This window comes from Schistocerca serialis, chromosome 12 (genome assembly GCF_023864345.2).
Source record: "Schistocerca serialis cubense isolate TAMUIC-IGC-003099 chromosome 12, iqSchSeri2.2, whole genome shotgun sequence".
Taxonomy (NCBI): Eukaryota; Metazoa; Arthropoda; class Insecta; order Orthoptera; family Acrididae; genus Schistocerca; species Schistocerca serialis.
The window spans coordinates 85,728,167-86,881,599 of record NC_064649.1 but is presented as its reverse complement, the minus strand read 5'-3'; the positions used below and the strand labels follow the sequence as shown (position 1 = coordinate 86,881,599).

Here is a 1,153,433-nt window from a genome sequence, read left to right as displayed (position 1 = left end):
CAGTGATAGCGCCGTACGGTAAAGTTCTCAGCAATGTTGCCGAACGGTGATCCAACGCGCGCAAATTCCAAGTTCTCAACGGAGTGAGGCAATTAAAGGTCGATTTGCACAAACATGTACCGTCATACATCAGCGTCTGCGGATACCGAGGTATCGTTATATACGACGACCAGCCGAGGACGTGCGCGGCGTGCAACTCTCCAGGCCACGTCCGCGCGGAGGTTTACAGCGGCGGGCGAGTGGCGCAGCTGCCGGCTGGCGAGGCGCCGCGACCGCCGGCTATGACTGCGCTGCCAGCGACTTACGCTACGGCTGCCCGCGGCCAAGTCTTGACCCCAAGCCCTGATGTGAATTCGGAGAACCATCCAACCCGAGAAGAAGCCCAGATTGCCACCACTGACACAACAGAAGCTAGACCACCCGAACCTAAGGAAATCGTGACAGCTGTTACGGTTTCAACACAACAGCCACCGAAAGATATTGGGAGCCACAGCAAATTATCCGATTCCTCCGCTGTTGAGAATGACATGCAAGAACCATCCCGGAATGAGCAACCTCATAGTGAACCGACTTCTCTATTGACACCATCATCCACCAAGAGCACAGTCGACAATTTAGCTCGAAACACCACCCGCTTAGAAGATTTGAAGAATGCTGAGGAAGACAACATCAGACAGCAGCCGGTGAAACCTAAACGGCAAACACGAAAACAGAGCCCTGCAGAGATTCAAGAACTGGAGAAAAAACTCTCCCGTACCAAAAAAATTCTTAAAACAGATCGAAGCGGAAAGCAAGGCGTGGTAGACATCGGAAAACCACACATCCCCAACCCAAATGAGGACGTACAGATGAACCTCGCCCATCCAATTGAAGAACCAATGGACACTGTTGACCGCTGCGGAACTGATATGGGGACAGCATGGTCTGACAACACTGAATGCGCTTAGTTGGACTACCGAATGAAGCAGGCGTATAAAATCGCCACGCTCAATGTAAACAGAATAGTTTCGGACGTAAAGTTACAATCTGTGAAGGACTACTTATATGCCGCCGACATTGACATAGCGATGTTACAAGAGGTAGTCACGACCAAAATAGCGGATGTGTACGGATATGAGGCGATCTTAAACATAGGCAATGAATGTGGAACAGGAATACTGTTCAAACACGGCATACCATGTACAGCAAAAGCAATACTTGAATCTGGACGAGGCATAACTGCACAAATACACTCCTGGAAATTGAAATAAGAACACCGTGAATTCATTGTTCCAGGAAGGGGAAACTTTATTGACACATTCCTGGGGTCAGATACATCACATGATCACACTGACAGAACCACAGGCACATAGACACAGGCAACAGAGCATGCACAATGTCGGCACTAGTACACTGTATATCCACCTTTCGCAGCAATGCAGGCTGCTATTCTCCCATGGAGACGATCGTAGAGATGCTGGATGTAGTCCTGTGGAACGGCTTGCCATGCCAATTCCACCTGGCGCTTCAGTTGGACCAGCGTTCGTGCTAGACGTGCAGACCGCGTGAGACGACGCTTCATCCAGTCCCAAACATGCTCAATGGGGGACAGATCCGGAGATCTTGCTGGCCAGGGTGGTTGACTTACACCATCTAGAGCACGTTGGGTGGCACGGGATACATGCGGACGTGCATTGTCCTGTTGGAACAACAAGTTCCCTTGCCGGTCTAGGAATGGTAGAACGATGGGTTCGATGACGGTTTGGATGTACCGTGCACTATTCAGTGTCCCCTCGACGATCACCAGTGGTGTACGGCCAGTGTAGGAGATCGCTCCCCACACCATGATGCCGGGTGTTGGCCCTATGTGCCTCGGTCGTATGCAGTCCTGATTGTGGCGCTCACCTGCACGGCGCCAAACACGCATACGACCATCATTGGCACCAAGGCAGAAGCGACTCTCATCGCTGAAGACGACACGTCTCCATTCGTCCCTCCATTCACGCCTGTCGCGACGCCACTGGAGGCGGGCTGCACGATGTTGGGGCGTGAGCGGAAGACGGCCTAACGGTGTGCGGGACCGTAGCCCAGCTTCATGGAGACGGTTGCGAATGGTCCTCGCCGATACCCCAGGAGCAACAGTGTCCCTAATTTGCTGGGAAGTGGCGGTGCGGTCCCCTACGGCACTGCGTAGGATCCTACGGTCTTGGCGTGCATCCGTGCGTCGCTGTGGTCCGGTCCCAGGTCGACGGGCACGTGCACCTTCCGCCGACCACTGGCGACAACATCGATGTACTGTGGAGACCTCACGCCCCACGTGTTGAGCAATTCGGCGGTACATCCACCCGGCCTCCCGCATGCCCACTATACGCCCTCGCTCAAAGTCCGTCAACTGCACATGCGGTTCACGTCCACGCTGTCGCGGCATGCTACCAGTGTTAAAGACTGCGATGGAGCTCCGTATGCCACGGCGAACTGGCTGACACTGACGGCGGCGGTGCACAAATGCTGCGCAGCTAGCGCCATTCGACGGCCAACACCGCGGTTCCTGGTGTGTCCGCTGTGCCGTGCGTGTGATCATTGCTTGTACAGCCCTCTCGCAGTGTCCGGAGCAAGTATGGTGGGTCTGACACACCGGTGTCAATGTGTTCTTTTTTCCATTTCCAGGAGTGTATATGATCTGCTTCTTGTTAATATATATGCTCCCTCTGGATCCAGCGGAAAACGAGCAAGGGGCAACCTGTTCCGGGACGAAATTGTCCCATTAAAAACGGATCCTCGACTGCACATAATTTTGGGTGGAGATTTTAACCGCGTATTGCGTCCGGGAGATCAAATCTCGAACTTGAACTTTTGTGAGGAGCTGTTGCTGTTAATTAACGGGCTAGATATGATAGATGCTTGGTGCCACCTTCGCCCGCACACCCGAGGATACACGTACGTATCCAGTACTTCGGCAAGCAGACCAGACAGGCTGTATGTAACGAAAGGTTTTATCCATAATGTAACTGACTGTGAAATTTGGCCTCTTAACTTCTCGGATCACTGCGCATTTCATATAACCGCGGAGCATACTAAACAAAAAACATTCCTGGGAAGGGGCGTATGGCAGCTAAACGTGTCACTTTTGGAGGACGCAGTACTGAAACAGGAGGTCCATGCTACATGGCAGCGTTGTCTTCGGATGCAATCCAGATATCCAACACGCATCATGTGGTGGCTACAGTCTGCGAAACCGCAGATAAAAAAATGCATCGCACGATATGGTCGCATGAAAGCGTACTGGCGAAAACGCACCTTGGAGTATCACTTTCTTTGCCTCCGCGAATTATATGATGACCCCATGGGATTAGTAGCAAACAGCTCTAGAATAAAACGCACTAAAGCAAGAATAACGGCGTTGGTACGACAATCACTAGAGGGGAAAAAAGTTCGATCGCGTCCTCCGATTGAACTGACGCAGGAGAATACGTCCGTCTATCACGTGATACGGGAAGCCAAGAGAGGTAAACAAAAGTTAATCCACACTCTCAGTGATGAACAGGGGAACGAATACGATCAACAGGTCACAGTAAAAAACTACGTGGTGCAACATTATACAGATTTTTACTCCGCATCGGCGACTGACGCGACGGCAAGCGAGCTGCTTTTATCCAACATTCATTCCACGGTCCATCCGACTGACAACGCCGACCTTGTAGCCCACATAACCGAGGAAGAAGTATGTGCCATAATCAAAGACTCGCCTACAAGGAAATCTGCTGGTTTAGATGGCCTACCCATAGAATTTTATGCTTGTTTTTGGCACATCATAGGACCGGAATTCACCAAAATATGCAATGAATTATTGGGAGACGTGCAGATGCCATCTCAGTTTACCGAAGGAATGATTGTACTGATCCCCAAAAAACCACGTAGCGCTACGCTGAAGGATTTTCGACCACTAACATTCCTCAATTCCGACTATAAAATCTTCACCCGACTCATAAACTGTAGACTGAAGACGGTACTGCCGAAAGTACTTGGCCCTTATCAAATGAGTGCTGTCCCAGGGAGATCAATGTCGAATGCATTATGTGAATATAGAGACATAATATATTTGTCGTGGCTATGCAAATGCAATGTTGGTCTCATGTTTTTAGACTTCGATAAGGCTTTTGACCGCATTAACCACCACTTTCTACTAACTGTAATGCAACGGATGGGATTCAGTGCTCATTTTATTCAGATCATACGCAAATGTATAGTTGGCACTTCCTCTCGAATCAAAATTAATGGTCAGCTAAGTTCTCCAGTCCCGATCAAGCAATCAGTGAGACAAGGCTGCCCTCTTTCTATGGCACTATACGCAATCGCCGTAGAACCGTTACTGTTAAACCTGCATCACAGGTTACAAGGTCTACAGGTGTTGGGTACAAAAACCGTGTGTCACGCTTATGCTGATGACGTCAGCGTAGTAGTTAACACGCACTCAGAAATGGAAGTCGTTCAACAAATAATCCACGCTTACGCCACTTCTTCCGGAGCCAAACTCAATGAACAAAAATCGAAAATTTTACCTGTCGGACCCCATATGGAGACCATTCAAAGAACATGGCTACAAAGAACAGAGAAGACCAACCACTTAGGTATGATTCTAATGGCCAACCCAAGAGAGATGACAGTAGCCAACTGGGACCATAAACTACATATATTCAGGGCTACTCTCCGTGAACACAAAACTAGAACGCTCAATCGGATACAGAGAGCTCTATTGATTAACAGCTATGCGCTAAGCAAAATATATCACATCGCAGCAGTGTTACCAGTACCCAAGCATACAGCGCAAAAGCTTTTAGCTGCAGCGTATTGGTTCATATGGAGCGGAAACATCTTTAAAGTCGCCATGCCAACCATAGTGTTAACCCGCGCCGCTGGTGGTTTGGGCGTCAAAGACATGAAGAACCAATGAACTGCCGTATATATGGACCGAATCCGCAAAATACTGCAGTCACCCCATCCGACAATTACGAAAACGTTATTCAACAGGTTAGCCCCAACGAGCAAAAAGGCCCCAGTCGATGTTGGTCGCATCAGCGCTCAACTCGATCACGTCCGGACTTATTACCTGGAAATGAGCTATATTCAAGATACTTCACAGCTGCTTAACACCAGAAGGACCTATCACCACCTCACGAGACACCATAGGCAAAACCCAATTGAAGCGAAATATCCAGCGGTCAACTGGAGTAACGTCTGGGAAAACATTAACAATCCCATCCTCCACTCCAAAGTAGTGTCCACGTGGTATGACATTGTGAACGAGAAGGTCCCCACAGGTGAAAAGCTGCACAATATCAAAATGAAGCACAGTCCGTACTGCGATCATTGCCATTCTGTAGATACCTTGGCACACATTCTCATCTGCCGCGACCAATACCACATATGGAACTGGACTAGAAAAAAACTCGCAATAATTACTAGAACCACAGACTCTGCTATAACACTTAAAGATGTACTTCAACCAGACTGGCATTTCTTTCCTGCAACAAAGCACAATAGCTATGCTTGGATTATCGGCCAGTTGCATATTTTGCAGTTACGAATACACATGCGAGTATAGACGAGTACATACAGTATATAATGGAAGAGCACCACAACCTTAAAACGAGTCGGAAATACAAAGCTTTGTTTCAAAATTTCTTACTTCACACTTTGCCATAATGAAGCGGTAATTTTTTTTTTGTTGGTACACAACACTACGGCGAGTCGATACTAATTGTGCTTCATTATAATTAAGTTGGCATTTATTTATTTTTATAGTACAACAGGTGAAAGTGCCTCAGGAAAACTAATTTTGCCAGAAGCCGTAACATAAAACAAATCAGAAGTGCCTGATTGATTTCGTGTACTTCTGTTTCACAGGTATTGGACAGATTGTCACGGCAAGAAGATTATTCAGTTCCTTTATATATTATTTAAAAAAAATAATGAAAAATCAATAAAAAAGTAGGTTAAGTTAGCGTGAAAGTGGCGGTGGCAACAGATTTTTTTTTAATTATTATTATTATTTTCTTTTCTTTTTTTTTAATTTTTTAGGTAAGATAGGATTTTGGGGGTGATATGGATGATAGGGGCCAACGCCTGAAGTGGAAGAGCTCCAGGAAAATATATATATATAAAAAAAGTAAAAAACCTCCAAAAAAAACATGTCGCGAGTAATAAAAAGGGCGCGCAGTCCGGAACCGCGCGACTGCTACAGTCGTAAAAAAAAAAAAAGAAATCTGTGGTAACGTGCTGACCTGTGAAAAAGCGTCTGTTATGGTTCACAGTTCTAGTCTCACTGACTGCAACGTTTTTATCCCTTCTGTGAAAGAGCTACAAGCAGTAGGATCAAAAAATAAAAAAAAAAATAAAGTTGGCAGAGCACTTGCCCGTGAAAGGTAAAGGTCCCGAGTTCGAATCTCGGTCGGGCACACAGTTTTAATCTGCCAGGAAGTTTCATATCAGCGCACACTCCGCTGCAGAGTGAAAATCTCATTCTGGAAACATCCCCCAGGCTGTGGCTAAGCCATGTCTCCGCAATATCCTTTCTTTCAGGAGTGCTAGTTCTGCAAGGTTCGCAGGAGAGCTTCTGTAAAGTTTGGAAGGTAGGAGACTAGATACTGGCAGAAATAAAGCTGTGAGACCGGGCGTGAGTCGTGCTTCGGTAGCTCAATTGGTAGAGCACTTGCCCGCGAAAGGCAACGGTCCCGAGTTCGAGTCTCGGTCAGGCACACAGTTTTAATCTGCCAGGAAGTTTCATATCAGCGCACACTCCGCTGCAGAGTGAAAATCTCATTCTGGAAACATCCCCCAGGCTATGGCTAAGCCATGTCTCCGCAGTATCCTTTCTTTCAGGAGTGCTAGTTCTGCAAGGTTCGCACTGGCAGAAGTAAAGCTGTGAGACCGGGCGTGAGTCGTGCTTCAGTAGCTCAGTTGGTAGAGCACTTGCCCGCGAAAGGCAAAGGTCCCGAGTTCGAGTCTCGGTCAGGCACACAGTTTTAATCTTCCAGGAAGTTTCATATCAGCGCACACTCCGCTGCAGAGTGTAAATCTCATTCTGGAAACATCCCCCAGGCTGTGGCTAAGCCATGTCTCCGCAATATCCTTTCTTTCAGGAGTGCTAGTTCTGCAAGGTTCGCAGGAGAGCTTCTGTAAAGTTTGGAAGGTAGGAGACGAGATACTGGCAGAAATAAAGCTGTGAGACCGGGCGTGAGTCGTGCTTCGGTAGCTCAGTTGGTAGAGCACTTGCCCGCAAAAGGCAAAGGTCCCGAGTTCGAGTCTCGGTCGGGCACACAGTTTTAATCTGCCAGGAAGTTTTTTGTATTCTGCTATTCGGGGCGGAGACAAATCCAACAAATCAAAAACCATGAAAATTTTTATTCGTCAATTTTCATTATTTTTAAGATGTATTCTGCTATTCGGGGCGGAGACAAATCCAACAAATCAAAAACCATGAAAATTTTTATTCGTCAATTTTCATTATTTTTAAGATGTATTCTGCTATTCAGGGCGGAGACAAATCCAACAAATCAAAAACCATGAAAATTGGTCCAGCAGATCTCGAGTTATAAGTGTTGTAACAAACCCGACTTTGTTTTATATTTATAGATACTCAGGCTCCGACATCGCTGCACCGCGACCGGGCCAGCCAATACGATACACCAGACCAGACCAGAGCAGACTCCAGACTAGCAACAACTTACTGCTACAGCTACACAGTTCCTACTGCAGTCAACACAGCTCTCTGGTCAGAGACCTTGCATATCGCAGGCAGCGCATGAGCAATACATTGAAATTACATCTGCTCGGACTTCTTACAATGTCAAAAGCCATGGGGTACCGCCTACATAGTGTCGCATATTGCTATCCCACGACTTGTAACCCCAGGGTAGTATTAGAAACTTTGTATATGTCTTGAGGCACAGTAACTCAAGGCGTAGGAAGTATCCTGGACTATATTTACCCCATGTTTCATAACGAGAGCATTTAGCGACTTCCATTGAACTTCACTTATTTCAAACCTTTTCGAAACTTTTCCTCTCTGTCAAATTCTACAAAATGATGACACAAAGAAAGTTTGTCCCACACTATATTTTCGCTGCGCATTTAATAAAACCTCAGCACCAGGCATGGTGTTAGTAATTATTAAAATTGTGCAGGAGCCATACATGTTGCATACAGCTTTCCTATGTTCACATGCTTCAACCCGCAGACCCTAGCATCATCAGAAATGTAGTAGCCAATGGCAACACATTAAGTGTTCTGGCTGTGTATAAATTGGGCTGTTGGCTACTAAATTTCCGGAGATGTTACCGTCTGACGGGTGAAACATAGAAAAGTCGTTATGCTACCGTCTGACGGGTGAAACATAGAAAAGTCGTACGCGACGTATGCGGCTGCTCCACAATGGTCACTGTTCCACCTGCAGGCGATAGCTGCAGTCGCTAAGTTTATTTTAGTTAATTATCTCCTTAACGTTGACTCTATTTGCAACACACTTTGCAGGCAATGTCCGCATAGCGGCCTATACCAATGAGTCCACCTGCAGAATTAAATCATCGCGCGACACGTAGTTCAGGAATACTACGCTATGTGATCAAAAGTATCCGGACACCTGGCTGAAAATAACTTACAAGTTCGTGGCGCCCTCCATCGGTAATGCTGGAATTCAGTATGGTGTTGGCCCACCCTTAGCCTTGATGACAGCTTCCAATCTCGCAGGCATACGTTCAATGAGGTGCTGGAAGGTTTTTTGGGGAATGGCAGACCATTCTTCACGGAATGCTGCACTGAGGAGAAGTATCGATGTCGGTCGGTGAGGCCTGGAACGAAGTCGGCGTTCCACAACATCCCAGAGGTGTTTTGTAGGATTCAGGTCAGCACTCTGTGCAGGCCAGTCCATTACAGAGATGTTATTGTCGTGTAACAACTCCGCCACTGCATTATGAACAGTGCTCGATCGTGTTGAAGGATGCAGTCGCCATCCCCGAATTTCTCTTCAACAGGGACATGCAAGGAGGTGCTTAAAACATCAATGTAGGCTTATGCTGTGATAGTGCCAAGCAAAATGACAAGGGGTGCAAGCCCCCTTCATGAAACACACGACCACACCACGACACCACCATTTCCGAATTTTACTGTTGGCACTACACACGATGGCAGATGGCGTTCACCGAGCATCCGCCATACCCACACCCTGTCATCGGATCGCCACATTGTGTACCGTGATTCTGTTCAATCGTCCGATGTTTACGCTCCTTACACTAAGCGAGGCGTCGTTTGGCATTTACCGGCGTTATGTGTCGCTTATGAGCGGCCGCTCGACCATGAAATTCAAGTTTTCTCATATCCCGCCTAACTGTCATAGTACTTGCAGTGGATCCTGATGTATAATATTTTGAAGAATCAGCCTCAGTTGCGCAAATTTTCTGGTCTTTACCAGATTTTGGGCTAAATTAATCTAGCCTTGTTGAGAAGCATAAAATTACTATAACATGCCAGAGTAAGGCACAGTCAACATTAAAAATTAAAACCTATAGTACCGTGGTACCATGTCGGATTAAAACTACTTAACTAAAGTCCAGCCCCGACATCTCTTCAGATGCAAGCAGAAAACAATCAACTCACTTATGTGTGTTCATATTAAAGTATTATATATAAAAATATCTGGACATATAAACGTAACACCCTGTACAGCTCTCATGTGTACGGTATGATGTAATTGAAATTCTGTGTACCGGCTATTTTTCCACTATTACAGGCGCAAATGAAGGGTATCAGTACAGCAAAATGAAACAAGCAAGCACTCCATATAAACATAGGTACTGAAACTATTGCCTTCCTTGACACAAGATCTGATGACTGAGTACATGAACATGTTACAACACAGTCCCCGAGGGTCCAAACTGCGGATACGCACCTGAGGACGAACACATTGCGGCGGGGTTGGTTGGTCTCTCACTATCCTTTAAACAATCGGTCCACCTAACTGATTGGTTTTAGGGTGTCTGCTCCTTCTCTCTGCAATGGCAGTTACTGGTTCAGCTGACAACAGCAGCGTTGACGAAATTACGACTAAATACCTACCATGCAAAGGTCACAAAACTCCAGTCCGTGGGGAGCAGCTGAAAGTTAGTTAAACTATCGAGCATTCGACATTCTTGCATGACTCGTTTGAAAAAAATGTCTAAAATTTCTTTTCAATTTGGTTTATTGTCGTCAACACACGGAAAATGTCTATCAAATGGTTCAAAAGGCTCTGAGCACTATGGGACTTAACTTCTTTGGTCATCGGTCCCCTAGAACTTAGAACTACTTAAACCTAACTAATCTAAGGACATCACACACATCCATGCCCGAGGCAGGATTCGAACCTGCGACCGTAGCAGTCGCGGGCTTCCAAACTGTAGCGCCTAGAACCGCTCGGCCACTCTGGCCGGCAAAATGTCCATCAACTACTTACTTAACACCCCAACATCAATTATGTTACTGTCTCTGTTACAAGTTCACACTCGAAAGCAGAAGATATTTCGTCCGACATATTTTGAACGTCCTAAACAGTCTCTGACCCACAACTACCTGTAAAAATGTGCTCGGCATGACGTCTCGTAATCTGCACGAAACACGCCACACGGATATGATGTACGACATGAAATGTTCACACGCCAATATCTCCTGAAATAAACCACTCACGAAGCTCAAACTTTCGCAAAATACTCAATACTGTAGTCGCTTTTCGTCAACGACGCGAGAACCGATCAAATGCTCGAAATTCTCCATTTCGGTACAAATTTTTTTTGCGCGGTTTAACATAGGCGTTTACCAGAAGATGGCTTCCGAGCGGTCATCTCGACTCATAGATCTGAGACACAAATCCCTACTTAGACGCGCAGGAAATGCTGAATTCCTATTGGCTAGTGAGTTAAGCACCCAATCAGATCATCTCGAGCACTCCTATACACGCGGTATTTCTAACGTCAGTCAATCACATTACCACAAGTACTTTAGATTAGAAATTTTGTAACTCCAAAACTAAATAAAATTTAATGAAAACAAAATACGATTGCTTTCCACAAAGTAAATTACTAATACATTTAATACCCAACACCCCTTCTGGCTGTCTTTTACAAAATCAAGCTCACTCGGGCATACCTCACAAATCCTCCTATTGTACAACACCTTTCTCGTGCATACATTTACATGGTTTCAATAAACATATCACATCATCACTTTATCTATGTCCTCCATTCACTCTCTCAGCATCTCCATAACACTCACACAATCGAAACACGATGCAATAATAGTTTTCCAAAATACTTTTAATTACGTCAGAAATCTGTGGTAATGAAACTGAAAACAATCCTCTTAGCTGTAGTTTCAATTGATACTATAGATGAATACAGTGCAGTCCCTTACTCCGTTTCACAATGCCAGTACAGTTATTATGTGTATCGGATAAAAATGTATATCTCGCAAAGTATTGGCGTTATTGTTGTTGTGGTCTTCAGTCCAGAGACTGGTTCGATGCAGCTCTCCATGCTGCTCTACCCTCTGCAAGCTTCTTCATCTCCCAGAACCTACTGCAACCTATATCCTTCTGAATCTGCTTAGTGTATCTCTTGACTCCCTCTGCGATTTTTACCCTCCACGCTGCCTTCCAGTACTAAATTGGTGATCCCTTGATGCCTCAGAACATGTCCTACCAACCGATCCCTTCTTTTAGGCAAGTTGTGCCACGCATTTCTCTTCTCCCCAATCCTATTCAATACCTCCTCATCAGTTACGTGATCTACCCATCTAATCTTCAGCATTCTTTTGTTGCACCACATTTCGAAAGCTTCTATTCTCTTCTTGTCCAAACTGTTTATCGTCCATGTTTCACTTCCATACATGGCTACGCTCCATACAAATACACTCCTGGAAATTGAAATAAGAACACCGTGAATTCATTGTCCCAGGAAGGGGAAACTTTATTGACACATTCCTGGGGTCAGATACATCACATAATCACACTGACAGAACCACAGGCACATAGACACAGGCAACAGAGCATGCACAATGTCGGCACTAGTACAGTGTATATCCACCTTTCGCAGCAATGCAGGCTGCCATTCTCCCATGGAGACGATCGTAGAGATGCTGGATGTAGTCCTGTGGAACGGCTTGCCATGCCATTTCCACCTGGCGCCTCAGTTGGACCAGCGTTCGTGCTGGACGTGCAGACCGCGTGAGACGACGCTTCATCCAGTCCCAAACATGCTCAATGGGGGACAGATCCGGAGATCTTGCTGGCCAGAGTAGTTGACGTACACCTTCTAGAGCACGTTGGGTGGCACGGGATACATGCGGACGTGCATTGTCCTGTTGGAACAGCAAGTTCCCTTGCCGGTCTAGGAATGGTAGAACGATGGATTCGATGACGGTTTGGATGTACCGTGCACTATTCAGTGTCCCCTCGACGATCACCAGTGGTGTACAGCCAGTGTAGGAGATCGCTCCCCACACCATGATGCCGGGTGTTGGCCCTGTGTGCCTCGGTCGTATGCAGTCCTGATTGTGGCGCTCACCTGCACGGCGCCAAACACGCATACGACCATCATTGGCACCAAGGCAGAAGCGACTCTCATCGCTGAAGACGACACGTCTCCATTCGTCCCTCCATTCACGCCTGTCGCGACACCACTGGAGGCGGGCTGCACGATGTTGGGGCGTGAGCGGAAGACGGCCTGACGGTGTGCGGGACCGTAGCCCAGCTTCATGGAGACGGTTGCGAATGGTCCTCGCCGATACCCCAGGAGCAACAGTGTCCCTAATTTGCTGGGAAGTGGCGGTGCGGTCCCCTACGGCACTGCGTAGGATCCTACGGTCTTGGCGTGCATCCGTGCGTCGCTGCGGTCCGGTCCTAGGTCGACGGGCACGTGCACCTTCCGCCGACCACTGGCGACAACATCGATGTACTGTGGAGACCTCACGCCCCACGTGTTGAGCAATTCGGCGGTACGTCCACCCGGCCTCCCGCATGCCCACTATACGCCCTCGCTCAAAGTCCGTCAACTGCACATACGGTTCACGTCCACGCTGTCGCGGCATGCTACCAGTGTTAAAGACTGCGATGGAGCTCCGTATGCCACGGCAAACTGGCTGACACTGACGGCGGCGGTGCACAAATGCTGCGCAGCTAGCGCCATTTGACGGCCAACACCGCGGTTCCTGGTGTGTCCGCTGTGCCGTGCGTGTGATCATTGCTTGTACAGCCCTCTCGCAGTGTCCGGAGCAAGTATGGTGGGTCTGACACAGCGGTGTCAATGTGTTCTTTTTTCCATTTCCAGGAGTGTACTTTCAGCAACGACTCTCTGACAGATCTATACTCGATGTTAACACATTTCTTTTTTTCAGCGACGCTTTCCTTGCCATTGCCAGTCTACATTTTATATCCTCATCAGTTATTTTGCTCGCCAAATAGCAAAACTCCTTTACTACTTTAAGTGTCTCATTTCCTAATCTAATTCCCTCAGCATCACCTGAGTTAATTCGACTACATTCCATTATCCTCGTTTTGCTTTTGTATTGAAGTGAAATTTTAACAGAATGATTGTGTTATCTATGGAATTTGGTATTAAAGTATGAAAGAGATCGTTTAGTATTTAATAATACTTTTTCAGATTCACAGAGAGTGTGTGTGACGTATTGCACACATTATTAGTAGAGTACAAGGCCCGCCCGGCCCAGAAGCCAGCGCCAGTTGCGCCAGCACGAGAACCAAAATCTGCTTCCCTTCCGGCTGCGTGGCAAGCTGGCAACTGGAATCACTCAATAGAGGAAAGTCCGCTGGACCTGACGGGATACCAATTCGATTCTACACAGAGTACGCGAAAGAACTTGCCCCCCTTCTAACAACCGTGTACCGCAAGTCTCTAGAGGAACGGAGGGTTCCAAATGATTGGAAAAGAGCACAGATAGTCCCAGTCGTCAAGAAGGGTCGTCGAGCAGATGCACAAAACTATAGACCTATATCTCTTACGTCGATCTCTTGTAGAATTTTAGAACAGGTTTTTTGCTCGCGTATCATGTCATTTCTGGAAACCCAGAATCTACTATGTAGGAAGCAACATGGATTCCGGAAACAGCGATCGTGTGAGACCCAACTCGCCTTATTTGTTCATGAGACCCAGAAAATATTAGATACAGGCTCCCAGGTAGATGCTATTTTTCTTGACTTCCGGAAGGCGTTCGATACAGTTCCGCACTGTCGCCTGATAAACAAAGTAAGAGCCTACGGAATATCAGACCAGCTGTGTGGCTGGACTGAAGAGTTTTTAGCAAACAGAACACAGCATGTTGTTATCAATGGAGAGACGTCTACAGACGTTAAAGTAACCTCTGGCGTGCCACAGGGGAGTGTTATGGGACCATTGCTTTTCACAATATATATAAATGACTTAGTAGATAGTGTCGGAAGTTCCATGCGGCTTTTCGCGGATGATGCTGTAGTATACAGAGAAGTTGCTGCATTAGAAAATTGTAGCGAAATACAGGAAGATCTGCAGCGGATAGGCACTTGGTGCAGGGAGTGGCAACTGACCCTTAACATAGACAAATGTAATGTATTGCGAATACATAGAAAGAAGGATCCTTTATTGTGTGATTATATGATAGCGGAACAAACACTGGTAGCAGTTACTTCTGTAAAATATCTGGGAGTATGCGTGCGGAACGATTTGAAGTGGAATGATCATATAAAATTAATTGTTGGTAAGGCGGGTACCAGGTTGAGATTCATTGGGAGAGTGCTTAGAAAATGTAGTCCATCAACAAAGGAGGTGGCTTACAAAACACTCGTTCGACCTATACTTGAGTATTGCTCATCAGTGTGGGATCCGTACCAGGTCGGGTTGACGGAGGAGATAGAGAAGATCCAAAGAAGAGCGGCGCGTTTCGTCACCGGGTTATTTGGTAACCGTGATAGCGTTACGGAGATGTTTAACAAACTCAAGTGGCAGACCCTGCAAGAGAGGCGCTCTGCATCGCGGTGTAGCTTGCTCGCCAGGTTTCGAGAGGGTGCGCTTCTGGATGAGGTATCGAATATATTGCTTCCCCCTACTTATACTTCCCGAGGAGATCACGAATGTAAAATTAGAGAGATTAGAGCGCGCACGGAGGCTTTCAGACAGTCGTTCTTCCCGCGAACCATACGCGACTGGAACAGGAGAGGGAGGTAATGACGGTGGCACGTAAGGTGCCCTCCGCCACACACCGTTGGGTGGCTTGCGGAGTATCAGTGTAGATGTAGATGTAGAAGCTACGCTTTCAGCGCAAGATGACAACTTGTAATAATTTGTTACGTTCCAATATTACAACAAGTGTTCCACATGGACCCCGGCCATGTGAGGGCATGCCCATCGATATCCGCACACGTTCAGAAATCCCAGGTGTGTGCCGAATGCACTGACAACCACCCACAATGTGTTCATGGGGTCCATCGACACTATCAACAGGGCTGGAATACACGGAAGATTTTAAATATCGTCACGGTATTGGTGAGCCATGACAGATACAATTGTTGTCGCTGTTTACCAATTCCTCTGTATTTGGAATGATGATAAAATCCAACGCGGACAGTTTATCACTTTGTAATTTACGCCTCGCTCCTGCTGTTCCGAATTAAACGTAGCCTTAGGAGTTAACAGTGTTGCAACATGCAATGTTGTGCATATGGCTTATTAGGGAGACCACTGGTTTCCAGACCTACCGGGTGATAAAAAAGTCAGTATAAATTTGAAAACTTAATAAACCACGAAATAAAGTAGATATAGAGGTAAAAATTGACACACATGCTTGGAATGACGTGGGATTTTATTAGAACCAAAAAAAAAAACAAAGTTCACAAAATGTCCGACAGAAGGCGCTGGACAGCAAAACGTCAGTGACTGCGCAAGACTGCTGTGAATAAAAGGAGCTGTAATGAGAGAGAGAGACTGACTCAGATGCGCCAGCAGTCGCAGCATGTTGACGTTACCTGAAAAGGCGCTTTTAGTGAAGCTGTATTATCAGAATGCGGAATGTGCTAGTTCAAATGGTTCAAATGGCTCTGAGCACTATGGGACTCAACATCTGCGGTCATCAGTCCCCTGGAACTTAGAACTACTTAAACCTAACTAACCTAAGGACATCACACACATCCATGCCCGAGGCAGGATTCGAACCTGCGATCGTAGCGGTCACGCGGTTCCAGACTGAAGCGTCTAGAACCGCACGGCCAATGTGCTAGTTCAGCGTTACGATCCTATCACCATAGGAAGGGGATTCGAACGGGTAAAGGTCCGTTGACAAATGCAGCTGTGCCGAGAATGATTTCGAAGTTCGAAGCCTCGGGTTGTTTAGACGATAGACACCGTAGTGGTCGACCGAGCGCAAGGCGTAATGCTGCTGAGACAGTTCAGGAAGAAATGGAGACTGTAGCGGGATCGTCTATGCACGGGGAAGTCAGCGCTCGTGCAGTCGCACGTCGCACCGGCATTCCATACACTACTGTTTGGTTGGCACTTAGGGGACCCTCCGATGCTATCCGTACAAAATCCATCGGCATCATGAACTGTTACCTGGCGATTTAGTGAAGCGGAGAGCATTTGCGATGTGGGCGTTTCAAAAGATGGCAGAAGATGACGAATGGTTGAGTAACGTGTTGTGGACCGACGAAGCTCCGAGGGTCTGTCAACGCCCACAATTGCAGAATTTTGGCTACCGAAAATCCTAGAACTGTCGTGGAAACTCCATTGCCCGACGAGAAAGTTACGGTATGGGTTGTATTTACCACATCTACCGTTATCGGGCCTTTTTTCTTCGAGGAAATCCGTGATTCTGGTTTTGTAAATGCTACCGTGACGGGTGAGAGGTACGCCGATATGTTACAGACTCGCATCATCCCCAGCCTGGCTGATAAACACCTGCTGGAACGTGCGATGTTTATGCAGGATGGCGCTCCACACCATATTGCTAGACTCGTGAAAGATCTCTTGCTCGCGTCGTTTGGTCGTCATGCTTGGCCTCCCAGGTCCCCAGACCTCAGTCCGTGAGATTATTGGCTTTCGGGTTACCTGAAGTCGCAAGTGTATCGTGATCCACCGACATCTCTAAGGATGCTGAAAGACAACATCCGATGCCAATGCCTCACCATAACTCCAGACATGCTTTACAGTGCTGTTCACAACATTATTCCTCGACTGCAGCTACTGTTGAGGAACGATCGTGGACATATTGAGCATTTCCTGTAAAGAACATCATCTTTGCTTTGTCTTACTTTGTTATGCTAATTATTGCTATTCTGATCAGATGAAGCGCCATCTGTCGGGCATTTTAGAACTTTTGTATTTTTTTTTTGTTCTAATTAAACCTCATGTCATTCCAAGCATGTGTGTCAATTTGTACCTCTCTTTCTACATTATTCCGTGATTTATTCAGTTTTCAAATTTATACTGACTTCTTGATCACCCAGTATGTTTATTCCTATTATCTGCTTGTTCCGCTATCGTCTACTCGACCCTTTTTTGTGTCTAAAACTCTCTCTTGACATGCCAGATATTTTTTGAAGTTCTGACATGTAGAGAAGCACACTCCGCTGCAGAGTGAAAATCTCATTCTGGAAACATGCCCCAGGCTGTGGCTAAGCCATGTCTCCGCAATATCCTTTCTTCCAGCAGTGCTAGTTCTGAAGGTTCGAAGGAGAGCTTCTGTAAGGGTTGGGAGGTAGGAGACGAGGTACTGGCAGAAGTAAAGCTGTGAGGATGGGGCGTGAGTCGTGCTTGGGTAGCTCAGATGGATGCCGCACGGTAGCTCAGCGTGTTCGGTCAGAGAGCTGGTTGGCCTCTGTAATAAAAAAACTGAGTGGAAGGATCAACAAACGAACTTGAACGGATGTCATGTGACGTCCGCAACGACCAAACACAGCGATCAACAATGATTGAAATGCAAAAAAGAAAAAAAGGTAGAGAACTTCGATCCGGCACACAGTTTTAATATGCCAGGAAGTTTCATATCAGCGCACACTCCACTGCAGAGTGAAAATCTCATTCTGTGAACGATATTATTTTAAATTTTTTACTTTTTAAAAAAATTGTAGTATGTGACTTATGTGAATGGCATGATGTAAGTGCCATTATGTACAAACGCTCTGTTTTTGCAGTTCGCATCACTCCACTTGGTAATGGCTACAAGGCGAGTACTGCAATAGCGCTTTTTTTTTATTCATAAGTCTTCAGACTCTGTGGTCTAGGGACAGTGTCTGATCAAAACATCTTCGGCCCCCGGGTTCGAATCCCGCCGCTGATTTTGATTAATAATCAGCATTGGCGGCCGAAGACTTCCGTCATAAGAAGTCAGCCTCATTCTGCCAACGGCCTTGTCAAAGAGGGCGGAGGAGCGGATAGAGGTTCAGGGCACTCTCTTGTCCTAGAGGTGGGAAACTGCCCCTAAAGGCGGAAGAATCAGCAATGATCAACGACATGAGGACGCAGAAGGCAATGGAAACCACTGCATTAAAGACATGTAACGTGTATCCACAGGACATGTGGCCTGTAATTGAAAGAAGTGTCATGATGATCTCTCCATTGGCAAAAGATTCCGGAATAGTCCCCCATTCGGATCTCTGGGAGGAGACTGCGAAGAGGGAGGTTACCCAAAGAAAAAGATTGAATAATCAACGGAAGGACAATGTCCTACGAGTCGGGTCGGGGCGTGGAATGTCAGAAGTTTGAACGTGGAAGGGAAACTAGAAAATCTGAAAAGAGAAACGCAAAGGCTCAATCTAGATATGAGTCAGTGAAGTCAAGTGAAGTGCAAAGAAGATGAGAATAAGGTAATATCAACAGCAGCAGAAAACTGTATTACGGGAGTAGGATTCGTTAAGAATATGAAAGTAGAGCAGAGAGTGTGTTACTGTGTACAGTGGTACGGTTGTTCTTATCACAATCGACAGCTAACCAACACCGACAACGATAGTTCAGTTATACATGCCGACGGTGCAAGCTGAAGATGAACAGATAGAGAAAGTGTATGAGGATATTGAAAGAGTAATAGAGTATGTAAAGGGAGATGAAAATCTAATAGTCATGGGCGACTGGAATGCACTTGTAGGGCAAGGAGTAGAAGAAAAGTTTACAGGTGGATACGGGTTTGGGACAAGAAATGAGAGAGGAGAATGACTAATTGAGTTCTGTAACAAGTTTCAGCTAGTAATAGCGAATAGTCTGTTCAAGAATCACAAAAGGGGGAGCTACATTTGGAAAAGACCGGATGATACTGGAAGATTTCATTTAGATTACATCATGGTCAGACAGAGATTCCGAAATCAGATACTGGATTGTAAGGCGTACCCAGGAGCAAACAGACAGATCACAATATAGTAGTGATGAAGAGTAGGCTGAAGTTCAAGACATTAGTCAGGAAGAATCAATACGCAAAGAAGTGGGATGCGGAAGTGCTAAGGAATGACGAGATACAGTTGAAGTTCTCTATTGCTATAGACACAGCAATAAGGAATAGCTCAGTAGGCAGTACAGTTGAAGAGGAATGGACATCTCTGAAAAGGGCTGTCACAGAAGTTGGAAAGAAAAACACAGGTACAAAGAAGGTAACTGCGAAGAAACCACGGGTAACAGAAGAAATAGTTCAACTGATCGATGAAAGGAGGAAGTACAAAAATGTTCCGGGAAACAGAAATAGAGAAATACAAGTCGCTGACGAATGACATAAATAGGAAGTGCGGGGAACTAGGTTCAAATGGCCGCAGGAAAAATGTGAAGACATCGAAAAACAAACGATTGTCGGAAGCACAGCCTCAGCATACAGGAAAGTCAAAACAATCTTCGGTGACATTAAAAGCAAGGGTGAAAACATTAAGAGTGCAACGGGAATTCCACTATTAAATGCAGAAGAGAGAGCGGACAGGGGGAAAGTCTCTATGAGTCTCTATGACTTGGCTGAATACTCTAAGTCTAGAGAGTACCCACCCACCATCCCCACGCCTAATACCACCCAACATACACTTCTTTAATCACTTCTTTAACTACTGTGATGTCCCAGGGAGCATCCCGCAGAGAGCATCCCAGGGTGCCCCAGAGAGCTACAACACTAAGATAATATATAGCAGCGCGCTGCTATACATTACTTGGCTGAATACTCTAAGTCCTCTATGAGGGGGAAGATTTGTCTGATGTGCTAGAAGAATAAACTGAGTCGATTTAGAAGAGATAGCGGACCCGGTATTAGAATCAGAATTTAAAGGAGCTTTGGAGGACTTACGATGAAATAAGGCAGAAGGGATAGATAACATTCCATCAGAATTTCTAAAATCATTGAAGGAAGTGGCAACAAAACGACTATTCACGTTAGTGTGTAGAATTATGAGTCTGGCAACATCCCATCTGACTTTAGGAAAAGCGTCATCCACACAATTCTGAAGACGGAAAGAGCTGACGTGTGCGAGAATTACCGCACAATCAGCTCATGCACCCAATTGCTGACAAGAATAATACACAAAAAAATGGAAAAGAAAATTGAGGATGCGCTAGTTGACGATTATTTTGGTTTTAGGAAAGGTAAAGGCACGAGAGAGGCAACTCTGACGTTGCTGTTAATAATGGAAGCAAGACTAAAGAAAAATCAAGACACGTTCACAGGATCTGTCGACCTGGAAAAAGTGTTCGACAATGTAAGATGGTGCAACACGTTCGAAATTCTGAAAACAAAGTAGGGGTAAGCTATAGGGAGAGACTGGTCATAAACAGTATGTACAGTTGTGGACAAAACGAGCGAGACCCCTCGCCTTTTCGTTATGCTGATCCGCACAGCTTTAAAGTCTGCTACACAGCATAACAGGCAAGGCGACGAAGTGCTACCAACATACTATACACATGCGTGAAACTGAAAAACTATCCGAACTTTGTCAGACTGTTAGCAATCATGTGTAAGACACATTAATGCTGATTAGTGTGTTAAACACAACACGTAAATGTAAGATATAAATGAAAGAAGAAACGCTAATTATTGTGAACTGTACTAATGAAAATGAATTTCAGCTTATCGAGATTACAATACTGATTTAGTAAGACAAAGTACCCCAGATTGTTACGAATTACCAAAATATTATGTGCATTCGGCCGCAAAACGGTCTGTGTCAAAGTTCAGACCAGTCATACTGGATTAACGTTGCTGACCTACCATGAAAGTGTGCAAATTTAGCAATGCGTGAAGATTCATAACGAAATTCAGTTAAAAATCATTCAGTGTCTCCCTTAAGTCAATTCATTTATTGACAGAAGCGGAAAAAGTAGGCAGTAACAAGTATGAAATTCAACAATATTTTCATATTTACATCCACAGGGCGCCGGTACATAATAAAGGTAACAATATAATGTATTGGGGGCATGAGAATTTCTCACAATTGCTTTACTGATAGTCTATCTGCCTCCATTGAGATTAGAACTGAAAACAAACCAGACCTCCCTTGCAGTAGCAAACACCTTTCACTACGCTAGCAGACAACCCAGGCAAACAGCCCTCTATTATTATCCCACACGTGAATAAGCCGGCAATTTCGCACTGAAAATGGCAAAATGATCTGCAGTTCCTGTTGCATAGAGCTTACTGCACTCAAAAACATGAATTTTCTACGTTTATGTCACCGCTTATATGACAATCATTCGGGATGTCTGTCGAAATAACAAAATACTGTTATTAGTGAGTAAATTTAGTAGGATAATTCTGCACCACCCCAAGAAATAAACGGCTACATAGCTGCCAAACGTATTCTACAATGTTTCGAATTCTCCATTAGACTCGCCACAGCCAGAAAACGTTCATTAGCCGAAGTGTTTCTTAAGCTAGCTAACAATGGGAATGCTCGCTCTTTTAAAACGCGGTGGCATTAATACTGCGATCTGAATTACCACGTGTATAAGCAAATGGATTTTATTTGCATTCCTGTAAACGCGATTTGGATCGAAAGCGTAGCTACGATTAATATGCTGATGTATCGACTGTAACTAGAACATTTCGAATGAAGAGCAGGGGGAATTATTTCTGCTGCCCTCATCTTCAGTAACTGTTGTAGTTATTTTCGTTGTAACGATTTCGTCACCTAAATCGGTAAAAATGGAACCCTACTATTCTCACTCTCTTGAGCGTCATCTGTCTACCCAATCCTTAAAACCCATTTACCTCGAGTACAGGCAGACCTAATAAGCGGTAATGTATCGCACTTCCTGCTGTATACGGTCCCTTGGTGGTGTATAAAAATCATTTTTATTAGTACAGTTCATACTAATTAGCGTTTCTTCGTCCATTTATATCTTATATTTACGTGTTGTTTAGCACACTAATCTGCATTAATATAGTCTTATACGTGACTGAAAACTGTCTGACAAAGATCGGATAGTTTTTCAGTTTCACACATGTGCATTGTATGTTGGTAGCACTTCGACGCCTTGCCTGTTATGCAGTGTAGCAGACTTTAAAGCTGTGCGGGTCAGCATAACGAAAAGGCGAGGGGTCTCGCTCGTTTTGTCTACCACTGTACAACAGCCGAGAGGGAATAATAAGAGTGGATGACCAAGAACTAAATGCTCGGATTAAAAATGTTGTAAGACAAGGATGCAGTCTTTCTCCCCAACTGGAGAGGAGGCAATGATGAAAATAAAAGAAAGGTCCAGGAATGGAATTAAAATCGTAGGTGAAAGGATATCAATGATACGATTCGCTGATGACATTGAAAGCGAAAGGGAAGAAGAATTACATTATCTGCTGAATGGAATGAATAGTCTGATGAGTAAAGAGTATGGGTTGAGAGTAAATCGAAGAAAGACGAAGGTAATGAGAAGTAGTGGACATTAGAACAGCGAGAAACTCAACATCAGGACTGATGGTCAAGAAGTAGATGAGGAATTCTGCTACCTAGGCAGTAAAATAACCAATGACGGACGGAGCAAGGAGGACATCAAAAGCAGATTAGCAATGGCAAAAAGGGCATTCCTGGCCAAGAGAAGTCCACTAGTATCAAAAATCGGCCTTAATTTGAGGAGGAAATTTCTGAGATTGTACGTCTTGAGTACAGCATTGAATGGTAGAGAAACATATACTGTGGGGGAATAGAAGAGAATCGAAGCATTTGAGATGTGGTGCTACAGACGAATGTTGAAAATTAGGTGGACTGATAAGGTAAGGAATGTGGAGGTTCTGCGCAGAACGGGGGAGGAACGGAATATGTGGAAAACACTGATAAGGAGAAGGGACAGGATGATAGGACATCTGCTAAGACATGAGGGAATGACTTCCATGGTGCTAGAGGGAGCTGTAGAGGGCAAAAACTGTAGAGGAAGACAGAGATTGGAATACATCGAGCAAATAAATGAGGACGCAGGTTGCAAGTGCTACTCTCAGATGGAGAGGTTTGCACAGGAGAGGAATTTGTGGCGGACCACATCAAACCAGACAGAAGATTGAAAAAAAAAAAAAAAAGAAAAGAAAAAGTCTTCCGACTGGTTTGAAATTCCTCAAATGGTTCAAATGGCTCTGAGCACAATGGGACTCAACATCTGAGGTCATCAGTCCCCTAGGACATAGAACTACTTAAACCTAACTAACCTAAGGACATCACATACATCCATGCCCGAAGCAGGATTCGAACCTGCGACCGTAGCAGTCACGCGGTTCCGGACTGAAGTGCTATAACTGCACGGCCACCGCGGCCGGCTGAAATTCCTCCCCCGTGCTAAACTTTTCATGTCAGAGCATCACTTACAACCTACGTCCTCAATTATTTCTTCGATGTATTCCAATCTCTGTCTTCGCCTACAGTTTTTACCCTCTACAGTTCTCTGTACTACTATTGCAGTCATTCACTGATGCCTTCTCGTCAGTGTCTTCCATATATTTCTTCACCGATTCTGTGGAGAACCACCTCATTCTTTACTTTGTCAGTCCACCTAATTTTCAGCATTCTTCTGTAACACAAACCTCAAATGCTTCAATTCTCTGCTGTTCCGGTTTTCCCTCAGTCCATGTTTCACAACCACACAATGCTGTGCTTCGAATATACATTCTCAGAAAATTCTTCCTCGAAGCCTGGATTTGATGCCAATATACTTCTCTTGACAAAGAATGCCCTCTTCGCCTGTGCTGGTTTGTGTCTTATCCTTTCCCTGCATCGTCTGTCACGGATTATCTCGCTTCCAAAGCAAAATTCCTTAACTTCGTCTGCTATCTGCTGTTAAGTTACTCACTATTCTCATTTCTTGCACTTTTCATTACTTTCGTCTTTTCCGGTTACTCTCAAACGATCGTAGACTGTTTATTCCATTCAACAGATCCCGTAATGTTCCTACGCTTTTACTGAGTACGGCAATGTCATCAGCGAATCTTATCACAGGTTTCCTTTCACCCTGAATTTTAATTCCACTGCTCAAACTTCGTTTTATTTCCGTCATTGCTTGTTTGATACACAGATTGAACATTAGCGGTGAAAGATAGCATCGCTATCCTACACACTTTTCAACCCTGGCACTTCGCCCCTGATCTTGCAGCCTTATTTTATCCTTATGATTCTTGTAAATACCATATATTCACCCATCTTTCTTCACCCATCTTTCACGATAGTGTAGTGCTGTTTTTCTCAGAATTTCGAACATCTTGTTCCATCTTACATGGTTGAACGCTTTTTCTAGGTCGACAAATCCTATGAGTGTGTCTCGATTTTTGTTCAGCCTTATTTTCCTTTTCTAGCAGAACGTCAGAACTGTTTCTCTGGCGCCTGTCCCCTTGCTAATGCCAAACTGACCGTCATACAAGACACCCTGAATTTTCTTTTGTACAGGGTGAGTCACTAACTGTTGCCACCTAGCATAACTCCGAAAGTATTATAGAAGCTGAAACGTTTGTGGGAAAAATGCTGCATGGGACAGCAGGGGCCATTATATGACGTTGGTTTTCTGTTGCTAGGTTGGGTCACTTCAGACATATTAAGCTCAACCCTTTTTTTTTTTTTTTTTTTTGTAGGATACCATACATAGAAAAATCAAAACTGCAGTGGTATGGACACATGAAGAGAATGGATGAGGGAAGAATTCCAAAGAGGATGTTTGATCTGCAACTGGAGGGGAAGAGGCCCAGGGGAAGACCAAGAGATAGATGGCTGAAGGGAGTGAAGGAATGTGTGGCGAGAAGAGGAGAGAACTGGACGAAGGTGGAAGAGGGGGAATGGTGGAAAGACAGAACACGATGGAGAGGCTTGTGTTCCCGACAGACCCAGCCAGTGGCTGGAAACTGTCCAAGATGATGATGATGTAAGATGCTATAGTGTGGTACTTATTATCGGATAGCGGCTATCGAGACGAATCAAGTGATGTGTAACAGTCAGGTCTTTGAATATCAACAAAGATCACAAAGGTAGCACGAACGTCCATTTACAGAAGCTGTTCGAAGTGATGACTGTTGATATCAATGCAGTGAAGCAATCTTCTTATCATGGATTGATTGGTATTCCTTATCACGTCGGCACTTATCAAAGCACTGGCTCTGACAGTTCTTTCTCGTATGTCGTGAAAATAGTAAATGTTCGTCGAGTACGGCTTATCCATCTAGCCTGCTGTTCTATGTTAACACCATTCGACGGTTTCGCAATACAACAGTGATAGGAACGGTAAGACTAATATCGTCGAATCAAGCAAATGTGAATGATGTATTCCTTCGAAGAACAAGTCTATATGCTTCTCATTTAGAAAGAATACCAACGAAATTGAGTGAGAGCTAGAGACTTATACGCTGAAAGATATCCTCAACGAACTCACCCTACGCGTCGAACATCTAAATATGTATATGATAAATTGAAAACAACTGGATCTTTAACGCATCGGAAACATATCCGCTAACAACGAAACGGAAATTTGTTCTCTTGCCACTATTGTTCGAGATTCTTGCGTTAGTTTGCGTGAAATCGTAACGGAACATGGCATGAGTCAGAGTAGTGTTGTTCGTGTTCTGCATCGCCATAACATCATCCTTACCAGATCAGTCTCCACCAAGAATTAACTGGTTCGGATTGTATGAGTCGCACTAATTTCTGCAAATGGGCAACTGAAAATGCATGTCGGCTGCGGCAAGTTGCACACAAGAAACCGTAATAGGTGAATGTATGGTGCGAGATTCTGGAGGAAAGAATTATAGGCCCCTATTTCATCGAAGGAAATCTTAATAGTAGGAATTACACCACATGCCTGCAAGAAACATTAGGTCTGTCATTGGAAGAAATACCTTCAGGAAAAAGGAACAGAATGTGTTATCAACACAATGGATGTCTGGCATATTTTCCGCTGATGGCTAGAAATGAGTTGCAGAGACAATTCCCAAATCGTTGGCTTGGACGTGGAGGAGATGTGTCGTTGCTGGCTCGTTCGCCAGACTGGACGCCTCTGTATTTTTTCTTGTGAGATTCGTAACAGACATTGTTTATAAAGACGTTCCAAATACACCTGAAGATGTGCGAGACAGAATTGTCAGAGCATATGCTTCGGTAAGTGCTAATGTGATAAGGAATACCACTGAATCCATGATTGGAAGATTGGAGCATCGCATTCATACCAATGGTCATCACTTCGAACACCTTCTGTAAATGGACGTTCATACCTCCTTTGTAACCTTCATTGACCTTCAAAGACCTTACTGTTGCACATCATTGAATTCGTCTCGATAGCTGCTATCAGAAAATGAGTACCAAACTATAGCATCCCATTAAAAAAAACAAAGTTGACCTTCATATCTCTGAAACGACACCACCTAGCAACAGAAAACCAATGTGCCAGTGGAGAGTCAAGTCGTCCCTCGGGCATGGGTGTGTGTTTCCCCTTAGGATAATTTAGGTTAAGTATGTATGTATGTATGTATGTATGTATGTTAACTGGGAACCTATAAACAATGGAGAGTCTCCGTCCCCGCTGCGGCCGCAGTGGTCCACAACCTCACGACAACTACCGCAATCCACTTCACCCCTCTGCCGCCCCACACCGAATCCAAGGTTATTGTGTAGTTCCCCAGGGAACGTCTCACACCAGACAAGTGTAATCCCTATGTTTGCGTGGTAGGGTATTGGTGGTGTACGCGTCCATGGAGAAGTTGTTTGCACAGCAACTGCCGACATAGTGTAACTGAGGCGGAATAAGGGGAACCAGCCCATAATCGCCGAGGCAGATGGAAAACCGCCTAAAAACCATCCACAGACTGGCCGACTCACCGGACCTCGACACAAATATGCCGGGTGGATTCGTGCCGGGGACCAGGCACTCCTTCCCGCCCGGAAAGAAGTGCGTTAGACTGCACGAACAACCGCGCTGGTTAGGTTAAGTAGTGTGTAAACTTACGGACTGATGACCTTAGCAGTTAAGTCCCATAAGATTTCACACACATTTTTTTAAAAAAAAACCAACATCATATCACAGCCCCTGTAGTTCCATGCAACTTTTGTCCCACATACTTTTCAGCTCCTATCATACTTTCAGAGTTATTCTTGGTGGCAATAGTCAGTGACTCTCACTGTATTCGTGTGTATGTTATAAATAAATAATTTGCAGTCAAACACATCTGCGATGTCCTCTAGAAAACGTTTCGAGAGTTTCTGCCCTACATTTCGTCCTCAGGAATGCCGCAGTGACGCAGCAGCAGGGCCGGGGAAGCCCCACTGCCCTCGCCGTCTGTCATCTGTCGCCGCCACCCGCCGCTGCTGTGACGACAGAAGCCACGCGCCGCGCCGTCGCCTTTTCTTTTCAGGCGCTGGTCTTTTATCTCTAGGGACCCGCCACACCCACGCCATGAATGCCTTCTTCCCGACACCTCATCACGTCACAGCAGCGGACTCAATTTTCCGCCCGGGCTGCCTGCGAAAGGGTCTAATGTGGCCAAAGGCAGCGAATAGCTCAGATAATGGCTCAACTACTCCAAGTCGAGTTAACGAACGCAATAAACGCGCTGGGAACCGAAGGCTGAGGTGTGCCTTGTTCCTGCGCGACCCAGTTCTGAGCTGTACCCCTGCTCACACCTAACAGGCTGCAAAGCGGTCCCCGCGGCTCAGTATTACAGACACATTAGTGCTGAGTGAATATTTTGTACAAATGTGTGAGGTCAAGAAATACACAGTAGTAAGTTAGTTTTGCACTGAAGCAAACACAAGCGAAAATGCAACAGTAAATGGGGATTCTCTCTCGTGTAAACGTGATACATGTGGCAGCAGACAGTCTTTAGTTGTCTTTGCTCTACATTCGCTTCTGTTTGCTCAGGTTCCACATCTTGTTAGCCTTTTAGTGAAACATGAAAGGTAGTTCACGTCGTCATCAGTTTGCCACTAGTTGTGTACAAAGTTTTTCTCTCTTCTAAACTTTCTACAGGCAATCATATACCTTTCTAGGAAAATGCCTTGCCGGCCGGAGTGGCCGTGCGGTTCTAGGCGCAACAGTCTGGAACCGAGCGACCGCTACGGTCGCAAGTTCGAATCCTGCCTTGGGCATGGATGTGTGTGATGTCCTTAGGTTAGTTAGGTTTAATAAGTTCTGAGTTCTAGGCGACTGATGACCTTAGAAGTTAAGTCGCATAGTGCTCAGAGCCATTTTTTTTTTTTTTTTTTTGAAAATGCCTTTCCGAGATTGATGCCCGAAATACTCCTCTGTGATACTAACAAGGGGGAGATTGAGTCAATAATTAAATCACTGAAGACTAAGGATTCTCAAAGGTATGACGGAGTGCCTAGCAGGATATTACTGTACTACACATGTAAGCCCTGTGCTCAAACATATTTGTAATTTTTCCTTTAAGAATGGTCAGTTTCATGAACGATTAAAGTACTCAGTACTAAAGCGCTTTATAAAAAAGGGAGAAAGGGATAATGTAGACAATCTTACAACTATTTCTATACCATCAGTGTTTGATAAAGTTATTGAAAGGCTGCTTATGTAAGGATAATTGGTCGTTTTACATCACACAATTTTGCTATTGAATGTACAGTTCAACTTTATAAGTCGTTTAACTACTGAAAATGCTATATTCTCTTTTCTCAGTGAGGTACTGGATGGATTAAATAAAAAGTTTCGAACGCTAGGCATATTTTCTTTATTTAACTATGGCATTTGATTGTGTTGATCACAAAATATTGCTCCAGAAATTGGACCATTATGGAATATGGGGATTAGCTCACAATTGGTTCACCTCTTATTTTAACAACAGACTGCAAAAGCTCATTATTCGCAGTGTTGAGAACGTCTGTGCTGTGGGGGTCTGAGTGAGGTACAGCCAAGTGGGGGGTGCCACAGGGATCAGTGCTGGGGCCACTCCTGTTCCTTATTTATATAAATGATATGCCATCTAGTATTATGATTAACTCTAAAATATTTCTGTTTGGTGATGACACTAGCTTGGTGGTAAAGGATGTTGTGTGCGACATTGGCTCTGTTTTAGATACTGCAGCTCATGACATAAGTTCATGGCTTGTAGAAAATAAACTACTGCTAAATCACATTAAGACTCAGTTTTTACAGTTTCTAACACACAATTCAACAAAATCCGACGTGTTAATTTCACAGAATGGGCATATGATTAGTGAAACTGAACAGTTCAAATTTCTAGGTGTTCAGACAGACAGTAGACTCTCGTGGAAAGCCCACGTTCAGGATCATTTTCAGATACTTAATGCAGCCATTTTTACTGTTCGAACTGTATCTGAAGTGAGTGATAGTTCAGCACGAAAAATAGTCTACTTTGCTTATTTTCATTCTCTTATGTTGTACGGCGTTATAGAGGGTGTACATAAAGTCCTCTTTGCCCACACACCAATTATTTATTTCACAAGAACCAAAAATTGTACAGATATCATACATATGTCATTTTGAAGAGAAAATCTGAAAGTTTTTTTTTTTCATGTATACCACCAGAGCGTACTTTGATGATTTGCCGACAGTCAGCGCTAGTTGCAAACACAGCGCATTGAGGTGCGGTATGAGCTTTCTCTGTGTTGGAATTCGACAAAAACAAGTGTGCTACAGCTATTCAACAAATGTTGTACAATAAGAAGCTACCAACAAGGACATTCGTTATGACAGGTTGCTTGTGCCCGACAAAGAAGCGGACGTCCCAGTGTGAGTGAAGTGAATGTGGAGCGAGTATGAGAGACATTCCTAAGGAGTCCAAATAAATCGGTGCGTCATGCATCACGTGAACTCGAAATGGCTCGAGTGACAGTGTGGAAAGTCCTGCAACAGAAGCTGTTCGTGCAGTTCATGCGTACTAGAACATGGAGCTGCCGTATCGATAGATCAGCCGTGCTACAGAAGGGGACAACTGTTTCGTGAAATGGCCTCCCTGATCACCAAATCTCACTCCGTGTGACTGTTTTCTGTGGGGACACATCAAAGATCTGGTGTATGTACCGCCTCTACCACTTGATGCAGCAGAGTATACGGGTAGCGACTGCCAGACTGCCACAGTCGACGGTGCCATGCTGGGACGGGTGTGACAAGAATTCGTTTACCGTATTGATGTCCGCCGGGTGACTCGTGGTTCTCATATCGAATGTTTGCAAAAAAAGCTTTAAGAGTTTCTCTTCAAAATGCAGTATGTATGACATCTGTACAATGTTTAGTTCTTGTGCAGTAAATAACTGAAAGTGTTCACGGACATTATGTAAAACTTTTATTTTGGGGTAACTCTTCCCATTTTCAAACGACATTTTTGGTTCAGAAACGGGCATTTCGGGCATTAAGTAGTGTAAGTTCGCGAACCTCTTGTCGACCCCAGTTCACTAGTCTGGATATTCTGTCATTGGCCTCACAGTATAAATACATTTTTACTGTCGTTTCTTGTTAACAGTATCACCTCATTCCAAGAGTTAGCAGCTTTCACTCAGTTAATGCTAGACATAAACTCAGTCTGCATTTAGATCGGACTTCCTTAACTCCTGCGCAAAAAGTATGCAGTGTACTTCTGCATCCATTTTCAATAAGCTACCACCAGAGTTCCAAAATCTTATCGGTAGTCCATGCGCTTTCAAATTGAAACTGAAGAGTTTCGTCATGGGTCACTCCTTCTATTCTGTTGAGGAGTACCTTGAAAAATTAAGCTCATACGTATGTTATATTGCTGACTGCGTTTACTTAAACTTATGACTTCACTTTTTTTGCATTCATAAACATTTTATTTATCTGTTATTACTGTTATGTTATAATTACCAAGTACATTCTATGACCTCGGAGATTTGCTCCTCAATTTGGTACTACTGGACTAGACCTGTAAATAAATAAAAATAACAAAGAGAGGGGAGAGATACGATCTCTCTTTCCAAGCATTAATCCCGACTTGCAGGGTCTGCTGGTTAATCGGATGTGGCATGTTAATTTTAAGGGGTGGCCAGATGCCCTTCATGCCGCCACCCTGTACCCCCCAGGAAGGAACTAGTGTACCCCAACTGCCTGTGTCTAGTGTAATCCATGGAATAATGTGAATGTGTTCAGATGTCTGCGAGCCGTGTAACTGAGGTGGAACGTGGGGACCAGCCCAGCATTCACCCAGAAGGATGTGTAAAACCACCTAAAAACCTCATCCAGGCTGGCCGGCACACCGGTCCTAGTCATTAATCCGCTGGGCGGATCCGATCCGGGGCCGGCGCGCCTACCTGAGTCCAGGAAGCAGCCCATTAGCACTGTCGACTAACTTGGCATGTAGGAGAGAAATAGTATATTAATGAATAACTGAAAGTCAACATTCATTTCCCACGTTACCCTCTCCTTTGCTTTCCCTCCTCTGTTATAACATGAATGACATGTAACTCTTTCCATAGGACACTCGAGAGGCCTTAGGAGTTTTCTACCACTTTAAGGGAGAGCACTGAGATTCTGTAATACTCCAGTAAAGTAAGATCTTCTATAGACATCCTTGTTCCAGATGAGACGTAGTGCTCTGGTCACAAGATCACTGTTCTTGAGGTGAGGCTGTAAAGTAACTCCTGAGGTGACTAAGGCTTTCAATTCCAGCAAATGATTTGATAAGTTACAAATCTCGGATGTCGATACCTTTTCATTTACTCATAACATGTGAAACAGACAAAGGTTTAAACTGCTAGTAAGATGTTTTGCATATATGCGTCTACCAAGTTACATGGTTCACATTTCATGTTGGAATCAGTCTCTAATCAATCATACGCTGAAGCGCCAAAGAAACTGGCATAGCTGTGCGTATTCAAATACAGAGATACACGAGGATTGAGACTTTAATAGTGGCAACTATTTATTTACAGCTCGTACAAAATATGTATGTGTTTCAAAGTGTTACTGGCCTTCAGAGTAGTCACCAGCATTGTGTATAACCCGTTGCCAGCGATGTGGAAGTCGTAGGGTACTCTTAGCAGTGCCAGTTGTGTTGACAGTTCGAGCGGCGCGGTCTATTGCCCGGCGAATTTGTAGCAGTTCTGAAGCGAATACCGTTAAGTGTTTCCTTCAGTTTAGAAATCGAGTTGAACTCACGAGGGCTGAAGTCAGGGGAGCGCAGTAGGTGGTACAGCACTTTGCAGTCCCATCAGTCAAGCAAATCGGTAACAGCTTCAACTGTACGGGCCTGAGCATTGTCCTGCTAAATGATGGTCAGTTCCTGCAGAAAGTGTCATCACTTCTGTCTCAATGGTGTTAATTTTTGGAACACAACCTACATTCAGCATAGAGTCAGAAGTGATGACACTTTCTGCAGGAACTGACCATCATTTTGCAGGACAATGCTCAGGCCCGTACAGTTGAAGCTGTTACTGATTTGCTTGACTGATGGGGCTGCTAAGTGCTGTACCACCTACTGCGCTCCCCTGACTTCAACCCTCGTGAATTCAACTCGATTTCTAAACTGAAGGAAACACTTCACGGCATTCGCTTCAGAACTGCTACAAATTCGTCGGGCAATAGACCGCGCCGCTCGAACTGTCAACACAACTGGCACTGCTAACAAGGAAACCTCCCCATCGCACCCCCCTCAGATTTAGTTATAAGTTGGCACAGTGGATAGGCCTTGAAAAACTGATCACAGATCAATCGAGAAAACAGGAAGAAGTTGTGTGGAACTATGAAAAAAATAAGCAAAATATACAAACTGAGTATTCCATGCGCAAGATAGGCAACATCAAGGTGAGTGTGAGCTCAGGAGCGCCGTGGTCCCGTTGTTAGAGTGAGTAGCTGCGGAAGGGAAAGTCCTTGGTTCAAGTCTTCCCTCGAGTGAAAAGTTTACTTTTTTATTTTCGTGAAGTTATGATTTGTCCGGTCGTTCATTGACGTCTCTGTTCACTGTAATAAGTTTAGTGTCTGTGTTTTGCGACCGCACCGCAAAACCGTGCGATTAGTAGACGAAAGGACGTGCCTCTCCAATGGGAACCGAAAACATTTGCTCGCAAGGTCATAGGTCAACCGATTCCTCCACAGGAAAACACATCTGATATATTCTATACGACACTGGTGACGGCATGTGCGTCACATGACAGGAATATGTTGTCGGCCCACCTAACTTGTACACTTGGCGAATGGGTAAAAAGATTCTTCTACCTTGCCCGATTTAGAATTTCTTGTGGATGTGATAATCACTCCCAAAAAAGTGATGAAAACATAAGAGTTTGTCACATAAACTGCAACAAATGAATGCAACAGTTTCACAGTCGCGCAATGTTCCCTGTGCTCTCTCAAAACGTATGTTTGTAACGTTTTCAAATTTTTATGTGTGTAGACCGTCAAATCCTGCATATGTCCAAGCAAATCTGAACATGTCCTGGAATTTTGGAGAGCGAAGTTGATTATGTGTGAGTGCCTGATATTTGATAATTGTCTGAAAATAAAAAATTAAACTTTTCAGTCGAGGGAAAACTTGAACCAAGGACATCCCGTTCCGCATCTGCTCACGCTAACCACAAGACCATGGCGCTCCTGAGCTCACACCACCCTTGATGTTGCATATCTCGACTACTTAGATTGTCTGTTTTGCTTTTTTTTTCATAGTTCCACACAACTTCTTCCTGTTTTCTCGATTGATCTGTGTTCAGTTTTTCAAGGCCTATCCACTGTGTCAACTTATAACTAAATCTGAGGTGGGTCCGATGGGGAGGTTCCCTTGTAAGAGTATCCTACGACTTCCACATCGCTGGCAAAGGGTTATACACAATGCTGGTGACTATTTTGAAGGTCACTAAAACTTTGAAACACGTATCTATTGTGTACGAGCTGTAAATAAATACTTGCCACTATTAAAGTTTCAACTCTAGTATAAACAGGCAAAATACGGTGATGCGGTCGGCAACGCCTATATAAGACTACATGTTCAAAAATGGTTCAAATGGCTCTGAGCGCTATCGGACTTAACGTCTCAGGTCATCAGTCCCCTAGAACTTAGAACTACTTAAACCTAAGGACACCACACACATCCATGCCCGAGGCAGGTTTCTAACCTGCGACCGTAGCGGCCGCGCGGTTCCAGACTCAAGCGCCTAGACTACATGTGCCCAGCGCAGTTGTTAGATCGGTTACTGCTGTTAGATTAGCAGCTTATGAAGATTTAAGTGAGTCTCAACGTGGTGCTATAGTCGGCGCACGAGCGATGGGAGACAGCATCTCCGAGGTAGCGGTGAAGTGGGGGTTTTCCAGTACGACCATTTCACGAGTGCACCGTGAATATTGGGAATCTGGTTAAACATCAGATCTCCGACATCACTGCGGCCAGAAAAAAGATTCTGCAAGAACGGGACCAACGACGACTGAAGAGAATCGTTCAACGTGACTGAAGTGCAACGCTTCCACAAATTGCTGCAGATTTCAGTGGTGAGCCATCAACAAGTGTCAGCGTGCGAACCGTTCAACGAAACATCATCGATATGAACTTTCGGAGCCGAAGGCCCACTCGTGTGCCCTTGGTGACTGCACAACACAAAGCTTTACGCCCTGCATGGGCCCGTCAACCGACATTGGTCTGTTGATGACCGGAAACATGATGCCTGGTCGGACGAGCTTTCATTAAAATTGTATCGAGCAGATGGACGTGTACAGATATGCAGACAGCCTCGTGAAATCATGGACCCTGCATGCCAGCAGGCAACTGTTGAATCTGGTGGAGGCTCTGGTAGGGTCTGTGCAGTTGGAATGATATGGGGCCCCTGATAAGTCTAGATACGACTCTGACATGTGGCGTCGGAGCACGTTCACCGGATCTGACGTCGCCAGATTTCTTTCTGTGGGGAAAGTTGAAGGATATTTGCTATCGTGATCCACCAACAACACCTGACAACATGCGTCAACTATCGTGATCCACCAACAACGCCCGACAACATGCGTCAGAGCATTGTCAGTGCATATGCGAACATTACGAAAGGCGAACTACTCGCTGTTGAGAGGAATGTCGTTACACGTATTGCCAAATGCATCGAGGTTGACGGACATCATTTTGGCCATTTATTGAATTAATATGGTATTTACAGATAGTCACGCTGTAGCAGCATGCTTTCTCAGAAATGATAAGTTCACAAAGGTACATGTATCACATTGGAACAACCGAAATAAAATGTTCAAACGTACCTACGGTGTGTGTTTTAATTAAAAAAAACCTACCTGTTACCAACTGTTGGTCTAAAATTATGTGCCATATGTTTGTGACTATTACAGCGCCATCGATCACAAAGCGAAGAAACTGGTCCAACTAAAACATTCATATTTTTTACGTACTACACGAATATGCAATAAAAATGGGGGTTCATAATTTAAAAAACGCAGTTGATATCCGTGTGACCTATGGCAGCGCCATCTAGCGGGCCTACCATAGCGCCATCTGGTTTGCCCCTTCCAGCTAGACGAGTTTCGTTCTTTGTAGTTTTTTCGTTTGACGCTTATTTCGTGAGATATTTGGCCCGGTCACGATCAATGGACCACCCTGTATAGCGCGTATCTGCGATGTTAGTTGTGCAGACAGTAATGCGACGCATGCCATTTGTCGACCCCTTTTCTCTGACTGACAAGACAGCCCGAACCACTTCGCTTCATAGCACGCTCTTAGTGGGAGGAAGGTGCACGAAGTGCTTTATCTGAATATCGTTATTTTAATGTCAATAATTTTTTTTTAAATGAGATCAGAAATGAGAGGATTGTGGAGGGTGCATTTTTCAGGTGTGCATCTGGGATGCTGTTAATAAGATCCCGGGTGCACTTCCAAAAATAATGATGGAATATAGAAAATACATACTGCTCACTTTGTATTTTAGCACACACCAAAATTTAAAAAAATATCTGACATGTTTGTGTATCAGTACGTCCTTTTTTCTTTACTGTTATTTCTCCGTCTCACTGCACATGGTCCGAGGGTGGACTGTCTTCAGCCAAACGGTTTTAAAAACTTGTGTCATAGTACATTTTTGTGTCGGCGTTAAAAATGGAATGCTTTCACAAGACAAAATACAGATGGTGAGATCGTTTTAAAGATAAATAGCTGATTTTGATGGCTGTATGAAAACATGTACGCTGAGAAGAATCAAGTAATGAGCATACGCAGACTGCCAAGGATAAGGGTTCTATGGGATTTTTACGTGTTCTCATTGTGTGTAGGTTGGGTTTTATATGCGCGTATGTATTCAGGTAATATAGGCCATGTACTGTCTTTCATGACTAATAGAAGTCTTATTTAGACCATACGAATTTCGGTTTATTTCAGAGCATCTTCAGTGGTCACTGTAGCAATGTCGTTTCCCTTGCAAATCTCTTTCCCAAGATCGCAAACAGTTCTCATGTATAAAATTGCTTTATTCCCACCGTTCATGTTCGAGTTTAGTACACTGCACTTCACTGACACGGAACTGATTATCGTTGTCATGTTGTGTTGATCCATTTACAACTGGTGTGCCTTGTTTTGATGTTGCAGTATGCGATTTTGTTTTTATGGTTGTGGAAGCATTTTCCATTCGTCTTTGCATGTGAGTTCCTGAGTGTTTAGTTTTTTCGACCTGCTTGCGTGCGTGCATCTATGATCAATAAACATCGAAAACGAAAAAAAAAATTGAGAAATGTGGAATGAAATGCAATTTGTAGAAAAGACAGACCATGGCAGTAACCGGAGAAGATAGAGATGAGCAGGGACAGATCAATATTAAAGGGACAGTATATTGAAGTTGTGGGTAACTTTAAATATCTTTTGAAGTTTGATAATGGAGAATTCAAGAATGGAGACAAAAGTTCGCAAAAGGATACAGAAGAGCAATGCATTCAGCCAGTGTGTGAGGGGCTTAGTCTGGAAGTGAAGCGTTAGGAACTGACGTACAGAATGTGCTTCACCGCCAAACTGACATGTGCATCGGAGAACTGGACAATGACAAAAGACAGAGGAGAATACAATCCAAGCAGGTAAAACGAAAGTCTTAAGAAGTACGTTAGGGAAAACACACAGAGACAGAGTAAGTAATGATAGAAACGAAGTTGTAGTAGAAAAAGTGTAAACAGGTGAAATGATCTGGACATTTACACAGAATGGAAGATGTAAGAGTGTCAACAAGAAAGATGGAGCCCATATTTGAGGACAAGAGGGAGACCTAGAGCAAGAGTGACTGACTGAATAAATAACAGTTTCAGAAGAAGGAACCTGGACTGGAACAAAACAGTTGCAGAAGAAGAATGTTGGAAAAACAGAGCGAAGTGGAGAAGTGGTATGAGTATCCCAACCTGGCCTAATGCTGGAAGACAGGGAAACCAGGATGACAACTGTGGTGCGTTACCAGGAGTGGTCATGTTGGCTGGTTTATGTGATACTGTTTTCATGGCAGTAGAGATGTTTTGTGTATGTATTGTACTGTATGTTAACCGGGGGCCTAGAAACGACAGAGGCTCCGTCCCCGCCGCAGCCGCAGTGGTCCACAACCCCACGACGACTACCGCAGTCCACTTCACGCCTCCGTCGCCCCCACAGCGAAACTCTCTTTCAGGGTTATTGTGCGGTTCGGCCCCCGGTAGACTCCCCAGGGAACGTCTCACACCAGACGAGTGTAGCCCCTATGCTTGCGTGGCAGAGTAATGGTGGTGTACGCGTATGTGCAGAACTGGTTTGCACAGCAATCGCCGACATAGTATAGCTGAGGATGAATAAGGGGAACCAGCCTGCATTCGCCGAGGCAGATGGAAAACCGCCTAAAAACCATTCACAGACTGGCCGGTTCACCGGACCTCGACACAAGTCCGCCGGGCGGTTTCGTGCCGGGGACCAGGCGCTACTTCCTAATCCGGAAAGCCGTGCGTTATACCGAACGACTAACCGGGCTAACCGTGGTCCCTTGGTTAGCGTGAGCAGCTGTGGAACGAGAGGTCCCTGGTTCAAGTCTTCCCTTGTATGAAAAATTTGTCTTTCTTTTTTTTCGCAAAGTTATGATCTGTCCGTCCGTTCATTGACGTCTTTGTTCACTGTAATAAGTTTAGTGTCTCTGTTTTGCGACCGCACCGCAAAACCGTGCGATTAGTAGACGAAAGGACGTGCCTCTCCAATGGGAACCGAAAACATTTGATCGCAAGGTCATAGGTCAACACTTCTGATATATTCTATACGACACTGGTGACGGCATGACAGGAATATGTTGTCGACCCACCGAACTTGTACACTTGGCGAATGGGTGAAAAGATTCTTCTACCTTGCCCGATTTAGGTTTTCTTGTGGATGTGATAATCACTCCCAAAAAACTGATGAAAACACAAGAGTTTGTCACATAAACTGCAACAAATGAATGCAACCGTTTCACAGTAGCACACTTTTCCCTGTGCTCTGTCAAAACATATGTTTTTAACGTTTTCAAATTTTTCCGTGCGTAGACCGTCAAATCCCGCATATGTCCAAGCAAATCTGAACATGTCCTGGAATTTTGGAGAGCGAAGTTGATTATGTGTGAGTGCCTGATCTTTGATAATTGTCTGAAAACAAATAATTAAAATATTCGCTCGAGGGAAGTCTCGAACCAAGGACCTCTGGTTCCGCACGTGCCCACGCTAACCACAAGACCACGATGCTCTCGATCTCACACGCTTCTTGATGTTGCTTATGCCTCACATGTACTACTCAGTTTGTATAATTTGCTTTTTTTTTTTCATTGTTCCACACAACTTCTTCTTGTTTTCTCGATTGATCTGTGTTCAGTTTTTCAAGGCCTATCCACTGTGCCAACATATAACTAAATCTGAGGGGGGTGCGATGGGGAGGTTCCCTTGTTAGGAGACGGCCGAAGGAGACTGGTGCAGACAGGAATCCTGACAACGGGCATGAGGGGTGGCTTGTGCTAGGTCTGCGAAGACAGGTATCTGGGGAGATTTCATATCGGGCATTGGGAGGTGATTAACGCTATACGTAATGCTGACAACTGAAAAAGAAAGCACATCAAGTTGTCCAGCAATTTAAACGACACACATCTGTGCAGCAGTGATGGATGGCAAAGGTGATAATCTCTCTCCAACTGACCACTACGCTAGCGAAAGTGCTAGTGGGTTATACAGGGTAACATTTATTGAACTACACTCCTGGAAATGGAAAAAAGAACACATTGACACCGGTGTGTCAGACCCACCATACTTGCTCCGGACACTGCGAGAGGGCTGTACAAGCAATGATCACACGCACGGCACAGCGGACACACCAGGAACCGCGGTGTTGGCCGTCGAATGGCGCTAGATGCGCAGCATTTGTGCACCGCCGCCGTCAGTGTCAGCCAGTTTGCCGTGGCATACGGAGCTCCATCGCAGTCTTTAACACTGGTAGTATGCCGTGACAGCGTGGACGTGAACCGTATGTGCAGTTGACGGACTTTGAGCGAGGGCGTATAGTGGGCATGCGGGAGGCCGGGTGGACGTACCGCCGAATTGCTCAACACGTGGGGCGTGAGGTCTCCACAGTACATCGATGTTGTCGCCAGTGGTCGGCGGAAGGTGCACGTGCCCGTCGACCTGGGACCGGACCGCAGCGACGCACGGATGCACGCCAAGACCGTAGGATACTACGCAGTGCCGTAGGGGACCGCACCGCCCCTTCCCAGCAAATTAGGGACACTGTTGCTCCTGGGGTATCGGCGAGGACCATTCGCAACCGTCTCCATGAAGCTGGGCTACGGTCCCGCACACCGTTAGGCCGTCTTCCACTCACGCCCCAACATCGTGCAGCCCGCCTCCAGTGGTGTCGCGACAGGCGTGAATGGAGGGACGAATGGAGACGTGTCGTCTTCAGCGATGAGAGTCGCTTCTGCCTTGGTGCCAATGATGGTCGTATGCGTGTTTGGCGCCGTGCAGGTGAGCGCCACAATCAGGACTGCATACGACCGAGGCACACAGGGCCAACACCCGGCATCATGGTGTGGGGAGCGATCTCCTACACTGGCCGTACACCACTGGTGATCGTCGAGGGGACACTGAATAGTGCACGGTACATCCAAACCGTCATCGAACCCATCGTTCTACCATTCCTGTTCCAACAGGACAATGCACGTCCGCATGTATCCCGTGCCACCCAACGTGCTCTAGAAGGTGTAAGCCAACTACCCTGGCCAGCAAGATCTCCGGATCTGTCCCCCATTGAGCATGTTTGGGACTGGATGAAGCGTCGTCTCACGCGGTCTGCACGTCCAGCACGAACGCTGGTCCAACTGAGGCGCCGGGTGGAAATGGCATGGCAAGCCGTTCCACAGGACTACATCCAGCATCTCTACGATCGTCTCCATGGGAGAATAGCAGCCTGCATTGCTGCGAAAGGTGGATATACACTGTACTAGTGCCGACATTGTGCATGCTCTGTTGCCTGTGTCTATGTGCCTGTGGTTCTGTCAGTGTGATCATGTGATGTATCTGACCCCAGGAATGTGTCAATAAAGTTTCCCCTTCCTGGGACAATGAATTCACGGTGTTCTTATTTCAATTTCCAGGAGTGTATATGAAAGAAAACGTAAATTAGCTACAAACTACGGAGTGCACACACTTTATTCAAAACGTAAACGTCACTACAAAAACTTGGATTTAGGTTGTGACATGTTCTATATGCCTGCCATCATTGACGAATAGCGTCCGCCCCCGGTAGCTGAGTGGTCAGCGCGACAGACTGTCAATCCAAAGGGCCCGGGTTCGATTCTCGGCTGGGTCGGAGATTTTCTCCGTTCAGGGACTGGGTGTTGTGTTGTCCTAATCATCATCATTTCATCCACATCGACGTGCAAGTCGCCGAAGTGGCGTCAAATCGAAAGACTTGCACCAGGCGAACGGTCTACCCGACGGGAGGCCCTCGTCACACAACATTTCATTTCATTGACGAATAGCGAAATTCTGCATGACCCTCTGTAGTGTCGGAACATCGATGCTATCGATGACGTCCTGGATGGCTATTTCAGCTCACCAATGGTTTTGGGGTTATTGCTGTACACCTTGCCTTTAATATGGACTCACAAAAAGGAGTGACATGTGTTCAGATCCGAAGAATATGGCGGCCAATCGAGACCCATGCCAGTGGCCTCTGGGTACCACAGAGCACAAAATGCGGTTCCGATAGTACTCCTCCAGGACATCTCTCGACAGGGTCGAGCTCCGTCTTGCATGAACCACATCTTGCCGAAATCAGGGTCACTTTGAATATTAGGGATGAAATCATCTTCCAAAACCTTCACGTGCCGTTCAGTAGTGACCGTGCCATCAAGCAATATCGCACCGATTATTTTGTGACTAGAAATTGCACACCGCACAGTCACTTGCTGAGGGTGAAGAGACTTCACGATCGCCAAATGTGGATTTTCAATTCCCGCAAATGCTCTAATTTTGCTTACTGGTGAACCCATCCAAATGAAAGTGGGCTACGTCGCTAAACCAGGCCATACTAATTCACATCATGCGCCGCGGCCAACCGTCCAGTTTGAACGTCGTAACGCAAACTGCGCAGATTTATGACAGTTTTACTTCACAAATTTCAATAATCGTCACCCTGCATGTACTCACGTAGTCTTGTTTTCGTGATGAAGTCGACCTACTACTAGAGACAACGACTTCTACGATGCCTCCCCAGACAGCGGTGTACCTCACCTTACACAGAAATCCGGCCCTGCTCAAGTACGAGGTCAGTTCAATAAGTAATGCAACACATTTTTCTTCTGAAACAGGGGTTGTTTTATTCAGCATTGAAATACACCAGGTTATTCCCCAATCTTTTAGCTACACAACACTATTTTTCAACGTAATCTCCATTCAATGCTACGGCCTTGCGCCACCTTGAAATGAGGGCCTGTATGCCTGCACGGTACCATTCCATTGGTCGATGTCGGAGCCAACGTCGTACTGCATCAATAACTTCTTCATCATCCGCATAGTGCCTCCCACGGAATGCGTCCTTCATTGGGCCAAACATATGGAAATCCGACGGTGCGAGATCGGGGCTGTAGGGTGCATGAGGAAGAACAGTCCACTGAAGTTTTGTGAGCTCCTCTCGGGTGCGAAGACTTGTGTGAGGTCTTGCGTTGTCATGAAGAAGGAGAAGTTCGTTCAGATTTTTGTGCCTACGAACACGCTGAAGTCGTTTCTTCAATTTCAGAAGAGTAGCACAATACACTTCAGAGTTGATCGTTTGACCACGGGGAAGGACATCGAACAGAATAACCCCTTCAGCGTCCCAGAAGACTGTAACCATGACTTTGCCGGCTGAGGGTATGGCTTTAAACTTTTTCTTGGTAGGGGATTGGGTGTGGCGCCACTCCATTGATTGCCGTTTTGTTTCAGGTTCGAAGTGATGAACCCATGTTTCATCGCCTGTAACAATCTTTGACAAGAAATTGTCACCCTCAGCCACATGACGAGCAAGCAATTCCGCACAGATGGTTCTCCTTTGCTCTTTATGGTGTTCGGTTAGACAACGAGGGACCCAGCGGGAACAAACCTTTGAATATCCCAACTGGTGAACAATTGTGACAGCACTACCAACAGAGATGTCAAGTTGAGCACTGAGTTGTTTGATAGTGATCCGTCGATCATCTCGAACGAGTGTGTTCGCACGCTCCGCCATTGCAGGAGTAACAGCTGTGCACGGCCGGCCCGCACGCGAGAGATCAGACAGTCTTGCTTGACCTTGCGGTGATGATGACACACGCTTTGCCCAACGACTCACCGTGCTTTTGTCCACTGCCAGATCACCGTAGACTTTCTACAAGCGCCTATGAATATCTGAGATTCCAAAAGAAACTCGATCACTGCCCATTGTTTGCAACGCACATCTGTTACAGACACCATTTTAACAGCTCCTTACAGCGCTGCCACCTGTCGGAAGTCAATGAAACTATACGAGACGAAGCGGGAATGTTTGAAAATATTCCACAAGAAATTTCCGGTTTTTTCAACCAAAATTGGCCGAGAAAAAAAAGTGTTGCATTACTTATTGAACTGCCCTCGTACAAAAATACGCTGCCAAGTATCCAGACACCCCTATTTAACGTGGAAATGACCACTAGATGTCACTTGATACAGACGCACCCGTATAAGTCAGGGAAATTTGTATTCTCAGTAGAGAAAAAAATGGCTCTGAGCACTACGGGACTTAACATCTGAGGTCATCAGTCAACTAGAACTTAGAACAACTTAATCCTATTTAACCTAAGGACATCACATACATCCATGCCCGAGGCAGGATTCGAACCTGCGACCGTAGCAGTCGCGCGGTTCCGGACTGAAGCGTCTAGAACCGCTCGGCCACCGCGGCCGGCCTCAGTAGAGAAGCAGTAACAGCAAAATTGATTGGTCGGGAGATATCAGTGTCTCCAAACGTGGACCAGTCAGTGCATGCCACTTGAGTCACAAATGCATCAACCCTTCTACAGCTGCCCAGGTCGACTGGGGGTCATGTCTTTGTGAAGTGGAAAGGCGAAGGAAAAACCACAGCTGGAGAAGAACACGCAGACCTCACGCACTGACAGACAGCGATCGTCGAGGGCTGCAAAGGGTTGCTGGAAAATATCACGTGAAATCAGCCTAAGGAATGACACGCGCGTTGCAAAGTGGTAGCCCCAGATCAGCTAACAGTGAAGAAGAATGGAGTATGGGGTACAATGGTCCTGTATCTCCTACAGTCAGTCCTAAACGACCTTTGAGGTAGTGTAAGGGGAACGTCACTAGGCAGCGGATGACCGGTGGCGCCACTGAGTTAGTAGATCGTTCGCTCTGGCGCCACTGGCTCAACGGTGGTATCGACTGTCCCTCTTGTGGCTCCATTGCCAATATCTACGAGGAAGAGTTAGTAGCTGTGGGTTGTGTCCTTAGAAGGTCTTTGCTTGCCGATATATATACGGGGTTCGATGGCCCGAGAGACGGAGGCACGAAGTTCGTGGATTGGCGGTAGCGTCGCGACAAGAGGTGGTCACGAGGTCCGAGCGGCCGAAGCCACGAGCTGCGCAAGGAGTACTCCACTGGGGTCAGCGTCGGCTACAAGAAGCAGGCCGACATCCCGTCGGTTGGTTGGCCACATTCGTGTCGGACGACCGCTCGTGGCCTGGCTGCCCTTTTCTGCCTGGCTTTCATCGGCACCACTCAGTAACAGCCGCGACTCCCCGTGGATCCATGGAGCTGCTTGCTGATGAACGGGACTAACATTATGTAATCCTCGTGATTATTTGAGTCACTGCTACCTGCCCTCATTATTTTCTGGTTTCTACTCGACCCTCACAGTTTTACTCGGTAGGCTCTTTGGACGCAAATATAGGTCGTCGTATTGTACTAAGACACTGGTTGTCATTTGAAAATTTGTCCCGCCTTTATATTGCCTCTCCTTTCTATTTTTTTTTTTTTTTTGGTCGGTCATCAGTCTACTGTCTGGTTTGGTGCGGCCCGCCACGAATTCCTTTCCTGTGCTAACCTCTTCATCTCAGAGTAGCACTTGCAACCTAAGTCCTCAATTATTTGCTTGACGTATTCCAATCTCTGTCTTCCTCTACAGTTTTTGCCCTCTACAGATCCCTCTAGTACCATGGAAGTCATTCCCTCATGTCTTAGCAGATGTCCTATCATCCTGTCCCTTCTCCTTATCAGTGTTTTCCACATATTCCTTTCCTCTCCGATTCTGCGTAGAACCTCCTCATTCCTTACCTTATCAGTCCACCTAATTTTCAACATTCGTCTATAGCACCACATCTAAAATGCTTCGATTCTCTTCTGTTCCGGTTTTCCCACAGTCCATGTTTCACTACCATACAATGCTGTACTCCAGACATACAATCCTGGAAATTGAAATAAGAACACCGTGAATTCATTGTCCCAGGAAGAAGAAACTTTATTGACACATTCCTGGGGTCAGATACATCACATGATCACACTGACAGAACCACAGGCACATAGACACAGGCAACAGAGCATGCACAATGTCGGCACTACTACAGTGTATATCCACCTTTCGCAGCAATGCAGGCTGCTATTCTCCCATGGAGACGATCGTAGAGATGCTGGATGTAGTCCTGTGGAACGGCTTCCCATACCATTTCCACCTGGCGCCTCAGTTGGACCAGCGTTCGTGCTGGACGTGCAGACCACATGAGACGACGCTTCATCCAGTCCCAAACATGCTCAATCGGGGACAGATCCGGAGATCCTGCTGGCCAGGGTAGTTGACTTACATCTTCTAGAGCACGTTGGGTGGCACGGGATACATGCGTACGTGCATTGTCCTGTTGGAACAGCAAGTTCCCTTGCCAGTCTAGGAATGGTAGAACGATGGGTTCGATGACGGTTTGGATGTACCGTGCACTATTCAGTGTCCCCTCAACGATCACCAGTGGTGTACGGCCAGTGTAGGAGATCGCTCCGCACACCATGATGCCGGGTGTTGGCCCTGTGTGCCTCGGTCGTATGCAGTCCTGATTGTGGCGCTCACCTGCACGGCGCCAAACACGCATACGACCATCATTGGCACCAAGGCAGAAGCGACTCTCATCGCTGAAGACGACACGTCTCCATTCGTCCCTCCATTCACGCCTATCGCGACAGCACTGGAGGCGGGCTGCACGATGTTGGGGCGTGAGCGGAAGACGGCCTAACGGTGTGCGGGACCGTAGCCCAGCTTCATGGAGACGGTTGCGAATGGTCCTCGCCGATACCCCAGGAGCAACAGTGTCCCTAATTTGCTGGGAAGTGGCGGTGTGGTCCCCTACGGCACTGCGTAGGATCCTACGGTCTTGGCGTGCATCCGTGCGTCGCTGCGGTCCGGTCCCAGGTCGACGGGCACGTGCACCTTCCGCCGACCACTGGCGACAACATCGATGTACTGTGGAGACCTCACGCCCCACGTGTTGAGCAATTCGGCGGTACGTCCACCCGGCCTCCCGCATGCCCTCGCTCAAAGTCCGTCAACTGCACATATGGTTCACGTCCACGCTGTCGCGGCATGCTACCAGTGTTAAAGACTGCGATGGAGCTCCGTATGCCACGGCAAACTGGCTGACACTGACGGCGGCGGTGCACAAATGCTGCACAGCTAGCGCCATTCGACGGCCAACACCGCGGTTCCTGGTGTGTCCGCTGTGCCGTGCGTGTGATCATTGCTTGTACAGCCCTCTCGCAGTGCCCGGGCAAGTATGGTGGGTCTGACACACCGGTGTCAATGTGTTCTTTTTTCCATTTCCAGGAGTGTACATCCTCAGAAATTTCTTCCTCAAATTAAGGCCGGTATTTGATATAAATAGACTTTTCTTGGACAGAAATGCCTTTTATTGCCATAGCGAGTCTGCTTTTGATGTCCTCCTTGCTCCGTCCGTCATTGGTTATTTTACTGCCTAGGTAGCGGAATTCCTTAACTTCATTGACTTCGTGACCATCAATCCTGATGTTAAGTTTCTCGCTGTTCTCATTTCTACTACTTCTGGTTTATACCCGATCATTAATGTTGTAAGGAATCAGCTCCTGGTCGTAAATACAGCCGGAACAATTGTACTAAGGCACAGGTTGCCGTTAAACAAAACAGGGACCTTGTGGTTAGATTTAGATGTTAACCGGTTCGATTCTTTGATGGTAACTGCATTAGATATGATCTGAATAACCCGCGGTACAAGCTGTGCGTTGCTGTCTTTGAAATACCGGGTCATTATTGGTATATTTTTAGCTCGATCTTGTGAGTTCTCTTGTAATAAGTGTTCACAAGTAATGTTTTAAGACGTTCCTTCAGAGCTGTGTTAATAACTGACAAGCAGTTTTACTTAAAAAATAGTTACAGCCAACTGTTATCAGTCAAAATAACATTGTCAAAAGGGAGGGGTTGGGATCCACTCACACCTTGGTTGCCGACTGAAATTAAGAGGCTGGTTGCTTTGAAGTAAGCCTTATGATTGTCATGATTGTCATATTGTTTCCTAATCTGTTTAACCTTTAAGCAGAGGTGCGCATCATAATCCCGAAACTCTCGACATGCAGCTTTCAAATTAAATGATAAACCACCTCTTTTGAGTAACTGAATCACTCTTGTCATCAATGGTGCTTATATAGTATTCATGTGTTGCAGAAGGGCATGTAATAAGACAGACTGTGTCCATCGCGGTAGTAAACACCGCAGTTTCACCCGATAACGGGCGGGCTGCAGGTCCGGCCGTCTTGTACTTATTATAATATTGTTTGCTGTTTGCTGTTTGATTTCACCGGTATACTTGGGAAGGCAGGGGAACCAGATCTGTCATTGACTATATAAAAACAGATCAGGAATTCAGGAAGGCTGTGAGGGACACACGTGTATTCAGGGGATTCTTTGATGACACTGATCATTATTTAATCTGCAGTGAAATTGGGATTGTGAGGCCGAAAGTGCAGGAGGTCAGGTCCATATGTAGGAGGATAAGAGTGGAGAAACTTCAGGATAAGGAAATCAGGCACAAGTACATAACAGCGATCTCAGAAAGGTACCAGTTAGTTGAATGTAGTCAATTACAGTCATTGGAAAAGGAATGGAAAAGGTACAGAGACACAGTACTAGAAGTGGCTAAAGAATGTCTTGGAACAGTAGTGTGTAAAAGTAGAATGAAGCAAACAGCTTGGTGGAATGACACAGTCAAGGCAGCCTGTAAAAGGAAAAACAAGGCGTATCAAAAATGGCTGCATGCTAGAACTCAGGTAGACAGAGAAAGTTATCATACAATGTAAGCTTTCACGGCCGGTATTGTCTTCACTTAAAACTTCCGGGCTGATAGGCCTTGGTCGAAGAGGCAGTTCACCGCTTTATCTCCGAGGATGTCTCCCGCAGTCGGAGACGAAACGTCAGGAGAGAGTTTTATACTTCGACCACGGCCTATCAGCCCGGAAGTTTTAAACGAAGAGAAAGTTATGTTGAAGAAAGAAACAAAACCAAACAGATAATTGCAGCATCCAAGAAGAAATCTTGGGAAGACTTTGGAAACAGGTTGGAGACTATGGGTCAAGCTGCTGGAAAACCATTCTGGAGTGTAATTAGCAGTCTTCGAAAGGCAGATAAGAAGGAAATGACAAGTATTTTGGACAGGTCAGGAAAACTGCTGGTGAATCCTGTGGATGCCTTGGGCAGATGGAGGGAATATTTTGAAGAGTTGCTCAATGTAAGTGAAAATACGATCAGTAATGTTTCAGATTTCGAGGTAGAATGGGATAGGAATGATGATGGAAATAGGATCACATTTGAGGAAGTGGAGAAAATGGTCAATAGATTGCAGTGCAATAAAGCAGCTGGGGTGGATGAAATTAAGTCGGAACTCATCAAATACAGTGGAAAGTCAGGTCTTAAATGGCTACACAGGATAATTGAAATGGCCTGGGAGTCGGAACAGGTTCCATCAGACTGGAGAAAAGCAGTAATCACACCAATCTTTAAACATGGAAACAGAAAAGATTGTAACAACTACAGAGGTATCCCTTTAATCAGCGTTGTGGGTAAAATCTTCTCAGGTATTGTTGAAAGGAAAGTGCGAGTATTAGTTGAGGACCAATTGGATGAAAATCAGTGTGGGTTTAGGCCTCTTAGAGGTTGTCAGGACCAGATCTTTAGCTTACGGCAAATAATGGAGAAGCGTTATGAGTGGAACAGGGAATTGTATCTATGCTTTATAGAGCTAGAAAAGGCATATGACCGGGTTCCTAGGAGGAAGTTATTGTCTGTTCTGCGAGATTATGGAATAGGAAGCAAATTTTTGCAAGCAATTAAAGGTCTTTACATGGATAGTCAGGCAGCAGTTAGAGTTGACGGTAAATTGAGTTCATGGTTCAGAGTAGTTTCAGGGGTAAGACAAGGCTGCAACCTGTATCCACTGTTGTTCATATTATTTATGGATCATATGTTGAAAACAATAGCCTGGCTGGGTGAGATTAAGATATGTGAACACAAAATAAGCAGTCTTGCATATGCGGATGACTTAGTTGTGATGGCAGATTCGATTGAAAGTTTGCAAAGTAATATTTCAGAGCTAGATCAGAAATGTAAGGACTATGGTATGAAGATTAGCATCTCCAATACGAAAGTGATGTCAGTGGGAAAGAAATATAAACAGATTGAGTGCCAAATAGGAGGAACAAAGTTAGAACAGGTGGACGGTTTCAAGTACTTAGGATGCATATTCTCACAGGATGGCACCATAGTGAAAGAACTGGAAGCGAGGTGTAGCAAAGCTAATGCAGTGAGCGCTCAGCTACGATCTACTCTCTTCTGCAAGAAGGAAGTCAGTACCAAGACTAAGTTATCTGTGCACCGTTCAATCTTTCGACCAACTTTGTTGTATGGGAGCGAAAGCTGGGTGGATTCAGGTTACCTTATCAACAAGGTTGAGGTTACGGATATGAAAGTAGCTAGGGTGATTGCAGGTACTAGTAGATGGGAACAATGGCAGGAGGGTATCCACCATGAGGAAATCAAAGAAAAACTGGGAATGAACTCTATAGATGTAGCAGTCAGGGCGAACAGGCTTAGATGGTGGGGTCATGTTACACGCATGGGAGAAGCAAGGTTACCCAAGAGACTCATGGGTTCAGCAGTAGAGGGTAGGAGGAGTCGGGGCAGACCAGGGAGAAGGTACCTGGATTCGGTTAAGAATGATTTTGAAGTAATAGGTTTAACATCAGAAGAGGCACCAATGTTAGCACTGAGTAGGGGATCATGGAGGAATCTTATAAGGGGGCTATGCTCCAGACTGAACGCTGAAAGGCATAATCAGTCTTAAATGATGATGATGATGATAATGATGATGATGATGATGATGATGATGATGATGATGATGATTATGGTTTTGATTTCTCTTGAAAAAGCTTATTCATCTTGCAAACTTGTTCATTATGTAAAAAAAACAAATTTAGGGTTATATATTGTTAAATAAACAGATTTTGTGAAAAGAAAGTTTACTGGTGGGTCCTCCCTTCCACATTTTCGTTGATTCCAGTGAGTACCCACGTATCGACCGGAAACGACTGATTTGCACTGATGAAACACACTATTTCATGTGACAATCACACGGAACGGTTTGGGTTTGTTGTACGGGTGGAGCAAGATACCAGGCGTCATGTGACTGGCAACAGTGAAATATCGACGCGGTGATGTTACAGCATAGGAGGATTTTTTGTGGTTAGATGGTGGTCCTCTTATTGCGGTTAAGAAAATACTAAATGCTCACGGATGTGAAGAAATTTTGCACCATTGTGTACTGCGTGCAGTAGAGCAACAAGCTGGAGACAGCGTTTGTATCAGTCTGTCAAAGCAGCCTGTCATATGGTGTCATCTGTCAAGCATGGGTTTGTGGAGAGTAACACTCTTGAAGAGGACCGGCTTGCCTGGAGTGTCGACACGAATCCACTGGAGCACCTTCGGGATGAATCACCACTCCTGCTTCGCTCCAGACACTCTCTGGTTTTAGGTCTTGAGGAAGAACGATGTAGACATTCAGATACCTCACTGAACGTGTCGCCAGCAGAGGTCTAGCTACACAACGCGATCAAAAGTATCCGGACACCTGGCTGAAAATGACTTACAAGTTCGTGGCGCCCTCCATCGGTGATGCTGGAACTCGGTATGGTGTTGGCCCACCCTTAGCCTTGATAGCTTCCACTCTCGCAGGCATACGTTTAATCAGGTGCTGGAAGGTTTCTTGCGGAATGGCAGTCCATTCTTCACGGAGTGCAGCACTGAGGAGGTATCGAAGTCGGTCGGTGAGGCCTGGCACGAGGCCAGGGTTCCAAAACATCCCAAAGGTGTTCTATAGGATTGACGTCACAACTCTGTGCAGGCCAGTCCATTACAGGGATGTTATTCTCGTGTAACGACTCTGCCACAAGCCATGCATTATGAACAGGTGCTCGACCGTGTTGAAAGATGCAATCGCCATCGGCGAATTGCTCTTCTACACTGGGAAGCAAAAAGCTTCTTAAAACATCAATGTAGGCCTGTAATGTGATAGTGCCACGCAAAACAACAAGGGGTACAATCCCCCATCACGCAAAACACGACCTCACCATAACACCAGCGCCTATGAATTTTACTCTTGACACTACAGACGCTGGCAGATGACGTTCACCGGGCATTCGCCATACCCACACTCTACCATCAGATCACAACATTATGTACCGTGATTCGTCACTCCACACAACGTTTCTCCACTGTTCAATGGTCCAATGTTTACGCTCCTTACACTAAGCGAGGCGTCGTTTGGCATGTACCAGCGTGATGTGTGGTTTATGAGCAGCCGCTCGACCGTGAAATCCAAGTTTTGTCACCCCCCGCCTAACTGTCATAGTACTTGCAGTGGATCCTGATGCAGTTTGGCATTCCTGTCTGGATAGATGTCTGCCTATTACACATTATGACACTCTTCAACTGTCGGCGGTCTCTGTCAGTCAACAGGCGAGGTCGGCCTGTACGCTTTTGTGCTGTAGTCCTTTCACGTTTCTACTTCACTATCACATCGGAAACAGTGTACCTATGCATGTTTAGGAGTGTAGAAATCGTACGTATAGACGTATGACACAAGTGACACCCAATCAGCTGGCCTCGTTCAAAGTCCGTGACTTCCGCGGAGCTCTCTCTCGACATCTAATGACTACTGAGGTCGCTGATATGGAGTACCTGGCAGTAGGTGGCAGCACAATGCACATAATATGAAAAATGTATGTTTTTCGGGGCGTCTGGATACTTTTGATCATATAGTGTATCACAGATGCAATGAATGGACACACCACCTTAATGTCTACTAACAGGTGTTTGGTTGATTCGGGGGAAGCGACCAAACAGCGAAGTCATCGGTCCCATAAGCTTATGAAGGGATGGGGAAGGAAGTCGGCCGTGCCCTTTCAAAGGAACCATTTTGGCATTTGCCTGAAGCTACGTAAGCGAATCTCGGAAAACCTATGCCAGGATGGCTGGACGAGGATTTGAACCGTCGTTCTCCCGAATGTGAGTCCAGCCCGCTAACCACTGCGCCACTCGGTACTAACAGACGTCCTAATACATCTGATCAGATAGTGTGTATTAGACAGGCAGAAATACACTACTTGCCACTGGAATTGCAACGACAGGAAAATAACGAGTTTCTCATTTTTGTGCATGTAGGGTGTAGAAGTATGTGTATAATATTAAACTTACATCACAGGCTTCGACATGGTTGCGGATTAAAACAGTGGTCGAGGAAGTGTAGAATATTTTTTTTATTTTCGGAAACGATCACAAAACTTCTTAGGCTACCGGTTTCGGTCAGCAACGACTATCTTCAAATCTGCAGCAAAGGATGGGAAATCAAATATGCCGTAACAAAAAATTGTTACGGTCATGGATGGGGAACATGCATACCTGTTTTATTACATGTCCTAATACAGTATAGTAAAGCCTAGTGGCATCGTCACAAAATACACACAAAATAAGCTTACCATCGTTACAGATATTTTAAATACTTTTACACCATATTTTAAATACGTGTGATAGTGCTAAGCTGATTTTGTGTATATGTTGTGACCACGCCACTATGTTTTTTTTAATATAAGGACGCGTAATAAAACAAGTGTGCCTTGTCATATTTTAAGTGCATGTTCCCCATCCATGAAAGCAATATTTTTCGTTATGGTATATTTCATTGTTTTAAGGTGTAATCTGCCCACTAGCTGCATTTCATTTCCTACGTTTTGCTGCAGATCTGAAGATTGTCATTGCTGACCAGAATCGGTAGTCTAAGGAACAAAAGTTTCTTGATAATTGACAGAAATAAAAGAAACTTATTAAATTTCTAGATAATTTGCGAGTATACAGCTTTAACAGTCCAGGTGGCACAGTGGTTAACACAGCTGTCTAGTAAGCAGGTTGCAGTCCCGCTCCAATACACATCAAGTCCCGATGCAGATGAAATCAGTTCCTTCCTCTCCTTTCTCACTCTTACCTTCCTCTGCAACATACATAAAAGGCTTATTACCTGCATTTGTCCACCCCTGGTAGCTGAGTAATCAGCATGACGGAATGTCATACCTAACGGTCCGAGTTAGATTCGCGGCTGGGTTGGAGATTTTCTCCTCTCAGGGACTGGTTGTTGAGTTGTCCATATCACCATTATTTCATCCCCATCAACATGCAAGTCGCTGAAGTGGTGTCAAGTCGGAGGACTTGCACCAGGCGAACGGTCTACCCGATGGGAGGCCCTAGCCACACGGCCTTCCCATTTTACCTGCATATAATAATTCCTCCTGTCTTTTGTAAATAACTAATTGTGCTGGCACAAGCTGGCGCCACCACAACAGCCAGCAGAGAGGTTGTGAGAAGATCAGTAGAGGCCAATGACAGACTGACAAGAAACGCGCCGCCAACACCCTCTGGGCCGCCAGTATTTAGATCTCTGCCACGGACTGGAGGGCCAGTGTGTTCCAGTCAGTCATCCACAGAGTTAACGAGTCAAGCCATCAGCTGCAGCTCAGTGGGGGTTGCAGTTAAAGCACTCCATCTTCAGGCCACAAGTGGCCCATCGGGACCATCCGACCGCCGTGTCATCCTCAGATGAGGATGCGGATAGGAGGAGCGTGTGGTCAGCACACCGCTCTCCCGGTCGTTATGATAGTTTTCTTTGACCGGAGCCGCTACTATTCGGTCGAGTAGCTCCTCAATTGACACCAGCAGTGCACCCTGAAAAAAGGCAACAGTGCATGGCTGCCCGGACGGTCACCCATCCAAATGCCGGCCACACCCGACAGTGCTTAACTTCGGTGATCTGACGGGAACCGGTGTATCCACTGCGGCAAGGCCGTTGTCCACACTTGCAGTTAGCTCCGCCTCTATCTCAGAGAGAGGCAGCATCTAGCGACCAGAATAATGTCATGACGCCAATAATTATTCTTATGTAAGATTGCTTATGAGGATGAAGTTCAGTTTCAATTATTCTTGTTCCAGTGAGGAACTGGCGACCGTTGGTTATTTCATTAATGACAAACTTCGAAAACCTTTCACCCAAATTTTACACTAACTACTGTTAATTAAAAAACTAGTTTACATAATTAAAAATATATAAAGTTTACCGAACTTTGTTTCCAATCGTTATTGCTAATGTATTGAGCAGTGGCGATTCGGTTATAGTTTCATCTGCTTCTCTCGGTTTCGCATTATTCTTTGAAGTAGATGACTTTTCCCCACAGATTAGGGACTTTAGGTACACGGTCATACAGAAAAGCCTATTTAGCTGGCGAGGCAGGAGTTAGTTTTTCTCTCTTGAGTACACAATTCTCCCCATGTCCTCCTACACTGGCCTCTCCTGACGTCTAATGGTCAACTCCGGTTTATGTAGAGGTGTCCGGACGCTCTGTATCAGATATACAGTAATGTACAGCTTGCCCCCTGCACGGCTGTGACAGAGGGAGAGACGAAACAGTACGGGACGGACGTTGTCACTGCGTTGCACCGACGCTCGCCTTGTTACGGGACCTGCTCTGCCACACGACTTTGTGCCGGTGTGTAGCTCAGCTGACACCTGGCTGACGTAACTGGAGGGCGGGGTAATTACCGCTGTGTGCTGTAGCGCTGCTGTTCTGGAGCGCTTCGATGAGCGGCTGGAGGGGGAGAGGCCGGCTATGACAGCGCCGCGGAACGGACGACGTCGTAATTAGAACGGAGCGCCGTCACGGAGAGTAATTACTGCAGGCGGCAGCAGGAGGGTGGGGGCGAGGCGCGGGATAACAGCGTCACAATCACAGCGCCCTTAAACACGAGAGCTGAGGCCGCGATACGCAGCGAGCTGGCAGCTGAGTTTCCTCAGGCAGCTGCCGGCCCCCTGGAACGAGCCGTTTAACGAGGTCGCTGCACGGTAACAGACTGCCGGATCACTCCCGGGTCAATTTCAGGACTATGAAAGCCCAACGGTACCGACCGGCCGCCGTGTCACCCTCATCTCCTACGCGTCACCGGATGCGGATAAGGAGGGGCATGAGGTCAGCAAACCGCTCTCCAACCTGTTGACAGTTTTCGTGACCGGAGCGGGTACTTCTCAATCTAGGAGCTCCTCAGTTGGCCTCACATGGGCTGAGTGCACACCGTTTGCCAACACCACTCGGCAGAACCGGACGCTCACCCGCTCAAGAGACAGCCAAGCCCGGTGATCTCACAGGAAACGGTGTTACCACTGTGGTGACACAGTTCGCAACAAAAATACACTAGTGGAAAAAAAAAAACCACATCAGGAAATTGTTATATACGCTACTGGCCATTAAAATTGCTACACCACGCAGATGAAGTGCTACATACGGGAAATTTAACCAACAGGAAGGACATGCTGTGATATACAAAAGATTAGCTTTTCAGAGCATTCACATAAGGTTGCCACCGGTGGTGACACCTACAACGTGCTGCCATGAGGAAAGTTTCCAACCGATTTCTCATACACAAACAGCAGTTGACTGGCGTTGCCTGGTGAAACGTTGTTGTGATGCCTCGTGTAAGGCGGAGAAATGCCTACCATCACGTTTCTGAATTTGATAAAGGTCGGATTGAAGCCTATCGCGATTGCGGTTTATCGTATCGCGACATTGCTGCTCGCGTTGGTCGAGATCCAATGACTGTTAGCAGAATATGGAATCGGTAGGTTCAGGACGGTAATACGAAACGCCGTGCTGGATCCCAACGGCCTCGTATCACTACCAGTCGAGATGACAGGCATCTTATCCGCATGGCTCTAACGGATCGTGCAGCCACGTCTCGATCCCTGAGTCAACAGATGGGGACGTTTGCAAGACAACAACCATCTGCATGAACAGTTTGACAACGTTTGCAGCAGCATGGACTATCAGCTCGGAGACCGTGGCTGCGGTTACCCTTGACGCTGCATCGCAGACAGGAGCACCTGCGATGCTGTACTCGACGACGAACCTGGGTACACGAATGGCAAAACGTCTATTTTCGGATGAATCCTGGTTCTGTTTACAGCATCATGGTGGTCGCATCCGTGTTTGGCGACATCGCGGTGAACGCACATTGGAAGCGTGTATTCGTCATCGCTATACTAGCGTATCACCCGGCGTGATGGTATCGGTGCCATTGGTTACACGTCTCGGTCACCTCTTGTTCGCATTGACGCCACTTTGAACAGTACACGTTACATGTCAGATGTGTTATGACTCGTGGCACTACCCTTCATTCGATCCCAGCGAAACCCTACATTTCAGCAGGATAATGCACGATTCCATGTTGCAGGTCTTGTACGGGCCTTTCTGCATACAGAAAATGTTCGACTGCTGCCCTGGCCAGCACTCTCCAGATCTCTCACCAATTGAAAACGTCTGGTCAATGGTGGCCGAGCAACTGGCTCGTCACAATACGCCAGTCACTCCTCTTGATGAACTGTGGTGTCGTGTTGAAGCTGCATGGGCATCCAAGCTCTGTTTGACTAAATGCCCAGGCGTGTCAAGGCCGTTATTACGGCCAGAGGTGGTTGTTCTGGGTACTGATTTCTCAGGAGCTATGCACCCAAATTGTGTGAAAATCTAATCACATGTAAGTTTTAGTATAATACATTTGTCCAATGAATACCCGTTTATCATCTGCAGTTCTTCTTGGTGTAGCAATTTTAATGGCCGGTAGTGTATATGGAGATGGTATCTGTTCTTATGTCAAAAAGAACAGATACCATCGGTAACTATGCAGCTCGTTAGAATGAAATTACAATGAAGCGAATACCCCTAGCTGCACACAGGCGTTGATATAAGTCAACGGGAACAGTGTCCGAACTATTACTGGAATCAGCAAAAAGCCGCGAGTAATGAGTATAATGGGCAGAGGCACTATAAATATAGTATAATGGGCAGAGGCACTATAAATATAGTGCAGTACCATAAGTTGGGAATATGGGTCTCAGTGGAGGTGTGCCAGAGGTAAGTCCAGTCACACTATCCTGTGTGTTCTCTGTGGCTCAGAACGAACACACAGTGGCAAGAGGACCAAATTCAGTTTCGTCGTTAGTAACTTTCCTTTGTCAGATATGTTTCCGATGCGTTAAAGATCCAGTTGTTCTCAATTTATCTTACACATATTTATATGTACGACGTGTAGGGTGAGTACGTTGATGATATATTTCAGCGTATATGTCTCTAGCTCTCACTGAATTTCGTTGGAATTCTCCATAAATGCGAAGCATATCGACTTGTTATTCGAAGTAGTACATCATTCACATTCGCTTGATTGGACGATACTAGTCTTGCCGTTCTTATTAGTGTTGTATGCGAAACCATCGAATGGTGTTTACATGCCAATGGCACGTCAGATGGTTACGCTGTATTCGGCGAATATTTACTATTTCACGATATACGAGAGAGAATTGTCAGAGCATGTGCTCCGATGAGTGCCGAAGTGATTATGAATAACGCTCAGTCCATGATAAGAAGGTTGCAGCACTGCATTGATACCAATAGTCATCACTTGGAACACCTTCTGTAAATGGACATTCATGTCACCTTTGTAACCTTCGTTGACCTTCAAAGATCTTAATGTTACACATCGTTGGATTCGTCTCGACAGCTGCCATCAGAAAATGAGTACCAAACTACAGCATCTCATTTAAAAAAACGAAGTTTACCGTCATATCTCTGAAGCGACCCCACCTAGCAACAAAAAACCAACGCCTCGCGGGATTAGCCGAGCGGTCTAGGGCACTGCAGTCATGGACTGTGCGGCTTTCCCGGCGGAGGTTCGAGTCCTCCCTCGGGCATGGGTGTGTGTGTTCGTCCTTAGGATAATTTAAGTTAAGTAGTGTGTAAGCTTAGGGACTGACGACATTAGCAGTTAAGTCCCGTAAGATTTCACACACATTTGAACATTTTTGAAACAACCAACGTCATATTATGGTCTCCGATGTCCCATGCAACGTTTATCCCACAAACTTTCCAGCTCCTATCATACTTTACGAACTATTCTTGGAGGCAATAGTGATTCATCCTGTGTACTTCAAGGAAGGAATGACGGAACTAAAAGAAACGTTCAAGAGTGGGACTAAAGTTCAAGGTGAAAGGATATCAGTGGTAAGATTCGTTGATAGCACTGCTGTCGTCAGTGAAACTCAAGAAGAATTAAGGACCTGCTCTATGGTATGAACAGTCTAATGAGTAAAAGATACGGATTGAGAGTAAACCGAAGAAACTCGAGAGAAATGAGAAACAGCAAAATTGATAACAGCGAGAAACTTACCAAAATCAATGAACACGAAGTAGACGAAGTTAAGAAATTTTGCTTACTAGGCAGCAAAGTAACAAATTATGGACGGAGCAAGGAGGACTTGAAAATGGGACTGGCTCTGGCGAGGAAGGCATTCCTGGTCAGCAGAAGTCTGCTAGTATGAACCATAGGTGCTAACCTGACCGCGCTGCTGCTACGGTCGCAGGTTCGAATCCTGCCTAGGGCATGGATGTGTGTGATGTCCTTAGGTTAGTTAGGTTTAAGTAGTCTAAGTTCTAGGGGACTGATGACCTCAGATGTTAAATCCTGTAGTGCTCAGAGCCATTTGAACCATTTTTTTGTTAACCTGAGGAAGAAATTTCTGAGACTCTACTTCTGTAGCACAGCATTGTATGTTAGTGAAACATGGACTATGCGAAAACCGGAACAAAAGAGAATCAAAGCCTTGGCGATGTGGCGCTGCAGACGTATGTTGAAAATTACGTGGCCTGATAAGGTAAGGAATGAACAGGTTTTCTACATAATCGGAGAGGAAAGGAATACATGGAAAACACTGCGAAGAATAAGGGACAAGATGATCGGACATCTGTTAAGAAATCAGGAAATATCTTCCACAGTACTACAGGGAGCTGCAATCGGTAAAAACTGTAAAGGAAGACAGAGATTGGGATGCATGCAGCAGATAACTGAGGCCTTATGTTGCAAGAGCTGCTCTGACATGAGGAAGTTGGCACAGAAAGAAATTCGTGGCAGAAGCCAGAAGACTGATGGTCTAAAGGAAGAAGGTTTCTCAGTTCGGCAATGTCCTTGTGGAACCGTACTCTACGTTTGTCGCTAAATGAGCCACTTTAATGAACCAAATCGTTGATGTATCATATAGCGAAATAGGCTACTTCATCACTTGAATCTCTAGGAGCGAGGTACAACCACTTTCTATGTATGTTCTTATTCTTTGACACTTGCTTAAACAATTTTTCGAGTTCGTGGGGATGTTCCGTCTATACAACTAACTGAAGACAGTTTGTTCATTGCCATATGCGTTTCGCTTCTTTTATTCGTGAAGATGCTTCACAAATAAAAGAAGCGAAACGCATATGGCAACAAAGAAACTGCCTACAAATTAGTTGCATTGACGGAACGTACCTCCACGAATTTTGAAGCAACTAACGAACGGCGGAAAACAGAAAAAAATGAAGAATTTTTCTGGTGTTTCTATACATGTATTTGTACAATGTGGTATAACACTCCATTACCAACTCATATTTCGAAACGTAAAGCCGTCCGTTGTGGCCGAGCGGTTCTAGGCGCTGCAGTCTGGAACCGCGAGACCGCTAGAGTCGCAGGTTCGAATCCTGCCTCGGGTATGGATGTGTGTGATGCCCTTAGGTTGGTTAGGTTTAAGCAAGAAACTTCCTGGCAGATTAAAACTGTGTGCCCGACCGAGACTCGAACTCGGGACCTTTGCCTTTCGCGGGCAAGTGCTCTACCAACTGAGCTACCGAAGCACGACTCACGGCCGGTACTCACAGCTTTACTTCTGCCAGTACCTCGTCTCCTACCTTCCAAACTTTACAGAAGCCCTCCTGCGAACCTTGCAGAACTAGCACTCCTGAAAGAAAGGATATTGCGGAGACATGGCTTAGCCACAGCCTGGGGGATGTTTCCAGAATGAGATTTTCACTCTGCAGCGGAGTGTGCGCTGATATGAAACTTCGTGGCAGATTAAAACTGTGTGCCCGACCGAGACTCGAACACGGGACCTTTGCCTTTCGCGGGCGTGAGTCGTGCTTCGGTAGCTCAGTTGGTAGAGCACTTGCCCGCGAAAGGCAAAGGTCCCGAGTTCGAGTCTCGGTCGGGCACACAGTTTTAATCTGCCAGGAAGTTTCATATCAGCGCACACTCCGCTGCAGAGTGAAAATCTCATTCAGGTTTAAGCAGTTCTAAGTTCTAGGGGACTGATGACATCAGACGTTAAGTCCGATAGTGCTCAGAGCCATTTGAACCGAAACGTAAAATCCAACACAAGGCGTCAATGTGAATGAGAATAAAATGACATAATGATGACAGTTTCCAGAACACAGTCAATATTCTATCTTTATCATGCATTCATGGAAGCATGTGGTCGGTGAAATTTGAACAGTATTACGTACTCTAACCACACTTTCCGGTACTATGAAGAATGGCATGCCCGTGTCGGCTGTTAGCCACTTCGGATTCGTGGCGCTGCAGTGCGCATGCACAGATCTGAGGCAGATTGCTTTTGATTGGTTGGCACGAGGAAAAGTGACAACAGCGTTTCGGTTCGCTAGGACCGTTCGGCACCACTTCCGAAAAGCTTACAGAATAATTTTGGGGCTCTCCTTCGAAAATACGACCGTTCGGTGCGCTAGAGTACCGAACCGATCGGCAAAATGGTGGAAAGATACAGAATAGGGCAAATTGCTGAAGGTGGATCGAAACTGGACTTCTGGAATTGCTGCCTTCTCGTCTGAAATATTGTGCTGCAGTTCAGACTATGAGGATTGTTGCAATACACCTTAGACTTGAGGGCTCCCCACACAAAGTTATCGCACATTGTCGAGCGACCTGGGTGGCTAGCTAGGCCCACGATCATACAGCAGGTCCAGGTGGAGTATTCGCCTGCGCGATCCAACAGGTAAGCGGTCTCTCGCGACAGGCGACGAGTTGATCTGGTAGGAATCTGAAGCGGTTTCTGGTGAACTGCAGCCACGTTTTCTGGTGTGCTGGCACGTTGCGGAATGTTTTCTGACTTGTTCAAAACAGATCGTGTCTAACGCCATTTTCGGACAACGCGTTGCTTGACACTCTTTGTTCAAATGTGTGTGAAATCTTACGGGACTTAACTGCTAATGTCATCAGTCCCTAAGCTTACACACTACTTAACCTAAATTATCCTAACAAGGGAACCTCCCCATCGCACCACCCTCAGATTTAGTTATAACTTGGCACAGTGGATAGACGTTGGAAAACTGAACACAGATCATTCGAGAAAACAGGAAGAAGTTGTGTGGAACTATGAAAAAAATAAGCAAAATATACAAACTCAGTAGTCCATGCACAAGATAGGCAACATCAAGGATAGTGTAAACTCACGAACGCCGTGGTTCCGTGGTTAGCGTGGGCAACTGCGGAACGAGAGGTTCTAGGTTCAAGCCTTCCTTCGAGTAAAAAAGTTTACTCTCTTTATTTTCGCAAAGTTATGATCTGTCCGTTCGTCCATTGACGTCTCTGTTCACTGTAATAAGTTTAGTGTCTGTGTTTTGCGACCGCACCGCAAAACCGTGCGATTAGTTGACGAAAGGACGTGCCACTCCAATGGGAACCGAAAACATTTGATCGCAAGGTCATAGGTCAACCGTTTCCTCCACAGGAAAACACTTCTGATATATTGTATGCGACACTGGTGACGGCATGTGCGTCACATGACAGGAATATGTTGTCGACCCACCTAACTTGTACACTTAGCGAATGATGTGTTGGCAAATGTGCCAACACCTTGTAGATAGAGGAGGCCGAAATGCACGCTATCTAACGCAGACGGGCGTGAATTCTGGAACAGGATACGTAATGAATGGTAGCAAGAAAAATACGTAGCTGCTATTATACTTAACTTTTATATCGTCCTTGTGGTATACAGCGTTCTGGATGAGACATTTCATACGATAACTATCAGACTATGTAAGTCTAATGGCGCCTTGCTAGGTCGTAGCCATGGACTTAGCTGAAGGCTATTCCAACTATCTGCTCGGCTAATGAGCGACGCTTCGTCCGTGTAGTCGCTAGCAAAGTCGTCCGTACAACTGGGGCGAGTGCTCGTCCGTATCTCGAGACCTGCCTTGTGGTGGCGCTCGGTCTGCGATCACACAGTGGCGACACGCGGGTCCGGCATGTACTAAATGGACCGCGGCCGATTTAAGCTACCACCTAGCAAGTGTGGTGTCTGGCGGTTACACCACAGCGAATGGTTAAAAAGATTCTTCTACCTTGCCCGATTTAGGTTTTCTTGTGGATTTGATAATCACTCCTCAAAAAGTGATGAAAACATAAGAGTTTGTCACATAACCTGAAAATAAAAAAAATTTGATTTTTTCGCTGGAGGGAAGGCTTGAACCAAGGGCCTCTCGCTTCACAGCTGCTGACGCTAACCACGGGACCACGACACTCTTGAGCTGAGGCTCTCTTGATGTTGCATATCTTGCCTGTGGACTAGTCAGTTTGTATATTTTGCTTATTTTTTTCATAGTTCCACACAACTTCTTCCTGTTTTCTCGGTTGATCTGTGTTCAGTTTTCCAACGTCTATCCACTGTGCCAAGTTATAACTAAATCTGAGGGGGGTGCGATGGGGAGGTTCCCTTGTAAGGACAAGCACACAGACACTCATGCCCGAGGGAGGACTCGAACCTCCGCCGGGACCAGCCTCACAGTCCATGACTGCAGAGCCTTAGACCCCCTTTTTTTTTAATCTCATTTTGTTCGCTATTGTTCGTTGCATCTGCTCGGCGCGGACGTCGTATGACATCCATTTATGTTTCCAGAATGAGATGTTCACTCTGCAGCGGAGTGTGCGCTGATATGAAACTTCCTGGCACATTAAAACTGTGTGCCCGACCGAGACTCGAACTCGGGACCTTTGCCTTTCGCGGGCAAGTGCTCTACCAACTGAGCTACCGAAGTACGACTCACGCCCAGCACTAACAGCTTTACTTCTGCCAGTACCTCGTCTCCTACCTTCCAAACTTTACAGAAGCCATGAATCCGCAATATCCTTTCTTTCAAGAGTGCTAGTTCTGCAAGGTTCGCAGGAGAGCTTCTGTAAAGTTTGGAAGGTAGGAGACGAGGTACTGGCAGAAGTAAAGCTGTGAGTACCGGGCGTGAGTCGTGCTTCGGTAGCTCAGATGGTAGAGCACTTGCCCGCGAAAGGCAAAGGTCCCGAGTTCGAGTCTCGGTCGGGCACACAGTTTTAATCTGTCAGCAAGTTTCATCCATTTATGTTCATTGTTGATCGATTGACTCAGTTTTTTTATTACAGAGAGCACGTAACCCTCTGACCGAACACGCTGAGCTACCGTGCCGGCTTCCCCTCGGCTAATCCCGCGCGGCTTCACACTCTTTGCTGGCACTTTGATACCATTAAACGTCTCAACGAACAACTGATCGCGCCGTTTACACGACATTGTCGTCAAGTAACTTTCCACAGCAAACACCCGGTGCTCCACGGTGAGCACCATCGTCCCCCTTGCACTGCTCCACCCAACTGACAGACGGGGCGTACATGTGGTGTGCGCGTCACGGTGTGTGGTTATATGCGTACATTCACGTACAGCCACATCCACTCGTCTGGGCGACTTTTGTGTGCCCCACCACGTAAAACAAACCGTAGGGAAAGCAGACGCCAGGCTAGATTCATTGGCAGCATCTTAAAGAAATGTGATTCATCCATAGAAAAATTGTTTATAGTACGCTCGTTCGTCCGATTCTTGAGTATTTCTCTTCTGGTGTCCTTACTTCGTTGAATGTGCGCCGCGGTAGCTGAGTGGTCAGTGCAACAGAATGTCAATCCTAAGGGCTCGAGTTCGATTCCCGGCTGGGTCGGAGATTTTCTCCTCTCAGGGACTGGTGTTGTCCTAATCATCATTTCATCGACACGCAAGTCGCTGAAGTGGCGTCAAATCGAAAGACTTGCACGTACCGAACGGTGTATCTGACGGGAGGCTCTAGTCACACGACGTTTACATTTTTACTTCGTTGAATTAGAAGAAAAGAGAAAGAAGATCCAATGAACAACTTCGCCGCTCGAGAGCGTTACGGAGATGCTCAAGGAAGTCCAGGGCAGTTTCTCTTTTTTTTTCGAAACTTTCATTGTTATCTTACGAAGTTATGTAGGTAATTCAGCATTTTAAATTGGAAACTACATTACATTAAACACAGAAGTGGGGAAAATTTATGAGAATGCCCTGATTATAAAAATTTATAACAGAATAACCGTTTGACATAATAATTTACATTTGATGCCGTTACATAGGTTAGTGTTACTAGTTTTTTGTTTTTGTTTTTTTTAAGACCACTTACGTTAGTAAACCTCAACGTGTGCTCCCTTGGTAGCTCGGAGAATGTCGAGACGGTATTCCAGATCCCGCCAGGTGTTTCGTAACATGAGTTCTGTCACAGTAACCACACCAGCTTGTATCCTAGCCTTCAGTTCGTCGACGTCAGCAACTGGTGTGACGAAGACCCTGTCCTTGACATAGCCCCAGAAAAAAAAAGTCAAGAAGGGTAATGTCTGGAGAGGGGAGTAAATGTCCGGATCGGTGGATTGGAAGGAACGGTCCAACACCCTGGCCACCCCGCTTTTCTTTTTCTGGGGCTATATCAAGGACTACCCCTGGGAGTCACACCTAGTGATATGTGGCTGGCGACCACGGGGCCCCGAGCTGAGTCCTGGCATTGCTTCCACTTACTTTTGCCAGGCTTCCCACTATCATCTTTCCTATCTGGCCACCCTCGGCCAGCTCCTGTTCTTTTCCGACCCTGACGCTATTAGGTTTCGAGGGCTAGGGGTCTTTCGTTTTCCAACCTATACTTCTCATGCAGCGTCTGACCCGGAGCGGGCGGCTGCAAAAGGCGTCTGTATCCCATGTTAGGGGCGGCCTCCAGAACTGCGGAAGGCAACGGAATACCACCGCAGATTATCTTCCCTGCATAATGCAGTCTCCATTTTATGCACAAAAAATGGCTTCCTCTCATGTTAAATCCGTGTCTGGAGGTAAAATAGTCCCCCATTCGGATCTCCGGGGGGGAAAACTTGAAAAGAGGCAAGAAATCAAAACGAGAATTGGTACCTGGGATGTCAGAACTCTGCTACAAGCAGGAAAACTAGAAAACATTAAAAGAGAGATGGAAAAGAATCATATGGACCTCGTAGGAGTTGCTGAGGTAAGATGGAATGGACATGGAGAGTTGCAGTCAGATGAATATGTATTCTACTACTCAGGAGGAGAAGTAAAAGGAATTAATGGAGTAGGAATGATTATGACAAAGGAATTGGCTAAATGTGTGAAAGATGTAGACTATGCAAATGACCGGGTTATTTGTGTAAGCCTGAAAGGAGCACAAAAAGATTTACTGATTGTCCAGGTGTATATGCCAACTTCAGAACATGATGACCAAATTGTAGAGGAAATGTATAATGTAATAGGGAGAATAATGGACGAAAATAAAAAAATGCTGCAAAATAGTAATGGGATACTGGAACGCCACTGTGGGAGAAGGGAAAGAGGGAAACATAGTAGACAGTCATGGTCTTGGAAAGAGAAATGATAGAGGTGAATGGTTAATTGACTTCTGCAGGGAAAGGCAGGTGATAGCGGCAAACACATGGTTCAAGAACCACAAGAGGAGGCTCTACACTTGGAAATCACCAGGGGATAAATATAGAAACCAAATCGATTTTATACTGGTAGAAGAAAGATACAGGAATGGAAACATTACCAGGTGCAGATATTAATAGTGACCATAACTTACTTATGGCAGAAATAGAAATAAGAATGAAAAAACTGAAGAAGGCGACCATGCTGAAGAAGTGGGATTTAGAGAAGATAAGATCCAACAAAGAACAAATTACAGAAATGCTGTCTCGGGACTTTCTAAACATATTACGAGACAAAGAAGCACCTGATAATGCCAACGAGTACCGGAATAAGCTGAAAGAAGGAATCATTAAAGCATAACAGCAAAATATAGGATATGTAAAAGGGAAGAGGTCGAAAAAACCATGGGTCACACAAGAAATAATTTCCAAGATGGAGGAGAGAAGAAAATCGAAAAAAAAGAACTATGAAGATGCAAGAAAGATATACCGAAGGTTAAATAATGAACTTCGAAGAGAAACGGAACAGGCTAGGAAAAAATGGCTGAAAGAGGAATGTGATGAAATTGAAGAACTGGACAGGAAGGGAAGATACGACTTACTATACAACAGAGTAAAGACTATGGCAAGAGATAGTGTACAAAGATCGTGACGATGTCCTCCAGAGATGGGAAGAATATATAAAAGAGCTATATGACACAAATAGCAAACCATAAACTCTGGAACTTGAATCACACAACAGCGTAAGTGATGACGAGAAAGGACCGACCATCATAATGGAAGAAGTAAAGTCTGCCATAACTGCAATGAAAAATGGCAAAGCGGTTGGTACAGATACGATACTGGGAGAAACACTAAAATGCTTGAACCACAATGGAATAAGAGAAATACTGAGGTTATGTAATAAAATATATGACAGTGGTGAATGGCCTGAGGACTTTCTGACAACAGTAATGATTCCATTACCGAAAAAACAAGGAACCAAGAAATGTAGCAAGCACAGGACAATCAGCCTCATTTCACATGCAGCCAAAGTGATGTTAAGAATAATGCAATAGGGCTCCTACGAATGTTGGGAGAAAGATTTATTGAAAAAGGAAGAGACCTATGTATGTGCTTCATCGATCTAGAAAAGGCATTTGACAATGTGGTTTGGGACAAGCTGGCGACTATAATGAGGGAAAAGAGAGTGGACTGGAAAACCAGAAGACTTATAAATTCATTATATCTTAATCAAAAAGTTTCAGTTAAAGTGAGAGGAGAAAGTATAAACTGGATCAGACTAGGAAAAGGAGTAAGACAAGGATGCTGTTTATCACCTACTCTTTTCAACCTCTACTTGGAAAATATGATTGACCAATGCTCATTAGATGACAAAGGAGTAGAAATTGGAGGAAGAAGAGTAGGGTGTTTGAGATTTGCTGATGACATGGTCCTTCTAGCCACAGGGGAAAAAGAATTACGGGATTTGGTGGACACCATTGCAACTAACGGAAAAAAATATGGAATGAAAATTAAAACAAATAAAACAAAAGTATTGGTACTAGGAGGAAATAAGGAAATAAAAATTATGCTGAATGGACAAATACTAGAACAGGTGCAAAATTTTAAGTATCTTGGAAGCAGGATAGACACCTACTGGAAGTGCACCACAGAAATTAAAACAAGGATAGCAATGGCAAAAGAGGCGTTTTATAAGAAAAGGAGAATTTTCTGCAGCGGTCTGGACAGAGAACTCAGAAAGAGACTCATAAAATGTCTTGTATAGAGTGTTCTTCTATATGGCGCTGAAACATGGACTATGAGGAAAAAAGACAGAGAAAGGCTGGAGGCTTTTGAGATCTGGACATGGCGGAAGATGGAAAGAATAAGTTGGATGGACAGCGTAAAAAATGAAGAGGTACTGAGAAGAGTGGGAGAGAAAAGACAGTTACTAGATGTAATAAAGAGAAGAAAAAGAAATTGGATTGGTCATATATTAAGAAAGAATGACGGACTGATAAAAACAGTTTTAGAAGGTTATGTAGAAGGGAAAAGGAAGCGAGTAAGGAAGAGATTCCAGATACTGGATGACATGATGGACGGTACAACATACAGCAGCCTTCAGAAGGAAGCAATGGATCGCAGAAAATGGAGAGGCAAAGGACCTGCTAATATACCAAATAACACCAGCTGCTGACGTCGACGAACTGAAGGCTAGGATACAAGGTGCTGTGGTTACTGTGACAGAACACATGTTGCGAAACACATGGCGGGAACTGGAATACCGCCTCGACATACTCCGAGCTACCAAGGATGAAGTTTACTAACGTAAGTAGTCTTAAAAAAACTAGCAACACTAATCTATGTAACGGCATCAAATGTAAATTATTATATGAAACGGTTATTCTGTTATAAATTTTTATAATCAGGCCAAGATTTTGTGCTCACCCTGTATTTCAATTGCCATATTCATGATACTTCTCTATTCGCGTATTTCGCAGCTGGAAGTAGGTTGGTTTCCTGCACAGCCAACTCCGTGGAGACTGTTGAGGGCTGCCTTGTTCGTAAGGCTGCTGCTTCCCCGTAGCTGCGTCCTGATTCTGACAGGAAGTCGTTGGCTCGTTGCAGGTGTTATAGTAATAGTTGTTGTCACACCCTTCCTACAACCAGGATTTTTTGTCTGAGTACTACTGGTGCCGTATATATCCCAAGTAAAATACACCGGATATTTTTTTATTTTATTTTTTTTTATTTACACGTCAAGTTCCGTAGGGTTGAATTGAGGAGCAAATCTCCGAGGTCATGGAACGTGTCAGTACATGAAATTACAACATAAAATAATAACAGATAAAAATGAATGTTTATGAACCCGAAATAAGTCACTCCATAAGTTTAAGTAAACGTAATCAACAACAGAATAAGAATCGGCTCAATTTTTCAAGGAACTCCTCGACAGAATAGAAGGAGTGACCCATGAGGAAACACTTCAGTTTCGATTTGAAAGTGCGTGGATTACTGCTAAGATTTTTGAATTCGAGTGGCAGCTTATTGAAAATGGATGCAGCACAAGAGTCAAGGAAGTCCGATCTAAATACAGGTTTAATTTCTGCCGAGTATTAACAGAGTGAAAGCTGCTTATTCTTGGGAATAAGCTAATATTTTTAACAAGAAATGACAGTAAGGAATGTATATATATTGAGAGGTCAATGTCAAAATACCCAGACTCGTGAACAGGGATCGAAAAGAGGTTCGTGAACTTACACCACTTATTGCCCGAACCGCCCGTTTCTGAGCCAAAAATATAATATCATACGACATAAGCGAAAGAAAATAAGCAAAGTAGATTAATTTTTGTGTCGAACAATCACTCACTTCTGATACCGTTCCAATAGTAAAAATGTCAGTATTTTTTTGAACAAGATCCTGAACGAGGGCTTTCCACGACAGTGTGCTATGTATATGAACACTTAGGATTTTGAACTGTTCAGTCTCACTAATCATATGCCCGTTCTGTGAAATTAAAACGTCACGTATTGTTGAATTGTGTGTTCGAAACTGTAAGAACTGAGTCTTACTGTGATTTAGCGTTAGTTTATTTTCTACAAGCCATGAACTTAGCTCATGGACTGTACTATTTGAAACCGAGCCAATGTTGCAGACTACATCCTTTACTACCAAGCTAGTGTCATCAGCAAAAACAGAAATTCTAGAGAGCATGTCATGTATATACACTACTGGCCATTAAAATTGCTACACCAAGAACAAATGCAGATGATAAACGGGTATGCATTGGACAAATATATTATACTAGAACTGACATGTGATTACATTTTCACGAAATTTGCGTGCATAGATCCTGACAAATCAGTACCCAGAACAACCACCTCTGGTCGTAATAACGGCGTTGATACGACTGGGCATTGAGTCGAACAGAGCTTGAATGGCGTGTACAGGTACAGCTGTCCATGCAGCTTCAACACGATACCACAATTCATCAAGAGTAGTGACTGACGTATTGTGACTAGCCAGTTGCTCGGCCACCAGTGACAGACGTTTTCAGTTGGTGAGAGAACTGGAGAATGTGCTGGCCAGGGCAGCAGTCGAACATTTTCTGTATCCAGAAAGGCCCGTACAGGACCTGCAACATGCGGACGTGCATTATTCTGCTGAAATATAGGCTTTCGCAGGGATCGAGTGAAGGGTACAGTCACGGGTCGTAACACATCTGAAATGTAACGTCACTGTTCAAAGCCCGTCAATGTGAAAAAGAGATGACTGAGACGTGTAACCAATGGCACCCCATACCATCACGCCGGGTGATACACCAGTATGGCGATGACGAATACACGCTTCCAATGTGCGTTCACCGCGATGTCGCCAAATACGGATGCGACCATCGTGATGCTGTAAACAGAACCTGGATTCGTCCGAAAAAATGACGTTTTGCATTCGTGCACCCAGGTTCGTCGTCAAGTACACCATCGCAGGCGCTCCTGTCTGCGATGCAGCGTATAGGGTAACCGCAGCCACGGCCTCCGAGCTGATAGTCCATGCTGCTGCAAACGTCGTCGAACTGTTCGTGCAGATGGTTGTTGTCTTGCAAACGTCCCCATCCGTCGACTCAGGGATCGAGACGTGGCTGCACGATCCGCTACAGCCATGTGGATACAATGCCTATCATCTCGACTGCTAATGATACGAGGCCGTTGGGGTCCAGCACGGCGTACCGTATTACCCTCCTGGACTCACCGATTCCATATTCTGCTAACAGTCATTGGATCTCGACCAGCGCGAGCAACAATGTCGCGATACGATAAACCGCAATTGCGATAGGCTACAATCCGACCTTTATCAAAGTCGGAAACGTGATGGTACGCATTTCTGCTCCTTACACGTAGCATCACAACAACGTTTCATCAGGCAACGCCGGCCAACTGCTATTTGTGTATGAGAAATCGGTTGGAAACTTTCCTCATGTCAGCACGTTGTAGGCGTCGCCACCGGCGCCAACCTTGTGTGTATGTTCTGAAAAGCTAATAATTTGCATATCACAGTATCTTCTTCCTGTCGGTTAAATTTCACGTCTGTAGCACTTCATCTTCGTGGTGTAGCTATTTTCATGGCCAGTACTATAAATAAGGAACGGGAGTGGCCCTAACACTGATCCGTGGGGGTAGTTTAAGGAACATACATTACAGTTATTCAGTGTAACAGTAGATATTCTATTTTCATGAATATTATGGTCAAGAAACAAAAATTTAGATCAAGGTCATACACTGAGGTGACAAAAGTCATGGGATAGCTATATGTACGTATAAAAATGGCGATAGTATCGCGTACACAGAGTACAAAAGGGCTGTGTACTGACGGAGCTGTCATTCGTTTTCAGATGACTCGTGCGAAAAGGATTCCAACGTCATGCACGACGCCAATTATCAGAACTTGAACGCGGAATGGTAGTTGCATCTAGATGCATACGACATTCCGTTTCGGAAATCTTTAGGCAGTTCAATGTTCCGAGAAGCAATTTTGTCAAGAGAGAACCGAGGATACCAAATTCCAAGCATTACGTCTCACCAGGGACAAAATCGCGGCCGACGGCCTTCGCGTAACGACGGAAAGCAAGGGTGTTTGCGTAGAGTTGTGAGTGCTAACAAACAAGCAATGCCTTGTTAAATAACCTCAGAAATCGACGTGAAACGTACGACGAACGCATCCTCGTGGCCATATCGGTTTGAACCTAGATGACCCTAGATGACCTGGTCAAATGAGCCCAGATTTCAGTTGATAAGAGCTGACAGTAGGGTTAGAGTGTGCCACGGACCGCACGAAGCCATGGAGCAAAGTTGTCAAGAAGGCACTGTGCAAGCTGGTTATGACTCCGTAATGGTGTGGTCTGTGTTTACGCGGAACGGACTGGGGCCTCTCTCCAAATGAACCAATAACTTAATGGAAATGGTTATGTTCTATTTGGAGACCATCTGCAGCCATTCATAATGTTCCCAAGTAACGTTGGAACTTTTAGGGATTGCTGTACGCCATGTCACCGGGTCACAATTGTTCGCTGCTGGTTTGAAGAACATTGTGTACAATTCGCGCGGATGATTTAGCCACCCAGATCGCCCGACATTAATACCGTCGAATGTTTATGAGAAGTGATCGAGAGGTCAGTTCGTGCACAAAATCCTGCAACGGCAACACTTCAGCAATTTTAGAAGGCTGTGGAGGTTTCATGGCTCCGTATTTCTGCTGGGAACTACCAACGACTTGTTGAATGAATACACGTAAAGATGCTCCATTACGCCATTCAAAAGGAGGTCCGACACGATATTAGGAAGTATCTCATGAGATCTGTCACCTGAGTGGACATACATACATAAATTACATACATACATACCGTTTTATGCGCCGGTCACTGTGGACGATCGGCTCTAGGCGCTCAGTCCGGAACCGCGCTGCTGCTACGGTCGCAGGTTCGAATCCTGCCTCGGGCATGGATGTGTGTGACGGTCTTAGTTAGGTTTAAGTAGTTCTAGGTCTAGGGGACTGACGACCTCAGATATTAAGCCCCACAATGCTTAGAGCCATTTGAACCGTTTCATGCTATGCATGGATATTGCGTCGCGAAGTATTTTACTTTTTTCATTTCTTCTACTTTGTAGGATTATTAATGGTGTGCTTGTCTATGGCTTGGTGCCCTCATTCTTATTCTAAAGCGAAAGTTATTTTTAAGGGCAGGAATTTTACCATGTGACATGCTTCCTAGATATTAAGTCAATGTTTATTTCTGGAATGACCGCTGGTCATTTTACTTGTGTTTTGTTTTTACTCAAACACTCAGACTTACTGAATTCCTTTGTTAATAAAAGAGGTCTAGATTTGTTAAGTGCTTACGCCCACACAGTCCCCTTCCCTTCCTCTCCCCTCCCACCCTCTCCCCAGCCCCCTCTCCGCCATTTTGCACTCCCACCGTTTCTTTCGCCACAAGCTTTCAACTTCCATTTTGTCCCAACACAATGTTCCTATAAACGCCCAAATTGCATATCACAGTATCTTCTTCCTGTCGTATCTGGACAGTGTGGACAGTGTGGTAGCTGCCATGGCTTGAACGATGACAAATGAGAAATTGTTCAAATGGCTCTGAGCACTATGGGACTTAACATTTAAACCTAACTAACCTAAGGACATCGCACACCCACCCATGCCAGAGGCACGATTCGAACCTGCGACCGTAGCGGTCGCGCAGTTCCAGAATGAAGAGCCTAGAACCCCTCGGCTACTCCGGCCGGCTGAAAAATTGTAGAACAACAGTAATGTCACATTTCACGATCCTCACAATGGGTTGCAAACATAAGAGGGTCACTCCAAAAGAAATGCACACTATTTTTGTAAAAATGCAGTTTTCATTCTGCAACTGTGAAAGATTTACAGTGTGTAAATACATCCTTCCCGCTTGTTTTCAAACTTAGTTCAACCTGTTCCCGTGAGTGGCGCTGTCACAGCATGTCTTCAAGATGGCTGCGACACTTGACGTTCGTCAGAAGCAACGTGCTGTCATAGAATTCCTGTGCTGTGAAAACGAGACAGTGGGAAACATCCACAAGAGGTTGAAAAAGGTGGATGGAGATGCTGCTGTCGATCGCAGTACAGTTAGTCGGTGGGCAAGCAGGTTACGTGATGAAAGCGGGCACGGCAATATTGAGGATTGTCCTCGCAGCGGCAGGCCTCGTACTGCACACACTCCAGACAATGTGCAGAGAGTTAACGAATTGGTGACTGCTGACAGACGCATCACAGTGAACGAATTGTCACGCTGCGTTGGGTTAGGGGAAGGAAGTGTTTGCAGAACACTGAAAGTGTTGGCGTTAAAAAAGGTTTGTGTCAGGTGGGTTCCCAGGATGTTGACAGTGGCTCACAAAGAAACAAGAAAAACGGTATGCAGCGAACTTTTGGAACAGTACGGGAATGGTGGAGATGAATTTCTTGGAAGAATTGTGACAGGTGATGAAACATGGCTCCATGATTTTTCACCAGAGACGATGAGGCAATCAGTGGAGTCGCATCATGCAAATTCACCCAAGAAAAAAAAATTCAAAACTTCACCTTCTGCTGGAAAAGTTATGGCTACGGTGTTTTTCGATTCCGAAGGACTCTCGGTTGTGGACATCACGCCAAATGGAACCGCCACAAATTCTGATGCATATGTGACGACACTGAAGAAACTTCAAGCTCGACTGAGTCGTGTTCGACCACATCGGCAAAAGAAGTATGTTTTGCTGTTGCACGACAATGCACGGCAACATGTCAGTCAGAAAACCATGGAAGCGATCACAAAACTTGGATGGACAACATTGAAACACCCGCCTTACAGTCCTGACCTGGCTCCGTGTCACTATCCTCTCTTTGGGAAACTGAAAGGCTCTCTTCGTGGAACAAGGTATGAAGATGACGACTCCCTTGTGCACGCTGCCAAACAGTGGCTCCAACAGGTCGGTCCAGAATTTTACCGTGGGCATATACAGGCGCTGGTTCCAAGATGGCGTAAGGCAGTTGAGAGGGATGGAAATTATGTGGAGAAATGAAAATATTGTTCGTAAAGGATTTATCTACACACTGTAAAACTTTCGAACATGTAGAATAAAAGGTGGATTTTTAAAAAAATAGCGTGCATTTCTTTTGGAGTGACCCTGGTAGAACAAGTTTTGTTTCTAGTTGTTGTAATGCCTGCGTCGGGGAAATACCTGCTACAACAATCTGTTAAAGAGTGCTTGTGATGCTGAGTTCTGCTGCTGCTGAATGTGCGTTTCAGGTAAATAATATCGCTGGAAAGTTACTGCTGCAGCAGGCAGAGATCAGGCGAGCATCCTCAGAGAACCAGAGTTCAATCTGGTCTGGTGCTCGACGGCGCGACGATAAGACACGCCACGCCTTCCACGGAGTCTCGAGAGTGGCGGAAGAACTTTTGCGGAAACTCTTTCCTTTTCGGCGGTGCTTTTGCCGCGACTTCCTTCCGTTTTCTTCCCTAAGCAACACAATATGGGTCGTTATGCTGCGAGTCTTAAGAACGGTCGCGGAGGAAAAACTTGTTCCATAAATTATTTCCGTGAGCGAAGTCTAGAAGCTAAAAGCGTAAAGGGGAGGAGATGTTCCACTCGAATATCTCAGAAGGCTGAATTGTGTTACCGGTCAGGGCGTTGTGTACAGGATGTAACAAAAGGAGCTCTCCAAATTCTCAGGAAATATTCCTCACACGTAGGTAGAGGAACTAAATGTGTTATGTAGACATGGGTCCGGAAACTCTTTATTTCCATTTTATACGTGAGTTTCTACCTCTCATTAGTAATGGTAAATACAAAACACGTTGTAAGAGGTGCATGACTAAGGAATTTATTGCTAGCGTATTCGAGCAGATATAATTTCGATAGATTGCTCACGCGCTGCCTGTGATATGTAAGCTATAAGAGAATCTCAGACCAGAGAGCAGTGTTGGCTGCAGTAAGAGCAGTGTCTGTAGCAGTAGCAGTAAGTAGTAGCTAGCCGTCGGGTGTATAGAGTTCGCAGGACCGGTAATGGGGAGCGATGGCGGTGCCTGAGCGATGTAGTACAAGGTGAAAGCAGCCGCCCGCATTTGTAGTTTGTCACAACAAAATTTGTATTATTGTTACAACAAGTCCCTTGCAAATGTTTTTAAAAATCTTTCAATAATAATCTTTTTTATACGATTAACTTCTTTGACAATCATTCATTTGAATTTAAAGAATTTACTAATTTCTGCAATCCATTGTCATCCCAATTATCGTAAAGAATAATCAGTTGTTTCTTTTTAAACATGACAAATCTAGCGGCCAGCATTGCACTGGGCTGTGCCAGAAAAATTTCTTATAGGAGCAGATATACAGAGTGTTACAAAAAGGTACGGCCAGACTTTCAGGAAACATTCCTCACACACAAATAAAGAAAAGATGTTATGTGGACATGTGTCCGGAAACGCTTAATTTCCATGTTAGAGCTCATTTTAGTTTCGTCAGTATGTACTGTACTTCCTCGATTCACCGCCAGTTTTCCCAATTGAAGGAAGGTAATGTTGACTTCGGTGCTTGTGTTGACATGCGACTCATTGCTGTACAGTACTAGCATCAAGTACATCAGTACGTAGCATCAACAGGTCAGTGTTCATCACGAACGTGGTTTTGCAGTCAGTGCAAATGCGGAGTTGGCAGATACCCATTTGGTGTATGGATTAGCCGTGGCGCGGTACGTTTGTATCGAGACAGATTTCCAGAACGAAGGTGTCCCGACAGGAAGACGTTCGAAGCAATTGATCGGCGTCTTAGGGAGCACGGAACATTCCAGCCTATGACTCGCGACTGGGGAAGACCTAGGACGACGAGGACACCTGCAATGGACGAGGCAATTCTTCGTGCTGTTGACGAAGACCCTAATGTCAGCGTCAGAGAAGTTGCTGCTGTACAAGGTAACGTTGACCACGTCACTGTATGGAGAGTGCTACGGGAGAACCAGTTGTTTCCGTACCGTGTACAGCGTGTGCAGGCACTATCAGCAGCTAATTGGCCTCCACGGGTACACTTCTGCGAATGGTTCATCCAACAATGTGTCAATCCTCATTTCAGTGCAAATGTTCTCTTTACGGATGAGGCTTCATATCAACGTGATCAAATTGTAAATTTTCACAATCAACATGTGTGGGCTGACGAGAATCCGCACGCAATTGCGCAATCACGTCATCAACACAGATTTTCTGTGAACGTTTGGGCAGGCATTGTTGGTGATGTCTTGATTGGGCCCCATGTTCTTCCACCTACGCTCAATGGAGCACGTTATCACGATTTCATACGGGATACTCTACCTGTGCTGCTAGAACATGTGCCTTTACAAGTACGACACAACGTGTGGTTCATGCACGATAGAGCTCCTGCACATTTCAGTCGAAGTGTTCGTACGCTTCTCAACAACAGATTCGGTGACCAATGGATTGGTAGAGGTGGACCAATTCTATGGCCTCCACACTCTCCTGACCTCAACCCTCTTGACTTTCATTTATGGGGGTATTTCAAAGCTCTTGTCTACGCAACCCAGGTACCAAATGTAGAGACTCTTCGTGCTCGTATTGTGGACGGCTGTGATACAATACGCCATTCTCCAGGGTTGCATCAGCGCATCAGGGATTCCTTGCGACGGAGAGTGGATGCATGTATCCTCGCTAACGGACGACATTTTGAACATTTCCTGTAAAAAAGTGTTTGAAGTCACGCTGGTACGTTGTGTTGCCGTGTGTTTCCATTTCATGATTAATGTGATTTGAAGAGAAGTAATAAAATGGTCTCTAAGATGGAAAGTAAGCGTTCCGGACACATGTCCACATAACATATTTTCTTTCTCTGTGTGTGAGGAATGTTTCCTGAAAATTTGGCCGTACCTTTTTGTAACACCCTGTATACGCGTTATCCGGCGATTTCATTGAGGTAAGAATTTTCCATTTATTCAGAATGATCTTTCAGGTCCATGACGCAGCACTGCTGACGTCCAAAGTTTACCAGTTTAAATTCACAGTCAGTTATAAAAGGTTATAAGTGAGCCACAGTTTTATTTAGTCACATTTTTATTGCAAGGTTACGGAATAATAAATCGTTGGGACGTTACACTGAATGTGAATGCTATACATATTTTTTCTGTTGGGAGGTTACAACGTTCAAAATGTTTTGCACAGTCGTCTCCAATTTTTTTTTTTTTTTTTTTTTTTTTTTTTTTTTTTTTTTTTTTTTGCAGGAGGAGAACAGAATTTTTGGTGAACATACTTGGAATATTTAGCTATAAGTTGGTGTATAAAAGCATTTTCTTTTATAGACAGGTGAGCCATAATGGACCTTGAAGTAGATGTCAGGTTGCGACAACGGTCGGTGATGGAGTTCCTCTTTAAGACCGGCGATGACTCTGCCACATCGATTCAGAGGAAGTTTCTCCCTGTTTATGGGGAGGACACAGTGGATCTCAGCACTATCCAGCGGTGGTTGCACAGGTGATTTGTCTCTACAGGACAATCCACAATAAGGTAGACCATCGACGGCTGAATAACGAGACCATTGATTAAATGACCCAAAATGACGGATGTGTGACAACACCACAGCTTGCTGAAAAAGCTCGTTTGTCATTGGGTTGTGTGGTATCACTGCTAAAGTCACAAGAGTACAAAAAAATCATTGGACGTTTGGTGCCTACATTATTGACAAGAGAAATGAAAAGGATGAGGAAGAATGTGTGCGAGGGTCTAATGAAGACCTTTACTGAAGAGTGGAAACAGTATTTTGATGGCGTCATTACCCAGGATGACACTTTTTTTTTTTTTTTTTTTACAAAAAATAGAAACACCTACAGCCTTTCTTATGATTTGATTTTATTTTGTCGCTACCAGTTTCGACACTTCATTCGGTCATCTTCAGGCTGTTTTGATGCGGTACAGGTGGATACGATCTCCATGCATAGCCCATCAGTTGCCAGCCTTACGGGATTCGCAGATAATCTGAAACTCACGTGTCAGCACTCTAACCATCAACCAACTTAGTTGGCTGGCAACTGATGGGTTATGCATGGGGATCGTATCCACCTGTACCGCATCCAAACAGCCTGAAGATGAAGCAATGAAGCGTCGAAACTGGTAGCGACAAAATAAAATAAAATCGTAAGGACGGCTGCAAGTGTTTTTATTTTTTGTCAAGATAGTAAACGGCCGTCGTCCCAAAGACGTCCTGCTAAAAGGATGGACATAAAAAAGAATGGTTATTTTTTTCCAAACCTGAAAGCAAACCCCAATCCATGGATTGGCGTCATCCGGGTTTCCCTCGGAAGAAGAAACCAAGACTTTCACGAACAGCAAGCCGAAAGGTGATGGCTTCCTTCTTCAGGGATCAGTGTGGTGTCATTTACATTGACTTTTCGAAACCTGGCTCCACAATTAACCGGCACCCTTACTGTTTGTCACTGGACAAGCTGCGACGTGCCATCAAGACCCACAGACCACAGCTTCAGGGTCAGCTCATTAGACTACACCATGATGATGCCAAACCCCATACAGCCCTTATGACGCAGGAGAAAATCAGGAAAATGGGTTGGAAAATTGTTCCTCGCCCTCCCTTCAATCCGGACTTGCCTCCGTCTGATTTTTACATCTTCCGTCGTCTGAAGGCCCACCTGCGCGGTGAAACATTTGATAGTGAGGAAGACCTTATTGCCGCGCGGAGTGGCCGAGCGGTTTGAGGCGCCATGTCACGGATTGCGAGGCCCCTCCCGCCAGAGGTTCGAGTCCTCCCTCGAGCATGGGTGTGTGTGTCTTGTTCTTAGCATAAGTTAGTTGTATAAATCTAGGGACTCATGACCTCAGCAGTTTGGTCCCTTAGGAATTCACACAGATTTGAACATCTGAAAGAGCTTATGGTCTGTGTCAAGCGATGGTGTAAAAGTCAATCCCCAGAAACAAGCGTTCAGTTCATAGTGCTGTGGAATGTGGGGAAAAAACCGCAAATTGGCATTCATAAGAAGAAGAGCAACACCAAAAATGCAACAGGAGCGTAATATGTAAGAAATTGTCCACGCAACCCGCCACTGATGATGCCTTGCAGAAAAAAAAGGCGAAACGCATATGGCACTAAAATTGTGTTTTATTCAGTTGCTGTCAGACGGTCCATAAGTAAAAATTATCAATATACCGCAATCCCCAGAATTTTACCAAAGTGCATTTACGTCATGGAAAAAACCTCGGGTCACATGCGTCACAGCTGATTGAAGCTACATTGAGTAGGCTCACTGTATAGATAAATGTGCCAAGTACGTTCACAAAAAATTTCATTCTCCTCCTGCAAAAAATAAAAAAATTAGAAACGACTGTGCAAAACTTTTTGAACGCCCTTTGTACAAAAAAATCCTGTCAGCACCATATTAAGCACTTCCCCAAATGAAGTGCTCAAGATTCCCTTCTTTAGCAAGGATACATGCATCAACCAATCGTCGCACTGAGTTGTCAAAAAAAAAGTAAAGGGGATTTTTGTTTTTCTTAAAGAATCTTTAGTTGTCGTTCAACGTCAACTTTGTCACCTTCTATGTAATTCGCTTCGGATATACCACACTTGTGCCAGCGTTTTATCCAATCACTCCTGGAACCCACTTTCCGTTATCGTGTTCAGATTCTTCAGCGATTCTGTTTTTATGTCATCAGTGGTGGCAAAACGACTTCCCCTCGTGGTTGTCTTCTGCCTCGGGAATAGAAAGAAGTCGCAGGGGGCCGTGTGTGCTGAAAACGGTCGCTGAGGTAACGTAAATTATGTTTTTCTTTTGCCAAAAAATCACACACAGGCATTGAGGTGTCAGCGGGTCCTTTGTTCTGATGCAATTTCCAGGAATGGTTTTGCCACAATTCTGGTCGTTTTCTTCGGATTGCTTCAAGATAACTGTGCATAGCTTCCAGGGAGTAATACTTATCGACCGTAAGACCATAAAGCGGGAACTCGTGATGCACTGACCCACTGCACTGGAAGAAAACAGTGAGGGAAACCTTCACATGTGATCGAACTTTACAACACCCTCAGTGGCTTTGTGGCGAGAAGGAAGTACTTCTCTGGGCGGTCTCACTAACCTGGTGTCTTGCTGCTTTGGTAAGTCCCTCGTAGCACAGTGTAGTAGAGCTCAGTCGCCAGGTTCCACGCAGGTGGTGATCCTGCTGGAGTGTTTAGGGATGCCAGTTCTTAATTGTGAACAACGTTTGTACTATACTTGTTTTAATACAGAAATTGCTTTGTCACACACGTCACAGAATCAGAGTTTGCAATATGGCGGCTCTGGGCTACGCCCTTATATTCGACCCTTTACAACACATTAACATTAACAGAAGAATGCTGAAGATTAGATGGGTAGATCACTTACCTAATGAGGAGGTACTGAACAGAATTGAGGAGAAGAGGAGTTTGTGGTACAATTTGACTAGAAGAAGGGATCGGTTGGTAGGACATGTTCTGAGGCATCAAGGGATCACCAATTTAGTATTAGAGGGAGACCAAGAGATGAATACACTAAGCAGATTCAGAAGGATGCTGAAGTAGGTACTGGGAGATGAAGAAGCTTGCACAGGATAGAGAAGCATGGGGAGCTGCATCAAACCAGTCTCAGGACTGAAGACCACAACAACAACAACAGTTTTCTGGCTTTACATAATGATAGACTCTGCCCACGACACGTGGCGTTCTGATAACTTATAACTTCACTTTATATCTAGTTTAACAGCTGAGATATGCATTCGCGACCGTTCTTTCAGAGCCGCCCCGGTTTCTCGACCCTGCGTTTAGACTGGCTCCTCGCGACTATCTCGCCCTGTCTTCCCGAAGGACAAGAGAGACCACCCCTTTCTCCTTCAGCCAATAAGGACACTTCTCTCGTTTCCTATATATATATATATATATATATATATATATATATATATATATATATATATATATATATATATATATATATATTCCTGGAAATGGAAAAAAGAACACATTGACACTGGTGTGTCAGACCCACCATACTTGCTCCGGACACTGCGAGAGGGCTGTACAAGCAATGATCACACGCACGGCACAGCGGACACACCAGGAACCGCGGTGTTGGCCGTCGAATGGCGCTAGCTGCGCAGCATTTGTGCACCGCCGCCGTCAGTGTCAGCCAGTTTTCCGTGGCATACGGAGCTCCATCGCAGTCTTTAACACTGGTAGCATGCCGCGACAGCGTGGACGTGAACCGTATGTGCAGTTGACGGACTTTGAGCGAGGGCGTATAGTGGGCATGCGGGAGGCCGGGTGGACGTACCGCAGAATTGCTCAACACGTGGGGTGTGAGGTCTCCACAGTACATCGATGTTGTCGCCAGTGGTCGGCGGAAGGTGCACGTGTCCGTCGACCTGGGACCGGACCGCAGCGACGCACGGATGCACGCCAAGACCGTAGGATCCTACGCAGTGCCGTAGGGGACCGCACCGCCACTTCCCAGCAAATTAGGGACACTGCTGCTCCTGGGGTATCGGCGAGGACCATTCGCAACCGTCTCCATGTGCTGGGCTACGGTCCCGCACACCGTTAGGCCGTCTTCCGCTCACGCCCCAACATCGTGCAGCCCGCCTCCAGTGGTGTCGCGACAGGCGTGAATGGAGGGACGAATGGAGACGTGTCGTCTTCAGCGATGAGAGTCGCTTCTGCCTTGGTGCCAATGATGGTCGTATGCGTGTTTGGCGCCGTGCAGGTGAGCGCCACAATCAGGACTGCATACGACCGAGGCACACAGGGCCAACACCCGGCATCATGGTGTGGGGAGCGATCTCCTACACTGGCCGTACACCACTGGTGATCGTCGAGGAGACACTGAATAGTGCACGGTACATCCAAACCGTCATCGAACCCATCGTTCTACCATTCCTAGACCGGCAAGGGAACTTGCTGTTCCAACAGGACAATGCACGTCCGCATGTATCCCGTGCCACCCAACGTGCTCTAGAAGGTGTAAGTCAACTACCCTGGCCAGCAAGATCTCCGGATCTGTCCCCCATTGAGCATGTTTGGGACTGGATGAAGCATCGTCTCACGCGGTCTGCACGTCCAGCACGAACGCTGGTCCAACTGAGGCGCCAGGTGGAAATGGCATGGCAAACCGTTCCACAGGACTACATCCAGCATCTCTACGATGGTCTCCATGGGAGAATAGCAGCCTGCATTGCTGCGAAAGGTGGATATACATTGTACTAGTGCCGACATTGTGCATGCTCTGTTGCCTGTGTCTATGTGCCTGTGGTTCTGTCAGTGTGATCATGTGATGTATCTGACCCCAGGAATGTGTCAATAAAGTTTCCCCTTCCTGGGACAATGAATTCACGGTGTTCTTATTTCAATTTCCAGGAGTGTATATATATACGAGGGCTATCCACAAAGTACATTACGTTTTGGAATTAAAAATAAATAAAGGATTGGAAATTTTTTTATTATGTACAGATGAAATCCACACTTAAATACTACTTTTCTACATAGTTGCCATTTAAATTAAGGCACTTATCGTAGCGATGGACGAGCTTGGAAATTCCTTCGTCGTAAAATTCGGCCGCCTGCGCCTTCAACCACGTGGTTACCTCTTCTTTTGGGACAGAAAAGGTGTGATTTTTGTGGATTTCCTGGAAAGATGCACTACAATAAACTCTCAAAGGTATTGCCAAACTCTGCACAACCTCAGAGGAGCAATACAAAACAAGCGCAGGGGAAAGTTGGGCTCAAAGATCTTGCTGATTCACGACAACGCCAGGGCCCACACGGCAAATGCCACTCGTGAATTTCTCGAATCCTTTAAGTGGGAGTTGTTTCCTCATCCGCCGTACAGTCCCGACCTGGCACCGAGCGACTTCCACTTACTCCCAGCAATGAAGAAGTGGTTGGCTATGCAGCGTTTTGATGACGACGCACAGCTTCAAGAAGAGGTAACCACGTGGTTGAAGGCGCAGGCGGCCGGATTTTACGACGAAGGAATTTCCAAGCTCGTCCATCGCTACGATAAGTGCCTTAATTTAAATGGCAACTATGTAGAAAAGTAGTATTTAAGTGTGGCTTTCATCTGTACATAATTAAAAAAATTTCCAATACTTTATTTATTTTTAATTCCAAAACGTAATGTACTTTGTGGATAGCCCTCGTATATATATATATATATATATATATATATATATATATATATATATATATATATATATCCAAACCTTCAGCCAATAGGCATTCAGATCGCTGTTGCTAGGCGGATCTGACGTCACGTTTTCGGACATTGTGACGGAAGTTTGTCTCGGAACACTGTCTCACTTTGTAAGATCCTACTCCCGAATAGTCGGATCCTGTCCCTACTGAGGTTGCACAACATTTCCTCTCATCATTTCATGACTAATGCTCCTTGATGATGATTAATTGTTACATGTACATGTAGCCTGACTGCTACTGAGCATTCCCGATCGCATAAATATGCAGAATACTTGGCTTAAACACGTGAAGGGCAGGCACATATGCATTACAACTTGTCGAATTCTTCTCGGTCTTTGCTCTTCAGGCAGTTTCCATTGGGACGGCTGGGGCTTCGTTTCAATGTCGTACCCGTACACCCATGTTTTGTCACCTGTTGTAACCTTCTTCGGAAACTTCCAAATCGTTGCCGATGTCATTCTACAACTCCTGAGCGATGTGTCCGCGACGTCGTTTTCGGTCGACATTTAACCAACAGCAACCTCTCTGAGGCAGTTCAGGCTATTTTACGGGTACTGCTTTTTTTACTTCTGCCGCAATGTCGTCAGTAAATGATGTGCTAGGACGTCGAGGGCGACCGTCTTCAACGTCTTCTCGACCCTCACTGAGCGTCTATACCGCTCGTAAAATTGTCTTACTCATAAAACATTCGCCAAAAGCCACAGTCAACATTTCGAATGCGGTGCACCGCTGTATTCCATTTTTCAAGCAAAAATTTAATGCAAATTTTTGGGTCCATGCTTTTCGAAATTAAAAATTATCCGAGCACTCGATTACACGTATAACTTTTCCGACAGTCAACAATAAATTACTTATTCCCAAGAGCTGAAAATACAAAAATACGTTACAAACATGTGTACCAAGAAGATAAATAAGAAGTTTTGAAAACTGGATGTATAACGCCCGCGGGTTGTTTCATAGCCTTCCACAACACGGTCACGAAGACTCCGTACATCTTGTATCGGGGTTGCGTATACAAGAGCTTTCAAATGCACACACAAATATATGGCTCAAATGGCTCTGACAAGGGAACCGCCCCATCGCACCCCCCTCAGATTTAGTTATACACTCCTGGAAATTGAAATAAGAACACCGTGAATTCATTGTCCCAGGAAGGGGAAACTTTATTGACACATTCCTGGGGTCAGATACATCATATGATCACACTGACAGATCCACAGGCACATAGACACAGGCAACAGAGCATGCACAATGTCGGCACTAGTACAGTGTATATCCACCTTTCGCAGCAATGCAGGCTGCTATTCTCCCATGGAGACGATCGTAGAGATGCTGGATGTAGTCCTGTGGAACGGCTTGCCATGCCATTTCCACCTGGCGCCTCAGTTGGAAGAGCGTTCATGCTGGACGTGCAGACCGCGTGAGACGACGCTTCATCCAGTCCCAAACATGCTCAATGGGGGACAGATCCGGAGATCTTGCTGGCCAGGGTAGTTGACTTACACCTTCTAGAACACGTTGGGTGGCACGGGATACATGCGGACGTGCATTGTCCTGTTGGAAGAGCAAGTTCCCTTGCCGGTCTAGGAATGGTAGAACGATGGGTTCGATGACGGTTTGGATGTACCGTGCACTATTCAGTGTCCCCTCGACGATCACCAGTGGTGTACGGCCAGTGTAGGAGATCGCTCCCCACACCATGATGTCGGGTGTTGGCCCTGTCTGCCTCGGTCGTATGCAGTCCTGATTGTGGCGCTCACCTGCACGGCGCCAAACACGCATACGACCATCATTGGCACCAAGGCAGAAGCGACTCTCATCGCTGAAGACGACACGTCTCCATTCGTCCCTCCATTCACGCCTGTCGCGACACCACTGGAGGCGGGCTGCACGATGTTGGGGCGTGAGCGGAAGACGGCCTAACGGTGTGCGGGACCGTAGCCCAGCTTCATGGAGACGGTTGCAAATGGTCCTCGCCGATACCCCAGGAGCAACAGTGTCCCTAATTTGCTGGGAAGTGGCGGTGCGGTCCCCTACGGCACTGCGTAGGATCCTACGGTCTTGGCGTGCATCCGTGCGTCGCTGCGGTCCGGTCCCAGGTCGACGGGCACGTGCACCTTCCGCCGACCACTGGCGACAACATCGATGTACTGTGGAGATCTCACGCCCCACGTGTTGAGCAATTCGGCGGTACGTCCACCCGGCCTCCCGCATGCCCACTATACGCCCTCGCTCAAAGTCCGTCAACTGCACATACGGTTCACGTCCACGCTGTCGCGGCATGTTACCAGTGTTAACGACTGCGATGGAGCTCCGTGTGCCACGGCAAACTGGCTGACACTGACGGCGGCGGTGCACAAATGCTGCGCAGCTAGCGCCATTCGATGGCCAACACCGCGGTTCCTGGTGTGTCCGCTGTGCCGTGCGTGTGATCATTGCTTGTACAGCCCTCTCGCAGTGTCCGGAGCAAGTATGGTGGGTCTGACACACCGGTGTCAATGTGTTCTTTTTTCCATTTCCAGGAGTGTATATGATAAACGGGTATTCATTGCACAAATATATTATACTAGAACTGACATGTGATTACATTTTCACGCAGTTTGGGTGCATAGATCCTTAGAAATCAGTACCCAGAATAACCACCTCTGGCGGTCATAACGGCCTTGATACGCCTGGGCATTGAGCTTGGATGGCGTGTACAGGTACAGCTGACTATGCAGCTTCAACACGATACCCCATTTCATCAAGAGTAGTGACTGGCGTATTGTGACGTGCCAGTTGCTCTGCCACCATTGACCAGACGTTTTCAGTTGGTGAGAGACCTGGAGAATGTGCTGGCCAGGTCAGTAGTCGAACATTTTCTGTATCCAGAAAGGCCCGTACAGTTCCTGCAACATGCGCTCGTGCATTATCCTGCTGAAATGTAGGGTTTCGCAGGGATCGATTGAAGAGTAGAGCCACGGATCGTAACACATCTAAAATGTAACGTCCACTGTTCAAATTGCCGTCAGTGTGAGCAAGAGGTGACCGAGACGTGTTGTAAGTAGGCTGTTTAGGTTTTTTATTGGTAACGCCACGTAGCGCTCTGTATGATAATCACTGGCTGTGCTGTGTGCAGTCTGTGGCTAGTTTTCATTGTTGTCTGCCATTGTAGTGTTGGGCAGCTGGATGTGAACAGCGCATAGTGTTGCGCAGTTGGAGGTCAGCCGCCAGCAATAGTGGATGTGGGGAGAGAGATGGTGGAGTTTTGAAATTTGTAAGACTGGATGTTGCATGGGGGCTTAATTAAATATGATTGAAAATATTTTTAGTTTTTCGTAGCTGTATGTCCGATTACGCTGTGTCTCGTAAACGGTTGGCCCTGACTAGTATTATTACGCTATCTGACTGCAAAGAACAACAACAAAGAATGAAATGAAAATTTTCGTAAACACACTTAATTAATTAAGTCCCCAGCAACTATAAAAACCTACTAAACCAAAGCACAACTGTTCTGTATGTGGGAGTGTGGCTCAACGTACATCTGGCACGGTTCTTCTTGAACAAGACAAGAATTTTTAAATACCAATTATACTGACGTGATAAAAGAAAATCAGAAATACCATAATTGCTCAAGGAAAGTAGAATTACACTCTAATACAAGAACACACGCCAGATGCTTTGTTGACTGAACCTGTAATGACGCATTATTTAGGACACTAAAATAAAAACAAACTGAGTTAATTACCTCATTTATATTGATGAAAATCATTCTAATCCTTACATTATATCTCAACCAGAACTCTCCAATATCACATCTCAGCAAGCACTGCCTAAAAGCACATCTCAACAAACACTCTCTGCTACAACATCTCAGCACAGACTACTCCGAGTCCTCGACAGGCACTGACTAGTACGAGTTCTTAACAAGCACTGACTGCTACGAGTTCTCAACAGGCACTGACTTCTACGAGCTCTCGACAAGCACAGTGTAGGCGGCTTAATAATACTCTTTGGCGCAATCTCTGGCGCAGTGGCTCAGTGTAGCAACCTTTCATATGCCCCTCCTCCACAGGCCAGAATTTGATGGTATTTTTGCCAGCATTGGTGGTGAAAATACCACCAAATTCGTTCACAAAAATACAGACAAAAATAAAAGATAATATTAATACCTAAATATCACATAATTAGTAAAAATTTTGGCTTTGCACTGACCTTTCAATAACCTAATATATAAAATACAGTAGGCAATACAAATTCTTTTCATACATGTGGCTTTACATAATAGTTTACACAATACACAAAAAATCAGTTTATACAAATGTTCACATAAAATACTTTTAATTATTCAAAAAAAAAAAAACAAATAGTTGATAATTCCAGCCCAGCAATGGTCAACAGGTGCAAACACCAACAAGTGACATCATTTTAGTAGAAGCAGTTCCATCAGTTGCACCCAGCAATGTTGAGCAGGTGCAGACAGCAACAAGTGACATCATTTCAGTAGAAGCAGTTCCATTAGTGGCACCCAGCAATGTTGAGTAGGTGCAGACACCAACAAGTGACATCATTTCAGTAGTAGCAGTCCATCAGTTGCACCCAGCAATGTTGAGCAGGTGCAGACAGCAACAAGTGACTTCATTTCAGTAGAAACAGTTCTAACACTGGCACCCAGCAATGTTGAGTAGGTGCAGACACCGGCAAGTGACATCATTTCCATAGAAGTAGCTTCATCTGTGCACCCAGTAATGTTGAGCAGGTGCAGACAGCAACAAGTGACATTATTTCAGTAGAATCAGTTCCATTAGTGGCACTCAGCAATGCTGAATAGGTCCAGAGAGCAGTCCATAATATTCACTATCGCTGATCACACAGTTCATCAGCAGAAATTAATCATTCCTAAGTGTCACACATTATGTTGAAAAAGTGCAGATAACAGTTCATAATAATTACCATCACTAATCAGACAGTTCAGGCATGAACAATAATTTGAATGCACATACAAATGCTTTTACACTAAACATACAAATCATAACAAACACTCAAATGATATCAGATAATTGTCATATTAACTATTACAAATACTCAAATATCAGTAAACCTATAATATTTATGGGTGTCAGTGCAAGCCACAACAAACAAATAAAATAATATTTACGAGATAGGTGGGTAGGATTAGGAAAGGAAAACACACAAAACACACTCATTCATTTTTCATCCACATTAAGTACTACTGTGTAATTGAATGGTGTTAACTGTGTAAATGTAATTCTGTCAAAATCTGATGTTCATCATGTGTATCAAGTAGTAGTGGCAGCAATGTATAACAGTCAATAATAGTTAGGTCAACGTCATAGTCATCATGTCAAGACCAATGTTTGCCAAGCCAGATCAATTGTACTGTTGTTGAACAACTGTCAGTGAGCCAAGATATGCAAATACTTCCTATCTTCAAAAAAAAGTATATACTGCTTAGTGATTTAACAAAGTGTGTATAGACTATCTTCCTTCTACTTTAGTGTTCTAGTCTGCTATCTTCATCCTCCTTGTTCCATAAGACCAACAAAAAAAATATGCATCTCACTTACTTTACCTCTTATCCACCAAAACTCCAATAATCATCAACTTCACACAATCTCAATAATACCTCAATAATACCTCTTCAATACGTCGATACATATAAACCTTATTGCCAATATGTGCTCCTCACTTACTTTACCTCTTATCCACCGAAACTCCAATAATCATCAACTTCACACAATCTCAATAATACCTCTTAATGCGTCGATACATATAAACCTTATTACCAATATCATCTCACTTCCAACACAACTCTTTCCTCTAGTCAGTCTCCTCGAACAAGTACAGATAAAATCCTAATGCAAAACTCATCATCCCATACAATCCGAAGACACATCGTCAACACACAACCTCTGTGTAATCCATCTGAGCCAAATCTTCTACTCATTATGAATTATAAACAAAAGAAATGCATACATGACCTCTAACAGACTTAGTTCGAATAACTCTCAGTAATTAAGTACGATTACGGAGTGTGAATAATCATAATATTTCACAGTGTGTACACCACTTCAAGAATTATGGCAAACAGAAGCAAACATGTGGAGTATTCCTTGTGTCAAGTGTCACTTCCTATTTCAATTGCTCACGAAAAATGCAGTGTAATAACTGTTAATGGTCTAAACCTAGTAATGGTATGTCATGTCGTTAGCTTCCTTCCTATTAGCATAAAGTTATACAGCTTCCATAAAACCTCAGCTCATGTGACTTCAACGAAGTTCTTTGTACCAATGTCGTTCGTCGAATTATAGCAGTTCATTTTCTTATCTTAAAAATATAAGGCACTGAGCGTAAGCAAAACAAGCACTAGCGAGTAAATATACCAGTAGAGAACAGAAAGTCAACAAGTGGATGCAGCACAATTCTTACAACGAGGCTCTGCCAATCCAATAGTGTGACCTAAACTCTCTGTTTGTACACAGTATATCAGCATTTCTATACACCAAATTAAAGAGTAGTTATGACAACAACAGATATGTATAAATATGCAATCCATACGCAAAGCAGTAAACATGTCATTAGCATCATATCAGCATAAGCAAATAAATGTTCATATGTCATCTTAATAAGTAAACATGAAGGCGCAAGCAGATAAATCACAAAGTGTAACTTACATACCTAAACACATCAGCACAATAAATCAGGTTACAATTATAATTTAAATAAATAAGCACAGCAGGCACATAATTAAAAAAAAATATGACATCAGTGAGAAAGCAGTGCAGCCAAGCGATGCATAATATACACAAGTCACAACCCAGTTCATTAATAATCATTGTCAAAATCAGTTAACGTACGCAAGCACGTCGCTTCACAAGTAATTTCATAGAACATGAAATTAGCACAAAGTATGAATCACGTAATCGCGAGCAGCAAATTACGTCTAAAGTACGTACCTAAGTGGAAATATGTTACCTGAAAAATAGACTCAATTAATAGTTACCCTTTTTAGTTAATTAGTTTCTTCTTCGAAATTACATTCTTCCTGAAAATTTCTCGATAGCAAGTCCTCTTAACGTCGGAGACACACAGAATTTACCTAAGTTCTTAAATATTTTATAGAACCGTATCCTGAAAAATACTGAATGTTAATAACATAATTCAACAAGTCACTATAGCTTTATACTGAATTTAATCGGAGAAATTAAACTGTGTATTTGTTTACGGCTGTCAGTGCATTAGCACTGAGCGCTCGATCAGCTGTAGGCGCGTGACGTAGGAAGCAATTGTTCGCGGTCAACGACTGCTTTGTGCGGCGCGCAGACTTGACTGTTGCTTTGAGTATGTGCCGCCGCCAAAACACAGCGCGGTATCCTTGTACTCTCCGCATGTTTACATGTAGCTGTTAGTTTCTCACAAGTATGTCATTCTACAAAAATTTTAACGTTAGACATATGATGTATTCCTTTAGAGCGTCGAGATTTAAGAGTTTCTACTTCGACAGTGTTATCAGGAATAATTTTGCGAATTCTATATGGACCGTTATAAAGCAGAAAAAATTTGCGACACAAGCCTTTTCCTTTGTGCGACAAACGATGAGACTTAATTAACACTTTTTGACCAACTAACAAGATTTTTGAACGACCAGGACGCTTAGCTGATTTCTCTCTTCTAGCAGCCGCAGATGCAATATTTTGCAGAGCCATGTTCACAACTTCAGAATGCCGCAGTTTCCGTGTAGGCGGAAAAGGAACGATTTCAGATATGCGATTTGTCGGTGGTTTGTTTTTTAATATCTGTATAGGCGGTAAAGAAGTTGAATCATTAGGAAGTTCATTCAGAATGTTTTGAAAAATATGAAGATACTGATCCCAAGTTCTGTGATTCTGATGACAATAAAGACGACACAATTTATTGATTTCCTTCATCCATCTCTCTGAAGCGTTAGATTGAGGGTGAAAAAGTGAAATGAAGATTGGTTTAATTTTACGACGCTGTAGAGTACGAAGCCAAATTTTAGAACGAAACTGTGATCCATTATCTGGTATAACCTTATCAACATGACCAACTTCTTTAAGAAAATGTTTGATGAAAGCGTTAGATACTGAACGAGCTGTTGCTTTGCGTAAAGGTGTAAAACATACATATTTTGATGTCAACTCCACGGCTATGAAAATGTACGCAAAACCATTTGTAGAACGAACCACTGGACCGAACAAATCGACTGCAGCCATCTCCTTTAATTTCGCTGGAATGATAGGAAACAACGGTGCTCTGTGAGAAACTGTTGGCGGCTTAGCCTTTTGACATAATTTGCATTTGGCCAGACAGATCGCATACGTTTTTCCATATTACTGAAGTAGCAATTTTCTCGTAATTTATGAAAGCATTTTCTGGGACCAAAGTGTGCATAACTGAAATGCGTATACCAAATCAATTTATTGACCCACTCATCAGGAATACAAACTAACCAAACAGAGTTGTCGACCGATTTTCGTTTAAAAAGAAGTTTCCAGATAGATCGCAAAAACGAGGTGTGGCCAAATTGTCCAATCTAACAAAGCGTCTAAGAAAATTACAGACACCAAGGAAACTACGAACATCACGTTTTGTGGTAGGAACAGCACAGTTACGAATAGCGTCTAATTTCTCTGGATCAGGAAGAATACCTTCTGTAGAAATAATGTGACCGAGAAATTTCAACTGAGAACGACCAAATTCAGATTTTTCTAAGTTCACTGTAATGCCAACTCTTGCAAAAATACGTAATAATGAATCCAAAATTTTGTTGTACTCGCTCCAAGAATGTTTAGCAATAAGAATATCGTCAACATATGAAGTAATATTGTCACGAAGAGAAACAGAAAAAATTCGTTTAAACTACAAATGAATGCTGCTGAAGGTAAAGTTCAAACGGTAAATTCCAAAGTCACTTTTGGGTAAAACAGTCATATCCGGTTATTGTCTACTTACTCTCTAGATAGATTGATAGTCGAAGAGTTGATTTGACAGATGCAAAGAATAGTAAAAGAGTAGGCAGCGGTACAGAAAACTAAAAGAGAAATAGCACCACTACAGCTCGGGGCCCTATGCTCGCTACGGCACATATTCACTTAGAGTAGTGAATCCCCTGAGGACTTTAATAGCCGCACATAATTTCCAGTTTGTGACTTAATGGCAACTTTGGCGGAAGTGCGTACATAAATTGATCTAGCCATAAACATGGATATATGTCATTCTTAGAATTACGGAAGATCTTAAATTTCCGAACAGTCAAAAAGTGTTTATAGTCAAAGTTTTCGCCTCGTGGCGACAAAGACCTACCGCGTCTGTCCCAGTCCGAATGTCGATTATTGTAAAGTTCGCGCGCCTGGCGCTCTCTTGTTGCATCCCGTAAATGAAACAAATTATTTTCTTCAAACCCCTCTGCTATCTGTGATTCTAAACTTCTTCTACTGTCTTTTCCTACAATTTCGCCTTCAATTTGTTTGACTTGCTTTTTTAAAGCCTCAAATTCCCTTTTCACGCGTTCATTTAATTTTCCCTGATTTTCAACATGCTTATTTATGTTCTGATACTCTTCGGTTTCTGCAAATGGCAATGGTGCTGTATCATCTGAATCTCTGTCCCCATGTAAACTAAGATTCGTCAATTTATCTGAAATCTCCTCAACTCTTTCCGATAAATCACCTATTTGTTCTTTCTGTTTAATTATGTCTTCCGTAAGTGTCGCGACTCGGGTTTCAGTATTAACACATTTAGTAGTTAACTGTTCATACTGTTGTGTTAGGTTATTTAATCTGTCATTTGGTACGGATTCCTCGATTCTCTCAAATATTTCTTCCTTATCTTCTGCACGTTGTAAATTTAACTCTGAAAATTTTTGAACTATCACGCGATCTCTTTCTTCCTGTTCTTTATCCTGTTCCCTTTGTCTGATTTCTACTGCAATTAATCTATTATTGTGAGCATTCAAAATTGGTTGTACTTCTTCTCTGATTTCTTTCTTTAATTCATCTTTCATATTTTTGAAACATGTCCCTATTCGTGAGTCTAACCGTGTTTCCAAAGTTCCCATCTCTGTTTTAAATTCAGAGCGTAACTGTGATCCAAGTGAGTCTAACCGTGTTTCCATTGTTCCCATACCAGTTGTAATTGTTCCTATCTGAGTTTTAATTGTTCCTATCTCTGTTTTAATTGTTCCCATTTGTGAGTCTAACCGTGTTTTTAATTCTGATCCCAAATTTAATATTACACCCATCAACTGCTCCATATCAGCCGGTTCGAAATTCTTTTCGCCCCTAACATTTCCCACAAAACTAACTTCCTTCTGCATAGCCATAAAGCTATCTGTGTTCGATACTATTTCAGAATCTTCTATCGTTGATCTCGTATTCTGTGCTTACATTGTTTTCCACTTCATTATTCATCACACTGTTTTCCTCTGTTGGCGAGTTCGCCATGTTAACAACTTCGTCATTCTCACTATCCATCATTTTTGCCTTCTTCATCGATCGCGTAATCATTTACAAAACATAAAAAAATTCGTCACTGTACGAAAATTACACACAATGACTCTTTATCTCCAACAATACCATTTACATGAAAAGTTTCCCTCAAACACGATTAATCGAACAATTGAAATAATTGCACTAAATTGTCAAACCCGTAGACAAGACAACAATTTAAATTTTGAAAAATACCATTAGAAAAATGACAATTACCAAATCTACACATGCAATACAGACTACAATTACTAAACTCAAATTACTACAACAATACTACGGTCTACTATTTTTACAATCAGAAGAATTCCAAGGGACGATCCGAAGCAGCGGTCGCCACGTGCATGGGGGCTTAATTATATATGATTGAAAATATTTTTAGTTTTTCGTAGCTGTATGTCCGATTACGCTGTGTCTCGTAAACGGTTGGCCCTGACTAGTATTATTACGCTATCTGACTGCAAAGAACAACAACAAAGAATGAAATGAAAATTTTCGTAAACACACTTAATTAATTAAGTCCCCAGCAACTATAAAACCTACTAAACCAAAGCACAACTGTTCTGTATGTGGGAGTGTGGCTCAACGTACATCTGGCACGGTTCTTCTTGAACAAGACAAGAATTTTTAAATACCAATTATACTGACGTGATAAAAGAAAATCAGAAATACCATAATTGCTCAAGGAAAGTAGAATTACACTCTAATACAAGAACACACGCCAGATGCTTTGTTGACTGAACCTGTAATGACGCATTATTTAGGACACTAAAATAAAAACAAACTGAGTTAATTACCTCATTTATATTGATGAAAATCATTCTAATCCTTACATTATATCTCAACCAGAACTCTCCAATATCACATCTCAGCAAGCACTGCCTAAAAGCACATCTCAACAAACACACTCTGCTACAACATCTCAGCACAGACTACTCCGAGTCCTCGACAGGCACTGACTTCTACGAGTTCTTAACAAGCACTGACTGCTACGAGTTCTCAACAGGCACTGACTTCTACGAGCTCTCGACAAGCACAGTGTAGGCGGCTTAATAATACTCTTTGGCGCAATCTCTGGCGCAGTGGCTCAGTGTAGCCACCTTTCAATGTCATGAACTGCTATATACATTATGACTTTTGAACACTATTGAGGTAAATAAATTGTTTGTTCTCTATCAAAATCTTTCATTTGCTAACTATGCCTATCAGTAGTTAGTGCCTTCAGTAGTTTGAATCTTTTATTTAGCTGGCAGTAGTGGAGTTCGCTGTATTGCAGTAGCTTGAGTAACGAAGATTTTTGTGAGGTAAGTGATTTGTGAAAGGTATAGGTTAATGTTAATCAGGGCCATTCTTTTGTAGGGATTATTGAAAGTCAGATTCCGTTGCGCTAAAAATATTGTGTGTCAGTTAAGTGTTGATCAGAATAAGTAAAGAGAGTAATGTCTGAATACGTTCAGTTTTGCTCAGCTGTTTGAAAATCAAATAATGTAAGAGGTTTATCAGCAAGGTAATTCACTAATATTTCTAAGGGGACGTTTCATATGGCGACCCTGCCATACACTTACAGTGTAACCAATGGCACCCCATACCATCACGCCGGGTGATACGCCAGTATGCCGATAACGAATACACACTTGCAATGCGCGTTCACCGCGATGTCGCCGAACACGGATGCGACCATCATCATGTTGTAAACAGAACCTGGATTCATCCGAAAAAATGTTTTGCCATTCGTGCACCCCTCCCCTCGGGAGAGCCTGTAACTCCTAGAGGGCGCGTCCCCAGGTGGCGGATCGGGGAACGCCTCCCAGATATGGGTGGTAGGAGGGAAATCAAATACCTCCCGCGGACCAACAGGCCGGGCAGAGCAAGTTCGTTAGCTGAAGTGAAAGCAACTGCTCTAGGGGTAGGCATCCCCGAAATCAAGACCCTGGTCCTCCAGGTTGGGGGTTGTGCTTAGGGCCAGCGACCCTATCACAGGATCCTGTAGGAGAAAATGGATTGCTACGAATCAGAATGACAAGAATGCTGGGCCACCAAACTTGATGACGAACTTGCAAAATTTAAAGGTTATGAATATGGGAACATGGAATGTATTAAGTCTCTATAGATCAGGATCACTGATAAATGTCATACAGGAACTTGAAAGGTATAAAATGGATTTAGTTGCAGTACAAGAAACCAGATGGACGGGTAATGGAAGTATAAACAAAAATAAGTATACAATAATGTATGGGGGAAATGATACACAAATACATGCACTAGGGACAGGATTTATAATAAACAACAAATTGTTACCTTTTATTAGGAAATTTGAGGCAGTGAATGAAAGGATATCTCACATTACGATTCAATGCAAATATAAGACTTTAAATGTTATAAATTGCCATGCTCCAACAGAGGATAAAGAGGACAATATTAAAGAAGAATTTTACAACAAATTGGAACAGGTATATGATACATTCTCGAAAAATTCAATTAAAATAATTCTAGGAGATTTCAATGCCAAGTTAGGACATGAAAATCATTATAAACCTACAATTGGACCTCATAGTCTACATCAGCAGAGTAATGAAAACGGAACAAAACTTATTAGCTTTGCCACTTCCAAAAACATGTTGATCAAAAGTACATATTTTGCACATAAAGATATACATAAACAAACATGGGCTTCAAGAGATGGCATCACAAAAAATCAAATTGATCATGTATTAATCGAAAAACAACATCATAAATGCATACATGATATCAGAAGTCAAAGGGGAGCAGACTGTGATTCGGATCACTTTCTTGTAAAAGCCAAGTTCAAGATCTCACTCTCAAGACATAAATGGTCTAAATTAAATGGTGTTCCTAGGTTTAATACAATGAAACTGAAAAACCCAAACATTCTCAACCAGTACATTAGAGAATTAGAAACACACAAACCTGAAGTGGAAAGTAAAATTGACAATGATGATACTAATCAAGCCTGGAACGCTCTGAAAGAAAATATCACACGAGCAACTACCTCAGTTTTGGGACATTTTACTACAACTAAGAACCCCTGGTTTGATGCCGAGTGCTCGAACGCTATCGAAGATAGAAAATTAGCAAGGGAAAAATTCCTACAAAAACCAATAACACAAAACAAACTTATTTTTGAAGAGAAACAGAAACTTGCCAGGAAACTCATTAGGAAAAAGAAAAGGGATTTTATGAATTACAAATTAAAAAGAGCTGAGAATGACCGTACCACAGACTCCAGAGGATTTTTCAAGAGCATAAATATGTTTAAAAGTGGGAATATAAAAAATTATGGACAGTTCATAACAGACCCAGATGGCTCCTTGCTAACAGAAAGAAGTGACATTGCTAACAGATGGAAGGAATATTTTAATGAGTTACTAAATGCTCCAACTATAAGCGTCTCTCAGGAAGATGACAATGAATATCTTACTGCTGACCCATCGGACGAAGAGCCCAGCTTAGCAGAAATTAAAGAAAGCATCAAGAAGCTGAAGAGACATAAAGCTCCTGGAAGTGATGGTATAGACACAGATATATGGAAGCTCAGTAAATTTCCTTTTGTAAACTGCTTACACAAAATCATCACCAACATCTGGAAGCAGGAACAGGTCCCACATGATTGGAAAGAAGTAGTTGTGTGCCCTATATACAAGAAGGGGGACCCAACAAATTGTTCAAACTACAGAGGAATTGCGTTACTAAACACAACATATAAAATTCTGACAAATATACTGTTAGCAAGGATAAGCCCTTACGTTGAAGACTCCCTAGATGATGCCCAATGTGGATTTAGACCTAACAGATCGACTATTGACAATATATATGTCCTAAGGATGTTGGGTGAAAAGAAATATGAATTCAATCAAAATGTACATATGCTTTTCATTGATTTTAAAAAAGCTTTTGACAGTATCAACAGGGAATATTTATGGAAGTGCATGAGGCAGATTGGCATCCCTAACAAATTGATAAATTTAATAAAATCTTGCACTTTAAACTCAAAATACAAAATAAAAGTAGCTAGCAAACTTTCTGAAGACTTTGAGGTTAAAACTGGAGTCAAACAAGGGGATTCACTCTCACCAGTTCTTTTTAACATAGTAATCAATAGAATAATCCAAAAAGTAAAGCTACTACAAATTGGAGCACAACTGGAAAGCAAAATTAACATTGTAGCATACGCTGATGACATTGCATTATTATCTGACAGTGAGAATGATTTGAAGCTTCTTACAGCACAATTAATTAAAGCCACAAATGGCACAGGCCTCCAGCTGAATACAGACAAAACAATGTACTTTATCTTATCCCGCTATCCATCAAATAATAATGTACTGCAAATTAATAACACAGCTTTCACAAAGACAAATGAATTTAATTACCTTGGTACAATAGTAACCTCTGACAACTCCATAAAAATTGAAATAGAATCACGAATTCAGAAGGCTAACAAATGCTACTATAGTCTCTTGACAGTTTTCAAAAGCAAGTTAATTTCTAGGAACACCAAACTACAAGTATACAAATCATTGATTATACCAGTACTCACCTATGGATCTGAAACCTGGACTCTCACAAAAAAAGAGGAAAACAGATTAAGAGTATTTGAACGAAAAATTTTGAGAAAAATATTTGGACCCATAAGAGATAGGATCAGTGATGAATGGAGATTGCTAAATAACAATGAAATTTACAAATTATATAAAGACTCCGATATAGTGGCCAAAATTAAAGCCAAAAGACTGAAATGGATAGGGCATGTCATCAGAGCACCACCAAACAGGACCATCAAGAAAGTGACTGAAGAGATTCCCACCGGAAGACGACCTCTTGGACGCCCACGCATGAGATACTTGGACAATATTCAAGACGATCTCAGAAAACTAGGACATGACAGACAGTGGCAAATTACTTGTAAAGACAGAGCAAAGTGGTTCAACATTGTCCATTCTGCAGCAAAAGGCCTTCATGGATTGTAACGCTTAATAATAAATAATAATAATTCGTGCACCCAGGTTCGTCGTTGAGTACACCATCGCAGGCGCTCCTGTTTGTCATGCAGTGTCCAGGGTAACCGCAGCCACGGTCTCCGAGCTGACAGTCCGTGCTGCTGTAAACGTCGTCGAACTGTTGGTGCAGATGGTTGTTGTCTTGCAAACATCTGTTGACTCAGGGATCGAGACGTGGCTGCACGATCCGTTACAGCCATGCGGATAAGATGCCTGTCATCTCGACTGCTAGTGATGCGAGGCCGTTGGGATCCAGTACGGCGTTCCGTATTACCCTCCTGAATCCACCGATTCCATATTCTGCTAACAGTCACTGGATCTCGACCAACGTGAGCAACGATGTCGCGATACGATAAACCGCAATCGCGATAGGCTACAATCCGACCTTTATCAAAGTCGGAAACGTGATGGTACGCATTTCTCCTCCCTACACGAGGCATCACAACAACGTTTCACCAGGCAATGCCGGTCAACTGCTGTTTGTGTATGAGAAATCGGTTGGAAACTTTCCTCATATCAGCACGTTGTAGGTGTCGCCACCGGCGCCAACCTTTGATAAGCTCATCTTTTGCATATCACAGCGTCTTCTTCCTGTCGGTTAAATTTCGCATCTGTAGCACGTCATCTTCATGGTGTAGCAATTTTAATGGTAGTGTAGTAGAATTCTCTTGGACAGGAATGCTCTTCTTGCCATTGCCAGTCTGCTTTTGATGCCCTCCTTGTTCCTTTTTGTCATGAATTATCTTGCTGGCCAAGTAGCAGAATTCCTTGACTTCATCTATTTCGTGACCATCAGTCTCGCTGTTAAATTTCCCACTGTTCTCATTTCTGCTACTTCTCATTACTTTCGTCTTTGTTCGATTTATTTTCAATCCATATTCTGCACTCATTTGACTTTCCATTCCATCCAGCAGATCATGTAATTCTTCTTCACTTTCACTCTGGATAGCAATGTCATCAGCGAATCGTATCATTGATATCCTTTCATCTTGAATTTTAATTACAGACCCGAAACTTTCTTTTATTTCCATCACTGCTTCTTCGATGTAGAGATTGAACAACAGGGACGAAAGACTACACGCCTGTCTTACACCTTTTTCGTTCTTAGTCGTCCACACGTATCCCCTACCCGTCTCTCCCTATATCTTACCCCTATTTCTCTCAGAATTTCGGACATCTAACACAATTTTGCATTGCCGAACGCTTTTTCCAGGTCGACAAATCCTATGAAAGTGTCTTGATTTTTCTTTAGTCTTGCTTCCATTATCAACCGCAACGTCAGAATTGCCTGTCTGGTGCCTTTACCTTTCCTAAAGCCAACCTGATCATCGTCTAAGATATCCTCGATTTTCTTTTCCATTCTTCTGTATACTATTCTTGTAAGCAGCTTCGATGCATGAGCTGTTAAGCTGATTGTGCGATAATTCTCGCACTTGTCAGCTCTTGCCGTCTTCGGAATTGTGTGGATGATGCTTTTCCGAAAGTCAGATGGTATATCGCCAGACTCATATATTCTACACACCAACGTGAATAGTTGTTTTGTTGCCACTTTCCCCAATGATTTTAGAAATTCTGATGGGATGTCATCTACCCCTTCTGCCTTATTTGACCTTTAGTCCTCCAAAGTTCTTTTAAATTCCGATTCTAATAATGGATCCCCAATCTCTTCTAAATCGACTCCTGTTTCTTCTTCTATCACATGAAACAAATCTTCCCCCTCACACAGACCTTCAATGTACTCTATCCACTTACCCGCTCTCTCCTCTGCTTTTATTAGTGGAATTCCGATTGCGCTTTTTATGCTACCACTTTTGCTTTTAATTTCACCGACGGTAGTTTTGACCTTCCTATATACTGAGTCAGTCCTTCCGACTATCATTTCTGTTTCGATTTCTTCACATTTTTTATACAGGCATTTCGACTTAGCTTTTCTGCACTTCCAATTTATTTCATTCCTCAGCAACGTTTATTTCTGTATTCCTGAATTTCCCTGAATATTTTTTGTACTTCCTTCTTTCATAGATCAGCTGAAGTATATTTTCTGTTACTCATGGTTTCCTCGCAGCTACCTTTTTTGTACCTATGTTTTCATTCCAATCTCTGTGATTGACCTGTGGTGTCCACTTCTCTTCAATTGTACTGCCTACTGAGCTTATTGCTGTATCTATAGCACCAGAGAACTTCAACCGTATCTCTTCAGTCCTAATTACCTCCGTATCGCACTTCTTTGCGTATAGATTCTTCCTGACTAATGCCCTAAACTTCAGCCTACTCTTCATCACTACTACATTGTGATCTGAGTCTACATCTGTTACTGGGTTCGCCTTACAATCCAGAATCTGATTTCTGAATCTATGTCTGACCACGACGTAATCTATCTGAAATCTTCTCGTATCACCCGGCCTTTTCCAAGTATATCACCTCGCTTTGTGAATCTTGAATAGTGTATACGCTATTACTACACTACTGGCCATCAAAGTTGCTACACCACGAAGATAACGTGCTACAGACGCGAAATTTAACCGACAGGAAGAAGATGTTATGATATGCAAATGATTAGCTTTTCAGAGCATTCACACAAAGTTGGCGCCGGTGGCGACACCTAAAATGTGCTGACATAAGGAAAGTTTCCAACCGATTTCTCATACACAAACAGCACTTGAGCGGCGTTGCCTGGTGAAACGTTATTGTGATGCCTCGTGTAAGGAGGAGAAATGCGTACCATCACGTTTCCGACTTTGATAAAGGTCGGGTTGTAGCCTATCGCGATTGCGGTTATCGTATCGCGACAATGCTGCTCGCTTTGGTCGAGATCCAATGACTGTTAGCACAATATGGAATCGGTGGGTTCAGGAGGGTAATACGGAACGCCGTGCTGGATCCCAACGGCCTCGTACCACTAGCAGTCGAGATGACAGGCATCTTATCCGCATGGCTGTAATGGATCGTGCAGCCACGTCTCGATCGCTGAGTCTACAGATGGGGACGTTTGCAAGACAACAACCATCTGCACGAACAGTTCGACGACGTTTGCAGCAGCTTGGACTATCAGCTCGGAGACCATGGCTGCGGTTACCCTTGACGCTGCATCACAGACAGGAGCGCCTGCGATGGTGTACTCAATGACGAACGCGGTGCACGAATGGCAAAACGTCATTTTTTTGGATGAATCCAGGTTCTGTTTACAGCATCCTGATGGTCGCATCCGTGTTTGGCGACATCGCGGTGAACGCACATTTGAAGCGTGTATTCGTCATCGCCGTACTGGCGTATCACCCGGCGTGATGGTATGGGGTGCCATTGGTTACACGTCTCGGTCACGGGCCTTTCTGGATACAGAAAATGTTCGACTGCTGCCCTGGCCAGCACAATCTCCAGATCTCTCAACAACTGAAAACGTCTGGTCAATGGTGGCGGAGCAACTGGCTCGTCACAATACGCCAGTCACTACTCTTGATGAACTGTGGTATCGTGTTGAAGCTGCATAGTCAGCTGTACCTGTACACGCCATCCAAGCTCTGTTTGACAATGCCGAGGCGTATCAAGGCCGTTATTACGGCCAGAGGTGGTTGTTCTGGGTACTGATTTCCCAGGATCTATGCACCCAAATTTCGTGAAAATGTAATCACATGTCAGTTCTAGTATAATATATTTGTCCAATGCATACCCGTTTATCATCTGCATTTGTTCTTGGTGCAGCAATTTTAATGGACAGTAGTGTAGCTGAAATTTATTACAGAACTCAATTGGTCTTTCTCCTCTCTCATTGCCCCTAGTCCATATTTATAACTTTTGTAACGTCAGCAATCTAGCGTTCCGATGCTCTAGACCACCATGCAGTAACGTTTAAGGCACATTTTTTATGAATCATTCTTAGACTCTGTAGTGAACATTTTAAGCGAATAAAAGGAGTTAGGCTAAAAAAAAATTCTGCTCTGGTCTACCCACTTGCGAAGTCAACGCCGTTATTTGCTCGACTTTTTAGCTACGGCGTCAGCACTTATCGCGGACGGGTGCGAGGTGTCGCCTGTTGCAGGCGGTTTTCACGTCAGACGGTCGGCCGACTATCTCGGCGGTTGGGTGGCCACCCTGAACAGAGCGCCGGACTAGGCAGGCCTGCCAACTGCAGTCGGCGGCAGATTTGGCTGTCTGGGCGCTGGGGGCAGGGCTGGCGGTGACAGCCGCTGACGTCACAGGCGCCCGCGGCGACGCCGGCTGCCGCCCACGCGCCGCCAGAACAGAAGAGGGGGGGAGGAGGGACTGGCTGCAGAGTCTGGGAGACGCAGCAGGGCCGCCGACACCGCTCTCATTCGCCTACGTTTGAAAAACGTCTTCTGCAGTGTCTCCAAATGGATACGCATCCGTAACGGCAAAATGGTGGGAATTTAAGGAGATGGGACCTGGATAGACTGAAAGAACCAGAGGTTGTACAGAGTTTCAGGGAGAGCATAAGGGAACAATTGACAGGAATGGGGGAAAGAAATACAGTAGAAGAAGAATGGGTAGCTTTGAGGAATGAAATAGTGAAGGCAGCAGAGGGCCTAGTAGGTAAAAAGACGAGGGCTAGTAGAAATCCTTGGGTAACAGAAGAAATACTGAATTTAACTGATGAAAGGAGAAAATATAATAATGCAGTATATGAAGTAGGCAAAAAGGAATACAAACGTCTCAAAAATGAGATCGACAGGAAGTGCAAAATGGCTAAGCAGGGATGGCTAGAGGACAAATGTAAGTATGTAGAGGCTTGTCTCACTAGGGGTAAGATAGACACTGCCTACAGGAAAATTAAAGAAACCTTTGGAGATAAGAGAACCACTTGTATGAATATCAAGAGCTCAGATGGAAACCCAGTTCTAAGCTAAGAAGGGAAAGCAGAAAGGTGGAAGGAGTGTATAGAGGGTCTATACAAGGGCGATGTACTTGAGGACAATATTATGGAAATGGAAGAGGATGTAGATGAAATGGGAGATATGACACTGCGTGAAGAGTTTGGCAGAGCACTGAACGACCTAAGTCGAAACAAGGCCCCGGGAGTAGACAACATTTCATTAGAACTACTGACAGCCTCGGGAGAGCCAGTCCTGACAAAACTCTACTATCCTGGTGAGCAAGATGTATGAGACAGGCGAAATTCCCTCAGACTTCAAGAAGAATATCATAATTCCAATCCAAAAGAAAGCAGGTGTTGACAGATGTGAAAATTACCGAACTATCAGTTTAATAAGTCACGGCTGCAAAATACTAACACGAATTCTTTACAGACAAATGGAAAAACTGGTAGAAGCGGACCTCGGGGGAGATCAGTTTGGATTCCGTAGAAATATTGGAACACGTGAGGCAATACTGACCTTACGACTTGTCTTAGAAGAAAGATTAAGGAAAGGCAAACCTACGTTTCTAGCATTTGTAGACTTAGAGAAAACTTTTGACAATGTTGACTGGAATACTCTCTTTCAAATTCTGAAGGTGGCAGGGGTAAGATACAGGGAGCGAAAGGCTATTTACAACTTGTACAGAAAGCAGATGGCAGTTATAAGAGTCGAGGGGTATGAAAGGGAAGCAGTGGTTGGGAAGGGAGTGAGGCAGGGTTGTAGCCTATCCCCGATGTTATTCAATCTGTATATTGAGCAAGGAATAAAGCAAATAAAAGAAAAGTTCAGATTAGGTATTAAAATCCATGGAGAAGAAATAAAAACTTTGAGGTTTGCCGATGACATTGTAATTCTGTCAGAGACAGCAAAGGACTTGGAAGAGCAGTTGAACGGAATGGACAGTGTCTTGAAAGGAGGGTATAAGATGAACATCAACAAAAGCAAAACGAGGATAATGGAATGTAGTCGAATTAAGTCGGGTGATGCTGAGGGAATTAGATTAGGAAATGAGACACTTAAAGTAGTAAAGGAGTTTTGCTATTTGAGTAGCAAAATAACTGATGATGGTCGAAGTAGAGAGGACCGTCTTCGGTTTTTTTTGCAGATGACCCTGTCGTTTATCGACTAATAAACTTATCAGAAGATCAAAACAAATTGCAAATGTAGACTGGCAATGGCAAGGAAAGCGTTTCTGAAGAAGAAAAATTTGTTAACATCGAGTATAGATTTAAACGTCAGGAAGTCGTTTCTGTAAGTATTTGTATGGAGTGTAGCCACGTATGGAAGTGAAACGTGAACGATAAATAGTTTAGACAAGAAGAGAATAGAAGCTTTCGAAATGTGATGCTACAGAAGAATGCTGAAGATTAGATGGGTAGATCACATAACTAATGAGGAGGTATTGAATAGAATTAGGGAGAAGAGAAGTTTGTGGCACAACTTGACAAGAAGAAGGGATCGGTTTGTAGGACATGTTCTGAGGCATCAAGGGATCACCAATTTAGTATTGGAGGGCAGCGTGGGTAGTAAAAATCGTAGGGGGAGACCAAGAGATGAATACACTAAGCAGATTCAGAAGGATGTAGGTTGCAGTAGGTACTGGGAGATGAAGAAGTTGCACAGGATAGAGCAGCATGGAGAACTGCATCAAACCAGTCTCAGGACTGAAGACCACAACAACAACACGGCATGCGCTGATAGTGCGTGTCAGTATACGTGAAACATTAGATTCTTCTGGCGTGTGGAACGTTCAAATAAGTTTCGCGAGTGCCTCCGGGTGACTTCATCGACAACTGCCGATGGTCTGACAGGTGCACATGGCGTCATTTTTAGAACCACAAGTCAAACAAGAGATCTCCGTACATGGATTCTCACTATCAGTTAATATCTAGCGTTGCCTATGGCTAGAGCCCGCTTGTAGAGTATGCTTTCATGCGGTATCATATTACTAAACATCCACAATGAGGCACCAAAGTATAAATATGCGGTATCAAATTTCAGCTCTATTTTCTCCCAGAGCAGTAAAAACCAACCAGTTTCCCCAAATTTTCTTCACGTAAGCTTCCGCGTTTATCTGATAAAACATTGTTATATTTAGAAAATGACCTTTCTACTTGACATGGAAAGAGAGTCCATACCTCAGAGACCAAATTTCGGACGAGATCAGGATTTATAAGTAAACTTTATAATTCAACACAAATCTATGAGGTATTCGCGTCCATCAGATCTCCGACGGAAGATAGCCGCTTTCCTGTGTTTGCGTCAATTGTTGCATTGTCGACCGACTTCGTAATATCTATACAAACGATTTTGGAGACAATCTGAGCAGCCGTCTTCGGTTTTTTTTTTTTTTTTTTTTTTTGCAAATGACCCTGTCGTTTATCGACTAATAAACTTATCAGAAGATCAAAACAAATTGCAAAACGATTTAGAAAAGATATCTGAATGGTGCGAAAAGTGGCAGTTGACCCTAAATAACGAAAAGTGTGAGGTCATCCACATGAGTGCTAAAAGGGACTCGTTAAACTTCAGTTACACGATAAATCAGTCTAAAAGCCGTAAATTCAACTAAAAGATGGTTCAATGGCTCTGAGCACTATGGGACTTCACTTCTGAGGTCATCAGTCCCCTAGAACGTAGAACTACTTAAACCTAACTAACCTAAGGACATCAGACACATCCATGCCCGAGGCAGGATTCGAACCTGCGACCGTAGCGGTCGCGCGGTTCCAGACTGTAGCGTCTAGATCCGCTCGGCCACTTCGGCCGGCTGATAAAATAGTCCCCCATTTGGATGTCCGGGGAGGGGGGGGGGGGACAACTTCAATTGGAAGGAACACATAGAAAATATTGTGGGGAAGGCTAACCAAACACTGCGTTTTATTGGCAGGACACTTAGAAAATGTGACAGACAGACTAAGGAGACTGCCTACACTACGCTTGTCCGTCCTCTTTTAGAATACTGCTGCGCGGTGTGGGATCCTTTCCAGATAGGACTGACTGAGTACATCGGGAAAGTTTAAAGAAAGGCAGCACGTTTTGTACTATCGGGAAATATGGGAGACAGTGTCACAGAAATGATACAGGATTTGGGCTTGAAATCATAAAAAGAAAGGCGTTTTTCATTACGACGGGATCTTCTCACGAAATTCCAATCACCAACTTTCTCCTCCGAATGTGAAAATATTTAGTTGACACCGACCTACATAGGGGGGAACGATCACCACGATTAAATAAGGAAAATCAGAGCTCGTACGGAAAGGTATAGGTGTTCATTCTTTCAGCGCGCTATACGAGATTGGAATAATACAGAAATGTGAAGGTGGTTCAATGAACCCTCTGCCAGGCACTTGAATGTGATTTGCAGAGTATCCATGTAGATGTAGATGTAGCATAAACGCTGTAAGGAAATGGTTTGGTGAGGTGTTATTGCCATACTTTACATGCAGTTCTACGAAGCAGCATCCTGCTCAGAATTGCTTAACTTTTTCACTTCGAGAATAACAAGTAATATACATTCTGTAAATTTCATACTCAGTGCACTTCACAGGCGACTGGGTAAGGATTGGGGGAGAGCAGCGATCCAGAGGGGAAGTACCTCCTACAGTGTTGCCAACATACTTTTCGTGCCACACGGCTTATGCACAGTGAGTGCATAGCCCACATGCAATAATTCGCCCCATTTACCATAGACAGCAAGGACTGGCAGCAGTCAGAGAAGGTATAAATTACATGAAAGCATGGCGTCTGCTCTTTCAGACATGTCAGAAAGAACATGCACCACACATTTATATAATTCATTCGCCTAGACGTGCAATCCATCCACATTCTTCAGAATGGATGCAGGAGTACGTCTGACCTCTTGCAGGAATCAGAGTAGCGAGTATGGAGAAAATGGACAGGCGGTCGCAATTCCGATACTGCTGTGTTCCAGGTGGCGCAGAGGTTTGCGCACTTGCTCCGTAAGTAGAAAATCCCAGGTTCGAATCTCAGTACGGTACACAAATTCACTCGAATCTGCTGATTCTGTGTGATGTCTCGATGCTGCTAACATCAGTACTGCGTTCCCTTTCCTTCCTATCCCACTCCACCTTCAATTTACATGAAAGGTATAAAGTATAGTGAGTTTTACCGGTGAGTACCAAGCCGAACTAGGGCTCTTTCAGTTCACTAACAATATTAGCTAAATTACTCAGATTCCTCACTTTTGGCATAATCCGTATGAAAAAATAAAAGATGCTAACATGCAGGTCGTTGTAATATTCGCACTAAGACCAGAAAAGAGACATAATACGCATTATAAAAGTCTCAATTCCTGCCATTACAGGGTGTTACAAAAAGGTACGGCCAAACTTTCAGGAAACATTCCTCACACACAAAGAAAGAAAATGTGTTATGTGGACATGTGTCCGGAAACGCTTACTTTCCATGTTAGAGCTCATTTTATTACTTCTCTTCAAATCACATTAATCATGGAATGGAAACACACAGCAACAGAACGTACCAGCGTGACTTCAAACACTCTGTTACAGGAAATGTTCAAAATGTCCTCCGTTAGCGAGGATACATGCATCCACCCTCCGTCGCATGGATCTCTGATGCGCTGGTGCAGCCCTGGAGAATGGCGTATTGTATCACAGCCGTCCACAATACGAGCACGAAGAGTCTCTACATTTGGTACCGGGGTTGCGTAGACAACAGCTTTCAAATGCCCCCATAGATGAAAGTCAAGAGGGTTGAGGTCAGGAGGGCGTGGAGGCCATGGAATTGGTCCGCCTCTACCAATCCATCGGTCACCAAATCTGTTGTTGAGAAGCGTACGAACACTTCGACTGAAATGTGCACGAGCTTCGTCGTGCATGAACCACATGTTGTGTCGTACTTGTAAAGGCACATGTTCTAGCAGCACAGGTAGAGTATCCCGTATGAAATCATGATACCGTGCTCCATTGAGCGTAGGTAGAAGAACATGGGGCCCAATCAAGGCATCACCAACAATGCCTGCCCAAACGTTCACAGAAAATCTGTGTTGATGACGTGATCGCACAACTGCGTGCGGATTCTCGTCAGCTCACACATGTTGATTGTGAAAATTTACAATTTGAAGCCTCATCCGTAAAGAGAACATTTGAACTGAAATGAGGATTGACACATTGTTGGATGAACCATTCGCAGAAGTGTACCCGTGGAGGCCAATCAGCTGCTGATAGTGCCTGCACACGCTGTACATGGTACGGAAACAACTGGTTCTCCCGTAGCACTCTCCATACAGTGACGTGGTCAACGTTACCTTGTACAGCAGCAACTTCTCTGACGCTGACATTAGGGTTACCGTCAACTGCACGAAGAATTGCCTCGTGCATTGCAGGTGTCCTCGTCGTTCTATGTCTTCCCCAGTCGCGAGTCATAGACTGGAATGTTCCGTGCTCCCTAAGACGCCGATCAATTGCTTCGAACGTCTTTCCGTCGGGACACCTTCGTTCTGGAAATCTGTCTCGATACAAACGTACCGCGCCACGGCTATCGCCCCGTGCTATTCCATACATCAAATGGGCATCTGCCGACTCCGCATTTGTAAACATTGCACTGACTGCTAAACCACGTTCGTGATGAACACTTACCTGTTGATGCTACGTACTGATGTGCTGTAGAGCAATGAGTCGCATGTCAACACAAGCACCGAAGTCAACATTACATTCCTTCAATTGGGTCAACTGGCGGTGAATCGAGGTAGCACAGTATATACTGACGAAAATAAAATGAGCTCTAAAATGGAAATTAAGCGTTTCCGGACACATATCCACATAACATCTTTTCTATATTTGTGTGTGAGGAATGCTTCCTGAAAGTTTGGCCGTATCTTTTTGTAACACCCTGTATAATGCATGCGCAAGTACAGAACAAAACCTAAAAAAAGGTTATTGGCTGTCACCTCTTTTCCACTAACTGAAAAAAAGGAAAATGAAAAAGTTGAAACTGAGCACGACACAGTGGCGAAAAAAAAATGCTCTTGCTCTCCACATCTTCCAGCCAGTTGCTAGTATCAAATGGCCAAAACATGCAAGCATGCATGGAATAAGCATTTGTATGTACTTCCGGGATCTAGTTTTCACGTTCGAGGCTGGCCTCAGGTGACCTTTATGGGGCAGTTTGACAGCTGTTTCCAACACATTTTTTCGAAAATCGTTGCTTTGTAACTGTGAATACAAATTTGTCTGATTTGAAACGATGAAACTTGATTTAACTTGTCTTAAAAATCGTATTACGAAATATTAAAACTTCCAGAATTATTAAATGTCTCACTGAAAGAAATCTTTATTACTCTTTGCCTTAGTGTGGTATGTTTTGAAAAACTCAGGCCTACAAAGAGCTACCAGGACGTTTCTTTTCGCCACGGTTTTCCCTTCTGTCTGTTGCTGATATCGCAACACACTTTGTCGACGAGCTCTGGATGGCATGTCGTCTCAGTAGCTGGTATCTTTTCAGCAAAATATCGCCCTCCGAGTGTGCTCGGTTCAAGAACTGGAGAAAAATCAATCTCTTGACGGACGTCGTCTCGTGCCGGAAAAACGTTGCCTAACACTACGAGGTGCATTCAAGTTCTGAGGCCTCCGATTTTTTTTCTCCGGACTGGAAAGAGATAGAAACATGCGCATTGTTTTAAAATGAGGCCGCGTTCATTGTCAATACGTCCCAGAGATGGCAGCACCGTACGGCAGATGGAATTTTATCGCCAGTGGCGAGAATGAGAACTGTTTTAAATACTTAAAATGGCGACGTTTTCCTTACTTGAACAGCGTGCAATCATTCGTTTTCTGAATTTGCGTGGTGTGAAACCAATTGAGAATCATCGACAGTTGAAGGAGACATGTGGTGATGGAGTTATGGATGTGTCGAAAGTGCGTTCGTGGGTGCGACAGTTTAATGAAGGCAGATCATCGTGTGACAACAAACCGAAACAACCTCGGGCTCGCACAAGCCGGTCTGACGACACGATTGAGAAAGTGGAGAGAATTGTTTTGGGGGATCGCCGAATGACTGTTGAACAGATCGCCTCCAGAGTTGGCATTTCTGTGGCTTCTGTGCACACAATCCTGCATGACGACCTGAAAATGCGAAAAGTGTCATCCAGGTGGGTGCCACGAATGCTGACGGACGACCACACGGCTGCCCGTGTGGCACGTTGCCAAGCAATGTTGACGTGCAGCGACAGCACGAATGGGACTTTCTTTTCGTCGGTTGTGACAATGGATGAGACGTGGATGCCATTTTTCAATCCAGAAACTAAGCGCCAGTCTGCTCAATGGAAGCACGCAGATTCACCGCCACCAAAAAAATTTCGGCAAACCGCCAGTGCTGAAAAAATGATGGTGTCCATGTTCTGGGACAGCGAGGGCGTAATCCTTACTCATTGCGTTCCAAAGGGCACTGCGGTAACAGGTGCATCCTACGAAAATGTTTTGAAGAACAAATTCCTTCCTGCACTGCAACAAAAACGTCTGGGAAGGGCTGCGCGTGTGCTGTTTCACCAAGACAACGCACCCGCACATCGAGCTAACGTTACGCAACAGTTTCTTCGTGATAACAACTTTGAAGTGATTCCTCATGCTCCCTACTCACCTGACCTGGCTCCTAGTGACTTTTGGCTTTTTCCAACAATGAAAGACACTCTCCGTGGCCGCACATTCACCAGCCGTGCTGCTATTGCGTCAGCGATTTTCCAGTGGTCAAAACAGACTCCTAAAGAAGTCTTCGCCGCTGCCATGGAATCATGGCGTCAGCGTTGTGAAAAATGTGTACGTCTGCAGGGCGATTACGTCGAGAAGTAACGCCAGTTTCATCGATTTCGGGTGAGTAGTTAATTAGAAAAAAAAATCGGAGGCCTTAGAACTTGAATGCACCTCGTATAAGCATCTGTGAGAGCGTACTCGGAGGTTCGTGTCCTGCCTCGGGCATGGGAGTGTGTGTGTGTTGTTCTTAGCACAAGTTAGGTTAAGTAATGTGTAAGTCTAGGGACCGATGACCTCAGCAGTTTGGTCCCTTATTAATTCACACACATTTGAACATTTTGAGCGTGCTCTCTTACTTCATCCATATTCCGAGTCTCTTTATACACATCAAAAAAGGTTTTCATCATCCCGTTTCCCAGAACTCCTAAAGATAGACATTTACTGTGGATACTGTATCACAGACACAGTCTCTTTGACTGTTCAGAGAAGTTACTAAAGGCGCCCAAAGATGTAAACAACCATGCATGAGCAGCGCCTATTAGATAGAGGGGGTCCAACAGCCTGTCAGTTCCAGTCATTCCACCAGGAAATAAGTACACGGCTCGTGTTGTCTGTAGTTCAACCATGCCTAGACCGCCGTTCGATCGCGTCCGCATTGTGTCAGGAAGGACTCTGAATAAGGGGAGGGTCCAGGCGTCTCGGAATGAACAAAAGCTGTTCGGACATGGAGCAGATACAGAGATACAGGAATTGTCGATGACATGCCTCGCTCAGGCGGTCCAAGGGCTACTACTGCAGTGGATGACAGCTACCACGGATTATGGCTCGGAGGAACCCTGACAGCAACGCCACTATGTTGAATAGGGCTTTTCGTACAGCCACAGGACGTCGTGTTACGACTCAAACTGTGCGTAATAGGCTGCAAGATGAGCAACTTCACTCCCGACGTCCATGGCGAGGTCCATCTTTGCAACCACGACACCATGCAGCGCGGTACAGATGGGCCCAACAACATGCCTAATGGACCGCTGAGGACTGGTGTCACGTTCTCTTCACCGATGAGTGTCGCATATGCCTTCAACCAGACAATCGTCGGTGACGTGTTTGGAGGTAACGTGGTCAGGCTGAATGCCTTAGACACACTGTCCAACGAGTGCAGCAAGGTGGAGGTTCCCTGCTGTTTTGGGGTGGCATTATGTGGGGCCGAAGTACGCCGATGGTGGTCATGGAAGGCGCCGTAACGGCTGTACGATACGTGAATGCCATCCTCCGACCGATAGTGGAACCGTACTGGTAGCATATTGGCGAGACATTCGTCTTCATGTACGCACCCCCATCGTGGACATCTTGTGATGTGCTCGACTAGAGTGGCCAGCATGTTCTCCAGACATTAACCCTATCGAAAATGTCTGGGATAGATTGAAAAGGGCTGTTTATGGGCGACGTGACCGACCAACCACTCTGGGGGATCTACGCCGAATCGCCGTTGGGGAGTGGGAAAATCTGGACCAACAGACATTGATCAATGCAAGAGGACCTGCTGCTGGGTTTTTTAAAGGTACCGGTATGTACAGCAATCTCGACCACAACCTCTGAAGGTCTCGCTGTATGGTGGCACAACATGCAATGTGTGATTTTCATCAGCAATGCAAAGGGCGAAAATGATATTTATATCTCTATTCCAGTTTTCTGTACAGGTTCCGGAACTCTCAGAACCGAGGTGATGTAAAACTTTTTTTTATGTGTAGTATATCACGAGTGCATCAGTGATAATTAACCTCTCTTTCTGAAGCGAAATTGTCGACTTCTTTCTCCACGCCAACTGAAAGCCTCTTTATCACCAAAATTTGTCATGTAGACCGCCAGCAATAGCCAAGAAATATAACAGGTAGCAGACGACAGCAGTACGAGGCTGAACACGGCGTTTCTGAGCTATACATACAATTCAGAATTCGAATATTATGTGTCAGAACAACTCAGCGACCGTTCATTCTGCAGCCTGCATATGAACCAACACGGGGCAGGCATGGGAATAAATTCTACAATTTTTTACGCAGACCACGAGCAAGACTCGGGCGCCATCCCGCTGCCCGACACCTACTCGAGTTCTCTCTCTTTGTTTCTGTGGTGGCGCTGGTCGTTGTCTGTGGCCTTCCTGCAAACATAGCCTTTTCGTTCCCGGTTCTATAACGAACGTATACTCTTCGGCCTAATTGTTTTTGTGACACGTGTACCTAATATTCCTTAATTTATGGTTCAAATGGCTCTAAGCACTGCGGGACTTAACGTCTGAGGTTATCAGTCCCCTAGACTTAGAACTACTTAAACCCAACTAACCTAAGGACATCACACACATCGATGCCCGAGGCAGGATTCGAACCTGCGGCCGCTCGGCCGCAGCGGCCGGCCATAATTTATGGAAAGAAGGTATCTAATACCCGAAGATCTATGCTTACCGATAGAATGTTGATAATTACAGGCCGAGCGTTATCGTACGAGTGTTTACTGTGTACAACAACGACCAAATGTAAAAGAAAGAAAGGTAATAAATTAAAGTTCCACTGTAATCAGCAGTGCCGGCCGAAGTGGCCGTGCGGTTAAAGGCGCTGCAGTCTGGAACCGCAAGACCGCTACGGTCGCAGGTTCGAATCCTGCCTCGGGCATGGATGTTTGTGATGTCCTTAGGTTAGTTAGGTTTAACTAGTTCTAAGTTCTAGGGGACTAATGACATCAGCCGTTGAGTCCCATAGTGCTTAGAGCCATTTTTGTAATCAGCAGTAATTTGTATGCCGAAAGAATGAATTAGGTTGCAGAATGAAAACGGTCGCCAGCTCCAAAACGAGCAAAAGTTAAATTCGGTAAATGACTAATGAGACTGGAATTACGAAAATACTGGACATAAATAACAGTACGAGAGCTGAACAAAATGTACTCGCACGAGCTCACATGTGGAAAACACGTGCAACACGATCACTAAAAACGTGAAGTTGGACTGCATTGATGTTAACTGTAATTATGAAAACCAATAGTAAGCAACGGCTGGCAACGCATCAGAGAGAATGTACTGTATTACATAACTCACTGCATGCTACCCGGGTGTATGCATAATCATGACCAAATTTAATTTCTGTTCTTTACTGATTATTCATTACGGTACGTGGTAACAAGGGAAAACAGGAAAAGGTGTGGATGGGGCCTAATCAGTTACCGTTGGTTGCACAGAAAACACATACACTTTATTTAAAAAAAAATAACTCTCAACAATCATTTTTAAAAATTTTGCTGCACTGACGGCTGAAGGCCTTACTAAGAAGGAATTCCAAATTTTCTATCAGCTGATGGCCACACGCAACTTTAGAATACTCAACAGCTGAAGGCCTGAATTACAAGTGAGGAAGGCAGTTACACGTTAGCAAATACTAAGATATTTCTTCTTAAACAGTCAATAAACTGTGACAAGCTATAGTAATGGCAGAAGGCCTTCTTAAAAAGACAGCTTAAACACCAACCAACAATCTTACAAATGCACCTAACGTCTGATCACCAGTACAACGATTGAATATTTCAGGCGCCGAAGTGATAGAAAGCACTGCGTGTTCAAAATCCGGAGTTTAGAACTACCAGAAGCAACAGGGAAACACTACGACCAACATACGAGGGTTGGTTTTTAAGTAAGGGCCGTTTTTATTTTTTAAAAAAGATACAAATACTTTTGTAAAAAAACTTTTATTTTCTGATTCTACACATTTTTACCTATTTTTCTACATAGTTGCCTTGTTTATTTAAGCACTTGTCATACCGTACAACTAAGTTTTTAATTCCCTCTTCAAAGAATTCGGCCGCCTGCTCCGACAACCAAGAGTTCACGGCCGCTTTCACTTCATCGTCGTCATTGAATCGCTGCCCGCCAAGATGGTGTTTCAGGTACCGGAAAAGGTGAAAATCGCTAGGAGCAAGGTCGGGGCTGTATGGTGCATGGTCCAAAACTTCCCAGCCAAAAGAATCAATCAAATCCCGAGTCTTTTGAGAGGTGTGAGGCCTAGCGTTATCATGCAGGAGCAAAACTCCTTTTGTCAGCATGCCGCGCCTTTTGTTTTGAATTACTCTGCGGAGCTTCTTAGAGTTGCGCAGTAGGCATCTAAGTTGATTGTCGTTCCTCGTGGCATAAAGTCCACTAGCAAAACACCGCGCCGGTCCCAGAACACAGTTGCCATAATCTTGCGCTTTGACAGCGTCTGTTTGGCTTTGACCTTGACGGGTGAGGTTGTGTATCGCCATTCCATCGATTGTCGCTTGCTTTCGGGAGTGATATGGGATACCCATGTTTCATCTCCAGTGACAGTTTGACTCAACATGTCATCCCCTTCTTCCTCGTAACGAATCAAAAAGTCCAATGAAGTGGCAAATCTCTTCCCTTTGTGGTCCTCTGTGAGGAGTCTGGGTACCCACCGAGAACAAAGTTTCTTAAAGTTTAGGTATTCAGACACAATTTTGTACAAAACCGATCTTGAAACTTGTGGAAATTCCAAAGAAAGAGTGGAAATTGTGAATCTTCTGTGCTCACGAATCTTTGTTTCGACTGCAGCCACCAAATCATCAGTGATCACAGAGGGCCGTCCTGAGCGTTCTTCGTCACGGAAGTTTTGACGGCCATTTTTAAACTCTCTAACCCATTGACGCACTTTACCTTCACTCATTGCATTCAAGCCATAAACTTCTGTTAACTGACGATGAATTTCTGCAGCTGTTAGGCTTCTCGCGGTCAAAAAACGTATCACTGACCGTATCTCACACGCGGCGGGCGATTCAATAATCGTAAACATTATGAAGTAGCACAGCGATGCGTACACGTCAGCTACAGAGCTGCAACTTGCATCAGTGTGAACGGGAAGGATGCCGGCAAGTGGCGCGGTGGCTTGTTGCGGCGTCCGCGCGAACTACGGGACTATACGCGCGAACGGCCCTTACCAAAAAAACAACCCTCGTAGAACAACACCAACCGACCGACAAATCAAGCAGGAAAAACAAAACTCCACTTGCTGCGAGCAGCAACACATCAACAAACCGCGAGATCTCACCATAGTGGAGGATTCACTACTGAATTTGTGCGCCTCCACTCAAAGATCTTGACTTCGGTGGCCGACGATGCTGTAGCCCTTGCAACTACAGCCCCTCGATCCGGCATAGCCTGTGTGCCGCCAACAGTCTCAGAATGGCCTGGTGCTGCACGAACCTCGTTGCTCCTGCATCCAAAACGAACCTCCTCCTGCTCCCGTCCGAACTGGTCTGCGTTCCCAACTCAACTTCAAACGTCCTGGGTTCGATCGTCGGCTACAGCCCATCTATCCGGCAGTGCCTGCACGCCGCCAGCAGTCGCCGCCTGCCAGCGCGCTGCGGACCTCCTCGCTGCTCCGGCCGAAGCTGAACTACCGACACCAGAACACAGGCAGCATTTAAATAACTGCACATTAAAATCCACACAAGATACACACCGATCCGCGAAGACCACAATGTCTCAAACAATTGTAAAACCAGTCACTGTGAAACAACACAGACGAATTATAAGTCGACACCAACACAGAGAAGCCAGAAGCGGTCGGAAAACCAAATGCACGTCGTCCGCTGCGACGATCGACCGAACGACCAACTAACAATCGTCCCCACTCAAGTCAGGCATGGGAAAGATCCCAGTATAAATCGTCGACTGACAACTTATTGCCATGAGGGCACTTCGACAGGCGGGCATACACACACACAGGTGAAAGTTGCACTACTGGAATATCACTGTCCATTCAACTAAAACTCGCTGAATCCGGTCCTTGACGTGGTCGTGCACTCTCGCGACCACATCTTTCCATCGGACGGTGCTTGTGTGTTGCCAGCAGTTGGGCAAGTACTGGCTGTCCACACCTCACTCGTGCTCCGTCCCAACTCCCCTCCATGGACACATGGCGATCCGAAAATACGCTCCTGGAAATTGAAATAAGAACACCGTGAATTCATTGTCCCAGGAAGGGGAAACTTTATTGACACATTCCTGGGGTCAGATACATCACATGATCACACTGACAGAACCACAGGAACATAGACACAGGCAACAGAGCATGCACAATGTCGGCACTAGTACAGTGTATATCCACCTTTCGCAGCAATGCAGGCTGCTATTCTCTCATGGAGACGATCGTAGAGATGCTGGATATAGTCCTGTGGAACGGCTTGCCGTGCCATTACCACCTGGCGCCTCAGTTGGACCAGCGTTCGTGCTGGACGTGCAGACCGCGTGAGACGACGCTTCATCCAGTCCCAAACATGCTCAATGGGGGACAGATCCGGAGATCTTGCTGGCCAGGGTAGTTGACTTACACCTTCTAGAGCACGTTGGGTGGCACGGGATACATGCGGACGTGCATTGTCCTGTTGGAACAACAAGTTCTCTTGCCGGTCTAGGAATGGTAGAACGATGGGTTCGACGACGGTTTGGATGTACCGTGCACTATTCAGTGTCCCCTCCACGATCACCAGTGGTGTACGGCCAGTGTAGGAGATCGCTCCCCACACCATGATGCCGGGTGTTGGCCCTGTGTGCCTCGGTCGTATGCAGTCCTGATTGTGGCGCTCACCTGCACGGCGCCAAACACGCATACGACCATCATTGGCACCAAGGCAGAAGCGACTCTCATCGCTGAAGACGACACGTCTCCATTCGTCCCTCCATTCACGCCTGTCGCGACACCACTGGAGGCGGGCTGCACGATGTTGGGGCGTGAGCGGAAGACGGCCTAACGGTGTGCGGGACCGTAGCTCAGCTTCATGGAGACGGTTGCGAATGGTCCTCGCCGATACCCCAGGAGCAACAGTGTCCCTAATTTGCTGGGAAGTGGCGGTGCGGTCCCCTACGGCACTGCGTAGGATCCTACGGTCTTGGCGTGCATCCGTGCGTCGCTGCGGTCCGGTCCCAGGTCGACGGGCACGTGCACCTTCCGCCGACCACTGGCGACAACATCGATGTACTGTGGAGACCTCACGCCCCACGTGTTGAGCAATTCGGCGGTACGTCCACCCGGCCTCCCGCATGCCCACTATACGCCCTCGCTCAAAGTCCGTCAACTGCACATACGGTTCACGTCCACGCTGTCGCGGCATGCTACCAGTGTTAAAGACTGCGATGGAGCTCCGTATGCCACGGCAAACTGGCTGACACTGACGGCGGCGGTGCACAAATGCTGCGCAGCTAGCGCCATTCGACGGCCAACACCGCGGTTCCTGGTGTGTCCGCTGTGCCGTGCGTGTGATCATTGCTTGTACAGCCCTCTCGCAGTGTCCGGAGCAAGTATGGTGGGTCTGACACACCGGTGTCAATGTGTTCTTTTTTCCATTTCCAGGAGTGTATTTTCGCATTCGCAAGAGAAAGTTGGTGACTGAAATTTTGTAAATAGATCGTGCCGCGACGAAAAAGTCTTTGCTTTAAGGACTTCCATCCCAACTCGCGTATCATATCTGCCACACTCTCTCCCCTATTATGTGATAATACAAAACGAGCTGCCCTTTTTTGCACCCTTTCGATGTCCTCCGTCAATCCCACCTGGTAAGGATCCCACACCACGCAGCAATATTCTAACAGAGGACGAACGAGTGTAGTGTAAGCTGTCTCTTTAGTGGACTTGTTGCATCTTCTAAGTGTCCTGCCAATGAAACGCAACCTTTGGCTCGCCTTTCCCACAATATTATCTATGTGGTCTTTCCAACTGAAGTTGTTCGTAATTTTAACACCCAGGTACTTAGTTGAATTGACAGCCTTGAGAATTGTACTATTTATCGAGTAATCTAATTCCAACGGATTTCTTTTGGAACTCATGTGGATCACCTCACACTTTTCGTTATTTAGCGTCAACTGCCACCTGCCACACCATACAGCAATCTTTTCTAAATCGCTTTACAACTGATACTGGTCTTCGGATGACCTTACTAGACGGTAAATTACAGCATCATCTGCGAACAACTTAAGAGAACTGCTCAGATTGTCACCCAGGTCATTTATATAGATCAGGAACAGCAGAGGTCCCAGGACGCTTCCCTGGGGAACACCTGATATCACTTCAGTTTTACTCGATGATTTGCCGTCTATTACTACGAACTGCGACCTTCCTGACAGGAAATCATGAATCCAGTCGCACAACTGAGACGATACCCCGTAGGCCCGCAGCTTGATTAGAAGTCGCTTGTGAGGAACGGTGTCAAAAGCTTTCCGGAAATCTAGAAATACGGAATCAACTTGAGATCCCCTGTCGATAGCGGCCATTACTTCGTGCAAATAAAGAGCTAGCTGCGTTGCACAAGAACGATGTTTTCTGAAACCATGCTGATTACGTATCAATAGATCGTTCCCTTCGAGGTGATTCGTAATGTTTGAATACAGTATATGCTCCAAAACCCTACTGCAAACCGACGTCAATGACATAGGTCTGTAGTTCGATGGATTATTCCTACTACCCTTCTTAAACAATGGTGCGACCTGCGCAATTTTCCAATCTGTAGGTAAAGATCTATCGGTGAGCGAGCTGTTGTATATGATTGCTAAGTAGGGAGCTATTGTATCAGCGTAATCTGAAAGGAACCTAATCGGTATACAATCTGGACCTGAAGACTTGCCCGTATCAAGTGATTTGAGTTGCTTCGCAACCCCTAAGGTATCTACTTCTAAGAAACTCATGCTAGCAGCTGTTCGTGTTTCAAATTCTGGAATATTCCATTCGTCTTCCCTGGTGAAGGAATTTCGGAAAACTGCGTTCAATAACTCCGCTTTAGCGGCACAGTCGTCGGTAACAGTACCATCGGCACTGCGCAGCGAAGGTATTGACTGCGTCTTGCCGCTTGTGTACTTTACATACGACCAGAATTTCTTCTGATTTTCTACCAAATTTCTCAGTTCTTGCAAGAACAATTAACTAATTGGGTGGTTCGTTTCTCTATAGTTGGAGCTAAAAGATACTACAGCTAATTTCTAGCTGCATATCAGCCACTGTGAACGTAGTATTCACACAAATTACTCCTCTGCCTCGTATAGCTCCACTCTGCACCTGATGCCAGTTCAGGAAAGAGTCCCAAAAAATTTCCCTCTTGTCTTACTCATAGCCAAACTGCCTCCCCACCTGGGTTCTTCCGTTCTTCACGTTATGGCTTTTTTTGACCAATAGGATTGTTCCTCTTATTTCGTGGAAACTCTCTCTACCAATCACAAGGTCCCTATCATTAAATTGTATCGAAACTTTAGCTCTTTTCTCCTTCCTAACCTGTTTCCGTCAATCGGACGTTTTGTGCCTGTTCCAGACACCTAAATGCGTACCTTGACTCTCTCACGCGTGTACCATTCTCTAGACACGTGATCGAATATGGGTCACTGGTTTTGTTTCGTATCCATTTGGAATTCTGAAACGCAGTTTTCTAAAACCTTTCTTTGCTGTCCTCCCTCAGATGGGCCGTTATCCTCGCTCTCCCCGTCTGAGTCACCAAGTCGGTCGACTTTCCGCCTGGGATACCCCTTTAAGTGGTTTCCGTGGCACCCCCTGTAGGGCAGCCTTGGCTCTGCATCGTCCCTCCGTATTCCAAATAAAACGCCTCTCGCTGCTTGATTCACCTTCCACTCACACAAGCATTATAGGAACAGTGTGTTAATTACTGTCAATTGAATGCCATCCCTTTTTGCATTACATACTGCTAGGCAAATTTGCTCATTACCGCCGGATTAAGTTGGATGCCATATTCACCTTTCCTTTGCAATGTATAAAGCTCTCATGTAACGTGCGAATCTGCCCTTCATTTATTCTGCCACCTTACACTGTGAATTCCAATCGTTATACAACTGTTTCATACGAAAACGTGACCATTGTCTTACGTGGCGAGGTTCCACGGTCCTTCAACATGGACAGCTCTGGATCCCTTGTCGTGCTGAGCTGGTACCCCGTTAAGCAAATTAGTCAAGCTGCAAATTTCCATTGCTTCTTTACTACCACTATCGAATACGTCGACGACAGAATTTCGGTGTTTTCTTTTTTTTATTCCACACAGTGTTCCATACTGAGGCAATGCTCGGCTGCTGCAGATTTCTCCGGCTGGTCCGGGCATATGCATCGGGTATGTCCTCCACGGTGTGACAAGTTTGTTCAACGTACAACATCCCGCAGCTACAGGAACTCTTATAGATACCACCCTTGTTAAACCAAGATCCTGTTTCATTGAGCCTAAAAGAGCTCCAAGTTCCGCTGGCGGCGGAAAGTTTTCTGCAGTAATGTCCCTATTTGTCGCAGAAACACTGCCGACGTGTGGCAAGAAGACCATTCCTATTTGTTCTTCACCATCTTCCGCCTCTGCCTAGCATGCACCAGCTGCAAGGCATGGCTAATCACCCGTCCAGAATATCCATTCTCTATTGAGGTGGCGTAGCTTACCAGACAAGCTATCAGAATCCGATATGGCTCATGCTCTATCGTCCAGCGTCCTATGATGATGATGATGATGATGATGATGATGATGATGATGTTTCGTTTCGGGGGCGTTCAACTCTTTACACGGTCAGGTCTCGCAGTTCTTCCCGGGCGGGAATCGAACCAAGGACCCCGTGATCCAGAAGTAGCAACGCTAGCCACTAGACCTCGAGCTGTGTACGCCAGCATCTTAAGTATGCCACTTCTTTGTGCAAAATGGCGAGAGCTGGTGTAAGTCCGTGCGTGTAGGCTTATGGTACATAGCGTGAACCAAGCTGCCATACTCTTTCTCCGCATCAACACGGCCATGAATGGTAGGAAATTACAATTAAATCAATACTATGAAATGAAAACCCTTCATACAGGCGTTGATATACGTCAACGGGGAGAGTTGAAAATGTGTATGCCCGACCGGGACTCGAACCCGGGATCTCCTGCTTACATGGCAGACGCTCTATCTTTCTGAGCTACCGATTCCCTTAAGAGTTCGGGCAATGTGTCTGCATCCACACAGAAGATGGTGGTCAAATGGACTATATTATATATATGGTGTCTTTTCTTTTGGCCATACGTTATGGGAATCGGTAAAGCCGCGAGTAATGAGTGAAATGGGCAGTGGCACTATAAATATAGTGCTGGAGTGCAGTTGAAGATTTGGGGCCTCACGGGGGGGCGTGCCACAGATAAGTCCCTGCAGTCGCACTATCCTTTGTGCCCTCGGTGGCTCAGAAGCATACAGCGTCTGCCATGTAAGAAGGAGATCCCGGGTTCGAGTCCCGGTCGGGGCACAGATTTTTCAATTGTCCCCGTTTACGTATATCAACGCCTGCATGCAGCTAAGAGTATTCATTTCATAGTATTGATTTAATTGTAATATCACTCTAACGAACTGCACGGTCACCGATGGTATTTGTTCTTTCGCACATCTCCGAAAGAACAGACAACATTTTCATATATATATATATAGTACGCCATTTTTCTCCGTCTCCATCGTAAACTTTATGTTTGAATGAAGAGAATTTAGGTGCTGCAAAAATGAATCCCGCGACACCAGTACCTTAGGGCCAGATGACAAGTGTGACCCACATACCGTCAAAAGCACGTGGGGTTCAACTCCGCTGACTGGAATGTCCTCTCCTCGAAATCTCCCATGGAAAGATTGTCCACAGTGATTACACGAGATTACCCACTGACACACCAAAGTATTTAACGCTGGAAAAAAAAAACTAAGTCGAGATAAGCACGTGCCTAAACAAATCGACAAGTTCCCCTTCCAGCATCTCGCCAATGAGCAACAGTGTTTCCTACAATGGCGCTCGAGAGAAAAGTGAGACTACATCGAAACTGAAGAGAATATCTTACGGAGCAAGTCGCACGTTAAATCAGTTTCATCTGCACATGCACAGGAACGCTTTCGGCATAAACTGAAAAGTTGTCGTAAACAGCTAGGACATAAATGTAAGACTTTCAATATCTCCAAGATGTTTAGAAAACTGTCTTTCAGACCTCGCGTGTTCCTTAACGCCAGTGAGCTTTAGGTAACTGGAAGGTGTTTCTTTTTTTTTCAGAATTTGTTACTTCTACAACGTGGTTTTGACTTAAATGTAGCCTTATAAAATCAGAAATAAGTTGTTTCTCACCTTTCAATGTCTTACAGTGTCCGCCCCCGGTAGCTGAGTGGTCAGCGTGGCAGAATGTCAATCCTAAGGTCCCGGGTTCAATTCCCAGCTGGGTCGCCGATTTTTTCCGCTCAGGGGCTCGGTGTTGTGTTGTCCTAATCAACATCATTTCATCCCCATCGACGCGCAGGTCGCCGAAGTGGCGTCCAATTAAAAGACTTGCACTCGGCGAACGGTCTACCCGACGGGAGGCCCTAGTCACACGACAATGTCTTACAGTGGGCAGTGTGCAGTTAAATCAATTTAAAATGCGCGGTCTGCAGTCCATATCCGGATGTTCTAATTTTCGTTCCTGCTCTCCTCTTTCCTTCATAATTTCAACAAGAGCGAGTTTTAAATCGCAAAATTGTTCCAGGGGTGCCACTTTACTTAAACAATATACTTCGCAGCAAAATATACAGCTTACAGGCTCCTTGTTCAGTTCTATCGAACATTTGCAGCTGATAGTGGAATGGCAAGTACGACTTGAAAAAAATTTACTGTTCGTGTTCTATGGCTCCAGACTTTGCGTAAAATGCTCCGTGATGTACAGAACAGTGAATCCTGTCTGTCGATCGTTGTAATTTTTTGTTCTTTCGACGTCAACTGAATCTTTAAATTATTTCCGCATGTTGTTGTTGTGTTGTTCCATAGCAAATATACAAACACCCTTCACTTATACGACTGGTTCAAATGGATCCAAGCACTATGGGACATAACAACTGAGGTCATCAGGCCCCTACTTACAACTACTTAAACCTAACAAAACTAAGGACATTACACACATCCATGCCCGAGGCAGGACTCGCGACCGTAGCAGCAGCACGGATCCGGACTGAAGCACCTAGAAGCTCCCTGCCACAGCGGCCGGCTATGCGACTGCATAATAGATCCTGAGAATTCTCATCCCTATCTTCCGTCATTCCCGTTCCTTTTGAAAGTCTTGTAAAGACAGCTCACTAGACTGCCTCTTTTTGTGCACAGGCATTGTTCGTGTGGAAGTCCTTCAGACCACGAACAAACAGCGAAGGATAAACACTGCTGACGAATTGGGGAAAGTCGTGCTGACCCGGAAATGCTACACTGCATTGCTGAATGAAACGTCAATGTGTACCGAGTACTTCCGAGAAAGACCGACCAAAGCCGAGAGCGACCGAGTTTCAGCCTACACATCGGGATCCGTCCCCTGTGCAGTTTGGCATGCCGTGGCCAACCCTGTTTTAAAAGCTCAAGAAAAACAAAAGAGCTTTTTCCATCCTTCACCCTCTCCCACCCAATCGCCCCCATCCCTCCCAATTTCATTTCGCCTCACCTTCTTCTCCAACTCTCACTCCATCACGCTACTGTACACTTATGTCCATTCATCATGGCTTTTCCCCTCATTCCCTCCCCCAAGAAAACGCTCCTTCATGATTCCTTCACTACACTTACACACTACATAAATTTACATACATACAATAAACTAAAAAAATATAGGTTAAAGACAGACTAGCGACAATGTTATGTTGGCAACACTACAAAAGACAAACTGCAACACATACATTGAAGTATAAAAATAAACAGAGAAAAAAAACAGAAAGCAATGGGCCGGCACCTGTGGCAGAATGGTTCTAGGCGCTTCAGTCCGGAACCGTGAAGCTGCTATGGTCGCAGGTTCGAATCCTGCCACGAGCATGGATACGTGTGATGTCTTTAGGTTCGTTAGTTTTAAGTAGTTGTAAGTCTAGGGAGCAAATGACTTCAGATGTTAAGTTCCATAGTGCTTCGAGCCATATGAACCATTTGAAAACAATGGTTTGCGAAAAAGTGTGTGCTGTGTGAAACATAAAGAAATGCATAGTTCTGCAGAGCAACTGAAAATTAGACTACAACCAATGAAGAGAGACATCAACGACGTGCCAGAAGACGGCATTTTCCGATGTAGACGATAAATCAAGCGGGAATCATCGTAAGTAAAAACCAACATAATCTTAACGAACTGTTTTTCGATCTTAAAAACAAATCAGAATGTAAATAACTTAATTACAGACCACTGGTGATGCTTTACCACACTAGAGCGAAACGCGTCTGGTGAAAAAAGCACCCATTTTTTGTAGATGCAACGACAGAATGAAAATACCCTCCAGAATCGATAGCTCAGAACAGAATACATCTTTGTTGTTTCCCGGCGATTTGAAAACACGCAAAATAATTCAGTATTGAGTGTTTTGAACGTGACAAACCACTTTCAATGTTTACTGCTAATCGCAGGCCGGTGTCGCCGAGCGGTTCTAGGCGCTTCAATCTGGAACCATGCTACCGCTTCGGTCGCAGGTTCGAATCCTGCCTCGGGCATGGATGTGTGTCATGTCCTTAGGTTAGTGAGGTTTAAGTAGTTGTGCGCTCTAGGGGACAGATGACCTCATATGTTGTCCCATAGTGCCCAGAGCCATTTCAACCTTTTTTTTTTTTTTTTTTTTTTTACTGCTGATCCCATTTCTGATCTTATTTTCGTCTGTATTTAGTTTACTCAGTCCATATTCTGTGCTCATTAGACCCTTCAACAGGTCCAAAATCTTCTGCTGTTCAAATGGTTCAAATGGCTCTGAGCACTATGCGACTTAACATATGAGGTCATCAGTCCCCTAGAACTTAGAACTGCTTAAACCTAACTAACCTAAGGACATCACACACATCCATGCATATGGCAGGATTCGAACCTGCGACTGTAGCAATCGCGCGGTTCCAGACTGAAGCGCCTAGAACCGCTCTACCACCGCAGTCGGCTCTTGTGCTGTACATGCACGACTTTTTTTCGGTTCTTTTTAGAATTGCCTCGTACTGTTTTAGGAAACTGAAGTCCCTGTACAGGGCTTCCAGTTCTACAAGGGTTATGTACTTTTCAACCTCCCATCGGTCACGAAACCAAAACCGCAGCGAAATTCCGGTCGAGCTTTGCGCAGACGTGTTGTCTGTAGTACGTCTGTCTATGCGTTAGGCTGCACTTCTCAGTTCTCACGGCAGAGTGAGCAAATAAATATAACTAGAACAACAGAGTCTCCCGCCACATGTCAACTGCGTGCTGTCATTCGTTGAGAGTTTCTGCCTGTTGTCATGCAGGTCCCAAAACGTAACAGTCATGCGTTTTCTTCTTCACGAAAATTTCTCGTTCGCAGACTGCAGGTACGTCGAAGACGTTTCTGCACCTTGTTATATGGGAAGTACTTGACATTCCACCATACAGCGCAGACTTTGCTCTCTCTCATTGCGAACTCTTTGCCCATTGAGCAGCTACTGGTAACGACAGCATTTTGGCACGGACAAAGAGCTGCAGACCAGCTTAGGAAACTTTTAGGAATCACAGGTGGCTGCCTTCTACAACGAGGGTACTGGACTAGAGAAGCTGCACGGTCATCAATGGTATCTGTTCTTTCGGGAGAAGATACTGCCTTTATGAAACGTCCCCTTAGAAAAATTTATGAATTACTGTGCTGGTAAACCCCTTACGTTATTTGATTTTCAAACAGCTGAGCAAAACTGAACGTACTCAGACATTTCTCTCTTTACTTATTATGATCATCACTAAACTGACACACAATATTTTTAGCGCAACGCAATCTGACTGTTAATAATCCCTACCAAAGAATGGTCCTGACTAACAATAACGTATACCTTTCACAAATCACTTACCTCACAAAAATCTTTATTACTCGAACTACTGGAATACAGCGAGCGCCAATACTGCCAGCTAAATAAAAGATTCTAACTACTGAAGTCACTAACTACTGATAGGCACAGTTAGCAAATGAAAAATTTTGATAAAGAACAAACAATGTATTTACCTTAATAGTGTTCAAAAGTCATCATATATATATCAGTTCATGACATCCAGTCTTACAAATTTACTGTCTCTGATGGACACACGTCCAGATCATCCGCTCTCAAAACTCCGCCATCTCTCTCCCCACATCCACCACTGCTGGCGCCTCACCTCCAACTGCGCAACGCTACGCGCTGTTAACAGCCAACTGCCCAACACTACAATAGCCAACAACAATGCAAACCAGCCACAGACTGCACACAGCACAGCCAGTGATTTTCATACAGAGCGCTACATCTACATCTACATCTACATCTATACTCCGCGAGCCACCTTACGGTGTGTGGCGGAGGGTACTTATTGTACCACTATCTGATCCCCCCTTCCGTGTTCCATTCACGAATTGTGCGTGGAAAGAACGACTGCTTGTAAGTCTCCGTATTTGCTCTAATTTCTCGGATCTTTTCGTTGTGATCATTACGCGAGATATATGTGGGCGGTAGTAATATGTTGCCCATCTCTTCCCGGAATGTGCTCTCTCGTAATTTCGATAATAAACCTCTCCGTATTGCGTAACGCCTTTCTTGAAGTGTCCGCCACTGGAGCTTGTTCAGCATCTCCGTAACGCTCTCGCGCTGACTAAATATCCCCATGACGAATCGCGCTGCTTTTCGCTGGATCATGTCTATCTCTTCTATTAATACAACCTGGTAAGGGTCCCATACTGATGAGCAATACTCAAGAATCGGACGAACAAGCGTTTTGTAAGCTACTTCTTTCGTCGATGAGTCACATTTTCTTAGAATTCTTCCTATGAATCTCAACCTGGCGCCTGCTTTTCCCACTATTTGTTTTATGTGATCATTCCACTTCAGATCGCTCCGGATAGTAACTCCTAAGTATTTTACGGTCGTTACCGCTTCCAATGATTTACCACCTATGGCATAATCGTACTGGAATGGATTTCTGCCCCTATGTATGCGCATTATATTACATTTATCTACGTTTAGGGAAAGCTGCCAGCTGTCGCACCATGCATTAATCCTCTGCAGGTCCTCCTGTAGTACGTACGAGTCTTCTGATGTTGCTACTTTCTTGTAGACAACCGTGTCATCTGCAAATAGCCTCACGGAGCTACCGATGTTGTCAACTAAGTCATTTATGTATATTGTAAACAATAAAGGTCCTATCACGCTTCCCTGCGGTACTCCCGAAATTACCTCTACATCTGCAGATTTTGAACCGTTAAGAATGACATGTTGTGTTCTTTCTTCTAGGAAATCCTGAATCCAATCACAAACCTGGTCCGATATTCCGTAAGCTCGTATTTTTTTCACTAAACGTAAGTGCGGAACCGTATCAAATGCCTTCCTGAAGTCCAGGAATACGGCATCAATCTGCTCGCCAGTGTCTACGGCACTGTGAATTTCTTGGGCAAATAGGGCGAGCTGAGTTTCACATGATCTCTGTTTGCGGAATCCATGTTGGTTATGATGAAGGAGATTTGTATTATCTAAGAACGTCATAATACGAGAACACAAAACATGTTCCATTATTCTACAACAGATTGACGTAAGCGAAATAGGCCTATAATTATTCGCATCTGATTTATGACCCTTCTTGAAAATGGGAACGACCTGCGCTTTCTTCCAGTCGCTAGGTACTTTACGTTCTTCCAGCGATCTACGATAAATTGCTGATAGAAAGGGGGCAAGTTCTTTAGCATAATCACTGTAGAATCTTAAGGGTATCTCGTCTGGTCCGGATGCTTTTCCGCTACTAAGTGATAGCAGTTGTTTTTCAATTCCGATATCGTTTATTTCAATATTTTCCATTTTGGCGTCCGTGCGACGGCTGAAGTCAGGGACCGTGTTACGATTTTCCGCAGTGAAACAGTTTCGGAACACTGAATTCAGTATTTCTGCCTTTCTTCGGTCGTCCTCTGTTTCGGTGCCATCGTGGTCAACGAGTGACTGAATAGGGGATTTAGATCCGCTTACCGATTTTACATATGACCAAAACTTTTTAGGGTTCTTGTTTAGATTGTTTGCCAATGTTTTATGTTCGAATTCGTTGAATGCTTCTCTCATTGCTCTCTTTACGCTCTTTTTCGCTTCGTTCAGCTTTTCCTTATCAGCTATGATTCGACTACTCTTAAACCTATGATGAAGCTTTCTTTGTTTCCGTAGTACCTTTCGTACATGATTGTTATACCACGGTGGATCTTTCCCCTCGCTTTGGACCTTAGTCGGTACGAACTTATCTAAGGCGTACTGGACGATGTTTCTGAATTTTTTCCATTTTTGTTCCACATCCTCTTCCTCAGAAATGAACGTTTGATGGTGGTCACTCAGATATTCTGCGATTTGTGCCCTATCACTCTTGTTAAGCAAATATATTTTCCTTCCTTTCTTGGCATTTCTTATTACACTTGTAGTCATTGATGCAACCACTGACTTATGATCACTGATACCCTCTTCTACATTCACGGAGTCGAAAAGTTCCGGTCTATTTGTTGCTATGAGGTCTAAAACGTTAGCTTCACGAGTTGGTTCTCTAACTATCTAAGCGCTATGTGGCGTTACCAATATAAAAACCTAAACAGCCTACTTACACCTTCATATGTAGTTAACATATGGCTATCTGGCCATTGACCTTCTTGTGCGAACGCACACGCTATGCCCCAACTCGTACGGGACATGGTGGATTAATCTGCCTCGAGTAATGAGCGTGATAGGCAAACATCTATTAGGAGCACTACGAATGTAGTGGTGTGGACATGTTGGGAATGTGGGTCTCACGGGGAACGTGCAAGGGATAAGTCCCTGTAGGTGCACTATACTCTGTGCCCTCGGTGGCTCAGATGGATAGAGCGTCTGCCATGTAAGATGGAGATACCACGTTCAAGTCGTGGTCGGGGCACACATTTTCGACATGTCCCCAATGATGTACGAGGTGTGGCTAGAAAAAAACCGGACTAGTACTGGTGAAACAATAAAACGAATGCAATAAGGCTGAAAGTCGCGTGGCCTGTCACGTGACTCTCGCTCCGCCTACTGCTCGAGTTTCATCTGCTTCCTGCACTCAGTCTGCCCGTGGCGTCTGTTTTAAGTAGTTGACGTTTTGTCTGTGCGTCGGAAAATGTTGAGTGTACAGAAATAACAGCGTGTTAACATCAAATTTTGTTTCAGACTAGGAAAATCTGCAAGTGAAACGTTTGTAATGTTACAACAAGTGTACGGCGATGATTGTTTATCGCGAACACAAGTGCTTGAGTGGTTTAAACGATTTAAAGATGGCCGCGAAGACACCTGTGATGACACTCGCACTGGCAGACCATTGTCAGCAAAAACTGATGCAAACATTGAAAAAGTCGGTAAACTTGTTCGACAAGATCGCCGTTTAACAATCAGAGCAGTGTCTGAGTTAACAGGAGTTGACAAGGAAAGTGTTTGGCAGATTCTTCATGAAAGTTTCAACATGAACAAAGTGTGTTCAAAAATGGTTCCAAAGTGTCTCACAATTGAACAGAAGGAACGCCGAAGAATGATTTGTTCTGACATCCTGGAAAACACTGAAAGTGATCCCACCTTCTTACAAAATGTTATTACTTGCGATGAATCGTGGTTTTTTACTTACGATCTCGAGACTAAACGCCAATCGATGCATTGGAAAACTCCTGGTTCTCCACGACAAAAAAAAGCACGAATGTCAAAATCGAAATTCAAGGCAATGATGATTGTTTTTTTTTGACATCAAAGGGATTGTGCACATTGATTGGGTACCAGAGGGACAAACAATGAATCAGCATTACTACATTAGCGTCCTGGCTACCCTACGTGAGCGAGTACGGAGAAAACGGAACGATTTGTGGAGAAAAAAGTCATGGATCCTTCACCAAGACAATGCCCCAGCTCACAGTGCGTTGTCAGTGAAGACGTTTTCGGCAAAACACAACATTCCCATCTTAGATCATCCACCCTACTCACCTGATTTGGCCCCCTGTGACTTTTTTCTTTTCCCTATAGTCAAGTCAGCTTTAAAAGGAACTAGATTTGAGACTGTTGAAGCAGTAAAAGAAAAAGCGACGGAAGTAATATATGGACTTACCGAAAATGATCTGCAGCATTGCTATGAACAGTGGAAAATTCGTATGGAGCGGTATAGAGACCGAGGAGAGTACATTGAAGGAGATAACATGAAATTGTAAATAATTGTAAATAAATGTTTTTTCCAGCATCAGTCCGGTTTTTTTCTAGCCGCACCTCGTATATCAACGCCTGTTTGCAGCTAGGGGCTTCGATTTAATTTTCATTTCATACTGGACAGTTGGTACCACGCTGCGAGAAACGTGGAAGTCGAAGAGGCGACTACATAAAGAAGTAGCTGGAAGGTGTAGCTAATTCTTGCAAATGAAATATTTTCGATTTTCACTGTTGTTTCCAATTCGTGACTGGTCGGAGGCAGAAAAAATAAAAAACTAAAAAAAATAAAAAAAACAGAATCGAAGATGGTTAAAGCGTTTCATTTATTTTAACAAAGAAGTTCGTCTCTAACTGATGTTCGAAACTATCCATTATAGGAAAAAAAATTATTCCTGAATGTGTTTGGTAAAAAATGTTGCTTGTCAACGAACCAGTAAACATCTTTATAATGGTAATGAAATTTTTTACTTAGGAAGCTTATGGAACAATTGAAGATTCTTCACGGTAAATGACAGCAGCCAAACAGTTGCAGGATAAAGACTTATTAAAATTCTTGACCACGGTTACGGTATATCTAAATATACCTTCATCAGAAGTAAAATACACTAATACCACATCCTGCGCTGGAGATACATAAAACAATTGTGCCAAAGGCGTCGTCAGTAGTTATATTTAGATATACCGAAACCGTGGTCAAGAATTGTAATAAATCTTTATCCTGCAACTGTTTGGCTATCAATTACCGTGAAGAATTTCAACAGTTGCTGTTTCAGCCATGTTTAAATCTTGAAACAGTTGAAGATGGTAAAGTAATGTCTCTGAGAAAAAAAAAAAGGCTTTTTCACTTCTTATCTGCCTATGAATTTATCTTTCTATCTCGTGAGCTTGTACTCACAAGATGTAAGTTCGATTTATCTCTAATTTACTGGCTTAATGATTACCTATCTTACTGAAATTTATCGAGTTAATTGTTTAACAATGAACTATTATTCTGTTTGGTTATCATACAGTATTTTGCACGTTTATCAGCTGGAAGATAACATGCTTGGAGGCGGATTGTTCGAGGTGAACAACAGAACGCTATCCCTGTTCCTTCGTCAACTGCTTCTCTATCGGAAACTAGAACCCCTTTTAGATATCATATTCGTTCATTTCCGTTACCATATGTAAGATTTTATCGTGAGAGTTGTGTGGGTTTGATGGGTTGCCACCTCCGAACAATGACGCCTACCAGCCTACTCATAAGCCTGAGCGACCCTGATTACAAGAAAAGTAATAAGATGATGGACCAATACAGCTAAAAATTCAATCATAGTTACAGAAATTCCTGTGATCTGCACCTGTGCTCTTAAAGGAGATTACTGTCCGTTATCAATGTGGCTTGCCTCCGTATCCCCAAGAATAATGTAAATGAAATCATCTTATTTTGTGAACTGATATCTAACGTCGCCCCTTTCAGAAGTTTCCAATTGCAAATCTCATTGTGAGACAGAATCCAACACCGCACGGTCTCTCGGCAAGCCCAGAGTGTCTCCCCGTAAGCTCTGCGAGGGACGTTTAAGAAGTCAGTGCAAAAATAAAAGCTACTTACGTGTTTGGGGTAAACCTTTTTTATTGTTTGACATAGTCTCCTTTTAGACATACACACTTCGTCCAACGCTGTTCTAATTTGTTGATTCCTTCCGAATAATAGGAATTGTCCGAGTCTGTAAAATAGCTATTAGTTGCTGCAGTCACCTTCTCGTTTGAATAAAATCTTTGTCCCGACAGCCATTTCTTCAAATTGGGGAACAAATAGTAGCCCGAGAGAGCCAAGTCTGGAGAAAAGTCTGGGATGTGAAACGAGTTGGAATCCTATTTTTATTAATTTTGCGACTACAACTGCTGAGGTGTGTGCTGGTGCACTGTCGTGATGGAAAAGGACTTTTTTGCGGACCAATTGCCAGTGTTTTCCTTGCAGCTCGGTTTTCAAACGGTCCAATACCGACGAACACTATGCACCTGTAATAGTTTTATTCTTTTCCAGATAGTCGATGAGCATTATCCCTTGCGAATCCCAAAAGTCAGTCACCATAACCTTTCCGGCCGAAGGAATGGTCTTCACCTTTTTTGGTGCAGATTCTCCCCTGGTAACCAATTGTTTAGATTATTGTTTGGTCTCAGGAATATAGTAATGTATCCATGTTTCATCCACAGTGACGACAAGACGCTTAAAGTCCTGTGGATTCTTCCTGAACAGCTGTAAACCATCCTTACAACACTTCACACGATTCCGTTTTCGGTCAAGCGTGAGCAATCGCGGAACCCATCTTGCGGATAGCTTTCTCATGTCCAAATGTTTATGCAAAATATTATGTACCCGTTCATTCGAGATGCCCACAGCACTAACAATCTCACGCACCTTAACCCTTCTGTCATCCATCACATCAAGGATTTTATCAATGATTTCTGGAGTCGTAACCTCCACAGGGCGTCCAGAACGTCCAGCATCATTTGTGCCCATATGACCACACCTAAAATTTGGAAACCATTTATGAACTGTTCTAATCGAAGGTGCAGAGTCACCGTAATGTTTATCAAGCTTCTCTTTACTCTCCTGAGGCGTTTTGCCTTTCTTAAAGAAATGTTTAATCACCACACGAAATTCTTTTTCGTCTATTTTTTGACAATCACTCGACTTCCTTGATTTACACGAATGCCAAACACAAAGAAAGAGACCAATACAGTTGAAACCATGGAGGTAAAAATAAGAGGAGTTGTCATGACGTCACAAACTTGAAGCCGACCCAAGTGAAGATCCGCCATGTTACTTATCCCAAAACATTCGTTTCTGATAGATTGATTCCGTCGCTTCCGGTAGTTTGATTCCGTGTAGCGGTGAAGTGTTTTGATAAAAAATGCCAGCTTGCGTCGCTTACTGGTGTACTAATCGTTCTGATTGTACTCTAAAGTTTATACAAATCACATTTTATTCGTAAGTTGACTTGTTTAAGAGCTATTTTCTTATGTATACTTGAAATTCTGATGCACTGTAAAGTTTTACAGTATGGTTTTATTTCTGTGATTTGACTTTAGATTTCCTATCTGTCCAACGCGAAGAGCTCTCTGGAGGTGAGCAATACACTTGGTTTTCATTGTTTGGTTATTCCCAAGTAACTGAAATGTCCTGGCAAGAAATATGCTGGAAATGGAGACTAATGTTTTAAAATGCGATAATTTAATGTAAAAGTAATGTAAACACATGTCGTTAATTAAATCTTCAGTGAAATGTGTGGAACACTTGTTACAGTGGTTAAATTATAAGTGCTTAAAGGGTTACATATTTGTTAAAGCAAAGTTCCCTATCTAAGTCCAGGCTATTTACATCATTACATTAAACACTGTGTTGTCGTGTTACCCTATAAATTGCTGTTATTTGCCACACTGAATGTCACTTGGTAGGTACAATTAAAAAACAAAGCAGATGTGTAAACTACAATGGGCCTGACAATCTTAAATTCCTTTCTTTTCCTTTGTAATTTAACGAGTCTTTCACTTTGTTGACATGATAGCTGGCTTGTTTATATCATTCCTGCATACATCTATGGGACGCCAAAGGAAGTAAGGCAAGTTTCTTGCAAACTTGAACATTTAAAATTTGCATTTGACTTGAAAATTCAACGAATACAAATCGGTGCCTCTAAACTATCAATCATTGCTTTTGGAGTTCTGGCTTTATCAACTATCGACACAGACAAAATGAAAGTGAATAGAAATGGATTATGAAGGTCTGCAAGTTTAGCCGAGCGCGCTAACGCACTGCTTCATGGACTCGGGTAGGCGCGCTGACCCCGGATCGAATCCGCCCAGCCGATTACTGACGAGGGCCTGTGTGCCAGCCAGCCTCGATGTGGTTTTTCGGCGGTTTTCTACATCCCCCTAGGTGAATACCGGGCTGGTCCCCACGACCCACTTCAGTTACATGGCCCGCAGACATCAGAATACTTTCGCACATTTCCATGGATTACACTAGTCACAGACAGTTGGGGTCCACTAATTCCTTCCCAGGGAGTATGGGATGGCGGCAGGAATGGCATCCGGCCACCCCATCAACTTACATTGCCACATCTGATTAAGCATGCCGACCGTGTGTATCCGAGGGAAACACGGAACATGCAAAAGAAAGAAGAAATGGATTACGAAAGCACGCTTTTCATAGCACATACTTCTCTTCTGGGTTATTTGAAGTGTATAAACAAAAAGGAATTACAGTACTGAGGCCAGAAGCGTCATATTTTCGTGTCGTATTACTGTATGGAATACGCATTTAAGACCAGAAAAACGTTTGAAGTTGCGTTCCTTATGCTGTGTTGTTCACTAAAACAGTTAACATTTACTATATAAAATAAATATCGGGTGCACACGACAGAAATAACGAATAAGAAGCAATTGTAAACACGCCTCTGCTTAATGTTTTGGGGGATCCAAGATGGCGGCAGGCCTCGCCATCTCCCCTTATTTTACCTCCATGGTTGACAGTTGATGTGCGTTCTTTCCAAAGATGCTACAAACTAAACACGACCTCGATACGCGCCGGTGGTGCCATCTCTCGGACTTTGCACGGACTTTTCAAACGCCCCTCGTAAATGTGCTCACTAACTACAACAGTTTCCCGCTCTCCTGAAAGGTCCAAGGACATCTACATCTCTACATCTACATCTCTACATCTACATCCATACTCCGCAGGCCACCTGACGGTGTGTGGCGGAGAGTACTTTGAGTGCCTCTATTGGTTCTCCCTTCTATTCCAGTCTCGTATTGTTGGTGGAAACAAGGATTGTCGGTATGCCTGTGTGTGGGCTCTAATCTCTCTGATTTTATCCTCATGGTCTCTTCGCGACATATACGTAGGAGGGAGCAATATACTGCTTGACTCCTCAGTGATGTATGTTCTCGAAACTTCAACAAAAGCCCGTACCGAGCTACTGAGATTCTCTCTTGCAGAGTCTTCCACTGGACTTCACCTATCATCTCCGTAACGCTTTCGCTATTACTGAATGATCCTGTAACGAAGCGCGCTGCTCTCCGTTGGATCTTCTCTATCTCTGTCAACCCTATCTGGAACGGATCCCACAGCGGTGAGCAGTATTCAAACAGTGGGCGAACAAGTGTACTGTAACCTACTTCCTTTGTTTTCGGATTGCATTTCCTTAGGATTCTTCCAATGAATCTCAGTCTGGCATCTGCTTTACCAACGATCAACTTTATATAAATGTGTGTGTGAAATCTTATGGGACTTGACTGCTAAGGTCATCAGTCCCTAAGCTTACACACTACTTAATCTAAATTATCCTAAGGACAAACACAAACACCCATGCCCGAGGGAGGACTCGAACCTCTGCCGGGACCAGCCGCACAGCATCAACTTTATATGATCATTCCATTTTAAATCATTCCCAATGCGTACTCCCAGATAATTTATGGAATTAACTGCTTCCAGTTGCTGACCTGCTATATTGTAGCTAAATGATAAGGGATCTTTATTTCTATGTATACGCAGCACATTACACTTGTCTACATTGAGATTCAACTGCCATTTCCTGCACCATGTGTCAATTCGCTGCAGATCCTCCTGTATTTCAGTACAATTTTTCATTGTTACAACCTCTCGATATACCACAGCATCATCCGCAAAAAGCCCCAGTGAACTTTCGATGTTATCCACAAGGTCATTTATGTATATTGTGAATAGCAACGGTCCTACGACACTCCCCTGCGGCACACCTGAAATCACTCTTACTTCGGAAGACTTCTCTCGATTGAGAATGACATGCTGCGTTCTGTTATGTAGGAACTCTTCAATCCAATCTCACAAATGGTCTGATAGCCCATGTGCTCTTTCTTTGTTCATTAAATGACTGTGAGGAACTGTATCGAACGCCTTGCGGAAGTCAAGATACACGGCATCTACCTGCGAACCCGTGTCTATGGCCCTCTGAGTCTCGTAGACGAATAGCGCAAGCTGGGTTTCACAAAATTGTCCTTTTCAAAACCCATGCTGATTCCTACAGAGTAGATTTCTAGTGTCCAGAAAAGTCATTATACTCGAACATAGTACGTGTTCCAAAATTCTACAACTGATAGTTAGAGATATAGGTCTATAGTTCTGCACATCTGTTCGACGTCCCTTCTTGAAAACGGGGATGACCTGTGCCCTTTTCCAATCCTTTGAAGCGCTACACTCTTCTAGAGACCTACAGTACACCGCTGCAAGAAGGGGGGCAAAATCCTTCACGTACTCTGTGTAAAATCGAACTGGTATTCCATCAGGTCCAGTGGCCTTTCCTCTTTTGAGTGATTTTAATTGTTTCTCTATCCCTCTGTCGTCTATTTCGATATCTACTATTTTCTCATCTGTGCGACAATCTAGAGAAAGCACTACAGTGCAGTCTTCCTGTGTGAAAGCGGTAAAAGCGTTACATCTGAGAAGCCCAGTTGTGGCTGTACTGTGGTCTGCCTAGAAGGACAGGCGTCACTCCTCCTCAATACCGCCACTTCCCCCTCCCCACCCACATAACTAACCCCTCATCTCCTCCCTCATACCTCAGTGGCTTCCGACCGAAATGCAATTTGCAACCGCATTGTTCAGCTCCGGCCTGAGGCGAGGATCACATTAGCCGCGAAACAGTGGGCTGCCACAGCCTGAGGAGGGGGAAGGGGTGGGGTGAGGAAGTGGGAGTGGGGAAAGGAGACATCCAGTGAAGGGTGGGGGCAAGGGGGTTATACGAAGCGAAAGGCCAAGACAAAAAAAAACAGGCGGGGAGCGGTAAAAGCGTTACGCCGGTCCACCGCGCAGCCCTTCTTTGTCAGCGTAACGCGATTACCGCAGCTGTCGCCTCCCCAGCTGCTGTCTTCGGTGTCTCCATTGTTCCGCCTTGGCTCCAGTGTCTTCTGGCTCCACCCAAGACTCTCACCTCTCTTAGATTCACCACCAGCACCACCCCCGTGTGTGGGGGTACGAGGTCTACTTGTGCTTTATAGTGCGTTTAAAACTAGTTGCGTCATTTGACCAGTATGGAGCGAGTGGAGAAAGCGCGAACGCCAGCGTATGCTGATAGCGTCAACAGGCGAAGATAAAGGCAGGTCTGCACCGCACGTAAACTGTCAGCCGCGCAAGGCGGCCGAGCTGTGACCTTTCTGAAACGGTTTTGAAGAAACTACACGGTAATAAACTCTGAGTCGCAAACATCTTGTAGCTTCATTCGTCAGCTTCATGATGAGTTAACTACCATTTAGTAGCTGAGTGGTTAGCGCGTAGAATGTCAATCCTGAGGACCCGGGTTCGATTCCCGGCTGGGTCAGATTTTGGCCGGCCGGTGTGGGCAAGCGGTTCTAGACGCTACAGTCTGGAACCGCGCGACCGCTACGGTCGCAGGTTCGAATCCTGCCTCGGGCATGGATGTGTGTGATGTCCTTAGGTTAGTTACGTTTAATAAGTTCTAAGTTCTAGGGGACTGATGACCTCAGAAGTTAAATCCCATAGTGCTCAGAGCGATTTGAACCGGCTGGGTCGGAGATTTTCTCCGCTCAGGGACTGGGTGTTGTGTTGTCCTAATCATCATCATTTCATCCCATCGACGCCCAAGTCGCCGAAGTGGCGTCAAATCGAAGGCAATAGTCACACGACATTTACATTTACCAATCAATTCGATAAAGGTCTTAGTTATTGCGATTTTTCGGTATTAGCTAAACTACTGCAGAAATTTCAGTTTGCAGTGAAAAATAGAGGTCGCTGTGAATTTTCGTTTTCTGTGTGTCATATGTTACTGCATATGAAATTTAGATAAGATATTGAATTATTCTTTAAACCTCTGAGGATGTCGTTATGTATCCCCGATGTCGAGAATATGGAATGTATGTAAAGGTCTCCGTCACGAACGCAGACGCCAGTAAAAAGCCAAAAAGAAATATTCATAAATCCCTCGCATCTCATAAACGATCTGAAATACTGAAACAATATTTTGGTAAATGAAAGCACGCAAAGAGGAGAATATTTTGCCATATGATTAATATACGAAACTTTCATATTCACCGCGATATTCAAGCAACTATTACTTAATCGTTGGGACCACAATTAACGCTGAAAGGTACTGTGAGACTCTGAAAAAACTCAAACGGGCAATTCAGAAGCGGAGAAGAGCAAATGGTGAGCAAGGGCGTACACATTCTCCATGACAATGCTCGCCCACGCATCGGTCGGCAAACCGTTGCTCGCCTGCAACAGTTTCAGTGGAACATAAAATCACCCACCCACCCTATAGTCCTGACTATCACCTGTTTCCTGGGTTTAGAACATTTGGCCGGAAACCGATTCAGCTCCGACGACGAGGTGAAAGAAGAGGATCATAATTTTCTGAATAGCATGGCGGCGAGCTGGTATGACATGGGCATACGAAAACTGCCACAGCGTCTACAAAAATGTATCGACAGAAATAGTGATTATGTCGAAAAATAACTAAATGTTCAAGCTGTAAACTGATGTAAACTATTGTAGAAATAAACAGGTCTATGTACTTATAAAAAAAAATTGAGACCTTACTTTTGGGATTACCCTCGTAAGTGAAGAAGCTGCACATTTATTTTTATAGTGACAATCGGCTTCTTTGTAACTATTAATACGCCTCGCCCTCAGTTGCCACTTTAACAAGACGCTGTTTTAGCATTTTGTCACCATTTGAACTCCATTACAATGGTAGTGAGATGCATATCTGTAGTATGTGCTGAGTTCAGGTAAAAGAAGCAGATGTTAATACAGCAGCAAGACAAGTAACGTATTACTCAAAACTCGATTCAGTCCTTCATGAATCCGTGTCTCCTCAAATACATTCTTGGTATGGCTAACAACTTGAGATTAGTCCTGTGATACGACATTCACAGTAACTTCTTTTATCAGCACTTCAGCTTCCCCAAGGGTAAATTACTTGTTGTTTTTTGCAACCTTACTTTTCACCTGGGCCCATATACGAGGGCCATTCAGAAAGTAACCTCCGGTTGATTTAAAAAAATACACCAAGTTAAATAAAAATATTTTAATATATACATCTTACAACTACATCTTGGCACTATTTTTCTACATAGTCTCCATAGCGATTGAGGCACTTATCGTATCTCTTCACAAACTTTGAAATTCCTTCTGCATAAAAATCATCCGCTTGTGCCTGGAGCCAGCCTGTGACCGCATCTTTGAGCTCTTCGTCGTCATCAAACCGCTGTGACCCGAGCCATTTCTTCAAATGCATGAAGAGGTGATAATCACTTGGCGCCAGGTCTGGGCTGTAAGGTGGATGGTTGATAACGTCCCACTTGAAGGACTCAAGAAGGGCCGTTGTTCTGCGAGCAGAGTGAGGACGGGCGTTATCGTGCAAAAAAACGATACCGGAAGTCAGCATACCACGGCGTTTGTTCTGTATAGCCCGTCGTAACTTTTTTATGGTTCACAGTACACGTCTTGATTAATGATCGTACCACGTTCCATGAATTCAACCAACAACACCCCTTTGGCATCCCAAAACACCGTTGCCATCAGTTTTCTGGCAGAAAAATCTTGCGAGGCATTTCTTGGTTTGGTAGGCGAATTTGAATGTGCCCACATCTTTGATTGTTCTTTTGTCTCAGGGTTCACGTACTTAATCCAGGTTTCGTCACCGGTCACGATTCTGTTTAACAATGGTTCTCCTTCGTCCTCATAACGTGACAGAAAGTCTAATGCAGAGGCCATTCTTTGAGTTTTGTGGTGGTCGGTAAGAATTTTGGGTACCCATCGTGCACAGAACTTACGGTAACCCAATCTTGCTGTCACTATCTCGTACAAGAGAGTCTTAGAAATCTGTGGAAAACCAGTAGACAACTCCGACATTGAGAAACGTCGATTTTCACCAACTTTTGCATCAACTGTCTGAACGAGTTCGTCAGTCACCAATGATGGTCTACCACTCCTCTCTTCATCATCAACGTTTTCTCGTCCACTTTTAAATAAACGTACCCATTCACGGACAACTCCTTCACTCATAACTCTTGGTCCGTACACGGCACAAAGCTCACGATGAATAGCTGCTGCAGAATATCCTTTGGCTGTGAAAAACCTTATGACAGCACGCACTTCACATTTGGCGGGATTTTCTATTGCAGCACACATTTCAAACTGCCACAAAAACTAAACTAGCGCAGGTACGACGTTCACTCGACCACGGCTTGATGCCGACTGACCTGTTGAGTGCGTGAACGCACAGATGGCGTCGCTACTCCCCCCACAACCCGCACTGTGACCAATTGGAGGTTACTTTCTGAACCGCCCTCGTATTTTCAGCCTGATTTAAATGAGCACGATATGGAGGAAGCCTGACTGAATTATGCCCTTTAGCGTTAGCCAGTTCGTCAACCCAGTAGCGCGGAGTTTTTCGCTTGCACAGTACTAAAAGTTCCTAGTTTCAACTTTTTCCAATCGCACATTTCTTGGTACCCAGAGAAAATTAGCCGCTTTCCTCCGTTGCATTGTTGGAGATTTATCCATCTCAACCGGGCTGTACTGCGCATTGTCCATTACTGTTAGGAATTCGGAGGAATATTTTGCAGCAGAACATTATCCTCACAGCCGGTGAACGTCTTTTGGACGATCACTTCTACTGCGAATCTCGTGGTCAGACGTGCTGCACTGTTGTTATTAATGCAACGCCAACACAAAACATTTGTTCACGGATTGTTTGGGAATCATGTAACTCTCTTGGCTAATGCCATGACGAGATTGATGTCTGCAATACTCCTCTGTGATGCAGAGAAGGGGGTGATTGAGTCAATAATTAAGTTACTGGAGAATAAGGACTCTCATGGATATGATGAAGTGCCTTGCAGAATACTAAAGTATTGTGCAGCACATATTAGCCCTGCAATTAGCCGCCAGTCGGTGTGGCCGAGCGGTTCTAGGCGCTTCAGTCTGGAACCGCGTGACCGCTACGGTCGCAGGTTCGATTCCTGCCTTGGGCAAGGATGTGTGTGATGTCCTTAGGTTAGTTAGCTGTAAGTGTTCTAAGTTCTAGGGGACTGATGACCTCAGATGTTAAGTCCCATAGTGCTCAGAGCCATTTGAACCAATTTGTATTTAGCCACATTTGTAATTTCTCCCTTAGGAGTGGTCAGTTTCCTGAACGATTAAAGTACTCAGTAGTAAAGTCGCTTTATAAAAAGGGAGAAAGGGATGATGTAGATAATTTTAGACCTATTTCTATGCCATCGGTGTTTGCAAAAGGTATTGAAAAGGCTGTGTACGTAAGGATAATTGATCATTTTACATCACACGATTTGCTATCAAATTTACAGTTCGACTTTAGAAGTTGTTTAACAACTGAAAATGCTATATTCTCTTTTCTCTGCTAGATACTGGATGGGTTAAGGTTTCGAACGATAGGCATATTTTTTGATTTAACTAAAGTGTTTGATTGTGTTGATCATAAAATATTGCTCCAGAAGCTGGACCATTACGGAATACAGGGAGTGGCTCGTAATTGGTTCACCTCTTACTTTACCAACAAATAGCAAAAGGTCATAATTCACAGCGTTGAGAATGACTGTGACGTAGGGTCTGAGTGAGATACGGTTAAATGGGGGGCGCCCCAGGTATCAGTGTTGGGGACACTCCTGTTCCTTATTTATATAAATGATATGTCCTCTGTTATTACGGATAACTCTAAAATATTTCTGTTAGCTGATGACACTAGCTTGGTAGTAATGGCTGTTGTGTCCAACACTGGCTAGGTTTAGAACAGTCCTGTTCATGACCTAAGTTCTTGGCTTGTAGAAAACAAGCTAATGCTAAATCACAGTAAGACTGCGTTTTTACAGTTTCTAACACACAATTTAACGAAACCTGACTTTTAATTTCACAGAATTGGCGTATGATTAGAGTAACTAAACAGTTCGAATTTCTAGGTGTTGAGATAGATAGTAAACTGATGTGGAAAGCCCACGTTCAGGATCTTGTTCAAAGACTTAATGCTGCCAACGGTATCTGAAGTGAGTGATCGTTTGACACAAAAATAAGCCTACTTTGCTTCTTTCCATTTGCTTATGTCATATGCTGTTACATTTTTGGGGTAACTCTATCCGTTCTAAAGGGATATTTTTGGATCAGAAATGGGCGGTTCGGGCAATCAGTGGTGTAAGTTCACGAACCTCTTGTCGAACCCTGTTCACGAGTCTGGGTATTTTGACACTGGCCTCGCAATATGCGTATTCCTTACTGTCATTTCTTGTTAACAATGTTAGCTTATTCCCATCAATAAGCAACTTTCACTCAGTTAATACTCGGCAGAAATCCAAACTGCGCTTGGATCAGACTTCCTTGAATCTTGTGCAGAAAGGTGTGCAGTCAAGCCATAAGCTTAAGTAAACGCAATCAACAATACAACAAGAATCAGCTTAATTTTTCAAGCAACTAAACGACAGAATAGAAGGAGTAACCCAAGAGGAAACTCTTCAGAAATGACAGTAAGGAATATATATATTGAGAGTCCAATGTCAAAATACCCAGGCTCCTGAAGAGGGGTTGACAAGATGTTTTTAACTTACACCACTTATTACCCGAACCACCCGTTTCTGAGCCAAAAATATCCTTTTACAATGGATAGAGTTCCCCCAAAACAACATAAGTGAATGAAAAGAAGCAAAGTAGACACTCACTCACTTCAGATATGGTTCGAATATTAAAAATGGCAGGATTAAGTCTTTGAACAAATTCCTGAACGTGGGCTTCCCAGGACAGTTTACTATCTCATCACCTAGAATTTCGAACTGCTCAGTTTCACTAATAAAATGCCCGTTCTTTGAAATTAAAACGTCAGGTTTTGTTGAATTGTATGTTAGAAACTGTAAAAACACAGTCTTACTATGATTTAACGTTAGTTTATTTTCTGCAAGCCATGAACTTACGTCATGAACAGCACTATTTGAAACCTAGCCAATATTGCACACCACATGGATTACTACAAAGCTAGTGTCATCAGCAAACAGAAATATTTTAGAGTTACCTGCGATACTAGGCGGCATATCATTCATATAAATAAAGAACAGGGGTGGCCCCAACACTGATCCCTGGGGGACCCCTATTTGATTGTACCGCTCTCAGACACCGTATCACAGCCATCCTCAACACGGTGAATAATGACCTTTTGCTGTCTGTTGTTAAAGTAAGAGGTGAACCAATTGTGAGATACTCTCCATATTCCGTAATGGTCCAACTTCTGGAGCAATATTTTGTGATCAACACAATCAAGCGCCTTAGTTAAATCAAAAAGTATGCATAGCGTTCGAAACCTTTTGTTTAACCCACCCTGTACCTCACAGAGAAAAGAGAATATAGCATTTTCAGTTGTTAAACGACTTCTAAAGCCGAACTGTACACTTGATAGCAAATAGTGTGATATAAAATGATCAATTATCTTTACATACACAGCCTTTTCAATAACTTTAGCAAAGACTGATGTCATAGAAATAGGTCTAAAATTATCTACATTAGCCCTTTCTCCCCTTATATAAAGCGGCTTTACTAGTGAGCACTTTAATCGTTCAGGAAACTGACCATTTCTAAAGGAAAAATTACAAATATGGCTAACTGCAGGGCTAGCATGTGCACCACCGTACTTTAACATTCTGCTAGGCTCTCCAACATATCCATGAGAGGCCTTAGTCTTCAGTGATTTAATTATTGACTCAATCTTCCCCTTGTCTGTATCACAGAGGAGTATTTCAGACATCAATCTCAGAAAGGCATTTGCCAAGAGAGTTATACGATTCCCTGTAGAAACCAAATTTTTATTTAATTCACCAGCAACACTCAGAAAATTATTGTTAAATACTATACATATATCTGATTTATTAGTAACAGAAATGTTTTTAATACGAATTGACTTTATATCGACGACCATGTGCTGCTGACCAGACACTTCCTTCACAACTGACCATATGGTTTTAATTTTATCCTGTGAATCAGCTATTCTATTTGCATACCACATTCTCTTTGCCTTCCTAATAATTTTTAAGCACCTTACAGTACTGTTTGTAATGGACTACTGTAGTTTCATTGTGATTGCTTCTAACATTTAGTTATAATTCCCGGTTTGTTCTACGTGATATCCTTATACCACTGCCTTTTACTGCTCGTACCCCGTTTGGAACATTCTAATGGAAAGCGACTCTCAAAGAGCATGAGCAATGTGTTAAGGAAAGCATTATACTTATCATCTATGTTATCGGCACTATAAACATCCTCCCACTCTTGTTCCTTGACGAGGTTTAAAAAACTCTCTGTTGCCTCCCGTAATATCGCAAAATACTCGCGATCGCAAAACGATCCAAGCGGCGCTCGAATCCGAGTATCACTGTTAGACTGTGTCCGAAGTCGCGAACCACTAAGCCGAGTGTACAATAGGCGATCCCAGGCGAGACGGCAGCTAGTGGGCCTTTCAAGGCGACGTTCTGGAATGTCTGGAGCGGTGATGTTCAGGGCTTTCGTCAGCTTGCCGGCGGCTCACATCATCAGAGATCTGTTTACAGATTTCGGTACCTCTGTACGTAGTAAAATGGTTCAAATGGCTCTGAGCACTATGGGACTTAACATCTTAGGTCATCAGTCCACTAGAACTTAGAACTACTTAAACCTAACTAACCTAAGGACATCACACACATCCATGCCCGAGGCAGGATTCGAACCTGCGACCGTAGTAGTCCCGCGGTTCCGGACTGCAGCGCTTAGAACCGCACGACCACCGCGGCCGGCTGTACGTAGTAAATTACTATTAAAAGGTTTCTTTCGTTTCTGTAATAATTTAGCTGCTTTAATTGGCTCTTGAATCTTTAGATACTCCAAAATAAAATTGATGTGCAAATTACGGTAGAGCACTAATTTGTTCCTCGTCAAAAAGATCCCGCATCTGTTCACTTGATTTCATATTCATTAATTATTTCTCAACTCATCCTTTGTTTCCGGCTTTGCCCGGGCACCCCCGAGCTTGTCACTGCACGTGGATTTGTTACACGCTGTGTTATAAATAGAGTGCTGAAAAAAAGTACTTACACTGACCCCTGCCTCTCCCTAACTAGAATAACTGAATTAGATGTGATGCAATGTTCGTGCCATGGCACACTATCGCGCTGAACACGTGATATGCTAACCGTGCAAATTGTAGTTAGCGAATAGTTGCATGTTGAGGGCTAGTCGTTCAATTCGTGATGAAAGACCTAGCGTTTTTCCCTGTTTTTTTTTTCATCTCTTCTCAAGTTGTCCTGGGGTCCTCATTGGATTTCTTCTACGTCGAACTGTAAAGTAATGAAAGCCCATGACATATAGTGAATCCTACGATACCAATAGTTATCAGTATCTTCGTTACAAAAATAAAAGTTCATATAAAAACTATGTTCATAAAAATTATGTATAGGGTAAGGTGGGGTAAATCTGACCGGGTAGGTAAAGCCGACCGCCCTCTATTTGTGAGGAACAGCAAAACCGGAGCGATTTCGCATTAGTGTTACCATATAGAGCATTCGAAGTAACGAAAATGTCACCTAGACAGCTTTGCCGCATTTGACATTTAGACACTCAAAACACAACAAGTGTGTTTTGTATCGTTGTAGTTTAATTTTCGTGCAAACTGCATCACTAGATTTACCTTATTAAATAAAACGATAGTAAAACAAACGGTAAGTGGTTTTGTAGTGCATTTAGTGACCTATTCAGTGTATGTATCGTTTTTGTTGGAAATTTCGTGTGAATTGTTTCTACGTGTGTTAAATGAAAAATGGCATGGTGGGGTAAATCCGACCGCTAAATGGTGAGGTAAATCCGACTGCGTCTTATGTGTATGAAATTACTTATTTATGGAAACAAAGTGAATTTTTGTTTATTTTTACGAAAATGGTGCGAAATTACAAACGAAAAACGACAAAACGCAATCAAAACGATATTCGCTGAGCAGTTTCTGCAATGCAAATGGGAATGTCTTTACGAGCTGTCACTCGAGATTTTAACATTCCGAGATCCACATTACTGTTGCACAGCCGTGCAATGAAATCATCTTCTTTCAATTAAATTTTACATTGATTTCACTTTCAGTACGTGTAGTACTCTAAACATTGTTATTTTTTGAATACATTTTTTTCATTTATGTAAAAAACATAATTGCTTATAAGTATTTCCCAAAAAACCGTTCATTTAGAACTATTTCTGTGCAAAATCAGCCAAACAAATAGGGAGACGGATTAACCCCACAATTTTTGCAAATACCGATATCTCAAAAACTATTGATGATTATATAACTTAACTTATCGCGAATGGACCCAGAAGGATCACGCAAAGCTTTCTGACGTCGTTTCTTCCATACTTCTTTCATTCGTTCTCCATGTTTTCTGTTTCTTTCTTCTGTCCATTTTGTTCCTGGTCTCTTTAGTGCTTCCTTCTCCGACAATACAATCCACTTTTCCACCTTATTTCTAAAAGTTTTTCTATCTTTGACATCTTTAAGTTCAATATTTGCTTTTTGTAAATCTAATTTTACTTGGCTAATCCATGGTGTTGTTGATTTGACTTTCTCTATGTAGGTGAGAATTCTGTTGGTGAGTCGTGTGGGGGGAAGTCTAGTGACATGTCCATAAAATTTTAATCTTCGCCTTCTTATGCCTGCTGCCAGGTTTGATATAGTTTCTGTGGTTCTTCTTGATTGTATCCGGTATCCTTCTTCTGTTAATTTTGGACCTAAAATCTTTCTCATAATTTTGCGTTCTTCTTTTAGTATTTTTTCTAAATCACATTTTGTGTGGAGTACGAGCGTTTCACTAGCATATAGTGCTGCTGGCTTAATTACTGCGCAGTAGTGTCTGATTTTTGTGTTCGAAGAGATGCATTTTTTATTGTATATTTCATGTGTTATACCATATGCTCTCTTCATTTTCTGTTGTCTGATCTTCTGTGCAACTTTCTCTCCTCCGGTTGGCTCCAAAATTTCACCTAGGTATTTAAAATGTTTTACTCTATTTATTTTTCCATATTTTGTGTTCAAACTGTGTATATGGAATTTCGTACAGAAAAATTCTGTCTTTTGAAACGAAATTTGTAAACCTACTTTATCCGCGCATTCCTTAAGGATCTCTATTTGTTTGGTGGCGATTTCTTCATCATCTGCAGGTATGGCCAAGTCGTCCGAAAATGCTAAACAAGATATCTCCACGTTGTCTTTGGTTCTACCAAGATGGATTGGTTTCCAGTAGGATTGATTTTTTAATTCTTTTTCCCATTCCTTAATGACTTTATCCAGGACTATATTAAACAGAAGTGGAGATAGCCCGTCACCTTGACGTACTCCAGTTTTTATGAGAAAAGGTTCAGAGATTTCTCCCCTGAATTTAATTTTAGACACAGTGTCTGTCAGTGATTCTTTGATAAGCCTTAGTGTTTTGGAGTCAAGTCCAAGTTCCTCTAAAATGTTAAACAAAGATTGCCGGTCAATTGAGTCATAGGCTTTCTTAAAATCTACAAATGTACAAATTATGGGGGCATTTCTAATTGCTTTGTGTTTTAATATTGTCTTTAAATTAAATATTTGTTCTATGCATGAGCGACCGGGGCGGAAGCCTGCTTGATAATCACCAATTTGGCGTTCCAGCTGCTCTTGTGTTCTTTTCAGCAGGCATGTTGAGAGAATTTTGTAGGTGACTTGTAAAAGTGAGATTCCCCTGTAGTTATTGACATTTGTTCTGTCTCCTTTTTTATGTAACGGGTGAATAAGGGCACATTTCCAATTCTCTGGTAATTTTTCTGTTTCCCATATTTTTGTTATTATTTTTGTGATTATATATATATATATATATATATATATATATATATATATATATATATGTGTGTGTGTGTGTGTGTGTGTGTGTGTGTGTGTGTGTGTGTGTGTGTACGAGTATGTATGTTAAAATTTCAACATATATATTCCATGTACCATGTATTTAAAACAATGTTGAAATTTTAACATACAATTTTGTAAATTCAGATCTATTAAGTCTGCTAAACATGTACCAGCGACGGTCTCTAACACAGGTGTAAACTCTCTGCGTTGTATAATATCTTTGCTCTTCATCATTGAGTACACGCTTGGCTCGGAATTGGGTTGAATGGTGGTTATGTTGTTTTTCGAGGCTGCAGGAAGCAGGCGTCTTATTTAAACTGTTAGTCAAAATTATCTGATCATACACTGACGTCACAAAAGTCATGGGATACCCCCCAGCATCGTTTCGGCCCACCTTTATCCCAATGTAGTGCAGCAACTCAACGTGGTATGGACTCAACGGGTCGTTAGAAGTCTCCTGCAGAAATGCAGAGGTGTGCTGTCTCTAGACTCGTCCATAATAGCGAAAGTGTTGGCGGTGCAGAATTTTGTGCACCAACTGTTATCTCGATTACGTCCCATATCAGACTATCTCGGTGGCCTAATCATTCACTCGAATTGTCCAGAATGTTCTTCAAACCAAGTGTGAACAGAATGAGACTTCCACTCTGCAGCGGAGTGTGCGCCGATATGAAACTTCCTGGCAGATTAAAACTGTGTGTCGGACCGACACTCGAACGCGGGACCTATGCCTTTCGTGGGCAAGTGCTCTACCATCTGAGCTACCCAAGCACGATTCACGCCCCTTCCTCACAGCTTTACGTCCGCCAGTACCTCATCTACTTTCCAAACTTCACAGAAGCTCTCCTGCAGGTGCGAATTCGAGTCTCGGTCCGGCACAAGTTTTAATCTGCCAGAAAGTTTCAATCGTGCACTGTTGTGGACCGGTGACATGGCGCGTTGTGATCCATAAAAATTTCACCGTTGTGTGGGGACATGAAGCCCATGAGTGGCTGCAGATGGTCTCCAGGGAGCCAAACATAACCATTTCCAGATCATGAGCGGTTCATTTGGACTAGAAGACCCAGTCAATTCCATGAAAACACAGGCCACACCATAATGGAGCCAACACCAGCTTGCAGGGTACCTTGCCGACGACAACTTGGTCCATTAACGCCAAATTTGGCCACACTGTCCTAACGGGTACCTTCGTCGCACGCCCCACATTGATTTCTGCGATTATCTCACACAGTGTTACTTGTCTGTTAGCACTGACAATTCTACGCAAACGCCGCTGCTCTCGGTCGTTAAGTGAAGACCGTCGGCCACTGCGTTGTCAGCGGTGAGAGGTATTGCCTGAAATTTAATATCACAGCCCACTCCCGACACTGTAGATCTCAGAATATTGAAATCCTTAACGATTTCCGGAACGTAATGTTCCACCCGTCTAATCCAACTAGGATTTCACTTTCAAAAAGTGTGTTCAGTCCCGTGGTGCGACCATAAGCACGTCGGAAATCTCTTCACACGAATCACCTCAGTGCAAACGACGGCTCTGCCAATGCATTGTCTTTTTACACTTCATGTACGCGATACTATCACTATTTGTCACCTTAGTGTAATGTGTGGAAAGTGTCAGAACGGAAACATTGAAAAGTTCAGATACTTTACGTCATTCAGTAACTTGAGAACTGCCTGATTTTCACGATCCTTTGATCAATCTTCTATACAACAGAAAAATTTACACAGTATCATGCCTCTAAAGAAGACCATCAAAACAATCATATAACGAAAACTTTACCTTTTAATATGTGGATATGCCCTTCGATGCAATTAAATTGTGATGAGAAGTCATTAAATATGTAGGACTTGCCTTCAATACTCAGTGAATTTTGGAATGGGTTTGAGAATACTGCGACTCTGCTGCAAAGAAGATCCAAAATCTCTCTTTCCAAGCATTATTCCCGAATAACGGGGTCTGCTGGTTAATTGGATGTGGCATGTTAATTGTACCAGATGGCTGGATGCCCTTTATGTCGCCTCCCCGAACCACCCGGGAAGCAATTAGTGTACCCCAACTTGTGTGCGTCTAGTGTAATCCACGGAATAGTGCGAACATGTTCAGATGTCTGCGAGCCATGTAACTGAGGCGGAACGTGGGGACCAGTCCGGTATTCGCCTAGTAGGATGTGGAAAACCGCCTAAAAACCACATCCAGGCTGGCCGGCCCTCCGGCGGGCGGATTCTATCCAGGGCCGGCCCACCTACCCGAGTCCAGGAAGCAGCGCGTTACCGCTCTCGGCTACCCTGACGGTTTCCAAAATCATTACTAATTATTAAAAATTATTAATTCAAACCAAAATGAGGAAAATTATTGTTCATAATGAATTCTCTCTGAGACGCAAGATAAAATCATTCTTGGCAGGAACCATAGTGGAGTCTAATTAACAATATATCGAGCATCACTATATTCACCATCCAGCACACAGTAACTGCTTCCGCATGATGTCCTTGGCGGTACGGCACCGCAAATAAGGAGAAGTAAAACGTTAACTCGCTTTTATGTGAACGTGCCAGCCACACGCAGTGCAGATGTGTTGCTTGCCAGAAAGTCAGTCCTAGACTCACAAACATTTCCCGAGCCACAGCTAAACTTTACTTTGAATAAGAAGAAATACGCACTCAGAGTATGTATGTTTTTTCCGTTAATAAAGTGAATTATACACTGTAACTAAATGTTTCCCGGACGAAAGTTGCGCATTAGTTCGCTTTTAATTAAATTAGACCAGAACTTTCAGAGCACACACACTGCCAGCATTAAATCTAATTGAAAACTGTGCACTGAGCCTTCCGTACTCTGTCGCGCCTGCCTGCTGAGGGTGCTCTAGTCCACCAGTGCTTTGTAATGTTAAACAAATCCTTCAACCACTCTTTGCACGTGAATTTAGAATTATTTAAATTGTTGAGTGGATAGCGTCTTCAGTACTGTTAGAACCGTGCACAAACGAGCAATATAGGGTTTTTGGGAAATTTCTGTTACAAGATTCTAGGACTTGTAAAGGGGAGTGATTATATAATATTTTGAATAGGAATCCATTTCCTGAAATGTACCGTTTCCTTTCTACGACGGTTTCGATTCATGTGCTTATCTCATCCACTTCTGCTTGAGGAACTGAATTAGGCATCACACAATCCGATTATTAGGAAACAATTCGAGAGGAAACATAATCAAACAACCATTTATCTCTTAATCACATTTGATTGCATTAACACTTGTGTTAACACTATTGGAAAACAAAAAAGAACTCAGCATACGGTATGTATCGAACAATGCTGTTGAGTTACAGCAGGGGCTCGATGTGGCGACCGTCAACGTTGTCACAGACATTGTACCTAAGAAGCATGTTCTGGTGCACAATTCCCATCCTACCTGGTGTCTCTTGAATTTCTGGTACCGTGGTCAGAACTCTTGCCAGAAGATCTTACTCTGTCTCTACAGAAGTCTCGTAAATTAAGCTTTGCATACGACACCACAAGAAGTACATAGGAGTTAAATCCGGTGAGTATCCTATACTACTGAACTCTGAGGCTGAAAAGACGCTGTGGGAACGGGTCGGGTAGCTCAGATGGTAGAGCACTTGCCCGCGAAAGGCAAAGGACCCGAGTTCGATCTCGGTCCGGCACACAGTTTTGATCTGTCAGGAAGTTTCATATCAGCGCACACTCAGCTGAGAGAGAAAATCTCGTTCGGGAAACTCTGAGGCTTTTCTCTTTCCCTCAATAGAAGTGGACGCGTTAAACATCTAAATTGAAACCAACGTAGAACGAAAATTCTATGTTTCCGGAAATGCGTTCCCATTCAAAATACACTCCTGGAAATTGTCCCAGGCAGGAGAAACTTTATTGACACATTCCTGGGGTCAGATACATCACATGATCACACTGACACAACCACAGGCACATAGACACAGGCAACAGAGCATGCACAATGTCGGCACTAGTACAGTGTATATCCACCTTTCGCAGCAATGCAGGCTGCTATTCTCCCATGGAGACGATCGTAGAGATGCTGGATGTAGTCCTGTGGAACGGCTTGCCATGCCATTTCCACCTGGCGCCTCAGTTGGACCAGCGTTCGTGCTGGACGTGCAGACCGCGTGAGACGACGCTTCATCCAGTCCCAAACATGCTCAATGGGGGACAGATCCGGAGATATTGCTGGCCAGGGTACTTGACTTACACCTTCTAGAGCACGTTGGGTGGCACGGGATACATGCGGACGTGCATTGTCCTGTTGGAACAGCAAGTTCCCTTGCCGGTCTAGGAATGGTAGAACGATGGGTTCGATGAGGGTTTGGATGTACCGTGCACTATTCAGTGTCCCCTCGACGATCACCAGTGGTGTACGGCCAGTGTAGGAGATCGCTCCCCACACCATGATGCCGGGTGTTGGCCCTGTGTGCCTCGGTCGTATGCAGTCCTGATTGTGGCGCTCACCTGCACGGCGCCAATCACGCATACCACCATCATTGGCACCAAGGCAGAAGCGACTGTCATCGCTGAAGACGACACGTCTCCATTCGTCCCTCCATTCACGCCTGTTGCGACACCACTGGAGGCGGGCTGCACGATGTTGGGGCGTGAGCGGAAGATGGCCTAACGGTGTGCGGGACCGTAGCCCAGCTTCATGGAGACGGTTGCGAATGGTCCTCGCCGATACCCCAGGAGCAACAGTGTCCCTAATTTGCTGGGAAGTGGCGGTGTGGTCCCCTACGGCACTGCGTAGGATCCTACGGTCTTGGCGTGCATCCGTGCGTCGCTGCGGTCCGGTCCCAGGTCGACGGGCACGTGCACCTTCCGCCGACCACTGGCGACAACATCGATGTACTGTGGAGACCTCACGCCCCACGTGTTGAGCAATTCGGCGGTACGTCCACCCGGCCTCCCGCATGCCCACTATACGCCCTCGCTCAAAGTCCGTCAACTGCACATACGGTTCACGTCCACGCTGTCGCGGCATGCTACCAGTGTTAAAGACTGCGATGGAGCTCCGTATGCCACGGCAAACTGGCTGACACTGACGGCGGCGGTGCACAAATGCTGCGCAGCTAGCGCCATTCGACGGCCAACACCGCGGTTCCTGGTGTGTCCGCTGTGCCGTGCGTGTGATCATTGCTTGTACAGCCCTCTCGCAGTGTCCGGAGCAAGTATGGTGGGTCTGACACACCAGTGTCAATGTGTTCTTTTTTCCATTTCCAGGAGTGTATTATGCAGTAGGTTACAGGTATTGCTATAACCCGCCAGGGTAGCCGAGAGCGCTAACGCACTGCTTCCTGGACTCGGGTAGGCGCGCCGGCCCCGGATCGAATCCGCCCGACGGATTAACGACGAGGGCCGATGTGCCTGCAAGCCTGGATGTGGTTTTTAGGCGGTTTTCCACATCCTGCTAGGTGAATACCAGGTTGGTCCCCATGTTCCGCCTCAGTTACACGGCTCGCAGACATCTGAACACTTTCGCACTATTCCACGGATTATACTCAATGCAGGCAGTTGGGGTACACTCATTCCATCCTGGGGGGTACGGGGTGGCGGCAGGAAGGGCATCCGGCCAACCCTTAAACATTAACACGCCAAATCCGATTAACGATGGCTGACCCTGCGTAACTGCGGGACATGGCTCAAGCGATAGAATAGCTACTGGTATTGGTATGTTGTAGCTAGGAACGTAGGGTAGGTGACTTTCAGAGATGCTAATAAGGACCACAGCAAGGTTGGTTGGCTGCTTTGGGGAAGGGGACCAAACAGCGAGACGACCGTGGCCTTTCAAAGGAACCATCCTGTCATTTGCCTGAATCGATTTAGGGAAATCACTGTAAACCCAAGTCAGTATGGCCGGACGCGATTTTGAACCGCCGTCCTCCCGAATGCCAGTCCACTCTGATAACCACTGCTCCATCTCGCTCGTCAAAACAGGGCAAAAACATCCAGTAAATATGGGCTCTTAAGTGCATAATTTGGAATCTATGAACACTTGTTTATCTTCGCTATTGCAAAACACAAACAAGTGCTCATAGCTCTTAAGGTATGTATTCTAGAGCCCAAGTCTCCTGGACAGTTTTCCATTGTTTTGGTCAATACTACCACCGCCCAAAGTTGCCTACTCTACAATCTTAGCAACAACAGTACCAGTACATGTGTTCGACTGACAGAGGTATCAGAACGGTTTCGATTCATTCGTTTCCGGCACAGGGACCCTTACCTCAAATTGATACATTTGTCTCTCTGCATCATCCTGGGAAGTTTTTAGTATCATCACGGTATCAGTCTGTTCTGTACGCATTTAGAGGTGCTAGCGCCTATAAATTTGACGCTCTGTACCGTCGTTGGATGTTTCTGGACGTGGGTTTGCATGAGAAACTTTATCTACTAAGTCTCCTCTGCACCCTCTAGAAGCGTGTAACATCAGTTGTGAAACACCCTGTATATTCCGTTGCGTTAAGGCAGTTCGCTCACTGCCACACTTTTCATTCGCAGTTGTCAGACAACATTGTTTGTTCAATCTTGGGTCAAATTTCATAAAAAGAAGGGAATATTTTCAGAGCATTAAGGCCGGAGTCAAAACTTACATGCACACTGCGGTAGGTGATGGCTTTCGAACCGAGACCGTGAGACTGTATGCGTAATGCTATACGTAGGTAGACACTTCGAAAGGAGAACGCAGTAACTGCTAGAGCAGGTGGAAGCTGAGTTTGCCATGCACTTGCCGATGTCTTGTCAAGTATACACGCCGTAAGATAGCTTCTGATGTGTCGGAGTAGATGCAAATGCTGGCAGGTGCCGTAAGCGGAGTGTGTGTCTACTGGTCTCAACCGGTCGCAGGTGTGAGTGGGAGAAATGATGTTGCGACTTGCGGAGAGAAGAGGGTACCACGGAGTCTTAATGCGATTATGGCGGCGGCAGATGATATGCGTGGGAGGCGGAAGTGGGTAAACACTGTCGGCGGCTGAGTGGCAGGACGCAGATGGGGTGAATAGTCCAAGACTCCGGGTTGGGGAGGGGGGAGGTGTCAGGTGGCAGGGCCGTTTGATCTTCTCGTAAGGTACAGATATCATCGAAGTTATGTGAAGACTTCAGCTGCGAACAACGGTAAGGGACAAGTAAGTTGAATAACAAATTGCGCAGCAAAGTTTCAATAAAATCTGACAAATAAGATGTCCCAAATACATCCATGGTTATTTTTTAACTCATGTAAGCTGTCGTTTTCAGATTTATCAGAATAACGACACATTTTTTTAAACAGTAAATTCTATCCAAAATTTCATTCTTTAAAGTACGCCAGTGAGTAGTCAGTGCACAGTAAAGCATCTGGATGCAGTCTGTGAGACAGTTGAACAATACACTGTCGAGCCAGACAAAATACGTATCACCAACGAAGACTGTTCTGTACAACCCCTGTTGAACACAGAGAAATGTTATAGACATAGCAGACACAGTAACTTATTCTCAACGTAGACTGTTCCAAGGAAACAAGATACCGGAATGAAGCCATGTGGGACAGATGCCTATCTCTTTTCAAGGTTTTCGCCTTTTTGAAGATCATCTTACAGAAGAAAGAAACCAGAATCGAGTCCTATGGGACAGATGTTTGTCTGTCTTTCGAGCTATAGGTAAATGATTGCGCTTTTCAGTCCGTTGTGAATAAGTAAAGCAGCAACATAAAGTCATGTGTGTCTATTTGCCTTCCTCACTCAGATAATTTCTTGAATACGCAGGTCTCGGGCCTGCTGCGAGATCACATTTTGTAAATCCCATAATATTTCTTTGAGCCAGCAGTTCCACATCCTCTGGTGATGACTGCTATTTACTTCTGGCATGTACGACGGTGAGTCAAATGAAAACGTTAAATATTTTTTAAAAAATACTATTTATTGTGCAGAAGTGGTACAAAGCTGTATCAGTTTTCAAAATAATCTCCCCCACGCTCAATGCAATTCCTCCAGCTCTTACAAAGTGCATAAATTCCTTTAGAAAAAAATTCTTTTGGTAGTCCACGCAACCACTCATGCACCGCGTGGAGTACCTCTTCATCAGAACGGAACTTCTTTCCTCCCATTGCGCCTTTGTGTGGCCCAGACATATGGAAATCAATTGGGGCAAGGTCTGTTGAGTATGGTGGATGAAGAAGACACTCAAAATACAGGTCTGTGGTTGTTGCAACTGTTGTACGGGCAGTGTGGGGCCTTGCATTGTCATGTTGCAAAAGGACACCTGCTGACAGCAGTCCACGTCGCTTTGATTTGATTGCAGGTCGCAGAAGATTTTTTAGGAGATCTGTATATGATGCACTGGTGACAGTGGTCCCTCTAGGCATGTAATGCTCCAAAATGACGCCTCTTTCGTCCCAAAAGAGAGCCAGCATAATCTTCCCTGCTGATGGTTCTGTTCGAAACTTCTTGGGTTTTGGTGATGAGGAATGGCGCCATTTATTGCTCGCTCTCTTCGTTTCCGGTTGGTGGAAGGGAACCCAGATTTCGTACCTAGTAACGATTCTTGCAAGGAAGCCATCACCTTCTCGTTCAAAGCGCCCAAGAAGTTCTTCACAAGCATCAACACGTCCTTCTCTCATTTCAGGAGTCAGCTGCCGAGGCACCCATCTTGCAGACAGACAATTTGGTGTGCTGACCCGTGACTAATCTGTAACCATGCTGCAATGTCATTCAGTGTCACTCGGCGGTTTTCCTTCACTACGGTTTCAACTGCTGCAATGTTTTGTGGAGCCACAACTCGTTGTGCCTGACCTGGACGAGGAGCATCTTCCACTGAAGTCACACCATTTGTGAACTTCTTACTCCATTCGCAGACTTTCTGCTGTGACAAACATCCACCGTACTGAACCTTCATTCGTCGATAAATTTCAATAGGTTTCACATCTTCACTACGCAAAAACCGAATAACAGAACACTGTTCTTCCCTGGTGCACGACGCAAGTGGGGCGGCCATCTTTATACTGATACTGCGACGGTATGTATGCAGCTGCACTAGCTGCCACCTACAGCCTATTCTGCACGCTGTTTGTAGCACGCTTACCAACTTACAGGATAACGGCGCGAAATTTCGATTTGTTATTACAAATTTAAGGTTTTCATTTGACTCACCCTCGTAGCATCTTCTTGCCTTCTTAAAGATCATTAGATATAAATATGGGACTGAAATGATGTCCTATAATATGTATGTATCTTTTCCTTCCGACGAAGAGACAATTTTTTGAGCTTCCTAGGTCCGTTGTACGTAATTAAGGCACCATGATGAAGCCCTGTGACACATTTCTCTATTTACCTTCAGAGTCAGAAACTGTTCTTCAGAAGTAAGATACCAGGATGAACCCCCTGTGGAACACCTGCCTAGTTCACTTCTACGTCTGACACTGTAATTTGTTGACAAACCTTTTGGAGAAAATCTCTTGCAAAAGTAGAAGTTCCAGTCTCCTGACTGTTGTGAACATCCTGCGGTTAAATATGAAGATGACGAAGTCCAATACCCCTTGACAGAGTGTAGGGGACGATGCGGGAGACCGCACCGCCGTATTAGGCAAGGTCCTAGTGGAGGTGGTTTGCCATTGCCTTCCTCCGACTGTAATGAGGATGAATGATGATGATGATGAAAAGGGCACTGTTGTAGTTGGCAGAAGGGCCAACACCATGTTACTAGAGGAGGCCGAAATGCACGCGTTTTAGCTCACGCAGGCTGGCGTGAGGAGGGAGGACTATACTGACGTGAGGTCTGGAACATGACAAGAAATTAGAATTCAGAAAGCGTAAGTAGCTAGTTTGATACTTAACTTTAATCCATTAATGATGAACGTCGCTCTTGACGGTCCATGAGTCACAATATTATCTGTACTTATAGTAACTAAATATGGCGCCTTGCTAGGTCGTAGCAAATGATGTAGCTGAAGGCTATGCTAAGCTATCGTCTCTGCAAATGAGAGCGTATGTAGGCAGTGAACCATCGCTAGCGAAGTCGGCTGTACAACTGGGGCGAGTGCTAGGGACTCTCTCTAGACTAGACCTGCCGTGTCGCGGCGCTCGGTCTGCAACCACTGCCGGCCGCGGTGGTCTAGCGGTTCTGGCGCTGCAGTCCGGAACCGCGGGACTGCTACGGTCGCAGGTTCGAATCCTGCCTCGGGCATGGGTGTGTGTGATGTCCTTAGGTTAGTTAGGTTTAAGTAGTTCTAAGTTCTAGGGGACTTACGACCTAAGATGTTGAGTCCCGTAGTGCTCAGAGCCATTTGAACCATTTTGCAATCACTGATAGTGGCGACACGCGGGTCCGACGTATACTAACGGACCGCGGCCGATTTAAAGGCTACCACTTAGCAAGTGTGGTGTCTGGCGGTGACACCACAGGCACAACACCCAGTCAAACTTCCTGGCAGATTAAAACCGTGTACCGGACCGAGACTCTAACTCGAGACCTTTGCCTTTCGCGGGCAAGTGCTCTACCAACTGAGCTACCCAAGCACCTCACGCCCGTCCTCACAGCTTTACTTCTGCCAGTACCTCGTCTCCTACCTTCCAAACTTAACAGAAGCTCTCCTGCGAACCAGTTTCATATCAGCTCACACTCCGCTGTAGAGTGAAAATCTCATTCTGGAAACATCCCCCAGGCTGTGGCTAAGCCATGTCTCCGCAACATCCTTTCTTTCAGGAGTGCTAGTTCTGCATGTTTCGCGAGAGAGCTTCTGTTAAGTTTGGAAGGTAGGAGGCGAGGTACTGACAGAAGTAAAGCTGTGAGGACGGGGCGTGAGTCGTGCTTGGGTAGCTCAGTTGTTAGAGCACTTGCCCGCGAAAGGCAAAGGTCCCGAGTTCGAGTCTCGGTCCGGCACATAGTTTTAATCTGCCAAGAAGTCTCATATTCCGCTGTAGAGTGAAAATGTCATTCTGAACACCCAGTCATCTAGAGGCAGGTGAACATTCCTGACCCCGCCGAGAATCGAATCCGGGACCCAGTGCTCGGGAAGCGAGAACGCTACCGCGAGACCACGAGCTAAGAATCGCTAGGAAAAAGATTCTATCCTCGACAACTGCGGCACTGTGCGCGCTGACGTCAGACGCGGTGTGGGAGAGGAATGTCCCGCAGTGCCTGACGCTGCGGAGAGTGTGCGTCCTTGGCGGGCGTCCAGCTGCCCAACGACCTCTGGACCTCCGGCCCTACTCCCTGCACCTCCCTCCCTACCACCCCCCACCCCCACCCCCTCAGGCCCTCCGAGCGACCGTCCGTCGGCCGGCCACGTCCGCAGCAGTCAATGGGGACTCGGGCTGAATGGGCGTGCGCGCTGAATGGAGCGCTATCGATTACCAGGGCTCTCTGTCACTGGGGCATGGCTGCTTTAAAGCTGCCGTCTCCTCTGCGACTTGACCGTCCCACCGTCTACGCGTCTCCACTCTCCACAGAATGGTGTCCCACGGGACTCCGTGCCTTGCTTACACGGAACAGTCTTCATGATCGACAAGGAGTTATCGGCTCTGAGTCAGGTACGTGTCCCAAAAGATATCGGGCTCGCGATGTCCTTGAGTAGTTTTCAAATTGACAAGAAATTATTGTGTCTATCTGGGAAGAGAAGCACACTCATGTCCCACAGGGCTTCATTCACGCACCTTACATATGTGAGTCTTCATTATAGAAAAACTATCTACAGTCTCAGACTCGAATCAGTAATAGAAACGTGTCCTTCAGACTTTCATCTGGGAGCCTTATTACTCCTATTATTTTAACACGTCTCGTCATTGCAACTGCAGGTTACCCAGAAAGAAGACATTACCCATGGAATAGTAGTGAAGGGGAGTTGTGGCATTTCCTGCCATATGGTATACATCATTTGAACTGACTGACCAAACGTATTGGTAACATCGCATATTCGAGACTTATGTATGGGCCTTCACAGGTGGCGCAGTTCGTGCCATTCCATTTCTCCTACTCATCTACACTGATTCCGTTCATTTCATGTGAAAGGGTACAGTACCACCCGACATTGAAAATAGGTACAACATACTTCATTATTTTTGTCAGAAGAACACATTTTTTTTGTAAAATAACTCAATTTCAATTAATACAGGGAAGCCGGATACCAGTGTGGGAAAGAATGACAATTTATTTATTTAATTGATCACATGTGCACTCCCACAAAGTAAATCCCTACATCCAGTTTGGTGAGATCTGTGAAATGAATGAATGTATGGTCGTCTGCTAACCACAGATAGTGAATGTGAATATATGATCATCTTTGAGTCGATCCTTTGGCCACCTTTGGTGGGACCAAAGAGATGAAAGTTACCAGAGCTTTGAGCGTCTGAAATGTGGCTGACCAATACGATAGCAAGGTGCTTCCCCCACCTCGACACAGGTGCGAGAGGACCTAGAGAACGGCCATGTTTCGACACTCTGCCACTGGATCTTGTGCTGTTAAGACTTCTTTTAGTTGTGCTTCGTAATGATGAAAGAGTGGAGACGTGGTATGCATGTGGAATATTTAGGAGTAGTTTGAAATAATAATTTCTCTATTTCAGGAACTTTTGTGGGGAGAATTAAATGTCAGGCAGGTAATATTAATGGGATTGTAGGAATCTTCAGAAGTGACCAACGGTCACAATGAAACCACGTGTAGCAATAAGTTGAAATACTTCCGTGTGCTTAAGTTAAGCTGAATTACTAGCGTGTGTACAATAAGTTGAAATATTTAAGAAATAGCGTGTGTACCATAAGTTGAAATATTTAAGAAATGGCGTGTGCAGGACTTGAAATTAGAGACGAGTACTTCCACGTGGTGAGTACTGTGTGAGTCTCAAACTGTGTATGAGACAAAAGATAAAGAGAAGTACTCGTCCATGGTATCAGTTGAGGACTCGCGTGTGTGCTTAATATTAAACTGCATGATATGATTCCGTGTGACGCTAGATTTAAACTCTGAGAGAGAATCAACGTGAGTCGGCCGGCTATCCAGCAACGCCACTTGGCTTGCATTGCACAGGAAGACGTGCATTTATCTCCAGAGTTCACGGTAGGAAAGTAGAATTACAAAGTGGGGCAGTGTCGTGTGAAACTGGGATAAATATTGATTGAAGTGGGAAAGCTGAAAGTGATAATGTTGTAACCATTCTTTGTGTAGTATTTCATATTGTTGTGTGGGGTATGTCATGTAATTTGGGTATGTGTGGTTTGCATGGGGGAGTAGCAAGGTAGTTTCAAAAGATTTGTGGGTTATGCTTGTTCCTTCTGTATCGCTCGATCTGGAGGAAAGTTTCGTGATGATGATTGTGAGAGGCGAAGTGTGAGGTATTATAAAAGATCCACCATCCTATCCAGAAAGTGCACTGTAGCCTTAAATAAATTACGAGACCATAATATAGAGATTCACTAATGTAAAGCCATGCCCACTGGGCGGAATTTCTCATGTGATATTGTTGTAGGTTGTAGAATTTGTGTGTTTAGGAATAAATCAGATAGTGAAAAGAAAGAGATTGGTGGCCTTTTTCATTGAATTGTATGTTGTCATAATGTCCCGAATTTATAATGTGTGCGCCATTCGTATTCAGTGGGATGGCCACGAGTTAATAAAAGCCGTTAAATAAAAGACAAAAAGTAAATGTGGTATTGCCAGTGCGTAGTGTACAGTCAGAGTTCTATAAATCACTGATAGTCAGATGCGTGTTTCCGTTGCGTATTATTCATACAGGAGAGTAATTTGTAACCAAATAGTAAGATACGAGAATTCATGTTACTCGATAAATTAAGGAAGAATCCACTCGCTTGGCAAACCACTCATCTTGCAGGCCTGACTGCTTGATACCACAGTATGAGAAAGGCATGTGGGTGCCTCTCACATGTCAGTGGATGTAATCATACTGTTATACATTCATGTGGTAGGGTAACTTCCGGACGTCTGTCATATCTATTCCTGCGGCTATTTATTTTAAAAAATGGGAAGAAAACGTAAGTCACATTGAAGTTTTGAGCGCGTCTAGAGATATGCTGAGATAAAGTGGTTGTGTAAGTAGATTGATCTCGATATGCATTGGATCTGTGTTCAAATTCCAGTTTAAAAAAAAAAATGTTCCATTGTGTGTGAATTCTTAAGGGACCGAACTGCTGACGTCATCTGTCCCTAGTCTTACACACTACTTAAACTAATTTATACTAAGAACAACGCACGCACCTATGCCCGAGGGAGAACTCCAACCTCCAGTTTCCCAAAACGTTATTTGTCGTCGTGTATTCGTTACGTTCCAGGTTCACCATTTCATTTCTTTCACACCCACGACGCCAATTCTTTAGTTCCAGTAAAGTAATTCAGATTAATTATATGGTGCCATGTTCACTTCTACCTAATACCGTTTTACACGGGGATAAGAAAATAATTATTTTTGCAGGAACCTTCAAAATTATTACGGCGCATTTGTGCCATAGCTGGATGGTAACAGTTATCTTCTCGATATTTTGTTAGTTTAGGAAATAAGACACAAAGTAATGGTGAGTTTTGCTATTTGGTCGGCAAAATAACTGACGATGACCAGAGTAGAAAGTTTATAAAATGTAGACTCGTTATAGGAAGAAGAGCTTTCAGTACATGATGAATTTGTTGACATCTAGCATAAATTTAATTGTTAGGAAGTATTTTCTGAAAATATTTGTAAAGAGTGTAGCCTTGTATGAATGGGAGGCATGGACGATGAACGGTACTACGAAGAAGGGAACACAAGCATTTGAACTGAACTGCTACAGAAGAATGATGAAGATCAGAAGTGTGAATCGAGTAACTAATGAAGCTGCACTGAATCAAATAGGGGAAAACAGAAATTTGAGTCACAACTTGACTAAAAGAAGGAATCGGTTAATAGGATAAATTCTGAGACATCACGGACTAGTCGGTTTGGCAAAGGAGGGAAATGTGTGTATGTATGGGGGAGGGGTTGTAAAAATTGTAGAGGGAGACCAAAAGATGAACACATTAGGCAGGTTCAAAGGGATGTAGATTGCGTGGTTACGCATCGATGAAGACATCTGCGCAGGAGACACAAGTTTATATTGAACCGTGCTGGCCCCGGCTTATGCTTTGGTTTAAACCTTGGCTGTTACTCTGCGTTTGGTTTCCCGCGGTTATTGCGGTTATGTCGTGGTTCTTCCTCTTACGTGTGGCAGTAGCGGTGTGTATCGATATTCGCACCTTGTACTATCTTTGGTCTGGTGCTTACAGTTTCCGGCTAGCCGGTGTGCGGCAGTCGGTCGGTTGGTGTGGATCAGCCAGGAAATCTCCGCGCGGCGCAGTGGGCCGGGCCCGCTGGCGGTCTCTACGCGGTGTCTGAGTGTGTGGGAGCTGTTCCGGTTGGTACGAGGTTCGTGGCTCACCGACCCAGGACACCAAAGTTGAGTGGTGATTTAATTACCGAAGCCAGTCTGTTCACATTGTGCCGTTGGTTTTCGTAGTTGGTTGTTGGGTGTAGTCGCGTAAACAACAGAGAGTGTTCGAGTTGGCGACAGTTTGCCCACCATCCAGTGGAGTTTAACTACACTCCTGGAAATTGAAATAAGAACACCGTGAATTCATTGTCCCAGGAAGGGGAAACTTTATTGACACATTCCTGGGGTCAGATACATCACATGATCACACTGACAGAACCACAGGCACATAGACACAGGCAACAGAGCATGCAGAATGTCGGCACTAGTACAGTGTATATCCACCTTTCGCAGCAATGGAGGCTGCTATTCTCCCATAGAGACGATCGTAGAGATGCTGGATGTAGTCCTGTGGAACGGCTTGCCATGCCATTTCCACCTGGCGCCTCAGTTGGACCAGCGTTCGTGCTGGACGTGCAGACCGCGTGAGACGACGCTTTATCCAGTCCCAAACATGCTCAATGGGGTAGTTGACTTACACCTTCTAGAGCACGTTGGGTGTCACGGGATACATGCGGACGTGCATTGTCCTGTTGGAACAGCAAGTTCCCTTGCCGAACGATGGGTTCGATGACGGTTTGGATGTATCGTGCACTATTCAGTGTCCCGTCGACGATCACCAGTGGTGTACGGCCAGTGTAGGAGATCGCTCCCCACACCATGATGCCGGGTGTTGGCCCTGTGTGCCTCGGTCGTATGCAGTCCTGATTGTGGCGCTCACCTGCACGGCGCCAAACACGCATACGACCATCATTGGCACCAAGGCAGAAGCGACTCTCATCGCTGAAGACGACACGTCTCCATTCGTCCCTCCATTCACGCCTGTCGCGACACCACTGGAGGCGGGCTGCACGATGTTGGGGTGTGAGCGGAAGACGGCCTAACGGTGTGCGGGACCGTAGCCCAGCTTCATGGAGACGGTTGCGAATGGTCCTCGCCGATACCCCAGGAGCAACAGTGTCCCTAATTTGCTGGGAAGTGGCGGTGCGGTCCCCTACGGCACTGCGTAGGATCCTACGGTCTTGGCGTGCATCCGTGCGTCGCTGCGGTCCGGTCCCAGGTCGACGGGCACGTGCACCTTCCGCCGACCACTGGCGACAACATCGATGTACTGTGGAGACCTCACGCCCCACGTGTTGAGCAATTCGGCGGTACGTCCACCCGGCCTCCCGCATGCCCACTATACGCCCTCGCTCAAAGTCCGTCAACTGCTCATACGGTTCACGTGCACGCTGTCGCGGCATGCTACCAGTGTTAAAGACTGCGATGGAGCTCCGTATGCCACGGCAAACTGGCTGACACTGACGGCGGCGGTGCACAAATGCTGCGCAGCTAGCGCCATTCGACGGCCAACACCGCGGTTCCTGGTGTGTCCGCTGTGCCGTGCGTGTGATCATTGCTTGTACAGCCCTCTCGCAGTGTCCGGAGCAAGTATGATGGGTCTGACACACCGGTGTCAATGTGTTCTTTTTTCCATTTCCAGGAGTGTATATTTTGGTTATTTGAAGTCCAAGTGCACCAGCGGAGTTTTCTGCCTTGTGGCCGTTAGCGTTCCGGTTACCTGCCCTGGCCGCTGACGTAAAATTCAGGCAGTGTCCTTTCCTCACCGTGTTGTCACTGTCCAGTGTGTGTGTGTGTAGTTCTGACAGCTTATGCATACTTGGTCCTGGGCGGCTATGCCTATCACGTTTTGGCATTGGAGTGCCTTGTGTACTGGTCGGGTGGAAAGCAGGTCGCCTTGTCGGTGGGTCCGTCGACTGTCTCTTGGTTGGGTTGCCGGCGGATCGGACATAGTTGGGCCGACTACCTGTCTCCCCTAAGCGAACGTCAATATTTCAAGTGCCGACCGACCCCCGGAAACTTCTGAACGCCGCTGGCTGTACTGCCTTTTCTTATTGGTGTTCGGTTGTGTATTTTAATGGCCCATACGCCGATGGTTTGAATTTGTATGCTTTTAGTTGGGCTTTAAATAATGGGCCTACAGCCGTTTTAAAATTGAAAGTTCCTTACTTGTCAAGTATTGCATTGTTTCGGCCTTCAGCCTCATTTAATTTTTTTTTATATATAAAGCTTTGAGACTTCTACTTTATTGTAGTTGCGTTTTTAAATCATGGCCCTTCAGCCGTTTTAAAAAAATTCCTTACTTGTCAAGTCTTAGATTGTTTGGGCCTTCACCCTCATTTTAAATATTATTTAAGGACAAAACTTTGCGCTTTCTGCCTTCAGCCGTTTTAAAAATTAAAGAGATTGTGCCCTTAAACCACAAGATTGTGTGACATATTCAGCCGATAGTTAAGATTGGAAATTTGGTCTGTAATGTTTGGGCAAACTAAATAAAGTTATGTGTTCGAGTGTAACTGACAGCCACTCATTTTTGGACCCTTTCCATAATTCCAACTACGTGTTCTGTCCTGCGGATTTAACCACGCGTTTCATGTAGAGATGCACTAAAACAATCTTCGGAGTAATAACGACATCCACGTAAAAGGATCTTTTTTTTAAAAATTGCGTGTTAGGAATAAATCAGTAGCGAAATTAGAAAAAGAGGAAGATGGTGGAGAAAAAATTGAGGTCTCTATGGAACTGACAGTCGTGGACTCTCTAAGACAACACATTTTATATGCATAGCAAAGTACACTACTGGCCATTACAATTGCTACACCACGAAGATGACGTGTTACAGTTGGTGTACTCAACGACGAACCTGGGTGCACGAATGGCATTTTTTCGGATGAATCCAGGTTGTATTTATAGCATCGTGATGGTCGCCTCCGTGTTTGGCGACATCGCGGGAAACGCACATTGGAAGCGTGTATTCGTCATCGCCATACTGGCGTATCACCCGGCGTGATGGTGTGGGGTGCCATTGGTTACATGTCTCGGTCACCTCTTGTTCGCATTGACGGCACTTTGAACAGTGGACGTTACATTTCAGATGTGTTACGACCCGTGGCTTCATTCGATCCCTGCGAAACTCTAGATTTCAGCAGGATAATACACGACCACATGTTGCAGGTCCTGTACGGGCCTTTCTGGATACAGAAAATGTTAGACTGCTGCCCTGGCCAGCACATTCTCAAGATCTCTCACCAATTGAAAACGTCTGGTCAATGGTTGCCGAGCAACTGGCTCATCACAATAGGCCATTCACCCTCTTGATGAACTGTGGTATCGAAGCTGCATGAGCAGCTGTACCTGTACGCGCCATCGAAGCTCTGTTTGACTCAATGCCCAGGCGTGTCAAGGCCATTAATACGACCAGAGGTGGTTGTTCTGGGTACTGATTTCTCAGGATCTATGCACCCAAATTGCGTGAAAATGTAATCACATGTCAGTTCTAGTATGATATATGTGTCCAATGAAGAGCTGTTTATCATCTGCATTTCTTTTTGGTGTAGCAATTTTAGAAGATGGTATCTGTTCTTTCGGACATCTTCATATATAAATGGTTATAGGAAGCTATCCTTTTTCTTGCGCAGTCAGAGAGCCTCTCGACATGTTCGTAAAGCTCCGAGTTGTGCCACCTTCTGAATTACCTAGGTTCTTCTACCGGGCCTAGGATCTTCCTGAGGAAGAGTTATTAATGTTCATTCATTTTGTAAAGGAACAGTTGGCCGCCAAACGTCGAGTTTCACTTTTACATTGTTCCCAAAGTATGTTGTTAGCTGTGGCAGACATCTCGCAGATACGAAGAGCGAGACATTCGTGGGAGAGCCGGGAGGTTTCCATGTTGCCGTATTAAACGTCAGAGCATGGACAGTGCTGTACATTCTGAAGCCACAGCGGCAGACTGCAGCACTGTGAACTTGCTAACTCTCTCTCTCTTACACACACACACACACACACACACACACACACACACACACACACACACAGAGTTTGTCGGGGAATAGATGTCGCCATGCGTTAGTTCCCTGCGGGCAGCTACAGTTCCCCAGTTGTCCGGCGTTTCGGTTTTAATTTACAGTGCTGCCAACTGCTGCTGTGTTCGTTTACGAGTGTGTGGCAAACTCCAGAGCACAGAGTAAGGGTGGCGTTTTTGAGCTGCACCGTGCGGTCTGCGTTGACTACCCGCATACTTTTTAAAGCGGACGTTTTAGTTTAAGCACGCATGTGACCGTTATGTCAGCTGAAGCTACAAATTACTGTAACCAGTCTCATTTATTATGCTTTCCACTACGCGTCCCTGAACATTATACAGCTCCGTAAGGTAGACTACGTGTGTTAGTTCCACTGCTGGCCGTTAAGGGACTCCATAGAGGCTCAAAATCACGAAAAGTTCAAGTTTTACTTTTTTGCGTTTTCTGAATCTGCAGACTATTACCTTTTAATAGATATATAATTTATTCAATTCCGAAGACTACAACTATTTTTAAATTTTTTTTGAAATGTGTTCTACATGGGCGTGACACACTGTGGCGTTGTTAAACTGCTGTCAAATGGTGTTATTATTAACGTCCGTGTTCATCAGGTACATTTTAGTGATGTGAGATAAAGTATGTGTTGTGGCTAACCTGTGATGGTTTAATATATATCGCTGGTGTGATTGTCGATTGTTTCATGTTTATTTACTCTGTCGTTATCTCGAAAATATTCGTAATTAATTCTGTTTCTTGAGTCTCTGTTTTGTTGAAGTATAATAATGAGTAAAAGTAAAGTTATTAGAAATCCTCTGAAGGCTTTTAAGAAAAGGAGAAATGTTGGAAAGCCAAAGGTATGTGTTATTACTGTAAACAATAAAGACGATAACCAAGTGAGTGAACCTAACCTCTCAAGTACACCTGCCCATAGCAGTCAAAGTGGGAAAGAAAATACTTCACAGAAGAAGCTTGGTTCAATGAGTGAAAACTATGAATGTTTTATGGGCGAATCGGATGTGAATGAAATATTTGATATGTTGGTTCTCAAAGGAATTTTTTCAAACTGTGTAAGACGTATTCATTGTAGTGAAGTTGGTCTGCAACTCTCCATAATAAAGCACGTAGGACTTGCTAGTGAAATACAACTGAAATGTGGTAAGTGTTCATACATGACCACCTTTTGGAACAGTGTTGCAGTAACTGCAACTGAAGAAAATGGTAGCAAAATCTACGAACACAACAACGAGCGATGCTTGCTTTAGACAAGGAAGGCCTTCGGGCTGCAGACAGGGCTGTAAAGAGTCTAGAAATACAAGCAAGAGTAAACAGGAGGAGGAACAAGAGGAAGCTAGAGGAGGAGTTTGCAGAGGATGAAGATAATCCATCCTATGGATCTGGAATGCACTAAAAAGTTAATCCAATCTTTGTCGCTCGATTCCCAAAACTTTTATTTCCTCATACTAATTACATGTTTTCTAAGTATCTTCCAAACATATTTGTTTCAAACTTTCAGTAAATGTTACACAGTACCTTCTGCATAATTTAACATAGCCTTTTTCCAAAAAACTGTATATTTTTGAATATATAAATAAAAAATTGCAAAAAATGTTGTGAATTTTCATTACAATTGAAAAAAAATCATCTTTAATAACTGAACTAAAATTTTGTAAAATCCCTGTGTTAAGTTGTAGCCCATATTCCAATAAATAATCTGTAAAAATGTCAACTTCCTACCTCAAATACTTTGTGAGGAAAGATGTAATTTATAAGCGTTATTTTAACATTGCAAGTATAGGGCGTTCCGGAGCACCTTAAGAGCGCAGCACCTTCAAGACCACAGTTGTCAAACAATAACGAAGTTGTAACTAACCTGTTTCTACGGGTTATTCCGATATTATTGGGACTGGAAATGCTTATTGATTGTGAAATTAACGTGAGAAGGTTAGGGTCGCCACCGATTCTAACCATACAACTAATCAAAGGTTTGGCCGAATAAAATGGTTCAAATGACTCTGAGCACTATGGGACTTACCATCTGAGGTCATCAGTCCCCTAGACATAGAACTAATTAAACCTAATTAACCTAAGGACATCACACACATCCATGCCCGAGGCAGGATTCGAACCTGCGACCGTAGCAGTCGCGCGGTTCCACACTGAATCGCCTAGAACCGCTCGGCCACTCCGGCCGGCGGTTTGACCGAGTCGGGAAATAAATTAATTTCATCACAGACCAAAAACTTATGACATACATTGTGATGTCGCTCATAGGGAACGTGATGTAATTAATAGTATTACCCGTGCACTGTTCACGAGAATCAAACATTTAAAATAAAATAGAAAGTGCATGAACACTGTGCATAAGATCGGCTCCCAGCAACACACCTGAGAATAAGGGTTAATCTAAAGCATTTGTTTTAAAATAAAAGGGGAAAACTAATCACTGGACCTGTGCGTAAGGAAACGCGTTGGATGTGCTAACGGGAAAGCTACGAGGTGAGTGGTTTAGATGCAAAAACGTAACCTCGGAATACAAGAGAAAATTGTGGATAAAATTATTTATTTCTAAGATACGGATGTGAGGCATGTACACAATTCCTGATAACATTAATTCCTAAAACATGAAAGGAAAGCATCGATACGTTCACCGTTATAATCTACACGTAAAATCATTGGTGTGAATCATTCACACAACTGCTGTTCCCTGATAACTGATCGCAATAACTCGTGAAACGGTACTCGTTTCGCAGTACACCTGCGTGACCATAGTGGTTTGTGGAGACGCAAGTTCTAGGTACTGTGGCCAAATTGCAACAATATCACATCACGCAGTCATGAGCAGCTAACATTCTTTAAAACAAACATGAGATCGGACAGTTAGTGGTGACGGTAGCCCAGCAAACTCTAATGTTGAACCACGTGGTTGGCTCCCCACGGACGAAAGATACATAAAGCAAGGAAAATTTACGAGAAGGCAAAGCTATTAATATTTAGAAAAATAAAAGCTTATACAGGCGCGGCTGAAGGAAAGCAGACATTCATACAGAAGCGAGTGCTCACTTCTTATCGACACCTTTGTGTGGCGGATGCAGGTCTGCTATAGAAATTTACTAAAAGAAAAACCTCATAAAGTTTTGCATTACTTGCTGCGACAAGGCAAAGCAATGCGACCATCATGATGCTGTAAACAGAACCTGGATTCATCCGAAAAAATGACGTTTTGCCATTCGTGCACCCAGGTTCGTCGTTGAGTACACCATCGCAGGCGCTCCTGTCTGTGATGCGGCGCTAGGGGTAACCGCAGCCACGGTCTCCGAGCTGATAGTCCGTGCTGCTGCAAACGTCGTCGAACTGTTCGTGCAGATGTTGACTCAGGGATCGAGACGTGGCTGCACGATCCGTTACAGCCATGCGGATAAGATGTCTGTCATCCCGACTGCTAGTGATGCGAGGCCGTTGGGATCCAGCACGGCGTTCCGTATTACCCTCCTGAACCCACCGATTCCATATTCTGCTAACAGTCATTGGATCTCGACCAACGCGAGCAGCAATGTGGCGATACGATAAACCGCAATCGCGATAGGCTACAATCTGACCTTCATCAAAGTCGGAAACGTGATGGTACGCATTGCTCCTCCTTACACGAGGCATCACAATGTTTCACCAGGCAACGCCAGTCAACTGCTGTTTGTGTATGAGAAATCGGTTGGAAACTTTCCTCATGTCAGCACGTCGTAGGTGTCGCCACCGGCGCCGTGTGAATGCTCTGAAAAGCTAATCATTTGCATATCACAGCATCTTCTTCCTGTTGGTTAAATTTCGCGTCTGTAGCACGCCATCTTCGTGGTGTAGCAATTTTAATGGCCAGTAGTGTATATAGTTAAGGCTCACCGGCCATTTGACTATCTTCTTCTGTACGGATGCACAAACAGTGACCGAACTCTTACGGGGAATCGGCAATGTAGCCGCGAGTAATGAGTATAATGGGCAAGGGCACTATGAATGTAGTGCGGGACAGTAAGTTGCGAATGTGGGTCTCACGGGAGGCGTGCCAGAGGTAAGTCCCTGCAGTCGGACTAGGCTCTTTGGCTCAGATGGATAGAGCGTCTCCCATGTAAGCAGAAGATCCCGGGTTCGAATCCCGGTGGAGGCACACACTTTCAACTGTCCCCGTTGACTTATATCAGCGCCTGTATGCAGCTAGGGGTATTCATTTCATTGTAAATTATACAGGCATGTTGCAAGATGTCCTCCAAACAGAACCGTCTGTTCACCTTCTGGCAAAACAGGAAGGTTCGCACCACTTGGCTGTCAGAAACTGAGAAGGACATTAAAGAACGAAATAAGTGATCTCCAGAACAGACAGTGAGACACACCCTTAAGGAAGTCCGAGGATTTTAGGAAAAGCCCCCAAGGAAAGGTACCCCCAGGACAGAAGACAGGAAGGAGTTATACCGACAGAGGATGCGACAGCACTGGGCAAAGATCAAAGCCCATCAGTTGAACGAACGTGGTCCAAAGTAGGCCCATTCGAAACAAGAAGAAGAAAAGTTCAGCGCGCCCATGCCCCCCCCCCCCTACACACACGCACACACACACACACACACACACACACACACACACACACACACACACACACACACACACACACGAACGCAGGCACATTTTATTTCTGTAACGGTCAAAGGACGACATCTGTACTTTTGTGATCTCTTTTTATACTGACGGAAAAAATGGCAATACCAAGAAGGTGTTGTGTGACGTAAACGAAAGTCGGTAGTCCACCACACTACAGCGCCACTATGAGGCTGCAAATCAGGTTTGATTTAAACACTCACTGCAGGTGTTGTGAGCATTAGTTACCATTGAGTTTAGACGTGGTAAGTTATTAGTGAATAATACCTTTAAGGCGAAAAAGACGCCTTCATCAGCACCTCACTGAGTTTGAACAAGGTCGTGTAACAGAGCTAAGAGATGCTTACAAGCGTCTTCTAACCAAACTGCGTGCCTACGGAGTATTGCCTCAGTTGTGCGACTGGATTCGTGATTTCTTGTCATGAAGGTCACAGTTCGTAGTGATAGACGGAAAGTCATCGAGTAAAAAATGGTTGAAATGGATCTGAGCACTATGGGACTTAATATCTGAGGCCATCAGTCCCCTAGAACTTAGAACTACTTAAAGCAGGATTCGAACCTGCGACCGTAGTGGTCGCACGGTTCCAGACTGAAGCGCCTAGAGCCGCTCGGCCACTGCGGCCAGCTCATCGAGTAAAACAGAATTAATATCCGGCGTTCCCCAAGGAAGTGTTATAGGCCCTCTATTGTTCCTGATCTATATTAACGTCATAGGAGACAATCAGAGTACTCGTGTTAGATTGTTTGCAGATGATGCTGTCCTTTACCGTCTTGTAAAGTCATCAGGTGATCAAAACGAATTGCAAAATGATTTAGGTAAGATATCTGTGTGGTGCGAAAAGTGGCAATTGACGGTGAATAAAGGAAAGTGTGAAGTTTTTTACACGAGTACTAAAAGAAGGCAGCTAAATTTTGATTACACGATAAGTCACACAAATCTGAGGGCTGTACATTCAACTAAATACTTAGGGATTACAATTACAAATAACCTAAATTGGAATGATCACATAGGTAATATTGTGGGTAGAGCAAACCAAAGACCGCCATTCATTCGCAGAACACTTAGGAGGTGCAACAGGTCTACTAAAGAGACTGCTTACACCACGCTTGTCCGCCATATTCTAGAGTATTGCTGTGCGGTGTGGGACCCGCATCAGGTGGGACTGACGGATGACATCGAAAAAGTACAAAGAAGGGCAGCTCGTTTTGTATTATCGCGAAGTAGGGGAGATAGTGTCACAGACATGATACGTGAATTGGAGTGGCAACCATTAAAACAAAGGCGTTTTTCATTGAGAAGGGATGTTGTCATGAAATTTCAATCATCATTTTCCTCCTCCGATTGCGGAAACATTCTGTTGGCACCCACCTACATAAAGACAAATGATCATTACGATGGAATAAGAGTGTAAGTAGGCTGTTTAGGTTTTTATGTTGGTAACGCCATGTAGCGCTCAATATGAAAATCACTGACTGTGCTGTGTGCAGTCTGTGGCTGGTTGGCATTGTTGGAATTTGCTGTTGTAGTGTTGGGCAGTTGGATGTTAACAGCGTGTAGCGTTGCGCAGTTGGAGGTGAGCCGCCAGCAGTTGTGGATGTGGGGACAGAGATGGCGGAGTTTTGAGAGGACGATCTGGACGTGTGTCCATCAGAAAGAGTAAATTTGTAATATTGGATATCATGAACTGATATATATATATATGATGGCTTTGGAACATTACTAAGGTAAATACATTGTTTGTTCTCTATCAAAATCTTTCATTTGCTGACTACGCCTATCAGTAGTTAGTGCCTTCAGTAGTTAGCATCTTTTATTTAGCTGGCAGTAGTGGCGCTCGCTGCATTGCAGTAGTTTGAGTAACGAAGATTTTTGTGAGGTAAGTGATTCATGAAAGGTATACATTATTGTTAGTCACGGCCATTCTTTTTTAGGGATGATTGAAAGACAGATTTCGTTGCGCTAAAAATATTGTGTGTCAGTTTAGTGTTGATCAGAATAGGTAAAGAGCGAAATGTCTGAGTACGTTCAGTTCTGCTTAGCTTCTTGAAAATCAAATTATGTAAGAGGTTTATCAGCACAGTCATTCATAAATTTTTCATATGAAACGTCGCCTAACTACTGATAGGCATAGTCAGCAAATGAAAGATTTTGATAGAGAACAAACAATGTATTTACTTTAGTAATGTTCCAATGTCATCATATAAAGTTCATGAGATCTAGTATTACAAATTTACTCTTTCTGATGAACACACGTCCAGATCGTCCGCTCTCAAAACTCCGCCACCTCTCTCCCCACATCCACCACTGCTGGCGGCTCACCTCCAACTGCGCAACGCTACGCGCTGTTCACATCCAGCTGCCCTACACTACAACAGCAAATTCCAACAATGCCAACCAGCCACAGACTGCACACAGCACAGTCAGTGATTTTCAAATAGAGCGCTACATGGCGTTACCAACATAAAAACCAAAAAAGCCTACTTACAAGAGAAATCAGGGCTCGCACAGAAAAATTTTAGTGCTCGTTTTTCCCGCGTGCCGTTCTAGAGTGGAACGTTGGAGAGACAGCTTGAACGTGGTTCATTGAAACATCTGCCAGGCGCTTTATTGTACGTAGCAGAGTAATCACGCAGGTGTAGATCGATGTTCCTCCTGGGCTACTGCAGAAACACTTGGCAGGAATGTAGGCACTGTACATGGCGCCTGGCAGCGGTGGTCAGGAAAATCTACGGTCACAAGAAACCGGGCTGTGGACGGCTACGTGGCACTACCGAGAGGGAAGACAATCGTGTTCGGCGTATGGCTCTGGCTCATTGTACTGCATCTGCAGCAGCAATTGGCACCACAGTGACACCAACACCGACTCAAAGGAAGGCCTCGGCGCTTGTTGGTGACGTCACGTCAGCTAGGCACGGCGAACGCCAGGTCTGTTGCAGGCATACTCATAATGGTGGTGTCTCCCTCCCTGACGCAGGAAAATGTGAAACTATTGGCGGTAGTTGTCCAACACAGATTGTTCTTGGAGATTTCTGCAATCAATTAACTGTACAATTCATTACACTTCTTAATAAATAGTGCACTCCAGAACTTAAATTTCCACCTGTTTTAAGGATTGACATACAAAAAGAACTTAATGGTCCAGCAGCAACAGAATTCGTGCTTCTTTACCTTATTTGTAAATCTGAGGAAGTCACCTTTGTACTGGGTTGCTTTTACAAGAAACTGTGAACATATTGGTGCTCTTCTTTAGGTATCTTGGTTGACTATGGGGTGAGGAGCACTGAATGCTAATGAAATATCTTGCGATTGCACACGTTGGGGAGGGGGTGGGGGACAGAAGAAGAGGCAAAAGAGAGATACTTGTTTTATCAAATAAATTTTTTTATCTTATAAAGTTTCTCCTTTCAGTTGTAAGAGGGAAATATTTATCTTTTCTAATGTGCATGTTTAAAAAAGTTTAAGCTCAGCAGTATTTTCGATGTACGAAGCTATTTTGTTTCCTGTTTAGAATTCCTTTCGTTGAAAACGACTGTAATCTAATGACTGGCAACAGTTGGACATTTACACACGTAAATTGGTTCACATTTCCAGTGACGATGTCAAACGAAAATAAATAAACGAAAGAAACGAGTTCATTGTAAGGGGGTTGGGGAAAGTTTCGATAACAAAACGGATCAAGTAAATACAGGGTGATTCAAAAAGAATACCACAACTTTAAAAATGTGTATTTAATGAAAGAAACATAATATAACCTTATGTTATACATCATTACAAAGAGTATTTAAAAAGGTTTTTTTTTACTCAAAAACAAGTTCAGAGATGTTCAATATGGCCCCCTCCAGACACACGAGCAATATTAACCCGATACTCCAACTCGTTCCACACTCTCTGTAGCATATCAGGCGTAACAGTTTGGATAGCTGCTGTTATTTCTCGTTTCAAATCATCAATGGTAGCTGGGAGAGGTGGCCGAAACACCATATCCTTAACATACCCCCATAAGAAAAAATCGCAGGAGGTAAGATCAGGGCTTCTTGGAGGTCAGTGATGAAGTGCTCTGTCACGGGCTGCCTGGCGGCCGATCCATCGCCTCGGGTAGTTGACGTTCAGGTTTCATAACTAACCTTTTTCGTAGGACTCTCCATACAGTTGATTGTGGAATTTGCAGCTCTCTGCTAGCTCTGCGAGTCGATTTTCCTGTGCTGCGAACAAATGCTTGCTGGATGCGTGCTGCATTTTCATCACTCGTTCTCGGCCGTCCAGAACTTTTCCCTTTGCACAAACACCCATTCTCTGTAAACTGTTTATACCAACGTTTAATACACCACCTATCAGGAGGTTTAACACCGTTCGAAATGCACGCTGAACAACTGTCGTCGATTCACTTCTGCCGTACTCAATAACACAAAAAGCTTTCTGTTGAGCGGTCGCCATCTTAGCATCAACTGACGCTGACGCCTAGTCAACAGCGCCTCAAGCGAACAAATGTACAACTAAATGAAACTTTATAGCTCCCTTAATTCGCCGACAGATAGTGCTTAGCTCTGCCTTTTGTCGTTGCAGAGTTTTAAATTCCTAAAGTTGTGGTATTCTTTTTGAATCACCCTGTATAGTTACTTGAATGTGAAATTTCCCAAGCTTGCAATGGGGCAAAGCGTTTTCTCATATTGACCTACTTTTGTTTCGACTGGATTCAGTAATACAGAACTATGATCTTCATTTGTAGCTTTACAATAGTAAGAAAATCTTTCATCTAAATAAAACTGCAGAATCCAAAACAATACCAAATATTTTGTCTAAAAATAAAAGATTTATAGTGATAAGCACGCCCAGGCGTTTCTGCCTGCAACAGACCTGGCGTTCGCCGTGCCTAGCTGACGTGACGTCACCAACAAGCACCGAGGCCATCCTTTGATTCGGTGTTGGTGACACACGGTTACTTCAAGGACAGCTCCGAGATAGGCAACGCGTAGAGCGTATTCCCCTGACACCAAACCAGAGCCACTGGCGGTTTCAGTGGTGCCAAGCGAGAGCTCACTGCAAGGCAGGCTGGAGATGTTTTTTCTGATGGGTTCTCAGTCGGTGTCAGTGATTGTCGTGTGATGGTTAGGCAGACGCGAATTGAGAGCATGCAACTAACCTCTCTGCGTGCTCGACCTACTGGACCTACACCTGGAGTTATAGTCTGGTGTGCCATTTCATATGACAGCGGAGGCACTTTCGTGTTTACCCTACGCACGCTGACAGTAAATTTTTATGTGAATCTGGTGATTCGACCTGTTGGGCTGTTATTCGTGAGCAGCATATAACACTACCGTCTGCTATTGCTACACCATAACCTTAAAGTTGGAGGCAGGTCGTAAAATAAAACTATCTTGTTAAAGCAGTTATGGTATAAAGTAACAGACCAGTGTTACCCTCTGAGAGGAATTTTGTTACGTTGACCGTGTTGTACCTAACGGAGGTGGCTCATCGGGAGTGAAAGTCAGAATTACGTAAATATTTAAACAGTAACAAACAATAATTTACTGCAAGTAACTTACGGGTGTGCTGCCGGGTGACGTCGTCGAACACCGCCGATATTTCGACAGGAGCACACCCTGCCATTCTCGAGGCACAAATGCAAGGAAGAAGAAATGTGCAAGCAAATTTAATACCTCGGTTCACAGAGGAGAAACAAGGAAGACACCACACACAGAACAAGTGTCAACACAAACAAAGATAGCCAACGTCAGAAATATCGATAGTTACTATTAATCAACAGGTGAGGTAACGCTAATTCTGTCCCTCTGTTTTTTGATGAGAGACGGAGCCGGATTCCAAGCAGCATTTAAACAAAATCCACCATCTCTGTTAATAAGGTTGCTTGACAGTCTGATTTCAACAGCTTTCTTAATAACGCTATCCCAATAGCTGGACGTGCAAGCCAGAATCTCCGTGTTGTTCTATTCCATAGAATGACCGGTGTCAAGACAATGTTCTGCAATAGCGGATTTGCTCGGTTGTTGAAAGCGTGTGTGACGCTTATGTTCAATACACCGGTCTTCCACAGTCCTGATTGTCTGACCAATATATGACATGCCACAACTGCAAGGAATACGATAGACACCAGCCTTACGCAAATTAAGATCATCTTTTACGGACGCCAACAGGGCCTTAATCTTAGAAGGTGGTCGAAAAACATATTTCATATCATATTTCCGCAAAATACGGCCAATCCTGTTGGAAATGCTTCCTGCGTACGGCAAAAAGGCCGTAGACTTAGGTGCCACTTCGTTGCTATCGTCACTCCCCCGTTGCACAGAAGGCTGATGGCGCAACGCACGTTTGATCTGCCTCTCACTATAACCATTCTGACGAAAGGTAACTTCGAGATGTGATAGCTCAAGTTGCCAAACTTTCAGGGTCTGAGATGACGTGGGCCCTGTGAACCAAGGTGCGAAGTACTCCTTCACGCTGAGCTGGATGGTGACAACTATCAGCTCGCAGATACAAGTCAGTGTGGGAAGGCTTCCTATAAACAGAATGTCCCAATGTACCATCAGTCTTCCTTTTGAGCAACACATCAAGGAAGGGAAGGCATCCATTCCTTTCCACTTCCATAGTAAACTGAATATTCGGGTGGATTGAATTCAGATGTTCCAAAAACCGGTTTAACCCTTTGTTGCCTGACGGTACTTAAAAGTACCAGTAAGTTTTGACTCTAATTATTTTCTCGTGGTGCAGTTTCGTGATCTGAGAGCCTGTCGGTACGTAACAGTAACTCTACTCTACTGTTTCATAGATGTTATTGTGCAATACATAGACCTCTCTGGCGGTCAGAGCTTGAAATTGTTTTTCGCGCGCTGCTGTGAAAACAGAAGATTGTATGTGCTTGTTTCCATGGTCTTGCCTGAATTTGTGCGCAATTTATTGAAACTTCCGTTGAGTTTTCCATTGTACGTACTTACCTTCTTTGTTTTTTTTATAATAGTTTGAAGCATTACGTTACAAGTGAATGAGATAAAGTGGAAAATTTAAGGCGGACTTATTAGTACCGTCAGGCTGTGCGAATGCTTTATTGTAGCAACAATGCGTTGCCTCTCACTAGTTGTTCTGTCCACTTTTTCTCACACAGAAATCCGTAAATACATTTGCCTGTGGAACAATTAGAACAAACAGGAAAGGTTTGCCAGGGAATTTACCTAAGGAAAAATGTCTAAATCAAATCACAGAGAGTCATCTTTAGACCTAACAGTATTTCAATGGAAGGAAAATAAAGTAGTATATTTTGCGTCAAACTTGCATGGCATTGAACAGAGCGTAGTGACAAGAAAACAGAAAGATGGAACTAGTATGACTATACGATGTCCAGTTATTGTATGTGATTACAATAAAAACATGGGTGGTGTGGATCATGCAGACAGATTACATTCAACTTATGGTCTTGACAAGCGATCAAAGAAATGGTGGTACCGTCTCTTCTAGGGAGCAATAGAAATTGCTTTTGTCAATGCTTGCATCATTTTCAGTTATCTACATGGGGCACTGCCACTGCTGGAATTCAGGCGTGCTGTGGCACTAGGGCTAATGAATGAACAGCAAGGGCCAAATCTCAAAAAGAGAAACTCTAGTAAAGATGAAATAACTCTCCAAAAGAGAAGGAAGGATAACTTTTCTGTTCCGAAGGATGTACGTCTTGGCAACCGAGGAAACCCTTTTGTAGTGTTCAGTTGTAAAAGAGGACGATGCGAAATGTGTGCGAAAAATAAAATTCAGTCGAGACCACATTCACAATGTAGTACATGTAAAGTGTATTTGTGCTGCAATGAGAAAAAGAACTGTTTCCTACAATTTCATGAGGTATCACTAAATATGTGATATGTATATACTGTCAAAAATGTATAGCTAAGTTACTATATATTGTGACGTTGCTCTAGAATAAATTTATGCGAAATTTAAAAAAAAAATTCAGAAATATCATATTTCGGTTAATTAATTTTCTAATGTAAAAATATTTAATATTTATGTGGAATAAGGTACAAGTTATAAAAATTGGAGCATTTTTCTGCGCATGTTGTGATTCTGTACATGGAGTCTGACGGTACTTCTAAGTACCAGGAGAGAAAAAAGTTGTGAAAAATAAAATAAAATTTTACAAAAAATCCTACGGTCATTTGAGGCCACAATAGCATAAATTCTGCAAAGAAAATGTTAAAAAGTAAATTTTTTCTTATGTCAGGAAACAAAGGGTTAAAGTCTCACTACCATGAGGCCAAACAACAAAAGTATCGTCTACATATCTGAAAAAACACGCAGGTTTGGGCGCTGACTACAAAGCACGTTCCTCAAAGTCCTCCATAAACAAGCTCTTGTTCGTGAAAGGATCCACTATACTCGCCGTCAATTAGATTTTGTTTCTAAGGAATTATTTCAGCTTCATTTAATGATGGCGTCTAATGTTTCTGAATTTTCTTGGAATTGGGTGGACGGTGCCTCTTGGTTGCAGCCTGACTGGGAATAGCCATAAGAATGAGTAACATTCTTGTTCGAGAACTGAATATAAGTAACTTCAAAGGGCAAACACAGCCTACACTTTTTCACACGACAGTGCATCGAACTCTGGCATATGTTCACTTTAAGGTTGACGCTGACAGAGCAGAACAAACTATTTGCATAAATATAACAGATAACGAAACACACTATTACCTTGAGGAATTAGTCAAACTGAATGGTCTCAATAACGCTATTATTAATATTTACTATAAAATTATAAATTGGACATAGATTTAGTCTCTCTTTTATCAATTACTTTTCTATCTGACATGGAAAAAAAGAAATTAGCAAACGATTTCTCACTGTCCTCTGAATAAAAGAGTTACTGTTTTCATAGGTCGTGGTCTTTCTGTTACTTGTTACCTAGCATCAGCACATCAAACGAACTGTGGATCCTGTTACACTATTAATATGTACTTTCAAAAAATGGTTAAAATGGCTCTGAGCACTATGGGACTCAACTGCTGAGGTCATAAGTCCCCTAGAACTTAGAACTACTTAAACCTAACTAACCTAAGGACATCACACACATCCATGCCCGAGGCAGGATTCGAACCTGCGACCGTAGCAGTCGCGCGGCTCCGGACTGAGCGCTTAGAACCGCTAGACCACTGCTGCCGGCTGTACTTTCAACCCAAAAGAGACAAGCGCTTAGCGAACATAAGTATATAACTTTCCACAAATGCAGTTCACGACTTTTACTGCAGTGAGACACAATATTGACATAACTGTAAGAAACTGACTCACCTTTTACAATTTACAACAGGCAGCTCTATTATCACTAGCTAAGCAAAACTTCATAAGCCTCAGTTTTAAGAACTTTTAAATTTTAAAAATAACAGCAAATTGTTTACTAACATTTCAAGCGAAACTTTAGTAATATATACTTTTGGAACTAACCTCAAGATTGTTTATTGCCTGTTTTTATTACCAAAGTCTTCTACTTTCAAGTCAGTGATTAAATAGGTAACTTTGAAAGCCCAAAAACTTTAAATTGGACTGTTTCAATCACTGTGAGGCTTTCACAAAGCTACATTTAACAACATTATTTAATTAACTGTCTGGCTTTGAGTCTTTCATTTTTTCCACGATAAGGACACTCGGTAATCAAAGTTCAAACGGAGGGAAACCTGAGAGATGTGATAAGGAAAAAAATCAAGGTAGGTACATAAATTCAGTTATAAGTTACCTTATATTTGAGTACACTAAAACATCCAATGATCCTTCACTTTACATATCTACAATTCCTTGGTTCCTTTTCAGTGATTGCGCAACGTGGGGGCGAGTGCATGTTGGTGGGTGGATTAGCAGGTGGAAATGCTGGTTCTCGGTCATTTCTTGGTGGCGATGCTAGATACCAATTCCAGAATAGCTCCAGCTCTTTATCCATCCATCCGAGGCATTAGCACCTTGGAAACCGGCACCAAAAGCCTCTCTCGGCACCAGCACAATACACAATTTTTGCATGAGCAGTTGATAGTTTGGTAGCTAGTCCCCGACTTGGTTCCACTTTTCTATCCATGCCCACCCCATTTTGCGCGCGCTACACAGCTGCGTTCCCGAGGGGAACCACACCACCTTTTACATACAGAATAACTCAGAACCCTAAGTGAAGGTCAGCAGTTTACATAACATCAACCAAACATATTAAATCTAACAGAACCTTTGCACATATTGATTATTATTTAAACAAAATTATTCAGCCTCAAAGATAACCAAAGAGATTGTGTGAGAAAGACAAAACATATCATTTGCTCATATCGTGGATGAGATTACACTTCGTTACAGAATCGGATTAATCATACACTAATACAGTAGAAGAAGAATGGGTAGCTCTGAGGGATGAAGTAGTGAAGGCAACAGAGGATCAAGTAGGTAAAAAGACGAGGGCTAATAGAAATCCTTGGGTAACAGAACAAATATTGAATTTAATTGATGAAAGGAGAAAATATAAAAATGCAGTAAATGAAGCAGGCAAAAAGGAATACAAACGTCTCAAAAATGAGATCGACAGGAAGAGCAAAATGGCTAAGCAGGAATGGCTAGAGGACAAATGTAAGGATGTAGGGGCTTGTCTCACTAGGGGTAAGATAGATACTGCCTACAGGAAAATTAAAGAGACCTCTGGAGAAAAGAGAACCACTTGTATGAATATCAAGACCTCAGATGGCAACCCAGTTCTAAGCAAAGAAGGGAAGGCAGAAAGGTGGAAGGAGTATATAGAGGGTTTATACAAGGGCGATGTACTTGAGGACAATATTATGGAAATGGAAGAGGATGTAGATGAAGATGAAATGGGAGATAAGATACTGCGTGAAGAGTGACAGACCACTGAAAGACCTGAGTCGAATCAAGGCCCCGGGAGTAGACAACATTCCATTAGAACTACTGATGGCCTTGGGAGAGCCAGTCATGACAAAACTAATACAAAACTCTACCATCTGGTGAGCAAGATGTATGAGACAGGCGAAATACCCACAGACTTCAAGAAGAATATAATCATTCCAATCCCAAAGAAAGCAGGTGTTGACAGATGTGAAAATTACCGAACTATCAGTTTAATAAGTCACAGCTGCAAAATACTAACGCGAATTCTTTACAGACGAATGGAAAAACTGGTAGAAGAGGACCTCGGGGAAGATCAGTTTGGATTTCGTAGAAATGTTGGAACACGTGAGGGAAGATCAGTTTGGATTTCGTAGAAATGTTGGAACACGTGAGGCAATACTAACCTTACGACTTATCTTAGAAGAAAGATTAAGAAAAGGCAAACCTACGTTTCTAGCATTTGTAGACTTAGAGAAAGCTTTTGACAATGTTAACTGGAATACTCTCTTTCAAATTCTGAAGGTGGCAGGGGTTAAATACAGGGGGCGAAAGGCTATTTACAATTTGTACAGAAACCAGATGGCAGTTATAAGAGTCGAGGGGCATGAAAGGGAAGCAGTGGTTGGGAAAGGAGTGAGACAGGGTTGTAGCCTCTCCCCGATGTTATTCAATCTGTATATTGAGCAAGCAGTAAAGGAAACAAAAGAAAAATTCGGAGTAGGTATTAAAATTCATGGAGAAGAAGTAAAAACTTTGAGGTTCGCCGATGACATTGTAATTCTGTCAGAGACAGCAAAGGACTTGGAAGAGCAGTTGAACGGAATGGACAGTGTCTTGAAAGGAGGATATAAGATGAACATCAACAAAAGCAAAACGAGGATAATGGAATGTAGTCAAATTAAATCGGGTGATGCTGAGGGGATTAGATTAGGAAATGAGACACTTAAAGTAGTAAAGGAGTTTTGCTATTTAGGGAGTAAAATAACTGATGATGGTCGAAGTAGAGAGGATATAAAATGTAGACTGGCAATGGCAAGGAAAGCGTTTCTGAAGAAGAGAAATTTGTTAACATCGAGTATAGATTTAAGTGTCAGGAAGTCGTTTCTGAAAGTATTTGTATGGAGTGTAGCCATGTATGGAAGTGAAACATGGACGATAACCAGTTTGGGCAAGAAGAGAATAGAAGCTTTCGAAATGTGGTGCTACAGAAGAATGCTGAAGATAAGGTGGGTAGATCACGTAACTAATGAGGAGGTATTGAATAGGATTGTGGAGAAGAGAAGTTTGTGGCACAACTTGACTAGAAAAAGGGATCGGTTGGTAGGACATGTTTTGAGGCATCAAGGGATCACAAATTTAGCATTGGAGGGCAGCGTGGAGGGTAAAAATCGTAGAGGGAGACCAAGAGATCAATACACTAAGCAGATTCAGAAGGATGTAGGCTGCAGTAAGTACTGGGAGATGAAGCAGCTTGCACAGGATAGAGTAGCATGGAGAGCTGCATCAAACCAGTCTCAGGGCTGAAGACCACAACAACATACACTAATTACAGAAGTTCAGCGATGGTGATATGGCGCGCGCCGCTAACCTGTGATCTTGGTTCAGACCGCGCGCTATAATGGATTATAGTTCGCTATCCTGGTGCGGGTGGCGCTCCGGTGGCAATTTGCTATGACGTCGCTGGCGTGCGTTTGCGGTGGCCGGCGGAAAGCGAGAGGGTAGTTGGTTTTCCGGGTATTGCACGGAACGTGAAATTTGCTTTGCCTGGACGGCTAGTGACTAGCGGTAAGGTTGTTGTGCTTCGCCATATGGGAGAGTGGCTTGGGGCGGAGGCGACTCGCCGCTGTGCTGGCCGTGCGGTGATGGTTAATTGGAGTCGGCGTACAGTGTGTAAACTTTTAGATGGCAGACCTCTCCCTAGTCCTGAATTGGTAGAAGTCGGTAATCGTCGGGAGGCTTCGGTAGGCACGCAGTTTCGACTGCTGCCAACATTACGTAGCTGATTGTGTTGTACAAGGTAGCCATTGTCGTCTGCTTCGTTATTGTTTTGCGCTGTACTGTTCTGCGTGTTTTTATTGTGAAGTTGTGCTAAACATTATCAAAATGAGTGAAGAGGCAGTTGCTGGGCCATCTCGGGAGTTTTTTAGGAATACGCCCGCGGTTTTATATACGTTTGCGAAACGTGTTGCGAATAGTGTTAGTAAAGAAATAATAGATCAAAACGTCATGCCTGACTCGGCACTTTTTCACGCATCTCGATGTTTACCACGTCGTATCTCCTGAATTATATGTCGTAAAGAGACATAAATTTGTCGGCGCATTTACTGACTTATGTGGATACTGTATGCGAAATATGTTGCGATTAGAGTTAATAGTAACGAAATAATACATTAAAACGTCATGCCTACTGCGGCAGATTTACGGTATGTACTGAGAAAATGTAGTAAGCGACAACCTTTTTTCCTTTCATTATTTTTTGGGGGGTGTCAGCGAGAAAAATTTTCGTTAAGGTTAGAAATTGTATGTAACGTTTGTTGCTAGCCGCTAAGTGCTCTCATTCTCAAATAGTGGATGCATAAATCTGGGCATTTTCCCGCGGTGGCATCTCATTGTTTATGACTTCATATCTCCTCAAGAATGTGTCTTATTTCTTTTTTTTTCGGATAGGAACCTTCGTGGGCATACGGACAACAAATCACAAAAATTTCATCGCAATCGGATGAATGGTTTGGGAACGCACACACATACATACATTCATTTTTATACATAGAGATTGATAGTTACTTTATACTATATAACCTGTTTAAGTATATTTAAATTTTATAATTAATAGTTTAACGTTGCGGGGAATGAAATAAAATCAAAAAGAAATTGCGAACAGTGGGAATCGAACGTGGGTCCTCTGATTGACAAGCCTTTATCTAATCAACTGCGCCACGCATGTTACAGTGACATCAATGTTGAAACATTGTCCATTACGCTTTTAGGGGGTTCGGAGAACAACTCACCAAAGTTTCGTTGCAATCGGATGAATGGTTTGTGAGCGCATAGTAGACAAACATATATACATTCATTTATATATATATATATATATATATACTCCTGGAAATGGAAAAAAGAACACATTGACACCGGTGTGTCAGACCCACCATACTTGCTCCGGACACTGCGAGAGGGCTGTACAAGCAATGACCACACGAACGGCACAGCGGACACACCAGGAACCGCGGTGTTGGCCGTCGAATGGCGCTAGCTGCGCAGCATTTGTGCACCGCCGCCATCAGTGTCAGCCAGTTTGCCGTGGCATACGGAGCTCCATCGCAGTCTTTAACACTGGTAGCATGCCGCGACAGCGTGGACGTGAACTGTATGTGCAGTTGACGGACTTTGAGCGAGGGCGTATAGTGGGCATGCGGGAGGCCGGGTGGACGTACCGCCGAATTGCTCAACACGTGGGGCGTGAGGTTTCCACAGTACATCGATGTTGTCGCCAGTGGTCGGCATGAGGTGCACGTGCCCGTCGACCTGGGACCGGACCACAGCGACGCACGGATGCACACCAAGACCGTAGGATCCTACGCAGTGCCGTAGGGGACCGCACCGCCACTTCCCAGCAAATTAGGGACACTGTGGCTCCTGGGGTATCGGCGAGGACCATTCGCAACCGTCTTCATGAAGCTGGGCTACGGTCCCGCACACCGTTAGGCCGTCTTCCGCTCACGCCCCAACATCGTGCAGCCCGCCTCCAGTGGTATCGCGACAGGCGTGAATGAAGGGACGAATGGAGACGTGTCGTCTTCAGCGATGAGAGTCGCTTCTGCCTTGGTGCCAATGATGGTCGTATGCGTGTTTGGCGCCGTGCATGTGAGCGCCACAATCAGGACTGCATACGACCGAGGCACACAGGGCCAACACCCGGCATCATGGTGTGGGGAGCGATCTCCTACACTGGCCGTACACCACTGGTGATCGTCGAGGGGACACTGAATAGTGCACGGTACATCCAAACCGTCATCGAACCCATCGTTCTACCATTCCTACACCGGCAAGGGAACTTGCTGTTCCAACAGGACAATGCACGTCCGCATGTATCCCGTGCCACCCAACGTGCTCTAGAAGGTGTAAGTCAACTACCCTGGCCAGCAAGATCTCCGAATCTGTCCCCCATTGAGCATGTTTGGGACTGGATGAAGCGTCGTCTCACGCGGTCTGCACGTCCAGCACGAACGCTGGTCCAACTGAGGCGCCAGGTGGAAATGGCATGGCAAGCCGTTCCACAGGACTACATCCAGCATCTCTACGATCGTCTCCATGGGAGAATAGCAGCCTGCATTGCTGCGAAAGGTGGATATACACTGTACTAGTGCCGACATTGTGCATGCTCTGTTGCCTGTGTCTATGTGCCTGTGGTTCTGTCAGTGTGATCATGTGATGTATCTGACCCCAGGAATGTGTCAATAAAGTTTCCCCTTCCTGGGACAATGAATTCACGGTGTTCTTATTTCAATTTCCAGGAGTATATATATATATATATATATATATATATATATATATATATATATATATATATATATATATTCGTTTACGAACAACATTTAGAGCGAGTTTTACTTGCAAGCCTTTGTCTGCTTTCGTGTAAGCATGACGCAATTTGTAGTGCCAGCACTGGTAGGCGTGTCTTGTCCCTCAACGCCCCCCCCCCAACGGCTCCTCTCCACTCGCCAGCCAATGCTTGCTTCCTCCTCTCCCCGCACTCCCCTCACAACTCAGCCGTCTTACAGTTAACACACTCTACTTGTTCTGCCGCCTGTCTGATGTGGAGGTCCGGTGGGGTCCTGTGATACTCTGGCCCTGAGACAACCAGTTGCTGAATTTTGGAGCCGTCTACCAGGTTAGGGTGGTCTCGGTTGGCTCTTCATATTTTCCCCTGGAAGCTCCAGCAGCGGTTTATGATCTTTTCTGATGCGGGACGGTGTTGTTGGAACTTTTTGCTGTGTGTGTGTGTGTGTGTGTGTGTTTCTCTCTCTGTGTGTGTGTGTGTGTGTGTGTGTGTGTCGTTACGGTATCTGTTGATACTAATTTATTTGCTCCACTGGAGTCCTGCCCGGAGTTGCTTTCATGTATGGTACATTTGGCAGTCAATGTGTTAGGTGAAGTCTGCCTACGAAAGGCGGTTTTGGACAGTATATGCACAGTGAATTACTCCTGCTTGGTATATGTGGTCTTCTAGGACCTGAACAACACGATCTCGTCAATTTCATTGTGTAACAGCATTTAGTGGTATGTTCTGTATTTTTTTTACTGTGTTATTATTAACTTGGTGGAATAGTCGCGTTTGGTGTCGTTAATGCACTTCTAAGGCTGTGGTTTGACTATTCATGTGCGCTTGACTTTTATTGTTTCGTTTCAGGAAGTGAGAATTGTTTGAGATGTGTGTGTTGGCTTCCGGCACTTGTTAAGAGCGCCCGAGCTAACGGCGCCGTGGTTATCATGTGCTGTCGGGATGTTATATTGTTATTTGATTTTTATCTTGTGTTATTATCTGTCGTGTGTTGCAGAACATAACCAAGGTGCGTAAGTGATGGGCAGTTGTGGGAGGCATGTCGGGGAGCTCTCAGCGGTTTATTTCGGGGACCGTGTCTAGTGGGAAGGTTCCCAAGTGTTGAGAGCTCGCTCGTCTGTGATTGCGTTGGGAGTTGCCCTCACCCTTTGGTTGTATCAAATTGTTATTTTGTTATTATATTTATTGGTTGTGTGTTGCGTTCCTTTCATTTTATGGTGCCAAGCGCCATTATCTTTCTCAAAGTTTTTTATATAAATCATTTTAAATTGTAATGCCAAGTTAACTTATTATTGCATTTTGTCTTTTGGATAAACTCTAAAAGCACTATTGTAAAAGGTTCTTGGTTTTATGGTGGCAAGTAGCCGTTATTGTTTTTAAAGCTCACTCTTTAACCATTTGTTAAGTTTTGTAAGTCATATGAATTTGTTGTTATTTAAAAGAGTTTAGTGTTGGCAATTTAATAAACTGTGTACAGAGTCTTCTGTTTGGATATTATTGGATGGAACTCATTGGATAATTGTCCTATAAGAATACACATTCCAGATGGGATGTTGAACAAAACAGAGAGCTAACTGAATCAACAAATAGTTTGTAGTGTGTAAGTTATGGTGTTACAAGCATTCCAGGGGATGTTTTCCAACAGGATAATGCTCGCCCACAAGCCGCTGTTGTAACCCACATGCTCCACAGAGTGCTGACATGTTGCCTTGGCCTCCTCGATCATCACATCTGTCTCCAGTCGAGCACATGTGGGTCATTGTCGGACAACTCCAGCGTCATCCACAACCAGCATTAACCATCTCTGTATTGACCGACCAAGTGCGACAGACACGAAACTGCATCCCACAAACTAACATCCGGCACCAGTACGACAATGCATGCGCGTTTGCATGCTTGCTCTGGTACGGAGCGCCGCGGGTTTCGAATCCGCGCCAGACAGCATGGACCTCGACTACCACTAGAGGTCTCTACAGCAGTCGCGCCCATGCAAGTAGCATAAGGGGAGGTGGCGCTACAGACATAGGCTGCACGTTGTTTTGAAGCCAGTGGGTGGGGCCTGCCGCCATCTCGGATCCCCCAAAACATTAGCAGGCGAGTGTTTACAATTGCTTCTTGTTCGTTACTTATGTTGTGTGCAAGCGATATTTGTTTTATTTAGTAAATGTTACACTGTTTTAGTGAACAACACAGCATAAGGAACGCAACTTCAAACGTTTTTCTGGTCTTAAATGCGTATTCCGTACAGTAATACGACACGAAAATATGACGCTTCTGGCCTCAGTACTGTAATTCCTTTTTGTTTATACACTTCGAATAACCGAGCAGAGAAGTACTTGCTATGAAAAGCGTACTTTCGTAATCCACTTCTTCTTTCTTTTGCTTTTGCCATTTTTCCCTCGGATACGCAGGGTCGGCATGGTTAATCAGATGTGGCAATGTTAGTTGATGGGGTGGCCGGATGCCCTTCCTGCCACCACCCCGGGAAGGAATTAGTGTACCCGAACTGTCTGCGTCGAGTGTAATCCATGGAATAGTGCGAAAGTGTTAAGATGTCTGCGAGCCGTGTAACTGAAGCTGGACGTGGGACCAGCCCGGTATTCACCCAGGGAGATCTGGAAAACCGCCTAAAAACCACATCCAGGCTGGCCGGCACACTTCCCTCGTCGGTAATCCGCTGGGCGGATTCGATCCGGGGCCGGCGCGCCTACCCGAGTCCAGGAAGCAGTGCGTTAGCGCGTTCGGCTAACCTGGCAGGTCTTTGTAATCCATTTCTATTCACTTTCATTGTGTTTGTGTCGATAACTGATAAAGCCTCAACTCCAAACGCAATGATTGATAGTTTAGAGGCACCGATTTGTATTCGTTGCATTTTCAAGTCAAATGCAAATTTTAAATGTTCAGGTTTGCAAGAAACTTACTCTATTTCCTTTGGTGTCCCATAGATGTATGCAGGGATGATATAAACAAGCCAGCTGTCATGTCAACAAAGTGAAAGATTCGTTAAATTACGAAGGAAAAGAACTGAATTTAAGATTCAGTCCCTTTCTTTTAAAATTGTACCTACCAAGTGACATTCAGTGTGGCAAATAACAGCAATTTACAGGGTAACACGACAACACAGTGACTTATGTAATGATGTGAATAGCCTGGACATAGATAGGGAACTTTGATTTATCAAACATGTAATCCTTTAAGTACTTATAATTTAACTACTGTAACAAGTTTTCCACACACTTTACTGAAGATTTAATTAACTACATGTAGTTACATTACTTTCATGTCGCATTTTAAAACATTAATCCCCATTTCCAGGATATTTCTTGCCAGGACTTTTCAGTAACTTGGGAAAAACCAAACAATGAAAACCAAGTGCATTGCTCACCTCTAGAGAGGTCTTCGCGTTGGATTGATAGGAAATCTAAAGTCAAATCATAGAAATAAAACCATACTGTAAAACTTTACAGTGTGTCAGAATTTCAAGTATACACAAGAAAATAGCGCATAAATAAGTCCACTTGGAGGTGCCTATGCTGCCCATGTTAAAATCACTAAGTTTGAGGAACATTTATGAATAAACTACCAAATAGAAAAATTTGAATTTTTTTTTTTTACATATAGAGTGGTTTAGTATTGCAGTTACGACAGAGGGGTTTTGGAGTATCTTTTTTAGTTTCCTTCCAATTATTTTTTTATTAATGACCTAATTTTTTTTACAAATAATTGCTTTATAATTAAACTGAAACGAAATTACTGAACATATTGACAAATGGCTGTGTTACAATGTAAGTTTGACCACTAGGAGTGCTGTATAAAAATTCCATCTCTCTAGCTTGAGTGGATTTTGAGAAAATGTTCCTTATATTCGAAAAATTCTAATTTACGGGAAATGGCTATCAAAGTTTCTCAATACATTCCTGCACTATAGGATGGATTATCAGGGTCTTCTTCTTCATCCTCCAAAAGCTTCCTCTTCTGTCTTCTTTCCTGGCCTGTTGCTCCATCATACTTCATATGCCTTTCTCTTCTTTCTGCTCTTCTTATCCTTTCTCTGTCAATATTTCTTAGTGCTCGTACAGTGTTCACCCCAGCTGTAAATCCTAATGCCTTCAGAACTTGACACTTCACACTGTTCCCTTGGTTGTAGGTTGCTATTGCATCATAAATGCCAAAGTGCAGTGTTTTTATGCTTACAAACATCCTTTTAGGAATCACTTTCCAAATCAAATTGTTTACGCCCTCATTAGGATTCTGCGTCTTTCCGTGTAGACATTTGCGTAACAATTCTGGCTGTGCTAAGCTATGAAAAATTGGTTTTATTGCATTTATCACAGCTGCTGGCAAACCATGTTTGTGATCATAGTCCTTTTTTGCATTATATTTGCACCAGGAATCTTTTGGGCACAGGCTGTGTTGAGGGTATTCATTGGAAGAGGCAGTATGAAGGAACAATGCCCACACTGCTTTTCGCAACTTGGTATTAGTGTTAATTTTCGTTTCCCTACGTTCTTCCTCTTCTTATATACACGGTTACTAAAACGTGGCATCGTAAGCAGAACAAAAGTGTACGACAATATTAAATGGAGCAAGATGTTCGAAATTCTGAGGAAAATAGGAGTAAGCTGTAAGGAAATACAGGTAATATTTGTCACAGAAAACAATGTAGCCAACCCTTGCACACTCGCTGTATGAGTAACATAAGGCGCTGTATGCGTAACAGGCCGTAACAGGCCGAGAAAATCCCAAGCAGTTCGCCAGGAAGTCACGAGAGGGTGTTAGATGCATTCAGCGGCCGCCCATTTCCTCTGCAGGCGTGGGGGAAAATGGTAATAACTCCTCTTCTAGCGCGAGTAGAACAATAATTCAAAGTTTACATTAAAGAGGAATGTTCCAATTAATTTTCGGTAGCAAAAAAAAACTACAATCAGAACGATTAGTACACCAGTAAGCGACGCAAGCCGGCATTTTTTATCAGAACACTTCACGACTACACCAGAAGCGAATGTTTTGGGGTAGCTAACATTGCTGATCTTCACTTGGGTCGGCTGCGTGACGTCATGGCAACTCTTTTTTTACCTCCTTGGTCGCGCCATAAGCCGTGGCTGATGCGCTCCTGGCCCGTGTGTAATGTGAGGGCGCCACGATGGAGCACGTGGTCCCAGCGGCCAATAGCGACCTACCCTATCACGTATTTATCCACTTGCCTCGCGTGAGTATCGACATCTCGCCTACAGACCGCATGTTTGTTTCAGAATACGAGTGGACGTTGTTGATTCGTGATGTTTTCGCATGTGACTCCATCGCTTCTTGCGTGTTGTTGTTCGTAAGGTCTTGCTCTGTCGTCCAATTCATGTCCGTCCTTTACCGTTAGTTTTGTTCGATCGCGGTCCGCTGCTCTTTGGTCCCGCCACGCTTTCGTTGTCGGTTTACCCCGTGACCGTTCCGGTCGCGGTTACTACAGTTGCTGTCAACATTCTGGCGGTTACACTGGTTATTATTGTTTCGGCATTTCATGTTTGCAGTGGCTTATCTCGCGCTTACATTAACCTGCGATCTTGCAATGTTATTTAAATATGTTACCTAGACAAATGTGTACTCGAAACTTCATTACTCTACCTTAACTATTTTTTGATGTTGCGATATTTTTCCGACAGTGTATATTTATTTTTCTTCTTCCACCTCATCTGATAATTTATCCTGTTGTTCCTAGCTCTCCCTCCCAGGACTCAACTTCTTTCTGCCACACATTTTTGTCAGCCGCCATTTCTCAGATGCGACAAGAACGCAATTACGGAACTGCTAGATTCAATGTTGGTAACACGCAATATATTCTGTACTGCATATCGGCTGCCTCTCCTATGAGTCAGGAACATTTTCTCTAATGTTCCTGAAGATTATGCAATTTCGCTTTTGCAATGCGTAGATGGAGTCGGCCCAAACAAATACACTACTGGCCATTAAAATTGCACCACCATGAAGATGACGTGCTACAGACGCGAAATTTATCCGACAGCAAGAAGATGCTGTGATATGCAAATGATCAGCTTTTCAGAGCATTCACAACGTGCTGACATGACGAAAGTTTCCAACCGATTTCTCATACACAAACAGCAGTTGACCGGCGTCGCCTGGTGAAACGTTGTTGTAATGCCTCGTGTGAGGAGGAGAAATGCGTACCATCACCTTTCCGACTTTCATAAAGGTCGCATTGTAGCCTATGCGGTTTATCGTATCGCGACAATGCTGCTCGCGTTGGTCGAGATCCAATGACTGTTAGCAGAATATGGAATCGGTGGGTTCAGGAGGGTAATACGGAACGCCGTGCTGGATCCTAACGGCCTCCTATCACTAGCAGTCGAGATGACAGGCATCTTATCCGCATGGCTGTAACGGATCGTGCAGTCACGTCTCGATCCCTGAGTCAAGAGATGGGGACGTTTGCAAGACTACAACCATCTGCACGAACAGTTAAAGTCGTTTTCTGCAGCTCGGAGACCGTGGCTGCAGTTACCCTTGACGCTGCATCACAGACAGGAGCGCGTGCGATGGTGTACTCGACGACGAACCTGGGTGCACGAATGGCAAAACGTCATTTTTTCGGATGAATCCGGGTTCTGTTTACAGCATCATGATGGTCGCATCCGTGTTTGGTGACATCGCGGTGAACGCACATTGGATACGTGTATTCGTCATCGCCATACTGACGTATCACCCGGCGTGATGGTATGGGGTGCCATTGGTTACACGTCTCGGTCACCTCTTGTTCGCATTGATGGTACTTTGAACAGTGGACATTACATTTCAGATGTGGTACGACCCGTGGCTCTACCCTTCATTCGATCTCCGGGAAAACCTCATTTCAGCAGCATAACGCACGACCGCATGTTGCAGGTCCTGTTCGGGCCCTTCTGGATACAGAAAATGTTCGACTGCTGCCCTGGCCAGTACATTCTCCAGATCTCTTACCAAATGAAAACGTCTGGTCAATGGTGGCCGAGCAACTGGCTCGTCACAATACGCCAGTCACTACTCTCGATGAACTGTGGTATCGTGTTGAAGCTGCACGGGCAGCTGTAGCAGTACACGCCATCCAAGCTCTGTTTGATTCAATGCCCAGGCGTATCAAGGCCGTTGTTACGGCCAGAGGTGGTTGTTCTGGGTACTGATTTCTCAGGATCTATGCACCCAAACTGCGTCAAAATGTAATCACATGTCAGTTCTAGCATAATATTGTTGTCCAATGAATACCCGTTTATCATCTACATTTCTACTTTGTGTAGCAATTTTAATAGCTAGTAGTGTACTACTCGTCCCGTCTTTATTACGACATCCAAAGGAAAGCGTTGGTTTGTTTGCAGTTGCAACGCAGTAAATGTAAATGTCGTGTGACTAGGGCCTTCCGTGGGATAGCCCGTTCGCTGGGTGCAAGTCTTTCGATTTGACGCCACTTCGGTGACTTGCACGTCTATGAGGATGAAATGATGATGATTAGGATAACTGAACACCCAGTCCCTGCGGGGAGAAAATCTCCGACGCAGGCGGGAATCGAACCCGGGCCCTTAGCATTGATACTGTCGTGCTGACCACTCAGCTACCAGGGAGTGGCATGAAGGACACATCGCACGTGGTGAGGCCGCAGGATCTGCCCTGCCCAGACCAGACGGCACCGCAAAGGAGGAGAGAGTAATGAAATTAATCCTTAATTCTGATCACAGATTGGAACCCCTCATCAGATTACGAGTGAATTGGTAACATACTCTGACCGATCGGTTATTTTATTCACGAGTCATCTGTTGTGACTGATAATTCGCAATTTTTCACAACACTACTTTTACTGATGTAAGTTCACAAGATTGATGACTGAACACACAAACGAAATGTAACTACAAAGAAAAAAGTCTCCTAATTGAATGAAACAAAAGTTCTTATTTTCCACAAAGGTTCCTGGTAACAGACTCACACACTAGTAACAGTCCAATTCCGAGAGGAAGACGTTATCTTCAACGGTCGCAGTACACGATGTCGGCATCCAGCGTGAAGTGAACTTTGGGCCTGGTTCTAGCCCCTAAATGGCTGTCTCCAGCCAATCAGGTTTTGGCGTAGTGATACTTCCTGCAGGCTCTGGCTCGAGCTCCCTCTGCAGGAAGTAGCGCTCGGAATGTTTGTTTCCATTATATTGTATGTAAATAGCCGGAGTTTACCATGGTGTTTTTGGGTACGCCTTGGACATAGTCAACCTCGTCCTCTGTAGTGTTATAAGGGTTGCCGGCCCTCAGGGGCTACCTTGGCTGCGGTATAACATCGTCCATCTTAATTAATCATTTAAACTATAAAACGAGTGGCATTCAATAAGTAATGCAACCATTTTTGTTTTCTAAAAGCAGGTTTGTCTCATTCAAGATATCAATAAACCATATTATTCCACACTCTTTTGGCTACAGAATCTCCATTCAATGCGTGCTTCCCGAGCACGGGGTCCCGGGTTCGATGCCCGGTGGGGTCACGGATCTTCACCTGCCTCGAGATGACTGGGTGTTTGTGTTGTCCTCATCATTTCATCATCCTGAAACTGGCGAGATTGGACTGAGTAAAGGTTGGGAATTTGTACGGGCGCTGATAACTGCGCCCCACAAACCAAACATCATCATCCATTCAATGAGACGGCCTTACACCGTACTGGCAGGGCCTGTATGCCTGCATGTTACCACTCTACTGGTCGACGACGGATCAAACGTCCTACTGCCTCAGTAACCTCCCCATTTATCCCGCGGAGAGTATCCTTCATTGGGCCAAACAGAAAGAAGTCGGAAGGAGCGAGATCTGGGCTGTTGGGTGGATGATGAAGAACAGTCCAATGAAGTTTTGTGGTCTCTTCCCAGGGGGTAGATTTGTGTGAGGCTCTGCGGAGAAGGGAAGTTAGTTTGCATTTTTGTGGCGACGAATATGCTGAATTCGTTTCTTCAGTTTCCTGAAGGAAGCGCTCTACAATTCAGAGCTGATCGCTGTGCCATGAGAGAGGATGTCAAACAGAATAACCCATTCCCGTAAGACCGCCACCATGACTTTATTGGCGGAGGTGCGGCTTTGACCTTTTTGAGACCTGGTACTTAGGGAAAGTCAGGATTCAATGTGGACGGGGCCATAATCAGTTACCGTTGGTTGCTAAGTTTTTTAAAAAAAATTTTGTTCACTTCATTTGGAAATATTTGCAAATAGAGTTGACAATAAGGACAAGTATCAAATTTGACTGTTAAGACACAATGTGTAACTAAATAAATTCTTAAGCACGTTGCACTCATGGCTGAAGGCCTTATTGACCAGAAATTCAAATTGTCAGCTGAAGGGCCCAATAGTAATAACTCGAAAAACAATTTGATGGCTGAAGGCCCGGATAGCAAATTCTTAAGAACCAGTTAAACTTCTCCAAGAGACACTAAAATATTTTTAAGAAAAGGTAATCATAAAAACTTAACTATTAAAAGACAATATCTAAATTAAAATTCTTAAGGCCCATTGCATTCATAGCTGAAGGTCTTATTGATAAGAAATTCAAACTCTTTGTCGGCTGGAGGCCCAAACAGTAGCACTTCAAAATTAAAATATTTCTTTAAAAATCATCACAATCTGATCAAATCAAGAGAGAAGCCGGCCTCACGCAGTGCTCCAAGGATCGACCTGGGAAAGTCGCTCAACTTCGTAAACGATGAGACAGGCACCCAAGATTTGTATTCACTTAACTGGATGGCAACTCAAACTAGTGACAGTTTCAACGCAAACCGACACTCTTGCAAAATTTACCTAACGTCTGATAACCAATGCAACGAAGGAATAACCCTGGCAATACGGAACCGACGGACAGCACTGCGTCTTCATAATCCGGTGTTTAGAACATCCAGAAGGAACCACCACGACAAAGGTAGTCCGAAAGAAAATATCCAAACCACAATCAAGGCGTCTGTAAAACTACACGCCTTACCAGACGGTAGCGGCAAGGCGAGGAAAGGTACACTGCTGCGAAAATACACTCCTGGAAATTGAAATAAGAACACCGTGAATTCATTGTCCCAGGAAGGGGAAACTTTATTGACACATTCCGGGGGTCAGATACATCACATGATCACACTGTCAGAACCACAGGCACATAGGCAACAGAGCACGCACAATGTCGGCACTAGTACAGTGTATATCCACCTTTCGCAGCAATGCAGGCTGCTATTCTCCCATGGAGACGATCGTAGAGATGCTGGATGTAGTCCTGTGGAACGGCTTGCCATGCCATTTCCACCTGGCGCCTCAGTTGGACCAGCGTTCGTGCTGGACATGCAGACCGCGTGAGACGACGCTTCATCCAGTCCCAAACATGCTCAATGGGGGACAGATCCGGAGATCTTGCTGGCCAGGGTAGTTGACTTACACCTTCTAGAGCACGTTGGGTGGCACGGGATACATGCGGACGTGCATTGTCCTGTTGGAACAGCAAGTTCCCTTGCCGGTCTAGGAATGGTAGAACGATGGGTTCGATGACGGTTTGGATGTACCGTGCACTATTCAGTGTCCCCTTGACGTTCACCAGTGGTGTACGGCCAGTGTAGGAGATCGCTCCCCACACCATGATGCCGGGTGTTGGCCCTGTGTGCCTCGGTCGTATGCAGTCCTGATTGTGGCGCTCACCTGGACGGCGCCAAACACGCATACGACCATCATTGGCACCAAGGCAGAAGCGACTCTCATCGCTGAAGACGACACGTCTCCATTCGTCCCTCCATTCACGCCTGTCGCGACACCACTGGAGGCGGGCTGCACGATGTTGGGGCGTGAGCGGAAGACGGCCTAACGGTGTGTGGGACCGTAGCCCAGCTTCATGGAGACGGTTGCGAATGGTCCTCGCCGATACCCCAGGAGCAACAGTTTCCCTAATTTGCTGGGAAGTGGCGGTGCGGTCCCCTACGGCACTGCGTAGGATCCTACGGTCTTGGCGTGCATCCGTGCGTCGCTGCGGTCCGGTCCCAGGTCGACGGGCACGTGCACCTTCCGCCGACCACTGGCGACAACATCGATGTACTGTGGAGACCTCACGCCCCACGTGTTGAGCAATTCGGCGGTACGTCCACCCGGCCTCCCGCATGCCCACTATACGCCCTCGCTCAAAGTCCGTCAACTGCACATACGGTTCACGTCCACGCTGTCGCGGCATGCTACCAGTGTTAAAGACTGCGATGGAGCTCCGTATACCACGGCAAACTGGCTGACACTGACGGCGGCGGTGCACAAATGATGCGCAGCTAGCGCCATTCGACGGCCAAAACCGCGGTTCCTGATGTGTCCGCTGTGCCGTGCGTGTGATCATTGCTTGTACAGCCCTCTCGCAGTGTCCGGAGCAAGTATGGTGGGTCTGACACACCGGTGTCAATGTGTTCTTTTTTCCATTTCCAGGAGTGTAGTACCACGTACTAGATATCGATAACCGCTGCTGCTGCCACTCGCGGACAGACGACACTACCGACCTTAGTGGCGCCAGTAAACACTAGAAGAAAACGAGGCGCCATTATCCCTATTACATGATGCTACCCTACCAACGGCACCAACGCGAGCCGCAACACGGCTCACTTTTTCTTCAGAAGAAAGGTTGTGTGGCGTCAGTCCATGGATTGCCGTTTAGTTCCGGTTCGACAAAAACTTGTCACGGTCACCCTCGATTTCGCCTGTTTCCACTACTGGGGCGCTGTATGTTTACTTGCGCTAGAGGGCAGTTACCGCACCTTCTCGCTCACGCGTTGTGGGCCTTCTGCGGCCTATATAGGGGCCGCCGATTTCGCTGAGAAGTTAGTTCCGGCGAGGTCGTGTACCAGCACTCTCGCCTGAAGATGGCGGCCAGTTGGACCGCTGAAATATTGTCAAGATGACGTTATGATCCGACTGCACACCTGAGAAGAATATTACACAAAGAATCCTACCCCCGTTATATCATTTGCTGGTGCTGTTCGTGTTACCCTGTACTCGTCTGACCAGAAATCCTTGTCTTCTGTCCATTTCACTTTGCCTATCCCCAATATATCTACAGGGTGTTTCAAAAATGACTGGTATATTTGAAACGGCAATAAAAACTAAACGAGCAGCGATAGAAATACAGTTTGTTGCAATATGCTTGGGACAACAGTACATTTTCAGGCAGACAAACTTTCGAAATTACAGTAGTTACAATTTTCAACAACAGATGGCGCTGCGGTCTGGGAAACTCTATAGTACGATATTTTCCACATATCCACCATGCGTAGCAATAATATGGCGTAGTCTCTGAATGAAATTACCCGAAACCTTTGACAACGTGTCTGGCGGAATGGCTTCACATGCAGACGAGATGTACTGCTTCAGCTGTTCAATTGTTTCTGGATTCTGGCGGTACACCTGGTCTTTCAAGTGTCCCCACAGAAAGAAGTCACAGGGGTTCATGTCTGGCGAATAGGGAGGTCAATACACGCCGCCTCCTGTATGTTTCGGATAGCCCAAAGCAATCACACGGTCATCGAAATACTCATTCAGGAAATTAAAGACGTCGGTCGTGCGATGTGGCCGGGCACCATCTTGCATAAACCACGAGGTGTTCGCAGTGTCGTCTAAGGCAGTTTGTACCGCCACAAATTCACGAAGAATGTCCAGATAGCGTGATGCAGTAATCGTTTCGGATCTGAAATATGGGCCAATGATTCCTTTGGAAGAAATGGCGGCCCAGACCAGTACTTTTTGAGGATGCAGGGACGATGGGACTCCAACATGGGGCTTTTCGGTTCCCCATATGCGCCAGTTCTGTTTATTGATGAAGCCGTCCAGGTAAAAATAAGCTTCGTCAGTAAACCAAATGCTGCCCACAGGCATATCGCCGTCATCAATCCTGTGCACTATATCGTTAGCGAATGTCTCTCGTGCAGCAATGGTAGCGGCGCTGAGGGGTTGCCGCATTTGAATTTTGTATGGATAGAGGTGTAAACTCTGGCGCATGAGACGATACGTGGACGTTGGCGTCATTTGTACCGCAGCTGCAACACGGCGAACGGAAACCCGAGGCCGCTGTTGGATCACCCTTCTGCACTAGCTGCGCGTTGCCCTCTGTGGTTGCCGTACGCGGTCGCCCTACCTTTCCAGCACGTTCATCTGTCACGTTCCCAGTCCGTTGAAATTTTTCAAACAGATCCTTTATTGTATCGCTTTTCGGTCCTTTGGTTACATTAAACATCCGTTGAAAACTTCGTCTTGTTGCAACAACACTGTGTTCTAGGCGGTGGAATTCCAACACCAGAAAAATCCTCTGTTCTAAGGAATAAACCATGTTGTCTACAGCACACTTGCACGTTGTGAACAGCACACGCTTACAGCAGGAAGACGACGTACAGAATGGCGCACCCACAGACTGCATTGTCTTTTATATCTTTCACATCACTTGCAGCGCCATCTGTTGTTGAAAATTGTAACTACTGTAATTTCGAAAGTTTGTCCGCCTGAAAATGTACTGTTGTCCCAAGCATATTGCAACAAACGGTGTAATTCTATCGCTGCTCGTTTAGTTTTTATTGCCGTTTCAAATATACCGGTCATTTTTGAAACACCCTGTAGATTCAGCTTTCATAATTGCCTTTTCAGATATTCTTGCTAGCTTTCCTACTATGTTCAAAAGTCTGACATTTTATGCTCTAACTCGTAGAATGCTATCCCTTACTTAGATATTACATCTTTCCGTCCCTGTCTTACATGCTTTCTAATCCGACCACTTTCTAGTTAGGAGTTTAACTCTTATTTTTCTGTTTGGTTCTTATAGGCTACATATTAACGTATTATTCGTCCATCCGTATAACTTGCTCCAATTTCTCTAAAAATTTGTGCATCATCTCACAGAGTCGAACGCTTGTTCCTATGAATTCTATGAATATGTCTTAATTTTTCTGAAGTCTTACTTCGATTATTAATCGGTACGTCGTAGCTGCCTTCCCGATGCCTTTACCTTTGCTAAACAAATACTGATCCTCATATAACAGACCCTCAATTGCCTTTTCCGCTCTTCGATGTACGAGGTGCATTCAAGTTCTAAGGCCTCCGATTTTTTTTCTAATTAACTACTCACCCGAAATCGATGAAATTGGCGTTACTTCTCGACGTAATCGCCCTGCAGACGTACACATTTTTCACAACGCTGACGCCATGATTCCATGGCAGCGGTGAAGGCTTCTTTAGGAGTCTGTTTTGGCCACTGGAAAAACGCTGAGGCAATAGCAGCACGGCTGGTGAATGTGCGGCCACAGAGAGTGTCTTTCATTGTTGGAAAAAGCCAAAAGTCACTAGGACCCAGGTCAGGTGAGTAGGGAGCATGAGGAATCACTTCAAAGTTATTATCACGAAGAAACTGTTGCGTAACGTTAGCTCGATGTGCGGGTGCGTTGTCTTGGTGAAACAGCACACGCGCAGGCCTTCCCGGACGTTTTTGTTGCAGTGCAGGAAGGAATTTGTTCTTCAAAACATTTTCGTAGGATGCACCTGTTACCGTAGTGCCCTTCGGAACGCTATGAGTAAGGATTACGCCCTCACCGTCCCAGAACATGCACACCATTTTTTCAGCACTGGCGGTTACCCGAAATTTTTTTGGTGGCGGTGAATCTGTGTGCTTCCATTGAGCTGACTGGCGCTTTGTTTCTAGATTGAGAAATGGCATCCACGTCTCATCCATTGTCACAACCGACGAAAAGAAAGTCCCATTCGTGCTGTTGTTGCGCGTCAACATTGCTTGGCAACATGCCACACGGGCAGCCGTGTGGTCGTCCGTCAGCATTCGTGGCACCCACCTGGATGACACTTTTCGCATTTTCAGGTCGTCATGCAGGATTGTGTGCACAGAACCCACAGAAATGCCAACTCTGGAGGCGATCTGTTCAACAGTCATTCGGCGATCCCCCAAAACAATTCTCTCCACTTTCTCGATCATGTCGTCAGACCGGCTTGTACGAGCCCGAGGTTGTTTCGGTTTGTTGTCACACAATGTTCTGCCTTCATTAAACTGTCGCACCCACGAACGCACTTTCGACACATCCATAACTCCATCACCACATGTGTCCTTCAACTGTCGATGAATTTCAATTGGTTTCACACCACGCAAATTCAGAAAACGAATGACTGCACGCTGTTCAAGTAAGGAAAACGTCGCCATTTTAAGTATTTAAAACAGTTCTCATTCTCGCCGCTGGCGGTAAAATTCCATCTGCCGTACGGTGCTGCCATCTCTGGAACGTATTGACAACGAACGCGGCCTCATTTTAAAATATTTGCGCATGTTTCTATCTCTTTCCAGTCCGGAGAAAAAAAAAAAATCGTAGGCCTTAGAACTTGAATGCACCTCGTATTGTTCTTGTCAGCAATTTTGTAAGGTGCCAGGACAAGGGCACTTACACGTTAGCTTACGAACATTAGTATTAATAATGAAGGGACTGACAAGGGCATCAGATCATGACTCTATGGAATTTTGATAAATATGAGGCACTCTCGAGCAGTATTCCCTGCATGTCTGCATGATTGAGCCACTAACTTAAAGCGTTGGTAAAAAGTATCGGAAGTTGTGGATTGTGGAATGTAAAGTCTGTAGATGGCCGTTGCCCGCCGGGGCCCCGTGGGCGGCAGGTAGCGCTCACCGGAAACGCGGGACAATACGGCGCTTTTGGGGATAGCCCGGCATCCGGAGCCATCTGTGCTGGGCAACACGTGGCGAAGACGGGAATTTCGTTTGCCTAGGGGCGTTATGACCTACTCGATCATTGGGTAGGTCTCAGAAATGCCGTTGGAGGGATTTCGGCGATGATAGAGCGTTCGACATTGGCCGAAACAGAGTATTCTTCCGCCGCGTTTTCGTTCGCGTGGGAGATGGGAGAATTGTGGAGAGAGGGGACTTCGCCTTCAGCCATCGAGCGGAACGGACTTGGAGACGGCGTCTTGGCCATCGCCTTCGAAGGGAGATATACGGTCTGTATCGCAGCACTGCACCAGGGTATGTTCCGTGCAGAGTTCTGCGGTTAGAGCTCTTTGTGTGCTCAGAAGAGAGCGTTTCACCAACGCTCAACCACTTCCATCAACTTACCTAGTATTCTTGATCTGGTAGTTATCCTCACGAGGTGCCCAGTATTTATCAACGCAGCTGCCGGTAATAGGGGCGCGTAATTGCAAATTGTTAATGTGCCATTCTCAGGAGTGTGTGGGTGGACAAAGAAATTCTTTTTTTGGAAATTTTGTCAGGTGTGGGAGATATCAAAATAAAATGCCAATATTACAATCGAATTAATGACTTCATTGAAGCTAGCATTTACCGTGTCCCAGTAAGCTTCACATGTACTCTAGTCACTGCACAGCTTGCCCAGACGGGAAGGAAAGGTTTGCGGTCTTCTATGACAGCGACGGACAAATAAGTTTACAGTTTTTATGCTTTAGTTGTTAATAGAATATTCAGCTGGATTGTATTCGGACGTTCTAATTAATTTTGAGCTGAAGAGTATGTTGTAAATGAGAAGTAATTAGGTGTATTGAAAGACACACAGCGTGGCGTTGAATTGTTTACCTGTCGTAGCTGCTCAGATACGACCGGCCCACACCACGCACCGCACCTCACTGTTACTAAACCGAAGCGATTAGTCCGCGCTCAAACATTTCGTTGGCTGATTAGCTGGCGCTGCACACATTATTCCTGTGATCGACGGCCGCATTCAATTAAGAAGTCGCCTCGTGAGGCAGAGTAATTAGAGCGCTGAATTGTTCATCGCATCCGCACGCATTGGTCGCTCTCCCTCTCTCTCTCTCCCCCCCCCCCCCCCCTTTCACCAAATTGGACAAAACCCGTGTGGGTCAGTAAACCGAACGGGGAACACCGGAATCACTACATCCCTGTTTGTACACACGCGCAATCTTGTTCACGTAGCTTCAAATGCAAACAGTCGCACCCTGTTGTCTCTCCCGCTGATTAAATCATACTGTGTACAATTCATCTATATTACTAACGGACTATCCCGCATCCTGGAACCCACTACCAGTTGCAGGTTGCCTATCTAACTACACTACTGGCCATTAAAATTGCTACACCACGAAGATGACGTGCTACACGAGCGAAATTTAACCGACAGGAAGAAGATGCTGTGATATGCTAATGATTAGGTTTTCAGAGCATTCACACAAGGTTGGCGCCGGTGGCGACACCTACAACGTGCTGACAAGAGGAAAGTTTCCAACCGATTTCTCATACACAAACAGCAATTGACCGGCGTTGCCTGGTGAAACGTTGTTGTGATGCCTCATGTAAGGAGAAGAAATGCGTACCATCATGTTTCCGACTTTGATAAAGGTCGGATTGTAGCCTATAGCGATTGCGGTTTATCGTCGGTCGAGATCCAATGACTGTTAGCAGAATACGGAATCGGTGGGTTCAGGAGGGTAATACGGAACGCCGTCCTGGATCCCAACGCCCTCGTATCACCAGCAGTCGAGATGACAGGCATCTTATCCGCATGGCTGTAACGGATCGTGCAGCCACGTCTCGATCCCTCAGTCAACACATGGTGACGTTTGCAAGACAACAACCATCTGCACGAACAGTTCGACGACGTTTGCAGCAGCACGGGCTATCAGCTCGGAGACCGTGGCTGCGGTTACCCTTGACGCTGCATCACGGACAGGAGCGCCTGTGATGGTGTACTCAAAGACGAACCTGAGTGCACGAATGGCAAAACGTCATTTTTTCGGACGAATCCAGGTTCTGTTTACAGCATCACGATGGTCGCATCCGTGTTTCGTGACATCGCGGTGAACGCACATTGGAAGCGTGTATTTGTCATTAACATACTGGCGTATCACCCGGCGTGATGGTATGGGGTGCCATTGTTTACACGTCTCGGTCACCTATTGTTCGCATTGACGGCACTTTGAACAGTGGACGCTACATTTCAGATGTGTTACGACCCGTGGCTCTACCCTTCATTCGATCCCTGCGAAACCCTACATTCAGCAGGATAATGCACGATCACATGTTGCAGGTCCTGTATGGGCCTTTCTGGATACAGAAAATGTTCGACTGCTGCCCTGGCCAGCACATTCTCCAGATCTCTCACCAACTAATAACGTCTGGTCAATGGTGGCCGAGCAACTGGCTCGTCACAATACGCCAGTCACTACTCTTGAAGAAGTGTGGTATTGTGTTGAAGCTGCATGGACAGCTTTACCTATACACGCCATTCAAGCTCAGTTTGACTCAATGCCCAGGCGTATCAAGACCGTTATTACAGCGAGAGGTGGTTGCTCTGGGTACTCATTTCTCAGGATTTATGCTCCCAACTTGTGTGAACATGTAATCACATGTCAGTTCTAGTATAATATATTTGTCCAATGAATACCCGTTTGTCATGTGCATTTGTTCTTGGTGTAGCAGTTTTAATGGCCAGTAGTATATAACTACTAACAGGGGCAACAAAAGTTAGACATCCAATATTTCGCGCGAATATTGACGAAATTTAAAACGCTGTCATAGGCCGCTCATTGCGAGGCATTGTCTTACGTTCAACTGTTCAGCTGCCCGCCATCTTGTTTCTGCAATTTGTAGACATGACGCTGCACGCTAGTTACAAAGGAAACTCCCCACCAAACCCACTCAGATTCAGTGTTAAGAGTGACCAGTGGAAAGCCCGTCAAAAACTGAACATAGATCAAGCGCAAGAACAGGAAGAAGGTGTACTGAACCGTGAAAAAAGCGCAATACAAACAGTGAACGGTCCAAGCTTAACAAATGCAACATTGAGGGGAGTGGAATGGCTTCGGTGTCGTGGTTGAGTGCTCACAGCGGTGTACTTCAAATCGGGCGAGCCGGTGTGCAAAACTCCCTCGTACCACTTTTTTTTCACAATATTATTAAATGTTTGTTCTCCTTCTGTTGTCTTGGCAGTTGTTATACGAGGGTGAGCCAAATGAAAATCTTAAATTTGTAAGAACAAATCGAAATTTCGCGCCGTAGTCCTGTAAGTTGGTAAGCGTGCTACAAACAGCGCGCAGAATGGCATGTAGGTGGCAGCATAGTGCAGATTCACAATTACCGTCGCAGTATCAGTATAAAGATGGCCGCCCCACTTGTGACTTGCACCAGGGAAGAACAGCGTTCTGTTATTGGGCTTTTGCGTAGTGATGGTGTGTAACCTATTGAAATTCATCGACGAATGAAGGTTCAGTACGGTGGATGTTTGTCACAGCAGCAAGTCTACGAATGGAGTAGGAAGTTCACAAATGGTGTGACTTCAGTGAAAGATGCTCCTCGTCCAGGTCAGGCACAACGAGTTGTGACTCCACAGAACATTGCAGCAGTTGAAGTCATAGTGAAGGAAAATCGCCGAGTGACACTGAATGACATTGCGGCATGTTTACAGATTAGTGATGGGTCAGCACACCACATTGTGCATGATGTGCTCCAGTTTCACAAGCTGTCTGCAAGATGGGTGCCACGGCAGCTGACTCCTGAAATGAGAGAACGACGTGTTGATGCTTGTGAAGAACATCTTCGCAGCTTTGAACGAGAAGGTGATGGCTTCCTCGCAAGAATCGTTTCTGGGGGCGAAATCTGGGTTCACTTCCACCAACCGGAAACGAAGAGAGCGAGCAACGAATGGCGCCATTCCTCATCGCCAAAACCAAAGAAGTTTCGAACAGAACCATCAGCAGGGAAGTTCATGCTGACTCTCTTTTGGGACGGAAAAAGCGTCATTCTGGAGCATTACATGCCTAGAGGGACTACTGTCACCAGTGCATCATATACAGGTCTCCTAAAAGTCATCTGCGGCCTGCAATCAAATCTAAGCGATGTGGATTGCTGTCAGCAGGTGTCCTTTTGCAACATGACAATGCAAGGCCCCACACTGCCCGTACAACAGTTGCAACAACCACAGACCTGCATTTTGAGTGTCTTCCTCATCCACCATACTCACCAGACCTTCCCCCAAGTGATTCCCATATGTCTGGACCACTCAGAGACGCAATGGGAGGAAAGAAGTTCCGTTCTGATGAAGAGGTACGCCACGCAGTGCATGAGTGGTTGCGCAGTCTACCAAAGGAATTTTTTTGTAAAGGAATTTATGCACTTTGTGAGCGCTGGAGGACTTGCATTGAGCGTGTGGGAGATTATGTTGAAAAGTGATACAGCTTTATGCCACTATTTTTTTTTCGTGGATGTCGAGTTAATTTTTCCCTCGATGTTGCAACTGGAGCAGCTGGCAGTGGGTGGTTTACACTCGCAATTGTCCGCTGTGAGAACGCATCGCTACCTGGTTGGTTCAAATGGCTCTGAGCAATATGGGACTTAACTTCTGAGGTCATCAGTCCCCTAGAACTTAGAACTACTTAAACCTAACTAACCTAAGGACGTCACACACATCCATGCCCGAGGCAGGATTCTAACCTGCGACTGTAGCGGTCGCGCTGTTCCAGACTGTAGCGCCTAAAACCGCTCGGCCACTCCGGCCGGCTCGCTACCTGGATTAGAATCTTTCGCCGACCGAGATGTCATCGCCTATAAGACATGGCACTGTGGAATCGAACCGAAGACGCAGAGTAGACCTAGTTTTGTATATAGTAATATGCCTTTTTCTCTGTATACCCGCTCATGTAGGAAAATTTCTAATGATGAGAAAATACATGTATGGATAAAAGGACTTGGTGTACTTGCTGAAAATGTAACTGTAACTGGTGATATTACTTTGTATTACAATTATCAATAAACCTGTAGCTACTAGACGCTTCAGTCTGGAACCGCGTGACCGCTACGGTCGCAGGTTCGAATCCTGCCTCGAGCATGGATGTGTGTGATGTCCTTAGGTTAGTTACGCTTAATAAGTTCTAAGTTCTAGGCGACTGATGACCTCAGAAATTAAGTCGCATAGTGCTCAGAGCCAAACCTGTAGCGTCAGCCATTAACCGGGGAGCGTACATTGCGAACCGGTGGCTCAAGGATGCAACAGTTTGAAAAAAATTGAAAACATAGTGCCCCACTACCCGCTGAGCGCTTAGCCGTGTGGTTACGCAATCCGCATGGCTCAATTTAAAAAAAAAAATTAAGGTTTTCATTTGACTCACCCTCGTATTATACACTTGTCATAGAATACGAGTCATGTGGTAAGAATACGTTACTGTCACAAGTAAATGAGAGCAGGCGAGGTACCACACAGACGCCTCACAGAAATGAAAGCAACATGTAAACGGATGTGAACTACACTGGAGCGCCAAACAAAGTGGTATAGGCATGCGTATTGAAATACAGACCTATGCGGTCGGCAACGCTTATATAATACAAAGTGTCTGGTGCACATGTTAGATGGGTTACTATTGCTACAATGGCACGTTATCAGGATTTAAGTGGTGTTATAGTCGTCGCACGAGCGACGGGACACGGCATCTCCGAGGTAGTGATGAAGTGGGCATTTTCCCGTATGACAATGTCACGAGTGTACCGTGAATATTAAGAAAACGGCGAAGCATCAGATCTCCTACATCGCTGCGGTTGGATAAAGGTCCTACAAGGACAGGACCAACGACGACTGGAGAGAATCGATCAACGTGGTAGAAGTGCAACCCTTCTGCAAATTGCTGCAGATTTCGATGCTAGGCCATCAACAAGTGCCAGCGTGCGTATCATTCACAGAAACATAACCGACATGGGCTTTCGGAGCCGAAGGCCCGCTCGTGTACCCGTGACGACTGCACAACACGAAGCATTACGCCTCGCCTTGGCCCGTCATCACCGACATTGGATTGTTGATGACTGGAATCATGTTACCTGGTCGGACGAGTCTAGTTTCAAGTTCCATCGAGCGGGTGGACGTGTAAGAGTACGGAGACAACCTCATGAATCCATGGACCCTGCATGTCAGCAGGGGAGTGTTCAAGCTGGTGGAGGCGCTCTAATGTTGTGGGGCGTGTGTAGTTGGAGTGATATGGGACCCCTGATACGTCCAGATACAACTCTGACAGGTGACACGTACGTAAACATCCTGTCTGATCACCTGCATCCATCCATGTCCAGTGGGCATTCCGCCAGACTTGGTTAGTTCCAGCAGTACAATGTGACACTCCACACGCACAGAATTGCCACAGAGTGACTCCAGGAACACTCTTCTGAATATCTTCCACATTTCGCGGCCCTGTCAGCAACTGTGTAAATATTAATTTTAAAAATTAACAGCCTCAGTTGCACTGTTTGCCTAGAATTTACCTAGGTTTCAGTTGGGATAACCCAACCTTCTTCAGAATAACAGTAGCTACCGTCTTTCCATAGTGGACATCGTCAAGCTAAAACTACAAATACATAAGTTATCAGAATGAGATTTTCACTCTGCAGCGGAGTGTGCGCTGATATGAAACTTCCTGGCAGATTAAAACTGTGTGCCCGACCGAGACTCGAACTCGGGACCTTTGCCTTTCGCGGGCAAGTGCTCTACCAACTGAGCTACCGAAGCACGACTCACGCCCGGTACTCACAGCTTTACTTCTGCCAGTACCTCGTCTCCTACCTTCCAAACTTTACAGAAGCTCTCCTGCGAACCTAGCAGAACTAGCACTCCTGAAAGAAAGGATATTGCGGAGACATGGGAGGAAGTTTCATATCAGCGCACACTCCGCTGCAGAGTGAAAATCTCATTCTGGAAACATCCCCCAGGCTGTGGCTAAGGCATGTCTCCGCAATATCCTTTCTTTCAGGAGTGCTAGTTCTGCTAGGTTCGCAGGAGAGCTTCTGTAAAGTTTGGAAGGTAGGAGACGAGGTACTGGCAGAAGTAAAGCTGTGAGTACCGGGCGTGAGTCGTGCTTCGGTAGCTCAGTTGGTAGAGCACTTGCCCGCGAAAGGCAAAGGTCCTGAGTTCGAGTCTCGGTCGGGCACACAGTTTTAATCTGCCAGGAAGTTTCACATAAGTTATCGTCAGACTATAAAACTTATCTGGAACTGCATCGGCCCCACTTCACGACCGCGATGCGGCAGACACGAGTCCTGTACTGGAACTGAAACCTAGGTAAATTCTAGGCAAACAGTGCAACTGAGGCTGTTAATTATTAAAATTAAAATTAACACTCTTCTGAGTTTAAACACTTCCGCTGGCCACCAAACTCCCCAAACATGAATATTACTGAGCATACCTGGGATGTCTTGCAACGTGCTGTACAGAGAGATCTCTACACCGTTGTCCTGTTACGTATTTATGGACAGCCCCGCTGTAGTCATGGTGTCAGATCCCTCCAGCACTACTGAAGACATTTGTTGAGTCCACGTCACGTCCCGTTACGGCTCTTTTGCGTGCTCGCGGGGGTCCTACAGTACATTAGGTAGAGGTAACAGTTTCTCTGACTCTTCAGTGTATGTTCTTGTTGCTGTTGTTGTGATCTTCAGTCCAGAGACTGGTTTGATGCAGCTCTCCATGCTACTCTATCCTGTGCAAGCTTCTTCATCTCCCAGTACCTACTGCAGCCTACATCCTTCTGAATCTGTTTAGTGTATTCATCTCTTGGTTTCCCTCTACGATTTTTACTCCCCACGCTGCCCTCCAATGCTAAATTGGTGATCCCTTGATGCCTCAGAACATGTCCTACCAACCGATCCCTTCTTCTTGTCAAGTTGTGCCACAAACTCCTCTTCTCCCCAATTCTATTCAATACCTCCTCATTAGTTACGTGATCTACCCATCTAGTCTTCAGCATTCCTCTGTAGCACCACATTTCAAAGGCCTCTATTCTTTTCTTGTCCAGACAATTTATCGTCCACGTTTCACTTCCATATATGGCTACACTCCATACAAATACTTTCAGAAACGACTTCCTGACACTTAAATCTATACTCGATGTTAACAAATTTCTCTTCTTCAGAAACGCTTCCTTGCCATTGCCAGTCTACATTTTATATCCTCTCTACTTCGACCATCATCAGTTATTTTGCTCCCCAAATAGCAAAACTCCTTTACTACTTTAAGTGTCTCATTTCCTAATCTAATTCCCTCAGCATCACCCGACATAATTCGACTACATTCCATTATCCTCGTTTTGCTTTTGTTGATGTTCTTCTTATATCCTCCTTTCAAGACACTGTCCATTCCGTTCAACTGCTCTTCCAGGTCCTTTGCTGTCTCTGACAGAATTACAATGTCATCGGCGAACCTCAAAGTTTTTATTTCTTCTCCATGGATCTTAATACCCACTTCGAATTTTTCTTTTGTTTCCTTTACTGCTTGAACAGTGTATGTTACTACAAACAAATTCAAGTGTCAAAACTTCCCAAACGGAACGCAACTTCAAGAACGTTAAAAACATATGTTTTGACAGAGCACAGAGAAACTGTGTGATTGTGACACTGTTGCGTTCGTTTGTTGCAGCTTATGTGAGAAAGCATTATGTTTTCATCATTTCCTTGGAAGTCACCACATGCACAATCATACGACCACCTAAATCGGATAAGGAGATATATCTCACTCACGCGCCAGACGTACAAATTAGGTGCGTCGATAAGAGATTGCTATGATATGACTTACTTAGTGTCAGTAATGCTGTGTATGACACACCAAACGTGTTTTCCGGTGGAGGATTCGGTTAAAAAAATGTAAAATGGCACGAGGGAGTTTGGAACACAGGTTGCCAGCTTCTCTAATCCTTGACCACTGATCCACGATGCTTGGAGCTTTCACTGTTTCCATTTTGCTTTTTTTTACAGTTCAGTACACCTTCTTCCTATTTTCATGCTTGGACTGTGTTCAGTTTCTGACGGGCTGCCCATTACGTGTCATCTTCCCACTAAATATGTGCGGGGTTAGGGGGGGGGGGGGGGAAGGGGCTGCGATGGGAAGTTTACCTTGTCAATGCAAGCCTTCACAGTGAAATTAATGGGGAAACCAGCAAAAATAAGTGAAACATATTGCAAAAACAGACAGACAGACGCGCACACGCACACACGATCTTGCACATAATATTAGTTAATGTTGTTGTTGTTGTTGTTGTTGTTGTTGTGGTCTTCAGTCCTGAGACTGGTTTGATGCAGCTCTCCATGCCATACAGTAAAGCTGCATGTCCTCGGGAAAAGTTACGGCTGTAGTTTCCCCTTGCTTTCAGCCGTTCGCAGTACCAGCACAGCAAGGCCGTTTTGGTTAATGTTACAAGGCCAGATCAATCAATCATCCAGACTGTTGCCCCTGCAACTACTGAAAAGGCTGCTGCCCCTCTTCAGGAACCACACGTTTGTCTGGCCTCTCAACAGATACCCCTCCGTTGTGGTTGCACCTACGGTACGGCTATCTGTATCGCTGAGGCACACAAGCCTCCCCACCAACGGCAACGTCCATGGTTCATGTGGGGCTCAAACCATAACATGCCGAGTCGTAGATTTTCGAATCAAATAAGTCAATGTTTTTTATTCCAGTCTTTGATCACAATATCAATTCTTTTGACGATGACGGGTTTCAGTCAGTAATGACCTTCCTCAGATCTTTTCTACGCCATGTCCTAAAGTGATAAGGCCGTAATGGCTTTAGGACATGGTGTAGAAAAGATCTGAGGATGGTCATTACTGACTGAAACCCGTCATAGTCAAAAGAACTGATATTGTGATCGAAGACTGGAATAAACAACATTGACAGTACTGGATCACTGTTCATATGCGCTACTATGTCGCAGCTGGTGAAAGTAAATAAGTGTTCTACGTTAAGTTCTGTATGGTTGCAGATGACAAACTGTGAAACAAGACAACTACATTAAATAATATAAAATCCAGGAAACAGATATATACAGAATATTTTGTCTTTTTTTTCAAATACCCGCTGATGATGTTGAAAATACAGCGGAACATGTCTGGGAATAAAAAGAATAACAAATATTGTATTTTCTTCAAATTGAATCCTCTCCGAAAGCAAATCTATTTGCAAGCAAATCTATTTGCAAGCAAATATGGACAGAGAGCTTCAAACTTACGCTAAAAGTTTAGCACAGTAAGACAATATTACAGTTAGAAACAGTGAGTTTATCTTGAGCCAGAGTAATTGACAGCACGTAAATAATCTGAATTTATTCATCCAGCAATCGAGAATAATAGCACTTCGCGACTTCCAACAAACTTTTCACATAATATCAAACCTTTACAAAAAACTTTCTCGCTAACAACGCCCGAAAAATGATCAAAGGAAAAAAGTGTGCCGCTTCCTACATTTTTGCTGTTTATACAGTAAAACTACAGTATCAGACACGACGTTTTAATTAATTACTTCCGTACCACCGACTCTATTCGCAATTAACTTTGCAGACAGTATTCAGATATTACCACCGAATGTATCTGCAAAATTATGTCATTGTACGACACATAAGGTGGTTCAGCAGAATATCACACAGGCGTCTAGGTGCGTGAAAAACTAGTTTCTGCTTAAAATGGTGCGCAGTAGAACTTCAGCATTATGTATGACGTTTTAGTTTATTACTTTTTTACAACCAGTTCTAATCCCAACACACTTTGGCTATTACCTACATACATCACTGAAGGTACCGCCAAATTTTATCAGTGCGCGATGTATAGTTCAGGAGGTATGACATCATAAACAACGAGCAGCGTGAAAAACTAGTTTTGCTTAAAATGGAGCGAAGACTAAAGTCACCCAATGTTTCATAATCAGAGCACTCAGCGGCTTACTACAAATTTGAAGCATAGTTTTAAACCTATTCTAATATTTTTCTAGCTTACAAGCGTAACGTTAAATGTTTAACACATTAACTCACTTGTAAAATAATAGGTCGTCTGGACCTCTTTTATACATAAATGTTCGATTCTTTAAATAATCGCAGGTTTATTGGCGTTATACTAAAACACCACCACCACAAACACGCAGCCCCCAGAAAATACTTGAAGGCAAGTATAACCAAAGACAAAAAGGGTAAATTGACGGAAATAGGAATACTCCCACAAAAAAAGAGAAATCTATAATACACGTACCCCAGAGAATGATTCTTCCTATTCCACGAGACTATCTATATTCCTATTCCACCAGACTATCTATATTACTGGAAACAAAACAGAAACATGGACTAAAATTTAAATTACGCTTAGAACTGCAAGACTTTTATTCTTTTTAAAGAACCATCCCATTTTACAAGTATATGTACACATATCATACATACCACTGCAGATTAGACTGACTTCGATACCCTTTAATATACAAAGATATCATCATTGACGATTTTGAATTAATTTGTATCACTTTAAACCGCCTCTGTGGCGTTGTATATGGACTAATACAAAAATCCTATTGAAAACGGCCTGCTGGAACCGCTTGGTATTGTTTCTGATACTAGGACATCAAAGACGCCTAGAAAATGTGTCCAGAAATCAGAACAACGAATCAGTGATACTGTTGCGATGGAACTAGCAACATTCACCCCCGCCCCCCTCCAACGCCCTACCTCTCTCCCTCTCCCCCCTCCCCCCACTCTCTCTTGTGACAGGAAAAGTACCCACTCTGTAAGCCTTCAGAAGTTCTCTTCGCGCTACAAATATCTGGAGACGCACCTTATAATACGTACATTCAAAATGTGTAAGCGACAAGGTTCTACGCTGAGGAAAAAAATTAGTACACTCTTTTAGAGGTTCCTAATTCACTCAATATTTATTGTTGCAACATTGCATATAGAGTAAATGAAATGCTAACATTTGCGGATCAATAGTACAAGTGGTTGTGAAGTAAGCCGGCCTCTGTAGCTCAGCGGTTCTAGGCGCTTCAGTCTGGATCCGCGTGACTGCTACTGTCGCAGGTTCGAATCCTGCCTCGAGCATGGATGTGTGTGATGTCCTTAGGTTAGTTAGGTTTAAGAAGTTCTAAGTTCTAGGGGACCAGAGCCATTTGAACCATTTTCTGAAGTACCAGGTATTGATCCATGCCGAAAGATATTAGTACGTCCAGAATGAGATTTTCACTCTGCACCAGAGTGTGCGCTGAAATGAAACTTCCTGGAAGATTTAAACTGTGTGCCAGACCGAGACTCGAACTCGGGACCTTTGCCTTTCGCGGGCAAGTGCTCTACCAACTGAGCTACCCAAGCACGACTCATGCCCCGTCCTCACAGCTTTACTTCTGCCAGTACCTCGTCTCCTACCTTCCAAACTTCACAGAAGTTCTCCTGCGGACATTGCAGAACAAGCACCCTTGGAGGAAAGGATATTGCGGAGACTTGGGTAGCTCAGTTGGTAGAGGACCTGCCAGCGAAAGGCAAAGATCCCGAGTTCGAGTCTCGGTCCGGCACACAGTTTTAATCTGCCAGGAAGTTTCATACTAGTACATGTTGTAGCCTCCACTGGCTCCCCGGCAGGCGCTGGTTCTGGCATCCAATTGATCGTACAGATGGCGAATACTGTTCTGGGGTACGTTATGCCTACCCTACCTGTTCACATAGTTGTGTAGGAGTTGTTGGTTGACGAGTCGCACAAGTCACTTCTCGTCCCATCATATCCCATACGTGCTAGATTTGGGACAACTGTGGAGACAGTGCTGCCAGGGAAGTTGATGCAAGTCTTGCAGAACACGATGAGTTTCAAGGCCAGGGTGTGGAGGAGCGTTATCCTGTTAGAATAACATATCACCTTCTTGTTGTGAGAACGGCGAAAGGGCGGGTCTAAGAACACTCTTCATGAACTGAACTGAGTGCTGGTTTGCGTCTCCTCCAGAAAAGCATGAAGTTTAACAGGAGTTGTAACTCATCGCACCCCAGACCATTATGAGCCGCGCATGGCTCGTGTTCGTGCCATATGTCATTTGACATCCAGTTTTTACTGTACCACCACTTCGTTATGTTAATTTCAATTACTGGTGTCACCGAGTTGCCACCTTGCCTGCCCATGAGTGGCAGCAGCGTAGCGATATAAGCCCTGGCGTATTATCTTCGCTGACTGCTATAACTTGCCGATTGTCGAGTGTTCGGAGTTAGTTGGGATCTACCAGTGAGTTGGGAGGCGCTAGCAGTGCAGTTCGGACCAGGCAGTGTTTGACTTGGCAGAGGTTCAGTCGGGGTGCGGCTGCAGTGAGGTCCAGACAGCCATGACTCGCCCGACGGTTGCCGATACGTATCACTTGAGTCAGGACCATCTTGGTTGGTCGTCGGTCGGTCGTCTTGTCGGACGACGTGTACGTTGGTCGGCGATCGCTTATGGGTTGCCTGCGTGTGCCGACTCGTGATTCGTCCTTCTTATTGCACAGTCTGTGGTGTCACCGCCAGACACCACACTTGCTAGGTGGTAGCCTTTAAATCGGCCGCGGTCAGTTAGTATACGTCGGACCCGCGTGTCGCCACTATCAGTGATTGCAGACCGAGCGTCGCCACACGGCAGGTCTAGAGAGACTTCCTAGCACTCGCCCCAGTTTTACAGCCGATTTGCTAGCGGTGGTTCATTGACAAATTACGCTCTCATTTGCCGAGACGATAGTTAGCATAGCCTTCAGCTACGTCATTTGCTACGACCTAGCAAGGCGCCATTACCAGTTTATACTGATGCTGTAAAACATGTACCGTCAAGAGCGATGTTCACCAATTATGGATTAAAGTTAAGTATTCCAGCAGCTACGTACGTTTTTTGCTAGTATAATTTCCTTGACCTGTTCCAGACCTCACGCCAGCCTGCGTGAGCTAAAACGCGTGCCTTTCGGCTTCCTCTCATACTGGGTTGGCTGTCTTGCCAATCCACAACACAGTCGATGCCGGTAATATTGTCTAGTCCTTCGTGCAAGTGCTCGTGAGACTGTGTGTAGCTTGTGATGCCGACTGCTCAGTTACTTTAGTGCTGTCTCCGTGCTGATGGGTGGCAGTCGGTCGGTTGGCGTGGAGCAGCAAGGTAATCTCTGTGGGCGTGGTTTGGCCGGGCCCGCTGGCGGTCTCTACACAGTGTCGGAGGGTGTGGCGGTGACCCCATTGCTACGAGGTCCGTGGCTCACCGACCCTGGACACGAAAGTTGAGTTTGGATCTAATTTGTCAGCAAGTCAAGACTGTTCACATAGTTCTGTCTGGTTCTCGTTGTTGGCTGTTCGGACATTCCTGAGAACAACAACGTGAGTTGGCGAAGGTTTAGCCACCACCTGGTGGAGTCTAACTGTATTTGGTTATTTGCAATTGAAGTGCACCAGCGAAATTTTCTGCCTTGTCGCCGTTAATGTTCGGTTACCTGCCCCGGCCACTGTCGTAAATTCAGGCAGTGTCCTTTCCTCACCGTGTTATCGCTGTCCAGCACTGGTCGAATGGAGCGCAAATTACTTTGGTGGTGGGTCCGCTGACTGTCTGTTGGTTGGGTTGTCGTCTGATCGAGAATGGTTGGGCCGACTGCCTGTCTCACCTAAGTGAAAGTTTGTATTTCAAGTGCTGGCCGACCACCGAAACTTCTGAGCGCCGTTAGCTGCACTGCCTTTTCTGTTGTGTGCATTTGTACGGCTCAGAGACAATGGTTTTGGATTAAACTTGAATTGTTTTAGTGATGTTTTAAGTCATGGGCCCTCAGCCATTTTAAAATTAAACGTTTCTAGCTTGTCAGGTGTTAGACTGGCCTTCAGCCTGATTAATACATTGTTTAAAGATAAAGCTTTGGGCCTTCTGCCTAGTAAAAATTATTTTAATTGTGTTTTAAGTTATGGGCCTTCAGCCGTTTTAAAATTAAAGTTCCTTGCTTGTCAAGTATTCGACTGTTTGGGGCCTTCAACCTAATGTAAGATAAGGTTGTGTTGTTTAAATTTATTTTACCATGAGTTCCAAGTCATGGGGCCTTCAGCCACTTTTAAAATAAGGATCTTTGTGTTTCGAGCATCAGACTGTTTGGAGCCTTCAGCCTAATTGAAGATAACGCCTTCTGCCTCGTGTTTTTTTTAATTTTACCTTAAGTTTTAAATCATCGGTCTTCAGCCGTCCTTAAATTAAGGTTGTTGCTTTTCAAGTGTTAGATTTTTGGACCTTCAGCCAATTTATAGAACTTACTCAACGCGAGGCCTTCTGTCTTCTAAATATTCTTTTTGGATTCTGAATCTTGAGTTAATGGATTGTAGCCTTTTTTAAAAAAAAATTAAACTGATTGTGTCCTTAAGGCATAACGATAGTGTGGCGTATTCAGCCAATAACTAAGTTCAAGAATTTGTACTGTGATGTTTGATCAAATCAATAAAGTTGTATGTGTTCGAGTGTAACTGACATCCGCTCATTTTGGCCCCTTTCCACAATCCCAACTACCTGTCCTGTCTTGCGGGTTTAGCAGGGCGTTTCACATAAGGCCTGCGAAGGGGACAGTGTGCCACAGACGAATGCAACTCTACGAGACAGCGTCGATCAGGTCTACGTCGTACAACCATCACTCAGGCAGACTCTGCTTTCTTCGCTGAAGACCACGGCGCGCCATTCCGTGTCCAAACAATTCTCTGACGGCACCAGTAAAACCGTACACGTCGATGCTTTGGTGTCAATAGAAGACGGGGAGCAGAGGTGTGCGTGATCGATTAGTGGTTAGCACACTGGACTCGCATTCGGGAGGACGATGGTTCAATCCCGTCTCCAGCCATCCTGATTTAGGTTTTCCGTGATTTCCCTAAATCGTTTCAGGCAAATGCTGGGATGGTTCCTTTCAAAGGGCACGGCCGATTTCCTTCCCCATCCTTCCCTAACCCGAGCTAGCGCTCCGTCTCTAATGACCTCGTTGTCGACGGGACGTTAAACAACACTAACCTAACCTGTGCGTGATCCTAGTCCACGTGTCGACACGTCTGGGCCCACGGGCCCCCTTACTTGTCCTGTGGTAAATGTACACTCCGTTACTGCTGCCCTTCCATTACGACGATCCCGACGGGCATATGTGCTGAGTGGACATCCAGAAACTGACCTACGGTGTGTGAAAGTGACCACTGACACCAGTATCGTTGCACAAGAGACGCAGCACGTCCAACTTTCGCGGCAATTCTCCGTCAGGGCCACCCCATCCGTCAGAAGGCCGCAGTTTGACCCGTACCAAACTCGCTCAGTTGGTTGCACGACTGGAACGGTTGCCCGCTTGCTTCACACGTTTGCACCACATTGAGCCTTCTGGCAGAGGTCATTCCCTATTAAAGGGTAGGCAGAGACGCTATCTGTTAGCGGATGACGCTGAAACCATTACCATGACATTTACAATCCCAGGTGGCTTATAACGTCATCGTATCAAAATCGACGTCGTCTTTCCAGGGGTATTAGTTTTTTTCCATCTGTGTATCAATAACAACGGCTTGGCGAAAATTCAGTTTCCCTTAGAGTGGCCACTTTATCCTACCTCCCATTGTATTAGATACAAGACACAAAAAATTAGCCGATTGAAGTTTTGTAATGTAATGGCCGTCCCCACGCTAATGTACAGAACTGACTAGTGCAACATTTACGAACGACGTGAAATTATGACGTAAACAGGTGAAATGAAAGTCTATAGGGCTATGAAAGGCTGTACCAGAGCAGACAGGTTAAGAAAAAGCGACATTACGATAGAACCAAATGTATATAATGTAACAAAGGAAACTGAAGACAACAGGAGAAAATGGAGTCAACATCCCGACAGAATGAACCCTGGTAGACTACTTACAAATTTCGTAGGGAGCACATTGTGCTCATGTAGGAGCGATCTAGATGCTTCCGAAACAATAAACTGGTAGCCAAGATCGCAGGAATTCCTTTTATTCCATAATTACCGGTTTCGGCGAAAGTAAACCCGCCATCATCGGATCTTAGGACACACACGGGTTACAACATCAACGCAAACAGTGGTGATGTTAATAGCTTCTATGTGATGGAGACACTTAACATTTATGTCATCTCTCTTGGACGCCTATGCGCTACTTACGACAATTTTGTAAGGTTCAAAATGGCTCTGAGCACTATGGGGCTTAACATCTGAGGTCAACAGTCCCCTACAACAGAACTACTTAAATCTAACTAACCTAAGGACATCACACACATCCATGAGCGAGGCAGGATTCGAAACTGCGACCGTAGCAATTTTGTAAGGCCTGCGTGTTATAGGCCCTCATTCCGCTGCTCGTCTCGCTGCGACTCACATCGTCAACGCGCAACGCCATGGCTGGGAAGCAGATTGGAAGCCCTCATCAATGCGATGGGGTTCACCGGCGGCCGTCAACGTCAACGGCAGCCAAGGCGCAAGCGAACGCAGCGGAAGAGGTCGATGCTCCAGTGCTACAGCTGCCAGCGGCTGGGGCATACTGCGTGCGGGTGTAAGAACGCCGTCGCGTGCTTGAAGTGCGCGGCGTCTCACGACACCCGCAGCTGCACGAAACCTCGTGGGGTGGCCTGCAGCTGCGCGAACTGCGGCGGGCCACACGCCGCCAACTCGCGTAGCTGCGGCTACCTCCGCGAGTCACGCCGCCCACGCGCCGCACCACGCCCTGCGGCGACGTCAAGCGCCTCGACGGCGAGGGGTGCGAGCCGCGCCGCCTTGAGGCCGCCACCGATGAAGCTATGGCCGGCTTCCAAGTCGCCCTCGCGGCCGAAAGGGCCGCACTGAAGGACGAGCTCGCAGCTGTGCATCGCCAGCTCCAGCAGCTGCGCGACGAGCTGCGGGCTATCAAGAAGAAGCCGCCAGTTCCCGCCGCCACCCCCGCCGTGAGTCGTCCGATGGCGGTCGACGCGGCCACGCAAACCACCGCTCCCCCTCCTGAAGCAATGCAGGAGGTGGCGCCCATGGAAACAGAGGAAGTGCCGCCTGGGCTGCCCCCCTCCAAGGTGGCAGCCACAAGCAAGGGTGCTACCGCGCCTCCTGACTGCTCGCAAGCCGAGCAACCAAAGAGGAGGAGGAAGGTGCGGCTACCATTCCAAACAGTGGACGATGTGCAGGAAATCCTCAAGTACACTGCCTCGTCACTGAAGAGCGGGTCGTACCCCCACTCACATCTCCCATACCCTTACACCCCACCCAGCCAGCCTAAGCCTCCCCTCCCCCATCAACCGCTCGACCTACGGACATATAGATGGCGTACTATACTAGCGGAAGCAGCCACGGACAAAGAGTTAGCCATCATTAACTCTTACCCAATACTCACGCCCTCCCAGTGCGACAACCTGGTCGACGTCATAGAATCGTGGGTGTGCGAAGAGGCCCAGTCGGGCAGGAGAGAGAAGAAGCTTCCCGATGACATATTTGTCAGGAAAAAAATGAAATCAATGATCCAAGTTCAGAAATGAATACACACTAGGCAACCACCAGGCGTAGCGGAGACTCTTACTATAACCACCGGCCAGTCACTTAGGCCGTTCGTTTTCCCTTTCTCTCACTGGCCCTCTCACTATCCTTTAATGTTTCTTTTATCTATATGAAAAAAAAATGCACAAAGAGTCAAGCAGCACGATAAAGCCATGTAATTTCCCTAGCCAAACCGTCATGCCAGAAGGTGAAGCGCCTTGCTGCGCTAGCTAGTACTTCGCCCCCAGTCGAGGCTATCTTCCTCATTCAATTGTGCAGGTGCGTGTTATAGGCCATTGTTTGCTTTGATGTTGTAACCTGTGCGTGTCCTAGGATCAGATGTCTGCGGCCGAACCGGTAATAATGGAATAAAGGAATTCCTCCGATATTGGCTACCAGTCCATGGTCTTACTACGTATAAAGTTGCTTCTGTTGAACTTGCGTCTTCAAACAGTGGCGTTTCCTGTTGCACATTACTTTTTTATTTTTTTAAATGGACTTTTTTTTTTTTTTTTTTTTTTTTTAATGGACTTGTAGTCCGGGGTGATAAGTTACAATACAGCATCACCGGTCTATTGCGGTCTAACTGTGTCGGTGAGGCAGTAAATTTCCACAGGGCAGTGACTGCGTCACTGCAATTCACTTTGGAGGTGTGGCGGTGGGACTTGTAGTCCCGTACCGCCCTCTGACGGTGATAGTACTGCATAAGTCACGCAGAAAAATTTTGCCTAACATGGGCAGGTGAGGGTGTGGCAGTGGGACTTGTAGTCCCGTACCGGGGATCATCGCACATTACTTACAGTTCGACAGACTATTAACACGACAATAAATGTAAAATACCTGCGCGAGAGGAAAATAGTGTGTGGAATATAAGCATCTCCGTGCGAACTCGATAACAAAGGTATACAGACTGTATTAAGCTACGGCAAAGAGATAATTATTCCTGTTGGACATTGTAAAGGAGATGCTCTATGTTGGATTGAGAGAAGTATGTTCGAAGCCGCCATTAAGGCAGTAATCTGTGTTGTATGGTATTGAAGAAAATAAATACATACACTACTGGCCATTAAAATTGCTACACCACGAAGATGACGTACTACAGACGCGAAATTTAACCAACAGAAAGAAGATGCTGTGATATGCCAATGATTAGCTTTTCAGAGCATTCTCACAAGGTTGGCGCCGGTGGCGACACCTATAACGTGCTGAAATGAGGAAAGTTTCCAACCGATTTCTCATATACAAACAGCAGTTGACCGGCGTTGCCTGGTGAAACGTTGTTGTGATCCCTCGTATAAGGAGGAGAAATGCATACCATCACGTTTGCGACTTTGATAAAGGTCGGATTGTAGCCTATCGCGATTGCGGTTTATCGTATCGCGACATTGCTGCTCGCGTTGGTCGAGATCCAATAACTGTTAACAGAATATGGACTCGGTGGGTTCAGGAGGGTAATACGGAACGCCGTGCTGCATCCCAACGGCCTCGTATCACTAGACATCTTATCCGCATGGCTGTAACGGATCGCGCAGCCACGTCTCGATCCCTGAGCCAACAGGTGGGGACGTTTGCAAGACAACAACCATCTGCACCAACAGTTCGACGACGTTTGCAGCAGCATGGACTATCAGCTCTGAGACCGTGGCTGCGGTTACCCTTGGCGCTGCATCACAGACAGAAGCGCCTGCAATGATGTACTCAACGACGAACCTGGGTGCACGAATGGCAAAACGTCATTTTTTCAGATGAATCCAGGTTCTGTTTAGAGCATCATGATGGTCGCATCTGTGTTTGGCGACATCGCGGTGAACGCACATTGGAAGCGTGTATTCGTGACCGCCAAACTGGCGTATCACCCGGCGTGATGGTTCGGGGTTCCATTTGTTACACGTCTCGGTCACCTCTTGTTCGCTTTGACGGCACTTTGAACAGTGGACGTTACATTTCAGATGTGTTAAAACCCGTGGCTCTACCATTCATTCGATCCCTGCGAAACCCTGCATTTCAGCAGGATAATGTACGACTCCATGTTGCAGGCCCTGTACGGGCCTTTCTGGATACAGAAAATGTTCGACTGCTGCCCTGGCCAGCACATTCTCCAGATCTCTCACCAATTGAAAACGTCTGGTCAATGGTGGCCGACCAACTGGCTCGCCACAATACGCCAGTCACTACTCTTGATGAACTGTGGTATCGTGTTGAAGCTCCATGGGCAGCTGTACCTGTACACGCCATCCAAGCTCTGCTTGACTCAATGCCCAGGCGTACCAAGGCCGTTATTACGGCCAGAGGTGGTTGTTCTGGGTACTGATTTCTCAGGAATCTCCAATGAATACCCGTTTATCATCTGCATTTCTTCTTGGTGTAGCAACTTTAATGGCCAGAAGTGTATAAAAGCACAAAGGGTGTATCAGGTGTGTAGAGTTCACAAGCCTTAATCATTTCAAAAGAAATATTCAGTGATTATCTAGACGCAAGTCGTTCGGAAGTGTTGTGTGGCTTGACGGTGCGAAACTGCTGTTTTACACGGTTTTGGGATTCGTCAAGAATATTTCTCCAAAGAATTAAATAATTTCACGAACTGAAGTTAGACGCCACTTCCCATACACATGTCACAGCATAGCACTCGGCTGTACCGATCGATTTCCGTAGAGCGACAAGTTAACTTTAGCGATTTCAGATGGAGAAGTTCCAGCAAGGAGACTCAACGAGATCCGCTGCTGCGAAAACGCATATGGTGTTACCGTATTCTTTAACTTACGGAGAACAGTAAGCAATATAGACTTCATAACTACCGTAAACATAATTAAAAGGACTCAAGTTAAATAAAAGGAACAAACAGTAAAAACGAATCGCCAAACCAAACCATAACTAAAAATAATACGCAATCACATTAATAAAACGTTCATTAAACCCCCCCCCCCCCATGAACCATGGACCTTGCCGTTGGTGGGGAGGCTTGCGTACCTCAGCGATACAGATGGCCGTACCGTAGGTGCAACCACAACGGAGGGGTATCTGTTGAGAGGCCAGACAAACGTGTGGTTCCTGAAGAGGGGCAGCCAGCCTTTTCAGTAGTTGCAAGGGCAACAGTCTGGATGATTGACTGATCTGGCCTTGTAACATTAACCAAAACGGCCTTGCTGTGCTGGTACTGCGAACGGCTGAAAGCAAGGGGAAACTACAGCCGTAATTTTTCCCGAGGACATGCAGCTTTACTGTATGATTAAATGATGATGACGTCCCCTTGGGTAAAATATTCCGGAGGTAAAATAGTACACCATTCGGATCTCCGGGCGGGTACTACTCAAGAGGACGTCGTTATCAGGAGAAAGAAAACTGGCATTCTACGGATCGGAGCGTGGAATGTCAGATCCCTTAATCGGGCAGGTAGGTTAGAAAATTTAAAAAGGGAAATGGAAAGGGTAAAGTTAGATATAGTGGGAATTAGTGATGTTCGGTGGCAGGAGGAGCAAGACTTTTGGTCAGGTGATTACAGGGTTATAAATACAAAATCAAATAGGGGTAATGCAGGAGTAGGTTTAATAATGAATAAAAAAATAGGAGTGCGGGTTAGCTACTACAAACAGCATAGTGAACGCATTATTGTGGCCAAGATAGACACAAAGCCCATGCCTACTACAGTAGTACAAGTTTATATGCCAACTAGCTCTGCAGATGATGAAGAAATTGATGAAATGTATGACGAGATAAAAGAAATTATTCAGGTAGTGAAGGGAGACGAAAATTTAATAGTCATGGGTGACTGGAATTCGTCAGTAGGAAAAGGGAGAGAAGGAAACATAGTAGGTGAATATGGATTGGGGAGAAGGAATGAAAGAGGAAGCCGCCTTGTAGAATTTTGCACAGAGCATAACTTAATCATAGCTAACACTTGGTTCAAGAATCATGAAAGAAGGTTGTATACCTGGAAGAATCCTCGAGATACTAAAAGGTATCAGATAGATTACATAATGGTAAGACAGAGATTTAGGAACCAGGTTTTAAATTGTAAGACATTTCCAGGGGCATATGTGGATTCTGACCACAATCTATTGGTTATGAACTGCAGATTGAAACTGAAGAAACTACAACAAGGCGGGAATTTAAGGAGATGGGACCTGGATAAACTGAAAGAACCAGAGGTGGTACAGAGTTTCAGGGAGAGCATAAGGGAACAATTGACAGGAATGGGGGAAAGAAATACAGTAGAAGAAGAATGGGTAGCTCTGAGGGATGAAGTAGTGAAGGCAGCAGAGGATCAAGTAGGTAAAAAGACGAGGGCTAATAGAAATCCTTGGGTAACAGAAGAAATATTGAATTTAATTGATGAAAGGAGAAAATATAAAAATGCAGTAAATGAAGCAGGCAAAAAGGAATACAAACGTCTCAAAAATGAGATCGACAGGAAGTGCAAAATGGCTAAGCAGGGATGGCTAGAGGACAAATGTAAGGATGTAGAGGCTTGTCTCACTAGGGTTAAGATAGATACTGGTTACAGGAAAATTAAAGAGACCTTTGGAGAGAAGAGAACCACTTGTATGAATATCAAGAGCTCAAATGGCAACCCAGTTCTAAGCAAAGAAGGGAAGGCAGAAAGGTGGAAGGAGTATATAGAGGCTTTATACAAGGGCAATGTACTTGAGGACAATATTATGGAAATGGAAGAGGATGTAGATGAAGATGAAATGGGAGATACGATACTGCGTGAAGAGTTTGACAGAGCACTGAAAGACCTGAGTCGAAACAAGGCCCCGGGAGTAGACAACATTCCATTAGAACTACTGATGGCCTTGGGAGAGCCAATCATGACAAAACTCTACCATCTGGTGAGCCTGTCTCATAGACAGGCGAAATACCCACAGACTTCAAGAAGAATATAATAATTCCAATCCCAAAGAAACAGGTGTTGACAGATGTGAAAATTACAGAACTATCAGCTTAATAAGTCACAGCTGCAAAATACTAACACGAATTCTTTACAGACGAATGGAAAAACTAGTAGAAGCCAACCTCGGGGAAGATCAGTTTGGATTCCGTAGAAATACTGGAACACGTGAGGCAATACTGACCTTACGACTTATCTTAGAAGAAAGATTAAGAAAAGGCAAACCTACGTTTCTAGCATTTGTAGACTTAGAGAAAGCTTTTGACAATGTTGACTGGAATACTCTCTTTCAAATTCTAAAGGTGGCAGGGGTAAAATACAGGGAGCGAAAGGCTATTTACAATTTGTACAGAAACCAGATGGCAGTTATTAAGAGTCGAGGGGCATGAAAGGGAAGCAGTTGTTGGGAAAGGAGTGAGACAGGGTTGTAGCCTCTCCCCGATGTTATTCAATCTGTATATTGAGCAAGCAGTAAAGGAAACAAAAGATAAATTCGGAGTAGGTATTAAAATCCATGGAGAAGAAATAAAAACTTTGAGGTTCGCCGATGACATTGTAATTCTGTCAGAGACAGCAAAGGACTTGGAAGAGCAGCTGAACGGAATGGACAATGTCTTGAAAGCAGGGTATAAGATGAAAATCAACAAAAGCAAAACGAGGATAATGGAATGTAGTCAAATTAAATCGGGTGATGCTGAGGGGATTAGATTAGGAAATGAGACACTTAAAGTAGTAAAGGAGTTTTGCTATTTAGGGAGTAAAATAACTGATGATGGTCGAAGTAGAGAGGATATAAAATGTAGACTGGCAATGGCAGGGAAATCGTTTCTGAAGAAGAGAAATTTGTTAACATCGAGTATAAATTTAAGCGTCAGGAAGTCATTTCTGAAAGTATTTGTATGGAGTGTAGCCATGTATGGAAGTGAAACATGGACGATAACCAGTTTGGACAAGAAGAGAATAGAAGCTTTCGAAATGTGGTGCTACAGAAGAATGCTGAAGATAAGGTGGGTAGATCACGTAACTAATGAGGAGGTATTGAATAGGATTGGGGAGAAGAGAAGTTTGTGGCACAACTTGACTAGAAGAATGGATCGGTTGGTAGGACATGTTTTGAGGCATCAATGGATCACAAATTTAGCATTGGAGGGCAGCATGGAGGGTAAAAATCGTAGAGGGAGACCAAGAGATCAATACACTAAGCAGATTCAGAAGGATGTAGGTTGCAGTAGGTACTGGGAGATGAAGAAGCTTGCACAGGATAGAGTAGCACGGAGAGCTGCATCAAACCAGTCTCAGGACTGAAGACCACAACAACAACAACATTAAAAAACAGAGAAAATGAAAATAAGAACTTTAAAAAATGTGCGGTTTGCGTGCTAGAGACCATTTATTCAAACACACTTTGTTACAGATGATGATGATACTCTGAGGAGCGTAGAGGACGATGCTGAAAACCCGCACCGCCGTACTAGGCAAGGTCCTAGCGGAGGTGGATGGCCATTGCCTTCCTCCGACAGTAATGGTGATGAGTGATGATGAAGACGACATATCTCGAGGCGGGGAAAATCCTTGACCCCGCCAGGAATCGAAACTGGGACTCAGTGCGCGGAAAGCGAGAACGCTACTGCAATACCACGAGCTGCGAACTTTCACAGACTGCGGTCTAATACACTCTGTACCATGCAGCCACAGTTACAATATGTGTTGAAAATGGATCCATGTGCGTCAACGCATTCTTGTACGCGCCATAGAATGTCCTGTCTCACACGTTCATATCGGCCAGGCTTCTTCCGAACTGTGTCAAAGGTAGCACAAATACGCTGCTTCAGTGTCTCCACATCTGGAGTGGGCTCTGATTACGCGATACTTTTCAGATGGCCTCATAACCAGAAATCGCACGGGTTGCGATCTAGAGATGGGGGATCCGCTCCTGAACTGATTCATAGAGTTGAATCTTTCAAAGGAGTGAACAATCAGTGATTCAGAAAAAAAGAACGGTAGCTCCAAACGTTTCTCACAGCAGAGAGAGAGAGAGAGAGAGAGAGAAAGACGGAGCATATCAGCGGGGCCTCTGCTGGTCAGAGCACCACTGCACGCCACACAACACAGCCAGCGCTGTCCTCTGCCTACTTCTACCTTGGCTGCCTGCACTGAGCAGTGCCCCATTGGATTTTGTGTTTCACATATGCCGTGCCGTCTTTGTGCTTCCTCTGCCGCGTGCAGTGTCTGGCGCAGCTTAACTTGGCATCGCACTCCATCGGCGACCGTTTCAGTCGCACGTCCTGCCCTCTGGGCAGTTGATGCGAGCAACAGTACAGAGAGCCTCCTAGCAGAGAACATAAGAACTACTTGCAACAACCTGCTCGCAAGAGAACCGATTTGTCTCGGAGCGGGTGACTGGTGGCCGCTCACCGCTCCCCCCACCCTCGGAACTCGCCCGCTCAACGCTCACCCCACCGTTCTCGACTCTAGCCAGAGCGTTGAGCAAAGCAACTCAGGTGTCACTCTGGTCTTTGCGGTCTTAGCTCACGCAGCAATACAGCTCGCGGCTCGAACTGCTTGACTCAGCGCCTCTGCATCCGAGTTCGTCTCTACTGGATATTGTTCTTCGTAGTAATACTGCTATGTATATTACAATATTATGTTATGTATACATCATTTGTTTTTATTTTATTTTTATTTGTTTAAACTGATCAGATTAGGTTCCTGATGACTCCTCTTACTATAGGATTTTTATTAAGGACACTCGAATTTATGCTTTAATTACAAACGAACCGATAAACGTATCTCAAAATGTGATACGCCAATGTTTTCCTTGTTTTATTCCGCATAAGGCTATATGCAGCACTTTAGTCTTACAGTCAAATTTATATTTTTTTTTTCTTATTCTGGTACGGATTTTGCGATTTTAGGCGTCGTCGTAAAGAAACGTTCACTTTAAAAATATATGGCTTGCGATGTATTTGTACGAGGTTAATGAAATTTTAGTACATTATAGCCAAATATATTGTTAATGTAAATCTCAAGTTACATTTTCCGATCACCCAAAAACCACGATAGTGCAAAATAAATCAATAATACAAAACTTTGTCATATCGTGGAAATTTCAATAAACAATACAAAATTCTTACTCATTATTTGTGTTACTTCAAAATAGGATCAAATAAGATCAAAATACAGGCATAGTACTGGAATAAACCAAGTTTAAAGGGCAATGTGCCTTCCATTTATTTTCTATTGTGAATGAGTGGTGAGTCATGAAAAAGAGCTAGTTCATTTCAGGGAGTGAACAGTCCCGATCCGATCTCTGAAAAGAACAGTTTTGCCCATCTCTATTGAGATCCGGTGAATGAACACGCCATACAACTGGTGCCCCCATCTGTCCATCGACCAGGGAAGCCACGATTGAGATGCGTCCGGACATTAACGGCGAAGTGGGCTGGAGCACCATCATGTAGCAGCCACATAACCCTTCGAATCATCAATGGCACTTCTTCCAGCAGGGGAGGCAAAGTCACCACCAAAAATGTCAATAGTTCCGGCGTGTCAGGCGATGTGCAAGCGATCTGGTCCCAATATACGGTCGCCAGTTTTCCTGGCCCACACATTCCTGCTGTACTGATGCTGATAATACGCTGTTACCATAGCATGGAAGTTCTGCATACCATCCCTCAGATGACTCTTACGAAAGTTGAAGATACCACTCCGCGTAAAGATGGCCTCACCTGTCAATACGGTGGATGACACAAATCACGGAATCGTGGTTGCCTGGTGAAGAAACCAGTGGCAAAACTGGTGCCGATCTGGAAAGTCTCTAGATAGTAAGCCCTGCACACGCTGTAAGTGATACGGGTAGTAACAACTGTCATGGTGAATGTTCCACACGGCCATCTGGCTAACCCTGTACTGGCGGGTGCCTTCCACAATGTTAGTCACATTTTCCCCCAAGTCTGGTGTCCGAACATTTCGGGTACGTCCTTCATGATTTCCTCCTTGCTGAAACGACCCTGTCTCAGACAAACGGCGAAATACTGTTGCAAACATTGAATACTGTGGTGGTTGTTAGTGGGGACAGGTCTCCTGATACAACCTTGTTGCCCGCCGGCCATTGGCATTTGCCTTTCTGTAAATAAACAACCCATTGGTTGGCTCTCAGTTCGAATGCGGGACCATTGTCTACAACGCTGTGCCATATCCACTACAAGGTGAATCAGCAAGAGAAGTGAATCGGACACAACATTACTGAGCCGTGTGAGGTTCGCGTTGGTGCCGTTGGAAGGTTGGCATCGTAGTTTACTGAATTGCAAGTTGACTTTCAAAAATTAATTTATCGTTTTGTTATTATTGGCCACACACTGAATGACACTTCATAGGTTAGATTTCAAACCGAGAAGATGCGTAAACTATAAGGACGTTATGTAGCAGAGTCTAATAAAAGAACAGCTCAGTTCTGCATAGACATATATTTTTAGAGGAGTTTTGTTCCTTTGACATTTCAAGAATCTTTCACATTCAAGAGTCATGATAACATGCTCTGCTTGCATCTTTCCTCATGGTACTTATTTATGAGCTAACAAAGAAAATGTAGGCGAATTCTTTTTTTTTTTTTTTTTTTTTGCGAACGTGTTCTGCATGTAATGTTAAAGCTGAAAATGTAATGAGTAAGCATTAGTACCAATAATCAAGCAAGCATTTTTTCGGAATTCTAGCTTCATCAGCTATCGATACGAATGCTGTAAGAGAGGATTTAAGCAGAATACGAAAGCATACTTTTCACATCACATACTTTATGTCCTCCTTGCTTCGTCCGTCAAGGATTATTTTACTTCCAAGGTAGTAAAATTCCGTAACTTCATCTACTTCGTGATCGCCTTTCACGTTAAACTTCTTCTGTTTACTGGCGCCACTACGTTTGCTAGCGTTATCTGTCCGTGAGTGGCAGCATCAGCGTTTATCGATATCTAGTACCCGCACTATCTTTGGAAGCACGTGAAGTGTTTTCCGGGTCGGGTGTGTCGGTAGATAGGTTGCGACGGAACAGCAGAGAGGTCCGGCAGTGCGAGGACATGCCGGGACAGCTGGCGACATGGACGTACGGCCAGATCGAGGGGCTGTAGTTGCGAGGGCCACAACCTCGACGTCCACCGGTTCAAGGACGTCGAGTTGAGTGAACATTAACCCAGTACTGAAACCTCCACTGTTTCGTGACCACGCCATTTGTTTGTGCATTGCTGCTCGCAGGGTCGCCGTGAGACGAACACCAACAAGTGGAGCGTATCGAGTTGGTGGAATCTACACTCCTGGAAATGGAAAAAAGAACACATTGACACCGGTGTGTCAGACCCACCATACTTGCTCCGGACACTGCGAGAGGGCTGTACAAGCAATGATCACACGCACGGCACAGCGGACACACCAGAAACCGCGGTGTTGGCCGTCGAATGGCGCTAGCTGCGCAGCATTTGTGCACCGCCGCCGTCAGTGTCAGCCAGTTTGCTGTGGCATACGGAGCTCCATCGCAGTCTTTAACACTGGTAGCATGCCGCGACAGCGTGGATGTGAACCGTATGTGCAGTTGACGGACTTTGAGCGAGGGCGTATAGTGGGCATGCGGGAGGCCGGGTGGACGTACCGCCGAATTGCTCAACACGTGGGGCGTGAGGTCTCCACAGTACATCGATGTTGTCGCCAGTGGTCGGCGGAAGGTGCACGTGCCCGTCGACCTGGGACCGGACCGCAGCGACGCACGGATGCACGCCAAGACCGTAGGATCCTACGCAGTGCCGTAGGGGACCGCACCGCCACTTCCCAGCAAATTAGGGACACTGTTGCTCCTGGGGTATCGGCGAGGACCATTCGCAACCGTCTCCATTAAGCTGGGATACGGTCCCGCACACCGTTAGGCCGTCTTCCGCTCACGCCCCAACATCGTGCAGCCCGCCTCCAGTGGTGTCGCGACAGGCGTGAATGGAGGGACGAATGGAGACGTGTCGTCTTCAGCGATGAGAGTCTCGCTTCTGCCTTGGTGCCAATGATGGTGCTATGCGTGTTTGGCGCCGTGCAGGTGAGCGCCACAATCAGGACTGCATACGACCGTGGCACACAGGGCCAACACCCGGCATCATGGTGTGGGGAGCGATCTCCTACACTGGCCGTACACCACTGGTGATCGTCGAGGGGACACTGAATAGTGCACGGTACATCCAAACCGTCATCGAACCCGTCGTTCTACCATTCCTAGACCGGCAAGGGAACTTGCTGTTCCAACAGGACAATGCACGTCCGCATGTATCCCGTGCCACCCAACGTGCTCTAGAAGGTGTAAGTCAACTACCCTGGCCAGCAAGATGTCCGGATCTGTCCCCCATTGAGCATGTTTGGGACTGGATGAAGCGTCGTCTCACGCGGTCTGCACGTCCAGCACGAACGCTGGTCCAACTGAGGCGCCAGGTGGAAATGGCATGGCAAGCCGTTCCACAGGACTACATCCAGCATCTCTACGATCGTCTCCATGGGAGAATAGCAGCCTGCATTGCTGCGAAAGGTGGATATACACTGTACTAGTGCCGACATTGTGCATGCTCTGTTGCCTGTGTCTATGTGCCTGTGGTTCTGTCAGTGTGATCATGTGATGTATCTGACCCCAGGAATGTGTCAATAAAGTTTCCCCTTCCTGGGACAATGAATTCACGGTGTTCTTATTTCAATTTCCAGGAGTGTATTAGCCATCTTCTACTGCCTGTTACTAGTTTTTGAATTTTGTGTTGTTTTTGGTGAAGTGCAACAAGCGGTATTTTTACTGCCTAGTGGCCGCTAACGCCCCAGTTACCTGCCCTGGAGATTGGAGTATCTTTGCGACAGTACTTTTCCTCGTCTTGCCGATGCTGTCCGGCATGACGTGTAGCTCGACAGCCTCCTTGATTATGGTTTGGATTGGGGTTTCGTTTGTCTACCTTGGTTGTAGTGGTTCCTTCTGCCGTTCGATGTTTTAAAGGCAGTGCTGTCTGTCACTTCGTTCTCGCTTGAATCATTCCATCGTTGTACTGGTTATCACACGTTAGGTGGATTTGGTAAGAGGATTGATCGGCGTTAAACTGTCCCTTTTAAGTTGCCAACCTGTTAGGTGAGCATAACTCTTGAGTGCCTGTCTCACCGCCTAAGCAGCTGTAGGGACTTTTCTCAGGTCGATCCTTGGAATACTGACTGTGGATCACTCCCTTCTTCGTTAGATCTGCTTGTGTCAATTGTTTAAAAATAATATTTTGTTTAAATTATTCCTATTACTCGTGGCCTTCAGCAGACAAATAATTTGAATTCTTTCTTAATAAGGCCTTCAGCTGCAGTGTAGCTTGTGTTACAGTTAATTTTTTTAAATTATTGGTCTCAAAAAAAATTATCTCCTTAAACTAAGTGTATGTGTTTACTGTGCAACCAACGGTAACTGATAAGGCCCCATTCACAGCTTTTCCTGCTTTCCCTAAGTCCCTCGTTTTTAGGAGAGGGCGCTAGGGCATGAAGTATGAGGAACAGTACCACCCTCTGGCAGGAAACCGTGCATACTGTAACTGTGGCTACACGGTACAGCGTGTATTAGACTGCAGTCTCTGAAACGTATTCTAGGCGCTTCAGTCTGGAACCGCACACCGCTACGGTCGCAGGTTCGAATCCTGCCTTGGGCGTGGATGTGTGTGAAGCCCTTAGGTTAGTTAGGTTCAAAAATGGTTCAAATGGCTCTGAGCACTATGGGACTCAACATCTTAGGTCATAAGTCCCCTAGAACTTAGAACTACTTAAACCTAACCAACCTACAGACATCACACACACCCATGCCCGAGGCAGGATTCGAACCTGCGACCGTAGCAGCCCCGCGGTTCCGGACTGCAGCGCCAGAACCGCACGGCCACCGCGGCCGGCGTTAGTTAGGTTTAAGTAGTTATAAGTTCTAGGGGACTGATGACGTCAGGTGTTAAGTCCCATAGTGCTCAGAGCCATTTGAACCATTTTTCTGAAACATAGTATCTCAATAAATGGTGTTTAGCATGGTATTGCGTACATAGTTCCACGTAGTCAGCGCGTACACAACTTTCCCACTAGAGCGCGCCCCGCTAAGCACAACAGTGCAGGCGCAGCGCTCGTCCGTCTCCGCACTACGAGATGGCGCTGCCTTAGAGACGGACCAAATTCTGCTTCCGCCGATCCACGTATTAATATGTAACGCAGCCAATGAAATTGCTGCTAACGTAGAACCTTTTCCTCTCGCAGGTCACACTCACGCAGTGATACATGAATGTGCGAGGTATTATAATGAGTTTACAGACCTCCGATTAGTCAGTCTGCATTTGTCTGCACCAGTCTGTACCAGTCTACGTTAGTCTGTACCAGTCTATAGTCAAGTTTCAGTCTGCGCCTAATAAGATTACCATATTCCTGTACATAGGCATGAAGATAAATGAATACACACTTTGTAAAGTATCAGAGATACGTGAGAATAAGATTAACGTACCAAGACCAAAGGAACTTCAGATTGTCAATTGTAAACAGCACCAGAATCAAGTTACGTAATGTCTATGCTTTTTATTATTTTAATAAATGTGTGTGAAAATTAATCAAGTTCTGTTTAAAATTGGTCACCGTCAATCTGCTACTCTAAGCATGCAAGTGGCATTTCTATCGTCTGACCAAATGGCAGAAGATAAACACGCCACCATAAGACCACGCGACATATTGCTGACACTCGCCTACTTCGTTAGAGCGACAAGTCAAATAATCTGATAGTGTGTGTACCGAAGGTCTTACAGTAAGCACACCACACATGGAAATCATGCATTTCCGGACGCAAGTTCATTAGACCATTTTCGTTCCATATCGTCTCATCGATCAATCCCTAGAGTTTGTACACGGTTGAAAAAATCGCCCTGTATAACCTCGTAGGCGGAAGGTCAAAATAGGCACCATAAGCGGCTAAGCCGCTAAGGTCTAGTAGGTAAAGTGCGGCGGCAGAAGATGAGTAACTTGAAAAGTTCAGTCAGAAATAGTTCTCTCGGTTGTGCACACTGGACGACTTGTTCCGCAGCCACTGAGAAGAGGCAGGCCGGAGTGGCCGAGCGGTTCTAGGCGCTTCAGTCTGGAACCGCGCGACCGCTACGGTCGCTGGTTCGAATACTGCCTCGGGCTTGGATGTGTGTGATGTCCTTAGGTTAGCTAGCTTTAAGTAGTTCTCAGTTTTAGGGGACTGATGACCCCAGATGCTAAGTCCCGTAGTGCATTTGAACCATTTTTTGAACCACTGAGTTGGACGTGTGCGCCGGGCGGCATCGCGCCGCGCCCCACATACTGCGGCCGGCGACCGCGTAATGGACTGCCTGATTGCCACTCAGGGACAGCCCTGGGCGACCCATACGTTATAGCCGGCGGGCCGCGCTAACCCACCCTCCGCCTCTCACCGCCCAAGGCCACACGAGCCGTCACCGCCGCCCGGCGCTGCCATCTGCGTGCGACAGTCGCCAAGTTTTATTGTATCTACATCTACATGGATACTCTGCAAATCACATTAAGTGCCTGGCAGACGCTTCATCGAACCACCTCCACAATTCTTCATTATTCCAATCTCGTATAGCACGCGGGAAGAATGAACACATATCTTTCCGTACGAGCTCTGATTTCCCTTATTCTATCGTGGTGATCGTTCCTCCCTATGTAGGTCGGTGTCAACAAAATATTTTCACATTCGGAGGAGGAAGTTGGTGATTGGAATTTTTAGAGAAGATTCCGTCGCAACGAAAAACGCCTTTCTTTTAATGATGTCCATCCCAAATCCTGTATCATTTCTGTGACTCTCTCTAAAAATGTTCAAATGTGTGTGAAATCTTATGGGACTTAACTGCTAAGCTCATCAGTCCCTAAGCTTACACACTACTTGTGGTGAGCTTACTGGAAGACCTTCAGTACACACACCATCAGATTATTTGACTTGTCGCTCTAACGAAGTAGGCAAGTGTCAGCAATATGTCTTGTGGTCTTATCGTGGCGTGTTTATATTCTGCTATTAGGTGAAACGATAGAAATGCCACTTGCATGCTTAGAGTAGCAGATTGACGGTGACCAATTTTAAACAGAACTTGATTAATTTTCGCACACATTTATAAAAATAATAACAAGCACAAAAATTACTTAACTATTTACAATTGACAATCTGGAATTCCTTTGGTATTAGTACGTTAATCTTATTCTCACATATGTCTCTGATACTTGATGAAAGTGTCTATAGATTTATCTTCATGGCTATGTACAGAAATATGATAATCTTATTAGGCGCAGACTGAAACTTGACTATAGACTGGTACAGACTAATGCAGACCAGTACAGACTGGTGCGGACAAATGCAGACTGACTAATCGGAGGTCTGTACACTCGTTATAATACCTCGCGCGTTCATGTATCACTGTGCGAGTGTTATTCGCCAGGAGAAAAGATTCTACCTTAGCAGCAATCTCATTGGCTGCATTACATATTAATACGCGGATCGGCGGAAGCAGAATTTGGTCCGTCTCTATGGCAGCGCCATCTCGTAGTGCAGAGACGGACGAGCGCTGCTCCTGCGCTGTTGTGCTTAGCGGGGTGCGCTCTAGTGGGAAAGTTGTGTACGCGCTGACTACGTGGAACTATGTACACAACACTACTTAACCTAAATTATCCTAAAGACAAACACACACACCCATGCCCGAGAGAGGACTCGAACCTCCGCCGGGACCAGCCGCACAGTCCGTGACTGCAGCGCCTAAGACCGACCAGCTAATCCCGCGCGGCAACACTCTCTCCCATATTTCGCGATAATACAAAACGTGCTGCCTTTCTTTGAACTTTTTCGATGTATTCCGTCAGTCCTATCTGGTAAGGATCCCACGCCGTGCAGCAGTATTCTAAAAGAGGACGGACAAGCGTAGTGTATCCAGTCTCCTTAGTAGGTCTGTTACATTCTCTAAGTGTCCTGCCAATAAAACGCAGTCTTTGGTTAGCCTTCCCCACAACATTTTCTGTGTGTTCCTTCCAATTTAAGTTCTTCGTAATTGAAATACCTAGGTATTTAGTTGAATTTACGGCTTTTAGATAAGACTGATGTATAGTGTAACTGAAGTTTGAGTTCCTTTTAGCACTCATGTGGATGACCTCACACTTTTCGTTATTTAAGGTAAACTGCCACTTTTCGAACCACTCCGATATTTCTTCTAAATCGTTTTGCAGTTTGTTTTGATCTTCTGATGACTTTATTAGTCCATAAACGACAGCGTCATCTGCAAACAACCGAAGACGGCTGCTCAGATTGTCTCCCAAATCATTCATATAGATAAGGAACAGCGAAGGGCCTATAACACTACCTTGGGGAACGCCTGAAATCACTTCTGTTCAACTCGATGACTCTCCGTCAATTACTACGAACTGTGACCTCACTGACATGAAATCGCAAATCCAGTCACATAACTGAGATTATATTCCATAAGCACGCAATTTCACTAAGAGCCGCTTGTGTGGTACAGTGTCAAAAGCCTTCTCCAAATACAGAAATACGGAATCTATCTGAAAACCCTTGTCAATAGCACTCAGCACTTCATGTGAATAAAGAGCTAGGAGTGTTTCACAGGAACGATGTTTTCTAAACCCATGTTGACTGTGCGTCAATTTCCTTCAAGGTAATTCATTATGTTCGAACACAATGTATGTTCTAAAACCCTGCTGCATATCGACGTTAACGATATGGGCCAGTAATTTAGTGGATTACTCCTACTACCTTTCTTGAATATTGATGTGACCTGTGCAACTTTCCAGTCTTTGGGTACGGATCTTTCGTCAAGCGAACGGTTGTATATGATTGTTAAGTATGTAGGTAACGCATCAGCATATTCCGAAAGGAACCTAATTGGTATACAGTCTGGACCAGAAGACTTGCTTTTATTAAGTGATTTAAGTTACTTCACTACTCCGAAGATATTTACTTCTACGTTACTCATGTTGGCAACAGTTCTAGATTCGAATTCTGGAATATTTACTTCGTCTTCTTTTGTGAAGGCATTTCGGAAGGCTGTGCTTTGGCAGCACTGTCTTCGTAATGGACAATCTCACCAGAATATAGGAAAATCGAAACAATCTTCGACGAAATTAAGGCGGGACGTTCGTGAAGTTGACCAAAATATCAATTTTCAATTCAATTTCTATTTGCTATTGGTACTCGCGGACTACAATTTTTCAAAATTTCGATGACGAAATCGCATCCGAAGTGCCTGCCACGCCCGCTTTTTCAGACAGCACTTCAATACTAGCACGGTTAACAACGATTCCGTGGACCGCTTTCAAGCAACTTTGCACTGGATACATTTATAAGCCGAGTTTGGTTTTATAGTCCCATTGTGACTCTTGTTCCGGATCTCAGAAACCACAAGAAACGAGCTGCTTTGTTATGAAGAAGCAATTTTCGTTTGCCTTCTGCTACTGACGAACATGACAAAGCTATCAGACAGAACCTATCCATCGTAAGTGACATGAAAAGTGCAGTAAGGGCTACATGCCCGCCCGGTTAGCCGTGCGGTCTAATGAACAGCCTTCCGGATTGGGAAGGAGCGCCTGGTCCCCGGCACAAATCCGCCTGGGGTTCTTCTGTCAGGTACGATAAGCCGGCCAGTCTGTGGATGGTTTTTAGGCGGTTTTCCATCTGCCTCGGCGAATGTGGGCTGGTTCCCCTTATTTCGCCTCAACTACTTTATGTCGGCGATTGCAGCGCAAACAAGTTCTCCACGTACGCGTACACCACCATTACTCTACCACACAAACATTGGGGTTACATGCGTCTGGTGTGAGACGTTCCCTAGGGGGTCCACCGGGGGCCGAACCGCACAATAACCCCGGGTTTAGTGTGGGGCGGCAGAGGGGTGAAGTGGACTGCGGTAGTCGTCGTGGGGTTGTGGATCACTGCGGCTGGGGACGGAGCCTCTCCGTCGTTTCTAGGTCCCCGTTTAACATACAATACAATACACACAAGGGCTATATATTTCCACGTGGTATCAACAGATGAACATTCCATTCATCATCTGTGTGCCATATTAGCTGGTGTAAATATTTACAAGGTCAGAGAGGTAACAACCGCTACATTCACAAGGCGAGGCTTCTTCATTGAATCCTGGATGTTGTCAAGCCCATTTATACACTCCTGGAAATGGAAAAAAGAACACATTGACACCGGTGTGTCAGACCCACCATACTTGCTCCGGAAACTGCGAGAGGGCTGTACAAGCAATGATCACACGCACGGCACAGCGGACACACCAGGAACCGCGGTGTTGGCCGTCGAATGGCGCTAGCTGCGCAGCATTTGTGCACCGCCGCCGTCAGTGTCAGCCAGTTTGCCGTGGCATACGGAGCTCCATCGCAGTCTTTAACACTGGTAGCATGCCGCGACAGCGTGGACGTGAGCCGTATGTGCAGTTGACGGACTTTGAGCGAGGGCGTATAGTGGGCATGCGGGAGGCCGGGTGGACGTACCGCCGAATTGCTCAACACGTGAGGCGTGAGGTCTCCACAGTACATCGATGTTGTCGCCAGTGGTCGGCGGAAGGTGCACGTGCCCGTCGACCTGGGACCCGACCGCAGCGACGCACGGATGCACGCCAAGACCGTAGGATCCTACGCAGTGCCGTAGGGGACCGCACCGCCACTTCCCAGCAAATTAGGGACACTGTTGCTCCTGGGGTATCGGCGAGGACCATTCGCAACCGTCTCCATGAAGCTGGGCTACGGTCCCGCACACCGTTAGGCCGTCTTCCGCTCACGCCCCAACATCGTGCAGCCCGCCTCCAGTGGTGTCGCGACAGGCGTGAATGGAGGGACGAATGGAGACGTGTCGTCTTCAGCGATGAGAGTCGCTTCTGCCTTGGTGCCAATGATGGTCGTATGCGTGTTTGGCGCCGTGCAGGTGAGCGCCACAATCAGGACTGCATACGACCGAGGCACACAGGGCCAACACCCGGCATCATGGTGTGGGGAGCGATCTCCTACACTGGCCGTACACCACTGGTGATCGTCGAGGGGACACTGAATAGTGCACGGTACATCCAAACCGTCATCGAACCCATCGTTCTACCATTCCTAGACCGGCAAGGGAACTTGCTAATCCAACAGGACAATGCACGTCCGCATGTATCCCGTGCCACCCAACGTGCTCTAGAAGGTGTACGTCAACTACCCTGGCCAGCAAGATCTCCGGATCTGTCCCCCATTGAGCATGTTTGGGACTGGATGAAGCGTCGTCTCACGCGGTCTGCACGTCCAGCACGAACGCTGGTCCAACTGAGGCGCCAGGTGGAAATGGCATGGCAAGCCGTTCCACAGGACTACATCCAGCATCTCTACGATCGTCTCCATGGGAGAATAGCAGCCTGCATTGCTGCGAAAGGTGGATATACACTGTACTAGTGCCGACATTGTGCATGCTCTGTTGCCTGTGTCTATGTGCCTGTGGTTCTGTCAGTGTGATCATGTGATGTATCTGACCCCAGGAATGTCTCAATAAAGTTTCCCCTTCCTGGGACAATGAATTCACGGTGTTCTTATTTCAATTTCCAGGAGTGTAGGTATATGCCGATCTCGAACATGTAAAAAAAGTGTGTTCATGACAAAATCCAGAATCCAAATGGGTCACTAAATTCGTTCATATGGAAACGATGGTCAAAAGCCACATTTTCAGCAGCTAATGTTCTCAGAATTGCAATTTATGATTCAATTCTTGTATTTAATAATGGGAACGTATGCAGGACGAAGGTATTAAAGGGAATGAGCTTTAAGAAAGGAAATTTCACTCAAGACATCTCGAGTAAAATAGATTTACACCGCCTCTCTGCAGGTGAAAAGTGTGTTGAATACCTGATAAAGAAAAGAAGACAGAAAACGAGAAACTAGAAGATAAGCCTTGAAGGGAAAGAGGACCTTCAGTACAAATCTGGGGACTCTTGAAGATGTGACAAGAATAAACATTACGTTAAACTTTAAATTGCATTTCCTGAAAATTATGTACCATGTTCTCAGAATCTATGAAGGCTAGAATTACGAAATTTTGTACACTTGTTTCTATAAACACAGTAAATGTAATTGCAACTTGAAAATCTGAATGTAAGCTCAGATATGGAGAAAGTGCTTGGGATTCCACATTAATTTGGTATTTTATTTACAGAACTGCAGTAAAAAACTATTAAAATCCTCCTGTTTGATATATTCAAAAAACTATGACAGAAGCTTGCTATATGCAAAAAGATTGAACAGAGAAAATTTTGTAGAAATCCATTGAATAGTTTCTGGGGAAAGGATAAATATATAATTTTTTGGAAACAAAATTATTAACGGTATATTGATAATTCTTACTTATGGACAGTCTGACAGCAACTGAAAAAAACACAATTTTAGTGCCATACACGCGTTTTGCCTATATTTTCTGCAAGGCATCATCAGTGGCCAGGAATATGTACATATGTTTGCTATTTAATTTACATTTTGGTTATTGTACCTATAGGTTATAAACAGTTCTGATGGTTGGTATTTCCTATTAAGTAGTAATATATTGAACTGCACTTACAGATTTCGTGGGCGATTTCCTACATATCACGCTCCTGTTGCATTTTTGGTGTTGTTCTTCTTCTTATAAATGCGGATTTGCCGTTTTTTTCACATTTCACAGCACTATTCACTGAACACTTGTTTCAATGCAATGTTTTGATTTCTGTTATCGACTGTCATATGTTTTTGCCAAGGATCGAATGTTATTGCCAAACTTTCGAGTGTAATTACTGAAGTGTCTGTGATCTGTTCGTGTATGCAATTGTGTGTGTGTGTGTGTGGTGTGTGTGTGTGTGTGTGTGTGTGTGAGAGAGAGAGAGAGAGTGAGTGAGTTTTGGTGTGTGGTAATATTTTTTTTTTGGGGGGGGGGGGGAGGGAGAGATACTGTGTGTGTGTGTGTGTGTGTGTGTGTGTGTGTGTGTGTGTGTGTGTGTGTGTCCAGAAGGCGGAGGGGGGAGAATTTTTTTGTTTATTTATCTCACCATTACTTTTATTAAATGTAGGAAGGAGCCTGTGCTGATGTGTGTGTGTGCGTTTATCACATGTTTGTTTTCTGCGATGGCTTTCTGAATGTGGAAGGTTTCTTGTTTTTGTATAAGATGTTTGTCATGGTTGCTTATTCTCATTATTTTCAATTCTTGTTCCATGTTTGTAGGATGGTCGTTATGGTGTTTTATATGTTCTGCAAATGTGGAATGGTTTGTTTCGTACTTCCAACACCTGACATGTTCTTTGCATCATGTTTTAAAATCCCTGCATGTCATGCCTATGTACACTGCATCACAACCTTGACATTCAAGTTTATATATTCCTGATTATTGGAAATTGTCCCTCTTGGTAGCTGGTTGGCTTAGGTGTGATCGGAGGGTTTCTCCAAATTTATATGCCATTTGGAAGCCCTGTCTCTTTAGGATGTTTGCAGCTCTGTGTGTTAGTTTGTGTGTGTAGGTCATGGTGTACCATCTGGCTCTTTTCTGTGTAGTGTTGTCATTGTGTGTGTTTGTTTTGAGTGTGTTTGTAAGTTTTCAGCTTGTGAGTTCCCTTGTATTCTGGAAATGTTGTGTTTGTTTTGTATTAGTGTTTTCATTTTTTAATTGAGCCTGTGTACTACATGTGTGTCGTACCCATTGTTCCTAGCTATTTTTATGATTGTACTCATTTCTTTTTCATAGTTTTTCTTGTTGGGTGGGATTCTGTTTAACCTATGTAACATATGTCTTAGTGTTGCTAGTTTCTGGATGTGGGGATGGTTAGATATGGAATGTATTATTGTGTTTGTGGCTGTTGGTTTTCTAAACATGTTAAATGTATGTTTACCATTTTGTTTTTTTATTTTAATGTCAAGAGAATTTATTTGATTTTCCTTTTCTTCTTCAAGTGTGAACTTTATGTTCTGATGAGCTTTGTTGATTGCCGAATGGAGTTTATCGATTTTTTCACTTGGCTTATCTACCAGACAAATAATGTCATCCACATATCTGTAACAATATATGATTTTGTAACTTTCATTCATGGTTATCTTTTCAAATATCTGATTTTCTAGATGACTGATGAAAATGTTTGCTAATGTTCCTGATATTGGGGATCCGATGGGCAGTCCATCACTTTGTAGATAATATTCCTTCTCAAACTGAAAGTAGTTTTGTTCAGTTGTCAGTCTGAGCATATTTGTTATTTCTTTTATTGCGTCTGTGGTGAGGTTGCTGTGGGACGAGAGATTTTCTTCTATGATTTCTATTTGTTTCTGTGATAGGGATGGAGGTATACATATTTTCTATATCTAATGAAATTAATGATGCTGTGTGTGGTGCCAGTATGTTCTATATGTTTTCTATTAGGTTTCCTCTGTTTATCACTGTTCTATTGTTTTCTACTTTATAGTGTTTTGTAACTAACTTTTGGAGGTGTTTGGGCATGTGGTATGTTGGGGCTTTCTTGAAGTTGATAACAGCTCTCATTGGCATTCCTTCTCTATGTACTTTTGGTTGACTGCGGAGTGTTGGTGCTTGTGGGTTTTTCTGTGTTATGTAGTATTTCTATTTGTCTGTGAGTGTGAAAGACGATTACTGTTAATGGAGTAAAATATCCACGCAGTGGATACCAAAAGAAAAATCTACTCCATATGTTTTGGATCTAGACTGCCATAAAAATGCGAAGGAACTGTTAATCAGAACTCAAGGAGAAGTTGTAGTCTCATTCACAATCGATTTATTGATCTTAAACAAGACAACAAAATTATTAAAGAAACATCATACAAAAAATATTTATTTAACAAAAGCCTTACTAAAAGTAATGTACTGGGGATCGACACACGACACTAACAACAACACTACTCGCTCTATCTCACTTCATACACATGAATCCAGGTTATGGCATCAAACTACGCCATCAGCAAGCATCTATATTCTACCATACAAAAAAAAAGGAAAAATTTGGTTCGAAAGAACAGGGTGCTGAGAAATAGATATTGTAGCCGGACTTCGCAGCAGCGAATACTTTACCATCGTACTGGTCAAGGCGCCACACTATGATGCATTCCGAGACTGAAGACATGGACGGCAGCAATCTGTTATTAAATGCGCATTCCCGAAAAATGCAAGTACGTGGTCTCGTGTTCAGTTAATTCAGAACACAGGTACTTCCCTAAAAGCCTCTGAAACCCCAACAGATTCCAGTGTGCAGGTGGACCCGTTTGCTGATCTGCCAAACCAATTTGACTCCATGCCACGACTGTGCGTGTCAGAAAACGTCAAATGTTTTAGACGGCCGATTCAAGACAAGTAAGTACACCCACACGTCACTTGCTGTGACCGAGATGAGTAAGCAGTACTTTTCACGGTTCAGAAGGTGACTGGCACAGGCAGTAAGTCGCGCCCCAACAAAGGACGCAAGTCTCACCGTGTAGGTAGAGACCTACAGTTCTTTTACTAGCAAAGTGCCAGTACAAGCGACTTGTACCATAGTGTCGATCTCCCTTTCTCTGTATTGCCTCCTCAGCTCGGTTCCAAAAGCACATTTCTCTTTCTTGACTTCCCCCAATTTCGCACAACCCAATCATAAGCTGGAGCCTGACATTCTAAGATCAGTGAATGGTCTTTGCACTGCAAAGCGATTTGACCAATCAGAGACTTAAAGTTAACTGGCAGAAAACAGAAAAATTTCAGCTTCGCGGCCTCTTTCCCACACGTTTGCCGTGTCTCTTGCTAACACAATACGGGGTGGAAGCACAGCCCACCATAAACAGCTTGTTGTCTCCCCTGTTGTGCCCATTTGCAGGGAACGGCCATAAACTCGCATTGACAAAAGATGTTTTGAAATAGAGTCTGCATGTCTGGGCACCAGTTTTCCTGTCCCACGGACATTTGCAGAACGTTTACATTTTTTTGGTGGCTTGGTCGCTAACAAGGCCTACAATGCGCTGTAAGCGACTTTTCGGCGCTAAGCCGCATACCTGGATGTCTGTCGCCAAAGCTAATGTGTTTTGCCACCGCGGCAGAGGGCCATCTGGAAATGTCTCTTTATCATTCTCCAGAAAAACGTGATTTGTCGCCCCACCAATGTCATGGTTTTACTGCAGTCATTTAAGTCGGCATCTTGTTCCTTTGAACGCACGTAAAGCTTACAGTTTTTGTTTCCCTAGAGCACGCAAACAATACCATAAACTGCTGCCCACAATGTTTGAAGTCAAATCGCCATAGATCGTATTCCCTACACCAAATCAGAAGTCAGAGTGCCTTGCAATCTCTCAAGTGTGTGTTCAATGTTTTTCAGTGTTCGTTTCAAGTTTGCCTGGAATCGTATAGTTGGATCTGACTTCAGTTTTTGTATGACATTGGTGTTTATATATTCCTTCGTTTTTGTGATGTATTGCTCTTTGTCCATGAGTACTGTTACATTTCCCTTGTTTGCTCTTGTTATTAATATGTTATTGTTTGTTAACTTTTGTTTTAACCTTTTCATAGTGTCTGCTTCTTTTTGGTTGTTCTTATTGTGTGTCTGCTTTTATTTGCGTTTCACTGTTGCTATTTGAGTTCATAAATTTTCATTTTGTCATATGCAGATACTGAATGGAGCTGTGGACGCAAGAAAATGAAGTATCAAGTGGAGAAATCGGAATATTTCGGACACATTCTTCTGTTTAGTTCAATAGGAGGGTAACAGCAACTGAGGTAGCTAGAAACACGTGCACTGTTCATGGGGACAATGCCATAGAACGAAACACGGCAAGAAAATGGTTTTCTCTAAAAATCATTCCATATTTTTTCTCATTAAATTTCCAGTATAATAGAATTAATAACGAGAGGGTTTTTCTTTGCAGAAATAAATCAGTTGGTAACAAGCAGGAAAGAATGGACCAAACGGTGTTTGTTTATTTATTTATTGATTTTATCTAGTGTTTGCCACAGTTCCCTGCACCCTTTCCCTTGTGCGACCTGGGCTGTGTGAGTGAGAAATTATGTGAAGTGGCAGAAAGCTTGAGTCAGAGGTTGTAGCATCACATGAGTAGAGTGGTTGTGTGGTAGGGTGGTACCAACCCCCAAGGATGAACAAATTTGGCAAAGACCAGGTGTGCAAATCAGGCCAGAGAGATCGTGAAGGCATGAGTATTGGCTCTGACAGGTTGGCCAAACACCGCCTCCACCCTCGCTTTTGAAAGCGCAACGGTTAGGCGACGTGGACTGCCGGACACTGGTCCCTGGGTAGCGGCGGTGAGCAGACGTTGAAGACTTAGCTCTCGCTTTTACGGTAATATTAACCAAGGTATTAGAATGTTTCAAACCTGATCGTTACTAAGGTCCAGATGTTGAAATCAAGCGTGAGATTCCCGCGAAACCCCCAGAAGAGGGTTTATTTTTATAATTTGATTAAATTTGAGTAAGAACTATGCGTATGTGCGTTGATCAGGCGTGTACCAGGGGCTTTAAGCTCATGGTCGTATTACTGCTCTGAGCATAAGGTAAGTTAATTCATTGAATGTAAAGGGTGATTCAAAAAGAATACCACAACTTTAGGAATTTAAAACTCTGCTACGACAAAAGGCAGAGCTAAGCACTATCTGTCGGCGAATTAAGGGAGCTATAAAGTTTCATTTAGTTGTACATTTGTTCGCTTGAGGCGCTGTTGACTAGGCGTCAGCGTCAGTTGATGCTAAGATGGCGACCGCTCAACAGAGAGCTTTTTGTGTTATTGAGTACGGCAGAAGTGAATCGACGACAGTTGTTCAGCGTGCATTTCGAACGAAGTATGGTGTTAAACCTCCTGATAGGTGGTGTATTAAACGTTGGTATAAACAGTTTACAGAGAATGGGTGTTTGTGCAAAGGGAAAAGTTCTGGACGGCCGAGAACGAGTGATGAAAATGTAGCACGCACCCAGCAAGCATTTGTTCGCAGCCCAGGAAAATCGACTCGCAGAGCTAGCAGAGAGCTGCAAATTCCACAATCAACTGTATGGAGAGTCCTACGAAAAAGGTTAGTTATGAAACCTTATCGTCTGAAATTGGTTCAAGCACTGTCTGCAGCTGATAAGATTAAAAGAATCGATTTCTGTGATTTTATCCTTGCTCAAATGGAAACAGATGAATCTTTCATTTCAAAGATTGTGTTTAGTGATGAAGCAACTTTCACACTAACGGGAAAGTCAACCGTCACAATGTCTGTATATGGGGCACTGAGAATCCGCGGGAAACAACTCAGTATGAACGTGACCCGCCTAAGGTGAACGTTTTCTGTGCTACCAATAAAGTTTTTGGTCCCTTTTTCTTCGAAGGTGCTACTGTAACTGGACTACAGTATCTGGAGATGTTAGAGAATTGGCTGTTCCCTCAGCTCGAACAAGAAGCACAACAATTCATATTTCAGCAGGATGGAGCGCCACCACATTGGCACTTATCTGTCCGTAACTACCTGAACGTCAACTACCCGAGGCGATGGATCGGCCGCCAGGCAGCCCGTGACAGAGCACTTCATCACTGGCCTCCAAGAAGCCCTGATCTTACCCCCTGCGATTTTTTCTTATGGGGGTATGTTAAGGATATGGTGTTTCGGCCACCTCTCCCAGCCACCATTGATGATTTGAAACGAGAAATAACAGCAGCTATCCAAACTGTTACGCATGATATGCTACAGAGAGTGTGGAACGAGTTGGAGTATCGGGTTGATATTGCTCGTGTGTCTGGAGGGGGCCATATTGAACATCTCTGAACTTGTTTTTGAGTGAAAAAAAACCTTTTTAAATACTCTTTGTAATGATGTATAACAGAAGGTTGTATTATGTTTCTTTCATTAAATACATATTTTTAAAGTTGTGGTATTCTTTTTGAATCACCCTGTATTTTAATGTGTGTTTCTTTCACAGTTATATTTTGGGAGATTTTTTTCCTGTCTGATATGTTTTCTTTGTGCACTTGGTTTCCCACAATGTGGTCGGTTGGAGCAACCGTTCCAATAATGTACACTGGCTTCACTACAGTTTCTTGTAGCTCACTTCCCAAATAGAATATTTGTGCTGAGAATTAGAACTCTGAATCACGAAATGAGCGGGTATTCACTTTGGCGCGAAACTTTGTCAACGGTCGTTAATAGGAAGGTGGGCCAGATCAATTGATGCAGGGTACGAGTAAATAATTATACGGTAGTGTATGACTGGAAGATACGGCAGAAATAATCTTGTGTGTCAGAATTTTTGCACTTCTGTTGGCTACTCTAACTTGGTCGCGTGTATGAACTACACTGCTGGAAATGGAAAAAAGAACACATTGACACCGGTGTGTCAGACCCACCATACTTGCTCCGGACACTGCGAGAGGGCTGTACAAGCAATGATCACACGCACGGCACAGCGGACACACCAGGAACCGCGGTGTTGGCCGTCGAATGGCGCTAGCTGCGCAGCATTTGTGCACCGCCGCCGTCAGTGTCAGCCAGTTTGCCGTGGCATACGGAGCTCCATCGCAGTCTTTAACACTGGTAGCATGCCGCGACAGCGTGGACGTGAACCGTATGTGCAGTTGACGGACTTTGAGCGAGGGCGTATAGTGGGCATGCGGGAGGCCGGGTGGACGTACCGCCGAATTGCTCAACACGTGGGGCGTGAGGTCTCCACAGTACATCGATGTTGTCGCCAGTGGTCGGCGGAAGGTGCACGTGCCCGTCGACCTGGGACCGGACAGCAGCGATGCACGGATGCAAGCCAAGGCCGTAGGATCCTACGCAGTGCCGTAGGGGACCGCAACGCCACGTCCCAGCAAATTAGGGACACTGTTGCTCCTGGGGTATCGGCGAGGACCATTCGCAACCGTCTCCATGAAGCTGGGCTACGGTCCCGCACACCGTTAGGCCGTCTTCCGCTCACGCCCCAACATCGTGCAGCCCGCCTCCAGTGGTGTCGCGACAGGCGTGAATGGAGGGACGAATGGAGACGTGTCGTCTTCAGCGATGAGAGTCGCTTCTGCCTTGGTGCCAATGATGGTCGTATGCGTGTTTGGCGCCGTGCAGGTGAGCGCCACAATCAGGACTGCATACGACCGAGGCACACAGGGCCAACACCTGGCATCATGGTGTGGTGAGCGATCTCCTACACTGGCCGTACACCACTGGTGATCGTCGAGGGGACATTGAATAGTGCACGGTACATCCAAACCGTCATCGAACCCATCGTTCTACCATTCCTAGACCGGCAAGGGAACTTGCTGTTCCAACAGGACAATGCACGTCCGTATGTATCCCGTGCCACCCAACGTGCTCTAGAAGGTGTAAGTCAACTACCCTGGCCAGCAAGATCTCCGGATCTGTCCCCCATTGAGCATGTTTGGGACTGGATGAAGCGTCATCTCACGCGGTCTGCACGTCCAGCACGAACGCTGGTCCAACTGAGGCGCCAGGTGGAAATGGCATGGCAAGCCGTTCCACAGGACTACATCCAGCATCTCTACGATCGTCTCCATGGGAGAATAGCAGCCTGCATTGCTGCGAAAGGTGGATATACACTGTACTAGTGCCGACATTGTGCATGCTCTGTTGCCTGTGTCTATGTGCCTGTGGTTCTGTCAGTGTGATCATGTGATGTATCTGACCCCAGGAATGTGTCAATAAAGTTTCCCCTTCCTGGGACAATGAATTCACGGTGTTCTTATTTCAATTTCCAGGAGTGTAGTATCAAGGTGATTATTAGTAAATGTTTCTTGTGCCCCCCCCCCCCCCCCCCATAACTATCTGATTTGCTTATAATGAAGTGTGTTAGATAAAATATACTGGTTAAAATTTGTATCTATGAAAAGTTCCGATAGCAATGCCTAGTGATGAAATGGGGACTTGGATAATTTTCCCCGCCGTTTGATAGTAAATGTTTCTTGTGCCCCCATGACTACTTTGATGTAAGTACAATGAAGTATGCTACCAAATATTCAGTGTAAATTACTGTATCGCTGAAGGCTGCGATTTTATTGACGTTTATTCTGTTGGGATGGAGACTGCAAAATTTTCCCGCCGTATGACAGTAAATGTTCTTGCGCCTCCAGCTCAGTCATGTGGTGGTGTTTCGGAACGCAGGATTAAACCAAAATTGCCAGTCATAGTCAAGTGGACCACTTGCTACCCACTCTGCGGCGCACGTTTTAATGAAGTTTGAAATATTTAGGGACATAATCCACCGCCCTGACCGAGTTCACTCGTAATGTCATTTGCTGAATTTGTTCTGCGTGATCCATAGCTATTAAATTTAATATTAATGGAAGGCATGGGAACCGGCCACTGTGACCGACTGGTTCTAGGCGCTTCAGTCTTGAACCGCACGACTGCTACGGTCGCAGGTTCGAATCCTGCCTCGGGCATGGATGTGTATGATGTCCTTAGGTTAGTTAGGTTTTAGTAGTTCCACGTTCTAGGGGACTGATGACCTCAGATGTTAAGTCCCATAGTTCTCAAAACCAGTTGAACCATTTTTTTTAGAAGTCATGGGTTTAGGTACAACTGTGTGCCTGCATAAAATTCCACTGAAGCCAGGTCTGCGCTACCCTCTCCCTTTCCGTTATTACTTGGTGAAACTAAATCCTGTTTGTTAGAGAGACCATTTGTTATTATGTATAATATGAGAGCCCCTGTTGTTGCATAAGAATGGGCAGTAACTGGTTACAATGGATATATGGCTAACTGTTGAAATGTTATAGGTAGTCAATAAATATCAATTAATAGAGACCCCTCTACTGATTATTTCCTCCCTTTATCATTAACAACTTAAAGAATAGGTAAAACCCAAAGTATGCAAACCTCCCTAGAAAATTGAACATAGGATTGATATATCACTTAGAGATGACGGGCAAACCCCCACAAATTAGTCCCTACCTCAGTCGCATGCTGGGTCAACATATAAAAATAATTAAAAGATCTATGCCCCCTATAAAGGCCTGCATAGGTGCTTTCTGTAGTGGTTATAAAGACCGCGTTATCCGTTGCCTTCAAATTTTTACTGGTAAGTTAAACCCACCAGCTAAAAGTTATTAATACCCCAGCAGTAACTCGCAGGGACCTGTAATTTCGTGGAGCACACGAGTTTTGTAAACCAGTACTACAGAAGGGTTCTTGCAGAAGCATTAGGATACCATAAGCCACTGTAAACATCCTATCCGGTAGAATTTCATCAGTACCATCTGTAGGCTGGTTACGTTGCATCTCATTTTAAGGACTATTTTGACACTACTGGCTCCACGTTCAAGAAAACCTTCAGGGTTTGATGACCATCGTTTAAACGCATTAATCCACAACGATTCACGTGAGTGTACTCGACAACTGCCAAGTGGGATGAACTGCCATCATTCCACCAATGTGCGATATTTGCATGTAATGGGGAGGTTCAAAACTCGGGTGTATAGGGACTGCATACTCTAACCGAAAAGCACAAAAATTACTGGGTAGCCCTATTGGCATATTTGTTGGCTCGTCATCAATTGGCATCGGCCATATCTATCCTGTATCGTTGCTGGTGATGACAAATGGTGTCCTTATGCAAACACACAACAGAAAAGGTAAACCTACGTTTCTAGCATTTGTACACTTAGAGAAAGCTTTTGACAAAGTTGACTGGAATACTCTCTTTCAAATTGTGAAGGTGGCAGGGGTAAAACACAGGGAGCGAAAAGCTATTTACAATTTGTACAGAAACCAGATGGCAGTTATAAGAGTGGAGGGGCATGAAAGGGAAGCAGTGGCTGGGAAGGGAGTGAGACAGGGTTGTAGCCTCTCCCCGACGTTGTTCAATCTGCATATTCAGCAAGCAGTAAAGGAAATAAAAGAAAAATTTGGAGTAGGTATTAAAATCCATGGAGCAGAAATAAAAACTTGAAGGTTCGCCGATGACATTGTAATTCTGTCTGGAAGAGCAGTTGAATGGAATGGACAGTGTCTTGAAAGGAGGATATAAGATGAACATCAACCAAAGCAAAACGAGGATAATGGAATGTAGTCAAATTAAGTCGGGTGATGCTGAGGGAATTAGATTAGGAAATGAGACACTTGAAGTAGTAAACGAGTTTTGCTATTTGGGGAGCAAAATAACTGATGATGATCGAAGTAGAGAGGATATAAAATGTAGACTGGCAATGACAAGGAAAGCGTTTCTGAAGAAGAGATATTTGTCAACATCGAGTATAGATTTAAGTGTCAGGAAGTCGTTTCTGAAAGTATTTGTATGGAGTGTAGGCATGTATGGAGGTGAAACGTGGACGATAAATAGTTTAGACAAGAAGAGAACAGAAGCTTTCGAAATGTGTTGCTACAGAAGAATGCTGAAGATTAGTTGGGTAGATCACGTAACTAATGAGGAGGTATTGAACAGAATTGGGGAGAAGAGGAGTTTGTGGCACAACTTGACTAGAAGAAGGGATCGGTTGGTAGGACATGTTCTGAGGCATCAAGGTATCACCAATTTAGCACTGGAGGGCAGCGTGGAGAGTAAAAATCGTAGAGGGAGACCAAGAGATGAATACACTAAGCAGATTCAGAAGGATGTAGGCTGCAGTAGGTACTGGGAGATGAATAAGCTTGCACAGGATACAGTAGCATGGAGAGCTGCATCAAACCAGTCTCAGGACTGAAGACCACAACAACAACAACAACAACATACAAACATAAGGAAAAGAAGAATACGGTTGAGCCCAAACGTAGCAGCAACTCCCCGAACGAAGACCTGCACGCATCCACAAAAAATAATGACGTGCTATGCTACGAACTGCTTCATGAGGTGTAACCAATACGGCCGACATTTCTTGCCTACAGCTGAGACGCAGTCCAAGAGCAACGACCAGGAAGGCTGCGTGAAGGAAGTGGTGCTACCCCACGATAACGCCAGCTCGAATTCGGCTAGACTAAGAATATAGTAGAGTTGGGATGGGAAGTCATTCCAGAGCCACCTTGAGAGGCACCCACATGCCTTGCTCATACTGTGGCATTAAGCAGTCAGGCCTGCAAGATGAGTGGTCTGCCAAGCGAGTGGATTCATTCTTATTTATCGAGTAATATGAACTCTAGTACTCACACTCAAGTTACAAATTATCCTCCTATATGATTAATACGCAACGGAAACACGCATCTGACTATCAGTAATTTACAGAACTCTGACTGTACACTACGCACTGGCAATACCACATTTTCTTTTTGTCTTTTATTTAACGGCTTTTGTCAACATGTTGCCACCGCACTGAATATGAATGGCGCACACATTATAAATTCGGGACATTATGACAACATACAATTCGAAGAAAAGTCCGCCAATCTTTTTCTTTTCACTATCTTATTTATTCCGACAAATTCTCTAACCTAAACACACAAATTCTATAACCTACAACAATAACACATGAGAAATTCCGCCCAGTGGGCATGGCTTTACATGGCTTAAATATTCCACATGCATACCATGTCTCCACTCTTTCATCATTACGAAGCACAACTAAAACAGGTCTTAACAGCACAAGATCCAGCGGCAGAGTGCCGAAACATGGCCGTTCTCTAGGTGCTCTCACACCTCTGTCAAGGTGGGGGAAGCACCTTGCTATCTTATTGGTCAGCCACATTTCAGGCGCTAAAAGCTCTGGTAAATTTCATGTCTTTGGTCCCACCAAAGGTGGCCAAAGGATCGACTCAAAGATGATCATATATTCACATTCACTATCTGCGGTTAGCAGACGACCATACATTCATTCATTTCACAGATCTCACCAAACTGGATGTAGGGATTTACTTTGTGGGAGTGCACATGTGATCAATTAAATAAATAAATTGTCATTCTTTCCCACACTGGTATCCGGCTTCGCTGTATTAATTGAAATTGAGTTATTTTACAAAAAAAATGTGTTGTTCTGACAAAAATAATGAAGTATGTTGTACCTATTTTCAATGTCGGGCGGTACTGTACCCTTTCAACCTTACTCGCCCGATGCTGTGCCTCAGATTTTCACCTTCTCCGCTGTCTGTCAAATAACATTCAACGAACTTCCTTTCCGGATGGAAATGCGCTCCAAAAATGGTTCCAGGAGTTGTTCCCCGCAAAACCACGTGATTTCCGGAGTCGTGGAATAGAAAAGTTACCGCAGCGTTGGCAGACTGTTGTAAATAGTGAAGGAGAACACATTATGGATGACTAAAGTCTTTGTTATATGTATTTCTTGAACTTACCGTAAAACGCTACGAACTTATGCACCAATCCCACTGATAAAACCAAATGTGAGAAAGAAAACAAAACGGCATAGTTTCAGAACACCACATAGCTCAACACATTTTCTTCTTCTCAGTATATTTTAAAAGAAAACTTGTACATTGTTGTTTAACAACATATACAGCATGTCCATTCGAATGTTTACTATAGTATCGTGTAAAAATTTGAAGTAAATCGGTGACAACTTTTCCAGATTTTTTTGATACATCTTTTCCCCCTTTATACTCTAGAATAGATAAATACTCGCCGATACCACCGAATCACGCGTACCGTTTCTTATAGCTGACAACAGACTAAATATCCAGTCTAGGTAACATTGTGAAGAAGTTTCTCGAACATGTTTGCCAACACAACAACGAAAAAATTGCAAGAATGATACTAACGAACCACGAGAAATTACAAAATTTCCGTTGCTTTTTGAACATACTTCGTACACCCGTTCGATGCGACACATTTTTCGGTTAACGAAATGGAGCAAAGAAGGGGAAAGACGCGAGTAAAAGATAGAGTACTGGACAAGCAGGAAACAAAACAGAAAGTGAAGTAATTGAAGTTCTTAATTGACTGCATTCCTGCAATACAAGCATAAAAGTAATGTTGTATAATCGGGGATTGGCTCGTATCAGTTTCTACTAACAGCATACTCAAAATCCATGAAATCTCGATGTTGGAAAAACGACATTTTGCCAATGGCATGCGTGATTGAATATTTTGTAAACATTTTTTGTTTATTTATAGACGCAATCACATTCTTATGACAAAGTCATAACTGGTTTCGGCTACACAATTACCATCTTCAGATTCTAAAGGCGGCATACAGTGAACACAGGTTCATGCGTTGTCAAACTTTTACAAAGTCTCGGTGCAATGTTTCAGCTGGTCATGTATATGGTATTTACGCCGTCATGTCGCAGTAAGAAACGCAGTTGGCAACCAGAACTATATACTTAAACCTGCAGTGCGACAAAAAGTTAAATAAAAAATAACTCGTAGCTGATAACAGCTCACGTGTACACGCCTACACAGTACGAAAGAAGTAATTTTATGCGCGACATAAAAGCCGTTTAGAGGCCATTAACTCAGTAAGTGCCGAGAACTGCGCCTGCCTGGATCATAAAAAGCTAATTGCAACACTGGAAAGCCGATATTGGTTGCATAGGCGAACGATGGAAAAACTTTTGTGCTGAAAATACCTTATGTTTTTTTGGGTGGGAAATCCAAATATAATACTTAAAGAACTGTATCACCCACCATTTCTTCCCATTTTACAGTTGCGTTTATTAAATTAAGCGATTTCTTAAAGAATTTAACAGCTTTTATATAGTTAAAATAATTTAAAAAGGAGGTGTAATGAATGTACAGGGTGTTTCAAAAATGACCGGTATATTTGAAACGGCAATAAAAACTAAACGAGCAGCGATAGAAATACACCGTTTGTTGCAATATGCTTGGGACAACAGTAAATTTTTCAGGCGGACAAACTTTCGAAATTACAGTAGTTACAATTTTCAACAACAGATGGCGCTGCATGAGATGTGAAAGATATAGAAGACAACACAGTCTGTGGATGCGCCATTCTGTACGTCGTCTTTCTGCTGTAAGCGTGTGCTGTTCACAACGTGCAAGTGTGCTGTAGACAACATGGTTTATTCCTTAGAACAGAGGATTTTTCTGGTGTCGGAATTCCACCGCCTAGAACACAGTGTTGTTGCAACAAGACGAAGTTTTCAACGGAGGTTTAATGTAACCAAAGGACCGAAAAGCGATACAATAAAGGATCTGTTTGAAAAATTTCAACGGACTGGGAACGTGACGGATGAACGTGCTGGAAAGGTAGGGCGACCGCGTACGGCAACCACAGAGGGCAACGCGCAGCTAGTGCAGCAGGTGATCCAACAGCGGCCTCGGGTTTCCGTTCGCCGTGTTGCAGCTGCGGTCCAAATGACGCCAACGTCCACGTATCGTCTCATGCGCCAGAGTTTACACCTCTATCCATACAAAATTCAAATGCGGCAACCCCTCAGCACCGCTACCATTGCTGCACAAGGGACATTCGCTAACGATATAGTGCACAGGATTGATGACGGCGATATGCATGTGGGCAGCATTTGGTTTACTGACGAAGCTTATTTTTACCTGGACGGCTTCGTCAATAAACAGAACTGGCGCATATGGGGAACCGAAAAGCCCCATGTTGCAGTCCCATCGTCCCTGCATCCTCAAAAAGTACTGGTCTGGGCCGCCATTTCTTCCAAAGGAATCATTGGCCCATTTTTGAGATCCGAAACGATTACTGCATCACGCTATCTGGACATTCTTCGTGAATTTGTGGCGGTACAAACTGCCTTAGACGACACTGCGAACACCTCGTGGTTTATGCAAGATGGTGCCCGGCCACATCGCACGGCCGACGTCTTTAATTTCCTGAATGAATATTTCGATGATCGTGTGATTGCTTTGGGCTATCGGAAACATACAGGAGGCGGCGTGGATTGGCCTCTCTATTCGCCAGACATGAACCCCTGTGACTTGTTTCTGTGGGGACGCTTGAAAGACCAGGTGTACCGCCAGAATCCAGAAACAATTGAACAGCTGAAGCAGTACATCTCATCTGCATGTGAAGCCATTCCGCCAGACACGTTGTCAAAGGTTTCGGGTAATTTCATTCAGAGACTACGCCATATTATTGCTACGCATGGTGGATATGTGGAAAATATCGTACTATAGAGTTTCCCAGACCGCAGCGCCATCTGTTGTTGAAAATTGTAACTACTGTAATTTCGAAAGTTTGTCCGCCTGAAAATGTACTGTTGTCCCAAGCATATTGCAACAAACGGTGTATTTCTATCGCTGCTCGTTTAGTTTTTATTGCCGTTTCAAATATACCGGTCATTTTTGAAACACCCTGTAGATGACGTTGGTAGCACTGCTGAAAAACATTTGCTGGCAGGAGGAGGTAGATTCTATTTTTGTGTTAACAGATGGTGTTTTGTTTACTGTCAACCTAACCTCACTTTCTCGTTTCCTGTACATGTGCTCAGTACAATGTCTAATAGTGGTAGTAAAAACTCTGCTGACAGTTTTTGTTATATTTGTGGTGAATTTGTCAATAAGAAACACCAAAGAAACATTACAAACATTGTGAAATCGTACTTTGAATCTAAACTTGGTGATCACGATAGATCTTGGGCTCCGCATAAGGTATGTTATGTATGTGTTGAAGATCTGAGAAAATGGTCGAAAAAGCTTTTAGATTTGCTGTTCCTATGATATGGAAGCAGCCAAGAAATCATTCCGATGATTGCTACTTTTGCAGTGTCGACATTACTGGTCATAACTCGAAAAACGAGAAGGTAATAAGCTACCCTAACCTTCTGTCCGCCATCCGACCAGTAGGGTATGGTGGTGATTTGCCGGTTCCTGAACCACCAGATGATTTAAATTCTATTGCTGTAGAAGTATCTTCCGATTGAAGCAGATAATGATGAATTCCATTGTAATACAGAAAGTCTAGAACCCAAATTTACTCAGACCGAGCTTAACGATTTGGTATGGGATCTGGGCTTAATGAAACAAAAAGCTGAATTGCTTGGCTCTAGATTACAAGGAAAGAACTTATTGGCAGTTGGGACCCGCATGTACATGTATGAAATGAGAGAGCAGCAATTTTCTGAGCTTGTTCAGCAAGAAGGTGATTTAGTGCATTGGTCAGACATTCCTGGTCTGATGAATTAGTTTGGTACTGAACACAAAAAGGAAGACTGGAGGCTGTTTATTTATTCATCCAAAACTAGTTTAAGGGCTGTTTTATGACACAATGCTGACATGTATGCATCTATACCTGTTGGACATTCTGTACATATGAAAGAAAGCTATGAAAACCTGGAAATAGTGCTACATAAAATCTATTTTGCTCATGGTTGGATGATGTGTGGCGATCTAAAAGTAACATGCATGCTCCTTCGTCAGCAAGGTGGCTTTACCAAATTTCCATGTTTCTGATGTGAATGGGACAGTAGGGCTAGGGATCAACACTGGTGCAGAAAGAACTGGCCTGTGAGGTAGTCTTTAAAACCTGGTGAGAAGAACATTCAATGCAAAAACCTTGTAGATCCAAAAAACGTACTCCTACCACATCTACATATAAATTTAGGCCTAATGAAACGGTTTGTAAAGGCTTTGCCTAAAGATGGACCATGTTTTAAATATCTCTGCGTAAAGTTTCCACACCTTTCAGAAGCCAAACTAAAAGAAGGCGTCTTTGTCGGATCTGACATTAGAAAATTGATGTCTGATGTTGACTTTGAATCCACAATGACCTTAAATGAAAAAGAAACATGGGTCTCATTCAAGCAAGTCGTTACAGAGTTCTTAGGACATGAAAAAGACCCAGAATATGTTTCTATTGCAGATACAATGTTAAAGAACTTTAAACTTTAGGATGTTTAATGAGCCTGAAAGTTCACATTTTGAACAGTCACCTTGATTACTTCCCGGACAATATGGGAGATGTTAGTGAGGAGCAAGAAGAACGTAAACACCAGGACATTAAAGTGATGGAAAAACGCTACCAAGGCTGCTGGAACACCAACATGATGGGGGACTACTGTTGGTCACTTCTCCGAGACGTTCAGCAAGCGACTCATCGTAGAAAAAGCTACACTTCCGTTGTCAGACTCCTCTGTACGTTAGAGGGTGGACTGTTAAGTCCGCGACTTCAACGGGCTATTGCGCTCGGATCTCATGTTGCTTGTAGGCACTGAAGATGCGAATACACTCTCTCTCCCCAAGCATTAGTCCTGACTTGCAGGGTCTGCTGGTGTATCGAATGTGGCATGTTAATTTGAAGGGTGGCCAGATACCCTTCCTGTCACCACCCCGTACTCCCCGAGAAGGAATTAGTGTACTCCAACTGTCTGCATTGAGTGTAATCCACGGAAGAGTGCGAATGTGTTCAGATGTCTGCGAGCCGTGTAACTGAGGCGGAACGTGGGGACCAGCCCAGTATTCACCTAACAGGATGTGGAAAACCGCCTAAAAACCACATCCACGCTGGCTGGCCCTCATCGTTAATCCGCCGGGCGAATTCGATCCAGGGCCAGAGCGTCTACCTGAATCCAGGAAGCAGCGCATTAGCACCCTCGGCTGCCCTGCCGTGTTTGAAGTCGCAAACACACTGTCGGAAAAAAATCGCAACACCATGAAGGAGTTGTGCGACATCAACAAAAGTTGGTAGGCGTGTTTCAAGGTCTTACAGATGACGTCTGTTCAAATTTCGCACCAGTCGCATAAGAATGGCGTTAGTAGCACCACTGTGAGGATGCAAGTCAGGTTTGTTTTAAATACGCGCTGTAAATGTCGTGATAGTTAGGTACCTTTGACACTGGACTTGCCGAATTGATGTTAATCAAGAAGTCCTTTAAGGGGGGTTGGACGACAAACGGGCCGACTTGGAGCAGGAGAGGCACCACAGAACATTTTAATTTCCACTGTCTATACTTTTACAAGTAAATTCATAAAGCTTTGTCAGCATGACCAGGAAGGATTCAGGATTTACACTCGTAGCCGCCGAAGTTCAAAAAAATAACAAAATAATTTTTTTTACATGTGAAATTTCATTATTTTTTCACTTACTATTGGCTGCATTTGTTGCTATAGGTACACTTTACTTCATAAATAAGAGAGACTGTTCGAAGAATTTTGCACAGCATACAAACCATACTTATAGGTGTCTGAAACTCTAGAATCTATTTAATTTATGAAAAAATGAATGAGCCGTCACGTTTTAAACTTTATGTTAAGAGAAAAATCAAATTTTGTAGTTAATTATCTCAATTTTTACCACAGTTTTTAATAGATTTGGAAAATTCTAGAGTTTCATACACCTGTAAGTATGTTTTGTATGCTGTGCAAAATTCATCAAGGAATCTCTCTTACTTGTGAAGAAAAATGTACCTATAGCAACAAATGCAGCCAAAACTAAGAGAAAAAATGATGAAATTCCATATGTAAAAAAAAATTTATTTTGTTATGTTTTTGGACTTGCACTGCTATGAGTGTGAATCCTGACTCCTTCCTGGTCATGCTGACAAATTTTTATGAATTTATTTGTAGAAATATAGACAGTAGAAAATAAGATGTACTGTGGTGCCTCTCCTGCTGCAAGTCGGCCCGTTTGACGTCCTACACCCCCTTAAGGCGACAAAGACACCTTTATTAACACGTCACTGAGTTTCAACGCGGTCGTGTGACAGAGCCAGGAAAAGCTGAAGCTTCTGTTATAATGCAGAAAGACTTGGCAGGAATGTAGCCACTGCACGTCATGACTGGCAGCGGTGGTCAGGGGACTGTAGAGTCGCAAGAAGAACGGAAGGGCAACGTGGTACTACCGGGAGCGAAGACCGTCGTGCCTGGCATATGGTTTGGCGCATCGTACTCCATCTGCAGCATCAATATGAGCAGCAATTGACACCACAGTGATACAAAAGAGCTGTTACAAATCGGTTACTTCAAGGACAACTACGAGCGAGACGCCCTGTGGCGTACATTCCACTGACCCCAGAACACCGCCATTTGCTATTTCAGTGGTGTCAAGTGAAAGATGATTGGTGGGGGGGGGGGGGGAGGGGTAGGGGGCAGGATGGAGGTTCTGCCTCGGTGCCAGTGACGGCCGTGTGTCGTTTAGTAGGACGCCAGTTCATAGCTTGCAACCAACCTGTCTGTGCGCTACACACACTGGACCAACACCTGGAATTATGTAAGGTACGGGGGTCCGATTTCGAATGACAGAAGGAGCATTCACGTGGTTACCCCGCGCATGCTGACTGCAAATTTGTACGTGAATCTCGTGAATCGACCTGCTGTGCTGCCATTCATGAACAGCATCCCAGGGGGTATTTTCCAACAGGATAACGCTCGTCCTTTTACAGCTGTAACATGCTCTACATAGAGTCAACATGTTGCCTTGGCTTGCTCGATCAGCAAATCAATCGAGTACGTATTGGACATCACAGGAAGACAACCCCAGCGTCATCGACAAACGGCATTCACCGTCCATGCACTGACCGACGTAGAGTAAAAGGCACGAAACTCCATCCCACAAATTGACATCCGGCACATGTACAACCCAATGTATGCACGTTTGCGTTCTTGCATTCAACATCGTTTATTAATGTACCAGTGTTTCACATTTGGAATGGTTTACCTTGCGCTTACATTAACCTACGATCTTGCAATGTTTACCACTTCATGTGTTACCTAGACAAATGTACTCCCGAAATGTCGTTACTCTACATTAATTATTTTTTGGTGTTGCGATTTCCTTTCCACCAGTGTAGTTCCACTCAATTACCTTCCGGAGCTAACCAAGGAACCCGCCAATGTGCCGGCGAGTATATTTTCGTATGGCACAGAACTTCCCCTGCTGCGTAGTCGTTCGACGAAAAATCCGTACCCAAAGACTGGAAAGTTGCACAGGTACACCAATATTCACGAAAGATAGTAGGAGTAATCCACTAAATTACAGGCCCATATCGTTAACGTCGATATGCAGCAGGATTTTAGAACATATACTGTGTTCGAACTGTATGAAATTACCTCGAAGGAAACGGTCTATTGACACACAGTCAACATGGCTTTAGAAAACATCGTTCCTGTGAAACACAACTAGCTCTTTATTCACATGAAGTGCTGAGTGCTATTGACAAAAGATTTCAGATCGCTTCCGTATACCTGGATTTCCGGAAGGCTTTTGAAACTGTATCACACAAGCAGCTCGTAGTGAAATTGGGTGCTTACGGAATACCCTTTCAGTTACGTGACTGGATTTGCGATTTCCTGTCAGAGAGTTCACAGTTCGTAGTAATTGACGGAAAATCATCGAGTACAGCAGAAGTGATTTCAGGCGTTCCCCAAGGTAGTGTTATAGGCCCTTCGCTGTTCCTTGTCTATATAAATGATTTGGCAGACAATCTGAGCAGCCTTCTTCGGTTGTTTGCAAATGACGCTGTCATTTGTTGACTAATAAAGTGACCAGAAGATCAAAACAAACTGCAAAAACATTTAGAAAAAATATCTGAATGGAGCGAAATGTGGCAGTCGACCCTAAATAACGAAAAGTGTGAGGTCGTCCACATGAGTGCTAAAAGGAACTCGTTAAACTTCGGTTACACGATAAATCAGTCTAATCTAAAAGCCGTAAATTCAACTAAATACCTAGGTATTGCAATTACGAACAACTTAAATTGGAAAGAACACACATAAAATGTTGTGGGGAAGGCTAATCAAAGGCTGCGTTTTATTGGCAGGACACTTAGAAAATGTAACAGACCTACTAAGGAGACTGCCTACACTACGCTTGTCCGTCCTCTTTTAGAATACTGCTGTACGGTGTGGGATCCTTACCAGATAGGACTGACGGAGTACACCGAAAAAGTTCAAAGAAAGGCAGCACGTTTTGTATTATCGCGAAATAGGGGAGAGAGTGTCACAGAAATGATACAGGACTTGGGATGGACATCATTAAAAGAAAGGCGTTTCTCGTTGCGACGGAATCTTCTCACGAAATTCCAATCACCAACTTTCTCCTCCTAATGCGAAAATATTTTGTTGACACCGACCTACATAGGACGGAATGATCACCACGATAAAATAAGGGAAATCAGAGCTCGTACGGAAAGATACAGGTGTTCATTCTTACCGCGCGCTATACGAGATTGGAATGATGGAGAATTATAAAGGTGGTTCGATGAACCCTCTGCCAGGCACTTGAATGTGATTTGCAGAATATCCATGTAGATGTAGATGTAGTCGAATACAATGGCAAGAAATAATTACACGTAGCGCAACTGAAAGAAGCCCATTCCATACTCTTCACAATGGTTTGCGGTTTACAAATGTGTTCAAATGTGTGTGAAATCTTATGGGACTTAACTGGTAAGGTCATCAGTCCCTAAGCTTACACACTACTTAACCTAAATTATCCTAAGGACAAACACACACACACACATGCCTGAAGGAGGACTCGAACCTCTGCTGGGACCAGCCGCACAGTCCATGACTATAGCGCCTCAGACCGCTCGGCTAATCCCACGCGGCTGCACATTACAGATGCAGATGTAGATACCATCACAGTCTTCCGCTTAATTCCTCCATCTCAATTTACACCACGTGATCTAAAGACCGGTTGCTGTTCTTACATCTAGTTATTACATTCCTTACATTCTCGTCAGAGAGGCGTCCTGGTATTTCCCTCACGCTGTCTGGTTCCCATCTAGCCTGAAGGATTTGAAAACTATTTACAAGACTTCGTTCTGCTCCGAGCTGTCGACTGTATGTAAAACAAGTTATCGGAAGCTGAGGCGGCGAACTTCGGGAATAATTTATCCCGGCTCTGAATAGGTCGCCTAGCGCTCTGAGGCAATTTAGTCGGACAAGGCGCTAAAGCGGACCTGTCGCTCGCATTTATCCCGTCCTCTGGATTTTCTGGCGTCATATTAGCCAACGGACCACTGCACAGCAAACTCTGGATGTCGTATTCCAGCTTTTTCCCCCTCTTAAGTACTTAGTCTTCTCACTGGTTTTGATGCGGCCCGCCACGAATTCCTTTCCTGTCCTAATCTTTTCATATCAGAGTTGCAATAATTGTTTTTATCCACCTGCTTTTATTTCAAAGGGCAGATCCATGACTGTGGACAATCCTGTATTTGCGACATAGCTTACAAGGAGACGGCACGAGCGTGGGGTCGGGGATTTGTCCGAAATTTTGTGTGGTGAAAGAGGACCCCTAACACGTCACGTGGTTAAAATATTAGGACGCACTACCTGGAAAATCCCGACAAAAATCGATCCAAAGTTTCTTATGTGCCTTTTGAGTATAAAATGTTAGCCCATTGCCGAGCCGCCGTCTGGCCTACATGTTTAGGGCTCCGACTCCTACGCCGGAGGTGTCGGGTTCTATTCCTCCTCTGGCACTTTTTTTACCCTCTGTTTAATTTTCTTTCGTTATTCCACCAATCATTCAGAAAGTTTCCCAAACCTACATTATCTTTAACAGATTAGTTACATTATTGAATAAAAATTATTTTCTTTTTGTCCAACAACATTGTGGTGGGTTTTTCGTTTTTCATTGAAAATTATATAAGGAAAATCATTGGGTTTTTAATCATAATAACACATTAGATTGGGAAACATTCAATTTTTATACATATAATAATTATAAACACGAACCGCAGTGGTAATTATCGATAAAACAAACAAAGCAATAATTTTTGCGACATCTTGCGCAACATATAAAAGCGGATTTTTTACAATCACAGGGCGTTTGCAATAAATCTGTACAAAAATATGCCCCATTAACATTTACGAAAATGATTTGAGTTTCCGATAATTTTGAAGCAAACCAGGCATACTGAATCATGTCTCGGAATATTGGTGACGATAGCTGATGGTGAATTATAGAATGAATTTTTATACAGTCTTCCCGGGAATTAATTTCACGATTCTCCTGTAACAACGCGCTGCAGTTTTGCAAGCAACAGAAGAAAAAAGTGCCAGAGGAGGAATCGAACCCGAGACCTCTGGCGTAAGGATCCGACCGCTAAACATGTAGGCCAGACGGCGGCTCGGCATTGGACTAACATTTTATACTCATAAGGCACCTAAAAACTTTGGATCGATTATTCTCGGGATTTTCCGAGTTTTGTTGTTGTTGTGGTCTTCAGTCCTCAGACTGGTTTGATGCAGCTCTCCATGCTACTCTATCCTGTGCAAGCTTCTTCATCTCCCAGTACCTACTGCAACCTACATCCTTCTGAATCTGCTTAGTGTATTCATCTCTTGGTCTCCCTCTACGATTTTTACCCTCCATGCTGCCCTCCAATGCTAAATTTGTGATCCCTTGATGCCTCAAAACATGTCCTACCAACCGATCCCTTCTTCTAGTCAAGTTGTGCCACAAACTTCTCTTCTACCCAATCCTATTCAATACCTCCTCATTAGTTACGTGATCTACCCACCTTACCTTCAGCATTCTTCTGTAGCACCACATTTCGAAAGCTTCTATTCTCTTCTTGTCCAAACTAGTTATCGTCCATGTTTCACTTCCATACATGGCTACACTCCATACAAATACTTTCAGAAACGACTTCCTGACACTTAAATCTATACTCGATGTTAACAAATTTCTCTTCTTCAGAAACGATTTTCTTGCCATTGCCAGTCTACATTTTATATCCTTTCTACTTCGACCATCATCAGTTATTTTACTCCCTAAATAGCAAAACTCCTTTACTACTTTAAGTGTCTCATTTCCTAATCTAATTCCCTCAGCATCACCCGATTTAATTTGACTACATTGCATTATCCTCGTTTTGCTTTTGTTGATGTTCATCTTATATCCTCCTTTCAAGACACTGTCCATTCCGTTCAACTGCTCTTCCAAGTCCTTTGCTGTCTCTGACAGAATTACAATGTCATCGGCGAACCTCAAAGTTTTTACATCTTCTCCATGAATTTTAATACCTACTCCGAATTTTTCTTTTGTTTCCTTTACTGCTTGCTCAATATACAGATTGAATAACATCGGGGAGAGGCTACAACCCTGTCTCACTCCTTTCCCAACCACTGCTTTCCTTTCATGCCCCTCGACTCTTATAACTACCATCTGATTTCTGTACAAATTGTAAATAGCCTTTCGCTCCCTGTATTTTATACCTGCCACCTTCCGAATTTGAAAGAGAGTATTCCAGTTAACATTGTCAAAAGCTTTCTCTAAGTCTACAAATGCTAGAAATGTAGGTTTGCCTTTTCTTAATCTTTCTTCTAAGATAAGTCGTAAGGTTAGTATTGCCTCACGTGTTCCAACATTTCTACGGAATCCAAACTGATCTTCCCCGAGGTCCGCTTCTACTAGTTTTTCCATTCGTCTGTAAAGAATTCGCGTTAGTATTTTGCAGCTGTGACTTATTAAACTGATAGTTCGGTAATTTTCACATCTGTCAACATCTGCTCTCTTTGGGATTGGAATTATTATATTCTTCTTGAAGTCTGAGGGTATTTCGCCTGTCTCATACATCTTGCTCACCAGATGGTAGAGTTTTGTCAGGACTGGGTCTCCCAAGGCTATCAGTAGTTCTAATGGAATGTTGTCTACTCCCGGGGCCTTGTTTCGACTCAGGTCCTTCAGTGCTCTGTCAAACTCTTCATGCAGTATCTTATCTCCCATTTCGTCTTCATCTACATCCTCTTCCATTTCCATAATATTGTCCTCAAGTACATCGCCCTTGTATAAACCCTCTATATACTCCTTCCACCTTTCTGCCTTTCCTTCTTTGCTTAGAACTGGGTTGCCATCTGAGCTCTTTATATTCATACAAGTGGTTCTCTTCTCTCCAAAGGTCTCTTTAATTTTCCTGTAGGCAGTATCTATCTTACCCCTAGTGAGACAAGCCTCTACTTCCTTACATTTGTCCTCTAGCCATCCCTGCTTAGCCATTTTGCACTTCCTGTCGATCTCATTTTTGAGACGTTTGTATTCCTTTTTGCCTGCTTCATTTACTGCATTTTTATATTTTCTCCTTTCATCAATTAAATTCAATATTTCTTCTGTTACTCAAGGATTTCTACTAGCCCTCGTCTTTTTACCTATTTGATTCTTTGCTGCCTTCGCTACTTCGTCCCTCAAAGCTATCCATTCTTCTTCTACTGTATTTCTTTCCCCCATTCCTGTCAATTGTTCCTTTATGCTCTCCCTGAAACTCTGTACAACCTCTGGTTCTTTCAGTTTATCCAGGTCCCATCTCCTTAGATTCCCACCTTTTTGTAGTTTCTTCAGTTTCAATGTGCAGTTCGTAACCAATTTTCCGAGTAGTGCGTCCTAATATTTTAACCACGTGAGGTGTTAGGGGTCCTCTTTCGCCATACAAAATTTCGGACAAATCCCTGACCCCGCGCTCGTGCCGTCTCCTTGTTAGTGAGGAAGAAACCCATGAAGGATCAACACATCAATACCTAAACATGTGGGGAAGGATGCAGCAAGTCTACAATGGACTAGACTCCTTTCAGCGAGTTCGTTATCCTTTGTTACACGATCAGTATTATCACGTCATGGTCACAGCTGACAGTGTGGGTAATACACAGGCAGCTCCTCTTTCTGCATGACGCTTAATAAGATGTAAGGATAACGGAAGGCCGGCCGGAGTGGCCGAGCGGTTCTAGGCGCTACAGTCTGGAACCGACAACCGCGTGACAGCTACGGTCGCAGGTTCGAATCCTGCCTCGGGCATGGATGTGTGTGATGTCCTTAGATTAGTTAGGTTTAAATAGTTCGAAGTTCTAGCGGACTGATGACCTCAGATGTTAAGTCCCATAGTGCTCAGAGCCATTTGAACCATTTTTTTTTTTTTTTTTAACGGAAGGCTCAGTGGAAGAAATTGTTAACCCATCAGAGCATAGTTCTGCGTTATTACGTGTTGTATTGAAAGTTATTTGCACTGACTCCATCATTTGTTCATACATAAACATTACTCAGAACTGAATGTACTGTCCTCTGTTATAAAAAGTTTCAACTCGAATTACGTATGAACTATGAAACACGCACTGTTCACTGGCTCTCAAAATCTGAACTACAGAGAAATTGCTTAGAATTTGCCCAATGGAAACGCGAAATAAGAAGCGAAAGAAGCAACGATATATGGAAAGAATCTCACCTGAAAAATTACAGCATAATCAGTGGCAATATCACATCATGAAGAAATCGGGCCAGCTAAAAACATGCAAAAGTAAAACTAAACTACTGGGAGAACGATTGGAATGATTTTCTCAGCCGGCCGAAGTGGCCGTGCGGTTAAAGGCGCTGCAGTCTGGAACCGCAGGACCGCTACGGTCGCAGGTTCGAATCCTGCCTCGGGCATGGATGTTTGTGATGTCCTTAGGTTTAACTAGTTCTAAGTTCTAGGGGACTAATGACCTCAGAAGTTGAGTCCCATAGTGCTCAGAGCCATTTTTTTTGATTTTCTCATTCTAAAGAAAACTTCTTCCTTGAAATGAAAATACTAATCTGTTCATTATAATCACAATGCTGTATTTTAAGCTCTTATTTCACAAGAACATGAAACTCATAGAAAACCAAAAACACAACATTTTTGCGAAAGTCTTGCAAGGCAATGCTTTTACGATTATGCAAGTTGAAATGATTTGAACTGAAATGTCATAAACTAAAGTGGGAAAGTGGACTGTATTGTTGGAGAAATCGCTAATGTTATCAGTAGATTCCATAAAAGCATATTACCTTAAACCATATTCATAATGCAAATCTATTTTGTCGGGTCCGTAAGTGCTGCGTCTGTAAGTCCTTCCATAAGATTAATAATTGCTAGAGAATGTTGTGACACTACTCTCCACTCTAGAAGTGAGCCAAAGATAAATTTCTGTTACGGGAGAGAACCAGTCACGTGTGACATATGTGGAATAGTCTTCTTACTGCAGTGACTGTAGTTTTGTGAACTACAGTCACTGTAGTAAGAAGACGATTCCACATATGTCACAAGTGACTGCTTCGCTCTCGTAACAGAAATTTCCAGTCATTCTGAAACTACCCGCAAAGTGGTCCATTGACCGTGACCGGGCCAAATATCTCACGAAATAAGCATCAAACGAAAAAACTACAACGACCGAAACTTGTCTAGCTTGAAAGGGGAAACCAGATGGCGATATGACTGGCCCGCTAGATGGCGCTGCCATAGGTCAAACGGATATCAACTGCGTTTTTTTAAATACGAACCCACATTTTTATTACATATTCGTGTAGTATGTAAAGAAATATGAATGTTTTAGTTGGACCACCTTCTTCGCTTCGTGATAGATGGCGCTGTAATAGTCACAAACATATGTCTCACAATTTTAGACGCACAGTTGGTAACAGGTAGGTTTTTTAAATTAAAAACCAGAACGTAGGTACGTTTGAACATTTTACTTCGGTTGTTTCAATGTGATACATGTACCTTCGTGAACTTATCATTTCTGAGAATGCATGCTGTTACACCGTGATTACCTGTAAATACCACATTAATGCAATAAATGCTCAGAATGATGTCTGTCAGCCTCAATGCATTTGGCAATACGTGTGACGACATTCCTCTCAATAGCGAGTAGTTCGCCTTCCGTAATGTTCGCACATGCATTGACAATGCGCTGACGCATGTTGTCAGGTGGTGTCGGTGGATCACGATAGCAAATATCCTTCAACTTTCCCCACAGAAAGAAATCCAGGGCCGTCAGATCCGGTGAACGTGCGGGCCTTGGTATGGTGCTTCGACGACCAATCCACCTGTCATGAAATATGCTATTCAATACCGCTTCAAACGCACGCGAGCTATGTGCCGGACATCCATCATGTTGCAAGTACATCGCCAGTCTGTCATGCAGTGAAAGATCTTGTAGTAAAATCGGTAGAACATTACGTAGGATATCAGCATACATCGCACCATTTAGATTGCCATCGATAAAATGGGGGCCAATTATCCTTCCTCCCGTAATGCCGCAACATACATTAACCCGCCAAGGTCGCTGATGTTCCACTTGTAGTAGCCATCCTGGATTTTCCGTTGCCCAATAGTGCATATTATGCCGGTTTACGTTACCGCTGTTGGTGAATGACGCTTCGTCGCTAAATAGAACGCGTCCAAAAAAATCTTTCATCGTCCCGTAAATTCTCTTGTACCCAGTGGCAGAACTGTACACGACGTTCAAAGTCGTCGCCATGTAATTCCTGGTGCATAGAAATATGGTACGGGTGCAATCGACGTTGATGTAGCATTCTCAACACCGACGTTTATGAGATTGCTGATTCTCGCGCAATTTGTCTGCTATGGATGTGCGGATTAGCCGCGACAGCAGCTAAAACACCTACTTCGGCATCATCATATGTTGCAGGACGTGGTTGACGTTTCACATGTGGCTGAACACTTCCTGTTTCCTTAAATAACGTAACTATCCGGCGAACGGTCCGGACACTTGGATGATGTCGTCCAGGATACTGAGCAGCATACATAGCACACATAGATCACAATAGCCATACATCAACACGATATCGACCTTTCCCGCAATTGGTAAACGGTCCATTTTAACACGGGTAATGTATCACGAAGCAAATACCGTCCGCACTGGCGGAATGTTGCGTGACACCACGTACTTATACGTTTGTGACTACTACAGCGTCATCTATCACAAAGCGAAAAAAGTGGTCCAACTAGAACATTCATATTTCTATACGTACTACGCGAATATATGATAAAAAATGGGGGTTCCTATTTCAAAAAAACGCAGTTGATATCCGTTTGACCTATGGCAGCGCCATCTAGCGGGCTAGATGAGTTTCGTCCTTTGTAGTTTTTTCATTTGATGCTTATTTCGTGAGATATCTGGCCCGGTCACGATCAATGGACCACGCTGTATATGTCAAACCTTTCAGTATGTTTCGTTAAATCTGCAAATAGCAAACCACAATAGAGTTACTGTAACTTTTTGTACGAACTGCTACACTGTTTTTTCTATGTAATCTGCCACATGGGTAAAAAAATTCGTAATAAGTCCTATAAAACTGTTTATTTGTATCGTTGTCCCTGTTTCTGTGCAAGACCACTGCCTTCTTCAAACGTACTTGGAAAAGTTTTGAGGACAATTGTGTGACACTTAGTATCTTATATCAGAAAGCAGTATACCATAGACACTAAAAAGAAGCGGAAAAAAGCTATCCCAGTACCGGTACTATTAAAAAATACCAAAGTCACTTGTTCTGTAATGACTTTTTACCAGGCTTTTGTGTCTATTTCCTTACAGAATACCACAGAAACAAAACTTTGCCGATAAATGAACTAGAATTCACTATGCCTATAACGCTCAAGTAGAAACGATCGGAGTTTTTGTTAAGTGTAGTCATGACATTAATAAAGCAATTTTGAATATTCATTTTCTTCGATATTCACTTGAGGACTTTCGTAATAGTAGTAATTCATAGGTTGTTCCAGATGCTTATAACTGAAGTGCAGCAACTCATAGAGGTCCAGTGTGGGCTATAATTATCGTCTGGCAGCGAAACTTGGTAGATACTCTAAAACGTTAATGCGGAATCGATTTAGTTGGGGCAAAAATGGATTAGGGACGGAACGTGAGCAGAAAAGGTCATACAAGTGAGAATGGCTTAACCCTGATTTTATTATTAACCACAGTTTACACAATTTGTTTAATATGAACACCAGAGACGTGGACGAGATGCTGTATAGGACCACATTCGCACCTAGTGGCCAAACTTGGAACTAATTTTTTCCAACATAAATCAGTTGACAATTAACAATTTAGCATAGCTACCAAGCTTGTGTATCATACGATAATTGCAGTTCACACAAGACCTCTGCCAATAGCTGCACTTCAATTATAACCACCCAGTATGTAGCAAGTCAATATACGATGGTTGACTGAAAAGTAATGCCTCCACCTTCGTAACTCTTCAACAGTTGGCAGCATTGGTATGCGGCAGGTAATGGCTTGTCCTGTAGCGTCTTCTCTGCTGCTCCAGTTGGAGGGAAGCCTTAGCATTGAACGGTTGTGTTGTTACAGTGTAAAGTATGGAACCCCGCGCAGACGGTCGGTCAATGCGATTTAAGCAACGTGCAGGCATTGAATTCTTCACAGCAGAAGGTGTCACCCCAAAGAAGATTCATCAGAGAATGAAAGTAGCTTGTGGTGACTGTGTTGATGTGAGTAGTCTACTGTGCGTCGTTGGGCGAGTAAGTTTAAAGATGTTGAGGTGGGTACATCTGACCTGCGTGACACACAAAGAGTTGGACGTCCTGTGACACCAACCACAGAGTTTCACAAGCAAAATGTTGACTGATTCAGGACGATCGTCGTATCACTCAGAGAGAAACTGACAGCACGATGGGTAGCCCGGATGCTGACTCCTAAAATGAAAGTGCACAGACTAGAAATTTACCAGGAACTTCCATCTGTTCCCGATAATGAAACACATCTTCGGGGATATCATTAAACGTTTGATGAAGACGTTGAGAGAACTGTGAGACTGTGGTTTAGGAAACAGAGTGTCGACTTCTTCCGTGACGGCTTCAGAAAACTTGTTCGTCGTAGGCAGAAATGCATCCAATTGGCTGGTGATTATGTGGTAAAGTGAATATTGGTAATTAAAGATTACATTCTAAGGATTATTAAAATATTCCCATCCAAACCCAATTAACGAAGATAGAGGCATTACTTTTCATTCAACCCTCGTATTTTTGTTATTGATATGGTATAGTTATTCGTATTTTCTTGCTAATTCTAAGGAGGTAAGAAATGACGCACTACCACTTTTTCGCGATGAAGCATTTAATAAGCCTGCTTTCAGTTCATATTTGACCTTCATTGACACTGTCACCCGTTTCCTACATCTCTTTCAGCTATTATTTATAGTTAGTTGTATCGGGGATCACAGACCCAGAAGATCATGCGCCGAAGCTTGCAATGTTCCTCCATAGCTGTTGATCTCGCGCACTCTATATCCAGTTCTCATGGACAAATGGTTCAAATGGCTCTGACCACCATGGGACTTAACTTCTGAGGTCATCAGTTCCCTAGAACGTAGAACTACTTAAACCTAATTAACCTAAGGACATCACACAATCCGTGCCCGAGGCAGGATTCGGGCCTGCGATCTCATGGACACCCAGCTAAGAACTATGGTTGTAGATCGTGCTACTTCCTAAATATAAAAAAGCGGAATAAATAATGCAATATCACAGAATATTTAACAATGGGGACAAAACAGTGCTAATCCTCAAACACATTTACTATAGTTTTTACTGTTGTTACAAGGTAAAACGAAACAGTGGTTTACAAAAACCTTATAACTGCTCATTATACTGTATATATTTCGTTAAATTCATGAAATACTCGTATTAAAGAACTTCCCAAAACTGAAGACGTTCTGAATGTAGGTTAATACTAAGCCACACAAGCGTTATAGGTGATGAATTTGCTGATACATAATCTGGATCTGCATAGCTGTCATCAAGGAATGTACCACTGTTGTTATTAACATCCTCGCCAAACATTCATCTCGTTACTCAATTGTAACATCTTAACATAACTGCCATTGTGGCATGGCCACTGTTTTGATTCAAAGACAAGGACAAAAATTGGAAGAAAAATCGGTCAAATGTTTTGTGAAATGATTTACCTGAAAGTAAGAATAAAATAGGTCAAAGAAACATTTGAAGCACCTCATTTGCCATATATGATTTCAAGCATCATTCAAATGTTTCTCTAACTCCTTTTATTTATTTCAGACAATATTATGAAAATGAAAGTTGTTATTCACCATATAGCGTACATGCTAAGTCGCAGATAGGCGCAACAAAAAGCCTGTCATAAATAAAGCTTTCAGCCATTAAGGCCTTCGTCAACAGTAGACAAGAGACAGACAGACAGACAGACACACACACACACACACACACACACACACACACACACACACACACACACACACACATGACTGCAGTCTGAGGCAACTGAAACCACACTACCAATCCCGCAGTGTTGTTTGAGTTGCCTGAGACAGCACTTGTGTGTGAGTTGCGTTTGTTTGTTTGTTTGTTTGTGTGTGTGTGTGTGTGTGTGTGTGTGTGTGTGTGTGTGTGTGTGTCTGTCTGTCTGTCTGTCTGTCTGTCTCTTGTCTACTGTTGACGAAGGCCTTAATGGCTGAAAGCTTTATTTATGACAGGCTTTTTGTTGTGCGTAACTGCGACTCAGCATGTCCACTATGTGGTGAATAATAACAACTTTCCTTTTCATAGTACTGTTACATTCCATCCTGGATTTTCCTTTGCCTGATTTTTACTTTTAAACAAATCATTTCACAAAACATTTGACCGATTTTTCAATTATTTATTACTTTCAAGTTTTCTTCAGCAAGCATTGACATCTTATTTGCTTTCTTGGCTTCCTCTGTAATCGAAATAATGTAAATTTAGTACTTCATTCGAAGGAAACCATTTTGACAGTTAAATATCACACCAATATAACTTTTTATGCGAAAAATAGCTAACGACTGCAAAGATAAACTTCTAAACGCCTCATTTGTCTTCCCAGTGTCTGCTCTTCTCGAAATGTCCTAAATCTAGCATTTGTTTCGAAGAAAGCCATTTTTAAAATCGAATGTCACATCAATGCTACAACACTTTTTGATGCAGAACAAAAATGGTTGAAATGGCTCTGAGCACTATGGGACTTAACATCTATGGTCATCAGTCCCCTAGAACTTAGAACTACTTAAACCTAACTAACCTAAGGACATCACACAACACCCAGTCATCACGAGGCAGAGAAAATCCCTGACCCCGCCGGGAATCGAACCCGGGGATGCAGAACACCTTCGCCTTGTAGGACTGAATGCTTTTTCATTAACCTGATGACTAGAGCCCGGATTTTTATCTAATTACGTTTTCTGTTCTTTTATATGTGGTTGTAAGGAAAACTAAAATGCCGACGAATTACACTGCAAGGACCTTCACTTCGAAGCTCAAAATGAGGTATTATTGCATATTTTGAAGTATAATGCGTATTTCACACTCTCGTAGATAATTTTACATATTTTATTATTATTTTGGAATTATTATACGTTTTCGTAAGTCCTATTTAAATTCGTTACATTGCAAGAAAGGAAAATAAAGTAAGTTGAATTATTGTGTTTCTCGTACTGTAGTCAATCCAGTTACACTCAAACCTAAATTGCGCAAGTTCGATGCGGACAACAACGACTCGTTTTAAACGCTTACTTTTCTTGTTACCAAGCTCTGCACTATGAGTGACAGACAGCTGCATTTAAGTTAACATTGGCACCGGTTGCATCGTCATCGTCATCAAAGCTGAACACATTGATTTATATCGACAACGCTTTAGCCAGTGATGATGAAGTATGTGAGACCTTAACTTTTCCCGGAGAATTGAATGTTCAAATAACTTACGGGTTTGTTGAAGGGTGACGTCGTCGACCACTGCCAATATTTCAACAGGAGCACACCCTGCCATTCTCAAGGCACAACTGCAAGCAGAAAGCAGTGTGCAAGGGAATTTAATACCTCGGTTCGCAGAGGAGAAACAAGGAAGATACCACAGTTGTGCCTTGAGAATGGCAGGGTGTGCTCCTGTCGAAATATCGGCTGTGGTCGACGACGTCACCCGACAGCAAACCCGTAAGTTATTTGATGATAAAGTAGACCTGTGGCACACTTGTGATAAACGTATGAGACGTACAGGGTGTTTCAAAAATGACCGGTATATTTGAAACGGCAATAAAAACTAAACGAGCAGCGATAGAAATACACCGCTTGTTGCAATATGCTTGGGACAACAGTACATTTTCAGGCAGACAAACTTTCGAAATTACAGTTGTTACAATTTTCAACAACAGATGGCGCTGCGGTCTGGGAAACTCTATAGTACGATATTTTCCACATATCCACCATGTGTAGCAATAATATGGCGTAGTCTTTGACAACGTGTCTGGCGGAATGGCTTCACATGCAGATGAGATGTACTGCTTCAGCTGTTCAATTGTTTCTGGATTCTGGCGGCACACCTGGTCTTTCAAGTGTCCCCACAGAAAGAAGTCACAGCGGTTCATGTCTGGCGAATAGGGAGGCCAATCCACGCCGCCTCCTGTATGTTTCGGATAGCCCAAAGCAATCACACGATCATCGAAATATTCATTCAGGAAATTAAAGACGTCGGCCGTGCGATGTGGCCGGGCACCATCTTGCATAAGCCACGAGGTGTTCGCAGGGTCGTCTAAGGCAGTTTGTACCGCCACAAATTCACGAAGAATGTCCAGATAGCGTGATGCAGTAATCGTTTCGGATCTGAAAAATGGGTCAATGATTCCTCTGGAAGAAATGGCGGCCCAGACCAGTACTTTTTGAGGATACAGGGACGATGGGACTGCAACATGGGGCTTTTCGGTTCCCCATATGCGCCAGTTCTGTTTATTGACGAAGCTGTCCAGGTAAAAATAAGCTTCGTCAGTAAACCAAATGCTGCTCACATGCATATCGCCGTCATCAATCCTGTGCACTATATCGTTAGCGAATGTCTCTCGTGCAGCAATGGTAGCGGCGCTGAGGGGTTGCCGCATTTGAATTTTGTATGGATAGAGGTGTAAACTCTGGCGCATGAGACGATACGTGGACGTTGGCGTCATTTGGACCGCAGCTGCAACACGGCGAACGGAAACCCGAGGCCGCTGTTGGATCACCTGCTGCACTAGCTGCGCGTTGCCCTCTGTGGTTGCCGTACGTGGTCGCCCCACCTTTCCAGCACGTTCATCCGTCACGTTCCCAGTCCGTTGAAATTTTTCAAACAGATCCTTTATTGTATCGCTTTTCGGTCCTTTGGTTACATTAAACCTCCGTTGAAAACTTCGTCTTGTTGCAACAACACTGTGTTCTAGGCGGTGGAATTCCAACACCAGAAAAATCCTCTGTTCTAAGGAATAAACCATGTTGTCTGCAGCACACTTGCACGTTGTGAACAGCACACGCTTACAGCAGAAAGACGACGTACAGAATGGCGCACCCACAGACTGCGTTGTCTTCTATATCTTTCACATCACTTGCAGCGCCATCTGTTGTTGAAAATTGTAACTACTGTAATTTCGAAAGTTTGTCCGCCTGAAAATGTACTGTTGTCCCAAGCATATTGCAACAAACGGTGTAATTCTATCGCTGCTCGTTTAGTTTTTATTGCCGTTTCAAATATACCGGTCATTTTTGAAACACCCTGTATGATGATACCTCAAACTGAATGACGTTTCCGAAGCAATCTTCATATTAGGAATAAACAACGCATTTCTCAAAAGACGCAAGTTATACTCGCACAGTTGCAGGGTCAGTCTACAATATGTAATGGTGAATTTTACAAAGAAATGTGTTTGGCATTGGTTGCAGGGAACATACCCTGGAAAAATATTCAGGTACTTTTTACAGAAATACTGCAACCGCAACATTCCGAACGAGTCTAGTCTCAGGAAGAATTATCTGAATTCATCCTATGCTGACGCAACAGACAAAAATTCAAGGCTGACTTGGCAAATCACCTACACAGATTTCTGAGGATACGTGGCGTATAATGCAGGCCGTTTCATCATTAAACTAGCTGTGGGAAAGGTTGGACTCTGAGTATGCGTCTAAACCCTGTTAGATTTATTGAAAGGCTTTGGAGACAAGACACAGTTCAATAATTGCTAGATGGCGCAACAGAAGAGAACATTCTACTGATGTACACAGATGCAGCTGCATACGTATTGAGAGCTGAGAGATGCCATAATATATTTTATCCAAACTTACTGCATGTTACATATACGTCTCATGCATTGCACCACGTGGCACAGCCGGCCGCGGTGGCCTTGCGGTTCTAGGCGCTACAGTCCGGAACCGCGGGACTGCTACGGTCGCAGGTTCGAATCCCGCCTCGGGCGTGGATGTGTGTGATGTCCTTAGGTTAGTTAGGTTTAAGTAGTTCTAAGTTTTAGGGGACTGATGACCTGAGAGCCATTTGAACCATCTCCAAGAGCCTGTGGGAATAACGGAAGATGCAGTTCGGAAGATCAGTCTTGTACCGGGTGAAGCGTGTGGCGTAGTTCCCAGCGAACTGCGACCTGTACTGAATAAGAACCCTAGACAGCCAAATATTTTTTTATATTGTCTCGTTTATTTAATGGTGAAATTGTAGAAACGCCCGAGAATGTCATTTGAAGCACAATCCCTCTGTGTAAACATGCACGTTGACTTCTTGCGAACTTCAGCGATCTTTCTCCATCTATAAAAAAATTTTTGTCTGAGACAGGATTGTGCAAGAGAACAGAACAATTGGAAAAGCATATTATAGTTAACTGTGCGTTCCATTCCAGTGTGACTTAAATGCGTGAATACCAGACACTATACTAATTAAGAATTGACACAGACTTTGACTAGCCTACCTGTGAAATTAGACTGAGGTGACAAAAACCTTAGGATAACGATATCCATACAAACAAGATGGCGGTAGTGTCGCGTACACAAGTTATAAAGGGATAGTGCATCGGCGGAGCTGTCGTTTGTACTCAGCTGATTCATGCCAACAGATTTCCGACGTGATTATTTCCGCACGACGAGAACTAGCAGACTCTAAACGCGGAATGATAGTTGGAGTAACAGACATGGAACACTCCATTTCCGAATTCAGTATTCCAAGACCCACGATGTCAACAGAGTGCCGGGAATACCACCTCTCACCACGGACAACGCAGTGGTCGATGGCCTTCACTTAACGACCGAGATCAGCGGAGTTCGCGTAGAGCTTAATAAAAGCAAGTTTTCTGGTCCAGACTGTATACCCATTAGATTCCTTTCGGAGTATGTTGATGCATTAGCTCCGTACTTAACAATCATATACAACCGTTCGCTCGACCAAAGATCCGTACCCAAAGACTGGAAAGTTGCACAAGTCACACCAATATTCAACAAAGGTAGTAGGAGTAATCCATTTAATTACAGGCCCATATCGTTAACGTCGATATCCAGCAGGATTTTAGAAGATATACAGGGTGAGTCAACTAACGTTACCGCTGGATATATTTCGTAAACCACATCAAATACTGACGAACCGATTCCACAGACCGAGCGCGAGAAGAGGGGCTAGTGTAATTGTTTAATACAAACCATACAAAAATGCACGGAAGCATGTTTTTGAACACAAACCTGCGTTTTTTTTTAAAATAGAACCACGTTAGTTTTGTTAGCACACCTGAACATATAAACAAATACGTAATCAGTGCCGTTTGTTGCATTGTAAAGTGTTCATTACATCCGCAGATATTGTAACCAAAAGTTGACGCTTGAAACCTCCGACGTTCAGTTGCGTGTTGTAACAAACACGGGCCACGGTCGGCGAGCAGCATCTGCAGGGACATGTTTACGATGACGACCGTGTTTACGAGTGTGGCTGTAGTGCACTGTTGTGGTTTGGTCTAGCTGTCGCAGTGTCCGCATGTAGCGCTTGCTGCTATTGTTATTCTGCATTCGTCTCCGCACGCAGACCAACAGCAGTACACCGTGTTACCAGACGTCTGTGATAGTGTAGTGTTGAACTGTGACCATGGTGTATTCGAACTCTTAAAAGGCGGAGATGATACTCATGTATAGCTAGTGTCGACGAAATGTATCTGAAGCCTGCAGGGTGTATGCAGAACGGTACCCGGACAGAGAGCATCCAACGTGCCGCACATTGCAAAACATCTACCGCCAACTGCATGCAACAGGTATGGTCGTAGCACGCAAACGGGTCCGTAACAGGCACGTCACAGGAGAAGCGGGTGCAGTTGGTGTGTTAGCTGCTGTTGCCATGAACCCACACATGAGTACACGGGACACTGCGAGAGCCGGTGGACTGAGTCAAAGTACTGTCATGCGCATACTGCATCGTCACCGCTTTCAACCGTTTCATGTGTCGCTACATCAGCAATTACACGGTGATGACTTTAATCATCGAGTGCAATTCTGTCAATGGGCATTAACAGAGAATGCGTTGCAGTTCTACCTGTTTACCGATGATGCGGGTTTCACAAACCACGGGGCAGTGAATCTACGGAACATGCATTACTGGTCCGTGGACAATCCTCGCTGGCTCAGATAGGTAGAGCGACAGCGTCCGTGGACTGTAAATGTATGGTGCGGAATCATTGGCGACCACATCATTGGTCCTCACTTCATTGCAGGGGCCCAAACAGCTGCAACATACATCGCGTTTCTACAGAATGATCTGACAACGTTGCTCGAAAATGTCCCACTGGAAACGCATCGACGTATGTCGTATCAGCATGATGGTGCACCTGCACATTCCGCAATTAACACTAGGCTGACACTTGACAGGATGTTCGACGGGCGTTTCATAGGACGTGGGTGACGCATAAATTGGCCAGCCCGTTCTCCTGATCTTACACCTCTGGACTTCTTTCTGTGGGGTACGTTAAAGGAGAATGTGTACCGTGATGTGACTACAACCCCAGAGGATATGAAACAACGTATTGTGGCAGCCTGCGGCGACAATACACCAGATGTACTGCGGCGTGTACGACATTCATTACGCCATAGATTGCAATTGTGTGCAGCAAATGATGGCCACCACATTGAACATCTATTGGCCTGACATGTCGGGACACACTCTGTTCCACTCCGTAATTGAAAACGGAAAGCACGTGTGTACGTGTACCTCACCCCTCATGGTAATGTACATGTGCGTCAGTGAAAAAGACCAATAAAAAGGTGTTAGCATGTGGACGTAATGTGCTGTTCCAGTCTCTTCTGTACCTAAGGTCCATCACCATTCCCTTTGGATCCCTACGTACTACGGTGCTCTCCGATACACACGATCGAACAGCGGAGGAGTGGTACTCAAGCGTGAACTTTAGGTTACAATATCTCCGGATGTAATTAACATTTTACAATGCAACAAACGGCACTGATTACGTATTTGTTTATATGTTCAGATGTGCTAACAAAACTAACGGGGTTACATTAAAAAAAACGTAGGTTTGTGTTAAAAAACATACTTCCGTGCATTTTTTTATGATTTGTATTAACCAGTTACACTAGCCCCTCTCCTCACGTTCCGTCTGTCGAATCGGTTCGTCAGTATTTGATGTGGTTTACGAAATATATCCAGCGGTAATGTTAGGTGACTCACCCTGTATTGTGTTCGAACATTATGAATTACCTCGAAGAAAACGGTCTATTGACACACAGTCAACATGGGTTTAGAAAACATCGTTGCTGTAAACACAACTAGCTCTTTATTCACATGAAGTGCTGAGTGCTATTGACAAGGGATTTCATATGGATTCCGTATTTCTGGATTTCCGGGAGGCTTTTGACACTGTACCACACAAGCGGCTCGTAGTGAAATTGCGTGCTTATGGAATATCGTCTCAGTTATGTGACTGGATTTGTGATTTCCTGTCAGAGAGGTCACAGTTCGTAGTAATTGACGGAAAGTCATCGAGTGAAACAGAAGATATTTCTGGCGTTCCCCAAGGTAGTGTTATAGGCCCTTTGCTCTTTCTTATGTACACTCCTGGAAATGGAAAAAAGAACACATTGACACCGGTGTGTCAGACCCACCATACTTGCTCCTGACACTGCGAGAGGGCTGTACAAGCAATGTTCACACGCACGGCACAGCGGACACACCAGGAACCGCGGTGTTGGCCGTCGAATGGCGCTAGCTGCGCAGCATTTGTGCACCGCCGCCGTCAGTGTCAGCCAGTTTGCCGTGGCATACGGAGCTCCATCGCAGTCTTTAACACTGGTAGCATGCCGCGACAGCGTGGACGTGAACCGTATGTGCAGTTGACGGACTTTGAGCGAGGGCGTATAGTGAGCATGCGGGAGGCCGGGTGGACGTACCGCCGAATTGCTCAACACGTGGGGCGTGAGGTCTCCACAGTACATCGATGTTGTCGCCAGTGGTCGGCGGAAGGTGCACGTGCCCGTCGACCTGGGACCGGACCGCAGCGACGCACGGATGTACGCGAAGACCGTAGGATCCTACGCAGTGCCGTAGGGGACCGCACCGCCACTTCCCAGCAAATTAGGGACACTGTTGCTCCTGGGGTATCGGCGAGGACCATTCGCAACCGTCTCCATGAAGCTGGGCTACGGTCCCGCGCACCGTTAGGCCGTCTTCCGCTCACGCCCCAACATCGTGCAGCCCGCCTCCAGTGGTGTCGCGACAGGAGTGAATGGAGGGACGAATGGAGACGTGTCGTCTTCAGCGATGAGAGTCGCTTCTGCCTTGGTGCCAATGATGGTCGTATGCGTGTTTGGCGCCGTGCAGGTGAGCGCCACAATCAGGACTGCATACGACCGAGGCACAAAGGGCCAACACCCGGCATCATGGTGTGGGGATCGATCTCCTACACTGGCCGTACACCACTGGTGATCGTCGGGGGGACACTGAATAGTGCACGGTACATCCAAACCGTCATCGAACCCATCGTTCTACCATTCCTAGACCGGCAAGGGAACCTGCTGTTCCAACAGGACAATGCACGTCCGCATGTATCCCGTGCCACCTAACGTGCTCTAGAAGGTGTAAGTCAACTACCCTGGCCAGCAAGATCTCCGGATCTGTCCCCCATTGAGCATGTTTGGGACTGGATGAAGCGTCGTCTCACGCGGTCTGCACGTCCAGCACGAACGCTGGTCCAACTGAGGCGCCAGGTGGAAATGGCATGGCAAGCCGTTCCACAGGACTACATCCAGCATCTCTACGATCGTCTCCATGGGAGAATAGCAGCCTGCATTGCTGCGAAAGGTGGATATACACTGTACTAGTGCCGACATTGTGCATGCTCTGTTGCCTGTGTCTATGTGCCCGTGGTTTTGTCAGTGTGATCATGTGATGTATCTGACCCCAGGAATGTGTCAATAAAGTTTCCCATTCCTGGGACAATTAATTCACGGTGTTCTTATTTCAATTTCCAGGAGTGTATATAAACGATTTGGGAGACAATCTCAGCAGACGTATTAGGTTGTTTAGAGATGACGCTGTCGTTTAACAACTCAAAGTCATCAGAATATCAAAACAAATTGCAAAACGATTTAGAAAAAATATCTGAATGGTGCGAAAAGTGGCAGTTGACCCTAAATAACGAAAAGTGTGAGGTCGTCCACATGAGTGCTAAAAGGAACTCAAACTTCCGTTACACGATAAATCAGTCTAATCTAAAAGCCGTAAATTCAACTAAATACCTAGGTATTGCAATTACGAACAACTTAAATTGGAAAGAACACATATAAAATGTTGTGGGGAAGGCTAATCAAAGGCTGCGTTTTATTGGCAGGACACTTAGAAAATGTAACAGACCTACTAAGGAGACTGGCTACACTACGCTTGTCCGTCCTCTTTTAGAATACGATGTAGGATCCTTACCAGATATGGCTAAAAAATGGCTATGAGCACTATGGGACTTAACATCTATGGTCATCAGTCCCCTAGCACTTAGAACTACTTAAACCTAACGAACCTAAGGACAGAACACAACACCCAGCCATCACGGCTTACCAGATAGGACTGACGGAGTACATCGAAAAAGTTCAAAGAAAGGCAGCACGTTTTGTATTATCGCGAAATATGGGACGGAGTGTCACAGAAATGATACAGGACTTGGGATGGACATCATTAAAAGAAAGACGTTTTTCGTTGCGAAGGAATCTTCTCAAGAAATTCCAATCACCAACTTTCTCCTCCGAATGCGAAAATATTTTGTTGTCACCGACCTACATAGGGAGGAACGAACACCACGATAAAATAAGGGAAATCAGAGCTCGTACGGAAAGATATAGGTGTTCATTCTTACCGCGCGCTATACGAGATTGGAATAATATAGAATTGTGAAGGTGGTTCGATGAACCCTCTGCCAGGCACTTAAATGTGATTTGCAGAGTATCCATGTAGATGTAGACGTAGAGCTGACAGTGCTAACGGACAAGCAGCACTGCACGAAACAACTGCAGAAATCAATGTTAGACGTATGACGAACGTATCCGTTAGGACAGAGCAGTGAAATCTGGCGTCATGGCAGCAGATGACCGACCTGAGTGCCTTTACAAACAGCACCACATCGCCGGAAGGGCTTCTCCTGGGCTCGTGACCATATTGGTTGGACCCTAGACGACTGGAAGACCGTGGTGTTGTCAGATGAGTTCCAATTTCAGATGGACAGATGGAGAGAGCTGATGGAACTCTGCGAGTATGGCGCAGACATAACGCAGCCGTGGGCCCAAGTTGTCAAGAAGGCACTATGCAAGCTGGTGGTGGCTCAAAAATGGTGCGGACTATATTTACATGGAATGGGCTGGGTCCTCTGGTCAAACTGCGCCATTCACTGACTGGAAATATGTTCGGCAACCTGGAGACCATCTGCTGCCATTCATGGACGTCATGTTCCCAAGCAACGATGGAATTTTGATGGATGACAATGAGCCATGTAACTGGGACACAGTTGTTGGTGATCGCTTTGAAACATTCTGGACAACTCGAGCTAATGGTTTGGCCACTCAGACAACCAGACATGCATCCCATTGAATATGTATAGTACTTAAAAAAATGGCTCTGAGCAATATGGGACTTAACCTCTGAGGTCATCAGTCCCCTAGAAGTTAGAACTACTTAAACCTAACTAACCTAAGGACAACACACACATCCATGCCCAAGGCAGGATTCGAACCTGCGACCGTAGCGGTCACGCGGTTCCAGACTGAAGCGCCCAGAACCGCACGGCCACACCGGCCGGCGTATAGTACTTAATCGAGAGTACAGTTCGTACACAAAATCTTACATTGGGAATAATTTGGCAATTATGGACGGCTACAGAGGCAGCATGGCTGCATATTTTTGCAGGAGACTTTCAACGACCTGTCGAGCCCACGCCATATCGAATTGCTGCACTGTGCCGGGCAAAAGCAGGTCCAACATTATATTAGGAGGTATCCCGTGAATTCTGTCACCTCAGTCTCTATTTTCTATAAAAAAATTAAAATTTTGTATTTTACATGTAATTGCCTGATTACAAATTTATTTACATATTTCAGGAATTTTGGTTACATATTAAATTAAAAAGAGCTTTGGAGGACTTACGGTCAAATAAGGCAGAAGGGATGGATGACATTCCATCAGAATTTCTAAAATCATTGGGGGAAGTGGCAACAAAACGACTATTCACGTTGGTGTGTAGAATATATGACTCTGGCGACATACCATCTGACTTTCAGAAAAGCATCATCCACACAATTCCGAAGACGGCAAGAGCTGACTAGTGCGAGAATTATCGCACAATCAGCTTAACAGCTCATGCATCGAAGCTGCTTACAAGAATAATATACAGAAGAATGGAAAAGAAAATTGAGAATGCGCTAGGTGACGATCAGTTTGGCTTTAGGAAAAGTAAAGGAACGAGAGAGGCAATTCTGACGTTACGGCTAATAATGGAAGCAAGGCTAAAGAAAAATCAAGACACTTTCATAGGATTTGTCGACCTGGAAAAAGCGTTCCACAATATAAAATGGTGCAAGCTGTTCGAGATTGTGAAAAAAGTAGGGGTAAGCTATAGGGAGAGACGGGTCATGTACAATATGTACAACAACCAAAAGGAATAATAAGAGTGGACGATCAAGAACGAAGTGCTCGTATTAAGAAGGGTGTAAGACAAGGCTGTAGCCTTTCGCCCCTGCTCTTCAATCTGTACATCGAGGAAGCAATGATGGAAATAAAAGAAAGGTTCAGGAGTGGAATTAAAATACAAGTTGAAAGGATATCAATGATACGATTCGCTGATGACATTGCTATCCTGAGTGAAAGTGAAGAAGAATTAAATGATCTGCTGAACGGAATGAACAGTCTAATGAGTACACAGTATGGTTTGAGAGCAAATCGGAGAAATACGAAGGTAATGAGAAGTAGTAGAAATGAGAACAGCGAGAAACTTAACATCAGGATTGATGGTCACGAAGTCAATGAAGTTAAGGAATTCTGCTACCTAGGCGTAAAATAACCAATGACGGACGGAGCAAGGAGGACATCAAAAGCAGACTCGCTATGGCAAAAAAGGCATTTCTGCCCAAGAGAAGTCTACTAATATCAAATACCGGCCTTAATTTGAGGAAGAAATTTCTGAGGATGTACGTCTGGGGTACAGCATTGTATGGTAGTGAAACATGGACTGTGGGAAAACCGGAACAGAAGAGAATCGAAGCATTTGAGATGTGGTGCTATAGACGAATGTTGAAAATTAGGTGGACTGATAAGGTAAGGAATGAGGAGGTTCTACGCAGAATCTGAGAGGAAAGGAATATGTGGAAAACACTGAGAAGGAGAAGGGACAGGATGATGGGACATCTGCTAAGACATGAGGGAATGACTTCCATGGTACTAGAGGGAGCTGTAGAGGGTAATAAGTGTAGAGGAAGACAGAGATTGGAATACGTCAAGCAAATAACTGAGGACGTAGGTTGCAAGTGCTACTCTGAGATGAAGAGGTTAGCACAGGAAAGGAATTCGTGGCGGGCCGCATCAAACCAGTCAGTAGACTGATGACGAAAAAAAAAATTAAATTAAATATTTCTTGAAATGGAAGTCAGCGTATGGCATCATTCGCCGGAAGGCCCCATTCGGGGTGGTTCGGCTGCCAAATGCGAGTCTTATTTCATTCGACGTCACATTAGGCGACTTGCACCTCGGTGATGAGGATGAAATGATGGTGATGACAACAACACCCAGTCCACGAGTGGAGAAGATCTCCAACCTGGCCGGGAATCGAACCTGGGCCCACTTGCATGGGAGGCAAGCACATTACCACCCAGCTACGCAGGTGGACTAAATATTTCTTGATATTATACAAGACCTGGGCTCCACAGAAAGCTATCTTTTTTTCGAAAGTAGGCCTCATGCAAGTCAGGTTGATACCACATTTGTCCAATTGGGAAATTGGAAATTTGTGATAACTTCTATGGGATCAAACTGCTGAGGTCATCGGTACCTAAGCTTACACACTACTTAACCTATCTTAAACTAACTTTCGCTAAGGACAACACACACACACATGCCAAAGGGTGGATTCAAACTTCCGACGGAGGGAGCCGCGCGAACCGTAACAAGGCGCCCGAGACTGCGCAGCTTTGTCCGTTTTCCACTCTTCTATGGCTATGAAAATCCGAACAAACATTTGACCAAGTAATGTGGTATGTCAAACAATGCATATTGTTCAACAAAAGTTTGGAATACTATCATAAATTTAGTCTATGATATTAAATATCTCGTTGTCTAGACACTTCACGCATCATCCAATTAGATGGCTTTGTGCCCGTTTCCCAGTCTTGTAAACACACCACTGCCACAGCTTCACACCGCGCGCAGTCCAGTTTCAAAAGCAGCATCATTTAGTTTTTGTTTAGCCCTGCAGTAGCATGCCACGTCAAGGCGTATAACACTTTGATAACCTCAAGATAGCGCCTTTACTCTCAACAGGTCATACACGGCAACACGTTGCCGATCGGTTACATGTCACTCAAAGTGGTGTGTCTGCGGAATGGAGAAAGTACACAGAGACGGGAAATGTGAACGACAGACCTCGCAGTGGTCGTCCTCGTATGACAATACCAATGAAGAATCGTTTCCTCCAACTAACGGCTCAAAGATGGCCAATATCGACTGCCAGAAATATTGGAAATGACTTCTCGCAGGCAGCCGGGATTCGTATCTCAGACCAAATAGCGCATAAAAGATTGCATCAGGATGGTCTTCAATCCGTAAGACCAATGATAAGTTTGCACTGAACCAACGGAACCGATGGAACGCATCAACATTGGACCATTGCAGAATGGAGTAATGTCACGTTTGACAAACTGCCTATTGGCTTCTGTCTCGGGGTCTTCAGCCGACGTTCATCTAATGATTTTTCTGACGTTTCGCCAGCACGAGTGGCTGGCATTGTCAAAGCTTCACCCTCCATTGCCGGCAGTGAAGGGAGAAGCTTTGACAATGCCAGCCACTCGTGCTGGCGAAACGTCAGAAAAATCATTAGATGAACGTCGGCCGAAGAACCCGAGACAGAAGCCAATAGGCTGTTTGTCAACAAGTGACCACGAAAAAAAAATTTGTAATGTCACGTTTGTGTCCAGAGCAGGGTTAGTTTGCGAGCAGACGCTATAGTGTTAGGGTTTGTAGAGGCGCTAGATGACACCAGGAACGGCGATATACTAAGGGAGTCCATTCGTTTGCAGGTGGCAGTGTAATCTTCTGGGCATCCATAATGATGGGACAGTGCATCCCTGTAATTTCCATCTATGGCAACTGGACTGGTTCCCAATACCACCAACAGGTCCTATAAACGATTATAAGGCCCTACAGATGTGAAGTCGGTGATAACTTCCGCCTTGTGGATGACAATGTGAAACCAGACCGTACTCTACCCGCGTCGCAGTACATACACTCCTGGAAATTGAAATAAGAACACCGTGAATTCATTGTCCCAAGAAGGGGAAACTTTATTGACACATTCCTGGGGTCAGATACATCACATGATCACACTGACAGAACCACAGGCACATAGACACAGGCAACAGAGCATGCACAATGTCGGCACTAGTACAGTGTATATCCACCTTTCGCAGCAATGCAGGCTGCTATTCTCCCATGGAGACGATCGTAGAGATGCTGGATGTAGTCCTGTGGAACGGCTTGCCATGCCATTTCCACCTGGCGCCTCAGTTGGACCAGCGTTCGTGCTGGACGTGCAGACCGCGTGAGACGACGCTTCATCCAGTCCCAAACATGCTCAATGGGGGACAGATCCGGAGATCTTGCTGGCCAGGGTAGTTGACTTACACCTTCTAGAGCACGTTGGGTGGCACGGGATACATGCGGACGTGCATTGTCCTGTTGGAACAGCAAGTTCCCTTGCCGGTCTACGAATGGTAGAACGATGGGTTCGATGACGGTTTGGATGTACCGTGCACTATTCAGTGTCCCCTCGACGATCACCAGTGGTGTACGGCCAGTGTAGGAGATCGCTCCCCACACCATGATGCCGGGTGTTGGCCCTGTGTGCCTCGGTCGTATGCAGTCCTGATTGTGGCGCTCACCTGCACGGCGCCAAACACGCATACGACCATCATTGGCACCAAGGCAGAAGCGACTCTCATCGCTGAAGACGACACGTCTCCATTCGTCCCTCCATTCACGCCTGTCGCGACACCACTGGAGGCGGGCTGCACGATGTTGGGGCGTGAGCGGAAGACGGCCTAACGGTGCGCGGGACCGTAGCCCAGCTTCATGGAGACGGTTGCGAATGGTCCTCGCCGATACCCCAGGAGCAACAGTGTCCCTAATTTGCTGGGAAGTGGCGGTGCGGTCCCCTACGGCACTGCGTAGGATCCTACGGTCTTGGCGTGCATCCGTGCGTCGCTGCGGTCCGGTCCCAGGTCGACGGGCACGTGCACCTTCCGCCGACCACTGGCGACAACATCGATGTACTGTGGAGACCTCACGCCCCACGTGTTGAGCAATTCGGCGGTACGTCCACCCGGCCTCCCGCATGCCCACTATACGCCCTCGCTCAAAGTCCGTCAACTGCACATACGGTTCACGTCCACGCTGTCGCGGCATGCTACCAGTGTTAAAGACTGCGATGGAGCTCAGTATGCCACGGCAAACTGGCTGACACTGACGGCGGCGGTGCACGAATGCTGCGCAGCTAGCGCCATTCGACGGCCAACACCGCGGTTCCTGGTGTGTCCGCTGTGCCGTGCGTGTGATCATTGCTTGTACAGCCCTCTCGCAGTGTCCGGAGCAAGTATGGTGGGTCTGACACACCGGTGTCAATGTGTTCTTTTTTCCATTTCCAGGAGTGTAGAAGTAACATCAACCGAATGCATCAGCCAGCTCGGTCTGCAGACATGATTGCAACTGAGTATGCTTGGGACCTGGTGAAGGTGGTCATTGCACAGCATCTAAATGCACCTGACGATCATCAGGACCTCACTGAAGCTGCAATTGAGGAGTGGGACCTCATACACCAAGATAAACTCAATGGTCTCATGCAGAGTACGCCTCGCAAAGTGGAAGAACTCACCCATGTGTGGGGAGGACATACTCACTACTAAATATTGATAACAATCATCATGAGATAAAGATTTCACTGTTTTTGTTTCAACATGTACACTTAGGAGAGAACCTGCTTTGTTTTGTAATTTTTTTTTTTTTTGTAACCAACCAAAATTGTCTTCTTGTCAGAAGGAACTGAAAGTCGCGAGCACTATCTTCTTATCTCGTGTTTTCTACTCAAAATCTCGTGCTTGTTCTCTTGTTAACTCTACTATTACAGAGATCGCCTAAACTTAATTTTTTTTATTGGTCCTATGCGCAACAAATAACTTACCTGGTCTTTCTGCTGCCACTGCTTGATCCGCTGCGTTCCATTATTTAACAAAAACATAAAAAAACCTATTATTCATGCTGAGTGCAATGCATGTTCTGTATGCCGGCTCCTGCTGTTGCTACGGCTGCTGCTTACAAAAACTACATATAATCCAAGAGGAAGGGTTTGGCTAAATCTAAACTCGATAAATGATAACCCAAACACGTAATTCCTTTTTTTCCAAAACTATATTCTGAAAGCGATTCTTTCTCATTCAATTAACAAAACGCAAGAAGCTCTTCGAACAGTCGCTTCGTATGTAAATCTGCCTCCAGTGGCATTAAAGCAATATTACAAATTAATCAAACTCTTGAGACAGACTGAAATACTTCTCAATTAAATACATAGTGAAACAATTCCCTGACAATAACAAAAGAAATCAATGACAAAAATCAATAATCTATTCACCTAACAATGGTTTCCCTTAAGAATTCAACTCGTATCATTATCAAAATTACCGTCTGCTGCTACGCACATACACAAACCCTTTTCTTTAAATTAATAAGCGCGCTGCAAATTATGAAAAATATCAGCTAAATACCAAATCCTGTGTCGCTGCTGGCGGACACGGCAGTACGGCAGCTCGGCGACCACCTTTCGCCCAACACACAGCAGGCGGGCTCCTACACTGGCTTCAAAACTGCCACTAGTTAATCCGTGCGCTGCGAGGCGCGACAACAATATCTTAGATTCCAGAGCTTGTGTATGCATACTGTAGCCAACCTTTAAATCCTAAGAGAGTATTGCCAACTTATTTTGTTAATAATGTATTGTACAAACCTCAATAGGTGTGTACTATAAAAAGTCATTGTAGTAAACCATGATATTCCAAACTTTTGTTGAGATTTATACATATATGATAAATTCTGTCAGTTGAAATGGAGCTTCTGGTTGACGGCATATAAATTAGCGATAGTGCAAAGAGATTTATTAGCAGTTTCTTCCGCTGACCCCTTCAATTCGTTCTCAGTGACCGTCATGAGCGAAGACCAGCAAGGTGAAGCCGTTCTCACGGACCGGCTAGCGACCAGTGAAACAGGAGTGCCTGGCAGATCCTTTCTGCCGGTTCCTGGAAGGGTGGCAGCGCTGAAGGACCGAGCGAGTGCGGAGGCTGCAGGGCTAATCCCGCTAATGCACCGAGGGGCGCACCCCTCCCCAGATGGCTGGCAGGTGTCCGCCGGGGGTAGGGGCGGAAGCCTCCCCCACCGTCTCCTGAGCCTGACCTTTGCCAACCCTACACACTCGCCCTCTGACAACGGCAAATAAATGGTGCGGTGCGATGATAAGTTGCCTGCCAGGCAGCTGTGCTGGCGCGAAACCAACAGCAGAGTTCCATAAGGTTCAATCCCAGGTCCACTGTAATTTCTCCCACACACTAACTTTGATTTTAAATTCCTCGAACAAATTCATTTTCCTGATTAGACTATTTCATTAGGTTGGTGTATTAAGTTCATAGTGATTCTCTTTTGCGTGCTGTTATTCTGGTTGACATGGGTTTATTTATCAACTGACACATTTTGTGTTCACTGTTGTTTTTGAAACATCCCATTAGAAAAAATTTATAAATGACAGTGCTGGAAAACCTCTATGTTATTTGATTTTCAAACAGCTGAGGAAAACTGAATGTACTCAGACATTTCTCTCTTTACTTATTCTGATCAACACTAAACTGACACTCAATACTTTTAGTGCAATGCACTCTGACTTTCAATAATCCCTAAAAAAGAATGGCCCTGACTAACAATAACCTATACCTTTCATTACCAGAGTAGGTATTAAATTCCATGGAGAAGAAATAAAAACTTTGAGGTTCGCCGATGACATTGTAATTCTGTCAGAGACAGCAAAGGACTTGGAAGAGCAGTTGAATGGAATGGACAGTTTCTTGAAAGGAGGGTATAAAATGAACATCAACAAAAGCAAAACGAGGATAACGGAATGTAGTCAAATTAAGTCAGAAGATGCTGAGGGAATTAGATTAGGAAATGAGACACTTAAAGTAGGAAAGGCGTTTTGCTATTTGGGGAGCAAAATAACTGATGATGGTCGAAGTACAGAGGATACAAAATGTAGACTGGCAATGGCAAGGAAAACGTTTCTGAAGAAGAGAAATTTGTTAACATAGAGTATTGATTTATGTGTCAGGAAGTCGTTTCTGAAAGTATTTGTCTGGAGTGTAGCCATGTATGGAAGTGAAACGTGGACGATAAATAGTTTAGACAAGAAGAGAATAGAAGCTTTCGAAATGTGGTGCTACAGAAGAATGATGGGTAGATCACATAACTAATGAGGAGGTATTGAATAGAATTGGGGAGAAGAGGAGCTTGTAGCACAATTTGACTAGAAGAAGGAATCCGCTGGTAGGACATGTTCTGAGACATCGAGGGATCACCAATTTAGTATTGGAGGGCAGTGTGGAGGGTAAAAATCGTAGAGGGAGACCAAGAGATGAATACACTAAGCAGATTCAGAAGGATGTAGGCTGCAGTAGGTACTGGGAGATGAAGAAGCTTGCACAGGATAGAGTAGCATGGAGAGCTGCATCAAACCAGTCTCTGGACTGAAGACCACAACAACATACCTTTCATGAATCACTTACCTCACAAAAACCCTAGTTACTCGAAAAACTACTGAAGGCACTAACTACTGATAGGCATAGGTAGCAAATGAAAGATTTTGATAGAGAACAAACAATGTATTTACTTTAATAGTGTTCAAAAGTCATCATATATATATATATATATATATATATATATATATATATATATATATATATCAGTTCATGACATCAAGTCCTACAAATTTTCTTTTTCTGACAGACACACGTCCAGATCGTCCGCTCTCAAAACTCTGCCATCTCTCTCCCCACATCCACCACTGTTAGCAGCTAAACCTCCAACTGCGCAACGCTATGCGCTGTTCACATCCAACTGCCCAACACTACAATAGCAAATATTTCAACAATGCAAACCAGCCACATACTGCACACAGCCCAGTCAGTGATTTTCATACATAGCGCTACGTGGCGTTACCAACATAAAAACCCAAACAGCCTACTTACATTATCTGAGTTTACATATTGACATTTTGTTTTTAAGAGACAGTGACTGGAGCTGTGGATGCTGGAAAACGGAGTGCTAAATGGAGAAATCCCATTTCCAACATATTCTACCGTTTGGGTTCAGTAGTGGCACCCAGAAACAATTTTGTCGTGTATGGAGATACTGCCATTGGATGGAGCAAGAAAATGGTTTTCTCGTTTTAAGGAGATCGCTTTCATATTAGTGACTCTCCACATTCTGGAAGGTCTTTTGGGTTTGGTGAAGATCGTTTAAACGCATTGATCCACAATGATCCACGTCAGTGTGTTCAAGAAATGTCAGATGTGATTAACTGTGATCATTACACCATACTGCGACATTTTCATGCAATTGGGAAGGTTCAAAAATCGGGTGTATGGGTACTGCATGCTCTAAGCCAAAATCACGAAAGTCAGCAGGTGGCCATATGTGGATCTGTGCTCGCTGATTAATTGGCTTGTGGCAAACACGAACTATTCCTATCTTGTATCGTTTTTAGTGAAGAGAAATGGTGCGATTATGCTAACATAAGTTGAGGAAAGGAATGGGTGTGCCCAAACAAAGCAGCAACTCACTGTATGAAGACGTACGCGCATCCACAAAACAGTGCTATGAATCTGGTGGAAGAGCGACGGTGCGGTGCAACACGAATTGCTTCCTTAAAGTGCACCTGTCACAACTGAGACGTCTTGCAGAGACAACCATTTTTCCTTTCGTTATTCTATGGAGGGGCTCTCAGCGGGAAACTATTCTACTAGATCACTTATATACTTGTAAACAGCAATGACGCTTTGAAACAGGTACTGATGTGGAAGTAAGGCTCTGAACTTGACAATATTGAGCGTGGTGTGAAGAGTCACATTTGCTACTAAAACTTAAATTTTTGGATTAAGTTTAACTGAAGAATTTAAAACATTTAAAGAATCTGGTAGAAGACTTGAATGAATATTTTTTCCAAGATTTTAAAATATAAAGCACCTCCTCGATATCGGTCTCTTTCCACAATTTTTGGGTCCTAAATCGTGTTTCGCGTGCCTTCCAGATGCGAATTCGGCGAGACTCACTCTCCGGACCAAATTGGGACCCATCCTAGGAAGTTCTGGTCTTACGTTAAATCAGTAAGTGGCTCGAAACAGCATATCCAGACACTCCGGGATGATGATGGCATTGAAACAGAGGATGACACGCGTAAAGCTGAAATACTAAACACCTTTTTCCAAAGCTGTTTCACAGAGGAAGACCGCACTGCAGTTCCTTCTCTAAATCCTCGCACAAACGAAAAAATGGCTGACAACGAAATAAGTGTCCAAGGAATAGAAAAGCAACTGGAATCACTCAACAGAGGAAAGTCCACTGCACCTGACGGGATACCAATTCGATTCTACACAGAGTACGCGAAAGAACTTGCCCCCCTGCTAACAGCCGTGTACCGCAAGTCTCTAGAGGAACAGAAGGTTCCAAATGATTGGAAAAGAGCACAGGTAGTTCCAGTCTTCAAGAAGGGTCGTCGAGCAGATGCGCAAAACTATAGACCTATATCTCCGACGTCGATCTGTTGTAGAATTTTAGAACATGTTTTTTCATCGCGTATCATGTCGTTTTTCGAAACCCAGAATCTACTCTGTAGGAATCAACATGGGTTCCAGAAACAGCGATCGTGTGAGACCCAACTCGCTTTATTTGTTCATGAGACCCAGAAAATATTAGATACAGGCTCCCAGGTAGATGCTATTTTCCTTGACTTCCGGAAGGCGTTCGATACAGTTCCGCACGGTCGCCTGATAAACAAAGTAGGAGCCTACGGAATATCAGACCAGCTGTGTGGCTGGATTGAAGAGTTTTTAGCAAACAGAACACAGCATGTTGTTATCAATGGAGAGACGTCTACAGACGTTAAAGTAACCTCTGGCGTGCCACAGGGGAGTGTTATGGGACCATTGCTTTTCACAATATATATAAATGGCCTATTAGATAGTGTCGGAAGTTCCATGCGGCTTTTCGCGGATGATGCTGTAGTATACAGGGAAGTTGCAGCATTATAAAATTGTAGCGAAATGCAGGAAGATCTGCAGCAGATAGGCACTCGGTGCAGGGAGTGGCAACTGACCCTTAACATAGACAAATGTAATGTATTGCGAATACATAGAAAGAAGGATCCTTTATTGTATGATTATATGATAGCGGAACAAACATTGGTAGCAGTTACTTCTGTAAAATATCTGGGAGTATGCGTGCGGAACGATTTGAAGTGGAATGATCATATAAAATTTATTGTTGGTAAGGCGGGTGCCAGGTTGAGATTCATTGGGAGAGTCCTTAGAAAATGTAGTCCATCAACAAAGGAGGTGGCTTACAAAACACTCGTTCGACCTATACTTGAGTATTGCTCATCAGTTTGGGATCCGTACCAGATCGGGTTGACGGAGGAGATAGAGAAGATCCAAAGAAGAGCGGCGCGTTTCGTCACAGGGTTAATTGGTAACCGTGATAGCGTTACGGAGATGTTTAGCAAACTCAAGTGGCAGACTCTGCAAGAGAGGCGCTCTGCATCGCGGTGTAGCTTGCTCGCCAGGTTTCGAGAGGGTGCGTTTCTGGATGAGGTATCGAATATATTGCTTCCCCCTACTTATACCTCCCGAGGAGATCACGAATGTAAAATCAGAGAGATTCGAGCGCGTACGTAGGCTTTCAGACAGTCGTTCTTCCCGCGAACCATACGCGACTGGAACAGAAAAGGGAGGTAATGACCGTGGCACGTAAAGTGCCCTCCGCCACACACCGTTGGGTGGCTTGCGGAGTATAAATGTAGATGTAGATCTGTGAAAAGAACAGAGGCCCACCGTTCGACCGCCCAGGTGGCATGTTGACGGCTCCACTCTCGGCGTTCCCTTCTTTGATGACACGCCAGAGGTAAGCAGACAGCAGGTTTCCAACAACAAAGGGAACTCTGTACACCGTTTCCCTCGATACAACACGTCCAGTGGATGCTACGAGGTCAGACCCCAGTTGCAGTGCAGTAATAAGGCGGTACTGTCGTGCCCTTACAGCCAAATAACGGTTCTCTCTTTCTGATAAGCGTGGTAGACCGCGCCCTGGTGTTCGGGATAGAGTTTCGATCCCTATAAACTGTCGCCTCATCCGAGAAACAACAGAACTATTCACGTTATGCCATCGAGCCACATCAGCTGCGACTCTCCTCCACCGCAGAGAGTCTGGTAAGCGTCTTCCCTGAGCCGTACTGCACCGTCTGTGACTTTGCACACAGCTACTGTGGGACTACCCGGCAAACAAACACTACCCCGCTTGACAGGTGCCCTCACGCCATTGCTGGCGTGGTTGTCTGTTGATCGGAATGCCATCTTCCGCGCAGAACACTTTCGTAACAACATCTGTTGACAGTTTCTGTGATTATATCGTGAATTACACACGGGACGGGGAAATACGAGGGTCGTCCATGTAATGGTTCTTTATTTACGTGACCATTACGGCACTCCAACCCCAGTTCTCGATACCAGTAATTTCGTACTACTTTTCTGCGAAGTAACAGACATATTTTTGTGACAATATTCACATTTCGTTTTATTAATCTATAGGTACTCCGATGTACCGATATATTACAGTGATATGGTTCTTGTGTGTATTCATTTCTGTGTTACTGTCATAATCTTTGACTTACTTGTAACCGTTTGGTCGCGAACGCGCACAGAGCAGTCTTTGTTTCACTTTGCAGAAGTTAAGTTGTTATTTCGCTTTGTAAAAGAACAGTCAAGTCTTGAGTTTGGTTAAAGTGGAAATTAAATATATGAAAATTGATACAAAACTGTTTTCTTGATGATGTGACAATTAAGAAGAAGTATATGTGAATTTCAAGAAGTTTAATAAAAATATGGATCGTGAATACCAAGTCAAAAATTATTTCTCCCATACCATTGTTCTGATCTGGGATTGTTTGATCATTAAGAATTTCCTGAAAAACGCATTTGTTAAGTCTTCAAATATTGCTAAAATACAGATCTGGACCTTCTAGCAGTGAAAGTGGAATCAGCCTAGAATCAACAAGATGAGCCATAACAACTTCGACGAAATCTACGTCGAAATCCGTTCAAGATAAGTGCCAAAATTAATGACTTTTTTACAGTGACTTCATTATTTCCATTCTGACGATACCATCCACCGTCAATAACTTTGTTGTTGCCCCATAAAGCGAACATATGCTGCGTGAGCAACATTATTAATATGATTTCTAATCTACTTTGCAGGTGGTGGTATTGTTAGATCCACAAAGTAAGCTCCCTTTGGTTATATAAAACAAACGTGTACAGAAACGGAAAAAATATTTATTGTACTAAAACCAACAACTGTTAAACGACTTTTCTACATAGCTCCCGAAATTTTGTAGCCACTTGTCACAGCGTGGCACAAGTTTTTGGTTGCCTTCTTCATAGAAGGTTGCCGCTTGTGTATTCAACCACGTGGTAACATGTTCTTTCAGCTCGTCATCATCGTTGGAGTGTGACCACCAGGGACAGATTTTAGTTGGAAGAATAGATTTAAGTCGCTAGGAGCGAGGACCAGGCCGTATGGAGGACGATCAAACGCGTCCCAGCGAAAAAGAGTTGTTTGCTCACATTCGCCGTGTGAGGTCGGGCATTATCGTGGACAAAAACAACACCTTCTGACAGAGTAATCCTCGGCGCTTGTTCTGCATTGGGCGGCGAAATTTCTTAATGGTCTCGCAGTAACCATGTGCATTCCCCAAGGTAGTGTTATAGGCCCTTTTCTGTGCCTTATCTATATAAACGATTTGGGAGACAATCTGAGTAGCCGTCTTCGGTTGTTTGCAGATGACGCTGCCGTTTATCGACTAATAAAGTCATCAGAAGGGCAAAAAAAATCGCAAAACGATTTAGAAGAGATATCTGAATGGTACGAAAAGTGGTAGTTGACCCTAAATAACGAAAAGTGAGAGGTTATCGATACGAGTGCTAAAAGGAACTCGTTAAACTTACGTTAAACGATAAATCAGTCTAATCTAAAAGCCGTAAATTCAACTAAATACTTAGGTATTACAATTACGAACAACTTAAATTGGAAGGAACACACAGAAAATGTTGTGGGGAAGGCTAACCAAAGGCTGCGTTTTATTGACAGGACACTTAGAAAATGTAACAGCCCTACAAAGGAGACTGCCTACACGACGCTTGTCCGTCCTCTTTTAGAATACTGCTGCGCGGTGTGGGATCCTTACCAGATAGGACTGACGGAATACATCGAAAAAGTCCAAAGAAAGGCAGCACATTTTACATTATCGCGAAATATGGGAGAGAGTTTCACAGAAATGATACAGGATTTGGGCTGGAAATCATTAAAAGAAAGGCGTTTCTCGTTGCGACGGAATCTTCTCACGAAATTCCAATCACCAACTTTCACCTCCGAATGCGAAACTATTTTATTGACACCAAGCTACATAGGGAGGAACAATCACCACGATAAAATAAGGGAAATCAGAGCTCGTACGGAAAGATATAGGTGTTCATTCTTTCCGAGCGCTATACGAGATTGGAATAATAGAGAATTGTGAAGGTGGTTCGATGAATCCTCTGCTAGGCACTTAAATGTGATTGGCAGACTATGCATGCAGATGTGGTTGTAGATTGATTGTTTGGCCTCGTGGTAAGAAATCAATCAGCAAAATGCCTTTTCTGCCAAAAACAAAAAAAAAAAAAACAAAAAAACGGTGCACATGATTTCGAGGCTTCAAGATTTGCTTAGGCTTAACCTTCGTTGGGGATGAAGTGAGCGTCCACTCCATTGACTGCCGTTTTGTTTCAGGGGTGTCGTACGATACCCAAGTTTCATACCCCGTGACTATCCGAGAAAGAAAACCATCGCCTTCTTCATGGTAGTGTGTCAATAACTGAAGTGCACTGCCCATCCGTTGTTTTTTGTGTTGTACAGTAAGTATTTTGGATACCCGACGTGAGCAAAGTTTTCGAAATTTGAGTTTTTCAGTAACAATTTCATGAATTAGTGGCCATGAGATTTGCAGAACTTCCATAGCAAGGCCACTAAGTGTAAACTTATGGTTGTGCTTAATCTTCTCTTCAGTTGTGTGAACCAGTTCATCAGTAACCACAGACGGGCGTCCACTTCATTCTTCATCGTGCACTTGATCACTACCTTCATTGAACAGTCTGGCCCACCTTCTAACCATTGAACCACTCACAGCATTTTGTGCGTGAACCTCGCAGATATGCCGATGAATTTCCTTTGGTATAACTTTCTTTGCATTTAGAAAACTAATCACAGATCTGATTTCACACGCGGCGGCATTTTCAATTACGGCTGGCATTATAAAGAAGCACTAAAAAGCACACATCGGCAGCAGCGATCTGAAAATGGCGTATGTCTTCTCCTTGAGTCAGAGTAACTGCCGCGCATGCTCGGAACTGCGATCGTAGCGCTGTCCCGGACAGAATTAGAAACAGAACTTACCTTGTGGACGACCCTCGTATTATTTTGTTGCTATAATTTTGGACACCAGTGTATGTGTAAAGTTTGCAGCAAGTAGCTAAGTGGCCTCGTTATCAAACGCTGGGCGAACATAGTTTTGGTAATTGGCGTGTCTCAAGACATACACAGACTGTAACATATAAACTTGACTTACTGTTGGAAACCTCTGATGTGGGTTAATGCGTCTTAATGAGTAATGACAGCGTTTTAAATTTTTATATTTGGTCCATAGCCGGCCGCGGCGGTCTCGCGGTTCTAGGCGCGCAGTCAGGAACCGTGTGACTGCTACGGTCGCAGATTCGAATCCTGCCTCGGGCATGGATGTGTGTGATGTCCTTAGGTTAGTTAGGTTTAAGTAGTTCTAAGTTCTAGGGGACTGTTGACCACAGCAGTTGAGTCCCATAGTGCTCAGAGCCATTTGAACCATTTTTGATTCGGTCCATAGTCGCATGAAATAGTGAAAATGAAATTTTTGGTCCTCTCGGAAGCCATTAGCCAGGCAAACTGAAACTGGGGTTTGGTGAGTGGGTGACCGTTTTAGCCGTTTTCTAACATAGCTACTTCATTTCATGATGTAGCTATATCATGAGATAAAGCGTCTCTACTTTCTCTCGTTCCTCGCCTTTTCCCGATTGTCTACGGCGTCGGCATTGTTGTGTGGGTTTTGGCAATGTTACGGACAACTGTTGGTCGGATACCCTTCCTAATGTCACCACTTCTCCCCAGGGCGGAATCTGCTTACCCCATATGTCTGCATCTAGAGTGAATCTCAACTGCTAGTGTGAGAACGTTCTTCTAACCGTTTGCTTGACGTATATCTAAGGCGGGACGTGGGTATCAAACCGACATTCAATTAGTGATATGTGGAAAACCACCTAAAAACCATTTCCAAGCTGCCCAGTTCTCCAGCCCTCGTTGTCAATCCGCGAGACAGATTTGAGCGTTAGCGCGCATGGATATCTGGGCGACTCTGCGAAATAAATTGTTATTTCCAAATAAAGCACCTATGCAGAAAAACGAGTTCTGTCAAGAAATTCACAGTGGCTGTAGACTTATATATACAAAATAGTTTCTTTTTAAATAACATGGAATGAAGTTTTTGACAGAAATTTCGTCAATGAATGATCGTGACTGTAGCTTATACGTTTGAAATATTTTCAATATTACTATCTTCAGTTTACAGCATTTCATTTTTCTAATTTAGTACAACACGTTTTGTAACTTCACTTCAATCCTGAAATTTTTCTGCGTTACATTTGCTCAAGTTTACCACCCAGCAGCATATAAACAAAACGTTTCATAAATTATATAATAAGGGACTTCAAAAGGTAAACTACACTTTATTGTGGCCGTCAAGAAACTCTTATTGAATGCTCCAGCGCCCTTGAGCATGATATAGACACACGTCACTATTTCGCTATACATAACTAGTGAGTAATGACAACAGCGACAGAAGTGTGGTGGTGGTGGTTAGTGTTTAACGTCCCGTCGACAACGAGGGCGACAGAAGTGTGTTACCACGACAAGAGCGGAGGGAAATACCTTACATCGTCAAAAACACTCTAAATAACGCGAGCTATTGAAATTCCCAGCCGGAAATACGCAATGAACACAAAAATAAATAACGCCTCGCTGTTTTCTGATGGCAAGCTGTAAAATTTATGATACATTTAAAAGCTACCAGCATAAATATTTAATAGCGTCGTGTAAGGTACGTTAACAAATGAGTATATTGGTATTACGTCCAGATTTAGTATAGAGCCGAAATCTGTAAACATATCGTAAATTGGCAAGCTGTAAAATTTATAATACATTTAAAAGCTACCAGCATAAATATTTAATAGCGTCGTGTAACGTACGTAAACAAATGGAGTATATTCGCATTATGTCCAGATTTAGTATAAAGCCGAAATCTGTAAACATATCGCAAATTGACAACAAATAACTTAGTGACAACTATACTTGGTGACACATTTGTCAACCTTGTATTGTACGCCAACTACATATAAAATATCTGACTCTACAATCGCTCCTTCACCAAATGTAACTACCTTTCAGTCAAAAGTTCATATAACCTACACAAGAAGTAAACATGTAACAATAAATTTCCAGAAAAAAAAGACCAAAACCCTACTAAAGGTAAAAAAAAGTGCTGAAACATGTCTGGGAAGAAACGCGACTAAATGGTTCAAATGGCTCTGAGCACTAGGTCACTTAACATCTGAGGTCATCAGTCCCCTAGAACTTAGAACTACTTATACCTAACTAACCTAAGGACATCACACACATCCATGCCCGAGGCAGGATTCGAACCTGCAACCGTAGCAGCAGTGTAGTTCCGGACTGAAGCGCCTACCACCGCTCGGCAAAACACGACTAAAAAACTGTCTTGCATAAGGTGGAATGACAGTCCAGTTTGTCTTGTTCAAATTGTGGGCAGCATTTCACCAATGTTGGACGCGAAATCGCGTGTGGTATATATAGCCTCAGAATTTTACGGCGAACGTGTGTGCAGCTTAGACGTTTTGCCCACAAGAATGGTACTGTCCCACGTACTTCAACTTTGCAGTACGTTTCCGGTTGCCGTACCGCTTCAATCGCACACTGCGACGCACATGTTATCCGTACCGCAGCAGAAATATATCTGCAGTAAATCCAGAACATGTCCTCCCTTCTGAAAATGCTCCACTCTGGTTGTGTAATGGTCTTGGCGTGGGACGATTGTTTCTGATGTCATTACGTGAGAGACAACACAAAAACGGAAACTGTCAAGAGTGACCTGAGCCACACAATAGGTCTTTAAGCGTGCCAAGTACTACACAATATTCTTTTTTTTTTTTTTTTTGTCATCAGTCTACTGACTGGTTTGATGCGGCCCGCCACGAATTCCTTCATCTCATAGTAGCGCTTGCAACCTACGTCCTCAATTATTTGCTTGACGTATTCCAATCTCTGTCTTCCCCTACACTTTTTGCCCTCTACAGCTCCCTCTAGTACCATGGAAGTCATTCCCTCATGTCTTAGCAGATGTCCTATCATCCTGTCCCTTCTCCTTATCAGTGTTTTCCACATATTCCTTTCCTCTCCGAATCTGCGTAGAACCTCCTCATTCCTTACCTTATCAGTCCACCTAATTTTCAACATTCGTCTATAGCACCACATCTCAAATGCTTCGATTCTCTTCTGCTCCGGTTTTCCCACAGTCCACGTTTCACTACCATACAATGCTGTACTCCAGACGTACATCCTCAGAAATTTCTTCCTCAAATTAAGGCCGGTATTTGATATTAGTAGACTTCTCTTGGCCAGAAATGCCTTTTTTGCCATAGCGAGACTGCTTTTGATGTCCTCCTTGCTCCGTCCGTCATTGGTTATTTTACTGCCTAGGTAGCAGAATTCCTTCATTGACTTCGTGAGCTTCAATCCTGATGTTAAGTTTCTCGCTGTTCTCATTTCTACTACTTCTCATTACCTTCGTCTTTCTCCGATTTACTCTCAAACCATACTGTGTACTCATTAGACAGTTCATTCCGTTCAGCAGATCATTTAATTCTTCTTCACTTTCACTCAGGATAGCAATGTCATCAGCGAATCGTATCATTAATATCCTTTCACCTTGTATTTTAATTCCACTCCTGAACCTTTCTTTTATTTCCATCATTGCTTCCTCGATGTACAGATTGAAGAGTAGGGGCGAAAGGCTACAGCCTTGTCTTACACCCTTCTTAATACGAGCACTTCGTTCTTGATCGTCCACTCTTATTATTCCTCTTGGTTGTTGTACATATTGTACATGACCCGTCTCTCCCTATAGCTTACCCCAACTTTTTTCAGAATCTCGAACAGCTTGCACCATTTTATATTGTCGAACGCTTTTTCCAGGTCGACAAATCCTATGAAAGTGTCTTGATTTTTCTTTAGCCTTGCTTACATTATTAGCCGTGACGTCAGAATTGCCTCTCTCGTCCCTTTACTTTTCATAAAGCCAAACTGGTCGTCACCTAACGCATTCTCAATTTTCTTTTCCATTCTTCTGTATATTATTCTTGTAAGCAGCTTCGATGCATGAGCTGTTAAGCTGATTGTGCGATAATCCTCGCACTTGTCAGCTCTTGCCGTCTTCGGAATTGTGTGGATGATGCTTTTCCGAAAGTCAGATGGTATGTCGCCTGACTCATATATTCTACACACAAACGTGAATAGTCGTTTTGTTGCCACTTCCCCAAATGATTTTAGAAATTCTGATGGAATTTTATCTATCCATTCTGCCTTATTTGACCGTAAGTCCTCCAAAGCTCTTTTAAATTCTGATTGTAATACTGGATCCCCTATCTCTTCTAAATCGACTCCTGTTTCTTCTTCTATCACATCAGACAAATCTTCACCCTCATAGAGGCTTTCAGTGTATTCTTTCCACCTATCTGCTCTCTCCTCTGCATTTAACAGTGGAATTCCCGCTGCACTCTTAATGTTACCACCGTTGCATTTAATGTCACCAAAGGTTGTTTTGACTTTCCTGTATGCTGAGTCTGTCCTTCCGACAATCATATCTTTTTTGATGTCTTCACAATATATACAAGACTATAATTTATTACGTCGAGGTAGCCCCTAACTACACATGTTAACAAAAAGTTTGCATCTCCCCGATATGTCGCGCAGGTGTTTTGCTATTCTGGCTGTTCTGTACCGATCGAAAGGTTACGTCTGACGTTCTGTGTCAACATACAATTACCACTAGCGCTATGTGCGGGTAGAACGCCACGCTCGAATGGGTTACTCATTTCAGTTGAAAGTGAAGCACCAGCAGTGACGCATTAGAGATCTGTGTGGGTCAACAGAACCAACATCCATCATGCCACGAAGGACAGTCGCAAACAGCGATCGGGTCCGCATCGTCACGTTACTCGCGGAAGTCTTGTCAGCCAGGGAAATTACTCGACATGTGCACTGGAGTCAAAATGATATGGTGTGGACACGGTTTCAATTGACAGAAGGTGTGACCGCACAGGTGAGTAGTAGGGTAAACTATATGTCGCCCCACTCTCCATTGTTCACAAATTTATTCAAAATGGCGGATCCAAGATGGCGGTGATAGATACGGCAATGCCGCATTGACGTCATGGCGGGAAGTTCAAACTTGGGCGGGAAGATAGGTCAATTGGGCTACCACCGCTAACCTAACCCCCCACCCACCCCTCCCTCTCCTCTTCCTGATGGGAAGTTCAAATTCCAGCAGGACAATGCAACACACCACAGCTACTTCCACTAACTAAGAAAATGGCGGGAAGTAGGTCACTTGGGCTACATCCACTAACCTAAGTCACCCGACTTTCATCTCCTCCTGGGAAATGGCGGGAAAAAGCCTGTGCTGGATAGGATGGATGTAAGTCTTTATTTAAACAATTTGATGCAGTACCTCCATCCAGCGTGTTCACCATTACATTGCGTTCTTTATGTGCACTGACTGTTTGTGCACTACATTATTTTCGGATGTTTAAGCATTATGTGCGTGTTTGAATAGCATTACACATGCATTATTTTTTGACAATATTTTGATTTCGTGTCTGTTGCATTATTTTGTGAACAGGTGTGTAGGAGGTGCAATGCATGATTTCGACAGTTGCAAGCGTGTTTGGAAAGTCTTTTACATGCAGTATTTTGACAATTTAGGAGTTGTTTGCGTCTCTGCACATCGGTGTACTACATTATTCCGCTGATTTACGAGTAGCTTACACGTCTGTAGGGTATTTACTGCGACCTCAAGCATCCGTGGGTGAGCGTTTTGTACCAGTGCAATAAATAAACTACATGACATCCGTCCCTAAATAAATTGTATGAATTATTTCAACAGTTGATAATTACTGAGCATGTCTGCACAGCAGTGTACAGAATTATTTTGGTAATTTACAAGTAGTTTGCAGGTCTGTAAACTGTATATTGTGACCCAAAGCCCGTCAGAGCGAGTGTTTTGTATCAGTGTAATAAATGAATTATGTGAAATCCATCCCTAAATAAATTGTTCCAAAATAAATAAAGTGCACTCCTTCCTCTCTCCAGCAGACCAGAGCGGGCTGAGTCCTTTTTTCCGCCATTTTTCCCCTCCAGACCGCCATCTTGGATTACATCATGAGAGGGATGATGGCATCCTCTGGTGGCAGTACTGTGTACTACGTCAGTTGGACTCAAGACCTAATGGTGAACACACTGGATGGAGGTTTTTTTTTTTAAGTCATCAGTCTACTGACTGGTTTGATGTGGCCCGCCACGAATTCCTTTCCTGTGCTAACTTCTTCATCTCAGAGTAGCACTTGCAACCTACGTCCTCAATTATTTGCTTGACGTATTCCAATCTCTGTCTTCCTCTACAGTTTTTGCCCTCTACAGCTCCCTCTAGTACCATGGAAGTCATTCCCTCATGTCTTAGCAGATGTCCTATCATCCTGTCCCTTCTCCTTATCAGTGTTTTCCACATATTCCTTTCCTCTCCGATTCTGTGTAGAACCTCCTCATTCCTTACCTTATCAGTCCACCTAATTTTCAACATTCGTCTATAGCACCACATCTCAAATGCTTCGATTCTCTTCTCTTCCGGTTTTCTCACAGTCCATGTTTCACTACCATACAATGCTGTACTCCTCAGAAATTTCTTCCTCAAATTAAGGCCGGTATTTGATATTAGAAGACTTCTCTTGGCCAGAAATGCCTTTTTTGCCATAGCGAGTCTGCTTTTGATGTCCTCCTTGCTCCGTCCGTCATTGGTTATTTTACTGCCTAGGTAGCAGAATTCCTTAACTTCATTGACTTCGTGACCATCAATCCTGATGTTAAGTTTCTCGCTGTTCTCATTTCTACTACTTCTCATTACCTTCGTCTTTCTCCAATTTACTCTCAAACCATACTGTGTACTCATTAGACTGTTCATTCCGTTCAGCAGATCATTTAATTCTTCTTCACTTTCACTCAGGATAGCAATGTCATCAGCGAATCGTATCATTGATATCCTTTCACCTTGTAATTTAATTGGATGGAGGTACTGCCTCAAATTGTATAAATAAAGAATCACATTCATCCTATCCAGCACAGGCTGAGTACTTTTCCCACCAATTCCTAGGAAGAGGTGACAGTTGGGTGAGTTAGGTTAGCGGATGTAGCCCAAGTGACCTATGTTACCGCCATTTTCTTAGGTTAATGGAGGTAGCCATGATGTATTGCGCATGATCCTGCTGGAATTTGAACTTGCCGCCATTTTCTGGTGAAGGAGAGGGGAGGGGGTTAGTTTAGTGTAGATGGTCCAAATGACGTATCTTTCCGCCAAAATTTGAGCTTCCCACCTTGACGTCATTGCGATATTGCCATATCTATCGCCGCCTTTTTGAATAAATTTGCCAACAATGGAGATTGGGGCCATACATAGTTTGTCCTATTACTCATATCGTCCACGTTCGACCTGTGCACACGGTGAATGATATCTACGACTGTTGAGTCAAAGGAATTGTGGACAGAGTACTCCAGAACTGAATTCAGCGTTCTAAAAGGCTACTAGACATCATATAGCACATCAAACTTTCGAAGATGATTTTCTGATGCCAATCACCATTCTCGACGACCGTGGCGAGCAACACGTCCTACGCCATAACACCACAGACTCCATTGCAGATGGGCAAGAAATCATGCAGAATGTATGCCTCTAGGGTTGGCATCAGGCGTTGTCTGCAGACGAACCTGTTCTCTGTTTGTGCCCTAAATCCTCCAATATCGTGTCCCACAGGTGCAGCAAGGTGGTGCTGATGTTCTGGGATGGCCTTACAGGGGGCCACCGTACATCTGTCGTGGTTGTTGACAACAATGCCAGTACTCTAGAGCACAGCGACGAGATTCTGCGAACAATAGTGCAATCGTATCGCCAATATTTTGGTGACAATTTCATCTAGATGAATGATAACTTGCGTGGTCGTGGTGCTGTTCTCGTGTACAAGTTCCTTTAGCATGCTAGGATCACCAGGTTGAAGTGGCCTGCCTGTTCCCCAGACTGGACCCAACAAACTGACTGAAACGAGCAAGTTTTGGACGTCGAGAAACATCGTGTACTCTGCGCTACTTACGCAGAATCGCCAGTCAAGGGTGGCACAAATACGACCAGCTTTGGCTTGATGACCTCATCGCTGGCACGCCACGACGGCATCATGCTTGCATCTCAACAAGTTCTGCCACGTATTGACATTGCTCATGAATGCTGACGTCTTTCAGCTGAACACTGTTCATACCAAACTTGGAGTTTGTTAACGTAAAATCCAGAAGCATCCTTACTCACCGATTATGAGAAGAGGAACAATCTAAATGTGGTTGGCCAGAGGCGCTCTGGAGGTGCAGAGCGAATCGTCAGATTAGCCAGAGCTTGTTATGTGCCAGTGGATTCGCGGGTCGATTATAGGAATAGCGAAACAGTGCGCCGTCGCAATTCTTTAGAAATCCATGTTTTTTTGTGTGTATTCAGACGGAGTTCTCAATCAGATCACAAGGGCGCCGACTCCGTGTCGCTCGTGGCCAGCTTCGGTAAGCTCCGAAATGTTTTTCTCACTTGGAGTGCTGCTCTCAAGTTTGAACCTAACATGCTGCTAGTGTTCACTACTTCTGTGAGCACCCACCACAGCGGCTTCAGACACTTCTGTTGTGCAGCCAACTGCCTCCTTTGCTTTGTCTAATGTTCAGAGTTAGCTTTCAGTGTAGAAATTAGTCTGATCGGTAATAAATAGTGTTAATCCGACCCCTGAATTCCAATGAGCCTCCTGCTGCAAGCACCTTGTCGAGTCCCAAAGTACGCCTCTCTTGTAGGTGGCCTGTGACTGTTTGGAGATGATCCAAGTCATCAGCCTGCCTTCGCTGGGAATTTGTCTTCCTGCATTTGCTCCTCGCTGGTCAGAAATTGCAGACTGACCTCAAACCTCCTGACTTCCCTCTGTCCTGTATCAGGACACGACAAAATGTTTGTTTTTTGGTTTGGTGAGCTGTACACATTGCATATGGATATACAGGGTGGTCCACTGATCGTGACCGGGCCAAATATCTCACGAAATAAGCATCAAACGAAAAAACTACAAAGAACGAAACTCGTCTAGCCCGAAGGGGGAAACCAGGTGGCGCTATGGTTGGCCCGGTATATGGCGCTGCCATAGGTCAAACGGATATCAACTGCGTTTTTTTTAATAGGAACCCCCATTTTTTATGACATATTCGTGTAGCACGTAAAGAAGTATGAATGTTTTAGTTGGACCATTTTCTTCGCTTTGTGATACATGGCGCTGTAATAGTCACAAACATATGACTCACACTTTTAGACGAACAGTTGGTAGCAGGTACGTTTTTAAAGTACAATACAGAACGTAGGTACGTTTGAACATTTTATTTCGGTTGTTCCAATGTGATACATGTACCTTTGTCAACTTATCATTTCTGAGAATGAATGCTGTTACAGCGTGATTACCTGTACATACCACATTAATGCAATAAATGCTCAAAATTATGTCCGCCAACCTCAATGCATTTGGCAATATGTGTAACGACATTCCTCTCAACAGCGGGTAGTTCCCCTTCCGTAATGTTCGCACATGCATTGACAATGCGCTGCGCATGTTGTCAGGCGTCGTCGGTGGATCACGATAGCAAATATCCTTCAACTTTCCCCACAGAAAGAGATCCGGGGACGTCAGATCCGGTGAACGTGCGGGCCACGGTATGGTGATTCGATGGCCAATCTACCTTCATGAAATATGCTATTCAATACCGCTTCAACCGCACGCGAGCTATGTGCCGGACATCCATCATGTTGGAAGTACATTGCCATTCTGTCATACAGTGGAACATCTTGTAGTAACATCGGTAGAACATTACGTAGGAAATCAGCATACATTGCACCATTTAGAGTGTCATCGATAAAATGGGGACCAATTATCCCTCCTCCCGTAATGCTGCACCATACATTAACCCGCCAAGGTCGCTGATGTTTCACTTGTCGCAGCCATCGTGGATTTTCCGTTGCCCAATAGTGCATAGAAATATTGTACGGGTGCAATCGAGGTTGATGTAGTGTTCTCAACACCGAAGTTTGTGAGGTTCCCGATTCTCGCGCAATTTGTCTGCTACTGATGTGCGGATTAGCCGCGACAGCAGCTAAAACACCTACTTGTGCATCATTTGTTGCACGTCGTGGTTGACGTTTCACATTTGGCTGAACACTTCCTGTTTCCTTAAATAACAGAACTATCTGGCGAACGGTCCGGACACTCGGATGATGTCGTCCAGGAAACCGAGCAGCATACATAGCACACGCCCGTTGGGCATTTTGATCACAATAGCCATACATGAACACGCTGTCGACCTTTTCCGCAATTGGTCCATTTTAACACGGGTAATGTATCACGAAGCAAATACCGTCCGCACTGGCGGAATGTTACGTGATACCACGTACTTACACGTTTGTGACTATTACAGCATCATCTGTCACAAAGCAAAAAAAGTAGTCCAACTAAAACATTCAAATTTCTTTACTTACTACACGAATATGTCATAAAAAATGGGGGTTCCTATTTTAAAAAACGCAGTTGATATCCGTTTGCCCTATGGCAGCGCCATCTAGCGGGACAACCATTGTGCCATCTGGTTTCCCCCTTCAAGCTAGATGAGTTTCGTTCTTTGCAGTTTTTTCGTTTGATGCTAATTTCGTGAGATATTTGGCCCGGTCACGATCAATGGACCACACTGCATACACACACACGTCTCAGAGCCTATTTTTTGGCTTCCCTTCCATGAATTTCAAAGTAAAGGACTAATGCGAAACATTTTTGCTAGGTGTACTATAAATATTCACATTACATGTTTCCTCATACTAACTGCCATCTTCATGTGTGACAATAATCCACAATCCTTCCTACAATCACTGCTGTATTGCATTTTGAGTTCAGAGTGCCTGTAAGTAGTGTTTATACTGATTGTAATAATAGAATGAGGCGGTTCTGGTGTCACTGAAAGATTCAGAAATGGATACTAAACAATATAATGAAAAGGCGAGAGAGAGTTGGTGTAACGATATTACCAAGGGATATCAGAGGGACGGAGGGATAAATATGAGTACATAAGGCAGATCGCTGATGAGCTCTGTCGACGTCAAGCAGCGGTATGACGTTAAGTTGCCTGTTTTGATGACGGTCACTATAATAATGTTAAATTTTTTGACCACAGGGACGAACAGTTACTGAAATGAAATAATTGTATGACATCACTGACCGGGAAAACTACTGTTTGCCCGTCTGATGCATGTCGTGATTGACGTCAGTTCGGCAGCTTGTGATGATGCGATGAAATTATTATGACAACACAAACACCCACTCCCTGAGTGAAGAAAATATGTGACCGGCCAAGAATGGAACACTAGACCTTGACATCTACAGGCAATGAAGCTGATCACTAGACCATGTGCTTCAGCCAGAGTCTTTAATAATCTACACTCCTGGAAATTGAAATAAGAACACCGTGAATTCATTGTCCCAGGAAGGGGAAACTTTATTGACACATTCCTGGGGTCAGATACATCACATGATCACACTGACAGAACCACAGGCACATAGACACAGGCAACAGAGCATGCACAATGTCGGCACTAGTACAGTGTATATCCACCTTTCGCAGCAATGCAGGCTGCTATTCTCCCATGGAGACGATCGTAGAGATGCTGGATGTAGTCCTGTGGAACGGCTTGCCATGCCATTTCCACCTGGCGCCTCAGTTGGACCAGCGTTCGTGCTGGACGTGCAGACCGCGTGAGACGACGCTTCATCCAGTCCCAAACATGCTCAATGGGGGACAGATCCGGAGATCTTCCTGGCCAGGGTAGTTGACTTACACCTTCTAGAGCACGTTGGGTGGCACGGGATACATGCGGACGTGCATTGTCCTGTTGGAACAGCAAGTTCCCTTGCCGGTCTAGGAATGGTAGAACGATGGGTTCGATGACGGTTTGGATGTACCGTGCACTATTCAGTGTCCCCTCGACGATCACCAGTGGTGTACGGCCAGTGTAGGAGATCGCTCCCCACACCATGATGCCGGGTGTTGGCCCTGTGTGCCTCGGTCGTATGCAGTCCTGATTGTGGCGCTCACGTGCACGGCGCCAAACACGCATACGACCATCATTGGCACCAAGGCAGAAGCGACTCTCATCGCTGAAGACGACACGTCTCCATTCGTCCCTCCATTCACGCCTGTCGCGACACCACTGGAGGCGGGCTGCACGATGTTGGGGCGTCAGCGGAAGACGGCCTAACGGTGTGCGGGACCGTAGCCCAGCTTCATGGAGACGGTTGCGAATGGTCCTCGCCGATACCCCAGGAGCAACAGTGTCCCTAATTTGCTGGGAAGTGGCGGTGCGGTCCCTTACGGCACTGCGTAGGATCCTACGGTCTTGGCGTGCATCCGTGCGTCGCTGCGGTCCGGTCCCAGGTCGACGGGCACGTGCACCTTCCGCCGACCACTGGCGACAACATCGATGTACTGTGGAGACCTCACGCCCCACGTGTTGAGCAATTCGGCGGTACGTCCACCCGGCCTCCCGCATGCCCACTATACGCCCTCGCTCAAAGTCCGTCAACTGCACATACGGTTCACGTCCACGCTGTCGCGGCATGCTACCAGTGTTAAAGACTGCGATGGAGCTCCGTATGCCACGGCAAACTGGCTGACACTGACGGCGGCGGTGCACAAATGCTGCGCAGCTAGCGCCATTCGACGGCCAACGCCGCGGTTCCTGGTGTGTCCGCTGTGCCGTGCGTGTGATCATTGCTTGTACAGCCCTCTCGCAGTGTCCGGAGCAAGTATGGTGGGTCTGACACACCGGTGTCAGTGTATTCTTTTTTCCATTTCCAGGAGTGTATATCAATTTACATACTCTAACATTCTACCGTTCTTCAGTGCACGCACGCGGTTTTAAGAGCCTACTAATTCACGTGGGAACAAAAATTAGATTACTGTCAGCGCGCGGTCTCTTGGGTCACGACTCAATCCGATGGCAAGATATATCCTCTCATGTACCCTACAGGCGATGTACAGGGTGTTCAAAAAGTCTCTCCGTAGTGCCGTATGATTGTTAGCCGCGCGTGCCGAATGCTGCAGTGAATATACCGAAATTAAACTCAGTGAAATACAAGTGTTGAAAGCTGGCGGTAAATACACAGTTTCAGTTCGTCAAACATTTAATTCACTTTTCCGGGAGACAACACTCCCACATCGCGATACTGTGCGACAAATTTCGAAGTACGGGTTCAGTGACAGATGCATCGAGAAGTGGTCGACCTAGCGTTTTGTCTGAGGATAAACTACTCGATAAAATGCCCATGAGTCCGAATACGTCAGTAAGAAAATTCGCCCAGGAAATCGATGTTGGTGTCGGAACGGCCCACACAGCTGTAAGGAAAAAATTAGAACTTTTCCCGTACAAAGTGACAGTCGTGCAAGAAATGGCTCTGAGCACTATGGGACTTAACTTCCGAGGTCATCAGTCCCCTAGAACTTAGAACTACTTAAACCTAACTAACCTAAGGACATCACACACATCCATGCCCAAGGCAGGATTCAAATCTGTGACCGTAGCGGTCGCGCAGTTACAGACTGCAGCGTCTAGAACCGCTCGGCCACACCGGCCGGCAGTCGTGCAAGAACTGAAAAATACTGATCATGGCAAGAGACTGCATTAATGTCAATGGTTCAAAAATTTCGTTCCACAAAATGGAAGGGATATTCTTAATGAAACGTTTTTCACTGATGAGGTATGGTTTCATTTATTCGGGTACACGAACTCGCAAAATTCTCGTATGTGGAGTACTGAAAATCCATTGTGTATTCATGAGGAATCACTTCCTTCTGTGAAAATAGTCTGGATTGCAATTTCTAGACGTCGGTTTGTGGGTCCCATATTTTTCAACGAAACAATAAACGCACAACGATACTGTAGCGATATTTCGTACCCATTTATAGGGGAACTTGTGTTAACTGAAATACTGAACGGCTATTTTCAACAATGTAGTGCAACCTCGCATACAGCTCGCGTTTCAATGTCACTGTTTTCGGTGATCGCGTAATTTCACACAGACTTTGGCCTCCACGATCACCTGACCCAACACAACCTTTTTCTTCTAGGGTGCAGCGAAAGCAACTGTCTATAAAAACCGTACAAAATCCATCGATGAATTGAAAACTGCAATATCCGCTTTCACTGCTTTTGTTACAAAATAAATGTTACAGCTTGTGTTAGGAAACATGATTAGACGAATTGATAAGTGTATTCAACAATAGGGGGAGGGGCACTTTCAACTTTTAATGTGAAAATTTGTAAGTAAAAATGAATATTCAACAAATTAATAACTTGTATTTCGCTGAGTTTCATTTCGGTATATTCATTGGAGAATACGGCACGCGCGGCTAGCAATCATACGGCACTGCGGAGATACTTTTTGAACAACCCGTATATTTCTAGGCCTCAGCAGTTACGCTGAGGCGAAGGGAATAGCTGGCAATCGACATGAACGTAGATCCGCATCAAACCAAACTGAGGGAAGACCACCAGAATCCAGAGATTTCCTACATTTGTTCCCTGTTACAAAAATGCAGCCTGAATTCAAACAACTGGAGTCCATTAGCGCACCTGAATGCTGAAGACATGTGGAGGCAGCTTCCACCACGGCATACAAACTCGTCACGTTTACGCCTCTGCTACTGACACGCAATACATAATTAAATGCCTGCTGAGTGGTCTACATAATTAAATGCAGCATCCCACGGGTATGGTGGGGCCTTTATGTTCAGAACTGAGCTGCCGTGATCCACAGCACAACTCCTAGAACCTCCTGGAACAATCTTCACCGTAGCCCCTTAATTGAAGTTGCGTCGCTTGCAGCATTGCGTAACAGCCGCGACTATAGAGGCAAACAGCACTAAGCAGACTCATTGTGTAATGAGTTTTGTGTGTCTGTGCAGACGCAAATTGAGGATAATTTGCTTTCTAGGCCTTCCGCAGTCTCTACATCTCTCAACATCCGAGTACAAGTAAAAAAATTGTGACTTTACGTTTCTTGTGCAGGATAAACTTCTTTTACCTCAGGGTTCCATCCTAGGTCCAGCTTTTTTTACCATAGGAATGATCAAAAAGTTTCTGTTCGAAGGCCGTACAGTCCACAACTGGTATACAAGCAGACAGTATCACCGGAAGCATTAAGGCAATCGTTCCACCCAGCCATCATATTGAAAATACCCATTTGGTAAAACACCTTGTCCCGTTGCGTGAAGAATTCTGTCATGGCCTGCTGTACGTCCTCGTCCAAGAGCAGTAGTCGACCCTTCAAGGGCTTTTTAAGGGACCAAAGGAGTGATAATCGCATTGGGAGGGATGGAGGATGTAGGGCGGATCCTCGAGTGTCTCCTAAAACAGTTGGCGTTACTTCTGCTTACTACTTTTACGATGTTTGGATGTGCGATGTCATGAAGCAGTTTTCCCAGGTGTGGTTTTTGACGAACATGCTGCCCCATCAACATTTTTCGTTCTCCGATGGATGTTTACCGGTGTTGGTCCTTCGGCAGCCACGAAACGAACAGCAGCACGTTGGTCCTGTCTAGACGCATTTGGTAATAACGTCGCCGTAGTTCACGTTTCCTCATTTACTGTGCGCACTTCGGGAAGACACGAAAACCACACTCATCTCTTGGCAACACGTCGGTGCTTATACACCCGCATTAGAATTGTGCTGCGCTGCATATGTACTGCAGCAATGTCATCAAACGGATATTCTTAGATTGCCCTTTGGATTAAGCTAACTTAGTGCCCACTGCTTCACTCCCTGTACACTGAATGGTCTGCAGAGACCTTTTTTGTTTTCTTTAATCGACTTTGTATGTTTTTTTTACAAACTGAACACCTTTTAAACTTTTCACGCTAATGAAGACGCATGGCTTTCCCGAATGCACTTATGACTAAAAAGCGAATTTGATAGCTGGAGATCGAGGTTTCTGTTAATCATGTCTTTTGGCTTTTGTGGTAATATTTCCACAGAAGCTTCCATCACCTAACACGTATTTCTTTATGTCCAATCAAGAAGTGAAATACTAATTTTCATAGATTTAGCTTTTAAAATTTTTTAATATAACAAACTATTTCCATAAAAAAATTCATCTCCTATTTCTCCCCTTATCGGTTTAATTTACAAAAATGCTGAAACACGTATTTCTTATATGTGACTCAGAAGCCTAATACCTATTTTAGTAGTCCGAACTTCAAAATTTCCTGAATAGCGACATATTTTCAAAAACCCTTTCATCCCCTATTTCAGCCCCCTTAGGAATGGAATTCTTAATCGATGCGTACAATATAATGTCAACACCCTTCCAAGTTTCTATTCTTAGCGATTTGGGCTGGGCAATGATGAGACAGTCATGATATATATATATATATATATATATATATATATATATATATATGTGTGTGTGTGTGTGTGTGTGTGTGTGTGTGTGTGTGTGTGTGTGTGTATATATGTGTGTATATATATATATATATATATATATATGAGTCATAAATGAGGAAAAATATGTCGAGGACCGCATGCTGCTATGCGTAACTCGTGACGCACCGTTGTTAATTTCGTCCTCCTCGGTGTACTGTGTACGTAAAACAAAAACACCTGTTAACCATTGAACGAGATAACGACGAGCCTCACGATCACGACATGTCATTCGCCCATAGATACAACACATGACACACCAGTGAGCTGATGTGTATCTGCCAGCGTTTGAAAGATACGAGAAAGAACCAACCCCATCGTAATGTATGTGAAATTGTATCAGAACTTGTGAATCACACGTTGCCGGCGGTAACGCAGTGTACAGTCCCATGTTAGGGAACGTGTGTCCTGTAAGCGGAAAGAGTGGTCAACGGCGGAAGTAAAACCGCGGCGGGCATGACGTTTACAACAACTCTGCGCTGCACACCCTGCCCGCTACTCGCCGTGTCGACAGCTGCTAACGGCCGCATCGCAGTGTTACTACAGTACAGTGGCAAGTTTCACAAACGAGGAATACGCCGACATCCACCTCACCTACGGGCTTGCAGATGGAAGAGCTGATGTTACAAGGCAACTGTATCACGAGAGGCTTCCTAGCCGGCGCCTTCCGTCCGCAAAAACGTTTGTGGACAGGCGCTTGAGGGAGTATGGTGCATGTGTAGCACCTCCAGGATTTACAAGGGGAGGCCGCCAATTGTGAAATTCAGATTCGATTCATACTGCGCATAATAAAAGCTCATGGCCAGAGGTGTAATGTGGCAAAACACCAAGATGCACTTCTCAGCCGTTGTCGAGAAAATCGACAGTTAAAATAAACCGTTGCGCTGAAATACTCTCTACGATTAATAGTTTTCAACAACGTCGTGGCGCAGCGGTAAGCGCTCGGGTTCGTAATACGAAGGTCGCCGGATCGAATCTCGCGCCGTGCAATTTTTTTTATTATTAGTTTTTTGTAATTCAAATATATATATATATATATATATATATATATATATATATATATATATATATATATATAAACTATTAATGAATTGCTTATGCATGTTGGTGAAGGCGGATCGCTCTCCAATTGTTCAGCCTCCATTTTTCCGTTTTTTTAACAGGGTGTACCAAAACTCTCCCGTCCGCACTGATTTTCGACGGTGTTATAACTTGCGCTAGGGACCGCATCTACCTTCTTTCGAAGTTAGCAGGCAACTACGCTGTTATGCGGCGGCTCGTTTCGGCCCATTCAACATCTGTCCTTCAAGTCTAACGAGCGAGTAACGGAGTTTATATTTCATACCTGCCACAGCGAATTTGTGTTCGTGGGGTCTCATTTCTAATTCGAACGTTTGACTTACGTTATTCGTATTCGTTTCGGAATATCGTTTCTACGTCTTCCGTTAACTATACGTGATTAACATTATGAAGACAATTAATAACATTTGTGAAATACAACTTTGTTTACGGAAAACATAATGATGTTCGAAGTCGCCAGTTTTTCCACGACAAACGACTTTCAACAACTTATTATATGCATAATTGTTGCACCTGATTGCCAGGAACAAAAAACAAATACTAAAAAAAAAAAAATTGCATGGTGCGAGATTCGATCCGGCGACCTTCGGATGACGAACCCGAGCGCTTACCGCTGCGCCACGACGCTGTGGAAAATTATTAATCGTTGAGAGTATTTTACCGCAACTGTTTCTTCTAACTGTCGATTTTCTCGACAACGGCTGAGAAGTGCATCTTGGTGCTTTGCCACATTACACATCTGGCCATGAGCTTTTATTATGCGCAGTATGAATCGAATCTGATTTTCACAATTGGCGGCCTCCCCATGTTAGTGGTCGTGGCCGACCGTCGACGTACAGTGCGGATGACGAAAACAAAGTGTTACAAAGTTGTGGAGGACCGAACAATAAGCACCAGGTCTCTCGCCACTACGGTCGGAATGTCACAATCTACTGTTATGCGAGTACTCTATAGAAACCATTTGTTGTGTACATCATTCCCTGTAGTCAGCGCGTACACAACTTTCCCACTAGAGCGCGCCCCACTAAGCACAACAGCGCAGGCGCAGCGCTCGTCCGTCTCTGCACTACGAGATGGCGCTGTCTTAGAGACGGACCAAATTCTGCTTCCGCCTATCCGCGTATTAATATGTCACGCAGCCAATGAGAATGCTGTTAATGTAGAACCTTTTCTCCTCGCGGATCACACTCTCACAGTGATACGTGAACGTGCCAGGTATTATAACGAGTGTACAGACCTCCGATTAGTCAGTTGGCATTTGTCTGCACCAGTCTGTACCAGTCTATAGTCAAGTTTCAGTCTGCGCCTAATATGATCACCATATTCCTGTACATAGCCATGAAGATAAATGTATAGACACTTCTGTCAAGTATCAGAGATAATGTGAGAATAAGATTAACGTACCAATACCGAAGGAACTTCAGATTGTCAATTGTAAATAGCATCCAGAACCAAGTTAAGTAATTTTTATGCTTGTTATTATTTTAATAAATGGGTGTGAAAATTGATCAAGTTCTGTTTAAAGTTGGTCACCGTCAATCTGCTACTCTAACCGTGCAAGTGGCATTTCTATCGTCTGACCTAACGGCAGAAGATAAACACGCCACGATAAGACCACGAGACATATTGCTGACACTCGCCTACTTCGTTAGAGGGACAAGTCAAATAATCTGATGGTGTGTGTACTGAAGGTCTTACACTACGCACACCACACCATTACCAGCCCAATCGCATACAGAAGGTACAGGCATTATTGCCGGAAGACTACTAGAGGAGGCTCGACTTCTGCAACTTTATCCTACGGCAACAGATCCACCACCATTATTTTTCACGAACAATACTGTTCACCGACGAAGCCTATTTTACGAAGGAGGGTATACTGAATTCGCATAATTGGCGCGCGTGGGCGAAAGAAAACCCCCACAGCACAGTGATATGAGGGAACCAACAACGATGCGCTGTCAACATCTGTTGCGGTATTATTGATCACCATCTCATAGCGCCACATGTGCTACCACAAAGGCTTACAGAAGACCGGTATCTGCGTTCCCTGTATGCTGCATTACCGGAATTGTTGGGAGACGTTAGTTATGCCTCTCGTATGAATCTGTGGTACATACATGATGGTGCCCCCGCTCACTTCAGCGGCACAGTGCGACGCCACCTGTACAATGCCTTCCCTTCGAAATGGTTTGGTCGTGGAGGCCCTGTAGCATGGACAGCAAGATGGCCAGACCTGAATCCACTGGAGAGGTTGTTGTTGTCAACACCCTTCAACTCAGAATACAACATGCCTGTGATATTACGCAAAGAGATACAGACATGCTGGATCGTGTTCAGCAATCCTCCCTGCGAAGAGTTCAACTTTGCCACACACATCTACATCTACATCCATACTCCGCAAGCCACCTGACGGTGTGTGGCGGAGGGTACCCTGAGTACCTCTATCGGTTCTCCCTTCTATTCCAGTCTCGTATTGTTCGTGGAAAGAAGGACTGTCTGTATGCTTCTGTGTGGGCTCTAATCTCTCTGATTTTATCCTCATGGTCTCTTCGCGAGATATACGGAGGAGGGAGCAATATACTGCCGGACCCTTCGGTGAAGATATGTTCTCGAAACTTTAACAAAAGCCCGTACCGAGCTACTGAGCGTCTCTCCTGCAGTCTTCCACTGGAGTTTATCTATCATCTCCGTAACGCTTTCGCGATTACTAAATGATCCTGTAACGAAGCGCGCTGCTCTCCGTTGGATCTTCTGTATCTCTTCTATCAATCCTATCTGGCACGGAACCCACACTGCTGAGCAGTATTCAAGCGGTGTGCGAACGAGCGTACTGTAACCTACTTCCTTTGCATTTCCTTAGGATTCTTCCAATGAATCTCAGTCTGGCATCTGCTTTACCGACGATCAACTTTATATGATCATTCCATTTTAAATCACTCCTAATGCGTACTCCCAGATAATTTATGGAATTAACTGCTTCCAGTTGCTGACCTGCTATTTTGTAGCTAAATGGTAAGGGATCTATCTTTCTATGTATTCGCAGCACATTACACTTGTCTACATTGAGATTCAATTGCCATTCCCTGCACCATGCGTCAATTCGCTGCAGATCCTCCTGCATTTCAGTACAATTTTCCGTTGTTACAACCTCTCGATACACCACAGCATCATCTGCAAAAAGCCTCACTGAACTTCCGATGTCTTCCACAAGGTCATTTATGTATATTGTGAATAGCAACGGTCCCATGACGCTCCCCTGCGGCACACCTGAAATCACTCTTACTTCGGAAGACTTCTCTCCATTGAGAATGACATGCTGCGTTCTGTTATCTAGGAACTCCTCAATCCAATCACGCAATTGGTCTGATAGTCAACATGCTCTTACTTTGTTCATTAAACGACTGTGGGCAACTGTATCGAACGCTTTGCGGAAGTCAAGAAACACGGCATCCACCTGGCCCTCCGAGTCTCGTCGACGAATAGCGCGAGCTGGGTTTCACATGACCGTCTTTTTCGAAGCCCATGTTGATTCCTACAGAATAGATTTCTAGTCTCCAGAAAAGTCATTATACTCGAACATAATACGTGTTACAAAATTCTACAACTGATCGACGTTAGAGATATAGGTCTATAGTTCTGCACATCTGTTCGACGTCTCTTCTTGAAAACGGGGAAGACCTGTGCCCTTTTCCAATCCTTTGGAACGCTCCGCTCTTCTAGAGACCTACGGTACACCGCTGCAAGAAGGGAGGCAAGTTCCTTCGCGTACTCTGTGTAAAATCGAACTGGTATCCCATCAGGTCCAGCGGCCTTTCCTCTTTTGAGCGATTTTAATTGTTTCTCTATCCCTCTATCGTCTATTTCGATATCTACCATTTTGTCATCTGTGCGACAATCTAGAGAAGGAACTACAGTGCAGTCTTCCTCTGTGAAACAGCTTTGGAAAAAGACATTTAGTATTTCGGCCTTTAGTCTGTCATCCTCTGTTTCAGTACCATTTTGGGCACAGAGTGGCTGGACATTTTGTTTTGATCCGTCTACCGCTTTGACGTAAGACCAAAATTTATTAGGATTTTTTGCCAGGTCAGTACATAGAACTTTACTTTCGAATGCATTGAACGCCTCTCGCATGGCCCTCCTCACATTACATTTCGCTTCGCGTAATTTTTGTTTGTCTGCAAGGCGTTGGCTATGTTTATATTTGCTGTGAAGTTGCCTTTGCTTCCGCATCAGTTTTCTATCTCGGTTGTTGTACCACGGTGGCTCTTTTCCATCTCTTACGATCTTGCTTGGCACATACTCATCTAACGCATTATGTAAGACGGTTTTGAACTTTGTCCACTGATCCTCAACACTATCTGTACTTGAGACAAAACTTTTGTGTTGAGCCGTCAGGTACTCTGTAATCTGCTTTTTGTCTCTTTTGCTAAACAGAAAAATCTTGCTACCTTTTTTAATATTTCTATTTACGGCTGAAATCATCGATGCCGTAACCGCTTTATGATCGCTGATTCCCTGTTCTGCGTTAACTGTTTCAAATAGTTCTGGTCTGTTTGTCACATCGTGGCCGTCATTTCGAACAGTACATATAAACCGCCACTGCAGCTTCTGGTCATGTATTTCTATGTTAGTTTCGATTTGTGGAGCTGTATTGTATTCGTTTCTATTAACTTTCACATACCTGTGTAGTTGTATTTTGTATTGTGCATCTATGTGATCGTTTCTTAAAACTAAGTCTGGGACACAAAAACCTAATTATAAAATATGCATGTACAGTAGTGCCGCCGCTCCTCACGTTCCTTTCCCTATGCCAACTATCCACGATACATAATACCGGCCAGCGTAAAGCCGTCGGCACACGGACCGTGCACGCAAACGTTGAGCGTGCCGAGTTTCTGATGTCATAGTGTGGAATAGCACGTTCGGGAGTCCTTCGGAACGTGCAGAGCAATATCTGGCATGTCAGATATTCTGAGCGTGCGTCTGAGCGTTAATGAGATGGCACAACGCCACCTACGTCACACGCACGCCGTCTCCCTTCAGTACAGAGTTGTGAGGCGCCATATTGGCATTCATTTCAAGCGTGTATGTATATATGCCGTTTCTGGGCACCATCAAATTGAGAATCACTGGAAAACCCGTTGTTAACTGTGTGATTCGTTCCAATAAGATAATGAGAACCATCATATTCGTGGTAAAAGAATTACTATAACTTGCGTATTATGAGAAGGCAGCGACACACTGAAGATCCACCCAAAACGCATTGTTCTTGGTACAATTTGTTATAATTAAATTTCATTTAGTAAAATAATTATCTACCATTAACGTTTTTAGCAAGAGGTAACACAATATGATTATGTAGAACTAGTGTGTTGATGGTTTAGCGTAATAAGTAGCCTCTCTGTCCGGTAATGAGTTTTTGTTGGGGCGGTGGTCCGCGTCTTAACACTGCAAAATTTTTTTCCTACCATTCGCGTTTTTATTAGGTTCTGATACTTTATTATTAGTTTAATACAAGTATATGCTATAATATTTTATGTTATGTAAATATAAGTTCACCTTTTTTTGAGGGGTCACTTTGTTCGATTGGCTTTATCTACAGGACAGCTTGCACTACTTGTATAAAGATATTTTGCTCCTTTTTCTTTTACACTTCGTAATTCACATGTTGCAAAGGTTGGGGTTTTACTAAATTGTGAGACTGATGAAATTACAGGGTGTTTCAAAAATGACCGGTATATTTGAAACAGCAATAAAAACTAAACGAGCAGCGATAGAAATACACCGTTTGTTGCAATACGCTTGGGACAACAGTACATTTTCAGGCGGACAAACTTTCGAAATTACAGTAGTTACAATTTTCAACAACAGATGGCGCTGCAAGTGATGTCAAAGATATAGAAGACAACGCAGTCTGTGGGTGCGCCATTCTGTACGTCGTCTTTCTGCTGTAAGCGTGGGCTGTTCACAACGTGCTAGTGTGCTGTAGACAACATGGTTCATTCCTTAGAACAGAGGATTTTTCTGGTGTTGGAATTCCACCGCCTAGAACACAGTGTTGTTGCAACAAGACGAAGTTTTCAACGGAGGTTTAATGTAACCAAATGACCGAAAAGCGATACAATAAAGGATCTGTTTGAAAAATTTCAACGGACTGGGAACGTGACGGATGAACGTGCTGGAAAGGTAGGGCGACCGCGTACGGCAACCACAGAGGGCAACGCGCAGCTAGTGTAGCAGGTGATCCAACAGCGGCCTCGGGTTTCCGTTCGCCGTGTTGCGGCTGCGGTCCAAATGACGGCAACGTCCACGTATCGTCTCATGCACCAGAGTTTACACCTCTATCCATACAAAATTCGAATGTGGCAACCCCTCAGCGCCGCTACCATTGCTGCACGAGAGACATTCGCTAACGATATAGTGCACAGGATTGATGACGGCGATAGGCATGTGGGCAGCATTTGGTTTACTGACGAAGCTTATTTTTACCTGGACGGCTTCGTCAATAAACAGAACTGGCGCATATGGGGAACTGAAAAGCCCCATGTTGCAGTCCCATCGTCCCTGCATCCTCAAAAAGTACTGGTCTGGGCCGCCATTTCTTCCAAAGGAATCATTGGCCCATTTTTCAGATCCGAAACGATTACTGCATCACGCTATCTGGACATTCTTCGTGAATTTGTGGCGGTACAAACTGCCTTAGACGACACTGCGAACACCTCGTGGTTTATGCAAGATGGTGCCCGGCCACATCGCACGGCCGGCGTCTTTAATTTCCTGAATGAATATTTCGATGATCGTGTGATTGCTTTGGGCTATCTGAAACATACAGGAGGCGGCGTGGATTGGCCTCCCTATTCGCCAGACATGAACCCCTGTGACTTCTTTCTGTGGGGACACTTGAAAGACCAGGTGTACCGCCAGAATCCAGAAACAATTGAACAGCTGAAGCAGTACATCTCATCTGCATGTGAAGCCATTCCGCCAGACACGTTGTCAAAGGTTTCGGGTAATTTCATTCAGAGACTACGCCATATTATTGCTACGCATGGTGGATATGTGGAAAATATCGTACTATAGAGTTTCCCAGACCGCAGCGCCATCTGTTGTTGAAAATTGTAACTACTGTAATTTCGAAAGTTTGTCTGCCTGAAAATGTACTGTTGTCCCAAGCATATTGCAACAAACGGTGTATTTCTATCGCTGCTCGTTTAGTTTTTATTGCCGTTTCAAATCTACCGGTCATTTTTGAAACACCCTGTATGTTTATCTTATGCGGAGAAGTATTCCAAATTCGTACCGCACTGTTTGTAATGGAGCTTTTATAAGCCTGTGTCCTTATTGATTGGACATGGTACTTTCTTTTCCGTGGACGATGGAGGAAATGTGCGTTTTAATAGAGCTAACGTGAGAATTGTACGCGCGTCCGGTGAGTAAACAGTGTGACTTACGAACTGGAAACATCCCTCAACTGCCGCTGGAGTGCGCTGCGATCGCGTATGTGGTATGGGGGCCCACGTACCGTGTGCACAAGTCGCATCGTTCCTGAGCGTTCAGCAGCACGTTGAACTTGCCACGCTCAACGTTAACGTTCGACAGCACGGTCTGTGTGCCGACGGCTTAACCGGTACGAGATAGACGTGGGCGTTGTCATTGCTCGCAATGTCACGCAGACCGTCACTTGACGCCGCATGCCTCGCCTTCTTGTGAGCGGTTAGACTACCTGCAACACTCCCATGTTGTGCCGTGTTGCCGATCTGACCCCTTGGCCGATGTCAGCGCACAGTAAGTCCACTTCATACACTCCTGGAAATTGAAATAAGAACACCGTGAATTCATTGTCCCAGGAAGGGGAAACTTTATTGACACATTCCTGGGGTCAGATACATCACATGATCACACTGACAGAACCACAGGCACATAGACACAGGCAACAGAGCATGCACAATGTCGGCACTAGTACAGTGTATATCCACCTTTCGCAGCAATGCATTCTGCTATTCTCCCATGGAGACGATCGTAGAGATGCTGGATGTAGTCCTGTGGAACGACTTGCCATGCCATTTCCACCTGGCGCCTCAGTTGGACCAGCGTTCGTGCTGGACGTGCAGACCGCGTGAGACGACGCTTCATCCAGTCCCAAACATGCTCAATGGGGGACAGATCCGGAGATCTTGCTGGCCAGGGTAGTTGACGTACACCTTCTAGAGCACGTTGGGTGGCACGGGATACATGCGGATGTGCATTGTCCTGTTGGAACAGCAAGTTCCCTTGCCGGTCTAGGAATGGTAGAACGATGGGTTCGATGACGGTTTGGATGTACCGTGCACTATTCAGTGTCCCCTCGACGATCACCAGTGGTGTACGGCCAGTGTAGGAGATCGCTGCCCACACCATGATGCCGGGTGTTGGCCCTGTGTGCCTCGGTCGTATGCAGTCCTGATTGTGGCGCTCACCTGCACGGCGCCAAACACGCATACGACCATCATTGGCACCAAGGCAGAAGCGACTCTCATCGCTGAAGACGACACATCTTCATTCGTCCCTCCATTCACGCCTGTCGCGACACCACTGGAGGCGGGATGCACGATGTTGGGGCGTGAGCGGAAGACGGCCTAACGGTGTGCGGGACCGTAGCCCAGCTTCATGGAGACGGTTGCGAATGGTCCTCGCCGATACCCCAGGAGCAACAGTGTCCCTAATTTGCTGGGAAGTGGCGGTGCGGTCCCCTACGGCACTGCGTAGGATCCTACGGTCTTGGCGTGCATCCGTGCGTCGCTGCGGTCCGGTCCCAGGTCGACGGGCACGTGCACCTTCCGCCGACCACTGGCGACAACATCGATGTACTGTGGAGACCTCACGCCCCGCGTGTTGAGCAATTCGGCGGTACGTCCACCCGGCCTCCCGCATGCCCACTATACGCCCTCGCTCAAAGTCCGTCAACTGCACATACGGTTCACGTCCACGCTGTCGCGCCATGCTACCAGTGTTAAAGACTGCGATGGAGCTCCGTATGCCACGGCAAACTGGCTGACACTGACGGCGGCGGTGCACAAATGCTGCGCAGCTAGCGCCATTCGACGGCCAACACCGCGGTTCCTGGTGTGTCCGCTGTGCCGTGCGTGTGATCATTGCTTGTACAGCCCTCTCGCAGTATCCGGAGCAAGTATGGTGGGTCTGACACACCGGTGTCAATGTGTTCTTTTTTCCATTTCCAGGAGTGCATTTCCAGATTTTTACCAATCAATTGTACCGTCATTTATTGACGTAGGAACATGCGGAAAACGAATTTATGTTTGCAGGTCAGTGTGTGACAATTTGCACGACATATTTTTCCTCATTTATGACTCACCCTGTATACAGGGTGAGTCACCCAACGTTACCGCTGGATATATTTCGTAAACCACATCAAATACTGACGAATCGATTCCACAGACCGAACGTGAGGAGAGGGGCTAGTGTAATTGGTTAATACAAACCATAAAAAAATGCACGGAAGTATGTTTTTTAACAGAAATGTACGTTTTTTTAAATGGAACCCCGTTAGTTTTGTTAGCACATCTGAACATACAAACAAATACGTAATCAGTGCCGTTTGTTGCATTGTAAAATGTTAATTACATCCGGAGATATTGTAACCTAAAGTTGACGCTTGAGTACCACTCCTCCGCTGTTCGATCGTGTGTATCGGAGAGCACAGAATTGCGTAGGGATCCAAAGGGAAAGGTGATGGATCTTAGGTAGAGAAGAGACTGGAACAGCACATTACATCCACATGCTAACACCTTTTTATTGGTCTTTTTCACTGACGCACATGTAGATTACCATGAGGGGTGAGGTTCACGTACACACGTAGTTTCCGTTTTCAATTACAGAGTGGAATAGAGTGTGTCCCGACATGTCAGGCCAATAGATGTTCAATGTGGTGGCCATCATTTGCTGCACACAATTGCAGTCTCTGGCGTAATGAATGTCGTACACTCCGCAGTACATCTGGTGTAATTTCGCCGCAGGCTGCCACAAAACGTTGTTTCATATCCTCTGGGGTTGTAGGCACATCACGGTACACATTCTCCTTTAACGTACCCCACAGAAAGAAGTCCAGAAGTGTAAGATCAGGAGATCGGGCTTTCCTATTTATGCGTTCTCCACGTCCTATGAAACGCCCGTCGAACATCCTGTCACGTGTCAGCCTAGTGTTAATTGCAGAATGTGCAGGTGCACCATCATGCTGATACCACATACGTCGACGCGTTTCCAGTGGGACATTTTCGAGCAACGTTGGCAGATCATTCTGTAGAAACGCGATGTATGTTTCAGCTGTTTGGGCCCCTGCAATGAAGTGAGGACCAATGAGGTGGTCGCCAATGATTCCGCACCATACATTTACAGTCCACGGTCGCTGTCGCTCTACCTGTCTGAGCCAGCGAGGATTGTCGACGGACCAGTAATGCATGTTCCGTAGATTCATTGCCCCGTGGTTTGTGAAACCCACTTCATCGGTAAACAGGTAGAACTGCAACGCATTCTCTGTTAATGCCCATTGACAGAATTGCACTCGATGATTAAAGTCATCACCATGTAATTGCTGATGTAGCGACATATGAAACGGTTGAAAGCGGTGAGCTTTGGATCCCTACGTAATTCGGTGCTCTCCGATACACACGATCGAACAGCGGAGGAGTGGTACTCAAGCGTCAACTTTAGGTTACAATATCTCCGGATGTAATTAACATTTTACAATGCAACAAACGGCACTGATTACGTATTTGTTTATATGTTCAGATGTGCTAGCAAAACTAACGTGGTTCCATTTAAAAAACGTAGGTTTGTTTTAAAAAACATACTTCCGTGCATTTTTGTATGGTTTGTATTAAACAATTACACTAACCCCTCTCCTCACGTTCGGTCTGTGGAATCGGTACGTCAGTATTTGATGTGGTTTACGAAATATATCCAGCGGTAACGTTAGGTGACTCACCCTGTATATGAGGGTTGGAAGTTTAAAGTGGCAACTATTTATTTACAGCTCGTACAAAATAGATACGTGTTTCAAAGTTTTACTGAATTTCGAAGTGGTCACCAGCATTGTGTATAACCCGTTGCCAGCCATGTGGAAGTCTTATCAGTGCCAGTTGTGTTGACAGTTCGAGCGGCGCGGTCTACTGCCCGACGAATTTGTAGCAATTCTGGAGCGAATGCCGTGAAGTGTTTCCTTCAGTTTAGAAGTCGAGTTGAACTCACGAGGGCTTAAGTCAGGGGAGTGCAGTAGGTGGTATAGCACTTAGCAGCCCCATCAGTCAAACGAATCAGCAACAGCTTGCACTGTACGTGCTTGAGCATTGTTCTGCAAAATGATGGTCAGGTCCTGCAGAAAGTGTCATCACTTCTGTTACTAAGCTGGTAGTTGTTTGCGTTGCAAAAATGACCAGCATAGCGACAGAAGTGATGACAGTCTCTACATGAACTGACCATCATTTTGCAGAACAATGCTCAAGCACGTACAGTGCAAGCTGTTGCTGATTCGTTTGACTGATGGGGCTGCTAAGTGCTATACCACCTACTGCACTCCCCTGACTTAAGCCCTCGTGAGTTCAACTCGACTTCTAAACTGAAGGAAACACTTCACGGCATTCGCTCCAGAATTGCTACAAATTCGTCGGGCAATAGACCGCGCCACTCGAACTGTCAACACAACTGGCACTGCTAAGAGTATCCTACGACTTCTACATCGCTGGGAACGGGTTATACACAACGCTGGTGACTACTCTGAAGGTCAGTAAGACTCCGAAACACGTATTTATCTTGTACGTGCTGCAAATAAATAGTTGCCACTATTAAAAGATGAGGAGAGAAGTGCTCGAATTAAAAAGGGAGTAAGGTGGGTATGCTATCTTGCAGTCTTGCTCCTCCACTCACCAACTCTAGAAAACGTTTAGAGAATGTTTCACGGAGTATCAATGTGGGCTTTGAAAAAGAACAGGAGGTCAAAGGACGTGGTGTATCATTTGGAGTCGAACTGACAACTGTTGACAGATGGGTTGGAATGTGGGCAGTGGGTACGTAAAACGGCAAAACTGTAGATCGCCAAAACATTGGGCAGGAAATGGAAACAACTCGGCAGATTACCCAACCGTCCACCATTAATCAATTCAGTACAAGCAAAAATGTTCGATAATGTCTTAAGTATCTATTTTTGTTTGTTGTATGTTCTAGTAATTTACTTCGTTCTGTAGATTCTTTTAACCCAACATGACTCAATAATATTAAAAGCAATGGATGTCAGTCTACTGAAAAAGTACTTCTTGTCGTTATGAGGAAATAACATTGACCCGATAAAAGACCCTTTCTCTAAATCTCTGGAATGCTTCGCAAAATGTTATCTCCTAAATTTTATAGGCATTTTAAGGTGATCATAGTAGGTTTGTATAAAAGAATAACGTTTTGTCAATACAATAACGCGAAATAAGTGAAGTGGTCCCTTTTATATGAGAGTTAGATATGCCTACAGTTGTTACCAATTTGCAGTTGGCAGCACTAAAACGCCAACTCACAGGCAACGTAGTTCATTGGGTTTCCCGGTGCAGTAATTCCAGCGAGATTGAGACGACATGGAAAAGATTACCTTTTTGAAAACAACAGACTCTATTCGAAAGAAGAATAAAGACATTTCTGCCCTGAAGTAGAGCCAGAACCTGAACCAGAACCAAAAGTTAGTAGCAATGACTATCCTGACGAAGAACCTGACCAGCCATATCCCAGAACCTTAGAAGAAAAATGAAAACTCTGTTTGTAAACAACCTTGAACCGTTTTGGGCAGAAGTATTTTTGACGTATAAAATCAAAACCTTTGCCCAATAGAAAATATTTGACCTCAGATTAAAGCACTTAACCACTTAATGTAATTGTTAACTTAAAAAATTATGTACCATTTGACGAAGGACATTTTAAGTGTAATATAGATGCAGCATTTGCTACTTAAATATGTCCAATTAAGCAATTGTAACAAAGTGGAACTTTAAAACGTATTATCTAAGGACACCTACTATCCATGATAAGTATTCAACCTGTCATAAGTCACTCAAATTTAGAGATACAAATCTAATTCTTTTACAAGTTGTTCTGAATTTAATTCTAAATGTATATTTAACAAAAGCTAAAAATCTAAAATTTTTAACCAGAAGTATGTGCAGGTTGTGGATGGTAGGTAGCAAGTTGCGTGTGGCATTGGCAAGTGGCAGGTGGCTGGAGGTTGTCTGCTTCATGTGGGATAGATGGGAGGTGAGCACCGGGTCATGGCTGGTGTGTGGAGGGTTGCATGTAACCAATGGCAGGTGGTAAGTGGCAGGAAACATAAGGCATGTGGGGGGGGGGGATGTCAAGTAATGGGATATGGGGGAGCGGGGAGAGACAGGAGATTGGAGGCAGTTTGCATGTGGCATGCTGCATCTGGCGTGTGGTGGGTGACATGGTGCCTCCAACCGCGCGGCCATTCTACGAGGTGTGGCTAGAAAAAAACCGGACTAGTACTGGTGAAACAATAAAACGAATGCAATAAGGCTGAAAGTCGCGTGGCCTGTCACGTGACTATCGCTCCGCCTACTGCTCGAGTTTCATCTGCCTCCTGCACTCAGTCTGCCCGTGGCGTCTGTTTTAAGTAGTTGACGTTTTGTCTGTGCGTCGGAAAAAGTTGAGTGTACAGAAAGAACAGCGTGTTAACATCAAATTTTGTTTCAAACTAGAAAAATCTGCAAGTGAAACGTTTGTAATGTTACAACAAGTGTAGGCGATGATTGTTTATCGCGAACACAAGTGTTTGAGTGGTTTAAACGATTTAAAGATGGCCGCGAAGACACCAGTGATGACACTCGCACTGGCAGACCATTGTCAGCAAAAACTGATGCAAACATTGAAAAAATCGGTAAACTTGTTCGACAAGATCGCCGTTTAACAATCAGAGCAGCGTCTGAGTTAACAGGAGTTGACAAGGAAAGTGTTAGGCAGATTCTTCATGAAAGTTTCAACATGAACAAAGTGTGTTCAAAAATGGTTCCAAAGTGTCTCACAATTGAACAGAAGGAACGCCGAAGAATGATTTGTTCTGACATCCTGGAAAACATTGAAAGTGATCCCACCTTCTTACAAAATCGATGCATTGGAAAACTCCTGGTTCTCTACGACAAAAAAAAAAAAAGCACGAATGTCAAAATCGAAATTCAAGGCAATGATGATTGTTTTTTTTTTTTGACATCAAAGGGATTGTGCACATTGATTGGGTACCAGAGGAACAAACAGTGAATCAGCATTACTACATTAGCGTCCTGGCTACCCTACGTGAGCGAGTACGGAGAAAACGGAACGATTTGTGGAGAAAAAAGTCATGGATCCTTCACCAAGACAATGCCCCAGCTCACAGTGCGTTGTCAGTGAAGACGTTTTTGGCAAAACACAACATTCCCATCTTAGATCATCCACCCTACTCACCTGATTTGGCCCCCTGTGACTTTTTTCTTTTCCCTAAACTCAAGTCAGCTTTGAAAGGAACTAGATTTGAGACTGTTGAAGCAGTAAAAGAAAAAGCGACGGAAGTAATGTATGGACTTACCGAAAATGATCTGCAGCATTGCTATGAACAGTGGAAAATTCGTATGGAGCGGTGTAGAGACCGAGGAGGAGAGTACATTGAAGGAGATAACATGAAATTGTAAATAATTGTAAATAAATGTTTTTTCCAGCATCAGTCCGGTTTTTTTCTAGCCGCACCTCGTATTGTCGTCAACGTACATATGGAGAAATTATCATCGTAATAAAATAGGAGAAATCAGAGCCCGTGCAGAAAGATGAAAGTGTTCATTTTTCGCACGCGCTGCTAGTGTGTGAAACGACAGAAAAAGTCTGATCATTATAGGAATAATAACAGTAAGATTCCATAATAGCGGATTCCAGCAGAAGATTCAGTTTTCGTTTGGTACGGACACGCCTAGTTACGAGTTAACAGGTGTAGAAACGTAGTTTGTCTGCTGATTTGAGCGAGCAAGCGCAGGACTACCTTCGTGACGTACGTGCCGCGGCCTGTCTTTCTCGTAGGCCTCGCCTCAAAACATGTGACGTCACGCCATTGCGCGGAAGCTCGCGGAAGCGAAATTTTGCTGTGGCCAGTACCGAGCCAGGGTGTAAATTGGACATTCAACAGAGCCACCATCCCCGTTGAAAATATCCTGCGCAGATGAGGAGGAAACGTCGTATTTCAAGGTGAAATCCATTCCATCACGGCATAATAGCCCGGAAAATTTTATTAATTGTGACATTTCCGGCCGTGAAAGTTAACATTTTACTCTTAGATAATATTGACTTCGATTTATTGGAAGAACACTTGGAAGATTCAACAGGTCTATGAGACAGACCACCTACACCACGCTTGTTAGTCCTCTGCTGGAGTACTGCTGTGGTGTATGGGATCCTTATCAGATAATTCTGACGGACTACATCAACAAAGTTCGAAGAAGGACCGCTCGTCTTGTATTATCGCGAAATAGGAGAGAGAGAGTCACAGATATGATAAGTGGATTGCTAAGGCAATCCCTAAAACAAAGGCGTTTTTCATTGCAGCGAGAGTTTTCACGGAATTTCAGTCACCAAATTTCTCCTCTGACAAGGGGAGGCCGCCAATTGTGAAATTCAGATTCGATTCATACTGCACATAATAAAAGCTCATGGCCAGAGGTGTAATGTGGCAAAGCACCAAGATGCACTTCTCAGCCGTTGTCGAGAAAATCGACAGTTAAAAGAAACCGTTGCGGTGAAACACTCTCTACGATTAATAATTCTCCACAGCGTCGAGGCGCAAGGGTAAGCGCTCGGGTTCGTAATCCAAAAGTCGCCGGATCGAATCTGGCGCCATGCAACTTTTTTTTTAGTATTTGTTTTTTGTAATTCAAATATATATATATATATATATATATATATATATATATTAGAATAGAGACCCCACGATATATATATATATACATATATATATATATATATATATATATATATATATATATATATATATCGTGGGGTCTCTATTCTAATTCGAACGTTTGACTTACACTATACGTATTCGTTTCGGAATATCGTTTCTACGTCTTCCGTTAACTATACTTGGTAAATATTATGAAGACAATTAATAACATTTGTGAAATACAACTTTGTTTGCGGAAAACCTAATCATGTTCGAAGTCGCCAGTGTTTCCTCGACAAACGACGTTCAACAACTTATTATATGCACAATTGTTGCAACTGATTGCCGGGAATTTTATATATATATATATATATATATATATATATATATATATATATATTTGAATTACAAAAAACAAATAGTAATAAAAAAAGTTGCATGGCGCCAGATTCGATCCGGCGACCTTCGGATTACGAACCCGAGCGCTTACCGCTGCACCACGACGCTGTGGAAAACTATTAATCGTACAGAGTATTTCACCGCAACGGTTTCTTTTAACTGTCGATTTTCTCGACAGCGGCTGAGAAGTGCATCTTGGTGCTTTGCCACATTGCACCTCTGGTCATGAGCTTTTATTATGCATAGTATGAATCGAATCTGAATTTCACAATTGGCAGCCTCCCCTTGTGAGTATGAAAACATTCTATTGTCAAAAAAATGTTCAAATGTGTGTGAATTCCGAAGGTACCAAACAGCTCAGGCCATCGGTCCCTAGACTCACAAAATACTTAAACTAGCTTATTCTAAGGACAATACACACACACACCCATGTCCAAGGGAGGACTCGAACCTCCGTCGGGAGAGGACGCGCAGGCAGTGACATGGCGCCTCCAACCGCGCGGCCATTCTATTGTCGTCAACGTACATATGGAGAAATGATCATCGTAATAAAATAGGAGAAATCAGAGCTCGTGCAGAAAGATTTAAGTGTTCATTTTTCGCACGCGCTTTTAGTGTGTGAAACGACAGAAAAAGCCTGATGGTGGTTCGAAGAACCCTCTGCCAGGCACTTCGATGTGAATTCCACAACAGTCACGTAGATGTAGATTTAGATGTTGAAAGGGGACTGTCCTGTCTGCCCTAACGATTTTCTAGAAGTTTTGGCCACAACTGTGAATGAAACTGTGAATCTGATAAAAGTACTGAACCTCTGTAGTATTAATAAAACCATATTCTTTGTAAGTAGTGTACCCGCCAGGGTAGCCGAGAGCGCTAACGCGCTGCTTCCTGGACTCGGGTAAGCGCGCCAGCCCCAGATTGAATCCGCCCGGCGGATTGACGCCGGGAGCCGGTGTGCCGGCCGGCCTGGATGTGGTTTTTAGGCGGTTTTCCACATCCCCCTAGGTGAATACCGGACTGGTCCCCAGGTTCCGCCTCAGTTACACGGCTCGCGGACATCTGAACACATTCACACTATTTCATGGATTCCACTAAACACAGACAGTTGGGGTACACTAATTCCGTCCTGGGGGGTACAGCGTGGCGGCAGGAAGGGCATCCGGCCACCCCCTTACAATTAACGTGCCAAATCCGATTAACCATGGCAGACACTGCGTAACCGCAGGACAAGGCGCAAGCGATAGATAGAATTCTTTCTAAGTTTGCTCCTGAGACAACACAGAGGTTACTTATTTCGAAGTGAGCATCAAGTAGTGTGTGTTAGACAGTCTGCATAGGTTCTTGATTTGACAACGATGGAAGCTGGCCTGCCGTGTAGGGGAGGCAGAATAATTTAAAAAGAATTCTGTAATAATGTATTCTGACGAAAAATTATGTGGAACTGAAATGATATGAATGCAAGAACTGAAACGGTACAGTAGTTTCCGCTCTATAAGCAGCAGGTTTCGCTGCTCGCTCGCACCGGGAAATAGGAACAGAGGCGGCTCCACAGCCAATTTTATTACACGACGCGGTCGGCCGCGGGTGCAACAGAACCCATGTGGACGGGTGGAAAGAAATGTGTCAGGCTTCATAATACGTATGTATATGTGTCGTGTATTATGCATTTCTTGTACGTGGATGTGAATCTGCACATGAACTTTCCTAATCCTCCTCACACATTTCCGTAAAGCGTGGCCAAATCTTTGTTGGGAAGTAGTTCTGTAGTATAGTAGTGCCAACCTTACTCCTGGCTAGGGGATCAGAGAGACAGCACAGGCAGGTAAAAGACAAAGACTTTCTAGTGTCACAAGATTTGGGGCGGAGAGGTTGGTCACGGCCAAGTGGTTCGACCACGCCTTCCACCGGGGCCCAGGAAGACCTCCGGGTGCCCGCCATATTGGGGAGTGTTACAGAAGACGGGTAAGTGAGCAGACGTGCCCTCAGTGCGTCTGTCTCAATGTTCAAGCATGGAAGAGAGGTATTTGAATATTTGTACTAATTCTTTTATTTCCATCTTCGGATTGTGTAAGGAAATGAATGTGCTCGTTTAATTCCGGAAATTTGACCCCCTGTGTGAATGTATCTGGTCCCCAGTTTGCCCGTTAGCCTTCTCACATAGTGAATGTCATATGTAAAATATTGGGAGACTTTGGTGGTATACATTTGGCCAACGCATTTCCGTCTTACCTGTAGAAATGTGCGTGCAGATTAGTATATAATATACCCGAGCTATAAGTTGTAAAATTGTAATATCTGTAAATTGAAACAATTGCTGCTGTCGCTGTAAAGTCCAGTGGTAATGTTTAAAATAAATAGGAAATCAACTGTCATCAATCTTTAACATGCCTTAAAAATCACAAAGAAGTCAAGTTAAAGGAATTCATTTAAAATAAAAGATATAGAATGCAGGGACCCACACATCAGCATGTGAGCCCTCCAGCCCCTTGCCTAGTATCGTACAGAAAGGGCACGCTCTCTAGGTAGCGCCCTCAAGCTCCCCTCCCCAGTTATCCTTTGTGCAATTTTCATTCAGGGCTTGACGACATCAACTTTCATCTGGCGTCCCTAGGCAAGGAGGTTAGACGGTATACTTTCAGAATGTCAGAAGGGCGTTTTTTTTCGTTTTACATTTCTGAACATATAGAGCAACTAGCCAATCTCTGCGCCATTTTTAAATCCTATAAAGACCTGCCTGAAAATTTATGCAGTTTCTCTCAGACAGTACTTGATTTATTGGTGACGCCACGTAGCGCTCTGTATGAAAATCGCTGACTGCGCTGTGTGCAGTCTGTCGCTGGTTGGACTCACTGTTGGATTATTCGCTGGTGTAGTGCTGGGCAGTTGGATGTGAACAGCCCACGGCGTTGGGCAGTTGCAGGTGAGCCGCCAGCAGTGGTGGATGTGGGGAGAGAGACGTCACAGTTTTTAGAGCTGGCGAAAAAGGGTTCAAACGGCTCTGAGCACTATGGGAGTTAACATCTGAGGTCATCAGTCCCCTAGAACTTAGAACTACTTAAACCTAACTAACCTAAGGACATCACACACATCCATGCCCGAGGCAGGATTCGAACCTGCTACCGTAGCGGTCGCGGGGTTCCAGACTGAAGAGCCTAGAACTACTCGGCCACACCGGCCGGCCTGAGAGCGGACGATCTGGACGTGTGTCCGTCAGAAAAAGGAAATTTGTAACACTGGGTGTCATGAACTGATGTATATATCATGACTTTTGAATACTATTAAGGTTAATACATAGTTTGTTCTCTATCAAAATCTTCCATTTGCTAACTATGCCTTCCAGTAGTTAGTGCCTTCAGAGTCTTTTATTTAGCTGGCAGTATTGGCGCTCGCTGTATTGCAATAGTACGATTAACGAATATTTTTGTGAGGTAAGTGATTCATGGAAGGTATAGGTTATTGATAGTCAGGGCCATTCTTTTGTAGGGATTATTGGAAGTCAGATTGCGTTGTGCTAAAAATATTTATTTATTTAGTTATTTATTGTTCCGTGGGACCAAATTAAGGAGAAGTCTCCATGGTCATGGAACGAGTCAATACATGAAATTATAACACGATATTAGAAACAGATAAAATGAAATATCAAAAAAAAAATATTCAGGTGACAAGTCGTAAGTTTAAATAAAGAAAATCAACAATGTAATACTGGAATTTGCTTAATTTTTTAGCTCTTCCAGGAGCTCCTCGACAGAATAGGAGTGAGCCATGAGGAAATTCTTCAGTTTAGACTTAAAAGAGTTTGGGCTACTGCTAAGATTTTTGAGTTCTTGTGGTACCTTATTGAAAATGGATGCAGCAGAATAGTGCACTCCTTTCTGCACGACAGTCAAGGAAGTGCATTCCACATGCAGATTGGATTTCTGCGTAGTATTAACTGAGTGAAAGCTGCTAACTCTTGGGAATAGGTTAATATTGCTAACAACAAACGACATTAAAGAAAATATATACTGTGAGGGCAATGTCAGAATTCCCAGACTATCGAATAGGGGTCGACAAGAGGTTCTCGAACTTACACCACACATAGCTCGAACAGCCCGTTTTTGAGCCAAAAATATCCTTTTTGAATCAGAAGAATTACCCCAAAAAATAATACCATACGACCTAAGCGTATGAAAATATGCGAAGTCAGTTTAGTGATGATCAGAATAAGTAAAGAGAAAAGTGTTTGAGTGCGTTGACTTTTGATCAGCTGTCTGAAAATCAAATAACGTAGAAGTTTAGCAGCACAGTCATTCATAAATCTTCAAAGGGGACGTTTCACATTATAGATAACTACATCATCTGTAGAAAGCCTGATTTTACTATAAATATTGTCTGCAAGGTCATTAATCTGTAACACGAACTGTAAGAGCCCCAATAAACTTTCCTGGGGTACACATCCGAAGTTACTTCTATATCTGACTATGACTCTTCATCCAAGATAACGTGCTGTGTCTTCCCTACAAAAAAAAGTCCTCAATCCAGTTGATCCCCATATGATCGCACTTTTAACAACAAGCGTAGGTGCGGTACTGAGTCAAATGCTTTTCGAAAATAAAGAAACACCGCCTCTAACTGGTTGCCTTGATCCAAAGCTTTCAGCATGTCTTTTGCGAAAAGTGCTAGATGGGTTCAGATGATCGATGTTTTCGAAAACCATGCTGCTTGCACTGAGGGGGTCATTATATTCGAGATACCTCATTATGTTTGAGCTCAGAATATGTTCTAAGATTCTACAACAAACCGATGTCAAGGTTTTGTGGATCACTTCTACTACCCTTCTTGTAGACGGGTGTGACCTGTTCCCTTTTACAAGAACTGGGCGCCGTTTTTTGTTCGAGAGATGTAGGATAGATAATAGTGAGAATATGGGCTAAATGAGCCGCGAATTCAATATAGAATCTGACAGTGATTCCATCGTGGCCTGGAGCTTTGTTTAGTTAACTATATGTATAACGTAAGTCTGTCGAAGATTCCTGTTCAGGAAACTTATTCTTTGTGGCAGCTACCTTTGAATATTTTTTTTTTTTTACATCGCGACAACAGTTCTAGCCCATTACTGCATCTGCTATGAAAGTCATGCCCACAAAATAGCCACTGTAGTTGCTTCGTTCCTGTTGGACTGCATTAAAAACCATATACGCGAGACAATTACCGAGTTACACCTGTTTTCAGATAATTGTGCCGGCCGGAGTGGCCGAGGGGTTCTAGGCGCTACAGTCTGGAACCGCGCGACCGCTACGGTCGCAGGTTCGAATCCTGCCTCGGGCATGGATGTTTGTGATGTCCTTTGGTTACTTAGATTTAAGCAGTTCTAAGTTCTAGGGGACTGATGACCTCAGAAGTTAAGTCCCATAGTGCTCAGAACCATTTCAACCATTTTTCAGATTATTGTACTGGGCAAAACAGGAACCATACATCGTCAAGAGTTTATCTTGCCCTAACTTACACGTGCAGCTTTAAAACAATTGCACAGTTTTTTTTTCTTCACGCAGACATTCACACAACCTATGCGACAGAAAATTCAGCGTAATAAAACGTCCTCTTAGCAAATGTGACCGTATCTATACTCAACTTGAAGTTCGCGAGCTTATAGCTAATGCTGAGAAAAAAACATCCAGGGACTATTACTCCAGTCGAGACTGACATGGATGTTCTACCTGTTGGCCTACTTATTATCAGGATCTGTCGAAACTAGGTATCTTCCAAAAACTGAAAGAGCGCAGTTTAGTTTCTCCGAATATCATTATTCTGAGTTGTAAAGACAAGAGAGTACCCAAAATCAGGTGGGTTTCAAAGCCTGAACACCTTAATTCTCAAGAAAACTAATGAAGTATCTTTACCTAGTGACGAAATTCCTATCAAAAATAGCAAAATTGAAGGCTTAAAGAAAGTTATGGCATATAATGTAGTAAAACGTAAAGTCTTTTACGATCACCTTTTACAGTGACCAGTAGCTTCTGCTTCTGCCAGTGATAATTAACAAGGTTCAGAAAACCAAGTCTTTGTAATGTAAATAATATTCATTAACAATCAAAGATGCGTGTTTGTAATATGAGCTAACTTATATTATTTAGTATTTAATAAAAACCTACTTTACTTGAAGTAAAACCACACAGTAAATTTTATTGACTGTCAAAACGTACCTAAGCCAACAATATAAAATAATTTTTTTCTCGTTTCCTATGGGAATTACGCGCACAAATACATATTTCAATACGTAATTTTACCAAAGCACCCTTTTCCAACAAGCAAGAAATCTAAGTTTATTTTGTTTTTCTCAGAACTATGAATAAGTGACTTACGTACCTTTTAACAGTCGACGATTTGTTTGTTTTCCTTCTTAATATTAGTGGCAACTCCGGCTTCAGTTCAGTTTCACTTTTCAACGTGGTTCATTCACCTTGAATAACCAAAAGTGTTTACGTGTGCATAGCGAAACTAAACAGAACAGCAGGTAGGCGCCTACACCGTCAAACTTCGCTTGAGACTCGTCAGATTAGCTGGGAATTCCGAACCATCAGCGATCGATCGCTGCGATCTGCGATTTGTCCACACACGTCTGCAATCTGTGGGCAGATTGCAGGACATGATAACGAATCGCTGCAAATTCCTCGCTCATGTGTGTGTGTGTGTGTGTGTGTGTGTGTGTGTGTGTGTGTGTGTGTGTGTGTGTGACAGAGAGAGTGGGGAGGAGGGGAGGGGAGAGGAGGGAGGGGGGAGAGGAGGGGAGGGAGGGGGAGAGGAGGGGAGGGAGGGGTGGGAGGGGGAGAGGAGGGGAGGGAGGGGAGAGGAGAAGGAGGGAGGGGGAGAGAGGGGAGGGGAGATGGAGAGGTAGGGAGGGGGAGAGAGGCTGGAACGAGGGAGAGGAGGGGGAGGGAGGGGGGATAGAGGTGGGGAGTGGTGGGGGAGAGTGGGGAAGAGAGGGGGAGCGGAGAGGGAGGGAGGGTGGAGCGAGGGAGGAGGGGGAGGGAGGGGGGAAGGAGGGAGAGGGAGAGAGGGGGGAGAGAAGGGGGATTAGGGAGAGAGAGGGAGAGGAGATGTAGGGTGGGGGGAGGGAGGGGGAGAGGGGGAGGGGGAGAGGTGGAGGGAGGGGGAGGGGAGAGGGGGAGAGGGGGAGGGAAGAGGAGGGAGGGAGCGAGGAAGGAGGGAGTGAGGGGGAGGGAGGGAGCGAGGGAGAGCGAGAGATGGAGGGAGAGGTGGGGAGGAGGAGGGGGAGGGAGGGAGAGAGGGAGGGAGAGAGAGGGGGAAGAAGGGTGAGGGGGAGGGGGAGAGGGAGAGAGAGGGGGAGGGAGGGGTAGGGAGGGGGAGAGGGGGGAGGGAGGGAGAGAGAGGGGGGGAGGGGGGTGCTGGATAAAAATTATGCAGAGTGCTTATAGAACTTGGCTCTCAACGATAACCAAATTTTGCCCAGTTACGAGTAGAACTCAAGCACAGAGGCCTCCGTGGAAATTTAATTATATATGTAGATACTTCATCCATCCCAGGACTCAAGAATTTCGATGATGTTTCCCTGTTATCGATATCAACAATGGCCAGATGACGAAATATGTGATATAAATGGCCGCATTCAGTTAGAAGCTTTCATTTATTACACCGCCAAAGGACCTTAATATGTGTCATAAATTTCACCGTAATACGTCTGCCCGTTCCTGACAAAAAGGGTTTTTAGCAGTCGGACAGACAGACAAACTACGAGGGTTCCTTTTCTACCGATTGACGTACAGGACCCTAAAAATACAACAAAATTACGATAATAATAATCAGTCATTTCCTGCCGTTCAAGGAGAGATGTATGAGACATTACACTATGAAATTTGCCGAGACTAATTCTTTTACATCGTGCATAGGTGCACGGAAGTTTATGAGCAAATGGTATGTTAGTTACCTAATGTTATGTTTGTCGTGGTGCGGCTATATTATGTATAGGAGAAGTTAACATTTTTATTTCCGACAATCGGCCTTGGGGGCGAGCTAGATAGTACTATGCACATGTAGGGGTTCGGCGGTTTTGTGCAGCTGAAGTACGGAATCGTAATTTACACAACATTGATTCGTTAGTATGACTGCGCAGTTAAAAACAAATAGGAAAAATTGTGGTGAATAAACTGTGTTGTGTACTCACATATTCCGGACCATGAAAATGCTACGCATGTGTGCGGCGAGCCGCGCCGCAGGTGACACTGTTACCTCAGTCTGAGTGGCGCAGAAGTTATTCCTACTCCAATCAACGTACACGAGCTGTAAACACACGTTACACTGACCCACACACGCACCAACCGACCTACCGACTACTTGTACGTATGTAGATGGTTTGACCAACCGACCGACCAACCAACTTTCCTTGTCGGGCAGTGGGTTGGATTCAGTCACCCGACAACCAAGCACACTCCACAGTATGTAAAGAACATATCTGTCAATACGCAGGTGTACAAATCAGTAGAGCTATGGTAAACAGAGCGATTCGGTGATGTATCGTGTCTGTTGCATAAATAATGAGTCTTTCATCTAATTGCTTCAGAGAAGTATGAAAGTTAGTCTAACAATTAGAATGCACACCTAGAATCATGAAAACTGGAGTGAACCAAAGTTTCACAGCAACGATAAAGAAAAAAATCGGCTGAGGATGCGGAGGGGAGGGGTGTGTGGTCAGCACCCCACTCTCCCGGTCGTTACCATGGTTTTCTTTAACCAGAGCCGTTACTATTTGGTCGAGTAGCGCCTCAGTTGGCATATGGCTGACAAGGGGAGGCCGCCAATTGTGAAATTCAGATTCGATTCATACTGCGCATAATAAAAGCTCATGGCCAGAGGTGTAATGTGGCAAAGCACCAAGATGCACTTCTCAGCCGTTGTCGAGAAAATCGACAGTTAAAAGTAATCGTTGCAGTGAAATACTCTCTACGATTAATAATCTTGTACAGCGTCGTGGCGCAGCGGTAAGAGCTCGGGTTCGTAATCCGAAGGTCGCCAGATCGAATCTCGCACTATGCAATTTTTTTTATTATTAGTTTTTTGTAATTCAAATATATATATATATATATATATATATATATATATATAAACTATTAATGAATTGCTTATGCATGTTGGTGAAGGCGGAGCGCTCTCCAGTTGTACCGCCTCCATTTTTCCGTTTTTTTAACAGGGTGTACCAAAGCTCTCCCGTCCGCACTGATTTTCGACGATGTTATAAGTTGCGCTAGGGACCGCATCTACCTTCTTTCGAAGTTAGCAGGCAACTACGCTGTTATGCGGCGGCTCGTTTCGGCCCATTCAACATCTGTCCTTCAAGTGTAACGAGCGAGTAACGGAGTTTATATTTCATACCTGCCACAGCGAATTTGTGTTCATGGGGTCTCTATTCTAATTCGAACGTTTGACTTACGCTATACGTATTCGTTTCGGAATATCGTTTCTACGTCTTCCGTTAACTATACGTGGTTAACATTATGAAGACAATTAATAACATTTGTGAAATACAACTTTGATTGCGGAAAACATAATGATGTTCGAAGTCGCCAGTTTTTCCACGACAAACGACTTTCAGCAACTTATTATATGCATAATTGTTGCAACTGATTGCCGGGAATTATATATATATATATATATATATATATATATATATATATATATATATATATATATATTTGAATTACAAAAAACAAATACTAAAAAAAAAGGTTGCATGGTGCGAGATTCGATCCGCCGACCTTCGGATTTCAAACCCGAGCGCTTACCGCTGCGCCACGGCGCTGTAGAAAATTATTAATCGTAGCTCTTTTCACTGTCGATTTTCTCGACAGCGGCTGAGAAGTGCATCTTGGTGCTTTGCCACATTACACGTCTGGCCATGAGCTTTTATTATGCGCGGTATGAATCGAATCTGAATTTCACAATTGGCGGCCTCCCCTTGTGAGTGCACCCCGAAAAATGGCAACAGCGCACGGCGGTCCGGATGGTCACCCATCCAAGTGCCGACCACGCCCGACAGAGCTTAACTTCGGTGGTCTGACGTGAACCGGTGTATCCACTACGGTAAAGCCGTTGCCCTGCTACATATATAAGGAATTAATAAAGTTTACCTAATCTTTTGTTTTATTTCTTTTGCTTACAGTGGCATATTTCCTCGAGTACTGTAAACTGCACTGCAGGTTTCAGGAATCAATTTAGATGATAATTCTTGGCACACAACTCCACAGAATTGGAAACACTAGTAACTTTTAGAAGTTATTACAAACCGTAATGTAACTAACAGCCTCTCCTTGCAGTTTAGAATCTGTCTCAAGACTGTATTCTTTTCCGTTAAGAACGGTTTGGTAGTTTCTAGCAGCTTCCAACAACGTATTGCACCCGCTGTAATATTATTGATATTTCCGTCCTATGAAAGCTTTGAGTACCCTTTGAAAGACATTTGTTTTGTATAATTTACATAACTGTAAAGATGCGCATCTAGCGCGGACGCTAATACATCGAATGCGCAGTCAAAGAAACATTTTAACAGAAGCTGAACGACGTTCCGCTTCGATCTAAATAAAAGATGACAGTAAAAAAAACTTTGGTAGATCCTCAGATTTTTTTAATGTACTTCTGTTTGTGGTGTGAAAGCGTAAAGGAGGTCGACTTTAAGTTAAAGAAGTGAGCGATCTTGCTAGCGTGCAGACAACATTATTAATTAATAAAATTAAAGTAATTCATGTTCGAAACTGTAAATCAGCAAGTTATTGTTATCAGAGGTGTTGAACAGTGCAAGAATTGTCTTCAACGAAAGGAGAAAAGTAGTGACTATAATTTGTGAAAAAAAAAAAACGTGAACCAAGGAGACAGCACAGGACAGGCTGAAATCTGATCGCACCATACTGTTAGAAAAGTAATTATGTAAGTTGTATTGTTTATACCATGGACCTTGCCGTTGGTGGGGAGGCTTGCGTGCCTTAGCGATACAGATGGCCGTACCTTAGGTGCAACCACAACGGAGGGGTATCTGTTGAGAGGCCAGACAAACGTGTGGTTCCTGAAGAGGGGCAGCAGCCTTTTCAGTAGTTGCAGGGGCAACAGTCTGGATGATTGACTGATCTGGCCTTGTAACACTAACCAAAACGGCCTTGCTGTGCTGGTACTGCGAACGGCTGAAAGCAAGGGGAAGCTACGGCCGTAATTTTTCCCGAGGACATGCAGCTTTACTGTATGATTAAATGATGATGGCGTTCTCTTGGGTAAAATATTCCGGAGGTAAAATAGTCCCCCATTCGGATCTCCGGGAGGGGACTACTCAAGAGGACGTCGTTATCAGGAGAAAGAAAACTGGCATTCTACGGATCGGAGCGTGGAATGTCAGATCCCTTAATCGGGCAGGTAGGTTAGAAAATTTAAAAAGGAAAATGGATAGGTTGAAGTTAGATATAGTGGGCATTAGTGAAGTTCGGTGGCAGGAGGAACAAGACTTCTGGTCAGGTGACTACAGGGTTATAAACACAAAATCAAATAGGGGTAATGCAGGAGTACGTTTAATAATGAATAAAAAAAATAGGAGTACGGGTTGGCTACTACAAACAGCATAGTGAACGCATTATTGTGGCCAAGATAGACACAAAGCCCATGCCTACTACAGTAGTACAAGTTTATATGCCAACTAGCTCTGCAGATGATGAAGAAATTGATGAAATGTATGACGAGATAAAAGAAATTATTCAGGTAGTGAAGGGAGACGAAAATTTAATAGTCATGGGTGACTGGAATTCGTCAGTAGGAAAAGGGGGAAAAGGAAACATAGTAGGTGAATATGGATTGGGGGGAAGAAATGAAAGAGGAAGCCGCCTTGTAGAATTTTGCACAGAGCATAACTTAATCATAGCTAACACTTGGTTTAAGAATCATGAAAGAAGGTTGTATACCTGGAAGAATCCTGGAGATATTAAAAGGTATCAGATTGATTACATAATGGTAAGACAGAGATTTAGGAACCAGGTTTTAAATTGTAAGACATTTCCAGGGGCAGATGTGGATTCTGACCACAATCTATTGGTTATGAACTGCAGATTGAAACTGAAGAAACCGCAAAAAGGTAGGAATTTAAGGAGATGGGACCTGGATAAACTGAAAGAACCAGAGGTTGTACAGAGTTTCAGGGAGAGCATAAGGGAACAATTGACAGGAATGGGGGAAAGAAATACGTAGAAGAAGAATGGGTAGCTCTGAGGGATGAAGTAGTGAAGGCAGCAGAGGATCAAGTAGGTAAAAAGACGAGGGCTAATAGAAATCCTTGGGTAACAGAAGAAATATTGAATTTAATTGATGAAAGGAGAAAATATAAAAATGCAGTAAATGAAGCAGGCAAAAAGGAATACAAACGTCTCAAAAATGAGATCGACAGGAAGTGCAAAATGGCTAAGCAGGGATGGCTAGAGGGCAAATGTAAAGATATAGAGGCTTATCTCACTAGGGGTAAGATAGATACTGCCTACAGGAAAATTAAAGAGACCTTTGGAGAGAAGAGAACCACTTGTATGAATATCAAGAGCTCAGATGGCAACCCAGTTCTAAGCAAAGAAGGGAAGGCAGAAAGGTGGAACGAGTATATAGAGGCTTTATACAAGGGCGATGTACTTGAGGACAATATTATGGAAATGGAAGAGGATGTAGATGAAGATGAAATGGGAGATAAGATACTGCGTGAAGAGTTTGACAGAGCACTGAAAGACCTGAGTCGAAACAAGGCCCCGGGAGTAGACAACATTCCATTAGAACTACTAATGGCCTTGGGAGAGCCAGTCTTGACAAAACTCTACCATCTGGTGAGCAAGATGTATGAGACAGGCGAAATACCCACAGACTTCAAGAAGAATATAATAATTCCAATCCCAAAGAAAGCAGGTGTTGACAGATGTGAAAATTACCGAACTATCAGTTTAATAAGTCACAGCTGCAAAATACTAACGCGAATTCTTTGCAGATGAATGGAAAAACTGGTAGAAGCGGACCTCGGGGAAGATCAGTTTGGATTCCGTAGAAATGTTGGAACATGTGAGGCAATACTAACCTTACGACTTATCTTAGAAGAAAGATTAAGAAAAGGCAAACCTACGTTTCTAGCATTTGTAGACTTAGAGAAAGCATTTGACAACGTTAACTGGAATACTCTCTTTCAAATTCTGAAGGTGGCAGGGGTAAAATACAGGGAGCGAAAGGCTATTTATAATTTGTACAGAAACCAGATGGCAGTTATAAGAGTCGAGGGGCATGAAAGGGAAGCAGTGGTTGGGAAAGGAGTGAGACAGGGTTGTAGCCTCTCCCCGAAGTTATTCAATCTGTATATTGAGCAAGCAGTAAAGGAAACAAAAGAAAAATTCGGAGTAGATATTAAAATTCATGGAGAAGAAGTAAAAACTTTGAGGTTCGCCGATGACATTGTAATTCTGTCAGAGACAGCAAAGGACTTGGAAGAGCAGTTGAATGGAATGGACAGTGTCTTGAGAGGAGGATATAAGATGAACATCAACAAAAGCAAAACGAGGATAATGGAATGTAGTCAAATTAAATCGGGTGGTGCTGAGGGTATTAGATTAGGAAATGAGACACTTAAAGTAGTAAAGGAGATTTGCTATTTAGGGAGTAATATAACTGATGATGGTCGAAGTAGAGAGGATATAAAATGTAGACTGGCAATGGCAAGGAAATCGTTTCTGAAGAAGAGAAATTTGTTAACATCGGGTATAGATTTAAGTGTCAGGAAGTCGTTTCTGAAAGTATTTGTATGGAGTGTAGCCATGTATGGAAGTGAAACATGGACGATAACCAGTTTGGACAAGAAGAGAATAGAAGCTTTCGAAATGTGGTGCTACAGAAGAATGCTGAAGGTAAGGTGGGTAGATCACGTAACTAATGAGGAGGTATTGAATAGGATTGGTGAGAAGAGAAGTTTGTGGCACAACTTGACTAGAAGAAGGGATCGGTTGGTAGGACATGTTTTGAGGCATCAAGGGATCACAAATTTAGCATTGGAGGGCAGCGTGGAGGGTAAAAATCACAATACACTAAGCAGATTCAGAAGGATGTAGGTTGCAGTAGGTACTGGGAGATGAAGAAGCTTGCACAGGATAGAGTAGCATGGAGAGCTGCATCAAACCAGTCTCAGGACTGAAGACCACAACAACAACAACATTGTTTATAAATAAGCCGTAATTTGCTAGTGAGAATTGTTTGAATATATTTAGTGTTTACCAGACTTCTTATTCTGTTCTTTTCCTTTACACTTTTTTATCCTCCGTGCCATATTATTTTTATAAATGTCAAACAGCCTTTACTACAGCAGAGAATACTGCGGCATCCTGGTCGTAGACAGAAGGCCGCTCCTTGTCATCTATACAACTCATAACTGCCCCATTTATTAATGATTTCATTTGCAAAAGCAATTTTTTTTTACTATTAGTTGTTAAAGGTCCCTTAGGTAATTATAAAATTCATACTGATTACGTAAAGAAATCCGGGTTGTTATTTTCCAAATAATAGAAGTCTTTGCGTAATCTGAAACTAGCCTCCTTCTGACAACGATCAGGAGCCGACCAGAAGGCGGACGTCTTCGACCGCTTTCGTGTGTTCTGTGGCAAAGCGGTGCCAAACTGGGAACACGGCATTCTAGTATGAAATACAGATTTCAATTGATAGAATTGAAATATATTTAACGTAATAATAATAATTTTTTTATCATACTAGACCGCTCACAGATAATTGCGAAAATTAACGGCTCTCATGTCCTTAGGTAACAAAGTGTGGGTGAATTTCTTTCCTTGCAAAAACAACTCCTTTCTTCACAGCTTTCTTTCGGCTTTTTCTGGCCTTGTTATCTCTAAAACAGCCAAGGCAAATCCCATGTTTCTGTGTAAAACCAAGAAGTATCTCATCGAACATAACCGCAGTGAACTTACTATTAGGCTGGTGCATAAGCTCCAAAATAAGCTGGAATTCCGGTTGTTATGGGTTTATTTACCAATTAACATTTTTTATTCGTAGTTCACTGTTGCTATCTGGCTAGTTCGCGGACATTGCAAGCATGTTGGACATAGATTACTACAGTGTTGTAATCATGGAGATAGTTAGTCAAGCTATGGATGGCAGAAAAAGGAGTGCCGAATGGAGAAATCGGAACATTTCCGACATATTTTTGTGTTTTGAGTTCAGTATAGGGGCGAAGGCAGCGGAGGCAGCCAGAAAAATTTGCGCCGTACGTGGGGATAATGCCATTGGACAGAGCACGACAAGAAAACGGTTTTCGCATTTTCAGGAGCATCGTTTTAACATCAGTAGCTCTTCACCTTCAGAAAGACCTTCGGAGTTTGACGAATATAGTTTAAACGGGTTAACGCACAATGATCAATCTCAGTGCACTCGAGAACTGGCAGACGTGACGAAATTTGATAATTCGACCATCGAGTGATATTTTGATGTAATGCAGAAGGTTCAAAAAGCTCTCAGCCAAAATCACAAAAATCCGCTTGAAACCCCCCCTTTCTATGTAAAGGATGACAGTGCTGGAAAAACTCTTCCATTATTTGATTTTCAAACAGCTGAGCAGAACAGAACGTCAATAATCCCTTCAAAAGAATGGCCCTGCCTAACAATAACCTATACCTTTCATGAATCACTTACCTCACAAAAATCTTAGTTACTCGAACCACTGCGATACAACGAGCGCCAACACTGCCAGCTAAATAAAAGATTCTAATTACTGGAGGCACTAACTACTGATAGACGTAGTTAGCAAATGAAATATTTTGATAGAGAACAAACAATGTATTTACCTTAATTAGGAATATTTGCTAGTGTAGCGTTGGGCAGTTGGATGTGAACAACGTGTATCGTTGGGCGGTTGGAGGTGAGCTGCCAGCAGTGGTGGTTGTGAGGAGAGAGATGGCGGAGTTTTGAGAGGTTACTATGAGTAGACGATCTGGACGTGTGTCCGTCAGAAAAAGGAAATTTGTAAGACCGTATGTCTTTCAGTGCTCTGTCAAACTCTTCACGCAATATCATATCTCCCAATTCATCTTCATCCTCTTCCATTTCCATAATATTGTCCTCAAGTACATCGCCCTTGTATAGACCCTCTATATACTCCTTCCACCTTTCTGCTTTCCCTTCTTTGCTTAGAACTGGGTTTCCATCTGAGCTCTTGATATGCATACAAGTGGTTCTCCTTTCTCCAAAGGTCTCTTTAATTTTCCTGTAGGCAGTTTCTATCTTACGCCTAGTGAGATATGCCTCTACATCCTTACATTCGTCCTCTAGCCAACCCTGCTTAGCCACTTTGTACTTCCTGACGATCTCATACGCCTCAACTGGTAAAGTGATATGGCTAAAAGTATCAGTTCAACAGTATTGGCTAAAACACTATCGTGTCGAAATGAAACTCTCGATACGAAGATATTTCGATACTTTCTCTCTCTCTCTCTCTCTCTCTCTCTCTCTCTCTCTCTCTCTCTCTCTGTGTGTGTGTGTGTGTGTGTGTGTGTGTGTGTGTGTGTGTGTCTGTGTAACTACATCATCTGCAGAAAGTCTGAGCTTGCTGTTTGATATTTTGGGCCAATCATTAATATTCATCTACGTGCAGTGGCAGCTGCTCGCTGTTTGTCCAGAACGCAGAGCCAAACAACGGCGAGACGCAGCGCCGGCCGTTGTTTAGGAGTTGGCGTTGTTTGCGAACTGCCCAGGCGCGCAAATACAGGCTGGCCGTGACGTCCGTCTGTTTGCTCGGCGCACGTCACCGCAGGCCCGCCGCGTTATTAATAACAGGGCACGGCCGGCTGCTGCTGGCGGAGGGGGGCGGCCGAGCACACTGGAGCTGCCTCTTGGCTTTCCCTCCCCCCCCCCCCTCCCCCCTCTTGTTTTATTCAATTACGCTCTCATTGCCCCGACAACGGGGCCGCCCACAGCTGCGCTATTTCTTTCGCCAGTCAGCTGCTGAAGCACGAACCACAGTGAGCCCTGTAACGGCACATTCCCATAACGCACCATTGGCCAGAGGTTACTGTACTAAACTGTGGTGTGCGTACTGTAAAACCTTCGGTCCACACACACCATCAGATTATTTGACTTGTCGCTCTAACGAAATAGGCGAGTGTCAGCAATATGTCTCGTGGTCTTACCGTGGCGTGTTTATCTTCTGCCGTTAGTCAGACGTTAGAAATGCCATTTGCACGCTTAGAGTAGCAGATTGACGGTGACCAACTTTAAACAGAACTTGATTAATTTTCACACACATTTATTAAAATAATAACAATCATAGATATTACGTAACTTGATTCTGGATGCTGTTTACAATTGACAATCTGAAGTTCCTTTGGTCTTGGTACATTAATCTTATTCTTACATATCTCTGATACTTGACAAAGTGTATATTCATTTATCTTCATGGCTATGTAGAGGAATATGGTAATCTTATTAGGCGCGGACTGAAACTTGACTACAGACTAATACAACTGGTACAGACTGACTATCGGAGATCTGTACACTCGTTATAATACCCCATGTTGTGTCGGTAGCTGGGCCGACACCGTGAAGTTGAGATGGCTGAAAATGCACGCTAGACTAACGCAGACGGGCGTGAAGTACTGGAACAGGATACGTAATTAATGTTAGGAAGAAAAGTACGGAGCAGGTTTAATACTTAACTTTTTACTCATTCCTTGTGGTACATCGATCTTGACGATACACAGAAGACTTTAAGTACAATCACTGTATGGCTAATGGCGCCTTGCTAGTTCGTAGCCATTAACTTAGCTGATGGCTATTCTGTCTCTCGGCTAATGAGAGAGAAAGGCTTCGTACATCTGGTCGGTAGCTAGGTTCTCGTACAACTGGGGCGAGTGCTCTCTCGTATCACGAGACCTGCCTTGGTGGTGGCGCTAGGTCTGCGATTACACAGTGGCGACACGCGGGTCCGACATGTACTAAATGGACCGCGGCCGATTTAAGCTACCACCTAGCAAGTGTGGTGTCTGGCGGTGACACCACACCCCACGCGTTCAGGTATCACAGCGCGAGTGTGATCCGCGAGGAGAAAAGGTTCTACGTTAGTAGCAATCTCAATGGCTGCGTTACATATTAATACGCAGATCGGTTGAAGCAGAATTTGGTCCGTCTCTAAGGCAGCGCCATCTCGTAGTGCGGAGACAGACGAGCGCTGCGCCTGCGCTGTTGTGCTTAGCGGGGCGCGCTCTAGTGGGAAGTTCTGTACGCGCTGACTACGCGGAACTATGTACACAACATAAACCATATTCTTTAGCTTCCAAACTCAACTCATATATACAGGGTGGTCCACTGATAGTGACCGGGCCAAATATCTCACGAAATAAGCATCAAACGAAAAAACTACAAAGAACGAAATTCGTCTAGCTTGAACGGGGAAACAAGATGGCGCTATAGTTGTCCCGCTAGATGGCGCTGCCATAGGTCAAACGGATATCAACTGCGTTTTTTTAAAAATAGGAACCCCCATTTTTATAACATATTCGTGCAGTAAAGAAATATGAATGTTTTACTTGGACCACTTTTTTCGCTTTCTGATAAATAGCGCTGTAATAGTCACAAACGTATGAACACGTGGTATCACGTAACATTCCGCCAGTGCGGACGGTATTTGCTTCGTGATACATTACCCGTGTTAAAATGGACCGTTTACCAATTGCGGAAAAGGTCGATATCGTGTTGATGTATGGCTATTGTGATCAAAATGCCCAACGGGCGTGTGCTATGTATGCTGCTCGGTATCCTGGACGACATCATCCAAGAGTCCGGACCGTTCGCCGGATAGTTACGTTATTTAAGGAAACAGTGGTGTTCAGCCACATTTGAAACGTCAACCACGACCTGCAACAAATAATGACGCCAAAGTAGGTGCTTTAGCTGCTGTCGCGGTCTGCACATCAGTAGCAGACAAATTGCACTACACACCGGAAGCAGCTACTAGGGTAGCAGAGTACGTGTGGCGTGCACACGGGGTTTTTTTTAGGTTAGAGGGACCCCCCCTTGGGCGAAACGATAAAATACCTGACGGCTTACCAGAGAGGACATTATCATCGTTGATAAAGAATGTCCGTCCTCAGAGACCAAAAACAGGAAAAGTTAACGTAATATTGGTAAACTGCAGGAGTATCCAGGGCAAGGTTCCTGAATTAGTATCTCTTATTGAAGGAAATAGTGCGCATATAGTATTAGGAACGGAAAGTTGGTTAAAACCGGAAGTGAACAGTAACGAAATCCTAGACACAGAATGGAATATATACCGCAAGGATAGGATAAACGCCAATGGTGGAGGAGTATTTATAGCAGTAAAGAATTCAATAATATCCAGTGAAGTTATTAGCGAATGCGAATGTGAAATAATCTGGGTTAAGTTAAGTATTAAAGGTGGGTCAGATATGATAGTCGGATGCTTCTATAGACCACCTGCATCAGCAACCGTAGTAGTTGAGCGCCTCAGAGAGAACCTGCAGAACGTCGTGAAGAAGTTTCGTGATCATACTATTGTAATAGGGGGAGACTTCAATCTACCAGGTATAGAATGGGATAGTCACACAATCAGAACTGGAGCCAAGGACAGAGACTCTTGTGACATTATCCTGACTGCCTTGTCCGAGAATTACTTCGAGCAGATAGTTAGAGAACCAACTCGTGAAGCTAACGTTTTAGACCTCATAGCAACAAATAGACCGGAACTTTTCGACTCCGTGAATGTAGAAGAGGGTATCAGTGATCATAAGTCAGTGGTTGCATCAATGACTACAAGTGTAATAAGAAATGCCAAGAAAGGAAGGAAAATATATTTGCTTAACAAGAGTGATAGGGCACAAATCGCAGAATATCTGAGTGACCACCATCAAACGTTCATTTCTGAGGAAGAGGATGTGGAACAAAAATGGAAAAAATTCAGAAACATCGTCCAGTACGCCTTAGATAAGTTCGTACCGACTAAGGTCCAAAGCGAGGGGAAAGATCCACCGTGGTATAACAATCATGTACGAAAGGTACTACGGAAACAAAGAAAGCTTCATCATAGGTTTAAGAGTAGTCGAATCATAGCTGATAAGGAAAAGCTGAACGAAGCGAAAAAGAGCGTAAAGAGAACAATGAGAGAAGCATTCAACGAATTCGAACATAAAACATTGGCAAACAATCTAAACAAGAACCCTAAAAAGTTTTGGTCATATGTAAAATCGGTAAGCGGATCTAAATCCCCTATTCAGTCACTCGTTGACCACGATGGCACCGAAACAGAGGACGACCGAAGAAAGGCAGAAATACTGAATTCAGTGTTCCGAAACTGTTTCACTGCGGAAAATCGTAACACGGTCCCTGACTTCAGCCGTCGCACGGACGCCAAAATGGAAAATATTGAAATAAACGATATCGGAATTGAAAAACAACTGCTATCACTTAGTAGCGGAAAAGCATCCGGACCAGACGAGATACCCTTAAGATTCTACAGTGATTATGCTAAAGAACTTGCCCCCTTTCTATCAGCAATTTATCGTAGATCGCTGGAAGAACGTAAAGTACCTAGCGACTGGAAGAAAGCGCAGGTCGTTCCCATTTTCAAGAAGGGTCATAAATCAGATGCGAATAATTATAGGCCTATTTCGCTTACGTCAATCTGTTGTAGAATAATGGAACATGTTTTGTGTTCTCGTATTATGACGTTCTTAGATAATACAAATCTCCTTCATCATAACCAACATGGATTCCGCAAACAGAGATCATGTGAAACTCAGCTCGCCCTATTTGCCCAAGAAATTCACAGTGCCGTAGACACTGGCGAGCAGATTGATGCCGTATTCCTGGACTTCAGGAAGGCATTTGATACGGTTCCGCACTTACGTTTAGTGAAAAAAATACGAGCTTACGGAATATCGGACCAGGTTTGTGATTGGATTCAGGATTTCCTAGAAGAAAGAACACAACATGTCATTCTTAACGGTTCAAAATCTGCAGATGTAGAGGTAATTTCGGGAGTACCGCAGGGAAGCGTGATAGGACCTTTATTGTTTACAATATACATAAATGACTTAGTTGACAACATCGGTAGCTCCGTGAGGCTATTTGCAGATGACACGGTTGTCTACAAGAAAGTAGCAACATCAGAAGACTCGTACGTACTCCAGGAGGACCTGCAGAGGATTAATGCATGGTGCGACAGCTGGCAGCTTTCCCTAAACGTAGATAAATGTAATATAATGCGCATACATAGGGGCAGAAATCCATTCCAGTACGATTATGCCATAGGTGGTAAATCATTGGAAGCGGTAACGACCGTAAAATACTTAGGAGTTACTATCCGGAGCGATCTGAAGTGGAATGATCACATAAAACAAATAGTGGGAAAAGCAGGCGCCAGGTTGAGATTCATAGGAAGAATTCTAAGAAAATGTGACTCATCGACGAAAGAAGTAGCTTACAAAACGCTTGTTCGTCCGATTCTTGAGTATTGCTCATCAGTATGGGACCCTTACCAGGTTGGATTAATAGAAGAGATAGACATGATCCAGCGAAAAGCAGCGCGATTCGTCATGGGGACATTTAGTCAGCGCGAGAGCGTTACGGAGATGCTGAACAAGCTCCAGTGGCGGACACTTCAAGAAAGGCGTTACGCAATACGGAGAGGTTTATTATCGAAATTACGAGAGAGCACATTCCGGGAAGAGATGGGCAACATATTACTACCGCCCACATATATCTCGCGTAATGATCACAACGAAAAGATCCGAGAAATTAGAGCAAATACGGAGACTTACAAGCAGTCGTTCTTTCCACGCACAATTCGTGAATGGAACAGGGAAGGGGGGATCAGATAGTGGTACAATAAGTACCCTCCGCCACACACCGTAAGGTGGCTCGCGGAGTATAGATGTAGATGTAGATGTAGATTGCGCGACAATCGGGAATCTCAAAAACGTCGGTGTTGAGAATGCTACATCAACATCGATTGCACCCGTACCATATTCTTATACACCAGAAAGTGCATGGCGCCGCCCGGGATTAGCCGAGCGGTCCAAGGCACTGCAGTCGTGGACTGTACAGCTGGTCCCGGCGGAGATTCGAGTCCTCCCTCGGTCATGGGTGTGTGTGTGTTTGTCCTTAGGATAATTTAGGTTAAGTAGTGTGTAAGCTTAGGACTGATGACCTTAGCAGTTAAGTCCCATAAGATTTCACACACACACAAAAAAAAAATTGCGTGGCGACGACTTTGAATTTTGTGTACAGTTCTGCCACTGGGCACAAGAGAAATTACGGGGCGATGACAGATTTTTTGCACACGTTCTATTTAGCGACGAAGCGTCATTCACCAACAGCGGTAACGTAAACCGACGTAATAGGCACTATTGGGCAACGGAAAATCCACGATGGCTGCGACAAGTGGAACATCAGCGACCTTGGCAGGTTAATGTGTGGCGCGGCATTATGGGAGGAAGAATAATTGGCCCCCATTTCATCGATGGCAATCTAAATGGTGCAATGTATGCCGATTTCCTACGTAATGTCCTACCGATGTTACTACAAGATGTTTCACTGCATGACAGAATGGCGATGTACTTCCAACTTGATTGATCTCCGGCACGTAGCTCGCGTGCGGGTGAAGCGTTATTGAATAGCATATTTCATGACAGGTGGATTGGTCGTCGAAGCACCATACCATGGCCCGCACGTTTACCGGATCTGACGTCCCCGGATTTCTTTCTGTGGGGAAAGTTGAAGTATATTTGCTATCGTGATCCACCGACAACGCCTGACAACATGCGTCAGCGCATTGTCAATGCATGTGCGAACATTTCGGAAGGCGAACTACTCGCTGTTGAGAGGAATGTCGTTACACGTATTGCCAAATGTATTGAGGTTGACGGACATCACTTTGAGCTTTTATTGCATTAATGTGGAACTTATACGTAATCACGCTGTAACAGCATGCGTTCTCAGAAATGATAAGTTCACAAAGGTACCTGTATCACATTGGAACAACCGAAATAAAATGTTCAAACATTCCTACGTTCTGTATTTTAATTTAAAAGACCTACCTGTTACCAACTGTTCGTCTAAAATTGTGAGCCATATGTTTGTGACTATTACAGCGCCATCTATCACAAAGTGAAAAAAGTGATCCAACTAAAACATTCATATTTCTTCACGTACTACACGAATATGTAATAAAAAATGGGGTTTCCTGTTTAAAAAAACGTAGTTGATATCCGTTTGATCTAGCGGACCAACCATAGCCCCATCTGGTTTCCCCCTTCAAGCTAGACGAGTTTCATTCTACGAAGTTTTTTTCGTTTGACGCTTATTTCGTGAGATATTTGGCCCGGTCACGATCAATGGACCACCCTGTGGAATGTAAGCCGTCTTTTGGCTGTTACAGTGTGTAGATGACGGTTATCGCTGAAACAACCGGCTTTTTTTCAAGTTTAACCTGATATTTAAAACCGCTCAAAATAACCGGTTTCGGACGTAACCGATTTTCGGCTTTTTATACCTGCTATTTCCAGGTAATATACGTATATTCCGAAAAAAGATTGGACAGTTGTAGCAGAGCTGGAGAGTCTAGGAATGAAGAAAAAAAACGACCTCTTAAAACAATACCGGTATTTTAATTGTGACTAACCGGTATTTTTCGGTATCTTTTTGGTCTCGGTTAAAAAAGGTGTTTTTTTTTTACTAATAACTGGGTAAAAAAATCGAAATATCAATTAGCCACAGAAGCAGTGCTCAGTTTTTTCGTTTGTAAATAAATCTTTTTTAAACGAGAAGTAATTTTTATTTGTTAAGTTAGTTTTACTTCCTAATATGGTGCTTTCATAGAAAATGGAAAAAGCGGTCAGTGTTCTTTCAATAACAATGCCGACAGAAGCGATCAACAAACACTTGACAGAAGAATTGCTGACGCAACAATGTAGTTTTCACCATATGACGTGCCTGATCAGATGGCATGTACTTTACCGGTAACCAGTAACCCAACGCCCGATTCCTCAAGGGAACACTATGTGTCCTACGCCGCCAATGTTAAATAATCGAATTTTGTGACCCATTACCTTGGAAACTTTCTAAGACACCAACTTAAAATTCTCCATGATTCTTGAAATGCACGTTCCTACATACACTGAACTAGAATTATTACTAAAATTGTATTTCGGGGTATGTTATCTTTTTTTGTCAAACACTCCGTTTTTTGTGAAACTTCTTGGCAGTAAAACTGTGTGCCGGACCGAGACTCGAACTCGGGACCTTTGCCTTTCGCGGGCAAGTGCTGGACTCAATTTTTTGACAGACTTTTGTAAATAAGTGAACATGAAAACAAAACAAGATATTTTAATTATTCTAGTTCCATATGTGCTGAATCTCTCTTCGCATGCTGTGAAAATTTCATGTCTCTACCATCAGTACTCTTTTCGAAAACGGGTCATTTACTGCAAAAAATGAAGTTCAAAGATAATGAGGTTTAAAACTTCTTTTATTACAAATTCTTATACAGACTTACATTTCTGCATCTTTTATGCACTAGAATTGCCCTGGCCCATAGTCTGTGTCTTCTTCCATGTCTCAACAGCCCAGTGATTGGCTCCTCCTCTTCTTTCTTACTTCTTTTTTCATTTGCTGAGCAGCTAACTCTGCTTCACGCACACGAAGCTCATCCAGTTCCCGCAGTCCTTTAGCTGTGTTCTGTCCAAATCTTACCAACAATGGTTCAAATGGCTCTGAGCACTATGGGACTCAACTTCTGAGGTCATTAGTCCCCTAGAACTTAGAACTACTTAAACCTAACTAACCTAAGGAGATCACACACATCCATGCCCGAGGCAGGATTCGAACCTGCGACCGTAGCGGTCTCGCGGTTCCAAACTGCAGCGCCCAGAACCGCGCGGCCACTTCGGCCAGCCAAATCGTACCCCTAACTTCTCCAGAACCTTAAGTCTTTCATAGTTCCCACCATTAAAAGTTATTACAGCATCAGATACTGCTAACTTTACAGTCATGAGGCCCACAGATACATTTTTAGGCACACAGCACCATACAACATTATTCAAGGACTCATTCACATTCCGGATCTTCCCATGTGAACACTTCTTTAGTAGCTCAGGATTTGCCAGATCTCTGTAAATAGGTTTGATTACCTCCATTACTGCAAAAGGGAGGGAATGTTTATGTGTAAATTTATGCACAGTGCCAGAGAATTCAGCTTGCCTGTATTTACACCAAGTGTTTGGTGGAAGTGGACACAAAGCATAACATGGCTTTTCATCGGCTGATATTCGATGAAAGAAAGTGCTCCAAACAGCTCTTTCCATTTTCTCTAAATTGTCACAGTTTCCTCTAATGGCCTTCCCACAATATTCCTGTAATTCATCAATTACTTTGTCTGTTAGTCTTCCAGCACATTTTATTGTCTTCCCATCAGACAGTTTTGAGTTACCCAGCTTGGTTTTTGGTTACCCAGACGCGTTCGCAGCCTTTCCTTGACATGTCCTACACACTCAAGTTTTTGTATAGGAACATCATGTCTTACTGTTTTGTACTGCAATGAAAGCCTTGCTGTCTCCATCACCCAAGTAACTCACATATCTGACACCTCTCTCCTTCTGTGAACGTTGGAAAATGTTAACTGCTCATTTTACCTCCATTCCTCCACATGTGCCATCGTAATTTTTATACACTGCTGCTTATGAAGTAATTTGTTCTTCTGGTTCACCATACCACCTTGGCAGTGCTTACTGAGAACTTCAAAAACCAACAGAAGTTAGCCTACTATAAAAATAGCCGATAATCACACTACTTTCAACAACAACTATTATCAGAAACAAAGGACTGATTTCTTTATTCGTAATGCCAACTGCTGAGACGTAGCAGTGGGCACAAAACAATGCAATTCACGGCCTTCTAGACTGTTTAGTTCCCAAAATATGACTGCTCAACTGTGGCAGTATATGCGCAGCTGCGACATTTGACAATCACACGTCGACATTCAAAATATCATTTGAAGGTCTCACAATTGTCTGATTTTAATGTATTATATACCAAAATGTTCAGGAAAGTCCAAAGAACATTATGGAGAAGAAAACAGAAAATGTCAAATTTCAATGAGCTGCACTAACAATATCCCCCCTAAGGAATTTACGGTTTATTTTTTATTTGTTAGTAGAACTCGTGGGCCATAAGTTTCCAAAGTTTCGAAGATGACATCGCATCTGAAGGGCCTGAAAAATTGTAAAATGTGTGATGTGACATTCCTGTCACACCCACTTTTTGAAACAACTCTTCAATACAGGGAGGGAGCCCACACAAAACCGGTACGCCTCATGCAAGAGATCCAAGCACCAACGAACTGACTAAAAAGAATAGATAATAGTAACAGTAAAAACACTTAGCTGTTTATAAGAAATGCTGCCTTGCACCTTGTGGCCTATATGGTACTTTCCCATCATCATCAAATGGTTCAAATGGCTCTGAGCACTATGGGACTTAATACCTGCGGTCATCAATCCCCTAGAACTTAGAACTACTTAAACCAAACTAACCTAAGGACAGCACACACATCCATACCCGAGGCAGGATTCGAACCTGCGACCGTAGTGGTCGCGCGGTTCCAGACTGTAGCGCCTAGAACCGCTCGGCCACTCTGGCCGGCCCATTATCATCGCCGGACATCCATTGTATATCGGATTTGTTGTATATGAGAACGGCACAAACCCTAGTCTGGAAATATTTTACTAAATGATGTAGCAATGAAGTACAATGCTTCATTTGCTTTTAAAAGATTAAAGATTTATCTGCTATTTCTATCAAATCAAAAAGAGGAAGGAACTTATGGTAACAGTAGTAAGTTATAAACTTAACAACAGTTCATTCGTAGTACACAATAAAAATAGAAAGTACTTGATCTGCAGCATATGCTTACATAATACCCCATTATCTGCTAATATTCATTGAAAATGGGCAAGTTAACACAAAAAATAAAGAGTTATTCAGCCTCAGTTTTCACTCGTTAGCACTGACTATTCGGATTTCTCATATAGTGATATGATCTCCGATTGCAACATGATTATTCAGGAGAGTTTCGAAAAATTAGAATCAATTGGAGAATATTGTTGATTTTTGTAGTATTTGACCACTTATCACTTTTCGAGAAAAGTAGCCAATAGTGGAAGGACAAAGTCTTCTTTTATTTGCCTATTTAATTTATTATTTTGATTCTATGTATCTATGTAACCGAAATCTGGTTGTTTCAACGATAACCACCATATCCCTACACCTGCCTAATGTGGCGTATGGATGACGATTATCGCTGAAACAACCGGTTTTAGTTCACACTGATTTTTTTTCTTCTACAGTTAAAATCGCTCAAGATAGCCGATTTCGGAAATAAGATATTCGATTTTTTATTGCTACCATTTCCAAGTGGTAAACATAGACTCCGAACAAAGGTTGAAAAATTGTAATGAAGGCTGAAGGGTAGGAGATGTCAACTGATGTGGGTGGAGACTGTGGCAGTAATCAGTCTCACTATCTCGAGCAAAAATGGTGAAGGTGAAGGAGATCGGTGGTGCAACAGCGAAAGACGATGACTTTCCTGTACCGTCACTTTTAGATTATGTTAGTTTTCGCCCTGAAGCAACCAAAACATTAAGGGTTCAGTAACTATCGTAAGTTTATAGCATGTCAATAAAACTATAGGTATATCAATCAAATATTGCTTGTCTTCCAAGAAATATTGTGGACGTTTTCTCCTTATATGGTGCCACAAGTTAGTTCTGCCTCCTTCCATTTTTAATTTTTTAAAGCAAATATAGCACTGTATTTAATTGCTACCCTACCTCATACAAAAATTCCAAACTGGGCTTTTCTGCAATACAACCATTGTCTGAGAATGACAATGAGAAACTACTGTATAGACCAGATGCAGCCAAGAGTTGCACATTGCATGTGTGTACAAAAAATGGTTCAAATGGCTCTGAGCACTATGGGACTTAACATCTGACGTCATCAGTCCCCCAGAACTTAGAACTACTTAAACCTAACTACCCTAAGGACATCACACACATCCATGGCAGGATTCGCAGCTGCGACCGTAGCGGTCCCGTGGTTCCAGACTAAAGTGCCTAGAACCGCATGGCCACATCGGCCGGCGCATGTGTGTAAACACGTACCATCTAATCAACCGCTCCACACGGCAGCAGGTCTGACATTGTCTGCTATATCAATTCTATTGTCGTGTATTCGTTGCTTTTATTGTTCGTATTTGAATAGCACTGATCACCTTTACCAATATTTCAATGCAATGGAAATATTATGAACAAACGTTACTCGTTTCTTTAAAAAAAATTTATTTAAAAATTGAAAGTTTCGGCACTGATGCTATGGCAAACAGATACGCTCTTTTTTGCCCGGTTATTATTATTATTATTATTATTATAAAAAATGAAAAACCTAGATATAACCGAGAACAAACAAATACCGAAAAGTTCCGGTTTTTCAGAATACAACCTACGACCAGGTTCCAAAAATGAACAGCATAGAGACAGAAGTGATGACACTTTCTGCAGGACCTGACCATCATTTTGCAGGACAACGCTCAGGCATGCAGTTGCTGATTTGTCTGACTGATGGAGCTATTAAGCGGTAAACTACCTACTGCACTCCGCTGACTTAAGCCTTCATGAGTTCAACTCGATTTCTAAACTGAAGGAAATGAAATGATCGTACGGTATTGTCGGCAGGGAGGCCCCGTGTGGGGAAGTTCGGCCGCCGTACTGCAAGTCCGTTTTAGTTGACGCCACTTCGGCTACTTGCGAGTCAATGATGAAGAACACACAACACCCAGTCATCACAATAGCTCTCTGGAACAGGGCATTTTCCCTGATAGACTGAAATATGCTATTGTTATACCTTTGCATAAAAAGGGGGATAGATCTGATATCAACAATTACCGTCCAATCTCCCTTCTAACAGCTTTATCCAAAATTTTTGAGAAAGTAATGTATTCAAGAGTAGCTTCACATATCTGTAAAAATGAAGTACTAACAAAATGTCAGTTTGGTTTCCAGAAAGGTTTTTCAACAGAAAATGCCATATATGCTTTCACCAGTCAAATTTTGAATGATCTGAATAACCGAACACCACCCATTGGGATTTTTTGTGATCTCTCAAAGGCTTTTGATTGTGTAAATCATGAAATTCTGCTAGACAAGCTCAAGTATTGTGGCATGAGTGGGACAGTGCACAAATGGTTTAATTCGTACCTAACTGGAAGAGTGCAGAAAGTTGAAATAAGTAGTTCTCGTAACATGCAAAGATCAGCACATTCCTCAAACTGGGGAACTATCAAAAATGGGGTTCCACAAGGGTCAGTCTTGGGTCCTTTGTTGTTCTTATTATATATTAATGACTTGCCATTCTATATTCATGAAGAGGCAAAGTTAGTTCTCTTTGCTGATGATACAAGTATAGTAATCACACCTGAGAAACAAGAATTAACTGATGAAATTGTCAATACTGTCTTTCAGAAAATTACTAAGTGGTTCCTTGTAAACGGACTCTCACTGAATTTTGATAAGACACAGTACATACAGTTCCGTACAGTGAATGGTTATGACGCCATTAATAAATATAGACCTTAATCAGAAGCATATAGCTAAGGTAGAATATTCCAAATTTTTAGGTGTGTCCATTGATGAGAGATTAAATTGGAAGAAACACACTGATGATCTGCTGAAACGTTTGAGTTCAGCTACTTATGCAATAAGGGTCATTGCAAATTTTGGTGATAAACATCTTAGTAAATTAGCTTACTACGCCTATTTTCACTCATTGCTTTCATATGGCATCATATTTTGGGGTAATTCATCACTGAGGAATAAAGTATTTATTGCACAAAAGTGTGTAATCAGAATAATAGCTGGAGTCCACCCAAGATCATCCTGCAGACATTTATTTAAGGATCTAGGGATATTCACAGTAGCTTCTCAGTATATATACTCTCTCATGAAATTTGTTATTAACAACCAAACCCAATTCAAAAGTAATAGCAGTGTGCATAACTACAATACTAGGAGAAAGGACGATCTTCACTATTCAAGATTAAATCTAACTTTGGCACAGAAAGGGGTGAATTATACTGGCACTAAAGTCTTTGGTCACTTACCAAATAGTATCAAAAGTCTGACAAATAACCAACAAGTATTTAAGAAGAAATTAAAAGAATTTCTGAATGACAACTCCTTCTACTCCATAGAGGAACTTTTAGATATAAATTAAGAAAAAAAAGAAAGAAAAAACAAAACAAAAATATTTAAAAAAATATATAAAAAAATAAAAATAAAAATAAAAAATAAAGGAAAACAAAAAACACAAAAAAATAAAGTTGTTATATTAACTTAAGTATGTTCTTAAATTAACCTAATTATGTCATGTATTGGAAAATTCGACTCGTTCCACATCATTACGAAATATCGTATTCATGATCCATGGAACTAGTATTAATCTAATCTAATCTAATCTAATCTACAAGGTAGAGAAGATCCCAGACCCCGCTGGGAATCGAACCCAGGACCCCGTGCGCAGGAAGCGAGAACGCTACCGCAAGACCACGAGCTGCGGTCAATGAAGGAAACACTTCACGGCATTCGCTTCAGAACTGCTACAAATTCGTCGGGCAATAGACCTAACTCTCAACACTGGCAACGGGTTATACACAATGCTGGTGACTACTTTGAAGGTCAGTAAAACTTTGAAACACGTATCTATTTTGTTCGGTCTGTAAATAAATATTTGCCACTATTAAAGTTCCAACCCTCACAGCCAAATGGCCATCAGAGAGGTTTCTGATGATGTCGGCATATCATTTGGCTCATACCGAGCCATTATTTCGGATGTTTTGGGCATTAAAACTTGTAGCAGCGAAGTTTTTTTCCGACCTTGTCAAATTTAGACCAAAAACAACATGGCGTAGACATTGCTAAGGCATTAATGAATGAAGTCGATAACGATACAGAACTTCTAAAGAATATTATAGCGGGTATGACGTCAAAACCGAGGCGCCAACGATCCAATGGAAACTGCCTCAAGAGCAAAGACCGAAACAAATTCTGCAAGTTCGATCATATATGAAGGCTCTGAACACTGTTTTGTTCGATTACAATGACACAGCGCATCAAGAGTTCCTGCTTTATAGTCGTAGAGCCAATAGGGAATGCTACCTGGAAGTTATACGCCGCTTGCTTGAAGCAATCCGAAGAAAACGACCAGAATAGCGGCAAAATCACTCTTGGGAACTGCATCCGATAACGCTCGCGTTCAAACCCCAATACTTGTTCGTGATCTTTCGCCAAAAAATAAAACCATTATATTGCCTCAGCCACCGTATTCGCCGGACATGGCCCCTGTGACTTTTTTTTTTATTTCCGGAGCTGAAGAAAAACATGGAAGGACGTCGTTTTGCCACCACTGATTAGATAAAAACAAAATCGCTGAACAACATACGAAAAGTGAGTTCTAGAATTGCTTCCAAAGTTGGACAAAAGTTCTGGCACAACTGTTTCACATGTAAGAGGGATTACTTAGAAGGAGTCAAAGTTGATGTTGATGAATAAATAATTACCTGACATAGTGACGATATGTATCAGCTGCAATCTGGGCAATAAAACTTCTATTTTGGAAGCTTTCTTGTTGTTGTTGTTGTTGTTGTTGTTGTTGAGGTCTTCAGTCCAGAGATTGGTTTGATGCAGCTCTCCATGCTATTCTATCCCGTGCAACCTTCTTCATCTCCCAGCACCTACTGCAACCTACATTCTTCTGAATCTGTTTATTTATCTCTCGGTCTCCCTCTATGATTTTTACCTTCCACGCTACCCTCCAATACTAAATTGGTGATCCCTTGATACCTCAGAATATGCCCTACCAAGCCATCCCTTCTAGTCAAGTTGCACCACAAACTTCTCTTCTCCCCAATCCTATTCAATACTTTCTCATTAGTTATGTGATCTACCCATCTAATCTTCAGCATTCTTCTGTAGCACCACATTTCAAAAGCTTCTATTCTCTTCTTGTCCAAACTATTTATCGTCCATGTTTCACTTCCATACATGGCTACACTCCATACAAATACTTTCAGAAATGACTTCCTGACACTTAAATCGATACTGGATGTTAACAAATTTCTCTTCTTCAGAAACGCTTTCCTTGCCATTGCCAGCCTACATTTTATATCCTCTCTACTTCGACCATCATCAGTTATTTTGCTCCCCAAATAGCAAAACTCCTTTACTACTTTAAGTGCCTCATTTCCTAATCTAATTCCCTCAGCATCACCCGACTTAATTAGACTACATTCCATTATCCTTGTTTTGCTTTTGTTGATGTTCATCTTATATCCTCCTTTCAAGACACTGTCCATTCCATTCAACTGCTCTTCCAAGTTCTTTGCTGTCTCTGACAGAATTACAATGTCATCGGCGAACCTCAAAGTTTTTATTTCTTCTCCATGAATTTTAATACCTACTCCGAATTTTTCTTTTGTTTCCTTTACTGCTTGCTCAATATACAGATTGAACAACATCGGGGAGAGGCTACAGCCCTGTCTTACTCCCTTCCCAATCACTGCTTCCCTTTCATGTCCCTCGACTCTTATAACTGCCATCTGGTTTCTGTGCAAATTGTAAATAGCCTTTCGCTCCCTGTATTTTACCCCTGCCACCTTTAGAATTTGAAAGAGAGTATTCCAGTCAACATTGTCAAAAGCTTTCTCTAAGTGTACAAATGCTAGAAACGTAGGTTTGCCTTTCCTTAATCTTTCTTCTAAGATAAGTCGTAAGGTCAGTATTTCCTCACGTGTTCCAGTGTTTTTTAATATATTAAGAAACTAAAAACCCGCCTCGATTGCGAAAAAAGCACCTAGTGTTAAGTGATAATCCAGGTTTCGGTGTAGATAACTATACCTTCTTCAGAACAACAATAAAACCCACAAGTACCTAAGGAGAACTTTGTCAATGATTAAAAGAACACCATAGCTATACATTTGTAAACGAAAAAGAAAAGGGAAACACAAACAGTACATATGTACAAAGTCAAAACCACTAACCACTACTTAACTTAATGGTGTACACTCCATCTCACATCGGCCTATGTTCGATGAGCCATGACCCACCATAAACTGCAGCTACAAATGGTCGCTCACTTACAAGCCTGACCCACTACCTATGCACATGCGCAAGACAAGGGAAGTTACTTTCTTTTTATCCTCATTGTCCTTTACGATGAAAGTGATTTTAGCCCATTGAACACCTCACATTTTATCTTTGTATCTTTATTACCACTATGTCTTTAGATTACATCCCCTCAGCGCCCCCCCCCCCCCCCCCCCGGTCTAACTACTGGCTTTGGCTTTAGATATAGTTTTTAAGAGTTACTCCTGTTGTCATAGGTAGCTTCATATATAATTTTCTTTACTAGCATAAGCAACCGTGTGTGGTTATTTTTAGGTTTCATCTCCTATTTAGCTCATCTCTTGTTCTATCCATTCCATTTTTTGATATACGTTGATCCCCGGTTGGGAATATATGGGCTATTTAGCCCTGATCCATGTATAAACTTTCTCGTATTCATATGCGCATTCAAGTAACTTCCCTTGTCTTGCGCATGTGCATAGGTAGTGGGTCAGGCTTGTAAGTGAGCAACCATTTGTAGCTGCAGTTTATGGTGGGTCATGGCCCATCAAACATAGGCCGGTGTGAGGTGGAGTGTACACCATTAAGTTAAGTAGCGGTTTTGTCTTTGTACATATGTACTGTTTGTGTTTCCCTTTTCTTTTTCGTTTATAAATGTATAGCTATGGTGTTCTTTTAATCATTGACAAAGGTCTTCTTAGGCACTTGTGGGTTTTATTGTTGATCTGAAGAAGGTGTAGTCATCTATGCCGAAACCAAGTTTAACACTTAACGCTAGTTGCTTTTTTCGCAATCAAAACGGGTATTTAGTTTTTTAACATATCTACATCTACAAGTATACTCCACAAGCCACTGTACGGTGTTTGGTGGAGTGTTACTTGTACCACTACTACTCATTTCCTTTCCACTCGCAGACAGAGTGAGGGAAAAACGGCTGTCTACATGCCTCCATATCTTTTCTTCGTGGTTCTTACACGAAATGTATGTAGACGGCAGCAGGATCGTTCTCCAGACAGTTGGGTCTCTAAAATTTCTTGACAGTGTTCCTTGAAAAGCATGTCACCGTCCATCTCAGGATTCCCATTTGAATTATTAAAGCATCTCCGTAACACCTCCATGTTGTTTGTACCTACCGGTAACAAATCTAGCTGTCACTTCCAAACTGCTCTGATGTCTTCCTTTAATCTGACCTGGTGTGGATCCTGAACAGTCAAACAATTAGTCAAGAGTAGGTCACACTGACATGCTACATATGGTCTCTTTTACAGATGGAAATGTGTGTTTGGCATAATTGGCTAGGAGGCCCCTTACGGGGCAACTCCAGCTGCCTTGGTGCAGGTCTTATTACATTCAACACCACATTGGGCAACCTGCGTACCCGATGGGGATGACATGATGATGAAGACAACACAATACCCAGTCCCTGAGCGGAGAAAATTCCCGAATCTGGGAATCGAACCCGGGCCCCTTAGGACGGCAGTCCGTCATGCTGACCGTTCTGCTATTGAGGCGGACTGTTTTACAGATGAAACACATTTTCCTAAAATTCTCCCAATCAACCAAAGTCAACCACTCACCTTCCCAATCACAATCCTCCCATGCTCGTTCCATTTCATATCACTTTGCAACATTAGGCCCGGGTATTTATGACTGTGTCGAGCAGGACATTACTAATGCTGTATTGAAACATTAAGGGTTTGTTTCCCAAACTCACGTGCATTAACTTGCATTCTTCTACATTTAAAGATGGCTGCCTTTCATAATACCAACAAGAAATTCTGTCCAAGTAGTCTTGTATCATCCTATCATCACCCATCCTTGACATCTTGTTCACGACGGCATCATCAGCAAACAACCGCAGACTGCTGCCCCCTCTGACTGGCATATCATTTATTTACACAGAAAATAGCCAGCTCCCAGTAATCTGTTCCTGGCAGTCTACATGGTTACTCAGCAATTCATACTTAAGTGGCTGGCAGAGGGTTCATCGAACCATTTTCATACTACTTCTCTACCATTCTACTCTCGAATGGCGCGTGGGAAAAAGGAACACCTAAATCTTTCTGTTCGAGCTCTGACTTCTCTTATATTATTATGATGATCATTTATCCCTACGTAGGTGGGTGTCAATAAAATATTTTCGCATTCTGAAGAGAAAGTTGGTGAATTTCGTAAACAGACCTTCCGGCAAAGAAAACCGCCTTTGTTTCAGTGACTACCACCCCAACTCCCGTACCGTATCAGTGACACTCTCACCCCTATTGCACGATAACACAAAACGAGCTGCCCTACTTTGTACTTTTTCGATGTCATCTGTCAATCCTACCTGGTAAGGATCCCATACCGCGCAGCAATATTCCAGCAGAGGACGGACAACTGTAATGTAGGCTGTCTCTTTAGTGGGTTTGTCGCGTCTTCTAAGTGTTCTGCAAACAAAGTGCAGTCTTCATTTCACCTTCCCCACAATATTATCTATGTGGTCTTTCCAATTTCAGTCTCTCATAACTGTAATTCCTAGGTATTTAGTCGAATTGACAGCCTTTGCATTTGTGCAATTTATCGTATATCCAAAATTGATGGGATTTCTTTTAGTACCTATGTGGATGACCTCGCACTTTTTTTTTGTTTAGTGCCAATTGCCACTTTTCGCAACATACAGAAACTCTTTCTAGATCATTTTGTAATTGGAACTGATTGTCTGATGATTTCACTTCCTGAAATCTTTGCCCAGATTTAACCTGTTTTCAACCACCTATTCATCAGAGCCAGTTGAACCGATCTGTGCCTGCTCTTTTTTGGCACCTTTTCCCCGAGTCCATCCATCACCATTCAGTCTGATATCATTCCACTATGGCAGCTGTCTGGGCGATCTGCCAGTGTAGTGCCAGTTATTCAATCTTTTCCAAAAACCCAAAGATGACACTAGGCTCCATGTGCTTCTCCTCTGGGCATGATGCGTTACGATTCCCAACTGAAAAATTCTTGAGATGTTGTACACAAACAATAATCATCATGTACTCGCACCATATCTCATCCATAGACACAGCTTTTTAATGCATTTTTATTACATCACTTTGTCTATTTGTCTGGTACACATTTTACAGTTGATTTCAAAATAACTTCCCGACGAGCTAGAGACTTGAAACTTTCAACACAGCTCAGAACTGGAGGACAGTGCAATATTATCTCACTTTCTTGTCTGATGTGTTGTGGAGGGTACTATATGTACCACAGCTATTTCCCCCTTTTCCCGTTCCAGTCGCAAATATTTCATAGTAAGAACAATTGGTGGTAAGTCTTCATGTCAGCTAGTTCTCTCTAATCTTTATCTTTACAGCCTTTTTGTGAGATATATGTAGGAGAAAGCAGTACATTGGTTGACTCAAGTGAAGCAAAACTGAAATAAACCTGTACAATATTGGGTTAAAGGTACATTCTTACTCCCCATAAAGATGACCCATTGAGGACAGGCATATAGCTTTCACAGACAAAGCCTTTTTCAGCAAAGAAAACACACACACACACACACACACACACACACACACACACACACACACACCCCAAGTGAGCACACCTCATGACCACTAACATCAACAGCTCCAACCAGAATGCCATTCTGGTAGGAGTTACCGATGGTAGCAGTCACGTTTGCATGAGGTGTGCTTGCTTGTGTGAATGTGTGTGTGTTTTCTTTGCTGAAAAAGGCCCTGTTTGAAAGCTATAATGTGTAGGCTATAATGTCTTCAAGAGAAACAAAAATTCCCATTACTTTTTTATTGCACTTCATCCGTATCCTTCTCTCACATCCGAGACATACTCCATGGGTGATAAGTCAGGGGATCTCACAACGTGTGCAATGTGTTGGATTGTTCCTGTCTGTAACTCAACAGATTGTCTTTACAGTGAGTACCAGTCTATCCATTTTCTGATATTGTTCATGTACCAACCTGCAGTTCCCATTGTTTGAAATAAACCTCAAATTTACAACATGTCTCTGCCATAATCTCATCAAAATGTTTGAAAAATTTCTCGTACAAGAGACTAAAAGGCAAAAAATAGTTATTTAAACAAAAAATCATTTTGATATAACACGTTTTTAAAGTGGGCTGGAAAGTATAAAATATTTATCCTAGGCCCACACTCTTCTGACCCCATACAGGTAGTTCTGAAAATATGTGCTCACAGATTTTTAATAGCTACGGCATTACTTGTATAATTTAAAATGAAAATGTAAAGTGCAAGCAATAGATAAGAATGAGTGTAGAGAGTAGCTGCTGTTGAGAAAAATCAGACAGCAGTTCATGTCATTTGCAGTGCAATAAAATTGTTAGCAACTTAGCTAAACTATTCATGCATCCAGAATGAGATTTTCACTCTGCAGCGGAGTGTACGCTGATATGAAACTTCCTGGCAGATTAAAACTGTGTGCCAGACCGAAACTCGAACTTGGGACCTTCGCCTATCGCGGGCAAGTGCTCTACCCGGTGAGGACAGGGCGTGAGTCGTGTTTGGGTAGCTCAGTTGGTAGAGCACTTGCTCGCAAAAGTCCCGAGTTCGAGTCTCGGTCCAGCACACAGTTTTAATCTGCCAGGAAGTTTCATATCAGTGCACACTCCGCTGCAGAGTGAAAATCTCTTCGTGGAAACATCCCCCAGGCTGTGGTTAAGCCATGTCTCCACAATATCCTTTCTCTCAGGAGTGCTAGTTCTGCAGGGTTTGCAGGAGAGCTTCTGTAAAGTTTGGAAGGTAGGAGACGAGATACTGGCAGAAGTAAAGCTGTGAGGACGGGGCGAGGCATGAGTCGTGCTTGGGTAGCTCATTGGTAGAGCACTTGTCCGCGAAAGGCAAAGGTCCCGAGTTTGAGTCTCGGTCCAGCACACAGTTTTTTAATCTGCCAGGAAGTTTTTTATTCATGCATCAATTGCATGCATTCCACATTTTTCATTTTAAACTTTACAAGTATTGACATAGCTATTAAAAATTCAAAGCCACCTGCCCGGATAGCTGTGTATGTAAAGAGCCGCTTGCAGGATGGAAAGGTGCATCGACTCCTGATTGAATCCACTCAGTACCCCACTCCCGCCTCAGTTACACGATTCACAACCATTTAGAAAACTTTTGCTCACTTTCATATGAATAACACTAAATGCAGACACATGGGGTGATAGGGTGGTGATAGCAGGGGCATCTGGTCACCCATTAAATTAACCATGCCAAATCCATATGGTACCCATGCTGATCCTGTGCTGGTGTAGGACTAAGTCTGCAGAAATAAAAGAAGATTAAAAATTCACAAGTCAAATTGTCAGGTCTATCTGTACAGGGTTATTTTTTAGCTCACTTTAAAAATGTGTCATACAGAGTGCATTCCATAAGCAATGCAACCAATTTTTTTCTGACACAACAGTACACCACAGCGTGTTGTAGCCGGGCTAAGTGGAGGGGGCTGTTAGCTTCAAAATGCTCTTTGTCTCATTTGGCTGTGAGCTGCCGGAGAGTCAGGACGTGCATTTCCGTCAACGTCGTTTTGAGTTTATGTAACACGGCACAATGGATCATTCTGTAGAGCAACGGTACGCTATCAAATTTTTCAATAAACTTGGGAAGTCTGCCACCAAAATGTTTTCATAACTTCAGCATGCCTGTGGGACTGATTGCTTGTCCAAATCACAAGTTTTCCCATGGCACAAGTCGTTCATGGAGGGCCGAAAGGAGATCACCGACGAATCTCGCAGTAGATTGCTATCAACCGCACGAGTCGACGAAAATGTGATGCGTGTGCGCGATTGTTTGAACTCTGACAGAAGGCTGAGCCTTCAATTGATAGCACAAACTCTAAACATGTCAGAAACAACTATTTTCCACATTAATGACCAAAGATTTGAATATGAGAAAAGTGAGTGCCAAACTCGTCCCGAACGTGTTGACAGATGAACACAAGCACATGCGAGTGCTTCGGTGCCGAGAAATGTTGGAAATGTGTGAAAATGATCCTCATTTTTTAAACTCAGATATCACTGGTGATGAGTCATGGATTTTTGAGTACGACCCTGAGACAAAAAGACAGAGTTCGGAGTGGCACACCCCATCGTCGCCCCATCCCAAGAAGGCAGGCACGAGCAAGTCCAGGATCAAAACCGTGCTCATTGTCTTCTTTGACGTCAGAGGCATTGTCCACCACGAATTCGTACCTACCGGGACTACAGTGAACTCAGCTTTCTACTTGGAGGTGCTCAAAAGAATGAAAAGGAGGGTCTCACGCTGCCGAAGTGACATCAAGGACTCGTGGAAAGTTCACCACAACAACGCGCCGAGTCACAGCGCCTTCATTGTCAACGACTTCCTGACCCGGACCGAGATCCCATTGGTTCTCCAGCCTCCCTACAGTCCTGACCTGGCTCCCGCTGACTTTTTTTTTTTTGTTTCCTCGGTTAAAAGGAGTCATGAAAGGAAAACATTGGTACACGACTGAAAGGATCCAGGCGCATGTTAAATCAGCTCTAAAGGACATTCCGGAAAAGGCATTCCAGGATGCCTTCCAGGCATGGAACCACCACCTCCAGAAGTGTATCAACGCAAGAGGGTGCTATTTTGAAAATTTTTGATTATTTGTACATATATATTCAATTAATGATTTTTTATGAATTTGATTGCATTACTTATGGAATGCACCTTGTATCAAATAGATTTTTCAAAATAATTATTTCTATACTCAAAATACACTCCCATAATGATGATATTTTAATCAACACAGTCCCTAGGCATGGAAATTTTGGGGTATCAGTGTAGTAGAGTTTTGTCATGGCGTTCATGGTGTAGCACTTCCCATTACCACCAGCATGTATCTTTTGTTTCTTTAGTTAATACCACTTTGTGTTCAGTAGTCAGTGACAATAGTCACCTACATTTAAAGTTTTAATTTTTATTAGATCTGTTGGCCACAACTGGTTCTTCCCTGCAGCATCTGTCTCATTCCTGATACGATCCCTTGCCAACCTGCAACTGTGAAGTCAACCAACACTGTTTCCAAACCAGGTATTAATTAACAGAGTTTATTATTAAGAAAGAATAATAGTCTTCTGAAGTATTTTTAATTGAATAACATTGATTTCATCAGATTTTAAAAAGTAAATATGCAGTTGTAAATGCACAAAATACCAAAAATGTAATTGCCATGGACACTTATTTTAACAAAATAATCAAATGGTTTTTCACTACCGTCTCACTTCCTGAGAATCGGAACACTGCACACACTGTTTTGATCAGTTACACACGATTTGTGGAACAACCTCAGCCATTCACATCTATTGTAGCTATGAGTATTACAATGAATGGCAGTAAAGAAATAATACAGGAGATCAACTCTTTTCTAAATGTGAAAGTCTTGCAGAAGGAATTCAATAGTGCGACAAACTTGAAACTAACTTTAACCTCACCGTCTGTGAATACACAGTTAATTACATACACATTAAAGAAATATATGTCAACAGACTTAATCTCTTTATACATATGGCTGCATAATATCAACAGTCAGCCCGTGGAACAAACACAGATTACAGGAAACAAAGTTTTCGAAAGCACGAGAAAATCTGATTGGCAGACCTTTCTGGCTTTGTCCATCTGCACAACACATGCACACAGCGACTCCCACATAGAACACACTGATAAAAATGTGGTAATACAGAAATAAGATTTATATTAAAATGTATGTATCATATATACAGTTATCAATTACATTACGCATAATTATTGTACGTTGTGACTTCAATTTCAAATGCGTTACAATACGAGTCAAAATGCATTCCTCCCTTTTTCCTTTGTTATCAACTTTTGCTACAGGTGGTAAATCCCACCTGATAGATACATTCACATACAACACTGTATTTGTGTTCAGGCACACTCAGAAAGGAGAGGCACAACTTTAAACTACATGCATACATAATTAATTTGTGTTTATACAGAACATTTCCAACACTTACAAATGCTTTCTTTTTTTCCATCTTCTTTTTATGCCATCTCTCTCTCACTCTCTCTCTCTCTCTCTCTCTCTCTCTCACACACACACACACACACACACACACACACACACACACACACAATATCACCTAATAATTTTTTGGCATGAAGACATTATTTGGCATTGCCTGAGACATAACAGATCTGCAAAGCATAGATCTTAAAATTAAATTTCACATTAGAGGGGCACATGGCTAATTGAGCAGAACTGTAACAGAAACCTCCATTATGCCATCAAAGAGTGAATAAGACTACTTTTTAGCTTCACTGTTACACCTTCATTCCGAACATTGTCCTCATGATCGGTCTGGTATGGTACAACTGAAACAAGGCCTATTGTACATTGAACTTACTCATCTACTGCTCTTTCACTAGTATATAACAACAATAAACCATACTGGAATGGAAGGAAAAGAAAATTCACTCTGCCGGACATGATGTTTCAAACCATTTTGTTTCCCTAACACCTGCTGAGGGGGATTAAATTCATGAAAACTGCAGAGTCTTCTGTTTTGCATTTTAAAAAAACTATGTACTTCAAGCACATAATTATTTTCAATTTTTGGAAGACAAGAGTAAGAAGAGAGACAGTGTTTCGGGAGGGGACATCACTGCTCTCCAAGAAACTGAATAGTGAACAGGTTTCTGTATGTGATGACGTATTGGAAAGGGTGAAGCATGAGAACAAATATAGAGTTTCAAGCAAGTGATAGGAATCATAGCATAGACAAAGTCATTAGCTTTGCATTTATAAACTAAAATAATGAACACAAGGCATCTTGCCCTCATTTAATGCATCTGAAATGAGGCCAGCACAAACTGACACATATTGCTTTTAAAAAAATTCACAACAACACAAAACCTTGCATGCTAACTTGTTTTGCAAATCATAATAATAAAATGCAAAGTTACAAGTGTAGGTGATCCTTATGGCAATCTTATTATAACCTTTTCAGTTTATTGTTATCAACTTGTTCTTTATGTAAAAATATACAATTTAGTATGTATTTGCACAACATCTGCAAAAAGTATGCACTCTGCATGAAGTTTCTAGAGAAAATCTTAGTCAGGCGCCCACCATAAGTGTGTGTGTGTGTGTGTGTGTGTGTGTGTGTGTGTGTGTGTGTGTGTGGGCGCGCGCGCGCGCGTGCGCACGCACATGCGTGGGCGCGCACATGCGCCTGAATCCATAAATGAACCTGTACTAAAGCAAAATAGCCAGATCAGACAAGCACAGCAATTTTGCAAACAGGGAATAACACAGAAAATTAAACAATCTGAGCTGGCATAAAAATTGAAAACATATTAAGGAAACTGTAAGGCAACGAGCAGCATATACAGAATGTAATTCTAGTTTTGTGGTTCCTCCAATGAAGCTTGGTAGGAAATTTTCCAAAAGCTACATGTCTTCTTGATCCCTCATTAAAATAGAAAGATGGAATAACTTTTTTTCCCAAACTTTGTTAGTTGACAGACACCATCAGAATTTAAAATTATCTTCCATTCCTTGTTTCGCCACAGTGACCGATTTAGAAAAGATACAATTTGTGCGTAATCTGCACAAACAGAGGCCTCATCAGAAAAGCTTCAGTCACATATGTGTCCATGTGCCACCCCAATTACATAATCACTGCTTTTGGTAGAAAGTCTGTAAAATCACAAAGTTAACATCAAATTATTTACTACATAATCTTAAGAAAATAGTAATGTTTCACATACACAGAGTTTAGGGACTGTTTGCAAACAGCAAATTTTGAGGGGCAAGGGTTTCTGAACTTTATCGTTAAAAAGCAATATTTTGGTGTTCAATTGCCAGTGCAGTTAGTAGGGAAAAAAACACCACATATAATCAGCATTCCATTACAAGGACCAGAAGTAGCAAAACAGGATTACTAAATAGCTGTTTTAAGTAAAATGATATTAACATTTAAACTGTCTTACTTTCCTTTAGTTTGCCACATGCCAGTTGTCCAACGAACAAACCCCAAGTAACTCCTAGCCACAAAGATCAAGATGCTCGACTTCAGAAGCAGAAACTGCACCTATAATGCGCAAATAACACAGCTTGCTTGAGCAAAAAGAGACCGTCAGTTTAACCATTCTGATTGCTTGTAAATGTTACATGAAATGGGCCATAAGAAAGCTGCTCCACGTCCATAACAAATTCACAAAATCAAAGATGTCAGCTCGATCACACAATTCAAGCTCTCCAAACTGATAGGTGATTCCCTTGTAACACTTGTTTTATGAGCGCTAGGCTGTGGTCTAGGGCACATTATTGTCTCAAGTTTCATCTCCTTATGCTGGAGACATCCTCCAAACCTATGAAGATGAATTTTCAGATGTATGCTCAGCTAGCCCAATCTGTTTACACTTAAACTTGCAATGGTTGAATCTTGAAGCACAGAATTTGATTCTATGATACTAATTTATTTTTATTTTTATTTTTTTTTTTTGCAATCATTAGTATTCTAGGACATACTGAGAGGCCCCAGTAATTCAAAAACACTGTAAAAGAATAGGAGGAGATATGAAATGTGACAATTTATGGGCCTTACTGACAAATAAAGCAAATAGCAGTAGCAGTATATGAGAAAGAAAATTTCCGTTACTAGTCAATATGTACAAGCAGTATACATAAAGCTGTAACTCACCGTGACAAAATAAGTCATGTAGTTAACTTTTTTGTTTGTTTGCTGGTACAAGGTAGGTTCCATAAGCTTCTGACCTGAACTTGAAAATGAGCGTAAAGGTTAGAATGCCTCGGAGAGTAGATAACGACACCAGTCTGTAGATGAGCACACGAATTGTGGCCCGCTACTAGCTTCAGTCAGACAGTGGCACTCGTTCAACTGAGATGTTGTGCGCTGTGGTGCTACGATGGGTAAAAGTGAGTACTGTGCACTGATAAAGTTCCTGACAAAAGAAGGGTTTGCACCAGCTGAAATCCAAGTCCGCTTGGATGGTGTTTATGGTTGTGCTTCCCCTTCAAACTCCACTGTGAAAGAATCATCTAAACAGTTCCATCTCGGCAGGGAGAGCACTGCTGACGATCTACATGTCAGATGACCTGCTGAAGTTGTGACTGAGGAAACCATTACTATTGTTGAAAGTAAAAGTTCTGAATGATGGGCAGTTGAAAATCAAGGAAATTGTAGCAAGATTAGGGTTACCTAAATAATCATTCTTTGGATCACGTACACGATCACTTGCACATCAAGGAAGTCAGAGCAAGACGGTTGTCCAGACTTCTCTGTGCAGTGCAAAAGGAGTACCATGTGACTTTTTGCATTGAGTGTTTGAAGCTGTGCCCTGGCAACCAGAATGAAGTCCCCACTGGTACAGGAGATGAAACTATGGTTCTTTATTATGATCCACTGTCCGAAAGAGAATCTCTTTAATGACGTAAACCAAATGAAGCTCCACCAAGAAAGGCAAAGGTCACTGAGTCCACAAAGGTGGTCACAGTAACAATCTTGTGGGATTCCAGAAGAATTCTCACAGTTGATTTCAAATGAAGGTATACACACAATACTAAGCTTCACTTCTGCACAAATTACACAACTCCATCAAACGAACAGGTGAAAAAGGGTGTCACGCAGTGTTCATCTTTCTCCGTGACAATGTGCCAGTTCATACGGCAACAATGTCACAACGTGGCTTCCAGGAGATTGACCATCCACCCTATAGTCCAACCCCAAGTGACTACTACCTCTTCTCCAAACTGAAGAAAGATCATCAAGGAAGGAAATTTGAGTATGAAGATGATGATGAAATGAAAGAGAGGCACAGAACTGTTAATTCACAGATGTGAAAAGTGTATTGAAATAAAGGATGACTATATTGAAAAATAGCACCATAGTTTTATTTTTAAAGTTTTAAAAATGCAGTCAAGCAGGAAATGTTTGGACATAGGTTGTACATGTCTCAGCTATTGATATACATTGAAGTCCACATGCCTCAGTACCTAGCATGTCACTGGAGAAGCCAAAACCTTATGGCACAGCTCATTGATAGAATGGAGTACCACATGTTAGTGCACTCTTGCCACAAGCATAGATGTTGCAGCTGTCCCAGACCAATCCAGACAGCTAAAGAAGACATCTGGATTGGCCTGACAACAGCTGCAACATCTCTGTTGGTGTGCAAAAGTGAACTACCATGTGGTACCCCATTCTACCAATGAGCTGCGCCATTGGTTTTGGCGACGGATGCTAGAATACACGGTAGGGATCACGAGGCGTATGTGCAGTACCAAGCTGTGCTGCTGACATTAGAATGAACTCGAGCAGCACTCAGTAGCCTGCAGTTACCATAACCTACTGCATGAACGAAACCTAGGTTGTTTATGGCAGTGCAAATTTTTATTAGTTACTCATGACTGAGTTCAGAGTAATGCCACAATTACCAGTGTATTCACGGCTGTTTTAGAGTAAGTTTTTAAGTGACAAAAAAAATGGTTTGCTGCATAACTGCCAACTGTGCTACCCACAGCAGACAGCTAAGTAAGTTAGGAACTAAATTTCACAATTTTCCTAAAACCATGAGATGAAACAAGAATGAATAAACACATATAAATGGGCAGATTTGTTTTGAGTTGAAAATGCTCATGTCTGCTCAATACATTTGAATCATGTGGATAATGAAAGGGATCTGAAAAGTGAACTGTTGAATATTGTTTCAAAATGCAACAGGAAGGCTGATGCTCTTCCATTTCTAAAACTCCCACCCTCCTGTGCTGATTTAGGGTGTAGTAATGAGCCTAATAATGTGAGAAATATTTGGGCACAATAACGAAGCTCCTTTAAAGAAGTAAATGATGTCTTACAGATAAATGTATTACCAAATGATGATGAAATTACTACAGGACAAAACATCAACCATGAAAACAAACACTGCTGTGAATGCAACAGTGCATGCTTATGCCAACAATTAGAAATTATGGAAGCGAAAATAAAAGGCCTTACGAAAAGCAATGCAGATTTACAGGATCATCTCTCTCGATGTATGTCTGAGTTACACGAAATTAAAACAAGTTCAAAAAGTGATTCAGGGCTCTTTTCTGACTGTCAACAACAAGTTGTTATGAAAGGACGGTGAAGATTTTGAAGGATGCGACTTTATGTAGTACATCTTATAAAGCATTATATTTTGTCAGAGACATACTAAAATGTCTTCTTCCTGGTGAAGTCATTATTAAATAGAAGATTCAGACAATTTAGTGTTCTACCAGGTTTGATTGATTTAAACCTTAATGTTTTGAATATTCAGAGTTATTAACAAAATCTGGAACAGGCATAGTTCGGAGGCTTTACAATACCATTTCATCAACCACAGAAAAACATAGTTTAATATAAAGCTTAATAATAATAACGGAAACAATAACACACTAAACCCTATTACATTCCTACCTGTGTATGAGTTAGACACGAGTGCGCCGTGTGCCTATAAGCTTCAGTGCAGTGCGGCATGAGAGGAGGATGTGCGGTAACGTCACAGCTCAAACCCTTCCTGTGCATGACCCCTACTGTGTATTCTAGTATCCATGGTTTTGGCTACCCCAGCGGCCTGCTAGGTACTGTAGCGTGCAGACTTCGACTTGTACCAGGACTGGAGATGAGTACCAGTGAACAAACAGAAAATTAACTACACGACTGTTTTTCAAAGTGGTAGTTAAAACTTCGTGACTGTAGCTCATGTATAGATGCTTGTACACGTTATACCACCCAGCAACAAAAACGTTTACACAGCAAAGTTAGTGTAGCGGAGAGAAGATACAAAAATTATGCCCTCACTTAACTTCTTATGCTCCCCTGAAGTTTCCTTTTTGCATTTATTCATCAGCAAGGTCAGAGCTTCTCTGTACACATCAGGATTTTAAGGCAGTCATGATATCTGACAGGCAAAGTTCACAACAAACTTTACTAGAGATATATTTCTTGCAAAAAAATAAAAAATAAAAAATAAAAAATAAAAATAAAAAATTATTTAAAAAAAGGCAGTGTTATCATAATAGATACTCCCAACTGATAAAAAATCCTTTGCCAAAATACTGCCACTGTAAGCTACAGAAATCTGTTCTTTTTGTGTGTGTCCCCGAGTGCACACACACACACACACACACACACACACACACACGCACAGAGTTAACGTAGCTGTTCAATATTTTGAGAGGTGGTCGCATTTATCAAAATAAGAAAAACAAGTTGAAGAAACATAGGTTCACAGGAGGGGCAAGCCATGACAACCACCCAGGTCAATAAATTTCATCGCACAATGTTTGCAATGCAGACAATAGAATGTTGCTAACCGGTGAACACTGGCTGCAGGCTTTTGGTCCACTAAATGTATACACATTCATCGGATTCAACTTAGGAAAGGTGTTGCAAAATTGTGCAATGTGTTTGAAACAGACAGGAAAATATGTGTAAGCTATAGGGAAATACAGATAACAAAAAATATGGATAAGAACAAAGAAGGAAAAATAAGAAAGGGAGGGCTCACATTAGGAAGGATGTAAAACAGTGATGTAGTCTACTGATTCCACTGTTCAATCTATATGCTGAAGAAGTAATGAAGGAAATAAAAGGAAGGTTCAGGAGTTGGATTAAAATTGCAGAGGAAGAAAGGATACCACTGTTAAGATGAACTACGATTAGATCTAGTCGATGGAATGAACAGTCTAATGAGATAAGAATACAGACTGAAGGTAAACCAAAGAGAGACTACATCAAAGAGGAGTAGAAGAAATGAAATTGGTTATAAACTTAACATCAAAACTGGAGACCATGAAGCAAAGTGAAGGAATACCACGACCTTGTAACCAAACTAACACGAGGTGGACAAAGCAAGGATGACATAAAAAGCAGACCAGCACTCGTAAAGATGGCATTACTTGTTAACAGAAGATCGCTAGAATCAAATATTGGCCTTAACGTGAGGAAGAAATTTCTGAGAATGTGCATTTGGAGCATAGTATTGTACCTAACTGAAACAGACTGTTGAAAACTGAAAAAAGAAGAGATCAAGTAATGCAGACATGGTGCAATAGGACGATATTGCAAATTGAGTAGACTGGTAAGATAAGAAATGAGGAGAACATCAAAAAATAACTTCTACTGAGGCAGCTGTGGAGGGTAAAAACTGTAGGAGAAGACAGGGACTGGAAAACACTGAGGTTGCTTGTCCATAGCAGGTGTATGGAACGAGTGAGGCCTTCCAATGTTTTCCTTTGGTGATGTTAGGGAACATATCTCTGAACAACTTATCAAGCAGTGCTCTACGTTGTAGATAATTTCATGCACACATTACTTCCATTTGCTGAACTGTAACACAAAATGGTACCTACTGTACCAGTTTTTCAGTAGTAGGATTCTATTACTAACAAATGATTGCAAACTGAAAAGAGAAAATACTGAACCATTTGTACATAAAAGCGGTAAAATGACAATAAACACTAAAGTGAAGTCATCTGTCTAAGTAGGTTGGATGTCACAGTACACGCCCAGAGTTGTGAGCAATTTATCATACAATAACACATGTTTCAGTGAAATTACAGAACACAAATCAAATCACACATCTGACTGCAGACCATCTGATGCTCAGACTAAGTGTACTGAGAGTGCTAGGTTACTGAAAAATGTCAAAACACTGTTGATGAAGCACCAATGCAATCACTATAAACCTATCTGCAACCAAACACCATTTAGCCCCTTGCTTGAATGAGTATTCACAATCTTTTTCAACCTTTCAAAATACTCAACTTTTTTCAACACTCTGTGTGTGTGTGTGTGTGTGTGTGTGTGTGGTGTACGCACGAACTTTTTCTGAGGTATTGCATGTAACACGTTTGGTTAAAGTCAAAGACAATAACATAAATACAATAAGACAAAATAAAATTATTTAACACACAGTGCTTTTTAGTGGTACATATGAAACTACATGCTTTCAGCATATGGCACATTCATTCAGAAACACAACAGGTAAATTCCTCAATCTATCCCTTTCTAAATTGAGGGTTAACACTTTTTTTTCGCTGAACCTTTCAATTACAGAAGCATAGGGAATAAGAAAGTTTTCCAAGTTTTCAATATATATGTCTTTGCAAATAATTTCTTTTGATTTGGGAATTTTCAGTAAAGATGCACATGAAATGCATTTATCAAGCGACAGACATGGCCTATGGAGCTAAGACACAATAATAATTAAAGGAGCAGTTTCAGCAGCTGAAGCTTAAGAGGGGAAGAGGGCAAACTGACTCTGCACAGATTACTGTTGGTTAGATACACCAGACTCCCCAACTGTAAATGTCAGTTTTCTACCAGCACATGCAATTTTGTTTAATAAAACTGCAGTTTTTTCCTACTTAAAAATATTACAAGAATACAAGGGTCTTAGAAGATCATCAAACATGCAGATAGCTCATACTGACTTCTTTCAAAACAAATACCAAACAAATATGCAAGCCCTCAAATTATATTTTCAGGCAGATTACTGAAATGAACGTTTTGGCATATAACATGCAGTGTTTGCTGTTGCTAAACAACGTGAAATGAAAAATAATTGCAATCTTATCAATCACTTTTATTACACAAAAAAAGAAAGAGACAAGTGGAACATGAGCACAATAATACTGCGTTTGAGTACGAACAAGTTACTTCCAAATACAAAATGTGAAACATGTAATATCCATCAGTACTGAGCTACCATATCGTTACAAGACAAAAATAAAATTTCACACATACAAGCGTAACAAAAGAAAGGTAAAACCAAAAACTGCTGACACTCAAATAAGACATAAACTGCTTACATAGCTCAAAATATTAAATGCCATAAATAATCTTTCAAATTATCAGCAAAGTTACGAAATGTTTTTAAATTACAGCAAAAATTTACACAAAATATTTTCTCTCTTAGGTAGCTCCACCACTGCTCAGTCAGACTTTCTACCAACGTCAAGTGTAAAACTTAATGCAAATATCTAACATTGTTAACAATAAATATATCCATAACTAATAAACAAAATCACAAGTTCATGTGCAACAGGTAGCACAAACATGTAGTCAAAAAAATGATGCTAATATAAAGGGGGACACTGCCACTGGAGCACGGGAGCTTGTGACCACAGATCTCTTCGGACGAAAACTACCGCATAATGTCTCAGGGCTGATTCTCTTTGTGGAATGAACTGATACAACTTTGCTCTATTGGTCCACAGTAACTCAGACACGAGTACCCACTTGCAGCATCAAGTTTCATAAAACTCAAGGAGGTGAAAGAAACACCTCGCATGTTCCCTAATAACTGAGTAGCCTGTGCACAGGTATATACAGAATCCTATGCAAAAATCAAATACAGCACAGATACAATACTGTTTGGGCTACTTCGCTTCAGCTAAAGATGTTTATCACCTCTCATAAAAGCACAGGCAGAACACAGACAGTTACTGAAAATTTCCTGTCCAAATAAACTGGGGGGGTAAAAAAAAAAAAAGAGGTGCACAGAAATTGTTGTTTCAACCTGCATCACAATATTTGCAGCAGCATGTATTTCTTTTGACACAATTACAATGAATTATTTTTGTTTATTTCTAGGCGGTAGCTGAAATGTAGTGAAAGATAAAACACAAAAGAGCATTGTTGGCAAGCATCTAGCCCGTTACCTGGTTGCACATCAGAACACATCTATTATGGAACAGAAGTATCCGACGCCAATGTATTTGCACGGCTATACAGCTTGACAACTGCCTGTGGGACTCTGCACATTTACAGGCTCTGCACGGGTACCAGTTCAAATGCATTTAGTGAGTTTCTGTCATATAACCCTAAAACCCTACAATCGAAGTCTTTGGTGCTGTTATACTGACAGATACCTCTAATGATATGCTTTCATTACAGATTAATGTCACACAAATAGGTGTCATCCATAACTTTGCGTTATCCCTTATAGGAGAAGAGTGGAAAAAAACAAACTGCGTACCACATCGTCAAACCGAACCGATACCTTACAACCACACCAGCAACATACAGCCACAGCTTCTTTTGCTCTCTGGGCAGTGTGGAAAACCAAACTTCTGAAATGATTTAGCACAGAGCCTGCACCCCTTCTGAGACGCAAGCTGTACTCGTGCAATCCGGCGTACGACAGTAAGACGTACGGGCCTATCGCTCGACCGACTGGCGAAGCGTCGCACACCCCAAAAAGCGACGGTGAATGACGTGACGTCACGTGGAAGGTGGGAATTTGTCATACAGTCAGAAAAAAGTTTCTCTCCACAAGTTCGCAGTGAGCACAATTGTAATGATAATCTGAGTCTTACAGATAATGCCACCCCGCCTTCTCTCCCCCCCATCTGGTCCAAATGTTCCTTTTAAGAATCACTAGTTCTCCACTTGCTCCCGAGAACAGCCGTTCCACCTCTCGTGCGGCAGTGGTCGTCGTAGTCTCCGCCCCGCGACTATGTCGGGGGTGGCGGCGGCCGGCTCCGGAAGCCTCCGGAAACCGGGGGGGCAGCAAAAGAGAGGCCCGGCGTGCACCACTCTCCGCCGGCAGCCGCCGTCTGTCAGACCTTGTGGTGGCGCATCTCGAACGCGTTGCTGCGGCCACCGTACGCACCCGCGTACATGTCGGCTCCGCGGCTGTAGTTGGCCGGTGGGGCGGAGGCTGCAAAAACGAGATAGGACGTTATTAATCTCCAAGTCTGTGTCTCTGCACTTTTTGTCATGCACAACATTAAAGGATGTGTGGTCAGGGAAGCAATTCACAAACACAGTACAGAAAAAAAAAAAAAAATGCAAAACTGACATCCCAAGGTACAAGAGGACAACAAAGTGAATGCTCTCAAACTTTTGATGAAGTTCCCTCTCTGCTAGATCGAGGCCATACAAAAATTTCACAATAAAGCAATATAAATGGCTGATGCAACACTCATGTTTCAATATATAAAGAATTTCGCTATACAAATACTGTTTCAAAGTTTATGTACTTCTGCAAGTGGTGATATCTCTATGGAAAAAGTTTATTTTAATTTTTAAGATTGTGACTGTACTCTCACATCTGATATGAGAAGTGTTGATTTTAGTGGTTAATATTGCAACTTTGTGTCCTTTTATTTGATGACACTACTGTTATGTACACATTAAAAAGTGTATTCCATAGAACAGGTTTATTCTAAATGATGTACCCCTTTTTCAAAAATTTGTATGTATTCAAGTACCAATTCAAAATAAACAAGCTTTACACCAATGAAAAGAGGAAGTTTCAAAGTTTTTGGTGGGCGGCTGTGGACAGGCGGTGATGGTTTCAGAAGCGGCCGGTAGAGTTCACGCGACAATAGGGCCATCATTCTGTTTCACTGTCAGTTGTGAGAGTGATGGCGACTGTGGAGCACAAGGTTTTCTGCGTTCTTGAGTTCGTGAGAGAACACACATATAAAATGTATTGAAGTTTGCAAGCTTCTGGAGCCAGTCACTCCTTCTTCTGGCAGAAGGGTTGAAGGAGAAGGAAGAGCAATGAAGGAAATGGAGTGGTGAGGTTTATGAAAAGGGGGTAGAATTTGGAAAAGTCACCCAGAACCCCCTGTCAGGGGAGACTTACAGGATACAATAAGAAAGAAACTCTACACAGTGTAATGTTTGCAACTGACCTTCACTGACAATAAGATCAATGTCAAGGAAAAGTGGCAGGGGATTTAGAATATAACCGTGTGAAATTTAATTTGGAGAATGTATTTAGAGATTCCAAGAATTTTAACATGGCAGCCTCACCCTGAGCCCATTAAGATGTCATCAAAGTGTCTAAATCAGACCATGTTCTGAAGGCTTATGGAATCTAGGAAAGTCTCCTCCAAGCGATCCATGAAAAGACTGGCATAGGAAAGAGGCATCCTGGTTTCCATAGCTGTGGCCTAGATCTGCTTGTATGTCTGTCACTCAAAGGTAAAGTATATGTTGGTAAGTATAAAGCTGATTAAGGTGAGCAAGAAATATGTCATATATCTGGAGAAATGTTCAGCAGCAGACAGCCCATGTACATGGGGGATGTTGGTATAGAGGGAGGTGGCATCACTGGTGACAAACAAAGTGTGCAATGGGAGTGGGATGGGCACAGATTTCGGAACTCTAGGAAATGGCGTCTATGGGTTGCAGGGGTTGGTCAGTCATGGCAGATATACGCTTGGTGGGTGCTGATCTTGATGGCATATGCTGTACCTGGATGTGTCATGCAGCTGGCATACATATTCCCATTGGTAAAGTAGCACAGTGGTAGATCCATGCCCGCTGTGAGGATGATGATGGAATCATCAACTTTTAGGGAACAAAGATCCTGGAGTTCTGTAGATGACAGTTTAGGATCATGTTGTAGAGACCTGAGGAAGGATTGTGATGCAGTGCTGGATGTGAGAAATTCTTGGAAGGCTTGTAAGGGATGCTTCTGAGGTAGCGGCGGTGGATCAAGTTGGGATCATGGTCAAAACTGTCAAAGGCAAGGTTCAATGTCAGGTTTGCTGTTGGTTTTGGGATTTGGTTGCAAAGTGATAGTCCCAGTTTACATTACATGTGAAGGAAAGTAGGCCCTTCACCCAAGTGGTATGATTAAATGCAGGTTTACGGCTGAAAGGGAGACCCTAGGATAATGCAGATAATTTAGGGGAGGGGTGGGGGAGGGAGGCTGCTTCAGATGTGAGGTTGGGAACACTATACTGTCATGACAGGTTCTTGTTGTTATTGATCGGGCAGGCAGTGGTGAAGACTGCAGGATGTTAAGGAGATTGGACAAGCTTGGTTTCTAGGAGAGGAGTGGGGAGCTGCAGAGGGGCAGGAAGGGATCACTACTGTTGAGGTAGTTTACGAGAAGATGGGCAGCTTTTTTAGGTGAAGTCTGGCATGTTGTTGCAGCCTGATGTTGGCTTGGTGGATGATATCATCCAAGGAAACAAGAGGGGCAGGTAAGTGCAAGATTTTGTACAAGGAGAGAAGCCTGGTGGAATGGAAATTGGCAGATAAGGCCTTTAGTTTAAGGATTAGCTTGATAAATGTGAGAGATTGCTGTATTTGAAACTGTAAAAGAGGCTGATGTAGAGTAGTATTACGTCCCAAAACAGGAACTTTCAATGTTAGGCCTTTGAGAGTAACTCCCAGGGACAAGCATGTTTCAGGAAACAGGATGTGGGACCTTAGTTTTGATAGTGCAAAAGCATGTTTTTTAAAGGAATGGATGTCATATGGGATGGGATTCACCATGGCAAGAGATGAGAGTTTGGAGTGCTAGAGATGGTGGGAGTGGCAAAAAGGAGAAGCAGAGAGTGGAAGAATGTAGAAAAACGAAATAAAAGCAAGGAAAAAGGGTGAGAAAATCAGAAAAATTCATACAGAAATTGTGGGAACAGACAAGGGTTGACAAGAGGCAATAAGTGGGTGAGAATTTCTCACCAGAAAAGTGGCCTATATGATACGGAAACTATGATTTGGAAAACAAAATCATGTTGGGAAAAAAACTAGGGAAACAAAAGAGGAAGTCATTGAAGAAAATGTAATCTACTGTGTTTGACACAAATAGGAGACAACAGTGAAAATCAATCACAGCTGCAGTCTGACAAAAAACAAACATACAACATACAAAAAAGTGAAAGTATCATGTATAAGCAAGGTAACTGGAGAGTGGGAAAGAAAACAGCTGTAAAATTTGCAAATAAATTTGCAATTTAACACGTCATTGTGCGTCCTATGGTGCAAGATGCTGTACAATACGGATCTTGTACAGATACCATTTGAGAACGGTTCAAAGCACCTTTCGTACAGTGGACCACGGGATGTTCAACTGTCATGACACAGCAAGCACACTGCCTGAAGATCAGGAATTGCACACAGTGTTGTCTACCGCAGCAACAGCAATTTCATCAACCACTTGTGGTGCAACCAGTCATCAGCTTCCCACAGCAACACCCACTTCTCCAGTTGATTCGAACTACTTCTTCATGCTCTGCATGGAGAAAGAGGACCCTTCCATAGCCCTTTCAGCTGATGATATTCTCGAAGTGCAGCTGCAGCATTACTGTTGTTTTGGTAACAGAGCTTCACCAACAATCCAATAATGCCCTGCTCCTTTTGTCCAAGCTCATGTTGACACTTCAACAAGTGCACTGCGACTATGACCGATCACAGCACCTGAACGGCGGTTCAGAGGCGGGCTGCTAGATACATTAACAGTAGGTTTGAACACTATGTAAGTTTATGGAAATGCTTTGTGAAATCAAATGGGAACCCCTGAATGGAAGGTGATGTTCTTTTGAAGAAACACTGTTGAGAAAATTTTGTTGGAACTGGCTGGTGGTGCTGTGACACATGGAAATCTGGACATTAATGTCACCAAGTTTGGTACTCTTACAGTAATTAGTTTCCATATTATAATGTATTAAATAAGGGAAGTTTAATTATAACCACAAGGTACATAAATGATTTGGCGGACAAGGTGGGCAGCAATATGTGGTTGTTTGCTGATGATGCTGTGGTGTGCAGTAAGGTATCGAAGTTGAGTGACTATACGAAGATACAAGAGACTTAGACAAAATTTCTAGTTGGTGCCATGATGGCGGCTAACCCTAAATGCAGAAAAATGTGAGTTAATGTGGATCAGTAGGAAGATCGAACCTGTAATGTTCGGATATAGTATTATTAGTGTCCTGCTTGTCACAGCCAAGTCATTTAAATATCTGGGCATAACGTTGCAAGCAAAATGCGACAGAATGAGCATGTGAGAACTGTGGTAGGGAAGGTGAATTGTTGACTTTGGTTTATTGGGAGGATTTTACGAAAAAAAGGTTCACCTGTAAAGGACACTGATGTGCCTATTCTTGACTACTGCTTGAGTGTTTGAGATCTGTAGTAGATTTGATTGAAGGAAGACATTGAAGCAGTTCAGAGGTGGGCTGCTAGATCTCTTATAGGTGGTTTGAACACAATGTAAGTTTATGGAAATGCTTTGGGAAACGGAATGGGAATCCCTGGATGGAAGGCGATGTTCTTTTACTGTTGAGAAAATTTAGAGAACAGGAATCAAAAGCTGACTGCTGAACAATTCTACGGCCACCAACATACATTGTGCGTAAGGACCACAAGGGTAAGATATGAGAAATCGGGTCTCATACAGAGGCATATAGACTGTCATTTTTCCATTGCTCTATTTGCGAGTGGAACAGGAAACGAAATGAGTAGTAGTGGTACAAGGTACCCTCTGCCACCCACCGTACAGTGGCTAGCAGAGTATCTATATAGATATAGAGATGTAAATGTAGATGTAGAAACAAATGGACACTCGGCTTTATACATATAGATTATTTAAAACTTTTTCATACAGCTGAATGTCCTCTAAATAGCAAGTTAGTTATACCACTCGATTTACAAAGTTATGACAATTTGGAATTTCATGTACACACATTCCCATCCTGTTAAAACTATGATTTGCAATGCAGAAAGGTAATAATTCACTCATGAAATACAGTTTTGTGAAGTTAATGAGTAGAAATTACTGAAATTGTAAATGGTTTAGTAGATAATAATCTTTCACATAAGACAGTAAACATTGTAACTTAAAAATAAAAGTCTCTGTACATGGTATTAATTAAAATAATCAGATACTTCAGCAAAAATTTGCATGTTTCAAAAATAACTGATCAATAAAATATTTTACAATATTTTGTGTGAAAAATAAAATTATAAAATTTTTTACATGGCTGGAGCAACGAGAAGAAAATCAGAGTATATTAAAAATCTGACTAGTATGCTTAAGTTTTTATGAATATGTAATTTTTATTAACTTTACAAACACATCTGTAATAACCTCTCCAGCTCTTTTCCTTCACCCCTCTCTCTTCCCCTTCAACTCTTCTGCCAGACAAAGGACCCACTGGCTCTGAAAGCTTGTAAACATTAAATCCTTTTGTGCGCATGTTCCCCTGTGGTCGTTGGGTGAGTAAATTTTTTATCTATCTATTTACACTGTAATAAGGAGTTTGGCTTCAGGGATAACTATGTTCTTATATAAGGACCTGTGCAAGGCCAAGCAGGTTGTGGTTGTGGTTGCTGTTATTGTTGTTGTTGTTGTTGTTGTTGTTAGTCGTACAGTTATGCGTTACATATTTCTTGTATTTTGTAGTCAACTGCAGTGTGGAAGACTGGATTTGAATTTATCAGTACAATTAAAATGGAATCAATGATCTCCAAAAATTTTGTATTTATTTGATTCACCTGGAAAGAGCAAATTGAAAAATGTATACAAACACTGTGACATTATTATTTCACAGTCAAGAACCTAGGAAGACAAGCATTAATGTTATTTTTGTTCTAGCGACATCAAAGTAACTGGTAGCATGGGTTGATACATCTTTGGTTGATGCGTCAACTAAATCACCAGAAAACTAGCACTATAATTAACATTTTTGAGAATGTCAGATACTTTTCCGTTACACTAATTGGCTAGAACTGTTGTATTAGCACACACAGTTTCCAAACAAAAATGTTTTACATTTTAATTTCACTTGGTTTAAGGGCTCCTGGGGTAACCCATGATTAGTTTCTCCATGTTCAGAGAGTGTGCTGATGCTGCAACTGTTTGTTTAATTAATTAAAATCATTACAGTTGCTGCTGACAATTTTACTGGGTCAACTACCAGTTATGGCCTTTACATTAGGCCATTTTCAAGTGGTTCTCAAAATCAACTTCAAATAATTTAAAAAAAGAAAACAAAGATTCATAACCACTTGAAAATGGTCTAAAGTAAAGACCAACACCGGTAGTGAACTCAATAAGTTCTCAACAACAATTGGATCGGTTTCCATTAAAATAAGATGTCAGGTGGAAGTACTACTCTGATACGAAGAGATCACTACAGGAGACGAAGTCGAGGTAGACCGACTGACTGACGACCCGAGAATAAATGGTAACAATATTAATTTGTACTATGGGCTACTGGAAGCAAAAGTACGTAGGTTAGGGAGCTCCTGGCTTACCTTTGGGAGCATAGTACTGACCTCTCCCCTCCCCGTAGCCGTGGGCAGGGGCTCGGGAGTGGCCCGAGGGACCCGACCGCAGTTGCGCCGGGTGGTGCGAGCCGACCGGCAGGCCCGCTGGGGGTCCCCTCTGCAACACAGAAGACAGAGCTGCAGGCTCCATGCAGGCTCCACATTTCATAACGAGGCAACACACTGCCTCCAGTCTAGAATCTAGAAAAGTTTGCATTCTGCTCTAAACTAATTTTGTATAACTTATATCAAAAACAAAGATTCCACGACTTACCAAATGGGAAAGCGCTGGTAGACAGACATGATAAAAAAACACACAAACACACACACAAAATTTCAAGCTTTCGCAACCAACGGTTGCTTCGTCAGGAAAGAGGGAAGGAGAGGGAAAGACAAAAGGATGTGGGTTTTAAGGGAGAGGGTAAGGAGTCATTCCAATCCCGGGAGCGGAAAGACTTACCTTAGGGGGGAAAAAAGGACAGGTATACACTCGCACACACACACATATCCATCCACACATATACAGACACAACCAGCCTTTAAATATGTCTGCTTGTGTGTGTGTGTGTGTGTGTGTGTGTGTGTGTGTGTGTGTGTGTGTGGGTGTGTGTGTGTGTGTGTGTGTGTGTGTATATATATACCTGTCCTTTTTTCCCCCTAAGGTAAGTCTTTCCGCTCCCGGGATTGGAATGACTCCTTACTCTCTCCCTTAAAACCCACATCCTTTCGTCTTTCCCTCTCCTTCCCTCTTTCCTGACGAAGCAACCGTTGGTTGCGAAAGCTTGAAATTTTGTTTGTGTGTTTGTGTGTTTTTTTATCGTGTCTATCTACCAGCACTTTCCCATTTGGTAAGTCATGGAATTTTTGTTTTTAATATATTTTTACCATGTGGAATGTTTCTTTCTATTTTATTTGTATAACTTATGACGTACATTCAGTGAACAGCAGGAGTACTGAAGTCATAGAAAAAAACACACAGAAAACCAGAAAAGTTCTCAATCTCTTTCACATGCCTTTTGATGACTCTGCACATCCAGTATTTTGCAGGACAGTGCTCAAGCATGTTCAGTGCAAGCTGTTACTGATTTGTTTGACTGATGGGGCTGCTAAGTGCTATACGACTCACTGCACTCCCCTGACTTAAGCTCTCATGAGTTCAACTCGATTTGTAAACTAAAGGAAACACTTCACGGCATTCGCTTCAGAACTGCTACAAATTCATCGCGCAACAGACCATACCGCCCGAACTGTCAACACAACTGGCACTGCAAAGAGTGTCCCACAACTTCCACATCACTGGCCACGGGTTATACACAATGCTGGTGACTACTTTGAAGGTCAGAAAAACTTTGAAGCATGTATATATTTTGTAAAAGCTGTAAATAAACAGTTGCCACTATTAAAATTCCAACCCTTGTACTTTGAACAAACTTTGAGAGTTCAAATGGGAAGTACTAGATACCCACCCTATAACCCCAATTTGGTGCCTAGCAATTACTGTCTCTTCGTTCACATGAGGAAGTGGCTTGGCTAGAATTGGTTTGGCAATGACAGAGTAGAAAACCAGTGTCGTAGGTTGCTGTCAGTCACAGGCAGCAGAATTCTATGACTGCAGACTTTCAAAACTTGTCAAATTCTATGACAAATGTCTCAATGTGGCTGGAAATTAAGTGCAAAAATAACTTAGCAGGTGCAGTTTCACAATATCATAAAACAATTTCTGTAACTTCACTCACTTTTTTTAATAAATGCGAGTTACTCCATAAATAGTACTCATATATAACATACACTGAGGAAATTGGCAAGTATTACATCACGTATACCTTGACCAAACACTAACAAAGTAATACTCTAGTATCAGCATGCCCTGCATACCTGCAAGATTCATTGATTAAACAGTCATACTTATGTGAGCATATTGTCTGTATTTTCAGAAAAAAGCCTTTATTCAGATGATGAATGGTGTGACTGCATAATGGGCTACATGGTGCATCTAATGATGCTGGAACTTTTCACACAGAGTGTGCAACGCAACATACCCAAAGGATAAGCGTATGCAGGTTATTACCACCTTTCACACTTTGTGAAAGGCTGAATCATTGACACGTGGACAAGGGAGCATCATAAGGTCGCAAAGACAGTGCAGTGCAGTGACGGCAGAATGAGTGGTGATGAAATGGACTCAGGACATCAGCGTAGCAAGAAAATTAGGCACGGATCCTTCGAGAAGAAGTATGGCACGATAAAATCATAGGATTGTTTGACTAGCTCTTACAAATAGAAAGATGGCAATAACTGAAATCTGGGCACAGCTTCCAGGCAGAGGGTCACCAAGACCTGAAAACTGGGTTGAGATGTTGAATTTCCACGCGTCATCTGTCACCGACTAAAGAGACTTGTAAATCTAAAATGAATTGGAACATTACGTGACCTTCTGTCATATTCACAAATGAGTCTGACTTCTGTCTGTGGCAGTCAGATTGACACAACCATGTATGTAGACAACCTGATGAAAGGTCACAGGAAGCAGTAATTCTCAAGATCCTAACCTCTCCGACTCCTGGAGTAATGGTGTGGGGAGTGATTGGATGAGACAAAAAAACTGATTTGGTAACTGTTAAGGGACGCAGAATGTTTGCCATTGTGTGGCAAGTATGGTAAACCCTACTTTCGTAATCTTCACAATCAGGCTACCAACTGATAATATTCCATCAGGATAATGCAAGACCCCAAACCACAAATACCTTGAAGACTATAGCGACCCTTGAACTGCTTGTTCGGTTACCTGATTTATCATTCACAGAGAACTTGCAGGATGTGATGGGAAGATGCATGCTTTCATACCGGGATCAACCAGAAGTCTTCATGATCTGACAATGTTTGTGTTTCAGGCATGACAAGAAAAACTGCTTCACCAAGTTTTGCAGCTGTCGAATTGGTGCAGCAAGGCATAAAACTTTACACTTTTGTCTGTTCTTCATTTACAGACAACTGAATAGTTAAGATCCAGTGAATGACATTCTTTGATAAATGAGATTTTACAAAAAGCACAAGTAAAGAATGTGTTTCGGAGGATTATGCCTCTGTCAGCAGGCAGATTTATGTCAATAAGGCATCGATGATATGTAAGTATGACTTTTTTAAGAAACATTGGTCACAAGCTGGTTTTTCAGTTATATTTACATCACATACACTTTGTATGGCAACCTAAATATACACTATATAATGTAAATATGATAAACTGGGGCCTGTGATAGGTTGCCCACAAAATTCATACATATAAAGCATCAACACCTTCCTGACTGACATATACCTGATATAAGTACAACCCTTCAAAATGCATAGAAGGAAATTAATAAATGTGACTACCTTCAATCAGTTGTATTTTTAACTGAATAAAAGTCCAGCGACTGTCCGTATTTCAGTTTCTTACATTGAAAACTCAAAAACAGTTAAACAGTGAACATCCAAACATATTATAAAAAAGGATGTATGCATGTAAATGTGTGAGTATTCCTCCTAAACCACTGGATCAATTTCAATCAAACTTGGTAAACATATCCCTTACTGTCCAGCAACAGCTGCTATGTGGGTAAGAGCTATCTACCTACCATGGTTCAGGAGATATGATGCTACAAACAATGAAACATGTGAAAAATTGCAGCACTGTGCATGCCATTTGAACTTATTATTTCTTTGCTACTAACTCCATTTGCAACGCATTTTGCAAACTATATGTAGACAAAGTTGAATTTATATCTAAAAACAAAGATGATGTGACTTACCAAATGAAAATGCTGGCAGGTCGACAGACACACAAACATACACACAAAATTTAAGCTTTCGCAACAAACTGTTGCCTCATCAGGAAAGAAGAAAGGAGAGGGAAAGACGAAAGGATGTGGGTTTTAAGGGAGAGGGTAAGGAGTCATTCCAATCCTGGGAGCGGATAGACTTACCAGCTTGAATTTTGTGTGTATGTTTGTGTTTGTTTGTGTGTCTGTCGACCTGCCAGCATTTTCATTTGGTGTCACATCATCTTTGTTTTTAGATATATTTTTCCTACGTGGAATGTTTCCCTCTATTATAACCAAAGTTGAATTTACCTACACAAACCTATCTTTGTATGACACACAGTTTAAGAGATATGATATCATAAACACTGAGATGCATGGAAAAATACCGCACCATGCATGAAGTTTTAGTACACTTACTCTTTACTACAGATGACTCAACTTAAGAAAATCTTTGACACCTGACAGGGCTTTTGATAACTTTTAACCATGAAGCGCAAATGGCTGTAAGCAGAAACACAAGCCGTCTGTAGAGCAATGAAGAGGCATCGTCACAGAGATGTTTAGAAAATCGTGTGCAGACACACAAAGCAGCTACACCCAGCTTACAGAAACCATTGAGAATCACGTCACACCAAGTCAATTGCAAGAGTACATGTAAGGTTTTGTTTCTTATAGAAATTCGTAAAATGAATACCCCAACAATGCCAGATTTTCAGCTAATTTCTTTATAAAACATACAAAGGTCATTCCAATCAAAATATACAACATATTTCAAAAATTCAACTTTCATTCTACATCTTTGCTATTCATTGGGGTCACTGAAACATTCTTCCCAATCGTATTCAAATCATCAGTGTAGCAAATAGACCAAAAACAACAAACACTGCTGAATGAGAACAACACATTAAGAGAATAAATAGTCTTTAGTATCCACAATAAAGTATTTTCCACAATGAAGTATTTAAGAGCTAACAACTCATGTCCCCAATTTCTCAAGGAGGATCTTAAATGTCACAGATGAAATAAATGACAATGCAAGTATATCTGTAGTGTGCCAAATGCAGAACAATGCTGACTCACCATTCTTCTAAGTGTGCTCATGGGGTGACGCAGTGTTTCGCTAAAGCGTCGGGCAGGTGGCTTCTTTGGATTCGATGAGGGTGTGTGGACAGCACAGCACTTTATGAACAGTCCCATGAAGATGATGAACGCTACGCCCATCAACAGAACTGCCCACCAGTATTCCTGCAAGAAAATACAGTTGAAAGTTTTGAAGTGTTCAGCCATGTGTAACTACTAACTAATGTGTTTTTCATTGCATGTAATGGTGTTCAGGACAGACCGTTTCATCGGCTGTTGTAAATTTATATCAGAATCAGGATCACAGTTTTATTATCTCATTTCATATAGGCATAAGTCACTGATTTAATGTACAGGGAACTGTTCAATGTAAATTAGGTAACTGAGACATATACAGTATTGAATAAACCCAATTAATCACAATTTACAACTATCACTGCATGTTTTATTACATTCCTCTACAGAGACAGCTTTATCAACACTGAAAAATTCTACAAGTCAATAATAACATCTTCACAAAAGGATGACATCTAATTTTTCTTTCAGCAACATGAAATTTTCTTTTCATTGCTTTTAGTATCATACATATGTTGAAAATGGTTCCTTATTGATAACTAATAGTTAATTATTAATATTTATGACTTGTTATATATAAAAATAAACAGTTCACAAATTTAAATACATGGAATAGTTAAAATATATAGGTCCCTAAATAGCAGTTGGCATGACTCATTAGGCTTAATATTAAATATACTTCTAATATTAACTTTTTTCAGTAACAGTAGCCTGTTCAAACTAATTGCATTACCCCAGAAGATTATTCTAATCTTACAACAGACCCAAAGTAGCTGTAATAAACAACTTTCCTAGTCACTTGAGTACTACAGTACATCCCATGTGAATGCAAGATTGTTTAAGTTGTTCGCCAAGTAGCTTATGTGGGAAGACGATAATTCTCCCTCTCTTTCTACAACTAACCACAGGGATTTGACAGAATCTGCATACCTAAGCTACTGATTTGACTTTGATCAGTTAGTTTTAAACTGTATTTGGTGAGCCTTTATCCTATTCTAATTTCACCAATATTCTAAGCTGTTTGGTTATCTCCCCCCCCCCCCCCCCCCCTCCCACTTGCAATTCACACAGATCTACTGGAATATGATTTCAACTGAATCAAAAGCAGTGCAGTATCATTTATTCTGCATCTTTCTAATTTATGGAGCAGTGGTGAGTGGATTACACAGTGAAAAACCTTTCGTTACATCACAGCAAATTCCTGTGACAAACATCCATTTAATAAATGTAATTTCTGTACATCTGTTGTTGTTATAAACAGTGGGTTAAAGAGAACATGTATTGTACCACACACAAAAATCAACCTCGTGTGTGACCTACAATTCCTCAAAGTTTTCTGGTAAAAATACTGTATATCAACACTTGTCACACAGTGCTATGAGAAGCTAAACAGCACATACAATAGCAAAATGGGAGAGTCAAGGAGTAAGACACAGGGCCTCTTCCCACAACAATAATGAGAGCCAATCAGCAGCTATGAAAGGGTATGTCCATCTTCTTCCTCCTCATAGTCTCTCTTTTATGGGAATCATTTTTATTCCACTCTGGACATTCTCAACGATTAGCTCACCACAATCCAGTGAGTGGGTTACGACAATGTAATTTCCAAACAATAATATGTTGCAGCAGAGCAACAAAGTTTTAATTCAATATATATATACAAAGAGTAGTGAAATATTTCGATAGATAACTCATGCCAACTGAAACTACCTATACTGAATGTCACCTTTATCCCACAACATCATGGTTGTGTGACATATTACATCAAATATGCATGAACAGAAAGAGAAGAGAACAGATTACTGACAATATATTTTTGCATCTATATTATTTTTTCGAAAATAGGTTGTGGTTACTGACAGATTTGTAGTGTAGTCCTCGGTCTAGCTAGGGCTGAAATGTGACAATTTGGTTGTGATCTGGCAAAGTGGTATAAAAGCTTTCAGTTAATCTGATAATTCTATTGTGAATGAATTAATTATTCCTAGTACTTTCCTAATAATATGTGGACAATGCAGAAAGTTATGTACAACTGGATGGTATTTTGTTGACAGGACAGTAAATAAGAAGAGAGAATTTTCTACGGATACCCACCGTGATCCACTGAGCAACAGTGAGCAACGTCTCCTTATTGAAGAGGAGATTCTTGAGCCGAGCCAGCGGCCCCTCAGCATCCACAGCTCTGCACTTGTAGAACACATCACAGTAGCCCTATGGCAAAAAATAAAAATACTGACACGCTTATAAAATTATTAAGGGAGCAGATTTATCAATATGTTTCAAGATATATCAAATAATTATATATCTATTTGAATATCATTTAAAACATTATCTGGGAGACAAAAAAATGCAAATCATATCCATTAGTTCAATTATTTACAGTTTAAGATGGGCAGAGACATAGTTCAGCTGACACTACTCTCATGTGGTGTTTATCTGACAGTTTTCCAAAAAATTTTAAGTGCTACAATACAGCAGTGAATGTGAATGAAAGGTAAGGGTTTAATGCTCATCGACAGTGGGGTCACAAGAGATGAAGCTGAGGAAGGACAGGGAAGGAAAAAATTTGGATGGCTAGACAGGGATACGAACCACTGTTCTCTGGAATAGGAGATCAGTGTGCTACCAACTGTGCCTCTTTGGTTTTTCTGACTATTTAAGTCTCAAAATAAAATATTTAAATTGGTTTGAAACACAGTTTTCTTTTAATAGATGTTAATAATGTCACTACAGCATTCAAAAACTGTGACAATGTGCAATAACATTGAAGGGCGGAGAAAAGCCAGAGACACCAACATCAGTCTTCATGATAAGTTTTGGAATCCCTATTCTAGTCAAGTGAAGGAACTGAAGATTTGGAATCACTATTTCAGTCAACTGAACTAAGTGATCGGCCCTGCTACAGTCGATGCAGTTGTTTGTGCAAGCAAACGATCACATGAGCATATAAGAATTAAGACCAGGCCTACAATGGAAATTTGATTTTATTTGACATGCTTAAGATGAAAATAAAGGGAAAATGACACATCTGCTGAAAGACAGGTGGGAAGAAGGGAGGGGTTGGGGGCATATAGGAGCAATCATTCGAAGCAAAGAAGTCTCAGTACAAATGCGCTCTAAAATGCATGCCCTAAAAAGCTATGTACACCACTCCATTTTCAATGCTGTGAAACAAACCTTTTTTTTTTTTTTTTTTTTTCTGTAAGTTGTTTGCTGGCACTTTTAAAAGTGGTAGCATGGACCAAAGCAAGGAAGAAAATGTGCAGTAAACATGGGCTCTAAAAGTACATACTTTAAGAGCTACGAGCACTTAGTCATCTTTGCTACCATGCAACACATCTGTTCTAACGAACAAGTGCATATAGCTCGTAAGGTATGCATTTTAGAGACCAAGCAAAGAGCTTGCAGTAGAAGAGATTTGTCTCACAGTGTCGAAAATGAACAATTGCCCATAGCTCTTTATGCATGCCTTTTTAAGAGCTTTGAATGATCATTCCTGAATATTGGCCATTCCTCCTGGGTATCTTTTGTAGTGGATCGGAATGAGCAAGTGGGTAAGTAAGAGAAGATGAAAGTTGGAAACAAAATGTAATACTTATTTTAACAACTGGTCTTTGATGATGGTGGACTGATAATTATCTCAAATAATATGGAGGGAACACCACTGATGTCAGTTTCCTGTTACTTCACCAAACATTACAACTGTAATGACGGTAACTGGAAAATAACTGTTAGAGATTTTGCTGGACTTGGATAGTCTGAGGTTGCTAGGTCCATGCATAGGAATATATTATGATGTACATAGGGGATTACTGGACATGAAAAACATGATGATCACCACAGTAGGAGCCCAGCATTGATAAAGCACATTAAATAAACAAAGGAATTACAATGCAACAAGTCAGTCCTTATTATTAACATAATTCAATGTAGAGTACTTGCATTTTCATGCACATTTGTCAGCTTTAGTTTCCTGCTCGGTTTAAATTACAAAAAGCCCTTCTTTGAAAAATATGTAGTAGATTCTTGATTAGCCAGACTAATTGTTGTACATCATTCAGATAATAAAAAATCCAGATAATTGAATATACAAAGAAGAAAAGTGATTTTTGTTTTATTACTCTAGAAAGATACACGATGTCAACTTGCATATGGTTATCTGGTAGGTATGTTATCATATGGTTGTATATCTAGAGTTAATACATACTGTTAAATGTATATTTAAAAAAAAATTAAACTTATTGAAATCAACCGAAGTTGGTGTTTATTAGCAGATTAGAAACACATTTCCTATGTACATACATATTTTCCTAAAATACTGCAATCTTAATCATGAAATACCTAACAAAAGATACCTAGGACACTCACAGTAGTTTAATTTTGTTTAAAATATTTGATAACTGCCATTTGACATAATTTTTTCTTTTCATTGCTGCTTCACTACAAAATTGTTTTAACTGTAGAAAACTCATGGTATCATACTTTTTGTTTTTCCAATCATTTGAAAGCTGTTTCAAGGGCTCAAAATGCTTCTGTGTGAGATAGTTGGGCATTATTTTATGCATCTACATTTTCTCCTGTTTCATCTTGTCGTATTTTCTGCAGTTCATTTGCCTGCAATATTTTTACAACAATTTCATCATCTGACATGATCTGAAAACCTAGATCATTATTGTAACAAGTGAGGCATTCTTTCACATAATGAGGATTACAATCCTGGCTCACAGTATTTGTGTGTTTGTCATTAGCTCATTTATATCCTCCAAAACAGAATCATCCACGTCAGTTATTGAATTTTTGTGTTCCTGTTTTAATATTCAGTTCCAAGCTTTGTTCAAAGTCTTGCTTTCAATCAAATCCCTAGCATTTACAACCATGTAACAACACTCCTTTCAGTTCATGTGCCTGAGAAACGTCAAAACAAGTTTTATGTTATCTTCATCAACAGATAACAGTCTACCATATATAAAACTTGTTTCTTTAAAGTCATTTTAATATTTCAATAACACTTAACAAAGATGTATTAGCATGCAAAAATTTTACTTTAAACATTTCATTTTCTCTCTCTTAACAGTTCAACCAAAGGATGGTTCCAGTAAAGGTATGACTTTTTCTTGTTTACCAGTTTTGTTTTGAATTTTTTCCTTACTTCAGGAATAAAAGTGTCGTCATACCAGCTAACGAATATTTTTGTGCTCATCCATTTGCTTTTTTGGTTTTTATAAATTAATGGAAATCTGATATTTTTCAGGCATCTGGAGTTTTTGGATTTTCTGATGACAAGCAGAGGCATTTTATGGGTCCAAGTAGTGTCTGCACAAACTAATACTGTTACTTGCTCTTTGTTAGTTTTATATCCTATAGCTGAGCTCTGTTGCTGATAAGCTAGATATTTTCACAGTAATGATTTCCAGTTTAATCCTGTTTCACCAGTGTTGTAAACAAAGTCCATGTCATAGTCATTTTGGTCCGATTCCTTCTTAAAACCACCTTTAAGAGAATTTGCTGCATCTACATCAGCTGACGTTTTGTTTTTGTACTTCCAAATCTCGAATTACATGACGAGATTTGAACCTGTACAACCATCCACACACAATTCATTTCTACAAGGTTGTCCAGTTGACCGTTTTTGTACAAAGGGTCAATACAAAGCTTCTCCCAAAAGTTTAGTTTTCATTTTCTCTATCACTTTTTTAAGTTTAGTCCTGTCTTCACTATCAAATTTGCAGATATACTTCAAAACTGAATTGGTATTAAGGTTCGCAGGAGAGCTTCTGTAAAGTTTGGAAGGTAGGAGACGAGATACTGGCAGAAGTAAAGCTGTGCGGACCGGGCGTGAGTCGTGCTTCGGTAGCTCAGATGGTAGAGCACTTGCCCGCGAAAGGCAAAGGTCCCGAGTTCGAGTCTCGGTCAGGCACACAGTTTTAATCTGCCAGGAAGTTTCATATCAGCGCGCACTCCGCTGCAGAGTGAAAATCTCATTCTGAATTGGTATTCTTCTTAATCTTATCGAAGTACCTAGAGCATACTTGTTGGGTAACTTATGACCAGTTTGTACTTTTTCTAATAAATCAATAATGTTTATTTCATCTTTTAGTGATAACACCAGTCTCTCAGGCTCAGACAGTTTTAAGACCAGACATAGCACAGTGACGTAGTAACTGCAACTGTCTGACCCAAACAGTATTGAAACACGTGGGTCAGAGATCATGCAACAGTGTCAATGTGACACGTCCTTGCACACATGGACTAGGCTGCCCCAGATCACATAAGAAACAGATTGCCCGATCGCTTGGTCTAGCGGGCAACCCTTGTCAGGGAACAGCCACCAGGGAGCGACAGTGTCACACCCTTACTTGTGACACCAACCACTAGATGGCACTCTGTTCTGTGAAATATATGTCAACATCATCCGAATGCGTGCAGCTTTCCACCATGTGGCATCTGTGAAGTACAGCTGTTTCTGACATACCGCTGGTAGTGGATTGAGTCGTCATCATGATTGCCTGCGAGTATATCCAGTGTGGAAGGAGTAGACGGACAAATCCTGAACTAAAAATGTTCAGATTTCCCGTCAAAGATAAAGAAAGGTTACGGAAGTCGATTTTAAATCCAGGTAAATCAATAAATTAGTTTTTATTCACGATATTTAATGTTTCTCAATATTTATTTTTTTCGAAGATATCGTTGTTAAGTGCGTACTTGAAATTATATTCATTTACAACTAACAGTAATCAAATGCAAAATGTGGTTAGGAAGCAAATTCTGTTTCTTAAACTTATTTACAGTCTCAATGTGAATAATATATTGTCATTATAACTCACCTAATCCCTATACATACTCTATGCAAAATAAACAATTATGTTGGTAATGTCAGGACGCGAAACCCACTGCTCGGTGGAATATTTGTCAGTAAATTAACTGATTATATTTCAGAGACATTGAGAAGATTTTGAAAGCTTTCTAGTGTTAACCTGCGTGCGGAGGAGCTGTATAACAAAGAGGAAATGAACGACATGGAAGGCGAGTGTAAAACCTAAGTGACTGCAATACAGTCTCCATTTAAACAGTAACTTGCAAGAAATGTTTGTGTGTTACTTTTCATTTATTTCATTTCGCATATGATTGTGAGAAGTATCCCTACAGTAGAAATAAACTTGGTTTGTCAAATTACAGGAGTTAATCTACATTCTTCGATTGAAAACTCGGGAAAAACCACAGCAGATCATGAGCTACAGTCAGCTGTGTGACAAATGCATTTTGCGCGCAGTGCTCTAGCCGAACACAAATCGGCGTCATTCACGTCACCGAAGATACAGCGTTGCCAATTCCGTGACATGGACAGGTCAGTTTGCATTATAGCGTCACCTGCGACACCTGTTGACCGACGGGAAAACTATTTTTACGGTTTGCCTGTTCCGCCGTAAGGACGGTCAATCTGTTTCTTACGTGATCTGGGTAGGCTACGAAACTATTTGCTCGTGGTTGACAATCTGGATAATTGCAAATTTGAATAACTGAGGTCCAGATAATCGAGTCTGCAATGTCTATGGCTTTTACGAAGCCACTACTACATTGTGCATAGTTCAAAAGTGGTGTACTTTCAGTTGCCCCTCAATTTGGAGAGAGAAAGAAACATCTTCAGGAGACAGCTTGGTGCTGTTAAGATGGTGGGGAGCAGTGTCGCCCCACACACACATACACACACAAGCATACCTGGAAGTTATCACAGGGAGAGCCCGGCCGCAGGCTTATGCCGCCGGGAGGCAGGCCGACAGCAGCGGCGAACTCGCTGGTGCTGCGGCAGGTGGCGGCGTCCGTGCCATTCTGGCAGGCCAGCTCGCACAGCCGCCGCTTGTCCGTACCCGAGCTCAGGAAGCACTCCGTCATGTTCCACTCGAGGCAGATCGAACCGGTGCACTCCCCGTTGATGCACAACTGCAATACAATAGACTGAGTCTCAGTATGAGTCACACACTAGTAAACACTGTCTAAAACATGAAACGTTCCTGTTGTTGTTGTTGTTGTTGTTGTGGTCTTCGGTCCTGAGACTGGTATGATGCAGCTCCATGCTACTCTATCCTGTGCAAGCTTCTTCATCTCCCAGTGACTTACTGCTACCTACATCCTTCTGAATCTGCTTAGTATATTCACCTCTTGGTCTCCCTCTACGATTTTTACCCTCCACGCTGCCCTCCAATGCTAAATTGGTGATCCCTTGATGCCTCAGAACATGTCCTACCAACCGGTCCCTTCTTCTTGTTAAGTTGTGGCACAAACTCCTCTTCCCCCCCCCCCCCCCAGTTCTCCTCATTAGTTATGTGATCTACCCATCTATTCTTCAGCATTCTTCTGTAGCACCACATTTCGAAAACTTCTCTTCTTCTCTTAACTATTTATCATCCACATTTCACTTCCATACATGGCTACACTCCATACAAATGCTTTCGGAAACGACTTCCTGACACTTAAATCTATACTCGAGGTTATCAAATTTCTCTTCTTCAGAAACACTTTCCTTGCCATTGCAAGTCTACATTTTATATCCTCTCTACTTCGACCATTATCAGTTATGTTGGTCCCCAAATAACAAAACTCATTTACTACTTTAAGTGTTTCATTTCTTTATCTAATTCCCTCAGCATCACCCGACTTAATTCGACTACATTCCCTTATCCTCGTTTTACCTTTGTTGATGTTCATCTTATATCCTCCTTTCAAGACACTGTCCATTCCGCTCAACTGCTCTTCCAAGTCCTTTGCTGTCTCTGACAGAATTACAATGTCATCGGCCAACCTCAAAGTTTTTATTTCTTCTCCATGGGTTTTAATACCTACTCCAAATTTTGCTTTTGTTTCTTTTACTGCTTGCTGAGTATACAGATTGAATAACATCGGGGAGAGGCTACAACCCTCTCTCACTCCCTTCCCAACCACTGCTTTCCTTTCATGTCCCTCGATCTTAGGTTAAACATAATTTTGGAATAATACTCTCACAAATATTAGGAAATTGTCTTTAAGATGTGACGTATGAGGGCTATTTATAAATGCATCTCTAATTCATCATCAATCATTGCATTAAAGGGACTTTAAGATGTACATCAGATAAAACAAAAGAAATACCCACAAGAGAGAGAGAGAGAGAGAGAGAGAGAGAGAGAGAGAGAGAGAGAGAGAGAGAGAGAGAGAGAGAGATAGATAGATAGAGGTCCTCTTCATGGGACTAGACAGCACCAAAGACAGTGGAAAGTCAGTATGAATATTTAAATAATAATTTTAGTTTCAAAATGAGGTGTCCTAATGCCTTAGTGGATTTTGTTTGAGGTGTATGTCCTATTAATACTCCCATCAGTCAACAGTTCCCCTCATTAAGAATTGCTATCTGAAACACAGTATATATAATTCCACATAGTAAATGGAATGACACCATTAATAAATATGGACTTCGATCAGAAATCGGTAGCTAAGGTAGAATATTCAAAATTTCTAGGTGTATGCATTGATGAGGGGTTGAACTAGAAAAAACACACTGAAGATCTGCTGAAACTTTTGAGTTCAGCTACTTACGCTATTAGGGTCATTGCAAATTTTGGCGATATATGTCTCAGTAAATTAATTTACCACGCCTGTTTTCATTCTCTGCTTTCGTATGGCATCATATTCTGGGGCAACTCACCATTGAGTAAAAGAGTGTTCATTGCACAAAAGCGCGTAATCAGAATAATTGCTGGAGCTCATCCAAGATCATCCTGCAGACACTTATTTAAAGAGCTAGGGAACTTCATTGTAACCTCACAATATATATATTCACTTATGAAATTTGTTATTAACAATCCAAACGAATTCAAAAGTAATAGCAGTGTACATGGCTACAACACTAAGGGAAAGGATGATCTTCACTATTCATGGTTAAATCTAACTTTGGCTCAGAAAGGGGTAAATTATGCTGCCACAAAAGTCTTTGGTCACTCACCCAGTAGCATCAAAAGTCTGACAGATAGCCATATATCATTTAAAAGGAAATTAAAAGAATTTCTGAATGGCAACTCTTTTTACTCATTAGATGAATTTTTGGAAGTAGTAAGTGGGTAATTTCCCCATCACCCGCCCCCAACCCCACCCAAAAAAAAAAAAAAAAAAAAAAAAAAAAAAAAAAAAAAAAAAAAAATTGTGTAATGTAATATCTTGTATAGACAACTTTTATTAACCTGACACGTTCCACATCATTACAAAGTGTCATATTCATGATCTATGGAACTAATCTAATCTAATCTTTATTGCTTGAATGGGAACAAGAGATCAAGGTTCAAGACCATCAAGTGAAAGACAAAATATCTATTTTTGATCTCTGACAACTGTTACAGCAGCTTTTTGGTCAGGAAAAGAAGGGAAGGAGATGTAGAAACAAGCAGATGGTGGCAGGGAAGGAGAAGGAGATAGAAGGCGGATGGAGATGGAAAATTCATTTTGGAATTCTAAAATTTGCTGTTTGTGCAATGCATCACTTCAATGCTTCCAGTAGCTTGTTACATCTTTGACTTTTCTGAATAACAGCCACATACTTTTCCTTTACTTTTCTCTCTACCACCTCTGTCACTTTCGAATCCACACAATGTATTGTCACTGTGCGAGATGGGAGGTGACAGAGAGCGGTATCTGCCCAAAGAGTTTGGGGAGGGAACTCAAACACTTCAGTGTTTCACCTTTCTAATCAGAGCTGCACATCTCATCATTTCAGATACAACAGTAGCACAATGCAACTTCTGCCAGATAAAGGCTGTGTTTCCAACTGTGTTTCAAACCCAGAACATTGCCTAATTTTTCTTACAGGAGCACTAGTCTTCTGTGAAGTTTTGTAATGGATCTGGGAGACGTTATTTTTTTTACCGTATTTGTCGATACTGAATTGAAAATGTTTTCTTATATTTTTGTCAGAATTTATTATAATTTGTCTTATTATATGCTAATTTACTTCTGTTTTTGAGAGTAAAAGCATATTGATTACTATTAGAAAATGTATCGAAGAATAGCAAAGAAACTAATTGTGTAAAATATCTTTGACGTTGGAGTAGTCTTTGACTATAGTCAGTCCGAGTCGGAAGCTAACTCTTGGTGTGTGTTGACGGAAGAACAATGTGAAGGTCGCAGTCATAAATAATTTTGAATTATGTTAACTATTATTTTTGTATTATCTGAAAAGAAGAAACTACATTGGAAGAAACTGTATTTGAAACACCAAAATGAGAGAAACACGATGAACCACGTCATTTTCTGCAGCCGACAACGATGCATTGTGGAATCATACTTAGACAACTGAAGCCAAGACTTATATTTGCTTGCAAACGTCTAATGGAAAAGGTACTGTCACGAAATATGGCAAATTTAAGTTTATAAAAAAATAGTGACCATATTTTCAACTTGTGTAATAGCCGGGATATTTCAGTTTGAAAGGAAGAAGAGAGGTAAAGCCAGAATTAAAACTGTGTAGGTGGGTCATGAGTCATCCCTGATAACTCGGACAGTAATAGCATTGCCATGTAAAGCAAGGCTCAGTCTTCAATCTTAGTCCACTACATATTTTCATCTCCCACGTAGTTTCAAAACAACATAAACTTTGCTGCAGAGTCAAAGAGGCACCAAATGTCTTCAATTATTTCTCACAGTTTTTAGCCAGTATAGCTTCCCTTAATGCCATCAAAGCTATTCCCTGATGTCCCAACCCATGTTCTACGACCCTGTCCTTTCTTCTAATCAAGGTTTTCCGCACGGTCCTTTCCTCAACAATTCTGCAGTGAACATCCTGCTTTCTTATCTTATCAGTCCTCCACGTTTTCCACATTCTTTGGTAATTTCACACACTGAATGATTTCATTCTCTTCATACTAGCACGGACAAAATGACGTGGTGGGTTACCTGTGTGCCCTCATTGCAGCGCGTCTTGTTGGCCTTGGGCATCGGCGCCGGGCACTCGGGCGAGCTGCCACTGCACTTGGAGCTCCAACTGCAGTCGGACTCTGAGCGGCAGAGCACGTTCTGCCGGCTGAGCACGAACTGGCACGTCTCGCTGGAGCAACACGGCCCTTGGCTGGGACTGCAACAGAAGGAAGCAGGGGTAAAAAAGTGGTCTCCTCCTAAAAGCAGGCCAGGGTAGTAGAAAGAAAGAAAGAAAGAAAGAAAGAAAGAAAGAAAGAGAGAGAGAGAAAGAAAGAAAGAAAGAAAGAAAGAGAGAAAGAAAGAGAGAAAGAAAGAGAGAAAGAGAGAAAGAGAGAAAGAAAGAAAGAAAGAAAGAAAGAAGAAAACGTTCAAATGTGTGTGAAATCTTATGGGACTTAACTGCTAAGGTCATCAGTCCCGAAGCTTACACACTACTTAACCTAAATTATCCTAAGGACAAACACACACACCCATGCCCAAGGGAGGACTCGAACCTCTGCCGGAACCAGCCGGATGGGGTTCACCTTACAAGTTTCCACAAACTTCCACTAAATGCTGTTACTGGGGTAGGACATTGCAGGTTGTGATTTTTTTTTGTCATCAAGTTAACAGCAAATTTGAAAGTGAGCAAATAATTTGTTTACAGTGACTGTTTAAGACCAACTGTTGTGAAAATGTGAAAATTTCATGTAACAGTTTCCTTTCAATGACTTTTTTTTTTTTTTTTTTTTTTTATAATTTTCGTCAAGTCCTAACTCAAAAACAATTACCAGATTTCCATCATTCTACTTTTGCTGATCAATTACCTTCAGGGAAGATACTTTGCAATTGGTTTATAGAATTATGTCATGGCCATAACTCCAACTGCAATTAATTTCATCAAGGTCAACCAAAATAGGTTGCTGTTTTCAAGACATATGAAGAGGACTGAAATATGATGTGCCATAAGCATAGCTGGGTGCAAGACTGATAATCTGTTAATCGTTGATTAGCGAGTTAACTTTTTGAGTGACAGGTTGAACTTAAAGTTAATTTTCAAAAACGTTAACAGACTATTTAATGTCTGCTAAATTTCTTCAGGTCCATTACTCAATAACTAGGTTTCTGCTGCTTACGAGAGAAATTACACCGTGCCACCAGTGGAAATCATCTTTTGACAAGTTTGGGTCACGTAGGTGTGTGGCTAGCTGGGGTGGGCATGATTGATGCAAACAATCAGGTGTGAGTGAGAATAACTATAGGTGTTGGCTGTTTATTGTTGTTTGTTAACTGACTTTGCGTTAAGCACTACTTTTTGTTCGTGGGATGACTGTGGAAACTAAATCGTGGAATCTGATTCTAGCTCTATAACTGATGAAAATTTGTGAGCACTTTTAAATTATTACATTAATTTTGTATGTATTTTTTGACTGTAAACTGTTTACCTAAAAAGTCAAGAAATAGGGCTCACATTTTGAGAATTAACAATTTGCAACAACACATAAGGAGAACACATGAATCACTGTATGTACAGTTTGGAAAAACAGTGAAAGTTGCTTCTGGTAGAGAAAAGTTAAAAAGAAAAATCAATCTTAGCATCCAGATACTGACAGCAGAGCTAGTAGCAGTAATCCGGTTGAAAGAATACAAGTGAGAAACATCCAAGAGTCTTTTAGCTTGTAGTAATTGGCGGCGATGTGTCTCAAGCTAGTGTGGATCAATGCATAGTAAACTTCATTGTTACAAACATGGTTCTTTTACATGTCACTGGATCAAAGTCATTTGAGAAGCTTATAAAAACCTTTAAACTCAAACAATAGGAGAATATTTGGCGCACAAGTTGTTGATGAACATTTTCATTTAAAGCAGCCTCTTATTAAGGGAAATATGCATTGAGAATCAGATACTATACTATTCTCGTGTATTTTTATTCATCCATGATCTAATACTGATAACTAAATAATCATAAAACAATTAAACTACTTTTTTATTTGTCTTTGATTTTCTACCTAAACTTCCCCATTTAAAAATTTTTCTTTAAGCAACAGTAATTTGTTGGATTCATTTGCTGTTTCACTAAACAATTAACTTTAATCTCCGATAAATCTCCTGTAAAGTAATGCTTCAATGTGTAATGAGGTTAACTTTCCTAATAATGGATTAACGATTAACCAAATTAACTTTTTGATTAATGTTGCCCAGCTGTGGCCATACGACTGAGGTATCTTCAAGTTCATCAAATACTACAGTCACCCCGATTTTGTTTAACATTTAGCTTTGAAAAAGATCCATTAATGACAGATTCAGCGCCATTTGATACAAGCTCCATTGGTCATAAATGACATCCAAATTCGACATATTCGTACAAGCCAGAAGCTAAGCAGTGATCAACTGTTTGGGTGTTCCAAGATGAACTGATCCCAAAAAATGTTATTTCCGATGCAAGAAAATGTCTGTGTGGTTATGCTGGACATGACATAACCATTGGTTTGGAGCACGCTGTTCCAAAGCTGACACATGTGACACATTATAAGCTACCCGTCGGGCGGAACTACAGGGCACATTTTATGCATGCACGAGCTACTCGGCCACTCCTGCCCGCCACGGCCATCTGTTCACCCTAAGTCATAGATCAAATTAACAAAAACATCCCAAACTTTGTGTAAAACAGTCTATTATTTGATAGCGAGAAATATCAAAATAATATCTCCGTGCCCATATTCACTTGCTTTATTCCCTAACAACTACTTCATGCTCTCTTATGTCAAATGAAGACTTTTTGTGGAAAGCAGTTATCATTACCTCATGAGGAGACATCAGGCCTGTTAATCCTGAGTACCTGGCTAGCAGATTTTCACGCGATGGCCCTTGCTTTCTGACAAAATCAATGTTCAAGTTTTATGCATACCTCCCATAATCATAATGTTCGTCAGCGTACCACAGTGGTTAAGGTTTATGGCTACCAATCTGGCAGTACAGGTTCAAATCTTGCCTGTGCACTTTCTTCAATCCGATAGTACAGAATATCATTAAATAGTATATGTCATCAAAAAAATATTCAACAGTACTCTTTTTCACCGGAGTAATTTCTTAATTAATCAAACATTACACCAAATTCTCCTAAATTGGTTATTCTGTTTGTTACAGAATAGATTACAGAACTGTCTTATTCACCATCACATGCATTGCTTGCTGTTCTACAACATAATATGGCATGAAATTTGTTGTAGAAGCAACAGGAGCGCAAATTCGTAGAGCACGAAAGGCACTAATTTGCATGCCCACGAATTTTTCAGAGGCGATATTGGAAGAAAAACTTTGTTTAAATTGAAAGAGATTATTCACTGTTCAATCAACTTCAGTGCAAACTACATGTACGTGGGCATTCCTGTGAAAGCACAATTAAAGAATGGGTTTTTATGGAACCTTCCCTCACAGTGATTTCTCTATCAGTCTTTAGCAAGTTGGGACACTCCAAATCTTTTCTGTGAAAATTTTTTAACCTGCATCTAAAAGTAAACCTAACAGGTCTGGCAAATCCATACAACCTGTCGTGTCACTGCTAGACACCACACTTGCTAGGTGGTAGCCTTTAAATCGGCCGCGGTCAGGTAGTATACATCGGACCCGCGTGTCGCCACTGTCAGTGATTGCAGACCGAGCGCCGCCACACGGCAGGTCTAGAGAGACGTCCTAGCACTCGCCCCAGTTGTACAGCCAACTTTGCTAGCGATGGTTCACTGACAAATTACGCTCTCATTTGCCGAGACGATAGTTAGCATAGCCTTCAGCTATGTCATTTGCTACGACCTAGCAAGGTGCCATTAGCTATTTATCTTGTGATGCATGTACCGTCAGACCGATGTTTACCAATTATGGATTAAAGTTAAGTATTCCAGAAGCTACATACTTTTTTTACTAGACTCAACTCCTTTAACTGTTCCAGACCTCACGCCAGCCTGCGTGAGCTTAAACGCGTGCCTTTCCGCTACCTCATAGTGGCTTGGCTGTCTTGCCAAGTCACAACACAACCAGTATGGCGGACAGGGCCCTTAGCCATTATGCTACACTCGCTTGATACAGAAGATATGCATAAAACTTCAACATCAAATTTCTCAGAAATTACGGGCTGTCGCATGAAAGCCGCTAGACAGGTCCTTAGGACAGATCCCTGCACAACATGCCTGAGACTCATCAAAATCTGTAACAGGTCTGATCATCCTCTTGTCAGTTTGAATGGAATTCAATAAATTATAAAGGCAAATCCTTTAAAACACAATTAAAAAAACTTAAAAGTCAATGCTCATAAAATGCTCTGTTATGGTGCAGAGCTCCATGATCATATTATCAACATCACAACAAATCCATGTGTAGCAAAATCCAAGCCTTAGGGGTGACAATAATTGATGCAAGCCACAATGAAGGTAGTGCTATTTCTTATATGGTGGGTGCCTTGCTGTTACTGCTTATACCTCTCCGTAACTGTGCAAGAAAGATAAAAAGCCTTTTTTGCAATGTTGAAAACAATGTAAGTTTCTGAAACAGAGACCTGTACCACATTCTACACGAATTTGGCAAGTCTTACGTTCAGCAAACAGTTGGGTTGAGGTGCAAAGAACATAGCCAAACGAGACAATGGAGTAAATCAGCTTTCGCCGAGACAGATACGGAGATAATCATGACGTGCAATACAATGAGATCAATACCGTGGTGCAGACACCAAGTATCTCAAACTGTGTAATTAATGGGACTGTCAAAATAAACATGTCACAAAATCTAATAAACTGCGATCAAAATTTCAATTTACACAGAGCACCGAGTCTGACACACAATTTATTGAGACCTCATTGGCCATCTAGTCCACCAGAGCAGTAAAACACTGAGCTAATGTGCGCTTCACAAATGAATAAGACTCAGTGGGTGTAGCAGGCACACGGAGTCAGACTGTTGCTACAAATGGAAATGTGACACCGACAATGCTTCACAATCTGCTAGGAGTCTGGGCAGCACAACTCACAACATTTGAACAAGATAACTGGGCCAATCAATGAAATGGAAACAACATATTAGCTGAACATCAAGCAGTACACCATTAATAGTGAATGGAAAATATATCATCTATTTTTGACAAAATACTCATCTATTTTTGCAGTATTCACATCTATTTTTGTCAAAATTTGCATTACTTTTTTTTTGTAAATGATTTGACACACAAATTTATATGAGTGTCATGCTGCATGACTGAAGACAAAAAAAGCCTTACTTCTTTGAAACTGACTGTTACAAAAATAGGGCTGATTGGAAACTTTTTGACTAGAGCATTTCCTTTTGCAAAACCTCTGGCTAATGGGACATTATTTGTCTTTTCCTGCCCAGTTTGACAATAACAAAATCTGTGGACTGTTAATTTAGAAGTTTCTTGGGTATTCATAGCTATGTGACCCATGTTTAATAATGCTACAGGTACAAATGGCAATGCAGTTAATGTAGAAATAGAACTGAATGTACAGTAACCCTATTTTAATGTTAGGGGAAGAACTTCATACCAGTCACAAAATGTTACAGATTTTGCTTTCCAATCACCGTAGCGCAGAATATGGGCACTACAGACTATAGTGGCAGGTGGTCGCAAGCATAAACGAACTACAATTTTGACCACTAGAGGGGAGGGGAGCGGTGCAGGGAATTTAGTCCATCACCCTTTGGCAGGGCAGCAGCCTACAGCAGAATTGACACATTGTCACAGGGACTGTCGACACCTTCTGCTGTTGTGAGGGATGTACTTTAAATCTGCGATGGACCATGATCAGTGACTTCACCTATTTCAAAAGAAATGAAAACAATGAGCAAAGCATAACACCAAGCATTCAGGGATAGCTACCATACAATTCCTTGCTGAGGTTAGCAGAGTATTGTTAATGACATAATTCAGGCCCAACCTCTAGTGGTATGTGATGCATCCACAGTTCAAAACATCCCCCACTTAATTCACCACAATAAAATTTCTGCACTATACCATCTTTTGAACTTTAGCTGACAAACAAACATACAGTACATGTTTCTTTGTTATAACATGCTAGGTCCCATGACTATGTTGCATGTATCTTAAATCTTGCTTGTATCTTAAACAGACCATTCATGCGCCCACAACTGTCATGGCACCAGATCACTGAGCACACTGACACGTCACTGCATTCATACACTTTTTATTTTGCAGACAGGTTCTTGTGCAGATTATCTTTGCAAATTGGGCTTCACCAGATGATGTATAATACTTGTAACTGAAAGTTGGCTACAGTTTCGATATTTATATGCAGAAAACAAAGCTATTTCAAACTATCTCTGATGAAATAGTTCATCTGGATACAGTTCGCTATGAAAGACTGTCTAGTAAGTAATTTTGCATTCTCACATTTTAAGGCAGAGTTTGCATCAATTAATTAGTTTTGCATTTTTGTATTTTGGGGCAGAATATCCACCTATTTCACATTTATTGCAAAACACGAATTTTTTAATTCCTAACCTTTAACCAATCACTCCGAGAAAACCTGGGAACACAGCAATGACTCTGATAAATGTTATGACCTGCAATATCATCTGTATAACAGTTATACTTACTCTCATCACTGTCATCAACAACAGCTGCTATCAGAGACACATTACCCCAGAGAGAGGCAACACTTACCTGCATTGCGTCCCAGCGCGGCGGTAGCAGCCCTTGGCCGACTCATTCTTGATGCGGTCCACCTCCGACACTTGTCGCGGGTAGCAGCACTTGTCTGTGCACTCGTCGTCATCGTAGCCACAGTCGCACTCCTCTCCGATCTCCACAATCTTGTTCCCACAGAAAGCACCTTCCGAAGCTGTGAGGGAAAGTCACAGAGTCAAACGTACGTCCTGAGAGAACACAAGTCACCCACACAAAAAGATCGAATCTGTAAACTTTCAAGATTGATCAGTAAATTCTGAAATTATGATGTAGTAAGATACAGTGAAGAATAGTAACTAGCTATGAGATGAAAAATCCAGGCTGGAATGAATAAGAAAGCTGCCACACACCATATAGCAGACATGCTCAGTTGGAGACAGGCACAACAAACAGTCACAAATAAGACTTTCGGCCAGTAAGGCTGTAACAACAACAACGCTGTGCTATTGTACATATAAGTAATTTTTTTTTTCCATCTGATTTTTCGATAAATTAGTGTAATTGATGTTCTGATTTCAATTCTTTTTTGTTTCATGTCATTGTGTTAAGCAAACTGTAAACAAATTTCAATGTGAATATTAATGTTTATGTCAAATGTCAAGCAATATTGTAATAGAATTGAAATGTAACAAATGTTGAGACTGTTGTAAGATGTTTAAGATTGTAACTGTGTGTCTGGTCCATACGTAGGCAATGTGTTAGAATATGTAGAATGCAAAATCTCGGGTGAATACCCTGTCTGTAAGGGAGCGGTAAAAGGTGGATGGCAGGCGAGCGCGGGAAAATGCGCACGGGCGCTGCACGGCACAACAGGCTCAGCTGTAGTAGTTGGAGTTTGGCATTGGTCTGAGCAACACGTTCTGGAGCGAGGAGGCTCTCCTGGAAGACGTAGTTTCATTGAGCCTCGGGTATGCCGTTCCAACGCCTATACAACATGGCAAAATTCCATAGGCACTAAATGGAAAAGTATTGCGATGCTAAGAAGAATTAAAGTGCCGATGCATCAAGAGCCATAGCTGTGGTTGTATGTGTGCTGTGTGCCTCGCCATCTCGCTGCCCGCCAACCGCCGCATCGATACAAGCAGATTGAAACTTTTAGTACTGTATTCGCATGGACCAGAGAATGACTTATGCAATAATAACTTAAATTTTACCAGAACTTTCCTATCATTTAATTATCCTCACAACTAACCTAGATAAGGTCCTTTCCAAATGTTATGCAATCCGAGTGTCCCAAGATGAAAAATTAAAGTGTGTGTTAATAATAATACCTGCAGACCTAACTATGTAAGAATGGTGTTTAAAGAACTGTTTCGTTAACAAACCAGTAAATGAATAACGAAGGTCTAATGAAGTTGAAAGATAACTTTAATATTGATATAGTAATGAAGTTTAATTATTTCGAGACAGATATAATGGTATTTAAATAAGCAGGAAATAAGATAAAAAGAGTAGTAACTCATATATTGGAAATCTTGAGCGCATAATGAGTTCGGTAATTAATTTCTTTTATACAGTGATCATACCAGTTTCAGGGCCCCCCCCTTTTTTTTTATTCATTTCTATTCTGAAGTGTTCTAAATTGATTTGACCAGCAAAGTTAAAGTCAATATAAAAGCCAAAATTTATCAGTGTTTTATCTTTATCAAAATTGACATTTTGTGTGTCACTCGAAAGTGCTATTTCTAGGGTAACCTATGCCCGATTTTAATTAGATCAATAGACAGTACAAAGTTTTGTAGTATACATTACAGTGTAGTGTTATGTATTTATGGTTTTTTCATATCAGTACAGAACGTGAAACTATCAGTTCAATAGATTTTCTGGTTCTAAAATTCTGCTATATTATGCAGTGTTACTACGTGTTGTTTTGCATGAATATCTACCAACTTGTACAGGGAAGAAACTCAGTTAATGCCTAATTAGGCTGGCGACCGTATTGTTATCAAATTGGTAGCATCTTCTGTGTTGTTTCTTGTCCGTCCTGACGTGTAGTTGCATTTCGGACTTACTTGACGTATCATTGTTATTACAGAGTGGGTGTAAGTCTGATTTGCCACCATTCAGGTACACGCGGTCAATATCTATACACAAATCCTGTCTCATAAGGTGAACCCCACTCACTTACCATAGTATAGGCTTTAATGAGTATTGTGTGCCCCGCGCGCACGTTACAAGGCCTATGTCAAAAAAACAGATGAGACACACACACACACACACACACACACACACACACACTTGAGTGATGGTGAGTGACAACTTTCCTTTTCTTAATATTGTTGCTATGACATGAAATTCTTAGTGAAATTCAAACTGCAGTTACACAATTATGAAATATTCAATATATTTATCAGTTCCTCAAATTGAAATCCAGTGAGAAATGGGCTGAAACAAAATGAGAGGCATTTCTGAAATATTAACATAGTACAAATATGAAATACATTACTTTTTCGGATTGAAATTGCATGCCACGAGACCCGAACTAAAGCCCATGAAACAGCTTTATTAACCCCACTAAACACGCAACTCAACGGTACAGACGTATCAGTATGTGAAATATCACAAACACTGTGACAGAGTGAGATAGAACAACATTACAGTTAGTTGACCTCCAAATGATTTCTGTCGAGACTATAGTTCAATTCTTTTATCTTGGCGGCTCGTGCATGCCCGCCCAGACGCGGGAGATTGCTGCGTTGCCAGTTGCACGCGCCAAGAGAAGCAGTGCCATAGTATAGTTCGCAAGCTTACGTTTAGGGGGGAGCGCGCACTTCATGTACAGCCACCACAGCCGCATTAACCCTTTCGCTGCTACAAAGACGTGCTCCCCGCATTCCGCGCTGTGTGCGATTTTGTCATCACTGCACTTCTCGCCTGTGCAGACACGTAGTGTTCCGACTGCTTTGAAACTCTTATCATTAGATTCTACAAAAACTATTTGGCCCAAAAATTTGATTTTTACACATCTTCTTGACTGATACCTTTCCCCATAAATTACTTAATTTTGTTTCAATGTTCAACACAGTTGTTATGCAGCATTAAATATAGTAAACCATTGCACGAAACTTCGAAGAGTTTGCAGAGGTAAAAGTCCATAGCATATACTTTCCGTATGGTCGATTTTAGTTGCCACAATGTTGAGAATGAAATGTGGACAAGATACCTAAATTTCATATAAAATTTACTGCATAACAATATCTCATTTAATTTAAGTACCACATAGGTGTCGTATGTAATATTGAGAAATATTCCATCTTTCGCGACTGTAACAATAGTTTTATTTACACTGGGAACGTTTGGCTTTATTTTAAAGCACTTCAATCAATCAAAAGGAAGTAGACAAAATACATTAAACAACACTGTGGACTCACAAAAACATTAGGACTTGAATATACCATCTATCAGTGAAGTGCTCTGAGCTATGTCAAATATAATTTTTGTGTGTGGCACACACAAACAGCATTTATTTGCTAAAACACTGATCAGCCGACACAAACGTTGAATATTGTGTTACCGCAGCACAAAACTACGAAGGGGTGACTTGGCAATGGAGGACACAAAATACTGTCCACTGAAGATGCTTCAAAAGAGAGAAATGCGTCTGGTCTAAATAAGCCTCTTATTACAGTTGCAGAAGAGGAATATATTTCAATACCATTGGTAAAACTGTGACTGTGGAACAAAAACAAGAAAGAGAACACGAGTACCATTGTGTATGTGCCATACCTTTCATTGATTGAAGTGCTTTAAAATAAAGCCAAACGCGCCCGGCGTAAATAAAACTTTTATTACAGTCGCGAAAGACGGAACATTTCTCAATATTACATACGACACCTACGTGGTACTTAAATTAAATGAGATATTGTTATACAGTAAATTTTATATGAAATTTAGGTATCTTGTCCACATTTCATTCTCAACATTGTGGCAACTAAAATCGACCATACGGAAAGTATATGCTATGGACTTTTACCTCTGCAAACTCTTCAAAATTTCGTGCAATGGTTTACTACATTTAATGCTGCACAATAACTGTGTTGAACATCAAAACAAAATTAAGTCATTTATGGGGGGAAGGTATCAGTCAAGAAGATGTGTAAAAATCAAATTTTTGGGCCAAATAGTTTTTGTGAAATCGAATGATAAGTGTGTCAAAGCAGTGGGAACACCATGTGTCTGCACAGGCGAGCAGTGCAGTGATGACAAAATCGCGCACAGCACAGAATGCGGGGAGCACGTATCTGCAGCAGCGAAAGGGTTAATTAAGAGACAAAGCACTAGAAATTTCAAAACAATTGCATTCAAAAGAATAAAATTCGTCAAGTAAGACACTTTGATATTGTTTTTAAATAAAGAAAATATTAAGCACTACACAAGGTTTGAACTCATAACCTTTCGCTCAGTAGTCCAACACCTTCACCGTTACGCTAACGCAACTCGTCTGATGACGTAACTTAATGAAGACTCTAACACGGCATGCAAAATACTGATAAACACTGTTGGTATGACTATGAATTATTCACACTTCGTCAAAGTACAATAGGAAATAAACAATTACCGCTGTTCTTTATTGGGAAAAAGTGGTTTGTGAGATTGATACAAACACCTTTCCTTGCTATCGCCTGAATTAGGAATCTTATTGCTTATTTGGTTTAATTAATTAATAGAATATGAAGCAATTGGTATAAAGAATGCTTTTTACAAACTTTCTATAAAAGAAAGTCTGCTATCAAGACATTGCTTTTGTTCTATTACTTTATTTATGACTGAACGTTTCTAAAACTGAAGACACTCATCCGTGCTCTGCACTGCAGTCGAGATCTGGCAACGTCGTTCTCTGTTCATTGGCTGACTGTGTTTTGTGATGTCAGATGCGCAGAACGAACCTAAACTCGGCCGCCAACATAAATGACGCGCACTTTAGTTTAAAAAAACACATACACAAGGAGATGACGTTTTCAGTGAGCAAGTACCTCTTAGTTTCTAAAGTGAGTCAGCTCATTTAAATTCTCATATTTTTCCTGCTTCCACAAAAATTTAAATTTTTCAAAAATTTTCTATTTAGAAAGTTATCCACATTCAAAAATTTCATATTCCAGAATGTCTGACTGAAATAATTGTTATTTCCAAAATTTGGTAGATCTGACCTGTGAAGCAATTCCTCTTCTTGTTGTCCTCAATAGCATCCAGGACCTTGCTGATGTTGCCGATGCTGCAGCTCGAGAACTTGCTGTTGTTGGGCCGGTCACCTGACGTGGCCGATGCAAACATAATGAAGTTGCCATTGAGCCCACCGGGACGGCATTCTGCTGGGTAATCATGCTGTGAACAACAGACAAAACAGCAAATTTAAAATATCTGCAGTAATCTAACTCTTTAATTATTCATATAATACAAATACACATTACATAAGAAGAGGATAAAGCACTCCAAAATATGAAGTAATCAAAAACATCCAAGAAGAATTGAATAGCAACAGGATAATTAAAAATTAGGTAAACATGTCTGTAGTGTGCAGTGTGTGTAGCGTGCATTTCTCATGATCTTTTGCTGCTACAGAATCATCAATGTAGAGACCTCAAAGAATTAGCATAGCCAGCTCATTTTTGTTGAACAGCATGGGTTGTCAGTTAATTTTGTAAATTACATATTTTCTTATTTTTAGATGAGGACATCTAAGTATGACTCATGTCTTCCACACTCAACACGTCACACCTATGAGAAGGGCAAGCCAAAATTAAACTGCTTGTTATAGTGTGGCCGTAGGACCTGTATGGACTGCGATGTACCAGCATGAAATGGAACTGAATTGCTCTGAGTCCACCAACGATGCAAATGTTAAAGAAAGAGGAAGGGTCGATTGAATAGTACAATGACAGTTCAAGTTTAGGTCTGGATAAAAGTTAGAGGGCTGTTGTTTTGTGACATATAATGAACACTAAAGCGGCAGGATGCTCTTAACAGTTAACTGATCTGAAGGTGTTTTATTTGAATGAAGGATAACTATTATATGCTAACATTAGATTTTATATAAGGCAGCAATGTCAGGAAGGAAGTGCAAGATTACGGTTGTAAAATCATTGCAGGAGATTACATTTCAAGTAACTGAGTATTCACAGTTACCACAAGATTAAGTGAGTACCTAGAATTGCCCAGGCATCTTTGATTAGTCCATTTCCTCCTTACCCCTTTCACTCTCCATCATCAAGTTGTCATCTTCACCTTAACAGGAAATTAGTGGTTCTTACACCCACAGAATTTCTTTCCCGATAGTAAGTAATATATCTACTAAGTTTGGTTGAAATTTATGCAGGACTTTAGAAGCTGCTTTATACCCTCATCTTTGTCTAGGAACATACATGACACATACATGTCACCAACATTTAACGTAAGTCACACATATTTCACCTGTATTTCCAGCAAATTTCGCCCTGCAGTTTTCCCTACATGCAGCTCAACATATATGACGTCAAATCTCATAAGCTATGTGTCGTACAATCTCATAATTCTGAGGGGACATTCTGTGCATATGTAGATAATGTCTGCAAAACATGTTGCAAACAGAGTTAGTTGAAAAGAACTAATAAATTAAAATGGAATGTCTGATGTGACAGATGCAATGCACAAACAGCAAAAATGTAGCAAGTGCTAAACTACTTTCCTTTCACATTTTGTGAGAAGTGTCAATGACAAAAGTCATGTAAAAGTTTGAAATTATGTGCAAAGTCTGTTGCAAGTTCTACGTGTTCTCATTCTCAAATACTGGATGAATATAGTCTGGCTATTTGCGCGTCATGAGAAATGCTTATTTTTCACCCTCGTCCCTATCCCTTTGAGAGGTAGGTGATTCTTACTCCAATACTGGATCTCTCCAGAAAGTAAGTGTTAAGTGTACTAAGTTTGATTGAGACTGATCCAGTGGTGTAGGAGGTGATGTGGAGCAATACAGACATACATACATACATACATACATTTTTATAATGTGTATGGGTAAAAATGAAACACCAAGTGAAATTTGAGAGTGAATAAGAATATGTGTGCATGACAAGATAATAGTCACTACATTTAACATCATCATAACTGTTTTACTTCACAAGGAATTTGAAGGAGTAGGTGCAAATAACTAAAGCCCCAGAGTTATTTTGTATGCTGCACACTTGAATTCACCAAAATCTGTAGCAGCAAACAGAAAAATGTGAAAATAGTCCATCTACGTCTGCTAAAAATTGTATTAATTGAAGCCTCTGATATCATTTCATCAGTTCGCAACCCATCCTTTTCAACCTAACAAGCAACATTCCCAAAACTAATGTCAACACAAAAAAAGTATTGTGTGTTCACTTTTTGTTTGTGCAAGTACAGGGTGTGACAGAACCAACTGAGCAGTTTTGCAGCATTATAAAAAAGAAATTAGCGTACATTGAGGAAAAAAATTCTATTTTTGACATTAGAAGTTAATAACATTTTATATTCATTCAGTGTTGAAAATAACATCCTCAAAAGATAGCTATTAGCTGCTACATACTTTTGGAGATGATCTCTGAAGTTTTGAACAGCATGCTTTCGCATATCGCAGAATATGGCATTGACTCCTTCCATAACCTGTTGCCTTAGCTCTGGTAGCATATGAGAGTAACATTTAAACACTTTTTTCCTTCAGATATCCACAAGGAAGTAAGTCACAGAAACTCAAGTCTGCTAACTGTACAAGCTACTCCGCAACAACTCTCAAAGAGACCTGATGTGCTGGAAACATTTCTCGCAAAACAGGCTCCTGTGGTGGCACATTTTCTAGTCTACTGGTGGACCTGAGTTGGTCATGTGTATTTCTTCTTAGTGTGCTACTAGTTTCCTCCAATTGCAGAACCCACAGACAAATTGCGTTCACATGGGAAACAGCACTGTTTCGCGAAATGTTGAACTGCCGCCTAAAAAGTCTTTACATCATGATCACAGATTGGTTGTTTTCAAAATACGCATGCAAGGCAAAGTCCCAATGTGCTCCAGTTCAAACCATGTTGGCTACTAAGGTGGAGCCACTGACAGAACGAATGGAGACCATGTGCATCTGTCTCCCCCCGCCATCACCACCTGAGTAGTTACCCCTTAAAACTTCTTAGTCGGTTCTACCACACCCTGTATGATGCCACTTGTTTCAACATCATCATGTCAAGGGATGAAGTCAACACTCAATATCAGAAGGTTAAATCAAAATTCTCATTTCATTTTTGAAAATGCTCTGGACACTTACTGCTCATAATTCAAATCACATGCACTTTATACAATCATGTATTTCCTACAAACACACTTCAGTCTGCAGCACAAGTCTTTCCATGATATGAGTTTACACAATCAGTTTTCCACACTTTTCTCAATAACCCTCCACAAATTTGGAAGTTCAATCCCAGCTTTTTTCACTGTCATAATTTTCATCATCATCATCATCCTAGATCTGACTATATAACCTACAAATCAAAGTTAAAAACAGCCTTTAAATTAGGCCTATTGTTTAGGGGGAAAAATTAAAGACTTGTTTTTTTTCAAAGTTAAGGTTATTTCTGCCACTACATGTTGCAAAGACAGCAATTGGCCAGCATCAAATTATTCTCCTTGTTCTAACCACATCATAGCTGTCTTGAGGTAGTGAAAGCTTCCTCCTGGACTGTCTATTTCCAGCATGGTCATTCTCGTTAGTCTCTTTCTTGTCATCACAAGCATTTTGGCTGCCAATGACACTTGCAATAAAGACATCATCCATTAACACTTGATAGACAGTAACATCAACATCACGAGTCTGTCTTGAGTATTTTCCTGGTCACACTCTTCAAACCCAGAAGATTCTCTAATCAGCCAAGGCAGTTCGGATACAAATTGGCTACTTGGTTGCACTGAAGGAGGAAGTTTATTCCGTTCCGTGGTGTCTAAATCCTAGTACTCTGCCACATCCATCATTTTTCTGTGCAAGCTTCCTGCTTCACTGTCAGGTACATCTGCAAATTTTGTAACAGCATCAGTATTCTTTTCAGTTCCTCACCCTGTTGCATTTCCAACTCCATGTTCTGAGCACAGTGTGTTCCACAGCACCAACCTTTGACTAGTTTATTATTTTAAGTTTATTGGAAACACCAAGAACAAAGTTTACATTTAGTTGCCACAGAAAATGTCACAACAGCAGCACAATACGTCACAAGACACAGCTCAGACAGAGACACAGAACAACAGCAATGGCAGGTGGAAGGAAGGGGGAACAACCCAACTGCCCACCTCAGCACCAGCGAATCTTCTTCATAATACATGGCTCGTGTAAATTTGAATTTCCTGAATGGAATGCTTTTGGTTAACTGATGTTTCAGTTGGTCTGTATTTGGATAATCATGCCTCTGTAGAATACTTTATTCCATCTTGTGTTTTTGATAATTTATTTGTCACACAGATTTCCTTCATGTTATAACAGCACGAAAGAATGTTAGAAAAATCATGATCAAACTTGTACGACTCTGAGTTAGTGGACAGTATCAACTTACTTAAAAGCAGTTTCTAGTAACTGGCACTGAACATCCCGCAAACAAACAATACTCTCCCCAATACACAACACTGCCTTAAAAAAAAGAACTCTCCAAGCACTCACCGGCGAACCAAAGTTGTGGCCAATTTCATGAGCGAGTGTGAGCTGTGAAACCTTTGGCGGGACACGGCTGTTGTAGTTGACAAACGTGATGATGCCAGTGTTGAGGCTACGCTTCGTCGAGTGGTACAGCCCACCAATCGTCTCTGTGTACGTTTTGAACTTCTCACATATTCCACCAGATGCACCTGTAATCAAAAAATGTTAAAAATCTCTGAACTAACTACTGAAACAATTACTATGCAAAACAAATTTTGTCAATAAAATCTGGCAGAGCACTGCCAATACTGAAATAAATTTGCTTTCTGACTCTTAAATTATGTAATACATCTCGAAATCTAAAAAGCCGAAATATGATGTGTGTGACAAAAGTAATGAGACTCATTACATGCGAGCAATATGGCAACAGTGTGTTTTTCTATTTGTGCAGAGCGCAACGTTCATCCCTTCCAGATGCTCAGTCCAAGTTTCAGCTCCATATAGCCATCACATTATTTTTGAGAGCACCATCAGTAAAGTGTGTGTTATGAGAATGGAACAACAGAACTTAAAGCAATGTTATGCCATCCAGTTTTGTGTTGAACTTCAGGAATCCACGAGTCTGACCTTTCAAAAGCTGTAACAGGCTTTTGGTAAACATTCCTCATCAAGAGCACAAGTTTTTCATGGGTACAAATCATTGCTCAAAGGCTGAGAATAAGTTGAAGATGAAGCTCAACCAGGGAGACCTCCAACTTCAAATACCAATGAAAACATTGAAAATATGGCCCGTTTTGTGGGATCAGAACAACATTAAACAAAAAGGGCGATGGTTGACCTGTTGAACACTTTCATCTTACAGCAAATTTTGAGCAAAGTTTTGCAAATGTGGGATGTTTGTGCCAAAATGGTGACAAAAACATCACAACTGAGCAGAAGGACAATGAAAGAAACATGTTGCTCTTCTTGAGAGGGTTGAAAATGACCGTGAATGGTTCAGTAGCAGATCCTGGATTTTAGAGTACGATCCTGAGACAGAGCGACAAAGTGAGGCGTGGCACACTGAGAGATCTCCTCGGACAACTGAAAAAAGTTAGAATGAGCAAGTCAAAGATCAAATCAGTGCTGATTTGCTTTTTTGACAGTAGTGGTATCAAGCATACAGAATTTGTTCCTCCAAAACAAACTATCAATCAAGCATTTAACAAAGACGTCCTTGAAAGGGTCAGGAAAACAAGTGAGACCACATACTGTAACTGCAGACAAGTGGATGCTGTATCATGATAACACCCCATATCAATCGACCAATTCCATCACGGAATTTTTGACCTCAAAAGGCATTCCTGTTGTTCCACAGCCCCCTCCTTCTCATCTGATCTGACTCCTCGTGACTGCTTTCTTTACCCAAAATTGAAAAATGTCTTTCTGGGACTGTAGAGAACATTCAGAAGATTGTGACTGACATGTTAAAGGTTTTAGCTGTTAAAGCCTTTCGGTGCTGCTACCTAGACTGGATACAATGGCTATACTGGTGTATGGCTGGCAAGGGAGCTACTTTGGAGGGGACAATCATGTCGCTTGAAAAAAATAAAAACTACGATAGATAAAAAAATCAGTCTCATTACATTTCTCACACACCTTGTACTGGCAGTGAACAGAATTATTCATAAAAAACATATTCCACACTGCTTCCATGTGTCACAAGAGAGCATTATTGATTTGCATTTTTTTATAAATGATCCTATTTAATGTGCAGAGAATCCATTAACCTCCTTCAAACTACGATACACTAGGAATGTCACACTTGACGGTATTGTTAAGACATTTCGAAATCGCATCAAGTAATTGACTGTTTATGGTCACTGTGTGTCATCATATCACACAAAACACGCAAACAGGCAAACACACAAACACAACACAAAAAGAGAAAGTTTCTTGGCATGCTCATTTTGTCCAAGCACAGTTGCACAAGATGACAGTTACAATACTTCCACAAACATCAGCAGACGCTTACCAGATGCAGAGGCAACCCACGCAAGCCCCAGGGTGCCACCGGTGAAGTCACGATACGTGAACACGTATGCCAGACAGAAGTCCTCGTGGTTGCCCAGAGAGTGCAGATTCAGGAAGTTGCTGACGTCAATGTTTTCCATACAGAACTGGTTCGGGTCACCTCTCCATCCGGGCTGACAAGGGGCATCATCGTCTATCTGTTGACACAAAAGATTATATTCTGGAGAACTGCCACTCAAATTAATCACCGTGCAATTTTGGTGGACCACCTGCCACTTATACACTCGAGTTCGACACTCTACAGATTCTGGCCGAATGTCTCCCATCAAAAATTAAGAGAAATTTCTCCAAATTTTTTCTGCCAGTACGCTAATTCAAACTTTTCAGGAGGAAACATAAGAGACAATTTACAAACCTTTATCCTCTGAACTTCAAATTTGATGTTCCGGTGCTCAACATTGCCGTCAAACTTGGTATCCCTGTAAATATAGTTGACAGCCGTAACGTGGTGTGCAATGAGGGACAAAATCTCCTCCCTCGTCTTTTCCGCATCACCGTTTACCTGCAACCAAACAATTTGAATATCTCATAAATCTGCAACCAAACAATTTGAATATCTCATAAATCTGTACGAGACTCAGATTCAATTACTAGAGATACTTTGGAGAAGTCACATATTTGTATACTGCAGGCAACAACAGGTGAAGAAATCTGAAGAAGAATAAACTGTTTACTACATCTACATACGAAGTCCGTCAGCCACCACACAGTGTAGGGCGAACAGGAGCTCATACTGACACTTGCCATTTCATTTCCTGTTCCTCTCACAAATAGTGGGAGGGAAAAACGAATATCTACGTGCTTCCATACGCACTCTTATCCTGTCTTTGAGGTATTGTTGTGTGACTAGGGCCTCCCGTCAGGTAGACCGTTCGCAGGGTGCAAGTATTTCGATTTGACGCCACTTCGGCGACTTGCGTGTTGATGGGGATGAAATGATGATGATTAGGACAACGTAACACCCAGTCCATGAGTGAAGAAAATCTCCGACTCAGCCGGGAATCAAACCTGGGTCCTTAGGATTGACATTCTGTCGCACTAACCACTCAGCTACTGGCGGTGGACTTTGAGGTACTTAAGTGAGCTGTGTGTTGGTGACAAAGGATCATTCTTTAGTCTGTTGGAAATGCTAGTACTCTGAACTCCCTCAACTCCCATTTGAGATCAAGTAGCACTTTCATAATACGTATGTGCTGATGAAAGCTATTGGTAGCAAATCTAGCAGAATGGCTCTGAATTGTTTTGATTTCTTACTTTAACCTGGCCCGGTGGGGACCCCTAACACTCAAGCAGTACTGAAGAATGTACCATATAAGTGATCTGTGGACCATATTAGTGTTCTGTATACAGTTTGCTTTATAGTCGAGCTACATTTCCCTAGAATTGTCCCAATAAACCAAAGTCACCAATTCGCCTTTCCTACAACTAACTTTATTCACTCGTTCCATTTCTCAGCACCTTGTATGTTATGCCTAGTGCGCATGTGTCAGACAGCACACCACTAATACTGTAGTCACAAATTACAGGGTTGTTTTTCCTATTCATCTGCATTCAAGCATGCAATTCTGCTTCATATCCAGAAGGGTGACATGACGAATTCCCCTTAGGCTGCCACGAGTGATGTGCAAAATAGTGCTCTGCTTATATATTGAATCCTTCTGTCAATACCTGAGATCTCTTCAGATGATTAATATGGAAGAGCATTGGTCATGTAATATTAAGTTCCACAGCAGAGTCTTTGCCTGGTACACAGTTTTATTCTATCTCCAAGGTTCATTATTAAATGAGAGGGGCCTCAGAATGTATATTACCAATTGAGGCAGTGACAAAGAAAAGTGTCTGAGCCACAAAAATTTTTTTTTTCTTTTTTCCAAACATGGAATTTTGGAAGACTTGGTACTGAGAAGCTAACACGCTTAATGAATGTAGGCCAAGGCATGGATGCCCTGAGTGTAGTTGCCAGCAAAAGCGGTAGTCATGTGATGAAACTAATGTGATTCTTTTCTGATTGTTCTGGTTGTGCCGACAATATGTTGGAAATGTGTATTAGATTTGCTACATTTTGTACTCATTTCAAAGATACTGTAATTATGTATTTATTTGCTATGACCCATTTTAATGTATTTCCTTTAAGCGCACTCTACAAGCAGGTAGCTCTAAAGGGTCACCAAAAATGCAAGATAAAAAAATTCTGTGTCAATTCCCAACGTTTCATCCCCATCTGTGGAGGACTTCTTCAAGGGGGTCTGTAGCTCGATGGAAGGTCCAACACATCCACTGGCTTGCTACTGACTGCCGCTAAATTCCGTGTCCACGCACTCCCGCACCGAGGCGTGACATCACGTGTTTTGAAAACGTCAGTGCAATTGGCTGCTGTCCGCTGCCGTCGATCGCCGTTACCATCACTCAGTGGCGGACGGGTGGTACACATCTTCTTTGACACCGGCATCCATATACCGTTTAATTTCACGCCCTCCTCCTTTCGACTGAAATTATTAGTGTGCTTGGCGATTTCGATTGCCTCCCTGTATAGCCTTTTGTAATATCCGCTTGTGGCCGCTAGTACTTGCACCTCCTCGAAACAAATATGGTGGTTACCTGGCTGGAAAGCTGATCGTTCCGTTTCTCCTCTTGTACAATTGCCCTTGTGATCTTCCAAACGTTTTGAAACAGTTCTTTTAGTGGTACCCACATAAACATCTCCACAGCTGCATGGGATCCTATACACTCCAGCTTTTTCCAATGGTTCGTGAGCATCCTTGGCAGGCTTAAGGTATTCCTGTATCTTCCTGGTGGGCTTGAAAGGGCACGAAATTAACGGTATACAGATGCCGCTGTTGAAGATGTGTACCACCCGTCCACCACTGGGTGATGCCAACAGCGATTGACGGCAGCGGACAGCAGCAAATTGTACTGACGTTTTCAAAACACGTAACGTCACGCCTCGGCGCGGGAGCGCGCGGTCACGGAATTTAGCGGCATTCAGTAGTGAGCCAGTGGGTGTGTTGGACCTTCCATCGAGCTACAGACCCCCTTGAAGATGTCCTCCACAAACGGGGACAAAATGTTGGGAATTGACACAGAATTCATCAACCGACCACGGCATAACAGCCTGGATAATTATAATGGACATGACATTTCCAGCAGTGAAAGTATACATTTTAGTATACGATAAGAAAAAGCCAAAAGAGCAGCAACAACATGTCTGACACTGTATGTAGAGTTACCTAAAAATGGACAAACTGTGAACTGAGCTGCACTTCCTACATTTTCAGCCCCCTTCTTGCAAGCTGCACGAACGTGTGACATATGAGAGGCATTCAGTAACTAATGCAAACACACTTTTTTTTTTACAGAAAGTAGATTGGTTTTATTCAGGATTCCAATACACTTTATTATTCCCCACTCTTCCAGCTACAACAACCTATTTTTCAATCTCACTTCCGTTCATTGTGATGGCCTTACATCACCTTACTGTGACAGCCTGTATGCCCGCATGGTACCAGTCTACTGGTTGATGTCAGAGCCAATGTCTTGTTGCAACAAGAACCTTCCCATCATCCATGTACTGCTTCCTATGGAGTGCATCCTTCACCGGGCCAAACAGATGAAAGTCAGAAGGTATGAGATCTGGACTGTCCAATGAAGTTCTGTGAACTACTCTCAGGAGGCTTGGCATCATTGTGGAACACATGTTTGTCACATCTCATCACCTGTGACACACGTGACATTGTTTGACAAAAAACTGTTACGACCAGCCTCCTTATGCACAAGCAGTTCTGTGCAGATGGTCCTCGATTGTGGTCAGTCGATGAGAGTGTCTACATGTTCCAAAATAACATTGGAGGAGTCACAACAGTGTGGTAGCACAGGGGACATTGGAGAGCTTTGCCCCACCTTGTTGTTTTTTTTTTTTGGGGGGGGGGGGGTTTAAGGGCGCTCAACTACTGAGGTCATTAGCGCCCAGTCACTGTTGTTAGAGCACATGGAATCTAGTAAAACTCAAGGGGATGGGGGGGACACCAGAAGGACCTGACAAAGATGCAGAGAAAATAAGTAAAAAGGTTAGATGTCTTTGGACAAGCCAGTCAAAGTTATAAAGCGCAGAATACGAGCAGCTGCTCGAGCCTCATCAGCTAAAACATCTGGTAAAGTAGATGGCAGGGACAGGACAACACGAAATTGACTAAAACGGGGACACGACAATAAAACATGGCGCACTTTTAAAGCCTGACCACAAGGGCACTGCGGGGCTGGGTCACCGGAGAGCAGGTAGCGGTGGCTAAACCGGCAATGCCCAATCTGCAACCTGGTCAGAAGGACCTCCTCGCGCCAAGATGGTCGGGAGGAGGTTGTCCAAGCAGTTGGGAGCGGTTTTACTGCCCGGAGCTTGTTTCCTGGGAGGGATGACCAAGCATCCCACCACAACGACACAAGCCTCTTACATACATCCCCACGAACGTCAGATGATGGGACACAATGGGAGGCTGGCCGAGGCAGGAGGACTGCAGCCTTGGCTGCAGCATCCGCAGCCTCATTCCCAGGCACTCCTACATGTCCGGGAACCCAAAGAAAGCTGACAGGAGAACCATTATCAGCGAAAGAATGGAGGGACTGCTGTATCCGTTGAATCAAGGGATGGACCGGATAGGGAGCTCCAACGCTCTGAAGAGCACTGAGTGAGTCAGAGCACAGTACATACGATGAATGGTGGTGGCGACGGGCATACTGAACAGCCTGATGGAGAGCAAAAAGCTTGGCCGTAAAGCTCGAACATTGGTCGAGGAGCCGGTATTTAAAGGTGGCGGCCCCGACGACAAAGGCACAGCCGACACCAGTTTTGGAGCCATCGGTGTAAATAAAGGTGTGACCGGCAAGTTGAGCACGAAGTTCGACAAACCATGAGCAATACACTGCAGCCAGAGTACCCTCCTTCGGGAGTGAGCTGAGGTCGAGATAAATATGAACCGGAGCCTGGAGCCAAGGTGGTGTCGGGCTCTCACACTCTCTGAAGGTGGTAGGGAGGGCAAAATCCAATTGTCGAAGCAGGTGACGGAAGCGGACTCCGGGGGGCAGCAGGGCAGACACATACAACCCGTACTGACGGTCGAGAGAATCGGCGAAGAAGGACTCGTAAGAGGGGTGGTCGGGCATAGACAACAGCCGGCAGGCATACCGACACAGCAGTACGTCGCGCCTGTAGGTCAATGGTAATTCGGCAGCTTCAGCATAAAGACTCTCGACAGGACTAGTGTAGAAGGCTCCGGTCGCAAGACGTATCCCCCGATGGTGGATGGAGTTGAGCCGGCGTAAGAGGGATGGCCGAGCGGACGAGTAGACGAAGCTCCCATAATCCAGCTTCGATCGGACTATGGACCGATACAAGCGAAGCAGCACAGTCCGATCCGCTCCCCAAGATGAATCGCTAAGAACTCTGAGGACATTAAGGGAACGTGTACAACGGGCCGCCAAATAAGAGACATGTGGAGACCAACAAAGTTTCCTGTCCAACATGAGCCCTAGAAACTTAGTTGTTTCCACGAATGGGAGAACAATGGGACCGAAATGTAAGGATGGCGGAAGGAACGCTTTATACCGCCAAAAGTTGATACAAACCGTCTTCTCTTCAGAGAACCGGAAGCCATTTGCCACACTCCATGAATAGAGGCTGTCTAGACAACGCTGAAGGCAGCGCTCCAGGAGGCATGTTCTCTGGGCACTGCAGTAGATCGCGAAGTCATCGACAAAGAGAGTGCCTGAGACATTAGGTGGAATGCAATCCATAATTGGATTGATTACGATGGCAAAAAGGGCTACGCTCAAGACGGAGCCCTGAGGCACTCCGTTCTCCTGGAGGAAGACGTCGGACAATACGGAACCCACACGTACCCTAAACTTTCGATCCGTTAAAAAGGAATCAATAAAAAGGGGCAGGCACCGCGTAGGCCCCACCTGTGCATAGTGCGGAGGATACCTCCTCTCCAACAGGTATCATAAGCCTTCTCCAAGTCGAAGAACACGGCTACCATTTGGCGCCTTCGCAAAAAATTGTTCATGATGAATGTCGACAAGGTCACAAGGTGGTCAACAGCGGAGCGGCGGCGATGAAAGCCGCATTGGACATTAGTAAGTAGCCGCCGAGATTCAAGAATCCAGACTAACTGAGCATTAACCATGTGCTCCATCACCTTACAGACACAGCTTGTAAGAGAAATGGGGTGGAAACTAGAAGGAAGGTGACTATCCTTCCTGGGTTTGGGTGTAGGAACAACGACGGCATCACGCCAACGCATGGCGACCTGACCTTCGGTCCAGACGCGATTGTAGGTACGAAGAAGGAAGCTTTTGCCCGCCGGAGAAAGGTGTGCCAGCATCTGAACGTGAATGGCATCTGGCCCCAGAGCAGAGGACCGGGACAGTGCAAGCGCACGTTCGAGTTCCCGCACAGTAAAGGGGGCATTATAAGTTTCCAGATTCAGCGAGTGGAAGGAAGGTCGCCGAGCCTCTTCTGCCTCTTTCCTGGGAAGGAAGGCAGGGTGGTAATGAGCGGAGCTTGAAACCTCCGTGAAAAAGCGGCCAAAGGCGTTGGAGACAGCCACAGGATCAACAAGGACCTCATTACCTGACGTCAGGCCAGGTACTGAGGAGTGGGCCTTAATGCCCAACAGCCGGCACAGGCCACCCCAAACGACAGAAGAGGGAGTAAAACTGTTAAAGGAGCTGGTGAAAGAGGGCCAACAAGCTTTTTTGCTGTCTTTGATGACTCTACGGCATTGCGCTCAGAGTCGTTTGTATTCAATACAATTCGCCAACGTAGGATGGCGGCGAAAGGTGCGTAAAGCACGTTGTCGAGCACGGATAGCGTCCCTACAAGCCTCGTTCCACCAGGGGACGGAAACGCGATGTGAAGAAGAAGTAGTACGAGGAATGGAACGTTCGGCAGCATTGATGATAACAGCCATGAGGTATTCGACCTGACTGTCACAACTGAGAAAATCGTGGTCCGGAAAGGTCGCCAGGGAGGAGTAAAGTCGCCAGTCAGCTTTCGGTATGTTCCAGCGCGAAGGACGTCGGGATGGGGTGTGGTGCAGGAGACGAGCGACACCGGGGAAGTGGTTGCTCGAATAGGTGTCAGAAAGGACATACCACTCGAACCGACGGGCAAGAGTGGTAGAACAGATCGAGAGGTCCAAGTGGGAGTAGGTATGAGTAGAGTCCGAGAGGAAAGTCGGGGCGCCGGTATTGAGGCAGACAAGATGGAGATGGTTGAAGACATCCGCCAAGAGTGAGCCTCTTTGACAGGATGCAGGAGAGCCCCAAAGAGGATGATGGGCATTGAAGTCGCCAAACAATAAAAACGGCGGGGGAAGCTGAACGATCAGGTCCATCATGTTAGCCCGACTAACAGCAGATGACAGTGGAGTGTAGATGGTACAAACTGAAAAAGTAAAAGCAGAAAGAGTAATACGGACAGCTATTGCTTGGAGTGGGGTGGTCAATGGGATGGGGTGGTAATAGACATCGTCCCGAACGAGCAACATGACCCCACCATGAGCTGGGACACCGTCCACAGGGGTGAGGTCATACCGCTCCGAGGTTAGTGGGTAAAGGCAATACGGTCAGTCGGGCGCAACTTGGTTTCCTGGAGACCAAGGACGAGCGGAGAGTGCAGGCGGAGGAGCAGTTGTAATTCCTTCCAATTAGATTGAATACCTCTTATGTTCCAATGTAACAAGGCCATCGCTAGTCAAAAAGTTGGGGGAACGAGACGGGGGAAGAGCTGGTCACCTCGACGGCCGCAGAGGGCCAGGTTGCGAGGGAACAACGCTACAACCGGCGGGAGGCGGATCCGGTTCCACCGAGTCGTCGCCAGCTGTGGCCGCTGTCCCTGGTTGTGTAGGAGGGGCAGCATCATTTGCCGACGAGAGGACAGCTGAGCGCCTGGCAGCAGAGCGTCCCAGCGAAACTGAGGACGGCCGGGAGCAGCGACTCACGGATGGAGCGTCAGACGAAATGCGCCGGGGTGGAGAGGGGGATAGAGACGTCTTCTTGGAGGCCTTCTTGGAAGGCCGAGGAGGCACAGGGATGGTGGACTGGACCCGAAGAAGGTCCTCACGCATGGGGTCCGTTTTGGAACGCCGGACCTCGGAAGCTGGGGTCCGGAATGTTTCCCCGATGGACGCCTGAGAAGAGGATCGCTTCTCAGGTGGCGGGGGGAGAGGAGGAGGAGGAGGAAGGGTGGCCCCTGAGACAGAGGGGGCGGGGGCCATGGGGGAGGAGGATTTGGAAGGGAGGGATTTGGGAGGCGGAGGCAGAGCCCCCTGACGGGCGGAGGAGGCGGAGGGGGGACAGGATAGGGGTGAGGATACCGCGGAAGGAGTGGACACAACTGAGGCAAACAAAGTGGTCAATGGCACGGGATGGAGGCGGTCATACTTCTTCCTGGCCTCAGAATAAGAGAGCCGATCCAAAGTTTTGAGTTCTTGTATCTTCTTCTCCTTCTGATATGCGGGGCAGTCTGAGGATCTAGGCGAGTGGATGCCAGGACAATTAATGCACCGAGATGGTGGGGTGCATGTATGTTCCTCACGAAGAGGACGTCCACAATCGCCACAAAGGGGCTCAGCCTCACACGGTGACGACATGTGCCCAAAGCACAAACACCGAAAACAGTGCATAGGAGGCGGGACGTAAGGTTGCACGTCGCACCGGTAGCACATCACCTTTACCTTCTCCGGGAGAACATCCCCCTCGAAGGCGAGGATAAAGGCCCCGGTGTCGATGCGACGGTCTTTGGGGCCGCGCTGGACTCGCTGGACGAAATGCACGCCGCGGCGCTCCAGGTTGGCCCTGAGCTCCTCATCAGATTGTAGCAGGAGGTCACGATGAAAAATAACCCCCTGCGTCCTATTTAGTGCCAGATGCGGGACAATTGACACTGGGATGTCCCCTAGGCGGTCGCACACCTGGAGCGCCGCCGACTGTGTGGCGGAGGTGGTCTTGATAAGAACGGACCCTGAACGCATCTTGCTGAGAGCCTCGATTTCCCCGAAGATGTCCTCAATGTGCTGAACAAAGAACATGGGCTTGGAGGTGGCGAACGTCCCCCCATCTGTTCGAGAACAGACCAAATAGCGGGGGAAGTACTTCGCCCCAAGCCAGCGGGCCTGTCCCTCCTCCCAGGGAGTGGCCAAGGGGGAAAGGGCAGGAGAACCAGAACTAGAAACGGTACCTTTTCTTTTGAAAGACTCGGCCGCAGAGCGACCTGATACGTGTTGACGTTTCATCTGCGAAACGTCCGCCCCGATACCACCCACTCCGACCAGTGGCTCTCCCCACGGGCGCCACCCAGCCGCAGCAAGGGCCACCTGGCAGGATGACCGTTGCCGGGAGTCCTGATGCCACAAGGAGACGGGCATCTACTCCTTGGCCAACGTGGGGAGGGTGCAGCTCAGGTATCGGCAGTACGATCCCTGTGTTGTCAGGGGGCTACAACCTAGAGGGTACATGACGACCCCACCACAACGGGCTGGCTACCGTGCTGGATTTCTGGTGCCATGGAAAGTCCATCATGATCGCTGGTGCAGATGGGGACACACTATGGGCGTAACTTGTACAACCCATCAGACGTTTAGGCCCAATTTGAGGAATAGTGGGTATGGTTACAACGCCGGTACAATGCTGAGTGCCAAGGTCTTAGTGCACTTAGGACCAGTGGTAGGTACACCACGTAAGGTGTCCTTCCCCAAAAGGCTCGTACTTCTGTAGAATTTTGAAAAATGGAGGTCAAATCCCAAGGGGGACCATCACATGGAAGGCCGAAATGGTTAAAACTCCTTTTAGTCGCCTCTTACGACAGGCAGGAATACCTCGGGCCTATTCTTACCCCGGACCCGCAGGGGGACACCTTGTTGTGACAATGACAGACACACTGCCGAACAATTCACCGTGCTTTTATGGACTGCAAGGTCTCTGTAGGCAATCTGCAAGCAGCTGTAAATATCTGCAATGTTCTAGTTTTCTGCCAAAAGAAATTCAGCAACAGATCTCTGCCTGTTACACACCTCCCTTACAGACACTATTTTGAAGGCTAAGTATAGCATCACACCCCATTGTAACTTCATTGAGCTATATCAGATAATGCAGGAATATTCCACAATGTCTCACAACAAATTCGCAATTTTTCAATGGAAATTAGCCAAGGAAAAAATGTATTGCATTACTTATTGAATGCCCTCCCCCCCACACTTGGGGAGCAGCTCTTCCCAGTGCTAGCATCAGAGGACTAGAGAATGCCACCAGCAGGAGGAGGAATCAGTCAGCACTCACCGTCTCAGAGATGTGCCTCCAGATGAGGGGGTCAGTCTGTATGAAGAGCGAGCACGTGTTGCGGTTGTCCTCCTTGGGCCGGGTCGCCCTCTTGGTTCTGCCACCACCTCCGCTGCCCTCGTTGGCCTCGCGGCTGTACTTCTGGTATGCATCCGCTCCTTGCTCTTCCCAGCTGCTCCGCGTCTGCCCCCTCAGTGGCGGGGGTGGAGGGGGTGGCGGCTCAGGCTCCTCTTCGTCCGCCGAGTTCTGGACACGGTCCATCCACTGGACCACATCGTCCGTGATGCCGCAGCCTCCGACGTGACCTACAACACAGTATACCTCAGCTTGTGAGAAACATAAATCAGAAAATTCAGATAAGTTATACAAGAGTAAACTACACTACTGGCCATTAAAATTGCTGCACCAACAAGAAATGCAGATGATAAACGGGTATTCATTGGACAAATATATTATACTAGAATTGACATGTGATTACATTTTCATGCAATTTGGGTGCATAGATCCTGAGAAATCAGTATCCAGAACAACCAACTCTGGCCGTAATAACGGCCTTGATACACCTGGGCATTGAGTCAAACACAGCTTGGATGGCGTGTACAGGTACAGCTGGCCATGCAGCTTCAACACGATACCACAGTTCATCAAGAGTAGTGACTGGCGTATTGTGACGAGCCAGTTGCTCGGCCACCATTGACCAGACGTTTTCAATTGGTGAGAGATCTGGAGAATGTGCTGGCCAGGGCAGAAAGGCCTGTACAGGACGTGCAACATGCAGTCATGCATTATCCTGCTAGAATGTAGGGTTTCGCAGGGATCGAATGAAGGTTAGAGTCACGGGTCATAACACATCTGAAATGTAATGACCACTGTTCAAAGTGCCGTCAATGCGAACAAGAGGTGACCGAGACATGTAACCAGTGGCAACCCATACCATCATGCCGGGTGATATGCCAGTATGGCGATGACGAATACACGCTTCCAATGTGCGTTCACCCTGATGTCGCCAAACACAGATGCGACCATCATAATGCTGTAAACAGAACCTGGATTCATCTGAAAAAATGACGTTTTGCCATTCGTGCACCAATGTTCATCGTCGAGTACACCATCGCAGGCATTCCTGTCTGTGATGCAGTGTCAAGGGTAACTGCTGCCACGGTCTCCGAGCTGATTGTCCATGCTGTTGCAAACGTTTGTTGTGCAGATAGTTGTCGTCTTGCAAATGTCCTCATCTGTTGACTCAGGGATCGAGATGTGGCTGCACGATCCGTTACAGGCATGCGGATAAGGTGCCTGTCATCTCGACTGCTAGTGATACAAGGCCGTTGGGATCCAGCACGGTGTTCCGTATTACCCTCCTACTGATTCCATATTCTGCTAACAGTAATCGGATCTCGACCAACGCGAGCAGCAATGTCGTGATACGATAAACCGCAATCACAATAGGCTACAATCCGACCTTTATCAAAGTTGGAAACGTGATGGTACGCATTTCTCCTCCTTACACGAGGCATCACAACAATTTTTCATCAGGCAATGTCGGTCAACTGCTGTTTGTGTATGTGAAATCAGTTGGAAACTTTCCTCATGTCAGCACGTTGTAGGTGTCGCCAACCTTGTGTGAATGCTCTGAAAAGCTAATCATTTTCTTCCTGTTGGTTAAATTTCGCGTCTGTAGCACGTCATCTTCATGGTGTAGCAATTTTAATGGCCAGTAGTGCATAAATTTTAAAGATCCTCATTTTCGATTTATAGCTGTACAAGCTCTTATTCTGCTGATATAACTTTGGCATTATGTCACTGTCCAGCATAAATATTCAATGCTGTGTCATGGCACAGGTGTAAATTGTAAGTAATAGTGTCCTTGGAGAGCTGTATTCCATTTTATACTATGGAAACAACTGTCACACTAGTATTTGAATCTGCATGTGACTAGCACAAGTTTAGATGTTACGTTACTTGTGTCAGTGATCACATCTGCTGCCACCAGTGATATAAAATGGGCCAAATTTCCAAGGGTACAAAACCTTATGATCCGGCTAAGTCATTTTTCTGCAGTACCCTTCCTTCCAGGAGTGCTTGCTGCCTGGGCAGCTCAGTCAGTAAGAGAATTTTGGATGAAAGGCAAAGCTTCTGATTTTGAGTACCAGTTCAGCACACAGTTTTAATCTGTCAGGAAGTTTAAAAACAGTGCACACAACATGGTCCAAATAAACAATGATTCTGGTATTCATCCACTGTTGACCATTTCATACTACTTCAGTTGTGGTAAATTTCTGCAATTTCAACTTTGATGCATTCAAAAATTTGACATCACAGTTTTAGAGGGGGACTTTGTACCACACAATTATAATTTCAGGCATCACAGAATGTAAAACAACAACTTGTTTTGAATAGCACCAAGACAACACTGAGGTAAGACATCAAGGAAATCATCTGATCTAGGATAGAAGACAGAAGCCAGAAGCGTAATACTTATCTGTGCAGGGAGACAGCACAATATCTTTTGTTTCCTTACTGGACTAACCCCCCCCCCCCCCTCCCCCCCTCTCTGCACCATCAGTTATCTGTTTGATGGCATATTCTCCTTTTAGTGCATGACCAGAAAACTGCTCTAAATAGAGGCTATGTGGATGGTGAGAAATAGTAAACTGTGCAGGATTGCTTAGCCTCAATTTACACTATTTTGTCTGGTCTTATTCTTGTTTTATTGTCTTGTTTCATCACCCTTTTTAATTTAATTTGATTTATTCTTTTGTCCCTTTCTACTTTTTTTCTGACCTAAAATTGTCCTTTTTTAGGTCATTAATGACATAGTTACACTGACCTCCAAGTTGACTAGTACATGACTCCTCTCCTACTTGTAAGGTAGCACAGCTTTCAAATTTCATCTAGCATCAACAATCAATATTTCTCTCACACTATACGAGAAGTTCCTCCAGCCCCAGGCTCCTGTGGGATTTTGCCCATGTCCTTCTGCCATGCCACCGTCTTTTACTATAACACTTCCCTCCCTCTGGAAGAAGCCACCCTCTGCTCCTGAAAGCTAACAGAATGTCATACCTTCCTGTGCTGCCTTTGAAGATACATAGAATGCATCTTGGGCTCAGGAGATCACAAGACTGTCTGACTATCAGTATATGTTACTTCATTTAGCCTTACATAAGGTGTACATGTCGCCTTAAAGCTACAGATGCTAACTGAAGGCTGCCCTACAATGATGGACCAGAAGACTTCCTGCTGGCAACTCCAAAGCCCCTAGATCACGTAAATCCTCTAGATGTTCGCTTATAAGTTTTTAAATTGTGTATACTATTCTCTATACTTTACACATTTTTGTTTTCAATGTAGCAAGAAGCTATATGATAAATAATTAAATAGATAAATGAAATCCTGCTTCTAGAAAGGGAATAAATTACTGTTTAATATTTGAACATAATTTTTCACAACATTGACGAAATTATATCAGATTAGTATTTTGTGTAACTGGTCCCCAACAGCTGTAAGATACTTGATGGACTTCACTGTAAGTACAATAGCTGCACTTGTTTTGTATTTATTTCTCAGCAAACCATTTTGGTCATTACCGGACCATATTCAGGATATATAAAACGTGATCAGTTGAGTTTTGTATTATACATGGTTGATTTTTTTATAGATAGTCTTACAACAAGTTCATTTGGATAGTTATTACTATCTAACAAAGGAATAATTATTGTAAAGGCTAACTTCTGTGATCATTTATCAAATTTTAAAGTATTATGACATCCTGAATATGTTGTTGGTCAGAATATACTGATAGTCAAAATCTCTGGGATACCTAGTGCATGTAACATAAGGTCTTTCGGCAGAGGTAGCAGTAAACATGGCATTTCGGTTGTTCCAAGTGTGTTGTTACTTTAAACTGGTGGGCATAAGTATCCGATTACTTATTTCATAACTTATATCGAAATGGAGCATTTCAAGATTCTGACTAATTATTGCTATCACCCAAAAATCCATAGCAATACAATTATAATTTTATGAGCAACTTGGGATTGACAGAACAACAATATAAAAATTGTAGAATTATTTTTCCATCCATATTTATACTTAAAACTTTAAAACCATCATGTCTATATCCCTGTCCATTTGAACATGCTCATCTCCAAAACTACAAGACAAATTTTCAAGGGTTATTCATAGGCAACATAAGTGTAGCTTGGGGTGATGTACAAGCTTCATTTCATGAAAATAAGGGAAAAAAATAAAGGTTTTTAAATTTTATCTAAACTCATTCAATCAGCTTAGTATTTTGGATGTTTAATTATCACAATGTAGTACACCACAGAACCAATAGACAGCACTTAAGTTTTGTGGTACATTAAAGAGCCAATACATGGAACTATTAGCTTTTTTTTTAATGCAGTGACAGTTGTATTTCCAGAAGGTGACATCAAGGACAGAATGAAGTGGCAAAATCTTATCTTAACAAACTAACAGCAAATTTACTTGGCTATGATCAGATTCACAGATTTCACTTTGTGTACCAGATACTTAACAATATTGCAGTTTTTGTTATGTTTTACTTATATTCCATGCTAAGGAAAACAAATTTAATAAGTTTGCTTTGTGGTTTGTGTGCCTACACATTAGATTTAGATTTTATTTTCTTTACATTTAAGAATGCCTGAAAATGATCAAGTCTTCCTGAATACACCAGAATGGCTAAAGACTGAGGACTTTGAAATCTCAAGAGTCCAATGAAGATGGAGAGACGAGACTTGCTGCTCCTCGGGAACATCAGGCTTAAACTCGCTCTTTGGAAACTGCTTCCAAAAGTGAGGTGTTGTGTCTAGACAAGACAGCCTAGACACAATGAGAGGAAGCCGAAAGGCACGCGCTTAAACTCACGCAGGCTGGTGTGAGGTCTGAAACAGGATACGTAATGAATGCTATAAAGAAAAGTACGTAGCTTCTGGAATACTTAACTTTAATCCATAATTGTAGAACATCGCTATTGATGATACATGCTTCATATAATAAATATCAATTGAATACGGCGCCTTGCTAGGTCGTAGCAATTGACTTAGCTGAAGGCTATGCTAACTATCTTCTCGACAAATGAGAGAGTCTTCGTCAGTGTAGCATCGCTAGCAAAGTCGGCTGTACAACTGGGGCGAGTGCCAGTAAGTCTCTCTAGACCTGCCGTGTGGTGGCGCTCGGTCTGCGATCACTGACAGTGGCGACACGCGAGTCCGACGTATACTACCGGACCGCAGCCGATTTAAAGGCTACCACCTAGCAAGTGTGGTGTCTGGCGGTGACACCACATGAGGTACGATGCAATTCTAACCGAGAACGTCGTGCATTATCTCGCTTCTCAGAACCCTTAACTCACAGACGCTTTAGTTACTTCTCTCTAGCGTAACATCATAGAAGGAGAAATTCTGACAAAAAGTGGCACAGGTGAGAGAGTGGTGATACCCTGAATCCCACTTATTCCTAACAGTTTTTCATTTCATTCAAAACATGTACAATTCACAGTGAGCTCATGTTATCCACCGACGATAAGCAACACATTAGGTGAAACCCTGCATGATGCGGGTGTGGATCTTAGTGTCAGTTTGCTTTTCACATGACCCACTCTGTGTAGCTGTGAATCAAACAAGCTCTTCATTCATTTAACCTATTCTACTACTTCAAATGTTGTATACAAAAAAGCTTTATAAATCAAAACTAAATTCTGTGAGTACAAAGACGGGCAGAATCACAAATAAATATCTGGTCACTGCCAGGATTCCCAATTAGTTATAAACATTTTCAGCTCAGTGATCACTTTCATAAGAAAATTTCATTTTTCTCAGTAGAAAAAAAAAAAAAAAACAGCTGTCTTGTAAGACCTCAGAAAATGTAAAGATAAAATTTTCTCTTTACATCATATGTTCTCAGTAATCTTAATAATTTTGTTGGGACTTATGAAGAGATTATAAAGAGAAGACTTGGAAGGTTGTAATATCCCACTGGTTAGTGAGTAGTTAAAAATGGTTTAAATACCTGTGAATACCTTGCCTTCATGTCCCTCAACGACTGCATACGAGAGCTAAAATATGCTTGTTCAATACATACAGGATACCATAATGGATTTCACTACCATGATGAAGGCCACAACTGAACTAAAGTACGTAGATTTATTCACTTCAAAACCAGTATCTTATGAGCTCATGATCAGCGTTCACTGTAATAAGCCTCGATGTTACTACTACAGCTAACCGATGGTAGTACATACTACACTGGCAATATTAGATAGTCTAGATGCAGTAATTTGATAGAAACACATGTGTAAAGTCCATTGCATTGTTCAACACTAATACTCAGCAAAGTACGAATATAAAGTCACATATCAGTCTGCCTTTTGCGATATTAAATCAAACTTTTTAACACTCCAAAATAATCCGTCACTGCAGTGTTCCAATATGCTGTTTTAGACAATGTCCAACACATGAGTTACTCTATTGTAAATCCAAACCTGAATCATGCACCAACAACTTATCTCCGCTATATGCACAGATCTGTCCTCCAGTGGGTCCAACTCTCATCTGCCCTAACAATACTCGAGGCCGAGTATTTATACTCTTCCTGCAATGTACTACTGCTTATAATAATGCAAAATATAATTTATAATATGAAATAGTTTTACAACATTATCAAACACTTTATCATATTCCCTACTTTGCTAGAACAAGTTTAAGACATAAAAATCACATTAATAAGCATTCTAACAATGCTAAATGATCAGTTATCTATATTTTGTTAATTAGGATCGAGATTTAATTCCTACCATTTACAGATGATAAGAACGAAATATATTATTCTTTTATCTAAACATTTTCCATATATTAATTTCCTGAATCTGATTTTGATTGTTTATGGTACAAAGGCTAACTACTATTGTTTGGTATTGATATTATTCTTCTAAAACTCCTTTTCCTATTATCGGAAAGTAATTGAATTTAATTATAGCTGGAGATATAAGAGTATTGATATAATAATACATAATGCAGGGGTTGTAACCATAAGGCTATAACGTTACAAGGTGATTAAAGTGAATGGTTTAAGACTGTGACTACAGCAGCCCTGCATCAAGGATGGAACTCAACACAGTCAAACACTGGTGCAGATAAAACAAATTATGTTTTAAACCATGCGAGAGATAAAATATTTTTGAAAAACCCTATCATGAATGCCACGGAAAGAACTGTTGCAGCACTGAAATCAAGGAACAAGGCTGCTAGCACAGAAACAGGCCATTTCACAGTACTGGCCAATCTCATAGCTACCCAAGAGGAAGTAATATAAATGTTCCACACGGCTCCAGCAGCACTTCAGTTTACGCAACCGAAATTTCTCTCCACTGCTGTAGAGAGTAATATGCAGAACAAACAGCCTTCCACAGCTCCTTTTCTCTTCTTTCTGTGTTGCACAGCTTCACATCACATTACAAAAACAAGGACTAGAGATGGCCAGCTGGGTGACAGTAACAAGCATCAATACACAAGCTTTTCATCTGGCCAGCCATCTCATGCTCTATATCTGGAGTATACAGCCACATTGTCTCAACTCTCTTGCAGTCTTCAAATACTTCAAATGTTAACAACACTGGGTGTACACCGTTTCACCTGTCTTTGCAAGGGATTTCAATATTGAAAATACGTCACATCACATCATTATCTACTACAGTGTTTATTACTCTCTGTCCACAAAACCCAGGGTTCTGCGGAATCACTCAACTGTTCTGCAAACCAACAGATGTGCCTTTTTTATGATATTCAAGAAGGTAACTTAAAAACACAGAATTACAACTAACCCTATCTTCCACTTATAATTTGGATAGACAGCAGCAATATTTCTAGACAGTCAATAATGTTGTATTCATCAGAGACCAGACATGAGCCCCAAGACCAGAACAGCAGCATCACAGATGGCAAACTTGACTATCAAGGAACAACTGCAAGAGGCAAGATTGTAATGGGCCATTCAAATGATCAACACTGTCTGTCTCTCAGTGCGTCTGCATTCAGAGCAGTCAGTATTACTCTGTCCCCTATCATTAGTACTTTACAAATGAAGAGCAGACTGCATATTAAAATGAATTGTGGACTGAAACAATATTTATCATCAATACATAACCTTCGAACATGTGAGCAGAAGAGTGCAAACTGATATCCAGTTCATCACTGGAAGAAAAATTTAAATTACTGTCATTAACAGAATTCTGGCACAGTTTAAAATACGAATATCTTCAATTGTTACAAAAGACTGCGCTGCTTCTTTTATCACTGGACAACTACACATATGTACAGAGCAGGGTTCTCAGCTAACGTGGCAAGACAAAATCGATACACAACAGACTTGATGCCAAATCTGTCATGATGCTCGTAGTTCAGTTTTCATCCACAATACTTAATAGTAAGTATATCCTTGAAAACAAAAACCAGTGTCATTCATATCATTAAAAAGTATACTTAAAAGTTCTGTTTATGTTATTTTAAATTCAAGTTATTTAAAGAAATCTGAGTACATTTTGAAATTAGTTTTTGATGCAAATAAATGTTGTCTGAAATAATTCTCATTTTGTTGGAGATGAGCAATTTACATAAAGTTCCATTAAAAACATACTACAGAAACAAACCAGTTGTTCCATGATAAAAGGGGACCTTAAAAAGGGTTCCACTTGTCTTCTTCAGGAAAACGGATTCCTACTTGGCTTTCTGTAGCACTGCCGTAACACTCGCATGTTGATCAAACGTACCAGTAACAAATCTAGCAGTACACCTCTGAATTGCTTTGATGTTTTCCTTTAATCCAACCTGAAGGGGGTCCCACATACATGAACAGTTCTCAATTATGGCATAATCAATACTGTGTCTCAGGAACCATGGTTTCGGGTACTATAATATGTACAGGAGCCACAAGCTCTGAAGGGGTAGGGGCAGATATGGTGAATCATTCAAATGTTACAGGATATGGAATGAAGAGGACTGGAATGGCATCAGGTTGAGAGGGAAGATGTGCAACTGCGCAGGCAAAGGTAGATGGATATCACAATACTGGTGGCAGCGATCACAATAGTGTCTGTGGCAATCGTGATAGTGATGGTAATTATGGTGGTGGTAATGATCATAGTAATAATCATTAGAATGATGATGATGGTTGTGGTGAGCAGTGATAATGAGCATGATAATTACTGCCATGGTGATTATCATGGTAGCCATAGTCTAATACTGCTTAATGTGATAGATTTGCCACTTGTTTTCTATGGCATATATTACTAATAGAAAAAAATGTATAAAAATAAACTGACCACAGCCAACGCGAACACCCAAAATCTGCAGTATACAAATGAGGACATCATTCCAAAGAAATTACTTCCACTGCTACAGTTTTTAATTGTGGCCTGACCATTCTGCTTGCTAATAGGTGGCACTTCACTTTCAGTTCTGCCTTTACACCACCACCTTTGTTTGTTCTGCTTTGTGGCAGGTCTAGCCATTGTACTTTTCCATCTCTCCTTGCCTTGCAGTATTCTGTTCACTTCTGGGTTACCTTCTTTCTCCTTCATTACCCTTTACATTCTCCATCCTTTCAATTGCTTGCTGGGTAAACACAGCCTTCTGAAAACATGGTTAAGCCATTCTTGATTCTTACAGAGTTTCTATTCTACCCAAAATCTCCTTGCTCCTCACTCTGTCTTCTCTACTCACACCCTCTAGTTTCCACCACACCCATATTTCCAGTGGTGTCTGCCTCCTTTTGTTGTCTTTTCATTACGTCCAGGTCCCTGGCCCATATACTCTCATTCCATATCTAGCATTTGGTCATCTATGATGTCCCATGAACAGCATCCCACAGTCAAACAACATTCAATCAACAGATACGAGTGTAAGCAGTGTAAATGGGAATACCACACAGACTGCTCGAGACAGCATACAATAATAATACAAAAAAATGGCAAGACCATTTTGATAATACAATAATAAGCTTTTCATAAAATTTAGATTTTGTGTGGGGAGAAATCAGTGCTTACTTGTTTTTCAATGTATCTATTGACTATCACAATGGCACACGGTGGCCACTTTTCAGAACACTATCTTCTGAGCTGTAAATTGGGTGGCAAATTAATGTTTCACTAATGTAAGTGTTAATCATGCTGTTTCAAATCAAGGTCCCTTATCTACAAGTGGATGTTGTCGAAACATACAAAAACTTATTGAAAATATAGACATGCTAGCATTTTTATTTTTTTTTTTTTTTTGTCCATTACATCAATATTTGTTTACTGTTACCGCTACATGTATTTCAAAGGCACAGGAGTACACACAGGACATACAATCAACGTTAAGGTGAATAAAAGGCACAAGACTCACCTGTGCGCTGGCTTTCGTAAGGGTCTTCGACATCAGCCTCGTGGTATATCACAGAGTGGATGGAGTCGTTGTGTCCCGACGGGAAGAAGTGGTGTGCCTTCTCGACGTAGAAGGCACCGTCTGAAGGCGAGTATATCTTGCCCTCAAACACTCCATCGATAACGGAGCCAAATACGTGGCTCTTGGGTTCACCTGAAACAAAATGGAAAGCGAATATTATATAGTCTACCATCTCTGTGTCATCCCAGCTGCACTGCACACAATTAGACACAGTTTACGTAGAAAGACATCACAACTTCATTACTAAACTGTCTTTGTGCAAAAGTTTATTAGCACATCAAAGTTACAGATAAATTTAGACAGAAGAATATCTGTCACGAATTCCGCTATGAAATAACTGGTTCATTTCAGTGTATGCATTCATCAAGTTCTTTCATTTCAAAGTATTGCCTCACAGAATGGGTGCCGAACAAAATCCTAGGTCATTTGACACACTTTCATTTTCTATTGTTCTACAAAACTGTTGAGCAATTCATCTAACCGAGCGAGGTGGCACAATGGTTAGCACACTTGACTCGCATTTGGGAGGAAGACAGTTCAATCCAGAGTCCGGCCATCCTGATTTAGGCTTTCTGTGATTTCCCTAAATCGCTCCAGGCAAATGCCGGGATGGTTCCCCGTCCTTCCCTAATCCGATGTGACCGATGACCTCACTGTTTGGTCTATTCCCTCAAACAACCCAACCCCAATGCATCTAAAACACATATAGTATTCACTGAATAAAAGCAAGGTAAAATAATATTGCGTAAAGAGATTCTTGGATATCTTCCAGAGCTACGTTTAAACAGGTTGGAATTACTGCATTCACTTCACAGTACATATACTTCTTAGTTGTTCTTAAAGTTAAATGCAAAAAAGTCAGTTTTGGATCAACCAGAGTTTTCTGCGCTTACACTAATTGTCACGTAGGCAATGGCTCCTCAGTTATAGCTTACAGAGAGGTTTTACATTCCAATGTTAAGGTCCATAAGTAACAGTATGAAGACATAAAATATGACTGGAAAATTCTGCGCATATTGAAAAGAAAAAGAAAACTATGTATTATATAACTATACTTTCATCAAATAACCTTGATTTAAAGACTAAAGACTCCTCTTAGTAGTATTTCATGCAGCAGTACTGACAGAGCTCTGCCCTTAGAGCATGAAAGTAGCTCACTCTTCGACAGTTGTCAATGCAGCCACACCAGTAGTAAGAAAGCAGCTGCTCTGTATTAAACCAACGTTCTCCTGCTAATGTATTATGTTTATTTGTGGTCATTTCAAGCACTTGTAATGTATAACATATTAATGACAGATAATTAATAAAATACACTGCTGGGAAAACAAATTACTACACCTGGAAAGATGATATCGATTTCAATCCAATCACAGCATATGACACCTGGAGGGCAGTAAACGTACTGATTATGGTTTCCATGCCGTCTGCCAACAGGTAACACAGTGGACAGATAACATCTGAGTCTACCCTTTATTAGGGAGTGCTCACAGCCAGAAGGTTCAGTGTACACTCCTGGAAATGGAAAAAAGAACACATTGACACCGGTGTGTCAGACCCACCATACTTGCTCCGGACATTGCGAGAGGGCTGTACAAGCAATGATCACACGCACGGCACAGCGGACACACCAGGAACCGCGGTGTTGGCCGTCGAATGGCGCTAGCTGCGCAGCATTTGTGCACCGCCGCCGTCAGTGTCAGCCAGTTTGCCGTGGCATACGGAGCTCCATCGCAGTCTTTAACACTGGTAGCATGCCGCGATAGTGTGGACATGAACCGTATGTGCAGTTGACGGACTTTGAGCGAGGGCGTATAGTGGGCATGCGGGAGGCCGGGTGGACGTACCGCCGAATTGCTCAACACGTGGGGCGTGAGGTCTCCACAGTACATCGATGTTGTCGCCAGTGGTCGGCGGAAGGTGCACGTGCCCGTCGACCTGGGACTGGACCGCAGCGACGCACGGATGCACGCCAAGACCGTAGGATCCTACGCAGTGTCGTAGGGGACCGCACCGCCACTTCCCAGCAAATTAGGGACACTGTTGCTCCTGGGGTATCGGCGAGGACAATTCGCAACTGTCTCCATGAAGCTGGGCTACGGTCCCGCACACCGTTAGGCCGTCTTCCGCTCACGCCCCAACATCGTGCAGCCCGTCTCCAGTGATGTCGCGACAGGCGTGAATGGAGGGACGAATAGAGACGTGTCGTCTTCAGCGATGAGAGTCGCTTCTGCCTTGGTGCCAATGATGGTCGTATGCGTGTTTGGCGCCGTGCAGGTGAGCGCCACAATCAGGACTGCATACGACCGAGGCACACAGGGCCAACACCCGGCATCATGGTGTGGAGAGCGATCTCCTACACTGGCCGTACACCACTGGTGATCGTCAAGGGGACATTGAATAGTGCACGGTACATCCAAACCGTCATCGAACCCATCGTTCTACCATTCCTAGAGCGGCAAGGGAACTTGCTGTTCCAACAGGACAATGCACGTCCGCATGTATCCCGTGCCACCCAACGTGCTCTAGAAGGTGTACGTCAACTACCCTGGCCAGCAAGATCTCCGGATCTGTCCCCCATTGAGCATGTTTGGGACTGGATGAAGCGTCGTGTCACGCGGTCTGCACGTCCAGCACGAACACTGGTCCAACTGAGGCGCCAGGTGGAAATGGCATGGCAAGCCGTTCCACAGGACTACATCCAGCATCTCTACGATCGTCTCCATGGGAGAATAGCAGCCTGCATTGCTGCGAAAGGCGGATATACACTGTACTAGTGCCGACATTGTGCATGCTCTATTGCCTGTGTCTATGTGCCTGTGGTTCTGTCAGTGTGATCATGTGATGTATATGACCCCAGGAATGTGTCAATAAAGTTTCCCCTTCCTGGGACAATGAATTCACGGTGTTCTTATTTCAATTTCCAGGAGTGTAGTTTACAGATGTGAAGCATGACAGCAACGACACTCCATGCTCCCTGCAGCCAAGTGAGCCAGTTTGAAATGGAAGAACTGTGGCCTTTTGAGTGGCAGGATGAACCTTTTGGAGAATTGCCACACACGTTGGACGTGCTGCATCAATTATGCAGTGGTGCTGTTGTCAATGGTCACGTGAATGTTCTCAAACGCGTACACGATGTTCTGGATGTCCACGCAGCACAGATACGCACCAGCATCGTCGTACTGTAAGGGCAGCAGTGGCAGACTCTACAGTTACCATAGCACAGAAAAGAGGTCTGTGAACCCAGATGTGCCAGCACAAACTGTAGCAAACTCGTTGGTACCAGTGGGACACCCACAGTTCTACCCATTTTCCATTCACACTACAGCAAGGATCGTTTGGAGTATGGTGTGGAGCACCGGTGTCTCCAGCAATGGAAGCAGGTTCTGCATGCATACAGGTGATGGTCATTTGTTCATACCATGCAAACCTGGTGAGCATTGTCTCGTACAGTGCATTCATGCAAGACTCACTGGTCCCACCTCAGGCCTTACGGTTGTGATACGCTGCAACTCTTGTTAACCTTTCGTGTTTCTGTAGGAGATGCTAACCAGCACTTGGTATTTTGTCAGACCCATTCTTTTGCTGTTCTACATCTACATCTACATCCATACTCCGCAAACCACCTGACAGAGTGTGGCAGATGGTACCTTGAGTACTTCTATCGGTTCTCCCTTCTATTCCAGTCTCGTACTGTTCGGGGAAAGAAGGATTGTCGGTATGCCTCTGTGTGGGCTCTAATCTCTCTGGTTTTATCCTCATGGTCTCTTCGCGAGATATACGTAGGAGGGAGCAATATACTGCTTGACTCCTCGGTGAAGGTATGTTCTCGAAACTTCAACAATAGCCCGTACCGAGCTACTGAGCGTCTCTCCTGCAGAGTCTTCCACTGGAGTTTATCTATCATCTCCGTAATGCTTTCGCGATTACTAAATGATCCTGTAACGAAGCGTGCTGCTCTCCGTTGGATCTTCTCTATCTCTTCTATCAACCCTATCTGGTACGGATCCCACACTGCTGAGCAGTATTCAAGCAGTGGGCGAAGAAGTGTGCTGTAACCTACTTCCTTTGTTTTCGGATTGCATTTCCTTAGGATTCTTACAATGAATCTGTCTGGCATCTGGTTTACCGACGATCAACTTTATATGATCATTCCATTTAAATTAACTCCTAATGCGTACCCCCAGATAATTTATGGAATTAACTGCTTCCAGTTGCTGACCTGCTATATTGTAGCTAAATGATAAGGGATCTTTCTTTCTATGTATTCGCAGCACATTACACTTGTCTACATTGAGATTCAATTGCCATTCCCTACACCATGTGTCAATTCGTTGCAGATCCTCCTGCATTTCAGTACAATTTTCCATTGTTATAACCTCTCGATATACCACAGCATCATCCGCAAAAACCCTCAGTGAACTTCCGATGTCATCCACAATGTCATTTATGTATATTCTGAATAGCAACAGTCCTACGACACTCCCCTGTGGCACACCTGAAATCACTCTTACTTCGGAGAACTTCTCTCCATTGAGAATGACATGCTGCGTTCTGTTATCTAGGAACTCCTCAATCCAATCACACAATTGATCTGATAGTCCATATGCTCTTACTTTGTTCATTGAACGTCTATGGGGAACTGTATCGAACGCCTTGTGGAAGTCAAGAAACACGGCATCTACCTGGGAACCAGTGTCTATGGCCCTCCGAGTCTCGTGGACGAATAGCGCAAGCTGGGTTTCACATGACCGTCTTTTTCGAAATCCATGCTGATTCCTACAGAGTAGATTTCTAGTCTCCAGAAAAGTCATTATACTCGAACATAATACGTGTTACAAAATTCTACAACTGATCGACGTTAGAGATATAGGTCTATAGTTCTACACATCTGTTGGACGTCCTCTTCTTGAAAACGGGGATGACCTGTGACCTTTTCCAATCCTTTGGAACGCTACGCTCTTCTAGAGACCTACGGTACACCGCTGTAAGAAGGGGAGCAAGTTCCTTCTCGTACTCTGTGTAAAATCGAACCGGTATCCCATCAGGTCCAGCGGCCTTCCCTCTTTTGAGCAATTGTAATTGTTTCTCTATCCCTCTGTCGTCTATTTCGATATCTACCATTTTGTCATCTGTGCGACAACCTAGAGAAGGAACTACAGTGCAGTCTTCCTCTGTGAAACAGCTTTGGAAAAAGACATTTAGTATTTCGGCCTTTAGTCTGTCATCCTCTGTTCCAGTAGCATTTTGGTCTCAGAGTGTCTGGACATTTTGTTTTGATCCACCCACCGCTTTGACATAAGACCAACATTTCTTAGGATTTTCTGTCAAGTCAGTACATAGAACATTACTTTCGAATTCACTGAACGTCTCTCGCATATCCCTCCTGACACTACATTTCGCTTCGTGTAATTTTTGTTTGTCTGCAAGGCTTTGGCTATGTCTATGTTTGCTGTGAAGTTCCCTTTGCTTCCGCAGCAGTTTTCTAACTCGGTTGTTGTACCACGGTGGCTCTTTTCCATCTCTTACGATCTTGCTTGGCACATAAGATGCGTTGTTCCGTCAGGATAATGCTGCCAACACAGTGCCCGTGAAACTCAACGCACACTGCGAGAAGTGCAGCAACTTCCCTGGTCGGCACGGTCTTCGGATTTGTCTCCAATGGAGCACGTGCATTCACGATGGGACGAGAAGTGACTCGCCAACCTGCAACTCTTAGAGAACTACGTGAACATGTCGAACAGGTGTGGCATAGTGTACCCCAGGACGGTATTCACCGTGCCACAGTCAGCACTTGCATTTCCACCCTTGGAGGCCACCTCATGTACTAAATGGGTATTTCAGCATGGTTTCATACCTGGTACCTGAAAACCACTTGTGCTATTGATCTGTAAATTTGATCAATTCATGTTCTTGATCGTACTGTTTCAACAACAAATATTGAGTGAATTGGAAATCTCTAATAGGGTGTACTAATTTTTTCCCAGCAGTGTAATCTACAGAAATAATTTCAGATTATATATACTAAGATGGTATCTGTTCTTTCGGACATGTCCGAAAGAACAGATACCATCGGTGACCATGCAGCTCATTAGAATGAAATTACAATGAAATGAACACCCTTAGCTGCTTACAGGCATTGACATACGTCAACGGGGACAGCTGTAAATGTGTGCCCCAACCGGGACTCGAAACCGCGATCTCCCGCTTACATGGCAGACGCTCTATCCATATGGGCCACCGAGGACACAGAGGATAGCGCGACTGCAGGGATTTATCTCTGTCTCGCCTCCCGCGAAACCCACATTCTCAACGTATGGTCCCGCACTACATTCGTAGTGCCCCCGCCCATTATACTCATTACTCGCGGCGCTTTGCCGATTCCCGTAAGAGTTTGGGCTCTGTTTGTGCATTCGCGGGAGGCGTGCCAGAGATAAATCCCTGCAGTCGCACTATCCTCTGCGTTCTCGGTGGCTCAGATGGATAGAGCGTCTGCCATGTAAGCAGGAGATCCTGGGTTCGAGTCCCAGTCGGGGCACACATTTTTATCTGTCCCCTTTTACGTATGTCAACGCCTGTAAGCAGCTAAGGGTGTTCATTTCACTGTAATTTCATTCTAACGAGCTGCATGGTCACAAATGGTATTTGTTCTTTCGGACATGTCCGAAAGAACAGATACCTTCTTAGTATATATATAGTTAAGGCTCACCGGTCACTTGTCCATCTTCTCCTTCTGTGCGAATGCACAAACAGAGCCTGAACTCTTACGGGAATCGGCAACGCATTGCCAGTAATGAGTATAATGGGAGGGGGGGGGGGGGCACTACGAATGTAGTGCGGGACCATACGTTGAGAATGTGGGTTTCGCGGGAAGCGTGCCAGAGATAAATCCCTGCAGTCGCGCTATCCTCTGTGTCCTCGGTGGCTCAGATGGATAGAGCGTCTGCCATGTAAGCAGGAGATCCTGGGTTTGAGTCCCAGTCGGGGCACACATTTTCATCTGTCCACGTTGACGTATGTCAACACCTGTAAGCAGCTAAGGGTGTTCATTTCATTGTAATTTCAGATTACACTATGTTTGTTGTGTCTAGGCAAGACAGCCTAGACACAATGGGAGGAAGCCGAAAGGCACGCGCTTAAACTCACGCAGGCTGTCGTGAGGTCTGAAACAGGATACGTAATGAATGCTATAAAGAAAAGTACGTAGCTTTTGGAATACTTAACTTTAATCCACATTTGTAGAACATCGCTCTTGATGATACATTAATAGAATCTCAATATCAATTGAATACGGCGCCTTGCTAGGTCGTAGCAAATGTAGCTGAAGGCTACGCTAACTATCGTCTCGGCAAATGAGAGCGTATGTAGTCAGTGAACCATCGCTAGCAAAGTCGGCTGTACAACTGGGGCGAGTGCCAGGACGTCTCTCTAGACCTGCCGTGTGGTGGCGCGGTCTGCGATTACTGACAGTGGCGACACGCGGGTCTGGCGTATACTAATGGACCGCGGCCGATTTAAAGGCTACCACCTAGCAAGTGTGGTGTCTGGCGGTGACACTACAATGTTAATCTGTGTTTCCATCATCTCTATGGTTTCTCCTAGATTACGATATCTACATAATATCATTTATTGATAAATGAAACAACAACGAATATTAGTTACAAGTGTACGGACTGCAGCCTGACAACCCAAACATAGTATTGCGAAACAATAACAGAGTCAATAGCTGCAGCAAAAAAATGGCTCTGAGCACTATGGGACTCAACTGCTGTGGTCATAAGTCCCCTAGAACTTAGAACTACTTAAACCTAACTAACCTAAGGACAGCACACAACACCCAGCCATCACGAGGCAGAGAAAATCCCTGACCCCGCCGGGAATCGAACCCGGGAACCCGGGCGTGGGAAGCGAGAACGCTACCGCACGACCACGAGATGCGGGCATAGCTGCAGCAAACAGCAGTGCCCAACACACAAAATGTTACTTCTGAGAAACTGTTCCTCAAATCTTCACATCTAACCTTTGTCCTGGGTCTTGTTACCCTAGATGTCAAAAACGATGGGAAATGTCTACACTAACTTTCTTTAAGCACAATATACTGCAGCATGATTACCCAGCACTCCATCATAGCAAAAGGAGCGGCAGTTTTAACAAGTGTGGTTTCCAACACGTTGAAAAGCACTGTCTATTGTTGTTTTCTGTCTCTATCTATTGCTCTATTGGGTTCATCTCCTGTAATTGGGCATGCCAGTCCAGAAGCTCGATGTTATTTTCCCGAAGCCAAGTAGTTGTGTGGACAGATTTATGGCAGGTTGCATTATCGTGCTGGAATTTAACGCCATCCGTATTCGTATCGCCAGAAAGTGTTGTAAAAGAGGGCAGCAAAGCAGATTCTAGGGCTTCTATGTAGTTTATGGGAATCCATTTGGCCCCCTCATGCAGCGTTTATAGAGCCCCAGATCATGACGCTTCTTCCGCCACGTTTTACGGTAGGGACTACTAGACCATACGTCCGGATTAATCCGGACTTGTCTTCCTTTTTAACTCTTTGTCCGTGGTCCGGGCGGATTTTTACAGTGTCCGGCGTTTTCGCAAAGTTGAGCGTAATACAGTTAAATTTACAATTCGTCCCGTTCTATTGCTCTTTTCTTAAATACTTTAACTACTGGCACAGCCTTCGTGATAAACATTTACGATGGCGGTGTTAGTAGGTGCCAGGTGGCACCAGGATCGTAGATGTTATCGTTGATCGACCTATAAGCGAATGCAAATATCGATTATTTAAAATTTTCGTTTCGTATCTTCGCTTTGTATTGGCTTGGCTTCCTGTACTGCACGTGTGATTTGTGAGTGTAATTTTTAACCGAGTGAGTTAACTAAACCTAAACGAAAGTGTACGTTTTCTTATGTCCTTTCCTGCAAGTATACGGGTTTCAAGAAAGGGAGAAATCAATTTGAAGCGGAATATAAGATATGTAGAGCTGGAAAGTACGTCTCAGTGAGTGGCCAATAAAGGTAATAAATAACTCGACAGATTAACTGTCATGGTTTTATTTCATTGTTTCATAGTCATTAAATTTATTTGTATTCGGAAGGTTAAAGTGCAGTTTACATGTCGTCAGCTGCTGCTTGAATTGTAGATGTTGGTAGCGGTGCGGCGAATGAAGGGAGGTGAATGAATGGTCTTACGTTTTTCGCTTTTCTAAACAATTCCGTGTTGTTAACACAACAAAACAATTGACGCCACACTGTCACCACAATCAATGTTTTTAATTTTTTATATTGCTCAGTTAACCACCACCTGACAATCAGTAACAATTGACAACTAGTTTTAATTCCCGGCAGAAACACACAATCTTATTGGCTGACTGAACGCTATAAAACGAAATGCATGTTGCTTTGTCACTGAAATGTTAAATTTCTTGCACAGGTGGCCAAGATCTTGAACATCACATTGCCACTCAGAAATAATAAACTCATTTATTAAAATTGAACTTATGTTTGATGGGGAATACTGCAGATGATGATGTTACCATCCGTCAGCTTTGGACAAATCACATGAAAGTAGCTAATCAGAAGTGTCGTTTAGGCGGCCGTCTTTGTTAAATCTTAAAACTAGGCGTAAATATAAACACAATTGATGCCACCCTGTCACCCCAATCAATGATTTTAATAAAAAATAAAAAAATATTGCTCTGGGTATCACCACCCGACCACCAATAACAATTAACTACTAGTTTTACAGGTAATTCCCAGCAGTCGGACCGATGACCGTTGCAGTCTGGTCCCTTTAATCCCACAAACCAACCCAGCAGTCACGTGACTTGTCCAAAGATGACGCGTGCTATCCTCATATGCAGTTGACCCGTTTGATGTGTCCTCTTTCTTTCCTTTGTCCTCCCTTTTGAAGATGTTTGTCCTCCTTTTTAAAAAAATTGCATCCGGTCACCCTAGGACTACCTCAAACTCTGTGTTATATTCCTCGCCCATCAGGCTACGGACATAGGTCACACCCGGTGTACCTGTACTCTGAAATGTGAATAAATATTGTGGAGAATTCTTTGATGAGTTTCTAAATTAACACATTTTGTTTTCTACCCAAACTGGTACGTGCATTTAGAGCATGAAGTAGACAAACCCGCCTGGATGTTTGCTTCCTCAGACCACATGATATTTTACCAACCCTGTTCGGTGATTGGTGGTTTAGGGCCCACTCATGCCATGCCTTGCTATTCTTCTCAGACAGCCATGGCTTCTTCCTAGCTTTACAGCATTTTAGACCAGCTTCTTGAAGTCGTCTAAGCATGATGGAAGCAGATATTGTTTTCGTAAAACTCAGGCAACTCAGCAGCGAGGTCTATAGAGCTTTTCTTCCTAGCTGTTAACGACTTTCTTATTCCGTATCCTCCCCCCACCCCCATGAACCATGGACCTTGCCGTTGGTGGGGAGGCTTGCGTGCCTCAGCGATACAGATAGCCGTACCGTAGGTGCAACCACAACGGAGGGGTATCTGCTGAGAGGCCAAACAAACGCGTGGTTCCTGAAGAGGGGCAGCAGCCTTTTCAGTGGTTGCAGGGGCAACAGTCTGGATGATTGACTGATCTGGCCTTGTAACAATAACCAAAACGGCCTTGCTGTGTTGATACTGCGAACGGCTGAAAGCAAGGGGAAACTACGGCCGTAATTTTTTCCGAGGCCATGCAGCTTTACTGTATGGTTAAATGATGATGGCGTCCTCTTGTGTAAAATATTCCGGAGGTAAAATAGTCCTCCATTCGGATCTCCGGGCGGGGACTACTCAAGAGGATGTCGTTATCAGGAGAAAGAAAACTGGCGTTCTAGGGATCGGAGCGTCGAATGTCAGATCCCTTAATCGGGCAGGGAGGTTAGAAAATTTGCAAAGGTTGCAGTAGGTACTGGGAGACGAAGAAGCTTGCACAGGATAGAGTAGCATGGGGAGCTGCATCAAACCAGTCTCTGGACTGAAGACCACAACAACAACAAAATGTGTGTGAAATATTTTGGGACTTAACTGCTAAGGTCACCAGTCCCTAAGCTTACACACTAAATTATCCTAAGGTCAAACACACACACCCATGCCCGAGGGATGACTCGAACCTCCGCCGGGACCAGCCTCACAATTCATGACTGCGGCGCCCCAGACCGATCGGCTAACCCCGCGCGGCCAGCAACAACAACATGTACACCGCATGCGTCAAAAATTTCCAGGGTGCTCAATATTTTGGCCAAGGATGTATTTTGCCTGGTGATTTCAGGGGCTGTTCCAATAGCTTTCAAGAGCACGACTGGCGTGGGATACGAACGCGGGTCTTCTGAAACAAGAGATCCGACTTCGTAGCACACCTGCAAATAGCGAAGTTACACCGTCTTTTTCCTACTACACGCTCCCACACAGCCACGAAACACTACGTCACAGAGCGTGGTATGGATGCGCATGTATTTGCCAGCTGAGAGCTCGAGACCAACTGGCTCGTTTACTCACCAAACAGCCGGCAGTTGGCAGCACGGTTTGCCCTGTACCAGAGCCCCGCACTGGTAACGTGTTAATTACGGACACACGTTCTGGGAAATGAATGCAAATGGGGTGTAGGAGCCGCTGTGTGTCGGTGGTGACCTTTGGCTAACTTCGCACTGCGGCAGTGGGCGAAAGTATTTCTACGCCGGCTGTGTGGAAACGGCGCCTGCGTCGCCGGCCGGCATCGCTTAAAAACGGTGTACCCCAGTACTCCAGCCCGTTGTGACCAGCCTCACACTGCTGTACCTAGGGCTTAACTCGCCTTGACGTCAGACCATCACGGTGACGATGGCCAAGCGTCATTATAATTACACTACAGGCCATTAAAATTGCTACATCAAGAAGACATGCAGATGATAAACAAGTATTTATTGGACAAATATATTATACTAGAACTGACATGTGATTACATTTTCACGCAAATTGGGTGCATAGATCCCGAGAAATCAGTACCCAGAACAACCACCTCTTGCCGTAATAACGGCCTTGATACGCCTGGGCATTGAGTCAAACACAGCTTGGATGGCGTGTACAGGTACAGCTGCCCATGCAGCTTCAACACGATAGCACAGTTCATCAAGAGTAGTGACTGGCGTATTGTAACGAACCAGTTGCTCGGCCACCATTGACCAGACGCTTTGAATTGGTGAGAGATCAGGAGAATGTGCTGGACAGGGCACCAGTCGAACATTTTCTGTATCCAGAAAGGCCCGTACAGGACCTGCAAAATGTGGTCGTCCATTATACTGCTGAAATGTAGAGTTTCGCAGGGATCTAATGAAGGGTAGAGCAACGGCTCGTAACACATCTGAAATGTAACGTCCACTGTTCAAAGTGCCGTCAATGCGAACAAGAAGTGACCGAGACGTGTAACCAATGGCACCCCATACCATGGCGCCGGGTGATATGCCAGTATGGCGATGACGAATACACACTTCCAATGTGCGTTCACCGCGATGTCGCCAAACACGGATGCGACCATCACGATGCTGTAAACAGAACCTGGATTCATTCGAAAAAATGACGCTTTGCCATTCGTGCACCCAGGTTCGTCGTTGAGTACACCATCACAGGCGCTTCTGTCTGTGATGGAGCGTCAAGGGTAACCGCAGCCATGGTCTCCGAGCTGATAGTCCATGCTGCTGCAAACGACGCCGAAGTGTTCGTGCAGATGGTTGTTGTCTTGCAAACGTCCCCATCTGTTGACTCACGGTTCGAGACGTGGCTGCACGGTCCGTTACAGCCACGCGGATAAGATGCCTTTCATCTCGACTGCTAGTGATACGAGGCCGTTGGATCCAGCACGGCGTTCCCTATTACCCTCCTGAACGCACCGATTCCATATTCTGCTAACAGTCATTGGATCTCGACCAACGCGAGCAGCAATGTCGCGATACGATAAACCGCAATCGCGATAGGCTTCAATCCGACCTTTATCAAAGTCGGAAACGTGATGGTACGTATTTCTCCTCCTTATACGGGGCATCACAACAACGTTTCACCAGGCAACGCCGGTCAACTGCTGTTTGTGTATGAGAAATCGGTTGGAAACTTTCCTCATGTCAGCACGTTGTAGATGTCGCCACCGGCGCCAACCTTGTGTGAATGCTCTGAAAAGCTTATCATTTGCATATCACACCATCTTCTTCCTGTCGGTTAAATATCGCGTCTGTAGCACGTCATCTTCGTGGTGTATCAATTTTAATGGCCAGTCGTGTATATACTTACAGGGTGTTTCAAAAATGACCGGTATATTTGAAACGGCAATAAAAACTAAACGAGCAGTGATAGAAATACACCGTTTGTTGCAATATGCTTGGGACAACAGTACATTTTCAGGCAGACAAACTTTCGAAATTACAGTAGTTACAATTGTCAACACCAGATGGCGCTGCGGTCTGGGAAACTCTATAGTACGATATTTTCCACATATCCACCATGCGTAGCAATAATATGGCGTAGTCTCTGAATGAAATTACCCGAAACCTTTGACAACGTGTCTGGCGGAATGGCTTCACATGCAGATGAGATGTACTGCTTCAGCTGTTCAATTGTTTCTGGATTCTGGCGGTACACATGGTCTTTCACGTGTCCCCACAGAAAGAAGTCACAGGGGTTCATGTCTGGCGAATAGGGAGGCCAATCCACGCCGCCTCCTGTATGTTTCGGATAGCCCAAAGCAATCACACGATCATCGAAATATTCATTCAGGAAATTAAAGACGTCGGCCGTGCGATGTGGCCGGGCACCATCTTGCATAAACCACGAGGTGTTCGCAGTGTCGTCTAAGGCAGTTTGTACCGCCACAAATTCACGAAGAATGTCCAGATAGCGTGATGCAGTAATCGTTTCGGATCTGAAAAATGGGCCAATGATTCCTTTGGAAGAAATGGCGGCCCAGACCAGTACTTTTTGAGGATGCAGGGACGATGGGAATGCAACATGGGGCTTTTCGGTTCCCCATATGCGCCAGTTCTGTTTATTGACGAAGCCATCCAGGTAAAAATAAGCCTCGTCAGTAAACCAAATGCTGCCCACATGCATATCGCCGTCATCAATCCTGTGCACTATATCGTTAGCGAATGTCTCTCGTGCAGCAATGGTAGCGGCGCTGAGGGGTTGCCGCGTTTGAATTTTGTACGGATAGAGGTGTAAACTCTGGCGCATGAGACGATACGTGGACGTTGGCGTCATTTGGACCGCAGCTGCAACACGGCGAACGGAAACCCGAGGCCGCTGTTGGATCACCTGCTGCACTAGCTGCGCGTTGCCCTCTTGTGGTTGCCGTACGCGGTCGCCCTACCTTTCCAGCACGTTCATCCGTCACGTTCCCAGTCCGTTGAAATTTTTCAAACAGATCCTTTATTGTATCGCTTTTCGGTCCTTTGGTTACATTAAACCTCCGTTGAAAGCTTTGTCTTGTTGCAACAACACTGTGTTCTAGGCAGTGGAATTCCAACACCAGAAAAATCCTCTGTTCTAAGGAATAAACCATGTTGTCTACAGCACACTTGCACGTTGTGAACAGCACACGCTTACAGCAGAAAGACGACGTACAGAATGGCGCACCCACAGACTGCGTTGTCTTCTATATCTTTCACATCACATGCAGCGCCATCTGTTGTTGAAAATTGTAACTACTGTAATTTCGAAAGTTTGTCCGCCTGAAACTGTACTGTTGTCCCAAGCATATTGCAACAAACGGTGTATTTCTATCGCTGCTCGTTTACTTTTTATTGCCGTTTCAAATATACCGGTCATTTTTGAAACACCCTGTATATGGATATCATGTCTGTTCTTTCGGACATGAAACCGTTAGAAAGACACAACAAATGATCCAGGAAGGCTACGGTGATGAGTGGTTAAATCCTACTCGGTTTGAAAATGGCCGGACGGAAAATAAACCGCGTTCAGGTCGCCCTTCGACGTCTACCGACGACATTCATGTCGGGAACGTTATCACTAATTCGCGCCACAGGACAAACTGTTAATCGATGGTAGTATCGCGACGTGTTGCGCTGCCTGCAAGGAAAGGAGAGAAGAAAACTGCCTGAAGTGTCGCGAGACAATTCATGGCTCTTGCCTCACGATAAAGCACCTGCACATTCATCCCTGTTGGTGCGTGCCTATTGCACAAAGAAACGTAATCACTGTGGTGCCTCATCCTCCGTACTCTCGACACCAAGTGCCAGGGGAAGTTTTTTTTTATTTTTTTTTTTTTTATTTCCAAATGTGAAACTACGTTGAAAGGAGGAAGATTTGCAACGACAGACGATTGGAATACTCTCTTTCAAATTCTGAATGTGGCAGGGGTACAATACAGGGAGCGAAAGGATATCTACAATTTGTACAGAAACGAGATGGCAGTCATTAGAGTGGAGGGACATGAAAGGAAAGCAGTGGTTGGGAAGGGAGTTAGACAGGGGTGTAGCCAATTCGCGATGTTATTCAATCTCTATATTGAGCAAGCAGTGAAGGAAACAAAAGAAAAATTCCGGGTAGGTATTAAAATCCATGGAGAAGAAATAAAAACTTTGAGGTTCGCCGATGACTTTGTAATTCTATCATAGACAGCAAAGGACATGGAAGAGCAGTTGAACGGAATGGACAGTGTCTTGAAAGGAGGATATAAGATGAACATCAACAAAAGCGAAACGAGGATAATGGAGTGCAGTCGAATTAAGTCGAGCGATGCTGAGGGAATTAGATTAGGAAATGAGACACTTAAAGTAGTAAAGGAGTTTTGCTATTTGGGGAGCAAAATAACTGATGATGATCGAAGTAGAGAGGATATAAAAGTATGCTGGCAATGGCAAGGAAAGCGTTTCTGAAGAAGAGAAATTTGTTAACTTCTAGTATAGAAGTAAGTGTGAGGAAGTCGTTTCTGAAAGTATTTGTATGTAGCGCAGCCATGTATGGAAGTGAAGCGTGGACGATAAATAGTTTAGACCAGTGTTTCCCACCAAAATTTTCCCGAGTACCCCCCTCATCGAGCATGATTGGTACCTTGTGGTATCACAGCACCAAGTATCTAAAAAAGGCCAATTAAGAGTCTTTTTATACGTTCTCTATTTGTGGTACTTAGAAAAAAATTGACATATTTATTATTGAAAAAAATATTGAGCTTAAAACTTTTTGAATTTAGCTATCATTGTTATTGTTAAATTTTTGATTTTTGCGCAAAATCTTTGTCTTCAAATCTGGGTGTTTAGTGCAACAAAAATGGTTCAAATGGCTCTGAGCACTATGGGACTCAACTGCTGTGGTTATTAGTCCCCTAGAACTTAGAACTACTTAAACCTAACTAACCTAAGGACATCACACACAGCCATGCCCGAGACAGGATTCGAACCTGCAACCGTAGCAGTTGCACAGTTCCGGACTGCGCGCCTAGAACCGCGAGAGCACCGCGGCCGGCGTTTAGTACAACAGACTCCTTAAAAAAATAACAAATGAGTATCATACGAAATATATTTAATATCTCCAGAAAGAGATTTTCACTCCGCAGTGGAGTGTGCGCTGATATGAAACTTCCTGGCAGATTAAAACTGTGTGCTTGACCGAGACACAAACTCGGGACCTTTGCCTTTCGCGGGCAAGTGCTGTACCATCTGAGCTACCGAAGCACTACTCACGCCCGGTACTCACAGCTTTACTTCTGCCAGTACCTCGTCTCCTACCTTCCAAACTTTACAGAAGCTATCCTGCTAACCTTGCAGAACTAGCACTCCTGAAAGAAAGGATACTGCGGAGACATGGCTTAGCCACAGCCAGGGGGGTGTTCCCAGAATGAGATTTTCACTCTCCAGCGGAGTGTGCGCTGATATGAAACTTCTTCCGAGATACTGGCAGAAGTAAAGCTGTGAGGACCGGGCGTGAGTCGTGCTTCGGTAGCTCAGATGGTAGAGCACTTGCCCGCGAAAGTCAAAGGTCCCGAGTTCGAGTCTCGGTCGGGCACACAGTTTTAATCTGCCAGGAAGTTTTTATATTTAATATATTTTTTATTCTAATAGCATCTTGCGGACGCCTCTGGCATAGCTCGCGGACCCCTAGGGTTGCGCGGGCCAACTGTTGGGAACCACTGGTTTAGACAAGAAGAGGAGAGAAGCTTTCGAAATGTGGTGCTACAGAAGAACGCTGAAGATTAGGTGGGTAGATCACATAACTAATGAGGAGGTACTGAATAGGATTGGGGAGAAGAGAAGTTTGTGGCACTACTTGACTAGAAGAAGGGATCGGTTGGTAGGACATGTTCTGAGGCATCAAGGGATCACCAATTTAGTATTGGAGGGCGGCGTGGAGGGTAGAAATCGTAGAGGGACACCAACAGATGAGTACTGTAGCGGGACTTTGAATTTAGCCGCGCTGCACTCGTTCCCTCGGACATAAATTATACCGTCGCAGCGATATGAGCGCTCGACGGCAGTGAAAATACTAAAATTGTAACTCTTTTTTTTCTATCCGTCTTTATTGTCTCTCGAGAGCGGAAGCTTAATGCAGACGTGATCTGATGAAGACGAAAAAAAAGTTATTAATGTGTAGACATATTGTGGAAGTTGTTACATTTGGAAGAGGGAAGCAACGTAAAATAAATTGTATTTGTGGTGTCACCGCCAGACACCACACTTGCTAGGTGGTAGCTTTAAATCGGCGGCGGTCCCTTAGTACATGTCGGACCCGCGTGTCGCCACTGTGTGATCGCAGACGGAGCGCCACCACAAGGCAGGTCTCGAGATACGGGCTAGCACTCGCCCCAGTTGTACGACGACTTTGCTAGCGACTACACTGACGAAGCCTTTCTCTCATTTGCCGAGAGACAATTAGAATAGCCTTCAGCTAAGTCAATGGCTACGACCTAGCAAGGCGCCATTAACCATTTTAAGATAGAGTCTCACTTGTATCATCAAGGAATAAAAGTTAAGTAGTAAAACAGCTACGTACTTTTTTTTATCGCATTTATGAAGTATCCTGTTTCAGACCTCTTTAGCCAAAGTGAGATTACGCGTGCCTTTCGGCTACTTCAGTGTGGCGTAGCTGTCTTGTTATGCCACAACAGTATTTAATATCAAGACGGTTTTGTATACATTAGGAATTCCTGGACAATAGAAACTTATTGCAAGATTTCGGAGCAGACTTTTCACGCAGAAATGAAGTAGGAGATTTTGAAGACCTGGAAGCCGCACGAAAGAAGACATGTTAACCTGGTAAAGAATGAATTCTTATCTACGCCATTTCCCCCTGTTAGTCACGTTTGTTATTCTGTCTTTTTTTCAAATAACTTTTGTAGTGGAAATTGGTTTGACTTTTTCTCAGAAACGCCACAAGGACCACCCCAACAATAGCTTTTCCGAATCACGAAGTCCGATAACTTTTCTGTAATACGAAGTCCGATATGCATTTTATTTTTTCCCTTTTTCACGATCATTAACGATTTTTAAAACCCGTTTTTACTCACCATTTCTTCCCACACTTTCAACCTTTTCTTTTCTTCTCTTTTTCTTTTTTATTAACGACTACAGTACACTAAGCAGATTCAGAAGGATGTAGGTTGCAGTAGGTAGTGGGAGATGAAGAAGCTTGCACAGGATAGGGTAGCATGGAGAGCTGCATCAAACCAGTCTCTCAGGAGTGAAGACCACCACAACAACAGAGGTGGCGCTTCAAGAGGCTTACGGAGAGGGGGGGGGGGGGGGGGGCGAGCACTCACCGGCGAGGTGTCCGTGGTAGAGGTGGGCAGTGTCGACGTGCAGCGGCTGCCCCGCCGAGCCGAGCACCTGCAGGCGGTCGCTGAAGGCGGCTGTGTCGCGGCGCAGGCGCAGCGGGAAGCGCCGCCCGCGGGCCTCGAACTCGATGCTCAGCGGGTGGACGCCGGGCCGCGGCGCCGAGCGGCGCACGCGCGAGTGCGCCCGGTGCACCTCGGCGCGGTCGTAGCTCAGCGGCTCGTAGCGCGAGATGTACTCGTTCAGGCGCTCCGCTGCGGGCACACGGAGAAAACGGCCGCCATCAAAATCCACACACTCTCTAGGAAAAAGGAAAAAAAAAAAAGGGCGAGCACATCAAGTCCGCTTGCAATTACTTGCCACGGCTCCGTTGTCAGCTGATACACTCTGTAGCGCTACAAGTACACTACTGGCCATTAAAATTGCTACATCAAGAAGAAATGCAGATGATAAACGGGTATTCATTGGACAAATATATTATACTAGAACTGACAAGTGATTACATTTTCACGCAATTTGGGTGCATAGATCCTGAGAAATCAGAACCCAGAACAACCACCTCTGGCCGTAACAACGGCCTTGATGCGCCTGGGCATTCAGTCAAACACAGCTTGGATGGCGTGTACAGGTACAGCTGCCCATGCAGCTTCAACACGATTGCACAGTTCATCAACAGTAGTGACTGGCGTATTGTAACGAACCAGTTGCTCGGCCACCATTGACCAGACCCTTTCAATTGGTGAGAGATCTGGAGAATGTGCTGGCCAGGGCAGCAGTCAAACATTTTCTGTATCCAGAAAGGCCCGTATAGGACCTACAACATGCGGTCGTGCATTATCCTGCTGAAATGTAGGGTTTCGCAGGGATCGAATGAAGACTAGACCCACGGGTCGTGTGTTGTTGTTGTGGTCTTCAGTCCTGAGACTGGTTTGATGCAGCTCTCCATGCTACTCTATCCTGTGCAAGCCTCCTCATCTCCCAGTACCTACTGCAGCTTACTTCCTTCTGAATCTGCTTAGTGTATTCATCTCTTGGTCTCCCACTACGATTTTTAATCTCCACCCTGCCCTCCGATACTAAATTGGTGATCCCTTGATGCCTCAGAACATGTCCTACCAAGCGATCCCTTCTTCTAGTCAGGTTGTGCCACACATTTCTCCCCAATTCTATTCAATACCTCCTCATACAGTAAAGCTGCATACCCTAGGGAAAAATTACGGCTATAGTTTCCACTTGCTTTCAGCTGTTCGCAGTACCAGAACAGCAAGGCCGTTTTGGTTAGTGTTACAAGGCCAGATCAGTCAATCATCCAAACTGTTGCCCCTGCAACTGCTGAAAAGGCTGCTGCCCCTCTTCAGGAACCACACGTTTGTCTGGCCTCTCAACAGATACCCCTCTGTTGTGGTTGCACCTACGGTACGGCTATCTGTATCGTTGAGGCAACCCACGGCAAGGTCCATGGTTCCGGGAGGGGGGGGGGGGGCGGGGGGCCCACGGTCGTAACACATCTAAAATATAACGTCCACTGTTCAAAGTGCAGTCGATGCGAACAAGAGGTGACCGAGACGTGTAACCAATGTCTCAAAATGGCTCTGAGCACTATGGGACTTAACTGCTGTGGTCATCAGTCCCCTAGAACTTAGAACTAATTAAACCTAACTAACCTAAGGACATCACACACATCCATGCCCGAGGCAGGATTCGAACCTGCGACCGTAGCGGTCGCGCGGTTCCAGACTGAAGCGACTAGAACCGCTCGGCCACACTAGCCGGCTAACCAATGGCACCCCATACCATCACGCCGGGTTATACGACAGTATGACGATGACGAATACACGCTTCCAATATGGGTTCACCACGATGTCGCCAAACACGGATGCGACCATCATGATCCTGTAAATAGAACCTGGATTCATCCGAAAAAATGACTTTTGCCATTCGTGTACCCAGGTTCGTCGTCGAGTACACCATCGCACCGCTCCTGTCTCTGATGCAGCGTCAAGGGTAACAGCAGCCATGGTCTCAGAGCTGATAGTCCATGCTGCTGCAAACGACGTCGAACTGTTCGTGCAGATGATTGTTGTCTTGCAAACGTCCCCATCTGTTGATTCGGGGATCGAGATGTGGCTGCACGATTCGTTACAGCCGTGCGGATAAGATCCCTGTCATCTCGACTGCTAGTGATACGAGGCCGTTGGGATCCAGCACGGCGTTCCTTATTACTCTCCTGAACCCAACGATCCTATATTCTGCTAACAGTCATTGGATCTCGACCAACGCGAGCAGCAATGTGGCGATACGATAAACCGCAATAGCGATAGGCTACAATCCGACCTTTATCAAAGTCGGAAACGTGATGGTACGCATTTCTCCTCCTTACACGAGGCATCACAACAACGTTTCACCTGGCAACGCCGGTCAACTGCTGTTTGTGTATGAGAAATCGGTTCGAAACTTTCCTCATGTCAGCACGTTATAGGTGTCGCCACCGACGCCAACCTTGTGTGACTGCTCTGAAAAGCTAATCATTTGCATATCACAGCATCTTCTTCCTGTCGGTTAAATTTCGCGTTTGTAGCACGTCATCTTCGTGGTGTCGCAATTTTAATGGCCAGTAGTGCAATTATGTACAAAACAACGAAATTTCACAAAAACAATTCTTTCTTTGATTAGATAAGTTGTACACGTTACTATTAGAGTTGCTATTAATTTCACACTCTGAAATTGATCTGAATCTAAAAATTTGTGAACACCCTTACGAGCCACCGCTGACCATGTATCTGAGTCACTTTGAAGTGTAGGGCAGCTACTAACATAAGTTACTTGGCCTGCCATAATGATGTGTAGCTTAGTTTTTGAAGTGCTCTAAGCCGTTGTTGTGTTAGAGCACTTCCACGGCCACCAAACATCAGAGATAAAGCCCCGGCGCGGTGCTTGCGTCTGTCTTGTGCGTCGGCTTTGAGCAGCCCGTACACCCCATGCTTTGATTGCGAAACGCGGGCCGCAGTAGGGAACTGCTAATCCAGCTTAGCTGCGTGGGAGTTGGTCCGCTTAAAAATAGAAGCAGTGAGCGGCGACTACGTCCGGATTCCTGGCCGACCCCGGAGCTGACTCACGCCGGCGCTGGTTGCGTTCGCCACTTGCTGATCAGACGCAGCTATGAGAGTCACTGTGGCGGGCAGGGAGGCATCGGCTGCAGAAAGAAACCTTCACACGCGAAAGTACAGGGTGTTTCAAAAATGATCGGTATATTTGAAACGGCAATAAAAATTAAACGAGCAGCGATAGAAATACACCGTTTGTTGCAATATGCTTGAGACAACAGTACATTTTCAGGCAGACAAACTTTCGAAATTACAGTAGTTACAATTTTCAACAACAGATGGCGCTGCAAGTGATGTGAAAGATATAGAAGACAACGCAGTCTGTGGGTGCGCCATTCTGTACGTCGTCTTTCTGCTGTAAGCGTGTGCTGTTCACAACGTGCAAGTGTGCTGCAGACAACGTGGTTTATTCCTTAGAACAGAGGATTTTTCTGGTGTTGGAATTCCACCGCCTAGAACACAGTGTTGTTGCAACAAGACGAAGTTTTCAACGGAGGTTTAATGTAACCAAAGGACCGAAAAGCGATTCAATAAAGGATCTGTTTGAAAAATTTCAACGGACTGGGAACGTGACGGATGAACGTGCTGGAAAGGTGGGGCGACCGCGTACGGCAACCACAGAGGGCAACGCGCAGCTAGTGCAGCAGGTGATCCAACAGCGGCCTCGGGTTTCCGTTCGCCGTGTTGCAGCTGCGGTCCAAATGACGCCAACGTCCACGTATCGTCTCATGCGCCAGAGTTTACACCTCTATCCATACAAAATTCAAACGCGGCAACGCCTCAGCGCCGCTACCATTGCTGCACGAGAGACATTCGCTAACGATATAGTGCACAGGATTGATGACAGCGATATGCATGTGGGCAGCATTTGGTTTACTGACGAAGCTTATTTTTACCTGGACGGCTTCGTCAATAAACAGAACTGGCGCATATGGGGAGCTGAAAAGCCCCATGTTGCAGTCCCATCGTCCCTGCATCCTCAAAAAGTACTGGTCTGGGCCGCCATTTCTTCCAAAGGAATCATTGGCCCATTTTTCAGATCCGAAACGATTACTGCATCACGCTATCTGGACATTCTTCGTGAATTTGTGGCGGTACAAACTGCCTTAGACGACACTGCGAACACCTCGTGGTTTATGCAAGATGGTGCCCGGCCACATCGCACGGCCGACGTCTTTAATTTCCTGAATGAATATTTCGATGATCGTGTGATTGCTGTGGGCTATCCGAAACATACAGGAGGCGGCGTGGATTGGCCTCCCTATTCGCCAGACATGAACCCCTGTGACTTCTTTCTGTGGGGACACTTGAAAGACCAGGTGTACCGCCAGAATCCAAAAACAATTGAACAGCTGAAGCAGTACATCTCATCTGCATGTGAAGCCATTCCGCCAGACACGTTGTCAAAGGTTTCGGGTAATTTCATTCAGAGACTACGCCATATTATTGCTACGCATGGTGGATATGTGGAAAATATCGTACTATAGAGTTTCCCAGACCGCAGCGCCATCTGTTGTTGAAAATTGTAACTACTGTAATTTCGAAAGTTTGTCTGCCTGAAAATGTACTGTTGTCCCTAGCATATTGCAACAAACGGTGTATTTCTATCGCTGCTCGTTTAGTTTTTATTGCCGTTTCAAATATACCGGTCATTTTTGAAACACACTGTGACTTCAGGTTACTGACTTGTGCAAAGCGTCCGTAACTCCGTGGGACCTTTCACGGAGAAGCCGCAACCCTAGAAAATTGTAACGAGAGTCTTGGTTCAAATGGCTCTGAGCACTATGGGACTTAACATCTGAGGTCAACAGTCCCCTAGAACTTAGAACTACTTAAACCTAACTAACTTAAGGACATCACACACATCCATGTCTAAGGCAGGGTTCGAACCTGCGGCCGTAGTAGCAGCGCGGTTCCGGACTTAAGCGCCTAGAACCGCTCGGCCACCACAGCCGGCAACGAGAGTCTGGAAGACCTCCTGATCTACGCTTGGGGCAGTGATTACATGTTGACAAATGTAACGTACTGCGTGTACATAGACAGAAAGGCCCACTACTCGATGATTGAACGATTCTAGAACAATCACTGGAAGCAGTTAGTTGCACAAAATACCTAGGAGAATGCGGACGGATCGACTTCATGCGGAAAGACAACACAGAACAAATCGCAGGTAAGTGAAATACCGGCAGTGTCATAGCAAAGACGGGAGGGGGGAGTGGTGGTGGTGGGGGGTGGGGGGGTGGGGGGGGGGGAGATGCGACATGGTTGGGGGAGGGGGTGAGTGGCATGGGTATCTATTAATCCCCGGGTGCCACTTGCAGATGGGCGGCAAATGGTCTCTAAGACAAACAAGATTTTCCGGAAAACATATTATTACCAGAATAAGTTCTGTACATTATATTACTGTTATGTCCGCACTATAACAAATCAGATATTCCGTGATAACCAAATTTATTTGACCTTCTGTCACTCAAAACAAAACTTAGGTTCGACTACACAACACTTCGCTGGCTGTAGCGCCAAGGAGAAATCAGAGTCACTAGTAGAGAATACAAGACCAAACCACTGCCAACCAGTCGATACCGACGCGTCGCGAGTTTCCAGCCAGGGAGGCCACAGTACTGTTCGGTCGTCGTGAATCCAGCAGCCGGGTAGTAACACAGTCATCGGCGAAGATTGAACTGGTTCAACGGGCTCAGGGAGCTCGCTTAAATCCGCAGGTCCGGCCAATCAGAGTGTTGGTAGATGGCGCCCTTATACGGTTGCTCACTCTGGTGGCAAGGGCAGCGCAGCCAGGGTAATCCTTATGGATAGTGGTGTGTACGCTGCCGCTAACTCCGCGACGACGCGTTCACTGGCGCCAGTTGTGGACATCGTGTGCGGCACCAGCGGTACTCGCTGTGTGCCGCGCGTGTTGTAGCACGCCGCGCCGGGTTGACGGCTGCTGTGCGGCGGCCGATACGACAATTACTGTGTGTGTTTCTGGACGGATGGGGGTGCACCAATGAAGTGTTGTGCCTCGGGCGCCGATAAACAGGGTGGGGGTTGGGGGGGGGGGGGCAATACAGTGTCGTCCGGGCGTCAGTTATGTTCGCTACCCCACTGAACACCATTCGAAAAATCTTCAATAGGTGAAACCCAGTTAAGATGCGGAAAAAATTAATACGAGTATTTGGATCAACATTTCTAAAACTCTAATTCCTCTCTCTCAAGCACCACCCTATGAGGAGAGAGCGAGAGTTTTAGTTTTAGCGAATCAAAATTTACGAAGTAAATAAGTATTTTCTATTTGTCCGTAACCATTTTCCACGCAAAAAATGAAAACTTGGATTTTCTTGAATTACAGCGCCAACTATCAAGAATCAAAACAAATGTTTAAGACAAAATGTACGCAGTTTTTTTATGTAAAAACTGATTCTGCAATAAAAAATGGGGGTTCCCATTTGAAATTTTGAAGTTGGCTCCCACCTCACCCCCAGGAGGCTGAAGGGTGGCGGGCTAATTTTAGCACCAGCAAATGTCCTCCTCGAAAATAATCAAATTTGAGTTATTCTGGTTTGTCGACTTAAAATTTACACCATATATATATATATGGTGTAAAATTTAAGTCGACAAACCAGAATACATATATCCAGAATATAGTAGCTCAAGTTTTGCACAGGAACCCACGTCCGGAAACGTCATCCAGCGAGGCTACAGAGTTATATGCGCCAGTGCCATATATTATATATGTATAGATTGTCATTTCGTGATGAAGTTACAAACTTTCTAGCATGATGGAGAAGGATAAATGTCTCGATTTGAGGTAACGGTCCTTGTACCAGAAACAAACGAGTCGGAAGTTACAAGCGAAAATTGTTCTGATACGTCCGACACTGGAATATATGTACCAGAACTGTAGTTTCTAAGGTTGTTGGGTCGTCAACTCCCGGAGATTGTAGTATGGTCCAAAGCAAGAAAAAAATGTCCCGTAATCATGTGCTCTAAAATTCATGTCTGAGGAGCTATGAGCACTGGTTCATCTTCGCTGCTATGATGATGATGATGATGATTATGATGATGTTTGGTTTGTGGGGCGCTCAACTGCGCGGTTACCACCGCCCGTACAAATTCCCAAACTTTGCTCAGCCCAATCTCGCCACATTCATGAATGGATGATGAAATGATGAGGACAACACAAACACCCAGTCATCTCCAGGCAGGTGAAAATCCCTGACCCCACCGGAAATCAAACCCGGGACCCCGTACTCGGCAAGCGAGAACGTGACCGCGAGACCACGAGCTGCGGACTCGCTGCTGTGAAACACATCTCCTCTACTGAACAAGTGCTCACAGCTATTTAAGTACACAGTCAGAGCCCATGTTTACTAGACTTTTCCCTTGTTTTGGTCCAAACTAACACCTCTAGATATTGGCTAGCCTATAAGCCTAGCAACAACAGTACATGTATTCCCCTGCATATCCGGACACTCTGGGATGATGATGGCACTGAAAAGGAGGATGACACGCGTAAAGTTGAAATACTAAACACCTTTTTCGAAAGCTGTTTCACAGAGGAAGACCGCACTGCAGTCCCTTCTCTAAACGTTCGCACGAACGAAAAAATGGCTGACATCGAAATAAGTGTCCGAGAAATAGAAAAGCAGCTGAAATCACTCAACAGAGGAAAGTCCACTGGACCTGACGGGATACCAATTCGATTCTACACAGATTGCGCGAAAGAAATTGCCCTCCTTCTAACAGCCGTGTACCGCAAGTCTCTAGAGGAACGGAAGGTTCGAAATGATTGGAAAAGAGCACAGGTAGTCGCAGTCTTCAAGACGGGTCGTGGAGCAGATGCGCAAAACTATAGACCTATATCTCTGACGTCGATCTATTGTAGAATTTTAGAACATGTTTTTTGCTCGAGTATCAAGTCGTTTTTGGAAACCCAGAATCTACTCTGTAGGTATCAACATGGATTCCGGAAACAGCGATCGTGTGAGACCCAACTCGCCAGAAAATATTAGATACAGCCTCCCAGGTAGATGCTTTTTTCCTTGACTCCCGGAAGGCGTTCGATACAGTTCCGCACGGTCGCCTGATAAACAAAGTAAGAGCCCACGGAATATCAGACCAGCTGTGTGGCTGGATTGAAGAGTTTTTAGCAAACAGAACACAGCACGTTGTTATCAATGGAGAGACGTCTAGAGACGTTAAAGTAACCTCTGGCGTGCCACAGGGGAGTGTTATGGGACCATTGCTTTTCACAATATATATAAATGACCTAGTAGATAGTGTCGGAAGTTCCATGCGGCTTTTCGCGGATGATGCTGTAGTATACAGAGTAGTTGCAGCGTTAGAAAATTGCAGCGAAATGTAGGAAGATCTGCAGCGGATAGGCACTTGGTGCAGGGAGTGGAAACTGGCCCTTAACATGGACAAATGTAATCTGTTGGGAATACATAGAAAGAAGGATCCTTTATTGTATGATTATATGACAGCGGAACAAACACTGGTAGCAGTTACTTCTGTAAAATATCTGGGAGTGTGCGTGCGGAACGATTTGAAGTGGAATGATCATATAAAATTAATTGTTGGTAAGGCGGGTACCAGGTTGAGATCCATTGGGAGAGTCCTTAGAAAATGTAGTCCATCAACAAAGGAGGTGGCTTACAAAACACTCGTTCGAACTATACTTGAGTATTGCTCATCAGTGTGGGATCCGTACTAGATCGGGTTGACGGAGGAGATAGAGAAGATCCAAAGAAGAGCGGCGCGTTTCGTCACATGTTTAGAAAACTCGAGTGGCAGACTCTGCAAGAGAGGCGCTCTGCATCGCGGTGCAGTTCGCTGTCCAGGTTTCGAGAGGGTGCGTTTCTGGACGAGGTATCGAATATATTGCTTCCCCCTACCTACACCTCCCGAGGAGATCACGAATGGAAAATTAGGGAGATTTGACCGCGCACGGAGGCTTTCCGGCAGTCGTTCTTCCCGCGAACCATACGCGACTGGAACAGGAAAGGGAGGTAATGACAGTGGCACGTAAAGTGCCCTCCGCCACACACCGTTGGGTGGCTTGCGGAGTATAAATGTAGATGCAGATGTCAGAGGTGTCAGAACGGTTTTCAATTTCTCATGGCAATCGGCGAGAAGCCACTCGTAATGAGAATAATGGGCAAGGGGCACAACGTTAGTAGTGTGTGGATAAGTTGAGAATTTGGATCTGACGGGACGTGAGCTAGGGTAGTGGGTGCAGATGCGATGAAAACTGTGGCTTAGTGGTGAGTGCATCTGCCTCGTAAGAATGTGAGCCCGGTTCAGCACAAATTTTCACCTTTCCCCAATGTCTGCATTTGCTTTGTGTCTGAGACAAGGAAATTACTCGTGCCACAAGAAGAGGGCTTAAGACCACAGCCGAGCCTGCTTGGTCAGAGCCACAGGTGGACTGGACAAGCCGTGCGTGCCAAACACCAGCGCCTGATCGATGTCCGGAACATCCCCACTACTTGTTCCGAACGCCTCAGCCGTCGCACCGAATTTCCCGGTAGGCAGCGCGGGCCAGTCACGGAAACCTTCCGGGAAGTCCCCGTGCCTGGCAAGTTGCGCACGCTTCGCTGAAAAACCCATCACCCTTGTCACAGGACAGGGCCGCGTTCTTCATCAAACTGCAGGGCGCTTCTGCGAATACGGTGACTGCATGCGCGCAACTACGGTATCGACACGCCTTCCGCGTACTCCAAAGGCGGCCTTCACACGAAAGGAACTTGCACTAGCGACCTTGTTCACACGGGAATGCCATCAAATGAGCACTATGGGACTCAACTGCTGAGGTCATTAGTCCCCTAGAACTTAGAATTAGTTAAACCTAACTAACCTAAGGACGTCACAAACATCCATGCCCGAGGCAGGATTCGAATCTGCGACCGTAGCGGTCTTGCGGTTCCAGACTGCAGCGCCTAGAACCGCACGGCCACTTCGGCCGGCGGGAATGCCATCAGTCAACGTAATACTAGCCCTGCTGCCAAGTCGGAGAAAAGACTGACACTTGAAATCAACAAAAGTTTAAGACTGTGCACTTCACAAAATGGAAGAAAAGCATAATACTGTATCCTACGACTACAAGATCACGCCACACGGCTATACAGGAACTCGAGACACTCGAACAGCCCTTCCATCCTCACTCTGGGAAACTACGATCACAACCATGGGTGGAAGCATAAGCGGCCAAAGACACTACTAGCTAGGGCATAACCACCCATGTTAAGCTAACATACACCAACAAGCGAGAAACGTCCGCAAGTCCCTGCACATCAGCAATGTTGACCGGATATGCCAGCTGCTATTGGCTCTGAGCACTATGGGACTTAACTTCTGAGGTCATCAGTCCCCTAGAACTTAGAACTACTTAAACCTAACTAACCTAAGGATATCACACACATCCATGTTCGTGGGAGGATTCGAACCTGCCACCGTAGCGGACGCGCGGTTCCAGATTGTAGCGCCTAGAACCGCTCGGCCACTCCGGCCGGCCCAGCTGCTATTAAAGCCGACCAGCAGGCTACAGCAGGGACACCGACGAGTTCGCCCACTGACACACAAACAAATCGCCAACATCACCCTACACTGTGTATCCCATATATGACCTATCGGACACAAAAACGATGGTAAACCTAACTGTTGCAGGTTGCTGACGCTGAGAGAGAGTTCAACACCGGCACCCAGCGGCAGCCGCCTAGTAACACCACCGCACAACGTCAAAGGTATCGACAAGCATGATACCCACTACTAACAAACACTACCCTTGCACTACCTATCGCAGGCAGCAAGACATCCGCTACTGCTCTTACCACCCGACCTAACTATCGCAGAGGCTTTCTTCCCTTGGCACTTTTTTTCCTCTGCCTTCAAACCACTACCCTTCGTTCGACTTCGACCCAATCTATCTCCAGATGAGCGCGTATTAATAGTTAACCTTAACTAGTCGTAAGCAAACATCGCAGTACCCACACCCTGTGACACCTCACTCTAGTGAAAACTAACCCTTATGGAGAGATGGCAGTAGACCTTTTGAGGTGTGGGCGTGGAGGGGCTCCACCTCTAAATAAAAAAATAAAAACAAGATCACCATTCACATTCCGAAGCAGCCAACTGATAGAAGTACTCGATTGTAACAATTTGTAGGGATATGAACTGGAACGGTTGCAGACGCTTAGTACGTAGGTGCCAGACTTCAAAATGGTTCAAATGGCTCTGAGCACTATGGGACTTAACATCTGAGGTCATTAGACCCCTAGAACTTAGAACTACTTAAACCTAACTAACCTAAGGACATCACACACATCCATGCCCGAGGCAGGATTCGTACCTGCGACCGTAGCGGTCGCGCGGTTCCGGACTGCGCGCCTAGAACCGCTAGACCACCGCGGCCGGCGGTACCAGACTTCAGTTCATTGCTAGGATACTGGAAATTGCAATCAGTATACAGAAAGACCGCTGACAAATCACTGGTGTTACCCCAACTAGAATCTGTGGGACCACAGCAAATAGGGCTGACATCGGATAGCGAAAATATACAGTGATGGGAAGTGGTGGCTAGCTTGTTTAAGCTATGGGCGACCGTCACGGAGAGGAAGAAAAAAATTAAATATCACTCCCGTATAGACCAAGAAAATATGAGTATTCACGATAAGCAAAAAATGGTACATAAAGTACAGACATCATATGGAAAATTGAACACCCCACCGCTTATTTAAAGTGTTGTGTTGGCAGAAGAGCCAACACCGTGTTACTAGTGGAGGCCGAAATGCACGCGTTTTAGCTCACGCAGGCTGGCGTGAGGAGGGAGGACTATACTGACGTGAGGTCTGGAACATGACAAGGAATTAGAATTCAGAAAGAGGGCGTAATTAGTTTGATACTTAACTTTAATCCATTAATGTTGAACGTCGCTCTTGTCTGTACATTCTTTACAATATCAATAGCAACTGAACATGGCGCCTTGCTAGGTCGTAGCAAATGACGTAGCTGAAGGCTATGCTAACTATCGTCTCGGCAAATGAGAGCGTATTTTGTCAGTGAACCATCGCTAGCAAAGTCGGCTGTACAACTGGGGCGAGTGCTAGGAAGTCTCTCTAGACCTGCCGTGTGGCGGCGCTCGGTCTGCAATCACTGACAGTGGCGACACGCGGGTCCGACGTATACTAACGGACCGCGGCCGGTTTAAAGGCTACCACCTAGCAAGTGTGGTGTCTGGCGGTGACACCACGTAAAGAATCAAACTTCAGGCAAAAGTTAGACTTTCAGGCACCTCAATGTTTACAATGTCATACCTCTTGAAAAATCCACTGTGGCGACATAAGTCAGGGGATACCTCCTAATATCGCGTTGGATCTCACTTTGCCCAGAGTAGTGCATGGACTCAACAAGTCGTTGGAAGTCCCCAATAGAAATATTGAGCTATGCTGCCTGTATATCCGCCAATAATTGCGAAAGTGTTGCCGAAAATGTTCAAATGTGTGTGACTTCCTAAGGGATCAAACTGCTGAGTTCATCGGTCCCTAGCCTTACACACTACTTACACTAACCTATGCTACGAACAACACGCACACCCATGCCCGAGGGAGGACTCGAACCTCCGGCGAGGGGGGGGGGGGAGCAGCGCAATCCGAGACATGGCGCCCCAGACCGCACGGCCACACCGCCCGGCGAAAGTGTTGCCAGTGCAAGATGTTGTGCACAAACTGATCTCTCCATTATGTCCCATAAACGTTCGATGGGATTCATGTCGGGCGATATGGCTACCCAAAGCTTTCACTCAAAGTGTCCAGATCGTTCCTCAAAGCAATCACGAACAACTATGGCCCGATGACACGGTGCACAGTCATCTATAAAAATTCCATCATTGTTGGGGAACATGACATCTATGAATGCCGGCAAATGGTCTCAAAGTAGAAGAACATTTCCAGTCAATGATCGGTTCGGCTGGATCAGAGGACCCGGTCCGTCCCATGTACACACGCGGAGCCACCACCAGCTTCCAGAGTGCCTTGTTGACAACTTGCGTCCATCGCTTCGTGGGGTTTGCGCCACACTCGAACCCTACCATCAGCTCATACCAACTCAAATCGGGACTCCTCTGAACAAACCGAGGTTTAACAGTCGTCTAGGGTCCAACCGATATGGTCACGACCCCAGGAGACGCCCTGTAGGCGAAGTCGTGCTGTTAGCAAAGGCGATCGTGTCGGTCGGTACGTTGAACCTTCAAGGCCTGTTCGGACAGTTTCTGTTTTTTGTGTGTAAAAATAAGGGCATGTTTTGTGATAACAAACTAAACATTTTGTGCAAATAATCCGCTTGAGCTTCTCCGTAGGAAAAGGCAAGTAACCTTTAGAAAAAGCAAATAAAAAGATTTTTTTAACGAAGTGCCAAATTTCGTTCCTGGGATGAAAATAGGAAACGCAATGGGGACGTAGTAAGCAACATCGCTATATGTATTATAAGAGACCAAACCCTTGACAATAGCGATACAGCCCAGTATTTGAACGCAGACCAGTGCTCGCAGTAACAATAGCAGGCTGTTAATTTGGTTGCTGTTCTAACTACCTTCGTACACGGAAGCTAAACGCACTACACACAGCACTCTCTCTCTCAACAACACTACGGACGGCTCGCGCGTCTAAACATTTTTCACCAAATGTGAAAACCGGAAATTCCCAGGCTACTGAAATTACGAGGACGGACGATATTAGGCCTCCCTACCTTACTGCCCCATGGATGGATTGACGACTGAAGTGTTATCGGGAAAGGATCGGAGAACCTTGCCAGGGGAATGGAGTACCTCAACGTCACACACGAAGTTGCTTCAGACATATGCAGTGTGTGTACGAGCGTTCCCTTGTTGGAAAATGGTAGCAGGATAATGTCTCATGGGGGGAAAACACACAGTGTTGCAGAACGTAGCTGTGACATGACCAAATGTCGAAGGGCCTTTGCTGAACGGATACTGGGAACATTCCTACGACAGAAGTGCCTCAACATTACACACGAAGTTTCTAGCGACGTATGGGGTGCATGGACGAGCATTGTCATCTTGGAAAACAGCAACAGGACACTGTCTCATGAGGGGAAACAAATGAATATGCAGGAAGTCTGTGACGTGACCAAGTGTCGAAGGGCCTTTGCTGAACGGATTCCGGGAACACTCCTACGACAGAAAACATTACACACGAAGTTCCTGGCGACATATCCGGTGCCTGCACGAGCATTGTCATCTTGGAAAACAGCACTAGCACACTGTTTCGTGAGGGGAAACAAATGAGGACGCAGACAATCTGCGACGTGACCAACTGTAAACGTACCTTGGCTGGACGGACTAGGGGAACTTTCTTCGCCGTCTCACCGATTGTGTTTATCTGCGGAAGCGCTCGCTTTCGAGGCATTAAATCGAAGAGGCGAGAAAAAAGTCCGGCGGCGTGTTGCAGGCCTGGGGCGCGCGCCTAACAAATCTCCGCGGCGACCGGAGAGATGCTCCGAAAGTTTTCTCCCTGGCGGCAGCGGAGGTGGCGCGGAGCTGCAAAGAAGGCTCTCAAAGTTAGCGCCGCGATTATAACAACGGCCTCTGATGCCAAGCGACGCCGGAGCAGTGGCTGGAGGAAGTTGTAGCGGGCAGGGTTTTGCGATCGCGCGGTATTGAGAGTTTGGGCGTTTTCAGATAAAAGGGCAGGCGAGAGAGAGAGAGAGAGACAGAGAGAGAGAGAGAGAGAGAGACCACGGCGGAATTCGGCGCAGCGTTCCAGTCCGCAAACTCGCAGGAATCTGACAGGGCCTTCCGCTTATTCACCTGTCGCTTCCGAATTAGCATCCCCTTGCCACAGGTCGAGCGCAGACGGTCGGCTGGAACGCATACTGAGCTCTGTGTTAAGCGCCGATGTGGAATGATGCAGCACGCTTTGTTTTGCAGTCCAGCACTAAATCAGGAATACAGAAATACAAGTCGCTGAGGAATGAAATAAATAGGAAGCGCAGGGAAGCTAAGACGAAATGGCTGCAGGAAAAATGTGAAGACATCGAAAAAGATATGATTGTCGGAAGGACAGACTCAGCATACAGGAAAGTCAAAACAACCTTTGGTGGCATTAAAAGCAACGGTGGTAACATTAAAAGTGCAACGGGAATTCCACTGTTAAATGCAGAGGAGAGAGCAGATAGGTGGAAAGAATACATTGAAAGCCTCTATGAGGGTGAAGATTTGCCTGATGTGATAGAAGAAGAAACAGGAGTCGATTTAGAAGAGATAGGGGATCCAGTATTAGAATCGGAATTTAAAAGAGCTTTGGAGGACTTACGGTCAAATAAGGCAGAAGGGATAGAAGACATTCCATCAGAACTTCTAAAATCATTGGGGGAAGTGGCAACAGAACGACTATTCACGTTGGTGTGTAGAATATATGAGTCTGGCGATATACCATCTGACTTTCGGAAAAGCATCATCCACACAATTCCGAAGATGGCAAGAGCTGACAAGTGCGAGAATTATCGCACAATCAGCTTAACAGCTCATGCACCGAAGCTGCTTACAAGAATAATATACAAAAGAATGGAAAAGAAAATTGAGAATGCGCTAGGTGACGATCAGTTTGGCTTTAGGAAAAGTAAAGGGACGAGAGAGGCAATTCTGACGTTACGGCTAATAATGGAACCAAGGCTAAAGAAAAATCAAGACACTTTCATAGGATTTGTCGACCTGGAAAAAGCGTTCGACAATATAAAATGGTGCAAGCTGTTCGAGATTCTGAAAAAAGTAGGGGTAAGCTATAGGGAGAGACGGGTCATATACAATATGTACAACAACCAAGAGGGAATAATAAGAGTGGACGATCAAGAACGAAGTGCTCGTATTAAGAAGGGTGTAAGACAAGGCTGTAGCCTTTCGCCCCTACTCTTCAATCTGTACATCGAGGAAGCAATGATGGAAATAAAAGAAAGGTTCTGGAGTGGAATAAAAATACAAGGTGAAAGGATATCAATGATACGATTCGCTGATGACATTGCTATCCTGAGTGAAAGTGAAGAAGAATTAAATGATCTGCTGAACGGAATGAACAGTCTAATGAGTACACAGTATGGTTTGAGAGTAAATCGGAGAAAGACGAAGGTAATGAGAAGTAGTAGAAATGAGAACAGCGAGAAACTCAAGATCAGGATTGATGGTCACGAAGTCAATGAAGTTAAGGAATCCTGCTACCTAGGCAGTAAAATAACCAATGACGGACGGAGCAAGGAGGACATCAAAAGCAGACTCACTATGGCAAAAAAGGCATTTCTGGCCAAGAGAAGTCTATTAATATCAAATACCGGCCTTAATTTGAGGAAGAAATTTCTGAGGATGTACGTCTGGAGTACAGCATTGTATGGTAGTGAAACATGGACTTTGGGAAAACCGGAACAGAAGAGAATCGAAGCATTTGAGATGTGGTGCTATAGACGAATGTTGAAAATTAGGTGGACTGATAAGGTAGGAATGAGGAGGTTCTACACAGAATCGGAGAGGAAAGGAATATGCGGAAAACTCTGATAAGGAGAAGGGACAGGATGATAGGACATCTGCTAAGACATGAGGGAATGACTTCCATGGTACTAGAGGGAGCTGTAGAGGGCAAAAAGTGTAGAGGAAGTAGAGGAAGACAGAGATTGGAATACGTCAAGCAAATAATTGAGGACGTAGGTTGCAAGTGCTACTCTGAGATGAAGAGGTTAGCACAGGAAAGGAATTCGTGGCGGGCCGCATCAAACCAGTCAGTAGACTGATGACAAAAAAAAAAAAAAAAAAACGGAGCTCCTCGATAAGATCGACGCTAACTAACTGCTTGCCACAACCCATTCACCGCTAGGCCATTTTCCCATCTCCAATTACTAACACTCAGCCGCACCACGGATTTAAACTATATGCAGCGTCACCATAAGTGAACAAGATGTCAGATTAAGGAGTATCGAGCCAGAGATGTGATCGGATTCAGGACGCCCTTGCAAATTGTATTGTGTGTTAAGGGGACCACACCGTGGTTCACGTCGAAAAAAACTATTCTCGGTTTTCATCATATTTCGATAGATTAAGGTTTTATTTAAGAACCGTGGAAAGGATTTTGCTGAAAAATTTTTTTTCGAGTATTTAAACAGCATTTTCCTACCACGTGTGTTTATGTGCCACGCCCACTTTTCTGTCACCCACTGTCAACCCACCCACTGTCAACTCTAAGCCATATGGAGATGCCATTATTAGCAAAATAGAATGTGTAGGCCATGTTCAAAAACGTTCGGCGACAAGGCTGAGAAAACTGTTGATGTGAGAGGAAAAAAATTAGAAGATGGAAAATTGTTGGTTGGCTCTGAGCACTATGGGACTCAACTGCTGAGGTCATTAGTCCCCTAGAACTTAGAACTACACTCCTGGAAATTGAAATAAGAACACCGTGAATTCATTGTCCCAGGAAGGGGAAACTTTATTGACACATTCCTGGGGTCAGATACATCACATGATCACACTGACAGAACCACAGGCACATAGACACAGGCAACAGAGCATGCACAATGTCGGCACTAGTACAGTGTATATCCACCTTTCGCAGCAATGCAGGCTGCTATTCTCCCATGGAGACGATCGTAGAGATGCTGGATGTAGTCCTATGGAACGGCTTGCCATGCCATTTCCACCTGGCGCCTCAGTTGGACCAGCGTTCGTGCTGGACGTGCAGACCGCGTGAGACGACGCTTCATCCAGTCCCAAACATGCTCAATGGGGGACAGATCCGGAGATCTTGCTGGCCAGGGTAGTTGACTTACACCTTCTAGAGCACGTTGGGTGGCACGGGATACATGCGGACGTGCATTGTCCTGTTGGAACAGCAAGTTCCCTTGCCGGTCTAGGAATGGTAGAACGATGGGTTCGATGACGGTTTGGATGTACCGTGCACTATTAAGTGTCCCCTCGACGATCACCAGTGGTGTACGGCCAGTGTAGGAGATCGCTCCCCACACCATGATGCCGGGTGTTGGCCCTGTGTGCCTCGGTTGTATGCAGTCCTGATTGTGGCGCTCACCTGCACGGCGCCAAACACGCATACGACCATCATTGGCACCAAGGCAGAAGCGACTCTCATCGCTGAAGACGACACGTCTCCATTCGTCCCTCCATTCACGCCTGTCGCGACACCACTGGAGGCGGACTGCACGATGTTGGGGCGTGAGCGGAAGACGGCCTAACGGTGTGCGGGACCGTAGCCCAGCTTCATGGAGACGGTTGCGAATGGTCCTCGCCGATACCCCAGGAGCAACAGTGTCCCTAATTTGCTGGGAAGTGGCGGTGCGGTCCCCTACGGCACTGCGTAGGATCCTACGGTCTTGGGGTGCATCCGTGCGTCGCTGCGGTCCGGTCCCAGGTCGACGGGCACGTGCACCTTCCGCCGACCACTGGCGACAACATCGATGTACTGTGGAGACCTCACGCCCCACGTGTTGAGCAATTCGGCGGTACGTCCACCCGGCCTCCCGCATGCTCACTATACGCCCTCGCTCAAAGTCCGTCAACTGCACATACGGTTCACGTCCACGCTGTCGCGGCATGCTACCAGTGTTAAAGATTGCGATGGAGCTCCGTATGCCACGGCAAACTGGCTGACACTGACGGCGGCGGTGCACAAATGCTGCGCAGCTAGCGCCATTCGACGGCCAACACCGCGGTTCCTGGTGTGTCCGCTGTGCCGTGCGTGTGATCATTGCTTGTACAGCCCTCTCGCAGTGTCCGGAGCAAGTATGGTGGGTCTGACACACCGGTGTCAATGTGTTCTTTTTTCCATTTCCAGGAGTGTAGTTAAACCTAAGGACAACACAAACATCCATGCCCGAGGCAGGATTCGAACCTGCGACCGTAGCGGTCTTGCGGTTCCAGACTGCAGCGCCTTTAACCGCACGGCCACTTCGGCCGGCGGAAAATTGTTGACCGGGCAGGGTCGGTAAACTAAAACTGAAATAAAAAAAAAACTTGCAGGTATACTATGGGCAGGCAATTAGGAGAAATAAAGAAAATCTGGAGGCAATTATGAGAGATGTTTGGGCCATATTCTTCCATAAGTCCTCTACCGATGATAAGCCATGTCATGGATTGTGTCCGGCAGAAGAAAATTCGTGGTGCAAATACAACAGGGCTCAGGCAACTGGAGAATCTTAATCTCACCAGCATTCTCTTCCTGCTGCTGTTATTACAGCAATTAAACCGATTTTCAGAGACTTGGCTCATCCTGACCCTCTAAGGAAATGTCTGTATGGGCAGACACAAAACCTAAATTAATCTTTCAACAGCATAATTTGGAACCACCTTCTTAAAACTGTATTTGTAGGCATGCATACAAAGAAACTAGGAGTTCATGACGCTGTTATTACATTCAGTTGTGGTAATACTGCTAAGTGTTGGGTATTGAAAAAGCTGGTGAAAAAATGATAACTGGGCTGCAACAATGTGATAAAATGAGGATAGCCTATGCAGACCGGTCTGCACCTACTATGGCCAAGAAAGCAAGACAAACATCCAGGCAGGTGAAAAAGAAGCTGGAAGACCTGCTAGAGGCTAAAGAAGGGCCATCATATGCAGCAGGACAGTTTTAATTAACTGTAAGTAACAAATTTCAAAAGTTTTTTCTTTAAAGTCAATTTCCCACAAACTAAAAGTTTCAGTACATACGCCTCATTAATTCAGAAACTATCATAGATAAATGAATGAAATTTTCAGAGACTCTGCATAACATAAAGAGCCACCTCTGGTACTCCATTCATTAACATTCCCTCATTAGGAAGTTCACAAAAAAATATTTTCTGCAGAAAAAATGTAATATTTTGTACTAATATAATTAAAAAAGTATTTCTTAAAAACTATAAAATGGATAAAGTAGATTTTAGTGCAGATGACTATTAGCATCATGTAACAGAGAGTAAAAATATTAAGGTCCTGCATCAAATAGTTTTGCTCAGAAATGGGTCAAATACTTGCCTAAATTAACATGGGTTAGATAGGCAGGGTGTGGTCCCCTTAACCGGGGATCTAGAAACGACGGAGAGGCTCCGTCCCCACCGCAGCAGAAGTGGTCCACAACCCCACGACGACTACCGCAGTCCACTTCACCCCTCCGCCGCCCCACACCGAACCCAGGGTTATTGTGCGGTTCGGCCCCCGGTGGAACCCCCTCCCCAGGAAACGTCTCACACCAGACGAGTGTAACCCCTATGTTTGCGTGGTAGAGTAATGGTGGTGTGTACGGGTACATGGAGAACTTGTTTGCGCAGCAATCACCGACGTAGTGTAGTTGAGGCGGAATAAGGGGAACCATCCCGCTTTCGCCGAGGCAGATGGAAAACCGCCTAAGAACTAGCCACAGACTGGCCGGCTCACCGGACCTCGACACATGTCAGCCGGGCGGATTCGTGCCGGAGACCAGGCGCTCCTTCCCGCCCAGAAATCCTTGCAAATAGAACTCAACACATTGCTCTTGACGCAAATCGACACTTGTGAGGCTATTTTCTGCAACACATCAATGGCGAATTACAGGGCCGTTACTGTAATATCATTTTGTGCATATCGCCCGAAGCTCCATGAAACCGATTCCACGAAGAATCCAGCTCCCACGCATAAAACTGCTTCAAACGTCTCACTAATTTACAAATGAGTTGTGTGTTAAATATCTGACGTTAAGCGAATAAGCGATACAAAATTTCGGAAAGGTTTGAAATTATGATTATAATGTGTTAGACGCCTTACTGCTCTCATTACGAAACACTAAATGAATGTAGTCTGCGTAATTTGCGCTCCATTTTAAGCAAGTTTTCCGTGCGTATCAATACAATGGCAAGAAAAACATTTCTGAAGAAGAGAAATTTGTTAACATCGAGAATAGATTAAGTGCCAGGAAGTCATTCCTGAAGGTATTTGTGAGGTGTGTAGCCATGAACGGAAGTGAAACATGGACGATTAACGCTGTAGACAAGAAGAGAACAGAAGCTTCTGAAATATGGTGTTACAGAAGAGTACTGAAAATTAGATGGGCCGATCACGTTATTAAAGAGGAGGTACTGTATAGAGTTGGGGAGAAGAGAAATTTGTGGTACAACCTGACTAAAAGAAGGAATCGGTTGATAGGACACTTTGAGGCATCAAGGGATTACCAATTTAGTGCTGGAGGGAGGGTAAAAATCGTAGAGGGAGACCAAGAGATGAATACACTAAGCAGATTCAGAGGCATGTAGGTGGCAGTAGTTACTGCTGCAACAACTGTGCAGCGCACGCAATGACTCATTGACGTTGGTAGCACGGTACGGAACCATTTCTGGAAGCCACAAGACGATCGTGAAACTGCGGTCAAATAATGTGACTTTTCATAAAACGATGGATCACACTCCTGGTCATACCCAGCAAAAATGATTCGCTTTCTGATAGTACATTCACAGCTGAGATTTTTACTTTTTTTTGCAAAGCCGGTACACCACGTATTAAACTGGTAACAAGTTTCGGTTTTCCGATCATGAAAGTGGAAAATCCCAAACACGCACCGCCGGGAATGTTTGTTGATTTTCGTGACACCGGTGAATTACGGAGATCATTTCAGCGCAGCTGGCGTGTTCATTACGTCGCGTTCGAATGCATTAACCAGCTATTGACAAGTTTCAACAGCGGCAACCTTTTACTGCATTTAAAAAGGAAATTATCAGTCGCATCTTTAATGAGAGCATTCATACAATGTTAACTGCGTTATATGACATTAAATCCACCGCGCTTCGACACACGACTAAAAAGAACTGTGATGCCCTACACAAAAATCGACAATATTAAAATAAGTAGAACATTCGAACTGCTGTTTGTACAATAAATTAACACAGAAGCACAGGCCAAAATAGTGAGTCACCTCCCTGCTAAATTCACTTGGTCCGCTAATCCAGAAGCTTGCATGTTGGCACCAATGACAAACTGTCCGCTTATTCTCACAACCATGCGCACCCTACTTCCCCTGTTTTGCCTCATTTCACAAAAAAAAAAAAAAAAAAAAAAAAAAAGGCTCTGAGCACTATGGGACTCAACTTCTGAGGTCATCAGTCCACTAGAACATAGAACTACTTAAACCTAACCAACCTAAGGACATCACACACATCCATGCTCAAGGCAGGATTCCAACCTGCGACCGTAGCGGTCGCACGGTTCCACACTGTAGAACCGCTCGGCCACACCGGCTGGCCTCATTTCACATTTTTTTTTTCTTTTTAAGCCTCCAAGATAATGAAATCAGTTACTTTAAAGGAATGGGGAGGTTGCCTGTGCCGTATGAAGAGTTAGAAGGAAATTACTTTTTTGAGGGAATAGAAAACAATGGTATCCAGCTACACAAGATCCATTGTAACAAAAACTAAACTGTAAAATACTACTTTTTATTAAAAACCTTATAATTTATGTAGGTTCTTTTCGGTATCATCGACTCCACGAAGAGAGAAAGAACCTAAATTTATTGCCTAGGTAGTTCAAGAAACTTATGGATGCCAAAGTTTACTGGAATACGCTTTCTGGAGCTCTAAAGAAGACGCAGATAAAAATACAAAGGAGCAACAGGTTACCTACAAATTGTACAGAAACCAGACTGCAGTTATAAACAGACGAAGAAAATGAAAGAAAAGCAGTTCTTGAGAAGGGAGAGAAACAGGTTTGTAGCCTATCCCCCACGTTATTGAATCTCTTCACTGAGCAAGCTGTGGACGGAACAAAGGAGAAATTTGGAAAGAGAATTCGAGTTCAGAAAGAAGACATAAAACTTTTTTAAATGAACACACCGCTATTTGACTGTTTGTTGTTTAGTTAATCACGATTCAGGTTTCGGCCTTTTATGTTATTATCAGGTGATCCAGTTTATGCCATTAACGTATACTGCAGCACAAGAAGCTGAAAAGTGGCCATAAATTAAGAAGAATGTTGGCTCCCCCATTACATGCCGTATGTCGGATCTGACATTCACAAAATTTTGAGCTTGTGTGCTGCAGTATATGTACATAAACTCAATAACTGAAAATTATATAAAAGACCCTGGGTCGTAATTAAATAAAAACAATGCAGCCAAATGGCGGTGTGTTCATTTAAAAATTATTGTATGACTGTTGTTCAGCAACATCAAAACTTAAGAAATAAAAACTTACGTGGTTTGCTGATGACATTGTAATTCAGTCAGATACTTCGAAGAGCAGATACTTCGAAGAGCAGTTGAATGGATCGGATAGTGTCCTGAAAGGAGGTTCTAAGATAAACATCAACTAGAGCAAATGAAATATAATGGAGCGTAGTTAAATCAGTGGTTGCTTAGGGAATTACATTAAGAAATAATACACTATACGTAGTAAACGAGATTTGCTGTTGCGGCCCCAAAATGACTTACGGTTTCCGGAGTAGAGAGCATATAACAAAATGAAGACTGGCAATGGCAAGAAAAGTATTTCTGAAATAAAAACCTTGTTAACATCGAATGTAAATATAAACGTTGCGAAGCTTATTCTTAAGGTATTCATCTGGAGTGTAGCCTTGTACAGAAGTGAAACTTGGACGATAAGGCGTTCTGATAAGAAGTTAAGAGAAACTTTCGGAATGTGGTGCTACGAAAGCATGCTGGGGATCGAATGCGACGAACCTATAGTCCATAAAATAGTACTACATAGAATTGGGAAGAAAACACATTTATGGCACAACCTGACTAAAAGAAATGATCGGATCGCACAACACATCCTAAGGCATCTAAGATTCGTTTATTTTGTAGTGGACTGCACGGGATGCAGTAGCATGGAGAGCTGCATTAAACCAGTCTTCGAAGTAAAGACAACAACACCATACATTAGCGATATTAATCTACTCTTCATGCATCGGAATTCGTCAGCGGCAACAGTAATTGTAGGTGGTTAGTAAATACAAAAACCTCTGCTGCAGACAGATGAAACGTATTAGCCATATCAACAGATGCTCTGTGTTCACGGAATGACAGAGTAATTGACTCAGTCGTCCAGTGACAAGCCGCGCGAATGAAGCGGTGTGGCCAGAACGTTCGGCAGAGATTGGAGAGAAACCACGGCTCGATCTTCGTTGACTGAACGTATGTGCGTGCTAATTGCTGCGGTGTAATGACGCGTGCGGGCTACGACACGCCGTACAGCGCCTGAGCATTGCAACTCGACTGCTCCGCAAAGCGTGCAAGCACGGTGGGTTGCATATCCAGCCGCCTGCAGGCGAACACTGTGCTGGCTGTATTCAGCTGGTCTAGTCTGGTCTGATGCTATCCGCTACGTTTCCATGCCCACAGCCGCTACTGTCGGTATTAAATCAACACTGTTGAAGCAGCAAGGCATGCACACAGTTCTGATACCCCCTAACTCCCCCCCCCCCACACACACACACAAAGAGAGAGAGAGAGAGAGAGAGAGGGAGGGAGAGAGAGAGCGAGCATTTCTGTGCACAGTTTCAGAGAATTAGGGTGAGTTGTGTGACGTTCCAACTATATCTACCATTTATTTGATAAACAAAGTAAGAGCCTACGGAATATCAGACCAGCTGTGTGGCTGGATTGAAGAGTTTTTAGCAAACAGAACACAGCATGTTGTTATCAATGGAGAGACGTCTACAGACGTTAAAGTAACCTCTGGCGTGCCACAGCAGGGGAGTGTTATGGGACCATTGCTTTTCACAATATATATAAATGACCTAGTAGATAGTGTCGGAAGTCCCATGCGGCTTTTCGCGGATGATGCTGTAGTATACAGAGAAGTTGCAGCATTAGAAAATTGCAGCGAAATGCAGGAAGATCTGCAGCGGATAGGCACTCGGTGCAGGGAGTGGCAAGTGACCCTTAACATAGACAAATGTAATGTATTGCGAATACATAGAAAGAAGGATCCTTTATTGAATGATTATATGATAGCGGAACAAACACTGGTAGCAGTTACTTCTGTAAAATATCTGGGAGTATGCGCGCGGAACTATTTGAAGTGGAATGATCATATAAAATTAATTGTTGGTAAGGCGGGTACCAGGTTGAGATTCATTGGGAGAAAATGTAGTCCATCAACAAAGGAGGTGGCTTACAAAACTCTCGTTCGACCTATACTTGAGTATTGCTCATCAGTGTGGGATCCGTACCAGATCGGTTTGACTGAGGAGATAGAGAAGATCCAAAGAAGAGCGGCGCGTTTCGTCACAGGGTTATTTGGTAACCGTGATAGCGTTACGGAGATGTTTAATAAACTCAAGTGGCAGACTCTGCAAGAGAGGCGCTCTGCATCGCGGTGTAGATTGCTCGCCAGGTTTCGAGAGTGTGCGTTTCTGGATGAGGTATCGAATATATTGCTTCCCCCTACTTATACCTGCCGAGGAGATCACGAATGTAAAATTAGAGAGATTAGAGCGCGCACGGAGGCTTTCAGACAGTCGTTCTTCCCGCGAACCATACGCGACTGGAACAGGAAAGGGAGGTAATGACAGTGGCACGTAAAATGCCCTCCGCCACACACCTTTGGGTGGCTTGCGGAGTATAAATGTAGATGTAGAAGTGCGCCTTTTTATTTCCTCATGCAAAATAAGAAAGTTAGTGCGATGCTGAGAAAATGTCCGCTGAACGATCGAATTAAGAGCTTTTACAGGGAGTGTGCCCTTGTATAAATTTATTTGAAAAATTGCTAGAATAAGTTGCGGGTCGCCACGCAGTAATTCGACACGCCGGGGAACGTTACTACCTGTTCGTATTCAGCGTGAACTGTGACAGCAACCTTACATGCTCGGACGCCAAAGCTGTTTAATTAAGATTTCAAATACATTGTAAGACGCCAGTCTTCGCACTACATATCCGTAACCTGACTGACGTAATGATACTCGTTGTGCCAAGTCAGATTATTTGATTGAAACTGTTATTAACTGAATCTGAGGTAAAGAAAGGATAGGTAGAATTTAGGAGGCACGTAGTGTCCTTAATGATTCTAATGGCTCTAAACACTATGGGACTTAACATCTGAGGCCATCAGTCCCCTAGACTTATAACTACTTAAACCTAACTAACCTAAGGACATCACACACATCCATGCCCGAAGCACGATTCGAACCTACGACCGTAGCAGCAGCGCGGTTCCGGACTGAAGCGCCTAGATCGGCTCGGCCACAACGGCCGGCTGTCCTTAGTGGTTTCTCAGAAAATATTCCTAATTATCTGTTCCGCAAATCACTTGTTTTAATTTTACAAGTTGTGACCACTGTGGTAAGAGCTAAGCATGTTCTTTTGTTCTTTTTTTACGAATTTGGCCATCTACAAACCTGGTAGAACTTACGGCTTTCTGCCCTTTCGTTTCCTCGTTTCCCAGAAGCTCCTCATTCTTTCACTTATCTTTCTCTTCTCCTCGGAAATGTGTGGACCTCCTCATTAGTGGTTTCTCTTCAAATGATTTTATGCTGTTGACTTTGCCTCTGAATTCTCCCCTGTTTTGGATCGTATCTAGTATAATCCCAGTTTACTGAACATTTATTTTGACCACTTCAACCCACTAATAGGTGCACTTCAATGATGTGCTATAATGGAACATCCTTTTGCGCTACCGGCGTCCGTCCATTCGTGGTAGGTGCCCGTAAAATTTAAAGCGTCGTTTCCACACTGTGTTAATTTTTCGGTGTACTTGTAGAGATCCTGATTTTCCTATTCTCCCAAATTGCATCAGTAGTCTTCTGAGATCCTATAATTCCCTACGAATGTATTAATGTATCAGAGCTAAGTGTTTTCCTTAAGAAAAGAGTGAGATGTGAAATACTGAGTGTTTATTATTCTGAGACTACGCTAATTCCTATCTGAGATTAGAACTTCGTTACGACAGGAAGCATTACCTGATGGCCGGCCGCGGTGGTCGAGCGGTTCTAGGAGCTCAGACCGGAACCGTGCGACTGCTACGGTCGCAGGTTCGAATCCTGCCTCGGACATGGATGTGAGTGATGTCCTTAGGTTAGTTAGGTTTAAGTAGTTCTAAGTTCTAGGGGACCGATGGCCTCAGATGTTAAGTCCCATAGTGCTCAGAGCCATTTGAACCATTACCTGATGTTCGAAGTCAGTTGAACATTTAGGGCCACTACTATGCTTTAAACAATTATCGATTACGCATTATCGGAGATTTTGTGTCTCGGGTCCCTTTTGACGGACGATTCACCCGAGCCAGAAAAATTTTATCTGTGAAGCGCTCCGAAACCGAATGCTAGGACAGTTAGTAATTAAACCCAATGCTTGTATCCTCCATTAAATACGAGAAACGCCACAGTTATTACATCAGCTTATATTCGTGCCAGAGCTAGTTGAGCTACACAGGATGTTCGTAAATTCGCCTAAAAACTTCTAGGGCTTGTAGAGGGGAGTGAGCACATAATATTTTGAATAGGACCCGATGTCCAGCAACGTACCGTTTCCGTGCAACAGCCGTTTCAAAACATGTTTGCTAGGTAGGTATGCAACAGGGTAGTCATGGTAGGGGGGGGGGGGGGGGGAGAGGGTGGTTACGTCGGATCGGCTGATGTCATTTGACGTCTATCCTACGTCTCTGACCTGTTTCGAACCTCATTCGCGTCTTTGTATTAGAGCAACATAGTTCAGTATACATAATCCTTCTGTATGGCGAAGCACACAGTAATCGAAGAGCTGTCCGTCGCTACCTTGGTGGTGTTTTGGTGCTGACACGGATCGCGAGTGACTTCTGCACTTGCCATTCTCTCATTTTTCGTCACAGTCCTCTTCAATAACCGTCTGTCACGATCGCTCAACACACAGTTTCTACATCTACATCATACGCCGCAAGCCACCTAATGGTGTGTGACGGAGGGTACTTTCGGTACAACTACCTGATCCCCCCACCAACCCTGTTCCACTCGCGAATAGTGCGTGGGAAGAATGATTGTCGGTAACCCTCCGTATTGGCTCTAATTTCTCGAATTTTCTCCTCGTGGTCAATAAGCGAGATGTATGTGGGGGGAGGTAATATGTCGTCCGACTCCTCCTGAAAAGTGCTGTCCCGAAATTTCATTAGTAAATCTCTCCGTGGTATACAACGCCTCTCTTGTAACGTCTGCCAGTGGAGTTTGTTCAGCATCTCCGTAATACTCTCTCGCCAGCTTAACGATCCCGTGACGAAACGCGCTGCTCTTCGTTGGATCTTCTCTATCTCCTCTATCAGTCCTACCTGATAGAGATCCCAGATACACGAACAATACTCAAGAATCGGGCGAACGAGCGCCTTACAAGCCACTTCTTTCGTGTGGATGAGTTACATTTCCTTAAGATTCTTCCGATGAATCTGAATCAGGTGTCAGCTTTTCCCACTATTTGTTTTATATGGTCATTCCGCTTAAGGTCGCTCTGGATAGTTACGCCTAGATATTTTACGGCAGATGCTGTCACCAGCTGTTTGTCATCAATAGCGTAGCTGTACAGTAGTGCCTTTCATTTCCTATGTATGCGCAATATGTTACATTTGCCATACCCTGCACCATTCATCTATTCTCTGCAAGTCGTTCTGCAAATTTTTATCATCTTCTGGCGCTGCTACTTTGGTACAGACAACTGCATCATGTGCGAATAGCCTTAAAGAGCATCCGACACTTTCTACTAGATAGTTTATATGTATTGCAATCAGCAACGGCCCTACCACACTTCCCTATGGTACTCTGGATATATAACCTTTACATCTGCCGATTTAATTCCGTTAAGAGCGACGTGTTGCGTTCTATCCGCAAGAAAGTCTTGAATCCAATCGCAGGTCTGCTCCGATACTCCGTAAGCTTGTATTTGTTTCATTAAATGGAAATGCGGGACGGTGTCAAATGCCTTACTGAAATCCAGGAACACGGCATCAGCCTGAGCGCCGCTGTCCACTGCGCTGTGGATCTCACGGAGGAACAGAGCGAGCCGAGTTTCGCAGGATCCCTGTTTGCGGAATCCATGTCGATTTTTACAGAAGAGACGTTCATTTTCCAAAAACGTCCGCGTTGTGACTTAGCGGATGATGTTTCCCCCTCTTTCCCTGTATGTGGTATGAATCTTCGATGTGGTGCCTGTTGTTGTTGTTGTTGTTGTCGTCTTCAGTCCTGAGACTGGTTTGATGCAGCTCTCCATGATACCCTATCCTGCGCAAGCTTCTTCATCTCCCAGTACCTACTGCACACTACATGCTTCTCAATCTGGTTAGTGTATTCATCTCTTGGTCTCCTTCTACGATTTTTACCCCCCACACTGCCCTCCAATACTAAATTGGTGGCCCCTTGATGCCTCAGAACATGTCCTACGAACCGATCCCTTCTTCTGAAGTTGTGCCACAAATTCCTCTTCTCCCCAATTCTATTCACAAATGATGCTCACACTGAATACTTATAAGGTTCTTGGTAAAACCGTCTGTGTTGCTCTTTCATTTGACATATCATTTATAACTGTAAATTTAATGTAATAAATATTATAAAGCGATAAAACCCCGATATTCATTGCTGGTTACATTCCCGCTAGCAGCAATATTTTTTACTTCTGTTCAAATTATATATTTCACAAAATATCGGATTGTTAATTAACAAATACTGAACTGTAATTTTAATAATAATAACTTCTCTTTAGTTTCGATTACTAATGTCACGATAATGTATTCATAATAAATTAAAATTTGGTACAGAAATTGGGAATGTGTTATTGTTATAAGAGAAAAATAAATATTATTTTAATATTACGCTTTTCCTATCCGTAATGTCTTAGAAATAATAAAGTGTTTTATTTAGTATTTCATCTTTCTCATTTTTGTAATAAATTTTGTCTGTGAATATCTGAATTTTCATACGTTTATTAATTGAAAATAAAAGGACATTTTACTAAAACATTAGGATTCAATAGTTGTTAATCAGTATTGCCGTTTGAAAATAAATATGGAATTTAAACAACAGAAAATAGTTCCTCCTAGCGAGAATCACACTCACTCAGTTGAGCCGCACGGCCACATCGTCGGCTTCTCAAAAGCACGATATGCTCTCTCTTAACAACCCAATAGACTGAAGGGGAAGCTCTTCTCAAAAAACGTGGTTTTTACAGCCTATAAAGAAAAGTCGTGCGACATGTAATATTTAGTATTGCCGAATTTATTGATTAATAAATGTGATACTGGACGTATCTGTATGTTGTCTTTATGCAGTTCTATAAATTCATGGTTTAACATCGCCAGTAAGAACACTTGCCCGCATAGACGTTTGTGTTAAAGCGCTCGCTTATGGGACAGGTTAACGACGAGGGTCGGTGTGCCGGCCAGCCTGGATGTGGGTTTTAGGCGGTTTTCCACATCCCACTAGGTGAATACCTGGCCGATACCCTAATCCCTCTCAGTTACGCGATTCGCAAACATTTAGAAAATGTTCGTACAATTTCACATGGCCAACACTACTCGCAGTCTGAGTACACTTCTATCTTCGTGGGGCTAACGCGACGGTGACAGAAAGGGCGCCCGATCACTCCTTAAATTAACCATGACAATTCCGAAAACTAGGCATGCCGACCCCGCGTAAGTTGTGGGAGGGAGGCACAAGAAAAAGAGAACATCGATACACTGCTGACTTCAACGAAGGTACGAGCATATGGAATACATACACAGATATGTGAGTGCCTCAAAGACTTCATAAGTAACAGAATCTAGTATGCTGTTCTGGAGAGCGAGTGCCCATGAAAGACAAGGGTGCCGTCAGGAGTGTCCCAGGGTAGGACTGCTCTATTCTTATCTAACGGACAAGGTGGGCAGAAATCTGCGGTTGTTTCCTGATGAGATTCTGATGTACGAGAAAGTGTCGAAGACGAGTGCCTGTACGATGATGCAACATAACTGAGACAAAAATTTCTAGTTGCTGTGATAAATCGCACCTAGGTCTAACTGTGGAAAAATGTAAGTTAATGCGAATGAGTACGAAAAGCAGTTCGGATAGAGGATTAGTAGTGTGTTGCTTCACAGAATCGCTTCGTTTAAATATCTGGGCGTAACGTTGCAAAGCGATATGAGGTGGAACGAGAATGTGAGAAACGGGGTAGGAAAGGCGTGGTCGCCTTCGATTTATTGAGAGAAATTTACGAAAGAGTGGTTTACCTGTAACGGAGACTGCATACAGGACGCTGGTGCGACCTATTCCTGAGTACTGCTCCAGTGTTTGGGATCTGTACCAGGTCGGATTGAAGGTAAGACACCGAAGCGATTCAGAGGCGGGCTACTAGATTTGTTACCGGTAGGGTCGAACAACACGCAAGTGTTATGGAGATAGTTCGGCAACTCAAACGCTCTTTTCTGACGACGCTTTTGAGAAAATTTGGAGAACTGCATTGGAAGCTGACTGCAGAACGATTCTCCTGCTACCAACATTCATTTTGCATAGGGACCACGAAGATTCGAGAAATTAGGGCTGATACAGAGGCACACAGACAGTCGGTTTTCCTCGCTCTATTTGCGAGTGGAACGGGAAAGGAAACGTCAAGTAGTGGTGCAAGATACCAGACAAGTAGTGGTGCAAGATACCATGCGCTACGCACGACACGGTGGCTCGCGGATTACGTATACACGTAGAATTCGACGGTCTCGGAGTTCCTGTGATGTGCCGAACAACAGGTTTCATTGTTGTATTTCCTCACAGCGTAGACCAAAGAATTTCCAAGAGGTCAGGGAAATAGAATTCCTGTGTTGTTGGCTTCAGCTCTACATCGGAACGAAGACCAGGAAACAGCATTTGAGAATCGCATTTAAAAAGAAATTTGCTTTTCACGTGGCTGTCTGGCAGTTCTGGGAAGTTGGACGCATATTAAATCAGGGGCTGCGTTTTGTTGTTCGTTCGCGGAAGGAGACGAAACCGAAACTCAATTCCAATGAGCGTAATGAGATTACACAGCGTATTGGGTTAAGCGCAATGTTTGCCGTTACGGAATTCGACGAATGCTAAACATGGAAGGAGTAATTTATTGCGTTGTAAAAACATGAAAGAAAAAAGAAAGCACGGGGAGAAGGGAGGGGATATGACGGCTGGTGCCTGCTTGAGTCGAGTGGCGTGCCTCAGCAGTTGTCACTCATTCGGAGCTGGTGAGGAGTGATGAGGGGCAATGAGCACTAATGAGGTAACCCCGTTGTGTCCCGTTGTGCCAGGTTGTGGGGCAGCCTGTTAATGTGGCTAGACACGTGGTCCGTATAGTGGCTGGTACTTACGAGGACAGTTCAATAAGTAATGCAACACATTTTTTTTCTGAAACAGGGGTTGTTTTATTCAGCATTGAAATACACCACGTTATTCCCCAATCTTTTAGCTACACAACACTATTTTTCAACGTAATCTCCATTCAATGCTACGGCCTTACGCCACCTTGAAATGAGGGCCTGTATGCCTGCACGGTACCATTCTACTGGTCGATGTCGGAACCAACGTCGTACTGCATCAATAACTTCTTCATCATCCGCGTAGTGCCTCCCACGGATTGCGTCCTTCATAGGGCCAGACATATGGAAATCCGACGGTGCGAGATCGGGGCTGTAGGGTGCATGAGGAAGAACAGTCCACTGAAGTTTTGTGAGCTCCTCTAAGGGTGCGAAGACTTGGGTGAGGTCTTGCGTTGTCATGAAGAAGGAGAAGTTCGTTCAGATTTTTGTGCCTACGAACACGCTGAAGTCGTTTCTTCAATTTCTGAAGAGTAGCACAATACACTTCAGAGTTGATCGTTTGACCATGGGGAAGGACATCGAACAGAATAACCCCTTCAGTGTCCCCGAAGGCTGTAACCATGACTTTACCGGCTGAGGGTATGGCTTTAAACTTTTTCTTGGTAGGGGAGTGGGTGTGGCGCCACTCCATTGATTGCCGTTTTGTTTCAGGTTCGAAGTGATGAACCCATGTTTCATCGCCTGTAACAATCTTTGACAAGAAATTGTCACACTCAGCCACATGACGAGCAAGCAATTCCACACAGATGGTTCTCCTTTGCTCTTTATGGTGTTCGGTTAGACAACGAGGGACCCAGCGGGAACAAACCTTTGAATATCCCAACTGGTGAACAATTGTGGCAGCACTACCAACAGAGACGTCAAGTTGAGCACTGAGTTGTTTGATGGTGATCCGTCGATCATCTCGAACGAGTGTGTTCGCACGCTCCGCCATTGCAGGAGTCACAGCTGTGCACGGCCGGCCCGCACGCGGGAGATCAGACAGTCTTGCTTGACCTTGCGGCGATGATGACACACGCTTTGCCCAACGACTCACCGTGCTTTTGTCCACTACCAGATCACCGTAGACATTCTGCAAGCGCCTATGAATATGAGATGCCCTGGTTTTCCGCCAAAAGAAACTCGATCACTGCCCGTTGTTTGCAACGCACATCCGTTACAGACGCCATTTTAACAGCTCCGTACAGCGCTGCCACCTGTCGGAAGTCAATGAAACTATACGAGACGAAGCGGGAATGTTTGAAAATATTCCACAAGAAATTTCCTGTTTTTTCAACCAAAATTGGCCGAGAAAAAAAATGTGTTGCATTACTTATTGAACTGCCCTCGTACATACGTGCGCCCGCGTTTACATCTTTATCTACACTCGCATAACTAAATTACGGTGAGTGGCGGAGGCCACTTGTGGTACGACTATCTGATCCCAGCTTTCTTCTTCCATTCGCGAATGGTGCGGGGGAACAAAGACTTCCATACGACTTCTAATTTCTCCCATTTTCTCAACAAAAAAAAAAATGGTTCAAATGGCTCTGAGCACTATGGGACTCAACTTCTAAGATCATCAGTCCCCTAGTACTTAGAACTACTTAAACCTAACTAATCTAAGGACATCACACACATCTATGCCCGAAACAGGATTCGAACCTGCGACCGTAGCGGTCACGCGGTTCCAGACTGTAGCGCCTAGAACCACTCGGCCACCCGGCCGGCCCCATTTTCTCGTCCCGGTGATTTCGCGAGAAGTATCTGACAATAAGCAACATGTTGTCCGATTCTTCTCGGAATACAATCTGTCCAAATTTCAAGAGTTACCTCCTCCGCGATGGCACTAGAATTTCTTCAGCATCTCCGTAAGGCTCTCGCGCCAGCAAAACCGTCACTTGGCGAAACGCGACGCTCTTCGTTGATTCTTCTCTTCCTGATACATAACGCCTACTTGGTTAGAGACCCAGGCTGATGAACACTGCTCAAGACTCGGTCGAATAAATGATTTGCAAGTCACTTCTTTCATGAATGAACAACATTTCCTTAAGATTCTCCCTGTGAATCTGTGCCCAGTGCCTGCTTTTCCTAAAACGTCTTCTAAGTGGTCGCTCCACTGTAGATGGCTCCGGATTGTTGCACCTACGTACTTACACTAGTTACTGTCTGCAGTGTTTTTTCATCGATAGCGTAATGGATCTCTCCGTCTGTTTGCTCATTTATTTACGTTTATGGTCAATTGCCAGAGCCTGCACCATTCACCAGTCCTCGCTACAGTCTTTCGGCGCTAGCAGCTTCCTCCAATTAGTAGCAAGTAGCAACACCATAGCAACGCCCCCCCCCCCCCCCCCCCTCGCCATCCGATGGTCCCAATTCGCCTCTGAAATGCATGTACGCTGCGATGGACCGAGTTTTAGATACTATCGAACACAGTGCAGCCAAAGCAGAGATACTAAACACAGCCTTCCGAAATGCCTTCACAAAAGAAGACGAACTAAATATTCCAGAATTCGAATCAAGAACAGCTGCCAACATGAGTACCGTAGCAGTAAATATCCTCGAAGTAGCGGAACAAATCACTTAATAACAGGAAGTCTTCTGGTCCAGACTGTATACTAGTTACGTTCCTTTCAGGGTATAATGATGCATTAGCTCCATACTTGACAATCATATACAACCGTTCGCTCGACGAAAGATCCATACCCTAAGACTGGAAAGTTCCACAGGTCACATCAATATACAAGAAGGGTAGTAGGAGTAATCCACTAAATTAACGTCGATATACAGCAAGATTTTTGGAACATATATTGTGCTCGAGCATTATGAATTATCTCGAAGAAAACGGTCTACTGACGCACAGTCGATATGGGTTTAGAGAACATCGTTCCTGTGAAACACAACTAGCTCTTTATTCACATGAAGTGTTGAGTGCTACTCACAAGGAACTTCAAATTAATTCCGTATATCTGGATTTCCGAAAGGCTTTTGACACTGTACCATACAAGCGCCTTGAACTGAAATTGCGTGCTTATGGAATATCGTCTCAGTTATGTGACTGGATTTGTGATTTTCTGTCAGAGAGGTCACAGTTCGTAGTAATTGACGGAAAGTCTTCGAGTAAAACAGAAGTGATTTCTGGCCTTCCCCAAGGTACTGTTATATGCCCTTTGCTGTTCCTTATCTATATAAACGATTTTGGAGACAATCTGAGCAATCTTGTTAGGTTGTTAGCAGATGATGCTGTCGTTTATCGACTAATAAATCCGTCAGAAGATCAAAACAAATTGCAAAACGATTTAGAAAAGATATCTGAATGGTGCGAAAATTGGCACTTGAACCTAAATAACGAAAAAAAGTGAGGTCATCCACATGAGTGCTAAGAGGAACTCGTCAAACAACGAAGTTGTGCGTGACAATCGAAGACTGACTGTCCCGAGGTTGCAGAAGAATGTAACATTTCAGTTGAATCACGTCATGAAATCCTGACACAGCATCTTGGTACGCACCGTGTTGCCCTTAAGTTCGTCCCACGATCATGAATGGTTCAAATGGCTCTGAGCACTGGGACTTAACATCTGAGGTCATCAGTCCCCTAGAACTTAGAACTACACTACTGGCCATTAAAATTGCTACACCACGAAGATGACGTGCTACAGACACGAAATTTAATCGACAGGAAGAAGATGCTGTGATATGCAAATGATAAGCTTTACAGAGCATTCACACAAGGTTGGCGCCGGTGGCGGCACCTACAACGTGCTGACATGAGGAAAGTTTCCAACCGATTTCTCATACACAAACAGCAGTTGACCGGCGATGCCTAGTGAAATGTTGTTGTGATGCCTCGTCTAAGAAGGAGAAATGCATACCATCACGTTTACGACTTTGATAAAAAACAGATTGTAGCCTATCGCAATTGCGGTGTATCGTATCGCGACATTGCTGCTCGCGTTGGTTGAGATCCATTGCTTGTTAGCAAAATATGGAATCGGTGGATTCAGGAGGGTAATACGGAACGCCGTGCTGGACCCCAACGGCCTCGTATCACTAGCAGTCGAGATGACAGGCATCTTATCCGTATGACTGTAACGGATCGTGCACCCACGTCTCGATTCCTGAGTCAACAGAGGGGGACGTTTGCAAGACAACAACCATCTGCACGAACAGTTCGACGACCTTTGCAGCAGCATGGACTATCAGCTCGGAGACCATGACTGCGGTTACCCTTGACGCTGCATCACAGGCAGGAGCGCCTGCGATGGTGTACTCAACGACGAACATGGGTGCACGAATGGCAAAACGTCATTTTTTCGGATGAATCCAGGTTCTGTTTACAGCATCACCATAGTCGCAACCATGTTTGGCGATATCGCGGTGAACGCACATTGGAAGCGTGTATTCGTCATCGCCATACTGGCGTATCACCCGGCGTGATGGTATGGGGTGCCATTGGTTACACGTCTCGGTCACCTATTGTTCGCATTGACGGCACTCTGAACAGTGGACGTTACATTTCAGATGTGTTACGACACGGTGTTCTACCCTTCATTCGATCCCTGCGAAACCCTGCATTTCAACAGGATAATGCACGACCGCATGTTGCAGGTCCTGTACGGGCCTTTCTGGGTACAGAAAATGTTCGACTGCTGCCCTGGCCAGCACATGCTTCGGATCTCTCACCAACTGAAAACGTCTGGTCAATGGTGGCCGAGCAACTGGCTCGTCACAATACGCCAGTCACTACTCTTGATGAACTGTGGTATCGCATTTAAGCTGCATGGGCAGCTGTACCTGTACACGCCATCCAAGCTCTATTTGACTCAAGGCAAGGCGTATCAAGGCCGTTATTACGGCTAGAGGTGGTTGTTCTGGGTACTGATTTCTCAGGATCTATGCATCCAAACTGCGTGAAAATGTAATCACATGTCAGTTATAGTATAATATCTTTGTCCAATGAATACCTGTTTATCATCTGTATTTCTTCATGGTGTAGCAATTTTAGAGGCCAGTAGTGTACTTAAACCTAACTAACCTACGGACATCACACACATCCATGCCCGAGGCAGGATTCGAACCTGCGACCGTAGCAACAGCGCGGTTCGGGACTGAGGCGCCTAGAACCGCTAGGCCACAGCGGCCGGCTCAAAAGAGATAAGCGTAGACAGAGTTCCGGAATTTTCTGAACAGACATCGTACTTATCAGAAGTTACGGCCACACCCCGTGGTACCAGTCTAGTGGTCGTATATCAGCTCCCCCGCAGCCTGCCGCTATTACAGCGTCCCCTGCCGGCCCTGCCACCTCACGCCTGACAGATGTCGCGACGCCGGGGGCATCGCTCTGAAACGCGGAACCGCTCTCTTCCGTAGCGGATCGCTCATTCGCGACGCCGGCTGATAGGTTTTTTCTGCCAGTTTCCGCGCCAAATGACACGGCACATCATCTCCAGTAACCTCGACTCGCAAATAGCTGCAGACGCCGTTATAGCTACAGGTCTGTGCTTATACAGAGGTCCACAGTAATATCTACTTTATTGATAGACTTAGGCGGTCTGTCTTCATGAGCGACGCATTCGTCGAATACTTCTACTGTGCCGTTATACATCTTGACCTGTTAAACGTCCACTGCTTAGGTACTATACGACTCCTTTTCTTCTTCTTGCGTTGAGGTCTTCTACGGACCATGTTCCAGTTTCAGTTCTTAATCTTTGGTTGTTTTCCCATTTTCTTCCAGTTTTCCTTCATTGTTTGATTATTTTCAGACCACGTTGTGCCCGTTTTCTCTTCCCTATTGCCGCCTACTACTCCTAGTTCTCAACCCGTTTCCCTAAAAATCTCTTTCTAACACTTCTTCTTCTGCTTCGTTATTCCGTTCCAAGTCTTTCTCAACTTCTGCAATCCAGGCCGTTACTAATTTCTTTTCCCTAGAATGACTCAAGATGCGCTAGGTGAGTCTATTGTCATCCATTTTGTAAATACGTCCAAAAAATAGTAACATTCGCCTCTTTATTGTTTCTGGTATGTTTTCCATGTTCTCACAAATGTCATTATTACTTCTTAAATTCCAAGATGCTGCGTTTTTCTGGTGACCTAGTATTTCCCGTCTAATTCTTCTTTCTAATGTTTCTAATAAATCAACCTTATAATTTAATACTAGACGTTCGCTAGCAACAGGCACTCTCGTTTCACTAATGTGCTGTGTTGCTTTACTTCAATTTTTTTTAGATAAGAACTTCATATTGTAGCTATTCTTTGTTATACTATAAGCTTTTCTCATCTTGTGGGTCCTTTCCTCTATAGCAGATTTTTCCGAACTGTTTTCTTGAATAAAGCCCCACTCCAAATTTTTCAATTAATTTGGTTCTTCTATTTCGTTATTATCTATTTTAAATACTATGACATATTAATATTTTTTTATAAATTTTGTTTCCACTGCAGAGATTCTTAAGCTCGTTATCACTGTCTCCTCCAGAAGGTTGACTTGCACCGCTGAAGCTGTCAAGCTATTAGAAAGTATGGCAGGATTATCCCCAAATCTTAGGCAGTTCACTAAATGTGGTTTTATGAGCACAATTCTAAGCTGTAAATCACCACACACTATGATGAAAAACCATAAAACGTGCCGAGCGGTTCTAGGCGCTTCAGTTTGGAACCGCGCGACCGCTACGGTCGCAGGTTCGAATCCTGCCTCGGGCATGGATGTGTGTGATGTCCTTAGGTTGGTTAGGTTTAAGTAGTTCTAAGTTCTAGGGGACTGATGATCTCCGATGTTAAGTCCCATAGTGCTCAGAGCCATTTGAACCAGCCATAAAACGTGCCACACCTGAAGTCCGTAAACAAAAACATTAATTTTCACAGACGCTGTATAAACTATATGGACGTAATAAAATTTTCGCCATATTATATATTAGTCAATTAATAGCCTACGTTATTCCTCAAATAACAGATCTTCTCGATATGTTTACCAAATTTTACATAGATATTTTCGGTACCCTTAGAGCATGGAACACTTTACGCCCACAAACCTTGTAGGAGCCACGTGGCAATGGATTCTTTTTTTTTTTTTTTTAATGCTTAACTTGAAATAGCCGGTCACCATGGCCGAGCGTTTCTAGGCGCTTCAATCTGGAAACGCGCGACCGCTACGGTCGCAGGTTCGAATCCTGCCTCGGGCATGGATGTGTGTGATGTCCTTAGGTTAGTTAGGGTTAAGTAGTCCTAAGTTCTAGGGGACTTATGACCTCAGATGTTAAGCCCTGTACTCCTCAGAGACATTTGAACCATTTTTTTAACTTGAAATACACTTTCATATCTCATACTTGAGGTCGACTGCAGCTTTCAAATTACAGTCATTATAACAGATTATATTTCAATCTCCTGTCTACACAGTCGCTGTAAATTTGATGGGAGAACCCGTTTTCTTGCATAGGCTCTTTTTTATTTGAAAACAGTCTATTTCACAATGCAGCTATGGGTTACTTTCGTTCCCTACGGTATTATCATGTAACCTGCTCGAAAAAACAGTATCAAATGTTATAGCAGCTTCAAGAAGGAACAACAAATAAAATAAAAAATACGGACACATAAAATAATTACATGCCTACAATCCAGATAACTGCGGCGCGTAATTATTATTTTTTCATATTTCTTACTTTGCAAATGTTCTGAACATAGTAGCATGGAACTAACAAATTAAAATGTATACTTGAAAGGAGAGACAGCATTGGTCGTATATTTTTGTTTATTATCGCAAAATCGATTTTCGGTCACTTAGTGACCATCTTCAGTGCTAGAAGTTAAAAATTTTTTCACATTACGATCATAGAGTATAAAACAGAAAATCACAATTACATCTGCATATGAACATAACACTTGTTAGGAACATGCCTGTAATATATAACTTAAATTAGTAAGCACTGGTGTCAATAAGCTTACGGCGATCACATAGACTGAGGTCGCTATTTACATGCACTTGTTCAGCAGACCTCGGTGTGACGGGGCTTGACACGCCCTCTATGTGACATGTGTCACGTGAAGACATAGTATTACTGGTTTTGCGAGATATTACCACTAAATAACTCTTGTACATTTGTGAATCGTACAGTAATTCAAATTTAAAATGTGCGTACAACACATAGCAGACGAAGGGGGAAGGAAATATCTAAAATACATTGGCGTATTGTTTTTTACAAACTTATAAAACATAAAACAGATCGATGATAAGTTGTCAGAGTGCAGGACATGTAAAAGAGCATAAGATAATGAAAAAGAATAATAAATGAATAACATGAAATGAGGTGTAACACAAAATTGTTTATCCACACCTACAAACATTTTTGTAATGAACATTGTGTTTCACGGCATTTTAATTATTAAGTAATGGCAGTTTCGTACTGTTATTATATTTTTTATATATTTGACTCCTTAGTCTTAACGTAACATTTTACGTAAATCACGAACGTTGTACTTCTATCTTCCCACGCCAGATGGTGGGTATTATGTTTTTTAAAAACCTGTGTTACACCTCATTCATGTTATTCATTTATTATTCTTTTTCATTATCTTTTGCTCTTTTACATGTCCTGCACTCTGACAACTTATCATCGATCTGTTTTATGTTTTATAAGTTTGTAAAAAACAATACGCCAATGTATTTTAGATATTTCCTTCCCCGTTCGTCTGCTATGTGTTGTACGTACATTTTAAATTTGAATTACTGCACGATTCACAAATGCATAAGAGTTATTTAGTGTTAATATCTCACAAAACCAGTAATACTATGTCTTCACGTGACACATGTCACATAGAGGGCGTGTCAAGCCCCGTCACACCGAGGTCTGCTGAACAAGGGCATGTAAACAGCGACCTCAGTCTATGTGATCGCCGTAAGCTTATTGACACCAGTGCTTACTAATTTAAGTTATATACACTCCTGGAAATGGAAAAAAGAACACATTGACACCGGTGTGTCAGACCCACCATACTTGCTCCGGACACTGCGAGAGGGCTGTACAAGCAATGATCACACGCACGGCACAGCGGACACACCAGGAACCGCGGTGTTGGCCGTCGAATGGCGCTACCTGCGCAGCATTTGTGCACCGCCGCCGTCAGTGTCAGCCAGTTTGCCGTGGCATACGGAGCTCCATCGCAGTCTTTAACACTGGTAGCATGCCGCGACAGCGTGGACGTGAACCGTATGTGCAGTTGACGGACTTTGAGCGAGGGCGTATAGTGGGCATGCGGGAGGCCGGGTGGACGTACCGCCGAATTGCTCAACACGTGAGGCGTGAGGTCTCCACAGTACATCGATGTTGTCGCCAGTGGTCGGCGGACGGTGCACGTGCCCGTCGACCTGGGACCGGACCGCAGCGACGCACGGATGCACGCCAAGACCGTAGGATCCTACGCAGTGCCGTAGGGGACCGCACCGCCACTTCCCAGCAAATTAGGGACACTGTTGCTCCTGGGGTATCGGCGAGGACCATTCGCAACCGTCTCCATGAAGATGGGCTACGGTCCCGCACACCGTTAGGCCGTCTTCCGCTCACGTCCCAACATCGTGCAGCCCGCCTCCAGTGGTGTCGCGACAGGCGTGAATGGAGGGACGAATGGAGACGTGTCGTCTTCAGCGATGAGAGTCGCTTCTGCCTTGGTGCCAATGATGGTCGTATGCGTGTTTGGCGCCGTGCAGGTGAGCGCCACAATCAGGACTGCATACGACCGAGGCACACAGGGCCAACACCCGGCATCATGGTGTGGGGAGTGATCTCCTACACTGGCCGTACACCACTGGTGATCGTCGAGGGGACACTGAATAGTGCACGGTACATCCAAACCGTCATCGAACCCATCGTTCTACCATTCCTAGACCGGCAAGGGAACTTGCTGTTCCAACAGGACAATGCACGTCCGCATGTATCCCGTGCCACCCAACGTGCTCTAGAAGGTGTAAGTCAACTACCCTGGCCAGCAAGATCTCCGGATCTGTCCCCCATTGAGCATGTTTGGGACTGGATGAAGCGTCGTCTCACGCGGTCTGCACGTCCAGCACGAACGCTGGTCCAACTGAGGCGCCAGGTGGAAATGGCATGGCAAGCCGTTCCACAGGACTACATCCAGCATCTCTACGATCGTCTCCATGGGAGAATAGCAGCCTGCATTGCTGCGAAAGGTGGATATACACTGTACTAGTGCCGACATTGTGCATGCTCTGTTGCCTGTGTCTATGTGCTTGTGGTTCTGTCAGTGTGATCATGTGATGTATCTGACCCCAGGAATGTGTCAATAAAGTTTCCCCTTCCTGGGACAATGCATTCACGGTGTTCTTATTTCAATTTCCAGGAGTGTATTACAGGTATGTTCCTAACAAGTGTTATGTTCATATGCAGATGTAATTGTGATTTTCTGTTTTATACTCTATGATCGTAATGTGAAAAAATTTTTAACTTCTAGCACTGAAGATGGTCACAAAGTTACCGAAAATCGATTTTGCGATAATAAACAAAAATATACGACCAATGCTGTCTCTCCTTTCAAGTATACCCATTATCTGGTCGTAGTGCACAGGACACTATGGAGTCGCCAATCAATAAAATTAAAATGTCATGCCCAATCATAATCATTTCTCCTTTCATCATTTTGTGGTGTGTATCAGGGAGAAAAAGGTTAGAAAAGATACGTTTGTTTGCGTGGCCGTCTTCCGCAGCAGCTGTTAAAATCAATTACAATTGGTTATCCGTCTTGAGCTTACTGCAATTTAATTAAAGAGACTTTACAAAAGACATCATGTTTACACCACTGACTCTAAGACTTTCTTTATTTCTTTTTTATTGATTGTGAAATAAAGAGTGTTACAGTCACTGGCGTAAATATGTCTTTTATAAAGTTCTACATGGCTGTGAGTCCCAGGTATAAAAAGTTAATTAATTAAAGAGAATTACACTCGACGCGTTTCGCTTTTATTTATAAAGCATCTTTCGTGGTTATTCTGCAAACTGGATACATACGTTTATACATTTTTGGTTGTTTTAAGTCAGAAACAGCGTTTTGTATGTAAAGTTGGTGAGCACGTTACTTACAGTGTGTCTTTACATATTCTGCCTATTCATTCCTCGCTAGTAGCGGCTGACGTGGAAAGACTACAATTTACATATGCAATTGGCAGTTCTTGCCATTCTGCAGTAACGCTTCTGATGCAATTCTCTTTAATTAAACTGCAGTAAGCTGAAGACGGATAGTCAATAGCAACCGAGTTTCGAAAAAATTTGAAGTTAAGTGTAAAGCTTTCTAAGGAAGTTTCTTAGTGCTCTGATTCTCAAATACTGCGTCAGTACAGTCTGGGTAACTTGTGCGCCGTGAATTACGCTGTCTCAAGACGAACACATGGATTTTAACTTCAGTACTTGACTCATGTTAAAAGTTTACCACGAGATAATACCTCTTAGCGAGTAGATTCTGACAGCATTTCAAATTACTTAAATTCCGTCGATAACTATGCGGAATATCGAAAATCAAATTTTTACTGCCTTCGAAGCGGTTGGGCAGCCAGCCTGCAACTCAGAATTTGCACCGTTTTAGCCTTTAGTACACTACATTTCATCCCGTGAGGAGTGGTCTGTACTCGGAGATATGAGAGAAACGATCGTTAGAAGCAAAAATTTGTAATGAACATGAGCTCTAAAGTGCTCAAAAAATGGTTCAAATGGCTCTGAGCACTATGGGACTTAACACCTGAGGTCATCAGTCCCCTAGAACTTAGAACTAGTTAAACCTAACTAACCTAAGGACATCACATACATCCATGCCTGAGGCAGGATTCGAAACTGCGTCCGTAGCAGTCGCGCGGTTCGGGACTCAAGCGCCTAGAACCGCTAGGCCACAGCGGCCGGCCTCTGAAGTGCACACCATAGTTATGAGCACTTGTTCAACAGAGGGCAGGTGTTCCCATTAGCGAAGATAAGTGCTCGTAACTCTTCATGTTGCATTTCAAAGCCCATCTTTACAACACGTTTTTGCTTGTAATGATCGCTCCTGACATATCCCCGAATATTGGGTATTCCTCTCGGAACACCCTGCAAATGCACAGTGATTCACCTCCCCCTATCGACGTCATTTTATGGAATCCGCAACGTTATATCTGACCTTCAGAAATCACGTGCGACATTTTCGTATTATTTCGCTCGCTACAGGCATACTACACACATCAAAAAAGTTTTGCATCACCCCGGTTCCCAGAACTCCTGAAGACAGACATTCACTGTGAATATTGTATCACAGACACAGTCCCTTTGACTGTTAAGAGATGTCACTAAACCATGCATGCGCCTATTAGACGGAGGGGGTCTGACAGCCGATCAGTTGCAGTCATTCCACCAGGAAGGAGGTACACAGCTTGTCTGTAGTTCAACCGTACCTAGACGGTCAATACCGCGGTTCGGTCGCGTCCGCATTGTTACTTTGTGCCAGGAAGGGATCTCAACAACGGAAGTGTCCAGCCGTCTCGGAGTGAACCAAAGCGATGTTGTTCGGACATGGAGGAGACACAGAGAGACAGGAACTGTCGATGACATGCCTCACTCAGACCGAGGGCTACTACTGCAGTGGACGACCGCCACCTACGGATTGTGGCTCGGGGGAACCCTGACAGAAACGCCACCATGTTGAATCATGCTTTGGTGCAGCCACAGGACGTCGTCTTTCGACACAAACTAGGGCAATAGGTTGCATTACGCGCAACTTCACTCCTGACGCCCATGGCGAGGTCCATCTTTGCAACCACAGCATCCATGCAAAACGGTACAGATGAGCCCAACAACATACCGAATGGACCGTTCGGGATTGGCATCACGTTCTCTTCACCGATGAGTGACGGATATGCCTTCAACCAGACAATCGTCGCAGACGTGTTTGGAGGCAATCCGGTCAGGCCGAGCGGTTCTAGGCGCTTCAGTGTGGAACCGCGGGACCGCTACGGTCGCAGGTTGGAATCCTGTCTCGGGCATGGATGTGTGTGATGTCCTTAGGTTAGTTAGGTTTAAGTAGTTCTAAGTTCTAGGGGACTGATGACCTCCCATAGTGCTCAGAGCCATTTGACCCATATTTGAACCGGTCAGGCTGAACGCCTTAGACAGATTGTCTAGCGAGTGCAGCAAGGTGGAGTTTTGGAGTGGCATTATGTGGGGTCGACGTACGCCGCTGGTGGTCATGGAAGGCGCCGTAACGGCTGTATGATACGTGAATGCCATCCTCCGACCGACAGTGCAACCATATCGGCAGCATATTGGCCCGGCATGGACGCGAATTCGCGCCCGCATGGTGCACATCTTGTGAATGACTTCCTTCAGGATATTGAATGGATTGAAAAGGGCTGTTTATGGACGACGTGACCAACAATCACTCTACGCCGAATCGCCGTTGAGGAGTGGGACAATCTGGACCAACAGTGCCTTGATGAACTCGTGGATAGTATGCCACGACGAATACAGGCATGCATCAATGCAAGAGGACGTGCTACTGGGTATTAGAGGTACCGGTGTGTACAGCAATCTGGAACACCACCTCTGAAGGTCTCGCTGTATGGTGGTACAACATGCAATGTGTGGTTTTCATGAGCAATAAAGAGGGCGGAAATGACGCTTATGTTGATCTCTATTCCAATTTTCTGTACAGGTTCCGGAATTCTCGGAACCGAGGTGATGCAAAACTTTTTTTCATGTGTGTATTAGTCCTACAGATAAAATGAACAGGACCTGTCTCTTCGTAATGTAATGTAGTTAAACTTTGTACTGGGATACCTTCTCGCTGGAGGCCACAATTGTAGAGTTGTTCAACAAAATCGTAAAAGATTAGCCTTCAAACGCACCCCCCGCCCTTCACACACACACACACACATCCCTCACAAGTCACATTTCTAGTAAGTTATTTGTGGCACACTCTCCTACCACCGTAAAAAAATTTACAGGTACACAAACTATTGCCGATATTCCACTTTTTATGCTGTTTATTGATTGGGCTACTACGCCACCAGCATAGTCGGCTATTTCGTAAACATATGAATTTAAACGTCCCCGTCTTTTATAAATTGTACTCTACACTTAACTACGTTGAATATGTGATACAAACTTAACCGTTACAAGTACAGCACTTTCCTAGTCAGAAGGTCTTGGTAAAATTTACACAAACGTCGATTTTGAATTTCCAAGTGTTGACCTAAGCCGGTGGTGTGATAAGGCCAGTCAATGAAGACCAAAAGAGGAAATGTTGGAAATAATTCGTGCAGTCGCAAATTTTTGGACAGTGGTGGGAGGAAGTGCTATGAACAACATACTAGAAATCCTGACCAGTGGAGGCGCAGTGTGGGAGTGAATGGGGTGGGTGGGTGTTGAAGGTCACTTCTCTACTGTTTTATTGAATAACTCGAAAACTACATCCTCTAGCGAAAACCTATCACAGTACAAAACGTAGCTAGAATAAATTTCCTATAAAAATGCCTACTGATTTTTTTCTGTGGGACTAATATAAGATTGGTTTGTTAAGCCTGGTAAGTTTCGATGACAGAATGGACCATTTTTGTTGCGCCTTCATGGCTGGTAAGCTCGATTATCCGAAGGATCGTATAAAGAATTTCAACAATGTAGAGCATACCTTTCATTGTTGACAGCTGTCTCAATTTGTCAATGTGTCGACTGCAATTGACGATGGAGAAAACCGTGTTTCGTGCTGTTATTAAACATTTTTATTTGAGGGGCTGGACTGCCGCACAAATCAAAACAGAATTGGGTGAAGTTCACGGGGACTCTTAGGCACACCATCAAAGACGTTTACTTTTGGATACATGAATTTACAGGCGGACGGACAAGCAGCGAAGACGGAAGTGAGCTCCGGCCGTCCAACTAAGGTCACCGCAAAGGAAACCATCGACGAAATCCATGATATCCTAATGCATATACGCCGAAAAAAAAATTCATGAGATTGCTGAGACTGTAGGCGTTTCAACTGAGCCAGTGAATAATAATTCGTACGGAGAATTGGCTACGAGGTGGGCTCAGCCATTGCCCACAGTCGAACACACCGTGGTCCGGCACCATATTTCAACACAACGTCTCCCGATGTTGAAACGCAATCCGCAAGACTTTTTGCTCCGATTTGTGACTGCTGATGAAACCTGAATCTATCATTACACACCAGAATCAAAACGACAACCAAGACAGGAAGGCAAAGACCATTTTGTCAGCTGGTAAGGTGACGGCCATTGTTCGTTAGGATTCCCAAGGAATGATCCTCATCGACTATTTGTTAAAAGGCAGAATTATACGTGGACCCTGTTACGCTTCCTTGTTGGATCGTCTGAAAGTTGCGTTGGCTGAAAAAAGACCAAGGTTGGCACACAAAAGAGTGCTCTTTCAGCAGGATAATGCACCATCTCACACATCAGTGCCGCGCGGGATTAGGCGAGCGGTCGGGGACGCTGCAGTCATGGACTGTGCGGCTGGTCCAGGCGGGCATGGGTATGTGTGTGTGTGTGTGTGTGTGTGTGTGTGTGTGTGTGTGTGTGTGTGTGTCCTAAGGATAATTTAGGTTAAGTAGTGTGTAAGCTTAGGGACTGGTGACCTTAGCAGTTAAGACCCATAAGATTTCACACACATTTGAACATTTTCACACATCAGCGATAACAACGGCGGAGATCCATGAATTTGGCTTTGAACTGGTTCCTCAACCAACCTATTGACAGACTTAGCCCAAAGTGACCTCCACCTGTTCCCTAACTCGAACCTTTGGCCTAATGTGAAGACATTTTCATCACATGAGGAAGTGATTGTCGTAGTCAACGAGTGTTCTGTGGTGTCTGACAGAACCAATTTTTCCGATGGAATGAAAATGCTGAAGCATCGGCTGACCCAATTGTACATCCCGCTAGTGATAAGAAAGGTCAGTTGTTTACGAAACATCTTTTGCTGTATTTTTACCAGACTCACTAAACCACCCTCGTAGTTTGCGCATAGCGAGCACGAGAATATGAGAAACTAGCGCGTGGCTTTTGAAGGCCAGACACAACATTGCGTGTTGCACAGAATGGTGGTGCAACTGAAACAGCCTGTATGCTGGTACCGCCGTCATGAGTTGGCTTTCCTCTAGATAGTTTTCAAGGACGGTATTTAAGACACGGGGATGATAATGGCTGAATGAGGTCCGGTAATATCTCTGTCGTGTTTGGGTTGTGTAATACGAGCATTCTAGGGAATCAGAACTGCCGCGGACGCAACAACGCAAGCGCCTACTGATCGCTGTGAATGGTGCAGCAGATACGTCGGCAAAGTTATCGTGTGAGGAACATCGCGAGCCTGAGGGGAAGCTCACTGGGAAAAGACACGGCAGGATATCACTTTATTACTTCCGGCTTTCTCGGATAGCACGGAGCGTGGCGCCTGGGAAGAAACTCCATGCGGCGCCGGGCTGCGTTCAAAGGTGCCTGTCTGCAAGCCAGGGCTAAGTGAGAGAAGGTATGCAACACCATCCACCCCCACCAACACCAACCCCGCCACCGTGCTAGATCAAATAAATCAAAATTACAAATACCTCATGCACTGACAGGCTTCACACATGAAGGTTACAAGGTAAGTTGTCTTTTCATGGTCGTGCCTGTGTGTTCGGCCTGTGGCTATGGTGTACGCCAGGGCATGTTTTTGCTGTATCCTGGGGAAAGGAGGCTTTCTTAATTCTAACAATAGTGGTGCGGTCTTCCTCGGTTACTCCTAAATGGACTGTGCTAGAGGGTTCAAATGGCTCGGAGCACTATAGGACTTAACATCTGAGGTCATCAGTCCCCTAGAACCTAACTAACCTAAGGACATCACACACATCCATGCCCGAGGCAGGATTCGAACCGGCGACCGTAGCAGTCGCGCGGTTCCAGACTGAAGCGCCTAGAACCGCTCGGCCACCGCGGCCGGCTGTGGTAAGAGGGAAAACTGTGAGTGTTAACTGTGGGCAATGCACATCTGCAGTCACTGAGTGCTCCATTTGAGAAAAGAGATACATGCAGGAGGTGACGGATTTCGGTAACCTTGTGCCTTGAAAATGGCGGGGTGTACTCCCGCCGAAATATCGGCGATCGCTGTGAACATTCCCTGGCTGAATTCCCGTAAGCTGTTTGAAAATTGTATACACCAGGAGAAACTCGTGTCTACGGCGAGTGTTCACCAGAGACAAGGACATCATTAGGTCAGCTGCACAGAAGTGTGATAGGACCGCTCTTCTCTATAAACATCAATGATTTGATTGATGGGTTGAGCAGCAATCTGCAGGTGTTTGCTAATGACGCGGTGGCGTACGGGAAGGTGTAGTTGAGTGGCTGTCGAAATATTTCAAGTTCGTGTGATGAATGACAGCTAGTTCTAAATGTAGAGAAAAACGTAAGTTAATACAGAAGACTCGGATAAACGACCGTTTAATGTTCGAATACAGCGGTCTGTTCCTTGACGCTGCCACGTCGATTAAATATCTGGGAGTGAAGTTGCAAATCGATACGAAACGGTACGAGCGTGTAATGTCAGCAGTAGGAAAGGTGAATGGTCGACCAAGGCTTATTAAGAGAAATCTGGGAAAGTAGAGCTCATGTACAAGGGATGTCCATTCATGAGTGCGACTTGAATGTGTGGGATCCTCGCCAGGTCGAATTGAAGAAAGACGTCTCAAATGTTCAAATGTGTGTGAAATCTTATGGGACTTAACTGCTAAGGTCATCAGTCCCTTACACACTACTTAACCTAAATTATCTAACGACAAACACACACACACACCCATGCCCGAGGGAGGACTCGAACCTCCGCCAGGATCAGCCGCACAGTCCATGATTGCAGCGCCCAAGACCGCTCGGCTAATCCCGCGGAAAGGCGTCTCACCGGTTGATTCGTTGAATAACTGGCAATCCTTGAAGGGAACACGACGTTCATTTTGCAAAACACTGCTGATAGAATTTAGAGAACAGGCATTTGTAGGTGACTGCAGAACGATTCTACTGCCACCAACGTACCGAGGAATGCAGACAGCCGTTTTACCCTCGCTCCATTTGCGAGTGGAACAGGAGAGACCAAGACTACCAGTGATACAAAGGTACACAGCACCACGCAGCGTACCGTGACTTGCGGAATAGCTATACAGACGTAGTGTGGAGGTCACGGCAAAGTACTGAACAGGGGAAATTGACATGGAGTTGAGAGAAAGAGAGAGAGAGAGAGAGAGAGAGACGAAAGGTCTGTTCCTAAAGACTGGAATGTAGCACAGGTCACACCAATATTCAAGAAAGAAAATACGAGTAACCCAATGAACTACAGACCCATATCACTGACCTAAATTTGCAGTAGGATTTTGGAGCATAAACTGTACTCGAACATTATGAACCACCTTGAAGAAAACGACTTATTGATACATAACCAACAAGGATTCATAAAATATCGTTCTTGTGCAACACAGCTAGCTCTTTATTCCCATGAGGTAATGAGTGCTGTCGACAAGGGATCTCAGATCGATTCCATACTCCTAAAATTTCCAGGAGGCTTTTGATAGCGTTCCTCACAAGCGACTATTAATCAACTTTCCTGCATATGGAGTATCGTCTCAGTTGTGATTTCTCTCAGAGAGGTCACAGTTCTTAGTTATAGACGGTAAATCATCGAGTAGAACAGAAGTGATATCTGGCGTTCCGCAAGATAGTGTCATAGGCCCTCTGCTGTTCCTGAATTACATAAATGATCTAGGTGATAATCTGAGCAGCCCCCTTAGACTGTTTGCAGATGATGCTGTAATTTACCGTCTCGTAAAATCATCAGACGATCAATTCCAATTACAAAATGATCCATAGATAATTTCTGTATGGTGCGAAAAGTGGCAATTGGCACTAAACAAAGAAAAGTGCGAGGTCATCCACATGGGTAGTAAAAGAAATCCGATAAATTTTCAGTATACGATAAATCGCACAAATCTAAGGGCTGTCAATTCTACTAAATACCTAGGAATTAAAATTACGAGCAACTTAAATTGGGAAATCCATACAGATAATATTGTGGGGAAGGCGAACAAAGACTGCGCTTTGTTGGCAGAACACTCAGAAGATGCGAGAAACCCACTAAAGAGACAGCCTACATTACACTTGTCCGTCCGCTGCTGGAATATTTCTGCGCGGTGTGGCATCCTTGCCAGGTAGGATTGACGGAGGACATCGAAAAGGGTGCAAAGAAGGGCATCTCGTTTCGTGTTATCGCACAATGGGGGTGAGAGTGTGACTGATACGATACGCGAGCTGGGGTGGCAGTCACTGAAACAAAGGCGGTCTTCTTTGCGGCGAGATCTATTTACGAAATTTCAATTACCAACTTTCTCTTCCGAATGCGAAAATATTTTGTTGACATCCACCTACGTAGGGAGAAATGATCATCATAATAAAATGAGAGAAATTAGAGCTCGAACGGAAAGATTTAGGTGTTCCTTTTTCCACGCGCCATTCGAGAGTGTAATGGTATAGAAGTAGGATGAACCCTCTGCCTGGCATTTAAGTGTGAATTGCAGAAAGTAACCATGTAGATGTAGATGGAGAGAGAGAGTGTGTGTGTGTGTGTGTGTGAGTGTGTGTGTGTGTGTGTCCTTTGCCGAACACTTTTAGTGCTGCAGGCAACACAGCGGCAGAACAACAGCTCATGTGTAACAATTTGGAAATTTATGGTAAGTTCCCTATGGGACCAAATTGCTGAGGTCATCGGTCCCTAGGCTTACGCACTACTTAATCTAACTTACGCTAAGGACAACACAGACACCCATGCCCGAGGGAGGACTCGAACGTCCGACGGAGAGCGCCGCGCGAATCGTGGCAAGGCGCTCTCATGTGTAAGAATATCAATACAAAGAGTCACTGACGATCCTTAACAGACTAATGCAGAATGTGTCTCACGAAGCACATATTGCCTTTATTCAGTTACATAACGACAGTCCTAACTCGAAAATTATAATGTTAGCACCAACTGAGGATTGACAAAAATAACAACATTAAAGGGAAAGTTTGGGTTAGGAGACACCATGTGCAATGTAAAGAGTCAGATTTAACCAGCTTGAAAAGGTAGCAGAGTTTCTTAACGACCAAAGAAAAATCCATAACGGCTTCTCATGACAAAGATGGGATGGAGAATGTTCAACGTTACCGACAGCGAAATAAAATAGTAAAAGTGACGTCCAAACAGTTCAAAACATAAACATTTATACCTACAAACAAATACATACAAGAATATTTAGAAGGCGAAAAAAAGAGCCGCTTTACTTCATCCTCTTTGCCTTGCTTTCTTTCCCAGTTCCATTCAACGCCAAAAATAACTACATTTTTGTAGTTTCAACAGAGCTGACTTTTCACATATAAAAAAGTTTTCTAATGAAAACTGGTTCAGCATTTCAAGGGTGACCTTTATCCTTATCCAGATACTGTGGAATCTAAATCACCTCCGAAGTTAGTAGACGAAGCGAGCGTCCCTCATTAACGTCACCGCCAAAACTTTCTTCCCAACAACTTATTTATTCATTCATTCATTCATTCATTCGTGTTCCGTAGTTTTCGTCTTTGTGGCAAACGTTCTAGAATGTGGACGGAGTTAAGGTATTACGCAGACACAAGGAACTCTTAGAAATTTTACCTGCACGGTATATTAACATAAAGCTATCCCTATATACTGCTTAATGTTGTTCATGCTCATGCTGCTTCTTTTAATCACGTAAATTACGAAGAAGAGTGTTAGTCTGAAAGACGTTGCTGCCTCTTCAGGGATACTCAACTATTTATGTTTATCCCTTATTGGTCGCTGAATTTTTACCCGATTATATCGGTACTTTTTAAAAGGAAATTTGTGGCCATACTGACAAATAAGTTTCAGGACACGACTATTCGCCATGCAGCTTTACAGAAAATATTCCTCCTTGCCACGTAGGTTAAGAACTTTTCAATCCCTGAATCTCGATATTCAGAAAAAGAAAAAAATTGGAAATTTGTGGTAAGGTCTTATGGGGCAAACTGCTGAGGTCATCGGTCCCTCAGCTTACACTTTACTTAATCTAACTTACGCTATGGACAACATACACACACACCCATGCCCGAGAGAGGACTCGAACCTGCGACGGGGGTAGCGGCGCGGACCGTAACAAGGCGCCTCAAACCGCTCGGCTACCCCGCGCGGCTCAGAAAAAGAAAAGGAAATAGTGGGTAATGAAGTTTATTTTGATTTTCGTTTGCACTGGTTGACACGACCATGAATATATTTTTTGTGTCTATTAACGTGACCGTGTAAATCAGCTGAAACTATCATCGAAGCTTCCCAGCAGATTTAAACTGTTTGCCGGAGCAGGACTAGAACCTGCGATCTCTGTCTTCCGCAGAAGGGTGAATCAGGACGCAGAATCACACCTCTACTCTTGCTGGTACCTCCCCTCGCGTTTTTCATAACCAGGAATGAAAGACATTAAGCAGTACTTGTACTGGGAACTGAGTGTCGCAATGCCGAGATCGTTGAAAAGGCTTTTGGAAAATATCTGACTGTCTGCTTTGGGCAGTATTCTTACTGCTCGCATCTGATGAATAGACTATTTAGTTAGTTTAGGTGCACTGTCTCCGAAAATAACGAGGACTAAAAGTACGCAGGACATGCCAACACTCTTGAGTTATGTATGAATGCCGCTATTTAGAACGCAGTTAGTAGCTCCCTCTCAGCCATCCCCGATTGAATGAAGAATAGAATTGTTCCGTTTTAAGCATAACTAGTTCTCACATCTCAGTATTTATGACGTCGCCCCTGCCGAACTAAGAAACTCCGCAAGTACAGGGTGATTCAAAAAGAAAGAACAGGTTTCAACTGTCTATCACAGACAAACTACACTCCTGGAAATTGAAATAAGAACACCGTGAATTCATTGTCCCAGGAAGGGGAAACTTTATTGACACATTCCTGGGGTCAGATACATCACATGATCACACTGACAGACCCACAGGCACATAGACACAGGCAACAGAGCATGCACAATGTCGGCACTAGTACGGTGTATATCCACCTTTCGCAGCAATGCAGGCTGCTATTCTCCCATGGAGACGATCGTAGAGATGCTGGATGTAGTCCTGTGGAACGGCTTGCCATGCCATTTCCACCTGGCGCCTCAGCTGGACCAGCGTTCGTGCTGGACGTGCAGACCGCGTGAGACGACGCTTCATCCAGTCCCAAACATGCTCAATGGGGAACAGATCCGGAGATCTTGCTGGCCAGGGTAGTTGACTTACACCTTCTAGAGCACGTTGGGTGGCACGGGATACATGCGGACGTGCATTGTCCTGTTGGAACAGCAAGTTCCCTTGCCGGTCTAGGAATGGTAGAACGATGGGTTCGATGACGGTTTGGATGTACCGTGCACTATTCAGTGTCCTCTCGACGATCACCAGTGGTGTACGGCCAGTGTAGGAGATCGCTCCCCACACCATGATGCCGGGTGTTGGCCCTGTGTGCCTCGGTCGTATGCAGTCCTGATTGTGGCGCTCACCTGCACGGCGCCAAACACGCATACGACCATCATTGGCACCAAGGCAGAAGCGACTCTCATCGCTGAAGACGACACGTCTCCATTCGTCCCTCCATTCACGCCTGTCGCGACACCACTGGAGGCGGGCTGCACGATGTTGGGGCGTGAGCGGAAGACGGCCTAACGGTGTGCGGGACCGTAGCCCAGCTTCATGGAGACGGTTGCGAATGGTCCTCGCTGATACCCCAGGAGCAACAGTGTCCCTAATTTGCTGGGAAGTGGCGGTGCGGTCCCCTACGGCACTGCGTAGGATCCTACGGTCTTGGCGTGCATCCGTGCGTCGCTGCGGTCCGGTCCCAGGTCGACGGGCACGTGCACCTTCCGCCGACCACTGGCGACAACAGCGATGTACTGTGGAGACCTCACGCCCCACGTGTTGAGCAATTCGGCGGTACGTCCACCCGGCCTCCCGCATGCCCACTATACGCCCTTGCTCAAAGTCCGTCAACTGCACATACGGTTCACGTCCACGCTGTCGCGGCATGCTACCAGTGTTAAAGACTGCGATGGAGCTCCGTATGCCACGGCAAACTGGCTGACACTGACGGCGGCGGTGCACAAATGCTGCGCAGCTAGCGCCATTCGACGGCCAACACCGCGGTTCCTGGTGTGTCCGCTGTGCCGTGCGTGTGATCATTGCTTGTACAGCCCTCTCGTAGTGTCCGGAGCAAGTATGGTGGGTCTGACACATCGGTGTCAATGTGTTCTTTTTTCCATTTCCAGGAGTGTATAAAAGAAAGAAACGCACTGCGCATGTCACTGGACAGAAAATGCTTCAAAGTTTTATGTTCGCGCAGACACTAGATCGTGCTCGACAAACGTCGAAAAGGTATTCCATTTCATTCCACACACGAATCAACAGGATCCTGTTTTTTGAATCAAGAATTTCGACGAGTCGATTTCTCAGATCTTTAAAAGTAGTTACCGTACGTGGGACGAAGACTTTGTCTTTTATGTACCTCACAGAAAAAAAATTGCAAGGTGTGAAGTCTGGCAACCTGGGAGGCCAAAAGCAATAAACAAGATCGTGTTCCCAGAATGAGATTTTCACTCTGCAGCGGAGTGTGCGCTGATATGAAACTTCCTGGCAGATTAAAACAGTGTGCCGGACGGAGACTCGAAATCGGGACCTTTGCCTTTCGCGGGCAAGTGCTCTACCATCTGAGCTACCCAAGCACGACTCACGCCCCGTCCTCACAGCTTTACTTCCGCCAGTACCTCGTCTCCTACCATTGGTAGAGCACTTGCCCGCGAAGGGCAAAGGTCCCGAGTGCGAGTCTCGGTCCGGCACACAGTTTTAAGATCTTGTTGTCCACCTCTTCCAATCCAACTTTATGGGATGGTGCTGTCAAGATAACGCCGCACCTCAAGATGAAAGTAAGGCGGTGTGTCATCATGCATAAAAATGAAATCATTGGGAACTCCGTGAAGTTAAGGAAATGGAGAATTTTCCAGAAACAAAGAATTTATGATAATACTGTCGCAGCTTCCTCTGCAGAAATGAAATATCCACAAAATTTCTGAACAGAAACGGAGCAAAACACATTCAGTTTCGTTCAGTCTCTTTCATGTTCGTCGACGACGCAAAAATTCTGAGACCCCCGAATTGTTACATTATAGCGGTCCTAAAAGATGAGCAGTTAAAAAAAGTCCTGTGTCATATTCTGGGGGACTGAAATGAAAAATTTGTACCTACTGTTATTGTCGCCGGGACGTAACTGGTGCAGTAACTGCAACTTGCAACATTTGACATACAGGTGTCGCTTCAGAACACCGCACGGCGTTGTTTGAGGAAACAAGTTCCTAGCCTGGCTGTCTTGTCGGCTTCCGCGCGCTCCGTGTGTACTGTGCAGAGGCGGTTTCTTGCTCAATCGCCGGCGCAACGCACGTTGCACTTGGACAATGGATTGACTTCGCGCAAATTCCAACTCACAGAATGAGTCCTCTTGCAGCGTTTTTAGGCCGGTGCGTTGCTGCAAACAAACAACAGCGCAGCGGTCTCAAAACGTTGAACCTTCCTGTACCCAGTGACAAGTCTAGTGCGTTTCTATCTTTTATACTTTGTCCCTAACGAACGATCTGAACCTCTTCTTTCTTTCTGAATCACCCGGTACATTCAGTGGTGAATGTGGACACTGTCTGTAAAATGTGGCTACGGTCGCAGGTTCGAATCCTGCCTCGGGCATGGATGTGTGTGATGTCCTTAGGTTAGTTAGGTTTACGTAGTTCTAAGTTCTAGGGGACTGATGACCTCAGATGTTGAGTCCCATAGTGCTCAGAGCCATTTGAACCATCGTACCGGCGGCGGGAACATCGCTGATCGAGACACACGGCTCAAGCAGTATTGCAGTCACCAGAAAACAAGCTAACTTCTTGCAGAGAAAGCATAAGAAACCCCCAAGGAAGTAAGTTTTTTTGTAAAATGTGTTGCGAATACTGTGTATATTTTTATTTATTTATTGTTCCGTGGGACCACATTTAGGAGAAGTCTCCATGGTCATGGAACGAGTCAATACATGAAATTATAACACGATAGTAGAAACAGATAAAATGAAATACAAGAAACGTATTCAGGCGACAATTCGTAAATTTAAATAAAGAAAATAAACAATGTAACACTGGAATTTGCTTAATTTTTCAGCTCTTCCAGGAGCTCCTCGACAGAATAGAAGGAGTGAGCCACGAGGAAACTCTTCAGTTTAGACTTAAAAGCGTTTGGGCTACTGCTAAGATTTTTGAGTTCTTGTTGTAGCTTATTGAAAATGGGTGCAGCAGAATAGTGCACTCCTTTCTGCGCAAGAGTCAAGGAAGTGTATTCCACATGCAGATTTCATTTCTGCCTAGTATTAACTGAGTGAAAGCTGCTAACTCTTGGGAATAAGCTAATATTGCTAACAACACACGACATTAAAGAAAATACATACTGTGAGGGCAATGTCAGAATTCCCAGACTATTGAATAGGGGTCGACAAGGGGTTCTCGAACTTACACCACATACAGCTCGAACAGCCCGTTTTTGAGCCAAAAATACCGTTTTTGAATCAGAAGAATTACCCCAAAAAATAATACCATACGACATAAGCGTATGAAAATATGCGAAGTAGACTACTTTTCGTGTTGAAGTGTCGCGTATTTCAGATACTGTTCTAATGGTAAATAAAGCAGCATTTAGTTTCTGAACAAGATCCTGGACATGGGCTTTCCACAACAGCTTACTATCTATCCGAACGCCTAGAAACTTGAACTATTCCGTCTCGCTTATAATATACCCATTCTGTGTGATCAAAATATCAGTTCTTGTTGAATTGTGATTTAGAAACTGTAAAAACTGAGTCTTACTGTGATTTAGCATCAAATTATTTTCCACAAGCCACGTACTTATTTCATGAACTACATTATTTGATACTGTTTCAATGTTACACACAAGATCCTTCACTACCAAGCTGGTGTCATCAGCAAACAGAAATATTTTTGAAGCACCTGTAATACTAGAAGGAAAGCTGCTAACTCTTGGGAATAGGCTAATATTGCTAACAACAAACGACATTAAAGAAAATATATACTGTGAGGGCAATGTCAGAATTCCCAGACTATTGAATAACTAGATGCCAAGTTCGTTTTGTTAGCGGATGATACAAACATTGCAATAAATAGCAAATCACGTGTAGTCTTAGAAAGATCGGCTAATAATATATTTGTGGACATTAATCACGTCACTAAACTTAGAAAAAACACACTACATGCAGTTCAGAACTTGTATGGGGTGTCCCGCGAGTATATGCCTAATGTACGATGACAAGCAGATAGAAGACGTGGACAGTGTTAAATTCTTGGGATTACAGCTTGATAATAAATTCAACTGGGAGGAGCACACCCCAGAAATGCCGAAGCGTCTTCACAAATCTCTATTCGCAAAGCGAATTGTGTCAGACATAGGGGATATAAAAATGAAAAGCTGGCATACTATGCTTACTTTCATTCCATAATGTCATATGGGATTATTTTTTGGGGTAATTGATCAAGCCAAGCTAAAGTATTCCGGGCACAAAAACGTGCAGTAAGAGTTATATGTGGTGCGAACCCAAGAACATCCTGCAGAAGCCTGTTTATGAACTAGGGATTCTAACTACTGCTTCCCAATATATTTATTCCTTAACGAAATTTGTCAGTAAAAATATATCACTTTTTCAAACCAACAGTTCAATTCATGGAATCAATACTGGAAATAATAACAATCTTCACAAGCATTTAAAGTCACTTACTCTTGTACAAAAAGGTGTGCATTATTCAGGAACACACATTTCCAATAACTTGCCAGCAGCCATGAAAAGCTTAACAACCAATAAAATTCAGTTTAAGAGAAACCTAAAGGATGTATTGGTGGCCAAGTCCTTCTCCATTGATGAATTTCTCAGTAAAACCAACTGATTTGTGTGAGTTCAATATAACTTCTGCACCATTTCAGTGCAGTAATGTGTTCGTTGTAAATAATTGTGTGTGTGTGTGTGTGTGTGTGTGTGTGTGTGTGTGTGTGTGTGTGTGTGTAAGTACAATTTAACTTCTGCACCATTTCAGTGCAGTAAAGCGTCCATTGTAAATAGGTATTGTAGTAGTTCTACTACATGTTTATTACCTTATAAATAAAAAAAACTTTTTTATTTTAAATTCCGTGCATTAGTGTTTGTAAAATGATTCTTTCATATAGCGTTCATTAAAAAAAATTGACGATCATTCCACTTGGGACCTGTGGAAGGTACATTAGCTTATTTGTTTCAGTTGTAAATATTTGTAATGTATTATTGTTTTTCTGACACGTTTTACATCCTGGAGGACCTCCTTACTATGGATCAATTGGAATGAAAGTAAATCTAATCTAATCTATACTTCGTAGCAAAGGAATAATGAATTGAAACGTCATGTCTGATGCTGAAGCGAACATGGCATGAACAGTGATGTGATAAACTTGAATCCTTTCATCATTTGGTGGACGATGTCAGCGAGAAATAGTTCCGAAAATGACTGAAATTATGCGGAACGTTTACTGGAAGGCGCTAAGCACTCTCATTCTCAAGAACTGGACGAATATAGTCTGGGCAATTTGCGCGCCGTGAGTTACGATGCTCCACGACACGTACAAAGTTCCTAGCTTTTAACACTTGGTGCTGCTGCTACGGTCGCAGGTTCGAATCCTGCCTCGGGCATGGATATGTGTGATGCCCTTAGGTTAGTTAGGTTTAAGTAGTTTTAAGTTCTAGGGGACTGATGACCTCAAATGTTAAGTCCCATAGTGTTAAGAGTCATTTGAACCATTTTTTTAACACCTGACTTACTGTGTTAAACCGTTACCGTAAGATTATACCTCTACATCATACTCATACTCCGCAAGCCACCTAATGATGTATGGCGGAGGGTACCTTTTTTTAGCACTAACTGAGCCCGCCAACCCTGTTCCACACGCGAATGGCGCTTAGGAAGAATGATTGTCGGTAAGCGTCTGTGTTAGCTCTAATTTCTCGAATTTTCTCCTCGTGGTTATTACGCGAGAGGTATTTGGGAGCAGGTAATATCACAGAAAGTGCACTATCGGAATTTCAATAGTAAATCTCTCCGTGACGCACAACGCCTCTCTTGTAACGTCTGCCAATGGACACTATGACAGTCCACAATGACGCGGAATAGTGAAAGTAAAATTTTTGTTCCCCTGGTAGCCATTAGATATGGAGCCTGCAACTCGGATTTTACCTGTTTAGTAGTGTATGTGTGGCGTTGAGTGTGGAGTATTTTGATGTTCCGTTCTGGGCACTGCAATGACAGGTACCTGTAGGGTGCGCGCAAAATCCCGTGGCCGCCAGATGCGCAGTCGGATGGGGGTTGGGTTGGGTTGTTTGGGGAAGGAGACCAGACAGCGAGGTCATCGGTCTAATCGGATTAGGGCAGGATGGGAAAGGAAGTCGGTCGCGCCCTTTCAAAGGAACCATCCCGGCATTTGCCTGGAGCGATTTAGGGAAATCACTGAAAACCTAAATCAGGATGGCCGGACGCGGGATTGAACCGTCGTCCTCCCGAATGCGAGTCGAGTGTGCTAACCACTGCGTCGGCTGGGGAAGAGTGGAGACTATAGATGGGCAAACTCGTTCATCCTTGGGAACTAGTTCACTGCTGATCGTTCTTTTTTGGGAACCGTTCATTTTTACTCGTTCACCGTTCATCTACATCTACATCTACATTTATACCCCGCAAGCCACCCAACGGTGTGTGGCGGAGGGCACTTTACGTGCCACTGTCATTACCTCCCTTTCCTGTTCCAGTCGCGTATGGTTCGCGGGAAGAACGACTGTCTGAAAGCCTCCGTGCGCGCTCTAATCTCTCTAATTTTACATTCGTGATCTCCTCGGGAGGTATAAGTAGGGGGAAGCAATATATTCGATACCTCATCCAGAAACGCACCCTCTCGAAACCTGGACAGCAAGCTACACCGCGATGCAGAGCGCCTCTCTTGCAGAGTCTGCCAATTTAGCTTGCTAAACATCTCCGTAACGCTATCACGCTTACCAAATAACCCTGTGACGAAACCCGCCGCTCTTCTTTGGATCTTCTCCACCACCTCCATCAACCCGATCTGGTACGGATGCCACACAGATGAGCAATACTGTAGTATAGGTCGAACGAGTGTTTTGTAAGCCACCTCCTTTGTTAATGGACTACATTTTCTAGGCACTCTTCCAATGAATCTCAACCTGGTACCCGCCATACCAACAATTAATTTTATATGATCATTCCACTTCAAATCGTTCCGTACGCATACTCCCAGATATTTTACAGAAGTAATTGCTACCAGTGTTTGTTCCGCTATCATATAATCATACAATAAAGGATCCTTCTTTCTATGTATTCGCAATACATTACATTTGTCTATGTTAAGGGTCAGTTGCCACTCTCTGCACCAAGTGCATTTGTGCTAGGTATATGGTTCTTATAAAAAACTGAAACCTAGTAGCGTAGGTGACTGAAGGATGGAAGGGGCCAAGAGGGTGCACTTGCCTCCACCCTGAAGTACAGAGTTTGTATTCATAATAGAATTCTCTCACACTTGTAATTTTCGTGTGATTCTGCAGAACCTCTCGTTTAGCCAACTCTACCGTTATGCGGCTGATCGCAGCGAAATAATATGCCGGCCGGCGTGGCTGAGCGGTTCTAGGCGCTACAGTCTGGAACCGCGCGACCGCTACGGTCGCAGGTTCGAATCCTGCCTCGGGCATGGATGTGTGTGACGTCCTTAGGTTAGTTATGTTTAAGTAGTTCTAAGTTCTAGGGGACTGATGACCTCAGAAGTTGAGTCCCATAGTGCTCAGAGCCATTTGAACCATATAACGAATGCTGTGTATTTTATTCTGGCTTTATCGCTAGCGCGGTGCGATCACAAATGAGTGCGGTACTTCAGCTCGATTTTCTCGAAATTGGTGACAGATAGAGACCTCCAACCAAGTCCAAAGAAAAATTCAATACCTTAGTTAAATTTCATACGGAGCAACATATTACGTAATGTGCACCAAACGCAAAGTCATAGTTACCCCTATTTTTCATTTCAAACCTTCTCGAATTTCGCGCAGCGTCTTACTTCCAAGTACATATCCCAATAACTATCAAATGGTTCTAACCACTATGGGACTTAATATCTGTGGTCGTCAGTCCCCTAGACTTACAAGGGGACCCTCCATACTGTAAATCACGGAGTTTGATGCGCTTCAAATATGTTGCACAGGCACTTACCCTGAGTACCTGGCTATCCGGGTTTTTAGCGACGGGCCTAGGTTTTTGAGAAAATCTATTTTGGAGTTCATTGCGTGCTTTGTATAGCCGTAACATATGTTCCGAGCAAGTCAACGTCGCGCAACCTTGAAGGTTCTCGGCTACCGACGTGGAGGTAGCGTGTTCGAATCCTGCTCGTGTACTTTCGTTTTTTTTTTTTTCAAAATTGACCGAATTGTTCTATTTAATTTTAAAGAATATCAATAAACAGTGTAAGGTGTGCGAAATTATGAAGATATTTTCAGTTATTAATTTTTTCTGTCATACAGTATTACAAAATCTTATTTCTCATCGTCCACATTGCTTGATGTGCCGGAACAATATTGTGGGTGATATCATAGAAGCAACCAAAGCACAAATTTTCTCAGCAGTAGGAGCATTTTATGAAAGCAATCGTCTTGCAGGCGCACTGTTTCTTCATGAGCGATACCGGGTAACACAATTCTTTTGCATACAAAATAATTTCTCTTTCATCCGCTAATTTCGATGCGAACCATGCGTATCTAATCATGCTTTCAAAACTAGGTGCGCTGAATTGATGTAGGAGTAGCGAACGTAACTTTATCGAATCTTCCCTAGAAGCGATCTCTCTATTGTCTTTCATCAAGTCGGGAGCATTCAAAATAATTTTCGTGAAGATTTTCACCCGTCGGTAAAAATAAACACCGAAGGGGTGGCAATAAGGAGAGCACTTTGGTGGGACCACTTTTAGGATGCAGATGCTCGCTTTCCTTTCATCAGTGAATAGAGGATCGCATAAAGTTGAATCGATTTGCCCTCTCCACGAATCGATAACGTACGAAAATTTTTTCTGTCCCACGTACGGAAGAATTACAGAACACAAAAGTTTTTCGCACACCAGTTTCGTGAACTTACCGGATTTCGTGCAGGACACGACTACACTTCTGTATTTGCCAGTCAATTCGTGTACTTGTTTTTGAACGTTAGGACCAAATTTTTCGGACGGTTCTTACATACAGGTCTGGGAGCAGGATTCGAACACGGTGCCTCCAGCGCGGTCCGGAACCGCGCGACCGCTACGGTCGCAGGTTCGAATCCTGCCTCGGGCATGGATGTGTGTGATGTCCTTAGGTTAGTTAGGTTTAAGTAGTTCTAAGTTCTAGGGGACTGATGACCACAGAGCCATTTTGAACCTCCAGCGCGGTAGCCGTGAACCTTCACCAGAGCGCTACGCTGACTTGCTGGAAATACATGTAATGTTACGGGTATATACAGCACGCAGTGAACTTCAAAATCGATGTTCTCAAAAACGAAGGCCGGTCGCTTTATATAAAAAAAAAAAAAAAAACGGACAGCCAGGTACCCACGGTAAGTGCCTCTACAACATATTTCAAGCGCATCGAAATGCTAACTAACCTAAGGACATCACACACACACATGCCCGAGAGGCAGGATTCGAACCTGCGACGGTAGCAGCAGCGCGGTTCCGGACTGAAGCGCCTACCTAGTATCGCACGGCCACAGCGGTCGCCCAATTTCTATGACCACTGATGAAATGTTGGGCGCATCATAATGAACTTGACATACAAAGCTACAAGTATAGGAAAAAAAATTTTTTTTTCTACCGAGTAGTTGCTGTACAATGTGTTGTGACTTGGCAAGACAGCCAAGCCACTATGAGATAGCCGAAAGGCACGCGTTTAAGCTCACGCAGGCTGGCGTGAGGTCTGGAACAGTTAAAGGAGTTGAGTCTAGTAAAAAAAGTACGTAGCTTCTGGAATACTTAACTTTAATCCATAATTGGTGAACATCGGTCTGACAGTACATGCATCACAAGATAAATCGCAAATGATAATGGCGCCTTGGTAGGTCGTAGCAAATGACGTAGCTGCAGGCTATGCTAACTATCGTCTCGGCAAATGAGAACGTAATTTGTCAGTGAACCATCGCTAGCAAAGTCGGCTGTACACTGGGGCGAGTGCTAGGACGTCTCTCTAGACCTGCCGTGTGGCGGCGCTCGGTCTGCAATCACTGACAGCGGCGACCGGCGGGTCCGACGTATACTAGCGGACCGCGGCCGATTTAAAGGCTACCACCTAGCAAGTGTGGTGTCTGGCGGTGGCACCACACAATGTTTTCAGAAAAATCGCAGGGCATGCGCGTCGATTCTGTCATCACCACCGACCGGCCGAAATGTGGCAAAACACTTGTCGGCCTCCCCTCTGAAGAAACGAATGAACTCGCCCGGCGCTTTGCTCGAAAACTAGTCAGTGCGCATCGTCCACCGTACCTTGCGCGAGCTGGAACTCTCGTGCTGGACACTGCTGCGGCCACAAACCCGGTTTTGGGGCAGCGCGGGGTTGTGTAAAACGCCGCAGTCGGCAGAGGGTTTTTTCGCAAACCGCGAGGCGACCTTCAGCGCGGTCGCGGAGCCGCGACGGAAAAGCGTGCGGCCGCTACGGCCGGCAGGAGGTTTGGGCAACGCAGGCGGAGCCGCTGTCGCGTCCGGTGAAGGTAAAAACAACGGCACGCACGCAAGCGAGCCGAGCAGGTACTGGATACGGCGGCCCGGCTACGTCGCTGCTTAGCCAACGGCGACGCCAGGCAACGAGACACTGCCATTAGTCGCCTGCGGGCCACTGCAGGAAACCACCGCCACACCGCCTCACATCCAGCGACGAACACGCGTCACGACTGCACACTAAGAGCACACACTCTGACACAATTGTCGTCCCCCTTTGTTTGTGCAAAACAGGAGAGAAAGGTAATTGTTGTGGACTGGCAAGACAGCCAATCCACAGTGACGGGTAACCGAAAGGCACGCGCTTAAACTCACGCAGGCTGGCGTGAGGTCTGAAACAGGATACGTAATGAATGCTATAAAGAAAAGTACGTGGCTGCTGGAATACTTAACTTTAATCCATCATTTGTATACATCGTTCTTGACGGTACGGTATAAATAATAGCAACTGTTAATGGCGCCTTGCTAGGTCGTAGCCATTGACTTAGCTGAAGGCTATTCTATCTATCTTCTCTGCCAATAAGCAAGGCTTCGTCAGTGTAGTCGCTAACAAAGTCGTCCGTACAACTGGGGCGAGTGCTAGTATCTCGAGACCTGCCGTGTGGCGGCGCTCGGTCTGCGATCACTGACAGTGGCGACACGCGGGTCCGACATGTACTAATGGACCGCGGCCGATTTAAAGCTACCACCTAGCAAGTGTGGTGTCTGGCGGTGACACCACAGTAATCATTTTGCACAGCTAATTACGTCGTCTGAAAGCAGTTTTTTCCCCCAAGAGTCCCCCCACTCTACTCTCTGTAACTAATCCCGCATACATTAAACATAGTTTTAAATTTTCACCATGTCCCGAATAAATAATGATGATGAGGTCCCGTACTCCGAGGAGCGTAGGGGACGATGCGGGAGACCCGCACCGCCGTACTAGGCAAGGTCGTAGCCAAGGTGGTTTGCCATTGCCTTACTCCGACCGTAATGGGGATGAATGATGATGATGATGATGATGATGAAGACAACACAACAACACCCAGTCATCTCGAGGCAGAAAAAATCCCTGACCTTGCCGGGAATCGAACCCGGAACCCCGTGCGCGGGAAACGAGAACGCATTTTTTTTAATATTTTTTTTATCGTTGAGTTTGGTCGTTGCGGACTTCACATGACATCCCTTCAAATTCGTTTTCCTGTCACTCAGTTTTTATTGTTATTATTATTACTATTACAGAGCCAACCAGCTCTCTGACCGAACACGCTGAGCTACCGTGCCGGCTAACCGAAAGACCACGAGCCGCGGACCCCGAATTAATACTAGAGTAATAACGGAGCACTGCGAACTATGTTAACAGTAAACATGTCAATAAGCGTTTTTATACGCTATGAGATCAAAAGTACACCTGACTGAAAATGACAATTTCGTGGCGCACTCCATCGGTAATGCTGGAATTCAATACGGCGTTGGCCCAACGTTAGCCTTGATGACAGCTTGCACGCTCGCAGGCATTTCAATTAGGTGCTAGAAGGTTACTTATGGGAGTGGCAGCCCATTCTTCACGGAGTGCTGCACTGAGGAGATGTATCGATGTCGGTCGGTGAGGCCTGGCACCAAGTCGGCGTTCCAAAACATTCCAAATGTGTTCCAAATAATTCAGGTCACGACTCTGTGCAGGCCAGCCCGTTACAGGTATGTTATTGTCGTGTAATCACTCCAACACAAGCCGTGCATTATGAACAGGTGCTCGATCGTGTTAAAAGATTCAATCGCCATCCCCGAATTGCTCTTCAACAGTGGGAATCAAGAAGGTGCTTAAAACATCAATGTTGCCCTGTGCTGTGTGATAGAGCCACGCAAAACAACAACGGGTGCAAGCTCCCTCCGTCAAAAACACGACCACACCATAACACCACAGCCTCCGAATTTTACTGCTGGCACTACACACGCTGGCAGATGACGTTCACCGGGCATTCGCCGTACCCACACCCTGCCATAGGATCGCCACATTGTGTACCGTGATTCGTCACTCCACACAACATTTTTCCATTGTTCAATCGTCCAATGTTGCCGGTCGGAGTGGCCGAGCGGTTCTAGGCGTTTCACTCTGGAACCGCGCGACCGCTACCGTCGCAGGTTCGAATACTGACTCGGGCATGGATGTGTGTGATGTCCTTAGGTTACTTAGGTTTAAGTAGTTCTAAGTTTTAGGGGACTGATGACCTCAGCTGTTAAGTCCCACAGTGTTCAGATCCATTTGAACCATTTTTCGTCGAATGTTTACGCTCCTTACACCAAGCAAGGGGTCGCTTGGCATTTACCGGCGTGATGTGTGGCTTATGAGCAGCCGCTCGACCATGAAATCCAAGTTTTCTCACCTCCCACGCAACTGTCGTAGTACTTGCAGTGGATTCTGATGTAGTTCGGAACTCCGGTGTGATAGTCTGCATCGATGTCTGCCTATTACACATTACGACCCTCTTCAACTGTCGGCGGTCTCTTATCAGTCAACAGACGAGGTCGGCCTGTACCCTTCTGTGTTGTACGTGTCCCTTCACGTTTCCACTTCACTATCACATCGGAAACAGTGGACCTAGGGATGTTTTGCAGTGTGGAAATCTCGTGTACAGACGTATGACACAAGTGACACCCAGTCACCTGACCACATTCGAAGTCCGTCAGTTCCGCGGAGCGGCCCATTCTGCTCTCTGACGAGCTACTGTCGCAGGTTCGAATCCTGCCTCGGGCATGGATGTGTGTGATGTCCTTGGGTTAGTTAGGTTTAAGTAGTTCTAAGTTCTAGGGGACTGATGACCACAGAAGTTAAGTCCCATAGTGCTCAGAGCCATTTTGCTCTCTCACGATGTCTAATTGCTACTGAGGTCGCTGATATGGAGTACCTGGCAGTAGGTGGCAGCACAACGCACCTAATATGAAAAACGTACGTTTTTGGTGGTTTCCGGATAATTTTCATCACATAGTGTATGTATAGCTATTTTAACTTAGACGCTGTACATTTTGTATCTCTATTCCTCCAATTCTTTTCGTTTTACAGTAAATACTCGATTATCCGCTTTGCGTATTATTCGCGTGCTTTTTCTCCCTTTCTTTTGTTTATTTTGCAGCTGAATAGTTTCCATTTACATGGCAGTGCTCGCAGGTGAGCGATAATCTCATGTTACAACACGAGAGAAGTAAACAACGTGCTAATCGACCATTGCAAGAAGTGGACTGTATTTTGTTAATAAGTAATGCAAAGTAATGTGAAACTATATTGTAGAGTATTTGTTTTAAGTACTGAGTTTCCACATGTTCTATGATGATTGAAGTACAATGTATTACAAATTACAGTGAAAATCAAAACTGTTTTATTTGCAACAGTTAGCTATAACTTCCAGCTACTTATCCCCATAGTCGCCGATCCGACTTAGACGTTTGTCGTAGCGTTGTAGCAACTTTCCAATACCCTCGTTACAGAAGGCAGCCGCCAGTGCTTTCCGCCAATTCTCTACGCTGGCCTACAGCTCGTTGTCTGTGCCGAAATGTTGTCTTCATAACCAGCGGTTCATGTGAGCGGAGATGAAACTCAGAGGGAGACAATTACGGGCTGTATTGTGGGTAATCAAACATTTCCAATTGGGAACGATGCAGGAGCATCTTCATTGCCCATGCAGAATGCGGCTGAGAATTGTCTTGAATAAAAAAACGCACGGCAGTTATGTAATGTTGGCTGCATAGCTCCAGGCGAAATTTCTCACCAGGCCATCGTACTTGGCGGGAGAAGCTATTGTTCTAGGTATCTTTATGTGCTCCCTGTGTGCTCAGAACCATAAAGAACGACGTAACGCGATCGACGGGCGTACTAGAGACACTGCCCAACACGCCTGAGCAAAACTTCATCGGATTTTCACTGTGGTTTCCATTTCGCGACCGATCGTTCCTTACTTTCCGAATAACCCTCGTATTTGAGAGACCTCTGAAAGATCTAAGTCGAAAAAAGGCGCCGTGAGTAGACGATATGCGGTCATAACTACTGATAGGGTTGGGAGAGCGAGGCCTGATAAAACTATCCCATCTCGTGTGCAAGATCTATGAGACGGCGAAAGACTTCAGACGTCAAAAAGAATATAATAATTTCAACTCCAAATAAAGCAGTCGCAGACAGGTGTAAATATTACCGAACTATCAATTTAATATGTCATGGTTGCAAAGTACACAACAATGGAAAAACTGGTAGAAGCCGACATCGGCGAAGATCAGTAACGGATTCCGGAGAGACATAGGAACACGGGAGGCAATACCGACTCTACGTCTCATCTTTGATGTTAGGTTAAGGAAAGGCAAACCTACATTTATGGCATTTGTAGACTTCGGGTAAGCATTTCACAATGTTGTCTGGAATACTCTGAAATTCTGAATGTAGGTGGGGTTAAACGTAGGGAGCCTTAGACACAATGTCCAGCGAGTGCAGCAAGGTGGAGGTTCCCTGTTGTTTTGCAGCATGTGGGGCCGACGTACGCCGCTGGTGGCCACGGAAGGCGCCGTAACGGCTGTACGATACGTGATTGCCATCCTCCGACCGATAGAGCAACCATATCGGCAGCATATTGGCCAGGCACACTTCTTCGTGGGCGACAATTCGCGCCCTCATCGTGCACGTCTTGTGAATGATAAGGATAACGACATTGCTCGAATAGAGTGGCCAGCATATTCTCCAGACATGAACCATATCGAACATGCCTGGAATGGATTGAAAAGTGCTGTTTATGGACGTCGTGACCCACCAACCACTCCGAGGATCTACGCCGAATCGCCGTTGAGTGGGACAATCTGGACCAACAGTGCCTTGATGAACTTGTGGATAGTATTCCACGACGAATACAGGCATGCATCAATGCAAGAGGACGTGCTACTGGGTATTAGAGGTACCAGTGTGTATAACAATGTGGACCACCACCTCTGAAGGTCTCGCTGTATGGTGGTACAACAAGCAATGTGTGGTTTTCATGAGCAATAAAAAGGGCGGAAACAATGTTTATGTTGATTATTCCACCGGAACTTTCGGAACCGAGGTTATGCAAATCTTTTTTTGACATAAATTTTGAACTGTGAGCCTCTTTTCGCATCTGTCGTCACTTTGCGGTTGGAAGCGTTCAAATGGCTCTAAGCACTATGGTACTTAACATCTGAGGTCATCAGTCCCCTAGAACTTAGAACTACTTAAACCTAACTAACCAAAGGGCATCACACACATCCATGCCCCAGGCAGGATTCGAATCTGCGACCGTAGAAGCAGCGCGCTTCCGGACTGAAGCGCCTAGAACCGCTCGGCCACAGCGGCCGGCTGTTGGAAGCGTCGTCGTGAGCTATAATGACGCCAGAGGCCGCCACGCTTCTCCATCATTACAGAGGAAGGTTGTACACACCTATGAGCCAAATAACTTTCGCGTCACAACGACTGGGAATTACGGGGTTTCGAAAAAGTGATCCTTTAAATTTGTTGCGCAGTGCATTTTCAAACATGGGACCTTTACTTCATACTACATGAAAGCGTTGTGTCTGTTCCTTCAGACATGTCCGAAAGAAGAGATACCACGCCGAATCCACAGCTGTGATACACATTAGGTAGATTGAAGGTTAACTGGAGAAAGGAAAGGAACTGATGATATCAGCTGCATCGGGACCTCATCTGGAGTCAGCGTCGCCGAGTGAAAATGTGTGCTCGCCCGGCATTCGAACCGGAGAATCTCCTGCTTGCTAGGCAGGTGAGTTAACCACAGCGCCACCCGGGCACAGTACTTATCGCAATTGCGTGGGCTATCTCGCTACGTCCCTCGGCCCAACTAGATTGCCACGCAGCGCCACCTATCAGCAGACCTCGTCCACGTTCTTCACGCTGGCTACTTTGAGATTCCCGGTGGAGGTCGAACGTGACTCCGCATTTGCACGGAAGGTGGTGGGTGTCTGGAAGAACAGACACCACGCATTCATACGACTGAGCCGCCTCTATGGGCGGAAATCTCAAAGCGGTAGAGATGGGTAGTTCGCGAACGAACGCGTGCAAAGAAACGGTCCACCAAGATGAACGAAAGGACCGAGGAACGAATTCCAAGGAGCGATCGGTTCATAGTTCACTTCGGTCGCGCCGGTCTAGTTATAGTTCCCGGGAACGAGCGTTACCTGCTGGTTTCTTTGGAAAAAAAAAAATAGTTGCTTGTGGGTCATTTTGACTCAGTAGGAAAAGCGGTGCCTCTCCATTTGAAAAGACATAGATTGCCATAAAATCGTATTTACTTATGATCTCAAAAACATTTGTTCAGAAGGAGCTTTCAAACCAAAGACTTTACTATTGCGAACTTAATTATTATTATTATTGCTGCATTAACTTTAATAACGCAACATAAAAGCCTAATTTTTACTCAGCGTGTGACGCAAGTATGATGCACTCCGTCTACAGGCCACAAGTGGCCCATCGGGACCAACCGACCGCCGTGTCATCCTCAGCTCAGGATGCGGATAGGAGGGGCGTGTGGTCAGTACACCGCCAAGTATGATGAGAAAACCAGGTTTTATTTTATGCTTCCATAAAGTCTCTACTTCGCCTACGAACCCAGAGACAACGTGAAGTATATATATAGGATGTAAACGATTATTGTTTACAACGTAGCATAGCTATGTAGTGGAAGTCGAAACGAAGAATTTTATACAAGACACTTGTGGTCTATTAAGTTGGGAAACAGCCACCAACAGGTTTACAAGACTACATGAGCTATAGGCCATGCGCGTCGCGTGAGATTTTCATGTTCCTTTCTCCAGCTCTCTAAACATCGTCATCGACTGTTCCGCAATTGTTGCTTGCATTAGCTTGTTATTTCTTCACTGCCTAATCATTACATGTTTGTCTGTTTGTTGTATCTGCTCGTAACGGGCAACACATCGTCCGTAATTGGCGAGCAGTCTGTACTCGGGGCCGATTTTCCGTGCGCCACCCTATATTATTTCCCTGCGATCAGCCACACTAGGCTACGGTTGGCTAAACGAGAGGTTCTGCAGAATCACAGAAATTACTTCTAAAAGTGTGTAAGAATTATGTAATGAATAAAAACTCTGTACTCCTGGGGGGAGGCAAGTGCCCCCTCCTGGTGCCCTCCCATCCTTCAGTCACCTACACTACTAGTTTTCAGTTTTTCATAAGAACCATATACCAAGCACAAATGAACGGTGAACGAGTAAAAATGAACGGTTCCCAAAAAAGAACGATCAGCAGTGAACTAGTTCCCAAGGATGAACGAGTTTGCCCATCTCTACAAAGTAGCGAGCATCAAGGACATGGGCGGCGACTGTGGACAGCTGGCGCTGGGTGAGATGTGAGTAGGCCTAGGGGCACACTAAGATACTCTGCGCAGTTACGAAGGTAATCCCAAAAGTAAGGTCTCCTATTTTTTTATAATTACAGAACTCTGTTTGTGTCGCAGTTGGTCACACTGTTATGAAGAGTGCTTCACCCGCCGTGTGTAAACATGCGCACGCCCCGCTGAGGCGCTCAGTCTTGGCTTGGCAGCCGTTGAGAATGAAGCTCCCGTTGGATGTTACCGCCAAGTGCGAATTGCGCGCAGTTATTCGGTTTCAGAACGCAAAGGGCGCTGCGCCGATTCAAATCCATCGTCAATTGTAGGAAGTGTATGGTGAGTCGTGCATGGATGTCAAAAATGTGAGCGTAGACAGTTTGCAGCTGGTCGGACCGAATTTCACGACGAAAAAAGGAGCGAGAGGCTGTCAGTTTCTGAGGAGACAGTGTTGAAGGTTGAGCAAAGCATGCGTGAAGATCGGCGGATCACCGTAGATGATCTCTGCACGTCGATTCCTGAGGTCTCCCGAAGCACCGCTCACAGAATTTTAACGGAAACATCGAACTACAAGGTGTGCGCAAGATGGGTGCCACGCATGCTGACTGAGGACCACATGCGGCAACGAGTTGATGCTTCCCGCACAATTCTTCACCGCCTTGCAGCCGAACAGGACAACTTTCTGGACTCAATTGTCACGGGTGACGAAACCTGGGCATAGCGCTGTACACCTGAGACCAAGCAACAATCACGCCAGTGGTGGCATCCTTCTTCCGCGGAAATTCAAACAAACACAGTCTGCCGGTAAAGTCATGACAACCGTTTTATGGGATCGGAAAGGGGTATTGTTGGTCGACTTAATGCCCACTTGGACCACAATTAACGCTGGCAGGTACTGTGAGACTCTGAAAAAACTCAAATCGGGCAATACAAAACCGGAGAAGAGGAATGTACAGCAAGGGCTTACAAATTTTCAATGACAACGCTCGCCCACACATTGCTCGGCAAACCGTTGCTCTCCTGCAACAGTTTCAGTGGAACATGATCACCCACCCACGCTATAGTCCTGACATGGCACCCAGTGACTATCACCTGTCCCCTAGGCTAAAAGAACATTTGGCCGGAAAGCGATTCACCTCCGACGACGAGGTGAAAGAAGAGGTTCATAACTTTCTGAACAGCATGGCGGCGAGCTGGTATAACATGGACATACAAAAACTGCCACAGCGTCTACAAAAATGCATCGACAGAAATGGTGATTATGTCGAGAAATAGCTAAATGTTCAAGCTGTAAACTGATGTAAACCATTGTGGAAATAAACAGATCTATGTACTTATTAAAAAATAGGAGACTAAGCAGGAAATCCCGGGTTCGAGTCATCATGATTTCCTTTCCCCTCCTTCTATTTACATAATATTGTTTCATAGTCAACCTATTTTCTTTCCCCTCACCTTTCTTGATGAAGATGAATTGGGAGACATGATACTGCCTGAAGAGTTTGACAGAGCACTGAAAGACCTGAGTCGAAACAAGGCCCCCGGAGTAGACAACATTCCATTAGAACTACTGACGGCCTTGGGAGAGCCAGTCCTGACAAAACTATCACCTGGTGAGCAAGATGTATGAGACAGGCGAAATACCCTCAGACGTCAAGAAGAATATAATAATTCCAATACCAAAGAAAGCAGGTGTTGACAGGTGTGAAAATTACCGAACTATGAGTTTCATGAGTCACGACTGCAAAATACTAACACAAAGTCTTTACAGACGGATGGAAGAACAGATAGAGGCCGACCTTGGGGAAGATCAGTTTGGATTCCGTAGAAATGTTGGAACACGAGAGGGAATACTGACCCTACGACTTATCTTAGAAAATAGATTCAGGAAAGGCAAGCCTACGTTTCTAGCATTTTTAGACTTAGAGAAAGCTTTTGAAAATGTTGACAGGAATACTCTCTTTCAAATTCTAAAGGTGGCACGGGTAAAATACAGGGAGCGAAAGGCTATTCACAATTTGTACAGAAACCAAATGGCAGTTATAAGAGTCGAGGGGCATGAAAGGGAAGCAGTGGTTGGGAAGGGAGTGAGACAGGGTTGTAGCCTCTCCCCGATGTTATTCAATCTGTATATTGAGCAAGCAGTAAAGGAAACAAAAGAAAAATTCGGAGTAGGTATTAAAATCCATGGAGAAGAAATAAAAACTTTGAGGTTCGCCGATGACATTGTAATTCTGTCAGAGACAGCAAAGGACATGGAAGAGCAGTTGAACGGAATGGACAGTGTCTTGAAAGGAGGGTATAAGATGAACATCAACAAAAGCAAAACGAGGATAGCGGAATGTAGTCGAATTAAGTCGGGTGATGCTGAGGGTATTAGATTAGGAAATGAGACGCTTAAAGTAGTAAAGGAGCTTTGCTATTTGGGGAACAAAATAACTGATGATGGTCGAAGTAGAGAGGATATAAAATGTAGACTGGCAATGGCAAGGAAAGCGTTTCTGAAGAAGAGAAACTTGTTAACATCGGGTATAGATTTAAGTGTGAGGAAGTCGTTTCTGAAAGTATTTGTATGGAGTGTAGCGATGTATGGAAGTGAAACGTGGACGATAAATAGTTTAGACAAGAAGGCAATAGAAGCTTTCGAAATGTGGTGCTACGGAAGAATGCTGAAGATTAGATGGGTAGATGACATAACTAATGATGAGGTACTGAATAGCATTGGGGAGAAGTTTGTGGCACAACTTGACTAGAAGAAGGGATCGGTTGGTAGGACATGTTCTGAGACGTCGAGGGATCGCCAATTTAGTACTGGAGGGCAGCGTGGAGGGTAAAAATCGTAGAGGGAGACCAAGAGATGAATACACTAACCAGATTCAGAAGGATGTAGACTGCAGTAGGTACTGGGAGATGAAGCAGCTTGCACAGGATGGAGTAGCATGGATGGAGTAGCATGGAGAGCTGCATCAAACCAGTCTCGGGACTGAAGACCACAACAGCAACAACAACACCTATCTTTTTAAGTGTGGGTGAGTCTCCCTTGTCGCCAGTAACCGCGGTTCGACACACGCGACTCGGCATCTTCCCCAACATCAGTGTCGCTGTCTGCGACGAATCGAACGCAGCTCCTGCAGCACACTTCGGCGGCGAAGCTTCCGCTAGAATCTGGGCTGCTGCTCAAGAGGGCTCGGATAATTTAATTGGGCCCCGAGTGAGCGCCCCAGTCGTAATTCAGACCGATTTTATAGCCCCGCCGTCCCATTAAACGAAACCCACTCTAAATGGAAACTCTAAGAACTGCATTAATTTGTCGGTAATAGGGGGGCGAGAAGGCGAGGCGATCATTCAATACGCGCTGGGAGTCAGCGCCCTTTCCAAACAAACCGCCTAGGACTCGGATAAATCTGATGACGGCCGACGCACGCTATAATTTCTGTGAGACGTTACAGAGTCAGAGAGGAGTGGAGAGGACAGAGAGGAGGGGGGAGTGTGTGGGCAGAATTAAGGGGCTCCGGAAAGGCTCAAAATCATGAAAAGTTCAATTTTTACTTTTTTGCGTTTTCTGAATCTGCAGACTATTACCTTTTAATAGATATACAATTTATTCAATTCCGAAGACACCGCGTAATAATATGGGTGTTTCAGAATGGGTCAAGACCTGGTATCTCAGAACTGCTTGTGCCGTTGGTCTGTAAAGATAGCCATTTCATGTACTCCATATGCGCTGTGGAACAATAGATTTTGATACTAAAATGTAGACTTTCACGGCCGGAAATATCATGTCCATTGTAATTATCCGGGCTGTTATGCCATGGTCGGTTCATGAATTCTGTGTCGATTCCCAACGTTTCGTCTCCGACTGCGGGAGACTTCTTCAAGGGGGTCCGTAGCTCGATTGAAGGTCCAAGACACCCACTGGCTCGCTACTGACTGCCGCTAAATTCCGTGTCCGCGCCGCGGCGTGACGTCACGTGTTTTGAAAACGTCAGTGCAATTGGCCGCTGTCCGTCGCCGTCGATCGCCGTTGCCATCACCCAGTAGAGGACGGATGGTACACGTCTTCTTTAACACCGGCATCCATATACCGTTTAATTTGACGCCCTCCTCCTGTCGGTTGAAATTATTTGGGTGTTTAGCTTCGATTGCCTCCCTGTAGAGCCTTTCGTAATATCCGCTTGCGGCCGCTTGTACTTGCGTCTCCTCGAAACGAATATTGTGGTTCCCTGGCTGGAAAGCATGCTCCGCAACAGCTGATCGTTCAGTTTCTCCTCTTCTACAATTTCCCTTGTGCTCTTCCAAACGTTTAGAAACCGTTCTTTTAGTGGTACCCACATAAACATCACCACAGCTGCATGGGATCCTATACACTGCAGCTTTTTCCAATGGTTTGCGTCCTTGGCAGGCTTAAGGGGCTCCGGAAAGGCTCAAAATCATGAAAAGTTCAATTTTTACTTTTTTGCGTTTTCTGAATCTGCAGACTATTACCTTTTAATAGATATATAATTTATTCAATTCCGAAGACTACAACTATTTTTAAATTTTTTTTGAAATGTGTTCTACATGGGCGTGACCCACTGTGGCGCTGTTAAACTGCTGTCAAATGGTGTTATTATTAACGTCCGTGTTCATCAGGAACATTTTAGTGATGTGAGATAAAGTATGTGTTGTGGCTAACCTGTGATGGTTCAATATATATCGCTGGTGTGATTGTCGATTGTTTCATGTTTGTTTACTCTGTCGTTATCTCGAAAATATTCGTAATTAATTCTGTTTCTTGAGTCTCTGTTTTGTTGAAGTATAATAATGAGTAAAAGTAAAGTTATTAGAAATCCTCTGAAGGCTTTTAAGAAAAGGAGAAATGTTGGAAAGCCAAAGGTATGTGTTATTACTGTAAACAATAAAGACGATAACCAAGTGAGTGAACCTAACCTCTCAAGTACACCTGCCCATAGCAGTCAAAGTGGGAAAGAAAATACTTCACAGAAGAAGCTTGGTTCAATGAGTGAAAACTATGAATGTTTTATGGGCGAATCGGATGTGAATGAAATATTTGATATGTCGGTTCTCAAAGGAATTTTTTCAAACTGTGTAAGATGTATTCATTGTAGTGAAGTTGGTCTGGAACTCTCCATAATAAAGCACGTAGGACTTGCTAGTGAAATACAACTGAAATGTGATAAGTGTTCATACATGACCACCTTTTGGAACAGTGTTGCAGTAACTGCAACTGAAGAAAATGGTAGCAAACTCTACGAACACAACAACGAGCGATGCTTGCTTTAGAGAAGGAACGCCTTTGGGCTGCAGACAGGGCTGTAAAGAGTGTAGAAATACAAGCAAGAGTAAACAGGAGGAGGAACAAGAGGAAGCTGGAGGAGGAGTTTGCAGAGGATGAAGATAATCCATCCTATGGACCTGGAATGCACTAAAAAGTTAATCCAATCTTTGTCGCTCGATTCCCAAAACTTTTATTTTCTCATACTAATTACATGTTTTCTAAGGATCTTCCAAACATATTTGTTTCAAACTTTCAGTAACTGTTACACAGTACCTTCTGCATAGTTTAACACAGCCTTTTTCCAAAAAACTGTATAGTTTTGAATATATAAATAAAAAATTGCAAAAAAATGTTGTGAATTTTCATTACAATTGAAAAAAAAATCATCTTTAATAACTGAACTAAAATTTTGTAAAATCCCTGTGTTGAGTTGTAGCCCATATTCCAATAAATAGTCTGTAAAAAGTTCAACTTCCTACCTCAAATAATTTGTGAGGAAAGATGTAATTTATAAGCGTTATTTTAACATTGCAAGTATAGGGCGTTCCGGAGCCCCTTAAACGGGGAGGAGAGCTGGCCCTGACACTGATGGTATCTCCTATTGACGATTCACTAACATTAAAACAATTTTATTTTTACAAAGATTAATTCTACGTGACGCACAAATATAAAAGACATTTATGAAATTTCTGTGAGCTGGGTAGAAATTACGAAGGGCGTTTGAGAAGTCCGTGCTAAGTCCGAGAGATGGCACCACCGGCGCGTGTCGAGGTCATGTTTACTTGGAAAGAAAGCACACCAAGTTTCAGCCATATTGGTCATTTCTTTGTGTTTGGCATTCGTATGAATCAAGGAAGTCGAGTGATTGTCAAAAAATGGGCGAAAAAGAATTTCGTGTGGTGATTAAGCATTACTTTATGAAAGGCAAAACGCCTCAGGAGACTAAAGAGAGGCTTGGTGAACATTACGGTGATTCTGCACCTTCGATTAGAACAGTTCATAAATGGTTTCCAAATTTTAGGTGTGGTCATATGGGCACAAATGATGCTGGACGTTCTGGACGCCCTGTGGAGGTTAGGACTCCAAAAATCATTGATAAAATCCATGAGATGGCGATGGATGACAGAAGAGGTAAGGCGCGTGAGATTGCTAGTGCTGTGAGCATCTCGAATGAACGGGTACATAATATTTTGCATAAACATTTGGACATGAGAAAGCTATCCGCAAGATGGGTTCCGCGATTGCTCATGCTTGACCAAAAACAGGATCGTGTGAAGTGTTGCAAGGATGGTTTGCAGCTGTTCAGGAAGAATCCGCAAGACTTTGCAGGACTTTAAGCGTCGTTTCATCACTGTGGATGAAACAGGGATACATTACTATACTCCTGAGACCAAAGAACGATCTAAACTATGGGCTACCAAGGGAGAATCTGCACCACAAAAGGCGAAGACCATTCCTTCGGCCGGAAAGGTTATGGCGATTGTCTTTTGGGATTCGCAAGGGACAATTTTCATCCACTATCTGGAAAAGGGTAAAACTATTACAGGTGCATATTATTCGTCGTTATTGGATCGTTTGCCAGCCGGAGTGGCAGAGCGGTTCTAGGCGCTTCAGTCCGGAACCGCGCGACTGCTACGGTCGCAGGTTCGAATCCTGCCTCGGGCATGAATGTGTGTCATATCCTTAGGTGAGTTAGGTTTAAGTAGTTCTAAGTTCTAGGGGACTGATGACCTCAGATGTTAAGTCCGATAGTGCTCAGAGCCATTTGAACCATTTACTGGACCGTTTGAAATCCGAGCTCCAAGAAAAACGCCGGCGATTGGAGCGCAAAAAAGTCCTGTTCCACCACGACAATGCACCAGCACACACCTCAGCAGTTGTGGTCGCAAAATTAATGGAAATAGGATTCCAACTCGTTTCACATCCCTCCTATTCTCCAGACTTGGCTCCCTCGGACTACTATTTCTTTCCTAATTTGAAGAAATGGCTGGCAGGACTAAGATCTTATACAAACGAGGAGGTGATTGCAGCAACTAATAGCTATTTTGCAGACTTGGACAATTCCTATTATTCGCAGGGCATCAACAAATTAGAACAGCGTTGGACGAAGTGTACAAGTCTGAAAGGGGACTATTTCGAATAATAAAAAGGTTTATCCCAAACACGTAAGTAGTTTTTGTTTTTTGCCTGTCGTACGAGGGACGTTCAATAATTAAACGGACAAACTGATGTAGAAAAAAAACTATATATTTTTACAAAATGATACTTCTACTACTTCTCAACATAATCTCTGTGGTGTCAACGCCAGACACCACACTTGCTAGGTGGTAGCTTAAATCGGCCGCGACCCATTTAGTACATGTCGGACCCGCGTGTCGCCACTGTGTGATCGCAGACCGAGCGCCACCACAAGGCAGGTCTCGAGATACGGACGAGCACTCGCCCCAGTTGTACGACGACTTTGCTAGCGACTACACTGACGAAGCCTTCCTCTCATTTGCCGAGAGACAGTTAGAATAGCCTTCAGCTAAGTCCATGGCTACGACCTAGCAAGGCGCCATTAGCCTTACATAGTTTGATAATTATCGTATGAAATGTCTCATCAAGAATGATGTATACAACAAGAATTAAAAGATAAGTATTCGTGGAGCCGCATACTTTTCTTATTAGAATTCACTACTTATCCTGTTCCAGACTTGACGCCAGTCGGCGTGTGTGTACGCGTGCCTTTCGGCTCCCTTCTCAGTGTGGCGTAGCTAGCTTGTTACGCCACAACAATCTCACCAACATTAATACATTTTTCCCAACGATGAACTACTTTTTTTTATACCTTACGCAAAGACGTGTTTGTCTTGCTGTCTGAGCCGTTCTGCCATAAATTCTCATACATCCTCGTTGCTGCTGTACCGTTTCCCGCGTAACGCCTCATAGAGTGGACCAAACAAGTGAAAATCCGAGAGATCGAAATCTGGACTGTAGGGATATGACGTGGTATCTCCCACCCTTATTTTCTTGGGTTAGTTGGCTGTGTGCGGGCAGGCATTTTGGTGTACCAATATTACGCGTTTTCTTTGAGGTCCACGACGTTTTTCTCTCACTACTGCCTGTACTTTGTTCATCAGCATATCTCAGTAGCAGGCACTGTTTATTGTACGCTCATCTGCAAAATAATCACAAAAGACGACGTCTCGGGCATCCCAACAGACTGTCAACATGACTTTTCCCACTGATGCTTCCGTTCTGAATTTCTTTCGGACAGGTGAGCTCTAATGCCGACATTTCATGCGTGCCTTTGGACTCAAGTTCAAAACAGTGAACCAAAATTTCATGACACGTTAAAATCTTGTTTAGAAAGAACATACCTTCCCTTTGATTCCGTTATTTCAAGTATATACACACTACGAGCCTTGTTTCCTTGCGTTGCTGGGTTAATTCTATCGGGACCCACCTTACACTTGTTGTGCTATACTTGTAACATTATGAACTGTGGCAAGACTTATTGCAAGACTAACTCCAACTCGTTTTGGTGTATGTTCCACTGCAACACATCGGTCTTCACGAATGATGTCGTCAATGAGCCGGCCGCGGTGTCCGAGCGGTTCTAGCCGCTTCAGTCCGGAACCGGGCGACTGCTACGGTCGCAGGTTCGAATCCTGCCTCGGGCATGGATGAGTGTCATGTCCTTAGGTTTAAGTACTTCCAAGTACTTTTATCGATGTTCGATAAAAAAAAAAAAATTTGTCTCTATCGGCGTAGTAACGCGAAAGCAATTTTATTGCCCTCTATGGTCTTATGTTTGGCGGCAAGGGACGCAGCGGACACGCACACAGCTTTGCATACCCCAACTGGTGGAGAAGTGTGTCAGCACTAGCAACGGAGAGGTCCAATTGAGCAGCGAGATGTTTCATTGTGATCCGTCAATCGCCTTTAATGAGAGTGTCCGCACGTTCCAGCTTTGCAGGATTCACGGTCAAGTGATACGAGGGAGATTCAATAATTAATGAGACTAATTGATGTAGAAATTAACGAGCTTGTAGGACGGGTTTTGTACTTTCATTATTGTATTGTATGTAAACCGGGGGCCTAGAAACGACCGTGAGGTTTCGTCCCCGCCGCAGCGGTCCATAACCCCACGACGACTACCAAAGCCCACTTCACCCCTCCGCCGCCCCACACCGAACTAGGGTTATTGTGCGGTTCGACCCCTGGTGCACCCCCCCCCCCCGCCCCCCCCCCCCCTCCCCAGGGAACGTCACACCAGACGAGAGTAACCTCTATGTTTGCGTGGTAGAGTAATGGTGGTGTACGCGTACGGGGAGAACTTGTTTGTTCAGCAATCGCCGACATAGTGTAACTGACGCGGAATAAGGGGAACCGCCTAAAAACCATCCACAGACTGGCCGGTTTACCGGACCTCAACACAAATCCGCCGGGCGGATTCGTGCCGGGGACCAGGCGCTCCTTCCCAATCCGGAAAGCCGTGCGTTACACCGCACGGCTAACCGCTCGGGCTACTTTCATGACTTACGTTGGCATTACTGGGATGAGATGAAAGCAGCTGACGGATAAAAATGAACCTTAACAGTGCATTTACCGATGGCATACCAGCTTTTCCACATTAGTTGAACGATGTTAGTGGTCCGTTTTTGCTTTCCGAAGGTGAAAAACCGGCAAAAACATGTTTCTCGATTGATTTTTACAATATGGTGTAAGTCGTACGAACCGTGTGAACTACGCCGGCCACTTGGAAGTGTCAAGTTCTTCGCTTCCAACCCGCATTGACCCTTCATATAATTTGCTCTACTTACGACGGGTTTAAGGCTTCGCACATCAGTACAAAGTTATGTATGCCCTGTATATATTCATGCACCAGTAAACCACTTTTACTTTCTTGCAGTATCAACGTGTATTACCATTTCTTGCTCCTACTCACTTCCTTCATTCGGCCAACCTTCCAGTTTTCAGGAGCAGACCGACGCGCCGCCTTCCAGACGCCATGCAAAAGGTTTTCTCTCCGATTATCTTCTCATTCGTTCTGATCTTTTTTTGCCGTTACTCATTTGTAGATACTATTTTCGTTGTTTGTCAGTTGCCTACTGTTGATTTAAATCAGTTTCTTTAAATCTTCTGTTTTGTTTTGCAAATCTACATCTACATCTACACCTACATTTATACTCCGCAAGCCACCCAAAGGTGTGTGGCGGAGGGCACTTTACGTGCCACTGTCATTACCTCCCTTTCCTGTTCCAGTCGCGTATGGTTCGCGGGAAGAACAACTGCCGGAAAGCCTCCGTGCGCGCTCGAATCTCCCTAATTTTACATTCGTCACCTCCTCGGGAGGTATAGGTAGGGGAAGCAATATATTCGATACCTCATCCCGAAACGCACCCTCTCTAAACCTGGACAGCGAGCTGCACCGCGATGCAGAGCGCCTCTCTTGCAGAGTCTGCCACTTGAGTTTGCTAAACATCTCCGTAACGCTATCACGCTTACCAAATAACCCTGTGACGAAACGCGCCGCTCTTCTTTGGATCTTCTCTATCTCCTCCGTCAACCCGATCTAGTACGGATCCCACACTGATGAACAACACTCAAGTATAGGTCGAACGAGTGTTTTGTAAGCCACCTCCATTGTTGATGGACTACATTTTCTAAGCACTCTCCCAGTGAATCTCAACCTGGTACCCGCCTTACCAACAATTAATTTTATATGATCATTCCAGTTCAATTCGTTCCGTACGCATACTCCCAGATATTTTACAGAAGTAACTGCTACCAGTGTTTGTTCCGCTGTCATATAACCATACAATAAAGGATCCTTCTTTCTATGTATTCGCAATACATTAAATTTGTCTATGTTAAGGGTCAGTTGCCACTCCCTGTACCAAGTGCCTATCCGCTGTAGATTTCCTGCATTTCGTTGGAATTTTTTAATGTTGCAACTTCTCTGTATATTACAGCATCATCCGCGAAAAGCCGCATGGAACTTCCGACACTATCTACTAGGTCAAATCACCCAGGGTTAATTGTTCAAATGGCTCTGAGCACTATGGGACTTAACATCAGACGTCATCAGTCGCCCAGAACTTAGAACCACTTAAACCTAACTAACCTGAGGACATCACACACATCCATGCCCGAGGCAGGATTCGAACGTGTGACCGTAGCGGTCCCGCGGCTCGAGACTGAATGTTAAGAAGGCGCAGGGCCGCCGCGCTACTTAAACAAAACTGCCGCCCACTATCTGTCCAGTTTATTGTTGTTGAATTTGTTAAGTGGCTCCCTGCCGGGGACACGCCACATGGCGTGTGTCGTCGCACTTGATAGCCGCGTGCCGTAACGCGACGAGCGAGGCGCCGCACGTCATGGCGCGGGAATGCCTTCTGCTGCAGCGTAACTGATGTCCTCCACTGTTCTGGAAAGCTGTCACCCTATTCGTACCAGCTGCTGTCGTCGCCGTGCTTGCCGTCTGCAAGTCCGCAGCGTCACACACTGACACTCGCTACCTTATCGTCAGAACTCTCCCGAGTTGCGGCAGTCAAGTGGTCTCTGTACCGTATTTTACTGACTACAAGACGCACTTTCTTCCTCGAAAAATTGCCTCCAAAATCAGGTGCGTTTTATACTCTAAAATACACTACTGGCCATTAAAATTGCTACACCAGCAAGAAATGCAGATGATAAACGGGTATTCATTGGAAAAATATACACTCCTGGAAATTGAAATAAGAACACCGTGAATTCATTGTCCCAGGAAGGGCAAACTTTATTGACACATTCCTGGCGTCAGATACATCGCATGATCACACTGACAGAACCACAGGCGCACAGACACAGGCAACAGAGCATGCACAATGTCGGCACTAGTACAGTGTATATCCACCTTTCGCAGCAATGCAGGCTGCTATTCTCCCATGGAGACGATCGTAGAGATGCTGGATGTAGTCCTGTGGAACGGCTTGCCATGCCATTTCCACCTGGCGCCTCAGTTGGACCAGCGTTCGTGCTGGACGTGCAGACCGCGTGAGACGACGCTTCATCCAGTCCCAAACATGCTCAATGGGGGACAGATCCGGAGATCTTGCTGGCCAGGGTAGTTGACTTACACCTTCTAGAGCACGTTGGGTGGCACGGGATACATGCGGACGTGCATTGTCCTGTTGGAACAGCAAGTTCCCTTGCCGGTCTAGGAATGGTAAAACGATGGGTTCGATGACGGTTTGGACGTACCGTGCACTATTCAGTGTCCCCTCGACGATCACCAGTGGTGTACGGCCAGTGTAGGAGATCGCTCCCCACACCATGATGCCGGGTGTTGGCCCTGTGTGCCTCGGTCGTATGCAGTCCTGATTGTGGCGCTCACCTGCACGGCGCCAAACACGCATACGACCATCATTGGCACCAAGGCAGAACCGACTCTCATCGCTGAAGACGACACGTCTCCATTCGTCCCTCCATTCACGCCTGTCGCGACACCACTGGAGGCGGGCTGCACGATGTTGGGGCGTGAGTGGAAGACGGCCTAACGGTGTGCGAGACCGTAGCCCAGCTTCATGGAGACGGTTGCGAATGGTCCTCGCCGATACCCCAGGAGCAACAGTGTCCCTAATTTGCTGGGAAGTGGCGGTGCGGTCCCCTACGGCACTGCGTAGGATCCTACGGTCTTGGCGTGCATCCGTGCGTCGCTGCGGTCCGCTCCCAGATCGACGGGCACCTGCACCTTCCGCCGACCACTGGCGACAACATCGATGTACTGTGGAGACCTCACGCCCCACGTGTTGAGCAATTCGGCGGTACGTCCACCCGGCCTCCCGCATGCCCACTATACGCCCTCGCTCAAAGTCCGTCAACTGCACATACGGTTCACGTCCACGCTGTCGCGGCATGCTACCAGTGTTAAAGACTGCGATGGAGCTCCGTATGCCACGGTAAACTGGCTGACACTGACGGCGGCGGTGCACAAATACTGCGCAGCTAGCGCCATTCGACGGCCAACACCGCGGTTCCTGGTGTGTCCGCTGTGCCGTGCGTGTGATCATTGCTTGTACAGCCCTTTCGCAGTGTCCGGAGCAAGTATGGTGGGTCTGACACACCGGTGTCAATGTGTTCTTTTTTCCATTTCCAGGAGTGTATTATACTAGAACTGACATGTGATTGCATTTACACGCAATTTGGGTGCATACATCCTGAGAAATCAGTACCCAGAACAACCACCTCTGGCCGTAATAACGGCCTTGATACGCCTGGGCATTGAGTCAAACAGAGCTTGCATGTCGTGTACAGGTACAGTTGCCCATGCAGCATCAACACGATACCTCGGTTCGCCAAGAGTAGTCACTGGCGTATTGTGACGAGCCATTTGCTCGGCCACCATTGACCAGACGTTTTCAATTGGTGAGAGATGGGGAGAATGTGCTGGCCAGGGCAGCAGTCGAACACTTTCTATATCCAGAAAGGACCTGCAACATGCGGTCGTGCATTATCCTGCTGAAATGTAGGGTTTCGCAGGGATCGAATGGAGGGTAGAGCCACGGGTCGTAACACATCTGAAATGTAACGTCCATTGTTCAAAGTGCCGTAAGTGCGAACAAGAGGTGACCGAGACGTGCAACCAGTGGCACCCCATACCATCACGCCCGGTGATACGCCAGTATGGCGACGACGAATACACACTTCCAATGAGCTTTCACCAAACACGGATGCGGCCATCGTGATGCTGTAAACAGAACCTCGATTCATCCGAAAAAATGACGTTTTGCCATTCGTGCACCCAGGTTCGTCCTTGAGTACACCATCGGAGGCGCTTCTGTCTGTGATGCATCGTCAAGGGTAACCGCAGCTGATAGTCCATGCTGCTGCAAACGTCGTCGAACTGTTTCCTGAATATGATAGTTGTCTTGCAAACGTCCCCATCTGTTGACTCAGGGATCGAGACGTGGCTGCACGATCTGTTACAGCCGTGCGGAGATGATGCCCGTCATCTCGACTGCTGGTGATACGAGGCCGTTGGGATCCAGTGCGGCATTCCGCATTACCCTCCTGAACCCACCGGTTCCGTATTCTGCTAACAGCCATTGGATCTCGAACAACGCGAGCTGCAATGTCGCGATACGATAAACCGTAGTCGCGATAGGCTGCAATCCGACCTTTATCAAAGTCGGAAACGTGATGGTACGCATTTCTCCTCCTTACACGAGGTATCACAACAACGTTTCACCAGGCAACGCCTGTCAACTGCTGCTTGTGTATGAGAAATCGGTTGGAAACTTTCCTCATGTCAGCACGTTGTAGGTGTCGCCACCGGCGCCAACCTGGTGTGAATGCTCTGAAAAGCTAATCATTTGCATATCACAGCATCTTCTTCCTGTCGGTTAAATTTCGCGTTTGTAGGAAGTCATCTTCTTGGTGTAGCAATTTTAATGCCCAGTAGTGTAATATAAAAATGTCCAATGTTTGATTTAAAATTACCGCCAGTCATAAAACCGGCCACATAATCTATAATGCGGAAAACATATCTCTATCTGGCAACTGTGGATTCAACTGGCTGCGGGAGTGCACAGATGCGACGAACATGAATTGCAAAGATTCACAAGCTTGATAACACTGTACCCCTTCCGTCCCGACATCAGAAAGCTGCACCACTGTCTAGCCTATGATGCGTCAGTGCTGTCTACGGTACAAGTGAATGTGAACTGAAAATCATTTGGGTTACTGAAAGCAGTACAATACTTTTGTAACGGGCAAAAAATAAAAGGTTTTCAACTGATGCGGGCTATAAATTGAAAGTAGCATGCAGAAGAACATGTAAACACAGCAGCTGTGCGGGATTTCGGCCCTCCACCAACGGAAAAAACCACTCGCGATTGGCGAGTTAGTAAGGAACTTCTCTTCTTTAACTTTGTGTTCTGCCTTACGGCAGGTCTAGTTATGGGGAAGCCTCGTCTGAGAGGTCCACCGAATGAGTGTCTAGGGAAGTGATTCCAGTGGTGGTTTTCCCGTTGCCTTCCACTGATGATGATGATGATGAAATGATAATGAGGACAGCACTACACCCAGTCCCTGAGCGGAGAAAATCTCCGACCCAGCCGGGAATCGAACCCGGGCCCCTTGGCGTGACAGATCGCCGCGCTGACCACTCAGCTACGACGGCGGACGTTAGTAAGGAAGAACTGAAAAAAGATGAGGAAGACTAAATGTGCAAATATACGACTGTATGCAAAGCGGCCTAAACCGGATGATGCATTGAAATTGATTCAGAGACACCGTCAAAATGACAATGGAATTAATACACAAATGATTCAAATACACGCTCGTTACTGCTACAGAGGAACTTAACAGACTTCGAGGATGGAGCTGGTTGGTGCTACAGGTTTATGAAGCGTCATCGACTTAGCATGCGAACCAAAACCAAAATATCTTAGAAAATGCCACACGACTATGGAGAGAAAATATTATCTATCCACCGCTTTGTCATTCCACATCGAAAGAAAACCAGTGTAGAACTGCGCCAAATAGCGAATATGGACGAAACTCCTCTGACATTTGATGTACCGAGCACGAGAAAGCCGGCCGCTGTGGCCAAGCGGTTCTAGGCGTTTCAGCCGGGAACCGCGCTGCTGCTACGGTCGCAGGTTCGAATCCTCCTCTGCCATGGATGTGTGTGATGTCCTTAACTTAGTTAGGTTCATGTTGTTCTAAGTCTAGAGGACTGATGGCCTCACATGTTACGTCCCATAGTGCTCAGAGCCATTTGAACCAAATGAGCAAGAGAACTGTTGCCATGAAAGCTGCTAAAACTGTAACTACAAAAACAAGTGGTCATGAAAGAAAGCACTAGCTGTTGTCCTTTGATGTTGCGCTGACGGTACTAAACTTTATCCGATGATCATTTTCAACCGCAAAGCAATGTCAAAACATTTTGAGATACTGCCCGGCGGTGTTGTTGACGTACATGAAAAAGGTTGGATGTATGAGTCTGGTATGACATTATGGATTAACAGACTGTGGGAGGGAAGGAAAGGTGCTTTACTGAAGACGAGTTGTCTTATTGTGCTGGATCGGCTCTAAGCAATATGGGACTTAACATTTGAGGTCATCAGTCCCCTAGACTAAGAACTACTTCAACCTAACTAACATAAGGACATCACAGACATCAATGCCCGAGGCAGGACTCGAACCTGCGACCGTAGCGGTCGCGCGGTTCCAGACTGAAGCGCCTAGAGCCGCTCGGCCACACCGGCCGGCGACAGCAGCTGGTGCTGAGTCTCTCGATTTGTAAGTGACAATCACTTTCAAACCCGAGAACAATTACTCACGTGAGTGAACTCAGGTCCATCCGAACAGTTTTCGAGCGAACACTACCCAAAACAACTACTGGGTTTGGAACTTTAGCACTGGGAGCGATTTATTTGCAACTTACAGAAAACCTACAATTTCAAAGTCTTCCTGTCCGTCGCCTTACTCACCAGCGTTGCGTGCATGAACCACATCTTGTCGAAATCAGGGTCACTTTGGTTAATGGGGAAGAAATTATCTTCCAAAACCCTTACGTACCGTTCGGTAGTCACCGTGCTATCAAGGAATATCGCACTGACTATTCCATGATTGGACATTGCACACTACACACTCACCCATTGAGCATGAAGAGAGACTTCTCGACCGCGAATTGCAGATTCTCAGTCCCCCAAATGCGGCAATTTTGCTTATTGAGAAACCCATCCAAATGAAGTGGGCTTCGTCTCTAAATCAAACCATACTGCACATGCTCATTGCCATCATGCCCTCGCCAATCGTGAAGTTTGAACGTCCTAACGCAAACCGTTCAGAACTTATGACGATTTTATTTCATATAGTTCAATAATTGTCACCACCCGCCAGGGTAGCCGAGAGCGCTAATGCGCTGCTTCCTGGACTCAGCTAGGCGCGCTGGCCCGCCTGGATGTGGTTTTTAGGCTGTTTTCCGCATCCCGCTAGGTGAATACCGGGCTGGTCCCCAAGTTACGCCTCTGTTACACGACTCACAGACATTTGAAAACGTTCGCACTATTACATGACTTACACTAGACGGAGACAGCTGGGGTACACTACTTCCGTCCTGGGGGGGGGGGGGGGGGGTTCGGAGTGGCGTCATGGCGTCAGGAAGGGCATCTGGCCACCCTCTGCAACACTGCCACATCCGTAATAATAAAGCCGACCCCGCGTTGGAGCAGGACAAAGGCCCCGAGAAAGAAAGAAGTTCAATAATTGTCATCCAGTATAGGTGTGCACACTTCACTGCAGAGTGAAAATTCCACAGTGAAACCTTGGACTGTTTCTTAATATTAATCACAGTATAAGGTTGCTGTACCACCGCACCACAGAGGACTGGAATAATCTTTTTTTTAAAAAAAAAAAAGTATCTATTCCGTGTAAGTTGTACCTAAACGGCTGCCATTATTAAGTTGCAACTCTTGTACATGTGGTGGTAGTATAAAATCAGGTACCTCGCAATAGTTCCTTGCTCACACATAAAGTTACAAGTCAACAGTGGGTCAGTCAACACAGAAACCGACAAGTAGCTCACTGGAGGTGTAAAGGGTGGTCCGGCGAGCCGCGACTTTCGCGTTTAACCACAGCGTATGGATGGTAGGTACCTTCAGGGTCAAGGGAGTGCTGTACTGTTATAGGAGTGTCTTTCTCACTGTGACGTGGGTCCTTTCATTCAGGTTGCCATGACCACGAATGAGGTCGCTGATTTCAATGTTCTCAGTGACCAAATCTCCGCCCTTTCTTCTACGTCTTCAAGAGGACTACCATCTTCCACGATGACAACAGCGGTTTTCACAGGCCAGCAATCTTACGTTTCTGATTTTGACGAACAATCGGGCAGCATATCCGATCTCGACTGGCCTACAAAATCAGCCAATCTCAAACCCACAGAAAATGTCTGGGAACACTTGAACCAGCGATCAGCATCCGCACAGTATGGAGGCTCTGCGGAATCTAATCATCAATAGGTGACTTCGCCAGCATACGGTAATACCTGAACAGGGCTGTGGAGTCTCTTCCTCGCCGAACTGGGACCATTCGCGAGCCTATAGATTGATTCACTGATTGAGAAAGTATGGGATCAAACGGCGACGTCATCAGTCTCGCGATTCCAAAGTGGGTTACATAAGAAAGATGGTCTGCTAAAAGTGGACGTAGTCAGTCAGAGGAGTCAAATTATAAAAGAATGAACATTAAACACACATAGTAAAACCATGAAAATAGCATTGCGTCATGAGGCCACGTGTGACCCACGGGGACCATCCGACCGACGTGTCATCCTCAGTTGAGGATGCGGATAGGAGTGGCGTGTGGTCAGCACACCTCTCTCCCGGTCGTTATGATGGTTTTCTTTGACCGGAGCCGCTACTATTCGGTCGAGTAGCTCAGCAATTGGCATCACGAGGCTGAGTGCACCCCGAAAAACCGTAAAGATGAGGCAAAATTTAAAAACTGGAAAAAAGTGTGGCTCTCATGGGGTACAGACTGTGAACACTGCAAAAGGAGTCTGAACCACAAACAACCAGCCCCTGCTCCAATAGAACGTTATATCTGGAAATAAAGACCACTTTCACGGAGGAAACCGACGACCAGGTCAACCAACCGTGGATCGTTTGCTAATATTAAATTTAAGGAAGCAGGAAGGGTCGAAAGAAGGGGATATGCCACCAATAGGTGAGATATCGTCAGTTTAGAGCCACAATCGCATTGTGGGGATGGGTCTTTACGTAGGAGGAAACAATGGGTGAGCCGGGTATGGCCAATGCTTCAACGGCATAATACAGTGGACTCTATCCGAGAGGGGCGGAAAAAAGTGCCGCAAACTGCAGTAGATTCCTTGATTGTGCGGAGTTTATTACTATGAGCGGTAGCGCTCCAGATGGCATTCCACTGTTGGGCAAAGAGAGATTCAACGTAGATCCGCATATCCGCAGCTGGAATCCTGAGCCGGCCTGGGTGACCGAACGGTTCTAGGCGCTATAGTTTGGAACCGCGTGACCGCTACGGTCGCAGGTTCGAATTCTGCCTCGCGCATGGATGTGTGTGATGTCCTTAGGTTAGTTAGGTTTAAGTAGTTCTAAGCTCTAGGGGACTGATGACCTTAGAAGTTAAGTCCCATAGTGCTCAGAGCCATTTTTTTGGAATCCTGAAAGGAAATGGGGGGGGGGGGGGTAAGTATTTGCTTCTCTAGCCGAACGGTCAGCCAATTCAGTGCCTGGGATTATCACTTGATGCGGGTCCCAGACAACGACGACTGAACAGGCGGCACGCTCAAGTGCAGAGAGAAAGTCAAGGATGGCAGAGACCAAGGGGTGAGAGTAGTATCTATCGATAGCCTGCAGGCTGCTCATGGAGTCGGAACAAATTAAAACACTATGGAGGGAGGCCTGAGAAACAAAAAGGAGCGACATGTGAATGGCTAGAAGCTCTACAGTAAATAACACTACATGATCATGGCTACAAATGGTGCTCGAAGCCGGTAGGAAGCGTGAAAGTGTATCCCACCTTATCAGTAGTCTTAGAACTATCAGTGTAAAAGATGGTGGCACCCTGGAACTCGTGCAAGGATGGCACATACAAGACGCTGGTAAAACATTGGAGCAACAGAGACCTTAGGGTCCTGGACGACAGCGGTCCTAATCCGCGGTCTAGGCACCGTCCAAGGGGGGAGGGGGGGTTATGGGAGGAAAGACACGGGGTGCAGTCCAGTATGTGCAGATGGAGATCCAGGCGGAGGGTAGTGAGACGTATGTCAGCCGGCAATCCCACCCGTGGGCAGGTGTTAGGAAGGAGACAGCCCTCATTGGCAAAGAGCACAGGGTACACAGGTTGTTGAGGGAATTGGCGAATGCCGACTGCGTAAGAAACGAAGAGTTGGCTCTGTCAGATGTGTAGACGGGGAATCCCTGCTTCTGTGAGTATCAACAGGACTAGCGTGAAAGGCACCAATAGTCAGACGCACCCCACAAGGATGGACAGGGTCAAAGTAGAAGGAGCTGCTGAGCCATATGCCTGTCTGCCCGAATCGAGTCTGGACAAGACCAGAGCACGGTAAAGATGGAGAACAGTGGAACGGTCTGCACCCCAAGATGGGTGGGCCAGGAGGCGGAGAGCATTAAGGTTCTGCATGCTCAAAAATGGTTCCAATGGCTCTGAGCACTATGGGACTAAACATTTGAGGTCATCAGTCCCCTAGAAATTAGAACTACTTAAGCCTAACTAACCAAAGGGCATCACACACATCCATACCCGAGGCAGGATTCGAACCTGCGACAGTAGCGGTCGCGCGGTTCCACACTGAAGCGCCCAGAACCGCTCGCCCACACCGACCGGCTCGCAGCCATAGGTCAAACGGATATCAACTGCGTTTCTTTAAATGGGAACCCCCATTTTTATTACATATTCGTGTAGTAGGTAAAGAAATACTAATGTTTTAGTTGGACCACTTTTATCGCTTTGCGATAGGTGGCGCTGTGTCACAAACGTATAAGTACGTGGTATCACGTAACATTCCGCCAGTGTGGACGGTATTTCCTTCGTGATACATTACCCGTGTTAAAATGGACCGTTTACCAATTGCGGAAAAGGTCGATATCGTGTTCGTGTATGGCTATTGTGATCAAAATGCCCAACGGGTGGGTGCTATGTATGCTGCTCGGTATCCTGGACATCATCCAAGTGCCCGGACCGTTCGCCGGATAGTTACGTTATTTAAGGAAACAGTGGTGTTCAGCCACATGTGAAACGTCAACCACGACCTGCAGCAAATTATGGTTCCCAAGTGGGTGTTTTAGCTGCTGTCGCCGCTAATCTGCACATCAGTAGCAGACAAACTGCTCGAGAATCGGGAATCTCAAAAACGTCGGTGTTGAGAATGCTACATCAACATCGATTGCACCCGTACCATATTTCTATGCACCAGGAATTGCATGGCGACGACTTTGAACGTCGTGTACAGTTCTGCTACTGGGCACAACAGAAATTACGGGACGATGACAGATTTTTTGCACGCGTTCTATTTAGCGACGAAGCGTCATTCATTAACAGCGATAACGTCAACCGGCATAATATGCACTATTGGGCAACGGAAAATCCACGATGGCTGCGACAAGTGGAACATCAACGACCTTGGCGGGTTAATGTATGGTGCGGCATTATGGGAGGAAGGATAATTGGCCCCCATTTTATCGATGGCAATCTAAATGGTGCAATGTATGCTGATTTCCTACGTAATGTTCTACCGATGTTACTACAATACGTTTCACTGCATGACAGAATGGCGATGTACTTCCAACATGATGGATGTTCGGCACATAGCTCGCGTGCGGTTGAAGCGGTACTGAATAGCATATTTCATGACAGGTGGATTGGTCGTCGAAGCACCTTACCGTGGCCCGCACGTTCACCGTATCTGACGTCCCCGGATTTCTTTCTGTGGGGAAAGTTGAAGGATATTTGCTATCGTGATCCACCGACAACGCCTGACAACATGCGTCAGCGCATTGTCAATGCATGTGCGAACATTACGGAAGGCGAATGTCGTTACCAAATGCATTGAGGTTGACGGACACCATTTTGAGCAATTATTGCATTAATGTGGTATTTACACGCTGTAACAGCATGCGTTCTCAGAAATGATAAGTTCACAAAGGCACATGTATCACAATGGAACAACCGAAATAAAATGTTCAAACGTACCTACGTTCTGTATTTTAATGTTAAAAACCTACCTGTTAGCAACTGTTCGTCTAAAATTGTGAGTGCGTATGTTTCTGACTATTACAGCGCCATCTATCACAAAGCGAAAAAAGTGGTCCAACTAAAACATTCACATTTCTTTACGTACTACAGGAATATGTATTAAAAATTGGGGTTCCTATTTAAAAAAAAAAAACGCAGTTGATATCCGTTTGACCTGTGGCAGCGCCATCTAGCGGGCGAACCACAGCGCCACCTGGTTTCCCCTTTCAAGCTAGACAAGTTTCGCCTTTGTAGTTTTTTCGTTTGATGGTTATTTCGTGAGATATTTGGCCGGTCACGATCAATGGACCACCCTGTATACTGCGATGTAGGTTGAGATCCCAGGAACCACACACAGCAGCCATTCACCCAGGTTTGCCAGTAATTGACGAAACAAAAATTGGAATTTTGTGCGACACTTAATACCGTTAAAAAAGTTGTATGGTCTAGTCTGGCTGTGTGACGTAATAGGTAGGAACAGCAGCATCACATGTTGGCGGTTGTGAGATCGAATCTTGTCATCGTAAAACATTTTATTTTTATTTTTAAATGTTTATCGAAATAACTTTTATCACATTTTTATTAATTCATTTAAATGTAATTAATTCCATTCATTTGACACGTAAGTTTTAATCATAATATCAACTTCTTCACTTGCTCTCTTTCTCCTCCTCTCATCGTCATATTGAAATCTTTGTTCGAGTGTTTATGATTAATGTTATGTATTAATTTCGATTTAATTTCTTTTGTTATAATAGCCCGTTTTCCGTCCACATCACTGTGTTCGTTGTATCTGTTTCTCATTGCGCCTGAATTCCGTTTCACTTATAAACCCGTCTTTCGTTTAAATTTTTACCTGCGTTATTCTGTCCACTCTGCAATAGGTAGTTAGGTTGTGTGTCTCAAATGTTTGTAAGACGATTACGGTGCAAAAAAATTGCACATCTCGTAACAAAAATACATTTTTATGGGTTGTGATGCATTACAGTGTGAGGTGACGCCTGAGAAGCAATTGAGTACCGGTGTCCCCAGTTTTGTGTAGTAAGGTACACAGACGGCAGTTGACATTTGCCAAAGTTGTATTCAACGAAGCACATGCAATGCGACATCTTGGTGCAGTGCAAGTTGCAAGGACGATCTGTTTGATCTACAATGGACGGGCTTTGGGTCGTGTTGCTGCAGATGCCAATGCCTCTCCACGTGTCATCCACATGTCGTCCACACGCTACAAGGAGACAAGTCAGTAAGCAAGGAAAGTTGGACAAGTATCTCGCCAACAGTTCTGGCGTTACCGTTCTAACCGGCAACTCCGTCACTGGTGAAACGTGTTATTCACTGACGAGTCCAGATATCTCCTGTCACGAGGTGACTGCCGTGTTCGTGTGTGGAGACCCGCGACTAGCGGTACCTGCCTAACATTGTGCAGCAAATCGACAGATTCGGCCAACGTTCTGTGATGTGGGGAGGCTTCAGTGTCGACAGACATACGGGTCAGATCGTTTGTTTCCCATTTGTTTTGGTAAACTGTAGAGCATTTCAATTCCGTTTAATCTCAATGATGGAAGACGTAATGATGTTTGGTTGTGTACTTCATTTGCGAAAGAAAAGATAGAATTTGGTAGCGTACCTAGTCCTCAATGGAGTGTGGCAGACAGTGTCCTTTTGGACACTGTACATACAGGCATGTAAAGTAAAACTGGCCCGCGCTGGGATGATTTATGCTGGGTTGCTTACTCTGTAGAATGCAGATGCCTACTTTGTGCAGTTGCCCTGAAATGCTGATCATCTGTACACTGACGTGAAGTAAATCATGGCACAGCGATATGCACATATAAAGATGGCGGTAGTAACGCGTAGAGAAGGTGTAAAAAGATAGTGCATTGGTGGAGCTGTCATTCCTAGTCAGGTGATTCATGTGAACAGGTTTCCCACCTGATTATGGTCGCACGACGAGAATTGACAGACTTTGAACGCGGGATGCTAGTCGGGCCTAGACGCATGGGACATTCCATTTCGGAAATGGTTACGGAAGTCAGTATTCCGAGACGTGCTGCGTCAACAGTGCGCCGAGAATACCAAATTTCAGGCATTACCTCTCACCCCGGACAAAGGTGTGGCCGACGGCCTTCGCTTAACGACCGAGAGCAGCGCTGTTTGCGTAGCGTTGTCAGTGCTAACAGACAGGCAATACTGCGTGGTAACAGCAGAAATCAATGTGGGACATACGACGAACGAGTTCGTTGGGACCTTGCGGTGAAAGTCGGTGTTACGGGCTGTGGCAGCAGGCGACCGACGTGAAAGCCTTTGCTGACAGCACGACATCGCCTGCAGCGCCTCTCCTGGGCTCGTGTATGATCCTAGGCGACTGGAAAACCGAGGCCTGGTCAGCTGACTCCCAACTTCAGTTGGGTGGGATTCGAGTGTGGCGCAGACGGCACGAAGCCATGGACCGAGTTATCGACCGAGCGAGGTGGCGCAGTGGTTAGCACACTGGACTCGCATTCGGGAGGACGACGGTTCAATCCCGCGTCCGGCCATCCTGATTTAGGTTTTCCGTGATTTCCCTAAATCGCTCCAGGCAAATACCGGGATGGTTCCTTTCAAAGGGCACGGCCCTTCCCTAATCGGATGAGACAGATGACCTCGCTGTCTGGTCTCCTCCCCCCCAAAACAAACCAACCCAACCAAGTTGTCAAACGGCTCTGAATACTATGGGACTTAACTTCTGAGGTCATCAGTCCACTAGAACTTAGAACTACTTAAACCTAAATAACCTAAGAACATCACACACATCCACGCCCGAGGCAGGATTCGAACCTGCGACAGTAGCGGTCGCGCCGTTCCGGACTGAAGCGCCTAGAACCGCGCGGCCACACTGGCCGGCTGTTCTCCACGCATGTAGTCTTTAGGTGGCATTTCTGGGGCACCCATGTCAGCTTGTTATCAAAAATAAGGCCCAAGAAATGGGACTGCCCTACAACATCGACGAGCTGGTTGCCTAAATAAAGTCCTGGATCAGGGTGTACTGTGGGTCGACGACAAAAATGCATAACCCACGTTTTTGAGGAGGAAAAGTAAGCCTACAGACGGGGCTACACGGTATTGAGTGTTATGTGTGCTGGGGTGGCTAAACTTTTTACTGGTGTCCTTACACGATGACTATTGGCTACCCCTAGAGCGCCGAAGCTTTCTCTCCTACCATAGATCCAGGAAGAAGTGCGCGCCTGCAGACTTTGGAACAAAGACAGGAAGAAAGAGACACCTGGGAGGGCGCTAACGAGCCATGAAGCCCTGCCCTTCCCCCCCCCCCCCCCCCCCCCCCCGCTCTCTCACTCTCTCTACACACACACACACACACAGGGCTCTGCTGGCGCTGCTGTGCTGTGCTGCTGTTTTTGCCCGCTCCGGCCACTGCCGGACAGTTCCAGACCGCTGGAGCGAGAACCCTGCCTCCCCTCCAGTCCAATAATTGGCCCCCAGCGGCCGCTCCAGCACACACACAGCCCGCTGTCCTCGCGCACGCTCGCCGTTCCGCTACATTACCACGCGCATACGTCAGTCCGATGACGTCACACGAACACTAGTCGACCGGACACGCTTGCACGACGGTTAATAATAGAACCCGCAAGACGTCGCTACACTGAAACAAACATCTCGATCAGCTGACTAGTGGCGACATCCATTTGCGGGCGGCTTCTGGAAAAACGCGCCACTTATCTTTATCTCAACTGCAGCAATTTCATTATAGATTTCTTTATTACAGTTGGGGAATCTAGTGTAGCGTTTAGTCGCGCCAGAAGATATGTGGAAAGAAGCAATATTTCACTCCACACACGGAGCGAGGTGGCGCAGTGGTTAGCACACTGGACTCGCATTCGGGAGGACAACGGCTCAATCCCGCGTCCGCCATCCTTATTTAGGTTTTCCGTGATTTCCCTAAATCCCTCAAGGCAAATGCCGAGATGGTTCCTTTGAAAGGGCACGGCCGACTTCTTTCCCTGTCCTTCCCTAATCCGATGAGACCGATGACCTCGCTGTCTGGTCCCCTCCCCCAAAACAACCCAACCACTCCACACCTAAACTTGCTTTAAGAGTACAAAAGACATTCCCAAACACTTTTTTTTTTTTTAACTGAGGATGTAGTTGCTCCGAAGATCAAAAATTTGATAAATGAAGATTTTGAGACATTAGTATCTTATTATCTAATTCACTGCAACTGTTCTCCCTTTTACCAACGTCTTTCAAACATACAGGTGCCACTACCGCTGTCGTTTTATGCAACCCGCGATGTTACGAGATTTTTATATTCTCTCGTTCGCTACGCTAAAACTAATTTGTACTGGGAGACGTTTTCACTGGAGGCCACGGTTTTCAATTTATTCACAACTACATACAAAGATGAAGTGCACCTTCACCCTTACGCCCATCCCTCCCCAGTGAGGATATCTACTACCTTCTTCGTGGCAGTCCCTCCTACCACTGTACAAAAATTTCCAACTTCACCAACTATTCGCGATATTCGACCTATTTTTGGTCTCCACTGATTAGACAATTATCCCACCTGCGTAGTCGGCTATTCGTTAACATTATCAATTTAAACGTGCATGAGAGGGTAATGAAAGAAAAACAACTTTTGAAACTTCCTGGCAGATTAAAACCGTGTGCCGGACTGAGACTCGAACTCGGGACCTTTCGCAGGAGAGCTTCTGTAAAGTTTGGAAGGCAGAGACGAGGTACTGGCAGAAGTACAGCTGTGAGGACGGGGCGTGAGTCGTGCTTGGGTAGCTAAGATAGTAGAGCATTTGCCCCCGAAAGGCGACGGTCCCGAGTTCGAGTCTCGGTCCGGCACACAGTTTTAATCTGCCAGGAAGTTTCATATCGGTGCACACTCCGGTGCAGAGTGAAAATCTCATTCTAAAAACAACTTTTGTAAACGTTGTCTTAAAACTAATTAAATTGATAATTCGCTCCAAACTCAACCCTTATGAGCATGGTAGTTTCGCACTAAGAAGGCCTGACGAATAAAATTATGTGTTTATTTTAGGAAGTTAGAAAAGTGCTAGGTAAAATTCACACAAACGTCAGTTTTACAATTTGTAAGTGCTCGACTAAGCCGGTGGCGTAATAAGGCCACTCAACGAAGACCAAAAAAAGTAAAAAGTGGGAAATAATTTATGCACTCTCAAATTCTTGTACAGCTATAGGAGGAGTGCCACCGACATTTATACAAGAAGCCCGGTTGTGTGTAGGTGCGTTTGAAGCTCACTGTTGTAAGTTTTCCTTGAACAACTCGGAAACTATGGCCTTTGGCGAAACGTATTCCAGAATAAAAATTATCTAAATTAAATTTCCTATAAAAAGGTCCAGTTCAATTTTTTCTGTAAGGCTGATAATTTGTGCGTAGCGAGCGAGTGAATGAAAATTTCGTGCGTGGTTTATAAAGGCGAACTATAACACTGCGGGCTACATAAAGTGACAGCGGTAGGGGCAAGATCATTAAACGTAAACCCCTATTTTGTGTAGAAACCGAACATTATGGATAGTCTTGGGTTTCATTTCTTATTAAAGCACAATACAACATTTCACATGTACTGGGCGTCAGAAAACTAAGTGTTTTTCACCAAGCTTCTGTGGAAGCGGTGAAATCAATGACTCACAGTGGAACGAAAACTGCAGTGCATGGCGGCCCGGATGGTCACCCATACAAATGCCGGCCACGCCCAACAGCGCTTAACTTCGGTGATCTGACGGGAACCGGTGTGTCCACTGCTGCAATGCCGTTGCCACCTACTACATGTATCCCTATTGCTAAATAAGAAACCATTATTGCAACTAATATTGTGCTAATTTGCATTCTCCATAGATGAACAGCAGTTCTAGCCTTTATCCATTGGAGTACACAGTTCTTTCAAAAATCTCTATTTGAAGACGGTTAACTAAATGACCATTGTGCATTTTTCTTGTCTTCCAGTTTGTTTACTGGAGTTGACAGCAAGTTGACGGGTTACGTTAACGCGCGTAGCTGCTCTGTGCACTAGTACGCGAGCGTCAAACTCAGTTCTGTATTAGGAGTTCGTTAGACGCCGTAGTTCTCGAATTATTCAAGAAAAATGTACACACGTCATCTCGTATAGAGATGTGCGCAAAAGTTCCTCGCGAACCAGTCTCTCTATCAGTGCAAACCCTAACAAAATCCATACAGTCGCTCCTGAGATTAATCTCGACATACAGACAGAACAGCGCGGCCCGGGATTTTAATTTGTTATATGTACAGACTCATTATATTCCTTACAAACTCACACCGAAACTAGTTCTTTCTCTAAATAGCTACAGAACTACGCACGCAGAGCTTAATACCGTGCCTCGACCTATTGCAGTGTTCTGTCACCCTGCAAGCGTCTATCAACGTCGGCCGCGCTGACGTGAGAAGTCCCTGCAGTAAGTACGTTTGCTCAGCTATCTTAACGCTCGGTGCGACAGTAAAACAGTGCGAGATCCATCTGCATACGGCCACTCAGATAGCGGGGCAAATAGTGGCGTCTCGTTTCGCAACACTTCCGCGAAGACGGCTCGAGGGTGATTCACCAAACGCGAAACGGCAAACAGATAAGAGCGGTGCTAAAAGAATGACGCGAACCGTTTACCGAGGAACGGTTTACTCATTTGTGAGGGAAACGGATGAAAGCGCTTAGCCGAGAATCCAACTGGTGAGTCGGCCATTTCTCGCGTCGGACACGGAGCTCGCAATAAAACATTACAGCGGCGGCAGCGTTAACACGCGCACGGGATGGCGACTTCGCAGAACTGTTGCCGTGTGTGTTGCGGCGCATCATTAACCGCCGGTCGAAACTGGTCACAAAAGGACTGACGGAGGTCAGACGCGGCACAATACGAAGTTTTTCAGTTCCCTCTGAGGCGTAGCGCCTTACATCGTGCCTACTGAGATCGTAACAGCATGAAACAGACGTTCCAGTACGCATCACGCGCAGGACAGATGGCGACAAATGTCCTAGAATATGAAACTTGCTGGCAGATTAAAACTGTGTGCCCGACCGAGACTCGAACTCGGGACCTTTGCCTTTCGCGGGCAAGTGCTCTACCAACTGAGCTACCGAAGCACGACTCTCATCCGGTACTCACAGCTTTACTTCTGCCAGTATCTCGTCTCCTACCTTCCAAACTTTACAGAAGCTCTCCTGCGAGCCTTGCAGAACTAGCACTCCTGAAAGAAAGGATATTGCGGAGACATGGCTTAGCCACAGCCTGGGGGATGTTTCCAGAATGAGATTTTCACTCTGCAGCGGAGTGTGCGCTGATATGAAACTTCCTGGCAGATTAAAACTGTGTGCCCGACCGAGACTCGAACTCGGGACCTTTGCCTTTCGCGGGCAAGTGTTCTACCAACTGAGCTACCGAAGCACGACTCTCACCCGGTACTCACAGCTTTACTTCTGCCAGTACCTCGTCTCCTACCTTCCAAACTTTACAGAAGCTCTCCTGGCTGTGGCTAAGCCATGTCTCCGCAATATCCTTTCTTTCAGGAGTGCTAGTTCTGCAAGGTTCGCAGGAGAGCTTCTGTAAAGTTTGGAAGGTAGGAGACGAGGTACTGGCAGAAGTAAAGCTGTGAGTACCGGGTGAGAGTCGTGCTTCGGTAGCTCAGTTGGTAGAGCACTTGCCCTCGAAAGGCAAAGGTCCCGAGTTCGAGTCTCGGTCGGGCACACAGTTTTAATCTGCCAGGAAGTTTCATATCAGCGCACACTCCGCTGCAGAGTGAAAATCTCATTCTGGTCCTAGAATATGTATACTGAAGAGCCAAAGGATCTGTTACACCTACCTAGTACCGTGGAGGGCTCCCCCAGCACGCAGAAGTGCCACAACACGACGTGGCATGGACTCCAGTGAACTGACACCATGAATCCTGCAGCGCTGTCCAAAAGTCCGTAAGAGTACGAAGGGTGGAGACCTTTTCTGAACATCACGTTGCAAGGCATCCCAGATATGCTAAATAATGTTCGTGTCTGGGGAGTTTGGTGGGCAGCGGAAGTGTTTAAACTCAGCAGAGCCACTGTGCCGCAATTCTGCAGGTGTAGGGTGTCGCACTGTCCTGCTGGAATTGCCCAAGTCCGTCGGAATGCACAGTGGACATGAATGGATGCAGGTGATCAGACAGGATGCTTACGTACCTGTCGGAATCGTACCTAGGCGTATCAGGGATCCCATATCACTCCAATTGCACACGCCCCACACCATTACAGAGCCTCCACCAGCTTGAACAGTCCCATGCCGACATGCAGGATCCATGGATTCATGAGGTTGTCTGCATACCCGTACATGTCCATCTGCTCGATACAATTTGAAGCGACACTCGTCCGACAAGGCAACATGTTTCTAGAAATCAACAGTCCATTGTCAGCATTGAAGGAGCCAGTCGAGACCTAAAGCTTTGTGTCATGCAGTCATCAAGGGTACACGTGTGGACCTTCGGCTCCGAAAGCCCATATCGATGATGTTTCGTTGAATGGTTCGCGCCGGCCGCTGTGGCCGAGCGGTTCTAGGCGCTTCAGTCTGGAACTGCGCGACCGCTACGGTCGCAGGTTAGAATCCTGCCTCGGGCATGGATGAGTGTGATGTCCTTAGGTTAGTCAGGTTTAAGTAGTTCTAAGTTCCACGGGACTGATGACCTTAGAAGTTAAGTCCCATAGTGCTCAGAGCCATTTGAATGGTTCGCACACTGACACTTGTTGATGGCACAGCATTGAAATCTGCAGCAATTTGCGGAAGTGTTTCACTCCCGTCACGTTGAACACTTCTCTTCAGTTGTCGTTGATCCCTTTCATGCAGGATCTTTTTTCGGTCGCAGCGATGTCGGAGATTTGATGTTTTCCCGGATTCCTGATAGTCGCGGTACACTCGGGAAATGGTCGTACAGGAAAATCCCCAATTCATCGCTACCTTACGTCGGAGATGCTGTGTGCCCATCGCTCGTGCGCCGACTATAACACCAGTTAAATCTTGAAAAACTGCTACTGTAGCAGCAGTAATCGGCCTAACAACTACGGCAGACAATTGTTCTCTTACACAGGCATTGCCGACCGCAGCGCCGTCTTCTGCCTGTTTACGTACTTGAATACGTATGCTAAAATGGTTCAAACGGTTCCAAGCACTATGGGACTTATCATAGGAGGTGAACACTCAATGGGTGTAGTATAAGAAGTCATTGCAGTAAACTACATGATGTCCTAAACTTTTGTTGTGGTATGTACACTACTGGCCATTAAAATTGCTACAACACGAAAATAACGTGATACAGACGCGAAATTTTACCCACAGGGAGAAGATGCTGTGATATGCAAATGATTAGCTTTTCAGAGCATTCACACAAGGTTGGCGCCAGTGGCGACACCTACAACGTGCTGACATGAGGAAAGTTTCCAACCGATTTCTCATACACAAACAGCAGTTGACCGGCGTTGCCTAGTAAAACGTCGTTGTGATGCCTCGTGTAAGGAGGAGAAATGCGTACCATTACGTTTCCGACTTTGATAAAGGTCGGATTCTAGCCTATCGCGATTGCGGTTTTTCGTATGGCGACAATGCTGCTCGCGTTGGTCGAGATCCAATGACTGTTAGCAGAATATGGAATCGGTGGGTTCAGGTGGGTAATACGGAACGCCGTGCTAGATCCCAGCGGCCTCGTATCACTAGCAGTACAGATGACAGGAGTCTTATCCGCATGGCTGTAACGGATCGTGCAGCCACGTCTCGATCCCTGAGTCAACAGATGGGGACGTTTGCAAGACAACACCCATCTGCACGAACAGTTCGACGACGGTTGCAGCAGCATGGACTATCAGCTCAGAGACCATGGCTGAGGTTACCCTTGACGCTGCATCACAGACAGGAGCGCCTGCGATGGCCTACTCAACGACGAACCTGCGTGCACGAATGGCAAAACGTCATATTTTCGGATGAATCTAGGTTCTGTTTACAGCATCATGATGGTCGCATCCGTGTTCGGCGACATCGCCGTGAACGCACATTGGAAGCGTGTATTCGTCATCGCCATACTGGCGTATCACCCGGCGTGATGGTATGGGGTGCCATTGGTTACACGTCTCGGTCACCTCTTGTTCGCACTGACGGCACTTTGAACAGTGGACGTTACATTTCAGATGTGTTACGACCCGTGGCTCTACCCTTCATTCGATCCCTGCGAAACCCCACATTTCAGCAGGATAATGCACGACCGCATGTTGCAGGTCCTGTACGGGCCTTTCTGGATACAGCAAATGTTCGAATGCTGCCCTGGCCAGCACATTCTCCAGATCTCTCACCAACTGAAAACGTCTGGTCAATGTTGGCCGAACAACTGGCTCGTCACAATACGCCAGTCACTACTCTTGATGAACTGTGGTATCGTGTTGAAGCTGCATGGGTAGCTGTACCTGTACACGCTATCCGAGCTCTGTTTGATTCAATGCCCAGGCGTATCGAGGCCGTTATTACGGCCAGAGGTGGTTGTTCTGGGTAGTGATTTCTCAGGATGTATGCACCCAAATTGCGTGTAAATGTAATCACATGTCAGTTCTAGTATAATAGACTTGTCCAAAGAATACCTGTTTATCATCTGCATTTCTTCTTGGTGTAGCAATTTTAATGGCCAGCAGCGTATTTATTGTATGATCAAACGATTGCAGAACACTCACAGGAAGCAATTACATCCGTTACGGATCTGGGTATACGCGTATCGAGCGATTTAAACCGCAACGACCACATAAAGCTAACCGGGCTGGACAGAAATACGGAAACAATAGCATCCCTAGCACGATGTAGGTAGACCATTGCCTGTCGGAGCAACTTGCAGTAGTCTTGGAATGGATAAAAACAAGTGCTGTATGGATTTCAAAGAATCTTACACCACTTCTCCTGCAGGGCAGTTGTGTTTTCTGGCAACGATAATAGAGGCTGATGGTGATCACGTACCCTTCTGTCTCAGGTAGACCGAAGAGGCTCAATAGTATTCAGATCTGGTGAACAATTCATCCTCGTGCTCAGAAAACCAATCGTGAACTAAGCGAGCTGAGTGAACAGAGGTTTGTCGCCTTCGAACACAGAACCACCATTCAGAGACAAAAGTTTGTAAGTAGGCTGTTTGTGGTGTCACCGCCAGACACCACACTTGCTAGGTGGTAGCCTTTAAATACGCCGCGGTCCGTTAGTATACGTCGGACCCGCGTGTCGCCACTGTCAGTGATTGCAGACCGAGCGCCGCCACACGGCAGGTCTAGAGAGACTTCCTAGCACTCGCCGCAGTTGTGCAGCAGACTTTTACAGAGATGGATCACTGACAAACTACGCTCTCATTTGCCGAGACGATAGTTAGCATAGCCTTCAGCTACGTCATTTGCTACGGCCTAGCAAGGCGCCATTACCAGTTTATATTGAGATTGTTACTAATGTATCAACAAGAGCGATGTTCTCCAATTATGGATTAAAGTTAAGTATTACATCAACTACGTACTTTATTTGCTACTATTAATTCCCTTAACTGTCCAGACCTCACGCCAGTCTGCGTGAGATTAAACGCGTGCATTTCGGCCTCCTCTAGCTACACGGTATTGGCTCTTCTGCCAACACTACACTGTTTACGCTTTTATGTTGGGAACGCCACGTAGCGCTCTGTATGAGAATCACTGACTGTGCTGTGTGTAGTCTGTAGCTGGTTGGCATTGTTGAAATATTCGCTATTGTAGTGTTGGGCAGCTGGATATGAACAGCGCGTAGCATTGTGCAGTTGGAGGTGAGCCGCCAGCAGTGGTGGATGTGGGGAGAGAGATGGCAGAGTTTTGAGAGCGGATGATCTGGACGTGTGTACATCAGAAAGAGTAAATTTATAAGACTGGATGTCATGAACTAATATACATATTATGACTTTTGAACACTATTAAGGTAAACACATTGTTTGTCCTCTATCAAAATCTTTCATTTGCTACTATACCTATCAGTAGTTAGTGCCTTCAGTAGTTAGTGCCTTTAGTAGTTAGAATGTATTATTTAGCTGGCAGTATTGGCGCTTACTGTATTGCAGCAGTTCGAGTAACTAAGATTTTTGTGAGGTAAGTGATTCATGAAAGGTATAGGTTAATGTTAGTCAGGGCCATTCTTTTGTAGGGATTTTTGAAAGTCAGATTGCATTGCGCTAAAAGTATTGTGTGTCAGTTTAGTGAATGTCTGAGTACGTTCAGTTTTGCTCAGCTGTTTGAAAATCAAATTACGTAGAGGTTTTCCAGCACTGTCATTTATAAAATTTTTCTAAGGGGGATGTTTCAAGTTGGGCCACGTGATGGACCTGAACACCCAAAATGCTCACATAATCCTTTCCACCAATGTGAGCTTGCAGAGTTACCGTGGAATGCTACAATATGCCTACCCAAATCATCAACGAACCAGCGCCATGTTTCACTCTTGGGACGTATTCCCGGCCAGAAGCAAGACCGAATGACTCCATAGTGTAGCTTCTATGGCGCCAGCGCCACGTTTTCCTGTTAAGGAACTTTGCGTCGCTGATGTGTGGTTCTGGACGTCCAGTTCGCCCTCCAATTCCCTGCCTACAGAACCCACTTCCCTGTTATTTTGCTCACGATTCGTGAGTGCGACATTCAGTTCTGCGGTGACTTTTGCAGCTGTCGCCCTCCTATTTTCAATTACAGTACTCTTGGGCATCCGTCTGCGAGATGATCAACACACAGTTTCACCGGCTTTTTTTTCCTCTCCCTATATAAATCTTTGTTACAGTGGCTCCCGAAACACCTAAAACTTGGACTACCTTGGTAGCGGAAGAACGCGCCATACCAGCACCAACAAGTAGCTCATGTTCGAATGCACTCACAAGTACACAGAATACTGTCCTGACCGAGACTGACCCTTGCATCCTATTGAGGACATAGCAGAGGTGCCTTTCGTGGCCGGCCGGGGTGGTCGAGCGGCTCTAGGCGCTACAGTCTGGAACCGCGTGACCGCTACGGTCGCAGGTTCGAATCCTGCCTCGGGCATGGATGTGCGTGATGTCCTTAGGTTAGTTAGGTTTAAGTAGTTCTAAGTTCTAGGGGACTGATGACCTCAGATGTTAAGTCCCATAGTGCTCAGAGCCATATGAACCATTTTTTGCTTTTCGTGCTCACATACAACAGTGAAATGTGCAGGCTTGCCTAGCATCTTCATTTATGTTCAAGCAACCATTTATAGAGGTGCTCCCATATTTTGGTCTACTCCCTGTAAAGCAAAATAGTTCAAATGGCTCTAAGCACTTGTTGTTGTTGTTGTTGTTGTGGTCTTCAGTCCTGAGACTGGTTTGATGCAGCTCTCCATGCTACTCTATCCTGTGCAAGCTTTTTCATCTCCCAGTACCTACTGCAACCTACATCCTTCTGAATCTGCTTAGTGTATTCATCTCTTGGTCTCCCTCTACGATTTTTACCCTCCACGCTGCCCTCCAATACTAAATTGGTGATCCCTTGATGCCTCAGAACATGTCCTACCAACCGATCCCTTCTTCTAGTCAAGTTGTGTCACATACTCCTCTTCTCCCAAATTCTATTCAATACTTCATCATTAGTTATGTGATCTACCCATCTAATCTTCAGCATTCTTCTGTAGCACCACATTTCGAAAGCTTCTATTCTCTTCTTGTCCAAACTATTTATCGTCCATGTTTCACTTCCATACATGGCTACACTCCATACGAATACTTTCAGAAATGACTTCCTGACACTTAAATCAATACTGGATGTTAACAAATTTCTCTTCTTCAGAAACGCTTTCCTTGCCATTGCCAGCCTACATTTTATATCCTCTCTACTTCGACCATCATCCGTTATTTTGCTCCCCAAATAGCAAAACTCCTTTACTACTTTAAGTGCCTCATTTCCTAATCTAATTCCCTCAGCATCACCCGACTTAATTAGACTACATTCCATTATCCTTGTTTTGCTTTTGTTGATGTTCATCTTATATCCTCCTTTCAAGACACTGTCCATTCCATTCAACTGCTCTTCCAAGTCCTTTGCTGTCTCTGACAGAATTACAATGTCATCGGCGAACCTCAAAGTTTTTATTTCTTCTCCATGAATTTTAATACCTACTCCGAATTTTTCTTTTGTTTCCTTTACTGCTTGCTCAATATACAGATTGAATAACACCGGGGAGAGGCTACAACCCTGTCTCACTCCCTTCCCAACCACTGCTTCCCTTTCATGTCCCTCGACTCTTATAACTGCCATCTGGTTTCTGTACAAGTTGTAAATAGCCTTTCGCTCCCTGTATTTTACCCCTGCCTTCCTTAGAATTTGAAAGAGAGTATTCCAGTCAACATTGTCAAAAGCTTTCTCTAAGTCTACAAATGCTAGAAACGTAGGTTTGCCTTTCCTTAATCTTTCTTCTAAGATAAGTCGTAAGGTCAGTATTGCCTCACGTGTTCCAGTGTTTCTACGGAATCCAAACTGATCTTCCCCGAGGCACTATGGGACTTAATATCTGAGTAAACGAATTTCCTCACAAGGACGCTTATTAAGTGTGAAAGCGACAAGGAGATTCTCGTCCAACTTCAGTTGCAGAAGCTAAAAAGAGAGATGTTGCGCATCACGGAAGGATCCAAAATTCCGAGAACATATGTTACTAGAAGAATCATCTAATACATTGCTTTCTCCTATGTATGAGACTCAAGAGGGCCATAGACGTGTGTTCCCAAGTAGATGCCGTGTTTCTTGACTTCCGCATGGCGTTTGATACAGTTCCCCACAGTCGTTTAATGAACAAAGCAAGAGCATATGGACTATCAGACCAATTGTGTGATTGGATTGAAGAGTTCCTAGATAACAGACCGCAGCATGTCATTCTCAATAGAGAGAAGTCTTCCGAAGTAAGAGTGATTTCAGGTGTGCCGCAGGGTAGTGTCGTAGGACCGTTGCTGTGCACATTATACATAAATGACCTTGTGGATAACGTCGGGAAGTTCACTGAGGCTTTTTGCAGATGATGCTGTGGTATATCGAGAGGTTATAACAATGGAAAATTGTACTGAAGTGCAGGAGGATCTGCAACGAATTGACGCTTGGTGCAGGGAATGGCAACTGAATCTCAATGTAGACAAACGTAATGTGCTGCGAATACATAGAAAGAAAGATCCCTTATCATTTAGCTACAATACAGCAGGTCAGCAACTGGGAGCAGCTAATTCCATAAATTATCTGGGAGTACGCATTACGAGCGATTTAAAATGGAATGACCATATAAAATTAATCACCGGCAAACCAGATGCTAGACTGAGATTCAGTGGAAGAATCCTAAGGGAATGCAGTCCGAAAACGAAGTAGGTTACAGTACACTTGTTCGCCCACTGCTTGAATACTGCTCACCGGTGTGGGATCTGTACCAGATAGGGTTGATAGAAGAGATAGAGAAGATCCAACTGAGAGCAGCGCGCTTCGATACAGGATCATTTAGCAACCGCGAAAGCGTTACGGAGATGATAGATAAACTCCAATGGAAGACTCTGCAGGAGAGGCGCTCAGTAGCTCGGTACAGGCTTTTGTTGAAGTTTCGAGAACATACCTTCAGCGAGCAGTCAAGCAGTATATTGCTCCCTCCTACGTATATCTCTCGAAGAGACCATGTGGATAAAATCAGAGAGATTGGAGCCCACACAGAGACAATCTTTCTTTCCACGAACAATACGAGAGTGGAATAGAAGGGAGAACCGATAGGGGTACTCAAGGTAACCTCCGACACACACCGTCAGGTGGCTTGCGGAGTGTGGGTGTAGATGTAGATGTATGCAGAGTGATTTTTTCTACCGTGTACAAACTCTAGGGACTGATCGATGAGAGGATGCGGAATAAAAAAGGTCCGATGAACTTATGTGCGAAAATGCACGATTTCCATGCTAGAGACCATTTATTCAAGCATACATCGTTACACACACTGCGATCTAATATGCGCTGTACCATCCAGCCATAGTTGCAGTACGCATTGAAAACAGTTTCCATACACGTCAAAGCATGTATGTACGCGCCGTGGCCTGTTCCGTCTCACACGTTTACATCGGCCAGGTTGCATCTGAACAGTGTCAAAGGCAGCACGAACAGGCTGCTCCAGTATCTCCAGATGGCCTCTGCATACACGATACTTTTGAGGTAGCCGCATAACCATAAATCGCATGGGCTGAGATCCGGTGAAAGAGCAGCCTATGCAAGTGGACCCCCCCCCCTCCTCCGCCCTCCCACGTGCGATCCATCGGCCAGAGAAGACACGATCGAGATGCATCCGGACGTTAACGGCGAAGTGGGCTGGATCACTATCACGTAACAACCACATAACCCTTCGAATCATCGATGGTACATCCTCCAGCAGAGGAGGCAAAGTCACCCGCAAGAAATGTCGATAGTTCCGGCCTGTTAGGAGACAGACGATTCGCTGATGACATTGCTATCCTGAGTGAAAGTGAAGAAGAATTAAATGATCTGCTGAACGGAATGAACAGTCTAATGAGTACACAGTATGGTTTGAGAGTAAATCGGAGAAAGACCAAGGTAACGAGAAGTAGTAGGAATGAGAACAGCGAGAAACTTAACATCAGGATTGATGGTCACGAAGTCAATGAAGTTAAGGAATTCTGCTACCTAGGCAGTAAAATAACCAATGACGGACGGAGCAAGGAGGACATCAAAAGCAGACTCGCTATGGCAAAAAAGGCATTTCTGGCCAAGAGAAGTCTACTAATATCAAATACCGGCCTTAATTTGAGGAAGAAATTTCTGAGGATGTACGTCTGGAGTACAGCATTGTATGGTAGTGAAACATGGACTGTGGGAAAACCGGAACAGAAGAGAATCGAAGCATTTGAGATGTGGTGCTATAGACGAATGTTGAAAATTTGGTGGACTGATAAGGTAAGGAATGAGGAGGTTCTACGCAGAAACGGAAAGGAATATGCGGAAAAAACTGATAAGGAGAAGGGACAGGATGATAGGACATCTGCTAAGACATGAGGGAATGACTTCCATGGTACTAGAGGGAGCTGTAGAGGACAAAAACTGTAGAGGAAGACAGAGATTGGAATACGTCAAGCAAATAATTGAGGACGTAGGTTGCAAGTGCTACTCTGAGATGAAGAGGTTAGCACAGGAGAGGAATTCGTGGCGGGCCGCATCAAACCAGTCAGTAGACTGATGACCAAAAAAAGGAGACGTGGAAGCGAGACTGGTCCCAAAATACGGTCGCCAGTTATCCCGGCGCACACATTCCGGCTGCACCGATGCTGATGAGTCGCCGTCATCATCATGCCACGGGGGTTCTGCATACTATCCCATAGACAACTGCTATCAAAGCTGAAAGTACCACTCCACGTAAAGATGGTCTCATCTGTGAATAGGATAGATGACACAAATCCCAGAATCGTGGATGCCTGGTGAAGAAACCAGTGACAAAACTGCTCCCGATGTGGAAAGTCTGTCGCTAGTAAGCCCTGTACACGCTGTAAGTGATAAGGGTAGTAACAACTGTCATGGAGAATGTTCCACACGGTCGTCTGGATTACCCTGCACTGGCGGGCGCCTCCCACAACGTTAATCACATTTTCCTCCAAGCCTGTTGTCCGAGCATTTCGGGTACGTCCTTCATGATTGCCTGCTTCCTGAAACGACCCTGTCTCAAACAAACGCCCAAAACTGTTGCAAACATTGAACGCTGTGGTCGTTGTCGGCGGCCATAGGTCTCCTGATACAACCTCGCCCCCCGCCGCCCGTTGCCATTGGCCTTTCCGTAAATAAACACCACGTCGGCAAGCTCTCGATTCGAATAGGGAACCAGTGTGTACAACGCTGTATCGCATCCGCTACAAGGTGAGTCACCACGAGAAGTGACTCAGACACAACATTACCAATGACTACGGCAGGAAAGGACGCTACTTCATGACATATGAGGAACAGTGTGACCTTCTAGGAGGAAACCACGCATACTGTGGCTGTGTGGTACAGCGCGTATTAGACATCAGTCTCTGTAACAATACGAGCTGCATTCAAGTTCTAAGGCCTCCGATTTTTTTTCTAATTAACTACTCACCCGAAATCGATGAAACTGGCGTTACTTCTCGACGTAATCGCCCTGCAGACGTACACATTTTTCACAACGCTGACGCCATGATTCCATGGCAGCGGCGAAGGCTTCTTTAGGAGTCTGTTTTGACCACTGGAAAATCGCTGAGGCAATAGCAGCACGGCTGGTGAATGTGCGGCCACGGAGAGTGTCTTTGATTGCTGGAAAAAGCCAAAAGTCACTAGGAGCCAGGTCAGGTGAGTAGGGAGCATGAGGAATCACTTCAAAGTTGTTATCACGGAGAAACTGTTGCGTAACGTTAGCTCGATGTGCGGGTGCGTTGTCTTGGTGAAACAGCACACGCGCAGTCCTTCCCGGACGTTTTTGTTGCAGTGCAGGAAGGAATTTGTTCTTCGGAACATTTTCGTAGAATGCACCTGTTACCGTAGTGCCCTTTGGAACGCAATGGGTAAGGATTACGCCCTCGCTGTCCCAGAACATGGACACCATCATTTTTTCAGCACTGGCGGTTACCCGAAATTTTTTTGGTGGCGGTGAATCTGTGTGCTTCTATTGAGTTGACTGGCGCTTTGTTTCTGGATTGAAAAATGGCATCCACATCTCATCCATTGTCACAACCGACGAAAAGAAAGTCCCATTCGTGCTGTCGTTGCGCGTCGACATTGCTCGGCAACATGCCACACGGGCAGCCGTGTGGTCGTCCGTTAGCATTCGTGGCACCCACCTGGATGACACTTTTCGCATTTTCAGGTCGTCATGCAGGATTGTGTGCGCAGAACCCACAAAAATGCCAACTCTGGAGGCGATCTGTTCAACAGTCATTCGGCGATCCCTCAAAACAATTCTCTCCACTTTCTCGATCGTGTCGTCAGACCGGCTTGTGCGAGCCCGAGGTTGTTTCGGTTTGTTGTCACACGATGTTCTGCCTTCATTAAACTGTCGCACCCACGAACGCACTTTCGACACATCCATAACTCCATCACCACATGTCTCCTTCAACTGTCGATGAATTTCAATTGGTTTCACACCACGCCTATTCAGAAAACGAATGATTGCACGCTGTTCAAGTAAGGAAAACGTCGCCATTTTAAGTATTTAAAACAGTTCTCATTCTCGCCGCTGGCGGTAAAATTCCATCCGCCGTACGGTGCTGCCATCTCTGGGACGTATTGACAATGAACGCGGCCTCATTTTAAAACAATGCGCATGTTTCTATCTCTTTCCAGTCCGGAGAAAAAAATCGGAGGCCTTAGAACTTGAATGTACCTCGTATATGACTGAATAAGTTGTCTCTAGCATGTAAACGATGCTGAGCCGTGCGTGGCTCGCGCTCGTGCCATCTCTTATTTTACATCCTGTCCTTTTTTTTCGTGTTGCCACCTCGTAATGTTAGTTTCAATTTCTGTTGTCACTGACGGTTGGCTCTGAGCACTATGGGACTTAACATCTGAAGTCATCAGTCCATGTTATCACTGACTTGCTGCTTTGTCTTCCCGTCAGCGGCAGCAGCAGCGCCTATCGATATAGCCCTCACGTTTTATCTTTGCTGCACTGCTATTATTCCCCGGTTGTCGTCTGTCGTGGGGTTGAGTTGGAACGTCCCAGGAGCGCAGTCCGGACCTGCCAGTCGTGGAGTTGGAACACGGCACTAGTTCAGTCGGTTGGAGCTGCAGTGAGGCCCCGATGTCCATGGCTCGCCCGGCCGTTGCCGCTACGCATCGCTTGAGCCGGAGACGGTCTTCGTGGATCGTCGGTGGGTCGTCCTGCTGGGCGAGGTGAATTGGCTCTCCGATCGCTTATGGGTTGGCTGTGTGTGTGTGTGTGTGTGTGTGTGTGTGTGTGTGTGTGTGTGTGTGTGTGTGTACTCGATTTGTGTTCATGATTGCATAGCCACTGCTGAGTGTCGTTCAAGTCTTCGTGCAAGTGTTTGTCAAACTGTGTGTGAAGTTGCTGTCATTTCCACTGAAAACTCGTTTTAAATGTTGTCGGCGTACTGGCAGCCAGTCGGTCGGTTGCTGCGGACCAGGGAAGTTATCTCCACGCGGTGCAGTCGGCCGGGTCCGCTGGCGGTCCCTGCGCAATGTCGGAGCGTGTGTGGAGCTGTCCGATCACTACGAGCTTCGTGGCTCACCGACCCAGGACATCAAAGTTGAGTGGTGTCTTCAGGTCTTCAGTACCCAAGCCAAGTTCGTTCACGTTGTGTCATTCGTTTCGGTGGTTCTCTGTTGGGGAGCTTTTCCTGTGAGCAACACCGAGTGTTTATAGTGGTGAAATCCAGACGCCGTGCGGTGGAATTATCTACACTCCTGGAAATGGAAATAAGAACACATTGACACCGGTGTGTCAGACCCACCATACTTGCTCCGGACACTGCGAGAGGGCTGTACAAGCAATGATCACACGCACGGCACAGCGGACACACCAGGAACCGCGGTGTTGGCCGTCGAATGGCGCTAGCTGCGCAGCATTTGTGCACCGCCGCCGTCAGTGTCAGCCAGTTTGCCGTGGCATACGGAGCTCCATCGCAGTCTTTAACACTGGTAGCATGCCGCGACAGCGTGGATGTGAACCGTATGTGCAGTTGACGGACTTTGAGCGAGGGCATATAGTGGGCATGCGGGAGGCCGGGTGGACGTACCACCGAATTGCTCAACACGTGGGGCGTGAGGTCTCCACAGTACATCGATGTTGTCGCCAGTGGTCGGCGGAAGGTGCACGTGCCCGTCGACCTGGGACCGGACCGCAGCGACGCACGGATGCACGCCAAGACCGTAGGATCCTACGCAGTGCCGTAGGGGACCGCACCGCCACTTCCCAGCAAATTAGGGACACTGTTGCTCCTGGGGTATCGGCGAGGACCATTCGCAACCGTCACCATGAAGCTGGGCTACGGTCCCGCACACCGTTAGGCCGTCTTCCGCTCACGCCCCAACATCGTGCAGCCCGCCTCCAGTGGTGTCGCGACAGGCGTGAATGGAGGGACGAATGGAGACGTGTCGTCTTCAGCGATGAGAGTCGCTTCTGCCTTGGTGCCAATGATGGTCGTATGCGTGTTTGGCGCCGTGCAGGTGAGCGCCACAATCAGGACTGCATACGACCGAGGCACACAGGGCCAACACCCGGCATCATGGTGTGGGGAGCGATCTCCTACACTGGCCGTACACCACTGGTGATCGTCGAGGGGACACTGAATAGTGCACGGTACATCCAAACCGTCATCGAACCCATCGTTCTACCATTCCTAGACCGGCAAGGGAACTTGCTGTTCCAACAGGACAATGCACGTCCGCATGTATCCCGTGCCACCCAACGTGCTCTAGAAGGTGTAAGTCAACTACCCTGGCCAGCAAGATCTCCGAATCTGTCCCCCATTGAGGATGTTTGGGACTGGATGAAGCGTCGTCTCACGCGGTCTGCACGTCCAGCACGAACGCTGGTCCAACTGAGGCGCCAGATGGAAATGGCATGGCAAGCCGTTCCACAGGACTACATCCAGCGTCTCTACGATCGTCTCCATGGGAGAATAGCAGCCTGCATTGCTGCGAAAGGTGGATATACACTGTACTAGTGCCGACATTGTGCATGCTCTGTTGCCTGTGTCTATGTGCCTGTGGTTCTGTCAGTGTGATCATGTGATGTATCTGACCCCAGGAATGTGTCAATAAAGTTTCCCCTTCCTGGGACAATGAATTCACGGTGTTCTTATTTCAATTTCCAGGAGTGTATATTGGTTCACTACAGTTGAAGAGCACCAGCGGAATTTTCTGCCTTGTGGCCATTAGTGTTCTGGTTATGTTCCCTGGCCACTGACGTAAGCCATTTTCTTTTTTGGTGCAGTTAACTATACTACCTTATTTCAAATTCAAGAGCACCAGCGGAATTTTCTGCCTTGTGGCCGTTAGTGTTCCGTTTACCTGCCCTGGTCACTAATGTAATTTCAGGCAGTGTCCTTTCCTCACCTGTTATCGCTGTCCAACGCGGCGTGTAGTTTTGACAGCTACATATGACGTATGTCACTGTGGATAATCACGTTCGTAGCTTTTGTGTTTTAGTTGTCATGTACCGATTGGTGGCAAGCAGGTCGTTTGGTCGGTCGGTCTGTGACTCTCTCTTGGTTGGGTTTCCGACGAATGAAGTGTGGTTGGGCCCACCAGCTGCCTCATCTAAGGGAACGTTAATGAATCGAAGGCAGCCCCCCCCCCACCCCACCCACCCCTGAGGCGTCTGAGTGCCGTCGTTGTCCATGGGTGTTTAATTGTCTGTTGGTAATCTATTATAATCAATGCTATAAAAAAAAATTATTGTGTTTTATGTTTGAATTCTGGTAAGTGGGTATTTTGCTGAACGTTAACTGTTGTTGTGCTATCTTCTCATTTAGTGCACTGTCAGCCACTTAAAGGTTCAAGGTATTTTGAATTTTTGGAAAATCAACTGTGGGCCTTCAGCCGCTTAAAGCCTTATTCTCAAAATTTCCCCTTAAACGAAAACACTGCGGCCTTCTGCCTTAAAAGATAATGGTATTATATTTTAAAATTTTGAAATGTAATTGTGGCCTTCAGCCGTTTGTATTGCACCTTGTATATGTTTGTTCTATCCACTTTTGCCTCGAGGCTTTCAGTCTAGCTGTGATATATATATATATATATGGGCCCACCAGCTGCCTCATCTAAGGGAACGTTAATGAATCCCGCCACCCACCCCGGAGGCCTCGAGTGGCCTACCGGGACCATCCGACCGCCGTGTCGTCCTCAGTGGAGGATGCGGATAGGAGGGGCGTGGAGTCAGCACACAGTTCTTGATGTGTTGGTAAATGTGCCAACACCTTGTAGATAGAGCCGGCCTAAATGCCCGCTATCTAAGGCAGACGGGCGTGAATTCTGGAACAGGATAAGTAGTGAATTCTCATAAGAAAAGTATGCAGATCCTCGAATACTTATCTTTTATTCTTTGATGAATACAGCATTCTTTATGAGACATTTCATACGATAGCTATCAAACTATGTAAGGCTAATGGTGCCTTGCTAGGTCGTAGCCATGGACTTAGCTGAAGGCTATTCTAACAGTCTCTCGGCAAATGAGAGAGTGTAGTCGCTAGCAAAGTCGTCGTACAACTGGGGCGAGTGCTATTCCGTAACTCGAGACCTGCCTTGTGGTCGCGCTCGGTCTGCGATCACACAGTGGCGACACGCGGGTCCGACATGTACTAAATGGACCGCGGCCGATTTAAGCTACCACCTAGCAAGTGTGGTGTCTGGCGGTGACACCACAGTTCTCCCGGTCGTTATGATGGTATTCTTGACCGAAGCCGCTACTATTCGGTCGAGTAGCTCCTCAATTGGCATCACGAGGCTGAGTGCACCCCGAAAAATGGCAACAGCGCATGGCGGCCTGGATGGTCACCCCTCCAAGTGCCGACCACGTCCGACAGCGCTTAACTTCGGTGATCTCACGGGAACCGGTGTATCCAAGTGAAACTGACCGCCACCTTATTTGGCCCTTTCCACAATCCTAATGACCTGCTCTGCCCAGCGGGTTTAGCGGGCGTTTCAGACGTATTTTTGGACAGAAGTTCACTTGACCTTTTTCGTTCCGTATCTTGTCACCGATCAGTCCCTACAGTTTGTACACGGTGGAAAAAAAATCACCCTGTATGCAGAGAAAAGACCATGAAGGTAAAACTGGGGAGATACACATTCACACTGGTATCTGCCACCAGCCGGTCATTCCAGTCGACGCTCAAGACTGGAACATGAGAGGAGACAAGTAATGATGGTACACGAGGGACACTCCGTCCCACACCGTGGACTGTGGAGTATAGACAGGTGTAGCAGGAGCGGCGAGCTGGATGTGCGCGCAGCTCTCCTTTGAGTCTGAACACTCTGGGAGACACAGGAAGCTGGCGGGTGAACGGCGCGGCAGCAGCGGTGCCGCAGCGCCGCCAAATGAATGCAATTTGCGCTGTCGGCGTCGAGCGTGCGCGCTGCGAAGCAGTCTCAAGGCAGGCAGCACTGCGCGAAGAGGAAAAGTGTAACCCCGTTCCAGGGACGGGCCTCGCCCAGGCGCGGGACAAAGGCGCCCGCCGCCCCTGTGAGAACTCCGGCTGCCACACTGTGCGCCGGGCTTCCGCAACATCCGACCAGCCGCCGCGACTTACCTGCAACAGAAGAGCAAACACGACCGTCACACCGCCGCTCGCAAATAGACACACGACGTTACTGTGAATTTTAAAATTTTCCCGGCGAATTGACTGTTCAATCAAATTTCGGGCTTGCTGCCGGTCGTCGTTCAATACTTCGAACGATATTTCAACTGGGCACCTGCCAGTCATCTTCAGGTGAGCCGTCGCAGACTGGCGAAAACGTCCTCCGTTCCGCAATACAGGGCTATTACAAATGATTGAAGCGATTTCATAAATTCACTGTAGCACCATTCATTGACATATGGTCACGACACACTACAGATACGTAGAAAAAGTTTTGTTCGGCTGAAGCCGCACTTCAGGTTTCTGCCGCCAGAGCGCTCGAGAGCGCAGTGAGTAGACATGGGTCGAACTCGTTCATTCCCGTGAACTACTTCATTCGTTTCACTCTTTGCCGTGAAGCGTTCAAATGAAGTAGTTCATTCATGAAGTACGGAAGCCTGGCGAAGTTGCCCAGTTCGCCGCTCAGCCGCGGCTACGCTCGCTTCGCCTCGCTCGTACAATAAAGCTTCGTAATACTTCATAATTTTACCAACAGATGGCCGAACTATGAAGTAACGTCCACGCAACGTTTTACGCTCTTACAGCGTCTGAGTTAACTTAAATATAGCATGGTCGAAGGGGACAAAGGAAAGATAAACAGAGAAGCCTGTCACATATAAAGAAGGTATTACATTTAATCTTGCTCGACATTTTTTCATGAAGCGCCCAAAAAAGTCTTTATCTGCCAAGTGAAACATTATTTGTTGTATTCATGGACTGAGAACTAGGGCTTCCGACGAAATGCAGTCCAATTTTATTTTCCTTTTAAAATTTAATCCAAAATAGAATGAGTATGTTTACCACTGTCACAAAGTCTACATACCTACGTTAAGTAATTATTCAGAAGTTTTCCTGCACATTTTATTTTTGTTGAGAATAATAACCCTCCACATTCAAAACGTAAACTGTCACCTGTAGTCATTGGTACGATTTCAAGTAAAACCCCTCTTTCAGTGTTATTAACAAACCTTTTATTTTCATGTTAGCTGTGCGTGCTCATACAGCCAGCCTCTTCGTTTGTATCTTTAATATTCATTTGTCTGCAAGCGCTGCCAACGGCAAGCTACCCGTGGACGCCAAGTTTAACTGCACAAACAGTCACGGGTAATGATGCCAGCACTGCAGGAAGCAGCTGACGCTGCCTTCCCCTCACCCCTCACCGCCACAACCGCTCCTAAGCCTATCGCTCACCACAAACACCGCGCGATTCGTCGACAGGCAGTAGAGGGAGGACTCAAGCGAAGGGAGGATGAATGACGTAGCGCCGATGTAGTAGGAGAGGGGAAGAGAGTGAGTGACCTAGAAAAAAGTGTGGAGTGTGCTATCTGTGAAGAGTTTGAAGTATCAGTTCATTGAAATTGAGTGGTTAGTTCACACTTCACTGGAGTGAAGCGTTCATTTGAACCACTCATTCACGAGCTCCCCATCACTAGCAGTGAGACAAAACGGCGACAGGAGCCGAGAAGGCGTATATCGTGCTTGAAATGCACTCACATCAGTCTGTCATAACAGTGCAACAACACTTCAGGACGAAGTTCGACAAAGATCCACCAACTGCTAACTCCATTCGGCGATGGTATGCGCAGTTTAAAGCTTCTGGATGCCTCTGTAAGGGGAAATAAACGGGTCGGCCTGCAGTGAGCGAAGAAACGGTTGAACGCGTGCGGGCAAGTTTCACGCGTAGCCCGCGGAAGTCGACGAATAAAGCAAGCAGGGAGCTAAACGTACCACAGCCGACGGTTTGGTAAATCTTACGGAAAAGGCTAAAGCAGAAGCCTTACCGTTTACAATTGCTACAAGCCCTGACACCCGATGACAAAGTCAAACGCTTTGAATTTTCGGCGCGGTTGCAACAGCTCATGGAAGAGGATGCGTTCAGTGCGAAACTTGTTTTCAGTGATGAAGCAACATTTTTTCTTAATGGTGAAGTGAACAGACGCAATGTGCGAAACTGGGCGGTAGAGAATCCTCACGCATTCGTGCAGCAAATTCGCAATTCACCAAAAGTTAATGTGTTTTGTGCAATCTCACGGTTTAAAGTTTACGGCCCCTTTTTCTTCTGCGAAAAAAACGTTACAGGACACGTGTATCTGGACATGCTGGAAAATTGGCTCATGCCACAACTGGAGGCCGACAGCGCCGACTTCATCTTTCAACAGGATGGTGCTCCACCGCACTTCCATCATGATGTTCGGCATTTCTTAAACAGGAGATTGGAAAACCGATGGATCGGTCGTGGTGGAGATCATGATCAGCAATTCATGTCACGGCCTCCACGCTCTCCCGACTTAACCCCATGCCATTTCTTTCTGTGGGGTTATGTGAAAGATTCTGTGTTTAAACCTCCTCTACCAAGAAACGTGCCAGAACTGCGAGCTCGCATCAACGATGCTTTCGAACTCATTGATGGGGACATGCTGCGCCGAGTGTGGGAGGAACTTCATTATCGGCTTGATGTCTGCCGAATCACTAAAGGGGCTCATATCGAACATTTGTGAATGCCTAAAAAAACTTTTTGAGTTTTTGTATGTGTGTGCAAAGCATTGTGAAAATATCTCAAATAATAAAGTTATTGTAGAGCTGTAAAATCGCTTCAATCATTTGTAATAACCCTGTATATAGCGTACTGTAACTATTCTGCGCATGCGTCGAAAACTTGATAGTTGAACCACACTGCCCGCCGGCAGCGCCCTCGCTGGTGGAATAGCGGAACTCAGTCGCCCTCTGCGTTGCTGTTTGCCACGGCCGTCGACGCACTCTGTCGTCTTCGATTTGAGCAAATCGTGGAGATGATGGGATTCCATGCACTGTCCAGCTGGTAGCCGCTGTCACGGTTTAACAGATTTTCCGCCAGTCGTATTTCTACGGATTCTTTAATAATGGAGCCCCAGAAGGACGTTGCTGTGGACAAAATCATTGTTTTCTCATACTCCATTGAATGTCCAGTAGAAATAGAATGTTCAGCAATAGCGGACTTGCTTGGCTGCAAAAGGCGGGTTTAACGTTGATGTTCAGTGCAACGTTCTTTCGCGGTGCGTGTGGTTTGACCTATGTAAGCCATACCACATTGGCACGGTATCTTGTAAATTCCGGCCTTTCGTAGTAACAGATTGTCCTCAACTGATCCCACAAGGTCCGCAATCTTCGATGGTGGGCGGAAAATCACTTTTACCTGAAATTTTCGGAGGATTCTTGCTATTTTAAACGAAGTGTTGACAACGAAAGGAAGAAAAGCTAAAGATTGTTCCGGCATGTTCTCCTCTTTATTCACTTCCTGCTTCTTAGTTTTAACTGTTCGTGCCCTGTTAATCTGCCGGATGGAATACCCATTTTCGCTGAATACTGTCTTTAGATGGGCGAGTTCTTGAGGTAAGCTATCTAGATCTGAGACAGTATGAGCTCAATGAACAAGTGTTTTAAGCAAACTCATGGTTTGCGATGGGTGATGGCAACTCGAAGCTTGCAGGTACAAATCAGTATGAGTATGCCCTAGAGAACCATCGTTCTTCCTTCGAACCAGGACATCCAAGAAAGGCAAACAACCATCTTTCTCTATTTCCATGGTGAACAGGATGTTGCTATGAATGGAGTTGAGGTGATGTAGAAACTCCATTAATTTATCTTCTCCATGAGGCCACGCTATGAAAGTGTCATCCACATACCGCCAAAAAACTGTTGGCTTCAGGGCAGCTGATTAAAGCGCTCTCTCTTCAAAATCCTCCATAAAAAGGTTGGCCACCAAAGGAGACAGGGGTACCCATGGCGACACCGTCAGTCTGTTCAAAATATTCTTGATTAAACATAAAATAAGTTGAGGAAAGAGCGTGCCTGAACAAAGCCACCAGCGAGGACGCTGCCGGCGGGCAGTGTGGTTCAACTATCAAGTTTTCGACGCATGCGCAGAATACTTACAGTACGATATATATTGCGACGGCTTACATAAAGATGGGTGGCAGGTGCCCAGTTGAAATATCGTGCGAAGTATTGAACGACGACCGGCTGCAAGCCCGAAATTTGTTTGAACACACGACGTTACTGTTCTAACAACCCTACCACAACAAAGGTCAAAATTTTAATAACGATTGTGGTGTTGCTCACGCTGCGAAATACTGCATTTTCGGGCAACAACAGTCATATTATGTGGTAGGTGTCATTAGAGCACAGTTAATAACGTCATTTCATGTAATAATAAAAAAAACTAGCCACTCATCTTTTTGTGTTTCCCACGCTGGTTTCGTTGTATTATCATGGCTCAATCGTCGAAAATCTAGGTGGTTATGATTCCAAGCTCGGATGCAAAGAGGCCTAGGTTTTATCGTGCTATAGTCAAAAGTTTTGTAGATGCGCTTCACAAACCATCCTTGAAGATTACACTTTTGCTGGACAATGGCGATGTAAAAAAAAGCAATCAGCACTCCGAAATTGAGTTACACTTCCTTTTAATTGCTTTTATTGCAATATCACGTAAACACAAAACATCACTTCACAATACAAAACATACTTGAAAACATCTCTCTCACAGTCGCTGTTAAAGTTCACATTTTATAAGCGGACTACGTTATGCGTCTTTCCAACATGATGTCCAACACTTGACTTTTTCAAGGTCCGACTCTCTAACAACTCAACAACTAACTAATAATCGCTTACGCACCCAAAAGATCAGAGTTACAACTACGTCAAAGTTCATGGTGACAAAAGAAACAATACACATAAGAATATCATTGCAATATAAACACATCGATGTATCACAAATGAAATCAAATCTGAATATTGTCTCAGAAATATGTTAAGTAGTTAACAGAAGCACAGTAGAATAATACTGGTATCGAGAGGTTCAGGTGAGGTACCATAATGGTTACGTAATTCAAGTACCATTACACTGTCTAACAAGACGTGGTCCCCAGCGGTGCGATCGGCTTTTGAAACTATCTACAGGGTGGTCCATTGATAGTGACCGGGCCAAATACCAGGTGTACCGGTACGAAATGAGTATTAAGATACAAATGTGTCGATAGGGAACATTTGTTGTGAACGAGCCTTCATTTTTTTTGTTTGGTTGGTATGACATCTGTCAAAGATATTTAGTATACATCAAGTCATGGAACAAACATATGTTTTCATCGCGTTAACAATGTCGAATTTTGTAGCAGAAAGTGATGATTTGCGGAAAGCAATTTTTTGTTGCATTTGAAAAAAGTGCTCCAGAGTCGCGTCGAATGCTTGACGAGGCATATGGTGATCATGCTCTATCAGAAGCAACATGCAAAAGATGGTTTCAACGTTTCAGAAACAATGATTTTGATGTAAGACATGCGAACGTCGAAGACCACCAAAAAAATTCGAAGACGCCGAATTGCAAGCAATGTTGATTGAAGATGATACTTTGAGTCAGACGCAAATGGCAGCAATGCTAACTGTTGCACAACAAACAATTTCTGACCGTTTGAAAGCTATGGGAAAGATCCAAAAGTGTGGAAAATGGGTGCCACATGAATTGAATGAAAGACAGATGGAAAACCGAAAAACCATCTGTCAAATATTGCTTCAATGAAGTGAAACAAAATCAATTTTGCATCGAATTGTTACTGGCGATGAAAAATGGATTTATTTTAAGAATCCTAAACGGTAAATATCATGGGTTAATCCGGGTCAACCATCAACATCGACTGCAAAACCAGATCGATTCGGCAAGAAGACAATGCCTCTGGGTTTGGTGGGATCAGAAAGGTGTGGTGTATCATGAGCTTCTAAAACCCGGTGAAACTGTGAATACTAATCGCTGCAGACAACAAATGATCAATTTGAACTATGCATTGATCGAAAAAAGACCAGAATGGGCCGGAAGACATGCCAAAGTAATTTTTTTACACGACAGTGTACCTGCACACAAAGCAAAACTGGTTTAGGATACAATCAAAACACTTGGCTGACAGCTGCTACCCCACCCGCCGTATTCACCAGACTTGGCCCCTTCCGACTACTATTTGTTTTGATCAATAGGACACGCACTGGCTGAGGAACACTTCGATTCCTACGAAGAACTCGAAAATTGGGTGTCTGATTGGTTTGCTTCAAAAGACGAACATTTCTATTGGCGTGGTGTCCACAAATTGCCAGAAAGGTGGTCAAAATGTATAGAAAGCAATGGTTAGTACTTTGAATAAAATATTTTTACTTTTGAATTCAAAATTAGTGTTTCATTTTCACAAAAATACGCTCATTTTATACCAGTACACCCGGTATCTCACGAAATAAGCGCCAAACGAAAAAACTACAAAGAACGAAACTCGTCTAGCTTGAAGGGGGAAACCAGATGGCGCTATGGTTGGCCCACTAGATGGCGCTGCCATAGCTCAAACTGATATCAACTGCGTTTAATGAAATAGGAACCCCCATTTTTTTATTACACATTCGTGTAGTACGTAATGAAATATGAATGTTTTGGTTGGACCACTTTTTTGGCTTTGAGATAGATGGCGCTGTAATAGTCACAAACGTATGAGTACGTGGTATCACGTAACATTCCGCCAGTGCGGACGGTATTTGCTTCGTGATACATTACCCGTGTTAAAATGGACCGTTCATCATTTGCGGAAAAGGTCGATATCGTGTTGATGTATGGCTATTGTGATCAAAATACCCAACGGGCGTGTGCTACGTATGCTGCTCGGTATGCTGGAAGACATCATCCGTTCGCCGGATAGTTACGTTATAGTTACGTTATTTACGGAAACAGGAAGTGTTCAGCCTCATGTGAAACGTCAACCACGACCTGCAACAAATTACGATGGCCAAGTAGGTGTTTTAGCTGCTGTCGCGGCTAATCCGCACATCAGCAGCAGACAAATTGCGCGAGAATCGGGAATTTAAAAAACGTCGTAATTGGGTCGGCTTGAGTCTCATCTCTTCTCACCAGAACCGCTGGCTATGAAGACAAAAGGCAAAGGTCCCGAGTTCCAGTCTCGGTCCGGCACACAGTTTTAATCTGCCAGGAAGTTTCAATACAATATTTTTCCAGAGCTGCAGACCGGTGCAGATAACTGGCCGAAAGCACAGGCGGCTGCTTTTTACGACGAGGATATTTCAAAGTTGATAGAACACTACGACAGAACTCGAAGTTGTAGCGGCGACTATGTAGAGAAGTAGGTGGAAGGTCTACCTAACTGTTGCAAATAAAACGTTTCTCGTTTTCATGGTGGTTTCCATTTCTGGACAACAATCGTGTATCCAAGCACGTGCTCACTCTAGCCTGACGTCTGCTGCAGGCGTCAGTGGCGCTATAGTTTTAATGGGCGGCAGTCTTAGGTGTAGAAACCTCATCGCAGCTCGCGCCTGCATCCGGCGAGACCGGCAGAGCCCCTTTACACGGCCGCGGGGGCGCGGGACAGCACAGAGGAGGGGAGGACGCGGGATTCCTGACGACGGCAGGCTTGAGGCGAAACGCCGGCGCGGGGAAGTTTACCCGCAAACACGAAAGGCGCGCCAGCGCGCTAAAACCGCGCCGGGGACGCTCGCAGAAATGAGACAAAGAAACGCAGCCAGGCCGCACACAGAAAGCCGCGACAAGGCGAGTTAAGCGGCGCCCGAGATCTGCGGAAAACAAATAACAAAGGGGCGGCTGCGGGTAGGGGAGGGAGGGAGGAGGGGGGGGAGGCGTGCTTTAAGATTAAAAGTGTGTGTGTGTCTCGAGGCGCTGTTTGTCGAGATTTACCGCCGTCTCTGTGTGTGCATGGGGGAGGCTTGCAGTATAGGGGGAGAGACGAGTGGGCATTTCAACACACCACAATGTCACCGCGGAGACAAGCAAAGCGCCTTTTGGTAGGCTGGCTCTGCAAGACGTTAACGAGTCGTATCCCCCCCCCCCTTAAATTCAACTTGCGACTGAGTGCCTGTACTCGCTAGGTATGATCGCACCAGTCTTTGCATGACGGTTAGCCACGAACAGCGTTTCCTACATTTTTTTTTTTTTTTTACATTTTTAATTGTACTTTAGGAACAATCTAGAAATATATCACAGCTTACAGTGTATCGTACTCGTGGGGGCCGTGATGACAAGATAAGTCTAATGACGGCAAGCAACTATGCATTTAAGATTCATACATAGCACTCCCTCTCCAGGCCACGAGTGGCCTACTGGGACCATCCGACCGCCGTGTCATCCTCAGGTGAGGATGCGGATAGGAGGGGCGTTGGGTCAGCACACTGCTCTCCCAGTCGTTATGATGGTATTCTTGACCGAAGCCGCTGCTATTCGGTCGAGTAGCTCCTCAATTGGTATCACGAGGCTGAGTGCACCCCGACAAATGGCAACGGCGCATGGCGGCCTGGATGGTCACCCATCCAAGTGCAGACCACGCCCGACAGCGCTTAACTTCGGTGATCTCAAGGGAACCGGTGTATCCACAGCGGCAAGGCCGTTGCCAAGATTCATACTTAACGGAAAGAATTCCTAACATATGATATATTGAATGTACTCGCTACCATCTTACAGTAGAATCTGCCATGTACTTGTGAGTGCTTCTATGTATGTATAGTCTTTTCGGGCGAAGCAGAGGAGTTAGAACACTAGAAAATATAGTATATGTAGCAGTAGAGGCCAATTATTACTATCACTACTACTACTATTACTTTTACTAGCGACAAACCTGGCACTGCCCGTGTATTCTACACTCCTGGAAATGGAAAAAGAACACATTGACACCGGTGTGTCAGACCCACCATACTTGCTCCGGACACTGCGAGAGGGCTGTACAAGCAATGATCACACGCACGGCACAGCGGACACACCAAGAACCGCGGTGTTGGCCGTCGAATGGCGCTAGCTGCGCAGCATTTGTGCACCGCCGCCGTCAGTGTCAGCCAGTTTGCCGTGGCATACGGAGCTCCATCGCAGTCTTTAACACTGGTAGCATGCCGCGACAGCGTGGACGTGAACCGTATGTGCAGTTGACGGACTTTGAGCGAGGGCGTATAGTGGGCATGCGGGAGGCCGGGTGGACGTACCGCCGAATTGCTCAACACGTGGGGCGTGAGGTCTCCACAGTACATCGATGTTGTCGCCAGCGGTCGGCGGAAGGTGCACGTGCCCGTCGACCTGGGACCGGACCGCAGCGACGCACGGATGCACGCCAAGACCGTAGGATCCTACGCAGTGCCGTAGGGGACCGCACCGCCACTTCCCAGCAAATTAGGGACACTGTTGCTCCTGGGGTATCGGCGAGGACCATTCGCAACCGTCTCCATGAAGCTGGGCTACGGTCCCGCACACCGTTAGGCCGTCTTCCGCTCACGCCCCAACATCGTGCAGCCCGCCTCCAGTGGTGTCGCGACAGGCGTGAATGGAGGGACGAATGGAGACGTGTCGTCTTCAGCGATGAGAGTCGCTTCTGCCTTGGTGCCAATGATGATCGTATGCGTGTTTGGCGCCGTGCAGGTGAGCGCCACAATCAGGACTGCATACGACCGAGGCACACAGGGCCAACACCCGGCATCATGGTGTGGGGAGCGATCTCCTACACTGGCCGTACACCACTGGTGATCGTCGAGGGGACACTGAATAGTGCACGGTACATCCAAACCGTCATCGAACCCATCGTTCTACCATTCCTAGACCGGCAAGGGAACTTGCTGTTCCAACAGGACAATGCACGTCCGCATGTATCCCGTGCCACCCAACGTGCTCTAGAAGGTGTAAGTCAACTACCCTGGCCAGCAAGATCTCCGGATCTGTCCCCCATTGAGCATGTTTGGGACTGGATGAAGCGTCGTCTCACGCGGTCTGCACGTCCAGCACGAACGCTGGTCCAATTGAGGCGCCAGGTGGAAATGGCATGGCAAGCCGTTCCACAGGACTACATCCAGCATCTCTACGATCGTCTCCATGGGAGAATAGCAGCCTGCATTGCTGCGAAAGGTGGATATACACTGTACTAGTGCCGACATTGTGCATGCTCTGTTGCCTGTCTCTATGTGCCTGTGGTTCTGTCAGTGTGATCATGTGATGTATCTGACCCCAGGAATGTGTCAATAAAGTTTCCCCTTCCTGGGACAATGAATTCACGGTGTTCTTATTTCAATTTCCAGGAGTGTATTTTGCCTATTTCTATGATGTACGATAACAAAAAATGACTATGTGTATCGAAAATAAATTATTTCTATGTATTCGTGAAAAAGAAACTTTGAAATTATGAAGCAGTCGGAGAATTTTGCATAATATACAGAGTCCCGGATACTTTCAGGAGTGCTAGTTCTGAAAGGTTCGCAGGAGAGCTTCTGTAAAGTTTGGAAGGTAGCAGACGATGTACTGGCAGAAGTGAGGCTGTGAGGACGGGGCGTGAGTCGTGCTTGCGTAGCTCAGTTGGTAGAGCACTTGCCCGCAAAAGGCAAAGGTCCGGAGTTCGAGTCTCGTTCCGGCACACAGTTTTAATCTGCCAGGAAGTTTCATATCAGCGCACACTCCGCTGCAGAGTGGAAATCTCATTATGGGCTCCTGAAGAAGTCTACAGAGGATCAAGAAGCAGCTGGCCAGAAAGGTTATGCTGCTGGAATGTTCTGGAAGAGGCACACAATGAGTCAAAAACACTGCGAACATTCTTTTCTCATTTTCTAGAAACTACACTTTCGGAACATCAGGTACATATAAGTTCACAATGTTTTTATCCATGTTCACCAAATTTCTCTCAAGTGAAGAATGGGACAGTATCTTCCTATTATGCCTAATACATCGCAGAAATGATGTACGTTTGTCATTCTGTATGTTTAATAAAAAAAAATAGTAATATGGTATAATAAGGGTCTTTCTATTTCCTCAGATGTACTCCAAACTATAAAACGAGAGGCATAATGTGCTCCTATGAATGTTGAGAGCAGCCTGCCACAGTTTGAATGCTATTAGACTGATGGTGGACCAGAAAATGGTACCAGAATGGGAACGTGTATTATAAAAGCATCTGAGCCATGCGTGGCTCATGTTCCCGCCATCATGTACTTTACACCCTGTTTTTAACGTACTTCCACCCCACTACGTTAATTTAAATTACTACTGTCACTGAGTGGCTGCTTTGCCTGACCGTGAGTGGCGCTAGCAGCGCGTATCGATATGTCCCCTCTCGTAGCATCTTTGCTCGGCTGCTATTACTTCCCGGTCGTTGTCTGTCGTAAGTGAGTTCGGGTCTGCCAGTCAGTTGGAACGCGTCTGGAGCGCAGTCCGGACCTGCCAGTCGGGGAGTTGCAGTGCGGCGCTGGCGCAGTCGGGTTGGAGCAGCAGTGAGGTCTGCGTCGACCTGGCTCGCCCGACCATTGCCGCCACGCATCACTTGAGCCGGGCCACGGTCTTGGTGGATCGTCGGTCGGTCGTCCTACTGGAGGACGCGTTTTGGCTCGACGATCGTTCATGAGTCGGCTGTGTGTGTGTGTGTGTGTGTGTGTGTGTGTGTGTGTGTGTGTGATTTGTCTTCGTGCTTGTTTGGTTACTGTTGGGTATCGTTCAGGTCTTCGTGCAAGTGTTCGTCAGGTTGTGTGTGTAGTTGACATTATTTCGACTGACGGCTATTTTAGATGTTGTCGGCATTCTGCAGGCAGTCGGTCAGTTGGTGCGGACCAGGGAGGATATCTCCGTGCGGTGCAGTCGGCTGGGTCCGCTGGCAGTCCCTGTGCAGTGTCGGAGCGTGTGTGGAGCTGTCCGATCGCTACGAGCTTCGTGGTTCACCGACCCAGGACGTCAAAGTTGAGTAGTGGTTTCAACTACCCAAGCCACGTCCATTCGTGTTGTGGGGTTCGTCTCTGTGGTTCGCTGTTCGGGAGGTTTTCCTGTGAGCACCACCAAGTGTTTGTATTGCTGAAATTGAGCCGCCATGCGGTGCAATTAACAACATTGGTTGACTGCAATTCAAGTGCACCGGTGGAATTTTCTGCCTTGTGGCCGTTAGTGTTCCGGTTACCTGCCCTGGCCACTACGTAATTTCAGGCAGTGTCCTTTCCTCACCTGTTGTCGCTGTCCAACATGGTGTGTGACTTTGACAGCTTAATACATGTACATACTGATTGTGGATAATCACGTGCGTAACATTTTGTGTTTGAATTCTCGTGTACCGATTGGTGGCAAGGAAGTCGTTTGTCGGTCTATCCATGGCTGTCCTTTGGTTGGGTTCCGACGGATCAAGTGTAGTTGGGCTCACCAGCTGTCTCACCTAAGTGAACGAGGGGGCAGACCGACCCCCTGGAGGCTTCTGACTGCTGTTGTCTTTACCGTCTTTCTCACCGGTGTTTAATTGTCTGTTTATAATCTATCATAGCCAATGATAAAAAAATTCTCGGTATTACTGTGTTTTATGTAAGTAAGTTTGAATTCCGGCAAGTGGATATTTGCTGAAAGGTTATTGCCATTGCATTGTCTTTTCTTTTAGTCAGGTTTCAGCTACATAAAACTTAAGCCTTATGGTTACCTTTTTAAAATTTTTTGGAAAAATAGTGGGCCTTCCTTACATTTGAAGCTTAAACATTGCGGGTTGGAACCTCATTCTTAAAATTACCCTTTAAGAAAAACATTGCGGCCTTCTGCCTTTGAAAGATTATGGTAATTTATTTTAAAATGATCTAAATTTTATTGTGGGCCTTCAGTCGTTTGTATTGCATCTTGTTTATGTTTGTCTATGCACTTTTGCCTTGAGGCTTTCAGCCTAGCTGTGATAAAAATGTTTTAATTATTTTATTTCCTATTTCAACTGCATTTTTATTTGATTTTTTCCTTGTTTGGAAGCCTTCAGGCATGAAAGAATCGCATTTTGGAGACTCGTAGCTGTAAAAGTTCGGCTATGTGCTGCTTTGGTTGTAAATGTCTTATTAAATTACGATAAATTACAATTAGAAGGTGAAACTGACCCCAACCTTTTTTGGCCCTTTCCACAATCCTAATTACCTGTTCTGCCCAGCGCGTTTGCCGGGCGTATCAACATCTATTAGGCAAAAATACTGTAATTCTTTAACTGTAACAGATATTTCAATAAATTTCCTTTTACAGCATGAGTAACTGTCATTGATTGTTGGAAAAAAAACCACAACTTCCTCCGCATTGCAGATTGAGTAATGAGCACTGAGAACGAGGTATATAAGTGCAGCCCGTTCACGCCGAGGTCCCCGTGAGTGATAACCGCCACCCCTATCGCAGCCGCCACTGGAGTATGCTGGCGGGTCACACTGCAGTCACAATGGTTCAAGTAGCTCTGAGCACTATGGGACTAAACTTCTGAGGCCATCAGTCCCCTAGAACTTGGAACTACTTAAACCTAACTAACCTAGGGACATCACACACATCCATGCCGGAGGCTGGATTCGAACCTGCGACCGTCGCGGTCTCGCGGTTCCAGGCTGTAGCGCCTAGAACCGCGCGGCCACAATGGCCGGACAACACTGCAGTCCGCTCGCTGTCACATCACGGCAGGTTTTTAAGTTATCAGTATAGGCGCCTTAAAGTGCAGCACCAGCAGGGCCAGTGTAGGGAAGCAGCCTACTCACGCTGTAGTAAATTCACATCAGTTTCCATTGTGTGCCAGCCAGTCTGCTGTAACTAGCTCTGACGTCATAAATGTTGCGCAATACCTTAAAAATCAAGCAAATCACCTAAAACTTTTCTAGCATGTCAGGAATAATACTAAATTAATGTGTGTTAAATATCAGTTCGATAACTTCAGCCATTTTCGAAATTTGGACGTTTTTCTAAAAAAATCATTGGCGCAACAGAAAAGAGCTAGAGACTTCAAAATTTATATTTAGATTCATCTTTCATAATGATTTAATAAAAACAGTACTTTGGATTTCACAAATTAAGACTTTAGTGGAAATTCATGATTTTCTGGTTTTAGTCTCAAAACTGAAGGAAGCAAGATAGATTAAGTAGGCTAATAAATAAGGCTAGGATGTTTAGATTTAAATAGGTTGGAGGTCCGCTATGACTATGAAGATGTGAAAAGTTTCTTTAGAATACCTATAAAATTATAGCGATAGCGGATCTCAAAAGGGCCAGTTCAGAGCTCATCTACTGCGTGCAGTGTAATTAAATTAATTCTCTCGCCCAAAATATTTAACTTAGCCACGTCAAAATTTTATTATCAATACTTACCTGCGTGCTGAATGCACGTTTAAATTAAGAGCTTCATCGGCCATCAGCAAAAGAAGCTATAAATTATTATGTAACTTGAAGTGGTGCGTTACTAGCCCAGCGGCTAGTCGGGAGCCGAGATTTGATCAGGCGTTCCCTTAGCCGTCCGCACCGCGGCTTTATATATAAGAACGCTGCGCGAGGAAGCAAGGACCCAGTTCTCTCCAGACGCTGAATAACACGCCATCTTGGGAGTCGCGTCGCATCGGTATCACTGCTACAAACAGCCTCGGGTGCCGTATTAAGTTACTAGAGATACGCGGAACCATGAAATCATTACAATTGAAATGTTAATTCTGGGATGATTTTCATTAACTAGCTTCAGTTTGCGTATTGTCGTATTTTCACGTGCCGTCGCGGGACAGACATTCTACCAAATATTTAGCGTGGCGTTTGATGAAATATTTTCATCAAATTATGGCGAGCATTCTTTTTAACATTTAATTCGGACATTTATAGTTGCATCAGCGCATTAGACTCTGAACTACTCTGTTAGTTAGGTGGTAGGGATACTTGTGTTTTTTATCAGTGAATTTCAGAATATACTCAACTATTTTGGAAAATCGTTTTTGATTAGAAATCCCGGACAATCTCCTAAATCCTCAGAGCTATAAGCTGCAGCTATAATGGTATTCTCAGATGAAGTGGGCACTAGGAACTCTAGTTACAGGCTTCACGTTTTGTTAAATCACTTTCTGGGTGCTAAAAAGTAAATAGAGAGCCAGTGTTGAGAACGGCGAAAGACAGCATTAACAACATTCTAAAAGCCTGAAACTGATTCAACATTCAAGCATTTATACAGCAACAATATTTTTCAATAAATTAATCGCCGCCCCACACCAGGAGCCAGCAGTAGCTGCTGCTGCTGCTGCTGCTGCTGCCGCCACTACAAAGGCGGGAAGCGGCGGGTTGGCCCCGGCCTGGCGGCGCCTAGGGCCGCCCAGCCAGGCGCTGCCGGGGCCTTTAGGGCGCAGGCGGCGGCCCTTTGAGGCGCCCATCGCCCGCGGCCGGGCCGCCCCGCTTATGGAACTCCGCAGCGCAGACAGAGCGGGCGAGCGCGCCAGCGCCAGCCACCCATCCCCACGCACACACTGGCCGATCCCGGCGCTGGACTCGCATATGGGAAATGCGCACAAGTTCAGGACGAAAGCATCTTCCGCACGGTGTCCCACTGCCAAGTGATATAGCTCCACAAAACGCTGACCGTACGTACGAGACGGATAAAAAACGTCACAAGACTCTCATTTCTTATCTACACTACTGGCCATTTAAGTTGCTACACCAAGAAGAAATGCAGATGATAAACGGGTACTCATTGGGCAAATTACAGAGGACAAAACATTCCTGCAACTGGTATGTTTGAAAAAAAATTTTCAATGCTTTCCTTTACGGGAGCACTCTTTCCTACCTTGCGATAGGGTCTTTGGGGGGTATAAGAAGAAAGTTACAACGAACTGATAGAGTCTACACTGTGAAAGAATATATTCAACTTATTCTTCATTCTGCCAATAAAAAGAACTCATTCGTTATCAACTACCTTGAGGATAAGAACATTGTTAAGAACTATAAGGACTCGTGGCCGGATGTTTTTAAATGTAATTCCCAGAGTTTAGAAACAATGGGAAAAGACAGTTCAATGAAAAAAAATGGTTCAAATGGCTCTGAGCACTATGGGACTTAACTTCTGTGGTCATCAGTCCCCTAGAACTTAGAACTACTTAAACCTAACTAACCTAAGGACATCACACACATCCATGCCCGAGGCAGGATTCGAACCTGCGACCGTAGCAGTCCCGCGGTTCCGGACTGCAGCACTAGAACCGCACGACCACTGCGGCCGGCCACAGTTCAATGAAAGTCTACATCAGTGTTTCACAGTACAATATGTTTGAGTATGACAGCCACAGCCCAGGGGTATTAGTACCCCAATTATTCATTGATGCACTGACTCAAAACTCTTTTAGATTTTTGAACCCCCTAGCAAATATCAGACTCCCAACAACCTTGCCAGCTGCAGTGGTATCGCGGTTCTAGGCGCTACAGCCTGGAACCGCGAGACCGCGACGGTCGCAGGTTCGAATCCTGCCTCGGGCATGGATGTGTGTGATGTCCTTAGGTTAGTTAGGTTTAAGTAGTTCTAAGTTCTAGGCGACTGATGACCTCAGATGTTAAGTCCCATAGTGCTCAGAGCCATTTGAACCAACCCAACAACCTTAGCACACAGACTGAAATGTTCTATAAACAAAGTTAACATAAACGACATAAAAAAACTGGAACAGTACATCCGAGAGGAGCACAAAAACTGTTATATTGATTTATTCACTTAGCCGACAACAGCTGAAGAAGATGAAACATACAGAAAATCTTACAACAATGCTTACCTGTAATGATGATTATGTTAAAATACCATTTGTAATTTGTGTTTATTAATAAATTCTCAAAATTCTATAATTGTGCAATTATATATTTTAATTTGGTTCAAAAAGGTCATGCGTCCAAGATAAAAAAAATAATTTGAAGAATGTGAAAAAAATTGATGATTTGAAGATGGAGATTTAATGCTTTCCTGGTAAACCAGGGTACAAAAGTCCAAATACTTCATATCTTCTACCTCTGAAGCATAAAACAGTTTTCTTTGAATATCTCAAAATCATGTTTTATGGACTTATGACCTTTTCATAACAACCGATTCCATTACACTCATCTCACACCGATTGCTGGTAGTCCCCCGGTACAAAGCACGGGACATGGTTCTTAATAGCGTGTCTGATCACCATAGATGGCAATACAACCCGCAACGTGCTCCCACGCTCGCCAGAAGGTTGGTAAGGCATTTGGACATCCTGCAATAAGTCTCCCCCAACGCAGCCCACACGTGCTCAGCCGAAGTTAACTCTTGGGAATGGGAAGGCCAGTCCACCCGCAGAATGCCTTCCCATTCCAAGACGTCGAACCCAGTGCAGAAAAGACGAATTTGTGGAGAGAGAACTACTGTGTTACCTAACACTGACCGGTGACTGGGGTACCTTCTTCAGAGATTTGCAGATCAGCACTCGGTCAGCATTATGGCACCCCCACACAAAACCACTTGTACCACCAGAGGATTACGTTCGATAATCATGCTCGTACCACCACATGGCGTGACGTCGGAACTTGAATGCACCCAGGAACAGTACCGAACATGATAATCATTATAATATCAGAATTCCACGAATGATGAAACTGAAGTCTGCGACTGGGATCAGAACGCCCATTGTCCTACTACTCAGATGCAGCTCTGGCGTGCTGACCCCCTAATCTCACTGATCAACGTTATAGTGACACTATATTGCTTCCATATGTGCGTCTTTTTGGACGTGCATTCAGCTCTGAATTCGTTTCCATGGATGAGACTGCGCGACCGCGCCCAACAGCGCAGGTAGCGCAGCTGTTGTGATGAGAGGATGTTCGGCGAATAGACTCACCTGCACGTCCCACTGAGCATGAGTTGGGTAGACGTATTGAACCTTGTCCAGTATGCACGAACAACCATCCACCAATTAGCAACCCCGCTGGTGGAGGAATGGAACGCCCCACTACAAGAACTTCATACCTAACAGCTGGCCAGCATGGCTGCGTTCTGCACATCATGCACTGGCACTCATCGTGCTCACACACCCCTTTCATATCCACGTCCTGCCTTCTGTAACTTCCAGATGACCATAAGGCATTGCGGCGACGTTAGCGCACTTAGTATTCATTCCACTCATCACATTCTAATTGTTGCGTTACGCTGCCGATTACGTTTATTTGAACATTTTTCTCTTCGTCTGATTACAATTCATATACGTTTCATTTCATCTATATTACTCATTATAATTTCAGACTCGCCAGGTTAGCCGAGAGCGGTAACGCGCTGCATCCTGGACTCGGGTAGGCGCGCCGGCCCCAGACTGAATCTGCCTGGCGGATTAACGACGAGTGCCGTTGTGCCTGCCAGCCTGGAAGTGGTTTTTAGGCGGTTTTCCACATCCCACTAGGTGAATACCGGGCTGGTCCCCACGTTCCACCTCAGTTACACGACTTGCAGACATTTGCAACACGTTCGCATTATTTGATGGCTTACATTAGACGCAGACAGCTGGGGTACACTAATTTCTTCCCAGAGGGTATGGGGAGGACACAGGAATGGATCTGAAACTTCCTGGCAGATTAAAACTGTGCGCCGGACCGAGACTCGAACTCGGGACCTTTGCCATTCGCGGGCAAGTGCTTTACCATGTGAGCTACCAAAGCACGACTCACGCCCCGTCCTCACAGCTCTACTTCTGCAAGTACCTCGTCTCCTACCTTCCAAACTTTACAGAAGCTCTCCTGCGAACTTTGCAGAACTAGCATTCCTGAAAGAAAGCATACTGCGGAGACGTGGCTTATCCACAGCCTGGAAGTTTCATATCAGCGCAAACTCTGCTGCAGGGTGAAAATTTCATTCAGGAAGGGCAACCACATTCTGACGCTAACATCGTAACAAGGCCGACCCCGCATTGAAGTAGGAGAATGGCCCAAAGCAAATGATGGCTAGTCTGTTATAGTTTCATATACTAATTCGTTCCATCACCATGAAGACTTGCTCCTCAATTTGGTCCTACAGAACACGAGATATAAAATAAAATGACGAATGTGAACCATCACCCAACCTGAGTTCCACTTGATGTCCAACTGGGGTGGAGCCACAGATGACTGTTCGCGTACCTACGAAGTTTCGCACGCTCTGTAACACAGCCCCCCCCCCCCCCCAAAAAAAAAAAAAAAAAATCGATGATTTATTCTGGCTTCTGCACCGTGAAAGCACAACAAGCAAGATTTCGATATTTTCTATGCTTGCTGATGATGTAATTTTATGGGCTGATAGGGTAATTTAGTAAGCTAAGGCCACAAGTAGCGCTGGCGGCTGGAAATTACATTCGGCTGACACACACACACACACACACACACACACACACACACACACACACACACACACACACACACACAAAAGCGTGCGCGCGTGCAAGTGACTCAAATGGCTCTGAGCACCACGGGACTTAACTTCTGAGGTCATCAGTCGCCTGGACTTAGAACATACCTAAGGACAGCACACACATGCATGCCCGAGGCAGGATTCGAACCTGCGACCGCAGCGGTCGCGCGGTTCCAGACTGTAGCGCCTAGAGCCGCTCGGCCACCCCGGCCGGCACAGAATGACCCTCAAATTTGCAGAAGCAATCACAGCTTGTTTTCTGCGTGATTGCGCCAGGCACGCTGCCAAGGGGAAGTAAACATTTGGCCACACATCAGCGCAGCGTAACTTTATACAGCGCGAGACGGGGACCCGGGGTGGGGGTGGACTGTGTGTGGGTGGGGGTGAGACGCGAGACGGTGTCAGCTGACCGCCGCGCCGCCGGCTCAACAGGCAGCTTGTCGATTCGCGGGCGGCATCGACCGCTGGCGCCCCGGCCAACTAAATATACACCTGCCTGCCTTCCACACACGTGCCCACATGACGGGCGAACCAGCTAGCTGGCGGTGCAGCGGCGGCCGACACAATGCAACCCACAACTCAGCGCGTCCGCAACTCTTGACCCTACAGACCTGCACAAAGACCTGGCAAAGACGTGATACCGCTAGTCACGTAATTCTCGTGGGTCCACCGCCTCTGTCCACAGGGGTACCTTATGAAGCATCTCTTAGTTGATATACACTACTGGCCATTAAAATTGCTACGCCACGAAGATGACGTGCTACAGGCACGAAATTTAACCGACAGGAAGAAGATGCTGGGATATGCAAATGATTAGCTTTTCAGAGCATCCACACAAGGCTGGCGCCGGTGGCGACACCTACAACGTGCTGACATGAGGAAAGTTTCCAACCGATTTCTCATACACAAACAGCAGTTGACCGGCGTTGCCTGGTGAAACGTTGTTGTGATGCCTCGTGTAAGGAGGAGAAATGCGTACCATCACGTTTGCGACTTTGATAAAGGTCGGATTGTAGCCTATCGCGATTGCAGTTTATCGAATCGCGACATTGCTGCTCGCGTTGGTCGAGATCCAATGACTGTTAGCAGAATATGGAATCGGTGGGTTCAGGAGGGTAATACGGAGCGCCGCGCTGGATCCCAACGGCTTCGCATCACTAGCAGTCGAGATGACAGGCATCTTATCCGCATGGCTGTAACGGATCGTGCAGCCACGTCTCGATCCCTGAGTCAACAGAAGGAGGCGTTTGCAGGACAACAACCATCTGCACGAACAGTTCGACGACGTTTGCAGCTGCATGCACTATCAGCTCGGAGACCGTGGCTGCGGTTACCCTTGACGCTGCATCACAGACAGGAGCGCCTGTGATGGTGTACTTAACGACGAACCTGGGTGCACGAATGGCAAAACGTCATTTTTTCGGATGAATCCAGGTTATGTTTACAGCATGACGATAGTCGCATCCGTGTTTGGTGGCGACATCGCGGTGAACGCACAATGGAAGCGTGTATTCGTCATCGCCATACTGACCTATCACCCGGCGTGATGGTATGGGGTGCCATTGGTCACACGTCTCGGCCACCTCTAGTTCGCATTGACGGCACATTGAACAGCGGGCGTTACATTTCAGATGTGTTACGACCCGTGGCTCTACTCTTCATTCGATCCCTGCAAAACCCTACATTTCAGCAGCATAATGCACGACCGCATGTTGTAGGTCCTGTACGGGTCTTTATGGATACAGAAAATGTTCGACTGCTGCCCTGGCCAGCACATTCTTCAGATCTCTCACCAATTGAAAACGTTTGGTCAATGGTGGCCGAGCAACTGGCTCGTCACAATACGCCAGTCACTTCTCTTGATGACATGCGGTAGCGTGTTGAAGCTGCATGGGCAACTGTACCTGTACACGCCATCCAAGCTCCGTTTGACTCAATGGCCAGGCGTATCAAGGCCGTTATTACGGCCAGAGGTGGTTGTTCTGGGTACTCATTTATCAGGATCTATGCACCCAAATTGTGTGATAATGTAATCACATGTCAGTTCTAGTATAATATATTTGTCCAATGAATACCCGTTTATCATCTGCATTTCTTCTTGGTGTAGCAAATTTAATGGCTAGTAGTGTACATCCATCTGTATTTACTTAACTACTTACTCCCTATCGAACCACCCTTTGCTTTAGCGGTAAGATGGTCCAGTTGATACCCCGTCAAAAACTGAACCGAGATCAAGCACGAAAACAAGAAGGTGTACTCAACACTGAAAAAAATTCAAAATAAAAATGTGAACGGTCCAAGTGCAATATCGAGAGAAACTGAACAGCCGCGGTGCCGTGGTCAAGTGCTCACGGTGTGGGACTGTAAAGAGAAGGACCGTGTTCAAAACTCCCTCGCGTCACTTTTTTTTATTTTTTCAGAACATTATGAATTTCCCATCCGGTAATTGAAACGTCTTTTCTCTCTCTGTAGTCTTTGCAGTTGTCATACCGTACAATGGTTATAGAATACGAGTCTTGTGGTATGAATACGTTACCATCGCAAGTAAATGCGATGAATAATGAGAGGCGGCGAGACACCACACAGATGCCTCACAGAAATGAAAACAACAAATAAACAGGTGTGAAGTACGTGACACCAAAGCAATTCAAGAGTCAAGACTTCCAAACAGCGACGTAATTTCAGAAACGTTAAAAACATGCCCTGACAGAGCACAGAGGAACTGTGTGATTGCGAAGCTGTTGCGTTCACCTGTTGCAGCTTATGTGACAAACTATCATGTTTTCATCATATGCTTGGGAGTGACCACATTCATATTCATCCGAACACCTAAATCAGGCAAGGAGGCATATCTCACTCACTCACCAGGGGTACAAATTAGGTGCGTCGGTAAGAGATTCCTGTAATATGACGACTAAGGTCGTGTATGACACACCAGCCGTGTTTTCCGATGGAAGATACAGTTGACTTGTCGCCTTGTCATCAAACGTTTGTGCGGTTTCCATACGAGAGCCACTTCCAACGTTTGCGGTTTCCGTTCGAGAGCCACTTCCTTTCGGCTGCTAACAGAGTAGCTGTGCAGAATCAACTGTCATTGTACGTCGCTCGCTGTTTGCACACGGAGGTTACACCACGACACAGACACAAATTTGAATACAGTGAATATAAGTGGTAATTTTTGACGCTTTTAAAAATACGTACGATTCAATAGATAGAGAAACATTATTCCACACTTTAGAGGAGTTCAGGTTTGACATGAGAACAAGGTCAGTTATTCAACAGGCGTTAACACATACAACCTCCAAAGTTAAATTCGTAGGAGAAACATCAGAAGCATTTCATATCGATACTGGTGTTCGCCAAGGACATGGATTGTCCCCCCTTCTGTTTAACATGGTTCTGGAAAAAATTGTGAGGTCATGGGAAAAGGAAATAAAACGAATTCAACTTGGGATTAAGAAAGAGCAGAGAATTAGTGGAGTGTCTGGTTTTCGCGGGCCATCTTGCCATTCTAACTAACAATAGAGAGGAAGGCGAACTTACCTTGGAAAAACTACACTAAATCTCACACAAAACTGGGCTACAAATCTCCTACAAGAAAACACAGTACATGGAAGACCTGTAGATAATCTACCCATTACTACTCAATACGGGAAAGTGGCACACGCTGCCCATTTCAGATATCTGAGAGAGATAATCCAACCATCAGGACTGAACTCAATAGCCAATAAAGATAGAATCTCCAGATCGCAAAAAGCATATACGCTCGCTTGGAATCACTATAATAAGAAATCTATTTCTGTCAGTGCGAATCTAAGGCATTATAACACAGTACTGCTACCAGAAGCACTTTATGCTGCAGAAACTACAGGGATTCATGGTCATATGAAGATCAGAGAGACTGAAATGCAGGAAAGAAAAATTCTGAGGAAAATATATGGATCAGTGTTTCGGGAAATAATTTGGACGAAGGGGCCAACTAGAGAGATTTACAAAGACATAGAAACAATGACACCATTAGAAAGAGAACGATGAAAATGGACATATCAGTAGCATGAATAAAAGCAGGTTCACAAGACAAATCTTTGAGATTGTAAACAGGAGCAAAAACAAGACAGAGTGGATCACTGAAGCAGAAGAAGACATTAAAGAACTGGGGATCACACAAGACAACATAAAAAAACTGAGAACAGTTTAGAAACATGATAAACAAACACACACTTAAAGAAGAACACAGAACGGAAAAAAACGTCGGAAGAACGCAAGAGGAAACACAGTGAAAGTAAGATGAGAATTTGGGAAGAACGAAGAACGTAGAAGAAATCATGACTACTCAAGTTCAATTGCTCTCTCAAACGGGAATAATCGAAAATAATAATAATATAAATCTTGCTACTGACCATTAAAATTGCTACACCACGAAGATGACGTACTACAGACGCGAAATTTAACCGACAGGAAGAAGATGCTGTGATATGCAAATGATTACCTTTTCAGAGCATTCACACAAGGCGACACCTACAACGTGCTGACATGAGGAAAGTTACCAACCGATTTCTCATACACAAACAGCAGTTGACCGGCGTTGCCTGGTGAAACGTTGTTGTGATGCTTCGTGTAAGGAGGACAAATGCGTACCGTCACGTTTCCGACTTTGATAAAGGTCGGATTGCAGCCTATCGGGATTGTGGTTTATCGTATCGCGACATTGCTGCTCGCGTTGGTCGAGATCCAATGACTGTTAGCAGAATACGGAATCGGTGGGTTCAGGAGGGTAATACGGAACGCCGTGCTGGATCCCAACGGCCTCGTATCACTAGCAGTCGAGATGACAGGCATCTTATCCGCATGGCTGTAGCGGATCGTGCAGCCACGTCTCGATCCCTGAGTCAACAGATGCGGACGTTTGCAAGACAACAACCATCTGCACCAACAGTTCGACGACGTTTGCAGCAGCATGGACTATCAGCTCGAAGACCGTGGATGCGGTTACCCTTGTCGCTGCATCACAGACAGGAGCGCCTGCGATGGTGTACTCAACGACGAACCTGGGTGCACGAATGGCAAAACGTCATTTTTGCGGATGAATACAGGTTCTGTTTACAGCATCGTGATGGTCGCATCCGTGTTTGGCGACATCGCGGTGAACGCACATTGGAAGCGTGTATTCGTCATCGCCCTACTGGCGTATCACCCGGCATGATGGTATGGGGTGCCATTGATTACACGTCTCGGTCACCTCTGGTTCGCATTGAACAGCGGACGTTACGATTCAGATGTGTTACGACCCGTGGCTCTACCCTTCATTCAATCCCTGCGAAACCGTACATTTCAGCAGAATAATGCACGACCGCATGTTGCAGGTCCTGTACGGGCCTTTCTGGATGCAGAAACCGTTCGACTGCTGTCCTGTCCAGCACATTCTCCAGATCTCCCACCAATTGAAAACGTCTAGTCAATGGTGGCCGAGCAACTGGCTCGTCACAATACGCCGGCCACTACTCCTGAAGAACTGTGCTATCGTGTTGAAGCTGCATGGGTAGCTGTACCTGTACACGCCATCCAAGCTCTGTTTGACTCAATGCCCAGGCGTATCGAGGACGTTATTACAGCCAGAGGTGGTTGTTCTGGGTACTGATTCTTCAGGATCTATGCACCCAAATTGCGTGAAAATGTAATCGCATGTCAGTTCTAGTATAATATATTTGTCCAATGCATACCCGTTTATCATCTGCATTTCTTCTTGATGTAGCAATTTTAATGGCCAGTAGTGTATATAAGCGTGTTACATTCCATAACCTATCACAATCTAATCAAATAAACAAAAATAAACATGGGGCCAGTTTGGCCCTGTCGGTCGTTGTAGACAGTAGCCTGCTCGCTGTCCTCCTAGTGTTAATCCTTTGGCGCACATATGTACTGCAGCGGACAGCTGGTAATACTCGCCTCATTCGCGTTTTCAATCAGTCCTGGAGGCTGAAAATGCATGCAGGGCACAACGTTAGTAGGGAGTGTCCGCTAGAGTGGATTTTGTCCATTTGCGGACTCAGCACTGAGTGAAAACGCCGATGAAGAGACCATTACCAGCTGTCCGCTGCCGCGGGCATGTGCGCCACAAGGTGTAATATTTCTGGCTTAGTCAGCCATCATATTAGGCTTGAAGAAGCTGTTCCCAGAGCAGTGGAGATGCAAGAAGCATATAGAGGTGGTGTGAGGTAGCTGTGACAGATGTTAGATTCGGTACCATTCCCGTGAGAAAGGCCGCCTGCATAATGCTACTGCTCTGTGATTGGCTGCTGTGTTCGGAGCAAGGGCGCCAAAAAGTTATAGTCCTGAAGGTGGCAGGGGTAAAATACAGGGAGCGAAAGGCTATTTACAATTTGTACAGAAACTAGATGGCAGTTATAAGAGTCGATGGACACGAAAGGGAATCAGTGGTTGGGAAGGCAGTGAGACAGGGTTGTAGCCTCTCCCCGATGTTATTCAATCTGTATACTCAGCAAGCAGTAAAGTAAACAAAAGAAAAATTCGGAGTAGGTATTAAAATCCATGGAGAAGAAATAAAAACTTTAGGGTTTGCCGATGACACTGTAATTCTGTCAGAGACAGCAAAGGACTTGGAAGAGCAGTTGAACGGAATGGATAGTGTCTTGAAAGGAGGATATAAGATGAACATCAACAAAAGCAAAACGAGGATCATGGAATGTAGTCGAATTAAGTCGAGTGGTGCTGAGGGAATTAGATTAGGAAATGAGACACTTAAAGTAGTAAAGGAGTTTTGCTATTTGGGGAGCAAAATAACTGATGATGGTCGAAGTAGAGAGGATATAAAATATAGACTGGCAATGGCAAGGAAAGCGTTTCTGAAGAAGAGATATTTGTCAACATCGAGTATAGATTTAAGTGTCAGGAAGTCATTTCTGAAAGTATTTGTATGGAGTGTAGCCATGTATGGAGGTGAAACGTGGACGATAAATAGTTTAGACAAGAAGAGAACAGAAGCTTTCGAAATGTGGTGCTACAGAAGAATGCTGAAGATTAGATGGGCAGATCACATAACTAATGAGGAGGTATTGAATAGAATTGGGGAGAAGAGAAGTTTGTGGCACAACTTGACTAGAAGAAGGGGTCGGTTGGTAGGGCATGTTCTGAGACATGAAGGGATCACCAATTTGGTATTGGAGGGCAGCGTGGAGGGTAAAAATCGTAGGTGGAGTCCAAGAGATGAGTACACTAAACAGATTCAGAAGTATGTAGGCTGCAGTAGGTACTGGGAGATGAAGAAGCTTGCACAGGATAGAGTAGCATGGAGAGCTGCATCAAACCAGTCTCAGGACTCATTGGAATGACTTAACTTTTTAATGTAAATATCTCTCAACAGCTGACCATCACTCAGTCATTTTAGAATTACTGAAAACAATTTAAATCAAAAACAAAAGACTGACGAGATTGCAGACGAAGCACTTCGGAAGAGTTTGGGTCAAGCCTCTTCTGGTATTGCGCGCGAAGTGTTTCGGGCTGTTCGTCTGGATCAGGCAGTGGAGAATGTGTTTCCAATTTTTACTTACCTTCCTGTTCGTCATTCTGAATTACGCAGTCGAGAAGAACAGACATGTTGTCTGTGGCAGGATGTGTTTGCCAGTACTCAGTATTAAAAGATTCACTCCGGTAGTCATGAGGCACAGACACGTGCCACAAATAGTGTAAAGATACATTTTCGTAGACATTGTGTTTGATTATGTACTTTGCTGTATCAGAAGGTGTTGCATTAAGATCATGCAGTCTTCTCAGGTGGCTATATTAAAATATGCGAGTGGCATCCCAAAGAAGTGATACATAATTTCAGAACAGAACCTCGGTAAAAGTCAGTTTCAGCCTCAAGATACAGAACCTACGACCTGCGTGCTTTTTTCTGCTTGAAGACAGCAGGTTAGTGAACTATAACAGAACCTCCGTGTTCCACACAGTGCAATAGAAACAGCTAGGCGCCGCACGTGTACTGCATGCACAGAACAAATGTGCTCAGTGACACGTCATCTGCAGTAATGCAGAAGAGGTAGAGGATGGCCGTTACTAACACGAACAATCAATTCATTCTTCCTTTCTTGCCGTAAGGGTTTAGAATCGAACTCCCAAGTATAAAACACTTCCCTAACGAGTTAATCTATTAAATATCTGACGTTAAGCATGTAGGTCAGGAAAAGTTTAAGTCGGCCGGCGTGGCCGAGCGGTTCTATGCGGTTCAGTCAGGAACCGCGCGACCGCTACGGTCCCAGGTTCGAATCCTGCCTCGGGCATGGATGTGTGTGATGTCCTTAGGTTAGTTAGGTTTAACTAGTTCTAAGTTCTAGGGGACTGATGACCTCCGATGTTAAGTCCCATAGTACTCAGAGCCATTTGAACCGTTTGAAAAGTTTAGCAAAGATCTGGAATGTTCTTTGCCGAGTGTTATCCAAGCATACGTCACGGAGCGCTAGACTTCAAAACTGGTAGCGTTTAGCAAAACCCCCAGCAAAGTCTGCAATAGAAAAGTAGTGGCAAATTGGCGTAAACGGGCTCTGTAGCGAGTAAAAGTCCTAACTGTGGTGTCACCGCCAGACACCACACTTACTAGGTGGTAGCCTTTAAATCGGCCGCGGTCCGGTAGTATACGTCGGACCCGCGTGCCGCCACTATCAGTGATCGCCACACGGCAGGTCTAGAGAGACGTCCTAGCACTCGCCCCAGTTGAACAGCCGACTTTGGTAGCGATGGTTCACTGACAAATTTCGCTCTCATTTGCCGAGACGATAGTTAGCATAGCCTTCAGCTACATCATTTCCTACGACCTAGCAAGGCGCCATTATCATTTGCTATTTATCTTGTGATGCATATACCTTCAGACCGTTGTTCACCAATTACGGATTAAAGTTAAGTATTCCTGCAGCTACGTACTTTATTTGCTAGACTCAACTCCTTTAACTGTTCCAGACCTTCACGCCCTCTCCTAGTGGCTTGGCTGTCTTGGCAAGTCACAACACTAACTATCCGAAATAATTCGACAGCAGAAAACACTGCACCGGGCCAGTTTTATTTTGGTTCAACCTCCGTATATACTTGACTTTTTTTTATGCAAAGAAACTCCCTCATCTCCGCACGGTCTACCGGATTAGCTGCTCCAGTATCAGCGCCGGAAAGCTGCTGTGTTCTGCGGAATTACGCGAGCGGCGGTCGGCGCTGCGAAATTAATTAATAAAGTAAACACAAAGCCGCTGCTAATCACATTAAAATTGTGAGAGAGTGCGCTGCCATGCATCCGAGGCCGAAACGCATATTCTTTCTCGGGTGGAGTTCTGTGTTTACTCGTGGAAAATATGCCATTGTTTTTAACTTTTTATTTATTTCATTTCCTGTGTGTGTGTGTGTGTGTGTGTGTGTGTGTGTGTGCGCGCGCGCGCGCGCACCGTAATGCACGAGCGAGGGCGCTATTGTATTATTTCGGTAGCCGACTGTTGCAGAAAGTACAATGTTGTGCCTACACCGAAGTGTGGCCGCAAACTCGTCATATGCTGTGGACGGTGAGGGGTGGGGTTACATACAGTAAAAGGCAAGAACAAAGGCGCCATAAACACGACAAAGGCTTCTCCGGAGCCTTTGTGTTGTACTGCCTAATAACTCTACAATAGTTGTACTGTGCATGCCACAGTGGGCTTGCCGTGTTAATCGTTCAGTATACGCAACGAATTTTACCATGTAGGTATTTAAATGCTTTTTATTCCAGTCTTTGATCACAGTATCAATTCTTTACACGATGACCGGTTTCAGTCCGTAATGACCATCCTCAGATGTTTCTTACACCATGTCCTAAAGTGATAAGGCCATAATGGCATCGTCAAAACATATAATCAGCACAGCATCTAAAATAAGGTGTAGAATAGGCCTACTCTACACCTTATTTTAGATCTATGGGACGATATTGTGCTCATTATATCGTCCACACAGTCATTATTGTGTGTACGATGTGGCCTATTCTACACCTTATTTTAGATCTATGTGACGATGCTGTGCTAATTATATTTATATTTTTTGACGCTGCCATTATGCCATTATCACTTTGGGACATGGTGCAAGGAAGATCTGAGGATGGTCATTACGGACTGAAACCGGTCATCGTGTAAAGAATTGATGTTGTTGTTGTTGTGGTCTTCAGTCCTGAGACTGGTTTGATGCAGCTCTCCATGCTACTCTATCCTGTGCAAGCTTCTTCATCTCCCAGTACCTACTGCAACCTACATACTTCTGAATCTGTTTAGTGTACTCATCTCTTGGACTCCACCTACGATTTTTACCCTCCACGCTGCCCTCCAGTACCAAATTGGTGATCCCTTGATGTCTCAGAACATGCCCTACCAACCGACCCCTTCTTCTAGTCAAGTTGTGGCACAAACTCCTCTTCTCCCCAATTCTACTCAATACCTCCCCATTAGTTATGTGATCTGCCCATCTAATCTTCAGCATTCTTCTGTAGCACCACATTTCGAAAGCTTCTATTCGCTTCTTGTCCAAACTATTTATCGTCCATGTTTCACTTCCATACATGGCTACACTCCATACAAATACTTTTAGAAACGACTTTCTGACACTTAAATAAATACTCGATGTCAACAAATTTCTCTTCTTCAGAAACGCTTTCCTTGCCATTGCCAGTCTACATTTTATATCCTCTCTACTTCGACCATCATCAGTTATTTTGCTCCCCAAATAGCAAAACTCCTTTACTACTTTCAATGTCTCATTTCCTAATCTAATTCCCTCAGCATCACTCGACGTAATTCGACTACATTCCATGATCCTCGTTTTTACCTTTGTTGATGTTCATCTTCTATTCTCCTTTCAAGACACCATCCATTCCCTTCAACTGCTCTTCCAAGTCCTTTGCTGTCTCTGACAGAATTACAATGTCATCGGCGAACCTCAAACTTTTTATTTCTTCTCCATGGATTTTAATACCTACTCCGAGCTTTTCTTTTGTTTCCTTTACTGCTTGCTCAATATACATACTGAATAGCATCTGGGAGAGGCTACAACCCTGTCTCACTCCCTTCCCAACCACTGCTTCCCTTTCATGTCCCTCGACTCTTATAACTGCCATCTGGTTTCTGTACAAATTGTAAATAGCCTTTCGCTTCCTGTATTTTACCCCCGCCACCTTTAGAATTTGAAGGAGAGTATTCCAGTCAACATTGTCAAAAGCTTTCTCTAAGTCTACAAATGCTAGAAACGTGGGTTTGCCTTTACTTAATCTTTTTTCTAAGATGAGTCGTAGGGTCAGTATTGCCTCACGTGTTCCAACATTTCTACGGAATCCAAACTGATCTTCCCCGAGGTCAGCTTCTACCAGTTTTTCCACTCGTCTGTAAGGAATTCGCGTTAGTATTATACAGCTGTGACTTGTTAATTTATATTGTGATCAAAGACTGGATTAAAAAACATTTGACAGTATTGGATCACTGTTTGTATACGCGACTATGTCGCAGTTGGTGAAACATAGGTATTTTCTGAGTTGTAATTTTAACCTCGCCTGTTTAACTGAAGGGGATTTCTCATTGAGGAGAAACAAAAGTGGCATCAGGTATGGCTCAAGAAGAGGCACCAGAAACTAAGGTTCTCAATACACGAGCGCTGTCCACAAAGTCTGTGACATAACTAAGCACTCCGTCTTCAGGCGAGAAGTGGCCCATCGGGACCATCCGACCGCCGTGTCATCCTTAGTTGAGGATGCGGATAGGAGAGGCGTGTGGTCAGCACACCGCTCTCCCGGTCGTTATGATGGTTTTCTTTGACCGGAGCCGCTACTATTCGGTCGAGTAGCTCCTCAATTGGCATCACGAGGCTGAGTACACCCCGAAAAATGGAACAGCGCATGGCGGCCCGGATGGTCACCCATCCCAAGTGCCGGCCACGCCCGACAGCGCTTAACTTCGGTGATCTGTCGGGAACATGTGTATCCATTGCGGCAAGGCCGTTGCCTGACCTAACTAAGAAACCATAAAAATTCTAACTTTAGTTTCTCTACATAGCCTCTTTTCTTCTCGATACACTTCATCCATGGGTGTTCGATGTATTCGATACCCTGTTTTAGTGAGAACCATCGAGCTCTGCAGAATAGCCGTCAATTGCATGCATCAACTTTTAGTTTTTGGCAAACCTTTTGGCACCAAGACATTTCTGCAATTTTGGAAATAGAAAAAAATCAGAGAGAGCTAAATCTGGTGAATAGGTTGCATGAGAAAGCAATTAGAACTCTTTAACTGATTGATTTTGGGAATTGCAAATAGGAGGTGTGAACTGGAGTATGTGTCGCTAAATGTGGCTGTTTTTGCTTAATTTCATCACTCAAACGTCGCAGTTATTTCACCATTTGTTGGTTTTCCTTCTTGAAGAAAATCAGTGAAAATAATCCCACGCATATCCCAGAAAACCGACAGTGTTAAATGTACTTCAGATTGCATTATGTATGAAGTAAGTGATTGCGAACGTGGGCGCTCGCAGGGTGCGTGCTACCGTAACCAAAGGAGTCGAAGTGTTTGGTGGCTTAGGAGGTACCGTGTCCAAGATTTATACTGCATTACAGAGACATCGGGCAAGCATCATCCCCCAAGTCACAAAGCAGACGGAAGTGTGTAGTGAGCGATCGTGACAGATGCTCATTGGAGAGGATTGTGACGAAAAATAAAGAAGATGACAGCTGCCAAAGTCGCTGCGAACCTTGACAGCACCAAAACAACACAAATGGAGACCCAGAAGGGGGGAATTGGAGGGTGAGCAAGAATTCCGAAATTGCTCAACCGTGATGCAAAGTCCTGCAGCTGAAAAACGTAGGGTGAAAGCCATAAAATCTGGACTGTGGGCAGAAACTTATTTGGTCGGACAGGTCTTGTTGCACACCATTCCCAACATCTGACTGAGTTTGCGTCCAAAGAGTGAAACACGGAGGGTGTTTGGTGATGATTTGAGAAGTTATATCTTGATATTCCACGCGCCACATGGTTACTCTACAAGATCGCAATGCTGCCAAGAACTGAGTGAGCGTTTTCGCAGATCAGAGTCATTTCATGGCTGGTTCACATGGCTCTGAGCACTATGGGGCTTAACTTCTAAGGTCATCAGTCTCCTAGAACTTAGAACAACTAAACCCTAACCAACCTAAGGACATCACACACATCCATGCCAGAGGCAGGATTCGAACCTGCGACCGTATCGGTCGCGTGGTTCCAGACCGTAGCGCCTAGGACCGCTCGGCCACTCCGGCCGGCAGTCATTTCATGTTACAATGTTTGTTCCCCGATTGTGATGCTGCGTTCCAAGACGACAAAGCCCATGTTTACACAGCACGCATAGTCCAGGACTGGTTTGGCAGCACGAGGACGAACTGCAGCATCTCCTGTGACCACCGTAGTTGGCAGATCTCAATATTATTGAGCCTTTGTCAACTACTTCACTGAGAGGGTTGCGTCATCACTATCCATCTCCGGCATCATTACTTGACCTTACCACTGCTTTGCAGTGACAATAGTAAAGGTTCCCATAAAATCGATGCAGGACCTATATTTATGAATTCCGAAACGATTGGAAGTTGTTTTCTTAGCCAATACCTTTTCTACACCTTATTAGGCATCGTGACACGCTGTGTTTTTCATGTTTCCATAGTTTTGTCCATCCCTGTAAGACTCATTTCCGAAATCCGTCTACCATTGGCATGGCTGTACTGGATGAGTCGTTCTTAACTGCAAAATTTAATGTGTGTGTGTGTGTGTGTGTGTGTGTGTGTGTGTGTGTGTGTGTGTGTGTGTTTACACCTTTCTACAAGTTGTCCCTAGTTTCACTGCAGATGAATGGGGGCTGGTTTGGAGTTCTGAAAATGGAAGGAATGAATTTGAAAACAGAACATCCCACTGACAGCGAAGTCATTAGAGGCAGAGCACAAGCTTTCAACGTTTAACAATTTGAGACTGTGTCGAAGAAGCAGCAGCGATTGATTATTGAAACTGATCACATTATGGTACGCCTTTAAATGACTCTTCTGCCCATAAGTGTACCACTGTCATTTACCAGAATGGATTAAGTGTGCCTAGCCTACAGATATTGTCACTTAAAAACTCTAATCAGTCTGACTGTTGATTGCTGCATGTAGAATCCTTGTCAGATACGGATAGGTGAAGAAAATGTCAACGTTCAAAAGCAGTCTAGAAATGAAATTGTTTTCCTTAGTAAAAAGTGCACACATTCTTATTGGTAACTAAAAAATAAATTTGAGAAGAAAGAAGAAAGGGAGGATGAAAGAAGAAGAAAAAAAGAGGAAGAACAGAAAACTGAAGAGGAAGAACAGAGAGTTGACGAGAAAGATGGGAGAGTTGAAGAGAAAGAAGGGAGAGTTGAAGAGAAAGATGGGAGAGTTGAAGAGAAAGATGGGAGAGTTGAAGAGAAAGATGGGAGAGTTGAAGAGAAAAATGGGAGAGTTGAAGAGAAAAATGGGAGAGTTGAAGAGAAAGAAGGGAGAGTTGAAGAGAAAGAAGGGAGAGTTGAAGAAGAAGAACAGAAAGTTGAAGAGGAAGAACAGAAAGTTGAAGAGGAAGAACAGAAAGTTGAAGAGGAAGAACAGAAAGTTTTGAAGAGGAAGAACAGAAACTTTTGAAGAGGGAGAACAGAAAGTTTTGAAGAGGGAGAACAGAAAGTTTTGAAGAGGGAGAACAGAAAGTTGAAGAGGGAGAACAGAAAGTTGAAGAGGGAGAAGCAGATGACAAAGAAAAGAAACTGAGGAAGAAGGAAAAGGATGAAGATGGAGAGTTGAATTAAGAATTTGGAAATTTGTGGTATGGACTATGGGACCAAACTGCTGAGGTCATCAGTCCCTAGGCTTATGCACTACTTTATCTAACGTAAACTAACTTACACTAAGGACAACACACACACCCATGCCGGAGGGAGGACTCGAAGATATGGAGGAAGAGTGGAAGGAAGACGAGAGAGAGAAATAGTAGAAGCAAAATGAGGAGGATGAACAGTAGAAGAAAAAGTAAAACGAAAAGGGTGAGGAGGAGGAGGAGGAAGAAGAAAAGAAGGGGAAGGAAGAGGATGAACAAGAGGACAAACATCAAGTGGGGAGCAGGAAAAGGAGGAGGTATAAACAAAAGAGGATGGCACATATAAACGAAAAGAAACAAAGCAGGGAAGGGCGAAAATCATAAAAGAAGAAAAAAAATGTGCGCGACTTTCCGGGAAGGACTCAGAACCATTTAAAAAAGGTAACAGTAGACTTACTTTCGAACACAGAATGCCTAAGGTCCACTTTGATAAACCTAGAGAAGTAAAGGCAAACATCCAACAATTGTCTTTGTGCGCACTACTTTAGAACGGCACACGAAGAGACTCGAATGGAACTTCTACAACTAAGTATTCTCTGGACACAGCCCGTGCGAAATGCGTACGTAGATTCAGAGCCGAGACTGAAAACGAACGTGTGACAGCCCGCAGATGGACTGTAGCAGCAGTACCGCCGAAGACTCCAGATCCCATCGAGCTCGATGGCCAATTCGCAGTACTCGCAGTGACGCAAGCCGCTACGTCACTGCTGCCGGAGAAAACTTGCCAGCGATTCGCATCAGTGAAGCGGACCAATACGGCGTAGTGCCGTGGCCTTTCAGAGTTATTAGCTGGCGAAGACACACGGCCGAGCAGCGCTAGTAATGCAATACCGCCGGGATCGGCATTACGGGGGTGTAAGTGGGCCGCGTCATCGACAATCGTACGGCTCTTCAGGAACAATCGACGTCTGATGGTTAAATGGCCAGACCGTGTCCTGCGAAGACCCGTATCCGTTTAATCTTGTCGGAGAGGATCTAATGAAACGCCAGCGTGTGATTAGTGAGGGAGAACTGAGAGGACGTTATTACAAACTTCGCTATAGATTATATGGCTCACAAACTGAATACATAAAATAATTCATCAACAATCGACTGGATGATAAGCACATTGGCCAAAATGACGTCATCCCGGGCGACATGACGCTAATACTGTTAACCCCGCATCAAGCCTTGGTAATGCCTAACTTCAGCGACGAAGAGATTCCACACCGTTCTTTAGCTGAGCTATATCCAGCGGAAGACACATACTGATGGCTATAACCCGTTCAGCAGAAGAATAAACCTAATGTAAACATCGCACTATGTGACCACTACGGTCGCAGGTTCGAATCCTGCCTCGGGCATGGATGTGTGTGATGTCCTTAGGTTAGTTAGGTTTAAGTAGTTCTAAGTTCTAGGGGACTGATGTTACGTCCCATAGTGCTCAAAAATGGCTCGATGGGACTTAACAAATGGTTCAAATGGCTCTGAGCACTATGAGACTTAACATCTGAGGTCATCAGTCCCCTAGAACTTAGAACTACTTAAACCTAACTAACCTAAGGACATCACACACATCCATGCCCGAGGCAGGATTCAAACCTGCGACCGTAGCAGTTGCGCGGTTCCGGACTGAGCGCCTAGAACCGCTAGACCACCGCGGCCGGCCCAATAGTGCTCAAGAGCCATTTGAACCATTTTTAACATCACCTGGACGACATCATTTTTCACAACGAACTTTGTTAACTAAAATGGCAAATAATGAGCTTCGATTTCGTGTAAATAAACATGCATTAATTTTGAAGTTGGCTGAGTATTATTTCATTAAAAACCGTCCGTCTCCTGTAGGTCACCCTGTACTCTGGCCAGTCTCCTCTCGCAGACGGTTATACCGGTGTTCAGGTCCAGGAAGCCTTTCTCAAACAGTCGGTAACGCTAGAAACGCTCACGTTGTAGCCACAAGTGATTACTGGCGCGCCAACGCTACTGTCCGCGGACTTTCTGGAACTCCACCGCAAGAAACGGCGCCAGATTTCCTCGCAGTGATTAAATGAATAAAGCGCATGCAAACAACATGCAGAGTGGCATCGCTGGCTTCATCACTTCCGCATAAGCACCTGAGCCTTTGGGGGGACACTACAGAAAACGCGCCTTGCCGCGCTACAAGGAACGCCGACTAGAACGGGCATAACGCAACTGCTAGAACTGCCAATCCAACTGCAAGGTGCAGCAGACGTCGTTGCGGAATTTCCAGAGGGCAATGCCTGGATCGATAGCTTGAAACAGCACGGCTAACACGTCGCTCAACGACGTCGTCCGCATATATCTCATCTTCTACGTCAAATAACCGGTTATTTGATGTGTTGACAGCTTTCACTGGCATGTTGAAAGACGCGGCGTTCTCGATTGTTTCGCTTCACGTCAAGGAAGATTCAAGACGAACATGTTGTCGTATGTCTTCCGTTATTAGCAGTTCGCTACCCTAAAATCATTGTAATCAAACAAACAAGCGTCTGCTTTCTTTGGAACTGCTTAATAAACGAACTACTTTTGTTGCATTCTGTGAACCTACACTAAAGGGCATATAAAAAAAAAAATCATCCGATTTTTACGAAAATCACAACTATTATGCTATTTGAAATATGTGTAACTGGTTGCCAAAAGAAATAAAGTTGGAAATTAACGGCTGAAAGGCGTTTAATTTGACATCCTCAAGTAACCTACAGGGTGTTTCAAAAATGACCGGTATATTTGAAACGGCAATAAAAACTAAACGAGCAGCGATAGAAATACACCGTTTGTTGCAATATGCTTGGGACAACAGTACATTTTCAGGCGGACAAACTTTCGAAGTTACAGTAGTTACAATTTTCAACAACAGATGGCGCTGCAAGTGATGTGAAAGATATAGAAGACAACGCAGTCTGTGGGTGCGCCATTCTGTATGTCGTCTTTCTGCTGTAAGCGTGTGCTGTTCACAACGTGCAAGTGTGCTGTAGACAACATGGTTTATTCCTTAGAACAGAGGATTTTTCTGGTGTTGGAATTCCACCGCCTAGAACACAGTGTTGTTGCAACAGGACAAAGTTTTCAACGGAGGTTTAATGTAACCAAAGGACCGAAAAGCGATACAATAAAGGATCTGTTTGAAAAATTTCAACGGACTGGGAACGTGACGGATGAACGTGCTGGAAAGGTAGGGCGACCGCGTACGGCAACCACAGAGGGCAACGCGCAGCTAGTGCAGCAGGTGATCCAACAGCGGCCTCGGGTTTCCGTTCGCCGTGTTGCAGCTGCGGTCCAAATGACGCCAACGTCCACGTATCGTCTCATGCGCCAGAGTTTACACCTCTATCCATACAAAATTCAAACGCGGCAACCCCTCAGCGCCGCTACCATTGCTGCACGAGAGACATTCGCTAACGATGTAGTGCACAGGATTGATGACGGCGATATGCATGTGGGCAGCATTTGGTTTACTGACGAAGCTTATTTTTTGGACGGCTTCGTCAATAAACAGAACTGGCGCATATGGGGAACCGAAAAGCCCCATGTTGCAGTCCCATCGTCCCTGCATCCTCAAAAAGTACTGGTCTGGGCCGCCATTTCTTCGAAAGGAATCATTGGCCCATTTTTCAGATCCGAAACGATTACTGCATCACGCTATCTGGACATTCTTCGTGAATTTGTGGCGGTACAAACTGCCTTAGACGACACTGCGAACACCTCGTGGTTTATGCAAGATGGTGCCCGGCCACATCGCACGGCCGACGTCTTTAATTTCCTGAATGAATATTTCGATGATCGTGTGATTGCTTTGAGCTATCCGAAACATACAGGAGGCGGCGTGGATTGGCCTCCCTATTCACCAGATATGAACCCCTGTGACTTCTTTCTGTGGGGACACTTGAAAGACCAGGTGTACCGCCAGAATCCAGAAACAATTGAACAGCTGAAGCAGTACATCTCATCTGCATGTGAAGCCATTCCGCCAGACACGTTGTCAAAGGTTTCGGGTAATTTCATTCAGAGACTACGCCATATTATTGCTACGCATGGTGGATATGTGGAAAAGATCGTACTATAGAGTTTCCCAGACCGCAGCGCCATCTGTTGTTGAAAATTGTAACTAATGTAATTTCGAAAGTTTGTCTGCCTGAAAATGTACTGTTGTCCCAAGCATATTGCAACAAACGGTGCATTTCTATCGCTGCTCGTTTAGTTTTTATTGCCGTTTCAAATATACCGGTCATTTTTGAAACACCCTGTAAGAGGTTACAAGAAATGGAAATGAGCGTTTGGCGTAATTGGCCGGGAGGCCCCTTGCGGGGCAGGTCCGGCCGCCTTGGTGCAGCTCTTATTACATTCGACGCCACATTTGGCGATCTGCGCGCCGGATAGGGATGAAATGATGATGAATACAGCACAACACCCAGTCCCTGAGCGGAGAAAATCCCCGAACCAGCCGGGAAACGAACCCGTCACGCTGAGCACTTTTTTTTTTTTTATTCGACAAAAACAGTAACAAAAATGGCTACAGTGAAATGACATAAATAAGGTGACAGATAATTGCAGTCATACATTACAGCATTCAAAGAGTGAGGAATGATATTCAGTCTTTAGCAGTAGCACACGTTTAGCACCTCCACTGTCACCTTCAACTGGTGGCAGTTCAGCATGGCACATTTTCTTCTTCTGCATCCTGAGGTTCATCATCATCATTTCCCAGACCCAAACTGATCATTCAGTAAATCCTTGATGTGTGTTCCTTCCGGGGTAAATCACGTGGACAGAAGAGCAGTCCCGAACAGCGACTTCACCAAGTCCTTCACTGCCTTGTTACTTTTTGCCAGTTCCAGCCTCCTAAACGCATGTTTAGGTAGTTCAAGATCTTCCTTTATATCAGACACCAGATGTTTGCCGTCATATTCTTGTATTCTGCTGTACTACTGACTTACTTTTCATGTGTGACTTGCAGGTGAGGTTAGGGTCGGGAACGTTGCCGAACCCATTCCCTCTCTACGAGGAATCTACTTCCTAACCTGTACCCATACTGTTGAAGACAATTCGGAGCATGTTACCATATTTCTTATTGTGATTCTGCGAGGGCGGTTCAGAAAGTAACCTCCGATTGGTCACAGTGCGGGTTGTGGGGGGAGTAGCGACGCCATCAACAGGTCAGTCGGCATCAAGCCGTGGTCGAGTGAACGTCGTACCTGCGCTTGTTTAGTTTTTGTGGCAGTTTGAAATGTGTGCTGCAATAGAAAACCCCGCCAAATGTGAAGTGCGTGCTGTCATAAGGTTTTTTACAGCCAAAGGATATTCTGCAGCAGCTATTCATCGTGAGCTTTGCGCCGTGTACGGACCAAGAGTTATGAGTGAAGGAGTTGTCCGTGAATGGGTACGTTTATTTAAAAGTGGACGAGAAAACGTTCATGATGAAGAGAGGAGTGGTAGACCATCATTGGTGACTGACGAACTCGTTCAGACAGTTGATGCAAAAGTTCGTGAAAATCGACGTTTCTCAATGTCGGAGTTGTCTACTGGTTTTCCACAGATTTCTAAGACTCTCTTGTACGAGATAGTGACAGCAAGATTGGGTTACCGTAAGTTCTGTGCACGATGGGTGCCCAAAATTCTAACCGACCACCACAAAACTCAAAGAATGGCCTCTGCATTAGACTTTCTGTCACGTTATGAGGACGAAGGAGAACCATTGTTAAACAGAATCGTGACCGGTGACGAAACCTGGATTAAGTACGTGAACCCTGAGACAAAAGAACAATCAAAGATGTGGGCACATTCAAATTCGCCTAGCAAACCAAGGAAAGCCTCGCAAGATTTTTCTGCCAGAAAACTGATGGCAACGGTGTTTTGGGATGCCAAAGGGGTGTTGTTGGTTGAATTCATGGAACGTGGTACAACCATTAATCAAGACGTGTACTGTGAAACAATAAAAAAGTTACGACGGGCTATACAGAACAAACGCCGTGGTATGCTGACTTCCGGTATCGTTTTTTTGCACGATAACGCCCGTCCTCACTCTGCTCGCAGAACAACGGCCCTTCTTGAGTCCTTCAAGTGGGACGTTATCAACCATCCACCTTACAGCCCAGACCTGGCGCCGAGTGATTATCACCTCTTCATGCATTTGAAGAAATGGCTCGGGTCACAGCGGTTTGATGACGACGAAGAGCTCAAAGATGCGGTCACAGGCTGGCTCCAGGCACAAGCGGGTAATTTTTATGCAGAAGGAATTTCAAAGCTTATGAAGAGATACGATAAGTGCCTCAATCGCTATGGAGACTATGTAGAAAAATAGTGCAAAGATGTAGTTGTAAGATGTATATATTAAATTATTTTTATTTAACTTGGTGTATTTTTTTAAATCAACCGGAGGTTACTTTCTGAACGGCCCTCGTATTTAAGTATCAGCTATCGGGGCGGACAAAGATTAGGCACCTCTGCTGTAAATAAGTTGTGTTCGGAATTTCTGTCCGATGATTAGGTGTGTAAAACTCTTTGTCTTCTTCTGTTTGGCAAATATTATGGCGCGTGCAGGTATACATAATTAATACCCGCTAAGCTGGTCTCAGAACAAGCGCTCTACGTTCTACCTTCAGATTTTCCACTGACATTCCTTTCGCGATTACAGGAATCACTCCCCTGATACCAATCAGCGAGGTAGAAATCCGCAGCCTCCCAAGTCCCTGACGTTAATAGCGAGGCGTGCCAACTTCGGTCCAGGAGACGGACGAGCAAGGAGGTTAGGCCGGTATTACACTATCAAATTTCTTTGTCAAAGATTTGATCAAAGATGTGATCCAATATTCCGTCCAATATATTTGACAAAGATCTTTGACGTAGCGCTAGAAGGGGTATTACACTGTCATCAAATTTTTCGTCAAAGTTCAAGTTGGCTGACAACAACTTGTTATTTAACCGCAGCAGTTCTACGTACTCCAATTGCATTGTGTGCACATGCGGAAAAGAAGTGGGGGGGAAAAAATGGAACCATACATACGAGGTTGACAGTCTTAAAAGTCCTGGGATTACAACTTGATAATAAATTCAGTTGGGAGGAGCACACCACAGAACTGCAGAAATGCCTTAACAAATCTGTATTTGCAATTCGAGTGTTAGCAGACATAGGCAACATAAAAATGAAAAAGCTTGCATACTTTCATTCCATAATGTCATATGGGATAATATTTTGGGGGTAAATCTTGAAGTCAAACAAAAGTTTTCAAGGTCCAAAAGCGTGTAATATGTATTATTTGTGGAGTAAATTCACGGACCTCCTGCAGAAACCTCTTCAAAGAACTGGGTATACTAAGTACTGCCTCTCAGTATATTTACTTCTTAATGAAATTTGTCGTAAATAATATATCTCTTTTTCCAACAAACAATTCATTTCTTACATACAATACCAGGAACAAAAATGATCTGCACAAGGACTTAAAAGCACTTACTTTAGTTCAAAAAGGGGTCCACTACTCAGGAACACTCATCTCCAATAATTTGCCAGCAAACATAAAAAATTTAGTTAGAAATAAAGATCAGTTTAAAAGGAGCCTGAAAGACTTACTACTGGCCAACTCCTTCTACTCCATTGGTGAAATTTTCATAGAAACAAATGATGTATTGTATTTATTCATACAGAAACAAATGATGTATTGTATTTATTCATACTATTAGTACTGTTATTTCAGCTTTAAAAAAAATCGACATGTTCCACATCCATAAGGATCTCCTCAGCACGGATCTATGGAACGAAAAACTAATCTAATCTGGGTGAAGCCGTGGGTTTTACGACGACACGATAAAAGCATTCAACAAAACTTGTTACGTGAGCTTACAGTGGAAGACGTCAAGTCGTACATCAATTACTTAAGAATGGATGAGCATACATTTCTGTATGTGCTCAGTGAAGTGTATCCTCATATCACAAAGCACAATATTCACTTAAGAACTACTACATCTTCAGAAGACATGCTCACTGTAACACTCCGACTCCTTGCTACAGGAGAGGGTTATGTTATGATAGGTTAGGTTAGGTTAGGTCAGGTCAGGACTCCAATCTTCTTAATCTATTTTTGTATTCAGGGTGCCTCACGTTGTAAAGCGCCTCATCAGCTTCAGACATCTCTATTAATTTTGTAGTTGTCGGCACACACCAATTGTATTTACCCGCAATGTTTATAAAAACACTTCAGACGACAGAATGCAGCGATGCTAGCGCGCCATGTGGTAAAATGTCACATTGCAGTGAACAGAAGACAAGCGGTTTCTTTGATCAAATATACAGCGAGGCGCTAGATTTGATCAAATATTGGACGACATTTGACAAAGTCCCTATTACACTATCAAAGATCTTTGACAAAGATATTGGACAAAGAAATTTGATAGTGTAATACCGGCCTTAGAACCTGCTGTGCCTTGAGGTCAGTGCGAGGATAACGCCTCGGCGATACGACAGCGATACGCAGCGCTGCTCCGGACCGTCGGCGGTTTAACGCCGAGGCTTCTCTGAGGCGGACACGCCAGTACACGGGAGGCTGCAGGTCCCGGCCTGTCCGCCGTATCTGCTCCCCAGCCAGACAGCCAGCTGCGCCGCTGCCAGGGTCGCCTTTTAAAAACCTGGCTTACACCGCAGCCAACCGCCGCGCCCTACTCCAGCGAAATAGATATGGGTCGAACTCGTTCATTCCCGTGAAGTACTTCATTCATTTCACTGTTTGCCGTGAAGCGTTCAAATGAAGTAGTTCATTCATGAAGTACGGAAGCCTGGCGAAGTTGCCCAGTTCGCCGCTCAGCCGCCGCTACGCTCGCTTCGCCTCGCTCGTACAATAAAGCTTCGTAATACTTCATAATTTTACCAACAGATGGCCGAACTATGCAGTAACGTGCACACAACGTTTTACGCTCTTACAGCGTCTGAGTTAAATAGAACATGGTCGAAGGGGACAAAGGAAGGATAAACGGAGAAGCCTGTCACATATAAAGAAGGTGATACATTGAATCTTGCTCGACATTTTCTCATGAAGCGCCAAAAAGAGTCTTCATCTGCCAAGTGAAACCTTATTTGTTGTATTTATGGACTGAAAACTAGGGCTACTAACGAAATTCAGTCCAATTTTATGTTCCTTTTAAAATTTAAACCAAAATAGAATGAGTATGTTTACCACTGTCACAAAGTCTATATTCCTACGTTAAGTAATTATTCAGAAGTTTTCCTGTAGATTTTATTTTTGTTGAGAATAATAACCCTCTAAATTCAAAACGTAAACTGTCACCTGTAGTCATTGGTACGATTTCAGGTAAAATCCCTCTTTGTTTTATTCGGAAATCAATTTTTGTGTCTGTTCACGCTTATACAATGGCTAGCAACTCACAATCGCCTAAAAGTAGTGAAATTTGGGGTTTCTTCGCCGGTTTAGGTGATGGGAAAGCAAAGTGCAACTGTTGCTCTAACTGTATTTCACGGCGCGATTCGTCGACAGGCAGTAGAGGGAGGACTGAAGTGAAGGGAGAATGAGTGACGTAGCGCCAATGTAGTGGGAGAGGGAGAGGGGAAGAGAGTGAGTGAACGAACTAGAAAAATAGTGTGGAGTGTGCTATCTGTGGAGAGTCTGAAATACCAGTTCATTGAAAGTGAGTGGTTAGTTCACACTTCACTGGAGTGAAGCGTTCATTTGAACGACTCATTCACGAGCTCCCCATCACTACAGCGAAAGCGCATTCAGAAACAATTTGCCAGCGTCCACTGCAGTTCGCTTGCACGAGGGTAATCCCAAAAGTAAGGTCTCCTGTTTACTTCTACAGTGGTTTACATCACTTTACAGCTTGAACGTTTAGCTATTTTTCGACATAATCACCATTTCTGTCGATGCATTTTTCTAGACACTGTGGCAGTTTTTGTATGCCCATATCATACCAGCTCGCCGCCTTGCTGTTCAGAAAGTGAAAATGGCTCTGAGCACTATGGGACTTAACAGCTATGGTCATCAGTCCCCTAGAACTTAGAACTAATAAACTTAACTAACCTAAGGACATCACACAACACCCAGTCATCACGAGGCAGAGAAAATCCCTGACCCCGCCGGGAATCGAACCCGGGAACCCGGGCACGGGAAGCGAGAACGCTACCGCACGACCACGAGCTACGGACTGTTCAGAAAGTTATGAACCTCTTCTTTCACCTCGTCGTCGGAGCTGAATCGCTTTCGGGCCAAATGTTCTTTTAACCTAGAGAACAGGTAATAGTCACTGGGCGCCGAGGCTGGACTATAAGGTGGGTGGGTGATTATGTTCCACTGAAACTGTTATAGGAGAGCAACGGTTTGCCGAGCGATATGATACATAGACAAATGTAATGTATTGCGAATACATAGAAAGAAGGATCCTTTATTGTATGATTATATGATAGCGGAACAAACACTGGTAGCAGTTACTTCTGTAAAAGATCTGGGAGTATGCGTGCGGAACGATTTGAAGTGGAATGATCATATAAAATTAATTGTTGGTAAGGCGGGTACCAGGTTGAGATTCATTGGGAGAGTGCTTAGAAAATGTAGTCCATCAACAAAGGAGGTGGCTTACAAAACACTCGTTCGACCTATACTTGAGTATTGCTCATCAGTGTGGGATCCGTACCAGATCGGTCTGACGGAGGAGATAGAGAAGATCCAAAGAAGAGCGGCGCGTTTCGTCACAGGGTTATTTGGTAACCGTGATAGCGTTACGGAGATGTTTAATAAACTCAAGTGGCAGACTCTGCAAGAGAGGCGCTCTGCATCGCGGTGTAGCTTGCTCGCCAGGTTTCGAGAGGGTGCGTTTCTGGATGAGGTATCGAATATATTGCTTCCCCCTACTTATACCTCCCGAGGAGATCACGAATGTAAAATTAGAGAGATTAGAGCGCGCACGGAAGCTTTCAGACAGTCGTTCTTACCGCGAACCATACGCGACTGGAACAGGAAAGGGAGGTAATGACAGTGGCACGTAAAGTGCCCTCCGCCACACACCGTTGGGTGGCTTGCGGAGTATCAATGTAGATGTAGATGTAGATGGGCGAGCGTTGTCATGGAGAATGTGTACGCCCTTGCTCAACATTCCTCTTCTCCGGTTCTAAATTGCCCGTTTGAGTTTTTTCAGTTTCACAGTACCTGTCAGTGTTAATTGTGGTCCCAACGATTCAGCTCCGACAACGAGGTGAAAGAAGAGGTTCATAAGTTTCTGAACAGCATGGTGGCGAGCTGGTATGATATGGGCATACAAAAACTGCCTCAGCGTCTACCAAAAATGCATCGACAGAAATGGTGACTATGTCGAAAAATACCTAATGTTCAAGCTGTAAACTGATGTAAACCATTGTAGAAATGAACAGGTGTATGTACATAAAAAAAACAGGATACCTTACTTTTGGGATTACCCTCGCATCTGTTAACAAGCGTTTAGATTAGGAGTGGGAAAAAAAGGGCCGGTTAAAACCCACACCAGCAATTTAGTTCTGAATAACCGGTACTTTTCGTGGTATTCGTTTGGTTTCTGTTACAACAGGTATTTTTATTTATATATTTTTATATAACCGGGTATGAAACCGATATATCCATTTGCCATAGTAGTGGCGCTATTTTTTTCCTTTTTAAATAAAACATTTGCTTGAAAACTACTTTGTTGCGAAGTTCTGTCTGAAAGATTGCTATCAAATTCGTATGATATTATTTCTGACTGAAGAAGTCTACTTACAGATTAAGTACACTATGTGATCAAAACAATCCGGACACCCCCAAAACGTACGTTTTTCATATTAGGTGCATTGAACTGCCACCTACTGCCAGGTACTCCATATCAGCGACCTCAGTAGTCATTAGACGTGGTGACAGCAAAATGGGGCGCTCTGCAGAAATCACGGACTTGGAACACGGTCAGGTGACTGGGCGTCACTTGTGTCATATGTTTGTACGCCAGACTTCCACACTCCTAAACATCCCTAGGTCCACTGTTTGAGATGTGATAGTGAAGTGGAAACGTGAAGGGACACGTAGAGCACAAAAGCGTACAGGTCGATCTCGTCTGTTGGCTGACAGAGACCGCCGACAGCTGAAGAGGGTCGTAATATTTTTTGAATGAAGGTTACTCGGCATAATTCTATGACGCCTACATCGCCGGCCGCTGTGGTCGAGCGGTTGTAGGCGCTTCAGTCCGGAAACGCGCAGCTGCTACGGTCGCAGGTTCGAATCCTACATCGGGCATGGATGTGTGTGATATCCTTAGGTTAGTTAGGTTTGCGTAGTTCTAAGTCTAGGGAACGGATGACCTCAGATGTTAAGTCCCATTGTGCTTAGAGCCATCTCAACCATTTTCGAACGCCTGCATCTATTAAGGACGTTGTAATACAATCCTTTTTATTAAATTATTTATTTGTCATTGATTTTATAGCTGCAACGAGTTACATGCTAGGTATGAAAGCAGACGTGCGGGACTCGATTCTGTCCCTACGTGCCGCTATTGTTTTAACCAGAGCTGGGGATAGCCCATCTATCCAAGGCGCGAGCAACATCAGGTAAAGTCGCATCTGGTCTGCTTGCATCGAGTGCTGACCAGAGAGCAACTGCTCAGCACCAGAGAACCCTTTGCTATCCCGCAAAATGAAGGAGTTGCACGCATTATCCATCTGGTAGCTGTTGCCGTATTTTCCGCCATGCCTACTTCCACAATTTCTTTAACAATGGAGTGCCAAAATCACGTCGCTATGGTCGAAATTATTCTTTTATCATTTTATCGTGTATGACAGCACTGCGGGGCCATAGAATAGTCACAAACTGGTAAAAAGCACTTCCATTTCCTCGTCCTTCTTTCCAAGGTCGCGCTCGTGACTCGTCCAGTTCGGCTGAAGCCAGTTTTTCCCAGGAACAGGAATTTGGCACCGCGCAGTGCGTAATGCGCTCGGTGCACTGCGCAACCACACACAACAACAGTGACAGGGTAGTGTGTTTTCCGGCAGAGCGCAATGCGTAGGCGCCAACGCTTTACGTCAGACCTGACCGGCCCAACTGGTTCTGGACCAGTATTAACACGTTGTGGCGTTCCAGTGAATGCGCGCCAGAGACGGTAGAAGAGTATCACTACAGAACACAGACAGTAGAAGAAATACGTACAACAGGGTCCCCAGCGAATATTAAACTGGGCCAGTCTGAAATTTCTAGAACGTGCGGAAGACGAACGGAAGACTTTTTCCAGCGTTACATCGCACACTGAAGAAAGGAAAAACGTCCTAATCTGTCGGCGGAACCCAATAATGGCTTTTGCACTACCGCTGACGGTGACTGTACTCAAGACAACTGGGTGTGAGCCACTTTCTCCCGAATCTCAGCAAACGTCGGAGCCACATCTTCTAGCCACATGCCACCGTCCTCCAACCATGAAGAGTAGTTGTGGAGGACGTGGCGCAACCAACACCAGCACAAGAGAAGACTACGACTATGACCGTGAAAATATTTCAGTGGGACCTCATTACGCACACCGTGGCTGGAGTTTTCCGAATCGTCACAGAGATGGAAGCGTTAAGACGACAGCGTCAGTGTGCTTCTAGTTTACCAAATACGGGTGGTAATGAGAGTTGTTCGTCCGCGCATCACTCCCCAGCACCCTTCCCCAGTTCCACCACCGACACGCCTGCGACACCTGTTAGTAAAGTTACCGAAACAACTGATATTGTCACTCAAGGACTCGTTTTTCGCTAAATTACCTTACTGAAGAGCAGTAGTAACACGATAAACAAAACACAAGACAATCTATTGTAAAAGGTCTCATTCATTTCATTTGATACATAAAAACTCAATGTGACATATATATATATATATATATATATATATACGAGGGTTATTCCAAAAGTAAGGTCCGGTTATAAAAAAAAAAATCAAAACTAAAATGTTTTTTCAAAACAATTGTTTTATTTACATTCCTTACATCTTTATCTATTTTTCTACATAACTTCCATACTTATTTAAACATTTGTCACATCGTTCAACAAGCTTTTGAATGCCCATGTTATAGAAATCGGCCGCCTGTGACGATAACCAGTCCTTAACTGCTTCTTTCACTTCATCATCTGTGTCGAAGCGCTTGCCGCCGAGAAACTCCTTTAAGTAACGGAACAGGTGGAAATCACTTGGCGCCAGGTCCGGACTGTAAGGAGGATGGTCCATCTGTTCCCATCCAAATTTCTTGATCAGAGCTTGCGTTTCATTTGCAGTGTGGGGTCTGGCATTGTCATGCAACAACAAGATTCCAGACGACAAAAGACCACGTCGCTTATTCTGGATTGCACGTCGAAGTTTAGTCAGGGTAGCGCAGTAGGCGGCTTTATTAATCGTTGTTCCTCTCTCCATAAAGTCGACTAACAATACTCCACGTCTATCCCAGAACACAGTCGCCATAACCTTACGTGTTGAGATTGTCTGCTTTGCCTTGACCTTGACTGGCGATGACGTGTGACGCCATTGCATTGACTGACGTTTAGACTCTGGAGTGATGTGAGAAACCCATGTCTCATCCCCTGTGACAACATTGCCTAAAAGACTGTCACCTTCCTTATGATATCGCTCCAAAAAATCAAGAGCAAAAGCCATTCTTTTCATTCGTTGGGGCTCAGTAAGCAGCCTGGGAACCCAACGGGCACACAATTTGTGAAACTTCAAATGTTCAGACACAATTCTGTACAAAGTTGTTCTACTCACATTCGGAAAATGCATGTCTACGTCTGTAATAGTGAATCGGCGATCTTCACGAATTTTATTGTCAACCGCATTGACCAAATCGTCTGAAATCACTGATGGTCGGCCACACCGTGGTTCATCGTGCACATTATCCCGTCCTTCATTAAAAGCTCGCACCCACTTGCGCACTTTACTGTCGCTCATTATGTTAGGACCGTACACTTCAGTAATCAGCCGATGGATTTGGACCGCTGAATTGTTTCTTGCAGACAAAAACCGTATCACTGCCCTTACTTCACAATCGGCGGGCTGATCAATTGTCTTAAACATTGTAAAGTGACACTGTGAACTACACTCAGCAACAGTAACAAAGCGAATGGCGGCGTTTGACGCGCAAGGCTTGCCGGGAGTCGGCGCGCATGCGTGTTTTGTCATTGGCGCCAAATTTCAATAGTTACGGCGAATCGGACCTTACTTTTGGAATAACCCTCGTATATATATATATATATATATATATATATATATATATATATATATATATATATGTGTGTGTGTGTGTGTGTGTGTGTGTGTGTGTATTATGCAGGCTGCAGTAGGTACTGGGAGATGAAGAAGCTTGCACAAGATAGAGTAGCATGGAGAGTTTCATCAAACCAGTCTCTAGACTATATATAATGTTGTGGTCTTCAGTCCTTAGACTGGTTTGATGCAGCTCTCCATGCTACTCTATCCTGTGCAAGCTGCTTCATCTCCCAGTACTTACAGCAACCTACATCCTTCTGAATCTGTTTACTGTATTCATCTCTTGGTCTCCCTCTATGATTTTTACCCTCCACGCTGCCCCTCCAATGCTAAATTTGTGATCCCTTGATGCCTCAGGACATGTCCTACCAACCGATCCCTTCTTCTAGTCAAGTTGTGCCACAAACTCCTCTTCTCCCCAATTCTATTCAGCGTCACCTCACTAGTTATGTGATCTACCCATCTAATCTTCGGCATTCTTCTGTAGCACCACATTTCGAAAGCTTCTATTCTATTCTTGTCCAAACTATTTATCGTCCACGTTTCACTTCCATTCATGGCTACACTCCATACAAATACTTTCAGAAACGACTTCCTGACACTTAAATCTATACTCGATGTCAACAAATTTCTCTTCTTCAGAAACGATTTCCTTGCCATTGCCAGTGTACATTTTATATCCTCTCTACTTCGACCATCATCAGTTATTTTACTCCCTAAATAGCAAAACTCCTTTACTACTTTAAGTGTCTCAATTCCTAATCTAATCCCCTCAGCATCACCCGATTTAATTTGACTACATTCCATTATCCTCGTTTTGCTTTTGTTGATGTTCATCTTATATCCTCCTTTCAAGACACTGTCCATTCCGTTCAACTGCTCTTCCAAGTCCTTTGCTGTCTCTCACAGAATTACAATGTCATCGGCGAACCTCAAAGCTTTTATTTCTTCTCCATGGATTTTAATTCCTACTCCGAATTTTTCTTTTGTTTCCTTACTGTTTGCTCAATATACAGATTGAATTGAATAACATCGGGGATATGCTACAACCCTGTCTCACTCCCTTCCCAACCAGTCCTTGCCTTTCATGCATATATATATATATATATATATATATATATATATATATATATATATATGTGTGTGTGTGTGTGTGTGTGCGCGTGTGCGTGTGCGTGTGTGTGTGTGCGTGTGTGTGTGTGCGCGCGCGCGCTTGACTTGGAAGAGGATTATTTTTTCATTGCATTTCTTGAAAAATAATAAAAATTATTATTAACAACTACAAGAAAAGTGCTTTCACATAACGTACTTTCCTGACAGCAAGTGTGGACTTAATAAGTCGTACGTATGTTGGTTTTAACACGAATGCGCTACGTAGTGATGATTTTGCGGCCCTGTCGACGTGAAACGCCCTGCCCTGTTCATGTGGGGAAAACTTCCTGCTCTTAGGAAAACCCGGTTTCAAAACGATACGCCACCTGCCACAGAGTAATGCGGCTTATAGGACTCTGCCTCCCAGGTATGGGTGCCACGTCATACACTCTGTACCTGTGTACTTTGTGAAGTCACTTGCTGCTTCTCGTCTGATACGAGAATAAATATAACCTCTGCGATCTAAGAGAACGTGAGGTTAAGAATCTCTGGGCTCAAAAATGAGTCTGTCGGTTGCCTGTGTTGAACGGACTCGAACGCGGGGTCTACAGATGGTGTCGGTTGCGGACAATCTGTCACAGGATGCATTCGAATGGTAGCCAGTTAGTGTACTGAATTTTAATGCTCACATGTGTGGAGAAATGCAGTAATAATTAAATAATGGTGCCAGTAGTAGTAGTAGTAGTAGTAGTAGTAGTAGTAGTAGTAGTAGTGGTGGTGGTAAGTAGAAGCATAAATATTGGAGAAATTGAGCTAACTAACGAATTCAGGTATACAGGAGAAAAAATTGAACAAGACATATCGTACAAGGAAGGTATTAAAGCATTAACAAATAATATGAAAATGATGTACTACCTCATTAAGGACGTACACAGGTGTCCGAGGAGGAATGGTCGATCTGTAGAGTTATAGCGCGACCCATCAATCGAAGCAAAAAAATCTAGTAAACATGGCCTCTAAAATGCATACCTTAAGAGCTATGAGCACTTTCAACTCCTATCAGTCGGGATTTGAAAAGAAAATGGAAATGAAAGGAAACCAGGAAATTAGGGGTACGCGTTTCGCTTTTATTTACAAAGCATCTTCCGTGCTGTTGGTATTTCGTTAAATTATCTGCTCCTTCCCTTCCCGCTAGCAGTGGTTGGTATCGACAGGCTTCGCTTCACATCTGCACTTGGCAATTTTTGGTATTTTGCGTTATTCCCTGTGCTGCACTATTTAGAATTGACTTTGTTAACTGCTTTTCGTTCTGCGTTGCGACAGTGTTTATGACTATTCGTTTGTTTTCGTTCTTGTTGTGAGTGTTGCCACCGTACGAAACGGTTTTGTGTGTGTGGGCTTTTTTTTTTTTTTTGCAAGGGGGGGGGGGTGAGGAAAGACAGGAATGGTTGGTTGGTTGGTTGGTTGGTTTGGGGAAGGAGACCAGACAGCGTGGTCATCGGTCTCATCGGATTAGGGAAGGATGAGGAAGGAAGTCGGCCGTGCCCTTTTAGAGGAACCATCCCATCATTTGCCTGGAGTGATTTAGGGAAATCACGGAAAATCTAAATCAGGATGGCCGGACCCGGGCTTGAACCGTCGTCCTCCAGAATGCGAGTCCAGCGTTTATCCACTGCCAGGAATGTGCCTGGATAGCGATTATGGGGCAGAATCTGGTAGTGGCACCATCTCCTCCCAGATTATGTCCAATAATCACTGTCCAGGCACATTCCTGTCTTTCCTCACCCCCCCCCTTCCCAGTTGGAAAAAAAACACTCCTCTCACGTCTCTGCCAACATACAAGACAATTCCACCAAGTCTCCCCCCCCCCCTCTCTCTCTCTCTCTCTCTCTCTCTCTCTCTCTCTCTCTCTCTCTCTCTCTCTCTCTCTCTCACACACACACACACACACACACAAAATCGTTTCATTCGTTGGCAACACTCACAAGAAGAACGAAAGCAAACGAATAGTCATAAACACAGTGGCAGTGCAAAACGAAAAACAGTTAACAACGACAATTGTAAGTAGTGTAGCACAGGAAGTAACGCAAAATGCCAAAACTTGCAAAGTCCAGATGTGAAATGAAGATTGTCGATACCAACCACTGCTAGCAGGAACGGAAGGAGCAGGTTACATTTTCTTTATGTAACCAACACCACAGAAGATGCTTTGTAAATAAAAGCGAAACGCGTCTGGTGTAATTCTTTTTAATTAGACTGCAGTCAGCTAAAGTCGGATAACCTATAGTAACAGGTAAAACTTTCTGGCAGATTAAAACTGTGTGCCGGACCGAGACTCGAACTGGGGATCTTTGCCTTTCGCGGGCAAGTGCTCCACCAACTGAGCTACCCAAGCACGACTGACGCCCCGTCCTCACAGCTGTACTTCCGCCAGTACCTCGCCTCCTACCTTCCAAACTTCACAGAAGCTCTCCTGCGAAACTTGCAGAACTAGCAAAAATGGTTCAAATGGCTCTGATCACTATGGGACTTAACATCTGAGGCCATCAGTCCCCTAGAACTTAGAACCACTTAAACCTAACTAACCTAAGGACATCACACACATCCATGCCCGAGGCAGAACTAGCACTCCTAAAAGAAAGGATCCCTCAGGCTGTGGCTAAGCCATGACTCTGCTGTTGAAATTCTTCGTGCGATTCTCGAAATAATCAAGCTTAGCAAGACACAACAGAAATGTTCCATATTCTCGTCGAAATGTACCAGACTTAGGAAACAACCACCGTATGGGACACTGTTTTTTAACACCCAGTGTTTATTTTGTTCCATGCTGGCGAGACGCCTAGCGTAAATGAGCGGTTTGGCACGCATTGTTCATTTCATACACGTTGCGCCGGCTGTGACTCCACCGCTTGCCTTACAAGACTACACCTGTTGCTACCCAAAGAAGGGCCGTTATGTGCCGCTCAGAGCCGCTGTTCCTTTACGTCGCCGATAGCAATTAGGCAGCTGCTTTCGAGCTAACATTTCCGGCGTACCTAGTTTAACGCATCTGTCGTCGGTCATTAACTGCGTGAAATACGGAGAGAGGAGGTCAAAACGCGGGTGCATCGACTGTTTAAGTGATAAAACTAAATGAAGCAGCGACTATAGGGGCTAACCGTGCTGTAGCTGGCTACATTCGCTCGTGCATATCCTGTGAGAGAGACTGGAGACTGGGTTTCCTGAATCTACAATTTGTAAGCCAACTCCCCCAATGCCCACCCCCCTTTTCCCGATAGCTCATTCACTTCGTAATTATTTCTCTCCTTGCCAATTACCAGTTTCTCTGAATTACCATATCCGATGATCCGGTGGTGTTCATTAAGCGCTAATGATGACGATGTCATTATTAATACGTTTCCAGAATGAGATTTTCACTCTGCAGCGGAGTGTGCGCTGGTATGAAACTTCCTGGCAGATTAAAACTGGGTGCCCGACCGAGACTCGAACTCGGGTAGGAGATGAGATACTGGCAGAAGAGAAGCTGTGAGGACCGGGCGTGAGTCGTGCTTCGGTAGCTCAGATGGTAGAGCACTTGCCCGCGAATGGCAAAGGTCCCGAGTTCGAGTGTCGGTCGGGCACACAGTTTTAATCTGCCAGGAAGTTTCATTAATACGTTTGTTTGCGTGGCCATCTTCCGCAGCAGCTGTTAACATCTGTTACTATAATGAGATTTTCACTCTGCAGCGGAGTGTGCGCTGATATGAAACTTCCTGGCAGATTAAAACTATGTGCTGGACGGAGTGTCGAACTCGGGACCTTTGCGTTTCGCGGGCAAGTGCTCCATCAACTGAGCTACCCAAGCACGACTCACGCCCCGTCCTCACAGCACAACATTTGAAGACGACGTCTGGCGATGTTTGATCTCAGTGCCAAATACCTTTTACGCAGATCTGTGACTGTCGATAAAATTTGAGTCAGTCATTACCCAGCACAATCAAAACGGCAGTGAAAACAACGGACGAAGGCTGCTGGAAGTGCACCAAACGAGGCAAAGACCGTTTTATCATCTGGTTTGGTGATGCCCACTGTTTTTTTAAGATGCCCAAGATTACATGGAAAAAGGTACACCCACAACTGGATTCCTTTATTCTCCATTGTTGGATCGTTTGAAACTATGTTGCTTGGAAAAAAGATCAAGGTTGGCAAGACCAAAAAAGTGCTCTTTCACCAGGATAATCCACCATCCCCCCCACACCAGCGTAACAATGTCGAAAGTCCATGAATTGGGCTTTGAATTGGTTGCTCGAGCAACCTGTTCATCAGACTTAGCCCCAACTGTTACCTAACTTGAACCTTTGCCCTAGCTGTGGCCGTGCGGTTCTAGGCGCTTCAGTCCGGAACCGCGCTGCTGCTACGGTCGCAGGTTCGAATCCTGCCTCGGGCATGGATGTGAGTGATGTCCTTAGGTTAGTTAGGTTGAAGTAGTTCTAACTCTAGAGGACTCATGACATCAGATGTCAAGTCCCATAGTGCTCATAGGCATTTGAACGATTTTTGAACCTTTACGCTAAAGGGAAGACATTTTCATCACACGAAAAAGTGATAGTTGCAGTCAATGTGTATCTTGCAGAGTTTGACAGAACGTATTTTTCCGATGGGATGAAAAAGCTGGAGGAATGCTGAACCAAGTGTATATCCCTCAAAGCAGGCTATGTCGAGAAGTAAGGTGAGTCGTTTCCGAAACAGACTTTTTCTAGCTCTTCTATCAGACTTATCAAGTTGCCATCGTATATCCCTGCAAGAGGTGTCATTAGTCACAATTAGAAAATCCTATAATGATTCTATCGACCGCCAAACACTCTTCTTAGTACTCCAAGAACGAGGTGTGGTTTACAACACACACACCCTCATCAGACAGACACTCAAACGGATAGAACCTCGAAGATGAAGTTTAGAGGAGAACTAGCTCGGAGTTTCAACATCGAAACGGAGGACAACAGGATGATGGTCTATCACACATTCTGTTTAATATGGTGCTTGATAAAGTGATCAAAACCTGGTAATGTACGCTGAGGAATCAAACCAGTTACCATTGGAGCCGGGACCCGAAAAATCGACGTAAGATGCCTTGCTTTCGCAGGTGACATTGCAACCGCAGCCAACAACTCTAAGGATGCTGTCGTTGCTGTCCAAGCCCTGCACGAGATAGCGGTGAAGTCAGGGTTACAAATATCGAATGCAAGACCAAATACTTTGAGAACCGGCACTCCAATAGCATCCCTTTGAGGACTATACATGGAGCGATTGGGAGGGTCAATCGCTTTCGTTATCTTGGTGAATTGGTCCACCCCAATGGTAGAGACGGCACCTCCATCTTAGAAAGTAACAAACTCAACGCAGCATACCATCTGTCCCATGTCCGCAGCTCGTGGTCGTGCGGTAGCGTTCACGTTTCCCGCGCCCGGGTTCCCGGTTCGATTCCCGGCGGGGTCAGGGATTTTCTCTGCCTCGTGATGACTGGGTGTTGTGTGATGTCCTTAGGTTAGTTAGGTTTAAGTAGTTCTAAGTTCTAGGGGACTGATGACCATAGATGTTAAGTCCCATAGTGCTCAGAGCCATTTGAACCATTTGAGCCATCTGTCCCACAATCTGTACAACAAGAAGTGCATTTCGAAGAATGCTAAGATCTGTCATTACAGAACTGCTGTCAGACCACACAGTATCTGTATGCCGCAGAGACCCTCTTCATGAACAGAAAAGGCACGATGGATGACCTGGAGAAAGCCGAAAGAGGTATTCTCAGAAAAATTCATGGCCCGAGATTGCTCCCAGATGGAACCTACCAACTGAAGTCTAATTCTGAACTGTATCAACAGTTAGAATAAGCCAACACCAGCGTGCGATGTAGGAGGCTGAAGTTCTACGTACACCTAAAACGAATGACCAACAACAGGCTTACCAAGAAGATCTTCTCATCGGTTAAAAGCTACAAGACTGGATCCTGTGGCTTAATAAAGTACTAAAGGACTTGGATTCGGCTGGGATCTCTGATCTTGAGGTAGAAAATCGTTCCAAATTTCGTACTGCGGTAGAGTCTTGGACACGACCACCTAGTCCCTAAACGTCAGAAGCCCTTTTCACAGGAGAGGAAGAGGAAATTATCAGCAGGGCTGAAGAGATGTTCGGAAAAGAAGAGAGCATCCAAGAAGAACTAGTCATAAGCGTTTAGTGGGCTTAAATCAATAATATTAATAATAATAATAATATATACAGAAAGCAACACATGTTGAGGTATGGGCCGCTAAAGACCCACAGTTCAGGCCTTGCATTTTATTTACAGATGAGGCAGGATTCACGATAGATGACACAACAAATTACCACAATACGCACATGTGGGCAGATGCAAATCCTCGAGCAATGATGGAGGTGGACCACCAGGGTCGGTTCAGCATACAAATATGGACAGGAAGTCCCTGTGACAGACTCACAGCGCTATTAACTTTAACAAACAGTCTAACAGGTGCTGTGCTTCTCTGCGCTGGATTACCAGCGCCGTTGTCGATCTCGCAGAAAAGAAGACGACTGTGGTTTATGCACGACGGGGTGTCATAACATTTTCTACGGATCGTGCGGCAGAACCACGCCGAAACGATTCGTTGACGATGGACTGGCTGAGGAGGTCCAGTAACATTGCCTTCCAGTTCACCGGACAAGAATCCGACGGATTCCCGGCTGTTGTTGTTGTGGTCTTCAGTCCAGAGACTGGTTTGATGCAGCTCTCCATGCTACTCTATCCTGTGCAAGCTTCATCATCTCCCAGTACCCACTGCAACCTACATCCTTCTGAATCTGCTTAGTGTATTCATCTCTTGGTCTCCCTCTACGATTTTTATCCTCCACGCTGCCCTCCAATACCAAACTGGTGATACCTTGATGCCTCAGAATATCTCCTACCAACCGCTCCCCTCTTCTAGTCAAGTTGTGCCACAAGCTCCTCTTCTCCCCAATTCTATTCAATACCTCCTCATTAGTTATGTGATCTACCCATCTAATCTTCAGCATTCTTCTGTAGCACAACATTTCAAAAGCTTCTATTCTCTTCTTGTCTAAACTATTTATCGTCCACGTTTCACTTCCATACATGGCTACACTCCATACAAATACTTTCAGAAACGACTTCCTGACACTTAAATCTATACTCGAAGTTAACAACTTTTTCTTCTTCAGAAACGCTTTTCTTGCCATTGCCAGTCTACATTTTATATCCTCTCTACTTCGACCATCATCAGTTATTCTGCTCCCCAAATAGCAAAACTCATTTCCTACTTTAAGCTTCTCATTTCCTCATCTACTTCCCGCAGCATCACCCGATTTAATTCCACTACATTCTTTTATCCTCGCTTTGCTTTTGTTGATGTTCATCTTACATCCTCCTTTCAAGACACTGTCCATTCCGTTCAGCTGCTCTTCCAGGTCCTTTGCTGTCTCTGACAGAATTACAATGTCATCGGCGAACGTCAAAGTTTTTATTTCTTCTCCATGGATTTTAATTCCTACTCCAAATTTTTCTTTCGTTTCCTTTACTCCTTGCTCGATATACAGATTGAATAATATCGGGGATATGCTACAACCCTGTCTCACTCCCTTCCCAACCACTGCTTCCCTTTCATGCCCCTCGACTCTCATAACTGCCGTCTGGTTTCTCTACAAATTGTAAATAGCCTTTCGCTCCCTGTATTTTACCCCTGCCACCTTTAGAATTTGAAAGAGAGTATTCCAGTCAACATTTTCACAAGCTTTTTCTAAGTCTACAAATGCTAGAAACGTAGGTTTGCCTTTCCTTCATCTTTCTTCTAAGATAAGTCGTAGGGTCAGTATTGCCTCACGTGTTCCAACATTTCCACGGAATCCAAACTGATCTTCCCCGAGGTCGGCTTCTACGTTTTTCCACTCGTTTGTAAAGAATTCGCGTTATTATTTTGCAGCCGTGACTTATTAAACTGATATTTCGGTAATTTTCACATCTGTCAACACCCGCTTTCTTTGGGATTGGAATTATTATACTCCTCTTGAAGTCTGAGGGTATTTCGCCTGTCTCATACATCTTGCTCACCAGATGGTAGATTTTGTCAGGACTGGCTCTCCCAAGGCCGTCAGCACTTCTAATGGAACGTTGTCTACTCCCTGGGCTTTGTTTCGACTTAGGTCTTTCAGTGCTATGCGAACATTTAAAGGCGCTGGTGTATGCCCAACCCATTGTGAATCTGCAGAGGCTGCAGGGCCGTGTGGTCACTGCACGTGACACAATCCGAATGGAGCCAAGTGTACTTGAAAGAGCGCGTGAATCACTGCGAAGAACAGCGCGCCGGCTTGTCATGCCATGGGGCCCGGGATCGATTCCGGGCTGGGTTGGAGGTTTCCTCCGCTCAGGGACTGGGAGTTTGTGTCTTATTCATCATCATAGTTTCATCCTCATCGACGCGCAAGTCGCCAAAGTGGCGTCACCTTAAAAGATCCAGGCGATCGGGTCTACCCGCCGGAAGGCCCTCGCCAAACGAAATTTCATTTCACTGCGAAGAACAGGAATTGATTTTTGGACATATCATTATGCGAAGTTTGCGTCCAGTATTTATCAGTACTACCTCCTGAAGCAATATGTAACGTTTTGTTTAAACACCCGGTAGACAAAATTAGCTTATTTCTCTGCTGTAACACTGTGATACTACGTGTACCGGTATGAAATAAGCGTTTTTTTTGTGAAAATGAAACACTAATTTTCAATTGAAAAGTAAAAACATTTTATTCAAAGTACTGACCATTGCTTTCTATACATTTTGACCACCTTTCTGGCAATTTGTGGACACCACGCCAATAGAAATGTTCGTCTTTTGAAGCAAACCAATCAGACATCCAATTTTCGACTTCTTCGTAGGAATCGAAGTGTTCCTTAGCCAGTGCGTGTCCTATTGATCAAAACAAATAGTAGTCGGAAGGGGCCAAGTCTGGTGAATACGGCGGGTGGGGTAGCGGCTGTCAGCCAAGTGTTTTGATTGTATCCTGAACCAGTTTTGCTTTGTGTGCAGGTACACTGTCGTGTAAAAAAATTACTTTGGCATGTCTTCTGGCCCATTCTGGTCTTTTTTCGATCAATGCATAGTTCAAATTGATCATTTGTTGTCTGCAGCGATTAGTATTCACAGTTTCACCGGGTTTTAGAAGCTCATGATACACCACACCTTTCTGATCCCACCAAACCCAGAGGCATTGTCTTCTTGCCGAATCGATCTGGTTTTGCAGTCGATGTTGATGGTTGACCCGGATTAACCCATGATTTTTCCCGTTTAGGATTCTTAAAATAAATCTCTTTTTCATCGCCAGTAACAATTCGATGCAAAATTGTTTTTCTTTCATGTCTTTGAAACAAAATTTTACACATGGTTTTTCGGTTTTCCATCTGTCTTTCCTTCAATTCACGTGGCAACCATTTTCCACACTTTTGAATCTTTCCCATAGCTTTCAAACGGTCAGAAATTGTTTGTTGTGCAACATTCAGCAGTGCTGTCATTTGCTTCTGACTCAAAAGTATCATCTTCATCCAATACTGCTTGCAATTCAGCGTCTTCGAACTTTTTTGGTGGTCTTCCACGTTCTTCATTTCTTACATCAAAATCATTATTTCTGAATCGTTGAAACCATCTTCTTCGTGTTGCTTCTGATAGAGCATGATCACCAGATGCCTCGACAATCATTCTATGCGACTCTGCAGCACTTTTTTTCAAATGAAAACAAAAAATTAATGCTTTCCGCAAATCATCACTTTCGACATTGTTAATACGATGAAAACATATGATGTTGTTGTTCCATGACTTGATGTATACTTAATATCTTTGACAGATGTCATACCAACCAAACAAAAAGAAATTAAGGCTCGTTCACAACAAATGTTCCCTATCGACACATTTGTATCTTCTTAACGCTCAGTTCATACCGGTAAACCTGGTAAATAAACAACTGACTAACAAACGAACAAGTAATTGAGAAATCGTGGTACAGGAAAGTGAAGCCTCCTGATCAAAGGCGTCTCGCTTGCAAGCAAAAGATCCAGATTAGATTTGCAGGAAGGGAGAGCTTCACCAGTTACTTTTAACTCTGTGTTTGTTGCCACCCTGTCGGCAGTCGTGTACTAAACTCGCACCGTCGTCGTCCAATCGCACATACACTGACGTCAGCCACTCAGCGTCGATGTGCGGGATCGATAGGCGGAACAATGCAATATACGGGGTCCCTGCTACGGGACGGCAGTAAGCTGCTCATTATGCAGGGTGCGGAGACCCTGGGTGCGCTCAGCATCGGAACACAGTGCGAGCCGCCCCACAGAATACGGTGCTGTTGAAACCTGCGCAAGTGGATGGGCGCACGGATTTAAAATTGTTGGGCAATTAACAGCGGCCTTTCTCAATATATTAGTACGCTTGTACGAGTACTCACTCTACTTAACATGACAAATCTGCATTTACATCTACATGGTTACTCTGCAATTCACACTTAAGGGGGGTAGGACGTCAAACAGGCCGACTTGGAGCTGGAGAGGCACCACAGGACATGTTATTTTCTACCGTCTATAATTTTACAAATAAATTCATAAAACTTTGCCAGTATGACCAGGAAGGATTCGGGATTCACACTCACAGCAGTGGAAGTTCAAAAACATAACAAAATAATTTTTTTTACATGTGAAATTTCATAATTTTTTCACTTACTGTTGGCTGCATTTGTTGCTATATGTACATTTTTCTTCACAAGTAACAGAGATTCTTTGATGAATTTTGCACAGCATACAAACCATACTTACAGGTATATGAAATTCTAGAATTTTCCTAATGTATTAAAAACTGTGGTAAAAATTGAGATAATTAACTACAAAATTTGATTTTTTTTCTAAACATAAAGTTTAAAACGTAACAGCTCATTCATTTTCCACAAATTAAATAGATTCTAGAGTTTCAGACACCTGTAAGTTTGGTTTGTATGGTGTGCAAAATTCCTTATGAAGAAATGTGGCCGGCCGCGGTGGTCTAGTGGTTCTAGGCGCTCAGTCCGGAACCGCGCGACTGCTACGGTCGCAGGTTCGAATCCTGCCTCGGGCATGGATGTGTGTGATGTCCTTAGGCTATTTAGGTTTAAGTAGTTCTAAGTTCTAGGGTACTGATGACCACAGATGTTAAGTCCCATAGTGCTCAGAGCCATTTGAACCATTTTTTTGAAGAAAAGTGTACCTATAGCAACAAATGCAGCTAATAGTAAGTGAAAAAGTGACTAAATTTCACATGTTAAAAAAATTATTTTTTTATGTTTTTGAACTTCCGCTGCTACGAGTGTGAATCCTAAATCCTTCCTGGTAATGCTGACAAAGTTTTATGAATTTACTTGTAAAAGTGTAGACAGCGGAAATTAAAATGTCCTGCGGTGCCTCTCCTGCTGCAAGTCGGCCCGTTTGACGTCCTACCCCCCTTAAGTGCTTGGCAGAGGGTTCATCGAATCATTTTCATACTACTTCTCTACCATTCCACTCTCGAATGACGAGTGGGAAAGAGGAACACCTAAATAATTCCGTTCGAGTTCTGATTTCTCTTACTTTTTTATGATGATCATTTCTCCCTACGTAGGTGGGTATCAATAAAATATTTTCGCATTCGGAAGAGAATTCTGGAGACTGAAATTTCGTTCGTAAATAGATCTCGCCGCAAAGAAAACCGCCTTTGTTTCAGTGATTGCCACCCCAACTTGCGTATCATATCAGAGACAGTCTCACCCCTATTACACGATAACACGAAACGAGCTGCCCTTCTTTACACCTTTTCGATGTCCTCCGTCAATCCTACCTGGTAAGGATCCCACACCGACCAACAATATTCCAACAGAGGACGGACAAGTGTAATGTAGGCTGTCCCTTTAGTGGGTCTGTCGCATCTTCTAAGTGTTCTGCCAACAAAGCGTAGTCTTTGTTTCGCCTTCCCCATAATATTATCTGTGTGCTCTTTCCAATTTAAGTTGCTCTTAATTGAAATTCCTAGGTATTTAGTCGAATTGACAGCCCTTAGATTTGTGCGATTTATCGTATACCTTAAATTTATCGGATTTCTTTTAGTACCCATGTGGATGACCTCGCACTTTTCTTTGTGCCAAGTGCCACTTATCGCACCAAACAATCTAAGGGGGCTGCTCAGATTATCACCTAGATCATTTATGTAAATCAGGAACAGCAACTACCTAGGGCAACGCCAGATATCACTTCTACTCGATGATTTACTGTCAATCACTACGAACTGTGCAATCACGAATCCAGACACACAACTGAGACGATACTCCATAAGCACGCAATTTGATTAATAGTCGCTTGTGTGGAACGGTATCAAAAGCTTTCTGGAAATCTAGGAATATGGAATCGATCCGAGATCCCTTGTCCTCATGGGAATAAATGTTGCACAAGGCAAAGGCCTTGCCGCAGTAGATACACCGGTTCCCGCGAGATCACCGAAGTTAAGCGCTGTTGGGCGTGGCCGGCACTTGGATGGGTGACCATCCAGCCGCCATGCGCTGTTGCCATTTTTCGGGGTGCACTCAGCCTCGTGATGCCAATTGAGGAGCTAGTCGACCGAATACTAGGGGCTTCGGTCAAGAATACCATCATAACGACTGGGAGAGCGGTGTGCTGACCCCACGCCCCTCCTATCCGCTTCCTCCTTGAGGATGACACGGCGGTCGGATGGTCCCGGTAGGCCACTCGTAGGCTGAAGACGGAGTGCTTTTTATGTTGCACAAGAACGATATTTTCTGAATCCGTGTTGGTTACGTATCAATAACTCATTTCCTCAAGGCGATTCATAATGTTCGAATGTTGTGGCAAAAATTGACGGCTTGAGGCTTTCCATTCTGTAAATATGCACTTATGTATTTTCTCTTTTCAGATACGTATTCTAAGTAAACGTACGAGGGCAGTTCAATAAGTAATGCAACACATTTTTTTTTCTGAAAGAGGGGTTGTTTTATTCAGCATTGAAATACACCAGGTTATTCCCCAATCTTTTAGCTACACAACACTATTTTTCAACGTAATCTCCATTCAATGCTACGGCCTTACGCCACCTTGAAATGAGGGCCTGTATGCCTGCACGGTACCGTTCCACTGGTCGATGTCGGAGCCAACGTCGTACTGCATCAATAACTTCTTCATCATCCGCGTAGTGCCTCCCACGGATTGCGTCCTTCATTGGGCCAAACATATGGAAATCCGACGGTGCGAGATCGGGGCTGTAGGGTGCATGAGGAAGAACAGTCCACTGAAGTTTTGTGAGCTCCTCTCGGGTGCGAAGACTTGTGTGAGGTCTTGCGTTGTCATGAAGAAGGAGAAGTTGGTTCAGATTTTTGTGCCTACGAATACGCTGAAGTCGTTTCTTCAATTTCTGAAGAGTAGCACAATACACTTCAGAGTTGATCGTTTGACCATGGGGAAGGACATCGAACAGAATAACCCCTTCAGCGTTCCAGAAGACTGTAACCATGACTTTACCGGCTGAGGGTATGGCTTTAAACTTTTTCTTGGTAGGGGAGTGAGTGTGGCGCCACTCCATTGATTGCCATTTTGTTTCAGGTTCGAAGTGATGAACCCATGTTTCATCGCCTGTAACAATCTTTGACAAGAAATTGTCACCCTCAGCCACATGACGAGCAAGCAATTCCGCACAGATGGTTCTCCTTTGCTCTTTATGGTGTTCGGTTAGACAACGAGGGACCCAGCGGGAACAAACCTTTGAATATCCCAACTGGTGAACAATTGTGACAGCACTACCAACAGAGATGTCAAGTTGAGCACTGAGTTGTTTGATGGTGATCCGTCGATCATCTCGAACGAGTGTGTTCGCACGCTCCGCCATTGCAGGAGTCACAGCTGTGCACGGCCGGCCCGCACGCGGGAGGTCAGACAGTCTTGCTTGACCTTGCGGTGATGATGACACACGCTTTACCCAACGACTCACCGTGCTTTTATCCACTGCCAGATCACCGTAGACATTCTGCAAGCGCCTATGAATATCTGAGATGCCCTGGTTTTCCGCCAAAAGAAACTCGATCACTGCCCGTTGTTTGCAACGCACATCCGTTACAGACGCCATTTTAACAGCTCCGTACAGCGCTGCCACCTGTCGGAAGTCAATGAAACTATACGAGACGAAGCGGGAATGTTTGAAAATATTCCACAAGAAATTTCCGGTTTTTTCAACCAAAATTGGCCGCGAAAAAAAATGTGTTGCATTACTTATTGAACTGCCCTCGTATGTTCTCGATGGCTAAATAGAGTACAATCTCTGGACGCAAAATAGAGCAAACAACATATGGAAGGAATAAAAAACTACTGGATAGAAAAAAAAGGAGGAAGGAAAGTCGACCTAAGTTATTTCATGTGGTTCTCAGTAGGCCAAACTAAGAAATGATTTGTACAAGAAATGTTTATCTTTGATTATTTTTGTGTACTCTTAAAAGGCGTCCCTCGTAAGGTCGGGCAACGGAGAACGTGCCGTTCCGATTCTGGAGGCAGCTCATAAAAAGGAGTGTTTTGAAATGGGTCGCGCGGATGCGGGCAAGAAACGCGGCTATCACATCACGGCGCCGCGGGGACGCGAGGCCGAGATAGCCAGCCAGCCAGTCTGCGCAGCGGCGGTGACTAACCGCTCAGGGGCGCCGCGAAATCGGTAACCCTGCCAGGGTCGCCAGATAAACCAGCTGTGCCATTCCTGGAAAGCGCGCCGACAAACGGCCACAGGCGCCGCTACGCACTTGACGCGAAAAAACATTGCTAGAGGGAAACTGCAAAGGCTGTTGTTATACACTCCTGGAAATTGAAATAAGAACACCGTGAATTCATTGTCCCAGGAAGGGGAAACTTTATTGACACATTCCTGGGGTCAGATACATCACATGATCACACTGACAGAACCACAGGCACATAGACACAGGCAACAGAGCATGCACAATGTCGGCACTAGTACAGTGTATATCCACCTTTCGCAGCAATGCAGGCTGCTATTCTCCCATGGAGACGATCGTACAGATGCTGGATATAGTCCTGTGGAACGGCTTGCCATGCCATTTCCACCTGGCGCCTCAGTTGGACCAGCGTTCGTGCTGGACGTGCAGACCGCGGGAGACGACGCTTCATCCAGTCCCAAACATGCTCAATGGGGGACAGATCCGGAGATCTTGCTGGCCAGGGTAGTTGACTTACACCTTCTAGAGCACGTTGGGTGGCACGGGATACATGCGGACGTGCATTGTCCTGTTGGAACAGCAAGTTCCCTTGCCGGTCTAGGAATGGTAGAACGATGGGTTCGATGACGGTTTGGATGTACCGTGCACTATTCAGTGTCCCCTCGACGATCACCAGTGGTGTACGGCCAGTGTAGGAGATCGCTCCCCACACCATGATGCCGGGTGTTGGCCCTGTGTGCCTCGGTCGTATGCAGTCCTGATTGTGGCGCTCACCTGCACGGCGCCAAACACGCATACGACCATCATTGGCACCAAGGCAGAAGCGACTCTCATCGCTGAAGACGACACGTCTCCATTCGTCCCTCCATTCACGCCTGTCGCGACACCACTGGAGGCGGGCTGCACGATGTTGGGGCGTGAGCGGAAGACGGCCTAACGGTGTGCGGGACCGTAGCCCAGCTTCATGGAGACGGTTCCGAATGGTCCTCGCCGATACCCCAGGAGCAACAGTGTCCCTAATTTGCTGGGAAGTGGCGGTGCGGTCCCCTACGGCACTGCGTAGGATCCTACGGTCTTGGCGTGCATCCGTGCGTCGCTGCGGTCCGGTCCCAGGTCGACGGTCACGTGCACCTTCCGCCGACCACTGGCGACAACATCGATGTACTGTGGAGACCTCACGCCCCACGTGTTGAGCAATTCGGCGGTACGTCCACCCGGCCTCCCGCATGCCCACTATACGCCCTCGCTCAAAGTCCGTCAACTGCACATACGGTTCACGTCCACGCTGTCGCAGCATGCTACCAGTGTTAAAGACTGCGATGGAGCTCCGTATGCCACGGCAAACTGGCTGACACTGACGGCGGCGGTGCACAAATGCTGCGCAGCTAGCGCCATTCGACGGCCAACACCGCGGTTCCTGGTGTGTCCGCTGTGCCGTGCGTGTGATCATTGCTTGTACAGCCCTCTCGCAGTGTCGGAGCAAGTATGGTGGGTCTGACACACCGGTGTCAATGTGTTCTTTTTCCCATTTCCAGGAGTGTAGTCAGGCTGTAGACTGAAGAGCGAGCAGGACAGTCCCATCTCTGCCCACGCCATTACGTCGCATGGAGGCTGTTTCGCGAACTTATACCAACCCTTCCGCAGCGCAGTTTCCAAGTCAGTCACTACGCACTGCGCACACACGCCCGTTCAGTTTTTATACACGCTGCCGGAAAAAAATGGAACACCCTCGAGGATGGCGTTCAATGGTACCAGGATATAATAAGAGGCCTGTTCAAAAAATTCCTGAACTTTGTCCACAAATTTTTTCTACGGTTACTGTTTACTTATTGTGCATGGTCTCCTTCGAAATACTTCAAATGGTTCAAATGGCTCTAAGCACTATGGGACTTAACATATGAGGTCATCAGTCCCCTAGACTTACAACCACTTAAACCTAACTAACCTAAGGACATCACGGACATCCATGCCCGAGGCAGGATTCGAACCTGCGACCGTAGCAGCAGCGCGGTTCCAGACTGTAGCCCCTAGAACCGCTCGGCCACCCCGGCCAGCTGAAAAGTAATCGAAAGTGTCAAGCTGATTCGTACAAATGAGTTGGATCCTTTAATGTATCGGCGGTTGGGGTAACTTTTAGCAGAGGAACACAGAATTACTATACTTGCGTGCGGCGTATGTAAGGCAGGGGCTCTGCAAGACAGGTCCCAATACGGAAGCAGGAACTCACCTAGAACAAAAAGAGAAACAGATGTCAATGTTTGCCGCTCAAGGCAAGTCTTTGGTAACAAGTAGTGCGCTGCGAAACAAATTACACCGGACACTGGCAAAATGCAGCCGCGTCAGTATCCACAGTTCATTAATTTCCAGCGCGTTCCCTGCCGGAGCTGTGGATTACGCGTTCAGCCCGTGTACACATGACACTAGACGGATCTAATTAAAGCAATTATTCCGCTCGGATTATTTTTTAAAAATTTAATCTCGGTATTAAAGTTTTTGTACCCCGAGCTACGAAGGCATTTATATGCATCGCTTATGTACTTGTCCCCTAAATTAAACACAAATGAAATGCACCGGGGGAACGGAATGTTGAAACAAGCGCAAAACATGAGCGCTACAGGGTAACGAATTCCACCAGCAGTAACGAGTGCATGTCGGGACGCCACGACCCCTGGAAAACAGGGATGATTTACCGACAAAAGCCCAGGGCGACGTAGATAGATGTCTGGAACACTTTTGAACACGACACGAATTTTTTATTGTTATTAACCAGGAGAACCACTTCTGTTTTTTTAACACTTCGTCATCAGTCTACGCAGACACATAATTACTGGTTAAATACGAACACTTGTTAGAGTCTCCGACAGCCGCCGTCTGCAGCACATATCCACGGATACCTAGAGACATGCCGTTTGCAGAGCTCTGCACAGGAAAGGAGGACAGTCCAGTTCTTCGTCCAAGCTTTCAGTCCTCTTAAGGACCGAGACATTCTGAGGCCAGGGGTCCGCAAAATTATAACAGCAAGCAGTTTGTGCATATGGTCTCCGAAAATAACGGAAACATGAGTTACAAACAAAATAACATGGTTAGGTTCAAATGGCTCTGGGCACTATGGGACTTAACATCTGAGGTCATCAGTCCCCTAGAACTTAGAACTACTTAAACCTAACTAACCTAAGGACATCACACATATCCATGCCCAAGGCAGGATTCGAACCTGCGACTGGAGCGGTCGCGCGGATCCACACTGAAGGGCCTAGAACCGCTCGTCCACACCGGCCGACTAACTTGGTTAGGTTTCGCAGTAATCACGGTTAGCTGCTACATACATGTGACATAGATGGTAAAAGTTATTGGAAACTTGGGACGTTTCTTTGTAAAATAAACATGTACTTCCTATTGACATTAAGGGTGGAGCCTAGTTTCTGCACATATTAAAAAAAGTTTTGCACCACCTCGGTTCCAAGAGGTCCGGAACCTCTACTGAAAATTGGAATAGAGATCAGCATAAACATCATTTCCGCCCTTTTCATTGCTCATGAAAACCGCACATTGCATCTTGTACTACCATACAGCGAGACCTTCAGAGGTGGTGGTCCAAATTGCTGTACACACCGGTGCCTCTAATACACAGTAGCACGTCCTCTTGCATTGATTCATACCTGTATTCGCCGTGGCATAATATCCATAAGCTGGAGGCACTGTTGGTCCAGATCAGAGGTTCCCAACAAAATTTTCTCGAGGACACCCTCTTCGAGCATTATTGGTACCTTGTCGTATCACAGTATCAAGTACCTAAAAAAGCCAAATCAAGAGTCTTTTTACACGTTTTCTATTTTTGGTACTTAGAAAAAACACTGACGTATTCGTTATTGAAAAAATATTGAGCTTAAAACTTTTTGAATTTAGCCATCATTGTTATTATTAAATTTTTGATTATTGCTCAAAATCTTTGTCTTCAAATCTGGGTGTTTAGTGTAACAAACCCCTTAAAAAAATAAAAATTGAGTATGAACTGAAAATGACAGGAAAAAATTAAAACTGAGTGTATTGGTCTTTCAAGTGTATTACACCAGAGATTGCATTGAGTAGACATGTGTGAAAAATAAGGAATCACTAATTTCATACAAGGTATTGTTTATTTGAAAAAATACAGTTACAACAGAGTACTCCTTCAGTATACAGTTAGTTTTAATTTTCAGTTCTTAATGAGAGGAGTTCAATCTGACTTTTGAGTCCATTATTTCTGTAGGCATTTCTCGTTTTAACGAACCACTTTTTAACCAACGGTCCATTTTTAACTACGCAAACTGTAGCTTCAGCGAAAAACAACGCTTTACAAACGCTACAGTTTTAATACAAAGTACTGAATATGTAAACAACACGGTCTGTGAAAGCACTGGCAATAAATTAACAATGGCCGATTGTCATCTGAAATGCGAGTTTCTCTGGAAAGTGACTGTCAGTTGTCAGCTGCAAAGAGGCAGCGCGCGCTGTCTAACGGCACACGGCAGAACTATTTGCGTCTATCTAATTCTAGTTTTGCGCTAGTGTGTGCTAGTGTCAGTTGTCTCTAGGAAGACGCACAGACGCAGAAGTTAGCGTTCGCTAAAGCTCTGCTCATGCAGGAAGCGGTCAAAACAAAAAAATCTGTTATCATACGAAATATATTTAATATATTTTTTATTCTAAAAGCATTTTGCGGACCCCTCTGGCATATCTCGCGGACCTCTGAACAGCGATTCGGCGTAGATCCCTCAGAGTGGTTGGTGGATCATGTCGTCCATAAACGGACCTCTGAACAGCGATTCGGCGTAGATCCCTCAGAGTGGTTGGTGGATCATGTCGTCCATAAACGGCCCTTTTCAATCTATCCCAGGCATGTTCGATAGAGTTCATGTCTGGAGAACATGCTGGCAACTCTACTCGAGCGATGTCGCTATCCTGAAGGAGGTCATTCACAAGATGTGCACGATGGGGGCGTGAATCGTCGCCCATGAAGACGAATACCTCGCCAACATGCTACCAATATGGTTGCACTATCGGTCGGAGGATGGCATTTACGTATCGTACAGCCGTTACGGCGTCTTCCATGACCACCAGCGGCGTACGTTATTCTTTAAAAACAGTCATACTGTGAAATCAAAGCAATCTGTATATTGTGATGTCTCTGAGAGAGAACGTCTCTTACACTGTTTTATTTGTAAATCTGCGATCTTTGTGATAACTTCACATGTGGCAAATCCTTTTTGGTGTGTGTGTGTGTGTGTGTGTGTGTGTGTGTGTGTGTGTGTGTGTGTGTGTGTGTGTTTGTGTGTGTGTGTGTGTGTGTTTTGTGCTTTTGCACAATATGATGATTTACGTAAGTGCTGGATATATTTTGGAATATTCGAAAAATTCAATCCTGCAACTTCGCAACAAAATCGCGCGGAATTTTCGACGTAAGTACCATAACCAATTAAACTCACATATTTATTCATACTGTATTTCGTCGTTTGGAGGTTAGATATTTTCACATTGGGCGCTTCTAACACTGTTTTCTACCGTAGGGCACCAACACACCAAAAACATTTCGCCACAGTGGAAGAATAAAAATCGAAAACTGACGATAATGTAAAGTGTATCTTGCAAATCACGTGAACAGCCATCTGATGATGAACTTGCCAGTTCGAAACCGGTTACGGTGCTATTTACCTAAATAAATAGCAGTATTAATAGTGGCTGGTTGCTGTCTTCTTTGTAAGAAGTAACCTACATTTATTGTACACTGCCACCATCTCAGTTTTACACAAAATAGCATTAGCCTATTTCATTTCCGCTATATTCCACGTCTTGACAGGTGCTGTTTACTTTAAATATTCTTCTCGTTACTCCATATGCCATTTCCGTTTTGTGTCACCGATCAGTCGAAGTACATTTTTTCTGTAAGTAGTTCTCCAACACAGTGGCGACTCGTCGGCATATATTTTGGGTGTTCACAAATTTTTAAATACAGATTACCATCAGAGTGTAGGATTAACAGCATTTGCTGTGAATAGTTATGCTTGTCCACATATTTATAGAACTTCAGCTACTGTCAATAATAATACTATGCATAACTTGTCTGAAAACAGAAAGAACTGTTTTTGTGGAATTTTGTTGTTTTGCACGTAATTAAGTACAGTTTATGGCAACACCGAAATAATGTTCAAGCTTTCGCTACACTGTCTTTCGTATTTTTCAGTAAGTGGGAATTTTCGTGCTTTTTTATTTTTTTCGGACAAATGTACAAGATCCCTAATTCATGTATTAGTTAACGAGTTAACTTCCGGCCTGAAAATCAGACATTCTTATGTTGCACCCACACAACTTACGCTTCTTCTACACTTCTTTAAAAGTTTGATTGTAGCCATACGTATTTGATATCGTCACTTTCTCACACAACGGATCTGGTCCGCGAGGACCCACTTTCTTTGCGGCTGATTTTTTCCTCGTAACTTTCTTTTCTCTTAGCAATTATTACAGATTCAACAGAGCTGATGTTGACACTGCACAGGAACACCTATTCGTGCTCAATGAACAACCAACTTCAAACAGAAACTGCTGTTTTCGCAAATTATTAAATTCATGTAGTATTATCTACCAAAGAGCCACTTGACTAGAATACAAATAAGGCTTCGGGAGCCATAAGGGCCAAAAGCACACCGTCTTCGTGGGCCTACAGTACAGATAAACACGACCCACTATAAAATCAAGTCTCAGAATCGACGATGATGTGCTTTATGGTTGTCAGCGCCTCAAATAGATTACTGTATGATAAAATCCAAAACTTAATGTACTACATGTCATTCAGAATGCCACAAAATTGTTTTCAGTATATATTTGGCCCGAACGGCAATTACGTCACGCGGGTTGCGCACGCGCAGAAGCTCCTTAAGGGGGGACGTTGATGAAAAACACACACTGTTTCAGACATGCACCAAATCCCCAGTTTTGGAGATATGGCAATGAAATTTTGTACCACGCTGTACATGAACGAAACACATTTACATATAAAATCCTTTTATTATATATATTCAACTTTTTTTTTAATGAAATCTGAAGTTTTATTTTCAAAAAATAATGTATGTTCCTTTTCCTCAGAAAATATTCAAGAGATTTCTACAAAAGATTGTCTGTTTCATCTCTTTATATGTTGTAAGCTTCTCTCATGGGGTTTTTGGAATAGGTCAAATAGGAGAATTTTCATAATTTTTAAATTATAATTACACAAGTACAATTTTAAATTAATGCAAAATTCCAAGCACTTTGCCCCATGTCTCAGCTTGCAATCAGAATTTCAAAATTTTGTCTTGAGACAACGTTTAGTAGGTTTACAGCAATTTGTGTACAAAATTTCATAGTTCTAACATTCAGAGAATCTGAAGAAAAGGTACGTAAACTTTAAAAAACAAACTTTTCAGGAAACTCAATTTAAAGTTCAACCTAACTTTTCTCCTTATGTCACTTCTTCATAAGGCGCAACATTTGTACTCTGGGTCGTCTTTCCCTTCAAGGCTTCTGTTCTGGTTTTTTGTTGTCTGTCTTCTTTCCTTTACCAGGTCTTCAACTGACTTTTCAGGTGCAGAGACGCGCTGTAAATCCATTACTCTCAGGATGTCTTGAGTAAAATTTCCTATGTTGAAGCCCATTCTTTCTAATACCTTCATCCTCCCGACGTTCTCCTCATTAAATACAATCAACTGCATCGTAAGTTGCAATTCTGACAACTGTAGCAGATGCCAATGTGTTTTTAGGGCATCGTTTCCATATGAGTGAATTTAGAGACTCACTTGGATTTTGGGTTTTGCCATGAACACACTTTTTGAGAAGTGAAGCATCGGCCAGAGATGATCTACAAAATCAAAGAGTATGTATCACGTTTGGTTGAAAGTAATACACAAAATCGTTGTTCACTGAGCTGGTATTGAAGTGCTGCTTCAAAACGTGGGCTTGGGAGGGAGGCCGCGTCACACTGTTAATTAATTTTCAGGCACTTCGGACGCGATTTCAACATTGAAACTTTGGGAACTTATTGTCCATGTGTTGCACAAACAAACAAACAATAAATCTAAAATTGACATTTTTGGTCAGTTTCATCAACGTCCACCCTTAAAACGTGCACAGGTGAAGGTGTGCTCACGACCCTGACACCAAGTTTCACCGAGTCTGGAGGAGCATTGTTGCACTACGCAGTAGGTGTAGTTCAGTGTATTTCAGATTTTGGTGTCTGTTGTTGTGGTCTTCAGTCCTGATACTGGTTTGATGCAGCTCTCCATGCTACCCTATCCTGTGCAAGCTTCTTCATCTCCTTCTGAATCTGCTTACTGCATTCATCTCTTTGTCTCCCTCTATGATTTTTACCCTCCACGCTGCCCTCCAGTACTAAATTGGCGATCCCTTGATGCCTCAGAACATGCCCTACCAACCGATCTCTTCTTCAAGTTATGCCACAAAATTCTCCCCAATTCTATTTAATACCTCCTCATTAGTTATGTGATCTATCCATCTAATCTTCAGCATTGTTCTGTAGCACCACATTTCGAAAGCTTCTATTCTCTTCTTGTCTAAACTATTTATCGTCCATGTTTCACTTCCATACGTGGCTACACTCCATACAAATACTTTCAGAAACGACTTCCTGACACTTAAATCTATACTCGATGTTAACAAATTTCTCTTCTTCAGAAACGCTTTCCTTGCCATTGCCAGTCTACATTTTATATCCTCTCTACTTCGATCATCATCAGTTATTTTGCTCCCCAAATAGCAAAACTCCTTTACTACTTTAAATGTCTCATTTCCTAATCTAATTCCCTCAGCATCACCCGACTTAATTCGACTACATTCCATTATCCTCGTTTTGCTTTTGTTGATGTTCATCTTGTACCCTCCTTTCAAGACACTGTCCATTCCGTTCAACTGCTCTTTCAAGTCCTTTGCTGTTTCTGACAGAATTACAATGTCATCGGCGAACCTCAAAGTTTTTATTTCTTCTCCATGGATTTTAATACCTACTCCAAAATTTTCTTTTGTTTCCTTTACTGCTTGCTCAATATACGGATTGAATAACATCGGGGAGCGGCTACAACCCTGTCTCACTCCCTTCCCAACCACTGATTCCCTTTCGTGTCCATCGACTCTTATAACTGCCATCTGGTTTCTGTACAAATTGTAAATAGCCTTTCGCTCCCTGTATTTTACCCCTGCCACCTTCAGAATTTGAAAGAGAGTATTCCAGTCAACATTGTCAAAAGCTTTCACTAAGTCTACAAACGCTAGAAATGTAGTTTTGCCTTTCCTTAATCTTTCTTCTAAGATAAGTCGTAAGGTCAATATTGCCTCACGTGCTCCAATATTTCTGCGGAATCCAAACTGATCTTCCCCGAGGTCAGCTTCTACCGGTTTTTCCATTCGTCTGTAAAGAATTCGCGTTAGTATTTTGCAGCAGTGACTTATTAAACTCATAGTTCGGTAATTTTCACGTCTGTCGACACCTGCTTTCTTTGGGATTGGAATTATTATATTCTTCTTGAAGTCTGAGGGTATTTCGCCTTTCCCATACGTCTTGCTCACCAGATGGTAGAGTTTTGTCAGGACTGGCTCTCCCAAGGCCGTCAGTAGGCCGTATGGTGTGTACATTAACGTTTAACAGCGCTCGAAGAAAAATAATCCAAAACTTCGCAAGGTGTCAAAAGTTGGGGTATTCAAGAGCTCTTGGCCTTTTACATGACAGCAGCCACTGCCCTAGATACCAGGACTTACTTTAACCACACCAGGATATTAACTCGCCGTCAAAGGCTCGCTTACGCCTGGGCTGTGTTCCGTGTGGCGTGTGATTCGGCGGCGCCTTTTGCGCCGGTGTGCCTGCAGCACCCTCCACCGCGCACCTCACCGCTAATTCCGTTGAGCCGCAGCGGCCGCTGACAAAGACGCAGCTGTAAGTCGGAATTACTTTGCTTTGTTCGCGACGCTATTGTATTTATGCCAGTGTAGCCGCGCAGTCCTACCCCCCCGCCCCCCACTCCTCCGCCGGTCCCATTGTGTTCCGCCCGGCTTCCGTTCGTTCAACGCCGCATTCCGCGAAATTCGAGGCCACCCCGTCTCGTTTCAACACATTTCGCGCTCAGCTAAAAGCTTCCGATCCCTGTCACTTACCAATTTCTGTCAGCGTCCGACAAGTCCACGTGGTGCTTGAAGGTCGAAACACTATACACGATAGGGTTTTCGATGTTCCTGAGCAACAGTCAAACAATATCTTTGTAAAGGTACACACCGCCATTTGGCTGCTTTATTGTTTATTTAAGTACAATCCAGTTTTCGGCCTTTAATGCCATTTAACATACATTGCAGGACACTTAACACGTTGTCAACCTCAAAGTTGGCCATAAAACAAAAAATGATATTTTGTCTAAAACTGACATGGTGAGATCGTGGCTGTGTACAATTAATGTAGGTTAATTCTTACAAAGAAGAAGACAGCAACCAGCTGTAAATCTGCAATCTTTGTGATAACTTCACATGTGGCAGACTCTTTTTGGTGTGTGTGTGTGTGTGTGTGTGTGTGTGTGTGTGTGTGGTGCTTTGCACAATATGGTGATGTATAAATTACATAAGCGCTGGATATGTCTTGGAATATTTGAAAAATACAATCCTACCACTTCGCAACAAAATCACGCGGAATTTCCGACGGCTCCAACACACGAAGAATATTTCGCCACAGTGGAAGAATGAAAATCGAAAACCGACGATTATGTAAAGTGTATCTTGCAAATAATGTGAACAGCCGTCTGATGATGAAATTGCCATTTCGAAACCGGTTACGGCGCTATTTACCTAATTAAATAGCAGTATTAACAGTGGCTGGTTGCTGTCTTCTTCTTTGTACGAATTATCCAACATTAAAATAAAAAATATTGGCTCAGCACGAAATGCCAGATGTAAAATCACCATCTTGTAAGAGATCAGTAAATAATCGTGGGAGCACGTCATATTTAGGAAAAATAGGCATCTGTTGGTATGTATTTTAGTTGTTAATTTAAGTTCCACTATAACTGCTAGAATATAAATTACTGCTATCTTCTCTTTTTTCCCCTTTTTTTGGCAATGCCTTCAATTGAACATTTTATGAACAGTACACTGAGGGGGAAAAAATCATGGATATGTATGTTATTGAATCATATAATGGCTGTTAACGTTGACTGTACCCAGTAGACGTTTTTGGGTCATCTACCAAACTTCTTTGCGTTACCCTTATGTGCATCTATTGTTTATGTGATGAACATCATTCACTGGTGTATACAGTTCAGTTAAAGTACTGTCCTTCCATTTGGGTTTTTTTCATTAAGGCACACAGTTATAATGCATTTATATGTTTCTGCATGAATGATACAGTTACCACAAATACCATATTTTTGCAATGTATCTCAGGTGCTCACATGGTGACTACATTCCAACATATTCATGAGAGTGTATGAGGCATGAAAAAGAAAGAAATGTTATGTCAAAATTTTTCATCTCAAAAGCCCCAAATACAAATAATTCTTTTACTCACGGCAAATGCTGTAATATAATATGTTTCTGTGCCCGTTGCCTTGCATCATAACAACAATATTTGAGTGTTATATTATGCCATTTGTTACAATAAGAAACAGTACATGGCCAATGGCTCTGAGCACTATGTGACTTAACATCTGATCTTCAGTCCCCTAGAACTTAGAACTACTCAAACTAACTAACCTAAAGACATAACACACATCCATGCCCGAGGCAGGATTCGAACCTGCGACCGTAGCGGTCGCGCGGTTCCAGACTGAAGCGCCTAGAACCGTTCGGCCACACCGGCCGGCTACAGTACATGACATTTCACTTCTATGTTGCCCATAGTCTACCCAAATCACTAGATCTCACGAAGGTATTATGAACTAATATATACGGTTTAAAAAATCATTTAAATAAGTCGTATGAACAGTGTGTACATTGGATACTGCATTTTGGCTTGTACGTACGAATGCATCTATTTTGTGTGTGTGTGTGTGTGTGTGTGTGTCACTGGCACCAGGAACATTAAATCTTCTTTAAATCACAGAAAAAAAGACCAACGTAAGCCTGTTTTCAGTAAATATGACGTCGCTGCCACGATTATTTACTGATCTGTTACAAGATGGTGATTTTACACCTGGCACTTCGTGGGGAGGCAACTTTTTTTTTTTTTTTAATTTATGCCCAACTGTGCTAAAAACAGATCTCTAAGACAGGCGTTGACAATAGGTTGTGGACCAACGAATGAATATCTTGTAATTCTCTGCTCTGCTGTGACGGTACATCATTCTGAAATCCTGCGATGAAATTCCTTACTTGTCGGAAAAAGAAGACGGCACGGTGTTGACAAAAAGAGGTACATTTCGTTGGTATCAATTTCAGAGAGCACGGCGGTTTAAGTATCATCATCTACGAGAATCGTATCATAGTGCATTATGTATCACGATGAAAATGACTGTCAATTCATTTATATGCTTATTTGATTAATAATCAGAGGCCGGCCGGTGTGGCCGAGCGGTTCTAGGCGCTTCAGTCCGCAACCGCGTTGCCGCTACGGTCGCAGGTTCGAATCCTGCCTCGGGCATGAATTTGCGTGATGTCCTTAGGTTAGTTAGGTTTAAGTAGTTCTAAGTTCTAGGGGACTGATGACCTCAGCTGTTAAGTCTCAAAGTGCTCAGAGCCACCTGAACGATATTAATCAGACCTTCCGATGTTTTACTTCAAAAAAAGGCAGAACATCGAATGGAAAAAAGCCACGACGAAAAACTTAATACGGTCCAGCAGTTGGTGTTGTAATGCCTCGACCACATGACCATGCTTTGCTAGACGCATCGTATGACGAGTACCCATGCTACATCATGAAAACACAAAAAAAGTTACTAACTCGGACATTATTAACTTTGGATCCCACATTACGTTTAAAAAAATGATTGTTTTTAAACGACTTTTCGTGAATAGCATCGAAAAAAGATTTCCCATCATCAACTTTATCCTCAATTTTTTTTCAAAAGCTAGAAAGTGTCCAGTAAAAAGCCGAAAAATGTGTCTCTTTATTTTCATTGTAGAACGTCCTTGCAAAACTTGATCGAAACCGATGACCCACGCGTCAGACCGTCCCCCTTGCGAGCAGATTCCATACAACCGACGGGTACATACACATCAGCTCACTGTCGTGTCTTAAGCCGGCGGGGGACGGTCACATGAGCAGCCGTTACCAGTTTTACACAATCTACAGTGCTCCAAGGCGACTCAATATTTTCCCAGTGTGCTTGTCGGCACCGGTCTTCACTTCCAGTTACCCTTTCTCAGTCAGTATCCCAGGAGACGATGACACTGCAGCCAGAAGCGATTACTCGCGCGTCCCGGCCACGTTGTCCGTGGACTTCCTGGAACTTAGCTTCCTCGTACAGATTACTAGCTGCCCTGCCCCACTTTGCCCCGTACATTTAATCTGCCCGTTCCTTGCCGGTAGTCTTAGCGAATGCAATCCGCTTCGGAAACTGCAGTCGCTCTAAATGTAACTTCTATTGTCTCAGCTCAGTTTCCACAGTTTCAAGTAGAGCTGTGCTTGACACGACTCGAACTGTTCGAACAGTTTACGTCACAGTTCGAGGAATCTCGTGCTTTAGAACTTTTGATCGGCCCGCGACCTAGTGACTTTTGTTGGTGCTATATCCACGAACTGTCTTAGCGTTTGTATCGCACTGTGTATTGTAATAATAAATATAACTATGAAACACGGACTAATATATCTTCTAGGATAAACGTCAAACATAACAACGGCAACTACTCAATAAATAAAAGAGTTTGCCAATCATGTTTCTGTCAAATTCTCGACCTTTCCCACATGCCGCTATCTAGTGACGTCTAATGATAGTATCTTCAAGACAGCCCGCATCTCGTGGTCGTGCGGTAGCGTTCTCGCTTCCCAGGCCCGGGTTCCCGGGTTCGATTCCCGGCGGGGTCAGGGATTTTCTCTGCTTCGTGATGACTGGGTGTTGTGTGATGTCCTTAGGTTAGTTAGGTTTAAGTAGTTCTAAGTTCTAGGGGACTGATGACCATAGATGTTAAGTCCCATAGTGCTCAGGGCAATTTGAACCATTTCTTCAAGACAGGTTTTGTCGCTTTAATTTATTCTCGCGATAGGAATTATATTTCGTTTGTCAGACATTTATTTTTTCATTCATTTTCTTCATTGTTTCATCTGAATACTTTTCAACACGTTTCGCAACAACTCTTCTCCGCCCACAGGTTCAGTAGGGTACGGAGTAAAAATTTGAATTAGAGATATGCGGACAGTCATCTTCCTCTTGTCTTTTAGGTAAAGTGTGCAAAATTTCATCAAGCTCGGTATTTCAGTTAGGGCCTGTGTATATATCTTCAGGCAGCGACAGTCACAACACACAATTTACGCAGACTATATTCATCGAGTATTTGAAAATGAGAGCTGTTAGCACCTTCTGAAAAATTTTACGTAATTTCAGACCACTTGGAAACTGTTTGTCTCTGATACCAGTAACAAAATAATCAAAATGTCTTCCTACATTTTCACTGTTCAAGCAGTACAACTTTAGCGTCAGGCATAACGTTTTACTATATTACTTCTTTACCACTAAGTCTATTCCAAACACACTTTGCAGACATAATCTACACTCATGCTCATAAATTAAGGATAATTGCCGAATGTGGTGCCACACAACGTGGCACTACACAAAACTGGCGCTAATAGCATAGGCACATAGGGAACACACACGACACATATCTGCAAGTCCTCGGTATTCGTGATAAGTTGATAAAACTGTACCCAAACAAATGTGCTACAAAACGCCACTGTTTCCTGCGCATGTACTCCCACATCTATGTGGCATATGATCACCGTGCACACGTACACAGGCCGCACAACGGGTTGGATCAGGTGGTCGAGCAGCTGCTGGGGTATAGACTCCTATTCTTGCACCAGTGACTGTCGGAGCTCCTAAAGTGTCGTATGGTTTGTAGACGTGCCGCGATACGTCCACCGAGAGCATCCCAGACGTGCTCGGTAGTGTTTAGGTCTGGAGAATAGGCAGGCCACTCCATTCGCTTGGTATCTTCTGTTTTAAGGTGAGACCGTGCGTTATCATCTATCAGGAGGAAGGTGGGGCGCACTGCACCCCTGAAAAGGCGGGCATGCTGGTGCAAAATGACGTCCCGATACACCTGACCTGTTACAGTTCCTCTGTCAAAAACATGCACGGGTGTACGTGCACCAATCATAGTCCCACCCCATACCATCAAACCGCGACCTCCATGTAGGTCCCTTTCAAGGACATTAAGGGGTTGGTATCTGGTTCCTGATTCACGCCAGATGAAAACGGCGAGAATCACTGTTCAGACTATACCTGGACTCGTCCGCGAACATAACCTGGGACCACTGTTCCAATGACCATGTACTGTGTTCTTGAGACCAGGCTTTACGGGCTCTCCTGTGACCAGGGGTCAGTGGAATGCATCTTGGAGGTCTCCGGGCGAATAAACCACGTCTGTTCAGTTGTCGGTAGACTGTGTGTCTGGAGACAAGTGTTCCAGTGGCTGCGTTATGATCCTGAGCAAGGCTATCTGCAGTACTCCGTGGCTGTCTGCGGGCGCTGATGGTGAGATATCGGTCTTCTTGTGGTGTTTTACATTATGGACGTCCCGTACTTAGCGTCTGGACAAGTTTTTCCTCTCTGCTGGAATCATTGCCATAATCTTGAGACCACACTTTGTGGCACACGAAGGGCCCGTGCTACGACCTGCTGTGTTTGACCAGCCTCCAGTCGCCCTAGTATTCTACCCCTTATAACGTCATCAAATGTGTTCTTTGAGCCATTTTCAACGCACAGTCACCATTAGCACGTCTGAAAACGTCTGCACACTTACTCGCTGCACCGTACCCTGACACGCACCAACACACCTCTGCGTATGTGGACTGCCGCCAGCGCCACCGTGCGACGACCGCAGGTCAGATGCACCGAATTGTCATACCCAAAGGGGATTTAAACCCGCAAACCTCCCACAACAGCGCTGTTTCACCATGTATCAGTATTATCTTTTAATTTATGAGCATGAGTGTACATATACTACTGAATACTCCTGTAAAATTATATCACTAGACAACCTGACGGCTTCCGCTCGCTGTCATCGATCATCCTGCTTACGGTCCCAACATGTCCCATCCGATTTTCATCCGTTTCCGAAACTTAAATAACACCTTCGAAGTGTTCGTGTCTGTTGTTCTCATAGTGTAGTACATAGCGCACGTCACAGCTCCGGCCTAAGGCTCGGGTTCGATCCTTACTACCGTAGCGTCTCCAATTTTTGAATCCCTCTGTTGTTCGATTGGACGAAACCGTGGTGTCACTGCCGGACACCATACTTGCTAGGTGGTAGCCTTTAAATCGGCCGCGGTCCGTTAGTATACGTCGGACCCGCGTGTCGCTACTAGCAGTGATCGCAGACCGAGCGCCGCCACACGGCAGGTCTAGTCTAGAGAGACTCCCTAGCACTCGCCCCAGTTGTTCAGCCGACTTTGCTAGCTATGGTTCACTGTCTACATACGCTCTCATTTGCAGAGACGACAGTTTAGCTTAGCCTTCAGCTACGTCATTTGCTACGACCTAGCAAGGCGCCATATTCAGTTACTATAAGTAATATCTTCAAGAATGTATTCTGAACAGATAATATTGTGAATCATGTACCGTCAAGAGCGACGTTCATCATTAATGGATTAAAGGTAAGTATCAAACTAATTACGTCCGCTTTCTGAATTCTCATTCCTTGTCATGTTCCAGACCACACGTCAGTATAGTTCGTCCCTCCTCACGCCAGCCTGCCTGACCTAAAACTCGTGCATTTCGGCCTCCACTCGTAATACGGTGTTGGCTCTTCTGCTAACACAAAAGTAGCCAAGTATTTCAGTTAGGACATGTGTATATATCTTCAGCCAGCGACAGTCACAACACACAATTTATGAAGACTGCAAAAAATGGCTCTGAGCACTATGGGACTCAACTGCTGAGGTCATTAGTCCCCTAGAACTTAGAACTAGTTAAACCTAACTAACCTAAGGACATCACAAACATCCATGCCCGAGGCAGGATTCGAACCTGCGACCGCAGCGGTCTTGCGGTTCCAGACTGCAGCGCCTTTAACCGCACGGCCACTTCGGCCGGCTATGAAGACTACATCCATCCACTATTTGAAATGAGAGCTGTTAGCACCTACTGAAAAATTTTACGTAATTTGAGACCTCTTGGAAACTGTTTGTCTCTGATACCAGTAACAAAGTAATCAAAATGTCCTACTACATTTTCGCTGTCCGAGCAGTACAACTTTAACGTCAGGCATACCGCTTTACTTTATTACTTCTTTACTACTAAGTCTATTCGAAACACACTTTGCATACATGATCTAGATATATCACTGAATACTGTAAAATTATATCACTAGACAACAGCCTCGCTGTCCTCGATCATCCTCAGTAGGCGGACAAGGGGGACGTCATGCCACTCTGCATTGTTGCCAGATGTATCCAAGATGGCGGTGTGTACTACACACTACACACCGCCATCTTGGATACATCTGGCAACAATGCAGAGTGGCGCGATGTCCCCCCCCCCCCCCCTCCCCTGCCGCCCTACTATCCTCCTAACGGTCCCAATTTGCCCCATCCGATTTTCAGCCGTTTCCGAAACTTAAATAACACCTTCTTCGTGCCTATTGTTGTCATGGTGTAGTTCATAGCGCAGGTCACAGCTCTGGCCTAAGGCTTGGGTTCGATCCTTACTAGTGTGCCATCTCCAATTTTTGTATCCCTCTGTGTCTGATGTCCTTAGGTTAGGTAGGTTTAAGTAGTTCTAACAAGGGGAGGCCGCCAATTGTGAAATTCAGATTCGATTCATACTGCGTATAATAAAAGCTCATGGCCAGAGTTGTAATGTGGCAAAGCACCAAGATGCACTTCTCAGCCGTTGTCGAGAAAATCGACAGTTAAAAGAAACCGTTGCGGTGAAATACTCTCTACGATTATTAATTTTCTACAGCCTCGTGGCGCAGCGGTAAGCGCTCGGGTTCGTCATCCGAAGGTCGCCGGATCGAATCTCGCGCCATGCCATTTCTTTTATTATTAGTTTTTTGTAATTAAAATAGAAACTATTAATGAATTGCTTATGCATGTTGGTGAATGCGGATCGCTCTCCAATTGTACCGCCTTCATTTTTCCGTTTGTTTAACAGGGTGTACCAAAGCTCTCCCGTCCGCACTGATTTTCGCCGATGTTATAAGTTGCGCTAGGAACCGCATCTGCCTTCTTTCGAAGTTAGCAGGCAACTACGCTGTTATGCGGCGGCTCGTAACGGCCCATTCAACATCTGTCCTTCAAGTGTAACGAGCGAGTAACGGAGTTTATATCTCATACCTGCCGCAGCAAATTTGTGTTCGTGGGGTCTCTATTCTAATTCGAACGTTTGACTTAAGCTATATGCATTCGTTTCGCAATACCGTTTCTACGTCTTCCGTTAACTGTACGTGGTTAACATTATGAAGACAATTAATAACATTTGTGAAATACAACTTTGTTTGCGGAAAACATAATGATGTTCGAAGTCGCCAGTTTTTCCACGACAAACGACTTTCAACAACTAATTATATGCATAATTGTTGGAATTGATTGCCGGGAATTATATATATATATATATATATATCAGTACAAAAAACAAATATATAAGTACAAAAAACAAATACTAAAAAAAAAGGGTTGCATGGCGCGAGATTCGATCCGGCGACCTTCGGATTACGTACCCGAGCGCTAACCGCTGCGTCACGACGCTGTAGAAAATTATTAATCGTAGAGAGTATTTCACCGCAACGGTTTCTTTTAACTGTCGATTTTCTCGACAACGGCTGAGAAGTGCATCTTGGTGCTTTGCCACATTACACCTCTGGCCATGAGCTTTTATTATGCGCAGTATTAATCGAATCTGAATTTCACAATTGGCGGCCTCCCCTTGTAAGTTCTAGGGGACTGACGACCTCAGAAGTTAAGTCCCATAGTGCTCAGAGCCATTTGAACCATTTTTGTATCCCTCTGTTGTTCGGTTTGACGAAACAAAACGAACAACACGTTCGGCGACACTGACATTGGCGGGCCGCTTTACAGAATGGAGTTTTAAAAATACAGAATGAAACTCAGATCATGAGGAACCTTTAGATGCAAATGTGAAATAAAGTTTCTACAGCAGTACGCAATTTCTACGCACTACCCGTGAGAGAAGTCACCAGGTGAGATTCTCAATAAACATTTTGGCTCGCATTCCTGGGGGGTCATCTTAATGCACTGCACGTGTTACCAGAATGGTGTACGGTACTCAGCTTCCTGGACAATGGCTCGCCTGAACTTCTGGAGCACGTTACCTTGCAACTGCACGCTAGTCAGTGGTTCCAGGACAGCGGTACTCCAGCGCACTTTGATCATCCGGCCGGGACGTAACTCCAGGCAGAGAGTAGCTGGAAGCGGCTGCGCTCCTCCGACCTCACCCCTCTTGACATTTCCCACAGGGTTTACGCAGAATACTTGCGTGTACTCAGTAGCAGTACCAATGACTTAGTAATTGCATTTTCACAGCGTTTCGTATTATCAGAAGGGAGCGTGCTATCTTACAGGGAATCAGACGTAAGTAGCTCCTCGCTGCACAACTGTAGCGAAGGTGGTGGCTGCCACATTGAACATTTACTCTGAAGAAGTGACGTCGGAGATTCTGCTTACAGTATTTTATTCTGCTGTAGAGTTTTTTCAATGAAGATTTTCCACAAGAATATTCTAGTGTTTTACTCAACCTATGAAATCTGCACAAAGTGCGTAGTTCTATAGGAACTTTATTTCACATCTTCAGCTATAGGCTTCTTATTGCAAAATGTTCCGAATTTCATCGTCTACAATCTCCCAAATTTTTAAAATGTCATTCTGTAACACCGTGTGTGTGTGTGTGTGTGTGTGTGTGTGTGTGTGTGTGTGTGTGTGTGTGTGTACCAGGGCGCTGTGAAGTATAGTGCCTCCAAATTTTTTATGTGATTCTTCGTATCTACATACGGAGTGCTCAAAAAGTCTCTCCACAGTGCCGTATGGTTGTTCACCTGCCTGGGTTGCTTCCCTTCAAGTGGACTCTCCCAACATTCCACTGTTTCGTTTATCTCAGCCAGCGTCAGTAGTATCGTTGGTGTGTGTCGTTACGTGTTGACGTGAACGTTTAAGTTTAGTTCATTTAATCCGTTCTTGTCAGTGTTAAAATGCTAACCATTGAAGAACGTGTGTTTTTAGTCGAACAAGTGTTCAAAGCTGGTAGTAAATACACAGTTTCAATTCGTCAAACATTTAATTCAGTTTTCCCGGAGACAATACTCCCACATCGAGATACTGTGCGAGATCTGATTACCAAATTTTGAAGTACGTGTTCAGTGACAGGTGCACCGAAAAGAGGTCGTCCTAGCGTTTTGTCCGAGGATAAACTACTCGATATTTACGATAAAATGTCTATGAGTCCGAACAAGTCAGTAAGAAAACTCACCCAGGAAATCGATGATTCTGTTGGAACGGCCCACACAGCTGTAAGGAAAAAACTAGAGCTTTTCCCACACAAAGTGAAAGTCGTGCAAGAACTGAAAAATACTGATCATGGCAAGAGACTGCATTATTGTCAATGGTTCAAAAGTTTCGTTAAACAAAATTGAAGGGATATCCTTAATGAAACGTTTTTCACTGATGAGGCGTCGTTTCATTTATGTGGGTACATGAACTCGCAAAATTCTCGTATGTGGAGCAATGCAAATCCATGGTCTGTTCATGAGGAACCACTTCATTCTGTGAAAATAGGAGTTTGGATTGCAATTTCTAGACGTCGGATTGTGATTCCCATATTTTTCAACAAAACAACAAACGCCAACGATACTGCAGTGATATTCTGTACCCATTCATAGGAGAACTTGAGTCAACTGAAATACTGAACGGTTAGTTTCAACAAGATGGCGCAACCACGAATACAGCTCTCGTTTCAATGTCACTGCTTGCTGATGTTTTTGGTGATCGCATAATTTCACAGGGACTTTCGCTTCCACTATCGCCTGACCTAGCATCACAGGACTTTTTCTTCTGGGGTGCAGCGAAAGCAACTGTCTATAAAAACCGTCGAAAATCCATCGATGAATTGAAAACTGCAATATCCATTTTCAGTGCTCCTGTTACAGAAGAAATGTTGCAGCTTGTGTTTGCAAACACGATTAGACGAACTGAATTGTGCATTCAACTACAGTGGGGACACTTTCAACATGTAATGCGAAAATTTGTAGATACAAATGAATATTCAATGAATTAATAACTTGTATTTCACTGAGTTTCATTTCGGTATATTCACTGCGGCATACGGCACGCGCGGCTAACCATCATACGGCACTGCGGAGAGACTTTTTGAACACCCCGTATTTACAGCGGCCTGCCACTGGAAGGCTCCCAACAGCAGCGTGTAACATGGCGGTGTGTTAAGTAACTATGTCGGTGCGTGAGAAACTGCGTGCTGTAATCGAGTTTCGAATTCGGAGAGTTCGTCCACATGTGCTGCAGCCTCTCTTTCAGCATTACAACGCCGGACCACACGCGAGCGCTGCGACATCTGCCAACAGTGCGGCGCCTGGGGTTCACTGTCATCGATCACCTACCATAACAGTCCCGACTTGGCCCCATCCCATTTCATCTGTTTCCAAAACTTAAGAGACTACCTTAGACAACTTCACGTTGACAGTGAAGAAGCGGTGCACGCAGAGTTGAGGTTGTAGCTCCATCAACAAACTCAAACACACTACACTGACGGTATCAACAAACTGGTCTCTCGTTCGGAGAAATGACTACAACCCCAGGGTGACTATGTTGAGAAATAAGTACACTACTGGCCATTAAAACTGGTACACCACGAAGATGACGTGCTACAGACGCGAAATTTAACCGACAGGAAGAAGATGCTGTGATATGCAAATGATTAGCTTTTCAGAGCATTCACACAAGGCTGACGTCGGTGGCGACACATACAACGTGCTGACATGAGGAAAGTTTCCAATCGACTTCTCATACACAATCAGCAGTTTACCGGCGTTGCCTGGTGAAATATTGTTGTGATGCCTCGTGTAAGAAGGAGAAATGCGTACCATCACGATTCCGACTTCTATGGAGGTCGGATTGTAGTATATCGCGATTGCTGTTTATCGTATCGCGACATTGCTGCTCGCGTTGGTCGAGATCCAATGACTGTTAGCAGAATATGGAATCGGTGGGTTCCGGACGGTTATACGGAACGCCGTGCTGGATCCCAACGGCCTCATATCACTAGCAGTCGAGATGACAGGCATCTTATCCGCATGGCTGTAACGGATCGTGCAGCCACGTCTCTCGATCCCTGAGTCAACAGATGGGGGCGTTAACAAGACAACAACCATCTGCACGAACAGTTCGACGACGTTTGCAGCAGCATAGACTATCAGCTCGGAGACCGTGGATGCGGTTACCCTTGTCGCTGCATCACAGACAAGAGCGCCTGCGATGGTGTACTCGACGACGAACATGGGTGCACGAATGGCAAAAGGTCATTTTTTGGATGAATCCAGGTTCTGTTTACAGCATCATGATAGTCGCATCCGTGTTTGGCCACATCGCGGTGAACGCACACTCGAAGCGTGTATTCGTCATCGCCATACTGGCGCACCACCCGGCGTGATGGTATGGGGTGCCATTGGTTACACGTCGCAGTCACCTCTTGTTCGCATTGACGGCACTTTGAACAGTGGTCGTTATATTTCAGATGTGTTACGACCAGTGGCTCTACCCTTTACTCGATCCCTGCGAAACCCTACATTTCAGCAGGATAATGCACGACCCCGAGTTGCAGGTCCTGTACGGGCCTTTCTCGACACAGAAAACGTTCGACTGCTGCCCTGGCCAGCACATTCTCCAGATCTCTCACCAATTGAAAAGGTCTGCTCAATGGTGGCCGAGCAACTGGCTCGTCACAATACGCCAGTCACTACTCTTGACGAACCGTGGTATCGCGTTGAAGCTGCATGGGCAGCTGTACCTGAACACGCCATCCAAGCTCTGTTTGACTCTATTCCCAGGCGTATCAAGGCCGTTATTACGGCCAGAGGTGGTTGTTCTGGGTACTGATTTCTCAGGATCTGTGCACCCAAATTGCGTGAAAATGTAATCACATGTCAGTTCTAGTATAATATATTTGTCTACTGAATACCCGTTTATCATGTGCATTTCTTCTTGGTGTAGCAATTTTAATGGCCAGTAGTATGTGTGATGAAGAATACAGATGGTGAATGTCAGTAAGGTTTGTTTTACTTGCGAAGCTTTAGTAAGAGTTCTCATATAAAAAATTGGGACGCTTTTCTTGTCGGCAAGCCCTCGTACGAACGAGACCGAAGCGAGCAAAGAACTAGTTGCGAATAAAAACGTGTTCTTAAAGGTAGATCGCGTATCGTAAGGGGACAAGCAACATTTCACAGAGGCGTAAGAAGCAGTGTGTGTGGACACGGCGCGGCGATGTCTGCTGCTGCGAACACGAGAGGGTCGTGTGCTAGGAGGAACGAGGGCGGCTGGCGAGCGACGAACGAACGCTTGTTAAGCCGGTCGTTTACACATGCACGCACTGCGAGGGCGGAAAGAGGGGCCCCGGGAGCGCGTCACGCAATGCGTACACAATGGCGCAGTGCGCGCAGCAGACAATGCCTCAATGCCGCGATCCCCGTCCGCTGCGCGCAGCCCGCGGGCCTGGGACGGGTCCCCAGCCAGCCGGAGCCGTACATACATACAGACAACACACACGTCTCGCCTCGTCTCGTCTCGTCTCCAGCCAAAGGCCTCCTCTCCAACACATACGTAGCGCTCTCTGCTTCACCCGATGTCTTGGGCAGTGGCTCCTGTGTCTACTACACACTGATGGTTATTGCACTAATGGAAACTATTATTTGAAAAACACTGACTGCATAGCGGCCATAACGTCGTTGTGGCTTCTATATCAAGTTGCAGAAAATCCAAAGAAACAGAGTAGACTTTTCTTGTTTGGGAAAGCAAATACAAGTGTCATTAATGATTACTATTAAAAACAGTCTTGATCACGATTTATTTAACAAGGTGACCGGTTTCGACCACTACTGTGGTCATCTTCAGACGTATAAGTTGTATACAAAGTTCTAATTAGAGGGCTACATACATTAAACAAAATACATAAAGTTATAAAGCTATAAAACGTTGAATTACCATTGAGTAGGAACCTCTTTCTGCTGGAGAATCACTACTGGAGAAACCAGTGCACGTCTTACTATATACAATGGAGGCTCCGCCCACTTCTGACGGCATGATGTCATTACTAACCAATGAGTTACAAGGCGAATAACACTTTAAAATTTCTTAGCTAAAAGAACATTGTCAAGAATTAAAAATGAATACACACTAAACTTATCTTATCAAACAGCTATTGTCAATTAAGAAGCGTTAAAATATTTAAATATGTAGGATAAATGGCATTCGGTTTGGCAGTACATGGGTTGCCCTCTCAAGGCCTGTTGATGAACCATTTGGAACCACTGGTTGCCATGGTGAAGTTGGACGCCGTTCCAAAGATGAAGCAGCAGGCTTCTTTCCAGGCGAACTAGTGGTTGCCGTGCTGAGGAGAAACGCCAGTGCAAAGATGTGGCAGCAGGCTTCTTCCCAACGAAGTTGTTGCGAAGTAGAATGGCAAAGACTGTGGCGTCAGACGATGTATTATTGAGCAGCAACTTGTCTTTATTGAAACGAAAAGAGTAAGCTACAATAATCTGTAGCTGACATGTATACTACATGCTGCCCAAATACGATACGAAGTAGTTGTCCGTATATATGAAATATTATCTATGAAGTTGATATGTAGATTACATCAGCCTTTTTTTACATATAGTAAGACGTGCACTGGTTTCTCCAGTAGTGATTCTCCAACAGAAAGAGGTTCCTACTCAATGGTAATTCAACGTTTTATAGCTTTATAACTTTATGTATTTTGTTTAATGTATGTAGCCCTCTAATTAGAGCTTTGTATACAAGTTATAGGTCTGAAGATGACCACAGTAGTGGTTGAAACCGGTCACCTTGTTAAATAAATTGTGATCAAGACTGTTTTTAATAGTAATTATTTATAAGACATTGATCACTGCTGTTCCCATAATGCATTCAAAAGTAATGTCATTAATGAATATCTTCGTAGTCAGCTCCAAGCATTCACCGCGGGACAGAAAGATATTGAGCATCTTTGGTCGGAATTTAGAGGTATTGGGCACCACATGCTACAGAAGTATATGCCTAGCAAAAATATAGGGGAGGGAAAGGATCCAATTTGGTACAACAAAGCAAGGAATTTTGCACAGTTTTAAACGTAGTCACTGAACCGCTGACAAACAGGAAGTATCCGAAATGAAAGCAGCTGTCAAAAGGTCAAAGAGAGTATATTTTAACGAATTTAACAGCAATATTTCATCTGCAGATTCTAAAAATAACTCCAAAAAATTTTGGTCGTACGTAAAATCTATGAACGCTACAAATAATTCAATACCTTCTCTTGCTCACAGTACCCGTAACGTAACTGCTGATGATAAACGGACGCCGGCCGGTGTGGCCGTGCGGTTTTAAGCGCATCAGTTTGGAACCGCGTGACCGCTACGGCCGCAGGTTCGAATCCTGCCTCGGGCATGGATGTGTGTGACGTCCTTAGGTCAGTTAGGTTTAAGTAGTTCTAAGTTCTAGGGGACTGATGACCTCAGTAGTTAAGTCCCATAGTGCTCAGAGCCATTTGAACCATTTTTGATAAACGGACGGCCGAAATTCTAAACCTAGCTTTCAAAAACTAGTTTACGGTAGAAGACTGCAGCACCATTCCCCCTTTCAGTTATCTAACAAACGCAAGGATGGCTGACATAGTGTTTAGTGTATCTGGGATTGTAAAACAGTTAAGATCCTTAGACGCCAGGAAGGCATCTGGCCCAGACGGTATCCCCATCAGATTATATGGTGACTATGCTTCAAATATAGCACCATTCCTATCCGTCATCTGTCAGAGATCATTGGAACAGCGGAAAGTTCCACGGGACTGGAAGAAGGCCCAGGTCATAGAAAACTATAAAAAGGGTAGAAAATCGGATGCACATAATTGCCGGCCAATTTCACTGACGTCCATTTGTTGTAGAATCATGGAACATATTTTGTGTACAGACTTAATGACCTTTCTAGTCTCTGAGAAGGTCATCTGCACAAACCAGAACGGTTTTAGGAAACAGCGGTCATGCGAGACACAGCTGGCCCTCTTTGTACATGATGTACAACAGGCTCTAGATACCGGCTCCCAGGTTGATGCCATATTTCTCGAATTTCGAAAGGCGTTCGACTCAGTTCCACACTGTCGCTTGCTCCAAAAAGCGCGAGCTTAAGATCTATCCGATAAGATATGCGGTTGGATAGAAAGTTTTCTAACAGACAGAGGGCAGTATGTCGTCCTGAATGGGGTAACTTCAACAGAAACAACAGTAACTTGAGGTATGCCCCAGGGCAGCGTAATAGGTCCTCTGCTGTTTACGATTTACATAAACGATCTGGTTGATGGTATTGATAGCGACATTAGACTGTTTGCCGATGATGCTGTAGTCTACAGGAAAGTAGTATCACACGAAAGTTGTAAACAAATTAATGAGGATTTGCAGAAAATAAATGGGTGATGTAATGTCTGGCAGTTATCTCTCAATATTAGTAAGTGTAACCTACTGCGTATAACAAGGCGAAAATCACCATTAATGTACGAGTACAAAATAAATGCCCAGTCTTTCGAAGCGTTAACATCCGTCAAGTATGTGGGTGTGACTATTCGAAATTGTCTCAAATGGAGTGATCAGATTGCACAAGTAACGGGCAAGCTGAACACTAGATTGCGGTTTATTGGTATAATCCTGAAGCGATGCAGTCCTTCAACGAAGGAAATAGCTTACAATACGTTAGTTCGTCCAGTCTTGGAGTATTATTCGTCTGTATGGGACCCTTACCAGTTCGGTCTGATTCAAAAGATTGAGAAGGTACAAAGGAGAAAGGCAAGATTCTTGACTGGTACATTTAGCCATCACGAGAGCGTTACAAATCTCATAGAAAGTTTGAATTGGGACACACTTGCAGATAGACACTAAACAGAAGGGGCTGCTCGCAAAATTCCGAAATCCGATCTTCGCCGAGGATGTATTTATTACCAACTACTTTCAAATCGTGCAGTGATCACCATTCAAAGGTAAGGGAAATTAAGAGCTCGTACTTAGGCGTTCAGACAGACGTTTTTCCATCGGTCACACACCGCTTGGTAGCTAGCGGAGTATATATGTAGATGTAGCTCGTTATCGGAGCTCAGGTCGAAGCAGGACTGGTGACTGAAGACAATTCTACTCCAGTCAATGAAGTTCCAGGCCGGAAACGTGTCTGGAGACGCTCTGGACAGCAGCAGGATGCCAACCTAACTGTCGCTCGCCGCCGGCCATGGTGGCCGAGCGGTTCTAGGCGCTACAGTATGGAACCGCGCGACCGCTACGGTCGCAGGTTCGAATCCTGCCTCGGGCATGGATGTGTGTGATGTCCTTAGGTTTGTTAGGTTTAAGTAGTTCTAAGTCCTAGAGGACTGATGACCACAGCAGTTAAGTCTCATAGTGCTCAGAGCCATTTGAATATTTTTGTCGCTCGCCATTGGATCCGAGTAGTAATGGTCCGTGGTGCCACTTCTTTCGACAGCACGATCCCTTTGATCTTCATCCGCGGAACTCTCACAGCTCAGCGGTACGTCGACGATATTCTAAGCCCCGATTTGTTCTCCTTCGTGGCAAGCCACCCTGAGGTTACATTCCAGGAAGATCACGCACGCCCGCCCGCCCGCCCGCCCGCGGCAAGAGCTAAAATCGTTTGTCTTAGAACTTGCCAAACCCTACCTTGGCGAGCAGGGCCGCTGTGTCTCTCCCCAATGCAGGAAGTTTCCAGCAGTATCAGCATCGCCCTCGAACCACCTCGGGATGTTGACCATCTAACGCAGCAAACGTACAGAATCTGGCACGATGTCTCTCAAGAGCACATCCAACAACTCTGGCAGTCAATGTCGAGACGAGACAAGAGCCACAGGTGGACCAACGAGTTACTGACTTGCTCAATTTGTAAAGCTCTGATACATTTTTGAATAGGTCATTAGGAGCGGAAATGAATTACCGAATAAAAAATACAGAGTGCCATTAAAAAAGTCATACCGCTATTCATATCTTTGTAAGAAACAAAGCTACAACGAAGGCAATCATGCTGACTGATGTCCCCATGACGACCAAAAAACATTTACTTGAAAAATTTTGTAATTTGCATCTGGACAAACAGTTATTTACGGTGGTCGAGATAAATGGGACACCCTGTATATCAACGACTCTGCGTGCCATGGTTCGACAAGTCTCTTCTAGGTTTCGAGAGGTGTGTGTCACCAGACGCCTACAAGAGTATCACGCAATTCCCGCTGTAAGCTTATCTGTCCGTCGCTGTCATAGAAGACCGCAAACCTTCTTTCCTTCCCATCTGGGCAAGCTGTGCAGTGACTAGAGTACATGTAAAGCTTACTGGGATACGGTAAATGCTAGCTACAATGAGGTCGATAATTCGATTGTAATTCTGGCATTTTAATTTGATATTCCCACAACTGAAAAAATTTAAAAAAAAGTGAATTTCTTTGTCCACCCACACACTCCTGAGAATGGCACATTAACAATTTGCAATTACGCGCCCCTATTACCGGCAGCTACGTTGATAAATACTCGGCACCTCGCAAGTATAACTTCTAGATCGAGAATATTAGGTAAGTTGTTGGAAGTGGTTAGGCGTTGGTGAAAATCTCGCTTCTGACAAGGGAACCTCCCCATCGCACCCCCCTTAGATTTAGTTATAAGTTGGCACAGTGGATAGGCCTTGAAAAACTGAACACAGATCAATCGATAAAACAGGAAGAAGTTGTCTGGAACTATGAAAAAAATAAGCAAAATATAGAAACTGAGTAGTCCATGCGGAAGATAGGCAACACAAGGATAGTGTGAGCTCAGGAGCGCCGTGGTCCCGTGGTTAGCGTGAGCAGCTGCGGAACGAGAGGGCCTTGGTTCACGTCTTCCCTCAACTGAAAAGTTTATTTTGGCAAAGTTATGACCTGTCCGTTCGTTCACTGACGTCTCTGTTCACTGTAATAAGTTTAGTGTATGTGTTTTGCGACCGCAGCGCAAAACCGTGCGATTAGTAGACGAAAGGACGTGCCTCTCCAATGGGAACCGAAAACATGTGATAGCAAGGTCATAGTCAACCGATTCCTCCACAGGAAAACACATCTAATATATTCTATACGACACTGGTGACGGCATGTGCGTCACATGACAGGAATATGTTGTCGACTCACCTAACTTGTGCACTTAGCGAATGGGTAAAAAGATTCTTCTACCTTGTCCGATTTAGGTTTTCTTGTGGATGTGATAATCACTCCCAAAAAAGTGATGAAAACAGAAGAGTTTGTCAGACAAACTGAAAATAAAAAATTAAACTTTTCACTCAAGGGAAGAGTTGAACCAAGGACCTCTCGTTCCGTAGCTGCACTCGCTAACCACGGGACCACGGCGCTCCTTGACTTCCATTCTCCTTGATGTTGCCTATCTTGGCATGGACTACTCAGTTTGTATATTTTACTAATTTTTTTCATAGTTCCACACAACTTCTTCCTGTTTTCTCGATTGATCTGTGTTCAGTTTTTCAAGGCCTATCCACTGTGCCAACTTATAACTAAATCTGAGGGGGGGGGGGGGGGGGTGCGATGGGGAGGTTCCCTTGTAAGGTCATCAGTCCCCTAGAACTTAGAACTACTTAAACCTAACTACCCTAAGGACATCACACACATCCACGCCCGAGCCAGGATTCGAACCTGCGACCGTGGCGGCCCAGCACAGATGGCTCCGGATGCCGGGCTACCCCCAGAAGCTCCGCACTGTCCCGCGTTTCCGGGGACCGCTACCTGCCGCCCACGGCGTCCCGGCGAGCTACGGCCATCTGCAGACTTTACATTCCACAATTCTCAACTTCCGACACTTTTCACCAACGCTTTAAGTTAGTGGCTCAATCATGCAGACATGCAGGGAATACTGTTCGAGAGTGCCTCATATTTATCATAATTCAATAGAGTCATGATCTGATGCCTTTGCCTGTCCCTTCATTATTAATACTAATGTTGGTAAGCTAAGGTGTAAGTGCCCTTGTCCTGGCACCTTGAAAGTTTACCGTCAAACCTCCTTGCCCAGGGACGCCAGATGAAAGTTGATGTCGTCAAGCCCTGAATCAAAATTGCACAAAGGATAACTGGGGAGGGGAGCTTGAGAGCGCTACCTAGAGAGCGTGCCCTTTCTGTACGATACTAGGCAAGGGGCTGGAGGGCTCACACGCTGATGTGTGGGTCCCTGCATTCTATATCTTTTATTTTAAATTAATTCCTTTAACTTGACTTCTTTGTGATTTTTAAGGTATGTTAAAGATTGATGACAGTTGATTTCCTATTTATTTTAAACAGTATCACTGGACTTTACAGCGATAGCAGCAATTGTTTCAATTTACAGATATTACAATATTACAACTTATAGCTCGGGTATATTATATACTAATATGCACGCACATTTCTACGGGTAAGACGGAAATGCGTTGGCCAAATGTACACCACCAAAGTCTCCCAATATTTTACATAGGACATCCAGTGTGGAGGGTAAAAATCGTAGAGGGAGACCAAGAGATGGATACACTAAGCAGATTCAGAAGGATGTAGGTTGCAGTAGGTACTGGGAGATGAAGAGGCTTGCACAGGATAGAGTAGCATGGAGAGCTGCATCAAACCAGTCTCAGGACTGAAGACCACAACAACAACAATCCGCTATGTGAGGATAACGAGCAAACCTGGGGACCATATGCAACAAAGGGGGTCTAATTTCCGAAATTAAACGAGAACATTCATTTCCTTACAGAATCCGAAGCTGGAAATAAAAGAATTAGTACAAATATTCAAATACCTCTCTTCCATGCTTGAACATTGAGACAGACGCACTGAGGGCACGTCTGCTCACTTACCCGTCTTCTGTAACACTCCTCAATATGGCGGGCACCCGGAGGTCTTCCTGGGCCCCGGAGGAGGGCGTGGTCGAACCACTTGGCCGTGACCAACCTCTCCACCCCAAATCTTGTGACACTGGAAAGTCTTTGACTTTTACCTGCCTGTGCTGTCTCTCTGATCCCCTAGCCAGGAGTAAGGTTGGCACTACTGTACTACAGAACTACTTCCCAACAAAGATTTGGCCACGCTTTACGGAAAGGTGTGAGGAGGATTAGGAAAGTCCATGTGCAGATTCACATCCACGTACAAGAAATGCATAATACACGACACATATACATACGTATTATGAAGCCTGACACATTTCTTTCCACCCGTCCACATGGCTTCTGTTGCACCCGCGGCCGGCCGCGTCGTGTAATAAAATTGGCTGCGGAGCCGCCTCTGTTTCTATTTCCCGGTGCGAGCGAGCAGCGAAACCTGCTGCTTATGGAGCGAAAACTACTGTAGCGTTTCAACCTTTCACCGTAAATTACGGACCAGTGCTGCGTGTACGCGAAGTTGGCAGCAGACAGGGTCTCAGGCGTGTCCCATCGGGTTCAGATTAGTCTAATTTGATAGCCAAGTTCCGTTTATCGACGGCAGTCCTCGACAAACCACGTGAGTGACAAATTACGGTCCTACCACATGTAGATACAGTGATGTATGGAGCCAGAGGCGTCCCTAACCTATGTCGCTGTGTTCCAGCAGAAGACGAGCAGCAGGGAGGCGAGCACGTGCGAGCCAATCAGGCGCTCCAGACGAGGGTCAAGTGGAACGGATTGGTGCCAGCGGACCGTACTTGACTGCGATTGGCGCTGCTCGCCAACTGACGACGTGAAGGCCGAGATTCACGGCCTATTCCGCAGCTCGCCGCCAACATGCAGATAACCTACGAGGCGAGACCACGCCACTGGACTCCGCGCGGCTATAAAGGCAACCGCAACACGCAGATACACGGGTTGGACATAAAGATGCAGACACCGCGAGAAATGCGTGATTGAACATAAATGCAGACGCTAGACGAGACTGCAGGTTGCGCTGTTGTGAACGAAAAGCGCCTGTGCAACATCTACAATACATTGCAAGCGTCAGACGTGGTCGTAAGAGTCTTATGTGTAGTTTTGGGTGCACTATGTCGCAGCTAACACCCAAACACTCAGATCGGTACCAAACGTTGTATGGACGAGGGGCGTTTGAAAGGTCCGTGCAAAGTCCGGGAGATGGCACCACCGGCGCGTATCGAGGTCATGTTTAGTTAGTAGTACCTTTTGAAAGAATGCACACTAAGTTTCAGCCATATTGGTCTATTTCTTTGTATTCGGCATTCGTGTGAATCAGGGAAGTCCAGGGAAGTCAAAAAATGGACGAAAAAGAATTTCGTGTGGTGATTAAACATTCCTTTATGAAAGGCGAAACGCCTCAGGAGACTAATGAGAAGCTTGATAAACATTACGGGGACTCTGCACCTTCGATTACAACAGTTTATAAGTGGCTTCAAAATTTTCGTAGAGGCCATATGGGCACAAGTAATGCTGAACGTTCTGGAGACCCTGTGGAAGTTGCGACTCCACAAATCATTGATAAAATCCATGATATGGTGATGGATAACAGAAGAGTTAAGGTCAGTGAGATTGCTAGTGCTGTGGGCATCTCGAATGAATAGGTACATAATATTTTGCATAAACATTTGGACATGAGAAAGCTATCCGCAAGACGGGTTCCGCCATTGCTCACGCTTGACCAAAAACGGAATCGTGTGAAGTGTTGCAAGGATGGCTTGCAGCTGTTCAGGAAGAATCCGCAGGACTTAACAGCGTCGTCTCGTCACTGCGGATGAAACATGGATACATTACTATACTCCTGAGACCGAAGAACAATCTAAACAATTGCTTACCAAGGGAGAATCTGCACCAAAAAAGGCGAAGGCCATTCCTTCGGCCGGAAAGGTTATGGCGACTGTCTTTTGGGATTCGCAAGGGATAATCCTCATCGACTATTTGGGAAACGGTAAAACTATTACAGGTGAATATTATTCATCGTTATTGGACCGTTTGAAGAACGAGCTGCAAGAAAAATGCCGACGATTGGACCACAAAAATGTCGTTTTCCATCACGACAATTCACCAGCACACACCTCAGCAGTTGTGGTCGCAAAATTAATGGAAATAGGATTCCAACTCGTTTCACATCCCCCCTATTCTCCAGACTTGGCTTCCTCGGACTACTATTTGTTCCCCAATTCGAAGAAATGGCTGGCTAGACAAAGATCTTATTCAAACGAAGAGGTGATTGCAGCAAGTAATAGCTACTTTGCGAACTTCGACAATTCCTACTATTCCGAAGGGATCAACAAATTAGAACAGCATTGGACGAAGTGTACAAGTCTAAAAGGAGACTGGTTTACCCGAAACACGTAAGCAGTTTTTATTTTTGCACGCACTTTTCAAACGCCCCTCGTAAATAGAGTATCAACCAAAACACCCATTTAGTTGGTGGCTATGCGCCGTCATCTAGTAGAACATGCGTAAACGGTAATTAAAAGTGACACCAAAATTACGGAGCAGAGGAAAGGCGTATCTGTGAGTGATTGTTGTGTAGATATCGCGTGGGTGCCTTGGCAGAGCGTGAGGTCGTCGTGCCAAACGTCCCGCGTTCGAACCCTACTGCTGACAATTTGTTTTAACTGTTTACACGTGAAAATGTTACATGGAAAAACATTTCCCTGACATGCATAAAATCTCCTCGGAAACGCTTTGTTACAACATAAGCGTGGTTTGTATTTACAGTAACCTACTTAAAACAATGATATGGGTTAATAGAGGTTTCACTTGTCAACTGGAATTGGTTTGCATTTTCTTTCTCTTTTTTCTTTGAAGCTTCTTGTGTAGCTTCTTCAACGATGAGTCACTTGCTGAACTTCTCGGTGAAGTGACCAACAGAAGTCCCCCATTATGTCGGTGTTCCAGAGGCCTTGGTAGAGTTTTTCCATCACTAGTTTTGGATGAATCAATAAACAGCCTCCAGTCTACCTTTTCGCATTCAATACCAAACTTATTCATCAGACCGGGAATCACCGTCTTGTTGAAAAAACTTGGAAAATTCCTGCTCTCTCTTTCTACACACGTATATGCTGGTTCCAACTGCCAACAAGTTCTTTTCTTGAAATCTAGAGCCAAGCAATTCAGCTTTTTCTTTCGTTAAGCCCAGATCCCTAACCAAATCGTTAAGCTCAGTCTGAGTAAACAATCTAAGCTCTAGACTTTCTATATTACAATGGAATTAATTATCATCTGCTCTATCTAAATCTGATTCTACATCAGAAAATACTTCGACTGCAATGGAATTTAAATCATCTGGTGGTTCAGGAACCGGCAAACCTACACCATGCCCTATTAGTCGGATGGCGGACGCCAAGATTAGGGTAGCTTATTACCTTCTTGTTTTCTGAGCTATGATCAGTAATATCAACATTGCAGAAGTAACAATCATCGGAATGATTTCTAGGCTCCCTCCATATCATAGGAACAGCAAATCTTAAGGCTTTTTTTCTCCTTTTTGGACCATTTTCTCAGATCTCCAACACACACATAAAACAACTTATGTGGCGCCCAAGATTTATCTTGATCACCAGGTTTAGATCCGAAGTATGATAGATAAACCGTCTCACAAAGACTGTAACGCTTCTTTGCTGTTTGTTAATCACAAATTCACCACAAATATAACAAGAACTCAAAAATGGTTCAAATGGCTCTGAGCACTATGGGACTCAACTGCTGAGGTCATTAGTCCCCTAGAACTTAGAACTAGTTAAACCTAACTAACCTAAGGACATCACAAACATCCACGCCCGAGGCAGGATTCGAACCTGCGACCGTAGCGGTCTTGCGGTTCCAGACTGCAGCGCCTTTAACCGCACGGCCACTTCGGCCGGCTAACAAGAACTGTCAGCAGAGTTTTTACTACCACTATTAGACATTGTACTGAGCACATGTACAGGAAACTGGAAAGTGAGGTTAGGTTGACAGTAAACAAAACACCATCTGTTAACACAAAAACAGAATCGACCTTTTTTTGCTTTTTCAGCAGTGCTACCAACGTCATCTACTTTCATTACGCCTCCTTTTCTACTTACTTTAACTACATAAAAGCTGTTAAATTCTTTAAAAAAATCGAGTAATTTAATAAATTTAACCGTAAAATGTGAAGAAATGGTGGGTGATTCAGTTCTTTAAATATCATATTTCGATTTCCCACCCTAAAAAAGATAAGAATAAAGTATGTCTCGGAAAACGTTTTTCCATCGTTGGCGTGTGTAATTAAATACGCAAAAACGTAAATTAAAAATCACTAAAGGCACTGTGCAACGTAACTGCATAGGACTGAATGCAACTACAAATTAAATGTGTAAGTGAATTGTTCTAAATAATTTCGAGATCCCCTCGTGAAGGCGGCAGTACAGTTGTTTGAAGAGCAGCAGATAAGCCTCAGGCATGCAACGCGGGTTATGAATGGAGTAAGAATTCAAATGTTGACTGGCACCCGTAAACTGATCGGTACTCATTAAGAAGATTTCACTGTGCAGTGCAGGCATTAATAAGCCGGTCTGACTGTCATGCTTGCTACACGAGCTTTAACGACATCGGTGCGTTATAAGGTAGAGATATGTAACGTTCAAACGCGAGTGTGTCACGAACCCGTGATGAAGCATCACCAGTGGCAGCGATGGAGACCAATCATGCCTGGTGTAGGAGGTACAGGCGGTGAGAGTGGAGAGGGAGGGGGGAGGGGGAGGGGGGAGGGGGGAGGGGGAGGGGGGAGGGAGACATGGAGGGGGGGGGAGGAGGAGGAGGAGGAGGGAGTGAAGTCACGTGATACAGGCTGTATGAACTGGATAGGTGTGTCACCTGGAGAGGAACAAGACCTTAACGTCAGGACAGTCAAACAAAATCCGAGTAAATTCGTTTGTATTTTTATTAGTTTGTTTATTTATACACTGTTCAAACAATTAGGGAAACAAATCCCGTTCGAGACAGGGAAGAATTGTGATCTTATTGTGTAGCCTGAGATATTCGCTTTCAATGTAAGCGGTGAAGGGGTGGTCCGAGGAATTTGGCTTCTTGTTTCCAGTTCGCTAAAGAGTGAATGTGGCCCTGGGTGGTCAGAAAAGCCATACAGTAAGAGGCACATCTGAAGAAAGCTTAGGTTAGGACCTAATTCCTCCTGTTTATTCCACTGACAAAATTCCGCAATTATTCCCCTCAGCTTTCACCATATCATCCATACCTAAATCCTATAAAGTAATTGTGGAATTTTGCAGAGAATAACATCCGCAGTCCTAATACACTACTGGCCATTAAAATTGCTACACCACGAAGATGACGTGCTACAGACGCGAAATTTAACCGACAGGAAGAAGATGCTGTGATATGCAAATGATTAGCTTTTCAGAGCATTCACACAAGGTTGGCGCCGGTGGCGACACCTACAACATGCTGACATGAGGAAAGTTTCCAACCGATTTCTCATACACAAACAGCAGTTGACCGGCGTTGCCTGCTGTAACGTTGTTGTGATGCCTCGTGTAAGGAGGAGAAATTCGTACCATCACGTTTCCGACTTTGATAAAGGTCGGATTGTAGCCTATCGCGATTGCGGTTTATCGTATCGCGACATTCCTGCTCGCGTTGGTTGACTCTTAGCAGAAGATGGAATCGGTGGGTTCAGGAGGGTAATACAGAACGCCGTGCTGGATCCCAACGTCCTCGTATCACTAGCAGTCGAGATGACAGGCATCTTATCCGCATGGCTGTAACGGATCGTGCAGCCACGTCTCGATCTCTGAGTCAACAGATGGGGACGTTTGCAAGACGACAACCATCTGCACGAACAGTTCGACGACGTTTGCAGCAGCATGGACTGTCAGCTCGGAGACTACGGCTGCGGTTACCCTTGACGCTGCATCACAGGCAGGAGCGCCTGCGATGGTGTACTCAACGACGAACCTGGGTGCACGAACGGCAAAACGTCATTTTTTTTGGATGAATCTAGGTTCTAATTACAACATCATGATGGTCGCATCCGTTTTTGGCGACATCGCGGTGAACGCACATTGGAAGCGTGTATTGGTCATCGCCATACTGGAGTATCACCAGGCGTGATGGTATGGGGTGCCATTGGTTACACGTCTCGGTCACCTCTTGTTCGCACTGACGGCACTTTGAACAGTGGACGTTACTTTTCAGTTGTGTTACGACCCGTGGCTCTACGCTTCATTTGATCCCTGCGAAACCCTACATTTCAGCAGGATAATGCACGGCCGCATGTTGCAGGTCCTGTGCGGCCTTTTCTGGATACAGAAAATGTTCGACTGCTGCCCTGGCCAGCACATTCTCCAGATCTCTCACCAATTAAAAACGTCTGGTCAATGGTGGCCGAGTAACTGACTCGTCACAATACGCCAGTCACTTCTCTTGATGAACTGTGGTATCGTGTTGAAGCTGCATGGGCAGCTGTACCTGTACACGCCATCCAAGCTCTGTTTGACTCAATGCCCAGGCGTATCAAGTCCGTTATTACGGCCAGAGGTGGTTGTTGTGGGTACTGATTTCTCAGGATCTATGGACCCAAATTGCGTGACAATGTAATCACATGTCAGTTCTAGTATAATATATTTGTGCAATGAATCATCTGTATTTCTTATTGGTGTAGCAATTTTAATGGCCAGTAGTGGATGTACCTCGGGACTGTTCCTGTTGTTCTTTCGTGTGAAAGGCATATATTGATGAAAATGTAACTATGTTTATAATGAATGTTATCTTTCTGATGGGACATCTTGGCAATACAGTTCAAAACAGAGAACTGGCTACAACCAGGAGGCAGAACCACCTGATAATGAGGGTTTAAGTCTTCGAAACGCGTCATCGCAGACAGTAAAAGTGACTGACGGAGATAAATGTTTTGAGAATGAGATTTTCACTCTGCAGCGGAGTGTGCGCTGATATGAAACTTCCTGGCAGATTAAAAGTGTGTGCCGGATCTAGACTCGAACTCGAGACCTTTGCCTTTCGCGGGCTAGTGTTCTACCATCTGAGCTACCCAAGCACGACTCATGGCCCGTCCTCGCAGTTTTACTTCCGCCAGTACCTCGTCTCCTACGTTCGAAACGTTACAGAAGCTCTCCTGCGAAGCTTGGAAAACACTCCTGGATGAAAGGATATTGCGCAGACATGGCTTTGCCATAGAGCCTGGGGGACGTTTCCAGAATAAAATTTTCACTCTGCATGCTGCACTCAGATGGTAGAGCACTTGCTCGCGAATGGCAAAGGTCCCGAGTTCGAGCCTCGGTCCGGCACACAGTTTTAATCTGCCAGGAAGTTTCATATCAGCGCACACTCCGCTGCAGAGAGAAAGTCTCATTCTGGAAACATCCCCGAGGCTGTGGCTAAGCCATGTCTCCGCAGTGTCCTTTCTTTCAGGAGTGCTAGTGAAAGGTGGCTACACTGAGTCACAGCGCCAGAGATCGCGCCAAAGAGTTTTATTTCGCCGCCTCCACTGGCAGTGCTTGTTCAGAAGTTGTGGTGGTTAGTGCTTTGCTGAGAGGATGTTGATAGCTGTACTATACTATTTGAGGCCATGTCGTGTGCAGTTGTTTTGATGGGCTAGACAGCAGATGGAGATGTTGTAATGATCAGAGAGTATTTTTAGTCAATATGTATGAAGGTAAAAACATTTTTTTTTATTTTTTTTTTTAAATTTCCTAAGTAACAATGCCTCTTGGTCACAGGTTCAATCAACAAAGCATCTGGCTTGTGTTCATGTATTAGATTGTAATTCGGGTTTCTATGTGCAATTATAGTATTTCAGTTTTATTTAATTCATTCAGTGTAAATGGTATTTAAAATACCTTGTCTTATTGAGGAAGAACCGTGCCAGATGTGTACGTTGAATCACACTTCCACACACAGAACAGTTACAGTTGTGCTTTGTTGTTCGTAGTTTTTGTTTCGTAGCTTTTATAGTTGCTGGGGACTTAATTAATTAATTGTGGTAACGGAAATTTCCTTTCATTCTTTGTTGTTATTCTATGCAGTCAGATTGCGTACTAATACTAGTCAGGGCCAACCGTTTACGAGACTGCGTAACCGGACAGACAGCGACTAAAATTAAAAATATTTGCATTTTAAATAATTAAGCCCCCATGCACTAGTTCTGCAGGGTTCGCAGGAGAGCTTCTGTAAAGTTTGGAAGGCAGGAGACGAGGTACTGGCAGAAGTAAAGCTGTGAGGACGGGGCGTGAGTCGTGCTTGGGTAGCTCAGATGGCAGAGCATTTGCCCGCGAAAAAATGTTGCGAGTTCCAGTCTCGTTCCGGCACACAGTTTTAATCTGCCAGGAAGTTTCATAAATGTTTTGATTTAACCTTTACTGATATAGACGAATAACGGAAGTCCATCGAGAAAAGGAAAATTCCGTTTTTTTTTTAACATGTTTGTACATGCAAGACAACACGGTCTCAGTGATCGAGCTTTTTTTTTTTGTCGAGCAACAACTTAGCGCACTCGCTTTCCCGCGGCCGAGACCCGTCTGACGGGATACAGATAGGGCAGACTGTGTGTGCGTGCGGCTTGTGGCTGGCGGGCGGTGACCGGAAGGGCAGAGCACAGCCCCGGCGAGCAGCTGCGCGCCGTCAGCTGTCGGCTGGAGTGGGGGCCGTGACGTCACAAAGAGACAAAAGAAGCGCGCCGCAAGTGCCCCAGCTGGCCGCCGCGGGCGGCGCTGGCGTCGCCGTCTCAGACCGCTAGGACGCCCTGTTGCCACGCGGGCAGGCGAAAAAAGGTAAAAGGCAGAGGCCGGGGCCAGATGTAAACACTGCGGGCCCGGCAAGTGGGCGACGGCCCGCAGCGTCTGTACCGCAACGGCGGCAACCAGTAGGTCGGACAGACCGTTCTCACCGATGGAAATGGAAAAGCCGTGTGGCTAGGGCCTCCCGTCGGGTAGACCGTTCGTCTGGTGTAAGTCTTTCGAGTTGACGCCACTTCGGCGACTTGCGTGTCGATGGGGATGAAATGATGATGACAAGGACAACACTACACCCAGTCCCTGAGCGGAGAAAATCTCCGACCCACCCGGGAATCGAACCGGGGCCGTTAGACATGACACTCCGTCGCGCTGACCACTCAGCTACCAGGGGGTGAATCAATGGACGTCCTGAACAACAGCAAGCGCTGTAACAGTAGGAGCGTTCTAATGACGTGTCGAACCCCACTTAGGGGAGCCGGAAGTGCCTATGCTGCCCATGTTAAAATCACTAAGTTTGAGGAACATTTATGAATAAACTACCACACAGAAAAATTTGAATTTTTTTTTACATGTAGAGTGGTTTAGGATTGCAGTTATGACAGAGGGATTTTGGAGTATCTTTTCTAGTTTCCTTCTAATTATTTTTTTTATTAATGACCCAATTTTTTTACAAGTAATTGCTTTATAATTAAACTGAAATGAAACTACTGAACATATTGCCAAATGGATGTGTTACAATGTAAGTTTGACCACTAGGAGTCCTGTATAAAAATTTCATCTCTCTAGCTTGAGTAGATTTTGAGAAAATGTTCCTCATATTCGAAAAATTCTAATTTACGGGAAATGGCTATCAAAGTTTCTCAATACATTCCTGCACTATAGGATGGATTATCAGCGTCTTCTTCTTCATCCTCCAAAAGCTTCCTCTTCTGTCTTCTTTTCTGGCCTGTTGTTCCATCATACTTCATATGCCTTTCTCTTCTTTCTGCTCCTCTTATCCTTTCTCTGTGAATATTTCTTAGTGCTCGTACAGTGTTCACCCCAGCTGTAAATCCTAATGCCTTCAGAACTTGACACTTCACACTGTTCCCTTGGTTGTAGGTTGCTATTGCATCATAAATGCCAAAGTGCAGTGTTTTTATGCTTACAAACACCCTTTTAGGAATCACTTTCCAAATCAAATTGTTCACGCTCTCATTAGGATTCTGCGTCTTTCCGTGTAGACATTTGTGTAACAATTATGGCTGTGCTAAGTCATGAAAAATTGGTTTTATTGCATTTATCACAGCTGCTGGCAATTATGTTTGTGATCATAGTCCTTTTTTGCATTATATTTGCACCAGGAATCTTTTGGGCACAGGCTGTGTTGAGGGTATTCATTGGAAGAGGCAGTATAAAGCAACAATGCCCACACTGCTTTTCGCAACTTGGTATTAGTATTAATTTTCTTTTCCCTACGTTCTTCCTCTTCTTATATACACGGTTGCTAAAACGTGGCATCGTAACCGGAACAACGATTTACACAAGAAGTATAATACTACCAACAACAGGCGCAACACTGAACTAATTCGAAACGGTAAACAGCAAAGAGACGATGTTCCGCGCTCTTAGCGCTTCATTTGTCACAGAAAACAATGTAGCCAACCCCTGCACACTCGCTGTATGCGTAACATAAAGGCGATGTATGCGTAATAGGCCGAGAAAATCCCAAGCAGTTCGCCAGGAAGTCACGAGAGGGTGTTAGATGCATTCAGCGGCCGCCCATTTCCTCTGTAGGCGTGGGGGAAAATGGTAATAACTCCACTTCTAGGGCGAGTAGAACAATAATTCAAAGTTTACATTAAAGAGGAATGTTCCAATTAATTTTCGGTAGCAAAAAAAAAAAATCGTAGTTTTTGGATTTGACCACCTCCGGCTCCCCTTAAAGAAATGCTCAGTGAAAGAAGACAGAGAGGAAGCGGATGAAACACTAGAAGAAATGGACATGGCCCACGTAATACATATGATCCAGAGGTAGTCAGAAAACCGCCAAAGCAGCAACCAACCAAGTTCCCCATTAGCTCCTCCTAAATGAAAATACAACAAAAGATGTCGGTAGTACTGTAACCCTATGGGATTATGCTGACTGTTAGTGTTTCATGCGTCGAATACCGTTGAGCTTAAACTCTTTTACACCTTATCGCAAATAAAAGGACCGATGTTAGTGACACATGAGACATCCGAATTTGGACGTTGTGTAAACAGCTTTTGTCTGGTATTGCCGGAAGAAAATTAATACACCCTTTTAGAGATTTCCAATTTAATCCAGATTTAATGTTGCAACAGTGCATACGTAGTACATAAAACGATTACATTTACAGATTAATAGCACAAGCGTAACTGACGCACCCAGTATCGATCTATGCTCAAACACCCATATTACTACGTGGTGTAGGTTCCACCGGCGTCAAACGCAAGCGCTGTATCTGGCATCGAGCCGATAGTACAGTTGGTAAATACTTTCTGAATAGACATAATATATTTGCGCAGAATGGTTAACGAGTAGGTCCGCACACGCCAAAAAGGTTAACTTAAGCTCAAATTGAACGTGCCGTCTAACTAGTGACTACATTAAACGCACGCCCCTCGATACACTACACAAAGCGGCCGCATTTACAGACTCCTGAGGGTATAAAAATGGTTCAAATGGCCCTGAGCACTATGGGACTTAACATCTGAGGTCATCAGTCCCCTAGAACTTAGAAGTACTTACACCTAACTAACCTAAGACATCACACACTCCATGCCCGAGGCAGGATTCGAACCTGCAACAGTAGCGGTCGCGCGGCTCCAGACTGAAGCGCCTAGAACCGCTCGGCCTGAAGGTCTGGTCACGAAGACAGTGCGAAGATTAAGCATATCTACGAAGAAAGTCACTCCGTATTTGGAGCCTCCTGTAGACCGGGAAGACTTGAAAACTGCAAGACATTCTTGAATACTGTTCCCTTCCACTACAGAAGATACCCAGCGACTACACCCTGAGATCTGGGAGATGAAAGATGTGGAACAGACTGAACCGCATTAGCACGGACGTGGCACCAGTGAAGGGAAACCTGAGCAGGTGTGATCTCCTAGACGAACATAACGGCGGATGTGATTGTGATGAATATGACAATATGAAACATCTAAGTGTTACAGTTGACCCGTAAATGTACCCTCGACGAATTATAGCAGGCAAGCTAGAAAGCATTGGACGTAGCCCAAATTTGAGCTGAAAAATTCTGACCCCTAGACACGAAAACGTTGGCAACAAACAGAGGCAGCACGCGACGTGAATTACAGATTTACCACTGCAGCAGCAACAGCACTATCGTGTTAAGCCGGCAACTCTTCCAGGAATAATGAGTTTTCCGGGAGGTTTTGGGATTGCAGCCGGAAGACGCCACGACACTTCGCCTGACGAGCATTCATCCACCTTCAGGTAAATCTTTCACACTGGAGACTACAGCTGCACGCCGCTGCCCGTATTACACTCCAAAAAATCGCTGACAAATATCTTTTACAAAAGGTGTTTTTAAAATCTCTGTCACTGTACTGCGGTACTTCTGTCAAATTTGTTTAAGTTAGGGCGTGGTTCTAGCCTTTACAGTAGATGTGTCGAAGAACTTCGACTCTGCTATACGGGCCCAAGATGATGACAAAAATTGGCGCGGAGACGCATGGGTATAGTTTACCTCTGTGGAGTCTAGCGCCCTCTTCCATACGCTCCTCGGAGTATGGGACCTCTTCATCATCATCATCCACTATTTCTACATCCGAGGGGTGCAGGCGCATGCGATGTTGCATGTTCGCCCTCTGTGGAATAGCGGGCCCGCGAAGTTAAAATTCTGTTGTCAACGTAATACGAGGGCAGTTCAATAAGTAATGCAACACTTTTTTCTCGGCCAATTTTGGTTGAAAAACCGGAAATTTCTTGTGGAATATTTTCAAACATTCCCGCTTCGTCTCGTATAGTTTCATTGACTTCCGACAGGTGGCAGCGCTGTACGGAGCTGTTAAAATGGCGTCTGTAACGGATGTGCGTTGCAATCAACGGGCAGTGATCGAGTTTCTTTTGGCGGAAAACCAGGGCATCTCAGATATTCATAGGCGCTTGCAGAATGTCTACGGTGATCTGGCAGTGGACAAAAGCACGGTGAGTCGTTGGGCAAAGCGTGTGTCATCATCGCCGCAAGGTCAAGCAAGACTGTCTGATCTCCCGCGTGCGGGCCGGCCGTGCACAGCTGTGACTCCTGCAATGGCGGAGCATGCGAACACACTCGTTCGAGATGATCGACGGATCACCATCAAACAACTCAGTGCTCCACTTGACATCTCTGTTGGTATTGCTGTCACAATTGTTCACCAGTTGGGATATTCAAAGGTTTGTTCCCGCTGGGTCCCTCGTTGTCTAACCGAACACCATAAAGAGTAAAGGAGAACCATCTGTGCGGAATTGCTTGTTCGTCATGTGGCTGAGGGTGACAATTTTTTGTCAAAGATTGTTACAGGCGATGAAACATGGGTTCATCACTTCGAACCTGAAACAAAACGGCAATCAATGGAGTGGCGCCACACCCACTCCCCTACCAAGAAAAAGTTTAAAGCCATACCCTCAGCCGGTAAAGTCATTGTTACAGTCTTCTGGGACGCTGAAGGGGTTATTCTGTTCGATGTCCTTTCCCATGGTCAAACGATCAACTCTGAAGTGTATTGTGCTACTCTTCAGAAATTGAAGAAACGACTTCAGCGTGTTCGTAGGCACAAAAATCTGAGCGAACTTCTCCTTCTTCATGACAACGCAAGACCTCACACAAGTCTTCGCACCCGAGAGGAGCTCACAAAACTTCAGTGGACTGTTCTTCCTCATGCACCCTACAGCCCCGATCTCGCACTGTCGGATTTCCATATGTTTGGCCCAATGAAGGACGCAATCCGTGGGAGGCACTACGCGGATGATGAAGAAGTTATTGATGCAGTACGACGTTGGCTCCGACATCGACCAGTGGAATGGTACCGTGCAGGCATACAGGCCTCCATTTCAAGGTGGCGTAAGGCCGTAGCATTGAATGGAGATTACGTTGAAAAATAGTGTTGTGTAGCTAAAAGATTGGGGAATAACCTGGTGTATTTCAATGCCGAATAAAACAACCCCTGTTTCAGAAATAAAATGTGTTGCATTACTTATTGAACTGCCCTCGTACAATTGTCGCTAGACGTGTCCTTAGGCATAAAATGGTTTGTTTCTGAAACTTGTCAACTTATTTTTAATTCAGCAGTGAATATTCTAAACAACTTGACCGCATTGCCAAGAAGACCTGGTAGCAAACTTTTATAATGGAGGGCACTGAATTCGGTGTAACTTCAATCAAAAAGATTTCTTGCGATATGTAGATGATACTGGTTCAAATGGCTCTGAGCACTATGGGACTTAACATCGGACGTCATCAGTCCCTAGAACTCAGAACTACTTAAACCTAACTAACCTAAGGACATCACACACATACAAGCCCGAGGCAGGATTCGAACCTGCGACCGTAGCAGGCGCGCGGTTCCAGACTGAAGCGCCTAGAACCGCTCGGCCACCGCGTAGATGATTCTATTGTAGTGTGGGTCCACAGTGGATAGAGCTGTCATGATTTTTACAGCATCTGTATTCAGTCCACGAGAAATTCAATTTACGATAAAGCACTCCGTCGTCAGGCCACAAGTGGCCCATCGGGACCATCCGACCGCCGTGTCACCCTCAAGTTGAGGATGCGGATAGGAGGGGCGTGTGGTCAGCACACCGCTCTCCCGGTCGTTATGATGGTTTTCTTTGACCGGAGCCGCTACTATTCGATCGAGTAGCTCCTCAATTGGCATCACGAGGCTGAGTGCACACCGAAAAATGGCAACAGCGCATGGCGGCTTGATGGTCACCCATCCAAGTGCCGGCTACGCCCGACATCGCTTAGCTTCGGTGATCTCACGGGAACCGGTGTATCCACTGCGGCAAGGCCGTTGCACAATTTACGACAAAAGTGGAAACAGGAGGACGTCTACCGTTTCTATACGCCTCAGTCAGTCGGAAAGTGGATGGGTCACTCAGCATTCCGTTTTCCGTAAGCCGACACATTTACATATGGAGGTCTCTAGCTACCACCACCCGTCATACACTATGGACGTCGTTCGAAAACTGGTGCATGGAGCAAAGTTGTGTCTGATAGAGACAGCATTGCATATAGGCTCGAACACCTACAACCAGTGTTCAAAGATAAGGTATATTCTCCACAGCGGATTAACACAGCTGAAAAGGGGAAGAGGGGACTGAAGCGTTGAAGTCCAAGGCGTTCCTCCCATACGGTCCGTAGCTCGTGATCTAGTGGCTAGCGTTGCTGCCACGGGATCACCGGGTCCGGTGTTCGATTCCCGGCTGGGTTCGGGATTTTCTCTGCCCGGGGACTGGACGCTTCTGATGACATCATCATTAGTATTCGTGACAGTGGCTGGGTTGGGTTGAGTAAAATTGGAATAGTGTAAAAAAAAAAAAAATGGGACTTTGTACGGGCGCTGATGACCGCGCAGTTGAGTGCCCCACAAACCAATCATCATCCCATACATCAGAAACATTTCATTTAAATTAGGCATAATAAGAGGGAAACATTGTGTTAACGTAATTTTCTGGCCGCCTACGCTGGCCTGTGCTGTTCTCGGTTAGGTAAAGCATGATTGGGATTTCGGAATTAAGACCATGTCAGCGTGAAAGGTGCATTAAACATGATCCCCACACTTGCCTTTGGTAGTCCAGTGAGTTAGCCAGGGCCCAGAATCGTATCCTCAGAGGACATTCCATGGATTATTGTGCCACTGAAATCTTAGCCCCAACGAGAGCCTTCTGGGATTGAATTATTAAGGAATCTGTGGAAATGCGGTTGAAGCAAGATCTTATTAATAGTGATGGCCTTTCACCCGGATAAGGCGTGGGGCCCGGTGGTTTCTTCGGCGTCTTCAGACACAAAGCATTTTTCGTCTAGTGATACGTTCACCAACAGTTAATTTTATTACGTCCATACGTGCATTTTAACTCCGCGGGCCAACACTCAGACACAGGGCGTGTATGCAATATCACTATTGAGCATGCACCTCAGATGGAGCAATATTTGAACAGGAAATTGAACACGACAGATATTGTCTAGTCAATAAAATTCTTTTGGGTTTGAGTGAGTTTTGTCATCTGTAAAATTCTGACGTTTCGGCGACTGTTGCAGGGCACCTTCCTCAGGGTGTATTGCAAACTGCTGAATGAACACTAGTTTGGATACTTATATGCTAGTATGAGAATATAAGTATCCAAACCAGTGTTCATTCAGCAGTTTGCAATACACCCTGAGGAAGGCGCCTTGCAACAGTCACCGAAACGTCAGAATTTTACAGATGACAGAATTTTATTGACTGTGACAACGGCCGCAGAAGCCTACGTTTACATTTAACGACAGACAGTTCTTTATGCAGCAGTCGCCTTATGCGCATGCGCCTCCGCGTCAATTTTTTGTTATATAGTTAACGACAAGCACCAACAGTCTCCAGTATAAAACACTCACCTGAAGATGGCTGTATTCATTGTCAGCAGAAATGTCGTGGTCAGATGCCGACGTCATGGGCGCTGCATTCAAGATACCTCATGGAACACAATCACGACTTGTGAATTTTGTTTAATGAACATTATGTTGTTGTCGTCTTCATTCGCATGCCTATTATTATCCAGCTCTCCATGCTACTCTATCCTGTGCTAGCCTCTTCATCTACTGCAATCTGCGTCCGTTTGAACCTTATTGTATTCAACTCTTGATCTCACTCTACAATTTTTAACCCCAACACTTCCTCTAGTACTAAAATTGGCGATTACTTCACGTCTCGGATTGTATCCTACCAACCGATCCCTTCCTCTAGTCACAATGAGCCACAAATTTCTTTTCTCCCCGATTTTATTTATTCCAGGATTTCCTCATTAGTTACATGATATACCCATCTAATCTTCAGCATTCTTCTGCAGCATATAGCGTCCCCAGCGAAATAATAAGAAAAGGCTTAAAAACAGTATTTATAAAGAAGAGATATTTAAAAATTGAATAATATACATTTTTCTCATGTATGGATATTATAATAATTTCTCTGTGTAAGTTTCGAGAGCAAAGAAATATAACAAAATGATCTAACGAGACGACAAGATACGCTCTTTTGTTAATTTTTTAGTCGTCTTCACTTCTTCTCTTGTCTTGGTTGCGTGTAGACGGACATCTTGCGAGTGCTGGCAAATGTAAGCATATTTGTACTAATTAAGCAGATAATATATTGATTTAATATTATTATTCACTTTTAATTTGTAAGAGGTGATTCCGATTTCATGTCCGCCTTCCTTGATTGCATTCGAGTAATTTACAGTGCAACAATCGCAGCGGCCGATGCAGCCAACGACGCCATTACGTGGCGATATTAACTTATAACAATTAGCGGAAGCGAAAAACTCGCCCGCTATTAAAATAATATACATTTTTCTCCACAGCCGCACGACGTTGCAGAAAATACGTAGCTTTAAGATGCTTATTTTCAGTACAATAGCCGAAAGCCAGAGCCAGGACTTCGACTACAATGCAATGGTTAACGGAGGTAAGGAGAAATACTCTCGCGCGCGTGTGGGCCGCAGTTGTAATTAATAATTAAAGATTTTTTGCTTTAAAGTGAACTGACTAGCCGAGGAAATTAATATGAAAAGTTTATTCCATTGTTCAACTTATATACTCATGTTTTAAGATTCAGCGAGTCTAATTCCAAAAAAAAAAAAAAAAAAAAAAAACTTCACGAAGGCGTTTAATTGTAAATCAAAATTAAAATGAAGTATCATTTTGATTAACGCCCACCACGTAAGTCGGTAACAATTAACGTTACCAATAAATAATAAATTACGACGACCGACGGACTCGAGAAGCACCACATTTCGAAACCTTCTGTTCTCTTTTATCTGAAATGTTTACCGTCCACCGTCCACGATACACTAAAAAAGCTCCTCCCGGACAGGCCATGAAGGCACAACGGTATTGACCGACCACCGTGTCATCCTCAGCCCACAGGCGTCACTGGATGCGGATATGGAGGGGCATGTGGTCAGCACACCGCTCTCCCAGCCGTATGTCAAGTTTCCGACACCGTAGCCGCTACTTCTCGATCATGTAGCTCCTCACTTTGCCTCACAAGGGCTGAGTACACCCAGCTTGCCAACAGCTCCCGGCAAAGTGGATGGTCACCCATCCAAGTGCTAGCCCAGCCCGACAGCGCTTAACTTCGCTATTCTGACGGGAACCGGTGTTACCACTGCGGCAAGGCCGTTGGCCCACGATTCACTAACACTTAAATCTATACTCGATGCTAACACATTTCTTTTCTCCAAAAACGCTTTTCTTGCCATTGCCAGTCTACATTTTGTATCCTCTCTTCTTCTGCCACTTATTCTGCTGTACAAATAGCAAAATTCATCTACAACTTTTGTTGTGTTGTTGTTGTCTTCAGTCCTGAGACTGGTTTGATGCAGTTCTCCATGCTACTCTCTCCTGTGCAAGCTTCTTCATCTCCCAGCACCTACTGCAACCTACATCCTTCTGAATCTGCTTAGTGTATTCATCTCTTGGTCTCCCTCTACGATTTTTACCCACCACGCTGCCCTCCAATGCTAAACTAGTGATCCCTTGATGCCTCAGAACATGTCCTACCAACCGATCCCTTCTTCTTGTCAAGTTGTGCCACAAACTCCTCTTCTCCCCAATCCTATTCAATACTTCCTCATTAGTTATGTGATCTACCCATCTAATCTTCAGCATTCTTCTGTAGCACCACATTTCAAAAGCTTCTATTCTCTTCTTGTCCAAACTATTTATCGTCCATGTTTCACTTCCATACATGGCTACATTCCATACAAATACTTTCAGAAACGACTTCCTGACACTTAAATCTATTCTCGACGTTAAGAAATTTCTCTTCTTCAGAAACGCTTTCCTTGCCATTGCCAGTGTACATTTTATATCCTCTCTACTTCGACCATCATCAGTTATTTTGCTCCACAAATAGCAAAACTCCTTTACTACTTTAAGTGTCTCATTTCCTAATCTAATCCCTCAGCATCACCCGACTTAATTCGACTACATTCCATTATCCTCGTTTTGCTTTTGTTGATGTTAATCTTGTATCCTCCTTTCAGGACACTGTCCATTCCGTTCAACTCCTCTTCCAAGTCCTTTGCTGTCTCTGACAGAATTACAATGTCATCGGCGAACCTCAAAGTTTTTATTTCTTCTGCATGGATTTTAATACCTACTCCGAATTTTTCTTTTGTTTCCTTTACTGCTTGCTCAATATGCAGATTGAATAACATCGGGGACAGGCTACAACCCTGTCTCACTCCCTTCCCAACCGCTGCTTCCCTTTCATGCCCCTCGACTCTTATAACTGCCATCTGGTTTCTGTACAAATTGTAAATAGCCTTTCGCTCCCTGTATTTTACCCCTGCCATCTTTAGAATTTGAAAGAGAGTATTCCAGTCAACATTGTCGAAAGCTTTCTCTAAGTCTACGAATGCTAGAACCGTAGGTTTGCCTTTCCTTAATCTATTATCTAAGATAAGTGGTAGGGTCAGTATTGCCTCACGTATCTTACTTTCTTTTCTAATTCCCTCAGCACCGTCTGATTTAATTCGACTACATTTCATTACCCTTGTTTTACTTTTGTTGATGTTCATCTTATATCCTCCTTTCAACACCCTGTCCGTTACGTTCAACTGCTCTTCCAAGTCCTTTGCCATCTACGCTACAATTACAGTATTACCTCCCGCGCCGGCCGGATTGACCGAGCGGTTCTATGCGCTACAGTCTGGAACCGCGCAACCGCTACGGTCGCAGGTTCGAATCCTGCCTCGGACATGGATGTGTGTGATGTCCTTAGGTTAGTTACGTTTAATTAGTTCTAACTTCTAGGGGACTGATGACATTAAAAGTTAAGTCCCATAGTGGTTGGTCGGTTGTGTTGGGGAAGGAGACCAGACAGCGTGGTCATCGGTCTCATCGGATTAGGGAAGGATGGGGAGGGAAGTCGGCCGTGCCCTTTGAGAGGAACCATCCCGGCATTTGCCTGGAGTGATTTAGGGAAATCACGGAAAACCTAAATCAGGATGACCGGACGCGGGATTAAGTCCCATAGTGCTCAGAGCCATTTGAACCATTATATAATATAATATAATATAATAATTCCAATCCCAAAGAAACCAGGTGTTGACAGATGTTAACTATCAGTTTAGTAAATCACAGCTGCAAAATACTAACGCGAATTCTTTACAGACGAATGGAAAAACTGGTAGAAGCCGACCTCGGGGAAGATCAATTTGGATTCCATAGAAATATGGGAACACGTGCGGCAATACTGACCCTACCACTTATTTTAGAAGCTAGATTAAGAAAAGGCAAACCTACGTTTCTAGCATTTGTAGACTTAGAGAAAGCTTTTGACAATGTTGACTGGAATACTCTCTTTCACATTCTAAAGGTGGCAGGGGTAAAATACAGGGAGCGAAAGGCTATTCACAATTTGTACAAAAACCAGATGTCAGTTGTAAGAGTCGAGGGGCATGAAAGGGAAGCAGTGGTTGGAAAGGGAGTGAGACAGCGTTGTAGCCTCTCCCCGATGTTATTCAATCCGTATATTGAGCAAGCAATAAAGGAAACAAAAGAAAAATTCGGAGTAGGTATTAAAACTCGTGGAGAAGAAATAAAAACTGTGAGGTTCACCGATGACATTGTAATTCTGTCAGAGACAGCAAAGGACTTGGAAGAGCAGTTGAACGGAATGGACAGTGTCTTTAAAGGAGGATATAAGATGAACATCAACAAAAGCAAAACGAGGATAATGGAATGTAGTCAAATTAAATCGGGTGATGCTGAGGGAATTAGATTAGGAAATGAGACACTTAAAGTAGTAAAGGAGTTTTGCTATTTAGACTGCTACGGTCGCAGGTTCGAATTCTGCCTCGGGCATGGATGTGTGTGATGTCCTTAGGTTAGTTAAGTTTAACTAGTTCTAACTTCTAGGGGACTAATGACCTCAGAAGTTGAGTCCCATAGTGCTCAGAGCCATTTGAACCATTTTATTACTATCAATTACTCATTCAAAACTTAAATATATGCGGATGTGGATAAGGAACTTGCGGATGCGGATTATTGCTGCGGATGTGGTTGCGGATTAGGACCTTGCGGATGCGGTGCGGACGCGGATTGCACTTTCCTTATCAGCGCAGACCTCTAACTATAGGTCTTAATATGGTCGTGTAGATTTTGATTTTGGATTCGTACTAACATTCGTGGAATTAAATACGTTCTGCAAGGCAAAATAGCAACGATTTCCACTCGCTATCCTTTCTTGAATTTCTACTGCTACAGTATGACCCACTGTTATTACAGAACCTAAATATTTTCACTCTTTCATATTCTTTCCCATTCAATACTATTGAATTCTTTTGTCCGTTTATATTGGGCTCCACCATCACCATATACTTTGTTTTGTTTATGTTTACTTCTAAACATACTTCTCTGCCGGCGGAAGTGGCCGAGCGGTTCTAGGCGCTTCAGTCTGGAACCGCGAGACCGCTACGGTCGCAGATTCGATTTGGATTGTTTTGGGGAAGGAGACCAGACAGCGAGGTCATCGGTCTCATCGGATTAGGGAAGGACGGGGAAGGAAGTCGGCCGTGCCCTTTGAAAGGAACCATCCCGGCATTTGCCTGGAGCGATTTAGGGAAATCACGGAAAACCTAAATCAGGATGGCCGGACGCGGGATTGAACCGTCGTCCTCCCGAATGCGAGTCCGGCGTGCTAGCCGCTGCGCCACCTCGCTCGGTCGCAGGTTCGAATTCTGCCTCGGGCATGGATGTGTGTGCTGTCCTTAGGTTAGTTAGGTTTAACTAGTTCTAAGTTCCAGGGGACTGATGACCTAAGCTGTTAAGTCCCATCGCGCTCAGAGCCATTTGAACGATTTGAACCTACTTCTCTCGCTGCTTCCTCTAACGTATCGTAGTTCCCCTTTAGTGCCCTTACATTCCTAGCCATTGATGCTACGTCATCCGCATATGCTACCAATTGAAATTGTCGATTAGGTATTGTTGCTCCTGGGTTTACCGGCATTTGCCGCGTCACCTTTTCCAAAACTAAATTAAATAACATTGTAGAGATCAGAAAAAAATGTTCAAATGTGTGTGAAATCTTATGGGACTTAACTCCTAAGATCATCAGTCCCTAAGCTTAGACACTACTTAACCTAAATTATCCTAAGGACAAACACACACACACCCGTGCCCGAGGGAGGACTCGAACCTCGCCGGGACCAGCCGCACAGTCCATGACTGCAGCGCCTAAGACCGCTCGGCTAATCCCGCGCGGCGTATAGATCAGATCAACCTGTCGTAGCCACCTCTGTACTTGGAATTCAGCTACCAGTTATTGCTCTTTTCTTGCTTTACACACTGTTGCTTTCATTGTCATTTCCGTTAAATTGACCAGTTTTAGTGGGATACTAAATTCTTTCACGATCTGTATAATTTTCTTCCTATGTAGGCTGTGGTAGGCTTGCTTAAAATCAATGTACATGTGATGTAGTTGCTTGTCATACGCATAAAACGTCTTTAACACTTGTCTTAATAAAAAAATATCTGGTCCATCGTGGATCTGTTACTCCTGAATTCAGCCTGATAGTCCCCTAATATCCCTTCTACCACCCCTTCAAGTCTGGAGGCCAAAATTTTACTAAATATCTTACATGTTACGTCCGAGAGAGTGATTCCACGATAATTACTACATTTTGACTTGTCGTCTTTTTCATGTAACGGGCAGATAATTCCCTTTTAGAGGTTTTCAATTCATTCCGGGCTGTTATGTCGTGGTCGGTTGATGAATTTTGTCTCAATTCCTAACGTTTCGTCCCCGTCTGCGAGAGATATCTTCAAAGGGGTCTGTAGCTCGATGGAAGATCCAACACACCCACTGGCTCGCTACTGATTGCCGCTAAATACCGTGTCCGCGCGCTCCCAAGCCGCGGCGTGACGTCACGTGTTTTGAAAACGTCAGTGCAATTGGCCGCTGTCCGCTGCCGTCGATCGCCGTTGCCATCACCCAGTAGTGGACGGATAGTACACGTCTTCTTTAACACCGGCATCCATATACCGTTTAACAGGCCTTAGGTACTGCCAGCAAAAAAACCAAATGTATGGCTCCGATACGTGGATGACACGTTTGTGCTGTGGAGACATGACTAAGCCGGTCCCACGAACATCTGAATAGTATAAACTCGAGAATTCAGTTTACAATGGAGGAGGAGGTAGGCGGCAAGTTACATTTCCTCGATGTTCTCGTTTTTAGAAACGAAAATGGTAGTTTGGGCCACTCAGTATACCGCAAACCCACGCACACAGACCGTTATTTGCACCGGGATTCGAACCACCACCCACAACAGAAGCGGGGTGTTATCAAGACGTTAGCGGACAGAGCTAAAAATACTCTCCTGGAAATGGAAAAAAGAACACATTGACACCGGTGTGTCAGACCCACCATACTTGCTCCGGACACTGCGAGACGGCTGTACAAGCAGTGATCACACGCACGGCACAGCGGACACACCAGGAACCGCGGTGTTGGCCGTCGAATGGCGCTAGCTGCGCAGCATTTGTGCACCGCCGCCGTCAGTGTCAGCCAGTTTGCCGTGCCATACGGAGCTCCATCGCAGTCTTTAACACTGGTAGCATGCCGCGACAGCGTGGACGTGAACCGTATGTGCAGTTGACGGACTTTGAGCGAGGGCGTATAGTGGGCATGCGGGAGGCCGGGTGGACGTACTGCCGAATTGCTCAACACGTGGGGCGTGAGGTCTCCACAGTACATCGGTGTTGTCGCCAGTGGTCGGCGGAAGGTGCACGTGCCCGTCGACCAGGGACCGGACCGCAGCGACGCACGGATGCACGCCAAGACCGTAGGATCCTACGCAGTGCCGTAGGGGACCGCACCGCCACTTCCCAGCAAATTAGGGACACTGTTGCTCCTGGGGTATCGGCGAGGACCATTCGCAACCGTCTCCATGAAGCTGGGCTACGGTCCCGCACACCGTTAGGCCGTCTTCCGCTCACGCCCCAACATCGTGCAGCCCGCCTCCAGTGGTGTCGCGACAGGCGTGAATGGAGGGACGAATGGAGACGTGTCGTCTTCAGCGATGAGAGTCACTTCTGCCTTGGTGCCAATGATGGTCGTATGAGTGTTTGGCGCCGTGCAGGTGAGCGCCACAATCAGGACTGCATACGACCGAGGCACACAGGGCCAACACCCGGCATCATGGTGTGGGGAGCGATCTCCTACACTGGCCGTACACCACTGGTGATCGTCGACGGGACACTGAATAGTGCACGGTACATCCAAACCGTCATCGAACCCATCGTTCTACCATTCCTAGACCGGCAAGGGAACTTGCTGTTCCAACAGGACAATGCACGTCCGCATGTATCCCGTGCCACCCAACGTGCTCTAGAAGGTGTAAGTCAACTATCCTGGCCAACAAGATCTCCGGATCTGTCCCCCATTGAGCATGTTTGGGACTGGATGAAGCGTCGTCTCACGCGGTCTGCACGTCCAGCACGAACGCTGGTCCAACTGAGGCGCCAGGTGGAAATGGCATGGCAAGCCGTTCCACAGGACTACATCCAGCATCTCTACGATCGTCTCCATGGGAGAATAGCAGCCTGCATTGCTGCGAAAGGTGGATATACACTGTACTAGTGCCGACATTGTGCATGCTCTGTTGACTGTGTCTATGTGCCTGTGGTTCTGTCAGTGTGATCATGTGATGTATCTGACCCCAGGAATGTGTCAATAAAGTTTCCCCTTCCTGGGACAATGAATTCACGGTGTTCTTATTTCAATTTCCAGGAGTGTATTTGTGAACCTGAGTTGCTCGACGCTGAGATGGAACATCTCCACAGTGCACTAACGAAGAACGGATATTCGTCCGCCGAAATAAAACGTGCGTTGAGGCAGCCTCGCAGAAATCATACTGACGTACAGGCTACTGCAAAATCTAAGGTTTTCCTGCCGTTTGTTAAAAATGTAACGGAAAGAATAGGGAGGATCTTGACGAAGCGGAATATTACCGTAATTTACAAGCCTACCGGGAAGATACAGGGATACCTTAAGGGGCTCCGGAACGCCCTATACTTGCAATGTTAAAATAACGCTTATAAATTACATCTTTCCTCACAAAGTATTTGAGGTAGGAAGTTGAACTTTTTACAGATTATTTATTGGAATATGGGCTACAACTTAACACAGGGATTTTACAAAATTTTAGTTCAGTTATTAAAGATGATTTTTTTTTCAATTGTAATGAAAATTCACAACTTTTTTGCAATTTTTTATTTATATATTCAAAATATACAGTTTTTTGGAAAAAGGCTGTGTTAAATTATACAGAAGGTACTGTGTAACATTTACCGAAAGTTTGAAACAAATATGTTTGGAAGATCCTTAGAAAACATGTAATTATTATGAGAAAATAAAAGTTTTGGGAATCGAGCGACAAAGATTGGATTAACTTTTTAGTGCATTCCAGGTCCATAGGATGGATTATCTTCATCCTCTGCAAACTCCTCCTCCAGCTTCCTCTTGTTCCTCCTCCTGTTTACTCTTGCTTGTATTTCTAGACTCTTTACAGCCCTGTCTGCAGCCCGAAGGCGTTCCTTGTCTAAAGCTAGCATCGCTCGTTGTTGTGTTCGTAGATTTTGCTACCATTTTCTTCAGTTGCAGTTACTGCAACACTGTTCCAAAAGGTGGTCATGTATGAACACTTATCACATTTCAGTTGTATTTCACTAGCAAATCCTACGTGCTTTATTATGGATAGTTCCAGACCAACTTCACTACAATGAATACATCTTACACAGTTTGAAAAAATTCCTTTGAGAACCGACATATCAAATATTTCATTCACATCCGATTCGCCCATAAAACATTCATAGTTTTCACTCATTGAACCAAGCTTCTTCTGTGAAGTATTTTCTTTCCCACTTTGACTGCTATGGGCAGGTGTACTTGAGAGGTTAGGTTCACTCACTTGGTTATCGTCTTTATTGTTTACAGTAATAACACATACCTTTGGCTTTCCAACATTTCTCCTTTTCTTAAAAGCCTTCAGAGGATTTCTAATAACTTTACTTTTACTCATTATTATACTTCAACAAAACAGACTCAAGAAACAGAATTAATTACGAATATTTTCGAGATAACGACAGAGTAAATAAACATGAAACAATCGACAATCACACCAGCGATATATATTGAACCATCACAGGTTAGCCACAACACATACTTTATCTCACATCACTAAAATGTACCTGATGAACACGGACGTTAATAATAACACCATTTGACAGCAGTTTAACAGCGCCACAGTGGGTCACGCCCATGTAGAACACATTTCAAAAAAAATTTAAAAATAGTTGTAGTCTTCGGAATTGAATAAATTATATATCTATTAATAGGTGATAGTCTGCAGATTCAGAAAACGCAAAAAAGTAAAAATTGAACTCTTCATGATTTTGAGCCTTTCCGGAGCCCCTTAAGCCTGCCAAGGACGCAAACCATTGGAAAAAGCTGCAGTGTATAGGATCCCATGCAGCTGTGGTGATGTTTATGTCGGTACCACTAAAAGAACGGTTTCTAAACGTTTGGAGGAGCACAAGGGAAATTGTAGAAGAGGAGAAACTGAACGATCAGCTGTTGCGGAGCATGCTTTCCAGCCAGGGAACCACAATATTCGTTTCGAGGAGACGCAAGTACTAGCGGCCACAAGCGGATATTACGAAAGGCTCTACAGGGAGGCAATCGAAGCTAAACACCCAAATAATTTCAACCGACAGGAGGAGGGCGTGAAATTAAACGGTATATGGATGCCGGTGTTAAAGAAGATGTGTACCACCCGTCCATTACTGGGTGATGGCAACGGCGATCGACGGCGACGGACAGCGGCCAATTGCACTGACGTTTTCAAATCACGTGACGTCACGCCGCGGCGTGGGAGCGCGCGGACACGGAATTTAGCGGCAGTCAGTAGCGAGCCAGTGGGTGTGTTGGACCTTCAATCGAGCTACGGACCCCCTTGAAGAAGTCTCCCGCAGTCGGAGACGAAACGTTGGGAATCGACACAGAATTCATCAACCGACCATGGCATAACAGCCCGGATAATTATAATGGACATGATATTTCCGGCCGTGAAAGTCTACATTTTAGTATCAAGATCTATTGTTCCACAGCGCATATGGAGTACATGAAATGGATATCTTTACAGACCAACGGCACAAGCAGTTCTGAGATACTAGGTCTTGACCCATTCTGAAACACCCATATTATTACGCGGTGTCAATGAAATTCTGCTGGAGACTTCGCCTGCTTACCTGACTGGTTAATAAATACACCCATTGCGATTGGAATACCAACACGCAAAAAAAAAACAACAACAAAACAACAAAAGTAACACGCCCGGAGTGTAGCTCAGCGTGTTCGGTCAGAGAGCTGACTGCCCTCTGTAATAAAAAACTGAGTGGGAGGATCAACAAACGAACTGTAACGAATGTCATGTCACGTCCGCAATGACCAAACACAACGATCAACAACGAACAAAATGAAAGACGGGGAAAAAAAGAAAAGAAAAAAAAGTGGTTACGTGCTTGCCTTCCATGCAGCGGGCCCGGGTTTCATTCCCGGTCGGGTTGCGGGTTTTCTCCGCTCGTGGACTGTGTGCTGTGTTTCCCTCATCATTTCATCCTCATCACCGGCATGCGAGTTGCCCAATGCCGCGTCAACTGTAATAAGACTCGCACTTCTGGGCCGAACTTCCCTGGATGGCGCCTCCCGGCAGACAATGCCATACGATCATTTCATTTTTTTCTGTTGGAGAAATGCTGCACTGTATTAGCAGTCCTATATGTGTTTGAGTGCCACATGCTGCGATTTTCTCCTGAAGCAAAATACACTACTGGCCATTAAAATTGCTACACCTACAACGTGCTGACATGAGGAAAGTTTCCAACCGATGTCTCATACACAAACAGCAGTTGACCGGCGTTGCCTGGTGAAACGTTGTTGTGATGCCTCGTGTAAGGAGGAGAAATGCGTACCATCACGTTACCGACTTTGATAAAGGTCAGATTTTAGCCTATCGTGATTGCGGTTTACCGTAACGCGACGTTGCTGCTCGCGTTGGTCGATATCCAATGACTGTTAGCAGAATATGGAATCGGTGGGTTCAGGAGGGTAATACGGAATGCCGTGCTGGATCCCAACGGCCTCGTATCACTAGCAGCCGAGATGACAGGCATCTTATCCTCATGGCTGTCACGGATCGTGCAGCCACGTCTCGATCCCTGAGTATTTTTTCCGATGAATCCAGGTTATGTTTACAGCATCCTCATGGTCGCATCCATGTTTGGCGACATCGTGATGAACGCACATTGGAAGCGTGTATTCGTCATCTCCATCACCCGGCGTGATGGTATGGGGTGCCTTTGGTTACACGTCTCGGTCACCTCTTGTTCGCATTGACGGCACTCTGAATAGTGGACGTTACATTCCAGATGTGTTACGATCCGTGGCTCTACCCTTCATTCGATCCCTGCGAAACCCTACATTTCAGCAGGATAATGCACGACCACATGTTGCAGGTCCTGTATGGGATACAGAAAATGTTCGACTGCTGCCCTGGCCAGCACATTCTCCAGATCTCTCACCAATTGAAAACGTCTGGTCAATGGTGGCCGAGCAACTGGCTCGTCACAATACGCCAGTCACTACTCTTGATGAACTGTGGTATGGCCAGCTGTACTTGTACACGCCATCCAAGCTCTGTTTGACTCAATGCCCAGGAGTATCATGGCCGTTATTACAGCCAGAGGTGGTTGTTCTGGGTGCTGAAATCTCAGGATCTATGCACCCAAATTGCGTAAAAATGTAACATGTCAGTTCTAGTATAATATATTTGTCCAATGAATAGCCGTTTATCATCTGCATTTCCTCTTGGTGTAGCAATTTTAACGGCCAGTAATGTATAATGAAGATGGGGAAAGAATCTTAGACAAAGTAACGCATGAAATGGGAAAAATCTGGCTCTCTCCTTGTAAAATAGCTTACCCAGCTGAGCAGCCAAGTGAAAGAAACTTCTAGAACGCTACATAGGCCGCGCAAGTTCAGCAGCATTACTTTTCATACGGCTATCTGTTTGCAACTTTATAATTATTCGTCTCCCTGTGTTTGCTTTATCATATGCAGTATACACTAATGCACGTCACTGAATATCTCCCCACGAAATTCAGTCATTTGACTTAGCACTTAGCAAAAGGGACGGTGGGCGTCACACATGGAAGAATGTTGAAAAATATGTGGGTACATCTGATAAATAGGTTGTTGCTGTTGTTGTTGTTGTTGTTGCGGTGGTCTTCAGTCCAGAGACTGGTTTGATGCAGCTCTCCATGCTACTCTATCCTGTGCAAGCTTCTTCATCTCCCAGTGCCTACTGCAACCTACATCCTTCCGAATCTGCTTACTGTATTCATCTCTTGGTCTCCCTCTACGATTTTTACCCTCCACGCTGCCCTCCAATACTAAATTGGTAACCCCTAGATGCCTCGTCCTAACAACCGATCCCTTCTTCTAGCCGGCCGAAGTGGCCGTGCGGTTAAAGGCGCTGCAGTCTGGAACCGCAAGACCGCAACGGTCGCAGGTTCGAATCCTGCCTCGGGCATGGATGTTTGTGATGTCCTTAGGTTAGTTAGGTTTAACTAGTTCTAAGTTCTAGGGGACTAATGACCTCAGCAGTTGAGTCCCATAGTGCTCAGAGCCATTTGAACCATTTGAACCCTTCTTCTAGTCAAGTTGTGCCACAAACTTCTCTTCTCCCCAATTCTATTCAATACCTCCTCATTAGTTATGTGATCTACCCATCTAATCTTCAGCATTCTTCTGTAGCACCACATTTCGAAAGCTTCTATTCTCTTCTTGTCCAAACTATTTATCGTCTATGTTTCACTTCCATATATGGCTACACTCCATACAAATACTTTCAGAAACGACTTCCTGACACATCGATACTCGATGTTAACAAATTTCTCTTCTCTATATGCAAACTTATCAAGAAAAAAAGTCCAATAGCCATTCCTTATCTCCAGCAACTACAAAAAGGGTAGATGCTTTCTCTTTCTCTTTCTCTTTCTCTCTCTCTCTCTCGCTCTCTTCCAGGAAAGAGCGTTGTCTCAATTACGGCAGCGCAACACCGCTGGTACTCGCAAGCGGAATATTACATTAATATTACGTTACGTAGGGACATCATAGGTTTCATTATTTACAAGATAAGCAGTAAAGGATCTGACAAATTTCTTTGGTAAGCGCAGGTAATTCTTTTTGCCTGTGTCGCAGCCCGCGCACAAAGAGATCTTATGTCGTCACATATTTCTCTTAAACGCTGCGTTCCCGCTTTCCTTTCTCATGCGGATGAGATCCAATGAGACTTGAGCGTGAATCGCTTCAACAGGGGGCAAGCTGTTTCACAGCGGGTATCGGCCAGACGGGTACATTATTTATAACAGCGCTAATGTGCGCAGCTCTGCTATTGGTTGGTGAATCATAGATGAGCGCTCGGATTGCCCCGATCCGCCATATCGATCTGCTGTCAGTCGGAGCAAAATCATTAGTAGTTTGCATCGAGGAACATATCATTTGGACTTCACTGCTTACTGTATTCCAACCTTTGACTCTACTTTTCGTGTCCCGACACTCTGACCTATTAACAACAAAATGGCGATTGCTTGATATCCTAGCAACCGATCCCTTCTTTCAGTCGGTGTGTGCTGTACGTTTTTCTCTTCGATTCTATTCGGTACCTATTTAGTGGTTGGGAAGGGAGTGAGACAGGGTTGTAGCCTCTCCCCGATGTTATTCAATCTGTATATTGAGCAAGCAGTAAAGGAAACAAAAGAAAAATTCGGAGTAGGAATTAAAATCCATGGAGAAGAAATAAAAACTTTGAGGTTCGCCGATGACATTGTAATTCTGTCAGAGACAGCAAAGGATCTGGAAGAGCAGATGAACGGAATGGACAGTGTCTTGATAGGAGGGTATAAGATGAACATCAACAAAAGCAAAACGAGGATAATGGAATGTAGTCGAATTAAGTCGGGTGATGCTGAAGGAATTAGACTAGTAAATGAGACACTTAAAGTAGTAAAGGAGTTTTGCTATTTGGAGAGCAAAATAACGGATGATGGTCGAAGTATACACGGTGTTACAAAACGTTACGGCCAAACTTTCAGGAAACATTCCTCACACACAAAGAAAGAAAATATGTTATGTGAACATGTGTTCGGAAACGCTTACTATCCATGTTAGAGCTCATTTCATTACTTCCCTTCAAATCACAATCATAGAATGGAAACACACCGCAACAAAACGTACCAGCGTGACTTCAAACACTTTGCTACACGAAATGTTCAAAATGTCCTTCGTTAGCGAGGATACATGCATCCACCCTCCGTCGCATGGAATCCCTGATGCGCTGATGCAGCCCTGGAGAATGGCGTATTGTATCACAGCCGTCCACAATACGAACACGAAGAGTCTCTACATTTGGTACCGGGGTTGCGTACACAAGAGCTATCAAATGCCCCCATAAATGAAAGTCAAGAGGGTTGAGGTCAGGAGAGCGTGGAGGCCATGGAATTGGTCCGCCTCTACCAATCCATCGGTCACCGAATCTGCTGTTGAGAAGCGTACAAACACTTCGACTGAAATGTGCAGGAGCTCCATCGTGCATGAACCACATGTTGTGTCGTACTTGTAAAGGCACACGTTCTAGCAGCACGGGTAGAGTATCCCGTATGAAATCATGATAACGCGCTCCGTTGAGCGTAGGTGGAAGAACACGGGGCCCAATCAAGTCATCACCAATAATGCCTGCCAAAACGTTCACAGAAAATCTGTGTTGATGACGTGTTTGCACAATTACGTGCGGATTCTTGTCAGCCCACACATGTTGATTGTTGATGTGAAAATTTACAATTTGATCACGTTGGAATGAAGCCTCATCCGCAAAGAAAACATTTGCACTGAAATGAGCATTGACACATTGTTGGATGAACCATTCGCAGAAGTGTACCCGTGGATGCCAATCAGCTGCTGATAGCGCCTGCACACGCTGTACACGGTACGGAAACAACTGGTTCTCCCGTAGCACTCTCCATACAGTGACGTGGTCAACGTTACCTTGTACAGCAGCAACTTCTCTGACGCTGACATTAGGGTTATCGTCAACTGCACGAAGAATTGCCTCGTCCATTGCAGGTGTCCTCGTCATTCTAGGTCTTCCCCAGTCGCGAGTCATAGGCTGGAATGTTCCGTGCTCCCTAAGACGCCGATCAATTGCTTCGAACGTCTTCCTGTCGGGACACCTTCGTTCTAGAAATCTGTATCGATACAAACGTTCCGCGCCACGGCTATTGCCCCGTGCTAATCTATACATCAAATGGGCATCTGCCAACTCCGGATTTGTAAACATTGCACTGACTGCAAAACGACGTTCGTGATGAACACTAACCTGTTGATGCTACGTATTGATGTGCTTGATGCTAGTACTGTAGAGCAATGAGTCGCATGTCAACACAAGCACCGAAGTCAACATTACCTTCCTTCAATTGGGCCAACTGGCGGTGAATCGAGGAAGTACAGTACATACTGACGAAACTAAAATGAGCTCTAACATAGAAATTAAGTGTTTCCGGACACATGTCCACATAAAATCTTTTCTTTATTTGTGTGTGAGGAATGTTTCCTGAAAGTTTGGCCGTACCTTTTGTAACACCCTGTAGAGGATATAAAATGTAGACTGGCTGTGGCAAGGAAGGAGTTTCTTAAGAAGAGAAATTTTTTAACATCGAGTATTGATTTAAGTGTCAGGAAGTCCTTTTTGAAAGTATTTGTATGGAGTGTAGCCATGTATGGAAGTGAAAGGTGGACGATAAATAGTTTGGACAAGAAGAGAATAGAAGCTTTTGAAATGTGGTGCTGCAGAAGAATGCTGAAGGTTAGATGTGTAGATCACATAACTAATGAGGAGGTATTGTGTAGAATGGGGCACAAGAGGAGATAGTGGCACAACTTGACTAGAAGTAGGCATCGGTTGGTAGGACATGTTCTGAGGCATCAAGGGATGACCAATTTAGTACTGGAGGACAGCGTCGAGTGCAGAAATCGTAGAGGTATACCAAGAAATGGATACACTAAACAGATTCAGCAGGACGTAGGTTACAGTAAGTACTGGGAGATGAAAGTTGCTCAGAATAGAGTAGCATGGAGAGCTGCATGAAACCAGTCTCTGGATTGAAGACCACAACAACAACAACGTGTATCTTGCGAAAAGACCGTGAAGATAAAATCGGAGGTTCGAATCGACACGTAAGATTACCAACTATCTGTCTTCCCGCGAACCAAACGCGAAAGGAACATGAAAAGGGGGAAGTGACGCTGATGCACAAAGTATTCTCCGCCAGACACCATAAGATGCTTTGCGCAGTATGCATGTAGATTTTGTTGAGAGTGATTGGAACGGAAAAGCCCTATTAACTGGTGTAACTACCCTCTGCTGCACACTTCGCAGTGGTTTTCAGAGTCTACATTTCTACATGGTTGCTCTGCAATTCACACGTAAGTACCTGGCAAAGAGTTCATCGAACCATTTTCATACTACTTGTCTACCATTCCACTCTCGAATGGCGTGTGGGAAGAAGTAACACCTAAATCTTTCCGTTCGAGCGTTGATTTCTTTTTATTTTATTATGATGACCATTTCTGCCTACGTAGGTGGGTGTCAACAAAATATTTTCCCATTCGGGAGAGAAATTTCGTAAATAGATCTCGCCGCAAACAAAACCGCCTTTCTTTCAGTGACTGCCACCCCAACTCGCGTATCATACAAGTGACAGTCTCACCCCTACTGCGCGATAACACGAAACGAGCTGCCCTTCTTTGCACTTTTTCGATGCCCTCCGTCAATCCTACCTGGTAAGGATCCCACACTGTGCAGCAATATTCCAGCAGAGGACGGACAAGAGTAATGTAGGCTGTCTCTTTAGTGGCTTTGTCGCATCTTCTAACAAGGGAACCTCCCCATCGCACCCCCCTCAGATTTAGTTATACGTTGGCACAGTGGATAGGACAGGCCTTGAAAAACTGAACACAGATCAATCGAGAAAACAAGAAGTTGTGTGGAACTATGAAAAAAATAAGCAAAATATACAAACTGAGTAGTCCATGCGCAAGATACGCAACATCAAGGATAATGTGAGCTCAGGACTACCGTGGTCCCGGGTTTAGCGTAAGCAGCTGCGGAACGAGAGGTCCTTGGTTCAAGTCTTCCCTCGTGAAAAGTTTAATTTATTTATTTTCAGTTTGTGTGTCAAACTTATGTTTTCATCACTTTTTTGGGAGTGATTATCACATCCAAAAGGAAACCTAAATCGGGCAAGGTAGAAGAATCTTTTTACCCATTCGCCAAGCGTACAAGTTCGGTGGGTCGACAACATATTCCTGTCATGCCGTCACCAGTGTCGTATAGAATATATCAGAAGTCTTTTCCTGTGGAGGAATCGGCTGACCTATGACCCTGCGATCAAATGTTTTCGGTTCCCATTGGAGAGGCACGTCCTTTCGTCTACTAATCGCACGGTTTTGCGCTGCGGTCGCAAAACACGGACACCAAACTTATTACAGTGAACAGAGACGTCAATGAACGAACGGACAGATCATAACTTTGCGAAAATAAAGTAAACTTTTCACTCGAGGGAAGACTTGAACGAAGGACCTCTCAATCCGCAGCTGCTCACGCTAACCACGGGACCACGGCGCTCCTGAGCTCACACTATCCTTATGTTGCCTACCTTGCGCATGGACTACTCAGTTTGTATATTTTGCTTATTTTGTTCATAGTTCCACACAACTACTTTCTGTTTTCTTGATTGATCTGTGTTCAGTTTTTCAAGGCCTATCCACTGTACCAACTTATAACTAAATCTGAGGGGGGTGCGATGGGGAGGTTCCCTTGTAAGTGTTCTGCCAACAAAGCGCAGTCTTTTTTCGCCTTCCCACACAATATTATCTATGTGATCTTTCCAATTTAAGTTGATCGTAATTGTAATTCCTAGGTATTTATTCGAACTGACAGCCCTTAGATTTTTGCGATTTATCGTGTACCCAAAATTTATCAGATTTCTTTTAGTACCCATGTGGATGACCTCGCACTTTTCTCCGTTTAGTGTCAATTGCCACTTTTCGCACCATACAGAAATTATCTCTAGATCATTTTGTAATTGGAATTGATCTTCTGATGATTTTACTAGACGCTTTTCTTCGTTTAGTGTCAATTGTCACTTTTCGCACCACACAGAAATTATCTCAAGATCATTTTGTAATTGGAATTGATCGTCTGACGATTTTACTAGACGGTAAATTACAGCGTCATCTGGAAACAATCTAAGGGGGCTGCTCAGATTATCACCTAGATCAGGGCTTCCCAACCTGGGGCTCTTTCTAGGGGGTCCGCGGCCACGTTTCACCAAATCGTGTAAAATAATGACAAAAATTACTGAATAAAAATGTGAAAATGAAATTCATCACTTTTTTTCGTGTGAAAAACATGTGTACTTTTACTTCAGGTAGTATTCCCAAGCAGCCTTTGCGGTTCCTAACAAGGGAACCTCCCCATCGCACCCCCCTCAGATTTAGTTATAAGTTGGCACAGTGGATAGGGCTTCAAAAACTGAACACAGATCAATCGAGAAAATAGGAAGAAGTTGTGTGGAACTATGAAAAAAAGAAGCACAATATACAAACTGAGTAGTCCATGCGCAAGATAGGTAACATCAAGGATAGTGTAAGTTCAGAGTTACCGTGGTCCCATGGTTAGCGAGAGCAGCTGCGGAACGAGAGGTCCTTGGTTCAAGTCTTCCCTCGAGTGAAATTTTTTTTCTTTATTTTCGCAAAGTTATGATCTGTCCGTTCGTTCATTGACGTCTCTGTTCACTGTAATAAGTTTGGTGTCCGTGTTTTGCGACCGCACCGCAAAACCGTGCGATTAGTAGACGAAAGGACGTGCCTCTCCAATGGGAACCGAAAACATTTGATCGCAAGGTCATAGGTCAACCGATTCCTCCACAGGAAAACACGTCTGATATATTCTATACGACACTGGTGACGGTATGTGCGTCACGTGACAGGAATATTTTGTCGACCCACCTAACTTGCACACTTGGCGAATGGGTAAAAAGATTCTTCTACCTTGCCCGATTTAGGTTTGCTTGTGTATGTGATAATCACTCCCAAAAAAGTGATGAGAACATAAGAGTTTGTGACATAAACTGAAAATAAAAAATTAAATTTCTCACTCGAGGGAAGCCTTGAACCAAGGACCTCTCGCTCTGCAGCTGCCGACGCTAACCACGGGACCACGGCACTGCTGAGCTGATATTGTTCTTGATGTTGCCTATCTTCCACATGGACTACTCAGTTTGTATATTTTGCTTTTTTTTTCATAGTTCCACACAACTTCTTCCTGTTTTCTCGACTGATCTGTGTTCAGTTTTTCAAGGCCTATCCACTGTGCCAACTTATAACTAAATCTGAGGGGGGTGCGATGGGGAGGTTCCCTTGTAAGTGAGAACGAATAAACAGTTTAGTGCCGCAGAATGCGGCTTCTCTGATCGACTGTTTCCCAACAATACGGGGGTCGTTTGTGCGCCGGCTCACGGCGCTAGATACGCTGAAACCTTTTACGCATGCGCGCAGCGAGCTTCGTCGGATTTATTATGTGAAAACGCTGCAAGTACTCCATTGGTTGCAATATCCTGTGGAAGTGGAATAACCAAGAAGCGTTAGGTACGACGAAAGCTATTTAGAAATGGGCTTTATGGAGACAAAGAAGGGTAAAGCTCAGTGTGTAATTTGTGCGCGAGTCCTTCCGAACAGTTCAATGGTTCCAGTTAAATTGCACCGTCATTTTGAAGGTACTCACCCGGATTTCCAGGTTAAAAACATCGATTTTGTCAAAAGGAAGAGTGCTGAACTAGATGCTTCTCAGCATTGCACGAAAACTCATGCAAAAACAATTAATAAAAATTCATTAAAAGCTTCATTCTTGGTTAGCTATCGAGAGGTAGAAACAGGCAAAGCTAATACCATTGCAGAAAATCTCATAACGCCGTGTGTTCATGATATTGTTTCTTGCACGCTAGACGAATTGGGAACATGGCATGTGCATTAAGAAGTTTTCAGTTCCCATGGGTTTCGCTCTCAATTTTAAAGTTACAGTGCTCTTGACTGACGAGGGGTCCGCCATGGATTTTCGACTGAAGAACGGGTCCGCCAGCTGAAAAGGTTGGGAAGCCCTGACCTAGATCATTTACGTAAATTAGGAACAGCAGAGGGCCTATGATACTACTTGTACCGTTTATCACTTCGTAAATAGAAATATTAAAAAAGGTAGGAAGTGACAAAAAGCAGATTACAGAGTACCTGACGGCTCAACACAAAAGTACTGTCTCAAGTACAGATAGTGTTGAGGATCAGTGGACAAAGTTCAAAACCATCGTACAATATGCGTTAGATGAGTATGTGCCAAGCAAGATCGTAAGAGATGGAAAAGAGCCACCGTGGTACAACAACCGAGTTAGGAAACTGCTGCGGAAGCAAAGGGAACTTCACAGCAAACATAAACATAGCCAAAGCCTTGCAGACAAACAAAAATTACGCGAAGCGAAATGTAGTGTGAGGAGGGCTATGCGAGAGGCGTTCAATGAAATCGAAAGTAAAGTTCTGTGTACTGACTTGGCAGAAAATCCTAAGAAATTTTGCCAGCCAGAGTGGCCGTGCGGTTCTAGGCGCTACAGTCTGGAACCGAGCGACCGCTACGGTCGCAGGTTCGAATCCTGCCTCGGGCATGGATGTGCGTGATGTCCTTAGGTTAGTTAGGTTTAAATAGTTCTAAGTTCTAGGCGACTAATGACCTCAGAAGTTAAGTCGCATAGTGCTCAGAGCCATTTTGAACCTAAGAAATTTTGGTCTTATGTCAAAGCGGTAGGTGGATCAAAACAAAATGTCCAGACACTCTGTGACCAAAATGGTACTGAAACAGAGGATGACAGACTAAAGGCCGAAATATTAAATGTCTTTTCCCAAAGTTGTTTCACAGAGGAAGACTGCACTGTAGTTCCTTCTCTAGATTGTCGCACGGATGACAAAATGGTAGATATCGAAGTCTTCCGAAGTAAGAGTGATTTCAGGTGTGCCGCAGGGGAGTGTCATAGGACCGTTGCTGTTCACAATATACATAAATGACCTTGTGGATGACATCGGAAGTTCACTGAGGCTTTTTGCAGATGATGCTGTGGTGTATCGAGAGGTTGTAACAATGGAAAATTGTACTGAAATGCAGGAGGATCTGCAGCGAATTGACGCATGGTGCAGGGAATGGCAATTGAATCTCAATGTAGACAAGTGTAATGTGCTGCGAATACATAGAAAGAAAGATCCCATATCATTTAGCTACAATATAGCAGGTCAGCAACTGGAAGCAGTTAATTCCATAAATTATCTGGGAGTACGCATTAGGAGTGATTTAAAATGGAATGATCATATAAAGTTGATCGTCGGTAAAGCAGATGCCAGACTGAGATTCATTGGAAGAATTCTAAGGAAATGCAATCCGAAAACAAAGGAAGTAGGTTACAGTACGCTTGTTCGCCCACTGCTCGAATACTGCTCAACAGTGTGGGATCCGTACCAGATAGAGTCGATAGAAGAGATAGAGAAGATCCAACGGAGAGCAGCGCGCTTCGTTACAGGATCATTTAGTAATCGCGAAAGCGTTACGGAGATGATAGATAAACTCCAGTGGAAGACTGCAGGAGAGACGCTCAGTAGCTCGGTACGGGCTTTTGTTGAAGTTTCGAGAACATACCTTCACCGAAGAGTGAAGCAGTATATTGCTCCCTCCTACGTATATCTCGCGAAGAGACCATGAGGATAAAATCAGAGAGATTAGAGCCCACACAGAAGCATACCGACAATCCTTCTTTCCACGAACAATACGAGACTGGAATAGAAGAGAGAACGGATCGAGGTACTCAGGGCACCCTCCGCCACACACCGTCAGGTGGCTTGCGCAGTATGGATGTAGATGTAGAACTGTGACCTCTCTGAGAGTATGGGTGTAGGTGTAGCAGACGGGATGTTGTTACGAAGTTTTCCGTATCAGTTTCTCTTGGATCGGGGATACGGTGAGACGCAAACGACAACTAAGAGCTGGTGTGATCAGTGGACGCCGCTTTTGCCCGACGCCAGTGCAGGTACCGCTGTGTCCGGTCTGTGTGTGTCTGCGCGCGCTCCGAGTATAACGGACCGGCCGAGGTCACGCCACGCATTGTCACGGCGTGGGCGGCCGTCGCCTTCGATTGGCGGTCATCGCCGCGGACGCTCGGCCGCCGCCGGAGGCGCTCGGCAGAGTTCGCGCGTCATCGACCGGCAGCCGCCCGGCCGCGCATGCGCAGAGGGCGGCGTCGCGACGCGCTCAGCTGAGTGGGCACAAGGGAGCTCGCACAACTTGCCGTGCCGCCGCGGCGGCGACTGGCTGCAGCGCGGCGGCGAGGAACTGGCAGCGTCGGCTCTCAACGGTGTACAATGTGATGCTCCGCAAGACTCATACCAGGTGTATCGGTATGAAATGAGCGTTAAGACAGAAATGTGTCGATAGGGAACATTTGTTGTGAACGAGCCTTAATATTTTTTTGTTTGGTTGGTATGACATCTGTCAAAGACATTTAGTAGAGATGGGCAAACTGAAACACTTAACTGTTTCGAAACAAATGAAACAGCCGCCAACGCCAAGCGATAAGAGTGTTTACATAACAAAACTGTTGCATCCTTGAGCCACCGCTTCTAGATGTACCCTTGTCCGGTTAGTGGCTGACGCTACATATATTTATTTATGATAATATACAGTACAATCACCTACAAATTTTACATATTCACATACACCTTTACCTTTAACCCAAATAAATACAGACTTATTTTGATTAATTTTTCTTTTGCTACGAGTATATAAGACAAGAGGAGAGGTTGAGTCATAGGCTGATTTACCAAAATCTTTACTACCAATTTCAAACATATGATAGGTACGATAGGTAAATACACTTCTAACATTAAAACTTTGAAGACCAGGTACACTAGACACTCCTCTACCACTTCTTACTACGGCAACGGTGAATCATCCATTTCCATGTGAGAAAGTGTCGTTTATATTCCACTCCATTTCCATGTGAGAAAGTGTCGTTTATATCCAAGCTAAAATTATGACAACATCCAAGAAATACACAAGGTCCATCGACGAGGGCGTGGGCTGCAACACTCTTCATTGGAATGCGATTTTTCTTGTCTCCTGATGTTGTTGTAAGTTCAATGTTTTCTATGGTTTTGTAGACTGTTGTGCTGCACAGGCAACTGCATTGAACGCCGCCAACATGCCCTACAGGAGGTATCGCCGTACCCGCACAACACTCTACAAAACCATAGAAAACATTGAACTTACAACAACATCAGGAGACAAGAAAAATCGCATTCCAGTGAAGAGTATTGCAGCCCACGCCCTCGTCGATAGACCTTGTGTATTTCTTGGATGTTGTCTTAATTTCAGCTTGGATATAAACGACACTTTCTCACATGGAAATGGATGGTTCACCGTTGCCATAGTAAGAGGTGGTAGCGGAGTTCCTAGTGTACCTGGTCTTCAAAGTTTTAATGATAGAGATGTAATTGCCTATCGTACCTATCATATGTTTGAAATTGGTAATAAAGATTTTGGTAAATCAGCCTATGACTCAACCTCTCCTCTTGTCTTATACACTCGTAGCAAAAGAAAAATTAATCAAAATTAGTCTGTATTTATTTGGGTTAAAGGTAAAGATATACTCGTATCAAAAGAAAAATTAATCAAAATGAGTCTGTATTTATTTGGGATAAAGGTAAAGGTGTATGTGAATATGTAAAATTTGTAGGTGATTGTACCGTATATTTCCATAAATGAAGATCTGTAGCGTCAGCCACTAACCGGACAAGGGTACATCTAGAACCGGTGGCTCAAGGATGCAACAGTTTTGTTATGTAAACACTCTTATCGCTTGGCGTTGGCGGCGCGGCAGCGGGGACGCGCACAGAGAAACAGTTTGTGTTTTCTAATCTAATAAACCTACACATTTTATCATCTTGAAAGTCTACCGTATAAGTATGTCCATATAAACACGAATGAAGTGCGAGAGCGCTAATCATTTCGCAGAAAGTATGAAATTATCACTTAGGTGTCTTGGCAGTTCCGTATTTCCTGCAGAAAATGCGCTGCTTTCGTTCAAAAAATGGCTCTGAGCACTGTGGGACTTAACTTCTGAGGTCATCAGTCCCCTAGAACTTAGAACTACTTAAACCTAACTAACCTAAGGACATCACATACATCCATGCCCGAGGCAGGATTCGAACCTGCGACCGTAGCAGTCGCACGGTCCCAGACTGAGCGCCTAGAACCGCTAGACCACAGCGGCCGGCGCTGCTTTCGTGTCGTGTGACTTTCATACTTTTCAATTGGCTGAGGACAGCCATAGCTGAAGACAGAAGAACCACCACCAACGGAACTGGAGGTGGGAGCAAACTGCAGAAACAACGGATTTGCTACTGGGATTCCCACATTCCGTTAGTATGGGTAATATACCCATTCTCCTAATTTCAATGCACACAAAAGGGAATCATTGTGGATCATAGGTACAGTGACTATGTTGTTGTTGTTGTTGTTTTCAGTCCTGAGACTGGTTTGATGCAGTTCTCCATGCTACTCAACCCTGTACAAGCTTCTTCATCTCCCAGTACTTACTGCAACCTACATCCTTCTGAATCTACTCAGTTTATTCATCTCTTGGTCTCCCTCTACGATTTTTACCCTCCACGCTGCCCTCCAGTACTAAACTGGTGATCCCTTGATGCCTCAGAACATGTCCTACCAACCGATCCCTTCTTCTACTCAAGGTTTTCCACCAATTTCTGTTCTCTCCAGTTCTATTCAATACCTCCTCATTAGTTACGTGATCTACCCATCTAATCTTCAGCATTCTTCTGTAGCACCAAATTTCGAATGCTTCTATTCTCTTCTTGTTCGAACTACACTCCTGGAAATGGAAAAAAGAACACATTGACACCGGTGTGTCAGACCCACCATACTTGCTCCGGACACTGCGAGAGGGCTGTACAAGCAATGATCACACGCACGGCACAGCGGACACACCAGGAACCGCGGTGTTGGTCGTCGAATGGCGCTAGCTGCGCAGCATTTGTGCACCGCCGCCGTCAGTGTCAGCCAGTTTGCCGTGGCATACGGAGCTCCATCGCAGTCTTTAACACTGGTAGCATGCCGCGACAGCGTGGACGTGAACCGTATGTGCAGTTGACGGACTTTGAGCGAGGGCGTATAGTGGGCATGCGGGAGGCCGGGTGGACGTACCGCCGAATTGCTCAACACGTGGGGCGTGAGGTCTCCACAGTACATCGATGTTGTCGCCAGTGGTCGGCGGAAGGTGCACGTGCCCGTCGACCTGGGACCGGACCGCAGCGACGCACGGATGCACGCCAAGACCGTAGGATCCTACGCAGTGCCATAGGGGACCGCACCGCCATTTCCCAGCAAATTAGGGACACTGTTGCTCCTGGGGTATCGGCGAGGACCATTCGCAACCGTCTCCATGAAGCTGGACTACGGTCCCGCACACCGTTAGGCCCTCTTCCGCTCACGCCCCAACATCGTGCAGCCCGCCTCCAGTGGTGTCGCGACAGGCGTGAATGGAGGGACGAATGGAGACGTGTCGTCTTCAGCGATGAGAGTCGCTTCTGCCTTGGTGCCAATGATGGTCGTATGCGTGTTTGGCGCCGTGCAGGTGAGCGCCACAATCAGGACTGCATACGACCGAGGCACACAGGGCCAACACCCGGCATCATGGTGTGGGGAGTGATCTCCTACACTGGCCGTACACCACTGGTGATCGTCGAGGGGACACTGAATAGTGCACGGTACATCCAAACCGTCATCGAACCCATCGTTCTACCATTCCTAGACCGGCAAGGGAACTTGCTGTTCCAACAGGACAATGCACGTCCGCATGTATCCCGTGCCACCCAACGTGCTCTAGAAGGTGTAAGTCAACTACCCTGGCCAGCAAGATCTCCGGATCTGTCCCCCAATGAGCATGTTTGGGACTGGATGAAGCGTCGTCTCACGCGGTCTGCACGTCCAGCACGAACGCTGGTCCAACTGAGGCGCCAGGTGGAAATGGCATGGCAAGCCGTTCCACAGGACTACATCCAGCATCTCTACGATCGTCTCCATGGGAGAATAGCAGCCTGCATTGCTGCGAAAGGTGGATATACACTGTACTAGTGCCGACATTGTGCATGCTCTATTGCCTGTGTCTATGTGCCTGTGGTTCTGTCAGTGTGATCATGTGATGTATCTGACCCCAAGAATGTGTCAATAAAGTTTCCCCTTCCTGGGACAACGAATTCACGGTGTTCTTACTTCAATTTCCAGGAGTGTATTTATCGTCCATGTTTCACTTCCATACATGGCTACACTCCATACACATACTTTCAGAAACGACTTCACGACACTTGAATCTATACTCGATGTTAACAAATTTCTCTTCCTTAGGAAACGCTTTCCTTGCCATTGCCAGTCTACATTTTATGTCCTCTCTACTTCGACCATCATAATCTAATTACCTCAGCATCATCTGACTTAATTCGACTACATTCCATTATCCTCATTTTGCTTTTGTTGATGTTCATCTTGTATCCTCATTTGAAGACACTGTCCATTCCATTCAACTGCTCTTCCAAGTCCTTTGCTGTCTCTGACAGAATTACAATGTCATTGGCGAACCTCAAAGTTTTTATTTCTTCTCCCTGGATTTTAATACCTACTCCGAGTTTTTCTTTTGTTTCCTTTACTGCTTGCTCAATATACAGATTGAATAACATCGGGGAGAGGCTACAACCCTGTCTCACTCCCTTCCCAACCACTGCTTCCCTTTCATACCCCTCGACTCTTATAACTGCCATCTGGTTTCTATACAAATTGTAAATAGCTTTTCGTTCCCTTTATTTTACCCCTGCCACCTTCAGAATTTGAAAGAGAGTATTCCAGTCAACATTGTCAAAAGCTTTCTCTAAGTCTACAAATGCTAGAAATGTAGGTTTGTAGGTTTGCCTTTCCTTAATCTATTTTCTAAGATATTGTCCTCAAGTACATCGCCCTTGTATAGACCCTCTATATACTCCTTCCACCTTTCTGCTTTCCCTTCTTTGCTTAGAACTGAGTTTCCATCTGACTATAGACTCACAAATAACGCCAAATAATTCGAATAAATAACAAAATATAACAGAAAAAATTTTGTCTTTCAAGGTGTTTCGAACCGTTGCTATAAAGTCACCATACTTCCCAGCCCTTCCCGTTCACCATTACACTATCAGTGATATGTCAAACAGATTGCTTGCTTATGCCTACATCAAATTTATGTATATGTCTAATAACTGTCACTCTACGCCTTTTTTTTATTCAAAATGTTGTAGGCTTACTTGCGTTTTTTAATACGATTGCTGTACATGAAAAGAAAAGCGTATGTTATAAAAAAAAGTGTAATTTAATCGAATGATTTTCACATATTTATTATTTTGAATGTGAAGAGTATGCGTTGTTTTATTGTTTGGTTAGTGTTTATAAAGCAGATGTTACGCCATTTCGTAATAGGACAGTCAGCTAGGAACGAAGCTTTATTTTCGGATATCTTAAGCTTCATTCTATTGGTTGTCAAAAAGATTTCGCCACTCTTGAAAGTGTTTCATGAAGTGTTATGTTGTGTTTCAGTGTCTGTGCCGAGCCCGAATCTCGTACGACACAGAGCGGAATGAAACATCACTGTTTCGATACAATTAGTCCGTTCCAAGGGCAGGTGGACTGAAACAGCCTTATTTTGTGACAACGATACAGTTTCTGTGTCTGGCTCGAGATCGAATCTGGTGCGGTTATCCGAGACAGGGGCGGAATGAAACACCACTGTTTCGAAACGGTGAACCACAGCCGTTCCGAAGCACTGAAGCAGTTCCACGTATCAATGCACGGTATCGAAACATAGAAACAGTGCCCAAGTCTAATATTTAGTATACATCAAGTCACGGAACAAACAACATCATATGTTTTCATCGTGCTAACAATGTCGAATTTTGTACCAGAAAGTGATGATTTGCGGAAAGCATTAATTTTTTGTTTTCATTCGAAAAAAAGTGCTGCAGAGTCGCATCGAATGCTCGTCGAGGCATATGATGATCGTGCTCTATCAGAAGCAACATGCAGAAGATGCTTTCCTCGGTTCAGAAATAGTGATTTTGATGTAAGAAATGAAGAATGTGGAAGACCACCAAAAAGTTCGAAGACGCCGAATTGCAAGCAATGTTGGATGATTGGCGACTCCATGGAGTGTTGTGTGCACCACAACCAAATAGTGGATAGAATTGGAAGAAGAATCGGCACTGGTCGTATTTTTTTGTTTTACTATCCGCAAAAATCGATTTTCGGTCACTTAGTGACCATCCTCAGTGCTTGCTAGAAGTTAAAAATTTCACACAACGATCAGAGAGTATAAAACAGAAAATCACAACTACACCTGCGTGTGAACATAACAGTTGGTAGGAACATACCTGTAATATAGAATTAAAATTGGTAAGCAGTGGTATCAACAAGCTTAGAGCGATCACATAAACTGAGGCCGCTGTTTACATGCACCTGTTCAGCAGACCTCGGTGTGACAGGGCTTGGAACGCCCTCTATGCGACATGTGTCACGTGAAGACTTAATATTACTGGTTTTGCAAGATATTAACACGAAATAACTCTTGTGCATTTGTGAATCTTGAAGTAATTCAAATTTACGATGTAAGTAAAAAACATAGCAGACGAAGGGAGAACGAAATATCTAAAATACATTGGCGTATTGTTTAAAAATAAACTTACATAACATAAAACAGATCGATAATAAATTGTCAGAGTGCAGGACAAGTAAAAAAGAAAAAGACAAGGAAAAAGAATAATATATGAATAACATGAAATGAGGTACAACACAGGTTTTTATGTAAACAGCGGCCTCAGTTTTATACTCTCTGATCGTTATGTGAAATTTTTAACTTCTAGCACTGAGGATGCTCAGCCGGCCGCGGTGGTCTCGCGGTTCTAGGCGCGCAGTCCGGAGCCGTGCGACTGCTACGGTCGCAGGTTCGAATCCTGCCTCGGGCATGGCTGTGTGTGATGTCCTTAGGTTAGTTAGGTTTAAGTAGTTCTAACTTCTAGGGGACTGATAACCACAGCAGTTGAGTCTCATACTGCTCAGAGCCATTTGAGGATGGTCACTAAGTGACCGAAAATTAATTTTGCGGATAATAAAACCAAAAAAATACGACCAATGCTGATTCTCCTTCCAATATTGGATGAAGATGATACTTTGAGCCAGAAGCAACTGGCAGCAATGCTAAATGTTGTACAACAAACAATTTCTGACCATTTGAAAGCTATGGGAAAGATCCAAAAGTGTGGAAAAAGGGTGCCACACGAATTGAATGAAAAACATATGGAAAACCAAAATACCATTTGTCACATTTTGCTTCAAAGACATGAAAGAAAATCAATTTTGCATCGAATTGTTACTGGCGAAAAAAAAAATGGATTTCTTTTAAGAATCCTAAACGGGAAAAATTATGGGTTAATCCGGGACAACCATCGACATCGACTGCAAAACCAGATCGATTCGGCAAGAAGACAATGCTCTGTGTTTGGTGGGATCAGAAAGGTGTGGTGTATCATGAGCTTCTAAAACCCGGTGAAACTGGGAGTACTAATCGCTACAGACAACAAATGATCAATTTGAACTATGCATTGATCGAAAAAAGACCAGAATGTGCCAGAAGACATGGCAAAGTAATTTTTTTACACGACAATGCACCTGCTCACAAAGCAAAACTGGTTCAGGATACAATCAAAACACTTGGCTGGGAGCCGCTATCCCACCCGCCGTATTCACCACACTTGGCCCCGTCCGACTACCATTTGTTTTCATCAATGGGACACGCAATGGCTGAGGAATACTCCGATTCCTACGAAGAAGTGGAAAATTGAGTGTCTGATTGGTTTGCTTCAAAAGACGAACATTTCTATTGGCGTGGTGTCCACAAATTGCCAGAAAGGGTCAAAATGGATAGAAAGCAATGTTCAGTACTCTGAATAAAATGTTGTTACTTTTCAATTCAAAATTAGTGTTTGATTTTCACAAGAAACGCTCATTTCATACCGGTACACCTGGTATAAGGCCGATTCACACTTGACGAAACAAGTTGTCTTTTTTCGTTTATATGCCTCTTGTCCGCAGTCGCAGTTAACACAGGTAATGTAGTGTACATGTCGTGTTCAACGACTCTAACAAAAGTTTTATTCAGACAGTACACGTTTCGCTTTAATTTAAAGCATCTTCAGCGGCTACTGAAACAATGTTGTTTATCTTGCAAATATGTTTGGCAAGATCGGAAACACGTCTCATGCTACTATTAAACAGTATTAAATTAGTACTTTATCTAATTTTTTGTTGCCTACTTCATTCCTCATGTTCTTGTGCATAAAGGTGCTCGATTGTAGCACACTTCACTAACACGAAATACATCTTCGTGTTCTTGTTGAGTAGATCCACTTGCACCTCGTGCACCCTTACTTTTGAGGTTCGGGCATGCAATGGTCTTTTGTTTTGGCTTTGTCCGAGCGACTATTCTCTCTCTCTCTCTCTCTCTCTCTCTCTCTCTCTCTCTCTCTCTGTGTGTGTGTGTGTGTGTGTGTGTGTGTGTGTGTGTGTGTGTGTGTGTGTGTGTGTGTGTGTGTTTTCATTAGCAACGAAGTAGGAAACAAAAACATATCGTATTTATATAATGTGATCACTGTTTACGTTCTCGGTAAGCAAATTTATAAGGAAAACCACAAAAAAATGTTGTGTGTGAAATCTTATGGGACTTAACTGCCAAGGTCATCAGTCCCTAAGCTTACACACTACTTACCCTAAATTATCCTAAGGACAAACACACACACACCCATGCCCGAGGGAGGACTCGAACCTCCGCCGGGACCAGCCGCACAGTCCATGACTGCTGCGCCCGAGACCTCTCGGCTAATACCGCGCGGCGGAAAACCACATTATTCAAGTGTATGTATGTATGGTATTCTGCCTTACGACAGGTCTTGTTATGGGTTTAGCCTCTTCCACTTTTGTCTGTCCATAGCCAGTCTTTTCATTTCTGAATATTTGCCTCCTTTGATATTGTCCAGCATTTGATATCTTCCGCAAACACCATTCCTTCTATTCCTTCCTTCAATAAACAGACCCTCCTCAAACAATGTCCAATCCCGTTTTCTCTTTCTGATAACTTTCAGCATGTTTCTTTCTTCTCCAACTCTTCTTAATACTTCCTCAATCCTTACTCGGCCTACCCATTTCACTTTTTCCATTCTTCTCCATATCCACATCTCTAGTGCCTCTATTCTTCTTTCATCTTCCTTCCTCAATGTCCACGTCTCCGCACCATATAGTGCAACGCTCCAGATGTAACATTTGGCCAGTTCTTCCCTCAGATCTATGTTTAGTGGTCGAGAAAGTAATTTCTGTTTCCTCTTCAATCCTTCTTTTGCCACTGCAATTCTTTTCATAATTTCTGTTGAGCAATACATATCATCCACTATTACACTTCCCAAGTATCCTAATAGAAGTTATTCACTTGCTCTTTTTCCTCTCCCCCTACTTTCATATGGCATTTTCTCCCCTTTCCTCCAATTACCATGCTTTTCGTTTTGCGACTCTGGCTAAAAATGTGGGTGAGATGCGAATACAAGAACTCAACTAGAGAGTTCTCTTAGCCTCTCTCACCTCAATTCTCCACAATCCTACCTACACGTGGTGGCCCCGATAAGCTGAGCAATCCAGTGGAAGGTTGGGTAACCAATCCCAGCGGGAAACTGGGCCAGCGAGCCGACAGCATGTGGAGGACAGTGGAAGGCAACGGGAAACCACCACTGGATTTACTTCCCTAGAAGTTCATGGGATGGACCATTATTCAAGCAACCGCTGAAAATGCTTTAAAATAAAGCGAAATGGTCTATGTAAGACTTTTATTGCAGTCACAAGGGGGAAAAAATCAACAGTATACAACTCATACTGCTTGACACCCAGAGAGTCAAAATATCCCACAACGCATTTCAAATGGGGGTGTTCACGTAGGCTGTCAACGGAACAGTACGGATCGTCGACGTCAACGATTTGTGGTAAGAAAGTTTTGACATTTGTGCTGCTGAGGGTACAGTGGCGTCGTGTGCTCACCTGTTCTCGCCTTGTTAAGTGAAACTACAGTAGTTCCTATTTTGCTTTTGTGTCCTCTTAGCCTTTATTTACTTCTCACACAGGTACGGGGATTCCAGTGAGGACTTGGGTATTTTTCGTATCAGTGTTCTTTCTCAGAAGAAGTGGTGCAACATGATTTCACTTTTACAAAATCCGCGCATCAGTCTTCTGACATGTCTGATGCGGCCCGTCACGAATTCCTCTCCTGTGCCACCCTTTCCATCACACAGTAGCACCAGCAAACTACATACTCATTTATTTGCTGGCTGCATTACCATCTCTGTCTTCGTCACAGTTTTTACCTTCTACAGCTCCCGTTAGTACCATTTTTAAATTATTCCGTGTTGTCTTAAGATATGTCTATAACCTTGTCCCTTCTTCTTCTTGTCAGTGTTTCCCTTATTTCCTTTTCTCGGCGATTCCGCCGAGAAACACCTCATTCTTCTGTAGCACCACTTCTCAAATTCTTCGACTCTCTTCTGTTCCGGTTTCCCCACTGTCCACGATTCACTACCACACAACGCTATGGTCCCAACGTACATTTCAGAACTTTACTCCTGAGATTAAGACAGATATTTCATACTAGCAGACTTCTCTTGGCCTGGAATGCCCACAATTCCTTAACTTTATCCACTTCGAGGTCGCCAATTTTGGTGTTAACTTTATCACTAGTCTCATTTCTGCTACTCTCAATTACTTTTATACTTTTTTGGTTTACACTTAATCCATATTCTATGCTCCGTAGACACTTCAACCCCCTTTCATTCGGATCAGTTCGTCAATAATCAAAAAACTGAGACATTTGGGGCACTGAGAGTCCGCATTTCACGAATGAGAACTCTGTTCACCCTCAGTGGTGTGCAATGTTCAGTCACGGATAATCGATGCGACAGTCCTTGATCGCACAGTAACTGCCGAACTGTACGTGGAGGTTTTCCAAGGTGATTTCATCCCCATTGTCCAAAGCGAGCCGGATCTCGACAAGATGTTGCTCATGCAAAACGGAGCTCGACCCCATCGAAGTAGGAGAGTGTTTGATGTCCTTGGCTGCCATATTCTTCGGATCTGGACACGTGCGACACCTTTTTGTGGAGCTATATTATAGACAAGGTAAACAGCAATAAACCCAAAACCACTACTGAGCTGAAAACAGTCATTCAGGAGGTCATCGACAGCATCGATGTTCCGACACTTCGGCGGGTCGTGCAGAATTTCGGTATTCGCCTGCACCACATCATCATCGCCAATGATGGCACAGATATCGAACATGTCATGACCTAAATCAGAATATCTGTAGTGAGGTTTACAAGTGGAACAAAGTGTGTCCATGTTATAGTTTGTAACTAATTTACTTTTTTGTGATATAGTTCAATAATTGTCACCTTGTATGACGTCATAAATATTGACAAGCGTGAAAACTAGTATTTTTTTAATTTTTTATAACGTAGCAATTACATACAAAGGTTCGCCATTTTTTGAACAATCGGCGCGTGGACAGGGTTGCTGGTAAAATACTAAAGAACACAGAACATACTTCACTGAGGGTTTTTGCGGATGATGCTTTAGTAAATCGAGAGGTTGTAACAATGGAAAATTGTACTGAAATGCAGGAGGATCTGCAGCGAATTGACGCATGGTGCAGGTTCAAAAAATGGTTCTGAGCACTATGGGACTCAACTGCTGAGATCATAAGTCCCCTAGAAGTTAGAACTACTTAAACCTAACTAACCTAAGGACAACACACACATCCATGCCCGAGGCAGGATTCGAACCTGCGACCGTAGCGGTCGCGCGGTTCCAGACTGTAGCGCCAGAACCGCTCGGCCACTAGCGGCCGGCATGGTGCAGGGAATGGCAATTGAATCTCAATGTAGACAAGTGTAATGTGCTGCGAATACATAAAAAGATAGATCCCATATCATTTAGCTACAGTATAGCAGGTCAGCAACTGGAAGCAGTTAATTCCATAAATTATCTGCGAGTAGGCATTAGGAGTGATTTAAAATGGAATGATCATATAAAGTTGATCGTCGGTAAAGCAGATGCCAGACTGAGATTCATTGGAAGAATCCTAAGGAAATGCAATCCGAAAACACAGGAAGTAGGTTACAGTACGCTTGTTCACCCACTGCTTGAATACTGCTCAGCAGTGTGGGATCCGTACCAGATAGGGCTGATAGAAGAGATAGAGAAGATCCAACGGAGAGCAGCGCGCTTCGTTACAGGATCATTTAGTAATCGCGAAAGCGTTACGGAAATGATAGATAAACTCCAGTGGAAGACTCTGCAGGAGAGACGCTCAGTAACTCGGTACGGGCTTTTGTTGAAGTTTCGAGAACATAGCTTCACCGAAGAGTCAAGCAGTATATTGCTCCCTCCGACGTGTATCTCGCGAAGAGACCACGAGTATAAAATCAGAGAGATTAGAGCCCACACAGAGGCATATCACGAACAATACGAGACTGGAATAGAAAGGAGAACCGATAGAGGTACTCAAGGTACCTCCGCCACACACGGTCATGTGGCTCGAGGAGTATGGATGTAGATGTAGGTGGCTGTAAGCTCCATCCCTTACTGATGAATCTTAGCATGCACTTTCCTCAACGAACAGTTCTACTCTCGCTAGAGTCTCTAATTCCCCGCGTCTTTCGTCACAGTTCCCAGAGATTTCGCTGACTTTTCCGGTGAATTCCCTTTCGCTGTGAACACACAGTGTCAAGACCGTGTCTACAGTCGAGCACACAACACTGGGCGCTGCTGAGTGCGACTGCCCCACACGGCTTCACAGCGTTCGGCGTAATACACTCCTGGAAATTGAAATAAGAACACCGTGAATTCATTGTCCCAGGAAGGGGAAACTTTATTGACACATTCCTGGGGTGAGATACATCACATGATCACACTGACAGAACCACAGGCACATAGACACAGGCAACAGAGCATGCACAATGTCGGCACTAGTACAGTGTATATCCACCTTTCGCAGCAATGCAGGCTGCTATTCTTCCATGGAGACGATCGTAGAGATGCTGGATGTAGTCCTGTGGAACGGCTTGCCATGCCATTTCCACCTGGCGCCTCAGTTGGACCAGCGTTCGTGCTGGACGTGCAGACCGCGTGAGACGACGCTTCATCCAGTCCCAAACATGCTCAATGGGGGACAGATCCGGAGGTCTTGCTGGCCAGGGTAGTTGACTTACACCTTCTAGAGCACGTTGGGTGGCACGGGATACAGGCGGACGTGCATTGTCCTGTTGGAACAGCAAGTTCCCTTGCCGGTCTAGGAATGGTAGAACGATGGGTTCGATGACGGTTTGGATGTACCGTGCACTATTCAGTGTCCCCTCGACGATCACCAGTGGTGTACGGCCAGTGTAGGAGATCGCTCCCCACACCATGATGCCGGGTGTTGGCCCTGTGTGCCTCGGTCGTATGCAGTCCTGATTGTGGCGCTCACCTGCACAGCGCCAAACACGCATACGACCATCATTGGCCCCAAGGCAGAAGCGACTCTCATCGCTGAAGACGACACGTCTCCATTCGTCCCTCCATTCACGCCTGTCGCGACACCACTTGAGGCGGGCTGCACGATGTTGGGACGTGAGCGGAAGACGGCCTAACGGTGTGCGGGACCATAGCCCAGCTTCATGGAGACGGTTGCGAATGGTCCTCGCCGATACCCCAGGAGCAACAGTGTCCCTAATTTGCTGGGAAGTGGCGGTGCGGTCCCCTACGGCACTGTGTAGGATCCTACGGTCTTGGCGTGCATCCGTGCGTCGCTGCGGTCCGGTCCCAGGTCGACGGGCACGTGCACCTTCCGCCGACCACTGGCGACAACATCGATGTACTGTGGAGACCTCACGCCCCACGTGTTGAGCAATTCGGCGGTACGTCCACCCGGCCTCCCGCATGCCCACTATACGCCCTCGCTCAAAGTCCGTCAACTGCACATACGGTTCACGTCCACGCTGTCGCGGCATGCTACCAGTGTTAAAGACTGCGATGGAGCTCCGTATGCCATGGCAAACTGGCTGACACTGACGGCGGCGGTGCACAAATGCTGCGCAGCTAGCGCCATTCGACGGCCAACACCGCGATTCCTGGTGTGTCCGCTGTGCCGTGCGTGTGATCATTGCTTGTACAGCCCTCTCGCAGTGTCCGGAGCAAGTATGGTGGGTCTGACACACCGGTGTCAATGTGTTCTTTTTTCCATTTCCAGGAGTGTATTTACTTCGGCCAGCAGACGCGGGCGCTGCCTCGCCGGCCGTGAGGAAGCGGGCAGATAAGCGAGCGCCCAGCCGGAGAAACGGGCAGGAAGTGACGGTGCGGGCAGAGCGGCGCGGTTAGCCAACGCCTGCCGCCGAACCACACAACACACACGCGGCGCGCCGCTGATTCACCGCCAGATAAGAGGCAACCGCAGGCGTCCGACGCGATGCGACGCAACGAACGACGTTCGGCTGAGAAAGTGGCCCAACGGCTTTAGCCGAGTTGTCGCGTCCAGTTCACGCACAACGTTTCGACACCCGCGATCCAGTCATCTTCAGGTGCTGCGAGTTTTGCTGTCACGTGTACTCCCTGCCGGGTCTCAGCTATTGTTCGCCTCGCGCCGTTATAGACTTCCTGCGCCCACTACGCCCTCTGACACTTCTTCGTTTTTCAGAGCCTACGCTGACATTCCGTGAAACGCACGTTATCTCAGCGTTTCCCAGCTCTGGTGGATGACGTGGGCGGAGTGGTCTTACTAAACTGAGTGATGGACCCCTAAGCCTTGTTTACAATGAAACATTCTTTCAAATGTGTGTGAATTCCTAACGGACAAATCTGCTGAGGTCATTGGACCCTAGACTTACACTCTACTTAAACTAACTTACGCTAAGAACAACACACCCACACCCCTGTCCTGTCACGGTCGCCAGTTGTGGTTAATAAAAAAGAAAAAGAGAAGAAAAGAAAAGGTTGAAAATGTCGGAAGAAATGGTGAATAAAAACGGGGTTTTAAAATCGTTAATGACCGTCAAAAAGGGAACGAATGAAATGCAAATCGGCCTTCGTATTACAGAAAAGTTATCGGACTTCGTGATTCGGAAAAGCTATTGTTGGGGTGGTGCTTGTGGCGTTTCTGAGCAAAAGTCAAACCAATTTCCACTACAAAAATTATTTGAAAGAGAACAGAGAATAACAAAATGTGATTAACAGGGGGAAATGGCGTAGATAAGAGTTCATCCTTTACCATGTTAACATGTCTTCTCTCGAGCGGCGTCCAGGTCAGGTTCTCCAAAAATCTCATGCTTCATTTCTGCGTTAAAGTCGTAGCTGCTTCGAAATTTTGCAATAAATTTCATTGTCCAGGAATTACTAATGTATACAAATCAAAACCACCCTGATATTGAATGCAATGTATTTTACGTTGCTGCTTCCATCCTCCGAATTTCCTACAAACTTCCACAATACTTCTGCACATCAATAAGTTTTTTCGTCTTCATCCGACCAAGACTAGATATTAAGTAAGTTAAGCTTCCTCTCTCAAGAGACAAAAGCGTGTGGAAAACAAAAAGGGTTACAATTATAGTACCTTCGTTTTCTTATATATTTTCTCTGCCGTCGAGCGCTCATACAGCTGCGACGATATAATTTATATCTGAGGGAACGAGTGTAGCGCGGCGAAATTCAAAGCCCCGCTACAGGTGGTCGGAGTGGTCTTACTCAACTGAGTGGTGGACCGCTAAGCCTCGTTTACCATGAAACATTCTTAGGTTCTCCGACATCTTTCAAATGTTCAAATGTGCGTGAATTCCTAAGGGACAAAGCTGCTGAGGTCATTGGACCCTAGACTTACACACTACTTAAACTAACTTACGCTAAGGACAACGCACACACCCATGCCCGAGGGAGGACTCGAACCTCCGGAGGGAGTGGCCGCCCAATCCGTGACATGCGCCTCAAACCGCGCGGCCACTCGGCGCGGCCCGACATCTTTATTTCGAAAGACTCCTTAATCACGTTGCCCCAGACTATTGGCTGTACACGCCACGTCACTGGTCTCGTCGACACGGTGTGCATACGAAACTTTCCTGAATTTCATATGAAATTCACAAAAACTCCATCAGTACGGATAGGAAAAAATCGATCTCACTGTTATTTTCTTTGCTAGATTCGGTGGTTTTTTTTTCTAAGTTTGGGAGCACGTTTAGTTATTTTGCCAACTTTGGGTTTGCTTATTTTGCCAACTTCGGGTTTGCTTATTTTGCCAACTTTGGGTTTGCTTATTTTGCCAACTTCGGGTTAGCTTCCTTACTATGGCAACTTCGGGTTTTTGCTTGCTTATTTTGCCAATTTCGGGTTTTTGCTTGCTTATTTTGCCAACTTTGGGTTTGCTTATTTTGCCAACTTCGGGATTGCTTGCTTATTTGTCAACTTCGGGATTGTTTGCTTATTTTGCCAACTTTGGGATTGCTTGCTTATTTTGGCAACTTCGGGTTTTTGCTTGCTTCTTTTGCCAACTTCGGGTTTTTGCTTGCTTCTTTTGCCAACTTCGGGTTTTTGCTTGCTTATTTTGCCAACTTCGGGTTTTTGCTTGCTTATTTTGCCAACTTTGGGTTTGCTTGCTTATTTTGCCAACTTCAGGTTTGTTTGCTAATTTTGCCAACTTCAGGTTTGTTTGCGAATTTTGCCAACTTGAGATTTGCTTGCTTATTTTGCCAACTTCGGGTTTGCTTGCTTATTTTGGGAACTTCGGATTTGCTTGCTTATTTTGTGAACTTTGGCTTTGCTTATTTTGCCAACTTCGGCTTTGCTTATTTTGCGAACTTCGGCTTTGCTTATTTTGTGAACTTCGGCTTTGCTTATTTTGCCAACTTTGGCTTTGCTTATTTTGCCAACTGCGGGTTTGCTTATTTTGCGAAATTTAGTATTTTTTGACAAATTCGGCGGTGTTTTGAGAAATGTGGTGTTTTGAGAAATTAGGTGTTATATTGAAAAATTCGAAATTTCTCAAATCCCGTGTATTTTTTGCTAATTCGATACTACTTTCATCGTTACACCAAAGTTAGAGTAAATTCCGAGTCATAATTTTGTTTCGACATTTAATAACTATCAGTTAACATGTCATATCAATGAAGTGCCGTCCTCAGAATTATATTATTTTCATACAGCTAAATCACAAAATCCGCGAAATCTGGTAAAAGTCGCCGATTTCGCGTTATTTCGCTAACAACTGCAGATTTCACGTTATCGTTTTCACTAAATATTTCAGGCTCTTCCTATGACACAGATACCTGGGATTTCCTGCATCATCTAAGGCAGCTCAAAAAGGTCTATGTGGATTTTGTTTCACAGTGTGGCCGAGCGGTTCTAGGCGCTTCAGTCTGGAACCGCGCTACCGCTACGATCGCAGGTTCGAATCCTGCCTCGGGCACGGATGTGTGTGATGCCCTTAGGTTGGTTAGGTTTAAGTCTATGGGACTGATGACCTCAGATGTTAAGTCCCATATTGCTAAGGGCCATTTGAACCATTTTTGACTCGAACGTGATCTTCCGGTATCATACAGAGATAATGATAGGAAATACTGCTTTTGCTGCTGCTTAATGCAAAAATCCTTTCTTCCCTGTACAATTTCTTTAAATGGTCATTGTATACTAACTAAATGGTTAATGTACGTGGTGGTGTCTCTCGTTTGGCAGTAAGAAATGACACATTTTGAAACAACAGGAGTAATGTCAGATGAGAGCAGCTCCATAACTAGAGGTCGACAGCGAGAATTTAAATGGCGGCCCTCAGGGTGACGCAAGTCTGCCGCCCAAGGATGTCCTGGCGGCGCTGTGGTTTTCCCGTCGGCGATAGCCGCGGGCGGAAAGTCTTGCAGCGCCTCGGACGCTCGCAACATCCTCCCATCTGATATCACAGCCGCTGTTATCAGCAGGAGCCGGGGTGCGCTAGGGTAGGCTAGGCTAACAGCGGGTCGCAAAGCCGCCTGTATACGGATCGCACGTTCGAACGTCAACACTGATAGTGCTTCACAAGCTGCGACATACTCACGAACAAAACAGTGGCCCGTATATACAGGGTGGTCTATTGATCGTCACCGGGACAAATATCTCACGAAATAAGCGTCAAACGAAAAAACTACAAAGAAGGAAACTCGTCTAGCTTGAAGCAGCAAACCAGATGGCGCTATGGTTGGCCCGCTAGATGACGCTGCCATAGGTCAAACGGGTATCAACTGCGTTTTTTTTAAGTAGGAACCCCCATTTTTTTATTACGTATTCGTGTAGTACGTAAAGAAATATGAATGTTTTAGTTGGACCACTTTTTTCGCTTTGTAATAGATGGCGCTGTAATAGTCACAAACATATGGCTCACAATTTTAGACGAACACTTGGTAACAGGTAGGTTATCTAAATTAAAATACAGAACGTAGGTACGTCAACATATTATTTCGGTTGTTCCAATGCGATACATGTAACTTTTCTGAGAACGCATGCTGCTATAGCGTGATTACCTATGCTGATATAGCGTGATTACCTATAAATACCACATTAATGCAATAAATGCTCAAAATGATCTGCGTCAACCTCAATGCATTTGACAATACGTGTAACGACATTCCTCTCAACAGCGAGTGGTTTGCCTTTCGCAATGTTCGCACATGCATTGACAATGCGCTGACGCATGTCGTCAGGCGTTGTCGGTGGATCACGACAGCAGATACCCTTCAACTTTCCCCACAGAAAGAAATCCGGTGAACGTGCGGGCCATGGTATGGTGCTTCGACGACCAATCCACCTGTCATGAAATATGCTATTCAATACCGCTTCAAACGCACGCGAGCTATGTGCTGGACATCCATCATGTTGGAAGTACATCGCCATTCTGTCATGCAGTGATACATCTCGTAGTGACATCGGTAGAACATTACGTAGGAAATCAGCATACATTGCACCATTTAGACTGCCATCGATTAAATGGGGGCCAATTATCCTTCCTCCCATAATGACGCACCATACATTAATCCGCGAAGGTCACTGATGTTCCACTTGTCGCAGCCATCGTGGATTTTCCGTTGCCCAATAGTGCATATTATGCTGGTATGCGTTACCGCTGTTGGTGAATGACGCTTCGTCGCTAAATAGAACGCGTGCAAAAAATCTGTCATCGTCCCGTAATTTCTGTTGTGCCCAGTGGCAGAACTGTACACGACGTCCAAAGTCATCGCCATGCAATTCCTGGTGCACAGAATTATGGTACGGGTGCAATCGATGTTGCTGTAGCATTCTCAACACCGACGTTTTTGAGATTCCCGATTCTCGCGCAGTTTGTCTGCTACTGATGTGCGGATTAGCGGCGACAGCAGCTAAAACACCTACTTGGGAACCATCATTTGTTGCAGGTCGTGGTTGGCGTTTCACGTGTGGCTGAACACTTCCTGTTCCCTTAAATAACGTAACTATCCGGCGAACAGTCCGGACACTTGGAATATGTCGTCCAGGATACCGAGCAGCACACAAAGCAAACGCCCGTTGGGCATTTTGATCACAATTGCCATATTACATCTACACGCTATCGTGCTTTTCCGCAAGTGGTAAAGGGTCCATTTTAACACGGGTAATGTATCACGAAGCAAATACCGTCCGCACTGGCGGAGTGTTACGTGATACCACGTACTTTTACGTTTGTGACTATTACAGCGCCATCTATCACAAAGCGAAAAAAGTTGTCCAACTAAAAAATTCATATTTCTTTACGTACGACACGAATATGTAATAAAAAATGGTGGTTCCTATTTAAAAAAAACGCAGTTGATATTCGTTTGACCTATGGCAGAGCCATCTAACGGGCCAACCATAGCGCCATCTGGTTTCCCCCTTCAAGCTGGACAAGTTTCGTTCTTTGTAGTTTTTTCGTTTGATGCTTATTTCGTGAGATATTTGGTCCGGTCACGATCAATGGAGCACCCTGTATATGAGGGTCACTCCAAAGGAAATGGACACTATTTTTGTAAAAATACAGTTTTCATTCTGCATGTGTGAAAGTTTTACACTGTGTAGATACATCCTTCCTCCTTGTTTTCAAACTTAGTTCAACCTGTTCCCGTGGGTGGCGCCGTCACAGCATGTCTTCAAGATGGCTGCTACACTTGACATTCGTCAGAAGCGACGTGCTGTCATAGAATTCCTGTGCTGTTAAAGCGAGACAATGGGAAACGTCCACAAGAGGTTGAAAAAGGTGTACGGAGATGCTGCTGTCGATCGCAGTACAGTTAGTCGGTGGGCAAGCAGGTTACGTGATGAAAGCGGGCACGGCAATATTGAGGATTGTCCTCGCAGCGGCAGGCCTCGTACTGCACACACACTCCAGACAATGTGCAGAGAGTTAACGAATTGGTGACTGCTGACAGACGCATCACAGTGAACGAATTGTCACGCTACGTTAGGATAGAGGAAGGAAGTGATTGCAGAATACTGAAAGTGTTGGCGTTAAAAAAGGTTTGTGCCAGGTGGGTTCCCAGAAAGTCGACAGTGGGTGACAAAGAAACAAGAAAAACGATATGCAGCGAACTTTTGGAAGAGTACGAGAATGGTGGAGATGAATTTCTTGGAAGAATTGCGACAGGTGATGAAACATGGTTCCATCGTTTTTCACCAGAGACGAAGAGGCAATCAATGGAGTGACATCATGCAGATTCACCCAAGGAAAAAAAAAAAAAAATTAAACTCACACCTTCTGCTGGAAAAGTTATGGCTACGGTGTTTTTCGATTCCGAAGGACTCTTTCTTGTGGACATCATGCCAAGTGGAACCACCATAAATTCTGATGATATGTGACGACACTGAAGAAACTTCAAGCTCGACTGAGTCGTGTTCGACCACATCGGCAAAAGCAGGATGTTTTGCCTTTGCACGGCAATGCACGGCCACATGTGAGTCAAAAAACCACGGAAGCCATCACAAAACTCGGATGGACAGCACTAAAACATCCACCTTACAGTCCTGACCTGGCTCCATGTGACTATCATCTCTTTGGGAAACTGAAAGACAAATTCGTGGAACAAGGTTTGAAGATGACGACTCCCTTGTGCACGCTGCCAAACAGTGGCTCCGACAGGTTGGTCCAGAATTTTACCGTGCGGGTTCCAAGATGGCGTAAGGCGGTGAGGGGGATGGAAATTATGTGGAAAAATGAAAATATTGTTCCTAAAGGATGTATCTACACACCGCAAAACTTTCTGATATGTAGAATAAAAGATGGATTTTAAAACAATAGTGTGCATTTCTTTTGGAGTGACCCTCGTAATAAGTTTGCTTCAATTTACGTCTATCCTCACAAACTTTTTCGTAACACATTACCGCCTTCGGTCTATAATGAACATCATCAGATCTTTTATTATAAAAACAAAGTCTGCTGAGGGTGCTGCTCAAGGATTCGAAACGATGCGGCTCGTGCATATGACATGACACGCGTGTCTCAACGCGATATGCACGACCGCAGCGTTCTCCAGCGGCAGCTGTCGGCTGTATCTGTCCCGCAGGTTACACAATCCGTTGATGAAATGGACGACCGCAAAGCTCACTTACACAGCAAAGGGAGATGGACATCAGCTCTCCGTGACTGTGGGGAAAGGGGGGTCCTTTTGAACATGTGGTAGCCGGCCGCTGTGGCAGAGTGGTTCTAGGGGCTTCAGTCCGAAACCGCGCTGCCTCCTACGGTCGCAGGTTCGAATCCTGTCTCGGGCATGGATGTCTGTGATGTCCTTAGGTTAGTTAGGCATAAGTACACTACTGGCCATTACAATTGCTACACCAAGAAGAAATGCAGATGATAAACGGGTATTCATCGGACAAATACAGGGTGTTTCAAAAATGACCGGTATGTTTGAAACGGCAATAAAAACTAAACGAGCAGCGATAGAAATACACCGTTTGTTGCAATATGCTTGGGACAACAGTACATTTTCAGGCGGACAAACTTTCGAAATTACAGTAGTTACAATTTTCAACAGCAGATGGCGCTGCAAGTGATGTGAAAGATATAGAAGACAACACAGTCTGTGGGTGCACCATTCTGTACGTCGTCTTTCTGCTGTAAGCGTGTGCTGTTCACAACGTGCAAGTGTGCTGTAGACAACATGGTTTATTCCTTAGAACAGAGGATTTTTCTGGTGTTGGAATTCCACCGCCTAGAACACAGTGTTGTTGCAACAAGACGAAGTTTTCAACGGAGGTTTAATGTAACCAAAGGACCGAAAAGCGATACAATAAAGGATCTGTTTGAAAAATTTCAACGGACTGGGAACGTGACGGATGAACGTGCTGGAAAGGTAGGGCGACCGCGTACGGCAACCACAGAGGGCAACGCGCAGCTAGTGCAGCAGGTGATCCAACAGCGGCCTCGGGTTTCCGTTCGCCGTGTTGCAGGTGCGTTCCAAATGACGCCAACGTCCACGTATCGTCTCATGCGCCAGAGTTTACACCTCTATCCATACAAAATTCAAACGCGGCAACCCCTCAGCGCCGCTACCATTGCTGCACGAGAGACATTCGCTAACGATATAGTGCACAGGATTGATGACGGCGATATGCATGTGGGCAGCATTTGGTTTACTGACGAAGCTTATTTTTACCTGGACGGCTTCGTCAATAAACAGAACTGGCGCATATGGGGAACCGAAAAGCACCATGTTGCAGTCCCATCGTCCCTGCATCCTCAAAAAGTACTGGTCTGGGCCGCCATTTCTTCCAAAGGAATCATTGGCCCATTTTTCAGATCCGAAGCGATTACTGCATCACGCTATCTGGACATTCTTCGTGAATTTGTGGCGGTACAAACTGCCTTAGACGACACTGCGAACACCTCGTGGTTTATGCAAGATGGTGCCCGGCCACATCGCACGGCCGACGTCTTTAATTTCCTGAATGAATATTTCGATCATCGTGTGATTGCTTTGGGCTATCCGAAACATACAGGAGGCGGCGTGGATTGGCCTCCCTATTCGCCAGACATGAACCCCTGTGACTTCTTTCTGTGGGGACACTTGAAAGACCAGGTGTACCGCCAGAATCCAGAAACAATTGAACAGCTGAAGCAGTACATCTCATCTGCATGTGAAGCCATTCCGCCAGACACGTTGTCAAAGGTTTCGGGTAATTTCATTCAGAGACTACGCCATATTATTGCTACGCATGGTGGATATGTGGAAAATATCGTACTATAGAGTTTCCAAGACCGCAGCGCCATCTGTTGTTGAAAATTGTAGCTACTGTAATTTCGAAAGTTTGTCCGCCTGAAAATGTACTGTTGTCCCAAGCATATTGCAACAAACGGTGTATTTCTATCGCTGCTCGTTTAGTTTTTAATGCCGTTTCAAATATACCGGTCATTTTTGAAACACCCTGTATATTATACTACAACTGACATGTGATTACATTTTCACGCAATTTGGGTGCATAGATAGTGAGAAATCAGTACCCAGAACAACCACCTCTAGCCGTAATAACGACCTTGATACGGCTCGGCATAGAGTCAAACAGAGCTTGGATGGCGTGTACAGGTACAGCTGCCCATGCAGCTTCAACAGTTCATCAAGAGTAGTGACTGGCGTATAGTGACGAGCCACTTCCTCGGCCACCATTGACCAGGCGTTTTCAGTTGGTGAGAGATCTGGAGAAGGTGCTGGCCAGGGCAGCAGTCGAACATTTTCTGTATCCAGAAAGGCCCGCACATGACCTGCAACACCGTGAAATGTAGGGTTCCGCAGGGATCTATTGAAGAGTAGAGCCACGGGTCGTAACACATCTGAAATGTAACGCCCGCTGTTCAAAGTGCCATCAATGCGAACAAGAGGTGACCGAGACGTGTAATCAATGGCATCCCATACCATCACGCCGGGTGATACGCCAGTATGAAGATGACGAATACACGCTTCCAATGTGCGTTCACCGCGATGTCGTCAAACACGGATGCGACCATCATGATGCTGTAAACAGAACCTGGATTCATCCGAAAATATGACGTTTTGCCATTCGTGCACTCAGGTTCGTCGTCGAGTACATCGTCGCAGGCGCTCCTGTCTGTGATGCAGTGTCAAGGGTAACCGCAGCCATGGTCTCCGAGCTGATGGTCTGTGCTGCTGCAAATGTCGTCGAACTGTTCGTGCAGATGGTTGTTGTCTTACAAACGTCCCCATCTGTTGACTCAGGGATAGAGACGTGGCTGCACGATCCGTTACAGCCATGCGGATAAGATGCCTGTCATCTCGACTGCTAGTGATACGAGGCCGTTGGGATCCAGCACGGCGTTCCGTATTACCCTCCAGAACCCACCGATTCCATATTCTGCTAACATTCATTGTATCTCGACCAAAGCGAGCAGCAATGTCGCGATATGATAAACCGCAATCGTGATAGGCTACAATCCGACCTTTATCAAAGTCAGAAACGTGATGGTACGCATTTCTCCTCCTTACACGAGGCATCACAACAACGCTTCACCACGCAACGCCAGTCAACTGCTGTTTTTGTATGAGAAATTTGTTGGAAACTTCCGTAATGTCAGCATGTTGTAGGTGTCGCCACCGGCGCCAACCTTGTGTGAATGCTCTGCGAAGCTAATCATTTGCATATCACAGCATCTTCTTGCTGTCGGTTAAATTTCGCGTCTGTAGCACGTCACCTTCGTGGTGTAGCAATTTTAATGGCCAGTAGTGTAGTTCTAAGTTCCAGGGGACTGATGATCTCAGCTGTTAAATCCCACAGTGCTCAGAGCCATTTCAACCATTTTGTACATGTGGTGGTTCATAGTAATGTACACCTGCTAGAAAGAGGAACCAGACTGGATGATATGAACTGGGACAGAACTGTTCAAGCCTGTAAACTACTAGGGTAGACCAGACAGGGATTGGACTCTAAAATTTCTGACGCGGCGCAACGACTTGCGTCGCTGAAGCGGCGAGCCGGGGCTAATTTAAGCCACTTGACACTGCGTTTCACCGGCCAACTGCAGCCGCAGCGACTCAGCCAGAGACGAGCAGATGCACCTCCTGCGGCACCAACTAAAGCAGCGCTCCCGGCACGCCATCTGACCGAAGGTTTAAGAAGTTTGGTTGTCGTATCGATAACTACGATGCGACGGCGCAGGTGTAAGTTCGTAGGCTGGCACTATAGCACCGACACCGACGACAGCGCCCTCTAGCCGGCACTGTGCAGCTCTACGAGCGCCGCTCCGGATTCTCCCCATTTGATTCAGAGTAGACGATCAAGCAACATGAGCCGTAGAAAAGTTAGCTTTGAAAAGCGCGCCGCAGCGCGTAGCGTGAAGCAGTCGCCCTCCGTTTTCTGGCGGTGGCGCCTTTGCCCCAATTGAAGGCTTCCGTGTCTCCCTCTAGCGGGAAAGGGGAAAAGTGGACTGTTCCCGTGGGTTTAAGAGTTGGCTGTAGGGGCTCTCGTGCAGAGTTGGCAGTCGGGGCATCAAGAAGCGACTTCTCTGCCGGTGCTAAAGGGACAGCACGCAGACCGAGGCATCAGCGTAAGCGACGCGAGCAGCGGCTCCGTGGTATGGAGCGTTAACTGCTCGTCGCGAAAGGAATCTTCCTGAGCGTTGGTCCGCAAGGGGCCTAGTCTGCAGTTCGGCCGTATGCTGTCGACCGGCGAGGTGGTTCTGAAAATCGGCGCGCCTTCCTGCGTCCATTGAAAGCGGGCGGCTCGGCAGAGTATTTGGAGGTGCTGCGTTGGTTCAGTCCACGGAGTCGTAACGCACCAGAAGTTGAGTATTGATTGTTAACAGATTTTATGAAGTTTAATTGAATTCAGTTTACTTATTCTTGTAAATTATACCAGACGTATTTTTTGGGGGTTTTCCGCCATTCATTCTCGTCTGCCCACCCGCGGGAAGGTGGCAATATTAGAAAGGGTGGTTCGTTTATCCCCTTTTGAGGACTAAAGGGGGGGGGGGAGTCAGAGTACATCTGTGGTTCAGATTGCTTCTTTCCCCTCCCAGCTTACCTACGGGTTTATTCGACTGTTAGCCTCTGCCATGTCTGTGAAAGTCTAAGGCACCAATGACTGTACCGTTTAAAATGCAAGGCACTAAGACCTGATCCATTCTCTCGCCTGCCATAACTAGTATTACTAGACTCACGTGTAAAAGGTACTCTAGGAAAGAAGAAAAAATTCCTTTTGCCTCGTGGTAACAACTAGTCAATTGCATAACGAATTCCTGCTCAACTGGAAACTGTAACTTACGTAAATTTGTGTTTATGTATATTTGGCTATAATTAGGCAAGGTGTTAATATACGCCGTAGTGGATTTTTTTTATATTGTTTCTAGTCGGCAAAAACTGTTGTGCGTTTTTCCAATTCAATACCTTTTAAGGCTTTTACTCAACGTTCTTATGTGTTTTATACTAGTAGTTGGTTATTAGTGTGTTTACTTGCCATCCAAAAGTGGGTAGAAATTGTTGCCTTGAAAGGAGAATGTTGTAAAAGTTGGCAAGTCTGACCTTGCGAACGTGTGTGTTTGCCGTAAGTTAACTGGCAGAAATTTGTAAAATTTGTTTTTTTATATATTTCGGAAATGTTAATGTTATTAACTGTGAGTGTCCCCCCGTGTGCATGACTCATGCGTTTTGGTTTTTCTAGTTTGAGAACTTTTGTAAACAGGATTGTCTTTATATGTTGCAGACACGTTAGATTCTGCGCCATTAAATAAATGGAGTGAAATTCACCTGTAATTTAGCTGAGCTTGAAATATTATACAGCGTCGCGATGTATAAGTTAAATTGCTTGTCTGTACTTGCCTTTTACTGGCGTGAAATTTTTTATAATAATTTAAAAGTCCTTTTCTATCGTAAATTGCGAATTATTTGTAAAATAATTATTGTTTTTTTTTAAAAAATCGTTAAGTCTTGCACCAAGTTTGAATAAAGAGTGTTACTAAAAATTGTGTGTAATTTCACCAGTTATTCTTTGGCACCTACTTCCACTTAAGATTTTGTGTATTGACTGAGATTAATAACCTTTGGTGAACCAGTAGTAATTTTGCGGTTCACAACATTGTTTCTATTTGATAGTGGGCGAACCACTACAGATTTTGCCTTTGTAACTTGATGTACAGCTTCGCACCTACGTGCTCATCTCAGCCGAAGTTAAATAATACCACTTTCAATTGCAGTACCAAGTGTTCTACCTTACCTGCTCCTCCTAGCTTCCTACATTCGGCCTATCCTTTAGTTTTCAGGAGGAGACCCACGCGCCGCCTTCCAGGTGGGATACAAAAAGGTGACTACGGAAAACAAAAGCTGGCGCGCTCCATACAGACAAATGAAGAAGCACTGCGCGAACGTATAAAGAAAGTCTGGTTCAAAACCTAATCTTCTTCGCAAAACAGCCAGAAACAACTGGAGAGCAGATGATACAGTAAGGAAAGCTGCGATTTCCTTTGCGTATTCAGCGGCTGTATACTGTTCCACCCCATGGGAAAGCGGCGCAAAGACAAAGAATATGTAACTTCGTCGCAATAACGCCTATAGGAACATTGTATGTTGTATGTTAACCGGGGGCCTAGAAACGATGGATAGGCTCCGTCCCCGAAGCAGCCGCAGTGGTCCACAGCCCCACGACGACTACCGCAGTCCACTTCACCCCTCCACCGCCCAACACCGAACCCAGGGTTATTGTGCGGTTCGGCCCCCGGTGGACCCCCCAGGGAACGTCTCACACCAGGCGAGTGTAAACACTATGTTTGCGTGGTAGAGTAAGGGTGGTGTACGCGTACGTGGAGAACTTGCTTGCGTAGCAATCGCCGACATAATATAGCTGAGGCGGAATGAGGGGAACCAGCGCGCATTCGCCGAGGCAGATGGAAAACCGCCTAAAACCATCCACAGACTGGTCGGTTCAGTGGATCTCGACACTAATCCGCCGGGCGGATTCGTGCCGGGGACCAGGCGCTCCTTCCCGCCCAGAAATGATGATGATTAGTATAACACAACACCCAGTACCTGAGCGGCGAAAATCTCCGACCCAGCCGGAAGTCGAACCGGGGCCCTTAGAATTGACACTCTGTCGCGCTGACCACTCAGGTACCGGGGGCGGACTTCAACAAGCATAGCTCACCCACAAAGGAGGCAGCTTACGAAACACTCATTCGACAAATACATCAATATTGCGCGTCAGTATGAGATCCGTACCAGATACGATTGATAGAGCAAAATACACTCCTGGAAATGGAAATAGAACACATTGACACCGGTGTGTCAGACCCACCATACTTGCTCCGGACACTGCGAGAGGGCTGTACAAGCAATGATCACACGCACGGCACAGCGGACACACCAGGAACCGCGGTGTTGGCCGTCGAATGGCGCTAGCATTTGTGCACCGCCGCCGTCAGTGTCAGCCAGTTTGCCGTGGCATACGGAGTTCCATCGCAGTCTTTAACACTGGTAGCATGCCGCGACAGCGTGGACGTGAACCGTATGTGCAGTTGACGGACTGAGCGAGGGCGTATAGTGGGCATGCGGGAGGCCGGGTGGACGTACAGCCGAATTGCTCAACACGTGGGGCGTGAGGTCTCCACAGTACACCGATGTTGTTGCCAGTGGTCGGCGGAAGGTGCACGTGCCCGTCGACCTGGGACCGGACCGCAGCGACGCACGGATGCACGCCAAGACCGTAGGATCCTACGCAGTGCCGTAGGGGACCGCACCGCCACTTCCCAGCAAATTAGGGACACTGTTGCTCCTGGGGTATCGGCGAGGACCATTCGCAACCGTCTCCATGAAGCTGGGCTACGGTCCCGCACACCGTTAGGCCGTCTTCCGCTCACGCCCCAACATCGTGCAGCCCGCCTCCAGTGGTGTCGCGACAGGCGTGAATGGAGGGACGAATGGAGACGTGTCGTTTTCAGCGATGAGAGTCGCTTCTGCCTTGGTGCCAATGATGGTCGTATGCGTGTTTGGCGCCGTGCAGGTGAGCGCCACAATCAGGACTGCATACGACCGAGGCACACAGGGCCAACACCCGGCATCATGGTGTGGGGAGCGATCTCCTACACTGGCCGTACACCACTGGTGATCGTCGAGGGGACACTGAATAGTGCACGGTACATCCAAACCGTCATCGAACCCATCGTTCTACCATTCCTAGACCGGCAAGGGAACTTGCTGTTCCAACAGGACAATGCACGTCCGCATGTATCCCGTGCCACCCAACGTGCTCTAGAAGGTGTAAGTCAACTACCCTGGCCAGCAAGATCTCCGGATCTGTCCCCCATTGAGCATGTTTGGGACTGGATGAAGCGTCGTCTCACGCGGTCTGCACGTCCAGCACGAACGCTGGTCCAACTGAGGCGCCAGGTGGAAATGGCATGGCAAGCCGTTCCACAGGACTACATCCAGCATCTCTACGATCGTCTCCATGGGAGAATAGCAGCCTGCATTGCTGCGAAAGGTGGATATACACTGTACTAGTGCCGACATTGTGCATGCTCTGTTGCCTGTGTCTATGTGCCTGTGGTTCTGTCAGTGTGATCATGTGATGTATCTGACCCCAGGAATGTGTCAATAAAGTTTCCCCTTCCTGGGACAATGAATTCACGCTGTTCTTATTTCAATTTCCAGGAGTGTAAAAATACAAAGAAGAGCAGCGCGTTTCGCTGTAGGTTCATGTAAAAAGCGCGCATGCTCGTCGAACATGCTCAGCCAAGTCCAGTGGCAGACGGTACAAAAGAGGCGATCCGCATCACGGTGTAGTTTACAGTTAAACTTGCGAGAGCGTACGTTCGTAGAAGAAGCAGCAGACGTGTTGCTTCCTCTTACATATATCTCGCGAAAAGACCTCGAAGCCAAAATTTGAGAAATTCGAGCTCATAGACAGGCATTCCGGCAATAATTCTGACCATTCGCGATTGGAACAAGAAAAGGGGAAAGTGGAAGTGGTACCATAGGACCGCCCACCACACGCTGTAAGATGGCAGGCGGAAGACACGTGGAGACAGAGGTATTGCATCCACAAACACCAGTCTGTCGTAACAGAGGGCGCGTGTGTAGGCGGTAGTTAGCGTCTTGCCCGCTTCTTCTGTGACGTCAGCGCTAACGCATTTAGCACGCAGGTGCTGACCGTGTTCGTATGGTACCGCAACCCCTCCCCCACTACCCCCCCCCCCTCCCACCACAATCGGAAGGCACCATTTACATCTTGACAGGCACTTCTGAGTCACCGCTAGAGGGTTCTTCGTAGCAGTACTAATCTTCTTTCAATAATCTTGCCTTGCAGCGAATAGGATGAGATGACAGTGAATTGGAATGTTTTCATCATCATAATCCTCATCGCCATCTTCACGTTCCGCGATTTTAGGTGGCGCCTCTTGTTTCTTCGTGAGTCAGCTTCATTCACACCGTCTCACTTTCTGTCTTACAGGACTTCTTTTTGGTACATATTTCATAGCTTGTAAGGTAATTGACTGTCATTTTTCGCATATGGCTTCCTCATTTATCCTCATATTCATCTATCCCAATTAATGACCCCTCTGTCTCTGAAGATATACCTATCCGAAAAATATTGGACCATCTACCAGCTACGCGTCTAAAATCCAGGAAACCTATATGGGAAGACGAAGTCCTCAAATTCCCAGAAAGGTACGACATAGCAAGTGAATGGAGGCAATACAGGTCGCTGATTAATCAAAAAAATGGCTCTGAGCACTATGGGATTTAACATCTTAGGTCATCAGTCCCCTAGAACTTAGCACTACTTAAACCAAACTAACCTAAGGACATCACACACATCCATTCCCGAGGCAGAATTCGAACCTGCGACCGTAGCAGCCCCGCGGTTCCGGACTGCAGCGCTAGAACCGCACGGCCACCGCGGCCGGCGCTGATTAATCACCATCCTCTCATCACTGATCTTGATCCTTCGATACCGGTGGAAGGAATGCAAATGCCCAGAAGGACTTGGTGCAGACTTAATCGTGTGATGACTAACCACAGCAGGTGTAAGCCAATTCTCCACAAATGGAAACTCACTGATATCCCACGGTGCGAGTGTGGTGCAGAAGAACAAACAGTCCCTCACCTGATCTTCGGATGCCCTACGTGGAGGTTTGAAGGAGAATGGAGGGATATCATGAATGCTACTCCACGTGCTGTTCAGTGGGTGATCTACTTACATGTGGACTTGTAATAGCTGCAGTGGCTGTCTCCCTAAATTTTCGTATATTGTTGTTTGCAATCAATCATTTAATAATATATTTGTAATTCGTTTATTACATGAATGAATAGTATGTGTGCAATTTTACTCTGTAGATGCCATACGCTAAATGAAAAAAAATCTATCCCATCATTTATTGCTACAAATTTTAGCTCTTTTTCGAGTACACACATTTTTTTTATTTTATCTAATTTTGTTCGTCTTTTCGCACTCTTATTTCACTCACGACAACCTCATTTGTTATTTCGTAACAGCCCAGGTCTGACTCTAGTAAAGAAGTAGACGAACTGCCATAATTATGTAAAATTTAATTGTTGTATGTTTTCTCATCGTATTTTTTAAAGTTCTATTCACACTGTCACAAAGCGCTGCAATTTTGCAAGACTTTTTGTACAGGTCTTCGTCTTCTAGATAACTTATTTGATATTCAGGAGTATTAAAACTTCTCTCTTGTTGTACTAGCTTGTCAGAAATGTTAATTTTTGATCTTCTGTGTTCGAATCTTGTAAATGCTATTATTTCTGTTTTATCAGTAGAGATTTTTCATACTCTCGGCTTGCGGACAGAGGTTTACAGATTACTTTCATCTTGCTGTATAATTAAATGGGCATCAGCAGAAAAACAGGTGTTACTTTGTTCTGTACAGTAATTGTGAACTAAGGGGATGTAAAAATCGCTACTTTCTCAAGAAGTCGTCAGTAAACGATAACCGTCTAGAAAGTGATGTAGCTGTATGGGAAGACAAGTAGTCGGCTGTTTCGTTAACATTATTAATTTAAACTTACCAGTGAAGCTAATGAAGCAAATATATTACGCAAAAACTAAATACATATGCAATTCCATCGAAAGTTAACCCTTGTATTGTATTGTATGTTAACCGGGGACCTAGAAACGACGGAGAGGCTCCTTCCCCGCCGCGGCCGCAGTGGTCCACAACCCCACGACGACTACCGCAGTCCACTTCACCCCTCCGCCGCCCCACACCGAACCACTCTTTCAGTGTTATTGTGTGTTTCGGCCCCTAGGGAACGTCTCACACCAGACGAGTGTAGCCCCTATGTTTGCGTGGTAGAGTAATGGTGGTGTACGCGTACGTGAAGAACTTAATTGCGCAGCAATCTCCGACACAGTTTAGCTGAGGCGGAATAAGGGGAACCAGCCCGCATTCGCCGAGGCAGATGGAAAACCGCCTAAAAACCATCCACAGACTGGCCGGCTCACCGGACCTCGACAAAAGTCCGCCGGGCGGGTTCGTGCCGGGGACCAGGCACTCCTTCCCAATCCGGAAAGCCGAGCGTTAGACCGCACGGCTAACCGGGCGGGCATGTGTCTTAGTATACTCCTTGAAACACTACCATACCTGCGCTCGCACGGGTGGAAAGCTGTCTGCTTACCACAGCCGCCGCTTGTTCTGCTCGTACACTGGCGTGGAGGCGAAGTTCGTTAACAGCCCTCGTTCTGTGAATTGTCCGTGCGCACCAGCACGAGTACTCACCTGCAACACAAAGAGAAAGGTATAATAAGACTTATGGAAAGCCAGCCAGTACACACACACACACACACACACACACACACACACACACACACAAAAGCTGCCTGCGAGAACAGTATCTATAATACGTCATGCTCACTGTAACAGGAAGGACCTCGTCACGTCGACGAATGTATCTACAGGTAATGGAAAGATATTGACGTATCCGGTGAAGAAACAGCTGATACTGTTCAATGTAACGATGTACAGGTATTGCAAAGATAGTGACCTTCCTCGTATATAGACAGCTGATACTGTTACATGTAAATATACAAGGAGCAGCTGAATAGTTACCACGTGGCGGAGGTATATGGACTGTGTTCGGAAAATCGCGTCAGTAGCTTCTAGGACATGTAGAGGGGAATGAGTACATAATACACTACTGGAAATGGAAAAAAGAACACATTGACACCGGTGTGTCAGACCCACCATACTTGCTCCGGACACTGCGAGAGGGCTGTACAAGCAATGATCACACGCACGGCACAGCGGACACACCAGGAACCGCGGTGTTGGCCGTCGAATGGCGCTAGCTGCGCAGCATTTGTGCACCGCCGCCGTCAGTGTCAGCCAGTTTGCCGTGGCATACGGAGCTCCATCGCAGTCTTTAACACTGGTAGCATGCCGCGACAGCGTGGACGTGAACCGTATGTGCAGTTGACGGACTTTGAGCGAGGACGTATAGTGGGCATGCGGGAGGCCGGGTGGACGTACCGCCGAATTGCTCAACACGTGGGGCGTGAGGTCTCCACAGTACATCGATGTTGTCGCCAGTGGTCGGCGGAAGGTGCACGTGCCCGTCGACCTGGGACCGGACCGCAGCGACGCACGGATGCACGCCAAGACCGTAGGATCCTACGCAGTGCCGTAGGGGACCGCACCGCCACTTCCCAGCAAATTAGGGACACTGTTGCTCCTGGGGTATCGGCGAGGACCATTCGCAACCGTCTCCATGAAGCTGGGCTACGGTCCCGCACACCGTTAGGCCGTCTTCCGCTCACGCCCCAACATCGTGCAGCCCGCCTCCAGTGGTGTCGCGACAGGCGTGAATGGAGGGACGAATGGAGACGTGTCGTCTTCAGCGATGAGAGTCGCTTCTGCCTTGGTGCCAATGATGGTCGTATGCGTGTTTGGCGCCGTGCAGGTGAGCGCCACAATCAGGACTGCATACGACCGAGGCACACAGGGCCAACACCCGGCATCATGGTGTGGGGAGCGATCTCCTACACTGGCCGTACACCACTGGTGATCGCCGAGGGGACACTGAATAGTGCACGGCACATCCAAACCGTCATCGAACCCATCGTTCTACCATTCCTAGACCGGCAAGGGAACTTGCTGTTCCAACAGGACAATGCACGTCCGCATGTATCCCGTGCCACCCAACGTGCTCTAGAAGGTATAAGTCAACTATCCTGGCCAGCAAGATCTCCGGATCTGTCCCCCATTGAGCATGTTTGGGACTGGACGAAGCGTCGTCTCACGCGGTCTGCACGTGCAGCACGAACGCTGGTCCAACTGAGGCGCCAGGTGGAAATGGCATGGCAAGCCGTTCCACAGGACTACATCCAGCATCTCTACGATCGTCTCCATGGGAGAATAGCAGCCTGCATTGCTGCGAAAGGTGGGTATACACTGTACTAGTGCCGACATTGTGCATGCTCTGTTGCCTGTGTCTATGTGCCTGTGGTTCTGTCAGTGTGATCATGTGATGTATCTGACCCCAGGAATGTGTCAATAAAGTTTCCCCTTCCTGGGACAATGAATTCACGGTGTTCTTATTTCAATTTCCAGGAGTGTATTTTGGGTCTTCGCCGGACATCAATTGGACTACGTAATGGCGCCATCACTAGTCTGGAACCATGTTATGAAGTGCGCTATCAATGAAGTACAATGCTCTACTTGCTTTAAAACATTAAGAACTGCAAGAGCAAGAAACTTGCGGCATCACATAACGAGAAAACTTTTAACCTAAAAATTCTTTCACAGATTACAACAAAAATAGAAAGTAGCTGATCTGCTGCCTATGTCTAAGTTTATCTGCTGGTGGCTCTTGAAAATGGCCAAATTAACATGAAAAACAGAGTTCTGCAACTGCAGGTTTCAACCTTTACCATTGACTATTCGTAATGCCCAAATAGTGATGTGATCCCTCATTTCAACATGGTTTTCGAGCAGAGTTCCAAAAAATTAGAACCAATAGGAGAATACCGGTGCTTTTTCGTAGTGTTCAAACACTTATCACTTTTGGAGAAAAGCAGCGGACGCTGGACGAACTAAGTTTTCTTTTATTAGCTTGTTTCATTTAATATTTTGATTTTATGTAGCTCGAAACTAAAGTAGTCAAAACTTTTCAATCTTTCTTCGATTTTTACGTTAAGTACAGGAAATAATAGGAATATTAAACCGGAAACAGATTATTTCTGAAACCAGTTATATTCAGCGTGTTAAACAGGAATTGAACAAAGCTGATATAGCCGAATACCGATTGTTATACCGCCATCCCTATGGTGAACATGTGGCTGTGCAGTAGACGACCTCTGATGCGGTGTTAAGTTCCTATGGGACGAAAATGCTGAGGTCATCGGTCCCTAGGCTTACACACAACTTAATCTAACTTAAAGCTACATCTACATCTAAATCTACATTTATACTCCGCAATCCACCCAACGGTGTGTGGCGGAGGGCACTTTACGTGCCACTGTCATTACCTCCCTTTTCTGTTCCAGTCGCGTATGGTTCGCGGGAAGAACGACTGTCTGAAAGCCTCCGTGCGCGCTCGAATCTCTCTAATTTTACATTCGTGATCTCCTCGGGAGGTATAAGTAGGGGGAAGCAATATATTCGATACCTCATCCAGAAACGCACCCTCTCGAAACCCGGACAGCAAGCTACACCGCGATGCAGAGCGCCTCTCTTCCCGAGTCTCCCACTTGAGTTTGCTAAACATCTCCGTAACGCTATCACGGTTACCAAATAACCCTGTGACGAAACGCGCCGCTCTTCTTTGGATCTTCTCTATCTCCTCCGTCAACCCGATCTGGTACGGATCCCACAATGATGAGCAATACTCAAGTGTACGCCGAACGAGTGTTTTGTAAGCCTCCTCCTTTGCTGATGGACTACATTTTCGAAGGACTCTCCCAATGAATTTCAACCTGGCACCCGCCTTACCAACAATTAATTTTATATGATCATTCCACTTCAAATCGTTCCGTACGCATACTCCCAGATATTTTACAGAAGTAACTGCTACCAGTGTTTGTTCCGCTATCATATAATCATACAATAAAGGATGCTTCTTTCTATGTATTCGCAATATATTACATTTGTCTATGTTAAGGGTCAGTTGCCACTCCCTTCACCAAGTGCGTATCCGCTGCAGATCTTCCTGCATCTCGCTGCAATTTTCTAATGCTGCAACTTCTCTGTATACTACAGCATCATCCGCGAAAAGCCGCATCTATTGCAGTGGGCGCTGTACCTTGGACCCTGAATCAATGGAAGCGTGTCGGCTGGTGGGATGAATCACGGTTCTTGTTACAGCAGGTCGATGGTCGTGTCCAGTTACGCCGTCATCCAGACGATCAGCTGTTGCACCACTCCACGGACGGAGGCAGTTTTGTACAAGGGGTGACATCACGTTGAGCCGGCCGCTGTGGCCGAGCGGTTCTATGCGTCTCAGTGTGGAACCGCGAGACCGCTACGGTCGCAGGTTCGAATCCTGCCTCGCGCATGCGTGTGTGTGATGTCATTAGGTTACTTAACTTTAAGTACACTACTGGCCATTAAAATTGCTACACCACGAAGATGACGTACTACAGACGCGAAATATAACCGACAGGAAGAAGATGCTGTGATATGCAAATGATTATCGTTTCAGACCATTCACATAAGGTTGGCGTCGATGGCGACACCTACAACGAGCTGACATGAGGAAAGTTTCCAACCGATTTCTCATACACAAACAGAAGTTGACGGGCGTTGTCTGGTGAAACGTTGTGATGCCTCGTGTAAGGAAGACAAATGTATACCATCACGTTTCCGACTTTGATAAAGGTCGGATTGTAGCCGATCGCGATTGCGGTTTATCGTATCGCGACATTGCTGCTCGCGTTGGTCGAGATCCAATGACTGTTAGCAGAATATGGAATTGGTGGGTTCAGGAGGGTAAAACGGAACGCCGTGCTGGATCCCAACGGCCTCGTATCACTAGCAGTCGAGATGACAGGCATCTTATCCGCATGGCTGTAACGGATCGTGCAGCCACGTCTCCATCCCTGAGTCAACAGATGGGGACGTTTGTAAGACAACAACCATCTGCACGAACAGTTCGACGACGTTTGCAGCAGCACAGACCATCAGCTCGGAGACCATGGCTGCGGTTATCCTTGACGCTGCATCACAGACAGGAGCGCCTGCGATGGTGTACTCGACGACGAACCTGAGTGCACGAATGGCAAAACGTCATTTTTTCGGATGAATCCAGGTTCTATTTACAGCATCATCATGGTCGCATCCGTTTTTGGCGACATCGCGGTGAACGCACATTGGAAGCGTGTATTCGTCATCGCCATACTGGCGTATCACCCGCCGTGATGGTATGGGGTGCCATTGGTTACACGTCTCGGTCACCTATTGTTCGCATTAACGGCACTTTGAACAGTGGACGTTACATTTCAGATGTGTTACGACCCCTGGTTCTACCCTTCATTGGATCCCTGCGAAACCCTACATTTCAAAAGGATAATGCACGACCGCATGTTTCAGTTCCTGTACGGGCCCTTCTGGATACAGAAAATGTTCGACTGCTGCTCTGGCCAGCACATTCTCCAGACCTCTCACCAATTGAAAACGTCTGGTCGATGGTGGCCAAGCAAATGGCTCGTTACAATACGCCAGTCATTACTGTTGATAAACTGTGGTATCGTGTTGAAGCTGCATGGGCAGCTGTACCTGTACACGCCATCCAAGCTCTGTTTGACTCAATGCCCAGGCGTATCAAGGTCGTTGTTACGGCCAGAGGTGGTTGTTCTGGGTACTGATTTCTCAGGATCTATGCACCCAAATTTGCGTGAAAATGTAATGACATATCAGTTCCAGTATAATATATTTGTCCAATGAATACTCGTTATTATCTGCATTTCTTCTTGGTGTAACAATTTTAATGGCCAGTAGTGGAGTTCTAAGTTCTAGGGAATTGACGACCTCAGATTTGAAGTCCCATAGTGCTCAGAGTCATTTGAACATCTATGGGCCGTGTGGTAGTAACCGAAGGCACTATGACACCTGCGGACTATGTGAACATTATTGCCAAACGTGTGCATCCCTTCAAGATCGATGCCTTCGGCGACGGTGACGGCATTTTCTAGCGGCATACCCGTACAGTAACTCGTTCCGCATTATTTCGATAAAAAAAAATCGACACTCGATCTATGGAAGATGTAGCTGACTGACTTGTGAAGGTGGCTCTAGGTGCGAGGTAACACGCTGCTTCCTCCCTAGAAAGAAACCCTGTGACGTGGCGCTGGGCCCTAAGGACGCCGAGCCCAGAGAAGAGAAGCAGGTGGGCTGGCCTGCACCGTGGCAGCAGAGAGACGGCGGGCTCCCGTGACGTCAGCGCTGACTATTAGGCGGAGGCGAGCCTAGACAAGGCCAGACGAAGAGGGCTCAATTGCGAGGCATGACGCAGGCCGGCGGCTGAGAGAGAGGAAGCGCACAGGGGCCTTTAGTCTGCGGTGAGCAGGTAATGCCCGAGCGCCCTGCTAATGTGGTGTGTGGTCGCTGTCTGCTGCTCTCACACTAAGCTGCTCTTGGCTTCTCTCTCTCTCTCTCTCTCTCTCACTCTCACACACACACACACACATACACACATACACAGTTATTAAGGAGAGACCTGGACCTCTATCTCAGTCACGTTAATTCACCAATGTTAATGACCCATTATCTCAGAGACTGCTGTAGATACGGATTTGAAATTCCTGCCATATATTAACTATTGACTCTTTATTCTACTGATCTACGATGGAAGATTTTGCATCAAAACAAAAGATTTTACAAATTTTTTTACTCAATGCCTGTATTTTTGCAAAAATTTTGTCAACAAAAATACACACAAAAATAGCTGAGCTGAAAGTATATTCTTCGTTGTAGATCTATGGCTTACGGGATAGTTGTGCAGGACTCTGTAAAAGTTTCAGTGCAATAGGATGAATAGTTTCTGAGAAAACGGGGCATTTGTAGTGAAAAATGTATAAACTGAGAAAAGGACGTCTAAAGTTTTCATATGAAATTCTTTACCTTTATTGTTACATGTTGTTGTTGTTGTTGTTGTCTTCAGTCCTGAGACTGGTTTGATGCAGCTCTCCATGCTACTCTATCCTGTGCAAGCTTCTTCATCTCCCAGTACTTACTGCAACCTACATCCTTCTGAATCTGCTTACTGTATTCATCTCTTGGTCTCCCTCTACGATTTTTACCCTCCACGCTGCCCTCCAATGCTAAATTTGTGATCCCTTCATGCCTCAGAACATGTCCTACCAACTGGTCCCTTCTTCTTGTCAAGTTGTGCCACAAACTTCTCTTCTCCCCAATTCTATTCAAAACCTCCTCATTAGTTATGTGATCCACCAATCTAATCTTCAGCATTCTTCTGTAGCACCACATTTCAAAAGCTTATATTCTCTTCTTGTCCAAACTATTTATCGTCCACGTTTCACTTCCATACATGGCTACACTCGATACAAATACTTTCAGAAACGACTTCCTGACACTTAAATCTATACTCGATGTTAACCAATTTCTCTTCTTCAGAAACGCTTTCCTTGCCATTGCCAGTCTACATTTTATGTCCTCTCTACTTCGACCATCATCAGTTATTTTGCTCCCCAAATAGCAAAACTCCTTTACTACTTTAAGTGTCTCATTTCCTAATCTAATTCCCTCAGCATTACCCGACTTAATTCGACTACATTCCATTATCCTCGTTTTGCTTTTGTTGATGTTCATCTTATATCCTCCTTTGAAGACACTGCCCATTCCGTTCAGCTGCTCTTCCAAGTCCTTTGTTGTCTCTGACAGAATTACAATGTCATCGGCGAACCTTAACGTTTTTATTTCTTCTCCATGGATTTTAATACCTTCTCCGAACTTTTCTTTTCTTTCCTTTGTTATTGTTACATGATGTTATTAAAAACACCCTGCTCCTTATTCTGGGTCATCTTCACCACCAGTTCTATCAAGTAACAGCTGCCTTCTCCTTTTCCTTGCCTCTTTCGTCACAAGTTTTGCTGAAACCTCAGATTTTTTTACTCTTCCCATGTCGACTTTATGAAGACCTTCTACTGTATGCTTCCCCAAAATCACTCCCAGCTTCTCTAGTACTCTCACTCTGCCACTACATCCATTATTAAATGTGATTACACTGTCATACGTTCGTAGCTGTAGGGTCTTCATCCCAACAAATACACCTTTTGGTATGCGATTCCAGAGAAGATTATTGAAAGATTCGTTGACGTTTTGTGTTTTCCCATGCAAACACCTTTCCAACAGATCTGGATGGGGCATATCTCTAAATATAGGTTTCAGAGCCTCCATTACTGCTTGAGGCACACTGTTTTTATGCTTAAAATCTGCCAGAGATCCTTCAGATTTTCTATATTTGCACCGTGTCTCAGGAGGAGTAGGACACAAACAATGTTTGGGGTTGTCATCAGTTGAAATTTTTTGATAGTAGATAGCCCAGACCGCTCTCACCATCTTGTGCAAATCTTTGGTGTTGTCCCTGATAGCACTGTCATAATAATCTTGAAACTGATCTATCATCTTGTCAGTCAATCTGCCAGGACCTTTTATCGTTTTACAATCTGATAGCTTTGCGCTGCCAAGTTTCATTTTCAACTGTCTGAGACGTGTACCCACTCTCTTTTTCATATGGCCCACACATTCTAGTTTAGGTTTGCTGTCCACTACTGCTTTAAAAGACTTGCTGTCTCCATCTCCCAAGAACTGAATGTACGTAATTCCCCTTTCTTCCTCAGATCGCTGAAAAATATTTACTGCAGCAGCCACTTCCATCCCTTCACTTGTGCCCTCATAATTTTTTCCACAGTTCGGCTTATGGGCTTCTACTCTCTCTCTCTCTATGCACGCCAGCACATCTGAATCCTTGACAATATTTTGTCAAAATCTGAAGATCCAGGACTTTTCCTGTGTCAACACTTGTTGCCGTTGCAACTCCAGTCTTAGATTTGTGTCCTCGTCTCTGCCAGGAACCATCAAAGGCAATACTGATATCAGTGCAACCATCATTTGCTTCCACTGCTTCTTTTGTTGCACATATCACGGTATCTGTAGCCACTTCCTTTACACAATCACCACTGACATTTGTGTAGTGTTCATACTCTGTAGGAGGACCTGGCATATTCATAATGCTCCACAACATTTTCCCAGCTGCCCGACACTTCCCAATGTACCTCAGTCCACCTTATGTTATTAGTATACAAATTTTTTTGCACTTGCTTGATGTGCAAAATGATTTAGAGATTTCGCAGTTCTGACAGGAAATACGTAAATGACTAACAATTCCTTTCCTATCTGATTCATCTTCAGACACACCACCACTACGTCACGGTGAGTAAGAAGAGACTTTAACTTTCAATACATATTTATAAAGCTGGGATTAATTTCTAAAAAAGACCAAAAGTGACAATGTTAATTACAAAATGACAGCTGATGCAACAATACAAGTAAGAAGATCGATAGCAAAACGGACGCATAATTTTAAGCAGTTTCATGTAGACTTCAGCAGTGTCTGTTATTACATAAAATTTCATATTTTACTTTACAAAGTACCTTCCATATGAAGCAATCAATTACGAATAGACCGAGTGGTTGCAATCTATCTCAGATTTATGGAAAGAGCAACGAGTTCACTAGAATTACATCAAAAGTGTCCTATAATAATTTTCTTCTCTCCTGCAATGTACGAGGGCAGTTCAATAAGTAATGCAACACATTTTTTTCTCGGCCAATTTTGGTTGAAAAAACCGGAAATTTCTTGTGGAATATTTTCAAACATTCCCGCTTCGTCTCGTATAGTTTCATTGACTTCCGACAGGTGGCAGCGCTGTACGGAGCTGTTAAAATGGCGTCTGTAACGGATGTGCGTTGCAAACAACGGGCAGTGATCGAGTTTCTTTTGGCGGAAAACCAGGGCATCTCAGATATTCATAGGCGCTTGCAGAATGTCTACGGTGATCTGGCAGTGGACAAAAGCACGGTGAGTCGTTGGGCAAAGCGTGTGTCATCATCACCGCAAGGTCAAGCAAGACTGTCTGATCTCCCGCGTGCGGGCCGGCCGTGCACAGCTGTGACTCCTGCAATGGCGGAGCGTGCGAACACACTCGTTCGAGATGATCGACGGATCACCATCAAACAACTCAGTGCTCAACTTGACATCCCTGTTGGTAGTGCTGTCACAATTGTTCACCAGTTGGGATATTCAAAGGTTTGTTCCCGCTGGGTCCCTCGTTGTCTAACCGAACACCATAAAGAGCAAAGAAGAACCATCTGGGCGGAATTGCTTGCTCGTCATGTGGCTGAGGGTGACAATTTCTTGTCAAAGATTGTTACAGGCGATGAAACATGGGTTCATCACTTCGAAGCTGAAACAAAACGGCAATCAATGGAATGGCGCCACACCCACTCCTCCACCAAGAAAAAGTTTAAAGCCATACCCTCAGCCGGTAAAGTCATGGTTACAGTCTTCTGGGACGCTGAAGGGGTTATTCTGTTCGATGTCCTTCCCCATGGTCAAACGATCAACTCTGAAGTGTATTGTGCTACTCTTCAGAAATTGAAGAAACGACTTCAGCGTGTTCGTAGGCACAAAAATCTGAACGAACTTCTCCTTCTTCATGACAACGCAAGACCTCACACAAGTCTTCGCAGCCGAGAGGAGCTCACGAAACTTCAGTGGACTGTTCTTCCTCATGCACCCTACAGCCCCGATCTCGCACCGTCGGATTTCCATATGTTTGGCCCAATGAAGGACGCAATCCGTGGGAGGCACTACGCGGATGATGAAGAAGTTATTGATGCAGTACGACGTTGGCTCCGACATCGACCAGTGGAATGGTACCGTGCAGGCATACAGGCCCTCATTTCAAGGTGGCGTAAGGCCGTAGCATTGAATGGAGATAGTGTTGTGTAGCTAAAAGATTGGGGAATAACCTGGTGTATTTCAATGCTGAATAAAACAACCCCTGTTTCAGAAAAAAAATGTGTTGCATTACTTATTGAACTGCCCTCGTATTATTACCATACAACCGTTCCAATGCCCTATGCCAAATTATAAAGCATAAAATGCTTGTACGAATAGCACATCAGTGTGAACCGCAGTATCATGTTGTTCTTGCTGTTGTCTTCATTCCTAAAAAAAAGCACAATGGGACGTAACATCTGAGGTCATCAGTCCCCTAGAACTTAGAACTACTTAAACCTAACTAACCTAAGGACATCTGACACATATCCATGCCCGAGGCGGGATTTGAACCTGCGACCGTAGCGGTCGCGTGGTTCCAGACTAAAGCGCCTAGAACCGCTCAGCCACTCCGGACGGCTTCATTCCGAGGACTAGTATCCCACCACGATATTACTCCACTTAGATTAACGTGGCCGATATCGCAAACACGCAAACATGTGGTGACGTTTAAAGTGAACAACCACAATGGTGATTAACGAAAATGCATCGCACCGTAAATGCTTTCAGCATTAACCATCCCCGTATTGACTGACTAAGTGCAACAGACATGGGACTACTCCATCCCACAAACTGACCTTTGGCACCTGCAGAACACACTGCATGCAACATTCAACGTTCTAGCGGTTGCATCGGTTATTTATGAACTAACATTTCACAGTTGCAAAGGCTTACCTCGTGCTTACATAAACCTGTGGTCTTGCAATGTTAATCACTTAAATATGTCACCCAGCCAAATCTATTCCCGAAATTTCATTACTCTTCACTAATTACGAGACGTGTTTTTTAAGTAAGTACCGTTCTATCAAAAAAAGACGTGCTAAGATATCTCAACAATTTTATTTTTACATGAAAGCCTGTACCTTAATCTACTTTTCTATATAATTTCTGTCAATATTGAGGCACTTATCATAACGTTGTACCAATTTTTCAAAATACCCTCCTCATAGAAGTCTGCCGCCTGACTTGTTAACCACTGCATCACCACTGTTTTGACTTCGTCATCGTCTTGAAGACGCTGACCGCCCAGGTGTTTCTTCAAGTCCAGGAACAAATGGTAGTTACTGGGCGCAAGATCGGGGCTGTACGGAGGATGATTTAGAGTTTCCCATCGAAAAGATGGGATGAGATCTTTCGTCTGATTCGCCACATGCGGACGGGCATTGTCTTGCAGCAAAACGATGCCCTTGCTCAACTTGCCACGTCTTTTGTTCTGAACTGAAGGGCGCAGATTGTGCAATGTCTTACAGTAAGCTGCTACATTGATTGTATCATTACAAGGCAGAAATTCCACAATTAATACTCCTTTTCTGTCCCAAAAAACTGTGCACATGATTTTCCAGGCAGAAGTTGTTTGCTTAAACTTCTTGTTTCTGGGTGAATCTGAATGCCGCCATTCCATGAACTGTTGCTTTGATTCTGGTGTGACGTAGGCCACCCATGTTTCATTGCCCGTAACAATTTGGCTTAAGAGATCATCACCGTCGTTGTGGTACCGCTCAAGGAAAGTCAATGTACTGTCTAAATCTTTGGTTTTGTGCACATCTGTCAACATTTTCGGTACCCAACATGCGCACAATTTTCGGTAATTCAAGTGCTCGGTCACAATGCCATACAAAACAGTACGAGAAACATTAGGAAAGTCATCCCGCAAGGAGGAATCGTGAAGTGTCTCTTTTCTCTCACTTTATTGTCCACTTCCTGCACCAAACTTTCATCAACGACCGAAGGACGCCCACTCCGTTGTTCATCGTGCACATTTATGCGGCCATCTTTAAATGCTCTCACTCACTTTCTTACCATTCCATCACTCGTAATGTTTTCTCCGTAAACTGCACAGATCTCACGATGGATATCGATCGCTTTTAGGCCTTTAGCACTAAGAAATCTTATAACAGCCCGTACTTCACAGTCGGCGAGACTCACGATTGTCGGAGGCATCTTAAACACTCAGTGCACAACGTAAACAAGGAAGAATCAGACTGTAATGGCGTCAGTGCATAGATTATGGTACAGGCTTTTATGTGAAAATGAAATTATTGAGATATCTTAGCACGTCTTCTTTTAATTTCAAAACGGTACTTACTTAAAAAACACGCCTCGTATTTTTTTGGTGTTGCGATTTTTTTCAGTTAGTGTAATTTAGCGTACAAGCACTAATATTTGGAACACAATACGCTAAAATATTTGTAACGGTAACCTTAACAACCGCTACATCCAGCCCTTGCGATGGATAATGTTACAATTCGTTTCAATGTTGTGTTCGCACACGTAAACGTCGGAAAAGGGCGGGGACTAACGCCGCGCTAGCACAAGCGCTGTATTCCCGGGAACGCGGCTGCGGATTCTGAAGCTCTGAGGTGGGACCGCGGGCTGTGTTTATGTTTTTACAGTTAATTACACATGTGCGGTTGAAAGCTGAAAGCTCGCTAAACAAGCCACCGGTGTCCGCAAAGCAGCGCCGAGCGCGAACGTTTGACCGCTTAATGCAAATACGTTATGGCAGTTTCCGAGAAAAGTCCGACATGGTGGAGTTTGGCGGGAGGGAGAGGGGGGGAGGGGGAGAGGGAGAAGGAGGGGAGAGAGAAAGAGAGAGAGAGAGAGAGAGAAGGGGGGGGAAGGAGGTCGTATAGACCAGCAGATTTCCAGCGTGCCTTTTACATGGAGTAGAGGCTGTCAGGCAATACTTTCGCTTCATTTCACGTCGTACCCGTTTTAATGTCCTCCCCCCCCCCTTCTCTCTCTCTCTCTCTCTCTCTCTCTCTCTCTCTCTCTCTCTCTCCCCTCCTTCTCACTCTCCCACCCCCCTCTCCACCCCCGAACCCCCCCATGAACCGTGGACCTTGCCGTTGGTGGGGAGGCTTGCGTGCCTCAGCGATACAGATAGCCGTACCGTAGGTGCAACCACAACGGAGGGGTATCTGTTGAGAGGCCAGACAAACGTGTGGTTCCTGAAGAGGGGCAGCAGCCTTTTCAGTAGTTGCAGGGGCAACAGTCTGGATGATTGACTGATCTGGCCTTGTAACACTAACCAAAACAGACTCGCTGTGCTGGTACTGCGAATGGTTGAGAGCAAGGGGAAACTACAGCCGTTATTTTTCCCGAGGGCATGCAGCTTTACTGTATGGTTAAATGATGATGGCGTCCTCTTGGGTAAAATATTCCGGAGGTAAAATAGTCCCCCATTCGGATCTCCGGGCGGGGACTACTCAAAAGGACGTCGTTATCAGGAGAAAGAAAACTGGCGTTCTACGTATCGGAGCGTGGAATGTCAGATCCCTTAATCGGGCAGATAGGCTAGAAAACTTAAAAAGGGAAATGGATATGTTAAAGTTAGATATAGTGGGAATTAGTGAAGTTCGGTGGCAGGAGGAACAAGACTTTTGGTCAGGCGAATACAGGGTTATAAATACAAAGTCAAATAGGGGTAATGCAGGAGTAGGTTTAATAATGAATAAAAAAAATAGGAATGCTGGTAAGCTACTACCAACAGCATAGTGAACGCATTTTTGTGGCCAAGATAGATACGAAGCCCACGCCTAATATAGTAGTACAAGTTTATATGCCAACTAGCTCTGCAGATGACGAAGAAATTGAAGGAATGTATGATGAAATAAAAGAAATTATTCAGATAGTGAAGGGAGCCGAAAATTTAATAGTCATGGGTGACTGGAATTCGGTAGTAGGAAAAGGGAGAGAAGGAAACGTAGTACGTGAATATGGATTGGGGCTAAGAAATGAAAGCTTGTTAGGGAAATCGATCGTCGTACTTTTTCTCCTTCAAGGATGCAGCCCAGCATTGATCTCAAATGACTTAGGCAGAAGAATCAGGTACGCTAGATCCAGATTTACCCGCCGTCGTGGCCGAGCGGTTCTAGGCGCTTCAGTCTGGAACCGCGCGACCGCTACGGTCGCAGGTTCGAATCCTGCCTCGGGCATGGATGTGTGTGATGTCCTTCGGTTAGTTAAGTTTAAGTAGTTCTAAGTTCTAGGGGACTGATGACCACAGAGGTTAAGTCCCATAGTGATCAGAGCCATTTGAAGATCCAGATTTGAGCTCTGCTACTCGTGGTCTTGCGGTGGCGTTCTCGTTTCTCGAATTCCCGGGTGTTGTGTCGTCTTCATCATCATCATTCATCCTTATTACGGTCGGAGGAAGGCAATGGCAGAGCACCTCCGCTAGGACCTTGCCTAGTACAGCGGTGCGGGTTTCCCGCATCGTCCCCTACGCTCCTCGGAGTATGGGACATCATCACCACCACTCCAAACTGCTGCCTCGGTGGGCCGTGTTCAAAAACGTCAGTCATCAGAATATTTTCGCAATATGGTAACATCTGCGTATCGTCCTTTAACTTGATCCGCCTTGTTCGTCCCGGCCATCACTCCTCCATGGCATTATAAAACAAAGAGTGCACCACATCATTTACATTTAGATGAGGGCGTTGTTGATATAACAGAACGAAGAACAGGGTTTAGCGATCCGACGACCACAACAACATCAGAGAAGTAGCACAAGTTCATACTGGAGAGGGGGTGACCTTTCAAGAGGAAGGTTTACGTACATCGCGGAAAACTTGAATGTGGATGACGAGCCGTGGATTTGAACCGCCGCCCTTCCGAAAGTGAGTCCCACGTCTTACCACTGCGTCAGCTACCTCGCCTGATTGACATAATAAGGCTATGAACACTGCACTGATATCGTCATATTATCTGTACTACTGACTGCCAAGCCTGCACCATACGAGGGTGAGACAAATGAAAACCTTAAAATATAAAAATATATTTATTGTGCAGAAGTTGTAGAAAGCTGTATCACTTTTCAACATAATCTCTCCCACGCTCAATGCAAGTCCTCCAGCGCTTATAAAGTGCATATATTCCTTTGGAAAAAAATTCTTTTGGGAGTCCACGCAACCACTCATGCACCGCGTGGCGTACCTCTTCATCAGAACGGAACTTCTTTCCTCCCATTGTGTCTTTGAGTGCTCCAAACATATGGAAATCACTTGGGGAGTATGGCGGATGAGGAAGACACGCAAAATGCAGGTCTGTGATTGTTGCAACTGTTGTACGGGCAGTATGGGGCCTTGCATTGTCATGTTGCAAAAGGACACCTGCTGACAGCAATCCACGTCGCTTTGATTTGATTGCAGGCCGCAGATCATTTTTTTTTTAGGAGATCTGTGTATGATGCACTGGTGACAGTGGTCCCTCTAGGCGTGTAATGCTCCCAAATGATGCCTTTTTCGTCCCAAAAGAGAGTCAGCATGACCTTCCCTGTTGATGGTTCTGTTCGAAACTTCTTTGGTTTTGGTGATGAGGGATGGCGCCATTCCTTGCTCGCTCTCTTCGTTTCTAGTTGGTGGAAGTAATCCAGGTGTCGTCCCCGGTAACGATTCTTGCGAGGAAGCCATCACCTTCTCGTTCAAAGCGCCGAAGAAGTTCTTCACAAGCATAAACACGTCGTTCTCTCATTTCAGGAGTCAGCTGCCGTGGCACCCATCTTGCAGACACTTTGTGAAACTGGGGCACATCATGCACAATGTGGTGTGCTGACCGATGACTAATCTGGAAAACATGCTGCATTGTCATTCAGTGTCACTCGGCGGTTTTCCTTCACTATGGCTTCAACTGCTGCAGTGTTCTGTGGAGTCACAACTCGTTCGTTGTGCGTGACCTGGACGAGGAGCGTCTTCCACTGAAGTCACACCATTTGTGAACTTCCTACTCCATTCGTAGACTTGCTGCTGTGACAAACATGCATCACCGTACTGAACCTTCATTGGTCGATGAATTTCAATAGGTTTCACTCCTTCACTACGCAAAAACCGAACAACAGAACGACGTTCTTCCCTGGTGCAAGTCGCAAGTGGGGGCGGCCATCTTTATACTGATACTGCGACGGTATGTGTGCATCTGCACTATGCTGCCACCTACAGGCCATTCTGCACGCTGTTTGCAGCACGCTTACCAACTTACACGATAACGACGCGAAATTTCGATTTGTTATTACAAATTTTAAGGTTTTCATTTGACTCACCCTCGTACTTCATAGTGTTCCTAGTTGTCAAAAATAAAATAAAGACACAATCACGACGAAGAATTATAGGAAATCGGCCATCTGAAGAAGTGTGTAGCTAATGAGTCATCCGCTTCCCGTTTTCGAGCCCTGCGACAAAACAGGCAGAAACAACACATTGTCTTACGACGTTCACAGAGGTAGGTGAGTACGAGGCACGACAACAGAGGCCTCATTGTGTGGGAGCGGCGCCTGTTATCGGGGACGGAAAGTGACGGCGTTGACAAGAGTCACGGGCAGGCAGCAGGCAAATTCCACTCTGTGGACGCGGGGCGTCATTCTCCAGGAACTACAAGTCGCAAGGATTCTCGGTAACACTGCATGTCAGAGTTTGCTGATAAAATAGCTCCATATTTAGCAATTACATACAACCACTCCCTCTCAGAAAGATCCGTACCTAAAGACTGGAAAATTGCTCAAGTCACACCAATACCCAAAAACGGAAGTAGGAGTAATCCGCTGAATTACAGGCCTATATCACTATCGTCGATTTGCAGTAGGGTTTTAGAACATATAATGTATTCGAACATTATGCAGTACCTCGAAGAAATCGATTTATTGACACATAGTCAGCACCATGTCAGAAAATATCGTTCTTGAGAAACACAACTAGCTCTTTATACTCATGAAGTAATAAGTGCTATCGGCAGGGGGTGTCAAATTGATTCCATATTTTTAGATTTCCAGAAGGCTTTCGACATCGTTCCTCACAAGCGTCTTCTAACCAAACTGCGTACCTATGGAATATCGCCTGAGTTGTGCGACTGGATTCGTGATGTCCTGTAAGAAAGGTCACAGTTCGTAGTAATAGACGGAAAGTCATTGAGTAAAACAGAAGTAATATCCGGCGTTCCCCAAGGAAGTTTTATATGCCCTCTATTGTTCCTGATCTAGATTAACGACATAGGAGACAATCTGAGTAGCCGTCTTAGATTGTTTGCAGATGATGCTGTCATTTACGTCTTGTAAAGTCATCAGATGATCAAAACGACTTGCAAAATGATTTAGATAAGATATCTGTATGGTGCTAAAAGTGGCAGTTGACCCTGAATACGGAAAAGTGTGAAGTTATTCACATGAGTACTAAAAGAAATCAGCTAAATTTCGACTACGCGACAAGTCACACAAATCTGAAGGCTGTAAATTCAACTAAATACTTAGGGATTACAATTACAAATAACCTAAATGTGGGTAGAGCAAACCAAAGACTGCAATTCATTGGCAGAACACTTAGAAGGTGCAACAGATCTACCAAAGAGACTGCTTATACCACGCTTGTCCGCCCTATTCTGGAGTACTGCTGTGCGGTGTGGGATACGCATCAGGTGAGACTGACGGATGACATAGAAAAAGTACAAAGAAGGGCAACTCGTTTTGTATTATCGCGAAATAGGGGAGATAGTGTCACAGACATGATACGTGAAGCGGAGTGGCAATCATTAAAACAAAGGCGTTTTTCGTTGCAACGGGATCTTCTCATGAAATTTCAGTCACCAGTTTTCTTCTCGGATTGCGAAAACATTCTGTTGGCAGCCACCTATACGGAACCCTCTGCCAGGCACTTTATTGTGAATAGCAGAGTAATCACGTAGATGTATATGTCTGAACGAGATCAATTTGGTTCGAATAGAGACTACTTCTTCCACAACAGTCAAAACAGAAATTTGGGGCGAATTCTAACTCACGCATCGAAACTGAGAAGTTCATTTTGGCGCCTAGTCGTAAATTGTTGGTTCACCTGGTGGCCGGTAGAGGTCTCGCTGGCGCAACTTTATATATATTGTATCCACTGCAAAGGTCATCCCCTAAGCAAAGACGTCACTTATTCTCCAATAAGCATAGCTCTCAGCCGCATCAAATGTAAACAAAGAGTGTGTGTAGGAGCTACACATCAGAACGAAGTTCACTGGAATAAATGGAAATGCGTATAGCTCTTTCGCTTTATAACCACATCCAAATGTACAAACACACTCTGCAAACCACTATGAACAGCATAGCGAAGGGTAATTCCCGCTGTAATTTACTTCCGCAAGCCATCTTGCGATGTGTGGTGAAGGGTACTCCACGCAACAGTTCGTCACTTCTATTCCTGCTCCAGCTGCAAGTGATACTGGAAAGAACGACTGCTGGTAACACTCACAGAGCATCGACATCATTTCCTGTTGACGTTATGACACCACATACGATTTGTTTTGTCCCACTACAATTACAGCTGCGAGAAACTCGTAATTTCGATACTAGGAGGCAAGACTGTGATGCTCCACTAGCGCGCCGCACTTCAGACTTTGAAGAGGACGTCAAAAGGCTGTTTACAGCCAAGATCAAAAATGGCTCTGAGCACTATGGGACTCAACTGCTATGGTCATTAGTCCCCTAGAACTTAGAACTACTTAAACCTAACTAACCTAAGGACATCACACACATCCATGCCCGAGGCAGGATTCGAACCTGCGACCGTTGCGGTCGCACGGTTCCGGACTGCGCGCCTAGAACCACGAGACCACCGCGGCCGGCCAGCCAAGATCGTTTAATTAATATCTATTACTGACAACCAGTTTCGACATTTAGAAACAGCACTTTCTCCATAGGTTCGTCCAAAACAAAACCGTATACAGGTAAAAAACACATTGTGCTAATGAGCATGTTCACACACGTAGTGCTCCACTGCGGTTTGTTAGTTCTTACAACGCAGTATATACAGGGCGTAAATTTTAAGTTGACAAACCAGAATAACTCGAAAAATCACCATGCTTCACACGAAAAAATGTGTAGAATCCAAAGTTGATTATTTTCGAGGGGCACATCTGCTGGTGCTAAAATTAGCACGCCACCACAGCCGACTGGGGGTGGAGTGGGAGACAATTTTAAAATTTCAAATCGGAACCCACATTTTTTATTGCCAAATCACATTCTACATAACAAACTACGTACATTTGTCTTACACATTTCTTTTGATTCTTGGTAATTGGCGCTGTAACCCAAGAAAATCCATGTTGTCATTTTTACATGGGAAATGGTTACGCATAACTAAAAAATACTTATTTGCGTCGTAAATTTTGATTCGTTAAAACTAAAAAATAATCAACAATAAAAGGAAAACATTCGTTACTTTTCAGGACCACTACATCTTAAAGGGAAATAGGTTCATCTTTAGTTAGCGAAGGGGTTAGTCTTTCCCACTGTTAGTCTTTTACTTTGTTTACTCTGTGAGTTAATGAGTTCACTCGTTCTTAAGTAGGATGTTTGGTTAGTTAGCTAGTCAGATGATTTGTTAGATAATTAAAAGTTGTGTGGCCTCATGACCACGAAACAAACAAAGCTTATCCGAATCTGCGTAAAAAATTAATATTTGAGTCAACATTTGTAAAACTTTAATTCCTCTCTCTCAAACCCCACCCTATGGGGATAGAGGGAGAGTTTTAGTGAATCAAAATTAACGAAGTAAGTAAGTATTTTTTATTTAACCGTAACCATTTTCCGTATAAAAATGAGAAGATGGATTTTCTTGAATTACAGCGCCAATTACCATGAATTAAAACAAATGTGTAAGACAAAATGTACGTAGTTTCTTATGTAGAATCTAATTCTGCAATAAAAAATGGGGGTTCCCATTTGAAATTTTAAAGTTACCTCCCGCCCCACCCCCAGGGGGCTGGGGTGGTGGGCTAATTTTAGCACCAGAAGATGTCCCCCTCGAAAATAATCAACTTTGGATTCTACACATTTTTTCGTGTGAAGCTTATTTTTCAAGTTATTCTGGTTTGTCAACTTAAAATTACGCCCTGTATAGGAAAATGCACATCTGTACAAATGTTCAGGTTTACATGCCATGTTGTATACAACACGGATGCATGTCAATCGGAGATCGAGGTGGCGCGGTGGTTAGCACACTGGACTCGCATTCGAGAGGGCGACGATTCAATCCCGCGTCCGGCCATCCTGATTTAGGTTTTCCGTGATTTCCCTAAATCGCTCCAGGTAAATGCCGGGATGGTTCCTTTGAAAGGGCACGGCCGACTTCCTTCCCTAATCCGATGAGACCGATGACCTCGCTGTTTCGTCTCTTCACCCAAACAATCCAGTCCAATCAATCGGAGATCAGAAAATGACAGTTTCAACTGCCGAAGCCGGTCGCCGATAATAAATATAACTACTACAATCTTGGCTATAAAAAGTTTATTTGAGTTAAATACAGATCACGACTTCCGTTTTCTCAATATGAGAAACTTCAATCGAAGATGTCAGCCTTCGCCACCCGACAACGAGTACTCGAAACAGTGTCCACACCATGGGTTGCTGCAGAGCATACAGGCGACAGCTCATTGTGTTCGCTGTGTGCATACCATGAAGCAGCAGATTTGAAAGTGATCCTATCTTCAAACTTACTTTACATTCAAACAGCACATTTCCGAACATGGGTTCCTTTCGAGTCATTAATCTTCTGACTGGTTTGACGCGGTCCGCTACAAATCCCTCTCCTGTGCTAACCTTTTCATCTCAGAGGAGCAACTGCAACCTACGACCTCGGCTGTACGCTGGATGTGTTCCAGTCTTCGTCTTACTCTACAGTTTTTCCCCTTTGCGACACCCTCTAGTACCATGGAAGTGTCTTAACCCTTGTCCTATCATGCTGTCCCTTCACCTTATCGGTGTCTTCCGTACATCCCTTTTCTTTCCTCGAAGACTCTGCGCGGAGAACCTCCTCAGTCTACCTCACTTTCAACATTCATCTCTAGCATCACATCTCAAATCATTCGATTCGCTTTTGTTCAGGTTTTCCCAGACTCTATGTTTCATTACCATACAATGTTGTCCTCGGAACGTATATTCTTCAGAAATTTCTTCCTCATACTAAGGCTTATGTTTAGTATTAGTGGACTTCTCTTGGCCAGGAAAGCCCTTTTTGCCAGTGCCAGAGCGCCTTTCATGTCTTTCTTGGTCCGTCCGTCATGGGTTATTTTGCTACCCAGGTAACAGAACTCCATAAGCTACTTTACTTCGTTATTCCCTATTCTGATGTTAAGTCTCCCGCTGTTCTCATTTCTGCTACTTCTCATTACAGTATCAAAACTTTGTTTATCATGTTCCTTCGACAACCTCTGCAGGCCTGCAACAGAAATTGTGAAACACACTGTACAAGTGTATATTTTGTGACTAACCATGGTTATCAGTGTTCAGGTTGGAACTTTCATTAATGTTGCCTTAAGGAGTGACAACACTCCACGATTGATGAGACACATACGAGAGACGTTCAATATGTAATGAAAAAACACTTTCCTTTCTGAAAGCTGGTGGGTTTTATTCAGGACTTCAATACACCATATTATTCCCCACTCTTTCGGCTGCAAAACCCTATTTTTCAACATATTCTCCATTCAATGCGACGGCCTTAGGCCACCTTAGTGGGAAGGTGTGTATGCCCGCATGGTTCCACTCCACTGGTCGAAGTCTGAGCCAATGCCTTGCTGTATCAATAATCTGCCCACAATACATGTACTGCTGCCCGTGGAGAGCAGCCTTCATTGGGACAAACATATGGTCTTTTGCTAGGCGGCGAGGGACCCAGCGGCCACACACTTCTGAGTACTGCAACTTTTAGACGAGAGTAGCAGCACTACGAAGAGAAACATCCACCTGAGCAGCGAAGTGTTTGAACGTGATCCGTCAATCACCTCTGGTGAGACTGTCCGCACGTTCCAACACTGGAGGAGTCTGTGCGCCCGCCGGCACGCGGATCGTGTAGCGATGATGACAAGACGCCTCTCCCAACGACTCACCGTGCTTTTGTTCACTGCTATGTCTCCGTAGAAATTTGGAAGCGCCTATGAATATCTACGATGCTCTGGTTTTCCACGAAAAGAAACTCGCTGACAGCTCTCTGCTTGGAACGCACCTCCGTTACGGACGTCATTTTGAAGGCTACGTATAGCGCCCCCACTTACCATACGTTCATGAAACAAGAGAGGGCTGAAGTGGGAATACTCCACAATTTCCCAGAACAAATTCCTCATTTTTTTCAACCAAAATTTGCCGAGAAAAAAAGTGTGTTACATTACATATTGAACGCCCCTCGCACTTTGCATGTCTCTGATAGTGAAACTATCACAGCTTGAAAATCTATTGTAATAAAGATGTAAATACCGTGTGACTACGGCCTCCCGTCGGGTAGGATCGTTCGTCGGTGCAAGTCTTTCATCTGACGCCACTTCGGCGACCTGCGCGTCGATGGGGATGAAATGATGATGATTAGGACAACACAGCACCCAGTCCCCGAGCGGAGAAAATCTCCGACCCAACAGGGAATCGAACCCGGGCCCTTATTATTGACATTCTGTCGCGCTGACCACTTTTTTAAAAATTTTTTAATCTCATTTTGTTGGTTTTCGTTTGTTGCATCTGTTCGGGGCGGACGTTGTAAGACAGCCGCTTAAGTTCGTCGTTGATCCTTCAACTCAGTTTATTTTTATTTATTTTTTATTACAGAGGGCAGCTAACCCTCTGACCGAACACGCTGAGCTACCGTGCCGGCAACCACTCAGCTACCGGGGGCGGACATTCATTGGGTAATTAGTTAACGTGATTAAATCTCGTGTTCGGAATTAATTTCAAAATGAAGAGAATAAATAGATACCTTAGGGGACAATGGTTACCGCGGTTTTTTTTACCGCCCCCCGTCGCGTACATAGTGCGGGAAGAATGACTCCTTAAAGCCCTTGTGAGTTACTAATTGTATGCACACTAGCACGGCGTCCTGAATTATTAATGGCATCCACACAGTGTGCCTAGTGGCGCAAACTACGCAAACATTCTTATGCACTACAAGAACGGAAGACACGGTGTTGACGAAGCTAACACTGTGTTAAAACGTGTAACATTCTGAAGATGTATGGTATTGTTATTAACCGGTCGTGGCAGTGAAAATAAGATTACTCAATATTATTTGTGGCTGTTGGCGCTATTCCTGAACTAATCCTTAACTGAATAACCGCAACGTACACTCCTGGAAATTGAAATAAGAACACCGTGAATTCATTGTCCCAGGAAGGGGAAACTTTATTGACACATTCCTGGGGTCAGATACATCACATGATCACACTGACAGAACCACAGGCACATAGACACAGGCAACAGAGCATGCACAATGTCGGCACTAGTACAGTGTATATCCACCTTTCGCAGCAATGCAGGCTGCTATTCTCCCATGGAGACGATCGTACAGATGCTGGATGTAGTCCTGTGGAACGGCTTGCCATGCCATTTCCACCTGGCGCTTCAGTTGGACCAGCGTTCGTGCTGGACGTGCAGACCGCGTGAGACGACGCTTCATCCAGTCCCAAACATGCTCAATGGGGGACAGATCCGGAGATCTTGCTGGCCAGGGTAGTTGACTTACACCTTCTAGAGCACGTTGGGTGGCACGGAATACATGCGGACGTGCATTGTCCTGTTGGAACAGCAAGTTCCCTTGCCAGTCTAGGAATGGTAGAACGATGGGTTCGATGACGGTTTGGATGTACCGTGCACTATTCAGTGTCCCCTCGACGATCACCAGTGGTGTACGGCCAGTGTAGGAGATCGCTCCCCACACCATGATGCCGGGTGTTGGCCCTGTGTTCCTCGGTCGTATGCAGTCTTGACTGTGGCGCTCACCTGCACGGCGCCAAACACGCATACGACCATCATTGGCACCAAGGCAGAAGCGACTCTCATCGCTGAAGACGACACGTCTCCATTCGTCCCTCCATTCACGCCTGTCGCGACACCACTGGAGGCGGGCTGCACGATGTTGGGGCGTGAGCGGAAGACGGCCTCACGGTGTGCGGGACCGTAGCCCAGCTTCATGGAGACGGTTGCGAATGGTCCTCGCCGATACCCCAGGAGCAACAGTGTCCCTAATTTGCTGGGAAGTGGCGGTGCGTTCCCCTACGGCACTGCATAGGATCCTACGGTCTTGGCGTGCATCCGTGCGTCGCTGCGGTCCGGTCCCAGGTCGACGGGCACGTGCACCTTCCGCCGACCACTGGCGACAACATTGATGTACTGTGGAGACCTCACGCCCCACGTGTTGAGCAATTCGGCGGTACGTCCACCCGGCCTCCCGCATGCCCACTATACGCCCTCGCTCAAAGTCCGTCAACTGCACATACGGTTCACGTCCACGCTGTCGCGGCATACTACCAGTGTTAAAGACTGCGATGGAGCTCCGTATGCCACGGCAAACTGGCTGACACTGACGGCGGCGGTGCACAAATGCTGCGCAGCTAGCGCCATTCGACGGCCAACACTGCGGTTCCTGGTGTGTCCGCTGTGCCGTGCGTGTGATCATTGCTTGTACAGCCCTCTCGCAGTGTCCGGAGCAAGTATGGTGGGTCTGACACACCGGTGTCAATGTGTTCTTTTTTCCATTTCCAGGAGTGTAGTTCAACAAAATCTATCCTGCCGCTGTGACCGAGCGGTTCTACGCGCTTCAGTCCGGAACCGCGTGACTGCTGCGGTCACAGGTTCGAATCCTGCCTCGGGCATGGATGTGTGTGATGTCCTTTGGTTAGTTAGGTTTAAGTAGTTCTAAGTTCTAGGGGACTGATGACCTCAGATGTTAAGTCCCATAGTGCTCAGAGCCTCTTGAACAAAATCTTTCTTTCTATCTTTCGCTTACGCCATAGTCCCGCAGCGATCGTAGGGTCGGCGTGGTTACAATGGATTTGGCAATGTTAGTGTTAGGGATGGTCAGATGCCCTTCCTGCTGCCAAACCGTACCCCCCAAGACGGAAGCCGTGTACCCCAACTGTTTGCGTCTAGTGTAAATGTGATATAGTGCAGACGTGTTTCAAATGTCTGTGGCGCGTGTAACTGAGGCGGAACGTGGGGACCAGCCCGGTATTCACCTATCGGGATGTGAAAAACCGCCAAGGAACCACATCCAGGTTGGCCGGCACACCGGCCCTCGTCGTTTATCCGCCTGGCGCATTCGACCCGGGGCCGGCGCGCCTACCTGAGTCCAGGAAGCAGCGCGCTTGGCTACCCTGGCAGGTCCAATCTAGCTTGAACAAAATAGAAGAAACACTTGATACGCTTTGGTAATATCCATCACCGTTGACCAATGAATGAGAATGAACTCAATGCGCTGGCCGTAGTGGCAGAGCGGTTCTAGGTGCTTCAGTGCAGAACTCAATGCACTGATGAGATGGCCACTGTAAAACACCTCACTCAAGACTGCTGACGTGAATAATAACCCATCTCAGCGCGGGATTAGCCGAGCGGTCTATGGCGCTGCAGCCATGGACTGTGTGGCTGGTCCTCGCGGAAGTTCGAGTTGGCTGGCTCTGAGCGCCATGGGACTTAACTTCTGAGGTCACCAAACCCCTAGAACTTAGAACTTTACTAATCTAGACGTCACACACATCCATGCCCGAGGCAGGATTCGAACCTGCGACCGTAGCGGTCGCGCGGTTTCAGACTGTACCGCCTAGAACCGCTCGGCCACTCCGTTTGGCGAGGTTCGAGTCCTCCCTCGGGCATAGGTGTGTGTGTGTTTGTCCTTAGGATAATTTAGGTTAAGTAGTGTGTAAGCTTAGGGACTGATGACCTTAGCAGTTAAGTCCCATAAGATTTCACACACATTTGAACATTTTTTTAATAACGCATCTCATTTTGGTCTGATTATTGCTCACAGGCATATGTGTAGAAATGATAGTACGTTTCACGCATTCTCTGAACTATAAAAAGCCGAGATAGGAACTAACAGAAATGAAACTGCGGAGAGCATACAATCTATCTGGAAACGTGGCAAGGGAAATTACAGCAAGACCCTTTTCTTAGCCACAAATATGACCTGTTTAGGGGAGTTATCCGAGTAGGAGAATGTCCCCAGTAAAAATGCGTCAAACGGCGAACACCGGTGATTACTGGTAGCGGCCGGGCGATAACTCCCCGGCTTACGGCCGCACTACACATTGTTCAGGGTCCCAGTCGCGCGGCATTGCTGCGTTCAATAGCACTTCGGACTGCTTTCTCGTTATTAGCGACGCCCAGTAACTGCGGCATTCACGTACACTATTCGGCTTCCGCATTATCGACGGTTATCCTAGTGCTGTGTGTTTACTGCCTGCAATGTCCACTCCCGCCTGGCCGGCCGATGGCGCACGCCGGCAGGAAGCCGCAACGCGAGAATTACCCGTGTTTGCGCCGACTAGCTGTGTTTTATGACCGCTCCGGCAGTACTCACCAATAGCTACCAGTAAACAACACCGCTCTCTGCCGGCGTCGTTGGGGTTCTTTCACTCTCGGCAAAGCTGAGTTTTCGCTGTACGTTATCAAAAAACTACCATCCTCATAGAGGGTGAAAAGTATTTAAACCGAGAAACTCTGGAGGTTGTAGGGGACAACAAACAAATATTATTCTCTAATGTCATTTTTTCCTATGAGGATTATTTAAACCGATGGAGGCCGTATTACGCTCTTCAGTTGTTAGAGGTCGTATTACGATGTTCAGTTTTTAGAGGGCGTATTACGCTCTTCAGTTGTAGGCAACTGCCGTCCACCAGTGTAGTAGTGCATTGTCTCTGTTTGCTAATGGAGCGATACACCTGGAGTGAGTACACTGGTATGGTTCGTGCGTACTACGTAGCGCACCACAACGGACGAGCTGTACAGCGGGTTTATCGACAACAATATCCTAATCGCCGTATCCCGTATCATACAACCTTTGCTGCTGTGTACCAACATCTGCGTGAGACCGGGTCATTTTGCAGATTACCTGGACAGGGACGCCGTCGCACGGTGAGAACGCTGCAATTTGAGGAAGCTGTCTTGCGGCATGTGGAGCGAGATCCTACAATCAGCACTCGTGAAATTGCACGTAACATGCGGACAAATCAGACGAATGTAAGAACAGTCCTTTGAGAGCAGTTGTTACGTCCATTTCACTATACAGCGTGTCCTCAAACTGGAACCAGTTGATTATACACCCAGAGCACGGTTTTCGCAGTGGTACCTGGAACAGTGTGAAATGCATCCTACATTTCCATCCTCTGTGTTGTTTACCGATGAAGCAACGTTGGGGCGTGACGGAGTCTTCAACATGCACAATTCGCATGTTTGGAGTGGGGATAACCCGCATGCCACAGTTACTAGCGCTCATCAAGTGAGGTTCTTCCTTAATGTGTGGGTCGATGTTGTTGGGGACTGTTTAACTGGGTCGTATCTGCTACCTAGGCCATTAAGTGGCAGGCACTGTTACAATTTTCTCGCCAGAGCATTGCCAGAATTGCTGGAAGACGTTCCACTCCCTACAAGACAAGGCATGTGGTTCCAACATGACGGGGCACCGGCACATTTCGTGTGCGTCGATTCCTTGACTGACGGTTACCAGAAACGTGGATTGGCAGAGGTGGTCCTGTACCATGGCCTGCTCGATCCCCAGATATGTCCCCTCTGGACTTACTTGTGTGAGGACAGATGCGCAACCTTGTTTACGCAACTCCTGTTGCATCAGAAGAGGATCTGGTTGCCCGCATAGTAGAAGCAGCAGGAACAATTCAGGATACTCCTGGCGTTTTTGCCCGTGTCAGACAGAACATGATCCGACGGTGTAACCTTTGTTTACGTGTCAATGGAGGCATATTTGAAAATCTACTGTAACTGAAATTGGGTTGTGTTAATGTGTTGTCTCTTGGTCATAAAAAAATGGAAAAGTATTTGTTGGTTTAATTAATTTGCCACCAGAGAAATCTTCCTCTACCGGTTTAAATACTCCTCATAGGAGAAAATAACATTTCGGAAAAATATTTGTTTTGATGTCCCCTACAACCTCCCAGAGTTTGTCGGTTTAAATACTTTTCACCCTGTACAGTAGAATTCAAAGAAATGTGACAGACGCCCGAACAACAGGATTCACGTAATAAAATCTAGAAAAGGACGACTGATTGCTGCACTCTGTAATTTATAAGCCACGTAACAGTCGCTGAGTGCACCTGACGAAAAACTACACTCATGCTCATAAATTAAGGGTAATGCTGATACATGGTGAAAAAACTCTCTGGTGGGCGGTTTGCGGGTTTAAATTACCTCGGGGTATGACCATGCGGTGCATTTGACCTGCGGTCGTCGCACGGTGGCGCTGGCAGCAGTCCACATACGCAGAGGTGTGTTGGTGCATGTCAGAGTACGGTGCAGCGAGTAAGTGTGCAGACGTTTTCAGACGTGCTAATGGTGACTGTGTGTTGAAAATGGCTCAAAGAGCACATATTGGTGACTTCATGAGGGGTAGAATAATACTAGGGCGGCTGGAGGCTGGTCAAACACAGCAGGTCGTAGTACGGGCCCTCCGTGTGCCACAAAGTGTGATCTCAAGATTATGGCAACGATTCCAGCAGACAGGAAACGTGTCCAGGCGCTACAGCACGGGACGTCCACAGTGTACAACACCACAAGAAGACCGATTTCTCACCATCAGTGCCCGCAGACGGCCACGGAGTACTACAGGTAGCCTTGCTCGGGACCTTACCGCAGCCACTGGAACAGTTGTCTCCAGACACACAGTCTACAGACGACTAAACAGACATTGTTTATTCGCCCAGAGACCTGCAAGGTGCATTCCACTGACCCCTGGTCACAGGAGAGTCCGTATAGCCTGGTGTCAAGAACACAGTACATGGTCACTGGAACAGTTGTCCCAGGTTATGTTCATGGACGAGTCCAGGTATAGTCTGAACAGTGATTCTCGCCGGGTTTTTCATCTTGCGTGAACCAGGAAAAAGATAACCCCTTAATGTCTTTGAAAGGGACCTGTATGGAGGTCATGGTTTGATGGTGTGGGGTGGGATTATGACTGGTGCACGTACACCCCTGCATGTCTTTGACAGAGGAACTGTAACAGGTCAGGTGTATCGGGATGTCATTTTGCACTAGTATGTCCGCCTTTTCACGGGAGCAGTGGGTCCCACCTTCCTCCTGATGGATGATAACGCACGTCCCCACCGAGCTGCCATCGTGGAGGAGTACCTTGAAGCAGATGATATCAGGCAAATGGATTGGCCTGCCTGTTCTCCTGACTGAAACCCCATCGAGCACGTCTGGGATGCTCTCGGTCGTCGTAGCGCTGCACGTCTTCAAACCCTTACGACACTTCAGGAGCTCCGACAGGCACTGGTGCAAGAATGGGAGGCTATACCCCAGCAGCTGCTCGACCACCTGATCTGGAGTATGCCAACCCGTTGTGCGGCCTGTGTACGTGTGCATGGTCATCATATCCCATATTGATGTCGGGGTACATGCGCAGGAAACAGTGGCGATTTGTAGCACATATGTTTCGGGACTGTTTTCTAACTTATCACCATTACCGTGGACTTAGAGACCTGTGTCGTGTGTGTTCCCCATGTGCCTATGCTATTAGCGCCAGTTTTGTGTAGTGCCACGTTGTGTGCCACCACATCCTGCAATTATCCTCAATTTATGAGCGTGAGTGTAGATGGGCTCCCCATAGCTGAGCATTCTGCGCGTATCACTACCATCCAGAGGAATCGGGTTCAGTTCAGGCCTGCCTGAGAATGGAGCAGGGCGCACTCAGTCCCGTGACGCCAATTGAGAAACTTCTTCAGCCTGGTCCTCTGAACCAGATAGCAATTTTTTTGTTAGATCTTAAAGTTATACTCTGCGATAATAAAATAAAAAATCAGGTTCTGCAGTGTCATAAATGAGTAGTGCGCACCTATTTGTAACAATCATACACCACCGCTCACCTGACGAAGTATCCGCACCCAAAGACTGGAAAGTTACATGGGTCGCAGCGGGTTGGCATACTCTGGATCGGGTGGTCGATCAGCTGCTGGGGTATAGATTCCCATTCTTGCACCTGTAGCGGGTTGAGTTATTTCTGGGGTTGGGGGGGGGGGGGAGGAGGAGAACAGACAGCGAGGTCTCATCGGATTAGGGAAGCATGGGGAAGGAAGTCGGCCATGCGGACGAACCATCCCAGCATTTGCCTGGAGCGATTTAGGGAAATCACGGAAAACCTAAATCAGGATGGCCAGACGTGAACCGTCGCCCTCCCGAATGCGAGCCTAGTGCGATAACCACTGTGCCACCTCGCTCGGTCCAATTTAGTGTTGAGGGGAAGTGTGGGGGTATAAATCGTAGAGTGAGACCATAACAGTAACCAGATTCAGAAGGATGTAAGTTATTCGGAGATGAAAAGGCTTGCACCAGATTGAGCAGCATGGAGAGTTGGATCAAACCAGTGTTCGGACTGAAGACGCCGACCGCTATGACCGAGCAGTTCAAGGCGCTTCAGTCCGGAACCGCGCTGCTCCTACAGTCACAGGTTCGAATCCTGCCTCGGGCATGGATGTGTGTGATGTCCTTAGGTTAGTTAGGTTTAAGTAGTTCTAAGTTCTAGGGCACTGACGACCTCAGAAGTTAAGTCCCATAGTGCTTAGAGCCATTTGAGCCATTCGGACTGAAGACGACAACAACAACAACAACATCGACAACAACAACGGGAACAACCGCACTTCTACAGAACAATCGCGGACAAACTGTCTTTGGATCCTAAAGAAGACACCCGCAGAGGAGTCGAAACGTCGACTTTCTGACAATAAGCTGAAGAGGAACACGACGCGGTTTAACCTCCTAGAAGATTTTGGCTTGGAGAACTGTATCGGTGCAGCACTTATACCCTCCGCCGCACACCGCACCTCGGCTTGCCGAGCAGATCAGTGTGGGTGGCTCCACTACTCGGCCGGCTCCGACACGTTTCCGCCAGCCCCTGGCGAAGTGAAGTAGCGACTCCTCCCCTGCCGGAGCGAACAGTAATAAGGACGCGCGCCCACCTGGCCGGCGCCGCCGTTGCGTCCGCCCACGCAGGAAACCACACATCCTGTGCCCCCGGCCTTGGCGCTCCCCTGCAACCGCAACGCGCATCCTACTTACTCCGTCTGGAGCCTCGTCCGGAGCCGCTGATTCACGCAGACCGCCTCACTGTACTCAACTCGTTCCCTCTCCGTCCTCTCGCCACACACTAAACACTCGTACAACGTCTACACTACTGGCCATTAAAATTGCTACACCAAGAAGAAATGCAGATGATAAACAGGTATTCATTGGACAAATATATTATACAACAACTGACATGTGATTACATTTTCACGCAATTTGGGTGCATACATCGTGAGAAATCAGTACCCAGAACAACCACATCTGAACGTAATAACGGCCTTGATACGCCTGGGCATTGACTCAAACAGAGCTTGGATGGCGTGTACAGGTACAGCTGCCCATGCAGCTTCAACACGATACCACAGTTCATCAAGAGTAGTGACTGGCGTATTGTGACGAGCCAGTTGCTCGGCCACCATTGAGCAGACGTTTTCAATTGGTGAGAGATCTGGAGAATGTGCTGGCCAGTGCAGCAGTCAAACATTTTCTGTATCCAGAAAGGATGGGTACAGGACCTGCAACATGCGGTCGTGCATTATTCTGCTGAAATGTAGGGTTCCGCAGGGATCGAATGAAGGGTAGAGCCACGGGTCGCAACACATCTGAAATGTAACGTCCACTGTTCAAAGTGTCGTCAATACGAACGAGAGGTGACCGAGACGTGTAACCAATGGCACCCCATACCATCACGCCGGGTGATACGCCAGTATGGCGATGACGAATACACGATTCCAATATGCACTCACCGCGATGTCGCCGAACACGGATGCGATCATCATGATGCTGTAAACAGAGCCTGGCTCCATCCGAAAAAATGACGTTCTGCCATTCGTGCCCCCAGGTTTGTCGTTGACTACATCATCGCAGGCGCTCCTGTCTGTTACGCAGCCTCAAGGGTAACCGCAGCGATGGTCTCCGAGCTGATAGTCCATGCTGCTGTAAACGTGCAGATGGTTGTTGCCTTGCAAACGTCCCCATCTGTTGACTCGGGGATCGAGACGTGGCTGCACGATCCGTTACAGCCATGCGGATAAGATGCCTGTCATCTCGACTGCTGAACCCACCGATTCCTTATTCTGCTCACAGTCATTGGATCTCGACCAACACGAGCAGCAATGTCGCGATACGATAAACCGCAATCGTCATAGGCTACAATTCGACCTCTATCAAAGTGGGAAACGTGATGGTACGCATTTCTCCTCCTTACACGAGGCATCGCAACAACGTTTCACCAGGCAACGCCGGTCAACTGCTGTTTGTGTATGAGAAATCGGTTGGATACTTTCCTCATGTCAGCACGTTGTAGGTGTCGCCACCGGCGCCAACCTTGTGTGAATGCTCTGAAAAGCTAATCATTTGCATATCACAGCATCTTCTTCCTGTCGGTTAAATTTCGTGTCTGTAGCACGTCACCTTCGTGGTGTAGCATTTTTAATGGCCAGTAGTGGTAAATAATTAGTTGCCCATTTTTATCTAGTTATAGCTGCAGCTCACTAAATAATTACATTTGTATTTAGCTGCAATTATTGTTGGATAAAATTAGGACGCACTAATCATTTAAGGAAGTGCGTTAAGATTGTATAATTATTATAAAGCTGCAAATAAAGATTTTTTTAAAAAGAAGTTAATGCCCACTCATACACGGTGTATACTTGTTTTCTTATTTAAGCCTAGTTTAGCAATTCAGCCACAGAGCATTTGGAGCGTTATGGGCAGTGGCCGTGATTATGACGATCTAACACGCCAATTGGACAGAATTTGCCACGATAACTATCCGGAGATCCAACAACTATGCCAGTCAATGCCCAGTCGAATTATTGCCTGCATAAAGGCGAAACGCAGTATTGATTTCCTCAGTTTGTGAAGCTTTTTTCCTTGAATAAATCATCCAAATTATCTCAAATTGTAATCATTTGTTTTTCGGTACATCTACATCACATCTACCGATTTTCGTCCCATTCGGTTAATTCCTACGTGGTGCGTCGTTTCTTTTTTGTGTTGATGTGTAGATTTAAGTGCTCGAAACTACACTGAAGCGCCAAAGAAACTGGTATAGGCACGCGTATTCAAATACAGGCCTATGTAAACAGGCAGAATACGGCGCTGCGGTCGGCAACGCCTATATAACACAACAAGTGCCTGGCGCAGTTGTTAGATCGGTTACTGCCGCTACAATGGCCAGCTATCAAGATTTAAGTGACTTTGAACGTGGTGTTATAGTCGGCGCACGAGCGATGGGACACAGCATCTTCGAGACAGTGATAAAGTGGGGATTTTCTCTTACGACCATTTCACGAGTGTACCGTGAATATCAGGAATTCGATAAAACATCAAATCTCAGACATCGCTGCGGCCGGAAAAAGATCCTGCAAGAACGGGTCCAAAGACGACTGAAGAGAATCGCTCAACGTGATAGAAGTGCTTCGGCAAACTGCTGCAGAATTTCAATGCTGGGCCAGCAACAAGTGTGAACGTGCGTAGCAATCAAAGAAACATCATCGACATGCGCTTTCGGAGCTTAAGGCCAACTCGTGGACCCTTTATGACTGCACGACACAAAGCTGTACCCCTCACCTGTGCATCAACATCGACATTGGATTGCTGACGACTGGAAACATGTTGCTTGATCGGACGACTCTCGTTTCTAGCTGTACGGAGGGGATGGATGTGTACGGGTTCAAAAATGGTTCAAATGGTTTTGAGCACTATGGGACTTGACATCTGAGGTCATCAGTCCCCTAGAACTTAGAACTACTTCAACCTAATTAACCTAAGGACATCACACACATCCATGCCCGAGGAAGGATACGAACCTGCGACTGTAGCAGTAGCGCGGTTCCGGACTGATGCGCCTAGAACCGCTCGGCCACCGCGGCCGACGATGTGTACGGGTATGGAGACAACCTCATAAACCCATGGACCCTGCATCTCAGCAGGGGACTGTTCAAGGTGGAGACTCTGTAATGGTGTGGGGCGTGTGCAGTTGGAGTGATATGGGACACGTGATACGTCCAGATACGACTCTGACAGGTGACACGTGCGTAAGCATCCTGTCTGATCAGCTGCATCCACTGGTGTCCATTGTGCATTCCGACGGACTTGGGAAATTCCAGCAGGACAATGCGACACCGCACACGTCCTGAATTGCTACGGAGTGACTCCAGGGACACTTTTCTGAGTTTAAACACTTCCGCTGACCACCAAACTCCTCAGACATGAACATTATTGAGCATATCTGGAATGCCTTGCAATGTGTTATTCAGAAGAGATCTCCAGCCCCTCATAATCTTACGGATTTATGGACAGCCCTCCAGCACTACTTATTAGAGTCCACGTCACGTCGTCTTGCGGCACTTCTGCATGCTCGCGGGGGACCTACACGCTATTATGGAGGTGTTCCAGTTTCTTTGGCTCTTCACTGCATTACAGGTGCTTGGCCGTTTATCACTGGCTGTTACAACAATTTCGCCTGCATTTCAGCATAATGTTACACGGAGCGACCTCTCCCTCCAGGAATGAATTAGGCGAGCAGAACACGCAGAGGGCCCGCCTCCAGCGGCGGGAGACATGGCAGAGCCGCCTCCCCACATCTGGCCGGGCTTAACTCAACTTAGTGGGTCGAGTGGTCTCCGCGTCAGCGATCCCTTAACTAAGGGCCGCGTCACCGGGCACAGGGCCAAGGAGGCGGCCCGCAGGGCTCGAGAGGGCCGCGGAAACACCGGCCGCCACGTGCCGCGCCCACGTGGCCCAAATAGCCGAGCTCCGGCCCGATCAATTCTTCCCACACCCCGCGTTCACGGCTTGGGCATACCGACAAACTGGAGCATTGTGGTCGTCTTGTAACGATGTTGCTTTATTCTACACTACTGGCCATTAAAACTGCTACACCACGAAGATGACGTGCTAAAGACGCGAAATTTAACCGACAGGAAGATGACGCTGTGATATGCAAATGATTAGTTTTTCAGAGCATTCACACAAGGTTGGCGCCGGTGGCGACACCTACAACGTGCTGACGTGAGGAAAGTTTCCAACCGATTTCTCATACACAAACAGCTGTTGACCGGTGTTGCCTGGTGAAACGTTGTTGTGATGCCTCGTGTAAGGAGGAGAAATGCCTACCATCACGTTTCCGACTTTGATAAAGATCGGATTGTAGCCTATCGCGATTGCGGTTTATCGTATCGCGATACTGCTGCTCGCGTTGGTCGAAATCCAATGACTGTTAGCAGAATATGGAATCGGTGGGTTCAGGAGGGTAATACGGAACACCGCGCTGGATCCCAACGGCCTCGAATCAGTAGCAGTCGAGATGACAGGCATCTCATCCACATGACTGTAACGGATCGTGCAGGCACGTCTCGATCCCTGGGTCAACAGATGGGGACGTTTGCAAGACAACAACCATCTGCACGAACAGTTCGACGACGTTTGCAGCAGCACAGACTATCAGCTCGGAGACCAGGGCTGCGGTTACCTTTGACGCTGCATCACAGACAGGAGCGCCTGCGATGGTGTACTCAACGGCGAACCTGGGTACACGAATGGCAAAACGTCATTTTTCTCGGATGAATCCAGGTTCTGTTTACAGCATAATGATGGTCACATCTGTGTTTGGCGACATCGTAGTGAACGCACATTGGAAGCGTGTATTCGTCATCGCCATACTGGCGTATCACCTGGCGTGATGGTATGGGGTGCCATTGGTTTCACGTCTCGGTCACCTCTTGTTCGCATTGACAGCACTTTGAACAGAGGACGTTACGTTTCACATGTGTTACGACCCGTGGCTCTACCCTTCATTCGATCTCTGCGGAACCCTACATTTCAGCAGGATAATGCACGACCCCATGTTGCAGGTCCTGTACGGTCCTCTCTGGATACAGAAAATGTTCGACTGCTGTCCTGGCCAGCACATCTCCAGATCTCTCACCAATTGAAAACGTCTGGTCAATGGCGGCTGAGCAACTGGCTCGTCACAATACGCCAGTCACTACTCTTGATGAACTGTGGTATCGTGTTGAAGCTGCATGGGCAGCTGTACCTGTACACGCCACCAAGCTCTGTTTCACTCAATGCCCAGGCGTATCAAGGCCAAATTGCGTGAATATGTTATCACATGTCAGTTCTAGTATAATATATTTGTCCAATGAATACCCGTTTATCATCTACATTTGTTCTTGGTGTAGCAATTTTAATGGGCAGTAGTTTAGTTCCATGTGTAGCTTTATTACTGAAATAACAGCTAAAAGAAACCTGAAAAACGGTTATTTCAGAAATCGGTTATTTTGAGCGGTTTTAACACTCAGGTCAAATGGGACACGAAAACCGGTTGTTTCAGCGATAATCGCCATCGCTAGGACGGAGTGTCAACGCGATAGTTTAACCGGCGCGTGTGCATTGTGGAAATGCTCAGTGGCAGACGCTACAGGAGAGGCGTTCCGCATCACAGATGGATTTACTACTGAAGCGGACGTTCCGGGAAGCGTCGGACAACGTATTACTACCTCCCAAAGACATCTCGCGAAATGAACACAACGAGAGAAACACTGCAATTACAACTAATACGGAGGTTTGCCAACACTTCCCGTGAGCTTGCGTACATGTACAGGGCTATTACAAATGATTGAAGCGATTTCACAGCTCTACAATAACTTTATTATTTGAGATATTTTCACAATGCTTTGCACACACATACAAAAACTCAAAAAGTTTTTTTAGGCATTCACAAATGTTCGATATGTGCCCCTTTAGTGATTCGGCAGACATCAAGCCGATAATCAAGTTCCTCCCACACTCGGCGCAGCATGTCCCCATCAATGAGTTCGAATGCATCGTTGATGCGAGCTCGCAGTTGTGGCACGTTTCTTGGTAGAGGAGGTTTAAACTGAATCTTTCACATAACCCCACAGAAAGAAATCGTATGGGGTTAAGTTGAGAGAGCGTGGAGTCCATGACATGAATTGCTGGTCAGGATCTCCACCACTCCTGTTTAAGAAATGCCGAACATCATGATGGAAGTGCGGTGGAGCACCATCCTGTTGAAAGATGAAGTCGGCGCTGTCGGTCTCCTGTTGTGGCATGAGCCAATTTTCCAGCATGTCCAGATACACGTGTCCTGTAACGTTTAATTCGCAGAAGAAAAAGGGGCCGTAAACTTTAAACCGTGAGATTGCACAAAACACGTTAACTTTTGGTGAATTGCGAATTTGCTGCACGAATGCGTGAGGATTCTCTTGCGCCCAGATTCGCACATTGTGTCTGTTCACTTCACCATTAAGAAAAAATGTTGCTTCATCAATGAAAACAAGTTTCGCACTGAACGCATCCTCTTCCATGAGCTGTTGCAACCGCGCCGAAAATTCAAAGCGTTTGACTTTGTCATCGGGTGTCAGGGCTTGTAGCAATTGTAAACGGTAAGGCTTCTGCTTTAGCCTTTTCCGTAAGATTTTCCAAACCGTCGGCTGTGGTACGTTTAGCTCCCTGCTCGCTTTATTCGTCGACTTCCGCGGGCTACGCGTGAAACTTGCCCGCACGCGTTCAACCGTTTCTTCGCTCACTGAAGGCCGACCCGTTGATTTCCCCTTACAGAGGCATCCAGAAGCTTTAATCTGCGCATACCATCGCCGAATGGAGTTAGCAGTTGGTGGATCTTTGTTGAACTTCGTCCTGAAGTGTCGTTGCACTGTTATGACTGACTGATGTGAGTGCATTTCAAGCACGACATAAGCTTTCTCGGCTCCTGTCGCCATTTTGTCTCACTGCGCTCTCGAGCGCTCTGGCGGCAGAAACCTGAAGTGCGGCTTCAGCCGAACAAAACTTTATGAGTTTTTCTACGTATCTGTAGTGTGTCGTGACCATATGTCACTGAATGGAGCTACAGTGAATTTATGAAATCGCTTCAATCATTTGTAATAGCCCTGTATACACACAGTATAGAGCTTGTATACAGGGAGAGTGGCCCTAGGTGAAGTTCCCCGTGATTGGTTGATTAGCTTTGGCGCCATTTTTCTGCCAAACGTCTCTCACGCTTCCTACGTTCGCCGTGCTTTTGAGTTGAATTGAAGTACAGAGGACTTTTGGATACGATTAAAAGGTATTTGAATTATTGAGAGACTTGTTATGTGTTGTGCATGTATGTTCGATTTAGTTATATATCGTTTTTAGTACGTAATTAGCGTATGCGTGCATACTGGTAGCATCACAAGCTTTTCTGAAGCCAATATCTGACAGTCCTTGCTGGAAACGGAAAGTTCCTGTAATTGTTGTACCATGCTCATTCGACTTTATAGCGTCAAACTATATCTCGTTCCGAATCAGAACCCTAGGCATTATTTTGGTTTCAGTATTATTGCCTGACTGTTAACGCAGGCAAGTTGTAAGCACGTTTTCCGCATTTGTCGTGGTTGCCGAAACATTATTCGTAGTAAAGAATTGTAGGTACTCTTGAAGACAGTTTTTAATAGGCCTACTTACTGTGGGGTAGAAGGGACACGGTAATTTTCTTGTTATATTTGGTCGTTATTACAGTAGCCTACATTTAACATTACCTGATTTTTGTAATGTTTTTCGTTTGTTATCTACGAGATATATAGATGAAAGAAAGTTGTAAGCAGTTGTTTACTTGTGACATGCAAAAAGTCTGAAGTCGTGACAAGAAGTACTAATACGTCTCATACTTTTTGCATGTCAGACGAATGAAAGTCGTAAGCAGATTTTTACTTGTGACATGCAAAAAGTGTGAGACGTATTAGTACTTCTTGCCACGTCTTCAAACTTTTTGCATGTCACAAGTAAACAACTGCTTACGACTTTCATTCATCTGACGTAATACAGGTGCGTTAAATCTTTTACCGTTATGCACTTCCGATACAAAACAAATGCTATACACAATTTTTTTTTAATTTCCGTTGCTTTCATTGCAATGTGTCTAGTAAACGAACTTTAAAGGAGATAAATGCAAGTAACGAATAATTTTTACAGCCACTGTATCAGATTTTCCTGTGCTGTACGTAGTAGGCTACTACGAGTATATTATAGCTGTAAAGAAAGGCACGTAACGAATGATTTCGACATATTGTCTTGTGCTTTTGATTCGGTGAGTGTGTACTCCACTACTCCACTGCTGGCCATTCAAAAGTCCCGGCCGCAGTTTGGCAGAAAAATGGCCGCCGCATCGTCCGGTTGGCCACTCTCTCCGGGTAGCATTCATCTCACGCTAGGTGAGGAGGGCCCTACGTCATGGTGACGTAGGTGGGCGTCATCTCGAGTTTCACGAGTTGTCCTATCGACTGTTGTGTGCAATCTGTATATATCGACTGTTGTGTGCGTCTTGAATCTGCATTGTTATTTGTTTACGTGCTTTCATTGTCCTCTTGTCCGGTGTTGCTAGCGTGTACGTCGTTCTGAACATTGGCTCTAACGGAGATGAGAGAACTTTCGAGCGGATCCACGAAGATAGTCTGAATGATTTCACTATCTTTCTTAGTTGATTTACAACACGGAGGCAAAATTAAATGGAACTAGATGGTTTAATGTTTCTAGCAACATGCGGAATTATCTTCAGAACCACTTCAGTTTCTCAGTTTGACGTTTCTGTCCACATGAATTATGTACAATTCATTGGATTTTATAAAAATACGAAACACTTTAATTTATTCCAATTTCTCGTTTTTATCCACATGATTTATTCAATATTAATCGGATTGAAAACATGACTAGAGACTTTTTTAACTTTCGTTATGGTTATGATTCCTTCATTCAGATATTCGTTACGTTCACGAAACACACAATAACATCCAACATTCTTTGGATTGCAGCTTAATAATTAATTACTTCTCTTTTCTGTCCTCACGATTTATGCACGATTCATCGGATTTAAAAAGAATGACAAGCTATTTTTTTTTTTATTTCATTGCGGCTCCTTCGCTCAGACATTAATTATGTTCATGAAATACACAATAACATCGCAAATTGTTGGAATTTCATTTAACAGTTCATTCAGCTGGGATGAGCGTATCACATAACTCCTGCCACTTCGTTCGTACACATGTATTTACAATTTTGGTAAACATTTTTGTAAAGCAGTGATCAATAAATTGTTATATTTTGACTCAAGTTCAGTCTTAGAACTACTTCAACCTAATTAACCTAAGGACATCACACACATCCATGCCCGAGGCAGGATTCGAAGCTGCGACCGTAGCGGTCGCGCGGTTCCAGACTGAAGCGCCTAGAACTGCACGGCCACTGCGGCCGGTGTGCACACGAAGTGCCTCCAAAACTTTGACCGTCGTTTTCTCAGAAACGGTCGAATATCTACGGATAAGCCGGGACAAGTGTTCGATTATTTTGACCCCTCTTCCACTGAACGAAGTTTCTCGGAATGTGGGTTATGGCACTTGCCGTGTTGTCCTCATTAGTCACACTTAACTCTTTAACGCGGCCGACAGCCTCACGGTGTGGCCTCACATGGTACGAAACCATCAGAGCGAGACGCCTCCTCGGTACACTAAAATGATGTGTCAGCAAACGCACGTTGGACAAGAGACTAGATGTGTTTAAACTGAGAAGGCAAAACGTTGTGACCACTGCCCACCGTGAGAATAAATGTCTCCTGGTGGGGCCCCGGGGTCGTGACGCCGAAGGGAAAGTATAGGAGACGAATAGGAAATCATTCTAGCGGCGGTACGGGCAGCAAATGGAAAAAGGAAGTCGTGTGGTACCAAGACCTGGTGCAAGTTCACTTGGACGCCACCTCGGCGACTTGGTGTCCTTAACACCAACGGCACCTGGTTCTCCCCGGACGGTCATCCATCCAGGTACTGGCCGGGCCCAATGTTACTTCGGTGATGGGGCGGGAACTGGTGTTGCCAACATGGCAAAGCGTTGGCAGGAATGGGGAAATCCACTGACATGAGCAGCTTTTACGGAGATCAGATTCTTATGACTGGTCCACAGTTCGTGAGATACTGTCGTGAGCATATATGGAAAGTGGGCGAAGGATGATGAAACCACCAGTAGAGGAAAGGTGACCATGCCTCTTCAAAGGAAGTGTGGGTCGGAGGCTTACCACTCTATAAAGCTGGACAGGCGGCAATCTGTGGCAGGTGTGGCGACAGAGTAGAGAGCTGATGCAGGTAGGAGTGTCTCGGAACACTCTGTTCACCACACATTTTTGAACAGGAGCACCAGAGCAGATGACCCCTATCGTGTTCCCACGTTGGGTCAAGGACATCGCTAGTTACGATTGCACTGGACACGGGATCACTGATATTATGCTGCGGAACACTGAAAGCGTGTTATCTGGTCGGAGGGATCACGTTTCTTTGTACACCATTCTGGATGGTGGTCTGTCATTCAGAGGAGCGGCTGCTCGGAATGTGTACCACGCCACGGAGACATGAAAGTAGGGGGAGAACGAGGGTGGTTCTTTCCATGAAAGAATGGAACAGTTTTTGTTGCGCCTTCATGGTTGCTAAGCTTGGCTGTTCCAAGGATCGCTAAAGAATGTCAGCAATATAGAGCTACAATTCATTCATCGTTGACAGCCGTCTGAATTGGTCAGTTGACTACGATTGAAAATGGAGAAAACGAGTTTTTGCTATTATTAAACATTTTCATTTGAAGAGTTGGACAGCGGCACAAATCAAAACAGAAGTGGAAGTAGTTCACGCAAATTCTGCACCATCACTGAAGACCATTCAGTTTTTGAATGATGAATTTAAAAGTAGTCGGACAAGCACCGAAGACGAAGCGCACTTCGCCGGCCGGTCGTTGTGACCGAGCGGTTCTGTGCGCTACAGTCTGGAACCACGCGAGCGCTACGGTCGCAGGTTCGAATCCTGCCTCGGGCATGGATGTGTGTGATGTCCTTAGGTTAGTTAGGTTTAAGTAGTTCTAAGTTCTAGGGGACTGATGACCTCAGATGTTAACTCCCATAGTGCTCAGAGCCATTTGATCCATTTGAACTTCGTGTGCCTTGCAGCGAGTAAATATTTCAGAACCGGTGGCAAAGTGTCTAGCGCCGTGCCTTCACGCTTTTCCCCCGTGTTCGAAACTCGAGTATTAATTTTATTTTCCTTTTTCACTTATCTACCCATGTCCGTAGGAGATCACTACACCAATGTTCTCCAATGAGCACCGAAATAACATTCTCCTTGTTCGGCTACTGATTGTATGCCTGATGAATAAACTAAAAAGAAGAAATGCAATAAATTAATGGAAATATTATTTGAAACTGTTTTCCATGAAATTCTTTTAATGTATCTTGATTCACAATCAAGTCGAAGAGTCAGTTTTGGAAAAAGTGTTTCGTTAAGGTATGTTTGCCACGAAATTATTGTCAACGTGTGAAATCTCCAGCACTGCTAGCGGCGCCTGCTTCCCCAGTGACATTCATTCGCGGAAATGTCGCTTTGACATGATGCCTTCGGAGTTCGAAACTTAGTGTTTCGAATGTGTCTAAGATGGGCATCATCCAAAGGAAAGGACCAAATCTTCCTGAAGAATAAACATAAGAATGAAATACACGAATCAAGAGCTGATATAAGAATGAAATATAAGAATATGAGAACTGAGATTGCAACTCCTCTAAATACTTTACACAAATGTATTATGCAATGACATTCATTGTGAAACCCAACTGGAATTTTACAATTAATGTAACTCTCTTGTATCCCCTACCCTGATAAGAAACATTCGTGTCGTAACCTACTACAGACATGGATAGATAAACGAGAAAAGTAAAATAAATACAAACAATAATCGGATTTCGAACAAGGAGCGCAAAACTGAAAGGCTGCGATGTAGGCCACTATGCCATCAATTCGGCTGAGCTTATCGCTCGCTAAAAGGCATTTAAATTTCGTCGAAAACGTTGACGGTCATTTTTTCAATCAAGTATTTACAAATAAGCCAAGACACATGTTCAAATGGCTCTGAGCCATGGGACTTAACTGCTGAGGTCATCAGTCCCCTAGAACTTACAACTACTTAAATCTAACTAACCTATGGACATCACACACATCCATGCCTGAGGTAGGATTCGAACTTGAAACCGTAGCGGTCGCGCGGTTCCAGACAGTAGCGCCTAGAACCGCTCGACCACATCGGTGGGCCAAGACACGTGTTCGCTTATTTTGACTCCTCTTCCACGACGTGAAGTTTCTGGAGAATCGGAGTGTGGCACTTGCCGTGTTCTCCTTGCAAGTGCAGCTCTTTCCAAACACGCGGTCAGGCGTGCCATACGAACTTAATTATGTATATGGATACTTCGTCCATTCCGGGAATCGAGGATCTCGACGACTATTGTCTATTATCGACACTGATATTGGCAAAATATAGATCCCAAGGATTCAAAGACTATCGACAACGTTTTAATTTCAACCCTGACGTACAATAACAAATCACAAAAAGTACTTTTTTCGTGTGATATAATTACATATTAACAATTTTCGAAGTTTTACTTGCACTGTGAAACACTTTTTCCTCCTATATTTCATGATTCTAGACCACCGGAAAAGGCCCTATAAGTTTCGATGAGTGAGTTTGAGAATATCAGAATGTTTGACATGTTGTTATTGTTGTTGTGGTCTTCAGTCCTGAGACTGGTTTGATGCAGCTCTCCATGCTATCTATCCTGTGCAAGCTTCTTCATCTCCCAGTACCTACTGCAACCTACATCCTTCTGAATCTGCTTAGTGTATTCATCTCTTGGTCTCCCTCTACGATTTTTACCCTCCACGCTACCCTCCAATACTAAATTGGTGATCCCTTGATGCCTCAGAACATGTCCTACCGAGCGATACCTTCTTCTAGTCAAGTTGTGCCACTAACTCCTCTTCTCCCCAGTTCTATTCAATACCTCCTCATTAGTTACGTGGTCTAGCCATCTAATTTTCAGCATTCTTCTCTAGCACCACATTTCGAAAGCTTCTATTCTCTTCTTGTCCAAACTATTTATCGTCCATGTTTCACTTCCATACATGACTACACTCCATACAAATACTTTCAGAAACGACTTTCTGACACATAAATCTATATTCGATGTTAACCAATTTCTCTTCTACAGAAACGCTTTCCTTGCCATTGCCAGTCTACATTTTATATCCTCTCTACTTCGACCATCATCAGTTATTTTGCTTCCCAAATGGCAAAACTCCTTTACTACTTTAAGTGTCTCATTCCCTAATCTAATTCCCCCAGCATCACCCGATTTAATTCGACTACACTCCATTATCCTCGTTTTGCATTTGTTGATGTTCATCTTATATCCTCCTTTCAAGACACTGTCCATTCCGTTCAGCTGCTCTTCCAGATCCTTTGGATCGGCGAACTTCAAAGTTTTTTATTTCTTCTCCATGGATTTTAATTCCTACTCCGAATTTTTCTTTTTTTTCCCTTTACTGCTTGCTCAATATACGGGTCGAATAACATCGGGGAGAGGCTACAATCCTGTCTCACTCCCTTCCCAACCACTGCTTCCCTTTCATACCCCTCGACTCTTATAACTGCCATCTGGTTTCTGTACAAATTGTAAATAGCCTTTCGCTCCCTGTATTTTACCCCTGCCACCTCCAGAATTTGAAAGAGAGTATTCCAGTCAACATTGTCAAAAGCTTTCTCTAAGTCTACAAATGCTAGAAACTTAGGTTTGCTTTTCGTTAATCTATTTTCTAAGATAAGTCGTAGGGTCAGTATTGCTTCACGTGATCCAACATTTCTACGGAATCCAAACTGATCTTCTACCAGTTTTTCCATTCGTCTGTAAAGAATTCGTGTTAGTATTTTGCAGCTGTAGCTTATTAAACTGATATCTCGATAAATTTCACATCTGTCAACACCTGCTTTCTTTGGGATTGGAATTAATATATTCTTCTTGAAGTATGAGGGTATTTTGTCTGTCTCATATATTTTGCTCACCAGACGGTAGAGTTTGTCATGGCTGGCTCTCCCAAGGCTATGAGTATTTCTAATGGAATGTTGTCTACTGCCGGAGCCTTGTTTCGACATACGCCTTTCAGTGCTCTGTCGAACTCTTCGCGCAGTGTCGTATCTCCCATTTCATCTTCGTCTACATCATCTGCGATTTCCATAATATTGTCCTCAACAACATGTGTGACATAAAGGGCCATATTTATTGAGTCTACTGACTTAGAATCTTACATTTATTACAGCGCCAAGAGACTCAAATGTCATCTCGATACAACCACACGTTCTTGAGAAAAAGGGATGTTATTATAGGGGAGCACAAAGTGTTCCTATAAAGATTTGATTTTTACCAATTCAGGTAAACTACTCACTTCCGCGAAATTTTTTAATGTTCCCATATAACTGCGTCATATGTTGGATCAAGTGAGGCAGTACTGACCCTACGACTTATCTTAGAAGAAAGATTAAGGAAAGGCACACCTACGTGTCTAGCATTTGTAGACTTAGAGAAAGCTTTTGACAATGGTGACTGGAATACTCTCTTTCAAATTCTGAAGGTAGCAGGGGTCAAATACAGGGAGCGAAAGGCTATTTACAATTTGTACAGAAACTAGATGGCAGTTGTACGAGTCGAGGGGCATGATAGAGAAAGCAGTATTTGGAAAGGGAGTGAGACAAGGTTGTAGCCTCTCCCCGATGTTATTCAATCTGTATATTGATCAAGCAGTAAAGGAAACAAAAGGGGAAAAAATAAAAACTTTGATGTTCGCTGATGACATTGTAATTCTGGCAGATACAGTAAAGGACCTGGAAGAGCAGCTGAACGGAATGGACAGTGCCTTGAAAGGAGGATATCAGATGAACATCAACAAAAGCAATACGAGGATGATGGAATATAGTCGAATTAAATCGGGTGATGCTGAGGGAATTAGATTAGGAAATGACACACTTAAAGTAGTAGATGAGTTTTGCTATTTGGGGAGCAGAATAAGTGATGGTGGTCGAAGTAGAGAGGATATAAAATGTAGACTGGCAATGGCAAGGAAAGCGTTTCTGAAGAAGAGAAATTTGTTAACATCAAGTATAGATTCAAGTGTCAGGAAGCCGTTTCTGGAAGTATTTGTATAGAGTGTAGCCATGTATGGAAGTGAAACATGGACGATAAATAGTTTAAACTAGAAGAGAATAGAAGCTTTCGAAATGTGGTGCTACAGTAGAATTCTGAAGATTAGATGTGTGGATCACATAACTAATGAGGAGGTATTGAATAGAATTGGGGAGAAGAGGAGTTTGTGGCACAACTTGACTAGAAGAAGGGATCGGTTGGTAGGACATGTTCTGAGGCATCAAGGGATCACCAGTTTAGTATTGGAGGGCAGCGTGGAGGGTAAAAATCGTAGAGGGAGAGCAAGAGATGAATACCCTAAGCAGATTCAGAAGGATGTAGGCTGCAGTAGGTACTGGGAGATGAAGAAGCTTGGGCACGATAGAATAGCATGGAGAGCTGCATCAAACCAATCTCTGGACTGAAGATAACAACAACAACAATGACTGTGTCACCCACTACTAGGTGAACAACGTTGGTGCCACAGTGCATGCTTGCATGACAGAGAAGATCCGACTGTCCACGTGATAATACGGCCACTCGTTGCCGCGCATCGCCTTCCCGCGTGAGCACCACGCCCCACTACCTGGCGCAGTGGCCACTGGCTGGGGTCGACGCCCCACCGCTTGGCCCCGCTCAGCCTCACGTGACGTGTCTGTCCAGCTAAGCAGATCCCGCCCGCTGAGTCACTGCCACGTGAGCTGTTGCAGCCTGTAAGTAGGTGCCACAAGCAGTCGTGACTGGCGCTACGCCCACTCCACTCTCTGCTGCTGCAGAACTGCCGTCTCGAGCCGACACGTTCGCGATGCAGGACCAAATCGCACCTCCTTCACTACGTCTTGTACCTCACTATCTCATACTAACAGCCTCATCTACAAGTCCCTGCGGTGTAACCGCCTCGCTGGGGATAAATGTTTTGCAACACAAAATACGAGCCGGCCGGGCTGGCCGAGCGGTTCTAGGCGCTTTAGTCTGGAACCGCGCGACTGCTACGGTCGCAGGTTCGAATCCCGCCTCGGGCATGGATGTGTGTGATGTCCTTAGGTTAGTTAGGTTTAAGTTCTTCTAAGTTCTAGGGGACTGATGACCTCAGATGTTAAGTCCCGTAGTGCTCAGAGCCATTTGAACCATTTTTGTTCTTTGTTGTCTTCTGTTAAACGGCGAGGTACCCAGTGGGAACATACCTACGAGTAACCCAACTAGTGGACGGGTGTGTCTGCACTGCCAACTGACATCCAGTTGTGCGGCGAGGTGTTTGTTTGTGACACGTCCGTCACCTCCACTGAGAGTGTCCGCACGTTCCACCATTGCAGTAGTCACGGCTGCGTGTGGCCGGTCGGCACGTGGGAGATCGTAAAGGTTTACGCGATCTTGTTGCGATGATGGCGGACGCCTCGCCCCACGACTCAACCTGCTTTTGTTTAATGCCAGGTCACTCTGCAAGCGCATACGAACGTCTGCGATGCTCCGATATTCCACAAAAAACTCTATGACATCCCTCGGCTTCGAACGCTCCTGCGTTACAGATGCCATTTTGAAGGCTATGTATAGAACCGCAACCTATCGGAATTTCATGAAACTACCAGGGACTGAAGCGGCAAAATGCCTCACAGCAAATTCCGCATTTTTCATCCGAAACTTACTTTACTTTACATGTGGCAAGGGCCTTATCGACCATACGCCTGCTCTATGAGCATCTTCCACTTCTGCCTGTTCAATGCGCTAGTTTGTCCAGTTGCTGTTCATCCTAGCTGTGTCCTCCCGAATGTTATCCCGCCATCTGATTCTGGGTCTCCCTCTTCCTCTCGTTCCATCTATTTTTCTGCTGGATGCCATTCTGGGTAATCTATTCCCTGTCATTCTTGCTATATGGCCTGCCCAATTCAACCTTCTCCTCTTGAGCACTTCGACGATGTTACGGTGTTTGTACAGCCCTCTTAATTCTTCATTTCTTCTTATTCTCCATTCCATGTCATTTTCGTCGTCTACAGGTCCAAAAATTTTCCTTAGTACTTTTCTTTCGAATTTTAACAATTTTTCTTCATCTTTCTTTCTAAATATTAATGTTTCACATCCATATAACATCACAGGTATAATGATCGATTGATATAAGCGGATTTTGAAGTTACTGCTAAGTGATCTTTTTCTTAGAATTTTGATGAAACTAAAAATTGTCTTGTTTGCTGTTGATAAACGGGCATCTAATTCTGTATCTGTTCTGTCATTATTACTAAAAGGACTTACTAGGTACTTGAAGTGGTCAACAGTCTTGAAATTGAATCCATCTACAGTCACAGGCGCATCTTTTCTGGTTTTCTTACTTATGGGCATGTATTCTCTCTTTTCTTCATTAAGATGTAATCCTGTTTTCTCAGCAATTTTGTAGTAAATTTGCATCATTCTGATTAATTCTCTTTTGGAACTACTTATTAGTGCTACATCATCTGCATATGCAAGTCTTGTAATGTTCACATCCTGTAGCTGGATCCCTTGTGGACTGGCTTTAGAAAATTCTCTATCGATCTTCCCTAGGACAAGATTAAATAGAATAGGTGCAACAGCATCCCCTTGTCTCAGTCCAGTGTACACCTTAAAATCTTAAGTTTCTCCTACTGGTGTCTTTGTGCGACATAAAGTTTCATCTACACACATTTTAACTAATCTGATTAATCTTGATGGTATTTTAAATGCCTTCATTACATTTAGGAGTGTCTGTCGGTGTATGCTATCATAGGCCTTTTTAAAATCTACGAGTAATAAGTGGACATCTACGAGGGGAGACCCAAAAAAAAAAAACCGGAATGTTGTCATAAAAAATTTATTGATGAACCTTTTTACAAAATTACTTCAGTCACCTTCAAAATACTCTCTATTACATGCGATGAACTTGTCAAGTCTCTTTTCCCACTGTTGGAAGAATGTTTGGAACTCTTCAAGTTTGATATTGTCCAGTGCCCTTTGCGAAGCTGTTTTTACCGCCTCCACATCGTCATAACGCTCCCCTTTTGGCGTTTTTTTCTTTCGTGGAAATAGGAAAAAGGCGCACGGGGCTAGGTCCGGCGAATACGGAGTGTGGGGAACGACAGACCACCTCTGAGATGCCAAATTGTGGGTCACTCGTAAGGCCGTGTGTGCTGGAGAGTTGTCATGATGCAGAAACCAGTCCCCTGATCGCCAAAGTTCCGGGCGTTTCCCCCTCACATCCTCTCGCAGACGCCTTAAAACATCAAAGTAAAAGTTCTGGTTCACAGTCTGGCCAGCGGGTACGGATTTCCGATGCACAGTTCCACGAACATCAAAAAAGACAATGGTCATCGTCTTCACGTTTGACCTCACTTGCCTTGCTTTTTTTGGTCTGGGAGTGTTGGGAGTCCTCCACTGGCTTGACGCTTGCTTGGTTTCTGGGTCATACCCGTAACACCAACTCTCATCCCCTGTAATGACTTTGTTCAAGAAGTCTGGATCACGTGCAATCTCTGTTTTCAAGTCCTGACACACATTCATGCGGATGGTTTTCTGCTCCTGTGTGAGAAGGCGCGGAACAAATTTAGCAGCAACACGTCTCACGTGCAAATCCCCGCTCAAAATCCGCTGGCACGAGCTCCAACTGATTCCTGTCTCTGCTGAAATTTGGTTGATCGTTTGGCGACGATCCTCTTTGATCTTTTGGCGGACCTTTTCAATGTTCTCCTCATTTCGCGATGTTGAAGGGCGTCCAGAACGAGCTTGGTCTTCAACACACATCCCACCACGTTCGAAGCGCCCAGACCACTCGAAAACCTGTGTGCGGCTCATAGCGTCCTCCTGGAAAGCTTCCTGAAGCATTTGGTGTGTTTCCGTTGCAGTTTTTTAAAGCAGGAAACAAAATTTCGCACACACTCTTTGTTCTCTTAAAGTTGCCATAACGACTTTGCAGAGATAACCAACCAACAGTCAGATAGCCGGTCGGAGTGGCCGAGCGGTTCTGGACGCTACAGTCTGGAACCGAGCGACCGCTACGGTCGCAGGTTCGAATCCTGCCTAGGGCATGGATGTGTGTGATGTCCTTAGGTTAGTTAGGTTTAATTAGTTCTAAGTTCTAGGCGACTGATGACCTCAGAAGTTAAGTCGCATAGTGCTCAGAGCCATTTGAACCAACAGTCAGACAAACACAATACCACACTTGCACATTCAGCTCTACACTGACGCCGTCTGCACAGCTGTTTCATGAAGGTCTCTACTAACACCATCTAGCGTGAGAACCCTGCACTACGTCTACGAGTGGCAGCACCCTCGGAGTCCGGTTTCTTTTGGGTCCCTCCTCGAACATTGAATTCCCACGCTTTCTCAGTTACTTGTCTTAAGCCGTCGGGACACGGACCGTGCTGTCGAACGTTAACGTTGAGCGTGCCAAGTTCAACGTGCTGCTGAACGCTCAGGAACGATGCGACTTGTGCACACGGTACGTGGGCCCCAACGTGGTATACGCGATCGCAACGCACTCCGGCGGCAGTTTGAGGGATGTTTCTAGTTCGTAAATCACACTGTTTACTCAACGAGCGCGCGTGAAATTCCCACGTTAGGTCTATTAAAACGCACATTTCCTCCATCGTCCACGAAAAGGAAAGTACCATGTTCAATCAATAAGGACACAGGCTTACAAAAGTTCCATTACAAACAGTGCGGTACAAATTTGGAATACTTCTCCGCGTAAGATAAACATTATTTCATCATTCCCACATTTTAGTAAAACCCCAACGTCAGTCTCACTTGATCACTGTTCCTACCCTGTAGCAGAATCTTTGCAACATGTGAATTACGAAGCATAAAAGAAAAACGAGCAAAATATCTTTATACAAGTAACGCAAGCTGTCCTGTAATTAAGCCACTCGAACAAAGTCACCCTTCAAAAAAAGGTGAACTTATATTTACATAACATCAAATATTATAGCATATACTTATATTAAATTAATAATAAAGTATCAGAACTAAATAAAAACGCGAACGTTAGGTAAAAAAAATTTGGGAGAGTAAAGACATGAACCACCACCTCAGCATAGATTCTTAAGCGCTCAGAAACGCTACCCATTACGCTTTTTTTTGTGTTTTTTTTCTTTTTTTTTGTAAACATTCTTTTCTTTTGAAACCCCTTAATAAAATGGAACTAAAAAAAAGTGCCACCGCCACTTTTCATCCTATAACAAAAAAATCTAGGCCACTTCAGGCGTTGGCTCCTGACTAAACCTACCCCTGAGAGCTGCCTATATACCAGGGGAAATATGGGAAATCAAGGTTAGGGCTATCCTTACAAACAAAACAAAATCTTCCTTTTTCTTAATTTTTTTTTTTTTTGTTTAAGTGATCAGAGGCCTTCTGCGCCCCCGCTGTTAATATGTTGAGTCACGTCTTCTCGAAATTGATGTTTCCGTTCAATTGTTCAGAAATGTTCATTGGTTCAAACAGGAAACCTTCTTCTCTCTTGGCTTAACACATTCCAGCTGCGAGGCGGCTCGTGGAAAGCACTCCCAAGGAAGTTCGAGAAAAATTGTCTGTATTTTGGGTGACGGACAACGACATAATGACGGTCATTGAGGTATGTCCAGAGTCTACAGTTTGTCCAAATATGTAGTGAATGGCATGTCCGCGAATCCAATTCACAGCATTGGTCTTTGTCCGAGGAAAATAGTCACGTTCCGGAAATAATAATGAAAGGGGAGTAATCCGATCCGGAATGTCCCGCGTTAGAAAAGCCACAATACGTCGAACCAAGTGCCAAACCTCCGCCGCCGATCCGCAAACAAACCGATGTTCATCATTGTCTGGCACTCAACACGTGGAGCATAGAGGTGATTGGACGAGGTGGATACGATGAAGGCGAAATTGGTTGATTTTCTTACCATTGACAGTTAGGTACCAGACAGACTGTACATTCGTGTCGAGGTAACAGGCGAACACCGCGCGCCATACATGACGCCAGTCAACCTGGGAGAACTTTTGTTCAATCGGGTTAGGTGGACGACCTAATTGGAGGACATTATACTGCCTTTGTCTTGAGTAAAAGCTGTCTTGGTAAGGTGAGGCGTAGATAACTGAGTTCCAGAAAGAAGTACCGTATATAATGGAACTGGGCCGGAACATCCGAGATCATCACTGGGGCTGACAGTGAGACCGGCGAGTATGCCGACAGGAGGAGACCAGTGAGGCTCGTTGGGCAACGGGTCCATACTGTCATCTGGGAGCTGACAAATAGGGCGCGAGCTCTATCCGGCACGTGAAACAGACCTATCCCTCCTCGTTCACGGGGAAGAGTAAGGGTTGCATAGTTAACTTTGAACAACAGCCCAGAGCTGACGAAAGATGCCATCGCTGCCAACATGCGACGTGCCACAGTAAGTGGGAAAGGTGGAACTTGTGCTACATGGGGAACTCGGGATGCGATATATATATTTACATATCGAGCTCGTTGGAGAATATCTAGGGATCGAAGGCGATGGTCCATAAGACCTGCTCTGATCATTAAAAGGAGGCGTCGGCAGTTGATGGTGGCTGAACGCCGGAGATCAGATGAAAAATCTATTCCCAAACAACGAATGGTATCAACGGTGGTGAGAGGTGTAACGCACTCCACGGGAAGTCCCGTGCCAATGAACATAACTTGTGAGTTGCGTACGTTTAAAGAGCTACCCGACGCCTCACCATAAGTCGCTACCCACGTCAAAACAGCTCGAACCTCGTCGGCATTACGTAAACAGATGACGACATCGTCAGGATAGACCGTGCAACAGAATCGGTAGCGATCTATGGACAACCCTACCAAACGTTGTCTTAGTCCACATAGCAAGGATTCCAAGGAAAAGGCGTACAAAATTGCTGATAGAAGGCAACCTTGACGTACGGATCGACCTATTATTATCGGTGGAGTGAGTCTGCCATTGTACATAACCTGGATGAGGCAACCCGCAGAAGGCGCATCACTACCGTGATAACGGCGACTGGGAAACCCATATGGTGGAGAACGGCCGTAAGGAACGAATGGTAAACCCTATCAAAAGCTTGACTAAAGTCCAAAGACGCAAGTGCCCCAGAGAGGCGTTGTGCCTGGGTAACGGCGATCATATCCCTGTAGCGGCATAAAGCCGTGCGAATATTGTTGTCGCCTCCCAAAGATGCTTGGTCTGGCGACACAACATAGCGGGCAACGTTTTTAAGTCGTGCTGCCAAAAGGCGAGTGAAGATTTTCATATCACTGTTAAGGAGGGTGAGGGGCCGATAATCACTGATATTGTTGCCACCGTGCGGTTCATGTACAGGAATAATAATTCCTTCCATGAAAGCGTCCGGCACAGGTACTTACGGAGACATCAGTTCCCGACAGATGGAGGTGAAGGTGGACTCTAACAAATCACGGAAGGTGCGATAAAATTCGAGGGGAAGACCGTCGGGTCCTGGGGAGCGATTGATGGTTCCTGCCCGGATCGCATCGCGGACTTCCTCATCAGTCACCTCTGACATCAAGTCAATCGCCGCATCTCCTGGGATACCACCGAAGTTGAGCTGAGAGACTTCCTCGATCAACTCTGGGGAATGTGGAATTGCGGCGTAGAGCTGCCGGTAGTGGGCGTGAAGCACATTCCCTATTGCAGATTGGGTTACGTAGCGACGCCCTTCTTGATCCGTTAGGACGTGAATCAATTTTCGGCGTCGATTTTGTCGTTCTTGGATGATATGGTACATCGACGGATGTTCATGAGGCATGCGATCAGCAGTACGAGATCGTACTATCGCTCCTTCCAAATGCATGAGATTGGAGATTTGGGCCTTAGCTTGGTTCATCCTTGTATGGCGCTCAGGGGAGGCTGGCATCGTGGAGCATTCTCGTAGGATCCTGTAGTAAAAGTCCATAGTGCTCTTCCTCCAGGCGACAACATCTTTGCCATACCGGATTAAAGTTTTTCGAAGAGCAGGTTTTGCACACTGGATCCACCAGGATATGGTGGACGGATACGTGGGTCGGCGTCTATTACATGTGATCCAAGTGTCTTCTATTAGAAGTCGACAGTCAGGTGAATTAAGAAGTGCCGTGTTCAGTTTCCATAAACCACGTCCGTGCCATACTGCCTGTCTTGTGAGAACAACATCACAGAAGTAAGCCTCATGGTCTGAGAAAGCAACAGGCCAGATTTCAGCCTGTCGAGTGTGTTGAATTAGGGATCGCGAGATGTAGATGCGATCGAGTCGGCTAGAGGAGTGCGCAGTGTAGTACGTAAAGCCCAAAAGATCACCGTGAACATGTCTCCACGTGTCGACAAATTGTAGACGCGTGACGACCGTTTCCAGAGCTGCGCATGGTGAGTGACGCGGCAATTGATCCTGAGGTCGCTGGGTGCAGTTGAAGTCTCCACCCATGACCCAGTCATCGTGTGGTCCCATAAAAAGGGGTGTAACTTCATTCGCGAAGAAGGCATTGCGTTCACGACGGTAGCTGGAGCCCGACGGCGCATAAATGTTGACTATGCGTACACCAAAGAGAGTAAGGGCCATACCTCTGCCGCTGGGGAGGTATAGGACATCTTCGGCAGGAAGACCTTCGCGTAAGATGATGGCAACACCACTACCGGTGTCCGAAGCGGGAGAAAGATGCACCGTGAAGCCATGTGGTGGTGAAAAATCGGCGACATGCACTTCCTGAAAAAGCGCAATATCTATGTCCGCATCATAAATCATATCGCGGAGCAGCGCCAGTTTGTGGGGCGCACGAATGGTCGCGAGGTTAATCGTTGCGACACGATAATGCTGGTGTTGGAGTCCCACAGGCACAGGCGGGGCTTCTTCTTCAGGAGCGAGAGGTCGTCGATCTTGCCGGTCCGCTGAAGAGGCTGCTATTGTGGAGAGTTTGCGGGCGCGGGCGCAACCGATGGGGGTGGCCCATCATCAGCAGCGTCCACCCCAGTCCCTTCGATCTCCACGTCGTCCGCCCAGGAGACTGATACTGCGGTAGGGCATCGACTGTGCACATCATCCACGTGGAGAGGAGACGTAGTTTTCGTCTCATCGGATAGGCTCTCTTCAACGTCGACCTGTGGGGGCGACGGCGCCAGTAAGGAGGGCTGTTCGTTGCCAGTGGTCGCCTGTGGCGGGTCTTTCGCATCAGACTTTTGGTCATCAAAGAGCGGTTTGTCGTCCATCTTCGGGTCTGCATCCCTGGTATCCATCCGTAGAATGGATTCATCAGGGGGTGTACGGCTACGTTTCTTTCTCTTTCGTGCCGACCCTTGTTTTCGAACAGGTCGTTCAGAGTCCGATTGCGGGTGGCTTTCGTCTGACTCCGGACCAGTCTGAAGGAAAGCAGAAGTAGGTACCACTCCCGGATCAACGTCCATCTCAGTAGCATTTTCAGTCACAGTGCTGCGATGATTCGGCAGGTCAGGATCTGGCGTCTGGGGCACCTCAGAAGGAATCTCAGGAGCGGTTGCATCTACCTGATCAGACGTCGTCAACGGAGCAGGAAGACTCTGTGTAGACGTGCTACCTTCCTGGGCAACCTTGGCGTATGTGACAGGGATCTGAGTCATCACCGCTGGGGACGCTTCCTCGCCGACCGGCATCTGGATCAGGCGGCGTCGCATGCAGGCGGATCTGACGTGGCCTTCTTGTCCACAACCCGCACATGTTCGGGGTTGGCCGTCGTACATGACAATGGCTCGCACCCCGCCAATGGTCAGGTATGATGGTATATGTTTTTTCAGTTCAATTTTGACCTGACGCACACCATTAAGGACATGGTAGGTCGTGAAGGTTTGCCATTTTTCCTCTACGTAACCGATGACGTTACCGTATGGTTGTAACGCAGAGACAACTTCGTCCTTCGGCACTTCAAAAGGTAGTTCAAACACCCTAATCGTGCGTTGACCGTACTCTGCAAGTTCAAGTGTTACAGCTCCGACGTGACCATCAGAGTATTTGAACTTGTCCATTGGCATGGCGGCGAACAACATCTTCACACACCTCGGTGTTTGTCATTTTAATATGAACGACACTACTCGTGATCGAAAAATGGATTCCGATAACGTGGTTAGGATCTAAACGAACTTCTTCACGTATGAACGTTTCAACTTCATGTGCACGAGGTCGCGCATGTTCAGCTGGAAAGGAAACTTTAAGGGTCGCACGGCGGTAAGCGCTCGACATGTTGTTCACGGTGGACGGACACAAGCCTTAAAGCTACGACGCGGAAGTAAACAACGCCTGCAGCGGAGCACTGGCCGGCGCGCGGGGCCGTCCGCACGCTGCCACGGCTGAGAGCCGACTGTTACGCTAAACCAACAACAGGCAGCTATGTTTTAAAAATATTGTGTTACCCTTGCTAAAAACGTTAATCGCAGATAATTATGTTATTAATTGAAATTTAATTATAACAAATTGTACGATGAACAATGCGTTTTGGGTGGATCTTCAGTGTGTCGCTATCTTCAAATAGCCTGCTCTCATAATACGCTCGTTACAATAATTCTTTTGCCATGAATATGTTTCTCATTATTTTATTGGAACGAATCACACAACTAACAACGGGTTTTCCAGTGATTCTCAATTTGCTGGTGCTCAGAAATGAATGCTTGAAATGAATGCCAATATGGCGCCTCACAACTCTGTACTGAAGGGAGACGGCGCGCGTGTGACGTAGGTGGCGATGTGCCATCTCATTGGTCAACGCTCAGACGCACGCTCAGAATATCTGACAGGCCAGATATTGCTCTGCACGTTCTGAAAGACTCCAGAGCGTGCTATTCCACGCTATGACGTCAGAAACTCGGCACGCTCAACGCTCAGCGTATTAGTAAGTTCTCCTGGATTGCTTGTTGGGAAAAACACGCATGATTCCAAACCTCAGTGTGGGAGAGAAGTGGCCGTGCTACGCTTTTTATCGTCGTTATTGCGGCCGGCGAAACAACAGCACGGCGAGGGGGTAACAAATGCGGGCGATGGCGACGGTTGGTGGAGCCACCCGAGCGCGACCGACCGCACCCGAGCGCCGCCGAAGGCAGCGCGCCCTGCCGGGCCCGATAACCGCTCGGCAGTAACTCTCGCCGTGTCGCCGTGAAACCGATCCCGTGTTGGGCGCTAAATCTCGCGGCCCGGTCAGACACATCCCGCCGTTAATCCGCACAAAGGCGCGCTCGCCGAGCCGTGCCCGCAGTAAAGGTGGTGTTGGCGGGCCACCGGACCGGAAATATCTCGCCGCTCTCGGCAATTAATCAGTGACCCCACCGACCATTGATTTCTCGTCAGGCCGCAACGCCGAGACGCGACTGTTCCGCACTTCCAGAATCGCGCGTGTTCGACAGCTTCCATTAATCTTCTCGTACCTCATGTCATCAATGTCTGTGATTTCAAAACTCCACTGTTTATGATATAAATTAAAACGGCTATGTGTGTCAGCCACTTTCATTTTCTTTCACGAGTGCTTACACCCTTATTTTCACGTGGATCACATGAGAAACTCCTTTGTGGTTTTGCGAGTAGCTTTGGTCAGTTATAGTCGTACCTTTTTTTTTTTTGGGGGGGGGGGGGGTTGCGCAAAACTGCTACGGTCATTAGCGCCCGGTCTGTGACTTACGAAAAGGTAAAAAAACCAAACTGGAAACCAGCAGCAATGGGAGCGAAACTCAAAAAAGTGAGAAAACTAAAAACAGAAAGGAAGCTTAAAAACCGCTATAGAAGGGGGGTTGTTTGTCTCCAAAAGGAGCTTCAAATGACTGACGTCATCTCACTGGCACTAATAAACTCGAGAACGCGATCGGCTGAGCGCATGTCATCTGCTAAAATGGAAAATATATTAGGCGACAGCTGTAGACGGGCGCGTAACGGAGTAAAGCTTAAAAACCACTATAGAAGGGGGGTTGTTTGTCCCCAAAAGGAGCTTCAAATGACTGACGTCATCTCACTGGCACTAATAAACTCGAGAACGCGATCGTCTGAGCGTGTGTCATCTGCTAAAATGGAAAATATATTAGGCGACAGCTGTAGACGGGCGCGTAACGGAGTAAAATAGGGGCACTCAAGTAAAAGGTGTCGCACCGTCCACAGTTGAGAGCAGTGGGGACAAAGCGGGGGAGGATCGCCACTTAAAAGATGTCGATGGCTAAAAAGACAGTTCCCTATCCGGAGTCTAGTTAAAATTACCTCCTCCCGACGACGAGTTCGGGAGGAAGAGGTCCAAGCACAGGGAAGAGCTTTCACGTCCCCCAATTTATTATTGGGAAGTGTCGACTAATGTGTCTGTCATGAAAGAGCAACAGACGACATAAAACACTCCGTAGATCGGCGAAGGGAATCATGCGAATAGCAGGCTGAAGAAGGGAGACTGCAGCCTCATTTCCACATATACCAACGTGTCCTGGGATCCAGAGGCACGCCACAGAGACGCCCCCCAAGTGGAACAAGTGGAGGCAGTCCTGAATCCGGTGGCCCAGAGGGTGGACAGGGTAGAGAGCTTGGAGACTGAAGAGAGAGCTGAGCGAATCTGTGCATATAATATACTGTATCCGCTGATAGCGACGGATGTTTGGACAGCCTGGAGAACAGCGTAAAGCTCCGCAGTAAAAACTGAACACTGGTCGGGAAGCAGAAAACGATGAGGGCTATCGCCATCAATATAGGCACTCCCAACAAATAGTCGTACCTGAAATACATGTACGTTAGGTGTGTTGCATACCTAACGGGCGTTACCTCATAACGTACGCTTTTTTTTTTTTTTTACGTATGCGGCAAGTGTCTTACTAGCTTCCCCTAAAAACCGGAAGCGGTGAACCGTCTAGAGACTAAGTGAAGATATGAAGGGCCGAGCAACATACAAAACATTTTTGTTGTACATGGTTACCCTCCTGTCTGTTACTGCAGAATGAATAATATTTATAGCATAACTGAAACTGTCGATGATTAATTTAAGTTTTATTCGAAAATTGTTGATTTGTATCGTGAAACAGAGAGATATTGTAATAAAATAAAGAGAACACTACACAATTTATCATACAGCGCTGAAAAACGCAATTTCCTCAACAAAAGGACAAAATCAAAATGCACGTAAAATAAAAATAGACCAAACATCGCTTCAATACTTCGCTGAACTTACACAACACGTGTTTCTGTTATCCATAAACAGCTTACACATTTGTCAATAGTAACATATAACTCTTGTCTTGGATCATTATGAAGAACGTTCTACTGAGAACGAAATAACAACAGTAATTACAAATATTTTTTATGTTTGTGCACGTAAACCGTATTGCGTCAAAAGTAAGTGCTTTGGTTAAGTAAAAGCGTACAAGTTACGTGATCAACAAATTTTTATTGCTTATGAAACGCAATTTAGATACTGTAAGAATATAAAATACATAATGGACTGCCAGTGAATGATGTGTCGTTCTGATCATGTAAAAAAGAAAAAAACATAAACAAAAATAAAAAACAGGAGACGTAGGTTCCCAGTTTCTCTCTCACACATTCAGTTATGTGTGTTTCCCTACCAACGCTATCAATACCACCGGTAATCCTAGGACTTACTACATCATTTATGTAGTGTCATTTATGTAGTATGTGGTACTGAAGCGTAGTTTTGGTTGTAGAGCGCAATTCTAGGCAAAAATCATTACGTCATAACCTAAGTGAATACAAAAGTTTAACGTTTGAAATAAGTAAACACTTTATTGGAGGCACAGGATAATTTACAACATTCTGTCTCGAATTATTTTCCATCTGTGTTGATGCATTTCGTCAAACGACCTGGGACGCAGAGGCATACATTAGGAGCAATGTCTCCACATGTGTTGTAAATAGCTCCTATCAAGTGCACTTTTCTCAGAACGTTTCCGTAGACTGTAGACAGCCTTCTTTCTAAGTGGAACAATACTGAAATTATTATTCGAGTCATTTAACATGAAACAACAGCTTCCCCTGGGGCAATGATTGCCACACATTTTGCGGCCGGAAATGACGGGTCGCACTGCGATGAGCAACACGAACATGATCTTGACAACCTCTGACACCCACAGGTGTTTCAAACTTTCTCTAAGGGCATTGTGCGACTGTATCCCCGCCGAACGCGATCACAACCCTTTGGAGTGCAATGCGACCGCAATTACTACTCTCGTTTACAGATTGGAACAGCTACAAACAGTTCAAAAGCATTCGACAACCCAGATGCTTACCCCCATCCTGTGGCGTCATCATGCAGGAGCGCAACATTAAGACGTGTGTGAATAAACCGGTGAACAGTCCCTCTAATACCCCCCCCCCTCCCCCACCTAATTCCGCAAAACGCTCGGTGCCACCTATGCAAGGTTGATGAGCACGTATCAGGTAGGCATGACCCAGCACACACAGAATAGATCCATAAACGCCGTTCTAGCAGCGTAACGGGTTCGTCTAGCACAAACAATGGTGGCAATTACACTACTGGTCATTAAAATTGCTATACCACGAAGATAACGTGCTACAGACGCGAAATTTAACCGACAAAAATAAGATGCTCTGATGCGCAAATGATTAGCTTTTCAGAGCATTCACACAAAGTAGGCGCCGGTGGCGACACTTACAACGTGATGACATGAGGAAAGTTTCCAACCGCTTTCTCATACACAAACAGCAGTTGACCGGCGTTGCCTGGTGAAATGTTGTTGTGATGCCTCGTGTAAGGAAGAAAAATGCGAACCATGACGTTTCCGACTTTGATAAAGGTCGGATAAGGTCGGATTGTAGCCTATCGCGATTGCGGTTTATCGTATCGCGACATTGCTGCTAGCGTTGGTCGAGATCCAATGACTGTTAGCAGAATATGGAATCGTTGGGTTCAGGAGGGTCATACGGAACGCCGTCCTGGATCCCAACGGCCTCGTATCACTAGCAGTCGAGATGACAGGCATCTTATCCGCATGGCTGTAACGGATCGTGCAGCCACGTCTCGATCCCTGAGTCAACACATGGGGACGTTTGCAAGACAACAACCATCTGTACGAACAGTTCGACGTCGTTTGCAGCAGCACGGACTATCAGCTCGGAGACCGTGGCTGCGGTTACCCTTGACGCTGCATGACAGACAGGAGCGCCTGTGATGGTGTACTCATCGACGAACCACGGTGCACGAATGGCAAAACGTCACTTTTACTGATGAATCCAGGTTCTGTTTACAGCATCATGATGGTCGCATCCGTGTTTGGCGACATCGCGGTGAACGCACATTGGAAGCGTGTATTCGTCATCGCCATACTGGCGTATCACCCGCCGTGATGGTATGGGGTGCCATTGGTTACACGTCTCGGTCACCTCTTGTTCGCACTGACGGCACTTTGAACAGTGGACGTTACATTTCAGATGTGTTACGACCCGTGGGTCTACCCTTCATTCGATCCCTGCGAAACCCTACATTTCACGAGGATAATGCACGACCGCATGTTGCAGGTCCTGTACGGGCCTATCTGGATACAGAAAATGTTCGACTGCTGCCCTGGCCAGCAAAATTCTCCAGATCTCTCACCAATTGAAAACGTGTGGTCAATGGTGGCCGAGCAAATGGCTCGTCACAATACGCCAGTCACTACTCTTGATGGACTGTGGTATCGTGTTGAAACTGCGTGGGCAGCTGTACCTGTACACGCCATCCCAGCTCTGTTTGGGTCAATGACCAGGCGTATCAAGGCCGTTATTACGGCCACAGGTGGTTGTTCTGGGTACTGATTTCTCAGGATCTGTGCACCCAAATTGCGTGAAAATGTAATCACATGTCAGTTCTAGTATAATATATTTGTCCACTGAATACCCATTTACCATCTGCATCTCTTCTTGGTGTAGCAATTTTAATGGCCAGTAGTGTATGAAAGTCCTGACCCGCTAACGAGGGGACCTGCCGGGCGCGACCTCTCCTCTTAGCAACAGACTCCGATCGAACCGGCGAGCCGCAATAAAAGAGGAACTGAGCGCCAAATGAAATATCGGGAAAAAGCGGCCGAGGGCCCCTGGGCCAGGAGGAGCCGCCGCTGTGGTAATGAGAGGAGAGGAGAGGAAAGAGTGGAAAGGAGAGGGGAGGGGACCAGGGGTACGCTCATTAGAGCGGCGCTAATCGCAGGCACAGCGCGAATTGCCACTGCCTCGCCGACTGACCATAGGACAGTGGCGCCGCAGACACCAGAGGCCGGAAACACTGAGTGGGCTAGGGGGGTGGGAAGGAGGGGTGGAGAAATTTATGTGCGCAGGCAAGACCTGCACGCAGGATGATGATAGTAGCAGTAGTAGTAGTAGTAGTGGTGGTGGTGGTGGTGGTGGTGGTGGTGATCGTCGTCGCCTTCGTGGTCGTGCTTTCACGTCACAAATGTGAGTGTTGGTTGGACTGGGCGGCAAGGTTCGGGAAGAAAGGTAAATATCAGTTGGCCTAAAGGTGCGTAGACACCACCCCAAAGAGGACAAATGAAGGATAGCCAATGGATTGGGCCAAACGCTGATCGCCAAAGAATTGGGGTTCGGCCTCTAATCCTTGTCCACTGGTCATACCACAGTGGCGCCGCAGACACCAGTGGCCGGAAACACCGAGGGGGCTGGGGGGGGGGGGGGGGGAAGGAGGAATGGAGAGAAATTTATGTGCGCAGGCAAGACCTGCACGCAGGATGATGATAGTATAGCAGTAGTAGTGGTGGTGGTGGTGGTGGGTGGTGGTGGTGATCGTCGTCGTCTTCGTGGTCATGCTTTCACGTCCCAAATGTGAGTGTTGGTTGGACTGGGCGGCAAGGTTCGGGAAGAAAGGTAAATATCAATTGGCCTAAAGGCACGTAGACACTAGCCCAAAGAAGACAAATGAAGGATAGCCAATGGATTGGGCCAAACGCTGATCGCCCAAGAATTGGGGTTCGGCCTCTAATCCTTGTCCACTGGTCATACCACAATGGCGCCGCAGACACCTGGGGCCGGAAACAAGGAGGGGGTGGGGGTGAAGGAGGGGGTGGAGAAATTTATGTGCGCAGGCAAGACCTGCACGCAGGATGATGGTGGTGGTGGTAGTAGTAGTAGTAGTAGTAGTAGTAGTGGTGGTGGTGGTGATCGTCGTCTTCGTGGTTGTGCTTTCGTGTCCGAAACGTGAGTGTTGGTTGGACTGGGAGGCAAGGTTCGGGAAGAAAGGTAAATAATCAGTTGGCCTAAAGGCGCGTAGACACTAGCCCAAAGATGGCAAATGAAGGATAGCCAATGGATTGGACCGAACGCTGATCGCCAACGAATTGGCGTCTGGCCTCTAATCCTTGCTAAACAAAGTGCTTGGGATCAAGGGATTCGGCCACGGGGAGTCGCAGTTGGCTCCGACAAACTTGTAGAGGTTGCTCCCATTTTGTTATTGTCATAAAGTAGGCTTTTCAAAGGGTTCAAATGGCTGTAAGCACTATGGGACTTAACACCTGAGGTCATCAGTCCCCTAGAACTTAGAACCTAACTAACCTAAAGACATCACACACATCCATGCCCGAGACACGATTCGAACCTGCGACCGTAGCAACAGTGCGGTCCCAGATTGAAGCGCCTAGAACCGCTCGGCCACAGCGGCCGGCCAGAGGTTTAACGGTGGCAAAGTGTCAGCAAAGAGTGCTACGCAACGCTTAGTCCGAAAAACGACATCAGACAGGATCTGTTTTGAACAAGTTAAAAATCATTCCGAAAAGTGCCAGCACACCAGAAAATGTGGCTGTAGTTCACCAGAAAACGTTTCAGAGTCGTACCAAATCAACCCGACGGATGTCGCTAGAGACCGTCTTGCCACGTCGATCATGCGGACGAATACTCCATCTGGACATGCACGTGCATCCCTACCGAATGTCTGTTGTGCATGCATTAAAACCCGAAGATGCTCCTCAGCACTTCCAGGTTTGCGAGTGGCTGTTCACTGGGACAGCAATGAATGGCCTGAACACGGATGTGTTCTTTAGGTCTGACGAAGCCTGGTTTCACCTGGGTGATTGTGTCAACTCACACAATCACAGCTTTCGGGCAGCGGAGAATCCGCACACCTTCCATGAAACACCATTACGTGGTCAGAAGGTTGGGGGTTTGATGCGCAGTGTCTACACGCCGCGTTATTGGTCCTATCTCGTTTCAGCAGACGCTGATTCCGGCGCGTTACACTGATAGTACACTCCTGGAAATTGAAATAAGAACACCGTGAATTCATTGTCCCAGGAAGGGGAAACTTTATTGACACATTTCTGGGGTCAGATACATCACATGATCACACTGACAGAACCACAGGCACATAGACACAGGCAACAGAGCATGCACAATGTCGGCACTAGTACAGTGTATATCCACCTTTCGCAGCAATGCAGGCTGCTATTCTCCCATGGAGACGATCGTAGAGATGCTGGATGTAGTCCTGTGGAACGGCTTGCCATGCCATTTCCACCTGGCGCCTCAGTTGGACCAGCGTTCGTGCTGGACGTGCAGACCGCGTGAGACGACGCTTCATCCAGTCCCAAACACGCTCAATGGGGGACAGATCCGGAGATCTTGCTGGCCAGGGTAGTTGACTTACACCTTCTAGAGCACGTTGGGTGGCACGGGATACATGCGGACGTGCATTGTCCTGTTGGAACAGCAAGTTCCCTTGCCGGTCTAGGAATGGTAGAACGATGGGTTCGATGACGGTTTGGATGTACCGTGCACTATTCAGTGTCCCCTCGACGATCACCAGTGGTGTACGGCCAGTGTAGGAGATCGCTCCCCACACCATGATGCCGGGTGTTGGCCCTGTGTGCCTCGGTCGTATGCAGTCCTGATTGTGGCGCTCACCTGCACGGCGCCAAACACGCATACGACCATCATTGGCACCAAGGCAGAAGCGACTCTCATCGCTGAAGACGACACGTCTCCATTCGTCCCTCCATTCACGCCTGTCGCGACACCACTGGAGGCGGGCTGCACGATGCTGGGGCGTGAGCGGAAGACGGCCTAACGGTGTGCGGGACAGTAGCCCAGCTTCATGGAGACGGTTGCGAATGGTGCTCGCCGATACCCCAGGAGCAACAGTGTCCCTAATTTGCTAGGAAGTGGCGGTGCGGTCCCCTACGGCACTGCGTAGGATCGTACGGTCTTGGCGTGCATCCGTGCGTCGCTGCGGTCCGGTCCCAGGTCGACGGGCACGTGCACCTTCCGCCGACCACTGGCGACAACATCGATGTACTGTGGAGACCTCACGCCCCACGTGTTGAGCAATTCGGCGGTACGTCCACCCGGCCTCCCGCATGCCCACTATACGCCTTCGCTCAAAGTCCGTCAACTGCACATACGGTTCACGTCCACGCTGTCGCGGCATGCTACCAGTGTTAAAGACTGTGATGGAGCTCCGTATGCCACGGCAAACTGGCTGACACTGACGGCGGCGGTGCACAAATGCTACGCAGCTAGCGCCATTCGACGGCCAACACCGCGGTTCCTGGTGTGTCCGCTGTGCCGTGCGTGTGATCATTGCTTGTACAGCCCTCTCGCAGTGTCCGGAGCAAGTATGGTGGGTCTGACACACCGGTGTCAATGTGTTCTTTTTTCCATTTCCAGGAGTGTATTTTGAAACCATTTTTTGCGGTATTAACGGAAGAGGAAAAGACCTACAGCTACTTCCAACAGGATGGAGCAACTGCCCATACGGCCGGCCGTACCTTGGAGCTCATTTACACAATCTTCACGCCTGAGAGTTGTTAGCAGAGGCCAGTCAGGTCGCGACCTTAGCTGGCCACACACGTCACCTGATCTGTCAGTGTGCGATTACTTTGTGTGGGGAGCCCTCAACTGGTTATTTAATGCCAACGAGACTGTATTTATTCCCGTTGCGAGTAGAAATGCTGTAAGGTGTATCGCAACAACTCCCACAGTCTTCAAGAACTGCGGCACAACATTTCGGATGGGACTGCAGCAATTCCAGCTGTCCAGCTTCGATCCGCCTTCAGGAGCTTGCCAAAAGATGAATGGTGGTCACTTTCAACATCTGCTATAGTCAGGTTATGTTGTGTTATGTTAACCGGGGCCCTAGAAACGACGGAGAGGCTCCGTCCCCGCCGCAGCCACAGTGGTCCGCAACCCCACGACGACTACCGCAGTCCACTTCACCCCTCCGCCGCCCCACACCGAACCACTCTGTCAGGGTTACTGGGCGGTTCGGTCCCTGGTGGACCCCTCAGGGTACGTCTCACACAATACAAGTATAACCCCTATGTTTGCGTGGTAGAGTAATGGTGGTGTACGCCTACGTGGAGAACTTGTTTGCGCAGCAATCAAAAATGTGTGTGAAATCTTACGGGACTTAACTGCTAAGGTCATCAGTCCCTAAGCTTACACACTACTTAACCTAAATTATCCTAAGGACAAACACTCACACCCATGCCCGAGGGAGGACTCGAACCTCCGCTGGGACCAGCCGCTCAGCCTGTGACTGCAGCGCCGTAAACCGCTCGGCTAATCCCGCGCGGCTGCGCAGCAATCTCCGACATAGTGTAGCTGAGGCGGAATGAGGGGAACCAGCCCGCATTTGGCGAGGCAGATGGAAAACCGCCTAAAAACCATCCACAGACTGGCCGGCTCACCGGATCTCGAGACAAATCCGCCTGGCGGATTCGTGCCGGGGACCAGGCGCTCCTTCCCGCCCGGAAAGCCGTGCGTTAGACCGCAGGGCCAACCGGGCGTTTCTTTGTACTTTGGAATTCTGTTCTCCGGGCCACTTTTATTTGTATAAAGTGACCTGTAAGCCCCAGAAAAATTTCATTAGTATTATAAAAAAAATAATAAAATAATCCTATGTGATATGATACTGTATATCCACCGTTGTGGATTTGTTACAGTGCTTTTCCGTTTTTACGCAATCATCGGCGAAATTTGGTTGTTATTTGATCCTTTTAATTCATCATTATTTCCTGCCATCACAAGAAGATTACATTAGACAGTTGAAGGGGGGAGGTTCACCAACAGTAGGGGGCCGCAAGCGAAGGAAGTTGTCAGCACTGAAAGGACTCGATTGAAATATTTTACACTGAATTCAGTAAGATTGGAGCACATACTGTGTGAAAATGAACGTTGGAAAACCGGAGATGTGGAATCTGGAAACGTTAGGGATGTTACGTATTAAAGAGGAGAGGCATATCACCTGTATACATATTTTGTGACTATTGTCAGTAACGTTACCAAAAACGTACGTGTACTGGAGACTTTTTGCAACCTCTCTCGCACAATCTTAGGATCGTTCTACAAGCTTCGCGACCGCAGTACTGGGAGAGTCATTTTTCGGTACAAACCACAGGTGCTCAATAATGGTTATTTAATGCCAACGAGACTGTATTTATTTCCGCTGCGAGGAGAAATGCTGTGCTTCAGCATGCAGCTAATTCGCAGTCTCGAGGCAACAGGTGCTCGTAAAGATCGCCGCTTTAACGACTGCCATCGGGAGGATGGAACTACTTAAGACTCTGGGCTGGTATTAGAACAGAAATAGGTAGGGTTGGGTACTCAAATATAGGGGTTCCTTCGACTTTTATTCACCCCTATTGTCGTAACCAAGACTTACGATGACTGGGACAGGTGGCAGAAGAAACGAAAGAATCCAGTTACCTTGGAAGCAAATTAAAGCACGGCGGGCGGTGGAAAGAGCGCACAAGAAGCAGGTTAGCTCAGGCGAAAAGGGCATTCCTGGCCAGAAGAAGTTTACACTAGTACCGAACGAAAGCCTTAATTTGTGGAAGGGATTTCGCCTGGAGCACAGCACTGTATGGGGAAAATGAAAAAAGAATTGAGAAGCGGTAATCTGTATAAAACAATTTGGGAGACCATCTGGGCAGCCCTCTTAGATTGTCTGCAAATGATGCACTCATTTACTGTCGCACTCATTTACTGTCTCGTAAAGTCATCAGATGATCAAAACCAACAGGAAATCGATTTAGACAAGATATCTGTAGGGGGCGAAAAGTGGCAATTGATTCTAAATAATGAAAAGTGTGAAGTCATCCGCAGGAACGCTAAAAGGAATCCGCTAAATTTCGGTTACACGATAAGTGACACAAATCTGAAGGTTGCGAATTCAAGTAAGTACTTAGGAATAACAATTACGAATAACTTAAATTCGAACGATCACATACTTAATGTTGTGGAAAAGCTAACCGAAGGCAGCGATTTATTGGCAGAACACTTAGAAGTTGCATAAGGTCTATTACGGGGGTAAACCACATTAGGAGGTTCATAAATCCGTTTTTTTTTTAATTGCATAAATCGTTGGCTTAACTATCCAAGAATACGCGGTCAAAATTTCAAACCGAAATTCGGATTCGTTTAGATTTCATGAGCATAGAATCGACTGAACATTCTTCCAATATATGAAGATTTATCAAGGGATGAATTACTAGAGAGATGTTTACGCGGCCACACACAAAATGCGAATGAAAGTTTTAATTCCACTGTTTGGCGATTAGCTCCTGAACACACAATCCGGACTAAAACTCGAGGAACTGGCATTGTATTTAGCAGAGGGCTTTTCAATGAAGGAAATTCATCCCTTCTGATGGTCATGAGCGAGGCAGGAATTGTAGTAGGCACGTAAAGCTTCAACTATGTCGATCAAATAGATAACCAGCGCGTGAGCCGGCAGAATCTACGTGGTTCATTGGAATCGAAAAGGAAGGTCGGAAAGATCCGAAAGCACTGCTGCGAGCGGAAAACGAAGCCTATGAGGAAGAAGAAGGATTACTGTATGGTGCTGGAATCGGTAAGCATTTTACATTATTGTTAACTTGTTTGAATTTCTAGTTTCTGAGAATTTATTTTTCAAACGTGTTTATCTCGAAATGACTTTTTTCACATTTGCGTGCAGTCTAACTCAAAAAGAATAGAACCGATCATTATGAAAATTGACAGTATGATTCTTTATAAAATTGCGAATTATATGAACTAGCTTGTTAGATGATATCATGGTTTTAAGGATATTTTTCTTTGCTTAATTATAGAAAAAAATCGTGAAAATCGAAGTAAACTGTTCCAAAGCCTGCAAAATTTTAAATTTTCATTATTTTTCACCCGCATTGAGGTTCATACTCTTAGAAAATAAGTTATTAATGTAAAATCAAAACCTTTTTGATTTCAGATGAAAATCGGAATGGATACACTGCACGCAATCGGAGATCTATGCCCACCACACCACACAGCGGACATCACAGCGTAACTTTGTTATTTTTGGTTGAAATGATTCAAAAAAATTCACAAAAACTGTTCGGAATATGTATGAAATGATGTCAAAATTCGATTAGATTCTAGTTAATTCTTCCCACCCCATAAAATCCCAAAAAATCAGTGTCACATTCTCCTAAAATGGTTTCCCCCCTTAAAGAGACTGGTTACTCAACGCTTGTCCTTCCTCTACTACAGTATTGCTGCACGGTGTGCGAGCTGCATCAGATAGGACTGACGGAGGACGTCGAAAATATTCAAAGAAGAGCAGCTCGTTTCGTATTATCGCGAAATAGTGGAGACAGCGCAACGTATGATGCGCCAGTTGGGGGTGACAATCATTGAAACAAACGCGTTTTTCCGTTGCTACAGGGTTTTTCCACGAAATTTCAATCACCAACTTCCTCCTCCGAATAAGAAAATATTTTACTGACGCCAACTGGCATGCGAAGAAATAATCATCGCAATAAAATAAGAGAAATCATAGCTCGCACGAAAAGATTTGAGTTCATTTTTCCCGCACGCTGTTCGAGTATGGAAACGGTAAAGAAATAGCTTCAAGATGGTTCGATGAACCCTCTGCCAGGCACTTGGCTGTCAATTGCAGAGTAGTCATATATATGCAAATGCAGTAGTTGTACCGCAGAAGGAAACTGAAGATTAAATTCACTGATAAGAGGTAAGGGCGTTCTCCGCAGAATCGGAAAGAAAAAGAGTATGTGGAAAGCAGTGACTGGAAAAAGAGAGACAGAACACGTCTAAGACATCATGGTATGACTTCCATGGTAACAGTGGGAGTCAAAGAATCCGGAAACTGTAATGGAGTTAAGTTAGGTTCCTCTAAAAGTGGTTAGGCCAGCCAGAGTCGAGGGATAAAGGACGCCTGCTATTTCTAGTGCGCACTTACCAAGGTAAGTAAAGCTCTGCTGTGGTTAAACATATGCTCCACGACCCTGCACCGCGTTTTAGGTTTCTACAAAGAACAATTAAACAAAAACTTTTTTCATACAAATATTTTTACGGTTTCTGAAATATTCAATTTTACAATTTATGTACTACTTCATGCTTTCGAGCTAAGTATAGAAACATTTTTCCACTCTCACAGCGAATCCTCAAAAACATGGTTTTGGAAGGATTCGGCAGTTCATTGAGGTGACGGACTTCGATATCCACGCATATTTTGTTTGATATGAAGGGCTTATATCAACAGTGGTACAAGTCCATTTTTGTTCATCTTGAGATACCGAGTCCTACAGTTAAATGAGCGCTGAAAAATCTGCAGTTGAGATACCAGAAATATTCAAGCATATGGCTTCTTGCTTGAATGAACCTTTCTTTCTGTTTGTTTGGATCATTACTTTCAGAAGCATTATAGGCAGAGAAGTGGAGCTAATGGCCTTGTACCACAATTGAAATAAGCCCTTCATATAAGGGGATAAAAGGTAGTCGTCGAACGATGAATCAGCTGAATACTGGGTGTGAGACGTTAAACGTTTTCTCTGGCAAATAATCCTCTGTTGGACATGGTGTGTGTCCACTAGCACTGGCACACACGAAGAATGACACGACGTTTTCAGTTACTGTATGCGATTAATCATCAAACCTTCTTCGACACCCTGAAGCAATATGAAGATTGTAACTGTTCTTTCGGACATGTCCGAAAGAACAGTTACCACCTTCATATAGATAAGTCTTACCGCTCAATGATCTTCTTCAGTGCAGATGCACTCACATTGCTCAAACTCTTACGGGTATCGGTAGATTGACTACCGCGAGTAATGAGTATAGTGGGCAGGGGCACTACGAATGTAGTGTGTGGACAGTAAGTTGGAAACGTGTGTATCACGGGGAGCGAGCGAGAGATAAGACCCTGCAGTCGCACTATACTCTGTGTCCTAGATGGCGCAGACTGATAGAGCGTCTGCGATGTAAGCAGGAGATCCCTGGTTCGAGTCCCGATCGGGGCACACATTTGCACCAGTCCCCGTTGATTATTATCAACGCCCGTATGCAGCTAATGGTCTGGATTTCATGGTAATTTCATACCTAAAGCAATGGTCGCGGTATGTCAAGTTAACCAAAGAAATCAGAAAGTTGTTGCCGTCTTCGTCTTCTTCTTCGTCTTCTTCTTCTTCTTATTCTTCGAAGGGCTTGTTAACGCTGTACTTTAGTTGGTCTCGGCTATTCCACGACGACTCAAAACAGTTGATTGCTGCTTATTTGGAGGCTCGTACAAATATATCCACGTTTCGTCTCCTGTTACGACATTTTATACTGCAACTGGAATGCCTCTGTCTCTTGACACGAACTGACACAAGCATATTTTTGGATAATAATCAAATTGTGCGGAATCGATCGGGATCAGGTTCTTTTTCCACAGCTAAATGTTTACGGAAAAACGGATGCACTGCTGCCTTCGATTATCTACGGTAAGCCACATTCCGATGCTCTTCAATAACACTGCAAACAGCACTGAATCCCCCTCCCCTCCCGAACAGTTTTTGGTCGACCCTCAGGAAATTCAACACTGACGAAAGTACGACCTCGACGAAATTCTGCAGACCAAAAGTAAAAACTCTTTCCTGAGGGTGGCTGATTAAAAGGAGCTGAACGAAGCTATTCGATACGTTGTTGTTGTTGACTTTGGCCTTAACAAAAATCGTTAAAAAATTAATCCAAAGCAAACTTTCACGTCAAATATCCATTTTTTTCAGAGCACTGTCGCTTTAAACGCTCACTCTGAACATCCTACGTGACCAATTTCTACGCCGCCATTCATTTAAGAACAGCAAGCGTCAAATTATAAACGAAGCAGTAACTCCCTAGTCGCTGTTCTTTAAAAAGTCGAACTGCACTATAAAGAACAGTTTCAAACTTCTGATTACTTTAAAAATTAGTTAATGTGTTAAATATTCGATGTTAAGCATGTAAGGGAAAATAAGTTCAGAAAGATTTCAAATTAAGTTCTTCCGAAGTGCGTACATTATCTAGCACTGGAGTGTTCCCTGCATTGTTTGCTCTCTGTTTTACGAAAAGCTAGCTTTTCACCCTACTGCATGTTTATTACGCTGTATCTCCCGAACAGTGCGTCGTAGAATGATATTTTACTGGTACGTTCAGCGATACGTGTATATACCGTCTGGAATATACGTTGCGAATAGAACCAGTAGTAAAGAAGTAATAAATTAAAATTTAATGCCTGACGTTCAAGCTTTACTCGCGCCCGGCCACTTTCTTTTAGGTTTAACGGCGCCATATCTCAGTGAACTTCACAGACACCCATTACTGAGATATGATCTTTTTGAATGAGGCGAGGTGCTTCGCTAATACGGTATCGTCTTTTTACCTGTCGAAACCGTCTGCTTCCCTGAGCAGGGAACTTCGCGCGGCTGTGCAACTCCGCAGTGTAATCTCCTTTACACCTCCTTCCTGTGATTTCCAAGCGATCGTTCCACTGGTCACTTGGTTTCATAAGAGGCCGGGTTGGTGTCAGTGAGTTTTTAAAGGAAATGACATTATTTTCCACGACAAACAGTCAACTTCTCAACATAGTTCCTTTTCAACTACACTACTGGCCATTAAAATTGCTACACCACGAAGATGACGTGCTACAGACGCGAAATTTAACCGACAAGAAGAAGATGCTGTGATATGCAAATGATTAGCTTTTCAGAGCATTCCCACAAGGTTGGCGCCGGTGGCGACACCTACAACGTGCTGACATGAGGAAAGTTTCCAACCGATTTCTCATACACACACAGCAGTTGACCGGCGTTGCCTGCTGAAACGTTGTTGTGATGCCTCGTGTAAGGAGGAGAAATACGTACCATCACGTTTCCGACTTTGACAAAGGTCGGATTGTAGCCTATCGCGATTGTGGTTTATCGTATCGCGACATTGCTGCTCGCATTGGTCGAGATCCAATGACTGTTAGCTGAATATGGAATCGGTGGGTTCAGGAGAGTAATACGGAACGCCGTGGTGGATCCCAACGGCCTCGTATCACTAGCAGTCGAGATGACAGGCATCTTATCCGCATGGCTGTAACGGATCGTGCAGCTACGTCTCGATCCCTGAGTCAACAGATGGGGACGTTTGAAAGACAACAACCATCTGCACGAACAGTTCGACGACGTTTGCAGCAGCATGGAGTATCAGCTAGGAGACCGTGGCTGCGGTTACCCTTGACGCTGCATCACAGACAGGAGCGCCTGCGATGGTCTACTGAAAGGACGAATCTGGGTGCACTAATGGCAAAACGCCATTTTTTTCGGATGAATCCAGGTTCTGTTTACAGCATCATGATGGTCGCAACCGTGTTTGGCGACATCACGGTGAACGCACATTGGAAGCATGTATTCGTCATCGCCATACTGGCGTACCACCCGGCGCCATACTGGCGTATCGCCCGGCGTGATGGTATGAGGTGCCATTGGTTACACGTCTCAGTCACCTCTTGTTCGCATTGACGGCACTTTGAACAGTGGACGTTGCTTTCCAGGTGCGTTACGACCCGTGGCTCTACCCTTCATTCGATCCCTGCGAAACCCTACATTTCAGCAGGATAATGCACGACAGCATGTTGAAGGTCCTGTATGGGCCTTTCTGGATACAGAAAATGTTCGACTGCTGTCCTGGCCGGCACATTCTCCAGATCTCTCACCAACTGAAAACGTCTGGTCAATTGTGGCCGAGCAACTGGCTCATCACAATAGGCCATTCACCCTCTTGATGAACTGTGGTATCGTGTTGAAGCTGCATGGGCAGCTGTACCTGTACACGCCATCCAAGCTCTGTTTGACTCAATGCCCAGGCGTATCGAGGCCGTTATTACGGCCAGAGGTGGTTGTTCTGGGTACTGATTTCTCAGGCTCTATGCACCCAAAATGGCGTGACAATGTAATCACATGTCAGTTCTAGTGCAATATATTTGTCCAATGAATACCCGTTTATCACCTGCATTTCTTCTTGGTGTAGCAATTTTAACGGCCAGTGTTTATCCAATTTCATTAATCCTTCCAAAGAATACCATTCCCAAGGTCTCTAGCGCTGTTTCTGCCATGATGTGGTTATTGGGTGTGAATTTTTTTCCCACCGAGAAATTTTTGTTCATTTTCGAAGAGGGACAAGTCGATCAGAGACAAATATGGAGAACCAGCAAACCCTCAATTCCTTAAACATCAGAACTCCCACGTATAAAACAATTTCAAACGGCTGATCACTTTACGAACGAGTAAATCCGTTAAATTTCGAGGCCCTCGAGAAAGACACGCCGCGGCGCGTACGCCACGAAGGTAGTCCTGAACTCGCTCGCTCAGCTCAGCAGACAAAATGCGTTTCTAAACCTGTTAACTCGCAGCTGGGCGTGTAAGTACTAACAAGAATTGCATCTTCCACTGGAATTTGCTATTATGAAGTCTTACTGATTAACAGTACTACAGCAAAATTTAATTTAAGATAAGTACTCCATATAAATGGTATAACGGCTTGTTTATAGCATCTGGTCTCTTCTGCTTAACAGCACTCATTACAAGCTGGAAGCGGTGCCTTATGCAACTGATAATCATTTTAGTATGATTTTATTTTATTGTACGCCAGTACAGCCGTAACAAATTATAAGCAAGCCCATGGACTTATCATTATAGGACTAATAACAGTAAGATTCCATAACAGCGGATTCCAGCAGATGATTCAGTTTTCGTTTGTACGGACACGTCTAGTTACGAGGTAACAGATGTAGAAACGTAATTTGTCTGCTGATTTGAGCGAGCGAGCGAACGCAGGACTACCTTCGTGACGAACGCGCCGCGGCCTGTCTTTTTCGTAGGCCTCGTTAAATACTTGACGTTAAGCATGCAAGGGAGAAAAAGTTTAAAGCAAGTTTGAAATTATGATTCAAGTTCGTTGGAAGTCGCTAGTGCTCTCGTTAAGAAACACTGAATGAACGTAGGGTAGGTAATTTCCGCTCCATTTTAAGCAGAAGCAGGATTTTCACGCGGCTCAAGGTTCATCACGTCATATCTCCCGAACTTTGTTTCGTACAATGATATACTCTAATTCTGTACGTAAATTCAATGGTATATGTGGATACAATCTGAATACTGTGTCTCGAATAGAGTTGCTAGAGAAAACGTAACAAATCCAAAAGTCACATCTAACGGTGAAGTGTTGCTCCATGAACAACGAAAACCCGTAAGCGATACACTATTTTCCTTCCATTATTTCGTGCGAGGTGTCAACGAGAAGAGTTTTGAAAATGTCTGAGATAATGTGTTAAGTTTGGTGGAAGTGGTAAGTGCTTTCATTCTCAACGACGGGATGGATACGGTCTGCGTAGCTTGCGCGCCGTGAGTTACGATATCTGAAGATATATTACACTTCCAACTTTAATATTTCACTTATTTTGTTAAACTTTTCATGTAAGATTTCACCTGTTAATGAATAAATCATGAACCTGTTATAATTTCTACGTTCGGCCAGTAATTATCTGAAGTACAGAGAATCTAATTTCTGTTGCCCCTGCAAGCCGTTAGGTAGGCAACCTGCTACTGGAACTTCAGGCAGTTTTACCAGATTAGTAACATACAGGGTGTTTCACATATCATATTACACACTTCTAAGAGGTTCTAGAGCAGACTTAGTAGATCAAATTGTAGAGAGGAACCCCTTGTTCAGAAACGTCATACAACGACGCCACTAGTGTCAGAATCATAGGTGGCGGCACATGAAAATGTACACTATGTGATAAAAAGTATCCGGACGTCTGGGTGGGAATGGCTTACAAGTTCGTGGCGCCTTCCATCGGTAATGCTGGAATTTAATATGTTGTTGGCCCACCCTTAGCCTTGATGACAGCTTCCACTCTCGCAGGCATACGCCCAATCAGGTGCTGGAAGGTTTCTTGGGGAATGGCAGCCCATTATTCACGGAGTGCTGCAGTGAGGAGAGGTATTGATGTCGGTCGGTGAGGCCTGGCACGAAGTCGGCGTTCCCAAACCTCCCATAGGTGTTCTATAGGATTCAGGTCAGGACCCTCTGCAGGCCAGTTGATTACAGAGTTGTTATTGTCGTGTAAACACTCCGCCACAGACCGTGCATTATGAACAGGTGCTCGATTGTGTTGAAAGATGCAATCGCCATCCCCGAATTGCTCTTCAACAGTGGGAAGCAAGAAGGTGCAAAAAACATCAATGTAGGCCTGTGCTGTGATAGTGCCACGCAAAACAACATGCGGTGCAAGCCCCCTCCATGAAAAACTAGACCACGCCACAACACCACCGCCTCCGAATTTTACTGTTGGCACTGCACACGCTGGCACATGTCGTTCACCGAGCATTCGCCATACCCACACTCGTCCATCGTATCGCCACATGGTGTACCGTAGTTCGTCACTCCACACAACGTTTTTCGACTGTTCAATCGTCCGATGTTTACGCTCCTTAACCAAGTGAGGCATCGTTTGGCATTTACCGGCGTGATGTGTGGCTTATGAGCAGCCGCTCGACCATGAAATCCAGGTTTTCTCACCTCCCGGCTAACTGTCATAGTATTTGCAGTGGATCCTGATGCAGTTTGGAATTCCTGTGTGATGGTCTGGATAGATGTCTGCCTATTACACATTAGGACACTCTTCAGCTGTCAGCGGTCTCTGTCAGTCAACAGACGACTTCGGCCAGTTCGCTTTTGTGCTGTACTTGTCACTTCACGTTTCCACTTCACTATCACATCGGAAATTGTGGACCTAGGAATGTTTAGGAGTGTGGAAATCTCGCGTGCAGACGTATGACACAAGTGACACCCAATCACCTGACCACGTTCGAAGCCCGCGTGTTCTGCGGAGCCCCCTCTCGCGATGTCCAATGACTACTGAGGTCGCTGATATGGAGTAACTGGCAGTAGGTGGCAGCACGATGCACTTATTACGAGAAACTTTTGTTTTTGGGGGTGTCCGGATACTTTTGATCACATAGTGTATGAATATACACGGTGATTCCGTGAAGATGTTACAAACTTTCTAGGGTGACGGAGAAGGATAAATGTATCATTTTGAGGTAAGGATCCCTTGTTCGGAAACGAACTAGTCGAAAGTTACAAGCGAAAATAATTCTGATACCTCGGGCAGTGGAATACATGTACCAGTACTGTTGTTGCTAAGTATATAGGGCATCCAACTTTCAGAGGTGGTAGAATGGACCGAGACAAGAAAAAAAATCCACGGCTCTAAACTGCATATCTGAGGAGCTATGAGCACGTGTTCATCTTAGCTAGTGTGAGGCACATATCCTCCATTGAAAAAGTGGTCATATATCTAAGGGTATGCAGTTTAGAGCTCACGTTTACTAGACATTATTCCTTGTTTCGGTCCATACTGCCACCTCGGAAAGTCGCCTACGTAGCATCGTAGCAACAACACTACCAATTCATGTAATCCACTGCCAGAGGCATCACAACGATTTCCGCTTGCGACTTCCGACACATTCGTTTGCGGTACAGGAACCCGTATCTCAAATTTATACATTTATCCTTCTCCATAATCCTTTAAAGTCTGTAACATTATCACGGAATCAACTTGTATACAGGGTGCAAAGTATTTAAATCGGCAAACTCTGGGAGGTTGTGGGGGACATCAAAACAAATATTTTTCCCTAATGTCATTTTTTCCTATGAGGATTATTTAAACCAGTGGAGGCCGTATTACGCTCTTCACTTGTAGGCAACTGCTGTCCACCAGTGTAGTAGTGCATTGTCTCTGTTTACTAATGGAGCGATACACCTGGAGTGAGTACACTACGTAGCGCACCACAGCGGACGAACTGCACAGCGGATTTATCGACAACAATATCCTAATCGCCGTATCCCTCACCATACGACCTTTGCTGCTGTGTACCAACGTCTGCGTGAGACTGGGTCACTTAGCAGATTACCTGGGCAGGGAAGCCGTCGCACGGTGAGAATGCTGCAATTTGAGGAAGATGTCTTGCAGCATGTGGAGCGGGATCCTTCAATCAGCACTCGTGCAATTGCACGTAACATGGGGACGAATCGGAAGAATGTAAGAACAGTCCTTCGAGAGCATTTGTTACGTCCATTTCACTTACAGCGTGTCCACAAACTGGAACCAGTTAATTATCCACCCAGGGCACAGTTTTTGCAGTGGTACCTGGAACAGAGTGAAATGGATCCTACATTTCCATCCTCTGTGTTGTTTACCGATGAATCAATGTTCGGGCGTGATGAAGTCTTCAACATGCACAATTCGCATGTTTGGAGTGAGGATAACCCACATGCCACAGTTACTAGAGCTCATCAAGTGCGGTTCTTCGTTAATGTGTGGGTCGGTGTTTTGGGGACTGTTAAATTGGGCCGTATCTGCTACCTAGGCCATTAAATGGCAGGCACTATTACACTTTTCTCGCCAGAGCACTGCCAGAATTGCTGGAAGACGTCCCTCTCCCTACAAGACAACACATGTGGTTCCAACATGACGGGGCACCGGCACATTTCAGTCGTCGTGTCCGTCGATTCCTTGACTGACGGTTACCAGAAACGTGGATTGGCAGAGGTGGTCCTGTACCATGGCCTGTTCGATCCCCAGATATGTCCCCTCTGGACTTTTTTGTGTGGGGAGAGATGCGCAACCTTGTTTACGCAACTCCTGTTGCATCAGAAGAGGATCAGGTTGCCCGGATAGCAGCAGCAGCAGGAACAATTCAGGATACTCCTGGGGTTTTTGCCCGTGTCAGACAGAACATGATCCGCGGTGTAACATTTATTTTCGTGTCAATGGAGGCATTTTTGAACATCTACTGTGATTGAAACTGGGTTGCGTTAATCTGTTGTCTCTGGGTTAAAAAAAATGGAAAAGTGTTGGTTGGTTAAAATACTCCTTATATGAAAAAATGCCATTAGGGAAAAATATTTGTTTTGATGTCCCCTACAACCTCCCAGAGTTTGACGGTTTAAATACTTTTCACCCTGTATACATCTATTTACACGCACCGGCACCTGTAGTTTTGACCCTGTGTAGCGTCGTTGGATGACGTTTCCGAACATGAGATCCCATGTAAATCTTAATCCACTAAGTCCCTTCTACAACCTATACAAGTGTGCAACATGAACTGCGAAACACCCTCTTCATAGTAATGTCATATGGCAAAAGCGCTATCTTATGGTCGTTTATAAAAGGAGCCCTCGTAGAACCCTTGGCGTGTTCCAGTACTCTCCAGTCTAATCGTCAGCTACTGTTGGAGCTGCTTCTCGAATCGTGCGATAGAACAGCATCTACGTCTGTACTGCAGTTACACTGTTCGACTGTGACTCGGCTGCGCGATTGGCAAGCGGCAGCGGCCGATCCGGAAAGATCCGGTTCGAATCCTGATCTAGGAGGAATGTAACACCGCCAGCGACTGGCTGGACGTGGTCGAGAACGTTGCTACAAGCACTGACGTTTCAACAGACTGCCCACCCACACCCTACCTTACAACGCTCGCACTGAGATGTACACCACAAAGTACTGCATTTTCGACTAAATGAGTTCAGAGACTTGGTATCCGCGTAAAAGTGACGCCTGTGAAACCATTCAAGAGATTTGTTGTACTCATAGCCCTTGTAATGTTATGTGTGCCTCACTATTTTTTTAAACCAATTTGTGCCTGATTTTATTCTGAGAAGCTCAGTAATGTATGTAAACACCGTAAATGTAAATGTGATTCAAAAAGTACTTGAAGTGAAGTGAAGCGCAGCTGGACCGCAAGAAAATCTTTAGCGTGCAATCCCCGCATAGATAGTAGTTGTGAATCTTTGAATGGCTGGCTCTGAGCACTATGGGACTCAACTGCTGAGGTCATTAGTCCCCTAGAACTTAGAACTAGTTAAACCTAACTAACCTAAGGACATCACAAACATCCATGCCCGAGGCAGGATTCGAACCTGCGACCGTAGAGGGGTTGCGGTTCCAGGCTGCAGCGCCTTTAACCGCACGGCCATTGTGAATCTTTGAGTATGGACTCAAAACAAAAAATAAATAAATAAAAAGACGATTTATGTGTTGCTACGCCGTCGCTCAGAACGTGTTGTTACATTTAATAAAAATTGATATTTTAGTGATAAAAACGAGTAAAGTATATGTAAGAATTGCCAAACATTTATGTATACAAATTTTCTGGAAGATAAGAATAGAAATATCTTGTTTTTGGAAAAGGAGGTGAACTTTATTGTCGTCGCCGTCTATCAATCAACAGAATTGTATGTGTAAAAAAATGTTCAAATGTGTGTGAAATCTTATGGGACTTAATTGCTAAGGTCATCAGTCCCTTAGCTTACACACTACTTAACCTAAATTATCCTAAGGACAAACGCACACACCCATGACCGAGGGAGAACTCGAACCTCCGCCGGGACCAGCCGCACAGTCCATGACTGCAACGGCTGAGACCGCTCGGTTTTCTAAGTGCACAAAGTTCACTAAAATACACGAAAAGAAACGCATTCTCTATAGTTTCCATTCAATACGTAACAACTTCTCATAATTTCTTGATTACAGTAATTGGATTATGTTCTTGTGCAATAGTCTGGCGCTGAACTCTACTGACCAATTTTGACGTAGCAGGAGGTGTAGTTTGAAGGACGTGTGTGTGCCAAGCAATCTCCTTTTCTCACAAAAAGCAGATTGCTGTTTGATCTCATTTACTTACAACAGTGGTGCCTTGTGTATGAAAAGCTACAAAAACTTGGGCTCAAAGCTAACCGCAATACGGCCAAGTAACTAACAGATTCGTATTTTAAACCTTAAAGAACAATAACTTCCTCCAAATTGCAATACGTCACCAACTGGTGCAGAAGCTGGTCATTCAAGGAGGCAGCAACCAAAAATTCAGGTACCAGTTACGACTTAAAGAAAAATCTCAATCAAAAATCAATTTCTCTCTCTCTCTCTCTCTCTCTCTCTCTCTCTCTCTCTCTCTCTCTTCAAACACATATACGAGGGCCGTTCAGAAAGTAACCTCCGGTTGATTTAAAAAAATACACCAAGTTAAATAAAAATATTTTAATATATACATCTTACAACTACATCTTTGCACTATTTTTCTACATAGTCTCCTTAGCGATTGAGGCACTTATCGTATCTCTTCACAAGCTTTGAAATTCCTTCTGCATAAAAATCACCCGCTTGTGCCTGGAGCCAGCCTGTGACCGCATCTTTCAGCTCTTCGTCGTCATCAAACCGCTGTGACCCGAGCCATTTCTTCAAATGCATGAAGAGGTGATAATCACTTGGCGCCAGGTCTGGGCTGTAAGGTGGATGGTTGATAACGTCCCACTTGAAGGACTCAAGAAGGGCCGTTGTTCTGCTAGCAGAGTGAGGACAGGCGCTATCGTGCAAAAAAAACGATACCGGAAGTCAGCATACCCACGGCGTTTGTTCTGTATAGCCCGTCGTAACTTTTTTATTGTTTCACAGTACACGTCTTGATTAATGGTTGTACCACGTTCCATGAATTCAACCAACAACACCCCTTTGGCATCCCAAAACACCGTTGCCATCAGTTTTCTGGCAGAAAAATCTTGCGAGGCTTTTCTTGGTTTGGTAGGCGAATTTGAATGTGCCCACATCTTTGATTGTTCTTTTGTCTCAGGGTTCACGTACTTAATCCAGGTTTCGTCACCGGTCACGATTAACAATCTTTCTCCTTCGTCCTCATAACGTGACAGAAAGTCTAATGCAGAGGCCATTCTTTGAGTTTTGTGGTGGTCGGTAAGAATTTTGGGCACCCATCGTGCACAGAACTTACGGTAACCCAATCTTGCTGTCACTATCTCGTACAAGAGAGTCTTAGAAATCTGTGGAAAACCAGTAGACAACTCCGACATTGAGAAACGTCGATTTTCACGAACTTTTGCATCAACTGTGTGAACGAGTTCGTCAGCCACCAATGATGGTCTACCACTCCTCTCTTCTTCATGAACGTTTTCTCGTCCACTTTTAAATAAACGTACCCATTCACGGACAACTCCTTCACTCATAACTCTTGGTCCGTACACGGCACAAAGCTCACGATGAATAGCTGCTGCAGAATATGCTTTGGCTGTAAAAAACCTTATGACAGCACGCACTTCACATTTGGCGGGGTTTTCTATTGCAGCACACATTTCAAACTGCCACAAAAACTAAACTAGCGCAGGTACGACGTTCACTCGACCACGGCTTGATGCCGACTGACCTGTTGAGTGCATGAACGCACAGATGGCGTCGCTACTCCCCCCACAACCCGCACTGTGACCAATCGGAGGTTACTTTCTGAACCGCCCTCGTATAAATATTCATACTATTAAGATAAAACTCATTTTATACCCTCCTCTCGAACATCATAAAACGTATGTTCCCAGAGATGTTCAGGGAGCTTAAACAGGCTCTTTGGACAAGATGCGACGTTGCAAAGCCCTGATGTTCAAATTTAGAGAATCGATTATCGCGGAAGACAGTGAACCCATTCCGTTCTCACCACCCCTATATCTCATATTGTCATGACAACAAGGTAGGAGGCATTAAGGGGAGTATGCAAGTCACGTACAGTAGTTATTCCTTCGCGTCCATGTGGGAAAGCACTGGCGAATACTTGTAAGAATGATCTTCCCCCCGGCAGTGTACACTTGTAAGCGTACTGCCATATCGCTGGATTTATTGTGGAGTATCTTTGCGGGCAGCCACGCCTGCAGAGTCGAGCGCGGGACACGGAACGGTTATCCTGTGTAGCTCTGCATGTGAGAGGCATTGTTATTATGGGAGTTCAAGTGTTGCTACAAGTGCTATTACAGTAAAGTGATGAAATATGGAAGTGATTCAGAGGAAAGTGCGTAATGATGTAATTAAAAATGAGCAGTGCTGCCGATAACGTATTTGTGTATCCTCTCGTTGCGTGTCGCACCGTACATCGATCATCCGCGCCGTATTCGGCCTCTCAGAAAGAATTAATGTCAATCAGCAATATAGTTTACCACGAAACAGTGCATTCAAGTGCCACTGTCTTGTAGTGAGCGCGAGAACGTGCGTTTGGTCATTGCGTTCCGTGTCATCAACAATCAGCCGCGTCGTGTTGGTTACGCGTACGCTCGTGCAAGTCATATTGAGGACAGATAATCATCAAAAATGCGAATTGAGATAAACATTTATGACTCAGAATGTAAACAGTGCAACCTACGACTTTCTTATCGTCTCAGAATATACACTCCTGGAAATGGAAAAAAGAACACATTGACACCGGTGTGTCAGACCCACCATACTTGCTCCGGACACTGCGAGAGGGCTGTACAAGCAATGGTCACACGCACGGCACAGCGGACACACCAGGAACCGCGGTGTTGGCCGTCGAATGGCGCTAGCTGCGCAGCATTTGTGCACCGCCGCCGTCAGTGTCAGCCAGTTTGCCGTGGCATACGGAGCTCCATCGCAGTCTTTAACACGGGTAGCATGCCGCGACAGCGTGCACGTGAACCGTATGTGCAGTTGACGGACTTTGAGCGAGGGCGTATAGTGGGCATGCGGGAGGCCGGGTGGACGTACCGCCGAATTGCTTAACACGTGGGGCGTAAGGTCTCCACAGTACATCGATGTTGTCGCCAGTGGTCGGCGGAAGGTGCACGTGCCCGTCGACCTGGGACCGGACCGCAGCGACGCACGGATGCACGCCAAGACCGTAGGATCCTACGCAGTGCCGTAGGGGACCGCACCGCCACTTCCCAGCAAATTAGGGACACTGTTGCTCCTGGGGTATCGGCGAGGACCATTCGCAACCGTCTCCATGAAGCTGGGCTACGGTCCCGCACACCGTTAGGCCGTCTTCCGCTCACGCCCCAACATCGTGCAGCCCGCCTCCAGTGGTGTCGCGACAGGCGTGAATGGAGGGACGAATGGAGACGTGTCGTCTTCAACGATGAGAGTCGCTTCTGCCTTGGTGCCAATGATGGTCGTATGCGTGTTTGGAGCCGTGCAGGTGAGCGCCACAATCAGGACTGCGTACGACCGAGGCACACAGGGCCGACACCCGGCATCATGGTGTGGGGAGCGATCTCCTACACTGGCCGTACACCACTGGTGATCGTCGAGGGGACACTGAATAGTGCACGGTACATCCAAACCGTCATCGAACCCATCGTTCTACCATTCCTAGACCGGCAAGGGAACTTGCTGTTCCAACAGGACAGTGAACGTCCGCATGTATCCCGTGCCACCCAACGTGCTCTAGAAGGTGTAAGTCAACTACCCTGGCCAGCAAGATCTCCGGATCTGTCCCCCATTGAGCATGTTTGGGACTGGATGAAGCGTCGTCTCACGCGGTCTGCACGTCCAGCACGAACGCTGGTCCAACTGAGGCGCCAGGTGGAAATGGCATGGCAAGCCGTTCCACAGGACTACATCCAGCATCTCTACGATCGTCTCCATGGGAGAATAGCAGCCTGCATTGCTGCGAAAGGTGGATATACACTGTACTAGTGCCGACATTGTGCATGCTCTGTTGCCTGTGTCTATGTGCCTGTGGTTCTGTCAGTGTGATCATGTGATGTATCTGACCCCAGGAATGTGTCAATAAAGTTTCCCCTTCCTGGGACAATGAATTCACGGTGTTCTTATTTCAATTTCCAGGAGTGTAGTTGTTCATGCCAGACGTAGGACAGTGTTGTGTTTAATGTTGAGTTGCACCCCTAAATCCACTTGCATATTTAGATACATAATTTGAAGATTTTAAACATGGCTGCAACAGCAACTGTTGAAATTCTTCACGATAAAGGATGACAGCCAAAAACAGTTGCAGGATAAAAATTTATTAAAATTCTTGACCAAGGTTTCGGTACATGTAAATATACCTTCATCAGAAGTAAAAAATCTAAAGTTACATCATGCAATGGAGATTAATAAAACAATTGTGCCAAAGGCGTCGTCAATAATTAAGACATCTTCTCCATTTGTACAACATGACTATGGGCACAGGGTCAAAGCGAACAGTTTAGCACCATTAATTCGCCTTCGCTTTGACCCTGTGCCCACAGTCATGTTGTACAAATGGAGAAGATGTCTTAATTATTGACGACGCCTTTGGCACAATTGTTTTATTAATCTCCATTGCATGATGTAATTTTAGATTTTTTACTTCTGATGAAGGTATATTTATATGTACCGAAACCTTGGTCAAGAATCTTAATAAATTTTTATCCTGCAACTGTTTTTGGCTGTCATCCTTTATCGTGAAGTACATAATTTCAGGCAAGCGAGCAGCAGTGTGGAGCAGAACAGTACTACCGCCGCGGGCTTATAAGGTACGTGGCGTGGACGGGGCGCACGGTCAAGAAACGAAAATCGAGAGCCAATTAAGGGACCCCCGCCATTTGTATCCCCGGGCGTGTTACACACTGAGGTGATAAATGTTGTGTCGGTAGCTGGGCCGACACCGTGAAGTTGAGATGGCTGAAAAGGCACGCTAGACTAACGCAGACGGGCGTGAAGTACTGGAACAGGATACGTAATTAATGTTAGGAAGTAAAGTACGGAGCAGGTTTAATACTTAACTTTACTCATTCCTTTGTGGTACATCGATCTTGACGATACACAGGAGACTTTAAGTACAATCACGGTATGGCTAATGGCGCCTTGCTAGTTCGTAGCCATTAACTTAGCTGATGGCTATTCTGTCTCTCGGCTAATGAGAGAGAAAGGCTTCGTACATCTGGTCGGTAGCTAGGTTCTCGTACAACTGGGGCGAGTGCTCTCTCGTATCACGAGACCTGCCTTGGTGGTGGCGCTAGGTCTGCGATTACACAGTGGCGACACGCGGGTCCGACATGTACTACATGGACCGCGGCCGATTTAAGCTACCACCTAGCAAGTGTGGTGTCTGGCGGTGACACCACAATAAAAATCATGGGATACCTCATAGTATCATGTCGGACCTCCTTTTACTCAGCTTGGTGCAGCAATTCGACGCGGCATGGAACCAACAAGTGGTTGGATGTTCCGTGCAGAGATATTGAGCCATGCTGTCCCTATAGCCGTCCATAATTGTGGAAGTGTTGCCAGTGCGTGATTTTGTTCACGAACTCTGTGTCCCATAAACGTTCGACGGGATTCACCTCGGGTGACTTGGTTGGCCAAATCAATCACTCAATTGTCGAGAGCGTTCTTTGATTCAATCGCGGGCAGTTGTGGCCTGCTGACATGGCGCATTGTCCTGAGAACGTGTCTATGAATGGCTGCAAATGGTCTCCAAGTAGGCGAACATACTCATTTTCTGTCAATGATCGATTGGATTGGACCAGAGAACCGAGTTTGTTCCATGTCAACACCATCATGGAGCCACCACCAGCTTGCACAAAGCCATGTTGACCACCTGAGTCTATGGCTTCGTCGGGCCAACGCCACATTCGAACCCTACCACGAATCCCTAGGGGAGACACGGAGTAGGGGAAAAAGAGGGGAGGGAGGGAAGGAGGGAGGGAGGGAAGGAGGGAGGGAGGGAGGGAGGGAGGGAGGGAGAGGGCAGATTGGGAAGGGAGGCAGTGATGGCTAGAGAGGGGGTAAATGAGGGTGGGGCGAGACGAGTAGGAAGGCAGAGAGAACGCGAAATGGAAACACAAGGAAACCCTTACCAACATATTTCCAACTGAAATTTCCTGGCGGATTAAAACTGTGTGCCGGACCGAGACTCGAACTCGGCATCTTTGCCTTTCGCGAGCAATTGCTCTACCAACTGAGCTACCCAAGCACGACTCACGCCCCGTCCTCACAGCTTTACTTCCGCCAGTGCCTCGTCTCCTACTTTCCAAACTTCTGGCGGAATTAAAGCGGTAGGGACGGGGCGTGAGTCGTGCTTGGGTAGCTCAGTGGTAGAGCACTTGCCCGCGAAAGGCAAAGGTCCCGAGTTCGAGTCTCGGTGCGGCACACAGTTTTAATCTGCCAGGGACTTTCATATCAGCGCACACTCCGCTGCAGAGTGAAAGTCTCATTCTGCATATTTCCAACTCTTTCATCAGCACACGTATGAATTTGTGCCATTCTCCACCTTAAAGCAACATTATGAAATTTATTATAACAGCATCTAAAAACCCTACCGCAACAAAGGTCAAAAATTAATTATGATTGTAGTGTTGCTCACGCTGCTATATATAGCATTTTCGGGCAACAACGAAGTTATATTATCTGGCAGGTGTCATTAGAGCACATTTAACAAAGTCATTTCTTGAAATGGTTCAAATGGCTCTGAGCACTATGGGACTTAACTTCTGAGGTCATCAGTGCCCTAGAACTTAGAACTACTTAAACCTAACTAACCTAAGGACATCACACACATCCATGCCCAAGGCAGGATTCGAACCTGCGACCGTAGCAGTCGCGCGGTTCCGGACTGAAGCTCCTAGAACCGCTCGGCCACCGCGGCCGGCCTTTCTTGAAATAATGGATAAACTAGGCACTCATCTTTTCGTGTTTCCCACGCTGGTCTCGTTGTGAACTCATGGCTCAATCGTCGAAAATCTAGGTAGTGATGATTCCAAGCTCGGATGCAAAGAGGCCTAGGTGTTATTCTGCGATATCCAAAAGTTTTGTAGATGTGTTTCATAAACCATTCTTGAAGATTAAACTTTTGCGAGTTAGGAAACTGGTGATGTAAAAAAGTAATCAGCACTCCGTATATTACTTTTGTTGCAATATCACGTAACTCGTTCCAAAACATCACTTCACAATATAAAACATACTTGAAAATATCTTCCTCACTGTTGAAGTTCACATTTCATAAACTGACTACAATTTGCGTCTTTTTAACATGACGACCAAAGCTTGACTCTCTAATAACGGCTTACGCACCCAAAAATCAGAGTTACAAGTACATCAAAGATCATAGTGACAAAAGAAAGAATACACATAAGAATAATATCATTGCAATATATACATATCGATGTATCGAAGTACCTCTACATTAATGAAATCAAATCTGAATGTTGTCACAGAAATATGTTAACTATTTTACAGAAACACAGTAGAATATTGCTTTGAGGTGAGGTGCCGTAATGGTTACGTAACTCAAGTACCATTACAAGCAGTAGCCATAAAAGAGTCAGTGGAGGTTGCAGTTGGCTCCTGGAAGTCTCACAGACAGCAGAAGGTAGGTGTGGCTTTCAACTTTTCCTGCTATGGGTGCTCACGGATGCGACGCCAGCGCCTCAGTCTACCTCTTAGCAAAATGCTAAAAAGACTTCGCCCTGCCACGCTGGAACCCACCTCACACCGACCGCTGCTCGTGTGGTTTAATTCTGGACGCCCCCGCCTGTTCGCCGCGGTTACAGCGAGGTGAAGAGCCGGAAAACGCCGGGTAATCGAAATATTGAGTGTGCGTGACTGCAGTTAATTTGGGCCGGTAATGAGGGCTCGTGTTGACGACGACCGCATTTAATTAAGCAGCCCTGTCGGCTAAACGGCGCACCGATGCCGTTTCCCACGTTCCAATGATCGCCCGAGGCTCCTGCCGCTAACCTGGCGCGTTCTGTTGCCCTATATAAACAATCTACGGGGCGACTGCACCTTACTCGCTTTCACATACGAGGGGCGTTTGAAAAGTCCGTGCAAAAATAAAAACTACTTACGTGTTTGGGGTAAACCTTTTTTATTTTTCGATACAGTCTCCTTTTAGACTTATACGCTCCGTCCAACGCTGTTCTAATTTGTTGATCCCTTCCGAAAAATAGGAATTGTCCAAGTCTGCAAAATAGCTATTAGTTGCTGCAATCACCTCCTCGTTTGAATAAAAACTCTGTCCCGCCAACCATTTCTTCAAATTGGGGAACAAATAGTAGTCCGAGAGAGCCAAGTCTGAAGAATAGGAGGGATGTGAAACGAGTTGGAATCCTATTTCCAATAATTCTTCCGCCACAACTGCTTAAATGTGTGCTGATGCATTGTCGTGATGGAAAATGACTTTTCTGCGGGCCAATCGCCGGCGTTTTCTTGCAACTCGGTTTTCAAACGGCCCAATTACGATCAATAATATGCACCTGTAATAGTTTTACCCTTTTCCAGATAGTTGATGAAGATTATCCCTTGCGAAACCCGAAAGACAGTCGCTATAACCTTTCCGGCCGAAGGAATGGTCTTCGCCTTTTTTGGTGCAGATTCTTCCTTGGTAACCCATTGTTTAGATTGCTGTTCGTTCTCAGGAGTATAGTAATGTATCCATGTTTCATCCACAGTGACGAAACGACGCTTAAAGTCCTGCATATTCTTCCTGAACAGCTGCAAACCATCCTTGCAACACTTCACACGATTCCGTTTTTGGCCGGCCGGAGTGGTCGAGCGGTTCTAGGCGCTACAGTCTGCAACTGCGCGACAGCTAGGTCACACGTTCGAATCCTGCCTCGGGCATGGATGTGTGTGATGTCCTTAGGTTAGTTAGGTTCAAAATGGTTCAAATGGCTCTGAGCACTATGGGACTCAACTGCTGTGGTCATCAGTCCCCTAGAACTTAGAACTACTTAAACCTAACTAACCTAAGGACATCACACACATCCATGCCCGAGGCAGGATTCGAACCTGCGACCGTAGCAGTCGCACGGTTCCGGACTGCGCGCCTAGAACCGCGAGACCACCGCGGCCGGCCGTTAGTTAGGTTTAAGTAGTTCTAAGTTCTAGGGGACTGATGACCTCAGAAGGTAAGTCCCATAATGCGAACTTAGAACTACTTAAACAATAACGACAGTTTCTAATTAATTTCTCAGCAAATACACTACCTGCTTCTGTAACATATTTGATTTACGGAAGTATTGTGGATTTTAACATAATTGTTGTAAATGTTCCTATCAAATATTTTGTGTTACAATTTTAGAGCCGGCCGCTGTGGCCGAGCGGTTCTAGGCGCTTCAGTCCGGAACTGCGCTGCTGCTACGGTCACAGGTTCGAATCCTGCCTCGGGAATGGATGTATGTGTTGTCCTTAGGTTAGTTAGGTTTAAGTAGTTCTCAGTTCTAGGGGACCTCAGGTGTTAAGTCCCATAGTGCTCAGTGCCATTTGAATCATTTGAACAATTTTAGAGTAATTATTGTTGTTGTAGAAAGTTAAAATTATGACGAAAATATAAATATCTATATCACTACACAGCTAATATGGTCAGCCAAACACAGTTACAGGTTTTCCGAGTAGCGGGTTCCAAGGACAGCAGTAATTTGATTTTCAGTAATTCATATAATTATTGATATGGTCCGACAATCTACTTGTTACGACGTACAATCTTAAAGGTTTAACAGAATAACTCAAGTATTAAAGTTAGAAAGTATGCGTATGTACTGAGGCAGCAGTGGCTCACGGCGCACAAATTAGCCAGACTAGATTCATATTCTATCTGAGAAAGACTGCACTTAATAACTTCCAACAAACTTTGCACTTACTTTCAACCGTTTTTGCAACCTTTTGTCACTGGCACGCCCTACAAACTACTAAAAGGAAAAAAAAAAAATCCCTTGCAGCACTTTTGCTATTCATGCAGTACAAGTTCAGCATCAGACATGACGCTTCAATTTACAACTTCTTTATTTCTAGCTTACTATGTAGACAGGATCCACACACTTCACTGAATGTTTCCACAATGAGATTTTCACTCTGCAGCGGAGTGTACGCCGATACGAAACTTCCTGGCAGATTAAAACTGTGTGCCGGACCGAGACTCTCGAACTCGGGACCTTTGCCTTTTGCGGGCAAGTGCTCTACCATCTGAGCTACCGAAGCACGACTCACGCCCCGTCCTCACAGCTTTACTTTCGCCAGTACCTCGTCTCCTACCTTCCAAACTTTACAGAAGCTCTCCTGCTAATCTCCGGCACACAGTTTTAAGAAGAGCTGGTTTTTCACGCATCTCAGTGCTCTGCTTGAACTGTGTGTCCTACAATGATATAATTTTACATGTACATTCAGTGACATGAAACTTCCTAACAGATTAAAACTAAGTGCAAATTACCATGGACAGACTCATCCAGTATGTGTTGACAGAGGGGGTGGGGGAGTTACTGATAAAATAAAGACAGAGAGGGAGAGAGAGAGAGAGAGAGAGAGAGAGAGAGAGAGAGAGAGAGAGAGAGAGATCTGAATCTGACAGAACAGAGATACACGAGGTCTGTCCAGAAAATTCCCGAACATTGCTAATTTCGCGCCAATGATGTGTTGGAGCGAAATGCGGTCGGCATCCCAGCACACTCCTGTGTTTAAAGTGTAACGGCCGGTAGTTTCATTGTTGTGTGTGTGTTCGTCATCGTTCAGTGCTGTATTGAGTAGAACGTTGTGTTGCACAGTTTGCGAATTTCGGGACGGGAAAGTTAGAGCAGCAACGGGTCTGCATTAAATTTTGCATGAAATTCAAGAAACCTTTACAGAAACACATCAGATAATGAAGGAAGCCTACGGTGATGAGTTCTGGAGCCGTGCTCGGTGTTATGAATGATTCACACGCTTTAAATGTGGCCAAACAGAGATTAAAGATGACCTCGTTCAGGACGCCCTTCGACGTCTACCGACGACGCTCGTGTCAGAAACGTCAACGAAATCGAAGACTGACTGTCCGAGAGACTGCAGAAGAATGTAACATTTCAGTTGGATCATGTCATGGAATCCTGACACAGCATCTTGGAATGTATCGTGTTGCCACCAAGTTCGTCCTACGGTTCAAGAGTCACGACCAGAAAGACCTTCGCCTCGCAGTCTGCGAAGAGCTTTTGGATCACGCAAATGAGAAAAGACATTCCTTAAGAGGATCATAACTGGTGATGGGGCGTTTTCTTTGACTGTAAATGATTAGTTCATGGTGAGTTCGTGCCAGGAGGACTCACTGTAATTGCGAGAAAATGTGAGAAGGAAACGGCCTGTAATGTGGCAAGACAATTCATGGCTCTGATATCACGATAACCTCCCTGTTGGTGCGTGACTATTTCACAGAAAACACTACGCTGTCTGATCCTCCGCATTCTCCCGACCTGCCCCTGCAGGCTTTTTTATTTTATTTCCAAAGTTGAAAACACCGCTGAAAAGACGAGATAAAAGAAAATCCGCGCACGGCGTTTCGCGCCATCCAGCAAGATAGGTACCAAGACTGGTTCCAGAAGTGGAAACGGCGTTGTAGCGTTGTGTGAAATATGGAGGAGAGTATTTCGAAGGAGGGCATCCACAATAAGTAAAAGGTAAGCGTAGAAAAATTTTGTGGGCAAAGGTCCGAAATTTTCTGAACAGATCTCGTACGTGATCGCTATTCCTATATTAAACTGGCTGCTAAAAAAACATTAAAGAACCAACTGAATGCATATCACTCGAAAATCAGAAAAGACTGCCATCGATACCGCTTGACGGTAATTAATGAAGTGACTAATACCCAGCGGAACGTAAGTCCCTACCCTTCACATCATTTCAGCGGGTAGTACCTTTGACAGACAAAGTACTACACTCATGCTCATAAATTAAGGATAATTGCAGAATGTGGTGCCACAAAACGTGGCACTGCACAAAACTGGCGCTAATAACATAGGGACATAGGGAACACACACGACACAGGTCTCTAAGTCCACGGTAATGGTGATAAGTTAGAAAACAGTCCACGAAACACAAGTGCTACGAAATGCCACTGTCTCCTGTGCATGTACCCCGGCATCAATATGGGATATGATCACCATGCACACGTACATAGGCCGCGCAACTGGTTGGCATACTCTGGACCAGGTGGTCGAGCAGCTGCTAGGGTATAGCCTCCCATTCTTGCACCACTGCCTGTCGGAGCTCCTGAAGTGTCCTAGGGGTTTGAAGACGTGCAGCGATACGTCGACAGAGAGCATCCCAGATGTACTCGATGGGGTTTAGGTCTGGAGAACAGACAGGCCACTCCATTCGCCTGATATCTTCTGTTTCAAGGTACTCCTCCACGATGGCAGCTCGGTGGAGACAGCGTTGTCATCCATCAGGAGGAAAGTGGGACCCACTGCTCCCGTGAAAAGGCGGACATCCTAGTGCAAAATGACATCTTGATACACCTGACCTGTTACAGTTCCTCTGTCAAAGACGTGCAGGGGTGTACGTGCACCAATCATAATCCCACCCCACACCATCCAACCATGACCCCCATACAGGTCCCTTTCAAGGACATTAAGGGGTTCGTATCTGGTCCCTGGTTCACGCCAGATGAAAAACCCGGCGAGAATCACTGTTCAGATTACCCCTGGAATCGTCTGTGAACATAACCTGGGACCACTGTTCCAATGACCATGTACTGTGTTCTTGACACCACGTTTTATGCGCTGTCCTGTGACCAGGGGTCAGTGGAATGCACCTTGCATGTCTCCGGGCGAATAAACCATGTCTGTTCAGTCGTCTGTAGGCTGAGTGTCTGGAGACAAGTGTTCCAGTGGCTGCAGTAAGGTCCCGAGCAAGGCTACCTGCAGTACACCGTGGCCGTCTGCGGGCATTGATGGTGAGATATCGGACTTCTTGTGGTGTTGTACACTGTGGACCTCCAGTACTGTAGCGGCTGGACACGTTTCCTGTCTGCTGGAATGGTTGCCGTAATCTTGAGATCACACTTTGTGGCACACGGAGCGCCCGTGCTACGACCTACTGTGACTGGCCAGCCCTAGTATTCTACCCCTCATTACGTCATCAATACGTGTTCTTTGAGCCATGTTCAACACACAGTCACCATTACAACGTCTGAAAACGTCTGCACACTTACTCGCTGCACCGTACTCTGACATGCACCAACACACCTCTGAGTGTGTGGACTGCTGCCAGCGCCACCGTGCGACGAGTGCAGATCAAATGCACCACACGGTCATACCCCGAACTGATCTAAGCCCGCAAACCGCCCAGCACAGAGTTGTTTCACCATGTATCAGCATTATCCTTAATTTATGAGCATGAGTGTAGTTGTTTCCCAATCGACACTTTGTGCTGCCTTTTATGGTACGCCAAGACAAATACATACTTACGATGAGTATATGAAACTTATTAAGTAGGTCCGCGATTTCCGCCAGGAATTCACAACACGTGTCGACATCTGCGCGGAGTGTGGCAGCGAGCCATAGTGGTAGGCAGGAACCCGTCAGCACCGCCGGCCTGTTCTGTTTCTAAAGGGCAGCGTAGCGGTGCGAGCCGCGCCGCGACAAAGGGACACGTGTGTGTGTGTGTGTGTGTGTGTGTGTGTGTGTGTGTGTGTGGCAGCTGGCGTGGGAGGGCACCGTTCTTTTCTCCTAGCGCACAGCACAGCTAGACAGCTGGCGCCGGATCGCCACGCGCAGCATCTGGAGGCAGAAGTCCGGCCGGCACACACAGACTACAGGACAGGACATCACCAACGACGAGGGCGCAGTATGGAACACCACATCGATGCGCGATGCCATCGACTACGTCAGTGGTTCCCAACATGCATTATGGAGGTAATTATACCAGTAGGGGTAAAATGAAATTTTCTCACGGGCAAAAACTGAACGATTTGATTCTGTTTCAGTCACGAAACTAAATTGTTTTCAAAATATCATTACTATTACGACAATTCTGTAGGACTTCAGTATCGATTATCTAATGGGCATGAAAGGGGACCAGTGGTTGGGAAGCGAGTGAGACAGGGTTGTAGCCTATCCCCAATGTTATTCAATGTGTATACTCAGCAAGCAGTAAAGGAAACAAAAGAAAAATTCGGAGTAGGTATTAAAATTCACGGAGAAGAAATAAAAAAATTTGAGGTTCGCCGATGACATTGTAATTCTGTCAGAGACAGCAAAGGACTTGGAAGAGCAGTTGAACGGAATGGACATTGTCTTGAGGATATAAGATGAACATCAACGAAAGAAAAACGAGGATAATGGAATGTCGTCAGATTGTGACGGAATTAGATTAGGAAATGACACAAAGTAGTAAATGAGTTTTGCTATTTGGGGAGCAAAATGACTGATGATGGTCGAAGTAGAGAGGATATAAAATGTAGACTGGCAATGGCAAGGAAAGCGTTTCTGAAGAAGAAAAATTTGTTAACATCGAGTTTACATTTAAATGTCAGGAAGTCGTTTCTGAAGATATTTGTGTGGAGTGTAGCCATGTATGGAAGTGAAACATGGACGATAAATAGTTTAGACAAAAACAGAATAGAAGCTTTCGAAATGTGGTGCTGCATAAGAATGCCAAAGATTAGATGTGTGGATCACATAACTAACAAGGAGGTATTGAACAGAATTGGGGAGAAGAGGAGTTTGTGGCACACCTTGACTAGAAGAAAGGATCGGTTGGTAGGACATGTTCTGAGGCATCAGTGGATCACCAATTTAGTATTGGAGTGCAGCGTGGAGGGTAAAAATCGTAGAGGGAGACCAAGAGATGAATACACTAAACAGATTCAGAGTGATGTAGGTTGCAGTAGGTACTGGGAGATGAAGAAGCTTGCACAGGATAGAGTAGCATGGAGAGCTGCATCAAACCAGTCTCTGGACTGAAGACCACAACAACAACATCTAAGTTTCAATAATTACTTTTTGTCAGTTAGTAGCATTAATGAGATGGAGGCTAAAGGTTCCTTATCCAGGGTGCGGCAGCGTTCATTGCGTAATTGGACTTGCGTAGTACAATGGCGTACTGCAGGAATGCGCACCACAGCTCGTGCCGCATTCGTGTACTAGTTGGGGTTGGGTTGTTTGGGGGAAGAGACCAAACATCGAGGTCATCGGTCTCATCGGATTAGGGAAGGATGGGGAAGGAAGTGGCCGTGCCCTTTCAAAGGAACCATCTCGGCATTTGCCTGGAGCGATTTAGGGAAATCACTGAAAACCTAAATCAGGATGCCGGACGCAGGATCGAACCGTCGTCCTCCCGAATGCGAGTCCAGTGCGTGTACTTTTGAGGTGCCATTTCGAGTGTGACAGTGATATGGAGCGGGGAGTACCTTTACTGTTGAAAGTTATTTCAAGAGTAATGACTCTGATATTGCTACCCAGCGTCTATTTCGGCAACATTTCAACTTTGGCACGTCATGGGAAAGTTCCAGATGGACGGACCATTGTGAGGTGGGTACGTGCATTTCGAGCAACAGGTTCTGTTTGCAATTGAAAACCCGGAAGAAATCAAAGAACTGTGCGGACATCAGAAGCCGTTGAAAAAGTTCGTGCTGCACTGTTGCGTAGCCCAAAAAAATCTGCTCGCCGTCATCCACAAATTGTGCACATGTCCGAGCGCTCATTCAGGAGAATATTGTATCCAGATGTCCATTTTCACCCATATAAGCTGCAGATTGTTCAGGAAATTAGGCCCCGCGATTGGATTTCGCGCGAAACTTTCTGCTTAACCGTGCGTGACCTCCATCGCCAAAATCCACAAATGTTGCACACCTTCCTGATGTCAGATGAAGCTCATTTCGAGTTATGTGTTTCAGTGAATAAACAGAATTAGAGTGATGTAAACCCGCATTAATTGCACATCAACCCCTTGCACAGTGTCGTGTGGAGTTGCTTCCTTTGGAATTACTGGCCCTTGCTTCTTTGAGGATGTAACTGTCACCAGTGAACGCTACGTAAAGATACTTATTATCAACTGCTGCTTCCACAAATGTTTTTCAATATGAACACGTCGACGAGACACCGCAAGATTTGGACCTAGTAGCCGAAATTGGAAATAATTTGTTTTCTAGCGTAAATCAGTTCTGCATTAGCACGTTAGCGTATCTACGAAGTTTCGCTGCCACACGATAATTACATCCCACAATGGGCAAACCTGCACTTTAATTATGACCAGTCGGTACATTAGACCGTCCGCAACTCGTGGTCGTGCGGTAGCGTTCTCGCTTCTCACGCCCGGGTTCCCGGGTTCGATTCCTTGCGGGGTCAGGGATTTGCTCTGCCTCGTGATGACTGGGTGTTGTGTGCTGTCCTTAGGGTAGTTATGTTTAAGTAGTTCCACGTTCTAGGGGACTGATGACCATAGATGTTAAGTCCCATAGTGCTCAGAGCCATTTGAACCATTTGGTAGATTAGACCAAAATGCCAATGCTGCGTCGAGTACCACAGTGGTAATGGCTGACGGATAATGGCTACGATGATAGTGACGAATCATGATGAAGATGACGGATCATAGTAACAGCAATAGTAGTGATAGTTACTGATAATGACAGCTGGTGACGTTTAGGCAGCGACATAAAAACTATTAAAAGCTGCACAAAAATGATGTTTCATATCAGCAAACACTCCGCTGCAGAGTGAAAATCTCATTCTGGAAACATCCCCCAGGCTGTGGCTAAGCAAAGTCTCTGCAATATCCTTTCTTTCAGGAGTGCCAGTTCTGCAAGGTTCGCAGGAGAGCTTCTGTAAAGTTTGGAAGGTAGGAGGCGAGGTACTGGCAGAAGTAAAGCTGTGAGGAGGGGGCGTGAGTCGTGCTTGGGTAGATCAGTCGGTAGAGCACTTGCCCGCGAAAGGCAAAGGTCCCGAGTTCGAGTCTCGGTCCGGCACACAGTTTTAATCTTCCAGGACGTTTCATATCAGCGCACACTCCGCTGCAGAGTGAAAATCTCATTCTAAAAATGATGTTACTCGTGCCTACTTTATGTGGTCGTAGTGAAATGCTAATTCTTTCCATGTCCAAGCCTGTAGTTCACACCATGGCAAATTGACGTTTATTTTGTGCCGCTTTCACGACGTTGCAGATTTAACGGCCAGCAGTGCACATTCACAGCGGGGACGGATACTCCGTCATCAGGCTGCACCCTCCAGGGCTACCTACCCCGCCTGCGAATCTATTCGCGCTCCGCGTTAAGTCGGGGTGCTGGCAGCAGAACCACCACCCCCTCTACCTCGTTGGCTCCGCCCGCTTCAAGTCACCGGTGGATTGCGTGACGCGGAGCGGTTTCTGTACTTAAAACGCGCCACTTTGGCAGCGAGGCCCGCCCTGTACTGCCCTCGCACGGCGCGACGAAACCACGGCGCTTAGCGGGGCGGGACCACCGCTAATGAAACGCCTATTCCGTAGCCGCCGCTGCGCGCAGCACGCTCTCCAATGGAAACTCTGTGCCGAACTTGGCAATGGCTGGCAGCCGGACGTGACCCGCCGGTAAACACCCCGCATTCCTGCCGCCAGCCAGGCGAGTGCAACTGTTCAAAATGGATCAAATGGCTCTGAGCACTATGAGACTCAACTGCTGTGGTCATCAGTCCCCTAGAACTTAGAACTAATTAAACCTAACTAACCTAAGGACATCACACACATCCATGCCCGAGGCAGGATTCGAACCTGCGACCGTAGCAGCAGCGCGGCTCCGGACTGGAGCGCCTAGAACCGCACGACCACCGCGGCCGGCGAGTGCAACTGTCATTACGCTCCACGAGAGACAACTTCCGGAGGCTCAAAACGATTCCGGAAATCGTTTCCTTGTCTTGTAGGCATGTTACAAGGATTTATTCTTCTTTCGATTACGCCTAAGTCCAAGGGCGTACCCAGGATCTGAACTAGTGGGGGGGGGGGGGGGGGGGGGCAGGTCATACTAGTCTCAGGAAACAAGGACTCGAGACAACATACAGCACTTCTTATTAAATAAAACAGTAAACTAGTGAAAAACTGCCAATATCTTCTGGGTGGGGGGGTGAAGGGGGCAGCTGCCCCCCCCCTGCCCCTCGTTGGGTACGCCCATGCCTAAGCCCCGCAGCGATCGCAGGGTCGGCGTGGTTACAACGGATTTGGCAGTGTTAGTTTTAGGGATGGCCGGATGCCCTTCCTGCCGCCACTCCGTACCCTTCTCCCCCCCCCCCCCCCATCCAGCACGGAGTAAGTGTACCCCAACTGTTGAGTCTAGTGTAAATTGTGAAATAGTGCGAACGTGTTTCAAATGTCTGCGACTCGGGTAACGGAGGCGGAACGTGGGGACCAGACCGGTATTCACCTAGGGGGATGTGGAAAACCGCCTAAAACCCACATCCAAGCTGGTCGGTACATAGGCCCTCGTTGTTGGGCGGATTCGATCCGGGGCCGGCGCGCCTAACGTGGCGGGTAGGCATGTTACAGGCACTAGTTTTGAATAAATGTCAAAAAACAGATTTTTTTTCATTTTTGTCTTACAAAATTCTCTGTAGCTTTCTGAAAAGGAAGAAATTTACTTCGATGAAGTTGAACCGAATAAAAACCCAAAATCAGACGAATTTAAAAGTGTCTGTACTATGTCATACAGACATCTCTGTTAAAAACAGAATTTTCTCCTCACCTGACTGATTTTTTTATGACTTTCTAGTCTCTAATGTGTAACTGGACAAGATTATTAGAGAAGTAGTTACATGTTACAACTCAAAACCCAAATCAGAGTTTTCACAATTGTATACAGGAACGGAAACCAAAAACTCTTCTGGTAGGACTACGTGCTTTGAAAATAGGTGTGCTGGATGCCTGTAACGTTCTAGTGATGACGCAGTGTCAATGTTTCACGAGTGTACCTTGAATGTCAGGGATCCGGTAAAACATCAAATCTCCGACATCGCTGCTGCCGGAAAAAGATCCTGCAAGAACGGGACCCACGACGACTGAAGCGAATCGTTCAATGTGACTGAAGTGTAACCCTTCCTCAAATTGCTGCAGATTTCAATGCTGGGCCATCAACAAGTGTCAGCGTGCGAATCATTAAACGAAACATAATCGATGTGGGCTTTCGGAGCCGAAGGCCCACTCGTGTACCCTCGATGACTGCACGACACGAAGCTTTACGACTCGCCTGCGTCCGTCAACACCGACATTGGACTCTTGATGACTGTAAACATACTGCGGGATCGGACGTGTCTCGTCTCAAATTGTATCGAGCGGATGGACATGTACGGCTATGGAGACAACCTCATGAATCCATCGACCCTGCATGTCAGCAGGGGACTGTTCAAGCTGATGGAGGTTTTGTAATGGTGTGGGGTGAGTGCAGTTGGAGTGATATTGGACCCGTGATAAGTCTAGATACGAGTCTGACAAGCGACATGAACGTAAGCATCCTGTCTGATCACCAGCATCCATTTATGTCCATTGAGCATTCCGACGCACTTGAGGCAATTCCAGCAGGACAATGCGACACCCCCACGTCCAGAATTGCTATAGGGTGGCTCCAGGAACGCTCTGTTGAGATTAAAAAAAACTTCCGCTGGCCACCAAACTCGCCAGTCATCAACGTTATTGAGCATATTTGGTATGCCTTGCAACCTGCTCTTCAGTAGATATCCTCACTCCCTCGTACCCTTACTGATTTATAGACAGCCCTGCAAGATTCACGTTGTCAGTTCCCTCCAGCACTACTTCAGACATTAGTCGAGGCCACGCCACGTCGTGTTGCGGCACTTACGCCTGCTCGCGGAGGCCTATCACGATTAGGCAGGTCTACCAATTTCTTTGGCTCTTCACTGTCGGAAAAATGACAAGGCTCAATAGATGTACTTTCATATCTCTAGAAACGCATACACGAAAATTATTTTCCTGCCTCTATATACATCAGAAAATAAAAACAGATCTAACATCAGCAGTCATTGCGAAACGGACAAAGCCGGCGGAAAGAAACGCTACGAGAGGAACGGAAAAGCAGGGAGAACCAGGTATTAAAGCCATAAACCAGGCAGGAGAAATATATAACAGCGAACTGCAGCCTGGTACGGCCGTTTTTGGAGACCGGTGTAGGAGAACGCTGAGGAAACGAAAGATAACAGCAACGCATTAGCTCGCGAAACAGAATACGTGGCGGAGGCCAAGATAACCTAATATGCTGCAAGATCCCATTTCTTTTTATTAGGAGCGCCCGTAATTGCACAGAGCAACTTCACTGAGTTAATTCCCTCTTAGTACAAAGCAGTGATGATGCTCGCAAAGTAACTGGATAATAGGACAAACCGCGCGTGCTTTCTGAAGTTTAACAAGACGCCAACAGTTGCAACAAAATGCGGAGAAACTGCCGCTTGGTTAGTTACAATAGCAGGCTACTATTTTCCGCAATTCAGTTCACGGGAGTGTGACACAAAGAGACTTGTGTTTGCACACACAGTATATAACAAAAATTTACTGACAGCCTTCGAGGGTTGTAGAGACTGTCCTGAAGAACAAACTGAAGATACAAAGGCATGCACGGAAATATCCATGAGCTACAGAGCGATCGCCATGTTACACGGAAAAGCTCCAGCCGCTAAGTCAGCACTTGCTCACACTTGGCTTAGCGTTGTCTGTGGTGTGTTTTGTTTGTTGTTGTTGTTGTGGTCTTCAGAAACTGGTTCGATGCAGCTCTCCACGCTACTCTATCCTGTGCAAGCTTCTTCATCTCCCAGTACCTTCTGAATCTGCTTAGTGTATTCATCTCTTGGTCTCCCTCTACGATTTTTACCCTCCACGCTGCCCTCCAGTACTAAACTGGTGATCCCTTGATGCCTCAGAACATGACCTACCAACCGATCCCTTCTTCTAGTCAAGTTGTGCCACAAACTCCTCTTCTCCCCAATTCTATTCAATACCTCCTCATTAGTTATGTGATCTACCCATGTAATCTTCAGCATTCTTCTGTAGCACCACATTTCGAAAGTTTCTATTCTCTTCTTGTCCAAACTATTTATCGTCCATGTTTCACTTCCAGACATGGCTACGCTCCATACAAATACTTTCAGAAACGACTTCCTGACACTTAAATCTATACTCGATGTTAACAAATTTCTCTTCTTCAGAAACGATTTCCCTGCCATTGCCAGTCTACATTTTATATCCTCTCTACTTCGACCATTACCAGTTATTTTGCTCCCCAAATAGCAAAACTCCTTTACTACTTTAAGTGTCTCATTTCCTAATCTAATTCCCGCAGCATCAACCGATTTAATTCGACTGCATTCCATTATCCTCGTTTTGCTTTTGTTGATGTTCATCTTATATTCTCCTTTCAAGATACTGTCCATTCCGTTCAACTGCTCTTCCAAGTCCTTTGCTGTCTCTGACAGAATTACAATGTCATCGGCGAACCTCAAATTTTTTATTTCTTCTCCATGGATTTTAATACCTACTCCAAATTTTTCTTTTGTTTCCTTCACTGCTTGCTCAATATACAGATTGAATAACATCGGGGAGAGGCTACAACCCTGTCTCACTCCCTTCCCAACCACTGCTTCCCTTTCATACCCCTCGACTCTTATAACTGCCATCTGGTTTCTGTACAAATTGTAAATAGCCTTTCGCTCCCTGTATTTTACCCCTGCCACCTTCAGAATTTGAAAGAGTGTATCTGAGTCAACATTGTGAAAAGCTTTCTCTAAGTCTACAAATGTTAGAAACGTAGGTTTGCCTTTTCTTAATCTATCTTCTAACAAGGGAACCTCCCCATCGCACCCCCCTCAGATTTAGTTATAAGTTGGCACAGTGGAAAGGCCTTGAAAAACTGAACACAGATCTATCGAGAAAACAGGAAGACGTTGTGTGGAACTATGAAAAAAATAAGCAAAATATACAAACTGAATAGTCCATGTGCAAGATAGGCAACATCAAGGAAAGTGCGAACTCAGGAACGCCGTGGTCCTGTGTTTAGCGTGAGCAGCTGTGGAACGAGAGGTCCTGGGTTCAAGTCTTACCCGGAGTGAAGTGTTTAATTTTTTATTTTCAGTCAATTATTGCCTGTCACCAGTGTCGTATAGAATATATCAGACGTGTTTTCCTGTGGAGGAATCGTTTGACCTATGACCTTGCGATCAAATGCTATCGATTCCCACTGGAGAGCCACGTCCTTTCGTCTACTAATCGCACGGTTTTGCGGTGCGGTCGCAAAACATAGACAGTAAACTTATTACAGTGAACAGAGACGTCAGTGAACGAACGGACAGATCATAACTTTGCGAAAATAAAGAAAGTAAATTTTTCACTCGAGGGAAGACTTGAACCAAGGACCTCTCGTTTCGCAGCTGCTCACGCTGACCACGGGAGCACGTGGCTCCCGAGTACACGCTTTCCTTGATGTTGCGCATTTCGCACACGGACTACTCAGTTTGTATATTTTGCTTATTTTTTTTATAGTTCCACACAACTTCTTCCTGTTTTCTTGACTGATCTGTGTTCAATTTTTCAAGGTCCACCCACAGTGACAACTTATAACTAAATCTGAGGGGGGTGCGATGGGGAGGTTCCCTTGTAAGAGAAGTCGTAGGGTTAGTATTATCTTACGTGTTTTGTTTACGTTCTACGAAAAAAATGGACACACTATGAATTCATTATCTAAATGGGATGGAAATGGGTATGTGTAACGTACATGTATAGACAAAGAAATGATTAAAATTTCTAAAAGAAATTGGGTGATTTATTCGAGAGCAAAAGCTTCACAAACTGAACAAGCCAATACCGGATCGCTCCACCTCTGGGTAATCGCGTAAAGCAAAAAATACGGATGGCCGGATTCGGATTTGAACAGCCGATGTCCCAAATGCGAGTTCAGTGCCTGACCAGGACGCCACACTGCACGGCTGACAAACATATGGGGGAGTACAGCACCGTGAACGGCCGGTGCTGAAGGGACGTCGTCCGACGGATGTTCACGCGCTGCTGCGAGATGCAACTGATTGCAATTTTCACGGCCAGAGAACACGTGGCCTGCTAGAATGCAGATCATGCAACAGCGCAATTGAGAGCTGCGAGGCGGGTCGTGGCCAACTTGTACGTTCCGTAAAAGCAGTAAACCTTCAGTTCTTTAAAGGATATCCCGCGCACAAAACACCTTCAAACGTTCGATTACTTTACAAGTGAATGAAATGTTAAATATTCAACGTTAAGCATGTATGCGACGGGAGGGCGACGGTTCACACCGGCGTCCCGCCATTCTGGTTCAAATGGCTCTAAGCACTATGGGACTTAACATCTGAGGTCACCAGTGCCCTAGACGTAGAACTACTTAAACCTAACTAACCCAAGGACACCACACACATCCAAGCCCGAGGCAGGATTCGAACCTGCGATCGTAGCAGCAGAGTGGTTCCAGGCTGAAGTACCTAGAACCGCTCGGCCACAACGGCCGGCTCCGGCTTCAGGCAAATGTCGGGATAGTTCCTCTGAAAGGGTACGGCTGACTTCCCTCCCTAATCCGATAGGGCCGATGACGTCGCTGTTCGGTCCCCTCCCCCGAAACATCCAACCAACAATATATGCGAGAAAATATTTAGAAAAGGAGTGAAATTTTCTTAGAAGCCGGTGGTGCTCTCATTTTGAAACACGGGATGAATATAGTGTGGATAGCCTGCGCTCCGTTTCACGCAAAAGCAACTGTTTGACACATGTCAATTTTTATGACATATCTACTGAACTGTGTGATCTACGGCGTTATAGTACTGCACGCACATTAAGTAGTATATGGATTCAAATGGCTCTGAGCACTATGGGACTTAACATCTGAGGTCATGGGACTTAAAACTACTTAAACCTAACTAACCCAAGGACACCACACACATCCAAGCCCGAGGCAGGATTCGAACCTGCGATCGTAGCAGCAGAGTGGTTCCAGACTGAAGTACCTAGAACCGCTCGGCCACAGCGGCCGGCTCCGGCTTCAGGCAAATGTCGGGATAGTTCCTCTGAAAGGGTACGGCTGACTTCCCTCCCTAATCCGATAGGACAGATGACGTCGCTGTTCGGTCCCCTCCCCCGAAACATCCAACCAACAATATATGCGAGAAAATATTTAGAAAAGGAGTGAAATTTTCTTAGAAGCCGGTGGTGCTCTCATTTTGAAACACTGGATGAATATAGTGTGGATAGCCTGCGCTCCGTTTCACGCAAAAGCAACTTTATGACACATGTCAATTTTTATGACATATCTACTGAACTGTGTGATCTACGACGTTATAGTACTGCACGCACATTAAGTAGTATATGGATTCAAATGGCTCTGAGCACTATGGGACTTAACATCTGAGGTCATCAGTCCCCTAGACTTAAAACTACTTAAACCTAACTAACCTAAGGACACCACACACATCCAAGCCCGAGGCAGGATTCGAACCTGCGACCGTAGCGGTCGCGCAGTTCCAGAATGAAGCACGTAGAACCGCTCGGTCACAACGGCCGACTAGTATATGGGGATACTGTCTGCTGACTGTGTTGCAAATAGAGTTAGTATCAAAGCAGTAATAAATTAAAATGTCATGTGCGATGCTGAAGTTGTACTGCACCGACAGCGAAAATGTAGTAGGCGGTAAACTTTTTTCCGTTCATCATTTTATGCGTGGTGCGAGGAGACGGGAGGGCCGGCCGGTGTGTCCGAGAGGTTCTAGGCGCTTCACTCTGAAACGACCGCTACTGTAGCAGGTTCGAATCCTGCCTGGGGCATGGATGTGTGTGACGTCTTTAGGTTAGTTAGGTTTAAGTAGTTCTAAGTTCTAGGGGACTGATGACCACAGATGTTAAGTCCCATAGTGCTCAGAGCCAAAGAAAAGTACGTAGCTGCTGGAATACTTAACTTTAATCCACAATTGGTGAACATTGGTCTTCTTACTGTACATGCTTCATTAGATACATAGCAAAGGATAAATGGCGGCTTGCTAGGTCGTAGCAATTGACTTAGCTGAAGGCTATGCTAACTATCGTCTCGGCAATTGAGAGCGTAATTCTCAGTGAACCTTTCCTAGCAAAGTCGGCTGTACAACTGAGGCGAGTGCTAGTAAGTCTCTCTAGACCTGCCGTGTGGCGGCGCTCGGTCTGCAATCACTGACAGTGGCGACACGCGGGTCCGTCGTATACTAGTGGACCGCGGCCGATTTAAAAGCTACCACCTGGCAAGTGTGGTGTCTGGCGGTGACACCACAGCGTTGATGCCTCAGAATATGTCCTTCCAACCGATCCGTTCTTCTGGTCAGGTTGTGCTACAAATTTCTCTTCTCTCCAATCCTATTCAATACCTCCTCATTAGTTATGTGATCTACCCAACTAATCTTCAGCATTCTTTTGTTGCACCACATTTCGAAAGCTTCTATTCTCGTCTTGTCGAAACTATTTATCGTGCACGTTTCACTTCCATATATGGCCACAGTCCACACAAATACTTTCAGAAACGACTTCCTGACAAATCTATAATCGATGTTAACAAATTTCTCTTCTCCAGAAACGCTTTCCTTGCCATTGTTCAAATGGCTCTGAGCACTATGGGACTCAACTTCTGTGGTCATCAGTCCCCTAGAACTTAGAACTACTTAAACCTGACTAACCTAAGGACATCACACACATCCATGCCCGAGGCAGGATTCGAACCTGCGACCGTAGCAGTCCCGCGGTTCCAGACTGCGCGCCTAGAACCACTAGACCACCGCGGCCGGCTTTCCTTGCCATTGCCAGTCTACATTTTACATCCTCTCTGCTTCATATCCACTACCAATTTTTCTTCGGGCGTTAATAAATCGTACTATCATCGTTTTTTCCTATGCTTCGACACTTTATTTTGATTTTTTTCATAAAATGGACAGAAACTCATAACCTCACATTCACTGCACAGCGGACAGTTGTCGCAACGTAATCTGTTTTGGTGCTGACGTCGACAGTCGAGACAGATGAGATGACATTCAGTAAGGGAATAAAACGGCAGGGGCGCTGCAGCAGACTCACTATTTCTCGAGTAGCCAACATAGACAACAAACCTGATTGTGCAAAAGGGGCTTGAGGAGCCTGTCCTCGAGTGGCGTAAGGCAAGACAAGCGAGTTACTGCACGGGCGCTGGAACTCCAGAGGCGATCCTCTGGGCAGACCATCAGGCGCGCAGCGGGCAGCCGGCCGCAAGTGGCGAGGCACTGATGCCCGGCCAGCCGGAAAGGCCGCCACCCCACTTCCCACTACCCCACTACAGCCGCACAACGCTCCGGCGCTCATTTGGGCTGACCGGCCGCAGATCGCACGGCCGCGCTCTCGCGGGAACACCGGGTCACTGCCAGCGCTCCCCGGCTGCCACTGCTGGGCCAGATACGTCGCGCTCCGACACCGCACCTCATTGTTGCCGAACGCAACCGTGTCTGCCACCGGTGGACTGCGAGGTGCGACAATAGTCTAATGATGAGACTGGCCATTAAAATTGCTACACCAAAAAGAAATGCCGATGATGAACGAGTATTCACTGGACAAATATATTATACTAGAACTGCCATGTGATTAAACTTTCACGCAATTTGGGTGCAAAGATCCTGAGAAATCGGTACCCAGAACAACCACATCTGCCCGTAATAACGGCCTTGATACGCCTCAGAATAGAGTCAAACAGAGCTTGGATGGCGTGTACAGGTACAGCTGCCCATGCAGCTTCAACGCGATACCACTGTTCATCAAGAGTAGTGACTGGCGTATTGTGACGAGCCAGTTGCTCGGCCACCATTGAGCAGACCTTTTCAATTGGTGAGAGATCTGGAGAATGTGCTGGCCAGGGCAGCAGTCGAACATTTACTGTATCCAGAAAGGCCCGTACAGGACCTGCAACATGCGGTCATGCATTATCCTGCTGAAATGTAGGGTTTCGCAAGGATCGAGTGAAGGGTAGAGCCACGGGTCGTAACACATCTGAAATGTAACGTCCACTGTTCAAAGTGCCGCCAATGCGAACAAGAGATGACCGAGACGTGTAACCAGTGGCACCCCATATCGTCACGCCGGGTGATACGTCAGTATGTCGATGACGAATACACGCTTCCGATGTGCGTTCACCGCGACGTCGCCAAACACGGATGCGACCATCACGATGCTGTAAACAGAACCTGGACTCGTCCGAAAAAATGAGGTTTTGCCGTTCGTGCACCCACGTTCGTCGTCGAGTACACCGTCGAAGGCGCTCCTGTCTGTGATGCAGCGTCAAAGGTAACCGCATCCACGGCCTCCGAGCTTATAGTCCATACTGCTGCAAAAGTCGCCGAACTGTTCGTGCACATGGTTCAAATGGCTCTCAGCACTATGGGATTTAACATCTGAGGTCATCAGTCCCCTAGAACTTAGAACTACTTAAACCTAACTAACCTAAGGACATCACACACATCCATGCCAGATGCGCGCTATTTATCTGTCTCCTCGGTGGCTCAGATGGATAGAGCGTCTGCCATGTAAGCAGGAGCTCCCGGGTTCGACTCCCAGTCGGTTCACACCTTTTCAGCTGTCCCCATCGAGGTATATCAACAACACCTGTCGGCAGCTGAGGGTTTCAATTAATTATCATTTATTCTAGAGAAGCTGCACTGTCATCAACGGTATCTGTTCTTTCGAGAAAAGTTACTATCTTCATATACAGGGTGTTACAAAAAGGTACGACCAAACTTTCAGGAAACATTCCTCACACACAAAGAAAGAAAGTATGTAATAGGGACATGTATCCGGAAACGCTTACTTTCCATATTAGAGATCATTTCATTACTTCTCTTCAAATCACATTAATCATGGAATGGAAACACACAGCAACAGAACGTACCAGCGTGACTTCAAAAACTTTGTTACAGGAAATGTTCAAAATGCCCTCCGTTAGCGAGGATACATGCATCCACCCTCCGTCGCATGGAATCCCTGATGCACTGATGCAACCCTGGAGAATGGCGTATTGTATCACAGCCGTCCACAATACGAGCACGAAGAGTCTCTACATTTGCTACATGGGTTGCGTACGCAAGAGCTTTCAAATGCCCCCATAAATGAAAGTCAAGAGGGTTGAGGTCAGGAGAGCGTGGAGGCCATGGAATTGGTCCGCCTCTAACAATCCATCGGTCACCGAATCTGTTGTTGAGAAGCTTCGACTGAAACTTGCAGGAGTTCCTTCGTGCATGAACCACATGTTGTGTCGTACTTGTAAAGGCACGTGTTCTAGCAGCACCGGTAGAGTATCCCGTATGAAATCATGATAATGTGCTCCATTGAGCGTAGGTGGAAGAACATGGGGCCCAATCAAGACATCACCAACAATGCCTGCCCAAACGTTCACAGAAACTCTTTGTTGATGACGTGATTGTACAATTGCGTGCGGATTCTCGTCAGCCCACACATGTTGATTGTGAAAATTTACAATTTGATCACGTTGGAATTAAGCCTCATCCGTAAAGACAACATTTGCACTGAAATGAGGATTGACATATTGTTGGATGAACCATTCGCAGAAGTGTACCCGTGGAGGCCAATCAGCTGCTGATAGTGCCTGCACACGCTGTACATGGTATGGAAACAACTGGTTGTCCCGTAGCACTCTCCGTACAGTGACGTGGTCAACGTTACCTTGTACAGTAGCAACTTCTCTGACGCTGACATTAGGGTTATCGTCAACTGCACGAAGAATTGCCTCGTGCATTGCAGGTGTCCTCGTCGTTCTAGGTCTTCCCCAGTCTCGAGTCATTGGCTGGAATGTTCCGTGCTCCCTAAGACGCCGATCGATTGCTTCTAACGTCTTCCTGTCGGGACACCTTCGTTCTGGAAATCTGTCTCGATACAAACGTACCGCGCCACGGCTATTGCGCCGTTCTAATCCATACATCAAATGGCCATGTGCCAACTCCGCATTCGTTAACATTGCACTGACTGCAAAACCACGTTCGTGATGAACTCTAACCTGTTGATGCTACGTACTGATGTGCTTGATGCTAGTGCTGTAGAGCAATGAGTCGCATGTCAACACAAGCACCGAAGTCAACGTTACCTTCCTTCAACTGGGCCAACCGGCGGTGAATCGAGGCAGTACAGTACATGCTGACGAAACTAAAATGTGCTCTAACATGGAAATTAAGCGTTTCCGGACACATGTCCACATAACATCTTTTCTTTGTTTATGCGTGAGGAATGTTTCCTGAAAGTTTGGCCGTACCTTTTTTGTAACACCCTGTATAATTTTATTTATGTTCTCATGACGCAGTCACAGAACCTGAAGAATGTTATCGAAATCGCAATCTCTGCTATGCAGGTCGTGTACGAATGTCACAGGCGCTGAACAGAGAACGGAGGCTACGACTCTGAAAGGAAAGCGTCATAAAAGACGCCGTACAGGCAGTTACGGTACCGTTACGAGGCATTACGGCCACCGCTAACTGGTTTGCTAGATGACTGAGAAAGGCGTCAAGATAGCGTATCGCGACTCTCGCTGCGAATGCTGCCGCGAATAGAATAGGTCGACTGTGGCGTCCTCGGAAATGAGAGTCAGAAACCATTCTCTGGACAGGAATTTCTTTTTACCCAGAAAAATAACATTTATTACACAGATTGCACGTGATGCAAATGGTACCTGAGTCCCGTTCAGCAGTACCGTCAAATGGGGTGAAGTTCAAATCTTCTGGGTTATTAGGGCGCGTCATATTTCTACTAAAATGTTCGACGTTTCGACCCCTCTGCTGGCGTCTTCCTCAGGATCTTCTAGTGTCCGCTACTGCTAGAACACTGTCAGAGACGAGTGTCGCGTCCTCTTATAAAGGGGGAGTTTTCTGGTGCTCGTGCTGGAGAAGTGATAGTATTGGTTAAACTTCATATGGCTACCATTGGTGGGCCATAGTCATACGCTAATATTCCCGCTCTGTTGCAGAAGAAGGGGCGTTGGTAGCTCATCTCCTGTGGATACCATTGGCGGTCCATCGTCATTGGATAGAAAGGCACTATGCAACACTTATGCTGGAGATGGGTTATTGATTGAAATGCCTGCTACCGCTATTGGTTGGTCGTCAGCAGTGGCTAGATTCGAAACGGACAGAGCAAGAGAGGGGGAATGTTTACCCAAAATATTGTTGTCCGCCGAGGCAACTTGCAGCGCGTTGTTTATGTCGCTCACACACCGCGGGCGCGTGTTTACTTCCTTGATGGCGGGAAGCCACGATGCCGGAAGCCTATGGCCGTCCTCTCTATTGAAATTAGATGCATTCTCACAAATTTCAACCGCTTCTCGGACCTATCTTCTATAAATGTTTGTTTCTTTAGCCAGTACACGCACGTTATTAAAATCGATGCCAGAGGCATAGTTCTCGTGTTGTTCCGGTACTGCCGATTTTGCACTTTGTTTCAGCCGCATGTGCCGTTCGTGTTCCTTAATGCGTTCTTTAACAGTTCTTCCCGTTTCGCCTATATACACTTTGCCGCAGCCAAATGAAACTTGTTAGACGCCTGCATTGTGGAGGTAATCAGGTGCATCTGTTTTCCGTCGGAAAAAGTCTTTTGTTTTACGATGTCTGAATACCATTTTTCTTTAAAATTCTGCTTATGCTCCCATTATAACCAATACTATCACTTCTCCAGCACGAACGACAGAAATCTCCCCCTTTATAAGTGGACGCGACACTCGTCTCTGACAGTGTTCTAGCAGTAGTGGACACCAAAAGATCCTGAGGAAGATCCCAGCCAAGGGGTCGAAACGTCGAACATTTTAGAAGAAACATGACGCGGCCTAATAACCCAGAAGATTTTAACTTCAGTAACAACGGCCACCAAAGCCTGCAGACTTACATAAATGGGGTGAAGTTTGCCGATTTTGGACTTTATATATTTCTGAAACCAATAACATTAATATATTTGTCTTTCTTTCAAAGCGTGGGTATTGTGCTGTACTAATAATATTTTTGGTCTTCAATGACATGCTCTAACTGAAAAATCAATTTGGCATACTAATTAAATTTTAATTTAAGTTTAAACTAAAACACAGAAAAGTTTAAGAAAAAAGTGATCACAAATTTGCTTTATGAAAATCAAAATAAACACAAAATATTGTTCACTGTACACTGAGCTGCGACTTGTTAACTTCAAAACAAAACGTCTCCCGTTGTTCCTACTATTGTGTTAGGCAAATTTTTTACATCCCACACCTTCTTTTAACTTTTCGGCGAACTTCACCCCAGTGGTAAACTCAACTCCATTCGACAGTGACATGTAACAATGTACAACCAGACTATATTTCTTGCCGGCCGAAGTGGCCGCGCGGTTCTGGCGCTGCAGTCTGGAAGCGCGAGACCGCTACGGTCGGAGGTTCGAATCCTGCCTCGGGCATGGATGTGTGTGATGTCCTTAGGTTAGTTAGGTTTAACTAGTTCTAAGTTCTAGGGGACTAATGACCTCAGCAGTTGAGTCCCATAGTGCTCAGAGCCATTTGAACCATTTGAACTATATTTATTCAATCCGCCCGATTTACGTTTTTATATACGTGGCAGTTACACATGGCTCCTCTTAACGATTTCAGTTGTATGATGAAACGAACAAAACTGCGGCCTACGTGAGAAGTTCATAAGATAACATACATACATTTGCAAAAATGACTCCCTCACTCCACCACTGGACGTTACATGGCAAGGCAAACGACTGGAGCACTGTTCAACACCAGTATATCTGGGTGTTACACTCGACCGAACTCTGTACTTCAACAAACACTGCCATACCACCAGGTTGAAAGTTAGTTCACGGAATAACATCTTGAGGAAGCTCACATCCACCGCCTGTGGACTAAGTCCTCCCGCCCTGAGAATTTCGACTCTTGCTTTGTGTGCGTCCGCTGCAGGGTATGCTTCACCTGTGTGGAGTGCATCCACTCGCACCAAGCAGGTTGATACTGCAATCAGTGGGACCGTCCGAATCTTCTCGGGACGTATGAAGCCAACTTCAGTCGATAAAATCTACCCTATTGTTGGAATAGCTCCCCCACACTATTAGAAGGGCTGTTGCTGCTAATGTAGGGAGGTCTAAGAAAACTTATGATCCCCGACATCCACTGCACGATCATCAGGCTGTAGTCCGTCGACTGAAGTCGAGAAAGAGCCTCATCGCCAGGACTGGACCACTAGAGGGAACGCCAGAGTCTAACCGCATCACCAGGTGGAAAAGCAGGATACCACTTGATATCCCTGTAAAGGAAGAGCTAGCTCCAGGAAACGCCCTCTCCTATTTGGAGATCGCTCAATCGTCTTAGGATGGCCTTTCTCTTTGCAAGCCCAATACGCGAAAATGGGGCATTCTTCCAGCTGATGGAGACACATCCTGCGAGTGCGGAACAACACAAGACCCGGCCCAGCCGCTAATATGTCTTCAACTTGAACAACCCTGCACAACACAGGACCCGATCGAGGGAAACGACAAGGCCGTTGGAGTTGCTACCTTCTGGAAATGCTGACCGGACACGGAAATGAATGGCTGCAGCAACGATTCAGTGTGTCACACTGTTCAAATGGTATAAATGGCTCTAAGCATTATAGGACTTAACATCTGATGTCATCAGTCCCCTAGAACTACTTAAACCTAACTAACCTAAGGACATCACACTTATCCATGCCCGAGGCAGGATTCGAACCTGCGATGTAGCGGTCGCGCGGTTCCAGACTGAAGCGCCTAGAACCGCTCGGCCACCCCAGCCGGCACGGAAGTAAAACTTGGACGATGATCAGTTCAGCCAAGAAGAGAGTAGAAGCCTTTGAAATGTGATGCTATGCAAGAATGCTGACCATTTATTCGCATACCAGGTAAAAATTGAAGACGTAATGGACTGAACCGGCGGGAAACGAAATTCATGGCACATCTTGATAAAGGAAGGTATCGGTTGAGAGCACTCGTCCTCAGACAACAATCGTCAATTTGGTAACTGAGGGAAGTGGGAACGGTAGAAATTGCAGAGGGAAACTAGGTTTGGCTACAGTGAGCACGTCCAAGTGATTGCGAATTCCAGTAGTCACTCAAAGATGAAGCGAGCAGCACCGGATAGATCAGCCTGCGAAGATCCACCAAACCACTCTTTAGGCTGGAGACCACAACAAGAAAAACAACAATAAAAACGACGTCACTTAGAGCGCTCTCTTGTTGATTACCTGCCGAAGATGTTCGCCCAACATGTCTTAGAAGGGCTGATGTAGCTCTATGGCAGTGACGACCGTACTTACAAAAGTACTGCATCGAACCCATTTTGCAGGCCATCCAGTTTTCTCTCACTGCAGTCAACTTACCTGAAACAAAAAGAAGAAGGAGACATTAGATTAAGCAACGACTGGCTACCACTGCCCGAAGTAGCCGAGTCAGAATAATAGCACTATTATAAATAACAATGTTTACGTTAAATTTGCTTTAATTTACGTCTATGGTCACAAACATTTTGTTCACAGATTACTGGTTTCGGTCTATAATGTCCATCTTCAGATCTGCAGCAAAAAACATGGGAAAAACATAAATACACTAGCGGATTGAATGAAAAGTACTACTCACATGTATATCCATTTGTGCGCTTTAAGTATGAAGAGGCATATCTGTGTTTTATAAAATTGTACTGCAGCCATAGTGGCATCGTCAAATGTTAAATGCAAATCAGCACCAACATCGTCAAATATAAAAATATGGCATTTCAGTCTTTGATCGCTATTTTTAAATTTCAGTGACCGGTTTCAGGCTAGCTGCCCATCTTCAGATCGTATACTGCAGTTACAGAGTAACTTGTCAGTACAGAACTATCGGTTGGCTGTCAAAAGTTATCCGGGAATCCCATTTAGACAGTCAGGCTAGTTTTGATAATCGTCAAATATATTTAACATTTGACGATGCCACTATGGCTGCAGTACATTAGGACATTGTTTTTATAAAACACAGGTATGCCTCGTCAGACTTAAAGCGCACAAATACATATACATGTCAGTAGTACTTTTCATTATGGTCTATTTATTGTTTTTAAGCTGTAGAAAATCTGCGAGTGTATTTATGGGTTTTCCCATATTTTTTGCTGTAGATCTGAAGATGGTCGTTATAGAGCGAAACCAGTAATCTGTGAACAAAATGTTTGTGACCATAGACGTAAATTAAAGCAAATTTATATACGGGTCACTGTTTTATTCGCGACAGTCTTGCAGCTTGTGAATGTCAACGTTTATGCGGGATACAAATGACAGGGCCGGTCGGAGTGGCCGAGCGGTTCTAGGCGCTACAGTCTGGAACCGCGCGACCGCTACGGTCGCAGGTTCGAATCCTGCCTCGGGCATGGATGTGTGTGATGTCCTTAGGTTAGTTAGGTTTAAGTAGTTCTAAGTCCTCAGAAGTTAAGTCCCATAGTGCTCAGAGCCATTTGAACAATTTTTTTTGAACAAATGACAGGGGCGAGTAGATAACAATGAAACAAGCAGATAATTCTAGTTAACATACGTTCGATGGGGAATGGTTTCCCTGATGCGATATATTATGACTAAGTGCATCAACATCTTACAATAGATTCCTCGGAGGCCCTGACTGCAGACATGCACTTGAGGACACAATATCACAACTGTTCCATACGGCCACCGTTCACGTGAAGCACGTCTCCTCATCGAGGCTGGCACATGTTCAGCAATTTATTTATTTATTTATTTATTTACACGTCAAGTTCCATAGGCCCAAACTGAGGAGCTAATCTCCAAGGTCATGGAACGCGTCAGTACATGAAATTACAACATAAAAGTTATTACAGATAAAAATAAAAGTTCATGAACCCGAAAAAAGTCAGTTCATAAGTTTACGTAAACGCAATCAACAGTACAATAAGAATCAGCTTAGTTTTTCAAGGAACTCCTCGACAGAATAGAAGGAGTGACCCATGAGGAAACTCTTCAGTTTCGATTTGAAAGCGCGTGGATTACTGCTAAGATTTTTGAATTCGAGTGGCATCTTATTGAAAATGGATGCAGCAGTATACTGCGCACCTTTTTGCACAAGAGTTAACGAAGTCCGATCCAAATGCAGGTTTCATTTCTGGCGGGTAATATTGTTAACAAGAAATGCCAGTGAGGAATATACCAGGTGATCAGAAAGTCAGTATAAATTTGAAAACTGAATAAATCACGGAATAATGTAGATAGAGAGGTCCAAATTGACACACATGCTTGGAATGACATGGGGTTTTATTAGAACAAAAAAATATAAAACTCAAAAAATGCCCGACAGATGGCGCTTCATCTGATCAGAATAGCAGTAATTAGCATAACAAAGTAAGACAAAGCAAAGATGATGTTCTTTACAGGAAATGCTCAATATGTCCACCATCATTCCTCAACAGTAGCTGTAGTGGAGCAATAAACTTGTGAACTGCACTGTAAAGCATGTCCGGAGTTATGGTGAGGCATTGGCGTCGGATGTTGTCTTTCAGCATCCCTAGAGATGTCGGTCGATCACGATACACTTGCGACTTCAGGTAACCCCAAAGCCAATAACCGCACCGACTGAGGTCTGGGGACCGGGCAGGCCAAGCGTGACGAAAGTGGCGGCTGAGCACACTATCTTCACCGAACGACGCGCGCAAGAGATCTTTCACGCGCCATCTGTCGGAGATTTTTTGAACTTTTGTATTTTTTTGTTCTAATAAAACCCCATGTCATTCCAAGCATGTGTGTCGATTTTTACCTCTCTATTCCGTGGTGTATTTAGTTTTTAAATTTATACTGACTTTTTGATCTCCCGGTATATATATATATATATATATATCACACATTGAGAGGCCAATGTCAAAATACCCAGACTCGCGAACAGGGGTCGACAAGATGTTCGTGAACTTACACCACATATTGCCCGAACCGCCTGTTTCTCAGCCGAAAATATCCTTTTAGAATGGGAAGAGTTGCCCCAAAATATAATACAATTTCGACATAAGCGAATGCAAATAAGCAAACAAGACTAATTTCCGTGTCGAACAATCACTCACTTCTGATACCGTTCGAATAGTAAAAATGGCAACATTAAGTCTTTGATCAAGATCCTGAACGTGGGCTTTCCACGACAGATTACTATCTATCTGAACACCTAGAAATTTGAACTGTTCAGTTTCACTAATCATGTGTCAATTCTCTGAAATTAAAATGTGAGGTTTTGTTGAATTGTGTGTTAGAAACTGTAAAAACTGACTCTTACTGTGATTTAGCGTTTATTTTCTACAAACCATGAACTTAGGTCATGTACTACAGTATTTGAAACCGAGCCAATGTTGCACACAACACCCTTTACTACCAAGCTAGTGTCATCAGGAAACATAAATATTTTAGAGTTACTCGTAATAGCAGAGGGCATGCCATTTATACAAATAAGGAACAGGAGTGGCCCCAACACTGATTCCTGTGGGATCTCATACATGTTCCAGATGCACTGACAATCATTCACAATATGTTCCAGGGGATCACCGACACTGTCAAAAACGCTGGAATACAACAAAGCTCTTAAATATTCCCACATACAAGACGGCAACGGGTTCAAAACGGAGACCTGGGGCGGCAATGACATTTGGGAGCCAAGCCTGACACATTTGCTGTCAAAGATTCGAGCTACGTATACCCGAACAGCCGTATAAAGTACATCGGTGCAACAGCATGTATTTAGGAGGCGTGTTTCTTAAGTACCGGTTTGAAATTAAAAAAAGACGTGCTAAGATATCTCAATAATTTTATTTTTACATGAAAGCCTGTACCTTAATCCACTTTTCTACATAATTTCCGTCAATACTGAGGCACTTGTCATAACGTTGTACTAGTTTTTCAAAATACCCTCCTCATAGAAGTCTGCCGCCTGACTTGTTAACCACTGCATCAGCACTGTTTTGACTTCGTCATCGTCTTGAAGACGCTGACCGCCCAGGTGTTTCTGCAAGTCCAGGAACAGATGGTAGTTACTGGGCGCAAGATCGGGGCTGTATGGAGGATGATCTAGAGTTTCCCATCGAAAAGATGGGATGAGATCTTTCGTCTGATTCGCCACATGCGGACGGACATTGTCTTGCAGCAAAACGATGCCCTTGCTCATCTTGCCACGTCTTTTGTTCTGAATTGAAGGGCGCAGATTGTGCAATGTCTTACAGTAAGCTGCTACATTGATTGTATCATTACAAGGCAGAAATTCCACAATTAATACTCCTTTTCTGTCCCAAAAAACTGTGCACATGATTTTCCAGGTAGAAGTTGTTTGCTTAAACTTCACGTTTCTGGGTGAATCTGAATGCCGCCATTCCATGAACTGTTGCTTTGATTCTGGTGTGACGTAGGCCACCCATGTTTCATTGCCCGTAACAATTTGGCTTAAGAGATCATCACCGTCGTTGTGGTACCGCTCAAGGAAAGTCAATGTACTGTCTAAATCTTTGATTTTGTGCACATCTGTCAACATTTTCGGTTCCCAACGTGCGCACAATTTTCGGTAATTCAAGTCCTCGGTCACAATGCCATACAAAACAGTACGAGAAACATTAGGAAAGTCATCCCGCAAGGAGGGAATCGTAAAGCGTCTGTTTTCTCTCACCTTTATTGTCCACTTCCTGCACCAAACTTTCATTAACGACCGAAGGACGCCCACTCCGTTGTTCATCATGCACATTTGTGCGGCCATCTTTAAATGCTCTCACCCGCTTTCTTACCATTCCATTACTCATAATGTTTTCTCCGTAAACTGCACAGATCTCACGATGAATATCGATCGCTTTTAGGCCTTTGGCACTAAGATATCTTATAACAGCCCGTACTTCACAGTCGGCGGGACTAGCGATTATCGGAGGCATCTTAAACACTCAGTACACAACGTAAACAAGGAAGAGTCAGACTGTAGTGGCGCCAGTGCGTAGATTAAGGTACAGGCTTTCATGTAAACCCTCGGGCATGGGTGTGTGTGGTGTCGTCAGCGTAAGTCAGTTTAAGGTAGATTATATAGTGCGTAAGCCTAGGGACCGATGGATTGGATTGGATTGGATTGTTTGGGGGAGGAGACCAGACAGCGAGGTCATCGGTCTCATCGGATTTAGGGAAGGAATCACCAAAGGAACCATCCCGGCATTTGCCTGGAGCGATTTAGGGAAATCACGGAAAATCTAAATCAGGATGGCCGGACGCAGGACTGAACCGTCGTCCTCCCGAATGCGAGTCCAGTATGCTAGCCACTGCGACCACGTAGCTCGGTAGGGACCGATGGCCTTAGCAGTTTGGCCCCATAGGAACTTACAAATTTCCAATTTTTTCATGTAAAAATTATTGAGATATCTTGGCACGTCTTTTTTAATTTCAAAACGGTACTTACCTAAAAAACACGCCTCGTATATAACTGTGCCCCCGCCTCGTCCAAAAGCTGCCAGTGTAGCACGGTAAAACGCTGCCCACCAACACAGAACGCGCCAGTCCGTGCGGAATGAACCAGTGAGGTGAGACTGGGAACCTGTCCTACTTTTCAGACCCGACCCTGCTGCCTTTTAGATCGCACAGGCCACGCTCCGTCACACGGCACGCGGGGCTGTCAATACGCGGACACAGGCCGGCGCGCCCACTGAAATGCCCAATTGGTCGCCCGCGATGCGGCCTACAAGCATCGCCAGAGTGGACCCGTCTTCCGCTCCCAAATACCAGCCACCGCCGCCACGACCACCACCACCACGACCACCACCACCATATCAACGGCACTTCAAGTGCGCAGACCCACCTCACGTAATCAGCAGTCTTTGAAAAATTGTCGTCGGGCACTGTGTCGTACACTCATGATCATAAATTAAGGATAATGCTAATACATGGTGAAACAATGCTCTGGTGGGCGGTTTGCGGGTTTAAATCACCTCGGGGTTTGACCACGGGGTGCATTTGACCTGCGGTCGTCGCACGCTGGCGCTGCCAGCAGTCCACATACGCAGAGCTGTGTTGGTGCATGTCAGAGTTCGGTGCAGCGAGTAAGTGAGCAGACGTTTTCAGAGGTGCTAATGGTGACTGTGTTGAAAATAAATATCTCACAGAACACATATTGTTGACTTTATGAGGGGTAGAATACCAGGGCGACTGGAGGCTGGTCAAACACAGCAGGTCTTTCTCTGCCTCGTGATGACTGGGTGTTGTGTGCTGTCATTAGGTTAGTTAGGTTTAAGTAGTTCTAAGTTCTAGGCGACTGATGACCATACATGTTAAGTCCCATAGTGCTCAGAGCCACTTTTTGAAACACAGCAGGTCGCAGCACGGGCTCTCCGATTCCAGCAGACAGGAAACGTGTCCAGGCGCTACAGTACGGGACGAACATAGTATACACCACAAGAAGACCGATATCTCACCATCAGTGCCCGGAGACGGCCACGGAGTACCGCAGGTAGCCTTGCTCGGGACCTTACCGCAGCAACTGGAACAGTTGTCTCCCGACACAGAGTCTACAGACGACTGAAGAGACATGGTTTATTCGCCCGGACACCTGCAAGGTGCATTCCACTGATCCCTGGTCACAGGAGAGCCCGTAAAGACTGATGTCAAAAACACAGTACATGGTCGTTGGAAAAGTGGTCCTAGGTTATGGTGGTGGTGGTTGTTGTTGGGATGTTTAAGGGGGACTAAACTGCTAAGGTCATCAGTCCCCCACCTAGGTTATGTTCACAAACGAGTCCAGGTATAGTCTGAACAGTTATTCTCTCCAGGTTTTCATCTGGCGTGAACCAGATACCAACCCCTAAATTTCCTTGAAAGGGGCTTGTATGGAGGTCGTGGTTTGATGGTATGGGGTGGGATTATGATTGGTGCACGTACACCCCTGCATGTCTTTGACAGAGGAACTGTAACAGATCAGGTGTAACGGGATGTCATTTTGCACCAGCATGTCCGCCTTTTCAGGGGTGCAGTGGGTCCCACCTTAATCCTGATGGATGATAACGCACGACCCCACCGAGCTGCCATCGTAGAGGAGTACCTTGAAACAGCAGATATCAGGCGAATGGAGCGGCCTGCCTGTTCTCCAGACCTAAACCCCATCGAGCACGTCTGGGATGCTCTCGGTCGACGTATCGCTGCACGTCTTCAAACCCCTACGACACTTCAGGGGCTCCGACAGGCACTGGTGCAACAATGGGAGGCTATATTCCAGCAGCTGCTCGACCACCTGATCCAGAGTATACCAACCCGTTGTGCGGCCTGTGTACGTGTGCATGGTGATCATATCCCATATTGATGTCGGGGTACATGCGCAGGGAGCAGTGGCGTTTTGAGGCACACGTGTTTCGAGATGGTTTCTCAACTTATCACCAATACCATGGACTTACAGATGTGTGTCGTGTGTGTTCCCTATGTGCCTATGCTATTAGCGCCAGATTTGTGTAGTGCCACATTGTGTGGCACCACATTCTGCATTATCCTTAATTAATTTATGAGCATGAGTGTAGTTTCCTTCAGTGCTGGCAGTCGCAAGAAACATTTAATGGCAAATATACGCTTAGAAAATGCCAAAAATATTCCCAAGTACACGCAAAATGCTGCCAAAAAAGCCAACACAACCACCTCAACTACCAGACAATAACTACACCAATTAACAAACCTACTAAATGTTATTCCTACCTAGTAATATCTCTATCGTTTACTATGCTGTTGGCTGTTCCATCCACAAGTTCTGTTTCTTCTAAATATGCGTGTATTTCTATTAAATGGATACAAAAGACCCACAATATTTTAGAAAACAAATGTTAAAAATGTGGATTGAGGTGGACGGGGACCTGCTACCTTTCCTTTTCACTTAAAAATTCGAGAGCTCTCGACACTATTTCAGTATTGCTTCGACGTTGTATTAGGATCTCCCTATGTCACACACTCTATCTAAGGACTTTACCAACAAATATCATTATTTGATAATCAAATTGTGCACAAAAGACGCGCTTTTGATAGATCATCATTGCGCCATAGCACTGAAACAGTGAACTTTCATCGCACACAAGTTATAAAGTTAAAAACATCAACCTCATTAAGCCTACCTACCGATATGTAGTTTCCTGTTGTTCTATAGTATCAAATCGTAGCCAAAACGACACGTTCCCGAGAGATCTGTTGATGCCTTAAAACAGCTTATATCCATAGCTCGTGCTCTACGAGAAAAAAAACCCACTAACGACGATGCCTGGCCCAATACACTACGCCGGCTCCTATGATCTGTTTGTGACATGCAATGAGTCGCATTTCTTTTGCCACGTTTCTTTCCACGAGGCAAAAATCTGACATGCAAGGTGCCTCATTTCACGCTCCGCGTTTTCACGCGCCGTGAGAGAATCTCAGATCGATTCCATATTCATAGATTTCCAAAAGAGCCCGTAAAGACTGATGTCAAAAACACAGTACATGATCGTTGGAACAGTGGTCCTAGGTTATGTTCACAAACGAGTCCAGGTATAGTCTGAACAGCGACTATTAATCAGACTGCGTGCATATGTAGTATGGTCTCAGTTGTGTGACTGGATTCGTGATTTCCTCTCAGATAGGTCACAGTTCGTAGTGATAGACGGTAAATCATCGAGTAGAACAGAAGTGATATCTGGCGTTCCGCAAGGTAGTGTCATAGGCCCTCTGCTGTTCCTGATTTATATAAATAATCTAGGTGATAATCTCAGCAGCCCCCTTAGATTGTTTGCAGATGACGCTGTAATTTACCGTCTAGTAAAATCATCAGACAATCAATTCCAATTACAAAATGATCTAGGGAGAATTTCTGTATGGTGCGAAAAGTGGCAGTTGGCACTAAACAAAGAAAAGTGCGAGGTCATCCACATGGATACTAAAAGAAATCCGATAAATTTTGGGTATACGATAAATCGCACAAATCTAAGGGCTGTCAATTTCACTAAATATCTGGGAATTACAATTACGTGCAACTTAAATTGGAAAGATCGCACAGATAATATTGTGGAGAAGGCGAAACAAAGACTGAGCTTTGTTGGCAGAACACACAGAAGATGCGACAAACCCACCAAAGAGACAGCCTACATTACACTTGTCCGTCCTCTGCTGGAATATTGCTGCGCGGTATGGGATCCTTACCAGGTATGATTGAAGGAGGAGATCGAGGGAGTGCAAAGAAGGGCAGCTCGTTTCGTGTTATCGCGCAATAGGCGTGAGAGTATCACTGATATGATACGCGAGTTGGGGAGGCAGTCACTGAAACAATGGCGGTTTTCTTTGCGGTGAGATCTATTTACGAAATGTCAATCACCAACTTTCTCTTCCGAATGCGAAAATATCTTGTTGGCACCCACCTACGTAGGGAGAAATGATCATCATAATAAAATAAGAGAAATCAGAGCTCGAACGGAAAGATTTAGGTGTTACTTTTTCCCACGCGCCATTCGAGAGTGTAATGATAGAGAGGTAGTATGAAAATGGTTCGATGAACCCTCTGCCAGGCACTTCAGTGTGAATTGCGGAGTAACCGTATAGATGTAGAATGGCGGCGAGCTGAGGACACGACCGGACAGTTGGCCGGGCAGAGAAAAAAAGAAGAAGAAGAAAAAAAAAACACCCTGAAGAATGGAAGGCTTGCTCTGACGAGCGAAAACTGCCCATCCTGAGGGAATGAAAGGAATTTGAGCACAATGAAAAACCAAAGCAAAACTATGAAACTGCCATTTGTTCTACATCACGTGGTCCAGCGTGGGCCAAACGCGGATAATAATAATAATAATAATAGACATGCAATTAAAGGGAAGAAGAGCATGTGCAGCCGTACCTTCCGACTGTACTGGGGAAGTGCGGGTTGGGGGTGGGTTGAAGTTAAAATCTTCTGGGTTATTAGGCCGCGTCATGTTTCTTCTAAAATGTTCGACGTTTCGACCCCTCTCCTGGGACCTCCCTCAGGATCTTTTGGTGTCCACAACTGCTAGAATACTGTCAGAGACGAGTGTCGCGTCCACTTATAAACGGGGAGTTTTATGGCGTTCGTGCTGGAGAAGTGATAGTATTGGTTAAACTTCATATGGCTACCATTGGTGGGCCATAGTCATACGCTAATATTCCCGCTCTGTTGCAGAAGAAGGGGCGTTGTAAGCTCATCTCCTGTGGATACCATTGGCGGCCCATCGTCATTGGATAGAAAGGCACTATTCCACACTTATGCTGGAGAAGGGCTATTGGTTGAAATGCCTGCTACCGCTATTGGTTGGTCATCGTCAGCGGCTAGATTCGAAACGGACATAGCAATAGAAGGGTAATGTTTACCCAAAATATCATTGTCCGCCGAGGTGACTTGCAGCGCGTTATTTACGCCGCTCACACACCGCGGCCGCGTGTTTACTTCCTTGATGGCGGGAAGTCACGATGCCGGAAGCCTATAGCCGTCCTGTCTATTGAAATTAGATGCATTCTCAGAAATTTCAACCGTTTCTCGGACCTATCTTCTATAAATGTTTGTTTATTTAGCCAGTACACGCACGTTATTAAAATCGATGCCAGAGGCATAGTTCTCGTGTCGTTCCGCTACTGCCGATTTTGCACTTTGTTTCAGTCGCATGTGCCGTTTGTTCAAAAAATTGTTCAAATGGCTCTGAGCACTATGGGACTTAACATTTGAGGTCATCAGTCCACTAGAACTTAGAACTACTTAAACCTAACTAACCTAAGGACATCACACACATCCATGCCCGAGGCAGGATTCGAACCTGCGACCGTAGCGGTGGCGCGGTTCCAGACTGAAGCGCCTAGAACCGCTCGACCACCGCGGTCGGCTGTGCCGTTCGTGTTCCTTAATGCGTTCTTTAACAGTTCTTCCCGTTTCGCTTATATACACTTTGCCGTAGCCACATGACAGTTGAAGGACGCCTGCATTGTGGAGGTAATCCGTTTTCCGTCGGATAAAGTCTTTTATTTTGTTTTGACTAAAGAAAGATATCTGAATACCATTTTTCTTTAAAATTCTGCTTATGCGGTCAGCGACCCCAGAAACGAACGGTAACCTGACGGAGTGAGAAGGCAGTTTCTCGTCATTCTTGTTGGCGGTATAAATATTCCGCCTAAAAGCCCTGTCGATTGAGTAACTATCATACCCATTTGCCTTCAATGTCCTCTTTAAAAAATTCAACTCAGATTCCAAGTTGTCGTCATCGCTGATACGGAAGGCACATGATGATAGAGTGTTGAGTACTGCTTGCTTCTGGGCTGGGTGGTGGTGCGAAGTGGCATCTAAATACCTGTTTGTGTTAGTCGGCTTTCTGTACACTCCGTGACCTAGAGTGTTATCAGATCTTCTGTATACCAACACATCTGGGAACGGGAGACCGACCTTGTTTCGAGGAAGTAGGCCAGACAGTGAGGTCATCGGCCTCATTGGATTAGGGAAGGACGGGGAAGGAAGTCGGCCGTGGCCTTTCAAAGGAACCATCCCGGCATTTGCCTGGAGCGATTTAGGGTAACCACGAAGGGCAATGAGACCATTTGGGATTCGTGCCAAGCATTTGCTTGAGTCCCTTGGTGTGGAGCGTGTGGCACCCCAAATCCAGGGTTTTACCCGCCTGCCTCCCTGGTTGCTCCAGAGGCCCAGCGTCCTTTTAGACTTGTCAGAGTACCGGAGGAGCTGCACTCCTGCGTTTGTTTTTACCTCCTTATTTTACGATATTTTAAACCAGCATCCCGACCATGTACCAGTATTTACGGATGGCTCTAAACAGGGGGACTCTGTTGGTTGTGCTGTTGTTTTCCCTGATCGAGTCGTCAAGTTACGGCTTCCTGCGGCGTTTACCATCTTTGATGCCGAATTGTTTGCGATCTTGTGGGCATTGGAGCAGATGAGATGTGTTTCCAGTCTTAAGTTTCTCATCTGTTCTGACTCCCTGAGTGCCCTTCAGACCATGCAACACTTGTACCCAGCGGATACGGTCGTCCAGAACATCCATGATGCCCCACTCCACCTGCAACGGCAGGGGAAGGAGGTTTTTTTTCTGCTGGGTGCCGGGGCACGTGGGTATTAGGAGAAACGTACTGGCGGATGTGGCTGCCAAAGATGCATGTTCCCTCCCTCCCGTTGTTGAATGTGTCGTTCCCCTCCATGCTGCTACCTCCCTCCTGCGTTTTCGTGTTATGCGTCAATGGGAAGAGGAGTGGCTGGCAGTCGGTGAAAATAAGCTGCGTCTGGTCAAGGCCACCACGCGGCCATGGCGTACGTCCTACCAGTCATGCAGGCGGGATGTGGTTCTCCTCACTCGCCTCCGCATCGGGCACAGTCCCTTCACACACGGTTTTTTACTCCGGCGGGAGGACCCCCCAATCTGCAGTGCTTGTGGCGTCCAGATTACTGTCCGCCACATTTCACTTGACTGTCTTTTATTCTCTGACCAGAGGGCGGTGGTTTCCTTGCCACCGGATTTGCCCTCTATTTTGCAAGACGACGCAACGACTGTGGTTAAGGTCTTACGGTTTTGTGTCCTGTCCAATTTGTTGGCTCGGGTTTTAGGGAGAGGATTTTAATGTGCTGCTGGGTGACTGGCTCACCCAGGGTTTAGGTAAGAGGTCCGCCAGTCACGATTACCTACTTGTTTCAGTTCGATTTCTGTTCTCTTTTCCTTGTTTCCTTTTTTTAGTGCGTTTCGTCTCCTCTTGTTTTGCCTCTGTATGTGAGGATTTGGAACTGCGTCAGGTCTGTGTCTTTTAGCCGTTCTCCTTGTTCGCTGTCCGTCTTCGTCCCTTCACCGCATGTGTTCCTGTTTCTATGCGTTTGGGCGCTGATGACAACGCTGTTTAGCGCCCGAAAACCTCAAACCACACACACACACACACACACACACACACACACACACACACACACACACACACACACGGAAAACCTAAATCAGGATGGTCCAACGCGGGACTGAACCGTCGTCCTCCCGAATGCGAGTCCGGCGTGCTAACCGCTGCGCCACCTCGCTTGGTGGGACATTGTGCTTACTGCGGGTGGCTCTGGGTCCATATGCTCGCTATGTATTTCAAACAACGACACTGTACCTCCGACATTCATAGGAATGGCTCTGCCAAATAATTAACATTCGTCAGCGAATTTCCCACCGGTGTTTTTTTTTTTTTTTTTTTCCTCATATGCAGAAAAGTAGTGAGGGACAACGAACGCCGCGAAACACACACACACACACGAGACGCAGAGATAAAAATTCCGCCGGCCGCACGTTATTCGGTTTGCATAATTCTTTCATTAGCGCGGCGGGGTGTGACGTATCGCCCACGCTGGCCTCGCCTCATGCATACGGCAAGCGCGGCAAGCCGACAACACATGCCGTATACTGTACTATCTGGCGCCCGCACGGCCCGTTTTTAACATACGGGCCGACCCTGCGGGCACCACCTGGCTACACCTCGTTATGGACTTGGCGGTCTCTCGTGCTGTTACTTTTCATGGCCATGTTCTATACTGGATGCCTCGTCCACAGCTCCGCACATATTCTGACTTATTATTAACGAAAAAATTCGTCAGTTGCTTATTGGAGGACGCAGAACTCACTGCTTTCCTGCGCTCCACTGTACCTATGTCATCTTTGATGCCACTGTTCCCACTAGCTGCTATCGGAAAATAGTAACTGACTTCGGGTAAAGCAAGCCCTACTTAAGGAGATCCCCCACTGGATTCCTCGTCTCCTGCCTGCTGTGTCTCTTCTCATAACAGAGACTAGAACAAGTAGAAAAAGTGTTGGTGATAAAATGCAACCCTGCCGGGCTCCAGTTGTTACTTTTATGGGCTCTGTCATATTTCCCTTGTGGAGTACGCAACATTTGTAGCCAACATATAGATCTTTTATGATGTTTAAGATCTTCTGTGGTATGCCATACTTCCGCAACACCTGCCAGAGCACTTTATGTTTCACGGAATTGAAGGCCTCTTCAAAATCAATGAATGCCAGATACATGGTTGCTTGGAATTCTTTGCTTTGCTCTAAAATGATCCTAAGAGTGCTAATAAGATCAATACAACCGTGTTGAACCCTAAAACCGGCCTATTCTTTACGCAGTTCCTTTTCAAGGGATTCTTTAATTCGGTTCAAAAAATCGATTTTTTTTAAAATTGCATTTTTGGATCCATAAAAGTGTTTAGAATCCACCCCTGAACCGGTTTTTCCGAATACGGAACGGAAACGTTCGTTATTCGCGGTTGAACAAAAAAAAAAAGCACCTGCCTGAAATCGGTCTTTTTCACGCACCAGTTTTTTTCGGGGATTTCGACTTTGTAGCGGCTAAAAATTATTCTATGTGCTTGCCCATGACTAAACCTGATAAAGTGATCAAGGAGCTTACAACGTACTACGGCTTGGCAATCCGACGGCATTCCAGTTCGGTGGAACAGATGAAGGCAATTTGGGCAACGTATTTCCACAAGTGTTCGACGGATGACCACCCACAACACCAAAATTGTCCGGCTGGGGAAACTAGTTGGTGCAAGTGGCGCATTGCAGAGGCTACCGGAGATCTGGACGAATATCAACACGACCAGCCGCTCTCCAAAGAAGTTCAAAAAGTGATTCATCCAATCTACGAGGCCCTTTCGGAGGACGAGTTATTCTACCGGTGCTTGGGAGGAAACACACAAAATTCAAATGAAAGTTTGAACGCATGTGTTTGGGAGTTAGCCCCCCAGCGTTTGCATTCTGGTGCGAAGACTGTGGAAATTGCGACTTTCTGGGCAGTGAGCAGCTTCGACGAAGGGTATTCAGCAATTCTGAAAACCCTGGGACTCTATTCGACGCAGTTCGCCAAACATTCGGACGACCACCGGATTCAAGCTGCCGAAAACCGCTTGTCACCGGCCGTACGAGCGGCTCTGGAGCAGCGCAGGATGGCCCAGATCGAGCAGAACGCCCTCTATGAGGAAGAGGAAGGACTAGTTTATGGACCCGGAATAGCAGATTGAACGTAAGTTGCATACTATTGCATTTATATGTAGTCAAAACTTCAAACGCGTTTTTCTCGAAATGACTTTTTTTATCGCGCGGTATGGTAACTTCAAAACCTACTGAACCAATTGGCATGATTCTTTGTTTCCGGCGAAGCTAACTACAGTGTCTAGGAGTTTTACCACTTTTTTCCGATCGATCAATATAAATATTTTTACTTGGTCGATGAAGTCGAAAAATCGATGAAAAAAACCCTATGGCCGCCATTTTGTTTCCTATAGTGCAAATACGTTAAGCGAGGTACTACTCTTAAAGAATCGTATATACTTCGCTAACGTCAACTCAGTTTTGATTTCAGACGAGCCGGCTGACCTGTGCGCGTGGAGGTCTACAACGAAATTTTGTTTCGTTCCGACGACACTTACGCCTTTGCTCTTCGACATTTTCGGTCGAAAAAATTCCAGTTTGTAGAGGATATATCAATAAACATTTTGACCAAATTTGACATTGATGCCTGTAACAGATACCGAGAAAAAAATTCTCAAAGATCATGCTATTTTCGGGCCAAACATAGTAAACCTCCCCTTAATATTTCACCAGTTGTTTGTCGTATTTCTTATTTAAAAAGTTGGCCAGAGGCCGTAGGACTTGCGCACAGTGTTCCGTAAAAACTTCATTATGTATGTAAGGCAGTTTATCCATTCTGGGCATCGAGGATATTGAAGAGTTTTGCCTGTTATTGGAACTGAAAATGACAATACATCCGTCCCAGTGATTCCAAGACTTTCGAGAATGTTTTAATTTCAAGTCTGAAGTCAGTTAATAATTTACAAATAAATATTTTTTTCTGTGTGATATAATTAAAAATTAGCAATTTCGTATTTTTTTCGTTAACTAGTACTGTGAAACGCAAACCTTGCTTCTTTCAAATTTCAGATTCTAGCCCAATGGCAAGTTCAATTTACGCCCGAATCTTTAGATTGTATTGACTAAAAAGCTTCAACTTTTTACACCACAAACGGACCATAAACCTTAGTAACTGACGTAAATTTATATTTTATCTACCTTCTTAGTTGCATTGACTTAGAAGCTTACATTTATTACACCACATAGAACCTGTAGTCCTTACTTTGTGGCATAAATTTCAAGTTGAGACGTCTACCCATTCCTGAGAAAAACGGGCAACAGTCAGGCAGTTAACAAAGGAAAAAAAAAATTTTTCTCGTGTGATATAATTAAAAATTAACAATTTCGGTTGGTTGGTTGGTCTGGGGGAGGGGACCAAACAGCGATGTCATCGGTCTCATCGGATTAGGGAAGGATGGCGAAGGAAGTCGGCCGTGCCCTTCCAAAGGAACCGTCCCGGCATTTGCCTGAAGCGATTTTGCGAAATCATGAAACACCTAAATTGGGATGACGGGATGCGGGTTTGAACCGTCGTCCTCCCGAACGTTCGGATTTTTTCTCTTTATTTGTACTCTAAAACCAATCTTCTTGGCAAATTTCATGATTCTATGTCAACGGGAAGTACCGTACAGGTTTCCATGAGTGAGTTTGGAGTATGGGGCACAAATGGCCGTATCTTCTGACTGTTTTAACTTGAATTTTTTTTTTTTTTTTTTACACCGCTATGGGACTACAGACCGCAGTAAGTGACATAAATGTCAACTTGATACGCCAAACTTTTTTTGACAAAAAAGGGTTTTCGACAGACGACCAACAAAGTAATCATCTAACGGTTTCGATTTACTAACGTGAAGTACGGAACCCTACAAATAAAATTATGAGACTTGCTTGTAGAGTTTACATTCCGCTTCAACTTCATTTCGTTTCACTGAAGGAAACTATCCAGTGTGTTCATCTCTACATGTTGTTTTCCATTTTGTTGCCACGGTCTTAAGACTGATGAATATTTCACACTCGAGAACACCAGTCTAGAGATGGACAAGGTCGTTCATGCTTGGGAACTAGTTCACTGGTGATCGCTCTTTTTGGGAACCGTTCATTTTTACTCGTTCACCGTTCATTGTGTTTCGTATATGGTTCTTATGAAAAACTGAAAATTAGTAGCATAGGTGACTGAGGATGGAAGGCCCCAAGAGGGGGCACATACCTCCCCCCTGGAGTACAGAGTTTTTATTCATAACAGAATTCTCACACGCTTGCAACTTTCGTGATTCTGCGAAACATCTCGTTTAGCCAACTGTAGCGTTATGTGGCTGATCGCAGTGAAATAATATAAGGTGGCCCACGAAAAACCGGCCCCGAGTACAGATTGTTCGCCGATTACGCACGATTTGTTGAACGCTTCGAGCAGAATAGATAAACATGTAATAAGTTGGCTGTGGAGAAATAACAAATAAGCTAATGCAAACAACAAGTTCGAAACAACAGATTACGATTGGTAGGCGACAATGAGCAATTTAGTACTCGGGGCCGATTTTCCGTGCGCCACCCTGTACCACTGAAATAATATTGTAGGAGTTATATTCTCTTTACAGAATGTGGCGCCAGACACTCGTTTATGGAGTGCGGGCTTCTTTCGGTTGTAAGTCGGTCTGCCTTCCATAACAATGAACATGCTCTTTTACCTTGGTTCACAAAGAGACGGAAAATGGCTACTCGTGTGTGCCGTGCCGACTTCCTTTGCATGTGTAATAACAAAAAAATCTTGCCTTTTTACAAGTATTTCTTCTGCTGTTTATCAAAATAGTGAAGTAAGTTGGTATGCCGTTTTGTTACCTGAAAAGATGTATGCACAACATACCACGTAATTTACGTAATTATAAAATACATTTTAATTATCGGTCGTGCACGCTGAATAGAATAGGAAAAGAACCAGAAGTTCAGGGTTCAAAAAAGGTTTGAAATAGATCTAGAATGGGCGTGCGAAGCGGACGAAAAGAACAACTCAATACTGAACTGTGAGCAGTCGGCAGTGGAACTGCGACGAGTGGCCACGCGAAGAAGGAAGAGTCCGGCCGAGCGAGACCGAGACCGAGACAGGCGGGAACGGGACCGAGGCTGGAACGAGAGCGGCCGACGTGGCGTTGCGGGAACGAGACCGGCCGTTTTGCGTTCCCGGGAACTGTAAGTAGAAAGCCACGACCGAAGTGAAATGTGAAAGACCTTTCCTTAGAATTCGTTCCTCGCTCCTTCCGATCGTCTTGGTGCACCGTTCCTTTGGACCCATTAGTTCGCGAACGACCCATGTCTACACCAGTCACTTATCAAAATATCAGACTGAACTTAATGGATTCCTACACATTCTTGTTCTCAAAACATAGAACGCTGAGACTGATGACCTCAGTAGTTAAGTCCCATAGTGCCCAGAACCATTTGAACCATAGAACGCTGACCAAGATTCTTTCCAGTACTCCAGCTGAAAAGTAGCAGTAATACTGGAAGTTCGTACAAAGAGACGACAATTCGACAGTTTACTTACTGCGACCATAAAGTGCAAAGCAATTGTTAATTTTTTAGTCTCGACCACTCAAATTAATCGAAGTTGGAAGAGAGCGGACAGGCGTTTAAGTTGTATTTCCTTGATATTTATGTAAGGTGATTACTACTTAAAAATCACGGCAATTACAGTCTTTGAATAAAAGTGTCATTTCTGTTCGACTCACTGCGTATTTCTTTCAGGTGCCTTCTGCACTATACTGTAGCAGTTCTTTCTACGTATGGTCCCTATTTCATCGACCTATGTTCCTTTGAGTGACACGTCATGTGAAAGTTACGTTCGACCTTAAGTTTTGAAAACCAGTGCAATTAATCGCAAGGATAATCTACTATGTAAAATTCACAATCGATTACCAGAATTATTAATCGATTAATTGTAATTAAATGCCCATCTATATTACTGGGTGATCAAAAAGTAAGTATAAATTTTAAAACTGAATAAATCACGGAATAATGTAGATAGAGAGGTACAAATTGACACACATGCTTGGAATAACATCGGGTTTTATTAGAACCGATAAAAAAAATACAATAGTTCAAAAAATGTCCGACAGATCGCGCTTCATCAGATCAAAATAGCAATAATTAGCATAACAAAGTAAGACAAAGCAAAGATGATGTTCTTTACAGGAAATGCTCAATATGTCCACCATAAGTTATGTTGAGGCATTGGCGTCGGATGTTGTCTTTCAGCATTCCTGGAGATGTCGGTCGATCACGATGCACTTGCGACTTCAGGTAACCCCAAAGCCAATAATCGCACGGACTGAGGTCTGGGGACCTGGGTGGCCAAGCGTGACGAAAGTGGCGGCTGAGCACACGATCTTCACCGAACGACGCGCGCAAGAGATCTTTCACGCGTCTAGCAATATGGGGTGGAGCGCCATCCTGCATAAACATCGTACGTTCCAGCAGGTATTTATCAGCCAGGCTGGGGATGATGCGATTCTGTAACATATCGGCGTACCTCGCACCCATCACAATAGCAGTTTTGCTGTCCAGTGCCATTTGTCGGACATTTTGTGAATTTGTTCTTAATTTGGCGGGTTAATAAAACCCCATGTCATTCCAAGCATGTGTGTCAATTTTTACCTCCCTATTATTCAGTGGTTTATTAAGTTTTCAAATTTGTACTGACTTTTTGACAACCCAGTGCAGGTTTGGACGCAGAAAGATTCTGGGCTGGGTAATGTTCTGTTACGATGAGATCTGCTCTTTGATTTCCCCAGACTCGAGAACACAGGACGTTTCCAAACTTCGATCAATATCCGAGGGGCGTTGCGAATGACTTATGCAGCTGCTACTGGCTGTCGTCGATGGCTTCCATTGTGGACCTCAGTACTAGGGCACGTTTAAGGCCGACAGTACGTTTAAGGCCGACAATACTGCCGGTGAGACGAAATAATGTCAACTTTGGTGAACAACAACGGAAACGCCGCGGCCATACCTCCGCAACTACACTGCTGGCCATTAAAATTGATACACCACGAAGATGACGTGCTATAGACGCGAAATTTAACCCACAGGAAGAAGATGCTGTGATATGCAAATGATTAGCTTTTCAGAGCATTCACACAAGGTTGGCGCCGGTGGCGACACCTACAACGTGCTTATATGAGGAAAGTCTCCAAGCGATTATACAAACAGCAGTGACCGGCGTTGCCTGCTGAAACGCTGTTGTGATGCCTCGTGTAAGGAGGAGAAATGCGTACCATCACGTTTCCGACTCTGATAAAGGTCGGATTGTAGCCTATCGCGATTGCAGTTTATCGTATCCCGACATTGCTGCTCGCGTTGGTCGAGATCCAGTGACTGTTAGCAGAATATGGAATCTGTGGGTTCAGGAGGGTAATACGGAACGCCGCGCTGGATCCCAACGGCCTCGTATCACTAGCAGTCAAGATGACAGGCATCTTATCCGCATGGCTGTAACGGATCGTGCAGCCACGTCTCGATCCCTGACTCAACAGAAGGGGACGTTTTCAAGACGACAACCATCTGCACGAACAGTTCGACGACGTTTGCAGCAGCATGGACTATCAGCTCGGAGACCGTGGCTGCAGTTACCCTTGACGCTGCATCACAGACAGGAGCGCCTTCGATGGTGTACTCAACGACGAACCAGGGTGCACGAATGGCAAAACGTCATATTTTCGGATGAATCCAGGTTCTGTTTACAGCATCATGATGGTCGCATCCGTGTTTGGCGACATCTCGGTGAACGCACATTGGAAGCGCGTATTCATCATCGCCATACTGGCGTATCACCCGACGTGATGGTATGGGGTGCCATTGGTTACACGTCTCGGTAACCTGTTGTTCGCATTGACGGCACTTCGAACAGTGGACGTTACATTTCAGATGTGTTCAACCCGTGGCTCTACCCTTCACTCGATCCTTGCGAAACCCTACATTTCAGCAGGATAATGCATGACCGCATGTTGCAGGTCCTGTACGGGCCTTTCTGGATACAGAAAATGTCCGATTGCTGCCCTCGCCAGCACATTCTCCTGATCTCTCACCAATTTTTCCGTCCGGTGGCCGAGCAACTGGCTCGTCACAATACGCCAGTCACTACTCTTGATGAACTATGGTATCGTGTTGAAGCTGCATGGACAGCTGTACCTGTACACGCCATCCAAACTCTGTTTGACTCAATGCCCTGGCGTATCAAGGCCGTTATTACGGCCAGAGGTGGTTGTTCAGGGTACTGATTTCTCAGGATCTATGCACCTAAATTGCCTGAAAATGTAATCACATGTGAGTTCTAATATAATATATTTGTCCAATGAATACCCGTTTATCATCTGCATTTCTTCTTGGTGTAGCAATGTTAATGGCCAGTAGTGTAGTTGCAACAATCTTCTGCATCAGCAATATTGCCTACACATACGGAAATATTGCCGTATATTTCAGCTACATTGCACGAACAGCGCAGCGGCTACACATCGCCATTAAATATGGCGTAGGTCTATGTAAACGAACGCCTACAGACGTTCTTCTAACCTGTAAAACGGGACGCTATTTTGTTTTGTGCGCCTGACTCAACTTTAATCGTCGCTCGAGTTCCTCCCGGAGCTGACCGCAACTGGAGGGGAAAGGTTGTGGTGGTGGGGACGGCAAGGTGGGCGAAGGGGGGGGGGGGGGGGAATCTACTTACAACCCACCCCACGATTGGAATATGGAGGACAGAGTTTTTATTTATTACATTGCAAACGAAGATAGCAATCGCATACTGAACGTCGTTAATGCTGAAACAGGTTTACAGCCAGGAATACCCATTTGCCTTCAATGTCCTCTTTACAAAATTCAACTCAGATTCCACAGTGGAAGCCTCTTATTTTGTTCGAGTCTCCTGCAGGGCTACGACGTCCACCTTACGCGGTCTTATTATTTCTGACAGTATTTTTCGCTCGTATTTCTGGAGAGTCCCTCAATATTCTGTTAGCAAATTAAGAGCAAGTTTCAAGGTTGGGTTTGAAGAGTGCCGTTTGCTGAGGAGGACACTTTGGTTTATATTTTGTGGTCAATGTTGACAATCTATTTGAAATGCCTTCTGCGAAAGTCAGACTAAATTAAACAGTCCAATTTGTTATCCAGGGAGCACAGGCAGTAATCAACAAACATGAAGATGCATTCGAAGGTGAACGTACTGACTCTCACGAGGAAATTTCTAGCTTCTAAAATTCTAGATAACCTCTCTACATAAACATGATTGTATTGTATTGTATTTTAAAGGCTCCGTCCCCGCCGCAGCCGCAGTGGACCACAACCCCACGACGACTACCGCAGTCCACTTCACCCCTCCGCCACCCCACACCGAACCCAGGGTTATTATTCGGCCCCCGGTGGACCCCCCCCCCCCCCCCCCCAGGGAACGTCTCACACCAGACGCGTGTACTCCCTATGTTTGGGTGGTAGAGTAATGGTGGTGTACGCGTACGTGGAGAACTAGTTTGTGCAGCAATCGCCGACATAGTGTAGCTGAGGCGGAGTAAGGGGAACCACCCCGCAATCGCCGAGGCAGATGGAAAACCGCCTAAAAACCATCCACAGACTGGCCGGTTCAACGGACGTCGACACAAATCCGCCGGGCGGATTCGTGCCGGGGACCAGGCGCTCCTTCCCACTCCGGAAAGCCGTGCGCTAGACCGCACGGCCAACCGGGGAGGAGGGGGGGGGGGGGGGGGCTAAACAAGATTACTCTGCAATTCACAATTAAGTGCCTGGCACAGGATTCATCGAACAGGTTGAAGCTATTTCTTTACCGCTGTAGTCTTGAACGGCGCGTGGGAGAAACAAGCACTTAAATCTTTCACTGCGAGCTCTAATTTCTCTTATTTTATTATGATGATTATTTCTCCCAATTTAGGTCGCTGCCAACAAAATACAGGCTGTATCAAAAAGAAACATCCGATTTCGTACGTCTATATTTCTGAAACTAATAAACATATACGATGAATTTTGTTTCTTAATGAGCCGGCCGAAGTGGTTGAGCGGTTCTAGGCGCTACAGTCTGGAACCGCCCGACCGCTACGGTCGCAAGTTCCAATCCTGCCTCGGGCATGGATGTGTGTGATGTCCTTAGGTTAGATAGGTTTAAGTAGTTCTAAGTTCTAGGGGACTGATGACCTAAGAAGTTAAGTCCCATAGTGCTCAGAGCCATTTGAAACATTTGTTTCTTAATGAACGGAAAACAAGGTTTTCTTCATTCCTTTTCATAGCTGTTCAATATGCCCCCCTTCAGATGCACGTCATACGTCAATGTGGTATTCAAAATGTTCCCACACTACAGCGAGCATGTCTTCAGTTACAGATTCCACAGCTGCTGTTATGCGAGGTCTCAGTTCATTCATTGTTTTCGTTAACGGAGCCACATAAACGGAGTCTTTTACAAAACCCAAAAGAAATAATCACATTCAGTCAGGTCCGGTGACCTTGGAGGCCAGTAATGTAAGGCTGAATCATTTGGTCCAGTGCGACCGATCCATCGTTCAGGAATCCTTTGAATTAAAAATTCCGCCGCTCGGAGTGGCAGCGCGGTTTGAGGCGTTATGTCGTGGATTGCGCAGCCCCTCCCGCCGGAGGTTCGAATCCTCCCTCGGGCACGGGCGTGCGTGTTGTTCTTGGCATGGGTTAGTTTAAGTAATGTGTAAGTCTGGGGACCGATAACCTAAATAGTTTGGTCCCTTAGGAATAGCCGGCCGGTGTGGGCATCCCTTGCATTCATCTACTCTGCAGCAGAAGATTGCGCACTAGTCTGGCTCCGACGTTCTCTTATGAAGAAAGTTTATATCCATTTGAACGCAGCTATGAGAACCATTACTGGCACAGTCAGATCTACACCTACGTGCTGGCCACCAATACTAAGGAACATCTGTGCAGCTCGTCTCCGTTGACAGGCAGCCTTTTACAAACATTGCATCTATTTTCCAAAATGAATCAATCCCTCTTCATGAAGAGTTACTCTCGCTGCCTAGGAAACACCTCGAATCCAGAAGAGCAGCATATGGAATACGAATGCTCTCCACTGGGTTTAGCCACGATGCTAGGTGGAAATGTGAATTGCAAGCCGTGGAAACATGGACTTACCTAACAACCCAGCAGTTAAAAGTTCCACGTTTTCATCATACAAGGGAGGAATGAGTACACCTTAACAGATACCAGATTGGAAAAGGTTTGTGCAAATACAATACGGACAAGGAGGCTTCTGCACAGTTAGTACGTGTGACTGGAGTGGTACTGAATGAGCCATACTGCAAGTGAATGTCCCAGCAGAGGTGTCCCTGGGCATCAAGAATCTATACGAAGCATTTGACGAGGTGCTCCATTGTATTGTGTCCACTGACATTCGTGTATAGTTGGGGCCGTTTAATGTTTATATAGCGTAGATACACTGTTCAAAATAATTAGGGGAACACGTGTATTAACGTCCGGTATGTTAAATGTAGATTCTTACAGGCGGTGCCTCTGACCTTACTGCATGGCTCGAGATCTTTAATTTCAATGTAAGCAACAATTAAACTTATTCGCTAGTTATTGGCTGTGTTTGAGTTGTGCATTACTGAGCCGTGCTCACTCCGAATTACGCGTTTTCTTGAACTTGGCTGTCTATCTGTGTTTGGTTTCCGCCGTTGTTGCGGTTGTGCCGTGGTTCTTCCTCCTTCTACGTGTGGCAGCAGTGATGTGTATCGATATTTGCACTGTGTACCATCTTTGGTCTTGTGCATATAGTTTCCGGCTAGGGGCTGTCCGGGAGTCGGCCGGTTGGTGCGAACCAGGGAGGATCTCCGTGTGGTGCAGTCGGCTGGGTCCGCTGGCAGTCCCTGTGCAGTGTCAGAGCGTGTGTGGAGCTATCCGATCGCTGCCATTCACATTTCAACTGGCAATTTCCTCTAACATGGAAAGCGAGCGTTTCCGGACACATGTCCACATAACATATTTTCTTTCTTTGTGTGTGAGGAATGTTTCCTGAAAGTTTGGCCTACCTTTTCGTAACACCCTGTATACTACATTTTCCCTAATCACGTTTCCCCTGTTCAACCTGATGTTGTCCCTTATAACTTCTGTCCCATCTATTCGGAACACATTGTGCAGCCACTATTCGAGACCAAACAACAGTTTAAACAGTCGGTTACCAAGGGAGAATCTGCACCAAAAAAGGCGAAGACCATTCCTTCGGCGGGAAAGGTTATGGCGGCTGCGTTTTGCGATTCGCAAGGGATAATCCTCATCGACTATCAAAAAAAGGGTAAAACTATTACAGGTGCATATTATTCATCGTTACTGGACCGTTTGAAAACCGAACTGCAAGAAAAACGCCGGCGATTGTACCGTCCTTTTGCATCACAATGCACCAGCACACACCTCGGCAGTTGTGGTCGCAAAATTAATGGAAATAGGATTCCAACTCGTTTCATATCCCTCCTGTTCTTCAGAGTTGGCTCCCTCGGACTACTATTTGTTCCCCAATTTGAAGAAATGGCTGGTGGGATAAAGAATTTATTCAAACGCGAAGGTGATTGCAGCAACTAATAGCTATTCTGCAGACTTGGACAATTCCTACTATTCGGAAGGGATCAACAAATTAGAACACCATTGGACGAAGCGTATAAGTCTAAAAGGAGACCCCTGTACATATGGGACAACATGGGAGGTTAAGTTTCTTTTTCAGGGAGTAGGAACGTCGTATACAGGAGTGACAGTAATTTAATGAAAGTTGGGAGGACGTTTGTGTACGCAGGGTGGGCTGGGGGTGGTGCCTCGGGGGGGGGGGGGGGGGGGGAGGGGGTAAGAGGGGAGGTAGACAGAACGACAGTGACGGATTAACTGAGCATGTGCACGCCATCTCACGCACAAGCGAGCGGAAAACGTCGCTTGCGGAAGATTTACTCACTGCGACTGTGAAGGTGGACTATACAAGGTCTGTCACAGAAGAGTAAGGGCAGCGGCTTGTTTTCCTCTCGTCCGCCAAGACGGTTGGACGAATAAACTTTCGGTGAGCGGTCGAGCATAAAAAGTATGAGGAACTGGAGGCATACAGTAGAGACACCGATAATGAACTTCTTTATGCTGGAGACTCGTTTCAAAATCTGGAGACTCCAACGCTCAGTGAACAAACCGAGGTGTTTTGATACCATTTCAATTACCGTCTGGGGAAACGTGAAAATAAACGCAGAGGCAGAGTTCTTCACCATAATTGGAAACTCAAAAATTTAGGCGTCATTTTGAATCTAAGACTGTCCTTCATGACACACCTTCTGAATCTACACTACTGGCCATTAAAATTGCTACACCAAGAAGAAATGCAGATGATAAACCGGTATTCATTGGACAAATATATTATACTAGAACTGACATGTGATTACATTTTCACGCAATTTGGGTGCATAGATCCTGAGAAATCAGTACCCAGAACAACCACCTCTGGCCGTAATAACGGCCTTGATACGCCTGGGCATTTAGTCAAACAGAGCTTGGATGGCGTGTACAGGTACAGCTGCCCATGCAGCTTCAACACGATACCACAGTTCATCAAGAGTAGCGACTGGCGTATTGTGACGAGCCAGTTGTTCGGCCACCATTGACCAGACGTTTTCAATTGGTGAGAGATCTGGAGAATGTGCTGGCCAGGGCAGCAGTCGAACATTTTCAGTGTCCAGAAAGGCCCGTACAGGACCTGCAACATGCGGTCGTGCATTATCCTTTTGAAATGTAGGGTTTCGCAGGCATCGAATGAAGGGTAGAGTCACTGGTCGTAACACATCTGAAATGTAACGTTCACTGTTCAAAGTGCCGTCAAGGCGAACAAGAGGTGACCGAGACGTGTAACCAGTGGCACCCCGTACCATCACGCCTGGTGATACGCCAGTATGGCGATGACCAATACACGCTTCCAATGTGCGTTCACCGCGATGTCGCCAAACACGGATGCGACCATCACGATGCTGTAAACAGAACCTGGATTCATCCGAAAAAATGACGTTTTGCCATTCGTGCACCCAGGTTGGTCGTTAAGTACACCATCGCAGGCGCTCCTGTCTGTGATGCAGCGTCAAGGGTAACCGCAGCCGTGGTCTCCGAGCTGATAGTCCATGCTGCTGCAAACGTCGTCGAACTGTTCGTGCAGATGATTGTTGTCTTGCAAATGTCCCCATCTGTTGACTCAGTGATCGAGACGTGGCTGCACGATCCATTACAGCCATGTGGAAAAGATGCCTGTCATCTCGACTGCTAGTGATACGAGGCCGTTGGGATCCACCACGGCGTTCCGTATTACCCTCCTGAACCCACCGATTCTGTATTCTGCTAACAGTCATTGGATCTCGACCAACGCGAGCAGCAGTGTCGCGATACGATAAACCGCAATAGCGATGGGATACAATCCGACCTTTATCAAAGTCGGAAACGTGATGGTACGCATTTCTCCTCCTTACACGAGGCATCACAACAACGTTTCAGCAGGCAACGCCGGTCAGCTCCTGTTTGTGTATGAGAAATCGGTTGGAAACTTTCCTCATGTCAGCACGTTGTAAGTGTCGCCACCGGCGCAAACCTCGTGTGAATGCTCTAAAAAGCTAATCATTTGCATATCACAGCATATTCTTCCTGTGGGTTAAATTTCGTGTCTTAGCACGTCATCTTCGAGGTGTAGCAATTTTATTGGCCAATAGTGTATTTAGGTTATGTTTTAAATGTCTGTGTGTTGATTACCGTGCAAAAAAATTTCACATCTGGTAACAAAAATTTATTTTTCACACCGCTGCACAAATATAAATAGATTATTTTTCATCTTTTGTTTCCTAACTGACAGATCGGAATTTTCAAATAATAGAATATTACAACAGATAAATGTAATTAAATTCATATTCACAAAAATTCCGATTGGATGAAGAATGATGTAAAGAAAAAAATGAAACAAATGGAAATGTTCATACGGCGATTAAAATTGTGACAAAGGAAGAGAAATAAAAAAAAAATACATTTCAACCAATTAATTGAATAAAATAATGATCAAAGTAATTTCGACAAATATTTAAAAATAAAAAGAATTAGTGCGCCTGACAAGATTCGAACCCGTGGTCCTGCATGTGAAGCTGTTATCCTATCCATTACACCACGCAACCAGACTCTTCGACTATTTACTGTAACTTTTCAACGCTATTAAGTGTCACAAAACTCCGATTTTCGTTTTTCTGTTCAATTACTCGCGAACGATGACCCACCAGGCTGAATGGCTGCACCATGTGATAAATGGTTCAAATGGCTCTGAGCACTATGGAACTTAACATCTGAGGTCATCAGTCCCCTAGAACTTAGAACTACTTAAACCTAACTAACCTAAGGACATCACACACATCCATGCCCGAGGCAGGATTCGAACCTGCGACCGTAGCAGCAGCGCGGTTCCGGACTGAAGCGCCTAGAACCGCTCGGCCACAACGTCCGGCGCAGCATGTGATATCTGGGGTCTTAACCTACATCGCAGTATAGACAGTTTCAAAAAGTAGATCTCACCGTTGGGGACCTCTCCTTGTGAGTAATTGGTTAACACAGAGAGGATATAAACGATAGTGTGCTGGATTTGCGGTAATTGTGGTCTCATTTTAAAACATAAGAAAAATCAGTTTGTATGTTCACTAATGGAAATGAGCGTTTGGCGTCATTGGCCGGGAGGCCCCTCGCGGGGCAGGTCCGGCCGCCATATCGCAGGTCTTATTACATTCGGCGCCACATTGGGCGACCTGCACGCCGGATGGGGATGAAATGATGATGAACACAACACAACACCCAGTCCCTGAGCGGAGAAAATCTCCGACCCAGCCGGGAATCGAACCCGGGCCCAGAGGACGGCAATCCGTCACGCTGACCACACAGCTACTGGGGCGGACATGTTCACTAATAAAAAGTTACAACAGTTGCTGTCAATAATGTACATTTGTAATACAATAATTAGAATTCAATCTAGGTTATCCCATTATTAGTTATAAAATAAAAAACAATGGAGTTCAATAATAGATCACTGGGAGACAACGGGTTAAACGTGCAATCAAACGGGCATCTAATTGCGCTCTTTTCTCTGCCCGCCTACGCTAGCCGCTTCCTTGAAGATGTATCTTCATCCACGGCGGGTTCCCCCGCCGTTGTGGAGGGTCCTTGTCGTTCGCAGGTTGCTGGCTGCGCGACCTAAATATTGTTAATTAGTTTCACAAGCCGTCCCGCCGGGAATGTTTCGCATCACAGAAAGGCTCATGCCTCGGAAAACTTTGCCAGGCAGCGAGCGCTAGACGCTGAAAAAGGCCGCCTAGATGAATAGAGAACGGCGAATTAAAGGCTGCGGAGGACGCGCTTGCGGCGTAAATTCTACTCAGAGCCGCCGTTCTGCATTATTCCGTTATCGTAATCATCGCCATTGTGAACTTCCACTTAACCTACACACTGGCTGCTCTGAGAAGTGGATCCGAAGGAAACGGATTCTGGTCTACATCGGTCTACGCATAATAATAAGAAAATAGGAATGTGAATGAGATACTTTGGAGATCACAGTGAACGCAGTCAAGACACTCACTACAGTACTGACAAGCTAATGACGATATTATTCAAATAATAATAATATTAACAATATCATGTAACTCAATGGCATGGTGCAAGTCTTCCTACCGGACGCTACTTCGGCCCTTGCGTGTCCCTAGCCTACCCCAAAAATGGTTCAAATGGCTCTGATCACTATGGGACTGACGTCATCGGTCCCCTAGAACTTAGAACTACTTAAACCTAACTAACCTGAGGACATCACACACACCCGTGCCAGAGGCAGGATTCGAACCTGCGACCGTAGCAGTCTAGCGGTTCTGGACTGAACCGCCAAGAACCGCTCGGCCACAGCGGACGGCTGACCTACCCCAATTATCCAACTGGCGAAAAGGGACCTACAGTTTAACGTGGAATCCGAACCAATTGCCGTTTCTGGCGTTGAGAGGTGAAGAAGACTGGGTTAAAATGAAGAGTAAAAAAAACCGACATACGACCCAGATTCGAACCCACGTTCTCTCGGTTTCTAGGCAAGCACTTTACCGCTACACCACAAGGCCCAACCAATTACTCAAATCTCTGTACGTCCATCTTTTCAGAGACGGTTGCCGGACCTCCGCTGTTCAGGACACAATATCAAATCAAAAATACTTCCGAAGTCTAATTTCCAAACCGATATTTTATTGGGTCACCTGTTTTGACGTCTATTACTCCATCTTGATGTTTGAAGTGATCGCTGTATCAAAAATCTATAGATGCCAATTTGAGTGCTGGCCCCTATTTTGACCGGAACGGAGGTTAAAATCTTCCTACACGTCGGTCAGGGGCCCTGACGATAGCGTAACATATGGCCGAAACTGGTAGCCCAATAAAATAAGTTTGGAAATTAGACGGCTGAAAGGTGTTTGATTTGACATTCTGCAGTTATTCAAACAGTTATGGGAGACAAAAATTTAACTGCGATAGAGAGCTAAAATTGGATAGCTGGAAAAGGATGAGAACGAAAAATACACTGGAGTGGAAATTCAAGCAGAGGTTTACTATCTTTGGCCTGAAAAAAACATGTTCTTTGAGAATTTTTTCCTCAGGATGTGTCATAAATATAAATGTCAAATTTGGTCAAAATGTTTATTGATATTTCCTCTACAAACTGGAATTTTTTCGACCGGAAATGTCGAAGAGCGAAGGCGGAAGTTCCATCGGAAAGCAACAAAATTTCGGTGTAGACCTTCACGCGCGGTATGACACAGGTCAGCCGGCTCGTCTGAAATCAAAATTGAGTTGACGTTAGCGAAGTATCTAAGATTGTTTAGGAGTTGTACCTCGCTTAAGTTATTTGGACCATAGGACACAACATGGCGGCCATTTGAAAAAAATTGGGTTTTTTCATCGACTTTTCGATTCGTCTGCCAGGTAAAAATATTTGTAGGTGATCGATCGGAATAAACGTGGTACAACTCCTAGACAATTTAGTTCGCTTCGTCGGAAACAAAGAATAATGCCAATCGGTTCAGTAGATTTGAAGTTACTATAGCGCGCGATAAAAAAAATAAAAAAAATATAAAAAAGAGTCATTTCGAGAAAACCGCGTTTAAAATTTTGACTACATATAAATGGAATATTACGCAACGTACGTTCAATCTGCTATTCCGGGTCCATAAACTAGTCCTTTCTGTTCCTCAGAGGGCGTTCTGCTCGATCTGGGCCATCCTGCGCCTATATTATTATCCATTAGAATAACGGCTTGTCGCTTAAGCTTTTATATACTCCCATTTTTTAATACCTGATATTAACCTAAAATAAAACGATTGTGTACATACAGCTTCATTTGTATTTAGTGATACCACGTAAATGGCTAACGTCCAGAGCGATGGCATTTTAACAGAAATGACCAAAAATATAATTACTTTCATTAAAATTATCCATTACGTAATATGGTTGTAATAGAATTGTTTTGCATAATAACTCATAAATTACTGTAGTTGCATTGGTTGTTTAACCCTTTCAGAACTGATTTTTTTCTGGAGGTAGGTAAATTTTTCTTAATATGGCAATGCTATGAGAGCATAATTTTATTTATTTTACATGCAAGATTTATACAAAATTATGTTCCCATTTGCGAAACATACTTTTTACTCTTCGCCTCATTTCATAGACTAAAATAAGTGAATACGAAATATTCTCTATTGTAGTAAGTAGAAAAGCGACCATTCAATAATTACCATTCAAAGTGAAAAAAAGAATATTCAATTATACTGTGGAATACAGCGAACCAACCACATCCGTGTATTGTGGTAGTCGAAAGCTGCTATGCGCTGTTGAATTGACTTCCTATATTTTGATTGTGATGCCGAACAGTTGGCAGCACCTGCGCATGATGAAAAGGGTTAACATTCCAAAACGTGTACCTTAGGTTTCCATTGGGAAAAACTGCTTCTGTTGCAGCTACGACACAGTAAAACTTAGTATGCACAATTGTAACCTGAGTGTCTGAAAGGGTTAAGTATCGTATGTTGTATTTAGGGCCTGAAGATAATGATGTAACAACATCGAAACTAGTTGCCAATACAACCAACACCTTAATACAGTTGGAGGAATTTCGTCATTATTTTAACATACACTCCTGGAAATTGAAATAAGAACACCGTGAATTCATTGTCCCAGGAAGGGGAAACTTTATTGACACATTCCTGGGGTCAGATACATCACATGATCACACTGACAGACCCACAGGCACATAGACACAAGCAACAGAGCATGCACAATGTCGGCACTAGTACAGTGTATATCCACCTTTCGCAGCAATGCAGGCTGCTATTCTCCCATGGAGACGATCGTAGAGATGCTGGATGTAGTCCTGTGGAACGGCTTGCCATGCCATTTCCACCTGGCGCCTCAGTTGGACCAGCGTTCGTGCTGGACGTGCAGACCGTGTGAGACGACGCTTCATCCAGCCCCAAACATGCTCAATGGGGGACAGATCCGAAGATCTAGCTGGCCAGGGTAGTTGACTTACACCTACTAGAGCACGTTGGGTGGCACGGGATACATGCGGACGTGCATTGTCCTGTTGGAACAACAAGTTCCCTTGCCGGTCTAGGAATGGTAGAACGATGGGTTCGATGACGGTTTGGATGTACCGTGCACTATTCAGTGTCCCCTCGACGATCACCAGTGGTGTACGGCCAGTGTAGGAGATCGCTCCCCACACCATGATGCCGGGTGTTGGCCCTGTGTGCCTCGGTCGTATGCAGTCCTGATTGTGGCGCTCACCTGCACGGCGCCAAACACGCATACGACCATCATTGGCACCAAGGCAGAAGCGACTCTCATCGCTGAAGACGACACGTCTCCATTCGTCCCTCCATTCACGCCTGTCGCGACACCACTGGAGGCGGGCTGCACGATGTTGGGGCGTGAGCGGAAGACGGCCTAACGGTGTGCGGGACCGTAGCCCAGCTTCATGGAACGGTTGCGAATGGTACTCGCCGATACCCCAGGAGCAACAGTGTCCCTAATTTGCTGGGAAGTGGCGGTGTGGTCCCCTACGGCACTGCGTAGGATCCTACGGTCTTGGCGTGCATCCGTGCGTCGCTGCGGTCCGGTCCCGGGTCGACGGGCACTTGCACCTTCCGCCGACCACTGGCGACAACATCGATGTACTGTGGAGACCTCACGCCCCACGTGTTGAGCAATTCGGCGGTACGTCCACCCGGCCTCCCGCATGCCCACTATACGCCCTCGCTCAAAGTCCGTCAACTGCACATACGGTTCACGTCCACGCTGTCGCGACATGCTATCAGTGTTAAAGACTGCGATGGAGCTCCGTATGCCACGGCAAACTGGCTGACACTGACGGCGGCGGTGCACAAATGCTGCGCAGCTAGCGCCATTCGACGACCAACACCGCGGTTCCTGGTGTGTCCGCTGTGCCGTGCGTGTGATCATTGCTTGTACAGCCCTCTCGCAGTGTCCGGAGCAAGTATGGTGGGTCTGACACACCGGTGTCAATGTGTTCTTTTTTCCATTTCCAGGAGTGTATATTATACTAGCTCACGTCCCAAATCGTCCATTTCAATTATGGATATACGAAGATAAAATTTATGAACCTCCAAGGTACCACACACCTTAATATGTGACCTAAATTTGAACTTGACATGTGTCCCCGTTACTGAGACAAACGGTTAACAACCAGACAGACAGACAACAAAGCAATCCTCTAAGGGTTGAGTTTTCACGGGCTGAGGCACGGAACCCTTAGCAGTATGGACAACGATGGTACGAAAGACAAGGAAAACTGGTGAGCTAGTTGTCTGCACGCCCTGCTCCCCTCGTGTAAGTCCCTACGGTGCCTTCACTATACTGCGTCACGGCTGCGCTTGCGCACAAGGCCGCAGCGATTATCCAATCACGAGTCTAGCCGGCCGCCTGCCGTACGCGCTCGCGATTCATTGCCGACTTCCTCGTACAGTACGTGTCCGCTACCCCAGCTCCAGCCGAGAAGACAATGGGCTCCAGCGCAGTAAGACCAAGCCAGTTCTTAAACTTGCTCACAAAGGTTCAAGTCCAAACGGAAGATGGATGGGGTCACTATTTCCTACCTAAAGAACTCTGTTATACTGTATATTGTATATTGAGCAAGCAGTAAAGGAAACAAAAGAAAAATTTGGAGTAGGAATTAAAATCCATGATGAAGAAATAAAAACTTTGAGGTTCGCCGATGACATTCTAGTTCTGTCAGAGACAGCAAAGGACTTGGAAGAACAGTTGAACGGAATGGACGGTGTCTTGAAAGGAGGATATAAGATGAACAACAACAAAAGCAAAACGAGGATAATGGAATGTAGTCGATAAATCGGGTGATGCTGCGAGAATTAGATTAGGTATTGAGACGCTTAAAGTAGTAAATCAGTTTTGCTAATTGGGGAGCAAAGTAACTGATGATGGTCGAAGTAGAGAGGATATAAAATGTAGACTGGTAATGGCAAGGAAAGCGTTTCTGAAGAAGAGAAATTTGTTAACATCGGGTATAGATGTAAGTGTCAGGAAGTCGTTTCTGAAAGTATTTGTATGGAGTGTGGAAGTGAAACGTGGACGATCAATAGTTCAGACAAGAAGAGAATAGAAGCTTTCGAAATGTGATGCTACAGAAGAATGCTGAAGATTAGATGGGTAATTCACATAACTAATGAGGAGGGATTGAATAGGATTGGCGAGGAGAGAAATTTGTGGCACAACTTGACTAGAAGAAGGGATCGGTTGGTAGGACATGCTCTGAGGCATCGAGGGATCACCAATTTAGCATTGGAGGGCAGCGTGGAGGGTAAAAATTGTAGAGGGAGGCCAAGAGATGAACACACTAAGCAGATTCAGAAGGATGTAGGCTGCAGTAGGTACTGGGAGATGAAGAAGCTTGCACAGGATAGAGTAGCAGGGAGAGCTGCATCAAACCAGTCTCAGGACTGAAGACCACAACAACAACACATGTCAACGGGAAGTACCATACAGGTTTTGATGAGTGAGTTTGCAGTATCGAAGTATGTGACACAAATGGCCGTATCTTCCCACTGCATTAACTTGGAAGCTTCAATTTCAACACTAACTGGCCAATTTATTTGAGGGCTTTAAACTGTAGGTAGGATATTTTAAAGAAGTGTCACAGGTTCCTAGAGGTGACAAGTAAAGTGTCCATATTTCGGGTGGTTGCCCAATTCCGGATAGCTGAATACCGTCCTGGTGCTGTACTCCGTATCTCGCTTCGACAACCAGCAGCAGCGGCCATTCTTGTGGGCCATCGGGAGTTTGGCGCCGGTGTTGTTAAGATTTGTTTCTCCACAGATATTTTTGCATTGTTGTTGTTGTGGACTGCAGTCCAGAGACTGGTTTGATGCAGATCTCCATGCTGCTCTATCCTGTGCAAGCTTCTTCATCTCCCAGTACCTACTGCAACCTACATCCCTCTGAATCTGCTTAGTGTATTCATCTCTTGGTCTCCCTCTACGGTTTTTACCCTCCACGCTGCCCTCAAATAATAAATTGGTGATCGCTTGATGACTCAGAACATGTCCTACCAACCGATTCCTTCTTCTAGACAAGTTGTGCCACAAACTCCTCTTCTTCCCAATTCTATTCAACACCTCCTCATTAGTTATGTGATCTACCCACCTAATCTTCAACATTCTTTTGTAGCACCACATTTCTCATCTTGTCCAAACTACTTATAGTCCATGTTTCACTTCCATACATGGCTACACTCCATACAAATACTTTCAGAAAAAACTTACTGACACTTAAATCTATACTCGATGTTAACAAATTTCTCTTCTTCAGAAACCCTTTCCTTGCCATTGCCAGTCTACATTTTATATCCTCTCTACTTCGACCATCATCAGTTATTTTGCTCCCCAAATATCAAAACTCCTTTACTACTTTAAGTGTCTCATTTCCTAATCTAATTCCCTCAGCATCGCCCGATTTAATTAGACTACATTCCATTATCCTAGTTTTGCTTTTGTTGATGTTCATATTATACCCTCCTGTCAAGACACTGTGCATTCCGTTCAACTGCTCTTCCAAGTCCTTTGCTGTCTCTGACATAATTACAGTGTCATCGGCGAACCACAAAGTTTTTATTTCTTCTCCATGGATTTTAATACCTACTCCGAACTTTTCTTTTGTTTCCTTTACTGCTTGCTCAATATACATATTGAATAGCATCGGGGAGAGGCTACAACCCTGTCTCACGCCCTTCCCAAAAACTGCTTCCTTTTCATGTCCCTCGACTTTTATAACTGCCTTCTGGTTTCTGTACAAATTGTAAATAGCCTTGCGCTCCCTGTATTTTACTCCTGCCACCTTCAGAATTTGAAAGAGAATATTCCAGTCAACATTGTCAAAAGCTTTCTCCAAGTCTACAAATGCTAGGAACGTAGGTTTGACTTTCCTTAATCTATTTTCAAAGATGAGTCGTAGGGTCTGTATTGCCTCACGCGTTCCATTATTTTTACGGAATCCAAACTGGTCTTCCCCGAGGTTGGCAACTCTACCAGTTTCTCGATTCGTCTGTAAAGAATTCGCGTTACTATTTTGCAGCCGTGACTCATTAAACTGATAGTTCGGTAATTTTGACATCTGTCAACATCTGATTTCTTTGGGATTGGAATTATTATATTCTTCTAGAATACATCTCATACACCTTGCTCAGCAGATGGTAGAGTTTTGTCAGGACTGGCTCTCCCAAGGCTGTCAGTAGTTCTAATGGAATGTTGTCTACTTCCTGGGTCTTGTTTCGACTTAGGATTATGGCAAGATAAACATTTACTACAGAGTTTATAAAACAGATCTGGTCATTATAGACCGAAACCGGTAGACTGATGACAAAAAATTTGTGACCATAAATGTAAAGTAAAGGAAATTTACTTTCACAGTATTTCTGATGGGACAGTAGCTTGAAGCATGGTCTTTGTTAGCTGATACATAAAACGTGTCGTCCACAGTTCACTTGAGGGTTAGGTTGCGCGTAAACAGAAGTAAGCCATGGTCCCTAATAGCCCGTAGTAATAGGTCGCACGATTTCGAGTTAAACTCTGATCTTTATTCTTTAGCCTTCAAGCTCAACCTGATCTTCTGTCTCTGAAGTTGAAGAACTGGAGCAGCAAATTCTACAGTGTTGCCGAGTGTTACTAGGTAGTGTGTGTGTGTGTGTGTGTGTGTGTGTGTGTGTGTGTGTGTGTGTGTGTGTGTGTGTACGTGCGTGCGGGGGGGTGGCGGGGGGGTTGGGGGGGGGGGGGGGGGAGACTGGAAGAATTCGTAGTTCGTTGCTGTTATTATTATAGCGTTCTAAAATGGTGTTGCTTTCATGATAGTGGCAAGACAATAAATGCCTTCTCTGCGCAATAGCAATGGAGGTACTATCGTTGACAGTGCTGCTAAAGCAGAGTTACTAAATACAGCCTTCCGAAATTCCTTCAGCAAAAAAGACGAAGAAAATATTATAGAATTAGAATCAAGAACAGCTGTCAGTATGAGTAACTTCGAAGTAGATATCGTCGGATTAGTGAAGCAACTTAAATAACTTCAAGTTCAAACCGTATACCAACTAGGTTCCTTTCGGAGTTTGCTGGTGGAACAGTTTCATATTTAACAATCATGTAAAGCCGCGCGCACGACGGCAGATCCGTACTCAAAGACTGGAAAGTTGCACAGGTCACACCAATATACAAGAAAGGCAGTAACAGTAATCCACTAAATTACAGGCCCATATAATTAACGTCTATATGCAGCAGGATTTTGAAAACTATGCCTGTATTGTGTTCGAACATTATGAGCCGGCCGCGGTGGCCGTGCGGTTCTGGCGCTGCAGTCCGGAACCGCGGGACCGCTACGGTCGCAGGTTCGAATCCTGCCTCGGGCATGGGTGTGTGTGATGTCCTTAGGTTAGTTAAGTTTAAGTGGTTCTGAGTTCTAGGGGACGTATGACCTCAGATGTTGAGTCCCATAGTGCTCAGAGCCATTTGAACCATCGAACATTATGATTTACCTCGAAGAAAACGCTCTACTGACTCACAGAGAGCACGTTCTAGAAGACATCGTTGTTGTGAAACGCAACTAGCTATTTATTCACACGAAGTGTTGAGTGCTATCGACATAGGATTTCAAACTGATTCCGTATTTCTAGATTTCCAGAAGGTTTTCGACACCGTACCTCACAAGCGGCTTGGAATCAAATTGCGTACTTCTAGAATATCGTCTCAGTTATGGGACTGGATCCGTAATTTCCTGTCACAGAGGCCACAGTTCGTAATAACTGGCGGAAAGTCATCGAGTAAAATGGAAGAGAAACCTAGAATAGACTTGTCGAACCATGGCACGCAGACTATATAGGTGTGCCGACACACTGTTACGAGTAAACAGGTGGTCACAATGTTACGGCTTATCGGAATATGTCTCAAAAAGCAAAACTGGAGAATCATCCAAAAGTAGATAGCAAAAACTTAAAAGAAAGGTGCGTCTCAGCTTACTACTGGGTACCTACTAGAGATAAGGTCATTTTTGATAATGCCTACTATCAAAACAAGTTCGTGAATATAACACTTTCCTCACGTTCGCTAAAATGTCAATGTCAATCATTAAAGTCGATAAGAACCAGGGTTTTGAAGCGTATATTGTGTTCGAACATAATGAATTATCTCGAAGAGAGCGATCTATTGATAGACAATGAGCACAAAAACAGAAAACATCGTTATTGTGAAACACAACTAGCTCTTTACAAACACGAAGCCTTCAGTGCTCTTGACAAGAGATTTCAAATTGATTCCGTATTTCTAGTTTTCTGGAAGGCTTGTGACAGTGTACCACATAAGAGGATTGTAGTGAAATGACGTGATTACAGAATATCGTCTTAGATGGGTGATTGGATTCGTCATTTCCTCTCACAGAGGTTACACTTCTGTTTTACTCGATGACTTTGCGTCAATTAGTATGAAATGATTTCTGGCGTTCCCCATCAACAAAGGAGGTGGTTTCCATCAAAAAAGGAGGTGGCTTACAAAACACTCGTTCGACCTATACTTGAGTATTGCTCATCAGTGTGGGATCCGTACCAGATCGGTTTGACGGAGCAGATAGAGAAGATCCAAAGAAGAGCGGCGCGTTTCGTCACAGGGTTATTTGGTAACCGTGATAGCGTTACGGAGATGTTTAATAAACTCAAGTGGCAGACTCTGCAAGAGAGGCGCTCTGCATCGCGGTGTAGCTTGCTCGCCAGGTTTCGAGAGGGTGCGTTTCTGGATGAGGTATCGAATATATTGCTTCCCCCTACTTATACCTCCCGAGGAGATCACGAATGTAAAATTAGGGAGATTCGAGCGCGCACGGAGGCTTTCAGACAGTCGTTCTTCCCGCGAACCATACGGGACTGGAACAGAAAAGGGAGGTAAAGTGCCCTCCGCCACACACCGTTGGGTGGCTTGCGGAGTATAAATGTAGATGTAGCGTTATAGGTCCTTTGCTGTTCCTTATCTATATAAACGATTTGTGAAACAATCTGAGCAGCCGTCTTAGGTTGTATGCAACTGACGATGTCATTTATCGCCTAGTAAAGTCATCACAAGATCAAAACAAATTGCAATTGGACTTAGAAAAAATATCTGTATGGTGCAAAAATTGGCAACGGACCCTCAATAACGAATAGTGTGAAGTCACCCAGATGAGTAATAAAAGGAATCCGTTAAACTTCGGTTAAGAGATAAATCAATCAAATCTAAAGACCGCAACTTCAACTGAATACCTAGGAAATACAATTAAGAACAACATAAATTGGAAGGAACACACAGAAAATGCCGTGGGGGAAGGCGAACCAATGACTGCGTCTTATCAGCACAACACTTAGAAGATACAACAGATCTACTAAAGAGACTGGCTGCTCTACGCTTGCTCGTCGTCCTTTGGAGTACTGCTGCGCGGTGTGGGATCCTTACCAGATAGGATTAACGGGGTGCATCGAGGAAGTTCAAACAAGAGCTGCACGTTTTGTACTATCGAGAAACAGGAGAGAGTGTCACTGACATGATACAGGACTTAGGGTGGACGTCACGTTAAAACAAAGGCGTTTTTCGTTGCGGCGGAATCTTCTCACGAAATTTCAATTACCAACTTTTTCCTCCAAACGTCAAAATATTTTATTGACGCAGACCTACATCGGGGGAAACAATCATCACGATAAATCAGAGCTCGCACGGAAGATATAGGTGTTCGTCTTTTTCGCTCGCTCTTCAAAAGTGGAATTACAGAGAAGTGAAGGTGGTTCGATGAACCCTCTGCCAGGCACAAGTGTGATTCGCAGAGTAGCCTTGTAGATGTAGGCGTACCCGTTAAGGTAGCCCACGGGCGTAATTCGGGCGCATTTAGATAAGGAATAGATCAACAAGTTTACATTTCGAAAACTCTTGTATTAACTACGCCCTTCGACCGGCCCCGGGTAATTCAGCTCAAAACAGGCAGGAAGGTGAGGGAGGGCATACCGCGCTCCAATAGGACCACGCACATTAAAGCACCGTGATGTCCCTACTAATTTCCAGAAGGCTTTCGACACCGTTCCTCACAAGCGTCTTCTATTCAAACTGCGTGCCTACGGAGTATCGCCTCAGTTGTGCCACTGGATTCGTGATTTCCTGTAAGAAAGGTCACAGTTCGTAGTAATAGACGTCATCGAGTAAAACAGAAGTAATATCCGGCGTTCCCCAAGGAGGTGTTATAGGCCCTCTATTGTTCCTGATCTATATTAACGAGATAGGAGACAATCTGAGCAGCCGTCTTAAATTGTTTGCAGATGACGCTGTCATTTACCATCTTGTAAAGTCATCAGAAGATCAAAACGACTTGCAAAATGATTTAGATGAGATATCTGTATGGTGCGAAAAGGCAATTGACCCTGAGTAAGGAAAAGTGTGACGTTATTCACATGAGTACTAAAAGAAATCAGCCAAATTCCGATTACGCGATGAGTTACACAAATCTGAAGGCTGTAAATTCAACTAAATACTTAGGGATTACAATTACAAATAACCTAAACTGGAACGATCACATAGATAGTGTTGTGGGTAGAGCAAACCTGAGACTGCGAATCATTGGCAGAACACTTAGGGAGGACAAGCGTGGTGTAAGCAGTCTCTTTAGTAGACCTGTTGTACCTTCTATTCTGGAGTATTGCTGTGCGGTGTGGGATCCGCATCAGGTGGGACTGACGGATGACATCGAAAAAGTACAAAGAAGGGCAGCTCGTTTTGTATTCGTGAAATAGGGGAGACAGTGTCACAGACATGATACGTGAATTGGAGTGGCAATCATTAAAACAAAGGCGTTTTACGTTGCAACGAGATCTTCTCATGAAATTTCAATCACCAGTTTTCTCCTCCGATTGCGGAAACGTTCTGTTGGCACTCACCTACATAGGGAGAAATGATCATCACGATAAAATAAGAGAAATCAGGGCTCGCACAGAAAAATTTAAGTGCTCGTTTTTCCCGCGTGCCGTTCGAGAGTGGAACGGTAGAGAGACACCTCGAAGGTGGTTCATTGAACCCTCTGCCAGGCACTTTATTGTGAATAGCAGAGTAATCGCGTAGATGTAGATGGATCGTATGCTTGATAGTATTGTTTTACAGAGAGTTCCTGAAAAGTTGTGGCCATGTCGTTTAGATAAATACCGGTGGGCATACACTCGTCCCCGTAACGAGGCATGGACGCCATAACTAAACCCATGACGGGAGGGAATGTCTGTGGGTTTTATGCGTCACGCTTTGTTTACGTTCGGATCGCGAGCCGTCGTGCCCTTAACGGCAGTTGTAGGCACGCACGGGAGGCGAATTACTGTCGCAGCGATGAGCTCGACATTTCACTGCCAAAGTTTCCTCGTAAATACTGCTGAAGTTCTGCGGAATACGAGAGCAGCCTCGTCGATATCAATGAAACATTGAAATCCCTCCCCGCCGCACAACTCCGTTCGCTGTCATTATGTCATCGTCGCGATACAGGCGGGCTCGCAAATCCATGTGAACGCATTGCGCGCATCCAGGATTTGGTTCTTTTTTTTGTGGGCGGCGGGAGGTTCAGCGTTTGTTATTGCTGCCTTCCCCTTCTCCTGCACCTCCTCGCTGCACGAGTATAATTTGCCCTCACCGCCAACACCAGAATCGAACCCCTACTTATAAAAACTGCTTCAAAAGTCTGATTGCGTTACAAATAACATCGCAAGTATTTGACCTTAATATCACTTTAAAAAAACGTTCAAATGTGTGTGAAATCTTATGGGACAGTCCCTAAGCTTACACACTACTTAACCCAAATCATCCTAAGTGCAAACACACACACACACGCCCAAAGGAGGACTCGAACCACCGCCGGGACCAGCCGCACAGTCCACGACTGCAGCGCCTCAGACCGCTCGGCTAATCCCGCGCGGCGTCACTTAGAACTTCCGGGCTATTAGGCCGTGTTCGATGTATAAAACTTTCTCCTAGCGTTTCTAGGGACTGATGACCCTATAGTTTGTCCCTGTATCCCTCAAACCAACCAACCAACCTAACGTTTCCCCTTAGACTGCGGGAGACATCTTCAGAGGTAAAATAGCGAACTGCAACCAGAACTCGAGGGCGTCGATTATATGGGCAGTGTAAAGGGCACCGCAGTCTATCACGTGACGTCGGCTACGCTGGTATTGCCAACATTCTCGATTGAAAGTAATCTGTCGTCATTCTTGCGTTGCAATGTTCATATCCAAATTTTGTCTAATTTAACACCTTCAAATGGTTCAAATGGCTCTGACCACTATGGGACTTCACATCTGAGGTCATCAGTCCCCTAGAACTTAGAACTACTTAAACCTAAGGACATCACACACATCCATGCCCGAGGCAGGGTTCGAACCTGCGACCGTAGCAGCAGCGCGGTTCCGGAGTGAAGCGCCTAGAACCGCTCGGCCACAGCGGCCGGCCTCCTTATTGCATCTCATGTCTTTCGCAATTATGTTTCCCTGATTTCTGAAAGCAATAATATCTTCTTTATCTTCCTGTCCTCTTTACACTTTACAGCATATTACTTCCCTCTATATATTACAAATTATTCTTAACCACGCTCATTGTGTTCCATTTTCTTTTTTTAAATTTTTCTTTGACATTTGCATTGTATAAGTTATATTCTCATCAACAAGGTAGTAACAAATTATATGGAACCATTTTAACAATTGTTAAGCATTCAATTCGCTGATATGAAACTTCCTGGAAGATTAAAACTGTGTTGCCGGACCGAGACTCGAACTCGGGACCTTTGCCTTCCGTGGACAAGTGCTCTACCAACTGAGCTACCCAAGCACGACTCACGCCCCGTCCTCACAGCTTTACTTCTGCCAGTACCTCGTCTCCTACCTCCCAAACTTTACAGAAACTCTCCTACGAACCTAGCAGAACTAGCACTCCTGAAAGAAAGGATATTGCAGAGACATGGATTAGCCACAGCCTGGGGGATGTTTCCAGAATGAGATTTTCACTCTGCGCTGCAGATGCCGGCACGGTAGCTCAGCGTGTTCGGTCAGAGGGTTTAGCTACCCTTTGTAATAAAAAAAAAAAAAACTGAGTGAACGGATCAAAGAACATGCTGAACGAGTGTCATCGGATGCCCGCCACGAACAAAGTCAACGAACAATATAGAACAAAATGAGATTAATAAAAAAAAAAAATGGTAGAGCACTTGCCCGCGAAAGACAAAGGTCCCGAATTCGAGTGTCGGTACGGCACACAGTTTTAATCTGCCAGGAAGTTTCATATCAGCACACATTCCGCTGCAGAGTGAATATCTCATTCTCATTCAATTCGCTGCAACCTCAGCGAAATCTTTATATATTCTGTTCTTTATATTATTTAAAATAGCATTAACAACTGTATACCAATAAGACTGTAACAATGTGAAGTCTTTGCTGTTAGATCCAGAAGCATCCGACCCACCTTACATTCCAAGCCGGAGGGATACTCTGTACTGTTATTGAAATAAATAAATATATAAAAATTTACAAAAAATGGTTCTGAGCACTATGGGACTCAACATCTTAGGTCATAAGTCCCCTAGAACTTAGAACTAGTTAAACATAACTAACCTAAGGACATCACACACACCCATGCCCGAGGCAGGATTCGAACCTGCGACCGTAGCAGTCCCGCGGTTCCGGACTGCAGCGCCAGAACCGCACGGCCACCGCGGCCGGCATAAAAATTTAAAGTTGTTCTTACTGTTCTTGCACTTATCAACATAGATTTTTTTAAAATTAAATTTGACTCCGGATTCCCTTCAGATCTTAATTAAATTATACACTTTCTCTCATTAATTCTCATTCCGAATTCCTCACAGATCTTATTTTATTCTTTTAATATTCCAACTATAGTTTTTTCGCTCTCTCCTAGTAACACCGTATCACCGGCAAATCGAATGCATTCTACCCTCCTACCACCAATCCCCACTTCTCTTTTTCGTCTCAAACATTTCGCAATAATATGCTTCAAAATGCGTTATACAGTACTGGGGGAGACAGCAAACTTGCCTCATGAACCGTCCATCTCCACAAAGTTCGATAAAATAACGGACTTGTGATTCGCGCTGTACGTCTTTCCACATCCGTCAGTGTACTTCCAACAGATCGCAGACGACGGTGAGGAGCAAAGTATGCGTCATGCAGTAGGTTTCGCTTCCCAGCAATCTAGGCACAAGTGGTCACGCTTACTGTCGGATACTCCGCAGGAGAAGCGAGAAGGAATCCACATCGGGCGCTGGCTTAGCGCGATACCGCAGCGCCCACACGCCGATAACGTGACGAAACCTGCAGGCCAGCCTGCTTAGCTGGCACGCGCTTCCGCTACCCCATACTTTCTCGTAATCTCGCACACTCAACTTTCCAGCCTACACGTCGTTTATCCAGCAGACTGGAGGAAACGGAGACGCATTCCTAACGTTATCCGATGACGTTCAGCTTTCTTCAGACGGGGAATTAAGAAACACAGTACAGACAAAACCCAAATAATGTCAAATGGATTGACCTGTGTTCAGTTTTTCAAGGTCTATCCACTGTGCCAACTTATAACTAAATCTGATGGGGAGGTTCCCTTGTAAGTACCTCAAGGTGTGACCCAGGAAAGTGTGTTGGGGACCTTTGCTGTTCATGTTGTAATTTAATGACCTTGCAGACAATATTAATAGTAAGCCGGCCGGAGTGGCCGTGCGGTTCTAGGCGCTACAGTCTGGAATCGAGTGACCGCTACGGTCGCAGGTTCGAATCCTGCCTCGGGCATGGATATGTGTGATGTCTTTAGGTTAGTTAGGTTTAAGTAGTTCTAAGTTCTAGGCGACTGATGACCTCAGAAGTTAAATCGCATAGTGCTCTGAGCCATTTGAACCAATATTAATAGTAAAATCAGGCTTTTTGCAGATGATGCAGTTACCAATGAAAAAGTACTAACTGAAAGAAGGTGCATAAACATTCAGTCGGATCTTTATAAGATTTCAAAGCGGTGCACAGATGGGCAACTTCGTTTAAATGTCCATAGATGTAAAGTAGTGCACTTCACAAAACAGAAAGACGTTGTGTCCTATGACTACAATATCTTTGACTCACTGTTGAAATCGGCCAAGTCATACAAATTAGCTGGTTGCAACGTTCGTACAAGGCAGCTGCACCATGAGCTCCATGCAGAACGGCGAGCTGCGCATGTTTCTCCGTGGAGACGGAATGAACTTTAATTTCCGAAACGTCGTCCATGACGAGCGATACGACGCGCGCGCCCAGCCGTAGAGCTGGATCGCATTAAAACGCCGCGGAAAGCTGCAAGGGCGGCGACGCCGCGTCACTCTTCAATTTCACAAGCTTTCAAGGCCCGCAGGAGTTGCTGGTTTTCCAAGATTAAACTCCACAGTTCCGGAAACGGCGCAGGTCTGGCGATATTCCACGCGCTTTCGAGCGGTATCTACCTCACGGTTGACAGTTTGTCACGGACATAGCATTGGCCAAGTTTGAGAAGAGGATGACAAAGGCAAGCTGCCGAATGGCATGTCGCTGCTCTACATCTACATGGTTACTTTGTAATTCACACTTAAGTGCCTGGCAGAGGCTTCATCACACTACTACTACTACTACTACTACTACTACTACTACTCCTCTATCATTCCACTCCCGAATGGCCATCGGAAAAAGGAACATTAAATTTTTCCGTTCGAGCTCTGATTTCTCTTACTTTATTAAGATGATCATTTCTCCCAACGTACGTGGGTGTCAACAAAATACTTTCGCATTCGGAAGAGAAAGTTGGTGATTGAGATTTCGTAAATAGATCTCGCCGCCTTTGTTTCAGTGACTGCCATCCCATCTCGCGTATCATATCAGTGACACTCTCACCCCTATTGCGCGATAACACGAAACGAGCTGCCCTTCTTTGCACTTTCTCGATGTACTCCATCAATTCTACCTAGTAAGAATCTCACACCGCGCAGCAATATTCCAGCAGAGGACGGACAAATGTAATGCACGCTGTCTCTTTAGTGGGTTTGTCGCATCTTCTTACATACACTCGTAGTACTCCATGAGGACAACAAAATGTGTAAGCAGTAGCGCGTACTTCTCAACCGTTACTGAGGAAATCGCAAGATAATTTCGGTCGTTAAATATACATACCTGTGTGAGGCCACTTTTACTAAGAAGCTGCGGCAGCCGAGTGGGTAGCGTTCAAGCCCCGTAATCGCTGGGTCGCTGGATCGAGTCCCGTTCGTCAGTTTTTTTTCCATTTCTAACACAGTCATTTTCTTTACTATTTACATTACAGTTGATATAATGGGAAAAATATGTGTAATCGGATGAACTTTTAGTAAATTTACAATGTTATTTGGCAGTCTACAAATTTTTATTATCACAAATAGTATAATATTCATAACTATCGCCGGCCGCGGTGGCCATGCGGTTCTAGGCGCTGTAGTCCGGAACCGCGCGACTGCTACGGTCGCAGGTTCGAATCCTGCCTCGGACATGGATGTGTGTGATGTCCTTAGGTTAGGTGGGTTTAAGTAGTTCTCAGTTCTAGGGGACTGATGACCTCCGATGTTAAGTCCCATAGTGATCAGAGCCATTTTTTCATAACTATCGACTAGTAAACGACTACACGCGTAAAGTCATACTGAAAATGTATGCTTGTCCGTGATTTGAGAAATCCCGTATACCTGAAAGGAACCCGAAACTACTCCGTATACCTGAAAGGAACCCGAAACTACTTGTTACCTCCAAGTTTTGACCGGCTCAGACGGCTTTCAAAAGATGTAAAATTAATCGTCGCTTTCGACATAACGAGTACAAGTTTCAGGATGGTATTTTTCGTAAAAACATGGAGAATATAAAGTTAAACGGCACCAGCTGAACAAATGCTATGTTTCCGCATACGCAAGGCCTTTTGAGGTTTTGCGTGGAAAAACAAACCTCGTTAACATTTTCAAAAACCTCTCTTTCAGACGATAATTTGGAAGCAAACCATGCATTACGCAGCATTTCCTTAAATATCGGCGCTGATAATTTGTCATGCAGTGTCGAGAGTATTTTAATAGCGTCTTCACGAGAAGCAATTTCTCGTTCTCTTTCGATTAAATACGAACAGTTTTGGACACACGGACAAGTATACATATTCAGTATCACTTTATGCGTTTGATCGTTTACTAGTCGATAGTTATGAATATTATATTATTTGTGATAGTAAGAATTTGAAGACTGCCAAATAACACAGTAAATTTAATAAAACTTCATCCGATTACATGTATTTTTTCCATTATATCAACTGTAATATAAATAGTTAAAATGGCTCTGAGCACTATGGGACTTAACATTTGAGGTCATCAGTCTCCTAGAACTTAGAACTACTTAAACCTAACTAACCTAAGGACATCACACACATCCATGCGCGAGGCAGGATTCGAACCTGCGACCGTAGCGGTCACGCGGTTCCAGACTGAAGCGCCTTTAACCGCACGGCCACACCGGCCGGCAATATAAATAGTAAAGAAAATGACTGTGTTAGACAAGAAAAAAAACTGACGAACGGGACTCGATCCATCGATCCAGCGGTCACGGAGGCTTGAACGCTAACCACACGGCTGCCGCCTCTTCATGGTAAAAATGGCCACGCACAGGTATATATTTGCCGACCGAAATTACCTTGCGATTTTTCTCAGTAACGCTTGAGAAGTACGCGCTACTGCTTACACATTTTGTTGTCCTCATGGAGTACTACGACTGTACGAAGTTTGCAGTAAATCCGCGTTCCAAACGTCGTGGCCTCCCCTTGTAAGTGTTCTGCCAACAAAGCGCAGTCTTTGTTTCGTCTTCCCCACAACTGCAGTCGCTTAATATAAATTTTTTCCACTGGCTTAAAGCCGCTACTAAAAGATATTTGACAGCTGAAGTTGCTTATACGTTTTCCTGTAAGTCCTTAAATACTGTTTTCCTCTCCCTTGCTTGTATAATTCACATCTTATTACTCTGGTAATTACTATTATATTAATGTCGTGTAGATGTTGTTAAGCTTTTATAAGTTCTGCTATTAATTGGCGCGATGTGTATCATGATCACGTCGTTATTTGGCACGGCCTGCTCACACAGTTGCTACACCACTGTAGTACCCTTGGATGCATGTTTACACATAGTTTTAAAATTTTGACTATATCTGTTATGAATCCAGGTGGGAAATGTTTTAGTTATGGTTTTAACGTCTTGACTAGAGCGATGTCGCTCATATTTTCCTTCTAACCACGTAAGTATTTTTATACAATTTAACTTGTAAAAATTAAGTACAGGGTTATTACAAATGATTGAAGCGATTTCACAGCTCTACAATAACTTTATTATTTGAGATATTTTCACAATGCTTTGCACACACATACAAAAACTCAAAAAGTTTTTTTAGGCATTCACAAATGCTCGATATGTGCCCCTTTAGTGATTCGGCAGACATCAAGCCGATAATCAAGTTCCTCCCACACTCGGCGCAGCATGTCGCCATCAATGAGTTCGAAAGCATCGTTGATGCGAGCTCGCAGTTGTGGCATGTTTCTTGGTAGAGGAGGTTTAAACACTGAATCTTTCACATAACCCCACAGAAAGAAATCGCATGGGGTTAAGTTGGGAGAGCGTGGAGGCCATGACATGAATTGCTGGTCAGGATCTCCACCACGACCGATCCATCGGTTTTCCAATCTCCTGTTTAAGAAATGCCGAACATCATGATGGAAGTGCGGTGGAGCACCATCCTGTTGAAAGATGAAGTCGGCGCTGTCGGTCTCCAGTTGTGGCATGAGCCAATTTTCCAGCATGTCCAGATACACGTGTCCTGTAACGTTTTTTTCGCAGAAGAAAAAGGGGCCGTAAACTTTAAACCGTGAGATTGCACAAAACACGTTAACTTTTGGTGAATTGCGAATTTGCTGCACAAATACGTGAGGATTCTCTACCGCCCAGACTCGCACATTGTGTCTGTTCACTTCACCATAAAGAAAAAATGTTGCTTCATCACTGAAAACAAGTTTCGCACTGAACGCATCCTCTTCCATGAGCTGTTGCAACCGCGCCGAAAATTCAAAGCGTTTGACTTTGTCATCGGGTGTCAGGGCTTGTAGCAATTGTAAACGGTAAGGCTTCTGCTTTAGCATTTTCCGTAAGATTTTCCAAACCGTCGGCTGTGGTACGTTTAGCTCCCTGCTTGCTTTATTCGTCGACTTCCGCGGGCTACGCGTGAAACTTGCCCGCACGCGTTCAACCGTTTCTTCGCTCACTGCAGGCCGACCCGTTGATTTCCCCTTACAGAGGCATCCAGAAGCTTTAAACTGCGCATAACATCGCCGAATGGAGTTAGCAGTTGGTGGATCTTTGTTGAACTTCGTCCTGAAGTGTCGTTGCACTGTTATGACTGACTGATGTGAGTGCATTTCAAGCACGACATACGCTTTCTCGGCTCCTGTCGCCATTTTGTCTCACTGCGCTCTCGAGCGCTCTGGCGGCAGAAACCTGAAGTGCGGCTTCAGCCGAACAAAACTTTATGAGTTTTTCTACGTATCTGTAGTGTGTCGTGACCATATGTCAACGAATGGAGCTACAGTAAATTTACGAAATCGCTTCAATCATTTGTAATAGCCCTGCAGTTTAAAAATTTTGACTATATCTATTATGAATCCAGGTGGGAAATGTTTTAGTTGTGGTTTTAACGTCTTGACTAGAGCGAAGTCGCTCATATTTTCCTTCTAACCACATAAGTATTTTTATGCAATTTAACTTGTAAAAATTAAGTATTTTTTCTATGCCTACCTCATATTAATGTACCTTCCTGTGATATAGTTAGGTAAGGTAACAGTTTCTTCTGAAGAAGGCTCCTCTAGTTGGCGTTGAAAACTAGTTAAAGAATTTTAAATTCTGTTTGCAACCGGTTAGCAGGAAGTTTGTAACGTTGTAATTAATTACGGTTGCTGAGCACAGCCATGTTCAAAACATTAAGCCTTTTTCTTTGCACGTGCAAAATTTTAGATTTGTACAATTAATAAATATGGCTTTAATGATTTTCTAAATAAATGTTTACATATTCCGTTACATCCCCCCCCCCCTTAATAATAAATCTGTTTTGAGAAAAAATGTGTGGGAGATTACTTATTAAACGAACGTCGTGCTAACAAGGGCGATAGTTCTCAGTGAAGTGAGTGGCAGCTTGTAATGACACATTCGCAAACACCTGGCACACGGCTTCTTTGCAATCACGCGCTTTCTGCGACGTTTCCGCTCATGTTCTCGTATATTTTCACTCGTCTCAGATTTGCTGTCCACCCTGGACATACGTACCAGGTGTACCGGAATGAAATGAGCGTTAAGATGCAAATGTGTCGATAGGGAACATTTATTGTGAACGAGCCTTTTTTTTTGTTTGGTTGGTATGACATCTGTCAAAGATACTTAGTATACATCAAGTCATGGAACAAACAACATCATCTGTGACATTTTGGGTTGTCGGATGTTCTGCCGGATATCAGCGTCGAACTTGCACGATATTTCGGTCAGGTAGCTCGTAACCTTCATCAGGTGCGACCTGAGACTGCTCTTCGAGTGGACCTGGTCCAGTATTTATGATTATGGCCTTCCCCCTCCACCCACGGCTGCAGGCGCTTCCTCTGTGGTCCGCGCCCATTCCCTGCGACCTGCTGAAGCGTTGCTGCTCCGTTTTCCGTCCGCTGCGGTTCTAGGTGTTCCCTCTGCGGTCCGCGCCCACCAAACCCGCTGCTGGGGGGGTTCGACGCTGATATCCGGCAGAACACCCGACAACCCAATATGTCATTAGATCGCCGGGAAAGCCTGAAGAGTTGCAACATTATCTGTTATCATCGTGTTAACAGTGTCGAATTTTGTACCAGAAACGATTGATTTGCGGAAAGCATTAATTTTTTGTTTTCATTTGAAAAACAGTGCTGCAGATTCGCATCGAATGCTTCTCGAGGCATATGGTGATCGTGGTCTATCAGAAGCAAAAGATGGTTTCAACAGTTCAGAAATAATTATTTTGATTTAAGAAATGAAGAACGTGGAAGACCACAAAAAAAAAGTTCGAAGACGCAGAATTGCAAGCAATACTGGATGAAGATGATACTTTGAAACAAGCAAATGGCAGCAATGCTAAACGTTGCACAACAAACAATTTCTGACCGTTTGAAAGCTATGGGAAAGATCCAAAAGTGTGAAAAAAGGGTGCCACATGAATTGAATGAAAGACAGATGGAAAACTGAAAAACCATTTGTCAAATTTTGCTTCAAAGACATGAAAGAAAATCAATTTTGCATCGAACTGTTATTGGCGTTGAAAAATGGATTTATTTTAAGAATTCTAAACGGGAAAAATCATGGGTAAATGCGGAACACCGATCAACATCGACTACAAAACCAGATCGATTCGGCAAGAAGACAATGCTCTGTGTTTGGAGGGATCAGAGAGGTGTGGTGTATCATGACCTTCTAAAACCCGGTGAAACTGTGAATACTAATCACTACAGACAACAAATGATCAATTTGAACTATGCATTGATCGAAAAAAGACCAGAATGGACCAGAAGACATGGCAAAGTAATTGTTTTACACGACAATGCACCTGCACACAAAGCAAACCTGGTTCAGGATGCAATCAAAACACTTGCTGGGAACTGCTACCCCATCCGCCGTATTCACCAAACTTGGTCGCTTCCCTCTACCATTTGTTTTCATCAAAGGGACACGCATTGGCTGAGGAACACTCCGATTCCTACGAAGGAGTCGAAAATTGGGTGTCTGATTGGTTTGCTTCAAAAGACGAACATTTCTATTGGCGTAGTGTCCACAAATTGCCAGAAAGGTGGTAAAAATGTATAGAAAGCAATGGTCAGTACTTTGAATAAAATGTTTTAACTTTTGAATTCAAAATTAGTGTTTCTTTTTCACAATAAACACTCATTTCATACCGGTACACCTGGTACATTTTGCGCCTTGAACGCCCGAGGGGGGGCCCAAGCGGGTGCTCTTGTCGCTTGGAGCTTAAACCGACTCTTCATCTGCGTCAAGTTTCAGTCAAAAAGGAGGTCGATCTATGGCAGGATCGTTTCATAAAAAAAGAATTGGCTAATGAAACCGGCCATCGCTAGCAAACAATAGTAGAAAGCGTGAGAAGGTGGGGGGGGGGGGGGGCGGTGGAGAATGGAGAACAGTAAAACAGACAAGGGCGCGGTAAGACAAAGAAGTCGGAACACGGAAGCATGACGCGTCCCACTGCTGACGCAACAGCGGCTGGCCCTCGTCCTCAGGACAGAAACGTTTCGTTTCAGACCATTTCAGTGTCGCCATGGATTTCATCACAGGCTGCGGGTTTACACCACAGCTACATACCAGTAACACCTCTAGCCCTCCCCAAATTCTTTAAAGGAATCGAAATCGCACGTAAAAACAATAAAAAAACCAGCTCCATTTTAGGGGGGAACGACGGTGACGGTCGGAATCCCTCGAAATTTTTTTATTTCGGAATTCGAATGCATATACATTGTCGAATTATTGCCCAAAATATTATGCGCGAACTCCAAAAGTAGCGATTCTGTGAGCGTTTGAAGGCGAGCAGGCACGTCACGCCTCGGCGTTTGAGAACCGGTTTCGCCTCAGACCTATTTGTACCGATTTGAGTAAATCTGTTTTCAGAATGAGATTTTTACTCTGCAGCGGAGTGTGCGCTGATACGAAACTTCCTGGCAGATTAAAACTGTGTGCCGGACCGAGACTCGAACTCGGGACCTTTGCCTTTCGCGGGCAAGTGCTCTATCAAGCTGCGAGGACGGGGCGTGAGTCGTGCTTGGGTAGCTCAGTTGGTAGAGCACTTGCCCGCGAAAGGCAAAGTTTCCGACTTCCAGAACTAGCACTCCTGCAGAGTGAAAATCTCATTCGGGAAACATTTCCCACGCTGTGGCTAAGCCATATCTCCGCAATATCCTTTCTTTCAGGAGTGCTAGTTCTGCAAATTTCGCAGGAGAGCTTCTGTAAAGTTTGGAATGTAGGAGACGAGATACTGGCAGAAGTAAAGCTGTGAGGACGGGGCGCGAGTCGTGCTTGGGTAGCTCAATGGTAGAGCACTTGCCCGCGAAAGGCAAAGGTCCGAAGTTCGAGTCTCTGTCCGGCACACAGTTTTAATCAGCCAGGAAGTTTCAAGTCTGTTTTGCTGGAGCGTTGTTTGGGTGGTTTTACTCAAAACGCGAACGAAAGTTTCAACAGTCTCATGTTGAGACACGCTCCAGAAATAACATCCATACGAAGCGAAATTGTCAACATTGGTTCAAATTTGGCCGTATGTCTATTCAATGTAGGCCATACTGTATCAATGCAGGTGGCAAATGCCCTTCAAATCAAAATCGGCGATGTAATGCACCGATTCTGTGAAGATACCGACGCTAGCGGGGAAGCACTCAGCGACGAAATGAACTTTGATGACGAAAATGAGGGCTTATCACGTCATAAAGTAGCGGAACGCGGCCATCCACCAACTGGGTCGATAGTTATTATAGACCAGACATCGATAAATTCCCGCACATTTCAAGCATTGTCCCTTTTTTTATACGATAAATAGTTGCCAAACTATAAACGCGTTTTTCTCAAGAACAGTGTTTTTCGGCATGGTTGTCGTCGCCCACGATACAATTTTCATCCGATTTTAATGATTTTTGGTCTCCCTTGAAGCAAACTGAATTACCTTCAGTTCATCGTAGCCGATTTTTTATGCTGATATTTGGTATTTTTCGGCCACAATAGGGGGTCCAAAGAAAGGTCATTTATTTCTCAAAAAAAAAATACCTTTGCAAATCCCTACGATGAACTGAAATTACGTCTGCTAGGATGAGGGTATTTTGTTAATTTCATGTTTCAGATAACCAAAACCGGAGTTACAGTGACAACCGCCGGTTTACCTACTGCACCGATCGGTATGAACGATATAGCATAGGGCCCCGGGAGAGGTAGTGCTGGCGATGTCGTGCTGTCAGCAAAGGAACTCGATTCGGTTGTCTGCCGTCACAGCCCATTAACGCCAGATTTCACCATCCTGTTCTAAATGACACGTTCACCGTACGTCCCACATTGATTTCTGAGGTTGTCTGTTACCAGCGACAACTCTACGCTGACGACGCAGCTTTTCGTTGTTAAGTGAAGGTCGTTGGCAACTGCTTTGTCTGTGGTGAGAGCTAAAACCTGAAATTCGGTATTCTTAGCACTCTCTTGCCACTGCGGACCTCAGAATACTGAATTCCACTACGATTTCCGGAATGGAATGTCCCATGCGCCTAGCTAAAACTATCACTCTGCGTTCGAAGTCTACGGCCATAACAACGTCGGAAATCTTTTCATTTGAATCACCCTAGTACAAATCACAACTCCGGCATTGCGCTGCCCTAATGTGCCCTGTGTACGCGATCCTACGACCATCTGTGTATATGCATACTACTATCCCACGACTTTCGTCGCAGTGTATACCGAACACCTTCTGAAAGTCAACAGATAAAGAAAATATCAAACCACCTCACACGAAATTTGTCGATTTTTATACACTACTGGCCATTAAAATTGCTACACCACGAAGATGACGTGCTACAGACGCGAAATTTAACCGACAGGAAGAAGATGCTGTGATATGCAAATGATCCGTTTTTCAGAGCATTCACACAAGGTTGGCGCCGGTGGCGACACCTACAACGTACTGACATGAGGAAAGTTTCCAACCGATTTCTCACACATAAACAGCAGTTGACCGGCGTTGCCTGATGAAACTTTGTTGTGATGCCTAGTGTGAGGAGGAGAAATGCGTACCATGACGTTTACGACTTTGATAAAGGTCGGATTGCAGCCTCTCGCGATTGTGGTTTATCGTATCGCGACATTGCTGCTCGCATTGGTCGAGATCCAATGACTGTTACCAGAATATGGAATCGGTGGGTTCAGGAGGGTAATACGGAACGCCGTGCTGGATCCCAACGGCCTCGTATCTCTAGCAGTCGAGATGACAGGCATCTCACCCGCAAGGCTGTAACGGATCGTGCAGCCACGTCTCGATCCTTGATTCAACAGATGAAGACGTTTGCAGGACGACAACCATCTGCACGAACAGTTCGACGACGTTTGCAGCAGCGTCCATGCGTCCATCAGCTCGGAGACCAAGGCTGCGGTTACCCTTGACGATGCATCACAGACAGGAGCGCCTGCGGTGGTGTACTCAACGACGAAGCTGGGTGCACGAATGGCAAAATGTCATTTTTTCGGATTAATCCAGGTTCTGTTTACAGCATCATGATGGTCGCATTCGTCTTTGGCGACATCGCGGTGAACGCACATTGGAAGCGTGTATTCGTCATCGCCATACTGGCGTATCACCCGACGTGATGGTATGGGGTGCCATTGGTTACACGTCTCGGTCACCTCTTGTTCGCACTGACGGCACTATGAACAGTGGACGTTACATTTCAGATGTGTTATGACCCGTGGCTCTACCCTTCATTCGATCCCTGCGAAACCCTACATTTCAGCAGGATAATGCACGACCGCATGTTGCAGGTCCTCTACGGGCCATTCTGGATGCAGAAAATGTTCGACTGCTGCCCTGGCCAGAACGTTCTCCAGATCTCTCACCAATTGAAAACGTCTGGTCAATGGTGGCCGAGCAACTGGCTCGTCACAATACGCCAGTCACTACTCTTGATGAACTGTGGTATCGTGTTGAAGCTGCATGGACAGCTGTACCTGTACACGACATCCAAGCTCTGTTTGACTCAATGCCCAGGCGTATCAACGCCGTTATTACGGCCAGAGGTGGTTGTTCTGGGTACTGATTTCTCAGGATCTGTGCACCCAAATTGCGTGAAAATGTAATAACATCTCAGTTCTAGTATAATGTATTTGTCCAATGAATACCCGTTTATAATCTGCATTTCTTCTTGGTGTAGCAATTTTAATGGCCAGTAGTGTAGCTATTCCGTAGTAGGTAGTAAAGAGGAACAAGAATTCAGTTGTTCTCGGGAGGTGCGGAATGTTTTCAAACTGTCGTTTCTCCGGTGTGCTGTTGCAGAGGAGTGGAAAGGCCATGTTTTCTAGGTGACCCTGTGCGTTTCCTCAGCGCGAGTTTTAAATGGCGGCCTTTCGTCTCTGTGGAGGCAGACTCGCTCCATCACGGGCTCACAATGCGCCGACTTGACGTTAAATGGAGCCCTAAGATGCATTAACGGTGTAACTGTGTGTTCTCGCAGTGGCGTAAGCGCGGGATTAAACTGCGCCTCGCGCGCAGCCGAAGTCGCTGCCGTTGTAGGGCGTGGAATGGATAGGGGAGCGGTTAACCCGGCTCCTTGAATGCAGCGCGACTGTGTAATTCTCCCCTACCACTCTGCCACCACCCCTCATTGCCTTCCTGCAACCATGCACCAGTCTATTTCGCTACGGGATGTTCTGATAATTTTAACCTTACGTTCATATCGAAGCGAACATTAATCCACAATGATACACATCAGTGTACTCGAGAACTGGCAAATAAAATAACTACACTGAAGTGCCGAACAAAATGGTACAGGTGTGGGTATTCAAATGCAGAGATATGTAAACAGGCAGAATACCGCGCTGCGGTCGGCAACGCCTATGTAAGACAAGAAGTGTCGGGCGCAGTTGTTATATCGGTTACTGCTGCTACAATGGCAGGTTATCAAGAGTTAAGTGAGTTTGAACGTGCTATTATAGTCGGCGTACGAGCCATGGGACACGGCATCTCCGAGGCAGCGATGAAGTGGGGATTTTCCCGTACTACCTTTTCACGAGTGTACCGTGAATATCAGGAATCTGGTAAAACATCAAATCTCCGACATCGCTGCGGCCGGAAAAACATCCTGCAAGAACAGGTCCAACGCTGCTCTCCATGTTACTGTATCCTGTGCAAACCTCTTCATCTCCGAATAACTACTGCAACCTACATCAGCCTGAATCTGCTTACTGCATTCATCTCCTGGTTTCCTCCCACACTTCACTCCAGTGCTAAACTGGTCATCCCCTAATGAAACTTCCCGGCAGATTAAAACTGTGTGCCCGACCGAGACTCGAACTCGGGACCTTTGCCTTTCGCGGGCAAGTGCTCTACCATCTGAGCTACCGAAGCACGACTCACGCCCGTACTCACAGCTTTACTTCTGCCAGTACCTCGTCTCCTACCTTCCAAACTTAACAGAAGCTCTCCTGCGAACCTTGCAGGTAGAGCACTTGCCCGCGAAAGGCAAAGGTCCCGAGTTCGAGTCTCGGTCGGGCACACAGTTTTAATCTGCCAGGAAGTTTCATATCAGCGCACACTCCGCTGCAGAGTGAAAATCTCATTCTGGTCATCCCCTAATGTCTCAGAATGTATCGCACCAACCGATCAATTCTTCCAGTCGGATTGTGCCCCAAATTTCTTCTCTCCCCAACTCTATTCAGTACCTCCGTATCCCTAACACGATCTACCCCACTAATTTTCACCATTCTTTTGTAGCATCTTCCTGTTTGGACAGTTTACCGTCCACTTTTCATTTCTGCCACTCCACACAAATGCTTTCAGGAAAGACTTCCAAACATTCAAATTTACATTCGGCACTAACATATTTCTCTTCTTCAGAAACGCTATTCCTACCATTGCCAGTCTACATTTTGTATCCTCTCTATATTTCCCGTCATCAGTTGTTTTGCTGTCCAAGTACCAAAACTCATCTACTAGTTCTGGTAAACATTTTTGGAATACAGTGATCAATTAATTGTTATATTTAGATTAAAGTTCAGTCTTGATTACGTTATGTCTGTTTTAATGAGTAACCGGTTTCGGTTTTTTCTATAAAACCATCATCAGACCCATTGGCTCCCTTGGGTTGGTAGGTGGAGCAGCAAGGAGAGCTCCACCTACCAACCCAAGGGAGCCAATGGGTCTGATGATGGTTTTATAGAAAAAACCGAAACCGGTTACTCATTAAAACAGACATAACGTGATCAAGACTGAACTTTAATCTAAATATATCATCTAATAGTTCCCTAAGCATTGCCTGATTTCATTCAGTTATATTGCCCTAGGTTTGGTTTCCCTGATGTTAGTCTTATATCCTCCTTTGAAGACCCTGTCGATTCCGTTTAATTTCTGTTCGAGGTCCTTTGCTGTCTCCGACAGAATTATGATGTCACCAGTAAACCTCAAGGTTTTTATTTCTTCTCCTCAAACTTTAATCCCTTCTTCAAACTTTCATTCAGTTTCCTTTAATGCTTGCTCAATGTACACAATGAGTAACATCGAAGATGGGCAACAACCCTGTCTCACTCTGTTTTCATCCACTGCTCTACTTGCAAGTCCTTCGACTATTGTAAGTGGCTTCTGGTTTCTGCACAAGTTTTAAATAACCTTTCGGTCCGAGGCAATAACCTTTCGCTCCGTGTCTATGAGATTAATACCAACAAAAGAAGAACAAAATTAATGGAAAGTAGTCGAACTAAATAGGGCGATGGCGAGGGAATTACATCAGAAAATGAGACACTAAAAGCAACAGACGACTTTTGCAGCTCGGACAGCGAAATAAAGGACGATCTCAGTACTTAAGAAACTGGCAATAACAAGCGATTTTCTCACAAAGAGAAATTAACAACCTCTTATAAATGTCACGAAGTCTCTTTCGAAAGCACTTATTTTTTTCTAGATTCTGGAGCGTAATCTTATATGGAAGTAAAATGGGGACGATTAATGGTACAGACATGAATACAACAGAAGCTTCTGAAATGTGGTGCAACAAAATAATGGTGAAAATTACACAGGATAACGACTGAAGTGATACTAAATCGAGCTGGAGAGAAAAGAGCTTCATGGCAAACACATATTCCACCATGTGATTTGTGGTTAATGGTACGAATTAACTAAAAGGGTCTGTAGCATTCATTCACTAAATAGAAAGACAATCAGCACTTGAATAATATTTTCTTAAGGGGACCACGCCATGCCTATCTAACCCATGTTAATTTAGGCAAGTATTTGAGCCATTTCTGAAAAAAACTATTTGATGCAAGATCTTACTATTTTTACTGTATGTTACATGATGCTAACAGAGTTAACTGTACTAAAATCTAGTTTATCCATTTTATAGTTTATAAGAAATACTTTTTTAAATTTATTAACAAAAAATATTAAGTCTCTTCTGCAGAAAATATTTTTTGTGAACTTCCTAATGGGGGAATATTAATGAATGTAGTACCAGAGGTGGCTTTTTATGTTATGCAGAGCCTCTGACAATTTCATTCATTTATCTATGATAGTTTCTGATATAATGGGGCATATGTACTGAAAATTTTAGTTTCTTGGAAACCGACTTTGAGGAAAAAACTTTTGAAATTTGTTACTTACAGTTAATTAAAACTGTCCTGCTGGATATGATGGCCCTTCTTTGGCCTCTAGCAGGTCTTCCAGCTTATTTTTCACCTTCCTGGATGTTTGTCTTGCTTCCTTGGCCATATTAGATGCAGACCTGTCAGCATCGGCTATCCTCATTCTATTGCAATGTTGCAGCCCAGTGATCATATTTTCACCAGGATTAATTCCCAGCTTTTTCAGTACCCAACACTTTCCAATACTACCACAATTGAATGTAATAACAGCATCATGAACTCCTAGTTTCACTGTATGCATGCCTACAAACACAGTTTTAGGAAGCCAGTTCCAAATTATGCTGTTAAAACATTCATTTGGAGTCTGTGTCTGCCCATGCAGACATTTCCTTAGAAGGTCAGGATGAGCCAAGCCTCTGAAAATAGGTTTAATTGCTGTAATAACAGCAGCAGGAAGAGAATGCTGGTGAGAATAAAATTCTCCAGTTGCCTGAGCCCTATTGTATTTGCACCACGAATTTTCTCCTGATGGACACAATACATGACATGGCTTATCATCAGTAGAGGACTTATGGAAGAATATGGCCCAAACATCTCTCTTCATTGCCTCCGGATTTTCTTTATTTCTCCTAATCGTCTGCCCATAGCATTCCTGCAAGTTTTCTATAACAACTACTCACAATCACACTTAAACAAAACTAACCAAGTGTTTGAAAGCGCGTTGTTTACAAATAGCAGAAACAAAGAATACCGACCGTTGCATTCCAAAGATAGCCAACACACTCGGGAGTAAAAAAAAAATCCTAACGTGCAATGTAGGGGATATAAAGATCTAAAATATATGCAGAAAAGCGCGTGACAGAAAAGTGGGCGAGACACATAAACACAAGTGGTAGGAAAATGCTCCTTAAATATTCGAAAAAAAATTTTTTTCAGCAAAATCCTTTTCAGAGTACTTAAATAAAACCCGAATGTAGGTTTTTTTCGACCTGAACCACGGTGTGGTTCCCTCTACAGTATAAAACGCGTGTGCCATTCTCCAGGTCGATTTTCAGTAGACTTCCAGCAGACCTGAAAAATGTTACTGCCAAACACCATATTTGCAAATTTATTAGACAGCTGAGGATTTTTCATAACAGCGTCGTTGTTCTTGTTGTTGCGGTTATCAGCCAGCAAAATGTTTTGACGCAGCATTTTACACCTCTCTGTCCTGTACAAGTCTCTTGATATTTGCTCAAGCAGTACAATCCACACGGAGTGGGCAAAAATTGGTAAACAGCGACACATAATCGCGCCTAACACGGCGTTCAAAACAGTTTCCAGTTGTATACGAATGGATACATATAAGTAAACTGTAAACGTCGTGTGACTAGGGCCTCCCGTCGGGTAGACCGTTCGCCGGGTGCAAGTTTTTCGATTTGACGCCACTTCGGCGACTTTTGCGTCGATGGGGATGAAATGATGATGATTGGGACAACACAACACCCAGTCCCTGAGCGGAGAAAATCTCCGAACCAGCCGGGAATCGAACCCGGGCCCTTAGGATTCACATTCTGTCGCGCTGACCACTCAGCTACCGGGGACGGACTGCATGTAAGTACTGAGCGGTTTTCAGGAGAATTGTGTACTATTCTTCGTGCAAAATACCGGCAAGTTGAGGTGACGATGATAGAAGTGCATAGTGATCCCGGACCCTTTCTCCAAAGTAGATCACAAAGTCTCAATAATACTGTGATCTGGTGACAGTGGTGGCCAGGAGAGACGTGACAATTCATCCTTGTGCTCACAAAAGACGTCGTGGATGATGCGAGCCGTGTGTACAGGGGCCCTGAGATCTTGGAACACAGCATCACCACTGGAGAACAAACATTGCACCACGCGGTGGACATTATCAGCCGAAATGATCATCCTTGGCAGTAATGTGATCTTGCAAAGCACCCACGGGGCCGTGGAACAGCAAGATGCGGCTGCCCAAACCACCACTGAACCCCTGCCATGTTTCACTCTTGCGACGTAAAATCTTGCAGAAGCTGATAACAATGTGCAACTATACTACTGGAAATTAAAATTGCTACACCAAGCAGGAATGCAGATGATAAACGGGTATTCATTGGACAAATATATTATACTAGAACTGACATGTGATTACATTTTCACGCAATTTGCGTGCACCGATCCTGAGAAATCAGTACCCAGAACAACCACATCTGCCCGTAATAACGGCCTTGATACGCCTGGGAATAGAGTCAAACAGAGCTTGGATGGCATGTACAGGTACAGCTGTCCATGCAGCTTCAACACGATACCACAGTTCATCAAGAGTAGTCGCTGGCGTATTGTGACGAGCCAGTTGCTCGGCCACCATTGACCAGACGTTTTCAATTGGTGAGAGATCTGGAGAATGTGCTGGCCAGGGCAGCAGTCGAACATTTTCTGTGTCCAGAAAGGCCCGTACAGGACCTGCAACATGCGGTCGTGCGTTATCCTGCTGAAACGTATGGCTGGATTGAATGAAGTGTAGAGCCACGGGTCGTAACACATCTAAAATGTAACGTCCACTGTTCAGAGTGCCGTCAATGTGAACAAGAGGTGACGGAGACGTGTAACCAATGGCACCCCATACCATCACGCCGGGTGATACGCCAGTATGGTGATGACGAATACACGCTTCCAGTGTGCGTTCACCGCGATTTCGCCAAACACGGATGCGACCATCATGATGCTGTAAACGGAACCTGGATGCATCCGAAAAAATGACATTTTGCCATTAGTGCACCCAGGTTCGTCGTCGAGTACACCATCGCAGGCGCTCCTGTCTGTGATGCAGCGTCAAGGGTAACCGCAGCCACCGTCTCCGAGCTTTTAGTCCGTGCTGCTGCAAACGTCGTCGAACTGTTCGTGCAGATGGTTGTTATCTTGCGAACGTCTCCATCTGCTGACTCAGGGATCGAGACGTGGCTGCACGATCCGTTACAGCCACGCGAATAAGATGCCTGTCATCTCGACTGCTAGTGATACGAGGCCGCTGGGATCCAGCACGGCGTTCCGTATTACCCTCCTGAACCCACCGATTCCATATTCTGCTAACAGTCATTGGATCTCGACCAACGCGAGCAGCTGTGTCGCGATACGATAAACCGCAATCGCGAGAGGCTGCAACCCGACCTTTATCAATGTCAGAAACGTGATGGTACGCATTTCTCCTCCTTACACGAGGCATCACAACAACGATTCACCAGGCAACGCCGGTCAACTGCTGTTTGTGTATGAGAAATCGGTTGGAAACTTTCCTCATGTCAACATGTTGTAGTCGTCGCCACCGTCACCAACCTTGTGGGAATGCTCTGAAAAGCTAATCATTTGCATATCACAGCATCTTCTTCCTGTCGGTTAAATTTCGCCTCTGTAGCACGTCATCTTCGTGGAGCAGCAATTTTAATGGCCAGTAGTGTAGATTCATCCGATCACATAGCCTTTTTCCACTGCTCCACAGACCAGGTTTTCTGGCTTCGGGAACTTGTTTTCCTGTTAAAGGCATCTGCATTAATGGTGCTATTGGTATTGCAGCTCGTCCTACAACGCCTTTCGTGCTGAGACGGACCGCGCGTGCGACGATCAGTTCTGCAGTGACTTTCGCAGCTGCCGTTCTGTTGTTTACCATCACAATCCTCTTCGATGACCATCTACTACTATTGATCAACGCATACCCTCGTCCGCGTTGTGACTTAGAGGGTAATGTTGTCCGCTTTCTTCTGAATACGGTATAAATCTCCAATACAATGTTTCTTGAAGCACAAACACTTCGCTACCTTGGTTACGTAAGCACCCATCATACGAGAACCAACAATTCGCCCACGTTCGAATCCACTGAGCTCCGACATAATGCACTCAAAACGAGACAGAACACTATTCTGACCACGACTGATTCTGCAGGTTCACACGTGCACCTTTTGTTCAGCCCACTACAGCCCCTTGAACATGCTTACTCAGGGCATACCTTAGTCTCCAACACGTCTCTCCACTGCCAGATTCATTATTCCTTGAGGCCTATGGAAATATCTCATCAACCTACCCCTTCTTTTAATCTAATATACGACAAATTTCTTTTTTCCTCAAATCAGTACACTAGCTCTGACCTATGCATTTTCAGCATTCTTCTGTAGCACAACATTTCAAAACCTATTATCTCCTTCTCTGTACTGCTAATCATCCACGCTTGACTTCCGCATAACTCTGCCATCCACACAAGTAGTTTCAGAAAAGAATACCTGACATAGACTGCATATTTATCTTTTTCAGAAATGCTATTCTTTCTGTTGCCCGTCCGAATTGTGTGACTGGATTGAAGAGTTCCTTGATAACACAACGAAGCATGTCATTCTCAATGGAGAGAAGTCTTCCGAAGTAAGAATGATTTCAGGTGTGCCGCAGAGGATTGCTATTCACAATATATATAAATGATCTTGTGGATAACATCGGAAGTTCACTGAGGCTTTTCTCGGATAATGCTGTAGTATATCGAGAGGTTGTAACAATGGAAAATGGTACTGAAATGTAGGAGGATCTGCAACGAAGTGACGCATGGTGAAGGGAATGGCAATTGAATATCAATGTAGACAAGTGTAATGTGTTACGAATACATAGAAAGAAAGATCCTTTATCAAATGGTTCAAATGGCTCTGAGCACTATGGGACTTAACATCTGAGGTCATCAGTCTCCTAGAACTTAGAACTACTTAAACCTAACTAACCTAAGGATATCACACACATCCATGCCCGAGGCAGGATTCGAACCTGCGGCCGTAGCAGGCGCGCGGTTCCCGACTGAAGCGCCTAGAAACGCTCGGCTACGATCCTTTATCATTTAGCTTCAATATAGCAGGTCAGTAACTGGAAGCAGTTAATTCCATAAATTATCTGGGAGTAGGCAATAGGAGTGATTTAAAATGGAATGACCATACAAAATTAATCGTCGGTAAAGCAGGCGCCAGACTAAGATTCATTGGAAGGAAATGCAGTCCGAAAACAAAGGAAATAGGTTACAGTACACTTGTTCGCCCACTGCTTGAATGCTGCCCACCGGTGTGGGATCCGTACCAGACAGGGTTGATAGAAGAGGTAGAGAAGATCCAAAGGAAAGCAGCGCGCTTCGTTACAGGATCATTTAGTGATCGCGAAAGCGTTACGGACATGATGGATAAATTCCAGTGGAAGACTCTGCAAGAGAAACGCTTAGTAGCTCGGTACAGGCTTTTGTTGAAGTTTCAACAACATACCTTCACCGAGGAGTCAAGCAGTATTTTGCTCCCTCCTACGTATATCTCGCGAAGAGACCATGAGGATAAAATCAGAAGCCGGCCGGTGTGGCCGAGCGGTTCTAGGTGCTTCAGTCTGGAACCGCGCGACCGCTACGGTCGCAGGTTCGAATCCTGCTTCGGGCATGGATGTGTGTGATGTCCTTAGGTTAGTTAGGTTTAAGTAGTTCTAAGTTCCAGGGGACTGATAACCTAAGACGTTAATTCCCACAGTGCTCAGAGCTATTAGAACCATTTGATAAAATCAGAGAGATTAGAGCACACACAGAGGCATACCGACAATCTTTCTTTCCACGAACCATACGAGACTGGAATAAAAGGGAGAACCGATGAAGGTACTCAAGGTACCCTCCGCCACACACCGTCAGGTAGCTTGCGGAGTATGGATGTAGATGGAGAGATGTAGAATTTAATACACCAGAGTGACAAAAGGCATGGGATATCTTCTAATATCGCGTCGGACCTCCTTTATGCACCTCGACTACTACACCACACGAAGCAAGTCTCGACAAGTCGTTGGAAGTCCCATGCAGAAAAAAATGAACCGTGCTGCCTCCATGCAGGATTTTGTGCACCAACTGACCTCTCGATTAAGTCCAATAAATGTCAGATGCGATTCATGTCGGGTGGTCTGGGTGACCAAATCATTCGCTCAAATTGTCCAGAACGCGAACCAATCGCGAACTGTGGCCTGATGACACGGCACAGTGTCATCCATAAGAATTTCATCGTTCTTCGGGAATGCGAAGTCCGTGAGTGGCTGTAAATAGTCTCCAAGTAGTCGGACATAATCATTTGTAGTCACTGATATCATGGAGCCACTATCAACCTGCACAGTGACATGTTGCCAACTTGGGTCCATGACTTAGAGGGTCTGCGCCACATCTGAACCTTCCTAACAGGTTTTAGCAACTAAAATCGGGACTCACCGACCACGCGACGGTATTCCAGTTGTCTAGGGTCTAACCAATAATGCTCGCGGGTGCAAGAGACGCGCTTCAGGCGATGTCGTGTTGTTCCCACTGGACTCTATAACACCCTAATGAACCCCAAAACTAGGGTGACCAGATGCAATTGTTTAAAAAGAAGGACAAACAGCTTCAACAAGGAAGACAAAGAAAAAAGAGGACACATCAAACGGGTCAACTGCAGATGAGGGATACCACCCATCAGCTTTGTACAAGTCACGTGACTTCCGGGAATTACCGGTAAAACTAATAGTTAATTGTTACTGATGGTCAGGTGGTGGTTAACTGAGCAATAAAAAAAATTAAAAACATTGATTGTGGTGACAGTGTGGCGTCAATTGTTTTGTTATGTCAGCAACACGGAGTTGTTTACAAAGCGAAAAACTTAAGACAATTCACCTCCCTTCATTGGACGCACCGCTACCAACATCTACAATTCAAGCAGCAGCTGACGATATGTAAAATGCACTTTAACCTTCCGAATACAAATCAATTGAATGATTATGCAACAATTTCTTGAAAGCTGGATATTTGCAGGAAAGGACATCAGAAAATGTACACTTTTCGTTTAGGCATAGCCAAATATTTTTCGTAACTCACTCGGTTAAAACTTAACTCACAAATCACACGTGCACTACAGGAGGCCAAGGCAATACAAAGCGAAGATACGGGACGAAAATTTTAAATAATCGATATTTGCATTCGCTTACAGATCGATCAACGATAACATCGACGATCCTGGTGCCACCTACTAAGACCGCCTTCGTACGTGTTTATCACAAAGGCTGTGGAAATTTAACTGTATTACGTTCAACTTAGCGAAAAAGCCGGATACTGTAAAAATCAGCCCGGACCCCAGACAAAGAGCTAAAAAGGAGGACATGTCTGGATTAATCCGGACTTCTGGTCACCCTACCCAACACCCAATTAGGAAAGACCATCACGATGTAAAGTAGGGAAAAGTTACGACAACTTTGCCGATGATATAACACCAGAAAGTCTTGATAAACACCAACATTAAGCATTACAGAGTATGTTTTGGTAGAAAGGAAGAAGAAAGAAAGGTCATTTAGTTATCTGTCAAACATCTACGTAATAATTGCAAATTAATACCATGAAAGTTATGACCAAAGAAATGTCGGTCAGAGATAACTTTTATGTGAAAGAGAGCTGTAAACGCTACGAAGAAATTCAATGCGTCATTCACGGAAAAAGTAAGTCGCTTGCTAGCTATCATGCTATCAAGTCATAGTTGAGCGAACGGAGCGTGACGAGATTGTTTTACTTTCAAGAGTCGTTGTTGCGTGACGTAGCCGCACGGATTTTGTGAACTGATATTCAGACTAGAGACTAGAACCGAGATATTATGCTGACTGTGTATACCGAGTTGCTGGACTTTATTAACGGAAGTAGGCAATACTGGACTCAACATTCATATAAGTGAACTTATAGAAAGGAATGGACAAAGTTTCGAAAGACTATAATACACGTTTAGTCACGAGTAGGTGACATTGACACGAATACATGAAGAAGATACAATTACGCCGAGGGTTAAAGCTCTCGTAATTGTCACGATACTTGAAACTAACAGGGCTGCCAGTGCTAATTAACCGTGTGGCGTGATCTTTATAAAGTATTTTGCGAAAAGGAACAATAAAATTGTCATCAAAAGTGGAAATTCAACGTATCGCCTCGATCATTCTATGAATATTTGGTAATTGCTCATCAAAAGTTAATGAACAGTGTCTATTTAACTTGGAAGTAAATTCGTGGACTGTTAGCTGTGACAAGGAAGGTTTGGACATACATAATATTACGACGCAAGAAAATTAAGACATTGTTAAAGAGTATCTATGGATCTTGCGTCATATAGAGCGAACAATTTTACTTAGCAACGAACAAACAACGAGCAATACGAAAATTCCTGGCAGATTAAAACTGTGTGCCATTCTGAGACTCGAACTCGGGACCTTTGCCTTTCGCGGGCAAGGGCTCTACCAACTGAGCTACTCAAGCACGACTTACGCCCTGTCCTCACAGATTCACTTCTGCCAGTACCTCGTCGCCTACCTTCCAAACTTTACAGAAGCTCTCCTGCGAACCTTGCAGAACTAGCACTCCTGAAAGAAAGGATATTACGGAGACATGGCTTAGCCACAGCCTGGGAAATGTTTCCAGAATGATATCTTCACTCTGCAGGAGTGCTAGTTCTGCAAGGTTCGCAGGAGAGCTTCTGTAAAGTTTGGAAGGTAGGAGACGAGATACTGGCAGAAGTACAGCTGTGAGGACGGGGCGGGAGTCGTGCTTGGGTAGCTGTCGGTAGAGCACTTGCCCGCGAAAGGCAAAGGTCCCGAGTTCGAGTCTCGGTCTGGCACACAGTTTTAATCTGCCAGGAAGTTTCATATCAGCGCACACTCCGCTGCAGAGTGAAAATATCATTCTGGGAACGAACAATAAGATCTGCAACTGAACTTTTTTCCTCGCTTTTGGTGATGTGGACGACGCGCATGAGGGAAGATTCATCAATTACTGCACTAAAGTGTTAACCGGACACATAATAATTCAACTTCAAACCATAAGAGACAATCAGAGTGTGCAGTTCGCGTTCACAAGGAAACTGTGCGGACTCGCAATCAAACTTTAATCATAATTAATCAGATCTCGTCAACCGACGGGGACATCCATCATCGCGCATCGCGTCTCGACTCCACCGACCGAGCTGTAGCAGTAACAGCTTTACGGCGTCGACAACACCAGCACGCGGCGGAGAGGGGACGTCACAACTCGTATTCGAGAAGACGACGGATCAAACCCGCGTCCGGCCATCCAGGATTAGGTTTTCTGTTATTTCCCTAAATAGCCCCAGAGCAAATGCCGTGATGGTTCCTTTGAAAGGGCACGTCCGATTTCCTTCTCGCCGGTCGTTGTGGCCGAGCGGTTCTAGGTGCTTCAATCTGGAACTGCGAGACCGTTACGGTCGCAGGTTCGAATTCTGCCTCGGGCATGGATGTATGTGATGTCCTTATGTTTGTCAGTTCTAAGTCTAGGGGACTGATGACCTCAGATGTTAAGTCCTATAGATAGTGCTTAGATTTCTTTCTGCATCCTTCACACAGTCCGAGCTTGTGATCCGTCTTTAATTACGTCGATCTCAACGGGACGTTAAACTCAATCTTCCTTTTTCGGCAAAGGCACTCGTGTCGGTCATCTACAGCCATAGACCATTACTACCAAATTTCGCCACACTATCCTAACGAATATGTTCGTCGTATATCGACACTGATTTCTGCGGTTATTTCAAGCAGTGGAGCTTGTCTCTTAGCATCAACAACTCTACGCAAACGACGATGCTGTCGGTCGTTAAGTGAAGGCCGTCGCTCACTGTGTTGTCCGTGATAATACGTAGTGCTTGAAATGTGGTATGCTGGCGCAATCTTGACATTATGGATCTCAGAATACTGAATTCCCTCTTCCAAAATGGAATCTCGCATTCGGCAGGACGACGGTTCAATCCCGCGTCCGGCCATCCTGATTTAGGTTTTCCGTGATTTCCCTAAATCGCACAAGGCAAATGCCGGGATGGTTTCTTTGAAAGTGCACGGCCGACTTCCTTCCTCTTCCTTCCCTAATCCAATGCGACCGATGACCTCGCTGTCTGGTCTCCTCCCCCTAAAAAACAACAACAAAATGGAATGTTCCATGGCTATAAGCTCCAGTTACCATTTCGCATTCAAAGTTTCCGCCGTGCGGCCATAATCAATTCAGAAACCTTTCCACGTCAGTCACCTGAATACAAATGACAGCTCCGCCAATGCACAGCCCTTTCATACCTTGTGGACGCGTCACTACCGCCATCTGTATATGTGCGTGTCACTATCCCTTGACTTTTGTCAGCTCAGTGTTGTTGTTGAGGTCTTCAGTCCTGAGACTGGTTTGATGCAGCTCTCCACGCTACTCTATCCTGTACAAGCTGCTTCATCTCCCAGTACCTACTGCAACCTACATCCTTCTGAATCTGCTTAGTGTATTCATCTCTTGGTCTCCCTCTACGATTTTTACCCTCCACGCTGCCCTCTAGTTCTAAATTGGTGATCCCTTCATGCCCCAGAAGATGTCCTACCAACCGATCCCTTCTTCTAGTCAAGGTGTGCCACAAATATCTCTTCTCCCTAATTCTGTTCAATACCTCCTCATTAGTTATGTGATCTACCCATCTAATCTTCAGCATTCTTCTGTAGCACCACATTTCGAAAGCTTCTATTCTCTTCTTGTCCAAATTATTTATCGTCCACGTTTCACTTCCATACATGGCCGCACTCCATACAAATACTTCCAGAAACGACTTCCTGACACTTAAATCTACACTCGATGTTAACAGATTTCTCTTCTTCAGAAATTCTTTCCTTGCTATTGCCAGTCCACATTTTATATCCTCTCTACTTCGACCATCATCAGTTATTTTCCTCCCCAAATAGCAAAACTCATTTCCTAATCTAATACCCTCAGCATCACCCGATTTAATTCGACTACATTCCATTATCCTTGTTTTGCTTTTGTTGATGTTCATTTTATATCCTCCTTTCAAGATACTATCCATTCCGTTCAGCTTCTCTTCCAGGTCCTTTGCTGTCTCCGACAGAATTACAAAGTTTTAATTTCTTCTCCATGGATTTTAATACCTACTCCGAATTTTTCTTTTGTTTCCTTTACTGCTTGCTCAATATACAGGTTGAATAACATCGGGGAGAGGCTACAACCCTGTCACACTCCCTTCCCAACCACTGCTTCCCTTTCATGCCCTCGACTCTTCTAACTGCCATCTGGTTTCTGTACAAATTGTAAATAGCCTTTCGCTCCCTATATTTTACCCCCGCCACCTTCAGAATTTGGAAGTTTATTTCCCTCGTTGTCAGCGGTTTCTCTGGCCAAACAGCAAAACTCTTCTAGCACCTTTTACGTTTCATTTCCTAATCTGACCCGGTCGTTTGACTTAACATCATCATGCCATTAGCCTTGTTTTATTTTTGTTTATGTCCATCTTAAAGCCCCTTCTCAAGAAGTATACCCTTCAAATGACTCTCCCCCCTCTCTTGCCGTCTCTGACAGAATTACGATGTCATCGGCAAACTTCTTTATTTACCTGCTTGTCTCAATGGACACACATTAATAACGACTGACAGCCGTCGTAATTAATTTGAAATAAATTCGCTGAATGGGCATATCTTGACATTAGCTGTGTTAGATATAGATATACTAGCTATTAGTGATATACGAGAATTTGTTGTGGACCGTTATTCGAACCCGGATGTCCCCCTTATCGTAAGTGGGAGGCGTGCATGAATAGTTAGGTGGTTACGGCGACTGTTCGCGATAACCGGCAAATCCGGGTTCGAGTCACGGCCTGTCAAAAATTTTTGCGTGTCGCCAATAGGTAGCCGTGTCAGATGAGCTAGCCATTACTCCACTATAGCATTGTATTAATAGGTAGTAGCAGGTGTACCGGTATGAAATGAGCGTTTTTTTGTGAAAATGAAACACTAATTTTGAATTGAAAAGTAAAAACATTTTATTCAAAGTACTGACCATTGCTTTCTATACATTTTGACCACCTTTTTGGCAATCTGTGGACACCACGCCAATAGAAATGTTCGTCTTTTGAAGCAAACCAATCAGACACCGAATTTTCGACTTCTTCGTAGGAATCGGAGTGTTCCTCAGCCAATGCGTGTCCCACTGATGAAAACAAATGGTAGTCGGAAGGGGCCAAGTCTGGTGAATACGGCGGACAGGGTAGCAGTTCCCAGTCAAGTGTTTTGATTGTATCCTGAACCAGTTTTGCTTTGTGTGCAGGTGAATTGTCGTGTAAAGCAAATACTTTTCCATGTCTTCTGGCCCATTCTGGTCTTTTTTCGATCAATGCATAGTTCAAATTGATCATTTGTTGTCTGTAGCGATTTGTTTCACCGGGTTTTAGAAGCTCATGATACACCACACCTTTCTGATCCCACCAAACACAGAGCATTGTCTTCTTGCCGAATCGATCTGGATTTGCAGTCGATGTTGATGGTTATCCCGGATTAACGCATGATTTATCCAGTTTAGGATTCTTAAAATAAATCCATTTTTCATAGCCAGTAACAATTCGATGCAAAATTGATTTTCTTTCTTGTCTTTGAAGCAAAATTTGACAAATGGTTTTTCGGTTTTCCATCTGTCTTTCATTTAATTCATGTGGCACCCATTTTCCACACTTTTGGGTCTTTCCCATAGCTTTCAAACGGTCAGAAATTGTTTGTTGTGCAACATTTAGCATTGATGCCATTTACTTCTGACTCACAGTATCATCTTCATCCAATATTGCTTGCAATTCGGCGTCTTCGAACTTTTTTGGTGGTCTTCCGCGTTCTTCATTTCTTACATCAAAATCATTATTTTTGAACCGTTGAAACCATCTTTTGTAAGTTGCTTTTGATAGAGCATGATCACCATATGCCTCGACAAGCATTCGATGCGACTCTGCAGTCCTTTTTTTCAAACGAAAACAAAAAATTAATGCTTTCCGCAAGTCATCACTTTCTGGTACAAAATTCGACACTGTTAACACGATGAAAACATATGATGATGTTTGTTCCATGACTTGAGGTATACTAAATATCTTTGACAGATGTCATATTAACCGAAAAAAAAAATTAAGGTTCGTTCACAACAAATGTTCCCTATCGACACATTTGTATCTTAACGCTCATTTCATACCGGTACACCTGGTATATCGATACCAAATACAGCTGGTGTCACGATATTCACATTTAACGAATTCATTTCGATTTAATTTCTGTTTAGTGTCCCCGATCTTCAATTCCTTTTTCGAATTCTACCTTGGTTTCCTTTACTGCTAACTTATATCCCGACTGAGTAACAAGCTTACATAATAAAATCATACATCTTTACGAGAAATATTACAGCATTGAAGTCCACGACTACCTTAATCAGGAATGAAACTGATCGGAAGATGTTCCCATGGCAATCCCAGAAGCTTGTAGAATTTGGGGTTTAAACACACTATGCGACATAATTGAACATTAAATAGAAGCTTAAAAATAGCGTTGACAGTAACACCACACAATTTCAGTAGGTTTGCTGAAGGGTTAAAGGTTTTTATTGACAAGATTGGTATGTTCAAATGTGTGTGAAATCTTATGGGACTTAACTGCTAAGGTCTTCAGTCCTTAAGTTTACACACTACTTAAGCTAAATTATCTTAAGGACAAACACACACACACCCATGCCCGAGGGACTCAAACCTCCGCCGGGACCACAAGATTAGTATATCCACACCCAAACCTAAGGACGTTTCTTTTGACAGTTCCTTAAAATTGCAGGAATACAAGTACTAAGGTTTGTTTAATTGTATTCAGCTATTTGTGACTTACTGGATTGAATTTAAAAAAAAATTGGAAGCGAATGCTCGTGGATGAATGATTACTAACTAGTAATGATATCCCTGCATTCGAATCACTGACGTCAATCAGAAGTACGAAAATCGCAGGTGAATGCCAAGTTGTCGTTTATGCTTTCCTTTATCCATCCTCAGAGCGGTTTGGGACTTTTATGGTACCTCTGTCTTTGTCTACTAAACTGTTTTGTTTCAGTCCGCATTCCTCCTCCTTATGCTGGTCTCAATGTATTGACTCGGTCAAGACCAGTGCAAGAAGGAATGTTGGCCTGAACAAAACAGTTGTAGTGGAAGAATAGTGGAAAGACAGGGCAAATTGCTGTAGTAGCACAGAAGTACGAGCACGCACTGATGATGGATAAAGGAAAACGGAGACAACTAAAAATCGTTATTAACCATCCTGGCGTTCACCTCCATGATTTTCGTACTTAAGTTTCACTCCAGTGATTCACACGTTCCACATATACATGTTTTGAAATTACGTTGTATTTAATATAAACACAGTCTATGGACTGACTTCAGCATATTATGTGATTACTTTGTCATTTGCAAAGAGTAATGTCATCTTTGGCAGCCTATTGCATACGAACTGATACCTCATGCTTATCATTATTATTAGATAACAATGGCGTCGTGAAATAAAATTTATATAATAATGGTGATTACATCGTGTTCTTATTTCTATCTGTTTACATCCACTTCAATGTTTGTTTTGCTATTGGAGCTTTAACGACAACTAGCAAATTTGCTGGGACTCCCTCTCCCATAATTTCCTACACAGTAAAGAGCTACACCAAAGCTGAAAATCACAACAGAATTAAAATATGATATACAGAATTCAATTCACAGACGGTATTTCTAAGAAATCTGTATATAAAACTAAACGCGGAAGCATTTATCAGGAACATCTGACAAGAGTAAAAATATTACGGAACACAAACCTAAGTATTGATAACTCCAGTGATTACGGCTTTAAATCATTCGTAGCTTATGTGGCACAATTAAAAGCATTTTTTTTTTTTTTGGAAAAAAACTAAGAATCCAGGGGCAGAAAAGAGGTTTCTAACCTGAGGCATTTGAATACACAACAGATGACTGCAGTCGCAATTAAGACACAATTCTCACACACGGTGCAAATGCAATATTGGAAATTGAACATCAGATAAATAAATTACATAGGAGAGAGGGCAACAGCAGAAATAAAAAGTAATGCATAGTGAAACGTTGTAAACGAAGCCCGGGGTAGGATGGAAATGTTAATTTATGCGTCCTTGAAGGCAAAATAGCCTCAACTTCTTTTAAAGTATTTGCTGCACGGTGCACCACCGTCTTAGATACACACATACAAAAATAAGACTAGCCCTTAATGTCGTTTGTCATGATTGTTTATCATCATCAAATCATTTCGGCAATTTATATATATTGATTTACAAAAAAAAAAAAAGGTGCATTTGTTGGACGTTACCCGGTGATGTTTACCATATCATCAATAGTGAAGAAATGGAAAATCTATTAACGCCAGTAAAAGTTCTTATTTCACAGGTTGCGATAATTCAGGAATCACATGATGGTTCCACTTGTTTTGATCCGGTGGTGTGAAAAACCTCATCGAAACGCACATCTGGACAAACAGATGAAGTTGATCGCAAGTTTCCTAGTTATTAGTTCAACGTCCTGGCGCCGCGCCATCACGTCTGGCGTCTTAGTTACGAAAAATGCGTCCAACAATCATTCCTTTGCGTTAGAATTGGATGCTTGCTCACAAAGAAACGAGCTTTAATCGCAAATTTGCCCTTTCCCACACGTTTACACCCTAACAAACCCAGCTTGGGCGTAACAATATTGTAATTAAAGAGTAGAGTACATATTGGTTACGTCCATATAGTTATTATGCAGAGCAAAAATCTTCTGCATGATTTATTTGTAATAGCCCCATAGTAGATCCTTATTGCGCTAGTCGCTCGTATTCTTGTTCCGATGGTTATTGAATATCTTTGCCGACTGCTCACCTGTCAAATGATACTCTCCTTCCGACGATCATATTCACAGTGAATTTCTACTTTAGATAATCGTTCGAATAAAGGAAACTCGTATTTAAGAAAGAAAACAAAAAAAGTTAAACATATGCCATGTTCTTCGACATGGAAGAGGTGAGACGTACCGCGTCCTTTCACTTTCGTTCAATACACATAAACTGCTAAATAAACATCGTGTCTTCCGAAACACTTCTTGCTTTGCACGTTTTGATCAATGTAAATAAAATCTTTATATGATCCCAGGTTCATTACTATATGAAACTACAGAAAAAATAACGTTTTCGTGTTTTGTTCGTTTTATGGCTTTATCACAGAAAAATTGGCTTTTGAAGAACGGTGTATTTGCTCACAGAGGGATTAAAAAAACTGCATATCAGTTCACAGTGAGATAATTTAAAACATGAAGGTAATTACAATACGATTTGTGATTTTGCATGTAGCAGGTAAACAAGATCTTGCTACCATCACAACTGACCATATATTGGTATCAAATTATGGTTATCAGAACCGGAGCCTATTAAAACTGATAAAAATACTTCGACAATAAGCAAAATCTATCAAACTAATTATCAGCTGAAACACACGATCAAATATTTGAGTAGTGTAGTTGTTAACTAATGCTATTTAATGGTAAACTGTTTTCACATGAACAAAAATTTGGAAAAAAATTTTCTTTTGTTATCGGTTTGAACATTACGACGGCTATTCTTCCGACAAAAATATAAGGTTGATTTAAATTTCATGTTCAATACAAGAGATCGACCTTAGTTGCCCCCATAAACAAATCAGCTGATACACAAAAAAATCTTCTTTGCATATCCCTGAATTAGCATATTATTATGATGTGTCATTCAGACTACTGTACAACGCTTATACTCCGTCAAGCAAAATACTATTTTCGTTCAAAGCACTTCTGAATCATAATAGTGACAAGTCCGCTCTCAGGCAGAGGGGTAGAGCGAAGTAGCAAGGGCGCTTGTTGTCAGGTGAATTTGCTTACCACTTTCGATGTACGGAGCCAGCAGTAAGATGAATATTACGTATCCACACTCGCTGAACATAATTCCATACGTATATGTTCCATGCACACACTTATAATCACAATAAAACCACTTTCATTCACCAAAACTAACACATCTACTTCACTGACTACCACAAAAACCTTTGTCTCTGCACACACATCCACAACTCCAAAGAGAACTGAGTACGCCTGCGCTGATTCGCCTAATGCCATATGACAAAGACGTCAATCGGAAAGAAATTACATTAGCACGGCGGTTTGACTTTCGGAAGATATAGCACGCATGTTGATAGCCATCAATTACTCGAGATGTGTTTGCATTGTTTGTCGTTTAGTATGATATATGTAAATATTTATATTGACCTCTGAGTGTATAGCCGTCTGTTTCAGGTCTCTGGCTCAGCTGATGTTCCGGATAGGAAAATTCCGCACGTTCGCGAAGACTGAATAATTTACAATTCCCTAGTGAAGATTCTGATGCTGCTTCGAAGATATTTACCCTATTATTTTGATACTTCCGAGTTAGAACTTCGTGTCTGAGGAGAAAGGTGAATGTTGGGGGCGCAACACGCTTTTGTTGAAATGAAGACTAAGTAAAGTGAATGATGAATTTTTTGTACAAATATTAAACGATTTACGTAATAGCTAACGTCCATTAGTGTTTTATTACTTACATTTTCGAACCGAGCCAGTATTTTCGAGTTTACGGGTAGCATGATTTAATCAGTTATAAGCTTTCTCAACGCAGGCTAGAATTGCCAATCCATGTGCGAATAAACAAAGACTGCTTTTATTATGTATTATTTACTATGTACTACATATGACGTTGTGATTAATATTACGATTATACATAAAATTCCACACACACGTATAGTATATAAAAAAACATGCATGATTTTTTTGATCTTCAGAATGTACTGTCAATTTTGAGTATATACAGTATATATACAGCGTTTATATTATTTGCAGCACTGGTTTATATTGTGAACTAGACATTTCAGTTAGTGCTTGATGACCAACCAGTTTGGTCCCATCTGCCACAAACCCTCCCCCCTCCATTTACCCCAACCAAACATTTCAGTTACACAGTTTACCCAAATCATGCAGTTCTTTAGATTTTCTAGATCATTTCCCACAACAGTATACATGTTTCTGTTGTAACCAGTTTTGCAAGTTATGAAGCTGGCTGTTTTCCAATTATGTTTCATGCTGTGTTTTTGCAAAAGGTTTCAGTCTTTACAGAAGGTCTGCATCAGTGTTCATGAAATATAATCCTACAACTAATAACATCTGTTGATCTGATTAATGTGCACGTGTAACTGTCTTGTAGTCCAGTCTCCAATAATGCATTTATTAAAGACTTTGACAAACAGGAATAACATCCCTGAGACTCTATATCTGTGTTGGGTTAGGAAGAATATGGACGGAAGCAGACAATTTTTTTTATTTTTTTTTTAAATGAATAAAATAGGTGACTTCTGTGCAAAATAAATTTTTTAATTGCCAAAACTTCATGTTTCTGGTAGATCAAAATTAAAGGTCTCAAAATGTATGTGTGAATAATGTCAGATAATCTCATTTGTATACATTTTCACATAGCTGTCATGTGGTGACATGAAAAATCTCCAAATTTCTTCATTTTCATTATAGGTTTTAGTGTGCCAGTGTTTTGTTGTACAGTGATGTTTTCAGTGTAGGCTGTTTGAAACGATGGTTATTAGCCAGGAACATAATTTTGATGATTGAAAGTTCACACTGGGTGCGTGAAATGTCCATTGTTCTCATAAATTTTAGTGTGCTGGATCAGTTTCGTGCCACATGCTCACTATAGCAACACACAGTAAGTACAAAAACTTTGAACATAGCTGCTAAGGTTCAGTGACCGTGTCAGAATTATATTGTAATAAACAAGCCCTCGGTCACAAATATTAAGTCAGTCTTGTTGCAACCCTTGTTCACAGTACGAGCAGCCCTTAGCGGCTCGCCATTTCACAAGTGTTCATGACGTCGCCTTTCCGGGTTAGATCTTTTTTAATATGGGACTTGTAAGTACTGCATCTTTTCGAGTCAGTACAAACTTTAATTTTATTAATGTACTATATACCTAATGTTTTAGTACAGTTGGTCTAATTCTGAAGACGACGCTCATAGTAGCGTCGAAACCAGGCCAATTTTGACTTAAGATTTGTGACCGAGGGCTTATTTGTTACAATATAACACAGTAAGTACGTTGTATAAACAGTCTTTCAGACATATACTACAGAACATTGATGGGTGTGTGGCTAGATTCCTGTCAGACATAGTTAAAAAATCTATGCAGCTGAAGTTAACGTCTTTTAGCTATTACATTTATTTTATTTTTTTTTGCCCATATGAATCTCATATGTAAAACTCGTTTGTATACCACACACAAGATATCGGACAGAAACTTTTTATCTGTTGGTTTTAAAACTTACGTTTAATGGTTTTTAGTACCAGATTGGGTTCATATAATGAATAGTTAAAAATCTGAGTACATAGGCCCGCTGTACATTTACAATTTATTTGTAAATTAAAAAGTCACATGTTTTCACACATGAAACACTTGGAGATAGAATGAAAGCAGTCTTGCAATATGTACAAAGTCATATATTTTTTAAAGGTATGTACCTCAGAAAGAGATTTTATATATCTGGGTTATCTGCTGTGTAATTTTGTTCCCGTATGATATACACCTTTTTCACACAATTTATTATTATTATTATTATTATTATTATTATTGTATGCATCAATTACAGTAATACACATTTAGCATAACAAATATATATAAAAATGAACATGTGAAATTATATACAGTACACAAGTTTTAAAATGGCTCAGACTACACTCACATGTTGATGGACTTGATCTAGCGGAGTGCCTCGTGGGATGCTTGCTTAATGGAGCTTCTCAATGCCACCAGGGAAGTGTCTGATTGAACATTCATTCACAATGTAGCTCATTGTTTGGGTGTCACCACAGTCACACACACTGTCATTTGAAAAGCCCCACTTGTGCATGTTGTATTTGCACCTACCCTCTTCAGTCCGATATCTGTTTAACTGCACCCACACCTCCTTTGGTTGGTGGAAGCCTGGAACTGGAACTGTTGGATTGTATACAAGTTTGTGATTTCGGGTTCTTGTAGCTTGCCACTCACATTTTCACTCTGCGTCCCGGTCGAATCCTGTGGATAGCATTTGGACTCCCACTTCATATGCTTCTAGATTTGAGGCGTTTCACACAATGTCGATTTTCAATGACTGACTCGTACGTCACTGTCTGACCTGGTACTCTAAACATGGGCAATTTTATTTTAAGCAAAAAAGTTTTCTTTCCTTAGTATACATTTTTTGACATACGCCACTACTTCCAGTATACAAATGCAGGGAAGGGGTGAGGTTATTTGGATTTCTGCTGCAGTTTGAATCCCTAGCTGAATAATCTGTAAAATAAGGTAAAGGTAACCAGCACCTATAGGGGACTGATGTGTGGAACACAGAAACGCACACCAGAAAAGAATACTCACAGTAGCTGTTGCACATTTCTATGTTCCACACATCAGTCCACTATATGTGAATCGTTGGCTTCCCTTGTTTTACGCATTATTTTGCCCAGGAATCTCCATTGTTACTGTGGTTCAAGTGCACTTACAGTGTAGGTGGCTCTTCCGGTGTGTGCTGCTTTTGGCAATTCATTTCTGTTGGTCGTGGCGAAGTGGGTGATAGTATGCAGTAGCCAGTGAGAATTTCTAAATCTAATGACTTGTTTTGGCAGAAGATACGAGTTGATTAATTATGTTTTTAACATGGATAATGCAAAACTGAAAATTATTATTGTGATTATTATAGTTTTCTTGTATTTTTTGTTTCTTGGAATATGACAGGATTTCTTGGGATAGTTTTTCGTATTTTAACATTATCGTTCAGTTGTAAGTTGGTGTAGCCAATGAATGTGGGTGTTGGTAAAATGATTGTGGTGATGAACTGATCAGTACTGTAGCCCAAGATACAGGTTAGATTGAAGGAAAGAGGTTGAAAAAATCAGCCAAGCAGTTGCAAAACAAAGGTTTACAAGCCCTTGATCAATGTTTCGATATTTGTAAAAATATCTTCTTCAGAAGGAGTAGGCCCTAAAAATGTATATAACAGTTGCAAAAATTATTTTTATGAACATACCAAAATATTTGTGAGGTAAACGTACTCACATCTTACATCACATTATAGTACACTAGAATAGGTGACACTGAGTGGCTCTTGCCATGTATAAAATTGACAAAAACAAGAATTATCCCACACCTTGGCTTTAGATAGCAGCCATATTACATTTAGCATACTTCAGAATGAGTGCTCACTGATAAATGACCACAGATACAGGCTCTTTCTGACAAAAAATTATAACAGGAGTCACAGGTTAAAATATTTGCATATGTTGAGTGTACATCGTGCCTTAGATAGAGGCCAGCTGTTATGAATATACAGGCTCTCGTGTCCAGGAAAAATTGGGTTGCAGAGGGTGATAAATACATGCATGTAAGAACTGCGCGTTGATTATGTTAAGTAACAGCATTTTACATTAAAGCAAGTATTAAATTTCCTCTACAAGGCTACTAAAAATGTAAAAGATTTACTGGTATACAATACATATAAAATTACTAATGCATTTGCTGACAGTAATACTGTACATAAATTCAGCATACAGAAGATAGAATTCTATTTACAAAAGGTCACTGTTACAAATACATGAGGTAAGCAGAGCAAATATATGGTGAACAGCGTAACTAAAAAGAAAAAAAAACTTCTGCTTAACACTATGGAAGCTTAGGCGGTAAGGAAAATGGGAAAGCAGCGGGTGCTATGTACATGCGTGTAAGCACTGTGTCTCACTGGTGTTAAGTAGTGTAATTTTACATTAAAGCAATATGACAATCTCTTATAATAGATTGGAAAATCAGCCAACCAGTTGCAAATAAAGGTTTATTATCCCTTGACCAAAGTTTCAATATTTGTAAAAATATCTTCTTCAGAAGTGTTGACCTTATTACGTCACCTGATGCAACACGTGTCACAAGATAAAATATTTGCATAATTAGCAGCTGGCCTTAGTCTCTGACATAAGGTACATGTAACTTACGCAAATATTTTATCTTATGATGCATATTGCATCATGTGATCTAATAAGGCCAATACTTCTGAAGAAGATATTATTACAAATATCAAAATCATGGTCAACGGATAATATACCTTTATTTGCAACTGGTTGGCTGATTTTTCAATCTGTTTTGAATTACACAGTGGCTGTTTCGCAGCCATGTTTAAGATTTTGTTTTACAATCTCTTATAGAAGGCCTCTAATAAATGCAATAATTTTAGAGGTGGTTTTTGTTGTTCTGGTCTTCAGTCCAGAGACTGGTTTGATGCAGCTCTCCATGCTACTCTATCTTGTGCAGGCCTCTTCATCTCCGCATAACTACTGCAACCTACATCCTTACGACTCTGCTTCATGTATTCATCTCTTGGTCTCCCTTTACGATTTTTACCCTCCATGCTTCCCTTCAGTGCTAAATTGGTGATCCCTTGATGCCTCAGAATGTGTCCTAGTAAATGATCCTTTCTTCTAGTCAAGTTGGGCCACAAATTCCTCTTCACCCCAATTCTATTCAGTACTTCCTCATTAGTTACGTGATCTACCCATCCAATCTTCAGCATTCTTCTGTAGCACCACATAGCACCACATTTCGAAAGCTTCTATTGTCTTCTTGTCTACACTGTTTATTGTCCATGTTTCACTTCCATATGTGGCTACACTCTGTACAAATACTTTCAGAAAAGACTTCTGACACTTGCATCTGTACTCAATGTTAACAAATTTCTCTTCTTCAGAAATGCTTTCCTTGCCATAGCCAGTCTACATTTTATATCCTCTTTACTTCGACCGTCATCAGTCATTTTTCTTCCCCAACAGCAAAACTCATTTACTACTTTAAATAGCAAAACTCATTTACTACTTTAAGTGTCTCATTTCTTAAAGTAATTCCCTCATCATCATCTGAGTTAGTTTGGACTTCTTTCAAGACGCTGTCCTTTCCGTTCAGCTGCTCTTCCAGGTCCTTTTCTGTCTCTGACAGAATTACAATGTCATTGGCAAACCTCAAAGTTTTTATTTCTTCTCCATGGATTTTAATTCCTAATCCAAATTTTTTATTTGGTTCCTTAAATGGTTGCCCAGTATACAGATCAAATAACGTCAGGGATAGGCTGTAACCCTCTCTCACTCCCTTCCCAACGCCTTCTTCCCTTTCATGTCCCTCGACTCTTATAACTGCCATCTGGGTTCTGTACAACTTGTAAATAGCCTTTCGCTTCCTGTATTTTACACCTGCTACGTTCAGAATTTGTAAAAGAGTATTCCAGTCAACATTGTCAAAAGCTTTCTCTAAGTCTACAAATGCTAGAAACGTGGGTTTGCCTTTCCTTAATCTTTTTTCTAAGATAAGTTGTAAGGTCAGTATTGCGTCACATGTTCCAACATTTCTACAGAATCCAAACTGATCTTCCCTGAGGTCAGCTACCGGTTTTTCATTTGTTTGTAAAGAATTCGTGTTAGTATTTTGCAACAGTGACGTATTAAATTGATAGTTAAGCTACTGACATTTCATATCACTAAGTTCCATTTGGTACGAAAATTACTGAACACTAGAGAAACAATATTTTGAGGAAAATGACACATTCACCAGTATTAGTGGAGATCGGTGACCATGAGCAGTGATTTAAACCCATCAAGGAAGTGATTACTCTTAAGTTGCAACTGATCAGTCAGAATGTTTCTGTCTCTATTAGCAAGATGTTTATAAATTTCAAGTTCTTATAGTAAATCAAATTTTCACCCTTTTATTTCCTTACATAAAATTACGGTTTCTTTTAATTGTTTCAGTGCATGGTATGAAATAAGCAAATCAAGAACTATGCACATTTCCCCATTTCTTACCCAACAGGTGCTCCTTATATCTGGCTTTAATAGCTCTACCAGTAGGGCAATCTTTACGGAAGGTTTTACAGACACCTGAATATGTGAATGTATGTACTAAATTTTTCTTCAAGCTATTGTTCGTATAGAAGGTAATTTTACATCCATATTTCGTAGTCAGAAGACGGGCAGTCCTGTAGGACACATTACCTAAAATGGTATCGAAATAAACTTACCATTTCCCTCTTCATTACTCTTCAATTTGTTGGCATTTAGTGTTGAAAATTTTTTGTTGCCCTTTTATTGCTAAATATCTGGTCAGCCATGTCTTGTTTATAACCATTATTGCAAGCAGTAGTTTTAATCAAATTAATTTCTTTCTGGTGTTGTGAAAGCACGATTTATTGCTGAATGGGTGAAAGAATCTGATGGAATAATATTATCAGAGTAGATTGTCTTATGATGAATATCGAAAGTGACACTGCCATTCTGTATGTGTAATTTGCCCGCCTGTGGTCTAACACACTGCTTTCCAGCAGATTAGTGTCGAGGTCCAGTGTGCTGGCCAGTCTGTAGATGGTTTTTAAGGCGGTTTTCCATCTGCCTCGGCGAATGCGGGCGGGTTCCCCTTATTCTGCCACAGTTACGCTATGTTGGCCCAGTACGCATACACCATAATTACTCTACCACACAAACATTGGGGTTACACTTGTCTGGTTTGAGACATTCCCAGGGGGTTGGGGGGGGGGGGGGGGGAGCCACTGGGGGCCGAGCCGCACAATAACCCTGGGTTCGGTGTGAGGCTGTGGTGGGGTGAATGGATTGCTATAGCCTGTTGTGGGGTTGTGTACCACTGCGAGCTACGGCGGGGACGAAGCCTCTCCATCGTATGGAACTGGGAGCCTCTCCGTCGTATGGAACTGGGAACCTAGAAACAATACAATAGAATACAATTTGTAATTTCATATCACTAAGTTTCATATTTTGTGGCCTTATCATTACATGTTTCTACAGATGTTATTCCAAAAATGGTATTAGTACATTTAAGCAGAAGGTTCTCATTTTTATGTTGTGATGTAACTTTATCCATTGTATTCTGTCCTCCACCCTTCTTGGTAACAGAAGTACATGCAGTATCACTTTGCTGCATAAATGTTTTATAGACAATTTTATATTTAATGTATATCTGTAAAATTTTTGCATTTATTACAGGCCTTCTATAAGAGATTGTTATATTGCTTTAATGTAAAATTATGCTACTTAACACCAGCAAGAGGCAGTATTTAAGTGCATGTATATAGCACCCACTGCTTTCCGATTTTCCTTGTTGCTTAAGCTTCTGTAGTGTTAAGCAGTAAGCTTTTTCATTTTTCTTTTGAGTGACAGTGTTTAACTTATATTTGCTCTAATTTCATCATGCATTTGTAAATAGTACACTACCTATTGCCTGCTGAATTTATGTATGGTGTTACTGTCAGCAAATGTATTTGTAGTTTTATATGTAATGCACACCAGCTAAACTATTACATTTTTAGTACCCTTGTAGAGGAAATTTCATGCTTACTTTAATGTAAAATGCAGTTGTTTAACACAAGGAAGGCACAGTTCCTACACACACGGCCCAATTCTTCCCGGGCACGTGAGCTTGTATATTCATATATGCAAATATTTTATCCTGTGACTCATGTTATAATTTTGTGTTGGCAGGAACCTCTACCTGTGGTCATTCACCAGTGAGGATTCATTCTGAAGTATGCTAAATGTAATCTGGCTGCTATCTAAATCCATGGCTTGGGATAATTATTCTTTTTGTCAGTTTTATATAGACAAGAGCCGCTCAGCTTCAGCTATTCTAATGTGCCATTATGTGATGTAACAAGTGGGTGCGCCTACCTCACAAATATTTTTTTATTAATATTTTGTTATGTTTGTAAAAATAATTTTTGTAACTGGTTATAAACATTTTTAAGGGCCTACTCTTTCTGAAGAAGATATTTTTAGAAATATCAAAACATGGGTCGAGGGCTAATAAACCTTTGATTTGTGATTGATTTGGCAGTGACCATTGTTATGTACATGTTTAAACTGGAGTCCTCAAGACACAGACATTGATGATTTAAAAAAATAGAATTGTGAACATGGTTGCTAGCAGAGTAACTGTAAAATTATGATCAGAAGCCCACAGCTTAACATATAATGCAGCAGTTTGAGAGCAGAGGTTACTCATTGTCAATGGGAAATACCAAAGTGTTTGATACTGGGTGTTGGCTTTGACCTGCTATGTCATCAAAATCCAATATGGCAGAATGACAAATATGTCCTCACTTATGTGACCATAATAGTCATACAACGACAATAATTTTGTCATAAAAATATATTTAAAACAATCTAAAAACCAATATCTGACTATTGAGAGACCCCACAAGATTTTGGGTTTGGGCTGAGACAAACCAGACAAAACAAATGCAAAAGTTAAACAAAAATCCACAAATCCTTCAAGAAACAGCACAAAATTGGTATCGTAATCCTCAATTAACCTATATAGTTAAACTAAACTCCACAATACCAGCTAAATACAAAACAACAATATCTGCATTGGGGAGGGGGGGGGGGGGGTGTTATTCTGTTCTACAGCTATTGATTGATAAACACAGTCAATGTATACAGCTAAATTAATGCAGCATTTTTCCATTTGGGCTGTTATTTTTATTAACACTTTTCCATTGTTTCACAGTTGTTATCCAATGCTTAGCTACGAAAGGTGGCAGCATTTGACTGGCTTACAAATTTAACTGTTCTTGTAGTTTTCAGAGTTGATTGATGCACACAAGGTGGGAAAAGAGCAAAGATATGTATATAGTTAAAATGAACTCCACAATATCCCCCAGCCACAGTACAATGATATCTGAATCATAGTTATTTACAACTTTCGACTTGTATTGTTATGTGCATTTTTTGAATGAACTTATCAGTAATTTTTTTTTTAAAGAAATCACAAAGAAACCAAATAACATACCAATATGTACTTAGAGTATTAACTTAAATTTACTAATCCATCAAAAAACACAACTGTACAAAAAAATTAGACTACCAGAAAACAAAAGCTAATAATGAAAGCACCACATAATACACGAACCACAGACAAAAAATATTCATGACAAGATCAAGATAAAATACCTACTCCACCTATGAAAAAAAAATTACTGTCACACTGATTAACACCAATTTTTCAAAATCAAACATCATACAGATTTAAAAACATATTTAAGTATGTAAACCTTCCCACTTTCCCTTCCCAATTGATCAGTAAATGAACAAACATTGACACCTATCTCAAGGGCACAAAGCCATGTAGACGAGTGGTACCAAAAATAAAAGTCAAGTAAATGATATCTTGGCTCGCCTGCCTAAAATTTTATTTCCAGGTTCCATGTCAAATTGAGCCTGACAAAGAGTCGTCATGAAAGCACCCTGCAGAAACATCACTGCTACCAGAGGGCACCAATTTCACCATTTTCATAACCTTTCCACATTTTGGATTTTAACACATTCTGCCAACTCACTATATTTCTGAAAAAAGTTGTGGTTCTCAGCGTATAATGCATAGTGGTTCTCAGCATATAATGCATATCCTCTGTCTCCATATGGCTGTCAAACTTCACTGTTGGATCCATCAACCAATTAACAGCACACTCGACAACTTTCCTGAAATCAACATTTACTATAACAGAGCACCACCTCAAGTGACACACCTGCTTCAAAATACTCTCTTCTCACAAGCCAAGTTCCAAATACACCCCTACATATGATGTCACATACAACATTGTGTCACAGGTTAGAGCCCATGCCAGCATGGAATGGTTTGCGTTGACCTCTCAGTAGTGCATAATCTCTCAGATGAGAGTGCTAGACCTTAAAAAAAATTACGTAATAAGAAGATTTGAAAGCTTTACCCTTAACTTTAAATGTCACATTATACTAGACAAATTGAAGATGAGATGGAAAATGTAGTTCAGTAAGAATTGAACAGAATGCTGTAAGACCTATGTCTAAGCAAGGCACCTGCAGAAGATGACATTCCTTCAGAATTATTAAGAAACTGGGAGAACCAATGATGTTGAAACCATTCCACTTGATATGTAGGTTACATAAAATGGGTAGAATAGCCTCAGACTTCAGAAACAGTATAATAGTATCAGTACAAAAAAAGGATGCTAACAAGTGTGAATATTAATGAGCCACAAGTTTAAAAAGTAATGGTTGCAAAATACTAACATGAATTATCGACAGAATGATGGAATACTGGTAGAATGCTGTGCGGAGGAAGATCGTTTTGGGTTCTGGAGATATATAAGAATGTGTGAAGTAACACTTACCCTCCAGCTTGCCTTACAAGAAAGGTTTCAAAATGGCAGGCCAGAATTTATAGTTGTAGAAAATGCTGGCGGTGTTGACTATGCATGAGTCCCCTTCTACATTTACATCTACATGGTTACTCTGCAATTCACACTTAAGTGCCTGGCAGAGGTTTCATCGGACCATTTCCATACTACTTCTCTACCTTTCCACTCTTGAATGGCGTGTGGGAAAAAGAAACACCTGAATCTTTCCTTTCGAGCTGTGATTTCTCTTATTTTATTATGATGATCATTTCTCCCTACGTAGGCAGGTGTCAACAAAATATTTTTGCATTCGGAAGAGAAAGTTGGTGATTGAAATTTTGTAAATAGATCTCGCCGCAAAGAAAACCGCGTTTGTTTCAGTGACTGCCACCCCAACTCGCATATCACATCAGTGACATACTCAACTCTATTGCGCTATAACACGAAACAAGCTGCACTTTTTTGATGTCCTCCGTCAGTCCTACGTGATAAGGATCCCACACCACGCAGCAAATTCCAGCAGAAGACGGACAAGTGTAATGTAGGCTCTCTCTTTAGTGGGTTTGTTGCATTTTCTAAGTGCTCTGCCAACAAAGCGGAGTCTTTGTTTCGCCTTCCCCACAATATTATCTATTCGGTCTTTCCAATTTAAGTCGCTCCTAATTGTAATTCCTAGGTATTTAGTCGAATTGACAGCCCTTATATTTGTGTGATTTATCGTATACCCAAAATTTATCAGATTTCTTTTAGTATCCATGTGAATGATCTCGCACTTTTCGTTGTTTAGTGCCAATTGCCACGTTGCGCACCATATAAAAATTCTCTCTAGATCATTTTGTAATTAGAATTGCTCATCTGGGGAGTATGGCTGCCTGGTGCAAGTCTTTTTATTTGATGCCAGTCGGCCGCTGTGACCAAGCAGTTCTAGGCGCTTCAGTCCGGAACCGCACTGCTGCTACAGTCGCAGGTGCAAATCCTGCCTCGGGTATGGATGGTGTGCTCTCCTTAGGTTAGTTAGGTTTAAGTAGTTCTAAATCTAGGGGACTGATGACCTCATATGTTAAGTCCCATAGTGCTTAGAGCCATTTGGTGCCACTTTGGCAACTTGTCTGCCAATGATGAAATGATGATGAGTGGAGAAAAATCTCTGGCATGACCGGGAATTGAACCTGGGTCCGTGTGACTGAGTCAGCAATGCAGCTGATAATGCTGACTTTAAGGCACTACCTTAACTTCTGTGGTCTAGGTGTAGCATCTTTGAGTACTTATCAGAATGTCATGGGTACCAGGTTTGAACCCTACCACTGTTTAAATTTTGAATAAAAATCATCAGCAATGGCAATCATAGACTTCCCGTATAAGAAGTCGCCCTTGTTCTGCCAACAGCCTTGTCGAAGAGCGGAGGAGTAATGAGTGGCTCAGGGCCTTCTGTTGCCCTTGGGATGGGAAATTGTCCCTAAAAAGGTGGAAGAATCAGTAATGATTAACAGCATGAGCATCCAGAAGACAATGGAAACCACTGCATGAAAGTCACACAGTGTTTATCCACAAGACGTGGCCTGTAACTGAAGAAGTGTCATGATGATTTCTTCATTAGCAAAATATTCCGGACTAGTCCTCCATTCCGATCTCCCAGAGGGGACTGCCAAGGGGGGAGGTGACCATGAGAGAAAGATTGAATGACCAACAAAAAAGTAATGTTCTACAAATTGTGGTGTGGAAAGTCAGCAGTCTGGATCTTGGCAGGAAAGCTAGAAAATCTTGAAGTCTTAAAGTTCAATCTAGGTATAAGTGAAGTGTAGGGCAATTTCAAAAGGAGCAGAAAATGGTATAACGAGAGTGGGGTTTGTTATGAATTGGACGGTACAGCAGAGAGTGAGTTACTGTGAACAGTTCAGTGATAGGTTTGTTCTTATCAGAATTGACAGAAAAACCAACACCAATAACAATAGTTCAGGTATGCATGCCAATATCACAGTCAGAAGATAAAGAGATAGAGGATGTATATGAGGACATTAAATGGATAATTCAGTACATAAAGGGAGATGAAAATCTAATAGACTGAAATGCTGCTGTAGGGGAGGGAGTACAAGAAATGGTTACGGGAGGATGTGGACTTGGTAATCGGAATGAGAGAGGAGAATGACTAATTGAGTTCCACAATAATTTTTAGCTAGTAATAGCAAATTGTCTGTTTAAGAATAACAGGAGGAGGAGGAGGAGGATACTTAGAAAAGGGTGGGATATGTGGGAAGATCCCAGTTATATTACATCATGGTTGGGCAGAGATTCCAAAATCAGACATTGGATTGTAAGCCATACCCAGAGGCAGATATAGACTCAAACCACAATTTAGTACTGATGAGGAGTAGGTTGAAGTTTAAGAGACTAGTCAGGAAGAACCAGTGTGCAAAGAAGTGGGATACAGAAGTACTAAGGAGTGAAGAGATATGCTTGAAGTTCTCTAAGGCTATAGATACTGTGATATCGAATAGCTGAGTAGGCAGTTGACTTGAGTTGAAATGGACCTTTCTCAAGATGGCACTCACAGAAGTGGGAAAGAAAAACATAAGTTCAAGGAAGGTAACTGTGAAGAAACCATGGTTAACAAAAGAAATACTTCACTTGATCAATGAAAGGAGGAATTACAAAAACATTCAGGGTAATTCGGGAATACAGTAAGACAAGTTGCTGAGGAATGAAATAAATAGGAAGTACAGGAAAGCTAAGATGAAATGGCTGCATGAAAAATGTGAAGAAATGACCATTGGAAGGACTGACTCAGCATGCAGAAAAGTCAAAACTACCTTTAGCGAAATTACAAGCAAGGGTGGTAACTGTGGTGTCACCACCAGACACCACACTTGCTAGGTGGTAGCCTTTAAATCGGCCGCGGTTCATTAGTATACGCCGGACCTGCGTGTCGCCACTATCAATAATTGCAGACCGAGCGCCACCACACGGCAGGTCTAGAGAGACATCCTGGCACTCGCCCCAGTTGTACAGCCGACATTCATAGCAATGGTTCACTGACAAATACGCTCTCATTTGCCGAGATGATAGTTAGCATAGCCTTCAGCTACATTTGCTACGACCTAGCAAGGCGCCGTATTCAATTGATAATTAATATTATGAAGCATGTACCGTAACGAGAGATGTTCTACAATTGTGGATTAAAGTTAAGTATTACATCAACTACTTACTTTATTTGCAATTCTCAAGATATTGTCCTGTTCCAGACCTCACGCCAGTCAGCGTGTAATTAAACGCGTGCATTTCGGCCTCCTCTAGAAAAAGTGTTGGCTCTTCTGCCAACACTACAGTAACATTAAGAGCGCAACAGGAATTCTGCTGTTAAATGCAGAGGATAGAAAATATAGGTGGAAAGAGTAATTGGAGGTCTACATAGGGGGGATGGCTTGTCTGATGACAAGATGGAAGAAGATACATGAATCGAAAAGGAAGAGATCAGGGATACAGTATGAGAATCAGAATTGAAAAAAGCTTTGGAGGATTTAAGATCAAATAAGGCAGAAGGGATAGATAACATTCCAGTGGAATTTCTAGAATAATTGGAGGAAGTGACAGCAAAACAGCTATTCACACTGGTGTGTAGATTGTATGAGACTGGCAGTATACTATCAGACTCTTGGAAAAATGTCATCCAAAAAATTCTGAAGATAGCATGAGCTGACAAGTGCAACAATGATTGGATAATCAGCTTAATAGGTCATGCATCCAAGTTGGTGACAAAAATAATATCCAGAAGAATGGAAAAGAAAATTGAGGATCTATTAGATGATGATTAATTTCACTTTAGGAAAGGTAAAGACACCAGAGAGGCATTTCTGACAATGTGGTTGATAGTCTAAGCAAGACTGAAAAAAAATCAATACACATTCATACGATTTGCAGACATGGAAAAAGTGTTTGTGAATATAAAATGGCCGAACGTGTTTAAAATTCTGAGAAAAATAGGAGTAAGCTGTACAGAAAGATGGGAAATATACGATATATACAAGAACCAAGAGGGAACAGTAAGACTGGAAGATCCAAGAACGAACTGCTCAGATTAAAAAGGGTGTAAGACAGGGATGTAGTCTTTTGACCCTACTGTTAAATCTACATGTGAAGAGTCTAATGAGTGCAGAATAGGGGTTGAGAGTAAGCCGAAGAAACACAAAAATAATGAGAGGTGGCAGAAATTTCTCAGCGAGAAACTTAACAACAGAATTGGAGATCTGAAACTAGCCACCTGGGCCACAAAATAACCAATGATGGATGGAGAAAGGTGGACATAAAAAGCAGACTAACACTAGCAAGAAGGGCATTCCTGGCAAAGAAAACTCTACTAGTATCAAACATAGGCCTTAATTTGAGGCAGTGTACGCAGGTGAACCATGGACTGTGGGAAAACCAAGAAACAAGAGAATCGAAGTGTTTGAAATGTGGTGCCACTGGAAAATGATGAAAATTCAGCGGACTGATAATTTAAGGAATGAGAAAGTTCTCTACAGAATCAGTGAGGGTACACATAAAAGCAATAGCGCAAATACTACCCATGAGAGCATGCATTCTGTGATAAGACTATCTACAATGTGTACAGAAACTAGACTGCTGTCATAAGAGTCAAAGGACATAAAAGGGAAGTCCAGGGAGAAGAAATCAGAACTTTGAAGTTTAGTGATAGAATTATAATTCTATCAGAAATACTTTTCTTACTGCTGCCAGTATTTTATATCCTCCTTACTTTGGCTGTTGTCAGTTATTTTGCTGCCCAAATTAAAAAATAGGTAATCTAGTAATTTTTTTCTATCATTTACCAGCCTGATTTATTATGCGACACCAGATTCAATTCAGCTACACTCTATTACTCTTGTTTTACTTTTGTTTGTGTTAATTATATAACCTCTTTATGAGAAACTGATCATTTCATTCAACGGATCTCCATGTGTTTTCCCATCTCTGTCAGAATAACAACATTACTGGGAAACTTAAAATTTTTATTTTTTCTCCCTCAGCTGGAGTTCTCTTTTTAATTTTTTCTTTGCTTTCCTTTCCTTTCTGCTCGCTCAGCACATTGACAGGATAACATTACTGCATTGGAGAGAGCTCATATCAGAGCTGTTCCATTTGATGCTATTCTGATGTGGGAATACAAGAAGCATAGCCTACACCTTAATTGGAATGAGAAAGACACGTCAGCTGAAAGAATAATTTTGGAGGGAAGGGGTTCGCAATCATACACAGCGAAATTTCGGTAATAACTGCTGTTAGAGGGGCTCCTGCTTTACATTAAGCTCTGCATTCAGACAAGTAGTACCAAAAATGATTAGAATAACTAGTTCTGAATACTACCAAAATAGATGATGATGATGATATGGGACACTCGACTGCACAGTTGTCAGCGCCTGTACAAATTCCCAACCTTTGCTCAGTCCAATCTTGCCACTTTCATCAATGATGATGAAATGATGAGGACAACATGAACATCCAGTCATCTCGAGGCAGGGAAAAATCCCTGACCCCACCTACCAAAATAGAGAAGTTGGAGAGTATATGTAGTACTTTGCATCAAAACGTTACGGGCTTGAAAAGCAAAATTGATAACTTTAAACGGTGGAAAATCCTGGCTGTCATATGACAGTATTATGAAAAGAATAGTTGCTACTCACCATATAATGGATATGCTGAGTCACAGATAGGTACAACAAAACGACTGTTAGAAAGTAAGCTTTCGGCAAACGAGGCCTTCATCGGAAATAGACAAAAAAACAAAACACACACACACACACACACACACACACACACACACACACACACATACAAATGCGCGCGCCAATGACCATAGTCTCCGGTTGCTGAGGCGAGAGACTGTGTTCATGTGTGTGTGGGAGTTGCATGTGTGTGTATGTTTTTTGTCTGTTTCTGATGAAGGCCTCATTGGCCGAAAGCTTACTTTCTATAATTCTTATTGTTGTGCCTATCTGCGAGTCTAGCATGTCCACTATATAGTGAGTAGCAACTATCATTTTCATAAAATTAACAACTTACTGTTTACCTAAATGAATTTCGTGACCCTAAGCGGCGTCTACATCCAAACTCTAACAAAAAGAACCATAATGCACCTTAACAGTAGAAATATATATAGAAAATATCAGCTCCCTCTGAGTGGATAGTGCTTCAGACATGAGAATAAGCCTAAATACTTGGACATGAAATTATATCGAACTAAAACTTATAATTAAGATATAAAACAGAAACTAAAATCCCTAAATGCTAACCTATCAAAACTGACTGGGATGACATGCAGTTGTGCACATTGATGTCTTCAACAATAGTCCTTGTCTGGCTGAATAATGTCCACCAGTCCGAATGAAAAGTGCACACATAGCTAAAGTGGATATCTTGCCAAAGGAGACAATGCGAATAACCTCTGGAACACCAAGGGCCGCCCTATGCACTTTGCTCCATGCCCTGGCAAACACAGAGCCCCTGAAATTAGGCGATCATAGCCACAAGAGCATGCAAAAAGATCCTAAATTAAGAACTCCTTATACACCAACACCTGGTACATACAAACAGATTGAAATCCGGGTCACCTTTATGGAAAACTGGCAAATAACTGCAAGGTTTGACTTGAAGACAGGTTGGAAAGGACTATGAGCCATAAGTGGACATACAAACCAAAATTTGGTGGACGACCTGCACAACCTCCCGAGGAAACTGTGAACAATTTAGGACTGTATGAGAATGGATGCTGGTGAAAGTAAACAGCTGATGAACAAATAGGGCATATCAGATAGTCCTGAATGTGGCTGCGGTGAAATCCATTCAGTGGACCACTTATGTGTGAAGTGGAGGGCTATGAGGGTGATGCGAAGGACATACACATACACTCTGACTCAGGCACGGAATGGCTCAAGAATGCTTTTAATGTTGTATAGTATAATTAGAACATATGTAAGTAATACTGTAATTCAGTATAGAGCTTGAAGAATATTGTAGTTAATACATTAATGTGATAATTGCCTTTGTAAATGCCAAAAAAGTAAATAAATAAACCTAAATGAATCATGACCCAAAAATGTGTTTTATGTAATTTACTTGTCGGAGGACCATGTACGAGGGTTATTCCAAAAGTAAGGTCCGGTTATAAAAAAAAAATCAAAACTAAAATGTTTTTTCAAAACAATTGTTTTATTTACATTCCTTACATCTTTATCTATTTTTCTACATAACTTCCATACTTATTTAAACATTTGTCACATCGTTCAACAAGCTTTTGAATGCCCATGTTATAGAAATCGGCCGCCTGTGACGATAACCAGTCCTTAACTGCTTCTTTCACTTCATCATCTGTGTCGAAGCGCTTGCCGCCGAGAAACTCCTTTAAGTAACGGAACAGGTGGAAATCACTTGGCGCCAGGTCCGGACTGTAAGGAGGATGGTCCATCTGTTCCCATCCAAATTTCTTGATCAGAGCTTGCGTTTCATTTGCAGTGTGGGGTCTGGCATTGTCATGCAACAACAAGATTCCAGACGACAAACGACCACGTCGCTTATTCTGGATTGCACGTCGAAGTTTAGTCAGGGTAGCGCAGTAGCGGCTTTATTAATCGTTGTTCCTCTCTCCATAAAGTCGACTAACAATACTCCACGTCTATCCCAGAACACAGTCGCCATAACCTTACGTGTTGAGATTGTCTGCTTTGCCTTGACCTTGACTGGTGATGACGTGTGACGCCATTGCATTGACTGACGTTTAGACTCTGGAGTGATGTGAGAAACCCATGTCTCATCCCCTGTGACAACATTGTCTAAAAGACTGTCACCTTCCTTATGATATCGCTCCAAAAAATCAAGAGCAAAAGCCATTCTTTTCATTCGTTGGGGCTCAGTAAGCAGCCTGGGAACCCAACGGGCACACAATTTGTGAAACTTCAAATGTTCAGACACAATTCTGTACAAAGTTGTTCTACTCACATTCGGAAAATGCATGTCTACGTCTGTAATAGTGAATCGGCGATCTTCACGAATTTTTTTGTCAACCGCATTGACCAAATCGTCTGAAATCACTGATGGTCGGCCACACCGTGGTTCATCGTGCACATTATCCCGTCCTTCATTAAAAGCTCGCACCCACTTGCGCACTTTACTGTCGCTCATTATGTTAGGACCGTACACTTCAGTAATCTGCCGATGGATTTCCGCCGCTGAATTGTTTCTTGCAGACAAAAACCGTATCACTGCCCTTACTTCACAATCGGCGGGCTGATCAATTGTCTTAAACATTGTAAAGTGACACTGTGAACTACACTCAGCAACAGTAACAAAGCGAATGGCGGCGTTTGACGCGCAAGGCTTGCCGGGAGTCGGCGCGCATGCGTGTTTTGTTATTGGCGCCAAATTTCAATAGTTACGGCGAATCGGACCTTACTTTTGGAATAACCCTCGTACATATGGAATAAAAATTAAATACTGAAGATTACAAATTAGGAGCTAGCTATTGTAAAAGCAATGTGGAGAAATGAGGAGTAGTTGTGTACATAAAAAAGTAATCCCTGGACACAAATAGTATATGCACAGAACAACAAATTAATGGATGTGCATGTGAAGTGCAGCCTAATAAACCAGTTATAACTATTATGCTTTACAGATCCTCACTAGGAAATAAGAGAGAACATTTTAGTATGTCTAGTTCCAAATGGGTTATGACAGTGATGGCCAGTCAGCCTTAAAAGACAAAATATAGCTCTAAATCAAGTGTTAAGCAGGAAGTTAGTGAGCTGGCAACAGGCACATCTAGAAGGAACCCGCAAAGTATCAGCTGGAATGAGGCAATGGATGTAAATGGTAAATGTAATTCATGTCTAATATGTTGTTTTCCAACAAATGCTGTGAGATGGTGCAACAGTAGCGTAACAAAGAACCTAGATAACAAGAAGGAAATATTCAAAATGCTGAGGATAAACACAGATATGCAATTGTTTTAATGTTGTAGAAGATATTATTCTTTATTCAGGAGAGTTATAATAAAATTAAACCACTTGCATTTCATGTCAGAGATTAATAATTTTGAAAATGAAATCAAAGTAACATGGCTCATAGTTATAAGGGAAACAGGATAATTTATCAGGGAATGAGATTATTTAGTAGTTAAAGATAATAAGAAACAGTCCAGGCACATAGCAAGCCTCTTAAACAGTCACTTTTTAAACATTACTAGCAGAAAGTTCAGGAGAAAAGCAAAGTACCACCATTATGTGAGAATCATAGAAGAGTCGTCTGTGCACAGATACTGTAAAGCAAACTAGACATTCATGACAGGCAATAAGCATTGTAAAAGCTGATGCTCCTCTGAAAGAGGTGGGAAGTAATGTGGGAAACGTGACTAGAAGTTTCAGTACATGCAGTACTCTGGTTGTAATGGGGATTCAAGTGACACCAACAAACCCCCCCCCCCACATAGTCAAGAAGATGTAGGAAGATCATTTACAACTCATAACGCTGTTGCCAGCTTTCAACTGCAGAACACTAAAAGCTGCAGCTGAAAACAGAGCTGTGATAACACCGAGGCAGATAGAGTTACAAAATTGCGTTACTTTATCAGTTGAGGTAGGCGCACTAAGTTGCTGTGCCTAGCCCACCGCAACTGTCAGGGATCAACTTAAACTGAATCAATTATGGTACTAATGATGAAGAATGTGTAAAACCATTGGAATAACTATGTGCTCCAAATCACAAATTGAGTATAATTATCCATTCTGTACCAAAGAGCTATGATGTACATCACTTAAATAGAAAAATTAATAGTGAAAACCTCTCTGATTCAGTCATTCATTGTTGGAAAGCACCTGCAAAAAAGGGAGTTACTGTGAACTTTGAAGTATAGAGACTAGGAGGAAACCATATGTTGTGGAATGGTTTCTGGTTAGACAAGCATAGAAAGGAGATTATTTGCAATAGTTTGGCTTCCTGACATCTCTGGAACAAAATCACCAACACAAGTTTTCTGCTGTATTAAGAGGTCCTTTGCATCTCTATTTCCTGCAATCCATCACTTCCTTCTTAATGTTGCTGTGTACGCTGTCAACCATCACAGCGCCCAAGATCTGAAATCCCTTTCTCCCTTGCCTCCTCTTGTCTTCAATAGACATCTCTAAGACTGTTTTTTTATTTATTTTAGTTACACCCCTTCTTTTTTAATATACGTCCAATCCAGTTCTGTTTCCTTCTTTTTATGCAAGAAAATATGAAACCAAAAGTCAGAAAACAAAAACAGCTACTTATGAGCAAGTGGATAACATTAAACAAGCCAGTAAATAGAAATGATAGGAGTGGTTATAATGTGCAAACAACATTAGACCAATCAGCCAAGAAATCAAGGAGGACAACTAGGTCTCGCAATTTAGCCAGGTAAGCAGCTAAAATACCATTCTTCTAAGCAGTGCAGTTGTGAATGCAGAAAAAAATTTCCTGGAATCCAGATCACCCTCCAGTGTATTGTCTCTGTACAAAAGCTAAAGAAACAACATAGTGTGGCATCACACCAAAACAATGTTGTATCATTCCATTAAAACAACAATGTGACACCCAAACGGTGCAGTGCGAAATTGAATCTAATAAGGAAACTTGGAAGACGAGCCCACAACCAAGGATGACTAAGCGTACCATCACAACAACTTCATAGCCAGCTCATATGGGATACTGCAGACTTTAAACTAAAGGTCAATGACAGTAAATATGACTTCAAGCCTCCCAAGTAAAAGCACGAATCTGAAAATTTTTTATCACTATGTCCAATACTTACCCAACAAAACTGAAGAATTATACATTCTTCTAACTATTGAGCTCAGTGATAGCTCAGTACTATGCCTTGAAGAGCACTGGCTCTACAGCAATGTAATGTCAGATTTCTAACTGTGCGATAAATACTCCAGAACCAATGATAAACATTGGGGGGGGGGGGGGGGGGGGGCAGCCATCTTCTCACAACAACGTGTTGAACCTATCTATACTAGAAGCACAATCTACACTAGAAGCAACAGATGCAGGCAAAATCTTAGAAAGTGCAGCCATAAAATTTACAAATCTAAACCTTACTGTAGCTTTGGTTTAGTGTTCCCCTCATCCCAACAGTAATATCGATGTGATTTCCTGCCCAAAATGAACTTGCTTGTAAGCAAAGTAAGCCAGTGGAAATGTGATGTAATTGCGTGTGGACTTTCCACGCCAAAAAAGAAACAGGTAGACTCCGTTCAGTCTAGTAAAATGTTATGTGCATGGCCTCTTAAATGAGACCATCAGAATAACACCTACATGCAGAACAGCCATAGACGAAATTCTTGTAAACAGAAATAAACTTAGCATAACACTGCAAATATACAATGGACGATTCAGCTATCACAGAGCTCTCATACTAAACATCATTGTGAACAAAGTTATCTCAGCTCCAATCCCAACTAAAGCCTTACAAGTGTATTACATTCATGATTACTTAGACAAATTAAACAGCCTCTTAAGTATAGAAAAGTGGACAGAGATGTACACAGTCAATGATGTCAACAAAAAAATTGACATATATTTGAGACAGTGGTCCATCATTTTGAAGAGGCTTTTCCACAAAAAACAATAAGGTTAAGTAACAGTAAGGGACACAAGAAATTGATGACACCACTTAAACTGTCTACAAAAATAAGAGTGCACTCCACAGTTATGTAAACAAAGTAATTACTCTCCTCTAGCCATTCGACTACTATAAAAACTACACATGTATACCAAGATGACGATAAGGCAGGGTAAAGCGATGCACAATGGTGAGTACTTCGACAAATCCAACTACAAAGTAAAGCCAATGTGGAGATGATAAGAAGGTGGAGAGGAGAATAATGTTATGCACACAAAAATTGAAATTAAACACAAAAATGAAATGTTAACCAATTATGCAGTAGTGGTGGCCACTTCCAACAAATTCTTTACTAGCATAGCTGATGAATTGGTTATAAATAACCCAAAACAAAATTTCAACAAGTAAACCAGTAAAATCACAGGTGACAGCGTCAATATTAATTACCACAGTCTCTAAAGGTGATAATGTAATAGCCCTCAGAGGGTTAAAAAGTTCTTATTCAGTTGGCAGTGATAGAATTCCAGCAACTGTCATCCAGAACTGCACAAACTATTCCTAAACCACATACTCACCTGTGGAACTGTTCTTTCCAGGCACGTACCTTCCCTGAGTCACTGAAATCTCAAAAGTAATTCCTATTTTGAAAAAAAGTTGATAAAGAAGACATTGACAATTATAGGCATATCACAATTTCATCCTGATTCTCTAATAGATTTGAAAAAATTATGGGCTTCATTTACAAAAGAGGACTACAGAGTATACCTCACTATGGGTTTAGAAACAACAAATATACAGAAACTGCTGTATATGAATTTATTAATACTATAGCAGATCTGTTAGATACATAACAACCCACTACACACATATTTCTTGATCTGGCAATGGCTTTTGACACAGTGGACACACAATAGTACTGATAAAAATTGAACAGTATGGAATCAGTGCATCATTCCTAAGTAATCACTCACAGGTGAGCATGAAGTACACCAACAAATAAATCAGTTCAATAACTGAAAGACTGTCTGGTGGTAAGCAAGGCATGCCTCAGAGCACAGTATTGGGGGCCTCTGCTTTTCCTCCACTAAATCAATGACTTGAGCCTGAATGTTAATTGTCACAGAATGATTATTTTTGCAGATAACACAAATGCACTTCTCAAAAGGGCAACACACAGCCAGTATAGTGAACTTGACTAATGAAGATCTCAGAAAAAAAGTTTCCACGACACACAAAATACAAAATAGAGTCAAGCATCTGTGACGGTAAATAAACAAAAATCAGAAAATAACATTGAATTCAAATTCCTGGGTGTATGGTTACAAGATATCCTGAAATGGAAGAAACATACTGATCAAGTAAACATTAGAACAAATACTGGCTGCTATGCACAGTCTCACCAAAGATCTTGTGTGTCTTCTGGGGAGAGTCTCCAGCTGCATTTAGAATACAAGAGAGAGCCATGAGGATTACTAATGGAAGAAAGATTAGAGACTCTTGCAAACCTGTTTTCAAGAAGCTGGAGATCCTAACCCTTCCTTGCTTGTACATACTTGAGATTGTAAAGTTCTTAAAAAACAATCTAGTGCCAGCTGAATGTGACTTATGAAAAACAATGAAATTCACTAACATAACACTAGAACAAACTCAGACTTGCATGTGTTACATGCTGACATGCAACTCTGTCAAAATGGACCATTCCATACGGATTTCCAGTCTCTCAGTAAGCTCCTCTCAAATCTGAGTTTACTCTGTAAAAGAGTACCTACAACAGTAAATATACTGGTTATGTTTTTCATGTTACACACAAACTATTCAGTTCTGGGTTAAATCTGACTTTGGCACAGACAGGGGTGAATTATGCTGGCACAAAAAATCTTTGGTTAGGTAGTTAATGAACATTTAAAAACAAATTAAAAGAATTTCTGAATGGCAACTCCCTCTACTCTATAGATGAATTTTTAGATATGAAGTAGTAACTGTTTTGTAAAACTTTTGTTAAACTGACACGTCCCACATCATTACAAAATGTTGATTCATGATCTGTGGAACAAGTATTAATGAATGTAAATACAAACCTTATATAAACCAGTTGTAGTGTATTGTAGTAAATCACAATATACCTATTGTAAATATTAATGAAATATTCTGTCTGACATCAGTAGCACACTGTGTCATATCAGATCACGCCTGTCCAATAAACAAATCAAACAATGGAAATTCCAAGTCGGAGTATCGACAATGCAGGAAAAGACAGATTGCTACTAAGCGTAAAGATGACACATTAAGTTGCAGACAGACACAATTAAAAGATGATGCTTAAACATAAGCTTTTGGCCATCTCTGTCAGAAAAAGAAAGAGAACTACACACTCTTCTCATGTGAACGAACAATGTGTGTTTCTCTTTCTTTTTCTGAAAGGCTGTGGCTGAAAGCTTATGTTTAAGTGTCTCTTAAGTGTAACAATACCAGAAAAGGAAAGTTGCTAGTCACCATATAGTGGAGATGCTGAGTCGCCATATGCACAACAAAAAGATTCACATAATTATAGCTTTCGGCCATTAAGGCCTTTGTCAGCAGTAGACACACATACACACACGCACACACACACTCATGCAAACGCAACTTGCACACACGTCTGCAGTCTCAGAGAACTGAAACCACACTCGAAGTGTCTCTTAAGTGTACCTGTCTGCAACTCAGAGTCTTATCTTTACGATAATTAGCAATCTATCTTTTCCTACACTGTAAATAAATAAATTAATCATTACAGATAGTACTGCAGGATATGTGACAATAGTGAATTTCAGATCATTCTTACTTTGTCCATGGAAATCGGGAAAATAATTAATTCCCTTAAATGTAAAAACGTGTAATCAAAATATTAAAAATTTATTCTGATTTCAGCTACTTTCTTCAATTGCAAGATATCTGCCCAGACAAACTAAACTATGCTGTCACTAGATTCCTCTTTAATAAATGTAGTAGGATTGGTAAGTTTTGGGAAGGGGACCAAACAGTGAGGTCATCAGTCCCTGCAGTAGTACGTATATTAATACCTATCACCTGTTTGATTACTGACTTCTTTCTCAAAAGTTTTGGACAGTGCCTGACAAAAAAAGGGGAACACCCAGAAGATAGTTGAATGTCTGAACGTCACTGGCAGTTGTGTAAATGATTATAGCTGGAATTCACTGTGACACGTGGAAAAGCCGCCAGGGTGCCTTAGTGTTGTTCAAGCTACATGTTGTTAGCATGCCTGACAGTATCTCTTATAAGCTGTGTGAACAGAATCAGATGTTGACTGATCACTGAAGGACACGGAGGTGCCACATACCCGTGTGAGACAATGTTACCCACACCTGGCAGAGTTTGGAAAGGGTGGGTCTCCAGTTGGTCGCTCGATTCATTGGTTGCATCGTGCAGTATCCAGATTTGTGGCGCATTCAGATGTGATAATGTTCCCGTGCCGTGTGGCATCGGGCCACTAAGTTGAGCGTACACTCTGTCGAGGTTCTGGCGAACATGTCTGAAGATTACGAGGTACGATTGCTGTATTATGCACTGAGTACGTCTCCACATCTGCATCTGCCGTCCGAAAACGAATATCGGACTCCCCGCATTTTGCATCGTCCTGCACAATTTGGTGGAGACTAGCAGCAGTTGATCTAGGAAATTACCGTTTTGTGCAAAGGCACAACACAAATGGCTGCATCGGAGCAGTGAAGAGACAAGGAAAAATGGACTACACTATTACCGGTCATGTGACAGTGTCGTAGTGCCATTTTTCTGTCAGGAGAAAGCTCATCCACACGAGGCAAGTGTCCTACGAACTGACTGTGACATCAAAGTACTCCCACGGCCAGAGACACCTACAGATCTGCCGCTGACAGAACGTGTGGGACTGGCTGTCCAAGTGCCAGCATCTGGGATATCGACAACCAGTTTCAACAGTCGTGGGCTAGTTTGCCCCAGGGAAGGTGTGATGGCTTTATGGTTCCGTAACAAACTGATTCGGTACATAACTCCATGAGAGAGGGAGTGCAGCATCAAATTGATAAGTTAGCTTGTATTGCCAAATCCCTTGTAAATTTGTCTCAGTTTTGCAAATAATAAAAAAAGCATCACATATCCTCCCAGTCTGTGAAGTTTTTTTCTTTTTGTTTCCTCCTCCCCTACTGAATGGTTCACTCTTTTTTGTCAGGCAATGTATTTAAAAGTGGTTGAGCATATCTGCAGATACGAGGGTCTGAGTCAGTCACTATTTGGATTCCAGACTGGCCTCCACACTTGAAGGCATGCTTTACCATTTCAGTGATGTATCGGAATGACGTGATTTCACTTAACGGGATTTTTTATGATCTATCTCAGGTATTTGACTGTAAATTGTACCATTCTTTAGGGGAAACATACATTTTATGGTTTTCGAGGTACGAGTAATTCCTTTCCCTCTGTTATATAAGAAGGAAATCTAAGGGTTGTGTTACATAAAATGTACAGTCTTGGGGATAGTGGGGACAAATTACATCTGGTGTTCCATAGGATTCATTTCTGGGACCAGCCCTGTTTTTGATATTGTATAAATGTGATGTACCTTACACTGATAAGAAGAAGCAGTTATCTTCGCTGACAACGCAAGCATCATAATCGAGCCTGACTGATCTGTAACAATAGAGGAAGCAATAAATGCATTAAAATATTATTGTTTAGTTCTTGGTGGATGCTTTCCAACATGACTTGGGACAAATATAGTTGATTCAGTTCCGTCTGAGGCAAGGTATTCTGTTATCAATAACAATACGACAGAGGTAAGGGAACATCTAAAACTTATTTTCAAAATCTGCCAGGGTGCTTACTGATCAGTATTTGGATTGGAAATAAAATATTACAGAAATAACATATTACAGAGCTTCTCAAATACATAAGTTCAGAAAAATTTGCTGTAATTGTTGATTTTGGTGGTGAAAACATTAGAAAACTATCTTACTTCGAATACTTCCATTCACTGATATCGTACGTGGTAATTCTCTGGGCAATTTTATGCATAAACACAAAATATTCATTGCACAGAAACGTGCTGTAACAATAACATCTGATGCCCATCCTCGAACTTCATTTGGCAATGTTGTAAATAATTTGTCCTGCTAACAACACGAGCAGTAAATTCAGTATCTCATGTAGTTTGATGTGAAGAATGAGGCATAAACTGTAAATAATGGCATCATTTGTATAAATAACTGTGGGAAGAAAAACAGCGACCACTATTCACAACTTAACTGTAATTTTTATGGGGGTATACTTTGCTTCTTTCTGTGCAAGATATCTGATGGGCTCTCGTGTGATTTAAATCCACCTCCACGGCTGAAGGTCCGCACAGATGGATGCCACCCGGAGGACCTGGGTTTGATTCCCAACACTGCCAGGGATTTTTCCTCGGTGGCAGGACTGGTGCGAGGTGCACTCGGCCTCGTGTTGCCAACTGAGGAGCTACTTGACTGAGTAGTAGCTGCCACATAGTCTGGAAAATGTGCAAAATGACCTGGAGAGTGGTGTGCTGATCACACGTCCATACATACCACGCTGCAAGCACAGGATGACACAGTGTCATGTAAACATCCCTTGGGCCTTCATGGCCTGGACAAACTAAGAATTAAAGGCGCTCGCAGATAATGAAAATTTGATTAAAGAAATTGAAATTATTTTTAATTATTGATTCTTTTTACTCTATGGGTACCTTTCTAAATAGGTAGTACATATGTGGTTAGGTTCCATTTATCAAATTTCATTGTGGATTAAAAGTTAAAAAAAATAAAGAAAAAAATTCAGTTATGTAAATGTGCAGCACATAATCACATTTTCAAAGAGAAAGCGTGTCTTATTTGTAAACGTTCCACACAATGTCAAATTGTCGCAAATATGAACCTGAGAACGTTCGTGAAACTGAGCTGAATTGTGCTGCAGTGATGTTTCACTCACTTCTTAACTACTGCCTGTGTTTTTGATCTTTTAGTTTCGCTATGCAAGTTGTAGATAACTCAATGCTCCCTTAAGAATGTCAAAGAGTGCATTCCAGGTAACAGTGCCAAATTTGTCTTTACTTGCATGTGCTGTTAAGTAGGGTTTCCTTTTCCTTGGCCTGTTTTCTGAGGGAAGGGTGTGTAACAATAAAAAATGTATATTGTCGCAGAGGTCTGCCTTTTTCTGGAAGCTTCATCAACAGTTTTCAGTGATGACTGGGAGCTTATACCTCCATACTGAGGCCTCATTGAACACTATTTCTGCTCTAAAAGACTGCAAATTGGCTCCTTATGTGTGAGACATTAGAAACATTTACTTAAAAAAAAAGTATCTGCTTTGGTTGCTACAGCAATGTGCTGCTCATCTATCACACACATAGAAATCATGAGAGTGTACTGATTACTAGGAGAAGTGAATGCCATACACTATATGGTGATTAGTTATACCGAACATTATGGCGTAGGATTGCAACGGTCTTTCAAATCTCAAATACACATGATCAATGCAGGAAACAGCTAATAAGATATTCTCGTAGTTAAACTTTTCATTTCTGCAGATTTCCAGTTACGTGTGGATGAACTGTTAAAAGTTTTTGCATCAGACTGAAGTATTTCAATTTGTTTCATAGTAACAGAGAAAAAATGAGAAGACTATTTTTATATTTTGCATTCTTGGTATGGGCAGTATCAAAGCTAGTTTGAAATATAGTTTTGTAATTTGCCATAAATGCCCTTAAATAGTAGGTTTTCTGAATTGTAATTGTAAGAATTCCAAACTCCGTGAAGAGCCCATTGCAGTTTGTCTCTACAAAATATTATTTTTAACAACAGTATGAGGTTGGACAGCAACGCACCAGCCACTGGAAATGATGGTCATGTGTTGTGCACTTAAACAGGGAGACCACGTTAGTAGCCCAGCTGCTGAATTTGGATTCTTCATAGAAGAAAATGCTTTCAGACATAACCATTTACTTTTCACACAAAAAGCGTTAATAGCACCATGTTTTGGACTCTTTTTATATGCTATAGGAACAAGCAACCATGGCATTTCTCTTCCAATCAGGCAGTGAAACTTTTCAATTGTATGATGATGTTAAGCGAAGGTATGAGTGGAGTAGCATTCAACTATGATTTTAATTATTTTTAATGGTGTTTAAAAATTTCTCATTCAGCTTTTTTTCTTTTTAGAACAAATGATAACTTACAGATAAATATATTGCTCTCTGACTTTCTCGTTGTGATAGTAGATGGATGCGTCTGTGTGTTCCTGCATTATACGACACATTATTATTCTGAAGAAGCATGTGTCATTATTCCTCATATAGACAAGGTGACTGTATAAAACTTTTATTAATTAATCACTTAACTGGATGTTTTGTACCTAGAAGAAAATGACACAGGCAAAACATTAATTAATTTCCATTAAAGTCTAATTGTCTTTATGCAGAATAGGAATCTAGAGCCCTCAACTATGAGAAACATACGAAGGTATTGGCGTCAGTGTGAAAAAATTAAGAATCACAAGTTTTAAAGTTGATTTGTGCTAATAAGCAAAATAACAGCGTCAAATCATGCAGTAAATTAAGGCAACTTGATTTGGCAACCGTTATTCCTTTGAACTGTTTTCCAAATGGTCATCAGTATTATTATTGTAGTGGGATGTTCTAGTGTAAAGAGAGAGAGAGAGAGAGAGAGAGAGAGAGAGAGAGAGAGAGAGAGAGTGTGTGTGTGTGTGTGTGTGTGTGTGTGTGTGTGTGTGTGTGTGCGTGCGCGCGCGCGCGCGCGCGCGCGCGCGCGCTAGAGAATAAATTATTAACAGGCATCTGAGCAATCACTGGCATCTCCAGTATCTTGTTCTTTCCAAACTGTCAAATCTTTGTAAGTAGGCTTTATGTGGGTTACTTGTAAGCTATCTGTGGCAGTTGTACTGCAGAAATGCATGAACACTAGAACTATAGTTTGTAGCTAGCACACGCATTTGGCGTTTGACGTCTGTCAACATGTGCGTTTACTGTTAGACCAAAATTTTGACAATGGTGTGGTGTGCACAGGGCGAGGCAGACGAAGCAATGTGAGCTGAGCATTGGTACCATGCAGACAGAATTCCATAATCTGAGCTCCTAGCTGCATACCACATGGGTCAAGCTACTGTTAGCTTCCATGAACACTTGTGGGAACTTAACTTGGCACTGTTCGTTCTGTTTTGTCACGTCCAGGAAGGACACGGTGCCCCACGGGTTGAACAAAAGGTCTTTTCTCGAAAAGAAAGTATACTGTTTTTTATCATTCTACACCAAGTGTTTTTATGGCATACTTCTTACTACAAATTTGCACAGGGTCCAAAGACAATAGCAGAATATTCTGAGCATAAAGTTTTGGTGCACATATAACACGTGATTTGACTTATTCCATCTTTCTTGTCAACGCAATGTGTCCAGCAATAGCTTGTTGCACTGTCACAAATTCCTCAGAGCTTTATTCTGTATCTACCAAATTTTGATGGCACGTATTTTTGAAATGGGCAGCCACCTCGAAATGTGACCAACTTTTCATCCATGGTCATACATCATCCTGGAATACAGGCATCCCTCAGGGTAGTTTCTCACATCTCAAAAACTTCTCTGATTGGTTCCAGTTTGTCACTCGACCTATGATCACATTGGGCTTCTACACTGTCAAAGCACAATACCCTCAGGGTAGCATGGAAGTGGTTGCGAGACATAATTTAACTGAATAGTGGTCGACCATTCTCCATGCTCCAAGGCTAACTGGTATCTTTATTTCTTGACTTGTAAATACAAGTCAGGATCATAATTTGTCATTTCATGCAAATCATATTCACGCAGTCCTTGTAAACAATTTGAATTTCCTTGCTGGACGACATACATATATTCTCAGTGAGGCTTACACAAAAGAACAACTTGAAACCAGACTCAGCATTATCACCTTTCCCAGTCGAATATCTTGTAGGTCCCTGGTCTTGTTCCTATACACCCTGTTTGTTCCGTCTACCAGAAATTCCAGATTGAGGGGCTCTAGCACCTATTTCATTCACATTACGATAAAACAGTAACAGAATTTGTGCCAGATTGTTCTGCTCCTTTGAAAAGGGATGACGATCATAATCTTTGTATTGTTCAGAGTTTTCAGCGACGTCTACCTCATTATCATCACTGGAAAATTGAGACACTCTAGGTGGTTTCTGGACTCAGAAGACTGCTCCAGCAGTCCTTATGTGCTCATCTTATAGTCCTCTTCTCTATAAATTTTCAGTTTGTAGAACAGACAAGTGTTATATGCTTATCACAAGGAGCACTGTTGAAAACTGAAAGAATAACTTGAGTCAAGAATAGCAAATGATGAAACAGATGCTGCCAGACAGACATCTGGTTGTTTAAAAATTGCTTCTAACTACACTGGCATGCAAGGCTCATATGGGAGGAAATGTGAACCATCACTTTAACACAAAGCTGTTGGTAATTTTTTTTTTATTTTCCAAAATTATGACTTATGTGACAAATTAGGAAAAGTCATGGAATTTCATTAAAATAAAATCTTTAGTTACTAATAGAGAAGACAGTAAAATAGGCCACTGAGGCCCAATCATAGTTAAAATATTAAACAATGAAAATTAGAGATGCATTGCACTTTATACTGTATTTGAAGTCAGCTTTAGGTCATTTTTGAACATTTGTAGAAGTCGTATCTTCTCGTTGTCACCCCCATCCCCAGTGATAGTAGGGGGATTTCACTCTCGCTGTATTTTTATGCAAATAATGAGTCACTTCAATATTTGGTTTAAAATGTTCTGAGAATTCCTGAATTACACTTTTATGGCTTGTATTTTCAGCCCAAACACTCAGCTAGAGGCCACTAGGGCTGTGTTACTGTAACAATAAATTTCTGGTGACAGCAAATGATATATGTGCCAGATTAAAACTGTGTGCCCGACCGAGACTCGAACTCGGGACCTTTGCCTTTCGTGGGCAAGTGCTCTACCATCTGAGCTACCGAAGCACGACTCACGCCAGGTCCTCACAGCTTTACTTCTGCCAGTATCTCGTCTCCTACCTTCCAAACTTTACAGAAGCTCTCCTGCAAACCTTGCAGAACTAGCACTCCTGAAAGAAAGGACACTGTGGAGACATGCCTAAGCCACAGCCTGGGGGATGTTTCCAGAATGAGATTTTCACTCTGCAGCGGAGTGTGCGCTGATATGAAACTTCCTGGCAGATTAAAACTGCCAGTATCTCGTCTCCTACCTTCGAAACTTTACTAATAGTTCTGCAAGGTTCGCAGGAGAGCTTCTGTAAAGTTTGGAAGGTAGGAGACGAGATACTGGCAGAAGTAAAGCTGTGAGGACTGGGCGTGAGTCGTGCTTCGGTAGCTCAGATGGTAGAGCACTTGGCCGCGAAAGGCAAAGGTCCCGAGTTTGAGTCTCGGTCGGGCACGCAGTTTTAATCTGCCAGGAAGTTTCATATCAGCACACACTCCGCTCCAGAGTGAAAATCTCATTCTGGATATATGTGCCGATTTTGATAGAAATTCCTTTAGAGATAAAATTATACAGCCCCATCTTTGCAACCCCTCCCACTTCCAGTTCAGGAGTGGAACATCATTGTCACTGTCACCAAGAAATCTAGTAACACCGAAAACTATGGATTTGATACCCATATAAGTCGTTAGTGAATATTTTTGTTTCTGTCAAACAAAACAATTTAGAGTAGATTATTTATATTTAGCTGATGATCTGCTGATATACATTGGCTTCCGAGAACATCAGTACATCAGACAGAAAAACAGCATGCTGAGCAAGAGGTAAGTCACTTTTATTTCAGGGCAGATATCACCTTGCATTCTTGAACAAACTGTGTGTAGCCAGGATTGTCAGGTATTCAGGGAACAGTATTGGTAATTTCAAACAGTTATTTTCTTCTGAGTAGAGCAGCAATATATTTTTGTGGCTATTCCAAGTCAAACATTGCACTTCATATTCTCATACATTATGAATGTTGCATTATATGATATCTAAAGTACATGTTACATGAGGAGAAAGTTTTTGAAATCAATATATTGAATTTTCTCATACTAAGACAATATTTTTATATAAAGCTTACACATGTATATATAAATTTTGACTGAAATTACTCCAGATGTCCCTGAGTTACACTTGAATATTACCCTCCTTTCACTCTCACCCTATGTATGGTATGTGGTTCCTACTCCTACAGAAACCTTCTTGACTGTGAGCAGAACAATTCACCAAAATTTCATTGTAATTGGATGAGTGGTGTAGACATGCATAGAATACGAACAAACAAATATAGTGGCTGGAATTACATCTGCGATCAAGGACGTTTTTGGTTAGTGCTCAAGGATGATACGCCATATCCTGAGCTTAAGGTGTTTGGGATATTGTAATAAACCCAATTTTTAAAAAAAGCCACTTGCCAACAGGTGTGAATATTACCAAACGAACAGTTTAATAGCTATTGGTTGCAAAATACTAACATGAATTACTCAAAAAAGAATAGAAGAAAGAAGTAAAAACGACCTCAGAAAGATTGCTTTGAGTTCCACAGAAATGTAGGAACATACAAGGCAATATTGAACCTATGACTCACACGTTAGACTGGAAAAAAGCAACCAAATTTTATAGCACTTTTAGATATAATCAAAATTTTAGACCAGGGCTGGGCAACCTTCAATGAGCCATGAGCCTGATTCATGTACTTACTTATGCTTGCAGACCATCTTGTCATGTGAGGCAACAGCAATGCTCCTTGCTCATTAAGCCATAACTGTAGTGTCCATAACATTAATGTGTATGGGGTAACACACCAATATGAATGGCACCTGTTTCCTGACGCACCAAGCCAACAAATTATTCCTCAAAACACATGATTTTGTGAGTGTATTGAATTTATGTTCAACCCACTTCAGATGTTTACATTTATTTGTGTGCTGTGAACAATGTTTCTTTGCTTACGACAGTTTACAATAGCTCTCTTACAAACTTCTATTGGAAAATTCTGCAACACCATTAGTAATGAAATAATTTTCATGAAATATAAATAAATTACAACATCTGAAGATGGGATGCCAAGCATCTTGAAATGTCCTCATGGAAAAATTGTCCAAAAAAGCAACCAGTTGCAGCTAAGACATTGTGAATTACCTTCAGTTTCAACAGTTAAAATGTTTTGCGCATCCAGAGTGGACAAGAATTATTTACTACTGTTAATATGAAAAAGATCAGAAAAACAAAATACTGAGTAAGGACACCACTCTGTTTATTTAATAAATTGCAGTCAACTAGCCATAAACCATTACTTTGCTTAACATTTTACATTTTTGCATATTCATTTATAGATTTCACTCTTTTACTGCACAGTTCTATGTGATATCATTCACAGACTTTGTTACACATTTCACACACACATGTTGTGGTTGGGTCGTGATAATTTTTGTTTTTTCAAATTAGATGATGAAAACCATGAGCAGATAATCTAGTTACAATATGTCGTAGTTCGAAGTTTGGTGCTGTCCACGAGCGGTTCATCATTGCTTCAGTGCCATAGAACTCTGGCCATACTTTATCTAGTCTATCCTCCATGACCTTCAGTTGATTTCTGGAACCCTTGGTATGTGGCATCATAGATCGAAGTTTGATGTCTTTGATTAGAAATGTCTCTCTCACTAGCAGGTACACTAGTCTAGATCTTGTTGTCGTTGAGGGACCCAGTGCTCTTTTTAGATAAGTCGATTTTATCTTTTCTAGTGTTTCTAGATTTTTTTTTTCTGTGAGGTGGTCCCATATAACCTCCATCCCGTAGGCCAGGATTGGCAAGATTTATGAGCTGAATAATTTCGTGGCTGTTTCTAGACTGAGTAGACGGATGTTTTTGATGTCCTGTATTACTGCTATTGCTTTGGCTGCACGCTCTGTTGTATGTTTTGTGAAGCATTTGGCTGTTGGTTGCAGTGTCACCCCTAGGTATTTAATGAGATCCTTATTTTTTGTTCTCCAATGTTGATTTCCACTTTCTTGGGTGTTTTGCCTCGTTTTCGGAAAAGCACCATTTCGGTCTTTGTTATTTTTATGTGTAGTTTGTGTTCACTGCACCATTTATCTTTTTCCTCTTATGATTTTCTGCAGCTTCTGTATATCTGTTGATCGTACGGCTATGTCATCAGCATATGCATATCTGTATACATCATCTACATTTTCTCTAATTCACAGTACTTCTTCAGTGACAAAAATGTACAAGAAAGGGCTCATTGGGTCACTCTGTAAGACTCCATTCGATTGCAAAATGAGGTTTGAAAAAGAGAGGTTGTCTGATATCGTGATTAAGTTGTATTCGAGGACGGACTTGATTATTCTTGCCCATACGCTATATTCTCCCACTGTGTTTTCCAGTTTTCGGACTGTGAGACCTTTTTCTTGTAGGTCAAAGGCTTTTGTAAAGTCTATGAACACTGTGTAGAATATTTGTTTCATTTGTAGCGCTTCATCGACGTTGTTTACAAGAAGCCTAACTGCTGTACGTGTTGATCTTCCAGATCGAAGCCCATCTGGGAGGTGTCTGTCCACACAGTCTTTGATGTTTTGTGTAATTATCTTTGAAAGCATCATATACTGAGTATTTTCTAGGGCTATGCCTCTGTAGCGTTTCTGAAGAAGAGAAATTTGTTAACATCGAGTATAGATTGAAGTGTCAGGAAGTCGTTTCTGGAAGTATTTGTATGGAGTGTAACCATGTATGGAAGTGAAACATGGACGATAAATAGTTCGGACAAGAGGAGAATAGTAGCTTTCGAAATGTGGTGCTACAGAAGAATGCTGAAGATTAGATGGGTAGATCACATAACTAATGAAGAGGTATTGAACAGAATTGGGGGGAAGAGGAGTTTGTGGCACAACTTGACAAGAAGAAGGGACCGTTTGGTAGGACATGTTCTGAGGCATCAAGGGATCACAAATTTAGCATTGGAGAGCAGTGTGGAGGGTAAAAATCGTAGAGGGAGACCAACAGATGAATACACTAAGCAGATTCAGAAGGATGTAGGTTGCAGTAAGTACTGGGAGATGAAGAAGCTTGCACAGGATAGGGTAGCATGGAGAACTGCATCAAACTAGTCTCAGGACTGAAGACCACAACAACAACATGCCTCTGTACTTGTTTGTGTTCGTTGGGTCTTGTCTACGTTCGTAGAGAACTTTTATTATCGAGAGTCTCCATTGCATCAGAATTCTTCCAAATTCCAGGCATTTGTTGAACAATTTTATCCATATATGCTGGAGAGCCTCTTTCACATCTTGTATATGTTCATTATATATATTATCAGGTCCTGCTGCTTTCTTGTTCTTCAATGTTTTTATTACTTCTTTTACATCTTCTTCATTTAGATATTCCCATACATAGTCTTTTTCCTTTGTTTGATGTTGTTTCTCTGTCCTTGGGGGTGTTTGGATTCCTTGTTTGTTCAGTATCTTACTGAAGTTGTCTTCCCATACCTTTATGTCTATATTTGGTGTATGAGCCAGTCATCTTGGTCTTGCTGCTATGTGTGGGACTTCCACTGCTTCATCCGCTTGTCTTTTTGCCTTTCTTTCTATATATTCTTTTTTCTTGTTGTGCTGGTTTCTTAGAACAGTGTTCCTTTTGCTATAGCATTCAGCATCAAACCATCTTTTTGCTGTCCTTGCTTTTGGGTTTGTTTGTATCACTGAATTTTTTAGGAGGTCTTCTATTTTGTCTGTTGATTTTTCAAGGTCTCCTTCCTCTATTAAAGTTTCTATTTGTGTTATTTGTTCTTGTTGGTTTGTTATTTTCTCTTTATCTATTTTTCTTTGTGTGATTTGGTGGGTCTTTCTTGCTGGTGATGAGGTGATGTTGCGAGGTGCCGGGGTGGAGAAGAGTTTGTACCTCTTTAATTTTGACAAATTTTGCATGAGAACGAGACATGCACTAAACTCCCTCCTTACCTACCACCTAATTAATTATGTGCACAACGGTAATGAAGGGAAATGATGGTGGACCCTGCTAGTTGGTAAAATAAGGAGTGCACACTCACAATAATTTAATAAAAATTGTGATCTACTCATAGAAGAAAAACGAGAACTTTTTCCTAATAAACAACAGGAAATGGGATTTTGCATATTTCTATGAAATGATATGTGGCTTAAATATTACAATGAGATTTATTATACATCAGAACATAAAGGCACATGATTATTCACACAAACAGTAGATTAAAGGATAGAGTTTTCTGAACTATTATGCAAGTAAGAGTTGGCTCGAGAACAAGGGCTCCTACTCTCTGTGATGCAATAGCTTGATGATAATGACTGGAGGTCCTAATTAATCAAATATTACTCTCTCGACTATATTGCAGTATTGCGATTAGTAGTGAGAGCTCACATGGGATCACATGGAGAAATAAGAAAGGTGGACTTGGCAAAAAGAGTGCATGTGCTACTGAGACTTCAGTATAAAATTGATAGGTCCTACAATGCTGGAGCCACAAAATATTTTACCAGTCCTGTAATTAGTAGCAGGTTGTTGGTAGGCAGCAACTCTGTTTCAACCCCTGGCCTCAAAGGTTGTCTGAGAATTTTAAGTTCTGCTGAAAAAAGGGTGCGAATAAGTCGCAAGACCGCCTGACTCTGACAAAGATCAGAACCCAAATCCCTGCGCCCGCAAAACCCAAGAGTGATGCCAACAATGCTCAACTCCCTACCATCCTCGAAAACCGCAAATCAGCATTCAGTTCAGATTCCAGAATTCCCCCACACTGTCTAAGAACATCATTCGCGCCAATAGCGACCCTTCCCTCCAATTTCGAGCCGGGCTTTATGACTTCAACTAGCCTCAGTTTAAGTTGACCGATCATGCCTCTGCTATTCAGCTGAGGGCACTGAATTTGCCATTTGACCGGCCATGGAAACAACCTGCCTAGACCACCGGCCATCTGGCACCAGACAGCCGTACCCAGCAGGGCATGGTCCACAAGTTTTCTGAGAATCAAGAGGACAATGCAGTTAGTCAGTGCCAGGAGTCTTCGTTCTGGATGCGCCAAAACGGTAAGCACATAAACTGTAGTGACACTCAGACGTCTCGCATGTCATTTCGAACCTGCATACAATAGGCGAAACTCGACCGACGTCAGTCTTTCCGTCAGGCACTTAAGTGCATTGTACGACCCTTTAAGTATTTGGAAGTGCAGCCCCCAACTGGAAACGCAGTGCCACATCCTCCGATGCTCGCCTCCCACAGGCCACCCAGGGAAGTAACCCAACATGCATGGATATCAAGTGAAAAGTATTTTGAGCTCTCAATAGAAATACTCTCATTACAGTAACCTTATTCGGTCTCTTACCACTGTGCAATGACATAGAACATTAATGAAATTGATGAAAATGAGAGGCGACATGCAAAAGAGGGCATGGAACCTCTCATTACCCCCCCCCCCCCCAGTCACTTTGGATTATTTTTGGTAGTGGTTGACTCACTAGACAGAGTTAGTGTGTCAATCACTGAGAAAGAATCGGTCCAAACAGTTTCTCGCAACAAATTGGCAGATTAAATTTGAAATTGATGATAAAATGGAAGGTGGAATTTTTCTTATGACTTTGCCGACATCTTACTCACATTGACGAATAAGTCACACCCAACACAGGTTCACCGTCAGGGAGCCCACTCTCATTCATGGACATACTCGCAGTCATACAAATGTTGAACACATGCTAGAAGGCCAAGTTGGAAGCTGCAATAAAATGTTGACCTATTGTATCTGCAAGCTTCTCATTAAGGTGACATTTAAGAATTAGCTACTGGTGCCCAACTCAAACACACACATACTTCTGCATGAAGCCAAAAAGACAAACAATATTTCTATGCTTCATGGTTGAAACATTTGACCACTCACGCTGTTTCTCTGAACAGAAAGGATGATAATTTTTCACAATGATTGATTGATTGATGGACCATTCACCACTAACCAGAATTGCAACTGCAGATATCCTGCTCACATACACAAACAAAAACAGTCTTGTGTTTACTGTGGCATATTGTTGTGTATAACATTTTGTAACTATTGGCACATACACAAGAAATTTGTACACATAGTGAGAATTGACATGCATCAACGTAATTGAGATAGAGAGATATGTTGTTGTTGTTGTGGTCTTCAGTCCTGAGACTGGTTTGATGCAGGTCTCCATGCTACTCTATCCTGTGCAAGCTTTTTCATCTCCCAGTACCTACTGCAACCTACATCCTTCTGAATCTGCTTAGTGTATTCATCTCTTGGTCTCCCTCTACGATTTTTACCCTCCACGCTGCCCTCCAATACTAAATTGGTGATCCCTTGATGCCTCAGAACATGTCCTACCAACCGATCCCTTCTTCTGGTCAAGTTGTGCCACAAACTTCTCTTCTCCCCAATCCTATTCAATACTTCCTCATTAGTTATGTGATCTACCCATCTAATCTTCAGCATTCTTCTGTAGCACCACATTTCGAAAGCTTCTATTCTCTTCTTGTCCAAACTATTTATCGTCCATGTTTCACTTCCATACATGGCTACACTCCATACAAATACTTTCAGAAATGACTCCTGACACTTAAATCAATACTGGATGTTAACAAATTTCTCTTCTTCAGAAACGCTTTCCTTGCCATTGCCAGTCTACATTTTATATCCTCTCTATTTCGACCATCATCAGTTATTTTACTCCCCAAATAGCAAAACTCCTTTACTACTTTAAGTGCCTCATTTCCTAATCTAATTCCCTCAGCATCACCCGACTTAATTAGACTACATTCCATTATCCTTGTTTTGCTTTTGTTGATGTTCATCTTATATCCTCCTTTCAAGACACTGTCCATTCCATTCAACTGCTCTTCCAAGTCCTTTGCTGTCTCTGACAGAATTACAATGTCATCGGCGAACCTCAAAGTTTTTATTTCTTCTCCGTGAATTTTAATACCTACTCCTAATTTTTCTTTTGTTTCCTTTACTGCTTGCTCAATATACAGATTGAACAACATCGGGGAGAGGCTACAACCCTGTCTTACTCCCTTCCCAACCACTGCTTCCCTTTCATGTCCCTCGGCTCTTGTAACTGCCATCTGGTTTCTGTACAAATTGTAAATAGCCTTTCGCTCCCTGTATTTTACCCCTGCCACCTTTAGAATTTGAAAGAGAGTATTCCAGTCAACATTGTCAAAAGCTTTCTCTAAGTCTACAAATGCTAGAAACGTAGGTTTGCCTTTCCTTAATCTTTCTTCCAAGATAAGTCGTAAGGTCAGTATTGCCTCACGTGTTCCAGTGTTTCTACGGAATCCAAACTGATCTTCCCCGAGGTTGGCTTCTACTAGTTTTTCCATTCGTCTGTAAAGAATTCGTGTTAGTATTTTGCAGCTGTGACTTATTAAGCTGATAGTTCGGTAATTTTCACATCTGTCAACACCTGCTTTCTTTGGGATTGGAATTATTATGTTCTTCTTGAAGTCTTAGGGTATTTCGCCTGTTTCATACATCTTGCTCACCAGATGGTAGAGTTTTGTCAGGACTGGCTCTCCCACGGCCGTCAGTAGTTCCAATGGAATATTGTCTACTCCGGGATATAGAGTACACAAAAAAACATAAATTTTGTAAGTATACCTGTGTGATCGAAGATTAGGCAACATAGTTTGGAATAAGTTTTCTTTGTGATGCAACTGACATGGTGATAGGGAACCAGGATATCTTGAAGTTGGCCGTGCCCTTTGAAAGGAACCATCCCAGCATTTGCCTGGAGCGATTTAGAGAAATCACGGAAAACCTAAATCAGGATGGCCGGACGCAGGATTGAACCGTCGTCCTCTCGAATGCGAGTCCAGTGTCTAACCACTGCGCCGCCAATTGGTGATGTTATTCTAGATACTTGAACGCTGTTATACTGTCGTGGCCAAGTTTTCCTCGATGTATTCTCATCTGTGGTCTTATTTATATAAATATGAGCCTCCGCATGCCCCTTCACTTCTACCTCCCCTTCTTTCTCACTGATTTCACCGCTCATATCATTCCTGCTCTCTGCCTGCCTCCAATTCATGTCTATCATCTGTGTTGCACACCTTCCGTCCCGTAGGAAAACTCAACATTTCTTCATCTGGCTCAGCCCTGTTTCTACCCTGACCCTGCTCCATCGTGTGCAGTCTATTTATTTGAGATGCGTTCGACAACAGTTGTGCCTTGCTATGAGTGAACATTAATTCGCGGAACATCAACAACAAAAATATATCAGCGAAAACCCCATACAGCACTTGACACAAAAATTGTACTGTTCCACTCCTACTGATAATAATAATAATAATAATAATAATAAAAGAAAGAAAGAAAGAAAGAGTTTAACCCACAAATGTCGATAAGACAATTTTGTCTTTCAACATGAAGCAACGTTCTCAGTTTCAATAGAATGTGAAGTGGTACAGAACCCACGCACATCAACCAACACACACAAAACAAAACAACATGAAATTACTAGATAAATGAAGAAAATCAATGGCTATTACATGTGCGCCGCAAAATATTACTACCGCAAAATCTAATTGCAGCAAAGAAAATTAATTACGGTGTTTTTCTTTAACCAGGAAATGTTATCGATAAAGCAGTCACAGGAAAGAACCGAGGCAAGGGTCGCCATATTATGCGAGGTGCCAGGGTAAGGAAGAGTTTGTACCTCTTTAATTCTGACGAATTTTGTGTGAGAACGAGACGTGCACTCGACCCCCACCTTATCTACCAGCTAATTAATTATGCGCACAACAGCAACGAAAGGAAATGATGCTGGACCCTGCTAGTTGGTAAAATAAGTAGTGCACACTCACGACAATTTAATAAAAATCGTAAGCTCCTCAGAGAAAAAAAAGAACTCTTTCATAATAAACAACAGGAAAATGGAATTCTGCATGTATCTACGAAATGATATGCAGCTTAAATATTACAATGAGATTTATTATACATCAGAACATAAAGGCGCATGATTATCGACACAAACAGTAGGTTAAAGGATAGGGTATTGTGAACTATTATGCGAATAACAGTTCGCCCAAGAACAAGGGTTTCTACTCTCTGTGATGCAATGGCTTGACGATAATGACTGGAGGTCCTAATCAATCAAATATTACTCTCTTGACTATACTGCAGTATCGCGATTAGTAGTGAGAGATCACATGGAGAAACAAGCAAGGTGGCCTTGTGGCAAAGCGAGCGCGCGTGATGCTGAGGACTTCAGTATAAAACTGATAGGTCTTGTAGTGCCGGAGCTACAAAATACTTTGCCTACCGACTACCTGCTACAAATTTCAGAATTGGTAGTTTCTGAAGACGCAGGCGCCTACTTCTGGTGTGCAGCAACTCTGTATCAACCCCTGGCCTCGAAGGTTGTCCGAGAATTCTAAGTTCTGCCAAAAAAATGTTACGACTAAGTCGCAAGACCGTCCGACTCCGGCGAAGATCAGATCCCGAATCCCTGCGCCCGCACAACCCAGCAATGCTCAACTCCCTACCATCCTCAAAAACTGCGAATCAGCATCCAGTTCTGATTCTAAAATTCCCCCGCACTGTCTGAGAACATCATTCGCGCCAATAGCGACCGTTCCCTCCAATTTCGAGCAGGGCTTAATGACGTCAACTAGCCTCAGTTTACGCTGACCAGTCATGCCTCTGATATTCAGCTGAGGGCACTGAACTTGTCTAAGCAGGTTGTTTTCGTATCTGGTCAAACGACCACCAGCCATCCGGCGCCAGACAGTCGCACCCAGCAAGGCAGAGTCCACAAGAATTCTCAGAATCAAGAGGACAATGCAGTCAGGAGTCTTCGTTCCGGACGCATCGGAACGGTAAACACATAAACTGCGGCGTCACTTAGACGTCTCACAGGTCGTTTCGCCCTTTAGATTAGATTAGATTAGATTAGTTTTCGTTCCATAGATCCGTGCTGAGGAGATCCTCGTGGATGTGGAACATGTCAATTTTTTTTTAAGCTGAAATAACAATACTAATAGTACGAATATATACAATACATCATTTGTTTCTATTAAAAAATTCGTCAATGGAGTAGAAGGAGTTGGCCACTAGTAAGTCTTTCAGGCTCCTTTTAAACTGATCTTTATTTGTAACTAATTTTTTATGTTTGCTGGCAAATTATTGAAGATGAGTGTTCCTGAGCAGTGGACCCCTTTTTGAACTAAAGTAAGTGCTTTTAAGTCCTTGTGCAGATCATTTTTGTTCCTGGTATTGTATGTATGAACTGAGCTGTTTGTTGGAAAAAGAGATATTTTATTTACGACAAATTTCATTAATGAGTAAATATACTGAGGGGCAGTAGTTAGTATACCCAGTTCTTTGAAGAGGTTTCTACAGGACGTCCGTGAATTTACTCCACAAATAATACGTATTACACGCTTTTGGACTCTGAAAACTTTTGTTTGACTTGAAGAGTTACCCCAAAATATTATACCATATGACATTATGGAATGAAAGTAGGCAAAGTATGTAAGCTTTTTCATTTTTATGTCGCCTATGTCTGGTAACACTCGAATTGCAAATACCGGTACAGATTTGTTAAGGCGTTTCTGCAGTTCTGTGGTGTGCTCTTCCCAACTGAAACAACTGCATACAATAAGCGAAACTCGACCGATGTCAGTCGTTCCGCCAGGCGCTTAAGCCTATTATACGACCCTCTCAGTATTCGGGGAAGTGCAGCCTCCAACCGGAAACGCAGTGTGCCGCGTCCTCCAACGCTCGCCTCGCACAGGCCACCCAGGGAAGTACCCCAACATGCATAGGAATCAAGTGAAAAGTATTTTGTGCTCTCAATACAAATACTCTCAGTACAGTAACCTTATTCGGTCAGTTACCACAGTGCAATGACATAGAACATTAATAAAATTGATGAAAATGAGATGCGACATGCAAAAGATGGCATGGAACCTCTCAACGGTATTTACTTGTGGTGTCACCGCCAGACACCACACTTGCTAGGTGGTAGCCTTAAAATCGGCCGCGGTCCGGTAGTATACGTCGGACCCGCGTGTCGCCACTGTCAGTGATTGCAGACCGAGCGCCGCCACACGGCAGGTCTAGAGAGACTTCCTAGCACTCGCCCCAGTTGTGCAGCCGACTTTGCTAGCGATGGTTCACTGACAAATTACGCTCTCAATTGCCGAGACGATAGTTAGCATAGCCTTCAGCTACGTCATTTGCTATGACCTAGCAAGGCGCCATTATCATTTGCTATTTATCTTGTGATGCATGTACTGTCAAACCGATGTTCACCAATTATATATTAAAGTTAAGTATTCTACCAGTTACCTCCTGTTTTGCTAGTCTCATATCCCTGACCTGTTCCAGACCTCACGCCAGTCTGCGTGAGCTTAAACGCGTGCCTTTCGGCTTCACCTCGTAGTGATTTGGCTGTCTTGCCAAGTCGCAACATTACTTTTACTTTTATCTTCATTGGAATGTGTGATGGAGCCCTACCATATTGGTTGAATACTTCCTTTTATTTCTCCTCTTGTTAATGCAATATCAATGGTACTCTTCCCATTGTGGCATATATATGTAGGTATTTGTCTATAGTAGGGTGAAACCATCCTATTCTAGGGTTTCAACGACTAGTCTTGTTTTACAGTTCTCCGTGTCTATTCTGCAGTAGAGATCGCCTGCAATAATGGTGGGTTTGCTGTCTCGTTATTTGATGAGTGTGACTATTTCGTCAATTATTTCTACTGCATTCGTGTGCAGTTGGAAATATTTATGTTGCAAGTTGTCTATCAGGAAGGTTCCTGTTTGAATTGCAAGATCTGAGTTTCACAGAATGACTGTTGGTGTTAGATTAAGAGCACTTTTTATTCCCTCTGTATTCCACAAGACTGCTTTTATTTCTTGTTCTTCTGGCTTTCTTCTTGGTTTAGTTGAGCTCTGCTCCCTCTTCCATTGATCTTCTTGGGAAACGAAATCGACGTACTGTTATGTTTTCAGGCTAGAATTTTGGTTATTGTGTGGTTTGTAGATCTTCAAACGGAATACCTACTTTGAAAGCTTTTTTGTAGCCCAGTGTATGCAGTTCTTCACATTCTAGTTGTCCCAGTATTCCGTTCTTGTTGATGTATTTCACTGCTGTATCAGCTGTGGTGGTTCTCTTTAAGTTGCCGATGTATAGCCACGCTGTTGTTTCTGTTGCTTGCATTTCTTCGTCTTTTTTGTGCCCATTATGGTTTTATTATTACTCTGGTTACACTTTGTGTAACCCTGCTGACATTCGATCTTACCTAGCAATGGATAATCTTTGGAGTTGACACTGTGTGGGTGTGGTTTGGCTCTCATTGCAGGTCACCTATGTAGATCAATTACGTTAGTCGCCATCATGCAGAAATTGTGCATCTCAGTTCGTGAGCCGGCCGAAGTGGCCGTGCGGTTAAAGGCGCTGCAGTCTGGAACCGCAAGACCGCTACGGTCGCAGGCTCGAATCCTGCCTCGGGCATGGATGTTTGTGATGTCCTTAGGTTAGTTAGGTTTAACTAGTTCTAAGTTCTAGGGGACTAATAACCTCAGCAGTTGGGTCCCATAGTGCTCAGAGCCATTTTTTCATTTCGTGAATTATGCAAACAAGTGCAAAGCCAGAGTACAGTGCTTTGCAACCGTCTATCCAACGACATATATTCTTGCAAAGTGACAGTTACACTAACCTGTGCAGTGCGCCGATAATCGCCAACAATGCCAAATAGTGGCGTCCACGATTGATCTATTGCGTGACTTCGTCGCCAAGCCCACTTCACAAGTTTCAAATACTGAACCACAAGCATCTGACTGATCGGATTCGCAGTCTCCCATTTGAATCACAGTTCTTCAGCGTAGCGTGAGCTGATTTTCAACCTTTTGTTGACACAGTCAATAACATAGATGTACGGTCTGCCCACGCTAGTAACTGCTTCACATACAGATGTGGGACATTTGGCTACATAACCGCTAAAATTTCTTCCGTGGCAACCAGCACAACAACCCATAGATGTCCTTGAAAGCGATTTAATGTTTACCCCACGCTGCCTCCGTTTCATCCTGATCCACCCTCAGTTTGTTTCGCCATAGTGGGCAGCATCCTCATCACATATGAAGACACCAGTGACACAGTAAAAGCCGTCGCGCTACACAGCAACTTAGGTGAATAAGTGGACGTGATAAATGACAATGGCATGGCACCAGTGGTGGACAACAAAGAGCGAAATTAGCTCTTCTACACCGCCTCTTCAAGATAAGAGGTTCCAAATGATCGGAAAAAGAGCACAGGTAGTCCCAGTCTTCAAGAAGGGTCGTCGAGCAGATGCACAAAACTATAGACCTATATCTCTGACGTCGATCTGTTGTAGAATTTTAGAACATGTTTTTTGCTCGAGTATCATGTCGTTTTTGGAAACCCAGAATCTACTATGTAGGAATCAACATGGATTCCGGAAACAGCGATCGTGTGAGACCCAACTCATTTTATTTGTTCATGAGACCCAGAAAATATTAGATACAGGCTCCCAGGTAGATGCTATTTTTCTTGACTTCCGGAAGGCGTTCGATACAGTTCTGCACTGTCGCCTGATAAACAAATTAAGAGCCTACGGAATATCAGACCAGCTGTGTGGCTGGATTGAAGAGTTTTTAACAAACAGAACACAGCATGTTGTTATCAATGGAGAGACGTCTACAGACGTTAAAGTAACCTCTGGCGTGCCACAGGGGAGTGTTATGGGACCATTGCTTTTCACAATATATATAAATGACCTAGTAGATAGTGTCGGAAGTCCCATGCGGTTTTTCGCGGATGATGCTGTAGTATACAGAGAAGTTGCGGCATTAGAAAATTGTAGCGAAATGCAGGAAGATCTGCAGCGGATAGGCACTTGGTGCAGGGACTGGCAACTGACCCTTAACATAGACAAATGTAATGTATTGCGAATACATAGAAAGAAGAATCCTTTATTATATGATTATATGATAGCAGAACAAACACTGGTAGCAGTTACTTCTGTAAAATATCTGGGAGTATGTGTGGGAACGATTTGAAGTGGAATGATCATATAAAATTAATTGTTGGTAAGGCGGGTACCAGGTTGAGATTCATTGGTAGAGTCCTTAGAAAATGTAGTCCATCAACAAAGGAGGTGGCTTACAAAACACTCGTTCGACCTATACTTGAGTATTGCTCATCAGTGTGGGATCCGTACCAGATCGGGTTGACGGAGGAGATAGAGAAGATCCAAAGAAGAGCGGCGCGTTTCGTCACAGGGTTATTTGGTAACCGTGATAGCGTTACGGAGATGTTTAATAAAATCAAGTGGCAGACTCTGCAAGAGAGGCGCTCTGCATCGCGGTGTAGCTTGCTCGCCAGGTTTCGAGAGGGTGCGTTTCTGGATGAGGTATCGAATATATTGCTTCCCCCTACTTATACCTCCCGAGGAGATCACGAATGTAAAATTAGAGTGATTCGAGCGCGCACGGAGGCTTTCAGACAGTCGTTCTTCCCGCGAAGCATACGCGACTGGAACAGGAAAGGGAGGTAATGACAGTGACACGTAAAGTGCCCTCCGCCACACACCGTTGGGTGGCTTGCGGAGTATAAATGTAGATGTAGATGTAATGCAACAAGTGATCTACGAGGGGAAGTTGGAAAATAAGTTTCCCCTGTCGACTGTGGGCAGAGTTGTGTGATATGGGCGAAATACTGCACGGCAGGTGAACGCGCACGTGCAACACACCGATACACCAATGGGTAGAGATCGACCGCGATCAAGCAGATGGCGCTGTCGCAGTGCCTACTCAAAGTGGAGGCCAGCCACTCAGTCTTTTTCAGGAGCTATGGAGAGAAGGTGCGGTTTGCAGGCGTGGTCAAAGGCGGAAGTGAGAGCTGTTATCCGCTATGAATGGGCACATGGAGTATCAGGCACAGAAATTCATAACCGCCTTGTTGAGGTGTTGGCTCAGGTGTGATGTCGAAAGAAATGGCGTGGAGATGGTGCCAGCAATTCAGTGATGGACTTCAGAAAGTGAAGGACATACCGAGACCTGGACGGACGTACACGGCCACTACAGATGCGAATGTCAGGAAGGTGGATGACATGATTAAAGCGAACTGGCATATCACCATCGATGGCGTAGCGGCAGAACTTGTAATCGGACATGAGCGAGCTCACAAGATTATCCACGACATTCTTCAATACAGGAAGGTGTCAGCACGATGGGTGCCCCGCCATCTGACCCCGACACACATGGCGTTCAGCCTGGAACAGCTCGTGCGTTACCATGAATCTGGTAGTGACGTATTTCGCATTTATGCCGGGAGATGAAACATGGGTCCACCATTACACGTCCGAATCGAAGGCTACATCCATGGAGTGGAAACATCCGTCATCACCTGTCCAAAAGAAGTTCAGAAGCACTCCGTCTGCAGGTAAAGTGCTACTCACCGTTTTCTGGGACGCCAAAGGAGTTTTGCTGCTGGACTTTCTAGAGGATGCAACCATCAATGCTGCGCGTTACTGTGCCACTCTGTCGAAATTAAAAGAGGCGATTCGGAAAAAGCGGCCTGGCCTTCTCAGATCTGGGGTTCTGCTGTTGGATGACAATGCAAGACCACACACGGCGACGTCAATGCAAAACCATATTGCAACTCTTGGTTGGGATCGCCTACACCATCCACATTACATTACCATCTGTTTCCTGCTTTGAAGAAGACTATCGCCGGAAGGCGCTTTGGCAGCAATGCTGACGTCAACGCTTCTTCCGTATGCAAGCCCTGATTTTTTCCTGGAAGGCTTTTTGAAGCCTATAAAGCGGTATGACAAATGTCTCAATGTACTTGGAAATTATATAGAAATATAAAGATGTGTCTTATCTTTAATGTCTCATTCTCTTTTTTCCTTTCACACTCAGCTCTGACCACAGTCGTGAGGCGAGACTTATTTTCCAAACCCCCACGTGTAATGAACAATTAACAAACAGAATCTAATCACAAATCGAATGGCATCAGTTACAAATATTAGTAGACTTTCAGTTGACGCCCGATAACATACTGTGGACACTGCGGGCAGCTAAACCCCATCTCAAGTGTATCATGAACGCTAACGAATGGGAACCGTTGGTCTACAGGCTTACAGCAGACAGAATCTTCACTGTAATCGAACATCAACAGTGTGTTAATCTAGTTGACAGGAGTGCCACTGTTGATGGGCATCAGTACCTGTCTTGGCTTTCCTTGCTCCTTAAGACAACTGAATCTGCCTGACCACACCAAACTCCCGCCGACTGTGACGTCACGGCCTCCACCCAGGACAGTGACCTTAATGCAGCTCTGTCAACATGCTGACAACATCGCTTCTCATGCTGCCACCATGCATCTGTGCTGGTACCACACACAGTTTGGTGATCTGTGCAAGACTGTCTTCTACCTTCTGATAGCCCAAAAGAGCCATGTGGCCCATGATCAGCGCACCAGACCATGAGTATTATTCAAGCCGCTTCATCTCACATAGTGAAGGACGACCGAATATTTCACCAATGCAGGACAATCGCAATCTTTATATCCTATATCATCTCGGACAACAATACTATTTAGTCGATTCCGGCCCTGGTGTGAGAGCCACACCACAGACCTTTGTCATAGTGTGTGCCAACACCGCTATACAACTCCCTGCAGTGAATGACTCAGCAATCGCCGTTTACTGCTCCAAAACTTTCATGCAGGATCTGGGGGTTTGGAATGATGGTCACATGGAACTTTCTCATTGCAGATGTCAACAAGCCAGTACTGATTATTGATATCCTTTGCCATTCCTCGCTTCTACTGCACTTGTTCAACATCTCATTGAATCAAGGTGACATGAAGTCGACATCATCATTGGCTGCACGCTCCCACAGTGAGAACACACCTTCAATAAATCTTTTCTAGTGGACACGCGCCAGTGCATCCCAACAGATGATTATCATCATCATCATCTACTTGACTGCATCATCACACTTGTGACGTGGCGATTGGTGCATTCTTCCAACTGAAAGTGGCAGGCATATAGCAACCTCTCAGATTTTTTTCACAAAAACTGGTACCTTCACAAAGCAAATTGTCTACCTCTGCACAAATCAACTACGATAAGTTCGTGGCAGCTCAGCAGCAGGACAAACTACTCCAAGACCTCCTCAATGACACAACTAATAATCTCAAACACGTATTGCTGGGCACAACAAAACAGGTCTTGTGTGACGTGTCACGAAACTGAACTCGTCCTCTCATACCTCAACCATTTCAGAAGACCACCTTAGACCGGCTCCACAACTTCTCGCATTCAGGCATTAGAGTAATGACACACCTCATTACAGATCGTATTGTATGAAAAGAAAGACTGAAAGGATGGACTCACATGTGAATAACTTGTCCAATAAGGAAAGTGGGACGCCCATACACCCATCCCTCAGACAGTTCAAAACACTAAACGGGTAGTTCAGATACGTGCACCTTGACCTGGTGGGATGAACCACTTAACACATTGTGCAGAAGTCCTTGAGCTGTAATGTCTTGAAGAGCAGTCAGTGGCCAGAGCCATAATTGACATTTGAATTTCCCAGTGTGAATGTCCAGTGTTCATAACAACTGACCAATGTTGACAATTTGATTACACAATTCACTGAACAAGACATATTCAATGTGTCACTCATGGATTATTATTGGACAACTGCTTATCGCGTACAAGGCAATTACCTTGTGGAACAATGGCATCACACAATAAAAGTCGGCTTTACATACCATGGCGGTCACTGAACAGAAGCTTTACCATTGGTGCTATTAGGTGTACACTCTGACCACAAAGACGATCTCTGTGTCTCTCTCACTGAAGTTCCTTATAGCATGCCACTCCTTCTCCTGGCCGACTACGTGCCACAGGTGCTACCAACGTAAACCACCGAATTTTTCGCCCTCGTCACTCGAGTAAAAAAACACATCAGATGGCTCAGGACATCGCCTCTACAGCCTCACAGCGCCCCTAAAGTCTTCACCTACAAGGCACTCGCAGACTATAACCAATTCGTGCTTCATGGTGACAGGATATGGCCAACTTTACAGCCTCCTTATGCAGGCCTGCTCGAGGTACTAACGTGTGGCACACGTACATTCGCTATACTGCTGGATGTGAGACCCAGTATAATACCTATCAACTGATTAAAATTTATTTATTTTTTATTTATTTATTTCATCCATCTTTCAGCACCTACATGCAATCGATGTCGTCAGAAGAGTTACAGCTATTTGTACATTATGTTTTACATACCAAAATATTACATAGTAAAAATATAGCAATGTTGTAAACTATTAGCTTACAACAGCCTCTACACCTAGATCCATACATAACAGTAAGCCATAATTTATCAGCATTAACATGCAATCAATGTTGTCAGAAGTATTATAGCTATTTGTACATTATGTTTCATATAGCAAAAATATTACATGGAAAAAAAAAGATAGTGTTGCACCCTATTAGCTTATAGCTAGCTGCCTCTACATCCATAACTATACATAATAGTAAGCCTTAGTTTATCAATAAATTAGATCATCTTTACAACTATTCTGAAATTCTTCTACACTGTAGAAAGTATTTTTCTTCATCCACACTTTGGTTTTAGTTTTGAAAATATCCATTGAAACCAATTGAGCCTGTACGGGTAAAGTGTTGAATAATTTTATGCCTATGTATTCATAGCTAGATTGGGTTTTCTTAAGCCTGGTTGTGGGTATATCAATCATATTTGTTTGTCGAGTATTGTGTTGATGAACTGATTTCCTTATAGTGTAGTGGTTTAAGTTTTCTTTTATGTTTAATAGGCAACAATATATGTAAAGAGATGGGACTGTGAGAATTTTTAAGTCTCTAAAATAAGGTCTACATGAGGTCTTGTTGTCAGTGATTCCGTACAAATGTCTAATTGCTTTCTTCTGCCAAGTGAAAATTTTTTTGGCTCCTGGAGAGTTACCCCATAAAAGAATGCCATATTGTAGATGGCAATGAAAGAAGGCATAGTATGACTGAAGCAATAAATCTTGTGTAACACGTGTGTAGTTTGGCTAGTAGGTAGATAACTCGTGATAGTTTTCGACATACATTATCTGTGTGTGTGTCCCAAGTTAATTTTGAGTCAATGTGTATTCCTAGTAGTTTAACAGATGATAACTCCATGTTACTGTTTGATAAACTGAAGATTATCTTGACAGTCTTTTCATAGTTCATAGATAAGTCATTAGCTTTAAACCAGATATTAGATATTTTGAGGCACTCTTCACTTTCCTCCTTCAATATGTTTATATCCTTTCCAGAATTAGCTAATGTTGTGTCATCAGCATAGAGGATAGATATACAGGGTAAGTTGTTCGGAAAGTCATTTACAAACAATATAAATAGTAGAGAGCCAAGCACTGAGCCCTGAGGAACACCTCGTTTTATACTTAAAGTCTGTGACTGTTGGTCATTATGCTTTACTATTTGTTTTCTATTGCTGAGGTATGATTCAATTGGTGAGAGTTCCAAGTGTTTGATTCCATAGCAACACAGTTTATCTAATAATAATTTGTGGTTAACTGAGTCGAAAGCCTTACTCAAGTCAATTAGAATGGCTTCAGCAGATAATTCTGACTCAAATGCGCTTAGTACAAAAGAGATAAGGTTTTCAACTGCTTTGACTGTTGATAAGTTTGACCTGAATCCATACTGAGAATCATTTAATATATTATTGTCTGATAGGTGTATGCATATTTGCTGCATTATGCAATGTTCTATTATTTTTGAAAGAATAGGCACAAGTGAAATTGGTCTATAATTATTGATACAGGACTTGTCACCCTTTTTGTATAATGGTATGACAACTGTTTTTTTGAGACATTCTGGAAAGTGTCCACTCGAGAGCATCCAGTTTATCAGTATGCAAAGAGGGTATGTTATGAGATCTACAACTTTTTTAATTACATAGTTTGACAGGCCATACACATCTTCAGATCTAGAGTATCCTAATTTAGAGGTTGCTTTAATTATATCAGTTACTTGTACTTCTCTCCATTTACAAGCTGACACTATGTTTGTAATGTTTTGTTGAAAATTTCTACCAGATATGGGGTGAGAAATAGGTGTATGTGTTGAATTGGAATTCTGGTTACTATGGGTTGGAAGGCTAAGATTGGCAGAGTTGACAAAAAAGTGATTGAAATCATCAGCAGTGACGTTAGCAGCATTTGTGTTGTCTTTGTAGTTTATATCCATACCTAGCTCTGCTTTTATTACTTTCCATGCAGCCTTACATTTATTGTGTGATTTTTTTAATGAAATCACCATTTGCCTTACACTTGGCTATTTTAATTTCAGATCTATATTTTCTTTTCAGGTTTTTGTAAGTTTCTTTATCTACTGCTCCCTTTTTGACCTTATCGTGACAAGTAATTACCAATAGTCTCAGTTTTTGTAATTGGGGTGAAAACCACTTCTGTAAAGTTGAGTGGCTAGGTTTCCTAACATTTTTGTTTTTTTTGTTTTTTAACCAGTGGACAGCATGTGTGGAAGATTTCAGAAATGATTTTGAGGAATGTGCTGAAGGCTTCATCAACATTTCTGGAGGAATGTATAACAGTATTCCAATCTATAGACTTAAGTTCTGCTCTATACTTGCTAATATTTGTATCTGTAGATAGTCTGACACACTGAGTTTGTTCCTCGTCTTCTTTTGGTTTTTTAGTAATTAGTTTCACCCATATACCTCTATGGTCTGACAGGTAATCGACATCAAGTAAGCCTCGCTCAAAATCACATTTGTATACATTTGTTATTAGATTGTCAAGACAGGAGGAGTGCCTTGTAGGACTTTCATTAGCACAAAAGAGATTATAGGATCTTAACATATTTACTAAATTAACATTTCTGGCTGTCATTTTCCTAATGTCTATGTTTAGATCCCCAAAGATTAAAATTTTGTATTTAGTATATTTTTGTATACTGATCACAAGTTTTTCTAAACGTTCTATAAATTGTTCTACATTTCTTTCAGGAGTGTGATATAAAGACATAGTTATGAGCTGTATACTAGGTATAATAAAAGCAGCTGCTTCAAAAACACCTTTAATGCATAGGTCACTAACTTCAAGAACAGAAAACTTTAGGTCTAGATCATTGCTAATATATATGGATGAACCCCCATAGGATTCACTGGGTCTGCAGAAGTATGTAGCTAATCTGAAACCTGATGGTACATACAGTTTTCTATCCTCTTCCTTTAACCAATGTTCGTTTATACATAAAATCATTCTTTTGTTACTTTTTAATAGTATACCAAGCTCATCAGCTTTATTTTTCAGAGACCTGACATTTAAGTGCAGAAATAAGATAGAGTTACTGTCACAGGAGGGGAGGAGTACAGTATTATGGGGCAATGGAGAACATTTAATTGTTTTTTCAGCCCTGGAATCTACGTTAGGTGGCGGTTGGACTTCCTTGGGATAAACCATAAAAAATCTTCATTTCTCTTAGGTAATTTTTTGGGTCTGTTTGAAACACGGTTGGAAGTTTGTTTCACTTTACTGTCCACAAGTTTTATAGGAACATGTTTTCCCAAATCATTTGGTATCACTTCATCATGAGACAAAGATGATACTTTCTTACTGTGACTGGTCTATTCTTTTCTGCTACTCTTGAAGGTGATGGAGGAGGAGCTTGTACTGTTTCTGCCGTTGGTGAAGTTGGTTTAGTTGCTGCTGGTGGAGGAGTTGTTTCTGCTATTACTGGTAAAGGAGTTGGTTCTACTACTGCTGGTGTGGGAGATGGTGCTGCTGCTATAGGAACTAGTTCTACTGCTGGAGGAGTTGCTTCTGCTGTTGCTGATGGTGTTTCTGCTGCTATTTCTGGTGAAGTAGTTTGTGTTGTTACTGCTGGTGAGGGAGATGGTGTTACTGCTGTAGGAGCTCGTTCTAATGCTGGAGGAGTTACTTCTGCTGTTACTGAACGTGGTTCTTCTGACGCTGCTGTTGATTCTACTTCTGTTAGTATTGCTTCTTTAGGTACTTCTGCTGCATTTTCTGTTACTGTAGCTAATTCTGCATTAGTCACTCCTAGAGATACTCTCTGTGATGATGATACAGGTACCACTGATGATGTTGTTGGTAAGTATTGCAGTCTCTGAATAATTTCCATTCGCTTTAATGTAACAAGTTGCTTTCCAAGGCCATTTAAGTGCAGCCCGTGAGTAGTGTGGAATCTGCGTCCAATGGTATTAATATTAACAACAGAAACATTTCTATATTGTTTGCATATACTGGAAAAAAGTTCATTGGCGGCACTAATTTCCTTGTTTACACACGACCAGGACATCAAGTCGTACCTTTGTGGTATATTTACGAGGATAACGCTTGTATGACTTAGTTCAGATAAACACTTGTTTAATTCGCAACAGGCTTTAGATGTATCATTTTGATAAATGTCATTAGATCCACCAAAGAGGACAACAAAATCTTTCGAAGACAGCTTTTTTATTTCTTCAGAAAAAACTAGTTTTCTTATTTCTGAGAGGGGCGCCCCAGGCTTTCCAAAGCTCATCGATTTCACATTTGAAGCTTTATTTATGCGTGAGACAATACCGCGGCTGTGGCTATCGCCTAAAATGTAAAGTTTCGGAACATGGACGGGAGTTTTAGACTGATGTTTTCTTTCGCACTCTCAACAGGTTACACCACTGTTTGTGTTTTTCCCGCACTTTCTACAAACAAACAACAGAACTGTTATTAACAAAAGTTACAGTATCTTGAGGTAAAACGCTAAGCCTCTTTGCTTCTTTTTCATACTGTTCGTGTTCGAGATGTTTTATAACTGAAAACTCTTCCAGTAGAGCACTGATAACTTCGTCTTTGGTGTTTCTCATATTAGGTTTTTGGCCTAAGTCGCCTTTGAAACAGCTATTGCAGAACCATAGTTTCCTTTTAGGGCTGACATTAACACACGAATAATGGAAAACCGTTTTACAATTTAAGCACATTATACCTTTTACACCACGTTTCTTGCAATGGCATGTTGTAGCAGAGTTCACCGTTTCCCACGAATGAGTCGAAGTACTTGCTGGATGAGATGTCTGATAACATTTTCCTGTTACCAGGTTTTTTTTGGCGTCTACTTTTGCGATAATATAACATGGCATACATGTACTGTCATAATGCACACAGAATTTGTTGCATATCGAACACTTTTCCTGGATGGCCTGTACATCGATGACATATCAACCTCCACTCTCCCATACGATGTCATGACTGGACACAACATGGCCGCTAACAGCTCGACGCCAGAGACTACTTACCTGACGACTTTAGAGTCACATTGCTCGACTAGTTCCTCGTTGTTGAAGGTCAACAGCCTGAACGTGATGCTGGAAATGATTCGTCAGATGGCATTTAAAACGTTCATAGATACGCCCAATAATGTGGACACGGCAGCCATCACATTGCTGCTGTCCTCCCAACCTACATTGAGTACAAGTTTAAGTAAGAACTGGACTGATTAATAAAACAATTGAGCTCAAGTAAGGCCAAGAATGTCCAGTAGTTGGTTCTGGCTAAAGTATGGATGAGTGATAGCTGATAATGATATCAATATATCGATAATGTAAATCTACCGATGGCTTTACTGACAATCGACAGTTTGTATAACTTTTTCGTCGTATGATTGAAAATCACAATATGTTTCAATTTCACTAGATGGCAACCAGGTCATGTGTAACTTTTTAGGTGATTTGGGGATGGGGGGGAGGGGTCCAGACCCCATGCACATCCTTTTGGCTATATTCTTGGTATGTTAAAGAAGGGTCTGATTTATGTTCAGGAGTTATATTTGGAGGATTGTGACAGGCATATAGAATACAAGGAAATCATGGCATAATGATAGGCCGGATTTGTTCAAGCACATTTGGAGCGATGATGCAGTGTTTCACATTGGGAGATTTGTCGATCGACACAACTGCCGTAATTAAGCAGTAAGAAATCCAGGAATGATACCTGAAAAATCACAAAGTCTACCAAAATTGACAGTCTGGTGCGGCATGACCAAAGATCATCTCATTAGCCCTTTCATATTGCGAGACACCATGAATAGTGACCAATATTGACAGGTGCTGAGTGAACATTTTGTTGAACAAACCGCATCATTGTTCCATTCTGATATCAGTGTCCACAGATAAAGCACCACTTAATTTTGCCTGCATTATTCGTGACTGGCTGGACGAACACTTTCCAGGACATTGGCGGGGACAGTGGGAACCACATGAATGGCCTCCGATAGATCCCCACCTGACCCCTTGTGACATTTTCTTGTGGTGTCGGCCAAAGAAGAGGGTACCAAACAAACCAATGCATTCTGGACGAATTGAAGGAGAGGATTACAGTTGTCCTTGTAAGTGTACCAGTTACTTTCCTGCAGAAATCAGTTTTTGACATTCCTATACATTCACATCGTTTTCTCGACAAAGCAGGAGCATATGTGAAACTCTATTGTAGTACATGTATTCTCCTGGCACTGAGAACTGACAACAACGTCTATGGAATTAAGAAGATAAAAGTGGACTCTGAACGTTGCTAATAGCAGGAGAAACATACAGACAATTATTTCTTTACCATGTACAACGATAAACCTGTTCAGTTAGTTCATGAATTATACAGCCATCTGAAAGCTTTTCAGACCATGGAGCACTTGTGGAAACTTACCATGTTTCTAGAGTGTCATGTGAAAAAAATGTTGGTTCATAGTTGGAATACTCAGAAACTAGTTACACAAAAAAAAAAATCCTTTAATGTTTCCTGGCGCCTAGTTAGATTAGAATATTAAAATTAAGAAAGAAAAATTTAGAACCATACATATAAATATATGGTGCACACTTATAATTACCGCATTGTTAGCGAGCTTCTAAAATAAGCAGGTGTGTTCAGCGTATTATTCTAGTCCTAAAAATATGAGAACAATATCTAACACAACAATAAATGCGTTAATGTTAAGTGAGCTCATAAATGCTTACATGTGGACCATAGTGCTTATACAGAAAACAAATGAGAAGTGTAGAAATAATGCTAGAACTGGAGCTAATCATCTAATGACATGCATATCTTGAGGTTGGTCTCAGAGTAGTGGTAAAATAAATTAATAGAACAAAAACTTACGCAAATGTAATTGCCGTAAGGCAAGGCATAAACGGAAATGTAAGTGCACATAACCTGCATAGCAAGTAAAATATAAAAACATAATGAAAATAAAAATAAGTTAATATGAACGAAATTTGGCGGAATTGATGGGAAGTTTAGAAACTAATCTACGAAACAGCTGTAGTGAGGTCAGTAATATGTTAGCAGGGAGCTTATTGGCGAAAAAACAGTGCAAAGCCTATCGTGCAGCTGGAAGCTGTAACTGGAGTAACTGAAGAAACAAACCTGTCAGTTGCCAATTTTAAGTATCAAGAAGTAAATATGGAGGTAAGGGTGCATTGGCATAGCTGTAAATTTCTATCATAGTTAAACAACTAATACTGCAATATATACAGGTCGCAAATACGATCAATGAAAGAATTTTAACTAGCAGCATACATACCAATTGTGTGGTATCGAACTGGTGTAGAGCAATCAATGGTATGCTCAAAGGCTGTGCAAACGTTGTGTGAAATGCACCAAGTGACCAGAAGTAACAGCTGGAGTAAGTGGAACAACAATTCCTACTCAGCAGTGAAAATGAAGGGTCAAAAATAACTATAGCAGAAAGGAAATATGGGGATCGTTGTCTACTCTTGTTACAATGTGCTTCTGATTTCTTATTATTTCAATAAATAGAAGTACAGTTGCTGCAGATAGGTAAAATACTAAATGTTAATTTCAGTTCCTCAGTATAAATAACATTATTATTAGCGCAATTTGCCACAATATTTTGTGAATTCTGGAATGCAGCAGCGCTCTTGCTATACTTACTAACCCCCAGAAAATATGACGTAGAAAAGGCGACGAAAATCTTCAAATGGAACTTACCGAATTTCTAGAAGATTTTTCTTTATAGTACAAATTTAAAGAAGTTCACCTACTCATATTTTATAAAAGTTATTTGACTGGAGAAAAATATCCACAACCAAGCTCATCTGCAAGAAAGAAGCTTGTCTTGTCGAAAGCAGTTATACATGTGAACAGTTTTTTACTATCATAAAAGTAAATAAATGCAATATGTGTACTAGGTTATCAGACCGAAACCTGGAAAATACGTTAAGACTCATATCTGACTATGAACAATCTTTTGTAAAAATTCAAGCTCATAGCTCACATTAGCCTGCAGCTAATTATTTTTTTTTAAAAATCGATAAACCGTGATAAAGAAATTTACCTGTGTTTTACTAAGTGTGAATTTCCTGGTTTCCTAATTATTGATTGCAAATATTGTATTGTTCAATCTATTGGGCACAGCGAAAGTCATTTTGTCTCACTGTACGTTTCTATGCAAGATTGTACTGACTTGTTCTTGAAACGGCATGTTCTGGGGTATACTTTATTGTGATTGCGTGAACCAACAACAGGTTAACTAGTTTGTTCACTAAGATGTAGCCCCGCTGCCTTTCTTTAAATTGGTGCATTCAGCTAGTAGTCAGTAATTTTTGTGCCATTGTCACATTCTACCAGCGTTTGTGATGCGTCAGTGTGTAGTAGAGTTGAAGATAGTAAGCAGTAAATATCGCTTGTGTGTATTGTCAGCACTGAGCAAGGGATGAAAATACTTCTTTCTACATACTTAAAAGTGGTGAGCTGATTCTCCCTCTCTCTGCGTGCACATGAGCACATGGGCTCTAAATTAATATTCAATCTGGAAACGTTTTTCTCTTTTGCTGTGGCTGGATTTGAACAACAAACAGCATTGCACTTGTGCAGAGTAAGTAAAACTTTACTAGCCTGCATCATCAGCTGCAAACTTGTAGGAAGCCGAGCATTGGCGTACAAATACCCAAAAATATGTCATGTGTAGAGTACAATTCGAGTGCCTAACCCACCAATTTCTTCCACGTGCCGAATTGAAACTAATCACGGACTGGATACTGCCTAGGGACAATTGGCTGCTTCAGATGACTGGAGCAATGACAGCTCATGCAAAATTTTGCCATTGTTCTATGATGTAATGGCCTATAGTCTTTCGTCTTACATGGGTGGTAATCCTAACTCAATTGAATATATGAATTTAAAACAAGAGAAATTTCAGGTTGGAGTATAAACAGTATAAGAAAAAGGATAGATTGCTACTCTCTGTAAAGATGACACATTGAATTGCAGATAGGCACAACGAAAAGACTAATACATTTAGCTTTCAACCAAAGCCTTCTTCACAAAAGAAACACACACACACATTCATACAAGCAATCCCACACCACATGCACACATGAATCCCATCTCTTGTGGCATTTGCACTGGAATGCAACTGTCACTTTTAACAAAAGCACCAATCTCAATTTAATTTTATGTATATGAATTTAACTGTTTAAATGTATTTAAATTTTGTAATTAATTGTTAAGCACCAGGAGGAATAAAATAATGTGTAAAAAATTGTGGTAGCAACAGGAATCGAAACTGTGCTGACAAATTGCCAGGCAGAGATATACTGTCCTTAAGTGAACTGTTGGTCATAAATTCCTCATATTCTATGTGTAAATCTTTAGAGAGCGTTTTACATTTTCTTACCACCCATTCAGGCGAAATATTCTAGTAACCTGTCGGTTCCATAAGACCTTATGACAAATTTAAAAAAATTTATAGTAACCTGAAAGGGGCATCAACAAGTTTCTGTCAACAGAAACCAACAAACATCTTTTAACTTCATTAATCTGTGACAAATGATTCATGTCATATTAAATATTTTTTCACAACATGGTCTGCTGTAAAACCACCTTGATATCCACATAAATTGCTCTACAGTGTTGTTTCTACTCTGTTCAGGAGTTGGTAAATACCTTGTATGCACCATGCTGTAAAGAAATTCCTCTGTAGCTGTTAACATCTTGTTAATTGCTTTTCTTATGTATTGGATGTATCAAGGCCATCTTCCCTTTACTGGAAGCTTTCCTGTTTTCAGGTTCTCTCAAAGATTAAGTTTAGCTTATTTTTGTTTCTGGTAGAGATCACTTTAAAAATTCTGTTGAATAGAGTCTTCACCAATTGCTTTAGAAGGCATAAATAACTTCTTGAGTTTACTTACTAGCTGGCTGCGAATTTTCTAGGTTTTCATGTAGGTTTGAGAATTTGAGCTTATGGAATGGTTCTGGACAATTAAGAAGTTGACCAAATTACTCTGAAAATATTTATAAAAATATCAGTGTTACACAAATTAAATCGGTGAGCCTCTTCACCCACCCACCCACCTGTTGTTAGATTTACATTTGCAGTAGATCTACCTAACCCTTAAAATCTTACATTCTCCTTCAAATATCTGCTGGAAAAGGTCTGTTTAGCAGATCATCTACAGAAAACACATTCATACAAAAATACTCGTATACTTGGTTTCATTCCTTTTTTACCACTATCTAACCATTTGACTTAGAAAGGCAGCTGTCGCAACTAAATTGAATATATTAATTTTAGTATACAAACTGTACTGTTTATATATATTTAAATGCTATGACTGACAGTTTAAGATTGCGAGGAATAAAATAAAACAAGGAGGAAAAGAAACGTTGTGAACCTGAATCGACGAATTGCTAGTTAGTGCGCTAGACCACATGGCCACAGCGCCTTACGGCAACTGCTCTTCAAAAATCCGTCTTACTCTATGCTTGAACAATATGCTACACGGAATTAAAAACAACAGAAAATCTGATCTGGTGCTCTAAGCAACATAGCACTCGTAATGCCGGAATGGATGACGTCACACCAGAGCATGCACAATCGAAAACAAACGGCCAATCATGCTACGATCAACTCAAAGAAGGGATGGGGCCATCATTGCACCACTCTACTTATTGAAGGGAGGGCACTTCAAAACATGTTTTCGAATGGGCACTACATTGCAAATAAAACGCACGAAAACTACACACTTACTCTTCGTATAATTTCCGGCTCTCATTCAAAGAGAAATGGCGTAATTCTAGTGCAATTTCCAGCTCACGTTCGAGGAGAAATGGTACAATTTTAGCGCGATATTTATCGGGTGCAGTAGCACATTAGCACACGACAACCAGCCGGCAATGCTTTGAACTTACGTAATTGTCGCGGAATTGGCATGTCAACTTGCAAGTATGGTGTTTCCACTTGTGGATTGATTTCCGCAAGCAGTCGTGTGAAATGTATAAATTGTATATGTAATTCATGCCTGAAAAACTGGCTCTATGCAAGTGGTGGATCGAATGCACGTGCCAGTAAATCATGCTTCTGGAAACCCAATCGCGACACTGCATTGATCAATGGCAATCAGTTACGTCCAGCCAATCAGAATCGCTTCCCTCTTTCCCAAGTCTAGTTACTAGCCTACCCTAACTTCAAATTTTTCATTTGGGGGCGTACCTGTGTGTGTGTAGTTTGTCAAGACATCCCGAAAAGCGAAAGTGGCGGTGTGGTAAGTTACATTTCCGGTGCATCAGATTACTGGATTTTTATTTGTGATCTACAAATACCAATTTCAAAATTACGACATTTGAAATCTGTTTCTGTAAATACGCCGTGAAAATTGAGATATTCTGGTTTAACAGATTGCTCTCACTGACATAATTAGAATAAGCCAAATCTTGATAGATTGGTATATGCACTTTTTTTAATTATCTGTGAATGCTATTGACAATATGCTAACAATTAAAAAATTGCGACCGCTGCTTATCCGGCATTTTGAATGATGTTTTTTATTTGAAAGTGTAGAGGACCCATCAGATGCAGGTCAGAGGTATTGCTAATAAAGAAAAAATTGCTTGGGTCAAAATATTTGGAAAATATTTAAATTTATGCAGTGCACTATATAAATGCTTAATGTACGAAGTATGTCGTTATGATCTTAAATAAGCCTGTCTACCAATTGATGCCACTTCTATACTTATAAAATATTGAATTTTCCACTGTTTTATTCATAAGCTTCTTTGTAGAGAATTAGGTAAATAACAAACAATAAATAAATAAATAAATAAATAAATAAATAACAATCTACAACACAATATGTGGTGTACTTGCTCACGGCCTTCTGACTAGTAATTAGGCATGAAACTGCCAGTATCAAATTTCAGAATGAGTATGTAGCTTACTGAAGACAGTAGCCACTGAAAACAATATAGAGTTTGTCACGGTAATACAGTGCCCATCAGTGGACCAAGATATACACCGCATTCATAACATGCTTTGTGGACAGGACAGCTAATTAGCTATAGCCTCAATTATGGAACCATCGTGGCATTTGCCTTACCAATGAAAAAACGAAAATCGGGATGGCTGAATAGAGCAACTACATCCTGCCGAATATTAGGTCAGTGCCCTAACAGCTGCACTGCCTTGTTCAGTAATCTCAAATGAATAATATTTCTTCATTTACACAGAAATTGTTTCATGTTATTGAAATATAAAATGTAGATTTCTTCTTCACTTCCCACACACTGAGTCCATATGCTGACTTATGGACAATTTGTTGTCACTTGCTGTGTAAACCATAGTTCCACTCTTCACTGCTGCTCATACTACGATGCCCACTGATGACTCCTGGACAGAGAAGATACTGCTGTGTCCCTTGACTCAAGTCTGGACTCCACAATCAACTATATCCTAATATCTATCTGGGGGGGGGGGGGGCAATGGACATTACTATCATGCAAAGTACATCTTGACACATGATCCTTGAGAAAGCAGTGTACCATTAACAATAACTGAAATGTGACAAGGTGCTGCAGTTATCCCCTTTCGTTACTAACCACTAATCTGGGTTCTCTAAGCAATCTTTTTGTAATATGCATTAGTTGTGAATAACATTTTAGCTGACTTTTTAAACAAATGTCTGTTAGTAATCTTTATCACTTCATATGGCAATTTATTGTAAAAATTTATCCCCTGATATAAAATGCTGATTTGAGGTTTTTTCCCTATGTAAATGAACTCCAAACTTGCTGTTGTTCCATTAATGTGTGTAAAACTGTCAGTGCAACATTTATTGATATTTTCCCAGATGGGCAACACTGATTGGTATATGGTAATCACTTGGTGCAATAATGATGCCCAATTTCGTAACTAGCTCTTTACAGTGAGCCCGACTGCTACTCCATTATACTTCTTATTATCTTTTTCTGCAGTTTAAAACCTGTGTCCATATTTTTATGCCTTTGATCACCAGAAAAGAAGCACTCCTATAACTAAGAAGTGAATGTTACCACAAGCAGTTTGGCTGTTGCAAACTGCTGCTAGCACTGTAGGAAACAGTACAAGAATGGCATTTTTGCCAGTATCTCTGTAACTCCATGTCAGCTAACATTCTATGTCCATTACTAAAAACACTGTGTAGCAAACAATCTATGGATTTATCATATATGCTTAAAATTACAGAGTTACATCCTCTCTTTATTGTGAAGTGCAAAGTGTGTTTTATGTAGAGTGTGAATTTATTGCATACTGCCCAATTGTACACGTCCTTGAGGGTTTCATTTGCAGTCTCGAATACGAGTTCTGATGTTTTATCAGTGACTATAATGTTGCTGTCAGTGGCAAAAAGAACTTTATCCATTACTTACACTGTCAGAAAAAGACATTCTTGTAGCCATTTTACATCATAGAACAGGAAATGAAATGGAATAGGCAAGAAATGAAACTCAGTTTCTGTGTGTCTGTGTGTGAGCATAACATTCTTCTCCCACTGTCTATTTTCCTCTCAATGTTCAATGGAGTATTGTGTGAAAATTTGAAGTAAATCCCTCAAGCTCTTTCAGAAATGTTTGCTAAGAGTGCAAATGAGTCTTTGAATCTGAGAACTGTTAGCAAGTAATAGCAAATAAATGTCATCTTAATTAATCTGAAGACCATGGAACTGATTACCAAAACAAGGAATTTTTTGTGGCAGTACATAAAGATAATTGTCAGTTCCAATTATGGCAAGTAATGGTACCCCTTACAGAAGTAGCAGTAAGGTATAATGATCATTTCATGTACGTGATGTATATGCCTGGGGGGCATCATTCACCATGTTGAAATGCTATTCCAGCAGTCATCGGGAGAGCAGGGTATAAGCAGCTGGCTCTTTCCACATGAAATGACCCAAGTTGTCATTTTTTGAAAATCAGTTCAGAAAGAATTGAGGCATGGCGATACACTAACAAAATGATTAAATTTGATATTTTGTTAGTGATCTGATTCATATTTCATGATTTGAAACATGTTTATTGTATTCAAGATATTTTGTTATGAATTGTCATCCCAAAGGTTGTAGTTGACTATACTCCATAAACACCAAAAAACCTCATTGTATTGGTTGAACTGATATGCTGTCTGTGAAACAGATGATGCAATGATAAGCATCTTACTGTTTCACACCCATGACAAAAAAGAAGAAAGTTTGCTTCTTGTTTGAACAAATAATTCAAAATTTTTAATATTATAGGAAAGTGAGGTTAAGAAAATATATTAACTCCTAAACCTATTAAGTTTTGGAAATAACATTCCTGGATGAAATAAAGTTGTCATGGGTGTGACAGTAATATTTGTCACAGGCGTGACAATATGCACTCATTTTTAAAGATATTCCAGTGTAATGAAATACCAGTAGCCTATATAAAATTATATACTGCTGCGATTTCAAATGATTACAGGTCTACTGACATTAAAAATAAATGTAAATAATGCATCTTGCATTCCCAGATAATGATTTCAACAGAAAGAATGAGAAAGCTACAGGATAAAATAAGATCCACTGAAACATGAAGAACACTTAAAAAAGGAGAGAGAAAGGGACAAAATGAGAAGAATGAAGAACAGAGAGCAACTGCAGATGAACCAATGCAGTCTACTAAAAAAGAGAGAATGATAAAACTAGTCGACGTTTGTGTAGAGAAAGGTAACGTAAAAATATGGCAGAAACAAACCATACCAGTGAATTAAGATGTTAGAAATGTTCCCAGACATTAAGCAAAGCTGTACATTAAAAGAAATGTTAAGATATTCTCAAAAGGTTCAAGAAGTTTGCCAACTGAAACAAGATATAAAGTAGTCGAGTATTTTTGTCAAGATGATGATAGTCGAGCTACTCCTGGTATTCATTATGTAAAAATCTGTCAAAGACCGCAGACGTGGAAAACGAGAACACGTTCAGAAACAGTAAGTGATTATGACTGTTGGTGAGGCTGGAGCACGTGCGTGTGGGCGCAAATACCATGCAAATTTTAAATGTCAAACTGAAAGCATTTCACATGCGGTTCCAGATTTTCCTATTTCTACTAAAGAGTTCTTGTGATGTAGAAAATGAGCATTGTATGATATGAAAATGCAGAAAGTGCAAATATGACCTGTCATTGTGGTTGACTGATGAAAATCAAGATTAAATTCTGTCCTGGAAGCAGTGGAAGGACTTTGATGGATTGCCCAAGTTGGTGGAAAATACATCAACACTGAAAGCAGCCACTGAAGAGTTACAGGACCAGATGTCAGCATTTAAAAGGCATTTCTGGACAAGAGAAAAACAAGCCAAATATTTTGAAGCTGACAAAGAATCCCTATCAGTCTGATTGCATTGTGTATGAATAAGTGATTACACTGGTCAACACTCATTTTCTTGCCAAGGATATTTGAGTGGCTTTAGGATGGATTAGTGGTGCTGAGGACGAATATAGCAACCATTTATGCAGTTTGGCTCTAGTTTTTGAGATAATGCATGATTTATTCAAAAAATTAGAAAAAATTGCTAATACTGAACTCGAGCGCTACAAACTACAATGAAAAAAGAAAATAATCTTTATAAATAGCTTCTATGAAAACCTGATAGGCATTTGTCCACGTATAAAACATAATTGAAAAGTTTCTCTATATCATTTTCCGTCCATGACGAACCGCTTCCTGCACGCTTTCCTTTTATAGGTCTCTTCAGAACAGTCACGTTGCAGATTCCAGCAATAATCTGCCATCATATGCCTGTCCCATCTTCCTTTGTATCTTTCCTCTATTCCTTTCATATCTTGATGGAACCGCTCTCCTTGTTCCTCACTGAAATCACCTAGATTACGAGGAAATCGATCCAAGTGGCTGTGAAGGAAGTGCAATTTTATGCTCATGTTAGCTCCTAAGTTTTGAAAGTTAGTGAGCATGTTTTTGACCAGTTCCTCGTAATTGGGAGCTTTATGATTGCCCAAAAAACATTTTACAACAGTGACAAAACTGTTCCAGACTGATGCTTCAGTGACAGTCATGACACTTGTAAAATTGGTATCGTTGATGAGCCTGCGAATTTGAGGACCATCAAATATTCCTGCCTTAAGTTTTTCACTACTGAGTCCAGGGAACGTATTGCAGATGTATGTGAAGCAATTACCATTTCTGTCTAAAGCTTTGGTGAATTGCTTCATTAGTCCTAACTTAATATGTAATGGTGGAAGAACAATCTTGTCCCTACTAACCAGAGGTTGATTAATGATGTTTGCTTCACCAACAGCCATATGTTCCCTTGGAGGCCATGTTTTCTGCTTCCAATGTTCGTGCTTTGCCCTACTATCCCACATGCAGATAAAACATGGGTGCTTTGTGTATCCACTTTGTTGTCCAAGCAAGAAGTTCACCATTTTCAAATCAACACAAATCAACCACTGGTGCTGCATATACTGAATTTTCTGCAGAACCATCTTGATGTTAGCATATGCTTCACAAAGTTTTGTTGAGTGGGCAATTGGAATAGATGCGTAACGATTGCCATTGTGTAGGAGAACACATTTTAAACTTCTAGTGGAACTGTCTATGAAGAGACGCCAGTCCTCTGGTCTATATTCCGGCAGCCCCAATTCAAGTAAAAGTCCAGGTATATTGCTGCAATACACTATAACCTCTTCTTGGTTGAAGTATGGAAGAAGGTTTTCTTCTCTCGTCCGGTAAGCTGTTATTTTAACACTTGGATGAAGACAGTTCTTTTCCTTAAGCCTGGATGCTAAGAGTTCTGATGCTTGCTTTGAAAGATTGAGTTCTCGTATCAAGTCACTGAGCTCCTTCTGGTCGAACTGCTGGGGTTGTGTCTCACGTCCTTCGTATTCCGAACCACTACTTGTACATTCCTCGCCGTGCACATCGTCATCTGATGATGTTAGCGTGGGTAATGTTGTGAAGGTTGGTACAGGAACATCGTTGCTGTGCACCACCGGTCTTCTTGCTGACTCCAAATCGGGATATTCCCACTTTCGTTTTTTGAACCTATTAAAACCTTTCACATTAACAATGCAAAAATAGCAATCATCTGTATGGTTCTTCTGCTCTCGCCATACCATAGGCACTCCGAAGTTTAAGCTTTTCCTTTTTCGTTTTGTCCACTGCCGTAAGCACTCCACACGGCATTTACAAACTTTATGGGGTGCCCACGCCTTGTCTTGATCTCCAAGTTTAATTCCGAAATATGCCAGATACGCTTCCTTCACAAAAGGAGTGATATTCTTCCTGTTCTTTTGAAGAACGTATTCACCACAAATGTAGCAGAACTCATCTGTATGGTTCACGCAAAGACGGCGTGAAGAACTCATGTTTTCCTAAAACAAAATTGCACAAATACTACATATTATGCAGAACTTTCTTGTATTTGCATGTCAATCACATCCAACAAACATCATTAATTGTTTTGTGTGAAATGAATACTCACCTCTTATTTGCTACGTCACGATGAAAAGGTTCTATCTCCTTGATGCTGCACTGCACATGTGTGTGACTTTCGACCATCGCTATTTTCCTTGTTTACACTGAACGCTACCTATCGGCTGTTGCGGGGATTACCTCGGCCAACAAATGAATGTCGAGTACCGCCGAATTCAAATCTGCACAACCCTCAATATCTTCAACACACGCACCGCACAACAGGACTGAACACATGCTGACAGTGTGATGTTTGCATGATGTAATCCTCAACCACACAGATGCACTCCCTGAGCACAATTGTTTAATAAAGATGGTACAATATCACTAGTTAAAAAACAGGTAGCAAATACATTACACCATATATGGACCCTGCAGTCGATATTATCCACATGAAACTCTCATTTCCACAAATAACCTATATCTCAAAAACCAGAGCCAATTTGGAAAAAGTACAAATATACTCTGAATGAGTATCATAACAATATCCCATTTTCGTTCAAACTTCCCTGGCAACGAAAAAAAAATTTTATTTTGTAGAGCTGTGTTATAGCTCTTTAGTGGTAGGAATAAAATAGTGTAATTAGAACAATGACCAGCACTTACTTGGGTTTGGCTTGTGGTTGTTAGTTTAGTTAACAATGAACTAAAGTCCGTTGCAGGAACGGTGAAATGCAGGAGGCCAGATTGTGAATGGGGACCGTAGGAGTAGGTGGCAACTCCTTGCATCACTTCTATACTCGGGGCTAACACTTCCAATGCTGCTGTGGGTTTTAGTCATCATAAACCACTTTCAGTTACATGCACGTAACGAAAATTTTATGTCCTCTCTTTGGACCCTGTCTGGGAGGGGTGGGATGGGATGGGATGGAAGTGGCTAATAAATAACAAAAGGAAGAAAGAAGTGCAGGTAGACAGAAACTGTTAATTTCAGTAAAGAATAGTAGTATTTCTAATTCATCAGCTTTGGTGCAGGCAGGGAGTGTATCACACAGTTGCGGTGTGTCCTAGCAACTAGATCCTATCCTGAGGTAATCACATCGAGCACCTAGTGCAGGGACTTTCGGCTGCTGGCCAACAGAGGGTGCTGTCATGGAGGCAGAGATACGTTTGTGTCTAGCTGCTGTGAATCATGTATCTTCTTGGAACATTGGCAGCGTGTTTCTCTCTTACCAAGTGTGTTCTGAGAGAGAGAGAGTAACATTACCTCCAAAATGCAGCTTTGATTCAAATGTAAATTACAGCATTGTGTTCAGACTGGAGCCATTTTTCACAAAGCAACTGTAGGATATTATTGCCGCCTGTGACATGGTAGTGACTCAGTTTGATCTGTTTCTACATTTTTGGTTTAGCGTTGTGACAGATTTAGAGCAGCTACCTCACTTCAGGGTTTTTGGAAAAAGTGCATTAATAGAATGTTGGATTTGAGGCAGGTGCATGCTAGTCTAAGGTAAAACTGAAAAGACGAGTTGTTAGGAATGCCATTAGGGCCGTTCATGGACACCCAAGAGAGCTAAAGAGCAAGCTCAAAGTCCAGGGTAATCCAGAGGGTCCTGCATTTATGGACTTTTGGACATGCTGACTTCGACAGGTTGTACTAGCGTTTAAGAGCTTTATGAAATTAATTTAAAAACATTCTGTCCTGCCTTGTTGACTTCAACAATATTGCAATCACATCTGTTCTCCCATAGATGTTTTGCACGGTTCAGTGGGTGGAAAATAATATTTGCTGAGCCCAGACTCTCACCATTTTAACGGCTGTTTAATAATGTTTGAAGGAAGTAAGAACACAAGTAGATCAAACCAGAACCACCTTAGGACTCTGAGGAATTTAAATAGTTAATTGAAATTCCTCAGAGTCCTAGCTGCCTTATGCTGATAGATGCTCAGGTAGTCATTTCTGAGTAAATTTCAGTCATTTACTCCCTTAAATCAATTTCCTTATACTGCCCTCCAGTCTGTTAATCAGAAAATTTGTCAGGGAAGGAGACTAGCTTCAAAATATTCATTTCTTTCTATGACTTGGAAGCAGTCTATCTTCTTCCCATGTCACTAACTAATCAGCTCCCTGTAAAAAAAATTTTTTGTTTATTTATAGACACAATCACATTCTTATGACACTGTCATAACCGGTTTCGGCCGTACAATGGCCATCTTCAGATTCTAAAGGCAGCATATAATGAACACAGGTTCATGCGTTGTAGGGCCAAATCCGGTTATGACTGTGTCATAAAAAAATGGTTCAAATGGCTCTGAGCACTATGGGACTCAACTGCTGTGGTCATCAGTCCCCTAGAACTTAGAACTACTGAAACCTAACTAACCTAAGGACATCACACACATCCATGCCCGAGACAGGATTCGAACCTGCGACCGTAGCAGTCGCACGGTTCCGGACTGCGCGCCTAGAACTGCGAGACCACCGTGGCCGGCGACTGTGTCATAAGAACGTGATTGCATCTATAAATAAACCAAAACATTTTTACATAATAATCACTCACTCCATTGACAAAATGTGGTTTTTCCCATAATTAGCTCTCTATCATTGCTTACTGAGTGACCAGCTATTAACTACACATTTCTCACCTATGTCATGCAGATCGTAGAGTACTTAGCCACCCCATTACAGGGTTATTACAAATGATTGAAGCGATTTCACAGCTCTACAATAACTTTATTATTTGAGATATTTTCACAATGCTTTGCACACACATACAAAAACTCAAAAAGTTTTTTTAGGCATTCACAAATGTTCGATATGTGCCCCTTTAGTGATTCGGCAGACATCAAGCTGATAATCAAGTTCCTCTCACACTCGACGCAGCATGTCCCCATCAATGAGTTCGAAACGGTAAGGCTTCTGCTTTAGCCTTTTCCGTAAGATTTTCCAAATCGTCGGCTGTGGTACGTTTAGCTCCCTGCTTGCTTTATTCGTCGACTTCCGCGGGCTACGCGTGAAACTTGCCCACACGCGTTCAACCGTTTCTTCGCTCACTGCAGGCCGACCCGTTGATTTCCCCTTACAGAGGCATCCAGAAGCTTTAAACTGCGCATACCATCGCCGAATGGAGTTAGCAGTTGGTGGATCTTTGTTGAACTTCGTCCTGAAGTGTCGTTGCACTGTTATGACTGACTGATGTGAGTGCATTTCAAGCACGACATACGCTTTCTCGTCTCCTGTCGCCATTTTGTCTCACTGCGCTCTCGAGCACTCTGGCGGCAGAAACCTGAAGTGCGGCTTTAGCCAAGCAAAACTTTATGAGTTTTTCTACGTATCTGTAGTGTGTCGTGACCATATGTCAATGAATGGAGCTACAGTGAATTTATGAAATCGCTTCAATCATTTGTAATAGCCCTGTATGTGCGGACCTAGGCCCTGGGATGATTAATAGATATTGATATAAACAACACAAAATCCAGAATGGGATAATGAAAGTATTATGAAAAGAGTAGTTGCTATCACGGAAACTGGACTCTGCAGCCAGATACTGTGGTCGCATGTGCACACATGTGTTTTTTGCCTGATCCCAATGAAGACCTTTCAACCAAAACTTTACTAGTTTCAGAGTCTTTTTTTTTTGTGTCTGTCTCAGCGTCTCTGCTGTATTATTATTATTATTGTTATTGTATCACCTACTAATATCTTCAATATTTATGTATTAAATGTACTAAAAAATATAGCCTGTGTCTGAATGTTACATTATTGTGTAAAAATTTGAAGTAATTGGTTGAGAATTTCACGAAAGGCTTCTTTCTTTTATACGTTGCTATAGATAGTATGTTATGGCTGTGTTTTATTCACCTTGCCTGGAAACTTTAAAGAAAGCTTAGAAGGCTGTCCTGACACTGATTTCTTGCTATCCTCCTGACAGGTACCAAAACAACAAGTGTGTCCGTGGCCTTTGTTGAGTGCTGGGGTTTGGGCTGCCATGTGGGTGAGCCCTGGCCCAATGACCAAGGTGTGCAGGGAGTAATCCACTTCATCCGCCAGGTGAGTCAGTCTGCCGGATAGTGGTGTATTCATTGTACTAATCCTGGGTCAACACTAGCCACACTGTTAAGATGCTCTCCATAGTAAACGGCAGTTGTTCAATCAGATTTGGCACTCTCTCCTTGATTGCCTGCTTATTTGACCACCTTTATTCTTTCTCATCATAAATACTGGAAACCACAGGTACAAATGGCTGCCATGTCTGACACCTCTTTGAGTAGTTGTCTCTTCTGGTCTACCACTTAGGCATGAGATACATTTTCTTTGTGATGGTTTGTTGCATTTCTGTCAACACGCCTTAAACATTACCTCTATACCGACAAGTCTGATACTACTGTAACAGCTGGTATGTGCCACATCACGAGGTCGACGGTAGCTCGTCTCCCAGTAGCAGTAGGTCGTGCCTGCTTGGCGCAGCAGAGGTCTTACACCTATCTCCTGTGCCCTTGTGTCCAGGTTTCTCTGTTAGTGGAATATGTGTTGGAAGGCTGTACAGTAATTTCCTGTAATTACCTTTCGGTTACAGACAGAAAGCACTGTGGTGGTCTTAGTTTTGTATATGTACAGATAGATATTTTCATGTGAGTCGCCAAATAAACTATTCATTCCACACTAAGGTGGATTTCAAACGTGAGCCAGAGACTGTAAAATGAAAACTGCTCAGAGGATCGTGATCTCATTATCAGCAGAAAACAAACACACACACACACACACACACACACACACACACACACACACACACACACACACACACACACACGCGCGCATGCACGCACACGCACGCACCCATGTGTGGCAACAGAACAAGCAGGTGCACTTGTCCACGGTCCATCGCACTCACTTGTGCTGAAAAGAAAAAAAGTGGTGTAGAGCTTTTGCTGATGACAGGAGGAGTGTAGTGCGTGGAAATTCCTCACAGGACAGATCATGTGTCAACAGAAATCTGCAGTACAGTGGCGACAGTAGCGCGAGCAGGGTGGGGAAACTGGGGGCCCGTGGCTTATGATGCGAATTCTGAAACGCATTACTGTTGCTGTTATCCAGCAGTTGGATGCATTCATTGCAACATCAGCTCCAAGCACAACTTGCCAGTCTTCAGCAGAGGGGCAGAACTGCGAAGGATGTGTAGTGCTGTCTGTACACTTCTCCCATTCTTTGACCAATATACATTCCTTCACTCTCATTCTGCTGTCAGAAAATGGACTTTCAAAACTTCCATTTCAGTTTCCAGCACAACTGAGTCCAATGGACAGTCAAGACGTGTGCTCACACTCATGTGCGTTTGCACCCATGTCATTCTAATGGCGAGTTCGGGAGTGCGGCACTCTTACAGTGTCTGCCGCACCTTCTGTGGGCAGTGGCATTACTATCTTTTTGGCAGTTTTCATTTTACACCCTCTAGCTCATTTCTTTTTGAATGCCCTTATATGTACCCACTGAAAGATGCCTTAAGGTGGAGAGAGACTCCACTGTAAGTCGTCTTGCACAAGTTTCCTTCCAATGAACTGCACGTTGCTGTATCATTAAGATATCGACACAAATCTCCCACTACGTTGCTTCTGCAGTGGACTCTATGCCATCTCTTGATCACTTTGAGCGATTCCAGTGAAGAAGAAGATGAGGGCCTTCACAGAGATGTCAAATTTTCACAGGAAAAAAGTCGATGTGGCCGCTCTGAAAGTGAAACTTGTGGGCTAATTTAATGGCCATGGTATTTGAGCTTGTCAAGTATGTTGGCTATGACAGAAAATAGTAATTAGTCATTTCCATTATTTAAGGACTGGCTAACATCCTCTTTCAATGATACCTGAGCCTGCATTTAAAATGGTTAGCTTTCTTCTTTTTAAAAATTAGATCAAACCTTTTCTGTCATTCCATGTTTCAGGCAAATCATTAAATTCCCTAATGAAATCCAGTGGATGCACTTCCCCGCACGATTCAAAATTATTAAATTTCTTACAACTAAGAAATAAAGGACTGTTTGGAACACTAGATACTTTATGCTTTAGATTTTGTACCTCTTCCACCTTTTTATCTATTTCAGCCAATTTTGAATCTACATTTTTATTTACGTTCACCAGTTTTTCCTCTACAACTACTGCACACGTGGTTTCTACCTCCTTTTCAAAATTGTTTTTAATCTGATCGATTTGGTTCTCGAGTTTAATCCTGTTTTCAGCACGAAATTTCCTGGCTTATTTGACTTCATCTTTACACTGTTTTTCAGAAGCCTCCACCCTCATACTGTAGTAGTCACAAAGCTTCTTTCTCTCTTCAACAAATTTACTAATCATTAAGGTTAATTTCTCATTAGTATTGTGCTCTATTTCCTTTATCTTTTCATCGTAATCTTTCACCACTGCCTCAACCTTCTTATTTAATTCTGTAAGATTAGAGCTAACTATCTTAATCTTTTTAATTTCTTTCTTCACTTCATTCTGTAAGTTAACTGTGTCAGTCCTAATGCTATCAGTTTTCTTTTCCACCTTGATAATGTCTTCTTTTGTACACATATTACTCAAACTACTCATAATTTGCCTTAAATTGCTTCCACTTTTCTGTCTGCCACAAACTTTTGCTCTTGCTGACTTTCGCAACTAGATTCTTCCTCCTCAACCTTAACGATCTCATCTGCTTCAGTACTATTTCATCCATTTCACTCACATCACCATACAACGTAGATGACGCTTTCATCATTTCATCTGCAATAGGTCTCTCATCCCCATCATTCAAAGTTACATTCATGTCTGATTTATAAGCACTATCGTCTGCTGAACCAGTCCCACTTACGTCGTCCTGTTCATTTAACATCTTAAACTCTACAGCTGTGTCATCAGTCACACTGTCTTGTTCATTAAGGCCACTCATTATGTATCCCTTAATACAAACAGCTTTTGCTACAAAATTTCCTCCTCCTCCTCCTCCTCCTCCTTCTACTGCTGTTGCGGTTGTCATTTGGATCTGCACGGCTGTGGCAAGTTGCAATTCTCTTGGCATGGCGTCTTGTTTATTTCCAGTCAGTTGTGTCCACCACATGCTGATTTGCTGCTCCTGTATTCAGTGGCTGTTTCCATAGAACGAACTCCATTATTGGTTGCTGTTATACTGTAGCCATGAAACCCATTTCCTGATTGGCTGCTACACCTTCTTTAATACTGTATTGTAAACCTCTAGAGTCCACTGTTCAAAGTTCATGAATTTTAGTTTATTGTGCCCATATACAATAGTCCTCACCCTGGACACCATATCTGATGGTGTGCCATCTTCATTTGTTGCCTTCGGTGTTGACGTAATGCTTTGTGATACTGGCTGAAAAATGGGGTGTGGAAGTACAACACGGACTACTTTAAATAATGTAGTTGACAAGTGCATAGTTGCATTTCATATTAGTTCACCTTCACTGTTCAAAACCCCCATTAATAAATACAGGTTGGCGCACAAAATGTGTTGCCAATTGTTTCTTTCACAATTTACGACGCACGTTAGATATCCCGCTGGGATCTCTACACCAGTACCAGCAGAGCTTGGAAAAACAAATGAGTTACGAAATGACGTGTAATTCACGATACTGCCACTAGGAGACTAGTAAGCAGCAATGGCTGACAATGGAAGACTGACGACACAGCAACGATCGGCGATTGTGTTACTTTTTCATGAAGCGACCTCGTTGTGACTCAGAGGCGTTTTCGACAACAGTTAAACACACGATGGGTCCCTTGCAAGAAGACCATCCACAGGTTGTGCGATAAATTTGTACAGGAAGGAACAGTATTGGAAGCAAAGCGACCTCGGCCTAAGCCTGTTCGTTTGCCGGAGAATATTGAAACGGTACGATTTGCTGTACAGAGAAGTCCCGCGAAATCGTGTAGAAAGGCAGCAGAGCAACTGGGAATATCCAGACGCTCCATTCAACGCATTCTTAAAAGTGACCACCGTATGTACCCATACAAGATGACCTGTGCACAGAAGCTCACTGAAGAACATAAGCAGCAGAGACTATTGTTTGCTCAGTGGGCGGAGGATAGGGAAGAAACTCTCAACAATGTTTGGTTTTCAGATGAGGCGCATTTTCATTTGGACGGTGTGGTTAACAAACAAAATGTACGCTTTTGGGCCACTTAAAACCCACAAGTGCTCCACGAACGACAACATTATGCTCAGAGGATTACAGCGTGGGCATCATTCACGAACTTATTGGACCCTTTTTCTTTGAAGAAACTGAACAGCGAGCATTATTGGAGCATGCTTCTCAATAGCTTCATTCCACAGCTTCTTGCTACTGCCTTGCCCTTCAACACGCAGTGGTTCATGCATGATGGAGCAAGGCCACATACTGCAAACACTGTGTTGGAGTTTTTACGCGAGCATTTCGACATGCGGATCATTTCACTCAGGTTTCCAGGTCGCTTTAATGGCAGACAAAATTGGCCCTCCAATAGTCCAGACCTCAATCCATGTGACTTTTCTTTGGGGGTACCTAAAGGAAAAAAATTTTCCCCGAAACGTCCACGTGATTTAATGGAACTCAGAAGACACATTCCTCAAGCTTGCAGTTAAATTATGGAAGACATGTGCCGTAGGGTAATCACTAACTGCAGTGTTCATTTGAAGGAAATTAGGAAATGAAATGGTGGACATATTGAGCATGTGCTGAGTTAGAACAAATCTCCATGGACGTCTCTTCATTGTAGTATATGTTCCTTTCAGATTGTGTTGACAAAGTTTATATTCAAAAACAAAATGGTAACACATTTCGTGCGCCACCCTGTTATATATGGCCAGTGCACTATTGTTTTAACTTTCAGTAAGTCTCATTAATAGTTTGCAGGCAAACATCCATGAGCAGTAAAAACGTAACGACAAAGTACACAGTTCTTGACGAATGGAATGGTAAGTATGGAGCAGGCACTGTCATTGTTTTAACACACAGCCTAATTGTGTTACACTTATTTCACAGATGCGTTGCTGATGCTGTTCTAATGAACACAGTCCACGGCCGAGTTCCAGATAAGAAACCTGACTGTCTTGGACCCAAAAATCAGGCCCTTTTATATCCTCACAATAGGTACTGAAACTACACATTGTTGAAAAATTGTTTCTTTTTAAGTGTAATTTCTTTAAATTTAACTTCTGATATATTCAGTTACTTTAATGAGTTATTTTTAACAGTTTTGTCTACAAGAGTTAGGCCGAATTATTTGTTTAAATCATGAAATTAACAAATATATCAAACAATGGAAAATCCAGGTTGGAATGTAACAATATTAGGGAAGCAAAGTTGATACCATATAGCGGAGATGCTGAGTCGCGATGGGCACAACAAAAAGATTCACACAATTACAGCTTTCGGCCATTAAGACCTTTCTCAGGAATAGACAGGGATGTGCACATGCGCCTGCTGTCAGACAGACCTTCATAGATGTTGACCTCCACCTCAGAGATGACTACATCAGTACCTCCGCCCTTATCAAAGCTACTAACCACCAGCAATACCCTGACTTAGACAGTTGCCACTATTCCATACCATGAAGTCCTTTCTGTACAGCCTAGCCACCTGTGGGTGTCGCATTTGCAGTGATGAGCAGTCCCTCTTGAAATCTACTGAGGGTCTCACTGAAGCCTTCACTGAATGGAAAGATAAGGCACGGGAGATTTGTTTTTGTACAAGAATGGGAGGATAATTACAGTCTCCCACCACCTACCAAAGCCCCATAGTTTGGCCACAGGGAAGCATTCCCCTCGTAACTCAGTACCATCTGGGACTGGAGCAACTGAATTAAATTCTATACCAGGGTTTCGATTACCTCTCGTTGTGCCCTGAAATGGGAAATGGCCTGCCCACTATGCTTCCCACCCCTCCTATAGTGGTATTCCGCCGTTCACCGAACCTACACAGTATACTCATCCATCCTTACTCAACCCCTGCTTCCAGTCCCTTACCTCATGGCTCATACCCCTATAATAGACCTAGATGCAAGACGTATCTCATACATCCTCTTACCACCACGTACTCCAGTCCAGTCAGTCACCACCACCTGTCCCATCAAGGGTAGGGCTAGCACCAGTGATTTCCAAGCCAAGTTGCAACCACTGTGCTGCATTTTATGCAGGCATGACAACCAACAATCTGTCTGCCCACATGAATGGCCACCAACAATCTGTCTGCCCACATGAATGGCCACCAGCAAACTGTGGCCAAAAATATCCCTCATCTCAGTGAGCACTGCTTCACAGCCTGTGCCATATGGATCCTTCCCACCAACACCAGCTTTTCTGAATTGTGCTGGTGGGAACTTTCCCCGCAATGCATCCTATGTTCCCGTAACTCTCCTGGCGTCAACCTTCGTTAGTCACTGTCCTCACCCATCCAGCCCCCTCCCCGTTCCCATTGCAGCACTACACAGCCGTCATTTCACTGCCGCACCCAGTCTTTTAATTTCTTTTTATTTGTCTCCTTTCCGCTACTTAACACCCCCCCCCCCCAGCCTCCTCCTTACCCCCACCCAGTTACCACTCCCATCATGCACTGGTGCTGCTGCTTGCACTGCGGTTTCAGTTGTCCGGGACTGCAGGTAGGGGTGTGTGTGTGTGTGTGTGTGTGTGTGTGTGTGTGTGTGTGTGTCACAAAGGCCTTAATGGCCAAAAACTATGATTGTGTTAATCTTTTTCTTGTGCCTATCACAACTCAGCATCCCCGCTATATGGTGAGTAGCAACTTTCCTACCCTAATATAATTAACAGATATAGTTATGCAAACCATATTTTGACAAAGCTGTTAATTACTTTGGAATTAATTAAGGGCTGGCTTTACTAACATGCTGTAAAATAGATCCAATAGATCCTTTAAGAATACTATTAGTTGTTCCTCCAAATGTTTATAATTAGTACATAATTTATATTTGTTTACTCATCAACGATAGTATCTTTTGTTATAGGGTGAAATCAGTAGTTGTTTCGTAACTTATATTCTAACTAGGAATAGTCGAAATAAATTATGAAATCAATTACATACTTAAAACTAAACACAAAATTTGATCTGGTGTTACATTCTTTTGGGCCAACCTTTCTCTTTTACGAAAATGCAGAATATATTCATGTCAGGTAATTAGTTGAAAGCGAAAAAATGAATTATAAAGAGGCAGATGGCAAAACAAGAGGGGAAGTAGAAATAACCCAGCTTGCTTTGTCACACAATGAACTCTTGCTTGACATCACTGAAGTCACATATGGTGGTGGTTAGGGGTCAGTGGAATGCACGCTGTAAAACATCTGGCTCAGAGCTGCCTTGAACTAACAGATATGTAACAGTTCATTGTGTCACTATAGCAGTACAATGTCTAGAGCCCCACCCTGATGACAGTGGTCATTGCTCACGGTAGTACCATGTGGCTGTCCAGAGCCCAGTCTTCTTGCGACTGTACATTCTCATGATCACCGCTGTCAGCAGTCGCGTACAGTGGCTACAGTCCTATCAACTCTTCCTGCGGTATCGCAGAAGGAACATCCACCGTCATGTAGTTCTATTACATGACCTCATTCAAACTATATGATGCACTTATTCTGAAAAATTAATTCTGAACAGCCCATGCTTGCATAACCTTAGACACTTCAGCTTCTGGGTCATATAAAAATCCTTTTTTATGTTCTCTGTGGTAGAGTGATGAGATAACTCAAATGTTATAGTCAGTTTTGCTTTGGAAGGAAAACAGCACCAGAAATATTTAACTTATATTGCGCTTACATTTATTGTCAATTTAATAATTTTATACTCTTACAACAGTATTTTTCGTGTACAGTGAAACCTCTATATAACATTTTTCAAGGGACTACAGATTCTGAACACTGTATAGAGGAAAACACTGTAAAGAGGAAGGCTTCCAAATAATAATTATAGGGGATTACTGAAGATCAGGATACCACTAATCAGCTTCGACAAATGGTACCATAGATGACCTTTTAAATTTTCACAACACTGTAATATGATATTCATTGCAAATGATCAATGTATCAAATGATTATTTTTTTGTAATTAAAACATGGGGCCCAGTAGGTGGATGGGTGAAAGTAAATGGATCAGTTTGTACTGTAAAAAGTTATAACGGATTCTTAAGATATGACATAATTGTCCAAAGCTGACAGGTGGTATCCCACTCTTCAGTTGACCCAATTATAGAATATGAGCCAAATTTTATTTATGATATACTGAACATATTATATAAAAACACTGTAAATGGTACAGATTAAAAAAGAATTAGTTACAAAAAAATTGCTTTAATAATGAAATTATGAAATGGAACTTAAATGTGCATGAAACTCTAGGAACCCATGCAATCTGAAAATCACATACCTACGAGTTTTTAAAATAGTCAAGCAAGCCTGTTTGTTTTCTATTTCTCCAGGACTCAATGGCAATCGTTTCTTGCTCCAAATGAGCAAGTTGAACTACTGTTCTGTCCTCAAGTCTGTGGGCCATCATATATCTCCTGAATGTTTCAAAGGCTTCAGCTGCTGTAGTATATGAGAGCACAGGGTCATCTTCCTTCTCACTGTCACTTTCACTGCCACTATTATTCTCCAAGCTTCTCTCTGCAGTCAGCTCCTCAATACTTCGTACTCCTATGGCTGCCACGTTGTCATCCACAGCCACAAAGTCCTCAAAAGTGACAAAATCACTGCCTATTGATTCCTGAAACTCTTTCAAATCACTTGCAACATTTTCCACAGGAGCTGCCACCTCGTTCTCACAGAATCCTGCTTTTGTGAAACAGTTTTTCATAGTTCCAGCACTGACTTCCGTCCACGAGTACATAATTAAATTCATTGCCCATAAAATATACAGCTTCAGTTGTGAGATCTGCTGGCTTCCCGGTTTTCTTTGCTCCATCGAATTCAAGGCCTTTTTTTACAAGGGCTGTCCTATATTTAACCTTAAGCCCAAATGTTGCTGATGGCTGGTGCAGTTGGGTGGCAGGAAAATTACTTTCACATTTCTCAGAAAGGATTCATCTGGTGGATGTGTTGCACACCTATCCACAAGCAGCAGCACTTTCCTTGCAGCACTCCCCATTTTGGCGTCAAATTCTCTGAGAAAACTTAAAAATGTATCACTCGTCATCCATGCCTTGGCATTGTTTGTATATTTGCACAGAAACGTGGACATGTTTTTGAAGCACCTTGGATTTTTTGGTTTCCTGATAACCAAAGGTTTCAGTTTTTCACTGCCATCGGCGTTTGTACACGACAAAACGGTAATACGTTCCTTGCTTTTCTTACCACCATGGCAATTTTCCCCACGAAAAGTAAGTGTCTTATCCTGCATTAAATTGAAAAACATGCCAGTTTCTCCAGCGTTATAAATGTTGTGCAGTTTGTAGCCACGTATCAGATTAGGGAGAGTCTGCATCCACTGAACAACAGTTGGTTCAACCACTTTTTTACTTTCTCCACATTCCGCTTTGTATACAACACCATAACAATGTCAAAATTTATCAACACATCCATTGGACGCCTTAAAATTTTCCATTCCTAACTGCAGTAATATTTGAAGCGCCTTTTCCTTCAAAATAGTTCTGTTTATAGGAATGTTTGCAGCACGTGCTTGCTGAAACCAAGTTAATGAAACTTCCTCCATCTCATCATAAGTCGATTGTTTCAAATGCATACGTTTCGAATTTCCACAATTCTCTAACCCTTCCATTGTTGACAATCTGTTTTTCATAATAGTGTTGAGGGGGCCAGTTCAAATTGGTTCGCTAGCTCCATGTGACTCTCACCACGAGATGCCTCCACTTTTTTAGTAACAGAAACCTTCTCTTCTAGAGAAATAATCTGCTTTTCACTCTTGTCCACTGATGACAGCTTAACAAAAAAAGTTATGTCAAAGACACACTCTCACCAGACACACAAACTGTTTGCTGCTCAGCTCACACAACATGTTACAAATACGAAGCATTGACTGAAATGGCGCCAAAAAGCACAAGCAGAATATGCGTCACATGTCATGTGACCGGGTTCTGCTGCTGACATATGAGCGTGGCTTTTCCGAGCCGGTGCAAATGGTCAATCCACAGAATGGAAAAGATGAGTCTACATCCAGTCTAACATTATAAAGAGGTAAATAATTGACCAGGTTCCAAAAATATGAGCATTACATGGAGGAAATTTTAATATAGAGGAAACACAGTAAAGAGGAAAATTTAACATTGTTTATATGGGCTTTTAGTCGGGACCGGAAAAAAACGGACGTAACAGAGGAAAACATTATATAGAGGTTTCACTGTAATACCTCAAGTGTTTTGCTTAATTAATGATACTTCAGTTATACTTGCTGCTGGTTTCTTCAACATTTACTTAAAGTATTTAATTATTTTTGGTAGAAAATTAAATGAATGTGACATTGGGATAAGTTAAAAAATCTATTTTATTTGCACAAGCAAAATAAAACTGTATATAAAATTTGTATAAAATGATTGTTACAGATAATGTTGTAACCATGTTCTATACTGAAAAAAAACTGTTTAAGTTATTTATTGCATGGAATCCTTTTTTCCTTTGTTGGATGGCCTTTACATTCAGTTTCTTGTTTCTTCACCTTTCACGTTTTCATGAAGTGCTGCATGTTGAAAGAATAACATCATACATCCACAACATATTTGTCAGGAAGTTTGTCACAAGCATTGTCAGTGTTGATTTAGATTTTAGGAGGCATTTCAGATTTGTGTGTTTAAAAGTAACATGCATAAAATTGCATATAATCTGTTCCAGAATGTGCTGGCCTCTTATTTTAGAGATAATGTCTAAGATGACCAGACACCTCTTTTCTTTTTATTCTGTAGAATGCATTTTTCATTACTTATTGTTGCTGCAGAGTTTAAGGCTTGATTTAATGAAAAGCTACCTTCATGAAAAGTGTGATTAAGGTTTGTGTTAATACAGTCATCACTGGGAAGCCTTTCGTCATTTTCTCAAGATTTTATAATTTCGGCACTCTGGTCAGAGACAAATATCTTGAACATGATGTTGGAAACAACCATTCTCTCTTCCATTTACTTCAAAATATTTACCCCCGTCTTCATGTACTGGAATTTAATTGGTAAAATTTCATTGACAAGACACCAATTTGTGTATATGCAATCTACTGCAAACATCCTATAACTTCGAGTGTGGTATTACCATTGTGTGAATGCTTCTCCAAAACTTTTGTGAGTGTTTTAAAATTCTGAACTGACATGTTATTTACACCTCATTTTTGTAAATAACTTTCTGTGCAAGTTTTGACTTAACAGATTATTTATTCCCACTATTGTTACTGTAAATGAACATCTACATGTGTCCAGCATACATACATGATGTCTGAAGCACATAATCTGTGTCTCAGAACATGCATCTGGCGTCACAATAACTGTTCCTTGAAAGCCAACACACCTCCAGAGCAGTGAGGGCAGTGTGGATTACTTACTGCACATCCGAGCAGGTGCTTTCTCTCAAGAAACTGCTGCAATTGCCATCATGTGCCAAAGCCATTTGTCAACCCTCAGTACCATGTGCAGAATAATAATAAAACTGATGAAATATGTCTTTACATTTTTACTGTTACACATATGGTAGTAATACCTGCACATCTCTACAGCATTTCACGATATACAGGGTACAATTATTGAACTATATGAAATAAAATAATCATAAATTCTGAACAGTTTGCGCTACGACATTCAAAGTGCAGGGAATGGTAGGAATTAGTACAGTTTGGTTTAGTGACAGAACCCACTTTCATTTGCTTGAGTTCATCAATAAGCAAAATTGGTGCATTTGGGGGACTGAGAATCTGCATTTCATGATCGACAAGTCTCTTCACCATCAATGGGTCACTGTGTGGTGTGCTATGTTCGGCCACAGAATAATCGGTGCAATATGCCTGGATGGCATGGTGGCTACCAAGTGGTATGTTAAGGTTTTGGAAGATGATTTTATCTTCATAATCCAAAGTGACACCAATTTCAATGACATGCAATTCATGGAAGATGGAGCTCAAACCCACTGAAGCAGGAGGGTGTTTAATGTCCTGCAGGAGCACTTTGGGGACCACATTCTAGCTCTCGGGTACCGAGAGGCCACTGGCCCTAGTCTCAATTGGCTGGCATATTCTCTGGATCTGAATACATGCAACTTTTTTTTGTGGGGCTACATTAAAGACAAGGTAAACAGCAATAACCTCAAAACCATTGCTGAGCTGAAAACAGTCATTGAGGTGGTCACCAACAGCATCAATGTTCAGACACTTCAACTATTCATGCAGGATTTTGGTATTCATTTGCGCGACATTTCCAATGATGGCAGGCATATCAAACATGTCATAACCTACATCTGAAGATCTGTAGTGATGTTTACACGTTGAATAAAGTGCGTGCACACCATAGTTCGTAACTTTTTTTTTCCAAATAGTTAAAGGTCACCCTGTATCTTCAGTGTGGATTTGATCTCTCGACGGAATCGTGCTAAATTCTGCTAGTGATGAACACGGTGGATGGGAGGACACTATGTAAGTAGTGTGCAACAAGTTGTGAATTTGGGTTGGTTGTGAAGTGTGCATAAAAAGCCAAAGCAGTGAAGGTAACCACTTGTGTAAAATGGGAAACCTGTTTTAGTCCTGGTTTGACCAATTCTTCACTTGTCAGCATCAAATTATTTCAGTGCCCTGATGCAGCTGTGTTGTTATTCTTTCATCCTGTACATTTTTACAAAACAAATCATTTTATGTTTCTATTTTGTTACAAATGTTCTAAATCCTTTCCCATTCTGTTTATCCACAGGCACAAATGGCAATGGCGGGAAATTACGTGATCAGCCCTGTTGACGTAATCATAGGGCAGAAGGATGACGTCATACTGAGCGTGGACATGTCTCAGGGCTGTCACATGAGTAGCAATGAAAACCTAAAGCATCAAACAAATGCCTTATTAAAGCTGCTCTATGACAGGGTGCTTTCTAATGCTGGTAAAATCTGTTTTGTCTTAACTGTTTCACTGCTGTATGCAGCACACGATTCTATCAGATATATTTGTATACTTCCACATTTAGTGTTTTCGAAAGTGCACTGAGGGGACCATTCCCTAACAGTGAATAACATCTGCATACCTTCAACACTTGGGATCATTACGTATTGTCACACTTCGTCCCAATTGTCCACTGTTCATTGGTGCCACTGTTTGCACAACCTAGTGTTTGGCTTAGTGATGGCAATAGAAACACCACCAGCCCTACACGTGGACAAGACCTTCCAGTACCTGGAGCTGCGATTCTCCACCTCAGGTCGCTGGATCTTCAACCCTCGATGCCACCTGGAGGAGAAGTTGGATGTCATCTCCTGAGCTCCACTAAAGCCGCACCAGCGCCTCTGCACCCTCGTAAGTGTGCTTCTCCCTGGCCTGTACCATAAGCTGGCCCTTAGCTGCAACCATGTGGGTGCCCTGAAGTCAATGTCCGGCACCATCGGGGCCGCCTTCCGGCACCATCGGGGCCGCCTTCCGGCACCATCGGGGCCGCCTTCCGGCACCATCGGGGCCGCCTTCCGGCACCATCGGGGCCGCCTTCCGGCACCATCGGGGCCGCCTTCCGGCACCATCGGGGCCGCCTTCCGGCACCATCGGGGCCGCCTTCCGGCACCATCGGGGCCGCCTTCCGGCACCATCGGGGCCGCCTTCCGGCACCATCGGGGCCGCCTTCCGGCACCATCGGGGCCGCCTTCCGGCACCATCGGGGCCGCCTTCCGGCACCATCGGGGCCGCCTTCCGGCACCATCGGGGCCGCCTTCCGGCACCATCGGGGCCGCCTTCCGGCACCATCGGGGCCGCCTTCCGGCACCATCGGGGCCGCCTTCCGGCACCATCGGGGCCGCCTTCCGGCACCATCGGGGCCGCCTTCCGGCACCATCGGGGCCGCCTTCCGGCACCATCGGGGCCGCCTTCCGGCACCATCGGGGCCGCCTTCCGGCACCATCGGGGCCGCCTTCCGGCACCATCGGGGCCGCCTTCCGGCACCATCGGGGCCGCCTTCCGGCACCATCGGGGCCGCCTTCCGGCAGACACTCCCCTTGGCTACTTCCATGCTCCTGTTGGCCAGTGGGGGTCTCGGCATTCCATCTTGCCACTGGATGGGGCCAACCCTCTGTCGTTACGGAAGATGGTGTCAGCTATCGAAGGTGCAGGCCTGGACGAGGTGCAGCGCAAGATTGTGGTGCTGGAGTGGCACTTGATGTGGGAGGGTCACTACCTAACGCCCGCTTCAATGCCTTCCCAATGAACGCACAGCGCAGTCAGGGGCAGACGGCCAGATGTCGCGCGGGCTGCCAAACCGTTGAGACTGCAACCACGTCCTTTAGGCTTGCTACCGAACGCATGCGTCCTGGGTAAAGCGGCATGATGCCATCATCAAGTATTTGCTCGTGCAGAGTGGCTTCAGCGTCTCTGTGGAGCCCCACCTACGCAAGCCTGATGTGGTAGCGGTGAAAGATGGCATCATCTGCGTGATTGATGCCCAGGTAGTCTGTGACCATCTCTGGTTTGACTGGTGTCACACCCAGAAGGCGACCTAGTACGACACGCCCTCCATCTGGCATGCTGTCTTCGGCCTGCAACAGGACGTCCAGGAGGTGACCATGCCCCCTGCCAGTTCTAGCTGCGGCGGACGCTGTCTCCCACGTCGGCACGGGACTTCCTTGACTTGGGGTTCAGACACCGAGAGCTTGCAGTCTTGAGCGCCTGGATACTGCGGAGCTGCTGCCTCAGTTGCAGGATTTTTGAACATATGACGGCCCAAAGGCCGATGGCACATGTCGGCGTCTGGTAGGCAAAACACCAAATGCATATACTATGTGAAAGGAAGAAACGAGGAAGCTTAAAGAAGAACAGAAAGACAGGGAACAAAGACAGATACTACTATTGTTACAGGCCCCCAGCAGTCAGGGAATCACATATCCAGCACTGCTACCCAAGTCCCCACTTTGGTGGAGGACACGGCTTGGTAATTGACTCCATTGTACCAATTTACCATATGTATATGTATTTGTGTTATTCTGATGGAATAAAGACGGCTTTCAATGTTGAAGAAAAAATACTGGAATGTTTTATTGAAGTCTAGTATCAGTAACGGAGTAGAAAAGCAAAGCGTGCAAGTATGGAATGTAACAGGTGGAGGAGGGGCGGGGGTGTTGGGTGTGAGACGGACCACCATATGCTCATTCTGAAAACTTAATTCTAAACAGCACAGGTTTGCACAGCCCTAGACACCTCAGCTTCTGGGCCATGTACAAAAATCCTTCTGCATGTTATCTGTGTAGATTGCTGAGATAAACACAAATATTACAGTCAGTTTTGCTTTGGAAGGAGAACAGCCCTGGAAATATTTAATTTATAATTTGTTCTGATCTGTCTAGTCTTCATATAGCTGTGGTTGTTCCTTTATAATTTCACTTCTCTGCCACTATGACAGCTTTAGAAAGGTTGAAATGTGCCTGATGTATTTGCTACTCATGTCACGTCAAGCGAATAGTCCATACTCGATGTCACGGAGCTCACTGGTAGTCGCATTCTGCTGTTAATGCTTCTCTCCTGATAAGGGGTGGGCCATATTGTGTTGAGGCCTAGTGATCAGTTCCATCTTCCTTAAGGGTCTCGACATCTTTTTCCTCAGGTACTTACACAATTACTGTGATTCCATACTCATTTTCCCAGATTAAAATGAATTAGACTTCAGATTGTGATGTATTTTATCACATGAGGGTGGTTTGAAAAGGTCTCAGAATGGAATAGGAAAGGGTACTTACCTCACTGAAACTTTTTTCAATTTTCAATGTAGTCTCCTTGTAGATTAATGCTCTTGGTCCAACAATGTTCCAGTGCCTTGACCCCAATTCAAAAATGAGTTTCCTGCAGGCCTGCAAAATATTTGTGAACTCCAGCTATCGATTCTTTGTTGGAAGTGAATCTTTGCCCACCACTGAAAATTTTTCTTGGTGGACGGAGATGGAAGTGTGATGGACCCATGTGAGGTGAATAAAGTGGATGTGGTAACAATTCTTACCTTAGTTTGTGTAATTTGGCCATGGTGATGCACATGTATCTTTTGTTGCAATTTGTTCAGGAGGTTAGCATAGTATTCTCCAGTAATTGTGTGCCCATCCCAAAACACTGACACTGTGTGTTTACCGCTGAAGGAATTGTCGTTGCTTTCTTTGGTGGTGGAGAACCAGCATGTTTCCACTTCCTAGAGGTTGTTTTGCATCTGGGTTATAGTCGTGCACCCAATTTTTAATCTGTTGTCACAAACTGGCGCAAAAAACCTTACTTGTTTCTCCTAAAATGGGCCAAACATTGTTCCGATATGTCCGTTCTCGTGCATTTTTGATCCAGCATCAGTAGTCGAGGCACCCATCTCGCAGACAATTTTTCATTTCTAGTTCTTCAGTTAAAATGTAATTTTCCCTTTCAGATGACATCTGGCAAGAGTGGTCAGTTTCACACACTTTAAACCGGCAATCCTCTGTCACCATTTTGTGCACTTTTGCAATGATTTCTGGAGTAGTGACCCATCTTGGCCAACCACTGTGCGGACCATCATCTAAGCTCTTCCAACCAAAATTTAAATTCATGTGTCTACTTGGCAACAGTTGAGTAAGGACAAGAATCCCCCAGCGTATTCTGGAAATTGGCATGAATGTCCTTTGCTTTCATACCTTTCTTTATGAAGTACTTGAGCACTGCTCGAATAAAAATTTTTTTTTTGATCTTCACAAATCACTATGTGGGAACGACAACAGAGCCACACCACCACCACAGCTTCCTTCCTTCCAATAACACTGACATGGCACGTGTTTACAGGCAAAAGTCCAATGAATATCGCATGAACGATTTGTTGCGCTAGGGCTGGTTTCTTGTGGTGATTCCAAGAACTTTTCAAACTACCCTCATATATATATATATATTCTCCAATAATGTGAGTTTATACTCAGAGTAGGTGGAGACTCGATTATAATGCATAAACCATTAAAAAAGCTTAAGGTTGCTTAGCTAGTAACATAAATGTTTAACGGAAGTTACCAGGAGAGGGGAATATGCAAATGGGCCAGGGAGGAGACTGGAGTGGGAGTCTTAAAGGGAATTAGGTGGTGGTAGTTGTTGGGATGTTTAAGGGGGACTAAACAGCTAAGGTCATCAGTCCCCCATTCCAAAAACAGGCGAGACATAAATGCACGAAGCAGGTAAAACCCCAAGGGGAAGGAGACTCCGCCCAGGCCCTAAAAGAACACAAATGCGCTAACGAACACTACAAACACGAAGAGTACAGATGAACACCAGACAAAAAGAAACAGAAGAAAAGAAGATGGCCGGAGACTGGTTGACTGACCATGACAACAAAAAAGGGAAAGAGTCAACCATCCGACGACACACCAAAACAGCAACAAATATTGAGAGATGCGAGGACAAAAGACACAGAAAGGGAAAGGTGCAGGATCCCCCTAAATGGAACCATAAAAAGGACTACCACGGATAAAACGTAAAACATTGTCAGCCATGGAGGCTTTGTCGCATAAAATCCAAGGCAAAGTGCCCGGGAGATTAAAAGACTGCCGGAGGGTGCGCAGTCGGGGACACTCCAATAAAATGACTCCCGAATAGAGGACACCAGAGGAGAAGAGGGATAGCAGCGGTCGATGGCCTGGAGGCTGCTCAGGGAGTCACTGCAGATGACGATGGATGTACCTGAGCAGGAACGCATATGCTCAAGAGCGCGCAATATGGCCACCAGCTCTGCAGTAAAAATACTGCAGCCAGCCGGCAAGGAGCGCTGTTCAACATGGGCAGCATGAGCAAAAGCGTAGGCAGTGCGACCATCAACCAGGGAACCATCAGTGTAGACAGGCTCACAGCCCGGAAATGAGGCGAGGAGCGCAAGAAAACAGCGACGGAGGGCCACAGGCGGAACTGAGTCCTTGGGTCCCTGTGCCAAGTCCAGACGGACGGACGGCCGGGGCAAACACCAGGGAGGCGTAGGTGCACGGACCCAGAAGGGAGGCAGAAGAGGGAATGAGCCCAGTTCTGACAGCAGGGACTGGACGCGGACAGCTATGGAAAGCCCAGACCTAGGTCGCCGTTCGGGCAGATGGAGGACCACGGCAGGGAAAAGCAGCGATGATTGGGATGGTCAGGCGAGCAATGCACGTGGACAGCATAGTCAGTGAGCAGTCGATGGCGGTGAATCCGCAGCGGGGGAACCCCGGCCTCCACCAGTAGACTATCCACGGGGCTCATACGGAAAGCGCCAGTTGCAAGCCGAACCCCACAGTGGTGTATAGGGTCTAACAACTTCAACACTGAGGGTGATGCAGGCCCATAGGCCAGGCTCCCATAATCAAGCCGGGACTGCACAAGGGCTTTGTACAATCGCAGCAGCGTGCAGCGATCTGCACCCCAAGACGTGTGGCTAAGGCAGCGGAGGGCGTTGAGGTGCCGCCAGCATTTTTGCTTCAGCTGAGTAATATGAGGAACCTATGTGAGCCGGGCATCAAACACGAGTCCCAAGAAGCGGCAAGTGTCCACCACTCCAAGCAGGTGGCCGTCGAGGTAAAGTTCAGGATGAGGGTGGACCGTCCGACGCCTGCAGAAGTGCATAACTTGAGTCTTGGGTGCAGAGAACTGAAAACCATGAGTCAGAGCCCATGATGCTGCCTTGCGAATGGCGACTTGCAGCCTGCGTTCGGCGACTCCCGTAGTCGTGGAGCTAAATGAGATGCAGAAGTTGTCGGCATACAAAGGAGACACCGACGACCCCACGGCTGCAGCCAGACCATTAATGGCCACTAGAAATAAGGAGACGCTCAACACCAAGCCCTGCGGGACCCCATTTTCCTGTATATAAAATGAACTAGAGGCGGCACCAACTTGCACCCAGAAAGAGCGGCGCAATAAAAAGGTTTGAAGAAAAGCCGGGAGCCGACCACGAAGACCCCACTCATGCAACGTTGCGAGGATGTGATGCCTCCATGTGGTGTCATACGCCTTCCGCAGATCGAAAAATACAGCAACGAGATGCTGACGGCGGGCAAAGGCCGTACAAATAGCAGATTCCAGCCGCACCAAATTGTCCGTGGCAGACCTGCCCCGACGGAAGCCACCCTGGGATGGAGCGAGGAGACCGCGCGACTGAAGGACCCAAAACAAACGCCGCCCCACCATACGTTCAAGCAATTTGCACAAAACGTTGGTGAGGGTAATGGGACGATAGCTGTCCATCGCCAGTGGGTCCGCACCGGGCTTCAAGATGGGGACAATAAGACCCTCTCGCCATGGCGACGGGAACACGCCCTCGCTCCAAATGCGGTTAAAGATGGTGAGGATGTGTCTCTGGCAGTCCCTGGAGAGATGCTTCAGCATCTGTGTGTGGATGCACTCTGGTCCTGGTGCTGTATCAGGGCAATCTGCGAGGGCAGCGAGGAATTCCCTCTCGCTGAAAGGAGCATTGTATTTTTCAGAACGACGCGTGCGGAACGATAACGGCGTCTGCTCGGCTCGCTCCTTGAGAGAGCGAAAGGCGGGGGGATAAGTTGCAGTCGCAGAGCTCTTAGCAAAGTGCGCAGCAAGGTGTTCAGCAATGGCGGCAGCGCCCGTGCAGACAGCGCCGTCCAAGGAGATCCCAGGGACACCCATAGGGGTCTGGTGTCCATAAATCCGCTGTATCCGGGACCACACGAGCGAGGGGGAGACACGGGAGCCCAAGGATGAGACATACCGCTCCCAGCACTCCTGCTTACGCCGTGTAATAAGACGACAGGCGAAGGCACGGAGCCTCTTAAAGGCGATGAGGGTCTCGAGAGACGGGTGCCGCCTATGACGCTGGAGGGCCCGCCTGCGGGCGCGAATAGCCTCAGCAACCTCCGGCGACCACCAGGGTACAGCCTTCCTCCGAGGGAGTCCAGAAGAGCGTGGGATGGCAGCCTCGGCCGCCGAAATGATTGACGTGGTTAAGACACGGACCACCTCGTCAATGTCACCCTGTGGGGAGACTCAATGGTTGCCGCGGAAGTAAAACCCGGCCAGTCAGCCCTGTGGAGAGCCCAGCGGGGCAGGCGCCCAGAAGAATGACACTGGGGCAGTGACAAATAGATGGGAAAATGGTCACTACCACACAGGTCAGGATGCACTCTCCAGTGGAGGGATGGGACAAGTCCGGGGCTGCAAAGAGAGAGATTGATGGCCGAGAACGATCCATGGGCCACACTGAAATGCGTGGGAGCACCGGTGTTCAAGAGGCTAAGGTCTAGCTGAGCCAACAAATGCTCCACGGCACGACCACGGTCATCGGAGACAGTCTCACCCCATAAAGGGTTGTGGGCATTGAAATCGCCCAGCAACAAGAAAGGTGGCGTCAGTTGGGCTATCAGAGCAGCCAGGACATGCTGCGCGACAGCACCATCCGGTGGAAGGTAAATACTGCAGACGGTAATAGCCTGTGGCGTCCACACCCGAACAGCGACAGCCTCTAAAGCTGTTTGTAGAGGTACAAATTCGCTGTGAAGATAGTTAAGGACATATATGCAGACGCCACCAGACACCCTTTCATAAGCTGCCCGGTTCTTAAAATAACCCCTATAGCCACGGAGGGCGGGGGTTCGCATTGCTGGAAACCATGTTTCCTGCAGAGCAATGCAAAGGAAAGGATGAAGGCTGATAAGATGGCGGACCTCAGCTAGATGGTGGAAGAAACCGCTGCAGTTCCACTGGAGGATGGTATTGGCCATGGATGGGAAAGGCGTGAAGGGACTGGGGAGGCAGATTACGCCTCCGGGGCCCCTGCTGCTACTGAGTCACCACCTGTACAACAGCCATCTATTGCGTCTGAGGGACTGGCGAGATCCATGTCCTCAGCGGACGCCAGAATCTCCACCTCATCCTCAGATGCAGAGCTTGTAGGAAGCGGTGAAATGGGTGCCACTGCAATGTCGGTAGCCTTGGGGAGTTTCTTCTTCTTCTGCTTCTCGCGCTGTGCCTTTGGTGGTTCAGGCTGGGAGGGCATCACTGGGTCAGTCTCAGGGACAGATGACGACCGTGTGTCCCGACGACCAGGGACCGGCGGTTGTTTAAGCCACTTGCGGCTGTCGGCTTTGGTACCGGTCGGAACTTGACTTGGGAAGGGAGGTCCCCAAGGGACCCCTTCTGTACGAGAGTAGCCGAAGAAGTCTTACGCTTCTCCGGCTGGGAAGGGGGAACTGATGTCCCCGATGGTTGGGGGGGGGGGGGGGGGGGGGTGTTGCTCCTGAAGTAGATGGAGCAGGAGCAACAGTGGGTTTAGTGGCCCCCACCATCAAGGGGGCGGGTGTGGGACTTCCACTCTGAGAGCTGACTGGAGCGGATGGAACTGTAGCGGGAGTGACAGTTGCGGCATAAGAAGCAGTCATGCGCACTGAATGAAGCCGATCATATTTCCGCTTTGCCTCAGTGTACGTCAGGCGGTCGAGAGTCTTGATTTCCATGATCTTCCGCTCCTTCTGCAGAATCGGACAGTCCGGCGAGCAAGGCGGATGGTGCGCACCACAGTTCACACAGATTGGAGGCGGGGCACAGGGATGATCAGGATGGGATGGTCGACCGCAATCGCGACAGACGTGGTCGGAAGCACAGCGTGAAGACATATGGCCGAACTTCCAACACTTGAAGCACCGCATCGGGGGAGGGATATATGGCTTGACATCACAACGGTACACCATCACCTTGACCTTCTCAGGTAACGTGTCACCCTCGAAGGCCAAGATGAAGGCACCGGTGGCAACTTGACGATCCCTTGGACCCCGGTGGACGCGCCGGACGAAATGGACACCTCGGCGCTCGAAGTTGGCGCGCAGCTCGTCATCGGACTGTGAAAGGAGATCCCTGTGGAAGGTAATACCCTGGACCATATTCAGACTTTTATGGGGCGTGATAGTGACGGAGACATCCCCCAGCTTAGTACAAGCGAGCAAGGCCCGCGACTGGGCGGAGGATGCCGTTTTTATCAACACCGATCCGGACCGCATCTTGGATAAGCCCTCCACCTCCCCAAACTTGTCCTCTAAATGCTCTACAAAGAACTGAGGCTTCACGGATATAAAAGATTCCCCATCAGCTCTGGTACAGACAAGATATCTGGGCGAATACGTCTCACTTTCATGCAATGCCTTTCGTTCATCCCATGGTGTGGCGAGGGAGGGGAACGATTTGGGGTCATAAACATTACCTTTAAATTGGGCCCTCGAACGCTTAGAGACTGCTGGTGGCTGGCCACCAGTAAGAGAAGATGTGCCACGCTTCATTGCGTGTCATCCACCCTGATGCCACCTACTCTGACCAAGGGCCCTCCCCACGGGCGCCACCCAGCCACAGCAAAGGCCACCTGGCAGGATGGCCATTGCCGGAAGTCCCGATGCCCCAGGGAGATGGGCATCTACTCCTTGGCATATGTGGGGAGTTAACGGCGCAGGCATCAGTAGAGCGATCCCTGTGTTGTCAGGGGGCTACAACCAACAGGGTACATAGCGGCCCCACCACAACGGACTGGCTACCGTGCTGGATGTTAGGTGACATGTGGTCCATGGTCGCTGTCAGCGCAGAAAATGGCCCTGCACAGTGTTTGGCAGAAAGTGTACGCAGTAGCGTATCCATGCCCAAGCGATGGAGAGCGGGCAGGACTGCAATGCAACGACGAATAAGATGGCGAAAGTTCTCAACACAACATGGACACAATGCACCAAGTAAGGCGCCCTTCCCCAATCGGCTCGCTCTTCGGAAAAATTTTGAGATATGGAGGTCAAACCCGACGGGGGACCATCACATAAGGCCGAAATGTTTGAGACTCCTTTTAGTCGCCTCTTACGACAGGCAGGAATACCGCGGGCCTATTCTAACCCCCGAACCCGCAGGGGGCGGGGGGCGGGGGGGGGGGGGGGGGGGGGAATTAGGTGCGCAGGAAATGCGGCCTGGAGAAAGTGTGGGAGATGGGCCAAGAGAGTTCTCTGCCGATTCTGGTAGAAAGGTGGGACAGGGAAAAACACACTGGAGTTGAGGATGAGGGAGATGATATCAAGAGATGTGCTGCAGAGACAGGGAAGCATATTTATTTATTTATCCATCTTTAAGCATTTACATGTAATCAATGTCGTCATGAGTAATGTGTAATTTACATATTAAGAAATTTAACTATTTTGAGGTATCACACAAAGCTAAAGTATACATTTTAAAAGAACATACTTAATAAAGGAATACATTTGATACATAAAGATATCCCACATAACTAAAGTGTGCATTTTAAAGAATGTGCATAATAAAAGAATACATTTCATACATATGGATTTCTCCACATGTTTAACAGTTAAATATGGAACTAAGGACACAAAAAGCTTAGGAAGAGGTGCAAACAGAGTTGCAAGTTGTTTCGTAAGTCAGGTCTATTTTTGAAGAGTTTTTAAATTCTTTAACACTAAGAAGCTTTGTCTTTCAGCCATTTTTTAGTCTTACTTTTAAATATATTACAAGAGACACAATGTGCCTGCACAGGTAATATGAATACATGGGAATAAGGCTTTTCAACACAACTGTCTTGTGTTTTCTTGAGTCAAATTGTTGGCGTGTCTATCTTAAATGTTTGACGAGTGTTATGATTATGAACGGACTGCCTAAGGCTGTAACTATTAAAGTTTTCTTTTGTGTACAAAAGGCAGCTGTATACAGGGTGTTTCAAAAATGACCGGTATATTTGAAACGGCAATAAAAACTAAACGAGCAGCGATAGAAATACACTGTTTGTTGCAATATGCTTGGGACAACAGTACATTTTCAGGCGGACAAACTTCCGAAATTACAGTAGTTACAATTTTCAACAACAGATGGCGCTGCAAGTGATGTGAAAGATATAGAAGACAACGCAGTCTGTGCGTGCGCCATTCTGTATGTCGTCTTTCTGCTGTAAGCGTGTGCTGTTCACAACGTGCAAGTGTGCTGTAGACAACATGGTTTATTCCTTAGAACAGAGGTTTTTTCTGGTGTTGGAATTCCACCGCCTAGAACACAGTGTTGTTGCAACAAGACGAAGTTTTCAACGGAGGTTTAATGTAACCAAAGGACCGAAAAGCGATACAATAAAGGATCTGTTTGAAAAATTTCAACGGACTGGGAACGTGACGGATGAACGTGCTGGAAAGGTAGGGCGACCGCGTACGGCAACCACAGAGGGCAACGCGCAGCTAGTGCAGCAGGTGATCCAACAGCGGCCTCGGGTTTCCGTTCACCGTGTTGCAGCTGCGGTCCAAATGACGCCAACGTCCACGTATCGTCTCATGCGCCAGAGTTTACACCTCTATCCATACAAAATTCAAACGCGGCAACCCCTCAGCGCCGCTACCATTGCTGCACGAGAGACATTCGCTAACGATATAGTGCACAGGATTGATGACGGCGATATGCATGTGGGCAGCATTTGGTTTACTGACGAAGCTTATTTTTACCTGGACGGCTTCGTCAAACAGAACTGGCGCATATGGGGAACCGAAAAGCCCCATGTTGCAGTCCCATCGTCCCTGCATCCTCAAAAAGTACTGGTCTGGGCCGCCATTTCTTCCAAAGGAATCATTGGCCCATTTTTCAGATCCGAAACGATTACTGCATCACGCTATCTGGACATTCTTCGTGAATTTGTGGCGGTACAAACTGCCTTAGACGACACTGCGAACACCTCATGGTTTATGCAAGATGGTGCCCGGCCACATCGCACGGCCGACGTCTTTAATTTCCTGAATGAATATTTCGATGATCGTGTGATTGCTTTGGGCTATCCGAAACATACAGGAGGCGGGGTGGACTGGCCTCCCTATTCGCCAGGTATGAACCCCTGTGACTTCTTTCTGTGGGGACACTTGAAAGACCAGGTGTACCGCTAGAATCCAGAAACAATTGAACAGCTGAAGCAGTACATCTCATCTGCATGTGAAGCCATTCCGCCAGACACGTTGTCAAAGGTTTCGGGTAATTTCATTCAGAGACTACGCCATATTATTGCTACGCATGGTGGATATGTGGAAAATATCGTACTATAGAGTTTCCCAGACCGCAGCGCCATCTGTTGTTGAAAATTGTAACTACCGTAATTTCGAAAGTTAGTCTGCCTGAAAATGTACTGTTGTCCCAAGCATATTGCAACAAACGGTGTATTTCTATCGCTGCTCATTTAGTTTTTATTGCCGTGTCAAAAATACCGGTCATTTTTGAAACACCCTGTATATAAAGGGAAGGTACTGTCATCTGTAATTCTTGGAAGTATGACCTACATGATATGTTATTTTTGGTAGTCCCAGAGATGCTCCTGATGGCTTTCTTCTGCCGAATAAAAATTTTCCTGTACCATGGAGAATTACCCCACAGAAGAATACCATAGCTCATATGGTAGTAAAAGAATGCATAATAGGAATTAATCAGCAGGCTTTCACAAACACAGGTGCATAATTTTTTCAGTAGATAGATAACTCTCAAAAGCTTTCGAGATATGTTGTCTATGTGACTGCCAGGTTAATTTCGTATCTAAGTATATGCTAAGAAGTTTGGTAGAAGTGTACTCAATATCAGCATTGGATAAGCTGAAGGATATTTTTACAGTCTTTTCATAGTTAATAGATTATTCAATATGTGGTTCGAAGCCAATGAGTTAGCTGAGAAAATCTTTACTTTGCTCCTTCAGTTTATTCATGTCCTTCCCTGAATTGATGAAAGTTGTATCATCTGCATGAAGCACAGATTTGCATGGCATATTGCTGAGCAGGTCTTTTATAAATATTATAAACAGTAATGGCCCAAACACTGATCCTTGGGGAACACCTCTAGTGACATTCAGTAACTGACTTTTGACCATTGTAGCTTACAGTTTGCTTTCTGTTACTGAGATATGATTTAATGAGGGAGAGTTCCAGATCCCTAATGCCACAACACCATAGGTTTTCCAGCGGTAGTGTGTGGTTTACAGAATCAAATGCTTTGCCTAAGTCCACTAGTGTGGACTCAGCAGATAATTTGGATTCAAAAGAAGATTGCACAATAGAAACAACATTTTCAACGGCATTAATTGTTGATAACAGGGCCCTAAAACCATATTGAGACTTAGTATATTGTTTTTTGACAAATGCATGATAATTTGCTTTTATGTTCAATATTCGATTATTTTTGAAAAAATAGGTATCAGAGAAATTGGATGATAATTATTAGTGCAGGATTTATCACCCTTTTTGTGCAATGGAATTACTACTGTCTTCTTTAGACATTCTGGAAAAATACCACTGTTAAATATCCAGTTTATGAATGTGCAGAGAGGGAATGATATCAAGTCTATTTTTTTAATCACAAAATTTGAGAGGCCATAAATGTCTTATGATCTGGAGTCACTTAACTTTGCCACTGATTTAATTACATCACTTATTTCCACACGTCCCCAATTACAGCTTGGCACGGTATCAGCAAAGTTTTGTAAAAACTGGTTTATATAAGTAGATTGTGAATTTGATTTTGAACTCTTTCTTATGTGATGAGGGATTAGGGTTTGCTGCATTGATAAAAAGAGAGGTTAAATTCATCTGGGGTGACAGTAACATCAGTTGTAACTTTTACACAATGACTACCTGTACCTAATTCTGCTTTAATGATCCTCCACACAGCCTTACACTTATTATTGGAGTTTTTGATGAAGTTATCATTTGCTCTACATTTTGCTAATCTGATTTGTGATCTAAAGTGTCTCTTGAGGCTAACATACGTTGCATTGTCAGCATTACCAATGTTTACCTTATCACAGCATATCAAAACCATTAATCTTAGGCAGTTCACACCATATTTACAGAAGCTATGTGGAGTTGTTCGACCATGCTTTCTTGCCATAGTTTTGTTTCGTTTGGTAACCACTGGACAGGAGGTATTGAAAATTTCAGATAGAGTACTAACAAACCTGCTACAAGCCGCCTCAACATTGTTGGAATAATATATTATATTATTCAAGTTTAGTGCCGTCAGCTTATCCCTGAAGCTATTTATGCTTTTATCATTTAATAACCTGACATACCGGGTTGGTTCACAATCCCCCATTGTTTCATTAATTGTCAGTTTTACCCATATACCTTTGTGATTTGTCAGATAGTCGACATTAAGGAGTCCCAATTCAAAATCATCTTTATGTATATTTGTGATAAAATTGTCGAGACAAGAAAATTGTCTTGTGGGACTATAATTTGCACAGAAGAGATTATGGGCATGTTAAGCAAATTAGTATTTTTGCGTGTTTTTTCCTTACATCAAAATTTAAATCTCCTATAATTACTGTTTAGTGTTTGGTACATTTTTTGTATGGTGAATAAGTTTATCTAAACTCTCTACCATTCTCCTGATAGTGATGCTGATCAATTTGTATATTGAAATAACTGAATTTTAATTTTGGTAGTAGCATGACAGCCGCTTCAAGAATGCCTTTAACCCATATGTCCCTAACAGCAAACACAGTACATCTTAACCTTACATTATATATATATCTCCAAACGAAAGCGCTGGCAGGTCGATAGACACACAAACACACAAAATTCAAGCTTTCGCAACCAACGGTTGCTTCATCAGGAAAGAGGGATGGAGAGGGACTGACGAAAGGATATGGTTTTAAGGGAGAGGGTAAGGAGTCATTCCAATCCCGGGAGCGGAAAGACTTACCTTAGGGGGAAAAAGGACGGGTATACGCTCGCACATACACGTCCATCCACACATATACAGACACAAGCAGACATATTTGGTCTTTAAATACATATGGTACCCTGCTCCCAGCAGCAGCGCCCTGAAAACAGCTTTAAACAGGGCGCGTGGGCACGCGGGTGCTGGGCCATCGCGAGGCAGCGAACGATATGATGGCGGAAGATTAACAAAGCTTGGTCTCTTGTGTGGTTGGCACGAAGTTTGGAAGTACGAACAAACCGCTTAGCCTCGCCATTGGACAGAGTGAAAAGGAGCGCTCGTGAGATGAGCGATTCCATTATCAACACAAAACTGTTCGAAATCCCGCGAAACAAAAGAGGGTCCATTGTCTGTGACAATCAGTTCAGACAAACCTTCAATGCAAAAGAGCGACAAAAGTGCATGGACGGTACTCTGAGTAGTAATATAGTTAATTGCCATGACAAAAAGAAACTTGCTGTAGCCTTCCAAAACAGACTACGAGAGGTACGAGAGGAGAGATGGGGGAGGGGGGGGGGGGGGGGGGACTGGCTTTGCAGGATGGAACAATGACGAACGGCTTATGGTCTGTCATGAGAAAACATTTCCTGCCATACAAGTATTCATGGAACTTCGTTACTCCATATATGATGGCTAAGGCTTCCTTCTCAAGTTAGGAATAGTCGTGTGGTGGTGAGCAATTTGGAAGCGAAAGCATGGAAGCGAAAGCATTGCACAGAGGGTGGCAAAGCACTATTAACTACATTGAAACTACTATACAAACCATTTGCTAGAACACTGTCTTTAACACTGTTGTCTTTAGAACTAATAGCATGAACAGAATGTGCATGTCCAGAAGCACGAGAAGCAATTGAGTTCCATTTACGCTGTTGGGACACTGATTGTACATGTCCAACCCGTCCACAATTGTAGCAAGAATAATTATGCGATGCGCAATTCTTGCGTTTGTGATGCTGTTGGCGGGGATGCGAGCTATTTCCACCTTGCTGATTGGGAGCACGCGGTGTGCGTGGCAACTGCGCACGGTCGGTCTGTTGTACACAATGTCCGTCCGACACACGATAAACGGTAGGCAAGTCAAAACTACTTTGAGCACTTTCACATGCATCTCTACTCTCCAAGATAGCTACGACTTGATCTAGAGAGGGATCAGGGATCCACCATATCTGTTCCCTTACGTGAATGTCTTGCATGTTATGAGTTATTGTGTCACAAATCATATTATCTGCAAAAAGCTTTCCACAGTCACACAAATGACAGTCACGAGTTAAGCCCTTAGGGTCAGTGATCCTGACCCAGCTGTTTGCGATAGAAAAAAAAATCTGAATCTGACCACAGCAACTAGAGTTTGCAAGTCAAAGTACTGTGATAAGGCCTGGATGCACTGTTCATATTGCTAAAGTTCAGGTCGGGAGGCCGGGAAAAGTTTTTCCAATGAACGGTAAACTTTAACACCGGCGGAGGCCAAGAGAAAAGAAAGTTTTAGCTGACCTAGGTGTTGGTGTGCTGCCATGTGCGATTCGAGTAAGGCCATATACAATGTGTAAACTTTTAGATGGCAGACCTCTCCCTAGTCCTGAATCGGTAGAAGTCGGTAAACGTCGGGAGGCTTCGGTAGGCACGCAGTTTCGACTGCTGCCAACATTACGTAGATGACTGTTGTACAAGGTAGCCATTGTCGTCTGCTTTGTTATTGTTTCGCGCTGTACTGTTGTTTTTATTGTGCAGTTGTGCTAAACATTATCAAAATGAGTGAAGAGGCAGTTGCTGGCCCATCTTGGGAGTCGCCAACAACCACAACCCCTACCGGTAGGCCTACGGTTAGAAGGAAACCAGTATTACGTAGCGATGCTTGCAAAATCATATTGCGTGTGACTGAAAGGGAAAGAGAGCAGAAAAAATTGCTTCACCCCATTTACAAATCTTCAGTGAGAGCTGCTACATACACAGGACAAAGCGTGCGTAGCATTGGAAGATTCAAACAGTTTTCCAAGAATCATCCTGGCGAATCACCACAAACGCCTGGCAAGAAAGGGCGAGTTTCCATTTCAGATATTTTGTTCGCAATCACTTCGAAGGAGCCCCCTATTTCGTCCGAATTACCTTATATTTCATTTTTCCTTGCTACCGTATTCCTTTGTATGGAAACACCACTGGTTACTGTATTATTTCGAAACATATTCATATTACAGTATATTGCAATCAGATGAATGGTTTGTGAGCACATAGTAGACAAACATACATACAATTCATTTTTATATATATAGATTTTAATGTACATGACGATTTTAGTTTCGTTTATGAACAATATTTAAAGAGAGTTTTACTTCCAAGCCTTTCGTCTGCTTTCGTGTAAGCATGACGCGCAATTTGTAGTGCCAGCACTGCAACTGGTAGGTGTGCCTTGTCCCTCCCAAACGGCTCCTCTCCCCTCGCCAGCCAATACTTGCTTCCTCCTCTCCCCGCACTCCCCTCAACTCCGCCATCTTACAGTTAACACACTGTACTCTTGCCAAGTTTCTTCCTCTTGATTGAAGGCTGTGTATGGTGGCGTGCAGGTTGGTCGGTCTGTTGGGCCGACAGCAGCAGGGGAAGTCGATTGATGCTGCGCTGCTATGAGTTGTTGCACTCCATACAGGAGTTGTGTCATCTGCTGCATCTGCAAAAGCAAAATCTGTTCAAGTGTGACTGTGGATGCACTAGACGCTTGCGTCGGATTGGTAGCAGCAATGGGTGGAGGTGCGGGAGTAGCCATGTTAGCACAATGCAACTGTTGAGAACAAGATACCAATAAATGAAACAAAGGTGCGAAGTGCTCCACACTGTAATCAAAAAATGTCCAGGAACAGTTCTGTTAGTTTGGTTAGGTGCAAGCAAGAAACAATTTGCAAAAGGTGCACAAGCAAAAAGCGAATGATTATGCGAGTGGGGTCGACAGCGGCGTCGCGAGGCAAGGTCCAATCTCTTCGTCGACACTTTTGTCATGGCTCCCAAACCCAAGGTCCTCCGTGGTACTTTTGGGGCAGCCACCACAAACTGTATAAAGTGTGGGTAGTGACCAGGACGTAGCTATGTCTGTTGGCCGAAAAATAATTAATGACAAGAATTGCGCCAGCTAGAATGAAAAGATAACTTATCTTTATTTCTGACGAAACGTGCACCAGCAATACCAAGTCAAGTAATATCCGAGAGTAGTCAGTGTACTAAGCCTAGTCTAATACAATAGCAAATATCACACTGCAATGGCTCTGCTATGAACTCCACAAAAGGCTAGCAATCGACAATTGACAATAGACTGTCCGTCTCAGGCCCAGCGCTCCTCCTCATATGCAAAAGGCAGAGGGCGCTGGTGATGCCCTGAGAGGCAGACAGCTGCGACAGGAACTGTGTCCAGCGATGTCACGGTCAGGGCGCGTGTGTGCGAGTTGGTTGGTTGGGTCTGTGGATACAACAACACAAGCCTTGATAAATACATTTTCTCATTCCAATAATGTGACCTGCTTCGAACTCACTGATCGGACAGTACAGTTCATGCGTGCATCTGCTTATGTCATACTGATCCATTACTTGTGGTTTATACTGACAGTGAGCTGCAGGACATTTTGCTGGTAAGTGGTGTTGATCCATGATGTCAGTGTTGAACCCACAGGCCAACATGGTTCAAATGCTAATCATATCTGCAGAACATACAAATGTTCATGTCCTGTGAATATGTGAGTATTTTTATTGCGTGCATGAGTAAGTATATTTTTGCAGTATGTTTGAACAGTTTCACAAAATTGTCCTTAAGTAGGTAATAATACTGGAATGTTAAGTGGTACATTTTTAAGCACAGAAGAATACAACAAGCTAGACTGCATCCCTTAAAACACAGCTTTGTTTCTTTCTGAAAAGTATTTGTTTATAATCTCTGTATGTCTTTTACACCATAGAGCTTCTTAGTAATGCAGGCACTTTAGTTTTCGCTGTGGTGGGGTATGTGTTACGTCAAAGGCTGTACGTGTAAGATTGAGTCATTGATTTTAAATTGGAGACTGTTTTTAGGTTCTTCAGGTGGTGAGAGTATTTTGCACCCTATACAGTTATCAATTGTGTTTCTAGTTTCACTCAGCGTTTGTTCTGCAACTGAACTGAATATGTAAGTGGTACAACTGCATCAGAAACTGGGTCTTTACAACATAAACACTCTGCACACACAATAAGAAAATGAATCACAGTGACAGTCACAGATTGACAGTAACATATTGACAGTAACATCAGCACCATTGCTACTCACTAGCTAAAGGCTCGCTTAGAAACTGTCCCTCTACACATGAAACTACCAATTTATGCAGAGAATTGTGGCTGAAATTTCATTCTGATCGAGGATACAGCCCCCACCTCACCTGCTTCCTTCATAAATTTCAGCAGTTATTTCCAAAATCTTACTTCGGCAATCCATTAACAAAGTCATCCAGAAAATGGGGCATTATCAGTCTTTCGAGTCTCATTGCCGGACAAAATACTTCTTTAGACTTGTCCGAGCCTTTCAGTATCCACCTGTGAGCATCTATCCAGCAGGGTGCTGTACCCCTCCTGCAACAGTAAAATCTGCACTATCGAGGAGAGTTGTACAGAGCACTACCTTTCATTCCTCCCACAATGATTCCATGGTCTCAAGTTTCCTACGTTCACATCGGCTGCACCAGATTAATACTGCATTTTATTTTAGGTATTAAACCATCCCCACCACTTGGCTGTGTAGCGTTACAGATGATAGCTCATATCCTGATGGAATGGGCCCCCTCCTGACATTCTGTACTAAGCACAGTCTAATATTGGTGGATGACCCAGACAATTGAACTGGTACTCCATTTTCTCCACAGAAGTGGATTTTTTCCTTAGATATAATAAATGCCTTTCAGGGTGGTTAGGGAAGGGGCAGGCAGGAATTCTGCACGCGTTTCATTTAATTATCACAGGTGGAGTTTACAATACGTTTAATGTCTGGAACAAAATTTCTACATACAGCCAAACGCAAGCAGTTACGCAAATTTTTATTACTGATGTTTGCTCTTAACCGAGACTTATTAATTTTCATAACAGGAAAAAATCTCTCACAAACGTATGTCGAGCCAAACATTGACATTATCTTCGCGGCTTCACGATGGAGACGAGGAAACTTGCTCTGGAAAGTCGTGATAAAAATCTGTCACACGTCTTGCCAAAAGGAACCTGTCTCTCAGACGAGAATTACGCTGTAGACCTGTTAATTCCATTTGCAAACTGGGATGAATATCATCTACAGAAACAGCAGATTGTCTCGAGAACTATTCAAAACCTTGGGATAAGGAAGATATATCCCCAAATCACTTGAGAAATTCCTCTTTTATTGCACTAAGAACGGCAACATACTGAAATTTATTATAATGGCGTTCAATATTAAACTTCCGCTGACCAGCGAGAATACTGTCATATTATACATTTCCAATTTTCACGTTTTTGCACAGAGAAAAAATGATTCTCTTATTCTTTTTTAAAAGATAGCAAATCTCCAATTCTCCGTTTCCTTCATTCACTCTGCATTTTCCGGTTACTGAAATTCACTACGTAGTGGTCGTTTCGCTTCAACGTCCGCAGCTTAGCCTGGAACTACATTGCGGCAACCTGCCAGCTGTCGCCACTGCTCCGTTCGACGATTGCACACGAGCAGCACACGTGCAGCACTGTGCGCTCATGAGCCGCGTGCAACGTTTGCCCGCCCCTGGGTTAGGGCATCTCCTACCAGATGCCAGGTCTGGGGGATCCTTGACCTAAAATGCTTCACCAGTTTCCTCAATTGTCCTTTTCGTCAGTATCAAACGGGTTTAGATGTTTTAATTTTTTTCTGTTGTGCTCTATTTTTCATTACTCAGACTGTGATGGACAGGGTAGTGGGATGGACATGGTCAGATGCAGAACATAGGGCACCAGGGAAATCACTTCAGTACCATCCAGATCCAGTGCCATCAAGAATGTAGCTATGGATTTAAGTACAAAATATCAAATTGACAAAGAGATGTACAAGCCAAGTGAGCAAGCTGATGGGCTGCTACAGAAGAATCCAGACCTACACATGAGAATAAATCAAAGGCATTGTGGTCAGTTGTAAAACACAAATTAGGTATCAAAGCCTCTAGACATGGAATTAGTACAATTAAGCTTGAAGATGAGATCATTGTAAATCCAGCTCAGATTTCAGAATGCTTCAGTGAGTTCTTCATTAATGTAGTGAAACCAGAGGTTAATGTTGCAGATTATGGGAACAATATATGTCCCTTTGGACTAAATCACAATTCTGAATGCCTCACAAAATTCAAAACAGTTTCAACAATAGATGTAGAAAAAATTATATAAAAAACTAAAGAACAAAAATTCTGCAGGTTGGGATGCACTGCTCATCTATAAGCTTGACAAGTATTGGTTCAAGGGTAATGTTCTAAATTGGCTTACTTCATACTTATCAAATAGGAAACAAAGAGTGATTGTCTGATCAAATGCAGCAAATTACTATTCAAAATGGAAAACAGTAGCCCAAGGTATCCCACAAGGCTTGATTCTAGGACTTATTTTGTTTTTGTTTTATGTTAATGATTTACCAAACAATATAAATTCTCAATCGATTTTATTTGCAGATCACACATCTGTATTAATTGAAAACCAGGAGCCAGAAAACCTCCCTCTACATAAAAAACACAATGAGCAAACTAGAAACATGGTTCCAACTGAATGGATTAAGACTGAACATCCCCAAAACCCACATGGTCCAATTCAGAACAAAACAAAGCCCCAAGAAATTAAAATAACTCATAAAAATCAGGATATAGAAGAAGCGGATTCTGTGAAATTTTTTGGGTTAAACCTAGATAAAAATTTAAATTGGAATAAACATGTTGACTACCTGTTAAATTATGTAGCTTTGCATTTGCTATGCAAATATTAGCTGGTGCAACAGACATGAATACATGGGAAATTGCATACCACAGCTACTTTCAATCAGTTGTAAAGTATGGTATTTTTTGGGGAAATTCAAGCAATATATTGTGCATACTAAAGTTACAGAAAATAATAATAAGGAACATGTGTACTGCCCATCCAAGGACATCATGTCACCCACTATTTGAAAACAACAGCTATTCCCTCCTTATACATCTATGATACTATCATCTTTCTACACAGCAATTTAGAGTTATTTGAGAAAAACTGTTTCAATCACACGTATAACACGAGAAACAAAGACAATTTTATGCTTCCCACTCATTGCTTAAACCTATATGATAAGTCTCCTCAGTATATGGCAATGAAAATTCATAACAAGCTAAAAGGAAAGAATGTTCTGAGTATGAACCTAGAGACACTGAAAACAAAGCTATGTGATATACTTGTCAAGCACTGCTGCTACACTGTTGTGTGTAAATGAAGCTGTCCTTCAAAAAAGGGAGGAAAGAAAAAAAAGTTTAATATAATGTTAAAATACTTTGTACCAATTAGGCCTAAGTTGTGATATCCATTTTTTTGGCGTGTCTCCTGTACACTAATCATATGATTAGAAATTTTACGATATGAGATGAATAAAACACTATTCTTTCACCTGTGCTGACATTTTTATTTCTCTGACACTGTTTTATTATTGTCTATTCAACTGATTATAATATTTTAAGCCTTCCCAGTCCTGTGGTTATTAACCTACCACATGGAAGGGATTCTTTACTATCTATCTTCATTATTACTCAGCTCAACGGGACAAGGCCTGATGTAAGTCAGTTTCTGATGCCACAGATAAGCCCATGCCTGGTCTGCACTGACCTGTGTACCAGCTGACCTCTCAACATTTATTACATCTTAAATTGTTTCTCAACTCTGGCATCAATTTTGCTTCCCATGCCTCTGAATTATAAATGTGCTTAATAGTGCTAAAACAGAGAGTATATGGTAGAAGTCACTAACTCCAGATGAAACACCTCATTACTAAGATACTGATGACATCACTGCTTAGCATGTTAAGTCCTGATGTAACAAATTCTGTATGTACTTATCACTTTTACATGCATTCTGCATCATTGTTTCCCCAGCACTCTGTTGGGGATCTTGTAGGTAACTATCTTGCCCCCACCTGCAACACATTTTCTTGTCTGCATATATGCTCACTCCTCTTGTTTCCCATTCAAGTGTACCATTCCAGTCTGTTGCCTTGCCCATCATGTTTACACCTACATGACTACTTAGCAAATCACACTTCAGTGCCTGGCAGAGCATTCCATGAACCTTTATGACACTGTTCCTCTTCCCTTCCATTCCTGAATACAGTGCAGGAAAAATGAACACACACATCTCTCCATATGATATTTTGTTAATGCCCTCTTACATATGGATAAATGATTATCGTAATGAAAGAGGAATCAGATATTTCTGCACTGAGAGGACAAAGTTGGATATTGTATCTGTAAAACAATCATTAATACAACAGTGTTTTGTGTTAAGACAAGATGTTTTCAGGAAATCTCAATCTCCAAGTTGCAGTGTCGCTCTCCCCTGTCTTGCAGTAGTACCAAATGAACAGCCATCTGTTGAACTTTGATGTTCTATCTGCTACTACATTATAAATAATTTAATTCCATCCTGCACAGCAATACACCAGCAGAAGATGGACTAGCGTAGTGTAAACAATCTATTTAGTGAGTTTGTTGCATATTCTAAGAATTCTGCCAATAACACTGAACAAATAATTTGAAGTGAAAGGGTGTAAATTGCAACATTTATCAATTAAAAATTTTCTAGGTTCCAAAAATTTGTATTGTCCTTTATAATGCACTGCTACAGTACATTAAAGATTTAGAGCTTAATGCCCATGTGGCTTACATGCTTCCGAGTTCGTGTTCTTACTTGTTCTATGTGGAAATCATTCTTGTTCCTTGTGTTACAGTTGTGAGAATCTGCATTTGTGTGGAGATTGCTTTGGTTAGCTTTGGTTAAGAGTACACATTTAAGTATATAGGCTGATGGCAGAATAAGTATTCCTAACTTTTCGAAAAGAGGTCTGCAGTGAGCTTGTGTCGGACTGTGGGTAATTACTCTAACAGCCCGTTTTTGTAAAATTAAAATGTTTTTCAAATTAGATTTTGAGCTGGCTCATCTGAATCATTCTCATTAGAAACGTCACCATCACACTTATTATTTTCAATACCAAACTCATTTTTCTCTTCATACACTTCAACAACCTCAACACTGTGACTACTATGTTTTGCTACATCCTCATTTTCCTGTCTATTATCTACTGTAATTTCATCTGGAATTACTCTGTCATTCTCACTTCCATTGGCTAGCACATGAACATCAGCTTCCACACATACAGCACCAGTATCAGAATTTTCATTCATTTCACAGTCACTCAACATTCTCACTAAACCATACTCATCAGGTCTGTTATCACTATCAACAGCTACTACTGCATTACTACTGTTAAAGTTGTCGAAGTTTTTGCTTCTAATTCAAATTCAGATTTTTACTTTTTTGTTCATCTTTGTTTTCAAATAAAAAAAATTTCCCAAAATTCCCCATCAAACTTCATTCTACTTACTTCAGGTTCTTTCTGTGTGCAAAATTTTGGTATGTTCTATTTGTTCTGCCCCTTCCCCTTCTGAAAGTACTACAATGTGCTTGATTGTAATTCCCATGCATATTTGCCCCATTTCGCCAGGCTCCAAAAGAGGCAGGTCTTAGTTTACCAGACCATTTCTTGTGTTTTCAAAATTGTTACTATTGTTTCCTTGATTTTGCCCCCACTGCCTATTTCTCGGTTTCTAATTCCTATTCTCAAGTATCTGCCTATCATTCCTCTCCCCATTTCTTCTGTCATTTCTAAATCTGCAATTGAAATGATCATTGAAAGCTCTGTCATTGTTATTCCTGCTATCATCAGGTCTGTCATTTCTCTCCCATGCTAAATCCAATTTATCTATATATCTAAGAAATTGTTCAATTTTATCATCCACTGTACCCTATTCGGCAACCTACATTTTAGAGGATCTATTTGGATCATTTCATCGAGTGGTTTATCAAGATGTACTGAAGTTCGTAACTGTTCTTCACAGAAAGTTTTCATGTGTCCACTACCTTCCTTGAAATTTGGCCCATTCAAAAATTCTGACTTAATTCTAGCTTGTTTAGTTTCTGACCAGAATTTGTTCATGAAAGTTTGTTATATCTCATTAAATGAGATTTTGGGTTTGATTGCTTGGTTCGCCCATAACAAAGCCTCTCAATCTAAACACTTCGAAAATAAAATAGGTGATAATTTGAAAATTAAATTTTTCTTAAAAGTTATCTTTGATCTGGTACATGAAATCAACTGGATGTATATTGCCCTCTCGTGAAAATGTTTTTATGTTTACATTACTCCACAATGGACTGTAACTACAAAAAGATTTGACAGCAACGGAATCTTAGATTTCTTAAAATTTAGATTTGAAGTTTGAAATTTTGCCTAAGCAAGTGCCTACATCTTTTAACTCCGTGAAATTATCATTTGTGATTTTAGTGAAATTTTTTAAAATTTTGGTCCGTTTGTGTGAATTTCTTTATGAAATCTTTGTTGAGCCTTTTTAATTTTAACACTTCAGCAGTAGCAACTTTTTCGAAATTTTCCACAGAATCTAGTTTCCTCTTCGAATTTTTGGTTTTCCTGTTTTAAGGTAACGGTTTCCCCTTCTATAGACACATTTCTGGTATTTTCGTCTACTTTTTCCCAGTATTTTTCTAAACTCTTGTCTCGCGAATTTGTGTTCCATGTTTGTCTAATTTCTTATCGATTGAATCAAGCTTTTCGTCAAGAGTGATTCTGTGCTTGTCAATTGACCGTTTTTGTTCTTCCACAAGTTGAACTAACCTATCCAAAGCTGATACATTAGTTTCAAATTCACGAAGTAATGAACATACACTGTGATCACTACCCTCTCCAATTCCATTGTCTCGATTGACTACATTATTATCAGTAATATCTACACTGTTTTGCAACTACCCATTAACTTCCCCACTATCATCAACTTCCCTATTGCTGTTAACTTCCCTATTGTCCTCCATAATGACAATGCAGACTGAAAACAATTTCAAAAAGTGAAAACAATTTCAAAAAGTGAAAATTCAAATAATGTTTTGTATTTACAAACAGTTGGTTCTCCAGGTTGTGTTTTCACATAAGTATACTTTGTAGTGTTACTCACGTTCTTCTTTGTCCTGTTCTCGTAAAAACGTAATAATATTCCAACACACAGGTTTACTCTGAAACAAAATACATGTTTACACATTTACACTGCATCCCAGCTCCTCCACCACATAACACATAACTATTCTGAAGTTATGCATTTATATTGGGATTTGTGTACTCATCCTTTATGGTCTGTCGCAGCTGAAGTTCTAAGTTTTCAGTAACTGTAACATTTAACTTCGTAAAAGTTTAATTTTAAATTTATTATACTTTCAGAACAAAATTAAACTTGTATTATGTTTTAAATACATTTAAGTATTATTTCAAAGGCAAACAATACTTACAATGCAAAAGGAGCAGCTACATGCTCACTGCTCGAAACACAAAACCAGACTGACTCCCCATGCAATTTTTTTTTTTAATGATGGGGCCCCTCCACGCCCGCACCAATGTGGTGACCAACCAAAAGTTCTACCGTCACCTCCATACAACATGTTAGTTTTTGAATCAGGAGTCACAGGATGTGGGTTGTGATTAACCATGCGTCTGGGTAGGATTACTCATTTACATGGTCCGCCAGGAGAGGGAAGCGCCGAGGGAAGCGCCGAGGGAAGCGCCGAGGGAAGCGCCGAGGGAAGCGCCGAGGGAAGCGCCGAGGGAAGCGCCGAGGGAAGCGCCGAGGGAAGCGCCGAGGGAAGCGCCGAGGGAAGCGCCGAGGGAAGCGCCGAGGGAAGCGCCGAGGGAAGCGCCGAGGGAAGCGCCGAGGGAAGCGCCGAGGGAAGCGCCGAGGGAAGCGCCGAGGGAAGCGCCGAGGGAAGCGCCGAGGGAAGCGCCGAGGGAAGCGCCGAGGGAAGCGCCGAGGGAAGCGCCGAGGGAAGCGCCGAGGGAAGCGCCGAGGGAAGCGCCGAGGGAAGCGCCGAGGGAAGCGCCGAGGGAAGCGCCGAGGGAAGCGCCGAGGGAAGCGCCGAGGGAAGCGCCGAGGGAAGCGCCGAGGGAAGCGCCGAGGGAAGCGCCGAGGGAAGCGCCGAGGGAAGCGCCGAGGGAAAAAACCTCACCGACAGTAGGACGAGTAGTAAGGGCAGTAGTGGCTTGCTAGCTGCGGCAGAGCATGCAAGGTGAGGGAAAGTTAGTGTGAGGTATCGTGCATTGTTACCTATGTTGCTGAGTGTTCGTTAAAGCTGGGTCAGTCCGGGTGCTGCAGCTGGGCTCATGTAGATTCTCCTGGGCCTGCTGCAGTGGCTTTGTCCCTGTAACAAAGGAATTCATTGCGGCGACACATGCGTTGCTATTACGCCCTCTACTGCTGTGTGGTCAGTGACTTGGCACAGCTTTATCAGGCTGGTGCAGAACTGCGGTGGCCAGCCACCGTTTGGCATCCTCCGCTACTGCATGGCACAGTTCTTCTGCAGCTGAGCCACTTCAGCTTCAGAGTAATGCAAGTGGTTCACTCGTGCATTCGCGATGAGGTCTGCCACTGTCTTTTGTGTCCCTTGTGGGGGCTGCCCCGTGGCGGTCAGGTGCAAAGAAGCCAACTGCCACCCCGACAGTATCAATGGCGACGCTATCACCTGCGGTGCTGCTGGGGCAGCAACTGGGACAGGCACGCAAACATCTTTCTGCAAGGTCGCAGAAGTGTTCACAGGTCCTGCTGCACGGAGGCCTTGGGCGAAGACTGCATGCAGTTGCCTCAAGGCCTCTTACTTCTCTGCAGCCACGGCGGCTGCGAAGGCAGACCTCTTTCCTGCCATGGCGGCTTCGAGCGCTGCAGTGTCCTCCTGTATGGTGGTGCCGAGTTTGAGGCCACAATTCTTCTTGGGGTGCAAGCTGCATCCCAACTGCCTGTCTCCGAGCTGTCGTCCCCGCTCCTGTCAGGTGGAGCTGCTTCTGCACTGTCCCTCAGCTGCGCCGGGCTTGTGTGCGCCGTATGTTGTTGCTGACATCTCTTATTCCGCTGTGTCGGTGTGGCCACAGCCGCCTTCGGCATGGTTGCGACTTCAGAAAGCCGGGCAACTGCGCCAGCTGGAGAGGTGCGGGCCACCACAACAGACGCAAGTCGGCAGAACGTTACCTTGGTAACAGCCATACCTGCAACCGCGGCAGTAACACCCTGAGGAATGCCTTGGTCGTCTTCTTCCTTCCAACAGAAGGTGCCTTCTCATGCGCCAGCGGCGCGTCCATGATGTGGTCGGCCACTGACCTTGATCGCTCTGTGGTCAGCCACATTTGTGGCCCGAACGCACAGCAGCGAGTCTGTATCGACAGACTCTTAGACCACCTCATTCTTGGCACAATTTGTCATAATGTCTAACAGCGCTGTCCACCCGCCTTTGCACTTGACGTAAAATGGAGGGACAGGCCGCGACTCATCTTCTCGGGGCTTCCTTGCTCGGTCAGCAGACTCAGTTGCCACTACGAAGAGTCCTTCAGTTGTGCATGTTTCCTCTGGGCATACTTCTTTCCCATGCGTGGGGCGCAGAACACGACAATCTGCAGGCGTTGTGAGAACAACACTTGACAATTTGATTCCTGCGGCGCCCACAGCACAGAAACTTCACAAGCTCACAGCGGCCAAGTAAGTGTAGCACGCAACGGCAGCGATGCACACACCTTGCTAGCTCAGGCTGCTCTCCCCATGCGCGCGGCCTCATTTCTTCTAGATTGGGTGTTGAGTAACCAAACTATCTGTAACGTAGGTTTTACCCAGACGGGCATTTACTACCACTGCTGTGGAGTGTAGGTGGTGGTGGACGTCTTGTTTGATGGTGTTAATCTCAGAGAGGAGTCGGTGGTGGTGAAACTTTTATGTTGAACTGTATTCGATCAGGGCAACGGGCCGCCTATAGTGGTCTTTAATGTTATTTGGTCATCCTAGCTGCTGGACGAGGGGGTTGTCTGAAGTGTGTGTGGTGTTGTAAAACCAGTGTGCCGCTTCTTGAAAACTCTCCTGTACTAAGGGTCTTCTGCAGCTTCTTGAAGGAGATGGTGAGAAAGTCGTTTGTTACATGGTAAACGCGTCGTAGAATCTCGTTTTGTAGTTGTTGGAGCTTCTGTATGTGCGAGGGGCAGCATTGCCCCAGACTTAACACGCGTAATCCATGACTGGATGGATGCAGGTGCAGTATAGGCGCAGACGATTGTGAACTGGGAGCAAGGAGGTTGCGTTAAGCACTGGTTATAGTGCCCCAGCCCTCAGACGTCTTCTGGCAGACAGCGGTGATGTGAGCCTTCCAGGTTAGCTGGCGATCGAGGAGGACTCCAAGGTAAATGGTAGTCGTTGCCCAGGTGACTGGCTGGTTACAAAGAAACAGTGGTTGTGCATCAGGTGGGCGACGGCGGGTAAGTATCATCCCCTGCGTCTTGGTGGCGTTGAAGCTGATCCTCCAGTCGGCAGCCCAATGCTACAGGTCTTGCAGAGCGGTTTGTAACCATCGGAGGATGGCATCAATGTTCCGATGTTGCGAGAAGAGTGCCGTGTCATCCGCATAGATGGCGCGACCGACTCTCAGGGGAAACTGGCAGGTCAGAGGTGTAGACGACGTACAGCATTGGGCCAAGAACACTCCCTTGTGGTACCCCAGCGAGGACTTGGCGGACAGAAGAAGTTGTAGTACCAACCCGGATGACAGAAGTACGCCCCTCGAGGTAGCTGGCAAGTAGGCGTACGAAACACGATGGGATGCCAAGGTGGAACAGCTTGTAGAGAAGGCCTTGGTGCCATACGATGTCAAAGGCCTTTGACACATCAAGCAAGGCAAGGCCGCAAAACTCCCCGATGTTTAATGCCAGTGTTGCCTCCTCAATGAAACGGAGTAACTGCTGAGTAGTACAGTGATGCCAATGTGGCTGTTAGTATTTATACTTTCTTAACAATCCTGAACAATCCTGAACAATCCTCGGCATTGTTTAAATTATTATTTCAGTAATTAACAATTACATCTTTCACCCTAAAGCAAATGACGTATTTTAATGATTACCTAGATTCTTATATAGAGATTAGAATTCACTCATTTGTTTAATATATAAGTTCAAGCATGTATAAACACTTAGGTATCAAATGTTAACAATACACTTGAATCTTCTGTAATTAGTAAATATATCATAAAATGTTCCTACCATTTAATGGACTTCTACACATTAGTGTAATTAATATCCCGTTATTTTCTTCATAACTTTTTCAGAAGTACATATTTCCATACACTATGTCAGGAACTACTGTTTATGGTTAAAATTTATGCATTTTTATTTGTTTTGATTGGACTTACGTTTCAAAATCCAGAATGTGAAAAAAATACTTCTTGTACCATTTCACAGTCTTACACACTGACCCCACTGAGCTCAGTAACATTTCAGAACCGTCAACTGCACCCATACTCAAATTGTAATCTATGATACATTGAGGTTTCTTTATTTTTTCGCCAGTATTTCTGTCAGTCTTCTCTGTTTCAACAATTTGTGTTGTGTGATTTATGGTCAACATGCACACCCCTCTATCTCACCACTTGATGGCAAGGACCTTGTCAGTAGAGTTAGTTTCTCCTCATTTTAGTTTGTTATGCAGTTTTGGCATGTTGCACCTATTCTTGAGAACAGTGCCACATGTGGCTGTTCCATGGTTGTCAAGCCAGAGGAACATGTCAGGGCTGGACTACCAATTATCAGCATATAAAATATAACCCTGTTCCAAATACGATCCCATAAGAGTTGCTGCTACATCACCAACTTTTCCCAATGTGGAACCCAATTTCTGTTACACCTGTATACAGGGTGTTACAAAAAGGTACGCCCAACCTTTCAGGAAACATTCCTCACACACAAAGAAAGAAAATACGTTATGTGGACATGTGTCCGGAAAAGCTTACTTTCCATGTTAGAGCTATTTTATTACTTCTCTTCAAATCACATTAATCATGGAATATAAACACACAGCAACAGAACATACCAGAGTGACTTCAAACAATTTGTTACAGGAAATGTTCAAAATGTCCTCTGTTAGCGAGGATACACGCATCCACCCACCGTCGCATGGAATCCCTGATGCGCTGGCAGCCCTGGGGAATGGCGTATTGTATCACAGCCATCCACAATTCGAGCACGAAGAGTCTCTACATTTGGTACCGGGGTTGCGTAGAAAAGAGCTTTCAAATGCCCCCATAAATGAAGGTCAAGAGGGTTGAGGTCAGCAGAGCGTGGAGGCAATGGAATTGGTCCGCCTCTACCAATCCATCGGTCACCGAATCTGTTGTTGAGAAGCGTATGAACAGTTTGACTGAAATGTGCAGGAGCTCCATCGTGCATGAACCACATGTTGTGTCTTACTTGTAAAGGCACACATTCTAGCAGCACAGGTAGAGTATCCCGTATGAAATCATAACGTGCTCCATTGAGCGTAGGTGGAAGAACATGGGGCCCAATCGAGGCATCACCAACAATGGCTGCCCAAACGTTCACAGAAAATCTGTGTTGATGACGTGATTGCACAACTGCGTGCGGATTCTCGTCAGCCCACACATGTTTATTGTGAAAATTTACAATTTGATCACGTTGGAATTAAGCCTCATCCGTAAAGAGAACATTTGCACTGAAATGAGGATTGACACATTGCTGGATGAACCATTCGCAGAAATGTACCCGTGGAGGCCAATCAGCTGCTGATAGTGCCTGCACACGCTGTACGTGGTACAGAAGCAACTGGTTCTCCCGTAGCACTCTCCATACAGTGACGTGGTCAACGTTACCTTGTACAGCAGCAACCTCTCTGACGCTGACATTAGGGTTATTGTCAACCTCACGAAGAATTGCCTCGTCCATTGCAGGTGTCCTCGTCATTCTAGGTCTTCCCCAGTTGCGACTCATAGGCTGGAATGTTCCGTGCTCCCTAAGACGCCGATCAATTGCTTCGAACGTCTTCCTGTCGGGACACCTTCATTCTATAAATCTGTATCGATACAAACGTACCGCACCACGGCTATTGCCCCTTGCTAATCCATACATCAAATAGGCATCTGCCAACTCCGCATTTGTAAACATTGCACTGACTGCAAAACCATGTTTGTGGTGAACACTAACCTGTTGATGCTACGTACTGATGTGCTTGATGCTAGTACTGTAGAGCAATGAGTCGCATGTCAACACAAGCACCGAAGTCAACATTACCTTCCTTCAATTGGGCCAACTGGTGGTGAATCTAGGAATTACAGTACATACTGACGAAACTAAAATGAGCTCTAACATGGAAATTAAGCGTTTCTGGACACATGTCCGCACAACATATTTTCTTTCTTTGTGTGTGAGGAATGTTTCCTGAAAGTTTGGCCGTACCTTTTTGCAACACCCTGTATACAATAAAATCCAAAATATACTCACCCTGACAGTCACACAGTACAATTATCTTTATTCCAAATTTATTTCGCTTGGTTGCAATAAATTGCTTAGAAGATAGTTGTCCTTTGATGAGCAAGAGACTTTCATCTATACAAAGCTTGTGATACAGGCAAAATGAATTGCAAAACATCTTACGAACTTTAAAATTAGGATGATTGTTGACAAATAGACTGTCACCTCCAGTACTCGCAGAATAATCACTTAAGTGCAACATTCTCGGTAGTAGACAAAAACAGTCTTTGAACATTATTTCGCTGAAAACTGGTGTGTTCAGAAGTGTATCTCTGGACCAGTAATCACTTTATTTTAACTTATTAACTTGCGCCACTAAAAGTGGAACGGCGACAACAATACATTTGCTCAAATCCAATGTGCTTTCATTTTGACAGTGGAGAATTCACAGACTCTCCAGTGTTTTCTCTGGTGTAAACGTAAAACCGATTTGTTTCGTATGCAATAAATTGCAACAGTTCTTGAGACATAAATATTAGAAAAAATGAAAGAATGCTTGGGTCAGTATCTAATTGACATTTGTGTCCTGAACCCAAGTCATCGAAGTAATGGTTTAGTGGCTGAAAATTTGTTTCTTTCCAGTCAAATGTGTCACTTAAGCGTGCTCTTTTCCGAACCGTTTCACTGTCACTCTCTGATTCCTCAGATTCAGAGGAACTGCTGACTGTAATTCTTGCTTTCCCCTCTGATGTAAAGGGCTGAGGACTACAGCTTTGAGAGTCTGTTGAAGACTCATCACTGCTAGCAACATCAGAAATTCGCAATCACTGTTCTTGGGGAGCATATCCAGGATTTCTTTACTTGTGCAACCATGTCAACATGACATTTCTCACGTAGAAAACAAGAAAACTGATGAAAATACAGGAATCAAAGTTGAATTCTGCAAAGAGGTAACACAGCAACATATATGAACTCTAACTACACAGACTACTGAACAACTACTGGAAGAGCGGGGCAGAAAGACAGCTCTGCGTGATTTCATGTCTAGGCACGCTGAATCGCAGCTACCTGAGTGCTACAAACTCACCGCTGGTGGTGGAAAAATGCCAGTGGTGCGGTAGTGCTGTAGGGAAGATCCAAGGGCTGTGCTTATACACGTCAGGCGCGCCAGGGGAACGGCGAGGCATGATGTCCCCAGCACTCAAAAGGATAATGAAAGTCCAGCAGTAATCTGCTAAAATACTAGGGTTCCACTTTCCGGCATACCTCTTCTCAAATGTGGCAATATCTTGATGAAATCGCTCTCCATATTTATCATTTCCAGCACAACAATCTTTGTTAAGAAGTCAAGATGACTATGTAATAAATGCATTTTCAATGACGTGTTGCAACCAAGTTTTTCATAAGATGACAACGTTTTATCTGCAGCCTCCTGATAATTTATTGCTCGTTTGTTCCCCAAGAACTGTAAACAGACTGTCTTAAAACATTCCCATGCATGCTTCTCATCACCTTGTTTGATTCCATCAAAAGTATGGTCTCCAAAAAGCTCTCTAATCTGTGGGCCTACGAAGACGTCCTTTACTTTGACATCACTTAAGGGAATTTTTGCCTGAAGTACTTATATGCATCACCATGTTTATTCATTCCCTTAAAGTTTTTCAGGAGACCAGACTATGTGCAAGGGCCGGAGCAGAATCTTTTAAGGGTCTACTAGAGGTTCATTCTTAATGTTCTTTATACCTGGTTGAAGAGATTCTCTGATGGGTCATTCATGTTTATTATAATGAGATGCATGAGCTCGGCTATCGCATTCACAGAGAAAGCAGCAATATTTAGTATACCATAACAGCATACCTAATAGTAGTGCAACCACTTTGAAGTCATAATATATCTGCCATGAAGAGTCATTATACTTGATGGCTTCATGTTTTGGTATGACTTTCATATGAACACCGTGCCCAACTCAAATTGGAGGAACCTAATTACCAATATGTAAAAGCACTGCCTTTAAGCTCAACTTTGACAAATCAATAAAGAGTCCACTCATCAGGGTTGTAATTAATTCTGAGAGCTTTCATTAGTCTTGTTGCAAGTGTAGACATAAATGGTCCATCTTGCATGTTAAAAAAGGGAGTGTATTGTTGCTCTCTTATGCGGTAGAATGAAACATTTACATTGCTTTCCATAAAATTGTGCTGCTGCAATCTTCATGCTAAAATCTCAGTCTTCGCTTTAGAGAGCTCCAAATCTCTAATGAGATCACTTAACTCATTTTGTGACAATTTTTGTGGATCATTAGTTGACATGGAAGAAAGTCTGCATCTTGTGATGTGCATGATTCAGGACATTAAGAGATTATTACTGATGGGATTCTGACTGTCGGTCATTCAAGTACTGGCAATCCTTCCCCATGTAGAACTGGACGTGTGGCAGATGGAATGTTAAGATGGATTGCTGTTTTCTCCTTTCTTTTCTTCTTAGATATTCCCTTCTTGATAGGAGGAACCATACAAAAGTAATCGTCACTGATATGGTTAGTTGGCTCACGCCAGATCATGGGCACTCTAAAGGGCATTGAACATCCTTTCCCATGCATCCAATTCCTGAGGTTGCGGATCACAGGTGATCAGGATAAACCCTGGGCTCCACATATTTTGCACCTGTAAGCTTTTTTTAATCAATGGAATTATTTGCTGTTTTGTGAAGCAAATGTCACTTCTCCACACACATAGCAAAATGTCTCAGCACTGTTAACACAAACTCGTGGCATTTTTGTTCACTTCAATCGCAGTCAACTTGAACAAGTGGTAGTTAATCTGGAAACAGATGTGCAAAAAATATTACATGCATTAATAAAGTCACTGAAGTTTGAGAGGAGGGAGACAAAAAGATCACTCAAATTGGTATCAAAATGTTTATATCCAAAATATTGCACACAAGTAAGACCATGGACAACAACATGCTTCATTGTCACTAGTTATGACTGACAAGTCATTATAATATTTGATTATAAACTTAAAACATAGTAAAACAAAAACCGGAGCTAATTTTGAATTGTCTTTGTGATATTCGCAATCAGCCATTCCCTATCAGTTCCAATGTGCTATTTTCATTCGATTTACATTTTAATTGTTGCATAGTGTAATATGCAGTCTTCAGGTTACATATAGACAGGTTCCTGTATTATTATGGACAAGCCATAAGACCAAATAAAAATGACCTTGAGGAAACAAAAAAGGCAGTATGGGCTGCTTTCTTCCATGAATCTTCCACAGATGACAGTCTGTGTCATGCACTCAGCCACGCCCTGAAACAATGCCAGGTGGGCAATCAGAGGGCTGGTAATCAAGGTGATACCTACAACCATAAGCATTCTTTGCAATTTGCTGTAATGGAAGTTATGAAACCTACACATAGGGATCTTAGTGACAAGATTAATAGAGAAATATTTATATAGTAGGACTCCTAATCCAAATGAAAGTTTCAAGAATTGTATTGGGAGCAGATATTGAAAAATGTTCTAGTAGGACTAAATACTTTGAAAATAGGTGTGCTAGATGCTGTTCTGTGTTTGCAACGATGGTGCAGTGTCAAGGCCTAGTGTTATGAACTGGTGGCAATGCCTGGTGGACTAAATATGCATGGAACTCAAATAGCCATTGAGACTCTTCGAAACCGAGTGAGGTGGCGCAGTGGTTAGACACTCGACTTGTATTCGGGAGGATGACTGTTCAATCCCGCGTCCGGCCATCCCGATTTAGGTTTTCCGTGATTTCCCTAAATCGCTCCAGGCGAATGGCGCGATGGTTCCTTTGAAAGTGCACGGCCGACTTCCTTCCCTAATCCGATGAGACCGATGACCTCGCTGTCTGGTCTCCTTCCCCAAAACAACCCGAGACTCTTCGAAGCAGAAAAGTCAGTGTTGGAAGCCACCAAAGAAGCAGGAATGAGTATGAGAAAGAGAAGGGAGAAGAAAACACAGGAAACAAGGTGAATATGGGTGTGGGATGCATTAGTGCCATGCAGGTTTAATAGAAAAAGCCAGTTTTAACTAACTTAAATTTCTCGAAAGTTAAATTATTTCATGTTCTGATACACTTTGGCTAAAAACTACTAAACACACATCTGAAATTTTGTCTTCTATCTTGGAAAATGCTTAACTAAAAAGTAGACTACTCTTCTGACTTAACTTTCAAAATTAAATGCTTTTTGAAGAAAAACATTTAATTCATTTCCAAAATTTTGGATAATACTTAGAATTGTTCTATGCTGCAATTTATGACTGCACCATCTTTTCAAATGTCTGCTTTAAAGATAGGTTTATATTTTTTCCTGTACATTATTTACACTACTATTTTATTAGTATATTTAGTAATATGTACCTATGATGTATTTTATTTTTCAAGTTAAGTAAGCAATGCCAATTATTTGTATACAATAAAAAAATGTGCACGTACTCAAGCTGTGGTTCATACATAAAAATGTTCCCAAAAGATGTGTTAATGGTAAGCATTATATGGGCTTACAAATCTTATTGTTTGAGTTACACTGCTTAGAACACAAAATTTTTTCAAGGTTTCCCCTGGTATTCACTGACCAGTCCCCTTTGTTGTTGTTGTGGTCTTCAGTCCTGAGACTGGTTTGATGCAGCTCTCCATGCTACTCTATCCTGTGCAAGCTTTTTCATCTCCCAGTACCTACTGCAACCTACATCCTTCTGAATCTGCTTAGTGTATTCATCTCTTTGTCTCCCTCTACGATTTTTACCCTCCACGCTGCACTCCAATACTAAATTGGTGATCCCTTGATGCCTCAGAACATGTCCTACCAACCGATCCCTTCTTCTGGTCAAATTGTGCCACAAACTTCTCTTCTCCCCAATCCTATTCAATACTTCCTCATTAGTTATGTGATCTACCCATCTAATCTTCAGCATTCTTCTGTAGCACCACATTTCAAAAGCTTCTATTCTCTTCTTGTCCAAACTATTTATCGTCCATGTTTCACTTCCATACATGGCTACACTCCATACAAATACTTTCAGAAACGACTTCCTGACACTTAAATCAATACTGGATGTTAGCAAATTTCTCTTCTTCAGAAACGCTTTCCTTGCCATTGCCAGCCTACATTTTATATCCTCTCTACTTCGAGCATCATCAGTTATTTTGCTCCCCAAATAGCAAAACTCCTTTACTACTTTAAGTGCCTCATTTCCTAATCTAATTCCCTCAGCATCACCCGACTTAATTAGACTACATTCCATTATCCTTGTTTTGCTTTTGTTGATGTTCATCTTATATCCTCCTTTCAAGACACTGTCCATTCCATTCAACTGCTCTTCCAAGTCCTTTGCTGTCTCTGACAGAATTACAATGTCATCGACGAACCTCAAAGTTTTTATTTCTTCTCCATGAATTTTAATACCTACTCCGAATTTTTCTTTTGTTTCCTTTACTGCTTGCTCAATATACAGATTGAACAACATCGGGGAGAGGCTACAACCCTGTCTAACCCCCTTCCCGACCACTGCTTCCCTTTCATGTCCCTCGACTCTTATAACTGCCATCTGGTTTCTGTACAAATTGTAAATAGCCTTTCGCTCCCTGTATTTTACCCCTGCCACCTTTAGAATTTGAAAGAGAGTATTCCAGTCAACATTGTCAAAAGCTTTCTGTAAGTCTACAAATGCTAGAAACGTAGGTTTGCCTTTCCTTAACCTTTCTTCTAAGATAAGTCGTAAGGTCAGTATTGCCTCACGTGTTCCAGTGTTTCTACGGAATCCAAACTGGTCTTCCCCGAGGTTGGCTTCTACTAGTTTTTCCATTCGTCTGTAAAGAATTCGTGTTAGTATTTTGCAGCTGTGACTTATTAAACTGATAGTTCGGTAATTTTCACATCTGTCAACACCTGCTTTCTTTGGGATTGGAATTATAATATTCTTCTTGAAGTCTGAGGGTATTTCGCCTGTTTCATACATCTTGCTCACCAGATGGTAGAGTTTTGTCAGGACTGGCTCTCCCACGGCCGTCAGTAGTTCCAATGGAATATTGTCTACTCCGGGGGCCTTGTTTCGACTCAGGTCTTTCAGTGCTCTGTCAAACTCTTCACGCAGTATCATATCTCCCATTTCATCTTCATCTACATCCTCTTCTATTTCCATAATATTGTCCTCAAGTACATCGCCCTTGTATAGACCCTCTATATACTCCTTCCACCTTTCTGCTTTCCCTTCTTTGCTTAGTCCCCTTAGGTATTTCAAAATACAGTTTACCCATGAAAGAATGTAGTTTATAATGATATACATGGATCCAGAATGAGATTTTCACTCTGCAGCGGAGTGTGCGCTGATATGAAACTTCCTGGCAGATTAAAACTGTGTGCCCGACCGAGACTCGGACTCGGGACCTTTGCCTTTCGCGGACAAGTGCTCTACCAACATTTCTTTTTTTTTTTTTAATCTCATTTTGTTCGCTTTCGTTCGTTGCGTCTGCTTTGGGCGGACGTCGTAAGACATCCGTTTAAGTTCGTTGATTATCGATTAACTCAGTTCTTTTATTACAGAGGGCAGCTAACCCTCTGACCGAACACGCTGAGCTACCGTGCCGGCGCCATCTGAGCTACTGAAGCGAGACTCACGCCCAGTACTCACAGCTTTACTCCTGCCAGTATCTCGCCTCCCACCTTCCAAACTTTACAGAAGTTCTCCTGCATTTTTCCTTTACAGAAGTTAGAGTCTCGGTCGGGCACACAGTTTTCATCTGCCAGGAAGTTTCATATCAGCGCACACTTCGCTGCAGAGTGAAAATCTCATTCTGGAAACATCCCCCAAGGCTGTGGCTAAGCCATGTCTGTGCTATATCCTTTCTTTCAGGAGTGCTAGTTCTGCATGGTTGGCAGGAGAGCTTCTGTAAAGTTTGGAAGGTAGGAGGCGAGGTACTGGCAGAAGTAAAGCTGTGAGTACCGGGCGTAAGTCGTGCTTCGGTAGCTCAGATGGTAGAGCACTTGCCCGCGAAAGGCAAAGGTCCCGAGTTCGAGTCTCGGTCGGGCACACAGTTTTGATCTGCCAGGAAGTTTCATATACATGGATCTTTGTAGTTCTTTATTAAGGGTGTTATGAACATTTACAAGCAAAGCATTTCTGTTACAGAACATAAATTTGACTTTTTCCCCTTTTTTTCACTATACTTATTTTACTCAGAAATTTACAGAGGTTTTATGGTCATTAGTGATCCTCCTTGAAATTGACGTAAGAAAAACGCAACTGTTACTAACTTTAGAGAGGGATGGCTGGCTGAGGCAGGCGGCAAGGCAAGCGTTTTGATGTGCCAGCTGCGTCTGGCAAGATTGACAACCTCATTCTCTTAGCTGATAAGACGTGGTGACATGCTACACCAGAAAATACGATGTTCAGGAAATAAATAAGAAAGAACTGTTTTACAAGAAATTGCGTACTAAATTTATTGGGCCTCTGACATTTTCTTTTAATTACGAGATCGGAAATATCAGGCGTCAAAGTGTTCGCAGCTTTAATGCGGATGGTGGTCTTAATCGTTTCTTCAGGATGCAACAATGGTTCCTTACTTTTTACTCTTTTCATTGCTGAGAAGAGTTGCTCACAACAATACGTAGATCCAAACGTGCACGTGATCTGGGCGGCATTGTTGTGAAGCTTTGGAAATGTTTTTTTGCTGTAATGAACGATACCATCGTGACAAATCCAACATGTTGTAGAACCTCTCTTTCAATGAAGTTGAATTTTGCAAATCAATAATCTCCAATTGAAGTGATGATGACAAGTCATCAGGGGAAACTGAAAAAGGAGTGCTGAACACCTTAAGTTCCATTTCCAAACTGGTGATGTCTCAGAGCCGTGTTTCAAACGACGTGATGAGCTGCTTTAACTTTGCTTGGTAATCGCCGACAGTAGTACCTTCAGGTAGTTTTAAAGAAGCAAGACGGTTGAAGAACGTTAAATGTCCCTTACTCATCTGCCTCTCAAATAAATGTAACTTTTCCATGAACGCTTTGATCTGGTCGTGCACGTCAACGATTAGCTGCCCTTTGCCCTGCAATAACAGATTTAAATTATTCAGATGCATAGTTATGTCAGCTAGGAACGCCAAGTCTGATATCCATTTTATATCTTTCAGACAACGCATTTCTTCCCCTTTCATTTCGAGAAAAAGGGATATTTCCTCACGGATGGCAAAGAAAACATCAAGAACTTTTCCCCAACTCAGCTAACGAGCTGTACTGTGGTAAGATATATCCCCATACTCCGCTTCCATATTTTTCAGGAATCCTTTGAATTAGCGATGATTCATACCGTGATGCCGCACAAAATTCACACACTTCACGACATCTTTCATTACACCACCTAGCTCTACTGTTTCAGCACACAGTGCCTCTTGGTGAATAAAACAATGAAGAGTCGAAATGTTTTTCCCGAATTCGTCCCCGAGTTTATTTTTCAAATGAGAAGGAAAACCTTGCTGGCGCCCGATCATTTTTGGTGCACCGTCTGTCGCTACAGAACGGATCTTATCCCATGGCAAATTCATATTCTCCATTGATTCACAAACTGCTTCAAAAAACGTCACATCCTGTTGCGGTGTAGTCGAGTGGTACGACATACAAGACATTGCGGACGACCATCCCTTTCAATGAATAGAAAGGTATCCTCCAATAGAGGTACAGGGCTCCCACGGCTAGTCATAGCTGTCCTTTAACACGGATTATTGCACCAGTTGTGGCCAGGGGGCAGCGAGTTCTCTTTCCTCCTCCACACGGGCTCCGAGCTGCCGCAGTGAGCGCTCCGGAGTGCTCCGGCTCCCTGGAGCTCGGTTGGAACAGCCTGATTTAGAGAATACATTTCTGTGTTACATAACGTTTTTGCTTAAGGACCAGGCCCCTCTTACCCACTGGGCACCCTTGGCACATGCCCAGGACCCTGCGAGTGCTTGGGGCACTCCAGTTCATGGCAGTTCACCAAACAATAACTAGTATTTATTACCGAAAAACAAATTTATTTTGAAAAAGTTGATCGTTAGTGACTGCCCTGGGCAAAGCTAATAAGGAAGTACGTATTGTAATCACAGTTCTGCACAGAGTGAATAGCGACGTAAAATGAAACATCGACATGCCATTTATTATTTTCATGAACATTCTACAGAAATAAATTGCAAAATTTTGATTTTTAAGGGGCCTGTATAGTTTCAAAATAAATATTCTTACTTTCCTGAGACATCCAGAAACTTCAAAGGTGGTAATAAATCAGTAACTAGGTATTTGAACAAAGCATTAGTTATTCACAAATTGAAGAGGAATGAAAGTGTCTAAAGAAAATGTTTGTTACAGTCACCTTCCAGTAACTATGTATTTTGTTTTTCATGCTGCTGCACATTTAACCCTTCTGATGTAAATCTATGGTCTCCGAGTGGATGTAACAATTGGAAGCACATCAATCACATAATTGTAACACATGAAAATAGCCCAATACATAGGTGCTCCATGATGGCTTATCTGGCACAAAGTAAAACAGTTGGTGTAAGAGATATTAATGTGCTATTTCAACACCAAGTGGATTACTGGAGAAATTTATTTAAATTGATTGTAGCTGTTTTAGAACTTTTGACATCGAGAGGGCTTCCATTTCACAGTCGCAATAAAATTCGAGGATCTTCCAGCAATGGAAATTATTTGGGATGTGTGGAATTATTGAGTAAATTCAATCCACTTCTTGCAGAACACTTACAAAAATTGGGGAATCCTGGAAAAGTTAACACTTCTTATTTATCAGCCAATATCTGTAATGAGTTTTCCTGTTCTGTCAAACAGGTCCTAAAAAAGAAATTTCAAATGGAGTTAAATGAGCAAAATATTTTTCCATTAGTGTTGACAGCTGGTCAACACGAGACAGATTGGGCATACTAACTTTTATAATTCGATATGTAAAAGACAGATATAAATTTCTAGAACCTTTAAATGGAACACTATTACAGACCATAAATCTGAGTATTTAGCAGAAACTACCTTGAATGTTTTAAAAATCTTGATACTCCCATAAAAGATTGAGGAGGACAAAGCTACGACAATGCTTCAAATGTCAGGGAAGTATATTGGTCTACAAGCAAGAATCAAGGAGGAATGTGAATATGCCACCTTCATACCATGGTGGGACATTCACTAAACTTGGTAGGTGTCCAAGCTGCTGGATGTGTATCACAGGCAACACAAGTTTCTTGAAATCATTCAGAAAGCATACACCTTTTTGTCGAGGTCTATACACTGATGGAATATACCGACAGAACATTTAGGTTCAAAAAGAAGTTGATAAGGCTCTCTCAAACCAGATGATCAGTCTGAGCTGATGCAGTAACTGCCTTGAATCAAGATCGTAAACCAATTATAGAAACTTTGACGTCCATCACAGAAGATGCAGAACACGTAAGAGAGACTAGAGACAATGCCCTTAGTTTATCCAGAAAAATAGGAAAGCTAGAATTTATTACACTAATCGAAATTTGGAGCTCTATATTGGAAAGAACATATAAAACAAGTAATTATCCTCAGAAAGAAACAATAACACTGCACTTGCAACTAATTTCTTTGCTTCACTTGATTTTATCATTAACCTCAGGGATAATGTACAGTACGGTGTAACAGCAACACTGTAGTTAAGTGGTTACTGTGTTGGACTGCCATGTGCACGAGCTTTGTTCGAACCTCCCCCATGCATTTTGGAACTGCTTTCCATTTTGGAACTGCTTTCCATTTTGGAACTGCTTTCCATTTTGGAACTGCTTTCCATTTTGGAACTGCTTTCCATTTTGGAACTGCTTTCCATTTTGGAACTGCTTTCCATTTTGGAACTGCTTTCCATTTTGGAACTGCTTTCCATTTTGGAACTGCTTTCCATTTTGGAACTGCTTTCCATTTTGGAACTGCTTTCCATTTTGGAACTGCTTTCCATTTTGGAACTTCTGCCTCTTGAATACCTTTGTTGTAACATAGTTCAGACCCATTTGTTTGTTTTAATTTCTGCAAGATGTCTATGTGGTATCTCACCTGCTCTCACCGTTCATCACGTTTACTTGTGACGGTAACATATTCTTACTGCATGGCTTATGTTCTGTAATGAGTGTGTAGTGTGACAACTGACAAGACTTCAGAAAGAGAACAAATGTTTCGATGACTGAACTGACAATTCATAACGCTGTGGAAAAAATAAATAAAAATAAAGAGCATGAGAGTAAGTTGAACACAGTTCATCCACAGGGCAGTCCATCACCATACCACTTAAGTGTGATGCCATAGCTGTTATAGGCTGTTCTTTATTACTTTTTTTATCCTTTGACAATTAACTGTTTGATACATGTTTAGTTTTTGATGGGCTATCCAAACACAAAAACAGGAAGAAGGTGAAAGAAAAGCAAAACAGTGAGCCATCTTACCACCAAATTTGAGAGGGGTGTAATGGGGAGTATCCCTTGTATGTACAACCTTCTGCATTCTTTAGATATGACATTGTCCATTGGTTGGATGAACTGTAACTTTCATAAAAACTCAGTTTGTCTCTGTGAATATTGTGATTCACAGAGTCAGATGCCCTGGATGAGTTGCAGCATATGCCAGCTGGTGCTGACAGTGATTTACTGAGTATTTTGTTGTTGCTCAGGGAGGAGGGGGGGGGGGGGGGACGATATTCTAGAATACTGCACCACCTCAAATGGTTTTCAATGGGTGTCACTAGTAAAACAGGTCAGTTGTTAATGAAATCTCTCCTAGCATCTGGTTTATAGAGGGGTTTCACAATGGCATATTTCATTCTCTGTGGAAAAATACATAGAGTTAGTGATGCATTATTTATTTCAGGTAACACAGGGCCTATTATATGAGAACATGTGTTCAGTGTTACTGTGATCAGAATTTGCCAAGAGTCAGAATGACTCGAGAACTGGCAGAACTGAGAGTGCACTAACAGTCAGTTGTCAAATTTAAATGTGAGAGAGATGTGAGCAACAGAGATGGCATTGTACAATAACAAGTCTACCTCAAAAACTTAAAGAGGTAGCAAACTTAAAATTGGTACTGATCTCACTACACATCATTGTCTCAGAGTGCAGCGAATCACAACTGTGACAATCGCTGTGCTGCCAGCTATAAATGGCAGTCACGAGTGCTGGCCAGTCAGGTGTGGCTCAGTATTCTGTGACAGCAATGCTTGAAGGTTGTAGCAGTACTGTCTAGCATCTGTCAGAGACCTGTGCATTTTGGCAGGCTTTCAAACTCACAAGGTTGGGATGCCAGATTCTTACCGTTTGAAATGGGTGCATAGGGCCAGAAATTCCACATATGGTGTTTGGGAAAGCTAATTGGTGATGGTACAAATTCTACTGACAGTGTAGGGGAAGTTAGCACATGGCTGTTCCTGTTATTCTGTGGCCTCCACATTGTTGTTCAGAATCAACCAGTATGTGTGTTTCCCGCTGAAGGCTTTCATTTATGACATACCCCAATGCCCATTGCAGAGGAGCAGCAAAACTTAAGGATGCTGGATATGGGGAATAACAGGTGGTATGTGCCTCAACAGAGCAAGAGAACGCTTGAGGTGAGTGACAAACATCAGGTAAGGTGAGCCCTGGTCTGGAGTTCGGCATCGCCACCCTCTGAAAAATACTTGGGCTATGAGTGCAGCCATTTTTCATGAAAAATGAGATGGTCCTTTTTTTCAGGAAAATGCAGTGGCTGGAAACGGCTATCTTCTACGGCAGAAGGACTGTCTCTTCCAACAACATCATGAGGGTTGTGATGACTTAGCTTTCCAACAGCAATGAGCTCCACCACACTGGTGGAATGACATCAGTTTCTCAGCGACACTATGCCTCAGTGGCGTGAGACCTTGAGACACCGCCCTGCATTTTTGACCTCTAAGATCACCAGACTTGAACCTGTGCAATTTTTTCTCGTGGAGATATGAGGAGGAAATTGTGTTTATCCCCTTTGCCTCAAAACATAGGAGAATGAAGGACAGAACAACAATGGCCATAACTTCCGTGAAAGCATATACACAGTCATGTGCAAAGCAGCTCTTTGTTGCTGTAATTACAGTAATCAGCAAAATAACTTAAGGCTCAGTGACAGTGAGCACACACTGTAGTGACATCTCTAGGTACAAATGTGAGACTACAGATCAGCAGATATTACTGGAATCGGCGTGGTGCTGACCTGTGATGCTGCAGAAATTACCAGCAGGTTTATAGAGCAGGCATACTTTTTACTGGTGAACAATTTAATAGTATGTGAGGAGCATCAATGCACCTATAGCCTAGTTTATTCGTCTCTTAACATATAGTTAAGAATCAAATATTTTGTATGGGAGATGTAATAGTTAACTTTTTTTTCCGAGTAATTTGACATAACGTATTTCAGCAGGCATTTCTATATTTTTGCACATGAACAATTTAACAATAACATATATAACCCTTGTGTAAATTGTATTGCAAGCTGCAAAATGACCATTATACATTAATTTATTGTATAATAAACATTATACAATACATAATCTTTGTTTCTTTTCTTTTCAAATTGACGAACTGTCTAGTAATTTAGTTCACTGAAGGGCATTCAGGCTGAATAGTATTGTGGCATAGTAGAAAGCAGCACATTATGTACTCCATGTAATCGTACTGCATGAGTACTATTTTACGAACCGATAGTCGTTCATCAAATATCAGTTAACTCAATTTGGCATTGTTAGTAACTATGTCATTGAGAAATCCAGTGCTAGGTGCACTGTTGAATATGAAACAGATATAAGGAAGTAATTAATGAGGCTGGTCTAGAGAAGGAAATGGTTTCATCAAAATGTGTCGTGACCTTGCAAAGAAGTTTCGAAAAATTTATATCTGCGTCGTATTATATTCCTCATGCATCCAAATGTATTTCTTGGAACTCAGTGTGCTGAGCATCATCCTACTTTTGCTTAGTTTAACTGTTCATGTGAGGATTCCAAAAGGCTACCATAAATTCCCCCCCCATGAACCATGGACCTTGCCGTTGGTGGGGAGGCTTGCGTGCCTCAGCGATACAGATAGCCGTACCGTAGGTGCAACCACAACGGGGGGGTATCTGTTGAGAGGCCAGACAAACGTGTGGTTCCTGAAGAGGGGCAGCAGCCTTTTCAGTAGTTGCAAGGGCAACAGTCTGGATGATTGACTGATCTGGCCTTGTAACAATAACCAAAACGGCCTTGCTGTGCTGGTACTGCGAACGGCTGAAAGCAAGGGGAAACTACAGCCGTAATTTTTCCCGAGGGCATGCAGCTTTACTGTATGATTACATGATGATGGTGTCCTCTTGGGTAAAATATTCCGGAGGTAAAATAGTCCCCCATTCGGATCTCCGGGCGGGGACTACTCAAGAGGATGTCGTTATCAGGAGAAAGAAAACTGGCGTTCTACGGATCGGAGCGTGGAATGTCAGATCCCTTAATCGGGCAGGTAGGTTAGAAAATTTAAAAAGGGAAATGGATAGGTTGAAGTTAGATATAGTGGGAATTAGTGAAGTTCGGTGGCAGGAGGAACAAGACTTCTGGTCAGGTGACTACAGGGTTATAAACACAAAATCAAATAGGGGTAATGCAGGAGTAGGTTTAATAATGAATAGGAAAATAGGAATGCGGGTAAGCTACTACAAACAGCATAGTGAACGCATTATTGTGGCCAAGATAGATACGAAGCCCACACCTACTACAGTAGTACAAGTTTATATGCCAACTAGCTCTGCAGATGATGAAGAAATTGAAGAAATGTATGATGAAATAAAAGAAATTATTCAGGTAGTGAAGGGAGACGAAAATTTAATAGTCATGGGTGACTGGAATTCGAGTGTAGGAAAAGGGAGAGAAGGAAACATAGTAGGTGAATATGGATTGGGGGACAGAAATGAAAGAGGAAGCCGCCTGGTAGAATTTTGCACAGAGCACAACATAATCATAACTAACACTTGGTTTAAGAATCATGAAAGAAGGTTGTATACATGGAAGAACCCTGGAGATACTAAAAGGTTTCAGATAGATTATATAATGGTAAGACAGAGATTTAGGAACCAGGTTTTAAATTGTAAGACATTTCCAGGGGCAGATGTGGACTCTGATCACAATCTATTGGTTATGACCTGTAGATTAAAACTGAAGAAACTGCAAAAAGGTGGGAATTTAAGGAGATGGGACCTGGATAAACTAAAAGAACCAGAGGTTGTACAGAGATTCAGGGAGAGCATAAGGGAGCAATTGACAGGAATGGGGGAAATAAATACAGTAGAAGAAGAATGGGTAGCTTTGAGGGATGAAGTAGTGAAGGCAGCGGAGGATCAAGTAGGTAAAAAGACGAGGGCTAGTAGAAATCCTTGGGTAACAGAAGAAATATTGAATTTAATTGATGAAAGGAGAAAATATAAAAATGCAGTAAGTGAAACAGGCAAAAAGGAATACAAACGTCTCAAAAATGATATCGACAGGAAGTGCAAAATGGCTAAGCAGGGATGGCTAGAGGACAAATGTAAGGATGTAGAGGCCTATCTCACTAGGGGTGAGATAGATACCGCCTACAGGAAAATTAAAGAGACCTTTGGAGATAAGAGAACGACTTGTATGAATATCAAGAGCTCAGATGGTAACCCAGTTCTAAGCAAAGAAGGGAAAGCAGAAAGGTGGAAGGAGTATATAGAGGGTCTATACAAGGGCGATGTACTTGAGGACAATATTATGGAAATGGAAAAGGATGTAGATGAAGATGAAATGGGAGATACGATACTGCGTGAAGAGTTTGACAGAGCACTGAAAGACCTGAGTCGAAACAAGGCCCCCGGAGTAGACAATATTCCATTGGAACTACTGACGGCCGTGGGAGAGCCAGTCCTGACAAAACTCTACCATCTGGTGAGCAAGATGTATGAAACAGGCGAAATACCCTCAGACTTCAAGAAGAATATAATAATTCCAATCCCAAAGAAAGCAGGTGTTGACAGATGTGAAAATTACCGAACTATCAGCTTAATAAGTCACAGCTGCAAAATACTAACACGAATTCTTTACAGACGAATGGAAAAACTAGTAGAAGCCAACCTCGGGGAAGATCAGTTTGGATTCCGTAGAAATACTGGAACACGTGAGGCAATACTGACCTTACGACTTATCTTAGAAGAAAGATTAAGGAAAGGCAAAGCTACGTTTCTAGCATTTGTAGACTTAGAGAAAGCTTTTGACAATGTTGACTGGAATACTCTCTTTCAAATTCTAAAGGTGGCAGGGGTAAAATACAGGGAGCGAAAGGCTATTTACAATTTGTACAGAAACCAGATGGCAATTATAAGAGTCGAGGGACATGAAAGGGAAGCAGTGGTTGGGAAGGGAGTAAGACAGGGTTGTAGCCTGTCCCCGATGTTGTTCAATCTGTATATTGAGCAAGCAGTAAAGGAAACAAAAGAAAAATTCGGAGTGGGTATTAAAATTCATGGAGAAGAAATAAAAACTTTGAGGTTCGCCGATGACATTGTAATTCTGTCAGAGACAGCAAAGGACTTGGAAGAGCAGTTGAATGGAATGGACAGTGTCTTGAAAGGAGGATATAAGATGAAGATCAACAAAAGCAAAACAAAGATAATGGAATGTAGTCTAATTAAGTCGGGTGATGCTGAGGGAATTAGATTAGGAAGTGAGACACTTAAAGTAGTAAAGGAGTTTTGCTATTTGGGGAGCAAAATAACTGATGATGGTCGAAGTAGAGAGGATATAAAATGTAGGCTGGCAATGGCGAGGAAAGCGTTTCTGAAGAAGAGAAATTTGTTAACATCCAGTATTGATTTAAGTGTCAGGAAGTCATTTCTGAAAATATTCGTATGGAGTGTAGCCATGTATGGAAGTGAAACATGGACGATAAATAGTTTGGACAAGAAGAGAATAGAAGCTTTCGAAATGTGGTGCTACAGAAGAATGCTGAAGATTAGATGGGTGGATCACATAACTAATGAGGAAGTATTGAATAGGATTGGGGAGAAGAGAAGTTTGTGGCACAACTTGACCAGAAGAAGGGATCGGTTGGTAGGACATGTTCTGAGGCATCAAGGGATCACCAATTTAGTATTGGAGGGCAGCGTGGAGGGTAAAAATCGTAGGGGGAGACCAAGAGATGAATACACTAAGCAGATTCAGAAGGATGTAGGTTGCAGTAAGTACTGGGAGATGAAAAAGCTTGCACAGGATAGAGTAGCATGGAGAGCTGCATCAAACCAGTCTCAGGACTGAAGACCACAACAACAACAACCATAAATTCAAATCCTCAAATTAGTCCTTAGTTTATAGCTAATTCACTTTACAGATTATACAAAAGGTCAACAGAAAATCCCATTTACTCACTGCTTCTGCACAATAAAGTTGACAGATTCCAGGTCTGAGTCTGCCTTCTACCAGAGGGCGTTTCAGGCTTGGAAGTGTACCATTTTGCCAGAGATGTGGCTGTAGCAGAAGCGTTGATGAGCCCCTGACCCATGAGGCATTGTTCTTGCGTGATCAAGGCATGTTTCCTCATTTTGCAAGAAATTTTGTTGGCCATAGAAAGGTTTTATTTTAACATGTAGATGATAAATAAAAAGAAAGCAGAAGCAGTAGCATTGGTGCAGGGCGTAGAAATGTTTCTGATTAAAGAGATTACAGGTGTGCAAGTTTGCCCCAGTAAAGAATGCAAACATGCATTTAAAAGATGGTGCTACGAAACTGCTACGACAATTTATGAGATAAAAGTTTTACGATCGAATCTGCTTAGTTGAGAAGTAGTTTACATTGACTTTTTACAGCCTTTGTATTACTGATTCGTTGGCCACAGCTTTCATTTTTATAGTTTCTCAGGGTGTGATTTAAATATATGAAGAAAACAAGCAGAAAACAAAGCAATTCACTGACCTACTTTTCTGTAACTACAAATTTTAGAAGTTTTATTTCATTTTGTGAGTGTAAAAGTAATGTACATGGCGAACAGGTTTTTCAACTTACTGGCACAATTTCTCTCTTTTTATGTCATCCCAAGAAGCCATTCATTTTTAAAGAGATTACGTCTTTGTAGGCATTTTGTTTCCACAGTGATACCGGGAGAACAATTTTGTTGTTTGTTAATGTATTTATTACTCTGTTTTCCGCTATATTCCCAGTTCCTAAAAACTTATTTGAATGCATAAAACAGATTCCTTTGCTGTGAGGACATGTCCTTACCAACTGCCGTCATCCCTCTTTTTGTATCAGAGACAGGAATTACGAAGGATATTTCTAATTTCTCAGCAGCCCCCAAAACATCTGCAGCAACCCAAGATGAATGTTTCAGTGAGAACAGGATCTAGTGATAAGCAGTAGTAGTTGAATTGGAGTTGAGTGGAGGGAGAGGGTAATGAGTGCAGTGTTTTGGAACATAACCCAAATGGCACATCCAGCAAATAAACCTTGTCACACTTCATATTAATGTGATGAGCATGTAACTGTAACATACATGACAGTAGCATGCTGCTAAAATTTATTGCTCTAATAGACATCTACGTCTACACTGTTGAAACCACTGAGGCGCATGGCAGAGGGCACATCCCATTCTACCAGTTAATAGTGTTTCCTACTGTTCCATTTGTGTATGGAGTGCAGGAAGAATGATGGTTTGAATGCCCCTGCAGATCCAGTAACTATTCTAATCCTCAATCTCTATGTGAGTGAGACGTAGGGGGTTGTAATATATTGCTGGCCATTCAAAGCTGGTCTGAAACTTTTATAGACTTTCTCAGGATAGTTTACATATATTTCCAAGAACCTTCCAGTTCAGTTCCTCCAGTATCTCTCTTAACTCTCCTGCAGGTCAGACAAACCTGTGGCCTCTTGTGCTGCCTTTCTCTGTATACATCCAATACCCCATGTTACTCCTATTTGGTATGGGTCCCACACATTTAAGCAGTATTCTAGAAGTGATCACATGAGTTATTTCTAAGCAATCACGTTTGTAGACATATAGTACTTAACCAATAGTGTACCAATAAATTGAAGTCAAACACCTACTCTACCTACAACATGGCCTATGTGACAATTCGAGTTCGTATCCCTACAAAGTGCTACACCCAGGTTATACACCAGTAAGACATGACAAACAGAAGTAGTTCTGTTAAATATATTATACAATTGCTGATGTCAGCTAATTCTATATTAGAGAGTTAATGTTTTGGCACACTCACACGCTAATGTGAGCTGAGTGCCTTTCACTAGCATGGCTAAACTGCTAGTTTCTGTGGTACTGCTAATAAGTAGAGGTGCATTATATTATTTTCTGTGTAACACTATACCACCTTGACAAATGTATTGTGGTTGTGGTGCTACATACCCAATTTTTAAAATACGAGAGTGAAAGGTAGTTCACCGTTGACATTTTTATAAGAAAATTTGATTTCACAGTAATTTCACTTGTTCTGCAGGCACTGACAATTTACAGAAACAAAGTATATGTTGTCTACATTAGCTATTAGTGAATTGCACATACACATCATTTGTCTTACATTATAGCTGTATCCGTATTCTTTGTGGACAATGAAGGGACCTTTACTGTTCATTTTTCTTTTGTAACAATCACATCTTCTAATGATTAAATAAATGGCACAGGTAGCAGTTTCTGTGGTCTTTTACCTATCCCTTCCACTGTAACTTCTCAGTATTCTTCATATCTTTGAGGGTGTACCCCATCATATACACTCCTGGAAATTGAAATAAGAACACCGCGAATTCATTGTCCCAGGAAGGGGAAACTTTATTGACACATTCCTGGGGTCAGAAACATCACATGATCACACTGACAGAACCACAGGCACATAGACACAGGCAACAGAGCATGCACAATGTCGTCACTAGTACAGTGTATATCCACCTTTCGCAGCAATGCAGGCTGCTATTCTCCCATGGAGATGATCGTAGAGATGCTGGATGTAGTCCTGTGGAACGGCTTGCCATGCCATTTCCACCTGGCGCCTCAGTTGGACCAGCATTCGTGCTAGACGTGCAGACTGCGTGAGACGACGCTTCATCCAGTCCCAAACATGCTCAATGGGGGACAGATCCGGAGATCTTGCTGGCCAGGGTAGTTGACTTACACCTTCTAGAGCACGTTGGGTGGCACGGGATACATGCAGACGTGCATTGTCCTGTTGGAACAGCAAGTTCCCTTGCCGGTCTAGGAATGGTAGAACGATGGGTTCAATGACGGTTTGGATGTACCGTGCACTATTCAGTGTCCCCTCGACGATCACCAGTGGTGTACGGCCAGTGTAGGAGATCGCTCCTCACACCATGATGCCGGGTGTTGGCCATGTGTGCCTCGGTCGTATGCAGTCCTGATTGTGGTGCTCACCTGCACGGCGCCAAACACGCATACGACCATCATTGGCACCAAGGCAGAAGCGACTCTCATCGCTGAAGACGACACGTCTCTATTCGTCCCTCCATTCACGCCTGTCGCGACACCACTGGAGGCGGGCTGCACGATGTTGGGGCGTCAGTGGAAGACGGCCTAACGGTGTGTGGGACCGTAGCCCAGCTTCATGGAGATGGTTGCGAATGGTCCTCGCCGATACCCCAGGAGCAACAGTGTCCCTAATTTGCTGGGAAGTGGCGGTGCGGTCCCCTACGGCACTGCGTAGGATCCTACGGTCTTGGTGTGCATCCGTGCGTCGCTGCGGTCCGGTCCCAGGTCGACGGGCACGTGCACCTTCCGCCGACCACTGGCGACAACATCGATGTACTGTGGAGATCTCACGCCCCACGTGTTGAGCAATTCGGCGGTACGTCCACCCGGCCTCCCGCATGCCCACTATACGCCCTCGCTCAAAGTCCGTCAACTGCACATACGGTTCACATCCATGCTGTCGCGGCATGCTACCAGTGTTAAAGACTGCGATGGAGCTCCGTATGCCACGGCAAACTGGCTGACACTGACGGCGGCGGTGCACAAATGCTGCGCAGCTAGCGCCATTCGACGGCCAACACCGCGGTTCCTGGTGTGTCCGCTGTGCCGTGCGTGTGATCATTGGTTGTACAGCCCTCTCGCAGTGTCCGGAGCAAGTATGGTGGGTCTGACACCCCGGTGTCAATGTGTTCTTTTTTCCATTTCCAGGAGTGTAGAAAGATGATCACTGATATACCTGAATCTTACTAGCTCCAGTGAAGGTTTAAAATCAGAAGCACACTATCTTTTTGTCGGCCTTGCCATTCCTCTCAAATGTGAACTTGGTCATAAGTTGCCATCCACTGTATCAACACACAAATGCACCAAGATACTGGCCCGTGTTCTTTCATTTTTTGATAAACGCAATGCCTGCAGGTCCCATTGCCCTCTCTGTAGAGCAATACATCCAGAAACAGAACCTTTCCATCCATTTCAACCTCTGTTATGAATTTGATGCTGGGATGGTTGCAATTAAAATGCTCCAGGAAACAGCTGAGTGTGTCTTGTGTTGCCGGACCATAAATGTATCGCTGACCTTCCTCCAAAATAAGTAAGCTTTTAGAAACTCAGCTCACTGCTCAGTCTGCAATCTTTGTAATCTTCTCTAAATGGATTTGTGAGTATAAGGTTAATGGACCTTCCACAAGCATTCTGCGAGTTTGTTAAAAATGTTTTTTGTGGCATAAAAAAATATTGTCTGTGTCAACACATGGTGGCAAAGCTTTGTCATTTCGATGTCCAGCATTTTACTGATTAATACTGACGAGTCTTAGAGAGGAACCTAGATAAATACAGGTGCTAGATCAGAAATCACAAACCAGTCTGAAAAACTGACACAGACTACAGCCAGTGGATAAAAATCATGGATTTAAATATGACATGAGGACAAAGAACACAGGCTAAATACTTGGCCATGTTGTAAATGGGCACACCCAAATTACTCAAAATGGGACGTAGTGGAACCCCTTTTTATGCACTTCTAGCAAACTGTATGATGTCAGTGGAATTGCAGCACCAGGCAGTGGTAGATGTAGCATCTTGAGTGCCCAGGGACACTCCCCGCCTTATATCTGCAATGATGAAGTATGAGACCTGATATAAAGGAGAACAGTTGTGGTTGTAATAATTTCTTCCATTAACGAACAGTACAGATAGGGTATGAATTTATTTGTAAATTAATATGTGGTGACTATCGACTGTACGAGTGATCTATCTTTGCCATAGCAGGCTCTCTGACCCATGCGGACCTGTTGTGCTCTGCCATCTTGCTTTTCATTCTGTTTTGTGCCACCGACTGTGTATGACTTTGTAAATATTCATATGTAATAAAGTTGTCTTCATGTATTTTGGTGTCTTATTGAATGATCACTGCCACTATGCGTATCAGGAATAGCCACACTGGTGACCCCGATCTGTTTTCGTTCAATTTGTGCGTGCTAATAACAGTGATTTGTATTGTGCTATGAACAATGTTTCAACAACTGTTCAGTCCCTGTGATCCAACTATACAACCACAGTTTTTCAATGTGGAAAATGGCACTGAAACTGCGGCATGATTTCAGGTATGGGTTCCAAGTGAACTTCGCTGTCAACTTGATTCTAACCTATGCGGCCCCGAGATAACCTCAATGGTTCCCGCTTGGCTGCTGCAGCGTGTTCCTGCGCCTACGGCTGCCTCACGACCGCCTGACTGCATTCTGCTTATCGATGCACCAGAACTGCCAGCACCTGCCGTTCCTGCTTATCTGCTACACCCACACATGGTGCCCGCTCTACAGCCACAGACTACGCAACTCTCCACAAACATATTACAGCTTCTGCAACTCCCCACACCCACTCTCGCAATCATGGACACGCCTTCTCAGCCTGGACATCGTTCTGCAGCTGTGACCCCATTAACGGTTCGGCCAGCCTCTGCCCCCCCCCTCCCCCTGCTTCTCCCATGTCCTTGCGTGAAATTGCCAATGGCATGTGCCACAGAATAAACATGACTGAACTACCCCTGTGTGGCATAAGGCACGCTGCCTAAACGCACAGAAACTTCACCGTGCTAAAGACATTGTTGAAGATCTTTTGGACTCCAAAATTCTCCGTCAATCTGATAGTAACTGGTCGTCGCCAATCCATCTCGTGCCGAAAGAGGACGATACTTTCACCTCTGTGGTGACTACCATGCTCTTAACACTCTCACTACCATCAATAACTGCCCTATCCCCCACATTCAAGGTTTCACTCAGATGTTGCATGGTTCCCAGATCTTCTCCGTTCTCAATTGTAGCAAAGCATATCATCAGATTCCCATTTTCCCTGACGATATCCCCAAGGCAGCCATAATCATTTGTGCGGCATTTTTGAGACTATACGGCATGGAACAGTACTCAGAGACCAGACATGGTAATTCTTCATCAACTCACTGTCGTTTGACCTTTTCACCTATGTGTACAGCCGCACCTCCCGCGCTGTGCCCCATCCCGGCTTCTGTTCATCTTCCGCACGTTTTCCCGACGGTTTTGTCCGTCTCTGCTACGTCGGTTTCAACCGCACCCGCTACACTCCTGCACCCATTGTTACCAGCTCCCGCATGCCTACCGCCCGCTTCCGCGGTGGCACTGGCTGCCCCACCCGCACCAGTCCACAACATTTCATCGACTTCCGCATCGGGTTCTTTCGCTTGGTAAACACCGGTCATGTGCTCACCAGTCCGAACTGCACCTGTACTGGAGAGTCTTCCACCCCCAACCGTGCCCCCAGAAACTGTACCTGCCTACACTATGCAACTGAAATCACATGTCAAGACTGAACTCTCTTCTTGCACTCCTGCTGCTTGTAAATCGTGTGTTTTTTTCCCTATTAACCAGATTAGTACAGCTACTGTGTGCCAGTCTCCTGGTGCCTACAATCCCGATTTGGCACCACGCTACACTGCTACACCGCCTGCACCTCCGAGTAGTGTGTTCACTGCACCGACTGTTCCTCAGTACTTCGCGCCTTGCAGAGTCCCAAAACTGCCAGCCCTACAAACCGAGAACCCTAAGACATGGTTTGCATTAGTGGATAAAATGTTGGGCTCCGTCTTCTAGGACGCCGTGAATGTGCGATTCGTGTGCCTTGTCAGTCACCTGCACGATCACACGGATCTTGTTAGTGACCTGCTGCTTTCACCTCCCATTCAGAGTAAGTATGAATCTGCTAAAGCTTGTATCGTTGAACACCTATTCAATCATCCTGCTGAGTCGATCCTACACATTATCCATGAGGAACACATCGATGACCGTACCCCGTCACAGCTGTGGTGCCAATTATGCGCCCTTGTGGACACAGTCTTTCTACCAGACATTGCACTTTGGATAATTTGGCAACTTAAATTTCCTTCTGAGCTACAACTGCAGTTACTGTCCCATGTCTGAGCTCCTCTAAGCATGCCTGCGCATTGCTGATCGTGCCTATAGCATCATTCAACACCGGTACCTCCAGCTTTCCAGTCTGGCATCTGCCAGCCCCAAGCATTATGCAGTAACAGAAGCCACGCCTACCCGCAGCCGCGTCAAGACACGCACCTCACTGTCAGCCAAGCAACGGCCCCCGCCACCCCGTGGTCGCCCGACTGCACTACCTACTTTTACGTTGCCGCCCCAAAGGTCACCGGAGACGGCTGAGTGAGCACCTGAGTACACTCTGGCCACGCAGCTGGTCACCTCACCGCCCAGCCGTGCTGCTGCACTGCAAGCTGGCTTTCCTTATTGCTGGTTCCATGCTAACTTTGGTGACGCAGCTCGCAACTGCAAACCCCGTGTGCTTTCCCAAACGCTTATGGCCGGCAAGTCTAGACGCCACATCCCGCCGCGATGCCTCACGGCACCTACCGGCATCTCGTCTGACGCCAGCTGCACTGTCATCTGCTTCGCGCCTCTTCGTCGAGGACACCAACTCTGAACTTAGTTTTCTAGTGGACACTGGAGTCTACATTAGTGTTATCCCGCCCTCCCTCGCCCCTAACATAGATCCCTTATCTGCACCGCCACTGATGGCTGCTAACAATTCCCAGATTCTGGTGCTAGGTTCCTCACATCTCCTACTCAAATATGCCCTGGATCAGGTTTTCCCCTGGACATTTTACATCACGGAAGTTGATGCACCTGTACTGGGCCTCTTTTCTTCATCACTATGCCCTCTCCCCTAATCTGCAAGCCAGCCGACTCACGTCTCTGGTTCGAGTGTTCCGGTGCGTCACACCATGCCCGCCCGCCCCCCCCCCCCCCCTTATTTTGCATCTAATTCTTTCCAAACACTCATCGTGGATGCCATATGAGAAGTAGTTGACCTTTTTTGTGAAAACCTTTGTGGTCCCTGAGCATGGCGTGACAATGAGAATGTTGATGGTGCTTAAGAACTTCCTTTATCTTAGATCTTGACTCTAGTTGTCACTGTTGATATGGTTAAGCATTTTGCATAACATGGCACCCATTTTAAAGCTTTAGATGATCACCAAGGGAATCTACAATCCTCCTCCTCCTCATCTGATATTTGTTACTGCAACTCTTGTCAATGCGACCTTCACGTAGAGGTGCATCTAGTGTTCACGAAGAGCAAAACTATTTTTTATGGCTCAATACGTTTTCGTACGCTGGAATTTTTTTGTTTAACTTTCACCACATCCTTAACCATGAGAGAGTTTGCTTGAATAAGTTATTGTTAAATAATTTGCATGGTATGCAAAACAAAGCGTTTATTTTTTCAAATTTTTTTAGTTACAGGATGCTAACCAAAAGCGGCACACCTTTTGTCAGTTAGGAAGCTGATTATAAAACTAGTCTTTACAGTTTTCTTCCTTCTTTAAGAGACTCATTCAAGTTTCAGTTTTGCCTCTGCTTCATACAAGGCATCATGACAGCCTAGGAGTATCATACACTGATTGCAGACCATGTACACACCTTCATGACAGTCAAGTTTGCCAATGGGAGTGGTATTTTCCAGTAAGATAATGTGCCATGTCACAACGGCAGGAGTGATGGAATGGCTTGAGGAACACAGTGGCGAATTCCAATTGATGCGCTGGGCCCACAACTCGACAGAACTGAACCCAACTGAACACATCACATCAGGGAGGTGAAAGAACATGGCGTCGGAGTGTAAGTGACGAACAAACAGAGATTAGGAAGTGCTTTAGATGACTTACAAGCTGTGCCATTGGCCAAACGCAAATTACCAAGTGGTTTAAAGCAATTAGGTGAGAAACAAACAGGTCATCAGCTGAACGAAAATTACGAAATGGTTTAAACCGAAGAGGACAGATGTGGATGAAGCAAAACTTATACAAGCTCCGGAAGTTGACTCACCTGCTGATTGCCAGCAGCAAACAGAAGCCGCACACAAGGAAGACACTGAAAATTTTTAGGGTTAGTGCTGCATTAGAAATGCCATTAGATAAAGAATTAGAAACCGTTTCAACTGAAGTTACTAAATACCCAGATTTTGCTGTACTACACGATTACCTTCAGTCACTTACAAATGAAGTTCCTATATTGGAAGCACTACTCCAGTATGCACTAAACTGGACTTAATTTGCATTACCAAACATTGAGGTTAACTTTGGCTACGAAATGACTAAGCAATCTCAGGATATAGATTAGCAAGTCATTTTAGCCGAGCGTTTTCCAGATTTGGTGGCTCTCCTATCTTTGTGAAAGAACAAAGTTCTGTTATGTCAGTAAAAGCTATATTGACTCAAGTGAAAAAGACTTTGAAGTTAAGCTCTGGCAGTTTAGTAATGGAAAGTTCATAGTTATTGACACATTTAAAGCCTCAAGTGGAAACCAGCCACTCTTCATGAATAAACTAGAGGTTCTGCTGAACAGGATGAGTACACTAAATATGATTTTTCAAGTGACAGCAGCATCAGAGATTCTTTGATAAATATGACCAACACATTCAATATGATCCCCTGAATACACTGCCCAACAAGGTTCACAGAATAAATAAATTATATTATTGACCGAATATTCATCTCAGAAACAAATTATAGATTCACAAGCGGAGTACTGAGCATGGGTTATGGTGACCATGAGCCACAGCTGCTATGTATAGAAATGCCAACAAGTAGTAGCAGTTCCAAAAGAAGTAGTTGGGTCAGAGAGCCTGCTATGGCAAAGATAGATGACTCGTAGAGTCGATAGTCACCACATATTAATTTACAAATAAATTCATACCCTACCTGTACTGAGTCGCTTGTGAGCTCTGCAACTTCCATGCACTAATTTTTATTTACTTGACAAACCCTATTTTCAGGGCTATATTTTATTTGGACTAATGGATCTATGCAGATATTTGTAAAAACGACAATGACATATCATTCCATATTAATGTAATACTGCCGCCTTCTGAAGAAGATAGATTTAAATCTGTCGAAACCTAGGTAAAGATTACTTTATCCATTGCAACCGGTCGGCTGTTTTTAATCTTATTATGTGGAACCGTTGCTGTTGCGCAGCTATGTTTAAAATACTGAAAACAGAACTTTTTCTGAAGATAACATTAGAATTTTTAATCTCTTATTGGCGAAGGAATACTGGGAAAGCATCATCACTCAGAACAATGTTGATAGCATGTACATGGGTCTTCAGAGCATCTTTCTTCACTATTTTGATGTAGCTTTTCCAAAAGCAATAAAAACAGGAAAACCTAACAGTAATAAGCAATGGGTAACTAAAGGCATAAAAATTTCCAGTGAGAGAAACATTTCTGCAGTACTGTTGTAAGAAATACAGAGTAACCGAAAAATTTGCAGATTATTCAAAAGCCTACAAAAGAACCTACAGCAGAGTAGTCAAACAGGCAAGAATTTTGTGGAATGAAATTTTGTTAGATATGTTTCTTATCAAATTGAGATCCACATAGAGAGTTCTAAAGAAAGGAATTTTTAGTTCAGTGCCAAAGAAAAAGAATGTATCATAAACACTAGAAGGATCAAAAGTGATGGACACAACTTCATTGAATTTTTCCACAACTGAATTTTTCACTAGCTGAAAATCTTATTCAGGTATACTGTCAAGGACCAGTCCCAAGTTTCTCCAGGAAGTCAGTGATCTCGACTGATAGTATGTTTATGAAACAAACCCCAATGCAATTATAATTAAATCATAAAGACCACTTGACATTTTATTGCTTAATGAAGTGGTTGATTTCATATTAAAAGCATGTGTTCACCAAATAGCAAACCCCTTGGCAAAAATTTTCAACCTCTTTAAAAACTGGTGTAATTCCAGATATTTTTAAAATAGCGAAAGTTTCACCACTGCTAAAAAAAGCTTTCGCGTTGTGCTCTTTGGTTTGGCATTGAACACTGTGGCCATGTAGTGCCATTCTAGGCATCACAGTTTTGAGTAGCCAGTCATCCCATGGGAGATTAGAATGCATCTTCTTCATCTTTCGATGACTTTTCTCAGCAACTTACCACTCCTCTTATCCACTGCCTGGTTTCTGTAGATTGCTGTGAATGTTTGTGACAATCTGGTTTTCTACACAAAGACATTTGAAAACTGCTGTTTGCCTGGAATGTACCTCGGTTCCAGTGCACCATTTACAGGACCAATTAAATGCTGCTATCTGGTGGGAGTTGGTGGAAATTGAGATGATACATTAATGTTTAAGGACGTTATAAAAAAAAACTTTCTTCTCGCGTAAATATTTGAGGGAGAACATCACTTTATCTTTTAAGATGGAGCATATGGGTAAAAAGGGGTGGTTATCACGTTTGCCTAGATTAGGAGTGAATTGTTTGGACTCAATCTGATCTGTACAGTTAGTGTCACTGCTCAGGCTGTTACCACCTTCAGTTAGAAACAAAATGGCCATCTACTTTATGGTACAATGTGTGTCTTTAGAAGAAGTATTTCGAGAGAGCACTTTCAGCTGGTGAAGTGATGGCTACAATCAACTGGGTCTGAAGGCATTTTTCTACTTGACGACCACCTCTGTGGTTGAACAATTGACTCCAAAATCTATTGTGATACTGTGCCAACATGTCAGAGCATCTGAAGGTCCCTGTGCCGAACCCACATCGGCAACGTGCATCGATACCACAGATAATGGTGATGTCTCGCAGCAGACCGCAACAATGAATGGGAGGAGTTCCTGGAGAGACCCCCCCCCCCCCCCCCCCCCCTCAGTCAGTAATGACCCTCTTCAGATTAACAACAAGAAAGATTTACAACTAGTGGACAGTATCTTCCAAAACAATACATAATTTCAAAACACGATGTATTGTCATACAAACTGGGGTATGTACAGATAAGGTACAGCGTACCTGTTCTACACAACGTCCAAATGTGATAAACCCTCTTATATGAATACATACATCTGAAATGCAAAAATCTGTAGCAAATAGCTGGTGTAATAGAAACCTGGAAGAAACACAGATGAAAGTGCAGCGACATTAGAAACTGAAGACTCAATATGTTAACGTCTAACTTTGCATTCTTGCTATGTAAGTACTTAAAACGATCGTTCAGTAACTGTTGTAGTAACTGGTATTCAAATGCAGTCTTCTATGTCCCTGTACGTGACTAAGGCTGTGTCAGTAAGTAACCATCCCAGAGCCTGATACCAGTATCAGCTTGCCTCAGCACAGCTTCGATCGGCAACAAAAATTTTATGATCTGTATTTTGCGTCATTATTGAGAAAATTCAGAAATTTAGAGTGCCATAATTTACTCATTTAGTGGTACAGTGTAGTAAAAGCTCGACGGAATACGACTAACACTGCAGTTAGAATCTGAGTAGACAAACTCGGTTCCTGAGTGTATATTTTGAATTCATCCATCCAGTGTTGGCGAATGAGGGCACTTACTGACTTCCAGCAAACTTCATGCTTAACTCCAAATCTTTCCTGAACATTTTCATGGCTACATGCTTCAAATCAATTAACAGATTAATTTACAGAGCAATCAGTCTGCAGCTCTTATTCATGGGACGCTCTAAAGAATCAGGGTTTACTTGTATATTTTTAAGACCTGCATAAGGCACAGATTTTCAGATATGTAACACAAACATGGTAATATCACTGCCATAATACATTTGCATTTAAAATAACATAACCCACTTAGTACTAACTTGTAGGAGATGTCTTTACTCTTTATAGGAGACTGAAAATATTTTGCCAACCAATATTTGAATAATACATTACTTCCATCATAAACATTATCTGCATGCGAATACTACTAAGAAGAGATCGAGTAGTTTGCTATTAATTTTACTATGACTTCACTGCTTATGAATGTGAACAAAGTTCCCCATACGAATTAAATCCGACTTGGATAATATTTCTACAATGAAACCTGGACAGACAATTGTATGGGCATCACAGAGTAATATGCTATTTCTGTTACTGCATACTGAAGTTCATTAAGGAGGACTTAAGGAAAGCTTGTGAAGTGCAAGCACATTTTGCACTGCCAAATAAATGTCTCACCAACAGAGTTTCCATCATATACAATTGTCCGAACTTGCGTCATTACGTTAGCATCTGTTGTTCGTTGAAAAGCTAACTAACTTCCAAAGAACACAAGTAACACTGGCTAAAACAAATGCTAACTTTGTGAGTAATTTTCCATGTAATAATTGCACATATTTCTACTTGCTACGTAGTAGATGTTTCAAAACTAGATATACAAGACCATTGAACCTGAGTAATACAATCTGTGCAACCCATCAATATGATCACAAATAAATACAGGGTACTTCACGATTCCTGTCACAGGCTTTGACAGCAAGCGTAGTAGACGAAGTTTTGGTAAGGAGCTCATGTCCAGAAATGTACAGTCCCTTACACAAACCGTAAAAGCCTGTGTTAGGAATTGTGGAACACCCTGCATATTGGAGACAACAGCGATAGCAAACTGTACGTTTTGTATCTTGTTTCGGGTGGTGAGGACACGAAGTTCATTCATTTCACCTTCAGTGCATCCGAACAGAAAACAGTAAATCATCCTTAATGAACATATGCAACTGCCGAATTGGCTTTCTGCAATTTTAGACAGGTTTTTCTCAGTATACTTCAATGTAACTTATTTAACAGCACAAAATTACAACAGCATTATATTGAGTCACGTAACTGTAGTGCCACAACGAATGACTGCATTACGGCAGACAAGGTTCAAATCTCGGGACAAAATTTTTGTAATTAAAATAATTGAGTGGACCACTGCAGTTTACAATGTTTATACAGGCCTCTTAATTTTCACGGTATAAAGAGGTATTACATAGCAGCTCTACATTAATATGATCATCTTACACAAATTACTACATTAAAAAATGTCTTTAGTCCACTACCTCCACTTTATTCCACTTGCACTGAATTCATTTGAGTGTGAAATAACCACATCAAAGTAATAAAGCGGCAAAGTAGTAAAACAACATTTAACCGCTTGGTGTGGATCTTTCACTACAAAATATATCTATATTTAATGAATTTGTCATAGCTGAAAATGACCTCAGCTATAATATCGTTCAGCGTTTTTCACTATATAAATAAAAGGCCAATATAGTGACATTTCTTTCAGTACATTTAATTCTACAAACATGGTATACTGCCTACCTATTATCCATAAAATATTTAGATATTTTGTTACACCTGCCACACTTATTCAGTGCATTCATTTCAATCTGTACATTAATACAACAAAAGCTATGTTACTTGACATGGTAACACTATTGCCTCCATGTTAGTCGCCTGTGGCAGCTGCCTCTTCCACACGTTCTCTGCTGCAATATTGTTGCAGAACAGAGGCAGAGACTAATGCTCAGATAACATTAACATACACAATATTCTATAGTTAAATACAATCAATGAGCAAAAACGAAATAGCATAGTTGCAGGAAAGGCACATACATAAATAGCTTGTGAAGAATGTATGAAGTGGAACCAAACCCAGAGGTATTTTTCCCAGTGATACTGCTTTTGCCCTTGAGATTTTGTGTCGTCGTCCTGGTCACAACTGATGTGATAGCAGTACATTACACCAGTGGCAACAGTGGCTGGTATTACAGTGATGACATATCAACGTAAGTGACAGACACAGAATTTACGTTTCTTCATTCCCTGCTACCTCGTATCATTAACGAAGACACTCCAGAACTAATGTAGTTCAGTGGGGGTTCTACACACACACACACACACACACACACACACACACACACACACACACACACACACACACACACACACACATTGGAAGGCAGGTGGTAGTTTCTTGTGCCACACTACACACTGCACTCCTCTGGTTATCCTTTCTCCCTCTAGTAATATTCTGATATAAATCCAGAATCAGGACAACTTAGGAACGGCTGCCCATACAGCTAACACTGTTCTTTGAACTTTTTAAGGAACACCCAGTTCTTCCTCATCTCACTGGTTCGTCCTGGAAACATCAGAATGGGACTCCCATTAAGGCTGGCATCTTGCTCTGTATTCATTCTAAGCTGCCCACTCTCAAGCCACACGGAAGTATTAGTCCACTGTGTAACCTCTTTTGATGGTAGCCAGTTGTCAGGATGAGCATTACTAAAAAGGGCATTTGATTATAGAGCATTGTGTCAGGGTGAAGAACATCGTGAGGTGTCCCGTTTAATTATTTAGAATGAAGTCGTGAACCAGATGGTGATACCTTTGATGTGGTGTCCCAGTGTTTCTCTCTCTTTGCGGCCGCCTGTATCAGTGTTGTGCGTCGGCCAGCTGAGTGGCATGGCGGGGCAATGCCAGTGTCCCGGACTCTACAACGGACTCCAGCTTGCCAGTCTTCGGCTGTCAGATCTTCACCAGCTCACAGGTGACTGCTGATGTGAGGCCGTCTCCTTCCCGTTCTCACAAATCACCCGGGTACGTAAAAACCGGTCTTCTAATACCTTCTAACTTCTGTCTTCTGTCGGCGAGGCTGCTGCTTGCAATTCCATTACAGCAGCGGACTTGGTGCTTCTGTGTATGATGCATGACGTTCTTCGGCACCGACTGAACTGTACTGGAACTGAAAACTACTGTCGGGCCAACTGCGTCTGGTGTATTTATTTACTTTAGTTCACTGGAAGTGAACGACTTCATGGTCATTGCCTCTTCTGTCACGTTGAAAAGCTTCTCGAAGAATTGTCTTAACGTCGGTCATTGGCTCATGGAATGTAGGCGAGGGCCTTTGATCACGTGTGACAATTGAGAAACGTGTGAGCCGGTCGGGCGATGCCCTGACAGCTGAATTGACAGCTTCAGCTTATGAGGGGAGCGCGGTGGCTTCTCCTGAATGTGCTTACTTGCAAGCGGTCATTGCCTCTTCTGCTCTGCCTGCTGTTTGCCAGTGTGTAACTCTTCTAAACTAAACTAAGTTTTTTCACTTATTTTCTAATTTCTACTTCACACTGATTTCACTAATTTATTTACCTATCTTAAGTACTACTCAACAACTCGTCTTTGAGACTGTGTTCAGCTGAGTATTCTTTGAGGCAATGACTTGTTACGATTGACTGATGCAAAGCATGTCAGGGAATCCACAGCCTGCAGCCACAGGCAGTCCTCAGCTACTCTTTGTACCTTGGTTTCTTGGCTCTTGTCTTGTGCTGGACAATTCAGCAAAGGTGAATCAAGTACACGACAGGAAGGGGTGTCCAGGCTGGTTGGCAGGTAGAGCCTATTTTTTGTCACAGTTTTAACACTTTTGTGGAACGATGTTGGCCTACAGGCAACTTATGTACCTTCACAATGGAACACTGCAGGTGGAGATATTTTATGCCTTTTGTCGAGCTGACTGGACATCATGTAGTCTTTATATTAACAAAGGTGCAGAACCATCTTCTCCAGTAACAGTCCTAATTCTCCTCGTAGTCATCACCAAAATACAAATCAAGACTATTAGAGCAGATGTCCCTGTGCTCTGGGATGACCGACAACTCCGACAGACTGCATCTTCTGAGAGGCTGTGTACTGAAGTGTGTCTTGGAACAGAGTACACTGGTGTCTCAATTTCAGCAACGGTCCCCCACAGTGTTTCGTTAGTTTCACTACAATCTTCTGTTCACATTTGGTGCCAACCACATTACTTTCATTCTGTCCGTCAGGAATACCCAACCCACTGCATAACGTCACAGGCATTGTGGAGCACCAACCTCTGTCTCATTTGTTTACGTATCTCAGATCAGTGCATATGTGCTGTGCTTCTCTCCAGGATTCTCTCTGTAGTAATGGCTCCTACAAGGTGTTATCATTTTCCATTATTCCCTATTGAGTCTTCTGGTGATGATACTTCGAAGATCAGCAACAGTTACGCTTTTGTGTGCTTTCCGTATCTCACATAAATCACTTTTGTTGCAGAGGAACGTCCCAACTGCAGGTCACATTGTTCCCAAATGAGAGTAGTTGTGGGTGATTGATCGAAGGAGCACAGCTGTCTACACATCCATTATACCCTCATCTGTTCTCACCATCTTCTCATCAGCCTTCATATCCGGGATGGTTCTGAAGCTTGTGAATACCAAGATTCTTGCACAGGTAAATTACCAGCCTTGTCATATAACCCACAGATTGGAGGACCACATTTTGTCTTTCATTTTGCACACCTAGGAGGGCTGGCTTCGCCACGTCTCTGGAGGCCGTCCTCTGCTATGGTCTGTAAGGTTAGAGAAAGGAAATGAATGACACCCTCGGGCCTCGCAACCTAATACCGTCGGGGTCGAAAAATCAAGAGTTGGCCAAGAGAGGCGGATAGGAAAGAAACACAGAAGTGTGCAAATAAGCTGAAGTAGTTTCAGAGCAGTCATACATGTGGTTATCTTTTGAAAGCTCATATATGACTGACACAGAGAGAAGAAACAGTCTTGTATTGAGTGTTGGACGACAAGTATCACTTACAGCTTGCTTACATGGTTTTTTTAGTGTAGTAACAGCGTTTTCTGTCCGTGCATAACAAATAAGGTTAACAGAAACAACATTGTTATTCAATAACTGTAATGTTTACAACATGGAGACACTTAACAGACACTTGTTACATGTAACATTCAATTAGGCATTGAAAGTTGTGTATAAACACCTGCTACACAAAGGCTATTGTTACCTAAAAATTGGAACTACTTGACAAAGTATTTTCCTCATTTTAATAATAGTTGAAATAATTATGCATGATGTTTGATCTGGTCATAATATAGACGATAATATTCCTCAGAACAAAAGTACAATCGTTCCATTGAGATTTTACAATCTTTGAATACTAAATGTCGTATTTTAGACAATGTGTAACCATACAAAAGCATCATATAGCACTAACACACTGCATGTTTAGCACAAAGTTGACGTTTTGGAGCTGATGTTTCTCTATCAGTTGAAGTATTATGTACAAAGACATATTGCTATCGTGGTAGCCCATCCATGTTTGGATAACAACTGACTTCAAACAAGGCAGAATATATAAACTTTGTAATACATAGGTTATGGAACAGAGTGAACTTTTTTTTCGAAAGTTCCGATGTGTTTCCATATTACTGAGGAAGTGATGTTTTCTCAAAACAGAGAAGTATAAATAATGACATTTAGAATCTCGTTAACACACCCTCCACTGCAGTTGCATCATCTGGGCTAACAATTTTTTATCTATCACTTATTCAGTTTGGTTATCATTTGTTACATGTGATTCCACAGTCTTCAAATACTCCATAGAAGTAAACAATGTTGTAGGCTATACATTTATCATTGACAGTGTGCTATTGGCCATTTTAGACTACCATTCTTTTATCAAGCAATATGAAGAGCATACCAACACCACAGTAGCATATAACTTTTGTACTGTTTAGAGTACTCGTAAGTATGACAATGGTATTTCAATTTGCACTATTGGCCATTATTAAAAATATGCTCCACGTCTCACAAGATGTGGCACACAATTTATCAATCCACATATGAAGCTGTATATACATAATAGCATGCTTTGCACCAAATACCAACTGAGGTGCACTGAAGTATGTGAAGATCTGTAGACAATATAATTTTATGATGAAGATTGTCTTTTTACTTCATAACCACATCGTATTATATGCAAATCACAACTTATATACTAGCAGCATCAAGATACATCGTCAGTTTCTAGTTAGCGGTTCTGACTTCTGCCAAAGATACACCAAAGACAATATAGAAGTCAACTTACGATGGAAGAACCTGTATCTGAAGGTATAATATGCAGTCTTACATCTAGCTGGACAAAAATTTCTCACCACTGAGGAACATTTTAAATATTTTCGTATTATGGAACATGAAACGTACACACTGGCTTTATTTTAGATGAAGGGTAACGATCATCTATGTCAATGATCTACAATTTCGTGTAGTGAGTGACTCTCCAAGTATGGTTACATGTATACTGGGAGTACAAAATACGACACTGTGTCATCTAACAGAACTTTATTAACTTGTGATTGGTAGAAACATTTGCAAAAAAACGCTTTACAATGCTTAGAAGAGCCAACACTAATGTAATATCTTCAGAAATGGTAATGGAAAATACTGGTGCTTCTTTTTAAAGTTAACAAATTTAAATGATGTATTACAAATGTAAATTAAGATAAATTTGTGGAATACAAATATTCTGTAGAGTATTTCTGGATAAGGAAACCATCTCAAGGCACAGAAATTTCAATTTCAATAATTACTTTGAAAACTGCGTATGTATACTAGTAATTCAAGCCGTCAGAAAGTAGAATAACTTGAAAAACTATCGAATTTTACACTAAACGTTTAATACATATCGTGAGACAGTGTGTATGTAAGTCACATATGGACGGTAATGAAATCAACAAAAATTTAACTAACAAAACTATGGTATCTTAAACTAGTAATTCCTTTCTCAGACAGATTTGGGCTGCCGTGTGGGTGAGCCCTGGCCTGACAACCAAGGTGTGCAGGGAGGAATCTGCTTCATCCGCCAGGTGAGTTCGTCTGTCGGGCAGTGGGGTATTCCTTGTATTTAACCTCGAGCAACACTAATCACACTGTATGAAACAGTGAATGAAATTTTCCAATTCTTAAGCAGAACACTGGCTGTGAGGTACACAGGTGACACATGAGAAGTGTTAAAGGTAACAGATTGAACATCATGCAAACAAAGAGCATGTATGTGCATAATACATAATATAATGTTAAAACAATCACATTTGTACGAATTTAACATGTAACCAACACAGCTGCATTCAACAAACATTTTTCATTAAAAAAATACCGAAGTGACATGTACAGGGCGCTCGTATTCTTGATGTATGCCATACCAACGTAATAAAATAAGCAGTGTATAAACCTTAACGTACGTAAAAGGCACGAAACTCCAATGTCATAAGCAGCTTAATCACTAACGTATTTAAGTTCGATATAATTATATCATATGAAGCAACACAGATGTATTACTATGTGTGTTATTTATAAAGTATATTAATATGACAAGATGGCAATGTGTGTGTCAATTAACAATTCATATCAAGTAACTGGCCCTCCATAAGCTAATGCATGATCATATTTAATTGCCAGACAACACAGAAATATAACAAGAAGTGCTTTACAATGTAACAAGGCATCAGTCATATTAGTAATATGTAATTAAGACAAGGGGGGCGGGAGGTGAATATTAACAGGCAACCAGTATTACAGATCATACTAGGAGTGCTTGTGACATTTCTATACACGTAACTATTCACTGCAAAGTGAATTATTTGCAACTGAATCACAGAAGTGTGCACAAAAATGAATTTACAAGAAAATATATAATATAAATATGACAAATTTGTAATATAAGCACTGTTACAGAGGCTCAAAAGCACGTGAGTAATAATACATCCTCATGAGGCTGCATATAAAGTTCAATTAACACTGTAGACATTAGAATTATTAATACCATGTCATGTACTTGATCCTGTCGTATTTTTATAGGATATAATCAAGTTTCATATCATATTACGATTATTTGCATGTTCGTAAGGTTTTGAACAGTATGCAGTAAAGAATGTAGATAATGAAAAGCCTAAAGAACACAGAACAAATGGATTGCATTCCCGCTTTACGTCTTGTTTATTTCAAATGCAAATGATGGAATCAAAGAACAAGTGTATTAAATTCTCAGTTACACTGATAATACAGTTTTCATAAACCATGAATTCTTAGAGCTAGAGGAAACAATGTTATGGAAGGAGGCCAAATACGAACTCTGAGAAAAACATTTGCTAGTGGGTTTCTACTTTCCATTATAGTTTCTGTTGACTAAACATCCAATAATTTGAAGCTGATTTATACACTGCAGTTCCTTTTAACGTCTGATACTTTGCGAATGATGTTTTAGTCATCTGCCATCAAGCAGGTAAGTGCCCTCGTTATGAAACACTGGATGAATGAACACTCTTTGTGCATCCTGAACTGCACTGCCTGAAGACATGCACACACTTTCTGACAAATACTTTTCTTGTCTTGTTGAACGTTTTATGCAAGATCATACCTCTTACTGAGTAAATCCTGACAGCAATTGTATTCGCATTGTAACAATTATTTACTGCATTTTAAATAGTTACATTTCTGCAGACCCAGGAAGCAATGAGATAGGCAAGATGTAACTGGTACTGCATGTCATGAATTTGGTTAGTCTTTTAGTAACATCAGTGGAATAGTATTTAGGTAAAAAATGCTTTCCCTCCTGTGTCAATCTTCGTCTGATTTGTATTAATGATCTGCCTGCAGTTGTGAATGGTGTGGAGTGCAATTTTACCATGTTTGCCCATGACAACACCCTTTCCGAGTTTCCCATCACACTTCTCATCTTGTCAGTCAGATACGGCATATAGTATTCTGTCTGGGAAGTATTGGCCGTCTGAAAGCCTTTTATTAATTCAGTAACACACGGACAGAGGACATTGCTGTGTACGTTGAAGAGAAGTTCTCTATCACATTGAATGGGAGATTACTGAAGCATTACTGCTGACCTCTGATGGATTTGATGCAATGAGGTATATAATTTTAAGTTTACCTACAGATTGTAGGGGAATGTTATTAAGTGATGGAGATAGTCGTGTGATTAATAGGAGCAGTGAATTTGAAAGTGAGGATATCGTCATTGATGCTGTCACTGCTGTTATCGTGTGACTGTTCTTGCAGTGGCTATCTATTTCAAGAATGTTTGTTTCCAACAACTAATTATGGTTGTTTTGATCTTGTGTAAAGACATGTGTGTGTTGTATGTTGTTCTTTGATGGGCATTTGACATCCAGTAAATGTCTGCGTCTGAAATGATTTAGCGTCAATGGGCACCGACTGGAGGTTAACGGCTGTTAGCAATATTGAGCTCCATAGTGGATGGGAGCAACTTGTGTTGGAAATGGTTTGGTCAGAGTAAGCTACGTAGCGTTCTGTTAAACCTCGTTTTTCCTGTGTTTGAAAGATTTGTTATTGCATTTGATGTACCGTAACCTTCAATATTGCCTTAGCTCCAAGCTGTGTTAACAGCGGTAATATTTTAATTCATTCTTTATTATTTGCTGAATTGCATGCCTCTCATTCGTTGACTTTGTTTACATGATTAACTTGTGATTTAGAAAACAGGTTTTGTCTCTGTGTTCAAAGAACTTCCAAAATTTGAAGTATGTGTGTTAGTCAACTGTATTATTCTTATGAATTCTCGTAATTTCATGCTCTTAATTCGACTCTTGACGTACAAATTTGGAAATATATTTAGTTATATTAGAACAAACAAACCCTCAGTCACAAATATTAAGTCAAAATTGACCTGGTTTCGACGCTACTATGTGCGTCGTCTTCCGAATTAGACTAACTGTTCTAAAACATATTAGGTATATAGTACATTAATAAAATTAAAGTTTGTACTGCCTGAAAAGATTCAGTTCTCACAAGTCACATTAAAAAAATCTGAGCCAGAAAGGCGACATCATGAACAGTTGAGAGATGGCAAGCCGCTAAGGGCTGCTCGTACTGTGAACAAGGGTGTTTTAATAAAGGTTGTGAAGTGTTACTCTTTTTCAGACTAAGTTCTCACTCTAGATACAGCTTGGCATGCATTGCTGTAAACTCCTTTCTGGCCCCACCTAAGCAAGTTAAGTGTTACGCAATTTCGAACAAGTCACAGAAAGCCAGATTAATACAATGACAGTCAACAGGCAGCAGTTTAGTGTGTTGGTAGCACCACGTTCCTAGGGATTTAAATCAACTGTGAACTACACTGGGAACGTCTCATTCTCCAGAGGTTGACGAAAGTGCTCAGCCACTTTTGCATCATGAATGCTTTCTCGCGTTGGAGACGATAAGGTAGCAGAAGTAGGTTAATTTGTTTCTTTTTTTTTTTGGTTGGGTTTAAGGGCGCTCAACTGCTGAGGTCATTAGCGCCCAGTCACTGTTGTTAGAGCACATGGAATCTGTTAAAACTCAAGGGGATGGGGGGACACCAGAAGGACCTGACAAAGATGCAGATAAAAAAAGTAAAAAGGTTAGATGTCTTTGGACAAGCCAGTCAAAGTTATAAAACGCAGAATACAAGCAGCTGCTCGAGCGTCATCAGCTGAAACATCTGGTAAAGTAGATGGCAGGGACAGGACAACACGAAATTGACTAAAACGGGGACACGACAATAAAACATGGCGCACTGTTAATGCCTGACCACAAGGGCACTGCGGGGCTGGGTCACCGGAGAGCAGGTAGCGGTGGCTAAACCGGCAATGCCCAATCCGCAGCCTGGTCAGAAGGACCTCCTCGCGCCGAGATGGTCGGGAGGATGTTGTCCAAGCAGTTGGGAGCTGTTTTACTGCCCGGAGCTTGTTTCCTTGGAGGGATGACCAAGCATCCCACCACAACGACACAAGCCTCTTACATACATCCCCACGAACGTCAGATGACGGGACACAATGGCAGGCTGGCCGAGGCAGGAGGACTGCAGCCTTGGCTGCAGCATCCGCAGCCTCATTCCCAGGCACTCCTACATGTCCGGGAACCCACAGAAAGCTGACAGAACCACCATTATCAGCGAAAGAATGGAGGGACTGCTGTATCCGTTGAATCAAGGGATGGACCGGGTAGGGAGCTCCAAAGCTCTGAAGAGCACTGAGTGAGTCAGAGCATTGGTCGAGGAGCCGGTATTTAAAGGTGGCGGCCCCGACAACAAAGGCACAGCCGACACCATCGTCAGTTTTGGAGCCATCGGTGTAAATAAAGGTGTGACCGGCAAGGCGAGCACGAAGTTCGACAAACCGTGAGCAATACACTGCAGCCAGAGTACCCTCCTTCGGGAGTGAGCTGAGGTCGAGATAAATATGAACCGGAGCCTGGAGCCAAGGTGGTGTCGGGCTCTCACCCTCTCTGAAGGTGATAGGGAAGGCAAAATCCAATTGTCAAAGCAGGCGACGGAAGCGGACTCCGGGGGGGCAGCAGGGCAGACACATACAACCCGTACTGACGATCGAGAGAATCGGCGAAGAAGGACTTGTAAGAGGGGTGGTCGGGCATAGACAACAGCCGGCAGGCATACCGACACAGCAGTACGTCGCGCCGGTAGGTCAATGGTAACTCGGCAGCTTCAGCATAAAGACTCTCGACAGGACTAGTGTAGAAGGCTCCGGTCACAAGACGTATCCCCCGATGGTGGATGGAGTTGAGCCGGCGTAAGAGGGATGGCCGAGCGGACGAGTAGACGAAGCTCCCATAATCCAGCTTCGATCGGACTATGGACCGATACCAGTGAAGCAGGACAGTGCGATCCGCTCCCCAAGATGAACCGCTAAGAACTCTGAGGACATTAAGGGAACGTGTACAACGGGCCGCCAAATAAGAGACATGTGGAGACCAACACAGTTTCCTGTCCAATGTGAGCCCTAGAAACTTAGTTGTTTCCACGAAAGGGAGAACAACGGGACCGAGATGTAAGGATGGCGGAAGGAACGCTTTATATCGCCAAAAGTTGATACAAACCGTCTTCTCTTCAGAGAACTGGAAGCCATTTGCCACGCTCCATGAGTAGAGACTGTCTAGACAACGCTGAAGGCAGCACTCCAGGAGGCATGTTCGCTGGGCACTGCAGTAGATCGCGAAGTCATCGACAAAGAGAGAGCCTGAGACATTAGGTTGAATGCAATCCATAATTGGATTGATCGCGATGGCAAAAAGGGCTACGCTCAAGACTGAGCCCTGAGGCACTCCGTTCTCCTGGAGGAAGACGTCGGACAATACGGAACCCACACGTACCCTGAACTTTCGATCCGTTAAAAAGGAATCAATAAAAAGGGGCAGGTGGACGCGTAGGCCCCACCTGTGCATAGTGCGGAGGATACCTCATCTCCAACAGGTATCATAAGCCTTCTCCAAGTCGAAGAACACGGCTACCATTTGGCGCCTTCGCAAAAAGTTGTTCATGATGAATGTCGACAAGGTCACAAGGTGGTCAACAGCGGAACGGCGGCGACGAAAGCCGCATTGGACATTAGTAAGTAGTCATCGAGATTCAAGAATCCAAACTAACCGAGCATTAACCATGCGCTCCATCACCTTACAGACACAGCTTGTAAGAGAAATGGGGTGGTAACTAGAAGGAAGGTGTCTATCCTTCCCGGGTTTGGGTATAGGAACAACAACGGCGTCACGCCAACGCCTGAGGATTTGACCTTCGGTCCAGACGCGATTGTAGGTACGAAGAAGGAAGCTTTTGCCCGCCGGAGAAAGGTGTGCCAGCATCTGAACGTGAATGGCATCTGGCCCCGGAACAGAGGATCGGGACAGTGCAAGCGCACGTTCGAGTTCCCGCATAGTAAAGGGGGCATTATAAGTTTCCAGATTCAGCGAGTGGAAGGAAGGTCGCCGAGCCTCTTCTGCCTCTTTCCTGGGAAGGAAGGCAGGGTGGTAATGGGCGGAGCTTGAAACCTCCGCGAAAAAGCGGCAAAAGGCGTTGGAGACAGCCACAGGATCAACAAGGACCTCATTACCTGAGGTCAGGCCAGGTACCGAGGAGTGGGCCTTAATGCCCGACAGCCAGCGCAGGCTACCCCAAACGACGGAAGAGGGAGTAAAACTGTTAAAGGAGCTGGTGAAAGAGGCCCAACAAGCTTTTTTGCTGTCTTTGTTGATTCTACGGCATTGCGCTCGGAGTCGTTTGTATTCAATACAATTCGCGAACGTAGGATGGCGGCGAAAGGTGCGTAAAGCACGTCGTCGAGCACGGATAGCGTCCCTACAAGCCTCGTTCCACCAGGGGACGGAAACGCGACGTGAAGAAGAAGTAGTACGAGGAATGGAGCGTTCGGCAGCATTGATGATAACAGCCGTGAGGTATTCGACCTGACTGTCGCAACTGGGAAAATCGTGGTCCGAAAAGGTCGCCAGGGAGGAGTAAAGTCCCCAGTCAGCTTTCAGTATGTTCCAGCTCGAAGGACGTGGGGGTGGGGTGTGGTGCAGGAGACGAACAACACAGGGGAAGTGGTCGCTCGAATAGGTGTCAGAAAGGACATACCACTCGAACCGATGGGCAAGAGTGTTAGAACAGATCGAGAGGTCCAAGTGGGAGTAGGTATGAGTAGAGTCCGAGAGGAAAGTCGGGGCGCCGGTATCGAGGCAGACAAGATTGAGATGGTTGAAGACATCCGCCAAGAGTGAGCCTCTTTGACAGGATGCAGGAGAGCCCCAAAGGGGATGATGGGCATTGAAGTCGCCAAACAATAAGAATGGCGGGGGAAGCTGAACGATCAGGTGCTTCATGTCAGCCCGACTAACAGCAGATGACGATGGAGTGTAGATGGTACAAACTGAAAAAGTAAAAGCAGAAAGAGTAATGCGGACAGCTATTGCTTGGAGTGGGGTGGTCAATGGGATGGGATGGTAATAGACATCGTCCCAAACGAGCAACATGACCCCACCATGAGCAGGGACACCGTCCACAGGTGTGAGGTCATACCGCTCCGAGGTATAGTGGGTAAAGGCAATATGGTCAGTCGGGCGCAACTTGGTTTCCTGGAGACCAAGGACGAGCGGACAGTGCAGGCGGAGGAGCAGTTGTAATTCCTCCCGATTAGATCGAATACCTCTTATGTTCCAATGAAACAACGCCATCGCTAGTCAAAAAGTTGGGGGAACGAGACGGGGGAAGAGCTGGTCACTTCGACAGCCGCGGAGGGCCAGGTTGCGAGGGAACAACGCTACAACCGACGGGAGGCAGATCCGGTTCCATTGACTCGTCGCCAGCTGCGGCTGCTGTCCCTGGTTGTGTAGGAGGGGCCGCATCATTTGCCGACGAAAGGCCGGCGGAGCGCCTGGCAGCAGAGCGTCCTGGCGAAACTGAGGACGGCCGGGAGCAGCGACTCACGGATGAAGCGTCAGATGAAATGCGCCGGGGTGGAGAGGGGGATAGAGACTTCTTCTTGGAGGCCTTCTTGGAAGGCCGAGGAGGCACAGGGATGTTGGGCTGGACCCGAAGAAGGTCCTCATGCGCGGGGTCCGTTTTGGAACGCCGGACTTCGGAAGCTGGGGTCCGGAACGTTTCCCCGATGGACGCCTGAGAAGAGGATCGCTTCTCAGGTGGCGCGGAGGGAGGAGGAGGAGGAGGAGGAGGAGGAGGAGGAGGAGGAGGAGGAAGAGGAGGAGGAAGGGTGGTCCCTGGGGCAGAGGGGGTGGGGGCCACGGGGGAGGAGGATTTGGAAGGGAGGGATTTGGCAGGCGGAGGCAGAGCCCCCTGATGGGCGGAGGAGGCGGAGGGGGGACAGGATAGGGGTGAGGATACCGCGGAAGGAGTGGACACAACTGAGGCAAACGAAGTGGTCAATGGCACGGGATGAAGGCAGTCATACTTCTTCCTGGCCTCAGAATAAGAGAGCCGATCCAAAGTTTTGATTTCTTGTATCCTCTTCTCCTTCTGACAGGCGGGGCAGTCTGAGGATCTAGGCGAGTGGACGCCAGGACAATTAATGCACCGAGGTGGTAGGGTGCATTTATGTTCCTCACGAAGAGGACGTCCACAATCGCCACAAAGGGGCTCAGCCTCACACCATGACGACATGCGCCCAAAGCGCAAACACCTAAAACAGCGCATAGGAGGCGGGACGTAAGGTCGCACATGACCTTTACCTTCTCCGGGAGAACGTGCCCCTCGAAGGCGAGGATGAAGGCCCCGGTGTCGATGCGATGGTCTTTGGGGCCGCGCTGGACTCGCCGGACGAAATGCACGCCTCGGCGCTCCAGGTTGGCCCTGAGCTCCTCATCAGATTGTAGCAGGAGGTCACGATGAAAAATAACCCCCTGCGTCCTATTTAGTGCCAGATGTGGGACAATGGATACTGGGATGTCCCCTAGGCGGTCGCACGCCTGGAGCGCCGCCGACTGTGTGGCAGAGCTGGTCTTGATAAGTACGGACCCTGAACGCATCTTGCTGAGAGCCTCGATTTCCCGAAGATGTCCTCAATGTGCTGAACAAAGAACATGGGCTTGGAGGTGGCGAATGTCCCATCAGTTCGAGAACAGACCAAATAGCGGGGGAAGTACTTCGCCCCAAGCCGGCGGGCCTGTCCCCCCTCCCATGGAGTGGCCAAGGGGGAAAGGGCAGGAGAACCAGGACTAGAAACGGTACCTTTTCTTTTGAAAGACTCGGCCGCAGAGTGACCTGATACGTGTTGATGTTTCATCTGCGAAACGTCCGCCCCGATACCACCCACTCTGACCAGGGGCTCTCCCCACGGGCGCCACCCAGCCGCAGCAAGGGCCACCTGGCAGGATGACCATTGCCGGGAGTCCTGATGCCCCAAGGAGACGGGCATCTACTCCTTGGCCGACGTGGGGAGGGTGCAGCTCAGGTATCGGCAGTACGATCCCTGTGTTGTCAGGGGGCTACAACCTAGAGGGTACATGACGACCCCACCACAACGGGCTGGCTACCGTGCTGGATTTCTGGTGCCATGGAAAGTCCATCATGTTCGCTGGGGCAGATGGAGATGCACTATGGGCGTAACTTGGGCAACCCATCAGGCGTTTAGGCCCAATTTGAGGAATAGTGGGTATGGTTACAACGCCGGTGCATTGCTGAGTGCCAAGGTCTTAGTGCACTTAGGACCAGTGGTACACCACGTAAGGTGTCCTTCCCCAAAAGGCTCGTACTTCTGTAGAATTTTGAAAAATGGAGGTCAAACCCCAAGGGGGACCATCACATGGAAGGCCGAAACGGTTGAAACTCCTTTTAGTTGCCTCGTACGACAGGCAGGAATACCTCGGGCCTATTCTTACCCCGGACCCGCAGGGGGGTTAGTTTGTTTCTGTACACTATGACATCATACAGGACAATCTTCTGAACCACGTGATTTCTTCCCCGGACTTCACTGCTTCGTGAAGTGAGTGGATGCTTCTGTAAAAGAAGTACAAAAACCTCCTGTTTCAAGTGTTCCCAGCTGGCTAAACGATTTGCCAGTGCTGCTCAGTACATTTCTGATTTTTTTGCTATCAAAGACTCCATTGTCTCTGAACAAAACTCATTCATTTGGTATCACACATGTGAAATGCTGACAGTTACTTAACCTGTCACTGCTCAATATGCTGCTCTGTAACTTTGTAACCTCGTTCTCACTGAGCTTAAAAGGTTGTGGAATATTAGTCCAAAAGTAAACTGCACCATTGTCCCCCACCACTTGTAATGTCCCTACAGAAAATACCCTCCACCACACAATCATTTTCAGTCAAACCATCTACATTCATTCACTTTGGCAAAGTTATCTGATCTGATTTTCTCGTAATATATGCGGCGACAGCTCGTCGACGCCAAAGTATTTTCTAGTGCGTTTATTCTTTGAAATAACAGATGCATATATGCGTTCTCCATGGTTGTTGGAGTGGTAAGGAGGCCAGGTTCTGGAGTATCTGTTGAGGGATTGACGTGTTTCTGAGAGATACACATTCTGCTTTTCTTCTCGCTAAAGCGAGCCAATTAACATTTGTGCCGCTAGCGGTTTGTTATAAGAGAAAGAGACTGTAAACGGAAAATTAAGACGTGGAATCACCGGAGGTCTGGACATGTAATGGAGATGGATTTAATACACAATTTCCTTCATAAATAAGGTTTGTGACTTTTTGTGTGGAGTGAATGAACGAATGAGTTTTTTCTGAATCATTTGATGATCACGTTGGCCCTGTAATTAGTGGGGAAGTTTCAGCTGTGTCGAAGATAGCCTGCAATCACCGAGTGTGTTAAGTCGTCCAAAAAGGCTTGGTACACATCTGGAATTCGCAGTCTTTCGTAAAAGGAACAAATTGTCCACACGATTGATTCTCCCGACTGACTGCAGTGTAACAGTAATAATAAATTTAAAGATCTCTTACAGCAAGCCAGCCGCTGATTACCAAGAAGAATGACTCCAAAGATTCTATTTGGCTGATTTCACGTAATGAAAAATTATATTAAAAACTTTACATAGATAAAGGATAGACAGAGAGAGAGAGCGAGTGAAAATAGAGATAATACTAATAATCCTCCATTAGTCTAATTTTTCGCCTGTCTTATCACGGATCAGCCGAGAACTGGGAGGGCCTTACTTTACTGTATAGACTTATGTGTGAAGGTGAAGGGATTTTAAAGGCAACAGATACACAGATATAGCGGCTAGCTGCGTTCATCATCTATTCTTACATAAAGAGACGGCAACTCATTATCCGAACGTTTAAAAATGTTAAACACGCATTCTACTCTGCTGAACAGCATGTGATACGACGCCTTGCCTAAGGTAAGATGAAGCTTGCGAGGTACACAATTGACAGCTGTTTCCGTGCTAGATGTAACTTCACATCTGTAGGTGATACCTGAAAGATTCCTACATGTGACCCCCGCATGGTGTTAGGAAAGCAATACACCTGCCTACTAGTCAATAGCTGTCTGTAGGAATGTATGCGAAGACCTTATGAAACAAAGAATGACTCACCAGTACAGTTACAGGGGCACGTATCTAGGAAAAAGGGGGCAGCTATTTGTGTCAGAGGAACAATGACAGCATTAGAGAGATTGTACAGAACATACTGTTGAGAAGCAACCATGTCTCGTCCTGCAGTGAAGTCGTGCAGGTAACCGATCAGCTACTCACTAGAGGAGAAAATACTGTGATACGATATTGGTGGGGCGACGAACAGCGTGCCTACCGAGTAGTCAACGCGACTAGAATAGAAATAATTAGCTGCTAACCAACTCACTACACTATTAAGTTACCACCAAAATTGGGTAAGTAACCCTAACTAGTGTCTACGACCTCTTCCCTTGGCTGACATGTTCTTCAAACATACTGACACCACACTCTTCGTAGCAACTGCCACCACATGCAATGACGTTATCAATTCACTGGTACCATCTATGCAGCTTTCCTTAAGTAGGCAGTATTGAATTCAATGCTGAAGACTGCACTGCCTTCATTTAAGCAGCTTGGATCTAGAGAACAACACAAACATCCGTTCTGCCAGTGCTGACGGAATACCATCGCTTTGTCACAACTAAATTGCCAGATTTCCCTCATTCAGTACTACCTGGTGCAGTAGAAATCGAGGGAACTATCCCATTGGCAATGTGAATTCCTCTGTCCAAAGGGAACCTAGTAACAGCTAGTTGTACTGATTTCCTGTAAAACCTAGAATGCCTCAGCTCAATTCCTCTATCTGCCAATAACGCCATCAGCATCGTGAGTGCAGTTACCGTAACACCAAAGAAGCATATACCCTGAGGTTATCGAGAGAATTTGTTCTTTGCTGACAAGACGTGTGACATCTTCCTGTCAGAAGAAAGGTGTGCGCTGGAGATGCTACAACTCAGGACCTTTGCCTTTAGTGTTGAAGTGCTGTACTGACTGTTACAGGCACGCTCCAGCAACGTTTCCAAACTAACTTCATCGCCCCCTTCTATAGAATTCTGGAACGCGAATTGCTAATCAAGATTGGTTCGGATGTACACCAAGCCGGCTTTCGCCCCCACACGAAACTGTGTGCCAAGTCCGGGCCCTCATCACATACTCTAGGAAACTTCTTGAAGGTAATGGAAACACACTTACCTTCATTTATTTATGAGCAATCTACTACACTCCTGGAAATGGAAAAAAGAACACATTGACACCGGTGTGTCAGACCCACCATACTTGCTCCGGACACTGCGAGAGGGCTGTACAAGCAATGATCACACGCACGGCACAGCGGACACACCAGGAACCGCGGTGTTGGCCGTCGAATGGCGCTAGCTGCGCAGCATTTGTGCACCGCCGCCGTCAGTGTCAGCCATTTTGCCGTGGCATACGGAGCTCCATCGCAGTCTTAAACACTGGTAGCATGCCGCGACAGCGTGGACGTGAACCGTATGTGCAGTTGACGGACTTTGAGCGAGGGCGTATAGTGGGCATGCGGTAGGCCGGGTGGACGTACCGCCGAATTGCTCAACACGTGGGGCGTGAGGTCTCCACAGTACATCGATGTTGTCGCCAGTGGTCGGCGGAAGGTGCACGTGTCCGTCGACCTGGGACCGGACCGCAGCGACGCACGGATGCACGCCAAGACCGTAGGATCCTACGCAGTGCCGTAGGGGACCGCACCGCCACTTCCCAGCAAATTAGGGACACTGTTGCTCCTGGGGTATCGGCGAGGACCATTCGCAACCGTCTCCATGAAGCTGGGCTACGGTCCCGCACACCATTAGGCCGTCTTCCGCTCACGCCCCAACATCGTGCAGCCCGCCTCCAGTGGTGTCGCGACAGGCGTGAATGGAGGGACGAATGGAGACGTGTCGTCTTCAGCGATGAGAGTCGCTTCTGCCTTGGTGCCAATGATGGTCGTATGCGTGTTTGGCGCCGTGCAGGTGAGCGCCACAATCAGGACTGCATACGACCGAGGCACACAGGGCCAACACCCGGCATCATGGTGTGGGGAGCGATCTCCTACACTGGCCGTACACCACTGGTGATCGTCGAGGGGACACTGAATGATGCACGGTACATCCAAACCGTCATCGAACCCATCGTTCTACCATTCCTAGACCGGCAAGGGAACTTGCTGTTCCAACAGGACAATGCACGTCCTCATGTATCCCGTGCCACCCAACGTGCTCTAGAAGGTGTAAGTCAACTACCCTGGGCAGCAAGATCTCCGGATCTGTCCCCCATTGAGCATGTTTTGGACTGGATGAAGCGTCGTCTCACGCGGTCTGCACGTCCAGCACGAACGCTGGTCCAACTGAGGCGCCAGGTGGAAATGGCATGGCAAGCCGTTCCACAGGACTATATCCAGCATCACTACGATCGTCTCCATGGGAGAATAGAAGCCTGCATTGCTGCGAAAGGTGGATATACACTGTACTAGTGCCGACATTGTGCATGCTCTGTTGCCTGTGTCTATGTGCCTGTGGTTCTGTCAGTGTGATCATGTGATGTATCAGACCCCAGGAATGTGTCAATAAAGTTTCCCCTTCCTGGGACAATGAATTCACGGTGTTCTTATTTCAATTTCCAGGAGTGTATATCGTCTGGATACAGGACCTACTATATGAAGTGATGTAGATAATCCCAAATCAAAACAATAAAGCTTGTTGCAACCATGTTTTGTGACCTATCACATCACTATAGCAAAATGAGTAGCTAGGAATTCCTCCAAATTGGCTCACCTGAAGTGCAGTATTAGTCCCACTGAAGTTAACGCATTACATCGTGGATGCGCCAGAAACAGCTTTTAAGAAATTTGGTTACGCTGCCGATTGGGTCATAGGAACAAGGCACAATTTTTCTTAAAATATGGAAGACGTCCTGACATCTACTTTGTCTACACTGACAATACTTCTGGCAACAGAAGTTACTCTGTGCCTGTCCTTGGAACACCGGGACTCTGGACAAAGGCCAACAACCTGAAATTGACCTAAATATCTTTCCTCCCTTGGCCACGCAATGCGAGGAAAGCAAAAAACAAGCTCCAGAACGATATTTTCACTCTGCAGCGGAGTGTGCACTGATATGAAACTTCCTGGCAGACTAAAACCGTGTGCCCGACCGACACTAACTCGGCACCTTCGCCCTACACGGGCAAGTTTCCTACCATCTGAGCTACCCAAGCAGAACCCGTCCTCGCAGCGTCACTTCTGCCAGTAACTCCTCTCCTACCCTCCTAACTTCACTGAAGCTCTCCTGCAGAGCTTTCAAAACTAGCACTCCTGGAAGAAAGGATATTGTAGCCACAGCCTGGAGGATATTTCCAGAATCGAATTTCACTCTGCAAGATAGCTTCTGTGAAGTTTGGAAGGTAGAAGACGAGGTACTGGCGGATTTGAAGCTGCGAGGATGGGTCTTGAGTCGTGCCTGGGTAGCCGAGTGGCACAGCACTTGCCCATGGAAGGCAAAGGTCCCGAGTTCGAGTCTCGGTCCGGCACACAGCTTTAATCTGCCAGGAAGTTTCTTATCCAAATCATGCCACACGAGTGGCGCGCACTGAAACTCTGAAGGATGGTATAAGTGTTACGTGGCGCAGCACTGAAAGTTTAATGAAGAGGATCTCTCCACTTTGGTACGTCGTTATTTGAACGATCGACGATGTAATAACGGTTTGTTGTGAAAAATTACTGAAAAATGCCATAAACTGTTAGCACTGGATCGTGTAGTCTTCCGACACGTTTGGTAATTTGTTCAACATGGAGCTGTTAACATCGGAATTCGCGGTATCTCGAAGCCTCAGTGGATCCGAAATTCAGTGTCATTAGTAGTATCGTTTCAGTGATGTGAGTTTGCTTCGTAGATGTTTAAAAGCTTCCAGCTTTTTCACCGTGTTGAAGTGTACACACAGGGCTCGAGACATGCATATGCATATCCCATGTTAGTCAATCTGTCTCGGCGACTCACCTGGCCTTGTGCATGCGAGCCTGCCTGACAGCTGATGTTAGGACACCTGGGGCAGACAGCCTTTGCATACTCTGACCTAAATAGCACTGCCTATTAGAACTGTGTTAAGCATTTTATGTGAACCATTGAAATGATCGACGAAGAGCGCTATCGCCACTGTTAACAATTTTCGTGTTGTAATCGTCGGCTGTCTTCTCTTCTCTGTGCGCGCACTGTGAGATCATGTCTGCTGCTTAGTTGGAAACACCTGACCGGCCACATTTCTCAGCATCTCGCCTCTAGCCACATCTCTACACCATTTTCAAACAACACTACAGAAAAATATAGAACGACTAAGTTTTATTTAACAATCACTATACAGATTGTAAATATATATATAACGGTTAGACAAAAATCTACATTTTACTGTGATGTCAACCAAAACATATTTTGGGCCTGTTAAAATTTCAGTTTTGTAACTACGTAGTTCCTGAGGTATTTTATACCTAAAGTTTCTTTGAATATCTTCTTTTAGTGCATGTAATTTGTAATATAGTGAACATATATACTTATTTTTTATTTTGTGTTATTTCAATGCAATGAAAATCGAAGGACATTGTCAATAACAAAAATAAAATCAAGACCGAAACAAAATTCAATTCGAACTAAAAGTGGGGCCTTGTGTAAGCTAGGCCATATGTCAAGTGACAGTGGTAAGTATGTCTAAGGTTATACATCTTACTTTGAAGGAACTACAAGTCTCTGGGAAAGAGCATTGGACATTTTCTTGTGTATCTGATTCTGGCGCAATAGAAATATATACAAGTGAAGGCAACTACTGACAAATGAAATTCATTAAGTTTTTGATAATACTTAGTTACGATGTTGCATTCGTGCATATGCGAAGAAATACAGAGGGAAAATTGGAAGATACGAATTAAATTAACACATGCACATACTTGTATGTTCTATTGTTAACGCTTCATTACATCTGTAGCGTTGTGTCAACAGACTGGAATTAGAGCTGCCTGATGCTAAATTCCAGTTGTGAAGTGATCTTGCCAAATCCCAGTACGGGTGCCTGAAATTACAAGCTGGAATATTTTCAGTCTAGGGAAGTTGAGGGAAAAGAATGAAAAAGCTCTGAAAAGTAACAGACCATAGAAATAGGTAGGTAGTGTGTGTGTTAGAGCCTTGTGTGGTTTGGTGGCAGATTCTTATCCTAACTTGTACAATCCTAGATCTGTCTGTGCTGGAAAGTGCCACAAGAAACTTCATAGTCTGTCCTGGAGGCAGTAACGTAAATCCGGCAAGCTGTCATCTGAATCCCCCATGGCATCAGTTATGGTGCTTACGTAGGATCACATACACGGTGCTCATAAATCGCACACTGGCCTCGTGATATGACCTCCCTGTCCCAGATTCTACGTTTTCCACCACACAGTCATGTTGCCCCAGCTTAAAAGCAGTACCTATGACTTCAGTCAGTAAAGGAAACAAAAGAAAAATTTGGAGTAGGTATTAAAATCCATGGAGAAGAAATAAAAACTTTGAGGTTCGCTGATGACATTGTAATTCTGTCAGAGACAGCAAAGGACTTGGAAGAGCAGTTGAACGGAATGGATGGTGTCTTGAAGGGAAGATATAAGATGAACATCAACAAAAGCAAAACGAGGATAATGGAATGTAGTCGAGTTAAGTCGGGTGATGCTGAGGGTATTAGATTAGGAAATGACACACTTAAAGTAGTAAAGGAGTTTTGCTATTTGGGGAGCAAAATAACTGATGATGGACGAAGTAGAGAGGATATAAAATGTAGACTGGCAATGGCAAGGAAAGCGTTTCTGAAGAAGAGAAATTTGTTAACATCGAGTATAGATTTAAGTGTCAGGAAGTTATTTCTGAAAGTATTTGTATGGAGTGTAGCCATGAATGGAAGTGAAACATGGACGGTAAATAGTTTGGACAAGAAGAGAATAGAAGCTTTTGAAATGTGGTGCTACAGAAGAATGCTGAAGATTAGATGGGTAGATCACATAACTAATGAAGTATTGAATAAGATTGGGGAGAAGTGAAGTTTGTGGCACAACTTGACCAGAAGAAGGGATCGGTTGGTAGGACATGTTCTGAGGCATCAAGGGATCACCAGTTTAGTATTGGAGGGCAGCGTGGAGGGTAAAAATCATAGGGGGAGACCAAGAGATGAATACACTAAGGAGATTCAGAAGGATGTAGGTTGCAGTAGGTAGTGGGAGATGAAGCTCTCACAGGATAGAGTAGCATGGAGAGCTGCATCAAACCAGTCTCAGGACTGAAGACCACAACAACAACAACAACATGACTTCCGTGTCCCAGTTGCTATCAAGTTCAACTTTCTTATGTGCCTGTTGTTGATATTGTGGTCGTGTAAAACTACTATTGATATCTCGTCTCATTTGTGAGTGCAGTATGACAAATGATCCCTATTGCCTCAAATATTATTCACTTATCATTGAAGACTGCTCGTGTCATACAATTTGTTGACCACTTTATCAGCTGCTCTCATGTATGTTACATGGTATATGAGTATTTTTGTTTTATTAGGTTCTGTGCTGAATTAAGGAACTTGCCTCGAACTAATCTTAGTAACGACCTTGGCCGTTCATTTTTTTTTATCCTGAGAATCCTATTAATATTCCGAAAGTTAATTTCTAATATTACCTTTCTCCATATTTCTTTGTATCATGAATTACATTCTCTGTAGTCTGGTCATTTTAACAGCTTCATAATACGAGTGTGTCTTTGATTTCATCGCTTTTTCCCCTTTATAAAAAATTAGAGAATTTATTTTCCATAAACCAAAAAATAACTAACACAAAAGATGGTACAAGCATCAGCTACCCATGTGCAACTGCTATCTTAAAAAGAAAAATGTCCAATTAGAGCAATTTTCCTCTTCTGACTGTATAGTAATTCATATAATGGAATTTATGCTTTATTATAGATATGACATTCATTTTGTGCTGCTATAAAATTAAGTTAGTAATATGTTTTTGTTCTTTACTTTTCTCCATATAATGTAGCAGATGTGTATTAGTGCCTTTTCCAGTTCATTTTTGTGTCAGTTGTTAAAAATGAAAAGGTCACAATACGCACTCGGGTGAAATTAGTTCACAATGAATGTCTGACGTTGGAAACTAGGGTGGAATTGGGTGCCACTGACATCAAAAACTGCTGACCCCTGGCCTTTCTTCATGTATCGACACCTTGCCATTGAAGTTCGCCCTTACACTACTACAGTGAACTTCAGTAACGATGAACGAGCGGCTGAATTGGAATCCATGTCTTTTATTCTTGCTACCAGTTGTGACACCAAATGGAGTCATCTTCAAGCCTCAAGCGTTAACTGCCATTCACAACCGTTCATGTGTTGTGAATGGCAAGTTACTCTTGAGGCCTGAGGATGACTAGATACCAAGCGAACTGGTAGCCAGATTAAACAACATCGATTCCAACACAGCCGCAGGATTTTCTACTATTCAAGTACTTCATGTCCGTCTGAAGTGATGGGTTACCAGCGACATTACAGACGAGGGTCTTACGTGTCTTTGTATCGAAGTTCAAAATTATGGCCAGAGTAATACTTTTATTCCGTTGCGTTGCGTGGTTTTAGTCCATGTCACGTATTTATGCTCTGTGAGAAATGTTGCAGATGTCATAGAGGCTTTTCTTTATGTTAGTGCCTGCTACTGTTTAATCGTCTGATGTAACCACTTGTAAAAAACGGATGTTCTAAACAGTTTTTGTGGATATTGTAATAAATAGCACAGTCGATGGCCAAATTCGTACGACACTGATCCTACAACAAACGTTTAACGGGGAGTTTACCACCTGTGAAGTGCGAGCACACGAGAAGTGTGAGCAAGTAACAAGTCAGGAATGGATATTAAACGTTTTGTAATTGTGAACAGTGGCCTACTGCTTTTAGCCAGTTGCACAGCAATTCATCAGACAACGCTGATGAAATAATTAACAAGCGACGGGAAGAAATAAGGACCTCTGTAACTAAAGCAGGTGAAGAAATTCAAGGAGACAAAAAGCTAACTAAGAAGAGTTGTATCAATGAGACATGTGAACAAGCTGTGAAGGCCAGGAAGAGAACAAGGACGGTACACATCCTGGACAGTATGTGCCGAACAACAGGAAGCAGGCAAAACCTTAAGAATAGAAACGAATATGATTCGGAGATAATTCCTATACTGTATATGTCCAAGGCAATATTATTAACTGTAAAAGTGAAATCTCTGTGTGGATGAATAATTGACTTTCTCCCTTTTTCCCAGCAAAACAGAGCCAGCAGCAAAGGATGCCGATGTTATACATTAGAGGCACTTTCTATGGGTATCCAATGGAAGCCCTACTCAGTACAGGTGCGGTATGGCTCTATGGCTCCCCCCCCCCCCCCCCCCCCCCCCCCCCTCACCCTTTGGGAGTCTTTTCGTTGTGCGCCTACCTGTGACTCAGCATCTCTGCTGTATTTTTATTATCGTATCGTCTATTAATATCTTCAATATTTATGTATTAAATGTACTAATGGATATAGCCTGCGTCTGAAGGTTACATTATTGTGTAAAAATTTTAAGTAACTGGTTGAGAATTTCTCAAAATGACTTCTTTTCTTTGTACATTAATATAGGTCGTATGTCATGGTTCTGTTATTGTGTTTAACATTTTTTCACCCTACCTCGAAACTTAAAAAAGCTTAGATGGTTCTCCTGACACTAGTTTCTTGCTATCTTCCCGACAGGAGCCAAAACAGCTAGCGTATCAGTGATCTTCATTGAGCGATGGGGTTTGGGCTGCCATGTGGGTGAGCCCTGGCCTGACAACCAAGGTATGCAGGGAGTAATCTGCTTCATCCGCCAGGTGAGTCAGTCTGTCGGGCAGTGGCATATTCCTTGTATTTATCCTCGAGAGTTATTAAATGCTGAAGATACACGGAGTGCCATTCCACATGAGAACAATACAAAGGTTCAAGGAGAAACCGCAAACATAACTCAAGATGGAGAAAGAGCAATGAGGAAACAGAAGGATAATAAGGTACCACGAAAAGATATGGTAACGGCAGAGATGTTGAAGGCAGGAGAAGGAACTCTTCAGAAAGAGCCATACAATCTCATAAGAAATCCCTGAGGAGTGGAAATCACCCGCCATCATCCCACTGCATCAAAAGAACAGTAATAGAGATTGTACGAAGTACAGAGCCATTTCTGTCTTAAGTGTACCTTATGAAGTTTTATCTTTAATAATACTTGAGAAATTTACGCCACTTGCAAAATATGTTGTATGAATTCCCAGGCAGGCTTCCAGGAAGTACGATCGACCATCAATCGAATATTCACCACGAGACAAATCTGGGTTAAGTGCTGGGGATTCAACCATCTATTTCTGTTAACGTTCGTGTCCTTCTCAAAGGGTTGTGGCAGTATCCTCAAGTTCAGTATGTACAACATCCTGAGGGAGCTTAGTATACGCATTACGTTAATAAATGTGGTCAAGGTGTGCACAGCAGAGATGAAAGCCAAAGTCAAATACCGAGAGGAGCTGTCCAAGGAGTTACAGATCAGAACGGGTGATAGAGAAGGTGGTATTTCACTACTATTCGACCTGGTCCCAAAGAAAGTAATCCGAGAAATGAGGAAAAAAAAGGGGTGACACTAAATGGTAGGACAGATTTATTGTGTTATGCAGAAGACAGCGCAGTTCTAGCAGAATCAGTGGAAGAGACAGCAGAAACTGTAGAGGACCTAGCACAAGGTACAAGAAAGTTCGGGGTACGGATTAATACCGGAAAGACTGAGGTCATATCATGGAGGTATAAATAGAAGCCCCTAATGACATCCTATTACAGGCTGGGATATCGATATTTGATCAAGTGGAAAATCTTCAATAGCTCTGCACACAGTTCAACAGGCGAAATAATTTGAAATGGGGAAAAAAACCAACGTATTCTGAATGGGTCTAAAACTGATTTCAGTATAAAGCAGATAATATCATCCAAGGATGTCACGTAAGACCGAACTGAAGACCTACTATGCCATTAAAGTGCCGGTATTATTGTATGGGACCTAAGCCTGAAGCCCAACAAGGAAGAATGAAGAAACCTTGGGTCTTTGAAAGAATAATTATGACGACGGGCTTTAGGCCAGTCCATGAAGGGAGTGTAATATCCCTTCGCCCTGCTAGCTACTGGATGTGAATGGATCGGTTCAACAAGCTTCCTATCGTTATTGGTTTAATGTTGGTATATATTGCAAGGTGGTGCATTTCGTCTGCGTGAGCGACAATGTTATTCTTTTACTCCACATTGCACCATGGCGAGCGAAAGAAAGTAAGAAAATCTGAATGTGAGAGGACTCACACCAACCCACACACCCGAGGGAGGAGTCGAACCTCCGACGTGGGGGAGCGTCAGGGCCGTGACAAGGCGGCCTGGGCTACCAGTCTTTATGTGGAGTCCAGTAACGGCCGGAATACAGTCCGTTGCACTTCATAAGTAATGCGTCGTATTTAATTTTCATCGAAAGATTCTGTGATGGACTATTATGTACTACAAACTAGTATAGGACTTCGAATATTTCGTGGTCGATGTTTACTCTAATACCTGCTTCAATAAATGGTCAAAAGCACAGAGAAAGTTTTCCCTGCTAGAAGATTCATTTCACTCGCAGACGATCATCAAATAACGAAATGGGAATGGTTGTGTTCCAATTCGACAAGATCCTATAGAAGTTCTATCTCACATTACAGCAGTAACTTTCCAACGTATACGAAATGACGTATGCTCTGGGAATAGTCGACACCGTTCGTAAGGATGTTCCTCACAGACACATGAACAGGGCCACTGCACGCACCAGTTCAGTAACATCGAGATTAATATTACCAGCTTGAAAACAATTTCTTTTTTGCTGTAGCAAAAGTAGTTGTTTGCTTCGCGAATTACACCTTTGTAATGGCTGACGACCCGGACTGTCCGTGCTACTCCTTATCCATTACATAGTCGTCCTTTAACTACTTGGTTCTCCCTTGGAACTTCGCCCTTCACTTCCGGATGCTAAGTAGGTGTTCGTCTTCGATGGAAACATCATGAATACGATTTTTGAGCCTGTCCACGAAAGGAGCTCGTGGAAACAGACAAATCCAAGAATTTTATGAGCTGATGCAACCGAAGATTGTTCAGAAACTCAAAGCGTGAAGAGTAATATTGGCAGGCCACATTGCTAGGAGACAGGGCACCTCTAGAGCAAAAGCCGTGCTTATGGGAAGACCTGATGGTACTCGTCCAATCGGAAGACGCAGAAAGCGATGGATGAGCTACATGAAGACCTTTGCCAGCTGTGGGTCACAACAAATGGATCCAAACTGCACAAGGTCGTCATCTAGAGAGGAGCATTGTGAGGTCGGCATATCACCTACAGGGTTCTCGATCGCCGAATTGATGATGATGTGGGGTAAGCAACAATGGTGCCGCAACAGGTTGCACAATACTGTATAATTGATTAAGATACTAATTTTCCAAAAAACCTGCAAGCTGTAGGACATTTTATCCGGAAAATTGTGAGGCTTGTGACAAATAGAAGTAAAAGCTATGACAAATGAACGGGGCGGAAATTGTCGAAATATCTGCAAGACACGTTTCGTAACGCAGTTCGTGGCTTCAAGCTGTTTGTATGTTTGCAGCTCTGAGAAAGTAATGGGTAGAGTCTGCAGGAGAGTGCAGAAAATCGTTTACCGACAAGTTTAAATTCAACCAAGTGCGACTCCTCGACAGATGTTAGATAATGTTGTATTTGAGGATACTCTTCATGCTATTAATTATTTTATGAACGAAGTGAGTAATTTCAAAAAGGCATACACGAACGTTTGATAGGCTCAAAGGTCAAAAAACAGTGACAATAAGACATCCTGTAAAAATTTGAATTTTTGGTAAAGTAGTTACTTCCATGAACCTAGCCTTCATTAACAACGACCTATGAGAAGCATCAAGCCATTCGCAGCGTGATGCTTCTAATTTCTAACACGAAAATGGAATTAATCATTTACTAAAGTCAAGTTTGAACTTACCGAGCTGTTTCCGCATCCAAGTTACAAGTTTAATGACAGCGACTGTAAGGATCAAGCGACCTACCGAAGTTCTCTATATTGTGATTGGGTTCTGCGAATCTAATGACAGATTTCTACCTGTCGGCCGACGTTTTGAAAAGGAAGCATTTAGAAATGCTCGACTGTGTTGCACTCTATATACCAAGGCTGCGGCTTATGACGACCTCACCGACAGTTTGAAGGAGATGTTGGCAGGACGTGGCGCGTATGCTGCCGGCCCGTATTGTATGGACTGAAGTAATACCCTGGCACCCGAAGAGAACTTTCCAATGCACGAGTGCAGCAGAACACAGGAAACTGACTCATGACCAGTTTACTCCCATGCAGTACTGTCAAAGGGCTTTCTGCTGAGTGCACTGTGCCTTGCTCTAAGTTCTGAGGGGAGGTGAAAAGGGTATCCATTTGAAAAGATCGCCATATATCCCCCGAAGGCAACCAAAATTTACCACCAGATGGAGACTCCTGCTCATACAGTTTTTTTGGTCTAAAGATGACCATAGGCGTGGTCGAAACCGGTTAGAGTAAATAAACTTGTGATCAAGACATTTTAATAGTAACTTTTAGTAACAACATTGATCACTGTCTGCTCCCACGATGTATTCAAAAGTAACCAAAATTGTGGTTGTCCCAACGCACTATTACCAAGGGATGGAATAACGCAAACACTTAGCTGGGTGATTTCATCCACCAACACACGAAGTAAGAATAGCTGAAGTGGGAGGTAAGCAGCCGTTTCCTTAATTTTAGTACGCCAAAATTGCGTACACTGGTGGAGTAAGTAAGCGACGCGGACTCTTCGAGGATTTGCTGCAATAAATCATTATAAAAAGCGATTTTATTAAGCTGTTATTAAGCTGCTGTTAAACGTTTACAGTCGTTATAAATATAATCTAAGTGTTGTTAAGTTAGTAAAGTGTAAAATAAGATTAAACGGGGTAAGAAGTTTATTTTCCTTCTCGCGCCTATAGCACTTATTTTAGGCTTAATTTCACGCGCGCATATCGTATGTAAACAGTGACTTAAACTTACATGTGATCACCCGTTTTTTTATTCAGTACTCTTCCAATTTATTTATATCTGCCTGAATAGATTCCAGGGTCCTCTGTTTACCTTTTCATCAGTAATTAAATCAGTTTATACTATTTCTGTTTTTACCATGAGTGAGAAGTGTGACATGTCGTAGGATCGTTAGTTCTGGGGTGTGGTGTAATGGGTGCTGTAGTTTCGTTCATTGGAGTGAATGTAGTGGCGTGGGAAATGGGGACATAAATGAGGCTCACTAGTGGTATTGTAGGATCTGCAGTAGAGATAGGAAAATACTGGAACAGCAAGGGAAAATTGCAGCTCTTCAAGCTGACCTAGACAAGGCAAGGGAGGATCTGGACAGGTTTAAGAGGGAGAAGGGTGATCAGAGGTGGGAAGTGGCAACAGGTAATAGGGGGAACAGGCAAAGGAGAGCATCGGACAGCTTTGTCATAAATCTGTAAAATAGATTTGACCTGTTGCCTCAGTCAGAATCGGATGAGCCTCATGTAGCTGAAGCTGTAGGACTTGAAAAAGGCAAGGAAATTTGTAATGACAAAGAAATTTCTGGTGTTAGGTAGTTCCTATGGTAGAGGTGTTGGCCAACTACTGCAGGAACATCTAGGTCCAGAGTACCAGGTCACAAACTTTTTCAAGCCTAGTGCAGATCTGGGTCAGGTAACAGGATGTAGGCTCTTTATGCAAGTATTTCACGAAGGAGGATGCTGTGGTTATAGTGGGTGGTCTGGGAAATAGCATTGACAGACAATGAATAATTCATAGAGAGTGACCTGGTGAAGACAGCATCAGCAACGAAGCATACGAGTGTGGAATTTGTGTGTGTTGAGACGCCATGATTGGCCTCATTTGAATTCCGTCGGGAGGGTGAACTGAGTTGGAGTGGCTGCTTAGGACGGATATAGGGTCCAATATTGGTTTGATTCCTGTGGATGCCATCGATAGGTGGGACTATACTAGGCATGGCCTCAACCTCAATAGGAAAGGCAAGGGAAAACTGTCTGGGTTGACTGCAGAAAAGGGGGGACACTGTCAAAAGTGGTAAAATACTAGTGGTCACAGGTGTCAGAGGGATGCCTTTTTAGGTTAGGGAAGGGGAAAGAATGAGTTTTAACAGAGATTGGCAGACAGTTTGAGAAAACAGATGAACAGGAATCAAATTTTAGCATACAGCCTCCATCTAATCAATGTTCAACAGAAAGTAATCAGAAACTGCCAGTTCATCTTCGCCAAAGCAGTTATAATCCCATTAGTATGCAGTATCAGTTATCTTTATTACACCAGAACACTCTGGGACTCAGAAATAAAGTTAATGAATTTCTCATTTGTATTGATGAAAATTCATCTAACCCAATTGACATGATCTGCCTCTGAATATCAAGTGACCACTGGTATAAATATGTTGGACATTTCAGGATCTAAGCTAGTTCATACTCCTGCAGAGTAGATATGGATGGAGGAGGAGTTGCCACATTTGTTAAAAACTGCCATAAATTCAAGAACACTGAAATCAATAAATTCTATTTAGAGCAGCATCTGGAAGCATGTGCAACAGAAGTAGAGTTCCATAACAGATCCCATATAATAGTAACTATTTACCGACCACCTGCAGGAAATTATCTATTCGTAAGTCACCTAGAAGCTCTTTTGGGTTATTTAACAGGAAGAAACAAAGAAATTTTGATTGTGGTGACTAATACAGATTTTCTAATGCAATCTTCCAGTAAAATTCTAAGCAATTATCGTGACTGCTAAATGTGAGTACAGGAGAGTAGTCATTCAACCAAAACTTTTGTGTTAGAAAACTGCTCAAAGATATGAACTGGAAAGATGTTTATAGTGCTCATGACATGAAGGAAAAATATAACTTTTATGAACAATGTCAGTGCCATGTTTGAAAACATGTTTTCCGCTAAAAGTCACTCAAATCAAACAGATGTCTATAATAAAACCATGGATTACACAAGGAATAAAGATTTCCTGTAAGACAAAAAGGAATGTGTGTTGACCAAGAATAGCTCCAATGCTGCTGATTTATCTAAATACAAGGAATACTGTAAAATATTAAAAAAAGTAATTCAGGCATCTAAACAAATGCACTACGAGAGGAAGATAGCAATGTCAGGGAACAAAATAAAAACAATGTGTGATATAGTGAAAGAGGAGACTGTAGAACCAGAAAGGAACAGGATCATATAGCATTAAGGGTAGATGACATTAGTAAGCGATGGGTATTGTGTGGGAAATCTATTTAACAAGTACTTTATATCCGTTACTCATAGAATGGGATGGGCAGGATCAGAAAGTAATGCCCTTGAGTATCTTGAACCAGTCTTTACAAATAGCTTCAGGTACATGAATATGTCACTTCACTTCACCAAAGGAAACAACTTTCATAATAAAATCTTTAAAAACAAAGCATTCTAGTGGTTACAATGAAATATCGACAAAGTTAATTAAGGCATGTTCTTGTGAGTTTAGTGCAATTCTAAGTTACTTGTGTAACCAGTCAATTATATCCAGATGTTAAGCCTCTATTCAAGAAAGGCGATAAACAGATACCATCAAACTACGGACCAATTTCACTTTTGGCAGCATTCTCAAAAATTTCAGAAAAAGTTATGCACAGGCAGCTTCTCAACCATCTGACCACAAACACATTTTGAAGAACAGAGTTTGGGTTTCTGCAGGGCCCATCTTAGGGCCATTGCTTTTTCTTGTGTACATTAATGATCTCTCATCAGTTACACTGCCAGAAGCAGAGTTCGTTTTGTTTGCAGATGACAAGTATTGCAATAAATAGTATGCCTAGTGTAGTTCTAGAAAGATCTGCTAATGATATTTTCATTGGTATTAATAAATGGTTTAAAGCCGACTCACTGACGAACTTCAAAAAGACTCACTATATGCAATTCAGAACCTGTAAGACGTTTCCACCCTGCATATGCATGAAGTACAAAGGAGAGCAGATAGAGGTTGACAGTCTGAAATTCCTGGGATTACAACTTGATAGTAAATTGAGTTGGAAGGAGCACACCACAGAACTGCAGAAATGCCTTAAAAAATCTGTACATGCAATTAGAGTATTAGCAGACCTAGGCGACATAAAAATGAAAACGCTTGGATACTTTGCCATCTTTCATTCCAGAGTATCATATGGTTCAATATTTTGGGCGTAACTCTTCAATTCAAACAAAAGTCTTCAGAGTCCACAAGCGTACAATACGTATTACTTGTGGAGTATATTCATGGACGTCCTGTAGAAACCTCTTCAAAGAACTGGGTATACTAACTACTGCCTCTCAGTATATTTACTCCTTAATGAAATTTGTCCTAAATAATATACCTTTTTCCAACAAACAGCTCAGTTCATACATACAATACCAGGATCAAAAATGATCTGCAAAAAAACTTTGTTTAGTTCAAAAAGGGGTCCACTACCCAGGAACACTCTTCTTCAATAATTTGCCAGCAAACAAAACATTTAGTTACAACTAAATATCAGTTTAAAAGGAGCCTGAAAGACTTACTAGCGGCCAACTCCTACTCCATTGACGAATTTTTTAGTAGTATGAATATATACATCATTTGTTTCCATTAGTATCGGTATTTCAGCTAAAAAAATTGACATGTTCCACATCCACTAGGATCTCAGCACGGATCTATGGAACGAAAAACTAATCTCGAGGGGAAGACGTGGTCCTGTAAGTCTGGATTTCTGGGAACAGTGCAGGCGAATGGCTGACCTACAGAATGATTTTTACAATTGTTGGAGGGGGAAAGGAGACTAATCAATTCGACCGTGGCGAGAGCTTTGTGTTTTTTATGGGAACTCAGAGAAAGCAGACTCAGGGGACACTATACAGACTACTCTGCCGTGAAATGTAGTCTTTAGGTCTACTACCAGAGACGAAACGACACCGATTTGCTTTCCGGTGGATACCTCAATGATAGATATTCTTCTGAGACTTATCACTGCATCTGACACAGCTTGAATTGGCAGATGAGTCCCGGTGGTATCCGTCTGTACCATCTGCAGTCTTCTTCTCAACGCCTAGCAGTTATTGTGACAATATCTGGCGGCATGAGCTGGTTAACAACGAATTTATTTCTCATATCTTATTGAATTGACTTACGGTCACCAGTAACTGGACTGACAGGCATAGATAGCTAACTTCATTTGCCTTTTCGGTATGATTGCTGTTACCCACCCTCCCTTTTCGGTGTGATTGCCCTGATCAACCCATGGCTGTGTGGTGTTTAATTACTAACCTTGGGAAGTTGACTGCTACTGACTCCATCTCCTTGTCAAGCGGCATCGCCAAATTTGAACTATTGAAATGTCAATACCCAGGATTCAATACTTGGACCAGAGCCACGTTGCAACAGCATTCATTAAAATTCGCTGCCTAAAATTTTAATGAGCCCCTAAATTCTTTGGGGAGCTAAATGCCTCAGGCGCCCGACTGACTCACGTCATGCCGACTTGTTAGGTTGTAAAATTAATAGAGATAGTGGTTTCAATCTTGATAAATCATGGAATCCGGCACTTGCTGTAATAAATTCGCAAAGACGTCGTCACAGTGCAGCTCAATGATATATCGATATGCCAACACAGATCAACTGCGGAGTCATAGATACAACTCGCGCATTATGCACGTCTCTGCCGCCGACCAACGTCTCTGGCGCATTTGCATCTGTGGCCGCATGCGCAGTCGCGCGGTAGACGAGTATAAAGGGACGAAGCGAGCACTGGAGTGGCAGTCTTGCAGCTCACTCTGAAGATGGCTGAATGCTAGAGAGTTGAAATATTAGGAGATTTCTTGCGGCTGCACACCCGATACTTAATGGAACAGTCTTTGCGTCGCCAAAACCTGAAGATCCTTTTACATTATTTTCTTTCATTACGTATTTTGTCGTACCTTAACAGCTAACTGTCTCTCCGTGTATTGTCGATCTCTGTAAGATCCACCCACTCAGTACTGCTACACTTTATCTGGGCCCACGTGCCCGTCCTTGAACCTCACCCCACCACCCCTCCCTGCTGCCTTTAGGTTCGTTTGAGCAGTTACCGGTGGTCTCACGCGCATGCGCAGAGCTGAAGTCGCGTATGAGCAGTGTTTTCTCCCGCCTTCAGGCTACTTTGAGTGGGGCTGCCTGCTGTATGAACAGTAGCAGCAAGCTGCCAGACGCTACCCTGAAAAAATGTTTCTGGCACAGCCAAGCAGCCAGATTCGCGCATCCGCAGAGCTGTGTGAGTTGGAGTGGGGTCTGCTGTCTTGCTGTTTACGATCCATCATCGTGAATTGTAAGGTAAGCATTTTATTTATTCTCATATGAAGTCATTTTCTAGGCAGAGTGCAAAGGAATTTCATGTGGTTGAAACGTGAAATTTATTAACAGTATTTATTCCAGATGTCCAGCGAATCTGAATCAGATTGTGTGTGGAGCGATGAGGAGCTGGAAATGTTCCAACCGCAATAGAGACAAAGGATCGAAAACAATGTAGAGAATGTGGCGACACACTATAGTGACAGTGAATTTGTAGAACGTTTTCGGGTGTGGCGTCATGTGGCAGATGGCATTATAGGACCTTGAATTTCTGAATCTCTCATTATCAGGCAGGGGGAAACGGGAAGCTGATCCCACTGAAGCACATCTTGTTTTGTATTTTGGTGGTCACGAAGCTGCAGGTTTCAGGGATGTCTCAGATGGGCTCAACACCTGTATTTCTTCTGTGCTACGTGATATACAGATAGTTACTAACTTCATCAGTGATTTAGGATGAGAAGTTATACAGTGGACGTCCGCAGAAGAAAGAGTAGAGATTGAGGCTCATTTCCGGGGAAATGGATTGCCTCGTGCGATTGAGGCAATCGACGGCACACACATTAGAACTGATAGTCCTCAGAAAGATCCCCAGTCTTATATGAATAGGAAGTATTTTCCCATTCAACTGCAATTAGTTTAAAATAATACCGGCAGATTAGGGACTTATTCTTCGCCTATCCAGGCTCTGTGCATGACAGGAGAGTGTTCACACTACCAAATGCTCGAAGAAAAGTGTGGAGATTTTCATCATTTGGCTGGCAGTGCCTATCCGTTCAGAAATACAGGGCATTTGTCCAGAGTGCAATGTGACTTCATATGACATTCTCAAAAAAACACTTGTGTGTAGAACACTGCTTTGGCCACTTGAAGCAGCGTTTTAGAGAATTATAACACTTGAAATTGAGGAGTGTGAAAGAGATGGCGCACTTCATCCGAGCGTGCTGTGTGCTTCACAATCTCGCCGTGGAAGATAACAAGGAGTTAGGAGACAACGAAGGTACATACAGCAATAATTATCATTTCATTATTTTACTACATTCACAGTAATTTTGTAAACGCTGCTGACAAATATTCAGTTATTTGAATACTAAGCTTATGAGTATTTAAGTACCTGATCCACACAGGTGAAGATGATGAACCAGTAGTTGGCTTTTACAACAGGGATGGCAAGTGGCATTACCAAGAGGAACCTTAATTGCAGTCCAGTTGCAAATGTAAAAGCAGCACCAGATGCCCCATCACCAACATATGGTAACAAATTTAAGTAAAACCCTATCGGATAAAACTATACCCTCTGATTAACAGCTTTAGTTACTCCTTTTTTAGTATGGCAAATTACCGAAAAATGCCATAAATTGTTTAGCACTGGATCGTGTAGTCTTCCGACACGTTTGGTTATTTGTTCAAGATGGAGCTGTTAACATCGGAATTCGCGAAATCTCGAGGCCTCAGTGGACCTGAAATTCAGTGTGATTAGTGGTATCGTTTCAGTGATGTGAGTTTGTTTCGTAGCTGTTTGAAAGCTTCCAGCTTTTTCACCGTGTTGAAGTGTACACACAGGGCTCGAGACATACATATGCATATCCGCTGTTAGTAGATCTGTCTCATCGACTCACCCGGCCTTGTACATGTGAGCTTGCCGGACAGCTGATAAGACACCTGGGGGGCAGACAATCTTTCCATACTGTGACCTAAATAGCACTACCTATTAGATGTTAAAAATTTCATGTGAACCATTAAAATGATCGACGACGAGCGCTATCGCCACTCCCAACAATTCTTGTATTGTAATCATCTTCTGTCGTCTTCTCTGTGGCCACACTGTGTAATGTTCTCTGCTGCATGGTTGGAAACAGCTGACAGGCCACATTTTTTAGCATCTCGCCTCGAGCCGCACCTCTACACCATTTTCAAACAACACTACAGAAAAATATAGAACGACTAAGTTTTATTTAACAATCACTATACAGATTGTAAAGGTATATGTAACAGTTAGACAAAAATCTACATTTTGGCATGTTAAAATTTTTGTTTTGTAACTACGTAGTTCCTGAGATATTTTATTCCTAAATTTTCTTCCAATATCTTCTTCTAGTGCATGTAATTTGTCTGTAATATAGTGAACATATATACTTGTTAATTTTTTGTGATTTCAATGCAGTGAAAATGGAAGAACATTCCCAATAACAATTACATCAAGACCGAAACAAAATTCAATTCGAACTAAAAGTGGGGCCTTGTGTAAGCTAGGCCATATGTCAATTGAGTGGTATGTATGTCTAAGGTTATATATCGTACTTTGAAGGAATTTTAAGTCTCTGGGAAAGAGCATTGGACATTTTCTCGTCTATCTAATTCTGGCACAATAGAAGTATAGATTGAAGGCGACCCCTGACTGAAGTGAAATTCATTAATTTTTTGATAGTACTGTATCTACTCTGTTACCATGTTGCATTCGTGCATCTGAAGAAAAACAAAATTTACAAAGGGAAAATTGGAAGATATGGAATAATTTGTAACATAAGCACATACTTTTATGTTCTATTATTAACGCTTCATCACATCTGTAGCGTTGTGTGAACACACTGAATTAGAGCTGGATGATGCTAAATTCCAGCTGTGAAATGATCTTGACAAATTGCAGTGCAGATGCCTGAAGTCATTTGCTGCACTATGTTCAGTCTAGGGAACTTGTTGGAAAAGAATGAGAAAGCTCAGAAAAGTAACAGACCATACAAACAGGTAGGTAGAGTGTGTTATCTGTTTGTGCTGCAAAGTGCCACAAGAATCTTTGAAGTCTGTCCTGGAGGCACATTAACGTAGATCTGGTAAGCTGTCATCTGAATCACCCATGGCATCGGTTGTGCTGCTTATGTACGATCACATACACGGTGCTCATAAATCACACACTGACCTCGCGATGTGACATCCCTGTCCCTGATTCTCTGTTTTCCACCACACAGTCATGTTGCCCCAGCTTAAAAGCAGCATCTACGGCTTTTCAGTGTCTCAGTTGCTATCGAGTTTACCTTTCTCATGTGCATGTTGTCGATGTTGTGGTCGTCTAAATCTACTATTGATATCTCGACTCATTTGTGAGTACAGTATGACATGACAATAACAATCTTCCGTGATAACGGAATAATATTTGAAGCAATACGGACCATTTATTTGTTTACCACTTCATCAGGTGTTCTGATGTATCTTGTTTATCTGTTTCATGGTATATGAATATTGTTTTTATTCGTTGTGCTGAATCAAGGACCTGGCCTAGAACTTATCTTAATAACTACCTTTCCCCCTCATAATTTAATTTTTTTGACCCTGAGAAACCTATTAATATTTCGAAAGTTCATTTGTAATATTACCTTTCTCCATATCTTTCTTTATCATGAATTATATTCTCTCTAGTCTGGTAATTTCAACAGCTTGATAATATGAATTTTATTGCTCTTTTCCCTATTTATAAAAAGTTAGTGATTTTTTGTTTATGGAAAATAATTTCTCTAAGACAAGAGATGGTTCAAGCATTAGCTACCCATGTGCAACTGCTACCTTCAGAAACTCCAGTCAGAGCAATTTTCCTCTTCCGACATTCATTCAGTATAGTAATTTATATAATGGAATTTATATCTTATTATAGATATGACATTCATTTTGTGCTGCTATAAAATTAAGGCATTAGTATGGTTTGTTCATTACTTTTGTCCATATAATGTAGCAAATAGTATGTTAGTGCCCTTTGCAGTACACATGATTATTCTACTTTTTTCATTTGTTAAAAAATGTTCACAATACTCAGGTGTACATTACTTCATAATGAATGTGTGATGAACTTTGGCCCGTTTTTTATACCTTCTGTTTCACTGAAAGTGATAAATATGAGCTCCCTTTTTTATTTTTCTGTAGGAAAAACTAAAAAATATAGAGACCTAGCTGCTCGAACTATGTAAGCAAATCTCATAGGTTAAAAGTGAGACAGTAGTTACAACACTATGGGTAAGTGATAAGAGAGCCCAGGCAGCTTCTTGCTGAGTAGGGTCTGAAGTATGATGGTGCGAGGGGGTGGGGGGGGGGGGGGTGGGGGTAGGGGGAACCTATAGTCGCTTGTGGGGAGGGGGGGGTTTCCGGGCAGAGGGCGGGAGTCTCTCCACACAATCACCTTTAACACTGGAAGTGGTAGAGTATTATAGGCTGGAGGAAAATCCGCTCTATATCTCAGGACATTCAGCACTTTGGTAGTTGCTGTCCCGCCATCCGCAAGCATCTGATGTAGACAAGCTGGGCATATGCCGCGGATCAGCCAACAGGGCGCACTCGACAAGAACACGTGCCATCTGCAGTAGACTACCGCAGCTGCAGTGTGGAGGATCCTCCTGACGCAGAAGGAACTCATGTGAGTATCGTGTGATCGACGCCCACTTGCCACAACCTAACGGCATCTTTCTGAGGTACCTGGAAAGATGGATGACACAGCTTCGTGTACATGTCTGCCGTTTTCAACTTGTTTTGGGTCATAGCAGCCTGCCATTCCAATTCCCACAGCCTCCAAATATTGTGTCGATATTATAAGCCTGCGTCTGTGCCTAGTATCCTGATATGAAGTTGACCGCTTGTAGTTGCATCCTTAGCTAGACGGTCGGCGAGTTCGTTTCCTGGAATGCCTGTGTGGCTCTGTGTCCACATGAAGGCAACTCCCTATCCAGAGCAGTAGGTGTCATCCAGTCCTGGGTGATGGCGACTAAAAGGTTATGGATACCACCATGTTACACCTTTTAAGCAACTCGTGCGTCTCCACAGTTGAGAAAGTTCGTCGACGTCTGGGATTTGACCTACTGCAAAGCCTGAGTGATGGCAACAAACTATGCAGTGAGTACTTCGTGTCCCTGTGCATGCGCAAAATGTGTATCCTAACCTGTCTTCGACTTTCGATCTGTCTTCGACTTTCGATCTGTCTTCGACTTTCGATCTGTCTTCGACTTTCGATCTGTCTTCGACTTTCGATCTGTCTTCGACTTTCGATCTGTCTTCGACTTTCGATCTGTCTTCGACTTTCGATCTGTCTTCGACTTTCGATCTGTCTTCGACTTTCGATCTGTCTTCGACTTTCGATCTGTCTTCGACTTTCGATCTGTCTTCGACTTTCGATCTGTCTTCGACTTTCGATCTGTCTTCGACTTTCGATCTGTCTTCGACTTTCGATCTGTCTTCGACTTTCGATCTGTCTTCGACTTTCGATCTGTCTTCGACTTTCGATCTGTCTTCGACTTTCGATCTGTCTTCGACTTTCGATCTGTCTTCGACTTTCGATCTGTCTTCGACTTTCGATCTGTCTTCGACTTTCGATCTGTCTTCGACTTTCGATCTGTCTTCGACTTTCGATCTGTCTTCGACTTTCGATCTGTCTTCGACTTTCGATCTGTCTTCGACTTTCGATCTGTCTTCGACTTTCGATCTGTCTTCGACTTTCGATCTGTCTTCGACTTTCGATCTGTCTTCGACTTTCGATCTGTCTTCGACTTTCGATCTGTCTTCGACTTTCGATCTGTCTTCGACTTTCGATCTGTCTTCGACTTTCGATCTGTCTCTGTAGATGCATACCGACGTAGTACAATCGTGGAGAATTGAAATGAACACGTGTCTGAGAAGGATAGCACCAGCGCCCTTCTAGGGCCCACAAAAGAAGTCCATCTGTATCACAGGACACCGCACAGCCCACGAGGTGTGTCGAAGTAGATCTGTAGGAACACCGACTGACAGAGGCTGCTGGAGCTCTTTCAGTACAATACCGAGTCGGAACCGGACTGGTCTTCCCAGTTTTGCGAGATTCGCCGACAGTCTGGACTGTTGGTTGTGGAACAGATTTGAGTGACACATATGTGTAGGCACGTGACTTATGGTGGCTGGGTAATTTGCTAGAAGCTGATGCCATTTAACCTACAGCGGTGGGACACTCGCTTTCACCAGGAGGCTGTCGCCAGGGCTCTTTAGGAAGACCACCGTTGCCAGCCGCAAGCTAGTGTGGTGGTCCAGCAAGCTCAGTGAAGACGGTACTGCCGACCCACAGTTAACACATTAAGAGTCGAAGCAGGTTAAAATTAGCACTTTGCAAAATTTCCGAAGAACTGTTGGGTCCGTAGTCCACGAGGAATAGCTAAGAGAGCAGAGCTTTCAGCTTTTGCATTTAAGTTAACCTTGAGCCACAGTCCTGAGTCGACAAAAATACCCAGAATTAAAAGCAGTTTGTGTAAGGTCTTATGGGGCCAAACTGCAGAGGTCATCGCTCCCTAAGCCTACACACTACGCAATAAAAACGCGCCAGAGGTAGGACTGTAATCTCGGTCGGGGGGAGCCGCACGGACCACGACAAGGCGGCTGGAACGGCGCTGCTACCCAGTCTTAATGTGGAGTCCAGTAACGGCCGGAATACAGTCTGTTGCATTTCAAAGGTAATCCTGCTATTTGATTTTGATCAAAAGTTTACGTAATGGACTTATGTACCACAAACTAGTATCGGATTTCGAACATTTGGTGGTCGATGTTTCCTCTAGTACCTGCTTCAATAAATGGTCAAAATCACAAAGTTTTCACTGCTATCATCGAATAACAAAATGCGAATGGTAGTGTTCCAATTCGAGAAGGGCCTACTGAAGTTCTATCTTCAATTACACCACAAGAGTAACTTTTCAACGTGTACGAAATTACGTATGCCGTGGGAAGAGTCGACACCGATCAAGAGGATGTCCCTCACAGACACACGAACAGGGCCACTGCACGCACCAGTTCAGTAACATCGAGATTAATATTACCAGCTTGAAAACAATTTCTTTTTTGCTGTGGCAGAAGTAGTTGTTTGCTTCGCGAATTACACATTTGTAATGGCTGACGACCCCGACTGTCCCTGCAGCTCCTTATCCACTACCCAGTCGTCCAATTGTTGCTTGAACTGCTGGGTTCTCTCTTGGAACTTTCGTTCCATTCGCCCTTCACACCCAGACGCTAATTGCGTGTTCGTCTTCGAAGGAAAAATTATGAAGACGCCTGTCCAGGAAAGGAGCTCGTGGAAACGTAGACAGATCCAAGAATTTTATGAGCTGATGCAACTGAACATCGTTCAAAAACTGAAAGCGCGGGAAATAAGATTAGCACGCCATATTGCTAGGAGACAAGGCACCTCTAGGGCAAAAGCCATACATATGGGAAGACCTGTTGGTACTCTACCCAAAGCGATGGATGAGCTACAAGACGACCTGTGCCAGCTATGAGTCAGTGACAAATGGATCCAACGTGCACAAGGTCGTCATGTATGGAGGAACATTGTGAGATCGGCACATCACCTATAGGGTTCTCGATCGCCGATTTGATGATGATGCGAGGTAAGCAACAACGGTGCAGTAACAGGTTACCTATAATGTATTGTTTATTAAGAAAGTATGATTTTACAAAAAACCTGGAAGCTGTAGGACATTTTATCTGGAAAATGTGTGAGGCTTCTGACAAATAGCAGTAAAAATGACAAATGAACGGGACGGAAATTGTCTAAATATCTCCAAGGCACACACTTAGTAACGCAGTTCGTGGCTTCAAGCTATTCCTATGTTTGCAGATCTGAGAAAGTAGTAGGTGTTTAAATTCAACCAAGTGTGACTTCGCGACAGATGTTTGATACTCTTCATGCTATTAATTATTTCATGAACTAAGTGAGTTATTTCAAAAAGTCATACACGAACGTTTGATAGGCTGAAAGGTCAAAGAACAGTGACAATAAGCTATCCCGTCAATATTTTACTTTTATGGTCAAGTAGTTACTTCCATGAATCTAACCTCCATTAACAACGACGTATTAAAAGCTTCAAGCCGTTCGCGAGGTGATGCTTCTAATTTCCAACAAGAAAATGGAATTAATCATTCGCTGAAGTAAAGTTTGAACTTGCCGAGCTGTTTCTGCATGCGATGTACAAGTTTAACGACAGCGACTGTAAGGGTCAAGCGACCTACCGAAGTTCTCTATATTGTAATTTGGTTCTGTGCATCTAATGGCAGGTTCCTACCTGTGTCAGCTGATGTTTTGAAAATGAAGCATTTAGAAATGCCCAACTGTCTTACACGCTATATACCAAGTTGGCGACTTATGACGACCTCACCGACAGTTGGAATGAGATGTTGGCCGGACGTGGCGCGTATGCTGCCGACCCGTATTGTTTTGACTGCAGTAATACCCTTGCACCCGAAGAGAACTTTCCAATGCCCGAGTCCAGCAGAACACTGAAACTGACAGTACTGCCTGGGAGTAAATTGGCCAAGAGTCAACGAGCTTTCTGCCGAGTGCGTTGTACCTTGCTCCAAGTTCTCTGAGGACAGCTGGAAAGGGTATCCATTTGAGAAGATCGCCATGTATCTCCAGAAAGCAACCAAAATTCACCACCAGACTGAGGCTCCTGCTCACACAGGATTTTGGTCTGAAGATGACGACAGGCGTGGTCGAAACCGGTTAGCAGAGTAAATAAATCTGTGACCAAGACTGATTTTAATAGTAACTACGAGTAATGACATTGATCACCCTCTGCTCTCACGATGTATACGAAAGGAACCAAAATTCAGATTGTCGCAACGCACTATTACCAAGGGGTGGAATAACGCAGTCACTTATCTGGGGGACTGCAGCCAGCAACACACCAAATAAGAATAGCTAATGCGGGAGGTAAGGAGCCGTTTTCTTAATTTTAGTACGCCAAAATTCCGTACATTGGTGGAGAAAATAAGCGAGATGAGGACGTGGTCCCTGATATATGCATTTCTCGGAACAGTGCAAGCGAATAGCTAACCTACAGAATGATTTTTTAAAGTTTTAGGTGGGAGAAAGGAGACTCGACAATTCGACCGCTGGCTAGAGCTGTGTGATTTTTTTAAGGTAACCCAGCGCAAGCAGAGGCAGGAGACACGATACATACTACTATGTGGAGGACAGACCCGAAGACTACGTTTCACGACAGAGACGAAATGACACTGATCTGCTTTCCGCTGGATACCTCATAGTGACATTCTTCTCTCACAGACTTATCGCTCCATGTGACAGCTTGAATTGGCAGAAGAGTCCCAGTGGTATCCCTCTGTACCACCAGCAGTCTTCTTGTCAACACGAACAGTTATTGTTACATTATCTGGCGACATGAGCTGGTTAACAAGGAAAAAAGTTTTAGTATCTTAAATTCACTTACGCTCACAAATAACTGGACTGACAGGCATAGTTGCATAGCTAACTTCATTTCCCTTTCCGGTATGATTGCTGTTATCCATCCTCCCTTTTTACGTGTAATTGCTGTTATCAAACCATGGCTCTGTGGTGCTGAATTACTAACACTTGAAAGTTCACTATTACTGACGCTACCTCCTTGGTAAGCAGCATTGCCAAATTTGAACTATTTTACTGTCAATATCCAGGATTCAATACTTGGACCAGAACTCTTTTTCAACAGCATTCACTAAAGTTCGTTGCCTAAAATATTATTGAGCGCCTGAATGCTTCGGGGAGCCAACTGCCTCTCAGTAGCCCGACTGAGGTATTATGTCAGATCACGAGGGCTCAGCCCGATTGCCACTTCGTAACTTAACGTCCTCGAATGACATATGAAACCAATCACCAGTGCTCTAAATGTGGCCAACTAAATGCCTCGTACACTTCTGGCAGCTTACGAGACATCGATATCTTCAGCTCATTAGAAGTAACAACTGTTATTGACCACAAATTTCAAGAAATGCAGCAGTTGTTTTGTCCTTGAGTGCAGGAAATATAGCTATGAAAGCTTAAAAATATTGTATTCCTAATATGACAGGAGAAACTGTTATACTCTTCACTCACTATGTTAGACTGAGATGTCTCATTGAAGTTCACAAGGAAAAAATCATCAGAATGTTCATTTTTGTTCACGGAATAATGTCATGAATCATAGGGGAAAATGTGCATCGACGCACAGTGCATCGACGCACAGTGCATCAACCTATTTTGATACAGGCGGTACTTATTGTCTTCGCTTTCAATGTAACCAACAATTCAAATCATTCAGTATCTGTTGGCTGTGTTATGAATTACCGTGTCCGTTGACACATCAGAAAGAAGTGAATACCGCGTGAAAGTGTATGCTAGAGAGGTACACCGATGGCAGTTTTGATTTACGGATGTTACACTCAACCAAGCCCATGCAACTGAACAACTTTACGCAATGCAACTCGCAGAAGCTGTCAGTTTGGTCCAGAAGGAATACATTTCCGGTCGTGTTACTCGAAATGTCAATGCCTTTCCAGTTATTCTAAGGTTGTCAGCACGCTACAGTGAGCAGGTCTGTACAAGGTGAGTTGGACAAGGTCGCCAACAAATTGAAAATCCCACGAGATTTCAAGCAATCCCTGCGTTGAAGCGTATTACAGATACCGACAGGGTACTGGAAGACTCTGCGAAGTGCCACTGGAGATGCAGTGTCGAATCGTACTAAGTTACGAAGAGGGCTTTACCACCTGGAAGTTGTTCCAGCATCCTGCTTGACATCCTGCTGCATGTATGTCTCGCGAAGCCTGGACATTGACGTAACTGAATCGCCGGCAGAATTCTGAACTGAACCCCAGTAACATCTCCGTTAACTTTTCCAGATCATGCCACACGGGTGCAGTGCTCTGAAACGCGGAAGGAGGGCATAATTTTTACGGGTCCATCACTGAAAGTTTAATGACGAGGATATTTCCACTTTGAAATGTTATGTAAAAGATCGAGGACGTTATGATGCTTTGTTGTGTACTTCATTGTTGAGAGCTGAAGGTATGATTTACGACTGTACCCAGTCGTCAGTTATTGCTCAATGGAGTAAGGGAGACGGCCTAAGCCATTTTACCCTCCTTTTGAACAGTATAATTAGTTGATGCGACTATATTTTTCCATAAATTACTTGTTCAATGTTAATCCAGTTTCTTCTTTGTAATAATTAGCAGTGGGAGTGTTACCTTCCTGGAACTTTAGGAAACTTTATGTACCACAGATTGCAGAGCTTCATAGTTGAAAAGTAGCAGTTAGCCGGCATGATTTTCTCCTACAGGAGTTATGTCGGCGACACCACATTCGTATTGAATGGAACCGATATTTAACGAAATGAATATGTGACTAATTTTGAGTGACTAATGTGATGTTGGGAATGAATTTGAAAACTGGGGAATGTACTTCCTGGCTTTAGAAATGTGTTACAGTTGAGCGAGTTTTTCGAAAGCCACAACAAACGTTCTCAGATAGAAGCCAGTTCCTGGCAATTTAGCTGTGTGCCAATCATCGATTCCCAAAAGTATCTAAGGAGATTGAAGAAAAAGACTGCAATGGTCTGGAGATGGCAATACAGTTTTATTTGCGAGAGAATAGTGCACACAGTGGAACATGAGAGATAAGAGAAAGACAGATTGCGTAGATGATGGTTTGAGGGAGGAGGATGGATGAGAAATAGTAGTATAGAGCGAAGTAAAATCGAACAGCCATTCCAAGAACATTGAATCTGCATGAATGGGAAAAGGCAGAGGCAAAGGAGATTGACATGAAGCGTAAGAGGAACAAAGACACCGCACAAACTATTTTAACAAATGTGCAGGAAGGAGAGGAAGTTATATTGTGACCAAGCTTATAGCTGACGTCTTAAGTATTGGAGGCTATGCTGACCCTTGACATGCTGAGCTTCTCTCTCACAGATGTATCACAACGTGTGCAGCAACTAATGGAAGTTACCACAGATTTTAAAATCTTAAGCGGTCGTTTACGACTTACACCTTCCAAATAACTGAATCTTTATTTGCCACTATTCTGGAGTACTGTTGCGCGGTCTGTGAACGTCGTCCATATTCTCAGTTAATCCTATCTGCTAAAGGTCAAACAAGAGCAGAACGTTTATTACCGCGATTTAGTAGAGTGTGTGTGTCACTAAAATGACAGCAATTTCATGAGAAGCTACAGTCGCACCGGAGAACACCTTTGTTTCATAGGTGTCCGCCCCAAATTCTGTCACCAACATTTTCCTCCGAAGGCGGAACAGCTACACAGGGAGAAACTATGATCTTAAAATGAGGGGTACAGTGCTCACACAGAAACATGAAAGTAATTTTTCCACACATTGTACTTTCGTTATAACAATTTCCTGCTATTATCATTCGTTTAATTAGGTATAATTTTAGTGCTAGTTATAATTTTTCGTTTTATTGTTTTATTTTTCAGAGTCCAGTATAGTCGTTATTTCACCCTTACTTCACTACTCTCTTGGGTCTGCTTCTAATGATTAATTACTGTAAATATACTACTTTATTAATTAGTAACACAATCCTTGATATACTGTTTTCTTCATCGTGCTTTTACATTAGTGCTCTACTTCACAATCATTTTTGTGGTTGTTTCCTTTTACATTATTTTCATTCATTACGTATTTTGTCGTACCTTAACAGCTAACTGTCTCTCCATGTATTGTCTATCTATGTAAGATTCAAACACTCAGTACTGCTACACTTTCTCTGGGCCCACGTGGACGTCCTTGAACCTCACCGCGCCGTCCCTCCCTACTGCCTTCAGGTTTGTTTGAGCAGTTACCAGCGGGCTCACGCGCATGCGCAGAGCTGAAGTCGAGTATGAGCAGTGTTTTTCCTCCTGCTTTCTGCCTACTGGATGTCGGGCTGCCTGCTGTATGAGCAGTAGCAGCAAGTTGCCAGACACTACCCTGAAAAAATGTTTCTGGCGCAGCCAAGCAGCCTGATTCACTCATCCACAGCGGTGTGCGAGTTGGAGTGGGGGCAGACTACACGTGCGTGTTTACTCTTCATTCCTTTCGAAGATGATGTGGCAGTAGGTCTGCTCTCTTGCTGCTTACGCTCCATCGTCGTGAATTGTAAGGTAAGCATTTTATTTATTCTCGTATGAAGTCACCTTTACTAGGCCGAGTGCGAAGGAATTGCATGTGGTTGAAACTTGAAATTTATTAATACTATTTATTCCAGATGTACAGCGAATCTGAATCAGATTTTGCGTGGAGTGATGAGGAGCTGGAAATATTCCAACCGCAGTAGAGACAAAGGATCGAAAATTATTTAGAGAATGTGGTGCCACACTTTAGTGACAGGGAATTTGTAGAACATTTTCGGGTGCGGCGTCACGTGGCAGATCTTAGCGAAAGGTTTAGGAATTCAAGATTCCATAATTATCAGGCAGGGGGAAATGGTAACTGCTCCCACTGCACCACATCTTTATGTTTTTGTGCTTTGCTGGCCACAAAGCTGCAGGTTGTAGAGATGTCGCACATAGGTTCAGTATCTGTATTTCTTCTCTGCTATGTGTTATACAGATAGTTACTGACTTCATCAGTATATCACGAAGAGAAGTTATAAAATGGACGTCTGCTGAAGAAAGAATAGAGATTGATGCTCATTTCTGGGGAAATGTGCGATTGGAGCAATCGACGGTACACACATTAGAACTGATAGCCTCAGAAAGATCACGGTCATATGAATAGGAAGAATTATTTTTCTATTCAACTGCAAGTAGTTTCTGATGATAAATGACGGATTAGTGACTTATTCGTCGGCTATCCAGGCTCTGTGCATGACGGTAGAGTGTTCAGGACGTCCATACGCTACCAAATGCTAGAAGAATATTTGCAGATTTTCATCTTTTGGTTGACAGTGCCTACCCCCGCACCGTAAATTTATTGACACTGCTCATACATACAGAGAATTTGTCCAGAGTGCAATGTGACTTCAATATGACTCAAAAGTAACAAACGTGTTGTAGAACACTGCTTTGGCCTGTTGAAGCAGCGTTTTAGGCAATTATAACACTTGGAATTGACGAGTGTGAAAGAGATGGCGCACTTCATCCGAGCGTGCTGTGTGCTTCACAATGTCGCCGTGGAAGATAAATTGGAGTTAGGGGACAACGAAGGTACATAACTGTCTCATTTCATTATTTTACTACATTCACAAATTTGTAAACGCTACTGACATAAGCTTAATATTCATATAACTGAATTCTTGTGAGTGTATTCAAGTATCTGATCCACACAGGTGAAGATGATGAACCAGTAGTTGCCTTTTACAACAGGGATGACAAGTAGCATTACCAAGAGGAACCTTAATTGCAGTCCAGCGGCAAATGTAAAAGCAGCACCAGATGCCGTATCACCAACATATGGCAACAAATTTAAGGAAAACTGTATCGGATAAAACTATACCCTCTGATTAACAGCTTTAGTTACTCCTTTTTTAGTATGGCAAATTACCGAAAAATGCCATAAATTGTTTAGCACTGGATCGTGTAGTCTTCCGACACGTTTGGTTATTTGTTCAAGATGGAGCTGTTAACATCGGAATTCGCGAAATCTCGAGGCCTCAGTGGACCTGAAATTCAGTGTGATTAGTGGTATCGTTTCAGTGATGTGAGTTTGTTTCGTAGCTGTTTGAAAGCTTCCAGCTTTTTCACCGTGTTGAAGTGTACACACAGGGCTCGAGACATACATATGCATATCCCTGTGAGTAGATGTCTCATCGACTCAACCGGCCTTGTAAATGTTAGCCTGCCCGGCAGCTGACATTAGAACACCTCGGGCAGTCAGCCTTTGCATACTCTGACCTAAATAGCACTGCCCATTAGAACTGTGTTAAGAATTTTATGTGAACCATTAAGATATCCGACGAGGAGCGCTATCACCACTCTTAACAATTTTCGTATTCTAATCGTCGGCTGTCTTATCTGTGGGCGCACTGTGTGATCTTCTCTGCTGCTCGGTTGGAAACACCTGACTGACCACAATTCTCAGCATCTCGCCTCTAGCCACACCTCTACACCATTTTCAAACAACACTACAGAAAATTGTAAAACCACTGACTTATTTAACCATCACTATACAGATCGTGAATATTATATTTATGTGGGTTAGGCAAAAATCTACATCTTACTATGATGTCAACCATAACATAATTTGGCCTGTTAAAGGTTTTCAGTTTTGTAACTACGTAGTTCCTGAGGTATTTTATACCTAAAGTTTCTTTCAGTATCTTCTTTTAGTGCATGTAATTTGTCTGTAATATAGTGAATATATATACTTATTTTTTATTTTTGCTTTATTTCAGTGCAGTGGAAATGGAAGAACATTTCCAATAACAAAAAAAAATCAAAAGCGAAACAAAATTCAATTCGAACTAAAAGTGGGGCCTTGTGTAAGCTAGGCCATATGTCAAGTGACAGTGGTAAGTACGTCTAAGTTTATACATCTTACTTTCAAGGAACTGGAAGTCTCTGGGAAAGAGCATTAGACATTTTCTTGAATATCTGATTCTGGTACAATAGAAATATAGAAGTGAAGGCGACCACTGACTGAAAAATTCATTAAGTTTCTTGAAAATACCTACTCTCTCCGCATATGCACGAACGCAACATGGTAACAAAATTTACCGAGGGAAAATTGGAAGATATGATTTAACTTAACAATAGAACATAGAAGTACGTGCAGATGTTAACTCTTCATTACATCTGCAGCGTTGTGTCAACTGACGAATTAGACCTGCCTGATGCTAAATTCCACTTGTGAAATGATCTTGCCAAATTCCAGTACGGGTGCCTGAAATTACAAGCTGGAATATTTTCAGTCCAGGGAACTCTACGGAAAAGAATAGAAACGCTCTGAAAAGTAACAGACCATAGAAATAGGTAGGTAGTCTGTGTGTTAGTGCCTTGTGTGGTTTGGTAGTTTCTTACCCTAAGTTGTACAGTCCTGGATCTGTCTGTGCTGCAAAGTGCCACGAGAAGAAAGTCTATCCTGGAGGCAGAGTAACATATATACGGTAAGCTGTCATCTGAACACCCATGGCATCAGTTGTGCTGCTTATGTAGGATCACAAACGCGGTGCCAATAAATCATACAGTGACCTCGTGATATGATCATGTCCCAGGTTCTCTGTTTTCCACCACACAGTCATGTTGCCACAGCCTAAAAGCAGCATCTACAGCTCTTTAGTGTCCCAGTTGCTATCGAGTTTACCTTTCTCATGTGCCTGGTGTTGATATTGTGGTCGTTTAAAACTACTATTGATATCTCGACTCATTTGTGAGTACAGTATGACAAATTATCCATATTGCCTCAATGTGAAAGACCGTTCTTGTCATGTAATTTGTTTACCACTTCATCGGCTGTTCTCATATATCTTTATTATCTGTTTCATGGTATATGAATATTTTTGTTTGATTAGTCTTTGTGCTGAAATAAACTTGCCTAGAACTAACCTTAACAATGACCTTTGCCCTCATAATTTAGATTTTTTGAACCTGAGAAACCTATTAATATTCTAAAATTTCATTTCTAATATTACCTTTCTCCATATTTTTCTTTATCATGAATTATATTCTCTCTAGTCTTATGAATTTGCTTTTTCATTGCTCGTCTCCCCTTTATTTTCCATAAACATAAAAATCACCATTTTCTTGTAAATTTTCTAAGGCAGATGGTTCAATTATCAGCTACCCATGTGCAACTACTATCTTTAAAATGAAAAAGTCCAATCAGAGCATTTTTCCTCTACCGACAATGAGTATAATAATCGAAGTTGATGGAATTTATGCTTTATTAGAGATGTGACCATTTTGTGCTGCTATAAAATTAAATCATTTATATGTTTTTTCATTAGTTTTGTCCATATAATGTAGCGAAAGAGTATTAGTGCCCTTCTCAGTTCATATTATAGTATTTTACTTTTTATGTCACTTGTTAAAAATGAAAATGTGCACTCAGGTGTAAATTAGTTTATAATGAATGTGTGACGCTGGCAACTGGGGTGAAATTGTGTGCCACTGACGTCAAAAACTGCTGACCCCTGGGCTTTCTTCACGTATCGACACCTTGCCATTGAAGTTCGCCTTTACACTACTACAGTGAACTTCAGTAACGATGAAGAACGAGCGGCTGAATTTGAATCCATGTCTTTTATTCTTGCTACCAGTTTTGACACCAAATGGAGTCATCTTCAGGCCTCAAGCTTGAACAGCCGTTCACAACCATTCACGTGTTGTGAATGGCAAGTTACTCTTGGGGCCTGAGGATGACTAGATGTCAAGTGAACTGGTAGCCAGATTAAACGACATCGATTCCAACACAGCCGCAGGCTTTTCTACTATTCAAGTACTTCATGTCCGTCTGAAGTGATGGGTTACCAGCGACATAACAGACGGAGGTCTTACGTGTCTTTGTATCGAAGTTCAAAATTATGGCCGGAGTAATACTTTTTCCGTTGCTTAGTGTGGTTTTCGTTCATCAGTCACATATTTATGTTGTATGAGAAATTTTGCACAAGCCATAGAGGATCTTCTTTCTGTTAATGCCTTCTACTGATTATCCAGTTCATGTAACCACTTGAAAATAACCTAAGGTCTAAACTGTTCCAGTGGATACTGTAATAAATAGCACTGTCGATGGCGAAATTCGTACGACACTGATCCTACAACAAATGTTTGATGGGAAGTTTACCATCTGTGAAGTGCGAGCACACGAGAAGTGTGAGCAAGTAAGAAGTCAGGAATGGAGATTAAAACTTGTTATCAACTGTGGCATATTGTTTTTATCCAGTTGCACAGGAAATCATCAGACAACGCTGTTAACAAGCGATGGGAAGAAATAAGGAACTGTAACTAAAGCGGGTGAAGAAATTCTAGGAGACACATAGCTAACTAAGAAAAATTGGATCAGTGAGACATGTGAACAAGCTGTGAAGGCCAGGAAGAGAGAAAGAGCTGTACACATCCTGGACAGAATGCGCGGAACATCAGGAAGCACTCAAAACCTCACGAATAGAAACGATTAGGATTCAGAGAACAGAAAAAAGAAAGTTCATGAACAATATGACTGATGAAATCGAAAAGGCAAATACAGTTTCAGACGGCAGGAAAATGTTCCAGCTGTTGGAACATGCGAGGAATGGTCAGAGAAACGAAACTTCAGTTATTGATGATAAGAATGGAAATATGCTAACATACAAGAAAAAAATTCTTAATAGGTGTAGAGAATATTTTGGAGAGTTATTAAATGCTGAAGATACATGAGTGCCTTTCCACATGAGAACAATACAAAGGTTCAAGGAGAAACCGCAAACATAACTCAAGATGGAGAAAGAGCAATGAGGAAACAGAAGGATAATAAGGTACCAGGAGAAGATACGATAATGGCAGAGATGTTGAAGGCAGGAGAAGGAACTCTTCAGAAAGAGCTATACAATCTCATAAGAAATCCCAGAGGAGTGGAAATCACCTGCCATCTTCCCACTGCATCAAAAGAACAGTAATAGAGATTGTATGAAGTACAGAGCCATTTCTGTCTTAAGTGTACCTTATGAAGTTTTATCTTTAATAATACTTGATAAACTTACGCCACTTGCAAAATATGTTGTATGAATTCCCAGGCAGGCTTCCAGGAAGTACGATCGACCATCAATCGAATATTCACCACGAGACAAATCTGGGTTAAGTGCTGGGGATGCAACCATCTGTTTCTGGTAACGCTCGTGGCCTTCTCAAAGGGTTGCGACAGTATCCTCAGGTTCAGTATGTACAACATCCTGAGGGAGCTTGGTATACCCATTACGTTAATAAATGTGGTCAAGGTGTGCACAGCAGAGATGAAAGCCAAAGTCAAATACCAAGCGGAGCTGTCCAAGGCGTTCCAGATTAGAACGGGTGTGAGACAAGGTGATATTTCACTACTGTTATTCGACCTGGTCCCAAAGAAAGTAATCCGGGAAATGAAGAGGAAACAACGGGGTGACGCTAAATGGTAGGACAGATTTATTGGGCTATGCAGACGACAGCGCGATTCTAGCAGAATCAGTGGAAGAGACAGCAGAAACTGTAGAGGACCTAGCACAAGGTACAAGGAAGTTCGGGGCATGGATTAATACGGGAAAGACTGAGGTCATGGAGGTATTAACAGAAGTCCCTAATGACATCCCATTACAGGCAAGGATATTGATATTTGCTTAAGTGGAAAATCTTTAATACCTAAGCACACGGTTCAACAGGCGAAATAATTTGAAACAGGGAAAAAACCAACGTATTGTGAATGGGTCTACAACTGATTTCAGTATAAAGCAGATAATATCATCCAAGGATGTCACTTAAGAACGAACTGAAGACCTACTATGCCATTAAAGTGCCGGTATTGTTGTATGGGACCTAAGCCTGAAGCCCAACAAGGTAGGATGAAGAAAACTTGGGTCTTTGAAAGAATAGTTATGACGACGGGCTTTAGTCCAGTCAATGACGGGAGTGTAATATCCCTTCGGCCTGCTAGCTACTGGATGTGAATGGATCGGTTCAACAAGCTTCCTATCGTTATTGGTTTAATGTTGGTATATATCGCGAAGTGGTGCGTTTCGTCTGCGTGAGCGACATTGTTATTCTTTTACTCCACATTGCACCATGGCGAGCGAAAGAAAGTAAGAAAATCGGAATGTGAGTGGACTCACACCAACCCACACACCCGAGGGAGGAGTCGAACCTCCTACGTGGGGGAGCGTTAGGACCGTGACAAGGCGGCCTGGGCTATCCAGTCTTTACGTGGAGTCCAGTAACGGCCGGAATACAGTCCGTTGCACTTCATAAGTAATCCGTCGTATTTAATTTTCATCGAAAGATTCTGTGATGGACTATTATGTACTACAAACTAGTATAGGACTTCGAATATTTCGTGGTCGATGTTTACTCTAGTGCCTGCTTCAATAAATGGTCAAAAGCACAGAGAAAGTATTCCCTGCTAGAAGATTCATTTCACTCGCAGACGATCATCGAATAACGAAATGGGAATGGTTGTGTTCCAATTCGAGAAGATCCTATAGAAGTTTTATCTCACATTACACCACAAGAGTACCTTTTCAACTTATACGAAATGACGTATGCTCTGGGAATAGTCGACACCGATCAAATGGATGTTCCTCACAGAGACACGAACAGGGCCACTGCACGCACCAGTTCAATA

At 44.2% G+C, this 1,153,433-nt stretch overlaps 2 protein-coding genes, 1 long non-coding RNA gene, 4 other non-coding genes and 3 pseudogenes across 8 annotated transcripts; 3 read left to right on the top strand and 7 right to left on the bottom strand.

The window, feature by feature from the left end:
- The first annotated feature begins 7,220 nt into the window (after positions 1-7,220).
- On the top strand, positions 7,221-7,295 carry Trnal-caa (transfer RNA leucine (anticodon CAA)). Its single transcript has one exon. It is a non-coding gene; the product is annotated as a tRNA-Leu (tRNA).
- A 46,857-nt stretch (positions 7,296-54,152) lies between these two features.
- LOC126428533 (5S ribosomal RNA) lies at positions 54,153-54,270 on the bottom strand (annotated as a pseudogene).
- A 292,082-nt stretch (positions 54,271-346,352) lies between these two features.
- LOC126428586 (5S ribosomal RNA) lies at positions 346,353-346,470 on the bottom strand (annotated as a pseudogene).
- A 39,720-nt stretch (positions 346,471-386,190) lies between these two features.
- On the bottom strand, positions 386,191-948,013 carry LOC126428102 (disintegrin and metalloproteinase domain-containing protein 10). Of its 2 annotated transcripts, none has more exons than XM_050090004.1 (15): positions 947,802-948,013; positions 469,437-469,703; positions 450,636-450,827; positions 440,227-440,531; positions 430,253-430,399; positions 429,839-430,034; positions 427,849-428,033; positions 423,368-423,542; positions 418,197-418,374; positions 411,512-411,689; positions 407,315-407,536; positions 401,693-401,809; positions 399,524-399,688; positions 394,656-394,764; positions 386,191-388,290 (listed from the first exon to the last, which is right to left on the bottom strand). In XM_050090004.1, exons 1-15 carry the CDS (start codon positions 947,860-947,862, stop codon positions 388,190-388,192), a joined length of 2,598 nt encoding a protein of 865 aa, XP_049945961.1. In that variant the 5' UTR covers positions 947,863-948,013; the 3' UTR covers positions 386,191-388,189. The 2 variants fall into 2 exon arrangements, with proteins under 2 accessions (XP_049945961.1, XP_049945960.1); XM_050090003.1 differs by having other exon boundaries at positions 394,635-394,764; positions 947,802-948,012.
- On the top strand, positions 571,714-571,788 carry Trnas-cga (transfer RNA serine (anticodon CGA)). Its single transcript has one exon. It is a non-coding gene; the product is annotated as a tRNA-Ser (tRNA).
- Positions 596,726-596,843, bottom strand: LOC126428489 (5S ribosomal RNA; annotated as a pseudogene).
- On the bottom strand, positions 620,783-620,866 carry Trnap-ugg (transfer RNA proline (anticodon UGG)). The gene has a single exon. It is a non-coding gene; the product is annotated as a tRNA-Pro (tRNA).
- Positions 914,361-914,435, bottom strand: Trnap-cgg (transfer RNA proline (anticodon CGG)). The gene has a single exon. It is a non-coding gene; the product is annotated as a tRNA-Pro (tRNA).
- A 55,511-nt stretch (positions 948,014-1,003,524) lies between the features above and the next one.
- LOC126427958 (uncharacterized) lies at positions 1,003,525-1,004,088 on the bottom strand. Its single transcript, XM_050089846.1, has one exon. The coding sequence runs from the start codon at positions 1,004,086-1,004,088 to the stop codon at positions 1,003,525-1,003,527; it is 564 nt and encodes a 187-aa protein (XP_049945803.1).
- A 7,208-nt stretch (positions 1,004,089-1,011,296) lies between these two features.
- On the top strand, positions 1,011,297-1,035,238 carry LOC126428291 (uncharacterized). The gene is made up of 4 exons (XR_007576813.1): positions 1,011,297-1,011,496; positions 1,021,587-1,021,705; positions 1,026,663-1,026,770; positions 1,034,515-1,035,238. It is a non-coding gene; the product is annotated as an uncharacterized LOC126428291 (long non-coding RNA).
- Positions 1,035,239-1,153,433: the final 118,195 nt, after the last annotated feature.

Excerpts from the sequence above, each read along its gene's own strand:
- LOC126428102 (XM_050090003.1), bottom strand. The coding sequence starts at position 947,862 with ATGTTCAGCGAGTGTGGATACGTAATATTCATCTTACTGCTGGCTCCG. Across the intron at positions 440,532-450,635 it reads TTACGAAAGCCAGCGCACAG|GTCACGTCGGAGGCTGCGGC; the intron begins GTGAGTCTTGTG and ends ACTGTGTTGTAG. Across the intron at positions 430,400-440,226 it reads GGAGGCACATCTCTGAGACG|GTAAACGGTGATGCGGAAAA; the intron begins GTGAGTGCTGAC and ends GTTTGGTTGCAG.
- LOC126427958 (XM_050089846.1), bottom strand. The coding sequence starts at position 1,004,088 with ATGGAAATTATTCAGAGACTGCAATACTTACCAACAACATCATCAGTG.